Genomic DNA, 1,059,443 nt, shown 5'->3' on the forward strand with positions numbered 1-1,059,443 from the left:
TGTTTCCATCAGGCATAGTGTGTTTGTGGCAGTTACTTTTCTTTTTTCATATTTTAGTGTTCTTTATGATCTGTCACACAAGCACAGACACAGCGGCAAACAAGCTATATAGGGAGTATCTTGGACATCTGGAAAGAGACGCATGAAAATATGAATTTACAGTTAGAAAAAAGTCCAGTATGATAAATAGAACTGGACTATCTGAGGTGATTTGAAGGTCATTTATTTAATGCTTGGTTTGCAACTTGGGTACACTCAATTCTGCTGTTTCCTGTGTGAATGGGACAGCAGGGATAGGAAGTATCACCACGTTAGAAAACAATGGTCTAAACATGAGTCTCTAATTCCTTGGCAGAAAAATGTGTTAAATGCCCCTGTAGTGGATCATGGCAAAGTGTATTTACCTCCACTGCATATTAAACTAGGACTGATGAAACAATTTGTAAAAGCAATTGATAAAAACTCTGCTGCATTTAGGAGTTTGAAATCTAAATTTCCAAAAGTAAGTGATGCAAAACTGAAAGAGGGAATTTTTATAGGGCCTCAAATAAGATCAGTAATGGATGATGAACATTTTCAGGAACCGTTAAATCCACTGGAAAAAGCAGCCTGGTTGTCATTCAATAATATCTGTTCTGGTTTTCTTGGAATCATAAAGCAAAAAACTATTGTTATCTAGTGAGCGATCTAGTGAGTTCATAAAAAGCTACGGTATGCAACGTCTATAAAACTTCAATCCCACCTCTAGGGGTATATTTACTAAACTGCAGGTTTGAAAAAGTGGAGATGTTGCCTATAGCAACCAATCAGATTCTAGCTGTTATTTTGAAGAATGCACTAAATAAATGAAAGCTAGAATCTGATTGGTTGCTATAGGCAACATCTCCACTTTTCCAAACCCGCAGTTTAGTAAATCTAGCCCCTAGACTTCTTCCCAGAAAATCTTGGGGATGTCAGTGATGAGCATGGCGAGCGTTTCCATCAGATTTCTACCATGGAAAAGAGGTACCAAAGCAAATCCAGTATGCCGACTGACTGTTGCTGGACCATGAAAACATCCCAAAGGCAAAATATGCCTGAAAATCATCATCTACAACAGCCAGAATGACGTGTATATATATCATTTAGGCTTACATAAGTGCTCATTTTACAAAACTTAAAACATATCACGTCACAAAAAAAACCCTGCCTGATAGAATTTTTTTTTAATGCATATTCAAATTCAGCATGAAAAATACATTTAGATTCAATTCATTTAGTTCTTGAGAAAGAAAAGTTTATTTTTGTAGTCAATGGGTTTTCTAGTGCAAATGAGATGTTGCTCAAAGTTTTAGGCCACAAGTTTAGGCAGCGTATATAATACAGGTAACTCCCAGGGGCTGCTCTTGAATTATGGGGTGAGCAGTGCAAGTCTCTTAATGTGCGGGTACTGCGCTTATGCAGAAGATCCCTATGGTATGTAGACCCAGGGGAAACAGTTTTTGTGTCTGCAGTCAGTAACCCTTGCAGTGCTGTAATTCTGAGCACTAGGTCTGGTGGGTAGGAATGAGGCCTATGATTGTTGTTTATTCAATGTATACAGGCCCCTGCTGATAATGGGGGTGCACTGCACCTCTAAATTTAAAAGGGCCCTTAATGGCGATGCACCCGCTGTTGGGGCAGACGACAACGCTAATTATAACAGTGTCTACCCTGGATACACACACTGAGTAGTTTGACAGTCCCATTTAACAGGTTAGTGAGGTTGGTCATGTTGTGCTCCAGGCTCATTAGCCAGCGGGGTGCTGCCAAGGGAGGGCGGCCCAACAGGAGTTTTAACTGTTACAGAGCCGGTGGTTAGATTTGGACAATTCAAATCTGGGGATTTTCAGTGGGGCCCAGGCCGCAGTTGAGAAAGACTGACAGGAGTTCTCCAGGTGCTCTGATGTCCCTCAGATGCATAAGAAGGGGGAATTCACACAGGGAGACCGGAAGTTTGGGCAATGTGTCCCAGGGAAGCTGCCGGGGGCCAGTTCACCGCTCGGAGGGTGGAGACCGTGGATCTAGTCAGAGTACTGTACATTGTTCTGTAGCAGCTTTTTGGGCTTTAACACTTGCAGCGATCACAGCTGCTGTGCGGGAAGTTGGAAGCTCGTTCCCGGCTTCCAATGGAGCCTCTGGACGCCGATACGGTTACCAATGAAGTTTCAGGCCGATAGAAGAACCGACTGGCTCCCTGGTTTAGGGGACAGTAAGATCAGGGTTTGGGACACTTTTTAACTAGATATCCCAGAAGCAGATATATTTCATTCATTCCCCGGAGTCACGTCTCCACAGTATGGCAGCCAGGCCCCGCTATTGTGCATTTTTATGTTGCACAATATTATAAAACAGGGACATTTCCAGAGTCAAATATGTAAAACCTGGAACTCTCTCTAGAACGGGGCCGCCTAGCGCTTCAATTATGGCGCGTCACACCCAACATGTGCCATGAACATGTCCCCCGTCATGCTGCCAGCAACACATATGTTGATAGGCATGCGCCAACGAGGTGCGCCTACGCCATACTGTACTAGAAACGCCCTCACTCTGTCCAACTCTCCCCTCCGGCGGCGCAAACCGCTTCCCACCGCAGCCATCACGCTCCGTAATCCCCTATGGCGCAAAGATACGCGCCCTTAGGAGTCGCTGACGTGCTGCTCAGCGGCCATTGTGCGCTTTGTTAATGACCCCGCAGGGGGTGACCCCTCAGTGGGCGGGGTTAGAGCTAGGACAGGTCTGCACAGGACTCTGGTCTCCTCAGACACTTATTACAGACTGGAGAAGTAACCTGTGTCTGCCCTGGGACTACAAGTCCCAGCATGCCCCCCAGCAGCACCTGTGACCTGCCACAGAGCGCGCTCCCGAGAGCCCGGCCGGGGGCGCGCCTCCTCCCAGGGTGCACAGCGCCGGAGCGGAGGATGCCGGGAAGCTGCAGTTTGAACAGACTGGCGGTAAATCTGCAGCTGCGACACCCGCTACACACCCGCTGCTCGGAGATCGCCCGCTGCACACCCGCCATGGCCGCCCGGACACCGAGGAAGAGGAAGCACAGCTCGGGCGCCGCCGACGGGTGAGTCCTGCGTGACTGGCATGGGGAATATTATCGGGTCATACTTACATGGGTGTCCTCTCCATATACACATGTGTCTGTACTCTCCCTACATACATATGTTATGTGTCCTCCCTACATACATATGTTATGTGTCCTCCCTACATACATGTCCTGTGTGTTACTGTGTCTGAGAGCTCCATGTTATGTAATGGTGACAGTGCGTGTAATCATCCTGCCGCCCGCTAGATGGCGCGCGTTGCCGTTGTTATATGTACTGTGCATAGTCTGGTGCTCCTATGGGTCACTTATTGTAATGGCCACTAGATGGCGCTCATTGCATAAACAGTGCAGGTCCTGCGCTCCTATACTGTAAGTCTCTGTTATTCCATTGGCCACTAATTAGTCATTAGATATACAGTAAAATATAACCTGCAGCTCCTGTCTGTCACTATTATCCTGTAGCCCACTAGATAGCGCTCATTACATAAACAGTGCAGGTCCTGCGCTCCTATACTGTAAGTCCCTGTCATTCCATTGGCCACTAATTAGTCATTAGATATAAGGTATTCTATAACCTGCAGCTCATGTGTCACTGTTATCCTGTAGCCCACTAGATGGCGTTCATTAGTCATATATATATATATATATATATATATATATATATATATATATATTTTATTTACAATTGGGAATACAGTAGTAAAACAATACTGGGTAATACAAAAAGTTAACAGGGCACTGCTCACAAGCTTATAATCTATGGGACAAGACTGTACACAGCCAGCATTATGTAACTTGCAGCTCCTATGTATCACTTACTCAGTTGGACTCTGTAGATGTAATATGACTAATATTTCAGCCAGCATATAGCATTGAGAGACACATTTGACTAATTCAAACTGGTATTATAACGAGGGTGACATATAATGGGATTATACAGGTTATATGGGATCTATTTTCAGCACTGTACTCCTAGGGTTTATATTCCATAATTTGGAGCACATGCCAAAATCTAGTTAATTACTGTGCTCTTCACAGTGACTGTAGTGAGCATGTCTCTGGATGACATTATCAGGTCCCCGTCACAGTGACTGATGGAGGTACAGCTTGGTAAACATGACTGTGTATAATGTTATCGGTGCCCCTCACAGTGACTGCAGTGAACATGTCTGGGTGACGTTATCAGCGCTCCTCACAGTGACTGATGGTGAACAGCTTTGTGAGACTATGTATGATATTAGTAAGCAGCAGCTCACTAATAGTACCTGGATAACAGGAGACTGCGGGTCCCTTATCACTATTTCCATTTCATTTTGTACAGAGAAACCAACTTGTGGCAAATGAGGATGGTGTTATAGAGAGGGAGCACTGACGGTGATATATGGGGGCAGTGTGTAATATTTACTGTCATTATTCTACTACAGGGAGTTTCCACCCAAAATCACTGTCTAAAGTCAGGGAGCAATTTATGTAATAAAACCATAATTATATAAGTATATATATTTAGCTTGAAGACGCCGTCTTCAGTAGCTTTTCAGTTTTTAGACCTGCTGTGGTCGTAATGTATTGGAGATATATATTTGTATTTTGTAATGGAGGACAGATGACTAATGACCTTACAACTATTAGATGTCACCCATGGAATTTATCTGGGCTCTATCCGTAGGGTGTTTACCCTCCATATACTTACTGCCTTCTCAATATAGGGCGTATCTCCCAACTGTCCTGATTTTGGCTGGAGAGTCCTATTTTACAGACCTTGAAAGGGGGGACCTTTTGCCCAAAAGTGGACATGTTGGGGGGACGTAGCTGACTGTATCCTATTCTGTACCTGATGTTGTTCTCTATATAGCACCCAGTAGTGTAAATGATGAGGATATTATGTAATTCCTATATACAAGTGTTTGTAATGCATACGGAATGACAGATTCCCAATGTATACTTTATTTACAGGCATTAATATGTATATTATCACTTATCTGTGTATTGATCGTACTTAAGATGCTCAATTTCTTCCCTGAATGGGCTCCTGCTCACCTGTTGTGTGCACTGAATGTACATATAAATACATACTACAATACAGCCCAGCTTGGGGCTGGTGATCTATACACCGTACACTGCAGCTGTGTCTCTGGTTATTCTGACCACTATCATCCGCATTACATGCAGGAGCCTCTGGGGTGGGCAGAAGTCTCCATATCACTGAGTGTGTGGCTCTCGCAGGGAGTTCTGGGAGTTGTAGTCTTGTTGCTGTATCCCTGTATAGTGGTCATTGTCTGCAGAACTACATGTCCCAGAAGGCCGAGGGGGAAGCACACAGTATAAGTAGCCGTCCCCCCCCTCTCTCTGATCCATTACTGTGCTGCAGCTTGTTGTGTAAGTTATAACATGGGAGGGGATTGCAGGACTGTAACATATTATACATGTAGTAGACAGAGAAGTGTCTCAGTGACCTGTGTGCAGGACTGTGCAATATACCCTGCAGGGGACCATCTCTTGGGGCCCCACAATAAGGGCCCAGCGATGGAGAAAGTGGACACCACTGGCATGAAGCAGAGGTAGCAGCTGTGGAACTACAAGTCCCAGCACACATTGACAGCCAGTGGTTGGTTTTGGAATCAGTTTATATAAATATGTATGCTTGCCATAGAAAATAGCCACTTGTAGAACTTTTTTAAAATAGGAAAATAATTTTAAAATATATATTTTTGGTGGGAAAATGATTTATTTAAAGCATAAAGCAATTTTTGCTGACATTATCATCCTGAGATGGTGAAAGGAGGATTGTGTCAGTGTGTTAGATGGGTTCCCCCTACTTTGTAGCGTTCCTTTGATAGATAGAGAGAAGCTCCATCTCCGGTGAAACTACCCATTGGCGTCTGAGAGCGGTGTTTTCCTTGCTTAATAAGTAGAATAAAGTAGGTCCCTACAACAGTAGTACATGTTACGCATTATATTTGTTTGTGTAAGATACAAAAGGGTGTTTTTTTTGCAAATGTAATTCGTATCCTATTTCTATATTATAACTTCCCTCCTTGTCCAACTGGTGTGAAGTGTCTAATAGCTGTTCTTGCTGGGGGAGCACTTACCTGTGCACGCAAAACTAGACCCAGTTGAAAGCTCAGCAATAATCATGTTAAAATTCAGAATCAGTTATTATTCTTTCTTTATAAGCCACAGATCAAAAAAAGCAGCGCTGAATAGTGATATATGGGTGTGGTCTTAACTAGTAACATCAAAGGAAACCCTGGCAGGATACATAAAGCCAGAGATAACAGTATATAAAAAGTATATTTCTATTGTCTCAATAAATATAATACATAGGCCTCATAAATTGGTAATGAAAACCAAACATTTAAAAACTTGAATCCCAGCAGGATCTGGATGTGGAATACCATAAATATACCGGCATTACTTGGATATATATCTTACAACTTAATGCTGGATATCTTGGAGGGATTTTTTTTTTTTTTTTAGTGTTGTTTTTATTGTGATTTATTCTATGAACTACCATATATATACTAGTTACGTGGACATACTCATCGATTTAGTCCGTTTATACACAACATTTGTGATTCCATTTATACAGCTTTTATTCCCAGTGTTTTTTAAATGTTTGGTTTCAATTTCCCAATTTATGAGGCCTATTGTCTCCATAAGTATAATACAAATATATATATATCTTTTTTTATATACTATTATCTCTGCTTTTTATGTATCCTGCCAGGGTTTCCTTTGAATGTTCCTAGTTAAGGCCACACCTATATATCACTGTTCAGCGCTGTGGCTGTACTATGATTAGGGGCCAGCCATCGGCCCTGCTCTGCAGCTGTGGTTTGTGTTTATTTGGTGTGGTGCGGCCCAGCAGCCCCGTACGTAGGGGGTGAGATCGCACAGCATAGTGTCACAAGTACATACAGATAATTATCATTATCCTTTCTTTATATGATGCCACAAAGGATCCGCAGCGCTGTACAGAGAGCGTAGGACGAAACAGAACAGGGCAATATAATAGAATAACAGTGGGTAAGAAATCATAAGTGTGTGGATGAAATTCATGTTTATATTCAGAGTGGAAAGGAGGCGTAACTTGTACTTGAAAAGGTCGCCGTATTAAATGCAGAGGACGTATCTAGGTCTGACTGAGCAGCGGATGAATCCGTGTGAGCACAGACGCACCCCTCATGCACGGACGTCCTCCTTGTGACCATGTACATAGACATATTTATATTAGAGAGGGGTATTTTTATTTCTTTGCTACAGCACTCGGAAAATATTAATCTATGGTCGAGCGTCTATTAAAGTCTCAATAAGCGTTTGCAAACCTCTAATTAAAGCGGTTTGGGCCTTATCATCATCATCCACTACTGACACCTGACCACCCCGAAATAAAACCTTTCTCGGGTTATATTTACTAAACTGCGGGTTTGAAAAAGTAGAGGTGTTGCCTATAGCAACCAATCAGATTCTAGTTATCATTTATCTATTGCTTTATACAAAATGACACCTAGAATCTGATTGGTTGCTATAGGCAACATCTCCACTTTTTCAAACCCGCAGCTTAGTAAACATATCCCTGTGTCCCAGTCTGGATCCTTGCTCAATTGTTTGAACGCGTTCTTACTGTTCAATGCTTAAGTTAGAACACCCCTTTCCTCTCCCGTCGCGCCTCTTCAGGCGCAAGGAATCGTAAGTGCCAAAAAGTCGCATGATTCCTGCTCTACCAGATCCGTATATATATATATATATATATATATATATATATATATATATATATATATATATATATATATAATGTATGTATTATTCCACTAATATCCTAAACACACCGTCACCACATCTACAACCAGCATTTCTGCTTTACCCACATACAATAATATATAATGTAATCTTGACAACAAGAAAGGTTCTTGAGTCAGAATTAAATTATTTGTGCTAGATTTTTTTTTTTTTTTTTAAATGTTATGGGGGAAATATATGGAATTTACGTTAATTGTAATGTGTGACCCATCACAGATGAAGCAATAATGTGCATTAAAATATTTAATTTTAGCCCTATTTTGTGCATATCACTGTGACACTGCTGACGTGTGTGTGTGTGTGTGTGTGTGTGTGTGTGTGTGTGTGTGTGTGTGTGTGTGTGTGTGTAGATGGGCTGATTGGGGAGATGAATGGGGGGTCTTCCATACAATCTTTTTTCTAATGCATGAAAACACATTCCCACAAATATATCACAGTACAGCTTTATTTAGCAGAATATAGTTTAATTTGCAATGGTGCTGTATTATTGTGGCAAATGTGACCATATTAGGAAAAATGACAAAATTGTCACCCAGTGAGTGACCTCTGACCTGTATTAGACTAGTTCCTATTTGGGCAGTGCTGTGATATTGTTCCCATGTCAAGAAGGGTTGGTTCCACAGCGGATAATCCTTCAATCATTCTTATTGGAGAGTTTGAGTTACCAGTGATCCATGTTTCAGCCGACGGCTTAAACCCCATGTTCCATCTGATAGGGCTGTGAATTCCCTGTGTCACTTGTGAGATTCATTTGTTGCTTACATGTGCAATATTTATGCTGCTCTGTGGGCAGCTTATTTTTATAGTTGTCAACTTTTTATTGATGCCCTCCAAGAGGAAGGGGGGGGGGGTGCAAAATGTCGCAATTCACCACAAATCCTGCCCTGCGGGCTCCCTGCGGCTGAGTTGGGGAGTCTAACGTAATGGGCAAGTATGGCTTATTTATGAGTTAATTTACATTTATCTATAGATTAGTGAGACTATGGACTCCTAAACAGGTCTGTTCAGTTTGTTTATTTGCTTTTATATTATTCTTAATAAATCAGATAATTTATCTGTATACAGCGATTTTTTTTATTTTATTTTTTTTTTCCTTTTTATATTCCTTTGATATTTCTGCAGGTTTCAGTGCAGATATAACATTGTTTGAGTGGTATATAGCGCCCATTTTCTGTTTATCCATATGCATTAGTCTAGTCTTGACGTGCAGAGTTTTGTGAAGGATTTGTTTTCAGAATGAGGGATTCTTTTCAGTGTAATCTTAAAACCTATGAGTGTGTCATGGTTAGTCAGAAAAATGGCATTTTACCAGGGTATGTCAATTCTCTAGTTCTAGGTAATTTTGGTGATTTGCGTCCATTGTATTGTGAGAGGATTTTCACACTTCTAATAGATTGACAGGGAAGATTTGGGAGGAGATAATGGCATTTTGGGTAAGAGAGAGAAAACAATGGCACTGTAAGCTGTTGCTGAATACATTGTAGATGAAACAATATAATACAGTTGAGATCTATTCAGCACAACTACCTTCACTTTTACTTTTTATTTATCTTTAGGAATGCCATGGTTATATAAGATTATTATTACCATTTATTTATATAGCGCCACTAATCCGCAGCGCTGTACAGAGAACTCGCTCACATCAGTCCCTGCCCCCATTAGAGCTTACAGTCTAAATTCCCTAATATACACAGACACATACTAGGGTCAATTTGATAGCCGCCAATTAACCTACTAGTATAGTAGTTTTTGGAGTGTGGGAGGAAACCGGAGCACCCGGAGGAAACCCACGCAAACACAGGGAGAAGATACAAACTCCTCACAGATAAGGCCATGGATGGGAATTGAACTCATGACGCTGCCCGAATGCCATGGTTATATAAGGTTATTAGGATGTTGATATTAACATTTCTGACTTGTACGTAACATACTTTTCAGGAACAATATACAGTTAGCAGTGTTGCTTATTTTCTATTACTTGTGCCTATAATTTGTGCCCAGAAAAATCAATTGTTTGTTTGTTACAATTTCCGATGTAATCCGGGTCTTATATGTATATATCTTATATTCTCTTTAATCAGGCGCTGGTCGTCCTTCGGAACGCCAATAAAGAAATTATTGGTAGAATGCAGCGTTGTTCTATCTCCACTGCAACCCAGGAACCCAAATAGAAGTAACACCATGAAGCGGTCGCCCACCTCCGGCTACACCGGCATCGAAGACCCCCTAGAGAAGGAGAACGTTGGAGCTTCTTGGAAGGCCGGCGTTGCCAGGAAACTTATCGTTTCACCAGTACAAACGGAAGATGGAGATAAAGAAGCCAACGGGCCTTCTCCTCCGAGGTCACCCGGTGAAGGCTCGTCATCGAAGACCGTAGTGCCAGTAATGTCGTTTTACAAGAAGGGTAAAGTGTACTTATCCCCGATCGATCGGAAAGTGATAAATGAAAATCGGGCAAAGCACGATCAAGACGCCTCGCCTCCTGCTAAGACCGTAGAGAAAAGTCCAAAGATGAGAGATGCTTCCAAGTTTACCAGGACAAAAAGTCCAAGAAGTCAAAAGAAAGGGAATGTTAGCAGAGATACGGTGTCCTCAAGAAGTGAGACGAAGATTGAAGCGAATGAACCTCCCATGAAGCTGTCGCCAAAAGCTGTAGAAGACTCGAGCGTAGTTCCCAGCTCTCAGAAAAGTGTCATCCTGGGACTGAAGAGTAAACCAAGGCCAAAGCTCACAGTGGGAGCTGCGTTTTTCGCCACCAATAAAAAGCCCCATCCCGCACCCAAAAGGCTGCCCTCGCACCTCAAGTTCCCTGCGTCCTCCAAGCCTTCGTCAAGATCAGGGCATAAGAGCAAGCTGCCGAGTGCAGCCGCATCCTCTGGTGTGAAAGCCGCCAGGATCAGCTGTATAAGCCGGAAGGTCATCAGCTTGGAGGAGACGTTGGCCTGTACGTTTCCCACAGAAGAAAGGGAGGAAGCTGACCCCAAAAAAGTTAGTGATGCTATGATGAACGTGAAAGTGAAGCTCACCCCAGACCAGGCTAATCGCCAGTTTGATCTCAAGAGTCCATCTTCACGAGAGAAGGTACATGCTGACATTCTCAAAATGTTTCATTTCATATATTTCATCTGGGAGTTATTTTAAAGATCTGCAGCTATTTTTCTTTATAACCTTTTGATTATGTTATTATACCACACACTGCCTACAGAAAATTAAATTAAAAGCCAGGGAAGAGCACTAAAAATTATCTGTCGCATCCTGGCACCTAGAATTTGAAAAGAGATAGGTCCTCTCTTTCAAAAATAGTGCCCCTTAATAGTTCTTATCAGGTGATCACCAGACAGGAATACCTTACACTACAGAAAGTATTAAGAACTCCAGAGTTTTGGGGGAGGAGTTCTAATATTACCCCCATATCTTCTCCATCCTGGCTTCAAGAAATTCGGGGGGGTACCCTCATTTGATGCAGTGGTCGTCTTGTTTTCAAAATGGTATGCCTTGTTGGGCTGCTCATATTGTCCCTACACATGTTATACATTTCAATCAAGACTGTGCAAACTAGCAAAAAAAATAAATGCATTATCAGATTTTGTTACGAACATTATGTTTGCAATCCCGGTGTTTGTTTTGGAAAGGTGAACTGATGCCAGAGCAGAAAGCACTAAGTATTACTTTGTGGTATACAAGGTAAAAAATACACATTTGCTTTTAGTTTACTTTTTGTTTATTCTGACGGGACAGGAGGTATAAGCAGACTAAGGGTATTTTCTGATTATTCAAAATCTTCTGAAGTACCAGCACAAACTAGCTACTGATATTGGAATGTGACCAACCCAAAAAGTGCCAAAAGAGGCTGAGCCGTGAAGGGGTTAAAGTGAAACCAGCGCAGGAGTAAAGTTGGAGCAAAGCATCTGACTGAGTCTTAGGTCACAGGTTTTACAATATCGTGTTTAATGACCGTTGCTGCCACCTACTGGCAACTTGCACATATAGCAGCCTCTTTTTCTGAAGGGTTTCTGTGTTTTATCCTCAGCGAGACCAACGTGAATCTTGTGGTCTGTCCATCACAGAAGACAGTAAAGTAGAGTCATCGCACCATGAAGGTAATGTTGCCGGCAGTTTAACAATAAATGGAAATTCTTAAATAAAAACAATAAATAAAAAAAATGACACTTTCTGAACTATATGTGTCTGTGATATATATTCATGTTATTTTCTTTTCTTTCATTAGATTCCTTGATGTATCCTATTTTCAGCACACCACCTGTAACTAAGAAAAGGTCAGTGATCCCTTTACAGTTTAGATTTCTGTGCTGCATTGTGTCAGCTGAGATATCTGTGAAACGATTTGCAATAATCCTTGAAATGTCCTGACATGCAGAATTTCTTTTGTGTCCAACTAGAGGATACAGACATTTTAAGAGAACGGTGGGGCCCCAGTTGTTTAATGGCGCTGGTGTATTTTGCTCCTGATACACTATTCGTATCTTTATCTTCTTGATTCTCCCGCTTGACCTGCTGATAGCCCTCCGTCATCTGTTCCTTCCATAAGTTCTCCCTGATTTGCCTCTTGTTTAGTTGCTAAGATGTCGCAGGTCACCAAGTTTTGGGCCCACAGACGACTATTCAGTCATGGTTCTCTCCTGTTCACTTGCTTCACCTCACACTCCCGGGGGTAAATGTATCATCCTCTGATTTCTGCAAGTCGCTGGAATTCGGCGACTTTGCAGTGAAAATTTAAAAAACGACGACAAGTCAATCCTTTTTTTTCTTAAACTGGATGCGATCAACAATGTGTTTTGTGTGTGTGTTCCTAATAATGTAGTAACCCTTTTAATTAAAACATAGTTATTTGATGTAGGAAAAGATTGGCTGTAGAATTCGTGTTAATGGATGTGTGTGATTCTGAGCACTTTGACATGTAGTAATCTTATTTGATCTTTTTCCCTACAGGCCTTTTGATCTGCGTGGAGAATTGGAGTCTCCAATTTGCTCCAGCACCCCAGTAAACGCCGCCGCTGCCTTAAGTAAAGCCCTGAAACACAACAAGAGAAGAGAGGCCAACAAGGAGACCGAGGATCAGCTGATTATTGTACGTTCTGGGCTCTGCCGTCTGTACACAGCACATTAAATCTAATCCCATCATGTAGAATTACAAATTAACATCTTCCAAATCGGCTACTTTCATTAATCTGCACGGCTACAGCAGCAGCGTTGGCGGCTTTATTTATTGCAGCTACAGCTCCTGCTGAGTCTGTTGCATCCCTCATTTGCGTAGTCTGGCAGTCATTAGGGGCCATCTGCAAATAAGCAGGGGGTGATCTATATGGTAAATAACAAGAAGTGTACTTGGTTCCAGATTAGCTGGTTTATCGTACATGATTAGTTGTTGTTGCTTCAGAATATGATATTCATGTATAAGTGGGATGACGGAGATGAGACATTCAGTTAGCACTCCCTGTTCAGGACACGTTCACTCTTTCTTGTGATATCTCGCACATGCACTAGTGAACCTGTGCACAGACCAGGGTGATCTGTGAGGTGTATGTTGTATTGTCAGACAGTAACGGAGAATTGGGTTGGCCGTGCACATGGGAGGGGGGACAGTTGTAGAGGGGATTGTTGTACAGACTCTGACGTTACGTTGTGTGTCTGTCTAGGACGCCGGACAGAAGCACTTTGGCCCCGTGGCGTGTGGCACCTGTGGGATGATCTACTCAGCGGCCAGTCTGCAGGACGAGACTCAGCACATTCAGTATCACCAGAGGCTGCTGGAGAGCATTCGCTACGTGGTAAAGGAGTCCTTGTCCCGCACACTGACCATTTCCATCTACAGAACCGGCTAAATCTGTTGTTGAAGCTTTTTGTTATGATAAATTTTAAATCAGAACCAGGGTCTGTTAATTTTCCCTGAACTCTCTTTAATTATTTTCATTGTTCAAAAATGACTCTGGCTTTTTGGCATCACTTGGCGGATGTCCTAAATGCTGCTGTTCTTACGCTGTTACAGGGCTGGAAAAAAGAGAGAGTTGTGGCGGAATTCTGGGACGGAAAAATCCTAAAGATCTCCCCGGGGGATCCGAAATACGCCCTAAAGAAGGTAAGAGAAACTCTACAGATTGTTTAATCATTTGTTTTATGGTGGTAGAACAAACTGCAGAAGCCTTTTTAATGACTCTTTTAAGATAAAAGATATTTCAATGTACACATTAGTTGTGGGTTTGAATGTGACATCCGTCCGTGTGACTCACAGGCCGAGGAGGTGCGAGAAGTGGTGGACATGGAGCTGGGCTTCCAGCAGACGACCCTCAGTTCTCCCAGCCGGGCTGTGACTTATCTCTTTGTGTCCAGTGATAAGAAGATTGTCGGGTGTTTGATTGCAGAAGCCATCAGTCAGGTAGGTTCTGTCCCCGTTACAGCTGCTTTTATCTTTGTGTATTGTGAATCTGTCCTGATGCCCACGCTAAGTATCATGGTCCCAATGTCATGTGATGACCATGACTGCAGGGCCACGTGTTTAATATGCCCTATCTACTACTTCAGCCTCTTCTCTTGTATGTTAAAGACTAAGGGCTAGATTTACTAAGCTGCAGGTTTTGAAAAAGTGGGGATGTGGCCTATAGCAACCAATCAGATTCTAGCTTTCATTTATTTAGTACCTTCTACAAAATGACAGCTAGAATCTGATTGGTTGCTATAGGCAACATCCCCACTTTTTCAAACCCGCAGCTTAGTAAATCTAGCCCTAAGGGTCTGATTCATTAAGGATCTTAACTTAAGAAACTTCTAATTTCAGTCTCCTGGACAAAACCATGTTACAATGCAAGGGGTGCAAATTAGCATTCTGTTTTGCACATAAGTTAAATACTGACTGTTTTTTCATGTAGCACACAAATATCAACTTTAAATGTCCGTGTACAAATAAGCTATCAAGTATGTGTGTGCTACATGAAAAAACAGTCAGTATTTACCTTATGTGCAAAACAGAATACTAATTTGCACCCCTTGCATTGTAACATGGTTTTGTCCAGGAGACTGAAATGAGAAGTTTCTTAGGGCCTGCTTCATTAATGATCTTAAGTCACCATTTGCTATTAATGTCAGTTTATGTATTACTGAACACTGCACATGACATACCTGGAGTGTTTTATAAATAACTAAATACGTCCACCAGGTTGTCATGGTAGTTGGAATCTGCTAAACAAGCAGGCAGTGACTGACCATCGTGCTGTGTTGATTGGTGGATACATACATGGGGCAGGACCAGTGGTGTCACAGTGACTCAAATGACTGTAGACTCAGCTTTATTTGGCCTGTATCGGGTTGTGGGAGGAGCTTCAGCTGTCTGTAGTAGGGGAGGGGGGTGTTAAATTTTACTTTTTATTAGAGCTGCAGTGGTACGTCAGGGTAACGCTGAACATTGTATGAAATATACTCTGATAGATGAGCACATTTCATGCTTCCGTGTTAAATGTCTGCAGGCGTTCCGGGTCTTTGATGAGCCTCCACCGACCGCCTCTACCAGCCACGGTGCGTTGGAGCGGCACAGAGCTTGGCGTTGCTCCTCTGAACCTCAGAAGGCAATCTGTGGCATCAGCAGAATCTGGGTCTTCTCCCTGATGCGCCGAAAAGGCATCGCCAGCCGCCTGGTGGATACCGTGAGGTGAGCTCAATCACCTGTCTGTAGTGTATGGTGTAGCCATGAGACTTAGGCATATGTCACCAATTTCTCTCTCAATTCAAACCCTTCGAGTTTCACTATACTTATATCTTTTATCCTCATTTTATGCTGCAGTTTAAGAGTTTTTTTCTTTTGTCTTACATTTCAGAAGTTCCTTTACTTACGGCTCTCGTCTGACAACTGATGAAATTGCCTTCTCCGACCCAACCCCAGATGGCAAGCTGTTTGCCAGCACCTATTGTAAAGTCCCAGACTTCCTGGTGTACAATTTCCTCATCTAGAAAGTCTGTTCTAGTCGGTTTTTAGTTGGTTTTATTACGGGAACCTTGTTGTTGCAGAACGATGAGCGTTTAGCGTTTTGTTGCACTTTGCCTGTTTCTAGTCTTATCGGCTGCAATAACAGGTCTTCTGCATGTTGCTTTTAGAATGTTAATGTGATGGAGAGTTAAACTGAACATTTATTTTACAGATACATAACCGGGCACTGGTAAGGATGCTGCTTTATCTAGTTATCAAGTCCATTGTATAACATCCGACCTATAGCCGAGCATGGAGTCTGCTCCCTTGTTCCGAGTGTTGTCTTTCCCACCTGTGTGGTGTTGAGTGGATATTTTCTCTCCAGTTTTCTTTTTAGATTGTTTGAGTAGAGTTAAGAGGCGTCTGTCACTGACGTATCGGGGTTCATTGCTATTTACGAGAACCTCCATATTGATCACAAGGAACAGTAGAGATCTCAGTTTGGCCATAAAATGTCACTGAGTAGAACCAGTGTGCCTTGATAAAAAGTTGTATTTACTGTTAGATTGTTGAACCTTGAATGTAAAGTTAATAATTTTTTACAAAAGTTGAATGTACATTTTCCTGTGATAAAACCAGCAGCCAGAAGCTGTGGCACTTCCCTAGAATTCCCATGCCCAGCAGTGCATCCTGGGAGCTGTAGTCCAGCAGCCGGGGCCACAAGACCTTCCCCCATCTCAGATGATGTCTCCATTTCTGTCCTGTTTGTTCCCTGTTCTGTAAATATTTGTGTGTCGTTAAATATCTTTATGCAAAGTTTGCACTTGTTTGTGTTTTTGGTAGTTTAGATTGCAGTGATAACGTTGGTGTTTATATATTGTATATCCAGTTCTGTATCGACAGTGTATTATATCTGTACAGTCTTATACACAGAACTGCGATTGGGTCCCACAGGTAAACACACTATACAAATATCTGACATCTCCACTGAGGGGAAGACGTTTTGCATTTTCTTAAATATTTGAGAAACACTTTAACATGCATGTTTCCTGTCAAAGAAACTAAATAAAGTTTTTACTTTAAAGTTGTTGCTAAAAATTTGGTCCTGGTGTAATTTGTGTATCAATAAAACACCAATAAGAATGTGCTGTAACCCATAGCAACCAATCAGATTCTATCATTGTATAAAGCATCCATACAGGACTGCATGAATGGATGGCAGATTCTAGTACAATAGTGTATGGACGTGGTCATTTCTGAGGAACGCGTAGGAATACAGAGGTGGTGGGAGCTCATTTACAGTAAATCCATCTGGAAGAACCAATAAAAGTTAAAATGTGCAGGTGGTTTCATAGCCGAGACATGGGCATGGCAATGTATTATATAGATCACACTTGCTCCTACACAAAGGGTTTACCAAACAGGATTTCTATTTGCACCTATACACTTAATTGACCATCTATTATATCCATAGGTTCATGCCTTAATCCTTTTCTCTGTAAATTGTTCTCCTAAAATGTGGCTGGGTTTGGCATCACTTATAAACTAATCCGTGAGGATGCAACAGACTCTTCATATGTAACACTTGTGGATTTAAAAGTAAGATTGATAGAAATGCAATTTGCCATCAGTGCACGCGGCAGGTGAAGACGTTCTATAAAATACCCAGAAACATTTTCACAGGGGGAAAGGGAAGAAAAATGCTGGTTTACTGCATGTGTGCAGATAACTGGGTATATGCTGCGAGGAATTCCTCCAACCCACCCGCCATGTTACCCTGTACAACCTGCACACCCTTCTTTAGCCCAAGGGCTACAGTAGAAGACTAATTAAACTTGCTTGAAACACAGTATTTACTGCAGGCAGTTGGCAATAACTACAGGGTTGTAGTGGGTGGGAAGGTAGATGCTCCACCTACCTCTTGGCCATCACTCCTGTGCTGAGGACAAGCTGGATTCTAGGCAGCAACGTGGCTCATGCGAGGCAACTTTAATCAAGTTTCACTGATGTGACCAAGCTCTGCAGTATAGAGTCTGGCTATGAATTTATTATGAGTCACTAAATGACCTGGTCTCACTACATGGTCCAAATATATTCATACCGTAAGAGCCACAAGTGATTTGATTAACGCTAAAGACACTTTTCTTGACCAATGTGAGACTAACCATAGCTTATCAGGATGTGACCACAGGTGCTATGGGGAAAGTCAATGTACCTAGTCCTGAAAACATCCCATTGTCGGTGAAGAAACTCTGAATACTTGTGACAGCCCAGGGGGACCGCTGCATCAAAGAAAAGTAATGACATTTTAATAACGGACGTGAGAGGCAGGAACATAGCAGCAGACATCTAGCAAAAGTCCAAAGCAATAAGAATGTTTTATCTAGAACAGTGTTGGCTAACCTGTCACACTCCAGGTGTTTGTGAAACTACAAGTCCCAGCATACCTTTCCAGCAATAAGCTGCTATATATTGGCAAAGCATGCTGGGACTTGTAGTTTCACAAACACCTGGAGTGTCACAGGTTAGCCAACACTGATCAGTGCAGCCACATGATCTAATGTATTAGAAGCTTGAAGGGTCTTCCCTGACCCAGCCGTAGCAGAGAAAGTCTCTGGTCTTCCAGCAGCGAGACCACTGGAAGGAATAAGTATTTCTCATGTTCACTGATACACATCAGTCTACCTGCTTCACAGCCAGGATGACATACCAGAGAAACCAAACAATGTCTTGCTCAAGTGAGCAAAAATACTAGGGGAGGATAATTGGACTGAATACACAAGTGTAAGACAAGTCACTATGATGAAGGGATTGTGTTCCAGACCACAGAATCTTACAACCACAAACAAAATTGCATTACAGAGGGAACCATGCTCTATGGACAAGCAGATGATTACGCAGTTTGACTCGTATATGCCAATGACATGTTGGGGGTGAAGCAATCATGACAACCTGTTATCTCCAAAATCTGTTACCCACCACAAACAAAACTCCATACAAACCATGGAACAAAAAGAAGCCTGACCTGTAACATTAGAATATTTGGAAGCAAGGCCCATGTACGTTTCAAAAGAAAAGCATACCAGGGGGTAAGTTTATCAAGCTGCAAGTCTGAAAAAGTGGAGATGTTGCCTATAACAACCAAATTCCAGTTATTTAGTACATTCTACAAAGTGACAGCTAGAATCTGATTGGTTGCTATAGGCAACATCTCCACTTTTTCAAAGACGTAATTAATGTAAATGAATGCTGGTAGGCTACAGCAAGTCCCAGAAAGGAAAGTACCAACACGGTAAGTAGCAGATGATTGACAACTGTCACTCACACAGTTCCTCCTCAGCAAGAAGCTCAAATCAGAAACAGAGCAAAGTAATACTCCAAATTGAATTAGGGAATCCAGATATCTAAGGAGTCATACCATAAAACTAGAGGTTACTTCTGATCAGTACAACCCCAGAGGCACCTGTCCCACTATACACACCCACAGCGTCAGTCCTTGTGTTATATAGTGCTCCCTCTTTATAACGCCAGCTGAAAATATAGGAGAAACCGTGTTATAGTGAGGGCAACATATCAGAGGGGGGGCAAAATGGAGTTTATTTTGGTGGCATATAGAAAAAAATATATATATCTATCTCAACCCAAGCAATATCTGCAATGTGGACTTTGGTAAATTGTTTTTTGTTTTAAATGACCAAATACTTCTTAAAAGTAAAAACATTTTATTTTTAATAATGAAGTGTACAAACATGGATATAACACGTACAACAGAGATAGTCACAGGAGACAGAACGCCACATGCTAGACCGTATCTGGCACTTACAGCAGGGAGCAGACTGCCAGATAGAGACAGAACGGGTTTATTTTACAGTATTAGGGCGTTGTCACATCGGCGCTCTGAACAGCACCTGGTTCCCAGTAAGAAAGGGAGCTCTGATCACCTGTCACACTGGAGTCCTGCTAGTCCTGAGTGTCAGCGCTGCAGGAGTCACGTTGTGACAGACGTGCCATGTGACAGACGTGCCATGTGACAGAGGAGGCTACAGCTCCTATACTTCGCTTCCTTGCCAACTCTATGACTCGCTGAAACATCTCCCACCCAAAATCTTGCACTGAAACTGAACTTAATAACTTTTCTAGTAAACCTCTTACAAGAGAATCACTTTCTAAAACATTCCAGCAACAGCTGCATCCTAAGTCTAACAAACACCTATGTTCTCTGCTTCCAGGACCTGAACAATCTGAGCAGCAGAAGGTCGTTCCTTGGGGTTCTCGCTGGTGCACATGAAGAACAGCTCAATCACCTGGTGATAAGATTCATCCAGCTCTTCCATGTTAAGTGCTGGTCGTGTGCCCAAAGCTTCATAATAGGCGTCCTCGTCAAAATCCTCCTCCTCGAAGGAGTCCTCTGTCAAAGGAAAAGACCAATACAGCCGTTTAACGATCCCTAAACTAATAGGTCAGTGCCCCAGCCCAGGTCCTGCTCACCCTCCCCCCTCTGCTACCCGTTATTTCCTTAAAGAATGGAGCTGATCATTGGTTAGACACTTCTAGGACTCTTTCATATAGAGTACAGCAACTTCTAAACCTCAGTGGCTGTATAAACTGGGGTATTATATTTACACAGGGGAATGGAAGATCCTATGTGAAGGTCAGCAGTGAAGTATATCGGGCAATGAGAGAAATCACTGACTCACCCCCTCCCCAACTTTGCACTGACTGAAGCTGTTCACCTATCCAAAAGCACTATATAAATACAATGTAATAAGTCAGATGAATCTACAAACATTCCACAAGCCGGGCACTGGCTTCATATAGAATTTAACGTGTTAATAAGATCTGCTTACAAACCTTGGTCATCGTCGTCCTCGGGGGGCAGGTTGAGATGAGGGATAGACAGCGCCATCATCTCCCACAGAGTTAGACCAAAGGCGTATATGTCGGACTTATCTGTGATCTCCCCCTCTTCCTCCAGAGCTTCCTTCGGCTTCCAGGACTCGGTGCCGATGTAATAGGCCTTTGGATCGCTCACTGTCAGACAGCAAGAGAGCAGAACATGTTCACAGTAATAATCAATACAAATCCTCACACTAATACCGACCAGGTCGTCTGGGATTTGTGCTACACATGACCTCAGATTAAGGTGGACATTATGCTGAAAGATGGACAAACACATTCAGTTGCGGTTTCCTTGGACTCTACGGCTCCATGACAACAATCAGCCAGGAGGAACATTCAGTTCCACAGGACAAAGTGCCACGTGACCGTCCCAGGGGAGCTCACAATCTAATTTCTCTACCAGTTACGAGCAAACTAGGCCAATTATACGGAAGCCAAGTAACCCACCAGCATGTTGTTGGACAGCGAGACAGGGTGAGAACATGCAAACTCCACGCAGGCAAAGCCCAGGCTGGATCCGAAGCCAAGGCCCAGGATTATGAGACAACAATGCTAACCACTGTGCCACCCACGCATACAATATCCTCTCCAAAATCAAATGTTCTACCGTGTCAAAACTGCTCCGAGTCAACATTGTCAAAAGTGCCACAAGCACAGTATACAATCCCTTCCACACACGGGAGCCCCTTTATACAGTCACTCACTGGTCATGTTTTCATCCAGCGGCAGAGACACCCCAACATCACAGATTTTGATGGATTCAAAGTCGCCTTTTATGACCACATTAGATGATTTGATGTCCCCATGCAGGATCTTTTTATCATTGTGCAGGTACTAGAGGGGAACAGGAAAACAAGACGTTATACTAGAATAGTATACAGCAGAAATTATATACTATTAAATGTAGCATTAAAATATATAAAGAATAAAACTAAAAAATAATCAGAAGGGACATTTATAAAACATTTAAATGCAGAGTTCTTGTTATACACACAACACTCTGGCAGGTGGAGAGGGTGCGCCTTGAGGAAGCATGGTCTGTAGTGGCTGGACAAGAATCTGACAACCTTGGAGACAGATAAAACATCTCATCTCTCTGTTCTTACTTAACCCAACCACGCACCCCCCATGGGCACCCAGAGGACTTCAAATGACCTCCAGATGGTGAGAAGCAGTTATGACACAATATGAATATTCATTTACTTTCATAAACTTTCTACAGAAAATTCATATTGTCATTAATAGAATTATTTCCTCACTCAGGTAACTGAGAAATAAGCATCCATGGGATCTCCCAACCAGTCTACAATGATCATCATCATCATCTATTTATATAGCACCACTAATTCCGCAGCGCTGCACAGAGAACTCACATCAGTCCCTGCCCCGTTGGAGCTTACAATCTAAATCCCCTAACACACACACCAATAGAGACTACACACACACACAGAGACCAATAGAGACTAAGGTCACACAGACAGAATGGGTCAATTTTGATAGCAGCCAATTAACCTACCAGTATGTTTTTGGAGTGTGGAAGGAAACCGGAGCACCCGGAGGAAACCCACGCAAACACAGGAAGAACATACAAACTCCACACAGATAAGGCCATGGTCGGGAATCGAACGTATGACCTTGTTCTTGTGTGTGTTAATCCTGGGTAGTGTAGGTAAGTGGCGGGTAGATAACACCCCTGTGACGCAGCTTTGGGTTCCTATGGTGCTTCCTAAATGATATCTGTGCCTTGCCATATTGAAGAAATCAACTGTGCGCTGAGGGGATAACACCCCTGTGACACAGCTTTGGGTTCCTATGGTGCTTCCTAAATGATATCTGTGCCTTGCCATATGGAAGAAACCAACTGTGCGCTGAGGGGGACATGGTCTTGTTTCACTGCAGACGTCTAATATGTCAGTAAGGAGACGGGGGACCTAGACATTTCCCGCTCCTGCTTTACTCTATGCCTATAAAGCTGTCATATATTGGCTTAGGCAGCCTTTGAGGATGGTGACATTATTTTGCTTGTGTGGCTACTAATAAAGAGTCATAGGGCCGGTAGCTTTGCCTATTTTTAAGGGATTTAAAAACCAATCAATGATCAGTGCTGCTTGGACAAAGGGTTGAAGAAAATATATAGAGGGGAGACCAATCCAAGCTGGCAAAGGAATTGTCCTCCTGAATTCTCCCGATCCCAGGCAGCCAGATCACCAACAGATCTGGTAGTTAGGATCCATTGCAGTGATCTAGTCTTTGGCCAATTCACCCAAATACAGATATGTTGTGGGAAGAAAGCAGCCTGTACCGCTTCGTCAGGTAGTTATATTTATACACGATGCAACGTGCAGGCACCGTCCGTTCTAAATCCCCAATAAACAGGAAAATAGAAAACAGCAGTGTACTCCATCATTAAGGTGTAAGATGACTGTACAGTATACATATATATCAGTTTTGCAGTAGTACCTTCAGGCCTCTTGCCATGTTTAATGCCACTTTAAGAATGATTGAAGCTGGAAATGGGCCCAGTCTTTTCTCGTTCCTCTCCTCTAGGAGATCGTTCAGAGATTTCTCCCCTCCGTATTCCATGGCAAGACAGGGACTGCCGTCTGTGGATGTGGTGAAGGCTCGGTAGCCTTTAGAAAAACACATTAACCAGGTATAGAGGTTACACAGCAACACTAAAACCAAATAAAGCGATCACATGACCACACGGCACTTACCGACAATGTTGGGGTGTTGTAGGTGCTTCAGGATCCGAGCCTCTTCGTTCAGTCTCTGAGCATAGAGCGACTTCTGGGACTTGTCACATTCCTTATTAAGTTTCTTCACAGCCCAGGGAGAGTGAGTCAAACCCTTTGGAGACCTAATGAATGAAAATCAACGAGAGGATCAGGACAAGCAACCACCATATTTGTCATTAATCGTATTTATTCGTTATTAAAAAGCATTACAGGTGTCTGAGCGACTCTACTGAACAGCAGCCTTGTAGAGATTTGGTAATGCAGGAGCGATTGTCACACGTTTACAAGCAGTCACTCCACATTGCTGAAAGCTGGAATAGGAGAATATTGCACATGCTGGAAGCACAGAACCCTCCTGTATGTCACATCTACAGCACCTAGATTACCTTTTCATGAGATACACACTGACACCGGTGCCGTAACCGAACTTCTGCATAAATGGAGACGCCGGAATCGCGAATGCCGGTGAAGTGTTACAAACACCTACAACAGACGAAAGGAGATTCAGATTATCTTCACATGGATGGCAGATACAATGTCTCATACAAGCTGTCACTCTTTTGGCCGACAGTGTAAACTCTCTACTGATGACCCAAATCTACCTCTCCTCCCCTAACCTCTCCCTTTCTGTCCTATCTTGTGTCACCAGCTTTTTGCTATCTCCACATGGAGGTCCCAACACTACCTACAGCTCAACATGTCAAATACAGAACTTATCTTCCTCCCAGGATCACCACCTCCCCTCAAACCTCCCTCACCGGTAATAATACATCACTGTCCTCAGTCTCCACAGCCCATTACCTTGGAGTCACACTTGACTATCCTCTGCCTTATTCCTCACATCCTTCCAGAATACGCCCTGGTCTTACCCAAGAGGCTACTAAAACTCTTATCCACACTCATCATCTCCCACTGTGACTACTTGAACATCCTTCTGTCTGCCATTCACGCCCCTCACCCATCTATCACCACTTCAGTCCTAAATGCTGCAACACGACTGATCTCCCTATCACCACTCTACACTGGCTCCCCATAGTCTTCACAATGCAATTAAAGCTACTCGCCCCCACCTAGAAAGCCCTCAACATTTTTTTGTACATCCCAAATCTCATCTCGAAATGCCCAATCTCCACTGAGCGACACTCGTTCCTCTTGATGTGAGCTCTCTAACAAGCAGGGTCCTCCATACTCTGTTTACAGATCCACTTATTTTCTGCACCTTGTATGTCCCTATTTTAAGTATTCTGTATCCCCCACTATCCAGCACTGCGGGGACATAAAGGATAGTAATAATAATGGTCCCCATCAGGTGCACTGGGGATGGGGCTCCATCCACAGCCCGCACTGGGTTTGTTTCCCAAGGTCTATAAATGTGTCACATTGTAAGAGATTGACAGCTTCTGGGATGTGCATGTTATAAGATGTAAAGACCCAGCAGAAGGCTGTGAGCACAGTGTCACTACAGAACCTCTCTATGTACATTCCCTGATGTCTGATGGGAAATAGTTACCAAGTAACCCCTAAAGGGTGCTCAGTAATACCAAGTAACCCCTAAAGGGTGCTCAGTATTACCAAGTAACCCCTAAAGGTGCTCAGTAATACCAAGTAACCCCTAAAGGGTGCTCAGTAATACCAAGTAACCCCTAAAGGGTGCTCAGTAATACCAAGTAACCCCTAAAGGGTGCTCAGTAATACCAAGTAACCCCTAAAGGTGCTCAGTAATACCAAGTAACCCCTAAAGGTGCTCAGTAATACCAAGTAACCCCTAAAGGGTGCTCAGTAATACCAAGTAACCCCTAAAGGGTGCTCAGTAATACCAAGTAACCCCTAAAGGGTGCTCAGTAATACCAAGTAACCCCTAAAGGGTGCTCAGTAATACCAAGTAACCCCTAAAGGGTGCTCAGTAATACCAAGTAACCCCTAAAGGGTGCTCAGTAATACCAAGTAACCCCTAAAGGGTGCTCAGTAATACCAAGTAACCCCTAAAGGGTGCTCAGTAATACCAAGTAACCCCTAAAGGGTGCTCAGTAATACCAAGTAACCCCTAAAGGGTGCTCAGTAATACCAAGTAACCCCTAAAGGTGCTCAGTAATACCAAGTAACCCCTAAAGGTGCTCAGTAATACCAAGTAACCCCTAAAGGGGGCTCAGTATTACCAAGTAACCCCTAAAGGTGCTCAGTAATACCAAGTAACCCCTAAAGGGTGCTCAGTAATACCAAGTAACCCCTAAAGGGTGCTCAGTAATACCAAGTAACCCCTAAAGGTGCTCAGTAATACCAAGTAACCCCTAAAGGGTGCTCAGTAATACCAAGTAACCCCTAAAGGGTGCTCAGTAATACCAAGTAACCCCTAAAGGGTGCTCAGTAATACCAAGTAACCCCTAAAGGGTGCTCAGTAATACCAAGTAACCCCTAAAGGTGCTCAGTAATACCAAGTAACCCCTAAAGGTGCTCAGTAATACCAAGTAACCCCTAAAGGGGGCTCAGTAATACCAAGTAACCCCTAAAGGGTGCTCAGTATTACCAAGTAACCCCTAAAGGGTGCTCAGTAATACCAAGTAACCCCCAATATCAGCTGACACCAGCCCACTACTCATGCATTTCAATGTTTAAAAAAAAAAAACAAATTCTGTTTAGGTTTTACTGATAACTGTGACGTTATATCCCCCCCTCCCGGGACCACAGGACCAGAGCTGGACACGGACACACAGGATTTAGGACTCTAGCCCAGATGATCACTGGATATAACACATGGGCGCCCTGTGTCACCCTCTCACCCGGGGACTTCCTCCTGTCCACCTTGCAGGGGGTCTTGAAGCTGCTGGACGCCGCCGCCGCCTCAGCCATCCTCTCTCCGGTTACCGGGCAGGTGACGCCGTTATCACTGTCACGTGGTGTCACCAGTAATCGCGCGCTGCATTCAAACACAACGGCACGCGCGCGCGTCTAATGACCGCGTGACACGTACCGGGAGCGCGCAGCGGGTGCCCACAATACTCATTGTGCTCGTGAGTGTTCCCGGTACATCCGGGTATTATACACATATGTATTATATATATCCTTATATTATATGTATTATACCCATATGTAATATTCATGTATATTATACCCATATATCATACCCATATATTATATGTTATACCCATATATCATACATTATTATTATATACATCATACACATATATATGTCATACCCATATATTTGTATATATTATAAATAAATATATATATATATATATATATATATATATATATATATATATATATACCATACCCATATATTATATGTTATACCTATATATCGTACACATTTATTATATGTTATACCTATATATCATACACGTTTATTATATATACCATACCCATATATTATATGTTATACCTATATATCATACATGTTTATTATATATACCAGTGGTCCCAAACTTTTGCAGTTCGCGGCACCCTTAGAGTCTCCAAATTTTTTCAAGGCACCCCTCCAAAATAATTATTGAGCAGTCCTGTTTTAGAAGTAGTTGGGTCAAAAAATTGTAATAAGTATTTAGGTCAGGACAGAAATACTTATTTAGTTGTATGCAAAGATTCCCCCTCTGCATCCAGACACTCTGCCCTCAGGCACTCTGCCCCCTCTGCATCCAGACACACTGCCCCCTCTGCATCCAGACACACTGCCCTCTCTCACACTGCCCCCTCTGCCCTCTCACACGCTGTCCCCTCCTCTGCCCTCTCACACGCTGTCCCCTCCTCTGCCCTCTCACACGCTGTCCCCCTCCTCTGCCCTCTCTCATGCTGTCCCCCTCCTCTGCCCTCTCTCATGCTGTCCCCCTCCTCTGCCCTCTCTCATGCTGTCCCCCTCCTCTGCCCTCTCTCATGCTGTCCCCTCCTCTGCCCTCTCTCATGCTGTCCCCCTCCTCTGCCCTCTCTCATGCTGTCCCCCTCCTCTGCCCTCTCTCATGCTGTCCCCTCCTCTGCCCTCTCACACGCTGTCCCCTCCACTGCCCCTCTCACGCTGTGTCCCCCTCCACTGCCGCTCTCACGCTGTGTCCCCCTCCTCTGCCCTCTCTCATGCTGTCCCCCTCCTCTGCCCTCTCTCATGCTGTCCCCCTCCTCTGCCCTCTCTCATGCTGTCCCCTCCTCTGCCCTCTCACACGCTGTCCCCTCCACTGCCCCTCTCACGCTGTGTCCCCCTCCACTGCCGCTCTCACGCTGTGTCCCCCTCCACTGCCCCTCTCATGCTGTGTGCCCCTCCTCTGCCCTCTCTCATGCTGTCCCCCTCCTCTGCCCTCTCTCATGCTGTCCCCCTCCTCTGCCCTCTCTCATGCTGTCCCCTCCTCTGCCCTCTCACACGCTGTCCCCTCCACTGCCCCTCTCACGCTGTGTCCCCCTCCACTGCCGCTCTCACGCTGTGTCCCCCTCCACTGCCCCTCTCACGCTGTGTCCCCCTCCTCTGCCCTCTCTCATGCTGTCCCCCTCCTCTGCCCTCTCACACGCTGTCCCCTCCACTGCCCCTCTCACGCTGTGTCCCCCTCCACTGCCCCTCTCACGCTGTGTCCCCCTCCACTGCCCCTCTCACGCTGTGTCTCCCTCCACTGCCGCTCTCACGCTGTGTCCCCCTCCTCTGCCCCGCTGTGCCCCATCTCTGCTCTCTGTCCCCATCCTCTGCTCTCTGTCCCCCTTCTCTGCCCCGCTGTCACCATCCTCTGCTCTCTGTCCTCATCCTCTGCTCTCTGTTCCCCTCCTCTGCTCTCTGTCACCATCCTCTGCTCTCTGTCCCCCTCCTCTGCCCCGCTGTCACCATCCTCTGCTCTCTGTCCCCATCCTCTGCTCTCTGTTCCCATCCTCTGCTCTCTGTCCCCATCCTCTGCTCTCTGTTCCCATCCTCTGCTCTCTGTCCCCCTTCTCTGCCCCGCTGTCACCATCCTCTGCTCTCTGTCCTCATCCTCTGCTCTCTGTTCCCCTCCTCTGCTCTCTGTCACCATCCTCTGCTCTCTGTCCCCCTCCTCTGCCCCGCTGTCACCCTCCTCTGCTCTCTGTCCCCATCCTCTGCTCTCTGTCCCCCTCCTCTGTGTAACAATTATGTAGCAATATAAGTAATGAATATGGAATACTTGCCTTACTCTAGATCAGCCCTGGCCGGCCGGTGGTGCGGAGTCTAACGAACCCCCTGGTGTTCACCAAGAACCGTCGCAAGGCGGGATGGGCTTTGCTGCGGAGGATCGCAGGTCGCGGTCCACTGGTCTGCCTCTAAAGGTAAGGATGTAGGAGGTAGCCCACGATAACACTGGAACTGGAAGGTAGTATGAGGATAGCCGACGTCTGGTACACTGGAGTGGAGATGAATACGTAGTCAGCAAGCCGGGGTCTGGTGCACTTGGAGTGGAGATAATACGTAGTCAGCAAGCCTGGGTCTGGTACACGTGGAGTTAATGTCTGAAAAGCCTGCAAGGAACTGGTACACGGGAGCCACACGAGAAGCACCTAGTCAGGGTACATAGGAAGTTGCTCTGACGCTGTCCAGGCGTCAGAGCAGGACTTTAGTAGTGTTGCAGATTTGAATTCCCCGCCCCGACTGTCATGTGACAGCGCCGCCGCGACCCAGAAGAAAGAGAGGATCGCGGCGCTGGAGCGAGGACAGGTGAGTTGTAACACTCTGCTCCGCTGTCACCATCCTCTGCTCTCTGTCCCCATCCTCTGCTCTCTGTCCCCATCCTCTGCTCTCTGTCCCCATCCTCTGCCCCACTGTCCCCATCCTCTGCCCCACTGTCCCCATCCTCTGCCCCACTGTCCCCCTCCTCTGCTCCGCTGTCACCATCCTCTGCTTTCTGTCCCCATCCTCTGCTCTCTGTCCCCATCCTCTGCCCCACTGTCCCCATCCTCTGCCCCACTGTCCCCATCCTCTGCCCCACTGTCCCCATCCTCTGCCCCACTGTCCCCATCCTCTGCCCCGCTGTCCCCATCCTCTGCTCCGCTGTCCCCATCCTCTGCTCTCTGTCCCCCTCCTCTGCTCTCTGTCCCCCTCCTCTGCACCGCTGTCACCATCCTCTGCTCTCTGTTTTCATCCTCTGCTCTCTGTCCCCATCCTCTGCTCTCTGTCCCCATCCTCTGCTCTCTGTCCCCATCCTCTGCTCTCTGTCACCATCCTCTTCTCTCTGTCACCATCCTCTGCTCTCTGTCACCATCCTCTTCTCTCTGTCACCATCCTCTGCTCTCTGTCCCCCTCCTCTGCCCCACTGTCCCCATCCTCTGCCCCTCTGTCCCCATCCTCTGCTCTCTGTCCCCCTTCTCTACCCCGCTGTCACCATCCTCTGCTCTCTGTCCCCATCCTCTGCTCTCTGTCCCCCTCCTCTGCCCTCTGTCCCCATCCTCTGCCCTCTGTCCCCATCCTCTGCCCTCTGTCCCCATCCTCTGCTCTCTGTCCCCATCCTCTGCTCTCTGTCCCCCTCCTCTGCCCCGCTGTCACCATCCTCTGCCCCGCTGTCCCCATCCTCTGCTCTCTGTCCCCATCCTCTGCCCCTCTGTCCCCATCCTCTGTTCTCTGTCCCCCTTCTCTACCCCGCTGTCACCATCCTCTGCTCTCTGTCCCCATCCTCTGCTCTCTGTCCCCCTCCTCTGCCCTCTGTCCCCATCCTCTGCCCTCTGTCCCCATCCTCTGCTCTCTGTCCCCATCCTCTGCTCTCTGTCCCCCTCCTCTGCCCCGCTGTCCCCATCCTCTGCCCCTCTGTCCCCATCCTCTGCTCTCTGTCCCCCTTCTCTACCCCGCTGTCACCATCCTCTGCTCTCTGTCCCCATCCTCTGCTCTCTGTCCCCCTCCTCTGCCCTCTGTCCCCATCCTCTGCCCTCTGTCCCCATCCTCTGCTCTCTGTCCCCATCCTCTGCTCTCTGTCCCCATCCTCTGCCCCGCTGTCCCCATCCTCTGCTCTCTGTCCCCATCCTCTGCTCTCTGTCCCCATCCTCTGCTCTCTGTCCCCATCCTCTGCCCCTCTGTCCCCATCCTCTGCTCTCTGTCCCCATCCTCTGCTCTCTGTCCCCCTCCTCTGCCCTCTGTCCCCATCCTCTGCCCTCTGTCCCCATCCTCTGCTCTCTGTCCCCATCCTCAGCTCTCTGTCCCCCTCCTCTGCCCTCTGTCCCCATCCTCTGCCCTCTGTCCCCATCCTCTGCTCTCTGTCCCCATCCTCTGCTCTCTGTCCCCCTCCTCTGCCCCGCTGTCCCCATCCTCTGCTCTCTGTCCCCATCCTCTGCTCTCTGTCCCCATCCTCTGCCCCGCTGTCCCCCTCCTCTGCCCCGCTGTCACCATCCTCTGCTCTCTGCCCCCATCCTCTGCTCTCTGCCCCCATCCTCTGCTCTCTGTCCTCCTCCTCTGCCCCGCTGTCCCCATCCTCTGCTCTCTGTCCCCATCCTCTGCTCTCTGTCCCCATCCTCTGCCCCGCTGTCCCCCTCCTCTGCCCCGCTGTCACCATCCTCTGCTCTCTGTCCCTCTCCTCTGCCCTCTGTCCCCATCCTCTGCCCTCTGTCCCCATCCTCTGCTCTCTGTCCCCATCCTCTGAAACACTGTCCCCATCCTCTGCTCTCTGTCCCCCTCTTTTGCTCTCTGTCCCCATCCTCTGCTCTCTGTCCCCATCCTCTGCCACACTGTCCCCATCCTCTGCTCTCTGTCCCCCTCTTTTGCTCTCTGTCCCCATCCTCTGCTCACTGTCCCCATCCTCTGCTCACTGTCCCCATCCTCTGCTCTCTGTCCCCATCCTCTGCTCTCTGTCCCTCTCCTCTGCCCTCTGTCCCCATCCTCTGCTCTCTGTCCCCATCCTCTGCTCTCTGTCCCCATCCTCTGCTCTCTGTCCCTCTCCTCTGCCCTCTGTCCCCATCCTCTGCTCTCTGTCCCCATCCTCTGCTCTCTGTCCCCATCCTCTGCCCCGCGCCAGGCGCAAGCCATAAAAACACAAGAAGAACACAGAAACTTACCAATCCGTCGGGCGCCGGGACCCAGCAGCCTCCTCTCTCCTGCAGCTTGTTACTGACGTCGATATTCACACCGAGGCAGTTTTACTGACACGCCATATAGCATACCCATATATTATACCCATATATCATATCCATATATTATAAACATATATTATACCTATATATTATACACATATATTATACCCATATATCATACCTGTATATTATGCCCATATATTATACACATATATTATACCTATATATCATACACATTATCATACCCATATATTATACCCATATATCATACCTGTATATTATGCCCATATATTAAACAAATATATTATATCCACATATATATATATATATATATATATATATATATATATATATATATATATATATATATATATCTATATCATACCTACATATCATTATCAACATTTATTGATATAGCGCCAGCAAGTTCTGTAGTCTTATCTTCCTCTCTCGCTGCTCCACATCTCACTCCCTTCTCTGTCAAACCTTACAGTGGCTCTCTTTCCCCTACAGTCCTCTTTAAACTCCTCACCCTCACGTACAAGGCCTTCTCCAACTCCACTGCTCCCTACATCTCCATCCTCATCTCCATACATATACCTCCCGCCCTCTCCAGTCGGACAATGACCGTCGCCTTTCCTCCCTGGAGCTTAGTCTAAATTCCCTAACACACACACACACCAAGAAAGACTAAGGACAATTTAATAGCAGCCAATTAACCTACCAGTATGTTTTTGGAATGTGGAGGAAACCAGAGCACCTGGAGGAAACCCACGCAAACACGGGGAGAACATACAAACTCCTCACAGATAAGGCCATGGTCAGGAATCAAACTCATGACCCCAGTACTGTGAGGCAGAAGTGCTAACCACTGAGCCTGCGCATATGTATATTTATTTTACTGTATTGTATATAGGAGGGTTAGTGTAATACCTGATATGTACATTTACAAAGCACAAATCGCTTCCTGCGCGGTGCAGTACCAGCATTGGACCCGTGGGATCTGAAGGTTTGTTTAAGCCACACAACTCGGCTCACTTCCAGGTTGTGGAGGTGTCTCCAGAGATTGGAGGGTAGGAATGCACCTTGATGTGCGCTGGGTGGACACACTGCTGCAAATCCAGAACATTTGGGGGTGGCCATTAGGGGCGCTTAGTAAATGACCTCCAGTGCTTGTATATACACAGCTGCCAGCGCTCATTTTAGAGATTCTGGTCCTTAAACTCCTCCACCCTCACGGCTCCTTTTCTTCCCCTATTACAAAAGTGTCCCATGCTGCTACTGCAGTGATCACTCATGGGACGTTTCATGCCTGGTTGGCAAGCGGGTGTACCAATCTGCAATGCCAGTCCCCAATTACATGTCTTATAAGCATTAATACTGTCGCAGAAAATGTATAAAACACCTTTATGACTCCTGTCCTACACATAGAATCACTAGGTTAAACGCCATGATGACTCCTTTCCTGCACATAAAATCACCAGGTTTCTGTCCTAGATGGCTATGACTTCCAGTACAATGCCACTGCCATATTTCAGCCATCAAATCCTTGCGCATCCGCATAAACCGCGTGCTATTGCCCAAATTACACTATTGTGTTCCGTAATTGACCTTTCTCATACTATCTATACCCGTCCTCATTTTATCTCAAACCAGACCATTACTGCATTGCAATGATTCCTTCAAAACACCATGTGCCACATGCAGTCTTATCTTTCATCCCCTATCGTCCCTCATATGACAATATGTATAGATATATACTATATTACATTACATTACGTAACTGAAAGGAAAATGTACTTGAAAACGATCATTTACGTTCACAAGGGATTCAGAAGAAAATCATTTGGTCACAGTGTAACATTTCTGAGAAAATGGACTGTTTTATAATTATGTCATAATCTGACCATCTTATGTACATGATTGTAACATATAGCTTATAATGAAGTAAGATATACCTAATAAAAAGTTTTAAATGATTATATTTTCTGACTACAAAAAGGTTTTCTTATCTACCAGATCTAATAAATGAACTTCCAAATCTCGCTCTTACAACAAATCTGTTAAATGACCTTTGCTTGAGCCTGAGAAAGTCTCTTACGTATGTGTGTGATTAAATCAGTCACATGTGAGGGAGGTATTGCAAACACATGGCTTATGATGAGACTGAAATGGAACAATGTGTCCTCTGAACAATTGCAAGCTTTATATGACTTACACTTATTGCGTAACAAAAAGCTACAGAATGGATCACTATCAAGGGTACCACACCACAATGGTGTTTTTTCTACCTGCAGTATCCACCAGTTATTCATTATTGCCAGAAAATGTCCTATATTCAGGTTCATATCTGCTCATTTCTAGTTTCTTTGGTGCAAAAAGCGTGGATGTTATTATTCGTGGTGAAATGCGTGGGTGGCCCCAGCCCATGTATATCCAAGCTCCTCACTATGCCCAGTTAGTTAGCTCAGTCAGTATATTTCTGCATATAGCATTAACCAGCTTGATGCATTTGTACCACAGTCTTTCCCCCCAGAAGGCTGACATAACAAATAGGGCCTCATTCATCAAGGAATGCAAAACAAACGTACATTGGGCACGTCTATATCCAACAAGGAGCGGATGTAAAGATACGTCTGGTAATGAATACGGGTCTAGGTCCTCTCTGCTCTGACAGACAATACAATGAAGGATATATCCAATACATATGTGGAATGTAAAGTCCCAGAAGAATGCACAGAGAAAAATAAAAACTATTCATTTAATGTCACCTGTTAATAAACATTACAAAATAAAGATGTTACATTTTCATATTCTTTCCCATAAAATACATTTATCATGATGTTATTAATGTCTACTGATTGCAAACACATGTGCTAGCATGCATCCACAGCCGTCATCACTGCTAAATGGCACTTACACCTGACCTGTAGATGGCGTAAGTGATATGACACTTACCTGAGAGATGCCCAAAGCTTGAATGGAATGCTGCTGGGTCGAGCTTGGCACGCCCTTACTATACATTGCCGCCCATGAAATCGTAGGCTATAGTAAGAGTCCTTTGTGCTTGACGATGATTTGGACCTTCACTGGCATATGGTTGGGTTCTGGGCATTCATACTGCCATTTTACACAAAATACGACACGTATCGGCATTGTTCCTTGACGATTCAGGCCCATAACATGTGTGGTACACAGAAGATCTTTGTTGGAGCAAGATTTTCCCTATATATTGAATTGCGCAAGAAATGTCCAGCTCAAAACATAGCAGAATTTCTAAATCAAATGTACATCAGTCAAACAAATACTTTACTTACACTCAACCAGCGCAGGTTTTGCAGATTGGCGCATGTGCCAGTCATATCTCGCGTGTTCCAGTCAGATCGCGCAGGTGCCAGTCGGCTTCAGTTCCACATAGTTAAAAAGAAAAGTTTAAAAATAGATTCATGTATTTAAATATGTAAACAAATATTTAACAATTTTCTTCATTAAAAAGATGTTTTATTCAAATGATTAAGCTTTATTTAATGTATTTTTTTCTGCTGTCGCCATCAATACTTGTCGGTAACGGAAAAGGCATGGGGAGCTCTTTCTGGCAAAAGACTGAATCAGGATTATGGACACTGATAACAGTGAGTAGTCAATTTATCGATGCTGAAAAGGACGACAACGTGTATAACTACAAAAGAATTCTGATTACATGGATGCCGATGACAAGTAAAGGCTGACTTACCATAATAACCACACAGCTCATGGCCGATACGCGTCCTATAGAGTCCGTGTCACACACCAGGCTCTCAGGTTCTGTCACTTACCTCTCCGCTGTCTTTCCAAGCTGTCCCTGCGGTCCTCAGGATCTACTGGTTTCAGATCTCTCTGCAAGATGCTGCCCAGTCTGTCTCCACTCCTGAGATCCCTCCAGAATCAGGGTATGGACGCTGCCATCTTGGATTCGGTCACATGATTCCTCTCAGCCAATCAGAGGATAGCAGTCTCCACTCCAGGTTTTCCTCCAAAACCAGCTCCTGGGAGCCGCCATCTTGGACTTAGTCACCTGATCCTTCTCAGCAACTCAGAGTGCTGCTTCTGCCCAGCCGACAATCAGGAAACAACAACTACTATAAAACGACTTCCTGGAGTCCTTACCTGTTGCCAGTGCAATGTTGTATTTCAGACGCCAACCTAGTTCCTAGCAGTCTGCAATCCTTTCTATTGTTCTAGCTCAGACAGTGCAGTCTGCATTCCAGCTCCAATTCGGTTCCATTCCGGTTTCCAGCTTTCCGGTTACATTCCAGTTCCAACATTCCGGTTCCATCCCAGTTCCAGTCCGGTTCAGCAATCCACTTCCTGCCTCGTTTTCTCTGTTAATCTATCACCACCTGCACCAGTCCTATCATTTTCATGCAAAGGAACATAATCAGCCCCCCAGCTTTGTGTACTTGGTGACCAGCCTAACTCCAGAGACACCACCCAGTCTGGGTACAGACAGATCCTCAGGAGTGACAGTCCGATTGCAGTAAATGTCGGCAGTTCTTATTCACGTCACTGATGAAGGCGACACTAACATTTCCAGATTTAAAGTGGCAATTGCAGGACCCGCCCCCTCGATAATCTAATTAAGGGTTAGGGTTAGGAGTAGGTATAGGCTAACACAATTACGCTACATTTATACAATGTATAAGTGGCGTCCCCTGCAATTTCCACTTTAAAAACTGAAATCACAGTGTTGCCTTCATAAGTGACGTCAATCAGAACTGCCGGCACTTACTGCGCTCGGACTCTATAGGACGCGTTTCGAGCATGTACTGTGTGGTTATTATAATAAGTCTCCCATTACTTCTTATCGGCATCCAAGTAATCAGAATTCTTTTGTAGGTATACATCTTGTCCTCGTTTTAAGCATTGATAAATGGTCCCCAACCCGATAACAGAGCTATCGCGGCAGTAACAAGGTTCAAATACTGGACAATGCGCTTATAATTGGCACCAGCAAAAACATCCCATAATTTGGGATTGAATTAATCATATAAATCCTACCCCCATCCACTTTTATATCACGCCTTGGTGTAGACACATTTAGGGGACTTTGGGACTGTTCTTATTACATGTAGCAGTTTTGTTTGCAGGAAGTTGTTTTATTCATTACAAAATGCACTAGAAATGCTCATTCCTGACGTAGTGGAAAATGCAAAATATATCCTATTAAAAGTATATGAAGTGACGCGATAGCTTAGAGCTCGTGAAAAGTGTCTTTGCGGACTAAAAACCAGTGTTTCCTTCCACATAACAAGGATCATCTTTAAAAATGTGCCCATCCATTATGTCATTTAATCCTCTCCACAAAAAGAGGTCTAGGGACTGATTTATGTTCGGATGCAGCTTGCAGGCAAAAAGAGCACAGAACTTGAGTGTATTTCCAACCGAATTTAAATCCAACTGGATCTCAAGATGCGTTTCCATTTGAATCTGGGTGTAAGTGCGCTCTGTCTAAATGGTGCTTGTCGTATGTAGACAGACAGAACATACTGCAGTATACACACATGTGTATGTTATATATAAGGTCACATCAGAACGCATGCAATGCAAAAAATGTTCTATTATAAAATAAATGAACAGCAATGTAATTATTAATGTAAATAAGAATTTTATACATATATATGTTTTTACATTAAATATTTAATTCAAGATGCTGTCAATGCACACTGAACATACAGAGCTTGATTCATCTTCGGACGTAAGTCCTGTTGTGCGCTGTAATTTGCGTGAAATTGTTCTGTGGATGCTAAGAAATTCACGCCACTGAAGCAGGGCTTGTAATTTGAGTTACAGTGCACATTACACCCCCGACAGCCAACGACTTGAAGGGCAGAACGGGGTAGGGCAGAGGTAAGTGCTGACTGATAACGATGACGGACTCCTATGCATGCTCTAACATGTGTTTGCAAGTAATGAAAACTAAAAATGCATTTTATGTACAGTAGGCATTAAGTACATCCCAATATACAGTATGTATTTCAGGTAAAAAAAAAAAAATGATAAAACAATAACAAAATGTAAATGTAAGTTTATTAATGATTATAATATTAAGAGCTGTTAATGTATTTAATATTTTTTGCCCATGCATTCTGATGGGACTTTATATAGCACATATGCACTGTGTGTATCCTGCAGCGTGTTCTGCCTATCTGCAAGTATCGTATAGCCAGAGCGTACTTATATCTGTATTCAAATGGAAACGTTTCTTACGGTCCTCTTGTACTTGAATATGGGGGTATGTTCCCTTTGCTTTCCTTGATGAATCAGACCCTTAATGCATTTTCATAGTCTATTTTACTTCATAGTTGCCTACTCTCCCGAAATGTCCGGGAGACCCCCGAAATATTGGGAGTTCTCCCGGTAGAGCAGGACAACATCCCAGGTCCAGCTCACCTCGTTTGTGAAGTGGGTGGAGGCGGGGCTAAACATGGCATCCTGGCCCGCCCTCACCCACCCATAGGCTGAAATGGGCAAAGATTGACAGAGGGCATGGCCTAATGGCGCGATTCACGTAACCACGCCCCTAAGATGGAGCCCCCTCCTGGACAGCTGGCTGCAAAAGTTAGTAAGTACCTTTTACTTATACATGTTCTATGCTAGCTAGTCTCAGGCATACGTGTGGGTTTTAAAACCTACTATGCTGTAGCAGTCATCACTATCAGTCATCGCTATCAGTCAGACACCGGCTGCCCCAAGTAATACAGCTGAAAACAAGCATATTTATAAGAGACTCAGGACGTGAATCAGCCACATCTGCCTCGGCCCTTACATGGTCTGTATTAGTTTTCCCCCTTCACACCCCCTGGTGCTGGGATCATGAGTTTGATTCCTGACCAGGGCCTTATCTGTGTGGAGGTTGTATGTTCTCTCCTTCCAAGTGATTCATTTTATCATGACGCTCCTTTAATAAAACCTTACATTAAAACCAGATTGAACAATTATGTTTACATATGAAATCCCAGGTAAACCGTGGCTGAGTTGTTTTAATTTTGAAGGAAAATACAGTTCTCATTTCACCCCCATTGAATCATTTTAACTTTTTTATTTTTTTTATTTTTTTTTAGGGTTTTGTTCTATAACATCTGGACACACCCATCCTGTAATGATAACATAGACAGTGTATGTGTTCTGAAGCGCTGACATAATCTGATAATAATGATTACCATCACTTCTATGCACGTGTCACATCTGGACTTGCCTAAAATACAGCGAATGGCGAAAGTTAGCGTCACCCATACACAATATGTAAGTAGATGTCAGGTATATGTGGTATTATAGGATACCTAGCAATTAATATTGTAACAGAGAAGTCAGAGAAAAGCTGGACACACACCTATGCAATCTTATTTCAGATGCAACTTCTGTAATGATTTCACCAGCAATTGATAGTCCTGATGAGCAGCCGATTCATCTCTCATGACCATCTGCTGAAAAGATTGTGACTCTGAACACTCTACAGATATCTGCCAACACCAGTGTTGGATCCAGTGGGGGGGGGGGGGGGGCGGCAATCAGGTCAATCGCCCTCCCAGCAGCAGAGGTTCTTTAAATTTGGGTCCAAGACGCCGATCAAAACGTGCAGACGGGGCGGGGTCAATCGCACGTGGTGGCCGGGGTTTTCCGGGGCCAGTCAATCAGAATGAAGGAGGGGCGTGATTATGCAAAATCCCCCCCCTAAAAATTCTATCTAGGTCCGCCCCTGGCCTACACTGCTGGTCGTTGGTGCGTACACACTTCCACATTTTCCTAACAACGTTCCGTCATTGATTTTTAGGAAGATTAGAAAACCACATTGACAGATACAAGGTGTTTTTTGCTACGATAAAACAATGGTGGCAGCGTACACACACTGATACAATATCCGACCAAATGGTCGTGAATTGTGTGATCTGCACAATAATTGCACAAATGTGTATCCAGCTTAAGAACCGGGTACAACAGTTGGTATATCCCGGCCGTTGTTAGAAGTGGGAGCTTATAAAACAGGAAGAAAACAATAACTACAATGTTTACTTGATACCTGAAAAAAGATCTTTAGTTCATTGGCAAACCGCAAAGGTTTGAGATGATTGCAGGATTCTTTGCAGAGGGGTCAAGAGGACTCTATGAAGACCATGCACACATTGCCACTTTTATTTCCTGCATTCTATTTTTTCACTGATGAACAGAGACGAATACTTAGATACAGATCACTGATCACTTCTGAGACAGTGGTATTCAGTGCACGTTGCCATAAGCTGATGACCAAGCTGGGGACGTGAACAGAAGGACACTGTCAGCCCACCTCTCCATAGAGGTCAGATATCTCTAATCGAGTTCCATCTCTTCTACTTTCTCCTGTAAAAACAGTGGCACGACATGACGTGTCTTCAGCTTTCATCATCCTACCCTACGCGTTTCTTGGATGCATCTGTTTTTTCTCATCTATTAATGCTGATCAGTTTCGCTCATCGTTTGGATGTCTGTGCAGCAGATTCTTCTTGAGTACAACACATCATTTGGCGATGCTGAGAGATGAGGCCGCCTGCCCACCTGATCTGCCGCAATCACTGCACTCACACAGGAATGTGGACCGGGACATTGGGAAGTGTTAGCATATGTTGGGTCATCATCTGTAAATCCAGATATGCTCTGACAGTGTTTCTGAAATGTAACAGTGAGATAAATTTAAGGTAGAAAATGTCCTTTGCATGATTTCAATTGCCGTCCAATTTGCCAAATGCGAGATATGATCTGAAAATTGCACGGACCTGTCCTCTAGACACACTGGGAGGCAGCCAATTAGAGGACTGAGGTGTAACATCCATCGCTGGGCCCCATAGCTAAGTTTAGGGGGATGCAACCTGTTTTATGTCCTTTCTATTGACTGAGCTATAACCCTTCTTAACTTTGTCAAGGATCTGTAAAAATGGTACAGACTACTCTGATTCATTAAGGATGCACAATGCCGATATGTGCCATATTTTGCGTTAAATTGCTATGAGCATGCCTGAAAGTGACTATACGCCAAAGAACACAAGTGTATGCAATTCATCTTCAAGTGCAAAGAACACGTTTAATAGCCGACGATTTCAGGGGCACAGCGGGGAGGGGACTGGGCGTATGCACATAGTCAATGTACAGTACGGGCGTGCCAAGCTCTAGCGGGCACAGCAGCGTCCGAATCAAGCTTTGGGCATCTCTCGGGTACGTGATTTTCTGTCGTATCTCTTGCACCAGCCACAGCTCTGGTGTAAGTGCAGATTACTAGTGATGACGGCTGTGTATGCAGCTACAACATGTGTTTGTAATCAGGAGCAACTGTAATAATGTATTTTATGTACAGCAGACATCACATCCTGATAAATGTATTTCATGGGAAAAAAATAAAAAAATGTCATTAATGACAATATTATTAACAGGTATACAACAGGTGACATTAATTAAATACTTTTTTTCTTTCTTTGTTTTCTGTTGAGACTTTATATTCCACATATGTGTTGTTTGTATCCTGCGGTGTATTGTCTGTTAGAGCAGAGCGGACCTAGACCCGTACTCAACGGACGTATCTTCAGATCCACTTGTAGTTTAATACAGACGTGTGCTCAGTTTGTGCGCCTTAATAAATCAGGCTCTACCCTAATGTCGCGTTATGGACGTTTTCTCATTCTAACATTTGTGCATCAGCTGTGGGGACGTAACCTCTTTCTTTAAAGGAATAAAATAAAAGCAAGATATCAGGTGCTAGTAGATAAGAGTCACAATTGGTAAATACGTTCGTATCTGATCTGCTGTTCTCAAAAACAGGTGAATGAAACCTTACATCATCATCATCATTTATTTATATAGCGCCACTACTTCTGCAGCGCTGTACAGAGAACTCACTCACATCAGTCCCTGCTCCATTGGAGCTTACAGTCTAAATTCCCTAACACACACACACACACACAGACTAGGGTCAATTTTTATAGCAGCCAATTAACCTACCAGTATGTTTTTTGTTGTTGTTGGAGTGTGGGAGGAAACCAGAGCACCCGGAGGAAACCCATGCAAACAAGGGAACATACAAACTCCACACAGATAAGGCCATGGTCGGGAATTGAACTCATGACCCCAGTGCTGTGAGGCAGAAGTGCTAACCACTGAGCCACCGTGCTGCCCGAATAGAGCTTACAGTCTAAATTCCCTAACATACACAGACACACAGACACACAGACCTAGAGAGACTAAGGGCAATTTATTAGCAGCCAATTAACCTACTAGTATGTTTTTGGAGTGTGGGAGGAAACTGGAGGAAACCCATGCAAACACGGGGAGAACATACAAACTCCGCACAGATAAGGCCATGGTTGGGAATTGAACCCATGACCCCAGTGCTGTGAGGCAGAAGTGCTAACCACTGAGCCACCATGCTGCCCAATTACAATAATATATATGCAACATTTGAGCTCTGACACAGAAAACAATACAGATGTGTTAAAAATAAATAGACAAAAACATTTATGACACTGATCACAGCTGACAGCTATACCTATGCCCCTGTAATACGGATAAATATCCAATTACTTACAGTAGATATTACATATAATATATTACACAAAACATGAGAGAATATTCTCAAGCGGCTAACGGGTTTCTTCTCCATAAATATCTGTTATACACTTTGTCATTCCATATAATCCATCTCAGATGTACTTGTACAAATATATATCCTCAATTGAGATGGTGAATACACATTGATGGGGAACAGATTGGTGCTGTATCAGTATGATACAAAATTAAAATTCATCTCTTCCCAATTTTAAGTTGTAGTGAGACAGTTATAGAGTATTTAGCTGCAGAAACTGACTATACGCCAAGGAACGCAAGTGTGTGCAATCCACTTATGAAGGTTTTTCTTTAAAGGAGCCATGTCTGGTTTCCATAGGTGACCTATTCTTATATTATCAGCTCAGGCTCTTTCAAAGCTATCACTGAGTTCTCCCGAATCAGGGGCAAACTCAGGATTTGTATAGGGGGGCTTCCACACCACGCCGCCAGTGGGCATGACCAGCATGCATGGGGGCGTGGCTATAATTTTAGACAGTGCTTGACTGCTCTCCAACTCTCCCTATCCCCATAATATACATGGTCAATGCTGCGTGCACTACTGTCTTCATTTTCAAGCAGAGCCGCGTGAAGCGGGGGCAAGGAGGTCCAGCCACCTCAATTATACAGTGCCCCAGGCTTGGAGGGGGGTTTCCAGGCACTAAGAACCTCCCCCCCCTTGGTTTGCCTATGCCGAATATCCATTCCTATTCCTATCGATCCTTAGAGACTAGTACCAGTACACGTCACTCTAAAGGACGTAATATGAAAGATTGTTCTCTGTTGGCAGCCTAACTTGACCTCCATATACCTTATGTTTACTCCTGTTGAGCCTATAATTCTGGCCCAACCCTGGTCACGTCTTCATAGCTCTCAGTAGACTGGGTATCAGTTGATATTTACACAAAAGCAATAATCAGGCGCTCAATAAATGAATAATAAAATTCTAATTTTAATTCTAAAGAGGGAATGTGTCAAACCCACAACAAGGAAAACCAAACAATAAGATAAAGAGCACAGATTGGGATCTTGGGCAGCGTCTCACTAGGAATTAGAATTAATACCGATCAACACGCATTAAAAAAACTTAACACAAAATAAGAAAATGCATGTGGTAAACTAAACTCAATAACAATATTGATTACGCATAAGTAGAACATAAATATTTACTGACAAATACATATAAAAACAGACCACATACTGAATGTGTTGCAGCTTTACAATATCAGAATTCTGAAAATCTACAGCCGATGGAATACGTCAGAGCTGTGATACTTCTCTTAGTAATAAGTTCATAACTCCACCTTAACTAACAGTACACCATATATCAATAAAAATAATAATATTGATTCACTAATTAATATAAGATCCTCCAAAAATGGAGAGGGGGGGTAGCTTGTCTTGCAGAACACCACCAGCCAGGGAAATGTATAATGTGGCCTAAACCTCCCACAGTGACACAGCAATGGGCACAACCAAGGCTCACCTTAACCCCTTAGAGAGGGACAAATAAAGTTCCGAACATGCCTCAGCTTTTAATTTCCCTCAGGCTTACTACATTCCTCAGTTATCAATCTCTATGATAAAATAAAGAAATATCTATTTTAAGTTTCCCTTCGTTAGGCTACATTCATTCTTCTCTGGTTTTTTATATGGATCCTGCAGTCACGACAAGCTGAGATGTAGATGCACCAAACAACTAGCAATTAAACCCAGTGCATGGAGTCTAGTGGAAGCCTTAGAAATAACAAGAAAGGAAGTTTGCTCTTTATGTAGAACACAAACATGAAGTGTAAGAGTGACTATCCAATATAAAGTATAGAATCCAGGAATGAAGCTCCCATCAATAGCACTAAGGGCTAGATTTACTAAGCTGCGGGTTTGAAAAAGTGGGGACATTGCCTATAGCAACCAATCAGATTCTAGCTGTCATTTTGTAGACGGTACTAAATAAATGAAAGCTAGAATCTGATTGGTTGCTATAGGCAACATCCCCACTTTTTCAAACCCGCAGCTTAGTAAATCTAGCCCTAAGAGTTTGTGGTTTGTCCAAGGGATTTCTGGGGATTCCAAGCCAGCTCCGGGGTAGTCAAAAATACCATAAGTGAGGATGTTCCCCCATAGTAATGTCTTTCCGTCGTCCCAACTAACAGAAAGGTAGGAGTCTTATGTGCAGAATCCCCACAGTTTGGGAGATACTCACCCCTGGGGGTAAATGTATCAAGCTGAGAATTTTCCGGCGGATTTGAAAAGTGGAGATGTTGCCTATAGCAACCAATCAGATTATAGCTGTCAATTTGTAGAATGTACTAAATAAATAATAGGTAGAATCTGATTGGTTTTTGAAACCCACCAGAAAACTCTCTGCTTGATACATTTACCCCCTGGAATTTCTTTAACACAATCTCATTATTCAATTGGTAAAACAACTCTTGAAAGTGTTGGGATCTTGGTCCAAGTATTCAGATTGATAGCAGGGGCATATCGCAGCCCTCAAAGATGATCCTGCTGCCTTCGGAATTAGCTAAACCCAATTTGCTTACTCACCATTTACTTTGGTTTTCTTCCAGTAAGTACGGTAATTGATTATTATATCCATCAGTGCTCTGGTTTATACTGCGGTTGTGTGAAAATCGATTTAAAACGAGGTTTACTATGTAGTTATTTAAATGACTTTGTGGGTTTTACTTTATGCCCCCTGAATAAAAGCGCAAAATAGGTTCAGTGGTGGATTTCCAAGGGGTGTCCTGCTAACTCTGCTTTTAGAATTCACCTGGGCAGTATGTACAGCATGGTGGATGTACCCACTAGCAGAAGACTGATAGACTAAACTATACTTTCCATTATATCTGTTCCTTAAAACCAGACCTATGGGTAGAATTGCTTACATGACTATGTACAAACTGCTTAGCCACATGATGGTGCCTGTGAAAGGATGTGTTGCCTCTCTTCAAGCTTTAATTTGGGGCTCATGTACAGTTTCTGGAGAGGCGGGATGGGGGAGGGAAGGGGCAGAGCACGTAGGCCACATACAGAAAGGACGTGACGTAATTGTGACGGAAGTAGAACTGTACACAGGAATATACACCGTGTCAGGATGTGTATATCTTATGGGCACTGGAGGGTTGCTACAATAATATGGAATGTTAACTTTCAGCAGCAGTTTGATTGGCTGATTGTGCATTGAACCCTCTGGCTGATAATGCTTAATTCCTTAGTATGGCTGCCTTATATGATGTCACAGCCATCTAATCACATTACTAATAGGTTGTATATGATTGTATTTAATTAAATTAAAATAAATGTGTAGTTGTATTTTGTATATACGTTTGTATAATTACATTTTCTATGGGACATGCAAGTTTCGCATTTATTAATAACAATGTCAAGGCACTATTCTCTCCTGTGTATAGGACAAGTAATCACATTATTATCACGTGTACAAATAAATTTAGCATTTACTACTTTGGAGCCACGTCTCGACGCAATCTCTGCGCTATTGGCTCACCACCGTTTGTCTGCCCCTTTCCCTTTAGATTGTAAGCTCTGGTGATCAGGGCCCTCTTCCCTCCTGTTCTCATTACCTATAATGTTTGCTCACCAGCTACACTGCGCACCTCCTCCTTGGGCTCTCTACACATTGACTCCACTCCTCCATTGTCTCTGCACCTCTTTCAGTGGCTTTAAACCTGTTAGTTGTGCCCACGCTAATGGGCACAGGTTTCAGCCTGCGCTGAATATACCCCTTGTACCCCGGTAGCTTGTAGTGTTATTTGTTTACTGTACTGTACTGTTATACCATGTACTGTCTTGTTGTTTGCCCTTTGTACGTCGCTCATGTGGCGCCCTATAAATAAAGGTTAACAATAATATCGGGGGCTGTCAGAGAAGCAATGTTTAATACACACTTGTTACTCCTAACACACCTGGTACATATATAAGTGATGTACAATTAGACGCAGCTTGAGATGCGGCCGGCTGAACTCATGCGTGTAAATGCGTCTTTTCCTGCTTATGTTCACAAATGCGTTCAGTGATCTCCTTTATGTATTTTTTTATCCACCATTGTCAAAGTATAGACCAAAGGCCACATAAACTAACTAGCCTGGCACCTTGGTTGTAGGTAACTAAGTAACCCGTGACCTGGCTCAGGGACAATGAAGTATACATTGCATGCAATCTGGAATTTGTTGGAGAAATGTATGAACACATTATTACAGTAACCATAGATTGTTACCCACTCCAACTAATCAGATGTTTGACCTTTAGGCAGCTGCACTTTCATATTCCAGTGCATTGGTTTTCCTGGGAATAACTTTTATATTTTCCACTTTTTTTAAGAAAAAAATCATTTTTTTTACGATTGCTCCTAAGTTCAATTAATTTAACAACATATAAACCATTTTTTCCCCCATGTCTTCAATGGTTATTTGAATACCAAAACAAATCATCTATAATAAACTGTGTTTTGTTTTTTGTTTTTTTTTTAGTTTTTAAGGTCTGAGCATCTTATTGTCTTTGGATGTCCAAGGTTTGAAGTGGGCGGGGATAGAACAGTTGCAGCCAATCGGATCATCAGAATGTTGACAGAAGCAGTATATAAGTGTGAGTGCGCTGGTGTTGTGTGAGTCCACTTGTGTGATTATGTCAGTGAGGACGAGCCTGTCTGTATAACCAGTTACTTTCTCTATGAAAGCTGCTTTGTTTCTTTTTGGCTCCTTGATGATTTTGATGACAGTCCCTGCTCCCCATCCCTCCAGGATTCAAGTGTCTGTGGCGGTAAGAGGGTTAACGTCAGAAACTGAAGGGGAACAATGTTATGTAATAAAATGACGCACTGCTTTCTAGCACCCTACGATTATATCCGGTGACAGAACACGCAGAACTCAGCGTGTTATTAATGGTGCGCACTACATTAGTAATCTGTTAAATCCCAGCATTCATAAGATTCATGCCATGCTTGTGTGTTTCTAAGATGATATATTAGCTGTATATTTTATCCTTGAGACAGTGTTTTCTTGTAAAGACATATGGAATTAATCTGCTTTTTAAATTGTGTTACTGATTAAAAATGTACAAAAAGAACAGAATGTGTCTTTGGGCTCTGTGTTTATACATTTGATAGTGAAACTCACTGTTAATGCAGATAGTATATTTATGAAATCTATAGACATGGCAGCTTGGTGCCGGACTCAGACAATGTCAGTGATGTATCTAAGAAAATAATATCATATATTAGTCACGTGGCTGTTGCAGGTGCCCCAGGCTCATCGCTCCCATGGGTGCCCCCCTTTCAGGTGCTGTCCCACCCCCATTTCTTGACTAGTGTGGAGCATGGTCAGGGCACCATCTTATTCACTGCTTGATAATGTGACATCATAGCTCAGCGCCACATTCCCAGCCCATCACCAAAATGGTGGCACAGCAGCCAGCAGCTTCACAAGCAGGAAGCCATCCCTCCATGTCAGCAGCTGACGTTCAGTGCAGGGGGTCCGCGGGGAAAATAAAAAAAAAGGAATGTCATCCATTCAGTATTTTAGGCACCCCCTAATTCTTGGCAACCTAGCCACCCGCCCAGGTTTACCTAGTGGTAACATAGGCCCTGATTGCAAATCAATTTAAATCCAGAAAAAAATATAATCTAACACCCAGCTAATGATGACCCATTAAGACTAAAATAAAAATAAAAATTGTCATGAACTGTAAGTTCTTTTCTGTAGTCATATTCTATTTTTCTATATTTAAACTGGAAAATTACTTCAGCTTCAGGTCAGCTATACCTCGATTTCGGTGGGGCAGTCTTGAAATGAGGGCTCTGACCGGCTGTCCCATCCGGGGACATGTTTGTCTCGTGGGTGGGAATGTTGGGGGGAATGTTATGGGCCCCCTGTTCCGCTGCCAGGGACTTGCAAGTTGGGATGTATACATATTAGGGATGAGCGCACTCGGATTTATGAAATCCGAGCCCACCCGAACGTTGCGGATCCGAGTCGGATCCGAGACAGATCCGGGTATTGGCGCCAAATTCAAAAGTGAAACTGAGGCTCTGACTCATAATCCCGTTGTCGGATCTCGCGATACTCGAATCCTATAAATTCCCCGCTAGTCGCCGCCATCTTCACTCGGGCATTGATCAGGGTAGAGGGAGGGTGTGTTAGGTGGTCCTCTGTGCTGTTTAGTTCTGTGCTGTTTAGTTCTGTGCTGTTTAGTTCTGTGCTGTTTAGTTCTGTGCTGTTTAGTTCTGTGCTGTTTAGTGCTGTGCTGTTTAGTGCTGTGCTGTTTAGTGCTGTGCTGTTTAGTGCTGTTTAGTGCTGTGCTGTGCTGTGCTGTGCTGTGCAGTGCTGTGCAGTGCTGTGCAGTGCTGTGCAGTGCTGTGCTGTGCTGTGCTGTGTTCTGCAGTATCAGTCCAGTGGTGCTGTGTGCTGTGCTCTGTCCTTCTGAGGTCAGTGGTGCTGCTGGGTCCTGTGCTGTGTCCTGTTCAGTCCAGTGGTGCTGTGTCCTGTGCTCTGTGCTTCTAAGGGCATAGTTATTTCCCCATTATTCCCAAGTTTTTAAAAAATAAAAGAAAAGTAAAAAAAAATAAAAAATTAGAAATTAAAAAAAATATATATAATTATAACCAAATGTGCAAAACCAATCCAGCAGTATAAGTCCATTGGTACTGCAATATTACCAAGTTCACACATTCTGCAGTATCAGTCCAGTGGTGCTGTGTCCTGTGCTCTGTCCTGCTGAGTTCCGTAGTGCTGCTGGGTCCTGTGCCGTGTCCTGTTCAGTCCAGTGGTGCTGTGTCCTGTGCTCTGTGCTTCTAAGGGCATAGTTTTTTCCCCACTATTCCCAAGTTTTTTAAAAATTAAAAAAAAGTAAAAAAAAATAAAAAATTAAAAAAAAAAAAAAAATATATAATAATTATAACCAAATTTGCAAAACCAATCCAGCAGTATAAGTCCATTGGTACTGCAATATTACCAAGTTCACACATTCTGCAGTATCTTGTGCTACATATAATGGAGACCAAAAATTTTGAGGATAAAGTAGGGAAAGATCAAGACCCACTTCCTCCTAATGCTGAAGCTGCTGCCACTAGTCATGACATAGACGATGAAATGCCATCAACGTCGTCTTCCAAGCCCGATGCCCAATCTTGTAGTACCGGGCATGTAAAATCCAAAAAGCCCAAGTTAAGAAAAAGTAGCAAAAAGAGAAACTTTAAATCATCTGAGGAGAAACGTAAAGTTGCCAATATGCCATTTACGACACGGAGTGGCAAGGAACGGCTTAGGCCCTGGCCCGTGTTCATGACTAGTGGTTCAGCTTCACCCACGGATCTTAGCCCTCCTCCTCCTCCCCCCCCCTACAAAAAATTGAAGAGAGTTATGCTGTCAGCAACAAAACAGCAAACAACTCTGCCTTCTAAAGAGAAATTATCACAAATCCCCAAGGCGAGTCCAAGGGTGTTGGTGGTTGTCAAGCCTGACCTTCCCATCACTGTACGGGAAGAGGTGGCTCGGGAGGAGGCTATTGATGATGTAGCTGGCGCTGTGGAGGAACTTGATGATGAGGATGGTGATGTGGTTATTGTAAATGAGGCACCAGGGGGGGAAAAAGCTGATGTCCATGGGATGAAAAAGCCCATCGTCATGCCTGGTCAGAAGACCAAAAAATGCACCTCTTCGGTCTGGAGTTATTTTTATCCAAATCCAGACAACCAATGTATGGCCATATGTAGCTTATGTAAAGCTCAAATAAGCAGGGGTAAGGATCTTGCCCACCTAGGAACATCCTCCCTTATACGTCACCTGAATAACCTTCATAGTTCAGTGGTTAGTTCAGGAACTGGGGCTAGGACCCTCATCGGTACAGGGACACCTAAATCCCGTGGTCCAGTTGGATACACACCAGCAACACCCTCCTCGTCAACTTCCTCCACAATCTCCATCAGATTCAGTCCTGCAGCCCAAGTCAGCAGCCAGACTGAGTCCTCCTCAATACGGGATTCATCCGAGGAATCCTGCAGCGGTACGCCTACTACTGCCACTGCTGCTGTTGCTGCTGTTAGTCGGTCATCTTCCCAGAGGGGAAGTCGTAAGACCGCTAAGTCTTTCACAAAACAATTGACCGTCCAACAGTCGTTTGCCATGACCACAAAATACGATAGTAGTCACCCTATTGCAAAGCGTATAACTGCGGCTGTAACTGCAATGTTGGTGTTAGACGTGCGCCCGGTGTCCGCCATCAGTGGAGTGGGATTTAGAGGGTTGATGGAGGTATTGTGTCCCCGGTACCAAATCCCCTCGAGATTCCACTTCACTAGGCAGGCGATACCAAAAATGTACAGAGAAGTACGATCAAGTGTCCTCAGTGCTCATAAAAATGCGGTTGTACCCACTGTCCACTTAACCACGGACATGTGGACAAGTGGTTCTGGGCAAACGAAGGACTATATGACTGTGACAGCCCACTGGGTAGATGCATCCCCTTCCGCAGCAACAGCAACAGCTGCATCAGTAGCAGCATCTACAAAATGGCTGCTCATGCAAAGGCAGGCAACATTGTGCATTACAGGCTTTAATAAGAGGCACAACGCTGACAACATATTAGAGAAAATGAGGGAAATTATCTCCCAGTGGCTTACCCCACTTAGACTCTCATGGGGATTTGTGGTGTCAGACAATGCCAGTAACATTGTGCGGGCATTAAATATGGGCAATTTCCAGCACGTCCCATGTTTTGCCCACACCATTAATTTGGTGGTGCAGCATTACCTCAAGAGTGACAGGGGTGTGCAGGAGATGCTTGCGGTGGCGCGCAAAATTGCTGGACACTTTCGGCATTCAGCCAGTGCCTACCGCAGACTAGAGGCACATCAAAAAAGCATGAACCTGCCCTGCCATCACCTCAAACAAGAGGTTGTGACGCGCTGGAACTCCACCCTCTATATGCTGCAGAGGATGGAGGAGCAGCAAAAGGCCATTCAGGCCTACACAGCCACCTACGACATAGGCAAAGGAGTGGGGATGCGCCTCAGTCAAGCGCAGTGGAGACTGATTTCCGTGTTGTGCAAGGTTCTGCAGCCATTTGAACTTGCCACACGAGAAGTCAGTTCCGACACTGCTAGCTTGAGTCAGGTCATTCCCCTGATCAGGCTGTTGCAGAAGCAGCTGGAGAAAGTGAGGGAGGAGCTGGTAAGCCATTGCGATTACACCAAGCATGTAGCTCTTGTGGATGTAGCCCTTCGTACGCTTTGCCAGGATCCGAGGGTGGTCACTCTTTTAAAGTCAGAGGAATACATTCTGGCCACCGTGCTCGATCCTCGGTTTAAAGCGTATGTTGTGTCTCTGTTTCCGGCGGACACAAGTCTACAGCGGTGCAAAGACCTGCTGGTCAGGAGATTGTCCTCTGAAGAGGACCGTGACATGCCAACAGCTCCACCCTCATTTTCTTCCACATCTATGGCTGCGAGGAAAAAGCTCAGTTTTCCCAAAAGAGGCACTGGCGGGGATGCTGATAACATCTGGTCCGGACTGAAGGACCTGCCAACCATTGCAGACATGTCTACTCTCGCTGCATTGGATGCTGTCACAATAGAAAAAATTGTGGATGATTACTTTGCTGACACCATCCAAGTAGACATGTCAGACAGTCCATATTGTTACTGGCAGGAAAAAAAGGCAGTTTGGAAGCCCCTGTACAAACTGGCTCTATTTTACCTGAGTTGTCCCCCCTCCAGTGTGTACTCGGAAAGAGTTTTTAGTGCAGCGGGGAACCTGGTCAGTGAGCGGCGAAGGAGGTTGCTTCCTCACAACGTTGAAAAAATGATGTTTATAAAAATGAATAATCAATTCCTCAATGAAGTACAGCACTGCCCTCCAGATACTACAGAGGGACCTGTGGTTGTGGAGTCCAGCGGGGACGAATTGATAATGTGTGATGAGGAGGAAGTACACACTGTAGGGGTTGAGGAATCAGAGGTTGAGGATGAGGACGACATCTTGCCTCAGTAGAGCCTGTTTAGTCTGTACAGGGAGAGATGAATAGCTTTTTTGGTGTGGGGGCCCAAACAAACCAATCATTTCAGCCAAAGTTGTTTGGTAGGCCCTGTCGCTGAAATGATTGGTTTGTTAAAGTGTGCATGTCCTATTTAAACAACATAAGGGTGGGTGTGAGGGCCCAAGGACAATTCCATCTTGGACCTTTTTTTTTTGCATTATATGACCAATCAACAGTCGTTTGCCATGTTCAAAAAGTAAAACCAAATTTAAAAAAATACAAGAAATTAAACCAAAAGTAAAATGCCGTGTCATAATTTAAAACAAGAGGTATTGACGTGCTCTAAAACTACTGTATTGTTGTTTATATTTTATAAACACTACACTTGAAAGTTTGAGTCTTTCAATAAAAAAGTAACTGTCCATTGCACGAATATTTGCACCAGGGACAATTTTAGGGTTAAGAAAGTCAACTAATAACACTTCGACGCTGTCTGTCTTTATAAACACTACACTTGGAAGTTGGAGGAGGTATTGTGGCCCCGGCACCAAATTTACTACCGGGGCCACTCCACTGTGCAGTCCATATTTAGGTGTATCAGATATTAAACAACGGTGACAGTTGATGCCCAATTTTTTAATTATATTGTGGCCTCGGTACCAAATTGTGTACCGGGGCCACCACACTACGCAGTCAAGATAGATAGATGCGTATTGCGTATCATAGATAAAGTACATTCAGTGGTGTGGGGCAAATTGAAAAATATTCAAAATGCACTGACATTATCAAAAACAAGAGGTTGTCACACGCTAAAACTCCAACATGTATATGATGGAGAGGATGGAGGAGCAGCCGTATGTGTAGTGTAATGCAGATCTGTTGAAGGTTTTTTATATATTTTATTGTGGTGCCCAGTGCCCACTCCTCTACGCAGTCCAGGTACATTTATTGGTGCGAATCATAAAAGTTCAGGATTTTTAAGATATTGTGGTGACCCACTCCTCTACGCAGTCCAGGTACATTTATTGGTGCGAATCATAAAAGTTCAGGGTTTTTAAGATATTGTGGTGACCCACTCCTCTACGCAGTCCAGGTACATTTATTGGTGGGAATCATAAAAGTTCAGGGTTTTTAAGATATTGTGGTGACCCACTCCTCTACGCAGTCCAGGTACATTTATTGGTGCGAATCATAAAAGTTCAGGGTTTTTAAGATATTGTGGTGACCCACTCCTCTACGCAGTCCAGGTACATTTATTGGTGCGAATCATAAAAGTTCAGGGTTTTTAATATATTGTGGTGACCCACTCCTCTACGCAGTCCAGGTACAATTATTGGTGCGAATCATAAAAGTTCAGGGTTTTTAATATATTGTGGTCACCCACTCCTCTACGCAGTCCAGGTACATTTATTGGTGCGAATCATAAAAGTTCAGGGTTTTTAATATATATTGTGGTGACCCACTCCTCTACGCAGTCCAGGTACAATTATTGGTGCGAATCATAAAAGTTCAGGGTTTTTAATATATATTGTGGTGACCCACTCCTCTACGCAGTCCAGGTACATTTATTGGTGCGATTCATAAAAGTTCAGGGTTTTTAATATATTGTGGTGACCCACTCCTCTACGCAGTCCAGGTACATTTATTGGTGCGAATCATAAAAGTTCAGGGTTTTTAAGATATTGTGGTGACCCACTCCTCTACGCAGTCCAGGTACATTTATTGGTGCGAATCATAAAAGTTCAGGGTTTTTAATATATTGTGGTGACCCACTCCTCTACGCAGTCCAGGTACAATTATTGGTGCGAATCATAAAAGTTCAGGGTTTTTAATATATTGTGGTGACCCACTCCTCTACGCAGTCCAGGTACATTTATTGGTGCGAATCATAAAAGTTCAGGGTTTTTAAGATATTGTGGTGACCCACTCCTCTACGCAGTCCAGGTACATTTATTGGTGCGAATCATAAAAGTTCAGGGTTTTTAATATATTGTGGTGACCCACTCCTCTACGCAGTCCAGGTACAATTATTGGTGCGAATCATAAAAGTTCAGGGTTTTTAATATATTGTGGTGACCCACTCCTCTACGCAGTCCAGGTACAATTATTGGTGCGAATCATAAAAGTTCAGGGTTTTTAATATATTGTGGTGACCCACTCCTCTACGCAGTCCAGGTACAATTATTGGTGCGAATCATAAAAGTTCAGGGTTTTTAATATATTGTGGTGACCCACTCCTCTACGCAGTCCAGGTACAATTATTGGTGCGAATCATAAAAGTTCAGGGTTTTTAATATATATTGTGGTGACCCACTCCTCTACGCAGTCCAGGTACATTTATTGGTGCGATTCATAAAAGTTCAGGGTTTTTAATATATTGTGGTGACCCACTCCTCTACGCAGTCCAGGTACATTTATTGGTGCGAATCATAAAAGTTCAGGGTTTTTAAGATATTGTGGTGACCCACTCCTCTACGCAGTCCAGGTACATTTATTGGTGCGAATCATAAAAGTTCAGGGTTTTTAATATATTGTGGTGACCCACTCCTCTACGCAGTCCAGGTACATTTATTGGTGCGAATCATAAAAGTTCAGGGTTTTTAATATATATTGTGGTGACCCACTCCTCTACGCAGTCCAGAAAGATACCTTGTTGCAACGTTTTGGACTAATAACTATATTGTGAGGTGTTCAGAATACACTGTAAATTAGTGGAAATGCTTGTTATTGAATGTTATTGAGGTTAATAATAGCCTAGGAGTGAAAATAAGCCCAAAAACTTGATTTTTAAACTTTTTATGTTTTTTTCAAAAAAAATCCGAATCCAAAACCTTAAATCCGAACCAAGACCTTTCGTCAAGTGTTTTGCGAGACAAATCCGAACCTCAAAAATAACGAAAATCCGGATCCAAAACACAAAACACGAGACCTCAAAAGTCGCCGGTGCACATCCCTAATACATATCTCGCCTTGATGACTGAAGCAAATTATATTAACAGTTAATTATTTTTTTCTTAAAATACTCCATGGCAGCCTTAACAACGGGTTAGTCCCATCTAGGATTAGGTAGAGACAGGATATAAAACATACTGTACCTCCAGGTAGTATTTAGTGCCGCTCCATCCTCTTCCCTGGTATCTCTGAGCAACTTCTCAAATGTACCATAAAGAAAGTGACCAACATAGGTGAGAAATTAAGCGGAAAAAAAAGGAATTAACCGTAATAATTTGCTTCTTTCATCTTCAAACCCCCATTGCAGCCTTAATAATGGGATATACCCAAGTAATAGCAATATGCAGCATATATGGTACGTAATTAGAAAATTCATTAAGTGTCTGTGTGAAGAAATTGTTTCCCAAACTGGTCATCAGTAGATGACATCACATCCAGTAGACGTCTGGTGGAGGTATGAATAGATGACCACCTCACTGCTTTGTAGAGATCCGCTGTTGAGGCTTTAACCCTACATGCCCGTCTTGGGTCTTGCTACTGGTCTGGTTGAGTAAGGCTTTGGTATTTCTGGTACCATACATCTGTTTCTCTTATAGTAACCTCTAATCATCTTCGAGGTGGTCTGTTTGCATAGAGCTGTATCAGTCCTTAGTATCACCTTATCTGAATAGACTAGAGATGCTCACTGACCCCCGTGTTTTGGTTTTGGATCTGGATTACCTTCGGGTTTTGGTTTTGGCAAAACCACCCTTGCGTGTTTTGGTTTTGTTTGGTAATTTTGTTTAAAAATCAATTTTATGTGGCATAAAATAACCAAATTTAGTGCTCCATCTGTTTCTTGGATAAGTAATGTAATTGTAAAGCTAATAAATTATGAAAAAAACTGTTTAATTCCTGGTAGGCCCTAATTCTACACACAAACCAGATTGTCTTCCTCTCCATCTATGCCTATTGGCAAAGCAGCCATCGTCTTTGGGTGTATATTACACCCTACACTTATAGTTAAATATATAAAGAAATGGACAAAGGCAGTTTGGTTTCTGTCTCTCCAGGCCCCCTCCAGTTGTAGAAAATAGTAAAAAATTCAACCGTTATATTATAGCTTGTACAATATAAATTGAAATGGACAAAGGCAGTTTGGTTTCTGTCTCTATAGGCCCCCCTCCACTTGTAGAAATTAGTAAAAACTTCAGCCGTTATAGACTGTACAATATAAATTGAAATGGACAAAGGCAGTTTGGGGTCAGTCTGTGTATGACACCCTACCCTTTGTCACTCACCGGACTGTGAGTGCTTCTTCCCGGACATTTAGGAACCGTGGTCGTCCTCCATCCTGAGGGTCTGCGCATGCGCAGCCCTTTCTAACCCTTCAGTGTATGTCCCTTTAACTTAATTGGCAGATCAGGCAACACTCCCTATATTAAGCACCTGTGGTCAATACCACGTTGCCTGATCTTGGAGTCTCATTCCCCATGAGTCTCTGAAGGTGTTCCTGTGTTTCCTCGTGTATTCAGCGCTGCTGATTCCTGTGGTTTCCAAACCACTTCTACCTCTGTGGTTTCCAAACCACTTCTACTCCTGTGGTTCCCATACCACTTCTACCCTCCTGTGTATCATCGTGACTGTTAGCTGATTCCTATCCGCTGCCTCCGTGCACTACAGTCTTCAAGCCACATCAACTCTATCATATATCATTGTGACTGTTAGCTGATTCCTATCCGCTGCCTCCGTGCACTACAGTCTTCAATCTACATCTACTCACCTGTGCATCATCGTGACTGTTAGCTGATTCCTATCCGCGGCCTCCGTGCACTACAGTCTTCAACCTGCAACTCGTCTGTGTTCCATCATGACTGTTAGCTGATTCCTATCCGCTGCCTCCGTGCACTACAGTCTGCAACCTGCAACTCGTCTGTGTTTCATCGTGACTGTTTGGCTGATTCCTATCCGCTGCCTCTGTGCGCTTCAGTCTTCAGCTCATCTCAACTCTCCCGTGTTTCCTCGAGACTGCTACTACTATTGCTATCCGCTACTCTCCGTGATCATCAGTTCCAGCTCAACTCTGCTCTCCCGTGTGCCATCGTTACTGCACCTGCTGGTTGCTATTGGCTACCTCCGTGTGTCCGCAGAGCCCTGCTGCCGCTACTCCTCAGCTCTACTCGTCCTTCAACTGCTGATCCACTCTCCATGCTTTCCTGTGTTCCCGCTGGTCTCTACCCGCCTGTCAGCATTGGATTCGTGTCTCACTACTTACCTCTCAGCTAGACCATCGCTATTCTTCAGGGTCCTCCAGGAGTCCAGTTCCACACTCTACTGATTCCTGTGTATTTGTTTCCCTGCTGGTCTACCTACCTGTGCGCTGCACCTACTTGACTACCGCTTCACCCATCCAGGGACTTCGCATCCTGCCGGCCTCCTGCCGTTCAGGTATCTCTGCACTCCTGTCTGACAGCCTGCTTCTGAACCACGGTATGCATACTTCTCATTGACTGTGCTGGTGTATTGCATATCTTGCTGGACTGTGTTGGTTCTTCTCTGGAGTTTGCTATCCGCTGAGTCTACTACCATCATTGACTGTGTTATCTTGTACCGGATTACCTCAAGAGACTTTCTATTATTACAGTGCTGTTCAGTCATTTATATATTGTGCATATTATTGTGGATCAAGTTTAAGGTGCCCGTGTATCTCCTGTGTTGCAGTCTCTCCCCGTGCTCCTCCCCACATATATATTCAGTGGTACAACTTGCTAGAGGCAGACCACTGATCCCTGTTCCCTGTGTCACTTGTTCCAGTATCCTTTCACATAGCAGTGGTACAACTTGCTAACGCAGACCACTGACTCCCCGGATACCTCCACTTGGATTCCATTCCTTCACTCAAGACAGCGGTACAACTTGCTATCCGCAGACCGCTGACTCTCATCACCTCTTCATTTCTGTTGGACATTCCTCCTCACTATAGCAGTGGTACAACTTGCTACCGCAGACCACTGACTACCTTCACGTGTCCTTTGTCCATACAGTTCCTCGTGTATTATTACCTCCATATTACCAGTGCTGCTAGTCATAGACTTTCCTGAGCATCTCATCATCTGCTATTTCCTGTTCCGTGATCACCCTGCTACCAGAGTACCATAATACCACCTATATTGCTCTGGTAAGCCTATCACCTGGTGATCCCTGGGTAAAGACTCCTAGTGCCCATGACACCCTTATTGAGAAATTGCCAAAACAGCAGCCTTTCAAGACTGTACGTGATATAGAAATGCCCCAAGTCCCTTTCCTATATGGGGGTAGATTGCTCCCTACACTTATATAGAAAGTTTTAAAAAGATGTTATCGTCATCATCTTCAGCTTCATCCTCATCCTCATCAGTGTGTACATCATGATCACAGACTATCAATTCATCGCCGCTTGAATCCGCCATTACAGAACTGTCAGTGCTTGGATGTCTTGGATGGTGAAGGCCTTCCTCGTGGAAGATGTAGTTCATTTTTATGAACATCATTTTCTCCACATTTTTGGGAAGTAACCTCCTACGGCGATCACTGACTAGGTACCTGGCTGTGCTGAATACTCGTTCAGAGTATACACTGGAGGGTGGGCAGCTTAGGTGTTGCAAAGCAAGTTTGTACATGGGTTTCCAAATGGCCTGCTTTTCCTCCCAGTAAGGATAGGGACTGTCTGACATTTCCATATCAATTACCTCTTGAAAATAATCCTCCACCATCCTTTGCATGTTAATACTCGGATTGGATGGAGTTATTGGCAAGGTCACACATTTTTTAAAAAAATCCTTCAAACCAGCCCAGATGTTAAACTGTTCTGGTCTACCAAATGCGTCTTCCCTGCTTCGCTTTGGAAAATTAAGCTGCTTGAGAAACTGAAGAAGGACACGTCGTCAAGCCAAGGCCCAGTTCAGCGGACAACTTGCTGAGCAATAGCTCCTTGCAAAACTTCACATCTCGCTCATTTTGAAGCAAAGACTCAATGTAGGTGTTAAACCTTGGATCAAGCACAGTGGCCAAAACGTAGTGATCCGAGTTCAAGATTTTAATTACTCGAGGATCATTGTGAAGCGAATTAAGTACTTGATCTACAAGGCCAACATACTTTGCTGAATTGCTTGCTTTCATCTCCTCCTTCAGTTTCTCAAGCTGCTTTTCCAATAGTCTAATTAAAGGAATGACTTGGCTCAAACTAGCAGAGTCTGCACTCACTTCACACGTCACAACTTCAAATGGTTTCAGCACCTTGCACAGAACTGAAAGGATTCCCCACTGTGCAAGAGTGAAATACATCCCCCCTCTTTTCCCAATGTCATGGCTTGTGCAATACGATTGGATGGCTTTGTGCTGTTCCTCCATCCTCCGAAGCATGTACAGGGTGGAATTCCACCTAGTTAACACCTTTTGCTTAAGTTGGTGGCAGGGCAAGTTAAACTGTTCTTGGAGCTGCTGCAATCTCCTACATGCTGTGGCCGAATGCCTGAAATGGCCTGAAATTTTACGGGCCAAAGAAAGCATCTCCTGCACCTCACGGTTATTTCTTAGGAAGCTCTGCACCACCAAGTTGATGATGTGAGCAAAACAGGGAATGTGATGGAATTCACCCAGCTGTAATGCTCACACTATATTGTTGGCGTTATCAGAAATGACATATCCTGGGGAGAGTCCAAGTGGTATAAGCCATGTATCAATCACATCTCTTAGTTTTCGTAACAAATTGTCAGCTGTATGCCTGTTAGTGAAGCCGGTGATACAAAGAGTGGCCTGCCTGTGACAATGTTACGTAGTGGTGTACATGCTGCTGCTGTTCCTGCTGGTGAAGGTGAATGACCAACCCAGTGGGCTGTCACAGTCATATAGTCTTTGGTTTGGCCACTTCCACTTGCCCACATATCTGTGGTTAAGTGGACAGTAGGCAAAATGGCATTTTTCAGCGCAATCTCTACATTTTTACACACTTTTTGGTATAGTTGCGAAATAGCTTTACAGGAAAAATGGTGTCGCAATGGAATTCTGTAATGCGGACACAAAACCTCAATTAACTGTGAAAACCCAGCTGCGTTTATTGTGGATATTGGACACAGATCTAACACTAACATGGTAGCCATGGCTTCTGTGATTCGCTTGGCGACTGGGTGACTGCTGTCATATTTGCTTCCCCTAGCAAATGATTGTTTCACAGTTACTTGTTGTAATGTAGGACTGCTCTTCTTCTTGACCTTCCTCTGGGATGACGATTCACCCCCAGCAGCAGCAACAGCAGCAGCAGTGGGACTAACGCTTTCTTCAGAGGAATCAATTATACTGCTGGAGTCATTCAGCCTTACTAAGTGGGATGCATGGCTAACTCCAAGCGCTACTGAGGATATTGATGAGGACGGTGTTGTGGGTGTATTTTATAGCCGTCGGGATGTCGGTGACCGAAGGGTCCTAGCCTATGACGGATTGCTTGTAATTTTTTTGGAAGAACTTTCAGCTTTTCCCAACACTTTGCCATGAACTCTCTTCAAATGGCGTAACATAGATGAGGTTCCAAGATGTTTAAGGTCCCTCCCTCAACTGACTGTGGATTGACATACACTACAAATGGCTATACAACTGTTGTCTGGATTTGGGTAGAAATAATTCCACACATAAGAAGTGGATTTTTTTGTTTTATGCCCAGGCATGACAATGGCCTTTTTCTTGTCACGTGCCAGAACTGCTGCCACTGCTGCAGGACTTACACAAACAACCTCATCCTCATCAACAACCTCATTAGCGCCCTCGTCGCCTACACAAATCTCCCCCTCATCCTCTTCTAATTCCAAAGTGGCATCCTCAATTTGTGCATCACCAGCTACACTCGGGCTGTTCAGGTACACATCAGCAGAACTGCTGAAAGGGCCCTTCTTTATGGGTAAACAAACAGAATGCTCACGATTAGACATACCACTGGTGGATGGACTCTCCACAGGGATTGGTGTCATTTCTGATTTAGAGCATACATTATCCTCTAATGCCTTACTGTTTTCTTGCAGCTCGGCTTTCACGCGTAACAGTAGTTGTGCACCACTTTTAGACTCCAAATTACTTGGTCTTGCTTGGTCACGAGTGACTGTACAAGAAGATGGCTCGGTAACATTTTTTGATCTGCCACTAATAGAGAAAGACGAAGGCCTCATTTTTTCTTTGCCACTGCGTGTGTAGAATGGCATGTTGGCAAAAATTTTTTATCGGCACTTAACTTTTCCTCAGTTACACTTCTTTTTCGCTTTAACACTGTAATTTTTTGTTGTTGTGTTTTTTTCCCTGATTTAAAAAGACTATGTACTTTTACATAGGCTTTACCAGATGACGTACTGCTTGCTGATTCTGCTTATATGTGGACTGCTTTGAATCCATTTTAATGAGCCCAAACCACTTGTAGTGCAAAATATCATATAGCTACTGCTGCCAAATATGACTTTTGGCAGCCAGAAAAATTATTGTTTCACACTGGGGAATATGGGACACCCCAAAGCACTTGTAGTGCAAAATATTGTATAGATACTGCTGCTAAATATGACTTTTGGCAGCCAGAAAAATTATTGTTTCACACTGGGGAATATGGGACACCCCAAAGCACTTGTAGTGCAAAATATTGTATAGATACTGCTGCTAAATATGACTTTTGGCAGCCAGAAAAATTATTGTATCACACTGGGGAATATGGGACACCCCAAAGCACTTGTAGTGCAAAATATTGTGTAGATACTGCTGCTAAATATGACTTTTGGCAGCCAGAAAAATTATTGTTTCACACTGGGGAATATGGGACACCCCAAAGCACTTGTAGTGCAAAATATTTTATAGATACTGCTGCTAAATATGACTTTTGGCAGCCAGAAAAATTATTGTATCACACTGGGGAATATGGGACACCCCAAAGCACTTGTAGTGCAAAATATTGCAAAAAAAATGCCTCCTCCATCCTCCTCTCTTCCTGCTTTAACAATTGCTAATAGAATTGGTAGCAGAATTGCAATAATAATTGAAAGAATAAGGTATACATTTATTGCTCTGTCCCTGCTCTAATACAGCCTGTGACCTAACCCTGCTTTCTCCTTCTGTCAAATGGCGATGGATTGCTGTGGAGGCGGGTATTTATGCATTTCAAATATCGCGAGAACCGAGCCCCGAGATCCGACGACGTCATGATGACGTTTTGCCTCGATTTCGATTCCGAACGGGCGGGAGAGTACCGAGCCTGCTCGGCTCGGTACTCGGATAGGCAAAGTCCAGGCGTATTCAGTTCTCGGGGAACCAAGCCCGCCCATCTCTAGTAAAAAGGAAAGTGCTGCAACTTACTAAGCAGTAGAGAGATCTGTGAATACACAACAGAGACTGAGCTATGTACTGAGGACAGTGTGAGAGGACAGAGACAAGTTACACTTGTACAATAACAGTTATACAGACACAGATCAGTATAACTCCCATCATTACATCACTGACACTGAGAACATCAGCAGTTACTTAGACACATCTTACTGATCCCTATATACTGATCCCTATATAATATATACTGATCCCTATATAATATATACTGATCCCTTTATACTATATACTGATCCCTATATACTGATCACTATATACTATATACTGATCCCTATATAATATATACTGATCCCTATATACTATATACTGATCCCTATATACTATATACTGATCCCTATATAATATATACTGATCCCTATATAATATATACTGATCCCTTTATACTATATACTGATCCCTATATACTATATCCTGATCCCTATATACTGATCACTATATACTATATACTGATCCCTATATAATATATACTGATCCCTATATACTATATACTGATCCCTATATAATATATACTGATCCCTATAAAATATATACTGATCCCTTTATACTATATACTGATCCCTATATACTATATCCTGATCCCTATATACTATATACTGATCCCTATATACTATATACTGATCCATATATACTATATACTGATCCCTATATACTGATCCCTATATAATATATACTGATCCCTTTATACTATATACTGATACCTATATACTATATACTGATCCCTATATACTGATCACTATATACTATATACTGATCCCTATATACTATATACTGATCCATATATACTATATACTGATCCATATATACTATATACTGATCCCTATATAATATATACTGATCCCTTTATACTATATACTGATCCCTATATACTATATACTGATCCCTATATACTGATCACTATATACTATATACTGATCCCTATATAATATATACTGATCCCTATATACTACATACTGATCCCTATATACTATATACTGATCCCTATATACCGATCCCTATATATTATATACTGATCCCTTTATACTATATACTGATCCCTATATACTATATACTGATCCCTATATACTGATCACTATATACTATATACTGATCCCTTTATAATATATACTGATCCCTATATAATATATACTGATCCCTATATACTATATACTGATCCCTATATAATATATACTGATCCCTATATAATATATACTGATCCCTATATACTATATACTGATCCCTTTATACTATATACTGATCCCTATATAATATATACTGATCCCTATATACTATCTACTGATCCCTTTATACTATATACTGATCCCTATATAATATATACTGATCCCTATATAATATATACTGATCCCTATATACTATATACTGATCCCTATATACTTCTACTGCTGACTATAAAGAGTCAGTTTCTCAGGAAAACTACAGAAATAGTGTTTTACCAAAACCTTCTTGTGAAGGTCGACAACCACTTAATAAAGTAACTATTCATAAGGTGCAACGGGATACAAAAAAAAGAAACTTATGCACCACTTCTACAGATAGTTATTGAAATATTTGATGTAGATCTTCAAGTTGTATTGGGAAATGCATCTCTTTAATGTGTTTAGTTATGTAGTAATGTTATATATATATATATATATATATATATATATAATATAAATGTCTAGTGGCGTGTGTTAGTCTGTCTGTGTGTGTGTGTGTGGAAAAAATAAAACCAAGCTGCAGCGCCACCTGCTGGGCGGAGTTATACACTGACCTACTAAATTCTTAGTGTGTGTGGGAAAAAAAATTCAGAAAGGGCTGACATTTGGTATACTAAGATGTTTTTAATTTGTTAATTTAATTTGATAATTGTTAAAAGTGTTTATAAAGATTTAAAAAAAATATATATATATTTCTTGAAGGAGAAGTGACAGTTGGGAGTGGTTGGTGGTTGCCGGGGGTGACAGTGGGGAGTGGTTGGTGGTTGCCGGGGGTGACAGTGGGGAGTGGTTGGTGGTTGAGGCCTGGGCTATGGCCCAAATGCATGACAAGAACCTTTTTAACACCTTAAGTAGCTTGATTTGACTAGAATGCATGAGTATCATGCACGGGTTAACATATATATATATATATATATATATGTGTGAAGATTAATAATTTATTCTGGCAGAAACATCCATAGACATAGAATTCCAATAAGATATCAGTGTTATTAGTATGGCGAATTTAAAGGTTTGTCAATTGTAAATAGTTTCAAAGTGATAAGATATCGTTTAAAAATAATTGTGCGATTCTAAAATAAATATCAGAGTAATTCTTATTAATAAAAGGAAATTAGTTCAGAATACACTTGTGTCATTTTAAATCTCTGTGGATAAATCTCTTTGGTGCATAGAAGATCTGAAGTGTTGAAACCAGAAAGAGAACTATCTAATACTGATAAGGTGCAACTTCAACGTATTACTCTAAATAACACCACACGGGGTATTATACTACCCCCATCAATCCAGTGGCCAGACCGAAAGAGCGAATGCAAGTTTAGAACAATATTTGAGGTCTTACATGTAGACTACAAAGGTTTCTGCCCAGAGGAATGTTGGGTAAAAGCATCTGGTGCTCACATCCTTCTTTAATTCAAGAAGTTTAATTCCAAACACCCCCATAACATAAGACAATCATAAAATGATGTTGCATGACTTTACTACCCAGAAGAACACTTGAGAGCTAGTTTGCCCCATCATTACCGTTATCTGTTTGATTGCAGTCTGAAGCCTCCACTATGGAGGGGCAAACGCAGCTTGACCGTATTGAGCAGTGCAGTATGAGGCGGGACATACATCTCAACTATCGTTGCAGTCGGGAAAAAGTCCATACTGAGCGGGATAGTCACACAAAGTCGGGACTGTCCCACCAGAATCAGGACTGTCCTGCGCTCTCCTACCTTCTTGCAGATTTCACTACCTGCGCCTGCTGGTCTTTTGCCTGGATCCTGGAATGCTGGGGCCCAGTTTGGAAAAAAGGGATAGGTACATACAATTTAGAAAGCCTAGCAGTGAGTGAACCATTTAGCTCTCCCTGTCTCCAACCAGCCCTGACGTTAAATCAAAAGCACCTATGTTTAGTAAGTAAGCCTCCCTCCCTACTTTAAACCAGCCCCGACATTAAATTAATAGCATTTACAATTAATAGATAGACATATGCCCCAACATGCCCTGACATTAAATTAATTGTAGTACATTTAATTAATAATTAATTTAAATATTGAATACATGATATTTACAATAAATAAAGAGCCCTCATTCTCCCTAAACTCAGATCCACATTACATTAATAATACCCAAATCACCCTAGCATTAATTAAGTAATGCCATAACTTAATAGTCATTACTATGACTCACTATTAAATGAAATAGTCCCACCCATCAAATAAATTGCCTCCAGCCATAAAATTTTTATTTCAAACCCATTATTATATGATTATCACTCAGCCTCACCATTAAATGAATACTGTGACACGCTGCTAGTGTACTCCCGTGCTGGTACACTTGGGCTGGTGCCCCTGACCGCTTACTATGGATCAGGGTGCTGTGGATGGTTCCCTCCTGGCCTATCACACTGGCCAGAACTACTGGGTAGCGGCAGAGCGGTGGTACTGGAGAACTGGGTCCAAACCTCAGAAACAGCCGGAGGACAGATTAGATTTAGAGTCTAATCTGTAGGTCATAGGATTACAGCAATATTGAAGAAGTTGTCAAGCAGAGTCTTGAAACAGAATGATGTTTATTTCGCTCAGGTGTCTTGACAAGGACAGTTCCACTGATTAAAGGTATCAGTGGTCAGGTCAGATGGAACATCAGAATGATACATTTCGGTTTACAAGGGCTCTCTTTTTATACAGTTTTAGACACAGCCTCACTGGCTATTTTTAGAATCAGGATGCAATTTGTTTATCCAAGCATGGATTTGCATGTATTGCAAAGCTAACAATATTTACACTTATCTGTGATATTCTAAAACCTTGCTGTGATTTCCTGCATCCTACAGTGGATATCAGACAGCAAGTCTAATTACCCCGTCCTTTCCCTTAAGGGGTATTGGACACAAGGTCTAATCAACATGAGATTAGCATGGGTGCTTTCTTCCAACAGTTGCAGAATACACATTTCCTCCAAAGAAAAGAATTCCCCAAGGAACGTTGCAAACCCCAAACAAGGCATTTCCTTACACCAAGATATACAAAAGACTTTCTAAACAAAGAATTATTGTATCAGATATATACATCAGAAATAATGCATTTCCTCTAGGAAGCTTAACATTTTCTCCCCTGGTCTCAGAAAGAAAGATTTCCTATATCAAAATATACACAATATCAAAAATAAGTGCATTGCAATTATATAAATAAGCACGCTGCGCTATTTCCTTTAAATTCATTTATGCCATAAGTTATTTATAAAAGTGATCCAGTCACAAATACCCAGCCTCCACCCCTATTTCAGTAAGAGCCCTCCCTTCATGCTTAACGTCTGCCATTCAGCTCTAGATTTCAGGGGCAGACTCTTCTGTCTGCCTCTCTTATAGGACTGCATTGCAATGTAATCCTGCCCGCCCCAGGAAAGAGGTTGGACGGAACATACACTGAGATGAGAATAACGGAACAGATCTGTAGAAATTAGAAGTCCGCCTAGGTTGTGGTGGAGAAATATTACCCCTTTACAACCACCCCATCATTAAATTTAACTATTTATTTTTCCTCATAAAATTCTGCTCTGTTTAGACTCCTTTAACTCAACTTAATTACTGGGACAAAATTGAAGTTGTTTCACTGAGTGGAAAAGATTGAATGTTGCTCTGCACGGCAAAGAACACACCTAAAATTATGCCCTCTACAGCCCTTTATCTCGTGTCAATAAGCATGTCAAACATTTTGTGCTTTAGGTATGTCCTCCTCTATATTTCTGCAATCCATTCTCACAATGTAATGCTTGATAAGATTTATATACAAAATGTAAAACTTTCTTTCTACCACCAGAGGGCAGTGTTAGTTCGTATACTATTTAAGAATCTTTCACCGTCATGTGATTTGCATGCAAAAATAACATTTTGTAATAATATTCCCGATAGTCGCATTAATTGAAAAATGATTGCACAAGTTTAGCAATATTTTTATGTTCTTAAAATATTTTTTACAGCATAAAATATGCAGAATGCTTCTTTCTTTTCTAAATATTTGCATACCGTCAACACACGATCTGACATTTATAGCATCAATCTGGGGCGAGCAGACTGCCATATTACGCTTTGTACAAATATGTGAACGCTTTTGTACTCCTTAATTTATTGCAATAAATATATATAGCAGTTCATGTTTTACACAATATTTATGTTACACAGTTGAAGCTGGCGAATTATTACCTTTTATAAATATAGCACCGCTGTATTATGCAGCGCTGTACAGAAATTATTTCTCATTCTACCTGTCCCAATGGAGCTTATAGTCTAAGTTCCCACAACAGCAACAACACACACATTTAAGTCAGAGGCCAATTAACCTGGCGTGTTTTTAGAGTGTGGAAGGAAACCTGAGCAAACTCCACACAGATAGTGCCCTGGTTGGGAATCAAACTCACGACCCCAGTGCTGTGAGGCAGCAATTTTAACCACTGTGCCACTGTGCTGCCCTGAGGTGATAGATATGTTGGGTGGTCAGTAGTTGTTTGCATATATAGGGTATAGTTGCCTACTCTCCGGGAGACTCCCGAATGACTGGGAGTTCTACCGGACTCTTGGGAGAACAGAACAACCTCCTGACTCCTGTCACTTCCTTAGTGAGTTGAGGGGGGAGGGGGCAATCCTTATCATAGCCCCACCCCCTGCTGCAATAGGCCAAAAGGTTTCCCTTCCCAGAAGACCATACCGCAGCGAACGTAGTAACATCGAATTCATCTTCAAACGCAAAGGACACTTCCAACAGCCTACGTTTTCATAGGTGCCAACGGGGAGGAGATTGGTCATATGCACCCAGTCAATGTACAATAAGGGCGTACAAACTGGAGCGCACACAGTAGCTGCTGATTCAAGCTTTGGGCATCTCTCAGGTACATGTTGTTCTGTTGTATCACTTGCAACAACTACAGGTCTTGTGTAAGTCCCGAGTGACAGTGATGACGGCTGTGTATGCATGCTACAACATGTGTTTGCAAACAGGAGCAACTGTAAAAATGCATTTTATGTACAGTGGACATTAATAACACAATGATAAATATATATCATGGAAAACTTTTTTTTAAATTGTTTTGTAATTTGGTTTATAATGACTATATTATTAATAGGTAACAATGATTGAATACTCTTTGTTTATGTGCGTTCAACAAGAGACGTTTCTTCAGATCCGCTTGTAGCTGAATATGGATGTGGGTATGGCCACATTACGCACATTATTTAAAATAAATGAACAATGCGCTTGTTTTACGTGTCTTAATGAATCAGACCCGTATTGTCAGGTGTTATATTGCAATCCCGGTATTTAAACACATTTTGAAGGGGTGTAGAATGTGCTTGAAGGTGTTTCGTTCATACGTGAGAGATTGTAAAACTTTGCATACACAATGTATATAAGGTTAGAAAATAAATAAAATATTTAGTATTTACAGCTGGTCCAGAAGTGTTGTTAGACCAGAATTGTGCGTTGCTTTGTGTGTTGCTTTGAGGGTTTGTCTATCTTCGGACACCCCTTTGTAAACTTTCAGTGGGAAACCTCTCTATTAACCCACTGTTACTGTATTATGATGTGATTGACACTATTTAAACAGACAATATTAATTTAAACAAGTAAAGGGTTAGATAAAAGTGACAGAGATCAACCATGTCAACACTGAAAGAATTGCCAGGCAGCTCCATGGACCCTACCGTAACAATTTGGTGGATGCCCCTACTGAGCAGTTATGGTGTGGCCCTTAGCCTATGATGTATTCTTCTGGTTCTATAGGCAGGTACATCACCCTGAGAGAGTGGTCTGGATCTTCTTCAGGTGTGTTAGATATTTAGGCCTCTAGCTAATCGCTCAGTCTAAAGGGATTCACATCTGAACCTCTGCTCATGAAGAAGGAGGTACGGCACTATAAATTACTGTGATTTTATCATCATATTGGGACATGGGTTACAGCTAGGGATGTGCACCGGCGACTTTTGGTGTCTCGTGTTTTGTGTTTTGGATTCGGATTTTAGCGATGTTTTAGGTTCGGATTTGTTTCGCAAAACACCTGCCGAAAGGTCTCGGTTCGGATTTAAGGTTTTGGATTCGGATTTTTTTTTGAAAAAAGCATAAAAAGTTCAAAAATCAAGTTTTTGGGCTTATTTTCACTCCTACGCTATTATTAACCTCAATAACATTCATTAACAAGCATTTCCACTAATTTACCGTGTATTCTGAACACCTCACAATATAGTTATTAGTCCAAAACGTTGCAACGAGGTATCTTTCTGGACTGCGTAGTGGAGTGGTCACCACAATATAATAAGAAAACCATCAACTGGTCTTAATCGCACCAATAAATGTATCTGGACTGCGTAGAGGAGTGGACTTTTACTGCTGAATGTGTGAACTTGGTAATATTGCAGTACCAATGGGCTTATACTGCAGGATTGGTTTGGCAAATTTTGTTGTAATTAAAAAAAAATTTAATTATTTTTTTGTATTTTTTTTTATAACTTTTTTTACATTTTTTAAACACTTGGGAATAATGGGGAAATAACTATGCCCTTAGATGCACAGACCACAGGACACAGCACAGGACCCAGCAGCACCACTGAACTCAAAATTAACAGAGCACAGCACACAGCACCACTGGACTGATACTGCAGAACAGAACACAGCACAGCACAGCACAGCACAGCACAGAACTAAACAGCACAGCACGAGATCTACCAGAACAGAGGACCACCTAACACACCCTCCCTCTACCCTGATCAATGCCCGAGTGAAGATGGCGGCGACTAGCGGGGAATTTATAGGATCCGAGTATCGCGAGATCCGACAACGGGATTATGACTCGGAGCCTCGCTTTCAAGTTTTCATTTGGCGCCAATACCCGGATCTGTCTCGGATCCGACTCGGATCGGCAACGTTCGGGTGGGCTCGGATTCAGGAAATCCGAGTGCGCTCATCTCTAGTTACAGCAGATGGAGTTCACCTGGGTCTCATACTGGGCCCACTGGTTAGAATGGTTGAAAATGTAACAAGCTGGGTATGAAGTTTCTGCTTCACTTCATAGCATAACCATGAAATCACATGTAACTAAAAAACTTGTTAACAGCCTAATAGAGAGGTAAGAGACTTGGCTATAGTGATATATACTAGAACAGTTTAATACACATCATTTTAGTTAAACCAGAATCATTGCTTTGTGGAAAGTCTTTCTTTTTCCTCCCATCTTTTGGACCCAGAGAGGTCACACATCACACATAATTGGAACCCTAAAGGGGTCTTATATCGCACATAGCTGGGACCCTGAGGGGCCTCATATCACCCATAGCTGGGCCCCTCTGTGGGGCCACACATCAGTCATAGCTGGGAATCTGATGGTCCTAGCATCACCAATAAATGGGATGCTGTGGGGCCTCACAGTGTGTGGAGAGTGTGTACCCTGAAGGGCCATACATCATCCACAGCTGGGATACTTTGGGGCCTCATGTCATACATATATATATATATATATATATATATATATATATATATATATATATATATATATATATATATATATATGTGATCCTGAAAGGTCTGACATTATCAATAGGTGTAACCCTGAGCGACCTCACATTACCAATAGCTGGGACCCTGAGTGGCCTCATATTACCCATAGCTGGGACCTTGAGTGGCCTCACATTACCCATAGCTGGGACCCTGAATGACCTCACATTACCCATAACTGGGACCCTGAGCGACCTCACATTACCCATAGCTGGGACCCTGAGCAACCTCACATTACCCATAGCTGGGACCCTGAGCGACCTCACATTACCCATAGCTGGGACCCTGAGAGGCCTCACATTACCCATAGCTGGACCCTGAGAGGCCTCACATTACCAATAGCTGGGACCCTGAGTGGCCTCATATTACCCATAGCTGGGACCTTGAGTGGCCTCACATTACCCATAGCTGGGACCCTGAATGACCTCACATTACCCATAACTGGGACCCTGAGCGACCTCACATTACCCATAGCTGGGACCCTGAGCAACCTCACATTACCCATAGCTGGGACCCTGAGCGACCTCACATTACCCATAGCTGGGACCCTGAGCGACTTCACATTACCCATAGCTGGGACCCTGAGCGGCCTCACATTACACATAGCTGGACCCTGAGAGGCCTCACATTACCCATAGCTGGACCCTGAGAGGCCTCACATTACCCATAGCTGGACCCTGAGAGGCCTCACATTACCCTTAGCTGGACCCTGAGAGGCCTCACAATACCCATAGCTGGGACCTTGAGCGGCCTCACATTACCCATAGCTGGGACCCTGAGCGGCCTCACATTACCCATAGCTCGGACCCTGAAGGGCCTCACATTACTCATAGCTGGGACTACTTGTTGGATAGATGATTTAAAGACCTCGACTCGTACACTTTCCCGCTTTGAGGTATTTTCCAGTTCATGGTAAGTGCAACTTTAATTACACATCAGAGACGGGAGCATTGTCCCTCACATATCAGTGATGTCACTAATCCATAATGATTTGATGTAGAGGTTTCATGGATATTGGTTCAGTGCACAAATTGTCTGTTTCCCCCTGTGTGTAGGTTATTGGAACTCTATAATATAAACACCTTGGTATTTATTCACTAATACACTAGTTATGTAGCTTTGGATTACAATGCATGGTATGGATGAATGGGTTAAAAAGAGAATACCACACACAAGAATTGTATTAATATTAGTAATCTCCTTGGGTGGTAGAAATATTGGAATAGATATGGTTACTGGGCAGGCATATAGCTCATAGATGTTGTAAAATATAGCTTCCAAAATCATTGTCCAAAAAACAAATGATATATTAGACTGCCAGACTGATAATCTGACAAATAGCAGATGAAATACTACAGCTCTATGTTACAAAACATTAATGAAAAACACAGAGATCCACTAAAACAATTCTCTACTGAATGGGAATAAAAAAACAACAACTATTTCTCCCTGAACTGGAAAATATATTATATAAATTCACTTTATTGCTCTAGAAATGTTATATAAATAAACGGTCTTTGTTATTCTGAACAGAGGGGCCGATTTATTAAATGGCGAAAAGCCCTATGGCCTGCATGGGAAAGCCTGGTTAACAAGAGTCGCAGATGGCGAGAACAGATGAATTTCATTGTACAAATATGCTTAAATCTTTTACTAAAGCTTTTTTTTTAGCATCTTCATTTTTTTTATATATAAATAATTATTATTTTTTTTTTAGCATTTATTTTTTATTAATGGATCTGAAAGCCCAGCTCACGCATGTCGTTGGAGACTGGGCCGGTAACGTATTATCAGGGCAACTGAGCATTTTTTGTGCAAATTGTGGTGATTGAGGATTTGATAAGAGACAATAAAGAATCATCCTTATCTCTGATTGTCTTTCCTTTAGTCAGACATGTGGGAACCTTTCCAGCCTGTTTCAAGGAACACTCGCCCTCATTCCGCATTTGCCCACAAAAGTGCAGAGGTGCAACGTTCCTGCAACTCGATCTTTGAGTTCCGCTTCTGTTTTACCGTTCCCACTATATTTGTAAATTTTTTGAAAATGTATAATCCATGGATGGAGCTGGGACAATGATTATCAGTTTATTCTCCTGTGTCGTTTCTTGCCTAGGACTGACCAAATTCCCAGATACGGGAAAAATGCTGGAGCCCAATGCAGGTCACGGTGGATATTTTGCTGGACGGTGTTGAAAATGACGCTCTCCTCGATAATTGTATGTTTTTCTACTGAAGGTAAATTCGATAGATTGTTACTTCTATGGTTATTAGATTCATGCTTGGCTAACGTACAGTGCTCTCTCCCTTTCTAAAATAAACTATTTTGGATTATTCCTTATTCCAGGTTGTTACCAGAAGGCTTCTTTGGAGAAAGCCGTTTTAAGGCATTGTTTGGACCAGATATGATTACGATAGTGGTTCCCTTACTGGGGTAAATGGTCAAAGACTTTGGCAAACGTTAGATGAAGAGTTGAAGGGAAATATTTCTGTCCTAGACTAATGTCACTGTTGAGGACTATGTTAAGGCTTTAATTTCTATTTTAATTTGACCTACCAGATGGTATATTAACCTGGAAAGGGATGCTTAGTTGGAAAGGGGGAAGTTCCTTTATTATTATTTAATAAGGATTATCGTCTTGTTATCTTAGGAGCCCTAATTATTTTACAGACCCCATTGAAGCACTTGAGAAATAGGCCTTTGTATTTTGAGATCTGATATGTGGCTTTTGCTCACTAGTGAAACCTACTGATTTGTTGGTATCCCATATTTATTTATTTTTTTGCAAGGTATCGTGTTGACCCTTCCTACTATGCAGAGGGAGGATACTCTTGGATTAGAATACTGCTTGACTACATCTGTAGCTGTTTATGTCATATGTGACCTCCAAGTCTTCAACACTCAAGTAAAACTCCTAAACGTAACAAAGGTCACCATGACATATGTGATCACCTGAAGTCCACCAGATGTCCTTTATATTTTATATTACAGAGATGACATACTCTAGATTCCGATGGATATTACATAAATCCACACAGTGTAGGAATCTTTATTAAAGCCAGCTATGATAGAGCAACTTAAAGCCATTAGCCTCAAACCCATCCTCCTGTTGGACCTTCCATGTTATCTTATAAGTGTCATCAGACTGCACTACTTGAGGGAAATTACCTTAGGGTTTGTACATCAAAATGAACAGCCCCACCAGCTTGTCTTGGTAAAAGTAGGGTGAAGCGGCAGAATGGCCAGTGGTCAGTTTTGTGGCATTGTAGTTCCAGGACCTTAGGTTGGATTCCACTCATGGGGGTATATTTACTAAACTGCTGGTTTGAAAAAGTGGAGATGTTGCCTATAACAACCAATCAGATTCGACCTGTCATTTTGTAGAATGTACTAAATAAATGACAGCTAGTATCTGATTGGTTGCTATAGGCAACAACTCCACTTTTTCAAACCCGCAGTTTAGTAACTATACCCCATGGAGTTTATTCTCACTTTATTCATGTGAGTTTCCTCTTGATGCTCCAAATTCTTCACAAGGTCCAAATGTGTGTGAGATTCTATGGCTGGGAATGGTGTATGCAGATAATGTTCTCTGATGCAGAATTGGGCATAAAATTGTAGCATATGTGCCTGGTTTACAACAGGTCATCATTATCGGGGTGTATCTTCACTTGCCCTATAGCAGGTCCAAAAAAATATACATCCCCTAACAAGCATGTATGTATGTTTCTGCCGGTCTGCACGAAAAACGCCTTTACTCTGATCTCTACCATCTCTCTTACTTCTGGCCCCATGTAGGCATTTCATGAAACACTGTTTCTCTTTGACACTGATGATCTCACCACCTCTTCTGCCCCTAGATTCCTGCCAAAGAGGTGGTTGTAGAATAAGATGGCAGAGTTGGCAGAGGAGAAGCCTGCATTTGGCAATGGGTAGAGGATAAATGCAGGGTATTTTTTTCTCTCCACAAAACCTCTACAATTTCTCACCAGCTGGAGCAGATCGTGTCTTGTCCTATATTTTTAATCAATCTGTTTTGCACCTCCATGTTGCACTTTGCCAAAAAAACTTCAAACGCCCAAAAGTGTTACATGTACTAAAGACCGTCCCATGTACCCTCACTCTTATAAGCCATAAACGAATGTAAACCTAGCACTGTTTTAGGAGAAGAACTGAAACGTTTAATTTGATGAAGTAAAGAAAATGGCTGTTTCTAAAGTGATCAGAGTTTGGGCTTTAATTGATGTTACACTTTTTCTGCCTCCCCGGAAACTTAGGCGCATTTCTGGTTCGCAGAAGCGTCTCTAAAGACGGTAAAGTAGGTGTGCATCTGATGTGTGCCGGGCGGACCATGAAAAGGCACATAAAACAAAATAGATTTGTGGTGCGCATCCAGTGCAGGGGACCGTTGTATGCGCATCCAGTGCAGGGGGCTGGTGTGTGCGCATCCAGTGCAGGGGGCCGGTGTGTGCGCATTCGATGCAGGGGACCGGTGTGTGCGCATCCGGTGCAGGGGACCGGTGTGTGCGCATCCAGGGCAGGGGACCCGAGTGTCCGCTCCCAATGGAGGAGACCGGTGTGTGCGTATCCAGTGCAGGGGACCGGTGTGTGCGCATCCGGTGCAGGGGACCGGTGTGTGCGCATCCAGGGCAGGGGACCCGAGTGTCCGCTCCCAATGGAGGAGACCGGTGTGTGCGTATCCAGTGCAGGGGACCGGTGTGTGCTCATCCAGTGCAGGGAACCGGTGTGTGTGCATCCAGGGCAGGGGACCCGAGTGTCCGCTCCCAATGGAGGAGACCGGTGTGTGCGTATCCAGTGCAGGGGACCGGTGTGTGCTCATCCAGTGCAGGGAACCGGTGTGTGTGCATCCAGGGCAGGGGACCCGAGTGTCCGCTCCCAATGGAGGAGACCGGTGTGTGCGCATCCAGTGCAGGGGGCCGGTGTGTGCGCATTCGGTGCAGGGGACCGGTGTGTGCGCATCCGGTGCAGGGGACCGGTGTGTGCGCATCCAGGGCAGGGGACCCGAGTGTCCGCTCCCAATGGAGGAGACCGGTGTGTGCATATCCAGTGCAGGGGACCGGTGTGTGCGCATCCGGTGCAGGGGACCGGTGTGTGCGCATCCAGGGCAGGGGACCCGAGTGTCCGCTCCCAATGGAGGAGACCGGTGTGTGCGTATCCAGTGCAGGGGACCGGTGTGTGCTCATCCAGTGCAGGGAACCGGTGTGTGTGCATCCAGTGCAGGGAACCGGTGTGTGCGCATCCAGTGCATGGGGCTGGTGTGTGCGCATCGAGTGCAGGGGGTCGGTGTGTGCGTATCCAGTACAGGGGGCCGGTGTGTGCGCATCCAGTGCAGGGGGCTGGTGTGTGCGCATCGAGTGCAGGGGGTCGGTGTGTGCGTATCCAGTACAGGGGACCGGTGTGAGCGCATCCAGTGCAGGGGGCCGGTGTGTGCGCATCCGGTGCAGGGGGTCGGTGTGTGCGCATCCGGTGCAGGGGACCGGTGTGTGCGCATCCTGTGCAGGGGACCGGAGTGTGCGCTTCCAATGGAGGGGACCGGTGTGTGCGCATCCAGTGCAGGGGACCGGTGTGTGCGCATCCAGTGCAGGGAACCGGTGTGTGCGCATCCAGTGCAGGGAACCGGTGTGTGCGCATCCACTGCAGGGGGCTGGTGTGTGCACATCGAGTGCAGGGGGTCGGTGTGTGCGCATCCAGTGCAGGGGACCGGTATGTGCGATTCCAGTGCAGGGGACCGGTGTGCACATCCAGTGCAGGGGGCCGGTGTGTGCGCATCCACTGCAGGGGGCCGGTGTGTGCATCCACTGCAGGGGGCCGGTGTGTGTGCATCCACTGCAGGGGGCCGGTGTGTTCATCCACTGCAGGTGGCCGGTGTGTCCATCCACTGCAGGGGGGCGGTGTGTGCGCATCCAGTGCAGGGGGGCCAGTGTGTGCGCATCCAGTGCAGGGGACCGGCGTGTGCACATCCACTGCAGGGGGCCGGTGTGTGCATCCACTGCAGGGGACCGGTGTGTGTGCATCCATTGCAGGGGGCGGTGTGTGCGCATCCAGTGCAGGGGGCCGGTGTGTGCATCCACTGCAGGGGGCCGGTGTGTGCATCCACTGCAGGGGACCGGTGTGTGTGCATCCACTGCAGGGGGCCGGTGTGTGTGCATCCACTGCAGGTGGCTGGTGTGTGCATCCACTGCAGGGGGGCGGTGTGTGCGCATCTAGTGCAGGGGGCCAGTGTGTGCGCATCCAGTGCAGGGGACCGGCGTGTGCACATCCACTGCAGGGGGCCGGTGTGCGCGCATCCAGTGCAGGGGGGCGGTGTGAGCGCATCCAGTGCAGGGGGCCGGTGTGCGCGCATCCAGTGCAGGGGGGCGGTGTGTGCGGATCCAGTGCAGGGGGCCGGTGTGTGCGCATCCAGTGCAGGGGGCCGGTGTGTGTGCATCCACTGCAGGGGGCCGGTGCGTGCGCATCCAGTGCAGGGGGCCGGTGTGTGTGCATACACTGCAGGGGGCTGGTGTGTGCGCATCCAGTGCAGAGGGCCGGTGTGTGCGCATGCAGTGCAGGGGGTCGGTGTGTGCACATCCAGTGCAGGGGACCGGCGTGTGCACATCCAGTGCAGGGGGTCGGTGTGTGCGCATCTTCAGAATCTAATACAATTTGCAAAACACAAAGAGGATGATACTGAGTCTCCTCGTGGACCCCATGGAACATATGCTTCGGATTTCCCCCCCCCCACACACACACACACACACACACACACACAGGCGTGCCTCTCATTGTGCCATGTTATCCCAGCTCTCTGATGGCGTGTAGGATTACAGCTGGAAGGGTGTCTGTTCGCTGCGAGCTTTGTTTACATTCTGCAAATGGCTCAATGCTTGATTCCAGAGTTTATGCAGCCTGGCTCCAATTCTACAGGCTTTTTTGTTATTGTTTATAACTGTGTGTTTTAAGACATGCCAGTAAGCGACACATCTGCTTAGATGCTCTAAATTTACCATGTAACATGTTGTTGTGCGCGGCTGTTTGAAACGTGTAAGGATGGACACATGGGTGTAGATTTACTAAAACTTCTAAAAAAGGAAAAGTGTAGGTGTTGCCCATAGCAACCAATCAAAATCTAGCTATCATTTATCTAGTACATTCCAGAAATTGATAGCTAGATTCTGATTGGTTGCTATGGACAACACCTTCACTTTTCCTTTTTTTTTTTAAGAAGTTTTAGCTAATATTTACGACATGGACTTGTTTCTGATGTATCCTGACAGATGGTTATAGTTAAATCATATCTATTGCCTACGTGCTGTGTCAGCAGCCATTTTGTTTCTTATATTCATGAGAATACAGATTCTTAAGTCACTAGGGAACAGTGACATCACTCAGGCAGCCATTTTGTGACTTGAATCAATATTCATGAGAATTCAGACTGAGGGAAAGTGGGGGCAGCCAGTTAGTTCTCTGGACCAGGCAACAGGTCTTCTTTATAGGATAGGGCGACAGGCCCACTTTAGTATACATTGCACCAGTATACTTACCCTTAGAGGAGCGATTTGGGGTTTGACAACAAGCCGGTCAACGTGAGCTCCGATTCGAGTACCACTATGAAGGACGCCCTCACAGCAAGTATTGTGGAACAACTATTGTTCTTTATGAGATTTTGTGATTTTGAGCCTAACATTTGAGGTCTGAGACATTTATTTGGGACTTGGCACTCACTCATTCAAAATCTATAGATCAGTTTCACGTGTATGGTATATCGTTATCCTGTTGTTTGCCTCATAATGATGCCTCTCATTTAGGTGTAATATATTTATTTTACCGTTGTTTTATATTTTTATGCCTAATTTCGCATTTAATAAATAATTATCAATCTGTCATATCTCACCATGTAGGCATATAGTATGTATCTCTGACACGGTTGTTTTTAGCGCTGGATCATTACATTCTTTTTTATATCTAATAATAGTGAATGTGGCACACTCATATGAATGTTTAGGTGAGTTTGTGCCTACCTCCCAACTTTTAGAACTTTAGAATCAGGATAGCATGTGCACACGAGAAGGGTCATGGCCACGGAACATGGCTTTAGCATGTTGGGATGTGCCACGGAACATGGCTTTTGAATGTTGGGATGTGCCACGGAACACCGCTTTAGCATGTTGGGATGTGCCATGTCCCCCAAGGGCTTGTCTTGTCCTACCAAAGTGCTGGGCCACCCCTAGCCCCCATCACCTGCCCTAAAAATACCCCATCAAAGCCATGTGTACCTACCTTTGGTACATGTGACAATGAACGGTTATCACTCAGTGGGACTTATCTCCCCACTAGCCCGGAATCGGGACTGTCCCGTCTAATTTTAGACATTTGGGAAATATGGATTATGTAACGGGTCAGCACTATTTACTAATTGGTCTGTAAGCACATGCCAGAGCTGTACAGTATATTTACATAATAATAAAAGAGTGAGGCAAGTTTTATTTACAGCCCTTTCTTCCAGAAATATATTTTCTACATTGCAGAGTCGACAAAGATAACACAAACATTGCAAGAAAATATAAATTATTTCCATATGTTCCTTTAAAGAAAAATGGACCTTTCTGTGAGCTTTCTTATCTAGAAGAAAAATTACACACAATTATATTTTTAGAGAACAGTTATAATAGGTAACTTATTTATTTTCACTGTTTTTAATCAATGTCCCGTCAAATTAAAATGTGTGTCTTAATATTTAACCCAAAAAATGCAGTAAATAAGTATAGTCAGTATATTGTCCTAGTTATAAATAATATATTTAGCCAGCATTTCACTGCCACTAACTGACATTGGTTTTTACTATACTGTAGTTTGTTGTTATTTTAAAATATATATTTGTTTCATGGTGTAAGTACATGAGAATAGGAAGAGATTGCATATTGTATTAATTTATTTCTATTATCGATACAGCTGATATATGTTGATTAAACATTTGGTCTGAAGAGGTGATGTTACATTAAACACCAAACACCGTCTTGTATTTTGAACGTACAACACGGGGTCATCATCCTTTGTCTCCTGTATATTGAAATGGTTCTTTGTTAAAGTGCAGATTACTGTAAATTGTATTTAAATTAAATTTTGCATGATGCATTGCTTCCTGTGGCTAGAATTATCCCTGATGCTGAACATCGGATGTGATGTCCCAACCCAGACTTGGTGGAACCAAAGTGGACATTAAACTGGATCACCCCCTGCCATCGTGTGTGATTAAATGTTTAAAAAGGGCAGTAGAGCCCAATATTATGTTTGTACCATCTTGTATATCTGGATGATCATAAGTACCACAGACTTTTTTTGTAATAGTCCCTGTAAGGACTACTTTTGCGCAAACAACACCATACTGCTTCCAAGATTATATTGCCAGTCACCAGCAAAGAGGGCAACTGTACACAACACCCAGAGATAAGCGGTTCCAGGAGCTGTTGAAGAAGCTTGGTGGTGGCAGCGATTACCCTCCTACAACTAGTGTTCCGTGGGCAATCGCAACCTGTGAACTGCTCCATTTCTAGCTAAACATTTAGATCTTTAATATTTGAAAAAAAAATGTGCTGCATCGGTGAAACCAGGAATACTTTGTAAGCTCAGATTGAGACTAGGGGGTAAATGTATTAACCTCCGGTTTCTTGAACTCCCGCGAGTTTGGCGTCTTCGGCGCTTAAATTTAAAGCGGCGCTGCCTTGTAAAGGGAAGTTTTCTTTTACAAGGCAGCGCCGCTTTAAATTTAAGCGCCGAAGACGCGGGAGTTCAAGAAACCGGAGGTTAATACATTTACCCCTAGGTCTTTCCGATTTAAGTAATTATATTTCCCCCAAATGTAATACTTTGACTTCAGCTTCGTTCATCAAACTTGTATCTTCTTCAACCCAATGACTTGAGCTTCAGCCCTCACGATTCAACCTTCTCCAACTCATCGACTTCTGCTTCACCCATCATGATTCTAACTTCTCCAAACCGCAGACTTCAGGTTTGCCACTCACAATTCTACTTTCTCAAGCTCATCAACTTCACTTTCACCTTTCACAGTTCTATCTTCTCCAACTAATCGACTTCTGCTTCACCCCTCACGATTCTACCTTCTCCAACTCATTGACTTCAGCTTCACTCCTTACGATTCTACCTGCTCCAACTCATCAAATTCAGCTTCACCCCTCAAGATTCGACTTTCTCCAATCTACTGACCAGATTTTCTACTCACGATTCCACTTTCTCCAACTCATTGAATTCAGCTTAAACCTTTACGATTCTACCTTCTCCAACCCATCAACTTCAGCTTTGCCCTTCAGCTTTGTCCCTCATTACCCATCCTCTAAAGACTAAGTGGCTTGATTAGGCATGGTGTGTCTCTAGTAGTTTACCCAGCCAAGGAATATATGGAACATTAGGTTTTAGGAATGTTTTACATATTTGATAACATACCAGAGAACAGAAACAAACTATGAGATGCAATTGTGCCTCAACTTGCATGCAAATAAAAGGGAACAAAATCAAAAGCATTTGAAATAAAAAAAAGTTACCTCATAATGTGTTTGGCATATGAACAGACAGAATAATAAATTATTTATAATATATAAAAACTAAAAAGAAGATATAAGCGTATTTATTTGTTTTTTTATATTTGAGTCATTTTTTTTTTGTTAGTTAATAATTGATATTGTTTAGATTTTTGCCATGTTTACTTAAAAGTATTTAAAATTGAATGTAACAGCTGCATGGGTGTGTGTTCCAGTATGTTTAGTTTTTTTAGAATAGGATTTCTTTGTAAATACTGTATAATTGAAACAATCCCGTCAGCCATATAGAGCTGTTTTGTAATAGTTCAGTGACAGCCCAGTACTAATCTCGTTTTGTTCTCTGCCCTACTGTATGTTTACACAGGTCAATCTTTATACAGAGATCTGGAAAGGCAGGGAAAGAATGACAGTTAATTTTAGAAGGGCCCTAACATGTAGTGCAGATGTGCTGGGAACCCTTGAGTTTAGGTGAGTAATGTGATTGGGAAAAACTTTAAAGTAGTTTCGAAATCTTCCACTGACTGTCTGACTTCTAAGCCAGGCAGCGTGAGATATGGAAGCTGCGATTTACGCTGATTCACCACTTTATTACAAATAATTTAATATTTTCTTTCTACATCTGTTGTAATCCAAATAGATAAAAAGGAAATAAAAATCCATGGGGGAAAAATTTTGCTATTACGGATTGCTACCTGACGGTTATTAATGACATTTTCCTCAATGTTATGCATCCCAGGATTTTATTTGCCTTTGCAGATGCTGCCTGACATTGTGCTTCTACTCCAATTTCTGTCAACTAGTATTCCTAAGTCCTTACCATATCAATTTTTCTCAACTGTATTCCATTTAATGTGTAAGTAGCATAATTATAATCAGGGCCTAGGTGCATAACCCTACATTTATCTACATAAATAGTCTGAATATGGTCCATTAATAAGTAACCATTGTCTTCTATCCTTCAATCAGTTTTTTACCCATGTATCTATTTTTTACCTAGACATAGTACTCTCAGTTAGTCCATAAATATAAGAAATAGTGATCTATCAATTACCATTGTTGGATGCCATCAGTGCCAGGTGCTGTCTTAATCTTGTTAAGGCATAACTGTTCCTCCTTCTGTATTAGACAAGTAACCGGTAATTATCATAAATTATTGTTAAACAACTTTTCCCTCTATCTTTATTATTACACTTTATTTATGAAATGGTGATATATTACATAGCGCTGTACATTGAGGGGATCGGGATACATATAAATGATATGCAATGACATGAAACAGATGGTAAAGTTGGCCCTCTCTAAATAAGTTTGCAACAAGTAGTGTGGGGAACATCAGCAGCCATGACTATTAAACCAGCCATTGGCTATTAGCATGTTTGTACTAGAGATGCTCAGGCTCGGTTCCTTGAGAACCGAACATACCCGAACTTAGCAGATCTGAGTGCTGAACCGAGCCGGCTCGGTACTTTCGCGCGCCCTCGGAATCGAAAATGAGGCAAAGCGTCATCGTTACGTTGACGGATCTCGCGAGTTTTGGAATCTTTTTTAAGATCCAACATACCGGTGGGTGAGAGGGAGGGTGGTCCCAAGGACAATTCCATCTTGCACCACTTTTCTTTTCTGCCACTGCTGTGTGCCAATGTTGCCTAGATGTGGTAGGAACTGCCGTGTGTTTGAGTCATTGCTCTGTCGCTTACCAGATCGCTGTAGTCTTTGTTTGAAAGTGTACGAAAATAATAATGTGACCTGTGAGGTGTTCAAAATTGACTGAAAATGACTTGAAATTAGTGTTATTGAGGTTAATAATAATGTAGGAACAAAAAAAAGAGCAAAATTATGTGATTTTAGCATATTTTAGGATTTTTTCTTAAAAATACAAAACCAAAACACACGAGGGCGGTTTTACCAAAAACCAAAACACGAAGCTAATCCAGATCCAAAACCAAATCCAGTTCACGGGGGTCAGTGAGCATCTCTAGTTTGTACAGCTTACAGCTGTGTGGTGAGGTTGTAATGAGGAGACAGTGCAAAGTAGAGACATGATAGAAATCTTAAGACAGTAAACCATGACTAACCTTCACTATTTAGATTAACCAATCCTCCTTCCTCTTCAGGTTCTGAATAAGGCTTTCCCTTTTGTGTTGTATGGGCACTTTTGGGATTATCCACCAGCTCAGAGAATCTGTGTGTCAAAACAACCCTGTACTTGGTTTGATGACTATTCTCCGCACTCAGTAATTTCTCAACGCCTTCAAACATCTTTAACTGTTTTGTGTTACGATGATTATGTGAAAGGTAAAGCCCGGAGATTATCTAAAGTGTTGCCATCTCTAACCGCTATCCACATGCAATATGTGAACATCGACAAAGAAAAATATATTAAGGATCAAATTCTTTGTTTTTTACAGTTAGTATTCCTACTTTATCATTAACCAATTTTATAAGTTTTATTTTTCTTGCTGTTAATGTACTTAAAAAACATTTTAGGATTAACTATCTCTGGCAATCTGTTTGTCAGCTTCAGTCTTTGCCAATCTGATTTCCTTTTTACATACTTTACTACATTCCTTGTCGTTCCATAATGGGGTTTCAGCCCCTTCTAGTTTTAACAATTTAAATACCCTGTCACCACCAACACCGACTTATACAACCAAATTAGGTGCCTTTTATTCCTAGACATTTTGTGGCCATATGTACCAGCAACAGTATTTTTAATAGTTCCCCTTTGATATCTGTGTTTTTATGTAAGAGTACTCTTCCCCAGTCTGCGAGATTCAATGCTCCTCTGAGATAATTAAGCTTTGCTCTTCCTAGATGCAGAATTTCTGTAGCTCACATAGAAAACTTTTCTTGGAATTCAAGTTAAATGTTACCTTTTTCTGATTATAATTCCCTAAACGCCCCCTCACTCCATATACATTAGATATAATATCTGTTTTATTAGACAGTTCCACAAACACCATTACCCACCTTTTTATTTGGGGGAGTAACAAAAGAAAACTCCTAGGGTAAGAACAGGGAAAGCCACCTCTCAGATTCTGCCACCCACCATGTCTCTCAATATCCCCAGCTCTGATTAAGTCACTGACTATGTATAAACAAATCATCTGACTCCTCTAAAACTGATTTATGATTATGATAGAATTATATCTACTTATGGTGGCTCTGTGTATTTTACAATATTCTCACAAGTGTCTAATCTGTACATTTATACTGTTTTCACAAGATAAATTGAGCAATTATCTAAAATACCGGCCAGCTCAGCAAATAACTCAACAGTACAGCTCCCAGTTGCTGGTTTCTATAAACCCTCCAGGGCTGCTATTAGTTGGACATAACTGGCAAATAACCCCGTTTATATTATTCCCAAAGTATGATGATTCCACTGATTAGGTAATAGCTTATACATTTTCATTAGCACATTAATTATTATAGTATGTTGGATCAGATTGCTTATTCCATTTTTGCTGATTAAGAATATAAGCAATTTTTTATTTTTATATGACAAATTTGCAGAAACAATAAGAGGAACATTTACAGAGCTCGTCAAGTTATTGTGTCTACTATTTTATGTATGTTCAACTAGAGGCTGAGCACCTATGGCAGTGGTGGGCAACAGATAGCACAAGTCATCGCGTGCAGGACCCCAGCCGGCTGTTCCCAACCTTATCTTCAGCTTAATAAGCAGATGCAGTGACATGATGTGAGGAGGGGAATGGAGGTAGCAGAGAGCCACAGACTGAGAGTTATATAGTGGAAGGAGCAGGGTCCCCAGCAGCACAGAGTATATCAGGAGATGAGTGATGTGTTAGTGAGGACAGGGCTGCATGTGACAGGGGCAGTGACATGATGTGAGGAGGGGAATGGAGGCAGTAGGAAGCCACAGACTGAGAGTTATATAGTGGAAGGAGCAGGGTACCCAGCAGCACAGAGTATGTCAGGAGATGAGTGATGTGTTAGTGAGGACAGGGCTGTATGTGACAGGGGCAGTGACATGATGTGAGGAGGGGAATGGAGGCAGCAGGAAGCCACAGACTGAGAGTTATATAGTGGAAGGAGCAGGGTCCCCAGCAGCACAGAGTATATCAGGAGATGAGTGATGTGTTAGTAAGGACAGGGCTGCATGTGACAGGGGCAGTGACATGATGTGAGGAGGGGAATGGAGGCAGCAGGAAGTCACAGACTGAGAGTTATATAGTGGAAGAAGCAGGGACCACAGCAGCACAGAGTATATCAGGAGAGGAGTGATGTGTTAGTGAGGACAGGGCTGTATGTGACAGGGGCAGTGACATGATGTGAGAAGGGGAATGGAGGCAGCAGGAAGCCACAGACCGAGAGTTATATAGTGGAAGGAGCAGGGTCCCCAGCAGCACAGAGTATATCAGGAGATGAGTGGTGTGTTAGTGAGGACAGGGCTGCATGTGACAGGGGCAGTGACATGATGTGAGGAGGGTAATGGAGGCAGCAGGAAACCACAGACTGAGAGTTATATAGTGGAAGGAGCAGGGTCCCCCAGCAGCACAGAGTATATCAGGAGATTAGTGATGTGTTAGTGAGGACAGGGCTGCATGTGACAGGGGCAGTGACATGATGTGAGGAGGGGAATGGAGGCAGCAGGAAGCCACAGACTGAGAGTTATATAGTGGAAGAAGCAGGGTCCACAGCAGCACAGAGTATATCAGGAGAGGAGTGATGTGTTAGTGAGGACAGGGCTGTATGTGACAGGGGCAGTGACATGATGTGAGGAGGGGAATGGAGGCAGCAGGAAGCCACAGACTGAGAGTTATATAGTGGAAGGAGCAGGGTCCCCAGCACCACAGAGTATATCAGGAGATGAGTAATGTGAGGCTCTTGTCAAAGCGGTGGGGTGAGATTGCGGTGTCAAATGCACTTTATATGAAGATTTTAGCCAGAGCTGTTGAATCATCCATTGTCTCTCTGGCTAGAAATATCATTTTGGCATTAATGTTTGGTTAGTGCATTGAAATAGATTTTTTTTTTGGACCTGCAACAAACACTGGGATCATCATAACTCCCAATAATCCCTATTTTAGCAAGACAATTTCGATTCTCAGAAATCGAAAAGAAGAGTGATCTATTGAAAGTGGGTTTGTGTGAATGTTGGCGTGGTCATGCTGCTCGAGTGTGGTTGAGTAGCTAAAATGTTAGAAGTTGTTGAGTTATCTTCCTCCCTCATTTAGAAGTCTATCGCACATAATTAGCTGAATGAGGTCCTCAGGATTGGGAGTGAAAATAATGGATTGGAAGAAGGTGCAAAAATATCTTGTCATTAGTGTTATTTGCTATCTAAGTGTATCACTAATTCAGTCTATCCATTCCCTCTAATTGAAGCCCATATTGTATATCACATTTATTACATTGACATTCAGAAAAGAAATGAGCCCCCACAATATTTGACAAACTTCATCAAGCTAGTTTGTGTTGGTTTTATAGATACGATTGAAGCATGAAAGTATGGACCGGTTAGCTCATGTTGGCATGACATATGATAATGAAACTAAATCATCCCATTTATCACATTGTAAATTTGCAGATTCTGAGGACATAGTCTCACAAAATTTAATTAAACCAGTGATGCAAAACCTGATAGTATCACCTACAACCTTACAAGCGCTAAGTAAGAGATAAATGCCATATATTATGTAGAAGGCCAGATGCCATTGCAATTCAAAAATTGTTGGCTTGAAAATTTTTCAGAGTTACTTGAATAACTCACCAATGGTCAAGTGCGTAGTATGCACACAAAGGGTCAGTCAAGGTCACCAGGTAGCAAAGCTCAGAATGACAGCCCAGGTACAACATATGTAAAAACTGACAAACCAGACGGTAGTTCCAAAAATAAAAATGAACATGTAAATTGCACATCTAGCATTGTGGTCTGTGCCAATGGTGGGGAGGGTAATAATGATGTATATGTTGTTCATTCTGGGACTGAAGTTGCACTTTATGACAACTGTGAAGTGTAAACTGAAAACTCTAACTCATTGTCAGTTACTGTTTGTATAATTCAAGAGCAATATCCCAAAATAGAAACAGCTATGACCCCCAAACATCATTTATGGGAGTATTAGACAGAGTTAAAAAGTACAGCAGGACACATCCTAGAGCACTCTCCCTAAAATGCTCAGTTAGCTGATAGCTTTAGAAATGACACCTTTCAAGTTTGTTGACTCTGTCCAATTCAGGAATTAAAGGCTTGCGCAGAACCAAGGTGGCTAATACCTAATAGTACCTGTCCAATAAAGCTGTATACACCTTATGCGCCAATACTGAAAAGCACCAATTTTATCTTTTAAGCACCCTCCGCCTCCCTACGGTCCCCATAAAGATTATAGATAGGAAGTGGGCAGGTGCTCCGAAGCTCGCTTCCCATGAATCAAATCGCCATATGAAAGCAGAAAATTAAGGCTGAGTGACTTACAGTGAGCGGGCATCCCCATCTGACTATTGGTGTTAATGGGACCTCACGAGTATGACCTAGCAAGTCGTTCCAAGATCAGTTTCCATATACACAGAGTTACCTGTGAGTAGACTATGTTTAATGAAACTTAATGGGGAAGCAAAATAGTGTAGACAAAAGCAAACCAGTATAATGCAACCTGTTGGCCTCTATTTACTATAGAACTACAAGTCTCAGCACACCTTATATGGGGTGCGGGCTGCAGCATAGTACAGGTCTGGGAGGTGCATTCTCTGTGTAAGTGAGACCAGAGGGTTTATATCTCCAAACCATCTCCAGCTTAGCTCCCAGTTGTGTAGTTGACCACTTATATAGACCAGAAAAGAAGGTAGTAGGTGAAATGTTGGTGTTCAGGTCTGGCAGGGTGTTGTGGGGGATGGAGATGTTATACTTGTAACTGTTATTACATATAAGTTCATTAAGTTTATTCACTATCAATCTGATTCAGTAAGGAAATTATGCAAAAAAAGGAGTAAATATTCTCCTGGACAAACCATGTTACAATGCAAGGGGTGCAAATTAGTTTATTATTTTGCACATAAGATAAATACTAGTTGTTATTCATGTAGCACACAGATACTTGATAGCTTTATTTTTACACTAACTTATAAAGTTGATCTAGGACATGCCTTATCCCAACTATAAATATGTCCCCACATTTTAACTTTATCTCCTTCTCTAATGCAACATGGTTTTGCCAAGGTGCAAATTTACTCCCTTTTTTCTGCTTTACTCTCCTTAATGAATCAGACACTAAACCTTCAGTAATGAGGGCAAATGCAAAATTTTTCTAGTTGTGTTTGATGAGGGTCAGCGCACCTAGTATATACATTCTTCAACACAGGGGACGTTCAGATGGAGCTGGTGGAGCAGAATAGCTTCCAGCCTGTCATGAATGCAGGGTTTTGGACATCTGGCTCAGGATCCTTGAGCTTAGCAGACAAAAAGTTGAAGCTGGGGTCCTCAAGGAAACTCCTTCTCATCTGAGCCTTGCTCAGAAGGGTGGCAGGCTTCTGTGGGTACTGATGGCCCGAGACACAAAACTCAGAACTGGAGCTTGAGCCAGAGAACTCAGGACTGGAACTGGTCACGGAACACTCAGGACTGAGACCTGCACACAGATCTGCAACCCACTACAGGGAACTGAGGAACAGAGAACTGAGGACTGGGAGCGGTCACAGGACACTCAGGAATGATACTTGCACACAAGTGCACAGACCTGGAGTCTGCTACAGGGAGCTCATTGTTGGAATGAACTGCAGGAGACTCAGAACTGGCACCCAGTAAAGTACCACCGGGAGATTAAACCCACAGTGAAGAGTGTGAGATGGATGCAGGAAGAGGATGCTGTGGACAGGACCAGAGACATTTGGTTCTGCTGTCAGGAAATACAGCAGTCAGGAACTGAGCACTGAGTAATGTGGGTAGGAAATACTGCAGTCTGGAACAGAGCACTGAGTAATGTGGGTAGGAAATACTGCAGTCTGGAACAGAGCACTGAGTAATGATGGTAGGAAATACTGCAGTCGGGAACACAGCACTTGGTATTACTGGTAGGAAATATTACAGTCAGGAACATAGCACAGGGTAATACTGGTAGGAAATACTACAGTCAGGAACAGAGCACGGGGTAATGCTGGTAGTAGATACTACCGTCAGGAACAAAATCAGAGCCAGGAAACATAAGAATGTTGTGGCCATGTGCAGCCAGCACTTCCTGGTTTAAGTAGGGTACTCAGTGCACTGATAGGCTGAATGAATCACGTGACCTGAGTTGCTGGAGACTGGTTTGTAGGAATGGATCATGTGATGCAATCCAAGATGGCTGCGCCCAAGAAGCAGAACAGCAGGGAATGCTTAGTTTACCGATAGGGACCCAGGACTCTGGAGGGCCATAGCCGACCAGGAGGGGCACAGATGGCCGTGAAGTGACACTACCGGACCAGGTAAGTGGGGCTAAGACCTGGATGTGTGGCACAGCCAATGACAAAATTACAATGTTAACAGTAACACAAAGTTTGTCAGCTCAGCCAGCATCTGCAAATAATGTAAAAGTATTTATAGTGTAACTCAGAGATCAGCGACCTGTATAGCAGCACTTGGCATATGACCTCTATATGGTCACCAGTAGAGATTACATTATCCCATATTATCCAACCGCTTGAGTCAATAATCACTATCAGAGTGTATGAGGAAGTCACACGGGATTTGAGGCACAGGTGAGTTTTTAATACTTTTTTGGCATACATGCCAACGTTTAGTTACTCCCATCTGGGAGATCCCAGAGGGGAGGTCAGATGGCAAGTGCAGGAGGGAGTACTGTGATACAAACATGAGACAATGGTCCCGCCCCCTGCTGTGCATAGTGCAATTTGCAGCATCCTGCAGCAGGGGCTGGAGCTATGATTATGGGAATCGCGTCATTAAACTCCGCCTCTGCGTCGGACCTGGGTGGTTTCCTGCTCTTCCGGGAGGAAACCTCCAATATTTAAGAGTTTCCCAGTCAATCCACATGAGTAGGCAAGTAGGTTTATTGGTCATCTACTAGTTTGCCACTGGTACTACTACCATGGTTTCCCAGTGGCAGGCTACTGGCATTCATTAAAAGGACCAAATTAATCCTCATCATATAAAGAAAGATATTGGGGGAAATTACAAATGTAGACTGGTGGCTAAAATCCTGTGGACTATTGACCTTACCTGAAAAGCCCATCTTTCCCCTAGGAATTTCTGTCAATTTCGCTTAACCAGAATGACACCTGCAATGCAAATCATGCGGGTAATATTTAACAAACAATTTCCATATGTGTAAAATCATATAGAAGGTTACATTTTATCTTCTATTTCCAACTTGCTGTGTTGATTCTACAGCTTGCGGCCCCAGCACACTTTACCTCCAACATTGACCCTGTTGTCGGAATATTTCTAAGTCATTATCCGGGTGAGCGTGTCATCATTTACCGAGAAACTGAACGTCTTCTGTCCTGGCTGTTCACCAAAATATTTTCATTATAAACATTGTATCATGATAGAAGATATTTAGTATATATTGCACTAATCCTGTGGGTGTTTCATATTTAGCAGTTTTTGGAACTCGTATTGTTTGTTTTATAGTTTTACAATAAATAAGTCAATGAAACTGTCAACTGCAGCTTCATTAGCAACGAGCCCGACCCAAGAATGTGTCGGAATGGACAGATCATTGCCGACAATCATAACTTTATTACCTAGGATGACTTGGATAGAAAAATCTAAACAGTTTTGATCAGCCCTGTCAAGTTCCTTTATTTTTCATTGCAGTATTTTAAAATATCTGATAAAAACAAAAAAGGAAGACACATTTTGACAGATAAATGGGATATGGGATCTCTCATGTGCAACATGCATAAAATATACTAATATAGTAAAATATGGCTAATATAGTTCCAATAAACCCCATTAAACTTGAAATGTACCTACATGCTTACGATATCTGGGGGGTGAAGCTGCCCACCCTTGCCAGCACCAATTTAGCAGCTGCACACTCACCTCCTCCTGACAGCCCTCCCCCCTCAATGTGAATATATAAATAAATATAACAATCAAATATATGCATACAAGAAAACCAGCACATAGCTTAAAAAGAAAAAGGAAATAATTATATAATATATATGCAAAATATAAGAGGGCTGCAGCTGCCTAAACCTCACAGTCCCAATTTAGCGACAGCACCCCGACTTCCCTCGAGCTCCTTTGTGTTCCCTCCATCGTAGCCGGTGGCCAGTTTAGTTATCCCTTGGGTGCCCCCCCTCCACCCCCCCACTCCCATATCCACCTCCGTGGACATCTGGTTGACCTTGCTTTGACAGACCAAAGTCGTTGTGCTTACCAGCATCAGGACAATGTTTCCCACACAGGAGTGGCTTGGTGCGCGATCCAGTCAAAAGGTGTTTTTGGTTATTAATACCTCTAATTAACATGCTGTATCTCCATGGAATCCATGATGAACAGCCCAAGGCTCTGACAGAGGCCGCTTCTAGTGTACAGCTATATCCCTGACTGGACATTATGTGCTTTGTCCTAGGTATCCCCGGGAAGAGGATTTGGATTTGGGCAATGGGCCATTCATATGTGTACTGGGCATCCAGACACCGTTAGCCCAAGATTAGACCTCTTTTTCCTACCGCCTGGACATCAGGTGGATGGAGAAGATAGGATTAGGATGGTCATTCCTTATGCCCTTTTTATCTGTGGATTTGGCTGTAATTGGTCCGTCCCCCCCGATATACTAGTGTTACACCTCAGGGGTGACGACGTAGGCAAAGACAAATCGCTGGGTCCACCGCTCTTCCATAAACGCTCCATTTTCACTACCTGATTTTTATTTAAATATTTCGATTTTGTACGTAGATGCTATACAAGGCTCATTGTCCCAGCCAGAACACCCTGATCCAAAGAGCTATCCCATCAGAAGATGCAAAAATGCACCCAATTTTATAATTTTGTATGTTCAGAAAGACTCTTAGGGCTAGATTTACTAAGCTGCGGGTTTGAAAAAGTGGGGATGTTGCCTATAGCAACCAATCAGATTCTAGCTTTCATTTTGTAGAAGGTACTAACTAAATGAAAGCTAGACTCTGATTGGTTGCTATAGGCAACATCCCCACTTTTTCAAACCCGCAGCTTAGTAAATCTAGCCCTTAGTAGTCTATTTACTTATGAACACCAGTAACACTCATTATATATTATAATGCAGCAATACTGCTACTTACTATTCCGGGGTTGCTCAGGTAACTCCAGAAAAGACATCCCCTCCTACGTAAACTGTTTTTACTCTTCACCAGCATCCTAACGCTGACAGCAAACAGAGAACGTGAAATGCGCTTGTGCGGTTAAAAACTGCACTTAAGATTGTATCCGTTGGGGGATCAAGTGTACAATTTCCAGCTTCACTGGATCTCATATAAACCGAGAGACTAACACCATGCTGAGATATCATTACTTTGTAGCAAAACGTAATGCATAGAGTTCTATGGGGACAGCTGTAACCCCCGAAAAGTAGGGTAATTCCCCTTCATAAATTGTGTAGATTGATGTGATGGCCCCTGTTTTATTCACATTTATGGCTGATCACAGGTTTGTAAATAGACCGCTTACCCCTTATGTCTATGTTTACGAAATTATCACCAGCAGCAGTAATAATTTATTTTTTCCCCGTTCCGTTTTCCGTAACGCTCCAGGTAAAAGGTTTCTGCATAATAGATCTTATGGCTGAATTTTCATGTTCAACATTAGCTCATCACAAATGGCATATAAGGTCATTAGCACTGGGTTTATCCCTGCACATACATGGTGAACGTGTGTGATTGACATGACCTAGTGATCAAGGATAGGCGATGTAATGGGACCACAGGAAATTTAATAACTAAATTGTCAGAATGAAAAGCACAATGCAAAACGTTTCAGGAAATTTTCGCTGGGTCAGTTGACAATGAGAATATTCCAGAAACAAAGTGCCGGGAACAGATGTCTTGAGTGTGTGAAAGTTATACTTTTTATTGCGTATTGTATTAGTTTATTTTTGTTGGTATTCCAATACGCTCAGTGTGTACAGATGTGACAGTAACTATTGGTCACAGCTCATAATAAAGCAGATCAGTTTTATACTTGGCTCTTCTCTCCTTCCATTTGTACTTGTGAAGAGGTCGTGTCCTGTAGTACTGAGGTTATGTTCAACATCAGCCTCTGTATTGCAGCATGAAATGGTTTTGTTTCCCATCAGGAACATATTGCAGATTGGGGGCTCTAGCACAGTGGAAGCTGGTATTGTTAGTACAACAGAGTGTGGACCTTGTATATGTGGAACACTCCATATGAAAGAAGTCATCACACTCCATTAAAAGTTACATGGAAAGATCATGGAGGAGGGACTTTGACAACGGCACAAGAAGTTTAAAAAAAGCCCCAAAACAGTCCCTTGCTTGGACATTTATATACATCGTTGGAGATGTTGTATTGGAGGAGGGGTAGGACGATGGTAGGTAAATGAGATCTTCTTTTTGTTTACATTACAGTATCCTCAGTCTTAAATAGTTAGCTTTGGTGGAGTAACCTCAATAATCAGGGATATATCTATCACTATCATCATCATCATCATCATTTATTTATATAGCGCCACTAATTCCGCAGCGCTGTACAGAGAACTCACATCAGTCCCTGTCCCATTGGGGCTTACAGTCTACATTCCCTTACACACACACAAACAGACAGACACAGACAGAGACTAGGGTCAATTTGTTAGCACCAATTAACCTACCAGTATGTTTTTGGAGTGTGGGAGGAAACCAGAGCACCAGGTTGAAACCCACGCAAACACGGGGAGAACATACAAACTCCTCACAGATAAGGCCATGGTCGGGAATTGAACTCATGACCCCAGCGCTGTGAGGCAGAAGTGATAACCACTATGCCACCGTGCCGCTAAATGGCACCCCATGTGGCTTTGATGGGCCTGGCCGTGAGAGGGGGGGGTGCAGAATGTGTAGGAGTCGAAGCTTGTGCAGTCTCCCTATATGTTGGAAAAGCATGCTGGGACTTGTAGTTTCACCACACCTGGAGTGTCACAGGTTAGCCAATACTATACTTTCAATGTGTTGCATTTCTATAGCATACAACATTGTTAAGTATATTTCCACCAATCTAATAACAGCATTGGACTGTAAGTTGGTGGACACATTTTATCGCTTGCAATAAAGAAAAAGCTCAGATGTCCCCTCAGTCTCTTGACTTAGGGAAGACATAAGGAAGCTAATCTGAGCAGTATTTTAGGAGAAAACTGTATTGAAGAGAGGTCCTAAAGTGATAGCAGGTCGGACTTGGAAATTAAATTTGCAACCTGCATATTTCTTTGTGGTCCTACACACACCAATTGATCTTCTCTTTTATCCATGAAGCTGATGATCCCCAAAGCTACTGTAGGTTGCAGGGTGATGTTTTACTGGGAAATTATATAATATATGTTATCATTTTTGGCTCGGTGTACAGAGGGAGCATATATCAGTATACAATCTGAGACATACAAGATGTAGCAGACTACTGTAGGATTTTCTGACACTGATCCAATGTGTACTATGCACAAACAAAATAAATAAATTTCTAAAAAAGGCTAAAAATGAAAAATAAAAAGTATTACCATATATACTTGAGTATAAGCCGACCCGAATATAAGCCGAGGCACCTAATTTTACCACAAAAAACTGGGAAAACTTATTGACTCGAGTATAAGCCGAGGGGGGGCTTTTTCAGCATAAAAAATGTGGTGAAAAACTCAGCTTATACACGACTATATACGGTAATACACCTTGTAATTGACAGCCTAAATGGGCACAGGTAAAATATAGAGATGAGCGCACTCGGATTTTGTGAATCCGAGCCCACCCGAACCTTTCCGATCCGAGTCGGATCCGAGACAGATCCGGGTATTGGCGCCAAATGAAAACTTGAAACCGAGGCTGTGAGTCATAATCCCGTTGTCGGATCTCGCGATACTCGGATCCTATAAATTCCCCGCTAGTCGCCGCCATCTTCACTCGGGCATTGATCAGGGTAGAGGGAGGGTGTGTTAGGTGGTCCTCTGTCCTGGTAGATCTCGTGCTGTGTTGTTTAGTTCTGTGCTGTGCTGTGCTGTGCTGTGCTGTGTTCTGCAGTATCAGTCCAGTGGTGCTGTGTGCTGTGCTCTGTCAATTTTGAGTTCAGTGGTGCTGCTGGGTCCTGTGCTGTGTCCTGTTCAGTCCAGTGGTCCAGTGGTCCTGTGTCCTGTGCTTCTAAGGGCATAGTTATTTCCCCATTATTCCCAAGTGTTTAAAAAATTAAAAAAAAGTTATAAAAAAAAATACAAAAAAATAATTAAAAAAAAAATTAATTACAACAAAATTTGCAAAACCAATCCTGCAGTATAAGCCCATTGGTACTGTCTGCAATATTACCAGGTTCACACATTCTGCAGTATCTTGTGCTACATATAATGGAGACCAAAAATTTGGAGGATAAAGTAGGGAAAGATCCAGACCCACTTCCTCCTAATGCTGAAGCTGTTGCCACTAGTCATGACATGAAATGTCATGACGATGAAATGCCATCAACATCGTCTTCCAAGCCCGATGCCCAATCTCCTAGTACAGGGCATGTAAAATCCAAAAAGCCCAAGTTCTCAAAAAAAAGCAAAAAGAGAAACTTAAAATCATCTGAGGAGAAACGTAAAGTTGGCAATATGCCATTTACGACACGTAGTGGCAAGGAACGGCTTAGGCCCTGGCCCGTGTTCATGACTAGTGGTCCATCTTCACCCAAGGATCTTAGCCCTCCTCCTCCCCCCCCCCTACAAAAAAATTGAAGAGAGTTATGCTGTCAGCAACAAAACAGCAAACAACTCTGCCTTCTAAAGAGAAATTATCACAAATCCCCAAGGCGAGTCCAAGGGTGTTGGTGGTTGTCAAGCCTGACCTTCCCATCACTGTACGGGAAGAGGTGGCTCGGGAGGAGGCTATTGATGATGTAGCTGGCGCTGTGGAGGAACTTGATGATGAGGATGGTGATGTGGTTATTGTAAATGAGGCACCAGCGGGGGAAACAGCTGATGTCCATGGGATGAAAAAGCCCATCATCATGCCTGGTCAGAAGACCAAAAAATGCACCTCTTCGGTCTGGAGTTATTTTTATCCAAATCCGGACAACCAATGTATGGCCATATGTAGCTTATGTAAAGCTCAAATAAGCAGGGGTAAGAATCTTGCCCACCTAGGGACATCCTCCCTTATACGTCACCTGAATAACCTTCATAGTTCAGTGGTTAGTTCAGGAACTGGGGTTAGGACCGTCATCGGTACAGGGACACCTAAATCCCGTGGTCGAGTTGGATACACACCAGCAACACCCTCCTCGTCAACTTCCTCCACGATCTCCATCAGATTGAGTCCTGCAGCCCAAGTCAGCAGCCAGACTGAGTCCTCTCCAATACGGGATTCATCCGAGGAATCCTGCAGCGGTACGCCTACTACTGCCACTGCTGCTGTTGCTGCTGTTAGTCGGTCATCTTCCCAGAGGGAAAGTCGTAAGACCGCTAAGTCTTTCACAAAACAATTGACCGTCCAACAGTCATTTGCCATGACCACAAAATACGATAGTAGTCACCCTATTGCAAAGCGTATAACTGCAGCTGTAACTGCAATGTTGGTGTTAGACGTGCGCCCGGTGTCCGCCATCAGTGGAGTGGGATTTAGAGGGTTGATGGAGGTATTGTGTCCCCGGTACCAAATCCCGTCGAGATTCCACTTCACTAGGCAGGCGATACCAAAAATGTACAGAGAAGTACGATCAAGTGTCCTCAGTGCTCTAAAAAATGCGGTTGTACCCACTGTCCACTTAACCACGGACATGTGGACAAGTGGTTCTGGGCAAACGAAGGACTATATGACTGTGACAGCCCACTGGGTAGATGCATCGCCTTCCGCAGCAACAGCAACAGCTGCATCAGTAGCAGCATCTACAAAATGGCTGCTCGTGCAAAGGCAGGCAACATTGTGTATTACAGGCTTTAATAGGAGGCACAACGCTGACAACATATTAGAGAAACTGAAGGAAATTATCTCCCAGTGGCTTACCCCACTTAGACTCTCATGGGGATTTGTGGTGTCAGACAATGCCAGTAACATTGTGCAGGCATTAAATATGGGCAATTTCCAGCACGTCCCATGTTTTGCCCACACCATTAATTTGGTGGTGCAGCATTACCTCAAGAGTGACAGGGGTGTGGAGGAGATGCTTGCGGTGGCGCGCAAAATTGCTGGACACTTTCGGCATTCAGCCAGTGCCTACCGCAGACTAGAGGCACATCAAAAAAGCATGAACCTGCCCTGCCATCACCTCAAACAAGAGGTTGTGACGCGCTGGAACTCAACTCTCTATATGCTGCAGAGGATGGAGGAGCAGCAAAAGGCCATTCAGGCCTACACAGCCACCTACGACATAGGCAAAGGAGTGGCGATGCGCCTGAGTCAAGCGCAGTGGAGACTGATTTCCGTGTTGTGCAAGGTTCTCCAGCCGTTTGAACTTGCCACACGAGAAGTCAGTTCCGACACTGTCAGCTTGAGTCAGGTCATTCCCCTGATCAGGCTGTTGCAGAAGCAGCTGGAGAAAGTGAGGGAGGAGCTGGTAAAGCATTGTGATCCAACAAAGCATGTAGCTCTTGTGGATGAAGCCCTTCGTACGCTTTGGCAGGATCCAAGGGTGGTCACTCTTTTAAAGTCAGAGGAATACATTCTGACCACCGTGCTCGATCCTCGGTTTAAAGCGTATGTTGTGTCTCTGTTTCCGGCGGACACAAGTCTACAGCGGTGCAAAGACCTTCTGGTCAGGAGATTGTCCTCTGAAGAGGACCGTGACATGCCAACAGCTCCACCCTCATTTTCTTCCACATCTATGGCTGCGAGGAAAAAGCTCAGTTTTCCTAAAAGAGCCACTGGCGGGATGCTGAGAACATATGGTCTGGACTGAAGGACCTGCCAACCATTGCAGACATGTCTACTGCAGCTGCATTGGATGCTGTCACAATTGAAAAAATGGTGGAGGATTATTTTGCTGACACCATCCAAATAGACATGTCAGACAGTCCATATTGTTACTGGCAGGAAAAAAAGGCAGTTTGGAAGCCCCTGTACAAACTGGCTCTATTTTACCTGAGTTGTCCCCCCTCCAGTGTGTACTCGGAAAGAGTTTTTAGTGCAGCGGGGAACCTGGTCAGTGAGCGGCGAAGGAGGTTGCTTCCTCACAACGTTGAAAAAATGATGTTTATAAAGATGAATAATCAATTCCTCAATGAAGTACAGCACTGCCCTCCAGATAGTACAGAGGGACTTGTGGTTGTGGAATCCAGCGGGGACGAATTGATAATGTGTGAGGAGGAGGAAGTACACACTGTAGGGGGAGAGGAATCAGAGGTTGAGGATGAGGACGACATCTTTCCTCAGTAGAGCCTGTTTAGTTTGTACAGGGAGAGATGAATTGTTATTTTGGTGTGGGGGCCCAAACAAACCAATCATTTCAGCCACAGTTGTTTGGTAGGCCCTGTCGCTGAAGTGATTGGTTTGTTAAAGTGTGCATGTCCTATTTCAACAACATAAGGGTAGGTGGGAGGGCCCAAGGACAATTCCATCTTGCAACTATTTTTTTGGCATTATGTGACCATTCAACAGTCGTTTGCCATGTTCAAAAAGTAAAAGAAAATGTCAACAAATTCAAAAAATTTAATCAAAAGTTAAATGCCCTGTCATTATTTAAAACAAGAGGGTTTGACGTGCTAGAATTAGTGTAGTGTTAATACTACACTTGGAACTTGGAGGAGGTATTGTGGCCCAGGTATCAAATTTAGTACCGGGGCCACCCCACTACACAGTCCAGATTTTTTTTTGGGGAAATTCAGAGCCGTGGAGGGCTTTTTATTAATTATATTGTGGTGACCACTCCTCTACGCAGTCCAGATACATTTATTGGTGCGAATCATACAAGTTCAGGGTTTTTATATTATATTGTGGTGACCCACTCCTCTACGCAGTCCAGATACATTTATTGGTGCGAATGCGAATCATACAAGTTCAGGGTTTTTAATTTATATTGTGGTGACCCACTCCTCTAAGCAGTCCAGGTACATTATTCGGTGCGATTCATACCAGTTGATGGTTTTCTTATTATATATATTGTGGTGACCCACTCCTCTACGCAGTCCAGGTACATTATTGGTGCAAATCATACAAGTTCAGGGTTTTTAATTTATATTGTGGTGACCCACTCCTCTACGCAGTCCAGGTACATTATTCGGTGCGATTCATACCAGTTGATGGTTTTCTTATTATATATATTGTGGTGACCCACTCCTCTACGCAGTCCAGGTACATTATTGGTGCGAATCATACAAGTTCAGGGTTTTTAATTTATATTGTGGTGACCCACTTCTCTACGCAGTCCAGGTACATTATTCGGTGCGATTCATACCAGTTGATGGTTTTCTTATTATATATATTGTGGTGACATTATCCTCTACGCAGTCCAGATACATTTATTGGTGCGAATGCGAATCATACAAGTTCAGGGTTTTTAAATTATATTGTGGTGACTCCTCTACACAGTCCAGGTACATTTTTTGGTGCGATTAAGACCAGTTGATGGTTTTCTTATTATATTGTGGGGACCACTCCACTACGCAGTCCAGAAAGATACCTCGTTGCAACGTTTTGGACTAATAACTATATTGTGAGGTGTTCAGAATACACGGTAAATTAGTGGAAATGCTTGTTATTGAATGTTATTGAGGTTAATAATAGCGTAGGAGTGAAAATAAGCCCAAAAGCTTGATTTTTGAACTTTTTATGCTTTTTTCAAAAAAAATCCGAATCCAAAACCTTAAATCCGAACCAAAACCTTTCGGCAGGTGTTTTGCGAAACAAATCCGAACCCAAAACATCGCGGAAATCCGAATCCAAAACACAAAACACGAGACACCAAAAGTCGCCGGTGCACATCCCTAGTAAAATACATTATCTCTAACATCACATCATTTGTTCGTTGACTTCGCCTGTGTGAGATCCTAGTTGCTGACCTCTTGTCAAATGTGTTCTAAATGAAAATCTGTCTGTCAAGTATTACAGCATGGCAGAGACTGTATGAAAAGAAGAGATGACAAATAAAGAGGATTATGCGAAACAAGTCTGAAATATGGCTATAGAGTGGCACAAGTCTGGGGATGGGTACATTGTGAAGGGATTGAATACCCCTTGGAGCTTTGGATGAGTATGAAATTACGACCATCCTACCTAGATCCCCCTACCCCCTGCTAAAGCTAGATGCAGGCCAGAAAGAACATTTATCACAGCAGCTACTGTGAGGCCAACTGTGATATTGGGCTTCGGTGGAAGATAATCAACAAAGGCTGCCAAAAAAGCAATTTCCTTGCCCACAAAGCATTTGCAAAACACCATCTAGAAGATAGAACAGAGAGAGTAGAGCTTTTTGACCTGAATGCAGTATGTATGGTACAGCCAGCTAACACTATCCCCAACATGATATATGGTGGTGGTAAGATCATGTTATCAACATCTGTTTCAGCAGCAGGGGCTGGAAATCCATCGGAAAAGAGCTCAAACTTGGGAGGAAGTTTGTTTGTCAACAGGACAGTGATGCAAAGCTCAGTTCACGAGCAACACTGAGGTGTCTTACCAAGAAGAAAGTAGATGCAATTAAGTGGCCCGGCCCAGTCATTTTCCTGACCTCAATCCTATGAAAATCTGTGGCAAGAACTCAAACTTACTGTTCATTACTGCTCCCCAACTAACCTGAGCCAGCTTTAGGAATTTGTTTTAAGGAGGATAATAATATTGCTCCAAAATCGTTGTTAAAAAGCTTTCATAGATACTCTTACAAATAACTGAGGTTGTAATAGCTGCCATAGGAGATACAACTACATTTTGACCAAGGGCGGTGAATATTTATATGTGAAGATGAATGTATGGAACAAGTAAAGATTCTCATTCTAAAAAATAAAACTTCAACACAGTGAGATTCTTAAATGCAATAAAAAGGGAGGAGGGATGAAAATGTTTTCACGGTACAGTAAAAGAGAGTTGAGCGAAGTTCTGTAATATGTTTGGTGAAATACTTGTTCAGCGTCTCTCTGACAGAATTTGACCTTAAAGATAGAATTATGAAACCTTCTAAAAAAGAAAACCAATCAGATTCTAGCTGTCATCTATCTAGTACATTGTAGAACATTATAACTAGAATCTGATTGGCTGCTTCTAGTAGACTCCTAATATATAGATTTTATGTCCTTTATCATCATCAGTTACTTATATAGCGCCACTAATTCCACAGCGCTGTACAGAGAACTCACTCACATCAGTCCCTGCCCCATTGTAGCTTACAGTCTAAACTCCCTAACATACACACATACACAGACCGAGAGAGACTAGGGTCAATTTTAATAGCAGCCAATTAACCTACTAGTATGTTTGTGGAGTGTGGGAGGAAACCGGAGCACCTGGAGGAAACCCACGCAGACACAGGGAGAACATACAAACTCCACACAGATAAGGCCATAGTTGGGAATTGAACTCATGACCCCAGTGCTGTGAGGCAGAAGTGCTAACCACTAGGCCACTGTGCTGTCCTTGCTTCATTCTCAAAGGATCATGTACAAAAGTGGAAAGCAGTCGCCATTTGCATCTGTTTTGTGATAATATGTCAGGTTTTATACAATACGTATTTATCTTTCATGTGGAAACGCACTTGTGGTGGAGGAGGTGCAATGTATCATGTTGTCATATACGGAGCTGGGCGGATAGGTTCCTTACCGGTGCCAAGTGCTGGCTAAGCACATGCCTGCAACCTGTTACATCCATATCCAAAATTAAATTTTGCAGGACATGATTACTTAAACGGGATTCATAAGGTGGAGAAGATATATTTGGAACACAGTCGGCTTATAGTTTCAATAGGAGGCTTTTTGCACCTGCCATTTCAGGAAAAACATGTTATAATCACTCTTCTGATTCACTTAGGACATAAATGATTCTATACCAGAATTTTAGAAGAAAAGTGACAACGTTAAAGTAATTAAGGGCGTGGTCCTAAAGTGATTGGAGGCTGGAGTTTGAAGTGACTTTTTAATTCTTTCCACCATGAAGTAGGGGCAGAATTAATTTGCCACGGGGGCAGTTCATAAAACCAGAATTTTGACCCCATAGTAATGTTTTGCTGCCAGCACTGACACTTTTGTAATGGGCGTTTGGTTAGTGGCCCTTTCACCCTAGGGCCCCATTAATCATTGTGATCGTCACTGCTGAAAAATGTCAGTTATTTTTATCATCACTTATTTTGATTCTTTTCAGTCTCTATTTCTGTTAACACCATCCTGAGATGTCATCAATAGGGGGGTATTCAATTGTTTCTTTTAACGCACTAAAACAAAAAAAAACGAGCGCTCGAAAAAAACTTCATATTATACGGTAATTTTGCGCGCGTAAACAGTTAATACGGTACTTACTCGCTGCCAGCGGGCTGAATTTCAGCTCGCTGCTCAGGGAGCTGCGAGATGAAATTTAGCGAGTAATTACCGTATTAACGGTAATATTTTTAGAGCGCTCGTTTTTTTTGTTTTAGCGCGTTAAAAGAAACAATTGAATACCCCCCTCAGAATAGGTTGGGATACTTGGTGAATAGGATTCTCATATTTGTTTATTGCCAGCAGAAACTCAATAGGTCTCTTTGTCCTTTGATCAATGAAGCACATTGAGATGCTATCTGGCCCACACACTGGTAAACAGTAATACAGAGATGGTTAATTGAATGTTTTATTTGAATAATTGTCCATGTTATTCTTCTTGGAGCCTGTGTTTGATGTACGGCATGTTCTTCATCTGAAAGTGAAATATAACTTTTTTTTTCTTCTTAATTTATTCCTCATTTTCTTTCTGTTGGCAGTTCCAGAGAGTGAAACCTGGTTCCTCTGTTTTCCTCTCCTGTTTCTCAGCTGGGCTCGGTAATGATTCACTTGTGCCGGGTGCTGGGCTTTTCCTGAGGATGTAAACACTGCGGTGAACCGTGGCCTCTGTGTACATGGAGCTCGGATATAAATAGACACCAGGAACTGACGGGAGGGTAAGAATCAATGATCTAATGTCCAATGCTGTTTATTAGGCAACATCGTTTATAGAACGGCGTAACCGTGGAAAGTTAGATTTGAGATTTATGGTTCTGTCATATAAAGGAACATTTTATACATAGGTAATGCTTTCCATACCATGACATAAACTTTACTTTTCATTTTTGGACAGAATATTATTTCTTGCAACGGCTTTTCTGGGGGAATACACCTTGTTTGTCCCCTCTATACTGCCGCTATCAACCTAGTCTATGTGCATTTGCGCTGGGAACACTTCTTAGGAAGCGAATACGCTGTTTGTTTGCTTTTTTTAAAACTACATTAACAAAATAACATCATGCACACGTTTACGCTAAAACGCACAGACCTTAGGCCTTGACATATGGGCGTGGAAACACTATTTTTGCCTGCACCTTTTTTGTAGCATAAACTATGCCCAGTTGGCAGCCTCAGGCCCAGTCTGTATATATGAGCTTGTTCTGCAATGTCTTTGAAGTTATTGTGATTTATTTGCCACGCCGCTCCTGTGTAGGGATAGGTGAAAGTCCAAGGAGTCTGCAGGAACAGGCGGTACACAGGGTTAAATTCCCTTATGGTCTCTCATGCAGCACACAAAACTCATAATTGCAAAACATGGGTGTAATTGGATTGTTGCTTTCTTTGATTGGTTTGTAGTGCTTGGGTGGATTATAAAAAGACTGTCTGTTCCTGTGGACAGGACAACCGATGCCAGCTAGCTGCCCAGTGACTAGGCAGGTGAACTGTGTCTAGCTAGAGCGAGGCTCCCCTGGTGTCATCCTGTGTTATTTGGGATGTGAACAATAAAAACCATAGTTTTTCCAAGCAAGAAGCTGTTTGTGTCTGTCATCTGCCAGGTGTCAGTATCACACTACATATAAACAAAAAAAATCTTTTTGCTGCATTGTACACTATAGGTTGGGGAGGCAGAGTAAGGGGACGTGACAAATATTGGACAGTGGAAAATGGGAGGTGGAGGAAGAGGAGGTAGAGGGAGATTTCAGATAGGAAGCTAATATATTTATATATTATCACAATAATGTCGCACATATCTCAGTCGGATTTATAAATATGCCCTCATCAAGGACACACACACTTGTGCCATGAAATATGATGAAACTAATCTGTATACAAATATAGAGACATATAAATATATAGGGATTTTTTTTATGTTTTCAGCCTGTGTAAGAAAATCATTGGCAAGTAGGTGGTTACAGTAGTGTGTTATATAATATAACCAACCCCCCCATTTAGCAAATAATTAAACCCATTTGCTTTCACCACTTCTTAAATGTAATTACTCTAAAACATCTAAGAATCACTATACAATCAAAAGGGACATTTTAAAAGAAATCCTGAGAAACGCGCTTTCAGCTGATGACGGACAAGGGATAAGTGCAGGAATTACGTGTCGTTGGTGGACAGCTGTGGAAAGGTCACTATGCTACATAAGGGAGCGGTGAACATCTGTGTTAATGGTCATCAGTCAGGACTTGTCAGGGAGAGACTGTGAGAGAATAGACAGAGGTCGCTCATCTTACAGTCTCCTCCAATCACAGCGCGTCCCCTGTCCTAGGGACGACATTGCTTCCTCTCTTTTGGGACTCCGGCAACGTCTGCATTCCACGGAAAATAAGTAGGGGCCATCGGGGATTTCATTTTTGAGATGATAGAAAAATATTTGTCTAAAACAAGTCTGAAAAAAAATAATGAAAAAGAATGATACAAATCTAACTAATAAAATTGTTGTAATTTGAAGAAACCGTTTTGTGCATGAATGACTTTATTTCCATTTAGAATTGCAAGGCTTTCGCTGCTGGGGTATATGCTGATTGTACACCTGAGGTGGTCAGGCAGTTTTCGTGCTGGGTCTATTTTGGACAGGGGGATAGATTTGGTTTTGTTTCGAGTCCATCTTGAAACGTGCTCCGGCGCCGGGAGGGTTAATACCCATTGCCAGAAGGGTTAAACCCCAGTGATAGGGGATATAAAAATGTGTTAAAGTGAATGTTTATTGATTTAAATGTATATATTTAATGTATGGGCGCTGTAGCCCCGGTAGTAACCATCATGCAGCGCCGTAAATATTTAGCGCTGGGAGTGTAAATACATTTATTTTCATATTGGTCATGTATTTATTTATTATGAGATTTTGGAAGAAAGTTGCTTCTGCAACTGTCTGAAGAAAGAAGCCCATGCTAATTAATTCTTTTCCACTTAGTGACCAACACTTTTTTAGCCAGAATACAGAGCAGGGAGTTGTTACCTGTTATCCTGTCTTGTTAAAAAGATAGACACACTATATGAATAATGTAAAGAGCAAGTGATTTGGAAAGTCACAGATTGATGTAAATTTTGTTAAGTATAAATTGCAAAAGGGTCTGATTTACTCCCTGTCAAAATATGAGTCAGAAACTGTATAAAAAGAGCACTATTTGACCATGTTATGTATCATTTCATCTGTAACTTCTGGATTGCTAGTACCACAAACTAACGTATAACTGTCCTTCTAAGGACTACTTGAGCTAATAAAACATCACTGCTTCAAGACCCTGCTCTGGTGCCTACTTACCTGCTGTAATTCCTGTGACCTACCTACAGATCAGGCCAATCTAATTCATTATCCGGCTGTTCTGAGGATTAGACCCAGCATCCAGTACCAACGCACTGTCCGCTACCTTGCAGCTCTGGCCAGTGAGATAGGCCAGGGGGAAACATTCACAGCAACCCTGATCTGAAAGAAAAAGTCAGGGGTACCAACTCAGGAGCCCAGGAAGTTGGTGCACTAGCAACAACAGTTACCCAGAAGGAAGCGGTTCTAGGTGCCGGTGAAAGAGCCTAGTGGTGGCAGCAGAAGCCTTTCCTACTGCATTTAGAGAGACACAATTTAGATAAATTAATAATAAATAAATAAATAAATAAATAGATAATAGATAAATAAATCTAAATACCTTAGATTGTACGCTCCTCTGAGCAGGGCCATCTCTCCTCCTGTTTCCACCACTTCTAACTCTGCTCTCCAGCTACTTTGCCTCCTCCTCGAGGGTCCTCCACCCCACGTCAACTCTAGCTCCCTCTTCCCCCCTGGGGGTCTCCCTGTCTTCCGCGCCCTCCTTCTTGGGCCCCGTCATTTGCGGATCCTTCCTCCCCCTTCCCCGCCCTCTCTAGCTGTGCATTGAGCTTACTGAGTTACTGTGCTTACTGTTTACTGTACTGTGCTGTCTCCCATTGTATTATAATTTGTTTGTCTCTGTACGGCGCTGCGGACACCTTGTGGCACCTTATAAATAAAAATTAATAATAATAATAATAATAATAATAATAAAGAAAGGTCTCCAGCACCACAACAGGGTGGCATAGGAGATCCATCTTATCACAGGGCCTAAACATCAAGGGGATACCACTGTTTTCAGATGAAATTCAACAATGTTTTTTTCAGGCTGCACCCACTGCCTGGAATTTCCTCCCACATACAACAAGACTTTCCCCCAGCCTCCAAACCTACAAGCATTCCCTACTCTTCTCTTTAGGGAAGCTTACCAAATTTTTGAGCCATCTTTTATACCTCCCTAGAATACTCTACCCAATTCCCAGCACACTACACAGTTCACTCAAACTTACATTTGTTCCGATTGCCATCTGGTGGCACCGAAATGCAGTAAGTGGCTCTTAGCCTCAAACTCTTGTTTCCCTATAGATTGTAAGATTGTGAGCAGCACCATCTTACCGCTTTGTCTGTCTGTTGTTTCCCAGTGTTTCTTCCCAGTGTAAAGCGCTACGGATTTTGCTGGCACTATATAAATAAATGTTAATAATAAGTGTGAGGATACCACCCTTAGCTGGGATGGCAGTTAACCTCTTATCCTTTGTTTTCATGTCTGCATTTATTTTGTCTACCTTGTATGTCCTTGCTTATGTTTGTCCTATTTTCCCTACTGTACGGCGCTGCGTAGCATTGTGACGCCTTACAAATCTACGATAATAATAATAATATTCTTTATATTTTTAATACATACACTAGATAATAGCAAGGGCAAAATGTACCTAATAACATGAAATAATAATACACCGATGCTCTGGTGTATATACTTAGACTGGGCCAAGGATTAAAAAGTACATTAATCTGTGTGAAACGGGTGAAGAATAAAATGTTCTCAGTCCAGTAGCACCCTGTTTCCTCACATTCCTCCCCCACTTTTTAAATTTGTGCTCCAGTCTCTTCTGCAGCCACTTGTGCAGGTTTTATGGGATCCCCCACGAGGTGAACCAATTTCCTGCTGGGCTATGCACAGCCTCCAGCGTTTTCTTGTTGCCCTTTGTTATATTCTTGCAGCCGCCAGCATCGGTCAATTCCCAGAGCCTCTGCGGGAAGTCTCGGTCTCCTGCTCCAATAGCTAATCTGAGCCCTACTGCCTGAGAGCCCTACTGACTGCCTTTCCCTGGTTGTCTGGGGTCCTGTCTATATAGGCCTTCACCTCCCCCAGTTCCATTCTGCCCTGGGGTTACCCATTTCCACAGTCTGTGTCTGCTTATGTACTGGCTTCTTGCAGGAATCCTGCTGCACACTATCTCCTACAGGGACTACTGAGAGTAACATCACAAATGTCCTCCTTTCTATGCTGCCTTCTCCCCTCCAGTGTCTGTTATTGTTGCAGCCCTGTCCTAGCATATTCTTGCAGTCTGCACAGTTGGCTATGTAGCAGTCTATATCCCTCGCTAAACCTAACCACAGAAACTGCTGCTTGAGCCTGGCTTGTGTTCTCCTTTTTCCTCTGTGATCAGTACTCACTTCTCCATTGGCCTGAGCAATGAACTGATCCTGAAATTCAGGGAGGACTAACAGCCTGTACTTATGATTTGGACTGGATGCCGTATACAGTAACCCATCCAACCAAGCACATTCATCTACCACCCCAGTTTTATATGACATATCTGCTAGTGCCCGCATCCCTTCTAGATGTGGATCTAGTAACTGGGCTTTTTGCAGTCTAGATTTATCCTCCTCCCCCAGGACTAACTCCCCCTCAGGATGGTCTTGGCTACTCACCCTCAGAGGCCCGGAGATGAAAAAGTTTGGTTGCTGACACCCAGTTGTCACTGGCGTGTAGGGGTGGATGTTCATCCTCCGCCTGGGGCTCGCCTTTCCACTGGCATCTTTTCCAACAAGATAATTCTCGATACAAACAAATAAAATGCCACTTGAAGTCAAACAGGCGCTCAGAAAGGCAGCTTGTAGCTAAATCAATAAGGTCACACCCGTAACCTATAAGTATATAACATCACAAAAATAATAGATAAACTGACAGGCGCCAATCAATAGTTAGGAAGACAAATGATCTTCAATACATCAAATAATGAATAGCATAATGAAATGTACACATCAAAGTCAGCAAGAAGAAGTCTTATTGAAGATATGAATCCTCCCAGAGATGATCCTGTCATCAAGATCAGCAATAAAACTTCTTTAGTAAAATACTCCTTTTATCATAAATGTAAGTCAATGTCTCTATAGACACAATAAATGAACCTGAAACTCTCCGTGTGGATCTCACACCACAATAGTATAGAGGTTCCGTGGTAACCTCTCATATGACTGTCAGGAGCTGCCCAGATCGTGCCAGATCACATTCACAAAAGGACGGCATAGATTTCAACAGGTCTTCTCACAGGTCTATTGGTTGGTTATCAAATCAGGTAGTGCCAGAATCGGTCAGCACGACCACCCACGGTTCATATATAAGAAAATGAAAATTCACATAGTGTAATACTGTATCAAACATTAAAACTTTTATTGACACTGAGATAAAATATTTACGACTAGCATCCTTAGTTAAAAAACATAATGCCCGTACCAGATGTAGAATAAAAGTAAGCCTTGTATGGTCCATCAATGCTTGTACCCGGGATGAAGCAGAGAAAGGCACGAGTTCCAGTATGTGGTTCAATGAATAACAGGTGCAGTCAGATCTCCACTCTCACACCGACGCGTTTCAGCTCACCTGCAGCCTTTCTCAAGGTGAATTGGTGGAGACCAGAGCAATCTTAGGTGTTTTATACTCTCACAAAGTGTTAATTAATCCATATGTGTGAAAGTAATTAACTAGTCCACATAACTATTAAAACATCCATAATTCAATTACTCAATAAGTAGTTAAAATCATTAAAATACATACATCAGATAGATAAAAATTAATAAAAAACATAAACTCGTTTATTAATATAACAAATACAATTTAAATAAATAACTCAAAGATCCTCAGTGGTCGCCCATCCACACACAGACCCAAACAACCATTGCTTAGCTTCTCTGATCAATCTCAGTGTGGCTCTAATACACTGTTCGAGCTATGATAAACTAATCTTCTGTAAGAAACCACTTCAGCTCAAAATCCTGATTTAATCCTCCTGGAGAGAGTGTATCTAAATCATGGATCTATTTCATTTCACATTTGGCTAAAGCTATCATAGAATTTCTTAGTCTCCAGTTGTTGTCAACCTTATCGGTAGCTAAAAAATTGTTTAAACCACTGCCAGCACAATTAATAGGGTTTAAAGCTCTTCCCCAATTAAAAGATAGACCAATTTCAGGTATATATTGATGTTCAAAAATTTTTGAGAAAGATTTCCCTTAAAAAATTATTTCGAGACAAATCAGATGCATCTATATCAAGAAAAGATTCAGAAGAAAATTCCCCGAATAAAGAAACTTTTAAGAAAAAAATAGTTTTTTAACCCAGTACACAATAGGGGGTGCTATATTGAATGCTTTGGGAAAATGGTGCAAAAAGATTTAAAATCTCAAAAAACAATACCAGATCAAATCTTACAAAAAAAGAAAGAAATGCCCTCAAATCTTTAAAGAATGACTCCTCCCTCGTTATCAAGCCTGCAGACAAGGGAGGGGGTATAGTTCTAATGGACAGGGAGAAGTATGTAGGAGAGGTTTTAACACAATTGGAAGACAAGGAAACCTATACTGTTCTTAGGACTGACCCTACTGAAAGATCTTGATTATTAGCATTGTTTGATAAATATAAGGAAAATGGAGTTTTAGATACTAATGTAATTGAGTTCTTGACAGTGGTATACCCTGATACTCCAGTATTGTATATACTGCCCAAAATCCATAAGGACGTCCAAAATCCACCAGGACGCCCTATTGTGGCAGGCACCAAGTCCTTAACATCTAATCTATCCCTATGGGTTGATCATTTTTTACAACCTATTGTTGTGAAGACTCGTTCTTATTTGAAGGACACAGGTGATGTGTTGAGGAAACTTAGAGAGATCCAATGGCAGGATGGATGGCTTTTGGTTACCGCTGATATTAAATCTTTATACAGTTGTATTGTACATAAAGATGGCCTAAAAGCCATCAGATGTTTTTTGGATAAAGAGAACATCTATCCCCTAAAGAGAGATCTTATAATAGAGGGTATTAGTTGTATCTTAAATAATAACTATTTTTATTTTGAAGACAATTACTATATTCTGCTGAATGGGACAGCCATGGGCACCAGGTTCGCTCCAAGCTACGCTAATCTATTCTTGGCGTTTTGGGAGAAATTCATCATATGGGATGGTGACAAGCATGGAGTGAGCCTGGTGTCATGGATGAGGTATATAGATGATGTTCTTTCAATTTGGAAGGGAGATCGATCGAGTCTCAATGTATTCTGTGAACAACTCAACCGAAATGACATCAATGTTGATTTCACATTTGAAATCAGTACAAATACAGTGATTTTTTTAGATCTGAGTATATATATATATATATGTATATATATATATATATATATATATATATATATATATATATATATATATATATAGCCAATCAAAACATCTGTAAGAAAACATACAGGAAACCGACTGACTCCACTTCATACATTTTGGCGAATAGTGGTCATCATAATAAGTGGCTGGAAAATGTCCCGAAGGGACAGTTCCTAAGGCTCAAAGGAACTGTTCAGATCCAGGCATATTTAAGGAACAAACATGCGTAATGAAGAATCAATTTCTTAGTAAAGGGTACAAAGAAAAGCTGTTAAATATAGCCATAGAACAGGTCAGCAGCAAATAAAGAGATCAGATTCTCGACTCCCGTCCTGATAAAAGACCACAGAATAACAAGATAGCTTTTATTACCAAGTTTAATTCTCAATATAAAATGATTGAAACTGTGGTATCAAAATATTGGAACATATTGAAAAAAAGATCCTTCTCTTAGTGATATCATTTCAGATAAACCTGAGTTTGTTTATAGACGGGCCCCTAATTTAAGAGACAATCTGGTAAGATGTGCCCTTACAGAAACTAAGAGATCGGGAGTTGTTTCAAAAGGTTTTTTTAGATGTGGTATGTGTACAGGCTGTAGAATGACCTTTTCAGAACAAAAAAATAAAATCTCTAGTTTTGAAGTTAGAGGTCGCGAATATTCCATCAAAACCTTTTTGTGTTGTAACTCCTCAAACGCAGTATATCTTCTGGTGTGCAAATGTGGTCTTTTTTATGTGGGACGTACATCTTAATTAAAAGTTAGACTGTCAAAACATTTGCGGGATATCAAAAAGGGGTATGAAAATCATTCAGTTTCTGCCCATTTCAAACATCATCATAATTGTGCTGGCAGTGGGTTGAAGAATTTTTTAGCTATCGATAAGGTTGACAATAACTGGAGACAAAGAAATTCTATGATAGCTTTAGCCAAATGTGAAATGAAATAGATCCATGATTTAGATACACTCTCTCCAGAAGGATTAAATCAGGATTTTGAGCTGAAGTGGTTTCTTACAGATGATTAGTTTATCATAGCTCGAACAGTGTATTAGAGCCACACTGAGATTGATCAGAGAAGCTAAGCAATGGTTGTTTGGGTCTGTGTGTGGATGGGCGACCACTGGGGATCTTTGAGTTATTTATTTAAATTTTATTTGTTATATTGATAAACGAGTTTATTTATGTTTTTATTCATTTTTATCTATTTGATGTATGTATTTTAATAATGATTTTAACTACTTATTGAGTAATTGAATTATGGATGTTTTAATAGTTATGTGGACTAGTTAATTACTTTCACACATATGGACTAATTAACACTTTGTGAGAGTATAAAACACCTAAGATTGCTCTGGTCTCCACCAATTCACCTTGAGAAAGGCTCCAGGTGAGCTGAAACGCGTCGGTGTGAGAGTGGAGATCTGACTGCACCTGTTATTCATTGAACCACATACTGGAACTCGTGCCTTTCTCTGCTTCATCCCGGGTACAAGCATTGATGGACCATACAAGGCTTACTTTTATTCTACATCTGGCACGGGCATTATGTTGTTTAACTAAGGATGCTAGTCGTAAATATTTTATCTCAGTGTCAATAAAAGTTTTAATGTTTGATACAGTATTACACTATGTGAATTTTCATTTTATTATATATGAACTGTGGGTGGCCGTGCTGACCGATTCTGGCACTACCTGATTTGATAACCAACCAATAGACCTGTGAGAAGACCTGTTGAAATCTATGCCGTCCTTTTGTGAATGTGATCTGGCACGATCTGGGCAGCTCCTGACAGTCATATGAGAGGTTACCACGGAACCTCTATACTATTGTGGTGTGAGATCCACACGGAGAGTTTCAGGTTCATTTATTGTGTCTATAGAGACATTGACTTCCATTTATGATAAAAGGAGTATTTTATTAAAGAAGCTTTATTGCTGATGACAGGATCATTTCTGGGAGGATTCATATCTTCAATAAGACTTCTTCCTGCTGACTTTGATGTGTACATTTGATTATGCTATTCATTATTTGATGTATTGAAGATCATTTGTCTTCCTAACTATTGATTGGCGCCGGAAAATAATTCTCGATGCCTTGCCCAAAATCATTAGACATTTCCGCCATAACTCCAACTTCGCTATCGCGAGCAGCTAATTACAAGAGAGTCCACTAGTGTCGGAGTCGAGAATCATCTGTTATTTACACCTGTCCCTGACCTGCTGCAAACAATACGGATTTCTCAGGTGTATATATGTCTTACAAAGGAAAGAAAGGTTTGAGAGCGCAAAACTGCAAACCAACAGTTTAAAATTAAAACATAATATTTAATATATAAAACGCATATGGCTAATGTCCTTTTCCTTCACGCACCTTACCAACCTTCGTACTTTAAAAGTGTTACTTAATCTAATGAAATAAAGACACAGACACGTATAGCTACTTTGGCAAAATGTCGCAGTTTTTATTAATCATAAACCAATTAAATGAAAGTCACCTGGTGGTGGCGAGAGCAAACTGCAGCCAACTAAACAACTAATCATCTAACCAAATACTGCAATGCCAAATGGCATTCAAACTAACCAAGGAATACTCCCTTACCATTGGCCGATGTTAAACAGGCGTCAGCATGACTGCTCCCTTCTGTACTCAACATTGACGGCCACGCAAAGCACGCCAAGGGATCCTCCACTCAGAAGGATCAAGAGTAATGTTACTTGAAAGGGGCAGTGACGTGCGGCCAAATATCCTAACCACCGTTGTGACTAGTCGTTGACTGCACTGCTCTCCCACCAACTGCGCCTCCTCTGTAAAAAAGATTGTTAAAATCAAACAATAACTAGCTGGGCGGGAGGGAGGCATCCGTGAAATCGCGGGAAGGAAAGATCTAGAAGCCCATGGGAGTTTCTAATGAGGTGACTGAAACCACTCCCCATGGATACTATTGGCTGGGACTAAAACAACTTTAACCCCTAATGGGTAAGGACCTGAAAAACATAATCCATGCATTTTAAGTGCCCTCAGCTAAAATGGCTTCACTTAACATTATCCACATTGAAACAATAAATATAAAAATATGCATAACAGAAAAATAATAAATAAATAGATAAAACAACTGGTAGGTAAGGATGGTAAATAGCAATATAAATATAGTTCACAATATCTCCGTCCAGCTCCAAAAAGTGAATAAAGCACAATAGAAAGTCTCTACTGAAAATATATAAATGGATTCAAAGAGGGTAAAGTTCGCTAATGAGCGTAATAAACAACTCACACACTGAGGTTAGGATACTCTAGTGAGCACAGCTGCGTGTGCATATAATACTGATGTCAAGAAAAAAACACAGTCTAAGAGAAGCAATCGCCAAACAATGCAGATGGTACTTAGCAGTTCCTCCAATATGTGAATTCCGTCTTGAATATCCAACCCTCAGGCAGCGGTACAGAGAAGTTTCCATGAGTTGCTGCTGATAGCTTGTCAACCCCGGGGTTAAGAATTAGAAGCTCCGATCCTCACTAACTGAATTGGAAAATAGGCTGACGCGTTTCTCGGCACCTTAGCCATTTCATCAGAGGCAGGGTATATATGTCTTTTCCTCTGGCTACATCTTTTCATACCTGTAAATATTAGGGATGAGCGCACTCGGATTTCTGAAATCCGAGCCCACCCGAACGTTGCGGATCCGAGTCGGATCCGAGACAGATCCGGGTATTGGCGCCAAATTCAAAAGTGAAACTGAGGCTCTGACTCATAATCCCGTTGTCGGATCTCGCGATACTCGGATCCTATAAATTCCCCGCTAGTCGCCGCCATCTTCACTCGGGCATTGATCAGGGTAGAGGGAGGGTGTGTTAGGTGGTCCTCTGTGCTGTTTAGTTCTGTGCTGTTTAGTTCTGTGCTGTTTAGTTCTGTGCTGTTTAGTTCTGTGCTGTTTAGTTCTGTGCTGTTTAGTTCTGTGCTGTTTAGTTCTGTGCTGTTTAGTGCTGTGCTGTTTAGTGCTGTGCTGTGCTGTGCTGTGCTGTGCTGTGCTGTGCTGTGTTCTGCAGTATCAGTCCAGTGGTGCTGTGTGCTGTGCTCTGTCCTTCTGAGGTCAGTGGTGCTGCTGGGTCCTGTGCTGTGTCCTGTTCAGTCCAGTGGTGCTGTGTCCTGTGCTCTGTGCTTCTAAGGGCATAGTTATTTCCCCAATATTCCCCTGTGTTTAAAAAAATAAAAAAAAGTTTTTTTAAAAAATACCAAAAACTACTTTAATATTTTTTAATTACCACAAAATTTGCACAACCAATCCTGCAGTATAAGCCCATTGGTACTGCAATATTACCAAGTTCACACATTCAGCAGTAAAAGTCCAGTGGTACTGCAATATTACAAAGTTTACACATTCTGCAGTATCAGTCCAGTGGTGCTGTGTCCTGTGCTCTGTCCTGCTGAGTTCCGTAGTGCTGCTGGGTCCTGTGCCGTGTCCTGTTCAGTCCAGTGGTGCTGTGTCCTGTGCTCTGTGCTTCTAAGGGCATAGTTATTTCCCCATTATTCCCAAGTTTTTAAAAAATAAAAAAAAAGTAAAAAAAAATAAAAAATTTAAAAAAAAAAAAAAATATAATAATTATAACCAAATTTGCAAAACCAATCCAGCATTATAAGTCCATTGGTACTGCAATATTACCAAGTTCACACATTCTGCAGTATCAGTCCAGTGGTGCTGTGTCCTGTGCTCTGTCCTGCTGAGTTCCGTAGTGCTGCTGGGTCCTGTGCCGTGTCCTGTTCAGTCCAGTGGTGCTATGTCCTGTGCTCTGTGCTTCTAAGGGCATAGTTATTTCCCCACTATTCCCAAGTTTTTTAAAAATAAGAAAAAAGTAAAAAAAAATAAAAAATTTAAAAAAAAAAAAATATATAATAATTATAACCAAATTTGCAAAACCAATCCAGCAGTATAAGTCCATTGGTACTGCAATATTACCAAGTTCACACATTCTGCAGTATCTTGTGCTACATATAATGGAGACCAAAAATTTGGAGGATAAAGTAGGGAAAGATCAAGACCCACTTCCTCCTAATGCTGAAGCTGCTGCCACTAGTCATGACATAGACGATGAAATGCCATCAACGTCGTCTTCCAAGCCCGATGCCCAATCTCGTAGTACCGGGCATGTAAAATCCAAAAAGCCCAAGTTAAGAAAAAGTAGCAAAAAGAGAAACTTAAAATCATCTGAGGAGAAACGTAAAGTTGCCAATATGCCATTTACGACACGGAGTGGCAAGGAACGGCTTAGGCCCTGGCCCGTGTTCATGACTAGTGGTTCAGCTTCACCCACGGATCTTAGCCCTCCTCCTCCTCCCCCCCCCTACAAAAAATTGAAGAGAGTTATGCTGTCAGCAACAAAACAGCAAACAACTCTGCCTTCTAAAGAGAAATTATCACAAATCCCCAAGGCGAGTCCAAGGGTGTTGGTGGTTGTCAAGCCTGACCTTCCCATCACTGTACGGGAAGAGGTGGCTCGGGAGGAGGCTATTGATGATGTAGCTGGCGCTGTGGAGGAACTTGATGATGAGGATGGTGATGTGGTTATTGTAAATGAGGCACCAGGGGGGGAAACAGCTGATGTCCATGGGATGAAAAAGCCCATCGTCATGCCTGGTCAGAAGACCAAAAAATGCACCTCTTCGGTCTGGAGTTATTTTTATCCAAATCCAGACAACCAATGTATGGCAATATGTAGCTTATGTAAAGCTCAAATAAGCAGGGGTAAGGATCTTGCCCACCTAGGAACATCCTCCCTTATACGTCACCTGAATAACCTTCATAGTTCAGTGGTTAGTTCAGGAACTGGGGCTAGGACCCTCATCGGTACAGGGACACCTAAATCCCGTGGTCCAGTTGGATACACACCAGCAACACCCTCCTCGTCAACTTCCTCCACAATCTCCATCAGATTCAGTCCTGCAGCCCAAGTCAGCAGCCAGACTGAGTCCTCCTCAATACGGGATTCATCCGAGGAATCCTGCAGCGGTACGCCTACTACTGCCACTGCTGCTGTTGCTGCTGTTAGTCGGTCATCTTCCCAGAGGGGAAGTCGTAAGACCGCTAAGTCTTTCACCAAACAATTGACCGTCCAACAGTCGTTTGCCATGACCACCAAATACGATAGTAGTCACCCTATTGCAAAGCGTATAACTGCGGCTGTAACTGCAATGTTGGTGTTAGACGTGCGCCCGGTGTCCGCCATCAGTGGAGTGGGATTTAGAGGGTTGATGGAGGTATTGTGTCCCCGGTACCAAATCCCCTCATGATTCCACTTCACTAGGCAGGCGATACCAAAAATGTACAGAGAAGTACGATCAAGTGTCCTCAGTGCTCTTAAAAATGCGGTTGTACCCACTGTCCACTTAACCACGGACATGTGGACAAGTGGTTCTGGGCAAACGAAGGACTATATGACTGTGACAGCCCACTGGGTAGATGCATCCCCTTCCGCAGCAACAGCAACAGCTGCATCAGTAGCAGCATCTACAAAATGGCTGCTCATGCAAAGGCAGGCAACATTGTGCATTACAGGCTTTAATAAGAGGCACAACGCTGACAACATATTAGAGAAAATGAGGGAAATTATCTCCCAGTGGCTTACCCCACTTAGACTCTCATGGGGATTTGTGGTGTCAGACAATGCCAGTAACATTGTGCGGGCATTAAATATGGGCAATTTCCAGCACGTCCCATGTTTTGCCCACACCATTAATTTGGTGGTGCAGCATTACCTCAAGAGTGACAGGGGAGTGCAGGAGATGCTTGCGGTGGCCCGCAAAATTGCTGGACACTTTCGGCATTCAGCCAGTGCCTACCGCAGACTAGAGGCACATCAAAAAAGCTTGAACCTGCCCTGCCATCACCTCAAACAAGAGGTTGTGACGCGCTGGAACTCCACCCTCTATATGCTGCAGAGGATGGAGGAGCAGCAAAAGGCCATTCAGGCCTACACAGCCACCTACGACATAGGCAAAGGAGTGGGGATGCGCCTCAGTCAAGCGCAGTGGAGACTGATTTCCGTGTTGTGCAAGGTTCTGCAGCCATTTGAACTTGCCACACGAGAAGTCAGTTCCGACACTGCCAGCTTGAGTCAGGTCATTCCCCTGATCAGGCTGTTGCAGAAGCAGCTGGAGAAAGTGAGGGAGGAGCTGGTAAGCCATTGCGATTACAGCAAGCATGTAGCTCTTGTGGATGTAGCCCTTCGTACGCTTTGCCAGGATCCGAGGGTGGTCACTCTTTTAAAGTCAGAGGAATACATTCTGGCCACCGTGCTCGATCCTCGGTTTAAAGCGTATGTTGTGTCTCTGTTTCCGGCGGACACAAGTCTACAGCGGTGCAAAGACCTGCTGGTCAGGAGATTGTCCTCTGAAGAGGACCGTGACATGCCAACAGCTCCACCCTCATTTTCTTCCACATCTATGGCTGCGAGGAAAAAGCTCAGTTTTCCCAAAAGAGGCACTGGCGGGGATGCTGATAACATCTGGTCCGGACTGAAGGACCTGCCAACCATTGCAGACATGTCTACTCTCGCTGCATTGGATGCTGTGACAATAGAAAAAATTGTGGATGATTACTTTGCTGACACCATCCAAGTAGACATGTCAGACAGTCCATATTGTTACTGGCAGGAAAAAAAGGCAGTTTGGAAGCCCCTGTACAAACTGGCTCTATTTTACCTGAGTTGTCCCCCCTCCAGTGTGTACTCGGAAAGAGTTTTTAGTGCAGCGGGGAACCTGGTCAGTGAGCGGCGAAGGAGGTTGCTTCCTCACAACGTTGAAAAAATGATGTTTATAAAAATGAATAATCAATTCCTCAATGAAGTACAGCACTGCCCTCCAGATACTACAGAGGGACCTGTGGTTGTGGAGTCCAGCGGGGACGAATTGATAATGTGTGATGAGGAGGAAGTACACACTGTAGGGGGAGAGGAATCAGAGGTTGAGGATGAGGACGACATCTTGCCTCAGTAGAGCCTGTTTAGTCTGTACAGGGAGAGATGAATAGCTTTTTTGGTGTGGGGGCCCAAACAAACCAATCATTTCAGCCAAAGTTGTTTGGTAGGCCCTGTCGCTGAAATGATTGGTTTGTTAAAGTGTGCATGTCCTATTTCAACAACATACCTCTCAACTGCAGCTCATCCCTCCTCTGCGGGGATAATGTCTCCTGTGCTCTGACACGTCACTCTGTGTACTCTCAGCCTCAGGATCTGACACTACAACTACCATGCCTCTTGTAGCAGCCCTCACTCCAGGGCCTCTTCCATGTGCAGTGTCCCCCTCTCTCTTGGGTTCACTATAGTGGCATGGAGTTCTCCCCCTCATCCAGGGCACACATTCCTTGCCCTGGCTCAGTCACCACGCTCAGACTTCCAGGCAATGCTGGGGGAGCCTGGGAGCTTCCACCCCAGGTCCCCAGCTACAACTCTCCTCTCCTGTGTCTTCTCTCTCTTTCTGACACTTTAAAGATCGTGCCTTTAAATGAAAAAGTCAGTCTTCATTGCACGACTATGTGCAAGTGCAACAGGGACATTTTTTTGGGTTTACAAAGTCAAACAATAACACTTCGACCCTGTCTGTCTGGGGTCTCTCAATGACGAATTGTCTGTAGCATGTTTGGAGGAGGTATTGTGGCCCCGGTACCAAATTGTGTACCGGGGCCACCACACTACGCAGTCAAGATACTTGTTTGGTGGAATTCAGACCAGTTGAGGGTTTTATTATTATATTGTGTGGACCACTCTATCTATACCACACTACAACTCTATACCACTCTATTTCCTACTTTAATTCTATTTAATTCTATTTCCTACTTTAATTCTATTACTAATTAATTACCATAAAGAGGAACAAAATAAACCAATTTTACCAAAAGTATAATATGACTTAGACTTACAAACACTACACTTTAAAGATCGTGCCTTTAAATGAAAAAGTCAGTCTTCATTGCACGACTATGTGCAACAGGGACATTTTTTTGGGTTTACAAAGTCAAACAATAACACTTCGACCCTGTCTGTCTGGGGTCTCTCAATGACGAATTGTCTGTAGCATGTTTGGAGGAGGTATTGTGGCCCCGGTACCAAATTGTGTACCGGGGCCACCACACTACGCAGTCAAGATACTTGTTTGGTGGAATTCAGACCAGTTGAGGGTTTTATTATTATATTGTGTGGACCACTCTATCTATACCACACTACAACTCTATACCACTCTATTTCCTACTTTAATTCTATTTAATTCTATTTCCTACTTTAATTCTATTACTAATTAATTACCATAAAGAGGAACAAAATAAACCAATTTTACCAAAAGTATAATATGACTTAGACTTACAAACACTACACTTTAAAGATCGTGCCTTTAAATGAAAAAGTCAGTCTTCATTGCACGACTATGTGCAACAGGGACATTTTTTTGGGTTTACAAAGTCAAACAATAACACTTCGACCCTGTCTGTCTGGGGTCTCTCAATGACGAATTGTCTGTAGCATGTTTGGAGGAGGTATTGTGGCCCCGGTATCAAATTGGGTACCGGGGCCACCCCACTATGCAGTCCAGATACTTGTTTGGTGGAATTCAGACACGTGGAGGGTTTTTTAATTATATTGTGGCCTCGGTACCAAATTGTGTACCGGGGCCACCACACTACGCAGTCAAGATAGATAGATGCGTATTGCGTATCATAGATAAAGTACATTCAGTGGTGTGGGGCAAATTGAAAAATATTCCAAATGCACTGACATTATCAAAAACAAGAGGTTGTCACACGCTAAAACTCCAACATGTATATGATGGAGAGGATGGAGGAGCAGCCGTATGTGTAGTGTAATGCAGATCTGTTGAAGGTTTTTTATATATTTTATTGTGGTGCCCAGTGCCCACTCCTCTACGCAGTCCAGGTACAATTATTGGTGCGAATCATAAAAGTTCAGGGTTTTTAAGATATTGTGGTGACCCACTCCTCTACGCAGTCCAGGTACAATTATTGGTGCGAATCATAAAAGTTCAGGGTTTTTAATATATTGTGGTGACCCACTCCTCTACGCAGTCCAGGTACAATTATTGGTGCGAATCATAAAAGTTCAGGGTTTTTAAGATATTGTGGTGACCCACTCCTCTACGCAGTCCAGGTACAATTATTGGTGCGAATCATAAAAGTTCAGGGTTTTTAATATATTGTGGTGACCCACTCCTCTACGCAGTCCAGGTACAATTATTGGTGCGAATCATAAAAGTTCAGGGTTTTTAATATATTGTGGTGACCCACTCCTCTACGCAGTCCAGGTACAATTATTGGTGCGAATCATAAAAGTTCAGGGTTTTTAAGATATTGTGGTGACCCACTCCTCTACGCAGTCCAGGTACAATTATTGGTGCGAATCATAAAAGTTCAGGGTTTTTAAGATATTGTGGTGACCCACTCCTCTACGCAGTCCAGGTACAATTATTGGTGCGAATCATAAAAGTTCAGGGTTTTTAAGATATTGTGGTGACCCACTCCTCTACGCAGCCCAGGTACAATTATTGGTGCGAATCATAAAAGTTCAGGGTTTTTAATATATTGTGGTGACCCACTCCTCTACGCAGTCCAGGTACAATTATTGGTGCGAATCATAAAAGTTCAGGGTTTTTAATATATTGTGGTGACCCACTCCTCTACGCAGTCCAGGTACAATTATTGGTGCGAATCATAAAAGTTCAGGGTTTTTAATATATTGTGGTGACCCACTCCTCTACGCAGTCCAGGTACAATTATTGGTGCGAATCATAAAAGTTCAGGGTTTTTAAGATATTGTGGTGACCCACTCCTCTACGCAGTCCAGGTACAATTATTGGTGCGAATCATAAAAGTTCAGGGTTTTTAAGATATTGTGGTGACCCACTCCTCTACGCAGTCCAGGTACAATTATTGGTGCGAATCATAAAAGTTCAGGGTTTTTAATATATTGTGGTGACCCACTCCTCTACGCAGTCCAGGTACAATTATTGGTGCGAATCATAAAAGTTCAGGGTTTTTAAGATATTGTGGTGACCCACTCCTCTACGCAGTCCAGGTACAATTATTGGTGCGAATCATAAAAGTTCAGGGTTTTTAATATATATTGTGGTGACCCACTCCTCTACGCAGTCCAGAAAGATACCTTGTTGCAACGTTTTGGACTAATAACTATATTGTGAGGTGTTCACAATACACTGTAAATTAGTGGAAATGCTTGTTATTGAATGTTATTGAGGTTAATAATAGCCTAGGAGTGAAAATAAGCCCAAAAACTTGATTTTTAAACTTTTTATGTTTTTTTAAAAAAAAAACCGAATCCAATACCTTAAATCCGAACCGAGACCTTTCGTCAAGTGTTTTGCGAGACAAATCCGAACCTCAAAAATAACGAAAATCCGGATCCAAAACACAAAACACGAGACCTCAAAAGTCGCCGGTGCACATCCCTAGTAAATATACACCCTTACTGTACAGTCAGGGCCAAAAGTTTTAAGAATGACACAAGTATTGGTTTTCACAAAGTTTGCTGCTTCAGTGTTTTTAGACCTTTTTATCAGATGTTACTATGGTATACTGAAGTAAAATTACAAGCATTCCATAAGTGTGAAAGGCTTTTATTTTGACAATTACATTAAGTTTATGCAAAAAGACAATATTTGCAGTGTTGACCCTTCTTTTTGAAGACCTCTGCAATTCGCCCTGGCATGCTGTCAATCAACTTCTGGGCAAACATACTGACTGATGACCACCCATTCTTGCCTAATCAATGCTTGGAGTCAGAATTTGTGGGTTTTATTTGTCCACCCGCCTCTTGAAGATTGACCACAAGTTCTCAATGGGCTTAAGATCTGAGGAGTTTCCTCGCCATGGACCCAAAATTTCGATGTTTTGATCCCCGAGCCACTTAGTTATCACGTTTGCCTTATATCAATTTGCTTCTTCATGCTGGAAAAGGAATTGTTTGTCACCAAACTGTTCTTGGATGCTTGGGAAAAGTTGCTCTGGGAGGTTGTTTTGGTACCAATCTTATTCATGGCTGTTTTCTTAGGCAAAATTGTGAGTGAGCCCACTCCATTGGCTGAGAAGCAACCCCACACATGAATGGTCTCAGGATGCTTTACTATTGGCATGACACAGGACTGATTGTAGCGCTCACCTTTCCTTCTCCGCACAAGCGTTTTTCCAGATGTCCCAAACAATTTGAAAGGGGATTCATCAGAGAAAATGACTTTACCCCAGTGCTCAGCATTCCAATCCCTGCACCTTTTGCAGAATAACAGTCTGTCCCTGAGGTTTTCCTGGAGAGAAGTGGGCTCCTCCAAACTTCTTCACCTCACTGTGAGTGCACATGCACTCACACCTGCCTGCTGCCATTCATGAGCGAACTCTGCACTGATGGTGCCCTGATCCAGTAGCTGAATCAACTTTAGGAGACAGTCCTGGTGCTTGTTGGACGTTCTTGGGCACCCTGAAGCCTTCCTCACAACAATTGAACCTATCTTCTTGAAGTTCTTGATGATCAGATAAATGGTTGATTTAGATGCAATCTTACTAGCAGCAATAACCTTGTCTCAGAAGCCCTTTTTGTGCAAAGCAATTATGACTGCATGTGTTTCCTTGCAGGTAACTATGGTTAACAGAGGAAGAACAATGATTTCAAGCACCACCTTCCTTTTAAAGCTTACAGTCTGTTATTCTAACTCAATCAACATGATAGAGTGATCTCCAGCCTTGTCCTCGTCAACACTCTCACCTGTGTTAACGAGAGAATCACTGACCTGATTTCAGCTGGTTCTTTTGTGGCAGGACTGAAATGCAGTGGAAATGTTGTTTATGTTATAAAGTTCATTGTCATGGCAAAGAGGGACTTTGAAATTAATTCATCTGATCACTCTTCAAGATATCCTGGAGTATATGCAAATTACCATCATAAAAACTGAGGCAACAGGCTTTGTGAAAAATAATATTTGTGTAAATCTCAAAACTTTTGTATTTGGCCTACATTAGTCTCACCCATTATTCCCGCCTCTACAGGGGTAGGCTGCCGCAACTGGCAAAATAATGCAAATCTTTCTGGTCATGTGCAGAGTGATTTCACGCAAGGTACACTAAGCACACACGCATAGTACGAACTCCGCGCCAATGTTTTAACAAGTTATAAAAAACACATTGCAAATGTCAGGTGAGTATGTACCCTAAGGGCTAGATTTACTAAGCTGCGGGTTTGAAAAAGTAAGGATGTTGCCTATAGCAACCAATCAGATTCTAGCTTTCATTTATTTAGTGCTTTCTACAAAATGAAAGCTAGAATCTGATTGGTTGCTATAGGCAACATCCCCACTTTTTCAAACCCGCAGCTTAGTAAATCTAGCCCTAAGACCGGTGAATACTGCGCGTTGCTACATATCATCTGTAATGATAAACAGAGTGGACTGTGCAGCAATCAGCCAATAGTTATTAATAATTCAGCAACTTGAGCAGTCCAGGAATGTTCCAAATGTTATTCTTGGACCAGAAGCCGTAATTTAGTTGTTGCTATTAATTCCTTTCTTCACAATTACATCAGAGTGGTTGCTCTGTCCCAGTACTGGGTCTCTCGGAGCTTTTCACTTGCTGTTAACATCAGAAAGAGAACATAACGCCGGAGGACAGAAATGTTTTGGAATTTATTTAAGTCATTAAACCATGAGGATTGTGGCATTGGTGCACAGGAACTCCTACGCTTGGCTGAAACCTCCCACTGTGCAGAGTAATGAAGTCAAACAAACACAGTCCAGTGCGTGTGCCAGCAGGGTGCTCATTGGCATGACGCAGAGAATGTATGGTGTCTATATTAAGACTTGTTTTCCCTTCCGTAATTATCGTCCCCATCTCCAGGTCACACATGTCACCGGCGCGCAATCTCTTCATCATCCATTTCTTACGACTTACTAAACATACACTTTCAATTTATTAATAGAATGTTAAAGTTAATTATCTTACACTACGAGGGGGGAGCCAATCATTAAATGTGCATTGCATTAGTTTAACTTTTCAGTATATATCATCAGTATATATATCAGTATATACTATATGACTATTATTATTATTAATTATTACTCTTTACTTATATGACTCCACATAAGGTCCGCAGCGCCATACAGAGGGCAAACAACAGGACAGTACAGGGTATAACAGTACAGTACAATAAACAAATAACACTACAACTCTCTGCACAGCTACTGGGGTACAAGGGGTATATTCAGCGCAGGCTGAAACCTGTGCCCTTTAGCGTGGGCGCAATGAACAGGTTTAGAGCCACTTAAAGAGGTGCGAGGACAATGGAGGAGAGGAGTCAATGGGTAGAGAGCCCAAGGAGGCGGTGAGCAGAGTAGCTGATGAGCAAATGTTATAGGTAATGAGAACAGGAGGGAAGAGGGCCCTGATCACTGGAGCTTACAATCTAAAGGGAAAGGGGCAGACAAATGATTGACACATGGGGTGAGCCAATGTAAGGGGAGCTGAGGGCAGGAAGCAAGAGTGGGAGAGATGGAGGATAAAAGAGGGAGAGGTATATACTACATGGTGAGATGGTTAAGTGGAGGACTGGGAGGCTTTTCTAAACAGGTTGGTTTCAATGAACGTTTGAAGCTATACAGGCTACATACTGGTATGTGTTTTACCATTGGGAAAATAAAGATGCATAAATCAGATATTGGACCACAAGGAAGCTTCATACTGTAACAAATAGCTGAATTTTGGACAGAATATATTGAATAAAACACGTCAAAGCTTTTAATAACCGGCTCCTAAATCATTGACAGATATTCAATGAGGCAGTTTTGCCACCATGGCTACAGGTAGGTTTACCAGGTTATTAAAGTGAAAAAATAGGGCATGATATGCCATGGGAAAGTTGTAGGTTACATGTCCATCTGACAACATTAATGTCCTATTATATAGCTCAAATATTCACTGCAATATTTCAGGACATTGTTAGATAAATTCACTCTGTGCCTCCTCCTGCCTGTCCCTTGTGTATGTTTACATTGCATTTCTCTGTTTTTTCTATTTCACTGTCTGTGTCAGTGTGTGTCCTCCCCTTCCCCTCTCCCTCGTAGCTTTATTTCATTTTTTCCAGCCTGTTTTGTTCCCCCCCCCTCCTTTATTTGGTTTTCACCACCCGTTGTGTATTGTGCCCATTTCTTTAATTTTCTCCCTAGTTCCCTAATTTCAATGGCAAGCTCTAGTGGAAGCTCTAATGCCTCACTGGCCTAATCCAACTCCTGCCCCCTCCCTCCCAGCACCACTACCCCACACAGAATATTGTTAGGGGTCCTCCTGGGGCTGCCCAGCAGGTTGGGGGACAGGTCCCTGCCCCACCCAAATCTGCCAGGCTGAGCCAAATGCCTTTCCCTGTGGTTCCAGCTGGGCAGGGAGGGTTTACACCCTTTCACATGTACCGCGAGGCAAAATATTCTTACCGCGGCATGTGTCCGCAGGGAGGGGTGCACAGAGCTGAGTCTTGTGGCTTCGTTGTGCATCTTGAGCATATGGGGTGGTCTTGAGGGGAGTGGCTCCACCCTTGGGTGCTCTGCCTCCCCGGATTTGTATTCTCAGTCTCCTCGGGCCTCCTCGCTGGCTTAAGGGGATACACGGTCCTGTTGTAGGGCTGGTGCGAGGGGCCCAGGTCCTAGTGCTGTCCCCAGGGGTATCCGGTGGTGCATTGCACCTCAAAGGTCATTGCAGGCGCACCGGAGGGGTCAGAGCAGTTCAGGTATGGTGCAGTTCCCCCTCAGAGGGAGCAGCTGTCTCAAGCACATCCCTGGCTGCTTTGGTCACCTTCCCCATCTGGTGCCTGCCCCTCGTGGATCCGATAGGTAAACTTGGGGTTCCCCTGATTCGGCCACAGGTGGTGCGCCTGTGACTCGGCATGGAGGTCATTTGTCATGTGACTCATGGAGTAACTTTCCTCTTTCAACCACAAACAAAAAAAGGCAGCGCTGAATAGTGACATATAGGTGTGTCCTTAACTGAAAAAATCTAAGAAAATCAAAGAAAAGCATGGCAGGATACATAAACCAGAGATAATAATATATAAAAAAATATTTTTAATATCTCAATAAATATAATGTATAGTCCTCATAAATTATTATAAACTGAATAAATTAATTAGTAAGTCCATGTACTGTACCTCCAATAAATATATGGTAGTTCATATAAAGATATAGTCACAATAGAATCCCTCCAAGATTTCCAGCAAATCGGCCCATTAGTTGAAAGATGTATAGCAATCAAATTAATGCTGGTATAATAATGGTATTCCACATCCAGATCCTAATAGAACATCACTGGCAGTGGACTTGCATAAGAAATAAATTATATAAATCACTTAATTGCCTCAGTGGTTACAATGCTGCAGCTCCCAGCTTATGACTCCGTTCGGGTGCTGTCGAAGTCAGCAAATTGGATAAAGTCATTTCAATTAATATCGAACAAATTTGATTGTCTTTGTCTGAAATTATGCGTAGAGCACGCTATGGCGTGGAAGGGCGTATCCAGCCGCAACACGTGGCAATAACAGTTTTTACACTTTTGTATACATTCGCACAAACACACACATTTGTGAATAGTACACATTAATCGTAGTTGCAACACATAGTTATTTATGTCGAAATATAGTAGTGTTTATGTGTAATATTATAAGTTATATGCATATTAGTGATACATATGGTTCAGGTTAAAGGAAATGTGTCATGTCTGATATCATATTAATCCCCTTTACATCAGCAGCTGTCCGGTGCATTCGGCGAAGGGATCGCACATTGCATACTCTAGTTATTGATGTTAGGGAATAAACCTTTAATATGATGCTGACTATAAAATGCTAATAGACTAGTTGTAATTGGAGTCTGGGCGGGAAGAAAGGAGCACATCCCCTGGAGAGATGACCCCCACCTTTGGATTCTTTAGTTTGAACTAGCCTATGATCTGCAACCCCCTGGACCTTCCTGAAGCCTGGACCAATAGAAGCAAGCCATACCATCTGCATTGTTTCACTGTATTTCTGTTTGCATATAAGCAGTAGCTCTCATCTAGTGTTCAGTCACATTGACCACAGACTTCAGACATGAATGACTGTTCACTGGATCCAGAGCGCCTGCGATAAGTAACGGCTGTACTTATTATTATTTCGCTTGAATTATTCTGCTACTTTTTGAGAATAAATATTTGTGCGTTGGAAACACAAATCGAGATTCGACAATCGTTATTGGATAGCGACAAAACGTGCATAACAGTGCTCTGTATACAGCCGTTGGAGAACATTACCCAGAAGCACAGAGGTATGTTTCCTCGTCGTCAGTGACCTTAGTATTAGCAAAGGTGTGTAGGTCTTCATATGCAAGAAACTGTAGAGATTGATTTCAGCATTGGTAGCAAGTTCTATTAAGGGCACACACAAAAATGGTATCAGAGTAAATATAAAAAAATGACTCAGATAACTAAAACAGCGATGATCTCAGTGTTGAATACCTAATGTGTTTCGTCTGGTGAAACCAGACTTTATCAAAAAAAGAATGAGCGATAACTTTCCTCTTTCGGCAGCTGTGTCAACAGTTCATGGTTTGTTGGCTGATGGGTCTGGTAGCCATGGTAGATGTGCTGCAACGACTTCTCTTGTGGATGGTCCAGTGTCTGGATCTGGTGGTGGTTCCATGCAGATGGGTGAGCATGATATGGTTCTTTTACCTGATGTTTTGCCTGTTTTTTCTGATTGCCAGAGTTATAAAATTTCCCATAACTGTTTGAGTGGCACATATCTTTTGCAGCTTGCTACCTAGAGAGCCAGCTCCAGGAGTGGATGGACATGCTCAAATAAATGCACATGGTACTTGACATGTACATGTCATCCAGGCCCAGTAAAGGCAAGTTTTGTTTGATTCAGCACTTGTAATTTTTGCCAAATATGTCTGTCAATGACGCGATCCTTCAGCATTTTTGTAGCTTGTCCTATCAATCATTTGAGGCCGCGCTGAATGTGGTTGCGGGTTTTGGGGAAGGGGCTTTGTGGACTTTGCTTGCCAAATTATTCCCATGGGTAGAGTATTTTGTAATAAGTTGGAGCGGATGACAGCTAGGTTTACTCAACCCCATTGCCGGATCTCCCTGTCTGCTGATAACCAGGAGGATTTGGCGGTCTGGGATGTTTTTCTTCGGGACTTTAATAGGGAGCGTTTGTGGCCCACGCCCCTGGTATCCAACAAGGAGTTCAATCTCTTTACGGATGCTGCGGGGGCAGTGGGGTTTTATGCCTATTTTGGTGGGGTTGGTGCACGGCATCATGGCAGGTGATTGGGTGCACTCCGGCTGGACTGCTAACCTGGTCCTTCAGAAACTTTCCTCCATAGTCATAGCTGTTGAGTTGTGGGCATCCTTGTTTTGGGGGAAACAAATAATTTTCTGGTGTGATAACCTGGGTGTTGTGCAAGTCATTAGTCAAAAGAGTGCTTCCTCCCCTACAATGATCATCCTGCTGCACAGACTGGAATTGCGCTGCTTGACTGTTGACATTAGCTTCCGTCCTCGTCATGTTTCTGGTGTGGGTAATGGGCTGGCTGAAGCTTTGTCACAAGTTCATTGGGATAGGTTTAGAGCTTTGTTATCTGGGGAGTTCATCGATTCTCCTTGTCCTGCTTATGTCTGGCAGAAGTTCTGGTGGAGTTGTCGCTTGCCCCTGCTACTCTATGGCAGTTCAGGTCTGCCTGGCAGGTGTAGTTCGTGTTCGGGGGCTGTGGAATTCGTTATAGTGAAGGTTGGCATAATTCCATGCTTGTTTTCATTTCGGCTGGCTACAGGGCTGGTAAATCCAAGGCGGCAAGGTCAGCCTCTCTGGTTGGTATCTCCTTTTTACCAAGCTACATCTACAAGCCAGGCGAACTTGCCAAAAAGTTTTTCCATTTCTAGGGCATTGCGGGGCTGGGCACATGAGCACCTAGTACTTAAGGATCAGAGGAGGCCTGTTAGCGATGCCATGCTGTTGGGTTTGCTGAGGGCAATTGGTGAGGGGTGGCCCGTGTTGTCTACAAGTGTTCCCTATTTCGCGCCGCCTTTGTAATGTAGAACTAGGTACTCGGCCACAGTGTCTACTTGGCCACAGTGTCTTCATGTGCTAACTACAGTCCTCTTCCCCTTCCAGAGCAGTCTTTCAGGACATGATGCAATGTGACTTATTATACAAAGTCAGTAGAAGCCATTAGTGCAAGCGAGGGTATCAGGACAAAGACAAGGGAACTGATACAGGTTTGAATACAGATGAAACTTAGCCGGACAGACACAGCAGAACTAATCAACAGATATAGGACCTGGCTCAGGACAAAAGCCAGAGACTGACGCTAATTTAGGATTGGGACAGAAAACTCAAATAAAACAGGTTGAGGTCACAATAGCATCAAGTTTAGGACCGAAAAGTCACTGATTGAGATAGGAACTAATTAAAAGGTAATTAAAAGTAGTAAAAGACCAAAACAAAATGCCAAAGGCACAAACAGGGAGACCAGGAGGATTATGCTCCATGGCCTTGAATCACCAAGGCCATGGTGTCAAGGAAACACTATATAGGGCCTGAGATGTAGAGAGGACTACAGAAACAAACTACTCACATGTAACAAACTAACTAAGATAAAACAGGGATAGCAACAAAGCACATCACCATCCTTAATCACATAGAGGCTAAGGAACGGTGTACAGTCCAAAGGTCGGGAACTTTGTAATGAGGTTTCATGAGAGAACATCACTTTCTTTTTATTTCTTTTCTGTGCTCCTACTTAATTAAGGACACATTTCAGGATGTATGACATACCAGATGTGGATGGGGGATAGGGCATACATAAGAAACATGCAATCAGTTAATCTGTGTGCACTGTGCCATACATTGAGAGTGTGTGAACAATAGCCAGTGTTAATTTCATCCAGATTGGCACAGTTGCATAAGAGCCATTGCCTGATAATTAACAGATTAATGAATCCACTTATACACCAGCGGTCACGCGCAAATTATATACTAGGCTGACAAATTGTGTTAATTGTGTATAAATAACATACTGTGTACATATAAATCTGACATCTCTATACAAACTATTGGACAGCTCATTTCTTCAGGGCGTTCGTTTTATTTAGGCAGTTAATAGCTAAGAAAATAATTGAAATCAGCCATTTCAGCTTTATTCCTGGAGAGAGAACAGAAAACTGATATTCTGGGAAAGAACAGAATTCATGAAAACTGTAATTTAAAGAGAAAGGGGCATATTCAATTGCTGGCGTTACAGCCAAAAGTAACGCGTCCTGCGCACTATTACCATCAATACAGTAATAGTGTGCATAAATACCAGTATTACGGTACTTTTCTTGCTGGATTTCCAATCACGGCTCAGGGAGCTGTGAGCTGAAATCCGGCTTACTATTACCGTAATACCGGTAATAGTTTTTCCGCAGCGGAAACCGTGGACAATTGAATATGCACCAAAGTGTTTGTTTTGAGAAAGTGCTCTTTTTGCACAGTGCCTTGCGCACCGCATAGAGCAGATTCAATTCCGTGTGATACGCTGCAAAGTACCTCTGGAACGGCCCATGAAGGCACACTGCGCATTCAGGTGCATAGGAAAATCGGGTTGGGTACAAATCAATGACTACAGTAAATCCGCTTCTACAATGTACAGTAAACATTCTACAGGAGGTGCTTCCTAAAATGACCATCTTAAGACCGAGAATGTCTGGGTCGCACTTTAACCTGACGTCATTTGCACACGCCGGCATGTTCATTCAGCGGAATTGTTGGCAAGAGTTATTCCAAGCTGTCGATCTCACCTCCAGGTAGGACAGCTCAAAATCGCACTTCTCCCATCGGTCAAACTGATGTCGGATTTACTGTAGTCACTGAAGTGACTACCACCGAGGAAAATCATAGATGTTCCGGGTAGTATCCCGAAATGAACATATCAGCAAATCATGCGGGGCTCATACAGAGAATAGAATTCCTCCCTAGGGGCCTGATTCATCTTGGAACGCAATGTGAGCACAACCTGCGTTTAAAAAAATCATACATAACTTACAAGCGTGTACGCCCATATTCAAGTACAATCAAGAAATGTTTACATTTGAATATGGGTACAAGTAAGCTTTGGCTATACTTAATTTACCATATGCAGACAGAACAGACTGCAGGATACACACATGCATATGTGCAATATAAGGTCCCATTAGAATGTATGTACAAAAAAATAAATTAACAACTCTTAATACTATAATCATTAATAAAAATATATTTTAAAATATATATATATATTACATGCAATACATAAATTAGGATGTTCTTAATGCCTACTATACATAAAATACATTTTTATAGTTTCTCTTATTTGCTCACACATGTTCTGGCATCCATACGTGTCAGTCAATACTATCAGTCGGCACTTATACCCGCCCTGTAGCCTGTGCAAGTGATACGGCTAAAAAACACAGAACTAAGAGATGCTCAAAGCTTGAATCGGCCGCTTGCATGTGTGCTTGACCTCGGCTCGCCCTTACCATAAATTGTTTAGGTGCATCTGCCCCCTTTCCTTCTCTGTTCTGCAAAAATTCGGGATTGCATTGCTTCTTTATTTGTGTGAATATGCCTATTTATGACTTGCTGGGCCTTATAACTTAAAATCATAGGGGACGAAAAAGCTATGCACCCCACCGGAAAACACGGAGCATGCCTCTAAAGCGCCTTTATCTTATTCAAATAACCTTGTCCTGCAAAATTAAATTTCACTTTTAAATGTTAGTGTATTAGTAGGCAATAAGGAATGTCCCCTATCCGGCAAGAACATCCCATCTGAAGGTGCAGAAATTTTAATCCACCACAGACACATCTCTCGTGCAAAACCATACACTAACCCAAATACACTGGTACATGTTTGTAAATGATCCTTACTGTGTCTGTCTTCTAATAAGTATAAGCACCAACCATGTATGGGTACAATTCTCATTATTCATTGTATGTTTCTCAAAATACCTTTTACAGTATGTTATTCATTTGTATCGTTGCTCTCATTGGGAAAAATAATATATTAATTAAAGTAGTTTATAACCTATCTAATTGTGAGCTGGATCATCCAGCTAAGAAGATAGAAGTCTGGGCTCTGACATCCATTATTTCACTCCGCTTGTAAGTTTTAATGTTTCTGTGAATCAGCAATGTTTACAGTTTGTGAGTGTGTGTATATATATATATATATATATATATATATATATATATATATACAAGTTAACCTGTGCATGATACTCATGCATTCTAGTCAAATCAAGCTACTTAAGGTCTTAAAAAGGTTCTTGTCATGCATTTGGGCCTAGCCCAGGCCTCCTCAGGGGAAGAGCGTTACTTCCCGACGCAAGCGGCCTTTTTAATGTGTGTTCATGAGGTAAAATTACCTCACGAAAATGAGTTTGACCCCTCAACTCGTAAATTTAGCCTTTACTACCCCTCTCACGGGGGGAAGGGGGGATGATGGAAGTTAACTGACTTGACTATTCTAATTTTTTTGTCAAATAATGTCAGTATACCAAGTTTCAGGTCAATTGGATGAGCCCTTTCTGAGAAAATAGTTTTTTCCACACACACACACACACACACACTAACGCACTAACGCACGCCTCTACACATGTGTGTTCATGAGGTAAAATTACCTCACGAAAATGAGTTTGAGCCCTACCAAATTTCAGCCCTTTTTGAATTTTTTTTCCCACACACACAAAGAATTTAGTAGGTCAGTGTATAACCCTCCGCCCAGCAGGTGGCGCTGCAACATGGTTTTTTTTTTTTCACACACACACAGACAGACAGATGCCACTAAGCATTTATATATTAGACAAGTTAACCCATGCATGATACTCATGCATTCTAGTCAAATCAAGCTATTTAAGGTCTTTAAAAGGTTCTTGTCATGCATTTGGGCCTAGCCCAGGCCTCCTCAGGGGAAAGCGTTACTTCCCGACGCAAGCGGCCTTTTTAATGTGTGTTCATGAGGTAAAATTACCTCACGAAAATGAGTTTGACCCCTCAACTCGTAAATTTAGCCTTTACTACCCCTCCCACGGGGGGAAGGGGGGATGATGGAAGTTAACTGACTTGACTATTCTAATTTTTTTGCCAAATAATGTCAGTATACCAAATTTCAGGTCAATTGGATGAGCCCTTTCTGAGAAAATAGTTTTTTACACACACACACACACACACACACACACACACTAACGCACGCCTCTACACATGTGTGTTCATGAGGTAAAATTACCTCACGAAAATGAGTTTGAGCCCTACCAAATTTCAGCCCTTTTTGATTTTTTTTCCCCACACACATTAAGAATTTAGTAGGTCAGTGTATAACTCTGCCCAGCAGGTGGCGCTGCAACTTGTTTTTTTTTTCCACACACAGACAGACAGACAGACGCCACTAAGCATTTATATATTAGATAATGCTAAGAATTTAGTAGGTCAGTGTATAACTCCGCCCTGCAGGTGGCGCTGCAGCTTGTTTTTGGTTTTTTTCACACACAGACTAACACACACCGCTAGGCTTATATATATTAGATACAACACAACAAAACAGTGTGCACAGCAGGAAGTATTCTCAAGAAAGTTCACTATCGTGCCAGTTCATGGTAGATATTAATTCCACAAGAAATCCAACACCAGCAGATTTTTCTTCTGCGCGTCTTTCCCTCTTATCACCCGATCTCCACGGGGAAATAACAGATCCTAAAACATCAAACAAACAGGGGTGCTTCCATGGTGTGTTATCCAAGTTAAAAGGTTTATTCAAAAGAATAAAATTGCACGTACCAGATAATCAAAGGTTTCAGGCATAGGTTACAGTATAGGTCACTTCTAGTCTGCATACACAGACATCATAATCAAAGCGGTTATAACACATAAGCAATCCAAAACCACCTCTACGCGTTTCACCTCAAGGACTTCGTCAGGAGGTGTGGTTCTAGAGTCTTAGACTCATCTATTTCTAGGATAAACTTAATTTACATGACAGGTGGACAGAACAAGCATTCGTCCACTAGTTTAACTAGACATATGCACATATCGGTTTTAAAGGATACAAAATCCATACTACTCACATTTCATAAATACAGTGCAGAATCATAACAATTATGGACAGACATGATGATAAAAATACACACAATATATAAAATATATAAAAACAGCATAACATAAACTGTTGAAAGTGTAAACTTTTTATAAAAAGGGTGTAACTTCACAGGCTTCATTTAACCCCCACGGGGCAAATGTGTTCAGAGTATAGGTCCAATAAGTTTCTCTCTGAGCTAATTTTAAAAGGCGATCTCCTCCTCTTACATTCACCTCAATATGTTCTATTGCCTTAAATCGGACAGTATCAGGATTAGCATTATGACAAGCAAGAAAATGTCTTGGGACACTATGATTTTCAATCTTATGTTTAATATTACGTAAATGTTCAAACACCCTTATTTTAACAGCTCTCTTGGTCTTCCCTATGTACTTTTTTCCACATCCACATTCCAATAGGTACACCACGTATGTGGTATTACAATTCATAAAGGATTGAATGTTTCTTTCTTTGTTACTTAAAGTATCAGAGAACGTTTTATGGTTACTATGTACATGTTTACAGGCTTTACAATGCGACACGGATAGAAGCCTTTCGTTGAAAATGGCCAGTTTGCATTTTTGTTAGATTTTTCATTCAGATGTGATGGGGCCAGTATTGATCTAAGTGTTTTAAGTTTCTTAAAAATAATTTGTGGTTTTTACGGTAAGGTATTAGACAGTAACGAATCTAACTTCAGAACTGACCAGTGTTTATGCAAAATATTCGTTATCTGTTGATTAGCTATATTATAGGTTGTAACGAAGGGACAGTCATATGTATTAAATTTGTTCTCCTGCTTTCCTTTATATTTAATTAATTCAGTCCTATCAAACCCTCTTACTTGTTCTAAACAGTCTACCAGAAGTTTTTCTGGATACCCACGCTCTAAAAATCTATCTAATAAAGTGGATGCTTGTATTTCAAAAGTTTCTATATCTGCACAGTTGCGTCTAATTCTTGTTAACTGAGAGATGAGTATATTGTTTTTCCATCTTTTTAGATGACAACTGCTGTAATCAATATAACTATTACTATCTACTTTTTTGATGAATGTATAAGTATCAATCAGTGTCTAAAACCAAATCCAAAAAGTCAATTTTTTCTTTCTTAATCACAGATGTAAACTTTAAATCAAACTCATTAGTATTAATCTCCTGAATAAGAGAATTAAAGTCAGCTTCAGTACCTTTCCAAATTAACAGTATATCGTCGATATAGCGTTTAAATAAGACGATATTGTCCATATACATTTTGTTGGCATATATAACATGTTGTTCCCAACATCCCATATAAATATTAGCATAACTAGGTGCGAAGGGACTGCCCATCGCAGTCCCCCGCACCTGATGGTAATACTGGTTGAGAAAAATGAAGTAATTATGTTCCAAGATGTATTTAGTGCATTCTATAATAAAGTCACATCGATCTACAGTTAAAGTTCCATCATTCAATAGATAGTCTCTAACCGCCCTTATACCCCTAGCGTGTGGAATTGCTGTATAAAGAGACTGTACATCAATCGTACACCAAAAAAAGTCAGTATTCCATTCAATTTCCCTCACAACTTGCAATACTTGAGTGGAGTCTTTTACATACGATTTTAGACCTGATACATATTTTTTCAAATAAAAATCTACATATTCAGACAGGTGTGCAGTTAACGAGTCTATCCCCGAGACAATAGGTTGTCCCGGGGGGTTGACTAACTGTTTGTGTATCTTTGGCAAGTGATAGAATGTAGCAATCCTAGGAAATTTGTTCAGCACATAATCAAATTCGTTTTTAGTAATGGGACCATTCTTTACTCCTCTCAATAATATTTCTTCCAATTCTAATAAGTATACGTTTGTAGTGTCTGAGGCTAACTTTTCATAAAAATCCAAATCATTCACCAATCTTAGAGTTTCTTTAATGTAGTCTTGTCTTGTCTTTAATGTAATCCTCCTCCCTTATTCGCTGGCTTTATAACTAGGTCTTCATCTTTAACTAGTTTATCCAAAGCTATCTTTTCTTGTTTGGTAAGATTGGGTTTGTACTCTTGTTTGGTGTTACTAAGCACATATAGATCTCTTTTAACTAATTCACCAAACATATCTATATAAGTCCCCTTGGATTCAACAGGATAAAAATTTGAATGTTTCTTTAAACCTGTATTAGACATTGTGTCGTTTGTAGAAATTATTTCATCATTTTTAGACAGCTTATCTGTTTTCAAAAAGTTTCTTTTTAAAGTTAGTTTTCTAATGTATTTATTTACATCAATAAAAAGATCAAAGCCATTAGGAAAACAGGTAGGAGCAAATGAAAGCCCTTTCGATAATAGTCTTAATTCATCGGATTGGAGAATCCTATTGGATAAGTTAAAAATCCCTTTGACAGTACCATCTATTATATCGGTCTTCGTTTTTGGTCTCTTTTTTGCTCTTTTTCCTCTATGTCCTGTCGATATCTTTTTTTGGGGGAATACATGCGATTGTCCCCTAACGGGTCTTTGATTTTATGTCGTAATCCTACAAAAGATGATGAGGTCGTAGGAGTATTCACTGCCTCAGAATCTGTATTAACTTCGTCTAAAACTTCAAATCTATTAGTAACATCAACTGGACAGTGTTTTCTAAATTTAGTTTGTCTCTGGTCCCGTTCGTACCTTCTTTTATAAGGCACAATATTCCAATGCTCTTTAGTATTTTCATACCTATATGTTTCTTTAGGTCTATTCCTCTGATTATAGGATTGGGCATAATTTCTTTTATCCATAAAATTATTTCTATTCTGATTACCCCCTGTAACTGCGGAGAACCTACTCCAATTACGTACTTGATTCTTTTCATAATCTAGTTTGTCCCTCTGAAATGTCTTTTTCTTAGAATCAATCACTTTATTTTTAATTCTAGTAACTTTTAAATTTTCCTCTTTCTTAAATTTCTCTATTTCACCTATAGTATTATGTTCCTGCAGAGTAATTTCTGCTTCTTTCAATTCTTTATGGATATCTTCTAGTATCTTATTTTTCTCTGATACTATGAGTCTCATTAATTGAAATGAGCAATCATCTAAAATTCGATACAATTCCTGAAGGAATCCCTCATTTGTCTGTCCGAATGTAGGCATTTTCAGTAGTCTTAAACCTCGGGGAGCCCGGCCTAATGGGGATATATATAAACACATTTACAGTGTTGTTTTTTGCCATGACAGGATAATGGTGAAGACAATGTTATAAATCAATGTACGCTCCTCTTATAAGTTCCGTTGGTCAGTTTATCAGTATGTTCTCGGTAGATGTTCTCTAGAGTGACCTTCGGACTCTGTGTTTCATAGTGGTCTATATTCACATTTGGTACCTGTATATTTTGTCCCTAAATATATGTAATGGAAAAGCACCAGATAGAGCCTTGAGGCACGTTGTGCCCCCTCAGACGAGTATGAGGTGAAATTCACTCGTCCCTTGAACTTGCAACATTTCCATACCATTTGGACTCAGCTGTGTACCATGTCTGATGTCTGGCTGTAGGGTGTTGTTTATAAGGGGTACACGCCCTTGTAACCACAAGCTAAACATTGCAACCATTAAAAGCTGCACTCGTGTGGTATTTTGCTGAGCTGAAGAATTCCTCGACTTGCCAGCTCCGTGGATGTCTGTAATTTATTTAATTTCGTCTAAACGTTCCATGACCACAATCAAACTCTGCTGAACACTGACATCATTCATTACACAAAGCCAACTAACTCTTACTTGATGCCTCGGAAGATGTTCGTATGTCAGAATTCATTATCTTGTTATTGCTTATAAGGCTAGGAAAATATTAGTTTTTCCATAATGATGAAAAACTCCGCTATTTATCTTTCAAAAACAGGTGGAGCAAGTTTTATTTTTGTTTTTGAAGCTTCATGACTGGTACAAACTGGAGAACACATATTTACTAACAAAGACCTATAGCGTCACATGATCTTACCATGAGACTACTAGACCTGCGTCACACACTGACTTTTGGTCACTAGAAAAAAGAAAAATGTATTCGATGCTGGAAGTTCTTACAGGACTAAGGTCAGGTCCTAACTGGGACTAAAGAGCAGCTCTAGTGTACTAACCACTGTGGTCCAGACTTGAATACATGTCTAAGGCAAAAATAAAACATTGCTCAGCCTAATGATGTCCCACCATCATTTACTGGGTGGCCACAACAATGTCTATCCATCGACACTCAGTGACGGAGACCTGTGGCTAGGTTATTAGCAGTAGGGCTAGGAGGCTGACTGATGCTGTGCAGCACAAGTTAAGAAGAGCTGGTGTGCCAAAACCAGGTCACTAATTCTCTCAGGCATACCAGCTCTTCTGACAAATGCCAAAGGTGCCATGTTGTCGATCCAGGCCACGCTCCAGCCAATTCAGTCCAGTGGTCAGTTGGCTGCCCCAGTTTGTTAGTAAGAACACATAGCGTTTAATTTATTCACAGGAATCAAAGTGTAAAAATGATTTTGGAGGAGACAAGTCTGCTTAGATAATTGTAAAAGTATAAACTGTGGTGATGTGAGTCGCAACACTGGCTTCGTTCCACTACCGAGTCCAGCTCAAGCTCCTTACCCTAACCCAACTCCTCCATACATGTTCCGTCTCATGTCTCTCCACACTCCTTCCTATGCTTTCCGTTCTGCCAATGACTACTACCTCTCTTCCTCAATTATTAACTAATTTCACTCCCACCTCTAAGACTTCTCTCGTGCTGCTCCCCTCCTCTGGAACCCACTTTCCCATTCAGGCTCTCTACCTCCTTCCAAGGTTTCAAATGTGCTCTCAAAATCCATTATTTCATCAAAGCCTACCAGCTCTCCTTCTAGCCTCACGAGCAGGAACCTCTTCCCCTGTGTCCTCCTCATCTCATTACTTAAGCCACCAGCTCACCTGTGTCTTCTCTTCTATCCTCTGCCAGTGGCTCTGATCTTGTTTGCTGTGCCCATACTATATAGGGTATAGACTCAGGTTGTGCTTGCTTACTCCTCCACCTCTAGTCATTCTAAGGGACTATTCCTCACTGAGCACATTATTTTCTAATTGATTTGTCTACCCGTTAGCTGTATATCATACTGTTTTGCCTATTTTGATGTGCACTTTTTTTTGCCTTTATTGTAGTGTCCTGTTTGTGCTTGTATTGTATTAATGTATTCTCTATGTACAGTGCTGCGGAGCTCTTGTAGCGCCTTTTAGATAAACAATAAAATTAACAACAATAATAATAAAAAAAGTGTAACATCCAATCAGCAATTCGCTTTGACTGATCTAGTGCAACTTAGACTATAGACGTAAACGTTTGATTGATTGCTATTGGTTACTCTTTTTGTTCACTTTTGCTTGTTAGCTAGTACATAAATCCTATGACCGCCTGTGGCTGAGTCTATAGGAACGGTTTTCTAGGCCTTTTCAGCAGAGGATCAATAACTCTTCTTCTTGGGTTCTCAGAAATTCCTTTTCATTTCAGCGTGATGTATTTCCAGAAACCTTTGACGTAAAGAATGTTCCTACATATCTTCATACCTCTTCCCTGTAAGGGTCCAGGTGGCGGATGCTGGGTTGGGGGTGTCCAAAAGAAAAAAAACTCTAAAAAGACACATATACAAAAAACATATTTATATCCCAAGTCGGAGGCTTCCAAGATTCACCCAGCTCTGCACCAGTAAAATATGCACCAGGTTTATGATCAGAGTACACGGGATACAATTACTCCCAACGAGGTCATAGGTAAGAAAAATTTTTAAACATTTGTTATGATAGCAAAAAACACATTTACTATAAGGTTTGATGTAAATTTTTTAAACTGTATAATAATACAGCAGATATAATCATCTCACTCATGTACGAATAAAAGAAGCACAAAATTCACTATAAAATACGGCCACAAAATCATATAATATAGGCACTATCAAGGAAGAAAGCTTCAAAGGCGGATCCACAATCAGCCAATCAGAATCGGCTAGCTAGTTCCTGCGCTGTCCTCATCATTATGGATTATGTATTTGCACCTGTCCTCAGGCACCTGTAGGGGGTATGGCTACTGATGGGTGTATCAAGGAAGGAGCGCTGATAAATGAGATCACTAACCTTCTCTAACCATTGTAAATCCACCGTGAATGCTTACATGTACATTTGTATAAAAGTGTTTAGCAGTGGTGTTTATCGTATCACAAGGGCGATTTGAATACCTCCAGCTGGTGTAGAGTTTATGACACTCAGCCGCTCCCGGCAAGAACAGGTGACAGTGAAGAGGTAAAGCATGTGCATACCTGCTCAGACTGGACCGGTGAAGAGGTTTGTTACTGCTCTGGGTCAGTATCCATGAGGCAGGCAAGTATTGCTTTTAATAGAAACTTGGGGCGATAGAGGATATTCTTTCACTGTGATAAGCATTGATAGAAAAACAACTATATTGCTGCATTTTATTTTTTAATATACAGACCCCTAAATCCCTGAATCAAACAGGGCACCGGGCCAGGTCTGCCTAAAATAGTGTTGATATGTGAGCCGGTATGTTGGTGCACGTACGATGGTCTCCGTCAAATGATTATTTTATTGTTTTGCCTTTTGGGAGATGCTGGTGAGATCACAAAGCGGTGCTCACATTGGGATTGATCCATGTTCCAAAGTAAGTCCATTTACGTATCGTCTCTCTGCGCATGGCCAGAGATTGACATTACACCTGTGAGCGCAAATGCTTGCAATGCGTGTCTGAATGCAAATGACATGTATGACTGTCTACGACAGTCAGGGTGCGCAGAGTCCTGTATTTAGTAAGTAGGCTTGGCTTCAGCCATATCGTTTGCACTTATTTCAGGGCAGGTGTAAGTACCGACTCATAGTGATGTCTGGCATGGTATAGTCTTTGATTTAAAAGTTACATGTATGCGTGCCAGTGGCTAGCACAGAACATGTGTATGCATTTCTGGTGTGACCTTTTATTGTACTTACGCATGTGCAGATCCTGCAGTCTGTTCTGTGTGTCTGCATATGGCAAGTAATGTTTAGGCAGAGCGTACTTACACCCAGGGCCGGTGCTAGGGTCCACGGCGCCCTAGGCATTTTAAAAAAAGCGGCGCCCCCCCCCCCGCAAAAATCGCCGCCCCCCCCCCCCCGCAAAAATCGCCGCCCCTCCACCCCCCAAAAATCGCCTCCCTCCTCCCTCCTCTCCTTACCTTGTCTCACCACCGCCGCCTCTCTGCTCCGTCTCCTCCCCTCCACTCACTGACACTAGTAAGTGGAGGGGAGGAGACGGAGCAGAGAGGCGGCGGTGGTGACAAAATAGCCTCTTCCCCCCTCCCCCATGCATCTGAATGCTGTGCGGCGGCCATGACAGGTATGGTCAGCGGTAGCCGCACAGTTTTAAAGGCGCCCTCCAGAGCCCGGCCTAATGGGAGCGCCGGGCCTGCTTACACCCAGATTCTAATGGAAGCTTATCTTGAGACGAGCTTGGATTTCAGTATGGTCAGAACTACACTCAAGCTCCGTGCACTTTTTAAACACGCAATTTACGTGCAAGTTGCATTCAGATTTGAATCCGGTACATTATTTATTTCTCACTTTTGATCTTGGACAGAATCTTGTGGTCACCGCACAGATTACTGTTGTCACCTGATCCTAACGGTGCTGCTAAATCAGAGGACGACCTAAGCTACATTTGTTGTGCGGTTCGGTGCTAATCCCCATATATCCAGTACACAGTCTCACAGTCTCCTTATAGGCATGTAAGGAGGTGATTCATATAACTGAGATGTTACTGATTAGCACTGTTACCTCCCTAAGTGGAGAAGCACTATATTATATCAGCACACTGCTATGGCCATCTGGTGTTGTGGATAAATCTGTCTGTTCAGTTCACAGTCCGCCCAAATACAAGAGAGATGAGTCTTATGCAGAATGATTCATCTTCGGATGTAACCTGAATGCAACTTGCGTTTAAAAAAAAACATTTATTGTACGCACATTCGCGGGATTAAAATACAAGCGGATCTCAAGATACGTTTTCATTTGCATCTGGGTATAAGTACGCTATGGCTATATCAGACGCGGGCTGGGAGAGGCGTGGCTGGGGGGCACACAGGCGGCCGCATCTCATGAAAAGGGATGCGGCCGCGTCATAGCGGCCTGACCGAGCGGCCCGGGGGGCCGATGCCCCCCTGCCCCCCAGGCCAGCCCGCCACTGTGCTATATGTTACTTGCCGCATGTAGACACACAGAACAGACTGTAGGATACACACATGCATATGAGCAAAAAGTCCCATCAGAACGCATGCACAAAAAAATATTCTATAAAGTAAATGAGCAACTCTTAATACTATAATCATTAATAAAAATATGTGTTTAAAAGATATACTTTATATACTTTGCATTAAGTACATAAATCAGCAAGTTCTTAATGCGCACTGTACATAAAATGCATTCTTATAGTTTCTCTTTTTTGCAAACATATGTTCTAGCATACATACTCAACCGTCATCACTATCAGTTGGCACTTACACAAACCTACGGGAAACCCAGAACTTCAATTGGCTGCATCTGCGTTGGCACGCCGTTACTGTACATTGCCTACGTCCGTCCAGAGGTAATAGCGGAGGTGAATGGTGAAGTTCATTATTGAGAAAATACCCCTCCTACAGATTCTTGGGAACTCGTGTGTTAATTGCATCCCAACACACGCCAATATTTTGGGGGCTTGATAAAGTTTCACAGAGAGTTCCCCATGGAAGTGGGGCTGTTAAGAACAAATGGAACGTGATTTAATAATACCATGCAAATGGTCTAATTGCCCTGGTGGAATGTGTGGCGGAATTTTGGGCACCACACCACAAATAATGTGATCTCATTCAATAGCATCTTTTTTTTTTTCAACTTCATTAAACCAATCACTTTTTTCATTTAGGAAACAATTACGCAGAAAATGTGGCTAATTGATCTTGTTTTGAAGCTATTTTTATATCTCCAACAATTTTGGAGTTCAGCTGAGTTTTGTTTTGCTGGAGAGCAAGAGTTGTGTTGTAGTAACGTTCGGGGCTGAGGACTGTGTTGTGTGTCCTGTGGTTATTGTGCCGTTTTGCACGCCCAAGGCACATGTTTTCCATAATGCTTCATTGATGGCTGTACAAACAGATGAACAGAAAGACAAACAGAGCAATTTGAATTATTTTTTAATCCAATTTAGATCTTGGTGGATGGTTCAAGGAAAAATAAATAAAACAGGTTTTCACGGCAACGACAATTATTGACTTGGAGTTGATTAAGGATTTTAACTATTGTCCAAATTGTGTCAAGATAATGGGTAAGCAGGAAGGCAGATACTGTAACATAGTTTGGAAGCCCTGGTCCAGAATTTAATAATACAGGATTTTATCCAACTTCCAACATATAGCAGGATTACCGCGTCTTCCATGGCGAGACTGGACTTGGTCACAGCCAACAGAGTACACTACCTGCATTTCCATTTCTGGATATGGCCATTATGTGTGAGTACATAAAGAAACAGAAGTCTCTGATAATATACAGTGACTCCACCTGAGTCGATCTCTCTTCTGGGTTGGAAATCTCGTCAAGGTCTACCAGGTGTAGACTCGGAAAACTCCTGCACAACTCACACAAACAAGAGGATAGAAAGGGATAGGTTACCCGACAGCTTTATTAATTGGTCTGGCAACTGGAAGGCCAGTAAATCAGTGGATAACAAATAGATAAAGAGGAACTTGTCCTCCAGTAATGTAAAGTGGCTAAAGTGAGGGTAATATTCAAATCTACACCTACAGGCACACATCCTAAACTGGCTAATAACATGTAAATGCACACAAGGGAGGTCATATGAAAGGGAAAAATACTGTGACTTAGGGAAGTATACAGTTGGTATGAGTCCAAGCCAGAAGAAGAAGTAGCAGCAGGTGACTTTTAAATACCTCAATTATGATAGTGAAAAGACAATGAGCTGAACTAAATTCCTATCTGAATAGGGGTGATAAGAACAATATATCTTTCTCTTGAAGAAGATGATGGGGAAAAGTAGACCCGACAACAATAATGAGTATGACTATGTAAAGAGGATGAGTGGAGTAGTAGTCCCACAATGATAATGACTACAAATGGGCAAAGAGGTTGAGGGCATTTGTAGTCCTGTGTTAAATAGTTCAAGGCCAGAACTCTACTTCAAACGGGTCACTGTAATGGAATTCAGCCCTGTGTGTGGTGCAAAGCAGGATTAACTGGGCTACTATTACTTGCCCTAGGTCTAGACCAGTTCTGGGTTCTTGGTGAGCACTAAAACTAAGGATCAACTAGGGTAATGAGTAGAAGTAGTAGCAGCAGCCACCTGGAACAACTGGAACAGATCAGGACACTCTGGAGCAACTGGAACAGATCAGGACATTTTGGAACAACTGGAACAGATCAGGACACTCTGGGGCAACTGGAACAGATCAGGACATTCTGGAACAACTGAAACAGATCAGGACACTCTGGAACAGATCAGGATACTCTGGTACAACTGGAACAGATCAGGACACTCTGGAACAACTGGAGTCTGCAGTCTCTCTCCGGAGTAGTCACTCTCCCAGTGACTGGTGTGCTCACTGAAAGGCTTCCTGCTTTTGGCTGCGCTGCTTATACTTCCTTGGTGGTTGCTTTCTGAAAGGCGGCAGTCCCAACAATGGCCACTTCCTTCTGGCGTCAATCTACTCAGTACTTGTGAGAGCTAATGTCTTTTTCACCTCTTTGGCTCATTGGGCATACTGGGAGGAGCCTATCATGGCTAAAAACTAGTGATGGTCACTGACTCCCGTGTTTTGGTTTTGATTTTGGATCTGGATTACCTTCGGGTTTTGGTTTTGGCAAAACCACCCTGGTTTTGGTTTTGTTTGGTTTTGGTTTGCAATTTTGTTTAAAAATCAAATTGTTTTGGCCTAAATTAACCTAATTTAGTGCTCCACCTGTTTCTTGGATAAGTAAGCTAATTCTAAAGCTAATAAATTAGGAAAAAAACAGTTTAATCCCTGGTAGGCCGTCCTTAATTCTGCACACAAACCTGATTGTCTTTCTCGCTATCTTAGCCTATTGGCAATGCAGCCATCGTCCTTGGGTGTAAATTACACCCTACACTTATAGTTAAATAGAAATGGACAAAGGCAGTTTGGTTTCTGTCTGCATCAGCCCCCCCCCCTCCCTCCACTTGTAGTCAAATAGAAAAAAACAGCCGGTATAGACTGTACAATAAAAATAGAAATGCACAAAGGCAGTTTGGTGTCTGTCTGTATAGGCCCCCCCTCCACTTGTAGTTAAATAGAAAAAAAGTAGCCTGCATAGACTGTACTATATAAAACGAAATGGACAAAGGTTGTTTGATGGCTGTCTATGACCCCCCCCCCCCCTCCACTTGTAGTTAAATTGAAAAGAAGCAGCCTGCATTGACTGTACTATATAAAACAAATGGACAAAGGTAGTTTGGTGGCTGTCTATGAGGCCCCCCTCCACTTGGAGTTAAATACAAAAAAAGCAGCCTGCATAGACTGTACTGTATAAAACGAAATGGAGAAAGTTAGTTTGGTGGCTGTCTATGAGCCCCGCCCCCCTCCACTTGTAGTTAAATAGAAAAGAAGCAGCCTGCATAGACTGTACAATAGAAAACAAAATGGACATAGGTAGTTTGGTGTCAGTTTGTATACGACCCCCTCTCCACTAGTAGTAAAATAGAAAACAATTCAGCCGGTCTAGACTGTAGAATAAAAATAGAAATAGACAACGGCAGTTTGGTGTCAGTTTGTATCTGACCCCCTCTCCACTAGTATTAAAATAGAAAACTATTCAGCCGTTATAGACTGTAGAATATAAATAGAAATGGACAAAGGCAGTTTGGTGTCTGGCTGTGTATGACACCCTAACCTTATCGTGAAATTGACAAAACAGCAACCTTTCAAGACTGTACGTGATATAGAAATGCCCCAAGTCCCTTTCCTATTTGGGGGTAGATTGCACCCTACACTTATGCTTACACTTATAAGTATACTTTTTTTTTGGGGGGTGTGGTTTTTTCCCTGATTTAAAAAGACTATGTACTTTTTCAGAGGCTTTTCCACATGACATACTGGGAACACTACCATTTAACCCTGGTGCCAGGACCTGCTTGCTGATCCTGCTCATATGTGGACTGCTTTGAATCCATTTTAATGAGCCCAAAGCACTTGTAGTGAAAAATATTCAATAGATAGTGCTGCTAGAAGAGACTTTATGCAGGCAGAAAAATTGTTGTTTCACACTGGGGAATATGAGACACCCCAAAGCATTTGTAGTGCAAAATATTCAATAGATAGTGCTGCTATATATGACTTTTTGCAGCCAGAAAAATTATTGTTTCACACTGGGGAATATGAGACACCCCAAGGCACTTGTAGTGCAAAATATTCAATAGATAGTGCTGCTATATAAGACGTTTTGCAGCCAGAATAATTATTGTTTCACACTGGGAAATATGAGACACCCCAAAGCACTTTTACTGCAAAATATTAAAAAAAATGCTTCCTCTATCCTCCTCTCTTCCTGCTCTAATAATTGCTAGCAGAATTTCAATAATAATTGAAAGAATAAGGTATACATTAATTGCTCTGTCCCTGCCCTACTACAGCCTGTGACCTAACCCTGCTCTCTCTCTCTCTCTGTCAAATGGGGATGGATTGCTGTGGAGGCTGGTATTTATGCATTTCAAATATCGCGAGAACCGAGCTTTGAGATCCGTCGAGGTCGCAATGACGTTTTGCCTCAATTTCGAATCGGAATGGGCGGGAGATACCGAACCGAGCACTCCCGGTGAAGTTCGGGTGGGTTCGGATTTTGGGGAACCGAGCCCGCCCATCTCTACTAAAAACCAACAAATGTATTTTCAGCAGCTTTATACTGCTATTGCCAACCCAACAGAGTGCCGGGACTTGCAGCAGGTGACTATGCAGGTGCTCTTGCGTAGTAACTGTGATGGGATGGGCTTACTATGCCACTCTGGTTACCAGTTTGCATGGATTTCCGGTAGATATAACTTGCCATCACTGAATACTCCTACTGGCACAATACCAACAAGTCGCCAACTGCAATGATCAAATATGCACTCACATGGTGCCCCCAGTTTTAGGAGGGTATCACTGCCACCACCAGGGTCTTTTGTCAACTGCAACTGTACTGCGCTACCATGGCTGTGTCAGGTCCACGCTTAACTTTTATTTGTTACTAAACCTTCATGTTTAGTGTCATATTTTCATGTATTTACTATACACCATAGACCTGGAAGGCGAGAATGAGGACCTCCAGAGGTAGGTGCCTGGGTGTACCCACCTACACACTCCCACCAACAGTTAACTACATACACTACATAATAGTGTAATAAGTATAAATTTTATGCAAAGCCACCTATATTTAAAGGATTATATTTTAGAACTATATTTACCATAATTAGGTCTATAGCGGCATGGTTCACGGTTCACTGTACATATATTTATGAATTATATTTATTGCAATTATGCTTTAAGTTCAAATGTAAACTTACTTTTTAAATTGGTTACACTGCTACAACGTCTGTGTCTGCTTATCCTATATTTCAGTCCAATGCACTACACCCATGGAAATTGCCAGTTTTTTTTTTACTAAACATTCAGCAAAGAATTGAAACTCTGATGACGTAGGCACCCAACCACAGTCACACTGCACTGTTCAATAAAGTTGTAACCTTAAAATGAAACCACGTTATCTTCTAATGTGATGTAGACACCTTGTGTTGTAATCTAAACTTAGCAGAGTATTACAATGCGTTTCTCATTTGTTCCTAATGATTTGTTTTATTCTTCTAATACTGCATGGCACTGCATGCATTGTGTGATGATTTAGGATTTAACCCATACCTGCATACAATGTTCTGTAATGACCTTTTATTCACAGGTCAATTTCATTGGTAACGTCTGAAATTAAGCTTGAAGGTGAAATGAGCTAATCCTACATGAGTGAAGTGCCCGATGAGGTACATTGCAGAGTTCAGTATGTACCCTTCTTGTTTCTACAACAGTGACAGCAATATGTTTCTTTTGGAAGCTTTGGGAATTAAGAAAGAATCCACTTGAGAATTATTTTTCTAAATGTAAAACAGTAATTCTGAGAGCCCAGTCCCGCTGCATTGAGCCGACCACAAACATCTTGCAGTGTTCAGAGTGTTTGGCTAGACGAGCCATTGAGCCCAATTGTGTGGCAGTTCTTTTATTCATTTATGTAATTAATTACCTAACTAATTAATTGTACCAAAGATATTCCTAAATGTGTTTTTTCTCTGGAGATGTTGCCTATAGCAACCAATCTGATTCTAGCTGTCATTTTGTAGAATGTACTAAACAAATGATAACTAGAATCTGATTATTTGCTATGGGCAACATCTCCACTTGTTCACACCCACAGCTTAGTAAATATACTCCAAGGTTTCAGTAAGAGACAGTATATTGTATAACATAACTGAATAAAGTGGAGCGTAGCACTGGAATATACAAGATATGGGAACAGTGATCTGTATAGTGGTTAGTCTTCATTCACTGTATAATCAACAGCTTACAGATACCTTCTTATAATGCTTTTTATAATGTATTGCTCAAATGTGTAGCATTCCTTAATTGCATTTAGAAAGGGTCCAGAAGCAAACACATAAAGTGATCTCCTGATGTTCCAGAATGCCTTAGCTCCACCCCCTTGACTTCCTATAAAAGCCTGGCCGGTTCCTGTCTCCAGTGTCTGATTATTGTGCTCTGTGCCTGTGACCTAGCTCCTGTTCCTGTTGCTATTCCTGCTTCCAATCATCAACTACTCGTGTACCTGTGGTGGTCGAGTACTGATGGGAATCCTTCCCTTGCCTTGCCCTCCAGACACGAGTCAGGTTCTTTTCTGTTCGGATATCCGGTGGTCAGGAGATAAATACTTCAATGAAAGAGACAAGGATTGGTCAAACAACTTGGGTTTATTGAGAATGCGGTAAGGATAGTTTCGGTAAGACACCGCGCCACTGACCCCTTCAGCTCAATAGTAATGACAAAATAATGCGTCTGATCAGCATAGAGCACAATAGCATTTAACATATGACATACACCTGGTGAGTATAAGGCAGAATAACGATAACATCTTCAATGCACATTGTCTAATAAGGCACACTGGTAATCACAGTTACTACTTTCACGTTAACAATATCTGACTGGTGATGATGCAATAACCATCAATAATAACCCATCAAGACTCTTACGGTCACTACCGCGCCCACTAGAGGGCTACTTCTTATTCAGGTCTTTGGGGTACCGTGCTATTCCCTATGGGTCAGGCGCCCCACTTTTAGCATCTACTGCTGAGTTAACTTGAATTGCAGCGGTACCACTAACACTGAATGTCACACCTTCAATATTAATAAATCAATTCTTAGGTAAATCATATAACATTAACATCCATCTCAACATTTGGTGCACCAATATTATCCCTGGTTACGTTACCATATTTTCCACTCAGTCCTGGGCTGACCTGTGCACAGGAATTTGGTAGTGTTCCAATGTCCTGCAGAGGTTTCCATCAAGGGTTAAGTATTATAGTAGAAAGCAGGGCTGTTGCTCATTTCAGCCACAAGATGGCGCTGTTCTCTCAACAGTCAATAAATCTCTATCAGCACATGTGCTCTGCAACAGGGTATAATGTCCAGATATCAGCACACACACAGGATATAGCTGAAACGACCGTCTTAATTGTTCCCTGCAGCATGTGTCAAGGAATAATCTGGGGAAAAGCTCTCACAATCCTTCCTTGTACAAGAATGCAATGTCAGTTTTGGATAGATTCTCTCATCACTCTTCCCTCTGACACTGGGGTGTGTGCAGTACACTGCAGGCTAGGGTTTTACCTTGAGACGGTTCTGCAGTTAGTGGAGACTCTCTTTGGCACCCCGCTGCGTGTCCCCAGCTGTTCTCCGTCCGCTTTGCTGGCAATGTCACAGTTCTGGCAGCAGCTTATCTTCTCTCTGCTCGGCTGCACGTCCTCCCCCTTATTCCTTCTACCATGCTGCTCTCTCTCTCCTCCTTCCTGCACATCCTCTTTCTGTTACTCCCCCAGCCAATCAGGGCCTTCATCCTCCTCCTGTCAATCACTCCTGGGCACACGTTTTCAGGAGCACAATTAACCCCTTGTAGCCCTGCATTTTAAAAGCGTTTATGCACTTCCTCTGTGCTGTTCAACAGGGCTTTGGGGTACCACATACCCACCTCAGCTTGCCCTCTACTTCACCTCTGCCTCAACCACTGGACCTCTACACCTCTCTGTGTACTGAACCCAGCTTGTTTGACCTTTCTTACCATCTCTCCTCCAGTTAGTCAGCCTTCCTCCCTGACACTGGGCTCCTTTCCTGTCTCCAGACCATGACAGATAGCTTATTACCCAGTTTGTGCCTAATGCACTATCCAGGGACAGTCTATACTGGGAGAACTAACAGAGGGTCCTATCTCCCTGCACACAGCTTCCTCTGTATAACATACACCAACAGGTCTGTGTTCTTATATTACAGAGCACGGTACCTACTATCCTACCTACTACTTAGCACTAGGGTAGTGCTGGAGAGAACTAATGGACCACTTTTCCACGGTGACACCATTTTATCAACTGATTTTATTAAAAATTTGTGGCCAAGGGTCTGATCTCAGCTTCCGGGTGGTATTGGGCCACAGCAGTAACAGTTACTGTAACTTACCACTTTGTCGGATCAGTCTCCTGGTGCTTGGGTAGTGGATGGCCCAGATTCAAGCTTTTAGTTCAATTTCTTTAAAAAGCAACTAAATAAGTATTAAAGAAACACAAACAATTAAACAACTTTATATATGATATATAACTTATAGTATTTTTTAATATAATTGTAAATTAATAAACACTTTTGGATTTATTTTAATACTTTCACTATTTTTAAATGTACTACAATAAAAACATAATTTAGTCTAAGAATAAGGTATTTTTAATGTTTTGGTTCTGATAAATCCCCAGATAATTGATATTCCAACTCAGTATAAGGCTGAAGCTCATTACTGAGTTGTGGGAGATTGGGAATCAGGCTCTCAGCCACGTGGGCTCCAAAGTCTCTCCAGTTTTTTCCTGATGTGCAGCAATCAGTTTCTTGCCAGCCATCTGCCTCAGCCCAGGTCCAGGGGTGAGGTGGCCCACAGAGATGCTGTCTTCCCTTCATAGGAGGGCTTCTTGTGGACCACCCGACGGCAATCAGGACCATCAGCAGGACCAGGGCTGGTCCACTTTCTTCCTACCTACTACTGTTCCTTTTAGCTTCTAACTTAACCCTTCAACTCACTACTTCTATTTCATCAGGTTCTTTTTCCAAGGGTCAGTACTAATAATGTATGGGTTGTAATGGTTTCTATGTATGTCAGAGGTTGGTCTGGTACTGGCATTTATTTCCGCTGTAGAAGTTTGTCCTTGGGGCTTCAAAAAAAAGCCCCAAGGCTTTTTTTTTTTCCGGTGCAAATGGGCTGACTGGTCAACCCAATAATCTTGGCATCTTCTGTTGTGCTTACTGGCCTTATCATGTTCCGCTGGCCCTGGTCAGAGGTGCTCTTAGTACATTGAGACTCTTACATATGAAATTTCAGTAAATAGTGTAACAGGTATGAAGCAAGTGGTCATTTTTGGAGCATGAAAAGTAAACAATAAAATGCCAAGATATTCTACACTGGAATTCTCTTTGTATTGTATATCAGTCACTAGAATGCTCGTTGTATTGTGTAGAGGTCACTAGAATGCTCTCTGTGTTGTATATCAGTCAGTAGAATGTTCTCTGTATTGTATATCAGTCACAAGAATGCTCTCTCTTTTGTATATCAAGCACTACGATTGTCTCTGTATTGTATATCAGTCAATAGAATGCACGTTGTATTGTGTAGAGGTCACTAGAATGCTCGCTATGTTGTATATCAGTCATTAGTATGCTCACAGTATTGTATAGTGGTCCCTCAACTAGACTAGATTGGATTAAATTGAAGTCACTTGGCGTTGGTGTCATAGTGCTGGCGGCTCCCAGGAAAGAACCACTTCGCTGGGGTAGCTATAGGAGTCACACCACATCCGGCCAAGATGCTTAATCATAAGAGGACAGGTCATGAGAGACAAACTGAAGTCAGAGGATTGCAGAAGATAGAATAGTGATAGACGAGGTCAGAGTCACGGTATTGGAGAAGGTAGAATAGTCAAAGACAAATCCGTGGTCGAAGAATTGTAGAAGGTAAACAAAACAAGTCTTCTTCGAAGGACAAGCAGAGATATCCAGAACAAAAACTTGTTCCTGCAAAGGTTTGGTAGAACTGAGGGACTGCATAAGCCATAAAGGCTACAAACAAGTGAGACAAATTGTTCTGATTAACTTGACCTTTTCACTGAAAGACTGATTGCAGAGTGGGAAATCTGTGCAGAACTCCAGGTGAGGTGATTAGCCAAATTACTATTCTTAGCAGAGCGCTGATTACATTAATTAAGATAAGGGGGTAAACCAATCAAGCTGAGAGTTTCCGGCGGGTTGGAAAAACCAATCAAATTCTAGCTATCATTTAGGGCATTCTACAAAATGATAGCTAAAATCTGATTGGTTGCTATAGGCAACATCTCCACTTTTCAAGCTCGCCGGAAAACTCTCAACTTGATACATTTACCCCAAGGTGTTTGTAACTGTCATAGTGAACTGTTTTCTGACTTCTCTTATCTGGAGCTAGTGTCGTGAATCCTCAGATTAATTGTTTTCTGTCAGCTGTCATCTGGAGCTAGTGTTGTGAATCCTCACAGCTGGTAGGTTTTGTATTTGATTGCATCTCCTGGACATAACCATTGCTCATTTATTTCTTTGGCTGTATAAAAATACACCCACATTAGACAAACCATGCACGGTTTTCATCACCCTGATTTTTCCATTACGGCATGTTGGTAGAAGAACTCGTGTCCAACAGGCCAAAAGTTGCCAGCCCACTCCTGAGCAGTATTCTTTGAAGTTGAAGGTGTCAGACTGGATACTTTTCTATGTATTCCCGATTATCCTGATGTTGATGAACTGAACCCTTACCATAATGTCAAAATTTTCCTAATCGTGCACTGCTGAGATTTGATTTTGAGTGCAGCAAACCTGCTACAATTTTTGATTAATATAGCAAGAACATATAACCGCTAATTGGTGTGGCTAATATGTTCATTAAAAAATATAACAATGAAAAATAATTATTATGGGCCTCATTTAAAGTTAGGGTAATCTAGATTTTTTTACATGTAGCACACAGATTCTGGGAGGCTATATTTTAGCACTGCAATTTAGAGTTGAGCTGGGGTGCACCATCGTTTCAACTTTAAAACTGTCTGCGCACATTTCCAATACCCCCGCAGAGCAAAATGGTTGTGCCAAGGTGCAGTATTGCATCCTCTAACTAGATTTGCAGTGCAATAACCCTCCAGCTAGAGGTACACCCACACAATAAATACAATGAAACATCTATTCTGAATAAAGAACAAAAGCTTTGGGGAGGCCTGGTATGAGGACAGATTGTGCCACAAGTCCTATAGATTTCCAAGTATCATGTCGGAACTTAGCCGTCGGTTGCATCATCCTCAGCACATTGAAGTTTTATTTTTATTTTTTTTGCGCAATACTGAGAACATTTTTCATGTTCATGCTCAAATACATCCCATGTGTTTGGTCCATTCCCAGGGTGAATGTGCACATTTTTATGGATAAACACAATTATTCAGTGAAATTCATGCTAATGTGCCATGAAAAGTTTAGAAAACTTGGTCTATCTACAGCTCTTTAACTTGCCATGTGCTGCATGGACCATTAATAGATGGAAGTTGTTCAAGGCATGTGGCAAATCCTAAAACAGATCTAAACTATTTCTCTAAGCCCATACGTATTATAATGTTATAATAGTCTGTTGTTTATCTAATATAGGTCACTCAGCTCAGGAAAGTAAGCTTTTTTTTTTTACTTGTAGATACACAGTTCACACAGATAAAAAAATTGATATTACGTACTACTATTATTTTTATATCTACTGTCTTTCAATTCAGAAACTATTTTCTGTGGTTAAGGGTAATAGCCCTAATCATTTTAGAGACCTGCACTATGGTAATACCTTCCGTAGATAAATAAGCTTCCCCATGCCATTGTGAGATATAACAATACTTAGGGCAGACTTGGCTAACTTGTGGCACTCCAGGTGTTGTGAAACTTCAAGCCCCAGCATGCTTTGCCAATATATAGCAGCTTATTGCTGAATGGGTATGCTGGGACTTGTAGTGCCACAGGTTAGCCAAGCCTGACTTAGGGGTATATTTATTAAACTGCGGGTTTGAAAAAGTGGAGATGTTGCCTATAACAACCAATCAGATTCTAGTTATGATTAATTTAGTACATTCTACAAAATGACAGCTACTATCTGATTGGCTGCTATAGGCAATATCTCCACTTTTTCAAACTAGTAAATATACCCTTTATGCCTCCGATAACGGAGGTATCGCTGGAGGTAATCCCATAAGTATGAAGGGAGAAGGCAAAACAAGCCTTTTCACTGGCAAAGAGCCTTAAACCATTTGATATAGGGCCCACTGTGTTACCAAATAATTTCTTTAATATTTTTCACATCTTGGAAAATCATTTACCCGCCATAGAAATCAGACTCAATGTTCTACAATTTCCTAGTTTAAATTTTAGTCCCTTTTTAAAGTTTGGGACTATATCTGCTCTTGATAAATATTTTGGCACTCACCCTGTTATGAAGAAGTCCATAAATATAAGAAATTATGGTCTATTAATTACAGAACTTAGGGGCACAGTCATTAAACGACGAAAAGCCGACCAAAACAGGTGGACAGAAAACATTACCCTATATTTACACCAAATAATTCCATGGCTGCTAGTGGAAGGTAAAGTTTTTATACCCTAGGGGTCTGAGTCATTAAAGAGAGCAAAGAAAATAAAAAGAGTAACTTTGCACCTTGGCTAAACCATGTTGCATTGGAGGGGGAGAGAAAATTAGAGTATGGGGACAGATTTATAGTTGAGGTAGAGTATATCCTAGATCAACTTTCAATTTCAGTGTAAAAATAGTATCAATTATTAAAAAAAGTTACCAGGTATTTTTGTGCTACATGACAAAAAAAAGTTAGTGTTGGGTATGTGGACTGTGTTCGTTGGTAGGACATGGGTGCAGATTTTGCATTTTTGTTTTTGCAAGGGAAGGTGCCAGTCTCTGATGGTGATGAGAGGGCACTTCTAACGAGCAGCTTTCTTAAGTTCGGAGGTTGTTTGTATGAAAGGAGAGGTAAATCTGGGAATATTTCCCTCAGTCTATTGTCTTTCTGAAATATGGGCTGAAGATCAGCAGCAATTTTCCCCAAGATGTTCATGTGGGGATTGTAAGTGACCACTAGGGGCACCCTGCTGTTGTCCTCCTTCTGTTTGTAATCATGGAGGCTACTCCTTGGCATTCTTGTGGCTCTGTGGACCTGTTCATCTATAACTATTGGATGGTATCCTTGTTGTAGGAATGTACTCCTCAGTGATAGCAGGTGTTGTTCTCTGTTTTCACTGTCTGAACAAATCTGAATGTATCTCAGAGATTGCTGTAAATGAGGGACTTCTTTATGTGTCCTGGGTGAAAGCTGTTCCATGTCAGATATCCTGTTGTTTGTATAGTATTGTTTTTATTGTATAGGGTCATGTCCAGGAAATGTATCTGAGATCGTTAAGAGTGAGTCTAATGGTTGGGTGAAACTTGTTGAAGTTTTTATGAAAAGAAGTATGCTAGAGGCTTCATTGTGCGATAAGAATTCCTCCTCTAGTTTAGCCATGAAAAGATTAGCATACTGAGGTATCATCTTACTACCCATGGCACTTCCCATACACTGCAGGTATATGTCTTTCCCAAAAGAAAAGTAATTATAATTGAGTACGAACCTGATCAGCCGCAGAGTCGTCTCTGTGGCTAGACTGTTTACTTAAAGGTAGTGTTAGCATGCGGCTTTACCATCCTTGTGGTGTATGTTAGATTACAGAGTCTCCACATCCACAGTTGTCAGTTTTTCAGTGATGTGGAGCAATTCTTTCTCAACGTATCGGTGAGAAGATGTTGTTGCACTCTAGTTCTTATGTTTCTCACCAGATGACATCAGCTGAGAAAAATTATGATATTGGAAACAAGGAATTATTGCCATCAATTGTGCTTTTTCTCACCGATCACAGAAATCTGGAATTTTTACGCACTGCTCTTTAATTGTCCCCTAGACAGGCCAGATAGACTTTATTTTTCTCTCGCTTTAACTTCATAATTTCTTACCGACCTGGATCCATAAATGGCAAAGCAGATGCTCTCTCTAGGAAGTTTTCCAAGCCTCAGCTAGAAGAAAACTCTGTGAAAACGATTCTACCTGAGCACAGAATCTTAGGGGCTAATGTTTCTAAAGGTTTAATCTCTCTTTTGAAGAATGGTTTTGACGCTGATCCTATCCTCAGAAATCCTTTTTCAGATGTTAATTTAACATTTCATAATGGCTACTGGACTCAACTTCATCGCCTTTATGTATATGAGTCAGTATGAGTAGAAGTATTAAAATTCGTCCACGATTCCAAACCTGTTGGACATTTAGGAGCATATAAGACTCAAGAATTGTTAGCACGTTCTGTCTGGTGGCCAAATTTTAAAAGAGATGTTAAAAGATATGTTTCATCATGCCTGCCTTGCCCGAAACAAGACTCTACACAACTCACCACTGGATTTTCTCCAAACTCTTTCTATTCCATCTCGACCCTGGGGCTCTATCTCTTTGGATTTCATAGTCAATCTACCGCCTTCGAAAGGGATGTCAATAGTCCTGGTGTTAGTGGACGGTCTTACCAAAATGGCTCATTTTTTCCTTGTTAAAGGAGTACCCACTGCTGAACAAACTGTAGAGCATTTAATTCAGGAAATATTCAGGCTTCGTGGCATCCATGATGATATAGTTTCTAATCAAGGTGTCCAGTTCACTTCTAAGTTTTGGAACAGTTTTTACACTGCCCTTTGGTAAAGGTTAAAAGGTTAATCTCTCCGCTGCTTTCTATCCACAGTCTAATGCATAAACTGAAAGGACTACTCAGACGCTTGAACAATATTCACAATGTTTTATTAGTTACCTTCAAGACGATTGTCTGGATTTTCTATCCACTGCTGAATTTTCTTACAGCAATTCTAAACAAAGTTCGATTTCCCAAAGTTCTTTCTTTGCGAACTTTGGATTCCATTCAACATTTATTCCGAATCTCCCAGTTTCACATTAACCAATTCTGTGGGGCATATTCAATTGTCGGCGGGATGGCCGAGAATCCCGCGGTCCGCGCACGATTACCATAATAATCGTGCACGGAAAAACAGGTAATATGGTAATTTACTCGCTGGATTTCAGCTCGCGGCTCCCTGAGATTTTACCGTATTACCTGTAGTAGTTTTACCGCCACAGGACTTTTTAACAATTGAATACGCCCCTGTGACTGATAGAATCACAATTGTACAAGAAGCTCAAAAAAGGCAAATTGACACTTTGAGAGAAGCTCAAGAACATTACAAACAAGCTGCAGACAGACACTATAGAGCTGTACCGAATATTGAGATTGGAAACAAAGTCGGGCTATACACCAAAAACCTCAAACAACAGTCCAAGAATTGCACTGTTTAAGATCCTATCCCAAATTAACCAGCTTGATTACTGCTTAGAACTTCCAGCCTCTATGAAATACATCAGGTATTCCATGTTTCAGTGCTTAAACTGTTTCATGATAACCCCTTTCCTGGTCGGATCTTGGCCCGAACACCTCCAGTCATTGTGGAAAGAGAAGAATAATTTGTTGTTGAAAAGATCCTGGACTCTAGAATCCACAGAAATAGATGACAATATTTGGTGAAATGGGAAGGGGGGTGTTGATATGGTCTGAAAGAAAATTCTTGGGAGCCTGCAGAAATTGTTCATGATTCTAGATTAGCCAGACAGTTTCAGTTTAGTCATCCTAAAAAGGCTGCTCCTGAAACATCAGATGTCGTTCTGGAAGAAGGAGGAGTGCTGTCGGAATTCAAACCCAGGACTGCAGCTCTGCTGACTGAGCTATTCTGGCTGCTGCATAGTTCCTTGCCTTTATTCTGTGTGTCAGTTCAGTTTCACTGACCTCCCAATGTTCCAGCATGTTCTGTCTCCTCCCCCTGACTTCCTATAAAAGCCTGGTCTGTTCCTGTCGTCCTTGTCAGATTATTGTGCTCCTGCTAACAATCTAGTGCTTGTTCCTGCTCCTTTTGCTGCATTCTGCCTCCAGTTAACTAATACTCAAGTACCGACACCGGAATGTATTCCACTACGCCTCTGTCTGAACCCTTTGCCTTTGTTATGGCCACCAGTGCAGCATAAACTCATAGAACAGTTTGAAGAGGTCTTCGCCTTTAGCAGCCGCCTTTCCTGTAGAGACTGGTTATGCTCACAGGTACTCAGATGCTCCCAGGTCTTATGCTCAGAGTAATATGAGTTTATGTTTACACGGTAGCGCACAGATCAGATGTCAGCGGACTGGGAAGAGCACCAGAGGCTATGTCAGGTATAGGCAGAAAGGTCAAGGTCACAGGCACAGGTTCAGAATCCAGGGTCAGGCAATAGATCAGGGTCAGAAGCACAGGTTCAGGAACAGGCAAGGGTCATACACGGGTAATCAATCTCAGGTTAAACACGAAACACAGAAACAAAGTAGCAGGCAGCAGTACTGGGACAGGATGCTATAAGCGGCAGTGAGGCTCAGTCCTCACTGCCTTAAATAGAACAAACAGCCAATGAGAACAGAGCCCTACAACAATCCTCAGGAGTAGCTTAATTGATTAGATCACCAGTGGCCAATGAGAGTAAGGTACACAGCCAGTGCAAATCAACCCAAGTGGCTGTATAATAAATTACTGGCATACAGCCAGTAACACAGGAAGAGTTCCCCTAGATTAGCCACTATTGGCTAAGATGAGCCAGCCCTGTATGCACGCGCCCGAGTATCCCACAGCAGGCGCTGTGGCAGGTAATGCAGGCGTCCCGGTTGTTGCCTAGGCAACCGGGACGTCGGGAGTGGAAGTGACGTCCCGGTCATCATAGCGACAGCCGGGACGCCATGGGTCAGAGGCGGAGAGTTGCGGTGGTGCCCACGGCCGCCACGGCTAACAGCCTTATTGCCTTACTGTGTACCGAACCCGGCTACTGTTGACCATTCTTTATTATGTAATCCTCTTATGGCCTGTCTTCCCTGTTACAATGGACTCCTATTAAGTTTCCGGACGGCTACATTGCCATCCAATCGCACACTAACCTGCTACATAGACTGTGTGACTGCGCTCACTGTGTGACATCACCATCCAATCACACACTAACCTGCTACATAGACTGTGTGACTGCGCTCACTGTGTGACATCACCATCCAATCGCACACTAACCTGCTACATAGACCTTGTGACTGCGCTCACTGTGTGACATCACCATCCAATCACACACTAACCTGCTACATAGACTGTGTGACTGCGCTCACTGTGTGACATCACCATCCAATCACACATTACCCTGCTACATAGACTGTGTGACTGCGCTCACTGTGTGACATCACCATCCAATCACACACTAACCTGCTACATAGACTGTGTGACTGCGCTCACTGTGTGACATCACCGTCCAATCACACACTAACCTGCTACATAGACTGTGTGACTGCGGTCACTGTGTGACATCACCATCCAATCGCACACTAACCTGCTACATAGACCTTGTGACTGCGCTCACTGTGTGACATCACCATCCAATCACACACTAACCTGCTACATAGACTGTGTGACTGCGCTCACTGTGTGACATCACCATCCAATTACACACTAACCTGCTACATAGACTGGGTGACTGCGCTCACTGTGTGACATCACCATCCAATCACACACTAACCTGCTACATAGACTGTGTGACTGCGCTCACTGTGTGACATCACCATCCAATCACACACTAACCTGCTACATAGACTGTGTGACTGCGCTGTGACATCACCATCCAATCACACACTAACCTGCTACATAGACTGGGTGACTGCGCTCACTGTGTGACATCACCATCCAATCACACACTAACCAGCTACATAGACTGTGTGACTGCGCTGTGACATCACCATCCAATCACACACTAACCTGCTACATAGACTGTGTGACTGCGCTCACTGTGTGACATCATCAACCAATCACACACTAACCTGCTACATAGACTGTGTGACTGCGCTCACTGTGTGACATCACCATCCAATCACACACTAACCTGCTACATAGACTGTGTGACTGCGCTCACTGTGTGACATCACCATCCAATCACACACTAACCTGCTACATAGACTGTGTGACTGCGCTGTGACATCACCATCCAATCACACACTAACCTGCTACATAGACTGTGTGACTGCACTCACTGTGTGACATCACCATCCAATCACACACTAACCTGCTACATAGACTGTGTGACTGCGCTCACTGTGTGACATCAACATCCAATCACACACTAACCAGCTACATAGACTGTGTGACTGCGCCCACTGTGTGACATCACCATCCAATCACACACTAACCTGCTACATAGACTGTGTGACTGCGCTGTGACATCACCATCCAATCACACACTAACCTGCTACATAGACTGGGTGACTGTGCTCACTGTGTGACATCACCATCCAATCACACACTAACCTGCTACATAGACTGTGTGACTGCGGTCACTGTGTGACATCACCATCCAATCACACACTAACCTGCTACATAGACTGTGTGACTGCGCTCACCGTGTGACATCACCATCCAATCACACACTAACCTGCTACATAGACCTTGTGACTGCGCTCACTGTGTGACATCACCATCCAATCACACAATAACCTGCTACATAGACTGTGTGACTGCGCTCACTGTGACATCACCATCCAATCACACACTAACCTGCTACATAGACCTTGTGACTGCGCTCACTGTGTGACATCACCATCCAATCACACACTAACCTGCTACATAGACTGTGTGACTGCGCTCACTGTGTGACATCACCACCCAATCACACACTAACCTGCTACATAGACTGTGTGACTGCGCTGTGACATCACCATCCAATCACACACTAACCAGCTACATAGACTGTGTGACTGCGCTGTGACATCACCATCCAATCACACACTAACCTGCTACATAGACTGTGTGACTGCGCTCACTGTGTGACATCATCAACCAATCACACACTAACCTGCTACATAGACTGTGTGACTGCGCTCACTGTGTGACATCACCATCCAATCACACACTAACCTGCTACATAGACTGTGTGACTGCGCTCACTGTGTGACATCACCATCCAATCACACACTAACCAGCTACATAGACTGTGTGACTGCACTGTGACATCACCATCCAATCACACACTAACCTGCTACATAGACTGTGTGACTGCGCTGTGACATCACCATCCAATCACACACTAACCTGCTACATAGACTGTGTGACTGCGCTCACTGTGTGACATCACCATCCAATCACACACTAACCTGCTACATAGACTGTGTGACTGCGCTCACTGTGTGACATCAGGAAAAGGCTGAACACAACTTAAATGAGTACGGGTAAAAAGCCAATTAATTTGGGGGGTAAAAATGCTCCACAGTAACCTGCTAAACCAGGAATGATATCCTAAGAGTCTCATTTAGTCGCATTTTCGGCTCTGAACATACGCATAAAGGTTCTCAAAATAAGTGTACTTATGTGTCCAACTCAAAAAACAGCAGTTTTTCTGCATGGGCACGGTGGCTAAGTGGTTAGCACTTCTGCCTTACAGCACTGGGGTCATGAGTTCAATTCCCGACCATGGCCTTATCTGTGAGGAGTTTGTATGTTCTCCCTGTGTTTGCGTGGGTTTCCTCCGGGTGCTCCGGTTTCCTCCCACACTCCAAAGACAAACTGGTAGGTTAATTGGCTGCTAACAAATTGACCCTAGTCTCTATGTGTGTGTGTGTGTGTGTTAGAAAATTGTAAGCCTCAATGTGGCAGGGACTGATGTGAATGAGTTCTCTGTACAGCGCTGCGGAATTAGTGGCGCTATATAAATAAATGGTGATGATGATGAGACATGAGTCAGCCATGCACATGTATAATAGCATAGAGAGACATGACATTGTCAGTAGTCGCATTACCCTATTCGTACACACTATAATGTCACAAGAGAGAATAGTGCCCTGACAGTGTTATTAATACATGTGAAAGTTGAATTTGACATATACAATATAATGAACTACAAACACTCCTGCATCTGTTGTTTATCCCTTTAAAAATCTTCTTTCCTGCATTAGTGCAAACGGAAATAACAAAAATGTCATCCAAATATACGGACGCAACGCTAGTGAATAAAGTATTATAAGCTGGAAGGGTCAATGAGGGGATTATACATTATTTATTTTTTTGAGGAAAATCTGTTTGCTTGTTAAGTTCAGGTTATTAGCATGGACAGGTCTACTGAAACATTCTGTCCTTTACGTGGGGCTTTGTGGCTGCTTATAAAATGTAGAATTACAAAGGATGGAATAAAAATAAAAATTTATTGTACTTTTCCAAGACATTTATAGCACATAACCAACCCTCACAGGTGATTTGAGCCTATATGGCTCAGTGGTGTCTGAAGTCGGACCACAGAAGTAGTAGAATCACCTCCCAACATCCCTGCTCATCATTGGCTGTGAAACCATCTTGTTTTTCCTTCATCAGATTACAAAGTATCTGCTACTCTGCAGGGCTCACCGATGTCAAATACATACAATTTTAAAGAAAAAAAACACAGTACAAAATAAAAGAGTTTTATTAGATAGACAAACGTGCAGTCGTAAAAATATTCCTGTTCTGAAAACTTTGTTGTCAATGCATATTTGTCATTATATAAAAAGACTTTAAGGAGTAAATTTACCAAACTTTCGAAACACCAAAAGTGGAGGTGTTTCCATATCAGCCAATGAGATTCTAGCTATTGTGTTCCATAATGTATTAGATAAGTGATAGCTAGAATCTGATTGGTTGCTTTTGCCAAGGCCTCTACTTTTCCCATTTAGAAAGTTTGATAAATCTACACCTTAATGTTTTATCTTCTTTGGCTTCATAGTTAAACACCTGCAATAAATGGAAGTAAAAGCTGGATTGCACATTGAAGTTTCCTTCCTCGTGAGTGTGAGGACGATAAAGAAGCAAAGTCTTAACCGACAGTCGTATATAAAATTCCCTCAGTGATGCTTTGGCCAAGGCACATAGTAAGATCCTGCAGTCTTTATGCTCTACATCCGCTTGGATTTAATGTCTCGTAAACAATGTCCCAGAGTCCTTTGCTCCCCTTGCTCACTGTTTGATACAGGTAACTCCGGCATCCTCAGCATGTCCGCAGTTAGTCTTGCCCCATCCAGAGAACAAACACTGTAGAATAGACTCCTCCGTTCCTTTGCAAGCAACGTCGTCCATCCATATACGCCCGAAACCTGTGAAAACAAGACTCTGTTTATTAGCTTCCAATCCTTCACCAAGACAAAGGCCCTAATTCATTAAGGATCTTAACTTGAGAAACTTCTTATTTGTCTCCTGGACAAAACCATGTTACAATGCAAGGGGTGCAAATTAGTATTCTGTTTTGCACATAAGTTAAATACTGACTGTTTTTTCATGTGTCATGATGGATTTACCGTCACCTACTATACAATTTTTAAGAACATTCTGGCTCCTACTTAAAAAAAAAAAATTTGATTTCCTCTTGCAAGGTGCAAGCTTAGACACTACTACTTTTCGATCCAAAATTGTGGTGAATCATAAAGAGGGCAAAGATCCCACTTTATGGGAAGACTACTATCCCTTATCATCACTTAAAGTGGATTTAAAATTAATTACCAACATTACAGGTTGTGTAATGTGATTTTCTATGTAATACACTTGGACCAGGTGTGTTTAGTCCGGGTACTCATTTGCAAACCATTTAAATCCTACCTATCATTTCCTAGAATGTACTAGATAAATGACAGCTAGAATCTGATTGCTTGCTATGAACAAAACCTCCACTTTTCCTTTTAAGAGGGTTAGTAAAACTACCCCTAAGACTCCTTCCTTAATAGATCCACAAAAGGTGTTTGACTCATATGCAAATTTAAGGTAACTTCTTTCAAGGAAATTTATCGATATATGTGAAAAACCCTCTGCTTTTCTCTCTTTTAACGGTTTTCAATTTACCCTATTCCAAATAATAAACGGCACCAGGCATGGTTGTCCGCTAGGACCCTTCACGTTTGCCGTTGCCGTGGAACCTTTGGCAGCTAAAATAAGAAGAAATACAAATATTTCACGTGTATGGATTCTAAAAAAACTCTATGCTGATGATACTCTTCTCACACTAACTAATCAAAAAATACCTTTTTTTTCTCCTTGAAGATATACAGATTCACTTTCCGACTAAATCCCATTAAAAGATAGGTACAAAACTTTAATCTTGCTCTGCCTAGGTAGACCAGAGGTTCTAGAGTTTAATCTTGCTCTACCTAGGTTGAACAGAAGTTCTAAACTTTAATCATGCTCTTCCTATGTACATCAGAGGTTCTAGAGTTTAATCTTGCTCTCCTTAGTTAAAACAGAGGTCCTACAGTTTAATTTTGTTCTCCCTAGGTAGAACAGAGGTTCTAGACTTTAATGTTGCTCCCATGTAAAATCAAAATTCAATTTTAAATGGCTATCTTCTCAATTCCACTCCTCTTTTATGTAGAATCAGAAAAGATTTTATGAGAGGGCAACCACTTTTTATTTCGTGGCTACATAGAGTGGTTACTGTTAAAATGAATGTCCTTGCAAAATTGCTATTTTTATTTCAGACCCTTCCCCTCAGAGTTCCTTATGCTAATTTTTCTACTTTAGAGAAAATAACTTCGAAATCTATCTGGAGGGGGAAACGACTTTGTGTAAAAATGAAAACTCTACTTTGACATACTACAGATGGTGGTTGGGCATCCCAGACTTTAAAAAATATTATTTTGTATCACATATTATATATTATGAAGTCCCAATAGACCCCAATAATAAAATCCATCCCTACTAAGGATTTAAGTGCAGTTACATCCTCATTTAAATTATTCCCACCATCACTTTCTGGCTGCCCTCTTTGGAATAATCCAGTTTTTCCTCCTATTTTTTTGTCCTCTTGGCTACATAACGGAATTAGTTTCCTCCATGATGTCCCCATATTAGTCTCCTTACCATAGTTTTCTGACCTTCAGTCGAAACTTACTTTTTCAATGTTTATCAGTATTTACAAATATGAGACTTAAATAATTCAATTAGTCTGAATAATCAACTTTGGACTCTCTTAGTTTATTTCACTCAACTCCTAGGGGTCTTATTTAATCTGTTTATAAAGTTTTTATACCTACAATGGACAAACACCCTCATGGGAACAGGATATGGGGATTACGTTTTTTCAAGGAAGAATGGATTTTGATTGGAGATGCTCAGTTTCGGTTTTCCGAAAACCGAATCCCCCGAACATTGCCAATCTGATAACCGAGCCAAGCCGGCTTGGAACTTTCCCACTTCCCACTTCCTCGGATCTGAATTGAGACAAAACATCATTGCTGCGTCGTCGGATCTCACAGGTTTTGGATTTCGTAAATACCTCCCTAACCAGGAGATCCAGTGCCATTGCTCATACAGAAATAGGTGGAGTAGCAGTGTTCTTGTCACTTGACAAAAACTGACTGTAAATGACTGGAAAATAATATTATTGAGGTTAATAACAATAATGTAGGAAAAAAGATCCAAAACCAAAACTAAAACACGTGAGGGTGGGTTTGCCAACACTAAAACACAAAGTTATTGCAGATCCAAACTCAAAATTAAAACATGGGGGTCAGTGAACATCCCTAGTTTTAATACTTAAAAACTCCCTAAAACCTCCCTTTGTACTAAATCAGGGAATATTATTATAAATTATATTATAAATCGCATCTTCTCCTAGGATTCACGTCTTTGTCCCCAAAAAACATGGGATGGATGTTGGATAAATAGTTGTCAGCTAATTAATTTTACTCACACTTGGTGGACTTTTTCTAAATTAATCACATTTTGGACTGAAGTTAAAATAATAATTAAAGTTGTTTCAACTATTGATGTTTTTTCCTGGAATTTTTTTTCCCCTTTTCCCACTCCTTATTCCAGGAATTAACAGTTACTGTAGTAAAGTGATTTGTCATATTTGTAGTGCAGTTATATCTCAGATAGCTGCTCTATGGAAATCTCCTGACCCTCCCTTTCTCACTGCTAATATTAACAGCATACTTGCCAACCTTTTAAAACTTCATTCCGGGAGGCCCCGGGCAGGGGGCAGGGCCATCTTAACAACATTATGGGCCCCCAATAAAAGCAGTGCACCGGGGCCCCTAGATATAGATATATAGATGTATACAGATATAGATATATAGAGATAGAGATAGAGATAGATAGATGTACTTGCTCAGTGACCCTTGTAGGTTTTTTTTGCAGGTTTTTTTCTTTTGCAGGATTATTTATTCTCATTAAGGGGCCCCCTTGCCCGTGGGGCCCCCGGGCAGCTGCCCATCGTGCCCAATGAAAAAGATGGCCCTGGCAGGGGGGCGTGGTTAGAGGGCGGGAGGGGCAGGTGGTGAATGAAGGTATTTTGGCCCCGCCCCCGCGACAAAATGCCGTTGTTGTCGTGGGGGCGGGACCAAAATGATGCGATTTACCGCAAATCGCGTCATTTTGACAGCAAGTTGCTGTTTGCGGGATACTTTCCTGCTACCCGAATTTCGGTATTCTCCCGGACATTCCAGGAGAGTTGGCAAGTATGATTAACAGAGTCTGGCATGTCTAAAAAGTGGATCCCGTCACATGTTTTCTTAATATTTCCTATAAAAAGTTTAATGACATGTGGCTTCCTTGGTTGAATTATTTTAAAACTGATAACACATTTTGAAATCATTTCAATCTGGTATATTGCTAAATATTGATTCTTTTCAATTTATCTTCCTATGAAAAATCCCCCCCCCCTCATCACTCCTTTATTTTTTCTTCATGTATATATGTTAATAATGAAAATGTATTCTTATTTATTAACTAACTTTACTTATTATACCCCATAATTCGTAATTTTAGAATATATCTGGATGCCAGGGCATGCTGGCGCTTGCAGTTCATGTCTGCCAGGGTTTGCTGGGACCACAGAAAAAAAAATGCTGACTACTGTAGTTGAAATATTTGTTACCCAAACACCCACGGGGCACTAGAGCTGTTTTTTTTTCTAGGGTGAGATACACACGTAATTGTGTCATTTTTTGGAAGCATTGTACGTTGGTGCACAGAAGACCCTGCATTCATTAAGGGAAGGAAAGCAAAAAAAATGAGTAAGTTTTCATTTTGGCAAAACCATGTTGCATTGGAGGGGGGGGGGGGGTAAATTTAAAAGGTGAGGACAGATTTATAGTTGGGGTAGGACATGTCCTAGATCAACTTTAAATGTCAGTGTAAAAATAAAGCTATCAAGTATTTGTGTGCTACATGACAAAAAACAGCCAGTGTTATCCTTATGTGCAAAATAATAAACTAATTTGCACCCCTTGCATTGTAACATGGTTTTGCCAAGGTGCAAAGTTACTCATTTTATTGCTTTCCTTTTCTTAATGAATCAGACCCATGCTAGTGAGGTATATGGGTAAATTATAATGTTAAATACTATAGGCCTAGTTCATTAAGGAAAGTAAAGCAATAAAAGCAGTAACTTTGCACACTAGGCAGAGCCATGTTGCGTTAGAGGGGGAGGTAAGTTTAAAATGTGGTGTCAGATTTATAGTTGGGGTAGGGCATGTTCTAGATCAACTTTAAATTTCTGAGTAAAAATAAAGCTGTCAAGTATTCGTGTGCTACATGAAAAAACAGCTGTGCAAAATAATAAACTAATGTGCCCCCCTTGTATTGTAACAGGGTTTGTCCAGGAGAAAACTTACTCCTTTCTTGCCTTACGTTCCTTAATGAATCAGGCCCTACAAGGATAACACAGCTTACAGCTGGGGTGGACATTAAGGAGGACAGCCATGTGCAGGTTAAAATCAGCACAAACGTTTCAATATGAAGTATTATTATTATTATATTATTATATTTTATTCATAGGGCGCAACATGAGGCCTGTAGCGCCGTACAGAGGGCAAACAACAAGACAGTACATGGTATAACAGTACAGTACAGTAAACTAATAACACTACAACTCTCAGCACAGCTACTGGGGTGCAAGGGGTATATTTAGCGGAGGATGAAACCTGTGCCCATTAGCATGGCCATAACTAACAGGTTTAGAGCCACTGAACTATTGGCAGGTCCAGTACATGGTATCATAGTACACAGCATTTCCCTGGGTTTCCTATTCACATAGAAATAACTTAGTATGTGGCAGAAGAGGAAAGGGCGGTGCAATTGTTTTGGCCGCAGGAGGTAAGCCGTGGGGCATAGCTCATAGGACAGTAGCACCATACCTGCCGAGGTTCCTAAAGATGTGGACAATTCCAAAGACATTTCCTGGAAAACATTTCTGCTTTTGGCTGCTGTGAATGTGGACTGTTCATGACATATAAGTATACGAAATGCGGCATTCAATGACGAAGCGACTATGTCCAGGGCCCCCATGAGGATTTGAGGCCCCTATACAGCAACTTCTTGGGGCCCCTTCCATAGTTGCAGAAAAGGGCATGGCCATACCACGTTGGTGGCTACTCCTACAACAAAGGCAGGCCAGGGCCCCTGGGCAAGCTTGGGCCCTGGTACTTTGTACCTGATCACCTGCACCCCTGGCTATGTCCTCCTACCAGTAATCCCAACGCTAACACCAAGTGGGGACTTATCCGATATTATGACTATCAATTTGCTAGGAACAACAGTATAATAAAAAGTGTAGCAATGTAGAATGTGTGTTTATTATGTTTAATAAGGCTAATGTATTAGCAGTTACCAGATTCATAGGATTAAGATAAGTGTTACAAGCTCAAACTAAGGAGAGCTCCATTGAAAAGCTGAGAATCTGTTCAGTGTAACCCTGTATAATGGATTTTCCCAAAGGGTGTCAGCACATGAATGGTTAGCCCCCAATGTCGCTCTGCCTGAGCTGTTCAACTACTGTCGCTGATCCCTATAACAATCACAGGGGTGTCGTTCTAGTACAAGTTGTGTCTATACTTTGTTCTGCAGTACCCATGTGAACGGTACATTGAAACCTCATAGGGATCAAATGTTCTGTAAAATATATAAATATCTGCTTAATAAAAGGTACATGAAAACAGGGCAATGTTCTGCCGGGATTAGTAATCTGCACGTTATTAGTACAAAAATTAGAAGGTGTTCTGCAATAGAGGAACCGCAAGGCTGCGGCGGCTTCAGATTATTAGATCAGCATAACCCGTTTCTGTCTAAAAAATAATTTACAGTTTGCTGTATAATTGAATAAATGTAGGGAATGAAGACTGAGGAACACGGACCCCATCCATTTCTTACATACTGTATCCGAGCAGGAAATGATGACCGATATATACATATATGTATCTCCCCTGGGTGATACATCTCCCCTCTGTGACTGCCCTTGACACCTGCTTAAACAGAGATACAATTAATTATACTCTCTCATTCTTTAATATATATGTCAATGACAGCAATGGAATTCTCCTGCCTCGTGTTTATTTCGCATTCTTTAACACACATTGGCAATGTCCTCCCCCAGCCTTCATGTGCTTTAAATTAAGCGGGTTCCCTGCAGTAAAATCATTAGAATACAAAACACAAGAGTGGAGAGCAGAGATGAACTTCGGTCTACCCTCGGCTTGAAAGCCAACCTGTCCGACTGCCATGGTTTCCATACCCAGCGACGTGCCACTCAGTGCCACGTTCAGGCATCCACTTCTACCTTGAGCTCTTTCCATGCCCTATCAGCCCCGTTAAAACTTATCCTTTGCCACTTGGCATCATCAAAATTCCATTGCATCAGTCCGAGAAAGTCAATGAAAGCGTTCGATTGATTTCTGTCCTATTTGATCGCAGAGATGACTGTTTCATGATGGAGGTTATTAAGTGATTATGTTTTAGGCAGACCCTGTAACATACACACACACATTGGCAACAGTGAAGTCCTGGCTTTACTTTGCATTTCAGCACCTCAATCAGGTTTTAGTGGCACACAACAAACACACATTTACATGCAGTATTTACTTCAGCGCTACTGCCAGACTCGCAGCCTAAACACTATTTTCCACAATTATTGGAAATGAGCCGACTGCAAAGATTGTTGCTTCTTATCCTTCAAAGAGTGTGGTCTAGGCAGACACATGGACATACAAAACTACTGAAACTACATTACAGTGCAAACAAAAACTCTATTTACAATGTATATGTCAAATAGTGTATATTATAGATCTGAACAATATACATGAAATAACTGGACTGTTTATACATAAACTAAATATGTCCATCATGTTTGCTCTCACTCCTCTGTAGCAGCAGGTTGCCATGTTAGGAGGTAGGAGCTTCTCTAACTGAGCAGGCACAGTGTGACTGACTGCTTTGTAGGCATGCTCTCAAGAAATGCGCTGGATTGGTGGACCCCCTTTCTTGTGTGCAGTTTTTCTCTCTCAATATTTTCTACCTAAGTATTTACAATAGCAATATATTTGTCCCAGGTGTTCTTGAATTATTTTACTGTATGAGTCCCAACCCACAACCATTCCATTCACCCTTTCTCTAAAAATTAAGTCTTCAGACTTCCTACAATGTCACAGTCTGTCCCTTTTTTCTAGAAATCCTTATTTATAAAAAGTTTTCTGCCACTTTTCTATCAAATCACCTCTGTTTAAGCTACCACCAAATATTCTACTAGTTCCTCCCACTGCTTGAGTACTTGTTTCTGTTGCTGACATTACATGACCAGTATTCTGTATTCTGATTTTGAATTTGTGACTCACATGCATTACCCAATAAATAAAAGCAAACATAGTGTATAAGAAAAAGCACACTTAGGGGTATATTTACTAAGCTGCGGGTTTGAAAAAGTGGTGATGTTGCCTATAGCAACCAATCAGATTCTAGCTGCCGTTTTGTAGAATGTACTAAATTCATGCTAACTAGAATCTGATTGGTTGCTATAGGCAACATCTCCACTTTTTCAAACCCGCAGCTTAGTAAATATACCCCTTAGAATTGCTGATTATCCAACTCATTCATTATGGTGTTAATTGACTCTGATTGGCTCCTCTTCGTAGCATCATATCGACTCTGAACCTTCTACCACTGACTTGTGTCTATAGCTACTTTGTACAGGGAAGAAATACCAGTTACTCCCTATACTTCACTAGGTCTCCCCGCCCAGTGGCGGATCCAGGGGGGGGAATATCGGGGCGATCGCCCCCCCTAGCAGGGGCTTGCTTCCGACAGCTGCACACTGTGCAGGTCCGTTCAGCAGTGACAGTATGCTGCCCGGCTGCCCTGATTGTGTTTTAAACACATTCAGAGCAGCGGGACAGCACACTTTCACTGCTGAACGGACCTGCACATACTGTGCAGCCGCCGGCAGCCTTAGAACACAGAAAGGGGGCGGGGCCTAAATCCCCCCCCCCCCCCCCCCCCTAAAATCGCCCCGGGTAGGGCAAATGTCTGGGTCCGCCCCTGTCCCTGCCACTAATCAGCTACTACCCTGCTGCTGCTAATGAGTCCTCCCAGACAGGGCTGGCTGGGCTAGGGGACAGGTGGGCATCAATTTCAGGGGCAAAAGCAGGATTTGTAGAAGCGTGTTTCCACACCATGCCACCAGTGGGCGTGACCAGCATGCATGGGAGCGTAGCTATAATTTTAGATAGTGCTTGGCTGCTCTCCAACTCTTCCTATCCCCATAATGTACAATGGGCAATGCTGCGTGCACTACTGTTAGGAGCACACAGCTCTCCCTTTTCAAGCAGAGCCGTGTGAAGCGGGGGCAGGGTCCAGCCACCTCTATTATACAGTGGCCAAGGCTTGGAGGGGGTTTCCAGGCACTAGTGACCCCCCCCCCCCGGTTTGCCTATGAATTTAAATGGCTGCTGAGCCGAGTCTCGCTCCACTGGCTAAGCCAGCCAGCCTCTGTTCCCAGAAGCCACACGAGCAATAATATTGGTGCTGATATCGCAGTCTGACCCAATATGTAGGTTGCCCAGAAATAATTGGCTTGCCTTAAAAAAATCAGACACGTAGCCTATATGTAATCCGGGATTCATTGAGCGTAGATATCCCGCATGGGACGTATACAGAATTTTTAAGACGACCCTTGACTTTCCCGAATTCCACAGCGTTTTATTTTGTTTTAAGGCAGAATATGATACGTTGGGTCTATTTATTAAGAGGGCCTGTTTGTGGGCTGTCATCATCTGTGGTAATTCAAATACCGAAAAAATATGGACCAGGGCGGACTTTAAACTGCAACGACCATATAAAAACATTTTCACTTCTCTTTAATAAAAGTGCCATTTTAAAAAACTGACTGCAAAGCGCAGAGAATCAATGGTTTGTCGGAACCAAAGTTTAGTAAATCATCATCATCATCATCATTTATTTATTTATATAGCGCCACTGATTCCGCAGCGCTGTACAGAGAACTTCTTAGACTTTAGGTTTTATACAGATCATAAGTGACTTCTAATAGCCATAATTACTTATGGTAAGGAATTAATTATTCCTTATAATACAGAAGTATTCCTAACGAACACACAGAAGTGTTGACATCACATGTTACCATTTATACTGATAATATTTACATGTAACAATGTCACTAGTGTATTATAAGAACAGATCTTTCACTGGAAATGTAGCAACAAGTTACAGCTCCCAGAAACATTCCTGGCTCTGCCAGCAATATCATCTTGCATTAACAAGTCATGAACAGGCTGATGTTATGTATACTAATTACAATAAATGAGGGTAACAGTGTCAGCATACGGCTGGATTGCGCCAGTGCCCGGCGGCGTTCATTAATGAGCGATCACTGAGACGAGAGAGATGTCGGTGTAAACAGTGATATTAGCACGGTAAGTTTCTCTGACATACTAAGTATAAGTACAAAGCCCCAGCCCCCGTTCTTGTCCAAGACTGACAGGAAAAAGCCAGAGGGCTTTCCATCAAAACGCCTGAAAATTAAATGCTTAGCACGTCTAATTGGGACTAATGTACGGGATTTATGATTATTTTTCCTGCCATAGAGAGATCCAGGACCAAGTTGTTTAAAGGAGACCAGTAGAACACACACATACAAAGACACTATGGGGGTGTGTATTTATATCTACCCTGTTTTAGCAAATGCATTGTTTGCTTTAACATACGACTCAATAATACAAAAAACTTTTATTGGTATTTCCTTTTCTGTACATATATTTGTATAAATATGTGCAAACAAGTTCAGGACACAAAATAGATGCTTTTGTTGTATGAAGGTGACAGGTCCACTTTAAGTGAAACGTATCAAGTTTGAAAATCAACAAGATAGTTTTGCAAAATAAGGTTTATGGTTTACAATTCCTGCTGGAGCGCCATCACCATATCTAGCAGTGATCACACTGTTTGTATAAGTTGCAACTGTTGTATCGTTGTATTACTCGTTATATCTTCTACTCATTTTGTTCCCCCTTCACAAGTCTCAATCTGTGGCTTCCTGCTGCCTCCATTCCCATCCTCACATCATGTCACTGCCCCTGTCACCTGCAGCCCCGTCCTCACTAACACATCACTCATCTCCTGATATACTCTGTGCTGCTGGAGGACCCTGCTCCTTCCACTATATAACTCTCAGTCTGTGGCTTCCTGCTGCCTCCATTCCCCTCCTCACATCATGTCACTGCCCCTGTCACATGCAGCCCTGTCCTCCCTAACACATCACTCATCTCCTGATATACTCTGTGCTGCTGGAGGACCCTGCTCCTTCCACTATATAACTCTCAGTCTGTGGCTTCCTGCTGCCTCCATTCCCCTCCTCACATCATGTCACTGCCCCTGTCACATACAGCCCTGTCCTCACTAACACATCACTCATCTCCTGATATACTCTGTGCTGCTGGGGACCCTGCTCCTTCCACTATATAACTCTCAGTCTGTGGCTTCCTGCTGTCTCCATTCCCCTCCTCACATCATGTCACTGCCCCTGTCACATGCAGCCCTGTCCTCACTAACACATCACTCATCTCCTGATATACTCTGTGCTGCTGAGGGCCCTGCTCCCTCCACTATATAATTCTCAGTCTGTGGCTTCCTGCTGCCTCCATTCCCCTCCTCACATCATGTCACTGCACCTGTCACATGTAGCCCTGTCCTCACTAACACATCACTCATCTCCTGATATACTCTGTGCTGCTGGAGGACCCTGCTCCCTCCACTATATAACTCTCAGTCTGTGGCTTCCTGCTGTCTCCATTCCCCTCCTCACATCATGGCACTGCCCCTGTCACATGCAGCCCTGTCCTCACTAACACATCACTCATCTCCTGATATACTCTGTGCTGCTGGGGACCCTGCTCCCTCCACTATATAATTCTCAGTCTGTGGCTTCCTGCTGCCTCCATTCCCCTCCTCACATCATGTCACTGCACCTGTCACATGTAGCCCTGTCCTCACTAACACATCACTCATCTCCTGATATACTCTGTGCTGCTGGGGACCCTGCTCCCTCCACTATATAACTCTCAGTCTGTGGCTTCCTGCTGCCTCCATTCCCCTCCTCACATCATGTCACTGCCTCTGTCACATGCAGCCCTGTTCTCACTGACACATCACTCATCTCCTGATATACTCTGTGCTGCTGGGGGACCCTGCTCCTTCCACTATATAACTCTCAGTCTGTGGCATCCTGCTGCCTCCATTCCCCTCCTCACATCATGTCACTGCCCCTGTCACATGCAGCCCTGTCCTCACTAACACATCACTCATCTCCTGATATACTCTGTGCTGCTGGGGACCTGGTCCTTCCACTATATAACTCTCAGTCTGTGGCTTCCTGCTGCCTCCAATCCCCTCCTCACATCATGTCACTGCCCCAGTCACATGCAGCGCTGTCCTCACTTCCACATCACTCATCTCCTGATACTCTGTGCTGCTGGATGACCCTGCTCCTTCCACTATATAACTCTCAGTCTGTGGCTTCTGCCTCAATTCCTCTCCTCTCCTCACATCATGTCACTGCCTCTGTCACATGAAGCCCTGTCCTCACTAACACATCACGCATCTCCTGATATATTCTGTGCGCTGGGGACCCTGCTCCTTCCACTAAATAACTCTCAGTCTGTGACTTCCTGCTGTCTCCACTCCCCTCCTCACATCATGTCACTGCCCCTGTCACATACAGCCCTGTCCTCACTAACACATCACTCATCTCCTGATATACTCTGTGCTGCCGGTGGACCCTGCTCCTTCCACTAAATAACTCTCAGTCTGTGGCTTCCTGCTGTCTCCATTCCCCTCCTCACATTATGTCACTGCCTCTGTCACATACAGCCCTGTCCTCACTAACACATCACTCATCTCCTGATATATTCTGTGCTGCTGGTTTGCCCTGTTCCTTCCACTATATAACTCTCAGTCTGTGGCTTCCTGCTGCCTCCATTCCACTCCTCACATCATATCACTCTCCCTGTCACATGCAGCCCTGTCCTCACTAACACATCACTCATCTCCTGATATACTCTGTGCTGCGCTAAAGACTAAAAACTTGAAGGTGCTCATTAATCCTGCCATAGCTGACAGACACAGTGGATACTATGCAGACTTGTAACAAGAGGGAAATCAAACCCACCTGCGGTATAGAATGCCAGCACATGCCACAGGCGACCCTATACAGTAATCACGGTGTCTGTCCGTAATTACAGGGTCCCTCGCCAAGGATAATACATATTGTGTAACCGCCACCATATTTTATATATTAAGTTATACTACTTGTGTGTTGTCCACCTTCAAATTACTTTAATTAAATGCACATGCTCTCATGCAACGTGTACTAAATACTTTGCTTTTCCTTTTTATCGCCCTTCTAAGCTTTTTAGCTTTATTTTCATTGCCCTGAGATATGACACCGAAATGTATACAACCATATCAGAATAACTCTTCCTTCTATACTGTATATATATATATATATATATATATATATATATATATATATGGCTATATATAGTTTATATAGTTAATGTTGCGGGACAGCCTGTACAGGCCTATAAATCAAGGTTATCCTTGGAAAGCAATAGTTTATAAAGTCTTTTTCTTGTTATAATCTTCATTGCAACAATGTGTCAAACTCATTCTAAGTCAAGGATTCTGTGATATGCAATAAGAACTCATACTGTAACCAAATCACTGAAAGTCAATGCTAACAACTCTGACATAAACTTGTAAGCCCTGCTTGCTGAAGCCCTGCAAGAGGTTAACAAGGGTCTGGTATTTCATTCAGCAGAAAACGAATCCTCTCCTTTACATCCGTGAGTGACACAGATTGTCCCTTACCGCACAAATTAAAGTGATGTGAAACTGACATTGTTGGAAAGATAATTAAATAAAGAACTATCTTGTAAATTTCAGGAGAAAGTAATGAGAGTTTATGAAAGCTTGTCGGCTTCTTACATGCAAGGAAAAGCCGTATTATGTTCACTACAACGAGGTAAAAAACTGCTAGTGGCCTGTGTAATTCAAGCCCAAATTATTCCCACATGAGCAGCTCATGATAAAACAATTCAAATGCCGCACACACTTACATAATCCTGAAGATCGTAACCTTATCTTAATTGGATTCAAGGTCAGGCTGAATGTTTTGAGCGCATTAGTCACTGGGATTGTGCAACAGTTAACTGAGAACGCTACTTTTAATTTAGGTTTGAGGTTTGCAGGGAAATTATATTTTCCAAAGCTTATTCAAACCTATCACATACATCAGCTTTAGATTTCCAGTGTTTGCGACTTCCAGGAATGTTACAAACAGAAAAATAGTTTGAGAATCATATGTACTACAATAATACAATTTTGAGTCTAAAGCTGGGTACAAACTTATGCAATGATTGTGCAGGTCACACGATTCACGACCGTTTGGTCCGATAATGCGTGTACGCTCCCACGATCGTGTTTTATTAAACATCCCATTGGTTGATTTGGTTTTCTAAACCTCCTAAAAATCATGATCACCGAGGGAAAGATGTCGGACAAATGTGGAAGTGTGTACGCACTTACGACCAGCAGTGTAGGCAGATATCTGTAGAGTATATAGGGGGGTATTCAATTGTTGCTCCGGGCGCCGCCGGAACGAGCGCGTTAAAACTATTACCGTTTATATGGTAATTACTCGCTCAATTTCAGCTCGCAGCTCCCTGAGCAGCGAGCTAAAATTGAGCGAGTAAATTACCGTATGAACAGTAATTACGCGCAATATTACCGTATAAACGGTAATAGTTTTAACGCGCTCGTTCCCGCGGCGCCCGGAGCAACAATTGAATACCCCCCTTAGAGTCACGATCTTTTCAGCAGATGGTTAAGAGAGATAAATAGCACAGATCTGAAGGTAAATTGTGTAGGTGTGTACACATGAATCAGTATGCTCATCGGGACTTTCAATCGTTACCGAAATTGCATCTCAGGTAAGATTGCATAGGTGTGTTCACAACTTAAGATAAAAGAAAACAATCTGACTTGGCCCAGTTTACAATGGGGCCTAAATCATTAAGGAAAGTAAGGCAGAAAAAGGAGTAGAGTAAGTTTTCTTCGGGACAAACCATGTTACAATGCAAGGGGTGCACATTAGTTTATTATTTTGCACATAAGATAAATACTGGCTGTTTTTTCCTGTAGCACACAAATACTTGATAGCTTTTTTTTATACTGAAATTTAAAAGTTGATTTAGGACATGCCCTACCCCAACTATAAATCTGTCACCACATTTTAAATTTAGCTCCCCTCCAATGCAACATGGTTTTGCCAAGGTGCAAAGTTACTTATTTTATATTTCTTTACTTTCCTTAATGAATCAGGCCCATTGTGTTTATAAGCATCAAGGCCAGTAAATATCTTGCATTGGCAGAATAACAATATCATTAACAAGGTGTGTCGTGAACATAGAGACCTTACAGTTTTAAGGGTTAACATCTCACATTATTGTGGGGAATAAGGCCTAAATCATAACTGCAGTGTTTATTTGATATATCAACTGAATCCATTGATAAATTGAGCTACTATGGTATAAAATGCGAAGTCAGAAGGACTGTTGTATGTTTATTTGGTGGCTCTGCACATCCCGTTGGTAGAAGATTGCAGTGTCACCTGTGGCAGCTTCAAAGGCCTCTGCGGTGACCTATATCCTAATACAAGTTAGTTTTTTGGACACCTGAATAGACTTTTTGGAGCCATTCACAGCTTGACAACTTTGCAGACAAAGGCAGCATTTGAAGACTGCCTATACAGGTATATAGAAATATGAACTTCAAAGAAAATGCCTTCATATTTCATATTTTGGGAAATCCGTGTGCCACTCCATACTGAGGGGCAAAAGCCACACCTAGGTTGTGAATTATACTTACTAGCGGTACCAGGAAACATCTATAATCACATGTCTTTGGGAAAGGTATGTCAGATTGTTATAATTCCAACATGTTTGGTATTTAAATGTGTGGGAGATTATGACCAGTTTATTGACGAGGGGGAGTTCTGTCATTGGAATATTTCTGTGTAGAGTTACGAAAGGTCAAAACTTTTGTAATATTTGTGAGCAAACTATAGTGACACCCAGAGGACATTCCTGCCCCCCTATTAGCAAAACACTGCCCATGTGAAGACCGTCCCATTTAATTTTGCTTAAAAAACCTGTGTTGTGAAGGGGCAAATTATCAGTCATTATTGATAAACTGTCCATCTTCACGCCAATTTCCCTTGGTCAGAATATATAACTTATATGTAAGTTATACCTTTTTTATAAACTGTTTTGCTTGGTATGTATGTCATGTCATCTTGTTTGTTTTTAATAACCTGTAAGCATTGTACATATTGTATATTAAATCTAAATATACTAGTTCATGTCCTTATTGCTCTAAACCAATTCATTGCCTGTGTAGAAGAGATAGATTGCATGACCATGCTAAAACTTTTCATTGGTGAGGTGTGAATTGTGAATACATTTGTACACCAAGCCTAGTGAGTGCCTGCAGGTACATCTGTGTCATAGAGACTTGAGGGGTTAAGGGTTAACCCTTTGATTGCTGGTGCCTTGCTAATTGTGTGTAGCAAGGAGTGCTCACTGCGTGCCAGTGTGGGACAAGATAGTGGGGTCCTATTGCCCTTATTCAATAGGTGGTGGCATGGCCGAAGTGGGTGTGGTTGTGTGAGCGCTGTTTGGGGGCGATTCAGCAAATCTGTAGCCTGTGCGATAGGTGAGAAGAAGATTGAGTGCTGGGATTGTGTGTAACCGCATAAGTAAATACTTTCATGTCACGAGTGCGCAGAGTGCGGTTTGTGACTGGTAAAGATAGTTACGAGAGGTTTTCCTGACAAAATAGAGGTGATATACTGTCTGACTGTGTGAATATAGGATAAGATATTAAATCAGGTATTGGCTAGAGAGGGCTTATCCCTGACAAGATGTATTGCTATTATTACCATTTATTTATATAGCGCCAGCGCCTTACAAATGGCAACAACATAGTAATATAAAGAGACTGGATATTACAGACAGACAGAGAGGTACAATGTGGGCAGCACGGTGGCTCAGTGGTTAGCACTTCTGCCTCACAGCACTGGGGTCATGAGTTCAATTCCTGACTATGGCCTTATCTGTGTGGAGTTTGTATGTTCTCCCCGTGTTTGCGTGGGTTTCCTCCGGGTGCTCCGGTTTCCTCCCACACTCCAAAAACATACTGGTAGGTTAATTGGCTGCAATCAAAAATTGACCCTAGTCTCTCTCTTTCTCTGTCTGTGTGTGTGTCTGTGTGTGTTAGGGAATTTAGACTGTTAGCTCCAATGGGTCAGGGACTGATGTGAGTTCTCTGTACAGCACTGCGGAATCAGTGGCGCTAAATAAATAAATGGTGATGATGATGATGATACAATGACTCTTCTTGTGAGCTTACAAACATTTGCATAGATATGAAAATGCCAGACACAATCTATCACAGCAGACATCTTTACATAACACTCAGTTAGATGAGAAACCCTTTCCACTCAATACCATAACTGGAAAACTGTGCACAAATTGTTTTATTCACCCTCAGGAATCCACAGGTGCCAAACGTGTTCTTTTTTGTATAGTCGAAATTAAATAAAAGTTTGAACATTTTTATGCATTCATAACTGTGGTGATTTTTAAATGAGGATATATTAAAGTTTTTTCTAACCTATTTAGGAGACTTTTGGCATGAAGTGAGTATGAAAAGATAAATGTCTGAGTTCTCTCATGCCCCTCCCCCTTCTCTAGTCACACAACTGAACATGGCAGGGAGCCAAAACTGGCTTTTTTTAACATTTTTAAAAAGAAATTTGCAGGGGAACCCTTACGACTACAGAGAAGCCTTTCATTGTAAGTCTTTCAACCACTAGGCAGCAGAAGAAATAATGATTGCAAATCAATTTATTATCAGTTTGGGACTATACATTTAGAGAAGTTATTTTAAATATATTTTAGCTGGCGCCCTGTAACTGTGGAGGGTTCACCACACTAACTCTGTCCAGGACTGCCAAGAAGAATTCAGGGCCCGGGTACAACAAATTCATGGGGCCCCCCTCATAGTGAAGTAAGCCCCAAAATTTTTTTGCGCCGCCTTACGGCGGCGCCAAAAGAATTAGGTGTATGGTCATATATTCAGGGGCGTGGCTAGCCAAACGGCAGTGCAAAATTTTTGGGAGGTGTGGTCATGCATTTGGGGGCGTGGCAAACGTGCCATTGGGGCGTGGCTAACATAAAAACCACTAGGCTCTCAATTCGCCGGAGCGTCACATATGTTCAAGCACTCCTGACTTTCAGGACATCTACCACCACAGGGTAGTATACAAACAATGCAGTGTGTACACAAACAGTTCAGTCTTGGCCTACACCTTACATTGGACACAACATTCACCAAAAATTGGTATTGTCCCTACTAGAATCACAACATTTCACACACTGTGCTGCTCTCTCCTACCTGTTCTTCTCACTTTCTCCACCTGTGGCTGCTGCTTTCTTTAGTTGTGGCTTGTCCGGATCCAGAAATGTTGAAGGACCTATTTTGAAAAAAAAATGGCTACATTTAGAAAATTACAGCCAGCCCCAGCGTTAAATCAATAGCACCCACGATTAATAATTAGGCCTTCCTCCAGCCCCAACATTAAAATAATACTATTCACATTTAATAAATAAACCTATATCCCTTCCTGCAAACAGCCCCAGCAATACCTATTTCCCGCAACCATCACTGCCATTAAATAATTCATAGTCACATTTAATAAATAGACCTCATTCTCCCTAAACTCACCCCAAGATTCAATAGCCCCCAAACCACCCCATCTTAAATTATTAGTCCCTACTATTAAATTGCCTCACCATCACCCTACAAACAAAATAGCGCCCATTAATTAGCTGCCACCTACCTCACACACACTACATTGCAACAAGTCCCCTGTGCCATTACACACACAATACTGTGCCCCTTCATCACAACTACACTGTACCCCCTTATGCTCACACTGCGACCTCCATGCTGCTTTTCCCCCTTCTTTTTTACTTTGTGCCTCTCTCCCACTTTTTTTCCTCCTCTGTTCCTCTCTCCCACTTTTTTTTTTATTCCCCTGTGGCTCTCTCCTTTTTTTCCCTCCTCTGTTCCTCTCTCCCACTTTTTTTCCCCTCCTCTGTTCCTCTTTCCCCAATTTTTTTTTATTCCTCTGTGGCTCTCTCCTTTTTTTCCTCCTCTGTTCCTCTCTCCCACTTTTTTTTTTATTCCCCTGTGGCTCTCTCCTTTTTTTCCCTCCTCTGTTCCTCTCTCCCACTTTTTTTCCCCTCCTCTGTTCCTCTTTCCCCAATTTTTTTTTATTCCTCTGTGGCTCTCTCCTTTTTTTCCTCCTCTGTTCCTCTGTCCCCTTTCTTTATAGTACTGTCCCTCTCTGTTTTCCTCCCCTTGCCTCTCCGTTTCTTTACTTACCTTTTGTCAACTTCTTTCTTTTCTTTTCTGCTCTTCTGTCTCCTCTTCTGTCTTCTTTCTTCCTGCTGGCTGCGGCGCTCCTCACTGACTGACAGGCGTGACTTGATGACGTCACGCCCGGCAGTCAGTGTGAATGGAGGAGAGGAGGGACACGGCGCCGCGCGATCACGTGAGTATTTATTTATTTATTTATTTTTTTAATTTATTCTTCCTCCCAGCTCCCAAGAAACCCAAGACCCCCCCCTCCCCCCCGCGGGAAAAAAAAAAAAAGTTAAAAAAAAAAGCGCAAGACAGAAAAATTTAAAAAAAAAAAATTAATTAGCAGCGGGGGCCCGGCCCGGGCCCCCTGGCATGGCCGGGCCCGGGTAAACTGTACCCGCTCCCCCCCCCTCTCGGCGGCCCTGACTCTGTCCATTCCATTGTATATCACAGGCAGTTCAGCCAGAGATAAACCGAGGAATCGAGACACTGAAAGACATGAACTCTACTGTGGCATTTTTCAAAAACAACAGTGCTCCGTCTGTATAATATACCTGAAATTTAGGAAATGAGATCCTGCTGAATACAATCATGAAGGAAAATAAAGCCAATCGGGAGAACAGCCTAAGCAGTGAATGATACATTGTATTGCATTACATACAGAGGACAAATGGTCTCAGTTTATCCAGCAAGAAAGCAATTGTTCTGCAAAGGAGTAACGTCCTGTTTGATAAGTACACATTCCCATACACAGTGCAATAATACACACACACACACACACACACACACACACACACACACACATATATATACATATACATATTATATATATATATATATATATATATATATATATATATATATATATATTGTGGCAAGAGCCCGCTACTGCTGAAGCACACGCGAACAACTTCTTCCTTTTTATGTAGTTTTATTGTCAGGATGGTAAATGTTTGACACCGTACAGTTTTCACAGCAATACTTGGAGACCCTAAACGCTAGCTAGACATAGCTCAGCTCTCTCAAGACCAGCCAGCTTCCCCAGCGTTGATCTCCATGCACAGATGATACAAACAAGCTTTTATACCTGATACTCCTCCCCCAGCCTTAGCTTGATGGACAGGTGACACACCCACCTTCTCTTTAAAAGGAAACGCCCCATCGCTGGCTCTGTTTGCACTAAGAAGACCCACCCTGTCTGTTTGCTGAGAGGAAGGATTTCTCTGCATGTAAGTTAACCAAACTTAAACTATTGTTTGTTACACATAGGTCTTTACATTTAATCTAGGTGCATTGCTGCACAAATGTTTTACTTTACTGCCCTGCTTTCTCTGCATATTGCCATCTAAATGCCTTCCTTTGTTACAATATATATATATATATATATATATATATATATATATATATATATATATATATATATATATGTAAATATATCTATATCTATCTATCTATCTATCTATCTATCTATCTATCTATATATCTATATATATATATATATATATATATATATATATATATATATATTACACACAGTTCAATAATTCACAGATTCACACACAATGCCAGTTTGCTACACTCCCGTGATCTCCCCAATTTACACCTTTCGCCCCAGCACCCCAGCGTCTTCTGTCCCAATATTCTTTCCTGTTTCAGTGCTCAGTTATTACCTTAAGCAATAAACACTGCCCTTTGTATGTTCCTCACTAAAACCCATCTCGTTGGACACACTAAGCTCTACCTCTCTCCAATGGCTGTAATGAGTGTATTGAGGCTGAAATTTGTGTAATACACATGTAATAGACCACCAACTATTCAGGTATTGCCACTATACAAAGCACAAAATCGTCCACATTACAGATTTTCCTACACAACCTGCACAATTAGTGAAATGTATTTTATTGTATAGAAAAAAATATTTGCAAAAATAATGATGCTTAGTGGATCACTGTACTTATAATGCAGGGTGCGCCCCCTGCGACTCTGTACAGAAAGTGGGCAGGACTTATCTGTGGGACATTTAAGGTAAGTTTACAATAACAAAAACTGGCACTTGTCCTATGCCTGGTCAGACCTGGCCTAGGACAAGCACAAGGGGATGTTTATAAATACTCAGTAAAGTTTCTATAAATGTTGGGTAGTTTTTTCCATTCATTCTCAACAGCTTCTGTTCTGTATGTGAATAAAACTGTGAGGGCCACATTAGTCCTATGGAGGGCCACACATACTGCATTTGTAATTTATTGCAATTCACGCCCAATATAGACATACCAGAACGTATTATCAGAACTAGCCCAACTGCAAAACCCCTTTAATGTTATCGAGAGCTGCAATCTGCATTTAGTTGATGAGAGTGAAAGTTATATGTGGCCCCTAAAATACCAGTACCGCCCTACAGTAAGGCCCCGACATACACCATAGCCAGTAACTCCCATCTGACAGGATAAGTCTCCGCCTGCACTGCAGCATCGCCTCTGCAGCTCCTGTCTGCTGGACTAATGTTGGGCTTTGTTTATTATTTAAGGCCTGCAGTACCTCTGGCTTACCAGAGGGGCTACTATTGTACTTTTGCCTTATTCCCTCACTAGCAGGAGTTAACCTTCTGCTTTTGTTAATTGCTGCACCTGTGTCTTTGCCTATTTATGCCTGCTTCCCACCGTGCACCTTGCTGGTCATTGTTGTTACTGTTCTTGATTTCCTTGGACTTACTGCTAGTTCACCTGTACCTGCTGTATTTTCTGCTACTTACCTGTTTCCAGCCACGTCCGGATATCCGTTGTTTATATTCAGCTATACCTGGTCTGCACCTTCCTTGCATTATTTTGGATGTTTGTTCAATAAAACTGTAATTACTAATTCCAGCTATTAGCACAGAAATGTGACACCATCAGAAGATACAAAATATATTGCACCCACAGAGATGGTACCGACCACATCCAAATTCATGCACTACCTCATGCGCATTCATGCAAAAATGATGTCACAAAATGTTATTAACAATGTAGGCTGTCAAAGGGTACTTTAAGTGTCTTCCCTTATCTCTGTAATATCACTAGTTCCCACAGGCTGCAATTTCCAAATTATTGGCTCAGCCCACTATTGGCTCAGCCGATTATTGTCAGGTCCACTTTAAAACAGGCTTAAATCAATCACTTTGGATCACTGGGAGAGATTGTAATTCACTTGGAGAGATTGTGGATCACTTGGAGAGATCACTGGGTCACTGGGAGAGATCACTGGGTCACTGGGAGAGATCAGTGGATCACTGAGAGAGATTGTGGACCACTGGGAAAGATTGTGAATCACTGGGAGAGATTGTGGATCACTTGGAGAGATCACTGGGTCACTGGGAGAGATCAGTGGATCACTGGGAGAGATCAGTGGATCACTGGGAAAGCTTGTGAATCACTGGGAGAGATCACCAGGTCACTTGGAGAGATTGTGGATCACTTGGAGAGATTGTGGATCACTTGGAGAGATCACTGGGTCACTGGGAGAGATCAGTGGATCACTGGGAGAGATCAGTGGATCACTGGGAAAGCTTGTGAATCACTGGGAGAGATCACCAGGTCACTTGGAGAGATTGTGGATCACTTGGAGAGATCACTGGGTCTCTGGGAGAGGTCACTGGATCACGCCTCAGACAGGACAATCACATGGGTTTACTGAATTATGTTTCCCCTAACGTAACATCTCAAAATGTATCTGCCAAGTGAGAGAACAGATAAACGTTTGCCAGCCTCATGGTTTACAGAGCAATTCTGAACAGGAAAATGGGATTTGTTCTTAACCTCTATCCAAGACATACATAAGACAGACTATTTCTTTCCAGAAACCAGTTAGGAGATGTATTTCAGCCTGTTCTTTCTTCGTTAAGGAGGAAAGCAAACAAAAGGATTTAACTAGTATAGCACTGACTCAATAAAGAGATATTTCCAACAATATAATGTTCTCGGGGAAGCAGAATGAGCCTCATAGAGTTATCTGGGAACAGTCTGTAGTTCTGGCCTTAGATATCTGAGAAGAGTTGTCATTGTGAATAAGTAGCTTAATCTTGTTTAATAGACAATATTAATTAATCATTGGGGGTAAAATTGGATCCCTGCTGACCATAGTATTTTAAAGCAGAACTGCATTTAGGTCTTATTTAAACTCCATCCTATGGGTACAATTCCTTCTGCACAGAGAACCTAATTTTTCTATATATTTGCTGTATTCATGTGAGTGAAATACTGTTTCCTCCGTCACTGACATAAAACACTGTATCATCCACAGACATATAGAACAGTGCTACCCACTGTCACAATGGCTGGGTCCTTTTGACCGCTTACTTTGGATCAGCACTTCAAGGTGTTGACTTATGGACACTGGGTTCAACGCAGGACAGCCAGGCAAGGGATTAGAGTGGTAGCCCTGTATCTGTACAGTCATGGGCAAAAGTTTTGAGAATGACACAAACATTCTTTTTCACAAAGTCTGCTGCCTCAGTTTTTATAATGACAATTTGCATATACTCCAGAATGTCATGAAGAGTGATCAGATGAATTTCAATTAATTTCAAAGTCCCTCTTTGCCATGACAATGGACTTTATTCCAAAAACAACATTTCCACTGCATTTCAGCCCTGCCACAAAAGGACCAGCTGACATCAGGTCAGTGATTCTCTTATTAACACAGGTGAGAGTGTTGACGAGGACAAGTCTAAAGATCACTCTGTCATGCTGATTACGTTAGAATAACAGACTGGAGGCCTTAAAAGGAGGATGGTGCTTGAAATAATTGTCCTTCGTCTGTTATCCATGGTTATCTGCAAGGAAACACTTGCAGTCATCATTGCTTTCACAAAAAGGGCTTTTTAAAGCAAGGATATTGCTGCTAGTAAGATCACACCTAAATCAACCATTTATCGGATCATCAAGAACTTCAAGGAGAGAGGTTCAATAGTTGTGAAGAGGGCTTCTAGGCGCCAAAAACGTCCAGCAAGCGCCAGGACCGTCTCCTAAAGTTGATTCAGCTGTGGAATATGGGCACCACCAGTGCAGAGCTTGCTCAGGAATGACAGCAGGTAGGGTGTGAGTGCATCTGCACACACAGTGAGGCAAAGACTTTTTGAGGATGGCCTGGTGTCAAGAAGGCCAGCAAAGAAGTCACTTCTCTCCAGGAAAAACACCAGGGACAGACTGATATTCTGCAAAAAGTACAGGGATTGGACTGCTGAGGACTGGGATAAAGTCATTTTCTCTGATGAATCAACTTTCAGATTGTTTGGGGCATCTGGAAAAACACATGTCTCACTCACAATTTTGCCTAAGAACACAGCCATGAATAAAGAATGGTATCAAAACATCCTCCAAGAGCAACTTCTCCCAACCATCCAAGAACAGTTTGGTGATGAACAATGCCTTTTCCAGCATGATGAAGCACCTTGCCATAAGGCAAAAGTGATAGCTAAGTGGCTCGGGGAGCAAAACATCGACATTTTGGGTCCATGGCCAGGAAACTCCCCAGACCTTAATGCCATTGAGAACTTGTGGTCAATCCTCAAGAGGCGGGTGGACAAACAAAAACCCACAACTTCTGACAAACTGCAAGCATTGATTAGACAAGAATGGGCAGCCATCAGTCAGTATGTGGCCCAGAAGTTGAGTGACAGTATGCCAGGGCGACTCTTGCAGAGGTCTTCAAAAAGAAGGGTCAACACTGCAAATATTGACTCTTTGCAAAAACTTAATGTAATTGTCAATAAAAGCCTTTGACACTTATGAAATGCTTGTAATTTTACTTAATCCCATTGAGAACTTGTGGTCAATCCTCAAGAGACGGGTGGACAAACAAAAACCCATAACTTTTGACAAACTCCAAGCATTGATTAGACAAGAATGGGCGGCCATCAGTCAGTATGTGGCCCAGAAGTTGAGTGACAGTATGCCAGGGCAACTTGCAGAGGTCTTCAAAAAGAAGGGTCAACACTGCAAATATTGACTCTTTGCAAAATTGTAATGTAATTGTCAATAAAAGCCTTTGACACTTATGAAATGCTTGTAATTTTACTTCAGTATACCATAGTAACATCTGAAATAAAGGCCTACATATACTGATGCAGCAAACTTTGTGAAAACCAATACTTGTGTCCTTCTTAAAACGTTTGGCCATGACTGTAGGTCACAGGATTTCAGCAGATAAGGACATATTGCTGTAGAACAGTAGTGTATTGCTCAATAGTATCTCTTAAAAGAGCTGGTTAACACCACTATAAGGTAGTATCAGGACTAGATTCAAGCCAATGGACAAGGGCTTATGTGCAGTTCACTCCTCCCCTTGTTAGACTTAAGGACAGACCTCTCCTCTTGTAAACAGGGCATTTCTCAAGACAGCGATATTACATATTAATGGTTGGCATCAGGGTATAAACTCCGGGCACAGGGAACAAAAATTTCGGACTAGAGTCCTTTTAAAGTCTGTTGTAGTGAACAGGAAAGTGACTGGAGTATCCTCTTTAACTTACCTTTAATACCTTCTCGATTTCCGCAAGAAGACAGCAGAAAGACATAGTACTTGCAAGAGCCGTAACTTAGAATTTCAGCGCCTGGGTCGAGAATGAAAAATGACGCCCCCCCTAGCCCTCAATTTTAACCAAATTAGCCTAAAATATTATGAAATTGCACCCCCCTTTAGTGTTGCGCCCTGGGCGGTCGACCCTGTCGCACAGCCCTAGTTACAGCCCTGGTACTTGCATTCATATCAACATATGAAGAAACCCCACACTACCAAAATAAAGCAAACAAAAAAAGTGGTATCTCTATAACATAGCCAGTACAAATTAGAATTATGGATCCCAAAACTGCAGGCAATCGACATAAAATTATTGTTTTGCTGTGCTATGACCTTTGCTGCTATAGACATCTGTCTCCCTAGGCCTTTTATGCAGCAGCCGCTTACCTTGACCAAATTTGGCTGTCCTGTAGACCTCCTCAGCTGCCTTGAATCCCAGCATCCGGCAAACCACATCCCCATCTTTCTTATCCCAGCCATCGTCGCAGACGGTTCCCCAGCGCTTTTCATGATAGACCTCTACACGGCCTTCGTGAGGACCAGATCCGTTCGTCAGCCGAATCACCCCCTCTTCAGCTGCCCCTGAAACACACCACGGTGACACATGAGAAATCCATACTAGAGGTATGATTTATTAGCTATATAGTTAAATAATATCTTTATTAAGAATTATTTGCATTGACTTTATTTTTCATTTCATCTTTTATAAAGATCTTGGACGTCAGTAACTCTGAACATTAAACTTTGATTCCATCCATAGTTTTGCGAGATTACCATGTACTCCCCTTAAATAACATCTTCCACCCACTACTGCTGGCTCTTAATGAATTGATTGGCTCCATCCTCAGAAATAAGATTCAGCCCAGAAAACGGTTTTATTTACCCCTTGAAGGCAACAGACACCCAGTAAAGTAAAGTTCTACTGATTAAAAGGTATAAGATTTTTCCTCTACCAATAAACCACAACGAGACCGTTTCACTTTAAATCGCTGATAACTGTTACAGTTGTCAGCAGCTGTATTCTGAAATGGATACAATGTAATTAGAGGGTTTGCCAGTGATTCACATTTCTACACAAATATTCGGTTTGGCTGATTTGATACAATTTCACCGTGGAAATACCTATAACGAGCTGATTAGATAATTGGATAAGAGCTCTGGTTAAACTGGCAGCGGATTACAAAGAAAAATATAACCATTCTTGTCAAGCAGTTTCATTCGGAACATTTACATTTGTGAATTTCAGGTTAATTTACCTACCCTGTTGTACACAGGACAGGAAGACACTTGCAGAAACATACAGTGAATACAGTATTTATTTACATTGGGATGTTACATTTACCATTATATATTTCCAATGCTTCCCCGTTGCTCACATTGGGCCTGAATCATTAAGGAAAGTAAGGCAAAAGAAAGGAGTAAATGTTCTCTGGGACAAACCATGTTACAATGCAAGGGGTGCAAATTAGTTTATTATTTTGCAGATAAGTTAAATACTGGCTGTTTTTTCATGTAGCACACAAAGACTTGATAGCTTTATTTTCACACTGAAATTCAAAGTTGATCTAGGACATGCCCTACCCCAACTATAAATCTGTCCCCACATTTTAAATTTACCTCCCCCTCCAATGCAATATGGTTTTGTCCAGGTGCAAAGTTACTCCTTTTTCATGTTTTGTTCTCCTTAATGAGTCAGGCCCATTGAGTCATTTCGTTTATCGGAACCACTGCTCTACACAGATAAGCTGAGAAATTTAGGAATGACAGAGTTACAAATCGTACGAGAATCCCCACCGTTAAAGGTCAGGAATGAGAATTTGCTGTTCATACAATCGTGCATCATGGATATTTTCTAGACCAGTTTTGAACTATTTTAACTCCAGACCAGATTATTTTTTGCTATTAAACTATACAGGACATAACCGTATCACCATATAATGATGCGGTATGGCCAGTCTACAAAACAACGTCACTCCTACTTTTTCACCATTGCATGTTTCAGGGCATGTTCAGGTCAATACGTAATTAAGGCAGTCCTGATTACCCCTCAGTCATCATTAATTTAGGACTGAAATTAAGCTAAATCAAGGATTAGTTTAGAAGATAAAGGGAAACTCTTTAATGAATGAAGTGGGATGGTGGTAGAGTGGGCGTAGGCTGAACCTTGGTGTGATGTTATTACTGTTTCCATCATGTCCATTTCCAGAGCGCCCGCCAACATGCATAACTAGGTGCAGATAGACTATACTCCGTTGTTCTCAAAGTCCGTAACTCAAGTGGGCGTGCGCCTTGAAATCTAGTTGGTGAACAATAAGTAGCATGGTAGGTCTGCAGTTTGAGCGGCTCACACATGATCTCTGGGGGGGTGAATATTTAACACATCAAGGTGTTCTTACCCTATTGAAATGCATCTTAAAAGTGACAGGTAGAATCTGACTGGTTGGTCTCATTTAAAGTTTATGTCCAACTTTGCGGACACTTTTTTTTCCAAAAAATAAATAAATGTAAGAGTTCCATCTGTTTTCCCCATGCAAGAATGCTAACCTACTGTTGACTATATACAGTTTAATAGAATATATTTACTATTAACTGAAACAAGGAAAAATCTTCCTGATGGTTTGGGGGGGAGGGGGGGGGTGCTTGAGTTTGGCGATGTATGAGATGAAAGGGATGACGTCCGCTCCCATCATGTGAATAGCTTTGGCGCTGTATAATTTTAAATTGCTGATATGAGTGTGATGACGTGACAGGAGGATTTGTCTAGTTTTAGATAATGCTAATTACATCCCTCTAAAAAGCGTATCTAGGCAACAACATGTAGATAGATAGGGGGGATTAACTGGAAAAAAGACCCAATAACTAAGCTAATAAAAAGTTCTAAAAAATGTGGTTGTGTCGCTTAGGATTCGTACCTCCTGGTGTGTATTACATGCACTCGAATAGCAAACAGTGAAACAGATTTGACAATAGAATTCATGGTTGTTGGTGTGTTTGCTTTTTCCAAATTCATCTTGCTTTATCCATAAGCATTTACCTTATGAAAAGGCTAACTCACATCTAATGACCTCAAACGCTAGGAAAAATTCAAACGCATGTCAGCCGCACCTGTGTACGACCATTGTTCATACTAGGGTTAAAAAACGCCAGTGGGTACCTGACGTTAACCACATTCATGTCATTGAAACATCTGTAACTTTTAAATGTATAATAACAGATATATGTACAGTCAGGGCTGCCAAGAGGAATTCAGGGCCCCGGCCCCCCTTATAGTCGCGTATGGTAAAAAGAAATGCGCAAAATTTTTCAGATGTGTGGTCATGCATTTGGGGCGTGGCAAATGCGCCATTGGGGTGTGGCTAACACATCAAAATCAATAGGCTCTTTTTTAACCCCTCTATGACAGCCCCCCTCGTTTTTTAACCCCTCTATGACATGGCCCCCCACTGGTTTTTTAACCCCTCTATGACAGCCCCCCCCCCTCGTTTACTTATCTTTTCCTTTTCTTCTCTCTTGGTCCTCTCTGCTGCTCTGTGCTCCATTGCTCCAGACTGTCTGAATGCTGGGCGTGACATGATGATGTCACACCCGGCATTCAGACAGTCTGAATGGAGCACAGAGCAGCAGAGAGGAGGGATGCCGGCGCCGCGATCACGTGAGTATTAAAAAAAAAAGAAATTCACTACCCTGCTCCCCCCACCAACGACCGAGCCCCACCCCCCACACACCGCCCAAAAAAACCCCAACAAAAATAAATAGTTTTGAAAAAAAAAAAAAAAACGTTGGCGTGAGGGCCCGGGCCCGGGTAATTAGTACCCGCTCCCCCCCCTCTCAGCGGCCCTGTGTACAGTCAATAAATACACGTGTTCGTTTTATGTCTAGTGTCTGTCCCATAGATCTCATTATCTCTCTCTTTCCACAGAAATGAAATCCAACATTGTTAGGACACCTCTAGGCCCAGCTGTGGGATAAGCTGAGTAAATAAAACACTGCCAGTTAGGGAAACAGCTCTGCACCGCGTACAGCTGGTGGCTATGAGGCCGTATCACCCCGTACTCTGTAATGTGAAACATCTGTCAGCCAGGAATTCTGTGCAGCTCAGACATCCAATCAATAAGCTCCTTCCTGCTCATCGTATATCACATTTTACTGATGACACACACACATGATCAGCGCTGCGTGGGAATCATATCATCTTAGTTACAAATTGTCACCATAGAGCAGTATTCTGTACACTAGATGATGTTGTATACACTACTGTTTTGTCATTCTCAAGTTTTCTTCATGTGTGTTTATGACAAGCAGCAGCAATCCATTCATTACTTGTGACAAAGAAGGTGGGGACAGGAATTATTCTCAGACCACTGAAGGGACGTAAGTGGGTTTAGCTTTGTGACAATGTTATGGGGCAGCACGGCTCAGTGGTTAGCACTTCTGCCTCACAGCACTGGGGCCATGAGTTCAATTCCCGACCATGGCCTTATCTGTGAGGAGTTTGTATGTTCTGTGTTTGCGTGGGTTTCCTCCGGGTGCTCCGGTTTCCTCCCTCACTCCAAAAACATGCTAGTAGGTTAATTGGCTGCTATCAAAATTGACCTTAGTCTGTCTGTGTCTGTGTGTGTGTTAGCGAATTTAGACTGTAAGCTCCAATGGGGCAGGGACTGATGTGAGTGAGTTCTCTGTACAGCGCTGCGGAATTAGTGGCGCTATATAAATAAATGACGATGATGAATGTTGGTTACACTGGGTGGATCTGGGGCTACTATGGGGGAACATTGCTTGAGGGCAAGATTCAACCCAGCAGCCTATTAAGAACATTTTAAAGGAATAAAAATGCAGGTGACTCACTGACCCAGTACAAGGCCATCCAATGTGGGACCGATCCAGTGGGCAGATGTCCCCCAGGTCACAGAGAACAACCAAGTTTGTGACCCACAATTTCGCAGTCTCTGAATTATAAAGTACAAAGTAGGACTCGCATCTACAGCTTGACAATCATGCTGAGGGTCATAAATCTAGGACATTGCCTAGTAGAATGGATGCCAAACCCACTGTCTTCCATTCACTCCAGGGCCACTTTCAGCCCGCTTTTACTTAAGCTGAATAAAGGTGAAAAACACCTTTCTGCTGTCAAACTAAAATTCCCTGGAGCTTAAAATACACAGGACTGTGATCTGGTAGAAATATAAACTCCTTCTATATGTTTCCCAGTATTATTTATCATTATTCATATCATCAAGATGAAAAAGTTATTTTTTATGTGGGCTGGTAAATTACCCTATTAATTTCTAAGAGACTGGTACTGATATTTAACACCAGCGGGGACCTCATACTCACCTGTGGTACCTCCCTTAATATATAGGGCAAGGCAAAGAAAGACCTATTGGCTCTTATAAATCAGCCCCTAAGCACCCTCTACTGCAAAGTATCTACTAACTCTAATCCAATCTTGTGTCCTCCCACCTGGATGACAGTCTGATGCACACTGTTGTAACCAGAATACTCATTTACCAGCATCATCCCTCTCACATAGGTAGCAAGGCCAGGAGTAAGGCCCGATATACAGGAATTGCAGACTGCCCCCACTTCTTATTTTACAAGGACCTTTATTTATTGACGAGAGGAGAGAGCTGTACTGGGACATATATGGTTGCAAGTAAAATACATAATGTAATCTCTGGCAGAACAGAATATGCTTTATACAGATTTGGTTAGGGGCAGCACGGTGGTGTAGTGGTTAGCACTTCAGCCTTACAGCACTGGGGTCATGAGTTCAATTCCCGAACATGGCCTTATCTGTAAGGAGTTTGTATGTTCTCCCCGTGTTTGCGTGGGTTTCCTGCGGGTGCTCCGGTTTCCTCCCACACTCCAAAAACACACTGGTAGGTTAATTGGCTGCTAACAAATTGACCCTAGTCTGTGTCTCTGTCTGTATGTGTGTGTTAGGGAATTTAGTCTGTAAGCCCCAATGGGGCAGGGACTGATGTGAGTGAGTTCTCTGTACAGCGCTGCGGAATTAGTGGCGCTATATAAATAAATGGTGATGATGATGATGATGATTGTGTTGGAAGTTTGGTTTCACAATGCAAATCAAGTGAGTGAATTGTTAAAGCAAAAGTGCTTGGGTGTAGGTAACAATCAGGGCCTGAGCATTACAGTCAACTATCTGAATCAACAATTCCTACTTGCTCTTCAGTTCCATGACCGAAAAAGCAGTCTGTACCCAGAATCCACCTGCAATCCTTCCCCCTTGTATCATGGTGTATAAAGAATAAGTGCTGCAATGTGTTCTGCACATTTATGTAATGTATATAGGATAATGTATTCCCTGCTGTAAATTACATTGATATTGTTCTGTAACCATATATGAGGCTGTATACCAAGTGCTTTTATGCATACTTGTCTACTTTTGTATCCGGGAGAGAGGCGGGTCTAGAGGGCGAGAGGGGGCGGAGCGCGGGCAAACGCGTCATTTTGGCCTTGCCCCCGCTACAGATATGCCATTTTGTCGAGTGGGACGGGCCGAAATGAAGCGATTCAACGCGAATCATGTCATTTTAGCCCCGCAATTGCGGGATGCGGGAGACTTACCAGCTCTCCCGGAAGTCTGTGAGACCGACCCGAATTTCGGGAGTCTCCCAGGCATTCCGGGAGAGTTGTCAAGTATGCTTTTATGTAGGCCAAAGAAATCCCTTCTAATTTCCATAATAGTTTATAGTAGGACGATCATTATTCCTTGTAATGCACAAGTTTTCTAATGGACACAGAAGTGAAAACAACAGAACTCAACGATAATAACAACTGAGGGCTAGATTTACTAAGCTGCGGGTTTGAAAAAGTGGGGATGTTGCCTATAGCAACCAATCGGATTCTAGCTGTCATTTTGTAGAAGGTACTAAATAAATGAAAGCTAGAATCTGATTGGTTGCTATAGGCAACATCCCTACTTTTTCAAACCCGCAGCTTAGTAAATCTAGCCCTGAATGTTTATACATATATTATTTACAGGAGTTTATACATATATTAAGCTACTTGTGTATCATTTTTTGCATAAAAACAATCATCTGTTAATAAATAATAATAGTAATAATAATAATAATTATAATAATAATAAATAATAGGTATTTTTGGTGCAATTGATAAACTGGATGAATATCAAATGCCTTTATCTGGTTTCTTGTTCCACACACTTAAGCTATCATCACATACAGAGATCATAATAATATAATAACTTTCAATGTCAGACCTATCCTAGGTAACAGATTCATTGGCTCTACATCTGGAAGTGAATCAGTCACATCTGTACGTTGTGATCGCAGTTCCTTTATGGAATTGAAGACTCGGGCCAGATCACGACTCATTTCTTTATAGACAGAAATAATGCTCGGTGTCAGCAGGTTTTCAAGGCGACTGGTGTATACTGGGGAAAAACTGGAGATCACATCTGAATCCAGATGTGAGCCGTCCGTACGTGATGGGGAGCAGGAGGTAAAGGGGCATATTAATAGATCCCTCTGCTAGTGATTACGGTGTGATCTGAACAGCTCTAATAGGCTCAGGCAACACCGTCTTCCATTTAACCCGCAGCCCTGGCTCACATTCTCTCTTCATGCTGTAATAGAGGTGAAGTTACACGTGTGTGTGCTCTCGACATTACACGTCTTGCTTCTTGACATTACAACGGTGACACAGATTAAACAGGAGATTCTTGGATGAGATAACACTAAGTGCGGCCTGTTTGGTGATTTGTTGGGGTTGAGATTTCTTTTTTTATCAAACTTCTTCTTGATAGCATTGTGAATCACACAGATACTATTTATATCAACATTCCATAACTAGGGAATCACTTTCTTTTAGTGGTAGTGGATTCGATCTATCCAAAGCTCTTTCCTATATTCTATTGAAGAGCTATAAACATACTTTAGTATTCATGATTTAATGATTGCTGATTTTTGTGCATAGTAGAATAGTATCCATCGATACCTGGAGAGGCAGAAAGTGGGGGCACAGGGGGGTAAGCGTAAGCTGAATTTACATATGTTTGAAAGAACGGGCCCCTTTTGTGACCTGAGAGCCGAGGCGGGCCCCAAAAGGCTGGAAAGGGATCAGTGGGCTCTCCCCAAATTAGGAGGTCCAGCGATACCTCTCTGCCTGCCAGCCAGGGCTGGGACTTGTAGTTCTACAAGAGCTGGAACGCCACCGATTGTCTAAAGTAGCTCTGTAAAGTAGCACCTTTTATAAATATAAATCATAAATGTTGAGTAAAACATTCACATAAAGCATTTTGCACAAAGCATTGCTGTATTTATGAATTTGTTGAAGAGTAACTTTACTGTAACTTCTGGTAAAATAAAACGTCAGTCACGGACTGCAGGGGACAGCGCCTCTAGTGGTCAAATGATCATGGAGTGGTAAAATACATAACTTTGATTTGCTAAGGAAAATTATAGAAGAAAGCCTCTGTTAGATTTGGGAGCAATTTTATTGCACTGAACCAGAAGAGCCGGACTTCATAACGTTTTAATATAAGTAATGTTCCTGTAATGCCAAATTTTACACAAGTCATCATGAGCAACCTCGCTACCTGGGCCCAGGCTCCGTTTGGGTCTTGGCTGCCCGTACTCTGCCAGAGCTTGTAAAACTGCTTGCACTTATGTGACCTGAGTCAGTGGAAGAAATACGCTGTTGAACAATGTGCAGGTTAGTGAGTTTGCTGAGCTTCCCAACTGGAATTTTCTTTCACAATGTGAACCTTGATTAGTTCGCCAAACGGCTACGCTATGTTTACCGCGTGCAGAGAAAATATAAATGCTTAGTATGTGCTGCTGTAAAAAGGATCACGTTTATAGTATACAATATGGCAAATAAAGTAAATATTTAACAGTGACATGGCAACAAACCAGATACTGTGCATGTATAACTACATAACATATATCCTTTTGTAATGAGCCTTATAATGCCACTATACTACATCTCAATGTCCTTATATTATTATTATTATTATTATTATTATTATTATTATCGTTTATTTGTAAGGCGCCACATGGTTTACGCAGCGCCGTACACAGTACAAACAGTAGACCATACAGGGCAAAACAGTACAGAACATTAAACATAAAATACCAATACTTCGTAAACTCCGGGCAGGCAAATACAGTAGAGACGGAGTGGAAGAACAGGTATGGAGACAGGAGGAAAGAGGGCCCTGCTCATACGAGCTTACATCCTAAGGGAGGGTGGACAGAATCAGGCACAGAAGGGAGCCAGTGAGGCAAAGGGGAGAACCGAAGAGATGAGAGGTTAAGTGGATGGTTGGTAGGCCTTAAGAAACAGGTGAGTTTTAAGTGCCCGTTTGAAGGAGCACAGATTGGGTGAGAGACGGATGGAGTGAGGGAGGTCGTTCCAGTGAAGGGGGGCAGCGCGGGAGAAGTCTTGGATTCTAGAGTGGGAAGAGGTGATCAGAGTGGAGGAGAGGCGACGATCATTGGCTGAGCGCAGGGAGCGGGCAGGAGTGTGAATGGAGAGGAGGTTAGAGATATAAGGGGCAGTAGACTGGGAGAGAGCCTTGTAAGTGGTGGTGAGGAGTTTGAAAAGGATTCTATAGGGGAAGGGGAGCCAGTGTAAGGCAAGACAGAGAGGGGAGGCAGAGGAGGAGCGGCGTGAGAGGAAGATAAGTCTTGCAGCCGCATTGAGTATAGAGCGTAGGGGGGCGAGGTGGGAGCAGGGGAGGCCAGTTAGGAGGAGGTTGCAGTTGTCGAGGCGGGAGATGATGAGAGCATGGATGATAGTTTTGGTGGCATCTTGAGAGAGGAAGGGACGGATGCGGGCAATGTTACGGAGTTGGAAGCGACAGGCTTGGGCGAGGGATTGGATGTGGAGGGCAAAAGAGAGAGAGGAGTCAAGAGTGACTCCCAGGCAGCGGAGTTGGGTGACAGAGGAGATAGTGGAGTTGTTAACAACAATGGAGAGGTCGTGGTGGGAAGGGAATCTGGGTGGGGGAAAGACAATGAGTTCAGTTTTGGAGATGTTAATTTTAAGAAAGTGTGAGGACATCCAGGAGGAGATGGCTGAGAGGCAGTCAGTTAGACGAGAGAGGAGGAAGGAGGAAAAATTAGGAGAAGAGATGTATAGTTGAATATCATCAGCATATAGGTGATACTGAAGACCGAATGAGGAGATGAGAGCCCCAAGGGAGGAAGTATAGAGTGAAAAGAGTAAAGGGCCAAGAACAGAGCCCTGAGGGACTCCTACAGGGAGAGGGGAGGGGGTGGAGGAAGAACTAGACGTGGATACAGAGAAGGAGCGGTTAGCAAGATATGAGGTGAACCAGGCATGGACAGGACCAGAGAGGCCGAGGGAGAGAAGAGTTTGCAGCAGGAGGGGATGGTCCACAGTGTCGAAGGCCGCGGAAAGGTCAAGGAGGATAAGTATAGAGAAGTGACCCTTGGATTTTGCTGATAGGAGATCATTGGTGACTTTAGCCAGGGCTGTTTCGGTGGAGTGGAGGGGGCGGTAGCCGGATTGGAGAGGGTCAAGGAGGGAGTTGTCAGAGAGGTGCCTGGTGAGGCAGCAGCAGACAATCCGCTCAAGTAATTTGGAGGCATATGGGAGAAGAGAGATAGGGCGGTAGTTTGCAAGAGAGGTGGGGTCAAGATTGGGTATCTTGAGGATAGGGGAGATAAGAGCGTGTTTGAATGAGGATGGGAAAACGCCAGAGGAGAGTGATAGGTTGAAGAGGTGTGCGAGGTAAGAGCAGGCAGTAGGAGAGAGAGAGCGAAGGAGGTGGGAGGGGCTGGGATCAAGAGGACAGGTAGAGGGTGGAGAGAAAAGAATAAGGGAGCGAACTTCTTCACCTGATGTAGGGATGAAGGAGCACCAGAGCCGGTTGATAGCGGGAGGTGAAGCGGTGAGGGTGGCGGGAGAGGGATGGGAGGAGGAGATGTTCTGTCTGATGGCTTCAATTTTGGAAGAGGAAAAGGAGGCGAAGTCAGACCCAGAGAGGGAAGGCGGGACAGTGGGAGGGGGGGGAGAGGAGGGAGTTGAATGTGGCAAAGAGGCGGCGGGGATTGGAGGACTGAGAAGAGATAAGGGACTTAAAGAAGGATTGTTTAGCAAGGGACAGGGCAGAGCAGAAGGAGGAGAGAATAAATTTGCCATATAATTATCGTTATACTTTATTTATAAGGCGCAGCATGGCTCCGTAGCGTCGTACAAATTACAAAGGGAATAAACACCAGCAAGTCACATAGTACAGAGAGGTGACATGGACAAGCAGGGCTGTGCCCAGGAACATGAGTGCACCAAATACGGCTTGAGATGCTGTTGGAGTAGACATAGAGACAAGTCAGAAGGTGCCTATCATTGGTGTGCAAGTTTACATGATATGGGTAGGCAGGAAACCACAAGGAGAGAGGACCCTGCTAGTAAGAGTTTACAATCTCGATTGGAGGGCAGACACAAAAGAAGGTGACGTGCAGTAGATGAGTAGGTGAGGGGCTGACAGTGGGCGATGAGTTAAAAGGAGGTCTGGTAGACTTTGGGGAAAAGATACGTTCTCAGGGGATGAGACTAGTGTGAAAAGTCTGATTAGGTGAAGGAGTATGTTCCAAAGGTAGGAGAGAGTGAGAAGAGTTAATCAAAGGGGAGGTAAGGCGGTGGTCTTTGGCAAAGCAAAGTGGGTAGGAGAGTTTGTGGATGGAGATGAGGTTGGACATGTAGTGGGAAAAAGCGTGGCTGAGGGATTTTGAAGTAGATTTTGTAGCAGACAGGAGCAAATAGCAGCGAGGGAAAGCAAACGTAGAAAAGCGAAAAAGGAAAATAAGTCAAGCAGTGGCACTGAGGAAGGCTTGAAGTGGGCAGAGGGAGGTAGATGTTTTGTAAAGACTGGGGGATATTGGTATTGAAAGTTGCTAGACTTGTCAATTAACAAAAAGGTGTGTGTCTATGGTATCCATCACGCATGTAGCGCAAGGATTCAATGCAACTTCAAAGGATACAAGCTGTAAGAATCCCATATATATGGCCTATATATTTATATAGGAATATAAGACTTCAAAACTCTCTTCTCCATAATTCATGTTTTGATAGATCTCTATTGTAATCAAAAGTCAAGGACCTACATGAAGTGTGTCAAATTTATGTAGCAGCTGTACGTATAAACTAGACAAATCACATACAGTATCTTTCTTAGGGATTAATATTTCATATGCATATATTGTATATAACTGGGACTGAACTCATACCCTGGTTATTGAACATGAAATTATCTTTCTGTGAAACTCCTGGGTAGATATATTGTATTCCATGGAGACAGAATTGTTAGCTGAATAGCTACAAGTAAAAGGCACTATCTAATGTACTTATATAGGAAATACATATCATAAATTGTGTCTAATTGCAGATTCTGGTTTTTGTAGCGAGCCCTTATTACAACCTTCTATGGGATCCTCCAGGACTATGCAAAGACCTTGCTATACAAACAAAATAATGACAAATCAGAAGCTCTCTCCAATAGAGTAACACAAGATTTTTAAGGATAATTGAAAATGTACTTGGCATCCCAAAGCTATTAACTATCTAGGAATCCAAATTACTACGTAAGCTGAAGAATTATTACCCACTACCACCTAATTTAGTGAACTCACCAAATTGAGGATCAATATTGAGTTTTTGTGGCTCGTTCGTATTGCAGCTGTAAAAATTATGTTTCTGCCAAAAATATTGTACGTATTCAAATCTATACCCTACATATATTACCCCCCAGCTCATCAATAAATTGTATTCTGTGATGTCAGCCTTCATATGGAAGTACAAGAGCAAGGGAACGTATATCCCACCCCAAATTAGAAGGAAGATTGGCCAAACTTAGAACTGTATCAATTTAAATATTGGTAATGTGCCCATAAACAGAAACCATGTGTAGGACAAGAGAAAAGACCACAGATTAGCTCTTTTCCTATGGAAGACCTCATGTGGAATCTACAGCAGAAAATCCTGTTAATAATGGCTCTCTAAGGGCCACCAAAGGCTCATGGTGAGCGTGCAATAAAATGGTGACCCACACAGAAGAAATAACACTCCCATCTAGCCAACGCTCAACCTTGGGACTTGCTTAAACTATTGATATAACCAAGAATTTAATATTTAATAAGGCAACGGAAAAGCTAAGTGCAAACATCAGGTTTGGAGCTGCAGACATTTGCGTAAATATACTCAACACTTATAACCTGCTTGCAAATAACACTCATTTTAATTTGCCGTTTTGGCTATGTCATTTTCAGTGGCATATATTTAATTCACCAACAAAAAAAAAAAAAACCTTACCCAAGGATTGTCCATCACACAGCCTTATTAAATGCCCCTGGAATTTTGTAGCTATTTCCATTCTCTTCATTACACTACTGTACACTACATCCAACCCCAGGACCAGCTCTTAAATTTCACTCGACGGATAGGTTGAGGGCTTATTGTGGAGACATTGGGGAGTAAGAAGGGACAAGAAGTGAGGGACAGATAGAAGCCCTGACAAGTATTAAAAGTGTGGAAGAGGTTAATTTCAGGAGGGACTGGGTGCTATCTAAGATCTGAAGGTGGGAAAGCCAAGATGTACCCATTGTCTTCCATAGGACTGGCCCAGACATTGTGGCAGGGACACAGCAAGGGAGCCACTGTGGAAGGACAGCTCATCTCCACTCCCACTCCAACCCCCTAGTCCAGCACCCACCAATGTTTAAGAAGAACAGACTCAGGGGTTTGCACGGCTGAGAGAAAAACACACTGGTAATTTGACCATGGATATAATGAGACACTCCAGCGGATAGGTGAGTGGGTGTGTGGATTTTCTGTGGATTGATTTCCTGGAAGGTGCAGGGCTGACTGATGTTGAGTTTCTGTGCTCTACCAGCAGACCGGGTGATCATCACTGTCCTGTATCTTGGGAAGATGGCTGTTGTTCAATCTGGGCACCTGTCATCACCTCACTCCATCGGCAGAAACTTCCTAGGTTCTGAGTAAATTGGTGCACCCACAGGAGTAGGGAGACTAATACCCATAGCCCCACCATGCTGGTGGAGAGTTGTCTAAGTGACCAGGAACAGCCAGATTCCAGAACTCCCTGAACCTCCTGCTGACAGACTCTGTTGCCTGTGGAACTGTTGCATGACTAAGGTGGGTGGGAAACTTTGCTGGGACTCCTATTGACACTGGTGATCCACTGACCTATTTCTTAAAGTGTGCAGGCTTATGTTCTGTTCTGTTACTGTAGAAAAAGTAAAGCTTGCATTGTATCTTTCATTCTCCTCCTTGCCCGTGTGATTCCTGAGCCTAAGAAGGCAGGGTAACCTAGTGAACTCTGGTTCTAAAACACCCAGAATCCTCACAATTATTATTATTACTATTATTATTATTATTATTATTATTATTGTTGTTATCTTTTGCATGTGCGCTGGAACTGGAGGCCTGGACTTGGGCTTCCATTTCCAGATTTGAAAAATAAAAAAACTAATAAAGTTCTATTTTTCAAATAATAATAATAAAAAAATAGATATAACATAAAATAACTTTATTAAAAATAAAACGGAAAATATGCTTTCTTTTAATATTAAAAAATGTTACCTGGCATTAGCATTTGTCCTTGGTAAATAGGCTTTCCCATGCTATACGTTGTAGGTGGCCCCTAGAGATAGATAGTCGACCACGGAAAGAAGCCCTAAATCCTGCAAAAATTCTATTTCTCACATGATTTAGGGCCTATTGCCACTTGTTAAATAGGAACGCATTCAGTATTTTAGGCGCTAGTCAAAACCATAGCGCTGTATTCAGCTACCTAGGGGCACCTAGTGTTAGGCCCAGCACTGGCCAGAGGGGCTCTAAAGTCTTTAATTTTGAAAAAAAATCCATTTAATGGTGGTAGAAATTAGCTTGATTTGCACGCATCATTTAGAAAGCTTTCTGCGGTTTTATTATGATATGTATAAACGTATCAGCGGAACATTTACAGCATCTATTTGCACGTCGTGTCTGCTGAAACAGTGCCGTGGAATGTCACTTGGCCGAGGATCCCACGTTACACATGTGCTGACCCTGCGCCAGTAATTGGACAGGAAAGCGTGCGTTCAGCGCAGAGAAGGAATAGAGCGTAGTGGTATCTTTGTCTGGTTTTTCAGCCGGCTGCAAATAAAACCATCTATCAGAAAACGGGATTGAGAATGTACAAGAGTTATTACGATAGCAATGAAACTTTATCATGTGTGTCCGGACAAACACTCGGTTCAAATAAATGTTCCTTTTGCCTAAGAGGTATTTATGTGCAATTTTTACAGTGCAGGCTCAGGTGAACCTTTATACACTACGGTCATGGGCGAAAGTTTGGCAGCTCAGCAAACTATGACATTACATCTCTCTGTGTATTTTTTGAAAACCATGATAGTGAGGGATATACTAAATATACAATGTAAACATCATTCATATGTACTAGAGATGCTCAGACTCCGTTTTCCAAAAACCGAACCCCCCTGAACATCGCTAATCTGAGTACCGATCCCAGCTCGGTACTTTCCTGCTTCCTCGGATCTAAGTCGGGGCAAAACGTCATCGTTACGTTGCCGGATGTTGTGAGTTTTTGATTCCACAAGTACCTCCCTCCCCAGGAGATCCAGCGCCATTTCTCCCACAGAAACACAGGTAGCAGTGTTCTTGTCACTCTCCAGTCTCCAGTGACATTACTCAGTGTCATTGCTCACACAGAAACAGGGGTAGCACTGTTCTTGTCACTCTCCAGTCTCCAGTGACATTACTCAGTGTCATTGCTCACACAGAAACAGGGGTAGCAGTGTTCTTGTCACTCTACAGTCTCCAGTGACATTACTCAGTGTCATTGCTCACACAGAAACAAGAGTAGCAGTGTTTTTTTGTCACTCTCCAGTCTCCAGTGACATTGCTCAGTGCCATTGCTCACACAGAAACAGGGGTAGCAGTGTTCTTGTCACTCTCCAGTCTCCAGTGACATTGCTCAGTGCCACTGCTCACACAGAAACAGGGGTAGCAGTGTTCTTGTCACTCTCCAGTGACATTGCTGACACAGAAACAGGGGTAGCAGTGTTCTTGTCACTCTCCAGTCTCCAGTGCCAGTGTTCAGTGCCATTGCTCACACAGAAACAGGGGTAGCAGTGTTCTTGTCACTCTCCAGTCTCCAGTGACATTGCTCAGTGCCATTGCTCACACAGAAACAGGGGTAGCAGTGTTCTTGTCACTCTCCAGTCTCCAGTGACATTGCTCAGTGCCACTGCTCACACAGAAACAGGGGTAGCAGTGTTCTTGTCACTCTCCAGTCTCCAGTGACATTGCTGACACAGAAACAGGGGTAGCAGTGTTCTTGTCACTCTCCAGTCTCCAGTGTCATTGTTCAGTGCCATTGCTCACACAGAAACAGGGGTAGCAGTGTTCTTGTCACTCTCCATTCTCCAGTGACATTGCTCAGCGCCATTGCTCCCACAGAAACAGCGGTAGCAGTGTTCTTGTCACTCTCCAGTCTCCAGTGACATTACTCAGTGTCATTGCTCACACAGAAACAAGAGTAGCAGTGTTTTTTTGTCACTCTCCAGTCTCCAGTGACATTGCTCAGTGCCATTGCTCACACAGAAACAGGGGTAGCAGTGTTCTTGTCACTCTCCAGTCTCCAGTGACATTGCTCAGTGCCACTGCTCACACAGAAACAGGGGTAGCAGTGTTCTTGTCACTCTCCAGTGACATTGCTGACACAGAAACAGGGGTAGCAGTGTTCTTGTCACTCTCCAGTCTCCAGTGCCAGTGTTCAGTGCCATTGCTCACACAGAAACAGGGGTAGCAGTGTTCTTGTCACTCTCCAGTCTCCAGTGACATTGCTCAGTGCCATTGCTCACACAGAAACAGGGGTAGCAGTGTTCTTGTCACTCTCCAGTCTCCAGTGACATTGCTCAGTGCCACTGCTCACACAGAAACAGGGGTAGCAGTGTTCTTGTCACTCTCCAGTGACATTGCTGACACAGAAACAGGGGTAGCAGTGTTCTTGTCACTCTCCAGTCTCCAGTGCCAGTGTTCAGTGCCATTGCTCACACAGAAACAGGGGTAGCAGTGTTCTTGTCACTCTCCAGTCTCCAGTGACATTGCTCAGTGCCATTGCTCACACAGAAACAGGGGTAGCAGTGTTCTTGTCACTCTCCAGTCTCCAGTGACATTGCTCAGTGCCACTGCTCACACAGAAACAGGGGTAGCAGTGTTCTTGTCACTCTCCAGTCTCCAGTGACATTGCTGACACAGAAACAGGGGTAGCAGTGTTCTTGTCACTCTCCAGTCTCCAGTGTCATTGTTCAGTGCCATTGCTCACACAGAAACAGGGGTAGCAGTGTTCTTGTCACTCTCCATTCTCCAGTGACATTGCTCAGCGCCATTGCTCCCACAGAAACAGCGGTAGCAGTGTTCTTGTCACTCTCCAGTGCCATTGTTCAGTGCCATTGCTCATACAGAAACAGGGGTAGCAGTGTTCTTGTCACTCTCCAGTCTCCAGTGCCATTGTTCAGTGCCATTGCTCACACAGAAACAGGGGTAGCAGTGTTCTTGTCACTCTCCAGTCTCCAGTGCCATTGTTCAGTGCAATTGCTTATACAGAAACAGGAGGGGTAGCAGTGTTCTTGTCACTTGACAAAAATTGACTGGAAATGAATGTTATTGAGGTTAATAATAATGTAGGAACAAAAATAGAGCTACATTATGTGATTTTAGCATTTTGGAGCAATTTTTTTTTTTAACAAAAAAGAATACAGATCCAAAACCAAAACACATGAGGGCGGTTTTGCAAAACCAAAACCAAAACACAAAGTTAATACAGATCCAAAACCAAAACCAAAACACTGTGATCAGTGAGCATCCCTATAACTCACAAATCCCGGTGTTTATAAGATATTACCACTATTAGAAAAATAAATGTTTTTCTAAGAGGTCATCTGAGAGGTCACTTGTACATCAATACACTACATGTATGCACAAAACCTCCTCTACATCCCCTACTAAATAAGATGACGTAAAGGGACCTATATAGCAAAGTGCAATAAATTCTTACTTTTTAACTGAACATTTTTCTTTATTATTTATCATTGCATCAATACTTATCAAACGGCAATGACTTACCAAGACTGTTTTTTTAAATATAAAAAAAGCTGTATGAAGGAGTTAACGATGGGTTAATGAGGGTGCCAAATGAAAACATTTTGTATATAATGAGGAGGCGTATAATGTGCCACTGGTCTGCAGTGTGATGAGGGCAACAAATCAAACTGCACAAAAAAAGAAATAAATAAATATTTTGAATAGTTATAAAAAGTTAAAGAAGTTTAGAAGAACGCAATTTAACAAATAAAAAAATGGCTGGAGCAGCTGATCGATATCCAGCTGTTCATGGCGATACTGGCTGGGATTGGTAAGGGTTATCTTAGGGCACTCTGAACGGTGGACCGCCTCATGGTGCTGGATGTTCTGTATTCTGGACAGCCAAGACACTGGATACCTTCCAGACACTGGATCGTTGCTGGACACTTGCCCTGGACATGCTCTGGATACCATATCACCTCTGAACCTGGACACCAGAAGCACCGTGTAGTCTGGACCAGAACACACTTTGTGGGGTGTGAAACGATCATCCTACTCCCTCCAGTTCTCCCATTGCAGCTCCCACAGTGTCTTCTCCCACACTTCTCTGTCATCACCTCCTCTCTCCCGCACCCTCAGTTGCCTCCATGGGGCAGTTTTCTCCCTCTCTCCTTCCTTTCCCCAGGACCATGCACAGTTAGAACCATGGTCAGCCAGCGATGCCTTGGAAGCCCGACCCCTCCTCCTGCTGTCAGGCTCTGCACTGTGGCTCTCCACACCTGGAGATCACTGGGATTGGGGGTTACATTGGCATTAAGTAGTAATTTTTTGCTAATGAGTTGACATTAAAGCATGTTGAAGTCAGCCTTCAACGCTCACTTGTGCAGCTTCGGTAGACCACCATATCATCTGCGAACAAGTCAATATCTTTATGTATATTGCACATAAGAATGGTCCCAGGATGGATTCCTGTAGGACACCTCATTTTTAACAGACTTGAGAGAGAGATTTAACCTTCAGCCTTGACCTGTTGCAGCCTATTAGAGAGGTAGTCGTGGAACCTAAACAAAGAGGTAGAATCTAGAGCAATAGTCTTCAATGATGGAAGGAGGTGGCTCTAGAAGACAGAGTCGAAGGCCTTACTTAGGTCTCTGAAAATAGCACAGATAAATGTCTAGCTCTCTATCTCTCACTTCAAGTCATTAATCACCGCGACCATAACTGCACTGTGTAGACTTCTGAAGCCTTGGGTTTGCATAATCTATGAGGAATTTCTAGAGGGCATTCACAATGTTTTACATAAGTTTTGAAAGGAAATAAGTCTGTAGCTGTTTAGATCTCTCCAGATTTTAAACAATGGGACAGTCTTCCACAGTGTGGGCTCCTTTGAGTAAAAGATAAGTTGAATAGACACATTATAGATATGGTCAAGACATGATGGCCAAACCGTTGCATGGTGGAGCCTATTTGACAATTCTATGTTAACTATTACCGTTCTGGCTCAGTATCACCAGGGAAGCAGAATAGCACTCATCTGCGATAATTTTTTTCTAAATTTAAGAGCAATAAAAATGTATATTTATCATCTGGATTGGGGGAATATTAATATATAGGCCCGTAAATGTTCATATTATTGACAAGTAGGTTTACAGTATTAAGACAAGTAGATATACAGTATTAAGACAAGTAGATATACAGTATTAAGACAAGTAGATATACAGTATTAACTATGGAACCATTTCACCAACTAATACCAATAAAATCAGCTAGCCAGGACTGGAAGGGAAGAAGTGAATGCAGAGCTAAATCAATGGGTCAATACTGACTTCTGGCATGGATGGACTATAGCGCTAGAGAAGTGTGCAACTAGACAGGTGTTGTCTGTTTTAATACATTCATTTTCTATTTATCTAATGCAGTAATGATTCTCAGGGTTAACTCTGAGGGACAAAACCTGATGCTTCTTTAAAACAATATCCTACTGGATCAACAAATTGTCCTGCCAATGTCTTCACATGCGCCAACAGCTCATAAAAACAGCTTAGTTTTGGGATCTCAGCGGGACCTATAAAAATGTCTAATATTCAGAAACACCAGCTCGGAACTCAGTTCAGCTGAAATAGCTGCTTACTCCCCAGTACAGGTGCTGCAGCAGAATCCTTTACAGCAATCTAATTGTCAGTAGTAACAATACCAACAAGGGACATCATAAACCCATCAGCAGGACTAGCAATAAGTGCACAATTCTGACCTCTGAACCTATGTGGCGTTAGTCTAAGGAGCATCAGGAGCAACTGTTCTGAGGAATGACGAATTTCGGCTGGCAGGATGCAACTTCAAGGAGGAAATGTATGTATTCTAGTATAGTCACAATCTAAATCCCCTAACACCGACCGAGAGAGACTAAGGGCAATTTAATAGAAGCCAATTAACCTACCAGTATGTTTTTTGGAGTGTGGGAGGAAACCGAAGCACCCAGAGGAAACCCACGCAAACACAGGGAGAACATACAAACTCCACACAGATAAGGACATGGTCATGAATCAAACTCATGACCCCAGTGCTGTAAGGCAGTAGTGCTACCATTGAGCCACCAGAAGAAGTGGTTTGAATATTAAATGTAATATCCCCTATTTGATGATTTTTTTTATCATCCCGCTCCCCATGTATGGTAAACAGAGAGAGTTCTCCTCCTGGCACTTCTGCTATTATCAAGAACCATCGCCTTGTGGCCAACTAGGAATATTATTCAGCAGCAGGTATAACACCTTGTAAAAAAATAAATAAACAAATAAGGGTTTAAATGAGTGCACCATCGCACAGTAGGGGAAGATTATAAGCGACAGCTTAGTGCATGTAGAAAGTGCACCATAAAATATCTACTTACCATGAGTGGCATATTTATTGTGGCATAAAAGTGAATACTTGCATACAGATAATGATAAAAAAGGATATAATAATTTACAGTATGGAGTATTTAATATTTGAAATTTGCCAAAAAGGTTGCTGTGTACATCATGCTCAGTTATCCATTACTGTATATATATCCTACTGTCCAGAGCATACAACATCCGACTCATAATACCCCCTTACAGCCCTACAATGTCTCTGCACATAGCATCACAGCAGGGACGCACGCAGGGGGGATTTCTGGGTCTCCAGAAACCCCTCCCCTCAGCTAAGGAAGTGCCCCACATAGCGGCACTGTACTATACAGCAGCCGCGGCGCTGTCAAAGAATCGTCCGCGGCGGTGCTTTTTCTTTTTTGGGGTGGAGAGGAACCTCCCCCTTAAAAATCCTCTGTGCGCCCCTGCACAGTGCTACTCATATACCATCACAATGCCCCCATCTAGCATCACAATGCCTCCTAATACTACCATATATTGTCTCACACTACTAACAGCATGTTGGTACTCTACTTCCTTAATACCAGGAGAGCCACCTCTCTGATCTATATGAGTACCCTCTGTACCCAACAGATATCTGAATGGTTTGATTGATTACTGATCAATTGTGTCACAGCATGGCTGGCTCGCCAGAAAGTGCGCACACCTACATTGCTGACATAGATAGAATGAGTTATGTGTATATCTTGTTCTGGATATGAAGGGCATGAGACATAAAGGGCACACAGTAAAATGTTCCATGGCATCTGGCATGATGGGGCGGATTGCAGATTACTGCTCCGGCTCCTGGAAGTTGCTACATAGAGGATACTTGTCACTGATCTCTCATCCACTACCTGTAATTACTATCTAACCGTGGCCAGTGTGTTCTGCTAAGTCCACGTCTGAAGACTGGCATTCATGTCTCCCAGCGCAGAGAGTAAACAAGAAGGACACAAAGCGCGGGCTCAGCATGGGGGAATACTAACACGCAGCTCGGATAACACAACGTTAATTATTGTGTGAATAAGCCACATGATGTCATGGAGCATAACTAACTACTGCCCTAATAGCAAATATGTTTTAGTTTGCTTCTTTTTTTAATTATTTGATATTCAATTTCTAATGTAATTTTGTGTTTGAATTACTGTCAGTTTCCTTCAACTGTGACAGAAGCAGAAACGCTGTGTATTCAAAGCTTAGAAGAGAGCTATCCAGAGGAACTCGACAGCCCAGGGCCCCTGTAAGGTAACAGAGTTTGGGCCTTGTTACTCTACCAACAACCCCTATGCACAAGCTTCACGTCATCATCCTGTGCTCTGTAATATGCCTGGTGTCCAGCAACAGGGCTGTGGATACGGACACTTACATGTAACCTATCTCCATCCTGTTGGTGTCAGGATAATATTAGGGCCAAAGACAGCAAAATAATAGGGCTTGGAACCATTATCCCAGCCATTACCTATATACAGTTTACCAATATCATCAAAAGGTAAAATATATATATTAATGGCACAACATTATAACCACTGACAAGTGAAATGAATAAGATTGATTATCTAGTTACTATGGCATCTGTGAACAGGTGGGATATATTTGACAGCAAGCAAACTGTCAGCTCTTGATGTGTTGGAAGCAGGAAAAATGGGCAAGCGTAAGGATCAGAGCGACTTTGACAAGGGTCAAATTGTGATGCTAGACGACTGGGTCAGAGCATCTCCAAATCGGTAGGTCTTGTGATAAGCAGTCGTTAGTACCTACCAAAAGTGGTCCAAGGAAGGGCAACAAGGCTCACTGATGCACTTGGGGAGCGAAGGCTAGCCTGTCTGGACCAAGCACATTGAAGAGCCCCTGTAGGGCAAATTGCTGAAAAAGTTAATCCTGGCTATGATAGAAAGATTTCCGAACACACATTGCATCGCAGCTTGCTCCGTAGCTGCAGATTAGTCAAAGTGCCCATGATGACCCCTGTCCATAGCCAAAAGTGTCTACAATGGGCGCCAGGAAAGGACCATGGAGCAGTGTAAATAAGTGTCCTGGTCTGATGAATCACATTTTCTTTTACATCATGTGGACGGCTGAGTGCGTGTGCGTTGTTTACCTGGGGAAGAAATGGCACCAGGATGCATTATGGGAAGAAGGCAGCCGGCAGAGGCAGTGTGAGGCTCTGAGCAATGTTCTGCTGAGAAACTTAGGGTCCTGGCATTTATGTGGTTGTCACTTTGACATGTACCACCTACCCAGACATTGTTGCAGACCCAGTACATACCTGATGGCAGTGGCCTCTTTCAACAAGATAATGCTACAACACTGCAAAAATTGTTCAGGAATAATTTGAGGAACATGACAAAGAGGTCAAGGTGTTGATTTGGTCTCTAAATTCCCCATATCTCAATCCAAACGAGCATCTGTGGGATGTGCTGGAAAACATGTCCGAGCCACGGAGGCCTCACCTTGCAACTTACAGGATCTGCTGCTAATGTCTTGGTGCCAGATATCAGAGGTCTTGTAGAGTCCATGCCTCAATGGTTAGTCATTTTCATATTATGTACAATGTCTACAGCAACGTTTAAGACCTGTTATTCAATGGCGTTTGTTCAGCTCACAGAATGACTATGAGCTTAACAAACCGGGATTGTCATTAGCAGCTCAGCCAATCACAAACTGTTTACCACTCGTGGTAAGATGTGATTGGCTAGCGGTAAGGGGAGTCCAGGTTATTCTGCCATTGACATGAAGGGGAAAAAAAAAAGTTGGTGTAACCGCTTCCTGTTAATCCCTAGTGACTATATATACAATGTACAGCATTTAAACAACAGTGGGTGAGAAGCCTAAGCGATAAACCGATACAACAATTAGCATTAATTTGTCCAAACAGTAATATCCAGCACTCACAGAGACATAGTCGATTTGTTATGTGTTCTCATGTTTTGGGTCTCGTTCCATATTAAATACTTTCTAGAAATTCCAGACGTTGTGTCATTTCTCTCTCTGCAACCAGCAAAAAGATCAATTTATCATAGTCTGCATACCGGTGCTGCAAGTGGAAGGACTTCTAGTGCAATGCCAATGTCCCAGGAATAGAAATTAATCATTTGTTATGTAGACTGGATACTGACTCTGCCAAACACTGCACAATATATCATCTTTCATCATACAGCCTAGGCAAAACATGGGCAAGTCTACATACCAAGGACAGGGGTGGTACCAGTACTGGGGACAAAACAAAATGCTTTATTATTTAAATAAATCATTGTTTATAAGTTGAAGATATTAAAATCGTAATTTTCGATTTTTAGACACACTTTTTGTGTATCAAAAGTGTAACTGGAAGACCGCCCAGGCGCGTGTGTGATAATCGCAGCTCACATCCAGTTTCACAGTGGAAGAGGCCGTTTCACACAGGTGCAAAGCTTTGGCTGTACAAACGGCCTCTGTTGTTTCGCCAATTTGCGGATTGCCCATGCCACAAGCTATTTGTAAATTAGCATTTCGTAGAATGGGTAGAACTGGAAGAATGATAATCGTTTCTTTCTGCTGTATGGTCAAGAAAGCATAGTTCCTACCCGTCTTGATTTCAACGGGACATTCCTGATTTTAGGGATCTGTCCCGCTGACCCTGGAGGATATGTTTGCCCCGTGGGAGTCTTGGGGAAGGGAGATTTCTAATCTTTACAGCACTAGGTAGCCCTCTGGGGGTGGGGCCAGGCTCCCATCGTGACATCTCCACGCCCCCGTCGTGACATCGCCACGCCCCCATCGTGGCATGGTCCCGCCCCCAGTCCTGTTGGCAGGGAATTTCATGATGGGAAGTATTTAATAGGACTGGAAATACTTAACACCACATTTTACCTCCACAGTCAGATTTAGGCAACTATTTTGCGTAAGAGTTTGGAATTACCTATAGTATAGAGTAAACTGTAAGGGAAGTGAGCACTCTGCTATCAGACTAACGCGTTTTATGAAATGCACTGTGCTCGTTCCTGGGCTGCCATCCTCTATATATACAGCACTTAAAGAGGGTGCTGGAGAACTTGCTGTCTCCCAAGCCATTTTTAAACAATATTATTATTATTATTATTATTTTTATTTTATGTTTATTTTGTTGAAACGATTGCGGCTGAAAGCTTATTTCTGGGCGAGCCCCACATCGGCAAGGACCCGCTCAGCGAAGTGGTAAGTTAACCATTTGCACTCTGGAATAGTATTGCCCGGGTGGCTGAGCAATGTTCACCTGACCCGGCGATATACCTTTAATAAATTGTGGCAATAGCACTTTTTGTTATCATCGCGAGAAAAAAAATTCAGCTGCAGGAAGAGGCCTAATCCTGTACTACAGCAATACTCAAAAAATATCAGAGGACTGGGTGACTAAGGACAAAGTTTAGTGAATCAGCTTGTATTACACACAAGTTTATCAGTGTAGATTGTCCATGACATACTAGTGTAAGCTGTATAGGAATCGTGCACCATGCCAGAATGAGGCAAATGCTTCTAATTTACCATATATAAGCAAATAGCAATATATTAACACAGGGGGGAAACTGGGAAGATATAAAACAAAAGATCTGATGTTTCAGAGACTGTAAATAATATGAAGCGCAAAGAAATATTTCCCCCAAACACAAGAAAACACCAGAAAGGAATAAAAGCAGTATTAATCTACATGTGTTTTATATTGAAATCACAGTGTTCGGTTTTAATACATAACAGCAGAAAATATAAAAGTGACTGAAGAGGGGTCTGGTGGATTAAACTACAACACATACTTCGGTAAAAATGTGGATCTTTTGTATATTGATGTTTATTATTAGAGATGCTCAGGCTCGGATCCCCGAGAACCGAACATACCAAAACTTAGCAGATCTGAGTACTGAGCCGAGCCGGGTCGGTACTTTCGCGCTCCCTCGGAATTGAAAACGAGGCAAAATGTCATTGTTACGTCGTCGGATCTCGGATCTCGCAAGTTTTGGATTCTATAAGTTCCCCCTCAACGGTGAACAAGCACCATTTCACAGAGGGACACAGAAGGGGTAGCACGGTTCTTGGCAGTGTTTAGAGCAGTTGGGCAGCGTCATAGGTAGAATAGAATTGCTGAGATAGAAATAATAGTGTTGGCAGTGTTCTTCAAAATCTGCATTACATTGTACTGTGCCATAGCTCACCCAGAAATAGGAGAGGTGACAGTGTTTAGTGCTGAAACATAAATTCAAATACTAGGGCTGGCAATGTTATTAAAAGTCTCCAGTCACATTTTACTGTGCCATAGCTCATTCAGAAACAGGAGGAGTGGCAGTGTCCTTGTCACTCTCCAGTCTTCAGTTACATTGTTCTTGTCTCTCTCCAGTCTCAGTCATGATGATACTTATCCCTCTACCTCATGTGCTAAAGCCTACGTTCTAGTGCATAGTGGTTTTAAGTCAGGCAAACAAAAATGTAAATAGAAAAACTTGTACTTTTTTAAAGAAAAAAACATCTTTCTAATAAAGGTGAAAATTTACTATAGAAAAACATAAAATTGCTAACTTGCCATTCTACCCAAAATATTACCAGCATACCAGCATCAGCTAGCTCCCTTCTCTCAGCTAGATCTCAGCACCTGCAATCTACACTGTCATCATATTCACCCTCATCAATGTGTACATCTTCCTCACACAATACTAATTCATCCCCACTGGAATCCACCATCACAGAAGTCTGTGAACTTTGATGTAATTGCCGGTAATGGACTTCTTCATGGAATTTGTAGTTCCTTTTACGGAAGAGCTGTCATGATTTTTGGGCAATTCTTTTAGAACAGACCAAATGTCAAAATGTTGTGCAGACTCATCTGCATCACCACTGGGTGTCTTGGGAAAGCTAAGTTTTTTCCTAGCAGCAATTTCCAGAGAAACTGAAGGAGGAGACGTCATTGTGTCATGTACCACTTGAGCTGTTAGCTTGCTGACCAGGAGCTCATTGCATCGCTTGAGATCTGGATCAGTTGGAAAGAAAGAGAAGACATAGCTCTTAATCTTAGGATCAAGCACAGTTGCCACAATGTAATGATCCAATTTCAAGATGTTGATAACTCTTGGATCCTGGTGAAGCGAATAAAGTACTTAATCTACATAATTAGCTGAATTGCTATGTATCATTTCCTTCTTCAATTTCTCTTGCTGCTTTTCAAAAAGTCTAATTGAGGGAATAACTTGACCCAAGCTAACAGTGTCTTCACTCTCTTCACAGGTGACTAGTTTGAGTGGTTTCAGCACCTTGCACAACATGGAAAGTATTCTTCACTGCGCTGGACTAAAGTACATTCCCCCTAAATTCTATTCTTCTTGCAGTTGCAACATTCTCCTACATGCTGTTGCAGAATCCCGAAAATGAAACTAAATATTTCAGGACGCAAACAACATCTCCTGCATGTCATTGTCATTTTTTAAAAAGTTCTGTACCACCAAGTTGATTGTGTGAACAAAACAGGGAATGTGATGGAATTCCCCCCACTGTAATGCTCTAACAATATTGGTTTCGCTATCAGAAATCACATATCCTCAGGAGAGTCCAAGCAGGATTAGCCATGTTGCAATGTCATTCCTTAATTTTTCAAACAGGTTGTCAGTGGTATTACCTCTGACCTGCTCCTTGTCTCGTCTCTGATCACCACCTCTCACTCTCGCCTACAAGACTTCTCCCGTGCTGCTCCCCACTTATGGAATTCCCTACCAATCAATCAGACTTTCCCACAGCCTTCAAATCTTTAGATGCTCTTTGAAAATGAATCTCTTTTTTTATGATGATGATAATAATAATAATAATAATAATAATAATAATAATAATATGCCTCTTAATTAGGGCAGATGACACACAGAGTAGCTGCCTCTGAAAAATGTGACGTACTTGGGTACATGCTGCTGCTGTTCCAGGTGGTGAAGGTGAATCACCAACCCAGTGGGCTGTCACAATCATATAATCTGTAGTTTGCCCAGTTCAGCTTGTCCACATATCTGTGGTTAAGTGTAAAGTGGGTAGAATGGCATTTTGTAGCCCAATAATTACATTTTTACAAACCTTCTGGTAGAGGTGAGGAATAGCTTTTTTTTTTTAGTAAAATTGTGCTGTGATGGAATTTAGTAACAGGGACAGAAGATCTCAAGTTACTGTCTAAAACCATCTGCATTAATAATGGATATTGGACGCAGATCTAATACTAGCATAGTCCCCATGGTGATCCGCCTTGCGACTGGGTGACAGCTTTAATACTTGCTTCCTCTTGCAAAGGATTGTTTAACAGTAAGTTGTTGTAAACTACTAGTAGTCTTCTTCTTGGTCTGCTTCTGGGTTGAAGATCCACCCCCAGCAGCAGGAGCAGCGGCAGTGGGCCTGACGCTCAAGGATTCTTCCGAGGAGTCCTGGATAGGGGAAGAGTCATCTCGCCTTAGAAACTTGGATGCAGGACTAACTCCGATCGCTACCGAGGATATTGATGATGAAGGTGTTGGGGGTGTAGGTTGTAGGTGCTGGCATCTAGCTGAGAGAAGGGAGGTAGCTGATGCTGGACTGTTTGTTGTTATTTTTTAGCTTAAGCGTCTGATTTTCACAAAAGCTTTCCATGAATTTGCTTCAAATGGTGTAACATGGATGAGGTTTCTAGATGGTAAAGGTCCCTACCTCTACAGACTGTCGCTTTCCAATGCTACAAATGCGTCCTTCAATCATGAAACTTGGGAGATTTCACTACCGGCATCTCGCAAGACTTCACTGTGCAGCCTGTGATTGCCGCCCCTATAAGGAGACGTGAGAGACTCCAGAACAGACAACACTTCAAGGAGCTGTGCGCACCGAGAAGGAAGGCAAGAAAATAGAAAAGAAAGACATAACATTCATTTCTATTGCTTGTAGCACTTTCCTCATTATCAACCATTATGTCATGAAAGTTAGACAGAACAGAGTTTCCTTCAGATAGTGCACTGACAGCCTGTAATTGCTGCTAAATTACTTGGCCTCTATTCTCCCGGGAATAAGTATAAAAAACTAAACTTTGTTATTCATCAATTCAAATCTTTGAAAATAAGGGGACAGTGAATAATAAAACCATTATCGTGCTCTGCGTAGTTGTGAGCTCCTAAAAAATAGTGAGTTAAAACTCACTTCATTCCATAATGAAAATGTATAATAATGGTCCTGATTGAAATATACTTTGAGGTATCTTAGATATAGTTGCCTTTTGATTTCTTATCATTTTAAAATGACCCCTTATTATTACGGTAATTAATAGTATTGCAATTAAAAGTATTGTGGCACAGTGGTAAGCATTGCTTAATCAGCACTGGGGTCATGGGTTCTACTCTGAACAGGTCCTTATCGTTGTGGAGTTTGTATGCCCTCTCACATTCCAAAGACATACTAGTAGGTTCATTGTCTTCTGACATAATGAACCTTACTATGTTTGTGTGGTAGAGAATTTAGACTGTATTCATGTTCGGATGCAACTACTCTTGTTGATATAGAGCACGGAACTTGAACCGGATGTCCAGGTGTAATTACACTCTGCCTAAACGGTACTTGCCAGACAGACGGAGTGGACTGCAGGATACGCACAGGATACGACAGCCGAGGAGCTGATGAGGTAATCTTGCAAGACTAAGAGCTTCCCTGATCACTCTGCAGGGCATTTCCCCTCTCTTGGGGGTTGGGTACGCTTTACCGATGTCCACTACTCCGACATGGAAATTAAAGTGGCAATGACGGGTTAAGTGTTAAAACACTTAACCTTCGGGGTCCCCACATTGCAGCTTTATGACGTCAGCCTGCAGTGCCGAACACTTCTCCAAACGGAATCACTTGCTGTCAGCTTGGTGCTCCCATCGGAGATCTCCAGCGTCGGGTTGAAGGTAAATCTGTTTATTTTCCAATCGAATTTTTATAATTTCGTATATTCATTGTAGGGCTTCTCCATGTCGGAATAGTGGTAATCTTGGATGCTGTACTGTTGCTCCAAATTCCTCTTGACGGCCCTGGGTGAGAGCACTAGATACATGCTGGTCTCCATAGGCGCATCTGCCTTCACTTGCTTTCTGAGCAGACGCAAATCGTTTTCATGCAATATACACTACGCAAAATTCTCCAATCAGGACGTGAAACATTTTGCGTCTCCACCGATGCCGGTAGTTTGATCCTTTAAATCCAATCCATCAGGCACATTGGCGCAAAAGTAGGTGGATGACGTCACAAATCATCATTCACGCTAAGAGCCAGCGGGCCGCCCCTTTCATTTTATCTTCCATCTATTTTCGTGGAGTCTCTGCTCTTAGCTCTGTATCAAACTTTGTGTTACATCCCAGGTCAATACAAATACACAACTCTACCTGATGCTACAAATACAGGACTAAAAAGCACAGAAGACAACAATGTATTCAGTGAAAATTGGAGAAAGGCACATCCAAGCCAATAAATAAAGGTCCTAGAAAGCTGGAAAATCAGAATAAAAACAGGTGTAAAACAACAGAACAATATTTCATTTTTATGAAATGCTGCGCAAAAGAAGAGCTGAAGCAACTAGGAATTCTACATAAAGACTATTAAGTTAATAGTATTAAGAAGAAAGCAGATTATACATCATTTCCTCGTCATATCTTCATAATCGGCTCCATAAATGAAGAAATAAAACAGACTTTCAGATTTCCCCAGGATCCCCCCACAGTCAGATAATTTATGACAGCCGCTTAGTGCTCTCTGATTAATGGCAGTCGGCGGCTCCACAGTCAACGCTACGAAAGTACAAAACACGACTGAGAGGAGGCCAGTTCCAGATGGAGATTGTATTACAGGCCGGCTTTAGTGGATTTACTGACACAGTGCAGTCACAGTTGCTCTTAAAGGGGAACTCTGGTACAACTATTTTAATATATCTTATAAGGGAAATTATATAGAGTGATTATTTTCTGACAAATAGGCAGAAATAAGAGGCTCATTATGAGCCACTGAAGTCTAAAGCCGCCCCGCAAATGCTCTATTATGATATCGCATGGCTACTTTTGCGCAATTTCACACACTTTTATGGGGAATGGCATGGATTTGGGGGAAAGATGGTGACGTCTTATTGGGTGCAAAAGTTTGCACTTTAGAATGGAAGTAGTTGAGCATATCGGGGGCATGGGCAGCGTGGTGGCTTAGTGGTTAGCACTTCTGCCTCACCTCACTGGAGTCATGAGTTCGATTCCCGACCGTGGAGTTTGTATGTTCTCCCTGTGTTTGCGTGGTTTTCCTCCGAGTGCTCTGGTTTCCTCCCACAATCCAAAAACATACTGGTAGGTTAATTGGCTGCTATCAAAATTGACCCTAGTCTTTCTCTCTGTGTGTGTGTGTGTATATTAGGGAATTTAGATTGTAAGCTCCAATGGGGCAGGGACTGATGTGAGAGAGTTCTCTGCACAGCGCTGCAGAATTAATGGCGCTATATAAATAAATGATGATGATGGTGAAGTGAGAATTAGGAGCACGAGAGAGAGACAGGCACTGAGGAATAACAAGATCTCATTTTGCAGATTGGGATTATTTAAATAAGACAAAGGTGTAGATATGGTGCATTGGTCTTTGCTTTTTGGGAGGGGGAGCAGACTGTTTCTTTTCAGCACCTATCAGGTTTTGCCCCATACTTATAACGCATCTTTACAGTTGCACTTCTAGATGCTTCGACCAATGCAATATAAAGCATCAACAGGTCCATGGAGAGCGATCCTTGGCTAGAGGACTTTCTGTTGCTGTTACTGTTTGCGCCTTTCTCTCACGGAGTAATGTGGACGCGCAGCTCATGCTCAGGGAGAGAACAGGGCAGCCAGTAACAGCCAGGACCCCATAGAGGACAGTTTTCCGATATCCTCTCATTGTCGTGATTAATTTATTCCATAAATGATGCTAAACCAAAAATGAATAGGGTGGTACTAAGTGAGAGTATGGTGAGCTTTATTGTGACATTTTACTGTTGTCACCCTACGCTTTTTCAGTTAACCCTTACCACGCCGAGGCAGTATCACCGGAAGATCTGAGTATTAGCTGCCCCAGCAATATATTTTTGATCAATTGAGGCGATCGTCTCGACAGATGGTGATTTTAGAAAGATCAGGCTTATCGCTGCAAATGGGGACCTAGTGATACACCCCTGTGTTATCAATCTGATCCAACATTTGCAGCAACCCTTTATTGTATAGGTGGAAATGAAAAAAGTAAACACTATCACTAGCAAAAACACCCGTATGAGCCATCTGTCATTTATGTCAGAACAGAGAATAATGATCTTTTAAGATAACCTTTGTTGTCTGTTTTGAGATCTTTGTGATCTTGTTGGATACTTTCAGAATAACTAGAGGAGGAAGTGAAGAAACCAGACTGAAGCGACAGAGTATTCACCTCCAGAGGAGCCGTCCCAGGATTCAGTGAAAATAATTTCTCTCATTTCTCATTCTCCTTTGTGCCAGATAAATGGATTTCAGGTAGATTATATGTGACCGTCGTCCGTTCAGATTCATGATCCTTTCCATAATCCAACTTCTGTCTGCTAAAATAATTCCTCTTCACATGTGACCATGTGAGGCATAGAGGGGGTGATGTGTGACAATGGGAGCGATAGAGGGGGTGATGTGTGACAATGGGAGAGATAGAGGGTGTGATGTGTGACCATGGGAGGGATAGAGGGGGTGATGTGTGACAATGGGAGGGATAGAGAGGGTGATGTGTGACCATGGGAGAAATAGAGGGGGTGATGTGTGACAATGGGAGCGATAGAGGGGGTGGTGTGTGACAATGGGAGAGATAGAGGGTGTGATGTGTGACAATGGGAGGGATAGAGAGGGTGATGTGTGACAATGGGAGCGATAGAGGGGGTGATGTGTGACAATGGGAGAGATAGAGAGGGTGATGTGTGACAATGGGAGGGATAGAGGGGGAGATGTGTGACAATGGGAGCGATAGAGGGGGAGATGTGTGACAATGGGAGAGATAGAGGGGGTGATGTGTGACAATGGGAGCGATAGAGGGGGTGATGTGTGACAATGGGAGGGATAGAGGGGGTGATGTGTGACAATGGGAGGGATAGAGGGGGTGATGTGTGACAATGGGAGCGATAGAGGGGGTGATGTGTGACAATGGGAGGGATAGAGAGGGAGATGTGTGACAATGGGAGGGATAGAGGGGGAGATGTGTGACAATGGGAGGGATAGAAGGGGTGATGTGTGACAATGGGAGCGATAGAGGGGGTGATGTGTGACAACGGGAGCGATAGAGGGGATGATGTGTGACAATGGGAGGGATAGAGGGGGTGATGTGTGACAATGGGAGGGATAGAGGGGGTGATGTGTGACAATGGGAGGGATAGAGGGGGTGATGTGTGACAAAGGGAGGGATAGAGGGGGTGATGTGTCACAATGGGAGGGATAGAGGGGGTTATGTGTGACAATGGGAGGGATAGAGGGGGTGATGTGTGACAATGGGAGGGATAGAGGGGGTGATGTGTGACAATGGGAGGGATAGAGGGGGAGATGTGTGACAATGGGAGCGATAGAGGGGGTGATGTGTGACAATGGGAGGGATAGAGGGGGTGATGTGTGACAATGGGAGTGATAGAGGGGGTGATGTGTGACAATGGGAGGGATAGAGGGGGTGATGTGTGACAATGGGAGGGATAGAGGGGGTGATGTGTGACAATGGGAGGGATAGAGGGGGTGATGTGTGACAATGGGAGCGATAGAGGGGGTGATGTGTGACAATGGGAGGGATAGAGGGGGAGATGTGTGACAATGGGAGCGATAGAGGGGGAGATGTGTGACAATGGGAGGGATAGAGGGGGTGATGTGTGACAATGGGAGGGATAGAGGGGGTGATGTGTGACAATGGGAGGGATAGAGGGGGTGATGTGTGTCAATGGGAGGGATAGAGGGGGTGATGTGTGACAATGGGAGCGATAGAGGGGGTGATGTGTGACAATGGGAGGGATAGAGAGGGAGCTGTGTGACAATGGGAGGGATAGAGGGGGAGATGTGTGACAATGGGAGGGATAGAAGGGGTGATGTGTGACAATGGGAGCGATAGAGGGGGTGATGTGTGACAATGGGAGGGATAGAGGGGGTGATGTGTGACAAAGGGAGGGATAGAGGGGGAGATGTGTGACAATGGAAGCAATAGAGGGGGTGATGTGTGACAAAGCGAGGGATAGAGGGGGTGATGTGTGACAATGGGAGGGATAGAGGGGGTGATGTGTGACAATGGGAGCGATAGAGGGGGTGATGTGTGACAATGGGAGGGATGGAGGGGGTGATGTGTGACAATGGGAGGGATAGAGGGGGTGATGTGTGACAATGGGAGGGATAGAGGGGGTGATGTGTGACAATGGGAGGGATAGAGGGGGAGATGTGTGACAATGGGAGCGATAGAGGGGGTGATGTGTGACAATGGGAGGGATAGAGGGCGTGATGTGTGACAATGGGAGGGATAGAGGGGGTGATGTGTGACAATGGGAGGGATAGAGGGGGTGATGTGTGACAATGGGAGGGATAGAGGGGGAGATGTGTGACAATGGGAGGGATAGAGGGGGTGATGTGTGACAATGGGAGGGATAGAGGGGGTGATGTGTGACAATAGGAGGGATAGAGGGGGTGATGTGTGACAATGGGAGGGATAGAGGGGGTGATGTGTGACAATGGGAGGGATAGAGGGGGTGATGTGTGACAATGGGAGGGATAGAGGGGGTGATGTGTGACAATGGGAGGGATAGAGGGGGTGATGTGTGACAATGGGAGGGATAGAGGGGGTGATGTTTGACAATGGGAGCAATAGAGGGGGTGATGTGTGGCAATGGGAGGGATAAAGGGGGTGATGTGTGACAATGGGAGGGATAGAGGGGGAGATGTGTGACCATGGGAGGGATAGAGGGGGTGATGTGTGACAATGGGAGGGATAGAGAGGGAGATGTGTGACAATGGGAGGGATAGAGGGGGTGATGTGTGACAATGGGTGGAAGGGTTGAGGTAATAATACAAGAGCATGGAGCTTGGTGGTCATATATGACAATGGAAGATAAAATGTGGCATTATGTAATCCAGGAATGTGCCAGTCTTGACCAGAAGTGCATTACGCAGTGCGCTATACACCTGCAGTGAGTGGAGTGCCACATGAAGTATATTTAACGTGTAGTTGACTCAGATGTGGATTGGGGGCCCGTGTTGTAGGTACAGCCCATAGTATAGATCTTCTTAATTTGCTACTGACCATGGATTATAGCGGAAGCACTATTTAATATGGGAACTATTACATTTTCTATGTTAATCTGTTAGATTTCTTTATCGACGTTAATGTCAGTCCACTATCTATTCACCTAGACTATTCTAACCGATTACCTCTTTCTCACCATAACCTGGTTGTCAGTAAAAATCTTGATGTTGTTTATTTTTTCCATCAATGCTTTGTATGTGTTAGCGGTATTGTTGGGGTGTCATCACCGTTAGGTGGAACTGTCCCTCTTATTGCTACATGCCCTGGTGGGGGTACTGATACCCAACTTTTGTTGCCATAGTGATCTCTAATTGGCCGTACTGGTCTGTGAATACTGAGACATGATAACAAAACAATATACTCTAAATATATATAAACAAGTAAATAAAGAAGAAAGAAATCTAATAATAGGGACATTTGGTAATTGATTCAAATCAGTGCCACTGGTTGTGGGATGAACATGCACAGAAATATGGCAGTGTGCATCCACAACCTCTCAATGATTTTTTGATTAACCATAACTGTTCTCACCAAGGAACAATCCAACCTCCTCTACAACATACCAACATATTTTGTTTTCACCATTAGTTCCACTTAATTGTATCTGAAAGGATGGAAGTACATGTGGTACATTCCTTTGTGTTGCAAAGCACCATATCTGAACACAGCTGTAAGATGTTTAAATTACACATGTTTTCATGCCCATATTCAAGTTAAAAACAGATCTATGACAAATCCACACAGCATGGTACCCGCTGTCCGATCCAATCAAGTGTAGGCAGAACATTCTACCTATAGCACAAGTTAGATCTGTGACCGCTGAATTTACAAACACCTCCCCACAATCCCTTGCTAACATAATTTAAACAATGGATAAATGAGCACTGCAGAACACACATTCTGTATGTTTCTCCGTCTATCACTCTAATGCACCGTGATATGAAACAGTCTCTCTAGCTTCCAGAAATCTGGACAGACTCAGGCTACGCTTACAACTCAGAACATTACAAAGGAAACCTGATAGCGTTGCATTATATTTGCCTTAGAACGTTGCCCCCAAGGAATGAATGTATTTAAACATTGCGAAACGCGCCGGTGAACATTGTGTAAAATATTCATGTAAGTATAACGGCTTCCTGTTCATATTGTTGTGCTGTAGAGCAGCTGTCAATCTTCCCTGGAGCGGGAGATACTGAACTTTCCTATAATGTGACATGCGATGAGATAGGCAGACAGCCAATATAAATACAATTACCCCAAAAGGATTTTATGGTCTTCATCCCTAGAGATTGGTTACGCCATTAGTCATCTTGAAATCATTAAAGTCGAGTAATTTCCACCCTAAACCATATGGTCTCAATTTGTTCTCTTTATCTCACCTCAAGCTCCGTAGATTATTAATTATGTACCTGCAATAGGACTATCTATATTGATTGAGGCTTTATCAATCATTACGCAGTTCGGCAGATGAACGTGTAGAGGACAATGGGTTTAAATGTCACTAGAGGGCGCTGAGACATCAGACATCCTCTATTCTCTTTTGCTTCCAGTGGTTGGCATTGGAGCAATTATGAGTCTTTGTGTTTACTGCACTTCTTAATTCCTAATAGAGAACAGGTGTAAACATAATGTTCTTGAACATGATATTTTTCCTTAGTACTCGATAAGATCTAGTGGCGTTTATGTGAATCCTGGCACTACTCTCTTCTACTCTGTTAACATCTATGGTAAAGGACAACTTTTTTCCAAAATCCTCCCATTCTCTATCTGATGAAACAGCAGGACTACCTCCCATAGGGACCCAATGTTATCATGTTTGTCATGCCCGCCATAAGCCACTTAATTTATTTTCTTGGCGGCCAGCCCTAGTAACTTGTGGAAATAAGCCAAGTGCAGGTGGTTCAGATCCTGGTGATTGGATGAGCCACAGAGAACTCATTACCCACATACTTTCCATAGACTGGCTGAGGATCCAATAGAGGTAGGAGAGCATCGGCAAACCGAGGGGGGCTTTCCTATTGCCCGAAAACCCTCCTCCAAGCCTGGGGCACTGTATAATTGAGGTGGCTGGACCCTGCCCCCGCTTCACACGGCTCTGCTTGAAAAGGGAGAGCTGCGTGCACCTAACAGTAGTGCACACAGCATTGCCCATGTATATTATGGGGATAGGAAGAGTTGGAGAGCAGCCAAGCACTGACTAATATTATAGCCACGCCCCCATACATGCTGGCCACGCCCATTGGTGGCGTGGTTTGGAAACCCCCCTCTACAAATCCTGCATTTGCCCCTGGGAGGGATGACTTAATATGCATGAGTGGCTCTTTTGAGGCACTCCCACGGTTTTAATAGTTGTGGTGGGTATATTTTGGCAAAAATTCATAAGGAGACTGGATTTTTCCTTTAGGCTACTTTCAGATAGACTTTTCTCTTTTTGAAAAAACACCATTTTTTTCCTCACACCACGTACAACCCTCCCCCCCCCCCCCCCCCCCCACCTGTAGCTGACATTTCCGTGTTGGACTCCCAGACCAGTCGTGTAAATCTTCTGACCCCCGTGAATTGGTTTTGGTTTTGGATCTGGATTAGCTTCGTGTTTTGGTTTTGGTCTTGGCAAAACCGCCCTCGTGTGTTTTTGGTTTTGGTTTTTGTAATTTTTAGGAAAAATACTAAAATATGCTAAAATCACATAATTTTGCTCTTTTTTTGTTCCTACATTATTATTAACCTCAATAACACTAATTTCAAGTCATTTGCAGTCAATTTTGCCCACCTCACAGATCACAATATTATTTTCATACACTTTCGGACAAATACTGCTGCGACCTGGCTGGATGGTAAGCGACAGAGCAATGACACAAACACACGGCAGTTCCTAGCACATCTAGGAAACATTGGCACACAGCAGTGGCAGAAAAGAAAATGGAGCAAGATGGAATTGTCCTTGGGACCGCCCTACCTCCCACCCACCATTACGTTGGATCTTAAAAAGGAATTCAATACTCGCAAGATCCGAAATCCGATGATGTAACAATGACGTTTTGGCTCGTTTCCAAATCCTAGCCGGCTCGGTACTCGGATCTGCTAAGTTCGGGTATGTTCGGTTCTCGGGGAACCGAGCCTGAGCATCTCTAATTTCATCCAGATGTTTAAAGCGGATGTAGGAACCAGGTGTCGTGTTCTCTAGGAGCACAGGTGTGTTCATTGGGATTAATTCTTACATTTCCACGTCAGTTGCTTATAATTTCACCTGTACATTTCTCTTGATATCTCTACAGCTCTCACACACATACACTTTAGTTCTTTAGTGAATAGAGCTCTAGTCTATCTTGTGTGCAGTGTCCGTCACGCCATATCTGCTGTCTGTATACTGCAGCAACCAATTATGCATAATACTGACCGCACATAAGACGAGTTAGGTGCACCACCAGGTAGGGGTGGAGCTTACTCTAATGATAACCGCAGCCGCCCAAAATGGGCTGGCATTACCTGCGATGATATTACCCACCCAATGACCAGTCATTTTGTTATGAATCCCCCAGCTGGTGCTCCTAGACCGGATAGGGTCTCTGCGTCATGGTGAGTGGAGGAAAACTGGAGACAAAGAGCGAACCCTATTGGCCAAGAAAACTGGAGTGTTTGTCATTTACACTTTGGCTAAACACATGGGAGTTATTGCCGCTATAGACCTGGTACTCGTTAGATTCGCAGGTGAAGGCTTCCCCTGCGTTGCCTTGTGCACCAATGGCAGATGCAAGTCGCACCCGGCAGTGGTGGAACTACCATTGGAGCGGCAGGAGCCAGGCACCCGGGCCCATGGAGATAATGGGGCCTGCTGCATGGCAGATGCCGAGGGTCGGGGGTCCTCAGTTACCTTCTCCCCTTCTCCCTGCACCAGGGCCCACAGGTCACTTGTTACGCCTCTGGCACCGGCTCACTGAAATTAGTGGGACATACCTACGAACAGTCCTGACAGACAGAACAAAGTCCTTACTGTAAGGATAGTACAACAGTCCCCTCAAATCGGAACTGTTCCACCTAAATCGGGATCACTAATTCTAATTTGGCCTACATGTGGATGGTGGCAGCATTACAGAGTGTACGGGCAGAGCAGTGACCTAGATAGTGGAGGCTGTATCACAGCGTAGACCTGTTTGGTGTACCCTAGGGATTTGATGCATAGTTGGTCCCAAATTGGGCATAATTTACTTATAAAAAAGCAGCACGTAAAAATAGCGTATTAATGACCATATGCTGAGCCGTAGGCATCTGAAGATCCGTGCAGATTGGCATCACTTGCATATGCCTCCAGTTTATACCAGGCACATGTCAGAGACACTTACGTGCCACTTGCATCCATGTTTCATCCACTGGTTGTATGTGTAACAAACACATTTAATATTGGGCAGTGATAAATCCTCTATAATACAGCAGAAACAAATTCCGACACAAGTATGAAGAAAAATAAAATTTTGCCTAAACAGGCACACAGGGATGAAGAAAGCACCAACCAGTATCCACAGAACAATCTCAAACAAACAATCACAAGCAGGGTCACTGAGGAAAAGGGAGGAAGCAGGTATAAAGTACCAGGGACCAGGCCTCCCTGTGTACTGGGAGGAGTCACCAATCTGATGTGGCCCTGCCCCCTTTAGTGGCTATGGAAAGGGACCCAAGAAGTTCCTGTACCGCAGCCGAAAATTAATCTTGGCGGCTCTAATTACAAGCACCTGGGATCTTCAAAGCCTCTTAAGCAAATAGAGTTCTATGCAAGAAATGGGGGTCTATGCATTGTCACTTAACGCCAGTCATGGACAGATGTCATACATATGTCCGACAATTACATGATCGACATTTATATAGTCTACACCATAATATAGACAGAGTTGGAAAGTCAACAATAATGAAATCGACAGTAATGTTAGGTCGACAATTGAAATGTAGACAGTATTATTGGGTTGACAATAATATCCCGATCCTTAACCCTAACCATATAAGCTATAGGGTCTACATTTGATTTGTCGACTTAATGTTGCCGACTTTCTCAATGTTCACCAAGTTCACATCTAGCTGTCGACCGCATGCCGCAAGGACCGTGTTGTTTCCGCTAACAACCTTACTAAAACTCAGAAAGAAATCCTATTATCAGTACACAAAAACCCATGTAAAGTGAAGTATACAAATGTTTGTGCGAATGTGTGTAATCCTGTGTGTAATGTTATTTTCAGGTTTCAGTTCCAAGCAGAAATCACTTTTGAATCCAACTAAAGAATTAACATAAAAACAGCTTAGAGGGTAAAACAGCAGAAAACAGAACATAAACTTGTGGTTTATACCCGGAAGAATAATATTGCACGCTCTGTATAATAACAGAGAATAGAGTTTCCATGCATTAGAGCTGAATTGACATGGTCCCATGTTGACTTACTCATTTAATGGTTATTATAGATATGAAAAGACATATGAGAATGATTAGACATGGCACTTTGCCTGACCTGACAGGGGACTATTTTCGTGTTCCTTCCTCTTCTATACAGTTATTATAATGCTTATGAAACACAGTCCAAAAATATATGTTTGCACCCTTTCCATTGTCTAGTTTTTTAATAGAATGCTTCATTTAAAAAAAAAAAAGGACCATATAGTGTACAGTGGATAGTCAGTAGTGATTTATATCTTGGGTCTTTACAAGATAATCAGGGCAAACTTGCGGCTGGTTGACCCACTTTGTATTTTGGTTTCTCCGAAGGTCAGAAATGAAGGCTGGTTAAAATAAAGAAATGATCAAATCCCAAAGACCTTTGGTGTGTCATAACGTTGTGGTTAGTTTAGACGATCTTGTGGCGTCCTGCCAATCACTGGATTGCCTACTTCCTCCATCTTATTACATTTAAAGGGCTGGTGATCCCAAAGTTAACTAGAGGAAGACAAGAAAGAGGTTAAATAGCAGGGCACTCTAAAATAGGTGGTCATGCTAAATAAGCAATAAATAAAATAATGATTTTTATTGGTATGTATGAAAAATGATACATCCTAACAGGAATAAAGCTACGCGAAATATTAAAAAACAAAGAACAAACAATGGTGAATTAAAATTGCAGATCAACTACAAAAGGCTCTGTGGTCAAGACCTATAAGGAATAACAGACCCTATAGTGTAGTTTCAAGGCTAGGAAAAACTAATTAAGCGAAACGCGCATTGGCGTTCGCTCTGTGCGTCCTTAACTTAATTATATAGACAGCGGTATAATGATACGATGAATATATTTATGTGTGGGGACATTGTAATCTATTAGCGATTAGCGCTTCTGCATAATTAGGATCAGAATGGCTTCTGATACACATTGCCAATTCAGTAAATCTATTATATATCAGATTGAGTACTTGGGCATGTCAGACTGCTATATATGAAACTATATTATTAATAGCAATTAGTGTCCACATAGGCAGAATTAAGGAAATCACTTATTTACTAGTATATAGTATTTAGCTACTTAAGTACACATAGGAGACATGATCTGAGTATAATCTAATACATGGATCTGCTGACTGATCTACTTACTTACAGTAGGATCTAAAGGTGCAGGGGACATATCGCTATTTTGCTGACATTTTTGGAAAGGTTTTTCTGATCTATTTATCTTAATTAATTGAAGAATTACATATAGATCGCACACCTGCCCACTGATCCATCCATTTATACTACAGGGTCTGTTATTCCTTATAAGTCTTGACCACAGAGCCTTTTGTAGTTGATCTGCAATTCTAATTCACCATTGTTTGTTATTTGTTTTTTAATATTTTGCGTAGTTTTAATCCTGTTAGGATGTATCGTTTTTCATACATACCAATAAAAATTATTTTATTTATTGCTTATTTTGCATGATTAACTATCCTAGAGTGCCCTGCTATTTAACCTCTTTCTTGTGTTCCTCTAGTTACCATTATATTTCAGGTTACTGGGTGCACCAGAAAGAAGACATCATTGGTAAGTATTTGTTTTTTTTTATTTTTATTAAATAGTTGTGGTTAAAAAGAGGGTTGTTAGTGTCTTTATTGTGGGTTGTTTTTTTTTAATTATTATGTGTGGTTTGTATGAGGGTGTTGTTGTTTTGTTAACTTTTTTCTTTGTGGAACTACAGGGCCCAGCAAGCCAGGAATGTCAGGGCATGTTGGCACTTGTGGTTCTCCAAGTGCCAACATGCCCTGGCTGTCGTGGGTATGCTGGTGCTTGTAGTTATACAAGCACCAGCATGGCCACAGTTTTTAGGGCAACCTGGCTGGCTGGGACTTGTAGTTCCACAAACAAAATTGGTGTCAGTTTACTTTTTTCTACTATTTACCGCCGTATTACCCTACTACCCACAGCCCAGGGGTAGTAGGAAGAGCCCTAGTGCTATCAGCACTGGGCTGGTTCTTTCTAGAGGGGGGGCCCGCTCATTTTTTTCGGCGGACCCCACTCCCTAGGGAATCCAGCCCAGCGCTGAACAGTCTAGGGTTGGTTAGTCATTATGGCAGGGGGACCCCTGCAGCGCGTCCCACTGCTATAGTGCCGCCAACCCTGGCTGGTTTGCCTAGTGCTGGTAAAGTGAAAATCGGGGGGACCCCACGCAAAATTTTTCCCCGATTTTCACGGGACCAGCACTAGTGAGGCAGCACTAGGGTTAAGCATAAATAGTGGGGGGACCTCAAGCTTTTTTTTTTTTTTTACTTTTATCATTTCTTTCACTTTTTAACACTGCCAGGGCAGTGTAACAGTGATGTGTTTATACAACATGCTGCTATGAAGCAGCGTGTTGTATCTGGCGTGTTTAGAAGCAAACTCTCCTGAGTTTGCTAACTCGCAGCTTCATACATTGGAGACTTGTATAGCTGCAGTGGCAAACAGTGGTGAGTTTGATCTCTGGCGATTTTGCAAGTAGCGATTTTGACAGAAGCAGAACTCTGGCGATTTTGTATGAAAACTCAGCTTCATACATCGGCGAGTTTCAACTCTCCCGAGAAAATCGCTGGAGTTTCAAACTTGCAGTTTGATACATTTACCCCCTAGTGCGGTTATTCCCCTCCCTTTTTGATCCCAAAGTTAATCAGTTTTCCCACCGTGCCTGTCATTATATAGCAAATTGCCCCTCTCCTGCAGTTGTGCAGGGCGTCACTGTGAAGCCCCATGCTGGGGAAACAGTGTTTCCCCATAGCAGAAGGTGATTCAAATTCAGCTGGTCATCCAAGTCTGCACCGTTAATCGATAAACGATAACACAGTGCAATGTGCACAAATATGATGTAAATGGAGGTGAGAAATATGGTCAAATCGGTTCTGTGAAATATTCACCTCACTTTTCATTAGGGGGACTATTTATCAAAGGGAGATATGTCCTGAATCTGAAGAAATGTATCCTGCACTGGCCTGGCATATACATATATATATATACAGTATATCATCATCATCAACATTTATTTATATAGCGCCAGGAAATTCCGTAGCTCTTTACAATTGGGAATATACATAACAGGGAAAGCGATTAACTCAATGTAAGAAGCAAAAAGTAATAATAAAGTTCACTTAGAGACGCTAAGATCATCTTAGACACTTTCACTGTAAATGACCCAAATCCCAGATTCCCCCCTGTTCATGCATCACATGACCCCGGACACTCTGTTCTCACCACAGTCATCGGAAAAAGCACAGTCTGTGTCTCCACATAGAGATAAACATGATAAACTGTCCCGTCTGATCCCCTGTGCGAGTCTTTATCATTGAACTCACAACGTGTGCTGCTTCCCCCTCTACCCTCTCTTACATTCATTATCTCACTAACCCCTCCATAGCCCCCCAGCACCTACAGCCAGTAACTCTGTTATTCTAATATTGCATTCAGCCTTTATATATCCAGAGGAACTGAGTATGATATTGATGCAACATACTGCTATCAGCTGAACAAAACTTGTATCTACTGCAAAACATTCAGAGCCTTAGTCATTAAGTAAAGCAAAAAAAAACTTTGCACCTTGGCAAAACCATGTTGCATTGGAGGGGGGGGGGGTCAATTTAAAATGTGTGGACAGATTTATAGTTGGGGTAGGTCATGTCCTAGATCAACTTTAAATTTCAGTGTAAAAATAAAGCTATCAAGTATTTGTGTGCTACATGACAAAGCAGCCAATATTTATCTTACATGTAAAATAATAAATTAGTTTGCATTGTAACATGGTTTGTCCAGGATCAAATTTATTCCTTTTTCTTTGCTCTGTTCTACTCAATGAATCGGGCCCTCAGTGCCTGTGTGTAAGTTAATGGTTCATTTCTTTACTTATCTGCAACAGACAGGAAGCATTTCACTTACTGGTGAGCAGTTGAAGTGTAGAGTAGAGCTCAACCACTAAGTGCCCCCGATGTACACAGCAAATACGCCTTGGTCTTGTATCTCCTACCGTTGAAGTCCGTCCAGCACACATCAAGGTGTGCTCCTTTTCTCTGCTTTTGGGAGATACTTCTGTAAACTAAAAATGCTATTTTCTGTCCCTTTAGCTCATTTTAAAATCTTTGTTCTGCAAAATCGTCTGTTACGAACTTCTTCTCCTCCGCAAACGCTGCCATCTTCCTCTGCAAACCTCTGAACTTGAGAAAATCGAGGCACGTGGCACCATAAATGAAATTCGTGGACGGCACCTCAGCTGTTTTGCACATATGAAACCATTTCTCCTTGCATACGGTCTCTTTTCTCTGATGAGTTAGAGCAGATATAGACCGTACCTCCCAACTATCCCAATTTTGAGGAGACAGTCTCACAAAAGTTGGGAGCACGGTGCAGATGCCTCTTGTTGGTGTGGCAAATCAAGGGTATTTTTTGGGGGACAGTCGAGAGCTTCAGAACGGCTAGGCATAACCCTGGGAACGTAGCCACTGAGATGTGGCAATGTCTCAAATATAGGATTTAAAATTTTTGGGAGTTATGTCTAAACAACCAATAGCTCGTCCTGATGGTTTGGAACTACTAGTCCCAGCATGCCCTACTATCTTCAATCAAAGGTTGCCTGCGTGTGATTTGGAGTATTGTAAAAGTATGAAAGTGTATGTGACAAATCATACAAGTAGGACAGGGGAAGCAGAACACGCTCCTTCCTAAGTGTCTCTCTGTGGGAGCTTCTGCGCGTTAATCGTCTCCGTCCGCACCGTCCCTAACATATAACAAAGTATTTTTCCTTCATGCTTCATTTTCATTTCAAGGTTTAAGTTATATTGTCCTTTAAATAGGCTTTAAAATGCACATTTTATAGCACATCCATTGGGGATGATTAGTTTATATGGTGCAAATATGTGATTAATGAAATAAAATCTCTGGTTGGTTACTCTGCATTCCCACATACTTACACATGTAAATAATGTAACTTGCATTTTAAGGGGTGAGATGGAGCATTAGCCAAAGTGCTGGTTCTCTACTTTACCACAAGACAGCTGTAAACAAAAAGTCAATTACACAATATGTATAATCTGTTGTGTGCACAATACAGTTCTCTGCCTTATAGGATATTGCTGATATCTCTGTGGGTGTGGGTGTACAGGAGTGATCGCTCTGAGTGAGCTAGGTACATATTTGTTCCACTCAGAAAGGCCAGGACACAGTCAGTGTAAATGCCTGATGATTCCTATGACATAATGAGAGGTTCTTACACACAAAAAGAGCGTTCCTTGTATACGGTCATCAGTGACAATTGACCATACAGTAACAATGTTACTTGTTTTTTCAGGAGTGATACATATTTTTGACAGTTACGTGATCGACACCATACTATAGACAGGGTTGGAAAGTCGACAACAATGTAATTGACAGTATTATTAGGTCGACAATAATGACCCTAACCTTAACCCTATAATGCTGTCTACATTTGAATTGTCGAGGGGTATGTGTGACAGTCAGCGCTCAGTACGGAAAACAAGAAAAAGAGAAATATACCTAAATCTTGGTTCAACCACCTTCGGTTGGACAGTGGTGGCCCTGGGTTTAGCACCTTCATTTGACTTTAGTTTACTTGACTATAGATGGTCTTCGGCAAATTAATGCCTACTATATACCCATAAACTACGGCCTTCTGTGCTTTTCGGCCCTGTATTTAAATTAAGGATGAGCGGGCTCGGATTCCGCTAATCCGAGCCCACCCGAACAGTGCGGATCCGATGGGATCCGAGCACTGTTCGGGAACTTCCGGGCGCCAAACGAAGCCAAACTGAGGGTATGACATCCAAGTCTCGCGTCGGATCTCGCGAGACTCGGATGTCATAAATACTCACCTTGCGGCCGCCATCTTCATTTCGCCTGACATCAGGGAAGAGGGAGGATGTGTAGGGTAGTGGTGCTCCTGCGTGATCAGTGCTCTGTCCTTGCTGAGTCCAGTGGTGCTTTATGCCTGTGTCCAGTGCTCTGTCCTTGCTGAGTCCAGTGGTGCTTTTGTCCTGTGCTCTGTCCTGCTGAGTCCAGTGGTGCTTTGGCCAGTGCTCTGTGCTGCTGAGTCCAGTGGTGCTTTGGCCAGTGTCTGTCCTGCTGAGTCCAGTGGTGCTTTAGTCCTGTGCTTAGTTGTGCTAAGTCCATAAAAATGTTATAATTATTAAAATCTCTTCAAAATTACAAAAAACAATTTATTTTAAAAATTATACAAAATTAATAAAAAAATAAATATTTAAGCAGTTCTAAAGAATAGGTACTGCAATCTATATTACATTTAATACGTTCAATTTTTAAGCAGTGCAAGAGAATAGGTACTGCAATCTATATTACATTTAATACGTTCAATTTTTAAGCAGTGCAAGAGAATAGGTACTGCAATCTATATTACATTTACTACGTTCAATTTTTAAGCAGTGCAAGAGAATAGGTACCGCAATCTATATTACAAGAGAAAGTGAGGGAGGAGCTGGTAAACCATTGCGATTCCACCAAGCATGTAGCTCTTGTGGATGAAGCCCTTCATACGCTTTGCCAGGATCCGAGGGTGGTCACTCTTTTAAAGTCAGAGGAATACATTCTGGCCACCGTGCTCGATCCTCGGTTTAAAGCATATGTTGTGTCTCTGTTTCCGGCGGACACAAGTCTACAGAGGTGCAAAGACCTGCTGGTCAGGAAATTGTCCTCTGAAGAGGACCGTGATATGCCAACAGCTCCACCTTCATTTTCTTCCACACCTAAGGCTGCGAGGAAAAAGCTCAGTTTTCCTAAAAGACCCACTAGCGGGGATGCAGACAACATCTGGTCCGGACTGAAGGACCTGCCAACCATTGCAGACATGCAGGGCCGGTGCTAGGGTCCACGGCGCCCTAGGCATTTTCAAAAAAAGCGGCGCCCCCCCCCGCAAAAATCGCCGCCCTCCTCCCTCCTCCCTCCTCTCCTTACCATGTCTCATCACCGCCGCCTCTCTGCTCCGTTTCCTCCCCTCCACTCACTGACACTGGAGGGGAGGAGATGGAGCAGAGAGGCGGCGGTGGTGACAAAATAGCCTCTTCCCCCCTCCCCGTGCATCTGAATGCTGTGCGGCGGCCGTGACAGGTATGGTCAGCGGTCGCCACACAGTTTTAAAGTAATTTACTATTCTGTGGTGCCCTCCAGGCGCCCTCCAGAGCCCGGCGCCCTAGGCAAGTGCCTAACCTTGCCTAATGGGAGCGCCGGGCCTGCAGACATGTCTACTGTCGCTGCATTGGATGCTGTCACAATAGAAAAAATGGTGGAGGATTATTTTTCTGACACCATCCAAATAGACATGTCAGACAGTCCATATTGTTACTGGCAGGAAAAAAAGGCAGTTTGGATGCCCCTGTACAAACTGGCTCTATTATACCTGAGTTGTCCCCCCTCCAGTGTGTACTCGGAAAGAGTTTTTAGTGCAGCGGGGAACCTGGTCAGTGAGCGGCGAAGGAGGTTGCTTCCTCAGAACGTTGAAAAAATGATGTTCATAAAAATGAATTATCAATTCCTCAATCAAGTACAGCACTGCCCTCCAGATAATACAGAGGGACCTGTGGTTGTGGAGTCCAGCGGGGACGAATTGATAATGTGTGAGGATGAGGAAGTACACACTGAAGGGGGCCAGGAATCAGAGGATGAGGATAACATCTTGCCTCAGTAGAGCCAGTTTAGTTTGTACAGGGAGAGATGAATAGCTTTTTTTGTGTGGGGGCCCAAACAAACCAATCATTTCAGCCACAGTTGTTTGGTAGGCCCTGTCGCTGAAATGATTGGTTTGTTAAAGTGTGCATGTCCTATTTCAGTAACATCAGGGTGGGTGGGAGGGCCCAAGGACAATTCCATCTTGCAACTCTTTTTTTGGCATTATGTGCTCTTTGGGGCCTAGTTCTATCTCCATCAGAGATATTCCTGCAGGCCATGTCACCGGCACAGCTATGTTGGTGTTAGACGTGCGCTGCATACTCTGTCTGATTTAGCAGAAGCTAGGCATTGCCCTTGATAAGCAAATAGGCTTTCCGTGATATTACATTGTCAGGGATTAGGCTAAACAGAGTGTCATGGTATTTGAGATCCCTACCTTACCTACACACAGCGTATACAGCGCTGCAATTTGTTCTATCATATTAATGTTTAGATAGGGTCTCTCCATATTAACACACTCCGCTTGCTCACATCACCCAGTGAAGCTAGCGCTATATAAGTGCCAACTGTTAGACACGTTAGGCAGCGTCTTTAATGAGAATACAGTCTCTATATAATTGTGAGTGCTTTAAGATCTTACATGACCTTTAATCAGGCCACTTTAATCGCTTCTCTATTACAGATTTCTGTCCTGTGATCATCATGCATATTTTTGCAGAACCAAGTTAAATATATAAACAGGGTCTCCTAGAACACGTACTATTTTATTTAAAGGAGTTTTAAGGGGCATTACACTCTAATAGAGAGACTCATCATTTCTGAATAAACAAAATTACATAATTCTTGTTAAGTTCCAATAAAGAGGAACTGCCATTTCTATTACTACATTCTTTGTTTTTGTAGTTCCAAAAAGGAGTAACTGCCGATTCTATTAATACTTTCTTTCTTTCAGTAGTTCCAAAAAATAGTAACTTCCATTTATATTACTACGTTCTTTGTTTTTGTAGTTACAAAAAAGAGGAACTGCCATTTTTATTACTATGTTCTTTCTTTCTGTAGTTCCAAAAAGAGTAACTGCCATTTTTATTACTACGTTCTTTCTTTCTGTAGTTCAAAAAAGGAGTAACTACCGATTCTATTAATACTTTCTTTATTTCAGTAGTTCCAAAAAATAGTAACTTCCATTTATATTACTACGTTCTTTGTTTTTGTAGTTACAAAAAAGAGGAACTGCCATTTTTATTACTACGTTCTTTCTTTCTGTAGTTCCAAAAAAGAGTAACTGCCATTTTTATTACTACGTTCTTTCTTTCTGTAGTTCAAAAAAATAGTAACTTCCATTTATATTACTACGTTAATTGTTTGTGCAGTCCCAAAAAAGAGGAACTGCGGTCTTAACATCTATGTTGGTTTTAGACGTCCATCCGGTGTCCGCCATCTGTGCAGTGGAATTCAGACCTGTTGAGGGTGATATATTTTGGCCCCGGTACCAAATTGGGTACCGGGGCCACTCCACTACGCAGTCCAGATAGATGCGTATCAGATATTTAACTACATTCAGTGTTGGGGGCAAATCCAAAAATAATTAAAATGCACTGTCATGATCGAAAACAAGAGGTATTGACACGCTAAGAACTCCACCCTCTATATGCTGCAGAGGATGGAGGAGCAGCCATATGTGCAGTGGAATTGAGACCAGTTAGAGGAGGTATTGTGGCCCCGGTACCAAATTGGGTACCGGGGCCACTCCACTACGCAGTCCAGAAAGCTACCGCGGTGCAACGTTTTGGACTAAAAAGAATATTGTGAGGTGTTCAGAATAGACTGGAAATTAGTGGAAATGATTGTTATTGAATGTTATTGAGGTTAATAATAGCGTAGGAGTGTAAAAAAACCAAAATAATGTATTTTAGAGCTTTTTATGCTTTTTTAAAAATAAATCAGAACCCAAAACCCTAAATCAGAACCAAAACCTTTCGTCAGGTGTTTTGGCAAAACAAATCAGAACCCAAAACTTCAAGCTAATCAGAACCCAAAACCCAAAACCCAAAACACTAAAAGTGCCCGGTGCACACCCCTAATTTAAATTACCAGGTAGAGTTTTTGAGATTTGAGCTCTGCTATGCTCTTTGCCTTGGATACAACTCCGTCCAGAAAGTAAATAACCCTGATTGATGATATAAATAAATGGCTGGAAAACACAGAAGGAAGCTAGAAAGTAAAAACAATGATTTACAAAGCACAAATCATCTGTTGTGTGAAGGGCTCACCCGGAAGTCCGGCATCCAATCAGGGCTCGCTGCATCACCGCCATTTTGGAAGTCCGACGGCAGAGATCAAGGAAGACAGACAACAGGGGACAGGTGGCGCAGAAGAAGAAGAAGAAAAATACGGCGCAGACAAGAAAAGAAGAAATAAGACAGCTGAAAGACTGAAGCAGACAGCCAGCGGTGGCAGAAAGCCCTTGTCAGGGCTGAGAGCTACCCTGCTCCCTGAAGACTCATCGGGATTAACACTGGAAGATGCGCCCACAGCCGCAGGACCAGATGACACCCGCGGCAGACCAGTGCAAGCAGCGGAGGAGTGGGTGAGATGCTGAGAGCAGGTAAGGCCCTTGTGGGTGCAATCTTTCAATGCCCGTATTCCTTTCCTTCTTTCACATTCACCCTCATAGGGCACAAGGCCTTAGCATAATTCGGGCGCTAGGCTGAGGAACACATAGGGGGCACAAGACCCAGCGCAGTGAGGAAGTAGGCAGGGTTATAGAACACTTAAACTATAGTTTAGTTGGGCATTAAGCCCATAATTTATTTGGGCACTAAGCCCCGAGTTTAGTGTGGCATGAGGTCTATAGCAGAGCACTAGGCCCTTCCAGTTATGGCAGGGCACTAGGCCCTTCTAGTTATAGCAGGACACTAGGCCCTTCTAGTTATAGCAGAGCACTAGGTCCTTCTAGTTCTAGCTTGGCACTAGGCCCTTCTAGTTATAGCAGGGCACTAGGCCCTTCTAGTTATAGCAGGACACTAGGCCCTTCTAGTTATAGCAGAGCACTAGGCCCTTCTAGTTATAGCAGAGCACTAGGCCCTTCTAGTTATAGCAGAGCACTAGGCCCTTCTAGTTATAGCAAGGCACTAGGCCCTCCTAGTTATAGCAGGACACTAGGCCCTTCTAGTTATAGCAGAGCACTAGGCCCTTCTAGTTATAGCAAGGCACTAGGCCCTTCTAGTTATAGCAAGGCACTAGGCCCTTCTAGTTATAGCAGAGCTCTAGGACCTTCTAGTTATAGTAGAGCTCTAGGCCCTTCTAGTTATAGCTTGACACTAGGCCCTTCTAGTTATAGCAGAACACTAGGCCCTTCTAGTTATAGCAAGGCACTAGGCCCTCCTAGTTATAGCAGGGCACTAGGCCCTTCTAGTTATAGCAGGGCACTAGGCCCTTCTAGTTATAGCAGAGCTCTAGGCCCTTCTAGTTATAGCTTGACACTAGGCCCTTCTAGTTATAGCAGAGCTCTAGGACCTTTTAGTTATAGCAGAGCACTAGGCCCTTCTAGTTATAGCTTGACACTAGGCCCTTATAGTCATAGCAGGACACTAGGCCCTTATAGTCATAGCAGGACACTAGGCCCTTATAGTTATAGCAGGACACCAGGCCCTTGATAGAGGTTTAGGGGGTGCTAGACCCTATGTAGTTAAGAAGATCGGTGATCATTTGTAAGGTGGTCATGGCAGGTAAGATACCAAACCATATGCTGTTGTTGTTTTCTGTGCCATCTGTCTGGTCCTTTCAGTATACCGCTCTGTAGGACCCAGTAGTCAGTCCTTCGACAAAGTCTGTGCAAAGAGAAAGATCAGCTGTGGTCGGTCTGTGTGGGCGGCAGGGGGTCCATCGTGAACCAGGTAGGACATCTGTGTACGTCCGTTCCGTTCTTAGAGGGTGTTTCAGTTGCGCAGTGCGAGACCAGCTTTGGATCCACCTGAATTGGTGCAAGCGATATTAGATTTCCACAAAGGAGTATAGGATTATGGAGCAAGAAGTGGCATAAAAGTGAAACTTTAGGGGCTATATAGAGATGGTGTGTAAAGTAGGTACAGTTAAATAATACAGTTTAGCTTTAGCGCTTAGTGATACATTTCCATTCTCATCTGATCACGTCTGAGCACGGGACAAGCGTAGATGTTCATCCTCATCATCCCTCAACATGAACAAGCTGGTGGTGGGGAATGGGGTATTATAGTTTACTTCCACAAGTCATCGTTGTTAATAAAGTAACTGCTTCCAATAAAATGTGAGCTTCAATTAGAAAGGGCTGGAAAGACTGACTGATGATAGTGACAAGTGCAGGAAAAATGTTTTTGCACCAGTGTCACGGTTCTCAAACAGAAGTACAGCTAGGAGTCATGAATTCGGTGAAAACACTCTGTGTTTATTTGCAGAGAGGTGATAACAATAGGTAATAAGGAGCAGTGATAAATACCAGGTTCCAGCTGATGCAGCAAGTAGCATGAATGTCCAGAAACAATCAGGTAAGGACAACAGGAAATGACATCACAGGATGGGACAACAATAACCAGCAATGACTGCTGGGAGGATCAGGTATATATAAGGGGAATGAGACACACCCAGGTGCATGAGATAATTAGTGAACATACAGGTTAACTCCTTAAGCACAAGAATAATGCACGATAGCAGCACCTCTGGTGAAAAGAGGTACTTCTGGAACACAAAATAGAAATACAAATAATAGAATGACAAAAAGGCAGGAGCTGCCATGCAAGGCAGCATGTAATGCATACGCTGTAGGCAGATCATGACAGTACCCCCTCCCTTAAGGGCGGATTCCAGACGCCCAATTACCAAAAATGTCTGAAATCATCGGAATCATAGTCCAGAATTGGGGGGCCAGCAGAAAAGTCCTCGTCCATGGGTGGATGAGCAAAGGAGACTATGCCAGCTGCCAGTTCAAGCTCTGTAGACCTTGCTCTCTTCTTTCGCTTTTTCTTTTTTCGAGAATTCCCTGGAACAGCAGTTTGAACCAATTGGGTGGAGCACAAAGAAATCTCTAGGCCAGGTGAGATGGGTGGACCTGCTGACAATACAGAGGCCCCGTAACAAGGCATAGCGGGAGGTGTTGGTGAAGACTTGTTGATCACTGCCTCGACAAATAGTGGTAAGTCAGATAGGGTGGGGTGATTAGTCTCAATCAAAGGGTTCGCCCATTCCATAGCCTCTCCTCTAAAATTTGTTAATAAAAACAAAACTTGCCTCTTTGGGTCACTGACAAGGCTAGGTACTGAGGGGAAATAAGAAGCACCAAACCTCAGTAGAGCACTAAATTGAGAAAGGTGCCCCTCAAAGGTAGGTGGCAGCTCAGACTTGGAACCCTTGGCAACGGATGGTTCGGACTTGGCAGCAGGCTTGACAGGAGACCCGGACTGGGCGGCAGGCTTGGCAGCAGGCTTGACAGCGGGCCCGGACTGGGCGGCTGGCTTGGCAGCGGGCCCGGACTGGGCGGAAGGCTTGGCAGCGGGCCCGGACTGGGCGGAAGGCTTGGCAGCGGGCCCGGACTGGGCGGAAGGCTTGGGAGCTGGCCCGGACTGGGCGGCAGGCTTGGGAGCTGGCCCGGACTGGGCGGCAGGCTTGGGAGCTTGCCCGGACTGGGCGGCAGGCTTGGGAGCTGGCCCGGACTGGGCGGCAGGCTTGGGAGCTGGCCCGGACTGGGCGGCAGGCTTGGGAGCTGGCCCGGACTGGGCGGCAGGCTTGGGAGCTGGCCCGGACTGGGCGGCAGGCTTGCCAGCACTTTGAGAAGCCTGAGGGCAGACAGCACTTTGAGAAGCCTGAGGGCAGACAGCACTTTGAGAAGCCTGAGGGCAGACAGCACTTTGAGAAGCCTGAGGGCAGACAGCACTTTGAGAAGCCTGAGGGCAGACAGCACTTTGAGAAGCCTGAGGGCAGACAGCACCAAGTGGTAACTCGGGCTGGACCGCATGGACTGGCAACTCGGGCTGAACCGCATGGACTGGCAACTCGGGCTGGACCGCATGGACTGGCAACTCGGGCTGGACCGCATGGACTGGCAACTCGGGCTGGACCGCATGGACTGGCAACTCGGGCTGGACCGCATGGACTGGCAACTCGGGCTGGACCGCATGGACTGGCAACTCGGGCTGGACCGCATGGACTGGCAACTCGGGCTGGACCGCATGGACTGGCAACTCGGGCTGGACCGCATGGACTGGCAACTCGGGCTGGAGGGACAGAACCCCCTCTGGAGCAGACTGTAAGAGCAGCGCCCCCTCTGGAGCAGACTGGAAGGGCAGCGCCCCCTCTGGAGCAGACTGGAAGGGCAGCGCCCCCTCTGGAGCAGACTGGAAGGGCAGCGCCCCCTCTGGAGCAGACTGGAAGGGCAGCGCCCCCTCTGGAGCAGACTGGAAGGGCAGCGCCCCCTCTGGAGCAGACTGGAAGGGCAGCGCCACCTCTGGAGCAGACTGGAAGGGCAGCGCCTCCTCTGGAGCAGACTGGAAGGGCAGCGCCCCCTCTGGAGCAGACTGGAAGGGCAGCGCCCCCACTGGAGCAGACTGGAGCTCAGGAACAGAGACAGCGGCTGAAGACTCAAAACTGGACACAGTGGCAGGAGACTCGGAACCGGACACAGTGGCAGGAGACTCGGAACCGGACACAGTGGCAGGAGACTCGGAACCGGACACAGTGGCAGGAGACTCGGAACCGGACACAGTGGCAGGAGACTCGGAACCGGACACAGTGGCAGGAGACTCGGAACCGGACACAGTGGCAGGAGACTCGGAACCGGACACAGTGGCAGGAGACTCGGAACCGGACACAGTAGCAGGAGACTCGGAACCGGACACAGTGGCAGGAGACTCGGAACCGGACACAGTGGCAGGAGACTCGGAACCGGACACAGTGGCAGCAGGCTCGGAACCGGACACAGTGGCAGCAGGCTCCAAGCTGGAGGCAGATGATGTGACCTCAGAGCTGGAGGCAGATGATGTGACCTCAGAGCTGGAGGCAGATGATGTGACCTCGGCACAGGAGACAGAGGCTGGCACCTCGGCACAGGAGACAGAGGCTGGCACCTCGGCACAGGAGACAGAGGCTGGCACCTCGGCACAGGAGACAGAGGCTGGCACCTCGGCACAGGAGACAGAGGCTGGCACCTCGGCACAGGAGACAGAGGCTGGCACCTCGGCACAGGAGACAGAGGCTGGCACCTCGGCACAGGAGACAGAGGCTGGCACCTCGGCACAGGAGACAGAGGCTGGCACCTCGGCACAGGAGACAGAGGCTGGCACCTCGGCACAGGAGACAGAGGCTGGCACCTCGGCACAGGAGACAGAGGCTGGCACCTCGGCACAGGAGACAGAGGGAATGGGTGCCTCAGGACAGGCAGCTGGAGCTGGCAGATTGGGTCTCTTCGCAGAGAACAGGAATGCTGGAGCATAAACAGATTTGGAGTGCCGAGAGGAAACAACAGGAGATGGTTCAGTAAGCTGACGTGGTCTACGGACAGGACAGTCCTGCAAGAAATGTGCATTGCTGGCACAGTAGAGACACAGTTTGTTGGTTACTCTGCGCTGTCGCTCCACTTCGGTCAGATGGGGGCGTGGCCCACTTGTGAACCGGGCATTAGTTAAACTGCAGTTGTTAGTTAAATGCAAATTTGACATGGTATTATTGCAAGGTGTTGGCGGCACGGATTCAGCAGCAGACAGAGTTGGCTGGGTCAAATCAACAGCATTAGATTTCAGTGAAACCGTCTCTGATAGTCTCCTGAGTGGGTCCAAAAGCAAAGCGGAAAATCCGGCCAGCTGGGAGCGCAACAATATAATGTCCATTTGTAAGGTTTGTAGCAGGGGTAATTCCATGATAGGTAAAACAGACATGTTGCAAAAGACAAATGAAAACTTGATTGCAGCAAAAAAGTCCCAGAATAAAACAAAACTTTCACCTGACTCCAAAGCTGTTTTTTGGGCTGGTTATACTGTCACGGTTCTCAAACAGAAGTACAGCTAGGAGTCATGAATTCGGTGAAAACACTCTGTGTTTATTTGCAGAGAGGTGATAACAATAGGTAATAAGGAGCAGTGATAAATACCAGGTTCCAGCTGATGCAGCAAGTAGCATGAATGTCCAGAAACAATCAGGTAAGGACAACAGGAAATGACATCACAGGATGGGACAACAATAACCAGCAATGACTGCTGGGAGAATCAGGTATATATAAGGGGAATGAGACACACCCAGATGCATGAGATAATTAGTGAACATACAGGTTAACTCCTTAAGCACAAGAATAATGCACGATAGCAGCACCTCTGGTGAAAAGAGGTACTGCTGGAACACAAAATAGAAATACAAATAATAGAATGACAAAAAGGCAGGAGCTGCCATGCAAGGCAGCATGTAATGCATACGCTGTAGGCAGATCATGACAACCAGTCAGTTCATTCATTGGAGGTAGCAAGCAATGTATCGTCTGAGTATATGAAAACCTGCACAGCTAATGACAAGCACAGAAGCAATGGGTTTTAATTTATTACAGTACTGAAGAGCATTTCTTGAGCCTTGCTGATTGGCTTTTTTATTTTCCATGCACCTCGATTGGTCCAATTCTCCACTGTAATTATTCAGCAAATTATAAGTAAGTCTGGAATCACTGAAATTAAGCCACATTTCATTATTGGCCAAATTAATTTGCCCATCTCTATACCATACTGTCACTTGTTCCAGAGACATTTCCGTGTGATTAAACCAACCTAGTTGAGTATCTTAAACTTAGTTTTCTTGCTGTACCTTGGATTGGATGGACTTTTTGTTGAGCAGACAAGTTGGGGCATCTATTTAAAGTACAGTACCACATATCTTTAGAAAGATACACCAAACTTCCAATCTCTGTTATGTTTCCGCCTTGTTAGATTATTATTTTTATCACCATTGTTTATTTATAGATGACCACCAGTTCTGCAGTCTTTGCCTTTTGCATTTCATACTTTGCAATTAGTTTACAACGTTTATCTCTGTCTAAGTACAGGTGTAATGTCATTTTGATTGACAGGCTGCCTAAGAGGCCAACTCAACCCATAATCCCGCCTCACACCATTTGGTCCCATGTTTTACATATACATATATATATTTATATACACACACATATATAATATTGTCTCCGGAGGGGAGTAGTCTCAGACCAGCGAGGCATAGTAGACAATCCTTTTATTATTATGTAGCTGTGTTGGGAATAACAAATCTTATCCTAACACGCCTCCCCATAAAAGCACCAGGAAATTGCTTACAAATGAGACATTCTTAGGGATAAAACAGATGCACATTTTTCACTTCAGAATTCTTTTCCTTTTGGAAATGTTAAGTGTCTGTTTTTATCCTGAGAGAGGCTCTTTACAGTTACAACAATGCGTGTCTGTTTACATGTACAAGAGGAGAGCAGAATGGCAGCCGCAGAAGGCGTCCACGGGGAATGTGACCTCTCTCCTGTTGCTGGATCTGATTACACGGTGGAGACGTTGTGCTCTCGGCTCACTTGTCTGACACGTCGGCCCGTGGATAGTGCAGATGCTCGTGGCTGAAATCTGTCACTTGCTCAAGCACAAAAATGGCCAGATTAGTTCACAAATGTGTATTAATATATATACATTCTGCTTGTAGCTGCAGAGTCACAATCTGCCTTATGAAATAGCAAATACACATAACACATACCGGCCAATCATATAGTATTGTCTGTATGTGGCAACTCCAAAAGGTCACTTGGAGCCAAGGGATATAAATGGTCTCAAACCTTCTTCATTCAAACTTAGAGGTGCAAGTATACAATATACCACCTGATTTTAGAGTCCTAATTTTAAAAGACTATATACTTTTTTGCTGCCCAAAAGAGGTATGGCTAACTAAAGCAGGGGACTCGGTCTTGGTGAAATGGGGGCATGATCCATTGCTTGAACAGTTTATGGGGAGAGCACAGTGGCCTAGTGGTTAGCACTTCTGGCTCACAGTGCTGGGGTCATGAGTTCAATTCCCGACCATGGCCTTATCTGTGTGGAGTTTGTATGTTCTCCCTGTGTTTCCTCCCACACTCCAAAAACATACTGGTAGGTTCATTGGCTGCTATCAAATTGACCCTAGTCTCTCCCTCTCTGTCTGTGAGTGTGTGTCTATATTAGGGAATTTAGACTGTAAGCTCCAATTAGGCAGGGACTGATGTGAGTGAGTTCTCTGTACAGCGCTGCGGAATTAGTGGAGCTATATAAATAAATGATGATGATGATCCATTGCTTGAACAGTTTTGGTCCTGATTTTTTTCCCCTGGAATGTTGATAGGTATCCAATTATGACCTTAACAAATGATGAAGCCTGTGTACATATTAGTATGTTATGGGTGAGGGGATTTTCGTGTGTTCTACTTCTAATACAATATTCAAACTCAAAAGTAGTTCAGAGCAGGGGTAAGCGGGTTCGGATTTTTGAAATCCGAACAGTGCCGATCCGAGCCCAGATCCGAGCACTGTTCGGGGATTCCCGCCCGACGCAAAACTCAGAACGAGGCAAAACGTCATCATCCCGCCGTCGGATCTCGCGAGATCCGGATTCATATTATTCCCCGCTTGCCGCCGCCATCTTCACTCGGGCATTGGAGAGGGAAGAGGGAGGGTGTGTGGTGGTGTCCTTTGTCCTGCTCAGTCCAGTGGTGTTGTCCTGCTCAGTCCAGTGGTGCTGTCCTGTGCTATGTCGTGCTCAGTCCAGTGGTGGTGCTGCCATAATTCCAGTGGTGCTGTCCTGTGTTGTCCTGTGCTGCTTAAGTCCAGTCCAGTGGCACTGCCATATAAGTCCAGTCCAGTGGTGCTGTCCTGTGTCCAGTCCAGTGGTACAGCCATTTAAATCTAGTGGTGCTGTCCTGTGCTACAAAAGTCCAGTGGTGGTTTCCTGTACTGCATAAGTCCAGTGGTTCTGTCCTGTGCTGCTTAAGTCCAGTCCAGTGGTACTGCCGTATAAGTCCAGTGGTACTGCCGTATAAGTTCACCGATCCTGCCGTATAAGTCCACTGATCCTGCTGTATAAGTCCAGTGGTACTGCTGTATAAGTCCACTGATCCTGCCGTATAAGTCCAGTGGTACTGCCGTATAAGTCCAGTGGTACTGCCGTATAAGTCCACTGATCCTGCCGTATAAGTCATGTGGTACTGCTGTATAAGTCCACTGATCCTGCCGTATAAGTCCACTGATCCTGCCGTATAAGTCCAGTGGTACTGCCGTAGAAGTCCAGTGGTACTGCTGTATAAGTCCACTGATCCTGCCGTATAAGTCCAGTGGTACTGCCGTATAAGTCCAGTGGTAGTGCCGTTTAAGTCCAGTGGTACTGCTGTATAAGTCCACTGATCCTACCGTATAAGTCCAGTGGTACTGCTGTATAAGTCCACTGATCCTGCCGTATAAGTCCAGTGGTACAGCCGTATAACTCCAGTCCAGTGTACTCTCCTGTGCCGCATATAATTTTTTAAAGGCTTTGCCGAGTGTATGTGGTTTAGGGGTACGCTCTCTTGTGCTGCATATAATGGAGAACAAAAATTTGGAGGATAAAGTAGGGAAAGATCAAGAACCACTTCCTCCTAATGCTGAAGCTGCTGCCACTAGTCATGACATAGACGATGAAATGCCATCAACGTTGTCTGCCAATGCCCAATGTCATAGTAGAGGGCATGTAAAATCCAAAAAGCCAAAGTTCACTAAAATGATCCAAAAAAGGAAATTAAAATCATCTGAGGAGAAACGTAAACTTGCCAATATGCCATTTACAACACGGAGTGGCAAGGAACGGCTTAGGCCCTGGCCGTGTTCATGACTAGTGGTTCAGCTTCACCCAACGATCTAAGCCCTCCTCCCCCCCCCTCTAGAAAATTTAAGAGTGTTAAGCTGTCATCAAAAACACAGCAAACAACTCTGCCTTCTAAAGACATGGCATCACAAATCCCCAAGGAGAGTCCAAGGGTGTTGTTGATTGCGACGCCTGACCTTCCCATCACTGTACGGGAAGAGGTGGCTCCTTCCACCGTTTGCAGCACGCCCTCTGCATATGCTGGAAGGATCACCCACAGTCCAGTTCCAGATTTTGATAATGAAGGTGTCAATGTTGTACACCGGGAGGAGGATATTTATGTAGCTGGCGCTGAGGAGGAACTTGACGAGGAGGATGCTGATGTGGTTTGCGTAAATGGGGCACCAGGGAGGGAAACAGTTGTTGTCCATGGGATATAAAAGCCCATCGTCATGCCTGGGCAGAAGACCAATAAATCCACCTCTTCGGTCTGGAATTATTTCTATCCCAATCCGGACAACAAATGTATTGCCATATGTAGCTTATGTAAAGCTGCAATAAGCAGGGGTAAGGATCTTGGCCACCTAGGGACATCCTCCCTTATACGTCACCTGAAGACCCTTCATAATTCTGTGTTTAGTTAAGGAACTGTGGCTAGGACCATCAGCAGTCCAGGGACACCTAAATCCCTTGGTCCTGTTGTATCCACACCAGCAACACCCTCCTCGTCAATTTCCTCCTCGATCTGGATCGGAGATAGTCCTGCAGGCCATGTCACCGGCATGACTGAGTCCTCTTCAATCTGGGATTCTTCCGGAGGATCCTGCAGTGCTACGCTACTTCTGCCGCTGCTGCTGTTGCTGCTGGTAGTCGGTCATCTTCCCAGAGGGGAAGTCGTAAGAACGCTACGTCTTTCACTAGGCAATTGACCGTACAACAGTCGTTTGCCATGAGGAAGAAGTATGACAGCAGTCATCCTATGGCAAAGCGGATAACTGCGGCCTTGACAGCTATGTTGGTGTTAGACGTGCGTCCGGTGTCCGCCATCAGTGGAGTGGAATTTAGACGGTTGATGGAGGTATTGTGTCCCCGGTACCAAATCCCGTCTAGATTCCACTTCACTAGGCAGGCGATACCCGGGATGTACAGAGAAGTACGAAAAAGTGTCCTCAGTGCTCTGAAAAATGCGGTTGTACCCACTGTCCACTTAACCACGGACATGTAGACAAGTGGTTCAGGGCAAACTAAGGACTATATGACTGTGACAGCCCACTGGGTAGATGCATCGCCTTCCGCAGCAACAGCAGCAGCAGCATCAGTAGCAGCATCTCCGAAACGCCTGCTCGTTCCTTGGCAGGGAACGTTGTGTATCACCGGTTTCAGTAAGAGGCACAACGCCGACAACCTCTTAGAGAAACTGAGGGAAATCATCTTGCAGTGGCTTACCCCACTTACACTCTCCTGGGGATTTGTGGTATCGGACAACGCCAGTAACATTGTGCGGGCATTACATATGGGCAATTTCCAGCACGTACCATGTTTTGTCCACACAATAAATTTGGTGGTGCAACATTATCTTAAAAGTGACAGGGGTGTGCAGGATATGCTTGCGGTGGCCCGCAAAATTGCGGGACACTTTCGCCATTCTGCCACTGCCTACCGAAGACTGGAGCACCATCAAAAATGCCTGAACCTGCCCTGCCATCACCTCAAACTAGAGGTTGTGACGTGCTGGAACTCCACCCTCTATATGCTGCAGAGGATGGAGGAGCAGCAAAAGGCCATTCAAGCCTACACAGCCACCTACGACATAGGCAAAAGAGTGGGGATGCGCCTGAGTCAAGCGCAGTGGAGACTGATTTCCGTGTTGTGCAAGGTTCTCCAGCCGTTTTAACTTGCCACTCGAGAAGTCAGTTCCGACACTGCCAGCTTGAGTCAGGTGATTCCCCTGATCAGGCTGTTGCAGAAGCAGCTGGAGAAAGTGAGGAAGGAACTGGCAAAGTATTGCGATCCCACAAAGCATGCAGCTCTTGTGGATGAAGCCCTTTGTACGCTTTGCCAGGATCCGAGGGTGGTTAGTCTTTTAAAGTCAGAGGAATACATTCTGGCCACCATGCTCGATCCTCGGTTTAAAGCGTATGTTGTGTCTCTGGTTCCACCGGACACAAGTCTACAGCGGTGCAAAGACCTGCTGATCAGGAGATTGTCATCTGAAGAGGACCATGACATGGCAACAGCTCCTCCTTCATTTTCTTCCACATCTGTGGCTGCGAAGAAACAACTGAGATTTCCTAAACGACCTGCTGGCGGGGATGCAGAGCAGGCAGGAGCGAATTTGAACATCTGGTCCGGACTGAAGGACCTGCCAACGATTGCTGACATGTCTACTGTCGCTGCATTGGATGCTGTCACCATTGAAAAAATGGTGGAGGATTACTTTGGTGACAGCATCCAAGTAGACATGTCAGATAGTCCTTACTTGTACTGGCAGGAAAAAGGCAGTTTGGAAGCCCCTGTACAAACTGGCTCTATTTTACCTGAGTTGTACCCCCTCCAATGTGTACTCCGAAAGAGTTTTTAGTGCAGCGGGGAACCTGGTCAGTGAGCGGCGAAGGAGGTTGCTTCCGCAAAATGTGGAGAAGATGATGTTCATCAAAATTAATTATCAATTCTTCAATGAAGACCAGCAATGGCCTCCAGAGACTACAGAGGGACCTGTGATTGTGGAGTCCAGCAGGGACGAATTGATAATGTGTGAGGATGAGGAAGTACACACTGAAGGGGGCGAGGAATCAGAGGATGAGGATGAGGACGACATCTTGCCTCAGTAGAGCCAGTTTACTTTGTACAGGGAGAGATTTTTTTTTGTTTATATAATACACCATGGTTACCTTTAAAAAGACACATGAAAGTGTTCTATTTTCTGTACTTCTTTTCTTCAAGCTGCTATTAATGATTAACAATTTGCTTTTGATGCGATTACCATAGCAACCACAGTCGTCTGACATATTATGTAGTGAGCAGAGAAGCGTTGGAACTCCCCCCTTCTCAATAAGTACATTCATAGCATAATCTACTGTGCCCCCCTCTCCTTCCGCTGCCATCACATGACCACCGAGGAGCTTCCTAACTGACTGGCTGTGCCTCTGAGATCAGGTTACACTTTCCTCGGGAATGAGCAGAAACCAAATGTTTCCAACTAAAAGACACTTTTTTTTGGGTAGTAACCATATAACTCTCCACCACAAAGCAAATTTGCAAACGGAAGACTGAATTATAGGGTGTACTGAAAAATATAAAAAATCAGCTACATGTTACTTTATCTTACAAAGGTACAAAAGTTGCTGTTATAAAAACAAATCCACGCATGATTGCGGCTATAAAAAAAATAACACGTTTTACAGTGGATGAACAAGCATGAAAAAAGCATACAGAGCAGGAGCCTACTGCGAGGGGTCGATGACATTTATCTGCCCTAGAACCACATGTGTGAGAATAACAGGTAGGAAATGTCTGTGTCACTTTTTCTGGTGTTGTTTCTGTGGGAGCGAGCTTGATGCAGAGTGTGTGGCGTAAGGAACAGTATAATCTTCACAGACTGGATGTTTAAAATCAGAGGATAACAAAGTCTTTATTTTAAGGCACCAGACAACAGAAGGAAATTGTCTGAGCCGAGCAAGTAACGGACTTCTGAAATGAACTTTCTCAGACCTGTGGCGACATTGAACAGGGAAGGAAAGATATCAAATGCTCTACTGAGTTTAGAGAGTTGTTCAGACTACAGTGTGTTACAAGCCAGCAGAATATATATATATATATGTACAAGTTAAAACATGAAATATTTGTACGCATGTTAATGCACAATTACTATCTATTTCCTGAATGTGAAGGTGCAAAGGATTGGACACCCTACAGTTGATTCATTAATATTTTTCAAGGCCTCAAAACATGATAGACTTGTTTGGTCTTAATTTAAGCCAGGAAAAGGGAATTCCGGATCTGAATAAATCCTCTGATCCTTCAAACCTCTTAGCATATTCTCTCCACTCTCAACAGCCATGAGCTCCACTAAACAGCTGACTGGGGACTGACAGTTAGAAATGAGGCGAAGACTATACAAATATATCTAAATGGTTCCACCTTGGAATTTGCAGATTCCAAGTTGGAACTATACGAAACATCACCCAGGAATCGACGTTGGGGGAACTGATGAAGCCAGTTCAAGGGGTATATTTACTAAACTGCAAGGTTTGAAAAGGTGGAGATGTTGCCTATAGCAACCAATCAGATTCTAGTTCTCATTTATTTAGTACATTCTACAAAATGATAGCTAGAATCTGATTGGTTGCTATAGGCAACATCTCCACTTTTTCAAACCCGCAGTTTAGTAAATATACCCCTAGATCTATGATAGAACTATTCGGACACTGGACAGATAAGCAAAGCACAACCCACATCTCACTGCAAAGGACCTGCCGAAAGGATTAGCTGATACTGGAGTAGTGGCCAGAGTACACAACAATGGTCTGGATGGAACAGTTGTCAGAAGGAGATGGAAAAGTTGTCAGAACGGAAATAATCATAAAGCAAGAATAGAAAGACTCTTAGCTGGGTACACATTTATATATGGAAAGATATCACTTGTCAGATACAAAGGCCAAATCGTTTCTGATGAACGTAACATGACATTGGTCTTTGATAAAGAATGAAAAGCTATAAATCTCTCTTACCTATTTCTCCTCTGTCTCCTCTTTCACCCTTCTCTCCTTTTAGTCCACGATCACCTATAAAATAAACATAAGATTGCATTATAAGTAACATCTAACATGTTCACCATATTTGCACTTGGAGTTCAAGGGGAAGGAGCAGGATTGTAATAGGGGGATTCTAATGTTGTCTTTCAGCAAATGATTCATATTTAATGTACATACATACTCTAGAAATACTACATAGAATATATAAAGCCAACCAATGGAATCGGTGCCTGTGCTTGTGTAGAAATGACAGAGGAACGGCCTTTCCTCATCTTTTATTCAATGTCTGGTCTTCAAAAAGGGTTTCGAGCACCAATAGAAACCCAGCACTTGCTATGGAGTTATTTACCAAAATTGATAAAAAAAAATTGTTTCTTCCAGAAATTGGGTCCACTCTTAGTTGCACAAACTAGAGATGGGGGCTTCTTGCAGTGCTGTCCTTATGAACTAAACACTACATAGACCAGGTCTATCGAACATGTGCAGAGATGGGGCGGTTTACTAGGCTGTCCCTCCAGTTACTAGTGTTCTCTCCTGGAGAACTACTGGAGAGAAGGAATATGGCACACTGGCTCAAATGACAGCGGGGTCTAGATTGGATGGCAACAGCATTCCTCATACGAGAAGACGTCTATAATTTTAATTAGAGCACTCTATTAATTTTTTTCGCTCTAGAGTGGTGATTCCAGCAGCTCTTCAGTACAGATCTCCATTACAAAGGAGTCCTTAGAGAAGAGAACTTTATTGGGTAAACAAATAGTGTTCCTGGTGGGTACCCTCGTCAGTGCACTTGGCTGGTGTATGAGGTTGGGCTTGTGCAAGGTTGAAGTCCCTTTTAATAGTAGCCGATGGTAAGGTATTGCAGTTTCATGAAAACAATAACTTGTTTGAAACCACTAATTTGAAGAATTTATTCCCATTAGAGTATGCTTTGAAATATGTAATTAACTTGTAAATTGTATTAATTGCACATTTTTGCATTGTCTACAGTGATGTAAAGTGATTCATAACATATGAGCTGGACCTGCCTGACTGGTAAATTACATATTTTGGTTGGAATGCCCCCTTGCTCATACCCAATTGTGGGAGACTTTTACCATGGTGAGGTTGCTGTGAAGATTATTAGGTTACACATGAATACAGCATAGAATACAGCATGAAAACTTGTCTTCAGCAGTCATGATTGTATAGGGATTTTCCACTCTCATACAAGCTTGTCCTTAACAGCATAAATATGAATACTGCTTACTATATGTCTCAGCAAGAACAAATACTATGGTTTTCATGGAGAACCTTGTAGAAATACAATATGATCGACAACCCATGATCTAATAGAAATATTAATTCTTTTGGAGCACGACATGGAAGATTAAGCACATAAAAGAACATTATATTAACGTCATAAAGTTTCGTTGTCCATGTATTTACATAATAAGGTTAAATTATTGTATGTATTTAGCTGTGAGCTAATTACTACATAACCCCCAAAATTACTGATTTTTTTTGTGACCAAAGGGGCTCGATCTATAATAAAAGGGTGTGTCTTCAAAGGAAATTGGGTAGTGTGTGTGGACTCAGGGTAAGTCTGGTCCAATCAGGGATGTGGCCTAAGTTGTACCGATTTATCTAAGGTATTGGGAGATATTAAAACATGATTTCTTAGAATACAGATAGAGCAGTCATCGGGTAAGCTTGAGGTCACAAGAAGCCTACTGAAGCCACAACTGGCCCACGGGCCACTGCTTAGATATGAGTTCCACATAGGATGAAGAAATTACACAAGTATCATCCAACAGACACAGTGGGAAATGTGATGACTTACATGGGAACAAGTGATCATCAAAATAGAAGACTGGAATTAGTCTATAGTAATTGGCAGGCATGTGAAAGAGGAAACACTCATGTATTTATTGTTTGCCCATTTTATTCTCGATCCATGAAAAGCTTCACAGAGGAGTCTTTTTTTTTGCCTTGGTTACTCAGTGTCTTGGGGATGTAACTTTGTAATTTTTCTGCCTTATTGAGTAAACCCTGTTTCCAATTGCTATATTGGAATCGGTTCCAGCTCACCTGTGTCAATGTGCATATTCATACACAAAAGATTGTTAATTTGTCCTCCAGAAGTCAGAGCAGAACATAGCAAGACTCATCTTCCTCTCACGCTGCTCCTCCTCCGTGTCCCCTCTGTCTCGCCTTACACTGGCTCCCCTTCCCCTACAGAATCCTTTTCAAACTCCTCACCACCACTAACAAGGCTCTCTCCCAGTCTACTGTCTCTTATATCTCTAACCTCCTCTCCATTCACACTCCTGCCTGCTCCCTACGCTCGGCCAATGACCGCCACCTCTCCTCCACTCTAATCACCACTTCCCACTCCATAATCCAAGACTTCTCCTGTGCGGCCCCCCTTCACTGGAACGACCTCCCTCGCTCCATCCGTCTCTCTCCTAATCTGTGCTCTTTCAAACGAGCACTAAAAACTCAATTGTTCCTCAAAGCCTACCAACCATCCACTTAACCCCCTCTTCTTCTCCGCTCGTTCTCCCCTCTCTCCTTCCAGCCCCCCTTTTCTCCCCCATACTCCAACTGCCTCCCCTTGTGTCTGTTTTGTTTACCCTCCTTCAGGATGTAAGCTCGTATTAGCAGGGCCCTCTTCCCTCCTGTCTCCACACCTGCCTGGAGCTTCTGCAGTATTGGTATTTTTTGATTATTGTTCTGTATGGTCTCACCCTGTATAGTCTACTGTTTGCTCTGTGTACAGCGCTGTGGAAATCTTGTGGCACCTAACAAATAAACAATAAGAATAATAATAGCAGGACTCAGATGCAATTGTAAAGCGCTACGGAATTTGCTGGCACAATATAAATAAATGTTGATGATGATGATGCACCAGCCTGGAGAGAAGATGCAGCAGAAGAGAGTCGGCATAATAGGCACACAAGGGTTAGTAAAAAGAGAAAGGAGAAGAAGCAGCAACTCCAGCCCTGATCACAGAAGGCACATGAAGCCTATAGTGGGCCAGATGTGGACGCCACACTGTCGACACTCAATTCATTCTGTTGTGCGGTAAGGTTGGGGTAGAAAAGGGAACGCGTAAGACGGACTCTAAGCTTTGTAAAAATGATCAATCCAAGGTATAAATTTTAAGTGGTAAAAACAGTAATGGCTTTCAAAAAATAGGGAGCTCTAGAAAGGGGTGCTGATAGGCATCTGTCCCTGGCTTGCCAAAGCTCCCTATTCCGCACCTGGAAACAGAATGTATTAAACTAGGCACCTTTATTGACCATAGTCTTAGCCAGCACCAACTCTAAATCCACCCTTTATATAGATCTGTTTTATAGAAGTAAAACATTTCCAAACAACTATAAACCCTATTTACATTTCATCCTTGGAACACTTCCTTCAAAAGTCCCAGTCTCCAAATATATTAGCAAAAGTGAACCGCTAAGTCATGTGATAGGGCTTAAAAATTGAATATAAATATGATGCATTTGCTGAGTAATTTAAAGCATCTGATGTCAAACAATCAGGACTGTATAATTTGAAGCCAATGTTTTGGGACGTGTTCCCAGAAAAGATGAGCCAGGTTGTGGAGGAACTTAGCTGAGATAGACTTTTTCTGCAGAACAATCCGTTTCCCACAAGTATGGAGAATCTCTGTTCTGGTTCTGTGAATTCTAGTTTCACATGAATAGAGCTGTGATGATTGACAGCCAGTCAGATCTGCTGTGCGGTGTGGTTGGTGAAGAACTGGGAATATTTTGTGGAACAGTTTTGTAAATTTGGCTCCACTCTAGATCCAAACCTCCTGGCCCATCATATCATCAGCCCTCTATTTATACAGATTCCATTACACAACAAGGGTGGGTCTGAAAAACATTCACAAACAAATTTCTTTTTGTACGATCAACGATGATTATCTTGACACAGCATAAAGCCTCATAGCTGCAGCGAGACCTATCCAGTTACATAACATAGCGAGATGGGAATATTTATGAGGAATGAGGGATTCATTGGAATGCGTAATTTCTCACAATGGGATCCAGGGTCGTAAAAACTTCCCTTCAACTGCTCTGCGGGACATTTATTTTATAGTTGCACTTGCTGCACAGTTTTGGAACTAACTGGTATAAATATTGATTTGGATTTGATAGGAACGTACATTGGAAAAATAATTACAGATTTGAGGAGAGGTTCAGTTCTGGAGATTCCTTTAAATTCCTAATGTGAATCTGTAACTGGAGGAAGTATGAGGGGAGAGAACAGTTCTGATTTCCTTATTTTGCTATACAGAGCCCTTTGCATTAAGCATTTAGCAATGAAACAACAACAATGAACTATCCCTTAAACATCCATTTTTCTAACTTGTTCTGCAGCAGATGCTGTGATAATTAACAAATTTCCTGAAAGGCAAATAGAATATGCTGTCAAGGAGGATATCATACGAGTCCTTCTGAACAAGGATATAAAGAGCTTCCTGGATCAATGGGGTAAATATATAATGCTGGTGTGTGTTTGCTAATAACAATGTAACACAGTCACTGGTAACATCCACTCATTCCTATTGTTGTCCACTCATCTAAAAGAATATTAATTGATTTTAAAAGATAATTATTAAATGTTGATGGAGTTAAATACATTTTGATAAATTGCTAGCCTTGGTGGGATGGAAATTGTTAATGTACTTGTTTGGAGAGGTGCCATGAATTCTAATATCCACTTGAATGTTTTGTTTCTTTTTGTCTATACTCAATTTTAACAACAGCTGGACATCACTTAATAGACATAAGAGAGGTCACAATCGGTAACGTGCTACCCAGGATGCCCCTCTGTCTCATATTACATGTAGCAATCAGTTTTTCCGAATCCAAAAGCAATATCATGATGAAGAAGTTTAGAGAATTAATGCACCCCAAAAGCCACATAGGTGGAGCTGCTTGGCCTTACAAGGACACAGGACAGAGAGTAGGTTTCAAAATTTCTGAGGGGATTGTTAAAGTCAAATTGAATGAAGCCAATCTGGTCATTATTACATCAATCAGATTGTTGTATTATTTTATTATGTATTTGTACTATCATGTTCGATCGCAATATAAAATATATTGTGACAAAGGGAGGGATTTACTACAGGCTTCTAAAAGAGTTGTTATGTATTTAGCTGGCAGTCTACTCGGTCAAGTTGAGATATTTTTGAAACAGTGCAGAGAGATAGGGGCCATTTAACGTAACCCATCCAGGTTGTACACAGCTCTAAAGTATATGTATTCAGCCTAGTTCCCCACCAACACCTCTCCGCAGTAGTGACCATGTGGTTGAGTCAAATATTTTCATGAAGGTGTCTTGTGATTGTTGTGACAAGGATTCTATATAAGGCCCTCATTTAGAATAAAAAAGGTTCCACTCCTTTTTCTATATCCGGGAGTGCTGCTCTCCTATCAAAGTAGAGAACCTCTAACAACACTGACTTTACCATACTGAGTAGGGGGAAGAAAGTCGAAATCCAGTTTCTTAGTAAGATTTTTTTTTCGCAAAGGTCACCAAGACTGTCAAAACGGGTTTAATGTCAGTCTCCGGGAAGTCTGGTAGCTACTCACGTATGTCAGAAAATAGTAAAGCTTTAAAGTCCTTTCCCAGTTAAATGTGGAAACTAGACTTTATAAACATAACCTTATCTCAAAATCTCGTTATCTCTATACAATACCAAAGTTTGTGTATCAGAGTAGCCTACACTAGTAGTACACTAGTTTGAGGGCTATAACACTCTTGAGGATTGCTTTCCATCCAAAGAGAGATAGATGTTGGTTTTTCCAATGATTTAGGGGATAATGAGGTGTAATGTGGATACCCATCAATTACACGAGAATTGCGGGGAAACCTCTCTTCCGTTAGACTTCGCGCCTCTCTGGGGGAAGTATCCACTTGAGCAGACATCGAGGCCCATCCTGACTCTGAATCCGTGACAATGTGTCAGACTTCCTATTCATTTCAATGGCAATACATTTCAATGCGGTTTTCAGCATGAGCGGTAAATTCAGAAAATACATTGAAATGAATGTGCCAATGAAAACGGACAAGCTTCAGTAACATTTGTTTTTATTTGAAAAGCATGCCACTCCCCCTCCCAAATTCCTCAGCTAGTCCCAGCGCTAGTTAGCTGGCACTACTTCCCACTAAAACACAGGGACAGACAGTGTGGGCCCCCTGCTATATTGGTAATCAGCACCAGGATAACACATGCTGGACTAATCCCACTGTTATAGGGTGCCCCAGACTAGTTCCAGCCTGGTCCACATGGGGCCAAGCAAATGAGCGAGCCAGCCCTCCTTCCCAGGGACAACTTGCCTCATGCTGAATAACACTGGAGCTCTTCCTGGTACCCCTGGAGTGACGAGGTAACAGTGGGTGTAAAATTATGAGCAACTACAGTGGCAAATATGGCTTTCCAGTGGTCTCGCTATTGTGATATATTAATAAAATGGTCAAAGAGGCGTCTCACAGTGTCTCTGTTAGCGTTGTTAACCCTTTGTGTGTATCTTTATTTTTTTGTATTATACAGCTTTGGGCGTGCTGTTACTTATAGACAGCTTTACCTTCCACTTCATGTCATGTAGGTGATTGGTATCATGATCCCCTCAATGTGAAGCGCTGCGTAATATATCAGCGCTTTATAAGTCAACGATAATAATAATAGTTCCACAAATCTAGTATTGTCTCGGACCCTGGGGTGACGATCCTCCCAAGACAACAGCTCTAAAACCTTCCACGGAGAGCGATCCGTATTAAACAAGTAGGCCATTTATTAACCGTATCTGGTTTATCTCCTCTATGCAACATATTTCTGCCCTTATGAACCATAAGGTACCCAAATTCTGAGAAATCTGGTCCCCATTGGTTTAACTGGCAGCAATCTCCTGTTCTGGGATTCACCTGAGGGTAAATTCCCTCCCCCCCTGCCCGTCCCTATAAAGCATAAAAATAACACCACAAAACCACCGCTTCATTAAAGCTGTTTGTTTTTGTTTTTTGATTTGTTATTTCTATTTTTTAACAGTCAATTGTCCATTTTTGTGTTTTAAGTTGTACATGCTCTTCAAATTTTTTCCTCCTGGACTCTTTGTTTTAGTACCTACAGGAAACTGTTCTGTTTGTAAATGTATGCATACTGTTGTGTATGCGGTTTTAAAATAAAAAATTTAAAAACAAAAAAAAACAAGTAGGGCATTTCTTAAATGTTAATCTGCAACGGAACCCGTCATTCTGTTTGTATTGGCAAATGCAATGACTAAACAGCAAAAAAACTAAAAACAGGACAGAACAAGAAAAACAAAGACACGTAAAAGACCTAAGCAATTTTATTCCGGGGAAAAAAACAGGACTGTCCTGGAAAAACAGGGACACATTGAACCCCTAAGCAAAGAGTTTTGTCCTGTAAAAATATCGGACACATGAATTTTTAAGCAAAGGCCATGAAAAAAAAAAGCAGGACAATCCTGGAAAATACAGAATTCATGAAAGCCTTAAGTAAGAAGCATGGAAAAATCAGGACTGTCCTGGGTAAACTGGGACACGTGTGATCATTAGAAAAGAAGCCGTCGGTACGGTTGAGAACTCGCAGGAAAAGACAATGGGCTAGATTTACTAAGCTGCGGGTTTGAAAAAGTGGGGATGTTGCCTATAGCAACCAAACAGATTCTAGCTGTCATTTTGTAGAAGGCACTAAATAAATGAAAGCTAGAATCTGATTGGTTGCTATAGGCAACATCCCCACTTTTTCAAACCCGCAGCTTAGTAAATCTAGCCCAAACTCTTTTCAGCTGAACAAAAAGGATAACTCTCCTAGCCGGCCTCAGTTCTCTATCCAGGTCTAGAAACATATGGTAGCACAATGTCGTAAACATAGACCGAGCAATTACACAGAGCTCCGTACGATGGCGATCATTAAATATCCCAGACCTTGCTGGTTTAACGCACAGCACTATATTGTTTAAGCTTAAATATAAAACTGTAATAAAAAAGTACAGGAAATTCTTGCCCTTGAACTTGAAGATTCTATGGAAGAATTGTTCCCAGGGGTTGCTCCTAGCCCCCCGCCCTGATGAGAAGCAGATGAGCATGGCTCAGGTTGTTAGACGCTGCACATTGTTACTGACTGGTATTAAGTGCGAGCGCCACGTGTAGGAGTACAGTAGTGACGTAGGTTTGTGGCCATACGTCATAAAGGTTGAAGGGGCAGCAATTTTTATTTACTTCCTTCATATGTCTGAACATAACGTTCAATATTAGCTTTAATAGAACTAGATTGCAGGTTTATTACATGATGGTATTATTATATATCGTTCCGTGCCTGAATACTCAGGTCTCTTATCCACTGAGTCAGGCACCAAAGTACTAGTCAACCCTTTTCCCCATAAAAATGGTTGCCTACTTATCATGTATCTAAGGGTGGCGTTAGCAAAACAGAATATTTATTTTTAAAGGGTTATAAAAAGTAGTTTATTCATGTGATTTAGAAAAAACAACATTATGTAGAATATTTGTTTTTTGTGTTTGCAATATAAGTGTGTTTATTTGTGTGCATATTTTGCTTGTTTTTTAATGTAATGAAACTTGGTTGATAGCGGGATTGATGCTCAATAGGACGGAGAGTGACAAGTCAAGTGACTAAGTAACTTTTTCCGCGGCAAGACCAGTATCATCAGGACAGGTCAGTCATTTTCCCCTGCCCTGGTGATATTTTTTTTTAGATAAATTTAGTTATTTATCATCAGCGCTTATCTCAGTGATAAAATCTTACCCTGTCAGCTTCGGTTAGCCAAGTAAATGAGAAATAACCCCTGTTCAGCTCTGGCAAATCACTTGTCGTTGGATGAGCTGAAAAATCAAAATTTGTTTTCCCATTTCTTCTGCGAATGCAGAAATATTGTCCCAATATTCCTAATCATTCAGCAGACCATAATGCAGGAGATTCGCCCATATCGAATTTTTACTAAAGATAAATTTAATTTGTAGACAAAAATAAGGTAATTAAAAGGAAATATATTGTGGAAAAAATAAAGAATTGGCTGCATGCAGATTTAAGAACATCATAGCGGCAAAAAGGTAAAAGGTCCCGATAGTATACTCTGGCAACCAATCAGATTATAGCAATTGTCTTACATGTATAAGTTAGTATATAATGGAAGGAAATATTTGATTGGCTGCAGTCTGGATCAGATGACTTTTAATGTTGGATTTATTCAGACTCACATTATTAAGTAAGACGTTGAGGCAGTGTAAATGAACCCTGACATGAAAAGTGTTTGGAAAGGTCATAAAAAGCTAATTTGCATTTACACAGACTTTGTAGGGCTGACATCACACTGGAATGGGGGCCGTGGATACCTGCAGTATGTTTAAAATGTCCTGTAAATCAGATTTCTTAAATTTTGGGGAGTCAATTTCATATTGAGAAGTGTTCCTTTATTCATGCCCTCCCAACAGACAGAGACTGGTCATTGGTACATTTACCATTTTGGCTGTTTATTCCTTTTTTATTTTACAAGAAACTATTGTATTATATCTTGTATGTCATTTTTTTAAAAATTGTTTTCATCTTAAACATTGTGGATTTATATTCGATATTAAATTATACTTGATAAGTTCTTGTCCCTGTGTTCTTACAAATCCACATGTCAGACTTAGCTTGGTTTTAGAACGATACATAGTTGAAACAGAGGAGATCATTTAGTTGATGATAATTCTGGGTCAAAGGGGATCATTTGGTTGATGATAACTCTGGGTCAGAGGAGATCATTTGGTTGATGATAACTCTGGGTCAGAGGAGATCATTTGGTTGATGATAACTCTGGGTCAGAGGAGATCATTTGGTTGATGATAACTCTGGGTCAGAGGAGATCATTTGTTGATGATAACTCTGGGTCAGAGGAGATCATTTGGTTGATGATAACTCTGGGTCAGAGGAGATCATTTGGTTGATGATAATTCTGGGTCAGAGGAGATTATTTGGTTGATAACAACTCTGATGAAAGTAAATTGTGATAGATTAGTATAAAGAGGGAATAGAAAGGCTTTCCGAGTGAGAGTGTTGGCAAAGACAAAGCTAGTGTGTGGGATACACAAGGAACATTTTTATCAATTTTATACAGACCAGGGGGTAAATTTATCAATGTGGGCATTTTGCAAGTTGGTTGGCCTTTAAAGCCATTGCCTCTTTAAATTTTCCCTGCAAAGTCACCGGATATCGGTGACTTGCAAAATGCGCACATTGATTCGTTTACCCACAGGTGGTTGTTTTCAATTAACCCTTTGTCACACACAGGGAAGTAGCAATGAAGATTTTCAATGGGGGGGCAAATGGCCAAGGACTACTATAGGGACTTGGAGCCCCTTTTTCTCGTGTGTGGTATCTTGTTTTACGACAGTTGTAACAGTGACTGTAGATATACAAAGACTCCCAATCCTATGTTAATTTTTATCAGTGTTCTGTGTCACTTTACCACAGTACAAACCACCAATATGTGCTGCACATTACAGCATTAATATAAGGATGATCAAAGACTATTTTGTAATACCCGGCGAATACGTTTTATTGCTGATAATCAAAACAATAATGTAAGCCAATGAACCTGGACACACAGGATTTATAACTTTGCATCAATGTTAACATTGCGTGTATCTTTCACAGGTATTAGTGATAATAATTATTTATGTATATGGTGCCTTTCTCCCAATGGGATTCAAAGCAGTTGACATTGCTGCCGAGTGTGAGGTGGCCATCTTGGGCGCACTATGCTGCTATTGTATGGAATCGCTGACATCAGTCCCTTCCCCGTTGGAGCTTACAGTCTATAGTCCCTACTACACACACGCTAGGGTCCATTTTTTGTCAGAAGCCAATTAACCTACTAGTATGTTTTTGCAGTGTGGGAGGCAATCGGAGCACCCAGAGGAAACCCACGCAAACAAGGGGAGAAGATACAAACTCCACACTGATAGGGCCATTGTAGGAATAAAAGTCCTGACTCCAGGGTTGTGAGACAGCAATGCTAACCATTGTGCCACCATACTGCCCACATTAATGCTCAGTATTATATAATGTACAATCTTCCTGCTTTTTCCCTTATTTTATTTTATTTTTTTTGCAAAAAGGATAATAACTCTAACAACATGATACAAAACAATTGTGACAAATCTAAAAACATTTCCCGTTTTAACCCTTAACAAACCCCTACTGGCAGGGGTGGGGGGAGGGTACTTCAACGTGTCATCCTGGGAAGAGGCGGAGGAGATCACTCCTTTTACTTTGATATCACACACAAGCCCCCAAATATGACCCCACTCACTCTTCTCTCACCTCCACCAGCCCTGTATGTTCCTCTAGCTCCCCCTACAGGGGAGATCTCTCCTTCCATTCAACCAATGAGATTTCCCCTGTCCACAGAGTAACCAGAGGTAACATGCTATGGTCACGACCCGCCGGGCAGACTCCTATCGGATGCGCTATCCTGTAGGGAGGTTTTCAGAACACAATTTGTCCCTGAAAAACAACCCAGAGTTCAATTGGACTCATGTAACTTGCACTCATCTGGGACTGTACATGTTCTGTGCAACATATTAAGTAAGTGCTGATTACATGTTAAATCCATTATCCTTGCTCAAGAACACTTTGATAAAGAGACTACTAGCTGTTTTATTTCATGTTATAAGCATTGCTGGATTAATATAATCGAGATTTGTGCTAACTTATGCATTAACTACGACAGATCAAGAAGATTTTATTAAGTGGTGAAGAAGGAATTTTGTGAACTCTTTGAAAATTGTGTGCTGAAAGGTTTGTTTCTTACATAGCAGTGTCCTAGGAAAAGCACGAGACACATGTTATGAGAATAAAATGTACTTATTACCTCCCTAAATGTACTGGTTTGACCAATCTAGGAAGACACGATGACTGTATCGTGATGACAGCTCCATAATAATGATATTCATAACATTATATATTCATACTTTACTTTTAATTACTAGAAGGACTGGTCTGATCTCCTACTTAATACCTTGTGGTGTTGTTCTCCCTCATACTGAACCTCTCTTTATTTTGTTTTTGGATGGGGAAGCCCTTTTAACAAGTATCGAGGAAATACTTGTATCACTGCAAAGCCTATTCTGGTATTTCCATCTCAGGATGACAGTAGCAGAACAAAACATTACAATAAATTCTTAATTCTTTGAGTAAAGAATGTTTAATGTAAACAGGTTTTTAAAAAAATTGAAAATAAATATTTTACAAGTGCAACTGAACTGAAAGCCACATCTGCAAAGACTGGCCCGGGGAATCAGTAAATCACCCTGTACTGCCCCAGGCATGAACCACCGGGGCAGATGAGCATCTTGTGTGGAGATCATTTATCATGGCGAGTGGACTCTGTGCTCCAACAGAAATGTAATTTTGTTGCTCTGCAAACAGATGTGTCCTGGCAGACATCAAGGAGCATTTGTGCAAATTGAAGAGCGCATTTGGTCTGAAGCCGAATTTACGCAGTGGTAAGGACCTATTGTGCTTCATAAACTATCTCCCTAGTATTCCAAATGAACTATATATGTTGCTTCTTCATTTGAAGGAGAAATCCTTCGACATCAGTGTAGTACAGTACTTCCTCCAGCAGAGGGCAGTCCCAGGACAATGAGTCTTTCCTGCCCACTAACACTGTCCTTATAACCTGGATCTAATAGAAACAGCTCTAATAGATCCAGATACCACTCAATCCTTCAAGGGTGACAAAACGGAAAGTGTATCAAACAAACCAATGGCTCTCAAAGTGAATATGAATAACGAAAAAAATGTGTAAAGTGTAAAATAAAATGAATTCAAACACGTTTCAGTTGTCATTATACTCAGGAGAAATAGACAACTGCATTTTTAGGTTAATTAAACAGTGTAAGGATTCCAAAGGAAGACTTTTTTTTATATCAAACTAAAAAGAGTTTTATTCCAATATGCTATTATATGAAAAATTGAATAAAATTCACATTAGTAAATTTAATATAAGTTATTCCCAACTACGAGGACGCATCCAAACCCCCCAAAAATTGGATTTGTAATGAAGGGAGAAACTCTGATCATGAAGTAGTTGATACAAATGGATCCGCATACTGCTAGTTACTACAATAACATAAACTCCACAGATGCAAACAATAAAAGTGATCTAAATCATACACAATGGTTATTAGTACTCGCTAGTATGTGATTATAACTGGATAGTAATCATTTCAATAGGTGACTGGGCTTTGCTAAAAACCAAACAGGAATTTTACAATTATGTCTCCTAGGAAAGAGTAAAATTACATCGGAAATTTATGCAGCAATTTGGCGGACGTGTAAAGTTCCTGTGATCTTTGAGTTCCAATTTTGTTTCTATGTTCCGGAGGGTGGCATTCTGCACTGTATTTATAAATATAAATAGCTAGAGCTGGGGCGACAATGGTCAATTCATGGTGTTATGCGTGTAGTTGGGGTTTAATAAAGGAAAGTCCAACCCCGGCACGTTCTTCTCCTAATATTCCCTACATCTCCCCATAAAATTGCACCATGGCAACTTCTCCTCGATTTGGGTACAGGCCGAGAGCCCCTTTATGGCCTTTCTCTGCACCGGCCTATTGGATTAGTTTGTAATATTTCCTTCTGTTACCAATCTGTTATGCTGCCCCAGTCTATGTCGGATGTATTACATGTACCCAGACTGTAAAATTATTGAATTGTCATAAAAACGTTTACAAATAAAGAATTTTTTTTTAAGAAAAATTATAGAGGAATTCTGGATGGAAAAAAAAATGATGGAGGAGTTGTGGATGGAAGAAAAATAATAGAAGTATTCTGTGAGGAACAAAAATGATCGAGGAATTCTGGGAGGAACAAAAATGATAGAGAAATTCTGGGAGGAACAAAAACAATAGAGGAATTTTGGGAGGAACAAAAATAGAGGAATTCTGGACAGAAGAAAAATGATAGAGGAATTCTGGATGCAACAAAAATAATAGAGGAATTCTGGATGGAATAAAAATGATAGAGGAATTCTGAGATGAACAAAAATAATAGAGGAATTCTGGGAGGAACAAAAATAATAGAGGAATTCTGGACGGAAGAAAAATAATAGAGGAATTCTGGGAGGAACAAAAATGATAGAGGAATTCTGGGAGGAAGAAAAATTATAGGGGAATTCTAAACGGAACAAAAATTATAGAGGAATTCTGGGAGGAAGAAAAATTATAGAGGAATTCTGGGAGACAGAAAAATGATAGAGGAATTCTGGGAGACAGAAAAATGATAGAGGAATTCTGAGAGGAATAAAAATAATAAAGGAATTCTGGGAGGAACAAAAATAATAGAGGAATTCTGGGAGGAACAAAAATAATAGAGGAATTCTGGAGGAACAAAATGATATAGGAATTCTGGGAGGAAGAAAAATTATAGGGAAATTCTAAACGGTACAAAAATGATAGAGGAATTCTGGGAGCAACAAAAATGATAGAGGAATTCTAGATGGAAGAAAAATAATAGAGGATTCTGGAAGGAAGAAAAGTGATAGAGGAATTCTGGGAGGAAGAAAAATGATAGAGGAATTCTGGGAGGAAGAAATATTATAGAGGAATTCTGGGAGACAGAAAATTGATAGAGGAATTCTAGATGGAACAAAAATAATAGAGGATTCTGGAAGGAAGAAAAGTGATAGGGGAATTCTGCGAGGAAGAAAAATGATAGAGGAATTCTGTGTGGAACACCAAATTCCTCGGGTGAACCTTCGCTAAATTACGCAGCCAAGCGACTATTCTGTGCGTTCAAAATTTTTCTCGTCTGTAACCCCACCCAACATCACCCTAGAAACATCAGCTCAGGATCTCTGGAAAACAATGGGTCCGCATTGAATTGTTTTATTTGATTTGAAGAAGTGAGCAAGATCAGATGTTCTAATTATTCTGCACAACATTTAGAAACATACACAGGGGTAGGATAACAAACACTGCTCTGCCGAACTTAACAAAACATCTGACTTTGCAAAAACAATTTACGTTTCATATACACAAGACAGAATGGAAGTTTTAAATTCTAAATAACCTCTAACTCTAAATAAACGAGCAAGGAAGCAGCACCCCTGAGACCTCACGCCCCAGCCTTTCCGTTCAATATTTGTACAGTTCTATTGTGTAGAAGAATGGGTCCAGTACAATCGCTGCTCTATATCAACGTAGGAAAATATACACCGCCTGACATCATCTTGTAATATCCATGTGGCGCAATTTTCTTTTCCTAATTTTATGGGGGGATCCAACACAGATCATTTTTGACACTGGAACATACTCCTAGGAACGTTGTATATTTGTGTAGCACTTTGAACAAACCCTGATTATTAATATCATATTTCCTTTACCTTTTCCATATTTTTGACTACAGATAATAGATTAAATAGATTTTATACCTAGTTACGACACTTAACCCTTTCGCTGCTTAACACTATGACTACAAACTTTGTTACATTTTCATAACCACTTTTGCAGTTTTGTATATTTATATTTTTATAATCTTTTTATTTTAAGGGTATTATATAGGGAAGGCCAGGCAAACATCTAACAAATACACATTTCCTTAATAGCATATGCATATTGTTTTGATGGGTGCTGATGATAACTATTATTCTTAATCTTTATATATACGTCTACCCTATCCAGTGCACTCTAATTTTACCTTCTGAAGCATGGTTCATAGACATACCAGAGAGAGGACAGAACAGGTGTAGGCATGGAGTGGGTGTTTGTTTGCACTATAAGGGCACCTCAGATGGCATATGAAAAGGCAACAGAGGTGATGAAGCATTCTAGAGGTTTGGACAGAGGTCGTAGGAAAGATCAGTCTAAAAGAAAAAGCTGCCCCAGAACCAGTTAAATGTGCAAGTAGCCAGATGTCAGGGATGCACTTACTTTCTAGAGGAAACAAAGATGAAAACGTATCTGTCAGAAATTCCCCAAGAGGGGGAACATCAGTATTTATATCGAGGTTACAGAAAGTTCTGGTTCTACTTCCAGAATTCCATGTTATAAATGACTAATGACCTGTACGTGATTTAAACATCTGTATTCATATTAATATAACACATTGGCGCAACACACTGCTGTCCAAGGTGTTATGAAATGCTCTAATATCACACCGTTATATACACGAAGCCCCTACGCTTTGTAATAAGTCTGTTCCATATAGCAGTAAATGAACCTTTCTCCGCTATATAACAGAAGAGCACCTCTATTCAAGTGGTGTATGCTTCTGAAAAATCCATTATTATACCCCTCCTGGGAGACCACATGGGTAGCTGTATGGCACAGTGTAGGTATGCATGTGGTGCGTGATGGGTGTGGCCAGGCACAGTACAATGTTGGTGCCTGCACAGTTAGTAACTCACACTTACAGTCTGTCATTACTGTGAGTACTGTTGGTGCTAATGCGGACGAACCCATACTATTTACAGCAATTTGAGCCGCTGAACACATGAGCAAACTGAGGAGTCAAAACAGTTTATCATGTCATGTGATCAGGGGCGCCAAGAGGGGGCGGGCGGGTAAAAACTTCCCAGCCATGACTTTCTACTGGGGCCCCAATGGTGACCGTCATGGTGGGGCAGACAGGGCTCCATCCACCCATTCATGGTGCCATGTGAGGTGGATTGTGGGCAGGGGGGGAGTGATTGCATTGGCTGACAGTTTCCTATTGATACATGTGGTCACACCCTTCCTATGCTGCCTCCAGAGCACAGGAGTTCCACAAAGCTGTGTGCAGCAAAGGGCGAGTCCACCTGGTCACAACCCCCAACCCCAAGCACATAGTCTGGAGGTGGGTTCAAAAGGTGTCCACTACAGCCCTGCTGATGAGGTTTCTTGTGCCAGGACCACAGTACGTCACATGCCAAGGGGTGGAATGGGCACTCAGATAGAAAAGGCAGAGGAACTGTTTAGAACCACCGTTGCCAGCTGCCTCTGTGGGACACACCAAGCCCAGCACCAGTAAGTAGCCCGAGGGCACAGCCTCAGTGAAGGCATGGGGGTAGCACAGCTTTTGTCTGGCATGATGGTTGACTGGTGCAGTGTCTGGCACATGGCATATGGAAATCATGGCTGTCATGTGATTGATATCTATAAAATCAGATGGCTGACCGGTGTGGGCATCCTGGGGCAAACACACAAAAAACTGTGATCACATAAATATATTACTGAAAAGCACAGATACTAGAAATTAAAAGCAATGGCTTAGTGGCTAGCACTTCTGCCTCACAGCACTCGGTTCATGAGTTCAATTCCCGACCATGGCCTTATCTGTGAGGAGTTTGTATGTTCTCCCTGTGTTTGCGTGGGTTTCCTCCGGGTGCTCCGGTTTCCTCCAACACTCCAAAAACATACTGGTAGGTTAATTGGCTGCTAACAAATTGACCCTAGTCTCTGTCTGTCTGTGTGTGTTAGGGAATTTAGACTGTAAGTCCCAATGGGGCAGGGACTGATGTGAGTGAGTTCTCTGTACAGCGCTGCGGAATTAGAGGCGCTATATAAATAAATGGTGATGATGATGATGATAGTGATAGATGCAGGAGGACATGTACAAGCCACACATGTAAAGTTACATGAATGTGGAAACCCCCTATAAACATTTTACTCTGCTAGTCATTTTCCTGACTCCCATGCAGTGAAAACTCTGTTAGGATTCCCTGATACAGATCTGGACACACTGATCCTCTTTGAATTATAAAACCGAGAGCCCAAAGGAAGCTTCATTTGGCTGAACATTATCTGGCAGAAAAAGCAGCTATGAACTTTATAAATAATCATATCATTAATAACGAATAATTCAGAGTGCAAACTAAATGTCCTCTATCAGGAACAGCTCACATCGGCCTATATACCTGGAAGCTGTTATAGTCCAGAGGACAGATTACACACCGCTCATCTTCCTGCTTAGTATTGTAAGCATTATATCTGTTCCAGGCGCATTTGTACAATATATTCTGCTTTCTGTTAAAGGACAAATGGCCAGTGTTAGCTGCGTGGTTTCCAATTTATGGAAGATTAGTGTTTTGTGGTATTGGAATATGAGCGTCGGGTTCCAAAGAGTTTAGGATATTACGAGAGAACATTTGTGATGTGGAAAAATGAGAAGTGTACTGTGGTTCTGCTGGTGGAAAATATGTTTTCATAACCAGCCCCATGAGCAGAAATGACATTTTAGTGGGAAGACTTTCTCTTCTCACCCTCTGGGTTGATCTGAACTAATGGGCATTTTTGTGGCGAGGGGTTAACCCATTATGTTGATAGAAGGACTTATCTGCTCAACCTCCGCAAACTGGCACGTCGCAGACCACAAATCCCTCTTCTCCATCTGTTTGACTCCACTAAAAATCTCTGTGAATGTGTCTACAGATATGCAGAAGGTTACTTAGTAAATATAGAATTATTAACTCTGTAAAGCAATGGACAAGGTGTACGGTGTTACTACCCCTTAATCTAATCCATACCTGAAATGCACTTTTTAGCCATGTTGTTATCAGCAAGTATCAGTGAAGGAACTATAACATCTCTTCGCAAATGTACTTCAGGGGTTAAATTCCACCTCCACAGGGAACACTGAGGAGTTGAGTGAATTAAGATAGCATTGTTATTTCTGTTTGCTCCCTATTGTCCACTAGTAAGCTCTACAGACAGCCAGGAGCTGGACCCAGCAGGGGTCACCTGAGGGAAGACACCTGGGGAGGTAGGGGAGAGCGCTGGATAGTGTAAGCAGCCCACCAATCCAGACCTTTTGCAACTCCCCTGGACAGGCAGATCCCAAGGTGGGATTAGGAGGTGATAAAAGAGTTTACTCTGGGAGCTGGACGTGGGTGACTAACTTTTGGCCAAGAGGTGATGCTCTGCCAGAGATGCGCTGTGGAACATATCTCACTGGATTTATTGGAACTGATTTCCTCATTTGTTGGATCTGCTATCGTTACGGGGTCATGCTGCATTTAATCCTGTTCTGCAGAATAAATCATACTCCTATTTTTCCCCTAATACCGTGTCCGAGTGATTTGGGAACCACATATCTTCACATCATTATCATCATCATCATTTATTTATATAGCGCCACTAATTCCGCAGCGCTGTACAGAGAACTCATTCACATCAGTTCCTGCCCCATTGGAGCTTACAGTCTAAATTCCTTAACATACACATACAAAGACTAGGGTTAATTTGATAGCAGCCAATTAACCTACTAGTATGTTTTTGGAGTGTGGGAGGAAACCGGAGCACCCAGAGGAAACCCACGCAAACACCGGGAGAACATACAAACTCCACACAGATAAGGCCATGGTCGGGAATCGAACTCATGACCCCAGTGCTGTGAGGCAGAAGTGCTAACCACTAGGCCACTGTGCTGCTCACAAACACTTGACTGGATCAGTGTCCCATTTGGCACTGCAATTTAGGAGATCCTGTAGAGACCAGTGCTTGAACTGAGTAAGGCCTCTTAGTTTGGCCACAATATGATAACAATAAGACAAGAAGCTGGACAATAGCTAGCGATGAGCAAAATTGGGGCTAAAGTTTTGCAGCGGAAAAGTCTTGTTTCTCAGAGGTGAAGAATTCTAGAGAGACACAGAGATACTGGTAATAGAAGTAACTTACTCTTTAAAAAAAAGAGCACGGAAAACAAGCATATATGCCTGTTTTTTCAGGTTTGCATGAGCCACATTTGTGTGAACACGTCTGTGGTGTACTCGACCTGCGTCTGCACACTACTTCCCTTCCTCGTCCCGCCTCTCCAGGAACAGAAGACTATAAGCACCAGAATCACTCCAGTCTACATATTTTTGGAAATGTGTAGCCAGACTTCACGCAAGATACACTAGGCAAACTAACGTACATCAGCCGCAGAATCTCCAAGTTCCGTTATTGCTTCACCGGTGTGCAGAATGCCAATCCGCAACGTATTTGTCATATCTCATTTAGAATTTGCTGTCTGTGAAGAGAGCTGGTACGATGATGGTCGGTCCATTCTATTGTATGGAGTGGTTCCGGTAAGGCTGAAAATATTCAAAGCAACATTCGACAGACAATATTCTGTGGAAGTTTTGACATTTTCATTCATCTTTACCAAGAACGCCCATTTCCTGAGCACTTTTTCCAAAAAGTTGATGATTTTTGATAGGACTAATATTGGGATATTGTGCTCATTTTGGTGCAGCAATGTTAACTTGATAATAATGTGATATTACAGTGTTTGTGCCCAGCATTAGTCAGATGGGAGTGAGAAGCCCATGTTCTTAGTGTTACAAAAGTTTGGAAGCTCCCATAAGTTAGTTAGTCCATCCCTACACGGGGGTGATACATATGTTCAACGTTTATATGATTGACATTTATCTGGTCGACACCGTAACATAGACAGAGTTGGAAAGTTGACAATTGCAGTTTTTAAAGCAGCAATTGCTGGACCCATCGCCTGTATAATGCAATCCTGGCGGCGGGTCCGGACATTGCTGCTTTAAAAACGGCAATTTCAGTCTGGCCATTGTAACTGACGTGAATCGCCCAGGAGATATTTTAGAACATCGGAATTTACAGCTGATGACAAGTTAAGGTGTGGGGAATGTTGGATGTCCCTTATATGCTATGTCTATATTTCATCCTTGTCGCCCTTGTAGTTATTGGATTTTTAGGTCGGTGTAAGTGTTGTTGGCTTTTTCGGTGACAGAATAATCACTACCACCGGTAATAAAAGTGAACACTGGGAATAAGTAATAAAAGTGAACAATACACACGCACACTGCTTTAAAATGCCATATTAGTGCTTTATCTTACAACCCGGACTGGGTTTCACTTCCTTGCCTGCCTAAGACATTATTGCTTCCCTCCTTTTCTCCTCCTCTATAGAGATTCATTATTAGTTATTTTAAACATTTATTTATACAGCGCCAACAAACTGGGTAGCGCTTTTTAGGACAAACAGACAAAGCGGTAAGAGGACCCTGCTCGCGGCCTTACTTCAGTCTATTAACTTAATCAATTTGATTACATACTTGGTACAGACAGAAACACTCAACGTAAGGCTGTGATTATAACGCCGCTATCGTGATGAAAAACAAGTGTATGATTGGAAATGTGTTTAGCAGACCTCTCACTGCTTTGCAGCACGCTGAACATGTCGTTTCAAGCCTCAATTAGCACACATTCCAAGCCAAGGCACCGTCCCAGAGGCCTCCTTATTCCCACACATCTTCTGGCATGTGGACGTCCCACAGCCATTACTGGAAAACATAATTTATTCTTAATTAAGATTCCGCTGACACCCCCTATCTGTGGAAGAGCCCCCCAGTGATCCGTTCTGCCAAATCCACTCATATCCAAGACCTTGATTCTGTGGAGCCTCTTTGTGCATGTGGCTATATTGATTTCTTGTAGATTGAAGATGTTTATTTTTAATTTATATTGGATTATATTTATTTGTTCTGGCTCTCATCCCATGCTCTTGTTTCCTTCAACTTATCCATTTAGTTTTTTTTTCTAAGAACTGTTTATTTGCTTTGCTGTTCTGGAGGAGGAGAGGGAGGCAATGGTCATAAACAGACAGCGAGGTGGTCAATGGGCGATCAGACTGTTGTAGGGGCAGGTTCTGAGTAGACGTTGTACGATATGGACCCTATATCTCCAGCTACAGAAGAGGTGGACTAATCACTGATGTATTTGAACACACACCAAACAACACATTTGTATTAGAGATATTCACTGATCCCCGTGTTTTGGTTTTGGATCTGGATTAACTTCGTGTTTTTGGTTTTGGTTTTGGCAAAACCGCCCTCGCGTGTTTTGGTTTTGGATCCCTATTTTTTCCTAAAATCCCTGATTTTTTTCTAAAATCACAACTTGGCTCTTTTTTTTGTTCCTACACTATTATTAACCTCAACAACATTAATTTCCAGTCAATTTTTGTCAAGTGACAAGAACACTGCTACCCCTCATGTTTCTGTACGAGCAATGGCACTGATCAATGCCACTGGAGACTGGAGAGTGACAAGATCACTGCTACCCCTGTTTCTGTGTGAGCAATGGCACTGAATCTCCTGAGGAGGTACTTATGGAATCCAAAACCGCAATATCCAACAACGCAACAATGTTGTTTTGCCTCGATTCAGATCGGAGGAAGTGCGAAAGTACCGAGCCGGTTCGCAAGCCTACACGGATCCCCTACGTTCGGGTGGGCTCGGTTTTCAGAAAACGAGCCTGAGCATCTCTAATTTTTAAAAGATGAACATAAACAGAAATGCAAAACTGCCTTCATCCTACACTATGCTGAAGTGTGAAGACCCCTCTGCGGGTCTGATGACCACAGGCAGTAACCCTGGCTAGCTGGTAGGTATGGGCCAATAAAGACCAGGGGGCAAATATATCATACCCCGGTTATGTCAACTCGCGAGAGTTCGGCGAGATGACAGCTTAAATTTAAAGCGGCGCTGCCTTGTAAAGGGAAGTTTCCCTTTACAAGGCAGTGCCGCTTTAAATTTAAGCTGCAAAGACGCCGAACTCCCACGAGTTGCAAAAACCGGGGTATGATACATTTACCCCCAGACAGTCCCCATTCCCGAATAAACAGTGGTTTAATACAAGTTGGGCAAAGTGGACACTAGTGGTGGTGCAGTGCAAAGTCCTAAATAAATATTGGGCGCCAGGAGATCTCAGTCAAAGCAAGAAAACACAAGGAGTCAAACTTCACAAAACTCCTCCTCCTGCACTAATCGTATCAGTTGAAGTAACGCTTATATCAACTCCTCCAGGATAAACTTAAGTAGATGTATTGTGCTATTCTAACAGCACAGAATTTACAATGTGAACAGCTGATGCTGTGATACTAGAATGTAACAAAATTACATACCGAGAATCTCTGAGCATTATCGTTCCCCAGCTCTGCAGACTCCAGCCTTTCACACGTGCCGGCAAAATGTGGGTGTCAGAGATTCTTGCACTCACCCCACAACTTGGTCCTCTTCTCCTAGTTTATATCCCATTATCCAGGAACTCTGCTTCCCAGTGCACACCATCCCCAATATACAGTCACCATTCTACTCACAGTCACACTGTTGCTGGCAGCCCTCGCCTCTCTGTGGAGTTATTCAGATTGCTTACTACAACCATCCCCAATTTCTAGTGACATTTCCTTTTATGACATCCATGTTGCCTTAACTCAGCAACTGGGGCTCTTTAAAAGAAGGGCTTTGTATCAGGGGATCGAAGGCTCCCTTTTGGCTGGAGCTCCCTTTTCTAAGATTGCTGCCATGCTTTTACTTGGTAAAAACATTTCCCTCATCCAGTGCATCAATGTTTTTAGCTCCACATGACCTCAAGCCTCAAGTCCATATTTCAGATCCTACTGATTCCTCTCTTCTTTGAATGAAGGGAGAATCTTACCTCACTGTATAGGCTTATTTGTTTGATGGAGCTCTTAGTTATAGTGCCCCCCCTTCTTCATACCCTGTCCTCTTGTGGCAGATGCTACACACCCACCGCTTCTGGTGGCTCCTAATCCTTCCTTTGGTGGTGGGGATCCCCCTATGGGCTTGCAAGATGGTAACTTCCCCAAATTGCGGGGAAACCAAAGTCTGAAATAGACTCTGGTCCCCATATGCGCCTCCTTTCACACCCCACCACTAAGCCTTTGGTGCTGCGGCTATCGGCACAACCAGATCTAAGTGAGGCCTTTGCCTCACACTTAATATGCACTTCCGGTGATCTTGCCTGCCATCAACAGGAGCAAGATTCACCAGGTTAACACGGTGGGCATTACAGAGGCATTGCCACACACCTGTGTTACATGAGTATAACAAAATGGACTTGACCATATATTGAGCCCTAAGTGTTATTTGAAAGTGTTTTAAATGGGTTATAAGGTATCAGGTAAGGTGAAAAAATGAGAGAGTATCGGATTCAGCAATGCATTAGTGGTAAGATTCAAAGACATGTAGGATGCCAGGGGGATCTATGGCTTATGTAAACTGCACAAGCCATGCATGAGGAAGTGGTTTCTCTGTGTCCCTGGTCATGGGCACTGACTCTTTTGGGCACAGAGCCTCATGACTCTCTTTGTTTTCACCAGAGGACCCCACATGGTGAGTTGAACTTGGTTGCATGTGGACCACAAAAAAGGTGTTAAAAACTCCTTTTAAATAAATATTACTTTATGCAGCCAAGAGAAGAACAAATACGTTGGAGAAGCTGCATATAGAAAAGCAACAAAATTTAGTCAATGTGCAAAAATAGGGGCTCTTACCAGGGATAAATCTTTAAAAACTGGGACTATCACTGGAAATGATCAACAGTTGGCCAATATTTGGGGCACAACTAAATACAAGACAAGCCAAAGGCCCGGGGTACGCAACGATGAAGAATAGTCGAGTATAAGACTAGCTTGGGGCAGGCAGATATCATTCAGTCAGGAAACAGCAGGTAGAGTAACCAAACACACAGAAAGGGACTGAGAGGTTCAAATAACCAGGAAACTTACTTGTATGGCCAGATTGGGAACATCAGTGTAAGTAGTGAGTGATTACTCCAAGCATGTACACAGCAGAGCCAGTAGCTGTTGTTTAAGATAAAAAAGAAGTGTAACAGTGCACAGTGTAATGAAGGAGGAGGCACAGTGTTATGGAGGAGTCACAGTGTGATATGGAGGGCACAGTGTGATAAATGAGGGCACAGTGTGATGAATAAGGGCACATTGTGATGGAGGGGCACCGAGTGATATGGTGAGGGCACAGTGTGATGAATAAGGGCACAGTGTAATGGAGAGGGCACAGTGTGATGATAGAAAGGGCACAGTGTGATTAAAGAGGGTGTAGACTGTGGTGATGGAGGGGGCACAGTGTGATGATGAAGGGGGCACAGTGTGATGATGGAGAAGAGTGCAGTGTGATGATGGATGGGTCACCATGTGATGAAGGAGACTGCAGTGTGATGATGGGCAGCACAGTGAGATAAAGGAGGGGGCACAGTGTGAAGAATGAGGACACATTGTGATTAATGAGAGCACAGTGTAATGAAAGAGGGGGCACAATGAGATGAAGGAGGGTACAGTGTGATGATGGAGGGAGCACAGTGTGATGATGGGCAGTATAGTGTGAAGAATGAGGGCACAGTGTGATGAATGAGGACACGTTGTGATTAATGAGAGCACAGTGTAATGAACGAGGGGGCTCAGTGTGATGACTGAAGACACAGTGTGATAAAGGAGGGGGCACAATGTGATGAAGGAGGGTGTACAGTGTTAAGAGGGAGGGGTAAAGTGTAATGATGGAGGGAGCACAGTGTGATGATGGAGGGAGCACAGTGTGATGATGGAGGGAGCACAGTGTGATGATGAAGGAGGCTACACAGAGTGATGAAGGAGGGGGCACATTGAGATAATGGAGGGGGCACAGTGTGTCATGAAGGAGGGGGCACAGTGTGATGAAGGAGGCTGCAGTGTGATGTAGGTGGGGGCACAGTGTGATGAAGGAGGTTGCACAGTGTGATGATCAGGGGGCATAGTTTGATGATCAGGCTGCATAATGTGATGATGAGGGGGCACAGTGTGATGGAGGAGTGTGCAGTGGGATGATGGAGGGGCAAAAGTGTGAATTCACTAGTGAGAGGGATTAATAGGAGCAGGGGAAGGGATAGATAGAGAGTATCAAGGAGTAAGGGAGGAACGAGAAAAGCAGGATTTTGGCGCACAGCGGTGGACACATAGTGAGGTGGAGAGGGGGATATCTGCAATAAAGATAGGGGCACATAAGAACAGAGAAAGGAAACAGGGCAGGGAAAGATAAAGGATAACATGAAAGAAATAAGGGAGATACTTTTTATAGTTTTATTATAATATTATAGAGATATGAGGGAAAATGTGCCTTATCTGTGTGAAGTTTGTATGTTCACCCTGTGTTTGTGTGGGTTTCCTGCGGGTGCTCCGGTTTCCTCCCACACACCAAAAACATACTGGTAGGTTAATTGGCTGCTATCTAAATTGACCCTAATCTCTCCCTCTCTGTCTGTCTGTGTGTGAGTGTGTGTCTATATTAGGGAATTTAGACTGTAAGCTCCAATTGGGCAGGGACTGATGTGAGTGAGTTCTCTGTACAGCGCTGCGGAATTAGTGGCGCTATATAAATAAATGATGATGATGATGATGATGAAAATGTCAGTACACAAAGGAGACATGAGGGAGAGGTGGAGTAACATAGAGGAAAGGTAATTGGACACAGGAGAGGTGGGGGACACAGGCTAAATAGCCATGCATTATTTAATATTTTTTATATTATACTATATAGTGTTAAAATGCATCTAAAATTAATTTCACTACATCAAAATCCCTAAACATTCAGGGGGTCTAGGTGACCCCTGGACATTCATTTCAAAGTGGAAGTTGCATACCATCACTTCAAAATTTCCACTTCGACTTCTGCTTATACCCAGATTCAAATACTGAGAAATGCTTGTATTTGAATCCAACCAAAACTCAGCTCAAGTTATATAAATGAAAGGTGCATGTAGGTTGCATCCAAATATGTATCAGGCCCAGGAACCACAGGTCTAACCCACCAAGAAACTAGAGGTTTCCAAAATGCTGGCCTGTAACACAACCTGTTCCACAGCGCTGTTCAACCAGAACTTTAGTACATTAGTCCCTAACCCACTGGAGCCCAAAATCCATAGACATACACACACCAGGGGGTAAATGTATTAAGTTCCAATTTGTGCAAGTCGCCAAAAATCGGCGACTTTGCAGGGACAATTTAAAACAGCGATGGCTTGTAAAGGCAAAATTTATACATCTACTCCCAGGTCTGATTTAGTCAGATGCCAATTATCCTACCTCTAAAGCCAGTTACTGTACAAACCCTTTTGTGCTACGAAACATTTTTTTCAGTGAAAGGGGTCAGTAGAGCCTCATCCCATTATATCAACCCACATTATAACGTGTTTAACAAGGTTGCAACAATGCCTCCCATAATTTAGAATCCAGAAAGCAGGACAAAATAAGCCGCTCCTGTTCCGCCCAAGCTTCACCGGAGATGGACACATTTTGGGTAGAACGCCACCCACTTTAGTGTAAAGCCCCTTTCCTTTTGCTGTCTGTGATTCAGGATGTCCCTTCAAAACCAAGATCATTGGGAGGTATGATATTGAACTGTATGGCAATGACAGCCAAAGAGAGGCAAGGTAAATGATGGAATCGAGAGAGGGGCATTGCTCACTTAGAGTGAGGGTTATAGAGTCCAAAGGATGATTTACTAAACCTTTTTTAAAAAAAAGGAAAAGTGAAGCTGTTGGCCCTAGCAACCACATTCTAGCTATCATGTTCTAGAATATACTAGATAAATGATAGCTACAATCTGATTGGTTGCTATGGGAAACACCTTCACTTTTCCTTTTTAAGTTTGATCAATCGAATCCCCAGGTTTAATTAAAAGTACATGTTTTTTTCCCTTCTGTTCTACAGCTTCTGGGTATACCTAAGAGAGGGGGATTACTGTACACTCATTGTGTGGAGCTTGGGGTCATGGGGACAGGTTATTTAATAAATCAATGGATTGGCAGAAAGATGGCTGCTCTTCGACCAAATTTGACAAATGTGTAAATCCCTTCTTTTCTAGACTAAAACATTAACATGGACGGAAAATAAATCTGACAACAAATCATTGTTTTCCTGTCATGTCACTTCCACCCCATGGATTTCCACAATAGATAATCTGTTTAATTTATTCTCACTCCTAGAATCCGGACCATAAGTTTGTGCACTATGAAATACAGATGTACCACCTCCCGCAGCAAACTCCCCTGAGAGCGAGCTTGGTGTTACAAGCACACACATTGCGCTGAGTATGATTCTTTCCACTGATAGAATGCTAAGCACAAGGTATAACTCACATTTCATGTCGGCAATAAATCCTGAACCGCTTGTAGAAAGTTAACTCGCTCTTATCCAAAGTAACAGCCAATATGATTAGGGATGTGCACCGGCGACTTTTGAGGTCTCGTGTTTTGTGTTTTGGATCCGGATTTTCGTTATTTTTGAGGTTCGGATTTGTCTCGCAAAACACTTGACGAAAGGTCTCGGTTCGGATTTAAGGTATTGGATTCGGATTTTTTTTGAAAAAAACATAAAAAGTTTAAAAATCAAGTTTTTGGGCTTATTTTCACTCCTAGGCTATTATTAACCTCAATAACATTCAATAACAAGCATTTCCACTAATTTACAGTGTATTCTGAACACCTCACAATATAGTTATTAGTCCAAAACGTTGCAAAAAGGTATCTTTCTGGACTGCGTAGAGGAGTGGGTCACCACAATATATATTAAAAACCCTGAACTTTTATGATTCGCACCAATATATGTACCTGGACGGCGTAGAGGAGTGGGTCACCACAATATCTTAAAAACCCTGAACTTTTATGATTCGCACCAATAATTGTACCTGGACTGCGTAGAGGAGTGGGTCACCACAATATCTTAAAAACCCTGAACTTTTATGATTCGCACCAATAATTGTACCTGGACTGCGTAGAGGAGTGGGTCACCACAATATCTTAAAAACCCTGAACTTTTATGATTCGCACCAATAATTGTACCTGGACTGCGTAGAGGAGTGGGTCACCACAATATCTTAAAAACCCTGAACTTTTATGATTCGCACCAATAATTGTACCTGGACTGCGTAGAGGAGTGGGTCACCACAATATATTAAAAACCCTGAACTTTTATGAATCGCACCAATAAATGTACCTGGACTGCGTAGAGGAGTGGGTCACCACAATATATATAATAAGAAATCCATCAACTTGTTTGATTCGCACCAATAAATGTACCTGGACTGCGTAGAGGAGTGGGTCACCACAATATATATAATAAGAAAACCATCAACTTGTTTGATTCGCACCAATAAATGTACCTGGACTGCGTAGAGGAGTGGGTCACCACAATATATATAATAAGAAAACCATCAACTTGTTTGATTCGCACCAATAAATGTACCTGGACTGCGTAGAGGAGTGGGTCACCACAAGATATATTAAAAACCCTGAACTTTTATGATTCGCACCAATAAATGTACCTGGACTGCGTAGAGGAGTGGGTCACCACAATATATTAAAAACCCTGAACTTTTATGAATCGCACCAATAAATGTACCTGGACTGCCTAGAGGAGTGGGCACTGGGCACCACAATAAAATATATAAAAAACCTTCAACAGGTCTGCATTACACTACACATACGGCTGCTCCTCCATCCTCTCCATCATATACATGTTGGAGTTTTAGCGTGTGACAACCTCTTGTTTTTGATAATGTCAGTGCATTTTGAATATTTTTCAATTTGCCCCACACCACTGAATGTACTTTATCTATGATACGCATCTATCTATCTTGACTGCGTAGTGTGGTGGCCCCGGTACACAATTTGGTACCGAGGCCACAATATAATTAAAAAACCCTCCACGTGTCAGAATTCCACCAAACAAGTATCTGGACTGCGTAGTGGGGTGGCCCCGGTACCCAATTTGATACCGGGGCCACAATAAAATAAATACACCCTCCACGTGTCAGAATTCCACCAAACAAGTATCTGGACTGCGTAGTGGGGTGGCCCCGGTACCCAATTTGATACCGGGGCCACAATAAAATAAATACACCCTCCACGTGTCAGAATTCCACCAAACAAGTATCTGGACTGCGTAGTGGGGTGGCCCCGGTACCCAATTTGATACCGGGGCCACAATAAAATAAATACACCCTCCACGTGTCAGAATTCCACCAAACAAGTATCTGGACTGCGTAGTGGGGTGGCCCCGGTACCCAACTTGATACCGGGGCCACAATACCTCCTCCAAACATGCTACAGACAATTCGTCATTGAGATCCCATCAAGTATGTTAAAGACAGACAGGGTCCAAGTGTTATTAGTTGACTTTGTAAAGAAAAAAACTGTCCCTGTTGCACATAGTCGTGCAATGAAGACTTAATTTTTCATTTAAAGGCACGATCTTTCAAGTGTAGTGTTTGTAAGTCTAAGTCATATTATACTTTTGGTAAAATTGGTTTTTTTTGTTCCTCTTTATGGTAATTAATTAGTAATAGAATTAAAGTAGGAAATAGAATTAAATAGAATTAAAGTAGGAAATAGAGTGGTATAGAGTTGTAGTGTGGTATAGATAGAGTGGTCCACACAATATAATAATAAAACCCTCAACTGGTCTGAATTCCACCAAACAAGTATCTTGACTGTGTAGTGTGGTGGCCCCGGTACACAATTTGGTACCGAGGCCACAATATAATTAAAAAACCCTCCACGTGTCGGAATTCCACCAAACAAGTATCTGGACTGCATAGTGGGGTGGCCCCAGTACCCAATTTGATACCGGGGCCACAATACCTCCTCAAAACATGCTCCAGACAATTCGTCATTGACAGACCCCAGACAGACAGGGTCGTAGTGTTATTGTTTGACTTTGTAAACCCAAAAAAATGTCCCTGTTGCACTTGCACATAGTCGTGCAATGAAGACTGACTTTTTCATTTAAAGGCACGATCTTTAAAGTGTCAGAAAGAGAGAGAAGACACAGGAGAGGAGAGTTGTAGCTGGGGACCTGGGGTGGAAGCTCCCAGGCTCCCCCAGCATTGCCTGGAAGTCTGAGCGTGGTGACTGAGCCAGGGCAAGGAATGTGTGCCCTGGATGAGGGGGAGAACTCCATGCCACTATAGTGAACCCAAGAGAGAGGGGGACACTGCACATGGAAGAGGCCCTGGAGTGAGGGCTGCTACAAGAGGCATGGTAGCTGTAGTGTCAGATCCTGAGGCTGAGAGTACACAGAATGACGTGTCAGAGCACAGGAGACATTATCCCCGCAGAGGAGGGATGAGCTGCAGTTGAGAGGTCTGTTGTTGAAATAGGACATGCACACTTTAACAAACCAATCATTTCAGCGACAGGGCCTACCAAACAACTTTGACTGAAATGATTGGTTTGTTTGGGCCCCCACACCAAAAAAGCTATTCATCTCTCCCTGTACAGACTAAACAGGCTCTACTGAGGCAAGATGTCGTCCTCATCCTCAACCTCTGATTCCTCTCCCCCTACAGTGTGTACTTCCTCCTCATCACACATTATCAATTCGTCCCCGCTGGACTCCACAACCACAGGTCCCTCTGTAGTATCTGGAGGGCAGTGCTGTACTTCATTGAGGAATTGATTATTCATTTTTATAAACATCATTTTTTCAACGTTGTGAGGAAGCAACCTCCTTCGCCGCTCACTGACCAGGTTCCCCGCTGCACTAAAAACTCTTTCCGAGTACACACTGGAGGGGGGACAACTCAGGTAAAATAGAGCCAGTTTGTACAGGGGCTTCCAAACTGCCTTTTTTTCCTGCCAGTAACAATATGGACTGTCTGACATGTCTACTTGGATGGTGTCAGCAAAGTAATCATCCACAATTTTTTCTATTGTCACAGCATCCAATGCAGCGAGAGTAGACATGTCTGCAATGGTTGGCAGGTCCTTCAGTCCGGACCAGATGTTATCAGCATCCCCGCCAGTGCCTCTTTTGGGAAAACTGAGCTTTTTCCTCGCAGCCATAGATGTGGAAGAAAATGAGGGTGGAGCTGTTGGCATGTCACGGTCCTCTTCAGAGGACAATCTCCTGACCAGCAGGTCTTTGCACCGCTGTAGATTTGTGTCCGCCGGAAACAGAGACACAACATACGCTTTAAACCGAGGATCGAGCACGGTGGCCAGAATGTATTCCTCTGACTTTAAAAGAGTGACCACCCTCGGATCCTGGCAAAGCGTACGAAGGGCTACATCCACAAGAGCTACATGCTTGCTGTAATCGCAATGGCTTACCAGCTCCTCCCTCACTTTCTCCAGCTGCTTCTGCAACAGCCTGATCAGGGGAATGACCTGACTCAAGCTGGCAGTGTCGGAACTGACTTCTCGTGTGGCAAGTTCAAATGGCTGCAGAACCTTGCACAACACGGAAATCAGTCTCCACTGCGCTTGACTCAGGCGCATCCCCACTCCTTTGCCTATGTCGTAGGTGGCTGTGTAGGCCTGAATGGCCTTTTGCTGCTCCTCCATCCTCTGCAGCATATAGAGGGTGGAGTTCCAGCGCGTCACAACCTCTTGTTTGAGGTGATGGCAGGGCAGGTTCAAGCTTTTTTGATGTGCCTCTAGTCTGCGGTAGGCACTGGCTGAATGCCGAAAGTGTCCAGCAATTTTGCGGGCCACCGCAAGCATCTCCTGCACACCCCTGTCACTCTTGAGGTAATGCTGCACCACCAAATTAATGGTGTGGGCAAAACATGGGACGTGCTGGAAATTGCCCATATTTAATGCCCGCACAATGTTACTGGCATTGTCTGACACCACAAATCCCCATGAGAGTCTAAGTGGGGTAAGCCACTGGGAGATAATTTCCCTCATTTTCTCTAATATGTTGTCAGCGTTGTGCCTCTTATTAAAGCCTGTAATGCACAATGTTGCCTGCCTTTGCATGAGCAGCCATTTTGTAGATGCTGCTACTGATGCAGCTGTTGCTGTTGCTGCGGAAGGGGATGCATCTACCCAGTGGGCTGTCACAGTCATATAGTCCTTCGTTTGCCCAGAACCACTTGTCCACATGTCCGTGGTTAAGTGGACAGTGGGTACAACCGCATTTTTAAGAGCACTGAGGACACTTGATCGTACTTCTCTGTACATTTTTGGTATCGCCTGCCTAGTGAAGTGGAATCTCGAGGGGATTTGGTACCGGGGACACAATACCTCCATCAACCCTCTAAATCCCACTCCACTGATGGCGGACACCGGGCGCACGTCTAACACCAACATTGCAGTTACAGCCGCAGTTATACGCTTTGCAATAGGGTGACTACTATCGTATTTGGTGGTCATGGCAAACGACTGTTGGACGGTCAATTGTTTGGTGAAAGACTTAGCGGTCTTACGACTTCCCCTCTGGGAAGATGACCGACTAACAGCAGCAACAGCAGCAGTGGCAGTAGTAGGCGTACCGCTGCAGGATTCCTCGGATGAATCCCGTATTGAGGAGGACTCAGTCTGGCTGGTGACTTGGGCTGCAGGACTGAATCTGATGGAGATTGTGGAGGAAGTTGACGAGGAGGGTGTTGCTGGTGTGTATCCAACTGGACCACGGGATTTAGGTGTCCCTGTACCGATGAGGGTCCTAGCCCCAGTTCCTGAACTAACCACTGAACTATGAAGGTTATTCAGGTGACGTATAAGGGAGGATGTTCCTAGGTGGGCAAGATCCTTACCCCTGCTTATTTGAGCTTTACATAAGCTACATATTGCCATACATTGGTTGTCTGGATTTGGATAAAAATAACTCCAGACCGAAGAGGTGCATTTTTTGGTCTTCTGACCAGGCATGACGATGGGCTTTTTCATCCCATGGACATCAGCTGTTTCCCCCCCTGGTGCCTCATTTACAATAACCACATCACCATCCTCATCATCAAGTTCCTCCACAGCGCCAGCTACATCATCAATACCCGCTCCCGAGCCACCTCTTCCCGTACAGTGATGGGAAGGTCAGGCTTGACAACCACCAACACCCTTGGACTCGCCTTGGGGATTTGTGATAATTTCTCTTTAGAAGGCAGAGTTGTTTGCTGTTTTGTTGCTGACAGCATAACTCTCTTCAATTTTTTGTAGGGGGGGGGAGGAGGAGGAGGGCTAAGATCCGTGGGTGAAGCTGAACCACTAGTCATGAACACGGGCCAGGGCCTAAGCCGTTCCTTGCCACTCCGTGTCGTAAATGGCATATTGGCAACTTTACGTTTCTCCTCAGATGATTTTAAGTTTCTCTTTTTGCTACTTTTTCTTAACTTGGGCTTTTTGGATTTTACATGCCCGGTACTACGAGATTGGGCATCGGGCTTGGAAGACGACGTTGATGGCATTTCATCGTCTATGTCATGACTAGTGGCAGCAGCTTCAGCATTAGGAGGAAGTGGGTCTTGATCTTTCCCTACTTTATCCTCCAAATTTTTGGTCTCCATTATATGTAGCACAAGATACTGCAGAATGTGTGAACTTGGTAATATTGCAGTACCAATGGACTTATACTGCTGGATTGGTTTTGCAAATTTGGTTATAATTATTATATATTTTTATTTTTTTATTTTTTTTTTTTTTTTAACTTTTTTTTTATTTTTAAAAAACTTGGGAATAGTGGGGAAATAACTATGCCCTTAGAAGCACAGAGCACAGGACACAGCACCACTGGACTGAACAGGACACGGCACAGGACCCAGCAGCACTACGGAACTCAGCAGGACAGAGCACAGGACACAGCACCACTGGACTGATACTGCAGAATGTGTGAACTTGGTAATATTGCAGTACCAATGGACTTATAATGCTGGATTGGTTTTGCAAATTTGGTTATAATTATTATATTTTTTTTTTTTTTTAATTTTTTATTATTTTTTACTTTTTTTTTATTTTTTAAAAACTTGGGAATAATGGGGAAATAACTATGCCCTTAGAAGCACAGAGCACAGGACACAGCACCACTGGACTGAACAGGACACGGCACAGGACCCAGCAGCACTACGGAACTCAGCAGGACAGAGCACAGGACACAGCACCACTGGACTGATACTGCAGAATGTGTAAACTTTGTAATATTGCAGTACCACTGGACTTTTACTGCTGAATGTGTGAACTTGGTAATATTGCAGTACCAATGGGCTTATACTGCAGGATTGGTTGTGAAAATTTTGTGATAATTAAAAAATATTAAAGTAGTTTTTGGTATTTTTTAAAAAAACTTTTTTTTATTTTTTTAAACACAGGGGAATATTGGGGAAATAACTATGCCCTTAGAAGCACAGAGCACAGGACACAGCACCACTGGACTGAACAGGACACAGCACAGGACCCAGCAGCACCACTGACCTCAGAAGGACAGAGCACAGCACACAGCACCACTGGACTGATACTGCAGAACACAGCACAGCACAGCACAGCACAGCACAGCACAGCACTAAACAGCACAGCACAGCACAGAACTAAACAGCACAGAACTAAACAGCACAGAACTAAACAGCACAGAGGACCACCTAACACACCCTCCCTCTACCCTGATCAATGCCCGAGTGAAGATGGCGGCGACTAGCGGGGAATTTATAGGATCCGAGTATCGCGAGATCCGACAACGGGATTATGAGTCAGAGCCTCAGTTTCACTTTTGAATTTGGCGCCAATACCCGGATCTGTCTCGGATCCGACTCGGATCCGCAACGTTCGGGTGGGCTCGGATTTCAGAAATCCGAGCGCGCTCATCCCTAAATATGATACCGGCAATAAGCACCAAGTCTTCTACTCCATTTACTTATTTCTTGTTGCATTTTCTCAACCTCCTCTCTGTTTAGCTTGGGCGGCACTGTGGCTATATGGTTGGCATTGCTAACCACTGGGGAAATGGGTTCCATTCAGACTAAGGTGGAGATTGTATGTTCTCCCACAGTCCAAAAATATAATTACTGTGTGTACTTGTGGTAGAGAATTTAGACTGCAAGCTCCACTAGGGCCAGGACCGATGAATGAATGGTGAATGATTAAATAGTCTCTGTATGGCGCTACATAATATATTGGTGCTGTATAAATAAACTATCTCTCCAATATTATTCTCTCTTTTTAGTAATATAGAGCAGTTAATTGACTAAACATGAGCTTAGTGTAGTAAGCCTATGAATTAATCATCTAAATAATATACCTGATCATGTGACGCTCACATCCAATATGGTGGTAAGCGGGGTAGGCAAGGCGGGGCAGCACCATGCCGGAAAGGCACTTCGGTCCAACTGCCTTCCCTGCTTGTCCACCGATGCTGCATCTAGCAGGTGGCAGCTCTCTCCGCCTCTTCCCTGCTAGTCCACAGTGCTGCATCCAGCAGGCGGCAGCTCTCTCCGCCTCTTCCCTGCTCCATTCTCATGAGGGACATGACTCTCGTCATGTCATGTCCCTCATGTTCCAAATATAAGGGGTGTCCTTGAAGCGTGTGACCTTGCTCCCAGTGTCTTCAAGGCTACAGGTAACGAGTAGGACCACTCCGATTTTTGATACATTGATGGGTGACAAGCTCTTTAAGTAAGTTTATCCAGTTAGATATATCTGACACCATTTTGCTGACTATTTACATAATTAAAAAGCTGGAGCTTCTTATCTTACATTAGGTAAGAGTTGTATTTGCATTTAGTTATCCATTTACTCAGCTAACATTGAAACAGAAGTGTTCCCGTGATCTTGTGTTTACAGGATACTCCTCTATCCCTAACCCCTGAAATCATAGGGTCCATCTAGGAGGGGGTTCCCCTTTGTCCTGTGTTCCACCGAAGCCTCCAACAAGGCACTGAAATCCCCCCCCCACACCCAAAAGGAGGGGACATCAGGAGGTCCAGGGGTGTGGGAACCGCAAGGCCTGCACTTCTTTGGTCAACACCATACTTGTAAAAACTATCTTGTCACAGATCCACTAGTTCAACAGGGATGTCACTCTATCCACATCTGGCCAAGTGTCCCCAGTTCATAAATGCGACTGAGTTAGACTTTGAGACAGTCTAATAAACAGATGCAATGGTCAGTGCTGATGATGATTTAAATATAAACGCCTCCAGTCCCTCCGTTGCCAATGTATTATTCACCTAAATCCATGGAAGGCATCCTCGTCTTTCCTGATGCTTTTAATCCATAAGGATTAAAAACAAAATTCCTATAGACACTGCATACTGCTCTTTGCAGGAGCCCCGCCGCAAATGATAGGACGGGATTCCATCTTATTGTGAGCCATGTGGGGTTTAGCTGCTATTTACTACATTGCGGTTGATCAAGTTGATGATGAAGATGTCGCAAAAGTAACATGATTCCATTAAAGTGAATCGCACCATTTAATCATTCAGATGCATGTAACATGGACTCTGATCCCCAAGATCTAGGGAGTGTGTGGTCTTGAGTTTCCCACCCCTCTGGACCTCCTGATGTCCCCTCCTTTTTGGGGCTGGGGGCAGAAGATTTCAGTATCTTGTTGGAGGCTTCGGTGGAAGACAGGGCAAATGGTAACCCCCCCTAGATGGACCTTACGATTACAGGGCAGCACAGTGGCCTAGTGGTTAGCACTTCTGCCTCACAGCACTGGGGTCATGAGTTCAATTCCTGACCATGGTCTTATCTGTGTGGAGTTTGTATGTTCTCCCTGTGTTTGTGTGGGTTTCCTCTGGGTGCTCTGGTTTCCTCCCACACTCCAGAAGCATACTGGTAGGTTAATTGGTTGCTATCAAAATTGACCCTAGTCTGTCTGTATGTGAGTGTGTGTCTATAGTAGGGAATTTAGACTGTAAGCTCCAATGGGGCAGGGACTGATGTGAATGAGTTCTCTGTACAGCTCTGCAGAATTGGTGGCACTATATAAATAAATGATGATGATGATGATGATGAACATACTATGCAGAGCCTGACAAATCTTGAAATACGTACTCACAATTGCATCTTTTGTTTTCCTGACCTCCTTTTACGTATGCGGTTTGGATGCCTTCAAACTCTGCACCAACCCCTCTCTGTGTAAGACTAGGACTGACCCCCTCGTACACTCGGGCAGCAAAAATATAGTTGTAATAGGAGATATCTTAAAATAAGTTGAAATTATGCAATCTGGCTGTTTGCCTTTTATGTACTCAGGACCTGTTCACAGTTGTGGTTTGGTTTATTACAGCATTTTAACAATAGCTACAATATATGTACTTGACTATTTTAATGGACATTTTTTGTTAGATTCTATTGGCATGTGAGTGGCTTCAGAAAACCACATCGTCTTACCAGACTAATAAACGGAAAGATATGCTATCATTGTACAAATAAAGAGCTGCATATATGTAACGCACAGTGTGGCTGTGGCTCCGATGAGACCTAAAACTTGAGTAATATACGATATTATAAATTCTAGAATTGACGTTTCCCATAAAGTAAAGCTAGTTATTGTTTGTTCCAGTGACTCCGTATAACATGTCTACAATGAAAGCAATATGAAACAAGACATTTCTTAGATTCCGATAATCTCTTGTTCTTTCTTCCAGCATCACATTAGCAGATAAACACAGCTGAAAGGCAGTTTATTCAACAATAACATAATTTAAATAAAATATTGCATTCAGCTTTACTTCGCTTTTCAGATCAACTCTGTTTTATATTAAGATTTGCTTATTTTAGGTCTAGTAGGCAAGACAAGCTATAAATCAAATCTTCAGAATGAAAACCTCATGAGGAAAAATGTATTATTATTTAACAAACACTCACTTACATTTTCCATTAGGTGATGTAACGAGTTAGAACTCTTTCGTACGACATCTAACCCACTGCCCAACATATGACGATCTGGTCACGAATGTTGCCACCTTCTCAGGACTGGACATTCATGGCTAGGGTGGCTTTTTTTTAATAGGAACTACTAATGGTTGGTAGGAGCTCAACAGGAAATGCAATGATGAAACCTTACTTGAAGAAGAAAGTCAATATTTATCGAAGGCTCTAAATTTACCAGAACAGGTCCATTTTGACTCATAATGGTCATTTTTCAGACTTTGGATGATCTGAGATCAACAGAACATGGACATTGTGGTTCTTCATTTCATATGTACTGTATGTCAGTCTGAGTTCAGTACCATGAAATCCAATTCAAGCCAAAGTAATAGGCACCGGGAAGTTGACTAGACAGTACATGACTTAAAACTATAAACTGGGAAATCACCACATGAGATGAAGACATTTTCAGTGCAATAGTTTGCTAGGAAAGCAGGGATTTTGAGGTGGACATCAGCTTGGTGCTCATTAGAGTTAGCTGCAAGCCAACCCTCATAATCATCATCATCATCATTTATTTATATAGCGCCACTAATTCCGCAGCGCTGTACAGAGAACTCATTCACATCAGTCCCTGCCCCATTGGAGCTTACAGTCTAAATTCCCTAATATAGACACACACTCACACACAGACAGACAGAGAGGGAGAGATTAGGGTCAATTTAGATAGCAGCCAATTAACCTACCAGTATGTTTTTGGAGTGTGGGAGGAAACCAGAGCACCTGGAGGAAATCCACGCAAACACAGGGAGAACATACCAACTCCACACAGATAAGGCCATGGTCGGGAATCGAACTCATGACCCCAGTGCTGCGAAGCACAAGTGCTAACCACTAGGCCACTGTGCTGCCCCAACCCTCATAATATCTCCTGTATTCTCATCTTCCACCAAATTAATCTTCCATGTCTATTCTTCTCCTCCACTCCTTAATTCTAAATCACTCTCTTGTCTTCACTTTATGCTCAATATATTTTTTTCATTGGATTGAATCGGTTAAATTAAGATCAAGGTTTAATCTCTATATTTCTTCTGTGACAGTAATGCTTTATTTCTCAAGACAAATTTGCCCCATGCAAAATACCCTGTCCATGTTTATTTTCTTCTCTTTCCTCTCAGTTCCTTCTAATTCTCAATATTGTCTTGACCTCTACTCTACTATATGTAACGTTCCTTTTTGTCTGTCTGTCGTGTTCATTCTTCCATTCTCATCTCCCTCAATCCGCTCCTTGAACTCAAGTATATTTTTGCTCCAACAGAACTGAATAGACTGACCTACAGTACAAACATGTATGTCCTATATTACAGTGCTCCCAGTACCTCTATTATAAAAAAAATGTACTATTAATTTGCTAGATGCTAATCTCCCTAAAACTACACTGGGCATTGCTTTCAATTACCACTCAACAGATAGAAACTTTCAATATATTCATTTTCTCTTTCTTCTTCAAATGTGTCTCCCTCATTTCCTCACTGTAGGGTTACCAACGGTGACTCGCAGGTCCCATCCTGCCTGAGGTCCTTTCATATGGTGTTTGTGCCAAAAGTATCGCATATGTTCTCCTATCGGATACATTCTCCTGTCCTGACCCAGCAGTGCCACATCTTAATTGAATGCTAGAGATAGCCCTTCATTAAGTGGCTCCAGCTACTCTTGCCTCTCCATGTCAACCATAATCACAGCTGTGACTTCAGAAGCTCTCCTGCAAACTAGAAGGACATTGGTGAAAGTCCCATAATTCTAACGACTTTCTTAAATATTCTGCTATCTACCACTCTTATTGAAATGCCAAAATAATACACTTCCATTCTCTCATCTACAGTCAGGCTTCTGCCCCAAACACCTCTTTAATACATTTAAATATCTTCTCAGCCTCCCAAGCCTATTGCTTACTATTTCAAGGACAAGAGTGACAACATCAAATAGTATCATCTTCCACAAGCAACATCCTGCTCAGTTCCACCTCTGGCACCTTCTCTTCAGTTGATCACATGAAGAAGCAGGACCTACTCCCTTCTTTTCCATCCACTCTACTACCTGTCCACTTGACCCTATCCCCTTATATATCAGTTGATCGCTGTCTCGTGTGCTCATACCAGCCCTTAATTTACATATGTAGTCTCCCCACTAGTATCTTTTCATCATCATCAATTTTGGAAAAAAAAATAATTCTGTCTAAGCTCTCAGCAACCAATCAGATTCTAACTATCATTTATCTAATAGATTCTAGACAATGATAGCTAGAATCTGATTGGTTGCTATGGGCAAGACCTCCGCTTTTTAGAAGGATTGATAAATCTACCCATTAGTCTCTTTTAAATGTGTTTCATCATGGTGAGGCTGTTAGCTAGTGAGAATTCTTCTAAGTGAAATTCTTACAAGTGTATTAACTAGTATAGTTAGAAATATACAAGAGATGAACAAGAGGAGAACAGGAGGGGAACATTCTACCTGCAAACACTGCTACATGAGGAAAACATTCAACAATCAGCCCTGAGCTCTGATATCCTCCACCACCTGGATTGTTAACTGCCTGGACTCTCCCTGCTGAACGGTTTCTCACACTTATTCAGGCCTGCTGCAGTATTATCACTTGGTGATTCCTCTTATGCTGCTTGGATTCCCACTTTTAAATCACACTGTTGCTTCACTTAGCTTGAACTTTGACCTGGCTTCCTCTTGTCCTGTGGATTTGTATAACCAGCTCAGTGCACCTTGTATTATGCCTTGTTTTATACTATTGCCTTCCAATCATACCTGATGTTACTGTTTCACCTAACTGTTTTTTCTAAACCCACCCATCTGCTATCTCTGCTGTCCTTTCTGCTTCTTATTACCTGACTCATACTTTACATCTTTTTTTTCTCTTTTCTCTCCTTCTACCTTTGCATTCTTTTTTATTCACCTCTTGTGCTCTCACCATTTCCTCACTCCACTTGTAAGCCCTTACCATTCTTGATTTCTGCATTCTTTCAATGGTCTATTCCACACCTTCTCTAGCTTTATCATGATTTACTCCTCCCTCACTTCTGTCCTCTCCCTCTATCCCCCTGCATCCCATGTCCAACCTTTCCATATTATTCCTCCTCCTCACTCCCCCCTCTCACTTCCCATCCCCCTCCCTATTTCACTCCTCTCATCTCTTCTGTGCCTCTGGGCCCCTGATCTATCATGCTGCCCCCTCTTACATCTTTTCCTCTCTCCTCCCTTTCCCTACTCACACCCTTTCCCTCTTGTCCCCTTCGCTGCTCTTCTCTCAGCGTCAATCTGCTCCTACCTACCTCCTCCCTCTCTTTCTCCCCAGCTAATCTTCTCCCTCACGTCACTCCTACCTTCTGCTTCTCCCATTCATAAACCCCCTTATCTGCCCTATCTCCACTCCTCCCCTACCTCTTGCTCCCCTGCCCCTTATCTCCTGTCTGCTGACAAATCCCCTCTTATTTCTGCGTCTCATCCTATTCCAACCCTCTCTTCCTGTCATTCCCCTCGCTCCATATCATACTCACCCTTGCAGACGAGCAACCCCAACAATCTTATCCACATTTCTCCTCTTCCCTCTTTTCCTCTATCCTGTGGTCTCTGGAATGCCAGAACAGTCTGTAACAAATTAACCTCTATCCATGATCTCTTTATCTCTAGATCCTTCAACCTGCTTGCCATCACTGAAACCTGGCTATCCCCTGAGGACACTACCTCTCCAGCTGCTCTCTCTTTTGGGGGCTTGTCCTTCTGCCACACACCCAGACCTGGGGAACGGCAAGGTGGTGGCGTCAGCATACTTCTCTCCTCCTGCTGTTCTTTTCGGGTTCTTCCCCCTGAACCTTCCCTCTCTTTTTCCTCCTTTGAGGTACACTCTATCCGCCTATTCCACCCAGTCCACCTTCGTGTTGCTGTTATCTACCGTCCTCCTGGTCCTGTCTCCCAATTTCTTGATCACTTTGCCACCTGGCTCCCTCACTTTCTCTCCTCTGACCTTCCCTCCCTGATCTTGGGGGATTTTAATATCCCTATAGACAATCCCTCAGACCCTGCTGCCTCCAAACTTCTCTCCCTCTCCTCCTCCCTTGGTCTCTCTCAATGGACCTCCTCTCCCTCCTACCGCAGTGGCCACTCCCTAGATCTGTTTTTTTCACAGCTCGGTACTGTCTCTGACCTCATTAATTCAACTTTTCCTCTCTCGGACCACCATCTCCTCTCTTTTAGCATCTCTCCACCCCTCTCATCGTCCCCGGCCCCCAAGGTTACTCTCACCAGGCGTATCTTGACACATTTAATCCTACCAGTTTCTCCTCCTCCCTGGGCTCGCTCCTCTCCCCATCTCTACTCTTTCTTGCCCCGATGAGGCTGTCTCCTTCTACAATCGCACTCTTACCGCTGCACTTGACTCTGTCGCCCCAGCTGTCACCATCACGCTTCATCTGTCCCCGCCTCAACCGTGGCACACTAAACTTACCCGCTATCTTAAAAAATGCTCCCGCAGTGCAGAACGGCTTTGTAGAAAGTCACGCACTCATGCTGACTTCCTCCACTTCAAGTTCATGCTTGCCTCTTATAGTTCGGCCCTTTCCCTCTCTAAACAATCTTTCTTCAAAGCTCTCATTTCTTCCCAATCCTCCAAAACCCGTCGGCTTTTTGCCACCTTCAACTCCCTCCTCTCCCCTTCCCCTCTCCCACTCCCCACCACGCTCTCTGCTGTCGACTTTGCTACCCACTTCACCTCCAAGATTGAGTCTATACATCATGACATCCCCCAGCAGTCCCTTCTTACCCCACTCTCTCCCCCCTCCATGCCCATTCTGTCCCCCTTCTCACCCTCCTCTGCTGCTGCTATCTCCTTTCTCCCCTCCAGCTAGCTCATCCTCCTTTTCTTCCTTCACTCCGGTATCTGCAGATGAGGTCCATACCCTTCTCTCTTCCTTTCCCCCCTCCACTTGCACACAGGACCCAATCCCCTCCCACCTCCTCCGCTTCCTCTCTCCCGAAGCCTGCTCCCACTTTGCACACCTCCTCAACCTCTCCCTCTCCTCTGGAATCTTCCCCATCTCTTTTAAATATGCTCTTGTCTCCCCCATACTCAAGAAAACGTCCCTTGATCCCGCCTCTCTCTCTAATTACCGCCCTATTTCGCTTCTTCCTTTTGCCTCCAAACTCCTTGAACGGGTTGTCTACAACCGTCTCACCTCCTTTCTTTCCTCTCACTCACTAATTGACCCGCTTCAATCTGGTTTTCACCCCCTCCACTCCACTGAAACTGCCCTCACTAAGGTCACTAATGACCTTCTCCTCGCTAAATCCAATAGACACTACTCCCTTCTTATCCTTCTTGACCTCTCTGCTGCCTTCGATACCGTTGACCACGCACTCCTTTTGCAAACTCTCAAATCTTTAGGCCTATGTAACACTGTCCTCTCCTGGTTTTCCTCTTACCTCACCAACCGCTCCCTCAGTCTCTACTCATGATTCTACATCACCCCCTCTTCCCCTACCCGTTGGCGTTCCTCAAGGCTCTGTTCTTGACCCCTGCTTTTCTCCCTTTACACCTCCTCCCTTGGTGTCCTCATCCACTCCTTTGGCCTCCAGTACCACCTCTATGCTGATGATACCCAAATCTATCTTTCATCCCCTGACCTCTCCCCTTCCCTTCTGTCTCGTGTCTCCTCCTGTCTCTCGGCCATCTCATCTTGGATGTCCCAACGCTTCCTTAAACTCAATATTTCCAAGACCAAGCTTACAGTCTTCCCCCCCTGCCAGGACTCTCCCACCTCCCCCCCTCTCTATTTCTGTTAATAACACTACCCTCGTTTCTGTCCCCCAAGTCCGATGCCTTGGGGTCATCCTTGATTCCTCCCTCTCATTTAAGCCTCACATTCTGTCCCTCTTAAAATCCTGTTACTTCCACCTTCGGAATATATCTAAGATACGTCTCTTTCTCACCACGGAAGCCACGAAAACCCTTGTTCACTCGCTTATTATCTCTCGCCTTGACTACTGTAACCTTCTTCTCTCTGGCCTACCTGATTCTCGCCTTGATCCTCTTAAGTCTATCCTCAATGCTGCTGCCCGCCTCATTTTTCTCTCCCGCCGCTCTATCTCTGCGGTCTCCCACCAACAGTCACTACATTGGCTCCCCATACCCTACAGAATTAAATTTAAACTCCTCACCCTCACCTTTAAAGCTCTTAGTCAATCTTCCCCTCCCTACATCTCCAATCTCATCTCTACCTACACTCCTACCCGCCCCCTCCACTCTGCCTCTGACCGCCGCCTCACTACTTCACTGATCACCTCCTCTCACTCTCGTCTTCAGGACTTTGACCGGGCTGCTCCCTTGCTGTGGAATGATCTTCCACGTTCCATCAGGTTAGCATCTACTCTCAAAGGCTTCAAGCATGCCCTTAAGACTCATTTCTTTATTCAAGTCTATCAGTCTTCCTAACTTTCTTGTCCTGGCTCTCTCCCCTAGTTAGTACCACCCTTTATATGTCTCCACCTTCCCTTTAGGTTGTTAGCTCTCATGAGCAGGGCCCTCTTTCCTTGTGTGCTCCTTCTACTGTTCCTTCACCCTCTGTACCTCTTGGCCTGCTTGGCTAGCCCTGTTTTCCCTGTTTTATTAATCTTCGGCCTTCTTCTTGCTGATTTCTACCATCCCTTTCACTATCTGACAGATATAATCTGATTTGCTTTACCCTGTCACCTGTGTTTGTATATATTTGTGTATCATGTTGTGTCCTGGTTCTGTTTTTTGTATATGTAATGTACGGCGCTGCGGACCCTTTGTGGCGCCTTATAAGTCAAAGATAATAATAATAATAAAATCATCTATATTTTTCCTCATTCCTCAGTCTCTGCCTTTTGTGAATGTTTTGTCTCCTCTTCCAAACTACTTGTGCCTTGTTGTCAAGACTGGCTAATGAGACTTGTGCGCCCTAAACACCCCCTTCCCCATAGGTGCCCCTTTCCCCCCACTTCTTACCTTCTGTAGCGCTGTGGCATCTTCTCCTCTTTGGATTGTGTCGCAGAGAAGTGACATCATAGCCCAGCACCGCACTCCCATCCCATAACCAACATGGAGGAGCTATAGTCAATAACTTCACAGGTAAGGAGCTGCCCAATGCTGCCCCTCTATATAAGTGACCTGGGCATAATGGGAGGGCACTGAGTGAAAATATAGGTAATATATAACTCATTTAGTGTTTTAGTCCCCTTAATCCCTGGCGCCCAAAGCAGACACCTGGGTTGTCCAAGTGGCAGCGTTGCTTGTGGTTCACTTGTGTCTTTACTTCTTCCACATTGCATATTGCTCAATAATTGAATTCTTCTCTTTCTTTACTCAACGTTGTTCAATCTTTTATAAGCATGGCTATTGCTTACTTCTTGTTCATCGCTTTTTGTCTTCTTCACGAGACTTCTGATCTCCCGTTCTGCTTAATGTTAGTTCCCATATTATCTCTATCTTCATCTTCCTCACCTCTTCCTTCCTCCAACATCTGGCCCTCTACTCCAGTCTCTGGATACCTCCTTGCATTTCATTCCGTCTATTAGTCTTCCCTACACTTCATCGCTCCTGCTCTGGCCTTGCTACTTAACCCTCCTCCTGCAGAGTCCACATATTCCTGCATTCTTGCAGCATTGCATTGTTGGAGCATGTTTCTATTCTGGATAACACACGCATCCTCTGACCTCCTCCCTGGTAGCCATTTAAAAACTTGGCATGCCTGCCTGTTTAGTTTAACGAGGTGTTAAACGGTCTTTAGAGGCGCACGCTGAAAGAATGGTCAGATTTATTAAGGTCCTAGCTAAGTTTGTACTGACATGCCTGGTTTTCTGAAATACCACACTAATGAGCATTTCGGTATGGAACCTAGTTTTACCCACAGGGGAATTAAATTCCTTTATGCTGTGAAAGCACAGAAATCTGCTACGGCACTGTACAAAATTAAATATGCTTTTTGTGGATTAGAGACACCTGTCCGTATATTCCATTTGTATCAGTTATAGAGAAATCCAAAGAATCAAAGACATTGAACACTAGGGGGTAAATATATCAAGCTGCGGGGTTGAAAAAGTTGAGATGTTGCCTAAAGCAACCAATAAGATTCTAGGGCCTGATTCATTAAGGATCTTAACTTAAGCTTAAGAAGCTTCTTATTTCAGTCTCCTGGACAATACCATGTTACACTACAAGGGGTGCAAATTAGTTTTCTGTCTTGCACATAAGTTAAATACTGACTGTTTTTTTTTAATATGTCCGCCGTCACCTTGGTCTCTAGTGTATTACTTTTATAGTTTTATATCTAGTGTTCTATTGTTTGTCTGATATAGAAAACACAGAAAGTAAATGTCCTGTTATCATCTGCAGTCTGATGTGCAGCACTAGGGAAGTAACTACAACACTAAATGTAATAGTTTTTATTTTAATTGGGTGTGAGAGGAGATTAAAATGTGTTTTGTAGAGTAATATTAATGTGGTTAGATGGTCAGATTTATGTAAAGCATTGCTCACATTACTGTACACCTTACATTATGCCTCATTATTTTTACGTAACATTTCATTACATTTATGTAAATTATACTGTTCTAATTCTAGTTTTCCTATTTTTATACAGCACTACTGCCTGTTTTCTGTTTTGTATGCAATTCTGAATTGTTTTACTATGATGAATGTATGGACACTGCACAGTACAATTTTTATGCTGTAAATAAATACACTGCACAGTATCCCCTCCAGGGCTCTGTTCTCGGCCCCCTACTATTCTCGCTCTACATTTCCTCCCTCGAGATTGGTGCTCATTAGAGTTAGCTGCAAGCAAACCATCAGAATATCTCATACTTGCCAACTCTCCCGGTAAGTCCGGGAGACTCCCGAAATTCGAGTCAGTCTCCCGGGCTCCCGGGGGAGATGGCATTTCTCCCGCATCCCGGATTTCACAGAGAATCGCGTCATTTGATGCGATTCTCGGTGAATCACGCCATTTTGGAGGGCGGGAGGGGGCGGGACGAGGCCAATCGCGTCATTTTGGCCCCGCCCCCCACGATGCAAATTACGTTTTCGAGGGGGCGGGGCCAAAATGACGTGATTGGCCTCGTCCCGCACCCTCCCGCCCTCCAGTCTCGACCCCTCTCCCGGAAACAAGTTTCCGGGAGTTGGCAACTATGGAATATCTCCTGTCTTGTCATCTTCCACCGAATTACTCTTCCATGTCTATTCTTCTCCTCCACTCATTAATTCTAAATCACCCTCTCTTTTTTCACTTTATACTCTATATATTTTGGTCATTGGATTGAACTGGTTAAATTCATATCAAGTTTTATTCTCCTTGTTAATGCTTTATTTCATAGTAGAACGATCAGCGTAAATATTGCTAACAAAAATATCACAAACTCACAATAACAATGATAAGTTAGCATATGACGATACGATGGGTATCTTAAAGATCCGACTCTTGGCGTGCATTCACTCAAACCTGCAGGTGGGCCTAACGCTCAGTACTTACATTTAAACCTATAGACACACACTCTAAACTGGTTACCAGCATGTAGATACACACAATGATTCAAGGCTGAACGTATGACCATTTGTGTAGCGTATCTTGTGTGATTTCACACTGCGCACTTGTGTATGTGAACGTAATTGAACGAAATTCATATCTGCACGAATTTGACATTTACGACCCCTTTACGACTTGAGGGATGAAACAGGGGAGGGAAAGGGCAGACTAATGCAGGTCATATACAGTATTGATCTTGTTAATGCAGATGCGACCAATTAAAATCCTGTGTTAGCCTGTAACAGGACGGGTGTAAATGCTGGATGATAACGATGACCTACGCGGCATAGTCTTCGCTTAATAATTGACAAATGTGCGCCTCAGTGGCTAGCACAGAGCATCTGTACGCATCTCCATATTATTTTCAAAATGCATTGTATGCACTGTATAAAGAGTTAATTATTTAGTAAGTTAATTAAAAATAATTTATTTAACAAAAATATATCGTTATAGGGACTAGATTTTAAAAACGTATTTTTTTATCTATGATATTGTTAAAAGTTGTTATTTAAGTTTATGATCAAATAAAAGTTAAGTGCGTTCTGATGTGACATTATTGTACATACACATGTGCGCATACTTCATTCTCTTATGAGTGTCTATGTATGGAACGTATTGATTATACAGAGTGTATTTCCGCTCATACTCAAATCGTATCACATCTTTAGAAACACATTGATTTGAATACGGACGGAACTGCGCAGAAGTTGTACGCTATTTTTAAACGCGTAAATTACAGCCAACTGCTTTTGGACTTGAAACATTCCCAATAAATGCAATATGCAAAAATGCAATACTCTGAAACTGGCAGCTTGCTCTCTGTCACTGGCAGCTGTCACTCTGCAACTGGCAGCTCTCACTCTGCAACTGCCAGCTCTCTCTCTCTCTCTCTGACACTGGAAGCTCTTTCTATGACACTGGCATCTCTCTTTGTGACAAACAGCCCATCTTTAATGGTGGAACACTCTCTTGCACCATCCCCTCTGGCTGTTGTACTTCTCCCTCCTCTTTGTTCACTCTCCTAGCCTCCTCCTTGTCTTTGCTGTACTGACTCTCCTTCCACAGTGGTTCTCACTGTGCATGCTGTGGTCCCAGCAATGTTCAAGCTTCCTTCTTTGGCTTTACTTCAGCCTTCTCTCTTCTTCATACCCAACTCTCTTTCTCTGTTGGGCTCTGATGCCATATCCTCTTTGGCCCCTCGGGCATGCTGGTGGATTTTTTTCCCAGTGCCCAAGTCAGCGGCTCCTTCTGCCCTCTTCCTACACCCCTGAGGTCTGGCCTCCATGTGCAGGTGAATGCCAGGTCCACCAGGTCAATGCCAGGTTCACCGGGTGTTACACATGATATAAGTAAGTCTCATGGCTGAATTTGAGTCACTGCATATGGGCCAGCAGCCCAAATAACTATGTATGCTGCTTCCTCCTTGTCACAATACCGTTAAACATGTACTTTTTATCCCAATGGCCCCCTAGAGGGTCTGCCCTAGCACACATTATGTATTCAGTATGTGTGTTTTCATTCCCATAGCATGTCTGTGCTCACCCCCATACTGTGTTTGAAATGAATATTAGCTTTAAGATTGGTAATATAGGAGATTGTGTCATATTACTCTATTATACTCTAGGGGAGGCATTCATGCTATTCCTAGGGCTTCCTATTGTTTACTTATGCCAAAAGACTAAGTATATGTGTATTCTAGGTCTGCAGAAACAATACATCAATAATTATATTATCAGGCAGACCAGACTATTGTTTAACAGAGGTTATCTTTGTTACCTAAACAACAGGAGTTCTAGCTAGGGGTAGTGTCCCCTCCTCTATTAAAATCTAGTCAGGCAAGTGTTATGTTTAAAACACAATGGAGTGAATAGTCACCCACTACTTAGTGGCTACTAAGGACCAAGTTTACTCAAAGAAACACAGATAACGGAACGTAGTATCTGAGCAACAGTACAGATTGCATAGCCTAATTTCTGGCCTAGATGATAATTAACATTTCAAATGTATGCAAATAAATTGCCAGAAGTGTATGTTATATATATATATATATATATATATATATATATATATAGCATATGTACTGAGAGAACAAAATACCATGTCATGAAAGGAAGACTCAGGCTTCATGGTAAAATAAGTCTCTTATTTTCTTCCGGTAACGTAGGTCTTATAACCTGTCCAGTTTGGAAGCCACCGGCTGATCCCCGGGAAACTTACATGGTCAATACAAGTTTGGTTAAAAAAAACTATAATTTATAGCATAAATTTGAGCCAAGTTGGGTCAGACTTTGGAGGCTGATAATATGACTGACACCAAGGGGTATTTATATACCAGAAACATTGTGGATGACAATACACAAATGCTGCTTAAATATGCCTCTTACTGCCATGCACGTACACTGGTGCATCACCCCGTTCAACATTTATGGTTTATTTTGTGGGTGTAAAAGTACTCTGAGATGACCCTGCTTGCTCCTGAATAGACTTGCTCATTGCATGGGGAAGTTGCCACAGACGAAATGCAGTAAATCTAAATGCCTGTGCGGGTTACTGGCGTGATGGCAAAGCTATAGCCGGTGGAACAGTATCTTGATGTAAAGGGCAAAGCCCTATCACCCACAAAACATCCATTTACACTGACAGCAGGGGCAAACGCAGGATTTGTAGAGGGGGGTTTCCACACCACCAGTGAGCGTGACCAGCATGCATGGGGGCGTGGCTATAATATTAGACAGTGCTTGGCTGCTCTCCAACTCTTCCTATCCCTATAATATACATGGGCAATGCTGCGTACACTACTGTTAGGTGCACGCAGCTCTCCCTTTTCAAGCAGAGCCGTCTGAAACAGGGGCAGGGTCCAGCCACCTCAATTATACAGTGCCCCAGGCTTGGAGGGGATTTACAGGCACTAGGAAACCCCCCTTGGTTTGCCTATGGACAGAAGGGCTTTTGCCCTTTCATAAATATAGCCTTAGCTCAGTAAAACACAAACAAACAGGTGTATACTCAGTCAGTTACTATTACTCCTTTCCAATCATCATAATAATTTAGAGGAATGCATTTGGGATGGCTGACGTTCCCTGAAGAGAGACGGCAGAGCGCGATATGAATTTATGGCCCACTGAGACGTAAAACTAAAGTAGATCTATCTTAGTAGGAGGTTTACCACAATCTCCTTCATTCTGGTCTGTTTTCTATTATCTGCACCTAATCATAAAGAGGAAATGTCCACTCTGCTGAATTATGTTGAGTCGTTAAGGAAGATGGAATGAGGGTACATGTTTCATTCCCCTTGTGGATTTTGGTCCATGTTTTACAACGTAAAGAATTTCTCTGCATTTTTTAGTGTCCAAATCATTCCCCAATTTACATATCTCTGAGCAGGAAACCATCGGAATGTCGATCCTGTAGCTAAAAATGTATCTAGCAGATGGCACAGAACCTGGAATCCAAGTCATGTGGATGGGCTTTGTAGAGGTTATATATCTCATATGACTCCTTAACAAGAACATCATCATAAAGACATTTCTAGGTCTACTCTCTAGAATCCCAGAGATACAATTTTAGGTCACCCCTCCGATCAGCTTGTCAGATCAAAACGGAGTGAACACCAGCCATAATAATAACCAGAACCACATACACATACTACATTACAAAATGATTTAGTAATCATAATTCTTTTTTGGGATTATAGTACTAGGAGTACGATGATAGATTCACTGCATCATCTGGTGGAAAAAAAACAAGCCTAATTAAAAGAACTGCGTGGAAAATGATTTTAAAAACTTCTGTACTTCAACTGGTAAGATGAAGAATGAAGATTGAAGATGAAGAATAAAGTGTGACCAAGTATTCTTTTCCTACTCAGAAACAGCAACAAATATATCACTAGCTCTAAGTCACTGACTAAATACCTACTGGAATGTTTCAAAATGCTTAAATAGCACAGAATGCCCTTACCAATGTGCAGTGATATCACCTGTCTTGTCTCTGGGTATATCCACAACCAGGGGGTTAATGTATGAACCTCCGGATTCTTCAACTCCGGCGAGTTCAGCGTCTTCAGCGCTTAAATTTAAAGCGGCGTTGCCTTGTAAAGGGAAGTTTCCCTTTGCAAGGCAGCGCCGCTTTAAATTTAAGCGCTGAAGACGCTGAACTCGACGGAGTTAAAGAATACGGAGGTTTATACATTTACCCCCAAATGTGCAAAGAGCATTTTCCAATACCTAGGAAACTACTAAGGAATGGGTCTTCCTTACGGATCTACCCTATTATTAAATATAGCAGCCATACCGGTCTATTTTGGTCAGATTGTTTCTTGTAGTTGGAGAACCCTTTCAGCATAAGTGGAAAATTTGACGTTGTGCTCTATACTGTGATATGGGGGAAGATTTAGTAAAGAAAAAAATTCACTTGACCATGAGGCTTTTTTTAGTCTCGTTGTATACATTAAAGGCTTGCTGTTGACGATACCCCTGCTATTCACATGACGAAGCCTAATTTATAAGTATTTCAGCAGGTTTTTCTATTAATGAAGTAAAACTGAAAGCTCAAATCTGGACAGACCGGCCCGGCAAAGAGGTACGTTTATCAGCTCTTGGACAATAGCGCTGGGGTAGCTGTCCATCTCCCAGCTCCCTGGGTGATATTTTATTGTTTAGTTGCGGCAAAAAGTGAAAAAGTCAGCCTTATTGCCCCGATAAGAAGGAGAAATGATAGAGGAGAAGGGGGGAACATTGCTCAGACATTGTTGTATCAGGTAAGGAAAGCCAGATTATTATTATTATTATTATTATTATTATTATTATTATTATTATTATTATTATTATTGTTATTAGCCTTACTTACAGGGCGCCACAAAATTTCCTCAGCGCCGCACAGAAACAGACATTAGACCATACAGGGTAAAACAGTACCGAACATTAAACAAAAAATACCAGGGGGTAAGTGTATCAAGCTGCGTTTTTTTTTTAAGTCGCCACAAATCACAAGAGATAACCGTTGATTTGAAGTGCAAAATCGACATGTGACAAACGTGTGACACTACAAGTGCTCGTGTGCATGCTGACACTTGTGTTGCTACAAGTATGTACTTTTAATGGTGTCTCCAACTGGTAATTTAAAGTGTTGCCATCTCATAAAAATATAAATATTGCCCCACTGGTGATAAAATAGTATGTCACTATAATAAAACAAAAACAACAAATAAGATGGTTTATTGAAACTCCTATTATGCCTCCTGTTATATGAACATTGCCCTGCAGTGTAGCAGTGATGTGTTTGCCAATCTCGCCTATAGAAAACAGCGTGTTGTTTCTGCCGATTTTGAATTCAAACTTGGGTGAGTTTGCAAAATCATACATTTGGCGATTTATATAGCAAGAGTGGCAAAAAATCGGGACTGCAATTTGTAGCGATTTTAAAAATGGCAAGTTTGAAAAATACACATTTCCAAGAGAGATGTGGGCCCTGCTCGAAAGAGCTTACATCCTAAAGGGATGGCAAACAGACAAGAGGCACAATGGAAGTCAGAGGGGGGATCAGTCGCAAAAGTGGGGGATGAGAGTGGGTGAGGTATTCAAGCATGGATAGAAGGTTAGGTGGATGGCTAGTAGGCTTTTAGGAAAAAATGAGTTTTGAGTGCCTGCTTGGAGGAACACAAATTAGGGGGCAGTCGAATAGAGCATGGGAGGTCGTTCCAATGAACAGAGGCAGCCCAGGAGAGGTCTTGGATTCTTGAGTGGGATAAAGTGATCAGGGTAGAGGAAAGGCGGTTAGGAGGTTAGAGATGTAAGGGGCAGTAGAGTGGGAGAGGGCCATGTAGGTGAGGGTGAGGAGTTTAAAAAGGATTCTGTAGGGGAAGGGGAGCCAGTGAGTGGCGAAGCAGAGAGGGGAGGCAGAAGAGGAGCAGTGGGAGAGGAAGATGAGTCACGCAGCTGCGTTGAATATAGACCTAAGGGGGGGGGCGAGGTGGTAGAGGGGGGAGGCCGGTGAAAAGAAGGTTACAGTAGTCTATATGGGAAATGATGAGTGCATGGATGATGGTTTTGGTAACATCCTGGGAAAGGAAGGGCCGGATGCTGGTGATGTTACAGAGTTGGAAGCGACAAGATTGGGTGAAAGTTTGAATGTGGGGTGGTAAAAGAGAGGGAGGAGTCGAGGGTTAAGCCGAGGTAGCGGAGTTGGGGAACAGATGAGATGGTGGTGTTGTTGATAATGATAGAGAGATCGAGAAGGGATGAAGATCTAGACGGAGGGAAGACGATGAGCTCAGTTTCGGTAAGACTGATTTTGAGAAAACGTGAAGACATCCAAGAGGGGATGGTGAAAAAGGCAGTCAGATACTCAAGAGAGAAGGGATGGAGAGAGATTGGGAGAAGAGATGTAGAGTTGAATGTAGAGTTCAACCAGTCAGTACAGGAAATATCCAGTCTTACACAGACTGCTTTCTATGTATCTCCACACTGCCCCATCTTTCCCTCCTCCATACCCCCTTCTACCTACCCTATCAACACCCCACTATGTCTCTCATTAAGCTCTCATGAGTAGGGTCCTCTCTACCCTATATCTTATGTCTGTCCGGTTGCTGTCTTCCTTGTTTGTCCCTACTATGTGTTATGCTGAATTGTATCTGAATTTATGTGATTTGTTCTGTTAATTGCATCCATGTACTTATTCTGCTTAACTGTACTACACTTCCTCCAGTGTAGCTCCGTCTCCCTGCAACATACACAATGCTGCATCTGTGCTCCCAGCAGCACTCCCCTGTCCATGCTGTGATTGGGGCTATTCACTGGGTTACTTTACTGGGTTCCGTGGTGCACAATGAGATAAGTGCTGATACTAAATCTCCTTCCACATTCAGTATATATATATATATATATATATATATATATATATATATATATATATTGTGGCAAGAGCACACTTCTGGTGGAACACACGCAGACAACTTCTTGCTTTTTAATTTGTCTTAGATTCCATACGGTTGCTTGTTGTGACCCTAAACACTAAATAAACAGAGACGTGCTCTCTAGGCACCGGCCAGCTTTTCTAACATCAGTCACAATGAAACAAAAAGGTTTTTATACCTGACACTCCTCCCACAGCCCTAGCTTGATGGGCAGGTGACACTCCCACTTCCCTTTAAAAGGGAGTTCTAATCAGCTGTTTCTTTGATTACTCTTACTGCAGACAGGCCCTGTAGCTGTGGGAAAAGGCACTTTCAAACCATGTAAGTTAAATTAGACTATACTGTTACTTTGTCAGACACTTGTCCTCCACCTGTTTATCTTTAAACCAGGTGCCCTGCTGCATGGACGTGTTACTCTGGTTGCATCCTTTCTCTGCAGATTGTCAGCTACATGCCTTCCTTTGTTGCTATATATATATATATATATATATATATATATATGTATATATATATTGTTAAATAAAAAATCACATTTATCCTTGTATAATCCTGCCTTTGTAAGAACGTATTTTTGGCAGGGGAGCAAGTGACTTTTTGTTCTGGAGTGTGGGAGCCAGAGACACAGAGGATCAGTCAGACGTCTGTTTGTTTTTATTCTCAGGTATCATGGCTCACACTGCGCCCCTCTGTCCTTGGCATCGCCCGCTCTCTTCCCTTCTGCTGGAATCCTACATTGTTTTACATTAATTCACTTTGCAGAACCCCACTGTTTTTCCGGGCATGTTTTTGAAATTACCTCGATTAATGCGGATTCACAAAGGTCTGAATAAAAGAAAACAGTTACAACCCGTCAAGTTAATGGGAAACTGACCAAAGATAAGAGAAAAAAAACCCTGTTATACCGGGCATGGCGGTGTAGCGTTTCTCAGCTAAACGTTAGAACAACACGTCTGATGGAAATGAGTAGAGAACTGGCATAGAAGATTCTTTGTTCCAACCTCTGTTTTCAGGTATAGAAGCAGCACTTAATTAATGTGATAGGATAGAAGGTCAACGAAATTAAACTGCTGGTATATTAATGTTTCTAAATTGTAAATAACCAACAAGTTTAAGATTTAAAAGTAGCCGACATCTTAAAGGACTGCATAAAAATGTCCTGCAGGTCTCTGGAGATATATCAGATACACTTGTTTTCTAAGAAGTCAGGCAAACCAAAGGGATGATCTGCGATAAAAGAACAGAAACCTCAAGAATGAGAACTGTAGACTGTGTGTGAGGGAGGGCTGTTGCCATAGATTGTAAAGGAAATTTATGAACATGCAGAAATATGGCCCAACAATGCATTTCTATTTGCACTAATGCTCAATTTTTACAGGGTATTCTAAAACAGCAGTAGGATAACTTGCACAAGACTAAACACGAGAAGATGGATAAGAAAGTGCACGAAACACTTGTAGTTGTATTTTTTCATTTAAACTGTGACTTGAGTTTGCTCCACTGTAGAAATGACTCAACACTGATTACAACATCCATTGTGTCTACTTTTCACAGTGTAGACTGATAGTCGTGAAGCTTAGGGGGAGACTCGATCCAGCGCGAGGTGTCTCCGTATCATCCACGGAGACAGCTCGCGTCAGAGATTTCACTGGAATCTCAGCTCATTTTATTCACGCACTCCATAGAGGTGTACATAAAAATAAGCGGAGATTCCTACCGTAATAGCCGGCAATGTGCGCAGCAGACGAAGCAGATAAGTCCGCGTGACACACCGTCGGCAACTGAATCTCAAATTACTCCATGAAAGAACGATCATAACTGCCTGCACGTAGCATATTTAAAGTTGAATACTCTCCTAGACTTTCACAAGAAAGTAGACAATTCTCCATAAGGGCACCGGGATGTCTGTATAGTGGGCAGGGTCGGACTGGCCCGCCCGAGGACCAGGCTATCCCCTGGTAGGCCCCAACTCTGATCGCTCCCCTCTTCATTGGTGGGGGGAGTGGAAAACATAAAAAAAAATTAAAAATACTCATGTGACCGCGGCACCGGAGTCTAGTGAAGGCTTGGCTAACCTGTGGCACTCCAGATGTTGTGAAACTACAAGTCCCAGCATACCCTTCCAGCAATAAGCTGCTATATATTGGCAAAGCATGCTGGGGCTTGTAGTTTCACAACACCTGGAGTGTCACAGGTTAGCCAAGCCTGGTTTAGTGGGACAATCCCAATTTTTGGTGACTGTTTTGCCCAATCTAAGAGGCAGGTCAAGACTGTGTACTCTTTATATACACACTGCATTCTTTATATACTACACTATGGTGCTAGTTGTCCTACGTGGGCTGACCACTCCCCCTCTAGTGTCTGGTCTCACCTCTATGATGGCTGGCCACACCCCCTCCCTCTGGTGGGCCCCTAGCAGTCGCCCGGTGGGCCCTTCATGCCCCAGTCCGAAACTGATAGTGGGTGTGGACCTGCTATGATGCCACACAACCACCAAGTCACACCACCTCAATGAACTCTGGGCGGGCATGATTCAGCTAGCATCATCCTCAAATGCCTTGTCCTGCCTACTATTGTTTAATACCTTCCTTAGCCATCTCGCAGAGCGCAGGTACTGTATAGAAAGCAGACAGGTATGATCAAATTTCCTTTCTGTCCGTCTAGTGCACCCATAGAGGGACAGCCGCTTCAAGTTTCAGAAAGTGACCCTGTGACGCACATCCATTTACAGTAGAGATGGGCAAGAGGCGGCAGTAGGTCATATCCACTTGTCCTAGCCTTCACCTGCCTCCCCCAGCTCCTTCCGGCCTCACTGTCAGATTTGTTTGTTACAGCTGGTAACACTCCTGTGATATGGTGTTCCAGATAAGCGTCTCTTTGATTAAATGTATTGATTTAACTTATTCCTGAGATGAAAGATAATGCTCTGCCCTTTCGAACTTTAGAAGAACGTCTCTGTGACTTCTAAAATATATCAGGTTGCCCATCGCTGATTTGATAATGTTAAAAAAAAAACCTAAAAAATCAATTAACCCTTACAGTTCCAGGACAGATTTTTTTTATGATCATAAATTCTGGTGACAACTGTTTTTTTTTCTTGTCGTCGTGATGGGGCCCTCAATAATACACAAGTCCCACGTAGTCTGTGGAATTGTGTTCCACACAAGACCGGTACTGATCTTTACAACACAGGTGACCCCATACTACATGTGACCACCAAACTAGTGCCTAGAATCACCAAGGAATACTTTTATTTAAAACTGCACCCATCCTCCTCTGTTTACTTATTGTACCATCCTAATCTTTGCTATTGATAAGTGCATGTAGGGTGTTTTACGGGATTGGGTATGAAACGTTGACATTCAGAATGTTGACACCACAATGTTGATAGTCAACATTGTCAACATTCCGACTACATCCCGTCCGTTAGTCATGTTTACAATCAAGGTCCCCAAAAACAGATTCTAGGACTGTGCTTAAAGTTTTGACCCACAGGCTGCGCAACTCTATCTCAAGGTCTTGAAATGGCCACTTTTAATATCCAAAAGTATGTCACCATAACACCTCTGTAACTGGAAACCACGCCGTCAGAGCCTCAGAACTCGGAACAAAGAACAACTTGTTAAGGTCACCATGGATGGACACTTAGAGGGCAAATAACAACAGTTATGAAAGACTACACTTATTTCATAGTAATAAAACTATAGCACTTCTTTTGGCAGAGAAAAATAAAACAGCTTCCAGTCAAAATGACCTAAAATTCCTGGCTACCAAATAATCTCGGTTTGGCAAATTTATATCCATGTCCATTTCACTTATTTCTATAAACACATCGTTATTTTAAGAAACATGCATCATAGAATATTCCTGAAATGGAAACAGCAAAAGGCATTAAAATACAAGAAGAAAACAAGTTTTAATTTAGATGGTTTTATCCAAAGAGGATAGTTTTACTCAGGAGAGGAAAATACTATTGTTCAGTGGTCTAAAACATAACTAAAATGAATACCCCTCGCCAATGGTCTACTTATAGCCATTGCAGCATTTGTGACTGTTTTGGGGTCTGTAAATAAAGGGTGTACTTCAGGGGCGGGCTGGACCGGGGGCAGGGGGGCAGCGGCCCCCGGGTCACTCTGTCTAACGGCTGTTCGGGCCGCCCCCCCTCCCCGCCCCGCCCGTGGCGAATACTACCGTCGTCCGCATCATTTGTCACGCGATGCGGCTGTGTCAGCGCACAGGCGGCCGCATCGCGTGTCATGTGTTGCGGCCGCCTGTGTGCCCCCCGGGCTGCAACCTGCCAGCTCGCGCCTGGTGTATGTGACTCTACGTATACATTGATTTATTAATAAAGTCATTCAGAATAGAAAAAAAAATACTATATACTATTTTATATTGTAATCTCCAGTATTACTTTTATGCAGCACGATTTAAATATTAAAATAAATTAAATAATATTGCAATAGCCATTGGCGGTTTTGGGGCTTGATTAATAGGGAGAAGCCCTATACATGTATTGTCACCACATTTGGGGCTCTTCTCTCTATAATAAATAGACCCCTAAGTCTATCCCATCTGGATAGATACTCGGTCTTGGCACCTCTCTATTTGGTAAGAACATGACATACAATGTGGGTACGTATAGTATAAACCAATACTATAGTCTCTTTATACACAGAGAACTTACAGCCACAACACGGTTCCTATTAAACTTTATGAAGCTGCCTCAGTCACCAGCCCGTGTGATGGAAAGAAAGAGATTTGTGTGTGCTCTGATTCACGATCGTGCTGGAGGAAAAACTGAGTTCCAAGCCAGGAAACACACTGTTTGTTTTATTCTCTCTCTTTAGACCATCTGTATTAATTGCATTTGTTTTACTATTGTCCCGGAACATTTTCAGATCCTCCTGCGTGTGTCTTTGTGACCCAACCTCTAATCTCATCATGTCATCGGTGCTTAGAGATATTTTTCTGGATCAAAAAGTTTATGGGGAAAGTTAACTTAAGTGCAAGTTAAGGACACAGTTATGGAAAAAAAAAACCTTCTTACAGCTGAAGATATTCACATAGCCCTAGTGTAAGACAGCAGTGCCTCGATGCACATATAAGGAGTTTGAGGTAGGGATACGTAAATAAGTACTCTTACAGCCTTCACATCCATAAACACTTCATCATCATTATCATTTATTTATATAGCGCCACTAATTCCACAGCGCTGTACAGAGAACTCACTCACATCAGTCCCTGCCCCATTGGAGCTTACAGTCTAAATTCCCTAACATACACACACAGACAGACAGAGAGGGAGAGACTAGGGTCAATTTTGATAGCAGCCAATTAACCTACCAATATGTTTTTGGAGTGTGGGAGGAAACCGGAGCACCTAGAGGAAACCCACGCAAACACGGGGAGAACATACAAACTCCACAAAGATAAGGCCATGGTCGGGAATTGAACTCATGAACCGAGTGCTGTGAGGCAGAAGTGATAACCACTTAGCCACCGTGCTGATATTTGTGAATGGCAAAGATATAGCCAGAAATGTAAAGACATATATGCAACTTACATACAGCTGCCTTATTGGATCTCATCAGTGCAAGATATGAAATAATAGCTTCTGGTGAACTCTGGGCCAGTACTATCAGATGGCTAACCTAGGCTGAAGGGCAGCACCCAGGCAAATTCTTACCTGTGAATCTGCTGGCTGCTGCTCCACCATGTCACCATATCACTGCTTCACCAAGTCACTGCTCCACCATGTCGTTGCTCCACCATGTCACCATGTCACTGCTCCACCATGTCACCATGTCACTGCTCCACCAAGTCACTGGTCCACCATGTCACCAGGTCACCGCTCCACCATGTCACCATGTCACTGCTCCACCATGTCACTGCTCCACCATGTCACCATATCACTGCTCCACCAAGTCACTGCTCCACCATGTCACTGCTCCACCATGTCACCATGTCACTGCTCCACCATGTCACCATGTCACTGCTCCACCAAGTCACTGGTCCACCATGTCACCGCTCCACCATGTCACCATGTCACTGCTCCACCATGTCACCATGTCACCGCTCCACCATGTCACTGCTCCACCATGTCACTGCTCCACCATGTCACTATGTCACTGCTCCACCATGTCACTGATCCACCATGTCACCATGTCACTGCTTCACCATGTCACTGCTCCACCAAGTCACCATGTCACTGCTCCACCATGTCACCATGTCACTACTCCACCATGTCACCATGTCACTGCTCCACCATGTCCCCATGTCACCGCTCCACCATGTCACCATGTCATTGCTCCACCATGTCACCGCTCCACCATGTCACCATGTCACTGCTCCACCATGTCACTGCTCCACCATGTCACTGCTCCACCATGTCACCATGTCACTGCTCCACCATGTCACCATGTCACTGCTCCACCATGTCACTGCTCCACCATGTCACTGATCCACCATGTCACCATGTCACTGCTTCACCATGTCACTGCTCCACCAAGTCACCATGTCACTGCTCCACCATGTCACCATGTCACTGCTCCACCATGTCACCGCTCCACCATGTCACCATGTCACCGCTCCACCATGTCACCATGTCACTGCTCCACCATGTCACCGCTCCACCATGTCACCATGTCACTGCTCCACCATGTCACTGCTCCACCATGTCACTGCTCCACCATGTCACCATGTCACTGCTCCACCATGTCACCATGTCACTGCTCCACCAAGTCACTGGTCCACCATGTCACCACTCAACCATGTCACCATGTCACTGCTCCACCAAGTCACTGGTCCACCATGTCACCGCTCCACCATGTCACTGCTCCACCATGTCACCATGTCACTGCTCCACCATGTCACCGCTCCACCATGTCACCAAGTCACTGGTCCACCATGTCACCGCTCCACCATGTCACTGCTCTACCATGTCACCATGTCACTGCTCCACCATGTCACCGCTCCACCATGTCACCATGTCACTGCTCCACCATGTCACTGCTCCACCATGTCACCATGTCACTGCTCCACCATGTCACCATGTCACTGCTCCACCAAGTCACTGGTCCACCATGTCACCGCTCCACCATGTCACTGCTCCACCATGTCACCGCTCCACCAAGTCACCATGTCACCGCTCCACCATGTCACTGCTCCACCATGTCACCGCTCCACCAAGTCACCATGTCACCGCTCCACCATGTCACTGCTCAACCATGTCACCGCTCCACCAAGTCACCATGTCACCATGTCACTGCTCCACCATGTCACCGCTCCACCATATCACCGCTCCTCCATGTCACTGCTCCACCATGTCACTGCTCCACCATGTCACTGATCTACCATGTCACCATGTCACTGCTTCACCATGTCACTGCTCCACCAAGTCACCATGTCACTGCTCCACCATGTCACCGCTCCACCATGTCACCATGTCACTGCTCCACCATGTCACCATGGCACTGCTCCACCATGTCACCGCTCCACCATGTCACCATGTCACTGCTCCACCAAGTCACTGGTCCACCATGTCACCACTCCACCATGTCACCATGTCACTGCTCCACCAAGTCACTGCTCCACCAAGTCACTGGTCCACCATGTCACCGCTCCACCATGTCACTGCTCCACCAAGTCACTGGTCCACCATGTCACCGCTCCACCATGTCACTGCTCCACCATGTCACCATGTCACTGCTCCACCATGTCACCGCTCCACCATGTCACCATGTCACTACTCCACCATGTCACTGCTCCACCATGTCACCATGTCACTGCTCCACCAAGTCACTGGTCCACCATGTCACCGCTCCACCATGTTACTGCTCCACCATGTCACCGCTCCACCAAGTCACTATGTCACCGCTCCACCATGTCACTGCTCCACCATGTCACCGCTCCACCAAGTCACCATGTCACCGCTCTACCAAGTCACCATGTCACTGCTCCACCATGTCACCATGTCACCGCTCCACCATGTCACCATGTCACTGCTCCACCATGTCACTGCTCCACCATGTCACCGCTCCACCATGTCACTGCTCCACCATGTCACCGCTCCACCATGTCACCATGTCACTGCTCCACCATGTCACCATGTCACTGCTCCACCATGTCACCGCTCCACCATGTCACCATGTCACTGCTCCACCATGTCACCATGTCACTGCTCCACCAAGTCACTGGTCCACCATGTCACCATTCCACTGCTCCACCATGTCACCATGTCACTGCTCCACCATGTCACCATGTCACTGCTCCATCAAGTCACTGGTCTACCATGTCACCATGTCACTGGTCTACCATGTCACCATGCCACTGCTCCACCATGTCACTGGGAATGTGGCACTTGTCTATGATGTCACATCTCGCTCCACACAAGGTAAGATCCGGGCATGACTAGGGCACTTCCACTGGCTCTGAGTGTACCCATACAAAGCAACCTTAAAGATTAATATGTCATGTGATAAAAGGAACTAGAAATTCCCTCACCATTACAGGTAAGCCATTTTTCAGCTCTGGGAATAATGTAGTTTGCTGCAGTTGTGTAACAACAGGCCCTAGACTTTACACTTGGCCCTGCACTCGTATCCCACTGCGGGACCCAGTAGAGACCTTGCAAAGTCACATTACAATGTACAAGATTTCCTCTACTGTGAGCATTAATAGATTCAGTGTAACCTGGATTATTAGATCTTGATTACATGGATCTACCAGTTCTGCCTGGCAAGTGAATGCTGAATCCAGTCGCTTGGTCACCATATTTGTAGACTGGGGTATGTGGCCTTTAAATCCTGTAGATATACTCCTGTTTTTCTGAAATTATATTTACTTGATCTCTTTGTTTTATGATAGCCCTTGTACCATTTCCTGAGTTTTAAAAATTCAAGAATAAGATAAAATGCATAGTATTTTTTTCTTAAATAAATGTAACATACCTTTAAATCCACGAAGACCCATAGAACCGGGTGCTCCAATGTCTCCCTGGTCTCCTTTTTGACCGGGCAAACCAGGAAGTCCTCTTTCACCGGGAAGACCTGGATGAGAAGATGATAGTCTAGGTCAGATACAAACTATTTTACCAAGTGACTTTTTTTTTTTTTTTTTTTAAATCCAGTGGGTGATATAAAATATTAGTGCGTGGGACTATATTTTAATATTTAATGCAATTATTCAAAATGCAATTTTCATATAAAGTATGCAACAATGTATTATTTTCCTTTAAGAAAAGTATTGTGGTTAACTTAAAGAATACTTCAATCACTTCTTTCAAGATCTCTACATTGGTTTCCACCAAGAACACTAACGGGTCTATTTACGATAGGGCTGGCTTATCTCTGAGATCGACTATGGTCGGCACCTTGTATCCCCTGTCTCAGGTACCAGTTATACACATGGGCAGAGAAACTGACTGCAAAGTATTACTGTAGAAATTATTTTTATATATGTTCTACTCCTATTGCTAGATAGTTATGCAAGACATAGTAATTAAGGCTGCGTCTCTTTCTCCTGAAATCTTACGCACAAGAAGTACAGTTACAAAGGGTTTATAAGTATGACCAAAGTAATTATGGCAGCCTAAGGATTTTTTTTCTTTGTAGCCTAATAAAAAATTATACAACATATCATTATAGTTTACTGAGAAATACATTTAAACTTGGCTGCTAACTTCTGTTGAAGAAACATTATTATAAGTATATTTATATATAGCGCCACTAAATTCCGCAGCGCTGGTTGTCATTTACAGTCCCTGCCCCTTTGGAGCTCACAGTCTAAATTCCCTAACATTCACAATAGAGTTCACTTGGTCAGCAGCCAGCACTACTATGTTTTTGAACCGTGGAAGGAAACTCACGCAGGGAGAACACACAAACTCCACACCTGGGAATCGAACTCATGGCTCAGGGAAATGCTAACCACCGAGCCACTGTGTAAACATGAACAGGAGCTTGTGTGATTGGGGAAGTAGGTCACATTGTGCGATAGAGTAAAATAGCTATGCTAGAAAAATAGGGTTGGCAATATTTGCAGTAATAATAATATGACTTGATAAAATAATGATACATGAAGCAAATATAAAATATTTAATTGATAATGCAATTTATTAATGTTATTAATTATACTGCATTCTGCTCCTTGCAAGGAGGGCTGGTATGAAGTGCACACTGAGAAGCAGCGAAGGCGACATCTGATTATTGTATAGTTTTACGGAACAACCGGCGTGTTTACTCAAAGGCCGATATAACTCCATTGCGTCTTCCATCTCCATCTGAGTGCTGCGGGCTATGGCGAACTGTGCTCCGACGATGGCAGCGGCCGCAGACATATTTACAACGTGTTAAATAAACACACTTGGAAATACAATAAATGTTTGAGCATTAGAGGAGCTGGAGCTGATAGGATTTGTGTATTGGCAGGACAGGAACGGAACATTACACTCTGGATTCAATCTGTCTCTGGTTTGCTGCAGGAGAAAATCTGGTGTTTGTGAATCCAGCTTGGAGTTCTGGTGGTCTCAGTTCAGGTGCCAGCAAACAGGTGTCCACGGAGAGAGGGACTAGGAGCCAAGACTATAAAGACAGGGATAAACAGCTGCTCTCCTCAGGCACCGATGTCTCCAGACTCTCTACTCTCCTGCCAGGTTCTCTTTAAAACATATATATTCAACGTGGAGAACATATATAATGAGGTGTCAACAGGTTAAAGCATTTCAGCAACATTCTTCCCAATTGGCATGCTCCTTACAAATAGAACTTTAGACTGCTCTTTAGTCAATCCCTAACACTAGCCACCGGATTGGGGTCTGCTTTATGCTTTTACCACCAGCAGTTTTTACAACAATCTAGAATGGACTCTGCTTTGTATACTAGCCAACAGCAAGGACACTGCATTGTGGACATCGAACTGTGGGGTCCGTTTTTAAAATGTAGTGGGGGTCTAAAATTTCGCATTGCATCTGTGCTTAGGCCTCCAAGTTTCAAACCTCATTTTTGGAACTGATTACAACGTCTAATTAGTCTCTCACCAATCTCTGCGTGGCTGCAATATTTCCTTAAGAAAAACTGAAACATTCTTAACCTCATCTTTCCATTATTATTATTATTATTATTATCTTTTATTTATAAGGCGCCACAAAGGGTCATCAGTGCCGTACATGACACATTCAGAAAGCAGTGATCAATAACACATTACATTATACATGAAGAACAAAATACAAAAACCAGACATACTCAATGAATAAATATACAGGTAACATGTTAATGCAGATTAAATTATTTGCTGGACAGTGAGTGAGATTGATGGTAGTAACCAGCGAGAAGTAGGCCTAAGGTTAAGAAAACAGAGCCAGGGAAGCAGGCCAAGAGGTACAGAGGGTGATGGAATAGTAGAAGGAGAACACAAGGAAAGAGGGCCGTGCTCCTGAGAGCTTACATCCTAAAAGGAAAGGGGAGACATAAATAGGGTGGTACCGACTGCGGGGTGGGGGTGAATCTTATCATGTCAATGAGATTGATTTTATACACCCGCCACTTAACTAGTCCTCATGTCTCATAACTTTACCTACAGTTTTTTTGACTGTGAAGCATAAATAAGGAAAATGTGCACTGTGCATGCCCACAAAGAGAACGCATGTACAGTATATGCAGACCAATATTAAACAAAAAAGGCATGCCCCCCACCCCCAAAAAAACAAGTTTCCCTACCACCAGTTTGTAGCCAAGGCTGGTAGGCAAAATTGGGAAGAGGGGGTAAATACATGGAGTCCCCCTGAACAAGCCGATAGCAGCTCGAGGCTATGACAGGCTAGGCTGGCAAACAAATGCAAGACTCTATTGAGGAAGAAGTAAAAATGCTGATACGCTATTTAGCTGCCTGTCAGCTTATAATCATTACAGATCAGCTTTGCTCTGATTGATCAGAGCGTAGGAAAGCCATTATGCCAACGCATGCAATTCTACAAGCGCCAGCTTGCCCGGGACCTTTTTAGAGAAGCTAAAAAAAAATTCAAAGTGGTTCTCCACCAGCTGGCTGAATTAGTTCTTGTAAGGTTCGAAAATTCAGGATAAATTTTCAAACTTCAAAGATAAGACTAATACATTTGCTCCAAATTCAAGCAAGGAGAACGGGTTCAAATTGGACAGCGCGGTGGCTTAGTGGTTAGCACTTCTGCCTCACAGCGCTGGGGTCATGAGCTTGATTCCTGACCATGGCCCTATCTGTGTCGAGTTTGTATGTTCTCCCCGTGTTTACGTGGGTTTCCTCTGGGTGCTTCAGTTTCCTCCCACACTACAAAAACATACTGGTAGGTTAATTGGCTGCTTACAAATAGACCCTAGTCTGTGTGTGTGTGTGTGTGTGTGTGTGTGTGTGTGTGTGTGTGTGTGTGTGTGTGTGTGTGTGTGTGTGTGTTAGGAAGTTTAGACTGTAAGCTCCAATGGGGCAGGGACTGATGTGAGTGAGTTCTCTGTACAGCGCTGCAAAATTAGTGGCACTATATAAATAAATGAGGACGATGATCTAGGTTCAAGCAAGTTCAAACATGTTTGAGCTTAAATAGCTACATTATAAAGTATTTTTAATGTTTTTTTCTATGTGAAAGGTGAACTTGAACTTTGAATCTGGACACAGTAAGGTACACTGTTCAAATAAAAAACAATGAAAATTATATACAATATAGCTGTGTAAGCAAGAAAGGTACAATTTTACAATGTATTTTAACTTCTATAACTTGCACATCAAAACTCGAATTGCGGCATTCAAGGGCAGGGACACACTGGTCCACAATGAACTCCCAAAAATCACAATTGTACCACAAACAAATTCTAGGCCCTCAAACCAGCCACATTCCATGAAATTTCAAACTCAAACGATTTGAGTGCCTCTAGGCTTTGTTTCTTGCCTATTTTTCTAATCTTTCATGCTTCTCATTATTTTTATATATACAGTATATGTCCCAATCTGTTTGGGTCTTAAAATAAATAGGTGGAATAGGAAGAAATGCTGAGACTTACATCCGCCATCCAAACAAGAAAAGTTGTATTATGTTCTTAGACAGTACTTCACAGGCTACTGGTGAGATACACATTGTTTAATTATGAACATAGACTCCCCCCTAGCATTTAACTGAGACTGCACTCTCAAAAGTGACCAACAGTCTACTTACAGCAAAGTCTAAGGGCCACTGTCCCATACTCATTGTCCAGGGCCTCTCTGCTGGTTTTGACACCATTTATCCCCCTCTTCTCATACACACCATTCACTCCATTGAACTTAAGCCAGTTCTTTTGTGGTTCATTTCCAACCTACACAACCTCTCTTTCCGTGTCTCTACCATCTTGGCCATCTGCTTTTCTCACTGTACACCTCTTCTTCTGGAGAACTACTTCACTCCACCAGTCTCCAGTACCACCTCTTTGATGGCAACACCCAAATCTACATCTACATTCTTACCCAAGATGTACCTCAAAATTCTTATTCATTCTCATCATCTACCTCCTATACGGCATTCCCACACAGATCTATCCTTACTTCAATCTATTGAAAATGTTCCGGCAAGACTGATCTACCTCTCTCACTGCTTCACATCTGCCGCACCAGTCTACAAATCCTTACACTGTCTCACCATCTCCTACAGAATCCAATTCAAATGACTAACTTTCACCTGCAAAGACCTCAATAACACCACCACTTCATACATCTCAAACTTAATCTGGAAACACTCTCCCTCACACCATCCTAGATTTACTTCTGAACTGCACTTCACTTCATCTCTGATAGCCACCTCTCACTCAACCTTCAATACTTCTTTCAAGCTCTGGCTACCTTATGGAATTCTCTACCATGCCAACCAGACATTATCTCACCTACACTACTCATACTGGTATAACATCACAACTTTTAATACAGAGAGCAGGTTAACATCCATAGAATAGTCAACCAAGAGCTGTGGTGGAAACTCGTACAGTAATCGAATTCAAGAAGACCTGCAACATATTACTAGACTCACTTCTTTATGGGTGTGTCTTGAGGTACACAACAGTTAAAAGGTAATGACAGGCCGATCACGTGGTCTATCAAAAAGAACATCTTTCCATCTGTATATTTGATTTGACCTACTGTTATAAAATATATATTTACAGTAGTATGTTAAACATGTTTAATTTTATTAATTCACCTATTAAAATTAGATTTGTGCGTTTAACCACCTTATACGTTAACTTAATCTACAATTATTATGTTGGTCCTCTTCCTATATGGATATACATACTTGTATAGATCTATTGGGGTAATACTTATAAATGTTTTTTTGTGTGACAGATCAAAGAATTCCAAATTAAACTAATATTAATAGAACATCAATCATTTACCAGAGACTACATATGGGGCTATTAGCCGGGCTGTTTGTGGAACCTACATAAACATTTGGTGAAAATACATCAATCAAACATATATTATTCTGGAGGATTGCTGGGGATCATGGAAAGCTCCTTTCCTGAACACTTACGATGTCACAATGAATATGTTCTTTGGTATAGACACAGCTGTTGTTGTCGATGCAGGGTCACAACACATTGACCTCTGCTAATGTGCATTCTTAAGGGATATTATAAAGAGATATCATGTTTTAAAGAAACACACTTAAGAGATGCGGTTTTCTCTTTTTTTATATTAAATAAGACCAGAGTCATGCTTTTTAAATGAAAATCCCTCTCCAAATGGAAATTGCAGTTTTGGGTGAAATCTCCTATTGTAAACCCTTTTCCCTAAGACTTACTTACCTGGAGTCCAGCATTCAATATATTTTGTGTATCCCCAAATGCAGGAGCAAGTGGATCAGCAGTGGGCATGGACTGGACTTCTGGGCACTCACCCAATATCCAGAACACCAGACTCCGAGTAAGTAAGCCTTGAGGACTGGGGTTCACTTAAGGATACTTACAGTTTCTTCTGTAATTATACTTTAAGGTGTGTTTGACCAGGGCCTTTTGTATTCAATCTTCATCTTCAGGTCACCCAGAAGGTGTCCTCAGATTTGAAGTAGGTGGAGATAGAACAACCTTTAGCCAATCAGTTCATTAGTATTTCACAGCAGCATAGAGTATTTCAGGAAATAAGTGTTACGGCTGACAGTATTATCATGAGCTTGTAGAACCAGTTGTAGAGGTCTTCACCTATAGCAGCCGCCTTTCCTGTAGAGCTGAACATGCTCACAGGTACTCAGATGCCCCCAGGACTTACACTCAATGTAGTACAAGGTTATGAACGTAAAGCCGCCCTAAATAGCGGGAGATGGTACAAGCGGAGTAAGGGACAAGCCAAAGGTCTAAGGTCTAAAGCAGGAAACGTGGTCAGCTATAGGCAAATGGTCAGGGCCGGCAGTGATCCAAGGAGATCGGAGTAACAAAACAAAGGTCAGGACAACGAGCACACAAGGTCCAGGTTCCAGGCAGAAGGTCAAACACAGTAATCAATCCAAAGGTTTATACAATAAACAGGAGCACGCAAGCAGACAGGGTACTTAGTGCTATAACCGGCAGGGAGGCTAAGCCTTACCTGCCTTATATACACATACTGGCCAGTGGGAGCAGGGGAGCACAGCAGGAGGTAATATTCTCCGGTTGAAAAAAAAATTTAAACAGATAGATGCGCACGCGCCTGGCTGCACCTAATGCCGGGACGCATCCTTAGTACCGGCCTGGGCGAATACCGGAAGTGACGTCCCAGAGACGTCCGGGACGCAGCTGAGCAGTGAGTCACGACGGCTGTAACAGTGTGCATGATCTTGTGAGATCATGTGATTATGTTTGGAAGGACAGGGGCAATGCCATGATGGAGAAGAAGGTGGTAAGCATGAAGCTACAGACTAAGAGTTACATAATAGAAGGGAGCAAGATCCTCTAAACAGCACACAGTATTGGTGTTTCTCTCAGGTCATAGTAATAAATAGAGATTGAGGTCCCAAACACCCCTCTGTAGCACAGTGGCTAAGTGGTTAGCACTTCTGCCTCACAGCGCTGGGGTCATGAGTTCAATTCTGGACCATGACCTTATCTGTGTGGAGTTTGTATGTTCTCCCCGTGTTTGCGTGGGTTTCCTCCGGGTGCTTTGGTTTCCTCCCACACTCCAAAAACATACTAGTAGGTTAATTGGCTGCTATCAAAATTGACGCTAGTCTCTCTGTCTGTCTTTCTGTGTGTGTGTGTGTATGTTAGATTTTTTAGACTGTAAGCTGCAATGGGGCAGGGACTGATGTGAATGAGTTCTCTGTACAGCGCTGCGGAATCAGTGGCGCTATATAAATAAATGGTGATGATGTATGAATCTATCATACAGTCATGGTCAAAAGTTTTGAGAATGACACAAGTATTGGTTTTCACAAAGTTTGCTGCTTTAGTGTGTTTAGACTTTTTTGTCAGATGTTGCTCTGGTATACTGAAGTAAAATTACAAGAATTTCATAAGTGTTAAAGGCTTTTATTGACAATTATATTAAGTATATGCAAAGAGTCAATATTTGCAGTGTTGACCCTTCTTTTTGAAGACCTCTGTAATTCGCCCTGGCATGCTGTCACTCAACTTCTAGGCCACATACTGACTGATGGCCGCCCATTCTTGCCTAATCAATGCTTGGAGTTTGTCAGAACTTGTGGTTTTTTGGTTGTCCACCCGCCTCTTGAGGATTTACCACAAGTTCTCAATGGGATTAAGGTCTGGGGAGTTTCCTGGCAATGGACCCAAAAGTTTGATGTTTTGATCCCCGAGCCACTTAGTTATAGCTTTTGCATTGTGGCAAGGTGCTCCATCATGCTGGAAAAGGCATTGTTCGCCACCAAACTAGATGGTTGGGAGAAGTTGCTTTTGGAGAATGTTTTGGTACCATTCTTTATTCATGGCTGTGATATTAGGTAAAATTGTGAGTCCACTCCATTGGCTAAGAAGCACCCCACACATGAATGGACTCGGGATGCTTTACTGTTGGCATGACACAGGACTGATGGTAATACTCACCTTTTGTTCTCCGGACAAGCATTTTTCCAGATTCTCCAAACAATCTGAAAAGGGATTCATCACAGAAAATGACTTTACCACAGTCTTCAGCAGTCCAATCGCTGTACCTTTTGCAGAATATTAGTCTGTCTCTGATGTTTTTCCTGGAGAGAAGTGGCTTCTTTGCTGGCCTTCTTGTCACCAGGCCATCCTCCAAAAATCTTCGCCTAACTGTGTGTGCAGATGCACTCACACCTGCCTGCTGCTATTCCTGAGCAAGCTCTGCACTGGTGGTACCCAATCCCGCAGCTGAATCAACTTTAGGAGACAGTCCTGCCGCTTGCTGGACGTTCTTGGGCGCCCTGAAGCCTTCTTCACAACTATTGAACCTCTCTCCTTGAAGTTCTTGATGATCCAATAAATGGTTGATTTAGGTGCAATCTTACTAACAGCAATATCCTTGCTTGTGAAGCCCTTTTTGTGCAAAGCAATGGTGACTGGATGTGTTTCCTTGCAGTTAACCATGGATAACAGGAGAAGAACAATGATTTCAAGCACTACCCTCCTTTTAAAGCTTCCAGTCTGTTATTCTAACTCAATCAGCATGACACAGTGATCTCCAGCCATGTTCTCGTCAACATTCTCAACTGTGTTAACGACAGAACCACTGACCTGATGTCAGCTGGTCCTTTTGTGGCAGGGCTGAAATGCAGTTAAAATGATGTTTTTGGGATAAAGTTCATTGTCATGGCAAAAAGGGACTTTGAAATTAATTGTAATTCATATGCTCACTCTTCATGACATTCTGGAGTATATGCAAATTGCCATCATAAAAACTGAGGCAGCAGACTTTGTGAAAACTAATATTTGTGTCATTCTCAAAACTTTTGACCATGACTGTACATCTAACTTGGATAGGTGGCCATGGCTTAATAATAGAGCACAAGTATTGTGCAATACTATATGAGAATTGACAATAGGGGGAAATGGTGTAACTAAGAATAATGGGCTCTACATTTTCCTGCACATGGCAGGCAGCATAAGATCTAAGTTCCTGACACATGAACACTGATCTGTTCTGTGAATGCTGTTGGCAACTAACACAAAACAATTCTGTTTCAGGAATCTAGCACTTATGCTGCCTGCTCTATCTAGTAATACACAGTGTAAAAAGGCAGAGCTCCTAGACTAATATACTTGGGTGTGCGCAGCGCCTATACATCGTTATCCTTAGGGGCCGACTTACATATCAGCCGCTCAGTTGCCATGGCGATAAAATATTGTTAAATCACATAGAAACGTTTTGGTTTTTTTTGGCAGTAGTAAAAAAAATATACTTATGGTATCAAGAATTTTGCTTTATTTGGTGGTGAAATCTGTTCATAGAACAGGAGTCACTGATAACTTTATTCTAATTATTTTCTATAAGGGTCTTATTTATCAAGCCTTAAACCCCATGGACATGACTGTTTTTCTCATGGTTTAGGTATGTTTTAGTATCCTAGATAATAAACAAAAGCCTAATGCAGGAGGTATCAGAGATGTCTCCTGTATCAGGCTGAGTCCTTAGGAATATCACAGTCCCCAAAATTCTCAATGGGAACTACGGACTTGGACAATTTATTAAGGTTCATAAAGCTTAGCTTTTCCGAGCTTGACCCAAGGACAGTGGCAGGTGGGGAGTTTGACTGGGGCGGTACACCTGTCAAAACGTAACGCAGGGTCCTAAGGCGAGCTAAGGGAGAACAGAAACCTCCCGGGGAGCAGAAGGGCATTAGGGGACATTAGGGGAGAGCGTTGTGCTCTCCACACAGTTAAATAACAAAACTGACTCTGAGTTCGATATCATCCTGTACTGTTGCGATAAGGGTTGATAATTGACGAGGAGGGGGGGAATGCGGTCAAAAATAAATAGGCCCTAGAGTTTTGCGGTGAAACAGGTTGTTTCGCGGAGATGCAAAGTTACGGCAAATATTTTGCAGAACAGCTTTGAAAGTTTTGCTGGTTGCTAGTCCTAAGTATGAATCACAAGCAGAATGAAAGCTGCCTTGGCCAGAAAGAACAGAATGATTTATACTAGGAAGAACCCCACTCTCACATGTGGAAGCCATTTCTGCATTACTGTAATTTTACACAGTGCAGATGGATGAGTTGTAAATTGTAAATAAAGTGAAATGATCATCATATTATTCTGAATTACACAGACTGGCTGTTTAGGGCTATTGATATGTTAAGTGATCAATGAAAGGAGAGGGGTAATAATGAAGAGGGATGATAATATAGTCAAATTTAAAAAGTGGAATGTAAGTAAATTAGGATACAATCATTATGGACATATATTTCTAGGAAAAAACCCATAAGTAGTAAATAACAGCACTAACTGTGACAGTGAGTGGAGATTAAAGAATTAAAGCACCCTGGGGCAAATTCTGGACATGGTTGCCCTGCCTCCACTACCCTTCTACTGATCCTATGTCCCTAGTTTGCAATCCCTCTGTAAAGCACATTAAAAACAAGCCCTTACTGAAATAGAGGGGTGCCTGGCGGGGGCTTCTGCATGCTCATACGGTGTAAAATACTCTGCAATGAATTTAAGAAGCTCTATGCGCACAGAAAAGCACTTTGGTTTTGCCTTTCTGCGCTTCAAAGATTCACCCAGCAGGCATCAAAGTGAATGCCTACACTCCAGAAATGGAGCAGTCTCCAAAAATGAAAAGTGCAGCTTAATGTGCATTAGAGGCAGAAGAATACAATACAATACAAAAGTGTAAAGCGATAAACTAATTCATTCAGCTGATGCCAGAAAAATGACCTCCCCCCATCTATGATGTCAGCAACGGTGCTGAATGAAAAGAGCGAACGCTGTTTAAACTAAATAAATAAATGCTCAGATCTAATGGATAAAGTTATTGCTCAGTGGGGAGAGACCAAGGAATTGTAGGTCCACCTATAACATCGGTAACTGGAACACTATTGTTTTGGTTAGTTTATGGTCTATTGTGGTGGCAATATAATGCAGGCAGACATAGGATGAGTGACAGACAAATCGAAAAGAGGGTCGGGAGTGAAAGCTGCTCACAGATAAATTATCCCTCCCTGTCCTTTTTATCCATTCTGGTGTAAAGAACACCCCACATCTTTGACATTGAACTTGAAAAGTTTTTTGTTTTACATTTTAAAGTACACTGTTATAATTTAATGACCATAACGAGAGTCATTTACAAACCACAAAAACGTAAAGCTGCATCACAAATGCTCTTTTGTAATGTGACGTGTCTACTATTTGTGCAATTGCAGCACATTAATTTGAGGTTCAAAATGGGGGCGTCATGGAGGTGAAAAAGTTTCCACTGTCTGATGGGAGGAGTTCCTTGCTAAATGTGGATTATGCACTCAAGTGATCCTAGTTTTGTGCAACAGTGCAGAAAAAAATACTTCATTTTGCACAGCCTTTTCCACGCAGTAAAAAGAAATCTCTGCCACCTCTGAGTTCTCGGAGATTGGGTCTTATTCTCATGCTAATAAGAGGGTATATTTTGCACCTTTCAGTTGCACTTTGGGAAAGGACATTTGTAAGTACACTTCAACCTATGTAATAAAAAGCTTCAAACACAAAAGAGACATGTAATAAAGACACCCCGGTGTCCTTTACCTTTTCTGATTAACTTAAGAGATAGAGGAGGTCAAAACCTAGAAGTATTATAGGAGAAAATGGAAAAGTTGAAATGTGTAAAGTGAGTGGTCCTAAACTGGAAATATGGTGGGCTTTAATATGACATTTTTACTGCTTCCACCCTTTGCATTTTACAGAGCATCCACCAATAAGCAAAACTAGGTGCACATTCTTTTACAAATCTGTTTCCAAAGACCATGCAGTGTACATGACCATGAAACACAGACAAAAAGCCACAAGAAGACATAAAAGCATTGTGGGCAGTGACTGGATTGGCCACGGTCCCTGTCCAAAAATAAGTTGTATTAACTATATACAGAGTGAGTAAAAACTGTAATCACAGATTGTAGTGATTGGCCTGGGATGGGATGCCCACTAAATTGGTACAAGGGGATCCTAAATCAAATCAATAAATTATAATCACCTCTTAAGCCAGGAAGTCCAGGGACACCAGGTTCTCCTTCCATTCCTTCATGACCTTGGTCTCCCTTTTGTCCAGGTGGACCTAAAAAAATATAGTCATAGTTTTAATTAAACGGTTAACAATTGTAATGTATATATTATTGATATTATAGAACGTCATATGTCACAAAATCCAACCTTTAGCAGACATCACTACACACATTTCAATGTTCTCTGTACAACCTTTTTCTCATAGGGAGTCAGTTTCCATGACCAATGTTTTGTTTCTAATACTACTGTATGTCCTTATACTTATGTCTACAACATAAGCTTCAGACAAGCTTATAATATTCCTCAACCACCCTCTTAACCTCAGTACATTACCCTATTACCACCCGTTACACAATTTCACACAAGACAACTACCCCCTGACCAACATTGTTGTGTGACAGGATCATTTAGCTTATGAGTCACTTTTACCTTTGCAGCCTGGATGGGCCGAAATGCAAATTGTAGACTTAACCTCATGTATCAAACTCCCACTGTCCCATAGATTGTAAGCTTGCGAGCAGGGCCTTCTCATCTCTTTGTCTGTTTTACCCAGCTTGTTTATTAGTTTACTATGTTTGTCCCCAATTGTAAAGCGCTACGGAATATGTTGGCGCTATATAAATAAATAATGATGATGATGCCGATTATTGTTAAAAATAGAATGAATATGAGTATAAGGACTTGTAAAATGATATTATTAAAACATGATTAGTAATCAGTGTGTTAGTTAATATTATTCAGTAGGTTTTGCCAAGAGAGAGATTCATTGTGACCTAACCTGTACGTCAAGGGGACACATGTTTTGTCTCAGGACCGATGCCCACTCTGGCAGAATTGCTGGTGTGTATAAAGCTATTACTAGGCTGATCAGGGCTACATAACCTTTGTTAAAATGTGCTTCCCAGTCCTAATTCCCCCCCCCGTCCTGGTTTTACTAGAATAATATACTCTTGAGTTACAGTCAGTGTGAGTGTGCACTCACACACTTGGCAATAGACAGATAGCTATGAGCTGACCAGTGAATGACAGAATGGAGGGTGGACATGAATGTTGACTGGCTGTTGAATGGTTTTTAACTCCCAGTCCAACATTGTCTTGACCAGTAGGTTGCATAAATTTCCACCCAAAACTTAACATCTAGAATCAGATGTTGTTTACTATGTTAGGATTACATTTGATGATGCGCTGTTTGTCCGACTGACAGATACGACAAACTGCACTATGTTAATTATTCCATATTTAAGGACTGTTAAAACTAGAGATGTTTACTGACCCCTGTGTTCTGGTTTTGGTTTTGGATCTGGATTAACTTCGTGTTTTGGTTTTGTCAAAACCGCCCCTGCGTGTTTTGGTTTTGGATCCCGATTTTTTTTCCTAAAATTCCAATTTTTTTTTTTTAAAAATCACATATTTTTGCTTCCCCCCCCCCCCCCTACATTATTATTAACCTCAATAACACTAATTACAAGTCATTTGCATTCAATTTTGGCCACCTCACAGGTCACAATATTATTTTCATACACTTTCGAACAAAGACTGCAGCGACCTGGCTGGATGGTAAGCGACAGAGCAATGACTCACACACACGGCAGTTCCTAGCACATCTAGGAAACATTGGCACACAGCAGTGGCAGAAAAGAAAAGTGGTGCAATTAGCAATGAAGCAATGGAGCTCTCCTCTTTGTATTTTACCTATATAGCACAGTACAATGTGACTGCAGATTTAGAAGACCAAGCCTGCCAGGCCTATTATTTCTATTTCAGCAATGACAATTAGCAATGGAGCTCTCCTAAATCTCACTGGAGACTTTGAAGAACACTGCTATCCCTCCTCATTCTATTCTACCTATGATGCTGCCCAACTGCACTAGAGACTGCTAAGAACTGTGCTACCCCTTCTGTGTCCCTCTGTGAAATGGCGCTGGATCGCCGTGGAGGGCGGTACCTATAGAATCCAAAGTTCGCGAGATCCGAGATCTGATGACGTAACAATGACGTTTTGCCTCGTTTTCAATTCCGAGGACGCGCGAAAGTACCGAGCCGGCTCGGTACTCGCATCTGCTAATTGCGGGTGTGTTTGGTTCTCGGGGAACCGAGCCTGAGCATCTCTAGTTAAAACCTTGTTTATCTGAGTGTATTCCACATGTAATAGAATCTTTCTCACTTCAGCCCCTGGAAGGAAGATCAGATGATGAAGGCACCTTGGCACCAGGAGATGGAAAATAAAATGTATTTACTGTATCTAGATCACTATTCATTTTCTTTCATGGCCCATATGGTTTGTGGGAAGCAAACAGTGTTGGCTGGGTGAGGACAAGCCTGTCGTAATGTCAATAATAAACTGATCTCGTTGGCAGAACATTTGTTACCACAGTATTCAGCGATCGTATGGTGAGACGCAGAGCATGAGAAATGTTTAACGTGTCTCAAGTTTTGCTTTATTCCAGAGCTCACCGGACACATCGTGACTCATGGGAATAAGCAATGGTGCAGGAATGTTATTAAATGTCTATCTCTACAATCTCCATCCCAGTGGTAGTCTCTTCACCGATGCTTGTAAATCCGACGCTGAGGACACCTGCAAAAGAAAAACGATTTCAGAAGACAACAACAAAAATATACACAGACTTACCTGATGAGCGACTGTCCACATATCCGACAGGAGCTTCTTCCGAATGCACAGGTGTCCGTCAGTGTGCCCTTAATGAATTTTTAATTAAAGCGGCAATCTTGGGTCCACGCAGGTTAACTGTTAAGAGAGGGGTCCCGAGATTGACGCTTTAAATAAAAATTCATTAAGGGCGCACTGACGGACACCTGTGCATTCGGAAGAAGCTCCTGTCAGTGTTCTGGTACGATCGGATATGTGGACAGTCGCTGATCAGGTAAGTCTGTGTATATTTTTTTTGTTGACTTCTGAAATCATTTTTCTTTTGTAGGTGTCCTCAGCGTCGGATTTACCAGCATCGGCGATGAGTATGCCATCCCTCCATCCATCAGGGCTGTATCTAGTAGAGGGCTAGAGGGAAACAGACGTTGAAGAGTCTTACGCTCCGCCAGTGCGCACAGTGCTGTGCGAATACGTAACTGTCGGTTCACACATGCGCAGTGGAAATGGGGGCCCAGGCTTGGTCTTCCAATTACACTATCAATGTAAAATAGAGTAAAAAAAAGTATCTCATGATATACTGTGCCTCTGGGGGCTCCTGCTTCTTCCACTATATAACTCTCAGTCTGTGGTTTCCTGCTGCCTCCATTCCCCTCCTCACATCATGTCACTGCCCCTGTCACATGCAGCCCTGTCCTCACTAACACATCACTCATCTCCTAATATAGTCTGTGCTGCTGGGACCCTGCTCCTTCCACTATATAACTCTCAGTCTGTGGCTTCCTGCTGCCTCCATTCCCCTCCTCACATCATGTCACTGCCCCTGTCACATACAGCCCTGTACTCACTGATACATCACTCATCTCCTTATATAATCTGTGCTGCTGGGACCCTGCTCCTTCCACTATATAACTCTCAGTCTGTGGTTTCCTGCTGCCTCCATTCCCCTCCTCACATCATGTCACTGCCCCTGTCACATGCAGCCCTGTCCTCACTAACACATCACTCATCTCCTAATATAGTCTGTGCTGCTAGGACCCTGCTCCTTCCACTATATAACTCTCAGTCTGTGGCTTCCTGCTGCCTCCATTCCCCTCCTCACGTCATGTCACTGCCCCTGTCACATGCAGCCCTGTCCTCACTAACACATCACTCATCTCCTGATATACTCTGTACTGCTGGGCGACCCTGCTCCTTCAACTATATAACTCTCAGTCTGTGGCTTAATCCTGTCTTCATTCCCCTCCTCACATCATGTCACTGTCCCTGTCACATACAACACTGTTCTAACAAATATAACCACAAGAGAGAACAGGTCACTGCCTCCCATTAGATTGGCAAACTGAACAACTCATGTGAAGATTACAATAATCGAATTGGCTCAGGTTCATCTATTGCCACCAACTTCAAAATTAGAAACATCCCAAACAAGCAAGAGGTGAAGATTCAGGTGAACAGACTGTAGTCAAAAGCACCTTAAAAAGGCAGTTAACACATATGTATTCATTAATTAAATATAAATGTGAAAACTCTAAGAGGTATATTTTCTAAACTGCGGGTTTGAAAAACTGGAGACGTTGCCTATAGCAACCAATCAAATGCTAGCTTTCATTTATTTAGTACATGCTACAAAATGACAGCAAGAATCTGATTGGTTGCTATAAACAACATCTCCAGTTTTTCAAACCCGCAGTTTAGTAAATATACCTCTAAGTCTCTGGCTTGTCATATGTGGGGATATATCTAATAGCTGACTGGTAGGCAAAGAAAGGTTCAGAAAATACAATGTTAATCTTTACACTTAGCTGTGTTTTAAAAATTAGTATACAAAGAATAAATGTGCAAACAAAGAAAGTGGGAGGAGCGTGTTTGCCGAAAAGACACAAAGACCCATTACAAGAACGGTCACGCATGCACAGCTGAGATTGGCTACCCTTACCGCTGCCAGTTGCTCTGCTCATATTATCTTAGTAAATTGCGGATTCTCTCTGCGGCAAAAGGGGATCAAATTTTTCTATCTGGGAGCCCCGACAAAGACGACACTCCCCGAACATTTCTTGCCACTCACCTGCAGCCCAACACTGCCAGCCAATGAAGGACGTGCTATGTATACAGCGCTTTCACCAGTGAGGGATCCAGCAAAACCGGTGAGACTTCATCTGGATCCCAAAGCAGAATACAGGTAACGTCTGTGACTGTTTAATAAATTGACTAATTCTGCTGTCCCCATAGTGTTCTATGGGGATTGTGGTAGGCACCAGCAGTGGGAGAAATCTCTGACTTCTCTGACGTTAACCCTTTGTTAAATAACAAAAATGGTGAAAGCGCCTCTTTCCAGCGTTTAGGCCAGAATTTTGTCTCTTCACATCATTATTAAATAGATCATGAGCTCCTTTCAGTAAACAGAGCTGGAATCTGACACGATGACCAGATAATATATATTTCACCGGTGGATGACTTCCAAGTAGCCGATCATCTTCTGCTTCATCCTAAGCGCTTTCTGCCTTTGGTTTGGATGCACTTAGGAGAACATGAGAAATGTTCCAAGGAAAACTAAAATTCAGTGAAAAAAGGGAAGAGAAGGAAACCACTGCTGAGGGCCAAGCATGTCATGCAAAGGCTGGTCGGCCACAAATTTCAGCTTAATCATCTTCACGCAGATAAAAAAAACAGTTCACAATCAGGTTAACAACACATTTATGAAGCCGTGACATCAATAGAAAGGGGGAAAATGTGGGTAGTTGTAATCAAAACACCAGAGGTACTTCTAGTAGGTGGGAGGGAGGTTATGTTATTAATGTAAACACTTCCCTGGCACATTACTGTGGAGTGTCCAAGGTAAGAATACATTACTCGGCAGCACTAGAGCTGCTGGTGAAAGTGCTTAGCTGCCTGACCTGCTTCGCTGTGGTCACCGTTTATAGGCCATGGGGGAGCATCTGACCAAAGGTCAAGGTGGCTCATATTGAGCCATCTGTTCATTCTTATTAAATTAATACATTTATATAAAAAAAAACATTAAATTATTTTTAAAGAAGTATCTAAATAAGTCCAAGAACAGGAAACAAATGAATTAGAAAACTTACTAAAAAGAAAGAAACAAATCAGCACACTAAATATAAACAAAACTTAATTAAAACTAAAAGATTGATTCTAAGCATGGTTTGTGTTATTCTGACTCGGCAAATCTTGAAACACTACAATTCCCATCATGTCATGTTTACTGATTTTATATATAGTGGGCCTGATTCATTAACGAATGAAAATGCAGATACCTGCAGTATTTTTTGTAAAATCGCTCTGCTCAGGAGCAGATTATACGCTAGTGAACACAGCAACGTCCAATTCATCTTCAAGCGCAAAGGACCCTTCTGACTGCCTATGATTTTGAGGGCGGAGCAGGGATGCGACGTATGCACATAGTCAATGTTCGGTAAAGGCCAAGCTTGAGCGCACGCACATCCGTCCAATTCAAGCTGGGGGCATGCAGTCTTATCACTTGCACCAGCTACAGGCCTGGTGTAGGTGCTGATTACTAGTGATGACGGCTGTGTATCCATGCTAGAACATGTGTTTGCAATCGAAACCAACTGCAAAAATGTATTTTATGTACAGTAGACATTATTTACATTCTGATAAATGTATTTAATGTAAAAAAAACCAACAATTTTTGAAATATATTTTTTCATTAATAACACAGGTCTGCCTAAAAAAATTTTGGACAGCTGTTTTGGTTTAGTTGACTGATTCTTACGTTTTTTTGGTGTGCTGAATCCAAAAATTACAGCCGTTTTGTCCTGGGATGTCAGGTTTTCGAACAAACGGGGGGTCATCGTTTAAAAAAATCTCTTTACGCAAATATTTTATTTACATGAAAAATAGTAAGTCATTTGCACAGGCGACGACAAAATTAACACCACACTCAAGTAGATTGCTTGTAAAATCGTCTTTTTTTAAACTCTAAACTTCTTTTTGAGCTTTTCCTCTTGTAGGTGGCTTCCGGAAGATCCCTGTACAACATCCAGCAGTAGTCAGCCATCATCGTAACACTCCATTTCCCTTCATACCTTCTTTTCATTTCTTTTATATCTTGATGAAAACGTTCTCCCTGCTCTTCACTGACTGCTCCCAAATTTTCAGGAAAATAGTCAAGGTGTGAGTTGAGAAAATGGACTTTTAAGCTCATGGAGCAACCAAGCTTGTTGAACGCTTTCAACATTGTTTCCATCATTTCCTTGTAATTTGGGTCCATTTGGTTTCCCAAAAAGTTTTTTTATGACCACAGTAAAGGCAACCCACGCTTCTTTTTGAGTTGGAGTCATAGGACTGATGAAGTCTTTGTCGGATATGAGTTCTCTAATATCTGGGCCAACAAAAACCCCCTCTTTAAGTTTTGCCTCCGTTAAACCTGGAAACTTGGATCCCAAGTACTTGAAGCATTCGCTATCTTTGGGAAGTGCCTTAACAAATTGCTTCATTAATCCTAATTTTATATGGAGTGGTGGTAATAAAACCTTCTCAGGGGCTACCAATGTATCTCTGAGAATATTCTTTTCATCAACAACTAGACTTCTTGGTGGCCAATTTTTTTTGCTTCCAGTGATTTTGTCGGTCTCTACTGTCCCATAAACATAGAAAACAAGGGTATTTGGTGTAACCAGCCTGTTGTCCCAGCAGCATACACAATACTTTTAAATGCCCACATACCAACCAGTTGTGGTTTTGATAACCCACTTTCTTGAGTACCAACTCCAAGTTCTCATAAGTCTCCTTCAAGTACACCCTGAATGAGCAACAGGAATGGACGCATAACAGCCACCATTGTGAAGTAAAACTGCTTTTAAGCTTCTTTTGGAAGAGTCAATGAAAAGCCTCCATTCAGAAGAATCATACTGAATGTGGAACTGAGCCATCAACCCCTCTAAATCACCATGAACTCTCCACATATGAAACAGAAACTGCCAGGCGAATTTACACACTTCCTTGGAGGCATTGCACTAATTTTGAACCACACAGACAATAGCAGGATGACGACTGATATGAAATACAAGATTGTGGAGGAATCAGAGAACAAGTTAATGCATGAAAGAACATGTCCGGGTAGGCCCTAGCAAGCACACTCAACAATGCAGTGATCACCATCAGGACCAATAAACATGTATTTTCATGTTTTTTGGAGCACTGACAGTGAAATTAATTTTTTTTTTCCATGTTCGGTTTTTTTTTCCCCAAGTATGATGAATTTGAAATTTAGCGATTTCTAGCTACCTGTTTGACCAAGGCACATTTCTACTGTGAAAAAACCTGACGTCCCAGGAAAAAGCGGTGGTCATTTTCGTATTCAGCGCACCAAAAAACATAAGAATGAGATAAAATTATGAAAACAGCTTTTTGGTTGCAGACTTTTGTAATTATATTATTAACAGGTGTTAATGTATTTCATAATTGTATTTTTGATCTGTGTGATGCAACTATATACTGTATATACATATGTATTGTGCCTATACTGCAGTGTCTTGTGTCTTTCTGCATACGCAAGTGGCGTATAAGCAAGCGGAACTTAGACCCGTATTCAACTAGAAACGTTTCTCGAGATCCTCTTCTTGTTGAATATGAGAGTACCTGCATGCATGTTCCGTAACTTGCGATCATTTTGCATTCCTTAATAATTCAGGCCCAGTATGTTTTGTTTTTTCTCCATTAGTAATACTCATCTTCAATTAATATCATCTTCTAAACCCCTGTTAAATAAGAAACAATGTAAGACTTGCCTCTAAGAGGCAATAAAGGAATGATTTTTATTATGCTTATAGTCAATATTTAAAAATGAGATCATTTCTGACATTTCCAGGGAGATATCTTTATAACCTGGGACTGTCCCTCAACATTTGGGATAGCTGGAAACTAGAGCAGTTTCTAATTATTAATCAAGTGATAAGTGTGCTGTAGTGTTGGGTATCTATGGCAGTGCACGGGGAGGGTGTGAACAGCAGGGTCCACCGTACATCCTTATATTGGGCTCCAGGGCCCAAGTCTGACACCAGTGTTGGGTGTTATTTTGTATTCGGCAGACCCGATGGTTTGGTTTAGTGTCACACGATTGGGCAGCCTGTTCAGGGCCATCTTTCCGACTGGGCACGATGGGCGGGTGCCCGGGGGCCCAGTGGAAAAGGGGGCCCAAGATGGGACTCCTGTAAAAAAAACAAAAAAAAAACATACCATTTGCGGTCACCTGACCGTTTAGGTAACGGTGAGGTGATGATCCGGCTCCCTCCCTGGTCCCATTTTCTGTGCTGTGCTCACAGTGAATGTTGGGGGTGATGATCATCACGCCTGACATTCACCGCGAGCAAGGAGGACTAAGTAAAGAAGAAGAGAAGGGGATCGGACTTATGCAATTGAAAGGTAAGTTAAGGGGACCCATATATATATATATATATATATATATATATATATATATAAAAAGAGATTTTATAAATATATATATATATATATATATATATATATATAATTATTCACTCTCTGATCAATTATTCACTTATTCACTCTCTGATCATCTCCCGCTTGGACTACTGTAACCTCCTCTCAAGGGTGCACGGAGGATTGTCGGGAGGGAGGTTTCCCCCCCGACCCAAAAAAAAACAGAGAGAGCTGCTGCGCATGCGCAGCAGCTCAGTTTCGTCATCTCTGTCCTATACAGCAGCCGCGGCGCTGTCTAAGAAGCATCCGCGGCGGTGCTGTATACACTACAGCACCGCCGCGGATGCTTCTTTGACAGCTCCGCGGCTGCTGTATAGGACAGTGGCCACTTAGCGCAGGGGGGGTTTCTAGAGACTCAGAAACCTCCCCTGCGTGCGCCACTGTCCTCCTCACTGGCCTTCCCCAATCTCATCTTGCTCCCCTTCGATCTGTTCTTAACGCAGCCGCTAGGCTCATCTTCCTCTCTCGCCGCTCCTCGTCTGTCTCCCCTCTCTACCAATCGGTTCACTGGCTCCCCTTCCCCTTCAGAATCCTCTTCAAGCTCCTCACTCTTACTTACAAGGCCCTCGCCAACTCCACTGCACCCTACATCTCCACCCTCCTCTCTATTCATGCTCCATCCCGCCCTTTCTGATCTGCCAATGACCGTCGCCTCTCTTCCCCCCTGATCACCTCCTCCAAGACTTCACCTGCGCTGCCCCCCTCCACTGGAACAAGCTCCCTCCCTCCATCATAACTTCCCCTAATCTGTCCAGTTTCAAATGGGCTTTAAAAACCCACCTTTTTCTTAAAGCCTTCTAGTCTCCTACTTAATTTCCTACCTTTTCTTCTGCCTCTTCCCCTTCATTACCCTTCCCTTATCCTCCGTTCCTCCTTCTCTCCCTCTCTCCCTCTCTCCCCCGTGTCTCTCTGTCTGTCTACCCCACCCCTTAGATTGTACGCTCCTTTGAGCAGGGTCAACTCTCCTCCTGTCTTCACCACTTTTAACTCTGCTCTCCAGCTACCTAGCCCTCCTCCTCGAGGACCCTCTTCCCCCCGTCCCCTCTCCCCTCTGGGGGTCTCCCTGTCATCCGTGCCCTCCCTCTTGGGCTCCGTCATTTGCGGACCTTCCCCTCTCCCCTCCCCGTGCTTTGAGCTCACGTAGTTACTGTGCTTATTGTTTACTTTACTGTGCTGTCTCACCTCGTATTGTAATTTCGTTTGTCCCTGTACGGCGCTACGGACACCTTGTGGCGCCCTATAAATAAAATTACTAATAATAATAATATATATGGCTCACACTTAATAATGCCACATTTACACACGGCTGGCACGGTGCTGCCCTCCATCAGTATTCAGCAGCTACTGTGTAATATAATTAGTCGCTAACGCTGCTGTTACGAGACCACATGGACAAATGGATTAATGCAGAGGAAAAGCTGCGGCTGTTGAATTACACCGTCCTGATGGCAGCGCACAGCTTACATGTGTTTAACTCTCTGGCATTTCCATGCTATGAATATGAAAAGGATAAATCCACAGGGAAAATATATTTTTTTTGCCAAACTAAAAAACAAGGCGTGTTTGTGAGATCCTTTAAACTCAGTGGGAGAACTTATATATTTTATAGTGCTGGAAATAATGTAGAAGAACTCCACCTAATTAGAGTCGATAGAGCGAGCCAGGAGCTGATCATATTACTTCCCTGATTTCTCATAAGTCGGCAGCATATGGTGCTTTATGGCGAGGCAAAGTTCTGGAAACTGTACACATGTATTTCAGGCTAGTATCTGGGATCTGTCGTTAAATAAGTAGCAGTGATTGCCAGGGGCTGGTCCCTGCTTTATAACAAGCCTATTGATACACAATAGTTACATAATAATTACTGCCAGGATTGTTCTGCTGGTGCTGATTGGATCATGATATGATACAATGTATCACGCAGAATGTTACAAGATACAACCATTGTTCTTTCAGCTGCTAGGTTCATACTTTCAAATCCCCCAGTTCACTGGCTCGTGCATGGGCAGATTTGGATGTTCAGTTCCACTAATGTGGAAAAATATTGAGTGCAGTAGGTATCAATATTCAGCAGTGCAAATTGCAGCTATACATAATGAAGTACTGGTGATATTTACCAGGCCGAGACTGCTCTGGGAGCCCCTCTCTGGGACAAAGTCGTTTTGCTCTTCATCGGCAGCTTTGAGCTGCCGACAAATGAAGAAAGGGCTATGTGCATAATACTTCCATGAGAGAGGGATTCAGCGAGACCGGAGAGACTTCAGCTGGGTCCCATTGAAAAAGACCAGATGAGATGGCGTTACTTTGCTGTAAAAGCAAAGCTTTCCCCGGTTTAATAAATTGACTAATGCTGGTTGTCAGGGAGAACAGTCTCTGCCGACTCCCCGGTTTAATATATTATCAAATAATCAAACAGTCAAACAATATATCACCTCTATTTTGTCAGGAAACTACTCTTCCACTTTACCTGTCAAGAACTGCACTCTACTGAAGTTTACTGTTTACTGTAAGGGAACTCACCGGATTCCAGTCTCAATCTCACTCTCACCTATCCCTTAGGCTACAGATTTAACTGGTCCCTTTCCCAATACAGGCTCACACTTCCACACCTCTCAGTAACTGCCACCAGCTACGTATAAGGCCTGTAGCAAATCTATGACTTAATTATTCAATTGCCCACCCTTTGCGCTCTGCTAGGTAAAAGAGTTTATACTTCCCATGCTGGTATTTAAAGGGTTAATGCAGCCAAGCAATCAACCTCTTCTAAACAGGCAGTGAATTTGCTTAGAGCGATAAGGACAGCACTCATTAAATTTTTAGATTTAATATACAAAAATTACAATGCTTACAGGTTATAAGAACAATTTAAAAAGTTGAAATATACGGCAAACAGGTAAAATAAAAGGAGAAAGTTCAGAGTATAAACTTACATATGAGTTGTATTATCTGTGCCAAGAGAAATTGGCTGGGAAGATGGACAACTTGTCAATGTAGATTGATTTCCGAAAAATCTGACAATATCTTGAAAGTGATCTCCTCTTTTAAAGACACTTTTTCAAGCCTTTTCACTCCTACGGGAGGCCTGTGACACTGTCCAGGTACCAAAACCCACTCCTAGAGCAGGATATAGATCATCCTAGGGGGCCTTTGAAGCTGCTCAGTTTCCCCTAAAGGCGATAATGTTATCTTGTAACACAGGGGTGTGCAGTGCCACTGAATAAACACAGGCCAGTACTTATTGCTTCACATTTTACACCTCAATTCAGGTCATTAACCCTGTGAGAGCAGGCATTGCTCTGCAGTAATTGGCATTACACCCTAGTTTACAGAGAAGCTCAAATTATAAATGGATTCATTTGAAATACAATATTTACAATGCAATCCTTTATGATTAGGCTTTATTCACCACAGTTATGTTATTTGTTAATCATTATAACTGTAATTACTCTCTATTCACTACACTTGTGTTCACATAGACGTCTATGTGGCAGCTCCAATAATTAGGTTAAGGCTTGGAAAAATCTCAGATTTTTTTCTAGCATTTACCTTTTGTTAAATAACAAATAGCAGTGATAGAGCTCTATCACTGCTTGTTAAATAGACCCCTGTATACAGTATAAATATAGATTTTATTTTCATTTTTTAAAATCATTAATAGATTTAAATGATGTATAAATGGTCTAATACTTGTCTGTCTTTATGAAGGTTATTTAGTAAAAACTAATAAGCTTTGATCAATGTTCTTCAATTTAGGCCATGAAAACCTGCTAGGTGTGGCAGGATGGACCTCCTATGTTACCCAGTCGTAGTGCTGGGGACCAGCTGGGCTTTTTTTGTCACCATCCCTTTTCTTTATCCCTATTGCGCTCTTCTAATCGCAGTCGGAGGGACTCTGCTGCCATCACTAGGCTCATTCACCAGCACCTAGAACCGATTCATTCTGGGTAACTCTCATTGCTAGTGTTCCCACTTATATACATACTTTCATTCATTTATTTTAAAAACCTTTACAGCGCACATTTCATCATCATCAACATTAATTTATAAAGCGCAAGCAAATTCCGTAGCGCTTTACAATTGGGAACAAACATTAATAAGACAATACTGAGTAATACATACAGACAGAGAGGTAAGAGAACCCTGCTCACAAGCTTACAACCTATAGGACAATGGGAGTTTGAAACACAAGGACATGTACTACATCATATTGCACAGTGGACCAGCTAGAATGCAAAGGTAAAAGTATTGAATGGGCTGAGTGTGTGGCAATGTTGGTCAGAGGGTTGTTGTCTTGTGTTAGCTGTGTAGAAGGTGGTAATAGGATAATCTAGGGAGATTAAGGGGTTTACAGAGAATGCTTGAAGGTTTGAAGACTAGAGGAAAGTCTTATTGTACATTTACACACTTTAAACCTGCATTACACACTTTAAATTGCTGCAGCGCCAGGTATTTCCCTCTCAGTGCCACAGCACACTTTTAAAAATACATTTTATTTAATAAATACATTTAAACGCAGTCATTTATGCAGGCGGCGCCTAGTGCCGGTGCATTAACCCCTCTGGTGCCCGGTATCAACCATGCTGTCGCTGGAGTCCATTTAGCGGATGCCGCCGCACGTTTTTCTCATACATGGACCCGGCCACGTTAGAGTTATAGCAGACAAATGCTAGAGGATATATTTGTCAACTTTGGGCCTACGTAGCCTATCCAGCGCAGTGTAAAATCCTATTTATGTCCCATGCCTCAATTTGTGCTGCTGCACCCATGTTTCAGCATCATGTGGCGCATCGGTACACAGACCAAGATGGAAGCGTTTGCAGAGCGAGGTTATTGTAAGGAGACAAAGTGGTGGAGAGGGATAATTTATAACCGCCTTCCTCGCTTTGCGAAAAAGATGCACGGCCATTTTAAATCTGCGAAAACACTTTTTTTTACACCACCCGCAATAAACAGTCCCGATGTGCCCTGAATTTCAGGTTTAATTGAAGCCAAGAATGAGACTAAACCCAGCAGGATTTTAAGAGAAGGACAGAAATGCTTAATTTAATGACAGCATTGTACTAAAGTGGCTGGAGGGTGGCCTTTTGTACTTGTGCACCTCCCCGCAAGCCAAGGTGCACGTCTACTTTGCGGAAACCTCTTAATGTGCGCTCTTTGAAGTGGGTATATAATCACACTGGTGCAGCTTATCTGGTAGTTAGCATATCGTATGGACAATGTACAACACTTTGTAAAGTACATTGTCCATGCCGCTTACTTACATTACCCCCTTAACAGCACCGATAACAGCGTAGAGGTTGGCAGTAACGTCATCAAGTCGCGCCGGCTTCTTCATTCATCGCGATTGCTTCCAGTCGCCTGGCACATCAGTCGTCCTGGAGCCTCGTCGGGAAGGAGCCCTTCGGTGTGAAGACGTCGGGGTAGGTCTTGTCGGAATAATCAGCATCATTATTCCATACCCTACCTGCAAAATCAAGGCGATCTGCATAGGGATATTCACTAAGCCCAGTGTTTAGGTTTTGGCTTTGGATCTGTATTAACTTTGTGTTTTGATTTTGGTTTTGGCAAAACCGCCCTCACGTGTTTTGATTTTGGATCTGTAATTTTTTTAAAAAAAATTTTTAAATGCTAAAGCATGCTAAACTCACATAATTTGCCTCTTTTTTGTTCCTACATTATTATTAACCTCAATAAAATTAATTTCCAGTCAACTTTTGACAAGTGACAAGATCACTGCTACCCCTCCTGTTTCTGTATGAGCAAAGGCACTGAGCAATGGTCCTGGAGACTGGAGAGTGACAAGAACACTACTGCCCCTGTCTCTGTGTGAGCAATGGCACTGAGCAATGTCACTGGAGACTGGAGAGTGACAAGAACACTACTACCCCTGTCTCTGTGTGAGCAATGTCACTGGAGAATGGAGAGTGACAAGAACACTGCTACCCCTGTCTCTGTGTGAGCAATGTCACTGGAGAATGGAGAGTGACAAGAACACTGCTACCCCTGTTTCTGTGTGAGCAATGGCACTGAGCAATGGCACTGGAGAATGGAGAGTGACAAGAACACTGCTACCCCTGTTTCTGTGTGAGCAATGGCACTGAGCAATGGCACTGGAGAATGGAGAGTGACAAGAACACTGCTACCCCTGTGTCTGTGTGAGCAATGGCACTGAGCAATGTCACTGGAGAATGGAGAGTGACAAGAACACTGCTACCCCTGTGTCTGTGTGAGCAATGGCACTGAGCAATGGCACTGGAGAATGGAGAGTGACAAGAACACTGCTACCCATGTGTCTGTGTGAGCAATGTCACTGGAGAATGGAGAGTGACAAGAACACTGCTACCCCTGTTTCTGTGTGAGCAATGGCACTGAGCAATGGCACTGGAGAATGGAGAGTGACAAGAACACTGCTACCCCTGTGTCTGTGTGAGCAATGGCACTGAGCAATGTCACTGGAGAATGGAGAGTGACAAGAACACTGCTACCCCTGTGTCTGTGTGAGCAATGGCACTGAGCAATGGCACTGGAGACTGGAGAGTGACAAGAACACTGCTACCCCTGTGTCTGTGTGAGCAATGGCACTGAGCAATGTCACTGGAGAATGGAGAGTGACAAGAACACTGCTACCCCTGTGTCTGTGTGAGCAATGGCACTGAGCAATGTCACTGGAGAATGGAGAGTGACAAGAACACTGCTACCCCTGTGTCTGTGTGAGCAATGGCACTGAGCAATGGCACTGGAGACTGGAGAGTGACAAGAACACTGCTACCCCTGTTTCTGTGTGAGCACTGGCGCTGGATCTCTTGGGAAGGGAGGTACTTTTGGAATCCAAATCCCACTAGATCCGACGATGCAACAATGACGTTTTGCCTCGAGCTGGAAAGTACCGAGCTGGTTCAGTTCGGTACTCGGATCTTCAATGTTCGTGTGGGCTCAGTTTTCGGAAAACCTTCTATGTAAAGCTGCATGAAGGCAACTCTGTTTTATTATACTGATAATGCAATAAGTGATGATTGAATATAATTCCCCTTTAATGAGACATAAGGAAGAGATCATCTGATACTTTATTATTAATAATAGAAGTGACACCGAGTGTATAGAGAAACACAGACAACATATGTGAGAGGTTCGGAGCATCTGTTGGCCATCTTACATTGAAAGTCTTTTTGTCTTGCTTTATCAGTAACTCAAATCTGCAGCTTGTTCCCTTGATGTGATCCTCGTTTCAAACAACTTTGTTGTTTTGCTTCTTACCTCAAGTGACCCCAGTATAACACGTCTCATTCAGCCAATTTACACAGCGATCCTATACATTAATACGCTGTCCCAGTCTCTGGGAGTGTTTGCAGTGATCTGTGACTTATCCGCACGCTGCTTCCCGCAGGTGACCGGGCAGGTTGGTATAGTGCCCTAATGATGATTTATGAACAGTGAAAACAAACGGGAATGAGTCCAAATTAAAGGATTTTAATTAGAAGGGGATCCAAGGACACGGGCTGATATAATCACACATGACTGATGAATTACCTGTGGCGTCACAGGGATAGTGTATTGTGTGTGGGCACAGGCTGGTATATTAGGTGTGGGTGATTAGGGCTGAAGTGTTTTGTACAGGCTGGTAAAATTGTGTGAGCACAATTCTGGTGAATTAGGTGTGCGGCACAATATGTACAGGCATATAGCTGTCATTATGTGGAGATATGGCCAATATGATAGGCTGATCTAGTTACTCAGCCACAGCCAGTATAATGCATAAACTTGTTTTGTTTTAATGTTTATGTTATAGATTGCTGTTGTATAACAGTTGACCCTGGCTGCTAACTTTAGGGGTAAGTTGTGCCGGCATAATCTAGGGACACAATGCAAAGCGTACAGCTTTGTGGTGGGCACGTCACGATGGTGGTATGGCCGCGGTCACTCCCCATGCCTAGTGATATAAAGCAACCAGCCCTTCCCTCCCGCAAGCAGGCTTAAGTGTCAGTATCTGCGCAAGTCTACATAAGCGCATATTGTTTGCACCCTCTTTCTGGGCATGTGCAGTGCAAATTCACGCAAGCTACGTTACACAAACTTGCTCTGCATCAGCCCCTGGGTGTTCAGAGCATAACAGGCCAGTTTACCACCAAGATCTCCTAGGCGCTTAATATTAGGGAAAAGGGTATGCAGAGAGGGTGTGTGTAGATGTAGAGGTTAAACCAAAATGTACATACTGAATACAATCGATTTTCTGGCCAGAATTGAATCAAATTACGCAGGCCATAATGAATGAAACAGTGTAACATATAATGATCAACAGATAAAACATATAAGGGAATCGTTTATTTTATGAGAATCATCCTAGATTAATAGTTTGATCATTTGAAAAACATATAGGTGGGCGTTATATCCTGCAAGTACTCTTACTGCAAGCGTAACCCGGCACTAGTGTTGGAACTCCGGCTCCCATGTGACCATCTCATGACCACAACAGCAAAAGCCGCTGTTGCAGGATACAACACCTACTCCTACGGGCAATACGAGGACATGATCCGGCAACGTCTACAGGACCTTGACCTGAACAGCAGTAATTCCTTCCTTCATTCTTTATCTCAACCATTTACTGGACCGAGAAGTATTCTGGAGACCAAAGATACATTGCCTCTCATCCTGAAGGATAATACAAGTTCCTACAAACCACCTTCTTGAGATCCGCAGATCATAGTGTTCAAGTCTCATGCCCTGAAAAACCCTAAACCTTGGTTTTTAGTTTGGCAAATGATCGCTATTGAAAATTCTCTCTTGCTTTCTCCTTAGCCTTTATCTCTGAAAGCTGCTTGTGAATATTACTATCAAGTACTTTCACTGTGGGCCTTGAGTCATTAAGGAGAGCAAAGCAAAAAAAAGGAGTAACTTTGCACCTTGGCAAAACCATGTTGCATTGGAGTTGGAGGTAAATTTAAAATGTGGGGACAGATTTATAGTTGGGGTAGATCAACTTTATATTTCAGTGTACAAATAAAGCTATCAAGTATTTGTGTGCTACATGAAAAAACAGGCAGTATATAACTTATGTGCAAAATAATAAACTAACTTACATCCCTTGAAATGTAACATGGTTTGTCCTGGAGAAAATTTACTCAGTTTTTGCTTTACTCTTCTTAATGACTCAGACCCTATATGTTTTTCAAATGATCAAACTATAGATCACATGCTTGTGGGTTTTTCCCATTGGAATGAACAATTCTCCTATATGTGTAACGATTGTCTTGTTGTCTGAACGCAGAGATCCCTGGGGAGATGGATACACAGATTAGCCTGGTTTAACACTGGCCGAACAGAGGAGCGGAGTCTAATGGGTTCCCCGGTCTTCACTAAGAATCTCCGCAAGGCAGGATGGACTTTAGTGGCCGGGAACACGCAGGTTGCAGCCCTCTGAACAGTCACTTGGCATAACACATGGGAGAGAAATAAAAATCCAAAAGCAGGTCAGCTAGCCGACGATTGGTACACTGGCGGTAGCGAGGTACAAAATCAGTATGCAGAAGGAAAGTCTAAAAACAGGATGGAATCTGGTACACAGGCAGTAGCGCAGTACAGAATCAGAATCCAAGAGAGTTAAAAACAAACAAGGACTGGTACACGAGGGGTTAACAGGCAGAAGCACCTCCCAAGGAGGATTCACAAGGAAAACTAAGGACAGCAGCAATACAGCATAACAGGGAGTCAGTCTGGGTATGGAAACCTGTTGCTCTGACACTGTTAGAGTGTGAGAGTGAGCTTTATATACACTGCAGAATATGCCGCCTCCCAGCCACAATCATGTGACCACTCAAACCAGGACGTGCTGATCTAACGCAGAGACAGAGGGAATCAGAAGCACAGGAGTGTGAGCGGGGAGGTTTGTGACAATATGTTTATCCTAATGATCATTATATGTTACACTGTTTTGTTAATTATTGCCTCTGTGATTTAATTCAATTCTGGACAGAGAAAATATATTTACATTTATATAAATAAATGTGATATTTACCTGTATTTTTGTATATATATCTACATCTATATACCACCCTCTCCAAATACCCTTTTCCCTAATATCATGCACCTAGGAGATCTTTTACTTATTAATAGGATTAGAGTTTTTTCTATTTGGCTGCTTCGTCACCCGTCATTTACACAGGGGAGCGCAGATAAGGCCCCCTGGATATTATAACAGGCCAGTGCTGAGATGCTGGCGAAATAAACGCAGTCCTACAGCTAAGGTAGGATTCAGTCAGGGCTTCTTCGTTCCATGAGCCATTTTGACAATTTCCACTGGGAGAATGGCATTCTACTGGAAGCAGAGACAAGGTTATCCTGCCAGGCACCTGTAATCTCCTGCTCTTCCTCATTAAGCCATCGCATTATTAGCACAGTGACTGGGAGCACATGGAACAAGGCCTGTACTACAGCTTCTAACTTAATGACTGCAGGAGGAAGCGCTGGTGACTGTTGTAGCACTGTGCTCCTCCTCTATACAACAATACAGTGACTGACAAACAAGGTGATGATTGGGGTGATGGCACTGCACTAAGAGGAAGAACCTAACCGGCATTCTGTCCTATTAAGTTTCTGCTCATTGAAAGTCTGCATAGATCGGTGTGTCTGGTGTATGTTAGAAGTCGCATATTCAGATCTTTCCTGTTTGCAGTGAGCTATGAACTGTACAAATAATACATAATAATAAAACAACTGTGCATAGAGTAAACGCTAAAGCCAACACAAAGGAATCAGACTTTATTATGCCAAGATACCAAGTCAGCGCTGGAACTGCCATCGCCTGCAATGTGGAACCAGAAGATTTTTACAGCTAAACGTTCACATCTGGAATTCTGAAAGGACTCTGATAAGATCGCAGTGGCTCGCAGACCACGAGAAACAAATCGCTGGCCTAGGGCTACGAATGCTGAAAATATTTAATACGATCTGACACGGTGCCACAAGCACATGAAAGCAACAACAAAAGATCAGGATATCACTATTTTAATGATTGTGTGACTAAAATAGCAAACTGGGCACAATTTTATTGGTTGCAGCACAGTGGGGGGTGGTGGTGAGTCGGGAGGGGGGGGGGTAGAGCACATAAATCGCTAGGCGGCTGTTAGATTACATCTCCAGTGGACTAGATGAAAGATATAAACATTTTATTCCAGTAACATTCGATGGGTCTAATTTAAAAGCTGTTTGTGAAAAGTCACCGAGACAACTTCATCGGATTGCTAAGTTCTTACATGGTGGTCGGCAGTGGGGTCTTAGATTTGGATGCCGTCCTTAAAATGGTGTTTTGATCTTTTGTATTGGCAGTTACACCAAGTAACCGTAACAATCACCTCTCTACGTCTGATGTTAATGCCAGGTCAATCCAATACCCACTGAGTCAACCGTTCATTCAATATTTAGAAATGAACAACACAGAATTACAATGATGCTGTATTTTCTATCTTAATCATCCCATTTTTTTAATGCATTAAAATGTTTCCAAGCATATATTTAGCCCCATAATGATATAAACAGGTATAAAATCTTAAAGTGAGGTAGAACCTTATAATTTATGTGTCCCAACATCAGAACTCGTCAATAATGTTCTTTTGCTAAGAAGGTTATAGACATATTATTGGCTTATTATATGTAATATTATATTATTGGCTTATTATAGTAATACGCTTCTATATTACTGTACAATTGCCTGTCTGGTCAAACAAAAAAATGTGAGCAATACCAACCTCTCACTGAAACCAAGCTCCAAGCTGACGATTATTATTTTGGATTTGCCCATTAATCTTTTTGTAGACCAGTTTTGTTGACCAGTTGAGCTTGCAATCTATTTTTTAGTGCATGGGGAAAAATGACACAAAGGGGTATATTTACTAAACGGCGGGTTTGAAAAAGTGGAGATGTTGCCTATAGCAACCAATTAGATTCTAGCTGTCATTTTGTGGAATGTACCAAATAAATAATAACTAATTGGTTGCTATAGGCAGCATCTCCACTTTTTCAAACCCACCGTTTAGTACATCTAGCCCAAAGTGTCTTATCTAGCTAGACAAGAGGACATTTCCACATCCCAATTAAAATACTACAGATTAATTATTTATTCAGATTTTGCGATCTGCCCTAGTAACGTAGCCCCTAATATTTAGGGAGTGGGAATTATTAAATATTATTGTATACCATTTAGATGTATTAAGGAGAAAGCAAATTATTCTCTCCCCACAAAAACACTAGAATTCTGCACAAGCTTTAAGCTGATAGAGAGCAGTTCTCAGCCTATACTTTTAATGTGACAAGTTTTGCATTTTACATTTTCACTTCAGCTTTTCCTACACCCAAATGAGATCAAACCCAGGGAGTATACAAACATACAGCGATCATCACATAATAAAGACCTACCTTTGAGTACTGAGATGTTCTTCAAGGCTATTGAGTGCTCCCAGTCCTTAAGGCGCAGATCTTCGGTCACATTGTTTATGAGAGCCATCTCGTGCTTCAGCTGCTGTTCCATAACTATATGAAGGAGTCGCATCTGCCTGGTATCCTCCGTCACGTTAGTTATGAGACCCTGAAGCTCCTGTATCCTTGTATGGTGAATTCCGATGTCATAGGAGAATGTCCCATTGACGCCATTTAAGGTTCCAAATATCTCACTTATTTGGTCATTCAGTCCGTCAACTTTTGACCTTAGATCCTTCAACATGGTGTCATGATGGCTCCACACGTATCTACTGCCGTTGACCTCCGTAGATAACCGATGGATTTCTAGATTGTGAGAGTCACTTATCTTATTAAGGCTGTTGCCAAGATTTGACACAATAGTGTCCGTATTGCTGGCCATGTTCTGGACCCCATTGAGGTTCTGCTCAAGTTTCTGCAAGGATTCTGTAAGCTGATACAGTGAATCCGAGTGGTTCTGGAAAAGATCCTGCAGCTTCCAAACATGTTCCATGAAATCACCCTTGAACGTCAGCATCATGAGTTTTGATTGCAGGTCCCTATAACTCTCGTTCAAACGGTTGACATTGCCCGTGAGCACCTTTAAGTCTTCCGGGGAACTTTGGGGTCTTGAGACTGGAATTCAAAGAAGAAAGACAAATGAATTAATGAGGGGAAGAAAACGAGTGTTCAATATTTACCTAGTTGTATCATTACTAAATGCTGATATTCTGTAGACCTGTTTTTACATAGTACCATACCTGAAATGTTAACGAATATAGACAATGAAAATAATAAATATACATATACTGTACATATATCTTCCTGGGATTCAGCCACTGTTGACAGCGTTTACATTGGACATTACTATAATTTTAGGATTGGTTGTATTTGGATATTGGAACAATTATAAATGTTCATGCATTTGTAGACACTCAGTTAATCATAAGAAATGCAACACTGCTGGGATTTATTTTTTTAGAGAATCCTTTAATTTTTTTCATGACTATCATGTTTAGAAATTGATAATTTAATCCATGTTTTAATTTAACAATATTCTATAATCCATCCTAGCAACCAGTTGCATTGAATTGCTACTACTGTGATTTGTGCTTGATATAGTATATTTATTAACAGTACATCATCCCAGTTTGCATAAACAGACATTTTTGCATATAGATACTATTTCTTTGACACAAAATTGGGTGCTGATTTTCAAATAATCTCACCCCCACACTCACCTAGTGGACATATGGTAAAAAGAAAATAACCCCAAAAATCGCACAATCCCCCTTCTAATCCCTTCCCCTTTGAGCCCTCTCCTCAAAATGATTTATCTTTTACACTCTTGAGGGGTCTGTAGACAACCCCTAGGGGTCTGTGGTAGCACCCAATGACCCTTTTCCCCAACTTGGGGGAGCGCAAGCCCAGCACTTGAAATATAATTTATATTGTGTCCACCTGCAACCTAATCAATAACCTAGGCCCTAGGGTAATGTGTATCCTTCTACTCATACAGGAGCCATGTCTAAGTATTGTCACGCGCCGTCCCTGTGTCTCATCCTCCGCACAGGGACGGGCGCCTTCTTCCGATGTTAGACGGCCGGCTGCTAGGCAACCGGTCGTCACTTCCGGGTCCCGGCAGTGCAACGGGACGCGATCCACAGTATCCGGCGGTGGTGTTCAGCGTCACCACCGCCGTAGGCAGTCCTGTCCCCTGTCTCCCCCTATAAAAGGCTGACTCTGGCACATAATGAGTGCCAGAGTATTAGGTCTCATCCTTGCTCCAGCGTTCCTGTGGCATCCTATCTGTGACTCCAGTGTATTACCCGGCTTGTTCCTGACCATTCCTTTTCTGTGCTCCCTGTGAATTGACCTCGGCTAGTTTTTGACCATTCTCCTGCGCTTCTGATACCTGACCCGGCTAGCTCCTGACTTCGGACATTGGATTCTCCCTGTGGCATCTACTGATCTCTCGGTTCTGACCCGGCCTGCCTGACACCGCCTCCATCCTTGCTTCACTGGTTGCTCCCTCTGAGGACCGCGACCTGCGTGTTCCCGCAGCTAAGACCATACTTCCTTGCGGGGGTTCCTGGTGAAGACCTGGAACACGTTAGACTCTGCGCCTCTTTGGTGAGTAGGGCCAAAACCAGTAAGAAAAACTCCTGAATCGTGACAAGTATACACTTATTATTAATTGTTGTTGCCATTATTATTTGTTTGTTTGTATGTATGTATGCTAACCAGGAAACAAGAAGACTATTGTCATGTGTGCTGTGCCCACATAGATATAACTAGATGAACGGTTAAACATAGTGTACTGCAGGTCATTTATAATACAAGTAAGACACTGTACTATTATGTACACTACTGTACTGTGCAGGGCCCTATCTAGGGCAATGCGATATGTGCCACTGACTAGGGAGAAAGGTTGGGGTGACATGCAATCTCCAGTGTGGTATTCACTTTCTTTGAAAGGCACTGGTTCTAAATGATAGGGCCAGCACTTGCTATGGAGATTTATTCATGGTCGGTCTCGGCCGGACCAGCCACCATATTGTACTGGTGTGGTGGTATCTGATACAGCTGATGGTTGGTCTACAGTCCGCTCTCTGCCCCCACTTGCACTGTTGCAGATCCACATATAATGGAAAATTTAGTTCAGTTTTACTCAATGAATATTTCCATGACCATTTCCACCTAACAAGGCAGCTATCACAAAAAACTCAATAGCAATGAATAGCAGAGGATGCTATTAAGAGATAGGACAATTTCATTTATTTAATAAATAAGAATGTTATAAACTTTTCTCTTGGTGTCAAGGAGTGGTAGTTGGTGAATTATGGTGCTAAGGAGGGGTGGTGAGTGAGGGGTATTTTAGTGGGTGAGGTATGGTGCGACGGAGTGGCTGGGAGCATATTAGTGGGTAAGGTATGGTAACAGGGAGTGGTGGTGAACAAGGGCTATTGCAGTGAGTGCAGGATAGTGTAGTATTTGGTGATGTATTTTATCTGGTGGGTGGTGTATTTGGTGAGTGGTAAGAGGGATGAGTGAGGTAGTGTAGTACAGACAGCATACTAACCCCTGATTCCTTAGACAGCTGAGATTAATTTATCAATGATCTCTGCTCTTCACTGTATTGCAACGTGCCTGAAAATGGCCTAGTGCTCTTCACAGTCTAGGCACGCCCTCAAGAAGGTACAGCTTACAAGCTTACAGCTACACACACAATGGTTTGACTACACCCCCTTTGACAGGGCCAGGGCACACACGAGTATCTGCTATGGTCAACTATGGAGGGGGCTCCAGGTGATTGCTGTACTGGGGCCTAAAATTCAAAATTCCTCTTGGTAACCCTGCTTGCAAAAGCACATGTGTATCACTAGTGGTGGACACAGGAAGTTTTGCATTATTAGAGTACACATTATTATATACACTGCATTCTTTATACACTACAATGTGCTACTAGCTGTCCTTCGTGGGCTGACCACTCCCCCTTCAGTGTCTGGTCTCGCCTCTATGATGGCTGGCCACACCCCCTCTGGCGGGCCCCTAGGGTTGCATTCCCCCGGTGGGCCCTTCATGCCCCAGGCCGACACTGGCTGTAGGCACACAACCGTTGATATCATAAACCTCATCCTATCCAGACCTATTTCACATGAATCAATTACTAACTTTGTCATGAAGCAGAATATAGGGACACTAAACCCTTCTTGATAGGAGTTACTTATCAGCTGATGTTTATCATTCCTCTAATTTTTCATGTGACAGTTAAACGTGACTTTCACCCTCTCCTGCCCTGACTCAGGGCTACATAATTATTGTTGTAGACAATCTCTCCATCCTTGTTTTTACACCTGTCCTTCTTATCACGATGCCCGTTAGAACAACTGGTGCCTGAGGTTTTGATAAGGGTACAGGATCTACAGGCCCCTGAGACTAGATACTATTAAAGGGCTCACCGTGTATGTCCCCATTACCTTCACAACACCTTAAAAACTTAACCACTTATATAAAATAAACACACAAAGTCATGTATAAGTTTGCGAAAAATGGAGGACATATTTTATTAATTATATTACTTTTAAATAACCTATGGCGGCGGAGAAAGGGCCCTGCGGGACAGCTCCCAAGCTGATATAACCAGATAACGTGGGAACTGGCGAAACCGCCGTACATCCACTAACAAGGGGATCTCATCCCAAAACTATCATGCGCTGAATTGGCGTCAGAGTGACTGTACCCCTTCTAAACTCATGCTGCCCTCCCTCACCGAGCCGGACAGGGGACCCTTCTCACCGAAGGTCCAAGGAGTTACTGGTGCCTCTAAGGGGACAGTGACCTGCGGCCACCTACCATTAGCGCCCATTAATCAGCCGCTGAACGCAGTGCCTTCCTACCGCAAACTGTATAACGTAAACTACCGTAACTAAGGAGTGGGTGGGTGGGATCTCGTGCTGGAGAGTGAAGAAAACCAGGAAATGCATTCACCTATATCAAACCCAGGACCCTCCCACAAGAGCTACCATTGGTCTGGCCCGCCCTGATGTTAACCCTTCAATGTAAGTGTTCAGTCTGTTACAAACCCTGTCGCCTTTTAAGTGTGTTCGACCTAAAAGCCTCGCTTGTCAATAAGGAACTGATATAAGCAACGATTGAGCATTATTTTATAATAATTACTTGTGTGTAAATTTTATGTATCCAGTATAGACTGTGATTCAGAATGTCTCATTATTTACAAGCAGTATCAGTTTGAAAAAAATTCCATTTGAAGCGTATAAGTCATTCAATGTTGCTTCAATTTTCATATTAAAATGTCAGGATATGAGGACGCCCAGTTTTCATGTAGTCCTATGTAGCAAACATTGCATTTTATCTCCCAGACCCTTCCGACAACCTGAAGCCTTGTGTCATCAGTTCCTGCGTCATGTAGACTCAATCCACCATGTTCTCTTTAATAGAGTTTAATAAGGCACCTTTATCCCCTCTAATTTCAACATAGTGAGGGTGGAATAGAAAGAGGGGGGTTGTGCAAAACTGGACATCCCCTTTAAAACTGAATATCTATTATGCAAAATACAGTTGACTCAAAGCGGCCCTCCCTATCATCAAACAATAGGTTAGGGAGCATCAGTAACGGTCCCCAAAGATGCAAATATGCTATCTATCATCCACTGACATATTGCTACATGTGTGGGACGCAAATAATCTAAAACAATGTAATCCAAAACACCGTTCAGAATCATGACCATCTTTGATAGTTACGATAACCCGTTAGTTCAAACTAATACGGCTAATTGCATGGGAGGATGGAATGATCGTAGAATCATCTCTTTTCTGCTCATGGTAAGTATAGAATGTTTAGAACATTCCAAGAGTGCACAAACTGTTCTAGGATAAGATACTTTATGATTAAAACATATAATAGCATTGGCTCTGGGCAGGGGCAAACGCAGGATTTGTAGAGGGGGGTTTCCACACCAAGCAACCAGTGGGCGTGACCAGCATGCATGGGGACGTGGCTATAATTGTAGACAGTGCTTGGCTGCTCTCTAACTCTTCCTATCCCCATAATATACATGGGCAATGCTGCGTGCCCTACTGTTAGGTGCACACAGCTCTCCCTTTTCAAGCAGAGCTGTGTGAAGCGGGAGAAGGGTCCAGCCACCTCAATTATACGGTGCCCCAGGCTTGGAGGGGGGTTTCCAGGTACTAGGAAACCCCCATCGGTTTGGGGGCATCGTAAGATCCATAACTTTATAAAATACCAACAATATATTCCAATATATAGCATTTCATGTACTCTGTGCAACCAAATAGAGATAAAGTTCAGTAGATAAGCTAAGGATGGACACCTGCTGGATGTCATATTGTGCTTCACATGAATGTTGAGTTACCAAGGCCTAGGGCAAGATAGATATTATTTTTGTAAAGATGCGATACACCATGGAGAAAGATTACAGTGTCGTTTTGGGGAGTACTTTGTTGTAAAGCCAAATGAATTAGGTTATTTAAGTTGAGATACAACAACACTATTGATAGGAAATGGTCCTAAGATTCCTAAAGAACATTATAATGCAGAACAGAAGTCAGAAGTGAAGAGAGCTTGGCTGGCCGCCAGGTGCAATTAATATCTATGTTCTGTGAATTGTGATGGAATGTGGAGAAATTTGTACTAGAGTTGGTTCCAAGATTTATAGATTTATTGGGAAATATCAGCGTTGTGCTTCCAACGTGTGGCCAGGACTCAGCAAATTTAACTTATCCTGTATCTTATAATACATTCTCTTTGCTCTCAAGTGTAATATAGCAGTTATTATTGCATTTCTGGAGTAATAAAACGACCGATGTTTCTCATCAATCTAGTATTTGTCTGAGGCTTTGCAAAAAATGAGATATTCTTATCTCAGTGATGTTCAAAAAAAAATGTTCTGGACCTGTCTTAATTTATTGTTTGATTTGTTTTAGTACTTATGTCTAAAATAAAGCAGTAATCAATCACAGGGCACCTTAATAACTTTGGAAAAAGGCCAATATTTCTCTCATGTTATCCTATAATCTAAAATATTCAGAAGTCAGCAGATGTATTCTGTGTCGAAACTGATTTATATAAATAGTAGAGATGCTCACTGACCCCCGTGTTCTGGTTTTGCTTATGGATCTGGATTAACTTCGTCTTTTGGTTTTGGTTTTGGCAAAACCGCCCTTGCATGTTTTGGTTTTGATTTTGGATTTGGATCCCTGTTTTTTCCTAAAATCCCTATTTTTTTTTGCTAAAATCACATAATTTTGCTTCCCCCCCCCCTACATCATTATTAACCTCAATAACACTAATTTCAAGTCATTTGCAGTGAATTTGGACCACCTCACAGGTCACAATATTATTTTTATACACTTTCAAACAAAGACTGCAGCGACCTGGCTGGATGGTAAGCGACAGAGCAATTACTCAAACACACGGCAGTTCCTAGCACATCTAGGGCACATTGGCACACAGCAGTGGCAGAAAAGAAAAGTGGTGCAAGATGGAATTGTCCTTGGATCATGAAATCAGTTATAGTTCATTTAATCACTTCACCCGTTCCTTTGATAACTGTGGTAATTCTACAGCTAATACATGGTGACGAGCGCTGACCCCCCCACTTTCCTCGGGAGGCATGCTTTTATCAGACACACACTAATCCAGGGTGCCAGACAATGCACTAAAAATAACCATTGTAATTCACAGCAAAAAGCAAGTTCATTACTGAGCTTCGAATCAGCCCCAATTCACAAAAAATTATAATATAGTTAGGTACTTTTGACGTAAAGTGCAGATTACAAACACTTCGTGGAAGTGGAAGATAATACATATAAACGTCTATTTAGACATCCATGCTTACATTACTTCTGCACGCAACGTTGTTCTTGTTAATAAAACTGTTGTCTTTATACTGTTCAAAAATGTTTTAAATAATCATCCACCATTCTTTGGATGTTGATAGTTGATAGTAGGATCAGGTGGAGTTACAGCAGAGGTGTCACTAATTCTGGTCAATTCTCTACAGTAGACAAGACCAGGGGGTAAATGTATCAAGGTGCGATTTTGCAAATCCAGTGATTTTCTCGGGAGAGATGAAACTCGCAGGTGTAGGAAGCTGAGATTTCATGTAAAATCGCCAGAGTTCTGCTTCTGTCAAAATCGCTATTTTCAAAATCGATCGAGATCAAACTCCCGACTGTTTGCCACTCCAGCTATACAAGTCTCAAATGTATGAAGCTGCGATTAAGCGAACTCAGGAGAGTTTGCTTTCAAACACGACAGATACAACACGCTGCTTGCACACTGGAGGGTGGGCAGCTTAGGCGGTGCAAAGCGAGTTGGCACATGGGTCTCTAAATTCCCTCTTTTTCCTCCCAGTATGTAAAGAGGCTGTCTGATGTGTCTATTTCTATGCTGTCGTGAAAATAATCCTCCAGCATCCTTTGTATGTTGATAGTAGAATCAGGTGGAGTTACGGCAGAGGTGTCACATTTTTTGATCAATTCTTTTAGACCAGATGTCAAAATGTTGTGCTGAGTCATCACCTAGCAGCAACTGACTGAGAAACTGAAGGAGGAGACACCGTCCTGTCAAGTAACAGTCATCTTGCTCACCAGGAGCTCCTTGTATATCTTCCGATCTGAGTCAGTTGGAAACAAAGGGAAGACATAGCTCTTAAACCAAGGATCAAGCACAGCTGCCAAAATGTAGTGATCCGATTTCAAGATTTTGATAAATCTTGGATCCTGGCGAAGCGAATAATGTACTTGATCTACAAGTCCGACATACTTAGCATAATTGCTTTGTTTCACCTCCTCCTTCAGTTCTCTAGCTGCTTTTCCAAAAGTCTAATTAAGGGAATCACTTGACTCAAGCTAGCAGTGTCTGAACTCACTTCACAGGTGACTACTTCGAATGGTTTCAGCACCTTGCACAACACGGAAAGTATTCTCCACTGCGCTTGAGTAAAATACATCCCCCCTCATTTTACCAATGTCATGGCTTGTGGAGTAAGCGTGGATGGCTTTTCGCTGTTCCTCCATCCGCAGAAGCATATACAGGGTGGAATTCTACCGTGTCACCACCTCTTGCTTCAGTTGGTGGCAGGGCAAATTAAATTGCTCTTGTAGCTATTGCAATCTCCTACATGCTGTTACCGAATGCTGAAATTATCCAGATAATTTACGGGCCACAGACAGCATTTCCTGCACATGTCTGTTATTTTTTAAACAGCTCTGCACCACCAAGTTTATTGTGTGAACAAAACAGAGAATGTGATGGAATTCACCCTGCTATAATGCTCTCACAATATTGGTGGCGTTATCAGAAATGACATATCCTGAGGAGAGTCCAAGTGGGATAAGCCATGTTGCAATGACATCCCTTAGTTTTTGTAACAGATTGTCAGCTGTATGCCTCTTAGTGAAGCCAGTTATATACAGAGTAGCTGCCTCTGACAAATGTGATGTACTTGGGTACATGCTGCTGTTCATGCTGGTGAAGGTGAATCACCCACCCAGTCGGCTGTCACAGTCATATAATCTTTCGTTTTCCCAGTTCCGCTTGTCCACATATCTGTTGTTAAGTGTACAGTGGGTAGAATGGCATTTTGTAGCCCAATAATTACATTTTATGAACCTTCTGGTAGAGGTGAGGAATAGCTTTTCTAGTAAAATGGTGTCGTAATGGAATTTGGTAACAAGACCTCAAGTAATTGTCTCAAATCAGCTGCATTAATAGTGGATATTGGATAAAGATATAATACTAGCATAGTCGCCATGGCGTCTGTGATCCGCTTTGCGTCTGGGTGACAGCTTTAATACTTGCTTCTTCTTGCAAAGGATTGTTTAACAGTCAATTTTTGTAAACTACTAGTAGTCTTCTTCTTGGTCTGCTTCTGGGATGAAGATTCACTACCAGCAGCAGCATCAGCAGCAGTGGGACTAACGCTCAAGAATTCTTCTGAGGAATCCAGGATAGTGGAGGAGTCATCTAGCCTTAGTAACTTGGATGCAGGACTTACTCCGATCGCTACTGAGGATATTGATGAGGAGGGTGTTGTGGGTGCAGATTGCAGGTGTCGGGATCTAGCTGAGAGAAGGGACCTAGCTAATGATGGACTGCTTGTTGTTATTTTTTTAGCATAAGTTTCCAATTTTCCCAAAAGCTTGCCATGAACTCGCTTCAAATGGCGTAACATGGATGAGGTTCCTAGATGGTTAAGGTCCCTACCTCTACTGACTGTGGCTTTACAAACGCTACAAATGGCTAGAAAACTGTTGTCTGGATTTGGGTAAAAATAATTCCACACATATGAGGTGGATTTTTTGTTCTTATGCCCAGGCATGACAATAGCCTTCTTCTTACGGGCAAGAACTGCTTCCACTGGGGCTGGACTTACACAAACAACATCATCCTCATCAACATCCTCATTAGCGCCTTCATCAGCTACACAAATATCCCCCTAATTTTGTTGCAATTCCAAAGTGTCATCCTCAATTTGTGTATCACCGGCTACAGTTGAGCTGTTCATGCACACATCTGCACAAATGCTGAAAGGGGCCTTCTTTATGGGTACACTATCAGAAAGGTCAGGATTACACATAGCACTCATGAATAGACTCTCCTCAGAGATTTGTATAATTTCTGAATCTGAACATACATTTTCCTCTAATGTTTTCTTCCAGCTCGGCTTTTATACATAAAAGTATTTGGACACCAATTCTGGAGTCCAAATGACAAGGTCTTGCTTGGTCAGGACTGACCTTACAAGAAGATGCCTCAGTGACAGTTGCAGAACTAGCACTCCTAGAGAAAGGCGAAGGCCTCATTCTTTCCTTGCCACTGTGTTTGTAGAATGGCATGTTGGCAATTTAATTTTTTCTGCAGATAACTTTGCCTGGATTACAGGTCTTTTTTCTTCACCAAGGTAAAAAGTGTTTCTTTACATTTTTGCTTCCCTGACTTAAAAACACTATGCACTTTAACATAGGCTTTAACATAGGCTGCTTGGTGCTCCTGGTCTTCTGTGTACTGCTGTTAATCCATTTTGATAACACAGTATAATGTGACTGCAGACTAAGAACAACACTGCCAGCCCTATTATTTGTATTTCAGCAATGACAATTAGCAATCGAGCAATGGAGCTCTCCTCTTTGTATGTTACCTATACAACACAGTACAATGTGACTGCAGATTTAGAAGACCAAGCCTGCCAGACCTATTATTTCTATTTCAGCAATGACAATTAGCAATGGAGCAATGGAGCTCTCCTGAATGTGGTTTAGTACTCCAAACCCCTACATTACTATAGGGCGATTTGAGGCTGGGATTTTAAATGCATAACAACGTGTGGCGGATTGAGAACAGAGCAGGGTAAACGTGTCCATTGGGGCAATCAACACAGAAGGTGGCATATCTGCAATAGTTCAAAAATTATATTACAACTTGCAGATGAGATATTCTAACAAATTTTAGAAACTAGGGAGTGTGCATATGTGGAGGTATTCCTGATGAAGCCTTGCAAAATTGACACCATCAAAGTGGCGGTGGTAATTAGGCAATTAGGTCATTCTCAAAATGTTGCACAAAGCATCTATACAGACAGATACTGATACTATAAGGAAGCATCGGTCAATGCATGGATGAAAGACCGTCACCATTGCGTTATAAAATGCGCTGCATCACCGGAATTGTCCATGTTCATAAGTGACCTACACTGAGGACTAGGATGTGACTTTATTAATAGGTCACACTATCTCCTAACTATAAATAATATGCTCATAAATAATATACAGCACGTCAGATATCTAATAATATGTTATTAGTGCCTTACAGAAAGGATTTTGAAATAACAACGCAAAAACATAAAAATAGAACTTAATAAACAAAATAAAAACAATGACAATAATAGGTGCTGTACACAGGACATATTTTATTTCTTATTTCTCTTATTTAGTTATGTGTATAACTGATAGTTTACTGGTTTTTCGCTGTTGCCCACAACACAGGGAACAAAATGTCAATTTCTTTTCAGAAAGAAAAATTATAGGGAACAATGACTTCTATTTGGTGTTCTCGTTCCCTCAGTCAGAGCTAGAGGAACCTCATCCAACAAGAAATCATTAATGCTGCCAGACAGCACACAAGAACGGAGTACAGGATTATGCTGCTGAAACAAGCTTAACCCCTGCAGTGTGTTAGTAAAAAATGGACTAAAGATATCATTGGCAACAGTCCTGGTTTCTGTGATCAAAATGGGAGTGGCCTGCCAGAAAATGGGTGTGGTATCATGTTATGTGGGCGTGGTTTGAATGGAACCAAGGTGTCCACACTTTCATGCAAGCAAGCACAAAACCTGCAAAATCCCCATAAATTACCCCAACCAGGTTAATGGCAGCTGTAACTTACTAGCTAAAGCTGGAAGTCCCCGGCGGGTAAATGTATCAAACTACGAGTTTCCAGAAGGGTTTGGAAAGTGGAGACGTTGCCTATAGTAACCAATCAGATTCTAGTTATTTATTTAGTACATTCTACAAAATGTTAGCTAGAAATCTGATTGGTTAGTATTAGAGATGCTCACTGACCCCCGTGAAGCGGTTTTGGTTTTGGTTCTAGATCTGGATTAGCTTCGTGTTTTGGTTTTGGTTTTGGCTTTGGCAAAACCACCCTTGTGTGTTTTGGTTTTGGTTTTGGATCTGTATTTTATTTAAGAAAAATTGCAAAAATATGCCAAAATCACATAATTTTGCTCTTTTTGTGATCCTACATTATTATTAACCTCACTAACACTAATTTCAAGTAATTTGCAGTCAGTGTTGACCACCTCACAGGTTACATTATTATATTCATACAGTTTCGGAGAAAGACTGCAGCGACCTGGCTGGATGGTAAGCGACAGAGCAATGACTCAAACACACGGTAGTTTCTAGCACATCTAGGACACATTGGCACACAGCAGTGGCAGAAAAGTGGTGCAAGATGGAATTGTCCTTGGATCATGAAACAGTTATGGTTCATTTGATCGCTCCACCTGTTTCTTGGATAACTGGGGTAATTCTACAGCTAATACATAGACAGAGTGAAGCGGGCGGTCATGTACAAGGAGAACCTCAAAGGTGCGAAAGGAATTACGGATATCCCCACCATACTGCGGGCCTTCTTTGTCTGTAACTGCATCCGCAGAACTCTTATTGAAAAGAACATTTGCTCTGCTGGGAAGTCCATGTCTCGCTTTTTCCCCCTGCCTCTTTGGAGGACCCTTGGTTGGGACAAGTGGGACAGCTCCTTCCCATACAACTGGACTACACCTTGGTTTTACCTGGATGATGGACAATTTGTGAGAGAGCACCATCTGGAGGGACTTAAACCAGACTTGTGGAAGCCAAAAACTGTCCACAAGCTCATCAGACCTAAAGACATTATGGAGTCTGTTCCAGGGCTCTCTGCTGCAACAACAAAACACGTGTGGGAGAATGTGGCCTCTAAGAGGCTAATAGACACAAAGACATTGCTTGGATGGCTATCCAGGGATGTCTGCCTCTCAGGACATTCATGCACTCCCGGAAACTGTGCCAATATGTCCACTGCCCCTTCTGCATCACCAGAAGGGAAACAGCACAGCGTATTTTTTGAGACTGCCCCACTGCACAGGAACTGTTGGATGCCTTGGAACATGAACTTAAGGACAGTGTGCCCAGGACTTGCCTTTCATACCATTCAGTATTTTATGGATTATTTCCTGGGACCCACATCACTGGGGCAATCCAGGAGGCCTGGTGCCTTTAAGGACACTATTTGGCTTGCCAGGAATCGCCTCATCTTGAAAAGGGAGAAGATGACCATCCAGGACTGTCGCAGGCTAATCCACAGCCTACTAAGAGACTATAACACCATTAATAATCCTGAGGAAGAGGAAGATGATTAATTTTCTGTCTCCCTCTTCTCCTTCTCCCCCATGTGTCTGTTTATTCAATATAACACTGTTAGCAATGGAGCTCTTGTGCAAATTCAGAAAAAAAGCCTGCAGGGACTAGTATATTTGGTTTTCACCTATGACAATTAGCAATGGAGCTTTGTTGAACACTGCTACCACCCTCCTTTTTCACTTCTATACGTTTGCCTGCCCAGCTGCTATCACTGTATCCTACCTCTTCTGTATCCCTCTCTCAAATGGTGCTAGACCGCCGTGGAGGACGATATTTATAGATTCCAAAACTCGAGAGATCCGACGACGTCACAATGACGTTTTGCCTCGTTTTGGAATCCAAAAAAGCGCGATAGTACCGAGCTGACTCGGCTCGGTACTCGGACCCCCTAAGTTCGGGGTTTTCCCCAAAACCGAGCCCGCCCATCTCTAGTTAGTATAGGCAACATCTCCACTTTTTCAAACCCGCGGGAAACACGCAGCTTGATACATTTGTCCCCAGGGCTCTCCATCCTCAGCTAGTTTGAGGAAATACTTGCGACTGGCTGTCAAGTCAGCGGTACTTGGCCACGTGATTTTCCACAAATCGCTGGATTGAACAGAGGTGGCGCCACTGTGATGTGATCCCGTCACCATACTTTGCACCTGTCCTCCCCTGTTGGCAATACTGATTTTGGGCAGACCCGATGCCAGACATTGGAGGTCCAGACACAATTCTGACTGAGCTGAAACTGACTGTGGGGAAGGAGTTTCTCCAATTCACAATTTTGAATGCGGCATTTTGTGCGGTTTTTCTAAGAATGTAAATAATCGAACTATAAAACGCACATCAAGCAGCATTGATTACAAACTGACGGCAACGCCAGTATCATGACCTGGGATCCATACAAACGGAGCGAGCTATCAATCTCCGGCTTAGAAAACTGCAGGAAAAGGAGGAGATTATTTAGGTGTGGATTGCCATCACTACAGATTTAATCCTTTAAGATGTGTCCCACTTTGACTAACTTGTACATAGGCCCGGTGTAAGTTTATGTGTTGATGGTGATGACTGTTACATTTGTGCTGTATATGCGTGCGCACCGAAGAGTACATTGACACTGCCGTATCTACTGAGCTGTATATTCAGCAAAAGGATAAACATTTCAGTATTTTTAACCACGATCTTGTGAGCTGCTGGTGACAACAACGGACTTTCCATTTTCCGGAGGTATGTGGAATCTCTCTGCCTTTCAGCCGCTGAAGCGGTAAGAAGTTCTACTAACCGGGTCTGCATTTGTTAACATATATTTTTAAATATTGTACGATACTCTATTACTTTGACCAATTTATATATTGTGCCATTTTTCTGGTACCATTATCAATTTCTGTCACTGTGTATGTATTTTTTGTATACTTACTTCTTATATGTACATGTCTTTGTTACTGTTTTGATACAATATATCTACATATTTGTTACAATTTTATTAAATACTGTATTCGGTGATCCTGCGCAACTCTCTATCTCTTTTTTTTTTACTAAAACCCAAGCAGCAGCTATGGTTGTAAGTGTGTCTGAGGCCGCTGGATGCTGGATAATTTATGCTTAAAGAGGATGGAAACTTTCAGCCACATTGTGATATCTATGATGATTGGCCCAGGAGGGCTTACCTGGGCAAAGAGACCACAGCAGGATCGGAGGTAAGCACGCCATGGGCTTACCTGGGCAAAGAGACCACAGCAGGATCGGAGGTAAGCACGCCATGGGCCTCTCCTGGGCCCTCTCCAGCCAGATAAACTGCCGCCGAGCGTTTCTGGCCCATCACGATAACTACTGGGCTTCTGCCAGGGTCTCCTTAGTAGACTGACTCCTGCACACAAAGATGTATATGGATCTGCCGGTCGCCTGACTTCTAAATGACCCTCAGTCAGGCAGGATCAATAAATAAAGTGCTCTGTTAGCAGCAATGTATATACAGCAGACTCTTCCCCGGCTTCAGCTGTTTACATATCATCTTACATATCAATCTTTAGAAAACAGACAATCTGCAGAAAGCCTTTCCATTATAATAGAACAGCATACACAGGATGTACAGCGCGCTATGGGAGACGATTCCCTGGCACTGGAAAAATCTGCCAAAACCGACTTAAGTCCGTATAAAACTCTCATTTATCATGTATGGATAGACGCCGCTTGCATGGAGTGTAGATGTTTTTATATATATTTAGTTTTGCTTCACTGTAAAGAGCACATTTTATTTTTATCAGGTTTTATTGTTTAGTATAAGTTGCAGGATTTCTTAAACCACCCTCCAACTTTTGCAAAAGGAGATGCACCCGGTACACAACTATGTATGTATGTCAAGATATGTCCAACTCCAAACACAGCGGGATTTCTGCAAGAGGCAAGCACCAAATGCGCACAGTTACGCCACGCGGTAGCGTAGAGATGCAGCTTGGTGGTATTAGGAAATGTGAAAGCTGCATTACCCTATTCGTAGACAATATAAGGAAGAGTCATGACACTGTTATCTATAAATACAAAAGACGCATTTTAGGCCATAGGGGTCTATATATAAGGCAATAGTAGCCAATAAATGAAAGGGTTACCTTTGGCCATATCCCCAGCCCACAGTATAATCTGCCTTTGTATGGGGAAGCCTATCACGGTAGGATGGAGATAACAGATTAATATCAAATAAAAAATACTTTATTTATTTCAATGTGTAATGGTGTAAAAATATGTTTTAATATTTTAAAATAATTGTAGCTATTTTTTTAACCACAGAGATCACCCCTCACCCACTTAATTATTCGTGGAGCTCAGCATAAGCCACATTCTGGGGGGGCTGACCGTCCGGAGCAATAGGAAACTATTGGTCAACGCAATCCCTTTCCCCCACCTATACTTACATAGGGCCATGGATGGGACCATGTGGCCAGAGCAAGAAGCCGAAATATTTTCTTTTTAGCAAAAATAAATTGTATCCTGAGGCTAGGGGGAAAATGGATACAAAAATAATGCCCAGGAATAACCCTGTGCGAACCACATTTCTACACTTACTGTACTAATATTATGATTGATCAGCTATAAAAAGGTGTAACACTGTAACCTCCTACATTCTGCCCAGGGGGTAAATTTATCAAGCTGGGGGTTTTAAAATTTGGAGTTGTTGCCTCTACCAGCCAATCAGATTCTAGCTATCAAGGCAGCACTGTGGCTCAGTGGTTAGCACTTCTGCCTCTCAGCACTGGTGTCATGAGTCAATTCCCAACCAGGTTAATTGGCTGCTATCAAATTGACACTAGTCTCTTTCTATGTGTGTGTGTTAGGAAATTTAGACTGTAAGTGCCAATGGGGCAGGGACTGATGTGAATGAGTTCTCTGTACAGCACTGCGGAATTAGTGGCGATATACAAATAAATGGTGATGATGATGATATTGAGCGAAGTGCCTGGTATCAGTTGCGATATCCCTGTGTGTGACCAGTTCGAACTGTATTTCACTGTATACCATAATCATATGTACAGACACACACCAAGCATGTCCATGGTCCATCTACGTATCCGATGTATGTGATAATCGCCCTCAACGCATTTATTACACAACTGTCAATCACCACCACTATGCCCAGCCTACTGTCGCCTGTGATCCACCCACCTTATTTGCACCTGCATGGAACAAAGGAACAACTACTGATCACTGCCACCTCTAAGGTGGTGTAAGTTTCCACTACTATTCTGCAGCTTTCATCTTTTTATTGTTGAATCTTTGTGCCTTTTCCACAGCAGTGGAGAATGCCCATGATCTAGGGCTTAACCTGTATAGGTTTTTTTACCACAACGCGTTTCGCTGTGCACAGTTCTTATGCAGTGTGATGTTGTCTAAGTATGTATGTACAGACCAATGTGTCAAGTGAGTACAACATGTACTTCTTTGGAAGGCACACCTAAAAACCTACAGGATTGCTTAAACAGGTGGGGTTTTCTTTTGTTTTAACCTATTATGATTCTTTTCTAGCCAATAAAAACTGTGTTTCTCCAAAAAGAAAGCTTTGATGATTCATTAGAGTAAGTAAGAAGAGCAGGGCTGACATTTCTTTCAATGACGTCTGCTTTCTAGCTAGGATCCAAATCAAACTCCAGATGAAATGATCCCCACTGCTAGTACAATCATTAATGAATGGGGGCTATGTGCAAGACCAGTTATGTTACAAAAATCACCATTGCAAAAGTTAGATAAAGGTATATTTTTACCAGAGAATAGAAAGGAAAACAAAGGGTTGAATTATATTCATTTATAGACTCACTGGACAGAAATTGCTGGCACCTCAAATGCAGATTATACAATAAAAAGAGAAAACAGTGTATTTGTTTCAAATGAGAAGAGAGGAAATATAATAGTGAGCGCGTGGCTGTCTTTGGCTTGGTGTTGGGGGCAGTCTTCTCCTGCATGCTGAGGATGAGGAGACCAGAGAGCACACACTCTCTTGGACAACGTCCCAGCTGCAGACGATCATTTTTCTCTGTCTCTTCTCTATCATCACAGATTGGGAAAATGTGCAGCTCTTTAGCTCTCTTTAGTAATACTTTTATGACAAAACTCACTAAAAGAGGATGAAAATTATCTTGTTTTGCCATGGGAGTCCATAAAAATCTGGACAAAGTTACTGAGTGGACCGATAGCCTCCTATTAATCCACGTGGTCACACTCCTCCTAGGTTGCCTGCGCAGCTTGGGGAAGCCCAAGAATCTGTAGCACTAGGACCCGAGATTACTTTCTGCAAACCTATAAGCATTACCTGAAATGTAACAAAATGTGGGATTACGCCCACTTATCCTGGTGACACCTTCATCATCATTTATTTATATAGCGCCACTGATTCCGCAGCACTGTACAGAGAACTCATTCACATCAGTCCCTTCCCCATTGGAGCTTACAGTCTAAATTCCGTAACACACACACACACACACACACACACACACAGACAGACAGACAGAGATTAGGGTCAATTTTGATAGCAGCCAATTAACCTACCAGTATGTTTTTGGAGTGTGGGAGGAAACCGGAGCACGTGGAAGAAACCCACGCAAACACGGGGAGAAAATACAAACTCCTCATAGATAAGGCCATGGTTGGAAATTGAACTCAGGACCCCAGCGCTGTGAGGCAGAAGTGCTAACCACTGAGCCACCGTGCTGCCCCACCTTGAATTCATCCAGCACACTCAATACACACATATCTTGTTATACCTCATTTACCCAAATGTTCCCTTTATTTTTACAAGTTACAGTATTCATGTTTTCTAGTACTAAATAACATGACACTGAACCTTCCAAATTAAAAAAGACCCTGAAATCCCCTTAGAGATGGCCAAAATCATGGAGAAACGCGTTTTATGATGGACAGGACAGGTAGGCAGAAGTGCGACACCACTAATTCCGCAGCGCTGTACAGAGAACTCACTCACATCAGTCCCTGCCCCTTTGGGGCTTACAGTCTAAATTCCATAACATACACATACACAGACTAGGGTCAATTTTGGTAGTCTACTAGTATGTTTTTGGAGTGTGGGAGGAAACTGGAGCACCCGGAGGAAACCCAAGCAAACACGGGGAGAACATACAAACACGTCACAGATAAGGCCATGGTCGGGAATTGAACTCATGACCCCAGTGCTGTGAGGCAGAAGTGCTAACGTCTTAGCCACCATGCTGCCATATAAATAAATGATGATGCGCTATATAAATAGATGATGATGATGATGATGATGATGATTCATTGTAACGTCAAAATGTAACATCCTTTAATCGCTTCAAATATCCCATTTAACACTGAATATAGCCATAATATTAGAGATGGGCGGGTCCGGTTCTCCGAGAACCGAACCCACCCGAACTTTGGGTATCCGAGTACCGAGCTGAGCAGCTCGGTACTCTCCCGCCCATTCCGAATCCAAATCGAGGCCGAACGTCATTGTGACGTCGTCGGATCTCGGGACTCGGTTCTCGCGATACTTCAACTTTATAAATACACGCCTCCACAGCAATCCATCGCCATTTGACAGAGGGAGAGAGCAGGGTGTAGTCATAGGCTAATTAGAGCAGGGACAGAGAATACAATATTGTTCTTGCAATTGCTCTAACCAAAATCGCTAGTGCAGAGAGGAGGATAGAGGTTTATTATTTTTTCTTCATATTTGGCACTCCCCAGCGCTTTTGGGGTGTCCCCCATAATTGTGCATTAATATTTCTGGCTGTCAAAAGTCATATCTGTCAGCAGTATCTACTCAATAATTTGTAGCACACCTCAGTGTTTTTGGGGTGTCCTCCCTAATTGTGCATTAATATTTCTGGCTGTCAAAAGTCATATCTGTCAGCAGTATCTACTCAATAATTTTTAGCACTCCTCAGTGTTTTTGGGGTGTCCTCCCTAATTGTGCATTAATATTTCTGGCTGTCAAAAGTCATATCTGTCAGCAGTATCTACTCAATAATTTTTAGCACTCCTCAGTGTTTTTGGGGTGTCCTCCCTAATTGTGCATTAATATTTCTGGCTGTCAAAAGTCATATCTGTCAGCAGTATCTACTCAATAATTTTTAGCACTCCTCAGTGTTTTTGGGGTGTCCTCCCTAATTGTGCATTAATATTTCTGGCTGTCAAAAGTCATATCTGTCAGCAGTATCTACTCAATAATTTTTAGCACTCCTCAGTGTTTTTGGGGTGTCCTCCCTAATTGTGCATTAATATTTCTGGCTGTCAAAAGTCATATCTGTCAGCAGTATCTACTCAATAATTTTTAGCACTCCTCAGTGTTTTTGGGGTGTCCTCCCTAATTGTGCATTAATATTTCTGGCTGTCAAAAGTCATATCTGTCAGCAGTATCTACTCAATAATTTGTAGCACACCTCAGTGTTTTTGGGGTGTCCTTCCTAATTGTGCATTAATATTTCTGGCTGTCAAAAGTCATATCTGTCAGCAGTATCTACTCAATAATTTTTAGCACTCCTCAGTGTTTTTGGGGTGTCCTCCCTAATTGTGCATTAATATTTCTGGCTGTCAAAAGTCATATCTGTCAGCAGTATCTACTCAATAATTTTTAGCACTCCTCAGTGTTTTTGGGGTGTCCTCCCTAATTGTGCATTAATATTTCTGGCTGTCAAAAGTCATATCTGTCAGCAGTATCTACTCAATAATTTTTAGCACTCCTCAGTGTTTTTGGGGTGTCCTCCCTAATTGTGCATTAATATTTCTGGCTGTCAAAAGTCATATCTGTCAGCAGTATCTACTCAATAATTTTTAGCACTCCTCAGTGTTTTTGGGGTGTCCTCCCTAATTGTGCATTAATATTTCTGGCTGTCAAAAGTCATATCTGTCAGCAGTATCTACTCAATAATTTGTAGCACACCTCAGTGTTTTTGGGGTGTCCTTCCTAATTGTGCATTAATATTTCTGGCTGTCAAAAGTCATATCTGTCAGCAGTATCTACTCAATAATTTTTAGCACTCCTCAGTGTTTTTGGGGTGTCCTCCCTAATTGTGCATTAATATTTCTGGCTGTCAAAAGTCATATCTGTCAGCAGTATCTACTCAATAATTTGTAGCACACCTCAGTGTTTTTGGGGTGTCCTTCCTAATTGTGCATTAATATTTCTGGCTGTCAAAAGTCATATCTGTCAGCAGTATCTACTCAATAATTTTTAGCACACCTCAGTGTTTTTGGGGTGTCCTCCCTAATTGTGCATTAATATTTCTGGCTGTCAAAAGTCATATCTGTCAGCAGTATCTACTCAATAATTTTTAGCACTCCTCAGTGTTTTTGGGGTGTCCTCCCTAATTGTGCATTAATATTTCTGGCTGTCAAAAGTCATATCTGTCAGCAGTATCTACTCAATAATTTTTAGCACTCCTCAGTGTTTTTGGGGTGTCCTCCCTAATTGTGCATTAATATTTCTGGCTGTCAAAAGTCATATCTGTCAGCAGTATCTACTCAATAATTTGTAGCACACCTCAGTGTTTTTGGGGTGTCCTTCCTAATTGTGCATTAATATTTCTGGCTGTCAAAAGTCATATCTGTCAGCAGTATCTACTCAATAATTTTTAGCACTCCTCAGTGTTTTTGGGGTGTCCTCCCTAATTGTGCATTAATATTTCTGGCTGTCAAAAGTCATATCTGTCAGCAGTATCTACTCAATAATTTGTAGCACACCTCAGTGTTTTTGGGGTGTCCTTCGTAATTGTGCATTAATATTTCTGGCTGTCAAAAGTCATATCTGTCAGCAGTATCTACTCAATAATTTTTAGCACTCCTCAGTGTTTTTGGGGTGTCCTCCCTAATTGTGCATTAATATTTCTGGCTGTCAAAAGTCATATCTGTCAGCAGTATCTACTCAATAATTTTTAGCACTCCTCAGTGTTTTTGGGGTGTCCTCCCTAATTGTGCATTAATATTTCTGGCTGTCAAAAGTCATATCTGTCAGCAGTATCTACTCAATAATTTGTAGCACACCTCAGTGTTTTTGGGGTGTCCTTCCTAATTGTGCATTAATATTTCTGGCTGTCAAAAGTCATATCTGTCAGCAGTATCTACTCAATAATTTTTAGCACTCCTCAGTGTTTTTGGGGTGTCCTCCCTAATTGTGCATTAATATTTCTGGCTGTCAAAAGTCATAACTGTCAGCAGAATCTACTAAATAATTTTTAGCACTCCCCAGTGGTTTGCGCTCAGAATGGATTCAAAGCAGTCCACATATGATCTAAATGAGCAACCAGGTTCTGTCACCAGTCCTGATGTTAGTGTTCCCAGTACGTCATCTGGCCAAGGCGATGTCAAACAACAGAGTGTTTTCAAATTAGTGCAAAAAACAAAAAACAAAAAAAAATTTACTGTATTGAAGCGAAAAAGAAGTGTAACTGAGCAAAAGTTAAGTGACGATAAAAAAAAAATTGCAAGCATGCCATTCTACACACGCAGTGGCAAAGAGAGAATGAGGCCTTCACCTTTGGCTATTAGTGGCAGATCCCAAAAAGTTACCCAGCCTACAATTGGTGCACAACTACTGTTACGCGTCAAAGCTGAGCTGCAAGATACCAGTGAGGCATTACAGGAGAATATTTGCTCTGATTCACAAATGACAACAATCCCTGTGGAGAGTCCATCCAACAGTGGGATGTCTAATCGTGAGCATTCTGCTGATGTGTGCCTTAATAGCCCGAGTGTAGCCGGTGATACCCAAATTGAGGATGCCACTTTGGAATTAGAAGAGGATGAGGGGGAGATTTGTGTAGGCGACGAGGGCGCTAATGAGGATGTTGATGAGGATGAGGTTGTTTGTGTAAGTCCTGCACCAGTGGCAGCAGTTCTGGCACGTGACAAGAAAAAGGCCATTGTCATGCCTGGGCATAAAACAAAAAAATCCACTTCTTATGTGTGGAATTATTTCTACCCAAATCCAGACAACAATTGTATAGCCATTTGTAGTGTATGTGAAGCCACAGTCAGTCGAGGGAGGGACCTTAACCATCTTGGAACCTCGTCTATGTTACGCCATTTAACGAGAGTTCATGGCAAAGTGTTGGGAAAAGCTGAAAGTTCTTCCCAAAAGAATACAAGCACTCCCTCATCAGCTAAGACCCTCCGCTCACCGACATACCGACGGCCACAAAATACACCCACCACACCATCCTCATCAATATCCTCAGTAGCGCTCGGAGTTAGCCCGGCATCCCACTTAAGGCTGGATGACTCCGGCACTATTATTGATTCCTCTGAAGAAAGCGTTAGTCCTGCTGCTGCTGTTGCTGCTGCTGGGGGTGAATCGTCATCCCAGAGGCAGGTGAATAAAATGAGCAGTCCTACATTTCAGCAATTAACTGTGAAACAATCATTTGCGAGGGGAAGCAAATATGACAGCAGTCACCCAGTCGCCAAGCGAATCACAGACGCCATGGCTGCAATGTTAGTGTTAGATCTGCGTCCAATCTCCACAATAAACGCAGCTGGTTTTTCACAGTTAATTGAGGTTTTGTGTCCGCGTTACAGAATTCCATCGCGACACCATTTCTCCCGTAAAGCTATTCCACAACTATACCAAAAAGTGTGTAAAAATGTAGAGATTGCGCTGAAAAATGCCATTCTGCCCACTGTTCACTTAACCACAGATATGTGGACAAGTGGAAGTGGCCAAACCAAAGACTATATGACTGTGACAGCCCACTGGGTTGGTCATTCACCTTCACCAGCAGGAACAGCAGCAGCATGTACACCACTACGTAACATTTGTCACAGGCAGGCCACTCTTTGTATCACCGGCTTCACTAACAGGCATACGGCTGACAATTTGTTACGCAAACTGAGAGATGTGATTGATGCATGGCTTATACCACTCGGACTCTCCCCAGGGTATGTCATTTCAGATAACGCCAACAATATAGTGCGAGCATTACAGCTGGGTGATTTCCAACATATTCCCTGTTTTGCTCACACCATCAACTTGGTGGTGCAGAGCTTCCTACGAAATAACCGTGAGGTGCAGGAGATGCTTTCGGTGGCCCGTAAAATTTCAGGCCATTTCAGGCATTCAGCCACAGCATGTAGGAGATTACAGCAGCTCCAAGAGCAGTTTAACTTGCCCTGCCACCAACTTAAGCAAGAGGTGGTAACTCGGTGGAATTCCACCCTGTACATGCTTCAGAGGATGGAGGAACAGCGCAAAGCCATCCAAGCATATTGCACAAGTCATGACATTGGGAAAGGAGGGGGGATGTATTTCACTCTTGCACAGTGGGGAATCCTTTCAGTGCTGTGCAAGGTGCTGAAACCATTTGAAGTTGTGACATGTGAGGTCAGTGCAGACTCTGCTAGTTTGAGCCAAGTCATTCCTTTAATTAGACTATTGGAAAAGCAGCTTGAGAAAATGAAGGAGGAGCTGAAAGCAAGCAATTCAGCAAAGTATGTTGGCCTTGTCGATCAAGTACTTAATTCGCTTCACAATGATCCTCGAGTTATTAAGATCTTGAACTCGGATCAGTACGTTTTGGCCACTGTGCTTGATCCAAGGTTTAAAAGCTACATTGAGTCTTTACTTGTAAATGAGCGAGATGTGAACTTTTGCAAGGAGCTATTGCTCAGCAAGTTGGCCGCTGAACTGGGCCTCGGCTTGACGACGTGTCCTCCTTCACTTTCTCAAGCTGTTGCTCGTAAAAAATTAAATTTCCAAAAAAGAAGCAGGGAAGACACAGGGGGCAGACGAGAACAATTTAACATCTGGGCTGGTTTGAAGGATTTTTCAAAAAAATGTGTCACTTTGCCCATAACTCCATCCAATATGAGTATAAACATGCAAAGGATGGTGGAGGATTACTTTCAAGAGGTAGTTGATATGGAAATGTCAGACAGTCCCTTTCCTTACTGGGAAGAAAAGCAGGCCATTTGGAAACCCATGTACAAACTTGCTTTGCAATACCTAAGCTGCCCACCCTCCAGTGTGTACTCTGAACGAGTGTTCAGCACAGCAGGGAACTTAGTCAGTGATCGCCGTAGAAGGTTACTTCCCAAAAATGTGGAGAAAATGATGTTTATAAAAATGAACTACATCTTCCACGAGGAAGGCCTTCACCATCCAAGACATCCAAGCACTGACTGTTCTCTAATGGCGGATTCAAGCGGCGATGAATTGATAGTCTGTGATGATGACGTACACACTGATGAGGGTGAGGATGAAGCTGAAGATGATGCCGATAACATCTTTTTAAAACTTTCTATGTAAGTGTAGGGTGCAATCTACCCCCAAAGAGGAAAGGGACTTGTGGCATTTCCATATCACATACCATCTTGAAAGGCTGCTGTTAGGGCAATTTATCCTTAAGGGTAGGGTGTCATAGACAGAGTGACCCTAAACTGGCTTTGTCCATTTTTCATAATATTGTACAGTCTATAATGGCTGAATTTTTTAGTATTTTATACAAGTGGAGGGGGGCCTAGAGAGACAGAAATCAAACTGGCTTTCTCCATGTCAATTAATATTGTACAGTCTATAATGGCTGAATTTTTTGGTATTTTATACAAGTGGAGGGGGGCCTAGAGAGACAGAGTGACCCCAAACTGTCTTTCTCCATGTCAATTAATATTGTACAGTCTATAATGGCTGAATTTTTTAGTATTTTATACAAGTGGAGGGGGGCCTTGAGAGACAGAAACCAAACTGTCTTTCTCCATGTCAATTAATATTGTACAGTCTATAATGGCTGAATTTTTTGGTATTTTATACAAGTGGAGGGGGGCCTTGAGAGACAGAAACCAAACTGGCTTTTTCCATTTCTTTACATATTTAACTATAAGTGTAGGGTGTAATATACATTCAAAGACGATGGCTGCATTGCCAATATGCATAGATGGAGAGGAAGACAATCTGTTTTGTGTGTAGAATAGGCCTACCAACGAAGAATTAAACTGTTTTTTTGGATGATTTATTACCTCAACAATTAGATTACTTGTCTCTAAAACAGTTGGAGCACTAAATTGGGTTAATTTAGGCCCAAAAACATGGATTTTCCCAAAAAATAGCAAAACAAAACCAAACAAAACCAAAACCAAAACCAAAACACGCAATGGCGGTTTTGCAAAACCAAAACCAAAACCAAAACACGACGGTAATCCAGATCCAAAACCGAATCCAAAACCAAAACACGGGGGTCAGTGACCATCTCTACATAATATATAACGTTGTATCTCAGAAAAATATGAGACAAGTACATGAAGAAATTCCTTTGAAAAACCTCCCTGTATGGTTTATATATATGAATATACGCCAATATAAAGCACATAAATAGCAGGAATAGATGTATAATCACCATCATAATTGTATGCACATGATAAAATACGCTCACATATCCAATTCCTTGTTTCCACAGGAAACCAATTCTAGAGAATGATTAATAAACTTCTGGAATTATCGACATGTTTCATATTATAGTCTGTATACTTTTTATGTTCCACATACACAACATATAGAAATAATTTGGTGACCATGTGTGTTCTACTACCAAACTGTGACCGTGCAATAATATTATTATTGCTGTGATGTCTTGTTATCATTATGGTTTGACATTTGTTGATGGAACGTTATAACAAGTGGGTCACGTGCATTAAACATTTTTCTATGTATCACATTGTTTAGAGTATAGTTTTAGTTCCGTTAAGTCAATGCAATTTTCCTCTTGCAAGTGTCATGAAATGGCAAAAACAATTCCATATTTAAAAGTACTGTTGTAAAAACCACTAGCTGACTGGGAACACGGTTTTGTGATATTCCTCTCTGGATTTTGGGTGGTCCATAAAAAATGTTATGCTCATAATTAAAGAGACTTTTAAATCTCATAAGGGTCTATTTTTACAACATACCCCCATTCGAGCTGACATAAAAATGATTCCTTGTGATTTTTTTGTTTGTCAATTTACTTCCTGAGTACTGAATTACTGTTTTAAAACAAGTATGTATTACATTGTAATGCCAAAAATGCCTTTGTGGCAGAGCAACACAAAATATTTTAGCACGCTGTTTTTCGTGCATGTCAGAGTACACTCCGAGAAATAAAGCAACATTATAGCGCCATAGCCGTCTTGTCAAAGTGCACTCAGCGGAACATGATAAAAGGACACCTGAGAAAGCGCAAATATCAAAGCGAACCAATTGCAGAGATATGAAACTTGGCAAATCTTTTCAACAGGAAAAATAGAGCAGATCTGGGGGGAAGTTTCCTGTTTATTTTAAGTCTCAGAATCACCATGAATTTAAAGTACCAAATTGTTGAAATATCTTTACGACATGCTTAACAAGTCTCCTCTACAGGACACCGGCCAGGATGTGTAATGTATATCCCATTTCTCTGAAAGTTAGATAGTAGATCAGGAACTAAGTGTGTAGATATTTAGCTTCAGATCATCAGGTGTCTGTAGATAAATATTAGAGGTAGACCAGCTATGCTCAACTTTTTGGGTTGTTCGTACAGATACAAGTATACATCAAAGTCTACTAATATATAGTATATAAAATACTTCTTATATATAATAGGTGTCTGTCATCCTTTTGGATGTCTGATGGTCTGCCAGGAAAAAGAAGTCTGGATTAAAAGAAGAAAATAAGGTGCTAAATAGTTTAGGAACTTTTAAACTATAGCTTAATAAATTAAGGTGCTCTTACTGTATGTGTTTACCAAGTGAATAATAATTCAAAGCTTATCGGTACATTAAGGTTCTGGAATCTTGTACACCGGGATATCCTGGTGACTCAGGATATTAAACAGAACAGAACAGAGAGATGTAATAGTGTAGTATTTCAAGTTCAACATATTTATGGATTTAAGATATTGTGATGGTCCATGCCAAATAAGAAGAAAATAAATAGCTTGCCTGATGGTATAACGTGAGGTCTTTGATGCCTCCTTAGATCCACTCCTACTCTGTGTGTCTCCAGAGCACAAATTATCAAGGAACAGTATATACTGTAGTATATTTAAAAAAAAAATTCAAATTTAATAAAACGCGTTTAAAAACACATACAAAGCAAAAAGATGGAAGAGCGTTTAACTGGATAATGTATACCCTTAGGGTATAAACCCCCTACAGGAGTAGTGGTCCTTAGTCCTCTTGGAGCAGCCCTGAAAGTACACATAAGAAGTAGAAGCCTCAATTGAATAAGATAAAACGCGTAGGGTAAAGGAACCTATGGACTATTATTTCTGCTAATCCTATCTGCCTTCATGCTGGACAAGCTCCTGGCATTGGATGGCAACCTCTATATAAGTACATTCAGGACTGCTCCAGGAATTTAATAAGATATAGTTGGAAAAAAAACTGTTGTTTTCATCCACAAAGCTTAAGGTAGATTAACAACTACAAGTGAAGTTACTGCAAGTTGCATTCAACTTTGAACAACACCCCTTAGTAAATACTATCCCCCCTGACGGTCCACCACAGGTGCTATCTGAAGTCAAGAGTCAGTTTGCTAATTTTCCTGACACTACAGCAATGCAGTGGCTCAGAGGACTATCCTATCCTACAGTCCTTACAGTCATTTCCAAAAGAGCTCTATGAAGGACGGTTTACGTTCCCCAGCCACTACTGTGAGCCAGCTCCCGGCTTCATGTAATAGAGGCACATTGTCGTAAGGGATGGTTTGGTGAGGGTACAAAACTGGACCACTCTTTTACATTCAACAATTATGAGGACTCTTTTGTATATTTTTTTATCCATAAATTGCTGCATTTGTCATCCCCAAATGAGCAACAAAACCAAAAACATACACAGAAACTCAAACACACACACACATATATATATATATTATTCCTCCTTGGTAAATTTAGATCATGCCTCTGTTACACCCTTTCCACACCCATATTACAGCAAGCCTCATGTAAGCAACACCCCTGTCCCAAAATCATAGGCCAAAGTAGAAGTGTCCTTTGTGTTTCATGATGTAGGGGACAGGGCTGCGTCACGCCCGATGTATATTCCACTACTGGGCATACGCAGAGTGATTTTGCATACTATACACTGAAAAAATCGGCAGATATGAGCCTTGATGAATCAGGCCCTATATATGTATTTTATTATGTGCAGAGGCGCGCAGAGCGTAGAAAGTTACGGTAATAGAATCCGCTTTTGTTGCATCATTCAGCACTGTATTCATAAATATAGAATTCCGCATTTTGAAGGATTTATAGTCTTTAAATAGAGCTTGGACAACAATGCTGGCCATTCACTGTGGCCTGTGGTAAGGATACGAGTAGGGAGAAGTCCAGGCAGAACAAACAATATATAGGAATTCAGTGAGGAACAAAAATGATAGGGGCAACTCAACGCTGATCAATCAAGAGAAAATTCTTCAGATGAAACCTACAAAGCTAAATGCAGAATAATAGGAAACACTTTTGAAAATGTTGCTCATTTATAGTGGTGCGGTTGGGGTACAACTGGGAGCACTTCAGGCAAAATTTTGCCGGCAAAATATGCAATACGTGACGGGCAGAGACGAAAAGATTGTGAACAGTTCTCTCATCTCTATTCGACTGATAAAAGCCAATTGGTTGCTGTGGTTTTGTAATGTTAGTAAAATAACCATCGCATTGCCTGGGAAGAGAGGAGAAGGAGACGTAGGATTGTGCTCTGTCATTCTCAAAACACTTAATTCAAGTAATGTTCTAGTTAAGAGGAGAAATCCACAGAGGATCTATTAAAATTAAAATAAGTGAATTCAATGGGGCTGGATGGAGTACATCCAAGTGAGGAGAAGCTGGAGGCTTGCTAGCTACATACATTAGAGAAGGATTGTATTTATACAGTCTCTGGAGGATTATTCCAAGCGCCTGGAGAGCTGCAGCGGAAACTGGGAAAGATGTCAAGTAAGCTAAAAGTTCTCAAGTCCACTAACCGTTATTGGTGTCATGTGGAACCAGCTTTGGATAATACGTTTTATTGGTTTATTTATTTAAAAGGTCATTTACAATTTCAGAAATGTAATTTCAAAAAAGTTAAGGTGGCAACTCTACCCTTGGGACCTTTCCCTGCACCTGAAGGTATTAAACACAGACACAACCACGAAACCACGCGGTGCGATTTTTGGACTCGTACGGTTGAGGAATAGAGACACCTGCGATCCATCGCATCTTTTTGTGGACTCTGAGCTGTCATCGTCTCGCTGCCTTACAGTTTATTGTCATTTGTGGTTCCTATGCACTGGTTAACTTGTGTTATTGTATGCCGAGCATATTTATGTTAATTGTTCTATAAAAGTTAGGCATAAGTTAGACAACTGATTTGTAAATGTCACCAGGTGGAGTGTTTCATCAGGGATAAGCGAGAACAAGATTTCTGAATTAAACAATTAGCATATGCAGATATAATACTATCAGACTTTTCGGGCCTGATTCATTAAGTGTTCATTTTTTTACTTAAGTTTTCTCCCGGACAAAACCATGTTACAATGCAAGGGGTGCAAATTAGTTTATTAATTTGCACATAAGGAAAATACTGGCTTTTTTTCCCCTAGATTAACTTTAAATTTCAGTGTACAAATAAGCTATTAAGTATTTGTGTGCTACATGAAAAAACAGCCAGTATTTCATTTATATGTAAAATAAAACTAGTTTGCACCCCTTGCGTTGTAACATGGTTTTGTCAAGAAAACTTACTCAATTTCTTGCTTTACTTTCCTTAATGAATCAGGCCCTTCATGTTTAGCCAACAAGGTCATTGTTATACATTACCCTGGATTAGATGCCTAGGCCCCTTCTCCAAAGGGAGCCAACAACAGCCCTCTCCCCCACCCCCCAACCGGCCCGCCCAGCCACCACGGAGGAGGACACTCAAAAAAGTTAAGGGTTAAGTTTTATCTCTGACCAACCTATCATATTGATATATCGAAAATTACCAATAATTTACACTCCTCTATTCTGTTTCCATCACAGTATATGTATCCAGTGATAAGTCCCAGCCAATTCTGCACACGGTCACTTAGCGTCGGGGCTCCTAACAAGCAGCCTAGTGTCCTGTTATGTGGATTTATTTTCAATTCGATTATAAAAAGAGAATTTCCAATTATACTACAATGGAAAGAAGATGATTTAATTTTACAATAAATTGGTTGCGGTGTGTGTTTTATTTCAATGAAACATTATTTTAAAATATGCTTTATATACAATACACATGTGCTTGTGGTTTTTTATTACTGTTTTATGTAATGTTGTAATAAGTGTAGTGAATGGTTGTTAGTGCATGTTGGAATATGTCGGTCTGTACCAGCTGGAGGAGTAGGGCTGCTGACAGACAAATGTCTAGTTTCACGTCCAACTTTACATTAATGTAACACCCCACGTATGATCCGTTGAGCAGACACTTCCATTAAATTGCCGGATACTTTGGGCACGATAAGTTAAACTTAAGACGGGATAAGCCATGCTATTGTCAAGTCCACGGTAAGTTCCACTTACCGAATGGAATAGATCGATAATAAAGAACAAACCAAATCAAAGAAATTGGACAGGAAAGTCGTTGAATGAGAGAAAGGGCCAATAGAGTCTAAGGGCTAGACTTACTAAGCTGCGGGTTTGAAAAAGTGGGGATGTTGCCTATAGCAACCAATCAGATTCTACCTTTTCATTTATTTAGTACTTTCTACAAAATGACAGCTAGAATCTGATTGGTTGCTATAGGCAACATCCCCACTTTTTCAAACCCGCAGCTTAGTAAATCTAGCCCTAAGTGGGGAAATGGCTGGGACGCACTCCGCAACAATGTAACACCAGAGATTCTCACCCCATGGGCAAACGCAGGATTTGTAGAGGGGGGTTTCCACACCATGCCGCCAGTGGGTGTGCATGGGGGCGTGGCTATAATTTTAGACAGTGCTTGGCTGCTCTCCAACTCTTCTTATCCCCATAATATACATGGGCAATGCTGCGTACACTACTGTAAGGTGCACGCAGCTCTCCCTTTTCAAGCAGAGCCGTGTGAAGCGGGAGCAGGGTCCAGCCACCTCAATTATACAGTGCCCCAGGCTTGGAGGGGGGTTTCCAGGCACTAGGAAACCCCCCTCACCCCCCCCCCATCGGTTTGCCTATGCCCATAGAGGTGTGCAGGAAAATCGGTGATGTTCTGGTTCAGTACTCAGAAATGACCTATTGATTATATTATTGAGCCCTATGTTGTCTTTCTATTTTGCAAGGCTGGTTACTAATGTGGCAATATCCAGTATTTGCATTTGCAGTTGGGCTGGTGGTCTATGGAGTATGCAGCCACCAAAAGATGCTACCTTACCATCGGCGCCCCCGACCACAGGCACAAGTGGGTATAGGGACTTTGGAACCAATATGTTTACAGGCTTTTACTAGGCACTATTTTTAAAGCCAGTGGGTAAGGGGCCTAAATGTTAAGATTGAGGTTCATGTAAACTCTGTGGCCGGAGTCACAATCACGGCCTTTAATCCTGTTTAGACTCTGCGCTGTTTACAGATCATCCCCACACAATCATTATCTGTTGTTATTGCAGTGAAAACAAACATCATGTGCACAATCTGTTAACATCTCAAATGAAATGTGTGGAAAGGAATCTCATTTTATTATTCAATGTGTATCCTATGGCTGCCAAATAAAACTCCCTGCAGACATAGGCAAAGCAAAAAATAACGTACCACTCCATAAGGGGAACGAATTGTATCCTGCGGTTACATAACAAATGGAGCAGAGCTTATTGCTGTGAATGATCCTCCATAGCACATAATGTTATCTGCAATTAACTTAAAGCAACAATTTCATGGAAAATTGAGGTATGTCCTTTTAATATACATCACTGTGACGGTCTATAATGAGCAGCTTTGTAATGACCTTTTTTCCTTGTTTGTTTCTTCAGACTGAAATGAATGATTTAGAATTCTGCAGACTTTCCACAGTGTAACAGGGCTACCATGGCAACCACAGTCACATGGAACATGATGTAATGAACATAGAGGCTCTAAGAGCCCTTCTAAGCTCTGTTTTCACTGTAAAATCCTCCCGCTCTGCCATAAAATGACATGCTGACAGCTCTGAGCCTGTGATTGTGTAACAGACTGCCTGAGTCTGAGGCAGCACGGTGGCTAAGTGGTTAGCACTTCTGCCTCACAGCTCTGGGATCACGAGTTCAATTCCCGACCATGGCCTTGTCTGTGTGGAGTTTGTATGTTCTCCCTGTGTTTGCGTGGGTTTCCTCCGGGTGCTCCGGTTTCCTCCCACACTCCAAAAACATGCTGGCAGGTTGATTGGCTGCTAACAAATTGACCCTAGTCTGTCTGTGTGTATGTGTGTGTGTGTGTGTGTGTGTGTTAGGGAATTTGGACTGTAAGCCCCAATGGGGCAGGGACTGATGTGAATGAGTTCTCTGTACAGCACTGTGGAATCAGTGGCGCTATATAAATGGTGATGATGATGAGTCTGTGTCTGCCAGTCATTATTGTTTTCCCTTCAGAGAGGTTTTGAAAATGAGATACTGATTTGTAGGAGGATAATGAAGAAATATGACAATCAGGTGCATGCTTAAATGGTACTTAACTTGCTATTTAAAGAAATAGAAAAATGAATGTAAGATTGCTACTTTAAATTTCACTAACTATTTACAGCTAAACTAATTATATATTTGTGTAAAGATCCCAGTGATTTTCCACTTAATTCTACAATAAAGTCTCCTCCATCTATGTAAACAGCTCTTTCCAAAAATTACAAGGAGTTTTATAGTTAGATTAATTGTTTCCAAAAGTTGATTGAATGCATCTATGATCACACAGGACTTTTCAATCCCCTAAAATGACCACTAAGAACAAATCATAATGCATTTATATTGCATTTAAATATTCTCCTCCAAGAACTATAAATATCACAGAGAACAATAGAAGTTGTACTGTGTAGCTGCACATCTATAATGGATAAGAGCAAGTAGAGCCTGATTTACTCCAGTTAGAATGTGCGATTCTGTACTAAGACAAAACCACATTGCAACTGGGGGGGTTTAAAATGTGAGAACAGATTTAAAGTTGGGGGAAGGGGAGTGTCCTAGCTCAGCTTTAAATCACAGTATTAAAATAAAGCTGCCCACTACATGGTGACGGCTACATGCTGGCAGCATTTTCCCTGCATGCAAAGAAAGAAAAACACTTGCATGTGCCCCCCTGGCATTGTAACATGGTTTGTCCCATTGCTAACTTTCAGACTGTTTGCAGATTTGCTTCTAGCTGAAAATGATGCAAAGACGTATCTACCATAAGTGTGGGGGGATAGGGGCTGCTGCTACTGGGTCTGCAACTAAGGGACGGGGGGCACCAACCAATAGTAAACTGATCCCTTACACTGATATTTACTTATAGTACGCAGAACTAAAGCAACGGCAGTGTGCCTTAGTTTACATGGAGTGAATGAGAACCAATAGCAAGAAGACGGATTTACGCTCTGCCACTTTTTCTTTGCTCACCCCCCTCCCACCCAAATCATATCACACTACATCTTCTCCCCACACCCTGCATCCCATATATGTAACATATAATAAATACATGGACAGAACTCAACCCTAACATAGCTAAACAATAACTTAATAATACACAAATAAAAAATAATTAAAAAAATTATGTTCAAAATAAACAAAGTAACACCCCTGCCACTCTACTACCCCGGTCCTGGGTCTGTGCAGCCTCTCCACATAATCCTGATAGTGATGAACACTGAGTATTACATCTCTCATACAGAACATGGGAAGTACTGATCAGCCCGTACACCAATCATAGAGAATAAACAGATAATGGTCAGCAGGCTCTCAAAGAGTGTTACATGCCTCCCACCATGTCTGCCCCCGGGACAGGGGGGGTGGTCACCTTACAAATGGGGCGTGACTACACCCCCAAAGGGCTGAAGCGCTGCCCATTACATGCCTCCCTTCCCCCAACATTCCCAGCCACGGGACAAACCTGTCCTAAAATTGGGACTGTGCCACTGAAATATATATATATATATATATATATATATATATATATATATATATATATATATAAAAAAGAGAGAGAGAGAGAGAGAGAGAGAGAGAGAGAGAGAGAGAGGGTTAACAACAAAACAAAAAAAGGAGCAAATTTGCACCTTGCCAAATCCATGATGCACTGCAGGAGGGGGCAAACTTAAAATGTAAGGACAGATTTAGAGTTGGGAGGTATCGTAGGGCACCTCTAAATCACAGTATAGAAATAAAGTTGCCCAATTTTGTGTGCTACATGCAAAATCAGCCAGTATATACCCTGCGTGTAAAACATGCGTTATACCCTCTGCACTGTAACATGATTACAGAATAATTGGACATAATAATCCTTCATTTTGTTTTTCTCCTAACTCTAAGCGCTCTCTATTTATTAAGCTAAGAAATTCCCTTTCTCCATTGAAAACGTGTTTATTCGCCGTAAATAAAGCTTCTCCCTATCTATCAAAGGTTACCACCGTACTATCACCACCAGAACCTTCCCACCGGGGAAGAGATTCACCACATTTCTCTGGTGATAGCCTTTGCATGTGGAAGCCTATGTAACTAGAATTGTACCACTGGCAGAAAAAAAAAAAAAGTCAAAAATCTTTATATATAGCCTATATTTTTTTACATTTTTCTTGTATTTTTTTTTTAGTGTTTTTTTACAAGTAGAACTGATAGCCCAAGTCAGACCTTCCAGCTCAACTGTGCAGGAGTGAACTATCAAGGCGGGGCATGCATGTGCAGAGCCAAGCGGGGGGTATATTTACCATATGGCTGGTCTGTATGTACAGCCCCCTAGTGGCATTTTAGTAAACAACGCAACCCAGTGGCTAAAGCAGGGGACATCAGGGGGGCGAGTTAGGTGTGTGTGAAAAGTGACACAAGTTGGTTGCTATGGTGATAACCCAGCCAAGTCTGCTACTGATAGAGTGAGAAGAAGGAGGTTCTTCAGCAAGGGGGCAGAGAAACAATCATGGACTGATAGAGCAAGAGACAGAGGAGAGATGATGTGAAAGCTGGGGACCTGGGACAGTGGAGATGGGTTTTCCAGGGTCCCCCGGCATTGCCCAGGAGCAGGTGATTTGCCGCCTAGAGACAATAACTATTGTCCCCTAAGTAAGATTGGGGAACCCTGAAAGAGAAATTGGGGTCCCTGCATGCAGCAGTGTGGCTGCATATACAGAGGGAAGGAGTCCCCAATCACAGAGAGAGGGAGAACCCCATATTACTAAAGAGAATCCTAATAGAGAGAGGGGGACATTTTGCATGGAAGAGACCCTGGAGAAAAGGGTTGCTGCAAGAGGCATGCTAGCTGAAGTGTCAGAGCCAGGGGCTGAGAGTACACAGAGTAAAGTGTCAGAGCCCAGGTGCTGGAATCATCCCAAACAGAGAAGGAATGAAATGGAGTAGTATGAAGTACTGGAGTGTAGGAGATATGCTAATAGTCTTACATAACATTAAGAACTGTGCAGGAGGAGTAAGGAGATACTTGCAACCATATTCATATTGCTCATTAAGACCTGTGCTGAAGGATTAAGGAACTGTATATATCTCTGTATTGCTGCAATCATTATGATTATCGTGCTGGAGGAAGAGGATTGTAAATAAAGAGTTCCTTGTGTCATAGAGGTGGTCTGGCGCCCAAATTATTGTGACTTTTATTGCTCTGCACCACAAAGTGACAGCACCTGTGTACCACTACTTACAAACAAACAAACCCATCAGCTAGCCAGGGCTTGAGAAGGAGGTGCAGTGTGTAACCATTGCACCCCACACCACACAAAGTGACAGGGGGTTACACAAAGAATTGCCGATTCCCGGAGCTTTGAAGTCATTTTCTTCAAATGGCAATTTTATTACAGGCAAAACCGGATGGGCTTTGCCTTTAATAGAAGTGGCATTTTAAAAAAAAAAAATGACTTCAAAGGACCGGGAATCGCAGTTCTACGGAACCACAATATAGTAAACATAACCCCAAGAGTCTTTTAATTGCTGTAAGTCATTTTAATAAAAAATGGAAGCAATAACATATTTTCTATCGCTGCAGTAAAGGCTCAAATGGAGATAGAGCACAGAAAAAAGAACAAGTCAGGAGAGATGTCAGGATTACTCCGTGACCTAAACCCCCGTCAATCAGAAAACGCCCACTACTATACATAGCGATTATTCCAATCTCATCAAAGCCAAACATAACACAAAGTTAGAGGGGAGATCTGTCAGACAGAGAATGTACAGCATAACATGTATGTACTATATTATGCTGTCCAGAGAATAGGTGGTATCTTATCTTACATTATTTCTCTCTGACATAGGGCTGAATTCTTATCATGGAGATGTCTTGTCAGCTCCTTTTGCATGTGTTTGTAATCAGAGACATGACTCCTTATCACTGTTCAAACCCTCTGGGGATCACAACACATGTGGAATGTCCAGTTGTATATAAGATCTATGATAACGATAAGTCAAATTATAGCTAAATTGTGTTCATTAATTGCTGAAACATTGTTATTCAAACCAATACAGTAATTATACAGCTATGCCAAACAGAACAATAACTTTAAACGATGGCAGAGACAGCTGAATTATAAAAACTGCACATAAAAAATAAATACTGTAATAAAATGTAAGAGACAAGTGTAATGGAATCCAAACAGTGGTGGAACAATCAACGTTACAGGGGGGTGCAGCAGCTACGGGGCCAGAGGGTGAGGAGGGGCCAGTAACCACCGCACACCCGTTGGTGGCGCTGTTCTGCCACTATCTGACCTCACAGTCATCTAATAGCCAGCAGAGTGAAGCCCTTGCAGAGCAGGGCACAAGGGTGGACTACCTGTGCCGCCCCCTCAAATTTTGCTATGTGGTCCAGCAGTGTAATGTTCCACCCCTGGAACCAAGGTTCCCAAATTAAGTGAAGTTCAGTCAATGAACCTTGTTTAAAGGCTACTAAAACCTCAATAAGGAACATCTTATTTATATGTATTGTGAATGGGCACCCTTCTGGTAATGCACACATAACAACTTCGTGCTTTATACTTTGCTTTTATTGTCAGGATGGCAAAGTAGCTCATAACACAAAATTCTGTACACTTTCTTGTGACACTAATGCTAAGTCAACAGATTCCCCATTCACAGACCAACTTGTTCGGCATCGGTCACCCTGCAGAGTGAACACATCAGGCTTAAATACTTTACACTCCTCCCACAGCCCTAGCTTGATGGACAGGTGACACTCCACCTTGCCTTTATAGAGGAGTTCTCTTCAGGTGCTCTGCTTGATTAGTCTTACTGCAGACACACCCTGTTAGCTGTGGAAAAGGATACCTCGAAACCACTTCAGAATATGTAAGTTAAATCACACACTGCACTATAATTTTGTCACACATATGTCCTCCACCTGTGTATGTTTAAACTAGGTGGACTGCTGCACAAATGTGTAACACTGTTTGCAGCCTTTCTCTGCAGATTGCCAGCTAAGTACCTAACTCCTCTTCTAACTCCTCTTTTAGAGTCCTGTGTCATTCCACCACTCCCTTTGTCTACAGTATATATAAATATATACACCGCTATGAATGTATAACCACTGACCAGGGACTCTCCTAAGTCTGGACTGAAGCCAATGACCTACTTTAATATATTGTGTATAATGTACAGCTGTGCAGCTGGATTATCTGTCCCTATATTAGAATTAATAATAGTAAAAAAAAACAAAATTTGAAAAAGTTAGCTCAAAACAAAATGTTCCCTCAGGTGTATGGAATAAATCCTATATATAAAAATCACTAGATTTTCTATTATCATTATTTCCCCTAAGGTTGTTATTGAATGAATGACCTGATTATGGAACAAATGATCTATATCTAATTCCAACATACACAGGCAAAATATAATGAAATCCATTAACTAAATCCACTTTTACAACTATGGTGTTTATAGAATAACAAGAATGGTGAAATGCTGACAGAGAAATGTTATACCTTCTAGAAGCTCTGCCTGTCATCATCATCAGCATCATCATCAGCTATTTATATAGCGCCACTAATTCCGCAGCGCTGTACAGAGAACTCATTCACATCAGTCCCTGCCCTATTGAAGCTTACAGTCTAAATTCCCTAACATACACACACAGACCGAGAGAGACTAAGGTCAATTTGATAGCAGCCAACTAACTTACCAGTATGTTTTTGGAGTGTGGGAGGAAACCGGAGCACTCAGAGGAAACCCACGCAAACACATACAAACTCCACACAGATAAGGCCATGTCCTTAACCAAACCATTGATCAGCAACTTCAGACAACTGTTCAGTGATGTATGGAACAATCGCTGAACACAAAACCAGACAACTGTCCAGTAATGTAAGGAACAATCGCTGAACACAAGTCCAGACAACTGTCCAGTAATGTAAGGAACAATCGCTGAACACAAGTCCAGACAACTGCCCAGTAATGTACGGAATAATCGCAGAACACAAGTCCAGACAACTGTCCAGTAATGTAAGGAACAATCGCTGAACACAAGTCCAGACACCTGCCCAGTAATGTACGGAACATTCGCAGAACACAAGCCCAGACAACTATCCAGTAATGTAAGGAACAATCGCTGAACACAAGTCCAGACAACTGTCCAGTAATGTACGGAACAATCGCTGAACACAAGTCCAGACAACTGCCCAGTAATGTACGGAACAATCGCAGAACACAAGCCCAGACAACTGTCCAGTAATGTACGGAACAATCGCAGAACACAAGTCCAGACAACTGTCCAGTAATGTACGGAACAATCTCTGAACACAAGTCCAGACACCTGCCCAGTAATGTACGGAACATTCGCAGAACACAAGCCCAGACAACTGTCCAGTAATGTAAGGAACAATCGCTGAACACAAGTCCAGACAACTGTCCAGTAATGTACGGAACAATCGCTGAACACAAGTCCAGACAACTGCCCAGTAATGTACGGAACAATCGCAGAACACAAGCCCAGACAACTGTCCAGTAATGTACGGAACAATCGCAGAACACAAGCCCAGACAACTGTCCAGTAATGTACGGAACAATCGCAGAACACAAGTCCAGACAACTGTCCAGTAATGTACGGAACAATCTCTGAACACAAAACCAGACAACTGTCCAGTAATGTAAGGAACAATCGCTGAACACAAGTCCAGACAACTGCCCAGTAATGTACGGAACAATCGCAGAACACAAGTCCAGACAACTGCCCAGTAATGTACGGAACAATCGCAGAACACAAGCCCAGACAACTGTCCAGTAATGTACAGAACAATCGCAGAACACAAGTCCAGACAACTGTCCAGTAATGTACGGAACAATCTCTGAACACAAAACCAGACAACTGTCCAGTAATGTAAGGAACAATCGCTGAACACAAGTCCAGACAACTGTCCAGTAATGTACGGAACAATCTCTGAACACAAAACCAGACAACTGTACAGTATCGTACGGAACAATCGCTGAACACAAGTCCAGACAACTGTCCAGTAATGTACGGAACAATCGCTGAACACAAGTCCAGACAACTGTCCAGTAATGTACGGAACAATCGCTGAACACAAGACCAGGCAACTGTTCAGTTTTTGGACAAAAACAGTAAATCTACTTAAGGGACCATGGAAACACTCAGATTCAGAGCTCAGATATCAATGGAGGAACATTTGCATTACCTCATTTTTGAGTGAACATTATTGGTATGCAATTATCATGGAAAACGTTCCGCCATTTTGAGTCAGAGAAACGATTCCGACAAAAGTATTTTCAAACCAAGCAGTACTGAGGAGACAATAGGTTTAAAACAGAATATTTATTTTAGCTGCAAGTACTGTTAGATACACCCTGGGAATATAGGGAACTAATAATATTGGTAAAAATAATCCCTCTTCCTCAATTAAACGGACTGTGCACTTTGGACAACCAGCCTATTAGCTCCTTGCAATAACACAAGCAACAAGCACTCTGGGCCTGATTCATTAAGGAAAGGAAAGCGAAAAAATTGAGTATCTTTGAACCCTTGGCACAACCATGTTGTTTTGGAGGGGGGGGCGGGGTTTAAAATGTGAGGATAGATTTATAATTGGGGTACAGCATGTTCTAAATCAACCTTAAATTTCAGTGTACAAATACGTTATCAAATATCTGTGTGCTACATGAAAAAACAGAATAATAGCAAACTAATTTGCACCCCTTGCATTGTAACATGGTTTTGTCCAGGAGAAAACGTACAAATTTTTTTCCCTTTCCTTAATGAATCAGATCCTCTGTGACTATCCTGTACGGTAAACTAGACAACTTTATACACCTGCCCACTGGAATATGCAAATGGGAGGTCTATATAGTTAGGGTTGGAGGTGATTGTGTCATCAGTGCCTGTCCACCAAGGGTTGGCTGGGCTGGGGGGCAAGGGGGCATCTGCCCCCTGGGCCGGTCCCATAGTGGACTACCTTGGGCTTGGTCACTGGGCTACCTGCATTTATTTCCCTTTAAAATGTTCCTAATAGGCTGCTGAGCCAAGTCTCCCCCCTCCCCAGGCTAAAATTCGCCAGCCTACCCCTCCTGTCCACTGCTTCATAACAGGTTTCATTCATGGTGCAATAATGTATTTTGCTTTTGTATGTATTCTCCATACTAGAAAGTTAAAAGACCATTAAACCTAATGTGCTTTACATAAATAAATAAAATATTAGTAACATTCACAAATAAATAGAAGTTTCGGGAAAGCTGGAGACCACAACCCAGCACATCTGCCAAATCACCAAATGTGTGTCCACGTACAAACTGCAAATTTCTATCAGACCACACAGAGCACAGTTCCCTATCAGCTGATGATCACACTAACAGCCCGAAGCTGCCATCTGCCAACAGGATCTCAAGTCAAAATTATGATCAAAATCTTGTCCAATCCTACCTGCACGTTCGGCCAACTTGGCCAAATCGCACAATGAAACCACCACCTGTGTGGCCCGCTTAAAAATACTTAAGACAAGCCTCACATGAAGCCACTGGCCACCCAAGTGTGTGATTACAATTGGAATGTAAACCTCTCACTTAGAAGTCAGGTTCAACTGTGAGATTGGCCCATGCGTGGTTGGATTAACGCTCATAAAGGTCACTGCAGGGAGCCTCACAGAGCCTAACATGGTTGATAACAGAGGACAACAGCAATGTCAGTTAGTTAAAGACGTACTGTACAAAGTCATGCCTCTTAACTTCTGTTTATGTTATAAGAACTTTATTTATGTTTGCGAATATCCAAAAATGTTGTATCTGGTAATTAGATATTTTAAGTTTAGTTGCCTTTTAAATGACACAACAGTGAAGTCCATCTACCATTCCTACCCACGCACTTGTCCAACACAACACACAACGTGGTCCGTACTGGGAATTCTACATAACATTTACTTGGGGAAGAAGGGAAGATTTATAATTGAGTTTCTTAGCATATTCATTTGCATCCAGTACAGCTATTTAGAGCTTTTCCACTTGACATAAACAGAGCAACACATTAGTTACACATTAGTCTCTAGATAACTTGTTTTTGGAAAGACAAACACAATGTTTTGTGCAATTTATCGTCAGCACATAATATCTAGATATAAAATATCGCTATTATAAGACATCTATTATAATAATTGTTGAGATGAGAATGTGTCATATAAATAAGAGAGTAGAAGGGTGGGATAATAAGAAATCAACACAGACATTGCCAGATGTGTGTTTTATATCAGAGACAGAACATTTTCCCTTGCACATGTGCTTGGATTTGTATGCCATCTGCTGACTCATGTGAAGATCACTGCACAAGTGTTTCTGCGGTGACTGGAGCAGGGGGAGGGGGGCAAGGTGAGGGGGATCACAGTAGAGAGATAAGGAGGCAGAGAGGGAGAAGTGAAGACTGGGTGGGTGAGCTCGGCAGAGAGAGATGAGGAGGCATAAAGGGAGAAGTGAAGACTGGGTGGGTGAGCTCCACAGAGAGATATAAGGCGGCAGAGAGGGAGAAGTGAAGACTGAGTGGGTGAGCTCCAGAGAGAGAGATAAGGAGGCAGAGAAGGAGAAGTGAAGACTGGGTGGGTGAGCTCCACAGAGAGATATAAGGCGGCAGAGAGGGAGAAGTGAAGACTGAGTGGGTGAGCTCCGCAGAAAGAGATGAGGAGGCAGAGAGGGAGAAGTGAAGACTGGGTGGGTGAGCTTGGCAGAGAGAGATAAGGAGGCAGAAGTGAAGACTGGGTGGGTGAGCTCCGCAGAGAGAGAGAAGGAGGCAGAGAGGGAGAAGTGAAGACTGGGTGGGTGAGCTTGGCAGAGAGAGATAAGGAGGCAGAGAGGGAGAAGTGAAGACTGGGTGGGTGAGCTCCGCAGAGAGAGATAAGGAGGCAGAGAGGGAGAAGTGAAGACTGGGTGGGTGAGCTCCGCAGAGAGAGATGAGGAGGCAGAGAGGGAGAAGTGAAGACTGGGTGGGTGAGCTCCGCAGAGAGAGATAAGGAGGCAGAGAGGGAGAAGTGAAGACTGAGTGGGTGAGCTCCACAGAGAGAGATAAGGCGGCAGAGAGGGAGAAGTGAAGACTGAGTGGGTGAGCTTGGCAGAGAGAGATAAGGAGGCAGAGAGGGAGAAGTGAAGACTGGGTGGGTGAGCTTGGCAGAGAGAGATAAGGAGGCAGAGAGGGAGAAGTGAAGACTGAGTGGGTGAGCTCCACAGAGAGAGATAAGGCGGCAGAGAGGGAGAAGTGAAGACTGAGTGGGTGAGCTTGGCAGAGAGAGATAAGGAGGCAGAGAGGGAGAAGTGAAGACTGGGTGGGTGAGCTTGGCAGAGAGAGATAAGGAGGCAGAGAGGGAGAAGTGAAGACTGAGTGGGTGAGCTCCGCAGAGAGAGATAAGGAGGCAGAGAGGGAGAAGTGAAGACTGAGTGGGTGAGCTCCACAGAGAGAGATAAGGCGGCAGAGAGGGAGAAGTGAAGACTGAGTGGGTGAGCTTGGCAGAGAGAGATAAGGAGGCAGAGAGGGAGAAGTGAAGACTGAGTGGGTGAGCTCCACAGAGAGAGATAAGGCGGCAGAGAGGGAGAAGTGAAGACTGAGTGGGTGAGCTCCACAGAGAGAGATAAGGCGGCAGAGAGGGAGAAGTGAAGACTGAGTGGGTGAGCTCCGCAGAGAGAGAGAAGGAGGCAGAGAGGGAGAAGTGAAGACTAGGTGGGTGAGCTCCGCAGAGAGAGAGAAGGAGGCAGAGAGGGAGAAGTGAAGACTAGGTGGGTGAGCTCCGCAGAGAGAGATAAGGAGGCAGAGAGGGAGAAGTGAAGACTAGGTGGGTGAGCTCCGCAAAGAGAGATAAGGAGGCAGAGAGGGAGAAGTGAAGACTGAGTGGGTGAGCTCCGCAGAGAGAGAGAAGGAGGCAGAGAGGGAGAAGTGAAGACTGGGTGGGTGAGCTCCGCAGAGAGAGATAAGGAGGCAGAGAGGGAGAAGTGAAGACTGAGTGGGTGAGCTCCGCAGAGAGAGATGAGGAGGCAGAGAGGGAGAAGTGAAGACTGAGTGGGTGAGCTCCACAGAGAGAGATAAGGCGGCAGAGAGGGAGAAGTGAAGACTGAGTGGGTGAGCTTGGCAGAGAGAGATAAGGAGGCAGAGAGGGAGAAGTGAAGACTGGTGGGTGAGCTCCGCAGAGAGAGATGAGGAGGCAGAGAGGGAGAAGTGAACACTGGGTGGGTGAGCTCCACAGAGAGAGATGAGGAGGCAGAAAGGGAGAAGTGAAGACTGAGTGAGTGAGCTTGGCAGAGAAAGATATAAGGCGGCAGAGAGGGAGAAGTGAAGACTGAGTGGGTGAGCTCCGCAGAGAGAGATGAGGAGGCAGAGAGGGAGAAGTGAAGACTGGGTGGTTGAGCTCCGCAGAGAAAGATGAGGAGGCAGAGAGGGAGAAGTGAAGACTGAGTGGATGAGCTCCGCAGAGAGAGATAAGGAGGCAGAGAGGGAGAAGTGAAGACTGAGTGGGTGAGCTCCGCAGAGAGAGATGAGGAGGCAGAGAGGGAGAAGTGAAGACTGGGTGGGTGAGCTCCGCAGAGAGAGATGAGGAGGCAGAGAGGGAGAAGTGAAGTCTGAGTGGATGAGCTCCACAGAGAGAGATAAGGAGGCAGAGAGGGAGAAGTGAAGACTGAGTGGATGAGCTCCGCAGAGAGAGATAAGGAGGCAGAGAGGGAGAAGTGAAGACTGAGTGGGTGAGCTCCGCAGAGAGAGATAAGGAGGCAGAGAGGGAGAAGTGAAGACTGAGTGGGTGAGCTCCGCAGAGAGAGATGAGGAGGCAGAGAGGGAGAAGTGAAGACTGGGTGGGTGAGCTCCGCAGAGAGAGATGAGGAGGCAGAGAGGGAGAAGTGAAGTCTGAGTGGATGAGCTCCGCAGAGAGAGATAAGGAGGCAGAGAGGGAGAAGTGAAGACTGAGTGGGTGAGCTCCACAGAGAGAGATAAGGAGGCAGAGAGGGAGAAGTGAAGTCTGAGTGGGTGAGCTCCGCAGAGAGAGATAAGGAGGCAGAGAGGGAAAAGTGAAGTCTGAGTGGGTGAGCTCCGCAGAGAGAGATAAGGAGGCAGAGAGGGAGAAGTGAAGACTGAGTGGATGAGCTCCGCAGAGAGAGATGAGGAGGCAGAGAGGGAGAAGTGAAGACTGAGTGGGTGAGCTCCACAGAGAGAGATAAGGCGGCAGAGAGGGAGAAGTGAAGACTTAGTGGGTGAGCTCCGCAGAGAGAGATGAGGAGGCAGAGAGGGAGAAGTGAAGACTGAGTGGGTGAGCTCCACAGAGAGAGATAAGGCGGCAGAGAGGGAGAAGTGAAGACTGAGTGGGTGAGCTCCGCAGAGAGAGATAAGGAGGCAGAGAGGGAGAAGTGAAAGCTGGGTGGGTGAGCTCCACAGAGAGAGATAAGGTGGAAGAGAGGGAGAAGTGTAGACTATGTGGGTTAGCTTGACAGAGAGGGGGAAGTGAAGACTGGGTGGGTTAGCTTGGCAGAGAGAGATAAGGAGGCAGAGAGGGACAAGTAAAGACTGGATGGTGAGCTCGGCAGAGAGAGATAAGGTGGAAGAGAGGGAGAAGTGTAGACTATGTGGGTTAGCTTGACAGAGAGGGGGAAGTGAAAATTGTGTGGGTGAGTTCATAGAGAGAGATATTGAGACATAGTGGAAGAAATAATGATTGGGTGTGTTTGCTTTTCAGGGAGAGGTAATGAGGTAGAGAGGGAGAAGTGAAGACTGGTTGGGTGAGTTTGGCAAAGAGAGATAAGGAGGCAGAGATGGAGAAGTGAAGACTGTGTGGGTGAGCTCTGCAGAGAGAGATAAGGAGATAGAGAGGGAGAAGTGAAGACTGTGTGGGTGAGCTTATCAGAGAGAGATAATGAAGCAGAGTAGGAGAAGTGAAGACTGGGTGGGTGAACTGAACAGGGAGAGATAAGGAAGCAGAAAGGGAGAAATGAAGGCTGTATGGTGGGGCGGGGGGTGGGGAGACTAGAGAGCGGAAGGTAAGAAATTAGGACGTTTGAGAGAGGCAAAGGGCTGTAAGGGAGAAATTAATACTGGGTTAAGGGAATGACAGGAGAGATAGGGAATAGGGATTTAAGAGGCAGCGGGGGAAGGGGAAAGAAAGAGTAGAGAGCAGAGACGGTAAAAGTAAACTTGGAAGAGAAGTAAGGGTACAAAGCTGGAGATAGAGAGGGCAGGGGAGAGAGGCATTAACAGAGAGGATAAGGGGTACAAGAGTGTCATTTAGATGGGCAGGAAATCACTACCGACTCACTGTACAAAAGCATAAATGTTACATCAAAGTCCACCCTACTCCTACTTTAGAACCACCTCTTTCAATAAAATGCAACACCTCCGAGATAGACAATTTGTGATTCGTAAATGACCTCCACCATTTTACATGTATATTGTGCCATATTTGCAGCTTTTGGGTACAGAGGCTTAGCTGAAAATTTGGAAAAGTGAATTTTTCATCAACTACAGACTTATGTAAGTTTTCAAGACACCTCTTCTCTCTGTATACTTCCACCATTTAGTGAACTTATCAGCTTCTTCTACCTCCAATACCACCTTTACGCCAATAATACCAAAATTTACCTGTCCTGCCCTGACCTCTCCACCTCCTTCCTCTCTCGTGTATCCACTTCCTATCTGCCATCTACTCTTTGATGTCCCAGACCTCTCCCCCTCCATTGACAACACTACCCTCTTCTCTGTATCGCACACCTGCTGCCTGGGTGTCATCCTAGACTCCTCTCTCTTCTTCATTCCCCACATTCAGTCCCTCTCCCAATCCTGCTTGTTCCTCCTACCCAACATTTACATGATTAAACCCTTCTTAGCCTTAGAAGCAACCAAAAATCTCATTCGCTCCCTTATTATCTCTCGTCTTGATTATTGCAACCAGCTTCTCTCTCCAACCTACCTCTCACCCACCTTTCCCCATTCCAATCCCTCTTCAACACCGTGGCTGGAATAATCTTCCTCTATCGATATTTTACTTATGCCTCCGCTTTTTTTCCAGTAACTTCACTGGCTTCCACATCCTTACAGAATCCAATTCACACTTCTCACCCACAACTTCAAAGTCTTCATCCACTCCTCTCCCCCCTACATCTCCATCACCACTCCCTCTCTGCCTCTCCTCCTCATTGATTACCACATCTCACGCTCTCCTCCAAGGAGGCTTTTCTTGTGCCACTCCCAACCTTTGGCACTCAGACCCACATCCAATCAGATTAACCACCAGTCTCCAGGAATTCAAATGCTCACAACAAACTCATATTTTCATCAAAACCTGCCAGTCTTCTTCATAATTGATCCACTCTGTGCCACCCTCTAGATTGTTAGGATTGTAAGCTCTCATGGACAGGGCCCTCTCTCCTCTTGTCTTAGAACTGCCCCTATCCTGTCCTCCTCAGCATTCCCCATGAGGTACTGCCGGGTTTCTATCCCATCTCCTCCTCTGCATCTCATGCCCTGTTTTTCATGACCATGCTCCCGGGCACAATGTTGCATTCTATTATGCTCCCTGCTGATTCCCTCCCGAGTCTGTATTATGCAATTTTGTTGCTGTTTGTTCATTGTTTAATTTGTTGTTGTTCTGTGTTCCTGTTCTAACACCCTTTGTACGGCGCTGCGGATATTGTGACGTCCTATAAATAAAAGATATTAATAATAATAATGGTGGCTTCAAATATGTGCACTCTCCACTTCTTACTGATCAATTAAATATCTTCTCCCGCAGAAAAGACTGTTTTTTAGGGAAGCACCTATTATACAGCAGAAGTCCATTGTCACATGCAGATCTATGCTCCGTCCTGTGTAAACAGGCACACGGTGCTGAAATATAATTACGTATCATCACATTGGCAGTTGAAGGCCGTTTATGTTGCTTTGCATGTGTGTACATGACCCCCAAAGTAATAGGAATACAGCAGGGAGTAGAGTTTGGATGACTAGAGAATGTTGCAGAAATCAAACTCTTGAGAAGGGAATGGATCATTTTATTCGGCCTTTAATGCCAGTTTCAAGTCCTTTAATACAGAAGGCTTATTCAATAAGGCAACGGAAGAGCTAAGTGCATACATTGATATCAGCTAGCATGATTCAGCTGGATTTGGACCTGCAAAGCATTGGCAAATATTCTCAGCACTTATATCCTGTTAGTCAAGGCTGTTACTAGCAGTCTCCTGGCCCCCTTGGAAAATGTGAAGCCTGGTGGTACGTATCTACTTCCCTTCCAAAGGCAACTCAATGCTCTTCAGCATTCGTGCAGGGCAGATGATGTGCAATGGAGCTAAGGCCAATTCTGGCATTTTCAGTGGCTCCCTCTGCTGGACATTTGTGTATGTTTCACTGTGCATGTAATTCCCTCTCGTACTGACGTGCCTACTCTGATTCCTGCTCTGTTCAGACAAAAGGGGGAGGCGCCTGAGCCAAAAAATACATAATGCAATGGCAGGTCTTCTTTGTAAGCATGGCGCCCTCCTGCCTGCTCTTATTGTGTTCCACCAGCCCTGAGTGGAGCACAGATTGAGCTTTCAGTTCCATTACAGTTTAAGCAGAGCGGGGGCTCCATTTTTTTCACACATTGCCACCAGCCCCACCTCCATCCCAGTCATAGAATATTAAGACTGTAGTTCATACTTGCCAACTCTCCCAAAATGTCCGGGAAACTCCCGAAATTCGGTATGTCTCCCGGACTCCCGGGAGAGTAGGAAAGTACCCCGCATACGGCAACTCACTCATCAAAATGACACGATTTGCAGGGAATTACGTCATTTTGGCCCCGCCCCTCGCAACAAAATTATGTTTTTGTTGCGGGGGTGGGGCCAAAATGACGTGATTGACCACGCCTGCCCCCTCCAACCACGCCCCCTGCCCGGGCTCTCCCGGAATTCACTTTCCAAAGGTTGGCAAGTATGCTGTAGTTGTGTTGCTGCTGTTAGTAACACTAACTTGCCAGTTTATATTTCATTGCAGTCTTTTAATTTGCCCAATGTTTGCAACATTCTTATGTCACTTTTGCAAGTTTTTGCAAAATGCTGCTTGCTCTGTTTTGAAAGTCTATGTTTAGCATTTATTCCCAATTCACAATAACAGGGCAAAAAGACACTTTACAAAGCCATATTGAATGTCTATGTGAGTGCTGTCTGCTTTTACTCTTCATAAACGTATGTGGTAAGTAACTAGCTCTTTTTGCATGACAGAGCTCTACCGCAGCAGTGAAGATATTTGAGATTAAAGTCAGGACTTAAACTTGCAAAACAGCCAAAAAAAAGAAACGTTTCTCAGCAACATGTAAAAGTGTTGCGTCAGAGGGACTGTCAGCAGCTACGAACCCCCCAGTTCTGCTCTTTGTTATGAGCTGCATTATATAAGTCAGCGGTGCCCTTTATATCTTTGTGTATGCGGCAATGCGTTTGCGCTGCACCAGTTCACAGATCACACACATGCAGAGCTCTGATTAATGATCACAGAACATTTATAGAAATCCGGTACGGTGACCCATGCAAAAACTTGGAATAAGGAGGACGATGCCTGTAATGAATGTGGCAATAAAACTGCTCATGTTTTATATATAAAAAAAAAAAAATTGAAAGAGGATTTTCCTAATTATCTTTGATTAGTAAACAATTCTTACAAGCAGGACGTCATGTTGGAATATGGTAATGATCAGGACTAAATTAGTGATTGGCGATAATAAAAGGAAGCTAGAAGAATGAACTGCACGAAGCAGAAAGTTTATATTTTCTGTTAAAAGGAATTATTCATCAAAGTAAATTTATGACTTACGTTTTAGTGACAAAAGGACCCTGGGTGGTGCCCAAGACACCCCCCCCCTACCCCCTCCCCAAATTATGGTTATGCTGGATCTCATTATAAAAGTCATAATTCCTCAATATCCACTACCGGGTCTTGGAATGTTCATTAGAACAAACAACAATATCCGCACAACGAGTGTATTAATATACACAGCAATTACAGTATTCTATAGCAAACAGCAATCCATGTATACCCCAAGGGTACCCCTCCTAAGGGTATAAAGTATATCACTAAAAAGCACCACTCCACAATACGGCACCAGAGCCAGTCTGACCAATATTTATTTTTAAATGCCTGAAAATAAATTCCCTTTGGTCACTGATGTTTCAATTAATAGCAAAGATGCTCCACATTTATCCACCCTCCATTATGATATAGGTCACTTACTGCGCTCACCATAAACAATGATCTAATAAACTAATGATCTACCTCCACTTAGTAAAGTAATTTAAATGCAATACTGGTACATACCGACCAAGATTTTAAAAAGCAAAATTGGGACACAAGTAAGCCCACACCAAGTCCTGCTCATACCACACCCCATTGCACCCAAAAAACTGCCCAAACAACGGCTGCATTATCACATGACCACTCCCCTTTCTGGGTTTTGCAAATTGGGATGATCCCGCAAAAATAGGGACTGTTGGACGGTGTGTTGTAATGATAAAAAAATTACTAATCTACTATCTCGCCCAACTCTCACAAACAAAAATCTTGGGATCTATGGGCTAAACTCTGCACTACTCTATGAGATATTATATATCCTATTATTGTAATGTGACTTTATATATGTGAAATAAGTTTTATGTACCCCTCCACCCTTCTCTTTTTTCTCTAACCACCTTATATATTGAAATTCAATCAAAAGTAATGAATATGGTACTTCCGCTACCAGTGCACTTGTGTCAATCAAAGCCTATATCAATATCAGGCAATTAAGTATTTTTTTATTCTTATTACCAATACTATCACTGTGGCGGGAAGGAAACCCCTGACCCACATGATACAGCCGAGGTGAACCTGCCTGAAGAGGTTGTCCAATTAGAAGACATGGGGAGACATGGTGGCATTTCGTCTTCTTCTGAGTATGGCCGGCTGCTGCCGAAGGGGGTAGGGGGGTTACTAGTTCTTGTCCTTTTACGCTGCCCAATCACAGAACACTATGGATAGCCAAGTTGGATATATCAAACCAAATTGACTCCAAACTGCAGAGTGGGTGGACTAAACAACCATATGTCCTGCTCAACTTCTACTTAGAGATGCTCAGGCTCGGTTGTCTGAAAACCGAACCCACCTGAACTTAGGGGATCCAAGTAGGCTCCCGAGCCGGCTCTGTACTTTCGTGCATCCTCAGATCTGAATCGAGGCAAAACATCATTGTTGCGTTGTTGGATCTCGCGGGTTTTGGATTCCATAAGTACCTCCTTCATCCAGCACTATTGCTCACACAGAAACAGGGGTAGCAGTGTTCTTGTCACTCTCCAGTCTCCAGTGACATTGCTCAGTGCCATTGCTCACACAGAAACAGGGGTAGCAGTGTTCTTGTCACTCTCCAGTCTCCAGTGACATTGCTCAGTGCCATTGCTCACACAGAAACAGGGGTAGCAGTGTTCTTGTCACTCTCCAGTCTCCAGTGACATTGTTCAGTGCCATTGCTCACACAGAAACAGGGGTAGTAGTGTTCTTGTCACTCTCTATTCTCCAGTCACATTGCTCAGTGCCATTGGTCACACAGAAACAGTGGTAGCAGTGTTCTTGTCACTCTCCAGTTTACAGTGACATTGCTCAGTGACATTGCTCATACAGAAACAAAAGGGGTAGCAGTGTTCTTGTCACTTGATAAAAATTGACTGGAAGTGACTGGAAATTAATGTTATTGAGGTTAATAATGTAGGAACAAAAAAAAGAGCCAAATTATGTGATTTTAGCAAAACAATAGGGATCCAAAACCAAAATACAAGAGGGCAGTTTTGCCAAAACCAAAACACGAAGTTAATCCAGATCCAAAATTAAAACTTGGAGGTCAGTGAACATCTCTACTTCTAATTGGAAGAGATCAAATCAATTATTGAAGACTGCAGGAAAATCCAGTTGACCAATGAACTCATATTACTAATTTAGATCCGCTCACCAACAACGCTAATGGGGCCCTAAAAACAATCTAGTCATTTGGCTTGAATATAATTGTGACATTTTTCCGCATGGTCCAAAAAAAAACCCAAAAACAAATCTGGGGTTCAGAGCACAGGCCAAGTGGGCGTATCCACCTGTTTTTTGGTCAACTGTTGAACTGAATTGATGGCTCTCCCTGCTGTGGTTTTCTCTTTTTTGTTTAGAGAGAGGAAAAGGTCCTGGTGCCGAGTTGGATGCATATTGGGCGGTAAATTATGCTCAAAAATGCCACCTATATGAAGAGCGCATCTACCATATGTTGAGTCGTAGGAATCTCAACATTTATCCAACTCTGGACATGCAGTCTATGCGTCAGGTTTACACCAGGTTTACGTCATAAGCACAAGAAAAATTTGTTAACATTTGTTTTGATGGCGAACAATACCTTCCCCATTAGGCATGATATAATACAGCAGATATAATGTTCCATCTCATGTATGAATGAAGCAAAAACATTATTTTTAAAATATTCCCACAATCCTATAATATAGGCGGGGTCAATGCAGAAAGCACCTATCAACCTGAGAGGTGAATTCGCAATCAGCCAATGAGAAGTGGCCAGCTAGTGCTTGTGACTGTCATCATCATCAGTGGGCATTTGCAACTGTCCTCTAGCATTTAGTTCTACAAGTGCCAGTGTGCCCCAGCAGCTGCTTCCTGGGCATACTTGTAGGTCTACAAATGTACTTAATTATTTTAATACTTTTAGATCATTACCCTGGGCTATTCAGTACCAGCTAGTTTGCCCTGAGAGCACTCACCCAATTCCATTAGAAAATTCTGTCCCATGCCAAACATGCTTGGGATGGCATCCCATTATGACAGGGGGACTCCAGACTGCGGGGGGGATCCCTGCTACAATGTGACCAGCCCAGCCTGCCAGAGCTTAGTGCTGGGTGCTGTTTTTACAAGGGGTGCCTTATGCTCATTGCCCCCTGCAGGCTACAGCACTTGTGCTATTTACGTCGCAGGCGGTAGGGGCCACATTGTGATTTTTTTAAAAAATTATTTTATTTCTTAACTTTTTTGCAAAAAAATTAAAGCTATTTGTTGATCTTTACACCAGGGCTTCGGGAGCAGCAAACTATACCTACATATATGGAGATGCCGCCTATTCTAAACAAGCCATTTACACATCTATGTCGTAGTTGTAGATAACTTGCACAAGTCAGGCACGCCTCTAAAAGCGTAGGGGGCAGCAAGTGCTATAGAGGTGGAAGTCAGAATTCTACTTTGTTCTACTGTGTGTGTGGCCCGCAGTCGATCCTCCGACCAACTCTAACTCTTAACTGTAGAGACCCCTGACCATGGTGCTGAAAAATCAATTGATTATTCAGCTGTTGGGAATGATTTAAGATGTGCTGTCAGGACTCTGTCAATGTGTATATCCAAGTCCGGTGCCTGCTAAACTGTGACACCCAATAGTCAGTCTCTGCAGTGATTGGCTATTGGGGATGAGCAATCGGTCTGTATGGCGGGCAGCAAACAACATGCACAGAGGAACAGTAACAGATATCCTGGACACTAGACAGAGCAAGGTAGCCTTGTACTGACGGGATCTTATAGCTGCAGGAAAGCGCCCGGCATCTGCGTCATGACACGTTTCATCAAAGATGCTTCCATGTTATATTATGCACATGACACTCAGTACACAGCATCCAATTTCCGCTGTGATTACTTAGTCCCAGTCCAGCTGCCAATCTACCACATGACTGTGAATGATAACAATTTGGGACCTCAGTCAGAGCTGACACGGTTTGTGAAATATAGATGTTAAATGTACTGCTTCTATAGTTCCAGACAGACAATGCAATCCCTTGTTGAATGTACCACATTTGCTTTTTCACAATCCACTGGTACCTTACCAGTTTATAGAGAGTATTTGAAAAAAATAGAAATAATGGTTCAACCATAACTAAGTACCCTTATGACACATGGATGTAATCCATCTGGTACAGATGCTTTATACAAAATAAATATGCATAAACTTTTTGTTTTGGAGCAAGACTTCTATCAGTCACAGCGGTATAGTTGGTAGTGTTATTATACAAGACTTCTACACCAGCTTGTTCTTTGGTAAACACAGAGGTACAGAACATATTTAATTTACGGTCTTCTCATTGTCACAGGTGACCAAATCACCATTTTCCTTTTTATTTGGCGACCAACTTCTTGCATTTTTACTACTGATATGGATTTTTTGGGAATGGTCTTGCGCTATTTGGAAACCTGTTTTTAATTGTCTTCTGTGTTAGCCAATTCTATTGCATTCCTTATTGCTCACAAATTGCAACTGCTTTTGTCCCTGGTTTTCTCCAGATTAATATTTTTTTTAAATGTCCTTATTTACCTCTATTTAAATTCTACCCTTGAAGCAAACCAGGTTGGTTTTGAATTGATTCACTTATACCTGTACCCCTACATGAGTATGTGTGTATTTTTATTTTCCAGACTAGAGAGCTTTTGAAAAGGAGATAAGGATTAAATGGAAGATAGCTAAAAAAAATATGCATGCAATAAATGACACTTAGCTTGCTATTTAACGAGGGGGGAAAAACAACTTCTATGTGGAATATCTGCTTTAAGTTGGCTATTAGTTAGCAAATTTGGTTTACGTTTTCTTTCTGTGATCTGTAAATCAAGTTGCCATTATTTGTGTTCAACTAGGAGGAACAGAGGAGTCTTTCTGTCAGCTGCTAAAATCCCCCCCCCCTCCATTTCCTCTAATACTTGCTCTGTGTCTGACCCACTTAACCCCCCCTCGCCCCGTTTTTAAACTTACCCTCCCCTCACACCTGTTTGAATATTCCCCCAGTTGTGTGAAAAAAAATATATTTCCTGATATAGGACCATTTACATATGTATTGTATGTGTGAACATTACAAAATTGCTTTCCATGTTGATTTAACTTGTATTTTAAGTTTAACGGCCACTTAACACGCAAGAAATTACTCACACGAGGAATAAATGATCCCTGTTGTATAACTTTCCAAAAGCTTCACTTCCTCTCCAACAACAAAACAATATTTACTTCTAGCAACCAGACCCATAGACGGAATTCTAATTGCATACTGCAGTATATGCGATACGCGTTTTACCACAACACCTCAGCAAATGAACTAAGTCATGCAGATATTTCTCCATAATGGCACTTTTTTTACTTCGTGCTAAAATGTAGGAGGCTTTTAAGAGTCATAATTCAGTTCTTAGAAATTGAAACTACTGCAGGGTTCAGCAGAAGTGTTTCCTAACCTTGGATGTTTCACAAAAATCTGTGCACGTATCTGGAATACATTGAATGAACACTTCATAAAGTGCCCAATTCCAGGATATAGAATCATCACTTACAAGATTGTACGCAGTTTATACTATATGTAATTGATTTTCTTGGGGGAGAGGGGGTGTGTGCTGAGTGTGCATATTAAGTGGGGGCCATACATTATGGACTGGATATGATGCCAAATATAATGCATCCCTGTCTTGCTCCCTCATATGTACAATTAGACATTACATGGATAGCAGATATGCTCGGCATTAACCCCGCCCACAGCCACACCCCAGTCTCTCCCCTGGCCACACCGCAGTCTCTCCCCCATGCAGCGTCCTGTCACACATAAAACAACTGTCAAACTAATAATCCACAATTAAACAGAAAAGTATACAGAAACATAACTTTTTGATATCTATGATCACAAAACTCTAATATATATATATATATATATATATATATATATATATATATTGGGCAGCACGGTGGCTCAGTGGTTAGCACTTCTGCCTCACAGCACTGGGGTCATAAGTTCAATTCCCGACCATGGCCTTATCTGTGTGGAGTTTGTATGTTCGCCCCGTGTTTGCGTGGGTTTCCTCCGGGTGCTCCGGTTTCCTCCCACACTCCAAAAACATACTGGTAGGTTAATTGGCTGCTATCAAAATTGAGTCTGTCTTTTCTGTCTGTCTGTGTGTGTGTATGTTAGGGGATTTAGACTGTAAGCTCAAATGGGGCAGGGACTGATGTGAATGAGTTCTCTGTACAGCGCTACGTAATTAGTGGCGCTATATAAATAACTGATGATGATCATATTACAGTATGAGTAGAAATTAATAATGGCACGTTTTTACTTTGTGCTAAAATGTAGGAGGCTTTTAAGAGTCATAATTCAGTTCTTAGAAATTAAAACTACTGCAGGGTTCAGCAGAAGTGTTTCCTAACCTTGGATGTTTCACAAAAATCTGTGCACGTACCTGGAATACATTGAATGAACACTTCATAAAGTGCCCAATTACAGGATATAGAATCATCACTTACAAGACTGTACACGGTTTACACTATATGTAATTGATTTTCTTGGGAGAGGGGGGGGTGTGCTGAGTGTGCATATTAAGTGGGGGCCATACATTATGGACTGGATATGATGTAAAATATAATACATCCCTGTCTTGCTCCCTCATATGTACAATTAGACATTACATGGATAGCAGATATGATCGGCATTAACCCCGCCCGCAGCCACACCGCAGTCCCTGCCCCATGCAGCGTTCTGTCACCAGGGCCGGATTAACCATAGGGCTAACTGGGCTACAGCCCAGGGGCCTATGGCATCCAGGGGGCCCTTGAAAGTGCTCAGCAGCAGTATTGATCGGTCGGGGGCGGGGGCGCCCCCGGCGCGATCAGTGCTGCTGAGCACTTTCACTGCGGCCCTTCTCTGGCGCGCTGTAGTCTCCTTACTGAGGAGATCTCGTGAGCCTCACTCTCACGAGATCACCTCAGTAAAGAGCGTACAGCGTGCCAGAGAAGGAGGTGCGGGGGAGCGGGCAGCTCGGATCACGGGGGGGGGGCCTCACAGGGGGAATGGAGGCCCCCTTAGCCCAGGGGCCACCATTTCCTTAATCCGGCCCTGCCTGTCACACATGAAACAACTGTCAACTAATAATACACAATTAAACAGAAACTTATACATAAACATAACTTTTTGCTATTGGCTAAGTGGTTAGCACTTCTGCCTCACAGCGCTGGGGTCATGAGTTCAATTCCCGACCATGGCCTTATCTGTGTGGAGTTTGTATGTTCGCCCTGTGTTTGCGTGGGTTTCCTCCAGGTGCTCCGGTTTCCTCCCACACTCCAAAAACATACTGGTAGGTTAATTGGCTGCTATCAAAATTGACCCTAGTCTGTCTTTTCTGCCTGCCTGTGTGTGTGTGTGTTAGGGAATTTAGACTGTAAGCTCAAATGGGGCAGGGACTGATGTGAATGAGTTTTCTGTACAGCGCAGCGGAATCAGTGGCGCTATATAAATAAATGATGATGATGATGATGATATCTGCATGTTATACAAGTTAGGGCTTACCATTCCAGCATCCGTACAGATGGTGGTCTAGATGACTCACCTTAGAATTGTAGATTGCATCTCAAACTGCTAGTAATAACACTAGTAATATGACATTTTCCATATCACACAATTTACAAGAGTTGGTTTCTTTCCACCCCGTATTTTTTATAGCAAGACACTAGCAGTTCTCTGGGAGGCCAGGTACATTTATATATGAAAAGAATTGTCTTCCAACCAGGTTCATCAGCCCATCCCACAGAAGGATTTGTAATCAGCTCTGTTAGACAAAAGGTCTCTTTGTGGGAGAGGATGACACACAGACACATCTAGGAACTTTTGCTCCTTTTGGACATAAGAAAGTCATTTTGGACAATGCTATGCTTCCAACATTGTGGCAACAGTTTGGGGAAGGCCCTTTTCTATTCCAACATGACTGTGCCCCAGTGCACAAAGCAAGGACTACAAAGACATGGTTTGATGAGTCCGGTGTGGACGATCTTGACTGGCCCACACAGAGCCCTGACCTCCAGGGCTGCCAAGAGGAATTCAGGGCCCCGGTACAACAATTTCATGGGGCCCCCCATATAGCTGAGAATTAAAAAAAATTAGCGGCACCAAAGATTTGGGGCACCAAGACATTTTGGTGCGGCGAAAAAAAAAATAAAAAAAATTGTACGACCGAAAAAAATGTTTGCGCCATAAAAAAATTGTATAACCACACCCACAAAAAAATTTGTACGGCTGTGGTCATGCAATTGGGGGCGTGGCTATGAATCACTTGACGTGCCCAGGAAACCCTCTTACAGAAAAAAAACTTGCATTGCTGTGTCTCTCTCTACCCCTTTTTCTTAATACTGTGCCTCTCTCCCCCCTTTTTCTTAATACTGTGCCTTTCTCTACCCCCTTTTTTTTAATACTGTGCCTCTCTCTACCCCTTTTTCTTAATACTGTGCCTCTCTCTACCCCCTTTTTCTTAATACTGTGCCTCTCTCTACCCCCTTTTTCTTAATACGGCGCCTCTCTCTACCTCCTTTTTTTTAATATTACGCCTATCTCTACCCCTTTTTCTTAATACTGTGCCTCTCTCTACCCCCACCGTTGTTCCTCACACTGTGCCTTTTTTTTTTACTTACATTATTATTAGCTGTTTTCCTCTCTTCTCTTTTTTTCTGTCTTCTATCTTCTCTCTTCTTGCTTCTTTCTTCTGTCTTGGTCCTCTCTGCACTGCTCCAAACTGACTGCCGGGCGTGATTTGATGACATCACGCCCCGGCAGTCAGTGTAAACAGAGCAGAGAGGAGGGAGGAGGGGACGCCGACGCCGCTATCATGTAAGCTGCTCCCCCTCCACCAACGAAGGGGCGGAGCCCCAAACCACCGACCCCCCCCCACCATGCAAACTCCCCCCCCCCCCCACCCTGAACAGTGAGGGCCCGGTCCCCCTGGCATGCCCGGGCCCGGGTAATTAGTACCCGCCCCCCCCCCCCCCTTTCGGCGGCCCTGCTGACCTCAACCCCATTGAACACCTTTGGGATGAACTGGAACGGAGATTGTGATCCAGGCCTTCTCGCCCAACATCAGTGTCTGACCTCATAAATGCTCTACAGAATGAATGGGCACAAATTCCCACAGAAACAGTCCAACATTTTGTGGAAAGCCTTCCAAGAAAAGTTTGAGTTGTTATCGCTGCAAACGGGGGACCAACTTCATATTAAAGTATATGTATGTGAATACAATGTCATTACAGTTCCTGTTGGTGTAATGGGCAAGCGTACGAATACTTTTGTACATATAGTGTACACATATATATATGTATATATATATATATATATATTAGTGCAATTAGGACTATGATGGAGATAATGCAGCTAACATTGGAATGGTCTGAGATACATATACACAAACTCATACATGTGCACACATGAACAATTAAGATATTGTACCATGTGTAAGATTACGCTATTGAAATTACATTATTACATTATTGTACAAGTAAAGTTTCTGTTTCATACATATATACCTGCGGTATGATTATGAATTTATAATGTCTTGATACAGGAGATATTATATATAGAAATCTGTGTGTCATAAGAGGGACAATGTGAAAGCGTATGGTGATATAACGAGCGTATCCAGAAGCAGAATAAGAAGATAGCGTGCACAATTTAGGCATAAATACGGGATCTTTTACATATATGAGTCTGATTCATGCTTTCCCACTCTCCCGGAATGTCCAAGAGATGGGTAGATCTCCAAGAATAGCAGGCAATCCTCCCACTTCCTGCCCACTTCATAGTGGAGTGAGTGTGAGGGGGCCTAGATGATGCATTTTGCAGCAAATCACGTCTTATTGGCTCCAAGATGGGATGATGTGTTCAAATAATTTTTCCACAGGGGCCTGTGCCATAGGACATAATTTGCAGCGCCCTGCTCCCTTATCTTCTGCCAATTCAGATATTTAGTATGCCATGATTAAATGCTTACATCCTACTAAACTAACCTGCAATCTCCATATTATTCCAATTGTGAGTAGTCGTCACCTTAGGCTTGGTACACACTACAGTGTTTTCAGCCGATTATCAGGCCAATCAGACAATAAACGACTGTATGGCCCAATATCACAGTATTGTATACCCTGGACTGATGAACGATTATTGTTCCAGGGCACATAAAATCGTTGATCGAGATTTTCAAACTGAATTGAAAATCTTGTTCAGTGATGGAACAATGTCGTTCCAATTCTGCAGTGTGTATGCACTCTGCAGAATTGAAACGACAATTTAGGATTTAACCCACTGCCTCTTATCTTCTCAGGGTTCAGCAGCATTGTGCTCCAGCGTTGCCTCTCTCCTCTGGCCTCCCTCCTTCCTATTTTGCTCTCAGAGCTGCGCAGCGATTGGCTGAGCCCATGTACTCTAGCTAATGTTTATCAAATGAATGTTCTTATCTGAACGATAGGTCTTTGAATGGAGGTTGGCATAATTGTGGCCATAGGGAATATGCTGACACTGATATTCTCTGATCATATAAATAGGTGTATGTGCAGCACTTTCCTACAATCAAAGATGTTATTAGTATAGAATATAATTTCGCACTCTTTTGAGCCTTCAAAGGTATAAAATGGGACAGGCACCTCATATTCATTTGTAAGAATATGTGATTTATTTGGAGCAGTGTGACCAAAATAATTTGTAATTGGTGTCTTAATCAGCACCGGAAGTCTGCATTTGTCAATGCAACTGTGTAACTATTTCATATATCATAGTCGCCTACTCTCCCGGGAATGTCTGGGAGACTCCCGAATTTCTGTGAGTCCTCCCAGACTCCCGGGAGAGCGAGGCAACCTCCCGGTTTCTAATCACCACCTATAGTAAAGTAACAGGGGGCAGGGCTTAGGGTGCGGATCACGCGTTATCGTGGCCCCGCCCCCTGCTGTAATTGGCCAGAAACAGTGATTGATGGTTTGGAGGTGGGACCAAATGACGTGACCCGTCATGCCCCGCCCCAACAAGCCCACCTCCCCCTGATCTCCTGGAGGAGTCCTTGCAAATGTGGGCAAGTATGAAATATATTCGCTGATCTCGCTGTTTTCATTGATGACTACACCGGCGTTCTCCCAGCGCTGACATGATTACGCGTTGGATATAGAACCCGTGGGCGTTCCATTCGTGCTCAGCCTGGTGTCGCAGCTTTGGTCACTCATAGAACAAATGATAGTCAAAATATAGCACACCCGGATCAACACAAATGTGATCCGATATAGATCTGTGAATTGCACTGTGAATAAGTATCAAGACTCAAGAGCTTAAAAAGTCCTGCAGAGTTTAATTGTCTGAAGGGATATTTGTTGGTAAACAGAAGCGATGGGTAGACGGTGTCAGTTCTGCTATTACAGTACACACTCTGCTCCAAAGTAGTTTGACTGCAGGCAAATAACTTAACATCTCTACACTATAATGCAGCACACAGAATATAAAATTGGGCTATTTAATTAGTCAGATGGGAAAGAGTTTTTATGATTTCCCGTTCATAAAAATTCCAGAAAGTTAAACATGCCGTTTAGCTTTGTTAAAAGAAAACCAATTTCTTTCAGTTAAGGACGGTAAATGGACAGATTCCTATACATAGCAATGTACAGCAGCTCTGCAGTTAGGTCTCTGCAGTTGTTCTGAGACTCTGACAGGTTTTCGGTGTCGCTGACATGATCAGTCATCAGTCAGAATACTCCTCAGCCGATGGTTACGACTGATGAAGAGCACAGATCTGAAGGTCATCAGGTACAGTGTGTACCCATGATCCAGCATGCTGATAGGGACATTTTTGTTTTTGTCCTGCGGTTGGTAAATCGCTAATTGTTAGAACTTCCCTGTAGTGTGTACCTGGTCTATCACTCCTGCAAACATTTCAGATACCGAAAACAAACAAAAAGCTTACGTTCCCTTTACTTTATCAGACAACACACATTGAATCGTGAACTCCAGATACAATATAAACATTAAACACAAGTTATTCTACTCAGCTCAATAACACATGGAGGGGATACAGTTATGTAATTACAGTTTATCACAATTAGAAACATACTTTAAATAACTAGTAATATATTCCTAAAGTGTTACATTATATACAGAACAGTGGACATAAGGGAAGAAAAGGGATTTTGTTGATATTACATTTAAATTTTAAATGTTATACCTCTAATAGATCAGCGATTGCAAATATCTGTCTTACAGAACACTGATTATGTACAATCACAATATTGTCATGCAGGTATGACACCAACTTCCAACAGAACCCCCCTGAAAGAGTGCAAAACGCGTTGTTCTTTATCAACTAGGTCAAAGAGCGGAAAGAAAACTCTTTCTATTTCATATACAATTGTTTTTCCTTTCCACTAACGAGGGCTTACTAATGAGCCATGAAGTATGTTTATTAGTATGTTTGCCTTTTTTAGTTTAAAGTGGATTGTAGAAATTGTTAGTATCCGTTAACTTAGGAGGAAGAGAAATTACCGCTTTACAGGATATCTGTGTCGTTACCACATTCCGCACGTTGATTTTAAAGGAAACTGTTACCACCAAAATGTTACTAATTAAAGGCTCATTTCACAATGATCTGAATGAAGATTTTTTTTTTAGATAAAAGCAAGAAGTTCTAGTCTAAAATACAGCACAAGTCTGAAAAGTCATATAGGGTGGTTATATATAGGCACCTAGCGAACAGGAGTGTGAGTTGTTGTAGACCTTCACATCTGGGCAGTTTGCATATAACTCCACCTATAATAAACATTAATCGTGACTATTTAATCTTTGCATCTGTCATTTTCCACAAGGTCATGGGGAGGGCATATGTTTTAATTCCAGCCATTTAATGCTGAGTTATCCATAATTGTTATGTTAAGCTCATTGCATTGACTATATGGACATAACCCAATTCTGGTTGTAATCATTTTCACGATTACCACTACTCCGACATGGAGAAGCCTACAAAGAAAATCCGAAATTATGAAAAAGCAATTGGAAAATAAACTGACTTACTGTGAAGCCGACGCTGGAGATCTCCAGTGGGAGCACCAAGCTGACAGCAAGTGATTCCGATTGGAGAAGTGTTCGGCGCTGCAGGCTGATGTCATTGCAACGTCTGTCAATAGAATTTTAAAGTGGCAATGTTGGGTTAAGTGTTTAAATACTTAACCTTAGGGGTCCCCACATTGCCGCTTTAAATTTCTATTGACAGACATTGCGATGACGTCAGCCTGCAGTGCCGAACACTTGTCCAATCAAAATCACTTGCTGTCAGCCTGGCGCTCCCATCGGAGATGTCCAGCGTCGGGTTGAAGGTAAGTCTGTTTCTTTTACAATCGTTTATTCATAATTTCGGAATTTCTTTGTAGACCTTCTCCATGTCTGAGTAGTGGACATCGGTAAAGTCTACCCAACCCATAAATTCAACCCCCAGTGATTGGAACAAACATTACGTAAACTGGAGAGAGTCAATCTTCCATGCAGAAAGTGGTTTTGGTATAGGTAAAGACAATACAAACAGAGCACACTGGGGGAACTAAATAGAAGGATTACGATTGCACAATGTTACAAGGTAGAATTGTAGTAAGATACAACTTCATCATTACATTACTTCCCGTTATTGTCCTATTGCTGATCTGGGGGCAATGCAAACAAAAAATTGAAAGACATTTCTGACCTGTCAGAAATGGTGGAAATTCCTTCCTCTCTTTTGTCTCTGTTTCCTCTATGGATCGACACTACTTAATCATAGATTTAGGGGCTCTAACTTTGTATAAAAATCACAGACCACACACCAAAAAAATACATTTTATAATCACTTTTTAGCCAATGAGGTAGATACAAGTATGGGGTGACTCTCGTCAAACAAGAATCTCACTCCCCAAAATATTACATCTACAGCAGTGAATATCATGTGTTTATAACAACTGTTATCCTTTTTAAATGCGATGAAAGGTTGTTTTTAAGTGAAGTGAATAACATGATAGTTTAGGACAACATTCCATTGTAAGAGTGGTGGGTCCTGATGCTGCTTGATGTACTGAACTAGTAAGCCAAGTTTGATTCCTTCTTTAAATGGCGGCATGTATACAGTAATCCGTCAAGAAAAACTATTTCTCGATGTAAATACTATTTCTAATGCCCCACGTTTCAATGCATTCTCATTCTAGCCATAAAAAAAAATGTTTTGTGGGTAAAAAAAAAAAAGTTGACGATTTATATATATTTTTTAAATAAATCAACCTGCACAAACAGGATTTTAGGGGTGCCTGAAAGAAAATGTCTCCATCTGTGAAAATAAACTCCTATAATATAGAAACTGAGGGCTGAATTAAGCACGAGGGAAGTTAAAAGCTGAGGTTCTGTTCATAACTAAGTTGCATCTGTCTAAAGGGTTAAAAATCAGGCAAAGGATGGGGGTATGCCCACTGGTAGTCTTACCGAGGGTGGGCCAAGGGTCAGTTTATAAAAGTACTGGGTTAGGAATAAATCAGCCTCTAAGATCCAGGGCATTGACCACCCACCCTTCCTGGTCTGGATCTTGGGCACCTGGTGCTGGTTTTGTGAATGTTTTTTTCTATTTTTCTGAAAGTTCCTGGCCTGGTCTGTCTTTCATATTTCTTAGAGGTTCTGGATAGTTATTTTATTTTGCCAGAAAACACTGTGCAGCCGGAGGCTAAAGATTGGTGGGCGCACTTTACTTTGGATTGGGCATTCTGAACGCGTTTCCCTTCGAAGAGTCGGCTATAGGTTTGGTGTAAGTATCATCCTTGTAGGCCTTCTTGTGGTTGCACTCCTTTCAGCCCAGAGGGGTTGTGGGTTTCTGGATGGTCAAGGGTAATTGATCCCCGGTGAAAGATAATATGTGCGCCCAGGTGAAAATGTTACCCACATTGTTTGATATCCAAAGGGTAAGTGACCAGTTTTTGGGCCTTGTTGCACTGACTGCTGTTTTCTCCTCCACCATACAGCTTTTTGGTACTAAAATAAACTCCTTTATTTTGCCACAATGATGTCTGGTGTCATTTATTGTAAGGTGAATGTTACGAGGGTAAGAGAAGTTATGTAAGAAAAGATCAAACTTCAAGCATTTTATAACACAGAAGTAATAAACAAAAAAACAAAAAAAAATGTAAGTAATGTTTTTCCCCACTGGTCTATCACTAAATAAACACTAACCGGGCCCGGGAGAGCGTCTCCATTCCAATTACTATGCATTTAATGGATGTATCATGTTTTCTAATCATGTCTGAACATCACGCGTGGGGGATTAAAGTGTTATATAGAGGCTAGTTCCTACACTTAGGCAGCTTAATGTGCAATAACGGAACGTTAAATTGTGACTTTCACGTCCTTTGGTTTTAAATATATGTTTTTCATCTGGTTCCAGGAGCACTGAGCTCTTAAACCTGTCATCAGAACGGAACAGCGCTATCCAGCTGCTGCTATTTACCGGAACATCTGCTTTGTGTAGATCACTTACGTCAAACTCAACTTTCAAACTGATCTTACAGCGCTGACTGCCAAGATGCAAAGAGGAGTCACACCAGACTCCACCCTGAGGCCTTTCTGTATCAGCGTGTCCCTCCTAGTGATGGATTAACCATTCAAGTCAGGTCTGTTCAATTGTGTACAGAACAATTTATGACTATGAAGATAAACCGTGACTAACCCGTTCCATAAAGGTCGAGGGTTGGAGCCAAACTGGCTCAGAATGGTGTTCACCTCTGCTAGTTATTTAGCCCTGTGGAATAAAACTTGTTTTAATTGCCTGGGTTTTATTGACAATATTACACTCCCAAATTAGATAAGAGAAAATGTTTATATTACTCATTACAATCTTAATAAACCTGCTAGGATAGAGATAAGCAAAATTTTAAAAACCAAAAACTGCACGCCTAGTTCTGTATTTTGTATGTTTCGCCAGCGGCATTAGTTATTAGGTGTTCCCAGTCCTACTACAATCACAGAATGAACTGACCATCATCACCCCAGATCTAATCATAGACTATAAATTCAGCAAAATCTGAATTTATGAATGCGGCACCAACGGCTTTCTGTGTAATAGCAAAGTGGAGGTGGAGATTGCATCACCAGGTACTCTGCACAAAGCGGCCTGCAAAGCCGCAAAACTCAAATTGCGCATAAATTTGCTCATCTCTATGCCAGACTCATTTTTGCTTACGCCTAATTAAAGAGTCATTAGCACATAAAACCGAGGAAAGATCTTGTTAATCTAATCGATTTGCTTCTCTACCCACCTGCACCTCTTACTCTTTCTTCTCTTTACTGCCCATGATTCTGTCACTTGTTATAAAGACAGAATTAATGCCATTCGACATGATATCTCCTCCTGCCAGATCCCTCACAGTCCAACCACCTTCTATTACACTCCCCAATCCACCTTCAGTTCATTGTCCCCACCAGACGAGGTCTCTGCATTCATCTCATCATCTCCAACAACCTGACCACTCAACTCTGTTTCCTCCAAAACTTTGCTCCCTCTCCCACACTGCATAGCCACCTCTAGCTCACCTCTTTAAGCTGTCTCTCTACTCTTACATATACCCATCCCCATGCTCACTTCACAGATCCTAAAGGGACCTCTCAACCCAGCCTCTCTCTCTGACTACTGCCCTATTTCTCTCCTCCCCTTTGCCTCCAAACTAGGTGAGCGACTTAGATGAAAATGTGCATTGTGGAAAAAGTCCAATGACAAGAGAGTCCCTATAGACGAAAGCACTTAAATGGTGTACATGTGTGCTTCTGTAATCTTACACATACCTGCATGGGTTAAATTCTCCTCCCAGGCCGGCCAATGAATATGTCTGGGGAGACCAATGAGTGTCCTGGAGTTTGCTTTATATGTGACATCACTTCCTGTCTGACTCACTCTTCTTCACAAGATCCCGCCCGCACCAATTATTGTAGTTTCATTGGTTAATTTCACGTTTTAACACATATTTTCTAACACCGTCACAGAGCAAGGACAGTTGGTAGGAAGTCACTGCGATCAGCTGCTAATACATACGGTGCTATCGTTTATTAGCCATAGGTCACTGCACCCTTTGAGGCAACAGTAACTCTTTGGTCCTTCAGTGAGTAGTGATCCATTGCCGGTTTAGTGAGAGTACAGCATTGTAAGTTTAGAGGGGGTGCTAGGTTTAGCGCCGGCCAGTCAGTTAGGGATTTGTCCCTGTTGTAATTGGATGCACGGTGGTCCTGCCATTTCCACGCTTGGTTAGCTACTATTTTAGTCAGCTCTCCCGCAGTGCTTTTCTCCAACACAAATTTATTTAATAATAAACTGTGTCCTTTTTGCCATTTTAACAATGTCTCTGTGTTTTTATTTTAGTTAAGTTATCTAAGTTAATCTACAAAGGTATTGGTGAAGGGGAAGATGGTCATCCATGGTACACCATTTATCAGTTTTGGAGGATGAGTAACATCTTGTATAGCAGTATTCATACTAACAACTTGGAGCCATGACTTTAAATTCTAGCGCCTGGGGCGAGAAAGAAAGCTGCCACCCCCCTTAGCTTTCAATTTTAACCTAATTAAGTAGCCAAAATGATTCATAAGCTGCGCTCACTTCAAAATTGCGCCCCTCTGGCACAGTCCTAGTTACGGCCCTTCTCACAAGGTATACACTGCGTAATTCACTTACGCTACAGTTATTTAGGTTTACTTACGTTAAACAGAAAGCGGTAAGGGGTCTATTTACCATTATCGGTTAGTGGGCAGCAGTCACTGCAGCGATACAAATTGTTCTGCTACTACTATTAACATGCCAGGGTTCATTGGTGAGCCCTGGCAAAATCCCCCCTCCTAAACTAATAAACAAAAACTTCAGTGGCAGCCTAATGTTGTCTGGCTAAAGGAGGATGTGCCCCTTTGTGGCTATTGTTCATGTGCGGCTAAGGACATGTGTGCGCGATGGGACCCAGTAATGGAATCCGGATCTCCATTGGCGATGGATTCTCGTGAACCCCATTACAAAAGGTAGGCTAACCCCATCTGAAGATGGCATTAGTTTTTTAAGGCTGGCTTTTCGTTAAACTGACTCACATCCTAGTCCCCATAGTGGTCTATGGGGACTGCAGTGACCAGTGTGAAACAGGTTAAGGCTGGAGAACTTTCTCCTTGTTTAAACCCTTGATGAATTGAAAGAAGAACTGCGATAGCCGGATTATTGGCTCATCGTATCTTAATAAATAGACCCCTAAATATTAGTTAACTAGAACTAATTACTGCAGCATGAATACAGATTATCACAACTGTAATGTTACAGAGCTAATAAACTACTAACAACTATGATCCTGACTTACAGTACGGAGTAATGATGTATCTGGGTATGAACAATTTTATATGTTTTGAGATGCTGTATTTTAAGATATGTGCAACATTACGTCTATTGTGTAAATGAACCCGAAGCAAAGATTAAACAAATCGCCATCATGAGCTCCAAACCTTACACCAGGAACATTTACGTCTGCTAGCTAAAATATTTCAAGATACGTGAAACCAGTGGTTGAAGTGGAAATTTAGAAGTCGAGGTAGTGGGGGTATGAAAAATGTAATGGGAAAGTAAGTAAGTGAATGTAATTTAATAGTTGTACAATGAAGGCAGTATGAGAAATGGCGGTATGACATACCCTCTCATACCGGCACACTTTGAGCACTGCTTGGGAGAGTTTAAACTCTCTCTATACTGGAACCCTTTCCTATAGATTTCCCAACCATTCATTTTCCTTCTTAGAATTTGACAAGATTTTATTTTGCTTTAATAAACAAAGCGCTACGGAATTTGCTGGTGCTATGTAACTAAATAATGATGATGATGTTGATGATGATGTTGATGATGATAATGGTGCTGCCATGAGATGCTAGACTTCTTCACCTCTGCACATCTAGGTGGCAGCTTTCAATCCTCCTCCGTTCCCTGACTCCCCCCCTGATTTCACTTTTATCCACTTTTATCCTTCCTTCTGACATGCCTCAGCCTTTCTTTCCCCACCTTGCTAAAACCAAAAGAGCTGAATTTTAATGTGGCTCCTTAGGTCAGCTGTCCTTTTAAGACAATTTACTTGAATAGACGCGGAGTTCCTCTAAATACACTTGCAGCGATCCACTATCCGCGCCGGAAGAGGGAGCAGAGTGACAGTGAGCAGGTCACACTGCTGCACCTCGAGAGCTCTTTCTCGCCCCACCAATGACACGGGCACCCCCACCCCGGCCAAACAAAAAAAGAAATTAGGATCTTTAGTGCCCGGGAAATACTCGTAGAGATGGAAACTGTCTGCAAGCTACATACTTGCTTGCTTGCAGATTATTGAGGACAGTTCCAGTTTGGAAGTGCTGCTATGACATTCTATCTCATACCGTCACACTTCAAGCACTGCGTGAAACTCAAAATAGGGACACAGCTGAAAGGGATGTATGTAATTTGCATATGCACACTCACACTGCTCTTGTACACATGTCCTTGTTCTGCCTATCCAATCGCAAGGAGCTGCAAATATAACATATATGTATATAGATTCTGTATCAGGGACAACCACATAGTGCCACTCCTATAAATGTTTTATTGTACCATAGCTGTCATAGATAAAGTTTTTATATGATATTTATCTTAGAAAATATTTGTGCTGTGCTAAATACATAAATACATTCCTGCCAGAGCTTTACACGACATTTGTATAAAAATATCAACTTAGTGATATTTTATGAAGTTGTCAGTGATAAATTTACAGGGAACACAGCAGAGCTTATTTACTCAGGATCATCGGGGACGTACCGCGATTTCTTATCTCAACATTTAGATTTGAGTTATGAGGTCGCCGAGACATATTTTATTATTTATGTAGAAAAGATGGATAAGACGTCGTATTTTGGAAGTGATATTGTACATCACCACGAGAAAATAATAATCTGTGCAAATACATGCTTATGGGCCCTGTTAGATACATAGGGAAAAAACCATGAACACAATTTAATCATACATAAAAGATGACTTAAAAGTTGTCAGGATTTCTGTTCTTAATATCTAGCCAAATCTAGTCATAGGTATGTTAATGCCCCACACATGGGTAGGGAGAAGCTAAGGCTTCTCAAACTGACGGGAGATCCAATCAGACCTCCAACTGCCTCTCGGGTAAACAACATACTATGACCAATGCTTTGTTAGAAACAAAATTAGGGGGTTGGGTTTCTGGTATTGGTAAGAGTAGAGGTTCTATACACATCTATGTCCTACCTCATCTTTATAGCATTAATTCCTGACCAACAGTACTCAATTATTAGGAGTCCACAAATGAACTAACAAGGTACACACACTTCTTTTTGGGCAATGCCCTCCTGGGCTCTGGTCCTGCTCATGAACGTTTTATACAGTAGCAAAAGATGGGAGCAATAAAAGTCAAACAAAAGCAAGCAAGATTAAAAGGTGTAATTCTCGACATTCTTCTTTTCATCATTAGTAACAGATATAGGCAATTTTGCCCGGTAAGGAACTTTTGATGGCAGAAATGGCACAAAAGGACTCTGCTAAAATTTGTTCTAATTTCAAGTGGTGTTCATGGTTCTATCGACATTTCCCCGACCATTGAAAGGACACAGCACATCTAGGGTCCCTGGACCAAAAATAAAACGTTCCAAATAATTGGAGAGCCCTCAGGCATGGAACGTCATGTGTCTCAGGGTGATGTGGTGGCATTCGGCGGAGTGTGTGGGTGACTGCTGTTTTATGGAGGTTTTAAATACGTTAGCTAGATTGGGTGAGGAGAAGATTAACCTCCAGATTGCTCCCAGGTAGGTTATCATATACAAGCCATCTACACTGAAGACTCACAAAGGAGGACCCAAGGAACTTTATAACCAAGATTTAAGCACTGGACCAACCTTCTCCAACTGCTAAACCAGAACCTGACCTGTAACAACAATGACGTTCCAAATACCGAGGTCTACAACATACAGAATCACACGTGCGGCCTGTCTGCCAGTGAGTTACCCGTGAGACTCTGTCCCTATAAATCACAAGTAGAAAATAAGTTTATTATGAGTTCAGTATCATTAAAGTCTTAAAAGTCCTAAATTAGGGGTATCCTAAATGCAGACATTGGATTGTGCAAATGTAATTCTCATCATCGCATAAAACTCGAGTCTAGATTGTTCCATCCTCCATCATCTCTACTTGGGGCATCAAAACCACTCTCTTTACTGTCATATTAGCTACTATAGTATTTTATATGTTCTATATACTAACATTGTATTTAGGTGGGACAGAACTGCAGCAACCAATCAGAAATTAGCAGTGTTTTGTTTAGTGAAAGTTGGACAATGAAAGCAGGTGTTTAATTGGTTGATGTAGTCATTGTAAATTTTGCACCTGGAAACACAAGTTTTACGGTGCGCCTGCGGTATATTTTCTGCAGCCATTCATCCGCATCAACTTGTGACGTTTCAGAACTGCTGTCTTCCGCTAGTTGACACCTAAATCACCCCATTGGAAAGTATCAGGGTACTGGGTACACTCAGTGCCCTCCTTTACATTTCTAATGAAACAAGAATGGGGTGGAAAATTTAAAATTAATCCAGCAACAGGTTGGGAATAGTGCATCTATCGGGCTCCATAGCAATATTTGCATAGTGACCAAGTGGTGCAGTTCCTCCATCCTGAGACCCCCCCATGCCCTTAATAGAGCCGTCACGGTCCGGCACAAGCTTCGAACATGCGTATTTTCAGAAGAGGTCTCTGCTGTGCTCTATTGAGAGCAGAGCAGGGGAATCAATGAGAGTATCACGGGGGGGGCAGGGAGTTCAGAAGTGCAGGCAACCAGGCTTTGCCGGACCCCCTGAGCCCACGATACTCACTCCCTTGCCCCGCGACAAATGTGGCATCAATGTAGGTTGACTTGAGACTTGACACGATCAGAAGTTCTAAGATGATGACTTAGTACCCACTATTTAGTCACCTAATCCCACAAGAGTAGAACCTATTACAGTCCGGCACTGAAGCCCCATGTTGGGTGTTAAATAGAACATCATCAAATATTTGAATGTGCAACACATTAGACATTTCGGGCCGAATTCACCATTGAGCGCATCAAAAAGACAAAAAAAAAGGATTCTAGTGTTGGAGGCACATTATTTTAAACTGACAGTTCTAAGACTCCAAATTACTTTTCAAAGTAAATCAATTTTGAGCTATTAAAAAATAATTTTATTTCTTAAATTGTTAAAAAGTGTATTCAATATACAGTATATTGTGTCCTGTGATCTCCAGCGAATTATTAAAATAATATTGTGATTTGTAGAAACAGAATTAGCTGTGTGCAATAGATTCAAATTGTCTTCGAACGTAACCTTCTTCTTTAAAACGAAGTTGAGATTACGTGCACCCATATTCAAATCCAAGAGGATCTTAAGATACGTTCCCATTTGAATCTGGGTACAAGTACACTTTGACTCTACGGTACTTACGGTAAGTAGACAGACAGAACACAGTGCAGAAAACACATGATGCATATGTGTAATATAAAGTCACATCAGAACGATGCAAAAAAAATATATATACATATAAAAGAAATGATCAACTCATAATACTATAATCATTAATGACTTTCTATATTGGGCCAATACTTCTAAAAATCAATTCACGAATCTCTTATTACAAAGTCATTTTAAAAGATGCTGTAATAGTATATTCTAAAATACATTTTATTTTAAGCTGTGTTTTTAAATATATATAATATGTTAACTATATAATATTAAAACAAAGACTTTATAAAAAATAAAATAAAAAACAAAACAACAATATTCGCAGAAGCTCCAAATTGACAGAAACACCTCACTTATCTCTTATACCATGTAATATAGAGGAGGAAGACGGACAACTATTTTTTTTATAATCATTTTACTTAAAAAAAATAAAAAAAAAATAGTTTATAATACAGATATGTTATGGATTATTTTTGTTTTCATCTGTCTCTGCTGAAACCCTTATTGTGCAATATGTATGAAACGTTTCATCTTAAGTGGTTGGAGAGGTGATGAAAAGGGCAAATGAATATTGTAGGTGGTTTAAAGCCAATAATGTATTCAGTTATGATTCATAAAAGAAATCACCAAGACACAACATTTATGCTATAGAGTCGCAAAATGTGGTTTTCATCTCTCGGCTGCGCGGTTCCTTGTGCCAAGGATGACATTTTGCTTTTTTTTCTTCATCTGTCAGTTGACTTATTGTAAATCTTGCATTGCCGGCACTATAGATTTCATGTGTTTACGTACAGGTCAGTGTTGTGACTCAATCCATTTGCTTAAAAGGTTCAGAGAAAGAAATGTGTAATTAGTTGCTCTCAATTGGGACATTATTCATCTACCCTGGAACAAATGATTGTTTTTTTTTCTAGCTAAAAGAAAGAAAGAGATTACTTTCCACAAGTGAGAAGAAATACTTGTGCGGTGGATTTAGCGCGTGATTCATTTTTCGGTTTAAAGGAGATGTCGACTCAACGCGTTTCTTAATTCATGACCTTCAACTGATAAGACTTGAAAAACATTGATATTCATTTTCTTCGGCTATGGTTGAAAAACTACATTTAACCATATCAGGTTCCCTGCAGAACTAAGGGTTAAAGGTTCATTTTCAGTTTCGGTTGGGATTCCATAATTTATACATTACCGTAGAATATTACTAAGCTGGGGATGGGCGTTCCACCCGTCCTGGAGGGTGCCCAGATGTCTGCCATGTTCCAGGACGTGTTCCTCTCTCCTGTCGACCCTGTCTCTAAATCTGGCAGGAACGAGGAGAACATTGTTGGCCCGAGGTGGACATCTGGAGAGTCGCCGATTTGGGTGGAACCTTAGACTACGTATAAGTAATATTGAGCCATAATGTATCACTTCACAGTTTTATTTAGAGCATGACAACATTGTTTCAACAGAGAAAACAACGTCTATTGTGTTGAACAGAGTAAACACTTAAACTCAGCCCACACATGCTTGTCCATGCCAAGACAACAAAAATGTGATGATCAGTCATTTGCAAATTGTCATTGCCTATGTCAAAAGAACATATGTGTAGTTTGCTTTTAACCCTTCCTTCAACAGCAGAACAAGGGTCTTTCTTACCCTAGCATTCCTGCTCCGTGGCAGAAGGACACACCTTCTGGAATTACAGTGAAATTCATTCTGGAGTAGGGAGCTATAGCTTGAGATCTGTACAGGGCTCAAGGTAGACTTAATCTGCCACTGTCGCATATGTGTCTCCTCCTCGCCAGGAATTCACCCCTTACAGGGGCAAACGCAGGATTTGTAGAGGTTGGTTTCCACACCATGCCACCAGTGGGAGTGACCAGCATGCATGGAGGCGTGGCTATAATTTTAGACAGTAATTGGCTGCTCTCCAACTCATCCTATCCCCATAATATACATGGGAAATGCTGCGTGGACTATTGTTAGGTGCACACAGCTCTCCCTTTTCAAGCAGAGCCGTGTGAAGCGGGAGCAGGGTCCAGCCACCTCAATTATACAGTGCCCCAGGCTTGGAGGGGGGTTTCCAGGCACTAGGAACTCCCGCCCCCTCGGTTTGCCTATGCCTTAATTACATACTTAACCATCTTTACCTTCTGTTTAATGTCATTGTATGTTTTTTATTTGCATCATGATTTAATATACAGTTTTGTGCAATAAGTTGGCTCTTTATAAATAAAGGATAGTAATAATAATATAATACTGCTTTTTTCTTCATAGTCCCAGTCAATCTGCAGCAGGGAAGGAATCAGGACTTGTGACCTCGAGGAAAGCAGACTGTTCTCTGTATGTTATTCTGTGAACTTCATCTATTGGGTTCAGGAGGAACAACGTAGAGAGCTTACAGGATCATAGTTATAGGGGTGGGGTATGATTTTTCAGTTGCGAAAAATCCGACATCCACTTGACCTGCAAATAAAACCCGAAAGTATTAAAAATCTATGTCAATATTAATAGACTTACACTTAACCCGACACTGCCACTTTAAATTAATTTTAATACAAGTCGCGATGACAGTAAACTGTAGTGCCGGACAGGTCTTAAGTCGAAAACACTTGAGGTCAGCATTCTGCTCCATCGGTGATGTAGACAGTCGCTTTTCAGGTAAGTCTATTAATATTGACATCGATTTTTAATACTTTCGGGGGTTTTTTGTAGGTCAGGTGGGTGTCATAATTGTGGTAATCGTGTTAATATATAGAATAACTCAATCAGCCAGAAAAATGAACTTCAATGACAGACCCAATGATATCCATTTTATAGGATGCAGGATTTAGAGGTTTAAAAAAATATCCACATTTTTTCCCACAGTTAATCTGGAAATCACAGTGTTTCTGAGTTGAAGAGAACATTTTGATCCACAGTATAAACCGATCATTATATTACAGTAATTAAGTGTGGGTATAAAACGTTCAGAAGCCAGTCTGAAAATCATTATGAACGAGATTAGGGATAATTAGTATGGATGCTAATTACATCTTTTTCTGAAATCGAATACGTTCACTTAAACTGTAGGAAGCCAATGCTGATTTAATTACGGAAATAAACAATTGGGTGAAATTTGGGGAAACATAAGATTCCAGTGGCTTTTACAGACTTATTCATTTTCTAGGTATTATAGTCTATAATTTTGAAACTCTGCCTATCTAATTGTTGGAAACTGGCAGAAGGTACGGCGGCACTCGGCTGGACGCTCTGCAGTGTGGAGAGAGGACCTAGGAATGGGGCAACCCAAAATTCTAAAAGAAGAGAAGAAGAAAGAAAAGCCTTGGACTTTGCACAAACCCTTTAGTAATAATAATGGGATAGTGGTAGATGTATCAGTTTGCAATCTATACCCCTACTTAGTCCAATGGTAAATTATGGAAATGGGGCATCCCTTGTTACACATCTCATAGAGCTGCAGGGAATCACACTTCAGTCATATAGTGCCTGATTCACTAAAGCATGCAAAAATATAGTTTGTTAATGATAAAAAGTAAAGAAAAATACATTTATTAGAATTGTATTAATGTCTACTCTACATAAAGTGCATTCTTTGCTGATTGCAAACACACGTTCTAGCATGCAAACACATGTTCTAGCATGCAAACACAGCCATCATCACTAATAATCGTCACTTACTCCGGACCTGTAGCTTGAATCAGACGCTGCTGCGTGCGATCAGCTTGGCACGCCCTTACTGTACATTGACTATGCGCATACGCCCCATCGCCCTCCTTTGTGCCCGAAGATGACTTGGATGTTCTAGCATATGGTCCGGTTCAGAGCAGTTTTATGCAAAATACGTCACATATCAGTATTTATGCTTCTCGATGTGTCAGGCCCATACAGTTTGTGAGGTACACCTCCTTAGAAGCATACATCATGACACAGACGCGTTAACAGGGGGATTGGGTTTCAGCATAGTTTTCCTGACGGGAGGAACATACCCCAAGATGACAGTGCCCCCAGTCCAGAGAGCACAGGTGGTCAATCAATGCGTTGATGAGTATGGTAATAATGTAATCCATTTGTCATGTCCTTCTCAGTCATCAGATATAGAACTAATCAAGCATTTCTTTTAAACCAATATCAACCAGGCGTGAGTTGAGTGACTTCCTTGTGTGAGAAGGGTGCTACATCCCCGGAGGTAGTCAGCATATCGGTGCTGACTACCCCGACAAGACTTACCCCGACGTCTTCACACAGAAGAGCTCCTTCCTGACGAGGCTGCAGGATGACCGATGTGCCCACCGACTGGAAGCAATCGCGACGAATGAAGAAGCCGGCGCGACTTGATGACATCACTGGGAACCGCAACGCTGTTATCGGTGCTGTTAAGGGGGTGATGCAAGTATGCGGCATGGACAATGTAATTTACAAAGCGTTGTATACTTACTTACATTACCCCCTTAACACGCCGATAACAGCGTCCTGCAGCCTCGTCAGGAAGGAACACTTCGGTGTGAAGACGTCGGGGTAAGTCTTGTCGGAATAATCTCCATCGTCATTCCATACCCCACCCCTACATCCCTCCTGCACAATTACAGTCATTGGTAGACTCAATGGTAGTTTCAGTGCCACAGCAAACACAAGTTATCCTATTAAATCACTTTAAGTTGGTGTCTCCATTTTTTGGTCATTACCTCTATCAGTGTTACGGCCTAAGAATCCAAAAACTAACAGCAACAGTTCACAGCACTTACCACTAATCAATACAATACATTTATTTAAGAATAAAGTGCGTCACATCACAACAGGTTCAAATAACACTAGAAAGTATCTCCAGGGCACAGTGTTTGACCAGAGATCGAACATTTTGAACCAGCGTACTGGCCACTAACATCTACACTGTCCAATGGCCATTTGACCCCCAATTACAATTTGTGATTCAAAATTTACGGCTTATAATCTCCATCCCCAATTTATATATATATATATATATATATATATATATATATACACATCTATACACATCTTTCTATCTATATATCTATCTATATATACATATATATGACATTATTAAGGGCCTTAAGAAAAAAAAACCAAAAAAACAGAACCTCCCCTAGTATTATGGCAGTTCATGTTTTTAATGCTGTGTAATTCAATGTTCTGGGAGGTTTATTCAGCGAGGAGGAAACAAGACCAGCGAGAACAACACGCTGTCTCCCAGCGAGGCTTCTAGACCCTGTGAAATGTTTTTACATCTATAAACGCGTGACCTGCATTAAAATATATTGACAGCAATGAGTGGAAATGTCTTTAAATGTCAGTCCAGATCTGTTTTATAAGTATTTAAATGCTAGTTTCCTTCATCTCCTCATAGCCAGGACCGGGGATGTAATATAAACTTTATGAGGTTTACAGAGCATTGTAATGAGACAGATCCATGGCTTAGACCTGGATCATTTAACCCCCGGTGGGGGGGGCTCCTGTATCCCTGGATAAGAAGAAAAATTTGATAGTTGAAAAACACAAAAAATCTATTTTACTTTTTATTGTATACGATGCAGAGGTGCAGATTAGGACACGTTATATCAGTGTGACGTGAACGTAACACAGACAGTGCCTGTGTTTGTAGTAAAAGGGGTGACAGGTACTTATTGCCAACTGTGCTGATATATCACAGTTGCCTGCTCTCCCAGAATGTCCGGGAGACTCCCGAATTTTAGGAGTTCTCCCGGACTCCCGAGAGAGTAGGCAAAAATCCCGGATCCGGCTGTCGCCGTTGTTGAAGAGGGCGGGGGGGGCTAAATGCGCCATCATGGCTCCGCCCCCTGCTGCGATTGGCTAAAATTGCCTAAGATTGACAGGGAGCGGCGCCTAACGGCGCACCACACGTGGCCATGCCCCCTCGACGAACCCCCTCCTGGGCAGCTGCCTTCAAAAGTAGGCAAGTATGTACAATATGCAATATGTTTACTGCACATACCCACAAACAATAGTGTATGTCTGAGGCCACTGCATTGGGCACCTGGGTACAAAACCAAAGCATATTGTGATGCTCATCAAGTTTAATATGTAAGCTCTGTATATGTCCTCAGTAACCTGGACACACATACAGATTACATACATAGCACACATACAGATTACATACATAGCACACATACAGATTACATGCATAGCACACATACAGATTACATACATAGCACACATACAGATTACATACATAGCACACATACAGATTACATGCATAGGACACATACAGAATACATGCATAGGACACACACATATTACATATAGAGCATGCATACAGATTACATACATAGTACATATATAGATTACATGCATAGCATACATGCATATTGCATACATATCACACATGCATTTTACATATATAGCATAAACACAGATTACACATATAGCAAACATGCATATTACAAACATAGCATAAACAAAGATTACATACACAGCACACACACAGATTACATATTTAGTATACATATACAGATTACATATATAGCACACATACAGACTATATACATAGCACACGCACACATACAGATTACATATAAGGCACACATACACATACTAATTACATATATAGCAGCACACACACAGACTACATATACATCACACAGACTACATACATAGCACACACACACACAGACTACATACATAACACACACACAGACTACATACATAGCACATACACACACAGACTACGTACATAGCACACAGACTAAATACATAGCACACACACAGACTACATACATAGCACACACACACAGACTACATACATAGCACACTCACATACAGACTACATACATAGCATACACACATACAGACTACATACATAGCACAGACACATACAGACTACATACATAGCACACACACATACAGACTACATACAAAGCACACACACATACAGACTACATACAAAGCACATACACACACAGACTACATACATAGCACACACACATACAGACTACATACATAGCACACACACAGACTACATACATAGCACACACACAGACTACATACATAGCACACACACATACAGACTACATACATAGCACACACATACATACTACATACAAAGCACACATACACACTGACTACATACATAGCACACACACACACACACAGACTACATACATAGCACACACACATACAGACTACATAGATAGCACACACACACACACACACACACACACACACAGACTACATCATACTTGCCAACTCTCCCGGAACGTCCAGGAGACTCCCGCATTTCGCGAGAGTCTCCCGGACTCCCGGGAGAGTGTGGCAATCTCCCTGATCTGCCCACTACTTAGTGAAGTGGGCAGAATTCTGGCAATTTGCGTCATTACATCCCGGGGGCGGGGCCAAAATGACGTGATTTTGGCGCCCCGCCCCCTGCACGCCCACGTCCCAGCCGGCATCTCCCGGAAGAAGAAAAACAAATGTTGGCAAGTATGGACTACATACATAGCACACACACACAGACTACATACATAGCGCACACACACACAGACTACATACATGGCACACACACATACAGACTACATACATAGCACACACACACACACAGACTACATACATAGCACACACACATACAGACTACATATATAGCGCACACAGACTACATACATAGCACACACACATACAGACTACATACATAGCACACACACATACAGACTACATACAAAGCACACATTGCTACACAAACAGAAAACTAAATATAAATATTTAAAACCTGAAACTGTCCGTAAAAATAATGTAAAGCTATGTAACACACATGCAGCAGATACATATGACATATACTCACACTGTAACACACATACAGGATATACTGTACATATGACATATACCAAGTAGATAGCCAGCTAACAGCCTAATACTAAGACATGCTGATGATATGCACATATACTAACATGGGTTTAATTCCAACCAGGATCCTATCTGTGTGGCGTTTGTATGTTCTCCCCGTGTTTGCGTGGGTTTCCTCCCACACTCCATAGACAGACTGGTAGGTTAATTGACTTCTGACTGCAGTAATTAGTAAAACTGTGTGTATGATGGGAATACAGACGGTGAGCTCCACACTCAGGGACTGAGCAAGTGATGAAATATTCTCTGTAAAGCGCTGTGGCATATGTAGGTGCTACATAAAGAAATGATAGTAACACTCACAAAGACACAGATACATTCTGCGCGGGGCAGCTGGATTGTGGCTTCTAGAAGCTCCATTTCTTGCAGTCTGTTATACACCCGCAGGAACAAGTGATCCCTCTCCATGTTTTGTTACTAAGAGAAGACTTGCAAAGGGTCCAGGAATTACTCATACTTTCATTATCCATATTATCTACAGTTACACCCCAAATTAATGGGCGACTCAATAAAAGAGAACATTTTATGGGGAGTGCAATGAAAGCCATGACGTGGAAACATAAACAGTACGAGATTGTTCTGTAAAGTACAATGGGCTTATTTACAGCTTGTTAGTGCTGCTCGGACCTCCAACCTTTTCTCTGCGAACTATAAATCTAGTCTCAGAGGGGATTGTGTCCCCTATCGGGGCTGTCTGCTGAGTACGAAGCCATCGCTGCCCCACAAGTACAGTTTAGCATTAGACAGGTATCACTTAGACTTACGTTGCTATGGGTAATAACACCTTTTCCTAACAGCCACGTATGCAGCAGTTTCTATGAATGACTAAGTGGCACGAAAGGAAAGCCTTGCCCATAGCTATAAAATACTGTTCTGTTTATATAAACGATGAAGGACACTCACGGTGGCCAGTAGCTGACTTAAGAATCTATAGTGACTGGTTCATGTTCCAGTTCTCCAGCTTCCACTGTCTCTCCTCATTCCAGCCCCGTACCCACCGCCGGTAGCCGCACAGAAAAGCCAGTCACCAAAGGTGGCTTTATTATTGGTGGCTGATAATATTTCCCAGTAGCCCCTCCCACATCTTTAGGACAATGTCCTGGGGGGTATCTAATAAGGGAAAGAAAGCTGAGAATCCTGTCAATTCAGCTGCTGCTGCACCCTGGCTCTGCACCACTGTTTGTATCAACCAATCCACATGGGGAATATCTACAGGGCAAGTTGGAAAAACTGTCAGTCACTCTCACTCTGTTGTTAGGCAAGCTCCTCCCTTCTAACACGGCAACCTGCTACAGATAGTGAGGGCAAGCATGGGGGGCATATTTCATTAGGTAAAAACATTCAAGTTATTTCATGTATATCATGAGTATTATGATTATTATTATTAGTAGTAGTAGTAGTATTATTTTTATGTAATACACAGTCTTTGATATACAGTGATGTCAAATAGTGGCTTTACCTGTTCTTTACTAAATAAGTGGACTTAGGTCAAAGCTCTGTGGGCTCGCATACCAGTTGGCATGACATAGTTGCAGGACTATTGTTTTTTCTGGATAACGCTTGGCTGGGTTCCTATTGGGATCTTGAGCTAATTGTGGGCCTATGTAAAAGAGAATAATGAATATTTGGGTGAGGTGGTATTATTTTTTTTTTATTTTTTTTACCCGGGATATCATCAACAATTGAGTCAATAATCTCACTGAAGGAGGAGAATCCACTCTTTTGCTCGAAAGGTCTAATTTCTTGCTAAGAACGAAAGAGCTGATATAAATGGTCTTTTAAGGCATCTTTTATATAGACTCCATTCTTAGGAAACCTAGTGATGAGCCCGCTATCCTGGGGGTTCAGAGCAAATGCCTTTTTAATAAAATGGCCCAGAGCATAGTAGCCAATGAGGAGTATCTGGGTCCCTACAATAGAAGGTATCATACCTGCCAACAGTCCTAATTTTCCTAGAACAGTCAGCAATTAAATGGGACTCATCCTGTGTGGAAAGAGCCATGGTCCCCCAAACTGGGTGTGGTTTTTTAGTGACTTGGGTGGGACCTGTTTTGTCTCTAATGCGAATGTTGGCAGGTATGATATATAACCTTTTATACACCTCCACTACTAAAGATGAGAAAGTCCTTGTGAGAGAGCATCTCTGAACCACCAAATGCCAAGCCAGCGGATGGCAGACCTCAAGCCAGATATCAAGTAGGCACACAACAATGGGCATCAGTACTGTGGCTATACAGGGCAATCAGCTATGAATTGATTGCTGGAGTGAATTGATTTCCTAACGTCCGCTGGTAGCTGACACATTTAATTAGACATGATGTAGCACCGATACATTCCCCGTACTTAGCAAGAAATCACAATGCAAAAATTGCCATCCTCCAGAATTATAATAAAGTGCAGAAATTACAGACGGGAGCTGTAACATTTCATCCATAAACAGACCAGACACAAGACCGCGGGAGCATCCTCTACAGCTATGTTTCTGCTGGTTGTGTACTAAACTCTTTCTACAAATATCACAAACCCTCTATTCATTCTCCTGTTATTTGCGATTTCAACACTGAAAGAGAATGACCTCTAAATATTGCTACATTTTAAAATGATGAATTAGTCATTTACAAAAAGTCATTATTACACAAGATATAAGCCACATACTGCACGCCCAAATCAAACATCCGACCACTAGAGGAAAACCAGACTGACAACAAGGGCAAGGCAGAATGTCTCGGCTTTTGCCACAAATAAAAATATATTTCCCATTGGCATAGATGGCTCTGTCTAATCCACCTCCCTGAATTTAAAGGGAAAAAAAATGCAAAATATATATATATATATACAAAGACACGGATACTTTGCACTCACCAAATACACAATTAATGCTGTTCTAACTATCTTGCTATATTAAAAACAGAGAATGTTACTTCCACATATTGCAATATATGTTAAGCTGACCAACTCGCGCCAAAGTCTTCCCATTCTGATCAAATGCTACGCTTTATTATCTGGATAGCATCATACCTGTATAGATCTTTTAAAGGCAAGTCTTTTAAAATATTATTATTATTTTTTTAAAAATATATATTTTATTTTTTTTCTTATTTCAATAGATGAAACAAGTCCAGGCTTTTAGTTCCACTGCGTTGAGACTGGACGGGCCAAGTGGCGAGTTAACTCTTACAGCTCCCAACCAGCATCGGCGAGGTACCTAAATAATGGTCGGCTGATTTTTTATAGATATATCATGGCGGTTCTCTATTGCTGCTATAAGCGGTGATAGAAAATCAGCCCTATCGCCAGATCTTAATAAATAGAATGGGCAGCACGGTGGCTCAGTGGTTAGCGCCTCTGCCTTACAGCACTGGGGTCATGAGTTCAATTCCCAACCATGGCCTTATCTGTGAGGAGTTTGTATGTTCTCCCTTCAATAGGGGTAACAGCCACTGCGATGGTCACAGATTGCCCCTGCTGAGTTGTATACCGGCATACTTGCCATCCGCCCCGATTTGGGTGGGACAGTCCCGATATGAGGGATCTGTCTCACCATCACAATCGGGACTGCTTTGACCCAATTGGTAAGGAATTTGGGAGATATTGCCTGTTCACCCCTGCTCTGCATGGCAATGAAAGGGTTTGGGGTGGAGGGGAGGAGAGAACGGGGAGCCAGACACACCCCGCGGTGTGGAGCCACGCCTCCCACATGCAGCAATCACACCATCTTCCCACTGCCAGCAAACAATATGATGGGAGGTAGGTACATATACTGCTGAAATACCAATGCAAACTTACCCCCTGTGGGGTTACACCTTTCAGCAACCACTGTCACATATAGGCGATGCATTAGCAGGCTCTTTGACCTCTGATATCTACAATGTGTTATATATGAAGATAATATTTCAATAACATTTTTGTAACGCCCAAAGCAAGATTTATGTGTGTTATTTTAGATAACATCAAGTTATGTTATGGGAGCGATTCGTCAGTGTCTAAGTTCTCCAGGTTTGATTACTTCCCTGCAGAATAATGCAGCATTAAATAATGTTAGTTTAGGTTACGATGAAATAACACAGCTTGATCAGTAAAGGATTAAAGCTCGCAGGCAAATATATCCTCGCCTGCCTCTATTTCTGAGATGTGAATGGTATAAATCACATCGCTCTGTTCCCCCTCTGGAAACAATTACTGAACAGGCTGCGTATCACTGGCCCATATGTACAGCGGACGCTGCCTCAGGCACTGTGAGTGAGTACGCCCTAACCCCCACAAGCTGGCACCACAAGGTCCAGCAGACCATCCTCCAGTCTTACTGGCACAAATGGTTGGTTGGTAAGAAAGAAAAAGGAAAATGCAAGGAAATAAAATTAAATAAGACATAAACCAATTTCCAATGCTGCCCCCTCTGAGCTGATCTAACATAGGCTGGTGCCGAATTTGCCGAAAGTGGTAATTCAGGCCGGGTCGTGCCATATTTATCGTAAACCGGTGCAAAAATTATTTTTATGCTCTTACTCTAAGCAGCGTGAAACGTGTACTTTTAGTGGAAGACGATGGAGAAGACTTCTGATCAAAGAAACATTCACTTTAAGACAAATACACGATTTGAAAGACCACAGAATTCAACGTAACCTGTTACCTACAGATTCACATCCTCACTCTTCTACCAAAGCTACCACTACCTCTAGGTAACCTAGGCAGTCACTTAAGCACTAGGTTTTAGGGCAGCCTAATCAATCGTTCAGGGCCTGATTCATTAAGGCAGGTAAATACCGATACATACTGTATTTCACGTAAAATACGTTTTGTGCGTGCAAGCTTTGGGCATCTCTAAGGTACGTGTTTTTCTGTCTTATCACTTGCACCATCTACAGGGTATGATGATGATGACTATGTATACAGCTAGGACATGTGTTTGCAATCAGGAGCAACTGAAAACATGTATTTTATGTACACTAGACATTAATAACATCATGACGAATGTATTTAATGGAGAAAAAAAATATTTAATTTTTTTTTTTTTTTTTAATGTCTTGTTATTAATGACTATATTTTTAACAGGTGGCATTAATTCAATAGTTTTGCTTTTTTTCTGTGCATTCTTTTGTGACTCTATCTATAATATAAATGTCTAGTGGCGTGTGTTAGTCTGTCTGTGTGTGTGTGGAAAAAATAAAACCAAGCTGCAGCGCCACCTGCTGGGCGGAGTTATGCACTGACCTACTAAATTCTTAGTGTGTGTGGAAAAAAAAAATATTCAGAAAGGGCTGAAATTTGGTATACTAAGATGTTTTTAATTTGTTAATTTAATTTGTTAATTGTTAAAAGTGTTTATAAAGATTTAAAAAATATATATATATATTTCTTGAAGGAGAAGTGACAGTTGGGAGTGGTTGGTGGTTGCCGGGGGTGACGGTGGGGAGTGGTTGGTGGTTGCCGGGGGTGACAGTGGGGAGTGGTTGGTGGTTGAGGCCTGGGCTATGGCCCAAATGCATGACAAAAACCTTTTTAACACCTTAAGTAGCTTGATTTGACTAGAATGCATGAGTATCATGCACGGGTTAACTTGTATTCTATATATATATGTATTGTACGTATCCTGCAGTGTATTGTCTGTTAGGACAGTACCTAGACCCGTATTCACTACCAGACGTATCTTCACACCCGAAGAGACCTACGTATGCCAGATGTTCGTGCACTTTATTTTATAAACGCACATTATTTTAGTTTTCTGTTTTAATGAATCAGGTCCTGTGTGGTTTTATTTTCCCGGCATCGCCCCCTGCAGGTGACATGAGGGAGCAGCAGCTTCTTACCTGTGAACCTCCTGGATGCTGCTCCCTGTCTGTAATATTATTCCAGTGTTTCTACTGAGCAGTATTTTTTCCCTGTGTCACTATAGGTCCCAGTGGGCTCAAGGTAACTGGGCATGTATCTAAAAGGGCCAGCATGCTCTGGCTGCCACGGGTATGATGGCACTTGTAGTTCCACAGCTGTCAGCATACCTAAGCAATTTATGGTAGTGCCACAGCGACAAAATGCTGAAATCTATCTTTTAACTATTTATTAGCCCAACATCCACCGCTTCAGGTGCCAAACAGGCTGAGGCTGTGCGACACTGTGCTAGGGGGACCCACACTACGGGTTTCTCTGTTATAATGTCACCAGACCAGTCTGTAATAGCCTAGTGTTGGCTGCAGCCGGTATGATAAATGAAGACCAGCATAGGGATGATTGCACTTAAATCCCGGCTTGTTGGCTCCCATTGCACTTAACCTTTAGGGCATACTTGCCAACTCTACCAGAATGTCCGGGAGACTCCCGAAATCTGGGTAGGTCTCCCGGACAATGAATCGTGTCATTTTGGCCCTGCCCCTGCGAAAAAACTTCATTTTGTTGGGGGGCGTGGCCAAAATGATGCGATTGACCGCGCCCTGCCCCCTCCTGCCTTCCAACCATGGCCCCTACTTGGGATCTCCCAGAATTCACTAGTATGCTTTAGGGGTTAAAAATACCCTTCCACTGGGAGCAGGGGTGGTGAGAGGGGGGAGAGGAGCAGGTACAAAGTACAGGAGCCCGGGCCTGCCTTGGGACCCTGGCCTGCCTCTGTAGTGGGAGACGTCACCAACCTGGTGTGCCCTTGCTACACACTGAAGGTTATGGAAGGGACCCCAAGAAGTTGCTGTACTGGGGCCTGATATTTCTCATGGCGGCCCTGACTTGGAGTGACAAACACAAACAGGCCTATATAGCATCCAAGAACAGGGAGTTCTCCCTCTTTCGCTGCACAAGGTCCCTCCACCCCGCCCTGTTACCATATGGCTGTTTCAGTCTGTGGTTGTTTGTGTTTAACCTCAGACGAGATGCAGTCGGAAGGAGATCAGTGCAGTCAGTAATTAATACACAGCGCAATAGTTTGGCCGCAGGTTTCTTCCCCCTTCGATCTATGTCTCTCTTCGGTTCCTTTCGGCAAAGGCCCTGGGCAGCGATTCAGTGAGCGCCCTATGAGTCCACAAGGGGTGTAGTCTCTCTGACGCCGTAAGTAAGTGCATGGGATTCTGGGCCGGTTGGCCATCCCTATGTTTGGTTGTATAAGTATTAGCTGGTCAGCTGAACCAACATTTATACAATTAAAACTGTGACCTTAGTGCGCCGAAATTGTACTCTGTGTCCGTGTCTTATTTCAGGTATCAAGTAATTACCTTTATGATATGGGTAGAAGGTGAAGGTGCAGAGGGAGAATATCAGCCGTTTAGCGTCTCTTCATGCAGTGATGCGTTTAGTACAGTATGCTGAGTCACAGATACGTACAGTGCCGAGCACACCGGTCATTGCATCATTTTTTGGGATGCATTTTATGACTACATTTTTACTTAAAACGATTCCAACTCTACACAATAACCTCTGTTACTGAGCAATAACAATATCACTTCAAGGTGGGAGCACTAATGTCTTATTCAACAAACTGTAGGTATAGATAGATAGATATAGATCTCTAATATTTTCAACATAACTTATTTTTCGTGTCTGTTCCATTCAAGAAACTACTCACATTTACACTTCAAAAACCAAACGGCAGAATGTGGTGCGTGTGGAACATGGACATTAACCTTGGCTGGAATTTTGGGAATAACAATAGGAGCTTTGACTTAACCACAAACCTTCTTTACTCCGTTACACATACAAATAGCAACTTTTAGCTGATTTCCACATGAAATCAGTTAATCCAGAAGGTAAGTCCCTACCAAACAATGTTCCTGCTTCTCATCTATGAGTCTACATCATTCATCTTTACAGATCTAGAAAGGATTCACTAACTCTCAATCTGGGGGACATAGGATAGTGTGAGTGAGGAGAGGACCTTCTCACAAACCTTCTGTAAAACCTCTCCTGGCGAGCACGCCAAATGTTACTGACTACAACTAATTACTTAGTGGATCCATGCTCCTTAGATAGAAACCTCTCGTCTGCCATGATTGCCAACCCTGAATATATTTTGTGTTTGTGTCATTCAGGGACATTTTGGGTCTCATTTTTATTGACCACTTTATGTTTTTCTTACTAATGGATTTATATTTGCATTTTACTGAATTTTGCAGATGTTGGCACAACTTCCCCCCCACCCCCACTGTAGGTATCTTGTGTGCAGCGCATGTTTTCAGGAACTCACCTGCCAAGATGAATACACCCACAAGGATAAGGAAGACCAGTAGGTAGAGACCAAACACAGCGTACTTCAGAGCCGCTATAGAACCCAGCTGCCCGCAGCGACGTGACGATCTCTTGCCCTTCGCAGGACCTGCACATGAAAGAAAGTTTTTTATTATTAAAAATAATATACATCTTCTTTACAAAAAAAAACAAAAAACATTTTACCTGTTAATGAAGACAGTTAATGTGACACCCAAGTATATATTGCAGATTAGTGTGTTTCGGCTGTGGAACAGGTGTCAGATACACAAAGAAAGTGATGATATAACACAGGCATTACACTGATATAGTTACATTAAAAAGCAGCTTTATATCTGTACAGTAAGCTGGGGTGGCTTTTGCGAAGGACGCAGCCAATAGTATGATCATTTTTTCATATGCAAGGCTGCGCTTTATAAATTACACGTGCTGTACATGTAACTGCAGTCAGCATGCTGTGGCCAACACCTGTGCGTCACATTTAAAATTCACAGTAGTACAGACAGTAAAAAACATCTGAGGACAACCAGTGACAATCTTCATCTGTTACATCCAGAAACTGCAACTCACTGTCCTGGACATTGTAACTTGCTGATTTTTTTCTCTTAATTTCCTTTTATCTCTCTATCTCCTTTGCCACATTCCCATCTTTTGAACTATGTACTATCTGTATTTTATACCACTTATATCTGCCGTTTGCTGTTATTTATCGTCCTCCTGGGCCTTCCCAAATGCCACATTTCTCTGTCTGGCTCCCTTATTTCTTATGCTCTGACATCCGCACTATTATCTCGGGTGATTTCATTACCCCGATTGATTATTCATCTTCTTGGGCCTCCAAACTACTCTCTCTCTATCCTGCTCTCTATAGGGAGATATTATGGAAACTTTTACTATAATATTATAGAGATGAAAGAAAATGTAAGTACACAAAGGAGACATGAGGGAGAGGTGGAGGGACACAGAGGAAAGTTACTGGACACTGGAGAGGTGGCGGCACAGGCTGGACAGCCTGGAATCATTTAATATGTTTTATATTATACTCTATAGTGTTAAAAATGCATCTAAAATGTATTTAATTCCATCAAAACCCCTAAACCTACAGGGGAGTTGGAACTTGGATTTAAAAGTAGATGATGTTGAAGTCATCTAAAAAAAATACAATTCATTTAAAATTATAGCAGCAATTCCACATAGAAGATATCTATTCTTTAAATAGCAAGATAATTACCTTTCAAGCATCCATCTAATTTTCAAAGCTATGCTCCAACAATTCATTATCTCCTTTTCAGAAGCTATCTGTTTGGCAAACAAACATGGCTGCCAGACACAGACAGAGTCAGTCTGCTACACAGACACAGGCTCACAGCTCACAGTCATGTGATGGCAGAAGTGGGAGAATGAGAAGAAGGACATCTCAGTGAAGACAGAGCTAAGAGGGGTGTTCCAAAGCCTCTCTGCTCACTACACCCAGTGACATGTGACTGTGGTTACCATGGTTGTCGAGAATCATAAATCATTAATAGCAACCTGAAGAAAAAAACAAGGCGAATGGTAAATACCAACATTCTCCTTATAGCCTGCCGCAGTTAGTTATGTTAGAAAACACACCTCATTTTTTCAGGGGATTGTTGCCTTAAGTAATATAATTACATAGTATAAAGCAAAACATAAAGTAATAAGACCACAAGAATGATCATACACCAGGTCATACAAATACTATGCAATTAATAAAACCATCACGCTTACTGACACCTAATTGCCTTATGCACCAAGATTTTGTCTGTATTTTGAGCCTAAGTGGTTAACAATTCCATCCATCTGAATTTAATAAATATGAAATGAGAATTTTATCAAGTAAAACATGAAACGCGGTGTGTAAACGTATTATACTGTTATTGTTTTGACTAGATTTAATTAAATAATGGTGCTGAAATAGTCGATGCAGGAAAGAAAATATCATTAGCAAGTCAAATATTGTATCTCAGCGCTCCCCCTCTTAGCTCTCAAACATTTATTGCTAAATAGGTCGGTGAACCAATGAAACGCGTCTGGTCCCAGGCTAAAACTGAAAAGCCACAAAAGGGAAACAGATGTACGGCACTAAAAAAACTCAATAAATTGTGGCTTGGATGTATTTAGAACTTTAATCTGTAAAATATGTACAGGATTGCAATGTAAAATATATGAAGGCAGCTTTCATAGAATAATCCTATATAACACACATGTGATAAGACACGCCAAAACATATTTCATACCTAGACACTGCTCTGATTGTTTGTGCTGCAAATCTGCTGATAAGGTCGCGTAATTGCCCAATTATGCAAATAGAGACTTCATACTAACGCACTCTAGATAACGACTTTAGAACATATAGCAATACCCTGTATACCAGAGGTTGGTAACTTGAGGGCCTATAGCTATTGACAGTAATTGAACTTCAGCTGTAGAAGCTAAACATTTCTGTCCTTAGTAAATTACTTAGCGCTGCTCCTCACAGTGGAGATTATTTGCAAATGTGCAAAAGATTGGGGATATTTCAAGCTGAATGCAGGTTACCTGTATATTATTTTGTCGGTTAAGATTCTTTAAATGAGATTCAAGGGGTGCAAAAGCTGCATTTGGGGGGGCACCATAGAACAGTTTTCTCACCACAAAATTGGTATAACTCAGGTCGTGGTCTACACTTTCCATGGGACGACTTTTAAACCTGAGAGTGTAAAATCATTCAAATATACCATAGTCACAATGAATAAATACAGTCTCAGGGCCTGGTTCATCAAAGCCCACATACTGAGCGCAAGGTGTGATTGTTTCAGAACGCACGTAATTCGGGTCTGCGCACGCTACTGAATTCAACAAGGAGCGGACCTGAAGAGACATGCGCTGCTGTATTCGGGTGTAGGTCTGCTCTGCTCTACTAAACAAGACTCTGCAGGATACGTCCAATACCTAGGTGGAATATAACTGTGCAAAAGAATGCACCGAAAAAAACTATTGAAGTTATCTTACTTGTTAATAATATAGACATTAATGGCAAAAAGTAAATATTTTTTTAATAAGCCCCCCCCCCCCATGAAATAGATTTATTACAATGTTTTTAATATCTACTGAATATAAAATAAATTTTTACAGTTGCTCTTTATTGCAAACACATGTTATAGCATGCATACGAGACTGTCATCAATAGTACTCAGGATTTAGACTAGCCCTGTTGTTGGAGCAAGAGATACGACGGAAAAACAAGTAACTTTGCAATGCCCAAAGCTTGAATCAGACGCTGCTGCTTGTGCTTGAATTTCGCACGCCCATTACTGTACATTGTCTATGGGTAAATACTCCTGCCCCTCTCCCCTATTTCCCTCCCTGAAATCATAGGCTGTAGTAAGTGTTCTTTGCGTATGCAGATGAACCAAACGTGTCTGTTTTCTGTGGCGTATGGGCGGGTTCTGGGAATGCACAGAGCAATTTTGCTTATGATACGCACACAATCGGCAGATACGCGCCGTGATGAATCAGACCCTCAGTGTCCCCTTACTGTCAGGATATGTTTAAAACAGAAATGAGCCTCATCAAAGTAATTTATGTGGAGGGGGAATAGTTGAAATTAATACAGAGGTAGTATACTCATATGCCTCAGTGCCCCTGTCATGTGGCGTTCCCCAGGGCTCAATCCTATCGCCCATGTTATGTACAGTATACATGGGTGAAATAATCCGGCGTCATGTCCTGAAGAACCACTGCTGTGCAGATAATACCCGACTGTACCTGTCCTTTGGTCCTGGTACTAAGAACCCAACACCAATGTCACGGTCACTAGAATTCTTTGCCCAGGATATCACCAGATGATGGACTTACCAGAGTAATATAGTTGGTACTATTGTTCTCTGGTAGCAGGGTGACAACGGAACAGGAGAAACAGCAGATGGTGAGAGAATGCTCAAGGAAAGTCTATGACTAGCAGCAACTGGTAATGACTTAGATGTATGTACACGAGGAACCAGATGGACAAGTAAACGTGAGGAGAGTCAGTGGTCTGCGTACAGCAAGTTGTACCACTGCTATAGTGAGGAGGAATGTCCAGGAGTAGCGAGGAGGTAGTGAGAGTCAGCGGTCTGCGTATAGCAAGTTGTACCGCTGTCTATAGTGAAGGAATGGAGTCCAGGTGAAAGTAGGTAACGGGGAAGTCAGTGGTCTGCGTATAGCAAGTTGTACCACTGCTTATGTGAGAGGATACTTGAAACTGGTGTCACAGGGAACAGGAGTCAGTGGTCTGCGTCAGCAAGTTGTACCACTGATATATATATGTGAGGAGGGGCACGAGGAGATGAATGTAAAGCAGAGGATACACGGGGCACACAGAACTTGATCCCACGATGATATCCACAATACAACAATAACTGACAAGCGCTGCTTGAAGTATACAAAGTCACAATAGCTATCCAGGTAATAGGAAACAAAGTCAATGGTAACAATAGCTTCAGTGGATAGGAGGCTCCGGAGGAGAACACAACTCAGTCCAGATGGATATGCAATACAAAAGCAAAGTCAATGGAAAGTATGCATACCGCGGTTCAGGAGAGCAGGCTGTCAGAGAGACGTGCAGGGATACCTGAACGGCTGAAGGCTGGCAGGAGGAGAGACCACTGGAGGATGGCAGCGGTAATCAGGTAGGTGCAGCGCACGGCAGGTAATCCAGAATCAACGAAGCAATACTCAGGAAGCAGTAGTAAGTGAGACTGGAAACGTGATGAACACGGGAGAGTTGAGGCTCTCTGTTATCCGGCAGAAGTAGCGGAGGCAGCGGAGAGAAGACACGCTGAACACGGGAGAGTAGAGACAGTCTGGAATCCGGCAGTAGTAGCGAAGGCAGCGGAGAGGAGACACGCTGAACACGGAGAGTAGAGACGGTCTGGAATCCGGCAGCAGTAGTAGATAGGAATCAGCGGAGAGCTGACATGATGAACACAGGAGAGTTGAGACGGTCTGGAACTCTGCAGTAGTAACGGAGGCAGCAGAGAGCAGACACGCTGAACACAGGAGAGTTGAGACGAACTGGAGTCCAGTAGTAATAGCAGATAGGAATCAGCTGAGTGCAGCCACGATGAACACAGGAGAGTTGAAGTGGTCTGGAAACCACACTAGTAGTAAACAGGAATCAGCTGGAGCTGAATACACGAGAAAACACAGGAACACCTTCAGAGGCTCATGGGGAATGAGACTCCAAGATCAGGCAACCAGGTAATGATCACAGGTGGTTTAAATAGGGAGGGTTGCCTGATCATCCAATCAATTAAAAGCAACAGGTACTGAAGGTTTAATAAGGGCTGCACATGCGCAGACCCTCAGGATGGCGGACGGCCACGGTTCCTGAACACACGGGAAATGGCACTCACAGTCCGGTGAGTGACAACCAATCCTAAATGACTGTTTAGCTGAGCATCAATAGTTGATGAGTACAAGTTGGCTGAGAAAAAATCCTAGTAAAACAGAGGTTCTTATGATAGGAGGTCAATGCCAAATAACAAGATTGCAGCTGGGCCAACCAACTGGGCTTAAACTTTGGGGTTCAGAGTTGCAAAACTCTGATCATCTGGTTAATATTGGAGTTGTCCCTGTTTGTGTCTTAACATTTAAACATCAGTTTTCAGCCATAATCAAATCCTCATTCTTTCATCTGAAGGTCCAGAATCAAGCATTGGATTCCCTCAGAAGATCTCCCTACACTCATACAGGCATTTGTGTCCTTGCGCTTGGACTACTGCAATGCATCCTACCGGGGTCCTCCAGAGAAAGGACAACACTGCTTGCAGCAGCCAGGCTGTTACTTACCAGCTCTGTTCCTGCCACGTAAGCCCTGTTCTCCATTCTCATCACTGGCTGCCTATAGGATGGTGACATTGGCTTATTGACATTCAATGTGCTACACCACCAGGGTCGTGGGTCCTTAAAGCGGCTTCTGATTCATTCTTTTTGTTTCTTCGATGAAGAACTACTAGTAGTACCTAGAATCTCCTATACTTTATTTGGTGCTCAAGCTTTCAGCTCTGTGACTCCTACTCTCTGGGACTTACTGCATCGTGCAGTCTGCCAGCTCCCCACTCTAGACATCTTCAAATGAAGACTAAAGGGCCTGATTCATTAAGGATCTTAAATTAAGAAGTTTCTTATTTAAGTCTCCTGGCCAAAACCATGTTACAATGCAAGGGGTGAAAATTAGTATTCTGTTTTGCACATAAGTTAAATACTGACTGTTTTTTCATGTAGCACACAAATACTTGATAGCTTATTTGTACACTGAAATTTAAAGTTGATATTTATGTGCTACATGAAAAAACAGATCCTTAATGAATCATGCCCTAAATACTTTACCTGTTCACTCAAACATTTAATTAATGCCCCTTCATTGTCTAAAAAACCCAAATACTTAGCTCTCTTTTCTTTACTCTGTTAATTCTTTATACGTTTATTTTGTATTATGAGGTTTCTTTTTAAATCTGCAAATGTAAAGCTTGGTGAGTCCTACTGGGAGAAAATTGCTATTTAAATAAAATTATAATTGTTCTATTCATAATGGCATTATACACTATACTACATTATACTACATATACTATGAAAATACTTAATAGAAAATCTGCCAATTCTAAGAATTTTGGAAAGATAGAAAACAATTAGTGCACTGGAACCTTCTAAGTAACTTGAGACAAGATGAACTGTGGCTGATAATTAGGAGCTGTAGATTGTTCATGCCAGAAACTCCCTTCGTTGGACCGATCACACTAAATGTAACACAAGACTGTTCTCCAGAGAACCCGAAAGCAGCAAACAAAACACTGCAAAGTGCTCAGACCAATAGTAAAACGACACACGTGTTCTCTTTCCTCACTGCTGATATACACAACGCTCTATTCACATTACCCGTTGAATCCATCTCTTGCTCCAGCCCTGTGACTCCCAATGATAAATGACAAACAGCTTTGTTCTTAGAAATACAAACATTTATACAGCTGGTCGCTTGGCATCTCTGATCAGAATCATTGTGGTTGAGATCCAGGAGGACATGAGCAAAGGAATCAGGACTCAGGGGATGAGGTGGTTTCTCCAACAAAACCAGGATAGAAAAGATTCTCTTAGTCAACCAGTGAACTGAAATGACATTTAACAACCAAGATGACTGCAGTAATATCTTGGCCAAAACAAAGCACAAAACCACTGCCATGGGTCAATAATGTATTTATATATAACTCTGCTAGGGTAACAATGTATCACTAACTGTCACCATTTCCAGATATCTGTCTATCTTCCCAACACAGTTTTATAGCCATGGAAGCTTGTGTGTTCTATATGCAGGTGTTCCGTCCATTTTGGCAAAGGTTTTTGGCACGGTCGAATATATAATGGGATTCCGAATGCTGCCCATAACCACAATCCCACACTGGTTTGTTATACATGAGTAATCCCCTTTCCATCAAAACTCATTTTCTAAGTAGCATGTGAGACTGTCAGCTCGGCTGGGTGTGGACATTGTATCCATTGGCATGAGGATTTATCAAGGCTAGCACGTTCTTGTCTATTTCTATGAACTTCATAAGACTTCATGTTCTAGGAAAGGATCTGGTCATCGCCCATCAACATGAGTTATAGAGCAAAACATGTGATTACCTGGCCACCCACTTGTGGAGTAGCGAAACCTTGAATATATATATATATATATATTTTTATTAACAATAGATATAGTATCTACAATATAAGGCAGACCAGGGATTGTCAGCAAAAACAACATTTAAAAAAATAAATAAATAGAGGCTGTTGTTTGTTTGTCCCTGTGATTAGCTGACCAATTACCAGAGATGTAGTTTGTTTGTATTCATCCCAACTATATATTCACATTTAGTCTAAGAGGAAACTTGTTTGGCGAGTGACATGTTGGGGTTTCCTACACTAAGTGGGTTTCTCTCACAAAGTGTTTGGAAATACAGAGTTGAACAAACATTGGACAACAATGCTTCCAAGAATAAGCTGTAGCCTAACTCTGCACTACTTCTCTAACTGCACTGGACATTGCAACTAGATATTTGTTTTTTAATTCCCACAAAGGTGTTGCCTTTCACTCTTAAGCCGTAATGTTTAACACACTGCTTTTCATACTTTTCCTTTCATGGCATTATCTGTAGGACTATATCATCAGTCACCCTTCCTGCAGCACACACCTCTGTCCACGTTGCCCTTTCATTAACCCACTCACCTCTATTTAACACTCATGAACATTTTTCCTATTTATATTTACTAACTGGAACAGCCTCAGGGGCAGGCTGGTTTGGGGGGCATCTGCTCAGGGCTGTGCGACAGGGGCGACGGCCCAGGGCACAACGCTGAAGGGTGGCGCAATTTAGGAATAATTTTGGTTTATTTGGTTAAAATTGAGGGCTAGGGGGGCGGCATTTGTCTTTCTCGCCCCAGGCGATAGAATTCTAAGTTATGGTCATGCATCTGCCCCCCCCCCTGGCCGGTCCCATAGTGGGCTACCTTGTGCTGGGTCACTGAGCCACCTGCATTTTCTTTTCCTTTAAAATAGGCTGCTAAGTCGAGTTTTTCCCCCCCTGGCTAAAATTTGCCAGCCCTCCCCGGAACAGCCTCCTCCTGTCACCAGAAAATAAAAGGTCACACATCTTACAATCATCTTTCCTATCTTTCTTTCTCTCTGCTTCTATTAGCTTTTGATATATCAGCAAATCCAGGTCCCCACAATCCTCCAATACACATATCTGAACACTACTGGAATCCCGCAAACCACAAACACATCTCCTGTCTCCAGTCTCTTCCAATCTGCTTTAAATGTGCCCTTTGGAATGCACGCTCCGGCTGTAACAAACTTACCTCTGTACACAAACTCTTCCTCTCAAACAACCTCAACCTTCTGGCAATAACAGAAACATGGCTCACGCAATCAGACACTGCCTCACCTGCTGCCCTTTCACATGGTGGTCTCCATTTCACCCAGACCCCCAGACCTGAAGGCGGACAAGGAGGGGGGGGTTGGATTACTTCTCTCCCCACAGTGCACGTTCACAGTTCTACCAAGTGTCCCATCACTCACGTTCACATCTTTTGCAGTACATACTATTAGGATTTTTAATCCATTCTCTAAGCGTGTTGCTGTGATCTATCGCCACCCCCTCCCCCACACTTCTTACCTTCTGACATCCCGACTATCATCCTGAGTGATTTCAACATCCCTATTGCTAATCCAATCCAATACTGCCTCCAGACTACTCTCTCTAACCTCCTCCGTCAGCCTCTCCCACTGTGTTGAATCCTCTACTCATCATGATGGCCACTGTCTTGATCTTGTTTTCTCTAGACTATGCTCAGTTTCTTATTTCCTTAACACGCATTTACCCCTCTCAGATCATCACCTTATCATCGACACTCTCACCCCAACTACTTTAACCTATCTACTGTCAAACTATACCAAGCCTCCTCATACCTGGACAAATCTTAACTCTATTAATTTTTAACAGTTTACCACCTCACTTCAATACCTTCTCTCCCCAATCTCTACGTTCTACTCCCCTGATATGGCAGTACCTAATTTTCACCAAACCCTAGCAGCAGCCCGTGATCAAGTGACTCCAGCAAATATTCATACTCCACGTCTACTTAAAGGTCAGCCGAGGCACACTAAAGTAATACGAAATCTTCAAAGACTTTCCCACAAAACAGAACGTCACTGGCGTAAATTACGTGCCTCTAATGATTTTCTCACATATACTTCTACCTACCACTCCTATTGAAATACTTTGGGCACTGCAAAGCAAACATACGCTCATCCATTCGCTCATCTCTGCTCAGGCTTCTAACCCCAAACACCTTTTTAACGCATTTACATCTCCTGTCCTCTTGATCTTATACCCTCACAAATCAGTAAATCCATGTCTCCTGTGCTCATTCCACCTCTATCAAAAATCTGTAATCTCTCTCTCGCTACTGGTAACTTCCCGTCATTATACAAGCACACAGTAATTACTCCTATTCTGAAAAAGCTAAATTCTAACCCAAACTCTCTCGCAAATTACGATCCCATCTCTCAGCACCCATACCCCTCCAAACTTCTAGAGAGAGTTGCCTACACTCACGTCCAATTCTTCTTTTCCACAAACAACCTACTAGAATCTCTTCAGTCAGGCTTTCGCACTCAATACTCCACAAAGACGGCGCTGACTAAGCCTGTCAAGGATTTAATCACTGCTAAAACTAAAGGCCATTAATCTCTTCTAATTCTCCTGGATCTTTCTGCTGCACTTGATACTGTTGACTCTCTTCTAATAGAAACGCTACAATCCCTAGGTCTTCAAGGCACTGTCCTATGCTGGTTATTATCCTACCTTTCTAATTGATCTTTCAGTGTTCATTTCTCTGGATCCACCTCTGCTCCGCTTCCTTTATCAGTTGGAGACCACAAGGCTCAGTCCTAGGTCCTCTGCTATTCTCTATCTACACCACTTCTCTTGGAAAACTAATCAACTCTTTTGGATTTCAATATCATCTCTATGCGGTTGAAACACAAATGTATCGATCCTTTCTTGATCTCTCACCATCTGTGTTGTCTCATGTTACTGACTGTCTTTCTGCCATTTCATCTTGGACGTCCTCTCGCCAACTCAAACTCAAGCTTTCAAGAACAGAATTAATAATATTCCCACCCACCAACAGTAATTACCTACCTGATATTTCTATTTATGTTGACAACATGACCATAAATCCCACCCCACAAGCTCGCTGGCTAGGTGTGATCCTTGACTCATAACTGCCCTCTGTTCCCCACATCGACTCTGTATTTATATCATGTTGCATAAATCTAAAACACATTTCCAGGATATGCACATATCTTACAAAAGAATCTACAAAAACGCATAAGTTTTTGTAGAGTGATTATCCTCTAAATCTCCCTAAGTTACCCTATTATCACCCTCTACACAGCTACCACAAGACAACATAGTTGTGTCACTGATCACACAGCCCACTAAATACTCTGTAACCTTTGCATTCTAGCTGGACAAATATTCAATATGATGCAGCACTTACCCTTGTGTATCAAACCATTGTCCCATAGATTGTAAACTTGCGAGCAGGGCCCTCTTACCTCTCTGTATGTACGTATTACCCAGTATTGTTTAATTACTGTTTGTTTCCAATTGTACAGTACTACAGACTCTGCTGGTGCTATATAAATAAATGTTGATGATGATGATGTCTATTTATACCACACCAAAGAGCTAGCCAGGACCTAGAGGAGAAGACTATCTAACCCATGCACCCCAGGACCACATGCAGAGTTTACTTTTTTCTTACTGCCAAGTGGACATTTCACATCTTTTTAATTGATTGTCAGTAAATTTACAAATGGTTATTATGTCTTCCCACTTCATATCCTCCACCAACGTTGGTTACTTTTTACATTTATATTGGAACACAGTAAGTTTTCTTTCTCACTTTCAAGGAAGGTAAAAATATGGAATAAAAAAAGTATAAATAAGTGCGAATAAAACCAGTTGCCAGATATAACTAATATGTACAGTGCAAGTGTATTTTTTTGCATGCAGAGAAAATGCTGCCTGATTTTGCATATAGCACAGAAATATTGGGTTACTTTATTTGTACACTATGATTTAGAGTTGAGCTAAAGTAAACCTCTTCCTAACTCTAAATATCTCCACAATGTTTTAAATTTACCTCAGTGCAGTGCAAAATGGTTCTGTCACGGTTCCCAATTGCACTTTCTAGCTCATACCCGGCCAACCTGGCTCTCTAGGTGTTGTGAAACTACAATCCCCAGCATGCTTTGCTAGTAGATAAGCCAACTGATAGCTGACAGAGCATGCTGGGACTTGTAGTCTCACAACACTTGGAGAGCCACAGGTTGGCCAAGCCTGTTCTAGCCGGATTTATTCCCAACTCTAAATGAAGCCCAAAATGAGCTAACTACAAGGCCAATTTAATAAAGGGGCAATTGCCCTGGTCCACCACTAGAGGGGGCTCACTGGTAGACTTTCTAATATTCTATCTTGAAGCCATTGAGGATGGTCTCCACTTTGAAGTCTGTTACTTGCCTAGGATCTCCTGGGTAAAGTAATAAAAAAATATAAATAAAAATACTATCTACAACTGTAGCCTAACAGTACTAGAAGACTTCTGGCCTTGCCTTATTCCAAAAAAAAAGTTCACAAAAACTCATATATTATGATTTGTATCAGTGTTACAGAATTTTTATTTAATGGGGTTTTTTTGGTTCGGCCAGGTCTGCTCCCTGAAACAATGGAATAGACTAGATAGTTTTAGGATACAAAAAAGTTATCCTCCATGTTTTGCACAGTGCTATGGGATTCATTAATGTAATAGTTGCCCTAGGCTTACTAATGTCTAAACTTTGACGGTAAAATATAATAAAAACCAGGTGATGCAAATGTTTTACTTGTACAGAGAGAAAGGAAGTAAAGGCTCAGACCATAATGACTTACAAGGCAGCCTAGGCAAGTGCCTAGGGTCTGGAACTGATAGGAGAGCCTGTAGGCATGCCATAGAAGTAGAATGTAAGCACCCCGAATTCCCTAGCTGCCCCCCCCTGTCTATAGTATCAGGCTCTGTGCCCCTTGTCCTGCCCAATTCTTATCTTGTTGGAGCAAGCGCGTGGGGGGACATCTTCTGCTCTTCTGTATCAGATTTGGAGTATGGCGCTGGGCTGTGACAACATAGTCCGACACCACACTCTAGGCCCATCATAGATGGCCCATCATAGATATGGAGGAGAATCAGTCGTCAGCTTCACAGGTAAGAAGCTGCCTGTTGTATTGTTATTTTATGGATAACGGATGATGAGCAGTCTCTGTGCCAATATAGATGTTTATTTGATACGGGTTGCAGAGTAATGGCGACATGTTACATTCAGATTGGACTATATCAGGGGTCAGGGAACTTTTTTACCCATTTACCCCCAAATATATTTATATACGCCAACGTTACCCCCTTAATTTGAAAGGAAAATAATCATATATTATTAATTATTGGAACTCAAAATTTTATTGAATCTATTAAAAATTTCTTTATAAGTTTCAGCTTCAAAACTTCAGGTTTCGGAGAAATGATGTTGCATCAATATTCGGGCATTTTGATGTCAGAGCAATTTGGATACAGTCTTCAGTGTCCAATCGATTTCTCTGCTTTGTTTTTATGTTCGTTAGAGTGCAAAATCCTTGTTCGCAAAGGTAGGTTGTTGCAAAAGGCAGCAACTTTCTGACTGCCTCCTCATGTGCAATTTTGATGCCTTTGCAGCTGTTGACATCCAAAAATATGACAGATCTGCTTTGTTTTCAAATGCAATATGTGCTTCATTATTGCATCGAAGCTCAAGAAGTGCCTCTGCCAACCCTTGAGGCTCTTCTGGTATAACAGCAATTTCACATTTAAAGGGGTCTACAATCCAACTGACAGCGTGTGAATCAGCAGCATTACCCCCAGGAATTTAATTTTTACCCCATTTGGAGTAATTTACCCCTGTTCTCTAAACACTGGACTATATACAGTACAGCAATCTATTTTAATTCAGAAACTTTTATACCTACTATGACACAACAATGATCAGTGCCAAATGAAATATTCCCATGTTTACCTTTTCCTAATTCTTAATTAAATGTCACCAGATGTCGGGATATTATTTTTTCTGTCGTTTAAGAATTTATCACTTTGTTGACTTTATTTTCTACATTTATTCTTATCTTTTACCAGTCCATGTTCTTAGCTTCACTGACCTTTCGTTTGTTCTTAACACTATTTACTGCTACATTGTTACGTAGACTATTAAAATATGAGTACATGTACCTGGCATCTATGGAAAACATTCCTGCATATCTAAATAAGAAAACTTATATATTCTCTCAACTCTGGGGTGATTGGTTCATTTACAATGGTTCCTCTGGAATCACACACTCAACTGATCTTCCCCAAAGTATATCTGCCCTTTTTCTATAAATAATATTTTGTAGATAATATTCTACATTATCTTTCCACCCCCGGGATTCCAGGTTTCGACCTGGGATTTCCCTCCCCCTCTATCCACCTCTTTTTCCCTTTATTCAAAACGTCACATTATCAAACTTCGTATATGGGTCTATTCTCAGCTTTATGTTACTATTGTTTAGAGATGGGCGGGTCCGGTTCTCCGAGAACCGAACCCACCCGAACTTTGGGTATCCGAGTACCAAGCTGAGCAGCTCGGTACTCTCCCGCCCGCTCCGAATCCAAATCGAGGCCGAACGTCATTGTGACGTCGTCGGATCTCGGGACTCGGTTCTCGCGATACTTTAACTTTATAAATACACGCCTCCACAGCAATCCATCGCCATTTGACAGAGGGAGAGAGCAGGGTGTAGTCATAGGCTAATTAGAGCAGGGACAGAGAATACAATATTGTTCTTGCAATTGCTCTAACCAAAATCGCTAGTGCAGAGAGGAGGATAGAGGTTTATTATTTTTTCTTCATATTTGGCACTCCCCAGCGCTTTTGGGGTGTCCCCCATAATTGTGCATTAATATTTCTGGCTGTCAAAAGTCACAACTACTGTTACGCGTCAAAGCCGAGCTGCAAGATAACAGTGAGGCATTACAGGAGAATATTTGCTCTGATTCACAAATGACAACAATCCCTGTGGAGAGTCCATCCAACAGTGGGATGTCTAATCGTGAGCATTCTGCTGATGTGTGCCTTAATAGCCCGAGTGTAGCCGGTGATACCCAAATTGAGGATGCCACTTTGGAATTAGAAGAGGATGAGGGGGAGATTTGTGTAGGTGACGAGGGCGCTAATGAGGATGTTGATGAGGATGAGGTTGTTTGTGTAAGTCCTGTACCAGTGGCAGCAGTTCTGGCACGTGACAAGAAAAAGGCCATTGTCATGCCTGGGCATAAAACAAAAAAATCCACTTCTTATGTGTGGAATTATTTCTACCCAAATCCAGACAACAATTGTATAGCCATTTGTAGTGTATGTGAAGCCACAGTCAGTCGAGGGAGGGACCTTAACCATCTTGGAACCTCGTCTATGTTACGCCATTTAACGAGAGTTCATGGCAAAGTGTTGGGAAAAGCTGAAAGTTCTTCCCAAAAGAATACAAGCACTCCCTCATCAGCTAAGACCCTCCGCTCACCGACATACCGACGGCTACAAAATACACCCACCACACCATCCTCATCAATATCCTCAGTAGCGCTCGGAGTTAGCCCGGCATCCCACTTAAGGCTGGATGACTCCGGCACTATTATTGATTCCTCTGAAGAAAGCGTTAGTCCTGCTGCTGCTGTTGCTGCTGCTGGGGGTGAATCGTCATCCCAGAGGCAGGTGAATAAAATGAGCAGTCCTACATTTCAGCAATTAACTGTGAAACAATCATTTGCGAGGGGAAGCAAATATGACAGCAGTCACCCAGTCGCCAAGCGAATCACAGACGCCATGGCTGCAATGTTAGTGTTAGATCTGCGTCCAATCTCCACAATAAACGCAGCTGGTTTTTCACAGTTAATTGAGGTTTTGTGTCCGCGTTACAGAATTCCATCGCGACACCATTTCTCCCGTAAAGCTATTCCACAACTATACCAAAAAGTGTGTAAAAATGTAGAGATTGCGCTGAAAAATGCCATTCTGCCCACTGTTCACTTAACCACAGATATGTGGACAAGTGGAAGTGGCCAAACCAAAGACTATATGACTGTGACAGCCCACTGGGTTGGTCATTCACCTTCACCAGCAGGAACAGCAGCAGCATGTACACCACTACGTAACATTTGTCACAGGCAGGCCACTCTTTGTATCACCGGCTTCACTAACAGGCATACGGCTGACAATTTGATACGCAAACTGAGAGATGTGATTGATGCATGGCTTATACCACTCGGACTCTCCCCAGGGTATGTCATTTCAGATAACGCCAACAATATAGTGCGAGCATTACAGCTGGGTGATTTCCAACATATTCCCTGTTTTGCTCACACCATCAACTTGGTGGTGCAGAGCTTCCTACGAAATAACCGTGAGGTGCAGGAGATGCTTTCGGTGGCCCGTAAAATTTCAGGCCATTTCAGGCATTCAGCCACAGCATGTAGGAGATTACAGCAGCTCCAAGAGCAGTTTAACTTGCCCTGCCACCAACTTAAGCAAGAGGTGGTAACTCGGTGGAATTCCACCCTGTACATGCTTCAGAGGATGGAGGAACAGCGCAAAGCCATCCAAGCATATTGCACAAGTCATGACATTGGGAAAGGAGGGGGGATGTATTTCACTCTTGCACAGTGGGGAATCCTTTCAGTGCTGTGCAAGGTGCTGAAACCATTTGAAGTTGTGACATGTGAGGTCAGTGCTGACTCTGCTAGTTTGAGCCAAGTCATTCCTTTAATTAGACTATTGGAAAAGCAGCTTGAGAAAATGAAGGAGGAGCTGAAAGCAAGCAATTCAGCAAAGTATGTTGGCCTTGTCGATCAAGTACTTAATTCGCTTCACAATGATCCTCGAGTTATTAAGATCTTGAACTCGGATCAGTACGTTTTGGCCACTGTGCTTGATCCAAGGTTTAAAACCTACATTGAGTCTTTACTTGTAAATGAGCGAGATGTGAACTTTTGCAAGGAGCTATTGCTCAGCAAGTTGGCCGCTGAACTGGGCCTCGGCTTGACGACGTGTCCTCCTTCACTTTCTCAAGCTGTTGCTCGTAAAAAATTAAATTTCCAAAAAAGAAGCAGGGAAGACACAGGGGGCAGACCAGAACAATTTAACATCTGGGCTGGTTTGAAGGATTTTTCAAAAAAATGTGTCACTTTGCCCATAACTCCATCCAATATGAGTATAAACATGCAAAGGATGGTGGAGGATTACTTTCAAGAGGTAGTTGATATGGAAATGTCAGACAGTCCCTTTCCTTACTGGGAAGAAAAGCAGGCCATTTGGAAACCCATGTACAAACTTGCTTTGCAATACCTAAGCTGCCCACCCTCCAGTGTGTACTCTGAACGAGTGTTCAGCACAGCAGGGAACTTAGTCAGTGATCGCCGTAGAAGGTTACTTCCCAAAAATGTGGAGAAAATGATGTTTATAAAAATGAACTACATCTTCCACGAGGAAGGCCTTCACCATCCAAGACATCCAAGCACTGACTGTTCTCTAATGGCGGATTCAAGCGGCGATGAATTGATAGTCTGTGATGATGACGTACACACTGATGAGGGTGAGGATGAAGCTGAAGATGATGACGATAACATTTTTTTAAAACTTTCTATGTAAGTGTAGGGTGCAATCTACCCCCAAAGAGGAAAGGGACTTGTGGCATTTCCATATCACGTACCGTCTTGAATGGTTGCTGTTTGGGCAATTTCTCCTTAAGGGTAGGGTGTCATAGACAGAGTGACCCCAAACTGCCTTTGTCCACTTCTCTTAATATTTTACAGTCTATAACGGCTGAATTTTTTTATATTTTATACAAGTGGAGGGGACCCTATAGAGACAGAAACCAAACTGGCTTTCTCCATGTCAATTAATATTGTACAGTCTATAATGGCTGAATTTTTTGGTATTTTATACAAGTGGAGGGGGGCCTTGAGAGACAGAAACCAAACTGGCTTTTTCCATTTCTTTACATATTTAACTATAAGTGTAGGGTGTAATATACATTCAAAGACGATGGCTGCATTGCCAATATGCATAGATGGAGAGGAAGACAATCTGTTTTGTGTGTAGAATAGGCCTACCAACGAAGAATTAAACTGTTTTTTTGGATGATTTATTACCTCAACAATTAGATTACTTGTCTCTAAAACAGTTGGAGCACTAAATTGGGTTAATTTAGGCCCAAAAACATGGATTTTCCCAAAAAATAGCAAAACAAAACCAAACAAAACCAAAACCAAAACCAAAACACGCAATGGAGGTTTTGCAAAACCAAAACCAAAACCAAAACACGACGGTAATCCAGATCCAAAACCGAATCCAAAACCAAAACACGGGGGTCAGTGACCATCTCTACTATTGTTACTGCATTTGTGAATCTTAGACTCTCACTTTAATTATACTTGGTCATCTCAACTGACCTTTATCATAAATTATTATATATCTATTGTATCACTTGCAGAAACTTGAAGGCTTATGTAAATTCACAGTGATAATGGTCATTAACACTAGCTAGACACTTTCACTATTTTAGATTTGTCCTCTAAAGATATTATAGTTTTCTTCTCTTAGGGCTAGATTTACTAAGCTGCGGATTTGAAAAAGTGGAGATGTTGCCTATAGCAACCAATCAGATTCTAGCTTTCATTTATTTAGTACCTTCTACAAAATGACAGCAAGAATCTGATTGGTTGCTATAGGCAACATCCCCACTTTTTCAAACCCGCAGTTTAGTAAATCTAGCCCTTAATGTCTATATTATACGGTTTTATGGGTGTATTTTACAACTAAATCCTTACAACTTTAATGTATTAATTATAATAATAATAATAATAATAATATGTATTATAACGAAATTTTTATTTAAATTATACCCAATAATATATACATATTTTAGTATCAAAACAAATGTTGAAAAAAAAAAAAAAAAAAAAAATATTGGATCTTTTATCCTTGATTGTAATTACTTCTTGTGACGAAATTTAATAAATAAAGTATTTAAAAAAAATAAATATGAGCACATGATCTCTATCTTAAAGTGATAGAGCAGATGTTTAACATTATTAAGTTAGTGTATTATTATCAGTACATATATTGATGTATGTTATCATGAAGTTTTACTTCCACGCTGCCACCAATGTTTCTCCGTGTCTACGTGCCCTACACTCGCGGCCTAGGAGAGGGGCACTGCAGGGAAATTAAGACCATTGAATGAGGTACATTATGTTACTTATTCGGCATTTTAGACACCCCGCTTTTATTGGCGCTCTAGGGGCCTGATTCATTAAGGATCTTAACTTAAGAAACTTCTTATTTCAGTCTCCTGGACAAAACCATGTTACAATGCAAGGGGTGAAAATTAGTATTCTGTTTTGCACATAAGTTAAATACTGAATGTTTTTTCATGTAGCACACAGATACTTGATAGCTTATTTGTACACTGAAATTTAAAGTTGATATTTGTGTGCTACATGACAAAACAGTCAGTATTTAACTTATGTGCAAAACAGAAAACTAATTTGCACCCCTTGCATTGTAACATGGTTTTGTCCAGGAGACTGAAATAAGAAGTTTCTTAAGTTAAGATCCTTAATGAATCAGGCCCTAGGTGCCTGCTTTAGGTGGCCTGGTGGTAATGCTGGGCCTGGTTGTGTGTAAGCCAGTGATTGGTTCACCGGTTCAAGACCACATTCTCAAAATGGCTGCCTCCACTGTCTGCAGGTGACTGGTGCCTTTAAAAGCAAGACTGCGAGATACATAATTTGTGACTCACTACTAAATTCCAATTACAAGTAAATAATAGTATTTCTATTTAATTTGACATCCATACAGCTATGTATATCCAATTCCTTTAAATAATATATTCCGTACGACTACATCATACGAATAAATATTTTTTCCCAGAGTGCACTTTCAAAAACTAATACACAATATAATTGCTAACCAGAAGTATGAGGAAATAGTGAAATCATAAAACCGTGAAAATATTAACTTGATGGTTTGCGGTTATAGAAATATCTCATTTAAAAAGATAATTTTCCACAAATCCCAGATTATATTATTGTGACATTCTTTATCCAAACATTACGTTGGAGAGGGAGGATATTCAGATAAATGGGCAGATATCTACATTACAACATTGTATGGCTTGGCTGCAGTTGGAAACCCTGATACATTCTCTGTCAATGACCTCATCCCAGATAAAAGTCGAGCTGGATATAATGTTCACCTCCGTGCCATGTTCTATGGTTGGACGAGATCTCCATGACGGCAACGCGTTTCACCGGGCCAGTCTCCAAATATTTCTACTTATGTAATACACATCAACATTAGTTGGAATGTCACAGATAAGCAACATGTTTAAGTAAGTTACTGGAAAGGATTATCCGAACGAAATGAAAAGTTATATAAATATGTTTAGCGCATTTTGTGCAGTACAGTAAACATGGATATGTCATTGACTGCCTGACAAATAACAGTTTAACGGATTGAAGTGATATAAAATCTGGAGTAAACTTCAAGTAACCCAGAAAAAAACAGACCTTCTGTCTGCCAGAGTAATCTATAGCATCTAGTCAGTCAATCGTTTCTGACTAAACCTGTCTAATGGAATAAAACATGGGAAAAAGTTGCAGACACACATTCAAAGGAAGACAGTACAGGTGACAGATAGACAATATTAATCATAAATTGCCACCTCTGTGGGCACAAAAAGCCCAACAATCCCTATCATAGGGAGCCTTTCAGATGCCTATCGAGACGAATAATCGATGAGATCAGACGTGTACAACTAAGCTTGTACGCGGTCATCATCCAACCGCGGCAATGTAGAGCCATCACATTAGGACGTCCTGCATGGTGTTCTGTCAGATTTGGTGATATACATCTATGTATGCGTTGGCCATTGTTTTGCCAGCTTTGCCCCACATAGCTGTAGGAATTTAATAACATACATTTAGGATAATTACTGGAAAATCTTCAGTGTTTCAATGTCAACTGAATCTATTTAGAAAAAAATACTTATGTAACATTATCAATTATTATGCTTCATGGTACAAATAGGAAAGGCAACATTGACAGAAGCTGCATTTACACAGGTAACTGCCATATATAGTGTGTGACGAAGACACTGGAATAGTGTTTGCAGGCAGGTATATTAGTCCCAGGTTTCTAACCTACAGGTTGAAAAATCGCCAGGGATAGTGTTTATAATTGGGAAATGCTTCCCAGAGAGATGTTCAGCTTTAGGAAAAAGCTGGCAAGGGTCCCTGGGGAGTAAATGGAGAGAGAAGGGTGGGCTCCATTTGCAAGGCCCAGAGTGGGGCGTCTGTTCTGCTGTCAGACTGATTAATGCTGGCACCTGTGAGCTGTGTTTAAAAGCCTGCTAGGCAGTGGATTCAGTCTCTCACTACCTGGGGAAAAGGACTGCATAATCTCTGGGAAAGGAAGCCTGATCTTTTCTGTGAGAAAACTGTGCTGTAACTTCTTATGTTTTGTTTGAGCTGGTTAGTCAGGAGTGACTTGTATTTAGTTAGTGCTGGACAAGCTGTTTATTTTAAAGTTTCTTTTATTTTCTTGCTTAATAAAAGTGGCTGAGGCCAGTTGTACCCAAAGCCTTGGACTTGTGTGATCTTTCAGATGCTGTACATTATCTATCTAAGCTAGAAGACCCTACTTGTTCCCCTACCCCGATCACAAGTGTTATAACAATTTGGTGCTTTGTCACAGCTAAAACTATCCATATGACCTTTTAACTGAGTATTTGATACATGTCAGGTAAGATCTCCAGCTCACAAGTTGATATGCTAGAAACAACTTTAATATATGCTTATTTTCCACCAGAACACTGCAAAAGAGGTAAAATTTATATTACATATAATATTGTCCCATCAGAACCTAATGACTTCAGAAGACTTAATTGGCAAACAACCTCAAAAACATCTCTCACTTTCTAATTCAAATAATATCCTAGAAACAATAGCCTCACAAAAGAACAATGTGAGCATACATTGTACTTTTCCTGTAACACTAAAAATAAATCAATGTGACAAAAATTATTTCCTAACAAACAAAAATTAAGGCATAAACCTCAATAGTAAACAAAATCCTGTGCACCTTTTTCCAGATGCCTCCAAAGCGAAGGGAACGGATTTTCTGGCACACGCAGTATCAGGCTGGAATTCTCTAATATTCACTAGAAAAATATTTCTTTTCCCCTCAGTTACAGATGGGACTTAACGTATACGGATCAGGCTAACAAACTCGTGTTTCTCTGCTTGCACAGCTGCAGGAACCAGGATTTTGCAAAGTTTGGGAGTGGGCGGGTAATAGTGAACTAAGCCAAATCTTCTTTGTTCTCCCAGGACCTGATACAAGTGCTTATGTCAGTGAAATATTGCCGTTATCCCCATAACCGGCTCCATCTGTTTCTCTACAAGAAAATTACCTGAGCAATAAAAGTGGGGGCTGCTAATCATAACCAGATAGACACCAACATAAAGCGTGCACTGCAATAGTGAGAAAATCACGTGCCCATAAAATCACCTTTCTACTTAAACTAAGTTTATTTAGGGTCACGGGCGATACATTATATACAGAGTAGAAAATCTTTATTGTCTTTCCAAGAGAGTAATAGTTCTAAAGCCATTTGACCATTACTCAAAATATGTCATCGCCAAACCACAACAAACCTGTGATATATCTGAAAAGTAAATATATAACACAGCCAAAAAGTACTGGGTCAGATGTTACTATTTGTAAACAAGATGTAGCAACATTCAATATATCGTGTATCATTTGTATCCTAATCCCGTGTAGGATAGAACATTGGCAATAACATATTTACACATTCAAGGTTTAAGACTGTAAAATCAGATATACTTTGCACGTGTGAAAAGTACAGTTATTTTAGCTTGTATGAAGGTGAAAAGATTAAACATCCTTTAAAACATTTGCAAAGACGACCAACTGCCAGCGTTCAAAAATCAGACATGACCTGTTATGTCTAAAACCCAAACTCAATAAGAATAATAGGACCAGCATGAAGGTGTTAAATATTAACACTAGATATTGAGACTATATAATAATTTATGTTTGCAATGACTACGACTCATCACAATCGCAATAAAAAAAATTGTAACGCAAACTGTAATGTCATGGTTTTCAGATTTTTGCAAAAAATATTTTGTTGGTTTCTCTTTGAAATTTCTCAGTTTTTTCCCAAAACTATTAAAAAATAATCACATCTGACATTGATAATAATAAAGGTGTGGGTCTATAAGAAAGATCGTCAACATAGACCTGTGTCAATCTTGTAAAGGGAAGTTTCCCTTTACAATGCAGCGCCGCTTTAAATTTAAGCGCTGAAGCGGGTGTTGAAGAACCCAGAGCTTCATACATTTACGCCATTGTGCGTTATTTTAAAAATGCACATAGATCAGGGGATATACGGGTCCTTATTCAACAAGGAGCGGGTCTGAAAATACGTCTGTTGATGGATACGGGTCTAGGTCTGCTCTGGTCTAACAGACAAGACACTGCAGGATACGTCCAATAAATACATGGAATATCAAGTCCTAAAAGACCGCGCAGGAAAAAAAATATTTATGTCACCTGTATAATATAGTGATTAATACAAAACATTAAGAAATTTAAAATTATGCACCCCCCCCATAAAGCACATTTATTCGAGCAGAGCCATGTGAAGTAGGGGCAGGGTCCACCCACCTCAATTATACAGTGTGCAAGGCTTGGAGGGGGGTTTACAGGCACTAGCAAACCCCCACTCGGTTTGCCTATGGGCTGTAGTAAGGGTCCTTTGTGCTTGAAGAATAATTGAACGTTGCTGCCTTCTCTGGCGTGTAGTACATGTCTGTGCATGCGCAGATCAATCTTAAGCAAAATATAGCATTTATCTGCATTTACGTTCCTTAAAGATTCGGGCCCGTTGTCTTTAAGTTGAAATTCTGTCTCAGTGCTTGCCCATACCACGCACGTATCAACCAGTGACTAAAGAAATGACTGTTTTGTAAATGGACATGACATTTACCCACGTCTGAATAAGATGAATAAGGCACTGACCACTGTATTGCTGATCTTTATTGATTTATCTTTAATGCTCACGTAGAACACCGACAATGTATGTTCCATGCAGATTGCTGCTATGTGCAGCTTGTTGTACTATGTGCAGCTTGTTGTACTATGTGCAGCTTGTTGTACTATGTGCAGCTTGTTGTACTATGTGCAGATTGTTGTACTATGTGCAGATTGTTGTACTATGTGCAGATTGTTGTACTATGTGCAGATTGTTGTACTATGTGCAGCTTGTTGTACTATGTGCAGCTTGTTGTACTATGTGCAGATTGTTGTACTATGTGCAGCTTGTTGTACTATGTGCAGCTTGTTGTACTATGTGCAGCTTGTTGTACTATGTGCAGATTGTTGTACTATGTGCAGATTGTTGTACTATGTGCAGATTGTTGTACTATGTGCAGATTGTTGTACTATGTGCAGCTTGTTGTACTATGTGCAGCTTGTTGTACTATGTGCAGATTGTTGTACTATGTGCATTGACAAGGTTATGACTTACTTTCTGTAATTCAGACATTATAATATTATTTGTCGACTCACAGGTTTTCAACTTTTTCCCTGACAGATGCTTGGCGGGTCCAACTAGCGCTTGTGGTCTGTGGTTATCTGGTGAGAGAAATATTTTGCATGAATTCCGAATTTCCATTCAACGATGGGCTGTGGATTGAAACTTTTATTTGTATTCATGTGTGTTTAGGGGATCAGGTCCTGAGGTTCTCAGGAGGCTTACAAAGGAATGTTCTTCAGCATTTCCTGCTTGTTTTTGGCTTCTTGTATCCAAGAGTGAGAGCTTCTTGTTCCAATATAAGCCTCATATATATTAGTACTCAGAGAAATCTGGGCTATGGGAAAACCACAACGGTGACCACAATGTTCTATGGTCATTCCAGCCTTGGCCTGGGCTATACCGGCTCACCAGAAAGTTATTGATTAAGTCCCACTACTTGGACTACATGTGCATATTGTACAGAACATGTTCATTTTATAGTCTAAATACACAATAATAAGTAATATAGAGATGAATGGAGAATGGTTATAAGGCAGATGGATGAATTCAAGTCACAGTTTCATGCTTGTTAGGCATGAAGACATCTCTGGGGCATGGAGATCATAAGTGCATAGGCAAATCGAGGGGGGGGGGGAGTTCCTAGTGCCTGGAAAACCCCCTCCAAGCCTGGGGCACTGTATAATTGAGGTGGCTGGACCCTGCCCCCACTTCACACGACTCTGCTCGATAAGAGTGAGCAGTGTGCACCTAACAGTAGTCCACGCAGCATTGCCCATGTATATGATGGGGATAGGAAAGTTGGAGAGCAGCCAAGCACTGTCTAAAATGATAGCCACACCCCCATGCATGCTGGTCACGCCCACTGGCGGCGTGGTGTGGAAACCCCCCTCTGCAAATCCTGTGTTTGCCCCTGAAGTGAATCCCTTGGGGGGCCACAAACAAGACTGCACCACCTAATATAATGTCACCGTTCAGGGAGATCATATATCGCAATCTCTTGTGCAATATAGAAGAACAAGTCTATGCAGTGATGGGCAACCTGGCTTACCTCGAGGGCAGGATATGCGACCCTCCAACCTTCAAAGGGGCCGCACAGAGAAAGTAGCGAGAGCACACCGCACTCGTTATAGAAAAGAGGTGATGGGCACTTTGTGTGGACCCCAGTGTGGGAAACCTTGCTGGGGACATTGCACAGCATGCTGGGACTTGTAGTTTTCCAGCAGGCTGACACATACCACCGCTCAGAAAACGGTTTCTGGCTGCGTCACGTAGGGACATTTCACATCCCCCAGAGGGGATTTCCACCCCTAACCCTCCCTTCCCTCTCCTAAAATCACCCTCACATTGATATGGGCCCCAGTGGTGTACCGAAAATACCTCCCAACAATACCGTCAGTCGGGACAAAAGTCCTAATGGTCCAGATGTCAGGACAGTCCCCTAAAATCGGGACAGTTGGGAGCTGCTACTGCCCGCTCCTTAGCTGGGGCAATAAGGCCCTCCCACATTAACATGAAAAGGGCTTTGAGGAAATTGATTTATTAAATAAATTATTCCATTCAGCTCCAGTCTGTTTAGAATAATTATTGCTTTTGCCCCATCCCCCAAAAAATAAATATTATGTTAGGGGAAGAAATAAGATATAGCATATAACTTATATACTATATCTACTGCTATATGTTTTATGTATAAAATATTTTCTTAAAACTTTAATTGAACTTTTCTTGCAGCAGCTTCGCTGAAAGCTATTCCGTTCCACTGCGCACACGCAAACCCGCAAGCCAGCTCCTACGCGCTCAAACTGGCCGGTGGAGCAATAAGTAGCTCTTATCGCACCAAGCTATAATAGTCTGACAAGTAGGTCCTATGTGGTGTGTGTCCTAAAATCTCTCGCATCACATGCTACTGTCTGTTGACTTCATTTCTTTGTACTTATACCAAGATGGCTGTTAAACACACAAAGAACAATACTTATTTATTATATATTAATACTTATTTTACCTGGAACATGAATAAATCGGTTCCTATTCAGGTCCAGTTTTACTGATCAGCCTGTGCATGGCTAGTCTTAGCCTTCATCTTATATATGTTTTAAAGAGTCCAGGGGGTAAACGAGCTTTTATCAACTCACTGATATATTCAGCGACGTTGACAAGATTTGGCTTTAAACACATTGACGTTTTAGATTTAGCTGTCAAAGTCACCGAATATCAGCGAGTTGCAAAGAGCTCAGTTTCATGCATTTACCCCCAGATCCTCTTTAGAATGTTGTTAATAATCATTTTGAAAGAATACCAGTCGCACACAGGGCTGACCTTCCAACTAACCCTGCCTGAGCCCTGAGTCATATGCTCACCAGGCTGTATGACCCTTTTAGACTGAAGTGCTAATGAAAATAGCTATAATTGTTTTTTATAAGGGAAAGAAAGACAGAAAAGTTGTGTATGTAACTTAAATAATATTAATAACAATAATAATAATAATAATAATAACAATAATAATAATAATAATAATAATAATAATAAAACACCACTGATATACTCTACAATTGCAGAGTTTTTTTGTAAATGTAAAAGAAATTAAACAGTTAAGTATGAACCTAGCCATAGGAGATTTAAAATTGGTATCATATGATTGGCTAGGCATAAACTTTGGTCCAATCACATTGCAGCATCTCCTAACAGGCCAATCCCTGGAATTCCAATCTAACTGTTGTTAAATTTGAGACTCGAATGTCTGGTATACGGTCACCCATAGAAATTATATATAATAGGGGATGGTGAACACTTCCATGTTTACTCACCCTGCATGTTAGAACATCTCTCTCTACAAAGAGAACAAAATAGAAGTTGCTTTATCCATGCTGCCATATTTCTTTGAACGTACATAACACGTCTCTAGTCTGTTGCCCTAGTAGAAGCAGCATATGTTCCAGCAAATTTTTTCACCTCCTTTATTGTTTATTTATCATATTTCCAAACAATCAGGGCAAAACATTTCCATTGCAGAAAGTTTTTATCATTAGAAAATACATCTGAGCCTACCCCAATATAAGAGGTGACATCACGCAGTCAGATTGCAGAGATGATGTATGGCACATGTAGGAATAGATTAATAGATTCATGTTTTAAAATAAATGTCTCTACTTGTATGTTGAATACACAAGTTCTCGCTAACAACAGCACATTTTTTTCTAGTGCAGATATGTAATTTAGCAGTGTATTGTATATTCCATTTGCAGTCAGTTCCTGGTTGCTTGGTGGTAGGGCAAGCTCTGCGCCAGAATATTATTATGGGAGATTAAGTGTTAAAGCTGTGTAAGGGTTTAAGTGCTCAAATACTTAATTCTCAGGATATACCTTTGTTTATTCCAAACATTTTACATTCACTTACTGCTGTCTTTCCGATCACAGTACATCTGCCTAACGTTTGTTCCAAGAATCTATTGCTGTTTTACAGAAATATTTTCTAGCATCGCTTCTGGGCTTTCTCCAACCAAACAGCATCCTGGCGTAAATTAATATATCATACATTGCTAAATATTCAATACTGAGCCCTCTCTCTCTCTCTCTCTCTATATACACACACACACACACACACATATATATATATATATATATATATATATATATATATCAAGCTTTATAAGGTTAAATTATTTGAGGTTCCAGCTTTTGGTCTGCTGAACTCGCTGCCTCGTTCAGTCCATCAGATCCCCAAAAAGTCTTAAAAAACAAACTAAAGACTTTACCTGTTTACTCAAGCATTTTATTTTTTGTCTAAAAAAGCAAATGCTTAGCTTTCTCTTCTGTACTCTGTTAATCCTTTATAGGTTTATTTTTTATCATAGAAAGAAGATCTATAAAATAAATGTTTTATTACTGTGTTTTTATTTGACAATTTTTTCCAAAGTACATTATTTTACATAAAATAGTTTCAGAAAAAAAATTCCAATTTTGGGATACCAGGAAAAGTAACGGCCACCCTGAACACAGAAAGCTTCTCCAGTGTCTCCTCTAAACACTTATCCTGTATATCCTCACTAGAGTTGGGCGGGCTCGGTTCCCCAAGATCCGAAACAACCCGAACTTTGCCTATCCGAGTACCGAGCCAGGCTCGGTACTCTCCCGCCCGTTCGGAATCAAAATCTAAGCAAAACGTCATCATGACGTCGTCGGATCTCGGGGCTCGGTTCTCGCAATATTTGAAATGCATAAATACCCGCCTCCACAGTAATCCATCGCCATTTGACAGAAGGAGAGAGCAGGGTTAGGTCACAGGCTGTATTAGAGCAGGGACAGAGCAATAATTGTATACTTTGTTCTTTCAATTATTATTGCAATTCTGATACCAATTCTATTAGCAATTGTTAGAGGAGGATAGAGGAGGCTTTTTTTTTTTCAATATTTTGCACTACAAGTGCTTTGGGGTGTCCCATATTCCCCAGTGTGAAACAATAATTTTTCTGGCTGCCAAAAGTCATATTTAGCAGCAGTATCTAATACAATATTTTTCACTAAAAGTGGTTTGGGCTCATTAAAATGGATTCAAAGCAGTCCACATATGAGCAGAATCAGCAAGCAGGTGCTGGCACCAGTCCTGATGGTAGTGTTCCCAGAACGTCATCTGGTAAAGCCTATGTAAAAGTACATAGTCTTTTTAAATCAGGGAAAATAACACACACCCAAAAAAAATTTACCGTGTTGTAGCGAAAAAGAAGTGTAACTGAGGAAAAGTTAAGTGCCAATAAATAAAAAATTGCCAACATGCCATTCTACACACGCAGTGGCAAAGAAAGAATGAGGCCTTCGCCTTTCTCTATTAGTGGCAGATCAAAAAATGTTACTGAGCCTTCTTGTTGTACGGTCACTTGTGACCAAGCAAGAACAAGTAATTTGGGGCTAGATTTACTAAGCTGCGGGTTTGAAAAAGTGGGCATGTTGCCTATAGCAACCAATGAGATTCTAGCTTTCATTTATTTAGTACCTTCTACAAAATGACAGCTAGAATGTGATTGGTTGCTATAGGCAACATCCCCACTTTTTCAAACCCGCAGCTTAGTAAATCTAGCCCTTGGAGTCTACAAGTGGTGCACAACTACTGTTACGCGTGAAAGCCGAGCTGCAAGAAATTGAATCAGAAATGACACCAATCCCTGTGGAGAGACCATCCACCAGTGGTATGTCTAATTGTGAGCATTCTGTTTGTGTACCCATAAAGAAGGTCCCTTTCAGCAGTTCTGCTGATGTGTGCCTGAACAGCCTGAGTGTAGCCGGTGATACACAAATTGAGGATGCCACTTTGGATTGAGTAGAGGATGACGGGGAGATTTGTGTAGGCAACGAGGGCGCTAATGAGGATGTTGATGAGGATGAGGTTGTTAGTGTAAGTCCTGCACCAGTGGCAGCAGTTCTGGCACATGACAAGAAAAAGGCCATTGTCATGCCTGGGCATAAAACAAAAAAATCCACTTATTATGTGTGGAATTATTTCTACCCAAATCCAGACAACAGTTGTATAGCCATTTGTAGTGTTTGTCAACCACAGTCAGTCGAGGGAGGGACCTTAACCATCTTGGAACCTCGTCTATGTTACGTCATTTGACGAGAGTTCATGGCAAAGTGTTGGGAAAAGCTGAAAGTTCTTCCAAAAAATTACAAGCACTCCATCATCAACTAGGAGCCATCGGTCACCTACATCCCAACAGCTACAAAATACACCCACAACACCATCCTCATCAATATCCTCAGTAGCTCTCGGAGTTAGCCCGGCATCCCACTTAGTAAGGTTGGATGACTCCTGCACTATAATTGATTCCTCTGAAGAAAGCGTTAGTCCCACTGCTGCTGCTCTTGCTGCTGCTGAGGGTGAATCGTCATCCCAGAGGAAGGGCAAGAAAAAAGCACTCCTACATTTCAACAATTAACTGTGAAACAATCATTTGCTAGGGGAAGCAAATATGACAGCAGTCACCCAGTCGCCAAGCGAATCAAAGACGCCATGGCAACCATCTTAGTGTTAGATCTGCGTCCAATATCCACAATAAACGCAGCTGGTTTTTCACAGTTAATTGAGGTTTTGTGTCCACGTTACAGAATTCCATCCCGACACCATTTTTCCTGTAAAGCTATTCCACAACTATACCAAAAAGTGTGTAAAAATGTAGAGATTGCGCTGATAAATGCCATTCTGCCCCCTGTCCACTTAACCACAGATATGTGGACTAGTGGAAGTGGGCAAACCAAAGACTATATGACTGTGACAGCCCACTGGGTTGGTCATTCGCCTTCACCAGCAGGAACAGCAGCAGCATTTACACCACTACGTAACATTTGTCACAGGCAGGCCACTCTTTGTATCACCGGCTTCACAAACAGGCATACGGCTGACAATTTGTTACGCAAACTGAGAGATGTGATTGATGCATGGCTTATACCACTCGGACTCTCCCCAGGGTATGTCATTTCTGATAACGCCAACAATATAGTGCGAGCATTACAGCTGGGTGATTTCCAACATATTCCCTGTTTTGCTCACACCATCAACTTGGTGGTGCAGAGCTTCCTACGAAATAACCGTGAGGTGCAGGAGATGCTTTCGGTGGCCCGTAAAAATTCAGGCCATTTCAGGCATTCTGCCACAACATGTAGGAGATTGCAGCAGCTCCAAGAGCAGTTTAACTTGCCCTGCCACCAACTTAAGCAAGAGGTGGTAACTCGGTGGAATTCCACCCTGTACATGCTTCAGAGGATGGAGGAACAGCGCAAAGCCATCCAAGCGTATTGCACAAGCCATGACATTGGGAAAGGAGGGGGGATGTATTTCACTCTTGCACAGTGGGGAATCCTTTCAGTGCTGTGCAAGGTGCTGAAACCATTTGAAGTTGTGACGTGTGAAGTGAGTGCAGACTCTGCTAGCTTGAGCCAAGTCATTCCTTTAATTAGACTATTGGAAAAGCAGCTTGAGAAACTGAAGGAGGAGATGAAAGAAGGCAATTCCGCAAAGTATGTTGGCCTTGTAGATCAAGTACTTAATTCGCTTCACAATGATCCTCGATTTATTAAAATCTTGAACTCGTATCACTACGTTTTGGCCACTGTGCTTGATCCAAGGTTTAAGACCTACATTGAGTCTTTGCTTCAAAATGAGCGAGATGTGAAATTTTGCAAGGAGCTATTGCTCAGCAAGTTGTCCGCTGAACTGGGGAACTGGGGTTTGGCTTGATGACTTCTCCTCCATCAGTTTATCAAGCAGCTGCTGCTCGTAAAAAATGATCTTTTCCAAAAAGAAGCAGGGAAGACGCAGGGGGCAGACCAGAACAGTTTAACATCTGGGGGTAAATGTATGAACATGCGGGTTCTTCAACACCCGCGTGTTCAGCGTGTTCGGCGATTAAATTTCAAGCGGCACTGCATTGTAAAGGGAAGTTTCCCTTTACAATGCAGTGCCGCTTGAAATTTAATCGTCGAACACGCTGAACACGTGGGTGTTGAAGAACCCGCATGTTCATAAATTTACCCCCTGGGCTGGTTTGAAGGCATATTTCAAAAAAATGTGTGACCTTGCCCATAACTCCATCCAATCCGAGTATTAACATGCAAAGGATAGTGGAGGATTATTTTCAAGAGGTAATTGATATGGAAATGTCAGACAGTCCCTTTCCTTACTGGGAAGAAAAGCAGGCCATTTGGAAACCCATGTACAAACTTGCTTTGCAATACCTAAGCTGCTCACCCTCCAGTGTGTACTCTGAACGAGTATTCAGCACAGCCGGGAACCTAGTCAGTGATCGCCGTAGAAGGTTACTTCCATAAAATGTGGAGAAAATGATGTTTATAAAAATTAACTACATCTTCCACGAGGAAGGCCTTCACCATCAAAGACATCCAAGCAATGACTGTTCTGTAATGGCGGATTGAAGCGGCGATGAATTGATAGTCTGTAATGATGATGTACACACTGATGAGGGTGAGGATGAAGCTGAAGATGATGACGATACCATCTTTTTAAAACGTTCTATTTAAGTGTAGGGTGCAATCTACCCCCAAATAGGAAAAGGACTTGGGGCATTTCTATATCACGTACTATCTTGAAAGGCTGCTGTATTGGCAATTTCTCAATAAGGGTAGGGTGTCATACACACAGGTACCCCAAAATGGCTTTGTCCATTTCAATTAATATTGTACAGTCTATAACGGCTGATTTTTTTTATTATTTTCTACAAGTGGAGGGGGACCTAGAGAGACAGAAAACAAACTGCCTTTGTCCATTTCTTTATATATTTAACTATAAGTGTAGGGTGTAATATACCCAAAAACGATGGCTGCATTGCCAATATGCATAGATGGAGAGGAAGACAATTTGGTTTGTGTGTAGAATTAATAACAGCCTACCAGGAATTAAACTGTTTTTTTTTATAATTTATTAGCTTTACAATTACATTACTTATCCAAGAAACAGGTGGAACAGTAAATTCGGTTATTTTATGCCCAAACAAATTGATTTTTAAACAAAATTGCAAAACAAAACCAAAACCAAAACCAAAACACCCAAGGGTGGTTTTGCCAAAACCAAAACCCGAAGGTAATCCAGATCCAAAACCAAAACCAAAACACGGGGGTCAGTGAGCATCTCTAATCCTCACAACCCTTCTAATGGGTCTGCTGGCAACTCTTCTCCTTTGTCTCCTCTGAACCATTCTTCTGTGTCCTCTGTGAACACCTGTGTCTCCTCAAAAACCCTTGCCCTATGTCTCCTCTGAACCTTTCTCCTGTGTCTCCTCTGAACACTTATCCTGTGTCTCCTCACAAACCCTTGTCCTGTGTCTCCTCTAAATCTTTCTCCTGTGTCCCCTTACAAAACCTAGTCCTGTGTCTCCTCTGAACCTATTTCCTGTGTCTCCTCTGAACACTTATCCTGTGTCTCCTCACAAACCCTTGTCCTGTGTCTCCTCTAAACCTTTCTCCTGTGTCCCCTTACAAAACCTAGTCCTGTGTATCCTCTGAACCTTTCTCCTGTGTCTCCTCTGAACACTTATCCTGTGTCTCCTCACAAACTCTTGCCCTGTGTCTCCTCTGAACCTTTCTCCTGTGTCTCATCACAAACCCTTCTCCTGTGTCTCCTCTAAACATTTCTCCTGTGTCCCCTTACAAAACCTAGTCCTGTGTCTCTTCTGAACCTTTCTCCTGTGTCTCATCACAAACTCTTGCCCTGTGTCTCCTCTGAACCTTTCTCCTGTGTCTCGTCACAAACCCTTGTCCTGTGTCTCCTCTGAACCTTTTTCCTGTGTCTCATCACAAACTCTTGCCATGTGTCTCCTCTGAACCTTTCTCCTGTGTCTCGTCACAAACCCTTGTCCTGTGTCTCCTCTGAACCTTTTTCCTGTGTCTCATCACAAACTCTTGCCATGTGTCTCCTCTGAACCTTTCTCCTGTGTCTCGTCACAAACCCTTGTCCTGTGTCTCCTCTGAACCTTTTTCCTGTGTCTCATCACAAACTCTTGCCCTATGTCTCCTCTGAACCTTTCTCCTGTGTCTCCTCTGAACAATTATCCTGTGTCTCGTCACAAACCCTTGTCCTGTGTCTCCTCTAAACCTTTTTCCTGTGTCTCCTCACAAACCCTTCTCCTGTGTCTCCTCTGAACCTTTCTCCTGTGTCTCATCACAAACTCTTGTCCTGTGTCTCCTCTGAACCTTTTTCCTGTGTCTCCTTACAAACCCTTGTCCTGTGTCTCCTCTGAACCTTTTTCCTGTGTCTCATCACAAATACTTGCCCTGTGTCTCCTCTGAACCTTTCTCCTGTGTCTCCTCACAAACCCTTATCCTGTGTCTCCTCTGAACCTATCTCCTGTGTCTCCTCTGAACACTTATCCCTGTGTCTTCTCACAAACCCTTTTTCTGTGTCTCCTCACAAACCCTTCTCCTGTGTCTCCTCTGAACCTTTCTCCTTTGTCTCCTCACAACCCTTCTAATGTGTCTGCTCACAACACTTCTCCTACGTCTTCTCCGAACCCTTCTTGTGTGTCCTCTCTGAAAACTTATCCTGTGTCTCCTCACAAACCCTTGTCCTATCTCTCCTCTGAACCTTTCTCTTGTGTCTCCTCTGAACCTTTCTAGTGTGTTTCTTCTGAACCTGTCACACAAAACTTTATAATGTTGCTCTGTGCTAATATTACGTCTATAGACCTTCTTTCCCAATATAGGTTTTATAAGTAGTTTTTTTGGATCACGTTGCTTAAACACACACATCAGCTGACATGTGTTAGCAGTACTTTATGTGACACTGCCTTATGAATGCCAAAATTATATTGGATTTACATCAATAACTTCTGCCAGCCTGAATCTGGCAAACCATTTATCAAGTTATTTTTTCTCTTTCAGTCTATTTTATTATAGACATAAGAAACACAGTTGTCAGAGGAACTAATGTAAAATAAATTACACTATTAAATTATCTACATGTCCGTAGTGAGGTTACATATTCTGTACCATGATCTGTTTTCAGTTACATTACAAATGTAATGTTAAAGTGAATAGAAACCTTGGCTGAATCGCAGCAGGGCGTGTCTGGCCAAAGAGGGCACCCGGAGGTAAGATGTGAGCTGATCTGGGGTGCCTTTTTCCCCAGATACTGCCCCTGTGTACACCAGAAAATTTCGATAAACATTGAAATGCAGCTGGGGGATCATATTTTAAAATAATGCAAAAAGCTTAAACAGCGTACATTGTATGGAACTGTATACACATAGTAAGAATTCAGTACTTACAAGTACATATAACACGATGATCAGGGGTGCAGAGTCCGAGGTAGTGTAAGCCTTGGGGGAGCCTGGTGGTGGCAGACTATAATAGGGGTGAATGGGGCAACATCCCAGGGTCCAGGGGGTACTCATGTTTTCGGCATCATCTGAGACAGATTTTAGGCAGAGAGGAAATGGAGACTGATGTCTTCCCAAACCAATCGTTTACCATTGGTGCATGCATTCACACGCTCGTAGCCTGTGCTTGGAAGGAGGCTGGTCATGGGGCAATAAAACACCCCGGAGCCTGATTTTCCTTCTGGTGGGCCCAATGAGGGCTGGATCTAGGTGTAAAATGATGATCATCATCATCATCATCATTTGTTTATATAAAGCCACTAATTCTGCAGCGCTGTACAGAGAACTCACTCACATCAGTCCCTGCCCCATTGGAGCTTACAGTCTAAATTCCCTAACACACACACAGGCAGACTAGGGTCAATTTATTAGCAGCCAATTGACCTACCAGTATGTTATTTGGAGTGTGGGAGGAAACTGGAGCACCCGGAGGAAACCTACGCAAACACGGGGAGAACATACAAACTCCACACAGATAAGGCCATGGTCGGGAATCAAACTCATGATCCCAGTGCTGTGAGGCAGAAGTGCTAACCACTGAGCCACCGTGCTGCCCTCCTTGACCTCCCTGCTACTTTTGACACTGTTGATCACCCTCTTCTCATACACACCCTGGCACATCCTCCCCCTCCACATCCACTGTCTGCTGTGATCCCACAGCAAATAATCAATTAGTAGACTTATATCACTGAATTTACTCAAAGGAACAAAAGCCACCTTGTCTCTGATTCCGTTGCAAGCAACGTCCACTTTGTGCTTCTTTACGCAGGGTAAACTGGATGAATACTTCATACATCGTGGACACTTTTTCTCTGCATTCTGCTCACTCTGTCATCTCTTCTCTTGGTAAACTAATTTGCTCATTCCACCTCCAGTACCACCTCAACGCGGACAACATGCAAATCTACCTCTCCTCCACTGACCTCTCCCGTTCTGTACTCAACTCATGTAACTAGTGGTTTCTCTGCCTTTGTTATATCAACTGTGGCAAGAGCCCGCTACTGCTGAAGCACACGCGAACAACTTCTTCCTTTTTATGTAGTTTTATTGTCAGGATGGTAAATGTTTTGACACCGTACAGATTTCACAGCAATACTTGGAGACCCTAAATGCTAGCTAGACATAGCTCAGCTCTCTCAAGACCAGACAGCTTCCCCAGCGTTGGTCTCAGTGCACAAATGATACAAACAAGCTTTTATACCTGATACTCCTACCCCAGCCTTAGCTTGATGGACAGGTGACACACCCACCTTCTCTTTAAAAGGAAACGCCCATCCCTGGCTCTGTTTTGCACTAAAGAGACCCACCCTGTCTGTTTGCTGAGAGGAAGGATTTCTCTGCATGTAAGTTAACCAAACTTAAACTATTGTTTGTTACACATAGGTCTTTACATTCAATCTAGGTGCATTGCTGCACAAATGTTTTACTTTACTTCCCTGCTTTCTCTGCATATTGCCATCTAAATGCCTCCTTTTGTTACACAACATTATCTAAAAGTTCAGCCTGTGAAAAACAGTGTTTATTATCTTCCATCCTCCCAGAGTTAACTCCCCACACGTAGTCTTAGTCCGTATAAAATATTACTATAATAAGCCCTTTTCTTATCCGAGCTGCAACCAAAACTCACTCATCTCCTGCCTTTACCACTACAACCTCCTCATATCTGGCATTCTCGTAACCCAAACACGGGGAGAACATACAAACTCCACACAGATAAGTTCACAGTCAGGAATTGAACTCCTGACCGCAGTGCTGTGAGGCAGAAGTGCTAATCGCTTAGCCAACGTGCCGCCCATGTAGATCACTATGCACACACACAGAAAAGAAGATATAAGTGAGTATTGAAATGATATAATAGTCCTGGTGTAATGTTGGGTGCCTATGGGCACTGATGATACGATATATATATATATATATATATATATATATATATATATGGTTTCTGCTTAAACATTTTGAGAACTGCTTATATAATGGCACTGCAGGTGTAATGATTGGCACAGCTAGGATCCTGTTCCTATTTTTATAAAGTGGGGACTACTGACATAATGGCAGTCACTGGTGGTATGATGTGTAGTCTAATGATGGGAACTGCATGTGTGTGCACAAAGTCCCAAATGTCAGATTTGATTCCTCTAGGAAATTCAGTCCTGTGCTAAACAGACTGGAGCTGAATCCCACAATGACAGGTGGATTATGATTATGATGATGACCATATATACATGTGACTGCGCCTCTACCCTAACTCAGCTACACTTGTACACCCCCGATCCCCCTCTCCGGGAGCAGGTGGCCGCAAGTGCAAGTTACGTCAAAGTCTAAGTTCTACTTTGTTTCGGTAAATCAAAGAGGAATTTGCGGAATACTTTGCAAAATTTTGCTCATCTCCGCTCCCAAGCTGCTGAGAACAGATTATCACACCTCAATTACATAGGAGAGTCCTAGAGAAGCGATAGGTGGATTCTGGAAAAAGAGAAAGGTAACAATGGAACTGTAACTGTAGTACCCGGTGAGTTCTGCAATCAGACTAAACTAGCACCATCACAAAAATTAGGTTCGGTCCTATAGTTGGAATATTTAATACAAACATCATTTAATATTTACATTGGACAAATATAAAAGAATTATAGAAAACTATAGAGTTACAGTCCTATTGATTTTCACTTCACAGTCCCTGTAAGCACAACCTGCAAATGTTCACAATGCAAAGGGATAAATAACTTGGACGTGAGGTCACCAATAAGAGTAAAAATAGTCGGCATGTGAGACACTCTTGGCCTAACTCATGTTTACGCCAGAATGGATCGCTGTGTTCCTATATGGCAGACGCAGTTTGGTGCTGAGTCTGATACATTCTCTCAGACCAACGTAGCCCGTTCCTCTGCAGCCAACTTATACTGTGTTCCTTCCAGAGGATACAATCCTCCCACTATTTGGCAACAGCGGCGATCTTCACACTTTGGGTAACCCCAAATGTCTAATTGAGTGAGATACACTTTACATGAATTATTGTGTAACTCTAACCATGCTAAACATCACAATTATATTTCTCCTAAACCTACAAAGTAGAAACAGGTGGCAGAAGGCGTCCAGGAACCTCGATGTGCTTAAAACCTGCTCTCTGCACTCGCAACAGAAAAGTGCGTCTGTATCTTTGCTGAGAGGAAGAGAAAACTTTATAGGCGCTGTGCAAAAATAATGCTCAGTTCAGTCTAATTTATGGCATAATCAAATTAAGACAATCAAGGGAAAATAGGAAATCACTTTTGTCTGAGTAAGGATTTCTAATTACATTGCTCCTAAAATCATCTTAGATGTCTAACGTTGGGACTGGTTGAGGATTATGTATTTACTAACTGAATAAATATTGAACTGAAAGCAGAAAAGGGGGTTCACTGTGTGCAGTCCCGCATAAATACGCCAACCCCGCAGCAGGCTGAGAAGAGCAAAGTGGGGGACTAAGTAGCAGATAGATGGCTGCCTCCCCCTGACTTCTGGGCCCCATAGTCACTGTATCTCTTGTAAAAGCTGTACTCCCGCCACCCGATCAAACATTACAGAGGGAGGTAGATATTGTGGGAGCAGGCAATGTGTAAGAGGAATAGATATAAAGGGAGCAGGCAATGTGTAAGAGGAATAGATATAAAGGGAGCAGGCAATGTGTAAGATGAATAGCTATAAAGGGAGCAGGCAATGTGTAAGAGGAATAGATATAAAGGGAACAGGCATTGTGTAAGAGGAATAGATATAAAGGGAGCAGGCATTGTCTAAGGGAAATACATATAAAGGGAGCAGGCATTGTGTAAGAGGAATAGATATAAATGAAGCAGCTATTGTGTAAGAGGAATTGATATAAAGGGAGCAGGCATTGTGTAAGAAGAATAGAAGTAAAGGGAACAGGCATTGTTTAAGAGGAATAAATTTAAAGGGAGCAGGCATTGTGTAAGGGGAATAGATATAAAGGGAGCAGGCAATGTGTAAGAGGAATAGATATAAAGGGAGCAGGCAATGTGTAAGAGGAATAGATATAAAGGGAGCAGGCATTGTGTAAGAGGAATAGATATAAAGGGAGCAGGCAATGTGTAAGAGGAATAGATATAAAGGGAGCAGGCAATGTGTAAGAGGAATAGATATAAAGGGAGCAGGCAATGTGTAAGAGGAATAGATATAAAGGGAGCAGGCAATGTGTAAGAGGAATAGATATAAAGGGAGCAGGCAATGTGTAAGAGGAATAGATATCAAGTGAGCAGGCAATGTGTAAGAGGAATAGATATAAAGGGAGCAGGCATTGTGTAAGAGGAATAGATATAAAGGGAGCAGGCAATGTGTAAGAGGAATAGATATAAAGGGAGCAGGCAATGTGTAAGAGGAATAGATATAAAGGGAGCAGGCAATGTGTAAGAGGAATAGATATAAAGGGAGCAGGCAATGTGTAAGAGGAATAGATATAAAGAGAGCAGGCATTGTGTAAGAGGAATAGATATAAAGAGAGCAGGCATTGTGTAAGAGGAATAGATATAAAGGGAGCAGGCAATGTGTAAGAGGAATAGATATAAAGGGAGCAGGCAATGTGTAAGATGAATAGATATAAAGGGAGCAGGCAATGTGTAAGAGGAATAGATATAAAGGGAGCAGGCATTGTGTAAGAGGAATAGATATAAAGGGAGCAGGCAATATGTAAGAGGAATAGATATAAAGGGAGCAGGCAATGTGTAAGAGGAATAGATATAAAGGGAGCAGGCATTGTGTAAGAGGAATAGATATAAAGGGAGCAGGCAATGTGTAAGAGGAATATATATAAAGGGAGCAGGCAATGTGTAAGAGGAATCGATATAAAGAGAGCAGGCATTGTGTAAGAGGAATAGATATAAAGGGAGCAGGCATTGTGTAAGAGGAATAGATATAAAGGGAGCAGGCATTGTGTAAGAGGAATAGATATAAAGGGAGCAGGCAATGTGTAAGAGGAATAGATATAAAGGGAGCAGGCAATGTGTAAGATGAATAGATATAAAGGGAGCAGGCAATGTGTAAGAGGAATAGATATAAAGGGAGCAGGCATTGTGTAAGAGGAATAGATATAAAGGGAGCAGGCAATATGTAAGAGGAATAGATATAAAGGGAGCAGGCAATGTGTAAGAGGAATAGATATAAAGGGAGCAGGCATTGTGTAAGAGGAATAGATATAAAGGGAGCAGGCAATGTGTAAGAGGAATATATATAAAGGGAGCAGGCAATGTGTAAGAGGAATCGATATAAAGAGAGCAGGCATTGTGTAAGAGGAATAGATATAAAGGGAGCAGGCATTGTGTAAGAGGAATAGATATAAAGAGAGCAGGCATTGTGTAAGAGGAATAGATATAAAGGGAGCAGGCAATGTGTAAGAGGAATATATATAAAGGGAGCAGGCAATGTGTAAGAGGAATAGATATAAAGGGAGCAGGCAATGTGTAAGATGAATAGATATAAAGGGAGCAGGCAATGTGTAAGAGGAATAGATATAAAGGGAGCAGGCATTGTGTAAGAGGAATAGATATAAAGGGAGCAGGCAATATGTAAGAGGAATAGATATAAAGGGAGCAGGCAATGTGTAAGAGGAATAGATATAAAGGGAGCAGGCATTGTGTAAGAGGAATAGATATAAAGGGAGCAGGCATTGTGTAAGAGGAATAGATATAAAGGGAGCAGGCAATGTGTAAGAGGAATAGATATAAAGGGAGCAGGCATTGTGTAAGAGGAATAGATATAAAGGGAGCAGGCATTGTGTAAGAGGAATAGATATAAAGGGAGCAGGCAATGTGTAAGAGGAATAGATATAAAGGGAGCAGGCAATGTGTAAGAGGAATAGATATAAAGGGAGCAGGCAATGTGTAAGAGGAATAGATATAAAGGGAGCAGGCAATGTGTAAGAGGAAGAGATATAAAGGGAGCAGGCATTGTGTAAGAGGAATAGATATAAAGGGCGCAGGCAATGTGTAAGAGGAATAGATATAAAGGGAGCAGGCAATGTGTAAGAGCAATAGATATAAAGGGAGCAGGCATTGTGTAAGAGGAATAGATATAAAGGGAGCAGGCATTGTGTAAGAGGAATAGATATAAAGGGAGCAGGCATTGTGTAAGAGGAATAGATAGAAAGGGAGCAGGCAATGTGTAAGAGGAATAGATATAAAGGGAGCAGGCATTGTGTAAGAGGAATAGATATAAAGGGAGCAGGCAATGTGTAAGAGGAATAGATATAAAGGGAGCAGGCATTGTGTAAGAGGAATAGATATAAAGGGAGCAGGCATTGTGTAAGAGGAATAGATATAAAGGGAGCAGGCATTGTCTAAGGGAAATACATATAAAGGGAGCAGGCATTGTGTAAGAGGAATAGATATAAAGGGAACAGGTATTATGTAAGAGGAGTAGATTTAAATGATACAGGCATTGTGTAAGGCGAATTGATATAGAGGGAGCAGGCATTGTCTAAGGGAAATAGATATAAAGGGAGCAGCATTGTTGAAGAGGAGTAGATTTAAAGAATACAGGCATTGTGTAAGGGGAATAGATATAGAGGGAGCAGGCATTGTGTAAGAGGAATAGATATTAAGGGAGCAGGCATTGTCTAAGGGAAATACATATAAAAGGAGCAGCATTGTGTAAGAGGAATAGATATAAAGGGAACAGGCATTGTGTAAGAAGAATAAATTTAAAGGGAGCAGGCATTGTGTAAGAGGAATAGATATAAAAGGAACAGGCATTGTGTAAAGGGAATAGCTATAAAGGGAGCAGGCATTGTATAAGGGAAATAGATATAAAGGGAGCAGGCAATGTGTAAGGGGAATAGATATAGAGGGAGTAGGCATTGTCTAAGGGGAATAGATATAAAGGGAACAGGCACTGTGTAAAGGGAATAGCTATAAAGGGAGCAGGCATTGTATAAGGGGAATAGATATGAAGGGAGCAGCATTGTGTAAGAGGAATAGATATGAAGGAAGCAGCTATTGTGTAAGAGGAATTGATATAAAGGGAGCAGGCATTGTGTAAGAAGAATAGAAGTAAAGGGAACAGGCATTGTGTAAGAGGAATAAGTATCAAGGGAGCAGGCATTGTTTAAGAGGAATAAATTTAAAGGGAACAGGCATTGTGTAAGAGGAATATATATATATAAAGGGAGCAGGCATTGTGTAAGGGGAATAGATATAAATGTGGATGCTGATTGATATACAGAGAATATAGTCCAGAAAAACGAAGTTATTGTGGAGCAGTTAAATCGCTATAAAAATTTTTAAGACAGAGAGGTCAATTTATTAATATCAGCGGCAGATGACATTCTTCTTTGCCACTTATTCAAGTACTAAAGAATGTAGTTTTGCTGCAATTTATTAGGAGATAACACCTTATTATTTTGTGTGGCATCCGTGTTTTTGTGAGACAGCAGTGGACCACTTGCTATTGGCCGGCTTGTGTCTGACCAGCCATAAAGTAACACAGGCTATTCCTGCTTTGATTCTATTCGGTGACTGACTATTACTGGTGAGTGTCTAGGAGAGGAGCATGCAGCCTGCTTGGGGTGGAGTCAGGATGACCTCTCCAGCGGGACGGAAGAGCAATGGTGAACCTTGTTAATGCCATCCACAGATGGGGTTAGAAGAGGAACTTCTCAGCTGTTGTTACATTGGAGCTTTATGGGGATGGTGAAAATTGCCGAAAACAGGGTTAATGGTGAATAAATCTGTGCGTTAACCCTTTAAATAATTGAAGCAGCAAAAGAGCCTTTCTCCGGCCCCAGAGTGTGAATGAGTAATGTGCTATGACTACACTGACACCACTCAGGAACTGAACGAGCTCCTATCAGGCTGCTTTGACCTTTTGCACACGATCACATTGTTTTTCATATTTCACTAGACCTAATTTTATTAAAGGATTTGGATGACGATCTGTCATAATAAAGATTTTATTTCCCAGGAGTGCATTTTCTTTCTTCCTTCTCTTCTGGTTTAGGAATATCTGGAATAGCTATCCCTTACTGTATCCTCTGTGATGGGACTATATTCTGTGTTTATCTCAAGTAATGACTTATGAATGTATGAGAAGGGGATTTGAAATTGTAATATTTCCGGTACGGTTGGTGTATACCTCTTTTTGTAGTATATAGAAGGGGATAGATATAATTGAAATTAAAATTGTAAAATGGGATAGATATAAAGGAAACTGACAATGTAAAGGGGGATAGATATAAAGGAAACTGACAGTGTAAAGGGGATTGATATAAAGGAAACTGAAAGTGTAAAGTGGGATAGATATAAAGGAAACTGACAGTGTAACAGGGGATAGATATAAAGGAAACTGACAGTGTAACGGGGGGATTGATATAAAGGAAACTGACAGTGTAACGGGGGATTGATATAAAGGAAACTGACAGTGTAACGGGGGATTGATATAAAGGAAACTGACAGTGTAACGGGGGATTGATATAAAGGAAACTGACAGTGTAACGGGGGATTGATATAAAGGAAACTGACAGTGTAACGGGGGATTGATATAAAGGAAACTGACAGTGTAACGGGGGATTGATATAAAGGAAACTGACAGTGTAACGGGGGATTGATATAAAGGAAACTGACAGTGTAAAGTGGGATAGATATAAAGGAAACTGACAGTGTAAAGGGGGGATTGATATAAAGGAAACTGACAGTGTAAAGGGGATTGATATAAAGGAAACTGACAGTGTAACGGGGAATAGATATAAAGGAAACTGACAGTGTAAAGGGGATTGATATAAAGGAAACTGAAAGTGTAAAGTGGGATAGATATAAAGGAAACTGACAGTGTAAAGGGGGGATTGATATAAAGGAAACTGACAGTGTAAAGGGGATTGATATAAAGGAAACTGACAGTGTAACGGGGAATAGATATAAAGGAAACTGACAGTGTAAAGGGGATTGATATAAAGGAAACTGAAAGTGTAAAGTGGGATAGATATAAAGGAAACTGACAGTGTAACGGGGGATTGATATAAAGGAAACTGACAGTGTAACGGGGGATTGATATAAAGGAAACTGACAGTGTAACGGGGGATTGATATAAAGGAAACTGACAGTGTAACGGGGGATTGATATAAAGGAAACTGACAGTGTAACGGGGGATAGATATAAAGGAAACTGACAGTGTAAAGGGGGGATTGATATAAAGGAAACTGACAGTGTAAAGGGGATTGATATAAAGGAAACTGACAGTGTAACGGGGAATAGATATAAAGGAAACTGACAGTGTAAAGGGGATTGATATAAAGGAAACTGAAAGTGTAAAGTGGGATAGATATAAAGGAAACTGACAGTGTAAAGGGGGGATTGATATAAAGGAAACTGACAGTGTAAAGGGGATTGATATAAAGGAAACTGACAGTGTAACGGGGAATAGATATAAAGGAAACTGACAGTGTAAAGGGGATTGATATAAAGGAAACTGAAAGTGTAAAGTGGGATAGATATAAAGGAAACTGACAGTGTAACGGGGGATTGATATAAAGGAAACTGACAGTGTAACGGGGGATTGATATAAAGGAAACTGACAGTGTAACGGGGGATTGATATAAAGGAAACTGACAGTGTAACGGGGGATTGATATAAAGGAAACTGACAGTGTAACGGGGGATTGATATAAAGGAAACTGACAGTGTAACGGGGGATTGATATAAAGGAAACTGACAGTGTAACGGGGGATTGATATAAAGGAAACTGACAGTGTAAAGTGGGATAGATATAAAGGAAACTGACAGTGTAAAGGGGGGATTGATATAAAGGAAACTGACAGTGTAAAGGGGATTGATATAAAGGAAACTGACAGTGTAACGGGGAATAGATATAAAGGAAACTGACAGTGTAAAGGGGATTGATATAAAGGAAACTGAAAGTGTAAAGTGGGATAGATATAAAGGAAACTGACAGTGTAAAGGGGGGATTGATATAAAGGAAACTGACAGTGTAAAGGGGATTGATATAAAGGAAACTGAAAGTGCAAAGTGGGATAGATATAAAGGAAACTGACAGTGTAACGGGGGGATTGATATAAAGGAAACTGACAGTGTAACGGGGGATTGATATAAAGGAAACTGACAGTGTAAAGGGGATTGATATAAAGGAAACTGACAGTGTAAAGGGGATTGATATAAAGGAAACTGAAAGTGTAAAGTGGGATAGATATAAAGGAAACTGACAGTGTAAAGGGGGGATTGATATAAAGGAAACTGACAGTGTAAAGGGGATTGATATAAAGGAAACTGACAGTGTAACGGGGAATAGATATAAAGGAAACTGACAGTGTAAAGGGGATTGATATAAAGGAAACTGAAAGTGTAAAGTGGGATAGATATAAAGGAAACTGACAGTGTAAAGGGGGGATTGATATAAAGGAAACTGACAGTGTAACGGGGGATTGATATATAGGAAACTGACAGTGTAAAGGGGATTGATATAAAGGAAACTGACAGTGTAAAGGGGATTGATATAAAGGAAACTGAAAGTGTAAAGTGGGATAGATATAAAGGAAACTGACAGTGTAAAGGGGGGATTGATATAAAGGAAACTGACAGTGTAAAGGGGATTGATATAAAGGAAACTGACAGTGTAACGGGGAATAGATATAAAGGAAACTGACAGTGTAAAGGGGATTGATATAAAGGAAACTGAAAGTGTAAAGTGGGATAGATATAAAGGAAACTGACAGTGTAAAGGGGGGATTGATATAAAGGAAACTGACAGTGTAAAGGGGATTGATATAAAGGAAACTGAAAGTGTAAAGTGGGATAGATATAAAGGAAACTGACAGTGTAACGGGGGGATTGATATAAAGGAAACTGACAGTGTAACGGGGGATTGATATAAAGGAAACTGACAGTGTAAAGGGGATTGATATAAAGGAAACTGACAGTGTAAAGGGGATTGATATAAAGGAAACTGAAAGTGTAAAGTGGGATAGATATAAAGGAAACTGACAGTGTAAAGGGGGGATTGATATAAAGGAAACTGACAGTGTAACGGGGGATAGATATATAGGAAACTGACAGTGTAAAGGGGATTGATATAAAGGAAACTGACAGTGTAAAGGGGGGATTGATATAAAGGAAACTGACAGTGTAACGGGGGATAGATATATAGGAAACTGACAGTGTCAAGGGGATTGATATAAAGGAAACTGACAGTGTAAAGGGGGATAGATCTAAAGGAAACTCACAGTGTAAAGGGGGATAGATATATAGGAAACTGACAGTGTAAAGGGGATTGATATAAAGGAAACTGACAGTGTAACGGGGGATTGATATAAAGGAAACTGGCAGTACAAAGGGGGATAGATATGAAGAGAGCCGTCCATGTTTGCAGAGGGGAGCACAGTCTTTTCCACTCTTGGATTTTGCAGCAGCTCAGAGCTGACAGAGATCGGGCTTTGCCCTACACTTTGCCCAATGTAACCAAAGCTTTAAAGACACAAAAGTAACAGATGTAATATAAACAGTCCCAATGCCTCCTCACTCTCATGATTCTTATTAGCCAAATATGAGACTAAATTGAGCAGGATTTTAGGTTAAAATGGAAACATTTAACTCCATGAAACAAGTTATTAAAGTGGTAGGAGGTTGTCCTGTGATGTGACCATTACCGTTGCAGCGGGCGCCTCCTCCGCACACCTAGCGCTGCTCAACCGGCGCTCATCAAATATCAGGTCTACAATGTGCTCAGCTCTGGTGTGTGTTTTGTTGGTGGTCCTGATACAATGGTCTGTATGTGATTGTGTGTCTCTATATCTGTATATCTGAGGTGTGCTCTGTGTTCCTGGGAAGGGGGGGGGGGGGGGGATTATCTGCCTGCATTGGAGGCTGTATGTACGTCAACCCAGGAAATGATCAGTTAAATGTAAATTAACAACATAACTGATGGATCTCCAGCTTAATTGATCTCTCACAAACTAAACCCATCTACTTTTAACAGGACTGTTAACTCAAAGATTTTCTGTACTTAATTTTGCCTAACACTGGGGAACTTACCGTATATACCCGTGTATAAGCCGAGTTTTTCAGCACATTTTTGTATGCTGAAAAAGGCCCCCTCGGCTTATACACGGGTGAACTTACCTGGTGTCCCGTTCCTCAGTTGTTAAGTTCCGCAGTGGAACGCATGTGCGTTCCACCGACAGGAAGTTCGGCATTTGGAACGCAAACGCGTTCCAAATGCCGAACTTCCTGTTGGTGGAACGCACATGCGTTCCACTGCGGGGGAAGGAAAAGGCTGTAGGCAGAACTCTTTAAACCCGGCTGTGGAGCTTTGACGACAAGCGGTAAGGAAGCTGCTCTTAGATTGTGCTTAGAAACGTTGAAATGACAAATTAGATCCTACTTGTGACACGCTAATCTGATCACTAGCCTCATCACAGCACATCTCATAACAGAACTCGTCAGCCTTTTGAAAGGGGGGATCCTACACAGGAAACACTACAGAGAGTGTATGGGATTTCTTTTGCTGATGCTAAACAGTTGAGTGCAAAATATTTTCTAATAGTGGCTGCAAACGTGTGAGAGTGACCCTGGAACTCAAGTCCTGACAACTGACAACCCCACCAAACTGCAAGTAATAGATTTGCAAATTTCACAACTTACACACTTAATAATTTATTTGTATTTTATGTGTATACATATTCTTATTTTCCACAACAATGTACATAGGGGGTGAAAGCATACATCAAAATGACAAAATAGCATTAAACTGAAAAACACACATGATATAAAAATGCATATACAGATGTAAATTAAAAACATAATAATGAATAAATCTAAAAAAATTACCAGTAGCTGCTGCTGCATTTCCCACCCTAGGCTTATACTCGAGTCAATAAGTTTTACCAGTTTTTTGTGGTAAAATTAGGTACCTCGGCTTATATTCGGGTCGACTTATACTCGAGTATATATACGGTATATGTTCTACGTCGCTTTATGTTATCCCTCTGTGCAGGATATGCCGCCTTATTGCCTATTCCGCCATATGTTTGGAACTTTTCAGGCCAGGTCATGCCCCAATGACATCACACTCCTCCACCAATCATGGCACACATATCTCTTGTCATCAAGCTATATATGGACTGTAATGTACAAATACAGTGCGGAACAGCAAAGCGGAACTTGTGTAATTTATCACTAGAACTTTGCAACTCTACAAAACGACCTGTTTCATCACAAATTATGATCTGTGCACATCTCTAGTAACTGCCACAGTGCGTGTAGTCTTAAGATTGTTAGAGCTCAACCATTTACCCCAAACACCAATCTGTGAAAGTCAGATTGTACAAGAAACACAACATTGAATTTAAAAAGACAATATTGAATATAATGTAATATTGTCTTAGCAATTTAGCTCAGAATTTGAAGGAACATCTAAGGCTGGTGTGAAATATACAGCATCTGAAGACCGCATACAACTGGGTGGAAAAATGCTGCATACACAGTCATGTGACACATACATTAGAACATACTGTGGAAGAATATATCACATAAAGTCATTGTGTAGAAATGACCCAGCCTGAATTTAAGGTTCAGAGGTAACTTTCCTATATTCCTCCAACCCTGGACTAGAAGAAATTCAATACTTACGTCCATCACAAAGATTCATCTTAGAGAGGTTCTTGCCATCAAATGATTCTTCGAATATAGACCCATTTTCTTTCTCATCAAATGTATGAAGGTACATGGCCTTATTGTCCATCGCGTTTCGCCAACTCTTCCTAGAATATAAATTGAAAAACATATTACTTCATATTACTCTTTTTGTTTTGGTGGGGGGGTGACATGGCTTTTTTTGGTAGCATGTAGTAGATTAAACATGCAAAATAGACACTGGGGGCCTGTTCAGCAAATGTTATCCCCTACCCTACAGATAATTGTTTGCTAGATATACTCTCTATCAGTGTATCTAGCAATAACCTTTTGTGCAGACTCTCCATCTCCGGGTGAGGGAATGTATGCAGTCTTGTGTCTGATCCAGGCTTCTACTGGCGTATCACAAATCCCACATTATTAGATTTGAACTGAGTAGCACACAAACTTTTTCACGCTACTCAGTCCAAGTCACTGACGGCAGCCAGAAGACACAATGGTGAGCCCGTGTGCAAACAGAGGACTACAAATGCTTAGCACTCCAAAGTCTGCAGGAAATGGAAATGCTGGATACACTCTGAAAACGAATGTATCTAACTAATGATGACTCCTTCAGTCTATTTTGCACATTTATCTCCTAAACAAAAGTCATCAAGATAGACTAGCTTAATTAGATCATTTTCTTTAAAATAGTGATATGAAAACATGTACTGTTATAAAACATGATAAATTACAGGATGAGAAACGTGGAAGCATTTATAAACAGTATATTGTTTGCACTTTTTCCACTGGAAAAATAAAGTCTATATCTCCTGAAAAAAAAGTGGTTTCTGCTTGTCCACAAGACAGTGTATACGCTGAGTCTGAGCCAGTCAATCACTAAGCTTGTTGGTGGTCATGTGATTGCAGAAGGAGAAAGCGGGGCGATGTGTTACATTATAAAAGTCTCTCTGCTCACTACATCACATGTTATGTGACTGTGGTTGCCATGGCAATCAGATGATGCTCAACAAACTATAAATCATTACTAAAATAATCTCAAATAAAAGCAGCTGGTTTGGATTCCCTAGTTATACCACTTTGCTTGTTTAATAATTATTATTACAGTATTTAAACTTATAGGAAATTAAAATGCAAGTTAACAACATAAGGGCATATATACATATACATAGATAAAGAATTTTATGGCACAAAAAAAAAACCTCCTATTCAAGCCATGGGGTACGATTTTGTCTTGTATGGTCATCCGGTAGAAAGGAAACAGATGAGTTAACAAATAGATCGTACATCTAGACATGAGCGAAGTTACAGCGGAATTTTGAGCAAATCTGATGATGCGGCAGATGAGGCTGTTTCGCATGGTTGCAAAGTTATAACAATACGATCTTTGCGTTCACTCTGTGGAGCGGTATTCAGCTCTGTACATTCCCCATTTAACATAAATTATAGTAAATAGTGCTGGGACAATGATGGTGTCAATTTATTCTGTTCTGTGGTATTGGGTTTTGGCTTATAATAAGGGAAGATTCCAGGCAAAACAAAAACAATTGGAGGTGATTCAATGCGGAACGCATAGGGGTAAAATTATGCTGGAGAAACGCGTGCACTTGCAGACTGAGGCAAATATTTCATGGAAGAGTTTTGAACATTTCTCTCTACTGCGTGAGAAGAGGTAAAGACAAGAGTTTAATAAAGCCAAAAAAAATGATTTTTCCAACATAATATCTTAATGAAGCTAATCTGGAATTTCCTATGTGGCTGGGAGTTTATCCAGGACAACAAGACACTATGTGCTGGACTGAATATGTTTGTAGTTCCGATGTGCTTTTTTATGTTTTTGATGCCTGGAAAGTTACAGCAAGAAGTGGATAGAAAAGTCTTTTGGTAGAATTATCAACCCTTCTAAAATGAAAAAGTGGTGGTGTTGCCCGTAGCAACCAATCAGATTTTAGTTTTCATTTCTAGACTGTACTAAATAAATGAAAGCTAGAATCTGATTGGTTGCTATGGGCAATACCTCCACTCTTCCTTTTTAGAAAGTTTAATAGATCTACCCATTTGAAAAGCCTCTTCATTATATTTCTGGTCTTTCCTGGGCCGTGAACCAAACGATATCAAAATCTGAACCGAAAGATATTTCAGGAATCCCCTCCTTCTAGCCTCCTCCCCCAAATTATTGTATCATGAGAAGATTATGACACCTCATTAAACCTGATAGGAGGGCATTGGGAGGTGGTAAAGTGATTATGGGGAAGAGAAGAGAAACAATAGCAACTGTACTGCATGGTAGCCTCTACAAGCAGATTTACTATCACAATGAAAAAATAAATATTTTATATATTAAACCTTTATTGTTTACATTGGACAAATAGAAATACATGAGATTAGCATCCCTTCAAATAGTGGGAGAAGATGCATATTTGGACTATGGTTTTAAGGGTGGTTGTGGCCTGGATGCAGGGCCAGCGCCAACATTTTGGGGGCACCTCAAACACTGAATGAGTGACATCATGTCGCTCATTTAGTGTTTTAGTTACTGAGGGAGAACTATTTATAATTGATATGGAGAGCCTATGGTAGACGCTGGAGATGCTCATAACCACCGTCCATCGTTTCTCAAACTAGTTTGACAAATGGTCACAAAAATGTGCAATTTTGACCAATTAAAAAAAGCTAAGGTGAATTTGAGAACAGGTTTGACTATGCTTGAGTCAGTTTGATCCTGTTTGAACATGTTTGAGACAGTTTGATCCTGTTTGAACATGTTTGAGTCAGGTCGAGCCTGTTTGACCATGTTTGAGTCAGTTTGAGCCTGTTTGACTATGTTTGAGTCAGTTTGAGCCTGTTTGACCATGCTTGAGTCAGTTTGAGCCTGTTTGACCATGTTTGAGTCAGGTCGAGCCTGTTTGACCATGTTTGAGTCAGTTTGAGCCTGTTTGACCATGTTTGAGTCAGTTCAAGCCTGTTTGACCATGTTTGAGTCAGTTCGATCCTGTTTGACCATGTTTGAGTCAGTTCAAGCCTGTTTGACCATGTTTGAGTCAGGTCGAGCCTGTTTGACCATGTTTGAGTCAGTTCAAGCCTGTTTGACCATGTTTGAGTCAGGTTGAGTCTGTTTGACCATGTTTGAGTCAGTTTGAGCCTGTTTGACCATGTTTGAGTCAGTTCAAGCCTGTTTAACCATGTTTGAGTCAGTGAGATCCTGTTTGACCATGTTTGAGTCCGTTCAAGCCTGTTTTACCATGTTTGAGTCAGGTCGAGCCTGTTTGACCATGTTTGCGTCAGTTCACGCCTGTTTGACCATGTTTGAGTCAGTTCGAGCCTGTTTAACCATGTTTGAGTCAGTTCGAGCCTGTTTGACTATGTTTGATCTGGTTTGCACACGTGCGGAGCGGCTCTAATACGTTCAAGCATTTTAACAGTTATATTTATTTTTAAAAAGTTAAAATAATTTTAAATATTTTTTAAATAGTGTTGAGCAGTAAAAATATTTAAAACACTAATTTTACTACAAACCAAGATTCTCGACATCGATCAGTGGATGCAGGCGAAGAACGGCAGCCTCAAAGTTTGAACCACAAATTTGAATCCGGAATCAACCATTGTGGCCAACAAACTGTTTCCAAATTTCTCAGCATCTCTACTAGACACCATTTTGCATGTACATTTTAGTATGGGGCAATAAAATTGTTTAAACCAATTAGCCGTTGGATGCAATAAATGTTTTTTTCATACATGAATTCATCCTTTTATAAGTGCCTGTATTATTGAAGCCAGGCACGGTGTAACTCTTATATTGCATTAAGTATTTGTAAAAGTTATGATCTTTCACGTTCCTTGCATTAAAGAAAACTCAATTTGCAGAGTTGTGTTATTGAGGTCATAAAATCATACAAGAGAATGGATCATTAAATCCATGATTGTGTAACCTACGCCAGGCAGGGTATTATTGTTTGTCTACAGAAAGAAACTCAATTTTCTTCTCTTCCTCTTTCCATCTAATCTGTGTACCTTTAGGATATAAGAAATGCGACTGTCTATCAGTGGTGCAGACTGTGCCCACAGGATCACGTCCAATTCATAGGACTACAAGTTGGTTTTCAAGTTTTAAAACAACTATCAGATACGTTGTGAGGTTCCCCTGGCTGAATTAGACAGTTCATGCCGTGTAGCATTTAAGTGCTATACACACGTCAGTGTTTTATTTGAGTGTGTGGCATTTATTTTAATTTTTTTTACTTTTAGGAACTTTTCAAGATTAATGCAGATTTATAAACGATACAGAGGCTATAATGGGCCTCATTCACTAAGGAAAGTAAAGCAAAAAAAAAATGGAGCAACTTTGCACCTTGGCAAAACCATGTTGCATTGGAGGGGGAGGTAGATTTAACATGTGGGGACAGATTTATAGTTGGGGTAGGACATGTCCTAGATTATCTTTAAATTTCAGTGTAAAAATAAAGCTATCAAGTATTTGTGTGCTACATGAAAAAGCAGCCAGTGTTTAACTTATGTGCAAAATAATAAACTAATCTGCACCCCTTGCATTGTAACATTGTTTGTCCAGGAGCAAAGTTACTCATTTTTTTGCCTTACTTATTGACTCTATACACCCTTGTTGACCTTCCAGGTGTTTGTGATCTAAAGTATACTTGCCAACAGTCCCTATTTGAAGGACGCTGTCCTACCATCATGATTGGGACAGCTTTGTCCCATGGGGGGGAAATCTGGGAAGTCTTTGTCAGTCAGAGCTTTTTTTTAGTCTATCTAAGGTCCGAGAGTTTATCTTAAATTTCCTAACTTTAGAGTCGATTCAAGGAACCGGTTTCAGAACAGATTATTTTCCAATCTAAACCTGATCTTGTAGGATCCCACAAAATTAACTTTACTAGCAAAACAAAATAAAGCAGGAAATTACATTTCTATAGCAAAACACCCTATAGCAGCCTGTATACATTGTCCTCTTAGTGCCTAGGATGCCAAAAACAGGACATGTCTTGAAGGAGCCAACAGGGTGAGGTCTGCAATGGTTTCATCGTTCTGCAGTCAGTCCTCTAAGCTGACATTTACTTTTCAACCCAATTTGCAGATGTCATTTGTATTTGCAATAAGGGACGCTTATAAAACCTGCAGCAAAATGAAAAAGATGGTACTGCCCACAGCAACCAATCAGATGTTTGCTTCCATTTTCTAAATTATACTTGAAAAATGACAGCTAAAATCTGATTGGCTGCTAAAGGTAACACCTGCTTTGTCATTCACAAATGTTCCCTGACATCAAGATGTTTGTAAAACCTATGTAATCACCATGTCTCTCACACACACAACCGACCCCGTGTCTCCTCCGCACATACCATGAATATCAGCTACAAGTAAAACGAGATGGTTTTTATTAGGCAAAAATTAAATGAAATAAAGAAAGAATGAACTTAGGAAGAATTCCCAGTGGTCCAGGACACCAGGAATAATTGTTTATAACATGGCTGTGCTTGTACAGCTGAACAACGACTCACCAGAGAACGCTAATGGTGGGACACGTTCATTACTTGCAATGCTCGTTTGTTTTTGCAGCTGACCGGGGCCAGTAATGAGGAAATGAATAAAAGTCAGTATGAAGAAGGGGGGGAGTCCTGGTGGATGTTTTTGGTGCACGGTGTGTCCGGAACAGCCTGTACTGACAATAGTCCGGAGGAGGGGTCAATAGAACAATGTCCTAGAGGTATAAATGAGATATATAACATTTGTCGCCTCTCACAGGGAGGTTAATGTACCTGGAGGCTTATTCTGTCATTAATAAAACCATTTATTAGCCTGTTATTATCAGCAGGTGCAAGATATTTCTGCACCCCATACAATTAATGGGGTTGCCAACCTTCAGATGACTTTAACTTCCCTGGAATTTGCACTAAATCCATTGCATTATGTTTCTGGATTATTTTTGAGCCTTTCAGCCATGTATTTATACCATCAGGGAGAGGTTGTTTGTAGCTGCTGCCTGGGATATAACACCACTGCACTCTCTGTATTAGATACAATTGAAGCAGCCTCAGAGATTATCACTAGGGGACAACACAAACAACTCTATGTGATGATATAAATACTTGACTGAAAGACAGGAGCATGGAAGATAAAGCAAGGCATTAAAGTCTTCGGTCATCCCTCTAATGCATATAAGTTGTATGTATTGCAAAGCAAATAAATGCGCTTGGTGTGTTTGAGCTGCACTAATGGAGAAGATGTAATAGTGTAGAGGCTGCAGTAGTGTGTAACCTGTAATAGTGTGTAACCTGTAGTGGTGTACAGGCTATAGTGGTGTGGAGACTGTAGTGATAGTGAGGCTGTAGTGGTGTAGAGGCTGTAGTGATGTTGAGACTGTAGTGGTGTGTACCCTGTAATAGTGTAGAGGCCAGGGCCGTCTTTCCCATTGGGCACGCTGGGCAGGTGCCCGGGGGCCCTGCAGCCCAGGGGGGCCCTCCGGAGGCAGGAAAAAAAAGAAAACCCTGAAAAAAAGAAGAAAATACTTACCGTGCTGTCAGCTGGCGATCCGGCTCCCTCCCTGGTCTCCTCCTCCGTCGTGCTGGCAGTGCATGTCGGGCGTGACGTCATCACGCCCGCCCGACATCCATTGCGGAGCGCGACGGAGGAGGAGACCAGGGAGGGAGCCGGATCGCCAGCTCACCGCAAGGTAAGTATTTTCTTCTTTTTTTCAGGGTTTTCTTTTTCCTGCCTCCGACGGGCCCCCCTGGGCTGCAGGGCCCATATATATAATCATTATTTTTTTATTTCTGTATATATAGGGGCCCCGGTGCACTGCTGTGCCCGGGGGCCCAAGAGGTTCTTAAGAGGGCCCTGGTAGAGGCTGTAGTGGTGTTGAGGCTGTAGTGGTGTTGAGGCTGTAGTGGTGTTGAGGCTGTAGTAGTGTTGAGGCTGTAGTGGTGTTGAGACTGTAGTGGTGTGTACCCTGTAACAGTGTAGAGGCTGTAGTAGTGTTGAGGCTGTAGTGATGTTGAGGCTGTAGTGGTGTTGAGGCTGTAGTAGTGTTGAGGCTGTAGTGGTGTTGAGACTGTAGTGGTGTGTACCCTGTAACAGTGTAGAGGCTGTAGTAGTGTTGAGGCTGTAGTGGTGTTGAGACTGTAGTGGTGTGTACCCTGTAACAGTGTAGAGGCTGTAGTGGTGTTGAGGCTGTAGTGATGTTGAGGCTGTAGTGGTGTGTACCCTGTAACAGTGTAGAGGCTGTAGTGGTGTTGAGGCTGTAGTGGTGTTGAGGCTGTAGTGGTGTAGAGGCTGTAGTGGTGTAGAGGCTGTAGTGATGTTGAGGCTGTAGTGGTGTGTACCCTGTAACAGTGTAGAGGCTGTAGTGGTGTTGAGGCTGTAGTGATGTTGAGGCTGTAGTGGTGTGTACCCTGTAACAGTGTAGAGGCTGTAGTGGTGTTGAGGCTGTAGTGGTGTAGAGACTGTAGTGGTGTAGAGGCTGTAGTGGTGTTGAGGCTGTAGTGGTGTAGAGGCTGTAGTGGTGTAGAGGCTGTAGTGGTGTTGAGGCTGTAGTGGTGTTGAGGCTGTAGTGGTGTAGAGACTGTAGTGGTGTAGAGGCTGTAGTGGTGTTGAGGCTGTAGTGATGTTGAGGCTGTAGTGGTGTTGAGGCTGTAGTGGTGTTGAGACTGTAGTGGTGTGTACCCTGTAACAGTGTAGAGGCTGTAGTGGTGTAGAGGCTGTAGTGATGTTGAGGCTGTAGTGGTGTGTACCCTGTAACAGTGTAGAGGCTGTAGTGGTGTAGAGGCTGTAGTGGTGTTGAGGCTGTAGTGGTGTAGAGGCTGTAGTGGTGTAGAGGCTGTAGTGATGTTGAGGCTGTAGTGGTGTGTACCCTGTAACAGTGTTGAGGCTGTAGTGGTGTTGAGGCTGTAGTGGTGTTGAGGCTGTAGTGGTGTTGAGGCTGTAGTGGTATTGAGGCTGTAGTGGTGTTGAGGCTGTAGTAGTGTTGAGGTTGTAGTGGTGTTGAGGCTGTAGTGGTGTTGAGGCTGTAGTGGTGTGTACCCTGTAACAGTCTAGAGGCTGTAGTAGTGTTGAGGCTTTTGTTTGTGAACAATGTAGTATTTCTTTATTAACAGTTATTTATATAGCGCCTACATATTCAACTTTATAGAGAATGTTTAATCCTCACATGGATCCTGTCTCACTGGAGCTTACAGTCTATATTCCCTTCCACACTGACACATTTTGTCCAGTTAACCTACCAGTATGTGTTTGGAGTGTGGTTGGAAACCGGGGCACCCAGAGGAGACCCACGCAAACACGGGGAGAACATACAAACTCCTCACTATAATACTGTCCTGACAGTTATCTACAATACAACAATACACAAGTGATTTTAATATATACTTCTATAAACAATATTTTCTATATAAATATTACAATAATAAACAGTGCATTCTAATGTCATTCATTAGGAATACTTGTATATTATAAACTATAATACTGCGATCCCTACTGTAAATAATTACTGATATTAGACATTAACTCAGACTTCTGTGACCTGTATACAAACACACATTCTACCTCCTTGTGTTTATAGGGATCACAGATCCCTCCGGTATTTATAATATCCCTATAACATACTATAGGGAGCACATTATTCCATATATAATAACAGTTAGGTGAAACAGATCTAATAAAGCTATCTATTTGAAACCACCGACTAGAAGACAATCACCCGACTTATTGTCTTGTGTCCCAGGCATGAATTTATCACAGGACTGCGATCGGGGCCACAAGCAGCATTCAATACACATTGAACAACAATCATATAACAGTGAGGTAAGCCAGATGGATCGGTCATGTAAGCGGGTTTGTGCAGGATGATGTGAGCGGAGTGTAACACGAGAGGAGGTCGTGGCAGATCTATTTATTTTCATTTCTGCAGAGTAAGCAATCACACCATTCTGCCGCAGGCCGCGGCTGTGCCATATTAATTAACCCCCTGCACACCGGAGCGCTTCCATTGTCACAATGCTGCATTATCTGCATTGTAATAAATGACAGCATTCTGTCCCACGTTTTGATTATGAGCAGATCACGGACTCATCACTCTAAAGCTGGGCAGCACGGTGGCTTAGTGGTTAGCACTTCTGCCTCACAGCACTGGGGTCATGAGTTCAATTCCTGACCATGGCCTTATCTGTGGGGAGTTTGTATGTTCTACCCGTGTTTGCGTGGGTTTCCTCCGGGTGCTCCGGTTTCCTCTCACACTCCAAAAACATACTGGTAAGTTAATTGGCTGCCATCAAAATTGACCCTAGTCTCTCTCTCTCTCTCTCTCTCTCTCTCTGTGTTTGTATGTGTATAGTAGGGAACTTAGACTGCAAGCTCCAATGGGGCAGGGACTGATGTGAATGAGTTCTCTGTACAGCGCTGCGGAATTTGTGGCGCTATATAAATAAATGATGATGATGATGATGGGTACACACCTATGCAATCTTAGTACAGATGCAATTTCTGTTACGATTTCACCAACAACTGAAAGTCCTGATGGTCATGTAGATTCATGTGTACACACTTACACGATTTACAGTCAGATCTGTGAACTTCATCTCTCATAACCATCTGCTGAAAAGATCATACACTCTACAGATACCTGCCCATGCTGGTGGTTGTGAGTGCGTACACACTGCCACATTTACCTGAAATCGGTGCATCGTTGATCGGGATTTTTAGGAAAACCAAATTAACTGATGCAATGTGTTTTGGCACGATAAAAGATGATTGTGAGAGCGTGCACACTCCTATATCTGACCAAATGGTCATGTGATCTGCAGGATAATTGCAAAGATGTGTACCTAGCTTTACAGTGACTAGTCATGAAACATCATGACAAATCATTCTGACAGGTTAAAGGTCACAAAAGAAACAAGCAGCCTGCCACCTTGTGGTCAAAGCAAGAACTGATGGAAATTAAGTGACAATGGCGTAAGTTAAATGTTTGTCGTTTGTAGAATAATCCAGGGGTGAAAATCCCATTGCAAATGAAAATGTATCTCCTTATACATCAAAGAGATACCGCTGGGTACTATCTTTTCCACCTTCTCATTCTGACAGCACCTGATTTGAGCCATTAAAAAGGAAAAGTTGGGAAATGATAGATGTACTGTGCTCAGCGCGGTATTTACAGTTTTACAATTCAGCTATTGCTGACTGGAATTATACAACAGCAGAGACTGCTGCTAATTGGGTAGAGTATTTATTGCTTCAAGTCACTGGCTTGAAATTAGTTCATCATCAGCTATTTATACAGGTTTGTAAATATTAACAGAAATATGGCAGAATGCAGTGTGAAAGTGCTAAATAGTTTCCTAAGCATCAGCTTTGATCTGACAGTCAGAGACAGAAAATACAGTATTCAGGTGAAGCAGCCTCTTAATCGTCCAACTAGAGCCACCATCAGAATCCTTGGGGCCCATTACAACCTGCTTAGCCAGAATTCCATCTGTCTCACCAGTCATTCCAGTGATTACAATACAATCCTAACTGGTGGCTAGTGTACAAAACACAGCCCATTCTGGGGAACAGTATACCTAGCAGACCTTAATCTGGTATTTAGTGTATGTGGACACCTCCATGATGGTGGCTAGTGTATGCTAAATCCTCCAATATAATGAATGGTGTATGGCAGCACGTCCAATATAATGGCCAGTGCATAACAAGTCCTTCAATCTAGCGGCTAGTACATAACAGGTCCTCCAATCTAGCGGCTAGTACATAACAGGTCCTCCAATCTAGCGGCTAGTACATAACAGGTCCTCCAATCTAGTGACTAGTACATAACAGGTCCTCCAATCTAGTGGTTAGTACATAACAGGTCCTCCAATCTAGTGGCTAGTACATTACAGGTCCTCCAATCTAGTGGCTAGTAGATAACAGGTCCTCCAATCTAGTGGTTAGTACATAACAGGTCCTCCAATCTAGTGGCTAGTATATAACAGGTCCTCCAATCTAGTGGCTAGTACCTAACAGGTCCTTCAATCTAGTGGCTAGTACATAACAGGTCCTCCAATCTAGTGGTTAGTACATAACAGGTCCTCCAATCTAGTGGTTAGTACATAACAGGTCCTCCAATCTAGTGGTTAGTACATAACAGGTCCTCCAATCTAGTGGCTAGTAGATAAAAGGTCCTCCAATCTAGTGGTTAGTACATAACAGGTCCTCCAATCTAGTGGCTAGTATATAACAGGTCCTCCAATCTAGTGGCTAGTACCTAACAGGTCCTTCAATCTAGTGGCTAGTACATAACAGGTCCTCCAATCTAGTGGTTAGTACATAACAGGTCCTCCAATCTAGTGGATAATACATAACAAGTCCTTCAATCTAGCAGCTAGTACATAACAGGTCCTCCAATCTAGTGGCTAGTACATAACAGGTCCTCCAATCTAGTGACTAGTACATAACAGGTCCTCCAATCTAGTGGATAATACATAACAAGTCCTTCAATCTAGCGGCTAGTACATAACAGGTCCTCCAATCTAGTGACTAGTACATAACAGGTCCTCCAATCTAGTGACTAGTACATAGCAGGTCCTCCAATCTAGTGACTAGTACATAGCAGGTCCTCCAATCTAGTGACTAGTACATAGCAGGTCCTCCAATCTAGTGACTAGTACATAACAGGTCCTCCAATCTAGTGGATAATACATAACAAGTCCTTCAATCTAGCAGCTAGTACATAACAGGTCCTCCAATCTAGCGGCTAGTACATAACAGGTCCTCCAATCTAGCGGCTAGTACATAACAGGTCCTCCAATCTAGTGGTTAGTACATAACAGGTCCTCCAATCTAGTGGCTAGTATATAACAGGTCCTCCAATCTAGTGGTTAGTACATAACAGGTCCTCCAATCTAGTGGCTAGTATATAACAGGTCCTCCAATCTAGTGGCTAGTACCTAACAGGTCCTTCAATCTAGTGGCTAGTATATAACAGGTCCTCCAATCTAGTGGTTAGTACATAACAGGTCCTCCAATCTAGTGACTAGTACATAACAGGTCCTCCAATCTAGTGGATAATACATAACAAGTCCTTCAATCTAGCAGCTAGTACATAGCAGGTCCTCCAATCTAGTGACTAGTACATTACAGTTCCTCCAATCTAGTGGCTAGTACAAAACAGGTCCTCCAATCTAGTGACTAGTACATAACAGGTCCTCCAATCTAGTGGCTAGTACATAACAGGTCCTCCAATCTAGTAGCTAGTACATAACAGGTCGTCCAATCTAGTGGCTAGTACATAACAGGTCTTTCAATCTAGTGACTAGTACATAACAGGTCGTCCAATCTAGTGGCTAGTACATAACAGGTCTTTCAATCTAGTGACTAGTACATAACAGGTCCTCCAATCTAGTGGCTAGTACATAACAGGTCCTCCAATCTAGTGGCTAGTACATAACAGGTCCTCCAATCTAGTGACTAGTACATTACAGTTCCTCCAATCTAGTGGCTAGTACAAAACAGGTCCTCCAATCTAGTGGTTAGTACATAACAGGTCCTCCAATCTAGTGACTAGTACATAACAGGTCCTCCAATCTAGTGGTTAGTACATAACAGGTCCTCCAATCTAGTGGCTAGTATATAACAGGTCCTCCAATCTAGTGGTTAGTACATAACAGGTCCTCCAATCTAGTGGCTAGTATATAACAGGTCCTCCAATCTAGTGGCTAGTACCTAACAGGTCCTTCAATCTAGTGGCTAGTACATAACAGGTCCTCCAATCTAGTGGCTAGTACATAACAGGTCCTCCAATCTAGTGGCTAGTACATAACAGGTCCTCCAATCTAGTGGCTAGTACATAACAGGTCCTCCAATCTAGTGGCTAGTACCTAACAGGTCCTTCAATCTAGTGGCTAGTACATAACAGGTCCTCCAATCTAGTGGCTAGTACATAACAGGTCCTCCAATCTAGTGGCTAGTATATAACAGGTCCTCCAATCTAGTTGTTAGTACAAAACAGGTCCTCCAATCTAGTGGCTAGTATATATCAGGTCCTCCAATCTAGTTGTTAGTACATAACAGGTCCTCCAATCTAGTGGCTAGTACATAACAGGTCCTCCAATCTAGTTGTTAGTACATAACAGGTCCTCCAATCTAGTGGCTAGTATATAACAGGTCCTCCAATCTAGTTGTTAGTACATAACAGATCCTCCAATCTAGTGGCTAGTATATAACAGGTCCTCCAATCTAGTTGTTAGTACAAAACAGGTCCTCCAATCTAGTGGCTAGTATATAACAGGTCCTCCAATCTAGTTGTTAGTACATAACAGGTCCTCCAATCTAGTGGCTAGTATATAACAGGTCCTCCAATCTAGTTGTTAGTACATAACAGGTCCTCCAATCTAGTGGCTAGTATATAACAGGTCCTCCAATCTAGTTGTTAGTACATAACAGGTCCTCCAATCTGGACTGCCGCTTGCTCATTACTTGCAGGTAAGACCCCCAGGAGCTGACATTAACCTCTAGCGGACAGCTCCCAGCTGGTTTGTGAGTATTGTTGGACAGGTTTGTACTGTTCCCTGTCTGACACTGTTAGTAAATCAGAGAGCTAGAGAATGTTACTGAGAGCTCCCATCAAACTCAGCTAGGAGTAGAGGGCAGGTGGCGGAGCAGTGCCCGAGAGATGAGCTGCGTAATGGGGGCCCTACGTCACCTTAGTCTCTAACACTACCCCCTCCCACCCCCACCCCTCCACCTGCAAGTACAGGGAAAAACAAATCCTTTTATGATGAAGAAGTCTGTCTGCCAGCCGGTAATCTAGGGGACATCACCGATATCGCACCATCTTGGCCATGTGAATGTCATAGTATGTGGCTCACATATACCCCTGCTAGGGGCCTGCAGCTTTGCACTTTTATTAATCACTATTAGTATGTTGGTTGTGTCATTTTAAGGAAACTGAAACAAATGGGAGTTGAGTGTTCTGCAGGAATTTTCAGCGTTAATATGATCGTTATTGAGAGAAGTGAAAACCTGGCTACACATGAAGGTAAATGTGACCTGTGGTAACCAATCAGATCGCAGCTTTCTTTAATCTATCTACAGATAAAACTGAGAAAATCAGAGTTGATATTGTACAGCATCTCTCACTGACTGTCTGATGTTCCTCTGTCCCCATCTCCCATTTATTCCCGCATAGACGTCACTCTCAGAGCTAGTGCCAGGCTCTTCAGCGCCCCCTCCTGCCCTGAGCTGGTAATGAGATAAATGACTAATCGCTGACACCAATAGATTACATACAATTCTGGACAGGGAGGGCCCGATTCCTCTGTGAACGTTACGTTTCAAAACAAACTTACGTTTAAAAGAATCGCAGGTAACTTTCACGCACCTAGACCTGTATTAGAGTACAAGCGGGTCTGGGTATAAGTTCGCTCTGATACTTGATAGGGTACTTGCAGTATGTAGACAAACAGAGCACATTGCAGGATACGTACAATGCATATGTGCAATATAGTTCCATCAGAACGAATGGAAAAAATAATGTTTTATCAAATTAATTTCAAAATCTTAATATTATAATCTTTGATAAAAATACATGTTTAAAATAAAATGTGTTTTTTTTTATATGAAATACATAAATCAGGATGTGCTTAATGTCTACTGTACACAAAATGCATCTTTATAGTGTCTCTTATTTGCAAACACATGTTCTAGCATGCAGACATGTAGTCATCACTATCAGTCGGCATTGACACCTGACCTGTAGCTGGTGCAAATGAAATAGCTAAAAATCAGGTACTGCTTACGAGCATCAACCCCTTCCCTTCCCAGTTCTGTCCTTCAGGTTGTAGGTTATTGGAACTGTCATTTGCTTTCGTACGTGACTTGGATCGCGCTCATTGGCGTAAAGTCCATTTCTGAGGATGCACAGAGCACTTTCAAGCAATATACGGCACGTATAGGGACTTACGTGTGATGATGAATCAGACCCGACATGTTTATTGGAAATAAAAAAACACAGGAAAGTTTGCTTTTTTTTTTGCTGTGGGCGACTAATCTCATGTGATAGTATAAACAATGCATTTAATCGCCCAGTATGTTCTTAAGAAGCTGATCTCATGAGATTTATTCACACAACTAGAAATCTCCTGTGTAACCGAATATCTCTCTTCTTCTCTCATCTCTTTGAGCATTTCCAGCTTTATTTAACTATCATAAGATGTAATCATGCTATCACATCTTTAAAAAGAAAAATACCCTTGAGCTTCATAGACCATATAACCAGGTTGTTCATCTGATCTCTCCTCTCATTTCCACTACAAATTCCCAAATCCTACTGCATCTATCTGCAGAGTTCAGACTCTTCATCAGCACCTGATTCTCCAACTGCCTTCATCTCTAGGAATCCAGGACACTGCGCTATCGTGGATCCTTCTACACTTCTGTCTGGACATTTCGAAGGTCGTTTGCGAAGTGCAAAACAGCTGAGATGCGGCGCAAACCTGCAGCACTGCCGTTTGCCTTCATTTGAACGGGGCGATTGTACTATGATCGGAAACTGGACGTTGATGCGTCTTATCAGATTTTTCGCACACCTGAGTGTAATTTTAGTTTGCGGAGGTGTGTACCTTGATGTCTATTGGGCATAGCATCCAGGTGCATTGGTGTAAAACTATATCAGTTTGCATTGCGCATCGAATACGCTTCCTTAAAGATGCCCTTTCTGTCTCCGACGCCGATCCTACCATCTCACCTGCATCCCGCATTATAGTACATATCTGGGCGGTTGTTTTTAGACGTGAAGCTCTATGAAAACTTTGTAGTTAGTTTTCTCTATATCACCCTCTGTGCAATGATTGTAAGGTGATTTTACTCACAATTCTCTTTGGTTCATTAGTAAATATCATGCACCACTGAATAAGATAATACATACATAAACATACACTCATTGTTCAGATTATAATATATCCAATTCCTGACCATGGCCTTATCTGTGTGGAGTTTGTATGTTCTCCCCGTGTTTGCGTGGGTTTCCTCTGGGTGCTCCGGTTTCCTCCCACACTCCAAAAACATACTAATAGGTTAATTGGCTGCTATTAAATTGACCTTAGTCTCTCTCGGTCTGTGTGTGTGTATGTTAGGGGATTTAGACTGTAAGCTCTTATGGGGCAGGGACTGATGTGAGTGAGTTCTCTGTACAGTGCTGCGGCATTGGTGTTGCTATATAAATAGCTGATGATGATCCTATAAATAGTGTATCTCTCAAAATGTATATTTGTCTAAGAAGCATGAGCATTAGATTAAGAACATAATCAATCTTCCAAGTTCACCAAAAAAAGGGTGTGTTCTTCATATGGTGGAGAAAGATAACCAGAAACAAGCAGAGTAGCTGAGCAGACAATTGCTGAGCTACACTGACATCTGTCAAGCCAGGAATGCAAACCAAAGTCATACTTGTAAATATGATTTGAATGTTCTTCTAGGTGTTACACCTGAGTGAGAATCAAATCAATCATTTAGATAGGACCCCACCAGAAAATGACATCAATCAACGCTTGTTCCAAACAGGTTTTGCTTATTAACTGTACGTGTTAATGTAAGTCGACAGTAGGTGGAATCTGTGTACACTAAGATAGAGAACAACTCATGTGCAGTTTATATTCCATTTATAGTAGCAATAAGTAATACAGACAAGTGCAATACCCTAATGTGTCCTATTCATGTACCTTAATCCTAAGGAAGCACCTGTCTCAAGTCAGGAGAGGTCGTATTACAGAAACTACACTTGTACATCTTCACTATTCATCACAGCGTGCAGCTAACACAGCTCAGCATATTCAGGTAACTTATGTTACAACTATACTAAAACTTGGATGAAGTGTACATTACATGTTACAAAGTATCATGTATCAAACACTTCACATTCATTATTCTACAACCGCAACCCTTGTCATATATAAGGTGATGCTGTAAGAAGAGGGAATTCAGGATCTTGTTCACTTGAACATTTGCAAGATGACATTCTTAGTATGTAACAGTAAAAATAAATGTCAAAATGAAAACATCAATTAAAATTTGTTAGTGTTTGCAAATTACATTTAAATTAAGTTTTTAAATTTATGTTAAAAATCTACTCACCTAGAGCTGGAATCCGTTCCCAGAATTCCTTGCGCTGTGGCGCTGGTATTTGCTGATATAGTTGATAAAATTAAAGCTTAGTAATAGAAGTGTTGCTCAATCTTCTACATGGAGGGTGGGTAACTCTTCCCAAAATCCCACTCCAAGAACCAGAGTTGGTTCTGTGATTACTAGAAAATAGGTTTTCTCCTCTCTCTCTCTTGCACACAAAGTTTCTCACTGCTGAAATTTTTAAGAAGTTGAGTTTTGCAGTCACCTTGTTTTGCAAAAGAAAAAAAAGGGGTTTATTTCTTATTTGACAAACCACACAATGCAACCTCCCCCTTTTTTTTTTCTTTTTAGCAAAAAAAAAATCTAGGTTGTATTGATGAGCCCTTAAAATGTGCAGATCCAAATTTCATAATGTTCAGTTACTGGTGTGTTCATGCAGAAATGTATATCATATAGTGCAGCCACTGCCCTCTTGTGGCCTTTCTGTAAAACAGCAACTAAATTATTTAGAGCTTTTTCCACAAATGATTATTTTCTGGGTAATTTTATTATTATTATTACTGTTATTATTATTACTTAGTGTTTACAAAACACCAACATTTTATATATTATAGGAGAGTGAGGGCACAAACATACAAGTACCACCTGAAATAAACAGTATTATTTAATTTCTAATACATCAGTCAAATACATCATACTAAACATTAAGGGCCTGATTCAGTAAGGAATGTAAATGCCGATACGTGCCGTATTTTGCATAAAACCGGACCATACGCCTGAGAACGCAGCAACGTCCAATTCATCTTTAAGCGCAAAGGAACCTTACTACAACCTACGATCTCATGGGTGGAACAGGGGACTTGGCGTATGCACGTAGTCAATGTACAGTAAGGGCGTGCTAAGCTCCAGCGTCTGATTCAAGCTTTGGGCATCTCTAAGGTACATGATTGTCAGCCGTATCACTTGCACCAGCTACAGGTCAGGTGTAAGTGCTGAGTGATAGTGATGACGGCTGTGTGTGCATGCTACAACACGTGTTTGCAATCAGGAACAGCTGTAAAAATGTATTTTATGTACAATAGACATTAATAACATCAAAAAAATATTTTTGCCACTACAGTCAGCTCAGATACCGCCCCACGGTTCTTAGTTGTGAAATAAGGATTACCATATCTTGTGGGACCAGGACTAAGAACAATGACCTGGACTGACAGCATAGCGGAAATGTGATTTGCTGCCAGGCTGCCTGTCATATAATGGTGACTTCCAGGGTCACCCCTTTGAGGCCAGGGCCGGCCCTGATGAGTCTGAGCAGCTCCTACTTGCTAGGACAAAAATAAATAAATTAATAATTAACAGAATAAATCCAGAATAAAAATCCGGCTTCAGGACCCTCAAAATCCTGCGCCCTAGGCCGCTGTCTATTAGGCCTATTGGTTCATCAGGTGCAGGGGTAGATAATGTGTATGATATGTGACATGATCTGTATGCTGGGACAGATATCTACTATATAAATGCCTAGTGGCGTGTGTGGAAAAAAAACCAACAAGCTGCAGTGCCACCTGCTGGGCAGAGTTATACACTGACCTATATATTTCTTGAAGGAGAAGTAACAGTTGGGAGTGGTTGGTGGTTGCCGGGGGTGACAGTGGGGAGTTTTTAACACCTTAAGTAGCTTGATGAAGGATGTGGCGATGAAGATGAAGGATGAGGTGATGGAGAAAAATTATGAGGTGGTGACATGTGGACAAAACCACGTTAAAAAAGGGCGCTTGCGTCAGGAAGTAACGCTCTTCCCATGAGGAGGCCTGGGCTAGGCCCAAATGCATGACAAGAACCTTTTTAACACCTTAAGTAGCTTGATTTGACTAGAATGCATGAGTATCATGCACGGGTTAACTTGTAGTATAATATGGAGTTTGTGAGCTATGTCTATGGGGTTATATAGTTTGTTGTGATACATGTGAGATGCATATGAAGCATATCATCATCATCATCACAATTTACTTATATAACGCCACTGATTCTGCGGCGCTGTACAGAGAACTCACTCACATCAGTCCCTGCCCCATTGGAGTTTACAGTATAAATCCCCTAACATACACACACACAGACAGAGAGACTAGAGTCAAGTTTGGTAGCAGCCAATTAACCTACCAGTATGTTTTTGGAGTGTGGGAGGAAACCGGAGCACCCGGAGAAAACCCACGCAAACACGGGGAGAAAATACAAACTCCACACAGATAAGACCATGGTCAGAAATTGAACTCGTGACCTCAGCGCTGTGAGGCAGAAGTGCTAACCACTGAGTCACCGTACTGCCCTAGCTATGGAATTTGTGTATAAGGAGCATATGGGACACTATGGGAGTTGTAGTAATGCTGTGTGCATAGCAATGAAATTAGTTGTATACTGGCAGCAATATTATCCTGAGATCCATACATATAGGAGTTGGTGATTGATACAATGTACGTGGAGTAATGGTTATGCACATACGACACAAGTAAAGACATCAGAGAAAAGGAAACTTGATGATGTATTATACCATATATGCTAAACTGCTTTATATTATGTGTAATATTGTTATTGAAGATCAATGTCAAAAAAAGTGTATAATACATAAATGGAGCTCCACATCTGCGTGCAATCTTTCCAGAGATAAGTATCCCTGTGATGTACTATGTGTATCTAAGCGCATAAGGTTGTCAGGGTGGGGGTCCAAATAAAATGCTAAAACTAATAGATATGACTCTATATGGTTTCCCCTCAGTCAATAGTGTTTTAGAAAGTTTGGTCAGTCAGTCAAGATGGAGGTAATTAGGATTGAGCACATATGCATATCAGAAAGCTGCTTCCCCCGATCATCCATGTTCCTTTCTACTTAGAGTAGACTGTCTACTGTCTAATGAAGGTGTTCCACAAACAAGTAACTAGCTTGGAAGAGTTGTCAGAGGAAACCATAGGCAGGGTAGGCAGATAACCTTTTAGGCTTCCAGCTACCTATGCATGACTGTATATAAAAAATATGGAGCATGTTTCTTAATTTTTCATGTTTTGATAAATCAGTGGACCGCCCTGACTTAGGGGCAGAGAATGCAAAAAGTGTAAGAAGTGTTGATAACCACGGTACAGAGAAACCGCAGTGACTGCTTGTCTTTTGAAATGATATTTGATAATGTTAGAATTTCATCATATTTGATATGTAAATGTGACAGAGGTTGTGACAGGTTTATTGAATGAGGAGTTATGTCTCTGTGACATGTCCGAGAAAAGTTATGGCATGTATTTACATAAAAAAAACTATGATTGCTACTCAGGGACATTTCCTTTACCACATCAGCATATACACTGCCCAACTGAATGTCCTCCCAGTGTCAAATATTTAAATTCTCTGTGTATGAGAGGGCAATTTGACCACTCTTGGGGACTCAATTCTAATTGAAGAACTGTTTATTTCATTCTGTCTTTTATGGATTGCCAGTGTGAAAATCAGAGAGAGTTGTGTACTTTAAAATGTCTTTTTTATAGAACAAGGGTCACACAGATATATATAGGTGCAGCTAGCAATTACCGAGTTCTATGGGATAAATAACAGATTTGTCAGGATAAGTTGGAGAAGGTATGACTTATGTCCAGGTATAACAGATGAAGCAGAATAACCAGGTTTAGTAGATGAAGCAGGATACCCGGTTTACAAGGTATAACAGATGAAGCAAGATGCCAAGATTTCCAGGTTTAGCAGATGAAGAAGGAGATGCTGGATATCATGCATGACAAGTTAACTGCAGGTACAGGATCAGCCAGGAGGAAGGTCAAGCTAGCCAGGGGTCAGAAGCTGGCAGATCCACAACAAAGCCAGGGAATAGATAGGAAGAAGATCAAACATAGCTGGGGTCTGGGTCACTAGAAACAGTGCAGGATAGTGAAACAAAGCAGGAGTCAAATGCCATGGAAAAGTCAGGATCCAAACAGGAGTACCACAGAAACTAGCAGCAGAGACAAAGACAAACTGGCACCAGTCTGTACGAAAAGGCCGTCTAATAAAGGTCAGACACAGGTGACCACGATCCAGCCCAGATGATGATGGTTTAACCCCTTGCAGGCAAGGAGAAACTGTCCAGGTACAACAGCAGCACCTCTGGTAGCACATATGTACTGCAGGGCTAATTCAGAATGACAACAGTCCAATGAGTCCTAACACTGGCTTGTCCCAGGCATACAGATTATGATATGTAAATGTTTATTCTCTGTAATTTCATCCCATTTCTTTTCATGTCTGTATTGGATTTATTTTTTGGATGACATTGATTATATGTGCTTTTTTATTATATTCAAATACCCTGTACCTTTGTATGTTAAATCTAAAATGTAATAAGTTTTGTGACTGAAACTCTAACAAATCCATAAGCCTTGTATTGAGAATATTGCTTGACCATGTTAACCCTTTGAATGCTGGTGCGTGAATTGTTAATCCAGTTCACTAACAAGAAGCTTTGTGTCTGCCAGTGTGTACATTTGCATCACAGAGTTTTGATGTGTTAACCCTTTGACTGATGGAGTGTGGATTATTAGCTGTTTGCAACAAGGCACAAAGTGTGTGCCAGCGAGTACATTTGTGTGACATTATCTTGGGGTTCAATTCAGTAGGTGTTGGCAGATCACAGGTGTGTATGGGTGTGAGAGCACTCTTTGTGGGCGATTCAGCAAATCTGTAACCTGTGCGATGAGTGTGAGATTGAGCGCTGGGATCGTGTTTAATCCTTTACAGTAAACATCCAAGTCAGGATGCTGGGAGCACATACCTGACAAGGGTTATCTATTCTGACTGTATGAATATATAGCAGAATCTGTGTATAAGTGGCTGGAAGGAAATGATATGTACTGTGTATATGATTGTAAGCCCCGTGTTTAGGAAATCTACTGTACTGTATTTGTTAATAGCAAATAGTAATGCATAGGTCTAATGCACAGATTTAGTTCACAGCAAAAAGGAATGGTAGTTCTGGGTAAACTGGAAGCTATCTTTGTGAGTGGTTAATTAATGATATTACATAGTCATGAAGTACTTTCCCTGCTATTAGTCCCCATTTTACAAGAGGTATCCCTAATACCCTTGACCGATTATATCCAGTAGTTCAGTAGGATTTACAGGCCCCTTATTAGGTATTGGTATTTTTTAAATGTTAGAATAGTCCTGCCTGGTGATATATATCCTTACATTCCTTACAATCCAGCTATTTCAGTCTTTTATAACCATGGGAATATTTGTGGATCTTGGACTATTTGTAGCCGTAATGTTCCATGTTGTCTGAGAATGTTCTGTGTTATTTCTTCAACCAGTCAGCAAATAAGCTGATAACACACAACAAATTCACCAAGTTGCCCGTATGTCTGCAACAGGGGTGAATAGAGTACAGAGAAACCCAGGATGGGACGATTATGGGCCTTGGGACCCCAAAGCCTCACACCTCACCAATGTAACTTTGTATTTGTAAACCAATCCATTGAGGTCCACCCAATATAACATTGTTAGTTTAGGGTGGAATTAATCTTTAAACTGAAAAACTCTACTTATTAGGGAGAGAATACTTTATTTTAAATAAGATACAACAGACGGCATCAGTTTAAAAGCAACATGTAAAGACAGAGCATGAAGCCCCAGTGGAAGCAGCCATTTTGTCTGAGCTAATAATTATCAGTATTCAGCCTACTAATTCCATGAAAATTCTGGGATATCACTAGTATGTAGTGAATTTATATGCAGAATTTTCATGACCATTGGCACAGCCATTTTGTGCTTCGGTGACTTCACTTGCACAGCGCACAAAATGGCTGCCTCCACTGAGTGCACCTTCGGATCTGTACCACAAGTATCTTTTATTTTTTGGAAGATTTGGATGCAATCTACAATTATTGATAGCTAAACATAATATTAGCACTTTGTAGGTACCATAAAATTCTGGAAAAGAGCATCGCTCCTTCATTTTTAGAAGCCCCTAGTTATCTTAAGGTGACATTACCATATTGTAAATAAATAGATATCGCGGGACACTTCCTGTCCCCGTACATGTACCAAATTGGCATACAAGGGAGGATGTCTTAGTCTTTTTTCTTTTCGTATTAGCATAGGATGCGAGACAGACTTTAACAGACATATGGCAATGTTCGTCTGGTAAATGTTTAAAGTAAATAATTCTGGATAAGACCATGCATTTCAACGGCCTTCACAACATATCTAAATATTTTGTGTAGATATAGTCCTAGTGCACCTCGATGGTCCGCAGAGCGCACGTCAAGGTCTACGCCCCCTCCCCATGGCTAAGTAAAAGTGCAGAGGGGAATGTCATAAGATTGGTTCATGTTTCATGTCTCCACTTTTCTCTGTTTATCGTCATTCCAACCCTGTACCACAGCGGTAGCTGCACAGAAATACCGGTCATGGCGGCTTTGTTATTGGAGGCTGATAATGCTTCTGCCTTACAGTAGTCACACTCCCTTTCACCATCACCACCACCAGCTACACTTCTTATTCCAAATATAAAGGCCCAAATATGTATACAAAAGACAGTTGTTGCCAGCACTTATCCTTTACACTGCATATCTGTGTGTGTCTAGCAAAATGAAAACATGAGGTATTAGTTAATATTTTGATCAAATCATTTAAGCCTGCATCCCAGCGTCAAGGGGGAGAGAGAGAGGGAGAGGGGGAGAGAGAGGGCGAGTGAGAAGGGGAGAGAGAGGGAGAGATTGCAGAGAACAAACAGGCAGAGCAGTGTAGGGTAAGAGTAAAGAAGAAGAAAGACACAGGCCTAAGAGACAGCGAGAGATCCACAGTGAGTACTTCAGGATAGGGAGTAACTCTAGGTTCCAAAACAGGAATTACAGAGAGTAGTAAACAAGAGCAATGGACATCTTCGTCCTCTAAACAAGGCTCTGACCAGACAAATATGTATTAAAACGTTAACTAAACACTGCAGTGAACGGCTGAACCTCATCAGGTCAACTGTACCATATATATACTTATATTTAGTAATTTCACTGTTTGGAAGAGAGACTGATCGGATTGTACAAAATCTCGCTCTGTTTAGATCCAATATGTAGAGCGCATCTGATCTGGTATTTCCTCCCCTCGTGTCACCCCCGACAGGGACTATAGCAGCGGTATGCCCATCCTCGGCCCAGATATGCCGCTCCTTGTCTACTAGGGCAAGCCATTTTCTACAGCCCTTTTTTGACCAGTCAACTTCCAGTCTTGGGGTTCCAATTGCCAGAATAAGGTAACAGACATTATTTATACTGTTTGTGACACCTTGTGTGTGTGTGTTTTACGAACATTATATTCCTCTTCCATTATAATTATAGTTATTATAACAGAGCACTACAAGTGTATTTTAAACTAAATGTATGCAGTATGATCACTTCAAAAAGACTGATGATTAAATTCATAAATATTTATTTTCAGTACATAAAGGGAAATGAAGTAGTAGTTGTTGTTGAAAAAAACATCTATAACTTTTCCAATGTGAAAAGTGTCTGTAATACATGTGTTGTTACAACATATATATTCAATTATTCATCTTAATTAGCCAGTACTTCTATTGCTGCTAAACCGATTCCCAAAGCTTATTTCTAGATATTGTTTATTTTGTCAACACCGATTTTTTTAATAAAGAATTTAATTTTAAAGCAAAATCTTCCACATATAAAAAATCCCTAGTTCCTTTATGTAATCAGTTTTCCTGTTTCTCAGTCAGTGGCTGCAGAAGGAAGCAGACAGTGACACAAACACCTATCACCGCATACTTCCTCCTACAGGCTGTGTCATGTTATATAAAATACTGGAGAGTATGGAGATGAGGTGGTATTGCAATGGACAACATTTGGCGTAGCAGGTAGGAATTCCAGGTATTTTCATAAGCAGGCTGAAAACCTCAGGAAAGGGTTACTCATTTCTCTAATCAAATTTTCCTATACTGTGATAAAATGTGTGGACTCAGTTGAAGACATTTTATTGAGTTGAGTTTTTTTCTCCTTAGTAGAAGACTTTCTCCAGATAGGAGTTCAAGAACATCCCCGTTGGGTCAAGTTTCTCTCTGATAGTGTTGAATTTGGAAAATCCTGGGTACATCTTTTCAAAGTCTTTGCGGGTACATGTATGAGCCTAGTAAACAAAACAAGGAACATATTATAGATTCTGAAAATCTGAAGATCACATTGTAAAATTCTAACTAAAAGAGAGGGATGGAGTTTGAAGATTATTTTGTCTGCTGAAGACCATGGGTACAATTAGGAATATTCTGTCAGATTTTAAGACTGCTCCCTGGACTTTTAATGATAACGTACTTGAGGTTCCTCTCCAATCTGGCATTTATCATTTCATTAATGGGGTTCACTGTAGATGAATATTTTCATTTGTGACTGAAGATGAAGGTGTAAGGGCAATGTTTGACGGACCCTGGACTTTGGAAATAAATGTTTTTCTAGTGCTGGTAACTAAGGGGGCTGCAAATTTCATTTCCTGTACCTGACCTAGGTTTCTAGCTACTTTATTGGCACCTCATGCTCTATATTTGATTTCCAAACTATGGTGGAGAAAATGACAATAGGGGTGCAGTGGTGTGATGCAGAGGGGGAGGGGCAGTGATGTGATGCGGAGGGGGGTGCAGTGGTGTGATGCGGAGGGGGGTGCAGTGGTGTGATGGGGAGGGGCAGTGGTGTGCTGCAGAGAGGGGGATGCAGTGGTGTGATGCAGAGGGGGGGCAGTGGTGTGATGCGGAGGGGGGTGCAGTGGTGTGATGCAGAGGGGGAGGGGCAGTGGTGTGATGGGGAGGGGCAGTTGTGTGATGCAGAGAGGGGGTGCAGTGGTGTGATGCAGAGAGGGGGGGCAGTGGTGTGATGCAGAGGGGGAGGGGCAGTGGTGTGATGCGGAGGGGGGTGCAGTGGTGTGATGCGGAGGGGGGTGCAGTGGTGTGATGGGGAGGGGCAGTGGTGTGATGCAGAGAGGGGGATGCAGTGGTGTGATGCAGAGGGGGGGGGGCAGTGGTGTGATGCGGAGGGGGGTGCAGTGGTGTGATGCAGAGGGGGAGGGGCAGTGGTGTGATGGGGAGGGGCAGTGGTGTGATGGGGAGGGGCAGTGGTGTGATGCAGAGAGGGGGGTGCAGTGGTGTGATGCAGAGAGGGGGGCAGTGGTGTGATGCAGAGGGGGAGGGGCAGTGGTGTGATGCGGAGGGGGGTGCAGTGGTGTTATGGGAAGGGGCAGTGGTGTGATGCAGAGAGGGGGATGCAGTGGTGTGATGTAGAGGGGGGGGCAGTGGTGTGATGCGGAGGGGGGTACAGTGGTGTGATGCGGAGGGGGGTGCAGTAGTGTGATGGGGAGGGGGGTGCAGTAGTGTGATGCGAAGCAGGGTGCAGTGGTGTGATGGGGAGGGGCAGTGGTGTGATGCAGAGAGGGGGTGCAGTGGTGTGATGCAGTGGGGGAGGGGCAGTGGTGTGATGCGGAGGGGGGCAGTGGTGTGATGCAGAGAGGGGGGCAGTGGTGTGATGCAGAGGGGGAGGGACAGTGGTGTGATGCGGAGGGGGGTGCAGTGGTGTGATGCAGAGAGGGGGGCAGTGGTGTGATGCAGAGGGGGAGGGGCAGTGGTGTGATGCGGAGGGGGAGGGGCAGTGGTGTGATGCGGCGGGGGAGGGGCAGTGGTGTGATGGGGAGGGGCAGTGGTGTGATGCGGAGGGGGGTGCAGTGGTGTAATGCAGAGAGGGGGCAGTGGTGTGATGCGGAGGGGGAGGGGCAGTGGTGTGATGCGGAGGGGGAGGGGCAGTGGTGTGATGGGGAGGGGCAGTGGTGTGATGCGGAGGGGGGTGCAGTGGTGTGATGCAGAGAGGGGGGCAGTGGTGTGATGCAGAGGGGGAGGGGCAGTGGTGTGATGCGGAGGGGGGTGCAGTGGTGTGATGCAGAGAGGGGGGCAGTGGTGTGATGCAGAGGGGGAGGGGCAGTGGTGTGATGCGGAGGGGGAGGGGCAGTGGTGTGAGGGGGAGGAGCAGTGGTGTGATGGGGAGGGGCAGTGGTGTGATGCGGAGGGGGGTGCAGTGGTGTGATGCAGAGAGGGGGGTAGTGGTGTGATGCGGAGGGGTGTGCAGTGGTGTGATGTGGAGGGGGGTGCAGTGGTGTGATGGGGAGGGGCAGTGGTGTGATGCAGAGAGGGGGGTGCAGTGGTGTGATGGGGAGGGGCAGTGGTGTCATGCAGAGGGGGAGGGGCAGTGGTGTGATGTGGAGGGGGGTGCAGTGGTGTGATGGGGAGGGGCAGTGGTGTGATGCGGAGGGGGAGGGGCAGTGGTGTGATGGGGAGGGGCAGTGGTGTAATGCGGAGGGGGGTGCAGTAGGGTGATGGGGAGGGGGGTGCAGTAGTGTGATGCGAAGCGGGGTGCAGTGGTGTGATGGGGAGGGGCAGTGGTGTGATGCAGCGAGGGGGGTGCAGTGGTGTGATGCAGTGGGGGAGGGGCAGTGGTGTGATGTGGAGGGGGGTGCAGTGGTGTGATGCAGAGAGGGGGGCAGTGGTGTGATGCAGAGGGGGAGGGGCAGTGGTGTGATGTGGAGGGGAGTGCAGTGGTGTGATGCGGAGGGGGGTGCAGTGGTGTGATGTGGAGGGGGGTGCAGTGGTGTGATGTGGAGGAAGGTGCAGTGGTGTGATGTGGAGGGGGGTGCAGTGGTGTGATGCGGAGGGGGGTGCAGTGGTGTGATGCAGAGAGGGGGGTGCAGTGGTGTGATGGGGAGGGGCAGTGGTGTCATGCAGAGGGGGAGGGGCAGTGGTGTGATGTGGAGGGGGGTGCAGTGGTGTGATGGGGAGGGGCAGTGGTGTGATGCGGAGGGGGAGGGGCAGTGGTGTGATGGGGAGGGGCAGTGGTGTAATGCGGAGGGGGGTGCAGTAGGGTGATGGGGAGGGGGGTGCAGTAGTGTGATGCGAAGCGAGGTGCAGTGGTGTGATGGGGAGGGGCAGTGGTGTGATGCAGCGAGGGGGGTGCAGTGGTGTGATGCAGTGGGGGAGGGGCAGTGGTGTGATGTGGAGGGGGGTGCAGTGGTGTGATGCAGAGAGGGGGGCAGTGGTGTGATGCAGAGGGGGAGGGGCAGTGGTGTGATGTGGAGGGGAGTGCAGTGGTGTGATGCGGAGGGGGGTGCAGTGGTGTGATGTGGAGGGGGGTGCAGTGGTGTGATGTGGAGGGGGGTGCAGTGGTGTGATGTGGAGGGGGGTGCAGTGGTGTGATGTGGAGGGGGGTGCAGTGGTGTGATGGGGAGGGGCAGTGGTGTGATGTGGAGGGGGGTGCAGTGGTGTGATGCAGAGAGGGGGGTGCAGTGGTGTGATGTGGAGGGGGGTGCAGTGGTGTGATGTGGAGGGGGGTGCAGTGGTGTGATGCGGAGGGGGGGTGCAGTGGTGTGATGCGGAGGGGGGTGCAGTGGTGTGATGCGGAGGGGGGTGCAGTGGTGTGATGCGGAGGGGGGTGCAGTGGTGTGATGCGGAGGGGGGTGCAGTGGTGTGATGTGGAGGGGGGTGCAGTGGTGTGATGTGGAGGGGGGTGCAGTGGTGTGATGTGGAGGGGGGTGCAGTGGTGTGATGCGGAGGGGGGTGCAGTGGTGTGATGCAGAGAGGGGGGCAGTGGTGTGATGCAGAGGGGGAGGGGCAGTGGTGTGATGTGGAGGGGAGTGCAGTGGTGTGATGCGGAGGGGGGTGCAGTGGTGTGATGCGGAGGGGGGTGCAGTGGTGTGATGCGGAGGGGGGTGCAGTGGTGTGATGTGGAGGGGGGTGCAGTGGTGTGATGTGGAGGGGGGTGCAGTGGTGTGATGGGGAGGGGGGTGCAGTGGTGTGATGGGGAGGGGCAGTGGTGTGATGTGGAGGGGGGTACAGTGGTGTGATGGGGAGTGGCAGTGGTGTGATGCAGAGAGGGGGGTGCAGTGGTGTGATGGGGAGGGGCAGTGGTGTGATGTGGAGGGGGGTGCAGTGGTGTGATGGGGCGGGGCAGTGGTGTGATGCGGAGGGGGGTGCAGTGGTGTGATGCGGAGGGGGGTGCAGTGGTGTGATGTGGAGGGGGGTGCAGTGGTGTGATGGGGAGGGGGGTGCAGTGGTGTGATGGGGAGGGGGGTGCAGTGGTGTGATGTGGAGGGGGGTGCAGTGGTGTGATGGGGCGGGGCAGTGGTGTGATGCGGAGGGGGGTGCAGTGGTGTGATGTGGAGGGGGGTGCAGTGGTGTGATGGGGAGGGGGGTGCAGTGGTGTGATGGGGAGGGGGGTGCAGTAGTGTGATGCGGAGGGGGGTGCAGTGGTGTGAAATCTTGCCTAGGGGGCTGAGAACCCTTGCACCGGCCCTGCCTGCTCTGCGTCGGGATGGAGGTATTTTAATTGCTGTCACTGAATCTACATCAGAACCAAACTACACTGATCACCAGCGCAGCCGGTTCATACCACTCCCATGGCCACAGGAGTTTGTCACCTTCGCCCAGTGTGGTCGTCCTCCGACGCCTTTCATAATCTTCTCATACTCTGACCAGTAATCTCGGTGATCCACGTCTTTTCCATATGGCCTAAATAGACGGAATTAACCATTATTTTCTTGAACCAACCTAATATACTGTATTTATTTTTAAGCTTTGCAATGACAGTGTAAATAAACATTTCACAACATACAGTATATATCTATATCATCATCATCATCTATTTATTTATACAGCACCACTAATTCCGCAGCGCTGCACAGAGATATACCTTCAAAACGCTCAGACACTGAGGAGTGTATCATGTTAGAGATAGGTAACGTGTGGCTCTCCAGATATTGTGGAACTACAAGTCTCAGCTTGCTGGGACAAATAACTCCCTGCTAGCTGGAAAGACCCCAGTTGCCTAAGCTTGTATTGGATGGTAAAGGCTGCAACAAAGGTGTAACATGTAATCAGTGGGCCTTGTAGCAAAATTTGGGGGGGCAGCAATGCATGTCCAAGTTGAATCTTGCCCCCTGGGCTAAACTTGGCATGCGCTCCCCTGTCCATCTGTGCCAGAGAGTCGCCCCCTGTTCTGAACATACAGAGGGCCCCACAGAAGCCTCATGGGTAGTAGTGTCACCGGCCTTCCATGTATTACAGGAGACAAATTCATGTGGGTTCAGGGTCTGATTTATAGTTGGACTAATACTATACAAACTTCCACGCAACGTACGCGCCACAAAATGTGTCCGTATCTTAGACTTGAGACCCGCTAGGCAGGAAGAGTGGGCACACGGAGAATTGGACACATCCCCCAGATGCGCTTCTTATGAGGCGGGACCTACAGGAGCTGTGGAATACAATGGTTTTTGTATGGTTGTTTTCAAGCCTAACGCAGTAAATGCTTATACGAATGGATCATTTACAGATGAAGCATCAAATGGTAAGTATATGGGATTTTATTATTTTTAATAAATATATGTGGTTTAAAAGAGGTGTGGCTTAATTTTTTTTATTAAACTAATGTGGTTGTAATGATGGTCGTGTGTTTCTCCAAGTGCCAGCATGCCCAGACAGTTATTGGCAGCTCAGGCTGGCTGGGACTTGTAGTTCCACATGCTAAAATGGTGTTTACCACTTTTTGTTTATTTTATCTCACTTTATTACCCTACACTCAGGGGTGTAGGAAGAGCCCTAGTGCTTTCAGCAGAGGGCTGGGTCTCCCTAGAGCAGGGGCATCACACATTTTTGATGAACAGCCTGGGGTTGGTTCGTCATTATGGCAGAGGGACCTCTGCTGCAGGTTCACCTGCTATAGTGTCACCAACCCCGGGTGGTTGACCTACTGCTGGTTTCTGTGAAATCAGGGGGACCCCACGCACTTTTTTCCCCCTGATTTCTCGGAAACCAGCACTAGGGTTAATAACATTAGGAGGGAGGGGGGACCCCACACTTCTTTTTGTTTTTTAATTTTTTTTTTTACACTGTATTAGAGCCGGCGGGTCACCTGGCTGTAATGCCGTCCGATCCGCCGGCTCAGCAGTCGCTGACAGGTACGTACGTATCTGCAGAGTCCTGTGTACTAGAGCAGCCCTGCGCCCAAATCCAACAGGACACGGATCTTGAGATCCGTGCTTTGATGAATTCGGGAGCACGCAAAGCTTAAATACGGGCGTGAAATTCTGAGTGCGGGTTGCACACAGTATGCATGTTATAATGAACTGGGCCCACTGAATGAACCATAAACTGCAGCAAGTATTAGAATAACATCCCGATCCCCATGCGTTAGTCTGTTACTGGTGAAACGTGTAAAGGGTTATATAGCAATCTCTCCTTTTATCTATTTAGTTTTTATGTATCCCTTTATATTATGCTTGTTTATCATTTTTTATTTGACATTTTTTGTACTTTCTTTGGCAGGCTCTATATAATCTATGTTACCTCTCTGAGTTTGCACCTAAATTAGCATCTAAGGTACCTACAGTCAGGGCTGCCACACACACTATATTAACATAACACACACTCTATATTGACACCCCCCTTACCTTGTGCAATCCGCAGGAGTTTACACATTGGGCGTCACCTGTCACATTATGCACGAACCATGTGACCCCAGGGCTCTCACTGACGGGGCACACATAGAGGAGGGGGGTGGGCAGATCACAAGGCAGTGACCACGGGCAAAATAGACGGTAGCTGATCTCCCCCTCCCCCATTCGCTTGACACCTGAGGCCGAAATTTAGTTATTTTTTTTAAATGAGTGGAGATTTCGGTCAAATCTCCGCCTTGAAGTGTCTCACGGATGTTCTGGAGACACTTTGCTGCTAATTGAATCTCCCCCCTATGAGTCAGATAACTCTTTATGTCTGGAACACACAATACCTTATTATATATTATAGCTACAGGATCTTTGGGGATTTTGGAACCTGTTATACAGGAAGTTGAGAAAACCAGTGAATGTAAAATGAAAATAATCTCTGCTATTGTACGATAATATGATATTAGTTAGACGCTTTTGCAAATGTAAGATAAGCCGTCCGCTCTGTCAAGGCACTTCTGCTAATAGGGTGGTCCTAACTCTAAACAATGAGATACCCTATATCGGGCCATACATATATGTGTTTTTAAATTGAGAGCTAACTTACCAAGAGATACCCCAGGAACCTTCAAATGTCAATACAGCACCAACACTCCCCCTCAGCTACTGACACCAGACCTGCCTCTCATACATACAACAATACAGAAATGGAAGTTGCTCAATCAATTTATAGGCTCACAACTGTATATTCTCCTTTCTGTATAACTCCACCATCTCTAGCACCTGCTGTGAACCTATAAATTGATTTAGCAACTTCCATTTCTGTAGTGAAATACAGATATGACCTCCGACTCTGCCTTCTATAGTCACTGTGAGGAGCAGCGCTAAGCAACTTAACAAGAAGAGAAATGCAATAAGAACTGTATTGAAAGACAGGGGTCATTGATACATGTAATGTAGTGTATTTTAGGTATGGTGCTCCAAGTAACAGAAATGAAGCCTAATGCAAAAAAAATTCTCAAGCATATTAGATAAGAGATTCAATATTTGTATAATATTAACTTTCCTCACCAATCGGTACCCCCATCTCCCCCTACCCACCTGTTATGAAGTCTATCTGGCGTCCTTGTCTCACCTGTACATAATGACATTCATGTAACAGCTGTTTCTTTGGTAACACGGACTCAGCAGGATGTCATCTCCTCTGACAAAGCGGACTTCTACCGGGAAATGTGCCACCACCTGCGGGTTCCTCTCCAGCCAAGATTTCAGCTGCATTAAGGCGTCCTGCGTCTTCTCTCTGGTATCAGGACATAATTACCTTATTGTCCTATCTCTGATGTAAAGTGTAAAAACCTTGCGGGCATTATATAATATTTTCTACCCATGTGAGACCAAGACACATAGTTACATCTTCACCTGGTCTCTTTGATCGGACGATTACTAACTCTGGAGCCAGGATCTATCTTTATAAAATACATCGTAGTAACAGTATGAATGGGGAGAATATTTGAAATATAATCTCATCTTTGGTGACCAGTGACGTCGGGAATAACAACAATGACGATATTTTCACACTGGTTCATAAAGTCAGTTTAAAGGGTAACTCTAACATTTAAATATAGTTTTGGGTAGAGTTAACTTAATATGATAACATACAGAGTTTGGTGCAGTGATCCCCTGATTCTGGGGTCTCACAGAAGGTTCCAAAAGTCCTGTGCTCTTTCTTCCTAAGCAATCTGTTTCTATCATACAGTTACATTCTCAGTTTGTATGAATGGGAAATTCACAGGGAAGGGGCAACTACACCAGCGTGACCTGCTTGACACCGATACGTGATAGGAGAGAGTAGTGCAGCGCTGGATCATTGGAGTCATTGGGAAGACCTGACAGATCACAGGATCACCGTACTGACAGTAAGTAGAACTCTGTATATTTCATATCTTAGCAACGTCCACCTAAAACTAAAAATTAATGTTTTGGGTGACATTCTACTTAAAGCAATACTTACAGCTTCTCTGCTTCATCCTTCTTTTCCTTAAAGTTAGCTATTGAAGTTAGAGATGATTAAAATGGCCCATAATACTCACAGGGGGAAGTTCTAACATTAATTACCACCCCTGCTCTGGTACTGTTTAGCACCTACTCTATACATATCTGACAACAGTCCTGATTTGTAGCACCAGAAAGTACAAGGCCTAGTAAGCAAAGGAGACAGGCATTGTCTGTAATGTGTGTGGTTTGGAGAAAATTCGGATGCAGTTGGGGCGGACCTGGGAGTGGTTTTGCTGAATCAGGGGTGTGGCCTAATTTATCCTGATTTTCCAATGGGGACCGTGTATGGGTGTGTCCATGTACAAGCAGATTGTCACTACACACAGCTGTGACAGCTTTTCTTCTTTTAAATATGGGGGGAGGGAACAAACGGTATTATGAAATACATGTAACAATATTAAAATATGTGTGTATATATATATATATATATATATATATATGTAAAAAATTAAATATAAATTAATACAATTTCTTATAATTCACAGTATTATCTCATAAACATCATGTTTAATTTTAAAGCAGCAAATCCTTATCTCCTTTTCAAAATCTCCCTGGAGGGCAGACAAGTATGTCTGCCAGACACACACACACACACACACACACACACACAGACTCACAGCTGTCTGCATGTCATGTGAAGGCATAGGGCAGGGGACTAATCTCAGAGGGGAGTTCCAAAACCTCTCTGCAGCATGCACCATGTGCCTGTGGTTACCATAGTAGCCACATGACGCTGCGGAAACTCTGCAGAGTTATATATCATTAATGGCAGTCTGCAGCAACAAACCAATGAAAAATGGTGATCGCCACAGTGATGTTAGTTAAAAGGCACCTCATTTTACCATGGGATTGCTGCTATAATAACATAAATATAAGCAGTCATTTATGTTTTTAAATTTTTGTTAATGAAGAGGTACAACACCTTTGTCACCCAATGAGTATTGAACATTGTCCCCCTAAAAATAAATCCCTTTAATACATATTACCAGACTGAAGCATGTAAAAGTAAATGGAATAATTATTATTATTGAGGCCGCAGAGATGTACCCATAGCGGGCACAGACACATGGAACATGCCTCTGTTAGATGTACAGGTCAGTCTGGGATAGCTTAACATTCGCTGGTTTAATAAATAGTAAAGAGTGCAAGCTCTTTGGGTTACGCACCAGATGTCTACGGCTACGGTGTATCTTAGGAAGGTTACTCACATGGGAATGGCCCAGTCCTGCACATACTGCTTAAACAGGCAGTCGAAGTTGAACATTTTGTAGCTGACGGCGATTCGCTCGTTTCTACCAGCGAACAGCAGCCAGAAATAGAATCGGTTTATTGCGGGGACCAAGCTTGATATAAACGTGCTGAAAAAACACAACAAAACTGTATAAGAGGAAAGAAAAGACAAACTTTACACCAGCGTATTACTGTATCCCGGTATTTACCAAATCCAGAATCCTAACAGTGCATGTTTTCCAGATCTCCTTACTTTAGCACAGGTCTAGTCATTACTAACTGACACGTTGGAACAAAACCACAGGTGGTATAAGTATCTCACTTGTCACCTGGAAAACCCTTCTGTATGCATTGAAACATGACCCCAGTTTATTGTAAACAATCAGGGAGAGCAGAAACACTTTAAAGCAAAATACAACTGTCTTTATAATATGTTTCTAAATACTTAAAAACGTGCAAATATTTTATTTTATTTTCATTGTAATGTTTTTTGACACCTTTTCCACCAATTTGTTTTAGTTACTGATCAGTAAACGAACTGGTTGCAAACAAAACATAATAGTTATATAGTCAATAAAAACATAATAGTAATAATAATATAGGTGTGTAATCGAAAAAGACTTTTAGGGGCCGATTCAATTGGTCTCGTAATATTTAATGCTGCGGTTAAAGTAAAAAAAAAATCGGCTCTGTATTTACTCTGAAGCCGCCGCCGTTTTCACTTTCCGCGGTGTTCTAAATAGTACAATTCAATTTCAAAACCATTGCACCTCCCCGCGTGTCAATCATAGGTGAATGCGAATGTTATGGGGCTATAACAAAAATCTCTGGCAACATCAACTGTCATCTCCGGCTTTCTGGTGATTTCCTTGTGACTCTCTGAGTATTTAGCAATTTTTTGCAGTGAAAATTTTATGCAATTTTTTGCATTTTTTTATTATATTGCAATTACACTACAGTAATTTCCAGTTATATTTAGAGATGTGCACCGGCGACTTTTGGTGTCTCGTGTTTTGTGTTTTGGATTACCGTGATGTTTTGGGTTCGGATTTGTTTCCCAAAACACCTGCCGAAAGGTTTTGGATTCGGATTTTTTTTGAAAAAAGCATAAAAAGTTCATAAAACAAGTTTTTGGGCTTATTTTTACTCCTACGCTATTATTAACCTCAATAACATTTAATAACAAGCATTTCCACTAATTTACAGTGTATTCTGAACACCTCACAATATTGTTATTAGTCCAAAACATTGCAACGAGGTATCTTTCTGGACTGCGTAGTGGAGTGGTCACCACAATATAATAAGAAAACCATCAACTGGTCTTAATCGCACCAAAAAATGTACCTGGACTGCGTAGAGGAGTGGGTCACCACAATATATATACCGTATTTCCCCATGTATATGACGCTCCACTGTATAAGACGCACCTATATAAATCATGTGAAAAAATTGAGGATAAACATTATCCTCAATTTTTTCACAGAGTATTTGTGCAGCTTATACAGAGGAGTGACAACGCTATAGTCAATTCTGCCTTACCCTGTCAGATGATTCCTCTGTCCAGTAAAGTCTTCTGTCTTCTGTCCGTCTGATCCTGACGCTGGAAACCCGATTAAGGTCCTCTCTGCGATGTCCAGATGTCCTTTCAGGACCTTGACAATCCTTTCAGGACCTTGTCAAGGTCCTGAACGGACATCGCAGAAAGGACCTTAATCGGGTTTCCAGCATCAGGATCAGACAGAGAGAAGACTTTACCGGACAGAGGAATCATCTTACAGGGTAAGTGCTACTACCCCTGTATAAGACGCACCCAGTTATTAGACCCAAAATTTTGGGGGAAAAGGTGCGTCTTATACATGGGGAAATACGGTAATAAGAAAACCATCAACTGGTATGAATCGCACCGAATAATGTACCTGGACTGCGTAGAGGAGTGGTCACCACAACATAAATTAAAAACCCTGAACTTGTATGATTCGCACCAATAAATGTATCTGGACTGTGTAGAGGAGTGGTCACCACAATATAATTAAAAAACCCTCCACGGGTCTGAATTCCCAAAAAAAAGGTTCTTTACTGCGTAGTGGGGTGGCCCCGGTACACAATTTTTTACCGGGGCCACAATATTATTAAAAAACCCTCCACGGGTCTGAATTCCACCCAAAAAGTTTATGGACTGCGTAGTGTAGTGTTCCCCACAATATTATTTAAAAATTTTGCAGCAACAGTCAACGTTGTTTAATATCTGATACACCTCTATCTGGACTGCATAGTGGAGTGGCCCCGGTACCCAATTTGGTACCGGGGCCACAATACCTCCTCCAACCATGGTACAGAGCATTCATCATTGAGATCCCATCAAGTATGTTAAAGACAGACAGGGTCGAAGTGTTATTGGTTGACTTTGTAAACCAAAAAACTGTCCCTGTTGCACATAGTCGTGCAATGAAGACTGACTTTTTCATTTAAAGGCACCATCTTTCAAGTGTAGTGTTTGTAAGTCATATTATACTTTTGGTAAAATTTGTTTAATTTGTTCCTCTTTATGGTAACTACTAATAGAATTAAAGTATTAAATAAATAGAAGCGGCAGTTCCTCTTTATGGGAATTATTAATAGAATTAAAGTATTAAATAGAGTGGTATGGAGTGGTAGTGTGGTATAGAGTGGTCCCCACAATATAATAATAAAACCCTCAACTGGTCAGAATTCCACCAAACAAGTATCTGGACTGCGTAGTGGGGTGGCCCCGTTACCCAATTTGATACCGGGGCCACAATAAAATAAATACACCCTCAACTGGTCAGAATTCCACCAAACAAGTATCTGGACTGCGTAGTGGGTACACAATTTGATACCGGGGCCACAATACCTCCTCCAAGTTCCAAGTGTAGTGTTTATAACATCTTAACACTACACTAATTCTAGCACGTCAAAACCTCTTGTTTTAAATAATGACAGGGCATTTAACTTTTGAGTTAATTTATTGAATTTGTTGGCATTTTCTTTTACTTTTTGAACATGGCAAACGACTGTTGAATGGTCACATAATGCCAAAAAAATAGTTGCAAGATGTAATTGTCCTTGGGCCTTCCCACCCACCCTTATGTTGTTGAAATAGGACATGCACACTTTAACAAACCAATCATTTCAGCGACAGGGCCTACCAAACAACTGTGGCTGAAATGATTGGTTTGTTTGGGCCCCCACACCAAAAAAAAATTCATCTCTCCCTGTACAAACTAAACAGGCTCTACTGAGGAAAGATGTCGTCCTCATCCTCAACCTCTGATTCCTCTCCCCCTACAGTGTGTACTTCCTCCTCCTCACACATTATCAAGTCGTCCTCGCTGGACTCCACAACCACAGGTCCCTCTGTACTATCTGGAGGGCAGTGCTGTACTTCATTGAGGAATTGATTATTCATTTTTATAAACATCATTTTTTCAACGTTGTGAGGAAGCAACCTCCTTCGCCGCTCACTGACCAGATTCCCCGCTGCACTAAAAACTCTTTCCGAGTACACACTGGAGGGGGGACAACTCAGTTAAAAAATAGAGCCAGTTTGTACAGGGGCTTCCAAACTGCCTTTTGGAGTTCTACCACGTCACTACGTCTAGTTAATTTAGATTGCAAGGCTTGTAAATATAAATACTTTGAAGATAAAAAAAAGCAGGCTGCACAAACTGTGGAGCTAGAAAATGAAATTAAATGGACCACGTTACTTTGGTGGCTATCTATGCCCCCCCCCCCCCCCACCCTACACTTGTAGTTGAATATAAATAAAGCAGCCTGCATAGACTGTAGAATTAGAAATTCAAATATACAAAGAAATGGACAAAGGCAGTTTGGTATCTATCTGCATCAGATCCCCTCTCCACTAGGAGTAAAATAGAAAACTATTCAGCCGTTATATAATCTAGAATATAAATAGAAATTGAGAAAGGCAATTTGGTATCTGTCTGCATCATAATCAACATCCTCCTCAGCGCCAGCTACATCAATATCCTCCTCCTGGTGTACAACATTCACACCTTCATTAGCCAAATCTGTAACTGGACTGTGGGTGATCCTTCCAGCATATGCAGAGGGCGTGCTGCAAATGCTGGATGGAGTCACCTCTTCCCGTACAGTGATGGGAAGGTCAGGGTTCACAACCAACACCCTTGGACTCGCCTTGGGGATTTGTGATGTCATCTGTTTAGAAGGCAGAGTTCTTTGCTGTTTTGTTGTTGTTGCTGACAGCATAACTCTCTTAAATTTTTTGTAGGGGGGGGGGGGGGAGGAGGGCGTAGATCCTTGGGTGAAGCTGGACCACTAGTCATAAACACGGGCCAGGGCCTAAGCCGTTCCTTGCCACTACGTGTCGTAAATGGCATATTGCCAACTTTACGTTTCTTCTCAGATGATTTGAAGTTTCTCTTTTTGCTATTTTTTGAGAGCTTGGGCTTTTTGGATTTTACATGCCCTGTACTAGGAGATTGGGCATCGTGCTTGCCAGACGACGTTGATGGCATTTCATCGTCTATGTCATGACTAGTGGCAGCAGCTTCAGCATTAGGAGGAAGTGGGTCTTGATCTTTCCCTACTTTATCCTCCAAATTTTTGTTTTCCATTATATGTAGCACAAGAGAGCGTACCCCTAAGCCACACACACTCGGCAAAGCCTTTAAAAATTATATGCGGCACAGGAGAGTAGCACTGGACTTATACTGCTGAATCAGTGAACTTTGTAATATCAGTACCACTGGACTTATACTGCTGAATCAGTGAACTTTGTAATATATCAGTACCACTGGACTTATACTGCTGAATCAGTGAACTTGGTAATATAATATTGCAGTACCAATGGGCTTATACTGCAGGATTGGTTTTGCAAATTTTGTTGTAATTAACAAGCACAGCACAGAACTAAACAGCACGAGATCTACCAGGACAGAGGACCACCTAACACACCCTCCCTCTACCCTGATCAATGCCCGAGTGAAGATGGCGGCGACTAGCGGGGAATTTATAGGTTCCGAGCATCGCGAGATCCGACGGCGGGATTATGACTCAGAGCCTCGGTTTCAAGTTTTCATTTGGCGCCAATACCCGGATCTGTCTCGGATCCGACTCGGATTGGAAAGGTTCGGGTGGGCTCGGATTCACAAAATCCGAGTGCGCTCATCTCTAATACTTATATTCATGCCAAAGTACCTCAGAACACATGACTGCAAACATATATACATACTACTCATACACAATACACATACATACACGCATACATACAAATTTAGTTTACATAGTTAATTTATTTTTTGCATATTGTAGAGGTGTTATATAAATATATGCACACACAAATTTATTAAACTTGAAGTTGTAGATTATTGTTAGGGTGGATTTGTAATCTTTGGAAAAAATATTTATAATGCTTTTTTGGTCTGATTTTTGTAATTTTGCTAAAAAAAACAATCAATTATCAGATTTTTAATACATACTTTTTTATTTCATTACTTTTCGGGGGTTTACAATTTTTTACCCGGCCAAGAGAGGTGCGAGATAAAACTGCTTATTTCATAGTTTACATTGCTGGGTTAAAATACAATTGAACAGCCCCCTTTAGCTCTAGCCTATACCTTAACATGAGGCTCAAACCCGCAGCGATATGCTACTTTCAGAAAAAAACGTAACGCTAGATTTGCAATTGATTTGCGGGGAACATCATTGCGCTCCAAAATGACACAAAATAGCGTCACAATGGTTTAACGCTGTGTTATACCGTCAATTAAATCGACCCCTTATATCACTTTAATCTGCTACTTTCTATAGAGCCAATGACAGAAGAAGGACATTTGTGACAACTATTCCCAGATAACTGTGTAGAAAATAAAGTATTGCCCATAACAACCAATCAGATTCCTTTTAGCAAACAAAGGAAACATCCGATTGGTTGTAAACACCCCCCGTAGAGCCTCTTCAAGCCCTGGGAGAGGGGAGAATTCAGCAGGATTATTGATTCCACAACAGTAATACACATAAGACACACAACCAAGTTATAGAACGTGTATTGCTCCTGATGCATTGTTGGCATTAAGTCCAGGCTATGTGTAGACTGACTGATTTCATATGCTGCCATCAGGAGCAGTTGAAGTATCGGCTACATAACATCTGACATTTACAGTATTCTGTCCCTGCGGGCAACCTACAGATTTAGAGACGTCTGGAGAGGCAGCTGCTAGTGTCCTGGGGCCAATAAAAGATGTAAATGTCTGAGAGAGTCAGACAAGAACACACATATTAATCTGACCACACATATTAATCTGACATGTATACAAATCGTCATCTGTTCCATATAGCAACATCGCTCGTGGTCCTTTCTAGGGATGAAGATGGAAGTGCGTGTTTAGGAAAGTTGCTTGAAGGTTTTTTTTATCATGTAGATGTGTCTGGGACTTATCTTAATGGCTTATTGTATGCATCTAGGTCAGTGGTCAGAGAACAGGGGTAAATTACCCCAAATAGGTAAAAATGAAATTCCTGGGGGTAATGCTGCCGATTCACATGCTGTCAGTTGGAATGTAGATCCCTTTAAATGTAAAATTGCTGTTGTACCAGAAGAGCATCCAGGGTTGGTAGAGGCACTTCTTGAGCTTTGATGCAATAATGAAGCATGTATGGCATTTGAAAACAAAGCAGATCTGTCATATTTTTGGATGTCAACAGCTGCAAAGGCATCAAAATTGCACATGAAGAGGCAGTCAAAAGGTTGCCGCCTTTTGCAACAACCTACCTTTGCCAACAAGGATTTTCCACTCTAATGAACATAAAAACAAAGCAGAGAAATTGATTGGACGCTGAAGACTGTATCCAAATTGCCCTGACATCAAAATGCCCCAATATTGATGCTCTTGTATCAAAAATGAAGCAACATAATTTCTCCAAAACCTGAAGTTTTGAAGTTGAAGCTTTCAAAGACATTTCGAATAGATTCAATAAAATTTTGAATTCCAATAATTAATAATATATGACCTCCTTCCTTTCAAATCAAGGGGATAACGTCGGCGTATCTAAATATATTTGGGGGTAAAAGGTAAAAAAGTTCCCTGACCCCTGATCTAGATAGTATTCTGCAATCAGTGTGTTACTGTAAGGAGCCGCAGCGGCCACGGGCACCGCCGTGACTCTCCTCCTTCCTGCATTGACGTCCCCGGCCATCGCCATGACGACCGGGCGTCACTTCCGGTTACTTCCGGACACCAAGTGTGTTAAGCGCCGGCAAGTGCTGCAGCCGGGCGCATGCGCTAAGTATAGTCTTCGGGCTAATTAAACATCACGATCATTATTACGAAGTCTGAGCCTGTTTGTCACTACAGGGCTGAGCCCTGATTGGCCCATGTCAGTATATAAGGTAGGGAAGGCTTAGCCTCCCTGCCGATTATAGCGTCCAGTTTGCCTGTCAGCTAACCTGCTCCTGTATCATGTTGGTGACAACCTGTGGATTGATTTCTTGTGTATGACCCCTGCCTGGACTTTGACTCTGCCTTTTTGCCAGTGACCCTTGACCTTTCAGCCTGTACTTTGGATCTCGCTACCGTGCCTGTGACCCCGACCTTTGGCGTGTTTACGACTACTCCTGCTTGCAAGTGACCTCTGACCTTGGCTAGTTTACTGGATTCGCTGTCTGCCATTTCTCCTCATTCCTGGGTTCTCCACAGCCGGTACCCATTACACGACCCTCCGTTTGTCTGCAGCCAAGTCTGTCCCCACCACTAGGGGCAACAGTGAACACCAGACTTTCGGAGCGGGTTTTGTGGTATTGGCTGCTGGAGTTCCTAACAGTTACTACAGGTTACTACAGGCATGCTACATGGTCTCTGGTAATTATAGTCCAGTGTAGTCAGGGATTCTGCTCACAGCATTTAAAGGACCTAGTTTCTCCATGGGGTTAAGTGACTAAAGTGCAATTTTACAAAGTGTTTTGGCAAATTTTATGTAGGGGTTGAAAAACTTGACATCTACTAAAGGCCAAACCTCACATACAATTGCATGGTTTTTTTTTAAACCAACAATTTGAAACCAATTTTTTGCAATCTGAAAAAAAATGAACATAAAACAGCCAGAAACGGGAATGTTTTTTAGACCTGGTTCTGATCGGCAAGAGAGCCACAAACTCCACTTCTCCAACAGCCCAGGCTGCTCAGCATTGGGCATGGTCCTAGGAGGAGGGGGGCAACAAAATCATCCACTGGGTTCCTCCTGGCACCTCTGCCAGTACGTACCAGGTTAGTAATATGAAAATGTAGTACAGGTACTTGTAGAACTACAAGCGTCAGCAGTGCATGTGGACACATGTGGTGCCACAAGTTTGCACTACAAGTGTTTGTCCCATGCAATAAAGAGTGTTGCCCCATTCTAATATCTAAATAAATCATTTGTGTCACTATACATATTAAGAATTAAGAACAGAGACTCCTTGATCTAAAGGATTTCTTAATATTATTATTGGGGCCATCATTTTCCTGTGGTGAAGATTCCATAATAAATACTTACCTGAAATCTTCTTATTTTCTTCCTCCAATGTAAACCATAAAAACAAGGTGCACCGTTCATGAGGAGCTCCCGACATCAAATGAGTTAATATCTGGGCAGGGGAAAATGCAGGATTTGTAGAGAGGGGTTTCCACACCACGCCACCAGTGGGCGTCACCAGCATACATGGGGGCGTCGCTATATTAGACAGTGCTTGGCTGCTCTCCAACTCTTCCTATCCCCATAATATACATGGGCAATGCTGTGTGCACTTCTGTTAGGTGCACACAGCTCTCCCTTTTCAAGCAGAGCCGTGTGAAGCGGGAGCAGGCTCCACCCACCTCAATTATACAGTGCCCCAGGCTTGGAGGGGGGTTTCCGGGCACTAGGAACCCCCCCCTCTCAGTTTTCCTATGCTGAGTTGGGCTGTCCTACTTAACAGCCAGGCAACTAATCAGGATCACTCTCTCATAGTTTGTTCAGATCCCCACCCTAGTGGACCAGTCCTGATGCTGATTAGCACTGCGCTCTTACACAGTGCAGGAAAAAAACTGATTTTCCAATCCCGTTTCACTGCACGCATTTCAGTGCTTTCAAATTCCACACAACGCCAGCAGGGAGGTAGTCTGTGGTCTGCTGCTATAAGGTGAAAAAGTACATCATTACAGGGAGAATATGAGTGAAATGGGACAGATTTGAGTCAAAAATGATCTCAGAATGTGTCTGTATGAAAGAGAAAAGAGCTAAGTCAGTGGAACATACCGCAATACCTCAGTATATAACGGTATGACTGAGAGACACAGCACCTGAGTGACCCCAGGGACCCTCATAATATAACGGTATGACTGAGAGACACAGCACCTGAGTGACCCCAGGGACCCTCATAATATAACGGTACGACTGAGAGACACAGCACCTGAGTGACCCCAGGGAACCTCATAATATAACGGTATGACTGAGAGACACAGCACCTGAGTGACCCCAGGGAACCTCATAATATAACGGTATGACTGAGAGACACAGCACCTGAGTGACCCCAGGGACCCTCATAATATAACGGTACGACTGAGAGACACAGCACCTGAGTGACCCCAGGGAACCTCACAATATAACGGTACGACTTTGAGGCACAGCACTTGAGTGACCCCCAGGGACATCCTACTGGGAGCAGCAAATATATGAAGTGTCACCCCCATAGTGGAGGGTTGAGCAAGGTTGAGAGAGCAGTGCCATAACTGAGTGAGTGATGTTACAGCCGCAGAGGAGGTGTAAGTAAAACACTTTTGAGAGAAAATGGATGTGCGCTGAGACACCACTTTAAATTTGACAGTTCTAGTGACAAATCCATGTTAATCCTGCCATAATTCATGTAATTGCGCAATGAAGGTGGTTCATGATGATGTGATTTGCAGTGAATAGCTGATGATGATGATGATGCACAAGAGTAGCCTGCTCACCCGGAAGTCTGGTAGAAACACCTGAAATTCGTGAGTCTCCTGGACATTCCGAAATAATAGGCGAGACTGGTCACATGTCTGGTCACATGTAATAGAGTGTCCACAGAACTCGCACTTCTACAATGCCCATCAAGCCATGTTTGCCGAATTTCATCACAACATTTGTTTTGCATTATGAAGGCCAGAGAATAATAACACATGGTAAGAATGGCACCTACCGCGGAGAAAATGACAAACTGTATTGTGCAGTTGGTTTATATTGAAAAATAGGGACATAAATTCACAGAGTCCAAATATTTAAAACCTGAGACTCTCTGGAGAAATCAGTGACAGCTGTCAGCTGTGGAGTCAAGTCGTCCCACTCGGGGAACAGGCCCGGCATGTTTAATTTTAGATCGCTATATGAAAAAAAAAAATCTCCTCATTTTATTTACGGATACAGTAGAAAGTTGCAATCCAGGTGATGTATGGTGATGATGGGCCTGAGGCTGACACAGCACAAGTTTATGGACAGAAGTTAATCAGTCCCAGAATAATTCCGTGTACAATGTGGTGGTATTGTGATATTTACAAGCCTTTCGTTAGCATTGCCGAGAGTTTACCGTGAAAGGAGGACACAGGGCAGCAATTGGGCCAGTGTAACATTAACACACAGGTTGTTAAATATGAAGAAAGAGAATTTAACTTAGCAAGAGTTAACTTTGCAAAAATGTATTATGAATTTTTGGCCAGTGAGTATAGGTTAAAGTTATATCAACCGCTAGGTGGAGTTGAAACAAGCATATTTGCCGACTTTTCAGATCTTCCCTCCAGGAGATGCAGACGGTAGCTCTGTGATATCAGGGGGATGGGCGGGACTTAATGACTTAAGGGCTGTAAAATCGGTGTGGCTTAACTTGAAAGTGGGTGGAGTCTTACACAAATGTCCCCCGTTGTAGGAGGCATTTGGTTGGAATGGGGCAGGGCTTATTTTGTCCTGCTTTGTGGATTTTACATGGGACAGGGAAGATGAATTCATATTATTAACTAACATAGCTAATACCCCATCCCCTCCCAAACATACAGTAAATTGTAACTTGTAAATGTTGGGTGAGATACCCTTTAAATACCTTGGTTTACAAGCAAGAACCTAAAGATTCCTCTCCTGCAATGCTCTCACCATAGGATTGAATGGATAACTCCATCTGTTTGCTTTTTGGAGCTTGATAAAATTGCCCAGATCGCAGTCCCCACTGAGTATTATGGGGACTGCTGGATTGTGCAGTACTTTTACTAATGCAGGAGTGTTCGGCTTTTCTTAAATGACAATTTTACTTAAAAATGCCTAAACCATACCAAAAAAGTCATTTCTGAATGGTTTAGGGCTTCATAAATATGCCAAAATAAATTAATAGAAACTACTGGAAAACATGCTAAAATTGGGAGGGGGGGAATGAGTCCATCAGTGCCTGTCCCATGAATCTAGATTTAATAAATACCTATTAAACATTAAAATTATTTAAATGCATACAATATTTAGTTACCTAAAACATATATTAAAATGTGCATAATTTTTACATTCTCTATTTCATACCCATTCTTAACGTGCTGTCACTAGTGCAAATATTACCAAAAAGCTTGTTCAATTTTATTTTAAAATAACCTCTTATTTTTCACCACTATTTTAACATAAATACATAGATATAAATATTCAGGTTATTCATAAGTCTCATAAGTTATATTTAACATTGACAACATTTGCTAGTCTGACAATCCAAGTGGTCTAATTAGTACATTATTAATCGCTACTGACAAATACATGATGGTGTTACAACGTTAAAACTTCTATTTACAATGATTATAAATTGAAGCGTGTCATACTAGTAATTAAACACAAGGTGGCGGCAGCTCCCCGGGAGTGGATGTCTTCTTTCACTGTATCTACAGAACGCATATTACAGTTTCAGTGCCCCCAATGTAAGTGTGTATTATAGTTCTATAATGCAATGTAATTACTAAAAAATAGGCATTTTTAGAGTAAGCATCAGAAACTTGTGGCTGTCTGGTTCTTCCAGGTTGACGCTGGAAGTTGTGATGCCCCAGCCACCAACATCACTTATTATAGAAATTTCAGTAATTGTAAGATCATTTACAAGTCATAAGATTGTCACCATAATATCTATAGTACATATACTACCGCACTCCCTTTACCAACCAAGTAGTAGGACCCTACTGCCCGCAGGAGGTAGAAATGACTGGCCATTAATAATGCTTCTTGAGTTTGGTTTGTAATTTCTTTTAGTGATTGGGATCTGATATAACTGTATAATAACCCTGCTAAATTAATTAAGAGCAAATTAATTCAGTGACACTAAAGTCAGTGGTGAATTGAGGAACAGACACGTATTTTCCATATTAAACTGACATCTTTGCAAATAAACCATCTAGATTGTAAGTAAAGGGTTAAATGTCTTCAACAAAAAAAAAAGGGGATGATGCAGTTTCCATGGAACGCCTCTAGGGGGCAGTCACTGCTTTTCCAACAATGATGATAAAGGGGACAATCAGCAATACAAAGTATTAACCTCTTAAGGGCTGTACATACTGGCGAGTAGATTTATATATATTGTCTTATTGTGCAGGGTTTCTGAGCATCTTCTTAACATGTGTTATGTACCTGTGTGTGATGGGAAATGTTTTAAATGTCTTGCTTTAAATGTGTTTACAGTTATTTAATGCCTCTCTAATCTGATTAAATACAAAGCCGCTGCTTATGTATATACAATATAATTTTTTTTTATTAAACCCTTCTGATTGGTTTTGTATATGTTTTATTCCATACCTACAGCCTAACCACACCCACATTCTAACTAAGCCATGCCCCCTTCTGAGTCTGGAAATTGTGACAGTCCTGTAAAAATCGAGACTGTTAGGAGGGGAGATTGGATTCAGTGTTCAGATGAGCATTTTTCAACCTCTTACGGTAAGAAATATCAGCTCCTTTTATTGCACACCTCTGAGGTGCCAGGAAAAACGAGTGAAGATTTCAGTGAGAACACGGAGACGATGTGTGTGTCCCTGCCCCTAATTATGTGCATTTGTGGGTGGAGTTTGAGCAGAAGAGGGGCGGGTCTTATTTCGTCCCAATTTTGTGCTTCAAAATGTTAATTTATCAATGGGCGTCACAGTTTTTCCTTCGCTTCGCCCCGTATTTGAAAGAGTTAACACCGGCGGTAACACTGCTATAGCAAACCATGCCGCAGTAGCCGTTCTGCTCTTGCCATCTCAGAGTTGCCGAGAATATTGAAAAGTCATTGAAAAAAATGCTTTGATGTTTAACTAAAGCATTTTTAAAATATGTAAATATGTAAAGGATTGTATTTTTAATTTTTCTTATTTCTTTATCTCCAGAGTAAGACACCTATCTTTTGGCATTTTATTGTAAATTCCCTCTTCGTCTCTATGCACCATAAAAAAAACATAATGATTTATCAAAATAATAAAACTTACAAACATAATGAATTGCCTATGTCACTTATTGACACGATAGTCTATTACCATTGTATTATACTGACGTGACATTACAATGTAGAACCCAGCGAGGACAGACCCACGAGAGGCAACGAGCAGCCGCACTCACACTGCATTATGATTAATACTCATCTCACAAAGTTCTTTTGAAAAGTCATTAAGGGTTCAGTCCGTTGATTAAATGCAGCAAGGTGCTTTCATGTCTTAGTGCCCTGTGGTGTTACTTTGTCTGCTAAGGTTTTTACACAGAGTTTCATCAACTGTTACGTCTCATTTACACCCTTTATTGTTTCTGGCTTGGCTGGTTTCAGAAGGATATTTTTGTTGCATGTGAAGATATGTGGCACAGAGCAAATCTCGCCTGTGTCACTTTATCATGTAACTGATACTTTCAAATTAATGATGTGCTTCACACTGTGTCACTATCTTCAAGGACAACTTATATCTGTGCATCTAACTGCTTCATTGTCTTTAAGATGCATTTTCATGTTAAATGTAGGAACCACTAAATTCCAAAATTGAATAGTTCAGCGTTACCCTGAGATTCCACTGCGATTTTGATAAAAAAGTACAGGCAACTGAAGCTCCTCCCATATTTTTAGAACAGCGTCCTGATGGGGTCTGATGCAGGTCAGAAATCTGAGAATGCAGTCATTTCAGCTACTGTGACATCACTAACCCCGCCCATGCCTACAAATCCACACAGTGCATTTCAGCTCAGCAAGTCTGCAAAGCTGTCACTCACACTATGCCTATTTAGCTAGAGAAGCAACTCCCTGCTAACATGGTGACCCGCTGCAGAGGTGTGAGAGAGATCATGAAATATTTAGTTACGTATAAACACTTCAGTTGTTTCATGTGTATCGTTCAGCTCAGTAATCACAGGCTGTCACATGTATTCATTGCAAATAGCGGCTTCACTTGGGCTTTAAATCCAGTAAGGAATAAAATCCATTTATGTCAATGAAATAGTGCATGAAATTATTTATTTGCTAAATTTATCATGAGAAAAAAAATTAGAAAAGGAGGTTTTCATATAAATGTGAAAACTGCAAATGATCTTTCATTGGAGAGATGGTTTAATGTGACCTCAGGGAGACTGTGCTGAGATCTCTCACGGTAGAGAGATAAACGTAAACATCTACGCCGGCAGGGGGAACAGTTGTTACTGATGACCTTTAGAACACATATTCCAATTAAGCACACCCTCTTCTCAAATTTAGCTCATCTTAGCTGCATAAACCGTGAGCTCTCAACATTTCAGTGTTCATTAGCAAAACTTATGTATTATGAAAAATACCTTAAATTGTGATGAATGTTAGAATAGACTTTGGACTTCTGTGACCTGCAGCCTTAATATGGTCACAGTTCTCCACGGTGACTGCTAATTCCATATAATTTACAGCAGGGAGTGCATTATCCCATATATAGCTGTGCTACTAGGAAGCTTATTTATATACAGACTAATAAAACATATATTAACCCAGAGCGGATATTAAGAAAACACAGAACAGCATGAAAACACATTGTTAGACAGTACAAGTCATGTGGGCCAAATCTATGTTGGAAATGTAACTGTATGTATTGTGACACTGACCTCCAACACGTAATACTGATATAACAGCCTTCTGCTCTATTTGTCAGCTTGACAGGCAACTAACATAAATAATTTCTCCTTGGTGACCTGTGACAGATGCCCCTGGTGGGCTTTGCTGCAAATACCAGCACGGTGTAGGGGGCTACTCTATGGTGTACACGATAGAAGGAGCTCTGAGGCTCTCGCTGCCGTTCTCCCTGTAGATCCCTGTGGTGTTTCTGGGGTACCCCTGAAGGTGGGGATCCCCTTGTTGGTACCTTTCTGTGTCTGTGCACATTGGCCCTTATAACTCCTGGGGTTCTCTTCCACTCCTTATCCACACTGACCCTCATGGCACTTGCTCCCAATATATTAAGGGCACCACCATGTTATGGGGAACAAACTGAGGTGCCTCCAAAATAATGTAGCGTCTGAACATCCCCTTAAACCGGTCTCTGGTGGCACCTACCAGACACCTTTTTTTCTGCTGAGGAATAGGAGCCTTAAACTAAATCCATTTATTACCCCTGCAGGGGCTATTACTAATTGTGCCATGCGGCGTTGGCAGCGCACCCCCTTCCCAAACGCTGGGGAGTGGCCAGAATCTCCTCACCTGTCCTAAGTCCTCAGTAATATGGCTGCCTACACCCTGCTCGCGGGGAAGCCAGACACTTTATAGACTCCATGTGAGCCTTGCAGAGCCAGTGCTGGCTTTCTCACTGCGCGGCTGGCTCCGGACACTGACAGCCACGTCACGGGCACCATACTAAGTGAGGCAATAGCCTCACTACACAAAAACACACTAACCTGAGAGATGCCCAAAGCTTAGATCAAACGAATGTGGGGCACTCGACCTTGGCACTCCCTTACTGTACATTGCCTACGTACTTTCGCCCCTTCCCACCTCCCGTTCCGCCCTTCAAGTCGTAAACAGTCAGAACAGTAATTTGCACTTGGACATGAAATGCATATTTCATGTAAGATACAGCGCGCGACGAGACTTACGTCCTCACATGTAGCGGACCCTAGGAGTTTGTGGTGCAGTCACTTGTTGGGGAATATCCTTGTCCTGGTGATGACTGTGACTGTAGGAGCAGATTTATTCCTGTACAACATAACAGTGATACTGAATAGAGATGCTCAGGCTCGGTTCTCTGAGAACCAAGCCCACCCGAATATCACCAATCCGAGTACTGAGCCGAGCCCGATCTGTACTTTCCCTCCCCCTCGGAAGTGAAAACGAGGCAAAATGCTATTGTTGCGTCGTCAGATCTTGCAAAATTTTGGATTCTATAGGTACCGCCCTCCACGGAGATCCAGCACCATTTCACAGAGAGACACAGAAGGGGTAGCAGGGTTGTTGGTAGTTTCCAGTGCAGTTAGGCAGCGTAATTAATAAAAGAGAAAAAGGAGGGGTGGCACTGCTCTTTCAGTCTCCAGTGACATTGTACTGTGCCATAGCTTACACAGAAAGAGGAGAAGTGGCAGTTTTCAGTGCTGAAAGACACATTATAGGGCTGGCAGTGTTTTTCAAAGGCTCCAGTGACATTGTAAAGAGTTGTGTGAAGTGTTCAGTGCTGAAACAGAAATTCTAATAATAGGGCTGGCAGTGTTATTAAAAGTCACAGTCACATTGTACTGTATTATGAAAATGGATTCACAGCAGTACACAGAGGAGCAGGAGCACCAAGCAGCTGCTGCCATGAGTCATGATGATAGTAATCCCTCTACGTCATCTGGTAAAGCCTATGTAAAAGCACATAATGTTTTTAAGTCAGGGAAACAAAAATGTAAAAAAAAAAACCTTTACCTTGGTAAAGAAAAAAAAACTGTAATCCAGGCAAAGTTATCTGCAGAAAAAAATAAAATTGCCAACATGCCATTCTACACACACAGTGGCAAGGAAAGAATGAGGCCTTCGCCTTTCTCTATGAGTGCTAGTTCTGCAACTGTCACTGAGGCATCTTCTTGTAAGGTCAGTCGTGACCAAGCAAGACCTTGTCATTCGGACTTAAAAAGTGGTGTCCAAATACTTTTACGTGTAAAAGCCAAGCCGTAAAAAACAGTAAGGCAGTCGGCAATTAACGTTTCAACAGTAGTATTAGGTCGCCAATTCACAAGGTGGACAGTATGATTAGGTAGACTATTCATATGTGGACAGTATTATTATAGGGCTAGCAATATGGTTAAGGACAGGTTTAGAGATAGGGACAGGGATAGGGATAGGGACAGGGTTAGAGTTAGAGATAATACTGTCTACATTTGAATTGACAACCTAATAAATACTGTCTACATTGCAATTGATGCCCAAATAATACTGTTCATGTCATTATATTGTTGACTTTATAACCTCGTCTACTCTGCTGCCCATTAATCATTTTATGTCAATCCAACATAAGGGTGGGTAGGAGGGCCGAAATTCCATTCCATCTTGCACCACTTTTCTTTTCTGTCACTGCTGTGTGGCAATGTTTCCTAGATGTGCTATGAACTGTTGTGTGTTTGTGTAGTTGCTCTGTCGCTTAGCATCCAGCCAGGTCACTGCAGTCTTTGTCCCAAAGTGTATGAAAATAATATTGTGACCTGGGAGGTGGTCAAAATTGACTGGAACTGACTGGAAATTAGTGTTATTGAGATTAATAATAAGGTAGGAACAAAAAAGAGCAAAATTATATGATTTTAGTATATTTTAGCAAATTTCTAAAAAAAATACAGATCCAAAACCACAACACACGAGGGCGGTTTTGCCAAAACCAAAACTAAAACACGGAGTTAATCCAGATGTAAAACCAAATCTAAAACACGGGGGTCATTTAGCATTTCTAATCCTGAATCCTGAATCACAGTGACATAATACTGAGAAGAGACGTCTCGTATCTCCAAAGTCTACATCATAACCAGCACTGGAGTGACATTAATGATCCAGCACAGAGTTATGGATGGAGCCATAAGTTAATATACAATATGCAGAGGTTGGCAGGAGACAATAACTTACACAGCGCACATATACATGATAGATGCTCTAGAAGGAAATATGTTCTCAATATAAAGATGGAAATAAAGGATATGCTAAAAAATTTAATTGAACATTAAAAAACCATTGGACAATTACTTCATACAATATCTATAAGTATGTGTCTTATTTTTGAAGTTTTCTCTTGTCATATATTCTGGTATAATGCAATCTATCCATCTATCTCACATCTATCTATCTATCTTACATTTATCTATCTATCTATCTATCTATCTATCTATCTATCTATCTATCTATCTATCCATCTATCTATCTCACCTCTATTTATCTATCTTACATTTATCTATCTATCTCACCTCTATCTATCTATCTATCTTACATTTATCTATCTATCTATCCATCTATCTATCTATCCATCCATCTATCTATCTATCTATCTATCCATCTATCTATCTATCTATCTATCTATCTATCTATCTATCTATCTCATATCTATGTATCTATCTCATATCTATCTATCTATCTATCTATCTATCTATCCATCTATCTATATATCTTACATTTAACTATCTATCTCACCTCTATCTATCTATCTATCTCATATCTATCTATTTATCTATCTATCTATCATCTAACTCATATCTATCTGTATGTATTTACTATCTGTTCTAGCTGTGAGTCCTGGTTATTAATATTGTGCGGTCTGTGTCGTATAATGAAGAATTAATCTGTAAGAGTGGAAGGAATGAATCATGCAGAGAATGAATCCATTGTATGACAGTGCAGTCACTGAGTTCTTGCAGCCTGTGTAGGAATTGTGTAACATGTCAGTAACTGTGATATCTCTGTTTATACACAGATAATACAGCTGATTTAATTACTGGTTAGGTGAATTAATTTATTGTATAAGAATCTCGCATCATGTCCTGTTCCACTCCAACCCCCCTAGGGCTCATCCACACGAGCGTAATAGTTATGTCACATACAGCCATCTGAATTGGAGGCACTATAGTGATGTATAGGATAGAGGACACTCATCTGTGAACTCACCACACACCTGCACCCTAACCAGCCCACTATAAATGTGTAACCTGTGATTAACTAAAAGCCACCAGTGATGTCACATTAGATCCCTGTATTGTTGCCTCCTAAAAAACACATCAGGGACAATCTGGTTTAGAGCCACGAACACTAAGCCAGGAGTCACGGTCAAAAGTTTGACGCAAATATTGGTTTTCACAAAGTTTGCTACTTAAATGTTTTTAGACCTTTTTGTCAGATGTTGCTATGGGATACTGGAGTAAAATTACAAGCATTTCAGAAGTGTCAAAGGTTTTTACTGACAATTACATTAAGTTTATGCCAAAAGTCAATATTTGCAGTGTTGATCCTTCTTTTTGAAGACCTCTGCAATGCGCACTGACATGCTGTCAATCAGCTTCTGGGCCACAAACTGACTGATGGCCGCCAATTGTTGTCTAATCAATGCTTGGAATATGTCAGAATTTGTGGGTTTTTGTTTGTCCACCCGCCTCTTGAGGACTGACAACAAGTTCTCAATGGGATTAACGTCTGGGGAGTTTCCTGGCCATAGACCCAAAATTTGAAAGGAGATCTATCATCTCATATCTGATATCTATCTCTCGAGGACCCTGCTCCTTCCAGTAAATTCTTAGTGATTCAGAAGTCTTTAATTAAGTGGTTAATTAATTTGTTATCACTTTATTATGCTCAATAATGAGAATTTACTACTATCTACAATTCCATTAATGTAATTGCAGTGGGAACTTTTAATATTTACCACAACGATAACAAATGAATCACACATTCAATTAAAGACTTCCAGATCTCTATTGTTGCAATAAAAAAAACAAATGCCTGCGAAGTCCAAACACATGGAATCACACATGAACACACACACACATACACACACAAAATGCAGGATCGTTTGGAATATACCATACTTACCTACTTTCTTCAGCTCCCTTCCGGGAGCCAGCCAGTGGAGGTGGGCGAGGGGGCGGGGCGGCAGAAATCGCGTCATTTCGGCTCCGCCCCCTGTGATGTCATGACGCAAATCGCGTCATTTGACAGCGGGGGCGGGACCAAATGCCGCGATTTACCGGGAATCGCGGCATTTGGGATCTAATTCTGCCCACTTCACTAGGAAAAGGGGCACTTCCTAGTGAAGTGGGCAGAATTCGGGAGATTGCCACACTCACCCGGGAGTCCGGGAGACTCTCCCAAAATGCGGGAGTCTCCCGGACATTCCGGGAGAGTTGGCAAGTATGGAATATAGACATCAACAAAATGTTAGATTAGTCTATAAAGAACCTGGGAGTTTTCGCATGATTTAGGGCTGCTCCCCATTTGCCAAAGCCATCACCTGTGATGTTCCTTCATGCAACGCACAAGTACAATCAGCTGGCCCCATGATATTAAATGCCAGTGACACCGCGGAGGGAATTCATTTCCCTGCGTTGTTCTTTAGTGAGAGCTTGCATTTACGGTCAGGGAATTCAATTGGGTTCCCCCTTCCCCCTCAACCAGTTAATTTGCCAGCATTTTAAGGAAGTCCCTCTATATTAAATTTGCTCTGGACCAAATTCCGTTCCGCAAATCTGTTTAGGATGTAAAAAGACCAAAGCGGCAGAACCAGCACAATGGCTTATCCATCAGAGGTGATCACATGACGCCAGTTTCTCATATGCGTTAAAGTCTCAGTTTGAGGGTGGTTAGCATTGCTGGCTCTCAGTGCTGGGGTCATGAGTTCATTTTGCAGTTTCTATGTTCTGCCTACCACTACAGGGGCACACGGAGGATAGTCGGGGGGGGGGGGGGGTTCTCCCCGCCGACCCCCCCAAAAAAAAAAAACAGCTCCGTTTCGCCAGCACTGTCCTAAACAGCAGCCACGGCGATGTCTAAGAAGCATCTGCAGCGGTGCTGTATACAATACAGCACCGCCGCGGACGCTTCTTTGACAGCGCCGCGGCTGCTGTATAGGACAGTGGCCACTTAGTTAGCGCGGGGGGGGGGGGGTTTCTAGAGACTCAGAAACCCCCCCTGCGTGCGCCACTGCACTATATAAATATAAACGATAATAGTAGATCTACAACACGGAACGCTCTATATATTATTTTGCTGGAATAATAGTAGTAGATGCCTGGAACGAACTCCCAGCAGATGAGGTTGGGAAGACAAATGGTAAAGTAACATAAACTTTTTCTGGATAAACAATACAATAGCGCGGGGTCATGTGACATTATCGTTTATCTGCCGTCAATATCCTATATGTACAGCATGTGCAAAAGTGGGCATACGATTCTGCCAATGCCGATCCATGACAACTCTCCTGTATTTATAGAGCCATCTCTTCCGAATGTGAAACACAATTCTTCTTCATTCAAAATGAGTCATCCGGCCCCAGCCTCGTAAATCGCACAACCCCCATGGTCAGTAATTTATAGAGACACTGTGCACCCGTAATAAAAAGATCTGTCTCAGTATTGGAGAAGTCACTATTGATTGATCCACAGTTCACTGCTCTCAAAATCATATCAAGATAAAGCTCTCAGATGAATCCCGCAGCACAGCCCTCACCAGCGCAGTATATCTCTCCCTCCTGACAGCTACACGGCGCTAATGTCTTCATTTGTCATCTCAGGAGATATTCAGTGTATGTGTTTTACAGGTCATTATTAGGCGATACAGGGAACCACAGAACATAGCTTATAGACTTGACATGTAAAGATGCAGCTGATTTTAGTACTAAGGTGCGCGGTGGAGCAAGTACATAGCAGACACATTCTGGCATTAATTAAGGAAACGGTCTTCCTGTATTTTCCCCAAATTTTTTAACATCAGATCAAATTATCTGATGCAACATTAAGATAATTATGGATAGTCCTATATCTAGGATGTGTGTGAAATAAAATTAATCATACTGTTAATTATTTATATAATTATTATTGTTCCTTTTTACAACATAATGACATGCAGTGGAGAGGGGTCACCTTGTGGTGGAAGAATTTCACTGAGGGGTTCAATATGCTTTGGGATAGTTTAATTTAACCAACAAGATGGATGCTTGAACTTTGTCTCATTAGAAGTGTATTTTGCACCACAGTCTTTCTGCATTAGTGTGACAGGAGACACTCTGACCTGCTGGGAGACCCTGCTCCTTTCACTATATAACTCTCAGTCTGTGGCTTCCTGCCGCCTCCATTCCCCTCCTCACATCATGTCATTGCCCCTGTCACATGCAGCCCTGTCCTCACTAACACATCACTCATCTCCTGATATACTCTGTGCTGCTGGGAACCCTGCTCCTTCCACTATATAACTCTCAGTCTGTGGCTTCCTGCCGCCTCCATTCCCCTCCTCACATCATGTCATTGCCCCTGTCACATGTAGTCCTGTCCTCACTGACACATCAATTATCTCCTGATATACTCTGTGCTGCTGGGGACCCTCCTTCTTCCACTATATAACGCTCAGTCTTTGGCTTCCTGCCGCCTCCATTCCCCTCTTCACATCATGTCACTGCCCCTGTCACATGCAGTCCTGTCCTCACTAATACATCACTCATCTCCTGGTATACTCTGTGCTGCTGGGGACCCTGCTCCTTCCACTATATAACTCTCAGTCTGTGGTTTCCTGCCGCCTCCATTCCCCTCCTCACATCATGTCACTGCCCCTGTCACATGCAGCCCTGTCCTCACTAACACATCGCTGATCTCCTGATGATTTGTCTGATCTCTCTCACCAGCAAATCATCCCTGATAGAAGTTTCCCAAAGCTAATATTGTGAGTTACCTTTTCAGCAAAACAAGGCATAGGATGGGCCTATGTTGTTAGCGAGGCCTGGAAATGCCAGTTTTTATAGTTCCTGTGTTTAAATCCTTCTATTGCTTTGTGTATTTACGGTTTTCACAGAGAGAAAGCAATGCAACGATCCTCGTTGTTCTATCCCCATATCTCACACTATAACATGTTATAATATATTTATAACATTATTTGCTAGTACGGTGTCTGCTTTGTTTTACAAATGATACAGAAATATCTAGAAGAGAAACATTCACCTCAAACTCTTTGGAATTCTGAGAAAGTCCCTGTTTAGCAGGGAAATGGTTAATATGACACTTTTCTGTCCTGATTCTAGAAGCCAATGGAGATTAATGATCTGATCAGATTCACGTATGGTGAAGGCACATTAGCTGCTGCTGCCTGGTACAGCGGAATGTGCCGATGTCTCTATTTCACGCCAGACTGCGATACGCCGTTAGCCTGGATCCATGTTTCAGTCCTCACACTAGCGTTCAGGTAGAGGAGATACAATGCTACAATAATCACGAGGATGTTTTTATAGAAGCTACGTGCAAATGTGATATAATAATAATGTGACCATTTTCTGACTATTAAAAGTCTACTAACATCAAGGATCAGTGATAGAATAATGTTTTAGGTATGTTCAATCAATGTTTATCTGTTAGGAAAATTTGAAGTAGGTGGGGCTAGTACCAATCTGACCAATAGAAAGAAACCTTCACCAATCTGTAGCCAAAGCATGAGAATGTCTCCAGGACTAGAACCAACCTGTAGCCAATCAAAGAGTTTGATCATTTGCAGGACTAGAACCAACCTGTAGCCAAAGAGTTTGATCGTTTACAGGACTAGAAACAACCTGTAGCCAATCAAAGAGTTTGATCATTTACAGGGCTAGAAGCAACCTGTAGCCAATGAGAGCATTCATTTATTCAGAGGACTAGACCAACCAGCAGCCAAACAGAGCAGTAATGTATTACCAGAACCAATCTGTAACCAATCAGAGCTGAGCTGATAACTCTTAACCAATCAAAGCGTTAGATCATTCATAGGACTAGAACCTACCCTGGTGCCAATCGGAGCATTAGAAAAATGTATGGGACTAAAGCCAACCTGTAGCCAATCAGAGCCCTGGATCACTCTATCCCACTCTTTCCTGAAAATAAACTTCAAGGACCATCAGACTGTGGGAGATTCTCCTCTGCACAGCCCTCTTTAGGTTATTCACATGTTTTCAATGGGATTGAGGTCTGGGCTCTGACTCTGCCATTCCAAGACTTTGATCTTCCTATATTTTTTGTGTCATTTAGATGGGCTTGGATGTTTGCTTGTTTTTTTTGTGTGAAATGCCTTCTGTCTTGCCACTGTACCTATAGCCCTGACATGTGCAGAATACGGGGGATGGCAGTCACATGCATAAAGTGACCAGTTCCTACCAGAAATTTCCGCAGCTCCTGTAATGTTGCCGCAGTTCTCTGATGAGTTTCCTCCTTGTCCAGTCATCAACTTTGGATGGACGTTCTGATCTTAACAATGTCCCTGTTGTGCCACATTGTTTCCAGTTATTGATAATAGTCTTCACAGTGTTCCATGGTACATGTAATGTATTTTATACTGGATTCCCGATTGGTGCCTTTCTACAATGGGACCCTGTAGATATTTCTCTGATCGTGGCTATCCCAGTAGGATGCAACCAAGGAAACTGCAAGGAGTTCCTCCAGGCACAGCTGATCTTTATTTCATCATCATCATCATCATCATCATCATCATCATCATCATTTATTTATATAGCGCCACTAATTCCGCAGCGCTGTACAGAGAACTCATTCACATCAATCCCTGCCCCATTGGAGCTTACAGTCTAAATTCCCTACTATAGACACACAAACACAGACAGACAGAGAGGGAGACAGACAGACAAAGAGGGAGAGACTAGGGTCAATTTTTGATTGCAGCCAATTAACGTACCAGTATGTTTTTGGAGTGTGGGAGGAAACCGGAGCACCCGGAGGAAACCCACGCAAACACAGGGACAACATACAAACTCCACACAGGTCGGGAATCAAACTCATGTCCCCAGTGCTGTGAGGCAGACGTGCTAACCACTAGGCCACTGTGCTGCCCATATTTCGGATTATTCATAATCACTTCCGTGCAGCCAATGGCAGTGTGTGGTGATCGCCAAAGGCATAATTATGCTTAGTGATTTAGATTGTATTTTGTATGGAAGAAGTGGACCGAGGTTACGCTCACACTATTACATTTATGGGAAGGTGAAAGTTTCAATATAATTAAAATTAATCCAATTGTTAATTTCTGGGGACAATTGCTGCTGAGCAGAGTGTATCTAACATGATGCAGTCACTAACATTGTACATCAGGAAACAGGACAGGTCCTACGACGTACATCCAGCATACAAAGTGGGAGAAGTGGTACTGTGCAGTTATTTCTACCTTCAGAGTTCTGAAGAATTAAACCCAGACAGATTTAGAGGGGAAAGGGGAGGGGCGGTGCAATTGCTCAACTGCCAATTGCAGGGTAACAATAAAGCTGAAATCAAGTTGTGTCCTACATACAAGAGGAGCCTGGTTTGCAAAAACAGACCTGCACTTGCCCAACAGCCTCGCTGTGACATTTGCCCACTCTATTTGCTTTGCTAACTCTAAATGGCGCCCGTAGTGGGATTTACAGACTCCAATGACTATCTTTAAGTATAAGAAAGCTGAAACTGTATAAAAGATTTCCGAAGCCTTGACCTTACCATACTTTAAAGTAATTAACATTATCCTCTTTCGTACAGTAACTGCACATTAATAATGAATTAATTAATTTTCCGACTACATTTGTCACCAAATGACATTTATTTTTCCCAAGCCAGCACAAGAACCTGGCACCCCGGCCAGCTACTGCCTCATCTAATTACCCGTTTACTTTACTGGGATTTAATGAAAGACATTATACCGGGGGAATGTGATGTTCAAAGAGAAGATAAAACAGGTGAAATCTATTTCATGTTACGTCTCGGTAATCAGGAGAAGACGTTAGATATTATGCCAGGTTCGTTATGTAAGCTCAGGAAAATAGATCTTGTATTTCTCATATAATGGGCACTTGTCACGGCGTTCATAGTGTGGTCCAATCTCACTAGCTGATTTCAGGCAGTAAGGGTTACTTACAAAAGTGCAAAAATTTGCAATTCTTTGGCGCAAGTGCGGATGTTTCCTGAGAATAACATGAATCTGCACGTCAAGATGGCAGCGTGCCCAAAGGTGGGCGGATCGGGGCATTCCTCGACAAATGTGGACACCCTCATGTGCCTCAAAATTGCACCCATGTGTAAAAAACAGATTTTGTATTGTGTTGCGGCATTCTCCTGGTTTAGCGGTGATACTGCGGATCAGATCTTGGTCTACCATTTAATGGTATACTGTTTGCACCTTCCAGATGTACATTATGCAAAAAAGCGCATTTCCACCAATGTCATCAAAATAGTCAAGCACAGATATGACCATACTTGCCAACCTTTTAAGAGGTCTTTCCAGGAGATCCCAGGCAAAATGCAAATTGCGTCATTTTGACGACAAGAGGCCGTTTGCGGGATATTTGCCTGCGCTCCTGGGAGTCCGGGAGAACTACCCGAATTTCAGGAGACTTCCGGACACTCCGGGAGAGTTGCCAAATATGGATATGACAAACATGATTAAAGCAGTGGTTCCCAAATCCAGTCCTCAAGACTCCACTAGCACTTCAGGTTTTGAGGATATCCCTGTTTGTGCATACGTGGTTAAATCCCATTGATTCAGGCACTAATGAAATCACCTGTATTCAATAATGGATATCTTTAAAATCTGGACTGTTAGGGGAGATGAGGACCGAGTTGGGACACACTGATTTAAAGCAAAAATTGTGCTAAACTAAGCAGTATTTTAAGAGATACATACATCATTTGATATCAATGAAGGGTAGGTGCTTGATTAGTAGAATATAAGACCTAATATTGCCGGTTTTACCATAGCCGCCATGCGCATTTCTATGCAAAACCGTAATCTGGAACGATATGTGCTTGTAGCTTGTGAGCTAGAGATTGCAGCCCACATGCATCAAGCGACTTTGAGACAAGTAGACTGAACCCTCACACCACCATCCCCTCCCATTCATTACAAGCACAAGTTTTCCTAATTAATTATATTTACTCAGTTGAAACAATATTGCTGCGTTCTGCTGAACAGTTACCTCCCTATTGCAGGACACAAGATGACCCATTTAAATGTTTTTCAACACTAAAGCAAAAGACAAACTAATAATGATATTTTCCGATCACGGTTGAAGCAAATGACAAATACACCAGTGTTTCACGCTTGCCTTTAATACATTGCAGTCCTGTGTATCCCATATTATAGCACATGTTATATTTTTAAGAAAATGCATGATATAGATGTTGGTCTGAACAATCACTTTGGACATATTTCCACCGTATCATTTGGGACATTCCTGAGTTTCGATGACATATATGTTGCTCTCCCTATGAAAATGCAAATCGATGCGACATGAAAGGACGGCACATGTAGCAAGAACGCTTTGAAGTCTGTATGCTGAATAATGTATCACTGTACAATGCTTCACATACACCATACTCATCAAAGGACGCTTTCAAAGGTTAAATGACTGCAATCATGGGCAGGCAGATTCATTATATATGGCACTATCTTAAAGCAACATTTGTTTCCCTGTCAGAGGAGAGATAAGTTATAAAGAGAGCAATCAATGGGGGGTCTCTACCTCGAAAATTGAGAACATTATACATTAGTAACATTATTATTAACATTTATTTATATAATTCCAGCATATTCCATAGCACTTTACAATTGGGAACAAACACAGTGATAAAATAGACTGTATTACAGACAGAGAGGTAAGAGGTGTTTGGAATCATACAATCTATAGGACAATGGGAATCAGATACAAGTGCTACATATTGGTTCAGCCAGATTGCAGAGGTAGAAAGTGCTTAGTGGGTTGTATGATCCACTCACGCAGCAATGTTGGTCAGAGGGTTGTTGTCTTATGTGAACTGTGTAGAGGGTGGTAATAGGGGAACCTAGTGAGGTTAATAGGGTGGTTGAGGAATACTATAACCTTGTCTAAAGAGCTAGGTTTTGTGAGAACGCTTGACGGTTTGAAGACCAGGGGTTTAAATTTGACAAGCTGCGGGTTTGAAAAAGTGGAGATGTTGCCTATAGCAACCAATCCGATTCTCCCTGTCAATTTGAAGAATGTACTAAATGAATGATAACTAGAATCTCATTGGATGCTATAGGCAACATCTCCACTTTTTCAAACCCGCAGCTTGATAAATTTCCAGATGTACTTCATGCAAAAAAGCGTATTTCCACCAATGTCATCAAAATAGTCAAGCACAGATATGGCAAATATGATTAATTGATCCAGCCCGAAAAAGATCCTGTACCCGAGAATGGGAGCAAGTGAGGAGGCAGCTGAGAGATGCAGATCTTGTGCAGAACGGAGGTGTCGAGTTGGGGGATATTTTGAGACAAGTCAAGAGATGTATGTTGGTGCAGTTTTGTTAATGCCCACTAATGCTCACAAACAGTACTGCAGAAGTGTGGTTTTCATTTATATTAAAGACAATGGAAACTCTGCAGAAGGGGTGTAGTTGGCTGAATGACATGGATACCCGTCAATTACCTGCCATTGTTAGGTATATATTGCAGAGTGATGTACTCAACAGTCAGCCCCCTGTTGAACGGGTGAGCAAAATAGGCAAGATCCGTCTCTCAGCTCAGGTGGCTGGTTCATTTCTGTTTCATTGAGACCGGTGGAGATTGCTCACACAGGCTGATAACGATCATCTTCTGACCACATTACCCGCCAAATACTCATCCTATCATTTTTGTTATGATCATCAGTTGTTTTGGGGCCGCACATGCTACGATATTGGCCCAGTTGCCCGATATCTCATCCCTGTTACAAATCTGGTGACGACACGAACAATTGCCGTTCAACTCATTAAAGAAGTAGAACCTTAGTGTGACACCCCCAACTAGCAGATCCATGGGGGTCTGTTGTCCGGGGCCCCTCCGTATGTGTGATACTTATCTATGGGCTCACGTTCCAAATTCAATTCTCCAGTCAGAGGAGAAATTGGAAATACAAGCAGTTCCTTATGTGAGAAAGTACGAGTAGATGGCTGGCAGACGTAGCTGGACAATGAGCCATTAATAAGGCGGTGAGAATACAAGTTTAGACACCGGAAGACTTTTTTCTTGCTCGCTGGAGATAGGAGGGCGCTACACTGCAATTTTAATTTTGGAATATTTCCACCCAACAATTAATTCTTACTTTCCCGCAAACTAGCAGAGCTGTAGGAACCATTGCATTCCTGGAGAATGCCTTCGGTAATTCTGCCTCTAAAAATCACCACGTAGGGTATGTGACATGAGAGAATTGCAGCAAACAGGCCTAGACTGACAGCAGATTGCACAGTACCTTATCCAGAGCAGGAATTCCAGCAGGTAGTATACCATTAAACGGTCCCGGAACCAGTTAGCGACGGAAGATGGGGGCTATGCAAAAAGAAATCAGCAGTTAGTACATTTCCATATCAATTAATGAGATTAATGTCTGTCTCAAGCTAAATCTTGCAGTAATGGGCAATCGCGGATCTAGAAAATTATTCCAGTGCACCGATCAGTCATCTATTGAGAGATGCAGTTAATTCTCCATTTGAAGGACAATGAGGCTGTCTAACTTTGGGTCATTTATAAAGCAAAGGCATTCACAATCCCAATTCTCATTAATCTGTTAGCATTCCTTCATACAGAAAATTGTATATTTCATTTCAAGTTCATGCAAAGCGAGTGCATATATTACCATGGAGAAACTCATCAGTATTGTAATGTGAAACAAAAGTCCACTAAACTCATCACACAGTGTAAAGATATAGACCTTTAGGGAATTCATGAAGTCTACTGTGCATAGCAGTGATGGGCAACAGGCAGCCCAAGAGCATCGTGTGGCCCTTGTAACTTTCTCCTGTGGCCCCAAGCTCCATCCTGCTTTATTGTCAGATGTGTTTGTTCCATCTTTCACATCTTGTGCCTGCTCATATGTTATTACAAATAGGTGTCTTTTTCTTTGATTAAATGTATTACTGAGCTTAAGGGTGATGTGTAGCCCTTTTGAAGGTTAGAAGGCCACGCCATGCGGACACTGAAGTGTATCAAGTTGCTGGTGTATAGGACCCTAGGCCTGGCCCCTTGGTATCGTCGGTTCCTCTGCTCCCTAATTGAGTAAAAAGTTCTACCCCAGTTACAATCTACTTCCTGGATTTGAGCCCCGTTGTTTTGCCAAAAAGGGTAAATAAAAATATTCAGATCCTTGTGCAACCAATCCTTCCTTGCCTGCTAAGTCTTCCCTTCCATCCCTCTCATATTGAGGTTCCTGGGGTCGTACAGTGTCCTTGATGCTGGGGTCAGGAGGCTGAATTAACAGGTCACTACAAGTACTATGTTTGGGGACCCATTGGAGGGGAGGGGGCAACAATGGAAGGTGCATGATTTCATTGTTGGTGAATGGAAGAACAAAGCATAGATTGCTAGAGGAGGAAATGTGTCTGCTGAGTCACTAAACCTACCAGAAGAGGACATACAGTATTCTATGCAGCCAGGTGGAGTTTAACCCATCAGCGCAGGTGGAGACCATCTCTGGAGGCTTAGAGTTAGTAAGGGGGTCTCCTCCTTCCGCTACTAACCATGTTCTATTGTTCTTCCCACCAGAGGGGTGTACCCTGGCATCTTGAGCTCTCCTGAACATCCCCAAACCCTTACTAAAAAAGGGGATAAACACCATAAGGCGCTACCTTTACAAGATGTAAATGACTAATATCATATAAGTCCAAAATATAAATGAGTCCAATAAATAAAGGAGTAGTTCTTTTCTCCAATCCACACAGTGATGAATGGATCTTCTTTGCGATACACGTATCATTCAAGAACTGCTCATATTCATAAAGCAGATATCGAATTTTGCCGATGGAAGTGGCTCATAGCAAAGTTCCTTAGTTCCAAAGGTGGCTACATTCAACCTCCAACCTTGTATCAACTGCCCTGCCTGTTCTAAAGCCTCTGCTATATCCAGGGATCCTTTGGAACTAAAGAACTTTGTTATGAGCCACTTCCATCGGCAAAACTCGATATCTGCTTTATATGATATTAGTCCTTTACATCTTGCAAAGGAGCGCCTTATGGTTTTTATATTATTGGTTTGTGGGTGACATTCCAGGTTTACATCTTAGGCAGCCACCTGTTAGAGCAATCTAGGTTTTAAAATGAGCGATTCCAACATTCAACTTTGTCTTTGTGGAGGTTCATATAGCTGAGTACACCTCTGGTGCCACCGCCTGGTTAAAGGCTCCTCTCCCAGACATACATTGTAAACATCCTCTAGACTTCTATAACAAGGAGGATAGAGGGCATTGGAGATGTAAAGGTGACTTGTGTTGTATATATGAACCATAAGAGTAAAGACATCTTACAGGACATTCTCTCCAACCATAAAAGTGGCAGCACGGTGGCTTAGTGGTTAGCCCTTCTGCCTCACAGCGCTGGGGTCATGAGTTCAATTCCCGACCATGGCCTTATCTGTGCTGAGTTTGTATGTTCTCCCTGTGTTTGCGTGGGTTTCCTCTGGGTGCTCTGGTTTTCTCCCACAATCCAAAAATATACTAGTTAATTGGCTCTTATCAAATTTACCCTAGTGTCTCTCTCTCTCTGTCTGTGTGTGTATGTTAGGTAATTTAGACTGTAAGCTCCAATGGGGCAGGGACTGATGTAAGTGAGTTCTCTGTACAGCGCTGTGGAATTAGTGGCGCTATATAAATAAATGATGATGATGATGATAAAAGTGACCTGTTACTAAACCCAATCTGACATATTATGCTACACATTAGGCTCAATGTGCCCTGCTAGACTGCCACCCAGGGCCGGATTAAATGAATGGAGGCCCCTGGGCTAAGGGCGCCTCCATTCACCTGTGAGGCCCCCAATGTGAGGCCCCCGCCCCCCGTGAGGGCCCCCCTTACGCTTACCTGTCACTGTAGTCCTCCGTCCCCGGTGAGCTGTAAGCTTCTTACTGAGGAGATCTCGCGAGAGTTCACTCGCGAGATCTCCTCAGTAAGCAGATTACTGAGTGCCGGGGATGGAGGACTACAGTGACAGTGCTCAGCAGCATTGATCGGGCTGGGGGTGCCCCCGCCCCCGGACCGATCAATAATGCTGCTGAGGACTTTGAAGGGCCCCCTGGATGCCCGAGGCCCCTGGGCTATAGCCAAGTTAGACCTCGGGTTAATCCGGCCCTGCTGCCACCCCCTCTTCTACTGCCACATCCTATGAATGACCCATATAAATAGCACAGCATCATTCTAACGTACTTTGCAACATTTAAGTGTTCTTCTATATTATTATTTTTCTCATTTAAGACTATTTGGGAAATGTTTCGACTTACAGGAAAGTTTGATAGTGTAGGTTAAGTTAGAGTATGTAAACCTTTTTTGGTATCTATCCGTATGGATGTGAGCTTTTTAAATGAGACCAGTGCAATTGTGTCGATTTATCTAAATATAGAAAGGGCATGGCCACGTTCCTCTAGGGGGGCGTCACCACAGCTTCCGAAGTGCCCATTTACTTCCCCTATAAACACCCCTTTAAAGCTGCGCACACCTGTCACTTGTAGGAGAAGCATTGAGTGGCCAATCAGCAGTAGCATACCACCCAACAGTGTTCAGATTGGTACAAAAAGATAAAACTGTAGAACAGCTAACAACAATTTCCATAAACAAAGAAACATATATCACAATGTGACCAGCTAATACCTTGTCTGTAGGGTCCTGACAGAAGACGGTAACACTTTCCGTGTGTGGAAACCAGCCGAAGCGGAAATATTCACAAGAGTTTATATGGGTGTCCAGATTATCAAGGACCTGAAATACAAAAGATGGATTTCTTGCAGCAAAGACTGAATTGTACAGTACTGTATTCAGCCTGTGCTGAGTGTTTACGGAGGGGTGCAGGTTATACTGTACAGAGACAAAGAGTGACTAGAGATTAATCAGGGTGCAGAGACATACATAGTAACCAGTGCACGATTAGCTATCATTGATCAAGTGCAGTTGAAGGATGCATGGATTCTTGTGAAGCATTGTATTTGGTGCCCACATGGTGCTGGCGCAGAGTATTAGGTCAGCTTGCATAGCCTATCTTGCATGAAGTCACCCCGCGCATGCCCGGAAAGTGGGCACACACATATGAGCCTATGCAGGTCTGCATGATTCTGCCAGTTGCTGTTGCCAGTACCCGGAGAGGCGGCATGGGGGAGGGAAGGGGCGTTCAAAAGTAGGTCGCTTACAGCAAGGGCATGTTTGCGAAATTGTGTACGTATAAAGACCAGGATACAGACGCATATCTGTCTGTCCAAGCTGTATTATTGTAACGAGCCACGGGTTCATGATTGGCCGCCGCGGCACGCTTCCTCCTGCCCCTGGCGTCCCGGCCGTCACCATGACGTCACTTCTTCTTGCCTAGGCAACAACCGGGACGCCCAACTCTCCCTGCCGCTGCGCCCGGCTAGCTGTCTATTACCCGGGCGTGCGTGTGCAGGTGTGTATGAGTGCAGCCTGGCTGATTGGGGAATGGCTCAGCTGTGCACTCTGCAGGTTTATTGATCCATATCACTACTTAGGGCAGTGAGGACTGAGTCTCACCTGTGAGCATGTACAGCTCTACCGGAAAGGCGGCTGCTATAGGTGAAGACCTGTCCTGCCTGTTCTACAAGTTTATGGTATTTGCTGTCAGCCCTAACATTTATCTGCGGATAGTCGAGGGCAGCTGCATATAGTAAATGATGATTGACAGCCACTAACAAAACAAACCGCTTGTGATTGGCTGTTTGCCAGTGCTCCACTGACTCTGATTGGTGCTTTCTGATGGTTGGTTGCGGCACATTTACACATTTTTATAGATGTTTTATAAATAAAACCACTGTACACTAATATTAATATTGAAATGTGGTATAAAAAAAAAGTGTTTTCCATTTCATGAGCAGAAAATACTTAGGAGTTCAAACTGCATTTCATGTAAATATATTCTACTGTACAGGCTAAGGGCTAGATTTACTAAGCTGCGGGTTTGAAAAAGTGGGGATGTTGCCTATAGCAACCAATCAGATTCTAGCTATCATTTTGTAGAAAGTACTAAATAAATGATAGCTAGAATCTGATTGGTTGCTATAGGCAACATCCCTACATTTTCAAACCCGCAGCTTAGTAAATCTAGCCCTAAGTCTTGACCAGTGGCGGAACTACCATTGGTGCAGCATGCACGGTGCACCGCGGCCCATGGAGATAATGGAGCTCGTCGCACATGGAACTAGTGAGCTGTGGGCCCCCGGTCCCTTCCTCCCCGCTTCTCTGAACCAGGGCCCACAGCTCGATAGTACCGCCTCTGGTCTTGGTATTGAATTTACCAAAGAATCCCCCGATGTTTCTGTATGTATACAGCCCAGAGGGAGCATGGCTGTCAGGACATATTATCTGAAAGTTAGATTTATTTTTCTTTCCGATTCCTCAAAAATATTAATATTAATAATCACATCAGGCCCCCTTAGCTACTGCTCCCATGTAGCATTTGGTATCCTACCTGCCACTCTCACCCAATAACCCACACCAGTCGGCCTTATGTTGTATGGGGGCCAGGATGCATATAGGAGTAGCAGCAGTAACACCTCCCAGGGTCGTGAGGGATATTTTCAGCCCAGTCATGTCACACTAGGGCCGTAACTAGGGCTGCGCAATAGGGGCGACCGCCCAGGGTGCAATGCTGAAGGGGGGTGCAGATTATATATACTTTAGGTTCATTTGGTTAAAATTGAGGGCTAGGGGGCGGCATTTCTGTTTTTCACCCCAGGCGCTAAAATTTTAAGTTACGGCTCTGTGTCACACGTTCCACATAACTGAATTCTCCTGAACATCGGCACACCTCCAAAACACCCCGACCACCCGGAACTTTGTCATAAGTGCTCTTACCACATCTCCTCTCTGATCCCCACATCTCACTCCCGCCTGTGAGACTTCTCCTTTACTACTGCCCTCCTATGGAATTCCTTACCACATCCAGACCCTCCCACAGTCTCTTTATACGTTCTCTGAAAACCCATTTCTTTGCTAAATCCTTCCGTACTCCCACATATAATACGCCCACCTATACTACTCCTATTGCTACACCGTCACCACAGTCCCGATCTCCACTCTGAGCCACATTTGCTCCTGATGTCTCAGCTGTGCCCTATTCCCACTAGAGTGGAAGCTCTCTCCCCAGCAGGCCCCTCCTTACCTATCTGGTAGTATTGTGTCTATATGTCCCTGGTTTATATATGCTCTAATTTCCCTATTGTCCAGCTGTGGAGGATCTGTGAAATCTTATCAATAAATGACAACAATATTAACCAGTAGTGTCACTTTAGGCAAATATATTGCACTGGTGGGGTGTGATTGGGGGAATGTGATGGCAGAAAGGAAGCCTCATATAAGGTTTGCTTCAAAGAATAAAGAATATTTAATTGATTTTTATCTATTATCACTATCTTGCAATGGGAATAACAGAACAAATATTGTACAGGTACAAGTACAGTCTCAATACCTGTTAAATAGACTTAATCCCTGCAAAGGCATGGGGGAGCCATTGTCGGCTTTTGCAGGCAAATCTGTTTGGCGATGAGGTCTATAAGGCAAAGCAAGAAAAAAAAACTATAGCCAGAGAAAACACACATTTCCGTTAGCATAGGACTTTTAGCCCTTTAATAAATCGGACGTTATTTGGTGTATGTTCATCGCTATAACATCACAGCTAGCGTAAGGTTACTGTGCACAATGACAGAGACTGCTAGGAGGCCTCTTCACAGCACAAATACAGCCTCGAACCCTCTGTGGAGCTCACTTTGGGCAGATGCGCCTAGAATTCTGCCAGGAAGCTTAGGTTTGGGGAGGAGCAGAGGATTGTACAAGCGGAAAGGAGAGGTTCAGGGGTGGCGTTGTGGAGCAGTGCAGAAACCAGATTTCATTTTGGGAAGTGAGATTATAATAATCAGATAAAGGGGTGTAGAGCAGGCATTCTCAGGCGTGTTCCTTGGTGGGTACAGTCATTCCGTCACCGCAAAGGACTTGAATAATGCACTAGCTAAGAGCTGGAGGACACAAGGTTTCGTCCTTTACTGTTCACGTGTCAGTACACTGTGTAAGAAAATAATAATAATTATAATAATTTAAAACAAAATTGACAGGGGTCCCAATGTCCCTAAATATCTATCCTTTTTATTTATCACCCCTGTTATTTGGACCCCTCTACCCACCCCCTATACCATAGATCATGGGTCCGGCTCTCATAGTGCTCCAGTGGATCTCTATAAGAGTTTATCTACAGAACAACTTGCAGTGTGCTCTAGTGTCTCGGCTCTCTGACCAGATATTTACTTCATGCAAGGTCCAGTATATACAGTATATACAGTATATATATATATATATATATATATATATATATATATATACTGTGACAAAAAGGGTTATTTGCCACACCTCTCCTGCACAGGGGCAGGTGAAGCCCCAAAGAGCCTGCAGGTACAGGCTGCAGACAGGGTTAAATTAGCACTCATGCTTTCATATACCACACAGACACACAGGTGCACCACATGGGTGCAATTAGCTTGTTATTTCCTTTACTGATTAATTAGTGTTTGGGAGGCCAATAAAAGACTGTTTGCTTGTTGTGTGCGGGCGACCGTAGCCAGTTTGTTAGCCGGCGACTAGATAGAACATGTATGTCTAGACGGAGACAGGGTCGCAGGGATTTTGAATGGCTACAGGTGTTTCTATATGCTGAATAAACTGCTATCCTTATCATGCTGACAATAAATGTGGACACTAGATTCAGCTATCCTGGTGTGTAGTGTCGTGTGAATACCAACCTCATCGCAATACATATGTATTAACAACACCCATTTACAAGTACAGGTGGGGTGACACAAACCGTGTATCACTGGAATTCTGCCTCTCTGCAGAACTCTTCTCGCTCAGACTTTTGCCACCATTGGAGAAATACACTTGATTAGTATGAGTTAAGTAAGGTCTGCTCTCGACGGAATTAGCGTTGTGTTACATAGATGGTTAGATCACTACAAAGCTCTATTAGAAAACCCTTTCAATAACCTGTCCAAGCTGGATTATAAATTAATTAAAAAATATTGCTTCATGCATGTCTAATCACGTGGCAAGTCCATAGACTACAGAGTATCTATCTTGTATAGAGGTATTGAGATTTAACAATCAAAGGCATGAATTGGAAATAGCATATTATTAATTACCAAAATAATTAGGTGACTCTGTGGTTACCATGGCAAGCAAACCCCTAATCACATTGCAGGAATGATATATGACTAAGAATAAATACAAATTTTACAATTGTTTACTGGTTCATTAGTGGCACAATTTATTATTAGCAAAATATACTATGATATTTGATCTTGTCGGTTAACGTTTATTAATGTTATTTTATGTTGCATTTTAAGTAAGACTATGTATTTATTTTACTTATGTGATTTTCAACCTTTTAACTAATAAATGCAAAAATAGTATCCTTATATCCCTGTAGGAGTTGACTACATGTCTTTATAGTTGTATGTTTTGGCAGAGATCCGCTTTAACCTGTAAGAAAATACAAAGCTACGGCACATGCGGTCCTCTTTAAATTATATTACTAGAATATTTCTTTCTCTGAGAAACACTGGTGCATACATAATACAGCGAGCTAACAGACAGATCTTTTCACAATGGTGAATTTTAATTAAACTCCTTCCGCAGAGATTAGGTTTACGCAGCAAATTAGCCAGTGTTGATTTTCCTGTGTCACATCAGGAGTGCGTTCAATCCTCTCCTAAGTTATTGCTGAGCAGCCACAAGACATGTAATATTCCTGTGCACTGCTTTTCTCCCAAACATCCCGATTTAGGCAGGACAGTCCCAATTTGGGGGCTCTGTCCCACCATCCTGATCGGGACAACTTTGACCCGTGTGTGAGAAATGAGGGTGTCTGGAGGGAATGGGAGGAGAGAACTGTAGGCACGCCCCCAGGGTGTGACCACATTCCCCTTGAGATGTTACCACGCCCCTATCATCATATGGCCACGCACCCTGTCCCAATGGTCGCATACCGAAATGTCAAGAGGTACAGCACATGTATAATGCTTCATACATGTTTTGCAATCCAGTCGCGCAAGCCAGTTGATGGCCGATTGGAAATTTAAGCAATATAACCAAACACATGGAAGACCAAATTATACACATTTGGTTGTTCAGGTACCAAATCGAAAAATTGAATCACAATAGAAAGTTGAGCACATCCGCCTTAATCACTCCTGGGTTACCAAATGACCTTAATCATGCAGCAATAGGGTCCCCCTCCCCACTTTCAGTTCTGGATCCAATCCAGTTGGATAGGATTTTGAAAGTTTAGGATTTAATAAAAACAAACAAATTGTCAGACCAGATATATGACTGTATGGGTAATTGTTTAAACGTGTATTCCCATCTTGCTAATTCATTTTACTTGTATGGGTCTTTTGTTAATAAAAGACATTTGCAAATGGAAAAATAGATTTCTATACTATAAAGGAGATAATGTCGCTGTTTTTGTGTTGTACTACATCCGATCTTGCCAGGGGGAGGCTGGGCTAGGAGGCAGGGGGGCATTTACCCCCCCCGGGTTGGTGCCATAGTGAGCTACCTTGGGCTGGGGTCACTTGGCCACCTGAATTTTTTTTTCTTTTAAAATGTTCCTAATAGGCTGCTGATTGGAGTCGTGCCCCCTGGGGCTAAAATTTGCCAGCCCTCGCTTGGATCTTGCTGCACTGAAAAAGAAAGATGTTGAAAGTTGCTTTTCGGTTGCAAGTGAAGGAATATAACAGACTGAAATGTATTTACACTGTATAGTGATAGGGAAATTAAGAAAACCGATCTGTAGTTCTACATTTGCATATAAAATAAGCCATTGCTCATCCTACTGAGAGTTTATTTTCTTTCATCCCGGGAATAATAAGAGCGCCGTCGTAGCAGTTTTAGTACTACTACGCGAATAATGTAACTCGTTCTTCCAGTTTGGGCTGCGATTACCTTGTGATGTACAGTCATTACCAGACTATACAGCTTAATAAATCTAACCTTTAATGTCACACACCGAAAGCCCTCTTTGCATAACTTGGTTTAATTCTTTTTTTCATGAAAAAGTTCATTTGCGGTTTTTGTCTGTGATGTGTTGCTGTCTCCTTGCTGGGTCTCAGCAAATATAATATATAGAATTGGGAGTTTTCTAAATGCAGATTTTGGCATTGTATTTCTATAGGGCTGCCCACATATCTCACCATGTACATTCACAATTGCTTGTATGAGAACAGGTGAGTCACCCTGATCACATCATTCTGCAAATCCTCAGCAGGTTTATATTCTCCCTGGTCACGATGTGACTGTGTAAAACATGTACAGACCAAAGCAGAGATCACATTCATCCTTATACATTCAACCAAATCATAGAAAGAAACTGCAGGCATGTTTCTACAAGACACCGAGATACATCAACCCCTATAAGTTTACACATAAAATCTATACACATACTTCAATACATGACAGTAATAGCATGCTAAAAATTAATAAAAAGATATATTTTCTGCTGCTTTCGTTTCACCTAATAATTAGTAGAAGTTAAGGCAGCAAATATACCTGCAATAGGTAGTTTTAAAAGACCCCCATAAACATGTGGGAGATATAATGTCAGGTAGCTAAAAAGCAAAGTATACTATGTAACACTCCTCAATCATAACAAATTACTCACTGCTTAGCTCACAAAGTGACGGGGTGTTTTTAAGGGAAGAAATGGGGGCTGTGGATAACTTAGTACATTAAAATCCCCTCAGGGGAGTGGCATGCAGCCAATGTGACATGACCACGCCCCTGATTAGTGTAACCACACCCCAAGGAGCGTGTTGGTGATTGGATAAAGAACTCTGGCTACAAGGCTACCATTTATTATTTACCTGGGAAACTGGATACAGATTTCTACACCCCCCAGAGAAGATAAATCTGTACCTATGTTGAGGATGAGGGTAGCTTGGCACACACAGTGTCCCCCAGGTTGTAGAAGTGAACAAATGTTAGTTTATAAAAAGAGGTGGGTGCTAATTTGAAAATTGCAGGGGAGCACGAGATATCCCAGCACCAGCGCTGAAGGAACGGTCACAAAGGAACTGATGAGGAGCTGTACGTACACCCGTTTGCGTAGTGTAAATTCCACAAACCTGTACTGTTCATGCCCAGAAAATGTTGAGCTGTATCTACACTGCATGTCCTATTGACTGGAGAGCCGGGGGGAAAGGGAAGGGTCGATCTAACATAGGTCAAGTACGGTCAGAGCATTTTCACACAAAAGCAGCTGAGGCAGACAAGCGCCAAGACACAGATATCTTTTGCACCTAGCGCTAACTAGCCCCTTCTGATTGGCTGAAGCTGATAGGTGCTTTCTCTATTGATCGTCCATACAGTAAATTATAACATTTATCCTGAGATGCCTAAGACTCATCACATTGGCGTAAAGACGATATTTGCACAATAAAAAGCAGAATGTGTAATTCTCTAAAAAAAACAATGTATTTGAAATCAGAAAACCCATAAATTCAATACACAAGATAAAGAGATTTTATCTGCCTCTTATGGTAATGAGTTAAACGTGGGTATAGTTCAGTTAATGCAACAATAACACGTCACAACTATAAAATACAGGTTCTGCTGTCGTTTATATATATTTCTTTCCTGTCCGAATTAGCGTTCCGCATTAAACCGAAAAATGATCCAGTCTGATGGGAATAGGCGACTATATGCATTTCTTAAGAAAACATGTCAAAAACTAATTTATTAAGGAATAAACATGTAAAAATAATGGATGCTTTAAAAACCTAAATAAAAGGGTTTTTTTCCCAAAAGAAGCTGGTGTAAAGTAGAAAGGTCGTTTCATCAAATACTTTTGTAAGAACTTTTTAAGAGCCCTTTACTTTTGTAGAATATTCCCCTTATGATACTGTACCGTGAGTCTGGGGCTCATTAAAGTTCTCTCTCATTGTGATTCTCCCAGGAGGACGTGTTTTTTACTGAGCTTCAGAACTTTTAAGTACTACAAAGAGTTTGGGAGATAATGTGTTCTTATCGGGAAAATCCATACAGTACAGGAGAAGAGTAGGGATTAATCTTTTTCAGGCTTCAAACGTGTGGTATTAGTTTTATAAGTTACCTCCTTTAATCATGTTGTGGTGTGACAGACTCTCTGCACCTTCGCGATGGACAACACTGCCAATCACACGGAAACACTGACACACTTACTACAACTTTGGAACCCAGCAAAAACTCTAATTCCTACGGAACACGCGTCATACTCTCGCTGTCTAAGTAGAAATGATGAAATTTCTAGAGTTTTTTTGACCCAGCATTGGACCACTTCGAAATAATGTCTGTCCGAACATTTGATAGAATCACAGGTAGTTCCCCTGAAGCATCAAATCAAATCGATTCAGAGTCAGAACTTCAAAATAGGTTTTCACATTCTGTAATAAACTGTGTACGGGTTACTCCCAGAAGGCTTTGGCCAGTTCCGCCATACAGAAGAGCTAATTTACTAGCACCGTATTACCGTTTAAACTTTACACTAAACTATAGCAGCAAATCAGAAAGTTAGCGAACAAGGCTCGTTTACAAAACTGCTATAGTGAGGTGTGAACGCTGTCTATCTTTGCGCAAATGTCAAGTTTACAGGGAAGAGCAGAGATTTGACGGCCAAGTTGGCAACATATTCGGGCAGAAAAATTTAGCAACTTTTCGTGGGAGGAGCTGAGCATATCGGGGGCGTTACCTGCTAAATAAATAGAGTTTATTTTGCAGTATGAGGTTGGGATAGGAACATTTCTGGGGGGGTTTCCTAATTTTCCAAAGGGCGCACAGCATTTTATTTCCCATAATGTAGCGAGGAATATAGAGTGACAAGGGACATGTTGTCCACCCCAACATGTGTTGCGTTGTTCACGGTTTGCCTGAAATAAACATTTTCCATGTGTAGGTGAAACAAAGAGACTTTGCACAGTTGAGCCCCAAAAACCACACTACCAAATTTTTAATTAGCTATGAGGGCTGTACAGGATTGACAGAGGTATAAACAATGTGAGGAGATGTTATATTGTTAGAGTTGGGGAGGCCACGTAAGATCTCTTTTAGGACCGGGACCAGTTTTAGAGCTTGCATAGGTCTACAGTTAGTACAGGGGCTCTGGAGTAGAGCCAATACTTAAATTTAACACCCAAGGTAGATTCATGACTTGTCTTAAGACTATGTCAGGTTCATTATGATCCTTAGGTTGTAGTTGAGGTTAGTATCAGTCAGGTTCTTAAGGTTTATGCCTTCTTGGAAAAAATGTAGACAAATATTTGGGAAAGGGGTTATGCTACTTTCAGATATTAGGGTTCGCTTTGTCAATCTTCTCATCAGGGGTATCAGACTTTTGAACCTAAGGGGTTTCTTGTTTTCCTGGGATATCAAACTCTTCTCCTAAAAAGGCTCAATTACTAGAAAACCTGACGCTGAGTCCCGTGTCCACCGGTTCATATGAGATTTTACCGATGGAGAGACTTGGTACAGAGGGGCCACGGATATCAGCCTTCTAATGGTTGTGTAACTATTGCAAACACGTTTAAAATTAGATGCCCACCAAAGGCGCTCAGTTTAACCTGGACAGTCACAATTTCATGTGGCTCCTAAACTCTATTTTACAATGTTTGTTTCACTTCAGACTCATGAAACTCTCCAACTCTACCGATACTCCAGACACATCATGTCACTTTAGGTGAGTGGAAGTAACAAGACCAGCAGCAAATTACACAAGGATAACGCAACCCAAAACTGAAAAAGTGTAGTTTTGGGTAACTACGAAGAGTGTTGCTGAGTGCTTACTTACTTTCAATACATCTTGATCTGACTCTGCCTGGGTCCCTGATGGGTCTACTGGGCTCATACCAACCCCAAATCTCTGTTCCCCATTTGTCTTGTTTGTAACAAGTTAAGAGATTGTCAATGCCACTGTCACAAAACCTACCCGCTTCACACTCCTGTGCTGCTGATTCCCTCTGCCTCTGTGTAAACTCAGCACTTCCTGGTTCGGGCAGTCTCATGATCGTGGCTGGGAGGCAGCATATTCAAACCTGCAGACTATATAAAGATCACTCTGATACTGCAGCTGTATCAGAGCAACAGGTATTCATACCCAGACTGACTCCCTGTTATAAAGAACAAACCTTGACGAGGATCTTTGCTTAGATCGAAACGCGTTAGTTTTTGTTTGGTATATATTAAACTGTCTTCTGATCACCAATACCCTGGAGCCACTATACAAGCAAGATTGGATCTGAAGAATATTGGATTCTTTTGTTATGCGGCTGAAAGGAGAGATTCTGATTCGGCCTTTATTCTCTTTTGTCTCCTATTCCATGAATGAATATTTGGAAGTAAGAAGATTTAAGTTAGCCACATTACCCTGAATAAGCCTAAGCTTGACTGATCTTAAAAATCAAAGCAGGATTCAGTCTGGCCGATACTTGGATGGGAGACTATCTGATGTAGAGATGTGCTTGATTTATCAATATAAGAAGAAATGGGATATAAGAGAAAAAAGAAAGTAAAGACCCTTTATTGAAGTTGATTGTTGTCTGCCTGTTGATGTAAGCATAACACCTAGGGGGATCATCAGACACCTATCCTTTTAGGATATATGACATGGGAGTGCTTTAAAGATTTTATGGAACTACTTCGATTTACTTCATTATATATGTTACATGGGAATTTTCCAATTTCGTTTGCACCTTGTATGACAAATTACTGAGCGCCATTGTACAAACCATTGTATGTTCAAATTAATTTAATGGTTTAGTGGTATTCCATTCAGTCTGTGCAAGGCAGCTGTGGTTGTTGGGGTGCCCTAGATCTAATTTTGTTTTGATTGACTGCCTGTTATGCTGTAGTGCTACTGACCTTGGATTCCCTTGTGATTCCTTCTTGGATAGTGCTTCTGCCTGCTAATCCCTCATGTACCAGTCCTTGTGTTGACCACTCTCTCTCAAATTCTGATTTTGTACTGCACTATTGTCTTTGTATCAGATCCCAGCCTGTTATTGTACTTCCCTTCTGCATACTGATTTTGTACCTCACTACCACCAGTGTACCAGTCCTCGGCTAGCTGACCTGCTTTCGGATTTCCCTTTCTCTCCGCTGTGTTACACCTATTGGCTGATCAGAGGGCTGTGACCTGCGTGTTCCCGGCCGCAATAGTCCATCCTGCCTTGCGGCGGTTCTTGGTGAAGACCGGGGTACCAGTTAGACTCCGCGCCTCTGTTTGGTCAGCGCTAAACCAGGCTAATCTGTGTATCCATCACCCCTGGGCTCTCTTCGTTACAGACAACGAGACAATCATTACAGACTCTCCCCTGTAATCTTCCTATTCATCTGAATTGGCAGTTCGCATGGCTCCAAGACCCATCGGGCATGGTAGAAATAGACCAAGTAGGAAAAGGAGAGTGGAGTGTTTTATCATTAGATCTATTAGAGATCCTAGTGGATCCAACAACTGAAGGACAAGTAAGAACTTGGCTTTTATTCTAACGCTTTGTCCTCTTGTGTTACCCTTTAATATTTTACCGTAAAATCAATAAGACAGAAATTTTATAGATCAGGCCCCGGTTCTCAGCCTAGAATACAAGTATGTTCAAGTTAATTGGAATTTATGACACCTTTTTCTCCTAAAAGCAAGAAGAATTGAACAAGTAATGGCCTCTGGGATGACTTAGCTGAACAGACATTTGTATTAATGGAATAAGAAGCTTCAGCGTTCTACAGGGAATTAATTAGAGATGTGTGTTTGTGACTTTCGACAGGGCTGAATGTATTTTTTTTTCTACCCAGATCGCATCCTATAATCTTTCTGAAGTTACATAAACTTAAATACCACCAGCAAATGCTTTGACTTTAATCTATGAATAAAACATGGCAGGGGATTTCTAACATAAATCCGTTTTGTGACAATACGTATACACAGTGGGGAATCAGATTTGTCATACACATTTAATATAAACATAATTTTTTTCTTATTAAAAATAAATTAGGGAGGATATTTGTATTTTTGACTATAATAACAACAATAAGAAAAATGATTGCTGACAAATTAACACTAGTGTGTGTGTATGTTAGGGAATTTACACTGTAAGCTCTATTGGCGCAGGGACTGATGTGAGTGCGTTCTCTGTACAGCGCTGCGGAATTGGGGACGCTATATAAAGACAAAATGGGGATGTAATGTTTTAGGACACAGACTATAAAGAGGGAGAATCCTAAAACAAGGTAAAGTAACATTTCCACCCCCCACCCCCCCCCCCCCTCGCTTCTAGATTAACAAGTTAATTAGTTAATTAGTGGTCTGTCACCAATTACTTTTATCTGCAGGTCAAAAAGTCCGGACAAATATAAAAATCCCGCTTCCCCCCCTTCCACACACCTTATATACAAATAGCAGATAGAGGAGGGGATGTCCCGAGTTTCACATGCCATGCTGCTGCTCGTTATCTGATTGGCTAAGAGCAGGTCTGTTCGATGATGTCATTATGACAATGCAGTTCTTCACAGCCTATCAATGACCAGGAACCGCATACTGCCCAAAAATCGAGAGAACAAAATGCAATCTTATCTGACGTAACTCTGGGCCAAGCTCTGAAATACGCCCCAAATTCTCAGACATGGAGTTATGGAAAAGCTACACAGGATCCCCAAGCCTAGGGTGGCAGAGATCCATGGTGGCACCATCGTTACTTTACTCATCATTGTTATATTTTATTGAATGTATGTTTTTACAATAATAGTAATAATAATAATAATAATATATTATTTACATTGTAGAAACATCTCTCAATAGGCTCAGATAGGGAGGAATGGAAGTATCTCATATAGATTTGGTGCAATGTGGATGGAAACATCTGAGGAGGTAACTGAGGAGGTAGTGGGTCTGTTGGGGGAGGACATAATTATATACTATATATATATATACTGTAACACAAACTATGAGATGTGTTTTCCTTTTCGTGACTTTACCACCTTAATCCTGCTTAACAACAATGATCTCGGTTTACATTTGTATTCTATAGACCTAAGCGGCATGTCAATACAGGATGTCGGGAAATGCTGAGACTATTAGTTCTACAACTGACCCTGTGACAATGACCACTATATATATATATATATATATATATATATATATATACTCATATCATCCCCCAATCAGTTAAGTGGGGGAGGGTATGTTGGAAAGCACAAGAGGATAAAACTAATTATTTTCCCATTTTCAGCGCCAGTAGTGCGTGACGCAATAAATTTTAGGTCAAATGCGAAAATAGTGTATAGTGTAAATGTGTCACCTTTCCCAAGAGTGGCTGCACATGGCGGGATCATCTCTCTGGTTGTATTCCAAGCAAACCTAGAATGTACATTTCATGAGATGATTAGACCTAATATGTCCCCCCCCCCTCCCTCCCCAACAGCTGGAGGACTCTGCTCCTTCCATTATATAACTCTCAGTCTGTGGCTTCCTGCTGCCTCCATTCCCCTCCTCATATCATATCACTGCCCCTGTCACATGCAGCCCTGTCCTCACTGACACATCACTCATCTCCTGATATACTCTGTGCTGCTGGGGACCCTGCTCCTTCCACTATATAACTCTCAGTCTGTGACTTCCTGCTGCCTCCATTCTCCTCCTCACATCATGCCACTGCCTCTGTCACATGCAGCCCTGTCCTCAATAACACATCACTCCTCTCCTAATATACTCTCAGCTGCTGGGGACCCTGCTACTTCCACTATATAACTCTCAGTCTGTGACTTCCTGCTGCCTCCATTCCCTTCTTCACATCATGTCACTGCCCCTGTCACATGCAACCCTGTCCTCACTAACACATCACTCATCTCCTGATATACTCTGTGCTGCTGGGGGACCCTGCTCCTTCCACTATATAATTCTCAGTCTGTGACTTCCTGCTGCCTCCATTCCCCTCCTCACATCATGTCACTGCCCAAGTCACATACAGCCCTGCTATGTGTGAAACAAGTGAACTATCAAGTTGTATTATTAAAACGCCTGACCGGGACTGTAATACTGCTATTGAGAGGTTACTCCAGCCAAAGCTGACGCAGTGTGCAAGGGACATAGGGGATATTCAATTCACCGCAGAGTGCCTCTGGAACGGTCCCGAAAGCCCTGCGTGGCAATGTAAAATCACAGATTTCTCCTTGCACCACTATAGGCGCAATGTTGAGGTACCGTGGTATCGGAAAATGTGCATATTTACTGTAATTGTCTAATTAAATTGTTAACAACTGGTTGTGTCTCAAAAGTATTTATCCAGCAAAGCCATTTCACTGAAGCACAGTGTCTAACTTCAAAGTGAGATATATTTATTCAGTGATCTATGTGTTTTATTGATTTATGGTTGCATACTGCTGATATTGTTGAAACAAGATTCCTAAAATGTTATATATTTTGTGACATGTGGAATAACATTGCATGTTGATGGCATTGTTGTATTACTTCCCTACTCTACCGCTACTTTTCTGCCGCTACAGTAAAACCTTACACCACAAGCAAAGAGAATAAACCTACAAGTTTATGCAGTTTTAGCCCTGTGTTCCTTGTTTCATTCCAAAACTACTAGGGGGGACCATTGCCTCTCTACTCTACCACCGAGCTTGTACTCAGTGGTAGAGAGGCTGGGGTGTTGGGGTGTCAACCATCCTCCCAGTTACACACTACAGGTTCCAACAAGCCCAGGCTGCCATTAACAGATACACCGTCACCATATCGTACACAACCCGATTCACAGGCCCAGCAGCAAAATATTCCTGGAAATTATTAATGAAAATGTAGCCAGCCTATCAATGCACTATGAGCCAGTGACATCACAGAGACCTGAGGCACAAGGATGCAGTCTATGGCTTTGATAGGAACCAGTGACATCACTGAGGTACGAGGCATTTTGTGTGTCAGCCACTAGTGATATCACTAGCACCTAGAGAATGGAAAGCCTGAATTCTTGTGCTTCATGGCTCAGTGATGTCACTGGGGAACACTGCATGCGATATAGGCATACTTACCCAATTTTGAAGGCAGCTGTCCTGGAGGGGGTCCGTCGAAGGGCTGTGGCCACGCGTGGTGCACCGTTAGGCTCCACCCCTGTCAAGCTTATGTAATTTCGGCCAATCGCAGCAAGGGGCGGGGCCACAATGCCGCCTTTAGCCCTGCCCCCACCCATCTTCAACAATGGAGACAGCTGGATCCGTGATTTTTGCCTGCTCTCTTGGGAGTCCGGGAGAACTCACAAAAATTCGGGAGTCTCCCAGACATTCCAGGAGAGTAGGCAACTATGGATATAGGATTGGGAATCCAGAACAGAGATTTAATGCAAGAAAAGAAAACAGGAGCATGCATTCAGATGTCTTTACAGTCTGTTGTAAATACCTGCTCAAGACAACTAAATATTGAGAATAAAGTTAATTAGAAATGAAAACACCACATATAATTAACTGTGCAGTGGACGGAGCACAAGGTTTTCTAAAGAAACAAAGGAGACAGAAGGAACTGCAGGAAGGTTATAAGGTCAGCACAGAGCCGCACAGAGAAGCTAAGGAAGTGCCCGAGATGAATTATAGAGCTTGTGGGTTAATGGTCTCTCCTAGAAATGAAATGTAAATGGATCTGAGGGAACAGGGAACTCACTGAGGATAGGTGGAAGACTCCGATAATAACACAGAAATTAGGAGAGATGAGAAGCGGCGTGAAATACAGAAAATAATTTGGAATGTAATGAAATTCATGTTAGCGGAGTTAGCAGCACAATCACATTTTGCAAATTGATATATATAAAGGCATGAAATGAGGTTACCACTTCTGTAACCTGCAGACCCCATCTGCAGCATGATATTGATACAGATGACTTAACAGTGACCGGTGTGAAAAACAAAGATAACCAGTGGAGACATATGGCACTTAGTATGCACAGCTTCTAAGGAGGGTATGACTGGAACACTAAGGGGAACACCCACAGAGGACACATCTCAGATAACATGTGATAGATGCAGGACACAGCGATACATGTAGTCAGTACCACCTCTGAGATAACACCTGATAGATGCAGGACACAGCGATACATGTAGTCAGTCCCACCTATGAGATAACACCTGATAGATGCAGGACACAGTGATACATGTAGTCAGTCCCACCTCTGAGATAACATCTGATAGATGCAGGACACAGTGATACATGTAGTCAGTCCAACCTCTGAGATAACATCTGATAGATGCAGGACACAGTGATACATGTAGTCAGTCCCACCTATGAGATAACACCTGATAGATGCAGGACACAGTGATACATGTAGTCAGTCCCACCTCTGAGATAACATCTGATAGATGCAGGACACAGTGATACATGTAGTCAGTCCCATGGGGGAATTTGCTGTCACAAGTTTTCTAAGTGCTTTCAAGCAATTATGACACGATCACGTACGTCAATCGCAATGTAGCTTATCCCTTAATCTTATCACATGCCCTTGATTGCAGATAATTACATGCATTCATGTGTACGAAAATTGCATTAGGGCAAATTAAACCAAACTAAATAGCATAAAATGGATGATACAAGACCAAAGAAAACATCATAAAACTGGCTACATACAGTACATGTACACCATTTGTTTAAATATGTGATTACTTGCATAATATTAATTGTACAACTAAAGATGGCTTGTGCAGCCCAGTACTGTAAGGGCATATATTGTTTCAATATGGTTCAGCTAAGTCAGCTTTAAATGGGAAAGGAAGCTGAGGAATAATGTCAGATTATAGATATTAATGAGATTGTAAGCTTGCGAGCAGGGCCTTCTCACCTCTTTGTCTGTTTTACCCAGTTTGTTTATTAGTTTATTATGTTTGTCCCCAATTGTAAAGCGCTACGGAATATGTTGGCGCTATATAAATAAATGATGATGATGATGATGATGATGATGATATATTATTTTATTGAAAATATGTCTGGAACAAACTTTCAGTAAATGTAGTTGAAAACATTTTAAACGCAACTTTTCCAAACAGGAAATCACAATCATTAGCTTGTTTGTTGTCACACAATATTCAGTGGGAAACACTGTTTCTGTGTCACATTGAGCGTTTCAGGTGTAAAGACGCTGCAGAATGACCTAATATTTTCCCTGGGGGCTCGTCCGGGAGGTCAGGTTCGGATCAATGCTGCGAATGGGACTGACTACACAGTAATGTACAATAAGCGCCCTCTTGTGGGCTGTCACCTTCCATCCACTGCGCCCTGTCCTCACCCTTAGCTGATCTGGCAGTTGGGGAGTTAACTTTCATTCACAGTTTCTGAAATGTCTTATACAAAACTGGGAGCATGAGGTAAGGATTGGCCGGCCTTATTTATTTAATATAAAAAGTGAAAATATATAAGAATTACCTCTTGGACAGTGGATGAGAACTGCACCTCCTTCAGGTGAAAAGCGGACCTGCATTGCAGAGTGACGGTCAGGATCACTCCCAGAGACCCCAGGTGCAGTCTGGCTGCTTGGAAGATATCAGCATTTATGGACTCGGAGCACTCCAGCATCTCCCCTGATGAAGTCATCATTGTCAGCGAGAGCACCTGTGCAACACAACGCATTTCACTGTGACATGAACATATTACACACAGGAAGATGTAAACAATAAATAGGTGAATAATAAAAGTCAGGCAAAGTATCGCTACAGCGCTGTCTCTGGAATGCATTAAGGAACACCGCCTGGTTGCCTGTGCTTGAATTTGTTACTACTGGTTGTCAGGGGAAACCGTTTTCCCCCGATCGACAATGTGGAAATATACCCATTGTAGTGTTATTTGTTTACTGTAGTGTACTGTTATACCATGTACTGTCTTGTTGTTTGCCCTCTGTACGGCACTGCGGACCTCACGTGGTGCTCTATAAATCAGGGTTAATAATAATATTAATAATAATAATAATAATAATATACTCATCCGATGCTGCGCCATTCCCAAAGAACGTGACATGATCACAAGTCTTTTGTAAGTCAGTAAATTTCAACATGTCATTGTGTATACAGTATACATATTATAAATTAACATAGAGAAAACAGATACTGAGTATTGCACCCGTCAGATGGAACCAGGGAAGTGATACTGTGCAGTTGATTAAAATTCAATACTAGACATTTTTTAGGACAAAAAAAAATAAATTAATTGGCAAATATGTCACTTCTATTATTCCAATAAGTAGCTCTGCCAGTCATCTGATTGGCATTTCATATACTACTCTTGATACATAGTCATCATTGCTTTATGATTGTCATACATTTATAAGAGATGTTATTATTTTTCTGATTATTGCAGAGTACCGAGGACTGACCTAGTTCCACTTGCTGTTAGAAATCGATGAACCGCTGTCATTTATGATAAAATAATCACTTCTCATTATGAAGACAAATTGTAAAGAACAGGGATCGGTTGGTAAACAGTATCCCATTGCTAATGTATATTCTATATAAATCCCTGCTAGCCCTTAATGTTGTAATCACCATTCGGCAGTTCTATACGACATAAACACCTGCAGATCCGCACAGAATCAGTCTTATTGTTCTCTAATAACATATTAAACAGCATTGTTGTAATCAGACTTGCTGAATGCTGATTCCTTATATTCTACATTCATCTGAGTTCTCTCTACAGCTCCAGCATATGGTTTTATCAGAGTGTAAGAAGCTAAGCTGAATATTGTGGGTACTCATCATAATACTATTTTCCTATATACACTGTTATAATGATAGGGGAACAGGTGCCATCTCCTGGGGTAGATGGTAGTGTACAGCAGCAGAGAAGTCACACAAGCCAAAGTTTTTGGTACAACTGGCAGAAAAAAATAAAGAAAACTAAAAAAAAAACACCATATCTGTCCGGCACTAACTAAACACACAGGAACATCCCCTCTCCTTGTGAAGGACCTTGTGTCCCACACAAATACAAAATATAAAATTTACAGTGTCTCTCAGGGGACATCCAACCTCTTCCCCAGGTCTGAGAGACAGAGGGAACTGCTTAGCACTTTTTATCAGCACCTTGCAGGTACAACTCCAGCACTTGCTAGCTGATTGTAAACCCCGAAATAAGCCTTATAAATGGAGCCCACCCTTCTCTCTCCATTTATAACCCAAGGATCCTTACCAGCTTTTCCTACAGCTAAAGACACTATATGGGAAGCTTTTCCCAAACACACACAATCTCCCTGGGGTTTAAAAGCATATAAGACAGACAGTCTGGGACATACTGTATATATATGCCATTTGCCACTTTCCCAGTACTTCTATTACACACATAAACTATTTAGTTAATAATGTATAGTTTCATTTACTACTATCATTTCAGGGGGTATCTTTGCTATTGGCTGGTATTGTAATGCATGTTACATTCAGTGGATTGTAGGGGACACAAGTCAGACGACCCTCCTGCCCCCTCATTGTCACATAACCACATGTACTAGACACCCAGTGATACAATTAATTCTATAAAGCTTTAAATATCTATGACAAAAAAAGTGTGCAAGATGAATTATAACATTTCAAATGGTTAACTCTGAAAGTGCAATTTATTTTCTACACAAAACCAAAGTCAAAATAGAAACTTTTCCCATTGAGACCATCATAGTTTCCTAATAAGTAATTACATAGTGATGGAAATATAATGCAAATAAAATAAAAATTCCCTTCTCTTTTAGGTTTAACTGTGAGAATTGCTGGCCAGTACAGCAACTAGCATGCTAATCAGCCTGACTTGTATGCTAATTGGTCGCTTGGCAAGTCACTGCAGGTCATTCATGAAAGTGCAAAATAACAGATCATTTCTATTTGTGCAAATGCGTCCATTTGTCCGTCTAGCGCATTCATAGCTGCAAACACATCTCAACCTACTTTTGAGGGATGTCAAAACATCACTTCAAACTACAACTTCAAGACCACCCTCTCGATTCATTTCCACTTGTCTGATTTTCCCCTACAATACTGCTTGGTTTAGAGGACAGGTTCACTTCAGTCTATTTTGGACATCTGCAGTTTCTAAGGATCCTCTGGTTTCATGGGGTCTCTGTTCTAGTGTAGCCCCCCCTTATCTGCCCTACGTGTTACCCATACTCACTTCAGGCAAAGTACGAGGACAAACACCGCAACCAAATTGGTTTATGTCTCAAGCTTTGATAATGGAGCTGCTGAGAATTTAACCTGCAGGAATAATTTTCTCTACTTTTATTGAAAACGATCTGGTAGTACTTAAAATGCTGTGAATTTACAAGCTCATGAGAACAAAGGGAGAGAAACCTTCACAGTGCAGTAATTAGAGCAGAGCGTATTTTCCACAATGCTTAGTACGAAATAAAACACAGAATAAAAAAATCATTACAGATCTATGATAAAATAATGGCTTCAAGAACTGCAACGGCTGCTTTGAATACTCCAAGGGAAAATTAGCTTGTGGATTTTTAAATATGGCAAAATAATGAATAGATTTTGTTTGTTTTTATTTATGAACCGTTGCAAATAGGCTAACAGCTATTTTACAGCCACCCAGGCAGTATAGGTGCATAGTGCCCTCTCTGTGGGGTAGATTTATCAAACCTTCTAAATGGTATAGGGGAGGTGTTGCCCATAGCAACCAATCAGATTCTAGCTATCATGTTCTAGAACGTACTAGATAAATGATAGCTAGATTCTGATTGGTTGCTATGGGCAACACCTCCACTTGTCCTTATTAGAAGGTTTGATAAATCTACCACACAGAGAGGGCATTATGTGATTGGGCGTGGGCCACAACTAATCTCATGCACCGCCCTCTCCATCCAACATCCAATGGCAAGCTGCACTCCCCGGTCAGTGTGCTCCGCCCTTTCTGGTCAGCATCTAATACAGTAAGCGCACAATACCACTGGCTACCTGTACAACCCTACTATTGATCCTGTTGAAGTGAAACATGGAAAGCTTCCCAATGGTCAGCTAAGACATGTTGGGTAAATTATTGTACAGAGCAAGTCACATTCAATGTGCTAAAAATCATATATAGCCATTTCCACCTCATCTTTTTAGCTTATCAAGGGACAGAATGATGGACGTTGTTTGCCCAACCTGGTTGGACCTGCGATGTAAGAGGCACCTTGGTGTCAGGAGAGGTTGGACTAGCTGGTAGCATAAATAGTTAGATGGAGCGTAGACCTGGGTCTGTCCTGGCAGAGAGAAGCCAAAGTCTATGAACTGGGGTGGAGGAATCATTCCCCCTGCGATCATGTGATCTGTCACAGGCAGATAAGTCTGTGCTAAGCTGTTGTTCCGGGCTCCCTGGTGAGCCCGGGCCCGGTACAACAGTAAACCCCGTACCCCCCTGATGGCGGCCCTGGTGACAGCAGGCAGCTAGCAGCATAATATTTGCTGTTAGCTGCCTGCCATTCTCTTTCACCAGCTGACAGTCGGAGCTGGGGGCAGCGACGCCCCTGACCCGACAAATGCCTGCGGGCTCCAGGGCTCTAGCCCAGTTAGACTTCAGGTTACTCCGGCCCTGTATCCACCACACAGACATACTGTGGCGAAAGCAGGGTGTCTGTCACATGTGACTAAAAGTTGTAAACTGCTGGACACCCTCTCTTCCACTGAAGATAATGGGACACTGTAGCCATGGCTATATAGAGCTATCACTATGTTACACATTGTAAAAATGTGTATGGTTGATATTGCAGTGATGCTGTTATACATTGTCCTTAAATTTAAACCAGGTGGGTTATGGGTAAGGATCGGGTGGGTTCCAGTTCCAGGATACAGGTGAGGGGCTATAGGTTTATTAATTTCCCCCTCCTTTCTCTACAGGGTGTACTGATCAGCCGAGAGCTAGTTCTGGCTGAAAAAGCTTGTAAGGGGTTAATACTGAGAGTGTCACTTAATCATCTCGGCCTTGCTCCTTTAATTAACCTAAGTATGTCCCCTAGTCTCAGGTTGTATTCAGGCAGACGCCTTGGTGTCAGAACAGCAGCGGACCAAGGGATGTATTAGGAGAAGAAGGGACAACCCTGTAACAGTCCTTTTTGACAGCCAGACATTCCCAGAAGATCCAACTATCTAAGACCTCCCCTGACCCAGCCCCTGGAACGTCGGAAAACTTCATGGTGTTGAGCAAGTTTTCCCAAACCTAGTCCTCAAAGACCCCTAACAGTGCATGTTTTCCATATATCCTTGCTGGAGCACAGGTGTATTCATTATTGGCTGACACATTGTAACAGATACACAGGTGATACTAATTATTTCACTTGTCACCTGCAAAAACCTGCACTATTAGGGGACCATGAGGACTGGGTTTTGGAAACCTTGGTATAGAGGGAACAGTGAGACATAAGTTTTGTTTTGTTCCTCAGAAGAACTTCAGCATTGAAGTCTATGCTTCTGATGGACTGAGCACCCTGTTAGGACATCTGCAGCTCAGAAGAACTCCATGGGTCTTGTTACATGGTGGACCTGATCTAAGAGAGAGACCAAGGGCTTGACTTCTACTACGCTGCTAGAAGAGAGATTGTCAGGCCGAGTGGCCGGGCTTCATCACGTCTGGACATCCAGGTGACTGAAACTCCATAAGCTATTGGGGTACGGGGCAGATAAAGTGCTAAACCTGCCTGGCAATTATTTATTGTCTGTACATACAATTCTAGTGATTGTTTTTATTACGATAAATGTACTGTTGTACATTTATAACTGCATTTGCCTGAGTGTCTTTAGGACCCCTAGATAGTACTGGGTATGCTTCCCTGGCATCGTAAGGCACCCCTGGATGGCCAGCCATCGTGAAGTGGGTATAATTGGGCCAGATAAACCCGTTATCTTCACATACATGCAGCAGGAAGACATTGAGTGTGCAGACCTCACTGTAACACTGTTATTACAGGGATCTAATGTCGGACGGGAGGGGTGACCAATCACTTATTAGTTGTGCAATGAACTTTGTAAGTTGTTTACAAACAAAACAGATTCATTTAAACATACAAGTAACCCCCGTTGTTGTGTTTTACACACTGTATTTCTGATAAATTCACAATTGTATGTCCTTAAATACTTCATATACTGTTCACAACATAATAACTGAACAACCTCTCCTACTAGCCACTAATATTGGTGCAAATATCAGTATCATCTTCAAGCTAAATCGACAGATTCCATATTCTGCTCATCAGTGTTTCTACTTTAGGAGTAAGTTCATTCTCATGGTACCTGAGTGGACATTATGCCATGATTGATTCCCGTGTTGTGGGTGCCCGTCCCGATAACTCCACCAGCAGTCACTTCAGAGACGGCTCCTAAACTTCAAAACAAAAGTAGGGACAGTGTGAATTTGCATACTTCATTGAAATATAAAATCCTCTCCAAACTTCTATTTGGTTACAAAACAATACAGCACAACTATTACAATATACTCCTGCTAATAAACCCTAGCAATAACAATTTGAAGAATTAAAATATATATATATATATATATATATATAATCATCATCAGCTATTTATACAGCGCCACTAATTCCGCAGCGCTGTACAGAGAACTCATTCACATCAGTCCCTGCCCCATAGGAGCTTACAATCTAAATTCCCTAACACACACAGACAAAGACTAGGGTCAATTTGAAAGCAGCCAATTAACCTACCAGTATGTTTTTGGAGTGTGGGAGGAAACCAGAGCACCCGGAGAAAACCTGCGCAAACACGGGGTGAACATACAAACTCCACACAGATAAGGCCATGGTCGGGAATCGAACTCATGACCCCAGTACTATGAGGCAGAAGTGCTAACCACTGAGCCACCGTGAGAGTTGCAAGTTAAAGAAGTTTAATGTCACAATTTGGTATTACCGGGACCTGTAGCAAATTCTGATGGGGTCTACGCTTCTAGAAACCACTTCATAATGGAGGCAGTTTCAGGGGCAATTTCCTATATTACTAAATATTGCGGGGGCAACATGCTACACAAACATTGCACACACCATACCTATAACATGATCAATAGACATGACATGTATATTACACCTTATACAAATATAATGCACTACACCCACCAAAATTCATCTGCCAAATCATTATATACTACTATTCTATTATAATAAACTTCTAAAATACTAATACTATCTCTAGTATATTATATACACATATAGGACAATACATATATCCAACTACTGAAAGAGAGCAATATTCACTCTGAATGAAAATCACAAAAACCTTTAAAATATAATCTTTCCCTACTTCTAATATATCAAAATGACAATATTCTTGTTTAATGAAAGACAATGGGCCTGATTCATGTTCAGACATAAGTCCATTTACATGCGTGATTTTGCTCTGCTCATGCTTCGAAACAGAACTTACATTAATGAACACAAATGCATGCAATTCATGTCCAAAATTAAATGATTGCCTATGACTTGAGGGATGTTATAGGGGAGGGAAAGTGCGCGAAATGTAGACAATGTGATAGGTTAGTAGCATAAATTACGAGGTGTGTGACTTAAAACGACATTCTTTATTTTATAACACAACTAGCTGAAGTACCCAGCGTTGCCCAGGTTTAAATTTCCACGTTATCAATTAGTTGGATGTTACTGTCAACCTTTTAAAAATTATTAGCAGCTTAGCAGCTCTTCCAACACACCCATGAGGTGGCTGCCCAGTGTCATTTTTGTTTTTATATTAAATGTCATCCAAATACAGCAAGTGGAAGGCCCAGAACAGGCTCCCCGGGTCAAAGTTCTGCCCAGCGTACACCAACGGGTGGTCCGATCGGGACCTCAAACGCCTAGTATGTCTTCTGGTTTCCAATGTTACCAGTCTGTGAAGTTTTCGTCCAAATACATCCAGTGGAAGGGTCATAACAGACTCCCTGCGTAAAAGTTCTGCCCAGCATACACCAACAGGATGTCCGACCAGGACCCTAACCCCCTAAAACCTGGCCAGGATCCAACTGGACCACCTCGTGTTGGTCTCATCCCAGTTGGTGCAGGGGTGTTTGAATGCATAACTGGACAGACAAACAAACAGACCAATGATTTTAATATATAAGATTGATCAGCAACAAACAGTATATGCAGAGTATTAAGTTCGGTATCATATGCTCTGCTATCACCAGGCAAAAATGCAAGATACAGAAAGTTCCTGTGACTGGATCACTTCTAAATAACTTATGGTATAAATGTATTTAAAGGAAATAGCGCAGGGCCCTTATTTATATAATTGCCAATGCACTTATTTTTGATATTGTGTATATTTTGATATAGGAAATCTTTATTTATGAGACCAGGGAAGAAATAGTTTTTCTGTTTTAACCTTTCTAGAGGAAATGCCTTATTTCTGATGTATATATCTGATACAATAAGCCTTTGTTTTGAAAGCCTTTTGTATATCTTGGTGTAAGGAAATGTCTTGTTTTGGGTTTACAACTTTTCCTGGGGAGATCTTTCTTTGGAGGAAATGTGTATTCTGCAACTGTTGGATGAAAAGACTCATGCTAATCTCATGCTAATTAGACCTTTTGATGTGTGAGGGTCATAGGAAGATGTAATTAGACTTGCTGTTCACTATAAGATGCAGGATATCACAACAAGATGTCACAGATAAGCGTAAATATTGTTCGCTTTGCAATGCATGTAAATCCATTTTTGTGTCAACACATTGCATCCCGATTCTAAAAATAGCCTGTGTCCAAATCAGTATAAAAAGCTCTGTCTTGTACACTGAAATGTATCATTCTGATGTTCCATCTGACCTGACAGCTGATACCTTTAATCAGTGAAACATCACTCTTTGCTTCAAGACCCTGCTTTACAACTTCTTCAATATTTCTGTAATCCTGTGACCTGCAGATTAGACCCTAAATCTAATCCGTTCACCAGCTGTTTCTGATGTTGGACCCAGATCTCCAGTACCACCGCTCTGCCGCTACCCAGCAGTTTTGGGCAGTGTGATAGGCCAGGATGGATCCATCCACAGCACCCTGATCCGTAGTAAGCAGTCAGGGGTACCAGCCCAAGTGTACCAGCACGGGAGTACACTAGCAGTGACAGTTACCCAGAAGGAACGTGGTTCTGGACGCCATAAAGGAGCCCAGTGGTGGCCAGCAGGCTCCTCCTACTGCGGCGTATTCAGAATAACGAAAGGGGGCGGTGACAAAGTAAGCCCAGTCGGGTCCCAGCAACAAAAGACAGGGTGGCATAGGTAGTCCATCTTGCCACAGATGTCTGGTGGCAAGCAGTCGGATAAACGCAGGCGGGTTTTTGTGAACCAATCAGGAGAGCAGAGATATTCTGGAGAGGAATAACTGCAGCCAGGAGAATGCACAAGATGTCTGATTACACCATGTCCAGGGCAGACCTCAAAACTCTGTGCAGCGCCAAGGGCATTGACATCAGCCATTTGCCAAACAGGGTGGAGATGAGAGAGGCGCTGAGGGAATGGCACCGACAGCATGGTTCTTCAGACGCCAAGGCAGCGGAGATTCCTGCTCAACACCCTGCAGTGATCTCTACCCAGCAGATTGCACCCGCACAACCAGCCCCTCCGTCCTATGATGAGCGCAGGGCTGCCAGGCTAAATATCCAGCTGGCGGCCTTATGGGACAACGCCTCTGCAGCTGAGCGGGCACAGGTCATCGAGGCATAGCGCCAAGAGGGAAGGGCCCCAGTCATGCAGCCCAGGGGGGAAGGCACCCCCTAGAGGCTCAGGACTCTCATCTCTTTTGTACCCTAAATTTTAGGACTGTGTTGGGAATATTGATGAGCACCTGCACCTTTTTAGTTGCTATATGGAACTAAAAGTCCATGTCCGGGCTTCCAGTACCACTGCACATGCGTGAGTTGGCCAGCTGGGTCACACATGCCCGTATGCCCAATTGGCTCAGCAAAGCGGTAAATATTGCCAGTATCACTCAGTTTGTCCTGCGATATTATAATTATGGCGATAACAGATTTTCTATCACTGTAATAAGCGTCGCTAGAAAATCTGTGTTATCGCTGCAGATTAATAGATAGGGATCTTGAACTTGAGCTACTTATATGCTTCTTATTGGGGGTGTATGAAACTGACTCATCCATAGCTCCCAACATTTGGGTAAGCGGCATCAGGACAGGGTGTTTGGCCCCATCATGATGGGGCATGACCATGTTACGATAGGGGCTTAGCCACATCCCTGGAGGCAAGGAATTTTGAAGCACTAGGCTGCCTCTCTCTCTCCTCATCTCCACACCAAACACCTTCATGGACGCACCCGATCACCGCTGCTCTGCCATGCAGAGAATTCTTCCCAACTTGCAGAGAATTCTTCCCAACTTGCAGAGAATTCTTCCCAACTTTCACACCCATGGGACAAAGCTGTCCTGATCAGGATGACTGGACAGAGCCCTTAAATCGGGACTGTTGGGAAGTATGACTCTTGCCATAGACAAGATTAACAGATGAACATATATAGCACATTAATTCTAACATATGAAACACGCAGCACATAATATCATTGTAATTTTCTCCTATATCATACAAATAAACTATTTGTCGCAGTCTCTTTGCACTGAGCCACATCTGCTACATTGTTAGAGTTTTTACCTAGTCTAAAATCCACACCATGAAGCCTTTGCTTCCTTCCATTGACCCAATTTTGCAGTCAACAATTTGATATGCAAATAACGTCATATGACTGGAACTGGCAGTAAAAGATCACACAAGACCATCAACATTCACGTTATCTAAATGCCGGGAGACGTCGTCATTTTCTTTCCCTCGAGAATTGAAGTATCATTTTCTCAGGTGCTGGCAGTGACCTTCACGGGAGCCGAAATGTCAGCTGCAATCAACGCCTCGTGTGTATAAGCCAGCTGTGTCCAGGTCTTCAGGGACCATCAACTCATTTGTTCGCTACTCACTTGTGTCTCTTCATGAGTCAAACTCTTCAAGTTTAAAAAAACTTCTCCACTTTGGATCAAGAAAGTCTTCTCAGTGCCCATATGGACTTATAAGAAGAAGGTCGCCAACACTTGGTCAGAGGCAGATCAACAAGGGTGTAACTGAAGAGCCAAGAGGTAACATTGAGAGCAGACTCAGTAAGTCAATTTCAGATTTTTCTTCAACTCATTAAACTACCCCAAATACAACATAGTTAGTTTTTGGTGAAGTTCTTATTTAATGAATAAGAGTATTTAGAATATAACTAAAACGTTATTACGGCCATGTTGTAGTGTCTGTGTCTATGGAGTGTAAGTGCCAAAATAAAGACTAGAAAGTAAATTAGGATATAAGTAAAGCGATATTGATAGTCAACTGTGTCTTTGCATCGACATGTAGGCCTACTCTAGGCTCTTGTATGACACCTCCGTCAACTTGAGATGCACCTAGATTAGCATGGAGTCTGGAAAGTCTGCAATGGGGCACTATGCAGAAATGTTATCCCTCCATCAAAATTTAACCTCCTACCACTTTAGAGCCACCCCTTTCATTAAATTAAACATTTCCATTTTTCTCCTAAACTTCTATTTGGGTTAGTTTCATTAAGCGATGACACTTAATGACATAAATCAAGTCATCTTGACCTGTCCATTTTCTGTTCTCCTATCTCTTCTCCACATCTGCTAGAAGTGAGGTAGGGGAAGTTGACAAGTCTGCACAACAGTTGCATAGAAGGTATCACAGAATGGACGTTAAAGTTGGAGGAGGTGGGCCAAACTATGCACAGTGTCTGTTACCCAAAGCAACCAACCTAAACAATATTACCCCACAGGAGAACAGGTAGTACTGTGTTTCTAAACTAAACCTCAGGCTCACCTTGCTATATAACCAAATAGGTATGTATGGGCCGTATGCTTAATGGAACAACAATTGTTAGTGTCTATCATAATAGATTCTCTAACTCCTGTAATAAAGAACATCTGCTTTATTATCCTCATGCTGATCGATCAAAACAAACAGCCTGAAATTAAACTGCGTTGCAGGAGGCCACGCAGCCTTTCTCTCTCCTGAAATGCACTTGAACCCTCCACCTCCCCTGAGGAAGCAGCAATCGGATATTGTGGCCATACTTACATAGGGTGCATTTCGCTTTTTCTAGTATCACATGTACAGGAAAGGACATTTCCATGGAATTTATAAAACAGCTTCAATCACAACACAGTGACAATTAATAATGACAGTCCCGATGTCCTGATTTCAATTTTGCCACACTTTTTCTTAATAAGGTCACAGTTTCAATTCTATAAATGATGGCAAAAAAAGCAGATGCAAGTTTAGCTGACCAGCTAATACTTATATAACCAAACATAGGGATGGCCAACTGGCCCAGAATCCCAGGCGTTAACTTACGGCGTCGGAGAGACTACACCTCTTCTGTCCTTAAAGGCCACGTTTGCTGAAATGATACCCAAGGCCTTTGCAGAAATTACCCTAAGAGAGACATTGATCGAACGGGGGAGAATCCTGCGGCCAACCAGCAAAAGAGGGAGAATTTGATCCTGGATGCTATAAAGGCTTTTGGATCTAATGTCAAGAAAGCTGGGGAAAACTTTAGCCCCGAAGGTAAGTGCAATGTCATCCTACAAGCCTGGCATTTAGGTAGATTTATCTCTACTCAGTTCTTCATTTATCATAAGCTTACTGAAAGCGAGCAGTATTCTAGAAGAACAATTGAAAAGCTTAAATAAATAAACGGGACGGTCCTAATGTGGAAGTAGGTTATATTTCGATGTGACATTTTTTAGTGGTTTCCACCACATGCATTTGCATTTTACAGAGCGGTCTGCAATCCGGAAACCTGGACGCAGATGGATTTTATGGTTTATGTTTCTAAAGGCCGTGAACAGGACAAGCAGCTTGAAACGCATTTGGTGGACATTTAGGAGCATTGAGAGTCTGCACTTGTTTGTAGCTCATAAATTGTCTTTAATATTACATACATGTGGCAGCATGGCCGCTAAGTGGTTAGCACTTCTGCCTCACAGCACTGGGGTCCTGAGTTCAATTCCCGACCATGGTCTTATCTGTGTGGAGTTTGTATGTTCTCCCTGTTTACGTGGGTTTCCTCCCACACTCCAAAAACATACTAGTAGGTTAATTGGCTGCTATAAAAAATTGACCCTAGTGTGTGTGTCTGTGTGTGTGTTAGGGAATTTAGACTGTAAGCTCCAATGGGGCAGGGACTGATGTGAGTGAGTTCTCTGTACAGCGCTGCGGATTCAGTGGCGCTATATAAATAAATGTTGATGATGATGATACATATGGGCAGTGTTTATTTTAACAAACGGCGCAATTAAGCCACTCAATGTTGTCGATCACACTCTTTGCTTCTAACCCCACCACACTGAATTTGATAAGTAACTGAGTGGTAATTACTAATGATATGAAATAGATGTTCTGGTGTTTGGACTCATAGGGTCGGATCTCTATATATTCAGATGTCTCTGCTGTGTAATAATTTGTGTGTCTTTGGCATAAGATGCATTATCTGATCAGCAATGCTCCTCTTAAACATTTAATTTGTGGTTGTTTTTTTTTCTTTATTCTGTGGACCGTGATGTAGGAACGTAATCCGGATTCCTGGAAAGGTGAACACTGTGACATGTATCTCATTTTAACTGCTCCTGGAAAGTGACAGCGGATCAATGGGAAGGAGCCTTGGCGCAGGAGACGTGACAACACAATTCCAGTGGAGTCGAAGCTTTGCTATAAATTGACGGTGCGCGCTGACAGCTCCCGACAAGCTGTTATAATGCTCTCATGACTAATGTCGCAGGGATTCTCATATTCACCCTCTGATATCAAACCGATGCTCCGCTCTGTCTGATGCATCTAAATATAAATGTTACTTCCAACTATGAAATATATCCCTTCACCAGCTGACACCGCTGGTTCCAGGTTACAATTCAGGCACAGGAGAAAGTCATGGTTAGAAATGAAAATAGCCGAGTAATTGATAATGAAAACCGAGCGATTGCTACCAAACCGAGAACCATCACTAAGTGGTACTAGAGAAGAGGAGGGCAGCTAACAGCCAGTGTAACATATTGTGCATGTTACTATATGCTAAGAGTTACCCCATCTAGGTGGTATTTAGGGCATAAATTTGCCAGGATGGTTCAGTCTGACTGTACTTGATAAACTTGGTGCACAAACTTTGACTACTTTATGACAGGAAGCCACCCCCAACCTTTATGACAAAGCCAATTGTAAAGTATAGGGTGCATCCGTTTCATATGGCATCACAGGGCAGCAAAGTGGCCTAGTGGTTAGCACTTCTGCCTCACAGCACTGGGGTCATGAGTTCGATTCCCAACCATGGTCCTATCTGTGTGGAGTTTGTATGCTCTCCCTGTGTTTGCGTGGGTTTCCTCCAGGTGCTCCGGTTTCCTCCCACACTCCAGAAAACATATTGGTAGGTTAATTGGCTGCTATCAAAAATTTACCCTAGTCTGTCTGTTTGTCTCCCTTTCTGTTTGTGTGGGTGTCTGTGTATGTTAGGGAATTTAGACTGTAAGCTCCAATGGGGCAGAGACTGATGTTAATGAGTTCTCTGTACAGCGCTGCGGAATTAGTGGCGCTATATAAATAAATCATGATCATATGGCATACCTTAATTTTTTGGGCAACGTAAATATGTTTTTTCTTGAGAGAGATAGACACATACACATTTGAATATATGGGCCTGACTCATTAAGGTATGCAAAACGAACGTAATGTGCATTGTTTTTATAACCGCGCCTAATTCTGGCATACGCATGGCAGCATTCAAGTACAAGCGGATCTGAAGAAACATCTTTTGTCGAATACTGGTCTAGGTGCACTCAGCCTATGCGGCTCTTGCCGTAGTGAGACAGACACAATACCCTGCTGAATACGTACAATACATGTGTACAATATAAAGTCCGAGAGCACAGAAAGAAAAAGTATTCTGTTTTTGTCATCGGTTAATAATATAGTCCAGGGTTTCCCAAACCCAGTCCTCAGGGCTCCCTAACAGTGCAGGTTTTCCATATCTCCTTGCTGGAGCACAGGTGTATTCATTACTGACTGACACATTGTAACAGGTCCACAGGTGGTCCTAATTATGTCACATGTGATCCGGAAAACCTGCCCTGTTGGGGAGCCCTGAAGACTGGGTTTGGGAAACCCTGATATAATCATTAATTAAATAAACATAAAAAAAAATTATAACATTTTTGTTTTACATAAAGTGCTTTTACAGTTGCTTCTGATTGCAAACACATGTCCTAGCATGCATACACATGTGCTAGCATGCATACACAGCTGTCATCACTATCACTCGGCACGTGTCCTGTAGTTGGTGCAAGAGATACAGCTATAAAACACCTACCTTAGAGATGCCCAAAGCCTGAATCGGATGCTGCTGTGTGCACCCTTACTGTACATTGACTATCTGCCTACTCCCATTCCCCTTCCCATTCTGCCCTTCGAATCATAGCCTGTTGGAAGTGTCATTTACGTCTACATGAATTGCATTCTTTGGCATATGTCTCAGGTGCCCCCATGCGCCGAGTGAAAATACGCAATATACACCGCGTAAGTGGACTTACGTTCCTTAATGAATCAGGCCCTATGTCTTTTTTATTTTACATCTGCTATAGAGAGAAATAGACAAAATTAGGGGGAAATATATTTTTTCAAGATTCTGCTTTTTTTGACTTTTACAGTTATTACAAATCCATTTAGCAAAATATGTAATCAGCTAGATCTCTTTTGTATAATGACACCACATATGTATAATTTATATTAAAGAAAGTGATAGGGCTGCAAATGCAAGCAGAGTTATTACAAAAATATAATTAATCCTATTTGTAACTTGGCGAGACCCTAAGTTGTTAGATCTATTTCACCTTTTCCTGCAACAAAGGATGCGGTGTAACCTGGATCTGTAGGAATTGCATCTATTAGGTCCAGTTTACAGTACTAGCAAGCGAGAGAGGCTCGATACAATCCCGTTGCAAAATCTGAGCTGGACCTTGTTCGTATTAACTTACCCCTAGTGACACCCCTCACACACAGACATTTTACCATCATTGCCAGTATTTGCCTAGAAGTCTCCTTTAAAGAAACTATCTGCCCTGAGCTCATGCAGCCTATAGAAGTTACAGCTAAGAAACTAATGTCCATTTCGCCCTAAAATTTTGGGCACAACTGGTTCCATTTTCCAGTTCCTTGAGGCACATGAAAGTCACTGTTAAAAATGACCATAAAAAGACCTTGTCTCCAGGGCCGGTGCTAGGGTCCACGGCGCCCTAGGTATTTTTAAAAAAGCGGCGCCCCCCCCCCCCCCCCGCAAAAATCTTACCTTGTCTCACCACCGCCACCTCTCTGCTCCGTCTCCTCCCCTCCACTCACTGACACTAGTAAGTGGAGGGGAGGAGACGGAGCAGAGAGGCGGCGGTGGTGACAAAATAGCCTCTTCCCCCCTCCCCGTCCATCTGAATGCTGTGCGGCGGCCGTGACAGGTATGGTCAGCGGTCGCCGCACAGTTTTAAAGTCTTTTAGAATTCTGTGGCGCCCTCCAGAGCCCGGCGCCCTAGGCAAGTGCCTAACCTTGCCTAATGGGAGCGCCGGGCCTGCTTGTCTCACATCTTCCTAATCTTTAAAACCTCAACATTGTGATTTAAAAATGGTGACATCTTTGTGTAGTGTATATATTGGTAAAATAAATAATTTGCCCAAAATTATTTATTATGGAGTGTTGTACAGGAGCAAATAACAAAATATATTTAAAGATTTATCAGCTGCGATCAATTCTTTAAGCGTAAAGGTTATATAGGTATCCCAGGAGCCCATCAACGTTGGATAATAGTTTGCGATGCCCCTTGAAGTCAGCCATAGGCAGGGTATTATTGAGTGCTTGTGCTCCAGATCTGTATTAATATTTTATTTTTTGAAAGAATGCTAAAAAAAATGACAAGATCGTATAAAAAAACACACTACTTCATAATTTTATATATATATATATATTAGGGATGAGCGCACTCGGATTTCTGAAATCCGAGCCTACCCGAACGTTGCGGATCCGAGTCGGATCCGAGACAGATCCGGGTATTGGCGCCAAATTCAAAAGTGAAACTGAGGCTCTGACTCATAATCCCGTTGTCGGATCTCGCGATACTCGGATCCTATAAATTCCCCGCTAGTCGCCGCCATCTTCACTCGGGCATTGATCAGGGTAGAGGGAGGGTGTGTTAGGTGGTCCTCTGTGCTGTTTAGTTCTGTGCTGTTTAGTTCTGTGCTATTTAGTGCTGTGCTGTGCTGTGCTGTTTAGTGCTGTGCTGTGCTGTGCTGTGCTGTGCTGTGCTGTGCTGTGTTCTGCAGTATCAGTCCAGTGGTGCTGTGTGCTGTGCTCTGTCCTTCTGAGGTCAGTGGTGCTGCTGGGTCCTGTGCTGTGTCCTGTTCAGTCCAGTGGTGCTGTGTCCTGTGCTCTGTGCTTCTAAGGGCATAGTTATTTCCCCAATATTCCCCTGTGTTTAAAAAAATAAAAAAAAGTTTTTTTAAAAAATACCAAAAACTACTTTAATATTTTTTAATTACCACAAAATTTTCACAACCAATCCTGCAGTATAAGCCCATTGGTACTGCAATATTACCAAGTTCACACATTCAGCAGTAAAAGTCCAGTGGTACTGCAATATTACAAAGTTTACACATTCTGCAGTATCAGTCCAGTGGTGCTGTGTCCTGTGCTCTGTCCTGCTGAGTTCCGTAGTGCTGCTGGGTCCTGTGCCGTGTCCTGTTCAGTCCAGTGGTGCTGTGTCCTGTGCTCTGTGCTTCTAAGGGCATAGTTATTTCCCCATTATTCCCAAGTTTTTAAAAAATAAAAAAAAAGTAAAAAAAAATAAAAAATTTAAAAAAAAAAAAAATATATAATAATTATAACCAAATTTGCAAAACCAATCCAGCATTATAAGTCCATTGGTACTGCAATATTACCAAGTTCACACATTCTGCAGTATCAGTCCAGTGGTGCTGTGTCCTGTGCTCTGTCCTGCTGAGTTCCGTAGTGCTGCTGGGTCCTGTGCCGTGTCCTGTTCAGTCCAGTGGTGCTGTGTCCTGTGCTCTGTGCTTCTAAGGGCATAGTTATTTCCCCACTATTCCCAAGTTTTTTAAAAATAAGAAAAAAGTAAAAAAAAATAAAAAATTTAAAAAAAAAATAAAAAATAATAATTATAACCAAATTTGCAAAACCAATCCAGCAGTATAAGTCCATTGGTACTGCAATATTACCAAGTTCACACATTCTGCAGTATCTTGTGCTACATATAATGGAGACCAAAAATTTGGAGGATAAAGTAGGGAAAGATCAAGACCCACTTCCTCCTAATGCTGAAGCTGCTGCCACTAGTCATGACATAGACGATGAAATGCCATCAACGTCGTCTTCCAAGCCCGATGCCCAATCTCGTAGTACCGGGCATGTAAAATCCAAAAAGCCCAAGTTAAGAAAAAGTAGCAAAAAGAGAAACTTAAAATCATCTGAGGAGAAACGTAAAGTTGCCAATATGCCATTTACGACACGGAGTGGCAAGGAACGGCTTAGGCCCTGGCCCGTGTTCATGACTAGTGGTTCAGCTTCACCCACGGATCTTAGCCCTCCTCCTCCTCCCCCCCTACAAAAAATTGAAGAGAGTTATGCTGTCAGCAACAAAACAGCAAACAACTCTGCCTTCTAAAGAGAAATTATCACAAATCCCCAAGGCGAGTCCAAGGGTGTTGGTGGTTGTCAAGCCTGACCTTCCCATCACTGTACGGGAAGAGGTGGCTCGGGAGGAGGCTATTGATGATGTAGCTGGCGCTGTGGAGGAACTTGATGATGAGGATGGTGATGTGGTTATTGTAAATGAGGCACCAGGGGGGGAAACAGCTGATGTCCATGGGATGAAAAAGCCCATCGTCATGCCTGGTCAGAAGACCAAAAAATGCACCTCTTCGTTCTGGAGTTATTTTTATCCAAATCCAGACAACCAATGTATGGCAATATGTAGCTTATGTAAAGCTCAAATAAGCAGGGGTAAGGATCTTGCCCACCTAGGAACATCCTCCCTTATACGTCACCTGAATAACCTTCATAGTTCAGTGGTTAGTTCAGGAACTGGGGCTAGGACCCTCATCGGTACAGGGACACCTAAATCCCGTGGTCCAGTTGGATACACACCAGCAACACCCTCCTCGTCAACTTCCTCCACAATCTCCATCAGATTCAGTCCTGCAGCCCAAGTCAGCAGCCAGACTGAGTCCTCCTCAATACGGGATTCATCCGAGGAATCCTGCAGCGGTACGCCTACTACTGCCACTGCTGCTGTTGCTGCTGTTAGTCGGTCATCTTCCCAGAGGGGAAGTCGTAAGACCGCTAAGTCTTTCACCAAACAATTGACCGTCCAACAGTCGTTTGCCATGACCACCAAATACGATAGTAGTCACCCTATTGCAAAGCGTATAACTGCGGCTGTAACTGCAATGTTGGTGTTAGACGTGCGCCCGGTGTCCGCCATCAGTGGAGTGGGATTTAGAGGGTTGATGGAGGTATTGTGTCCCCGGTACCAAATCCCCTCGAGATTCCACTTCACTAGGCAGGCGATACCAAAAATGTACAGAGAAGTACGATCAAGTGTCCTCAGTGCTCTTAAAAATGCGGTTGTACCCACTGTCCACTTAACCACGGACATGTGGACAAGTGGTTCTGGGCAAACGAAGGACTATATGACTGTGACAGCCCACTGGGTAGATGCATCCCCTTCCGCAGCAACAGCAACAGCTGCATCAGTAGCAGCATCTACAAAATGGCTGCTCATGCAAAGGCAGGCAACATTGTGCATTACAGGCTTTAATAAGAGGCACAACGCTGACAACATATTAGAGAAAATGAGGGAAATTATCTCCCAGTGGCTTACCCCACTTAGACTCTCATGGGGATTTGTGGTGTCAGACAATGCCAGTAACATTGTGCGGGCATTAAATATGGGCAATTTCCAGCACGTCCCATGTTTTGCCCACACCATTAATTTGGTGGTGCAGCATTACCTTAAGAGTGACAGGGGTGTGCAGGAGATGCTTGCGGTGGCCCGCAAAATTGCTGGACACTTTCGGCATTCAGCCAGTGCCTACCGCAGACTAGAGGCACATCAAAAAAGCTTCAACCTGCCCTGCCATCACCTCAAACAAGAGGTTGTGACGCGCTGGAACTCCACCCTCTATATGCTGCAGAGGATGGAGGAGCAGCAAAAGGCCATTCAGGCCTACACAGCCACCTACGACATAGGCAAAGGAGTGGGGATGCGCCTGAGTCAAGCGCAGTGGAGACTGATTTCCGTGTTGTGCAAGGTTCTGCAGCCATTTGAACTTGCCACACGAGAAGTCAGTTCCGACACTGCCAGCTTGAGTCAGGTCATTCCCCTGATCAGGCTGTTGCAGAAGCAGCTGGAGAAAGTGAGGGAGGAGCTGGTAAGCCATTGCGATTACAGCAAGCATGTAGCTCTTGTGGATGTAGCCCTTCGTACGCTTTGCCAGGATCCGAGGGTGGTCACTCTTTTAAAGTCAGAGGAATACATTCTGGCCACCGTGCTCGATCCTCGGTTTAAAGCGTATGTTGTGTCTCTGTTTCCGGCGGACACAAGTCTACAGCGGTGCAAAGACCTGCTGGTCAGGAGATTGTCCTCTGAAGAGGACCGTGACATGCCAACAGCTCCACCCTCATTTTCTTCCACATCTATGGCTGCGAGGAAAAAGCTCAGTTTTCCCAAAAGAGGCACTGGCGGGGATGCTGATAACATCTGGTCCGGACTGAAGGACCTGCCAACCATTGCAGACATGTCTACTCTCGCTGCATTGGATGCTGTGACAATAGAAAAAATTGTGGATGATTACTTTGCTGACACCATCCAAGTAGACATGTCAGACAGTCCATATTGTTACTGGCAGGAAAAAAAGGCAGTTTGGAAGCCCCTGTACAAACTGGCTCTATTTTACCTGAGTTGTCCCCCCTCCAGTGTGTACTCGGAAAGAGTTTTTAGTGCAGCGGGGAACCTGGTCAGTGAGCGGCGAAGGAGGTTGCTTCCTCACAACGTTGAAAAAATGATGTTTATAAAAATGAATAATCAATTCCTCAATGAAGTACAGCACTGCCCTCCAGATACTACAGAGGGACCTGTGGTTGTGGAGTCCAGCGGGGACGAATTGATAATGTGTGATGAGGAGGAAGTAGACACTGTAGGGGGAGAGGAATCAGAGGTTGAGGATGAGGACGACATCTTGCCTCAGTAGAGCCTGTTTAGTCTGTACAGGGAGAGCTGAATAGCTTTTTTGGTGTGGGGGCCCAAACAAACCAATCATTTCAGTCAAAGTTGTTTGGTAGGCCCTGTCGCTGAAATGATTGGTTTGTTAAAGTGTGCATGTCCTATTTCAACAACATACCTCTCAACTGCAGCTCATCCCTCCTCTGCGGGGATAATGTCTCCTGTGCTCTGACACGTCACTCTGTGTACTCTCAGCCTCAGGATCTGACACTACAGCTACCATGCCTCTTGTAGCAGCCCTCACTCCAGGGCCTCTTCCATGTGCAGTGTCCCCCTCTCTCTTGGGTTCACTATAGTGGCATGGAGTTCTCCCCCTCATCCAGGGCACACATTCCTTGCCCTGGCTCAGTCACCACGCTCAGACTTCCAGGCAATGCTGGGGGAGCCTGGGAGCTTCCACCCCAGGTCCCCAGCTACAACTCTCCTCTCCTGTGTCTTCTCTCTCTTTCTGACACTTTAAAGATCGTGCCTTTAAATGAAAAAGTCAGTCTTCATTGCACGACTATGTGCAACAGGGACATTTTTTTGGGTTTACAAAGTCAAACAATAACACTTCGACCCTGTCTGTCTGGGGTCTCTCAATGACGAATTGTCTGTAGCATGTTTGGAGGAGGTATTGTGGCCCCGGTATCAAATTGGGTACCGGGGCCACCCCACTATGCAGTCCAGATACTTGTTTGGTGGAATTCCGACACGTGGAGGGTTTTTTAATTATATTGTGGCCTCGGTACCAAATTGTGTACCGGGGCCACCACACTACGCAGTCAAGATAGATAGATGCGTATTGCGTATCATAGATAAAGTACATTCAGTGGTGTGGGGCAAATTGAAAAATATTCCAAATGCACTGACATTATCAAAAACAAGAGGTTGTCACACGCTAAAACTCCAACATGTATATGATGGAGAGGATGGAGGAGCAGCCGTATGTGTAGTGTAATGCAGATCTGTTGAAGGTTTTTTATATATTTTATTGTGGTGCCCAGTGCCCACTCCTCTACGCAGTCCAGATACATTTATTGGTGCGAATCATAAAAGTTCAGGGTTTTTAATATATATTGTGGTGACCCACTCCTCTACGCAGTCCAGGTACATTTATTGGTGCGATTCATAAAAGTTCAGGGTTTTTAAGATATCTTGTGGTGACCCACTCCTATACGCAGTCCAGGTACATTTATTGGTGCGATTCATAAAAGTTCAGGGTTTTTAATAGATATTGTGGTGACCCACTCCTCTACGCAGTCCAGGTACATTTATTGGTGCGAATCATAAAAGTTCAGGGTTTTTAATATATCTTGTGGTGACCCACTCCTCTACGCAGTCCAGGTACATTTATTGGTGCGAATCATAAAAGTTCAGGGTTTTTAAGATATTGTGGTGACCCACTCCTCTACGCAGTCCAGGTACAATTATTGGTGCGAATCATAAAAGTTCAGGGTTTTTAAGATATTGTGGTGACCCACTCCTCTACGCAGTCCAGGTACAATTATTGGTGCGAATCATAAAAGTTCAGGGTTTTTAAGATATTGTGGTGACCCACTCCTCTACGCAGTCCAGGTACAATTATTGGTGCGAATCATAAAAGTTCAGGGTTTTTAAGATATTGTGGTGACCCACTCCTCTACGCAGTCCAGGTACAATTATTGGTGCGAATCATAAAAGTTCAGGGTTTTTAAGATATTGTGGTGACCCACTCCTCTACGCAGTCCAGGTACAATTATTGGTGCGAATCATAAAAGTTCAGGGTTTTTAAGATATTGTGGTGACCCACTCCTCTACGCAGTCCAGGTACAATTATTGGTGCGAATCATAAAAGTTCAGGGTTTTTAATATATTGTGGTGACCCACTCCTCTAAGCAGTCCAGGTACAATTATTGGTGCGAATCATAAAAGTTCAGGGTTTTTAAGATATTGTGGTGACCCACTCCTCTACGCAGTCCAGGTACAATTATTGGTGCGAATCATAAAAGTTCAGGGTTTTTAATATATTGTGGTGACCCACTCCTCTACGCAGTCCAGGTACAATTATTGGTGCGAATCATAAAAGTTCAGGGTTTTTAATATATTGTGGTGACCCACTCCTCTACGCAGTCCAGGTACAATTATTGGTGCGAATCATAAAAGTTCAGGGTTTTTAAGATATTGTGGTGACCCACTCCTCTACGCAGTCCAGGTACAATTATTGGTGCGAATCATAAAAGTTCAGGGTTTTTAAGATATTGTGGTGACCCACTCCTCTACGCAGTCCAGGTACAATTATTGGTGCGAATCATAAAAGTTCAGGGTTTTTAAGATATTGTGGTGACCCACTCCTCTACGCAGTCCAGGTACAATTATTGGTGCGAATCATAAAAGTTCAGGGTTTTTAAGATATTGTGGTGACCCACTCCTCTACGCAGTCCAGGTACAATTATTGGTGCGAATCATAAAAGTTCAGGGTTTTTAAGATATTGTGGTGACCCACTCCTCTACGCAGTCCAGGTACAATTATTGGTGCGAATCATAAAAGTTCAGGGTTTTTAAGATATTGTGGTGACCCACTCCTCTACGCAGTCCAGGTACAATTATTGGTGCGAATCATAAAAGTTCAGGGTTTTTAAGATATTGTGGTGACCCACTCCTCTACGCAGTCCAGGTACAATTATTGGTGCGAATCATAAAAGTTCAGGGTTTTTAAGATATTGTGGTGACCCACTCCTCTACGCAGTCCAGGTACATTTATTGGTGCGAATCATAAAAGTTCAGGGTTTTTAAGATATTGTGGTGACCCACTCCTCTACGCAGTCCAGGTACATTTATTGGTGCGATTCATAAAAGTTCAGGGTTTTTAATATATATTGTGGTGACCCACTCCTCTACGCAGTCCAGAAAGATACCTTGTTGCAACGTTTTGGACTAATAACTATATTGTGAGGTGTTCACAATACACTGTAAATTAGTGGAAATGCTTGTTATTGAATGTTATTGAGGTTAATAATAGCCTAGGAGTGAAAATAAGCCCAAAAACTTGATTTTTAAACTTTTTATGTTTTTTTCAAAAAAAATCCGAATCCAATACCTTAAATCCGAACCGAGACCTTTCGTCAAGTGTTTTGCGAGACAAATCCGAACCTCAAAAATAACGAAAATCCGGATCCAAAACACAAAACACGAGACCTCAAAAGTCGCCGGTGCACATCCCTAATATATATATATATATATATATATAAATTGCCTTGAAAAATATTTTTTTCAAGCATTAATCTGTTCACATGACCGAGGTCTTAAGAGGTGTATGTCAAAATCTTGTAATTCAGCATAGCTTTGTTCGTAAAAAAAAGCCTATCAAACCTCCAACACTAAAGGGTACAGCGTACATGTCACCTACAAGCAGTGGAAGACGCCATTTTATAAGATGAAGCAATTTTCATCAAAAGTGACTCACTCTGATGTCACTCTGATGTCATTGTGTCCTGGGTAGATTAATTGGCTGCATTGTCCAAAACTGGTGCCTACGTTGGACCTCCTTTATGGATGAACTCCGCAAATCACTAAGGTTTGGCCCTGGAGTGTCTGTATAGTCAGCCTAGCGCTCCTTAGGGTGCTTTTCTTGTCTTTGGAGATGCCTCCGCAAGCTAGAATTGCGCGTTGGTTTGTATGGAAGGCAGAAGAATCTGAAGAGACGCACTGTGCAAAGTCCAACCTCCGACCATTTTACAGCCACCGATTTCATTACAAGAAACGTCTCCATTTCCTTCATAAATCACTGCTCAGTTTACCCGTATTCCTAAATGGACTCTGACTGTTAGTGGTAGAGATGCTCAGGCTCGGTTCCTCGAGAACCGAACACACCCGAACTTAGGGGACAGCGCGCCCTCGGAACTGAAAACGAGGCAAAACGTCATTGTTACGTCGTCGGATCTCAGATCTCGCAAGTTTTGAATTCCTTTTTAAGATCCAACATAACGGTGGGTGGGGGGAGGGCAGACCCCCATTTTTGTTTTCTGCCACTGCTGTGTGCCAATGTGTCCTAGATGTGCTAGGAGCTGCCGTGTGTTGGAGTCAATGCTCTGTCTCTTACCATCCAGCCAGATCGCTGCAGTATTTGTCCGAAAGTTTATGAAAATATTATTGTGACTTGTGAGGTGGTCAAAATTGACTGCAAATGACTTGAAATTAGTATTATTGAGGTTAATTATAATGTAGGAACAAAAAAAGAGCAAAATTATTTGATTTTAGCATATTTTAGGATTTTTTCTAAAAAATCCAAAACCAAAAAAACAAGGGCGGTTTTGCCAAAACCAAAACACGTAGCTAATCCAGATCCAAAACCAAAACCAAAACCAAAACCAGTTCACGGGGGTCGGTGAGAATCTCTAGTTAGTGAACATGGTCTTCATTACATGTGTATTATTTGTGCGTTTGAAGATTTGTTTGCGCATAACACTCCTAGAACAGCCTATCTCCGCCAAATGTGCAACCGGAAGGCACAAAATGCGCTCCATTAAAAATTTGGACCCAATCTCAGCCAGCTCAGAGTTCGTAGCAATATTCAAGAGTTTTTTCAGAGTGAAAATGAGCGTGTGATAATCTGCAATGCAATAAATAAAAAAAAATATGCCCTCCATCTCATTTTAATAATGTGGACCCTGCTCCGGCCCTCCTACTCTATAGTTATCAAGGAATGACTCCACACTCCACCCAACTCCACTTACGGCCCATGCAAGCTTCTGCTCCGCTGCAAACGCTGCCGTATTGTTCCACTAATTTTGTTGAACATTTAGTGGCGCCGGAGCAAATCAAGGTGCAAGGTAACTGCAAAGAGGATGGGATGGGATTTTGATAGAGCTTGGATGGATCTTCAGCAACAGCTTGGCCGGGTGGGTAATAGTGGAAAGATCCGATGGGTACAAAGGCAGCAGTAACAGCTTGGCTGGAGCCAAAACACTCTCAGCTCACTGGTGGATCACTGTTGAGGTTGGTATAGTAACTGCACCAGGACCACTGATGAAGTACAACTTGACCTGAGACTCGATAACAGCTTGGCCAGACATTTGTACTGCCGCTTGGCGAGATCTTTAAAACTCTATAGTGCCACATAAGACTCTTAGAGATTTAATGAACTCATGACAACTGCCTTCACAAAATGACTAGTCCAGAATAGTGATGGCTAGCAGCTAGGTCGGAGGAACGGTACGCAATCAGTGTACTGGTGTATGCTTGGTACAGTTACCTTAGAAACTGCATCAGGACCATTTTCTCAACTACAGCTTGTTCTGGGATTGAATCAACTTGGTTGGGCTAAGTTATATCATTACTTTTTATAGCTGTTGGACTCTGAAATGCCGCTTTGGGAGGTGTACGGAAATTTATGATTTTTCTGGCTATGGTTAATTAGTATTATTGTAAAAAATTGCCACAGTTTTACAGTTTGTATTTTATTCTGTAATAAAGATATCGTTATGTCTTTCTGATGTGATCCAGTGACCCATACATAGCGGGGTTACTCTGTGAGTTTAGGCTCTAACATCCCAATATCATCAGGCCAATTGTGTGTAGACGGTGAGACGTAAATGACTAAACTTAGCTAAGTCAGTGTTAAAATAACAAGGAAAACAATTAAAATCCTCGACATTCCCAGAAATTTAGAGACAGGCGACAACAATGACATTGATTGGTTTTGTTTGCGTGCTATTATATTTAGATTTATTGATCGGTAATATTGTACAAGCCTTTCCTGTTGGGAAATATCCTGTATTTCCGAGACTTATAATTACAAATTTGATCCAATCAATGTGAGTTATGACTTAGCAGACACTTGTCGCCCCCATGGACATTGATGAATTACACCATAACATTTTTAAATCCCTGTTTGCATTAATAGTTGTATCTTACTGTCAGGAACACCCGTCGCTCTGACATTTCTGTCACTCCTGAATTATGTATTTTCTTCTATAAACCGTAAACAGTTGTTTTTTTTTTTACTTATTTTGCACTTCTAAATATTGCTCTTTCCAGCCCTTGTGTGTCCGTGTTATGAATCCTTGATATTGGAATCACTCGCAGGACTTATATCGGAGAGGAAACACTGACAGCTTTAGACGCAGAGCTGCAAAGACTTCAAAGGATCGAAACTCAATCAATGGCTGCAGGTATTTATCAGAGTATCTGCTGGCGGCTGTCAGCCGCCTGTACAGGTCAGAGGGAATCCGTCACCCGGAGTAAAAATCAGGGGCTGTCAGTGCGTTCGATGGATCTTCCTGGATGTGTCTGATTAGTCACCGAGGGGAATTCTTGTCAAATTCGTTAGGACACAGATTAGCTAAACATTAGCCACTCATTAATGCTCACTTATACCCTGATATCTAATTCAGGATAAATGTATTTTAAGGACACGTCGAGAAATGTATCTTAGAAGTATAGCTGTTTTTATACATATTCTATTTCCATTAATTACGAGTAGATTATATTACATAAAGGAGATTGCTAATAGGGGTGCATTTTTTGCCACTGACGGAATCCCCAAATTTTTCTACTAACCATCTGTACATCTGTCAAACTTTGCCTGATCTATTTGTAATTCTCAAGGTCTGTTCTTAGTAGAGATGCTCACTGACCCCCTTGAACTGGTTTTGGTTTTGGATCTGGATTAGTTCCGTGTTTTGGTTTTGGATTTGGCAAAACCGCCCTCATGGGTTTTGGGTTTGGCTTTGGATTTTTTTAGGAAAAATCCTAAAATATGCTAAAATCACATATTTTTGCTCTTTTTTTGGTCCTACATTATTATTAACCTCAATAACACTAATTTCAAGTCATTTGCAGTCAATGTTGACCACCTCACAGATCACAATATTATTTTCATACACTTTCGGACAAATACTGCAGCGACCTGGCTGGATGGTAAGCGACAGAGCAATGACACAAACACACGGCAGTTCCTAGCACATCTAGGACACATTGGCACACAGCAGTGGCAGAAAAGAAAAATGGGGGTCCGCCCTCCCTCCCACCCTCTGTGATGTTGGATCTTAAAAAGGAATTCAAAACTTGCGAGATCTGACGACGTAAAGATGACGTTTTGCCTCTTTTTAGATTCCGAGGGCGCGCGAGAGTGGCTTGGTACTCGGATCCCCTAAGTTTTGGTGTGTTAGGTACTCGATGAACCGAGCCTGAGCATCTCTAGTTCTTAGTCATTATGGGCCTGATTTGAGACACATGCGCAAGTGTGATTTGTGATTGCAAAAGTTGCGGGCCAGGTCTGAATGAGTCCTAGATGCGTACACTTGACAACAGCCGCACCCCTCAGACACTGAAGCCCAACCTGTACAAAAACCTATTATTATATGTTACCGACGCAATTGCTATGAGGCATCATTTAAACGGGAATAACCTAACTATCACAGCAGGAACAACTTCCAAAATTATTTCCAATATCATTTTTGTATTTTTGCTACAACACAATCAACAAGTCCTAATCTACGGCCGAGCTACTACTTAAGTCTCAATAAGCCTCTGCAAATCATTTGCAAACCTGCATTGACAAGCGGTTCGCTAGTTCGCGTCATTGTCATCATCCGCTACTTACACCTGGTCCTGAACACCCGCAAATAAAACCGCTTTTACGGACGTATCTGAGACTACATCCTGGTCTGAATCCATACGCAATTGCTCGAACTCGCCCTTTCCAGATTAGAACATCCCTTCCCTGCCCCATCACAACTCTAGGGGCGTAAGGAGTCGTAAGTGGCAAAAAGTCTCTGTCTGAATAGTCGCAGTTGCAAATGTTAACTTTACGAGCGTGCGCGGTGCAAAAAAACGTAATGGTACGCTACGCAAATGGACATACGTCTACCTCTGAAACAGGCCCTATATATTGTGAAGCAACAGCAAGAAAATAGTTGGAAGCACATGTATATTTTTCCAAGATTGTCATCATGTTGTGTTAGCTACTTGGGCTATGTTAGTTTCACATGTTGATGTTGGACAACTGTTACCAATGCTGGATATAGGGTCGTGGTACGGATGGTGAAAAGCATGGATGGGCTCTCTCACTTCAGCAACGACACTACTGCTTCTCTGGTTTGTGTTTAACATTCCACTGTAAGTATACACCAATCAGCCACAGCATTGAAACCACTGACAAGTGAAGTAAATAATATGGATAATCTCATTACAGTGGCACCTTTCAAGAGGTGGGATATATTAGGCAGCAAGTGAACAGTCCATTTCTTGAAGTTGATTTGTTGAAAGCAGGAAAAATGGGCAAGTGTAAGGATCTGAGCGACTTTGACAAGGGACAAATTGTGTTGGCTAGAGGACTGGGTCAGAGCATCTCCAAAACAGCAGGTGAGGTGTTCCGAGTATGCAGTGGTCCAAGGAAGGACAACAACAGTGATCAGGCAACAGGATGATGGGCGCCCAAGGATCTGGTGAAGGTTAGCCCTTCAGGTCCAATCCCACAGAAGAGCTACTGTAACACAAATTGCTTAAAAAGTTAATGCTGGCTATGATAGAAAGGTGTCAGAACACACAGTGCATCGCAGCTTGCTGCGTATGGGGCTGCGTAGCCGCTGAGCGCTCAGAGTGCCCATGCTGACCCCTGTCCATTGAAAGCTCCTACAATGAGCACGTTAGCACCACAACTGGACCATGGAGCAATGGAAGAAGGTGGCCTGGTCTTATCAATCACATTTTCTTTTTCATCATATGGACGACCGGGTGCGTGTACATCGTTTACCCGGGGAAGAGATGGCACCAGGACACACTACGGGAAGAAGGCAAACCGGAGGAGGCAGTGAGATACTTTGGGCAATGTTCTGCTGGGAAACCTTGGGTCCTGGCATTCATGTGGATGTTATTTTGACACATTCATAGACCTCTATAGGGACAGAAACATTAGGTAATTCATCAAAGGATGACGTTACTGTTAATTATAAGTGGGATCTAGCTGAAGACTCTTGGACTTCGCTATGTCTCTTCCAGGAGAAAGCGGTATACACATAGCACCTTTCTATTCGCTGGCAGCAATAGACTGCCAGTTAGTGGAAGAAAATCTTCACAGATTGGCCTCAGCATAGTAGTAGCGTTGCTTGTTTATGTTCATACTGATGGCTGCTACACTGCGGTCATAAATAGACCCCTAATAATTGAATTAGTTCATGTGTTTGAAATAGGGGTTTCCTCCTGAAATATCCCCCAGCTATTTGTCTTATCGCCATCTCCACTAATGGTTATTTCTTCTTCTTTACATTCTGGTGCAGATATTTATTTATTCTTTTATATCAATAGTAACGGGATCCTCTACAAATGTTGACTGTGGATCAATGCATCAAAGCGCCACTTTGTCTTATTATTTCCTTTAGATTCACTGACTGCTACATAATTTGTCATGGATCACGTTTAACATAAGTCATTTGATGCTTATTGGCAGAGCCTGATTCCTAAGTACTTATGGATGATCAACAAAGGAAGGTGGCTCTTATCTTATGCAAAACGGATCAGATCGCTCCATTATCGGTCTGATTTATTATGACTTCTACTCACCATTAGCTAGAATCACAGATTACTATGTGAACATTTCCAAACATTGTGCACTACAGGAAGTAAATAACCATCACTACCCCTTCCAGTGAGCCAAATAAGTAAAACAAAGGACAATCTTTTCTCCCAGTTGCAGGATAGCACACGGATAACATTCTGACAAGGGTTGGAAACTTTTACATACATATCTCTTATGAATTGGCTTCAGCAAAAGTAGATTTCAGCCATTACAACTCATTCATTATTGAATGCCGTGACATGTATGCTTGGGTCTCGATCTATCCCATGGGATTGCAGCATTAACAGACAATTACTGGCCTTGATGTAGAACTTCAGACACTTACTTTGACAAGGCCAAGCCGTTCTTATTCAGCACCTCGTTCACATCAGTCAGGAGGATCCCGGCCTCCACGGTCACCTGCTTCTTGTCCTTATCGATCTGGAGAAAGAACAGCAGGGAATGAGACGTGGGGAACTGGAGGGTGATCGGTACAACACGTTACCATAAACTGCACATGCGTGTGTCATATCTGCCACTATATTTCATCAATACCCTCCCGGTGCAGCTCAATAAAACTCAACACAGGGGAGAAATGAGAAGTTCAAATGAACAAGGACAATGGGCCAAACATGACAGAAGGATTTGCCAAGTGCAGCCGTTTTAATTGGTTCCAGACATGCACCTTTCAGTTCTGCTTAAAGAGCCAGACAGATTGTGCAAATAAAATAGCGCTCTCATTTCTTATGTTTAAAAACAACACAAATAGATGAACCTATAACAATTTTACATGCTTTATGGCGAGCTGTGTGCAGAACATACACACCCTGTAGTTCCAATTTTAGTTTAACGCAGTCGATATTTCCTCTGCATTGTTTTCAGATAAAGTGTACCTTTCTCCTAACCAGTCCCTGAGGGGCCTGTCCTGCCATCCCATGGATAAGGCCCTTTCTCCCAAACCTAGGACCACTGGAAGATGGGGTCTGCTAAGGGACGCTGCGCGTATGCCGATGGTCCTCGCAGCATTGAAAAGGTGTTTTCAGGGGAGGGGGCCAGCACTTTCAAACCGCTGATAACACTCAAATGCGAGTGACCACACCCCTGTTTCGCATGAGCACACCCCTTATCATGCGTGCGCTGCAGTGCCCCTTATTGTGAACTCCAACAGTTGGGTGGTATGGCCTACATGCAGTGAAGGCAGCCATTTTTTGTGGGCGGAGCCAATCTTCCACCTATCGATTCACTAAAACCCAGTGAAACACTGAGGTACAAGGCACATTGGGGTCTATTTACAATCCGATGATAAACCTTAACTACAGTAGTTTCTCTCACATGTGGCCAGGGTTAGTATGTCCTTATAACAGTCACTGGTAGAATGTATGCTCTAAATATCAAATTCAACACCATATATGTGCTATAGATGCATAAAAAGATAGGAAGAGCTATAGCAGAATACAGCGTGCTTTACAGTTACTATTCCCAGTGTTTTTGTGCCAATTCATATTCACTGAGCATGATTTTCTACCATACCAATGCACCATATCATCATCATCATCATCAACATTTATTTATATAGCACCAGCAAATTCCGTAGCGCTTTACAATTGGGAACAAACATTAATAAGACAATACTGGGTAATACATACAGACAGAGAGGTAAGAGAACCCTGCTCGCAAGCTTACAGTCTATAGGACAATGGGAGTTAGAAACACAAGGGCATGTGCTACATCATATTGCACAATGGACCAGCTAGAACGCAAAGGTAAAAGTACTGAGTGGGCTGTGTGTGTTGCAATGTTGGTCGTCCGCCAAGAATGGTATATTCTGCTTTGGGGTTGTGAAAATAGTTACAGCCAGTGCTGTTTGTGTAAGAAAAAAGGTGCCGGAACTCACATCATGTAGTCAATCACTGTACACACACTCACACACGTCAGTTGTGTAACGAAACATAACGGTCACCGCCCACACTAAGCTCTCAGCGTGCGACCAGACGACCAATCACAAGCTGAGCAGCAGCACAAGCCGAGCAGCGCCATCACAACCAGTGCAGACAAAGCACACATGCATCGGACTCCACACAAAAGCAGCCCGCATGCACCGTTTTAATGATTTTACGGTCACCGCCCGCACTAAGCTCTCAGCGTGCGACCAGACGACCAATCACAAGCTGAGCAGCAACACAAGCCAAGCAGTGCCATCACAACCAGTGCAGACAAAGCACGCATGCATCGGACTCCACACACAAGCAGACCGCATGCACCGTTTTAATGATTTTGCCGTCGAACTGCTACGCTCGTCAGGGCGATTCAAGTCCACGTGGACCAAACATCAAATGTTCAAAGGTTACTTTTAAAACTTGGAAAATCCGTTGAAAAAAGGTTCTGTGAGTTCTAGGACAAAAGAAAAGCACTGGTTACATCCAATGCATTTATGTGGCAGACGAGTGATAGAGAGAAATTAGTGATCAGATCAGTCTGTTGTGGGTCTAATAGTTAACAAAACTGTGTCATTTTGGAGTTTATCATCATCATCATTTATTTATACAGCGCCAACATATTTCGTAGCGCTTTACAATTGGGTTTATGCCATTTGCACAGGTTAATTAAAGAGCTAAGACATTTATTGCCATTAATTGATGTGGATAGAGATACAGACAATAATCAGCATTGAATGATAAGAGCCAGAATCTAAGAGAGAGGTTTACTTTCTAAGGAAAATATGTAAATAATATATGGAGATTGATTGCCAAGTTGTCACCTCCCTGAGGTATGAGGTGCGTTGTGCCTCATGCCTGTCTGGTCACTAGTTCCTAGTATATTGAGACTCTATTGAGACAATAAGACTCTCCTCTGGTCTACAAGCTTTCAAGCGTACTCTGAAAACCCACCTCTTCAGATAAGCTTATAATATTCCTCAACCAACCTCTTAATCTCACTACATTACCCTATTACCACCCGTTATACAACTACCCCTTGACCAACATTGTTGTGTGACAGGATCATTTAGCCTATGAGTCACTTTTACCTTTGGAGTCTGGCTGGGCCGACTGCAAATGTAGACTTAACCTCATGTATCAAACTCCCATTGTCACATAGATTGTAAGCTTGCGAGCAGGGCCTTCTCACCCCTTTGTCTGTTTTACCCAGTTTGTTTATTAGTTTACTATGTTTGTCCCCAATTGTAAAACACTACGGAATATGTTGGCGCTATATAAATAAATGATGATGATAAATGGTCATATTCACAGGAATACTGCGTCAGGACGCAAACTGGCTGTGTCCCAGTTGTCTAGGTGCACTTTAAAGATTGCGTAAATGATATAACCATGGAATATACAGGATGACATCTTCTGTGCTGTTGTTTTACGGAACCTTGAAGAGTTAGGAATAACTCACACAAGTATTTTATCGCTAGCAAAGCCGGGCTACATTATTGGCGTCTCGCTGATAACATGCCAGCAATTCCAGCTCACAGGGAAAGAGTGCAGATTTTACAGGCATTTAAAGCTTCCTCCACGTCAACTGCAACATCTGCCCAATTATAGACCCCTGAGGCTCCAGCTGCTGCCGCCTCTGAGTTTTACAGCCTGCCTGCCGAGATAATAGTGAGAGCTTCCAGTGTGTTGTAATAGCTGCACCTGCATCGAGTGCTCTCTACAGTACAAGAAATAACGCAAATAAAACAGAATGACAGAAAGCAATAACATTGCAGGGCCGTTCCACCCGTTACAGTAAGATGCAATCTTATACGTGCGGCACAAACATATGTGTTGTTGGGAAAGTGGAAAATCGGTGTTAAATTGTGACTTTAGGATCCCAAAATTTATATTTTCACATATGAACAACAAAGGTAAAATTGTTCAGCTGTATAGTCCACCGCCGCTCTGTGCTAGGTCGGTAACTGCCACCGCCGCTCTGTGCTACCTCTGTAACTGCTATTCTCAAGTAGGTCAAAAAGCTGAAACGGCAGTCATTGTAGTTGCTGTCACGTGACTATCTCCGCCACATGTATGAATCCACACTGTGCATTTCTACAAAGCGTGTCTATCGAAGTGTCAGTGACTCTCTAGGCTTCCGCTAACATTGCGCTAGACAGATACAAGCTAATTGCTGATTGCTTGTTGTAGTGTGGTGCAAATTTTGTACCTATAGACAATGGTATTAGGTGAGATCTATTGTCTACTTGCGAAGAGAAGTTCCTCCCTGCTAACATGACAATCTGCTGCAGTTCAGCTATTTACCATATATTATTCATAGTTGCCTACTCGCAGATTATTGGAAGACCTCCCTGAATCCCGGGAGCGGAGCCTAAGTCCTGCAAGTGCTCACTGCTTCATTGTGTCATCATATCACTTGTTCTTCTCACTTGGTGATGATAATGGCGTCATACTCCCCTCCCCGTGAATGGTTCCAGGCCACGTCCGCCTGCTCTTTTTCTCTCAGGGAACAGATATAAAAAGTAGGCAAGTATGATATTAATGTGCAATAGTGGAGGCAGCCATATTGCGGTATGTCCCAATATGCAACAGATATCCACCTGGATTCATCAGGAAATAGTGCTAGGGAATAGTGACATTAGTGAGCAAAGAAAACTCAGTGATGTTACATCGCCGCAGAGTGCCTTCAAGACGGCTCCACTCCGCAGCACATCGCAGGGAATTGAATGACCCCCTTTGTGTACCAAAGTGTGGTACACAACGAGCCAGGCAGAAGCAAACGATCGGTGTGCAGCTTGGGAAGCAGAGAGTGATCAGTCAACAGCGGCCGTAAAGTATCTCAGCCCGACTATACCTTGACAATCAGGACCGCCACATCCCCTCAGTCTGCTGGCTCGTAAGCAAAACTCATACCATGCTGGTGGCAAATGTACAATCCTGACCAATTAAGTTGGCTAGTGTAAAAAGCAAAGCAGTATATAAAGCAGGCCCCCAACCAGGTGTCTAATATATAAAACAGACCTACATCCTGCTGGTTACTGCATAAAGGAGGCCTCAAAAACTTGTGGCTAGTATATAGACCTTCAAATTTGGTGGTAGTGTAAAGCAGAACTTGAAATTGGTAGCTAGGGTATAAAGCAGATCTCCAATATTGGGCTGGTATAAAATCCATCTGGTGGCTAGCGCACAAGTCACACCTTTAATCTGGTGGTTAGCGCACAAGTCACACCTTTAATCTGGTGGTTAGCGCACAAGTCACACCTTTAGTCTGGTGGTTAGCGGACAAGTCACACTTTTATTCTGGTACAGGGGCGCACGCAGGGGGGGTTTCTGGTTCTCCAGAAACCCCTCCCCACTGCGAACAAATGGGTGCTAATCATTGCCCCTACACAGCACTGTACTGTACAACAGCCGCGGCGCTGTCAAAAAAGCGTCTGAGGCGATGCCGTATTGTACTACAATACACAACTGCCACGGGCGCTTCTTTGACAGCACCGCGGCTGCTGTACAATTCAGCATCGCCGAAATGGAGCTGCTGAGCATGCATGGAGCTGCTGAGCAGGTTCCACTGTCCCTACCTGCACTGTCCCAGTTACTTAGATACGTTCAAACGTCTCTCTTGTGCACTTCAGCCGTGTATGTCTTCCACTCCTGTGTAACTATAGGTGGATTTATTACTTTTGAGCAAAATCGTTGTTTTTACAAATGCCACAAAACAAATATCCATAGTACAGTATGTATTCTGTAGTCTGTAGTCTTAAATACATGATACATATGAAGAAGTATGTTAAGGACACATACCTCACATTAGACATTATATATAAGAGATAGTCAAGTAAGTAGCAGCAATGTCCTTACTGGTTTGCAGATATATCACGTCATCAGCACTTAGTGTATTACTGATCACGGTAAAATTGGTGTACGTGGTGGTATTAAGTTATTAGATTAAGCCCTGGAGAGTGGCCAAGTAACGTGGTGCTTTTCTAAGGAAATTATGAGAACCTCCATTGCAGATATATAATATTTGATACTGTAATTATGTTCAGAAACTTCTGCTTCTCACAAGGGTTTTTCATACTGGTATATATATGTATATATATATATATATATATATATATATATATATATATATATATATATATTTATTTATTTATTTATTTATTTTTTTGGAGCCCCACCCCCTTTAGAATCCTGTGTTTGCCCCTGGGTAGCTAGCATATAAAACAGACCTATCATAGATGGATGAGTCAATTCGATTTGCCATTGATGAATTAATTTGCAAATCACTAAAAGTTTACCCACTGGAAAATCAGGAGGACCAAAGTGAGTGAAAATGACGACTTAGTTTGCAGCCCCTCGGACCCTCATTTTTCCTGTATTGTCCAAGGGGAAAACATCTGTGGATGCTCTCTGTGACTATTAGTAGCTCGAATTACTGTAAGTGTGTGTGTGTGTGTGTGTGTGTGTGTGTGTGTGTGTGTGTGTGTGTGTGTGTGTGCGCGCTGCACTTACATTGTCTGATAGGTTTCTTAAAATATTTTGCACCCTAACTACAGTATGATGAGATAAATTCAGTACCATTACTTAGGCATAGAAACACCCCGGGAACTCATTGTGATCTCAACCAGTGTATTTGGTGAAATGCTACCAGCAAAATATTATAGGAGGAAGGAAGAATTAATGACAGGGGACCCGATTCATTAAGGATCTTAACTTAAGAAGCTTCTTATTTAAGTCTCCTGGACAAAACCATGTAACAATGCAAGGGGTGCAAATTAGTTTTCTGTTTTGCACATAAGTTAAATACTGTCTGTTTTTTCATGTAGCACACAAATACTTGATAGCTTATTTGTACACTGAAATTTAAAGTTGATATTTGTGTGCTACATGAAAAAACAGTCGGTATTTAACTTATGTGCAAAACAGAATACTAATTTGCACCCCTTGCATTGTACACATGGTTTGTCCAGGAGACTGAAATAAGAAGTTTCTTAAGTTAAGATCCTTAATGAATCAGGCCCCCTGGGGTCTTTTCCTACAGTGGTTGTAGGTTAAATGTTGATATGACATATTTACTATTTCCACTCAGCGAGTTTACCGGAGCATTCGTCAATCCGCAAAACTATGCGCAGATTGATTTTACGGGGATATTTCCAAAGTATTTGCGGATTGTAAAAAAACCTTAATGCGCACATCTCAGCTTAACTTAATTTTCATGGGGCTGTCCCAATTCTTGACCTCACTGTAATGTGGATGTGGATCCTGACCTGGGTGTGGTTTCTGTGGTTCTGGGCGTGATTTGGGCAGTTTGTGGGAGGGGCATATTTGGGTCCCAATTTTGCTCTTATAAATGTTGGGATATATGCTTGATGTACTCAGTGCTGTCTCCTTACCTACTGAATTATTAGCCTGCAAATTGTTAAATAATGGTTCAGCCACAAAGCAACTGCCTCCTTCTAGGTTAAGAGTTGAAACTTTAAATGTTATTGACCTTTTATTAATCCCTATTCTGTTACTAAACAATGTGAGCTTCCATTTTATAAAGCCCGTTATTTTAATTCTGCATGCGTCACGTTCAGCTAATATCATCGCGGATAACTGGTATAGAGTGTTCCGATCATTGGAACACAGAGAATTAGGGCCTCTTGCTTTGAATGGCAGAAGTTATATTTAAATCCAGCCACTTCCATCTTTTCAAGAAAATACCCAGAGACTTTGAATAGAAGCCTTTGTGTGAGCCGAAAGGCTTTATTTCCTAAGACGGATTTATACCAGCGAAATGATTTATTTAAACAGAAGGATGTAATTGAATAAAAGGGCAAATTAAATGGGATTTTGTGTTTGAATAGAATTCATAAAGAAAGAGAACAATCTTTCACGGCTATAAAGTAGGATTCATTCAGTGAGCGCGAGGAAAGACAGGCAGTGGACTCCTCTCTATGAATCCTATCGGGTTCTGTCGCTCTTATAGGAGCGCACGTGTGCTGAGAGATTAATCCCCGGAGTAGTAGATATGAGAGAGCGACTGTACCAGACAAGATGTTTTCCAATAAAAAGTCTCATTTAATGCGAAGGAACAGTTAGCAACTACTGCGCCTCTGCACTACGGCTATAATCAGGTTGTAGAGATATATTGCAGAAAAAATTGACACAAAGCTCCATTAGATCAGAGGCTTGTCTCACTGACAGGCGGCACTTTACAGTGACTGCGCAGAATTTATTATTTAAAAAAAAAAAAAGGAATATATTTGGAATTGCTGTGAGAAATATGCCAGCGACGGTTAGTTAGAGCTGCAATAAGGAATGTGTGGAAAGGGCAGCAGAATGGCAATGGGGGCTGTCTCTTGCAGGGGATTTGCAATGCAATTGTTTTTATTCCTATTGTTTTATTTAATACGTAAGTATCTTTACCTCTGCAGAGGGTGGGGATGTATTGTGGCACACAGGCAGCATTACCGACGTATACAGTATCTGTACTAATCTGTACTTTTACTTACTGCCAGAATGCATGTATTTAGGTGGGCATGCTGAAAGCTGGGACCATAAAGCTTTGCAGCATTAGGTGTTGGGTGAGGTCCCCAAAAAAGGAAGCACATAATTCCCAACTTTTGAATGAGAGCGCCGATACGTGCACCAGATAGGGGAATGGCCACTCACCACTGGGGGGGGGGGGGGTGTCCGGTGTTCAGCGCTTCCAAGCCTTGGACCTCCCCTAGCAGCTCCTAGTATGTTCCTGGCTCGATCCCTAAAGGAGAAGAATGGGATCTGGGCAATGTCCTGAAGCATTCTCTTTGTGGCATGGGCACCCTTCTGTTGATGCACACACTAACAACTTCTTGCTTTGTACTTTGCTTTGTTTGTCAGGATGGCAAAGTAACTCATAACATAAAGCTCCATACACTTGCTTGTGACCCTAATGTGAAATTATCACAGATCGGCTCCCTAGACACCGGCCAACTTATTGGGCATCAGTCACACTGAACAATGAAAAGAAGACAGGTTTAAATACCTTACACTCCTCCCACAGCCCTAGTTTCATGGACAGGCGACACTCCCACCTTGCCTTTAAAAAGGAGTTTGCTTGATTACTCTCACTGCAGACACACCCTGTCCACTTGCTGTTAGCTGTGGAAAAATACGCTTCTAAACCACTTCAAAACATGTAAGTTACATCACACTCTATACTATTGTACCATCACACACATGTCCTCCAACTGTGTATCTTTGGACTAGGTGCACTGCTGCTGTATCTCTAACTTCCCTGTTAGAGGCCTGTGGAAAATCACTCCCTTTGTCACAATAATATATATATATATATATATATATATATACATATATATATATACACATACATGTATACAAACATACATATATACATACATATATATATATATACACAAACACACACATATATATATATATATATATATATATGTACACACACACATATATAGACGTATATACACATATATTTTAAGGGCACGGTTGTGCCCTTATATTAAGGTTGCATCTAATGAACGACATTCCGCCATGTTAAATCTGTGAGAGGGGGGCATGGTGTTTGAGGGGCTACATTTTAAAAAATATTAAAGCTATTAAGATGAAATTTGGCATGCAAATGAAGAACCGTCCATGGGTACCGCATACCAAATTTAAGAAAAAAGGAATAAAAAATGACAAATTAGAAATAATCTAAAATTCAAAATCTCGCCATTTTTTCCCACTTCCTGTTTTGTAAAAGTCACTGTTTTTCTGTTTTTCTTGGGGGAGAGCGTAACTCAGTGTACAGGTGGTTTAAAGACTTGGGGTTTGTTTTGTATGAAAGCTATTATGGCTGAGGAGTGCCTTTGAGGGTTTAAAATTTTGATAAAGTTATAGCTTTTTCAGAAAAGTTCATAATGTTGCGCATGTCAAATAGAAGCTTGTGCTGGGTGTAGTATATGTGGCTTCACTTGCCAGCACAAATATGGCTGGCTTTCCTCTTGCCTAACGATTTAGTTCTGTAAACTGCAGAGGAATTAGACCTATTTGTTGGCTATATATGGGCTGGTTGGTGTTTTGGAACTGAGGGGGGCACATTGTATCATTATTGGCCCTGGCACCGCTCTTATTGCAAAGTTTAATCTCTCTGTGGTGACAGAGGCGGCTTTTATGGAATCCATGTTAAACCTCCCGTCCCCTCTGTGATGTCAGTTAATTTATTCACTGCACTGAGCTGGGGTTGGGAGATTTAACAGTGCTCAGTAGTTCCTGCAGTGGTCATACAGATTGATGGGAATACTGGATGATGACAGGCCAAACCAAGTGTACTAAACCAGTGTCACAAAACCCAGCAGTTATTAAGGCCACATAATGCCCAGCATCGACGCTGGTACAACATAAAGCACATTCCCATGTGACATATACACAGCATCCCAGAGCAGATGGAGAGAGCTGCTGTATCTTCAGATTGGTATTAAGTATAGGAAGTCATTTATATTGAAAGGTGAGCGCTCTCTATATATTCTATTGCTGCTCCTATAATATAATCCAAAGAGATAGGGGGGAGAAAAGGAGTGCAATTATACAATATCTACTGTTAAAACATATAAGTAAACATGGAAGTTGCAGACACATGTTATGTCCTTTCGCAGAATAGGTAGCCAGGGCTGCGGAAGTCACATTCAGATAGGATATTACCCCGATAGCAGATCGAAGGGAGATGTCCATCCGGAATGTTTTCCCCAATGGTCGCTAGAGTCCAGACTTGACTCTGCAGGTTCACGGCTTGTTTACGCAGGGACGTGCTGTATTGCTACTTTGTCCTTACTAGATTTTTTAGCAAGAACACAGTAGCTATACAGCTATACAGCACGTATACAGAGCTATACGGAGTCAAGTCTGGACTCCAGCGGCCATCGGGGAAAACATTCTGGATGGACGTCGCCCTTCGATCTTCTATCAGGGTAAGATCCTATCCGAATGTGACTTCCGCAACCCCGGCTACCTACTCTGCGAAAGGACATAATATATGTTCGTAGCTTCTATTTATTTTTATGCTTGAACAGTATTGTGTATTGTGGCTTCAGCAGCTCCGGCTAATTACTCTGCGAAAGACTATAAACACATGTCTGCAACTTCCATGTTTACTTATATGTTTTAACAGTAGATATTGTATTTATTGCACTCCTTTTCTCCTCCTATCTCTTTGGATTATATTGTAGGAGCAGCAATAGAATATAAAGAGAGCGCTCACCTTTCAATATAAATGACCTCCTATACTTACCCATCTGAAGATACAGCAGCTCTCTCCATCTGACAGTGACGGAGCCTGGCTGAAGTAGCGGTGATGACCACAGCATCACCCAGGGCGGCTGCATAGAGGATCCACTGTATCGCTCCTTCAAGTGCTGCTTAAATCACCAATGAAGACCTTTTAGCATTGTGCTGCACAGCAGCAGCTCCAGCTGGAGCAGAACCGCATATTCAAGTGTTACAGCATTCCTGAAGCTTAGCTTAGACTGGACGACCTCCCATCAGGTACAATACTGCCTGTCACAACCCGTCTAGCAGGTCCCTTGTATATCATTTGGCTCCAAACAATAGACTGAGCCGGTGTTTGTGTTCTCAGCACAGAATTGTGTATTACAAACATTTACACTGAACTGTGTCACCTGTTTTGCTCACAAGCTACTAGAATAAGACTTTCTTTGCCCACAGCAACCGTCTTAATATCCCGCGTCTGCCCACAGCCATCCCCATAGTCTCCGCTGCGTCTGCCCACAGCCACCCCCACAGTCTCTGCTGCATCTGCCCACAGCCACCCCCACAGTCTCTGCTGCGTCTGCCCACAGCCACTCCCACAGTCTCTGCTGCGTCTGCCCACAGCCACCCCCATAGTCTCCCCTTCGTCTGCCCACAGCCACCCCCACAGTCTCCCCTTCGTCTGCCCACAGCCACCCCCACAGTCTCCCCTTCGTCTGCCCACAGCCACCCCCACAGTCTCCCCTGCGTCTGCCCACAGCCACCCCCACAGTCTCCCCTGCGTCTGCCCACAGCCACCCCCACAGTCTCTGCTGCGTCTGCCCACAGCCACCCCCACAGTCTCCGCTGCGTCTGCCCACTGCCACCCCCACAGTCTCCGCTGCGTCTGCCCACAGCCACCCCCACAGTCTCCGCTGCGTCTGCCCACAGCCACCCCCACAGTCTCCCCTGCGTCTGCCCACAGCCACCCCCACAGTCTCCCCTGCGTCTGCCCACAGCCACCCCCACAGTCTCTGCTGCGTCTGCCCACAGCCACCCCACAGTCTCCGCTGCATCTGCCCACAGCCACCCCCACAGTCTCCGCTGCGTCTGCCCACAGCCACCCCCTCAGTCTCAACTGCGTCTGCCCACAGCCCCTCCCCCACAGTCTCCCCCTGCGTCTGCCCACAGCCCCCCTCCCACAGTCTCCCCTGCGTCTGCCCACATCCACCCCCACAGTCTCCCCTGCGTCAGACCCACAGCCACCCCCACAGTCTCCGCTGCATCTGCCCACAGCCACACCCACAGTCTCCCCTTCGTCTGCCCACAGCCACCCCCACAGTCTCCCCTGCGTCTGCCAACAGCCACCGCCAGTCTCTCCTGCGTCTGCCCACAGCCACCCCCACAGTCTCCCGTGTCTGCCCACAGTCTCCGCTGCATCTGCCCACAGCCACCCACACAGTCTCCCCTGCGTCTGCCCAAAGATACCCCCACAGTCTCCCCTGCATCTGCCCACAGCCACCCCCACAGTCTCTGCTGCGTCTGCCCACAGCCACCCCCACAGTCTCCCCTGCGTCTGCCCACAGCCACCCCTATGTCTGCCCAGTGCTGTAATGTGAAAGGACTGGGGGGTCGTGCTGTAATGTAAAGATACTTTGGGTAGCTAGTAAGCTTCAAGACCAAGGAGGGACTGTCCCGATTATCATTGGACTGTCTCGTACATATGACTTTGTCCCAAATGCAGGGAAGTATGTCCCTCTTCATGCTGGTGTGTTTTAGGATGGGCCATATGCACCTAGATGTGGTATGCACTGCGTTGCCAGTGTGTTTGAAGGGAATGTGATTGGACGATAAATTAAAAGCTAAACCCACTTGTGTGATGGTTAGTCTCATATCTGGTTTTACTCCTTTTTATTTAACTCTGTCCAATAACAATTTGGCCAGTTTCCGAATTTTTTTCCAGGGCTGCTTTTAATTCCCAATCTGCCCCTGCAGTGGGGAGAAAGGAGTATGTGGGATACTGTATAATCCATATCAGTGGTCGAAGTGGAAATTTAGAAGTGGCAGAATGGAAAACGCAAGTGATAAGCAGTAAGAGAAGTGGCGATATGACATACCACCATATACACCTCCACTTCGAGCACTGATACATATAACAGTATATAACGCATCCTAGCACATAGCATTAGGGGAACCATCTGCTGTCAGTTGCACATCTGGGAGTGAGATTCATCCAGACAGTGTCTCCTTTCTGCAGTTCAGCTGTAAAAGTGCAGCTTAAAGCCCAGGGGTCAGTCTACTCAGAGCAGTGATCCAAGTACATGGCAGAGAGTATACAGGCTGGGGGTCTGTAGTGAGTCACTGCCAGGCAGTGCGAGGGGACAAACATCATACTGACATTAGCGCAGCCACTATGTACAACACTGCATGTTTTCCACTGGGCACATTGTTGAATGTGGGGACATCACTGAGAGGGGCTGCACACAGCATGAGAGATTCCACCTACAGCTTCTCTCCGGTGACAACTTCAGTTTAGTTTTCCTGCACCATACATTGATAAAAATCATTATTCGAAATGCTTCTTATTCCTCGGGTCTCTGACAGGTGGTGGACTGCAGGCAAAACACTTCCCACATTCAGAGCAAATGGAGGGGGCAGGCCATCTTTCTCCCGCAACGCATTGCATGTTCGTTTGGAACCCAGTGCTAAATCATTAGTAGACGACCTGATTCTGTGTCAGGGTTTCGTGCGTAGCAGAGCAGCTCCCTGGCTGCGATCTATTGAAAAGATCTCTCCTGGTTATGGGTTCTCTGGTGGCAATCTCTCCTCTCTCTTCTTCACTGTGGCTGCTACACTAGGGCAGGTGCTTCTCTCACTTGGCAGCCTGTCTCCTCAAGTGCCCCTCTTTCCCGCAGGTATAGCGGGCAGTCTCCTCTTACCGCCTTTAGTATCACTGAATTGCTGTAGGTGTGAGGGACCTGGCATTAGCCTATCTATAGGGGGAGCGGATGAGACGGGGAGCAGAAGAGAGGAGGAGAAGGGGGTCGGATGAGACAGGAAGCGGAAGAGAGGAGGGGAGGGGAAGCGGATGAGACGAGGGGAAAAGGGGAGCAGATGAGACAAGGGGAAAGGGGGAGCGGAGGAGACGGGGAGCGGAGGAGACGGGGAGCGGAGAAGAGAGGGAGTGGATGAGACAGGGAGCGGAGAAGAGAGGGAGCGGAGAAGCGCATGAGAGGGGGAGCGGACGAGAGGAGGTGAAGGGGAGCAGACGAGAGGGGAAGCGGAGGAGAGGGGGAGTGAATGAAAGGAGGAGAAGAGGAACGGATAAAAGGAATGGAAAGGGTTAGGGGGAGTAGATGACAGGAGGACATGGGGAGTAGAGGAAACTGGGAGTAGAGGAGACAGGGAGAGGAAGAGACGTGGACTGGATGAGAGGGGGAGAAGAGAAGTGTGTGTGTGTGTGTGTGTGTGTGTGTGTGTGTGTGTGTATGTATATATATATATATATATATATATATATATATATATATATACTGAATGCCTTAAGTGCAGAAAGGGACCCATCAGCCTGACCAGTGTCTAAATAATGGGGAGTCTAGATCACTGTACTTTAACAGATTGCTATATTGGATTCATTTGTTTTCCCATTACTTTAATGTCTAAAGCAAGAGCTCAAATAAATTCTTCTTTAAAAAGATATATTTTTTACAGAATCAATGTTCCTGTTAATAGAATTAAATATTGAACCGTCCAACTTTTAAAATAACAAAGCTCTGTACACGATCGATGGCATCAGCTACATACTCAGCCTTTTCTTCTTAGACTGCATTATTTGACGCACAGAGAGACACACACAACATGTCATCGTACATTGTAAACACTGGCATTTAAAACCGCCAGTAGTAAATTAGATTGTTTATAAATCTATGGCGATTGCCCGACGGTGCAATTTCCGGGTATTTTGCAGGATGTTCAGCAAATTTAAGGAAGGTAATGATGGAGAAGTTGCAAATTTATCTCATTAAAATAGTAATGACGCATAGTTAGGGGTATATTTATCAAACCTTCTAAATAGAAATTGTGGTGGTATTGCCCGTAGCAACCAATCAGATTCTAGCTATCAAGTTCTAGAAGATGTGCTAAATCTACCCCGTAGAGTCCTATTGTACGACCTGTCATGTGCACAAAGAATAATTAATATAATAATCTAGACTATCTAATGCGTATACAAATCTATAAAGAAGATATAACTGATTGGATTGCTTTGAATGTAAAGAAACATTTAAAACTGGCATAAATTTTGGAGAAATGGAGATCATCAGGCAGCCGTAGTAAAGATCAACCTGTAGAAGAGAACTGTAGATAATAAGTAAACTAGAAAGCATCAGACTGCAGCAGTCATTGGAGAAAGGGATGTACATGAGGATATTAGTGGTGACTTCCGGTAGTGAATCAGGTAAGTGACAGGTGACCACACTGCTTCCACGTTACAAGAAGGAGATGAAGGTAATTATTGGGTATCATACAGTACAGAGTATGTGACGTCTTATCTCTATGCCCAGTATAACACTGTATATTTACTAAACTGCGGGTTTGAAAAAGTGGAGATGTTGCCTATAGCAACCAATCAGATTCTAGCTATCATTTATTTAGCATGTTCTACAAAATGACAGCTACAGTCTGATTGGTTGCTATAGGCAACAACTCCACTTTTTTCAAACCCGCAGTTTAGTAAATGTCAAATTATGGTAGATAATAAAAGGTTTTTATTTTTATCCTCATAATAGTTTTGAGTCAATCAGTGTTGTAAACACATTCACTGCCTTTATTTACTGTGCTATAATCATCATATACTGTAAATACCTCTTTGTATCGTGGGTATGGTAATGCATTGATGGGAATTCAATGTTTGTGCATAAATGAAGAAGACTTAGGACTTTATGACCTATTATCCGTGCTCCAGCATTAACACTTCTGGATGATATCAAGCCATTTACACTCTCCTCTGAGCAGAACCAAAATGTTTAACCAATTTTAAGTTTAAGTAACGTCAGCGCCAGCACTGGCTTTGCCAGATTATGACAAGCCTTTCACATTATTTTGTCATGAAGTCAGTGCACATGTACAAGGGGTACTGACCAGAGCCGGATTTAGACCTCATGGGGCCCTAGGCAAGGTACTGGTTTGGGGCCCCCCTCCCTGAAAAAATCCATTGCACTATAGTTTTTTAGTATAACATATACCCCTATTCAGGGGATGGCTGGCAGACTTTAGCCCGGGAGGGCAAGCATATAGCACTGGCCCATAAGCAGTGGCCCATTTTTAAAGGGTGGTCTCACCGCCGGCCCTGGGAGGGCCCTCTGGGGACCTCTGGGCCCTAGGCAATTGCCTAGGTTGCCTAGTGGTAAATCCGGCCCTGGTACTGACACAGAGACATGGCCGCAAACAGAAGTCACTTGCATATTACTCTGCACAGTTAAACCCAGTTATACGAGCAGCACCCACCTGCGTAAAAGCTCCGGCTGCTTTAGTGCTTGAAAAGAGTATAGATATTGTGCTAGGACACCCAGTAACCCTAATGGTGCCACATGCAGTAACAGAAATTTTAAACCAAGCACAAACAAAACATTTGTCACTGGCCCAGTGGCGGATCCAGGGGGGGGCGATTAGCAGACACTTGCTGCTGACGGCTGCACAGTATGTGCAGGTCCGTCCAGCCGTGACAGGCAGGGACAGTGTGCTGCCCGGCTGCTCTGATTGTGTTTTAAACACAGTCAGAGCAGCCGGGCAGCACACTGTCCCTGCCTGTCACGGCTGGACGGACCTGCACATAGTGTGCAGCCGTCGGCAGCCTAAGATGTTAGAAAGGGGCGGGGCCTAAATCGCCCCGGGTACAGCATTTTTCTAGATCCGCCCCTGCACTGGCCAGACTTACTAAATATGAAGTAGCATTGTTTTTGCATGTTTCAAAAGATGGGAGGACACATCAGGGATCTGGGGGAATCCTAGTTTGACCAAGAAGAAAAAACACACACAAAAGATGTTCTGAACATTTTCTAAACATGATTGTATAGAACTAATGAGACAAGAATCTCTGGTTTTATCTGACATTAAAGATAAACCATTACCAGATGCAGACATCACTCTTTTTGTAGATGGTTCACACTACTACATAGATGGTGTTCCTTATACAGGGTGTGCTGTAACCACACACAGAGATATAGTGATTCAACAGACTCTACCGAGTCACATGTCAGCACAAGTAGCTGAACTGAAGGTTCTGACACTTGCATGCTTATATGCAGAAGGACAAAGAGTAAATATTTACACTGATTCAAGGTATGCGTTTGGAATTGCGCAGCACTATAGCCCCATATAGAAACGTAGGGACTTATGTTTTCTGCAAGCAAATCAGTTTACATGCTGAACATACCAGGGCATTGTTCATCGCATTCCAGCTGTCCTCCAAACTGTCAGTGGTGAAGGTGAAGGCACACACAGAGACACTACCCCCTAAGCTAAGGGAAATAGACTGGTAGACCAGGCCGCACGAGAAGCCGCCATAGCCCCAGTACGCAAGGGGAGTCTATTTATACGGTGATCCCTGACCCCAAGTTTGACCGAACCACACTCCAAATTATGTAAAGATAGAGAATGAGAAAAAGACTTGGGCAAAACATGGAGCACTATAAAGTGCATCTGGGGAAAGATGCTATGGGTGTACTCACTAACAGGTTATGGATAGCACCAGGGTTTGCCCAAGTAGCACAGGCGTTAGTGAAAGGATGCCTAATCTGTGCACAGAATAACCCGGGTAAGTCTGCCCCAACTCCATGGAAAAGCACTGCCCAGACACAGTATCCCTATAAGAGGATACAGATAGACTTTATACAACTTCCCAAATGCTCGGGCTTTGAGAATGTGCTCGCCTGTGTCGACCTCTTTAGTCACTGGCTGTATAGGAAATCAAATGTTAAAGCAGTAGTCAAGAAAATTACGAGTGAGCTAATCTGCAGATATGGGATAGAGGTACTGACAGACTGCAACCTGGGGACTGGGTGGTCACGAGAAAGCACGTCAGGAGAAGTCTTGAACCCAGATACAAGGGTCCTTATCAAGTCCTGTTGACGACTCCCATGGCAGTGAAAAAACAGAAAAAAGACACCTGGATTCACGCATCACACTACAAAGTCTTCAAATCAGGGGAATCTTGTTCTGATGAATAGAAATGACTGTCTTATGGTATTGATATGTCTTGCCAGAATAGTTGTGACTGAAGTAGGGATTAAGGACTCCCTAACCCAGTGTGAAACAGACAGATAAGTGATAAAATTTCTTATGGCACTGTGAGAAACATATGGGAAGGAGTGCTCAACAATTTGCACTCATAGGAGAGTAAACTCTGAAAATGCCTTTGTGCAGATGCATAACCTCATTGGCAAAGTTATCAGTAATGATTCATGTTGGATATTGGGAATATTGGCATTAGTAGCAAATGGTTTGACAATCCTGTTGATCGTGTATGTGATAATGAAACTAAATATATGGCTGATTAAGAAGTTACTGACACTTGACTGTTGTCTCTCCAAAAAGGAAACCACTGAAATTCCCGAACCTCTGATGATCATAGAAATTACCGCTAAAACCAGACCAGACGATGAGCGTTATGACTTATTCCCACTAGCAAAGCCAAAGAACTGCACAGTTTGCAACAAGACACTACTAAAGACTGAACGAAGAACATGCAAAGCTTGCAGAACTACCATAAATTCATTGACTACTTATTAAGAGACTTTTTCCTAGATAAATGCTCAATGCAATTGTATATACTCATAAATCAAATTAGGACAAGGAGGGTCACAGGCTTATAACTGCTGGGGGATGGATTGACAACTCTCTAAGGGGAACAACCCTATGCATGGGTCCTTCTAGCAGGATACGTGTGTATAAGCACCTGCTTGATCGACAATAAGAATGTGGTTCTAGAGATAGGCAGGATAGGTAGGAGGAGAAAAGGCCGAAAATTGAATAAAACATGGGAAATGTTCAATATGATTTTTTGTTAAGGCCTCATAAAGCCTTTGTTCAGCCATTTTTGTAACTCGCATACATATATTATTTGCTAAAAGAGATTATTCATTTTTCTGCTGAAATGCAGTTTTGCATGATGTAAGCCCACGGCCTTGAGGTTAAGCTGACATAGAGAACTCCTGTAAGAATGTAGCAACATTTTTGAACAACAGGTAGTTTCATTTTCAGTTCCTAGTGTGGGAGCTGTGGCCATGACCTTGGATATGGCAGACAGGAGATAAACCTTCAGCCCCCCTTGAGATAAGAATAATTGATACATCTGTCCTAAGAAGGGGGAGAAAGTAAACACCTCAAGAATACATGAGAAAGTTAATCAGCAGCGCATCCCATAGACTATTGTATGCTTATGACGTAGGATTCATATATCCAGTAGGCTATAAAAACTTGTATCTTTGTATCAATAAACAGAGAATATTCCTTGTATACAGAACTGGGTCTGTGTCTACTCTCTCCAGCTGGTTGAAGCACTTCCAGACACCACAGGCAAACTTGGATCAGATTTTAGACCTAACACCTGCAATGATGTTTGATCATAAGAAACAGTGCATCATTTGACAAAACTCACGGGGCTAAATTTAATAAACTGCATGTTTGGAAAAGCGGAGATGTTGCCTATAGCAACCAATCATATTCTAGCTTTCATTTATTTAGTGCATTCTTCAAAATGACAGCTAAAATCTGATTGGTTGCTATAGGCAACATCTCCACTTTTTCAAACCCGCAGCCCGCAGTTTAGTAAATATACCCCAAGGTCTTCATGCAGCATAGGAATGACACAAGGATAAACATACGTTTCAAAAGCAAAAACAGTTTTGTTCATTTGTCCGGAACCACAAAGCCTCAGATTAGTACATCAGTTAACATTTAATTATACATTCATACCTTGATAACCTTGTTCATTTTATCCATTCGGATCATGAAATCGTCGGTGCAGGCGATGTCAGAGGGAGAGTGTCCACCGCCGACCACTTTTACCCTCTTGCTTCTCTGACGAGCAAGATCTAGAATCTGAGAGGAAGGAGTATTAAACACGTCTGTTACCTTTTCAAACAAGCTAATTTCGACAACTTCAGAATTAGTACCAATGTTAACATGTTGCAGGGTCACAACAAGGCTCAGAATAAATGAAATCGGTGTATCTTTGGACCTAGTCCCAGCATGGTTGCCTCTGGGATTTTCAAATGCAGGTGTCACCATCCTAGGAACGGCAAATACAGGGTTGTCTCTTTGCCTCTCCTCACCTCCCCCAGCACTCCGTCACTGCCCATTCTGAAATAATTGATAAATGTGATACAAGTCTTGTGCACCTCATCCTGCAATCACTGTAGTTACTGACAACGTAAGAAGAGTAGGGATGAGGAGAGTAGGACGACTCTTCTTTCTCTCCTGCTCCTATTCCTTTCACTATATAGATCCCTACTTCTACAGTGAGTGGCTAGTGATTGGACCAAGGCAGTGTACCAGGGCCCACAGTGCACACTAATGCTTGAAAGTTCTGCTTATTAAGACATCCGGCATTCTTCAGGAGTCTCTCCAGTGTCGAAGGAAGTATCCCAAGGATCCTTGGGTGTTGAAGGAAGTATCCCAAGGATCCTTGGGTGTTGAAGGAACTATCCCAAGGGTCAGACCCACATCATACAGGAATAATGAATGGAGTGGACATTACAATTGAGACAGACAAATAACCAGCAAGTGTTGGCAGTCTATTGCACTCTGAATGGCATGCTGGGAGCTGTAGTTCACTAACACTTGGGAGAGTCACAGGATATCTACCACTGCCCTACAGGCTTTCCCATCCATGACCTTAAGACACAGTGCAAAAATAAATAAGTGGAGAATACTGATAAGTGTTCCCTGTTATTTTGGATAATAATCCTCCCTCCACTCACCTCTTTCACTTCTTCCACACATGTGGGCTGGAAGTAGAGTTCAGGGTTGGAACCGTAGGTCTGAGCCCAGTTTAGAAACTTGAATCCTCCCTGGCCAAGCATCTAACAACAGGCAGAAGATTGATTAACGTCAATGTTTTATAAAATAAATACATTAAAAGTGCATTAGAAACCACAACAATGCATGACCCACAATGCTTGTTTATGTATGCAAGTGCACCTATTGAACCGCTAAGCGAAGGTCCAAGTGCACACTCACTTCATGGTCTTTGGGTCGCAAGTGCAACTTACACTACACTGTAGATTCCATGCACAGTAAAACAATATGCATTTTTTATGTATGATAGTTAGACGCCAGCTCTTTATTTTTATACAGCCCTGAATATATTAATTGTCACAATTATGTCAAGTGAGGCCACAAGACGAACGCACTTAAACTAATATGTTTGCAGGGGTGGATCTAGGAAATAATTTTACTGGGGGCGATTTGGGGTGGGGGGGGGGGGGCGCGATTGTCCCGATCACCCCCCCCCCCCCCCATCATCCGCCACTGTATGTTTGTGCATGAGTCATTCACTTACCTATTCAGAGTAAAGCCTCTGACATCTTCCAGCCAATAGTATCCACAGAGGAGAGGCTTGGCTGACCCATATATTCCCCCTCCACCCCCCCAGTGGTTTTTGCTGCACAAATACCTGGGAGCAGAGGCACCAGCATCAGGCTTAATGTTATCACTATCCCCAGTGCTTGTGTTATTGCATTTTGCTTTGTAGATTACTTTCCCCTTTTCCTTATTTTTCCCCTGAGTATTCTTCCATCTCCTGTCTCCTCTCTATTCCCTGTCTGCGTGTCCCCATCCTCAACCATCCTCCTGGTTATATTGGCCATATTTAAAGTCGTCCCCCCACCCCCCAAATACTTTAATCCTGTTCACAATGTCCCACCAGAGACGCAAGTCTGCTCCTCCTGCCAGGATCCACACTGGCTCCTCTGCCATGCCCAGTGCCGACATTGGAGTCGGTTGTCGGACCAATGCGGCAGCCAACACCGCCCTCCCTTCCAGGTCTTGATGGGGACCGGGGCTCTATAGGATCTCCTGCGGGCATGCTGCGGTGCCGCCGTCCGTGGTACCTGCTGCCCGTTGCGCACAACGACGCCCAACTCCGGAGCTCCTGTGTCTAATGCCGGCAGACATCGGGGAGGGGATCCCCTTCTACTCCCTGCGCCCGGCCAGACATTGTCTCAACCTCTGGGCACCATACGCTTCCCAACCCCGCCGACAACCACCCCCCAGTATCACCCAGATGTGAATGAGGGTGGGGGGTTTCCACCCAAGAGGTTGCAAGCCCGTCAGGGGGTGGCAAAGTGCCCAGGTCACCAGTCTACTTATTTAGGGCAAACTTGTAAGGGGGTGCAGTCCATAGCGCCCCCCAGCCCCCTTTTGTCTGCTGCGACCCCCCCTTTCCATGGTTGCCCCGTCCCTTTTAATTAACTGTTTAGAGCATGGACTTGGGCACAGCACCCTCCTGCCACACTCACCATGTTCCTTCAGACCTGATTGCAGGACGACTGTGCTGTTGCCCTGTCAATTGTCAAGTAGCAGAAGCAGCAGCAAAAGGTGAGTTTAAACAGGTTGCACTGAGCACATTCATCAGGAGACTACTCCCTTTACGTCAGGAGGGGCTGATCTGAATACATGGAGAATTTAAGAGGCTGAAGTTAGCTTCTAATTCACTTTTTATTCGTGCTCCTCCAGCTTCTTATTCAGAACAGGTTATTTTTAAAGGATTAAATAAATTTGGATCTCTGATTTCACATCAGATTAACACTAAATGGGGTCCCTTATACAAACTGCTTTAGTATTTCGCCTGACCCAACAAGGTTTTGGGCATGAAACCGGGGGGCAAAGTGGGCAAAGTCACCATATTTTATCATTTTGAATATGTAGCTGCAGAATTGCAAAGGTTAAATGCCGTTGGGACACCAATTTGACAGTGGGAATCAACACGGAGTGGTCAGTTACATATTAAACACCTGTCTTTTGCCTGGCCCAAGGCTGTTTTGGGCATGAAATCAGGTGGCAAAGTGGGCACACATAGCATTTTGAATAAGTAGCTGCAGTTTTGCAAGGGTTGAATGCCGTTGGGACACCAATTTGACAGTGGGAATCAACACGGAGTGGTCAGTTACATATTAAACACCTGTCTTTTGCCTGGCCCAATGCTGTTTTGGGCATGCAATCAGGTGTTAAAGTGGGCACAGATAGCATTTTGAGCATTTTGAATAAGTGGCTGTAATTTTGCAAGGGTTGATTTTTTTTTATTAAAAATTTCAACAAAAATAAATCCCAAATCACTTTTTCAAAAATAAAATAGACTACAACATCAAGGGGTAAAATGGACCAACATGATCATAACACCCAATTCTCCTCCAATCCTTCCACAAAAACTATTGCATCACTTCACAAATGAGAAGTATATACATCAAAGAAACATGACATCTTCTAAAACAATTCTCTGCATTAGACCAATCTATAATACCACCCACACACCCTTTACAGTCAGGAAATGAAAACAAACTTTAAATGTATGTAAACCTTACTAAAAAAAACGATTTTCACAAAATCTAAGTGAAAGAACAGGATAGATAGCGAAGAATCGAGAGACTGCCAGATGTTAGCTACCACTTAAGGATGTCTCAGCTTCTGCTAGAGTCAACCCCAGCTCGCAGCATCCATCCGGCCCCTCTCCATTTCCCTCATTTTCAATAGCTCTTGCAGAATACTAACCCCCACCTCACTACAGGGAAGAGTTTTGACCCTAATGGGCATTAAACACCGTGCGCTCCACGTCTAAAATCTAACAACTGCTCTGGCTAAAAAATGATTGTAAATCCCCACAACTTTTGAGCGCTGCATACACACAGTCAGGGTAACTAAGCCCCGAAAGACAGGGAAAGCCTAAGGTGTGGAACGCTCCCTTGTAAACCTCTATATTAAAAGGACACTGCAGCAAGAAGTCGTCCATTCTTCACCTCCCTTTAACATTTATCCCGTGGACAACGTAGAGCTCCAGTAAAACACAAGCAAAGTGAGATATCTAAACTTTGGAGGAATCCGCTTGGAATTCACCAAAGACAGACCCTTCGAGCCCATATCACCTGGGCAATCCTTTAGTAAGAGGGGCACATCAAAGTGACAATGCATCATCCTCCTCTCCAACACCCTCCTAGAGGAGGTTTTTGCCTACCCCACTTTGATCAGCCATTTCGTTGTCACCTTCAAACCCTGAACCACATCGGCCAGGAGGTATCCATGCTTTCCTCGAAGATATTTTACGGGACCCTCATCCAACCAGGGGTTGAGGAAGGGGTGCACCCAAACTCGAAGGCCAGCTACTTACTGAGGGGGAGATTCCTTAAAGAGACTCTCGGGATGAAGTCAGTTCCTTGATCTTACAGTTGTTGTCATCATCATCACCATTTATTTATATAGCGCCACTAATTCCGCAGCGCTGTACAGAGAACTCATTCACATCAGTCCCTGCCCCATTGGAGCTTACAGTCTAAATTTCCTAACACACACACAGACATAGAGAGAGAGACTAGGGTCAATTTGATAGCAGCCAATTAACCTACTAGTATGTTTTTTGGAGTGTGGGAGGAAACCGGAGCACCCGGAGGAAACCCACGCAAACAGGGGGGAGAACATACAAACTCCGCACAGATAAGGGCATGGTCGGGAATTGAACTCATGACCCCAGTGCTGTGAGGCACAAGTGCTAACCACTGAGCCACCGTGGATGAACAAGTTAAACTTTATCAAGAGGAGTGTGGCATACAAACCGAAGGATGAACATGGTCTGCGAATGGGAAACCCAGTGCCGTTCCTTCTTGAACCTTCATCTCAAGAGTCTCTTTTTGGAGTTTTTTGTTTCGTTTTTTATGAAGTTTATTTATAAAACACCAACACATATTTTCCACAAACAAAGTAAGGACCGAAACAGGCCATAGCAAATTACAATGTATAAATCCATACTAAGTTTGTAAAAAATAGGGACGAAGCGGATAGGGAATGGTCGCACCCATTGATAAGGAGTGGTATTACCCTTCTCAAACGGATATCTTAGATAATTATATCTTTGTAATCTAATTTGAAGGGGTGCATCAAAACCTTAAATAATGTACAAGAAAAGGGGAGAGAAAGAAAACAATAGGTTGGTGAGATGCACTAAGGACTCCACTAATTTAATAATTAAAGTATATGAGGGATTAATTTGAGGCTTGGTTCTAAATCGTAACTTTCATTGTGTATTGTTTGTATAAAAATCTTATAAAACAGCGAAATATTCAACAGGATAAAAAAAGATTAATGAAATTGTAAATAAAAGCTGCTCAGATCTGATAAGTCTCAATAACATTAATCATATGGGGCAATAAATTAATATAGTCTTATTGCGTAATGACTATTTATATAATATTCCCTCTAGATAATGTATAAGCAGTCCAGGTATTAATCGTAACTCAATTCATAGAATATAGACCTGTTGTGAGCCTATGATGATGGGTTTATTGTTCCCTAAATATAACTCATATAACACTGCTATCGTAATTTCAATATTGGCAGGAATAAAGTTTATGAGTTACTAGGAACACAGTGTAATGAGTTACAAATTAGTTAAATGGAACTCTTTAAAAGCTGTTACAATAATGTCAGTTGTATCAAAATTGTGTCTTGTGAGTTGTTCAAATCGTACGGAGAGATAATAATGGAACAGGCAGAATATAGATACCATCTACAATCTAGGATTGATATACCCCTGTACTGTTGTTAAGATATATCTAATTTAAAGAATCTATCCCTAGGGAGTGGTATGTAGCAGGTATAAAACCCAGGATTTCTATTTGGAATTAATCCAGAGTCGGGTATAACGGGGAGTGTCACGCTTGATATTTATAGGAAGTTTGTATGTTCTCCCTGTGTTTGCGTAGGTTTCCTCCGGGTGCTCTGGTTTCCTCCCACACTTCAAAAACATACTGGTAGGTTAATTGGCTGCTATCAAAATTGACCCTAGTCTCTCTCTGTCTGTCTCCATCTCTGTCTGTGTGTGAGTGTGTTAGGGAATTTAGGGAATTTAGACTGTAAGCTCCAATGGGGCAGGGACTGATGTGAATGAGTTCTCTGTACAGCGCTGTGGAATTAGCGGCGCTATATAAATAAATGATGATGATGATGTACTCCAGCACATCTGATAAGATTGTGCTGTATTGATGCTAAACATAATATAAGGATTACCTATATTAAATATAAGTGTTACCTTTATTATGGCAAATAAATATATTTCTCATATAGCGACATACTTGTTGTATTTCCCGTTCTTTCTATATTGGAAAAGTGGAAATTAAGTTTGCTACAAATCTCATATATGGGGTATGAATAGTTATTCCCCGTGCAGTCACTCAGATGGCTGGATAGTTGTGAGGTGAAAACTATGCAAAGTCCACAATTAGTGGTACATATGATATGTGACTTGCCGATTGTATTAGATTCATAGGATGAAGATACAGGTGTATCTAATCTTTAGAATTGGTATTAAGGACTGCATAAATAATAACGGACAGTTAGCAGGTAGGAGGTGACCAGCGAAACCGACACGCGTTTCGCTGGTAGTGCGCTTGTTTGTAGCAAACCTTAATCTTTTTTATCCTTTTGAATACTTCACTGTTTTATAAGATTTTTATACAAACAATACACAATAAAAGTTAAGTTTTAGAACCAAGCCTCAAGTTAATCCCTCATATACTTTAATTTATTAAATTAGTGGAGTGCTTAGTGCATCTCATCAACCTATGTTATTCTTTCTCTCCCCTTTTCTTGTAATGTATAAATCCAGCAAGGACTGTGCACTTGTCTGAGCTAATACACAGAAAAACATAAAAAGAACGAGCAAGATACACATACATTTAGTTGGACTGGAATCAGGCCCGGCGCTCCCATTAGGCAAGGTTAGGCACTTGCCTAGGGCGCCGGGCTCTGGAGGGCGCCACAGAATTCTAAAAGACTTTAAAACTGTGCGGCGACCGCTGACCATACCTGTCACGGCCGCCGCACAGCATTCAGATGCACGGGGAGGGGGGAAGAGGCTATTTTGTCACCACCGCCGCCTCTCTGCTCCGTCTCCTCCCCTCCACTTACTAGTGTCAGTGAGTGGAGGGGAGGAGACGGAGCAGAGAGGTGGCGGTGGTGAGACAAGGTAAGGAGAGGAGGGCGGCGATTTTTGCGCGGGAAGGGGGGCGCCGCTTTTTTAAAAATGCCTAGGGCGCCGTGGACCCTAGCACCGGCCCTGGCTGGAATGTGCAGATAATTGTAGTACAATACCTCTAACAGTTGTATAAGAGTGTGAGGTTTTGTTTTTTGTTCCAAAATATAAGGAGGAGAAGGGGGGGCAGTAGAGGTAGAAAGGGGAGTGGGGGGCTGTTGGAAAGCACTCGTGATTTTAGTTAGTACAGTTGTTAGATTTTACACATGGGGCTAGATTTACTAAAGGGCGGTTTGGCTTTTGGCTATTTTTTCGGCGGTTTTGAAACCGCCTGATTGACTAAAGCCCAAACCACCGTTAAAACGGCCAGAATAGACATTTTTTTCAAAACCACCACTTTACAAACCGCTATCCCAAATGTAACAATGATTAACATACAAACAGCCGGATTTACTAAACTGACGCAAAACAGCCAGAATGAAAGAGGTGGTTGTGGGTGGCGAGATTGGTCAAACTGCTGCTGTTTGAGCTATTTTGCTGTTCAGAACATGGATCTATCTGAAGCTGTGCGGCGGCCGCGGAAGGTATGCTCAACGGTCGCCGCACAGTAATAAAGTACAATACTCTGCATTTTACTTCTGTGGCGCCCACCAGAGCCCGGTGCCCTAGGCAACTGCCTAGCCTTGCCTAATGGGAGCGCCGGGCCTGGTTGGGAGGTATGCTTTGCTGGACACCTGGCTGCACTTTCTCAAAGAGGATTTTGTGATTTTCCGCAGCTCTCTTGTCCTTTATAAATGAATTCATTGTTTTACACCACATTGAAAAGTTACCTTCAAGGGGAAAAGCCACAGAAATAGCAGCTGCATTTACATATATACATTTATTTCAACAATAAAAGACAAAAAATGCAAACTTTTACCTGCACAAATAGACAACTTACATAGAATTAAAAAAAAGGATTAATAGACCAGTAGGCTCAGTGGCAACACAGCGAGCGTAACTGAAGCAGCGTCACATGATGCGCCCATCCGGTCATGTGACCTCCTCTTTGGCCAGGTATGCCATAATGCTGCTGAAACTGCTGGCCAATCGCAGCACAGAATACATCACATCTAGGGGGTTTAATTTTGCTGTCTTGTGGGTTGTGTATCCCTGAGTTTTATACAAGTATTACAGATTAGGTATCCGAGAGATGCATTGTGGGCTCTTTGTGTTATCACTTGTAGGGAGGCAATCACATTGTAATCTTGTTTATTGACCACTCAAAGGCAAAATCCTCTAAATAAAAAAAACATATGAAAGGGTCACCATGTATAATATTCATGCTCAGGAACGTTCAGAGGCTCAAAAACAAATAACAAGAAAAAGTGGGGAACGTTTGGCGCCCTCTAGCGATAAATGCGGGAAGTGCCAATTATTATTCCATTGTGACTCATAATGTAGACTGTCCATCCTTTAATTACATTAAGTGGTATTTCTCATATAAGTAGAGTCTCCAATCAGTCATATTTCAGCACCACTAGCAGATTTGCTGTGACACAGCCACAAGATTAATGAGCAATGTGAAATTACATTGCCAATCACGTATTATTGTAAAATCAATGACTGATTGAATACATATCTACCACTGCGGATAACTAATAGCTGACAATGTCAGAAATGTTCTACAGAGGAGATAATTCAGAGGTTCATTCCTTTCTGAAATATAACGGAAAACAAGGATATATCTATATATTAACCTAGATTTACAGCTGCTGTATATTTCAAGGAGACAAATGCTGGCAGTTCTATAGCTGCAGTAATTAACCTGGAATATACCGACAAGGCAGCAATTCACCTGCCCCCTCAGAATAATCCATCACACCAAACTCATGATACAAATAGTACTTGATGATACAGGGGGCTCCTTATGGTGGTCACCGATCAACTGGTCCCAATGGCAATATTAAAACTAGAAAATGTAAATAACTAACTCAAAGCAGACCCTTCACAGTCATGTCTGGTTTTACTGGGGTGAAAGTGAAAGGGAGGACAGGGCTGCATGTGACAGGGGCAGTGACATGATGTGAGGAGGGGAATGGAGGCAGCAGGAAGCCACAGTCTGAGAGTTATATAGTGGAAGGAGCAGGGTCCCCCAGCAGCACAGAATATATCAGGAGATGAGTGATGTGTCAGTGAGGACAGGGCTGCATGTGACAGGGACAGTGACATGATGTGATGAGGGGAATGGAGGCAGCAGGAAGACACAGACTGAGAGTTATATAGTGAAAGGAGCAGGGTCACCAGCAGCACAGAGTATATCAGAAGATGAGTGATGTGTCAGTGAGGACAGGGCTGCATGTGACAGAAGCAGTGACATGATGTGAGGAGGGGAATGGAGGCAGCAGGAAGCCACAGACAGAGTTATATAGTGGAAGGAGCAGGGTCCCCCAGCAGCACAGAGTATATCAGGAGATGAGTGATGAGTTAGTGAGGACAGGGCTGCATGTGACAGGGGCAGTGATATGATGTAAGGAGGGGGATAGAGGCAGAAGGAAGCCACAGACTGAGCATCATATAGCGTAAGGAGCAGGGTCCCCCAGCAGCACAGAGTATATCAGGAGGTGAGTGATGTGTTATTGAGGACAGGGCTGCATGTGACAGGGGCAGTGACATGATGTGAGGAGGGGAATGGAGGCAGCAGGAAGCCACAGACTGAGAGTTATATAGTGGAAGGAGCAGGGTCCCCAGCAGCACAGAGTATATCAGGAGATGAGTGATGTGTTAGTGAGGACAGGGCTGCATGTGACAGGGGCAGTGACATGATGTGAGGAGAGGAATGGAGGCAGCAGGAAGCCACAGACTGAGCGTCATATTCCGTAGCGCTTTACAATTCGTGACAAACATAGTAAACTAATAAACAAACTGGGTAAAACAGACAGAGAGGTGAGAAGGCCCCTGCTCGCAGGCTTACAATCTATTGGACAATGGGCATTTGACACATGAGGTTAAGTCTACATTTGCAGTCGGCCCAGCCAGACTGCAAAGGTAAAAGTGACTCATAAGCTAAATGATCCTGTCACACAACAATGTTGGTCAAGGGGTAGTTGTATAACGGTGGTAATAGAGTAATGTAGTGAGGTTAAGAGGGTGGTTGAGGAATATTATAAGCTTGTCTGAAGAGGTGGGTTTTCAGAGAACGCTTGAAAGCTGGTAGACCAGAGGAGAGTCTTATTGTGCGAGGGAGAAAATTCCATAGAGTGGGTGCAGCCCGGAAAATGTCCTGTAATCGGGAATGGGAGGATGTAATGAGTGTGGATGAGAGACGCAGATCTTGTGCAGAACGGAGTTGCCGAGTTGGGAGATATTTTGTGACAAGAGAGGAGATGTATGTTGGTGCAGGTTTGTTCCTCTGAATATTTGGAGGAGAGAAAGGACGAGCAATCTTATGTACTTCGAAATTTCAACATTCAACACCTTTTTCTGGTTATTCCTAAGGAGACTGTCATTACTGAGTGCGGGACTTATGGACTACCTACTATAAGTTAAGGTCCATTTATTTGTTACAATAGTACTTATTGGTAATTTTTCTCATGGTAAGTGCCGTACCTATTTTCCATATTGTGTGTGGTTATCTAAAAATGACACCAGCAAAATTAATAAATGAATAGATAGGGAGAAAAATATCACACAGGGAAAGACGTGATACTAGGCAGACAACAAGAATAAGAACAGGATATGGGAATTGCACCCATCATACTAAGGTTCCCAATTATAACAATGCTCATGTTGGCAGAGTACTGTACAGTGAAATATATATATATACTTGACGTGTGTTTTGCTAAAAACAATATAAAACAAAACTTATTGCAGTTTTGATGTATATATTTGGTAAAACAAGATAATCTTATCCTCGTATTCCCGATGCAGGTATATGAGGATTCATACTCTGATTATGTTTATTGTTAGTTGTTTGGGTAACCACGATAACCCTGGATTTTGTCTTGCAGAGCTCAGCAGTGACACATCCGTGCAGCATGGCCGCTTGCAAGCCACCTCTCCGATTCATACTCTTATTAGTGTGTTCAGTGGGCATCACCCCCCCCCCCCCATTGCCAGCCATACGTTAGACAAAGAACCCCCAACTGCCAACCATGTAGTGCACAGATATCTCCTACTGTCTGTCATTTATTGCACATAGATACTCCCATTGCCAACCATATATCACAGTATAATCCCCCCATTGTCTGCCATATATTACAAAGATAGCCCATTGGCAGACGTATAGTACACTTACTTTTCCCATTTACAGTAATATATTACATATTTTTGGCCAGCAAGTCTTATGGTTCTCCAAGTACTTGGCAGTTGTTATAAATGCTAAGAAAACAGCAAATATACGATATAAAGGCAGAACAAAACACAGAAGAATAAAAAATCATATAAAACTAGTCTAACGCCAGGGGCAGGCCAGACCTCCCCTGTCTAACACACAAAATGCCTTAAAGGTTAAACAGAAGAAAAGTTCTCACATTCAGTAAAATCATATTTTAGATACATTGGTGAAAGAAATAAAAACCACAGGAGGGATTGCAAGACTAAAAACTGAGACATTCACAGTGTAAAGATGTGTGTGTAAAACTCACGAATACAATGTTTTGGCCAATAAAGTGTTGATATGAGAGCCCCAAAAGTTACAAGCTGAGACTTAAAAGATTGATGGGTTATATAAACATGTAGATGTTAAACGAGTGGATTCATCCTCTGCAGAGTTCCAATATATATTTTGCCATCACTTTTGTATTATATCTGTAATTATTTGTATTAGTTTAGTGCATCGTTCAGTAATACAATACACTATTTAATAATAATAATTGAAAAAATGTGAATGGTAACACAGGCGATATTTTAAATGGGATTTCTTACAGTCCTGCAATACTGAATTAACAGAAAAATCGTTAAAGAAAAAATCGGATATTCGCAGGTGAGAAAATGTGAGCCAAGTGCTGCAACAAAGATTGCTCCACCGGTATCCTAATTGTAAACTTCTACCAAGAATATGTGTCACTTACCTTTGCTGCCAAAAGAGTCCTGAAAATGTGCTTTGCCGGAAGATATCCTGACACTATGGCCTGAAATTGTCCGATGAATACAAGAGAACACATCCTAACACTCAGGGGTTTTTTATAAGGAAGCATCAAGCTGATGAGTAGGCAAATATCTTGTAACTGTTGGTGGAACCAGTTAGAGATTCACGTTGCACATTAAGAATGGGTAATATGTAACCGTCTAATCGTCCACATATGTAGGGATTCCCTGAACTAACTTTTGCAAAATTACTCTTTTTTAATGACTGCAGGTTCTGGGATTCATAGACAGTCCCTTCATACTACAAGAATACACCAGTCTGACAAATATATTATTAGCCTTCATATCTTAAACGTCTATCAATTTTCAGCAATTCGGTTTTTCAAAACTGTCTTCTATGAAGCCAAGATTACAAATGAGGAGGGAGTTATAAAATTAATAAGCCTTATAAAAGATGAGTTATGAGATACAAATTTATAAGATGAGAAATCTTTGCCGGCAGGAATTAAGCATTCCCGTGAAATATTCTTCAATTACAACATTTCATTCAGACAATGTTACACTTGGGGGTGTATTTAGCGAAGGGTGAAAAGCCCTATTAATAGCAAAATTTGCTGTCAGGGCACAATTCTTGTTCATGATGGCGATGACAGAAGAAAATCATGGGGAAAAAAAGCTTTAGGGCAAGATTTACTAAGCTGCGGGTTTGAAAGAGTGGGGATGTTGCCTATAGCAACCAATCAGATTCTAGCTGTCATTTTGTAGAAAGCACTAAATAAATGAAAGCTAGAATCTGATTAGTTGCTATAGGCAACATCCCCACTTTTTCAAACCCGCAGCTTAGTAAATCTAGCCCTTATTCTTTTTTTTTAAAGTTTTTAAATAGTTTTTCATTTTTTTCGTATCTTTTTTTTAGATAAGTGGGACTGAGAGCCTCAGTCTGGTTCCACTGCGCATCCAAGGCGCATGCGCGAGACTGCCAGCCGGCTCATACATTCGCATATCCACAGAGACTTACCGCCTGGGCAACTGAGTATCGCTCTGCTGGCCCAGCAACAGTTTATTGATAAGAGGCGACGATAAGTCATTTTCGCTGCAATATGAAAAATCACCCTTATTGACGTATTTTGAGAAATAGGAGCCTCAGCGTGCACAGTGAGTATAAAGCTTAGAGGGCCTGATTCATTAAGGCACGCAAAATATTAAAAAATATTCAATTAATGTCATCTGTTAATAATACAGTCATTAATGACAAAACATTAACATAAAAAGGTTTTTTTCTTTAATATTTAACGCCAATAAAATACATGTAATAGGATGTTATTAATGTCTACTGTACAAAAAAAATGCATTTTCCAAGTTGCTGCTGATTGCAGACACATGTTCTAGCTGTATACACAGCCGTCATCACTGGTAATCAGCACTTACACCTGACCTGTAGCTGGAGCAAGTGATATGGTTGAAAAACGTGTCCTTAGAGAAGTCCAAAGCTTGAATCTGACGCAGCTGCATTCACTCGATCTTGGTACGCCCGTACTGTACATTGACTATGTGCATGCGCCCAGTTCCCTCCCTGTTCTGCCCCTGAAATCGTAACCTACAGTAAGGGTCCTTTGTGATCAACGTTGAATTGGACGTTACTGCGTTCTCTGCTGTGTGATCCGGTTCTGGGCGTGCTCAGAGCGATTTTATGCAAATTACAGCACGTATCAGCATTTACGTTACTTAAAGAATCAAGCCCAGAATGTGCAGCATAGAACGTATATCTCAGAATGGACCAAGTGTACAGTCATTTATGAAGCCCACCTGATGTACACCGCAAACCACCTTGGCTTTCCACGAGGACAGTACGCCCTGCCCTCTGAAAGGTCCACGTGTGATCTCCAGCCCTCTGCAAACCAGAAGTCAGTCTTAGGGAGGCAGAAAAATCTTCACTGATGAATTGTGCAAAACATCATCCAAGTGCTCCATCCAACCACTTTATTTACAAACTTTTTCCTGCTAAAATACTGCTCAGTTTATAGCCTAATTAATGTGCAGTCATCTCGCTCTGCCAGTGGCGGATCCAGGGGGGGGGGGGAATATCGGGGCAATCGCCCCCTCTAGCAGGGGCTTGCTGCCGGCGGCTACATTGTTTTAAACACAATCAGAGCAGCCAGGCAGCACACTGTCACTGCCGAGCGGACCTGCACATACTGTGCAGCCGCCGACAGCCTTAAAAGGCAGAAAGGGGCGGGGCCTAAACCCCCCCCTAAATCGCCCGGGGTAGAAAATCTTTTTTTTTTACTCTGTGCCTCTCTCCCCCCTTCTTTTTTACTCTGTGCCTCTCTACCCCCTTCTTTTTTACTCAGTGCCTCTCTACCCTTCTTTTTTACTCTGTGCCTCTCTCCCCCTTTTTTTTCTTTTTTACTCTGTGCCTCTCTCCCCCTTCTTTTTTACTCTGTGCCTCTCTCCCCCTTTTTTTCACTCTGTGCCTCTCTCCCCCTTTTTTTCACTCTGTGCCTCTCTCCCCCTTTTTTTCACTCTGTGCCTCTCTCCCCCTTTTTTCACTCTGTGCCTCTCTCCCCCTTTTTATACTCTGTGCCTATCTCCCCTTCTTTTTTACTCTGTGCCTCTCTCCCCTTCTTTTTTACTCTGTGCCTCTCTCCCCTTCTTTTTTACTCTGTGCCTCTCTCCCCCTTCTTTTTTAGTCTGTGCCTCTCTCCCCCCCTTCTTTTTTACTCTGTGCCTCTCTCCCCCTTCTTTTTTAGTCTGTGCCTCTCTCCCCTGCTTTTTTACTCTGTGCCTCTCTCCCCTTCTTTTTTACTCTGTGCCTCTCTCCCCCTTCTTTTTTAGTCTGTGCCTCTCTCCCCCCTTCTTTTTTACTCTGTGCCTCTCTACCCCCTTCTTTTTTACTCAGTGCCTCTCTACTCTTCTTTTTTACTCTGTGACTCTCTTCCCCCTTCTTTTTTAGTCTGTGCCTCTCTCCTCTGCTTTTTTACTCTGTGCCTCTCTCCCCCCTTCTTTTTTACTCTGTGCCTCTCTCCCCCTTCTTTTTTACTCTGTGCCTCTCTACCCCCTTCTTTTTTACTCTGTGCCTCTCTACCCCCTTCTTTTTTACTCAGTGCCTCTCTACCCTTCTTTTTTACTCTGTGCCTCTCTCCCCCTTCTTTTTTACTCTGTGCCTCTCTCCCCCCTTCTTTTTTACTCAGTGCCTCTCTACCCTTCTTTTTTACTCTGTGCCTCTCTCCCCCTTTTTTTTTTACTCTGTGCCTCTCTACCCCCTTCTTTTTTACTCAGTGCCTCTCTACCCTTCTTTTTTACTCTGTGCCTCTCTACCCCCTTCTTTTTTAGTCTGTGCCTCTCTACCCTTCTTTTTTACTCTGTGCCTCTCTCCCCCTTCTTTTTTACTCTGTGACTCTCTTCCCCCTTCTTTTTTACTCTGTGCCTCTCTCCCCCCCTTTTTTTTACTCTGTGCCTCTCTCCCCCCTTCTTTTTTACTCTGTGCCTCTCTCTCCCTTCTTTATTGTACTGTCCCTTTCCTCCCCTTGCCTTTCTGTTTGTTTACTTACCTTTTGTTAGCTTCTTTCTTTTCTTCTCTTCTGTCTACTCTTCTTTCTTCATGCTGCGGCGCTCCTCACTGACTGTCAGGCGTGACTTGATGACGTCACGCCTGACAGTCAGTGTGAATGGAGCAGAGAGGAAGGACACCGGCGCCGCGATCACGTGAGTATATTTTGTTTTTTCTTCCAGCTCCCCCCACCAATGAATGAGACACCCCCCCCCCCTCCCGCGAAAAAAAAAAAAGATAAATTAAAAATTAGCAGTAAGGGCCCGGCCCGGGCCCCTTGGCATGGCCGGGCCCAGGTAAAATGTACCCGCTCCCCCCCTCTCGGCGGCCCTGGTTCTTATAACATATGTGCTATTGTTGCTGCATAAAACTATGTACCCACTGGCGTTAACATTCTGCATTTCAGATGCATTTTTAATGTGCATGGAAAAAGATGCAAAGATAAAACTCATTGTCCCAGATGGGACTGTACACATTTGTGCTTTTACTCGTGTTAACTTCAGTTGTGCTTTGGTGTATTATTCTGAACAATTCTTGTTCCATTTTTGTTTGTCTAGAGCTCGTTGTTAGGAACCCCTCCAGTCAGCACGACAAAACCCGGAGTCTGCTCCGAAGTCTGGTGTTCGCTGGAGCCCCTAGTGGTGGGGACAGACTTGGCTGCAGACGACGGAGGGTCGTGTAATGTGCACTGACTGGGGAGAACCTAGGGGTAACGGAGTAGTACACAGCGGTGTGAGATCCAAGCAAAGGTCAAGGGCTGGCAGCAGGCAGCGATATCAGATAACGAGCCGAGGTCAGGGGTCACAGGCAATACAACGAGGTCCAGAAACAAGCCAGGGGTCATACACGGGATATCCAAACTAGAATACAGCACAGAAGCAGGGAAAACAGGAACAGGAGCCTAGCTACACAGGAAGCTATAACTGGCAATGAGGCTAAGTCCTCACTGCCTTAAATAGCAAGGAGAGCCAATAGGAGTCAGTGTAATGGAACCCCTCCCACTACATAGTCTAAGCACCCTAGACAATACTGGCAAGAATAAAACAGCACCAAATATATATCAAAAAGACTCTCACCAGAGTCTAATACAAAAAACATGAAATAGCCCTACCTTTCTCTGCTCGCATGCACCCGGGTGTCAGCCCGCTGGCCGGGCGCTGTGGCAGTAGGGTTACAGCGTCCCGGTTGTTGCCTAGGCAACCGGGACGTCAGAGGCGGAAGTGACGCCCCGGTCGTCATGGAGACGGCTCGTAACACTCGTCAATGCAGTTGGAAACTTAAAATGATTTACCAAGCATTAAAAAACAAACACCAGTATGTACGTACTATAATATAGGGAATTCTTTATTCTTGGCTCTATAACATGGCGTCTATTGCGTCTCTGTGATATATGTCTCATTGCAGGTGATATAATATATAAGAAATATAGCTGTATTACCATTTATAAGCTCGAGCACATGGACTCCTACCCCTCTGGGGCCCATTTATAATATCTGCCCTCTACTGGTTACTTTAGAAGTTACATGCAAAAATAATAATATTGTTAATTTTCTGCACTCTGGGTGAGATTTACTGCCAAAGCTGCTCTACTGCGCATTGTTATAAGGTTAGTAAAAAGCTATTGTATATGGGTGTATAATGCACATATCTGTCATCCGACAAGATCCCAGATGGGATTATTCTTGAACAGCATTGTTACAATGTCGCACTGTGTTTGTATCCTCTGCGTCTTGATCCAGATCAAGATTATGTCGTGCTAGACGGCTCCGATGGATTTCAGATCTGCATTTCCACAACACAATAGAGGATGCTAAACTTACATCTGGCTCAGTAAGTATAATACAATTTGTAAATGGAAACCATGTTGAAGTTTCAGGCGGGTCTGATAGGAAAGTCTTTTCAATCAGCTTAAACTTGTCGATACCTTTTTCAATTTGGCAGTGTGTGGATTTGCAGACTAAATGCAAGGGCTCCGTAAAATCCAATCACAGTGGAAACAGACGTTCGTGCTACTTGTCCCTTTCCTATCTTCCAGGGCTGTTTCCACGCTGGGAATAATGTTACATGTATAAACATGGGCCTTCGCCACCCACTACAAATTCACCGCCTTTAGGAAAAGTCTTTTTTTTTGTACGCTGCAAACTCTAATAATATTCACACTTGAGGAAACATCACTTTTGAAAATAGGAAAAGTGTCCTCCGTTCATCATGGCAGACTACATATTATAAAATGTGCTCATTAACTTCAAAATTATTTTACAATGTTCTAACGTACGGATAATGTGACATCGTTCTTTAGCGTTATAAAAAAGGGTACTGGCCATAAAGACTTTCTGAGTGCGTGGAGTAAAGTAATTGGTTATAACAACTGAGGCCTGATATATGCACAAGGAGAATTAAAAGCTAAGGTTGTGTTCATTAACTAAAGTGAACCTCTCTAAAGGGTAAAAAATCTAGCAGGGAAAGGAGGTACACCCATTGGGGTTTCACTGGGGGAGGCCCAAGGGTCATTTAATAAATGTTATGGGCGGAGTAGGAATCAGCCTCTAGGATCCAGGACGTAGTTGGGATAAGTACTCTGTGCCTCCCCCTGTCTGCCATGGCACTCCAGGGAGCCACGGCACACATTTTGGGAACCGCTGCCTTAGTGCATAAAATCTGCACATACATGCCTACTTTTGAAGTCCTAAAATGTGATGGGTAATTCGTAAAAGCCACTTAAATTTATTCAAAAATCCCACTACATATTTACATAATCTGCATTGATCGGAGCATGAGAATTATTCTTGAAAACCATTTTCTTATCCCCTTAATTATCATATATTATGTATTTTGCATAGGTTAAAACAAATCACATTGGTCTCCAGCCGTGATTACAAACAAGCTGCAATTGGCCATGAACTGACCCTCTGGATTCCATAACAAACAGACATGAGGCATTTGTCTTATGTCAGGGAGTTGTAAAATTGTTAGCACGTGAGCACTGCATAAATGAAATGCTAAGACAGGTGGATCCAGGCCTAATATCAACATCATCAATCAGATCTTTTGATAAAGTGTTATTCAATGGTTGTCAAACTGAAGCGATTTTGAGTACAAAATTACATTTTAGATATGACAGAAAGACCACAAAACCGTAAACAAAAGTCGGCTTTTATAAAATAACTACTTAGAACCTGGCAATGATAAGCCATGACAGGTGAATGGTCTACACTTGTGATGCTAGATAACCAAATTCCCAGAATAAAACTATATAAGCAAGTCGCAAATTAGCAGCTCGAGTTCCCTTAGAGCTGGACGTGCTCACGGGTACGCAGTTGTTCCCAGGTTTTTTGCACACAACAGTAGAAGCTTATTTTGAGAAAGACTGTGTAATGTTTGATGCAGTACAGGTATTATAGATAGTTATGTATGAAGGTTTGTTGATGAAAATCATTGGGGGCACAATAAATAGTTTTGTCTGGGTGAGGTTTTGGTGTAGATGTAGGGAGCCTGTGTAATATTTGGGTTTTAGTAATGTGTAGGGATAGTAATGTAGACAGCAGAGGGACCTGCGAGGAGGTGGGGCTTTCTGGTACATCTGAGAGGTGGCTGGTTCGGTGTTGTGATGGGGTCAAGTAGACCCTAAACCCATGAAGGGATGGGTCTCAGTGGCTAGGGTTAGTGTTTTGAGCACCGGAGGATTAGGGGAGAGCGTAGCACACAGAGGATGCAAATATTTATACCTATGTGTAGGTGAATGTGTGTGTCCAAAGGAGGGAGCATTTACTGGACAGGAAGTTGCTCCTTTGTAGAGCAGGCGCTGTCTGGCTGGATATACTTTGAGGCAAGTTTCCCTTGAATATCGCAGAGGCAGCTGAGCAATACTTGCCTGCAGCAGTAAGTATTTATTCACCTTTTTGCATCGTGGGTCAAAAGAATAAAGCATTGTTTTCATTGATCTTGATTATGGCAGTGGTTTTACTGCGGTGGTTTACATGAGGGCGTTTTCGCTGGCAAGACCCGAATTTTTTTTATTGTAGACTATCCTTGATGATGTATAGTGAGAAGACCTATCGCCGGCAAAAACATATGTGTATAGTGTAGAAAGAAAGATTATGTAAGACCCTAATGCAGAAAACCCCAAGTCCCAAGCATAAAGGATAATTGATCTGATACCTCCATTTGGACATGTCCCTTTTGTAAAGAACAATAGCTGCTGAAACAAAACCAGCCTGCCCAAACAGTTTTAATATAAAGTATAAATGTGGCTGGAACCTGCTTATCATAAGTGGCTGGGTGATGTGGTCGCCGTGGGGTGCATCTGGCTGAATGGGTGCTGGGGTATGATGTGAGAGGCTCACATAACATTCTCAGTCCTGGAAAGCCTTCTGTGACCAAACTGACCCTGCAGATGCTGAGTCTCCTGGTCCATCGCGGTAACTCTGCGATGAGGGCGGAAGATTCCTATGAAGGTAAAATATCTGATTAGTAGAAAATATAGTAGAAAGTAGCTAGTGAGTTGGTTTGTGTGTCAGTGATCACCAGTTAGACAATAGCTGTTTAAGCTGTGCTTTTTTTTAAAGCTCTCCCTGATGCCTTTTGTGCTATCAGCTATGTGCTGCAATTTACAGGGGTCTTAAAGGGGCTTTTCTTCTCCCTTTTCATGTTTCTAGATTGATTTCATATCATCTGTCTCACTTTGTGTCAGTCTTCTCTATTGAACGAGTGAAAGTAATTGATGTCACTGACTTTACAGGGACTGCAGAGATTCAGGCCAGGAGGTGCTGAGTGTTAGGGATTCGGGTCAAATGAAGTATGACAGGAAGAACACATGGAACACAGCCTTCAGGAAGGTGTAATTGAGGACAATTTGTTACCTTCTCTCCTCTGTGTTACAGCGAGAGGCAATCTATCTTGTTACGCTGCTGTGTGAGGTTACAGCAGCAAATGGACCTCCAGTCCCTCAACAAGATGTCAGTCGGGGAAGTTTGTACATAAAAGGGTGGGGTACTGGAGAAAGCGGCAATACTCAGACCCCACGCCTGTATTCCACTATACATGACGTGGTGTTGCGGTATTGCCGCTTTAACATCGCCATTTTCAGTATGTCCTTAGTCAATGACGTCATTTTGCTGTGTAGTTATTTAGCCTATTCGGATTTTTCAGTACATGGTCATTTAAAGGTTGGGAAAAATGTCTTGTCTCTTATATGGTTAGTAGTCATTTTATTATTGTAGGGCTTATAGCCATCGTTATTGTGCAGTAGCTGAAAACTATGTCGGAATTTCGATAGCCGTTTAAATGTCTACCACCGATATAAGAAGACAGTGACTCAGAATGTCAGGATAAAGTAAGTGTTTAATGTCTGATTAAGGGTTAGTTTAGTTCTGCATTACAGATGGACACTTGTTATGACAGGGGACACGTCCCTTCTCTGTATATAAGATAAGCCATTCAGACATTGTTTGAGAAATCATGTAATGTCGGCCCCTGTGATGGGATCTGAGGTCTGAGATGATGCTACTCAGCTTCAACTGAGAAGCAGGATCTCTGTCGGCTTCATGGGAACCTTATAATGTGGCCATATTATGAATAGAGGTCATTGCCGATTTTCTGCCAACATCACATATCAACATGTCCGGTAAGAACCAGACCAATCTCCGTGGGGCTATTACCAGGCATAGGGGGTTATTTTAGGACCACACATTCTTCAATAAGAGGTATTGATGCTTGTCTGGACAGTATGGGCCTGATTAATTAAGGAAGGTTAAGCAAAGAATTGAGTAAGTTTTCTTTCTCAAGTTTTCTGGAGAAAACCATGATGCAATGAAATGGGTGCAAATTAGTTTAAATACTGGCTGTTTTTCATGTGGCACACAAATGCTTGATAGCTTATTTGTACACTGAAATTTAAAATTGATCTAGGACATGCTCTACCCAAAATATAAATCTGCCTTCACATTTTAAATTTACCTCCCCCTCCAATGCAACATGATTTTGCCTTACTTACTTTTGCTTAACTTTCCTTAATGAATCAGGCCCAGAGTGTTTGGTTAGCTTGGAACAACAGTGTACACAATACATTGCTGACTTTCTGGCTGGTGTGTGGACGGTTCAGGTCTGAGTTAAAGGGTTATCTTACCCCACAATTATGATTAATAATAATTAATAAAAATCATTATGCTGGGTACTTGCTAGCATAACTGTTGACACTCAAAATAGGACTTCAGTTTGAAATCACCTGTTGTAAATTATAAAAACATTGTGGCTGTGCAATCCAAAGTTTGTTATCATGGTTACAATTTTCTAATGAAACTCAGTTACTCACAAACTGTTTGTCAACTGGTAATACAGTGTTTCTGACTTTTCAATGGGTGATTGCAGGCAGAATTGCTATTTTAAATAACGGGTATTAAGTTTGTTTTATCGCTTACCAATAAACATTGTCCAATGCGATTATTGTGGTTCCAACGCACAAAGATATTTATTTGCAAATTATAGCTGGATTTACAGGAAGTTATTATGACGCATAAAAAGGTACAACAATAACACAGGAAAGTATAAAAACCGAATACATTACATTTTCGCTAGCGCTTCGTCTGGGCCTAGGTCCATGTAGTTTTGCAATCAGGAAGGTAGAGAACAATGGCCCAGAGAAGCTTGCTTATATGCAGCTTCAGTTTACAAAAAAAATCACTGATTATGTCACTATGTACACAGATAACACTTAGAGAGGTCTTCATTGGTCCAGGCTTAACGATGTTCCAGTTGTCTGCTGGTCATAGGTCAGTTCAAAGGATTCCTCTGATAAGGTGTGGCCAGCTCACTCCAACAGCTGAGCACATGTTGTGCCTAAGGGAACTGACCTAATCCAGTTTTTACCAACCTATTTCCAAACACAATATCATTTTGAGCATTAATCCTTTATCTTCCATAACTAGCGATTGCTTCGCTGATATTATTGGATTCCTCATGGTAATGTGTGAATCAAAATGACACAAAACATGATACATTTCCTATATCCTAAGCCTTAGATACCTTTAATATATTATCATTTATGTATAAATAATCTCTAATACATTTTACTAATAAATAAATGTGGATTGAAACCTTAATAAATGTATATTATTTACAAGTGTAAGTGTGAATGTAAATGTGTGTGTTATTAATCCGTGTGATTGTGTCATAACACGTGGCGTACTAATTGCAATCGCACGGTAAAGCAATATTAATTTAGTTTACTTCATCCAATTATTTGACTTTCACAGGTTATTCCAATAAGTTGTAGGAACCAACATAGTCAGTCCTTTCATGCACGTGGGCTAGCCCGTCTGATCCAATCCCACAGAAGAGCTACTGTAGCACAAAGTGCTGAAAAGGATAATGCTGGCTATGGCAGAAAGGTGTCAGAACACACAGTGCATCGCAGTGCTCTTGATGACCCCTCTCCACCGTCGAAAGGGGCATTCAATGAGCATGTGAGCGCCAGAACTTTACCATAGGGCAATGGAAAAAAGTGGTATCTTCTAATGAATCACGTTTTCTTTTACATTGTGTGGACGGATGGGTGCAATGTTCTGCTGGGAAACCTTGGGTCTTGGCAATCATATGTATGTTACTGTGACACGTACATCCTACCTAAACCTTGTTGAAGACCAAGTACACCCCTTCATGGTAACGGTACACTCTAATGGCAGTGGCCTCTTTCAGCAGGATAATGGGCCCTGCCATACTGCAGATGTTGTTCAGGAATGGTTTGAGGAACATGGCAAAGAGTTCAAGGTGTTGACTTGGACTCCTAATTCCCCAGATCTCAATCCAATCGAGCATCTGTGGGATGTGCTGGAAAAACAAGTCCGAGCCTTAGAGGCTCCACCTCACAACCTACAGGACTTAAAGGATCTGTTGCTAACGTCTTGGTGCCAGATACCACATGACACCTTCAGAGGTCTTGTGGGGTCAGTGCCTCGAGGGGTCAGAGCTGTTTTCATGGCACAAGGGGGACCTACACAATATTAGGCAGATGGTTTTAATGTTGTGGCTGATCAGTGTATACAATAATAAAGATATATATTGTTTTTAGTTGTTTATAAAGTCACCTGCGCAGTCCTGCAAATTTTTGTTGCCATGGTTTCTAGAATAATTGGATCAATTATTTTACAGACAATAGGATCGAATATCTTAGAAACGACCTAACAGTAGACAAATAGGTTTCTGCCAACATGAAAGATGTATCTTGGCTCTGTGACCCATTGGGCTAATGCAGTATATGCACCCTTCTTCCACCTTGATAAAGGACATGGTTGACCTTGAAATACCAGTTTTCTTATTTGTAAGTTTCACATACAGAGAATGTGTTAAGAATCAGTCTCAAAAACTCAAATATGCTGATAATACTTATTGACAGGAACAAGTACTTTCGAGTGACTGGGGCCAGTGATTTCGGGAGCTATGTGTAGGATCCAAAGATCACAGTATTAGTGTAAATCATTAGTAAACTCTGAAAAATATCCTTGTAAGTCATTAATCCAACTCTTGCATTTACATGTCATCCTAGGAAGAGATTCATCCAATTGTCCATGTAATGTGGTTATTAACTAAAGAGTTAGAGTCAGGAACAAATACAACAACATAGCTAACAATTAGCAATCTGCTACAAGGCATCAACGGTAGTATTGTAAAAGTCTTAAAAAATGTCAAAATCTTGAACCTTAAACATATGATTTATAGTTATCTTCAATTAAACAAATATCCAATTACACATCAAGCATCAGAGGGTAGTCTGTGATGACCAGCAGGTGTAATTCACTAGACCTAGATCCATACGAATGGTAAATTCACAAGGGGAGGGGCATTGACAACAAAGTTGTCCGTTTGAATCCAGAAAAGTGGTGATGGGAGAATTACAGCTCTGGACTATAGGAGCCTTCAGGGCACCAACAGTTGCCTCAAATGTAAATTTAACTTTGTATTTCATCTTAACCTAATAAACCCCAATCCAAATGAAGAGATGTTACTTCTGTTTTGATGCTTTAGTTTAGTGCACAATGGGTAATCCATTTGGCACAATGAAGAAAATGGAGGTGTTTGGGCACGGAAGTATCTTCAATGTTAACCCTTTAAATGCCTAGTGGAACTTTATCACTAATACTTTTTTTAATTTGTTTTTTAACCACTTTTTTCTTTCCTTTAAGCCTTTACCTGACAAAGCATGTGCAAACATACAATACCACAGCCTTGGCTGTCACAGAAGCCAGACTGTGCCAGAGCATTTAAACAAATGCCCTAACACTAGGGGCGCTCTTACAGAGACGAGCTGGGTATTATTAGACATCTAGTAATCTATTTAGTACAATAAATGTTGGAAATCCTGATATTGGTGTTTCCTGCTGCCACGTGGGAATAGCCACCTCTATGAGATCACTTTCCCCATGTGCCTAATTAGAGAACGGATTTCCCATTTGCAAGGTGCATATGATTTTTAGGACGGTAGGGGAGCGATTGCTATCTATGGCATGCTAAATGGGGCACATGCTAACTGTCAGATGGGCATTGATGTAAATCTTACATTGGATTAACTAATGCCAGGGCATTCAATGTCAAAATAACATAAAGACACAATTCATACTATAGCTATAACATCTTCTGGCAATAAATCCCATAAATGTCACTCAAACTGCACTATAGCAATTGTTCTAATATTCCATAAAACCAGCACAATTTGTTAGAGCATTACTTATGCCCGACAAACACAGAAATAATAGATTATCCTTGAGGCAGACAATTGTCTTCTCTGTGATATTTCCCAGTTTATAACACTAAATATAAATGTTACATAGTTGGATAAACATAATTAATGGAAACATTGTTATACTTTTCATTGCATTATGAACTGTACTCTCTAATGTTCTGTTCATTTGAAAACCGAAACATTAGCTCATAAAGGTCACTAAGTCTGATTTCTTTTTCCTGCAATTAATTGCAATGTTTTATTTTCTCGGCATCGAACTTTAATTTCTTTAACTTCGATAAAATAATGTTTACTTGTTGGCATGACCCAGAAATGAAAAGAATATTTTATACTGTATGGATGGAAAAAGTCTTGAACCCTTTGGTAGCAATAACATGTAGCTGTGGATCAGTTCTGCACAACGGTTAAGAGGAATTTCCGACCATTCCTCCATACAAAACTGGTTCAGTTCTGCAATATTCTTGGGATGTCTGTTTTGAACCAATTTCTTCAGGTCATGCCACCACCATCTCAATCAGGTTGTGGTTGGGACCAGAAGTGTAATTTTCTTTTGTTGAAGCCATTCAGATCTTGATTTACTTCTGTGTTTTGGGTCATTGTCCTGTTACATCACCCAACATTCCGTTGAGACTCAACTGGTGGACAGTGAGCCTTTCATCCTCCTGCACAATGTCTCCATAAACTTTGGAATTCATTTTTCCATCAATGAGAGCAAGCGGTCCACAAACCATGATGCTCTCTCCACCATACGTTAACCATACGTTACAGCTGGGATGAGGTTTTGATGCCGGTGTACTGTGCCTTTTGTTCTCCACACACATAGTGTTGTGTGTTCATTCCAAATAACTCAACTTTCGCTTAATCTGCCCACAGAACATTTTGTCAGCAGCGCTGTGGAATATCCAGATGCTCTTTAGCGAACTTCAGATGTACAGCAATATTCAATTCTTACTTTTAAGTCTTCTGAGATCTCATTTGGTCAATTCATAATTCACACCAGGCAATGCTTCCTGTGTATAACAAACTCAGAATTTGTGAGTTGTTCTTATAGGGAAGGAAAAGTCTAACCAAGATTTTCAATCTTGTCTCATTGATTGGACTCAAGCATAGCTAACTACGACAACAATTGTAATTTTTTAGATGTCATTATCTTAGGGGTTCACATACTTTTTCCAACCTATACCTTCAATGTTAAAAATATGTATATAATATGGACAAGAAAGGTACTGTAATTTGTGTTATTAGTTTAAGCAGACTGTGTTTGTCTGTTCTTGTGACTTATATGGAGGTATATCTATTATACCTTTCTAGTACTGGGTAGGACCCTCCTTTGCCCCCAAAACAGTCTGAATTCTTCCTAATATGGATTCCACAAGGTGCTGGAAACATTCTTTAGAGATTCTGGTCCATGTTGACATAATATCATCACTGCAGATTTGTAAGCTGCACATTCATGCTTTGATTCTACAATTCCCCCACAATCCAGGATAGATCCATGGATTCTCTCACCCGGGACCTGGTAACATCTCTGCTTCCCTCATCCAGTGAAGGTCAATTACAAAGCACAAAGGAACTCATGCTAAGTTGGGCGTAGACTCATTTGCTTAGTGTAAAATCTGTAAAATTGTACAGCGCATGCCCAGTAAAAAATATTTTTATGTGGGGTTTTGTAGAGTTTACTTTTTTTCCCATATATTCATCTAACTCAGTATGACCCAAAGCTACCCTCTGTGCACAGTAAATCCAGTTGTGGACCAGCAGTGTGACTTGATTCGCGCACGTTCCTCTAGATTTCTTCTACGGCATATGGGTTTAAGGAAGGCGCTTGCGCAGGCAGACGGGAGGAGTCGGTTGAATTGAGGTCTCGAATAAGCGCTCTTCGTTTCGTAGAGCACTGCCGAGATGGGATTTCTGTGTATAGAGCAATATCATTGTAGGTGAAAAGAAATATATTTTCATTTTACACCAGCTCAGAGCTGGTGGTCTTTGGGTCACATATTTTACTTTACACTGGGCGAAACCAAAGCATTTTGTGATGAACATGAGGTGCACTTCAGAAATAACCTTCAGTGGCTAAATGAGGACACATACAGTGACTCATATTATAGTGCTCCCTCCTGTGGTCACAGTATGAAGAGTGCTCTGATAGTGTAATTCTAACCAGTAAATAAAGTAGGGAATGTATCGCCCTCGATCCCAGTGCTCAGACTACATGAGGAATTGTACAAATATTAGTCAGTGTCACCATGTGCGTCCTGCTGCAGTCAATGAGTTCTGGGGAGGGAGGGGAAGGAAAGCATAGTAGCAGTCTGGGGGGCAGTACTGCAAGGAGATCCCTTACGAAGTGGGAGCACTTTATTGCATACATGGGAATGGCCCCACAGATTGTTTTATTTTTGAATAAATAAATAAATAAGATAGATAGAAATTCTAAAGGTTCTCTATGCCCTAGAATATAACAATGGCAGCTGAAATAAGGAGACTGCAAACTTCTTTATCTAGATACCAGTGCTAATAGGTACAACTAGGAGGCTGGATGAAGGTCTTACTCATGGAGGATGTCCTCTATTCCTGTATACCAGATGTTAGGAGGAGAAATGCTGGACTGGACTCCGTACTGAAATAGACGACTGGTGGTCTGGAACCTGGACGCAGGAACAGAGGGACTGAACCCATAGCCAGAGACTCTGTACCTCCCAGGATCCGGAAACTCAGATGAATATAGCACCAAAACTGGGACTGGGAAGGCTTAGAACTTAGGCAGCGGACTACCTCCTGAGTTGTATAAGACTGGAACTGGCCCCGGACAACTCAGAACTCAGCACCTGAGACAAGCCTGGAACTGAAAGACGGTACTCAGAGACACAGAGATGGCTCCAGAAGTTGGAGGACTTAGAGCAGTAACCTACTAACCCAAATAGCCAGTTGGTGAGACAGGAATAGGCTGAAGAGAGCAGGATACACACAGAAGATAACAGCTGGAATCTGTACAGCACAGATAGAATGAAGCTGAATCTACACAAAGGGTTAATAGCCAAAGTCTGTATTACAGCAGGCAGAATGAAGCTGAATTCACACAGAGGGTCAATGGCTGAAGTCTGTATTACAATAGACAGAATGAAGCAGCAAACAAACAGCAACAGTAGCAAGCTGGAACTAGGAAAGTGTACTGAGTGTAAGAGGTGACTTTTATAGTCTGCAGAGGGAGCTAATTGGTGGATAAAGTCAGCTGCTCAGAATAAGCAGGATGTAGCAAAATGTCTCACCCAAGATGGCAGCCTCCGGTACAGCAGACCAAAGTCACACTTTCTCCCAGGATTTAGAATGCTCCATTCTGACAGGAGGGAGATGCACAGTGATATGATACCGTCGAGTGGGGTAAACAGGTCTATAAGCCCGATTCATAATAACTTGGGTGTAATAACTTATATTATATGGCTTATTCCTATAATAAACAGCAAAAAATATATTAAGGTGAAGAGTGGTCTGCTAATAGCAACACATTTTAAGCAAAACACTCACTAATAAATAAAGCAATATATTTCACAATCATCTGGATCGATTGCAATATGAGTCATTATAACATCATAAACACATCATCAATTTCAGATTCATTAATATCAGGGTGCATTAAAATCAGTCTCCCCAAGTTTCGAGTAAAGAGTTTAGTACTTATAAACTCATTCAGTTAACTGATAAAAGTATACAAAGCTCAGATCAGGAACCAAAAAAATCATCTTTATCGCCAGCGATAAGCATGTAAATAAATAGGCCCCTTTCTGCGGCGGTAAGGATGATTTATTTTTTTATCGCTGTTTTTTAATTAAATTGTTCAAAATTTATGCAAAACCTAAAAAATATTTAAAAACCTTTAAACATTAAAAAAAAAAACTCCTTTTTTTGTGTGGCAATAACAGAAGCGATATTGCTGCAGAACAAGCTGATGTTCTTAATGCACAGTATTTCTTCAGTATATGCCCCTAACGAAATAAAAGGCAATAAAACAATCTTTTTCTGGATCATTAAGGATTTTTTCAACTGCACCAATGTTTTATCAGAGAGCCAGGATTGTGTTCCCTCACACAGACCGTGCTGCATGCTACATACTAGATTAAAACTGCCCGTGTGCACTTAACTGAAACTTTGTTCAACAATGAATGCATTTTTGTTACTTGTATTTACTGTACTTTTGTCATTATGTCTAATGTACACGTTAAGATCATACCCCGTATTAATTATAGCTTTGCATACTCATTAGTCAATAGTGTTTGTGTTCAGGATTAAGCTCCATGTTTTGAGTATGAGTATGCCGAGTTTCGAGTGTGAGTGTCCCGGCAACAGGATTTGTTATTATTATTATATTTTTTTTTTATTGTTAGAGATGTTGTATTAATGCTGCTGTACATTTTCTGTTTCAAACATGAAGTAATCTTTAGAAGGAATTGAAGGACTATGTAAAGATTAATTGATTAATTAGCTAATGCACATTGCATACATTCGGTTTGTATTATAGCACTGCATGAGTCATATTATATATTTACTATGTATTAACTGTAATGTGCACTCTAGTTTTGGTCTTCACCTTTCCCTTTCAACTAGTTATGTTCACTGAAACTCAGTTGCTCCCAGGTCTTGTATATGTTAAGGCTGACAGCAAATATCATAAACTTGTAGAACAGGCAGGACAGGTCTTCACCTATAGCAGCCGCCTTTCCCGTAGAGCTGTACGCGCTCACAGGTACCCCAGGATTTAAACTCAGAGTAGTACAAGTTTATAATATTACTGCAGGGCAGGCAAGGGTCTGATAGTAGATAGTAGCAAAGTCCAGCAAACAGGCCAAGGTCAGAGGGGCAACAGCAGGCAGCAGAGTGAAGTCCAGGCAAGAGTGAGGGCCGGAAGAAACCAACGTATCCGGAAAACAGGCAGAGGTCAGGGTCACAGGCAATCCAACAAAGTCCAGTAAGCAAGCCAGGGGTCATACACAAAGAATCTGAATAACACAAGAGCAGGAGAAGGAGAAAGGAGCAGGTAAGCCACAGCAACAGGAAGCTATAACCAGTAGTGAGGCTCAGTCCTCGCTGCCTTAAGCAGTGATGTGGACCAATAACCTGCAGAGTGCACAGCTGAGCCATTCCCCAATCAGCCATAGGCTGCTCTCACACACACCTGCGCGCGCACGTCCGACTGTTAGACAGCTGGCCTGGCGTGGTGGTAGGGAGAGCTAAGCGTCCCGGTTTTTGCCTAGGCAACCGGGTCGAAGCAGGAGGATGTGACGTCCCAGTCGTTATGGTGACGGCCGGGACGCCATTGGTAGAAGGGAGCGAGCCGCGGAGGTCAGCCGTGGAGCTGCGGCTCATGACAGTACACATAACTCTATTTGCTGACCATATGCATTTTTCTAGTATTGCATGCTGCAGTTCCTACACTGGCTCCCCATAGCCTCCAGAATCTAATTCAAGCTACTTACCCTCACCTTCAAAGCCTTCGCCAACAATTCCCTTTGATACATCTCTGACCTCATCACAAGATACTCTCCTACACTTCTTCTTAATTTTGCCTTTGACCTGAGCCTTACCTCCTCTCTGATTACCACCACTCACTCCTGGCACCAAGACTTCTCCCATGCTGCACCTCTCTTATGGAGCATCCTACGTCTGACTAAACTCTCCCCTGACCTTCAATCTTCCAACCTTTCTCTTAAAACCCACCTTTCACTATATCTTTTCCTACTCCACCTGATACCACTCCCTCTGCACACTAAAAATTACCAGCCCGTTCCTCTATCTCCTATTGTCCCAGCATTACCCTCTCCCTCTAGATTCTAAACTCTCGCTACATTCTTCGTTAATCACAGGGGCGGGCTGGGCCTGACAAAAAACATTATTTTGGGCCGCCAGGTACTACTCCCTATAGTTTGTACTTAGTGGCTGGCCCCTCCCCCGGGACCAGCCACCTTCTTCAATTGGCCACGGATCCTAACGATCCGTCCCCCCTCCCTCCCTACCACTATGAATCTGCGCGGGGCATGTCTCTGTGAAATGTGTGTGTGAGTGTCAGTATCCTAAATTAATGTCTTGTGTGTGGGGGTGGGGGCAGTATATGAATGTATTGTGTGTGGGGGCCAGTATATGAATGTGTGTGTGTGTGGGGGGGGGGGGCAGTATATGAGGAGCCAGTATAGGAGTGTAGTGTGTGTGTGTGTGGGGGGCAGTATATGAATGTATTGTGGGGGTGAGGGGGTCTTAATACAACGTGGGAGGTAGGCTATTAATTTAATCGAGGAGTGCAGGTGGGGCTAATTATTGGGTGCTATTTTATTTGTGGGGTGATGATGGGGCAATTTAATTTAATAGTGTCCTATGAATTTAAGATGGAGTAATTGGACCTTTAATGCTGGGGTGGTGAGCTATTAATTGATTGTGGGGCTGCTTGGGGAGAATGAGGTCTATTTATTAAATGTGATTATGAATTATTTATTGCCTGGGATTGTTGTGGGAAATGGTTATATTTGTTAAACGTAAATGCTATTTAAATTATTGCTGGAGCTGTTTGGAGGGAAATAAGTTTATATAATAAATGTGTTAAATGCTATCTTATGTCAGGGTTGGTTGGAGGAAAAGAGATTTATTTAGCAAATGTGAATATTATTATTTTAATGTTAGGGCTGGAGGGAGACCTAATTATAAAACGTGGGTTCTATTCATTTAACACTGGGACTGGTTGGAGTTTTCTAAATTTAATGTACCCATTTTTTTTCCAAAGAGGGCATCCAATATTCCAGGATCCAGACAACCAGCAAATGAGCTCAAGTAACCAGCAGCCACAAGTCTTGAAAGTGACAAGAACAGGTAGGAAAGAGCAGGACAGTCTGCCAACTGTCCTGAATCTGGTGAGACAGTCCCAAATTTAGGTGACTGTTTTGCTTAGGACAGTTGGGAGGTATGTCCCACTTTACTGTGTACTGCTCGTGAAGGCAGAACTGTGTGCACCTAACAGTAGTGCACACAGTATTGCCTGTGCATTTGTCTAAATTGATGACCATGCTACATCATAGGGGGGTTACCCTGTCTAAAGTGCCCAGGCCCCCCAAAGCCTTAATCCAGCTCTGGGCCTGGGCATAAAAATATATATATGGATTAAGCAACACTAAAATAACCTCTTTTTGTATAGATACATATATATTGTACCAAAAACCACCCTTTAAGGATGGGCCGCTACTTATGGGCCAGTGCTGTGTGCTTGCCCCCTGGGCTAAAGTCTGCCAGCCCTCCACTAGTTAATCACCTTGCATGATATGAATTAAATTATATGCCCCCCTGATGTGACTATCATTTAAGGTGAAAGGTTTTTTCACCTCTCATTTGTGTAAAGAAATCAGAAAAAAGGGAAAAGGAGATCAATTGTTGCCAGTGACTGTATTTAGTCCTAATAATGAATGGACTAAGTCTGATGTCTTTTTCCCCCACAAATAATTTTTGCATTAGCGGGTGAGGTGGAGGGAGGGATAAAGCCTCTATCAGAATTTCCTAAATGCAAACTTATATAGCATTACTTTCGAATTGTGATAGTGCACAAACTTTTTCCTTGGGGGAGTTCATAGTGTAGAGCAATAAATCAATAAGTCAGGCATATAGCCTATTGGGAGCAAACCCTTGGCTGACTGTTACAGAAGATAGCAATGTTATCTGAATAACAATCTGGCAACACGCAGGAACAATAGTGGTTATGGACATAGGATGGTTAATACAATTCAAAAAACAAAACTGACTCCACTAAGAGATTTCCCCAGAATACCAATCAAAGAATTGTGTTTTTGCGAGCAGGGCAGACCAAGAGGAATGACTTTCTGAAAAAATAATACATTTTCAGAAGTTGCAAATCAACTAGGACCACAAGGGTCAATGATAATGATACAGTCTTTCAAAGGTCTGTTATTCAAATTTAAAATTCTAAATGAAGAGTAATTTGGGGAAAAATGTGAAGGTTAGACTAGGTGTTCACCTTGATGGGTTTCTAAAGGTCCATCTGGGTGCTGACGTTGCTCAACTTCTTGGGACAGGCTAGGACCAGGGGACTTTTAATACCGCAGCATAGACTTATATCTAGGTTCTGATGATGGAGCTTTTTCTGCTTGGATAATCTAGCGATACCAGTATGCATGAGCTCTTCTTAAAACATTGCAGTTTCATTAGGTAAGGGATCGTAAGTGGGGTAAACCTTTGTTCTCTGAGTCTGTGATCAATTTTTATAGCTACTTGCATTGCACTCTGCACAAACTCTGGAACTGGGTAGTGCATTTTAATTTGTCTCTAATAATTTTGGAAAGTCCAACAAGGAATTGGCTTAAAAATGCGTTATTATTCTATTGAGATTTGGTAGCCCAACAGTGACACTGCACAAATTACTTAGGAGACTATCTTCTGTGTCTCAGGGACTATTAAGTGGACGGTGCAGTTGGGGGCCTGTCTGGATCATCATATAAAAGTCCCAAAGCCTCAAAAAGTGCATCACCTGAGGACAATGTAACATTTTTGATTTCCAGAAAACAAATGTGGGTGGTGTAACAGGTACAGGAGCTCAAGCTAGCTGAGTTTGGACTCGAAAAACATTTGATTTGATAGTACGGAGACTCTGATAAAGAGATTGTGGATAATCTGGGATAAGGTTGATCCACAATATTCCAAGATGGACGGGTATTCATGATATACTTTGGGGCTGATTATAGTATAATTAGAGTTGGTTGGGCTTGGTTTTCTGAAAACGGAGCCCCTCTGAACTTAGGGGATCCAAGTAGGCTCATGAGCCGGCTCAGTACTTTAACACGTCCTTGGATCTGAATCGAGGCAAAATGTCATAGTTGCGTTGTCGGATCTCGCGGGTTAGCAGTGTTCTTGTCACTCTCCAGTCTCCAGTGCCATTACTCACACAGAAACAGGGATAGCAGTAATCTTGTCACTCTCCAGTCTCCAGTGACATTGCTCATACAGAAACAGGAGGGGTAGCAGTGTTCTTGTCACTTGACAAAAATTGACTGGAAATGACAGGAAATTAATGTTATTGAGGTAGAGATCTGAAGGAGATAAGGAAAGGTGTAACTACATAGGTGCAGGGGGTGTAGATGTTAAAGGGGCCCTTAGCTGAGGAAGGGGGAAGGAGGAGCCTCCTTGTAAAAATCCAATTTGCATATGTGAGTTTTTCACTGTTAGGTGGTACATGGAGCCCTTACAAAATGTTGCTATGGGGCCCACAAATATCTACTTATGTCTACTTATATCTGCAAGGTTAGGTCAAAGCTGGAAGTGGCCACCTCAACCTGTTCAATGACGCAAGAAAAGTCTGAAACCATTTTTTTCATCACTGGCAACTGTACACCACTACACCTGCTGTATGCGCACTACATTAACATCACTGTGGTTAAATCTGCACATGCACAGGCATCTGATTTATGAATAAACCCACAGGTCCCCGAGGCGAGAGAGGGACTGAGCTTGTGCTGAGCGGTTTACCCAAGAGTACTGCACGTTAGAAGATAAGCATAGCACCATCCACCCCCCCTCCCCCAATACAAACAGAGGTCACATAATGTCCACTAGTGGCACCCTGAGCAGTCTCTTTGACTTATCGGTTCACCCTGCACCCACAGCTGTCCTGGGGTCCAGGGAGGTGGGCCTAGGGCAGTAGTCTGGCTGATCTGGAAATACTGGGGTCAGCCTGACCTATACAGGGCCAGCCCTGACATTGCAGTCCCATAGTGGTGGTTGGCCACACTACAGGATTATATTAAGTATCCTGCTACTAACAACAGGGATCGGCCTCCTGTTCTGAATGGCTAAGCTCCCTGTCTGTCAGTCTAAGGCAGGATGCCTAGCCTGACAGACAGGGTGCACAAGCAGTCAGGGCAGGTAGCCGACCTGCTTCTCCTCCCTGATATCTAACTGTCTCTCATACCACTCCAAACCCTTTCCTCTGTTCCTCTCCTCCTCCTCCTCTTTCTTACTGTCCTTTTTCCTCATCATACTTCTCCTGCATCTCCAATGTCCTTCCTTTGTGTGCCTTGCCTTCTTTCTCACTTTCCTTCTCCCTCCACCCTGCTCCCCTCTCCTCTCTATGTGGGCCAGCCCCCCTTCCCCCTTCAGAACACAAGTGAAAGCATCCAATGTGTGCAGAGACCCTAATTAGGCTATTAATGTAATGTGGTAGCTATTAATTCAATGTGAGGTCTATTCCTGTAAAGAAGAATCAGGTGTGATCTATTAATCTAAAAGGGGTCTCTTTATATTAAATGTGGGAACTATAAATGTAATTTGGGATTAATGGGGTTATGTTTTTATTGTAAGGGCTCAAATGCAATGTAGGGCTAGTTGCAAGAAAGGATTCCTATTTAATAAATGTAGATGTTATTGATTTAATGTCGAGGATAATTGGACAGAGGGAGGGTTAGAATGTTCACTTGTTGTTCGGTTTTCCAGGAAGAAATAGTTCTTTCACCCTTTTTTAAACAGGGCCCAATCAGCATTCAGCCAAGCCGCAACAGAGGATAAGACACCAGCAGCAAGTGGTCGAAGCTGCAAGAAAAAGTAGAAGAGAGTAGCACAGTCTACCAATTCTCCTGGTTCTGGAAGGACAGTCCTGATTTGCGGAACTGTCCCACAGTCAGGCTTATGTCCTGACTGGAGAGACAGTTGGGAGGTATATTTTGTTTCATGCCATATGCCATTATCTGTAACTGTCCCTGAACACAGTAAGTCTGCCACTATAAAATGAGGTAACAATACACAAAGTTTGAAAACTTCAGCTTATTGTTATTCTTAATACTCTATTAAATAGCAGGAGATGTGCTTTCAAGCTAATCAAATTAATTAAATAAGGTAACTGTAAGAAGTAATCTGGTTTACAATGTTATCTTATAATGCCAAATGTTTATCTTAATTTACAGATAGTGAAATAAACGTGTCCGGCTTTTGTTTATGTAACTCCAGGGAACATATCACTCACAACATAACAAGGACCATTCACACACGGTAATAATTGATTGGCTATACACAAAGTTAAATTACCATAAAATAATTCCTACATTCATCACACTATCTCCAAAAAAAGCAAGGAATTTAAAGATGCCCCAAGGGCCAATTGAAATCCAGCAGTTAGCACTCACAACTCACTAAAACATCATCTTGTTACTTTATGGTCCATAGTGTCCTGTAGATTTATTTATTTTGGGTTTTTTTGCAGGAAAGGCTGCAGTCACCTGGATCTAAGGAGTGGAAATGCAGGCAGCGGCAGACTACCCCGAATCTTACTATATTTGTTTCTTATTAATGCCTGCAGGGATAAACAATATGATGATCCTCTGGGAGATAGTTGCAGATGTCTTATCTAGCGTCTTCAGGGTACAATCAACCAAGAAAATATTGGACATGAAGTGGAGATGACTGGCTTTCTAGAAGGTCATGACACTGGCAAGTCACATCCTGCTAATCTCTTATTGCATCCCACTGAAGGAAAGACATTCTACTAGGGCTGGGTGTTTCATCATGAATACCAACTGGATCTGAGAGATGAAGTCGATTAGATATCAACTGATAGGGAAAGAGTCCAATTTTGAACTTAGATTATATTTCTATTGGGTACTCCTCTGGATAATCTGATAACTAATCCTACAGCAAAAGAAATAAGACTCAAGTGCACACAGCTAGCCTCTTGCAAGACAATGTTATATGGGTTAACACAGCAGTTAAGAATCAAAAGATAGTCCACATCTTAACAAACCATAGATACAGCGCTCGCTGTTATATCCAAATGGCCTATATAGTGCATATACCTCTGTCAGTGATTTCTCTTACTAAGATGAGTACAATGGTGTATGTCAGTTTATCAGGATTATTGAACAATTCACAATCTAAGATATAAATAATAATATAACATTACATGAATAAGCGTACAGTCGCAATATAGATCTAGAGGTTCAAAAGTCCATTGCATTGCACATGGCAAGAGGAGCTTGTGGTGATATCAACTGTCCATCAAAGTACATATAAAAATAATTATTTATCATTATTTTTTTTTTTATACGGCTCCACAAAGGTCTGCAGCGCCATACTTGAAATTTACAACACACGGGCAGCAACTATCAATAACACGTTACATAATACATAAAAAACAAAATAGTGCAAAACCAGACATCTATAATTTAACAAATAATACACACATCACTTGGTAATGCAGATCGAGTTATTTACAGGGCAGTGAGTGAGAATGATGATAATGTCCAATGTGAAGTAGGCCTGGGCCCCAGAACACAGGGCTAGGGAAGCAGGCTTAGAGAGACAGTGGGTGCTACTATTAGGGGTCCGCTAGCTGTTCCTTGTGTCCTTGCTTTCAATTAGTCCTGAGCTAATAGCTGATTAGTGAGCTGCATTATTTAAAACTTCTCCTGTCTGCACACCTTTGCCAGTGATAGAGTTCTGCATTAGCTTCCTGGTTGCTTTGTTCTCTGGTTCCTGATTCCTGGCATTGTATTTGGCTGCTCTCTGGTTCCTGATCAACTGAAGCTACAGCTAGTATCATGCTCTGATTCCTGTCTGTGAACTCATTGTAACTTGTACAGATTTTATCATCTCGCAGACTTTTATTTCCTATAGCACACTGCTTACAGGTCTATGCACAGAATCACAGAGTTCCAATGCAGCTCCTTACATCTAGCACTGGGCTAGTAAGTAATCTCCACCATGGCTGCGACATGGAGGGGAGACGTTTGTTTCCAACTCAAAGCTATTAGGGTTTTGGCAGCCGCCAGGATGTGCAGAGTCAGCCTTTTAGAAACTTTGTCGAACTCTTGAGGGGGGTAACAGAGCAAGAATACCCATGGGTCTCTTGTCACTGGAGCGTAACTGTCATCAGTTTGAACTGTTTCTATACCTGTTTCCTGCATAACCTGTAGTCTTCAGCATTTGTCTGTGCATCACACTATTCCCTTTTCAGAATGCTCAGTACCTGTATCATCTTATCTGGTGAGAAAACTGTTGCTTCAGTCTGCATTGTCAAAGCTGTTCCGTGAACGTTGCAATATTATTGGTATTGCCTCAAGTTTACATAGACTTGCTTCTACCTGAAATTGTCTACATTGTTCTTGAAGGTTACCATACCCCGATACCGATCATGTTATTGCATTCTTGCTTTTTTTCTGCTGTTTACTACGATTAACCTGTAATAAGGCTGTAATAAACTTTTGCTTATTTCTAATCACTATCTCTTATCTCTGCCTTTGAATTAGAGATGAGCGCACTCGGATTTCTGAAATCCGAGCCCACCCGAACGTTGCCGATCCGAGTCGGATCCGAGACAGATCCGGGTATTGGCGCCAAATTCAAATCTGAAACTGAGGCTCTGACTCATAATCCCGTTGTCGGATCTCACGATACTCGGATCCTATAAATTCCCCGCTAGTCGCCGCCATCTTCACTCGGGCATTGATCAGGGTAGAGGGAGGGTGTGTTAGGTGGTCCTCTGTCCTGGTAGATCTCGTGCTGTGCTGTTTAGTTCTGTGCTGTGTTGTTTAGTTCTGTGCTGTGCTGTGCTGTGCTGTGTTCTGCAGTATCAATCCAGTGGTGCTGTGTGCTGTGCTCTGTCCTTCTGAGGTCAGTGGTGCTGCTGGGTCCTGTGCTGTGTCCTGTTCAGTCCAGTGGTACTGTGTCCTGTGCTCTGTGCTTCTAAGGGCATAGTTATTTCCCCATTATTCCCAAGTTTTTTAAAAAAAAAAAAAAAGTAAAAAAAAATAAAAAATTTAAAAAAAAATAAAAAAAATATATAATTATAACCAAATTTGCAAAACCAATCCAGCAGTATAAGTCCATTGGTACTGCAATATTACAAAGTTCACACATTCAGCAGTAAAAGTCCAGTGGTTCTGCAATATTACAAAGTTCACACATTCTGCAGTATCAGTCCAGTGGTGCTGTGTCCTGTGCTCTGTCCTGCTGAGTTCAGTAGTGCTACTGGGTCCTGTTCAGTCCAGTGGTGCTGTGTCCTGTGCTCTGTGCTTCTAAGGGCATAGTTATTTCCCCATTATTCCCAAGTTTTTAAAAAATAAAAAAAAAGTTATAAAAAAAATTAAAATAAAAAATTTTAAAAAAAAATAATTATAACCAAATTTGCAAAGCCAATCCAGCAGTATATAAGCCCATTGGTACTGCAATATTACCAAGTTCACACATTCAGCAGTAAAAGTCCAGTGGTACTGCTATTACAAAGTTCACTGATTCAGCAGTATAAGTCCAGTGCTACTCTCCTGTGCCGCATATAATTTTTAAAGGCTTTGCCGAGTGTGTGTGGCTTAGGGGTACGCTCTCTTGTGCTACATATAATGGAAAACCAAAATTTGGAGGATAAAGTAGGGAAAGCTCAAGACCCACTTCCTCCTAATGCTGAAGCTGCTGCCACTAGTCATGACATAGACGATGAAATGCCATCAACGTCGTCTGGCAAGCCCGATGCCCAATCTCCTAGTACAGGGCATGTAAAATCCAAAAAGCCCAAGTTCTCAAAAAATAGCAAAAAGAGAAACTTAAAATCATCTGAGGAGAAACGTAAAGTTGGCAATATGCCATTTACGACACGTAGTGGCAAGGAACGGCTTAGGCCCTGGCCCGTGTTCATGACTAGTGGTCCAGCTTCACCCAAGGATCTAAGCCCACCTCCCCCCCCCCTACAAAAAATTTAAGAGAGTTATGCTGTCAGCAACAACAAAACAGCAAAGAACTCTGCCTTCTAAACAGATGAAATCACAAATCCCCAAGGCGAGTCAAAGGGTGTTGTTGGTTGTGAACCCTGACCTTCCCATCACTGTACGGGAAGAGGTGACTCCATCCAGCATTTGCAGCACGCCCTCTGCATATGCTGGAAGGATCACCCACAGTCCAGTTACAGATTTGGCTAATGAAGGTGTGAATGTTGTACACTGGGAGGAGGATATTGATGTAGCTGGCGCTGAGGAGGATGTTGATGATTATGATGCAGACAGATACCAAATTGCCTTTCTCAATTTCTATTTATATTCTAGATTATATAACGGCTGAAAAGTTTCCTGTTTTACTCCTAGTGGAGAGGGGATCTGATGCAGACAGATACCAAACTGCCTTTGTCCATTTCTTTGTATATTTGAATTTCTAGTTCTACAGTCTATGCAGGCTGCTTTATTTATATTCAACTACAAGTGTAGGGTGGGGGGGGGGGGGGGGCATAGATAGCCACCAAAGTAACGTGGTCCATTTAATTTCACTTTCTAGCTCAACAGTCTGTGCAGCCTGCTTTTTTTATCTTCAAAGTATTTATATTTACAAGCCTTGCAATCTAAATTAACTAGAGGTAGTGACGTGGTAGAACTCCAAAAGGCAGTTTGGAAGCCCTTGTACAAACTGGCTCTATTTTTTAACTGAGTTGTCCCCCCTCCAGTGTGTACTCGGAAAGAGTTTTTAGTGCAGCGGGGAACCTGGTCAGTGAGCGGCGAAGGAGGTTGCTTCCTCACAACGTAGAAAAAATGATGTTTATAAAAATGAATAATCAATTCCTCAATGAAGTACAGCACTGCCCTCCAGACAGTACAGAGGGACTGTGGTTGTGGAGTCCAGCGGGGACGAATTGATAATGTGTGAGGAGGAGGAAGTACACACTGTAGGGAGAGAGGAATCAGAGGTTGAGGATGAGGATGACATCTTTCCTCAGTAGAGCCTGTTTAGTTTGTACAGGGAGAGATGAATTGTTTTATTGGTGTGGGGGCCCAAACAAACCAATCATTTCAGCCACAGTTGTTTGGTAGGCCCTGTCGCTGAAATGATTGGCTTGTTAAAGTGTGCATGTCCTATTTCAACAACATAAGGGTGGGTGGGAGGGCCCAAGGACAATTCCATCTTGCAACTTTTTTTTTGGCATTATGTGACCATTCAACAGTCGTTTGCCATGTTCAAAAAGTAAAAGAAAATGCCAACAAATTCAATAAATTAAATCAAAAGTTAAATGCCCTGTCATTATTTAAAACAAGAGGTTTTGACGTGCTAGAATTAGTGTAGTGTTAAGATGTTATAAACACTACACTTGGAAATTGGAGGAGGTATTGTGGCCCCGGTATCAAATTGGGTACCGGGGCCACCCCACTACGCAGTCCAGATACTTGTTTGGTGGAATTCAGACCAGTTGAGGGTTTTATTATTATATTGTGGGGACCACTCTATCTATACCACACTACAACTCTATACCACTCTATTTAATACTTTAATTCTATTTAATACTTTAATTCTATTACTAATTCCCATAAAGAGGAACTGCCGCTTCTATTTAATACTTTAATTCTATTAGTAGTTACCATAAAGAGGAACAAAATAAACCAATTTTACCAAAAGTATAATATGACTTAGACTTACAAACACTACACTTGAAAGATGGTGCCTTTAAATGAAAAAGTCAGTCTTCATTGCACGACTATGTGCAACAGGGACAGTTTTTTTTTTTACAAAGTCAACCAATAACACTTCGACCCTGTCTGTCTTTAACATACTTGATGGGATCTCAATGACGAATGGTCTGTACCATGTTTGGAGGAGGTATTGTGGCCCCGGTACCAAATTGGGTACCGGGGCCACTCCACTATGCAGTCCAGATAGAGGTGTATCAGATATTAAACAACGTTGACTGTTGCTGCAAAAATTTTAAATAATATTGTGGGGAACACTACACTACGCAGTCCATAAACTTTTTGGCTGGAATTCAGACCTATGTAGGGTTTTTTAATAATATTGTGGTGACCCACTCCTATACGCAGTTCAGGTACATTTATTGGTGCGAATCATACAAGCTCAGGGTTTTTAATATATATTGTGGTGACCCACTCCTCTACGCAGTCCAGGTACATTTATTGGTGCGAATCATACAAGTTCAGGGTTTTTAATATATATTGTGGTGACCCACTCCTCTACGCAGTCCAAGTACATTTATTGGTGCGAATCATACAAGTTCGGGGTTTTTAATATATATTGTGGTGACCCACTCCTCTACGCAGTCCAGGTACATTTATTGGTGCGAATCATACAAGTTCAGGGTCTTTAATATATATTGTGGTGACCCACTCCTCTACGCAGTCCAGGTACATTTATTGGTGCGAATCATACAAGTTGATGGTTTTCTTGTTATATATATTGTGGTGACCCACTCCTCTACGCAGTCCAGGTACATTTATTGGTGCGAATCATACAAGTTCAGGGTTTTTAATATATATTGTGGTGACCCACTCCTCTACGCAGTCCAGGTACATTTATTGGTGCGAATCATACAAGTTGATGGTTTTCTTGTTATATATATTGTGGTGACCCACTCCTCTACGCAGTCCAGGTACATTTATTGGTGCGAATCATACAAGTTCAGGGTTTTTAATATATATTGTGGTGACCCACTCCTCTACGCAGTCCAGGTACATTTATTGGTGCGCATCATACAAGTTGATGGTTTTCTTATTATATATATTGTGGTGACCCACTCCTCTATGCAGTCCAGGTACATTTATTGCTGCGAATCATACAAGTTGGTGGTTTTCTTATTATATATATTGTGGTGACCCACTCCTCTACGCAGTCCAGGTACATTTATTGGTGCGAATCATACAAGTTGATGGTTTTCTTGTTATATATATTGTGGTGACCCACTCCTCTACGCAGTCCAGGTACATTTATTGGTGCGAATCATACAAGTTCAGGGTTTTTAATATATATTGTGGTGACCCACTCCTCTACGCAGTCCAAGTACATTTATTGGTGCGAATCATACAAGTTCAGGGTTTTTAATATATATTGTGTTGACCCACTCCTCTACGCAGTCCAGGTACATTTATTGGTGCGAATCATACAAGTTGATGGTTTTCTTGTTATATATATTGTGGTGACCCACTCCTCTACGCAGTCCAGGTACATTTATTGGTGCGAATCATACAAGTTCAGGGTTTTTAATATATATTGTGGTGACCCACTCCTCTACGCAGTCCAGGTACATTTATTGGTGCGCATCATACAAGTTGGTGGTTTTCTTATTATATATATTGTGGTGACCCACTCCTCTACGCAGTCCAGGTACATTTATTGGTGCGAATCATACAAGTTGGTGGTTTTCTTATTATATATGTTGTGGTGACCCGCTCCTCTACGCAGTCCAGGTACATTTATTGGTGCGAATCATACAAGTTGGTGGTTTTCTTATTATATATATTGTGGTGACCCACTCCTCTACGCAGTCCAGGTACATTTATTGGTGCGAATCATAAAAGTTCAGGGTTTTTAATATATATTGTGGTGACCCACTCCTCTACGCAGTCCAGGTACATTTATTGGTGCGAATCATACAAGTTCAGGGTTTTTAATATATATTGTGGTGACCCACTCCTCTACGCAGTCCAGGTACATTTATTGGTGCGAATCATACAAGTTCAGGGTTTTTAATATATATTGTGGTGACCCACTCCTCTACGCAGTCCAGGTACATTTATTGGTGCGCATCATACAAGTTGATGGTTTTCTTATTATATATATTGTGGTGACCCACTCCTCTACGCAGTCCAGGTACATTTATTGCTGCGAATCATACAAGTTGGTGGTTTTCTTATTATATATATTGTGGTGACCCACTCTTCTACGCAGTCCAGAAAGATACCTCGTTGCAACGTTTTGGACTAATAACTATATTTTGAGGTGTTCAGAATACACTGTAAATTAGTGGAAATGATTGTTATTGAATGTTATTGAGGTTAATAATAGCGTAGGAGTGAAAATAAGCCCAAAAACTTGATTTTTAAACTTTTTATGTTTTTTTCAAAAAAAATCCGAATCCAAAACCTTAAATCCGAACCGAGACCTTTCGTCAAGTGTTTTGCGAGACAAATCCGAACCCCAAAAATAATGAAAATCCGGATCCAAAACACAAAACACGAGACCTCAAAAGTCGCCGGTGCACATCCCTACTTTGAATCATAGCAAACACAAGTAAAAAAGGGTCCTGTTCAAAAGAACTTACATCCTGACTGGAACCGGAAGACACTAATAGGGTGGCACCGAGTGGGGGAGTGGAGGTGATAGCTGTCAAAGGAGTTAGGAGGAGAGCTGATGGACTTAACTAAAGAAATGAGATTTAAGGGCATGCTCAAAACCTTGGAGATTAGAGGCTAATCTGATAGGTGTTGGGAGATTGTTCCACAGCTGGGGAGAAACCCAGGTGAAGTCACAGAGGCAGGATTTGGAAGAGGTAATCAGTGTGGTTGTGGGGCGGCAGTCATTGGCACAGCGTAGGGTGCGGGAAGGAGTGTGGGTAGAGATGAGATTGTAGATGTAGGGGGAGATTGGTTGGGAGCTTTGTAGGTGTGGTTGAGGAGTTTAAATTTATTTCTGTAGGCCACAGGGAGCCACTGTAGTTATGGACAGAGAGGGACAAGAGAGATGGAGCAACAGGAGATAAAAATAAGTGCAATAATCAAGGTGAGGGATTACAATGTAGTGATTAAAAGTTTTGGTGACTTTCACAGTGAGAAAGGGCTGGATCTTGGATATATTCCAGAGGTTGAAGTATCGGGATTTTGAGAGGGACTGAATGTGAGGTTTGATGGAGAGGGGAGAGCTGACCATGACCCCTAGGCAGTGGACTTGAGAGCTAGAGGGTTGTGTTCTCAACAGAATGAGAGATGGGGGAGGAACCCAGGAGTGGGGGAAGAGGATTATTTCAGTCTTACAAATAATGAGTTAAAGAAAGTGCTGGGACATCCAAGATGAGATTGCCAAGAGACAGCAGGAAACAAAAGACATAAGAGAAGGAGAGAAGTCAGAGGAGGAACGATAGATTTGGGTGTCATCAACATACAGGTGGCACTGTGGGCCACAAGTTAATGTCACTAATTGAGTAGGCTTAGAGGGGTATGAGCTGGGGGACCAGAATTGATCCTTGGGGAACTCCGACAGTTAGTGGAAGAGGGGGTGGGGGTGAAGGCAGATCTGGGCTTTCAGTTAAAAATTGTTACCCTACTCCAGCAAAACACGTCAGACATACCCTCTTCCCTCCACTACCTCTTCCAAAATATCTGTTGCAATCTCCTTCACAGGCCTTACCAAGAGTTTGCATGTGGTACGGTCACTAAGAAGGTCATTGCTGAATCTCAGGTGGACCTATTAAGGCCAGGCAGGCCCCTCATACACCCTAAGCTCTGTGGGTGGAAAGGGTGTGAAAGGACACTTGTACATTTGAAAAACAACCTGTTTGCTAATGATGCAAGTATAAAGTACAGGTCATATCCCAGTTTATAAAATAATGGGCACCAGACCATCTCTTGATAAATTTAATTTCTGTGCTAGCATTCCAGATCTCCCAACTTGAGGTTGTTCCCACTTCAGTTGAGTGTTCCTTTTTCCCCATACATGGGAATATGCTGTATCAATGCTTGGAGTTTGCCAGAAGGTCTGGGTTTTTGATTGCCCACCTGCTTTTTGAGGATTGTCCACACGTTCTCAATGTGATTAAGGTCTGAGGAGTTTCATGGCCATAGAACCAACATTTTGATGTTTTGATCCCTGAGCCACTTAGTTATCACTTTTGCCTTATGGCAAGGTACTCCATCATGCTGGAAACGGCATTGTTCATCACCAAACTGTTCTTGGATGGTTGGGAGAAGCTGCTCTTGGAGGATGTTTTGTTTTGCTCTTGTACCATTCTTTATTCATGGATGTGTTCTTAGGCAAAATTGTAATCAGCCAGTACGTGGCCTAGAAGTTGATTGGCAGCATGCCAGGGCGAATTGCAGAGTCTCCAAAAAAAGGGTCAACACTGCAAATATTGACTCCTTGTATAAACTTAATGTAATTGTCAATAAAAGACTTTGACACTTATGAAATGCTTGTAATGTTACTTCAGTACAAAAAGGTCTAAAAACAATGAAGCAGCAAACTTTGTGAAAACCAATATTTGTGTCATTCTCAAAACTTTTGGCCGTGACTGTAGTATGGATGAATAAACCACAATGTAGGGGATTTCTCACGCGTTCTTGATCATTAACCCCTAAGGTTTGTTTTTCCATAAGGAACAGATGGCACATGCCTCGGGACATGAAAGTAAAAGAATCAGTTAATGTGGGTTATGAAATGAGGCAGGGACATGATACAGTAAATTAACTTTCTATGTTATAAACCAACATGATATAATGAGGCTGTGGTTTATCAGTTGGCATCTCTATAGCGTATTCTGCTCTTTTATATGTCCAGTCTTTTTGGTTTGTGACCTGTACTGGAGCCAGGACTCATTAATGTGTCATATAGTTTTGATACATAACATGTTTACTAAATTGATGATGATGATGATGATGATGATGGGGCTGTTATGCTGGACACTGGGACTACAGTATGGCAAAGAGAAGCAGTATGCTGGACACAGACTATTATGTGGCAGAGTCGGTGTCGGACTGGGGCATGAAGGGCCCACCGGGATACTGCAACGCTAGGGGCCCACCAGAGGGGGTGTGGCCAACCATCACAGAGGCGAGACTAGATGCTAGAGGGGGAGTGGTCAGCCCAAAAAGGACAGCTAGGACCATAGTGTAGTATATAAAGAATGCAGTGTGTGTATAAAGAATACACAGTCTTGACCTGCACCTTAGATTGGGCAGAACAGTCACCAAAAATCGGGATTATCCCACTAGACCAGGCTTGGCTAACCTGTGGCACTCCAGGTGTTGTGAAACTACAAGCCTCAGCATGCTTTGCCAATATATAGCAGCCTATTGCTGGGACTTGTAGTTTCACAAAACCTGGAGTGCCACAGGTTAGCCAAGCCTGCACTAGACTCAGAACATTTGACAGACTGTCCTACCTGTTCTTGTCACTTTTACCACTTGTGGCTGCTGGTTTCTTTAGTTGCGGCTTGTCTGGATTCTGAAATGTTGGGGGCCCTATTTGGAAAAAATAATGGGTACATTTAGAAATTTCCAACCAGCCCCGGCGTTAAATCAACGCTTAATACTTAGGCTTTCCTCCAGCCCCAAACATAAAAGTAATATCCCTCCAGACAGACCCTGCAATAAATTAAAAACATTTACGTATAATAAATATACCTATTTCCCACAACCGTCACTGCAATTAAATAATTCATATTCACATTTAATAAATATACCTCATGCTCCTCAAACTCAGCCCCGCATTCAAGTAATAGCGTCCAAACCACCTCATCTTAAATAAACAGTCAACACTATAAAATTAAATTGCCCCATCTTCACCCTACAAAGAAAATAGCACCCATTATTTAGCCACCACCTACCACACACACATTACTGCGCCCCTTCATCACCATGCTGTGCCTCCTTATGATCACACTGCACCCTCCATGCTGCTTTTGCTCCCCCCTTCTCCTGGCTCCCCTTCACACTCTGCCATGCTGTCTGTGCTCCCCCTTCACTCTGCCATGCTCCCCCTTCACACTGCCATGCCCCCCCTTCTCTGGCATGCTCCCCCTTCACTCTGCGATGCTCCCCCTTCACTCTGCATTGCTCCCCCTTCACTCTGGCATGCTCCCCCTTCTCTGCCATGCTCCCCCTTCACTCTGCCATGCTCCCCCTTCTCTGCCATGCTTACCTTTTCTATCTGCTTGTTCCTTTTCTTCTATTCTGTCTTGCCGGCGCTCCTCACTGAACGCCAGGCCTGATGACGTCACGCTGGTTTCTTTAGTTGCGGCTTGTCTGGATTCTGAAATGTTGGGGGCCCTATTTGAAAAAAATAATGGGTACATTTAGAAATTTCCAACCAGCCCCGGCGTTAAATCAATAGGATCCACAATTAATACTTAGGCCTTCCTCCAGCCCCAACATAAAGGTAATAGTATTCCCATTTAATAAACCTATTTCCCTCCCACCAGACAGCCTCTGCAAAAAATTAAAAACATTTACGTGTAATAAATATACCTATTTCCCACAACCGTCACTGCAATTAAATAATTCATATTCACATTTAATAAATATACCTCATGCTCCTCAAACTCAGCCCCGCATTCAAGTAATAGCGTCCAAACCACCTCATCTTAAATTAATAGTCAACACTATAAAATTAAATTGCCCCATCTTCACCCTACAAAGAAAATAGCACCCATTATTTAGCCACCACCTACCACACACACATTACTGTGCCCCTTCATCGCCATGCTGTGCCTCCTTATGATTGCACTGCGCCCTCCTTCTCTCTGCCATGCTCCCCCTTCACTCTGCGATGCTCCCTCTTCACTCTGCCATGCTCCCCCTTCACTCTGCCATGCTCCCCCTTCTCTGGCACGCTCCCCTATCACTTACCTTTTCTATCTGCTTGTTCCTTTTCTTCTATTCTGTCTTGCCAGAACTCCTCACTGAATGTCGGGCGTGACGTCATAACGCCCGACATTCAGTGCGAACGGAGCCAGCCCCGCGGTCACGTGAGTTTTTTTTTTACGTTTCTCACTCCCCCCACCAACGAAGAGGGGAGCGATTCAGGGCCGGGGCCTACCGGAGGATAGCCCGGTCCCCCAGCGGACCAGTCCGACCCTGGGCAGAGTTAAGGCAGTATGCAGGACACTGAGACTATTATGTGGCAGAGTGAAGCAGTATGCTGGACACTGAGACTATTATGTGGCAGAGTGAAGCAGTATGCTGGACACTGAGACTATTATGTGGCAGAGTGAAGCTGTATGCTGAACACTGGGATTATTATATGTCACAGTGAGGCAGTATGTTGGACAATGAGACTTATGTATCAGAGTGAGGGAAAATATTGGCCACTGAGACTATTTTGTTTCAGAGTGAGACAGTATATTGGAGACCTCATTCTCAGTGTCTGAAGTGTATCAGGTTGCCTATCATTGCTTTAAATGGACCAGTCCACCCTGCAACTCTCCCATCTGCAATCCACACCCAGCTATCTCCACCTTACTCCATGTGTTTCTTTCTCTCTTCCTTATAACCTCCTTTCCCCTGTATATCCTCAAATCCCATGTGGCCTCTGTTCTCCTGCATGTACTCCTCTATCCTGCCTGTCCTCCTCTTGCTTGTGTATTTTCCTGTCTTCTTCTGGTTCTATTTTCTATTGTGTCTCCTACTGTCACCAATGTGTCCTCTCCCTATGTATCATCCTCCGTCCTTTGTGTTCTTCTCAACTGCGTGTTCTCCTCTGTCCTACATATTCTCCAGACTCCATTATGTCCTTCTTTCTCCTGTGTCCCCTCCCTTTTCTGTTTCTTTTCTCTCCTACATAGCCTATCTGTATGTATAGCCTCCCCTATCATACATGTCTTATTATCTCCCATCTATCCTGCTGTCTGTTGTATGGCCTCCTCTTTCCTGTTTATATTCTCCTATATTTTTATCCTACACGTCCTCCATCCTTCCTCCATGTCTTCCTCTCTCTAAGCATTTGTCCTCCCCTCTCCTGAGTGTCCTGTGCATCCTCCTCTCTCCTGTATGTCTTCCTCTCCTGCGTGTCCTCCTTTTTCCAGCGTGTCCTCCTTTTTTCCAGCGTGTCCTCCTTTTTTCCAGCGTGTCCTCCTCTCTCGTGCGTGTCCTCCTCTCTCGTGCGTGTCCTCTTCTCTCGTGCGTGCCCTCCTCTCTCGTGCATGCCCTCCTCTCGTGCGTGCCTTCTTCTCTCGTGCGTGCCCTCTTCTCTCGTGCGTGCCCTCTTCTCTCGTGCGTGCCCTCTTCTCTCGTGCGTGCCCTCCTCTTTTCTGCATGTCCACCTCTCTCCTATGCGTTCTCCTTTCTCCTGCATGTTCTCCTCTCTTTATTATTATTTTTTATTTGTAAGGTGCCACAAAGTGTCCGCAGCGCCGTACAGGAACAAACAATAGGACACTACAAGGTATGATATTACAGTACAATAAATAAGTAGAGATGTTCACTGAACCCTGTGTTCTGGTTTTGGTTTTGGATCTGGATTAACTTCATGTTTTGGAAAAACCGCCCTTGTGTATTTTAGTTTTGGATCCCTATTTTTTCTAAAATCACAATTTTGCTTTTTTTTTCGCTCTACATTATTATTAACCTCAATAACACTAATTTCAAGCCATTTGCATTCAATTTGACCACCTCACAGGTCACAATATTATTTTCATACACTTTCAAAACAAAGACTGCAGCAGTTCTTGCCAGTCACAAGAAGAAGGCCATTGTCATGCCTGGGCATAAGACCAAAAAATCCACCTCTTATGTGTGGAATTATTTTACCTAAATTATGACAACAGCTGTCTAGCCATTTGTAGCATTGTAAAGACACAGTCAGTAGAAGTAGGGACCTTAGCCATCTAGGAACCTCATCCATGTTATGCCATTTGAGGCGAGTTCATGGAAAGCTTTTGTGAAAATCAAAAACTTATCCCAAAAAATAACAACAAACAGTCCAGCATCAGCTACCTCCCTTCTTTCAGCTAGATCCCAGCACCTGCAATCTACACCCCCAACACCTTCATCATCAATATCCTCACAAGTGATCGGAGTTAGTCCTGCATCCAAGTTTCTAAGGCAAGATAACTCCTCCCCTATCCAGGACACATCAGAAGAATCCTTGAGCGTTAGGCCCACTACTGCTGCTCCTGCTGCTGGGGGTGGATCTTCAACCCAGAAGCAGACCAAGAAGAAGACTACTAGTAGTTTACAACAATTGACTGTTAAACAATCCTTTGCAAATTCCAACCAGCCCTGGAGTTAAATCAATAGCACCCACGAGTAATAATTAGGCCTTCCTCCAGCCCCAGCAATAAATTATTAGTATTTACATTTCATAAATATACCTATTTCCCGCAACCATTACTGCCATTAAATAATTCATAGTCACATTTAATAAAGAGACCTCATTCTCCCCAAACTCACCCCCACATTAAATAGCCCCCAAACAACCCCATCTTAAATTAATAGCCCCCATTATTAAATTGCCCCACCACCACCCCACAAACAAAATAGCACCCATTAATTAGCCACCATCTACCTCACACACACTACATTGCCACAAGCCCCCTGTGCCATCACACACACATTACTGTGCCCCTTCATCATCACCACGCTGTGCCTCCTTATGATCACATTGTGACCCTTCATCACAACCACGCTGTGCCCCCTTATGATCACACTGCGCTCTTCATGCTGCTTTTTACCCATCACCTGGTCCCCCTTCATCACACTGTGCCTCTCTCTCTCCCCCTTCTTCATCACATTGTGCCTCTCTCTTCTTCATCATAAAATGATAGCTGGAATCTGATTGGTTTCTCTGGGAAACACCTTCATTTTTAGTAAATCTGCCCCTGAGATATTCATCACAACTTCTATGTGTAACAGTGTACTGATTATAATTGTTTCTATGGATTCACACTGGGTAAATGCCTGGGTCACTGTTGGCAGTTTCAAATAAATGACTCTGCAAAGTTTCACTCAAAGTTCTAGTGATAGTTAAGAAATGTGTATTGGTCTCTCCTGGGTAACTGAGATATATGTTTTACTTACAGGGAAACTTTCTACTTACAATTAAACCTGGCAGATAATACATCTTAATTAAAAACAGCTGCCAGCAGCTTCATATTTAACTAACGTTATTTGTTTACACAGTATCTTACTATGGGAAACTGCAATGCTGCAATAAAAATGAACAGTCGCTGAATAGGGAAAAAGTTATTTGTATAATACAGTCAGATGGAAATTTTACATAAAAGTTTTAATGGATGTGCAATACCGTTCTCTGACACTAGGAATTAGGTAACCCTAAAAGTCTCTTTGGTAATCCTTTAAGTCTCAGCAGCTGTGTAGTAAAATAAAGTCGAAGTTCTGTGTTGCATTTTGAAGCAGTCGTGGCAAATTATTCCTGCTACCATGGCCGTCACAATATGGATCACCAGAAATGTGTCACTTCACTTGCGGCATCCCACCATGCCATTCATTCTTTTCCAAAATAGTGCTCCCACTTACTTCAATATATAGCACCTATGTTTAATGGATGTCTTTAGTCCATAGGATCAGTCATAAAACAGGCTTCCAGGAGATACAATTACCATAGCCATAATTAATCTCCAGGAAGCTGTTTTCTCATGAGTGGATAGCTTCCTATAATTTCCTCTTATTGTAAAAAAAAATGTTGCTCAAGGCTGGGGTTAAATAGGAGGATCATATATCGGGCAAAAATACAAGCCGGGAGTCTATCAATCAGCTTCATACAGGAAACAAATCCTAAATGTCTAAGAATATATTTGACAATATGGAACTTTTACGGACACATGAGTATATTCTTTTCCTGGGGGGCCTATCGTAATTGCCAACATCGCTCTGTCCTAACCCCAGTCCTGTTGGTTTGTCTGCACCAGCTACTCAGTTTTTCAATCAAAACCATGTGGAATGGGGTTATGATTGGAGCAGCATTTGCACCACCTACTACCCAGATTAGAATGCAGTTAGAGAGCACTCACTAGGGTGGGCAGGGTATAATGCAGGATTACAGAGGACATAATGTTACAGAGCAGTAATTAGAAGTATGTAACGCCACAGTGCAATCTATAACGGCACTAAACATTCAAGTGCAGGACACGCGTTGGTCATTTACCTTATAGCCTTAATATTTGATCCTCTGTGAGGCGCTTGGAAAAACACCAGCAACATTAAATATTATTTTAGTTGACTAACAACTTATGATTGTTGTTTTGTGGGAAAACAACATATTTAGGTGCACTTGGGTTCACTATACAAAGCTTTATTTAGAGTTGGACAGGAGTGCATTTGTGGGATAAACAATGTGTCTTGTTGCACAACTGACACACTGCACATGCACTGAACTTGTATCCACATTTAGAGTTACATTATTTTGCATTTGCAGTTAAGCACGCCCCTTTCAGATGCATCTTCTTTTGAGTTACACAGATCTTGAAATATGTTCTCTCTGAGGCCTGAAGATTGCACCTATACGCTCATAAACCATGTGTAAGTTTTGGAGATGATGATTGCTGCATTTTTGCTCTGAATGTATCCATAAGGTCAAGGGAGGGCTGGCAAATTTTAGCTTGTGGGACAACACTCGACTCAGCGACCTATAAGGAACATTTTAAAGGAAAAAAATGCAGGTGGTCCAGTGACCCAGCCCAAGGTAGTCCACTATGGGACCAGCCCCCCAGCCCATCCTGCCCCTGCATACGGTAGTTTATACGTATCTTAAGAAGTATGCAACTTAAAATATAGATATAGAAAACTAAGTGTACAGATGCTTTGTTGCTCTTACGCAAATGTGGCATATTGATGTTCAACTCTAAATCAGACCCATAGGCATCTGCTATGGAATCTCTGAGGTCCATCGCCTGCAGCCAGGGCCATCTTAACAACATTATGGGCCCCTGGGCAAAGCAGTGCACCAGGGCCCCTACACACACACACACACACATATATATATATATATATATATATATATGTAGAGAGAGAGAGAGATACAGAAATAGATATATAGAAAAACAGATTGATAGATGTACTTGCTCAGTGACCCTTGAAGGTTTTTTTTTTGCAGGTTTTTTCTTTTGCAGGATTATGTATTCTAATTAAGAGCCCTGCCTATGGGGCCCCCTCGCTCGTGGGGCCCCCGGGCACCTGCCCATCATGCCCAATGGAAAAGATGGCCCTGCCTGCAGCCCGATTCTCCAGATTCGATACTAAAACGCTAACGTCGCCATTAAATACTGGAGGAACGCGGCACACAAGACATCGCTGGGATTATTCTCTCGGGTCTAACCATTGTGCAGATGTAGATTTATTAGAAGGGTAGAGTTAGGTTGTAAAGCATCAGTGTGGAGCTGTGGAAGAATGATTCCAAACATTTCCATTAGGTGGAGCTATAGGGTGAGACAAACTCCTCTCTCTGTCTCTGGCAAATCCCAACTTCATTAAAGCCGACGGTTGTACGTTATTGTTCCACTCGGCCATGTCCTATCTGAGAGTCGCCAGAAGACAGCAAATTGTACAGCTTTAAGGTGAAGCAGAAAATCTGTCTTTGCAATTCAATTATCTCAGTGTATTAATAAATGAAGAGATTGAACATCTGCTGGATTCTTAGTCTTGGCAGATACACATGCATTTTAAGTTCCCAAACAATGAGCTCATCAAATGGCATTTAGCGGATAGAGCAGGTTTAATATCAGTCCTCTGTTGTTCTTACACTTTCCCTCCACGTTCACAGCCCAATAATTCTGCGTTTGTCTTTCTCCAAATGCTTAAATGCTTCAGGAAGCAAACCCTGACATAATTAACCTTTTTATTCTAGAGGCACTTTCTATAAGCAGCTGTCAGTACTATTCCGCTACGTAGATGAATGTAACTCATTGCGGACTTGCTGGAGGTTTTAAAGGGGCTGTTGGGTTAGTAAATGTAAGTGTATCGCTGTGTATAGGATGTATTCTTCCATCTTGTCAGGCTCTTACCAGTAGCAGATTATCCAAAAGATCACCTTTCAAGGGGTCTCCATCATCCTCTCCCAGCTTCATGGATCAAGAACACAGCACAAGTGGCCTACCATACTCCTCTGACACTCGCTGCTGGCAGATGAACCCGCTGGGCTGGATGTCTGCACGCTCTATGCCATAGAACAGCGGCAGCTACTGTATTCCTCTGTGGGACCCTGTAAATCTGCTGCCCTTCTCCAAATGGGTGATGGGCGCAGGATGTCATTAGGTCACTACCTTACGGATTAATTGTTCCCCCATCTCCTAGATTGTAAGCTCCTTTGGGCAGAACCATCTTTACATTCTGTTTCATGTCTCTGTATGTTATTTATTTATATCATGAACCTCTCAATGTCTAGCGCTGTAAATATATCAGTGCTTTATAAATAATGGATAATAATAATTACATGGCCCTCTGCATTAAAGGTGCAAGCCAGAACGAGGCTGTCTCTATCGTCTTCTTGGTAGGACAGGAGGAGGCGTGAGTTCTCTTATGGAGTGGACTTTATGGGAATGAGTTACATTCATCTTCGTAACGGAATAATACTGACAGCTGCTTATAGAAAGTGCCTCTGGAAAAAAAGGTTAGTTTAACTGAACCCCCACCCTCTCTAATCCCTACTGGTGTAAAAATCAGACTTCAGATTTGTGGGGGCGATCCAATTACATTACTTGCCCCTCTTGAAGTCCCTCCCTATCTCTCGGCATTGCACAGGCCATGTAACAGCACCATGCACTCTGATTGGTGCATATATTCACCAATCAGAATGTGTAGACCTTCCACTACTCTAACTGGTGAACGGCCAGCGCCATCCACCAATCAGGGTGCTACTGGCTATGGCAATTTAATACCCACCAGGAGCATGACTGCTCTTGGTGGCTGAGAAGCAGGCAGAGGACACTGACTGGCTACTCTGATTTAGAGGTCACCGTAATTTCATACCATGTAGCTGTGCGACCGCATACTACGTCTCGTGACTGAGAATCAAGCAGAACATGCTGCCTGGCTATTCTGATTGTGTTTAAAATACAATCTGAATGGTTTGTAAGGATCTGCTGCCTGACTCTCGCCCACCAGACAAGATAAAGGAGGACAGGATAACGGTGTCAGAAATGAGTAGTCTGGAAAAAGAACAGAACAGAAATTAGACAAATACTATAACTGGAAATAGCTGCGCAAACTAGGACATCACTAGATGTGAGTTACAGTAAGTGAATGAAATAACACCGTATAGTGCATTACCAAGTTATCCTTACATAGGGTCATAATAAAATTCAGTAGACCTTAATGATATCATTAGTGAAGGCTGCAGCCATGTAGTCAAGATGTGATATATTCTATAAACTCTTGTTATGGGGCAGAGGCCCAGTGGCCATGTTTAAATATTAAATACTCACCGGCACAGAATGCACCATATAGGTCATCATCATCATCATCATCAACATTTATTTATATAGCGCCAGCAAATTCTGTAGCGCTTTACCATTGGGAACAAACATTAATAAGACAATACTGGGTAATACATACAGATAGAGAGGTAAGAGTACCCTGCTCGCAAGCTTACAATCTACAGGACAATGGGAGTTTAAAACACAAGGGCATGTGCTACATCATATTGCACAATGGACCAGCTAGAATGCAAAGGTAAAAATATTGAGTGGGCTGTGTGTGTGGCAATGTTGGTCAGAGGGTTGTTGTCTTGTGTTAGCTGTGTACAGGGTGGTAATAGGGTAATCTAGAGAGATTAAGAGGGTGGTTGAGGAATATTATAAGTTTGCCTGAAGAGGTAGGTTTTCAGAGAACACTTGAAGGTTTGAAGACTAGAGGAAAGTCTTACTGTGCGAGGGAGGGAATTTCACAAAGTGGGTGCAGCCCCAAAAAAGTACTGCAACCGGGAATGGGAGGAAGTGATGAGAGTGGAAGATAACTCTACATCTATAGGAAAATAACAGTGTAATACATGAAGGGAAGTGCATAGTGCATGATAGTCCAGCCAGATTTCATTGGGAAAAGGTGCTTAGTGGGCTGTATGATCCAGACACACAGCAATGTTAGTCTGTGGGGGTCAGAGGAATGTTTGAGTGTAGAAAGATAATGCATGTAACTGTGTGGTGGTGAGGGTTAGGAGGGTGGTCTGAGAATTTGATAAGCTGCCTAAAGAGGTGATTATTCAGGGGTCGCTTGAAGGTTTGGACGCTAGGAGAAAGTGGGATGGCGGGAATGCCACAGAGTGGGTGCAGCTGGAAGCAAGACCTGTAACCGGGAATGGGAGGATGCAATGAGTGTAGACAGAGACGCAGATCTTGTGCAGAATGAGAAGCAATGTAGGGACTGGAATATCTGGGCAGCAGTAGAAGAACATTCTGCAAGGAAAATTTTCTCAGCCGCTGCATTTCAAAATAGAATGTAGGGATGAAAGTCCGGTTAGGGGAAAACCATTAAGAAGGGAGTTGCAGTAGTTCAAGTGGGAGATTGTGAGTGAATGAAATAAAACTTTTTTTGTGCAGTGTCTTGCATGAGATACATGCGTATTCTGGAGCTGTATCTTAGATGCAATTTACATGTTTTGGATATAGATTGTATGTGGGAACAAGGGACATCTCTGAGTCAAAGATGCAGCCAGCGTAAGCTACAGGGTTTATTGTCGTGTTAGAGATTTCTGTTGATGGGGATTATTATTATTCACATTATTAATTATAGAGCGGGAGGAGAGCGTTGTTTGATATAAAAGACATTGGGGAGTCCCCAGGATTTTATTATAACTTAATAAATGCCAACTAGAACTTAATCCTCCCTTGTGGATGGTGTTCTCCTTTAAGAAGCACAGACACTTGTGCAATGAAAAAATAAAAAATGTTGCATGTTGTTCTGTAGTCAGCATGGGAAGTATGTATATATATATATATATATATATATATATATATATATATATATATATATATATACTGTGTGTATATGTGCATTTCACCTCTGCCAAACAAAATACAGTTTCAAGTTGAATGAGCACTTAGAGTGCACCTGATGCCCACAATTATCTGACACTGATAATATTGTATGTAAGACCCATCATGTACAGGCTGAAACACCTGGGTACCACTAAATCATTGTATATTAGAAAGCACAAAGCACTATGTAAAGTCACCATGTATTTCCTCCACCCAAATCCCTGACTTATTCTATAAAATCTATGTACATAATAAAACCTATATCAGATATATTATATTTTTCTAGTCAATAAATAATTATTTCCCTACATGAATGACATCCTTTGTACTATGTTATAGTGAATTGGTAAAACCCTGGACATCTGAATGTACAGAATTCACCTTGTTTTACTGTGATTTATGATACTTGGTATTGTTCTTAGAGAGGAGATTCAGAAGAAGCAATTCCTATAGTAATAGGATATATTGCATTGCCTGTAATATCTGACACTGCTTCTTGTCATTACTATACCCCAGTAAACATCAGTTTATGCAGCGAGATATCAGTTTTATTATATCCCAAGCACATGTGGACAATCCGTCTGAAGATACCTTTGTGGATATATATTATCTGATATAAATATTGCAGCAACTGCTGAGATGAAGTAAACACATTACACAGACACCTGTTCATTTTACTATATTACACTGACAATTGGTGCAGTAAATCTGTTCAGCTTTGTACGTCAGTTTACCCTGAGCGTGTTCTACTGCAAGTCCTCAGAGGAGCGCTATTCCTTCCACAATAAGATATCGCTATTTCGGGGCAATATATGAAGCACGGCAGTTTATATTCACAGTAGGGGCACAAGGGAAATACGATGAATCAGGAACAGGTGCAGGTAAAATAATATCTGTATTAAAGCATCATTAGATCATAGACGAGATAGATGAGTTTCATGGAGAGATCACATCGTCTAATGGCAGAGTCCTCACCTGTGGATCTTGGGCACTCAAAGGACCCGGCAGCGACAGTATTATTATATCACATATGTGACTTAGCTGCAGGCTTTAATGGAGTGTTCATCATTAGGCACAACTGCTTGAGCTTGTGGGCAGCACAGTGGCTAAGTGGTTAGCACTTCTGCCTCACAGCGCTGAGGTCATAAGTTTAATTCCCTCCTATGGTCTTATCTGTGTGGAGTTTGTATGTTCTCCCCATGTTTCCTCCGGGTGCTCCGGTTTCCTCCCACACTCAAAAAGCATACTAGTAAGTTAATTGGCTGCTATCAAAATTGACCCTAGTCTCTCTCTCTCTCTCTCTGTTTGTCTGTGTATATTAGGGAATTTAGACTGTAAGCTCCAATGAGGGAAGGGACTGATGTGAGTGAGTTCTCTGTACAGCGCTGCAGAATCAGTGGCGCTATATAAATAAATGGTGTTGATGATGATGATCCACGTATCAAATCTGGGAAAATAATCTTGATCCAACCATGTCACGTCACTGGACGGATGGCATAACCATAGAGTTATGTGCCCCTTCACACCAGACCGCCCATCCCATGATCGATATCTGAAGATGTACATTGCTACCGATATTTATGACACCCAAAGCTTGTCAGTTGTGACCATTGATGAGCAACCCTTGATTGGTTGGTCAGCCACTAGATTAGTTAAGCAAGAAACAAGAATGGTTGCTGAAAAAGTTTTTAATTGATGGCCCTTCAAGGGGTTTTACACTGCTGTAGGACTTCTCAATTAAAGTACCCCTCCCCCCATATAGCAGTTATTAGTGCTCCCTCTACTAGGAAATAAGAAATAGGTAGGATCACAGTGGATCCTTTCAATGTTGGGGTCGAACTCCAAATAATGTCAAGGGCATTCCATAATGCAGGAGTTACCTGTAGCTTGTGACTGGGCAGTTGTGTTTTTAGTATTCTGCAGTTAGTAAATGATCAATAATAACTGTTTCTACTTGATAAATATCATGTGGATACAGTGCTTTTATGGGATGGACACCATCCTGTGGGAGTCATTGGGCCTGATGCAAAGCTCCCCACAATTACACCCAAAATCGCAGCCGCATATTGCATTCACTTAGAGCTGCAATTGCGGCATTTTCAGAGCCACAAGATACGTATTAGCATATGTGCCCGGTTATGTACACCCATGCCCAAGTTTATAGCCATTTGTTTTATTGCAAAGTACATATGCCCAGTTAGGCATCAATAAAACTTCACAATTCACCCTAATAGAGGAGAAATAACTCCTCGTCTCACGTACATTAAAAAATATCTTAAACACACACACAAAGTTATAATATAGGCACATGCAATGAAGAAAGCAACTATCAGGGAATATATGCACTTGTGTCCCGCTTTGCATCCGGTCAGAATTATGTGAATGCGCTCCTTCCTTCCCGCATTCCGGCGCAAGCAAACATAAGTGCCAGCATCATGCAAATCTGCATATATGTTCTGCCACATTTCTGGGCATGTGTAGAGCAATTTCATGCAGGATAAGTTACACAAACTGCCCCATTGTGTCTGAATCTTACTCTGCTTCCTAGAATTGCAGTCTTGGAGACTCTAGATGCTCATTTGTATCCTAGGGTGCAAATATTGTTTCATCTAATGCTCCATAATTCCATCTACACTTCTAACTAGAGTGAGTTTATGAATCAATCACCTTCAAGGACCTCTTCAATCACCAAATCCATACATCACTGAATCAGTATGGGCAATAGAGCGAGGAGATACAGTGAGGAATAGATTTTCAATTTCTTCATCTCTTGGTGGACTTGAATCTTTCCTTCTTGAAGGTTATTCCTCTACAAACTGTTCAAAATGTGTATATCAATATTCCAAGAGGGATCAAAGCTGTTCAGAATGTAGAGAGATATTTAGTCGTTAATACATTTCAAAATGTTATTGGCTTCAACAGTCATCCTCCTATAACTTCATAACCTAATTCTTCACCCCCACAGTTTGAGCCCCCCTACCATATAACTATATGTAGAAAATATAATATATAATATATTAAATGGGGAATTTTTTTTCCAATTGTAATTATCTTTAATATATACAAATATCATAATTAGTTTAACTTAAATAATTTATGTTAATCAAACATCCCTTGTGTTTAATTTATGGCGGAGTTATCAGTGACACAATATTTATATATCTACCATTACATTTAATGTAATCTAATGTATTCAGAAGAATATTCATCGTTACGAGAAGAAATGTCTCATTTTGTGATGTCAGTAAAAGCTTTCTGATTGCTTTTAAACTGAAAATCCTTGGGAGTACTGAAATGCATTACAGAGCCACTATTCGTGCATACCAATAAAATGAATGTATTTCTCAAGAGATAATTAACTTGACTCATAAGTAAAATGACTTAAAGCACAGCATAATCTCAGCACAAACACAATGTTCTCTAAAATAGAGCATGAATCAAATCAGGGTAATATAGAGCTGTAATTTAATTAACTGTCTGCATACAAGCAGTGCACATCTTAAACAACCTGTATTATTGTAAAATAACTGTTATAATAAATAAATAAATAAACATGTATATATATATATATATATATATATATATATATATAATGTTACCCAAAAATTGTAGATATTAATATTACCTATTGTCTCTTCTGTGCTATTTATTGACATGCAGTGAAATTATACTGCACTTAAGCATCAATAGAGAGCCATGTTAGTGGATCTTGTAAATGACAATTTGCAAAACACCATCCTCATTGGGTCTAAATAATCCAGCTCTCCAGACACCAGATTCAATTAGCCCAGTACTCCCATGGCTTCCACTAATGTGTCTTTGTGGTTAGTTAAATGTAGCAAATCCTTGTTTACTCCTGAGTCGGCATAGGTTAAAGACTACGCAACTGGGTTGTAAATGAATATCAAACATGGAAACGGGTGAAGTTGAGTGTATGAGTGCGGCAGAGAAAGAGTCACATTTGTGCATAAAGAGTCCGATTCATTAAAATGTGCCGTATTTTGCATTCAATTGCTCTGCACATACCCAGAAAGGAACTGAACGCCAGAGAACGCAAGTCTACGGAGATCATCCTCGAGAGCAAAGGACAATTAAGACAGGCTACAATTACAGAGGCAGGAGGTGGAGGGAAAAGGGGCGTGTGCACGTAGTCATTGTACAGTAAGAACCCTCCAAGCTGGAGCGCACACAGCAGCATCTGAATTAAGCTCTGGGCATCTCTCAGGTAAGTGATTTTCTGCTGTATCACTTGCACCAGCTACAGGTCTGGTTTAAGTCCCGATTACTAGTGATGATAGCTACATGCTAGAACATGTGTTTGCACAATTATCAAATGTAAAAACGTATTTTATGTACATGAGACATTAATAACATCCTGATTAATGTATTTCATGGGAAAGAAACGTGAAAAAACAACAACTTTTTTTTTAATGTTTTTTAATGTTTCTATTTTTAACAGGTGAGAACAATTGAATACTTTTTTTTATCCTGGGACTTTATATATCACATAGGTATTGGATGTATTCTGTCTGTCACAGCAGAGCGTACTTAGACCCATATTTAACATGAGCCATTTCAGATCCGATTGTAGTTGATACGGACGTGGCTATGTCCGATTTATGTGCGTTTTTAAAAATAAGAAACATTCCTTGATGAATCGGGCCCAAAAAGTTTTTCAAGGTTCAAACTATAACTCGGTGTTTGGAGCTGGTGGTGGAAGATGAAGATCGTATCGTTATTACTTTTTAAATGTTGATTAAATATCTTTTGTGGTGTGATGTTCTTATGGGGGCTGCCATTCTTTTACAATTATAAGGCTATAGTGAGACCTTATAACTAAACTCCACAGTAAAAATACACCCCTTAAAAAATATCAAAGACACAAAGAAAATATGAGAAGAAAAAACTATTGATACTAAAACGAGGAGACTGGATGAACCACACTGTATTTCTCCATACTGAATTCTAAGTTCCTATTCTAATTGTGTTTGTGTTTGTGTGTGCTGGGGCGGGTGATTCAGCGCACACAATTTTTGGCTGCTAGAGGATATTTAAATATCAATGCTGGACAGCTGGCCACTTCTGGCACATAGATCCCCTTCCGAAATACCTGGAACTCTTCCCATAGGGAAGAATGGGCTTCCTGGCACCAGATGTTTGTTTAGGGTCCAGAAAAAGTATAGCAGGACTCGGTACTTAGATTCGGCAGAAATCGTAATCCAAGAAGGTTAGATATTAACCAAGGTCAAATGGTATAATGAGGTGACAAGCCAAAGGTCAAGGTTAAAATAACAGTCAGTCAATCAGAAGTAGAAGTCAAATTGGGAAATCAAACAGTAGAAATAGTTCAAACAGAATCTATGTCATTAGTTCACAAATTGGACCTATATTTGGCCATTGTAGGGTGCTGGATTTATTCATGGAAGAAAGTGGCAAGCAAAGGCACTGGTAGACCCAAGACAAAGAAATTATTGTCACTCCCAATTTCTACCAATGCTCTCTACCCTCTAATACACACGTGATCCTTTATTTAAAGCACGAAACAACACAGAAAGTCATATCATATTTTAAAAATGTAACATTTATTTAACATCAGAAATCTGCAGCAAACATAACTTTTTAAACATATTATATAACAAATACATCTAAGTACTGCACTGCTACCTAGGAAGCTGTTTTGCTATGGTGACCCCCAGCCAGGGCCCCAGGGGCTGCTCTGTACAGCCATTTTTATCTTGGGACTCCTCTGTTTTTCTCACAGTCTTTATATGTTCACTGCTACACTTGTCTTGTGAGTCAGCTGTATGATTTATATCAGATGGGGAAGACACAGAATAATACTTACCTGAAATATTCATTAACTATTGCATGTACTACATTGAGGCCAATTGAACTAATAACATCTATATAAATCAACAGAGACAGATGAGAAGCTCAGTGATAGAGGTCAGGTGACTGAATCTACAAAGAACGGGAGGGCGCGCGTCCGTAATCCAATACGGCACTCGGCCAGATCACGGCGTGCCAATGGTGCATGAGGACTCCCTGGGCCAAGATAAGGTCACCGGAAGATGCTGTATGTGACAACCTGATAGGTAGTATGTGACATCAAGTTTAATCTCTGATATGGGTGGTAAGGTGAGAGTAATGTAACCACAAATTGGATTTTTTGGTATTGTTTTGCCAATTTCTTGTGTCCTCTTTCCTCGGGGGTGCTGGGAACTTTAGTTTTTTAATGGTAAAAAGTGCTTAGGGGAGGCTATATGGTTCAGTCACACTGCAATGTTGGTTTGGGCGTCAGTCGATTGAGTATAAAAGGAGAATAAATGTAAGTTTTACGTAAACTATGCAGAGTGTATAGGATAGAAGTAAACTCTGAAACATGGCAATCTCGTGGCTTCCAAATCATGACAATAGGCTTGTTGTAGAGTGGATACATTTTCTCCTAAAATGTCATCTTATTGTTACAATAAGGCCATTCAGAGATCCAAGTTTGTTGATTTATGAGGCCTATTGCTATCTTTTCTCTTTGACAAGACTCTCAATTAAGGTATTTAATGATTCCATTTAAAACTTTGTAGAGTATTAAAGAACAACCTCTTCTGTCTCAGATTCATAAAAAAAAGCCTTAACTGGTTGAGAGGAACTCTTGTGATTACTCGCAAGGATCAGGGTTATATATTTTCTAACAGTCATCTCTGAGGTTTCCTACATTCTTCTTATGGAATGTTAGTATATGTGAGACGTAGATATCAGATAGATGCCAGTGGTTCCACAAACCTGCGAGTATCTTTATATTCTTCCAAGTTTCTACTTTTTCTAGACATTCTAGAACAGCGTTTAGTTCTGATGTAAAGCTCTGACAGAATTAGCATGGTCATCTAGTGACTTAAGAACTACCCTTGTCATTTGGCTGCAAATGGCGGAGAAGAGATGTTTACATCCTGAGTAGAAACCAAACAGCATCTGAACCAGGGACCAGAGAAACATTTTTATGCAGTTGGACAGACGTTTACACTTTGCTGTCCAAATAAATTTAGGAAATGTGCACCACAGGGAACATATTCTGACAGTGCAGCAAGCAGTGAAAATCTCTTTATTTGTTCAGTTCAACATTTGTCAAAGATTGTGAGAGTCAGCTGTTCCATATGATTTATACCATACTTGGTATATAAACACACAAAATGACATGGCTAAAATTCCCTTTACTATTGCATGTAATTACCTCTACCTTTATTTATTATTGAGACAAATACTCAAGAGACTATTATTATTGGTATTGTAGATTTGTAAGGAACGACAGTGCTCCACAGCACTGTACAGTAGGGAAAACATGACATACATAAAACAAGGACACACAAAGTAGACAAAATAAATGCAGACATGAAAAAAAAGGGCATGGAGGACCCTGCTCATTACAGCTTACATTCTAAGTGGAAGAGGGCACAGCTGAAACAAGAGGAGCGAGTGTGGCTCAGAGTGGAGATTGGGACAGTTGTGAGGGTGTATTAGTGTGAGCAGTATCATCAGGGATAAGGTAAGCTCTAACAAAGAGATGGGTTTTCGGAAAGTGTCTAAAGATTTGAGGGAATTCCATAAGTGGGGAGCAGCACGGGAGAAGTCTTGTAGGCGGGAGTGAGAGGTGGTTACCAGAGATCAGACAAGGAGCAGGTCAGAGGTAGATCTAAGAGGGCAGGAGAGAGATTATTTTGTTCTGAGATTTGAGATGTGTGATTAGGTGTTGTTGAGGGTTTTATAGGTAAGGGCAAATAATTTGAATTAGATTCTGGAGGACACAGGGAGACAGTGTAGGGATTTGCTCCAAGGTAGACTCCATGGTTTGAAGAACCCGATCTCTCCACAGCTCTACGGAACAGTAAACCGTTTTGAGAATGAAATTTCTTGGAGGCAACAACACTCCTTAAAACTTCTGTCCAGTATCTCTTTATTCTAAGTGCTTCTTCTACTATTGTATTACGTCAACCTCCTTTTTGGCAACAGTGCATGTCAGCTGCAACACAAGGTGCTTTCTCATGGAGTGTAAGACCCTCTTCCAGTAGCTCCTACATTTGATCCAGATTATTTTTATTGAAAGAATGCTTCACATCAGCATCATATAATTACTCTGAAACACCGTATAATTGAGATGCGGATACATTTTTGGACCATGTTGACATCAAAACGCTTGCAACATACTTGTATGTTGCTTAGTCCAGAGGGCTGGACCAGTAGAGGTTTTGTGGTACTCATTGTCTATTTCTGCTTCAGAGAAACTGTTTTCACCAATGGAAAAAATGAAGATCCAGAGGCTTCTAAAAAAATGAGAATGAACATAGACAGATTTATTTAGGTATCAGGTACATACCAGGCAGAGTATTCACAGTGTCATATATTCACCATGAATGTTATAGAGGTCATCCCAACCCATCTCCTACTCCTCTAGACTTAGAATTATAGGAGGTAAAACCCAATACTTGAAAACCATGCATAGACAATTTGTCAAGTTCTTTAACAGTAAGGTGGGTCTCCTGTGAAAGGTAATATGAGCCTTAACCCTTGTAAAATAAATAAACAATTTATTTTGCTTAATCGGGGAGATTGTGTCCCCTACATTCCAAAAGCAGAATTTCATGGAAGACATAACAGTAATCTAAATAGGACAGGATATATATGGGCTAATAAACATATAATAAGGGGGCTGAGATCACTGCACCCCTCCACCAGGCACTCAAAAAGTACATCAACCCAAGCATGTCAGGACATAGCGGAAAGGTCCAAAATTAAAACAAAACAAATACAAAAACCTACAAACATTTCTAACCAAGAGCAACTAAGCCCTTTGCATAACTTGTACCCAACTAGTTGGGTACAAATCCTGACTGCAAAATCATACACAACTATACTGTGACTTGTAGTGAATGTGGAACAGACCAGGAAACATCGGTAGGGACCCAGGATATAAATGGCATAAAAAAATTAGTGTCAGATTGATACTGGCAATATTTCTTGCAAAACCATAGCAAACATTAGGAGATGTTCAATAATAAAGTACAGCAAATAATACCACATATAAGAGAGAACCTGAATCTTCAGAGTGTGAGGTCGACATCTAGACAGAATAATAATTATGTCATGTAGGAAACAGCAAACGGTGTCTGTCACCAACCTGTATGGAGGAAAGACGGAGGGAGAGAAGGAAAGAGAAAGAGGGACAAGAGATGGGAATGGGGAAGGAAGAGGAGATATGGAAATAGGGCTGGAAGAAAGATGGAGAAAATAGGGATCAGGAAACAATTAGAAAGAGTAATGAGGTAAATATGGAGAGACCATCTGCGCCTGCAAAAGATATCAATCAAGACAGGTACACTCTTTCTTCTCTTCCATCATCTGTTAAATAGCATTTCTGAAGTTGTTCAATCTTGTGAAGCCAAATCAGATCTTTCCTTCTCCTCTTCCTTCCAGCAACTGAAATCCAGACACTTCTACACAAATAGGGCAGTTACCAAAGCGGGTACTATCTGTCCCCTCTCCTTTATTAGGGAATTAACATTCCTGAAGTCTTTCAATCAGCCATATCAGACCTTTCTGTCTCCTCCTCCTTCAATTAGCTAGTAGTAGGCATCATCAGTAGAAAGGAAGTCATTAAATTCACTGCCATAAAAGAACTGCAGTCTAGTGGGATACATGGTAATCCTAACAACATCGTGGGCCCTCGGGCAAAGCAGTGCACCGGGGCCCATATATGTGTGTAAACAAAAAAGTGACATATATATATATATATATATATATATATATATATCATATATATCATATATATCTATAATATAAAAGCCTAGTGGCGTGTGTTAGTCTGTGTGTGAAAAAAAAAACAACAAGCTGCAGCGCCACCTGCTGGGCGGAGTTATACTCTGACCTACTAAATTCTTAGCATTATCTAATATATAAAAGTAAAAGCCTAGCGGCATGTGTTAGTGTGTGTGTGTGTGGAAAAAACTATTTTCTCAGAAAGGACTCAACCAATTGACCTGAAATTTGGTATACTGACATTATTTGACAAAAAAAATTAGAATAGTGAAGTCAGTTAACTTCCATCATCCCCCCTTCCCCCCGTGGGAGGGGTAGTAAAGGCTAAATTTAGGAGTTGAGGGGTCAAACTCATTTTCGTGAGGTAATTTTACCTCATGAACACACATTAAAAAGGGCGCTTGCGTCAGGAAGTAACGCTCTTCCCCTGAGGAGGACTGGGCTAGGCCCAAATGCATGACAAGAACCTTTTTAAGACCTTAAGTAGCTTGATTTGACTAGAATGCATGAGTATCATGCACGGGTTAACTTGTATATATATATATATATATATATATATATATATATATATATATATAACTTTTTTTTTTACATGTGCTCACTCAGAGTCCGTTTAACTTATCTTCCGATCCCCTTCTCTTCTTTTTTCTGAGTCCTCACTCCATGCTGCGCTCCTCCGTGCTGCGCTCCTCCGTGCTGCGCTCGCAGTGAATGTCAGGCGTGATGACGTCATGCCCGACATTCACTGCGAGCCCAGCACAGAAGAGGGGACCAGGGAGGGAGCCGGATCGACACATGACCTGACCGCAAAAAGTAAAGGTTTTTGTTTTGTTTGTTTGTTTTTTTAAAACAGGATTTTTTATTTTTATCCTGCTTAGGGCCCCCTTTCCCGTTGGGCCCCCGGGCACCTGCCCATCGTGCCCAGTCGGAAAGACAGCCCTGGTGGGATATACCAACTCAAATCTTCTTTTCACTTTAACAAGCTCAGTACAAATTAGAGAAATGTCAAGACGTTCCTTTGAAATAAATGTAGGTGATGTGAGTCCCAAATAAGAGCATCAATCTTCTTAGAAGCCGTTCAGATATCCACTTTCTGCGCATAATTAAGGCAGCGAAAATATCACATTCCTGGATCTCTCCGAGTTGCTATCCCTAAAAGTTCCCAATAATAATTGGGAAGCTATTAGTTGGAATTTGTAGCATTGTTGGTAATGAAGTTAAAAAGAACTGGGTGAGAAACAAGCCCTTCACCGACTCTGGTAAGCCCATAAAACAGAGATGATTCCGTAGTTTTTTTTTTTTCGAGGTTATCAACTCTAGACCTTAGTTTATTTGCATTTTACTAACTGCCAATGATTGTAGCTTTAGTTGTGCAATATCATGACATTTTTTGTTAATTCTCTGTTCATTCATTTGAACTTGTTTGGAAGTTTATAGCAGCTGAGACTTCAAATCTTCATTTGCCAAGATGAACTTAGAGGCTAGCTCCTAAACCATAAATAAACCATAAACTCCTAAACAATGGAACCATAGGATCCATTGTTTCCTTTATGGTTTTGACAACATCCAGATAGGATATAAGAGTTGGAGGAGTATCGGATGGGTGGATATTTTCAACTCGTTTGTCAAGACGCAATTTCTCTACGGCAGTGTCACATATGTCTTTTTTTGACCTTTAACACATTGTTGTTTGCCAGACGGTTCTGGTTTTATGTATTTTTCAATTCTCACCGCCCAGAAGATGAGAGTAAATATCAGTAAGGACACTAGATATAGCTGAGTCCTAGAGGTAACCTGGAAATATTAGTTGTACATATTAGCAGATATGATCAATCAAGTCAGGAAACAATATCAAAATGTTCATGGCGCTAAATAGGTTGCGAAAGACATCAAGAGGTGTAATAGGGGGTGGTATCCCAGAGTGGGCAATAGATAAAACAGGGAAAGCCGAATATGCAGCTGTTGTAATGGTTTGAAGCATCACCAGGTGGCAATAGAATCACCGGAGTCCTAACGAGCAATTGCAGTAAATGAGACCTGAGAACAAATGAAGTGGTGTAATAAATATATCAGAGAATCCCATCAATAAACGTCTCTGTGAGATGTTAATTAGTCTGAGTCCCTTAGCTTAAAAATAATGCAAAGCGAGTGCATACTTACAGGTAAGGCATAACAAGTTCATCTGTAAAAACTAAAATGCAAGAATAAACCCTGAAGAGTATGCCGCAGACGTTTATATAACTAAATAATTACACCATGGTGACATCATCATGTCCCCAGAGCAGGAAGACCAAATGGTGGACACTCAGGTGTATGGCGGGAAGCTACAGACGAAGGGACAAATATCCTCAATGATAAGGTGTCAGGCACATTTGTTTCCGCAGAATAATAATATGCGGTCTCCAGGCGCCAGGGTTTGCAGAGCAGCGGCACCGGGTCTGGTAAGTAGCACTTTCAGGGCAATAGTGCTCTTTGATGGAGGCGTCCTGCCAGACCACTCAGATGGAGGAGCCGACTGCCCGGGACACAACTTGTAGGACTCACCATGCTCCACACGGTCTCAAATCGCACAATGGGTTTCAATAAAAATTTAGAATGACATCTAAATACTTCCTGCCCTGAGCTGATGCAAAACTAAAGACCCTTTGTGGAGTCCAAAAACAATGCCCCTAAATATATTCCCTATAACTCTACTCAGCAAATTAAATCTTGTCTCTGTGCTGCTCCGCTAAATGGAGCGCACCTGTGCGTCTACTCTGCGCTTTGCAAGGAACGTCTTCACCTCGCCTCACCCCTCGTCTCTGTCCCTGCAAAATTCTCCTCCTCGGCAAACTCTACCATCTTGCTCCATAAACATACAGTATGCTCATCATCGGAATTTTAAGAGCAAATTTAATTACACTATGGGCCTGATTTTTAGTTAGGAGCAAAGCAAAGAGAAGGAGCAACTTTGCATCTGGACAAACCATGTTACAATGCAAGGGGTACAAACTGACTTCTTTTTTTGCACGCAAGGGAAATACTGGCTGTTTTTTCCTGTAGCACACAAATACTTGATCAACTATAAATCTGTACCTATATTTTAAAGTTACCTCCCCCCTCTAAAGCAACATGGTTTTGCCAAGGTGCATATTTGCTCCGTTTCTTTGCTTTGCTCAATACTCAAATTTAGACTCTATTGTTCCAAAGTTGCACTGTGCAGTTGATGATTTGTGCTTTATAAGTGACCTCCAGTGTATCCTGGCACTGTACTCAGGGCCATCTTAACAATATTATGGGCCCCCGGGCAAAGCAGTGCACTTGGGCCCCTAGCTACACAACCACTCACAGGAATAAAATTAAGTTTATATTTATTGGTACCTGCAACAAAAATCAATGTTTAAACATTAAAAAACATGCTGTGCCTTGATACATGGGTCAATAGTTTTTTTTTCTATTGGGCCCTGCCTATGGGGCCCCTATGCTTGTGGGGCCCATGGGCAACTGCCCAGTGTGCACAGGGGGAAAGACAGCACTGAATGTACCCCACCGTTTTGCTAGTAGGGGAAAGGAGGTGTTGATTAAAAAAGTACTATTTGGCTGGAATTATCCTATAAACAACCCCACCCAAAAACAAATGTTGTTTATAAACAGAGCAGTAATGGCTGTACATTTTCCATTTGGTGGTTTTATGCTTCCTGGGACTAATATGTACTTATAGCTCCCAGACTTTCTTTTTTCTATTTTAAAAATGCAGAAATCATACATATCCTATAATCACATTCACATGCATGTTACATAACGTATCAAGCCGGCTTTACCCTGCATGATTTACTGACGTGACCCGAGACCATTAACCTCTCCACTATTAAAGTACCTTACAATACAGCTAAAATATAGGCTTTCACGTTTATTGCAGTCCTCTATCAGGATTTATACACTCGTACGTTGTTATGAATATACACATTTGACCTCTGAAATGTCAAAATATAATACTCTTAGAATTGCTGTTTGCTAAAGCCAAGTTAATTAGCATTAAATAAAAAAAACCCATATAAAACATGATATAGATGTTGCTATATAAAAAATAAATGCAGAGATATAAAATATTTTAATAGAACACAATGCAATAGACAGATATATTCAGGATATATAATGCTTTTTTCTGCCATCTAAAAATGAATAATGAGCTAACCCCGTTAGTGAGAGGAATTCAGAGAAAAGCAAAATATATCTGAGAAACTCATTAGTTTATATCAGTAGTTTTCAAACGTTTTCTCATCCTGGCCTGACACACTCATTACCAGCAAGAACCGAACTTCACATACATGGAAATAAATAAATCTATTAACCAAGAGCTGTTTACAGATATACAGATTAGACAAGTACATCCTTGACATATGGAGTACAGAATTGTAAAAAGGTTTGAGCATGGTATTTTTGTAATAAGTCCTACACCAACCCAACTTTTGTTCCGATACCGTAAGTGCTTCTACTAAACACAGATTACATCACTACCCAGTGAGAGTTACTTACTAACCTTGCTGATATTTGCACTAAACCTTATCAGCCTACAGATATTGGCTAGTACATGTTCTACTAAATACATTGCTTTATCGTTTTCATTTGGTTTTCTCCCTGAAACGGTTAATAGAACATACATCCCTTTCCTATGTTAGCAAAAGAGGTATGTGCTGAGTGTATGTGACAAAGAAAGATTGCAGTTTAGAGTTTAGCCTCAAGTCTCATAGAAATTGATGCTTCCTATACTAATTGCTCTGACCAAAATGTCAGCTGTATGGAGCTTATCATAATCTTACTGTTTCTCCTCCTTTGAGAATGTTTCTTTGTATTTTCAGTACACGCTAAAGTTTAATAATGTATTGCACATATCAGAATATACTTGAAAAGATCTATAAGCCCTGCACTTATTATGACTGGGAGATACTATCTTAAACAGCATGGGGTCTCTATGTCAGACTGCTCTCTGATGAATTCACCTATATTGCGATAGTATCTTAAACAGCATGGGGTCTCTATGCCGGACTGCTCTCTGATGAATTCACCTATATTTTGCTTTTAATAAAGTAACCTCATTACTTAACGTTCTACTCTCACTCTCCCCCCCCCCCCTCTCTCTCTCTCTTTCTCAAAAGAAATAAGGAAAACAGAAAGATAAAGCAATGAATTTAGTAAAAGTATAAACCAATATACTTAAGTTGTCTGAATCTGGAAGTGAGAGGGAGATAAGTAATGTACAATATAACATATATTAATTTATGCATGATGTGAATATATTGTTGACTGTTATATTGGATCATCATGTATTTAAGTAACCCTTTAAAATATAACTTCAGAATGTAACTGGAATGGAATATAACTTATAGCAGCTGCATTATGTGCAAAATAAATGCTGATTTGCTGGTATCCCAGAGCTCAATTTGCTGTCCAGGCACATAGTATTAATCACTTAGAGGATAGAAAGGTTATGGGTTATGTTAGTCAGCATTCACCCACCTAGGTAATGGCTTGTCCTGTGAATGATTACTCCCATCTCTTGAATTGCTATGTGAGACCAGCAGAGCATTCGACAATGCCGAAGTCCAGGGACATTTAGAATTAAAAAGTGCAGTATAAACAAAATATGCAATGTAACCTTTCCCCTATATTAGAACTGGCTGGATTTACATGGGCACCAGGAACATCTTGTGCTTAAATAACCACTAAATAGCCCGTGTGCTAACAACAGTTTCTACTAGGAATTTGTAAAAGTATTTCTATTGTAATAATGAACTCAAATCCCATTTTACATGTCACAAACATAATGGCTGAGATTGCTGGCCACCACACATCCAGACTGGGTCACATCAGCAATAATTCATATATGTTCATCTAATGGAGAGGTCAGGAGTTATTCTATGTAGCTACTTTTGCTGACTGCTAGTGTTTTTACTGACAGGTTAATATGCTGTTTCACAATATGTCCAATGCTAAAAGTAGATGCACTATCTACAACAAAATGGAGCTCAGAGGTTTTTTTTTAAAAAAATGGGTTATAACTTTATAGTCTCAAAGTCATTCTTATTGCCCTTCTGTTTGAGTTATTATAATGAAAGACAGGGTCTAATTTTTACTTAACACTAGTTGTTACAAGTGTAAATTTGATTAGTTCTCTACCCTATCTTGTCCTTCAGACATCCTTGATATCCAGGCATTGTGTCACGGGCACTAGGAGTCTTTGCCCAGGATATCACCAGATGATGGACTTACCAGAGTAATATAGTTGGTACTATGGTTCTCTGGTAGCAGGGTGACAACAGAACAGGAGAAACAGCAGATGGTGAGAGAATGCTCGAGGAAAGTCTATGACTAGCAGCAACTGGTAATGAGTAGATGAATGTACACAAGGAACCAGATGGACAAGGAAACGTGAGGAAAGTCAGTGGTCTGCGTATAGCAAGTTGTACCACTGCTACAGTGAGGAGGAATGTCCAGGAGTAGCGAGGAGGTAGTGAGAGTCAGCGGTCTGCGTATAGCAAGTTGTACCGCTGTCTATAGTGAAGGAATGGAATCCAGGTGAAAGTAGGTAACGGGGAAGACAGTGGTCTGCGTATAGCAAGTTGTACCGCTGCTTATGTGAGAGGATACTTGAAACTGGTGTCACAGGGAACAGGAGTCAGTGGTCTGCGTCAGCAAGTTGTACCACTGCTATATATATGTGAGGAGGGGCACGAGGAGATGAATGTAAAGCAGAGTATACACGGGGCACACAGAACTGGATCCCACGATGATATCCACAATACAACGATAACTGACAAGCACTGCTTGAAGTATACAAAGTCACAATAGCTATCCAGGCAATAGGAAACAAAGTCAATGGTAACAATAGCTTCAGTGGATAGGAGGCTCCGGAGGAGAACACAACTAGGTGGAAGCGGTAATCAGGTTGGTGCAGCGCACGGCAGGTAATCCAGAATCAACGAAGCAATACTCAGGAAGCAGTAGTAAGTGGAACTGGAAACATGAAGAACACGGGAGAGTTGAGGCTGTCTGGTATCCAGTAGTAGTGGTGGAGGCAGCGGAGAGAAGGCACGCTGAACACGGGAGAGTAGATGCGGTCTGGAACCCTGTAGTAGTAACGGAGGCAGCGGAGAGCTGACACGATAAACACAGAAGCGTTGAGACAATCAGGAACTCTGTAGTAGTAACGGAGGCAGCGGAGAGCTGACACGATACACCCAGGAGAGTTGAGACGATCAGGAACTCTGTAGTAGTAACGGAGGCAGCGGAGAGCTGACACAATAAACCCAGGAGAGTTGAGACGATCAGGAACTCTGTAGTAGTAACGGAGGCAGCGGATAGGAATCAGCTGAGTGCAGGCACGATGAACACAGGAGAGTTGAAACGAACAGGAGTCCGGTAGTAATAGCAGATAGGAATCAGCTGAGTGCAGGCACGATGAACACAGGAGAGTTGAAGTGGTCTGGAAACCACAATAGCAGTAAACAGGAATCAGCAGGAGCTGAATACACGAGGAACACAGGAACACCTTCAGAGGCTCATGGGGAATGAGACTCCAAGATCAGGCAACCAGGTAATGATCACAGGTGGTTTAAATAGGGAGGGTTGCCTGATCATCCAATCAATTAAAAGCAACAGGTACTGAAGGTTTGATAAGGGCTGCACATGCGCAGACCCTCAGGATGGCGGACGGCCACGGTTCCTGAACACACAGGAAATGGCACTCACAGTCCGGTGAGTGACAGTACCCCCCCTTTTAAAGGTGGGCACAGAACACCTGGAACCGGGTTTGTCCGGAAACTTGGAATAAAACCTCTTAAGAAGAGCTGGAGCGTTGAGATCTTCTGCTTTGATCCATGACCGCTCCTCAGGACCACAGCCCTTCCAATGAACGAGGAAACGAAGAACTCCTTGCAAAATTTTTGCATCCAATATGTGAGTAATCTCAAAGTCCTCCTCTTGATGAATTTGAACTGGCCGAGGTGCTGAAGGAGGGACCGAGAAACGGTTGATGATAAGAGGTTTGAGCAAAGACACATGGAAGGCATTGGAAATACGAAGGTTCTTAGGTAGTAGAAGTTTGAAACAAACTGGATTTATCACTTGAATGATCCTATACGGACCAATAAAACGAGGAGCGAACTTCATAGATGGGACCTTCAAACGAATATTTTTGGTTGATAACCAAACACGATCTCCGATTTTCAGTGGGGGAATAGCCCGTCTCTTTTTATCTGCAAAAGACTTATATCTGGCAGATGTCTTCTTTAAACAGGTTTTGACCTGAGACCAAATATTTTTAAAGGTCTGACAAACAGTCTCTACAGCAGGAACTTGGGTGGGCGGGAGGGCAGGAAATTCCAGAAAAGACGTATGGTGACCGTAAACCACGAAGAATGGAGTTTTAGCAGATGATTCATGATACATGTTGTTATGAGCGAATTCAGCCCATGGAAGCAAATGTACCCAGTTGTCTTGGTTGGCTGAAGAGAACATCCTTATAAAAGTCTCAAGATCTTGATTGACCCTTTCGGTTTGTCCGTTAGATTGAGGATGGTAGGAGGATGAGAGTGATAATCGGATACTCAAGGTCTTACAAAGGGCCCGCCAGAATCTGGAAACTAATTGTACTCCTCTATCTGAAACAATCTCGGAAGGACATCCATGAATACGGAAGATTTCTTTGATGAAATAATCAGCCAGAGAATGAAGAAGGTAAACCGGTCAAAGGAACGAAATGTGCCATCTTCGAAAATCTGTCCACCACTACCCAAATAGTATTACAGTTTTTACTAGGAGGAAGATCAGTAACAAAGTCCATACTAATATGGGTCCACGGCTTGGAAGGAATGGGTAGTGGTTAAAGCAAACTCGCTGGAGTTCTGCGGGGAGTCTTAAACTGGGAACACATATCACACGCAGCCACAAAATCTTTGACATCTTTCCTCATAGAAGGCCACCAGTAACTTTGAGAAAGAATTTCAAAGGTCTTGCGTTAACCAGAGTGTCCAGAAAAACGAGAAGAGTGAAACCACAAAAGGATTTTCTTCCTAAGAGCAGGAGGCACGAGGGTTCTCCCAAATGGTAGCACCTTAGTGGACGAAGCAGCCAGAGAAACACATTTGGGGTGTAATATAGAGTGGTTGGGACCATCTTCAACGTCTGAGGACGTCACAAAAGCTCGAGATAGGGCGTCTGCTTTTTTATTTTTTGCAGCTGGTTTGAAGGTTATGATTAGTTCAAAACGAGAAAAGAAAAGAGACCATCTTGCTTGACGAGGATTCAAACATTGAGCAGACTGTAAATATGACAAATTTTTATGATCAGTAAAAATTGTCACAGGATGAAGAGCTCCCTCCAACAAATATCTCCATTCCTCTAATGCTACTTTTATAGTCAGCAACTCCTTGTCCCTGATGGTATAATTCTTCTCCGCAGGCAGAAGACCCCGAGAGTAAAAGGCACAAGGATGGAATTTTTGTTGCTCCGATCTTTGGGAGAGAATGGCTCCTAAACCAACATTAGAGGCATCTACCTCTAGGAAGAAGGGAAGCGTCACATCAGGCTGTCGAAGAACAGGAGCAGAGGAGAAGGACTCTTTGAGAAACTGGAAGGCTTGAAGAGCCTCAAAGGACCATTGTTTAGTATTGGCCCCTTTACGAGTTAGGGCCACAATAGGAGATGCAATCAAGGAAAAATCTTGAATGAAGCGTCTATAGTAATTGGCAAAACCTAAAAAACGCTGAATTGCACGAAGAGTAGTTGGCTGAGGCCAATGTAAAACAGCATTCACCTTTTCTGGATCCATCTAAATACCAACTCCGGAGACAATATATCCCAGAAATGGAATCTGGGGCAACTCGAATGAACATTTTTCTAACTTGCAGAATAATGAATTTTTCCGGAGTCTGGAAAGGACCTCTGCCACATGTTGATGATGAGAAGGCAGGTCCTGCGAAAAGATCAATATGTCGTCCAGATAGACGACGACACAAACATATAACAAGTCCCGGAAGATCTCATTAATGAAACCCTGGAAAACAGCGGGGGCATTACATAACCCGAAGGGCATTACTAAATATTCATAATGCCCGTCTCTGGTGTTGAAAGCTGTCTTCCATTCGTCACCGGACCTGATTCGAATTAAATTGTAGGCACCACGAAGATCCAACTTGGTGAAGATTCGGGCTCCCTTGATACGATCAAATAACTCAGTAATTAATGGAATGGGATACCGATTTTTGATAGTTATGGCGTTAAGTCCATGGAAATCTATGCAGGGGCGTAATGACCCATCCTTCTTTTTTACGAAGAAAAACCCTGCACCAGCGGGAGAGGTAGAAGGTCGAATAAATCCTCGCTGGAGATTCTCTTGGATGTATTCAGATATAGCTTGAGTTTCAGGTAACGAAAGCGGATACACACGTCCCCTGGGAAGAGTCTTGCCAGGTTGAAGATCAATTGGACAGTCCCACGAACGATGAGGAGGAAGACGTTCAGACTGAGTTTTATCAAATACATCGGCAAAAGAAGCATACTGAGGAGGAAGTCCCGGTGAACAAGGTGAAATGGAGGATTGCTGTATTTTGAGAGGAACGACTTGAGAGAGGCAACGATGATGACATTCAGGCCCCCAAGACGTAACTTGAGGAGTGTGCCAGTCAATCTGAGGAGAGTGACGTTGAAGCCATGGAAGGCCTAATACAATCGGACTGGTAGTAACAGGTAGAATTAAAAATGAAATTTCTTCCTGGTGTAATACACCAATTTGAAGGGTTACTGGAGACGTACTCTGGGTGATGAGACCATTAATAATGCGTGATCCATCGATAGCAGTCACAGTAATAGGTATTTTCAAAGTAATCACTAGTAGAGACCATTGATTCACGAGGGATTTAGAAATAAAATTCCCTGCAACTCCAGAGTCAATAAGTGCTTGGGACTTAAACGATTTGGTAGCAAAGGAAACCGTAACAACAAAAGCGCAAACTTTTAATTTCGTAGAACATGGAGAGGACTCCAGGGACCCTAACTTCACCTCTCCAGAACTGGTTAGGGCCTGGCATTTCCCGATTTTTAGGGCATGAATTGAGCATATGCGTAGAATCAGCACAATAGATACAAAGTCTATTTTTTACTCTTCGGTCCCTCTCCTCTGAAGTTAATTTGGAGCGACCTATCTCCATGGGTATCACCGGAGATGAAACTGGGCGAACTTGAGGACTTGAGCGAAGAGGTGCTTTAAATGAAGTTGTTTTTTCAGACTCTCTTTCACGAAATCTCATGTCTACACGGTGGCAAAGAGAAATCAAATCTTCTAGAGAAGTAGGTAATTCTTGAGTAGTCAGTGCATCTTTAATTTTATCAGAAAGCCCCTGCCAGAAGGCGGCAATTAACGCTTCAGAGGCTAATATCCGAAATTGAATGACGTACTGGCCTACAGTACGAGAACCCTGACGTAGACGGAGGATGCTGGATGCAGCGGAAATAACACGACCAGGTTCATCAAATACACTTCGAAACGTGGAAATAAATTTGGCACTATCTTGTAATAATGGATCATTTCTTTCCCACAGAGGGGAAGCCCATGCGAGAGCTTGTCCGGAAAACAAGGAAATGAGATAGGCCACTCTGGAACGATGAGTAGAGAAATTGTGAGGTTGGAACTCAAAATGAACTGAGCATTGATTTAGAAAACCCCTGCATGTTTTGGGGTCTCCATCATATTTTGACGGAGTAGGCAGGTGAAGCGTGGAAGCAGTAGACACCTGGGATGGCACTGGGGAAATGGAGGAAGGCACAGGAGCATCAACAGTAGCTGTGATATTTTGCACAGCCGTTCTTTGGGAGGCTAACGCCTGGCAACATTGCAGCAAATGTTGTTGGCGAACATCCTGTTGTTCAATACGGGTAACCAGATGCTGCAGCATCTCTTTAGCTGTAGGTTCCGCACCTGGGTCTGTCATGGCCTGATCTTACTGTCACGGGCACTAGGAGTCTTTGCCCAGGATATCACCAGATGATGGACTTACCAGAGTAATATAGTTGGTACTATGGTTCTCTGGTAGCAGGGTGACAACGGAACAGGAGAAACAGCAGATGTGAGAGAATGCTCGAGGAAAGTCTATGACTAGCAGCAACTGGTAATGAGTAGATGAATGTACACGAGGAACCAGATGGACAAGGAAACGTGAGGAAAGTCAGTGGTCTGTGTATAGCAAGTTGTACCACTGCTATAGTGAGGAGGAATGTCCAGTAGTAGCGAGGAGGTAGTGAGAGTCAGCGGTCTGCGTATAGCAAGTTGTACCGCTGTCTATAGTGAAGGAATGGAATCCAGGTGAAAGTAGGTAACGGGGAAGTCAGTGGTCTGCGTATAGCAAGTTGTACCACTGCTTATGTGAGAGGATACTTGAAACTGGTGTCACAGGGAACAGGAGTCAGTGGTCTGCGTCAGCAAGTTGTACCACTGCTATATATATGTGAGGAGGGGCACGAGGGGATGAATGTAAAGCAGAGTATACACGGGGCACACAGAACTGGATCCCACGATGATATCCACAATACAACGATAACTGACAAGCACTGCTTGAAGTATACAAAGTCACAATAGCTATCCAGGCAATAGGAAACAAAGTCAATGGTAACAATAGCTTCAGTGGATAGGAGGCTCCGGAGGAGAACACAACTCAGTCCAGATGGATATGCAATACAAAAGCAAAGTCAATGGAAAGTATGCATACCGCGGTTCAGGAGTGCAGGCTGTCAGAGAGACGTGCAGGGATACCTGAACGGCTGAAGGCCGGCAGGAGGAGAGACCACTGGAGGGTGGAAGCGGTGATCAGGTTGGTGCAGCGCACGGCAGGTAATCCAGAATCAACGAAGCAATACTCAGGAAGCAGTAGTAAGTGGAACTGGAAACATGAAGAACACGGGAGAGTTGAGGCTGTCTGGTATCCAGTAGTAGTGGTGGAGGCAGCGGAGAGAAGGCACGCTGAACACGGGAGAGTAGAGGCGGTCTGGAACCCTGTAGTAGTAACGGAGGCAGTGGAGAGCTGACACGATAAACACAGAAGCGTTGAGACGATCAGGAACTCTGTAGTAGTAACGGAGGCAGCGGAGAGCTGACACGATAAACCCAGGAGAGTTGAGACGATCAGGAACTCTGTAGTAGTAACGGAGGCAGCGGATAGGTATCAGCTGAGTGCAGGCACGATGAACACAGGAGAGTTGAAACGAACAGGAGTCCGGTAGTAATAGCAGATAGGAATCAGCTGAGTGCAGGCACGATGAACACAGGAGAGTTGAAGTGGTCTGGAAACCACAATAGCAGTAAACAGGAATCAGCAGGAGCTGAATACACGAGGAACACAGGAACACCTTCAGAGGCTCATGGGGAATGAGACTCCAAGATCAGGCAACCAGGTAATGATTACAGGTGGTTTAAATAGGGAGGGTTGCCTGATCATCCAATCAATTAAAAGCAACATGTACTGAAGGTTTGATAAGGGCTGCACATGCGCAGACCCTCAGGATGGCGGACGGCCACGGTTCCTGAACACACGGGAAATGGCACTCACAGTCCGGTGAGTGACACATTGAGGCTTCATTTTGACATCTCTTTGATATAATTGGTACATTACGGATGCATATTAGTCCCTGCCCCTACTTACCTGCAAAACGATGAACAGGTACATTTCTGACAGCTGCGACCTCTTTTGTCCCTAGACCAAGCGAAATTTAGAAGATTCACTTTGCTCCAAACAGGTGCATTTTGAATTTGCACCATGGTGCGCAAATCCACGCTTGCCACGTCGCAGGAGGAAGCGCTCCGGAGAAGAGGCTTTGGCATGTAAACCGAGAAGACAGTGGCAGATCCATGCGATGGTGGCCAGTGAGTCAATATAGAAGACGCCAGCAGAGAGAGCCATGGAGAGTTCATCGGAATGAAGTCAGAAGAATTCCCGAAGAGAAAAATATGGAAGACGGTACAAGATTGTCCTGAACAACAGGAGAACGACTGTAGAAACAGGATGGACTTTGTGCCTCCTTGTTGGAGTGAGGTAGTCTCACCTCTGCTGGCAGGAAGTTACAACATAGTTGGGGTGGACTGGCAGTTCAAGAAGGACTCTTGCATTGGCAAGCCTACCTGAAACAGGAGTTCCACATGATGTGGCAGGTGATGGTACCAGAAGGTTTTGCCCACAATCTCATGGTAGAGGCTCATGAAGTGGGAACACACTTGGGAGCAGCCGTGAATCACCATTACCTGCAAAGACTGCAATTATTGCACAGCTTGAAGAAGTGTGACGGGCTTGATGGAGATGTGGGGTGGCCAAATCCACAGAACAGCATGCCCCCATCTAGACCAATCGGATAGTAAAACCTCTGGAGGTCCTCATAGTGTATTATCTACTGATTGGTGAATCAGTCAGTAGATATCAGTTTGCCTTACTGATGAATAACCATTTCACCAAGTTCACATTGGTCATGCTGACAAGAGATGAAATGGCAGAAGCAGCCACCAAAACCATCTTGGAACACTTTATCAGGAAGTATGGAGGCCCCGAACAGGTCTACTCTGACTAAAAAGTCTGCTTCCAAAAAAACTTGTGGAAGGCCTTTGTTGGATATACGGGAACAGTGGCAAAGTAAGCCCAGCCGATTCCCAGCAACAACAGACAGGGTGGCATAGGCGGTCCATCCTGTCACAGAGCCTATTTATAAAGCCCTAAACTCTGCTTTTTCTGCATGGTTTAGGCATTTTTAAGCAAAATATGAATTAAGGAAAGCCTAAAGCATGAGATATCGGATATGTTTTGCTGCATTAGGCAAATTACTGCATTAACCGCAGTCCCCTTAATACTAATTGGGGACTGCGGTCTGGGCAATTTTATTAAGTTCCTGCAAGCTTAGCTTGTCTGAAGATGGTGTTTGCCATTTAATCCTATGTACAGAGCATTGCGGTAGAGGGATCTCGGATCCCTCACTGCAGCTTACCTGCTCTCGCCTCTGGTCACTATCGCAAAGTGGCTTTGCGCAAAACAACTTTTGCAAGAGTGACCAGAGTTTTAAGGTAACAAAGTCATCGCCAGGTGAGCCTCCTATAGGGCGCATGATTTTTTTATAAATGTTTGCGAAAAATCATCTGTCATCATGGTGATAACAGATGATAATTAACGGGTCAAAACCCTGTTAATTAATAAATGGCCCCTTAAATCTTTAAAGGCATAGCTGACATTGGCCTGATGAACAAATATTATCATCTGTTGATGGGTGGGTTGCACATAGCAATAAGTTGTGTTCACAAGTATATCTTTGATGTAGCAGCAATACAGATTGATATATGATGGGGATGGAGTTTCCTGATGTCATTCATTCAGAGGACTGTTGACTGTTACCAGCGAAAAGTGCAAAAGGACAAGAGATTCTGATAACTTGAGTTTGTAACTTATTACCAGGGAACGGTGAGAATGATTTATACGGCCAACTTTAGTTGCCGAGAACTGACGTCATTTAATGCTGGAAAAATATAATTTTGCAAAATGAAAAAGGAAAACAGTCAGAGGAAATATCTACCTTGAACACGGGTAATTGAGGCTGACATTTCATAATAGAGGTGGTGAAACTAGCAGTTTTACGGCACATGATCTACATTTATCTAATTACAGTGCTTAAAATAAATGGCTCAGCGGGAAGAAATGTAAGAAAAAGACAACTATAATATTTTCATAATCAAGGGAACTTTATTCAATTATTTATATGACTGCATATGAACATGAATAATTACATGCAAACGCTGATCCTTAAATAAACATTTGCCTATTAATTAAAATAAAAGTTTTGCAAATGTGTATTCCTGTGTCTCCTGCTGCTATTTCCATAACATCATATTATCTGTCTACAGCTTGCATGTTTCCCAGTTTTTTAACTGGAAAACTTATAATTAGTAGGTTTATATTCCAGGATTAATCTAAGATAACAAGATTAGCGGGGATAGGTTCTAAAAGCCGTTTTACTTTATTGTATATATATTATAATTTATTATTAAAAATATATTATATTATATATATTATTGTTTATAAATCAGAATGTAGGAAGATGCAACATCGTAGACTACAATACACCACTGGAAGTGCTACTATGAAGGTAGTGAGGATACTGCGTCTAATGTAACCTTCTGCATCGTGCAGCTGGACTACCTGGTACCTACCCAAGGTTCAAAATCACCCAGGCAAATATCCAAAATAATACAATTAGTTTATTTAACAAAATGGTAGTACAAAACAGCAATAAACATATTTAAATAATAACTTGCAACAAATAACACTACAGTCTGGCACAGACAACATGCAGGGTATAATGAAAACACCTCACCAGTATCCTTGTCACTTTCAGGGACTGTTGTCTATCAATCCAAGCTTATGCCCCTCTCTCCTTTAAGACTACCAGCAAAGGTAGCAGCCCTAAGTCACTGTCACTCCGCTTTCGGCGGACACACAGCTGCCCAAGACCTGAAGAGGTAGATCAGGGCACGGCAGTACTCCAGTGACCGACTGTCCCTTTCCTGTCAGGGGCAGAGATCTATATCTCAACACCAGCCTGACTTCAGCTATCACTTGGAAGTGAATGCCAATTTTCTGTCCTCTAGAGCTCTCTTTTAAGCCCAAAAATGACCTCATCAGCAACTTCAGGACCTGCCTGATTGGTCCTTTTCTGTGTTTACCTTTTCACAGATAAACATACAGCCAAAGGGATAGCAGATGAGTCACTCCTGATTTAATTAGGGACAGGTATTGTTCTGTGGCTATACAGCAGAGTTTGTTAAAACAGGAGAGATCACAAACCAGACACATTTACATTTAAATACACAATGCAGTCCTATGTAATTAAACATCGAGCTCACATTTAAACAAAGTCAAGAGACCCCCTGGTGTGCTGTACATTCATACAGGACTGGTGGACAATAACCCTTTTGCCTAGACTGAAACAATGGACTAGTCTGCAAGATAACGATACATGCTGGCAGACTTTTTACTACTTTCAAAATAGAATATACACAAGTTTAAATATGACTGATAAATATGGGGAACCAGAGGGCTAGAAAAAGTATATGTTTTTATAGTCCACAGTTTGTGAGAAACGAGGTGCAGACAGGTTGAGGCGATATTAATACCTAGTTTCCCCACAGAGGTATTCACTTATCATATTGGGGGAGTACTGGCACACGTCTCACGGGTCATGTAACCTCCACTCCCACAGCACTTACTGTCTGCACTGGTACTCAGTCCCAGCACTTCCAATGCAAAGTAGAACAGGATACAGATGTACACACAGGGTGACAGTTATTTAAATCCCACAAGCATTTAACATTAACTCGCAGACAGCAAGAGCAAACATGTAACGTTTCCTCAAGATACAAATTTTACATATCCATGGTTTATTTCTAAACACATATTGAACAATCATTGTTCTTAATGATTATAACATGTCCATTACTTCACTATGGGTCTGATTAAATAAGACATGCAAAACAAACTTAAATTGCTTTTTAAAAAACAAACCCACAAATTGCACAAGAATCGGGCATACGTACATCCATATTCAACTAGGAGCGGATCTGAAGAAACGCCTCTTGTTGAATACAGGTCTAGGTGCGCTCTGCTCTGACAGACACAATACACTGCAGGATACGTCCAATACATATGTGGAATATAAAGTCCCAAAACAATGCACAGAAAAAATAAAGGTATTCAATGATTGTCACCTTTAATAATATAGTCATTAATGAAAAAATTACTCCCCGTATGTATGTATCAAGCTGAGAGTTTCTGGCGTGTTTGAAAAGTAGAGATGCTGCCTATAGCAACTAGAGATGTTCACTGACCCCCGTGTTCTGGTTTTGGATCTTTATTAACTTCGTATTTTGGTTTTGGTTTTGGATCTGTATTTTTTAGAAAAATAGCTAAATTATGCTAAAATCACATCATTTTGTTTGTTCTTTGTTCCTACATTATTTTTTTCATACACTTTCAAACAAAGACTGCAGCAGTTCTTGCCAGTGATAAGAAGGCCATTGTCATGTCTGGGCATAAGACCAAAAAATCCACCTCTTATGTGTGGAATTATTTTTACCCAAATTCTGACAACAGTTGTCTAGCCATTTGTAGCATTGTAAAGCCACAGTCAGTAGAGGTAGGGACCTTAATCATTCAGGATCCTCATCCATGTTACGCCATCTGAAGCGAGTTCATGGAAAGCTCTTGGGAAGATCACAAACTTATACTAAAAAAAAAAAGTCCAGCATCAGCTACCTCCCTTCTCTCATCTAGATCCCAGCACCTGCAATCTACACCCCCAACATCTTCATCATCAATATCCTCACAAGTAATCGGAATTAGTCCTGCATCCAAGTTGCTAATGTGAGATGACTCCTCCTCTATCCAGGACTCCTCAGAAGAATCCTTGACCGTTAGGATCACTGCTGCTCCTGCTGCTGGGGGTGGATCTTCAACCCAGAGGCAGACCAAGAAAAAGACTACTAGTAGTTTACAATAATTGACTGTTAAACAATCCTTAGCAAGTATGAAAGCTGTCACCCAGTCGCAAAGCGGATCACAGACGCCATGGCGCCTATGCTAGTATTATATCTGTGTCCAATATCCACTATTATTGCAGCTGGTTTTAGACAGTTAATTGAGGTCTTGTGTCCCTGTTACCAAATTTCATCACTACACCATTTTACTAGAAAAACAGATCCTCACCTGTACCAGAAGGTTACAAAAAAGAAAATAATTGTGATACAAAATGTCATTCTACCCATTGCCATTGTACACTTAACCACAGATATGGGAACAAGCGGAACTGAGAAAACTAAAGATTATATGACTGTGACAGTCCACTGGGTTGGTAAATCGCCTTAAGCAGCAGGAACAGCAGCAGCATCTAACAAACAATGCCAGATGTTTCAGAGGCAGGATACTCTGTGTATCATCTGCTTCACTAAGAGGCATATCGCTGACAACCTGTTTGTGGGCCACACGGTGGCTTAGTGGTTAGCACTTCTGCCACACAGCACTGTGGTCATGAGTTGGATTCCCAACCATGGCCTTATCTGTGTGGAGATTGTATGTTCTCCCCGTGTTTGGGTGGGTTTCCTCCGGGTGCTCCAGTTTCCTCCCACAGTCCAAAAACATACTGGTTGGTTAATTAGCTGCTATTTAATTGCCCTTAGTCTCTCTCGATCTGTGCGTATGTATGTTAGGGGATTTAGAATGTAAGCTGCAATGGGGCAGGGACTGATGTGAATGAGTTCTCTGTAGAGTGCTGCGGAATTAGTGGCGCTATATAAATAAATAGATGATGATGAAAAACTAAGAAATGTCATTACAACATGGAGTCTCCTGAGGATATGTGATTTCTGATAACACCACCAATATTGTTAGAGCATTACAGTAAGGGGAATTCCATCACATTCCCTGTTTGCTCACACAATCAACTTGGTGGAACAGAATTTTCGAAAAAATGGCAGTGACATGCAGGAGATGCTGTCTGTGTCCCGAAATATTTTGGTTCATTTTTGGTATTCTGCAACAGCATGTAGGAGAATGCAGTAGCTGCAAGAAGAATAGAATTTGAGGGGGAATGTACTTTAGTCCAGCGGAGTAGTCACCTGTGAAGAGAGTGCAGACACTGTTAGCTTGAGTCAAGTGATTCCCCTAATTAGACTCTTTGAGAAGCAGCTAGAGAAATTGAAGGAGGAAATGAAAGAAAGCAAATCGGCTAACTATATTAGAATTGTAGATTAGGTACTTAATTCGCTTTGCCAGTATCCAAGAGTTATCAACATTTTGAAATCGGATCACTACATATTGGCAACTGTGCTTGATCCTAGGTTATGTCTTCTCTTTCTTTCCAACTGACCCAGATCTCAAGAGATACAATGAGCTCCTGGTCAGCAGGCTGATAGCTCAAGTGGTACATGACACAATGACGTCTCCTCCTTCAGTTTCTCTGGCAACTGCTCCTAGGAAAAAAACTAAGCTTTCCCAAGATACCCAGTGGTGATGCAGATGAGTCAGCACAACATTTTGACATTTGGGGGTAAATGTATCAAGCTGAGAGTTTTTCGGCGGGTTTGAAAAACCAGTCAGATTCTAGTTATCATTTATTTATTACATTCTACACAATGAAAGTTAGAATCTGATTGGTTGCTATAGGCAACATCTCCCCTTTTCAAACCCGCCAGAAAACTCTCAGCTTGATACATTTACCCCTTGGTCTGGTCTAAAAGAATTGCCCAAAAATCGTAACAGCTCTGCCATAAAATGAACTACAAATTCCATGAGGAAGGCCATTACGGCAATTACATCAAAGTACACAGACTTCTGTGATGGTGGATTCCAGCGGTGATGAATTGGTATTATTTGAAGATGATGTACACACTGATGAGGGTGAATATGATGACATTGTAGATTGCAGATGCTGAAATCTAGCTGAGAGAGGGGAGCTACCTGATGCTGGTATGCTTGGTAATATTTTGCGTAGAATGGCCTCTTGGCAATTTTATGCTTTTCTACAGTAAACTTTCACCTTTATTAGAGAGGTGCTTTTTTCTTTAAAAATGTACAAGCTTTTTATTTACATTTTTGTTTCCCTGACTTAAAACCACTATGCACTAGAACATAGGCTTTAGCACATGAGGTAGAGGGATTAGTATCATAATGACTGAGACTGGAGAGTGACAAGAACAATGCCACCCCTCCTGTTTCTGTATGAGCTATGGCACAGTAGAATGTCACTGGAGACTTTTATGAACACTGACAGCCCTATTATTACAATTTCTGTTTCAGCACTGAACCCTGCCACCTCTCTTGTTTCTGAGTGAGCTATGGTACAATAAAATGTAGCTGCAAATTTAGACCAAGACTGCAACACCTATTATTTCTATTTCAGCAATGACAATTAGCAATGGAACAATGGAGTTCTCCTCTTTGTGTGTAACCTATATTAAACCGTACAATTTGACTACAAATTCAGAACACCAAGCCTGCCGGCTCTAGATTTTCTATTTCAGCAATGACAATTAGCAATGGAGCAATGGAGCTCTCCACTTTGTGTGTAACCTATATAACACCGTACAATTTGACTGCAAATTCAGAAGACCAAGCCTCCCAGCTCTAGTATTTCTATTTCAACAATGACAATTAGTAATGGAGCAATGGAGCTCTCTTCTTTGTGTGTTACCTATATAACACAGTACAATGTGACTGCAGATTTACACCAAGACTGCCAGCCCTATTATTTCTATTTCAGCAATGACAATTAGCAATGGAGCTCTCCTCTTTGTGTTACTTATTTAACACAGTACAATGTGACTGCAGATTCACACCAAGACTGCCAGACCTATTAATTCTATTTCAGCAATGACAATTAGCAATGAAGCAATGGAGCTCTCCTGAATGCCAATGGAGACTTTTAAGAACACTGCTACTCCTCCTCTTTTTTTTCTACCTATGACACTGCTCAACTGCACTAGAGACAACCAAGAACTGTGCTACCCCTTCTGTGTCCCTCTGTGAAATGGCGCGGGATCGCAGTGGAGGCCGGTACTTATAGAGTTCAAAACTCGTGAGATCCGAGATCTGACGACGTAACAATGACTTTTGACTCATTTTCAATTCTGAGGGTGCGCGAAAGTACCGAGCTGGCTCGGCTCAATATTCGGATCCGCTAAGTTCGGGTGTGTTCAGTTCTCGGGATTTCTATATATTTCATAGATTGTAAGCTTGCGAGCAGGGCCTTCTCACCTCTTTGTCTGATTTACCCAGTTTGTTTATTAGTTTATTATGTTTGTCCCCAATTGTAAAGCGCTACAGAATATGTTGGCGCTATATAAATAAATGATGATGATTTCTACTCTGAATACGGAGGATGCTGGGGGACTCCCTCTGCTCTTGTGGAACGTGAGGGGTCTTAATGACAAAGTAAAGAGATCCCTTGTTTTGCTTTTAGAAAATATACAACCCTGACATAGCGTGCCTAGTAGAAACTCATCTAAGAGGTGGACGCATTCTAGCTCTCAAAAAGCCCTGAGTGGGCTGGGCTGAGCACATTGCTCATTTCCCCAACTCACGGGGAGTATCTGCCTTAGTTAAGAAATGTTTACATTTTGTGCTAGATACAAATAGCCCCCATGGTAGGTACGTGTTTATTTGTGCATTAGTGGATGCCTCCCCCCTTAACCTCTTTGCAATTTACGTCTCTGCCTCTCAATACTGAAGTACTCAAAAAGGCATCTATATCCATTGCTCTCTACCCACACTCACCAGCAATTTTTATGGGTGATTTCAATAATGCTATGGTAGTTGGTCTTGATAGGTCGCGTGATTTACTTTTGTCTAATAGGTTAGCATCTTCCTCATTTGACAAACTTATAACAAAAATGGGACTGGCTGGTGTTTGGCGAATAAGGTTCCCTCAAACTAAGCAATTCTCTTGCCACTCTATGCCATACCACACTCTTTCCAGATATGATATTGCCCTAGTTTCTCATAGTCTGACTCGCTTAGTAGGGCAGTTGGAATGCCTACCCTGGGGTATCTCTGACCACTTGCCTGTATTATAATCTGTTATCCTTAAACCACAATCCGGAAATACATTCTGGAAACTCGTACCATTCTGCTTTACATTTGGGAATGGGTAGTAATTTGGTAGCTGACTGGGAAAGATATTTTGCATCAAACATAGACATAGTCCAATCCCCCTTCCTTTGAGATGCCTTCAAAACATTCCTCAGAGGCACCTTGATTAATAAGGTAGTGGATGTAAGAAGTTCTCCAGAGAAAAGGAATCTCAACAGAGCAGGCATGCTACAAACTAGAAAATACCTACCCTGTCCATTCATTCACCCTCAGATAGGCGACAGTGGTTACATGTTCAAAGAGTGTGGGCTGATCACAATAGATCAATCGATCTGTAGACTTCTTTTATCTAGGCATGCTGTGTACACGCAAAGGGTCAAAAGCGGTTGTCTTATGGTTTTTCTGGCCAAGACAAAAGTACAAGAAAAACTATTCCTGCCATTTCAGTTCGTCAGCATATCAAATACTTTCGTAATAAGCAAATTTCTGAAATTTATGGTGACTATAAGCATTTGTATGGCTCCTAGGAACACTATTCACAGCAACAACTGACAGTTTATCTCCACCAGGTGCACCTTCCTAGATTCAATGCGAATTAGCTTCATTATCTTGATGACCCCATTACAGTGTAGGAGATAGACACAACAATCTCTTCTTTCTCTAATAATAAAACTACTGGTTTGGTTGGGCTGAAGCCCAGATGGGTTCCCAGAAGCAGCCATAGTAGGATCAGAGAAGTGGGATAGCTGGAGCAGCATGGTGATAGAAGAGAGCAGTGTTGACTGGGCTCCATCTTGGAAAGAGTCAATGGAAATGTCCAGGTATGCCGAGTGTAGAGGAGAGCCGGTGTCCAGAGGGTGATCTGTTCTGGTGGTGTCCAATTGTGCCCTGTTTCGGGTGTACAGCAGAGTCCAATCAGCCACTTTTGGAAGCTCCAGCCTTTTGTACTGCAAACGGTTTATAAAGCAACAGTGGTTAACGCACCAGCAGACCTCACAGGTGACACACCAGGACCAGAGAATTGAGGGGGCATCTACCCTGTTCTCTGGAGAGGGTCTACACAAGCAGCGGATGCACAGCAGTGGCTTCATTCTGGGAAGGCGGTACAACACTAACCTGAGAGTAAATCTATTATTATTTTACTACGTATAGTGACACTAGTTGATATTTGAATTTTAAATGCTGCATTTGGGTTTGCTGTTACTTGTGTTTATGTAATAAAATCTTTGAGTTAAATCTAATATTATTGCCTTATTTATCATCAGTGTTCCACCTTTAACACATGCACACTTCTTTCAATTATATCCTGCACAACTGGGACCAAGTGCTACGGAGCCCCAGAAGAGAGTCAGCACAGTGGAAGATACAGCAGCATCAAATTGTGCCTCTCTTCTTTTCCTGCAGAAAGAAATTGAAGAATTCATGACACCACCAGAGGATGCAGAGTACCATAACAGATGCAATATTGTTAGGATATTATAGGATAGACGATAATAGTGTTAGGATAGAGATTGCTGAGGAAATGAAGCTGTAGCTGGTCTGTAAAAATACACTCTCTCCTCACCTTCATGGCAAGCTCACCAGTAGACACACATTATCATGGGCAACCATCATGGACACATACACCCACTAGGTCCTGTGTATTAGATATTTAGAAACTTCTCCACATATTTGGAAGCAGGGAGTAACTTAAAAGAGTCATTTATCAATTTCCAAATTTGAAATGTATTAACTATTGTACAAGACCTGATTTGACACTTGCATGGTCCAAATGATGACACAAGAAATTATAATGTATAGTTATCAACCTTCAATAGACACTAGATATACGTTAAACCGTTTGGGTTGTGTTCAGGCGCTAAATAGGTGTGTGTAATTTCACAATTATTATTATTATCAACCTTCTGCAAAGATATAGCTATATAAGGCTTACAAATACTCCTATCCAAGAATTTTGTGAGCAAATCCAAAAGTAAAACTTTATATGATTATATACAATTACCAGGAGCGCAATGAGTAACAATCTAGAAATACCTAAAAATATTTAAAATGTTGTTTCCCCATCCACATAGTTAAAACAAGCAATTTATTCATATATATATATATATATATATATATATATATATATATATATATATATATATAATTTTGTGGGAATTTTGATGTGTTTAAATGTTTTATATATATATATATATATATATATATATATATATATATATAATTAAATTGTTTTTTTTTTAACTATGTGGATGGTGAAGAAATATTTTAAATATTATTAGATATTTCTAGATTAATACTCAATGCGCTCCTGGTTATTGTATATAATTATTTATAGCTATGGCTTTCTTTCAGCAGGAGTTGAGCAATAAGGTATGTAGCACATTATTTCAATCCAACGAGGATAGTATTCTGGTCACACTCTTGGCATAATGCTGTGTTTATAGAAAAGCTAATCCACATGGGCCAATCATGTGAAATGTATTTTTAGCTTGTGGGTGGGGACCTAAGAGGTCTTTTAGAAGTTTTGTCCAATAATTGGAAATTTCAATCCTACTATTCCTTAAATCGTGAAGGGATGGACTGCCATGCCATTCTGAAAGTCTGAGTTCCCCAAAAAGGGTAGGTATAGATTTATATGGGTTTAGTTTATATTTATACCTTAGAATTTGCCATGTTTTATGGACTAAAAGTGGATTGTGTAGTATGTGAATATGTATTTATTGATCATGGAGGTGTAAAAAAGCAGTAAGGTTAGTGTTTGTAAGGATTTTTCTCCAGCATAGTTATTCTGATTATGTAGGCCATCTCTTAAATGTGCGTGTGGCTGTAGAGGACTATGTTCGGAAAATTGAAACCCCCATTTGTTTTGGGTTGTCATAGATTACCTAGGCTGATGCAGAAGAGTTTATTTTTCCATATAAAAGTGGGGAAAGAACAATACTTAGTCTGGGCATCCTTACGTGTAAGTAGAAGATGAAAAGTTTGTAGGGGGTGTAGCAGTTTAGAGAAACATATAATTTTCAAGAGATTTGCCCTTAGTAGAATAAACAGAGATGATCCCAACCCCCAAATATTTCTGTAAGCCTTGGGCAGCACAGTGGCTCAGTGGGTAGCACTTCTGCCGCACAGCACCAGGTTCATGGGTTCAATTCCCGACCATGGCCTTATCTGTGTGGAGTTCGTATGTTCCCCCCGTGTTTGCATGGGTTTCCTCCCACACTACAAAAACATACTGTTAATTGGCTGCTATTAAATTTACCCTAGTCTCTGTGTACAGTATGTTATGGAATTTAGACTGTAAGCTCCAATACTGAAGTGAGTGAGTTCTCTATACAGCACTGCGGAATTAGTGGCGCTATATATATATATATATACCTATAATATAAATGCTTAGTGGCGTGTGTTAGTCTGTCTGTGTGTGGAAAAAATAAAACCAAGCTGCAGCGCCACTTGCTGGGCGGAGTTATACACTGACCTACTAAATTCTTAGTGTGTGTGGGAAAAAAAATTCAGAAAGGGCTGAAATTTGGTATACTAAGATGTATTTAATTTGTTAATCGTTAAAAGTGTTTATAAAGATTTAAAAAATATATATATATATTTCTTGAAGGAGAAGTGACAGTTGGGAGTGGTTGGTGGTTGCCAGGGGTGACAGTGGGGAGTGGTTGGTGGTTGCCGGGGGTGACAGAGTGAGAGGAGTGTGATACTCAGGACCGCTGAGAGAGATCCCTGTGTCTGGATAGACATCTGGATAGATGTGGCAATGAAAATGAAGGATGAGGTGATGGAGAAGAATGATGAGGTGGACAAAACCACGTTAAAAAAGGGCGCTTACGTCGGGAAGTAACGCTCTTCCCCTGAGGAGGCCTGGGCTATGGCCCAAATGCATGACAAGAACCTTTTTAACACCTTAAGTAGCTTGATTTGACTAGAATGCATGAGTATCATGCACGGGTTAACTTGTATATATATATATATATATATCTAATATATATAAGCTTAGTGGCGTGTGTGAAAAAAAAAAAAAAACAAGCTGCAGCGCCACCTGCTGGGCAGAGTTATACACTGACCTATATATTTCTTGAAGGAGAAGTGACAGTTGGGAGTGGTTGGTGGTTGCCGGGGGTGACAGTGGGGAGTTTTTAACACCTTAAGTAGCTTGATTTGACTAGAATGCATGAGTATCATGCACGGGTTAACTTGTATGTATATATATATATATATATATATATATATAGCTGATGATGAAGCCTTGTATCGCCTTAGTGATATTATGTTTGTAAAGATTAGCAAGATTTTTAGATAACTAAATGCCCAAGTAGGTGCCAAATTTGGTTGTCTATTCTAGTGACAAATTATTAGTCTTATATTGGATGATTATAGCCCATTTTTAATAACCCAATTGATTTATCAACAGTAACCTTAACTCCAGATACTTGACCTTGGTACTTAACTTTAAATATAGACCCATTACTTATTCAGACTATAAAGCCTCAACAGATGGAATATTAAATTACAGGGATGTTATAGATATATAATAGCCTCTGCAATTAAAAGAGTTTTATACAAAACTTGACAACTAAAAAAAAATGAAAATGGTGATATTCACGTCTGATGGGGTCTCTTTTATGTTGGGCAGAATCAATAGCATAGCTGAAATATGTTATTCCACACTAAATTCAAAACTTGCCTTTAAACACATTGTCGTTTTAAATTTAGCTGTCAAAGTAGCCGAATATCAGCAAGTCGCTAAAACCGGAGCATAATAAATTTACCTCTGTGACTTCAGTTTTGGAAATCAGCAGATCATATTTCTGTGTTCAGAATACAAAGACTTTCTTGAGGAAGGTACTGTTATTATGGCCACTACAACAAATTCAAGTTTGATGTAGCAAATTGGTCTCACATTTTCTGTATATATGGTGACATTTGCTCATCAGAAGGAACAGTTTTAGGATTTTGTTAAATTGCTGGATATGTGAGGAACATTCCTAGCATCCAATGCAGACTGTGAACATGAATATATATGCTAAAAAACTATTTTGAATTAGATCATTTGAACATATTGATGCTCGTTAAGAGTTACTAGCTTGACTGAGGCATTATAGATCTCAATAGAATCTAAAGTGAACTGGTCAACCCCAAAGATAACAGGGAATAGCCATAAGGTTAGTTATATATGTTGAGTATTTTGAAATTTGGGCTGTAAAGAAATGAACACACTAAAGCAGCTGTGCAACATATAGAAGACTAACTGCATCTGTATTGTATACATACCTTATTCTATCATACACATGTAACACCCCATTCTCCCCACTCCTGAGTGGGGTGTTACAGATATGCTATGTTCACACTACTCTTGTTGGTGCAGTGCTTCCACCCAAGTATTCTGTGCTGTACACTCTGGGGATATGGTAGTTTGTCTTACCAGGTGACTACTTGAGAGACCCCCTTGTATCATCACAGACCTCTGAGGAATAACACAACACAACATATAATTATAAACTACTTTGCTATGTTTATTAAAGGGGAGGGACGATTGGAAACTTGATTTGAATCTAACAGGTGGCACAGTTAGAACAAGCTGTAACGTACAACATGTAATATACAGTTTAATCTCCAATACATCAAACCTCCTTCTACTTGCAGTCCTCTCTTCTCACCCAGGCCTGGAGACTCTATCCCTGGCCAGGGTCTAGCTTTTAATGTCCACACCAGCAAATCTTCCCTGGGCTCACCCGGAGATTAACTGGTACAAGTCCCTTGTAAAACGTGACCTTCATCCAGGACACTCTGAGCAACTCTGTGTCTCCCCAGCCTTCCACTCTGGCTGGACTGAGACTGGCTTTGATATTCTGCTCAGGGTTCTCTATCTCACCAGGACTCTCCTGCTCCTCTCTCCTCCAAAATGGTCTTTCCCCCTCCTCTCTGCCCAGCCCATTTATATCATACCCAATGATTCTCAGTCCTCCTCCATTCTCATCTCATCCCAGCAGCCTAGACTACTGGAAGATGTAGGCAAGAATGGAGGCCCACGGCCACTATATTCGTGAAGTGGATTGGTGCCACCGACTTGGTGAAGCCAATTGGTGGCACCAGGGGTCATACACATTTATTCTGTTTTGGGGATTTTTAAGCAAATCACATAGACTCTGTTTTACATTTTAACTGTGACATTTCTGTCTGGACACCTATAAATAATCTTTATAGATTATTAGAAAATCATTGATGTATGTATGCTGATCTATTAAAGAAATTAATCACAACATATATAAATTGTAATCAGACTTTACTTCTTTTTTTGGCTAGTGGCCCCTTCCTCCCTCTCCTATCGCTCTTTCCGCTCCTTCGCCTCTTTTTTTTATCCCCCCTTGACATTATATACTGTTTGGAATATGCTGCCTTATTTCCTTGGAAGCTATACACTGTTTTGTTTTACATACAATGTCAACTTCCCTCTCTCTGTTATTTACCTGTAAAATTCAATAAAATGTTTTTTTTTTAAATTAAGTAAAATGTAATCAGACCTGGATCGGCTGCGGCAGCTGAGTATTGCACAGCAGCCGCAGGAGGAAGATGTCATTAAATTATTACAATAAGTAACTATTTTTATCAATGAGATAAGTGGTTTCATAATTAGCCCCTTAACCACCAAACCTATGGAGCAGCCCATCACGTGAGGCACAATGGTGGCTGTGCAGGAAGGCTACAACAGGAAATTATGGCATTTTAAAAAATGTAGCCTATAGTTCTTATTAGTGCTATTGTCATAGGCCTGCAGAACTAGGAGTAGAGTTCTTCACCCATAGAGCTTGTCATGCTCACAGGTACTCAGATGCCCCCAGGTCTTAAACTGTGATGTAGTGTAGGCTTATGAGCAACACCGCAGCGAGGGAATAGGAGACAATGTACAGGGTGAACGCGGGTAGTCAGGGACAGGCCAAGGTAAGTGGTAAATAGCAGGTAGCGTAGTAAGAAAACAGGTCACAAGGTCAGCAGGAAAGTCCAGATAACGAGCCAGAGGTCAGGGCAATCAGCATAGAATCAGAGTCAAGCCAGGGGTCAGTAACAGTATACAGACCAGAGTCAGCAGAACAGAGAGGAGCAAGTCAGCTATTGAGACGGGAACGCTATAACCGGCACGGAGGCATAGGCAAACCAAGGGGGGTTTCCTAGTGCCTGGAAACCCCCTCCAAGCCTGGAGCACTGTATAATTGGGGTGGCTGGACTTTGCCCCCGCTTCCCACGACTCTGCTCAAAAAGAGAGTGCTGCGTGCACCTAACAATAGTGCACGCAGCATTGCCCATGTATATTATGGGGAAAGGGAGAGTTGGAGAGCAGCCAAGCACTGTCTAAAATTATAGCCACGCCCCATGCATGCTGGTCACGCCCACTGGCGGCGTGGTGTGGAAACCCCCCTCTACAAATCCTGCATTTGCCCCTGATATGTAACCCTGCACCAATCATATTGGTGTAACACTCATTCCCCCAATCAGCCCAGTGGGCTGTAACACATAATCTTCCATGATTTCTATATAAAAGTGAGTGTTATAATAAAGATCATGTTTAATTAACACAAGGGAATATAAAATGGGGGTGATCGGCATTACTGGTTTAAGTACATTTTAATAAATTTACTTTATAGTTCAGAAAAGTTAATTATTTTTTATTTGAAAATATAACATTAGGTGATGGTTTTACTAAAATTTCCATGTTCCAATTCCTGTGCATGAAAGAAAAATACGATACAATATAATTTGTTTGAGCTCATAAAAAGTTTTATTTCAGGGTGTTAAACATCGATTTCATTTGAGTATGAATCCCCAGCAGTATAATAGTGTTCATATATCTAGGTTATAACTGCGGGTTATGCAGTTCCACCTCCATCTCTATACCTTGGCTCTTCATTAGCATGGAAGGAACTATTGACAAGAAATGGCCTTTTCTAATCATGCTGCTAAAACAGATGATCTGCCTGTAATGTAATGCTTGCAAAATGACAGACTTCTCCACAAAGGGAAAGAGTAGAGGAGGTTTAATTATTTGCACATTAGAAATAAGTCATGGTGTCGTGTATTGATGCTGCATTTGATGGACTTAATTAGCATATATTAGAGAGAGCACTGCAGTGAAACATATGTTTGCGGCATTTAAGAGCAGCCGGACCATTTTGCTGACCACTCTGGAAGTGTAAATGTGGTTATTAATGAGAAAATATTCTCTGCCTTCTATATTTTTTATACAAACAACTCATAAAATATAAATATTCCTGTCTGGGTAACTAACTAATGTTTAGTTTGTCCTACTAAGCTCAAACAAGCTCCTGCAGCATGCTCAGACACATCCTGTCTCCTGCAGCATGCTCAGACATCTCCCGTCTCCTGCAACATGCTCAGACACCTCTGGTCTCCTGCAGCATGCTCAGACACCTCCCGTCTCCTGCAGCATGCTCAGATACCTCCCATCTCCTGCAGCATGCACAGACACCTCCCTTCTTCTGCAACATGCTCAGACGCCTTCTGTCTTCTACAGACCCTATTATAGCAATCTATGTTGGACTTTTAATGCAACATTTACACTTTTACACACTAGAGACTATTCCACCTCTTCGCACACCTCTGCTCACAACTAAGCATAGTCTCCCAAGAACATAAAGGATGTGTTCAACTTGATGTGTGCAGGGTGGACTAACTAGGCACATGGAGCAGAAGTAACGTCTTTTTACACAGCGTATTGAATGTACATTGCAATTGAGGTCCTGAGATTGCTGGTTTTCTTTACCAACTAAAGGTAAAATGCCCAACGGAAATCCAACCTACTTTCAGTCTTTTGCTTCCTACATCCTTACAGTATATATACATATGTGAAAAATTATAATACTTTCAAGTGTTAGAGCTAGGACCATGCTATTTATGGAAGCACTTGTAAGTGGTGGAGGATTCACACATAAATATGCATCTATGACTATGTTTTACTACTGATTTAGAAGAAAGTTTTTAATTAGGCCAAAAAGCAAGTGAATAGTTGGTTAAAATTGAATAGTCAGTATGTTACTGAAAAAAATGTATCAGTTAATGCATACATCATGACCACTGCCTGTCTACAACCAATCTCCAGCATTCTGGGGGGATGTAAGGCTGTAAACCCAGTGCACATGTTGATCATTGCACCTCGCATCACAATCCAGCTCTTCCTTAGTGCATGTTTTCTGACCGATATCCTGAACTCTGACCTCTGGCTACATATGACAAGCACACTGGATCTGCTATCTCTGGCTTGATACTGACATCGACCCTGGATCACTCTTCTGTCTACCAGCAACTGTGATCGTTCCCTAAACTTTATACAGTAGCAGTGCCTCTGTTCTCCAGTTCCATGTCATTGCTCTCAGGTTTGTCACAGAATAATCAGGCCAACCAAGGGATTCCGGTGGGGCCACAGCTGTTCCCATAGAGCTTGCCCTGATTCAAGCGATTCACTCTCCAGGATCAGCTTACTGTCATGCACCTATTTTAAAGAATCTTTAAAGGTGCGTATGATTCATACACTCTTTAAGAGAGAAACTATGGCCTGTGGCACTCTATTTTTAGAGAAAAAACACCTTATGTTAAACTCTCTACAGCTGTTTCTCCAAACTTATGGCAAGGTGTTTGATGCCCCTCATAGAGCTGTTTTGTGGAAAGTATTAGGAGGCATTTGTATCCTAGGCCTATGCTTTTGTATGCCCCATTGAACAAGTTTTAGTCTTCCAGCTCAATGTAAACAGCTGTTATGGCTTTACACAATCCTCATGCTGGATTACACTAACGAGCTTCCCCAATGAATAGTGGTCAACGACTGGAATATAGCAACCAAACGCCACCAGTATCACTTTAAGAATGAACTAACCAGTACTGTTCCTCCTCAAACTTTAGAAGAATTCGTGGACAGGTGTATAACTACTGATGCCCGACTCAGTGAATGCCATCGGGAGAAACGCAGATCACAACGTTGATAAGCTGTCACGGGCACTAGGAGTCTTTACCCAGGGATCACCAGATGGTAGGCTTACCAGAGCAATGTAGATGGTAATAGGGTATTCTGGTAGCTGGGTGATCACGGAACATGAAATGATGGCCGATGAGATGCTCAGGAAAGTCTATGACTAGCAACACTGGTAATAATGAGATAATAATACACAAGGAACTGTATGGACAAGGACACGTGAATATAGTCAGTGGTCTGCGATAGCAAGTTGTACCACTGCTATAGTGAGGAGGAATGTCCAACAGAAACAAGGAGGTGGTGAGAGTCAGCGGTCTGCGGGTAGCAAGTTGTACCGCTGTCTGAGTGAAGGAATGGAATCCAAGTGGAGGTATCCAGGTAGTCAGTGGTCTGCGGTAGCAAGTTGTACCACTGCTATGTGAGAGGAGGATGGAACAGGTGATACCGGAAACAGGGATCAGTGGTCTGACATCAGCAAGTTGTACCACTGAATATATATGTGAGGAGGTGCACGGGGAAGACTGCAACACAGGATATACACAGGCACCTTATACACGATCCACAGTAATATGCACAATATAGCTATATATATATAAATGACTGAGCAGGTCTGCAATCTAGAAAGTCTCTTGAAGTAGTCCAGCACAATGATAACACAGTCAATGATGGCAATAGACTCAGCGGATAGCAGACTCCAGAGAGAACCAAACACAGTCCAGCAAGATATGCAATACACAGCACAGTCAATGAGAAGTATGCATACCGTGGTTCAGCAGTAGCAGTCAGATGGGATAGTAGCGGTACCTGAGCGGCTAGAGACCGACTGGATAGAAAGTCCCTGGACAGGTGAGGCAGAGGTCTAGCAGGTGCAGCGCACAGGTGAGTAGACCAACAGGGACACGAATCCACAGGAGTCAGCAACACGTGGAACTGGACTCATAGGAGACCCAGGAGAATGGAGATGATCCAGCAGAGGGTAGTAGATGAGATACAAATCCAATGCTGACAGGAGGGTAGAGACCAGTGGAAAACGTGAAGGCGTGGAGAGTGGATCAGCAGGAGATGGACGATAGCGCTGACCACAGCGGCAGGGCTCAGCGGCACACGGAGGTAACCAGTAGCAACCACAGGAACCAACAGCGATGGGAAACAGGAGTGCAGCGCAGGGCAGGAGCTGTAGATCACGAAGTGTAGCAGATCGTCATGTAAGCGGCAGTCTCGAGGAAGTCACAGCAAAGATGAGATGAGACTGTAGTGCACGGAGGCAGCGGATAGTAATCAGCTGGCAGTCACGATGTTGGACACAGGCGAGTTGCAAGCAGGAGACTGTAGTACACGGAGGCAGCGGATAGTAGCAGCTGGCAGTCACGATGATGAACACAGGCGAGTTGCAAGCAGGAGACTGTAGTGCACGGAGGCAGCGGATAGTAGTCAGCTGGCAGTCACGATGATGAACACAGGCGAGTTGCAAGCAGGAGACTGTAGTGCACGGAGGCAGCGGATAGTAGTCAGCTGGCAGTCACGATGATGAACACAGGCGAGTTGCAAGCAGGAGGCTGTAGTGCACAGAGGCAGCGGATAGGAATCAGCAAACAGACTTGATGAGAAGCAGGTGAGTGAAGTAAAAGCTGGAGTGCACGGAGGCAGCAGATAGCAATGAGCAAACAGTCACATAGATATAAACTAACGTTGAAGTGGTTTAGAAGACTGTAGTGCACGGAGGCAGCGGATAGGAATCAGCAAACAGTCCTGATGATACAGTTGATGGTAGAAGTGGTATGGAAACCACAGGAATAGAAGTGGTTTGGAAACCACAGGAATCAGCAGCGCTGAATACACGAGGAATACAGGAACACCTTCAGAGACTCATGAGGAATGAGACTCCAAGATCAGGCAACGTGGTGTTGACCACAGGTGCTTAATATAGGGAGGTTGCCTGATCTGCCAATTGAGTTAAAGGGGTATACACTGAAGTATAGAAAAGGGCTGCGCATGCGCAGACCCTCAGGATGGTGGACGACCACGGTTCCTAAATGTCCGGGAAGAGGCACTCACGGTCCGGTGAGTGACAGTACCCCCCCTTTTAAAGGTGGGCACAGAACGCCTGGAACCGGGCTTGTCCGGATTTTTGGAGTAAAACTTCTTCAAAAGGGCAGGAGCATTAAGATCTTCAGCTTTGATCCAAGAGCGCTCCTCAGGACCAAAGCCCTTCCAATGAACGAGGAAGTGGAGGACTCCTCGCGAAATTTTTGCATCTAGTACCTCGGTAATCTCAAAATCCTCCTCCTGATGAACTTGAACTGGCTGCGGCGCTGAGGGAGGAGTTGAAAAACGGTTGATAATAAGAGGTTTGAGCAAAGATACATGGAAGGCATTAGAAATCCGAAGACTCTTAGGAAGAAGGAGTTTCACACATACTGGATTGATAACTTGAATGATCCTATATGGACCAATAAAACGAGGGGCGAATTTCATGGATGGAACCTTCAAACGAATATTTTTTGTGGATAACCAGACACGATCTCCAATTTTTAGTGGTGGAATAGCCCGCCTCTTCTTATCAGCGAAAGATTTATATTTGACAGATGTCTTCTTTAAACAGGTTCTGACCTGAGACCAGATATTTTTAAAGGTCTGACAAACAGTTTCCACCGCAGGAACTTGGGTGGGCGGGAGGGCAGGAAATTCCGGAAAAGACGGATGGTGACCGTAGACCACAAAGAATGGAGTTTTGGATGATGACTCATGGTACATGTTGTTATGGGCGAACTCAGCCCAAGGGAGTAACTCTACCCAGTTGTCTTGATTGGCTGATGAAAATATCCTTATAAAAGTCTCAAGATCTTGATTGACACGTTCGGTTTGTCCATTGGATTGTGGATGGTAAGAAGATGAGAGTGCTAATCGTATGCCCAAGGTTTTACAAAGGGCTCGCCAGAATCTGGACACGAATTGTACTCCTCTATCAGACACAATCTCAGATGGACATCCATGGATACGGAAGATCTCTTTAATGAAATGTTCAGCCAGGATAGACGAGGAAGGCAAACCAGACAGAGGGATGAAATGAGCCATCTTCGAAAATCTGTCCACTACCACCCAAATAGTGTTATGGTTCTTACTAGGTGGTAAGTCAGTAACGAAATCCATACTAATATGGGTCCATGGTTTGGACGGAATGGGTAGTGGTCGCAGCAACCCTGCTGGGGTTCTGCGGGAGGATTTGAATTGCGAACATAATTCACAGGAAGCAATGAACTCTTTGACGTCTCTCCTCATTGAAGGCCACCAGTAACTTCGAGAGAGGATCTCAAAAGTCTTGTGTTCACCGGCGTGTCCAGAAAAACGAGAGGCATGGAACCACGAAAGGATTTTCCTCCTTAGAGTAGGAGGCACGAGGGTCTTCCCAAATGGTAGCGTTTTGGTGGATGAAGCAGCCCGTGAGATACATTTGGGGTCTAGAATGGTATGGTTGGAAACCTCTTCTATATCAGAGGACGTAACAAAGGCTCTAGATAAGGCATCAGCTTTTTTGTTCTTGGCAGCTGGTTTGAAGGTAATTATTAATTCAAAACGGGAAAAGAAAAGAGACCATCTTGCTTGACGAGGGTTCAAGCATTGGGCAGACTGGAGATATGACAAGTTCTTATGATCCGTGAAGATCGTCACCGGATGGCGAGCTCCCTCCAACAAGTATCTCCATTCCTCTAATGCGGCTTTGATAGCCAGTAATTCCTTGTCTCCGATGGTATAATTCTTCTCTGCGGGTAGGAGACCCCGAGAATAGAAGGCACAAGGGTGGAATTTTTGCTGTTCCGAGCGTTGGGAGAGAATAGCTCCTAAGCCCACATTAGAGGCATCTACTTCTAGGAAAAAGGGGAGTGTCACATCAGGCTGACGAAGGATTGGAGCCGAAGAGAAGGACTCTTTTAATGTTTGAAAGGCTTGAATAGCCTCAGTAGACCATTGCTTAGGATTAGCCCCTTTTCGAGTCAGGGCCACAATAGGAGATGCAATGGAAGAAAAGTCTTGAATGAAGCGTCTATAGTAATTGGCAAAACCTAAAAAACGCTGGATGGCACGAAGAGTAGTTGGCTGGGGCCAATGTAGTACAGCATTTACTTTGTCAGGATCCATCTTCAGACCAACTCCGGAAACAATATACCCCAAGAATGGAATCTGGGGTAATTCGAATGAACATTTTTCTAATTTACAGAACAATGAATTTTTCCGTAGCCTGGAGAGGACTTCTGCCACATGTTGGTGGTGAGAAGGCAGGTCCTGTGAAAAAATCAATATGTCGTCCAGGTAGACGACGACACATACATATAATAAGTCTCGAAAAATCTCATTGATGAAGCCCTGAAAAACAGCGGGGGCATTACATAGCCCGAAAGGCATTACCAGATATTCGTAATGCCCGTCTCTGGTGTTAAACGCTGTCTTCCATTCGTCACCGGAACGGATTCTGATTAAATTGTAGGCACCACGAAGATCCAACTTAGTAAAAATACGGGCTCCCTTGATGCGGTCAAATAGCTCAGTGATCAACGGAATGGGATACCGATTCTTGATAGTAATGGCATTGAGTCCACGAAAATCTATACAAGGGCGTAATGATCCATCCTTCTTTTTGACAAAGAAGAACCCAGCTCCAGCGGGCGAGGTGGAAGGTCGAATGAACCCACGCTGGAGGTTCTCCCGTATATATTCAGATGTAGCTTGAGTTTCAGGTAACGAGAGTGGATAGACCCGGCCCCTGGGAGGAGTCTTGCCAGGAAGAAGATCAATCGGACAATCCCAAGAACGATGAGGAGGAAGACGTTCAGACTGAGCTTTATCAAAAACATCGGTAAATGAAGCATATTGAGGAGGGAGTCCCGGTGAAATAGCTGAGATGGAAGCTTGCTGTACCTTGAGAGGAATGACTTGGGAAAGGCAATGATGATGACATTCAGGCCCCCAAGACGTGACTTGAGGGGTGCGCCAGTCAATCTGGGGAGAGTGACACTGAAGCCATGGAAGGCCTAGGACAATCGGGCTTGTCGTAACAGGAAGAATTAAAAACGATATCTCTTCATGATGCAGAGCACCAATCTGAAGGGTTACTGGAGACGTACTCTGGGTGATGAGACCGTTGATGAGACGTGATCCATCGATAGCCGTCACAGTAATGGGAGTTTTTAAGGTAATCATTGGTAGAGACCATTGATTTACTAACGATTTGGAAATAAAATTTCCTGCTGCTCCGGAATCAATCAATGCCTGTGACTCAAAGGTTTTGGTAGCAAAGGAAATAGTCACATCAAAAGCGCAGACTTTAGATTTCATAGACGATGGAGAGGACTCCAGGGACCCTAACTTCACCTCTCCAGAACTAGTTAGGGCCTGGCATTTCCCGATCTCTTAGGGCAGGAGCTGAGGACATGAGTGGAATCAGCACAATAGATACAGAGTCTATTCTTGACTCTTCGTTTCCTCTCCTCAGAAGATAACTTGGAACGTCCTATCTCCATGGGAATCACAGCGGATGACACTGGACGAAATTGAGAGTTAGAGCGAAGAGGTGCTTTAGCAGAAGTCGTTTTCTCAGCCTCTCTTTCACGAAATCTCATATCAACACGATGGCATAGAGAGATCAAATCTTCAAGGGACGAAGGAAGCTCTTGAGTAGTCAGTGCATCTTTAATTTTATCGGAAAGCCCCTGCCAGAAGGCGGCAACTAGGGCTTCAGTGTTCCACTGAAGTTCAGAGGCTAAGATCCTAAATTGAATGACGTACTGGCCTACCGTATGAGATCCTTGCCGCAGACGGAGGATGCTGGAAGCAGCGGAGGTCACACGACCTGGTTCATCGAACACACTTCGGAATGTAGAAATGAATTTGGCACTATCTTGTAATATTGGATCGTTCCTCTCCCACAGAGGGGAGGCCCAAGCCAGGGCTTGTCCTGAAAACAAAGAGATAAGATAGGCCACTCTGGAACGATGAGTAGAAAAATTTTGAGGTTGGAGCTCAAAATGGACTGAACATTGGTTAAGGAAACCCCTACAAGTTTTGGGGTCTCCATCGTACTTTGACGGAGTAGGCAGGTGAAGCGTGGAAGCTGTAGACACCTGGGATGGCAATGGGGAAATGGAGGAAAGCACAGGAGCTTCAGTAGTAGCTGTCACAGTCTGTCCAGATGTTCCTTGGGAGGTTAATGACTGATAACACTGAAGTAACAGCTGTTGGCGGGCATCCTGTTGCTCCACACGGCTAACCAGATGTTGCAGCATCTCTTTGGCGGTAGGTTCCGCATCTGGGTCTGTCATGGCCTGATCTTACTGTCACGGGCACTAGGAGTCTTTACCCAGGGATCACCAGATGGTAGGCTTACCAGAGCAATGTAGATGGTAATAGGGTATTCTGGTAGCTGGGTGATCACGGAACATGAAATGATGGCCGATGAGATGCTCAGGAAAGTCTATGACTAGCAACACTGGTAATAATGAGATAATAATACACAAGGAACTGTATGGACAAGGACACGTGAATATAGTCAGTGGTCTGCGATAGCAAGTTGTACCACTGCTATAGTGAGGAGGAATGTCCAACAGAAACAAGGAGGTGGTGAGAGTCAGCGGTCTGCGGGTAGCAAGTTGTACCGCTGTCTGAGTGAAGGAATGGAATCCAAGTGGAGGTATCCAGGTAGTCAGTGGTCTGCGGTAGCAAGTTGTACCACTGCTATGTGAGAGGAGGATGGAACAGGTGATACCGGAAACAGGGATCAGTGGTCTGACATCAGCAAGTTGTACCACTGAATATATATGTGAGGAGGTGCACGGGGAAGACTGCAACACAGGATATACACAGGCACCTTATACACGATCCACAGTAATATGCACAATATAGCTATATATATATAAATGACTGAGCAGGTCTGCAATCTAGAAAGTCTCTTGAAGTAGTCCAGCACAATGATAACACAGTCAATGATGGCAATAGACTCAGCGGATAGCAGACTCCAGAGAGAACCAAACACAGTCCAGCAAGATATGCAATACACAGCACAGTCAATGAGAAGTATGCATACCGTGGTTCAGCAGTAGCAGTCAGATGGGATAGTAGCGGTACCTGAGCGGCTAGAGACCGACTGGATAGAAAGTCCCTGGACAGGTGAGGCAGAGGTCTAGCAGGTGCAGCGCACAGGTGAGTAGACCAACAGGGACACGAATCCACAGGAGTCAGCAACACGTGGAACTGGACTCATAGGAGACCCAGGAGAATGGAGATGATCCAGCAGAGGGTAGTAGATGAGATACAAATCCAATGCTGACAGGAGGGTAGAGACCAGTGGAAAACGTGAAGGCGTGGAGAGTGGATCAGCAGGAGATGGACGATAGCGCTGACCACAGCGGCAGGGCTCAGCGGCACACGGAGGTAACCAGTAGCAACCACAGGAACCAACAGCGATGGGAAACAGGAGTGCAGCGCAGGGCAGGAGCTGTAGATCACGAAGTGTAGCAGATCGTCATGTAAGCGGCAGTCTCGAGGAAGTCACAGCAAAGATGAGATGAGACTGTAGTGCACGGAGGCAGCGGATAGTAATCAGCTGGCAGTCACGATGTTGGACACAGGCGAGTTGCAAGCAGGAGACTGTAGTACACGGAGGCAGCGGATAGTAGCAGCTGGCAGTCACGATGATGAACACAGGCGAGTTGCAAGCAGGAGACTGTAGTGCACGGAGGCAGCGGATAGTAGTCAGCTGGCAGTCACGATGATGAACACAGGCGAGTTGCAAGCAGGAGACTGTAGTGCACAGAGGCAGCGGATAGGAATCAGCAAACAGACTTGATGAGAAGCAGGTGAGTGAAGTAAAAGCTGGAGTGCACGGAGGCAGCAGATAGCAATGAGCAAACAGTCACATAGATATAAACTAACGTTGAAGTGGTTTAGAAGACTGTAGTGCACGGAGGCAGCGGATAGGAATCAGCAAACAGTCCTGATGATACAGTTGATGGTAGAAGTGGTATGGAAACCACAGGAATAGAAGTGGTTTGGAAACCACAGGAATCAGCAGCGCTGAATACACGAGGAATACAGGAACACCTTCAGAGACTCATGAGGAATGAGACTCCAAGATCAGGCAACGTGGTGTTGACCACAGGTGCTTAATATAGGGAGGTTGCCTGATCTGCCAATTGAGTTAAAGGGGTATACACTGAAGTATAGAAAAGGGCTGCGCATGCGCAGACCCTCAGGATGGTGGACGACCACGGTTCCTAAATGTCCGGGAAGAGGCACTCACGGTCCGGTGAGTGACATAAGCTCTACCTCCATATCGTCCATATGATTGTCCTATTGACTTAATGCCTTGCACGTTGATTCTCTTCCGGTGCATCTACTTTTTGTTGGAACCTGAACTGGCCATCTTGAAGGAATATATTGTTGATAGCCTTTAACAAGGTTTTATTCACCAGCTGGTGCATCAATTTTATTTATGAGCGAAAAAGATGCAGGTTTGTGCCCATTCACTGATAAGGGATGGCTTTCAAAAATAAAAACAAAACCCTACTTTTAAATATATCTGCGATTATTAACTACTAGTAAACACTAGCATCAACAATCCAACAAATGCTAAATATAATGTTTTAACGTAAAACACAACTTTTGAACCTAACTTTCTTTTGGTTAACCTTTATAAACTTAAAGCCTGATAAAATCAAAAGAATTAAGCAGAAGAGTAGTTTATATTTGTTGGTGTGGAAATCTCTTATTCATGTTCGATTGGTTCATCATCTGCCTTGTGTATGTCAGGGTTGCTTTAGTTTTCAATTTGAATGAGTGAAGATATTTCAGGTGAGAATTGAATACCTGCAAAACAGGTTTTGTGAAACAGCTGGTTAGAAAACATTTATTTTATGATTTATTATACTCTCTGTTGGCAGTGCAGGGGTGACCAGGGTGATATGGGGGACGGGAGGAAGGCTTTGTCTCTTGATACTATAACTCCTTGCGTAACTGTGGAGTTTTTAATGCAATATTACCAATGATTGTATCTGTATCTATTCATTGTAGAATGTCTTTTTGAAAAACCTCTTTCATATGCCACCTGAGTTGTAGAAAGTATTAGGAGGCATTTGTATCCTAGGCCTATGCTTTTGTATGCCCCATTGAACAAGTTTTAGCATTCCAGCTTAATGTAAACACACACTGCATCATCATAAGCCAGTTCACATTTTTCCATCATTATAATGTCGGAATTGTCAACATTCTCTTCTAGGCTGTTCAGTATATATTCCTCGGGAAGTGATGTTTTCAGTTATTTGCAAAACTAAACAGCTCTGATTGCAATTGTACTTTTGTTATTTGTTTATCAAATGTCACAAGCACTTCGCTCACCCTTTGAAGTGCATCAGGAGACAATGAGATCTTTATCTCTCCAAACTGTATCAGAGACAAACAGGTCAGATCCTTATACATCGACACATTCTTCTCAAATCTTGTTTTTAGACTTTCTATGGTTGTATCTAGTATTCTGTTATACACACCTACAGCAAATTCTTTAAATGCATCAGCAATTGGTTCTTCAGATGCAGTTTCCCCAGGCATTATTTTTCATTTGCATATTTTTTTTGCTGTAAAGAACATCTGAATGACAATATTATGTGTGAGCCTTCGCTTCTTAGGTTCTTCTCTTGTCCAGTCAATAAATTCAGCGACTCTAGTTTTTATCTCTTCAATGTTCCGTTGTATTTTTGTAACTGATCCAAAGTACCCATCACCATTCAATGTGTTTGTAGAAGGTTAATCCCAGCAGTTTTCAGATATTTAGATAAAGGTGTTGTATTTGAAAGGTATGCAGATAAATAAATCCTGTGATTATTGTTTCCTGTTGGAGAACTGTTTGGTTAGTGAACCCCTCCTTCCTCTCCTCCTCATTGTGCATTCTACATTTTGCTCTTAATTCAGACGAGTTATCGGATTCTTCAATTGTATTGAGCGAGAGAATCACATCAACATACATGGAAATTATTAGGTTCTCAAACGAACCGAATATTTTGGTCACTGCTGCATCCTTCGCCCACCAACGCGTTTCACCGATGCTTTACAATCTGCGGTGTTGACCTGCATCGCTCTATCTCATCCCATATATCCATTCTTTTATAAGATTCCTAAAAAAACAGAAACCCCATTTAAAAGAGAAAAGAGTGTTTTCGTAGCAATTGGTGATCGAGTTACGTCGCTAATGGCGAGATTTAATATTCAGCTGTAACACCACACATGAACTTGTCCAGATGATTTGCTGGTAAGCCTACTGAAAATCCATTGTATACACCTTGCATATTCGTGGCTCCATCTCTTGCATTACCAATGCAGTGACTTATGTCTAAGCTATTTGTATCCAGTACTCTCTTCAGAAGTTCAAGGAACCCTCTTCCCATGGAGTCTGTACAATTGACAACCACTAGGAGCCTTTAAGTTTGTTCACATACCGAATTATTATGGAACATTGGTCCTTTGCTGAAATATCTTGTGTCGTGTCCAGTTTTTCTTACATCATCTGCAACAGTCTTTTTAATTAAGGATGCAATCACCTGGATGACATTGTTAGCTACTGTTTTCGATATGAATATTAATGAGCTTCCACTGCCTTTACCTCCAGGTCTGTGTGCCTGTTGACTTTTCTTCTTTGTCTAGATGTCTATTCAACATTGGATCATATTTAGTGAGTAGAATAAGCAATTCTAAAAAAAATTCCATGGTCTAGCAGTGAATCATCCAATGAATACATAGCTTCAGACTTACTTCTCCTGTAGCTCAATGCTTGTTTACCAATCAGTTTGATGACGTCAACCACCCTTTCCATTACCGTTATGTTATTTTTACTTTCCTCTCTTCTGATGTTGTACTGAGAACAGCAATTTCCCAATGTATTTGTGCTTCAAACTTTGCATACGAGCCTCTGCACAAGAAGTATGCGGTTTGCTGGTATCGTGTTCATTGATGCGTTGGTAAGTATGCATCCAGTCTTTCATTCCATCTATAAATACACGTTTTCATTAGTCTTGCTATATGCCAAGCATATCATGCAGTACAGCACAACAAATTTAAGTCAGATTGTATTCAACAATACAAAATATAATAAAACAGTGCGACTCCAAAACATCAATAAAATAACAGTAACAACATAGACATACTGTGCTTGTCTCTCTTACCTGTTCATGTTGCTTAGTTGCTATTTGACTGGCTCCTGGATAGTTGAATGATTATGCTCTTTCACACAACACTCCATTATGGCCAGATAAAACTACTCCTTAGCACAGGCATGTAAAACATGTTCTCCGGCAATGTTACCTCCAGGAAAGCCTAATGTGGCTGCCCCCTCCTCCGTCGTGTGACATAATAGGAGGAGGGAAGCATTATTGTTTCAGCCCATGCGGAAACACACAAAGGCCCAGAGCAGTGTCATCTGTGATGTGATGTCTGCAATCCCATGTTGGAGAAGGGTGCAGGCACAGCGGCTGTGGTATCTGCAGCTATACCCCAGAAGATGAGGGGAGATGCAGCAAAACCCTTCTCTTCTCTCTTCTATGGATTGAGTCCCACTCAAGAAGAGGAGAAATTACTTTTCTGTTCACTGCTTCCCAAGCAGTAAACAGAAAAGTCATCTCTCCTCTTCTGGTCCTCAAAGAAGTGAGATCATCATCCAGCTTACTGCACCGAATTGTGGAGAGCGTAAGACAGGAGAGGATGAGGAGGAATGAAGGTTGCAGTGTGGAGGGAAGAGGCAAGAAAGGTGGCAGGTAGGAACATACAGGGAGGTGGACGTGACATCCAGGGCAGGGGAAGAAAAAGAAGAAGAGGGAAAGAGACAGAGAGAGCAAGAGAGGTTAGGAAACAATATTAGGAGGGCTAAAGGACAAGGCTGTTTTTGGACCATGTTGCTCTCTCCTACCTGTTATTGCAAATGGCACTACCTGCTGATGTATTCCTGTCTTTGTCCTGGAAGGTTGAGGCCTGGCGGTAAAATGTATAGTTATATGAAATATTGAAGACCAGGCAACAAGTGAGCACAGTACATAACACAGACCACGCAGTATATATTACATAACATACATTTATTACACACAGTGGGCTTGAGTCATCAGGGGATGCATACTGAGTGCAGCAAGCAGTCATGCGCAATCGCACGTATCTGACAGCTAAGAACGTCAGAAGTCAATAAGACGCGTATGACATACGCAGCCTCATGACTTCAGGTGCAACTACAATGTACTCCCGCCTGTGCACTGGTGACTACAATGTTCCTTCGCAAGGACGTTTTCTACAATACTAGCGTCTGCGAACGCTATACATTAGAATGAAACATTACAATGTATTGTTTCTAACCTTCATTTGTGTATGACTGACTACCCGTTTGTTATTTACTAAACACTACCATCTTGGTTCTATACTTTTGGTTATAATGGACATTAAAATATGTGGTTCCTTGTTTTTTTGCTACTTTGTTCACCTATACCACCATTGGTTTCTGTGAATCCAGTGGCGGATCCAGGGGGGGGCGATCGGGGCGATCGCCCCCCCCCTAGCAGGGGCTTGCTGCCGGCGGCTGCACACTATGTGAATCAGAGCAGCCGGGCAGCACACTGTCACTGCAGAACGGACCTGCACATAGTGTGCAGCCGTCGGCAGCATCAGAAGGCAGAAAGGGGGCGGGCCTAAATCCCCCCCCCCTAAATCGCCCCCGGTACACCAATTATCTAGATCCGCCCCTGTGTGAATCCCAAAGTGTTAGCATGCCTATTGTGCTGGCACCCATGATCAGGTGCTTGTTGTTTGTAAAATTGGCAAGCTTTGCCACTAAGCCTGTAATTAATACAAGGGTTGTCCCTGATATGATATATGATAACAAAACAAAAAATAACACATATATATACATATATATATATATATATGTATCAGAAAAAAGAAAAGAAAAGTATGAAACCACAAAAGATTAGGCTACCATTATACATACACTTTTAAAAAAAGCAAAAACCAAACAAACCTTAATTGTTTGAAAAAGCTTAACACAACAGGGGAAAAAAGAAACTATAATGCAATACTGAATGCAAAAATACAATACAGAAATGGCAGCTTAAAGCACATGCTGTAATCAGACTTTTTATAGCAGTGTTTCCATTAGCAGAGAATATGCAGGTGATTGTGATCATACGTCACAAATACGTGCAGACCGGCTGTCATATTGTTTATGTAGGTGTTTGTTGCAGAGAAATAAAGTAGATCCCAATCTGTATACTATACGCCGACTCCTATGCGATTCTGTAGGTTTGCCTGACCTTGACTTGGACGTCCCTGCAGGGGAACGTCCTCATTGTGCATTGACTACGTTACCACACTCCATTACCTCCCCGTTCACACCCCTAAATCACAGCCTGTAGTAAGTCCGGTTTGCGGTTGCGAGCATAATGTGAGATTTACTCACTATCTTTAGTAGCTTACTGTCAATCAATTTGTTCCCTTTCCCCAATAGAAAAATAACAACGGACAAAGAACAACGGACAAAAAGGTCCTAATCTATTATATATTGGATAAATACTATAAGCCAACAGCTACCTACAGCTAACCTATATATTATTAAGTTCAATCATATCACAATAAAATATTATTATTATTATTATTATTAACACATAGATTTGGCCAATGGGAACTGGTATTGAGAGAGTCACATGATCGGATGCAACATGGCGATCATGTTACCTCTGATGAAACCGCCTTTCAAAGGGGCAGAGAAATGCGTCAGTAGGCGCCAACGAGCTTGGATACACCTCTTCATTATTTTTTTGTGTATACACGTTTTTTTCAGCTATAAAAGGCGATTATACAACTATGCAACTATTCACCTAAAGGAGACCAGGAACTAACTACAGTCCCTGTAAGGTATATAATAAGTTGGCTGTGAAGGAGACTTTTTTCTGCACATAATAGCGCTAGAGCTCCATATGCAAACCATTTATTCCAACTGTGATGCTGTATTATATCTGGGACCTATCGCTGGACATTCCTTGCAACTTTGTTAGTATTTGTGAATCCATGGCTGAAATATAGTGCCTTATATGTGATCTCATAGCGATATCCAAATAGCTCGTTGAGCGTGATTATTGCTATATTTTTTTTATTTTCAATAAATGAGTTATTTTTAAGTCACACCAGCGCTGCCATTTATTATCTTTATTTCTATGATTAGTATATAACAAGCCCCAGTACTTGTTACGTTTGCTAAGCTGCAGTATGTGCTGTGTGTCTTATAGCAAATTGTATTTTCCTGCTTATAACATTTGAGTATCCAATAATCCTTACCAGCACTTGGTGTGTTGCTTCTATCCCCAGTGTGTATAAGCTCATAAGCTGATAGATAAGATCTGTGGTTGCTGAATGTCAAGCAGGGAAGGGCTGACAACTTTTAGCTTGGGAAGCAAACACAAGAAAGTGTCCCAAGCTCTTCTACCAGTGCAGATGTGGTTAAACTATTGTGGATCTGATTATACTGTACATAGCCAATTAAATACAATACAAATTATTATGTCAAAAAGCTATAATCACATATAACATCTACCAGCCCCATCTGACTAGTTGTCAGCTATTAATTCTATTGACTCTACAATACAGAGATTTCTAAAGCTGCATTAGACAGTATCCTTGTGACCACCACTCAATATAAAGAACATCCTTGTGACCGCCACCCAATACAGAGTGTTATTGTGACAGCCACCCAATACAGGGATCATCCTTGTGACCACCACCCAATATAAACAGCATCCTTGTGATCCCCACCCAATACAGAGAGCCTCATTGTGACTGCTAACCAATACATACAGCATCCTTGTGACTGTAACCCAATGCAGAGATCATCCTTGTGATCCCCACCCAATACAGAGATCATCCTTGTGACTGCCCCCATACTTAACATTTTGCATAAACTCCCTGTCACTGTGTTGCTATTAACTTTTTATTACCTGATTTATGTCTGACTTCACTTGTTTGCTAGTGGCCTTGACTTGTCTCTTATAACTTGTCTCCTATAATCTCTTATACTTGTCTCTTTTGATTTGTCTCTTTTCAATTTGTAACTGCACTGCCCAGGTCTGTACAGTATATGTGGTAAAGCCACATAGACTCAGGATATACAGTATGTGTCAGTACTTCTGCTGGGGTTGCTGAGCTGTTTTATGGAGCACCTATTTTGCTTAAATATCTGTGTTCTCTCATTGCTGGTACAATACATTATTTTTTCTGCTATACTGGTGGAATGTGGTGGAGAATGAATTGGCAAGAATCAAAATCCAGTTCCGGAACTGGCCATCCTGACTTCAGCATGTATCTAGATACTTCAGTTGCCTTATCCCAAGCACCTGTAGTTTATAAATCAGAAATTGTTCTGCTCACTTTACATCAGACATGCAATATTTCCAAGCGTGTTCCAGTAACACCATTCACATTCTATGCAATCTAACTCTGATTATGAAAATATAGAGAAATAAGGAAGCTTGTAAAACTGGTCTGTCGGTGTCAATGTTTTAAAACAAAAATCATTATGGATCAATTCCTATTTTAGGTTACGTGATCCTATCAGTCCAGACTTCTTAGCTTCTCATTAGGCTCCAAACGTATCCGTGTCTAGATAGCTGCATATCGATAACAATTACAGTCTTTTTTCACAATATTCCAATATTAACTTGCTTTAATACCCACTCTGGGCAGAGGTGCATATAACGATGCTGTATCTGGGCTCCATGAGTTTATATAAAAAAAGTGTTATTGTGGAACAGAATTAAAACATAACGAGCACCCATTAAGAAATTAACACTACATTCAATGCACATACCGAACTATTGGGGATCACAGCCTTTCCCACCTTATACTTAATCATAAACTTGTTAAATATCTACTTTCTGCTGTCATCATTTTTCTACAATTCACTGGGTAACACTACTTTGAAAAAAATATGGTTATTTACATTGTAATAATACTGCAATATCAGTAGCATTATAACCACCCAGGATATTATCAGCTGCTTGGAATACACAATACTCTGTGCTTGTGTTGTAAAATTAAATTTTTATATGTGAAAATAGAATATCTTGTGCTATGGCCATTTGCAACAGAAACAAGTATTATATTATTATCATTTATGTATATAGCGCTTATTGAGTCATTCACATCAGTCCTTGACCCACTTGAGGTTACAGTCCAAATTCCCAACCTCAAAAACAACACACACACAGCTCTTTCCAGTGATTACTGAATAATTCAAATCACAATAAGTAAAATGGTTTCTCTGCCTTGCCGTCGTAAAGACAAAGGGCCTGATTCATTAAGGAACTTAAATTAAGAAGTTTCTTATTTAAGTCTCCTGGACAAAACCATGTTACAATGCAAGAGGTGAAAATTAGTTTTCTGTTTTGCACATACGTTAAATACTGACTGTTTTTTCATGTAGCACACAAATATCAACTTTGAATTTCAGTGTACAAATAAGCTATCAAGTATTTATGTGCTACATGAAAAAACAGTCACTTATGTGCAAAACAAAAAACTAATTTGCACCCCATGCTCTAACATGGTGTTGTCCAGGAGACTTAAATAAGAAACTTTTTAATTTAAGTTCCTTAATGAATCAGGCCCAAAGTATGACATTAATAGAGTCAAAGAAGATTTGAGGGGGGGGGGGGGCATATATATTATGAGGCACCTAATTATCTTGAAATAGGATAGTTCAGGGGGCTCACAGCTAAAATTTGAATTTTCACTGGGTCAGGCATTATTATAGTCGGTGCTCTGCACCTTGAGTGTTATAGTGGGATTTGCATGTGTGATTAGCTTGTCTAGGCTTTTCAGTTCAATCACATGTTGCCTTCTTCCAACCAAAGATGTGCCCAATTAACACACATGTTATTATTCAATGCACAAACCACAATACACATACTCCTGCTATAAATGAATAAAGTACAGTCACGGCCAATTGTTTTGAGAATGACACAAATATAATTTTTCACAAAGTCTGCTGCCTCAGGTTTTATGTTGGCAATTTGCATATACTCCAGAATGTCATGAAGAGTGATCAGATAATTTGCAATTAATTTCAAAGTCCCTCTTTGACATTACAATGAACTTTATCCCAAAAACAATATTTCCACTGCATTTCAGCCCTGCCACAAAAGGATCAGCTGACACCAGGTCAGTGATTCTCTCATTAACCCAGGTGAGAGTGTTGACGAGGACAAGGCTGGAGATCACTCTGTCATGCTGAATGAGTTAGAATAACAGACTAGAAGTTTGAAAAGGAGGGTGGTGCTTGAAATCATTGTTCTTCTTCTGTTAGCCATGGTTATCTGCAAGGAAACATGTGCAGTCATCATTGCTTTGCACAAAAAGGGCTTCACAGGCAAGGATATTACTGCTAGTAAGATTGCACATAAATCAACCATTTGTCGGATCATCAAGAACTTCAATGAGAGGTTCAATAGTTGTGAAGAAGGCTTCAGGGTGCCCAAGAACGTTCAGCAAGCGCCAGGACCAACTCCTAAAGTTGATTCAGCTGTGGGATCGGAGGACCACCAGTGCAGAGCTTGCTCAGGAATGACAGCAGGCAGGTGTGAGAGCATCTGCACGCACAGAGAGGCAAAGACTTTTGGAGAATGGCCTGGTGTCAAGAAGGCCAGCAAAGAAGGCACTTCTATCTAGGAAAACCATCAGGGACAGACTGAAATTCTGCAAAAGGTACAGGGATTGGACTGCTGAGGACTGGGGTAAAGTAATTTTCTCTGATGAATCCCCTTTCAGATTGTTTGGGACATCTGGAAAAACGCTTGTCCGGAGAAGGAAAGGTGAGCGCTACCATCGTGTCATGCCGACAGTAAAGCATCCTGAGACCATTCATATGTGAGTGTGCTTCTCAGCCAAGGAAATGGGCTCACTCACAATTTTGCCTAAGAACACAACCATGAATAAAGAATAGTACCAAAACATCCTTCAAGAGCAACTTCTTCCAACCATCCAAGAACAGTTGGTGATGAACAATGCCTTTTCCAGCATGATGGAGCACCTTGCCATAAGGCAAAAGTGATAACTAAGTGGCTCGGGGATCAAAATATCGAAATTTTGGGTACATGGCCAGGAAACTCCCAAGATTTTAATCCCATTTAGAAATTGTGGTCAATCCTCAAGAGGCGGGTGGACAAATTAAAATCCACAAATTCTGACAAACTCCAAGCATTAATTATGCAAGAATGGGCGGCCATCAGTCAGTATGTGGCCCAGAAGTTGATTGACAGCATGCCAGGGCGAATTGCAGAGGTCTTCAAAAAGAAGGGTCAACACTGCAAATATTGACTCTTTGCATAAACTTATTGCAATTGTCAATAAAAGTCTTTGACACTTGAAATGCTTATAATTTTACTTACCATAGCAACATCTCACTAAAAGGTCTAAAAACACGGAAGCAGCAAACTTTGTGAAAACCAATACTTGTGTCATTCTCAAAACTTTTGGCCATAACTGTACATTACTTCAATCCCCATATCTATCTAAATGATACATCAGAGGTAAAGAATGGGCAAGTAGAATTTAGTGGTTGAATATGTCAATGCATGCTGCTCATTGCACGAGTATTAAAGTTTTGAGGCCATGCAAGGCCCAGAAACCACTATAGAATCAATGTGGCAGAAACCTCTACGGAGGTTAAAGAGCAAGAACATACATTTGAAAAGTGACCTTAGATATCCCATATTTTACAAAATTTGGAATTGGGAAAATTAAGCCAGGCCCCTGACCTTAACCCCATTCCACGCCTGCCCAGCTCATTCCCACTGAGAGCATGCCCCCTTTGATCTCCAAAAATAAGTTTTGTTATGAGTATGTATCCCTGCAGTAAATTGACACTTGGTATACTTAGCACCATGGGTCAACTTCTCCTATGAAATGTACTTGGGTCCTGTCATAAATGGTTCCCTCTAAAACCTTTATAATCTGAAACCAGGTTATTAACTATGCATAAGCTTTCATTGGGACTATCTTCCTGGCCAGAAGTTCGTTTTCCCAGCGGGATATTTTTGAGGAACACAGACAAGCGTTGATACTATTGTTTGAATTTACGAGCATTGAATATGTTTCTATATATATTTTCAAATATTAAAAATATATTTATAATGACATCCTGTTTGATATATGTCTTGAAGAGAGCTTGATCTTTTACGCTCATATTGATAAGAATTGAGTTCTCTAGGTCTTAAAAAAGAACACATTACACTATGTTGTTCTCTTTCTGAGTTCCAGCTTTTATTGAGATGTACCACTACAATACGGGAAATTGAGAAGGAAGATTCTCCATTCATTCCGTATATGCATAAGATAAGCCTTTCAAATTTGATTTTTGGTACGCAGCTATATCACACTATACTTTTCAATATTGATGTTATGTTTTGATACATTATGGGGGAATTCAATTCTCCGGGGTTAGTTTGTTAATGCTGCTTTTAACGCGTTTTTCTATCAATCTGGAACGTGTTAAAGTTGCCCAATATTTAATTCTGCTTTGAATGCTCCGTTATTTTTTTTTTGCTAAAACACTCCCATTGCGGCGAATTAGAGGCTCCAATTGAAAGTATAGACAGAAGCGTTAAAAGCAATTCAGTTGTATTTTAACGTGGAGCGGTAAACTGTCAAATCGCCAGTTTTATCTTGCACCTCTCATGGCTGTGAAAAAAAATTAAAACGTAAGAAAAGTAATGAAAGTATGTAATAATTGTACAAAAAACTATATAAATGATGTTTGTTATGAATGCATTACATGGAAAAGGACAAAAAATAGTAAAAAAGCATGTTAAAAAAAAGACCACAGTTTACTTATCACCCCTATGATAGCATTATAGTGCAGTCCATTAGTTCAAATAGAACAGGCAGTTGTTGCTTTTTCTTTTCCCTCCTTTGCAATAGTGAAGGATAGAAATTTCACACAGAGCTGGTGCTAAGTGGTTTACTTGAAAGGAATTCACCCGGTATAAGCAGGAGTCGCAAAGATACCTATCATAATTGTTTGTCTTGTGTGTCTTTTAATTACATTAAAATACATATAAAATCAGTCACCGCCACTAAATTAGTATCCTAATTAAACTAGTGCTCCTCACAGGTCCATTCTTCCCCGCACCCACTACCTTAAAAAAGTAGTTAATCTTTTAGTTTAGTTTAAATATCCTAAATCTTTTTTGTTAGTGTCTCTTTTGTAATGGAGCCATTTGTGGAAACAGTGTGAATGTACATGTTTGCTGCATGTATGGAGGAGACTGCTTTGGATGCAATGCAAGGAGAAGCAAATGTGGGAGTGGCTGGAGAGAATGGTGATACATGTGGTGTGAATGTGAGGATGGAAGAGGGAGAGAATGTTGGACAGATAATGGCTGCATTGGCAATTATAGCAAGTAGTCCGATGATCCCCAGGGCACGTCTGTACCGGAACAGGCGCTTGTTTGAAGGATTGCCTGAGGAGGTGAGAAAACTTTATCACCTATCCTCCTCAGCAATTTACTCTATGAGATTGTAAAAGAGGACCTGGAACCTCCTGCCCCTACTAACCGAGCAGTCCCTGGACTTGACAAACTACTTGGTGCATTACATTTTTTAGCCTCAGGCACATTCCAGTCCACCTTGGCACTTATTGCCGGGTTTTCCCAACCCACCTTTTCTAGGATCCTGTTCCAGGTCCTAAAAGCCCTCAGAAAGCACACTGCAGATTTTATTAAATTTCCGCAGTGTGCCAAAGAGTGGAGTGAGCTCAAAGCAGATTTTTATGCTTTGGCTCAAATGCCCAATGTGCTGGGTGCAATTGATTGCACTCATATCGTCCTGCAGAAGGGAAGAAAGTTTTCGTAACCGAAGACACTTCCAGTCCCTAAATGTGCAGATGGTTTGTGATGCCAAACAAAGAATCACTAATGTTTTTTGTTGGTTTTCCAGGTTCATCAGACGACGCATTCATCCTGCAGCCGTCTGCGTTGTCAAGAAAATTTGAGGAAAGAGCTTTGCCACATGGCTGGCTCGGTTAAATGTACAAAGATAAACCCAGTACATAGTTACATTGGGTTAAAAAGAATTAAGAATAAATAAGGAAAAAGAAAGCAAAGCGTCTTATCTATGGTCAACAAGAGTTTGATTGGAGCAGTAGTTGAAATTTAACACATGGCTCCATTTAAAAGGTCTGCTACCACTAATCCAATCAGACTCTTGTTCAGGATACAAGACTTACCTCATGAAGAATAGAAATTAGTTTTCAGTACAGTGTATATTTTATAATACAACACAAAGAATATTAACGTTATTTATTTTATTAGTTGTTTTTTTTACAAAAATTGTCTTGTATGTTGGTTTCTTGATCATTTTTGCTTGTAAGATGATTCCACATTAGATTTTTAATTGGTTTCTGTAAAGAAAAACATTTTAACTGACTTTAGTGGTGTTATTTACACATATTTGACTTGAAGGTTTTTTTTTTTACTTCTTACCTATGATATTGTGATATTATTAACTGCTGTAGCCCTCCACGTTCATCTTCATAGTAGGGAATCTCATGTAGAAGATAAAGAAAAGAAGTGAAAGCTGCAATGAATTCTAACTGATACATGTTCCCCAAAAAATATGAAAGACTCATAGCGGTATATTTACTAAACTGCGGGGTTTGCAAAAAGTGGGGATGTTGCCTATAGCAACCAATCAGATTCTAGTTATCATTTATTTAGTACATTCTACAAAATGACAGTTAGAATCTGATTGGTTGCTATAGGCAACACCTCCCCTTTTCAAACCCCGCAGTTTAGTAAATATACCCCATAGTCACAAATAATCATTTCAGATCAATATACAATTTGGTCACATCACTCCCCTTCCCATTCGTTGACAAAGATGGCTTACACAAAAAATACACTTTTTTCCTAATTTTTTTCTCCCGATATAAAAATAAAGGAACAAACTCACCGTGTGAACTGCTGTCTGTCATCTTCATCTGAATTTTTACTAAGGCGTCCCAGGCGATGGATCGTCATCTGGTAAAACAGGTTACTTTCAAGACATGTATTTGGATATGTGTTTATTTTACATCACACAGTAACATGATCAATCATTTTTGGGTCATCTGACATTTTGGTCACATCATGTCCCTTCCATGATGTGACCAACATGGGTTTTTATAAAACATACAAATTTTTTAGATACAAACAAATCATAATATAAAATAAAAAGCAACAGACTCACCGTGTGTATAATGATGTTACGTCCTCTGTCTTCTTCATCTGCATTTCTTCTCAGCTGTCCCTGGTGAGGGTGCGATGGTTAAAGCGCTACGAAATATGTTGGCGCTATATAAATAAATAATTATGATGATGGTTCGTCACCTGCAGCAAAACAAGTTATTTAAAATAAATATAGAAATAAAAAGAAAAAGAGAGTGCAAAGCTAAAAATAATACAAATTTATTATAATTAATACAACACAGTGATATATTAATTAAAGAATCAAGAGGTTCATTCCCAGAGGTAGGGAAATCTTATATATGAAAACAAAACAAAAAGACAGTTGTCAGCGCTTATCCTTTAAACTGCATATCTGTGTGTATCTAGCAAAATGAAAACATGAGGTATTAGTTCATATTTTGATCAAAAGACTTAAGCCTGCATCCCACCGTCAAGGGCACCTCATTATATGCAGGTCCTACACTGACCTATATGCTTTAAACACTAATAAAATGCAGTTAAAATCAGATGCACTCACCTCCCAGGTATAGGGGTTTACATCTAGCAAAGGCTGGCTTGTGAGCCACACCCAAATGTGCCTTAAATAGGCTTGATGAACAGCTGCTATGACAAAAAGGCAATATTTTGAAACAAAACCAGAGAAAAATAAGCCCGCGCTCGGTATATCCCACAATATATATGGTACCAGCTGCTTGGCAATAAGCCCGCGCTCGGTATATCCCATATTGTATGTGGTACCAGTTGCGTGGCAATATAAATGCCCATATATGTATGCAAAACAAAAAGAATGTTGTCAGCTCTTATCCTTTACACTGCATATCTGTGTGTGTCTAGCAAAGTTAAAACATGAGGTATCTTTTGATCATTATATATGAAAAACCTGCTACTTAAAGCATAAGGGAGTACAGATGTTAAATTGCTGTGCACAGTTTAAAATAAATGTATTTGGCTATATGTGTGTTTATTACATCACACAATAGTTACCTGATTCTTACCTTATTAATAACGGTCTCTTGTGATTTATTTTCTCTGGTCAATGTTGCGGTCCATGCCCGGTCAGTTTTATGTCAGATCTCAGAAGAAATATATATGTAAAAATTAAAATCTTACTTAAAATAAACAACATTTGAAACCGATGCATATAAAGGTATTTACTTTTTGAAGGAGATTAACACTTTCCCTCATGTTCTCTTCACTTCCTAATTTATATTGCAAGACCTACTAAAGAGATATGTATTTTTTATATATTACTCAATGTAAACGGTAAATAAACCCACCTTCCTATATCCTGTCTCCTTAGTCTACTTTATTTCTTCAGGGAGAGACTTCTTCCTCTTCTGGCACCAGTCTTTGTGTAGATCCGTCTTTTGGCAGCAATCCTCTTCTTGCTCCTTCGGATCTTCTTACTTCGACAACCGGGGTGTTCAGTTCTGATGACGTCTTCTCTGCAGTGGCGTTGGGGGAACCAGTCCAGAAGTATTCCATTCAGGGAAGGAGATTAAGACATACCCTGAGGGTCTCACTGTGCCCTCAGCTCTATCAAAATTGATTGCACAGTCATTGAAATCACCTGGAAATTGGTAGTTTGATGCTGTTGATTTACAACCCTCTGTGCCATAGATTGATTCATTTGAAATTGGAGTCCTGTATTCTGCTCCATTGATAGTGCAATTCGCGCCTGAATGATGTTATTCAAGCGAAGAGATGCTGCAATATCCTCTTGCTACCATACTCTGTAATAAGGCATCAGTTGCATCTCTTCCGCTTTGTACCTCTTACACAACAGACATCAATAAGTCTACCCAATCACTGATCTTCTGCAATCTGTACTTCATATTTCTGCGGGTTGCATCCTGCGTTCGTTCCATCTGCCTTGCAAGATTTGTGATGGAATCAAATCAAGTCTTTTTACCATTGGACCAGGCACCGTTTCGGTTGGAAGACTGTTTCCTGTGTAGGGTACCTTTACTTAAGGAGGACCTTTACCAGAGGTTGTGTCAAGGTTCCTAAGGTAATCAGACCCTTTGTCTGCCTAGTTTGGTGCTACTTCTTGCAGAGGTGCGGAATCTAACGAAGCAAATGGTCTTCGCCGGGGACCCCCACAATAGGGTTTGGTCTTTCTGACCTCTGCTCCGCAGGTCACGGCCCTCTTAGGGAGTACTAGGCGAGACTTACTGGAGACAGTAGGAGCAAGGGGAGTTACAGGAATTGATAGTAGGAAATATATTCTGTAGGAATGATGGGTCTGTGGAGAGCAGAGAGTACCACTGGAACGGTGGATAGCTGACAAGTGCAATAGCCAGCAGACGGCAGGACAATACTACTGAATTGGTGGAAAGCAGGTAGGTGCGATAGTCTCGCACGGCAGGACAATTGCACTGAAATAGTGGAATGCAGGTAAGTGCAATAGTCTGCAGTTTAACTTGGAGAAAATTTTTTCATTAACCAAGAATGCAATGTGCAAATAAAAGTTGCGGACCTATGATAAGGAATTTTTGTGCATATGTGTAAATAGGTAAATAATGTGTAAACAACAAACACACAAAAAAAATAAGTAATTTAATTTAATTTTAACTATTTGGCTTTGGGGGCCCCAGGCAGGCTGGGCTACGGCAATTTATAGCCTCCACCCCCTTCTCGGCGCCCATGGTCTTTTGGCTGTAGTTCATGACTGACTGGAGGTCCGTATATTCAAAGATATATTTGATTACCAAGTGTGTGGTTGCAAGAGATGCAGTGATTTGTTAGAAGTTAAAATTTAATAGAGTGCAAGTAGGGAACGAGTGGAGGTGACAGGGTGACATGTGAGCGACAGGTTCAAAAGTGCTTTAGCACATCCCCTGGGTAATGTGTATGTGAAGGGTATATGCTTGGAAGGGATGCAGTGACCTGTCAGCACTGAAAACTAGCAAGTGTGTGGTTAGAAAATGAGTAGCGGTGACAAGATCAATTGCTGTAGCTTCTACTATAAATAAAAATGTGTACTATAATCAAGTGTGTAATATGTGATAAACGTGTATTTCATCATCATCATCTATTTATATAGCGCCACTAATTCCGCAGCCCTGTACAGAGAACTCACTCACATCAGTCCCTGCCCCATTGGAGCTTACAGTCTAAATCCCCTAACATACACACACAGACAGACAGACACACTGACTAGGGACAATTTTGTTAGCAGCCAATTAACCTAACAGTATGTTTTTGGAGTGTGGGAGGAAACCGGAGCACCCGGAGGAAACCCACGAAAACACAGGGAGAACATACAAACTCTGCACAGATCAGGCCATGGTCGGGAACTAAACTCATGACCCCAGTGCTGCGAGGCAGAAGTGCTAACCACTAAGCCACTGTGCTGCCCCATGCTATTTACTTGTGAGTGCTGGGGTGCTATGTATATAGGACACATAAAATGTAAATAATAAAAAGAACTATATATATATATATATATATATATATATATAATAAATCTATTGTGTCATGTATGTATACTAGAATTGCAAGATGGGTCTATCTTCACCAATGCAGCAGAAGTCAGTGTGCATAAATTATAGCAAATGGCAGTTTTCCAAGGGCGTATTTGGGACGCAAAAACTGAAATGTATCCTCCCCGGCTTGTCGCCTCATCCAGTGGTTAATGCACAAGGGAGGTGGAAACTTTTTTCGAATTGAATAGCAAGTTTTTATTACTCGTTGGCCCAATTTTTCGTGGGAAACTTCACACGGCACAAACAAAGTTTGCGCACAACACAATCCCCCCAATGCATTTGCTTACATTTGTCCTCTGAATACTACCCTCAATCAAACGGCCAGACTGAAAGAGTTAACCAATGTTTACAGCGATAACTTTGTGCCTACACCAGTTTCTAGCAAGATGATTGGGTCAATCTCTTATTAACAGAAGAATGCTCTTATAATAGTGTTGGAATTCCTCGACCAAACAGAGCACATTGCTAGTTATGGGTACCATGCTCAAACTACACCATCTGCTCTATCTGGCTGTAATACTACAGTGGCTACTGATCTTCATAAAAGAGTCTGAGACACACGGAAGCAGTTATCAGCTAAACTCCAAGAATCTCAAAGGAGATATAATCTCCAGGCAGACAAACATCTTGGAACTGTAGCAGATTACTCCAAACTAATACCACACATTATTATTTTATAGAACTGAGGAAGCTCTCACTATATACTAAAGAAGACCATAGACATATTTTTAATTCAAGATTCCACAACATATTATAATAGCAAGAATACAGAACTACAGGAGAATATATTAAGTTTCAAAACCACCAAAAAAAATATTTTTCTATGGTGTAAAACTAATATTTCAACAGAGAAGAATTAAAGTTTTTTTACAAAGTGGATAAATCTATTTGTGAAATAATTAACAACATTAAATACAATCCATATCATTCTCCTTTCTGGACCCTGACGAAGTGTTAAACAGTACTGTGAAATAAATATCATTCCTTTTGCAAAGGAACAGAAATAGATGACAAATATTGGTCAACTACTATCAATACCATTTATATTAGAAACATGAACGGTTTGCCATGTAAATTAAGAAGTAACAACAATTTTTAATATTGCCTTCTATGTAGCAAAGTCTAAAGCGACTCTGGCTAATTTAAAAATGCATATTATTATATTAAATACTGTATAAACATACGATAACGCAATAAAAAGTTGCCACAGCACAAAATGACTTAATAATGAAAAGGAGAAATAAAAGTAACCCATCTCACTCCAGTTTCCTGTACAAAAATTAGATTCAGGTAGAGAAACTGTAGACAACATGGAGTCTTCCTGTACACCTTCTGAAAAAAGACAAATGATCAAAGTACAATTCAAGCTGAAATGAGATCAATAACTGCTGAACTAAAACTAGAACACGATAGTCTTGGATCCAGAACTGATACAATTAAACAGAAATTAGACAAAGTATGTAAGTTTCAGGAACTACAAACAGAACAGTTGTGTACATACATGTAGCGCCTATTCCTGACACTTCAGAGTTAAAGGTACTTCTCCCCGTTTCAGAGAATGTCCCAAAATCTTTCAATTTCTTACTGAAACTCAGAATGAAAATACTACATAGTGTTGTATATCACATGTGATTTTAAATAGTTCCCAAAAATAATGAAGGAAAAGTTCCAAACAAACACCGTGCAATCCTTATCAGAAAACCCCAAAAGGAAACTTGTGTTCTTCCAGCACACCTTGTCCCCACAGGACCTATGCTTACAGTGTTCCTGATTATTATGAGCCTTCAATCAAAGACAAATCTTTCATCCTTCTTCCTCCATTAGGGAACCGCAGCTCCCTTCACAATAAATGCAAAATAATAGAGAAGGGAGATCTGGTGCATTATCCTTTTAATTGTATATATCATAAATTGCATAAAAATTAAAAACTTAATAAAATACAATCCAACAATATATAGAAGGGTATTGTACCGAACTACCTCCAAAACAAGGCAATGATATGAAACAAGTCCAAGTCTGCCGAGGGTCAGGTCTGGTCTCAGCTTCAAACGCGTTTCGACACACCACGAGTCTTTCTCAAGGCCGGTATTCAGGAACTCACCGAAACAGGAGTGACAGAGACACTTTCTGCTTTGAGATTCTAAAGGAAGTGGAAGATCTAGAAAATAGTAAATAAAAACACAATTATACTCACGGTTGCTGAATGGGCAGATACCAAAATAACACCAGTTGTTAGGGGTCTGCAATCCCTAATAAAAAGATGAATCAGAAAAACAACAGTCGCAACTGTGTACAAGGTATCAATCAAGAGATCAATGCACTGCGATAAAATAACAAATTTATTAAAATTTACATATAAAAAATAGAAAATAGTTTGCAGGGGATCCATATCCAATTAAATAATATTCCATAAAGTAAGGACATAGAAGCTCTTCCCAAATATTTAACTGCCTCTCTTCACCCATTATAAGTTTTGATTACAAAAAAACACATACAATGTTAGCGCTTCTCCTTAAAAGTGAACCTGCTGCTAAAAGTTAAAAATGAACAACATAAAAACATACAAAATATCAGCACATGGAACACTAACGTGAAATATGATAGTGGATCTTGCACATACACAAATAAAACATAAAACCATTGTGTTTATCTTTCAGTTATTCCCTATACAGGAGACAACATACAGGTCACCCTGGGTCTATCACCTTCAACCATAAATGAGTGAATCAATCAATGTAACAAAGGCCTTAAGGAACCATAAGACGATACAGATAGGGATTCATGTTTCACCTCTATGTATTCCACAAAAACAATATAGTTCAATGTTAAATCTACAAAAGGGCTCTCCCTTTAAAAGAATTACATAGGGATTCTCAGATCTCCACCACAAACAGCGTCAATCATTGAGGAAACACCAAAGAGTATGAAATAGCTGAAAAAATGTTTAAGTTTAAAGACTTTCTGACTCTGAATTTTACAATCTGTCATTCCTGTAATTCATTGTCCTAAAAAAAACTTCAAGCTGTTGAACAATTTTTAAAGAATGTTTAGAACTATAATTAACTTTGCTGAGACATTTCCATATCTTCGTAAAATTGATCAATTAAAAATCATTCACATAGGATGGCGTTGTTTTTGTATCGGAGGTCTGTTCGATAGTTTTAGTTTTACTTAAATTTTTGAAAGAAAATATTTTAGAATTCTTCAGTGAGCGACACTCTACTTGTTCTTCTCAGTGTCAATAATCACAGTTATCTTAAAGCGTCTCTAATATCACTTACTGCTAATGAACTTATATCATTTTAACTTCACTTTATGTGCTGGATTTGATTGATCTTACATAGAGATTTATTCTTTCATTTTTATTATTAATAAATATAGCACCACAATATTATACAGTGCTGTACGGAAGATAGACATACTATTAACTTACCGTGGAACTACTCGTTATTCCGAGGTCTCTCTTGTGTCCTGGTTAGACCACGACACGGTTCAACTACAATTAGACGTTCTTTCTTTTCACCTTGCTGGTGTCTAATTGACAATCTGTTATTGAAAAAAATAGAATGGAGTGGTAAAATCAATAGAGAATTTCATGGAAGTCAATAAACATGAGGACACATCCGCAGTGATTAATTGGGAAGCCTTTAAGGCATGCGTTAGTGGTACCTTGATTAGATTAGCCTCATATGAAAAGAAGAATATTAAAAAACAATTCTGAACTAAACACGCTATTAAATTTCTTAACCTCTCAACACCAAAGAATTCCTAAAAGGAAGATTTACTTACAGATACTCTGTGGTGCTTTATGGCTTTGCAGTGGCTCCAGCAATAATACTACGAGAAAGGCAAAAACCCCCCCATACAATTCTTGCTAACAAACTCAAAAACAGATGAAATTGAAATAAAATGTTAGCTCTAAAAGATAATTCGAATAGCCTAATTCACAACCCTTGTAAAATTGCTGATAGTGTTCAAATATATTACCAACATTTATATTTATAATTTTTATAAATGATTGATATCTCATAGACAAACACAAAAAGACAAACATGACGTGAAATGGGAGGAGGACATGGGGGAGACCATGGAGATTGAAGAATGGGATAAAACTAGGAAAAATATTAATAGTTCGATATGAGTAACAATAAAACACATACTGTGTATATATCTAATATATAAATGCTTAGTGGCGTCTGTCTGTCTGTGTGGAAAAAAAAAACCAAGTTGCAGCGCCACCTGCTGGGCAGAGTTATACACTGACCTACTAAATTCTCAGTGTGTGTGGGAAAAAAAATTGAAAAAGGGCTGAAATTTGGTAGGGCTCAAACTCATTTTCGTGAGGTAATTTTACCTCATGAACACACATGTGTAGAGGCGTGCGTTAGTGTGTGTGTGTGGAAAAAACTATTTTCTCAATATATTTCTCAAGGGCTCATCCAATTGACCTGAAATTTGGTATACTGACATTATTTGACAAAAAAATTTGAGTAGTCAAGTCAGTTAACTTCCATCATCCCCCCTTCCCCCCGTGGGAGGGGTAGTAAAGGCTAAATTCACGAGTTGAGGGCTCAAACTCATTTTCGTGAGGTAATTTTACCTCATGAACACACATTAAAAAGGGCGCTTGCGTCGGGAAGTAACGATCTTCCCCTGAGGAGGCCTGGGCTAGGCCCAAATGCATGACAAGAACCTTTTAAAGACCTTAAGTAGCTTGATTTGACTAGAATGCATGAGTATCATGCACGGGTTAACTTGTATATATATATATATATATATATATATATATATATATATATATATATTTGGCAAATGGTACTTAGTACATGCACCATTTAATGAAGTGACAGATGTTAGGGAGATGTGAGAGATCTCTATCTCACATTTGGTGGAATTGTGCTAAAATGTTTTGGAGAGATATTCACCTACTCATAAACTATGGGTATCTCCCTTCTATCATGCCCTTCATAACCCCAACTTCATCTCCCCATTCTCTATCTCTCACCTAAAATGTTTTGTAAATGCCTTGAGAGTTCATACTCCTCCCCAATTCTAATTTCTTTCTTCTTCACCCATCTTTTCTTATCTTCCCCATACTAACACACTCTGCTTATCCTCACTCTTTTCTATCTCCCCTTCCTTCTGTTCTTATCCCTGACATAGTTGGTGCATTACGGACTCATACGGAGTTCATAAGTCAATGTTAGCATTGATTCTCATCATATTGTTTGCTCTTGAGACTTTGTCTTATTGCAAGTTAAAAACTATATGTATACTTGACTATTTACCTCATTAAGCAACCACGTTGAATTACTGTGTCTCCTTCTCTACCTGTTTTGGAAAAATTCTCAATAAAATTTTGTTTAAAAAAAACCCCGTGGTATTCAATTTTAAATACGGTAACGCCGCCCTCTGCGCGTTATCCATTGGTATAAGCAAATTTTTCTGTCATTTGATGGTAGTTGTTGGTTTGTTTGGTGACTGCATCCCATCTAGCTGTGAGTATTTGCCAATCTATTGCATATGCATTGCGTTTACACAACCTTCTTTTTTATACTATCTTAATACTGCACATTTTTTTAAAACACTTATTTATATCTATACCACCACAAAACACATTACAAACACACATATATATATATATATATATATATATATACACACACACACACACACACACACACACATACCTATATTTATTTTGTGTCAATCTTGTGCTATAAATTTTAATTATTTTAAATTGTGTTTAAATTTACTGCAATTGTAATACCTTTGAGTAAACAACTATTTAATATTCATAAACACACAAAACACATTAGTACCTACATACACACATGCAGACATACATACATATATTAATTAGTGATTATTGTGTTTATTATTTTTTGATACTTTTTATGCTTAACCTTAGTTATAATTCTTTTATTAGCATTGTAGTATATAGTGGTTAGAATTTTCTTTAAGATAGAAATAGTTATTTCTTTTAGCTGTGTTTAATAGTATTGTGTTATAGAAAAAAAATATTTAGGTTATCTGTTGTATATAGTTGTTAAAAAAAGAAATTGTAAGATAGAAAAAGTAGTTTAAAATTAATAGATGTATTTAGGTAGTTAGGCAAGTTCATTTTTTTTTATATTATACAAATTTTTTATATAGAGCAGGAATGTCTAGGGAGTGTAGGGATTCTCTTTTTCCACAGGACACCCAAGACACGTCATCCGTTAGCAGTAGAGAAGAATGGAACGAGAACCAGGAACAGCGGCAAGATGACCAAAGAAAACTGATTTGTGGCCACCATGCAACAGTCTACAAGCAGACAGCAGGCACATCAGGAAGATGAGAGCGAGGAAGATGAAGAAGAAAGGACCGCAGCAACAAGGGCCCAGCGGTTCACGGAGGATGAGAACGATGGCCTTGTTGATCGGGTACTGTAGCCAATGAAACACTCAAGGGTGCAAATGCGCATAAAACCTCCCACAAAATAAAAATGAAGATTTGGAGTCGGATGGAATCAAAAGTGACATCTATCGGAGTTCGCACCAGAACTGTCGAAGTGTGTCAGAAGCGCTTTTGTGACTGTAAGCGCACCACTATAGCTAAGATGGCTACAGTAGCAAGACATGCCTGGGGCACAGATAGTGGCAAACCACTACGGATCCGCTTCAAACAGTGGGAGGAGAAAATGCGTCAGCATCTCAGTTCTGATCTTGTGGAAGGGACAGTGGACACCCTGGAAACATCCACTTTCATTCCACAAGGTAAGTTATTTCAAATGTGGGTTAAATGTTTTTCTAATTTATTTGTAGGTTACTAAATTTATTTTATTTCATTCTACACAGAAGAAGAAGAACCAGTTTGACTCAGAAGAGATGCAAGGGAGGCAGCACCCAGGAAGAGAAGAGGCAGATCTGGAGGTAAGTAAAAAAAAATATATTACACTTGTGATACAGGAGTGATATTGATATTTCACATTATGCAAAAAAACTGTTTTTAGAGCTATTATATTTTGGTCAATTAAGCTCTGCTAGATATATAACTCACTCACATATGTCCCATTGACAAAAAAGGTCTATTTAATAGCAGGCAATATTTTCTAATAGAATGTAGTATCGTGATATCTTTCTATTGCTAGCTTTGTTTAATGATTGGTAAGTGAAATTAATATTGATTTTATTGATACTGATAAATATTGATATAGAGATTGAGATATTTAGATAGACTGATTGCCTGTTAGCAATAGATAAATATAGATTGATACATAGATAAATGCATATAGGTATTCTTATATTCATAGTGATTGCTTGGGATGGATAGATGTGGAATATGAATGTTTTTTTAAATTTTTATTAGATGTGACATCACAAACTAAAACAATACACTCCGCAGTGGAAGTAGTGTGAACGTCAAGTGCTTGTAAACAAATGTTAAGACATCTTCAAGGGATAGAAATTTAATTAGTGTTATGTAACAGTATTTTCTTTGTGATTACAGAACAAGAAAGACGTTCTACAAAGACTTCTGTTCCTGCTAAAGCAACAGAACCGAGTCAAAAAAGTATTGTATCTTTTGTGTATTTTTGTATGCAGAAATCTCTCTCTCTAATTTTTTCTGATGGCTTAAAACACTAAAGTATTTTGTGATTTAGATAAAAAAAGAATTTTAGGATAACAGCCTGAAATAGTCATATTACTATATACCTCCTAGAGACCCAATAAATTATAATACAGACAACTGTAAATAATAACCAGCTGTTATCGCATAGCTCACAAACTGCTAAGGACCACTCGGTGTTACGTACCCAAGTATTAATTCTTAAATACTTTCTTTAATACCCTTCTATGACTGTGAAAGCATGTAACCCTGAATACAGAGGTGTTACAAAAAAAGGTATTTTTTTGGATGTGAAATAATACTGTTACATTTTTTTTCTAAAGAATCAGCTCAAAAGAATAGAAGGTTTTATGGGAGTAAAATATTGACATTTATCAAAAATGTTAATATCAGTTTGTAGCAAAGAATGTGCCTTCAAAAGGTATTATTTTTTTAGTTAAATTTGAACTTTCTATAATGGTTTGTTAACGAACAATATGGTAATGTATTGATAATAATGATTGCATGTTCTTCATAAACATTTAGGATTTTGTACTTTGAAATGAACATAGGAAAATATTCAATGTTTTTTTAATTTTAGTCTTTATTGTAACTCTCTATGTATTTATTCACGTTTAACAAATTGTGTGTAATAACTTTCAGAAGGCCGACATGTTGAAGACAGGTCAGCAGATGGGGCTGAAAGTCCAGAAGGCAATAACTTTCGTCATCAATGTTTAATTATATATATATATATATATATATATATATATATATACAGGCCCGGCGCTCCCATTAGGCAACCTTAGGCAGTTGCCTAGGGCGCCGGGTCCTGCAGAGCGCCGCTGCCGCCGACTAGATTTGAAAATCTAGTCAGCGGAGAGATGTGGGAGAGAGGTGCAGCGACGGCGCGGTGCAGCGGCGGCGCGGTGCCGCCGCAGTTTTTTCAATGTCCGCCGCCGCCACTGTCAGATGCGCCCAGGCTGCACACCTGATCACTGACGTCAGTGATCAGGTGACATGGGTTTACCCAGCGGCGCCTGCTGTGCCCCGTGTGATGCTTACTCACACTGTCTGTCAGGATTAAAGTTTACCCAGCGCCCACCTCCCTTCCCAGCATGGACCGGCTGCTCCACCCCTCTCCTTTGTTGGAAAGAAGCTGAGGAGTGGTGGGCAGCCATTAAGGAAGAACCTCCCTGCATCTGACCATCCTTCATCATCAAAAACGGTAAGTATATTTAATTTATTTATTTTTTGGGTATTATTAATTTTATTTTCTAAAAAATGGGTTACCCAAAGCCCAAGTGTGTAGTAAAAAAAAATGTTGGGGATGGTATTTCATTATTTTGAACTTAATGCCTTATGTTTGATTTAAAAACTATGGTGCATAAAATAATTATTTTATTGCACCTCATGCTCTATATTTGACTTGCTTCACGTCAATAATAGAGCATGACGTGCCAATAAAATAATTATTTTATCCACCATAGTTTGAAAATCAAATATAGTGCCTATTTTATTGGCACCTGACGCTCTATATTTGATTTCTAAGGTATGGTTGTGCAAAAATGACTATTTGTCCTGCACGTCAGGCTCTATATTTGATTTTTACACTGCTGGAGAAAAATGACTATTTTATTGGCACCTGACGCTCTATATTTGACATTCAAACTATGTGCAACTAAAATGTATATAATGTCAGCAAGCAATATTAAATCAATTACTGCTGTTACTACAGTAACTTCCCAAAGGGTAGAAGTGGAGCTTGTAAAGTGAAGAAAGCATCAGTGCGCCTGGACTACATCCTTGCCAGCCAGGAGAAGGTAAGGGTTGTTCTTTTTATTTTACACTCCATCTTGAACCAAAGTGATCACTGATTGGCTGTGGGCTGGGACCCTCACCAATCTGAATATTGTTTGTGTGCTATAGGTGGTTACTGAGACCCCTTGAGTGTGTGACAGCCTCTGAGAAAAAGTAGACAACACGAGTCTATTCTGGTCAGCACAATGCTTTATATATTTATATATTGTCTGCCTGAGTACACTTGTTGCTACACAGACTAGTGTCTTAGGTATTATGGCAAAAAAAATCTCCTAATTATATATATATATATATATATATACATTTTTGGTCACATATTGATTGTTTCAGATCACTGCATTGTCTTCAGTTTAATGTCATCTTTATTATAATGATTTTGAGGGCATGAATGGCATGTATATTTCCCTCCTGTACCCTGTTAAGACCCTTGATATATTTGAAGGCTTCTATCATGTCCCCCTACCATGCATCATTTTATTTGTTCTTCTTTGGTCTCTTATGTATTTATATCCTTCTGGAGATATGGCCTCCACACCTGAACACAGTATTGTACATGAGGCTGAACCAATGACCTATATACCCAGTTGCATTATTACTTTTCTTTATTTCTTTCTGCGCATGATTCCTCTTCCTATACAACCAAGCATCTGACTTGTCTTTCTCATTGCTTTGTTACATTACTTCTCTGCCTTTAAGTCACCTGAAATAGTGACCTGAAAAATAATACATTGCGTTAGCCTTGAGCATGTAGGATAGCCCTTTTCCTTAGACCATCATTGTTAAAATACAAAACTATGATCTCATTTCATAGATGACTAAGCTACCCTGTGCTTTCTGACTGCTTATCCCTGTGTCCTATTCAGATGGATCCTTTAGTATACACATTGCACCCCAAATAAAATCAACTTTTTTTAGTTGGATCCTCGGCATGGCAGAGAAAAAAAAGAAAATGTCTGGATCATACTATCGTAAACGGAAGGTTGAACTGGAAAAGGAACAATCCAAGCAAGAAGGTTCCTTTCTGAAGTATCTTCGTAAAACGGATGATGAAGGTTGTTCAACCTCAAAGGATCAATCAGGGATTGAAGCAGAGTCAACATCTTTGCCTACAGTCTCACAAGTAGAAGCAGAATTAGAAGAATCTAATCCATATTTAGAAGAGGAACAAAATGAAGACCGGCAGGATACAGATCTGAGTAAAAGTGAAAGTAGCACCAGTTTCAGCTACAGTGACCCAGCTACTTGGGTAAACTGGGATGATAGTATGCGTCAAATTTTGGTGGAACACGGGCCTGAACAGGTCCAGCAGTTGAAATTCCCTAAAGATGGAAATGGAAGAAGATTTGTTACAAATAATTACAAACGGAAACTTCCCAATGAGGATTTAATGCACCGCCGTTGGCTACAGTATTCCATATCTACAGACTCTGTGTTTTGCTTTTGTTGCAAGCTGGTTGGTTGTAACACAATCCCCACATCATCTCTCTCTGATAAAGGTACAAAAGACTGGAAAAACATCACTGCACTTCTATCAATGCACAAGAGAAGTAATGCTCATTTGGCCACTTTTCAGTCTTGGAAGGAGCTTGAACTACGATTAAAAAGAAGAAAAACAATTGATGAAGAAAATGTGCGCCTCATTAAAGAAAAGGAAAAGTATTGGCAGCAAATCTTAGAAAGACTGATTGCTTTAGTGAGAGTTCTTGGTATTCAAAACCTGGCCCTACGAGGAACACATGAAAAACTGCACACTCCTGGCAATGGGAATTTCCTAAAATTTATTGAATATCTGGCGTTGTTTGACCCAGTAATGGATGAACATATACCTTGGGAAAGATATACAGAATGAGCTGATTCTGCTTTTATCCAACACCATAAAAGAAAACATTCTGGAATCAGCTCGTCTTGCCAAGTACTTTTCAATAATTATAGATTGTACTCCAGATGTAAGCCATGTTGAACAAATGAGCATGATCATTCGCTTTGTGGATAGAGCTTCAGGAACTGATGATTGTGAGCCTGTACACATCAGGGAACATTTCTTAGGATTCCTGCCACTAAAGGAAACAAGTGGAGCTGGTATGACGGACATTATCCTTAACCAGTTACAAGAGATGTCATTGCCTATTGAACACCTACGTGGTCAAGGCTATGATAATGGAAGTAATATGAAAGGTAAACAAAGTGGTGTACAAAGAAGAATATTGGATGTTAACCCACGAGCGTTGTTTGTTCCATGCAGTGCACATTCTTTGAATTTAGTTGTAAATGATGCTGCCAAGTGTTCTTTGGAGGCCACAGCTTTCTTTTATCTAGTCCAACATGTGTATGTGTACTTCTCTGCATCAACACGTTGTTGGGAAGTTCTAAAGCGCAACGTGTCTACTCTTACCGTGAAACCATTGAGTGACACAAGATGGGAAAGTCGAATTGATGCCTTGAAACCTCTTCGCTTTTACTTAGAGGTGATATCTATGATGCACTAATTGAGATCTCTGAGGACACAACCCTAACTGGAGTATCTGGCAATACCGCAAGAGTAGAGGCACAAGGTCTTGCAAAAGGCATTTTTAATTTCAAGTTTGTGGTTTCTATTGTCCTGTGGTATAACATGTTGACGGAGGTCAATATGAGTAGCAAAATGCTTCAGTCAAAGGAATTTAATATACACACTGCTATTACACAACTGAAGGTAACAAAGAAATTTCTTGAAGACTGCAGGAGTGACAAAGGGTTTTCAAAAACACTGGTAGATGCCCGTACAGTTGCTGAGGATTTGGCAATACCAGCACTTTTTGAACCAGAGCCAGTTCGTATTAGTCAAAAGAAAAAACAGTTCAACTATGAAGCGGACGATGAGCCAATTCTGAGCCCAGAGGAAAAATTTAAAATCAACTTTTATTTCGCTGTCCTTGATAGAGCAATACAATCAGTTGAAGAAAGATTCACACAGATGAATGAAATAAGTTCCGTGTTTGGCTTCCTCTATGATGTTCATAGTCTGCAGAATAGAACATCAAAGGTAATTTTGGAAGATTGCTGCAAGTTAGAGCAGGCTTTACAACATGGGGACTCCAAAGATATTGATTGTATAGATTTGTGCAGTGAATTGCAAGGTATTGCAAGACGAGTTCCACAGCGTACATCTCCACAAGATGTATTAAACTTTGTGTATAACAATGACCTGACAGATATTGCCCCCAATACATGCATTGCTCTTCGTATCTTCTTGACCCTCCCTGTATCTGTGGCCAGTGGTGAACGAAGCTTTTCAAAGTTAAAATTGATAAAAACGTGTAAAAATTGATCTGAAAGAACTTGTCTGTACATTTGCAAAAGCTAAAGCGCGAAGAGTAAAAATGTAGCTTTCCGCATGCATTTCTGCTACAACATGCAAGTGGTACTTGTCCAGTCCATCAGCAGTGAGAGACAAAGACTGGCTTGATCAAGAATGAAGATGGTTAAAAAGACTGTTTATAAAAAGCACTCGGGTGACCCTTTCACAGGCCCACAACTGCGCTCTTTCTTGTACACTTGGGGTAGAAGCTAGGATTTTTTGCTGATTTTCCCCTTATATGATCCAGGCTGAAAGTTTGCCTAGGGCGCCTATAGACCTTGCACCGGCCCTGTATATATATATATATATATATATATATATATATATATATATACTTACACAACACAGGGATACTCAGCACCCTTCAAATACATAATTAATGCATGTATTAAATCTTATATGGCTCTTATTGTTTGTGGAAGACTTACCTTTAAAAGCTGTGTGCAGATAAGGCTTTAGGACAGATTAAAAATAAAAAAATAATTTGCTCATGTTAGAATTGACCAGAATGGGAAGACTTTGGCGTTTGTTGGTCAGCCTAATATATATTGCAGTATGTGGAACTAACATTCCCTGTATTTAATATAGAAAAGTAGTTTGTACAGCACTAATGAAGTATCTGGAGAGTGCAGAGTATACCTTTTTTTTGTCTATGCAATGTCAGGCAACCCCCTCTTGCACCATCTCTGCACACTCCATGATGTACAGTCTGTACGTGGAGAGTGCATATGTCTTGAGATATACATATAATTATTTTTTTATTTAGAATAGATTTCTACCGGACGTGTTGAAACACCTCTCAGCACGTATCATTTGCCGGATGCCATGGAAAAAGTTTCATCAGTCGTAGCAGATTCAGGTAAATATATTATTCATAATTATAATGACATAACAAAAACATGTAGCATTAAATTGAAAACAATTATTTTGAAAACTGTATTTTTTTTTGTTTTTAGAGATTTAGAAGAACTTTGAGACTCTGTCCTCATCAATTTCTCCAGCTGTGACTACAGTCCACAGAGATGTTGCAAGACAATTTGAGTTGCAAGAAGAAACCTTCACCAATGTTCAAGTTCCAGCCATGGCTGGTGAAGGTCCTTCTCAACCAAAGGTACCCTCCACAGGCACCAGTCTTCCAACCCAAACGATGCCTGGTCTACCTGAAGAAAGCACTCGGTTTGCTTCCATCACAAATTTTGCCAGACAGATGGAAGGAAGGCAGGAAACATGCCGTAGAAATATTGAAGACAGATTGCAGATGATTGGTGATTCGGTAGACCGATTAACGTCTGTTGTGGAATTAGTGGCACTATATAAATAAATAGATGATGATGGAAGAGGTACGAAGAGGAAGAAATGCAACTAGTTCCTTAATGGAGAGAATGATAGCAGTCCAAGAGGATATGGCAGCATCTCTATGCTTGAATAACACCATTCAAGCATGACTGACACTATCGATGGAGCAGAATACAGCCCTCCATTATCAAATGAATCAATCCATGGCACCAATGACTGTTCATCAGCAACAACAAACAGCAAATTTCCGAGTAATGTCAATGAATCTACAATCATTTGTAGAAGAGCTGAGGGAACGGCGACCCACCAGGAATGTTTCAGTCTCTGTCCCTGAATGGAACATTTGTGGACTGGTTCCCCCAACGGCACAGCATAGAACGTCGCTGGAAATAAGAAGACCTGAAGGAGCAAGAAGAGGATTGCTGGAAGAAGAGAAAGATATCCAACTGGTGTCATAAGAGGAAGGCTGTCCCTGAAGAAATTAAGACTATGGAAAAAGAATATAAGATTTTGAGTTTATGCACCATTGACATCAATATATATGGTAAAAATATTTATGTCTTTCATCAGTCTGCTAATATCATTTTTGTAAGAGAGAAAACAGAAAGGAAAAGGTTAAATGCCATCTAAATGCTTAAGCCCTTTCACACACTGCTTATAATTCATGTTTAAATGAAGCCAAAGTAAAATTTAGAATTTTTGATTTTCTTATATTCCCTTTGAGACCTACCATAAAGATGACCAGACCCTGCATGGAAAGGTATATTGACCACAGCATTAAAGTCAACAAATCACAAGAGATTGTTAATAAGAAGGTCATTTTTTTAAATTGTTTATGTAATGTAATAAACACATATATATAACACATATATAACACATATATATAACAAAAAATATGTAATGTACGTTACACCGAGACCTACTAGCAAGCTTACCCTGTATGGACCAGATGATTGAGCAGACCATTGAAGACTAGCCATCAATGCAGGTAATAATTATTTACTTCCAACACATATATCTATAGATATGTAATAACAGTAAACGCTTTCAAGAGAATAAATATTCACCTTTAGACTCCTTAGAAGAATTGCAATTGAAGAAGACTGATGGGCTAAACAACAGTTTACACATTGAGTTTGTTCTTTTTTCATTATCATATAGTGAAAGTGTTTTTTTTTTACATAAATTATACTTATTTATATTTACTTATCTATATTTATATAACACATCTTTATCAAAATATGGAAGTGGAATGATGATAACAAAATGCTTGTTGACACAAAATTAATGATTGTTACTATGGGTCCGCATTTATCATAATATTGTGTGATAATGAAATCATTGCAGCTTTTAAATATGTTGTCATCCTCCTATAAATGAGAATCGCTACTATCAAGATAATGAAGGGGTAAACAAGATGAGCAAGACTGAAATCAAAAGTAAAAAAAATAACTATGAAAACATCCATACATATACACCATACACCAAAATTATTGAAACCTTTAGGAGGTAAGTCTTGTCTCCTCAACAAGAGTGTGATTTGGTTAGTGGTAGCAGACTTCTTTATGGGCTGTATTTTTTTTTCAATTTTTGCCGACCATACTCCATATGGAATTCAGACCAGCGCTGAAAGGCCTGGGGTTGGTTTGTCATTATGACAGGGGTCCCTGATGCGTGTCCCTATGCTATAGTGACTACCACTCCCTCTGGCTGGCCTAGAGCTGGTTATGTTGACATACGGCGGAACCCCACATTTTTAGATATTTTTCAAACATTTCACCTTGCCCACCCGTAAGCTCCCAACACTTCAGTTATTACATTCTTCTAGAGTTTCACCCCAAACAGGGCTGGATTAAGGCCCTTGGGGGCCCGGGGCACTTAAGCAAAAGGGCCCCTATGATGTTATATGGTTATCATTTTAGACCAATTTTAGACAAATACACAGGCAATACTGTGTGCACACAGCCCTGCCGTCACGAGCAGTATGATGTAAAGCGGGACATACCTCCCAACTGTCCTTGCAGTTGAACAAAATCCTGACTAAGTGAGACAGGCACCCAAATTCAGGACTGCCCCACCAGATTCAGGACAGTTGACAGATTGTCCTGCTCTCTCCTACCTGTTCTTGTCACTTTCACCACCTGTGGCTGCCGGCGTTGCTGCTTGTCTTGATCCTGGAATGTTGGGGGCCCTATTTGGAAAAAAATGCGTACATTTAATTTAGAAAACTTAAGCCACCCCAGCGTTAAATCAATAGCACCCACATTTAATAATGAGGCCCCAACATTAAAATATATTAAAGTATTCGTATTTGATAAATAGATCTTTTCTCTCCTACCAGCCCTGACAATAAATTAATAGCATACACAATTAATTAATAGACCTATTTCACTCCAACCAGCCCCAGCATTAAATTAATAGTACTCCCAATTAATAAATTAACATATTTCCCTCCCTCCAAACAGCCCCAGCAATAAATTAATAACAGTTTAGTTTAATAAATATAACCAATTCCCACAACCATCCCCAGCATTAAATCATTCATATTCATCATCATTTATTAAATAACCCTCCTTCTCCCCAAACTGAGTTCCCACCCACAGTCCACCATTAAATTAATGGGTCACCTCTCGTTACATTAAGAAAAACCCACTCCTGTTCCCTCATAACATTAAGAAACCTCCCCTTCCCTCATTACTTTAAAACAACCCCTTCTTCCATCAGTACAAAAAAGACAAATCCCCCACTTCCCTCATTAGATTCAGACACCCCCCTCTTCCATAATTAAATAAAAAAACTTCCCTCATTACTCTAAAAAATAACCCCTTCTTCCATCATTACAGTAATGAGGAGAGTAAATCACCTCTACCCCCCTTGCTTCATTATATTAATACAAATCCCCCACCCCTCCCTTATTACATTAAGAAGATAACCCCCCTCCCCTTCTCTCACACTTACCTGCATTCAGCAGAGCTGTGTAGGAGCCTCCTCTGTCTCTCTGGAAGCTGCACATATGGGTCGGCAACTTGTCATGTGATGCATCCCATGTGACTTGTCAGAGGAAGGCCAGAGAGAACGAACCCAGAGACACACAAGGTAGGCAGGGAGGACTGACACACACACACACACACGCATGTAGAGCAGGGACACAGACACACACACGAAGAGCAGGGAGGAGACACGCAAAGAAACATAAGGTAAGAGAGGTAGGGGGGAACGGATCAGCTGCAGGTCTTTTTTTTTTTCCAACTGCCCTCGGTCAGGGGGCCCTGAGAGAGGGAGGACCGGGCCACATCCCCTCTCCCTTATCTTGCTCTTACCCCAAACAATATTTTATGTTCCTTCTTAGGAATGTTTTTAACATTAAGTTTCTATTACTGGGTAGCCGCTTACCACTCTGGCATAACACCCTCTATTTTCATCAAGAATCTCTTTGGAGTTGCTATACTCTGTAATGGCTTCTCATTATTTTTTTTTTTAGTTCAAAATATTAGTATAAAACACTTTTCAACTTCAAACTGACTATTGCTGGAGATGAAAGAGTTTAAAACATTAATCTTTGTATTTGCTGTGACTTGTACTCTATTTTCTGCAAGAATATGTTTGGAGTTGTAGTTACTCTGTAAAGACTTTTCACCACTTATTATTTTTTTTTTTAGTATGAACACTTCACTACCAATCACATTCTTGTTGGAATTAAAAAAAAAAATTCTTTCATAATAATTTTTTTTTAATAAGTTTGCACACAATGTTCTTGTATATGACGCCTTTACATGTTCAATGTCTGTTTCAGTAAATCATTTTTTTTGCGACTGTTGGGTCCTTAATAAAAAAAAATATTATTTCCCTGTATTTCATTTTTCTTATTAAAACTTTTTTTTATATTTAATAGTTTTCTCATGCCTGGTCTGTGTATTCAGCTGTATCTTTTCCTCACTGCTCAGCTCCGTCCTGCTCATTTTGATAGTTGTGGATCTCATATTTTTTTTTCTGAAAAGGTCAGTCATACTGCCGCCCCTGCAATATCCCGGGTTTTTGCAGGGTCTCGGAGCGTCCCAGCTCAGAAACACCATTCATACTGCACCTCGGACCCGGGAATTTCTCGGGTTGACCCCATTCATACTGCACAAGTCTGTGCCCTGGCAATTTGTGGGAGTCATCACCAGAGAAGTTTTCATTGGCTGAAAAACGGTGATGTCATTGAAAGGTGACTGGTTTGTTGACGCATAAAGATGATGCTAAAGTGGGTGGAGATTGTTTACCACATTACTTTTCATCATGGCCGACGACTCACTTTTGTGTAGCCCAGAGTTCATGTTTACTAGTATTTTTTTGATGTTTTATGCAGCAAATGAGAGTTTGCTGCAGCTGCTGACACTGTCCACTCTTCCACAGTACCAGTTCAGGAGGAGGAAGGTGAAGTTTATGGCACAACAGAAGAAAACTTGGTGTCTGTATATGCGCAGGAGGAGAGCTTTTCTCAGGGCCAGCATTGCCTCAATTTTGAGATTCAGTGCTGCCAGTAACCGAACCATGCGTGCCAGAGAGCGTAGCCACGGAGAAGCTTTCTGGTCTACTGTGGAAGCGTTTGAGGAACAGCAGTGGATGCAACACTTCAGAATGTCACGTGGGACATTTAACTATGTGCTGGACCTTATTACCCCAGCACTTTCCAGGAAGGCCACTAACTTTGGGAAACCTATTCCACCATGTAGGCGCCTTTCTATTGTGTTGTGGTGGTATGCTACCCCTGGAGAATACTGGACAATCCTCTGCTTGTTTGGAGTGGGGATATCCACGGTGTGCACTCTAGTGCATGAAGTCACCACGGCATTGCTGGAAGCCCTGTATCATCGCTTTATCTCCTTACCGCAAGGTCAGCGCCTGGATGATACAATTGCAGGATTCCTGAAGCGTGGATTTCCACAGTGTGCTGGAGCCATAGACGGGACACACATCCCCATCATTGCCCCCACAGACAACCATGCAGATTACTACAACCACAAAGGCTGGCATTCCATCATTCTGCAGGCTGTGGTCAACTATTGGTAAGCATTTTTTATGGTTTTTTTGCATGTGACTGTGCCATGTGTAATGCGTATTGTAAAACATATTTATATATGTTTTTTTTTTCTGTTAGTTTCACAGATGTTTTCATTGGGTGGCCTGGACGTTCCCATGACGCCAGAGTTATAGCAAATTCGAACCTTTACCAAATTGCTGAGGAAAGACAAGATGGCTGGCTGTTCCCTAGAGAGGTAAATATCGGTGTAATGTTGTATGATGTATTTGTAATTGAAGCTTATATACTATTGTTTGCTATCAATATTGTATGTATTTACTGCCCCTTTTTATATACAGATGTAACACTTGCAAAATCCATTTTCACCATATAGTACCAAGTGTACTGCGTTATGTGACCAATATTTTTAACATGGTGACGTGAAACTGCATGTTTTTATTTACAGAAATCTACGTTTGTTGATGGTACGGAGATACCGGTGCACATCATTGGGGATGCTGCTTACCCCTTGAGGCGCTGGCTGATGAAGGGGTTCACTCAGCAACATCACCTGTCTCAGGAACAGATCCGGTTTACACATACCCTCAGCTCGGCTGGTGGTGGAAAATGCTTTTGGGCGCTTGAAAGGACGTTGGCGCTGTCTTTTGAAGCGCAAAGACATTGACACCAAGCTTGTGCCCCACGTGGTTGCTGCTTGCTGTATTTTACATAACATTTGTGAAATTCAAAAAGACCAATTTCTACCCGAGTGGAATGTGCAGGAATCTGAAATGCCAGTGCTGTCAGTGGACTCCAGTACTTTTGAAGGAGAGCGCACCAATACCTCTGCTGAACTTATTAGGACCACCCTAACTGCCAATTTGTCCTTACTTGTTTGAATGTACCACACAAATGTAAAATTAAAAATATATATGTTTATTTCACATATTGTATTTTGTTTTGTACATATTTCCTCATATGTCTCTTCACAACAAAATATAAAATGACACAATATAAAAGTGCTTACTTGCATGTAGAAAAAAATAAAATATATACATAAGTAGTAAACCCAAGACACAAATGTGCCCAAACAGTAAGTGCAAATTTGCTTTTCAGGTTATATATATATATGAGAAGCTAACGGTGTGATTCCAGATCACACGTAACATACATGATAACAATTAACAGTGAAACATTTGAACATAAAACAAGAATATTACAATTGCCTATATTGTGGCATTTCTGGTGGTGGAGTGGTTTGGAGTGGATAACCTGGTGGGTATTCTATGTTGGGGTTACCCATAGGTTGAGCATGTTGTGTATTGTGTACCGGGTTTGGAGGGTTATTGTTGCCTAACATGGGTTGCCCCCGCTGGTACATAGGATAATGTCCGTCATAATAGTAAGGACTTGGAGGAGGTGCCTGCACCCGTGAGAGGAGTCTGTCCATGAATCCCATAATACACTCACGATTTTCGCGTAACACACGTTCCTGCATGTTCATGATTTGCATGAGGAAAGAGTCCTGCAGTTCCCGCTCATTGTCCATGAAACGCTGCAGTTGTGTATTCTCGTGTTCCCTCATGGTGCTGTCCATCTCCCGCAGTTGATCCATCATGACAGTTGTCATTGTTTTAGTTGCTTGGTCCATTTTGTTGAGCCTTTTGCGTTTTTTTGGAACGTTGTAAACTGTACGTAGAAAAAACACAGTAAAACATACATTGGAATATATAATGTGGCAGAACAAAAAAGCAGTGTTGTAAGCTGATATGTGCTTGAGGCCTCCTCCCTCTTGCTCAGTAGTTTTGCACTGCAACATATGCGTGTTAATGTTTTAATACTTTGGAGTGTATTATATCTTTTGGGCTTTTTGTTGATATAGTTCTCTTTTTAAAGTTATGTAGAAACATTGGTGTTTGGTTTGCATTTATGTTGATATACTTCTCTTTTTTTGACAGTTATGTTCAAACATTTTTTAAATTTTTTTTTAAGTTATGTAGATATATTTATTGGTATTTGGCTTGCATTTCGGTTGATATAGTTCTCTGTTTTTGGGACTTTTGTTTATACAGTTCATCTTTTTTTTCAATTATGTAGATATATATGTATGTAGACTTTGACACCGGCACTGGTTCTGGCTGCGTTTCTTGCGAAGTCTCTGTAATGACTTGCGCAGAAGGGAATGGCTGTGAATCGTTCAATTCCTCCCAAGACATGTTGGCGTCATCTGTTGTGGCAGAGCACTCCAGTTCTGGGGTGTCTTCAATAGAATCTTCTATTATTATGGCTGCGGTCTCGCTTGTCTGTGTGCTCTCTGGTGGTGTTGGTATAGCCGCATCCACATTGCTAGAAGATGACAGTGCAATTGGATTTGTCAGAGGAGAATGTCCAAAGACCATATTGCACTGGTCATAAAAGGGCCAGTCCATTCTTTCAGCGCCACTTTTGCGCCTGTTGTGGTCATGGACTTTAGTGTACTGCTTCTTCAGGGACTTCAATTTGTTCAGGACTTGTTGCTGTGTCCTCTTTATGCCACGTTGAGTGAGTATTTTGGCGATGTTGTAGTACACTGTGGCATCCTTCACAGTCCCAGTCACTTGCCTTCTAATTTCTTCCTCCCCTCTGACATTCAGCAGCTCACGCACCTCTTCCTCCATCCAGTGTGTCATTATTGCTGTATAAACACTGTTTTTGCAAACTAATAAAAGCAATTTTCGCTGTACAAAAACGCTTCTGCTTCAGCTTTAGCTTGAGACCACAATCCACCATCTCTCCTAGAAAGCTTCTACAATGTTCCACGGGCTTCCAACGATGACATCATCCTCCAGAGACAGGCAGACAGCCAATCAGCATGTTTTCTGTGCAACCCGGGTTGCACCATTCATAGTGCAGGCGACCCGGGAATTACCCCTCGATAAATCCCGGGTTGAAGACCCGGGATTTTGGACATGTACCATTCATACTGCACCAAGACCCGAGTCGTTTCAGCTCGACCCAGGAAAAACCTGGGATTTTGGTGCAGTATGAAAGGGGTATAATTTTGTCTAAATGATTCTTATATCATTTGACAAATCAGGTGAAATCATTCCCTTCCATATAACGGAGTCTACTACCTAGGAAAAATGTACATTATGTAAAAAAAAAAAAAAAATTAAAGAAAGAACAAACTCACCGATTTTTAAACACTCCTCCATTTCTTATTTTCTTCACCCAGTTCAGTACAACTTCATCCATATCATCCTTGTTCATAGCTATCCTGTTGTCCATCATTCCTGTGGTGGGATGGGATTTTATATACTTTAATCTATAACATTTGTTGTAATAACTTATAAGGATTTATGTCACATTTTTTATTACTTAGCTGCAAAAATTTCCAAAATTATACACTGCCATACCCGAGTACCAAGCTTCATGCTCCACCACCTGTACTAGCTCAGTAGAAAGGTCCAAATCCAAAGAAATCTCTGAAGCTACGTTGACCTCCAATCTGTTTGCGATTCAAATATTGTGCAGAATAGCGCAGGCAGTAACTATATCACAAACTTTAGAGGGTGAATATAGGAACACACCGCCGGACCTGTGTAAACTGTGAAACCGACTCTTAACGGCACCAAAATATCTTTCTATAACCCCTACTGTCGCCAATGTGGGATGCTTGGTACCTTTTTTCTGCGGCAGACACAGGGTTACTTAATGGAGTCAACAACCAGGGAAGGCTTCCATATTCAGCATCACCTAAAAAACATATATTAATATATTTTGCACTAGCACCAGGGCCGGATTTACCGCTAGGCAACCTAGGCACCTGCCTAGGGCCTAGCGGGTCTCCGGGGGCCCAGCAGGGGACACAGGAGCAATTAAAAAAATAAAATAAAAAAATTCGGCCCTTCCGAAGACTCGTGGCACCCCCCCCCCCCCCCCCCGCACGACGGAGGGTGCCGCGAGTCGGGGGAGGGGGGTCTGGTGCTCCACGATCAAATGCATTGGTGGTCAGCAACAGGCAGCCAATCGCTAGGCTGCCTGTTGCTGTGCAGGAAGCAGGACGTCTTCACTTCCTGTCTGCTGATCTGAGGAGCAACGCTGGCCAGCACTACTCAACTACAGGTAAGTGAGGGGGGAACTGCCCTGCATATCTATAGGGAGGGGGGGGGGGAACCTGCCCTGCATATCTATAGGGAGGGGGGGAACCTGCCCTGCATATCTATAGGGAGGGGGGGGAACCTGCCCTGCATATCTATAGGGGGGGGGGGAGGAACCTGCCCTGCATATCTATAGGGAGAGGGGGGGAACCTGCCCGGCCCTGCATATCTATAGAGAGGGGGGGGGGGGGGGGGAACCTGCCCTGCATATCTATAGGGAGGGGGGGGGCTGCAGGGGTTATTTAACAAATAGAGCAGCTTTGGAGGGCATAATCTCATGATTGTGTGGTGGTCACATGGATGCTCTCTGTGGTCTCAGCAATCACTAGAATACTAAATATTAGTGAGATGGGGCTGGTAGAGGTTTGTATTTGATTGACCACAAATATTTAGATATTGCTTATATATGCCTGTACAATGGGGTACTTTTAGCTGGCCATAATGGGGTGTTTTGTTTTAACTAAAGGGCCTAATCATTCAGGGTTTGTTAACATTTTGCATTATAATAAATTTTTGCTTTTTCAAAACAGGATGCTAACTTTCCAGTAGCCAGCGAGAGGATAACAAAATTGCACGAGAGAAGAGCAAGAACAGGTAAGAGACAATGGCACAATCTGTCTAAATTTGAATGCTGGAGAATACACCTGAACATTCATGTTCAGGAGTGTTCCTAAACACATATATATTCGGGGGGGCGCTGCGGCCGTATTAGCCTAGGGCTGCCAGAACCCTTGATCAGGCCCCGTGTGTGTGTGTGGCCACTGTCTGTGTGTATTGTCTGTGTGTGGCCACTGTCTGTGTGTATTATGTGTGTGTGTGAGGGGCCACTGTGTGCGTATATTATGTGTGTGTGAGGGGCCACTGCGTGCGTGTATTATCTGTGTGTGTTTGAGGGACCACTGCGTGCATGTATTATGTGTGTGTGAGGGGCCACTGTGTGCGTATATTATGTGTGTGTGAGGGGCCACTGCGTGCGTGTATTATCTGTGTGTGTTTGAGGGACCACTGCGTGCATGTATTATGTGTGTGTGAGGGGCCACTGCGCGCGTGTATTATGTGTGTGCGAGGGGCCACTGTGTGTGTGAAGGGGGGGGGGGGGGGCACCAAACCGATATTTTGCCTAGGGCCCCATGAGGTGTAAATCCGGCTCTGACTAGCACTGTCATCGTCTTACCGTTTGATTTTTCCATTCTCTAGTTTTTCCTTTATACAATAATTATTACATTTAAATAAAAATATCACCATTTAACTTACCAGGCAGCCAGCCATGTGGTAAAGCTCCTTCCTCAAATTTTCTTGCCAAAACAGACTGCTGCAAGATGAAGGAGTCATGTGATGAACCTGGAAAATCAACAAAAACATTGGTTATTCTTTGCTTGGCATCACAGACCATCTGCACATTTAGGCAATGGAACAAGATCCTAGAAAATGTAGGTTGGGAAAATTCGGCAATAAGTACCAAGGTGGGCTGAAATTAGAGATGTTCACCGACACTGGTGTTTTGGTTTTGGATCTGGATTAAGTTTGTGTTTTGGATTTAGCAAAACCGCCCTCACATGTTTTGGCTTTGGATCTGTATTTTTTGAAAAATAGCTAAAATCACATAATTTTGCTCTTTTTTGGTTTCTACATTATTATTAACCTCAATAACACTAACTTCCAGTCATTTGCAGGTAATTTTAACCACCTCACAGGTCACAATATTATATTCATACACTTTCGGACAAAGACTGCAGCAAGCTGGCTGGATGCTAAGCAACAGAGCAATGACACAAACACTCGGCAGTTCATAGCACATCTAGGAAACATTGCCACACAGCAGTGACAGAAAAGAAAGGTGGTGGAGGATGGACATGTCCTTGGGTCCTCCCACCCAACCTTATGTAAAATATTGAAAAGGACAAGTACAGTTTAACAAACCAAGCGCTCCAGCAACAAGGAGTGCCACTTTTGTGGCTGAAGTGCTTGGATTGTTTGGGCACCCACAAAACAAGCTACCAATAGCTTATCTACCTTAAGCCTAACAGCGCTGTCAATGAACTCTACATTATTAAACCATGTCTGCTCGTGCTGCATTTTTAATCTCCTTCTCCTCTGTGGATACCTCCCTTTCATTCCTAAAGAACTGCCAAACTTATGTAGACATAGGTATGGATATTACAACTGTAGTGGAATTTGATTTGCTTCAGAAAGACTGTAACACGGAGCACGAGGGCAGCATGGAATCTGTCATGTTGAAATAGGCTGCATTGAACAGAGATTTAAACAAATATATAGATGCAGTTGAGGAGACCGTACTTAAGTTAAAACGTGACCCATCGGATGAGATCTCGGATTTAATAGAGCTTGTACACGAGAGATACACTGCGCTTCAGAAGTATTATACAGAGGAGGCCCTGAGGCAAAACGATAAATATGTGTCACGCTAGCCATGAGAAACAGACCCACCTACTGGTATTATCGCAGCTAATCTTGGAGACACAGAGTCTAACGTGCTCCAGGTCTTCTCCAGGGACCCCCGCAAGGAGGTTTGGGTTTTGTGGCAGAGACACGCAGGTCACGGCCCTCCTAGATAGCGACCAGAGAGGTAGATATAGACAGGTTGGGCAATCAGGGTCAGAACCACGCAGGAGATAGGAGCCGAAGGAGCAGGCAGAAGCAAATTCAGGAATGCAGGAATCGAGCCAGGGGATCCAATACAAGCCAAATAGAATTCCAGGTGCACAGTCAGACAATCCGGGTCAATAACCAAAAGTAAGTCAGGATGCAGGATATAGAACAAAGGTGCTGGAGCAAACATAGCCCCTGATACTCTGGCACCAGAGTCTGCTTTAAATAGATACAGGGACTTCCTCATTGGTGGCAGGGAGATCAGCGGTCAGAATCAGTTGACCGCTGACAGGAAGTCGAAATAAGCGTCCAATTGCCTATCAATGGAAATGAAATTAATAAACTGTATATTGTTTGTTTGTTATAGTAGAGTAATATTACTACATCTACACCATACGCCAAAATTAGGAGGTAAGTCTTGTCTCCTCAACAAGAGTGTGATTTGGTTAGTGGTAGCAGACTTCTTTATGGACTGTATTTTTTTTTCAATTTTTGCCGACCATACTCCATATGGAATTTAGACCAGCGCTGAAAGACCTGGGGGTGGTTTGTCATTATGACAGGGGTCCCTGATGCGTGTCCCTATGCTATAGTGACAACCACTCCCACTGGCAGGCCTAAAGCTAGTTGTGTTGACATACGGCGGACCCCACATTTTTAGATATTTTTTAAATATTTCACCTTGCCCACTTGTAAGCTCCCAACACTTCAGTTATTGCATTCTTCTAGAGCCGTAAGCCAAACATTATTTTATGTTACTTCTTTGGCATGTTTTTAAAATAAATCAACCACCGGTTTCTATTACTGGGTCCAAGCCACTTACCACTCTGGTATAACACTCTCTATTTTCATCAAGAATCTCTTTGGACTTGCTTTACTCTGTAATGGCTTGTCACTCATTTTTTTAGATTAAAATATTAGTATAAAACACTTTTCAACTCCCAACTGACTATTGCTGGAGATAGATAGATAGAGTTTAGAACATTAATCTTTGTATTTACTGTGACTTTTATTCTATTTTCTGCAAGAATATGGTTGGAGTTGTAGACTTTTCACCATTTATTACATTTTTTTTAGTATGAACACTTCACTACCAATCACATTCTCGTTGGAGATAGAATATTAACCAATTTCACTGTCACTCATTGTGTGCCTGATCAAAGGTGTTAAAAATATCAATAATTATTATTTTTTTTGCTTTAATAATAATTTATTTTTAATACGTTTTCGAACAAAGTTCTTGTATATGACGCCTTTACATGTTAAATGTCCATTTCAGTAAATCATTTTTTGCTACTGTTGAGTCCTTTATAAAAAAAAAATATTATTTCACTGTATTTTATCTTTCTTCTTAAAACTTTTTTTTTAATATTTAATAGTTTTCTCATGCCTGATTTGTGTATTTAGCTGTGTTTTTACCTCACTGTTCAGCTCCATCCTGTTCATTTTGATAGTTGTGGATCTCATAGAAAAAATAAAAAAAGTTGTAATAGATTTGTTTGGGTTACATTTTTTTCTATAATTAAAATATATTTTTTTAAAGATTCAGTGCATTTGTCTAAACGATCCTAGGCAAAATGTACATTATGTAAAAATTAATTTTTAATTAAAAAAGGAACAAACTCACCGTTTTTTTAAACACTCCTCCTTTTCTTATTTTCTTCACCCAGTTCGGTACATCTTCATCCATATCATCCTTGTTCATAGTCATCCTGTTGTCCATCATTTCTGTGGTGGGATGAAATTATATATTGGTATTACTTTAACCTATAGCATTTGTTGTAATAACATATAAGCATTTATGTCACAATTTTTATTACTTACATGCAAAGATCTCCGAAATTACATGCTGTCGTACCTGAGTACCAAGCTCCACCACCTGTACTATCCTGGTCAGAGTCAGCTGACCGCCGACAGGAAGCCGAAACAAGCGTCCCATTGCCTAGCAGCGGACACGCGAATAGAGCGCATGCACCGGTGCCCAGCAGGCAGTAATCCGGTCGCGTCCCGTTGCCAGGCAAGGGGACGCGATTGCTCAGCGTAGGAAGGAGCTCGTCCTGAAAGTGTGGGGAAGGCGCCTGACAGTACCCCCCTCCAAGAAGAGAAATCCTTGGAAGGAAATTTCTTCAAGAATGCAGACAGAAGACAAGGAGCGTGGAGATCCTCTTCATTAATCCAAGACCTCTCTTCGGGTTCAAACCCTTTCCAGTGGACCAGATACTGGGGGTGCCCATGAAGGAAGACAGACATACAAGATATGGCTAATCTCGTACTCCTCACCATCCATAGCTGGAATGGGGAATGGTTGAGAGGGAATGTGGGTAAATGTGTTAAGTACAAGAAGTTTCAACAGAGAAATGTGGGAAAGTAATGTGAACTTTAAGAAAGGAGGGAAGGAGGAGTCTATAAGTAACTGGATTGATGACTTGGGTTACAAGAAAGGAGCCAATGACTCGTGGAGCCAGCTTCATAGATGGTACCCGCAGTCTGAGGTTCCTGGTAGAGAGTCATACTTTGCCACCAGGATGGAGTAAAGACACCATCTTTCGATGGAGATCCACAGACTGTTTACACTGCTGAGAAGACTTCAGCATATTTTCCCTGGCTGAAGTCCAAATATGAGCAAGATCCCGAACAAAAATCTGGCAATATGGGATGAGATCCGAACACTGTGTAAGAAGGGGAATAACCAAAGGAACTGTGAACATGGTAATTATGGGCGAACTCAGCTTAAAGAAGTAGGTTGCGCCATTTCGATTGGTTGTTAGAAGAGATAAAACAGAGGAATTCCTGAAGGTTCTGATTAATCCATTCAGTTTGACCGTTGGTCTGAGGATAATAGCCAGAGGAAAACTTCAATTCGACTCCCAAATCTTTGCAGAAGGTTCTCCAGAAGCGGGATACAAATTGGACTCCAAGGTCAGATATTATTTCTTGTGGGCATCCGTGGAGGCAAAAAATTTATTTAATGAACAATAGCGCTAATTTGCAAGCAGAAGGGAGCCCATTTAATGGGACGAAGAGAGCCAGTTTAGAGAACCTATCCATGACTATCCAAATTGTGTTGAAACTATTACTGAGAGGAAGGTCGGAGATGAAATCCATGGGAAGGCTAACCCATGGTCATTCAGGAACGGGTAGAGAAAGCAAGCCAGCAGGAGCATGCCTGGGAGACTTACTTTGTGCACAGACTACACAGGCAGCGATAAACTCACAGATTTCAGAACGAAGAGTTGGCCACCAATAACGCCGGGATAATAAGGCAAAGGTCTTCTTGAACCCAACATGGCCTGAGAATTTGGAGGAGTCAGCCCAAAAAAACACCTTCAGACAAAGATGTGGGTCAAGGTAAGAACAGCCCACAGGAGGGGTCCTAGGAGACGGTCTAGTGATGGCAATAGTGCTGGAAGGTTCAAGTATTTGTCAAGGTTCAAACACAGGAAGCAGATCAGATTCATCAAAAGACAGAAACAGGGCATCCGCGCGACAATTCTGGGCACCGGAGCAGTAAATAAGCTTCAGATTAAAACAGCTTAAGAAGGAAGACCAACGGGCTTGACGAGGATGTAGACAGCGGCCATCATGCAGGTAAATGAGGTTTTTGTGGTCTGTAAATACATTGACCGGGTGGACGGCAACCTTTAGAAGATGACGCCACTCTTCTATGGCGGATTTGATCAGGAGTAACTACTTATCCCCAATAATTGCGTTGAAACGGGGAAAACATCCTGGAAACAATCCACAAGGACGAAAGATACCAACGGAGAATTATTGCGAGAGTACAGCTCCCACGCTACTAGTTGAAGGCCTCTTTTGGTTGTGCTGAACAAGAACAGGAGCCACGGAAAAATCCTTGAGGGAGTCAAAAGAAGCAATAACCTTAGGAGGCCAATACTTGGGATTAGCCTATTTCCAGGTGAGAGCTGTAACAGGAACAATTACGGTAGGAAATTGCTTACTAAACTGTCTATAGTAGTTAACAAAACCGATGAAGCGCTGCACCGCTTTCAGTCCCAAGGGTCTAGGCCAATTTACAATTGCAGATAGCTTCTCTGGATCCATTTGCAAGCAAGACCAAGAGACAATATAAACCAAGAAGGTAATGTGAGAAACGTCGAACACCCACTTTTCGAGTTTGCAGAACAATCGGTTTGCTCGCAGACGGGTAAGGACCTCCTTGACATGAACTCGGTGAGAGATGAGATCGGAAGAGAAAATCAAAATGTCATCCAAGTATAGAGCCTGTAGTAAAGATCTTGAAAAACCTTGTTAATGAAAGACTGAAAAACAGCTGGGGCATTACAAAGCCCAAAGGGCACAACAAGATATTCGAAATGTCCCTCACGAGTACTGAAAGTCGTCTATTTTCCACTCGGCACCTCCTCGGATGCGGATTAAGTTATAAGCTCCTCTGAGATCCAGTATGGAGAAGACCTTGGAACCACTAATCCGATCGAACAGTTCTGTGATGAGTGGAAGGGGGTACTGGTTTTTAATCGTTATAGAATTCAATTGCTGATACCAAATGCAAGGTCCCATCTTTCTTTTTGATAAAAAATAAACTATAGGGAGGGGGGCTGCCTATGCTAACCTATAGAGGGGGGTGGGGGCTGCCTATGCTAAACTATAGGGAGGGGGGCTGCCTATACTAAACTATAGGGAGGGGGGCTGCCTATTTTAAATTATAGGGAGGGGGGAGCACAGAAAAAACTAGCGAGGGGGCTATTTTGTGAGGGAATGGGGGGTTGTCTCAACAATACATGGGTGGAAGGTAGAATATTAATTTAATGGTAATGGTAGAGTTTGGGTGGGGGCTAATTATTTAATGGATGCTATTTTATTTGTGGGGTGATACTGGGGCAATTTAATTTATTTTATGTTACTTCTTCGGCATATTTTTAACATTACTCTGCCACCGGTTTCTATTACTGTGTCCAAGCCGCCTACAACTCTGGCATAACACCCTCTATTTTCATTAAGTATCTGTTTGAAGTTGTAGTTACTCTGCAATGGCTTCTCACTATTTTATTACTTTAAAATATTAGTATAAACACTTTACAACTCTTGCAGCAGATAAAAAAGTGTAGAACATTAACCTGTATATTTTATGTGTCTTGTACTCTATATTCTGCAAGAATATGTTTGGAGTTGAAGTTACTCTGTAAACACTTTTCACCATTTATTAAAAAAAAATAATTAGCATAAACACTTCACAACCAATCACATTCTCATTGGAGATAGAATACTAACCGATTTCACTGGCACTAATTGTGTGTCTGATAAAAGGTGTTAAAAATATTAATAATTAAAAAAACATTATTTTATTTTCTATAATAATTATTTATTTTTAATAGTTTTCGCAGAAAAGTTCTTGTATATGACTCCTTTGCATGTTTAATGTTCCTTTCAGTAAATCATTTTTTGGCTACTGTTGGGTCCTTTATAAAAAAAAATATTATTTCACTGTATTTCATTTTTTTTCTTAAAAGTTTTTTTTAAATTTAATAGTTTTCTCATGCCTGATCTTTGTATTCAGCTATGTTTCTATGTTTTTTCCTCACTGTTCATCTCTGTCCTGCTCATTTTGATACTTGTGGATCTCATAGAAAAGATAAAAAAATGTCGGTAATAGATGTGTTTGGGTTACATTTTTTTTATAATAATAAAAAAAAAAATAGTTTTTTTTTAAAGGGTCAGTAATTTTGTCTAAATGATTCTTATATCATTTGACAAATCAGGTGACATCATTCCCTTCCATATAACGGAGTCTACTACCTAGGAAAAATGTACATTATGTAAAAAAAAAAAAAAAAAAAAAATTAAAGAAGGAACAAACTCACCGATTTTTAAACACTCCTCCATTTCTTATTTTCTTCACCCAGTTCAGTACAACTTCATCCATATCATCCTTGTTCATAGCTATCCTGTTGTCCATCATTCCTGTGGTGGGATGAATTTATATATTGGTATTACTGTAATCTGTAACATCTGTTGTAATAACATATAAGGATTTACGTCACAATTTTTATTACTTACATGCTAGGATTTCCGAAATTACACACTGCCATACCTGAGTACCAAGCGCCACCATCTGTACTTCCTCAATAGAAAGGAATCCAAAGAAATCTCTGACTCTACCTCCAATCTGTTTGCGATACAAATATTGTGCAGAATAGCGCAGGCAATAACTATATCACAAACTTTAGAGGGTGAATATAGGAGCACACCGCCGGACCTGTGTAAACTGCGAAATCGACTCTTCAGGGCAGCAAAGGTTCTTTCCATAACCCCCCTGGTGCCAATGTGTGATGATTGGTACCTTTTTTCTGCGGCAGACACCTGGTTACTTAATGGAGTCAACAACTAGGGAAGGCTTCCATATCCGGCATCACCTAAAAAAACATATATTAAACATTAATATATTTTGCATTAGCACTGTCATCATCTCACCTTTTGAATTTTTTCATTCTCTAGATGTTGTTGTCATCATCCTCAGCGTCATCAGTGTGTACATTATCCTCACACATTATTAATTCATCCCTGCTGAAATCCACCATTACAGAAGACTCTGTACTTTGAATTTAATTGGCGGGAAAGGCCTTCCCCGTGAAAATGGTAGTTCATTTTGATGAACATCATCTTTTCCACATTTTGAGGAAGCAGCCTGACAAGATTCCCGGTTGTGCTGAAAACTCTATTCGTGTACACACTGGAGGGTGGGCAGCTTAGGCGGTGCAAAGCAAGTTGGTACATGGGTCTCTAAATTCCCTCTTTTTCCTCCCAGTATATAAAGGGACTGTCTGATGTGTCTATTTCTATGCTGTCGCTAAAATAATATTCCACCATCCTATGGATGTTGAAACTAGGATCGCTACTGAGGATATTGATGAGGAAGTTGTTGTGGGTGTAGATTGCAGGTGTCGGGATCTAGCTGAGAAGGCACCTAGCTGATGCTGGACTGCTTGTTATTTTTTTAGCATAAGTTTCTGATTTTCCCAAAAGCTTGCCATGAACTTGCTTCAAATGGCGTAACATGGATGAGGTTCCTAGATGGTTAAGGTCCCTACTTCTACTAACTGTGGTTTTACAAATGCTAGAAATGGCTAGACAACTGTTGTCAGGATTTGGGTAAAAATAATTCCACACATAAGAGGTGGATTTTTGGTCTTATGCTCAGGCATGACAATGGACTTCTTCTTATCATGTGCAAGAACTCATCAACAACCTTATTAGCGCCGTCGTCAGTTACACATATATGCCCTCATCCTGTTGCAATTCCAAAGTGGCATCCTCAATTTGTGTATCACCGGCTACACTTGGGCTGCTCATCCACATATCTAATGCTGAAAGGAAGCTTCTTTATGGGTACAGTATCAGAAAGATCAGTCTTACACATAGCACTCAGGGATTTGTGTCATTTCTGAATCTGAACATACATTTTGTTCTAATGCCTTACTGTTTTCTTCCAGCTCGGCTTTTACACGTAAAAGTATTTGGGCACCCCTTATTGAATCAGAATGACAATGTATTGCTGGGTCATGACTGTCCTTACAAAAAGATGCCTCCAGTTGCAGAACTAGCACTCATAGAGAAAGGCGAAGGCCTGAGTCTTTCCTTGGTACTGCGTGTGTAGAATGGCATGTTGGCAATTTTTTTTTTCTGCAGATAACTTTGCCTTGATTACAGGTCTTTTTTTCTTTACCAAGGTAAAGGTGTTTTTTTTACATTTTTGTTTCCCTGACTTAAAAACACTATGCAGTTTAACATAGACTTTAGCAGATGACATAGAGGGATTACTATCATCATGACTGGTGCCAGCAGCTGCTTGGTGCTCATGGTCTTCTGTGTACTGCTGTGAATCAATTTTGAGAACACAGTACAATGTGACTGCAGATTTTGAAGAACACTGACAGCCCTATTATTTCTGTTTCAGCAATGACAATTAGCAATGGACCTCTTCAGTTTTTGTGTAAGTTATATAACACAGTACAATGAGATTGCAGATTTTGTAGAACACTGCCAGCCTTATTATTCCTATTTCAGCAATGACAATTAGCAATGGAGCAATGCCACCTAGACTGTAGACTAGCAACAACACTGGTACCTCTCCTGTTTCTTTCTGTGTGAGCTATAACACAGTACAATGTGACTGCAGATTATGAAGAACACATTGCCAGCCCTATTATTTCTATTTCAGCAATAACAATTAGCAATGGACCTCTCCTGTTTCTGTGTGAGCTTTATAACACAGCACAAAGTGAATGCAGATTTTGAAGAACACTATTTCAGCAATGACAATTAGCAATGGAGCAATGCCACCTAGACTGTAGACTAGCAACAACACTGGGACCTCTCCTGTTTATTTCTGTGTGCGCTATAACACAGTACAATGTGACTGCAGACATTGTACTGCAGACTCCAGTGACTGAGTAGAATGTCACTGGAGACTTTTAAGTAAACTGACACCCCTCCTCTTTCTGTTTTAGATATGACGCTGCCCAACTGCACTAGAGACTGCCAAGAACCATGTTACCCCTTCTGTGTCTCTCTGTGAAATGGTGCTGAATCACCGTGGAGGGCGGTACTTATAGAATCCAAAACTTGCGAGATCCAACGACGTGACAATGAAGTTTTGCCTCGTTTTCACTTTCGAGAGAGAGCGTAAAAGTACCAAGCCGCGCCAGCTTGGTACTTGGATCGGCGAAGTTCGGTGGCCTCGGTTTATCACCTCCTCGGGCAATCCTTTAAGCAAACGCCTGTTGCGGTATAGAAGTGTCCTGGGTATTCTAGCCCTACTTGCTATAATCGCCAATGCAGCCATTGCCTGTCCACCATTCTCTCGCTCATTTTCTTCCTCTTCCATCCTCACATTCACATCACATGTATCACATTATCTCCAGCCCCTCACACATTTGCATTGTTGTGCATTGCATCCAAAGCAGTCTCCTGCATACATGCAGCATACATGTACATCCTCACAAAGTTCACGATTGGCTCCATTGCAAAAGACACTAAAATTTGTGTCAATTTTACTAAACTAAAATATTAACTATTTCTTTAAGGTAATATATGTGACAGGTGTGTGGGTGCAGGGGAAGAATAGACCTGGGAGAAGCACTAGTTTACCAAGATATTAATTTAGTGGCAGTAACTATTCCAGCAGAATACCTTTCAGGCCAAGCACGGCAACATTTCTTTGGAAAATTTCTCTCCTTCACTAGTGTAAACAAGTTAAGAAAAAAAAAACAACAACTGCCTGTCCTATTTCAAATAAATAGACTGTACCATTATATTACTTATCATAAGGGGAAACACTTTTGTCTTTTTTAATATGCTTTTCGTAAAAAATGTCTCCATTTCCATGTTATACATCACTGAAAAACATAATGTTTCAGTTTTTTTAACATTATTACATGAATTTACATTTTTTGTTTTGTTTTCAACTTCTTGCACAGCCATGACATGACAGGTGCGAGATAAAACTACCGACCTGACAGTTTACTGCACCGCGTTAAAAAAGAATTGAATAGCTTTTAACGCTTCTCCCTCCCTATACTTTCATAGGAGCTTCTACTTGGCCATGATGGGAGAGTTGTAGCAAATAAAACGTTGCGTTCAAGGGAAATTAATACCAGGCAAATTCAACACGCTTCAAATTGACTGAAAACTGCGTAAAAATCCTTTAACACAGCGTTAAAAAATTACTGCTGAGAATTGAATACCGCTCTGTATTGTAAGCAAAAACATGGGATTTGCTCTTATTCCTCATTTTTTGCCTTACCTTTCAATAAATTAGTTGTTTTTATATTTACCAAATCACAAAAAAATAACTAGGTTTTAACATTTCTGTGTCAGTTTATTAATTAAGTGATATGTGTCGTAGCCAAAATTTTCATCACTGTCTGTTATGCAAAATTGTCCTTTAGGTATTAATTGTTGACAAGTGTTATTAACAGTTTAGGGTGAAAACTATCCGCCCTAAGGAAAACATTTTGCGAGTGGATCTGATATATAAATCAATACATTATTTCAGATTATTTTCTTAACAATAACATCCAAAAACAGGTCATACTATCAGCACCTAAAGAGAGCTCACATTTGATGGAGGGATGTCATTTTTTTAATATTTCCAATCATTATCCTTTAGTTTTCTAGTCTGTGTGATGAAAATGTTATCTACATACGTAAGATAGGTATATATGGAATTTTTATGTATTGGATGATGTCTTAACTAAAATAAATGATCTTGTTGTATACAAAAGTTCATGGGGGCATGAGAGGAGACCCCATTCTATTTCTATGTTGTCGCAAATAAAAAATCATAGTTGATCTAAAATAATTAGTTTTTAATTATTTTATCAATAATTTAACAATAAATTCTCTAAAAGCATCTCTTACATTATGCGTCATTTGGTATTTTCATGCACTGAAGATTAGACCCTGGCCATATACTTTACTTGGCCTTAGAACACATCCATCCAATATAAAAAAATAACCCAACTCTACTTTTCATCCCGGAAGTGGGGAGGGAGTAAAAGTCAGAATCTATGTAGCATCTTTGAACTAAAATTTAAGACATGAATTTGAAAAAAAAATACTGGTCATTCTGTCAGCAATTTCAAAGCACAGCAAATAAGTATATCAAGCCCAGTTCAGAAAGGTTAGCTACACAGTGTAGTCATCGTTTTCATTATAGCATCAGATACCAGGTTGTTGTTGTTACAATTGCACCGATGCTGACCTGTGGTTAGAGTCTCCGATAACAGAGGGACAAGAAACAAGTTATCTTAGGTGAGAACAAGGCAGATGAAATTAAATTACCTCCTGTTTCCATCACTTTTAACTGCGCTCTCCAGCTACTCTGCTCACCTCCTCTCGGTCCCTCTGCCCTCTGCTTCCTCTCGCTTCTCTCAGTGACTCTCAACCTGTCATCCGTGCCCACCCTCTTGGGCCATAGTTACCTGCCTATACTCACTTTTCCCCTCCCTCCCTCTCTTTCATGCTGTGCCTGAGCCCCCAGAGATATAGTGCTTACTGTTACTTGTACTGTGCTGTTTCACCTTGTACTGTGCCATTGTTTGTCCTTGTACGGCACTACAGATACTTTGTGGCGCCCTATAAATAAAAATTAATAATAATAATAATAATTCTTACATTTGTTTTGGAATAATTCAAGGACAAAGTCTCTACAGAATGTGCTGTTTATTTTGTATGTACGGTACAGACCATTGCATTCAAAATGAACAATGGTAAATATCTTTTATAAGCGTAAACCACAAAATAAATGACTATAATAACCAATCATATCACCTCACAATCACATATTGGCCCACCCGATATCTATGTGCAACATGTTTACCAGCACGTAGGACTAACCTCAATTTCACCTTTCTTAATATCATGGGGTACATTTCCAGATAAATTACAAGATACAATACAGTACATAGATTGCAGTATTAGCACTTGCGTAATTTCTGCTAAAACAAATAAAGTTAATTTGTCAATATACTTTTTTTTTTAACTCTTAAGTGTCCTGAGCATTTTAACATTATTCACCTTCCATTTTAAAGTCATTGATTATCCATATTATATTTTCTCTGACTCTAAAACAGCCAACTGTATAAGACACAATTCCCTTGTATGAATTTATTTATTAAAGAGTGTTAAACCAATTCATTTAGGATTAGGGGCCTACTTATCAAGGGGAAAGAAAGAGCCTTATCACCAGCAAAAAAAGGTGCATCTATCAAAGGGCATTTCAGAATGGCATGACGAGAACAACATTTAAAAAAATTAAGAGCTATTTAAATTATGTTTATTTATTTATTAAAATAGAGAAACAAATATTAATCATTTAAGTTAAAAAATAATATTATATTTAAGATCTATACGATACATAATATTGAGTATGTGAGCATGTGTTTTAATACTTTATTTTAACAATGTTTAAATAATGTACCTGAAAGGCCATGTCTGGTTGTGTTTTATGCATGTTGTGTTGTTATGTTTCTGTGTGGTGGTTGTTTTGATTGCTGGATATTTGGGGGGAGTTGAGTCAGAGATCTATTTCACAAACTCACATTATTTGATCTAAAAGTAAATAAAGGAGGATTCCTAGTGACAGAAACAGTAATTTTTTTTGTCAGTGGATTTGATATATAAATCAATACATGATCTAAAATTATTTTCTTAACAAGCACATCCAAAAAACATGCTGCTATCATGATTTGAAGAAAACTCACATTTGATGTAGAGATGTAATTTATTAATATCTCTCATCATTATGTCAAAGTCACTTTTATTTGTAGTCAATATGATGAAGAGTTGACTCAGAGGACTAGTTCACATGCCTGCAGCATACTATATATTGTCTGGTGCACTGTAAGCTCATTCTAAATATTCGACTATTCAATATTCCTTATAACTAACATAAGGGATGCAAACTGACAGACTATATTAGGATAAACAGCAATGAATATTGAATGTTACCTGGAATATAAAGATAAGTATAAAGCAACATTATATGATCAAAAAGTAAAAAAAACTATTGACAGAAACAGTTAAGCAAATAATTGCTAAACTGCTTACTGATTATATTGCTATTCACAGTAATGGAAGACTTTATCAATGTATCATCTTATTCATGTTTGTAAATTATATTGTTTATATCTGTAATATTAAGGCTATTGATTCAAGAAAATGTTATTATACAGCATGGTCATCAAACAGTTTGGAACCTTTCTTTTTTTTCTGAACAAAAACTTTTTGTTTTTTTAGGTGTCGAAAAGCCATGGAATATAAAATAAGAGCAAATAGGCAAATTGAAACATTACAGAGGTACAAATAACAATCAAAAATAGAAAAATATGCACATCCATTACAAACATGACGGAAGAAAGGTAGAGGAAAAAGAAGGAGTGGAGGGAAGGGTGACCACTTGACACATGAAAAAACAAACCAGTAAATTAAAACAAGGAGAGGGAAAACACTACTATATGAAAAGACCTGGGGTCTGAGAGTAGTTCCCCCTTATAGTGAGAACACATAATAATAGAAATAGTATGGAAGTCAGAGAGGGCGTGGCTTGAGAGTCACCGAGAGATAATAAAGAGGTGGTTTGGCTTCACAATAGCTCATCCATGAAGTCCACGTATTTTGAAAGTTTGTGTGCGTATTATGCAGGGTAGCTATGATGCGTTCCAAACGGTATGTCAGCCAAATGCTATGTATAGTGGCAGTCAATGAAGGCGGAGTAATACTCTTCCAATGTGTGGAAATTAGGCATTTAGCTGGGTTCAAGATATGTCTAATCAATTTCTGCATGGGATGTGGATGTCCAGGATGGGTCTGGGTAGAAGGGGGAATCTTATCAAGATATCTAGTACATAGAATGGGAGTTTTGCCTGAATGGAAGCAGTTTTTGGCCAGAGAATAAAATAATATATATCATTATGTATAAAATAAACTGATTTAAATATAATAAACCTAACTGGAGTGCAAGCTCATGTGTTCACCCCTCTCTATTAAATGGACAACCTTGAAAGCTGGCTACTTGCTTTGGCTTCAACTACAGTGTACAGGGACATGAATCCTTTCTGTCTCCAGCTGGACACAGTAGCAGTCTTGGGTCTACACACACCTGAGCTACAATCTGAGCTCTCCACTGAGCTCCAGATGAGCATGGTCCAACACACTATTTCAGCCGATTCTGTTCTGAGCTTGCATGGCGACCCTCATAACTTAGAGCCCAAATGGGGCACCACTATGCAAGAGCGGTGGAAATAAAAAAAAAATATTGTATGGATTTGTGTAAACTTCACAGCTAAAAGAATAAAACATAGATATTGCAATTAAAGAAAGGATAAAAAAAGTATGAAAGTAACTAAAATAATGTTTCTATGACAGTTTTATTGATTAATTAAAATTGGAGTCATTGAGCACTTAACTCATTTAAGCTTTTAAGATGCATTTTTAATTAATGTTTTGTCGGCCTGCATCCTTTTATAAAGTAGACCCATGGGCCCAGCACTTTTAATTAAAGAATAGAATTCAATTTAGTACAAATGAAGTCTTAATGCTGTGCTCTGCAGACAATTTATGCAAGGGCAATATTCAAAAGGACAAATGTCTTCTAATCTAAATGATAAAACAACACAATAGTTGTGTGTTCTTTAGAGGTAGCCCCTAAAGAGTTTGGAGTGTTAATTATACATTAATGTTCTGTAATTCTATTGAGCTATGATGGAAACTGCATTCCAGGGAATATCTCAGAATTCTGATCTGTGAGCTGTCAGTTCTGCAATGCACAGATAAAGAGAGTCTGGGGTCGCAGCGCGGATGTGGGATGATGTTTTCATTTTCTTATCATTGTTCCATAATTCTGATGTGCTCTATAAATCATAACCAAGTAACTACATTCACAATAAATGCATCTGTGGGCTATATTTGTAAACTAACAATTTCAGTTAAACATTATACATATATAAAATAATAAAATAAAAATAATAGATAGGTGGTACTCTAGACTGTAGACAATATGGATAGGTCCTGCTCTAGATTATAAAAAAATATAGATAGGTGGTACTCTAGACTGTAGACAATATAGGAGATATGCGGTGCAAATTTATTTTGTCTTCCTACACTGCCTTTCCTCACAAAGCAAACCTACTTTAAATCAGTAATATAGACCTAGTCAAACAACCCTGTTGCATGTTTGTCATCTTCAACTTCCTTCTTCATACCCACAACTTCTTTCTTTCAACCATCAGTCACGATATCTACTCTCGCCAGATCGAGAACCTCAAAACGCACCTTCCCCTTCACTCCCAACCCCAAACTCAGCTCTTTCTCTCGTTACTGAGCATGAGGTCTCCGCACCCATCCTCCCCTGTAACTCCCCATTTCTTTAATCCACATCAAGCCTCACACCAGACCCATACTCTTGAATTAAATCCAAAGCCTCCTCACATGAGTGACAAACCACCTTGCAAACATCCCCCCGCGTAATTCACCAACAACCCAGGAGAGAGTAACAAATGTTGAATGAAAACATAACTCACATGGTCCTTTTTTGAGCACCATCCCCACTGGGAACCAAATTAAACCTGATATGGGAGGGAAGGGAAAAGACCACACATTTTTCACAAACTTTCGTCACAGGCCACCTTTTCCTGCACCACATGGGGCATCTCCCGGAATGACTTCAAAGCCATAAAAATGAGCAGCCTTACAATGGGTGTACCAGCCCACCATTTTACCATATCATCCAAAAAACATTGGCGAAAAAACCATAGCCAGGAGAGGCCCCCATGACCAGAACACCCAGCGGGCGGTAGATCCAGGCATCTAGTACAATCCCCTCCACACACGGAAAAAGCATGCTGGACAGGAAGAGCCCCGGTCGCAAGGCCCACTGTTAAAGACAAAGCACCTCCCCCGACTGACAGGATGAGCCAGGCCTCCTTGACCCTGTCTGGAAGCCCCTCCCCTCAGGCAACCCAGCACAAGGTGACGTAACAGCCAGCCACACCTCAACGTCCTTGCATTCAAAAGTTATTAAAAATAAGTCATCCTTTCATATGACAGGACCCACTGTACAGCTTCTGCATAACACTTTTAGAGCGCATTTACATCCCCTGGACAAAAAAAAAAGCGTTTAAGGACACTCAAAAGCTCCTCAGGCCCAGTTTACAGACAGCATGCAGCAAAATTAACATCCTCTACAACCAGTTCACACAACTCATAGACGCTCATTAATAATTTTATTTATTGTTCTTTTGTAACTGCCCTGCCTATCAGCACAGCGCACATCATCCACAGCATTAACTCACAGACCCAACCACTTACTCCCAGCAGCAGGGTGGGGACCACAGAGCTATCGCACCAGGAGATGTACAGCCTCTTTTTGTCCCCCTCAAAACAACAGGAACCTCAGTCTCCAAAGAAGAGCCAACCTCATGGCAATCCTGGCAAGCCCAAATTTCAAGACACTGAGGGCTGCGTTAACAGAGACCAAGTCGGGTCTAACGGCAGACACGCCGTGAAATAAACCAGAGACCACCAGGGACAAATCAGCAGCCGGCAACACTCCATAACCAGATGGCAAGTCAGGGTCAGAGGCAACTGAGAAAATACATGACCTGGGTCAAGACTGGAACAACTGGGGCAAAGAAATTGTGATGGGGCAACTGGGATACAGGCACATGGTGACGGGACAGGGAGAGTCAGCTGGGCTGGAGCACAAAAAGGGGCAGAGGGAGAAAGAGGGGGGGGGGTGCAGGGCGAATAGATGGGCCAGCAAAAGGAGGCACCATGTGCTCCGGTCCGCAATGAGGTGGAGGAGGCTACAGATGCCATCGGTGCTTTCAGGGAGCAGTCATGTAGAGGCCCAAAACAAGGGGGTGGAGGGCAGAGGAAGCCTAACTGAGTCTGCACCCTGGGAGTCTACGAATGGAGATACTTGCGCAGCGGGGTGGGAAAATCTGGAACAAAAGGACAAGCGCCACCAAATGGAATGGGAATGAATGAATAGGAAGGGAGAGGGGTGAGGAAAAGAGGAAGGAGGAAAAAGTACAAGCGGAAAAAGATGAGAAGCAGAAGGGTTAGGGTTTCTCTCTTTAGAAAAAAAGAGAGAAACAGAAGAAACGTGGAGGAACAAGGAAATAAGTATGAAAAGAAACAGAATCAGGAAACAGCAAACAGCAGGACAGAAAGAAAAATCAAACAATTATCAAACGTAAAATACTCACTAGCAGGACATACAGCATTCTACCAGAATTTTCCAGTGACAAAAGAATTAAAACTAATTTAATCCCATCCTTATAAGCCTTCACCAGCACAGGCCATCCCCAGATCTCCTTACTGATTGTCTGTTAAATCATAACCAAAACCCTGTTATAGAAACTCTTGCCATGCTCAATTTTTCTTTATCTTTTACAATCTGGGAACTTATCATCCCTCGGGGTCAATTCCTACCCTCTATTATCTTTCTCATTCATGTGTTACCAAGGCTTCGGTCCTCTACACCAATGATAGCCCAATCTTCATTTTTTATTTAAATTTATAATTTATAAATACCAACATTTACATAGATGTAAGCTCTCAGGAAATTAAGACATGCATTATGCATCAGGTCGATACCTGTAAAAACACACATTTGATTTAACTAGGGCTTAATCTTTGATCAATGTTGCAAGACATTTTCTTAAGGCTCATAATAGTTAACTGCAGAACTTTAGAGCATGGGGGAAAAGTGAGCATAGGACAGATAGGAAGGGATGTGGAGAAACTTTTATTGAAAAGAGAAAGCAGATTGATTTTTCAATTAGAAAGAGGAACTCTCAGAGGACTAAATAAATAACTAAAGTTTACTGGTTTCGTTTGGAATAATGGATTTTATTAGTATCGTTTGTTCACTTTGAAAAGTGTTCTGTTTTCTGTTATTATGATTCTGTTAGGATACTATCATTATGAGGTTGCTGATAATGTTTTATGAGGTTGCTGATAATGTTTAATGTGAAATACATAGTAACATAGTTGATGAGGCTGAAAAAAGACACCAGTCCATCAAGTTCAACCTATTATGGATCTCCTGCGATCCTGCAGTTATATTTGAAATTGATCCAGAGTAAGCAACCACCAATCTGTTTCAATTGTGAAAATACTACCAGACCCAATATTGCAGTCCTATTTTTACCCTATATCCACTACTATCCTTCATTTTAATTAACGGTCGTATCCCTGGATACACCTTTTTCGCTAAAAATTTGTCTAACCCTTTCTTAAACATATCTATTGAATCTGCCATCACAACCTTCCCTGGCATTGAATTCCATATCTTGACTGCCCTTACTGTAAAGAACCCCTTCCTTTGCTGGTTGTGAAATTTCCTCTCCTCTAACCTTAGGGGGTGACCGCGTGTCCTGTGTATAGTCCTTGGGCTAAAAAGTTCCCATGAAAGCTCTCTGTATTGACCCCTAATGTATTTGTACATAGTAATCATATCTCCGCTTAGACGCCTCTTTTCTAAAGTAAACATGCCTAAACTGGCTAACCTTTCCTCATAACTTAATGACTCCATACCCTTTATCAATTTTATCACCCTTCTCTGAACCCTTTCTAGTTCCAAATTATCTTTTTTATAGAGTGGTGCCCAGAACTGTACTGCATATTCAAGATGATGTCTCACCAACGATTTATACAGTAGCAAAATTACACTGTCTTCCCTTGCATCTATGCCCCTTTTTATGCATGCCGATACTTTATTTACCCTTGCAGCTGCTGTTTGACATTGAGCACTATTGCAAAGTCTACTCTCTGCGAACACTCACAAATCCTTTTCCATTATACTCCAAAATTAATTGTCAACATGTGGCCAGAACAGCGCGGATTTCCGTTCGCACCTCCTAGTACCGAAACATCGCAGAACTGTATTGACACTTTAAATGCGCATTAAATATGCTCGAGGCAACCCCGGCAAGCACAGGGAGAACATACAAACGCCTTAGAGAATATAAACCACTGCTCCAGTGTTGTGACTCATCAATGCTAATCACTGTGCCACACAAGTTTATGTGTGTGTATATATATATATATATATATACACACACACTGTATATATTTATATTATAGCATACTTGTAAATTGACATACATAATTGTTCACTGTCTTTTAATGCAAATAGATCCAAGCAGTTTACCTCCGGCTCATCATGCAAAGACCACTCCAGAAACACCAAATTGATGTTTTCCAACATTTTGATGATGCTCCTTTCAGAAACATCATGAGAGCACAATAAAACAAAAACATGCAAATCTTAGAGACTAAAAAATAACCCCATACCTCAGTCATCAGAGATCTCCAACATCATATCCAACTGCCTACATATGCTAAATTATAGGAGAAAAATGAACTTGTCAGCAGAACCGTGTAGAATTCAAATAAATAACTGTTGTAGAGAAACTGTACTTATCTTGATAACTTGTCTTTATAGTTACAGACTTTCATGTTCCATCTATGTTTCTAAAAATAGAATCAAATTTGTAAAAGGTTTAATCAGAAAATAAGGTAATGCTTTCTGTCATCTTTTATTTAGCCGAGTGTTGCCAAAACCTTATTCTTTAAATCCTTTATGTTTACGTGTACGACAAATTGGATTTCGACTGCAAATGATAATATGGAAATTATGGCTTCATATATGACGGATTCGATTTTGAGAGCTAATAAAGCAAAACAAATCATGTTTCCATACATGTAGAGGTGATTTTTAGTAAATTCATGCAGGTTTGACAACCTGGGACAACTGAAAAAGTCAGTGTTTATAAAATATGTTAAATTAAATATTAACCCCATGCATGCTTGATGCACTGGATTTTGAGAGCTAATCGCATTATGGAAATGGATGAACTCACCATCACAACAGGGTTGAGTTCTTTCCACAAGGTTAATATACTTGAATGAAGCTGCATGATACTTTGAAAATATATAATCATCCCTTGATATACAACACTATGTCACATTTCCTCTAATTGCTCTACATATACCTCTGATTGAGTAGGACTTATTACATCAATCTCATGCTGCAAACTATTAAATTTGAGGGATCGAACCACGTCCTGTAAATAAAAAAAGGTCTTCTATTTTTGGTTGATGACCACTCTCCTGACATTGGAGTATGTACAAATACATTGAGTAATGGTGGTTTGTTTTCCTTAAGCTTCAGAAAGTCCTGGACAATTATCAGCATTAAAGGTACTGGAAAATATATACAACCTGTATTTTGAAGTTTGGTGATCAGGTTCAACAGTGGGGAAGTGGTTGGATTGTACCTGCTGCGACAAGGCCATTTAAAATAAATAAAGAACCACACCCTTTTTCCCCTAAAGCATAGCTATATTTCAAACCAAGGGTAAACACAGCAAATATGGTATCAGCAGATATACAAATCATACACATGTTGCATTTCAGTCTGTCTGTGGAATTTATTCAACTTTTAAGGGTGGTTCCCAATTAAAACTGGGTTAATAGCAATAAACTACTAGAAATAAATGTGAGTGAATAAGGGGATGATATCTCTAGGAGGGGCAAGGGAAAGATAGGAGGGGTGAGTGGGGTAATGGTAATCTTATTTGTTGATATGGGTCCATGGTGGTCAAAGGTGAGTTATTATATCTATGAAGAGGGAAGGTTGTGCCAATTTTAAATTGGTCCAATGCCCTTATAGGGAGTTAAAGTGTGGAGTGTTTCTATTGACTAAGAATTTAGGTATCCAGGTCTGAACAAATTTGTGGGATTTATTTGTTGCTAAGATAGGCAGCGATTTTATTTCTATGGCTGCCACATACAAAATTTTACCAGTGAGTAGTCAATAAACGTTTTGCTGCCTTGGGAAACCCAGTTGTTTTGCCAAGGCCAATGCATTCCAGAAAGGCTTTATTTCAGGATAGGACCACCAGATGTGAGAGAAAGATCTACATTCTCTGCAGTTTCTCCAAGAGAGGGGTGAGTTGCACTATATATTTTTGTAGTTTGCTTAGCACTAAATACCACCTTTAATGTATTTTACATATTTCTAGTAATAAGCTTGAAGTTAAAGATTTGACATGCTCTCTGATGGTAGACCAAGCCTCTTCATCTGGTGGTTTGCCTCGGTCAGTCTCCCACTTTTCCTCAAATGTAGGTGTTGGATGGTGATTTGATGATAACATCATAATACATATCATAATAATGACATGTCTTTTATCTGTGGTTAAATATTTTTTCAATAGGGGTGATGGATTTCTTCAAACATTTTTCTTTGGGAGAGAGTTTGACTTGGAGGCATTCAAAAGGGTTATTACCAATTAAAATCTTTTTTGAAGATCACTTAGCGGAGCAGAAGATCCAAAGTTGGGACTATGTCACGGGGCGGGGGGGGGGGGGGGGGGTTAGAGCAGAGGGTATAATAGCAACCAATCTCATATACAACAAGAAAATTTGATAACTGGGTGTGAGTGTAAGTAGCTGGTCTTACTTTGCCATTCCCAGTACAGAAATCATTGCGGAGAGTCAGCCTGTTGATTAATCTATCACAATCAATCTTCGCAGTCGCCTTGGAAAAATACATGTCACCCCATAACATAAATGGAAAACATAGTAGTGATATGGGACGTCAGTAAAGGCTCTCCATCTGTGGTAGGACCAAGTAGTGTAACAAAGCTAATTATTGGGGGTTTGTACTTTCAAACAAATTGTATTGACTATTTGTGGATCTGGGTAAGAGTATTTGGTACTTTGATTGGTAATGTCTGGAATAAATATAGACGTTTTGTTTTAAGGGACATTTTGACTGTAATTATTCTTCTCAACAAAAATATTATCAATTTCCTCCCACCATTAAGAAGATTAAATTATAGCAAGAAGGGGAGGATATTTTTCGTTGTACAGGGTGTCATATTTACTTGTGATATACATACCAAGGTATTTTATTTGTATTAGTTTTGCAGGAAAAAGAAAATTTAGCTTTTAGGTGGTCTAAGATGTTAGGAGAAACATAGAGAGTGGGAGCATTCATTTTGGAATAGTTAATCTTACATCCCGATGTTGAGCCATTTAAGTCTAGGACCTTTTATACATTTGGCAGGAACATATTTATGAAGTCAATGTCAGTAAGACATCGTCAGCAAAGAGTGATATTGTGCAATCCTCCTTGCCAACTACTACACCATCAATGTTTAAGGAGAGCCTTATGAATGTTTCCAGGGGCTCAATTACAAATATCACGGAACCCCTGACGAGTACCATTTGTCATCTTTAGAATGTAGAACCGTTTATGGAGTCCCTGGCAGACAGGAGAGATTAAAGTACTTGTTTCCCTGTTAAGAAGTTCCCCGCAAATCCAATTTGATGTAATGTACTTTTATTATTATTACCATAATAATCCATCAAATACTTTCTCTGCATCAAGGGAAAGCATAAAGCCTGTAATTATATTAATTAAATAATGGTCCTTCTGCTTAGTCAGGTGTGGAAGAATTGTGTTCAATCGAGTAGTAAGTATTTTGGAGTAAATCTTGACATCCGTGTTCACCATCGAGATAGGTCTATAGCTTCGAAAACAATAGGGATCTTTACCTTCTTTAAGAATAACTAATTTTGGCCTCAAGAGCTAGTTTTGAAAAAGATTTGCCCTGTATTACACTCCTGAATAGGGAGACCAGACAAAGGGGTCAAGACTTTGTTAAAGTAGGAAGCAGTGAAACCACCAGGGCCTGGGGCTTTAAATACTTAAACAACTATTTTTGGGACAGGCGGGAGAGTTTACTTAGTTCAAGAACTTGTTAAGATATAGATGACAGTGATGATTAACAAATTGAACTGAACTAAATAACTTTTTGGGAATTAAAATAATTTGTTGGAAAGTATCACATGGTATACTTTAGTGTACCTGGATATAGTTTAATAGAAAGGATGTTGCAGTGGAAACTAGAGATGAGTGGGCTCGGATTGCGCTAATCCGAGCCCACCCGAACATGGCGGATCCGACGGGATCCGAGCACTGTTCGGGTATTTCTGGCGGAAAAACAAACTCAAAATGAGGCTCTGACGTCCAAGTTTCGCGTCGGATCTCGCGAGACTTGGATCGCATAAATTCCCCACTCAGGTCTGGCATCAGCTGAACATGTGAAAAGATCAGTGAATGGTAACCTGACATTATCTGCCACTTCCGGTTGTGCACATCCGATTCTGGACATCCAAGCAAGCGTGCGCTCCACGGTTTGGTGTGCACGCCGCCAACAGAATTATTGCCACTGAACTACTAAACTCTGCTGAATTTCCTCATCGGATAATTCATTATTGACTGCCAGGACTACTCGTCTTCCAATCTATCCTGCAGTGGTTCAATTGGACACTCAAAGGAACAACCACCACATCGGACATTACATCAAAGCGCAAGTATATTAACCAGTGTACTGTGGACATCAGTTTTACACGCTGGACCTCTTCTATCTCTAGAGACTATTATCTGATCCTATCCTGGATCACAGCTTTTCATCTGCCAATAGTGCACCCTGCACTCCACAATTAGGTTTTATATGTGAACTTTGACAATAGATAATGTTTGTACGAGATGTGCATTCTGTAACTTATGCTTAATATTGATGTTGTCTACCCATGTTTTTATCAAACCCTTGATAAAGGTTTTTTTCCCTTATACATTAGGGTCATATTTTAGTTTCCAATTTATTTTACATCCACAATTTAGATTCAAGCGCAGCATATTCTGTATTCACTTATGCACCCAGGCTGGACTATCCTGTTATTCCGCTGCTGAACCTAATATAGCCCGTAGTGCGCTATCCCCTTGACAAATATTGGTAACCTGACATTACACTGCACATATTCTGTCAGTGCTGGTACAACCACAATGTGCTGGGGACGGGGCAGCTGTCCATCCTCTAAGTGTAACAATGTGATCATCTGGACAGACGGCAGCAGGGTGACCTGGAGGAAATCTGGCAGATACCAGTTATTGGGGAACATATCACAGGGGGACGTGTCCCTGACCATCACTGGGGTGACTGAGGAGGATGAAGGAACGTACTGCTGCCGGGTGGAGATCCCAGGATGGTTCAATGACCAAACAAATGATATAAATGTGAAGCTACGAGAAGGTTAGAAACCCTTTTTTATTTTCTTAAAACAACATTTTACACAAACAGGTTATAAAAGCAATGTCAATTTAGCACTACTTTTAAAGGAGGTAAATTTACTAAAAGGAAAGCATTTGTGAAATCCAAATCTTAACCATAACACTGCTCTTGTAATGTAAGATTGTAGGGAAGCTTTAAACACAGAACTGTAATCCCTTTATATGTGATTTAAGGGCTCATTCGCACATATACACTTGTCATGTTCAATTCATGGCTTAATAAACACAAAACAAGACAGAACTACAGATACACAATGATCTGTTTGGACATGTTAAATTTACCTGAACTGTGATGAGTCTATCCCGAACCTGACTTGTGTGATGACACACTTTATTATGGATCTGACTGCTGAGTTCATTTACGTGGTGATAAAAGCTAGGTATTTCAGTGAATAGTTGGGAGTATCTTGTATGGAGAAAACTATTTAGCTTCTCGGCATGAAGTGTAGTGACATTGTTTATCCATAAAGTATGTGTTCCATATTTTACTGGCCATGCCCCTGTGTGCATATATGTACAGATTATTTGCGTTACCTAGGAGACTGCAAGCAAGGCACTGATCCTGCCGTATAAGTCCAGTGGTACTGCTGTTTAAGTCCACTGATCCTGCCACGTGTTTGTGCCGCCCACTTGTGTCGCTTAGCTTAGTCATCCAGCTACCTCGGTGCAACCTTTTGGCCTAAAAACAATATTGTGAGGTGTTCAGAATAGACTGGAAATGAGTGGAAATGAATGTTATTGAGGTTAATAATAGTGTAGGAGTAAAAAAAAAAAAAAAAAATGGATTTTAGCACTTTTTATGCTTTTTTTTAAAAAAAATCAGAACCCAAAATCAGAACCAAAACCTTTCGTGGGGTGTTTTGGCAAAACAAATCAGAACCCAAAACCTCAAGCTAATCAGAACCCAAAACGCAAAACACCAAAAGTGGCCGGTGCACACCCTTATGGGAACCCTTAGCTCTAGTTGTATGACTAAGAACCCGTCTGACTTGTCACCTGCCACTTGAGAGAATCCTCTACTTTGGCTGTAAGATGTTACATTTTTTCCTAGCAGCAGTCAAGCTAGTAAAATCTTCTTTTGATCATGTTTTTTGCATTTCAGGTTTAGCAATCTTACTCTTTCAGTTAGCTTTGAAACGCATTTCATTTTTTTTTTAGCATTGGGCAGTCCCTTATCAACATCGGGGACTTTTCTGGGGATGAATTAGATAGAAAGTAAGATTGTACTCTGTTTCAAGCCTTGGTGGACTCACAGGTCAGCATCCATAGATTAAAAAGTGAAGACTCTTGTTGTGCGGTGCGACTGACCCAGAGAACTGGATGGACATCCCTGGGGATACTGGGTCTTCTAATCAGGTGTAGCTGACAAAACCCTGGGTCGCGGGTTTGGGTCCTGATGTGTGGTGCAGATATGCCAATTAATTTGGTGGTACTTCAGTGGACTAAAGGTGGCACGAAAGGGTCCCTGAATGAGTAATTCACCTATATATTTATATTCAGCAGCAGGAGCTGCATCAGGACACGTTAAAATTCCCATTTACCCCTGAACTTTGCACTTTGAACTCATTGAATTAAAAAAATGAAATGTAAGGCATTTCTTAAATTTTCTCTCCCTTCACTCTGTCTCTGTTGTTCCACTGATCCCTTGTAGAGTTTAAAATCCTACAGAGTTTAAACTCCTCACCCTCACCTACACAACCCACACTCCTTCCTCTCTGCCAATGACTGCCTACTCACAACCGTATCGATTAACTCTTCTGACACCCGCCTCCAGGACTTTGCCTTGTCTTTTTCCCACCTTTGGAATGTTCTCCCATGACCTCTCAGATTAGCTTCTACTCTCCAAGTCTTCAAGCATGCCCTCAAAACACATTTCTTTATTTAAGCCTATCAGCCCTGCTTCTAACTCCTTTGCCTTGGCTATCACCTACACTACCCCTTGTAAGCTCTCTTTCCTTGCATTCTCTTTCTACTATTGCATCACCCTTCGTAACGCTAGGTCTGCTTCACTAGCCCTGTTTTTTGATCCCACGCTTACTTCATGTTGGACATTACCATCACTATTACTCATTCTAAATAATTTGAAATGTATTACCAAGTTCTCTGTGTGTAATCTGTTAATTAGTGTATGTCTGGTCTTTGTAATTCAGTTCTTCATAATTATGTTTAGTTTAATAATGTATTAAGGTTTGCTGCTGTCTGTAGATTGTATTCTACTGTAAATTTCATGTACGGAGCTGAAGAACTTATAAATAGAAAAACAATAATAATACATTTCTCACCTAACCTCTAGAGATGTTGCAGAATGTTATGTTTACGCAAACCCTCTTTCCTTGAACCTTCGAAAATATTTGACTGATAATACTGTACTTTAGAGATGTTTATATGTAGTTTCAAAACTGAACATGAAGAGGTCTCTCCATTACCAAACTCAATATTAAACTGACCGAAACAAAATGTGTGCATTTATTTATATTTTAGAAGTCATGCTTTTTTGTTGTTGTTGATCTATATATATATAATTTAGTATTAACTTATGGGGGATTTTTTTTTTGTTATATTTTTTTAAAGGGACACCATTATAGCCTTATATTATGTGGAAAATGTGAATATATAATATTATTAACTGATTGTCAATGGTGGATATAATTATTTATATTGCACAATTTGTCATTACATATTGTCCGAATAATATAATAAATAAATAATTTTATCCCCTTAATATAATGATTTTTTTTTGCCCCTCATAAGTTATTATTTAATTCATTTTGCCCCTTAATCAATAAATAATGATTCCCAACCTAATTTAAATGTCAATGGTGCTTCTCTTATGTTCTGAATGGCAAAATAGTTCAAACAGCTTGTTTAAGCTATCCAGCCATTCTGAAGCAGGTATTAAAGCTGTCCTGTTCTGTCTTTTGGATGGCGGCTTCATCCAAACCGCTGTCGGTTTAGCTTTTTCAATCCACCATACTTTGCCAGTCATTTTAAATTGAAGTCTCAAGCTGCCCTATAGTAAATGCGGCGGTTTGGACCACAAAACCGTGAGAGATGGGTGGCGGTTTAGTGGTCGAATCGGTGCTTTTTACAGCAACGATTATAGACACATCATCGTCATCTACATCTATTTATATAGCACCAGCAAAAAGAGTTTTACAATTGGGGACACACAGTAATAAACAACACTAGGTAATATAGTCAAAGAGGAAAGAAGACCCTGCTCTCAAGCTTACAATCTATGGGACAATGGGAGTTGGATACTTGAGGTTAAGTCTACATATAGCATTTCGGTTCAACCAGTAGTCTCCAAGCAGTTGTGGTGGGGTCTCACACAGCAAAAGAATTCAAGAACGCGCAAGACAAACATATTGCTATTGTTAAGACTTACAATCTACACTACATAAAATCCCCAAATCGCCAGACTAGATGGACATCTTCGCTCTTTTCTGCTTCAACTTCTATGTTTCTATGAAGCAAGTGTACAGCAATTTATATTCTGCATGGAATACCCAGTAGTTAACATGGTTGACAGGTCTTCTTTAATATAACTTTTAAATTACTATGTAAAACAAAAGAATGTACAAGGAGAATAACTATATTCATACATTTCAGTACAAAAACATGTTGACCATGACCTGGAAAAAAATGATTGTTTTACATTTTCATACTATTATCTTTTTAAGAGAGGAAATTATTGCAACTCTGAGAACACCACTGCTGATGTGTTTGAGGTCTTGGAGGTAATGGTCAGTGTAGGCCGAGTTGATTTTCCTTGACTCGATGAAGTGGGAGCTCATGTTTTATGAAATGGATTATGTAATAAATGTCTTTGTACATTAAGTAATTTTAAAGGATAATTCAGTATATTGAACCTGACAAGCCTTACACTTGTAAACAATGAATTATTGAACATTTGCAGCACTTAGTACATGAGAAAAGAGAGAAGATAAATATAAAGACCAAACCAAAAGTTTATAGTTGATTGTTGTGGTGTGCTAACTTTAGGAAATACTATTAGAGGAAATAATATATTCATTAAAAATATATAACCCTTTATCTCCATTGGAAGTATGACAAAAAATTTTGTAGGAACACAATCGTACAAAAAGTCTACTTTACAAGATTTTTAATTCCTGTAAACAGTATGTTCTCTGACCTTGCCAATCAGAACCTGGTGGTCATCTAGGCAGTTCCAAAGATACCTTAATGGGAATGCTGATGGTGTATTGGCCTAGGTATCTTGTATAGTGGTTAAAATTAAGCCCTCTTCTGCTCTTCCTCAGGAACCAGATCATTTATGCACGTTGGCTGAATAGAGAGCCACGATGTATGGATTCTGGCTTGGGCTGTACCTAAATGGTTTGCAAGTTAGACTCTTCTGAGGAACAAGATTGACTTAGAGATCACAGTTTGATGCAGTACAGACATACTGGAGAATAAGCATATGCTGCATCTTCATGTGAAGTTACTGCAGTAAATCCTTTTGTTATGTTCAAAGAAAAGTGGGTTGACACAATTCACTTTACTTGAGATAATATCCCTTTAATATTTGTATACATTTATTTGTTAATTGAATATCTTGTGACTTACCCTGGTAAAGTATGTCTCAATTAGAGGAATGTAATGCACTCCAACCCCCAAGTTCATTCTCCTACTTGTCCCACTAATTCATCCATTGACCGATATGAGGTATCTTAGATCATTCAGGTTTTCAGTCTCTGATCTCCCGGGAATGATGGGAAGAGAACGTATTTGAGCCGGAACAGCTCAATTTAGCAAATAAATATATCAACAGTGGCTTATGTATCTATTTTATAAGTGGCCTTTCAAACATTGTCCATGCTTTCCTGATATATAGTCTATGCCTCGACACCTAGTAAAAACTGGTTATTTATAAGACTCTGTGGACTCCTAGTGACATTACCACTAACTTGGTATGTAACTGCAATCCCATTTATGCATGAAATTACAAATACAGACCTTCATTTTTCTTAACAAATGCCAGATGAACCTTGATTGATGCTGATTCCGAAAAGACGAAGAGAAATTAATTCAGTGTTTTGAATTATGGCTGTGTGACCCATAAGACATTTAAATTCATTGTGCTTAATTGGAGGACTAAATGATTCATAAATAATTCCATTTATAATACACATTATGATTATGAATTTCTCTATATATATTTTCCAAACGGCAGCTCAATGTATTGTTAATCTTCTAATCCATTACTTATCTTGGTCTTTACAATTCACATGACTCCATACGTCAAAGATGAAAAGGAAATAAGCAAAAAAAGAAGTGAAAAGAATTAAGAAGTGAAGCAGTTCTAGGAATCAAGAGAGACAGGGCCTGTGCTATATTTTGCGTTAAATTGCTCTGTGCATGCCCAAAAACAGTCTATACCCCAGAGAATGCAAGTGCATGCAATTCCTCTTTGAACGCAAAGGACCCTTACTACAGTGAGGGCGTGCCATACTCGAGCGCACGCTGTAACTAGGGCTGTGCGAAAGGGGCAACCGCCCAGGGCGCAATTCTGAAGGGGGGAGGGGCACAGTTTATGCATATTTAAGGTTAATTTAAAGTTAAGGCAGTTTTCCTTCTCACCCCGGGTGCTAAATTTTTAGGTTAAACGCTGGTGTAAGTGCCGATTACTAGTGATGACAGCTGTGTATACAAGCAAGAACATGTGTTTTCAATGAGAAGCAACTGTGAAAATGCCATTTTATACACAGTATATAGACATTCATAACATCCTAATAATAGTATTTTATGGGGGGCTTTTTTATAACGTTTTGTCATTATTAACTATATTATTAACAGGTGACAAAGTTTTTATTCTGTGCATACTTGTAGGAATTTATATTCCACACATGTATTGGATGTATTCTGCAGCGTATTGTATGTTGCAGCAGAATGCATCTAGACCCATATACAGCAATAGATCCGCTTCTTGTTGAATACGGATGTGCGTATACTCGATTTATGTGTACAAAACCACACAATACGCCTGCCTTAATGAACCAGGCTCCCAATGTCAAATTTGCTTATATCTTCCCACAACACACTAAAAAGTAACAGATAAAATGAAATAAGAGGATCAAATGAAAGCCGATACAGACTACTGTTACGGTTGGGTGTGCAATAGGACAATGTGTTGCAGTTTTTTGTCCATTGAGTCCTTTGTGTATATTATTCTAGGGTGTAATGTGCTATTCATACTACTTGAGACCGTTTGATATTTTTTTAAGTGCTGGACTATGGCTATTTTTGAACTAAAACTTATTTGCTGGAACCTAGTGAAAAACCTTCATGGACATGGAAATGTGCAATGCTATGCACTTCCCCCACACGCCGATTTTGAATCATCCTAGCACTGTGTGATTTGGGCTGCTGTCCTTTAACTCCTGATGCCTTCCTTGTCCGTAGTTCTCACGCTATTTCTTCCCCAATCCTCCTTCTTTGCCATACAGTCCTTGGCAGCGGTGAGTCCTACCTTAATGTTGCAGTGACAGAGTGAGACGTATTTACTCACATTAGTCCTGTCACCGTGTGTCAAAATACTAACAATTGTCAAGAGTGCAATTCAAGCGTTGTGTGCATGACAGAGCAGACACCAAAGCTCTATAGTCATCTTGTCAAAATATTATAACAAGTAATAAACAATTAATAAACAAATACAAACTTACACTCAAGCCAATAACGAAGTATAGCACTGGAGAAATGAGCTCAGATCGAATACAGCAAAGATGGCCAAGTTTGAAACCTATGGCTTCCCTTTCCTACATCACCCAAAGTCGGTAAGATTGCTCAGAGAAAGCTGCTGGTTAGATGCAAGTCAAAAACATCAACCAGTCTACTTTGCTATAGCCAGACAAAATTCTAGTATATCGCTCAACAACAGAACGATCACGGGTATACAAAAACTTTACCTGGTGATACTAGCTTCTGTAATCACAATACGTAAATCCAAGGGAAGAAGATTAAATGCGGTTGTGTAGAAATATCAAAAGATTCATGAGCAGCAGCTACTTTACGTTCATTTGTCGAGAGTGACAGTCACCAATGGACTTTAGCTCATCTTGGCAATGAGTGAAAAGAAAATCTATCATGAACTTAGAAATGCTATCTTCTCAATCGACCTGTAAAAATAAGTTTGCAAGACTAAATACCAACAGGCTAAAGTAGATGCAAGACACCTTGCTCAATTTCATTCATGATCTTTGTAAAACCTATCAGACAGTGGAGTCGTATTCTACCATAAAATAGTGCACAAGTTATTATGTCGCATTTGAACATCTTGATCATCAGTCAGTGCTAAATTGATTGAAGAAATACGCACAGGAGGATGCATGTTACTGAATGGTCAATGTATCTTACTTTAGCTATGATAAGTCTATTGTATCATATATTCCAATGGAATCTATGGAAATGAATTTGTAAAATGAATTTGTAAAATGAAAAAAGAGCCAAAAAAAGTCCTAGGGGTATATTTACTAAATTGCGGGTTTGAAAGAGTGGAGACATTGCCTATAGCAACAAATTAGAATCTAGCTGTCGTTTTGTAGAATGCACTAAACAAATGACAGCTAGAATCTGAATAGGCAACATCTCCACTTTTTCAAACCGGCAGTTTGAAAAATCAAAATACATTTTCTATAACAACAGAAGGGAAAGAATTTTTACTTAAGATTTATGTGCTTGACAAACACTAAACTATTTTTCCTACAGAGATAGTGACACTCCTGCTAGTTTCTTAAAAGAAACTCTTTGTATTATAACTTACTTTATCCCAAAGATATTTAGGCGTCCTCTCCTAAATAAGGGGCCAATAATGCTATCGCTCAACGGATAATTTACCACAATTAATAGCCCGTGGACAATTTTCAAAGAGCTGGAAGTTTAACCCCTGCAGTATTTATTACTGCGGAGGAGATTTGGCCAGTATACAGATAGGTAGGCATGAACACATCCCAGTTGTATCTACCAGGGACTCAGACTGAAGTTACACATTTTCTGCTGATGCAGGTTCTGGAGATATTTTATTGTTTAGGAACTTGCACACAAACCAATATTACAATTTATTTCCACAAACCCTCATCTTCTAAGCTATACACTATGGGTCTGATTCAGAGCTGGACACAAAACGGGAGTAACCAACTCTAAAAAAAGAGCTTGAGAAAAGAGCGTTTTTCCACCCATGTGCAAAGTCGCGAGCATCTCAAGTTATGCCTGTGCTTCATTTACGATAAATCACCAGCTCGTACTTACACCTGCCCTCTAGCAGGCATATATGTATGTTTCTGCACACTTGCACGAGCCGCATTTGCATACTCGGCCTGCGTTTGCACACCCCCTCTTTCCCTGTCTCCCCTCTTCAGGCGCAGGCGGGTGTAAGTGCAAGAATCACTCTAGTCTACATATGTGAATGCCCACTTTCTGGGCACGTGGTGATCGTTTTCACGTAAGAAAATCTACGCAAACTGCCGCATCTGCCACTCTGCATTAGTCCCTATGCATGCACTATTGCAAATGTAACTACATTGCATAGAGACATAATAAAGTTTATTGATGTCATAGTAGTTTCAAAGCCCCATTCATTGTATGCACTCAGCATACTTACTGGCAATGTCCACAAGTTGCACGGCATAAAATAAACCGTGTGAAAATCCCGCACGATACATGAATCCATTAAAAAATATATGATACGCTAAAATAAATCACAGTTTAACCTGTTTAAGCCATCTTTCTGACCAGGCACATATTCAAGTTTTTGTGTTATATCAGATTTACCAGGGATTACTTTAACATTTCTTAATCTAGCCAAGGAAACTTTATACTGGAAATCAGTCATGTGCAAAGGTAATTCATAAGTTTTTAAAAAGAGCTTTTAAAAACAACATCTTACCTGTTGTACAAAGCTGTGAAAGTTTGTCTGGTCACAAAGGCATAAAATACCTCTTGTCAATGAAGATTAGACTAAAGCAGCATATGTAGATATTGTAAGTACATTTGCATGAACCTTGCACAGACAAGTACAGTCTATTGGATGCCAGGCCAGAAGTAGGTGTATATATAGTACATCATTAGCCTCAGTCTATCCAGACTTTGCTAACTCCAGTTTTCTTGTTCACAGCTCCCCTTCCTGAGAATGAGATGAAATACATCAGCGGTCAATAACCAATTACAAAACGTCTATTCCACAGAGCAAAACCAGTTTTGACTCTGAACACCTCAATATGCAAGATGGCAATGTTTGTGGAGCAACAGACGTTTACAGAGGCTCCCTGGGAGGGAGTTGGGCGGAGTAATGGACAATAGCCAAAGCAGTGAGTAGGTTATCAATGTGGTTATTTATTACTAGCGAGATCATTAAAATTAGAAAAATTTATGTAAATGAGTGGTTTTAGTGGTGTTTCATGATGTGTGACCAATTCCTCTCTGCTAAAGTACTTGAGTTTTCAACAAGCTCAGAGATGACCGATTTCAGCTCTACTGTACTTTCAATGTGACCCATTCTGAGCCTCCATGTTACACTTTGATAGAAGCTTTGGTGCAAAGCCACATGTTTTGCAGTACGCATTGAGTGTACTTTGGAAATCACCACCTGCAAGTCCTAATTTGCGGATGTGAGTGCCCATTGGAAACACTGAATATGCTAAATACCAATTTCTTTCAAGTGCTATGAATACTGGCTTCAGTCATTTTCTCCCCCTCGAGGTGATAGAAATTCCAATTACTATTTGTGTATTTTACACAATAGGCTTTTTATTTGCATACTGGTCCTTGAGGAGAAAAGCTGTGAAAGTGTAGCTCATTTTTCATGATTTGTTTGGCGGTATAACTGAGACTATATTCACATTTCCTTCTATTCTATATTACTGTCAGAAACAATTAGAGCCATTGAAATGACTGCCAGAGGAGAAACGTCCACAGTGAGCACATTCAATGTTTAATATAGTAGTCTACGTGGGAGACATTCCATAGAACCCCAACATCCACAATGTTTTTGCCATAAAATAAACCACTAAAGTTGTTTTTAACTTCCAAGGAAAATTTAGCTCTTTTACTCAAATAACTTAAGCCAAATTCAGATCCCTTCACACCGCCCCATTGCACTCATAAAAGAGCAAATAACTTGGAAGATTACAGGAAATGGGAGTATATTTATCACACGTGTGAAATCACCAACTATAGGGACTGCCTTGTTATTCACAGTCATATTTCTCTATGGCAAATAGCCCCCATCTGTTACATGTCAGTTTATGGAATTTGTACCATACAACATTCAATTATGTCCTCCAGAATCTGCCAGTTTAGTACAACATAACAATGCAGCTCAACCAAACCTTGAATCACTCCAATACTTTTAAAAATACTTAGAAAAAGCCCATCAGGCTTATTTAAAAAAACAAAAACCAAAACCCATCACTGGGGAATTAATATATTCACTTTATTACACATGTATCACTGCAAAGTTTGATTATGAAGGTTTAAGAGAAGATCAATTGTAAGGGATAGTCAAGTGACATGGAAAACTATTTGTGGTTACTTTAAGATGAATTAGGACCGAGAGAAGGATCTAGTACAGACCATCTGTGAGAGAATGTGATTATTAAATAATTTGAATCATCAAGAAGTAAATGTGTTTTTAGGAATATAGAAACATTTATTATCAATCACTGAATACTCCCATTAGATTGACTGAGATTTTTGTACTACCAGCCTGTTTGAATAGCGAAAGGAGTTCCTTGGAGAGGAATGCTGTCAATCATGAGAACATTGTTAATTGGATAGATGCACTGTCAATCATGAGAACATTGTTAATTGGATAGATGCACTGTCAATCATGAGAACATTGTTAATTGGATAGATGCACTGTCAATCATGAGGGAACATTGTTAATTGGATAGATGCACTGTCAATCATGAGGGAACATTGTTAATTGGATAGATGCATTGTCAATCATGAGAGAACATTGTTAATTGGATAGATGCACTGTCAATCATGAGGGAACATTGTTAATTGGATAGATGCATTGTGAATCATGAGAGAACATTGTTAATTGGATAGATGCACTGTCAATCATGAGGGAGCATTATTAATTGGATAGATGCACTGTCAGTCATGAGATCCTACTGCGGATTGGACTTGGGACTATTTATAAAGCAGGAGAAACCTATTGCAAGATTTAGCCAATGGGGGAGGTAAACAGGAGGAATGTGCATAGAGAGATTTGTGAATACAATTATATTAAATTATGGAGTATTAAGCATTAGGAATCTATCAGACAGAAAGCTATATATCAACATTTAGATACCAGTATGAATCTCATAAGTTTATATACTCCACATTTATAACCACTTAAGAACTACCAGATTGAACGATCACAGATTTAGGATATTATGAGAATAGCGTTTCAAGGAACAGTGGCATATACACTATGTATGAAAGTTCAGACTCACAAAAAAGTGGCACGTTAATAATGTGACACAATTTAGTAGGAATGTGAAAAGTTACTCTTTAGAAGTTGGTTTGACACACCTGATATTGCAGGAATAAGGACATTGTCTTCAGTGAATGAGGTCACTCAGGAAACACACCTGAATTATATATCCTGATTTATTTCTCTGATAGAAGAAAAACTCAGTGGGAATGGTGTGGTTCTTGCAATGACTGATTCAGGAAACTACTTGGAAATATTTTCTTAAATTCAACATGTGCCTGGGAAACAGTCATTAGCAATGTGCTCATTTACTCATTACAAGCTAGTGTGAATCACCTCATATTGTGCAACTAAAGAGGTTTAGGAATAGAAACATTGGGCACAATGTAATAAGGTGCAGACTACAAGTGTGAAGCTTATAATATGACACACAGATAAATTAATACAATTTAATTGTGGAACACAAATCTTTAGCAGTTGGGGTAACACACCTGATATTGCAGCATTAAAAAAGAGATTTGTCTGCAGTGTATGAACCCTGAGTTCACACAGGAGACACTTAAATTAGATATTCTACTGAGTTATTTATCTGATAGGATTGAATAAAGTGAGAATTGTATGGTTATTCTAATGATTGATAATGCATGACACCACACGCTGGATAAAACACTGCATGTAATTGATGCACGCAACCTTTTCAAATGCAAGATTGTGAAATACTGGAGTCAGAAGTGTGGTCATGTAACCATTGGAAACTGACCTGGTACACCTTACTGCCTGTAATGCATAAACTCTGAGTTTACACCTGAAACCTATCTCATACTGGGGGGTATATTTACTAAACTGCATGTTTGGAAAAAGTGGAGATGTTGCCTATAGCAACCAATCAGATTCTAAATGTCATTTTGTAGAATGTAATATATGACTAAAACATTGAACTTGCATAAAATGTTTTCTTAAAAATGTTGAGGATAATAAAGGAAACATCCCTTTCTTTTAAATTTAATTTTTTAATCATGTCTTTGTCATTTTTTTCTTCTTTCAACACTATGGTATAAATGTATCAAGGTGTGACTTTGTAGAAAAAAACAACATATTTTGCGATTGTATGTGAGCTTAGCAAACCGTGCAATGTATCAAAAGCAAAACCACACGTGGTTTGAAACCCACCATTGCAATTTGTAGTTCTGACCAGTATACAAACCGTACCATGTATGAAAGTCTGATGCAAAACTGCATGACAAATGGCAGATTTTTTAGACCTGCTTCTGAGTTATTGTAAACGGCATGTCGCTTGTTATCTTGCTATTCACAACTTGAGGAGCCACAATGCACATTCTAAAGTCTGCATCATCCATTATTTAATAAGGGTTCACAATGCTTTTTAAATGTATATTATGAGGGTTTACATATATCAGGATTATATTAAGGGGTACATATTAAGATAACATCAGATTTAAAGGGCAATAATCTATTATAGGGTATTATTTTTGGGCCAAAAATATTCCAGCATAATAGGAATAATTAAGGGGGCCATAATGTCTTTATGATGGGGGACAACACACATTTGATCATAATCGGGGCAATATGTATATTAATTAGATGATGGGGAGGCAAGTGAGCGAACCCAGGAAATAGTCTTGTGAAATTTTTTTGTTTTAACAGCGCAACAAAGCTTGTAAAAGGCACGCAGTTTTTTGGAGGGGGGTTGTGGCCCAGTGCTGTGCCGTAATCTTTGTCGCAACCCCCCCACGGTGTGTACACTCATCCTTGCAGATGTACATGTAGAAGTGGCTGGAGTGCTCGCACTAGTGTCAGATGGTATAGGGAACCTTGGCATCTTTCCTTGATGCAATTGTGAGATTTCTCCCCCACCATTTCCACTCATCTCCTTTACTGCCCCTGTCAATGAATTTAACGTCCCATTGACCTAATATTATTGTTAATGTTCTCCAGAGCATTTATAGTACACCGCAGTTCTTGGTTCTGCTTCTCTAATACTTTGAAATGGTTTTTTTATGCTCATTCATAAAATTGTTTCTGAACTTCACACAATTCCAGCGAAGCCTTTCTCATAGCTCCTTTGCTCAAAATTTGTTCCTGCACAGGCTCCTCGTTGCTGTGTCTCACAAGGAGCAGCTTCTGGTGGCTGGATGTCCTTCAAATGTAGAACAATTTCCTCTCCATCTGCCTGTATGGCGAGGGCTTCAGAAACATATTCCGGCTCATGTAATTGTTTGTCGTGTCAACATGATGGTCCTGAAAAAGGATGTATATGCTATAGGATTTGTGTGTGTGCGACCAAGCAGCAGACACTATTCCAGAGGTCTGTCAGTATTTTGGACATTTATGCCCTCAATTCCTGCTCATATGAAGTATATTCTAGGACAAGGATAAGGGCCTCCTGTTTAATTTTTTTATTTTATATATCAGTATTTCTCCTCTTGCAGTGTTTTAACACTATGCAATGGGCCCAATGAATTTACTGCCTGGCAAATGCCTTCCCACAGTTGGCATTTTCTACAAACAGAAGTTTTGGAGGCCTGGCTCGAATATTTTAGAATAGCAGCACGGTGACTCAGTGGTTAGCACTTCTGCCTCACAGCGCTGGGGTCATGAGTTTAATTTCCGATCATGGCCTTATCTGTGAGGCGTTTGTATGTTCTCCCCGTGTTTGCGTGGGTTTCCTCCCACACTCCAAAAACATACTAGTAGGTTAATTGGCTGCTATCAAAATTGACCCTAGTCTCTGTGTGTGTATGTTAGGGGATTTAGATTGTAAGCTCCAATGGGGCAGGGACTGATGTGAATGAGTTCTCTGTACAGCGCTGCGGAATAAGTGGCGCTATATAAATAAATGGGGATGATAGCAGCGTGCTAGATGAGTGACAGGTACACCATTCTCCTGGTGGGTAAACCTATTTCTGTTACTTTTACCTTTGGAAAACTGCCCTTCCTCATCCAGTCGCACTCACTGGCACAGTCACTCACTTGCAAGACAGCAAACAGTAGTAACAATACAATAAGGGACAATAATAGAGAAAAGGGACAAGACAGCTCTAACAAGTATGACACCTTCTATCTTACGCTGCACAAATCTTCTGTCCTCTGCTATCTACACTCTTCACAAGAAATACATGCCTCCCAACTGTCCCAATTTCAACAGGACAGTCACAATTTTAGGGTTCTGTCCTAAAATTAAGGACGTTTGTCCCACAGGTGGGAATGTTGGGGTTGACAACTCCTTTGCAACATGGCCACACCCCTTGTCCCGCTGCGGGGAATGGACATGCTGGTAGGTATGCAAAGATAATGAGGAAGTGTCTGTCTTTGTCTTTTAGTAGTTGACATGAGCTCAAAATAACATTGTTTGAGCCAATAGAAACACAGTAAAATGACATGATTTGCATACTGAAGTTTTTTCATTTTTTATTGAAAACTAGCAGTTTGATCTAAACCACATGCGGTTTTGGGCTTGCGGGCTGGAGCTGTAATCCTGTATGCGATTAGGGGGTAGGTAAAATACTGTATGCCCCTCTCCAAAAGCTTACAAAGCTAACATGGAAAAGTGCCAAAGCTCTTTTTAAAGCAGCCAAGGTAAAAAAAACATGATTGAGACCCCTTGAGTGCCAACTTTGCCACTCCGGTGGTTCCAGTACAGGGGTGCATTAATACAGACTGGTATTGTAGTTACAAATAACAGGATGATAAAATGAATTTATAAAAGGTGGTGTTTGGCATGTTAAAACTCTCTGATGGATGCTCGTTCATGTCTTGCAAAAACTACATATAATAAAATATTCCTCAGTACTCAACCAACACTTTAAACCTTCGAAGCCTACAGAGGGATGGGATGGTGACAAAAGCATTTTCTGGGTAACTTCTACAAATCCTGATCACCCATTGGTGGAGTCAGCTGCAAAGTTTGAATATTGACTTTGATAAATAGGAATACAAGAGAAGTGGCTAAAGAACTTAAATTTAATTAATGTGAATAACTTTGAAACACAAATCTTTGGATGGTCAGTAACACTGTAAACACAAGTGGATAAAAATAAAGTGTAAACTTTTAAAACGTAACTGTGGGTATGATTTAGAATGTATTCCCTTTACCCAACTGCATTCAGGTATCAGCTGCTATTCACAGAGTAAGGCTAAGCACGGCCTTTGTGATGAAGCTCAACTGTCTATTGATAAGGAACTGTCATTTATTTCCCCGTATTCAATAAAAGAACACATTAAAATGGTATAATAGCGCTGGTACTTTACATAGACCACAGTTCAGAGTCTAATTTCCCTGTTAAGTTCCTAGGAATGATTCAGAGGAGCGAGTCATCGTACGAAAAACACTGCTGCAGTACCTTCAGCTGTTCTGAAAGATGTGCTTGTTAATCAGGAAAAACACAAGTCTCTGGTTTCCATGTGAAGTCAGTGATGCTTTTAATCTTGTAAACACATCTCGCCTTGTCCCACTGGTACATCTGCTATGAGCTCCCACAAGTTTAGACGGATGACTAGTAGTTCTAAATTTATCATTCGCTAATGTGTGTCAGAGAGACGGAAATTGAATTCAACTATTGATCAGCAATAATACATAACTGGGTTTCTCCTTTTTAAAAGTCAATTTCCCATAGGAACCAAATAATCTGCACAGGTACAATGAAATCTTAGACACCTAAGACTCTACTCTGCATGTAATATTTTTTTTATATACATTTAGGTATACAGTAATTTAGTCAACATTTTGCCATCTGAATGTGACACAACTTTAAACAGAGGTAATTGCAGGTTAATGCAAAAGTCTGAATAACAGTGTACAAACTGTGGACAATGCAGATTTATGCAGAAGTCCACATAAGAGACTATCTGGAATACAAACTGTCATGATCCAGCATTCACTTGAGCCTGTGTGACGTGTATCTGACAAAGGGCTCATCAAACACAACCACATGGTTTGTTTAAAAAATGTATTAAAACACTCCGTCTGTCCCCCACACTAACTGTCTAACCAATTATGCCACCAATAAGTAGTTGTGAAGAGGTGACACTTACTGAGGAATTCTTCAATTCTTCGGTTCTCCTAAATAATCTCTCACAATTTACTTTCATCAGTTTTCATAAAACAAATGCTCTCCTCTGTTTTACCTATGTAGCGTTCTAATACCAAGCTAAGTCTGACACGTGAATTTGTAAGAATACAGAGACATGAACTTTTAAGTGCAAGTTAAATTGGAAAATCCACAATGCTTAAGATGAAAGACAATTATAAAAATGACAAAGATATATAATACAATAGTTTCTTGTAAAATTAAAAAGGAATAAACAGAAATGAGAAATTAAACGAATGATCAGTTTCTATCTGCTGTGAGGGAATGAATAAACAGACACCTATCAATATTAAACTGACTCTCAATTTAACAAATCTGTTAGATTTAAAGGACATTTTAAACCTGCCCCCCACTGTGATGTCAGTCCTAGAAAGTCTGTGTAAATGCAAATTAGTTTTTTTATGACCTTTTAAAACATCTTTCAAGTCGGGTTTATTTACGCTGGCCTAACGTCTTACCAGAATGCCCTGCAAAGATATTACCTCCAAAACAGGTCATAAGTTTCCCTTCATTTGTATACCAAACATAACTCTAAGTATGACTTTTGAGAAAATGTCCAAATTTCTCTTCTGTCACCCGTTTGAGATGTCCGGAGAGATCACAGAATCCCAAAGAATTTGAGTAGTCTCTTTGATATCACAGATGTTACTGATGTAACCTAACAATAAAAATAAGGGGATAAAATGAATAGAGTAAAATATTGATAGTTGATAGAATTTGACAACAGATAAGAACCACCTGGCCCATCTAGCCTAACTTTTTTTTAACCTGTTGTAACATCAAACCTTATTTCATCCTTAGTTCTTTGTAAGGGATGTCCTTATATCTATCCCAAGCATGTTTAAATTGCTCTACTGTATTGGCCTCAACCACATCTGGGAGGCTATTCCACGTATTCACTACCCTCTCTGTGAAGTATCATCTTCTCTTGCAAACCACAGTCTTCTTTTTCCTCATGCTCTTCCTAACCATTTTCATACAAAGGTCTGTTTCTTTTAGTAATGCACTTTTTTATTTTTTCCAACCTCTCCTGCACTCCTTTTAAGTTCCTCCACTCTGCCAAGGAATCACTTACACATTTCCCAATCTCTACAAAGTCAGCTTTCTTAGAATCTAACACCTTTTGTATTTGTGTGGTATGGTATAAGTCAGTCTCTCTCTTTATACTAAACCATACTGCTTAATGGCCACTGAATCCTAGGTTCTCACCTACATGTACGTCGGATATTTTGAAACCATTTGTAAATATTAAGTCTAATGCTTCTATGTAATTGGGTTCCCTCACAAACTGCTTGAGAGATGCTCCCTGAAAGGAATTCTGCAAGTTCCATGAGAAGTAGGAACATTCTGAAGACCCCTCCCAGTTCACATCAGGTAGATTAAAGTCTCCCATGATTATTACCTCTCCTTTTTAATACCACTTAATGTCCTGCAATAGGTTCCTGTCCAGTTTCTCTTCCTGACCTGGTGGTCTATAGATCACCCCAGTAGAAGAAAAGCCTTCTCCTCCGTTTCTATGGTCACCCAAATGGCCTCAGTTTTTTTTCTCCAATACTTTTTATCAATGTAGTAATTATGCTTTTTTTTCCCCCATTGCTACCTCTCCTCTTCCGATTCTTCCCACTCTGTCCTCCTTAACTAAAGTATATCCCGGTATAGCTATGATTTTCATTGCACCATGACTCCATAATAGCCACAATATCCAGATCATCCTTTGTCATTATCACAAATAGTTTGGGGATTTTATTTCCTAAGTTCCTAGCATTTGGACACATGGCTGTAAGAGTTTTATTTGTGCATCTCCTATTCCTAGCTGTGCTCTTTTGGTTTGGATCTGTATTGTCTTATGTTGCTGTAGATATGCTTCCTGTTCCATTAGCCTGTAGAAACAATACCTCTTGGTTTGGAGAGCAGATTGATTAATTCTTATTTAGTTTACTGCCCTATCTAGTTTAGTTCCTGATTTAGCATCCAAACTCCTCACCTACTATTCTGGTTTCTCTTGAAAATGCGTGCCGGCCGTCAGTTCTGCATGAGCCCTTATCTTGCCGGATGGCATGACTATTAATCCAAATCTCTCTATTATACCACTTCTTTAGCCAGAAATTTTAAGTTTCTGATACAATGTCTTAACCTTGTGTACTGGCAATACTGCTGAAGTTAGTGGTTGCCACCTGATTTAGAGCAGTCCCTAGCTTCTAAATTTCATCTTTTACGGCCATGACTTCAGTATTAGCCAGGTCACTTGTCCCTAGGTGGACAATTACATGCAGTTCCCATCTTTTCTTGCTGCCTTGGTGGTTTTTATTACGCATCTCTTGATACCTTGGACCTGTGGCTCCAGGAAAGCTTACTTGTTTCTCTCCTTGTTAATGGTAACGAAAATAATTGTGTACCTGCTTCTGTATTCCAACTCGCCTGATTTTGTTTCACTCACAAATCACTTAAGTATTCAAGCTGCTTCACTGCAGGCCTGTAAGCAACTACATAGAGCAAGGCAAGCTTCAATGAGTCTGAACATTTTTTCATTTTATGTACAAAGAAAAAGGCAACTGAAAATTGTAAAATGTATGAAAAGTATAAAAGGTATAAATGGCCTAGAGCAAGGTGTAGTACAAGTATTTCATATTCTGTTGAAAAGGGCCATAAATCAAAGTCAATGTTGAGACTCACTTGGTATAAACGCCTTTTAGTTTGTATATTCATTTAGCCTCTAGCATAGAAGTGGAGGCCAAATAGTCACTTCTTATGTTAGATACCAAGAAAGATTAGAGTAGTTGGATCTTGCTTATCCAGAAAGTGATTTGAGACACTGGGTGGTGAGTCTCTTATTAATATTATAATATAATAGTCATATATAATATTATGGATATGCGCAGAGATTAGACTCTTCAGCTTTCTCAAGTCCAACATATTGGAGGCCACATGGCCACTCCAATATGTAAATAAACCCTTTTGTATTGCAGCATATCTGCTAATTCTCAAGTTCTTTCTATTAGAGTTATAAAATGTAATTGCCTTTGTTAAGGTGGATGGATTATTTTTGCATTGGAGCGGTAATGGTAGACCCCCCCCCCCCCCTTAAAAAAAAAAAAAAGTATTGTCTATGTATCTATACCAGCATACTAGATACTCCAGAAGTCAATTTTGTGTCCAGACTGTGTCCTACTCCCATTGGGTTATGAAAAGGTTTGTGTAGCTTAGTGCAAAACGTGTTTTCATTGCTGTCCCTCATTCTTCCCGCTGAGAATTTGTCCTCAAACCAGAAGTAACTATGGACGACTATACTGTCCATAATAAACTGAAAATCTTTTGGTTTTCAAATTTCCTTCTGTACATAACTGTGGGTGTAACCTTCTGATTTCACATTGCATGAATCAAAGATGCATGTAGGTGTCCAGGTGTAGAACACAAAGGATATTGCTGACTCTCTTTCAGAGCTTACTGCCTTGTTGCAAGAATCTGTCAATATATTGGGAAAGATTTCAGGTCCGAGAATTAATTCTGGACATTGTGAGGCGTCCTAAAGGGTTATTCAAATATGTGTCTTTTGGAAGATGGTACAAAAACTAATATTTTAGGATCCTTTATATGTAGAAAGATGACCTCCTCCTTTGTGAAAATGTATTTCTATGTGTTCAAGTAGTTTCCTTTTGTATTCAATTGTGGTATCATGGTTATCTAGCTTTTTATAAGTACTTGCATCTGCTAAAAGGTAGGCAGATTCTTTGATATTTTTTCTTATCCAGAATAACCTGGATTTCTCCCTTGGTTTTGTCTGCTGTGATACAGATTGCAATAGATATACCACAAGCAATCCCCTAGATAAGAAACAAACAAATACAAGCAGGTATAAGACTGGATTAATTTAGATAAAGATTGTAGACTAGCTTCTCACATGGCTTTCCTTCTTCATATTCAATTAATGTTAGGGATCCACAAAAGCATTTTTAGAAGTTACTTTCCAGATGGCGATATATTGCAGCAGAGGTATTCACTCATCTCTGCACTATGCGGCCATGCTCACCTACAGCAATGATTAGATGAGACTCGGATGTTGTCTGGTTTCTTCCCCTCCATTGAGCTGCATTTCTACCCAGGTGGCGCAGCATGCCGCAGAACATGTAAAAGGTCTACGTGCAAAAGCCCGTTCTATACAGGTCTTGTGTTTGGCGTGCTGCTATAATTGTTGGTTCAGTTTAGTCTGTTAGGTGATGTGAAATCAGAAGTTTGACAACTGTAGCATACAGCACATCTGTTCTGAACTTTTAATGACACAAACATAACAGACAAAAAAGCCAAATACAATTTCATGCCTTCCCCTTAAAATCTCTACTGCTATATAACGTCTCTTTGGTGATAGCCATAATGGCTAATTTGCCCAAAACCATTACCTTTTTATAAATACTGAATAATAATAAAAACCTAGACCCGTCATCAGAGAGAGTCCACTGATGAATCACCTCCAAATATTATATAACCATGAGTGAAACAATGCAACTTCAAATATGTTTAAGCCCCCCCCCCCCCCCTCCCCAATTCCTAGGGCCTGATTTGGAGTGAAATGTAAATGTATTTTGCAATTCAAAAAGTTGCACGCAAGTGTATGTGTATGACGGACTTATTCACAGCCGAAAATACATTCATGTCTGAATGAGTAGCCGATGTGGTCGCTTGACAAGTTACAAGACTCAGGCACTTGAATCCAACTTGTAAAAAAACCTTTTATAGCAAGAGCACAATTTGGCTATGAAGCATCATTTAAACTTTAAGAACCTAGCCAATACAGCAGGAACAATGCCCTGACGTGCACAAAAATATATATATTTTTTTTTATCTTGGCTACAACACATACTCAACTTCTAATCAAGCGACTACTAAGGTCTCAAGTGTCTGCAAATCATTTGCAAACCTCTAATTGCAAGTGGTTGGCTAGTTCAGTCGTTCGTCATTATCACCCGCTACTTGCACCTGCCCCTTACCACCCGCAAATAAAACCATTTTTTCAGCCTTATCTTCAATTACGTCCCACTCTGAATCTGAACGCAGTTGCTTGAACGCGCCCTTACCTTACCCGACCTACTTTAGAACATCCCCACCCTCCCCTGTGTAAGGAATAATAAGGTCCGAATAGTTCACATTCTGAGCACGCACAGTATGCAGCTACACAAATGGACATACGTCTCACTTAGAATCCGGCTCTTAGTTTATAAGTTAAGTTATTGCACAGCATTTATGAAGATAAATCAAAATGTTATTTGGTTTTAAATGTGGATCTTTACCATTCATGGAAGTTATTTCAAGGTGGGCATCTAAGGAACTGAGGGGAAGTTTGCTCTGCTATCTCTGATAATTGAACAGTGTCTAAGTGCTACTGCTCCTTAAAGTGCATTATTCCATTATATATAATGCCACCCTTGTTAAAATGACACTTTTGGTCTATGTTCTAAGCTAATGGTATAAAAAGAGACAGAGCACATAAGGATAGGCTTACATTAGTATACTACCATGTGATATCTTAAAAGTATGCCAATTCCTCAGTGAAAGTGTGAAATGTACAAGTCTGAGCCATTTTGGAGACAGCAGACATTTAGCTTCACAATACGGTGAAAATTATTTTTTTTTTCTCCTTTTCCTGAAGCCCACATGGTTACACGCACACACTTGTACATCAATTACTTTTACTTCTAGCCTTTAGGAAATAAAGAACAAACCTCTGATATTGGTACAAGCATGACTCAAAATAGCCTCTCCTTTCAATTTTCCCAGCTAATAACCCAGTATCTTTTGATCAGCTTGTGTTCCCTGCAGAAGGCATGTGTAGGCTCTGTACGGTCTCTCTCAAAACATTTAATTCTACTGAACACATTAAAAGCAGAATATAAAGAGTAGGGTGATCGGTATAAGCTGGAATCAAATAATACTAAAACATATTCATTCTCTGTTCCAGTATGCTGAAATAAAGTCTGCAAAATTCTTTATAAAGGGTTTTATAGCAACTATTTGTGGTCTGCTTTTGTAATTAACTGGACTGTTTCTTTCTTCTTATGGGAAGCTATGTAGTAATAACTTTCTATGTCCTATCTTAAAACATTATAATTATGCAATCTCTTACTTTTTACGACAGCCTGCTTTATTGCTAGACCCAGAAAGAGCAAACTAATGTGACGGATGACAATATAGCAAGTGGAACATGGCGCAGAGAAAATGTGTCGCACTCCAATGTACACTTACCTATTAAATGTGTTCGTCATTTATCAAAACACACACAACTATTTTGTAATACACCACCTAATTTTGTTATATGCAGTGGGAACATTACAAGCAAGTTTTTTTTTTTCTTTCTACAGCATATCTAGTGTTCTTGTATTTATGGAATTGAATATTCCTTTTATTTGTATATTAAATGTAATATAACTGTTAATGGTTTTCTTAAATAACTATTGTGACCACAGAAATATGTCACAATGTCATTAAAGTGAAACTTTTTTGCATTTTCAAATTGCCATTTTTCTTTTCTTCCGTTTACTTTGAATACAAAGCCTGTAGAGAGCCAGAACAGTCACAAAACGCATCCATCTAGAAATGGAGACAGTCACCATGTTCCTCTAGGGATATTCTGTAAAATTCTGTCTGCACATGTCCTGTGTTTAACTGTAAGTTGGCACAAAGTAATATATATCATTTTTTTTATTCAGTATAGCTATTCATGTTTTGGTAATATGTTTGCCAAGATAATGATATTAAGAAAGAACAAAACATTTTATTTAAAAAAAACAAAACAAAAAAAAAAAACTTTAGTGAAACTACTATGATAACTTGACTGCTCGACATAGCATAAATGCAACAGTAATTTCATTTTATATCTGTGCTGTTAAACACTCGCCCTGCTTTGCACCAAGCCCACAGTCCTTTAAACCTTAATTTAATAGGGATCAATGATCCCTAGTATGAGTAAAAGTATTGATTGAGCTGCATTTTGTTCCATTCAATGGCAGGAGGGAAAACGCAGTCTGAATGGCCATGTGGACATAAGCATACACTGGTATGAACAATAACTTTCATACCTTCACTTGGGTGCTCCCGTAATAAGGAAGTGAACAACCATTAATTAAATACGAGTCCAATTTTTATTAGCAAGCTATAAAAACTATCATACCCGACACCCATAACATCTGGGTGAAAAAGAATACAATGCACTATATTGTACAATATATGTAGCATGGAAAAAAAAGCAGTATTCACCATTACATTTTATAGACCTTTGTCAAGACAGACAATATTTGTGGTCCGTGTTCATTTTTGGAGACCTCATAATCAGAAACACATGACAACATACAAAACATCTAAGAAAGAGCTACAAAAATGGTATTATCATTAAATAATTGTGGGGCTTAATAAGTTCATTTGGATGGAAAGAATAAAAAGGTATGAATGAAGCATTTAAAAAAAAAAGCCTGGCTATAGATAAAAGGGAAATAAGCCGGGATATATTTAGTTTCAAGTGTGTTTGCACTTTTAAATTAGTTAAACTTTGCAGAAATAGGTGTTTTTCATTCCAGATTGTGAAAATCACCATTATTTTTCCTCTCCCTCTTCCAAAAATTCTCGCACAAGAGTTGATAAATAGGCAGTAAAGTGCTGTCTGGGGAATCTGCAGAAATCCATCCTCATCAGCCAGCAACTGAAAGGCAAAATCAAAACGACATCTTTCACAGCAAAAACAATGGCATCCAACTGTTTTCAGTTCCCACACAGGCTTATCATGACAAAGTTAAACTAGTGGATAGATTAAGGCACCTGAAACAAGGTTTTAAAAAGCCATATATTATAAACCTTTTCGTAAAATGTGCTCTCCCCACAGATTTAGGAAGTCTAAAGGAGCCCTGACTCATGATTTTCTCACAATGTGATTATATTTGGTGAGATATTACCAATATAGCTACGTGTGAAACACGAAATATTTCTGCAGCATCACAAAACCAATGTGATCAGGTTTAATATGAGAAATGTGAAAACCTCACTCTGATAAAATTTGATGACAAGGCTGTATGGTCTTAACCCTCAAAGACGGCAAGAGCTTCAGGACAGTTACTTGCGTAAAACATCGTGTTTTGTTTCTGGTTTTGCCCTAATATCCTGAAAAGTTTTGTATCTGGATTTAATAAAAAATTGTGAAATTTTGGTAAAATGTGATTTTGAGCGGTTTGTTGCACTTACATTACTATGTATACCCCTAACGTTCACTTCCAGTCTATTTTCTAACACAAGTGTCCAAATTTTATGCACAAATACATGAGTTTAATAAGATACAATCCCTATGAAATAGAGGCACAGCAGCGTGCATAAACTATCTACATACAGTAGCTGACTGCTGAAAATTATATTCCTGAGTTTTTTCAAGATTGACACCGGTAGTAAGAATAATACCACTTTCATATTGCCACTCCTGCAATTTCCTGGGCTTTTGAGGCAGTGTGAATGGGGTATGAGAAGTTGTTTGGCGGACAGCAGTATAAGTAGACATTTATACAAGTAGATAGATGAAGAAAGTTAAAAGGCTGTGCACACAATACATTTTGAATGTTAGAGGACATCCCTTATTAACTGTGAAGCTACAAGACCTCCTCCTTACATCAAGACCTGATGTTGTCTTTGAGATTGACATTGACAAATCATGTTTTGATTTTGAGGACACTTTCCTACACTTTGCTCCCGCATTACTTTTTTTTACTTTTACTAGTAGAGGTTGAATACGTACTACATCTTGCCAGTACTGATCTTTAGCATGATTTATGGTTGACATTGACAGGAGGAATGCTACTGCAATTTGTAGTTACTTGTACCTGCCACCCGAAAAACAGATGAACAATCACAAGATAGAGAAAAGGATGGAATTACCTTACACATACTAGGACACTGTTCACACAACTATATCATTTAAAATTTAGACAATTGGTTCTTAAAAGTAGGGACGCAGTGGCTGCACACACTCCACCAACACCCTGTCCTTGCCAACTTAATAAACAAACTGTCAAACTTTTAATAAATATCTTTTTTTATTTTGGTGGTGGTGGCTCGCACAGCACCCTTTTTTCTCCACTAAATACTTCAGATGTCACACTCGCTGATACAGCCCCGCACAAAAATGGTTTTCGCTTTAAACACTTTGTATTTTACAACAAACCTATTTAGTATTTGTTCCTTTTCATGTATGCTGTCATACAGCAGCAGCGCCCTATTTTTATCCATTAAATACTAGTTATCGAAGTTCCCTATTTCACCGTCTAACCCGCTCTACACACAATTTTTCAGAGCAGAGCACAGCATTTCTCAGTAGACACTAGTTCTTCTAAAATCCCGGCTGAGCAGAAAAGATATCAATCCAAAACTCGCGAGAGGCAAACTTGGCGCACAAAACTGTGGCAACGCGAGGATCACATCTGTCCCTTAAAAGACAGAATCCAAACCACTCATCTCCAAACTCTTTCTATTATCCTTAAAGTTAAGTTTATTAGACCATTAGACTGATTGCAGAGCCTTATAGAGACTGGCAAGATCATGACAACCAATTGTCATATACTTGGCAATTCAGAACACTTCAGTGGGTAAAGTGAATTCCACTCTGGACAGAGAATAGTACTTATTAATAATGAAGGAGAAAGGTGCCACAACTAGTCCCTCTAATAACAATAGACAGAACTTTCATTCATAAAAGTGCTGTAGCTAGGAACTGGGCAGCATGGTGGCTCACTGGTTAGCATTGCTGCCTCACAGCACTGGAGGATTGAGGTCAATTCTGATCAGGTCCCCTATCTGTGTCGAGTTTTAGATGTTCTCAACCCGTGTTTGCATGGGTTTTTCTTCTGTGTGCTCTGGTTTCCTCCCAAAGTCCAAAAAAACATCCTGGCAGGTTAATTGGCTTCTGACATAATGGACCCTAGTGTTTTGTGTACGTGTGGTAGGGAAGTTAGTTTATAAGCTCCAATGGGGCAGGGACTAATGTGAATGACGACAAATACGCACTGAATAATATGACTGGTGCGATATAAACCATAAAAAATAAACAGCTCCTTCTCTAATGCTGAATTCACGTGTTCTCATTTAGGAGAGCTGCAGCTAGCCCATTTAATATGTTCCCAATTGATAAAGAAAGCATCAATCAGCAGTGCAATCGTAAACGGCCAATTACAAGTGATTATCTAGTGTCTGATAAAGTCCTCATTGTCTGCTATTTGCAGCTGCATCTGACCATCCGCAAAAATGACAGCATTCGCGGAAGCGTACAAGTCTTTTCCAGGTCTGAATCTTTCGCAATTGTACTTGGAATGCCTGCAGACTATATATGGTCTCATATGCACCCACTTTCTGGGCTAGCAGAGAAGATAACTCCAGACATGCTACAGAAAACTGGCACAGAACATCCTCTGCAACAGCCGCTGTAAGAATAGTGTGCACCCAAAACATAAATATGCTCTACATGACTAGATGTAACTTATTCAAAGAACAGCATTTGCCACAGGAGCGAGCAGTGCAATAGCACGTGGGCGCAGGACGTTGACATGCTGGATAACCCTTCTAGGTGACTTTTTGGAACCAGGATTTCCTTAGGATATTCTACTTTAAACTGCATTACCCGGTAACAATAGTGTTCTCCATGTCCTATGTTACCCAATACAGTAATTTAAGTATTATTAATTTAGTTTGAAATGCACATGGATGATTAATCAATATCCCTCCCTTTTATTCATTGCACCCCCATAGTGTGTGGTGTTGCTATATTCAGACTGTTTCACAAATTGTTCAATACAAATGTGGCTGGAGGGAGCATCTTTGCCCTTAATTTCCTCATATAATTTATATAGCCAATGTTACCAAAAGGATCTTATAGCTGCTCCCACCCTCAGATGTAAAATATAAAATAAAAATCTAAATGCGCTCTAGTAATAGTCATAGACTTTGTATTGGGACAAGCTGGAGCAGAACATATTACACTGAAATTAATGATGGGGCATTTCTGTTTTCCAAGCAACAAGTTTAACATTAGATTCTTTCACATACACTTCTGTAAGTTATTATCAGTGCAGCTGGTAAGGGAAGCTCTAGTTTCTAACTACTGTCCTGACACCACAGATGTCTATGGCTTCCTCAGATCTACTCTCTATAAAACATTGTTTTTTTTTCTGTTATTCCTTCATTTCCTGACATTAATGTCTCTCACAACAGACACAGCCCGTCCTCTGCTCTGACTACACCACGTGTGAGAGACATGCTGACGACGACGTGTAGTGCACTCTGAGGAGAATGCTGACCTGCCCACAACAGCGCTGGCGATTGGTCCGCTCTCGGTCACCTGATCAAGATTTTTCAAGTATCCGGTTCCCTATTGGTTGCAGTTCCAGCCACGCCCTCGTTGTGATGTCACCGCACAGGAGTGTTTAAAAAAACTGGCAGCCATCTTGTACCTCCGTTACAGCCACGGAGCTGCTACTTGAGCATTGTGTCTGTGTAGCTGGCTATGTACACTGATGTGGTCTCCTGATATACATCCAGCACACAGCCCACATGTCTTCTTGCAGTCAGCTTTTAAATGACTAAATCTAGTTGTGCCAGATTATGGAGAACTGTATTTCTGGGCATTTATCACTACAATGTGATACTAGATGCCAGCACTGTGTGATAGTGTATATATCTATCATGTGTGCTGTGTTATGGGGGATTATAAATAGGGGGTGAATAAAATACAAGCTTTTTAGTTATATTTGGACTAACAGACTTCAGATCAGGGTGTGTTTTACCTGAATTATGAGTAAATCAGGATATTCCTGTTCAGATTTAAAGGCAAAGCAACATATTGAATAGCAAATAGTTATAAAAACAAAAATATATTTTTATTTTATTATTTAAATACAGTCCAAATTTTTAGGAGGCATTTTGTGGAGAAAAAAAGCAAGAAAATATAGACATAATCCTGTCCTGTTAAGATACTAAAACAAATTGCAATTGGATATAATGATGGTTTCTTAAAATTTTCTGTATATTTAAAAAAACAAAACATAGCCTACTTATATGGTTTATATTCTCCATACACTTGTTGCTAAAATACCTTGTCATGTTTTTACATGGGAAGAGACCTTAAATAACAGCTTTTATTAGGGTATGGCAATGCAGAAATCTCAATGGAAAGAAGCATGACTTTCATAGAAAGATTAGTTGTTTACTAAGATTCTTGAAACGTTCACACTACATGCTTTGCATCATCATTGTCTGTTTTATAAAGCCAGAGATTTCATAGCTGTGAACTTAATCCTACAAATAATGCATGTAAAGATAGTATACATAATAGGGATCAAGGTACAGTGGAGCAGAATAATAAGTGATTGGATGCAAATAACAACAAATTGCATATCATATAGAAAAATCAGCATATAGCTTGACAGACAAGCAGGATGACAGTGGACAAACCATGGGACATAGGGTAGAGAGCCCTGCACATAAAAATTACAATCTAGAGGCAGAATAGTAACAGGAGGTGGATAAATGAATGCAGTTAACAGTACATGTTAATACAGATGAATAGCAGACTAGACAATGCAGAATTAGGACTGCAGAGTGCAAAGCTGGATGTTGGCTATATTTGCAAATGCAACCACTGCAAATGACATGGACTACATGCAATGGAGCTCTACAGACCTCTTGTTTGCAACCCCATGCTCTCCTCCACTGCTATTGTAAAACAAAAAGGTTCTTCCATAAAATATAAGTTTAGGGTGTGTACACTTATGCAGCCCAGGTATAGTAGATTTTTTTTTATGTTTACATTACCCTAAAAAAATAGATTTTTACTTTATTTTGTTGCTTGAAAGGTCACATTAAAGATGGAAAAAGGTCTGATATGATGTATCTTTAATTTCAGGCTTTACATCTGCTTCAATTTCAGTATGGGTTTTGTAGACTTTTAATATCCATTTACATACATGAAAAAATACAATAAAACAAGCCGAAAACACATTTATGGTCTACGACCTAACCGAAATTCCTGCCTCCTTTAACAATTTGCACTAATAAACAGACCTGACAGAGTGAAAATTGGTTGGACACATCAGGGACTCCCTCCCTCTTCCTAAGACCTTGATGCTGTGCCTTTTTTTTACATCTCAATCTGTTAGGAGGCCATTAGTTTTACCTTGTTGGCGGTCTCATACAATTTTACAAGAGGTTTTTGTTAATGTGATTTTTGGATTTGTACACTAAAAAGTGTAAATATTAATATACTCTTAGTACCTAATTTTCCTTTGTATGACCGGACATACACATAATGTAGGGATGTATGCTGACCCATTTCTGCTCACTACAGGATTCTACAGTTCTCCTTTTCACCAATCTAAATTGAAAACTTGTCTCCTACTGGTTAAAAATATTTTCAGACGTACCTCCTAGAACAACTTTTGAAAACATTGTTCCACACTCGCTGCAAATACATAGAAATATTCCTTAATATTTTCTGTGGCTGATATCTTTCTCCCCAACATAGATATAGGACTAGCACTTGCCAAAAACTCATGCCCCAGGAGGCCTCCTGTTTGTACTGAATGTAGGATTGCATACTCTCAAAACATTTGTTTTGGAAACAAGATGCCTCTACTCGCTTGTCAAATTTGATTAGACTGTCCACAGTGTGCACAGTACTGGAAGCTGTTCCCCCATATAAAGCTGTGCATTTCACTGCCATTAATTGCATGTTTTTTGCAGTTGTACTGTTTAACTATAATTTTTCTCTATTTTAACATGCAGACTTATGTCATCATACTCTAATCCAGAAATGACACAATAAGCATTGAAATCTGTGTACACCATAAATAGAATTATTTTGTTCGCAATTTTCACATAAATATACTTCCTATTTTGCTTGAAGGAAAGTGAATGGTACAATTGATGACGGGGCCAATTCAGCGGACAAAAGAATCTAATAATGTTCTTGACTTACTTTTTTTTGCTTCAAGGCATCTACTATGAAAGATTACACTGGTTCTCAAAATAAAGACACCATGCAGCCTAGGTTATCAGGCAACAATGGGGACTAAAAGTCCATGTTTAATGCACTTTTTTTCCCTTCAGTTGCTAAAAAATACCAGCAACGTCAATGTAACAACTGTTACATATTAGGCATTCACAATATTTGTTCATTCAAATTTATTTTGCATATGACGTTCAATATGGATTATTTAGTAACTATAAAGCCATATAGGCGGCAGTTTTCTTTTATGCTAGTCCTGTATTTCCAGGAGATGTTTTAATCATATTTCACTGTGACTTTCATTTCTGGTGTAGAATGTTTTTTAGTTATGCATTCGTATATTCCTCCTCCTCCAGATGTAAGGTTGTGTGACACTTTGGTGTTGGTCTCCTGTCAGCATTTTCAATAAGATGAGTGACTCTTGTCCCCCCCTCCCCCCCAACAAAAACATTTTTTATGCAAACTTGGGGTACAGAAGGCAAATAAACAACTGGGAAGGGGTTTGAAGAGTCCGTGTTTCCAAGCTTTAACCTCACTATTATATCTGTGTACGATCCCAGTGTTTTGGTCTTCGTGCTTTGTTTTTGGCAAAAGAAAAACCACATGTATTTTGCATCTGGATTTTATTATATTAAAATTGGTCAAAATCCGGTAAAACGTGTCATTTAGAGCTGTTTTGTTACTACTTTAGTATCTATATAATTAACATTCATTTACAGTATATTTTCTAATGAGCTCCATACAACTCCATATTTTCTCCTATATTGGCCAAACACTGCAGCAAGAAATAGTGACATCAGCCACCTGGCATCCAAAAATAAAATGCAATCCCATGTGTGACATGGAGAAGGGATAGTAGCAGCATTAAGAAAAGGACATTTTTTTTAAACTCCAAGGTGGACTTCATTCAGAAGTTAAATAGTTTGCAAAAGAGAAAATTGCTGTATTTTTTTTATTCTCAACGTTTGGAGCCGTTTCACAAATAAAATCTCATTAGAATGAATAGCAGCAACATTAATCATTGTCTGTTTAGAAAAGAAAATATACCAAGGGTGGGCAAAGCCCATAATGTAAATTACTGCATGATAACATTGTCCTTGGGAATGTTGTATATTTAAAAGGACATGCACAATAATCGGCTCAACCAGTCGACATACGACCGCTCGTTCGCAAGTCGGGTGTGTGTTTAGTGACACGATGGTCGAAAGTCTGCCCAAATGGACGATTGTCGCCTCATTTGGTTGGTCAATATTTTCGTTCCAATCTCCTTTCCGTTGTGTAGGTCGTATAAACTTCCGACCGATCCACGACAATCCTCCGCTACTTCCTCGACCTGGGGGGGCGTGTGTATGTAAATTTGTGATGCCTGTACCAACCAGTCCCACATGGTGCGGTATCCGCACATCACTGACTTGTGTTTTGTATAGATGTGTATTGCACCTGTAATGTGCGTATTGTCGCTAACCAATAACGATTGTCGAACCTCGATTTGTGTTTCCAACGCACAAATATTTATTCGCAATAAGTTGAAAAAATATGCTCAAGCGATGTAATAGTAAATACAGCCGTTACTTAACGCAGGCGCTCTGGATCCAGTGCAATCATTCAATCCTGAAGTCTGGGGACAAGAAGTCTGCACTCTGGATCACAAGCTGCTGCTTATATTCACAATCAAGTACAGTAATACAATGAAGATGGTATGGCTTGCATCTATTGGTCCGGGTCTCAGGAATGTCCAAGGGGTCGTCAATCATTGGCTGGTTCATCCTAAGGAATCCAAAGGAGGGGGTCATCTCTGCAGGGGGTATGCTCTGCTCTTCCCGCCCGAATTCCTTACTCTTAAGTAGTTCATAATTCCCTATCATTCATAACTTGCGTATGCACTCTGCGATTCCCTCGCAGAGCGCACCAAACAGTAGGATATGTAACAAGGTTCATTATGATACCACTCATGATGTTATTCCTTTAACCCGTTCTGTGTATTTCACTAATATGCATGTAACTCTGATATAACATATAAATACTACTATATTTCGACATAACTGACTATGTGTTGCACCTACCAATAATGTATACTATTTTATAAGTATGCGTGTTTGTGCAAATGTATGGTAAAAGACCAATTACTGTTGCTGCCATGTGTAGTGGATGCGTACGCCCTTTCACGCCGTAGCGTGCCCTTGTACGTCGATGCGTACCGTACGCATCTTTTCAGACAAAGACAACCAAGTTTGCTAGACTTTAATTGAAATGACTTTATCCAATTTGCTGACTTCGACAGTTCCACCCTTTGATAGTGTACTAAACTATCACCCAATCACCGTTTCAAGTTCAGGATTATACAATACTTCTTCACAGACCATGATCTCGGTATCTGGTACCACCCTTTCAGTCTCTTTCTCAGTGTTACTCTTATGAGGCCGTTTTCCACACTTCAACACAGTAGGAACACATTTGACAACTAAACCAATTGCTAAGATGACACCCAGTATAAGGAGAAGGAGCTTACCTACACTCGCAATCATTTCCTGTACCCACTCCCCCAGACCAGAGAACCATTTTGCTGGGTTCAACCATGAGAACCAACCCGCCACCTTTTCCCCGACCTCATATAACGAAGAATTATGGCTCTTTCGAAATTCCCATTTCAGCTGCAAAATTTCATCCATCTTCCGGTCTATAACCTCTTTAGGGTCTTCCGTATTATTAGTAATGTACGTGCAACATTTGACACCGAACTGGGTGGCCAGTGTCACACAGTACCCACCAGTAATAGAGGTGAGATAATTTAGTACCAGTCTATGTTGCACCAACTCCTTCTTGTACGCTTGTAGCTCCCTTCCAGTATACCTGAAAGTGTCATCATACATCTCGGTGATATTATCTATTAATTTAGCTAGGTCTTGGATATACTTAAAGTTTAATGTTCCCCGAGCGGTCCTGGTGAGATCTAGAGCAACCATAACTTGGAAACCAGCAGTTTCACTAATCAATTTTGTAGCTATGGGTTCCTCACCAGGAATCATATTTCTCTTGCCACGGTGTTCATACTGTGTGTGTATGTATGGTGGTGATGTAGTCTTGTGAATATCTACCATTTCTTCATGAGTAATAGTCATGATTTCAGGAACCAGTTTAGCTAAGAAACACAAGCCCTTGGAACTCGGAGTCACCCAGGAATAAGCTTTCCTCCCACAAACAAAATACACATCATCAGGGAGAACATAAGGAACAGTATGCCCATGAATTATATCACACAGAGTTTTGATAAAACTACCCATGCCTAGTGTCTCCATCTGCTCTAGACACGTGTCGGCATTAATGATATTTTCACATTTATCTGTAGAGACCTTTCCAATAGATACCTTCTTATGTTTGGTTATACGCCCTAACTTGTGACTTCCATCAGCATTCCTGCCTAGTAGTGACCTTGTGAGTCTCTCTCTAAAATGAGTGTGGCGAGCCATTGTCTGATCTGATAGGTCAGCCTCCCAATTCTCCAGGCGCTTTGCATGAGATATGTTTAGGCACAGCAACGATCTGCCTATGGAGTATTGTCGAAGCGTCAGACTAGGGGACCTAGTGTTATTGTACCTCCCTTCTATGGGCCTCCCACCCCTTAATTCGAGTACTTCGGATATGTTTAGCGGGAATGGCACTAGTCCTATGTTATGCTGCCCTTGAGGCACGTGAGAGCACACCCAACACTCAGTTTGGTTTAGCACCTTACCCACCAGGGAGTGATAATCCTCCAATGGATGCCCGCCTATATTCAGAGTACTGGGGGACTGGCATCGTTGGATGCATCTCTCGTCAACTAGGGAGTTGCAGAACTTGCAGATACAATACTCATCAGACAATAGCCCCTCACACTGCCTCCGAGTTCCTGAGCTAGCAGACCTTTTCATAACCCCTGGACCAAGTTTGATAATGGGCTGCTCAGGATATCCTATTAACTTTTCTTCGGCCTCCATTTCATCCGTATCACTCCCAGAACTCTCCTCCATCCTCCATTCTCCTTCACAAAAATAGAATGTCCTAGAAAAAGTAAAAACAAGGAAAATCCTGGAACAAAAGAAAAACAAAAACCGCCACTCCATCGCTGGAAAGATAGTTCTGAGGCAACGTCTCTGGTTCAGGTGTCTTAACTGCAGGCTTTAGGTCTCCCGGAACAGGCTCACAAGTGACAGCTCTATGTCGTCGGTCTGAGTCTTGTCTTGCACTTTCTCCGGATTATGGACTCTCCTGCAGTGGGTGGAATGGACCCAAGTGTCTCTCTCTGCAACCTTCAGTGATGTAGTACTGGTCAGCAGCACTTGGTACGGGCCTTCCCAACGGTCTGTTAAACAACCTGAACGTAAGAAATTGCGGATCATAACATAGTCTCCAGGTTCAACATCATGACAGTTCGTTTCTGGCATACCAGGTGACAGCATTTTTAGTTTTTGTTGTTGTTGTTTCAGCTGTCTACTCATTCTTATAAGATATTGTACAGTCACTTCATTATTACACTTTAAGTCGTCTTGTGGACTCACGATCAAATGAGGTTGTCGTCCGAACAGTATCTCAAAGGGGGACAGATTAAGAGGAGGTCTAGGAGTGGTTCGAATGCTGTGGAGGACCAACGGCAAAGCCTCAGGCCATGCCAACCCAGTTTCAGCCATTATCTTACCTAGTTTGTTCTTGATAGTACCGTTTACTCTCTCCACCTTACCACTGGCTTGTGGTCGGTAAGGGGTGTGAAGTCTGCTACTGATTCCCATGAGTTTACACATATTTTGGAAGACATCACCAGTAAAATGGGTACCCCTATCACTTTCAATGATTCTAGGGATACCGAACCTACACACAAAGTCTTGTACAATTTTCTTTGCAGTGAACACAGCAGTATTAGTGGCTGCCGGATATGCTTCTACCCAACCGGAAAACACATCAATACACACTAACACATACTTCAGATTCCTGCACGGTGGTAGTTGGATATAGTCAATTTGTATTACCTGAAAAGGTCCGTCTGTAGGAGGGATGTGGGATGGCTCAGTTGGAATAGTTTTCCCAACATTTTTCCTCAAACAAGTAAGACATGACATTGCTTTCTTACCAGCTTGAGAGGAAAATCCGGGAGCACACCAGTATGCTCTCACCAGTTTGCACATACCTTCTTTACCCAGGTGAGTCAGGCCGTGTGCTGCTTCAGCCAGGCTTGGATAGTATGTTCGGGGAGCTACAGGCTTACCTTGTCCATCCCTCCAGAGTCCTGAGGACTCTTGACCACATCCCTTCGCCTTCCAGACCGCCTTCTCCTGCAGGGAACACAAATCTTGCATTTCAATTAATTTCTGCGTGTCTAATGTCTGAAAAACCATCATAGTCTCGGTCGATACAGTCATAGGTTGCCCTGCTGCCCATTTAGCAGCTTCGTCTGCCCTGTTGTTGCCCAATGACACTGGGTCTTCTTCAAAGGTATGGGCTTTGCACTTTATGACGGCTACTGTTCTGGGTAACTGTATCGCTGTCAGAAGTCCTTTTATGTGTTGTGAGTGTGCCACTGGTGTACCTGCTGCTGTCGTAAAGTTTCTAAGACGCCAAAGGGCCCCAAAATCATGCACTACCCCGAAGGCGTACCTAGAGTCAGTATATATGTTGGCTGATTTACCCTCTGCCAATTCACACGCTCTCCTTAGTGCTACTAGTTCCGCCACCTGGGCTGAGTGAGGTGGACCAAGGGATCAGCTTCTACCACATCCTGATCGTCTACAACAGCGTAACCAGTACATAGTTCTCCTGTCTCTGTCTGTCTATGGCAACTTCCGTCTGTATAAAACGTAAAATCTACATTTTCTAAGGGGGTGTCACATATGTCGGGCCTTGCAGTAAAGGTCTGATTCAGGTGTTCCATACAGTCATGCGTGTCAGTATTCTTGCCTAACTCATCATCAACCAGGGTCTCCTCACCTCCCACCCTTTGTGTCTCTTGAGACACATACGGAAGGTATGTAGCTGGATTTAGGGTGCTACATCGTTTGATGGTGATGTTTGAGGGTGCCATCAGGGCTAGTTCCCACTTTGTGAATCTAGCTGAAGAAACATGTCTGGTTTGGGCTGAATTTAACAGAGCTGATACAGCATGGGGTGTATAGATGGTTGAATTATGTCCTAATACTACATCCTCGCTCTTACTTACTAGAAGGGCCGTTGCTGCTACACTTCTGAGACATGTTGGGAGTGACCTTGCCACATTGTCTAATTGTGCACTGTAGTATGCTACCGGTCTGCTAGCGTCACCATGTTTCTGTGTGAGGACACCTGCTGCACAGCCATCAGCTTCTGTACAAAATAGCTCAAAAGGCTTTTCATAATCAGGTATTCCCAATGCAGGTGCTCTTGTCAGACTATCTTTAAGATTAAAGAACGCTTGCTCCGACTCTTCTGTGTGTATGACACGTTCTGGTTTTGAGGAAGAGACTAGCTCCTGCAATGGTAATGCCAGAATAGAAAAACCTGGGATCCAGGACCTACAGTATCCACACATCCCCAAGAAAGTACGAATCTGCTTCTGGCTCTGCGGCAGGGTCATGTGTTGTATGGCCTCAATTCTGTCGGTTGTCAGGTGTCTTAGCCCCTTAGTGAGGCAGTGTCCTAAGTATTTGACCTTAGTCTGACATGGCTGTAATTTATCCTTTGCCACCTTGTGCCCTGTTTGTGAAAGATGAAGCAACAACAATTTAGTATCATGTAAACATGACATAAAAGAATTAGAGCACAACAACAAATCGTCCACATATTGAATTAGAACAGACCCATTGTGGGGTTGAAAGGATTGCAAACAGTCATGTAAGGCTTGGGAGAAAATACTGGGGCTGTCAATGAACCCCTGGGGTAGTCTGGTCCATGTGTATTGCACTCCCCTGTAGGAGAATGCAAAAAGGTATTGGCAGTCAGGGTGAAGAGGGACTGAAAAGAAAGCAGAACATAGATCAATGACAGTAAAATGACTGGCAGACGGTGGAATCTGCATGAGGATGACAGCTGGATTCGGCACTACGGGGAATTGGCTCTCAACAACTTTGTTAATTCCCCTTAAGTCCTGGACTAATCTATAGCCCCTCCCCCCACTCTTCTTCACAGGGAAAATGGGACTATTTGCTGTACTGGCTGTACGAATTAAAATCCCTTGTTGTAACAGCCTCTCAATAACAGGATATACCCCTATTTCCACCTCCGGTTTTAATGGATACTGTGGGATTTTTGGAGCTATCCTACCACTTTTTAGATTGACCATGACAGGGGCTACGTTTGCCATCAGTCCAGTGTCCTGTCCATCTCTGGTCCATAGGGAACCTGGTATTTCCAGCAACATCCCCTTTACTTGAGATGGACTTTGTTCTATAACAGGAGAGTGTAACATTAACCTTGGAGGGGTGTCCAATATGTCCTGTACCTCATGTGCAACCCTCTCGGGTATATCTAGGAACACACCATCTGAAGTACAGTATATGACACATCCCATTTTACATAACAAGTCTCTCCCTAGCAAGTTAGTAGGAGCCGCTGCAGCCAAGAGAAACGAATGCTTAGTATGCAGAGGCCCGATAGTAACTTCGGCGGGTTTAGTTAGAGGATAATGTAACACTTTTCCCGTCACCCCCATAGCTGGAATAGTTTTGCTGGTCACCTGTAGATTGAAAGGAGAGGTTATCACAGATCGGGCCGCCCCTGTATCTACAAGAAAAGTTTGTTTCCTGCCAGCTATGTCAACTATCATTGTTGGTTCTTCACTCTGACTCTCAGTTAACCTCACTGGCTGTAGACTACAGGTATGACCTGACCCCTAGCGCTGACTAGTGATTTCCCGCGCAGCATTTGCTGCCGTAATATGCGCGGGTAGATGTGAGTCTTCTAGTCTATGTGAATCCTTTCTTGGAGGATATCTATGTGACCCACCCCTATGTGTATTGAGTCTTTCTTTATTACAATCTCTCTTGTAATGTCCTTCCTCGTTACAGTTGAAACACCTGATCACTTTAGGTTTCCTGTTATATGGGTTGTATGCTGGTGGTCGTGTATGCACCCCTTCTAGAGCCTGTATACTTACCGTCATTAACCTATCACTTTTCTCTTCCCTTTTTCTAAAAAGGTTCTTGTCATGCTCCACAGCAGACTCCCTAAGGAAGTCTACCGTGACGCCTCTCCAATTAGGTAATGTGGTTTGTACTCTCGTCTTTAAATTTTCCCTAAGGCCATCCATCAGTACCCCTACAGCTACCTCTCTGTGATGTGGGTCCTCACTTATGTTGGATATCCCAGTAAATCGTGCAATCGCTGTTATAGCTCTAGCAAAGTAATCTGAGGCAGTTTCACTATCCTTTTGTTTAATGGTGAAAATCTTACTCCAATTTACTACTACTGGAAAACAGATGGCTAAGTGTTTGACAATTTGTTCTATATTCCGTTGGTTAATCTCATCAGTCAGGGTGTCATCTTCCTCCAACAAACAATCTCCAATAAATTTTTGTATGTTAGTATTGGGAGGAAGACACGCCCTCAACACTACCCGCCAATCCTTACTGGTTGGTTCATGAGCATTCCCTAAGTCTTTAACAAATTTCTGACATTTAGCTAACTCTTTTCTAGGATCTGGGAATTCAGTCATAATGGAACGTAATTCTGATCTAGTCCAGGGACAATGCATTGTAACATTTCTTAAAGGAACTATACCATCCTTATCTGGTTTCCCATTGGGAACTGATATTGTGCGGACCGGGAACACACCCTCTGGTACACTAACTTCAGGGGACGCTACAGGATTTACAGGCCCTAGATTTAGAACACTTTCACTCCTAGTGATCACGCTACTCTCACCTATCTCAGCCATTTTCTCATACTTGCGTTGAGCCTCTAGTACATTAACAGCATGGGCAATGGCCGAAATCACAGTGGGTTCATCTTCGTTTTCAGATACACTTGATTGAAACTGATTTAAAACAGGGTACAACTTAGTAATTTTTCTATTTTCAGTTTTAACAACGGCTGTACTTACCCCTCCCGCCACATAAGGTGGCGGGGGCGCGCTTGCGCTGAGTTCGCCACGCTTCTCAATGGTTACATCCGCCTTGCGCGCGCTTTTCGCCACGCCTATTTCCGGTTTGCATTCGCTGCTCTGCAACGTATTACCTTCCATTTGCCACAATTTTAAACAATCATTATGTCTATTTCTCTTTTTCGTTGACTTGATCAACCATATTCTATCTTTTACAGTATTCAGTACCTCTGCATTAAAACTCCCTATTGTTGGGAAAGGCCTATCACAAGCTTTGGTCATCCCGACCCACGTGTCACAATACACAGTTGCATATGCACCATACTTCTTACACATGAGAAACCTCGCTGAACCAATAGGGCCTTCCTTAGGCAGTACACTGACCATCTCTAGCGTATGCTTAGCACCCATGTTGAACAATATACCTTCTACCCGGAACACAGACACACCGCAATGCTCTGTTCCTTCCGGCCAAATGTGAAATACAGACACACCGCAATGCTCTGTTCTTTCCACCTAATAATTTCAACTCTGTTGCTATACTCACCGCTAGAGATCTATAATCCTCGGTGAACGTATTTCCTTTAGCCGCGTTCACTCGCTTTTCTCGCCCCTGGCGAGGATCCCTAATACAGAAATATCACTGTGGGCCCCAAGGGCTATCAGCTCCTCGATACCCTGGCTAAACCACAAAATCTGCTGAGTTTATTATCGCTGGGAGCGCAAAGTCGATACAATCAACCTGCCTTTCCAGTATAATTCCTCCTAGCTGCTTCACCAATTCGCACTAACGGTGCGACCGGATCGCACTGCCTACCAATACTAATTATTAGCAAACCTTGCGATCTATTGGTAGCGCTTTGCGAAAACCCAGTTTTCGCATTCGGTATACCTGCCCTGTATACCGTCCTTCAGTTGGGCAATCCGCCTCGTCAGACAGCAACTGAGCACCTCAACAATAAAACAGTGTATCTACGTTACAACATCACACACTATACACCTTTTCTGCGCAGAAAATCAAAAGTTCCCAACAATAGTAATAATGTCTCAGAGGCTTTCACAAGTAATTATACTATGCATGTATAATAACTATCAACACGATTGTTTAACCACGTGGCAAGTTTACCGGAAGTTCGCGTACGCACAGCAGGAAGTACACATACGCTAAACAATGCAATACAGTTAAAACGCACAATGACAGAAAAAAGAAACAGTTTTCTCTTTTGTCCCTAGGTTCTAGTTAGCGTGCCCTAGATAATGCAAAACGGACATTCGGTTTCGCAACACAGTAAAATTCAGGTTTTGAACACCATGCGTTCTTACCCGTTTATGACGCGTCTCCACCCTTTGTTGAGGAACCGAAATCCGTTGGTCTTGCGTATCATCGGCAACGAAACCTCCAAAGCTCACGAGCCCCCAAATTGTAATGTGCGTATTGTCGCTAACCAATAACGATTGTCGAACCTCGATTTGTGTTTCCAACGCACAAATATTTATTCGCAATAAGTTGAAAAAATATGCTCAAGCGATGTAATAGTAAATACAGCCGTTACTTAACGCAGGCGCTCTGGATCCAGTGCAGTCATTCAATCCTGAAGTCTGGGGACAAGAAGTCTGCACTCTGGATCACAAGCTGCTGCTTATATTCACAATCAAGTACAGTAATACAATGAAGATGGTATGGCTTGCATCTATTGGTCCGGGTCTCAGGAATGTCCAAGGGGTCGTCAATCATTGGCTGGTTCATCCTAAGGAATCCAAAGGAGGGGGTCATCTCTGCAGGGGGTATGCTCTGCTCTTCCCGCCCGAATTCCTTACTCTTAAGTAGTTCATAATTCCCTATCATTCATAACTTGCGTATGCACTCTGCGATTCCCTCGCAGAGCGCACCAAACAGTAGGATATGTAACAAGGTTCATTATGATACCACTCATGATGTTATTCCTTTAACCCGTTCTGTGTATTTCACTAATATGCATGTAACTCTGATATAACATATAAATACTACTATATTTCGACATAACTGACTATGTGTTGCACCTACCAATAATGTATACTATTTTATAAGTATGCGTGTTTGTGCAAATGTATGGTAAAAGACCAATTACTGTTGCTGCCACGTGTAGTGGATGCGTACGCCCTTTCACGCCGTAGCGTTCCCTTGTACGTCGATGCGTACCGTACGCATCTTTTCAGACAAAGACAACCAAGTTTGCTAGACTTTAATTGAAATGACTTTATCCAATTTGCTGACTTCGACACACCTGTCTGCTTGCTGCAGGCCATTACACTTGTATAAAGCACGTGTGTTATTACCCTTTGCATCTATGTTGGGAACCTATTCATATTTACCTTTATAAACTATTAAACTTATAAAGTCATATTAACCTTTATAAACGAATATTTGTAAAATACCCAGAATAAACCACAGTGTTTATGCAACAGTTTTATTGCAGGAAAAAAAGTACAAAAATTTTTATTGCAGAATATGACAAGTAAAAAAAAAATAGTATTACACTTTAAAGGTGCTAGTGGTGTGTGGCAGAACAGTTCCAAACAGCATATACATTTCAACAAATTTTTTTCAAGGTTTTTAATTTTTTAATTCCCTATTGATTTCTTTACCTAATAAACAAGGAAATAAAAAATGTTTACCATTAAACTTCTATATCTGTAATTATATAACACCAGAAATACTCTAATTTGCTCACCTTGCGCACTGATTGAGATCAGTTTTATGTTGTGGTCAATCGCAATAATAGCGGGCTTAACCTCTGTATATTCTGGAAAACAAGCACCATTTTGGTTAATTATAACGGTACAGGTATGTGACCAAAGCATTTAGTTGTCTTTACATGTTTACTGAAATACCTTCGTGTATAACTTCTTTCATATCTTTGGATTCAACATCAATTGTTTCTTGTTTCATAACAGTTATATTAGTGGTATCAGTTGTATGTAAACAGGCCTTCTCACCATTAATTGTTCGTTCTGACAAAAAAAAATTGTTAGAAATTAGGCGTTTACATTGCTTCATGTGAAACTAGAATTAAATAAAGTCCTTCAAACAGGTACACTATGTGTGCTACTCGCCTTTTTTAATGTAGTCGTACTGGTCCAATACTTTTGCCATTATCTCCACCTCTGTTGGGCTCATTGGCTTTGCTCTTTGCACTTCTTGAGCATCTCCATCCCACGCCTTGACTTTTTCAAAATTTTTTGGCCCTTCCGGCACCATCTCCGTCTCCATAGCTGCAACCCCCACTGACACCTTCTCACCCGCAACCCCCACTGACACCTTCTCACTCGCAACCCCCACTGACACCTTCTCACCCGCAACCCCCACTGACACCTTCTCACTCGCAACCCCCACTGACACCTTCACCCGCAACCCCCACTGACACCTTCACCCGCAACCCCCACTGACACCTTCTCACTCGCAACCCCCACTGACACCTTCTCACTCGCAACCCCCACTGACACCTTCTCACTCGCCATTTTCTCACTCATCTGCGCGAGACAGGCTCCTGTCATTTTATACACTCAGACATGGGTGTTTCTGCTGTGGACCAATCAGCGATGATGCCCGCAGAGAATGGAGCATTCCATTACATACGAAGGGATTTTTAGAGAATAATTATTACATTGCACTTTTACCATTTAAATGTTTTTTTTCTAAATTTTTTGTATAGTAATAAACTTCTATTTTATAGTAAAGAATGAAGAGACAGTGTTTCCTTCTCTTTTTATGAGGCCTTGGGTGTTAACTAGTGAAAACTCTGCCCTTTTATGCTAATGTGTTTAATATATATCGTTACATGCCCCGCAAATGATGCTTCAGTGTGTACAAAATTAAAATTATTGCTCACGACAACCTGGCTGTAAAAAGTCGCTAACGGGACGACCGCTCTTCCCTTTATTATCTAAAACAAGGCTAGTGTGTATGAAGTCCATGGACCGAGCAATCGGACCTGGTCCGATCAAATGTAAAATTGATTGGCATAAAAAGTTGGTGGAAAATTCTGTTGTGTGTACCCAGCTTAACCAAGCACTTCAGTGACGGGTTATGCAACTTTTGTGAAAGTGCTTGATTTTGTTTGGCCCTGCACAAAAGAGAACATGAGACAAAAAGTGGTGACATGGCACCTAAAGGAAGTTGGCTTATGAGGCACCCCTGTCCCTACTCTATATAAAAAAACATATTTTATTGGTATCAAGTTAAAAGTATATTATCCAGGTATTAATGATATTCGGCGAATTAATTAAAAAAGAAGGAAGTGCAAAAAGTATAGAAAATAAGTGATGTAGATAATTAAAAGACCCTTCCAGGAAGCCGGTCAGAATATAACTGTAATAAATAGATGATGGAATGTGTCCACTATAATAACACAGTAATTTCACAGGTGCTGCGTTGGACACGCTTATTCATCATGTGATCACTTTATATGTAATTTATATAGTGTATGGTTGCATATACTGTACAACTTGTTCTGAAAGATCTTCCAAGAAGCCTATCCAAAGAAATATAAAGAATATCACAAAGCTAGTATACCCATAGGCATATCACAGTAGGCCTATTACTTGGGTCTAGTATAGAGACATGGAGTGGGTCTGCCTGCTGGATGTTCACACATGTGGGTATATACAAAGGGTGCTCTTGAAGTTTGTATTTAGTGAGGTATCACTTATAAATCGAGTACCTTTCAAATTGATTGTATTCAGATACTGAAAGCACCCAAGGACTCTCATGGGTGTAATATTATCAATTATTATACTCATTGGCATGACAGTCACAGTATGATACAGATTAAACTTATTTATTAATGATAATAGCTCACAGAGAGTACTGGCTGTAACATAGATGATCTGTTTATCCATATATTGCACTATCGTGACATTGTTTTGGTATGGCGTTACTCCAATGTATTTTTATTATTATTATGCCTATTAGTGTAATGTTACTCCAGTAGGATTTGACCCTGTTTGGAGTCATAAAGTATATAGCCAGGTATTGTGGTTATCTATAATTTTGCCAAAAGCTATGGCATTCTCAGAGCAGATACCTCCTAATGTGGATATGCTATTATGGCAGATACGTGAAAAGATTAGGAAGACCACTGCCCATGACCGCTAGTGGTTTTTCCTAGTTCAGTTGTATTTACTATTGAGCCTAAAGCTGTACAGTCACGCAAGGATTAGATATAAAGATATAACAGTGCCTTAATCTGTAGCACGATCGCGGCTGTGTTCCGCCGACCAGCTTCACTTACGTGTGTGTGTCGTCATGCGTCACACGTGACCCGATGTACCTTCCGCAGTTTAGGGCTTAATCATTTCCCATGATTTCCCACTTTGCATTTAAAGAAAGTGTATTACTATCTCCTATATATAATGTATAACATTAAATGTAATATATATATTTAATATGTTTTCAGGTGGACAATATATGTGAATTTGACTTTAGGGATTTCAATCTGTTTGTTTCCAGCTTCTTACAGAAAATAATAGATATTAAAATGAACTTAAAATAATGCTATACATAATAACTTCTATTAAGTTTGATTAAAGATGAAATTTATAAGCAGTAAGAGTGAAATAATAAAAAAAGTATGAATAATTTAGTGTTCAACCAATCGGCTGTTAGGGATCTTGGTGCATATTTTGATTTAGCCCATCTTGACCAAATTCGAAAGTATTTTGGGATAGTAATTCTGGATTGATATGTAAATTGTTCATGTCCCACGGTTTCATGAACTATTGCATTAAAATTAGAGGTGTCCCGAGCCATCCATATTGTAGCAATAACTAGCTAAAGTAAGAAGATTGATAACATATCTGGTTTTATTCCTACCCATTAACAAGTGCACCCCTATACCAAATAAGCATATCTTATGAATATAACAATGGAATTTCAATACCCGAATTATGTATCCCCTTTACCACTTTTAACCAGAAATCTCCCACCATAGGACAGCTCCAATGTAGATGCCAAAACGTGGGAGAGGTATCTGCATTTAGGACAAATCAAATCAGCCCTAGCACCAATCAGAAGTAACCTGTGTGGAGAATAATAAACCCTGTGAAGAATGTAAAACTGGATTTGCCTAAATCCAGTGCAAGACGTGGCTTCCCTAGCACTATGCAGCATAAAGTTCCAGTCTTCATCATTCACGGGACCCAAGTCTGTCTCCCATTTCATTGCCAGTCCATCTAAAGCATCTATAGCAAGAAGGGATTGGATCGTAAATTGGTAAAAGGTATAAAAATAGTTTTAGTTGAGCCTACTTGGTGGAGAAGTAAGCAGGGAGGGTCAGTACCGCCAAACTGATAGCAGCGCATGACGGAATTGGAAATAGCCATAGAATAGGTAGTTGTGAAGGGGAGAGACCAGATGCAACTGTGCAAACATTTTAAGGGTATCATCAAAGTAAATCTATCCGAGGGAAGTAACTCCTACATCTCGCCAACGGGGAAGCTGCCATATATTTGAAAACTTTGACAAAACTGTGTTAGCCCAAAGTGTAGTGTCGGTCTATCCCGCTACCATCTAACTTATTTTTGCATTTCATTCCAAATTAACAAAGCTTGTCGGAGCAGTGGTGGGGGCAGCCTTGACATCCTTGGTGCCCAGTAAGTCGTGTATAGCCGGCCTCTCGAATCCAGTCCACCAAGTAATAAGTTCAGTAAATAATTATTAGAAGAACTCCAAGCCATCCTTGAAAATGTGTATTAGCTGTATAGCAAATAACATACTTTAAAATCTGGAAGGGCTATTTTATCAACCATGTTCCCTATTCCAAGGTCATGGACTGCAGGATGTGCCCTTATTAGGCACGCCAATAGTTCGATAGCAATGGCAAATAGGGGATAATCCTTGTCTTATGCCCCTTCCTAGAGCAAAGGGAGTGGTAGTGTGACCATTAATGCTTATAGTGACTGCCGGCGCTAAATACAATAGTCGTACCCAAGTTAGAAATTTAGGGCCAATTCAAAATTTGTGCATAGCTGCCCATAGATATTCCTACTCCACTAAATCAAATGCTCTGGTTGCATCCAAACACATGACCACAGCTTCATCTCCATAACCTTACGGCACTTGTAGATGTGTAATCGTCTATGGTTGATGGCTGTAGACTTCCATCATTCTTTACTAACTGCATTGCAGAACTGTTCTATAAAATCTTTTAAAACATTTTAAACTATTTTGCTAGATCCGTTTTATTTTGTTCCCTGCGAAAACCACAAGATCTAGAAAAACTTTTATGATGGTAATAAATTCTATTTGGTCTGCAAGTTGTATTGTTGCAAACAAATCATTATTCCACCTCTTAAAGAAAGATTCAATCCTCCGCGGTAACCTCCTAATGTGGCTTTAAAAGTTGAAAAATCTGTTGGGTATATGATTCACCAACCTAGTGGGCTGTTTAGTCATATAATTTTCAGTTTGCCCCATTCCGCTTAACCACAGATATGTGAAGCCGGTGAAACAAGGAGTAGCCTGCCTGTGAGAAATGTTACGTAGTGGTGTACATGCTGCTGCCGTTCCTGCTGGTGAAGGCGAATGACCAACTCAGTGGACTGTCAGTCATATAATCTTTGGTTTGCCCACTTCCACTTGTCCACATACCTGTGATTACGTGTACAGTGGGTAGAATGGCATTTTGTAGCCCAATATATATTTGTTTTTTTTCTAACCTCCTGGTACAGGTGAAGAATTGCTTGTCTAGTAAAATGGTGTTGAGGTTAAATTTGGTAATGGGTATGGTATGCAGCTGCATTAATGGTGGATATTGGATGCAGATCAAATACTAGCATATTCTGCATGGTACCTGTGATCTGGTTTGCGACTGGGTGAGTGCTGTCATACTTGCTTCTTCTTGTAAAGGATTGTTTAATAGTCAATTGTTTTTTTTTTTTAAACTCTTTATTTATGCAAAAGAAAACAGAGGTTCCATATAGCAGATAATAACAGGGAAGAAAAACATTTGAGCATAAGGGCCAGAACATGACAAATGAGAGACGGGAAGAAAGTCAGGCATATGACATATTATTAAACAAATTCCTAAACATAAAGGGAAGCAGTAAATTAACCCATAGAGAGGAAATAGGCTGACCCTGTCAAAGATTATGGAAGATCAGCTGCCTTGGAACTATGAACCGATGCTGCTTTTTATTTTTTTATTTTTTAGAGAGAAGTAAGGGGGAAAAAGAGGGGAAAGGGGGGGGAGGGGTGGTGGTTTGGGGGGGGGGGGGGGTAAGGACCTAGTAAGAGCTTCTGAAGAAACAACCTTTTAAGTAGCGGGCATGTTTGCTTGATGAAAAGAATACCAGAAATTCCATACCTTTTTGAAATTTATAATTTTGTCGTGGAGAAGGCTGGTGATGTATTCCATGGAAGCCATGTACCACACACGAGAGATTACACTTTGGAGGCTGGGTGGATGAAGGGACTTCCATTCCTTCGCTATCTGTAGGCGAGTAGCTGCACAAATGTGTTGAACAAGTCTATCTGCCTGCTTGGTTAAGCCTTCGACCCGGGAGCATAACAGCATAACCATTGGGTCAGGTGAAATCTCAACCTCTAAGATTCTTGTCATTAGGTCGGCCACCTGGGACCACAAATTTGAAACTCTGGGGCATGTCCACCAGATGTGGTAGAATGAGCCCACCTCCCCACACCCTCTCCAGCATGAGTCAGAAGTACCCGGATATATTATGTGGAGCTTTGAAGGCACTAGATACCATCTTGTGTATACTTTAAATGTGTTTTCTCGTATTGAGGTATTAATGGAGATTTTGGAGATTCTCACCCGTAGCCGGGACCATCCCTTCTGATCCAGATCTCTGCCAGTATCCCGAAGCCATGCCATCTCAAACGATTCCGCAGTGTCAGATTTTGGTTCCAGGAAATTGATATATCAGTGATATTAATCCTGAATCTCCTGGCCTATACACACAGCTCCTCTCAAAAGGAGTAAGGGTACGTAGCTTGGAAGATCTGCAAAGTGATTGGATAAAGCTTCGGATTTGAGTGTAAGCAAAATGTAAGGACGAAGGAAGGCCCTTTTTTTCTCTTAGATCTGGGAAAGTGCGGGGAGCAAAATCTCCCATAATGTGAGTAAACTGAGTGATACCAGCCTTTTGCCAGGGGCGGTCAATTGTTTTTTTAAAAAAAATAATTCCTTGAGATAGAAAAGGCAAATATATGTCATTTTCAGCATGTTTTAAACAAATTTAGGCACAGCAATGAAGATGCAATAGAAAAGCATGGTAACAGCATGATCACTTGCATAGAATATTCAGCCAATAAAGTCCCTTGTAGGAACCTCATAACTATTAAAGAAGATAAGTAATTAAAAATTAACATATTAGCTTGTTGTAGATAGCGTAATTGGGGGATCATTGATGCACATCCTCCTTTCATATCAGGACTTGTTGTTAAAGCTTCTCCAATTTTGAAAGGATACTCTTTCTGGATGCAATGGCAATAAGACAGCCTAATCAGCTGCTTTGAGACCCGGGTTAAAAAACCCGAGTCTCACCATTAATACTGCATTCCAACCAGGGCCGACACGGGAATTACCCCACCAAAAGATCCGGGTCTTGAGTTTTTTCTGAGGCACAATATACATTATTATAATAAAATAAATAAAATAACAATGGAACACACTCACCGTTTGCTATGCAGTCTTCTGTGATTTGTTAATATCTTCTACAGGTTCAGTCATCTTCTTCCATACCCTCCTTGTTCATAGTTATGCAGATGTCCATGATTCCTGTGGTGGCATGAAATAATATATTGGTGCTAGTGTAATTTATAACACCTGTTATAATCACATATAAGGATTTATGGTAGTTCTAAGTTACATGAAATTCTTTAGAAATTACACCACATCATGTCCTTCCTACCACAATAGAAAGTTCCAAATCAAAAGAAATCTCCAGATCTACAGGGTGAGTCAAAAGTCGCAGTACACCCTTTTATTTCAAAAACTCTACATGAATTGGGAAACCTGAATACTCCAGTAAGGTATGGGTGACGTGGTCTATTTTACGGTATGTACCAAACATGGGCGCCATCTTGAAATCGGCCATCTTGAATCTAAGTAAAAAAAATTAAATAAAAAGGGGGTCGTGTGATATATCAAATAACATCAGCATTTTCTGTCAAGTTCATTCCTGTAACCAGATTTGAAATAGCAGTTAGGGTTCAAAAGTTACAACACATTTTGTTTGGAATTACAGGCTGGACTGTTCTCCATAAAGGACAGTCACTTAATGTGTTCAACATGTTGTCCCTCTTGGTCAACACACATTTGAAGGCGCTGGATCCAATCGTCATGCACTCGCAGAAGGATTTCCGCAGAAATGCTGGCACGCGCTTCTTCAATGCGTTGCTGGAGATGGTGTCTGTTTCTTATTTTCTGTGCATATAAGAGTTGCTTTAAATGACCCCACAGGTAAAAGTCAAGTGGTGTGATCTGGGTGGCCATTCCACAGAACCATGTCGGCCAATCCAATGACCAGGAAATTGACCATCTAACCACTGACAAACAACTACTCCGTAGTGTGGTGGAGCCCCATCCTGTTGAAAGTAACAGGGAAAGCTGCCATCTTTATTCAGAACTGAGGGAAACACCACTTCTTGCAGCATTTCGAGGTAGCGTTGAGCATTTAGGGACTGGTCAATGAAAAAGGGTCCAATTACATGGGTACCCCATATCCCACACCACACCAAAACCTTTACGTCACCAACTACCTTGGAAGGTTCCATCCAGCGTGGATTCTAGTCACTCCAGTTTGACCTGTGGTTGTGACGGTTAACTTCACCACTGACCTAAAAGTTTGCTTCATCACTGAACAAGATGCCTTGTGCAAAAGAGGGATCTTGTTGATGTTGCTCTAAGGCCCACGTGCAAAACTACATACGTCTGTCTGGGTCATCCTCTGCTAGGTGCTGGAGTAACTGAATCTTGAATGGATGCCATCGATGGGCATGAAGGATTCATCGTATGATCGATGACTGGCTGATTCCACATTCTGCTGACAAACATTGTGTGATGCGTTGTTGGTTTATAACGAAGGACGCCAAAACCATTGTTGTTGATGTCTCGTCAGTAGCACTTTTTGGATGGCCACTCCGTGCCTTGTCGGCCACAGTCCCAGTTTCTCGGAATTCGGAAATTAAGCACCTGACAGTGTCACACCGCCAGACCTGTCTAAACAGCGAAACCGACTCTTCAGGGAACCAAAGGTTCTTTCTATAACGCCCCTGGTGTCTGTGTGATGCTTGGTACCTTTTCTCTGCAGCAGACACATGGTTACTTAATGCAGTCAGCAGCCAGGGACGTCTTCCATATCCGGCATCACTTGAATAAAAATATTAATCTATTTTGCATTTGCACTGTGATCATGTTACATTTTTCTTTTATCAATGTGATGCTTGGGGTACTTAATGGAGTTCAGCAGCCAGGGTGGCTATTGCACCCAGCACATTGGGCATTTGAGCTCACGTCATGCTATAATTTTATGAAATGTGCAGAGTGCTTTTTGAGGGCTATTATGACCTGGAGTAGTATCCTAGAAATAGTGGTTTGGAAAAGCTGGCAACAAGTTCCAAGGTGGACTGAAATGTTCCTGAGGCTAAAAAAATGTATTGCACCGAGCAGTCGGGGTCCGACGTTCTAGGTCCTCTTTTACAATCTCATAGAGACTGTGGACTGTCACAGTCATATATATATAATCTTTGGTTTGGCCACTTCCACTTGTCCACATATCTGTGGTTAAGTGTACAGTGGGTAGAATAGCATTTTTGAGCCCAATTAGTTCATTTTTACAAACTTTTTGATACAGTTGCGGAATAGCTTTTCTTGAAAAAATGGTGTTCCGATGGAATTTTGTAACGGGGACACAAAACATCAATTAACTGAAAAACCAGCTGCGTTGATAGTGGGTATTGGACGCAGATCTAACACTAGCATAGTCATCATGGCGTCTGTGATTCCCTTTGCGACTGGGTGACTGCTGTCATATTCGCTTCCTCTAGCAAAAGATTGTTTCACTGTTAATTGTTGTAAAGTATTATTAACTTCTTGGGCTTCTTATGGGAGGAAGATTCACCTCCCATGTATATTATATGTATGTGTATATAGAATATATGCATACACACATTTGTTTGGTGGGGGGTGGTGGTTGGTTGTATTTTCATCAAGCCCTTATTAGGCCCATCATGGTGGAAAACTGGAATGGATAACAAGGTCTAGGGTAAATGCCTTGTGGGAAATCAATGATTTCTAATGACTACAGTGGGCATCTAAACCCAATAAAATGTTGCAAATTGTTTAATAAAAATACTTGCATTCTTCCAACGCCTCCACTCTGGCCGCCTCCTGCTCCACGGCCTTCCTCCTGCTCCACGGCCTTCCTCCTGCTCCACGGCCTTCCTCCTGCTCCACGGCCTTCCTCCTGCTCCACGGCCTTCCTCCAGCTCCACGGCCTTCCTCCAGCTCCACGGCCTTCCTCCAGCTCCACGGCCTTCCTCCTGCTCCACGGCCTTCCTCCTGCTCCACGGCCTTCCTCCAGCTCCACGGCCTTCCTCCACCTCCACGGCCTTCCTCCACCTCCACGGCCTTCCTCCACCTCCCGTTCTGGGATAAACATGAGTCTGCCTGTTTTACACTTATCTACATATAGCCAGATAATGTTATTTGACCTTGTGAAATATGCATTAACAAACAGAAAATTGAGTGTCTTTTATAATAAAAAATATATACATGCTCACCACTTGGACAATGGATGGATTTGGCTTATTGGACATAGGGATTTGTAAATATCATTATTACAGTCTAATTATTTAATGTTTTTATTAGCGAGGAAGACATATTACAGGAGGTATTTGGGTGAGCCCTAGTAAAATGTGAAATTAAGGTTCGCACAAGTTTTGAGTGTTGCAAAAAACTATTCTAACACCTATATAACTAATACAACACTTCTACCAGTAATATATAAACTCCATCCGATTACTAGAGAACTCGCTTCTTATCTCCTGCCTTAACTCCTCCAATCTGGGCTGGCGCCATCGGAGATCACTCCAGCGCCCCTGGAGTTGTACCATAATACATCGGCGGTGGAATTGAAGCCAAATATGGTGGTGTACGGCTTGAAGGGCCCTTCGTTTATCCTCGTTAGTGATGTTACAGTCTTTCGTTCAATTTAGGATTATCCATGGCCTGAGCTAGGACACTGAAGTCTTTACAAGCGAATGTTACTGCTTTCATTTTGGCAAATATATAATCACCTCATACAGTTTCCAATATTTGGCTCTGTGATTGGTTCTCAGCACATCTGGGCGAGCTCACGTCACTTGTGGATCTCTTGAATAATTATATGTATAATGTCTGTCATTCATTCAATGTATCGTAGCAAAGGGGGGGGTGGAGACCTATGAGAATTGTACACTGTTCACAATTGAGTACACCTGTATTTTATTTCAGTAAAAAAACGCACCTGCGTTGTGTATTTAAAGATTGCTCCGCCGTTCATGCAATCATGCTGTTTTCTGAATTGGACACCATTTGGATTTGAGATTAAAAACAAAACGCCATTTTGTTTTGCATTACATAATTGGGGCGAGTACAATTTCCTGTCTCACTGTGTTCCAGAGCTGTTTTGAAAATATGAAAAGCAATTAGTTTAGAGAAGCCACTTTGACATTATATATACTTTCTAGGGGTATAGTTTTGTCTGCCTTTGCAGAGGTAGAGGTTTGTAGTGTAACATTATTTGCAACTCTTTGTAATTCTAAGCACAGTAGTAGCCAGAGGAGTAAACTGTTTGTATGGTACATGCTAATATATATATTTATGTGGTGGGGGGGTGTGATGGTTTGGGGTCAGAATGATGGATGTGGGTTGGAGAGGGTCGTGGAGCAGCAGGGAAAAATTAGGCACTATGAACGGAAAAATGGTTGCATGATGGGACAGAGGGTCTGTTGTGGGTAAATTAATTAGGCTGATGGATAGGAGTGAATAATTGGAATAATGGGGAAGAAGAGGAAACTTGGGACATACTGGTTCGGAAAGCTGGAAGTGCCCTAGTTGGAAACCATTTCAGTGAAACGTGAAAATATGTTACGAATGTCTAAACGTTTAATAGTTGTGAGGTTAGTGTCTAGACCAGGGGTCCTCTAACTTTTTAAACAGGGGGCCAGTTCACTGTCCCTCAGACCGTTGGAGGGCTGGACTATAGTAAAAACAAAAACTATGAACAAATTCCTATGCACACTGCATATATCTTATTTTGAAGTGAAGAAACAAAACGGGAACAAATACAATATTTAAAATGAAGTATAGTTAAATCAACAAATTTACCAGTATTTCAATGGGAACTATGGGCCTGCTTTTGGCTAATGAGATGGTCAATGTCTGGTTCCATATTTGTCACTGCTAGTCGTGACAAGTGATGCAAGTGTGCATCCGTTAGTCTTGATCTGGTTGGAGATTTCAAATGTTTCATTCTAGAAAAAGTGTTCACAGACGCAAGTGCTGCCAAAGATTGTTGCCATTTTGAGTGCATGGTTCCTGAGATGAGGATATGTCTCAGAGGGGAGAGATGCATAGAAATTATGAAGGCTGCTTGACTTGATGCGTCTTTCAGAGTCACAATTCTGCAGTTCAGCCAGTTCCATTTGGTAAATTGTATCCACATTTTCAATGTCAATAGAAAATGGGTTACGGAAAAGCTGTATGTCCTGTTCATGGAGACGAAGCTCTTTAAATCTAAATTGGAACTCCTTTTGCAATTTTTCCAGTGAATCCACACATGTTTTGTTTGGGAATGCAATCAATGGTTTTTCCGCTAACAGATTTTGAGTTGTGGGGAGATGGCAGAAGTTTTCCTCCTTCACTTGTTTGATGAGGAGGCCTAATTTTACTTCAAATGCTTTGACATGTGATTGCGATTGCATATCACAGATGAGCTTCCCCTTTCCTTGAAGTTGCATATTGAAGTTGTTGAGTAGCTCTGTTACATCTGTCAGAAAGGCAAGGTGCCATTTCCATTCTGCATCATTGAGCTCTGGTACTTCTTTGTTTTTTTGAAAGCAGAAAAGTTGTAATCTGTGGAAGTAAGTCATAGAAATGTTTCAAAACTCTCCCTCGACTCAGTCAACGGACTTCTGTGTGATACAGAACATCTTCATAGTCAACATTTAGCTCAGACAGAAATTCCTGAAATTGTCTGAGGTTTAGTGCATGAGCTCTAATAAAGTTAACACAAGATACCACAATTTTCATAACACTTCAGTGATTTACTACACATCGCTTGTTGGTGGATGAGGCAGTGTATGGCTTTTGGATGAGAATGGTTATGTTTGTCCATCTCTTGGTTAATGCGAGCAATTACTCCTTTCTTAGACCCCCACCATGCTAGGAGCACCATCAGTTGTCACGCTGGCTAGTTTAGCCCAGTCCAGCTCCAAACCATTCTGGCAAACCTTTTCATAGATATCCTCTCCTGTAGTTGTTCCTTTGATGCTTTGCAGTGCAGCAAACTCTTCTGTGACTTCGAAATAATCATTCGTCCCACGAATAAAAATTAGAAGTTGTGCAGAATCACGAACATCATTGCTTTCGTCGAGTGCCAAGGAAAAATATGAAAGTTTTTTTTGTGGAGCTTTGCAAATACTGATGCAAATTGTCTCCCATTTCTTCAATCCTCCGTGTAATTGTAGGTCCTGAAAGACTCACTGTACTAAAAAAAATCGGCCTTCTCTGGACACATCTCTTTGGCAACAGAAGGAAGGCATTCTTTAACAAATTCTCCCTCCACGAATGGTCTGCCAGAGCGTGCTATTAGCTTGGCAACATGAAAACTTGCTTGCAGTGATGAAATATTTAGCTGCTTCACAAAAGTATTTTGCTGAGTTGTCAATGTATTTTTCAGTTTTAATATTTTATCTTTTCTCACTTCTCCAACCAAACAATCATATTTATCTTTATGTTGAGTTTCATAGTGTCGACGCAAATTATATTGTGTGTCTTCTGTTTACTACTTGTGTATATATATTTTTTTTTCTACATGCAAGTAAGCACTTTTGTATTGTCATTTTATATTGTCATTTTATATTTTTGTGAAGAGACATATGAGAAAATATGTACAAAACAAAATACAATATGTGAAATAAACTTTTTTTTTTTACTTTTACATTTGTGTGGTACATTCAAACAAGTGAGGTCAAATTGGCAGTGAGGGTGGTCCTAATAAGTTCAGCAGAGGTATTGGTGCGCTCTCCTTCAAAAGTACTGGAGTCCACTGACAGCACTGGCATTTCAGATTCCTGCACATTCCACTCAGGTAGAAATTGCTCTTTTTGTATTTCGCAAATGTTATGTAAAATACAGCAAGCAGCAACCACGTGGGGCACAAGCTTGGTGTCAATGTCATTGCGCTTCAATAGACAGCGCCAACGTCCTTTCAAGCGTCCAAAAGCATTTTCCACCACCATCCGAGCTGAGCTGAGGGTATGTGTAAACCGGATCTGTTGATGTTGCTGAGTGAACCCCTTCATCAGCCAGCGCCTCAAAGGGTAAGCAGCATCCCCAATGATGTGTACCGGTATCTCCACACCATCAACAAACGTAGATTACTGTAAATAAAAACATGCAGTTTCACGTCACCATGTTAAAAATATTGGTCACATAACGCAGTACACTTGGTACTATATGGTGAAAATGCATTTTGCAAGTGGTACATCTATATATAAAATGGGGCAGTAAATACATACAATATTGATAGCAAACAATAGTATATAAGCTTCAATTACAAAAACATCATACAGCATTACACCTATATTTACCTCTCTAGGGAACAGCCAGCCATCGTCTTTCCGCAGCAATTTCGTAAAGGTCTGAATTTGCTAGAACTCTGGCGTCATGGGAACGTCCAGGCCAGCCGATGAAAACATCTGTGAAACTGACATAAAAAAATACATATAGCAATGTTTTACAATACGTATTACACATGGCACAGTCACATAAAAAAACCCATAAGAAATGCTTACCAATAGTTGTGGTCAACCACAGCCTGCAGAATGATGGAATGCCAGCCTTTGCGGTTGTAGTAATCCGCATGGTTGTCTGTGGGGGCAATGATGGGGATGTGTGTCCCGTCTATGGCTCCAGCACACTGTGGAAACCCACGCTTCAGGAATTCTGCAATTGTATCATCCAGGCGCTGACCTTGCGGTAAGGAGATGAAGCGATGATACAGGGCTTCAAGCAATGCCGTGGTGACTTCATGCACTAGAGTGCACACCGTGGATATCCCCACTCCAAACAAGCAGGAGATTGTCCGGTATTCTCCAGGGGTAGCATACCAACACAACACAATAGAAAGGCGCCTACATGGTGGAATAGGTTTCCCAAAGTTAGTGGCCTTCCTGGAAAGTGCTGGGGTAATTAGGTCCAGCACATAGTTAAATGTCCCACGTGACATTCTGAAGTGTTGCATCCACTGCTGTTCCTCAAACGCTTCCACAGTAGACCAGAAAGCTTCTCTGTGGCTACGCTCTCTGGCACGCATGGTTCGGTTACTGGCAGCACTGAATCTCAAAATTGAGGCAATGCTGGCCCTGAGAAAAGCTCTCCTCCTGCGCATATACAGACACTGAGTTTTCTTCTGTTGTGCCATAAACTACGCCTTCCTCCTCCTGAACTGGGACTGTGCAAGAGTGCACAGTGTCAGCAGCTCCAGCAAACTCATTTTCTGCATAAAACAGCAAAAACACACTAGTAAACATGAACTCTGGGCTACACAAAAAAGTGAGTCGTCGGCCATGATGAAAAGTAATGTGGAAAACAATCACCACCCACTTTTGCATCATCTTTATGCATCAAAAAACCAGTCACCTTTCAATGACATCACCATTTTCAGCCAATGAAAACTGCTCTGGTGATGAATCCCACAAATTGCCAGGGCACAGACTTGTGCAGTATGAATGGGGTCAACCCGGGAAATTCCCGGGTCCGAGGTGCAGTATGAATGGTGTTTCTGAGCTGGGACGCTCCGAGCCCCGGCAAAAACCCGGGATATTGCCGGGGCGGCAGTATGAAAGCGGTATTGGTGGGCCAAAGAAAAAAAGAGGTTTTTTTTAATATCTGTCATTGTGCGATGAATTTGAGCCATGGCACATGCATTGTGATAACATCCTTGATCCTGATTTTACGTGGGGTGGAGAGCTGCCGGTCGGTGGAGAGTGCAGCTTCTCCTCCACCAGCTGCTAGACCTCATGTTTTGAGAAGTTAGGCTGATGTGGAGGAGCCAGAGAGCCAGAGAGAGGCCTGACTGGGACCTGCCTGCTCCTCATTCAACATTTTTTTTTACTTTGAAGAAAAGACAGGTATTAGGAAGCATACTTAAATGCATTTTAAGGGGCCGATTCAATTGACAGTATAACACAGCGTTAAACGATTGTAACGCTATTTTGTGTCATTTTGAAGCATGATGGTGTTCCCCGCAATTCAATTGCAAATCTAACATTCTGGTTTTTTCCCCCTGAAAGTAGCATATCAATACGGGTTTGAGCCTCATGTTAAGGTATAGGCTAAAGTAATGAAATAAAAAAGTATATATTAAAAATCATCTAAAAATTGATTAAAATTACAAGAACAGACAAAAAAGCATTATAAAGCATGTAAATAGTTTTTCCAAAGATTACAAATCCACCCTATTATGTATATAAGTTTGTAGTAATGTGTTTTTGAGGTACTTTGGTATGAATATAACTAGAAATTACTGTAGTGTAATTACAATATAATAAAAAAATGGGCAGTGTAATGTAATTGAAATTTTCATTGCAAAAAATTGCTAAATACTCAGATCTGATGTAGTCACAAGGGAATCACCAGAAAGCTCTGAGATATTTGTTATAGCTTCAACATGGCCGCATTAAGCCCTCCCCCTCTTCCATAACATGCGCATTCACCTATGATTCACACTATCTATCTGGAACGTGAAAACGTCTGCGGCTTCAGTAAATGCAGACCTTTTTTTTTTTTTTTTTTTTCTTTTTTCTTTTTACTTTAACCGCGGCCTTGAAATAATATTACCGGATCAATTGAATCGACCCCTAAGGGTCAGACGGAAGCCGTTGTACACACCATGGAAAAGATGTCAAAATGATAACAATGATGGTGTTGAGGCCAGTTGTTTTTCTATTGGATTTATCTAAAGAGAGAAGACAAACATTTGTAACAATACTTAAATAAATGTGGGGCAGATTCAATCATCCGCGGTAACTTTTTTTTTTGTTTATTTTCAACAACTAATAAAATGACAATATACCAGAGATAACCGTAACATATATTGAATTCAATGACCTGACTCACATATCATGAAATGTTACAAATAGCATTAGAAAAGTGCAGTTGTCTATGCCACTTAGGCACTCTTAAGTCGCCTACCGAGAGTATATGCTATCTTATGCTCAATTGTGAGATTCGAACGAAATCCCAGGGTCAAAGCTGTGGGGAATACCATGTTGGATTTTCTCTTAATATGGAGAGGAAAGCAGGGTGGAGGAGAGGGGGCAGAACACAGGTGTGAATGGGGGGAGGGGAGGAGGTTGCAAATCTCCATGATAGAGGGAAGGAGAGTTGAAAGTAAAAATGAAAAACATCCAGGGCGGTGTTACCTGCACTACTTCCGCCACGGGACAGACCAGAGAGGAGGAGAAAGGAGTACGAGGACCTTCTTTAGGCTACCACGTTCACCTTTTTCAATGTGGCTTTTAAAGTTCAAAAACATGCGGGTTTTTTAATGAATTTGCGGCCGATTTTACTTTCTGCAGCGTTAAAAACCGTGCTATTCAATTTGAATTCAAGTAACGCCTCCCCTGCGTGTTAATCAATGATCAAAGCAAATTTTAGGGGAATAAACGGTTTAATGCAGTCATAATGCAGACCGCTCCGCCTCAGTTACTTTCTCTCCCAGGGATTCCAGCTGCTGCATTAGTACAGAAAAGTTATCCTCCTCATGCTGTTGAACTTGCATCACTGGATCATTCTGTGAAAGAGGATTGTTGCTGAAAACAGGTGCTGTGTTCTGGGATGTTACTGCAGATACTTCTGGGTGTGAAGTTAATGTCTCCTCCAGGTCACTGTCAGCTTCCTCATCTGCTGACCCATACTGGGCATCCCAGGCTCTCAGTGCCTTTTTCATTTTGCTCCTTGTTGCTGTGTAAGAAATTTCCAACTTCTTTGCTTGGCACAGTGTCTCCAGGTCCGCCCTGAACACTTTACTGTACTTTGCCATCCTATGCGTTCTCCTGGCTGCAGTTATTCCTCTCCTGAATAACTCGGCTCTCCTGACTGCTGCACGGAAAGACGCCTGGGTTTATCCCGCTGCTTGCCACCAGAAATCTGTGACAGGATAACCCCCTATGCCATCCTGTCTCTTGTTGCGAGGAACCGGCTGTGCTTACTTTCACCGCCACCGTTCACTTTCTTTATCCAAAAAACGCCCTCTTGCCGCAGTCACAATCCGGCTTCAAGATTTTATTAACTCTTGGATTGTGGCGATTTGTTGAGGACCCCGAACTATGTTTGTGTAAAAAATGTTTTGAAATTGTGTGACTCTTACCTTATTTCTGATGTTCCTAATGTGTTCATGGATCCCCTCTTTCAGTACCCGTTTTTAGTTTTGCCTACATACTTCAGACCACACTTACACTCTAACAAATACACTACCGACGTGGTCATACAATTGGTGACATTTCTTCTTTAAACTTGTTTGCTGTTATCATAATTGTAGAAGATCTTTCTAGATGAATTCATGTATTTACAGATGTTGCAGTGGCCACACTTAATAAATCCTTCAAAACCCAGAAAGGTAGTATTGTTTACTTGTTTTTCTTCAATAAGTAGACTAGGGGCCAAAGTGTCCTTTTTAATATTTTTTCCTTAGGATTACAGGTTTATCGGGTAAACTACTACCGCTTTCATACTGCCGCCCCGGCAATATCCCGGGTTTTTCAAGCCGGGTTTTTGCCGGGGCTCGGAGCGTCCCAGCTCAGAAACACCATTCATACTGCACCTCGGACCCGGGAATTTCCCGGGTTGACCCCATTCATACTGCACAAGCCTGTGCCCTTGCAATTTGTGGGAGTCATCACCAGAGCAGTTTTCATTGGCTGAAAAATGGTGATGTCAATGTTTTAATACTTTGGAGTGTATTATTTTGGGCTTTTTGTTGATATAGTTCTCTTTTTTAAGTTATGTAGATATATTGGTATTTGGTTTGCATTTATGTTGATATAGTTCTCTGTTTTTGGCAGTTATGTTTATACAGTTATTTTTTTTTTTGCCAATTATCTAGATATATTGGTATGTATATATAGTTGGTTATTATGTGAGATTATTAAAGATACTTACTGTTGGAGCGTAAACTGGGACCTGGCGTAGACTCTGACACCGGCACTGGATCTGGCTGCTTTTCTTGCGAAGTATCTGTAACCACTTGCGCAGCAGGGAATGGCTGCGAATCGTTCAGTTCGTCCCAAGAAATGTTGGTGTCTTCTGTTGTGGCAGAGCACTCCAGTTCTGGGGTGTCTTCTATAGAATCTTCTATTATTACCGTTGCGGCCTCGCTTGTCTGTGTGCTCTCTGGTGGTGTTGGTATAGCCGCATCCACATTGCTAGAAGATGACAGTGCAATTGGATTTGTCAGAGGAGAATGTCCAAAGACCATATTGTACTGGTCATAAAAGGGCCAGTCTATTCTTGCAGCACCACTTTTGCGCCTGTTGTGGTCATGGACTTTAGTGTACTGCTTCCTCAGGGACTTCAATTTGTTCAGGACTTGTTGCTGTGTCCTTTTTATGCCACGTTGTGTGAGTATTTTGGCGATGTTGTAGTACACTGTGGCATCCTTCACAGTCCCAGTCACTTGCCTTCGAATTTCTTCCTCCCCTCTGACATTCAGCAGCTCACGCACCTTTTCCTCCATCCAGTGTGTCATAATTGCTGTTAATACACACTTTTTCAGTGAAATAAAAGCAATTTTCTCCAACAAACTCCAATTCTGCTTCAGCTTGATCTGCACTCCGCCATTTCTCCTAAACTCCTTCTCGAATCTTCCACGGGCTCCCACTGATGACATCATCCTCCAGAGACAGGCAGACAGCCAATCAGCTTGTTTTCTGTGCAACCCTGGTTGAAAAACCCAGGTTGCACCATTCATAGTGCAGGCAACCCGGGTCCGACCCGGGAATTACCCCTCGATAAATCCCGGGTTGAAGACCCGGGTTTTTAGACCCGGGATTTTTGACTTGTACCATTCATACTGCACCAAGACCCGGGTCGTTTTACCTGGGATTTTGGTGCAGTATGAATGGGGTATACTTGTCAAAAATGGATCCATCTTGAGGATATCCCAATGTCTAGAGAAAACTGACCTGATTCTAATTTCTTCACAATTAATTTGGGTAATTAAAGATGTTTCATCTATTTTCCTTTCTTTTTTGGAATATGTTAAGAGGTCTGTCCTGTGTGTAGCCTCTATTTTCTTTATTGGCCCTTTAATTTAATTTATTGCCCCTTTTTTGAAGTGCCTCGTGTCTTTGGTTCTTGTCTACATAGCTAAAGCAGAGACTCAACTGAGAACCATGGGAAATAGCTGTAGTTTCGTCAAATATCACACGGTAATATTTTGCCACCTTGACACGCTCCAGAATGACGCTCCTAATTTTTTCCACACAGCATTAATCAGTTGGTTTTGTGTGTTTCTGCTGATATACCTACATTTTGTTCCAAGTCTACATTGTACAATTCAGAGGTATATTTTTATCAACTATCTTGTAAATGCAAGTTTATTAGTAGTTTTAAATCTAGAAAACAAATTTTTAAAAAGCGAGTTCTGAAGGTGATTTGCAAGAACAGTGTCTCCCCCCACTGATGGTTTTAAATCGCAGCAACTCTCTAAAATTTACTTGATTAATCAGCGATTCTTTGTCTGCTTCTTTAAATACCTCTCTATCACCTCTATGCCCTTGCAGAGGAATTTTACTACGGAACGGAATAGTTTTTACTATAGGTGTTAGACCTGCTGTAGTCTCTGTGCGCTAATCCTGTCCTTAATTTTCCTCTCTGGTGCATAATAGGTTTTCAGAAAGTCTTTATGATGTCTCTTTTCCTCAATGGCTTTGTGAGTCGCGGTCATTTTGATAGTGAAGTATCTCTAAGAAAAGAAAAAAATATATACATGTTAAATTTTATATTCAGGAAAAAAAAAATATTTAAGAGTCCGTAATTTTGTCACGTATAATCATTACAGATCATTTGAAAACCAGGTCACATCATTCACTTCCTACATTTCTGTGGCAAAAATATACATTACAAAAAACAATGGAACAAACTCAGCGTTTGGTATGCAGTCATCTTTGATTTGTTAATGTCTTCTACAGCTGCAGGCATCTTATTCCATACCCTCCTTATTCGTTGCTAATGCAGCTGGTCCATCCTTCCTGTGGTGGCATGAAATAATATATTGCTATTAAATCACATATAAGGATTTTTGTTACACCTAATATAACTTTACATAAAAGGAATTTAGAAATGACACGCTGCCGTACCTGAGTACCGAGCTCCAACACCTGTACTACTACCTCAGTAAAGGGCCAAAATCCAAAGATATCTCTGGATTTATATTGACCTCCAATCCGTTTGCTATACAAATATTGTGCAAAATAGCGCAGGCAATAATTTTATTGCAAACTTTTGAAGCAGAATGTAGGAGCACACCGCCGGACCTGTCTAAACAGCGAAACCGACTTTTCAGGGAACCAGAGGTTCTTTCTATAACGCCCCTGGTTGTCTGTGTGATGCTTGGTACCATTTTGTTCTGCAGCAGACACAGGATTACTTAATGGAGTCAACAGCCAGGGACGTCTTCCGGCATCACCTGGAATAAAATATAAAAAATTATCTATTTTGCATTTGCAATGTGACCATGTTACCTTTTTCTTTCATTATTCTCTAGAATTTTATTTTCTTCTATACAGTAATTATTACATTTAACAGACCTATCTCCATTTCACTTACCAAGCAGCCAACCATGTGGCTCTTTCCAGAATTGTCTTTTTGCCAACGAGGACTGCTGCAGGATGAATGTGTCTTGTGATGAGCCTGGGAGACCAAAAAAAACATTTTAGTGATTCTGGGGCACATTTATCATTAATCGGCAAAAGTGAGAAATAGTTATCAATCCTTATCGCAAGGATAAGGATTGAACTATTTCTCAAATTTATTAAAAAGGGGTCACAGCTGCTGTTTCTGTGATAGAAAAAAATCACACTTACCCCCCTCTTCGGATGCGCTGTCTCGGGATCTCCTCTTCGTTCCTCTTCTTCATTCAATTGCGCATGTGCAGTGCACATGCGCACAAAGTCCCCGCTCTGTCTCTGCAACTATCGTTGCAGAGAGAGCGCTGAGTGACAGGGAGGGATCATGTGATCCCTCCACACATGCGCTGTCCAGCTCTGCTCTCCGGAGCAGAGCTGGACATAACGAAGAAGAAAAGCTTCAGCAACAGTTCCTATGATGTACGCCAGCTTCAGCTGGTACATTTACATAACAAGTTCCCGAAAAATTTATTTTTTCGGGACTTGTTAAATGGCGGCCCCGAGCAGTCACCATTCTGTTGTATGGTGACTGCTCGCAAAAAACCAAGTGCAGAGAAAATGACTCCTTTTCAAGATTCAGCAGTGCGATGGGCCTTTCATAAATGTCAATTTGACACTTCGTTTACCTATTTACACGGTAAGTGCACGATAGTGCACTACCGTGATTTGTTAAATATGCCCCTCTATGCTTTGCATTACAAACCATCTACACATTTAGGAAATTGAAGTGTTTTCGGTTCTGAAAACTTTCTTCCATTCTGCAGGGCAGTGTGGGTGCAATCAATTGCACCCAGCATACTGGGCTTTTTTCTTTTATCATTCTCTAGATTTTTTGTCCTTCTCTACAGTAATTATTACATTTTAACAGACATCAACACTTTCACTTACCAAGCAGGCAACCATGTTGGAAAGTTTTCCTCAAATATTCTTGCCAACGCAGACGGCTGCAGGATTAAGGAGTTGTGTGATGAACCTGGAAAACCAGCAAAAACATTAATGATTCTTTAGTTTGCATCACAGACCATCTGCACATTTAGGGAATAGTGTTTTCCTCCATTCTGCGAGGGAGTGTGAGTGAAATGTTGGTGCACCCAGCACATTGGGCATTTGTTCCAAAGCATATAAATCTGCTTTAAGCTCACGCCACTCATTGGCACACTGCGGAAATTTTATAAAATATGTGGTGTGCTTCATGAGGAGTTTGAGGCCCTGGAGCAGTATCCTAGAAAAAGGGGTTGGAAAAATCCGGCAATAAGTGCCAAGGTGGGCTGGGAATGTTCCTGAGGCTGAGAAATGTCCATATTGCAAGGTGGAGATAAGTAAACTTTTGACTTTTTTTTTCTTTTTCTTTTTCTTTTAATTATTTTTTACATGTTGAATTACAAATTTTTGTCCTTTTCCATAAAATGCTTTAATGACAAATCTTTATTTTTTTATTTATTTTTTCTTTAGAATTATAAAGGCTTTCATTCATTTTCTTACGTTTTATCTTTTTTATCACTGCCATTAGAGGTGCGAGATAAAGCTGGCGATTTGACAGTTTACTACGCTGCATTAAAAGTTAATTTAATTTGTTTCAACACTTCTGCCTATACTTTCATTAGGAGCTTCTAATCCACCTCAAAGTGTTTGAGGTGTGTGCGTGCCCAGGTGGAGAACAGTTATGTCACATCCCCATCTTAAAAATCTAGATTGTCTTGCAGAGGGAGAAATAACGAATGTGTGTGGGACAGTAGTAAGTTCCGTCTAGCGAGTTCCCAAGCTATGCATGTAGAAATTATTAGAACATTGTCTGTGCTGTGACTATGAAGTTTGTCCACTGTGCATGAAGGACATAAGGGAGAGATTGTGCTGAAAACTCGTGAGTACACACTGGAGGGTGGGCAGCTTAGCTTGGGTATTACAAAGCGAGTTTGTACATGGGTTTCCAAATGGCCTGCTTTTCTTCCCAGTAAGGAAAGAACCTGTCTGGCATTTCCTTATCAATAAATTCTTGAAAATAATCCTCCACCATCCTTTGCATGTTAATACTCGGATTGGATGGAGTTATAGGCAAGGTCACACATTTTTTTAAAAAATCTTTCAAACCTGCCCAGATGTTAAACTGTTGTGGTCTGCTCCTGCTTCATTCCTGTTTTGTTTTTGAAAGTTAAATTTTTTCCGAGCAGCAGTTGCTTGAGAAACTAAAGGAGGAGACGTCGTCAAGCCAATGCCCAGTTCAGCGGACAATTTGCTGAGCAATAGCTCCTTGCAAAACTTCACATCTTGTTCATTTTGAAGCAAAGTATCAATGTAGCTCTTAAACCTTGGATCAAGCACAGTGGCCAAAACGTAGTGATCCGAGTTCAAGATTTTAATTACTCTAGGATCACTGCGAAGTGAATTAAGTAATAATTAAGTGTAATAAAATAAAAAAAATAGCAATGGAACACACTCACCGTTTGCTATACAGCCTTCTGTGATTTGTTAATGTCTCCTACAGCTTCAGTCACCTTCTTCCATACCCTCCTTATTCGTTGCTAATGCAGCTAGTCCATCCTTCCTGTGGGGGCATGAAATAATATATTGCTATTAAATCACATATAAGGATTTTTGTTACACCTAATATAACTGTACATAAAAGGAATTTAGAAATGACACACTGCCGTACCTGAGTACCGAGCTCCACTACCTGTACTACCTCAGTAAAGGGCCAAAGTCCAAAGAAATCTCTGGATTTATATTGACCTCCAATCCGTTTGCTATACAAATATTGTGCAAAATAGCGCAGGCAATAATTTTATTGCAAACTTTTGAAGCAGAATCTAGGAGCACACCGCCGGACCCGTCTAAACAACGAAACCGACTCTTCAGGGAACCAAAGGTTCTTTCTATAACGCCCCTGGTTGTCTGATGCTTGGTACCATTTTGTTCTGCAGCAGACACAGGATTACTTAATGGAGTCAACAGCCAGGGAAGGCCGTTTTGTTTATCAATTTGTTAAGAAATTTCACATTTTTGGCTAAAATAACATAATTTAGTTCTCCTCCTGTTTCTTGAATAAGTGAGGTAATTCTACAGCTAATGTCAACGAGCTCTGCCCCCCCCCACCCCGGTATTTGTGCTTTTATCAGACACACACACCAATCCAGGGTAACCAGACAACGCACTAAAAAGAGCGATCGAAATTCATAGCCTAAAAGGCAGTTTGGTGTCTGTCTGTTATATTACACCCTACACTTAAGGTTAAATAGAAAAAAAACAGCCTATGATCAAATAGAAATGGACAAAGGCAGTTTGGTGTCTGTATCTGATCCCCTCCACTTGTAGTTAAATAAAAAAATAACAGCCTGCATGACTTTTTTAGAACTGGTGAGACCCCAAACACTTGTGGTGCAAATTCAGAATAATCTAATAATTTCAGCACCAGAAAATAGATGTTTGGAAAAAGTGCAATATGTCACACCGCAAGCACTTGTAGTGCAAATTCCAAAATATATACTGCTGGTATACTATTTCTGCAGGCAGAAAATAGTTTCTTGAGGAGGGAATATGACACCCCAAACAGTTAGTAATGTTTGCAAAAATGCCTCCTCTATCCTCCCCTCTTGCTGCTGTAATAAGTGCTCTAATAACTGTTCTCCCTGCTCTAATGCTGAGACCTATCCCTTCTCTCTCCCTCTTGTCAAATGGCGCTGGATTGCTGTGGAGGCGGATATTAAAGCTTTTCAAACATCTCGAGAACCGAGATCCAACGACGTCACAATGACGTTTTGCCTCCATTTAGATTTCGAATAGGCGGGAGAGTACCGAGCGTGCTCGGCTCGGTACTCTGATACTTCAAGTTGGATTCGGTTCTCGGAGGAACCGTGCCCGCCCATCTTTGCTTAAAATCCAGAAAGGTAGTATTGTTCATGTGTTTTTCTTTAATAAGTAGACTAGGTGCCAAAGTGTCCTTTTAATATTCTTTTCTTAGGATTACAGATTTATCGGGTAAAAAATACTTGTCAAAAAAGGATCCATCTTGAGGATATCCCAATGTTTAGAAAAAACTGACCTCATTCTATTTTATTGACCATTAATTTGGGTAATGAAAGATGTTTCATCCATTTTTCTTTATTTTTTGGAATAGGTGAAGATGTCTGTCCTGTCTGCATCCTCTATTTAATGTATTGGCTCTTTAATTTATTGCCCCTTTTTTGAAGTGCCTTGTGTCTTTGGTTCTTGTCTACATAGCTAAAGCAGAGACTCAACTGAGAACCATGGGAAATAGCTGTAGTTTCGTCAAATATCACACGGTAATATTTTGCCACCTTGACACGCTCCAGAATGACGCTCCTAATTTCTTCCGCAGAACATTAATCAGTTGGTTTTGTGTATTTTTGCTGATATACCTACATCTTGTTCCAAGTCATTTATCAGTGGTTCCTGTATCTGCCTTGTACAATTCAGAGGAATATTTTTATCAACTATTTTGTAAATGCAAGTTTTTCAGTAGTTTTAAATCTATAAAACACATTTTTAAAACGCGAGTTCTCAAGATGATTTGCAAGAACAGTGTCTTCCCCCCCCCCCCATTGTTAACTTTAAATCACAGCAACTGTCAAAAATTTACTTTATTAACCAGAGATTCTGTGTCTGCTTCTTTAAATACCTCTCCATCACCCCTATGCCCTCGCTGTCTACCAAGGAACAGAATGGTAGAATTAACCTTTATCTGTTCTCTTGGACCTGCTGTAGTCGCTGTGAACCAATACTGTCCTTAATATTCCTCTCTGGTGCACAATAGGTGTTAAGAAAATATTTAGCTGCTTGGCCTGAATCACTGTAGTATTACTGCTACTAATGCTGCTTCTAAAGAGTGCACAGGTCTCCATTTTGGCCAAAAGAAAATGCACTAACTGGAACAGGGAAACCTCAGAGCTATATAGATAGTCATTGAAATATTAAACTGAATGTAGCTGCCAGTGGGGAGACTCTTGGATCCAATATAAATTGCTATAGGATTAGAATATCCGAAATAAAACACTCCAAATCCACTAATATGAAAATAATTTAATAAAATTATTTATTATACCATTCTTTAAAAATGTTATTGACATATCCCTTCTACATTTTTTGTCTCAAATGTGTGAAAGTATCGTGATAATATGAGAGAGAAAGACTGTGAATATTAGAAAGTACATGTAGTGAAATGAAAAAAAAATAACAAAATACAACCCATGAGATTCAATGGAAATTATTTAACTATTCGATAATGTAACCCAAAATTGAAATTCAAAATGATTTCAGTTGTATTTGGGTTGGATTTTTACATCCTATTATTTTTATTCATTAATATAATTATTGAATTATTCACATCTATTGGGTGTATATGTGGCACTAATATATTGGTACATTGATACTTGTATGTACTCTTAGTTACATGACATGTTCTCATCTACATTTTCTTGTATTTGGTACGATTGCGTTTCATGTTAACCATGCGGAAGCAACCTCCCTCGCCGCTCACTGACCAGGTTCCCCGCTGCACTAAAAACTCTTTCGGAGTACACACTGGAGGGGGGACAACTCAGGTAAAATAGAGCCAGTTTGTACAGGGGCTTCCAAACTGCCTTTTTTTCATGCCAGTACAAGTAAGGACTGTCTGACATGTCTACTTGGATGCTGTCACCAAAGTAATCCTCCACCATTTTTTCAATGGTGACAGCATCCAATGCAGCGACAGTAGACATGTCTGCAATCGTTGGCAGGTCCTTCAGTCCGGACCAGATGTTTAAATTCGCTCCTGTCTGCTCTGCATCCCCACCAGCGGGTCGTTTAGGAAATCTCAGCTGTTTCCTCGCAGCCACAGGTGTGGAAAAAATTAAGGAGGAGCTGTTGCCATGTCACGGTCCTCTTCAGATGACAATCTCCTGATAAGCAGGTCTTTGCACCGCTGTTGACTTGTGTCCGCCGGAAACAGAGACACAACATACGCTTAAAACCGAGGATCGAGCATGGTGGCCAGAATGTATTCCTCTGACCACCCTCGGATCCTGGCAAAGCGTACAAAGGGCTTCATCCACAAGAGCTACATGCTTTGTGGAATCGCAATGCTTTACCAGCTCCTCCCTCACTTTCTCCAGCTGCTTCTGCAACAGCCTGATCATGGGAATCACCTGACTCAAGCTGGCAGTGTCGGAACTGACTTCTCGTGTGGCAAGTTCAAACGGCTGGAGAACCTTGCACAACACGGAAATCAGTCTCCACTGCGCTTGACTCAGGCGCATCCCCATTCCTTTTCCTATGTCGTAAGTGGCTGTGTAGGCTTGAATGGCCTTTTGCTGCTCCTCCATCCTCTGCAGCATATAGAGGGTGGAGTTCCAGCGCGTCACAACATCTTGTTTGAGGTGATGGCAGGGCAGGTTCAGCCTTTTTTGATGTTGCTCCAGTCTGCGGTAGGCAGTGGCAGAATGGCGAAAGTGTCCCGCAATTTTGCGGGCCACCGCAAGCATATCCTGCACACCCCTGTCTCTTTTGAGATAATGCTGCACCACCAAATTTATTGTGTGGGCAAAACATGGCACATGCTGGAAATTGCCCATATGTAATGCCCGCACAATGTTACTGGCGTTGTCTGACACCACAAATCCCCAGGAGAGTCTAAGTGGGGTAAGCCACTGGGAGATGATTTCCCTCAGTTTCTCTAAGAGGTTGTCGGCGTTGTGCCTCTTACTGAAACCGGTGATACACAACGTTGCCTGCCTTAAAACGAGCAGGCGTTTGCGGAGATGCTGCTACTACTGATGCTGCTGTTGCTACGGAAGGCGATGCATCTACCCAGTGGGCTGTCAGTCATATAGTCCTTTTAGTTTGCCCTGAACCACTTGTCCACATGTCCGTGGTTAAGTGGACAGTGGGTACAACCACATTTTTCTGAGAACACTTTTTCGTACTTCTCTGTACTTCTGTCACGGGCACTAGGAGTCTTTACCCAGGGATCACCAGGTGATAGGCTTACCAGAGCAGTATAGGTGGTAATATGGTACTCTGGTAGCAGGGTGATCACGGAACAGGAAATAGCAGATGATGAGATGCTCAGGAAAGTCTATGACTAGCAGCACTGGCAATATGGAGGTAGTAATACACGAGGAACTGTATGGACAAAGGACACGTGAAGGTAGTCAGTGGTCTGCGGTAGCAAGTTGTACCACTGCTATAGTGAGGAGGAATGTCCAACAGAAACGAGGAGGTGATGAGAGTCAGCGGTCTGCGGATAGCAAGTTGTACCGCTGTCTGAGTGAAGGAATGGAATCCAAGTGGAGGTATCCGGGGAGTCAGTGGTCTGCGATAGCAAGTTGTACCACTGCATATATAAGTGAGGAGGTGCACGGGGAAAGACTGCAACACAGGATATACACAGGCACCTTATACACGATCCACAGTAATATGCACAATATAGGTATATATATATGTAAATGACTGATCAGGTCTGCAATCTAGAAAGTCTCTTGAAGTAGTCCAGCACAATGATAACACAGTCAATGATGGCAATAGACTCAGCGGATAGCAGACTCCAGAGAGAACCAAACACAGTCCAGCAAGATATGCAATACACAGCACAGTCAATGAGAAGTATGCATACCGTGGTTCAGCAGTAGCAGTCAGATGGGATTGCAGCGGTACCTGAGCGGCTGGAGGCCGACTGGATAGGAAGTCCCTGGATAGGAGAAGCAGCGGTCTAGCAGGTGCAGCGCACAGGTGAGTAGACCGACAGGGACACGAATCCACAGGAGTCAGCAACACGTGGAACTGGACTCATAGGAAACCCAGGAGAATGGAGATGATCCAGCAGAGGGTAGTAGAAGAGATACAAATCCAATGCTGACAGGAGGGTAGAGGCCAGTGGAACACGTGAAGGCGTGGAGAGTGGATCAGCAGGAGATGGACGATAGCGCTGACCACAGCGGCAGGACTCAGCGGCACACGGAGGTAACCAGTAGCAACCACAGGAACCAACAGCGATGGGAAACAGGAGTGCAGCGCAGGGCCGGAGCTGTAGATCACGAAGTGTAGCAGATGGTAATGAAAAGCGGCAGTCTCGAGGAAGTCACAGCAAAGATGAGATGAGAGTGTAGTGCACGGAGGCAGCGGATAGTAATCAGCTGGCAGTCACGATGTTGAACACAGGCGAGTTGCAAGCAGGAGACTAGTGCACAGAGGCAGCGGATAGAAATCAGCAAACAGACTTGATGAGAAGCAGGTGAGTGAGGTAAAAGCTGGAGTGCATGGAGGCAGCGGATAGCAATGAGCAAACAGTCACATTGATATAAAATAACGTTGAAGTGGTGTAGAAGACTGTAGTGCACGGAGGCAGCGGATAGGAATCAGCAAACAGTCATGATGATAAAGTTGATGGTAGAAGTGGTATGGAACCACAGTAGTAGAAGTGGTTTGGAAACCACAGGAATCAGCAGCACTGAATACACAAGTAATACAGGAACACCTTCAGAGACTCATGAGGAATGAGACTCCAAGATCAGGCAACGTGGTAGTGACCACAGGTGCTTAATATAGGGAGGTTGCCTGATCTGCCAATTAAGTTAAAGGGGTATACACTGAAGTATAGAAAAGGGCTGCGCATGCGCAGACCCTCAGGATGGTGGACGGCCACGGTTCCTAAATGTCCGTGAAGAGGCACTCACGGTCCGGTGAGTGACAGTACCCCCCCTTTTAAAGGTGGGCACAGAACGCCTGGAACCGGGCTTGTCCGGATTTTTGGAGTAAAACTTCTTCAAAAGGGCAGGAGCATTAAGATCTTCAGCTTTGATCCAAGAGCGCTCCTCAGGACCAAAGCCCCTCCAATGAACGAGGAAACGGAGGACTCCTCGCGAAATTTTTGCATCCAATACCTCAGTAATCTCGAAATCCTCCTCCTGATGAACTTGAACTGGCTGCGGAGCTGAGGGAGGAGTTGAGAAACGGTTGATAATAAGAGGTTTGAGCAAAGATACATGGAAGGCATTAGAAATCCGAAGACTCTTAGGAAGAAGGAGTTTCACACATACTGGATTGATAACTTGAATGATCCTATATGGACCAATAAAACGAGGGGCGAATTTCATGGATGGAACCTTCAAACGAATATTTTTTGTGGATAACCAGACACGATCTCCAATTTTTAGTGGTGGAATAGCCCGCCTCTTCTTATCAGCGAAAGATTTATATTTGATAGATGTCTTCTTTAAACAGGTTTTGACCTGAGACCAGATATTTTTAAAGGTCTGACAAACAGTTTCCACCGCAGGAACTTGGGTGGGCGGGAGGGCAGGAAATTCCGGAAAAGACGGATGGTGACCGTGAACCACCAGCACTTGACTTTTTGAAGATGACTCCTGAGATCCATCTTCAACGTCCGATGACGTCACGAACGCCCGATGAGGAGGAAGGCGTTCAGACTGAACCTTATCACACAGATCCGTAGATGAAGGATCCTGTGGAGGAGGACCTGGTGGAATAGACGAATGCTGTCTTTCGAATGAAACCACTTGGGAGAGACAACGATGATGACATTCAGTTCCCCAAGACGTGACTTGAGGGGTGCGCCAGTCAATCTGGGGAGAGTGACACTGAAGCCATGGAAGGCCTAGGACAATCGGACTTGTCGTAACAGGAAGAATTAAAAACGATATCTCTTCATGATGCAGAGCACCAATCTGAAGGGTTACTGGAGACGTACTCTGGGTGATGAGACCGTTGATGAGACGTGATCCATCGATAGCCGTCACAGTAATGGGAGTTTTTAAGGTAATCATTGGTAGAGACCATTGATTAACTAACGATTTGGAAATAAAATTTCCTGCTGCTCCGGAATCAATCAATGCCTGTGACTCAAAGGTTTTGGTAGCAAAGGAAATAGTCACATCAAAAGCGCAGACTTTAGATTTCATAGACGATGGAGAGGACTGCAGGAACCCTAACCTTATCTCCCCAGTATTGGTTAGAGCCCGGCATCTCCTGGGACAAGAATTGAGCATATGCGTAGAATCGGCACAATAGATACAAAGTCTATTCTTTATTCTTCGGTCCCTCTCCTCTAAAGTTAATTTGGAGCGACCTATCTCCATGGGTATCACCGGAGATGAAGCTGGGTGAAATTGAGGATTTGAGAGAAGAGGTGTTTTAACCGAAGTTGATTTCTCAGGTTCTCTTTCACGAAACCTCATGTCTACACGATGGCAAAGAGAGATCAAATCTTCTAGTGACGAAGGAAGCTCTTGGGTAGTCAGTGCATCTTTAATTTTATCGGAGAGCCCCTGCCAGAAGGCGGCAACTAATGCTTCAGTGTTCCACTGAAGTTCAGAGGCTAAGATCCTAAATTGAATGACATACTGTCCTACTGTATGGGAGCCTTGTCGCAAACGAAGAATGCTGGAAGCAGCGGAGGTCACACGACCTGGTTCATCGAACACACTTCGGAACGTGGAAATGAATTTGGCACTATCTTGTAGAATTGGATCGTTTCTTTCCCACAGAGGGGAGGCCCAAGCCAGGGCTTGTCCAGAAAACAATGAGATAAGATAGGCCACTCTGGAACGATGGGTAGAAAAATTTTGAGGTTGGAGTTCAAAATGGACTGAACATTGGTTAAGGAAACCTCTACAAGTTTTGGGGTCCCCGTCATATTTTGACGGAGTAGGCAGGTGAAGCGTAGGAGCTGTAGACACCTGGGATGGCACTGGGGAAACGGAGGAAAGCACAGGAGCTTCAATACTAGCTGTAACAGTCTGTCCAGATGTTCCTTGGGAGGTTAACGATTGGTAACATTGAAGTAACAGCTGTTGGCGAGCATCCTGTTGCTCCACACGACTGACCAGATGCTGCAGCATCTCTTTAGCAGTAGGTTCCGTATCTGGGTCTGTCATGGCCTGATCTTACTGTCACGGGCACTAGGAGTCTTTACCCAGGGATCACCAGGTGATAGGCTTACCAGAGCAGTATAGGTGGTAATATGGTACTCTGGTAGCAGGGTGATCACGGAACAGGAAATAGCAGATGATGAGATGCTCAGGAAAGTCTATGACTAGCAGCACTGGCAATATGGAGGTAGTAATACACGAGGAACTGTATGGACAAAGGACACGTGAAGGTAGTCAGTGGTCTGCGGTAGCAAGTTGTACCACTGCTATAGTGAGGAGGAATGTCCAACAGAAACGAGGAGGTGATGAGAGTCAGCGGTCTGCGGATAGCAAGTTGTACCGCTGTCTGAGTGAAGGAATGGAATCCAAGTGGAGGTATCCGGGGAGTCAGTGGTCTGCGATAGCAAGTTGTACCACTGCATATATAAGTGAGGAGGTGCACGGGGAAAGACTGCAACACAGGATATACACAGGCACCTTATACACGATCCACAGTAATATGCACAATATAGGTATATATATATGTAAATGACTGATCAGGTCTGCAATCTAGAAAGTCTCTTGAAGTAGTCCAGCACAATGATAACACAGTCAATGATGGCAATAGACTCAGCGGATAGCAGACTCCAGAGAGAACCAAACACAGTCCAGCAAGATATGCAATACACAGCACAGTCAATGAGAAGTATGCATACCGTGGTTCAGCAGTAGCAGTCAGATGGGATTGCAGCGGTACCTGAGCGGCTGGAGGCCGACTGGATAGGAAGTCCCTGGATAGGAGAAGCAGCGGTCTAGCAGGTGCAGCGCACAGGTGAGTAGACCGACAGGGACACGAATCCACAGGAGTCAGCAACACGTGGAACTGGACTCATAGGAAACCCAGGAGAATGGAGATGATCCAGCAGAGGGTAGTAGAAGAGATACAAATCCAATGCTGACAGGAGGGTAGAGGCCAGTGGAACACGTGAAGGCGTGGAGAGTGGATCAGCAGGAGATGGACGATAGCGCTGACCACAGCGGCAGGACTCAGCGGCACACGGAGGTAACCAGTAGCAACCACAGGAACCAACAGCGATGGGAAACAGGAGTGCAGCGCAGGGCCGGAGCTGTAGATCACGAAGTGTAGCAGATGGTAATGAAAAGCGGCAGTCTCGAGGAAGTCACAGCAAAGATGAGATGAGAGTGTAGTGCACGGAGGCAGCGGATAGTAATCAGCTGGCAGTCACGATGTTGAACACAGGCGAGTTGCAAGCAGGAGACTGTAGTGCACAGAGGCAGCGGATAGAAATCAGCAAACAGACTTGATGAGAAGCAGGTGAGTGAGGTAAAAGCTGGAGTGCATGGAGGCAGCGGATAGCAATGAGCAAACAGTCACATTGATATAAAATAACGTTGAAGTGGTGTAGAAGACTGTAGTGCACGGAGGCAGCGGATAGGAATCAGCAAACAGTCATGATGATAAAGTTGATGGTAGAAGTGGTATGGAACCACAGTAGTAGAAGTGGTTTGAAAACCACAGGAATCAGCAGCACTGAATACACAAGTAATACAGGAACACCTTCAGAGACTCATGAGGAATGAGACTCCAAGATCAGGCAACGTGGTAGTGACCACAGGTGCTTAATATAGGGAGGTTGCCTGATCTGCCAATTAAGTTAAAGGGGTATACACTGAAGTATAGAAAAGGGCTGCGCATGCGCAGACCCTCAGGATGGTGGACGGCCACGGTTCCTAAATGTCCGTGAAGAGGCACTCACGGTCCGGTGAGTGACAACTTCTCTGTACATCCCGGGTATCGCCTGCCTAGTGAAGTGAAATCTAGACGGGATTTGGTACCGGGGACACAATACCTCCATCAACCGTCTAAATCCCACTCCACTGATGGCGGACACCGAACGCACGTCTAACACCAACATAGCTGTCAAGGCCGCAGTTATCCGCTTTGCCATAGGATGACTGCTGTCGTACTTCGTCCTCATGGCAAACGACTGTTGTACTGTCAATTGCTTAGTGAAAGACCAAATAAACTGCGTGTTTCGCCTAATCTGCTCATCTGAAGGTTCAATGGCGAGTACAACGATAAGAGATGACAGGGGGCACTCCTGCCTAGTGCCATTTGTGATTTAGATATCTGTACAGCCATTGCTGTATACACAAGCTGCCCTGATCACCAGCTGCTTCAAAACTTTGCCATTCACCTTAGGCTAAAAAGATGGTGATAAATCTTTGAATCAAGCCACATGAACACTTTCAAACTCAATGAAGTCTTCATGTTTTTTTGGTTCTTGTATACATAACTGAAGCAGAGACTCAACTGAGAACCTTGGGAAAAAATCGGTAGTTTTTTTTAAAATATCACACGGTAATAGTTTGCAACCTTGATACGCTCCAGAATGACTCCTAATTTCTTCCGCAGAACATTAATCAGTTGGTTTTGTGTATTTTTGCCGATATGCCTACATCTTGTTCCAAGTCTTTTATCAGTGGGTCCTGTATCTGCCTAGTACAATTCAGAGGAATATTTTTACCAACCATTTTGTAACTGCAAGTTTTTTTTAGTAGTTTTAAATCTAGAAAACACATTTTTAAAACGCAAGTTCTCAAGGTGATTTGCAAGAACAGTGTCCCCCCCCCCCCCCCCCCCCCACTGTTAACTTCAAATCGGGGCAACTCTTCCTAAAATTTACCTCATTAATCAGCGATTCTGTGTCTGCTTCTTTAAATACCTCTCCATCACCCCTATGCCCTCACTGTTTACCAAGGAACAGAATCGTTTTGACTATAGGCTTTAAGCTTTATCTGTTCTCTTGGACCTGCTGTAGTCGCTGTGAGCTAATCCTGTACTTTATATTCCTCTCTGGAGCATAATAGGTATTCGGAACGTTTAGCTGCTTGGCCTGAATCACTGTAGTATTGCTTCTTCTAATGAGTGCACAGGTCTCCATCTTAGCCATAAGAAAATACACTAACTGGAACAGGGAAACCTCAGAGCTATATAGATAGTCAATGAAATATTAAACTGAATGCAGCTGCTAGTGGGGAGACTCTGGGCTCCAATATAAATTATTGTAGGATTAGAATGTCAAAAATAACACACTCCAAATCCACTAATATGAAGATCATTTATTAAAATGTATTTCTTACACTATTTTTAAATCTTATTGCCATATATATCCCTTCTACATTTTTTGTCTTTTTAAGAGTGTTTTTGATAACGTGTCAAAGTAGCATGATATGAGAGAAAGACGGTGAATATTAGAAAGTACATATAGTCAAATGAAATAAAATAAAATAAACAACCAATGAGATTCAACGGGAATTATTATTTAACTATTAAATAATGTAACCTGAAATTCAAAATGATTTCAGTTCTACTTGGGTTGGATTTTCACATCCTATTTTTTATTCATTAATAATTATTGACTTATTCACATCCATTAATTGTGTGTGTATATGTGGCACAAATATATTGGTACTTTTATGTACTCTTAATTACATGACATGTTCTCATCTACATTTTCTTATATTTGTTAATGATTGCGTTTCATGTTAAACATCTAATATGACAACTGAGACGTGCAGGAATCGTTTCAGAATGTATATATTTTAATAGGAACAAAACTATTCCAAGTTATATTTTATCTTAGTTTAGTTCTACATAGGTATGTAAATCACCGCGCATCCGTCATATCAGAACATTATGAAATTCACTAGTCAGCTGAATTCAGCTATAAGTAGGTAACAAAGAAGCAATCAATTGCTTTCACATATAATGTTCAGTTGTTTAATAAACATTATATTGTGTCTGCAGCATTCCTTATTGTTAGAGAAAGCCAACATGAAAATCATGAAAATTTGGCTTAGTGAGTGGATATTGCGTATTAGCAGTTCATCCTATTGTATTTAGTGTTTATATTATACTGCTTTGGATCATTCTCACTTAACAATGATTTTATTCAACCTGTGTATAAAGTCATAGGTCAAAACATAATAGATATGTTTTGTATATCAGCTTGAGCGGGCCAGAGACAATGAACTGGCAGGAAGGTGCTCCTAATCCCTGTGCATATATACTGCTGCACACTCTAAATCACGATATATAACCTCTGATTAACAGTCTAGTATAGCTTGTGCTGGACCAAGGATATGGTTATCCTTTAGATCTGACGATAGCCAAGTGAGCTAACAACAATCACTACGGGAGGTGTCTTGCTGACTACCTAATAAATGCTCTACTAACTCTGGCCATATTAGAGCAGATCACATTCAGTTCAATAGTCTGTGCCCATCAGTAATCAAAGGAGGTCAGTGCACCCAGCGGAACGCCGACGCGCGTTTTGCTGACCGTGCTTAATCGTGGCAAACCGAGAAATGCACTGACAGTTCTTAAATACTGTCAGTGTGAAGGGGAAGCTAATGATGTTGATGCTCACAACCAATTCGGGAGTGTCCCTCTGATAGGTGGGCTGAATCGCCAATTAGAATTAAGATAGTCACAAATCTCCTCCCTTAATATTCTTATTGGTTTATGGAGGACACTTGATCGTACTTCTCTGTACATTTTTGGTATCGCCTGCCTAGCGAAGTGGAATCTCGACGGGATTTGGTACCGGGGACACGATACATCCATCAACCCTCTAAATCCCACTCCACTGATGGCGGACACCGGGCGCACGTCTAACACCAACATTGCAGTTACAGCCGCAGCTATACGCTTTGCAAATAGGGTGACTACTATCGTATTTTGTGGTCATGGCAAACGACTGTTGGACGGTCAATTATTTTGTGAAAGACTTAGCGGTCTTACGACTTCCCCTCTGGGAAGATGACCGACTAACAGCAGCAGTGGCAGTAGTAGGCGTACCGCTGCAGGATTCCTCGGATGAATCCCGTATTGAAGAGGACTCAGTCTGGCTGCTGACTTGGGCTGCAGGACTGAATCTGATGGAGATCGTGGAGGAATTTGACGAGGAGGGTGTTGCTGGTGTGTATCCAACTGGACCACGGGATTTAGGTGTCCCTGTACCGATGAGGGTCCTAGCCCCAGTTCCTGAACTAACCACTGAACTATGAAGTTTATTCAGGTGACATATAAGGGAGGATGTTCCTAGGTGGGCAAGATCCTTACCCCTGCTCATTTGAGCTTTACATAAGCTACATATGGCCATACATTGGTTGTCCGGATTTGGATAAAAATAACTCCAGACCGAAGAGGTGCATTTTTTGGTCTTCTGAACAGGCATGACGATGGGCTTTTTCATCCCATGGACATCAACTGTTTCCCCCCCTGGTGCCTCATTTACAATAACCACATCACCATCCTCATCATCAAGTTCCTCCACAGCGCCAGCTACATCATCAATAGCCTCCTCCCGAGCCACCTCTTCCCGTACAGTGATGGGAAGGTCAGGCTTGACAACCACCAACACCCTTGGACTCGCCTTGGGGATTTGTGATAATTTCTCTTTAGAAGGCAGAGTTGTTTGCTGTTTTGTTGCTGACAGCATAACTCTCTTCAATTTTTTGTAGGGGGGGGGAGGAGGAGGAGGGCTAAGATCCGTGGGTGAAGCTGAACCACTAGTCATGAACACGGGCCAGGGCCTAAGCCGTTCCTTGCCACTCCGTGTCGTAAATGGCATATTGGCAACTTTACGTTTCTCCGCAGATGATTTTAAGTTTCTCTTTTTGCTACTTTTACTTAACTTGGGCTTTTTGGATTTTACATGCCCTGTACTAGGAGATTGGGCATCGGGCTTGTAAGACGACGTTGATGGCATTTCATCGTCTATGTCATGACTAGTGGCAGCAGCTTCAGCATTAGGAGGAAGTGGGTCTTGATCTTTCCCTACTTTATCCTCCAAATTTTTGGTCTCCATTATATGTAGCACAAGATACTGCAGAATGTGTGAACTTGGTAATATTGCAGTACCAATGGGCTTATACTGCAGGATTGGTTGTGCAAATTTTGTTGTAATTAAAAAAAATTTGCATTGGTTTTTTGTATTTTTTTTAAATAATTTTTTTGTATTTTTTAAAACACTTGGGAATAATGGGGAAATAACTATGCCCTTAGAAGCACAGAGCACAGGACACAGCACCACTGGACTGAACAGGACACAGCACCACTGGACTGAACAGGACACAGCAGCACCACTGAACTCAGAAGGACACAGCACCACTGGACTCAGAAGGACACAGCACCACTGGACTGAAGTGAACAGGACCCAGCAGCACCACTGAACTCAGAAGGACACAGCACCACTGGACTGAAGTGAACAGGACCCAGCAGCACCACTGAACTCAGAAGGACAGACCACAGGACACAGCACCACTGGACTGAACAGGACCCAGCAGCACCACTGAACTCAGAAGGACAGAGCACAGGACACAGCACCACTGGACTGAGCAGAACACAGCACAGAACTGAACAGCACGAGATATAGCAGGACAGACGACCACCTAACACACCCTCCCTCTATCTACCCTGATCAATGCCCGAGTGAAGATGGCGACTAGCGGGGAATTTATAGGATCCGTGTATCGCGGGATTATGAGTCAGAGCCTCGGTTTCAGATTTGAATTTGGTGCCAATACCCGGATCTGTCTCGGATCCGACTCGGATCGGCAACGTTCGGGTGGGCTCGGATTTCCGAAATCTGAGTGCGCTCATCTCTAGTTTTATGTCACTCACATTGCCGGATGAGTAACTGCTCGGATCTAATGTAAACAAATTGGTCATAATAATCTCATGCTGAATCATAATGGACTACTCAGTTTCTAATAAAGTTGTTCGATAAGCAATCAGTATGCATATGTTATCATTCCCATAGAAGACCCATATCACTTCTCATTACAATTGAATTGTTAGAAGAATCATAGAAACATTCAATGATCCGCGACTCCTCCCCTAATACAATCATTCATGCGCTTATATATGTCTAGCGTTATGTTGAAAACGAAATAGGATGATCGGCAGATCAGAAGAGTGGAAGGATCCTAGAATTATTTTAAGTACATTAAGCAGTGAACGTTTGTGTGTATCCTGTAATTACATGTTGTTTTAGTGTAGGAAGGATCCGACAGACATATAAAGCACAGTAGATTTATCCTTAGAGAAAGAAAACCCTGTCGTGTATAGAAGAAACATGCAACAATTTACTATAAGATTCAGTGATTCCATAAATGTGAATTCTTAATTAATAATTAAGTAATGGAGAATATTCATTGGCAAATAGAATATGTGTGAGAGTGAGATATATCATACAATATATATATTTAAAACAGGGTGAGGAGAGTGGATGAAAATATGCAATGAAATAACCTTAATGGTATGTTAATGCATAATAAGGAATAGATATTGGAGGATATGTGAAGTAAATTTATTTAGTGCTTGAATAATTATGATTAATCAAGATATGATCATAACTAATATAGTGATGATAAACAGAGTGAAACTCATGTAGTGATAGGTAAAAAGATTAAGATGATAATTCAATAAAACAAGAAGTGGAAGTGAAAAAAGGGGGGTAGGGGGAACAACTAAAATCCAAATATAATGATTGGTTTATTATATAGTATCTACCGATTAGATAATAAGTTTAATAGAGTGCTTATTCATAGAAAAACGGTATAGTTATTGTCATTTAGACCTCGCGGATGTATTGTATCTAGCAAGAATATAATTTTTCGCTTCTTGCCTTAATAAAGTTTGTTTCAGATCTCCGCCTCTAATGCTTAGGCTGATTTTTTTCCATGCCAAAGGCGGTTAAGTATTGACGATTGCTATCATGAGTTGCAAGAAAGTGTTTGGCCACAGATGTTAAAGTTTTCATTTTCTTGTGATCTTGTGTTGCATTTCAAATGTTACCAATATGTTCCAGTAGTCGATGTTTAAATGGTCTACTCGTCATTCCGATGTATTTTAAATTGCACGGGCAAGATAGACAGTAAATAACATCTGGTGTACACCTGGTGTATTACAATTAGTAAAAAAAATTATATTGTTAGATTTGTCAAATTTATCTGTAAATGTTTTGTTTTTTTTGGTATATTTGCATGCTTTGCACTTCCCACAGGGAAAAACCCTAATAGTGGTGTCTTGATGGTATTTTGTTTGGAGGTGTCTTGAAAGTGGCTGTGTACAACTATGTCACGTAAATTCTTAGATCTTCGCCAACAGGTTGATATCCTTGCTCCCATAATTTCATTAAGATCAGGGTCTAATCTTAGGATATGGCTGTGTTTCTGTAGAATAGATTGAATTAGACGCCATTGATTATTAAATGTGCTAATGAATCTGACTTCAGTGTCATTCGATCTAGTTCAGCGTTGTGGGAAGATAAGAGAATCCCTTTGTGCATTCCTGTTTTTTTTTATATGCTTTTTTTATTAATTTATGTCAATATCCTTTTTTCAATAGCCTGTTGCGTAGTTCAGTTGCTCTCTTGTCCTAGATTTCCAGATTACCACAGTTTCTTCTTGTGCGTAGAAACTCGCCTTGAGAAATACTGCGAATCGTTGCAGGGAAATGAGAGCTGGAGGCGTGAAGGATACTGTTTGTTGCTGTGGTTTTTCTAAATATGTCACTAAATAATTCCATTTCTTCTGTGACAAATATTGTGAGATCTAAAAATGTTACTTTAGTAGGATTGATCTCAAAAGTAAGTTTAAGATTCAGCTGATTAATGTTAAGGGTGTTAATAAATTGGAAAAGGATATCTCTATCTCCTTCCCAAACAAGGAATATATAGTCTATAAAACGTAGCCATAGGACAATATACCGAGTATAGATCTCATTGTTGGCAGTGAAAACCACCTCGCTCTCCCACCATCCCATATATAGATTAGCATATGTGGGGGCACAAGTTGTCCCCATGGCTGTCCCTCTCAGCTGCAGGAAGAATTTAACATCAAAGACAAAAAAGTTTTTAGTTAAGACAAATTCTAACAGACTTGGAATAAAGTTGTTATGGTCCGTCTTGACTTTAGTCTCCAAAAAATGCTTAATGGCCTCTAGGCCTTTTTCATGATCGATACTCGTGTATAAGGCTTCTACATCACATGTACATAGCCAGGTGTTTTCATGTATAGTAATTTTCTGTATTTTACTTAATACATCAAGAGTGTCACGTACATATGATGGTAAAGAGGATACGAATTCACAGAGGTAAGTATCAACGTATACACTTGCTTTTTCTGTTAGATTGTCCTGGCCGGAGACTATAGGTCTGCCGAGAGGTCTTTTTTCATTTTTGTTAACCTTAGGTAATATATAGAAGGTGGCAACTTTGGAATTTTCTATCCATAAGAAATCAAAATGTGTTTGATAATTCCTTTATCAAAGGCGTTCTTAATAAGGTCTTGATATGATCCCAAAAATTATTTAGTGGGATTGATCTGTAATTTCACATAAGTCGATGTTACTCAACTGTTTCTGCACCTCTAGTTTGTACTCCTATGGGCCAAAGGACGACATTACCCCCTTTATCGGACGGTTTAATTATGTCGTTCCATTTACAAATTTCCACTATAGTTTATCTTTCCTCCAGTGTCACATTGTTAGGGATATGGTGCAGATTTGGCATCAGTTTGTCCAAATCTTTTGAGACAAGACCCATAAAAATAGAAACTGGGACATGTCGAGGCGTTAGTGGTGAAGGTGGATTTTTTCCTTAACCGAGAACTCTGTTTACAATCAGATCTATTCTGTTCCTCTGATTCATATTGTAGTTCTTCCAGGATTTTTACCATCTGTTGGTCTTGTATATCAAAATCAGCCACTGTTGTGGGTTCGTCAGCGTTAGTAGTACATAAATCCTGATTTTGACATTGTTTAAAGAATTTCTTCAATAATAGTTTACGACCGAATAGATGTAAATCCGTTTCAGCAGTAAAACTATTCATATTCATAGAGGGGGAGAAGGATAATCCTTTTGAAAGAATAGATATCTGGGAAGATGTTAATATTTTATTAGATTGATAACTCTTAGGGCATTCTCTTGTTCATTTATTGGCGACGTTTCCTGTATTGCCCTGATGGTTAGGTATCCCAGACTCTTATTTCTCTTTTCCTTAAATTTCTGCCCCCCCGTCTCTTTTTCTTGTATCTTTGGCTATTTCTTGTGGTCTTTAATTCGCCCCTAAAAAATGTCTGTTAGAAGATATAAAATCTGTTCGTCTATTAGAACTTTCTGAGGGTCTCCCCCTCCAGATGTTTCTACTTCAGATGTAATATAACCAGATTGGTAGGTATTGGTTTTAGGTCTAGTTTTTCCATTGATTCCATTTAAAAATGGTGTTTTGTTCGAAATCCTTTTTTATCTCGAGCAAATTTGTTTCTTTTTTTATCTTTGACAATATGTTCAACTTCTGACGCCTTTTTTTTATATTTTTCATACTTTTTTTGGATTTCTCCATATTTTCAAAATGTTTGAGTTTATCTCCCAATTTCCACCGTATATTGTTCTAGTTTAATCTGATCGTGTTTAATTAGAACTTTTAAAAGATCTTGGGAGCAGTGTAAAATAATTTGTTTCCACTCCAATCTAAGTGTCTTATTGGCTAGTTCATATGAGGGAAATATTTTAGGCCTCAGCCCTCTGGGAGCTAATTTTTGTTTTACATAACTCTCAGAGGTTATTTTGTTCCAGTAGATCTTCGTTTCTTTTATTAATAGATGTTTCAAATCCAAAAGGTCTTCTGACCAATGTTGGATTCTTGTTTCCCTCAATACTGAATTATCAAATAAGGACTCCGTATTCATCCCCCACTTTTCTTGTCTCAGACTAAGGTCTTCCAAAATGTTTAAAGAAGTCATAATTCTTTACTATAATGTTAATTTGGTAGTAATTCCACTAGATAATGATTTAATATCCGGGTAGGTATTTGTTTATAACTTAACTGCAAATTAGCAGTTTCACCGTGCTGACAGGTGAAAGAGGAATAACATCAAGGTTGATTTTAGTAACAATATAAAGTAACAAAGGAAGAAAAGAGAAGAAAACAAGTCCTGTCGCACCAGTGAAGAGCCAAAACCCAATATGGGATCAGAAAGGTCTGTTAACCATATTCATGAGCCCCATAGGGTGCCACCTATTTTTTATAGATCAATGTCACGATAAAAAGATCATGGAAGTTTTTATTAATTACTGAGATATTGTCTGTTCGAACACATGAATCTATATTGTTGTTTTTAAAGTTTTATTGTTGAAATGGAGTAATTAAACCAGACTAATGTTCAAATATAATTGAGATTTGTTTTACAGTGCTCTTATCTTCAAATAGCCACATTCTTTCTACTAAAGTTTGAAAATATTTGTGCCATTATATTTATATGTGCAAACAGACACCGTCTCACTCCAGTATAATATTGATTGAATATATTAACTAGTTATTTTTTAGCGCTGTTTGTATTTGATGTTCAAAGCGACAACTGCTTATTTTGTGTAATATTCAGTGAGACCTTAGTGCATTTTATATTTGTATTTGAAACTTTATCAGCAGGCAAATTGTGCTGCAGTATCTGTCTTATCTGTAATACTAGTAATAGACTGTTTTACACAGATCGAATAAGACTTTAGTTATAGTTGTATGTAGCGTTTCAGCAGCAGGTAAATCATGATGCTCTTCCCGCTTTCTACCTGTATGGTTCGTGACATCACTGCTGACGTGCTGATCCCAACGTGCGTCTCACCTATGGGGCGTGATCATGTGTAGGCTTCAATATAGTAGGAAAAGAGTTAGTTTCACTAATGAGACCTTTCCTTTCTTGGACAATATAAATATAAATGTATAAAGTCCCGTCCCCCCCAATGCCCACAATACAAATACATATATTTGCACGGTTCAGGCAAAAAATGGTCTCCCCTGGCTACTACTGTGTTTAGTATTACATGTAACTTTGCAGAGAGTTGCAAGTAATGTAACACTGCACACTTCTGCAGAGCTAGACAAAGTATAAGTTATATAATGACAAAATGGCCTTAGCTTGCTAAGCTAATAGTTTTTCATCTTGTCTGTCAGCTCAGGAAGATGGTTGTACATAGGGCATTGTACTCACCAAATGATTTACAGGATTCCAAACCAAATGCTCATGGAATCACAAAATGGCAGGACTGAATGAACACCTGAGCAGTCCTTAAATAGGGCACGCAGGTGCTTTTTAACGTGATTAAAGGCAGCTGCAATTATTTAGGAATAACGTTGTACAGTTATCAAAGGGCCGAGACCACCCTCCAATTCCTAGGATGACCGAGAATGATTGATGGGTAAAGCAGACATTTTACATGTGGTACGTGAGCTCTCCCATATGTACACTTGAGAGCCAATCACAGAGCTGAATGCTGGAGAGTCATTCTCTAGCCAAAATGAGAGTTGCCACATGTGCACAGAGGGAGCTCTGCGTACTAATCAAAATCATGGATAGCTTGTACCAGCCCCCAGGCCGCTACATCACTAACGTAGATAAGATAAGGACTTATACAGCCGTTCTCCACCATATTAGGCTGCAGTACAACCGGAGGTGGACGGTCGTGCAGCTCGAGCGCCCCTGGAGCGACTTGCGCAGGCGGCAGCCACAACTGTTGAAAGAGCTCAGGGATGAGATCAATTTAGTTTATTTTTTTATTTTTTGTCCATAACAGGGATAACATTTTTAATATACTTGTGTGTATTTTTATTCCATCAAACCTTGCACCCGTCGCAGGAGCAAGGAGGTGCTGCCAGGGAGGCGGCAGGAATCCCTGGAAGAGGCCGCGAAGAGTGTATTTGTGGTCAATCAATTGTGCCCTCCCCAGACACTCCACAAAAACAAACAACTTAAAAATCTAATTTATTGTTACTTTAGCAACTGAAGAAGACAGACATATTTTGAGGGCTATTGCGCAAGGGGCCAGTACAGCTGTCCCTGCCCCAGATTTCAGCCCCCAACACTTAGTTGAAAATACCCCACCCCTCCCTTTCCCTTTGGAAATAAATATAATAAACAAAAAAAAATGTTGCAATGAAAGAAAAATGTTAATGCTATTGATTTTTTTTTTAAATCCAGATTTTAATGCTAGGCCAGATGTACATGAGTCATTCTCATTGCACAGCACAGAGTACTCGTCTCATCGCTCCGTTCTCCCCCCTAGGACTGCTAGGAATGACCGTCGGCCATTTTGCACACGGGTGTAGGAAAGATCCGTGTGCGATGTGAGCTCGCCCATATGTGCTCCGAGAACCAATCGGAGCGCAGAGTAGTTGTTGGAGACAAAGAAAATGAGGTCTGCAGTATTCTCACTCAGGGAGTTGTGGGTGCTGACTGAGGATATGAACAGCGTGCCCTCGGGACGCTGTATCAGCAATAAGCTGATGGTCGTGTAGCTCCAGCGCCCCTTGAGTGACTTATGGAGGTGGCAGCCCCAACTGTTGGAAGAGCTCATGGCTGAGATCAATTTTTTTTTTGTCCATAACGGATAATATTTTTAACAAGCTTGTGTGTATTTTTATTCCAACAAACCGTTTGACCTTGCACCGTCGCAGGAGCAAAGAGGTGCTGCCAGGGAGGCGGCAGGAATCCCCGGAGGACGCCAATACGTGCAAGAAGAGCCAATCACAGAGCTGAATTCTGGAGAGTTATTCTCTAGCCAAAATTAGAGCTGCCACCACATGGGAGCTCTGCGTACTAATCAAAATTCTGGATAGTTTAGGGGCCGATACATCACTAACGTAGATAAGCTAAGGGATTATACAGCCGTTCGCCTCCATGTGATGCTATATTACAACCGGAGGCGGATGGTCGTGCAGCTCCAGCTTCGTTGGAGCGACCTGCGCAGGCGGCAGCCGCAACTGTTAGAAGAGCTCAGGGCTGAGAAAAAAAATATTTTTTTTTTTTTTTAGATATTTTATTTTTTGTCCAGAACAGCGATAACATTTTTAATAAGCTTGTGTGTATTTTTATTCCAACAGACCATCAGACCTTGCACCGTCGCAGGAGTAAGGAGGTAGGAATCCCTGGAAGAGGCCACGATGTGGAGGTTGTTGAAGAATGTAAGTGTTTGTGGTCAATCAATTGTGCCCCCCCCAGACACCCCACAAAAACAAACAACTTGAAAATCGAATTTATTTATTTTTTCTTTAATAGCTGAAAAGACCATATTTTGAGGGCTATTGCGCAAGGGCCCAGTACAGCTGTCCCCTGCCCCAGATTTCAGCCCCCAACACTTAGTTGAAAATCCACCACCCTCCCTTTCCTTTTGGACAAAAATATAATATAAAAAAACAAAAAAGAATGTTGCATTGAAAGAAAAATGTTAATGCAATTGAGTTTTTTAAATCTAGATTATAATGTTAGGCCAGATGTACATGAGTCATCCTCATTGCACAGCACAGAGTACTCGTCTCATTGCTCCGTTCTTGCTAGGAGTGACAGTCAGCCATTTTGCATACGGGTGTAGGAAAGATTCGTGTGCGATGTGAGCTCGCCCATATGTGCTCAGAGAACCAATCAGAGCGCAGAGTATTGCAGAGTAGTTGTTGGAGATAAAGAAAATGAGGTCTGCAGTCTTCTCACGCAGGGAGTTGGGGGTGCTGACCGAGGGTATGCACAGCATGCCCTCGGGACGCTGCATCAGCATTAAGCTGATGGTCGTGCAGCTCCAGCTCCCCTTGCCACAACTGTTGGAAGAGCTCAGGGCTGAGATCAATTTATTTATTTTTTGTCCATAACAGGGATAATATTTTTAATAAGCTTGTGCGTATTTTTATTCCAACAGACCGTCTGACCTTGCACTGTTGCAGGAGCAAAGAGGTGCTGCCAGGGAGACGGCAGGAATCCCTGGAGGAGGCCAATACGTGCACTAAGCCAATCACAGAGTCGAATGCTGGAGAGTCATTCTCTAGCCAAAATTAGAGCTGCCACCACATCTGCACTCAGGGAGCTCTGCGTACTAATCAAAATTATGGATAGCTTGCAGCGGGCTAGAGTCTTGGTACATCACAGACGTAGATAAGCTAAGAGCTTATAAAGCCGTTCGCCACCATTTTAGGCTGTAGTCCAACCAGAGGCTGACGGTCGTGCAGCTCCAGCGTCGTTAGAGCGACCTGCGCAGGCGGCAGCCACAACTGTTGGATGAGCTCAGGGCTGAGATCAATTTTTTTTTTTAGTTTTATTAAATTTAGTTATTTTTTTTTCCATAACAGGGATAACATTTTTAATATACTTGTATGTATTTTTATTCCAACAGACCTTCCACCGTCGCTGGAGGAAGGAGGTGCTGCCAGGGAGGCAGCAGGAATCCCTGGAAGAGGCCACGATGTGGAGATTGTTGAAGAACATAAGTGTTTGTGGTCAATCAATTGTGCCCCCCCTTCCACCCAGACACCCTGCAAAAACAAACAACTTGAAAATCTAATTTATTTTTTCTTTAGCAACTGAAGAAGACTGCCATATTTTGAGGGCTTGTTGCGCAAGGGCTCAGTACAGCTGCCTCTGCCCCGGATTTCAGCCCCCAACACATAGTTGAAAATCCCCCACCCCTCCCTTTCCTTTTGGAAAATAATATAATATATATATATATAATATAAAAAACATAAAATATAGTTTATATTATTTTAAGTGTAAATAATCTGATAACCGTTTAGCTGATTTTAGTTGCATTGTGTTCTGATGAATAGAGTTAAAGTCACTCCCTAGTGATCAATGGACAGTGTGTGTAATATATATATATATATATATATATATATTTTAATATATAATTATATCATGTAAAACAAAATAATGTGTTGTGTTATGTACCTAGGAGCTGTTCTGCACAGTGGTTGGGTACATTTTTACGAGTACAATTCCGATTATTCCCTCTTTGTCGCCCTGATACTACAGACTTACAATATAACAGACAGACAACATTCTCCACATGAAGAAAGTCTGCAACAGTGTGTAGTGTACCAATCAAAAAACAGATATATAGGCTGCGGAAATATATGAAACGTATTGACAGATGATTCCGCAAACAATAAAAACATATAAAACACCTCAATGTATTTCCAAAATAAGCTCTGGACATTTATTACAAACTGTAGAATAAGATTGACGTTGCTTTGAACATTCTCCACATGCTTCATACACGGCAGATTTAAATTGCGATTGTATAAGATGTCTCCAGTGTGAATGTCGTCACTTACAAAGGCCACGGAGATTGCCGCTTCTAATGGGCGGACCTGCCGCCTGGATTACATTATACAGACGGCAGGTTGTGGTAATACAGCCAATACTAACTTTCTCCTCTTATGCACTGTTAGACAATTAATGTTGGAAAGGTTATCTTCTATCTTCACTCAGGGGAAAGAACGATCTGTTTCTGGTTTGCATATTCTTATTTAGTTGTGATATACATGCAGTTTATATGGAGGCTGTGATCATCAATTGTCTGCACTGTATTTCGTTAATAAGCTTCAGTATATTGGATCAGATAGAACCAGTGGGATAATGTGCAACAACTAGTTTTATTGCCACAATGATTGCACTTAGATCAGTTCGGAACCACTGTATCAGTTATCATGATATATAGTAAGGAGGTGAGCATATTATAATTGCTTAATTAAAGGTCTGTATGTGGTGGGAAGTTAGCTGTGCTGATTTATGTAGTATCTGTATGGCTTATTAGGAATCAAAGTTAATTAATAAACAGCACTGTTTATGTGTTTGATTAGTAATCCTCATGGTCACAATTCTGCATTCTACATCTCCACTGTCTAATCTATAATTAGAGATTTTAAAACCATCTGTATACATCAATAATATTAGGAAACCTTAACACAACCTGGGCGTACGACAAATCCCATTTGCTGTGGAGTGCCAATAACTGAACCCTTCAATGTCAGCAGCTGGATTGGTTATCTTGTCTCTCAAATATAAATATTTTAACCCTCACATCACCTGTTCTAATGCATCTTCATGGAATTAATAAGAGACAAGCTTCTATTCGTTTGCTACATATTTTGATCTATGACGTGGCAATAGTTCAGTTTGGGTTTCTCTGATAGGGATGGGTTGTTTTATTTTTAAGGTATGTAATTATTATTTGAGTACCGAGTAGACAAATATACATCAGTCCTTTTGATCTTCTAGAGGAGAGGAACATGTTATAGTTCTAAATATAATAATATGCAGGTATATTCGCGTGGACTAATTGAAGCAGCCCCCCTGCCGATTCACATACAATCCACCCGAGTATGCAAGATATGATCCGTGGGAATGGCGCTAACAATTTACAAAAAAACAGAGTATCAATATTAACTGTTACAAATATACACATAAAGAAATTAATGTTGGGCTATATCATAATATAATATCCATATGTCCCGAAAAGGTAAATTAATGTTGGGCTATATCATAATATAATATCCATATGTCCCGAAAAGGTATATGTTCTTCTATATAGCCACTAATACTCAAATCTTGAAAAGGGAAAAATGTATGTCCTCCAAACGATTAATCAGTTCAGTATATGTGGTGTTCCACCAATCTCTTACACAGATTTTTATACATGAAAAATAAACCAGAAAGATCACATCATAGTGTAATATGTATATTAGCTGGGATAATTGATTTCCTAAACCGATGTATACCACTGTGTATGACCTTTATAATTACAACACCACGTGAGCAGAACAAGTTCTCTTTGGATTTCAAACTTGCAAGAGAATAATCTCAAATTGTCGTAGTTTCTACAGACATAGTAAGGTACTTCTCCTAGATGGATTCTGGGTCTCATGCTAGCAAGAGTGCATTATTCCCAAAAAAAAACGTTTAATATTCAATCAACAATAAAATGAACCAAGAAAATAAAACCCGATAATTCTGTTACTTTTTTCCCCCCACAGAGAAAGACACCACATATGAGGTTGGACCCTTACCCCATATAGATCTGCTATTCCCTTTACTGTGGTATTCTATTAGTAAGGAAAGAATATCGGTGGATTATGCAGATATAATAAGGGAATGTTAATAGACTGTGTGAATCACTAACATAGTGTCATCCATCAGTGTATGAATGGATTATAACTTACAGCCATAAATAAAGTCACACCTTGTCCCTAATCACAAATAATATAGTACATATCAGGCATGGGGAATATGCCCATTTGGCCATACTTCATCTACATCAAATATGTCGGACTGACCTTGCTGCCCGTTAACGAGAAAAAAAAGGAATTGTAATAGAACTGCCCTTTTGTTAACTTGAACAAACTCTCTGGAATGACCTCCCTCGTTCCATCCGTCTCGCTCCCAATCTGTGCTCCTTCTAACGAGCACTTAAAACTCACCTGTTCCTCAAAGCTTATCAACCATCCACTTAACACCTCATCTACTCTGCTCGATATTTCCTCTCTCCCCTGGCCCCTTCTTCTCTCCCCTGGCATCACCATCTCCCTCTCGTGTCTGATTTGTCCACCCTCCCTTAGGATGTAAGCTCTTATGAGCAGGGCCCCTCTTCCCTTGTGTCTCCATACCTGTTCTTCTGCTCTGTCCTTACTCCATATAGCTGTCCTGGAGTTACTGAAGCATTGGTACTTTGTGTTTATCGTTCTGTACTGTTTAACCCTGTATGGTCTACTGTTTGTACTATGTACGGCGCTGCGGAAACCTTGTGGTGCCCAACAAATAAATGATAATAATAACAAACATTGTTCATTGATAAATAGTTTCTATCATCTCAGTAGTGTGTGTGTAAACTGCTGTATGATATTGTGAGATTAAAATATTTTATGATTTAGGGGAGTCCAATTTGTATTCTGGGGAATATTACAGTATTGACATACAATAGACATCTGTAAAATGTGTGTTGTATTATAAATCTAAGTTTCATAATTGGATAATATATAATGTAGTTATTAAAACATATTTGTTATCATACAGATTTTATATCAGTATAGATCAGTTAATGGATTAATCTTAAAGTTGGTGAGTATTTAGTAGCATCTACCGGTATTTCATAATGTTACTTTATTAGTATGATTACAAACTAAATGCAATTAACAGGATAGCATGTACTTTCATATGTGCCCGTTGCCCCTTTAGATGTATGTTACAATAAACCCATGTTATAATAATTAATAGTGTGAAATTAGTACAAATCTTATTAACCCAGAGAATATGTGAAAATCAATTATGATAAGTGCTGTAATAAAATTATGATCAAATATTACATTTATTTGCTGTTCCTAATTATGGTGCATATTTGTGTTTTCATTCAGACCATTAGAAGTTAAAGAATTCGTAAGGAAGATCATCTCTCCCGTAGTTCCTTCTTTACACCTCTGATTCCCAGTTTGACCGTTTCCATATTGAACGCTCTCAAATGTTTGCGATTGCCTCCATGTTGTCTGAGGAAATATTTTGCCACTGACATTAATGGTTTAAATTTTTGTTTCCTTGTTCTGCGTTATGGATATTAGTGATATGTTCTAGTATTCAGCAATTTAGATGTATGCTAGTCATCCCTATATCTTGATCACATTCATCCATGAGACAATAAATCACACCCTGTATGTTACAAAGTATGAGGTGGTGTTATGTATTTTCTTGTATCTATCTTCAGAAGTTTTCATGTCTTTCATATATAGGCAAGCTTTGCATTTTCTACATTGAAAAGTTCCTGTTTCTATTGGAGGGGTTATTATTAGGGTCAAAATGACTGTACTAATGATGCATGATCTCTAGCTTATTGAAACGGTCTCCCCAGTTACTTCTGCTAGATTTTGGTCTAATATTAGAATGTATGTTTCTGTAGAATTTGTCGATGTGTCTTTGTTAGCTGTAAGTGACGATAAATCTGATCTTTTGCTCTTGTTTGTTTGTTTTTTGTTTTTTTTTTTTGTAGGGGTTATAATTTCCCTGTTAGCCAATTTGGCTTGTTTTGATATTTTTGTGATAAGCCTTTGACTGTAACCTTTCCCATCTAGTCTGACTTTTTTTTTTTTTTGAATGTATGTTCCTCTGAACAGTTACACATAGATGGTAGAAATTCCCCCTTGGGAACTCTTTTGATGGTAGATAGAGAATGGGAACTTGTAGAGTTTAGTTTGCTGTTTGTAGCAGTCTTCTTTCTGTAAATATATCCGTTATAAATTATTTTCAGTAATTGAAATTGTTAGGTCTAAGAAGGTAATGCTTTTAGAATTTCCGATGTTAATTTTAAGTTGTGCTCAATAAACGCTACAAAGAAGTCTGAAATCACCTTCTGAAAAAAAAATATTCTCTATGTACCTGAGCCAAATGGTGGTATCATTCATATATTTTTTGTTGTTAACAGTAAACGTACATTCTCGCCAGCCTAAATATATATGGGCATATGCCAATTTTGGATGTATTTCTTTCAATTCTACTAAAAACAGTTCCCATCTCATCATTTCACTTCTCCTGTCTCTAAGAACTTGTTTTATTTTTAAAGATATTGTGATTGGTGTACATTGAGAATATATTAAAGGGGGATTAGTGCATATGGAAGAAAAGCATATATATATAATTCTACCGCATTAGATCCCTCTGGAGTAATATGCTTGCTAACACCGTGATAAAGGATAGGTTTACTCTCAACCTAAGTAAGCCCACTGGAGTAGGATTGTGGACGCAGGCATCCGCTAAGAACAATTCAATCACCGTTACAAAGGTGTGCGTTAGATGAACAGGCTTCACATACACACTGTGTCTTAGGCAGTGTGTGGATAGGTGGCTCCTTCTATAAAGTGTTAAGCCTCCTGTCTGTCAGATGCCGGCCAGTGGAGGACAGGCAGTTTCATCTCAATCATCTGAATGAATAGACAAGGGTGGCACTATGTGAATAAAGTCTTTGTGTAATGTAGGCTAAATAACTAATACGTTGCATTCGGAAAATCAAGCTTCCTCAGGGATAAATGTAGTCTTGTAGAGTGTAAGTCTACATAGCCATTTTGGTAAAGCTGTCGGCTGCGATTGATGACTATTCATAGTGTGAGTGTGTGGCCGATAACTCGGCCACCAATTGTAGGTGTAATAAATCTCAGCTACGATCATTTGCAGACTGGATATAAATGTGAACTGAGGTTATACAGATGATCATCTAAAATGGATGTAATACAGTTGAGGTATAAACATCGAGAGTCATATGCAACGATCTCAAGCATAATCTAAGACAGTAGTTAATTGAAATATTGTACATTGATAGGTACAAAAATAAAACAGCTGTCAGCTGCTATGATGGTTGTGCTCATAATGGTGTGAATCTGTGACGACACAGCCGCTGATTTTAAAGATAATTATCTCATTTGATTATTAGTAGACTGAGTTAAATAGTATTATAATCATTTATTTGTTAGGCGCCACAAGGCTTCCGCAGCGCCGCACAGTAAGCAAAGGATATCAACATTGCAAGTAAGGTTAATGGAAAGTACATAAATCATGATAAAATTGCGGTATTGTACATCAAGCCAACTGTAAAACAGTCAGCTGCTCCGATCTCATAACAGTCTGGAACAGTGGTAAAATAAAGCATCTGATTGTTAAGAAATAACAAATCAAAAGTGGTAAGCAATGCTACATAAATAAGAATAATAATTAATAAAGGCTATGACACGCTCAGAAATTCTAAATCATCCTATTTAGGAGAACAGTGCCCAATGTGATTTAGGTAGTATTTCCTAAATCCATTAGATGAGATATATTAATTTACAATGAGCTTACTGGTCAGTAGTGTGATGAGAAATAATCAAAATGACATAAAAATAACCTTAAGTGTGCTGAGATGTTGTACTCCCAGGAATGTTCCTAAATCATCATCTAAGTTAAGTCCTGTGGGTGGCAGAGTGCCTAGGTCATAGATCCTTTTGCATTTCTTCTTGTGAAATAGCCTTGATACAGTCCCCCCAATGTTTGGATGTTTAGTAAAATGGAGGGATACGCTGTGTTTTTCGTATTTGATCCTAATATTTCTCATGTGCTCAACAACCCTAGTATATATTCCTATCTGTATGCCCTACAAACTGGAGCTCGCCAGGGCATATAAGCAGATACACTACTCAGTGTGTCGCATGAGATTCTTTCTTTTATTTTGAAATCCGTTCCTGTAGTGTATGATCTGAAGCAAGTGGTGGGTTTGGTATTAGTTTCTTTGGAAGTTTTGCAGGTAAGACACTGGTTGCAATGGAAGAAGCATTTTTCTTCTCTCCTAACCAAGTCTCAGATGTCTGTTTGCTTAAATAAATGGGACAAAAATGAAAAATAAATAATAAAACACAGTAGTATGTTGCTACATAAACCTGAACTTTAGGCACTAAAGGTGAAGGGTTCAGTTACTAAACATGAATTTTCCTAGATCAAAGTCCAAATTAAGGCTATTAGGAGCCAGAGATCCTATGTATATATATATATCCATCTTGCCTCCTCCCTTGAGATTTGCACTGTAAAGTCACCGCCCCTCCAACTACGCCGACCTTCTCAATGCCCAGAAATTTGAGTAGTGTGAAATCACTGTTATGATGATGCATAAACTGTGCTGAAACACTATGCGTCTCTGCTCTGTTTTTACATCCCTGATCATGTTGAATCACCGTATAGAGTGATGTGACTTCACACGTCATCATGATGTAATTCTCTTTCCATTCTATACCGTTCAGAATATGTAACACTTGTGTGGTGTCTCTCAAATAACTCTTTTGGTTGGCTACTAGTGGTTGTAAGAATATGTCAATGTGTTCCGACAAGTTCAATGTTAAAGATCTTATTCCTGACACTATAGGTCTTCCCGGTGGGTTGGTGATGGATTTATATATTTTGGGGAGAAAGTAAAATACTGGTAGTCTCAGATTTGGGATGTACAAAAATTAATGTTCTTTTTTTACAGATGATATCCTGTTCTTAACCCTTATTCAACAATTGTAGTAACAGTTTCCTGTATGAATGAGTAGGATCATTCCTTAAGTGCTCATAGGTTTCACTTTCCCCCAATAATCTATGTGATTCAAGAACATCGTTTTCTTTCTCCATAAACACTATTCCGCCCCCTTTGTCTGCAGGTTTTATTACAATTTGCTTGTTACTACTCAATTCTAGGAGGGCTTCCCTCTCCTACTTATTAAGATTGGGTCGAGCTCTAGAGGGCCTCTTTAGTTGCTCTATCTCCTCTTTCGCCATCCTTTGAAAGGTTTCTATATAGGGACCCTTCAGATGACTCTGATAAAAAGTAAATTTGGGTTTAAAATTGGTATGGTGAAACGTAGCTTCGTTATCCCCTACCCGCGTCTGGTGGTTTTGTATGAAGAAAAACTTTTTGAGCATGAGCTTACGAACAAACTTGTGTAGATCAATATAGGTGTTAAATTTGTTAGCTCCTGTATTAGGGGCAAATTTGAGGCCTTTCTTAAGGACTCTTATCTGGTTTGGGGTTAACGTGTGGGTGCTCAGATTATAAATTCCTTCTGTACTTATTTCCTTACTTTTCGATCTGGTGCCTACATGTTTTTCCTCCTCGTTTTCCCCTCTCTCTGATCTTTCTAGTTTTCTCTTTCGGTTGTTTGATTTACTGGGTGGTTCGTCTATTGGTATAAAGGGGGGGGGGCGGTTCCTTCTGCCCTGCCATTTCTAAAAAATAGTGCTTGCATAAATCTGGATCAGGGAGGGTCTCCACATTGTGTATATCCTGTGTGAATTTTTTGCTAATCTGGCCTAGCATTAGATTCTTTATGCCTGCGATCTCGGTTTTCTTTGTCTTTGTATTTTCGTAAAATAAAGTATTTCTATCCACATTGATGAATCTAGAATAAGCTTCATTGACTGTATTTCTGCTTTTTCATCTCTTCATCATCATCAACATCTCTTCTCCTTTTTCATTATAATCTTGGTGATAAGTGCAATTGCGTCTTAATTGATATGAATTGGCTGTATGGTATGCTTCTTAGCCAATTTGGGTGATGATTGCTGTCTGATAGGATGTAGCTGTTGAAATCTACGGTCTTTCTGAAAATTCTAGTGGTGATTTGAATGTCAAAGGTGAATATTTTTGCTATACTGTGCTGTGAATGACAATCTGTATTGGTTGGTATTAATGTACTTCAAAAATTCCAGTAATTGTGCCTCTGAGCCTACCCATATGATAAGTACATCATCAATATAGCGTCTCCAAAGCAACAGGTTTGCCGCTCAATTATTGTTTGTACAAACGTAACAATTTTCCCAATAGCTAATGTAGAAATTGGCATAATTGGGCTCAAACCTGGTGCCCATTGCTGCCCCTTGTCGTAAGTAAAAACATTCCTCAAACCAAAAGTAATTGTGATTTAACATGAAATCAATGTTGGCTAAAATATATTCAATTTGATCTGCGTCTATAGAGGAATCTTGTTCCAAAAACTGCCTAGTGCTTTGTAACCCAAAATCATGCTATAGTGAAGCTATGTCGCAGGTAACTAGCCAACAGTTTTCATTCCAGATAACTGCTTCTAGTAATTGCAATACATGAGTCCCTCAAATAAACTTTTTCTTCTCTAACATACGGTTGCAAAAATGTTTGTGTGTGACTAGGTCTTGAAAGACTGGTTCATCTTTGAGTGTTTCCAGTTCATGTTTGTCAGTGATCTCTAGAGTATTAAGATTTTGTTTATCTTGTGAGAAAACAAGAGTGATAAGTTTGAAGGAGCAATCATCTAAAATGCTCTGCCGATTGGCCATGAATGGTTGTCTTTATAGTGGTACCAACTGTTCTGAAAGATATTTCTCAAAGGTGTTTATGTCCCACCATATTTTCATCTTGTAGAGGAGTTTTTAGAAATAAAGGAATAAGTGGCAATAGTTGGTTCCTTCTAATGTGGTTTTATGTTTGTGATTTGTATTATGAAAGGTAGCATGAGACCGTTGTTCCCATTGGCATCTAAGTCCTAAGGGATCTGTAACGAATCGGGGTCTTAGGCCTGTTTATACAACTCTGTACCATATATCTCCCTTCTGGTCGAATGCAACATTCTATCCTGGGACAAGCTTGACTTCTGTTTGCAGTTGGAGGCTGCCATCTTGGGTGTGGGACATTCTGCTACATCCTGCTTATTCTGGGCACCTGACTTCATCCACCAATTTTCTCCCTCTGCAGCTTATAAAAGCTACTTCCTACACTCTGCTAATTGCCAATGCAACAATTCCTAGTTTATCTCTGTTGCTGTTTGTTGCTGCTTCATCCTGATTGCTGTTACAGACTTCAAACATTTACCTTTTGTGTGGAATCGGATTCACTCTGCTTGCTGTGATACAGACTTCAAATATTTATCCTTTTGACTTCATCCTGTTTGCTGTAGTACAGACTGTCTGTAACTGTTAACACTTTGTGTGAATTCAGCTTCATCCTACCTGCTGAATTAAAGACCTTGGATTGTTACTCCTCGAGTGGATTCACCTTCATTCTATCTACTCGTATACAGATTCCAACTGCTATCTTCCGTGTGGATACTTCCCTCCCTCTTCATCTTTTCTTGTCTTTACTACTGGCTATCTGGGGTAGTAGGTTTTTCTGAGTCATCCACCTTCTGGAGTCATCTCTTTCAAGGCACTGATTTCCAGTTCCAGGTCTACCTCAGATTCTGAGTTATCCAGGGCCAGTTCCAGACTTATTCTGTTCAGGTGGCTACCACCCCTGTATATTCACTGAGTTATGAGTCTCTCCAGTTTCAGTTGTGGTACTGTACTCATCTGAGTATCTGATGTCCTGGAGTTACTGAGTCTCTGGTCGTGGGTTCAGTTCTCCCCTTTTTTAATGTCCAGGTTCCAGTCCATCGGGTCCAGTTTTCAGTCATATATTTCAGTAGGGAGTCCATTCCAGCATTCCTCCTCCTAACAACCGGTATATAGGATTAGAGCCATCCTTATGTGCAAGACATTCATCCGGCCTCCCAGTTTCCACTACACTCCTGCCACAGCTAGTCCCAAGGGTCTCTAGATTGATCCCAGAAACCCTACTGCCGTGACAGCATCTACCTAGTGTGTTGCATAGTTGCACAAGTATGGGGAGTGAAGCCTCAATGGACAAACAATAGATGTATTAGAATTAGGTGGGGACTGTGCTCTCTCCAGTAGGACATCAGCTGCAAGGCCAAGAATAGCCCTCCCTTAAAAGTCAAATGAACAGATATAGGCTATGCGTTCAGTTGTCCCTATCTCAATGTAAGTGATGTAGAAGTGAACTCTCATTATACCTGTACGGGAGGCACTGAAGGTGTAAGGATTGCAAAAATTCATGTTACCAGAGACATTACTGTCAGTAGAATTATCACCGACTATATATCATTACTACTATATTTGTTGTAGATATTGATGGACAGTTGGACTACTGTTGTACTATTTCACTTTACTCAGTTTCATTACTTGGACATTTAATTTTAACCTGTATGTGGCTGACAGTGGTCACCACTCCAAATGAACTCCCATGAAGAAAAAAATGAAAAAGAGAGAGGAATCGTCCAGTGCAGTGATGGCTACTAACCTTTTCAGCTTGGTGTGTCGAAAATCGGGAAAAAAGTGTAGACTTCCTTGGGTCGCGTGTCATTTCGAGAAATATCCATAATTTGGTAATATTTGCAGCCCTAATAAAGAGAGTTATATTTTTAATATATTTGTTATATTTATATTAGGGTTGTGCACCGGGCACTTTTAGTGTTTTGGGTTCTGATTAGCTTGAGGTTTTGGGTTCTGATTTGTTTTTAAAAAAGCATAAAAAGAACTAAAAATCCAGTGTTTGTTTTTTTTACACTCCTACGCTATTATTAACCTCAATAACATTTAATAACAATCATTTCCACTAATTTCCAGTCTATTCTGAACACCTCACAATATTGTTTTTAGTCCAAAACGTTGCACCGAGGTAGCTTTCTGGACTGCGTAGTAGAGTGGCCCCGGTACCCAATTTGGTACCGGGGCCACAATACCTCCTCCAACTGGTCTCAATTCCACTGCACATATGGCTGCTCCTCCATCCTCTGCAGCATATAGAGGGTGGAGTTCTAGCGTGTCAATACCTCTTGTTTTCGATCATGACAGTGCATTTTAATTATTTTGCCCCCAACACTGAATGTAGTTTAATATCTGATACGCATCTATCTGGACTGCGTAGTGGAGTGGCCCCGGTACCCAATTTGGTACCGGGGCCACAATATATTACCCTCAACAGGTCTGATTTCCACTGCACAGATGGCGGACACCGGATGGACGTCTAAAACCAACAGAGATGTTAAGACCACAGTTCCTCTTTTTTGGGACTGCACAAACAATTAACGTAGTAATATATAAAAGGAAGTTACTATTTTTTGGAACTACAGAAAGAAAGAAAGTATTAATAAAATCGGCAGTTACTCCTTTTTGGAACTACAAAAACAAAGAACGTAGTAATAGAAATGGCAGTTCCTCTTTTTTGTAACTACAAAAACAAAGAACGTAGTAATATAAATGGAAGTTACTATTTTTTGGAACTACTGAAAGAAAGAAAGTATTAATAGAATCGGCAGTTACTCCTTTTTGGAACTACAAAAACAAAGAACGTAGTAATAGAAATGGCAGTTCCTCTTTTTTGGAACTTAACAAGAATTATGTAATTTTGTTTATTCAGAAATGATGAGTCTCTCTATTAGAGTGTAATGCCCCTTAAAACTCCTTTAAATAAAATAGTACGTATTCTAGGAGACCCTGTTTATATATTTAACTTTGTTCTGCAAAAATATGCATGATGATCACTGGACAGAGATCTGTAATAGAGCAGCGATTAAAGTGGCCTGATTAAAGGTCATGTAAGATCTTAAAGCACTCACAATTACATAGATACTGTATTCTCATTAAAGACGCTGCCTAACGTGTATAAAAGTTGGCACTTATATAGCGCTTGCTTCACTGGGTGATGTGAGCAAGCGGAGTGTGTTAATATGTAGAGACCCTATCTAAACATTAATATGATAGAACAAATAGCAGCGCTGTATACGCTGTGTGTAGGTAAGGTAGGGATCTCAAATACCATGACACTCTGTTTAGCCTAATCCCTGACAATATAATATCATGGAAAGCCTATTTGCTTATCAAGGGCAATGCCTAGCTTCTGCTAAATCAGACAGAGTATGCAGCGCACGTCTAACACCAACATAGCTGTGCCGGTGACATGGCCTGCAGGAATATCTCTGATGGAGATAGAACTAGGCCCCAAAGAGCACATAATGCCAAAAAAAGAGTTGCAAGGTGGAATTGTCCTTGGGCCCTCCCACCCACCCTGATGTTACTGAAATAGGACATGCACACTTTAACAAACCAATCATTTCAGCGACAGGGCCTACCAAACAACTGTGGCTGAAATGATTGGTTTGTTTGGGCCCCCACACCAATAAAACAATTCATCTCTCTCTGTACAAACTAAACAGGCTCTACTGAGGAAAGATGTCGTCCTCATCCTCAACCTCTGATTCCTCTCCCCCTACAGTGTGTACTTCCTCCTCCTCACACATTATTAATTCGTCCCCGCTTGACTCCACAACCACAGGTCCCTCTGTACTATCTGGAGGGCAGTGCTGTACTTCATTGAGGAATTGATTATTCATTTTTATAAACATCATTTTTTCAACGTTGTGAGGAAGCAACCTCCTTCACCGCTCACTGACCAGGTTCCCCGCTGCACTAAAAACTCTTTCCGAGTACACACTGGAGGGGGGACAACTCAGGTAAAATAGAGCCAATTTCTACAGGGGCTTCCAAACTGCCTTTTTTTCCTGCCAGTAACAATATGGACTGTCTGACATGTCTATTTGGATGGTGTCAGCAAAATAATCCTCCACCATTTTTTCAATTGTGACAGCATCCAATGCAGCTGCAGTAGACATATCTGCAATGGTTGGCAGGTCCTTCAGTCCAGACCAGATGTTCTCAGCATCCCCGCCAGCTGGTCTTTTAGGAAAACTGAGCTTTTTCCTCGCAGCCACAGGTGTTGAAGATTGGGCATCGCCCTTGGCAGACGACGTTGATGGCATTTCATCGTCTATGTCATGACTAGTGGCAGCAGCTTCAGCATTAGGAGGAAGTGGGTCTTGATCTTTCCCTACTTTATCCTCCAAATTTTTGTACTCCATTATATGCAGCACAAGAGAGCGTACCCCTAAACCACACACACTCGCCAAGCCTTTACAAATTATCTGTGGCACAGGAGAGTACCACTGAACTGGAGTTATACAGCAGTACCTAGTATTTTTATATTTTTTTACAATTATTTTTGGATAATTTTTTTATAATTTTTTATTTTTTAATAACTTTTTGATAACTTTGAAATAACAATGCCCTTAGCAGAACAGAGCACAGGACACAGCCAGCACCACTGGACTCAGCAGGACAGAGCACAGGGGACAGCACCACTGGACTCAGCAGGACAGAGCACTGGACAAAGCAGCAAAGCTACACTAATACTTAAAACTAGGACTGTCCCTAACTACAACCTCTCTCACGAGTGATCGCAGCCAGAGTGAAGATGGCGGGCGCTAGCGCTGAATTTATGACATCCGATTCTCGCGAGATCCGACGCGAGACTTGGATGTCATAGCCTCGGTTTGGCGCCCGGAAGTTCCCAAACAGTGCTCGGATCCCGTCGGATCCGCACTGTTCGGGTCGGCTCGGATTTCGTAAATCCGAGCCCGCTCATCTATAATTTATATTATGTTCAAAAAACAAATAATGATTTACCTTAGTGACTTTTCTGTTGCTGAATTGCATTTGATAAATCTTCAATTGCAGGGTTGTATTTTGTGCACTTCAGGGCCAAGCAAGCGCTGCTAACTTCATCTGTCAGTCTGTTTCTTTTACTTGTTTTAATATTATTTAATGCTGAGAATAAGGCCTCACAAGTATATGTTGAATGAAAAATTGTGAGTAAAGCCATTCCTAGATTTTTCAGGGTGCTAAAAGTGTCTGATAATCTGTTTCAAGCACTCCAAATTTCCTGTTCGTAATGACAGTCTTCATTCTCCAAACGATTTCTTTCCAGATTCTCAAGCTTGGACCTCAAATCGACAAACACTTGAATCCAGATGCTGTCTTGAAATTCAGCAAGTTGCATCATCAGTTTGCATCCATTCAAAACTATTTACTTCTATAGTACTATAGACTACTAAATCCGGATACTTAATTATTTTAATGGTCTGTTCCAGGCTTCTAAATTGTTTTTCACCGAACTGGTCAAGTAACGAGTTCACAATATGCTGGTACTTTATGTGCATGGACTCTATTTCATTTTGTAGAATTGTGCTGTCGTTCTCAAAATACTTTTACTCGAGGAAAATACTTGTAAGTTTTACTTTCTATATCTCGATTTAAAGATGTTGGGCCCGATTCATCAAAGTTCGCAAACGCATACGCATCTGCCTTGCATACTTTGAGTGACGTAAACCGAAATAAGCACCTCAAACAGCAAAAACACACCCCCATGTGGTCTAAGTGACGGAAATAAGCAGTGCAAACGTTAGAAAACACACCCACCTGCGGATCTTTAAACATGCTACACGCATAAGCGACGGCTCTCAACTGATTGACGGCAAGCCAAGCAATGCAAACCTCACGCCCACTGTGGGAGGGACCAACAGTTTGTTTACACACAGCACAACACAAATGCCTGGGGCTTATTTTTATGAGATAGCTCTTACTCATTAATCACTGACAAATAACAATGATGTGCAACACTCTGGACGGTTGTTTTTCCTTTGCTACTAATTAGCCTAATACACACTTGTAACAAACACATTGCTCACGATCTGTGTTTAGGATTTCGATTTCAAGTCGCCGTATAGTATGCAAAATGCATGCACATGGCTACATTAAAAACACATGAATAACGAATGTATTAAAATGTATGTGGTGTGAATACATCTTTGCCTTTTCAGCAAAATGAATGCATAGCATACTCTTCCATAAAGGATACACACAAGAGTGTATACAACCTCCACACAGAGGAAGGGTTTCTGTCTGGATTAGAACTCAGGAATGACTGTATGCAAATGGGGACAGCTACCTGCCACCCCAACCTGAGACATGAAAATACACAGACAACACCAACAATACAGCATGCGTGCTACACAGACACCTCACACTTAATACTACTCTACATTATTCACACAAATTATTTACAAAATACCAATCTCACAGGTAGCTCATTGGTTAGCACTTTGGACTCACAACACAGCAGACATGAGTTCAAATACTGAGCATACCCATAACTAATGTGTGGACTGGAATCATTATCCTAACAAGAAATGTGACACAATGCTTTCTTTTTTTATTTTGCATTTGTAATACACGCTCAACCATATTGTAAAATATGCCCTCTGATTTATACTGTATTTAAAGTAAATATTTATTTGGAGGGAAAATCCAAGAAGCCTCACGGCCTATACTTCACATGCTCAGTATTAGGTGCATGCTGACATTGAGTATTCTAAATGGACTAAGAGGGGGGTGGGGTGTTGTAGGTGACAGCTTCCTTGGAGGTAAATGCAACATTGTCAGCAAATAGACTTTCATCTGGATCCATGGCGTACACGTTATGTCATGTACTCAGCTTTATCCAAACAGGCCGCTCTCCACACTCCAGTACCATGGTCCTTTGCCTCGCTTGCACTTCTGCCTTACACCACTGACGCCACTTCTGGGTTCACTTTCGAGGCTCTCTTCAATGTGTCACTGGCTTCGCTCTGTTACTTGAATGTAACCTTGGACTATCACTACAATGACATATGTATTTGGGGGAATTGGTAACTAGCTAGAGCGTTTGACATTTTTGCATTTTATCTTGCACACAGGGCACACAGGGCCTACAGATGCAATACCTCTTATAGGGGTGGCTTGTTCGTGGAGGGCACATGTTACTTTTGGATAACATGCAAACAGCTAAAGAAATCCTTTTGTGCTAAACAAATGATGTTATAAGCAAAACATCTTTCTTCATTACTCTTTTCGGACTATTATTTATACCCAAATGTTGTGTAATGAGATGAATAAAGACACACACACCAAGGTTTGTTTTTTGATAAAGTTATATATTTTTACAACGCAAAAATGTTTACGAACTATTTACATCAGAAGCAAACAAAAAAAAATTATCATTGAAATGACCCCCAGTACGCCAATTTGAACCGAATGTTGGCTACAATGTTTGCTAAATGTAGGTGGAGGCCTTCCAGGTCGTCCGCAATTTCACCCATGTGGGCCATAAGTTCTGCTGCGGTGGGTGGTGGTGGAGCCCAATTGGCAGCTTCCTCAGTGGGTGCTGAAAGAAATCAGAAATTAAACATTACATACATGGATACATATTTCATCAAACAGACAGGATTTACTAGAGATGTTTACTGTTACATTACTTCCAAAAGTTATGCCTCTGGCCACAAAACCATTTACACGCACATTAGACATTGAGAAGGCATTCGAATCAATGTACTAAATTCTGGTGAGCCACGGGGAGAGGGCCATGCACAGGGTTGTCTTATCCAGCATTATTGGCCCCAGGTCTATGCACTACATGGGCCACTACCTATACAATCACTCACAGGAATTCCAACGATTTTGGTGTATATTAGATTTTATAAACAAGTCATTAATATACTGACGAGTTGACCAGGCTAGCGGCCACATTGTTTTGCCCAATGCCCTGCGTTCCCATGTGTTAAGATGGCTATGGCTGTGGTTTGAGTGTTTAATGCGCCTAAAATGTATAGGCAGATATTATAAGTGTTCAACCTGTGGCATTTAAGGCACCATTTAATCAACATATGTCACAGCAGGGATTATGTACAAGTATAATGCACATGTCAATCTTATATAACTATGTCCATCACTTATCGCAAATACTTACAATCTTCCAACTCCACTGCCTCTTGGCTGCCCGATGTGGAGTCCGCAAAATCCTGGGGCTTCCGGTCAGCCTGCTCGTCGCCCTCCTCCACCGCTGCTGCCACTGGCACCGGCACTGCCACCGCCTCCTCCTCCTCCTGCTCCTCCACTGCCATTGCCACCGCCTCCTCCTCCACTGCCACTGGCACCGCATCCTCCTCCGATGACAGTGGCACTGCCACCGCCACTGGCTGCTGCTGCTCCTCCTCCTCCTCCTCAGCTGCCTGCGCCTCCACGAATGCCCGGCGGCGTTGGCGGCGTTCCCAGCGTGCCCGGTCTGTTTGAAAAAAGGAAATATAAACAAAAAGACATGTTAACACAATCACCATTTGAAAAAAAATATTGTATTTTGACAATCAGGTGATCATACATATTTAATCAACTTTACATTGTCAGCAGGCATAAATATTTGCTACTAACAATGCAAGGAGGTAAACATGATGAACACAAAGCATTTCACATGACTTGTCAGCCCAGCACAGTGGTCTAGTGGTTAGCACGTCTGCCTCACAGCACTGGGGTCAGGAGTTCAATTCCTGACCATGGCCTTATCTGTGTGGAGTTTGTATATTTGTGCTCTGTTCAGATTCAGACCTGCTGCAGGTAATCCCAAGGGTCCCTGATTCGGATAAAGAAATACAGACTAACGTGACAGTTTGACACACTATAAGGGTGTATGTAGTGCTGGGTGTCTGACTAATCATGTAAGACGCAAATGAAAAACCTTGGAGTATAGATATGGTTTGGTCAGGCAAAGAAGCACACTCTGTAATACAAGTAAGTAGACTCCAAGAGGTAGTTTGTCCACCAAACTCCTATCCTGTAAAGACTTTTCCAAACTCTATGATCTGATCCCCCCAATCCATGATAGTTGAAACCAATCTGGAACCTTTAATACATTATTAAAACAAACAGACCCTAGAGTTTCTTACGTTATGTACACTCATTGTTAAAGTGGGCACGTCACTTGGATTTAGCACCCTTCCAGTTTTGGAAAACATTTATGCAAGGCCAAGCTTTTTTATATAACGGCCAACATATTATAATTTGAAGCCCGGTATGTTGTGATTTCTTGCCAATACAGACACAGGTACCCATTGCACACGTTCACCATCTATGAGCCCAAAAAACTGGATGCCTCACCTAACAATGTAAACATCAACAATATCTACCAGACATTAATCCCTCAAATTACTGTGTGCTCGGCCCAACACTCTTGGATTAGATCAGGGGTGGGCAAACCTGTCCTCAAGGGCCATATCCAGTTCATGTTTTTAGGATTTCTGTCTGTAGAAACAGGTGGGATAATTACTGACCCAGCCAAATAGATTAACTCAGCTGTACATGATTAAAGAAATCCTAAAAACATGAACTGGCTATGGCCCTTGAGGACAGGTTTGCCCACCCCTGGATTAGATGGTGGTAAAGGAATTTGAACATGGAGCCATCATCCTAAAGGGAGGATATCTGTGCATTAAGGCTTTGTACTTCCCTTGCCCAAGGCATGGACAAATGCTGCAAATTATTGTTAACATTGACTAGCATGTTTAAACAGACATAGGTGGTATTACGACACACACACACACACACACACACACACTTTGAAGAGAAACAAAGGTGGAATGTGAATTTGTCACTACTTTCCACTTTCAGAGGGCAATCTACATGAAAATGGTATTGAGAATAAATTTCACATTTCTACACCACAATAACATTGGAGACCTACATTATCAGGTTCAGCAAACATGTCAAGTGACTGCTGCCTAACAATGTGTAATCAGACTAATGTAACTAGTTCTCATGTGGAGTATCTATGTTGGCTGTAAGTTTACATATAGCTGCCTTGACCAATTAGCAAACTAGGGGCCCGATTCATTAAGGATCTTATCTGTCATTTTTTGCTTATCTTAAGCTAATCCACTCTTCATGCTCAGAAAAGGGAGATAAGAAGCAAAATCCACTGCATAAGTGAAGAATTTCTTACGTTAGTGAAGCAAAGATGGATTTTCATCCTCTTATCTCCCTGTTTCTTCGTAACAATAAGCATCTTACCTTTTGCACAAAATAAGAAGATTACTAATGAATCAGGCCCTAGGTGATGGTATTATGGCCTTGTAGCAAGACTCCACTAGCTTAGTGCCCTAATGCATTCCCCATAATTGTTAGTGTGGGGTTTGTGTCTGGCATGTGGGTGTTGGACCACTTTGAAACAAAGTGCCACTAGCACAAGAGAAAAATATTGTTATCCCATTTGGCCAAGGGCCAAAAGTTGGTAGTGTGTGTGACCTGACACTGCTAAAATTTTTGCTTTCTTTATATACATTTACCTGTAATGTGATGCCTATATTCCTACGCACATCCCATGTTCGCTCTAAAAGCTGAAAGTGTCCAAACAATTTACTACTAAGCACTAAACACACATACAAACCTCCACACTATGGACATTTTCTAAAACTATACATTTACCCCATTGAGCATGTTTGTAGGCTATGGTGTATCTGTGGCAAAGGAGAAAATAACCACACCTAGATTTCATATATTCACTTAAAAAAAAAACCTGTTCCACAATAGTTTTGAAAGCACTACACATGGATTTATGGGTATTAAAATATTAATCAGTGCACTGTAGTAATGGTACAAAATGGCATGACAACTGATTGCTGACACATTTGCAGCATAGGCTAGATTTATTACATATATGAATTCAAACGTGCTGACAAAAACAAAGCAAACAAGGTAATGGTCTGTGTGTGTAAAAATTCCTTGGATTAAGAGATGACAATCTGGCCAGACTGAAGAGAGACATAAGCAGGCTTGGAGCTCTGGAGAAATTCAACAACATGTAGTGAGACACGAATTGCACAAATCCAAAATCCACGCCAACACACCCTGTTGAGCGAAAGGCAACAAATTAATATGGCAATATTAGCTCAGACAACTTGCATTTTGACATCAAGAGATTGAGCAATGTATTGGCATGTGTAAAAAAGCCGGTAATATTATAGTGTATAATAATGGCTTGTGTGTTTGGACTATACCTAGGATTCTGAATGCACTATTTGACTTAATTTGAAACACCAAACCCATATGTTACATAGCTAGCATCTGCCCATATGTTTTGTTTGTGCAACCACACATTGCAGGCTTAGTAACGACGACATTATTGTATGGAGCACACTCACTGGCCAATCACATTTTAGTGCAGATAGCACTATACTACTTACATTTGACAGCACCCTTCACCATGGCAACATCCACCAACTCCAAAAGGAAGTGCAATGGCAGAAAAGCCAGCACTGCAGGCCAAGTGTAATCTAAAGGCTGTAGATATAAGAAAAACAAATAAAGTGTCAATAATGTGCACTCCTCAACACTATATGTGCTGATCAATAAACTGTAGAAAAACCAAACATCAATTATGTTGCCCCATTAGGCTGTAGATTTAAACTACCCCATTAACGTGCATTTAGCTAAAGACATTAAGGCTAAACTTAGAGGCATGAAGCTATACTTTCTACACACATTGTAAAGGTAAAATACAGGTAGCCATGGCTTTTCCACTATTATTACACATATAAACCATTTCACTAACACACCAGACCATGTCTATTCATATTCCCATTTTGAATTACCATACCTTAGATAATCAACCCTTGACTAAGCTTGCACATGATTTGACCACTGATCTTTTAAATGTGAAGATATTTATGTTTTGTTCCAAAAAAAACCCCAAAAAAACATTGACCCCTTACATTGTAACATGCTTTGTCCACTAGAACATTTACTTATTTTTTATCCTTTGCTCTCCTTAATGACTCAAGCACAGAGTGTTAATGTGTCTTTAAGGTAGGGTCCGAAAAACCACACTTCAAATAAAGGTATTAGAAAAAGAACAAAAAAAAAAAATAACAGCATGGACATTCTTAATGCAAAGTGTTTTAACAAGGGGTATGTAATAAAACAATATCTGGTTTCTACTTACCACACACACAGACAAATGTGGAATGTCAATAAGCAATCACTAGACACCCAAAAAACACAATCCAGGACCAAGATCTGTGAGGGGAGGGTAAACAGGTACAAAATAAATCAATATAGATGGATAATCTTTATGTGTGTCACTACAGTCGAGAGGTATCTATGCAGAGACACATCCCAAGTCTACACACTTGCCTCAATATTCAAACTCTGCAGCTAATTAAAGACTTTTCCACTAACCTTCAACATAAAATTCTTTACCATTAGGACCTTTCAGCATAATTTTCTATCTGTATCTCACCAATATCTTTTCCTAAAAATAAACATGAGTGTTGAGCAAGGTACAGCAATAAACTGCAGAGATTATGAAACATTTCACCATTAAGGGCTACTTACCCAGAACTGTGAATCTCCCAACAACACAGAAGGCCAAGCAAGGTATTTTTAAGTAGCACTGTAATTAGTGAATAAAATGCAGGTGAGTAGGCCGGAGAGTATGCCGGACACGTCATTAGGAGCACGCAGGTGCGTTCTAATTAGCCAAGTGTGGTTTTGTGTAAAAGTGACCTGACATGTGAGCAAAGTTTATTTTCTGTAGGGTAAGTAGAGATTATAACGATTATTACAGATGTCATTAATGAGCTAAGCTGTTAGTGTTGTGGCAATAGTATGGGTAAAATAGTTTTAAGTACAATTATATGACGTATGATTCATTTGCATGTGCTACATTTAGATGTGCCACGATAGTGTAGTGGTTATGTATTTTACCCACCAATACTAAGTGCAGAAGTTCAAGGCCCAAGGTCAACCCTAAGCACCAAGTGAGTTAATAAAACACATTATTAAGCATACTCCTAAAATTAAAAAAAAATATGCAACTGCTTGTATTTAGTGTACAATTCGCAAACGCGCTTAATTCGCGTTTGTTTGGTGATGTTTTTGCAGCTCCTGCTGCTTTAGTAAAACAGTGTTTTTATTCATGTGTGTGTTTATCTAGGGTTAATATTTTAATACCACGTTATCCATCATGCTGTTCATATTAATTGCAACATGGCCAATTTATCAGGTCTAAGACAGTCATTCAGCTGTGCTAACTAGTTAATGTGCAGTTTGGTGTTGGTGTTTCAATGTGAAGTATACCTTAGTGAATAAAGAAATGAGCTTGCAACAACAAGGTAATGAGTTTGAACCCTGAATGATGCGTGTATGTGGCTAACCTTGGTATATTTACAAGTTTGAGGGTATTTATTCCACTCTGTGACTTAGTATATGTTTTGGTGTGTAAGGTGGCTATATGTAATGTTCAACAGTGTTATCAGCTACAACACAGCAAAGCAGTTGTTGGCAAAGACTTTGGATTTCAAAGACATAGCTTTTTCCACTGTTGCCAGCACAGAATTCCTAAGTGCTCCACCAAATCAAATTGTAGAAATGGGAGCAATAAATGTTCTGTTTTTGATTTGTATTTATCAACATGGATATATTTCGATATGCATACATTGTGACTCTGCATGCACCAAATCTTTCTGGGTATAATATTTCCAAGTATTGCCATCTTTCCCCATGTTTTAAGGGAAACAACTTATGCTAAAGTTGCTGGTCATCTTTAATTTGTATTCTATTCCCTTGACATCACCACTTGTACAGTGGCGTAGCAGTTATCCACCTTGCAAGCTTGCTACGTGGGTTCGAGTCCTCACCAATTCTCTCGGCTCTTAGGGATCATTAATATCCTTACACTATTTGTGTTGCTGTTAAAATTGTCCCTGTGGTAATAGTACACTTGTTTTAAATTTGCATAAATCATGTGTGTAAAACCCTAAAATATAGTTTCGAGTTATTATATGTCTATTAATATTATTTGTTATTGCAAACGCACCATCACCAACTGTCAAATCAGGCATGTAACATATTGAGACTAATGATATTGGTAATTGTTCAGAATGGTTGGAGATTTATAAAAAATATTTATGACAAAGTCTATTGTTTGGGAGACATTTTACATAAAATGAAATAATTACCCATGCAGTGTGCACAACAATTCCGGCAGTGGAATGAATGTGGAATGCACTGAGGCAACCATTCCGGCAGTGGAATGAATGTGGAATGCACTGAGGCAACCATTCCGGCAGTGGAATGAATGTGGAATGCACTGAGGCAACCATTCCGGCAGCCGAAATGAATGTGGAATGCACTGAGGCAACCATTCCGGCAGTGGAATGAATGTGGAATGCACTGAGGCAACCATTCCGGCAGCCGGAATGAATGTGGAATGCACTGAGGCAACCATTCCGGCAGCCGGAATGAATGTGGAATGCACTGAGACAACCATTCCGGCAGTGGAATGAATGTGGAATGCACTGAGACAACCATTCCGGCAGTGGAATGAATGTGGAATGCACTGAGGCAACCATTCCGGCAGCCGAAATGAATGTGGAATGCACTGAGGCAACCATTCCGGCAGCCGGAATGCACTGTGACCTGGATTCTCCCCATAATGCTGAGAAGATATGTGGCTAGCAGTGTACAGGCCTATAAAAGCCAGTCCTCTTTACTGAAGAGGCAGTAAGCAGCAGAGGGCGCTATTTCCAGCTAACTAATTCCTGCAGTTCCGGATTGAGGCCAAAGGGCCAAAATAACATCAAACATGTTGCACTTGCGAATTGCATTGATTAGAAAGGGGTATGTAAAGCAAAAAAAGCTTAATTTACACAAACATACTAATGGAACATTTGTAAGATATGTAAAAGCTCAATAAAAAAAAAAAAAAAAAATGCCACAGGCAGTCTGTATTGATATGTATGTATGTTGTGCATATTTCGTTTTGCATTTTAAACGCAAAAGATGCTCCTAAAGGCGTTTTAATAGTGGTTTTAGCTAGCTGTATTGGAGTTAAACATGACCCTGGCCTTCCTTAACTTTTGTGAAAGATTTGAGACAGGAGTGACGTCAGTTTCACTCATCTGGGCAGAGGGAACGCCTACTATTCTCAAGTGAAAAAGCATAACGCCTACTTTACTCAAGTACTATCTCATCTCCGCCCAGTCCGTGCCTACTCTCCGCCCATTCCCACCCATATGTTCTCAAGTGGTCAGCAGTCATCTCAAATCTATTTGCGTTGGAGTTTGAGATTGAGTCGCCTTTTGAGAGCTGTATCTGCCGTGCTTGAGTAGCGTATGTAATGTTTTGCGCTGCTTAAGTGTTGTTTCCCGCATGCGCAGAGCCATTTAGCAGATGCGTATGCGTTTGCGAACTTTGATGAATCAGGCCCGTTAAGTTTACTTTGAGCTGAGGAAAGATTGCAAGATACATATTCTCAAGAAAAACCTTAATTTCAGAAAAGCACTCCACAAATCGCTCAAGTACTTTTCCTCGGCTTAGCCACCTCACATTATTGAACATTAGCAGTCTACTGTAGGTTGAGTAATTTTTGGTATTGTGATGTGAGACACAGGTGGAAATAGAAGTATCAGGTGGTGCTGTATAGTAACAGTCTTATACAATGGTAATACAGTTTATTTTGATATGCATGTAGCTATACAGGGTACATATGCCAAAATGAAAGTCAAAGTTAAATTTTATCAGTTTCCAGTAATTTCTTTGGTATTATGTTGTCCAGAGAGAGAGTGTATCAGGTTGCAACTTGCGAGCAGGAGCAGATGATGAAGACAGAAAGAGGCAACAATAGTGAAGTACGTTAATGCAGATCTTATTATGTAAGATGATTGCACTTTACAGGAGAGCCACTTACAATGCTGCTTATCGCGAGTACAGTGTCTGGTTGGTGTGGTGCTGTCCTTGTGCGCTGTTTGACAGACTGGGGTGATCGTGCAAGGCTGTGAACCTCGCTGGTCTCCCTGGTCCACTCTTGAAGCGCTTCAGGGATGCGGGTGCAGGATGTGGGGGTCGGAAGGTCACCTCACTTGAGTGTCGACCAGAGCTGGGGGGTCTTGCAGGGCTGTGAACCTCGCCGATCTCCCTCGCTCAATTGTAGACGGCTGGTGCGCTCCTTTGCTCCTGTAGGGGCCTTCTTAAGACAATGACAAACAACAAAACCACAGTTTATGGCGGTTTAAACTGGTTCTGTGCAGCAATTTTAAATTGCCGAAAAAAACTACAACTAGATACATTTAGCCCCTGGAGTCTTTTGGTCTCCTTTGAAATCAATAAACAGGAGAGTCTGTACTCACAGTTTCTGCCTGGTAATTCCGGGCACTTAAGTGTGTTAGATGTTTCACATGTTTCTTCATCCTCTGAGTTAGGTAAGTCGATATGTTCAGACTGGTTTTAGGAAATAAGTACTTTACCAAATCATGATGCAGAAAACAAATTGCTCCTTTTCTATTTTTGTCATCCCAAAACTAATATAGTCCATCTGTTTCTGAACATGTATGACTGAATTAGAACACAAAAGTTGAATAAATAAAAGCTTGAATACAGTTAACAATGAGTTGTACATATTTACAAATATATGCACATCTAATAAAGAATAAGATGGAGAATAAGAATTATCATACATCTGTGTGTCATCATGTTTGTGATGGTTTACTTTACTTGTGAGGCAACATGAGAGAATGCATCAGAGATGTTCAGCAACCAATGTAAATCCTCTTCGGGCCACTTAGTCCTTGGTCGTGAGGTAGTATTTTGTCTGAGCTTGCTTCTGGTTCCCCTTGATGTGAAAGGGAACAGTGTGGAAGAAGCAGAGAGTGGCGGTGTGACAGACAACCGGGGTGCAGGAGTGGCTGGGGAGTCCGTCAGAGGTGGTTAGTTTCGCCGAGGGTTGGGGGGGAGGCTTGGGTGGCAGTTGTGGATTTAAAATAGGAGGTTCGTAGTGGAAAATTGTACAGGAGTGAGGAGTTGGGCTAATGGGGAAGGAGAGGAAACATGACGTTTGGCCAGGAGGGTTGGAATTAACATATTGGGAAACAGGTCAGTAAGACGGGAATGAATATTTTTACTGTCCGTGAAAGTGTATACTCATTGTTGTGAGTAAAGTGTCCAACTTGTGCTCAATATGCGTGAATGTAGTGCTCATCTCGAATATGTTTTCAAGTCTTGTGTTGGAATGGTAAAGATTTTTTTTTTTTTTTAGCATATTTATTTATAAGATTGACAACAAGAGCAAGCACATTGGTTACACTGAGCACAAAAACAGACAGGCAACCTATATGTTCCAATGGCAAGTGTCAAGGACTTTTTGGATTGTTAGCATTTAAGGAACAGGTACATACATAGATGAGCACAAGGACGCAGGCCAGCATCCCTCCTCTCTAAAACCAGCTATTCAGAGGACAATTGTTAAATCGGCGTATTCCCGACACACATTCGTAGCTCATACCATTCTGTATTTTGAAAGCTCTTCCGCACTTGTGTACGTATAACTTGCGGTAAAAGACCTATCAAGCTTTCCCAGGTGTTAAAAAAATATTCAACTCTGCTTTCTTTTCGTAAAGAGGTTTCAATCCAATCCATACGGAAAACATGGTAGAGTTTTTGTCGAAAAAGTGAGAATGTGGGTGGTTCTTTCTGAGCCCAGACCTGCAGAATACTCTTCCTTGCTGCCGCCGATATAGCAAGCAAGAACTTTCTACAGCCCTTGGTCACCTTAATTTCTGCTGGCAATATTCCGAAGATTGCCCACTCCGGGGAGAGTGGGACATAGTTTACTAAATGGGCGAGTGAGTATCTCCAGATCTGGACCCAGAAATGTTTTATATGAGGGCAATCCCAAAAACAATGTGTTCTGCCTGATGCGCCCAAAATGTGGATCTGCGTTCCACATTTTGGGCATATGTGATTGTCTGCCATGCCTATTTGAAAACGTCTGAATGGAGAGAGAGAGGCTCTATGGAAGATTTTTATGAACATCTCTGAATAAGTCATAGCTGGGATTAAACACAACTGTTTTGACAAGGCTTTCAGAAGAAAGTTTGGGGTCATGGAAGGGAATCATTGCTGCCATTTGGCGATTCCTGTCTTTGAATTACTATAATGAAACCGATGGTGTAGAATTAAATAATATTGTGAAATAGCTTGATGTACCGGCTTAGACAAAATTGGGTCTAGTGGGCTATCCCAGTCTAACGGAGAGAACTTGTTTAAGACAGTTTTAATATAATGTTGACATTAAAAGTGCCAAAATATGGGTACGAATGGGTGGGAATGAAGAAGAGGCTTGATCATGAGACATGGGTTTACGAGACACCTTGTCAATTAGTGGACGAATTGTTGAGATTCACAATTTTTCCCCACAATGTAAAAGGATAGGAAGCCATGCAGTCTTGAAATTCAGGATTATGTAATAATGGGAGATATAGCGAAGCATGTCGGTTTAATTTGAATTGCCTACAAAGTTGATGCCAAAGCTTATAGGTAGTAAAGAGGATTGGATTATCACTAATCGGTAATTCCTGTTTATGGATGTGAATAAACGCGCAGAGGTCTATTACCGGAAGAAAATTTTGATCAAGTGTGGTATAGGTATATGTGGATGTATTATGAATCCAATCTCTGAGATGTCTCAGTTGAACCGCCTGGTTGTAGATTTGTACATTTGGTAGATTGAAGCCTCCCCTCTCTCTTGGTTGCTGTAATTTTATAAATCCAATTCGGGCCTTCTTTGAGTTCCAAATAAATATACGGAAAATCAAGTTTATTTTTGATGAGTCTGAGTTTGTTAAAAGTAGAGGGAGTATCTGCAAAGGGTATAGCCGTCTCGGAAAAGTAATTATTTTTATTAGATTAATCCGGACACCCATAGACAAATTTAATCTACCCCACCCATTTATTTATCGTTCAGTTTCCAGTATTGTCTTGGTGATATTTAAGTGATAGAGTAGATGAATAGGTAAAGGTTTTTATAGAATTTCAAGAGTGCCTTATGCTGAATTTTCTCTGCTTCCTCTTCCATCTGCTTATTCTTCCATCTGAGCCTCTTCCACATCACAGGCCTCTTGCATATAGAATGTGTGTTGAATTGGACTGTTAACTGTGCATCATTTGTAAATCAAAGTGATTTTTGCAGAAAGTAATCCTTAATTTGAACCCCATGGTCTGACTACGTTGAATATGTTGCAGGTTTACAATTGGCAATTACTAAGTATAAGAAGATACAACATTTACAAATAAGCCAGTTAATGTTGGTTTGGTTAGGTCAAGCCAAAACATGTTATTTTTCTAAGCAATATATTGGTCTATACCATGTATTTCTGGGGGATAGAGGGCCTAATAGGAGTGGGTTGCACCCGGTATCAATCTGGCCCACCCCTTACACCATCTGTTCATCAATACAGGCCAATACCATGATCCCCAGTGAGCTGAGGACTAATTCGGCAGGGGGACCACTGCCTGAGCATACCTACAGCGAAGGCTCCCCCTGCCATATTGACATACAACACAAGGCTGGTAAGCACAGGGCTGGATTCTTTAGGGGATGGGACCCTCCCCCCCCCAAAAATGGAGCCCCCATCCCCTAAGGGGTACCCAGCCCTATGCTGAAAGCACAGATGCTCTTGCCACACCCTAGGGCAATGGGTGGAGGGTAATATTAATTGCATAATGTTTAAAACCATTATGTCCCTGGTGCACTGTTGCCAGGCTGCCATTCAGTGTCTGGGCATGCTGGGGCTTGTAGTAAAGCACCAGCATGCCCTGGCATCCACAGCCTGCTGGGACCTGTAGTGTACCAAATAAAATTGTAAATGAAACAGACACAAGTGTATATTATACACTTCTACACGACCCTCACCTATTGCTTACCTACATCAATGGTGTTTTATCTGAAATACATCCCTGGATTCTTTGCAAAATAAAAAAAATCTGATAGACGATGCTAAAATAGCCCCTAAGAGCTCCGCCGCGAAGTGAGCTCTTAATCGTCCATTGTCCTATTTATAACATGACGTTTCCCACGGCTAGCAGTATAAATGCTTAGTGTGCTTAAACGAACATGTGGGCGTGAAGAACCTAGTGGGACACAAATACTCAGACGCAGTGGTACGCAACGCCAGGTTTTACGCAACGCCAGGTTTTACCTGTCGCGTTAAAAGACTTTAATACAAAATTCAACAAGAAAGGTATCTAAAGATGAATGATGAATTCGGGTGTTAGCAAAATCGAAAATACATGCATTTTAAACCACACACAGGGGTGTACATGCCTCGATTATTCAGGCCCCTTGTCTCTAAAATTTATATACTCTGTAGTGTCGGAGCCTCCACTGTATAAGACAAATGTACAAGACATTCCCCCTCTGAGCTCTCTCCAGGGTCACAATCAGACACCCGCACACAGGAGTCAGAATGCGATGGCACCGAAGGTCTTTGCAGTCAGAGAAGCTATGTCTTGTTGTTTCTGCCCATTATTGTTTCCTGCTGCCTCGTGGGCAAAGATGGCCCTTACCCAAAAAATAAGTTTTGGGGTCCCTCCAGCCACATGTGATGGATGGCGGCAGATCAGGAAAGGGAATTATTGAGCTCCTGCAAAATGCAGCAACTTTATAAACCACCTGCCTGTAGTCCTACTTCCCTTCTTCTTTAGATCGGTGGAGTCACAAAATGTGACATAAATGTTTCAGGATCTGATTCTATTGACATGCATTATTTATTGTGTGTTAACAAGTTTATATTGAGTTATGTGGTTATAAATTGTTTTAAAAAAAAATGTAGCTCTGATTTTATAGTTCCTACATGCTACATTGGTGACTTATACACCCTATTAGTAAGGGCTTTTTGTGGTGGTTGGTGGGTTAATGAGGATGTTGGTCCCTTTGTTATTCCTGGATCTATATTGAAAGTTCTATGAGTGAATGGTTTCTTTGTAATACCTATTTTTTTTAGATTTGGGATAGGTTTCTAAAAGGTTTGGGGATATTAGATTTCCATGGGTTATCTATATGTTTTTCCCCTCTTCGAATTTCTAGAATCCCTTTTGTAATCGGTAATTACCCTTTTTACATATTTGCTTTTTTTTGGTCTTTACTTCTTGTTGTTCTAACCAGATCCTGATACATAGGTGTTAATCTTTATTGTATTAATGAGTTTCTTTTCTTCACTGTTTTTCTGCTGCATCGAAAGCTCTTGTGAATCCGCTATTCACAATTTATTTTACAACATATTCTATTCCTGGGTACATTTGTAGCTTTTCATATGTTGTGAGATACGGGCATAACATAGCCAATGACTAGAAAAGTGTACGGTTTACTAGATCATTGCAGGACATTGCAGGACTTACTAGGTATAAGAAAAGCTGCACATTGCTAGATTGCTTCATTATTACATGGCGTTCTAAAGTGTGCTGGTGCGTATACTGTTATAGACAGTCATCGTTTTTATAAGTTGCTATTGCTTATTATCATGTTGTACAGAATCCATGGGGATTACACTCGTTCACTCAGATCAGCTATACCCTGTGTACTCTACCAGATCAATTCTCTGCGTTCTCAGAGACTGTTTCTGGCCTGCTCTGAGTTAGAGACTCCAATTTCCCATAAAAAAACAAACAAAGTAATTGGGTTTCGGCTATGACCCCAGAAAATTAAAGTCGCACATTGTATATATATTGAATTGACCTCTGGCCTATTGTGTCAAACAGAGAAACAGAGTTCTTCACATTGTCTGTGAAAACAGTGCTACGTAATGAAGCAATAAGTATTCACAGATCTGAGTTTTGTGCCTGATTGCAGCTTTTTCTTATGAAGGAATTGACTGCTGCCAGCCCAGGTTTACAGGGTATGTGTTACTACAATTCCACATCCCTGCTCTCTGTCTCCCTCTCTCACCAGGTAAAATTTACACATACGGTTACGGTTTTACCTGGTACAGGAGAGGAAGATACTCATAACATTTTAAACATGCTACCTGTATATGTAATTCATACTCGCCAAGCTTGTGTATCTAGTATTAACAAGCTCACCAAGAATAAAAGGAAGTGCTGAAAAATAAAACGCACCTTTTAATTAAGCATATTTAACTATGATGGAGGGCAGCACGGTGGCGTAGTGGTTAGCACTTCTGCCTCACAGCACTGGGGTCATGAGTTCGATTCCCAACCATGGCCTTTTCTGTGTGGAGTTTGCATGTTCTCCCCGTGTTTGCGTGGGTTTCCTCCCGGGTGATCAGGTTTCCTGCTACACTCCAAAAACATACTGTTAGGTTAATTGGCTGCTAGTCTCTCCTTCTATGTGTGTGTCTGTATGTTAGGGAATTTAGACTGAGCTCCAATGGGGCAGGGACTGATGTGAGTGAGTTCTTTCTACAGCGCTGTGGAATTTGGCGCTATATAAATAGCTGATGATGATGATGATTCACACTTATCATTAAGAATACTGGCCAGACAGGATTCAAATATATAGAGGGGATTTGGAAAGTAGTAAACAGTTTAGAATCACTTACATTCTTCATAGCAATTCAGGCCAGAACTACAAACTACACCCGTTTCTGGTGACCCCCACTTCCTTGTCACCAACAGGAAATCGCGAGTCTTGGCAGTCATGCGTAAATGTAATGTATATTTAACAGTAAAACCAGTTCAGTTGCACCTTCATTTCAAATGTTAAATTAAAGGAATGGTATACTGAGCAATTAATAAACGCTAAAATTGTTTGGAATATCAAATGTGATCTTATTTATTGTCGTATTCAGTAAAAGACGGGCAAACATTTTGAAAAATAATACAGTATAAAAATATTGTCCAAGTGGATAATTGAACAAATGGCAACAAAACATAATGGGTGACTATTCCGACAGGCCATGACCAAACTGATGGGACAATGATGTAGCAATATGTGGAAATATAGAAGTGACAATGTAAAAATAACACTCGGCTCTTGAGTAGCAAGTGGCTGAGTTCATGCAAATTCCAACAAGTGCTTAGATCAATATTTCCACTAGATTCCATCACTTGGGATGAATGTTTCCAAGCGTATAAGATAAATAAATTTGGCAATTGAATAGATCACCGATCAGGTCAGCAATGTCCTGGGTGTGTTACATGCACCTGTAAGACGTTGATTTTGCATGCATCTAAATCAGAGGCGTGACTTAATCATTAGCAATATGATGACTGAAATCTGCAAGGCGCATTCAGATTTTTAGAATAAAATGCATGAAAATATAACAAATTAATTTCGATGGCAATAAATACATCCAGGTGTTTTATAATTCCAAGGAAGGCATATCAGCTTAATTTTCCCCCTCATTCAGTGACCTGTGGCCAAACAGCAAGAGTGCCGTATCTCTGATGCTGATCGCAGTGCTTTCCTACCACCGTTGTTGTCCTTTACTAGACGAACAGCCTGCCACCAAATGACCCAAGAATACTACATAACTTTGAGTACATACGCCTAGTAAAGATACTGATCCCTGTACCTGTGAGGTGTACCCAAGCATTACAGTACAGATGCGGTTGGTCTTTTGTGATCAAAGAATGATCTATTACAAAACCTTGCAAAGCTGTCATGACATGTCCTATGGCACGGTTGGTCCTTTTGACAATCTTTTGTGTGGTTCTAAGGGGGATTAATACGGACCTGAAAGGGGTGATGGTCGGCCATTGGGATTTACTGGTTTTCAAATTGGTTCAACGATTTGCCATTCCTTAAGTCTTTACCACCTAGGTGGATATTGAAGATTTCTGGGTGTCTCGCTATTAAGCCAATGGATATCTACTGGGGCATAAAAGATACCCCAATTGGCCAACTTAGGTCAGTCAGTTCTATGTTTTTTGGGCATCTAGACACATCACCCAAACGTGTCTCTTCTGTGGACTGACACCAGCGGACAAAAAGTGCTTCACGTCGGCTTCAGAAACGGGATTGCTGGTTGTATAGAGGACCAGCTGTTTGTCCGAGCACTGTGAGTAAAAGATAGTGAAGGGGGAAGGAGAGGTGCACAGAGACCCATGTGAATTAAAAAACCTGGAGGTGCACCACTAATCAGGCCTTGCTCTAGGGAAAAAATTGGAAAAATCCTTTAATGCCCTCGGTAAAAACGACAAGCAGTAAGCCCAGGGTCACCGCGGGGAAGGGAGAAGAGACTGGAGGTGGGGTTGAATCCTAGGAGAGTAGCAGCCAGGTTGGCAGAAAGCAGGTTAGATATCAGGCCTAATGTGTGTTTTGGATGTGCAGGATTTCCATCTACCTTGAGTTTTTATTGCAGCCACAGGGGAGCTGGCAATGATGTGGATGCAGCCATGCCAGTCCTAAATAAGTGGGTACCAAAACGCACAGTTTCTACACCAAACAGCCTCAATGTCTTTTTGAAATAGGCATTAAACTGGAATTGAATGACTAGGGAACCATCTAGATACGGGAAAGGTTGTGGGTCTGAGCTGTCTTGTTAACGTAATCGGACAAATGTAAGTGTCATGGTGAGCAGCACATACCTGAATCCATACTCCTCTACAGGCATGGTCAGTCTTGAATCTAGCGATTTAACAGGACAGTTCATTTTCCTTATCACAACGTGGCTTGCTGGTAAATGCAGACGCTATATGAAGCTTTTCTTAAACAATAAAGTACAGAAGGCGCATCAAGTTGTTCACAAATCTTATTGACTAGAATTGGATATATGTCCAATCCCACCAAATAAAGTCGTCCTTTTTTTTTTCTTTTGGGTCTTTTCTTTTGAATATTCCACCACAAAACAAATGGATAGATGTTTCTTCCAACAAGTGTCTCATATATAATTAAATGTCTCTGATGGTGTGATGCTTGTTATTTTCACTCCAGTTGGTAAATGTAGTGGGTGTATAAAAAAATATATAAACACAAGAAAATGGGTCAGCGGTTGAACAAATCACCAATTAAAACCCAAGGAGATTGCTACTTGTATGTGTGGGTAATTAAGGTAACACCCAAGGTGATGAGGGGATCAGAATTCAATATAGCAAATTTCTTTAAACTTACATGCAGTAGGTAAAGACAAAGGTTCGCCTCAATAACACCCTATTCGATCACATAGATATCTCCCAAGGTTCCATTTCAATTGATATAAAAAAAAATAAAAAAATCATACCTGGTGTATTACCGCAATAAAAAGATCAATTTATTGTATGCTTAAAAACAAACGTCTAAATCACACAGCTCAATCAGCGTGTCCTGAAAGAACATAGTTGTTACACGCCTACCGGAGTTAGGAAAAAAAGGCAGCATGTCAGAAAACAGTCCCGATCATAACCGGCATAGCGAAACTGGAGTCCCGATCATAAACAGCTGGTACAGTCGATTCCCATCAGGGTAGCGTGTGATGATCCAAGGTATAATAGTCCCGTATTGACCAACGCGTTTCAACCCCACCTCTGGGGTCTTTCTCAAGGCATATACGGGATAGAAGGAGTGGTCTATTTATTCAACCAACAGCCAATCACTGCCGGGAAATTAAGTTGTTAAAAATGTATTATGAATCCTAAGCCAAAACATGGCTGTTAGAAGTCTTCCTCATAGATACAGTACCGACTTAACTAACAATAATAAACCAATTCCAAACTTTATCTCGGTTCTCCGTTCTATTGCGTCCCTAATTGTCATGGTAACACTAATTTTTCGTCTAATCACAGAGTGGAATCTGCACCATTAATCTCTTTTCGATATCTAATACAACCACTTTGATTTAGGGCAAAGATAAAAACAATATGCGTATATCTCACAAAATTATATATTCCCTTATGGGTGGGTATAACCTCATACTTATATGATTTGAATACTGAATAAACGAAAAAAAGAGAAAAAATATATATAATATATAATACCCATTCAATGAAAATTCTTGTTAGAGGATTCAGATGGATTTCAATAAGATGATCTATTTCCCACTGGTTAGATAATTATACTCTTAAAAAAAACCTCACAATTCAATTAAGTCCTTAATCTGTGGACAGTGAGAATAAAGGAGTGTGTTATATACCACACTGTTTCATTATCACAAGCCAAACCATTGACATATTCTCCTAGGTATAGACAAAAGATTGTGACAGTAATCTTCAAACTGAATGGAATGTAACAGAATATGACAAAATATATGGCAGCCAAATTCGTGCTATACTAATACATTAAAGTGGTAGACATGTTTTTTGAGAGGGCAGTTGACACTCGTCAAGCCTATAATTATTAAGCTTTAGAAAGAAATGGGTAAAAATTACTCCAAAAACCATTTCAATTCGAAGTCGACATTTAGTCCATCAGGGGTTAAGGTTTTGAATCTATAAATGTTCTCCGTTTCAGCTCACGCCAATCTAATATCTTGATCCTTACATCTCCAATTATTTGGAATTTTCTTGATCCCACAAAAGAAATCAATAGAACCAGTATTACAATCGTGGAACTCTTTGAAATGAGCTGATAAGGAATGATTGATGTGTCCTTTTTTAATGTTCCTTAGATGTTCTGCTATACGGATTTTCAGTGATCTACTTGTTTTCCCTATATACTGTTTTCCGCATTTGCATTGGATCAAGTAAACCACATTATTAGAGTGGCACGTGATGAAGTCTCTGATCTTATAATCAAACCCATTAGTAGTTGAATTGCATCCTGTAATTTTTGAACAATCACTTTTAATGGTTCTACAAGGTAAACATGTACCACATCTGTGGAAACCTACAGTATTGATCCGTTGTTGGTTTACTTTTCTTGGTAAAATGCTTTAAACAATATGATCTTTAATATTCGGAGCCTTTTTATAGATAAATCTCGGGTTTTTTGGTAGTTGATCTCGTAGAATAGGGTCACTTGTTAAGATCCTCCAATGTTTCCTTATCACATTCTCATAATCTCTAAACTTCCTATTGTATTGGGTAATGAAAGCTACACCAAGGTTGTTGCTATTCATTTCTTTCTTCTTCGGTTCCAACAAGGAAGATTTATCCATATTTTTGACTTTTATATGTGCGTTATTTACTAAATCTTTCGAATAGCCCTTATGTAGGAATTGTTTCTTCATTGTGGTGATCTTGTCTTCACATACATTGTCCTCAGTACAATTCCTTTTTACTCGCATAAATTGTCCCACAGGTACATTTTCAAGCCACTTTTCATGAGTGTTTGGGAAGATCTTTGGTGTCCTGGCTTAGGTACATCGACGATGTCCTGTTTGTTTGGAGAGGAGACAGGTCCTCTTTGGATTCATTTTGTGACCATCTGAATTCCAATCCATTTAATATTCAGTTGACATATGATTATTCAACAATCTGTTAATTTTTTAGATCTCACCATCTATATAAAGGAGAATAAATTGTACATAAACAAATTTACAAAGCCCACAGACAGTAATTCTTACATTTGTGCATCAAGTCACCATCATAAAGAGATTCGCATAGCAGGGGGCAAACCTGGTGCCCATGGCCGTTTCCACTTTCTGTAGGAAAAAATGCCCTTCAAAATAAAAATAATTGTTATCCAGAATAAACTGTATGCTCTCACACACAAAGTTAATTAAATCTCCGTCTACTTTGTTCTCTTCCAATTTCTTTAGTGTGGCTGATAGTCCCTGATCGTGTCTAATGATTGTATATAGCGAAGAGACATCAGCTGTCACTAAATACCACTGATCATGCGCAACTAGTTCCGAGATCCTAAAAGCGCTGAAGAAAGCCAGTGCAAATGGCGTACGAAACAAGAGTAGTTCATAAGGATAATCAGTGATGGCTTGTAAGGAATGAATCATTTGGCGCAACAAGAAGGTGGTCCACTGGGCACCTGGTAGCACCGTGCGATGGTTTCCCAGAAACCCTGGCAAAAAAGAACCCGGTGGCTTCCTGTCAAAAAAGTGGTATGAAGAGGCGTATTTATCTTTTCCCAACTGGCTTAACAACCCAATGCGTTTCATAATGCCGAAACGTGTTGGGTCACCCATTCACAATACAGGAAGTAAACATCAACATGTGCGTTCCATAGTTGAACGCACGCAGGCTCGCTATACAGTTCAAAACACCAGGACTTTTTTCCATCTCCCTGCAAGGATGCTGGCCAATATTCCAAAGTTTTCATTGTTATCCTTCTGATGACCTAACAACAAGTATAGAGACTTTGTCTTCATTTTGAACTTCTGAACTTATCGTCTTGAAAACTGTGCTCATTTTTGTTGTTTTTTCTGTGATAATGAAATACACATCTTGAGACTAGATTTTGGACATTCGCCTGTATTGAATTAGCTTAAACGCAATTTCTTTATGCTTTATTGAGTCTTGACCATATGTACCCTTTTTTCTGCATATTGTTGATAACATTGTATTTATATATGTGTACAGCATCTGCTATTGTAATATATTATATTTTTAGGTTTTACCATTGGTTATGTGTGGCGCATTCACATTTTTCATCATTATTTTACTCTGTTTTAACTTTGACACCAGTCTTCATCTCTTACTATCACCCAGACTGCTAAGGGGTTAGTTTGTAGAGCTATAATTCACAACTCATACATAACCAAGGGTGACTCCCAGACTTTTAAACAAGACCTAAGCATTGGGATTGCTCCCATCGAAGCTCAGAGAATCAAAGGGCTATGCCCATAAAAGTCCAGCATAATTACAAAATATAAGTAGGGTAAAAAAAATGCATTAAACAGAAAAGGTGCCACCACTAAACAAAACATAACTGAATACAATATAGCAAATATAAAATACATTACACTCGCCATAAAGAAGCAAACTGTAGATGTATGTAAGCCATACTTGAAAAATACTTTTAACCAACAAAATCTAGGGGAGTAAAAGGAAAGCAAGGAAAATCCACTTAGAATGGGAAGACTTTGACCTCGCTACGGGGGTCTTAGACCCCGCCAGAGTCTGAGCCAGATGGCATTGGTCATCTGGCGCTATTCCATATCCCTCAGTTTACCGTGGAGAATATCACCCGCCACCACTTCACAAGGGAGAATTTTATGTCTAATGGAAACCTGACACTTTGCGTTCCACGTAAAGTATTTGAATGCCCCATAGACCTATTCAGGGTAACTGAGCCCCGAAAGGCAAGGGATCCCCAGGGACCTGGAAACTCTTGTAAATGTCTACATTACAGGGACACCGAAGCAAGAAGTGGTCTGTAGTCTCCGCCCCTAGTCACTCCTCCAGTGGGCAGGCACGATCATTGGCACTTCTGTACTTAGGTTACCTCTCACGTAGAGTTCTCCATGAAAGGTGAGCCAGGCAATGTCTCAGAACTTCAACAGGATTCTCCCCGAATTAATCAGGGAAAGCCCCTCCGGACTCACATCACCCGGGCAGTCCCTCGGTGACAGCGGGACCCAAAAGTGAGAGCGCAGGACTCTTCATCTCCCTTCTAGAAGAGCTCTTGACCTCCCCCGCCCCCAGGCCCCAATGTCTTTTCACCTTCAATCCCAAGGAAATGTAGGCCGGGAGATACCAGTTACGGACCCGAAAACTTGTCACCGCGCCCCCCCAAACCAAGCACTAAGAAAGGGATTAACCCAGACCCTGAAGCCACCCATCCACTGAGGAGGGGTCTCAACGAAGAGACTACTCAGGTGCAACTTTAAAAAAGTTGTAAGAAAGAAAAGCACTGGGTTAATCATACCCAGACCACCATCCTTCCTCAATTGATAGGTCACCGCCTGCTTGATCAGGTTTAGCCTATTCCCCCAAAGTAGATGGAAGAAAACTGCATAAACCCTAGACCATAAAGACTGCCGCAATAGTCAACAATAGCTGACATACAGGAATACCAGGATCAGAAAGGTCTTAACAAGGTCCACCCTTTCCCTGAGAGAGTGTTTCCACCTCTTCTAGCTCTCTGCCTTCTGGGAAGCTTCCTCCAGTCTGAGCTCCCAGTTTTGCTTGGCGTAATCGCCAGGGCCGAAATGAATACCTAAGATCTTGATCTTGTTACTGGCCTGGGGAAGACTGTCTGGAAGGCTGAATTGACAACCTTCCTCCCCCATCCAGAAAACCTCACTCTTTTCCTGATTTACCAACGTGCCACTGGCCTCGGAGTACCCGCAGACCAGAGTTGCTACCACTATTGCTTCTGCGGGACTCAACAAGACAACAGTAACATCATCGGTGTAGGCCACGACCTTCAGAGGAGGACACTCCGGACCCAACAGCACCCCTTCTATCGAGCCACCTTCAAGCAAAAGGAGCTATTGCAAACACATACAGGAGGGGGCTTAGGGGGCAACCCTGCCTTACCCCAGAGTTGACCACGAAAGACGAACCTACCCAACCATTCACAAGAGGGAAGCTCCTGGCCTGCTTATAAATGGGTATGAAGCCATTTAACCACCCGGACTGGAAGACCATACCTCAGAAGCAGAGCCCAAAGGTACTCATGGTATACCCTATCAAAGGCATTTGACTGGTCTAGCGCTAAAAGGTACTTTCTTCGCACGACACCGCTCAATGGCCTCCCGAACTCCCAGGACAGCACTGAAAGTACTTCGGCCCCTCACGGTACAATGTTGAGAGGGAGAAAGCAACCGGCCGGAGACCTGCATCAGTTTATTAAAGAGCACCTTCGCTAAAATCTTTCTGTCGGTACTCAGAAGAGCGATGGTGCGCCAATTCTCAATACACGACTGATCCTTCCCCTTAGCAAAATAAGGGCGGAAGCCCTCATGGAGGGAGGTAATAAACCTCTACCCAGGCCCTCATTAAAGACCTTGTCACAGGCACTAGGAGTCTTTGCCCAGGATATCACCAGATGATGGACTTACCAGAGTGATATAGTTGGTACTATGGTTCTCTGGTAGCAGGGTGACAACGGAACAGGAGAAACAGCAGATGGTGAGAGAATGCTCGAGGAAAGTCTGACTAGCAGCAACTGGTAATGAGTAGATAAATGTACACGAGGAACCAGATGGACAAGGGAACGTGAGGAAAGTCAGTGGTCTGCGTATAGCAAGTTGTACCACTGCTATAGTGAGGAGGAATGTCCAGGAGTAGCGAGGAGGTAGTGAGAGTCAGCGGTCTGCGTATAGCAAGTTGTACCGCTGTCTATAGTGAAGGAATGGAATCCAGGTGAAAGTAGGTAACGGGGAAGTCAGTGGTCTGCGTATAGCAAGTTGTACCACTGCTTATGTGAGAGGATACTTGAAGCTGGTGTCACAGGGAACAGGAGTCAGTGGTCTGCGTCAGCAAGTTGTACCACTGCTATATATATGTGAGGAGGGGCACGAGGAGATGAATGTAAAGCAGAGTATACACGGGGCACACAGAACTTGATCCCACGATGATATCCACAATACAACGATAACTGACAAGCACTGCTTGAAATATACAAAGTCACAATAGCTATCCAGGCAATAGTAAACAAAGTCAATGGTAACAATAGCTTCAATGGATAGGAGGCTCCTGAGGAGAACACAACTCAGTCCAGATGGATATGCAATACATAAGCAAAGTCAATGGAAGGTATGCATACCGCGGTTCAGGAGAGCAGGCTGTCAGAGAGGCGTGCAGGGATACCTGAACGGCTGAAGGCCGGCAGGAGGAGAGACCACTGGAGAGTGGAAGCGGTAATCAGGTTGGTGCAGCGCACGGCAGGTAATCCAGAATCAACGAAGCAATACTCAGGAAGCAGTAGTAAGTGGAACTGGAAACATGAAGAACACGGGAGAGTTGAGGTTGTCTGATATCCAGTAGTAGAGGTGGAGGCAGCGGAGAGCTGACACGATAAACCCTGGAGAGATGAGACGATCAGGAACTCTGCAATAGTAACGGAGGCAGCGGATAGGAATCAGCTGAATGCAGGCACGATGAACACAGGAGAGTTGAAGTGAACAGGAACTCTGTAGTAGTAACGGAGGCAGCGGATAGGAATCAGCTGAATGCAGGCACGATGAACACAGGAGAGTTGAAGTGAACAGGAACTCTGTAGTAGTAACGGAGGCAGCGGATAGGAATCAGCTGAATGCAGGCACGATGAACACAGGAGAGTTGAAGTGAACAGGAACTCTGTAGTAGTAACGGAGGCAGCGGATAGGAATCAGCTGAATGCAGGTACGATGAACACAGGAGAGTTGAAGTGAACAGGAACGCTGTAGTAGTAACGGAGGCAGCGGATAGGAATCAGCTGAGTGCAGGCACGATGAACACAGGAGAGTTGAAGTGAACAGGAACTCTGTAGTAGTAACGGAGGCAGCGGATAGGAATCAGCTGAGTGCAGGCACAATGAACACAGGAGAGTTGAAGTGGTCTGGAAACCACAATAGCAGCAAACAGGAATCAGCAGGAGCTGAATACACGAGGAACACAGGAACACCTTCAGAGGCTCATGGGAATGAGACTCCAAGATCAGGCAACCAGGTAATGATCACAGGTGGTTTAAATAGGGAGGGTTGCCTGATCATCCAATCAATTAAAAGGAACAGGTACTGAAGGCTTGATAAGGGCTGCACATGCGCAGCAGACCCTCAGGATGGCGGACGACCACGGTTCCTGGTCACACGGGAAATGGCACTCACAGTCCGGTGAGTGACAGAGCTTCACGAGGAGCGGTGCCAGGATGTCACCGGAAAAAAAACAACTCGAATGTTAAACTATCTGGGCCCGGGAACTTCTTGATAGACAAACCATCTATTGCCACCCTGACCTCGTCCACCGATATCTCACTAAACAAGGACTCAAGCGAGCCGCTCAGATCCTCAAAGCTAGGAGTTTCCCTGAGGAACTGGTCCATCTTTTCTCTAGTGATTTCTCCGACAAGAGATTCGAGTAGAAGTACTGCTCGACACCAAGGATGCCCTCCTTATTTATCCTCCCAGCATTATGCAAGCCCCTCACCTCCTTAATATAACCAAGTTCCTACAGTTCTTAAAAAGGTCGGGCGAGGGGTATTTCCCTTAGTCCCTCTCCAGACTCATGGAAGCGTACCGGATATATTATATCTCTCTCATCTGAGCCTTCACTCGCGAGATCTCCCCACCGTCTCCCTGACCAGAGATCAGGAACCCAAGTTTCTTTCTCAGTGCCAGGCAGGTACTTTATTTCTGGCTACCAGGCCGCAAAAGAAGCTTAGGTCCTCCTTTTTAAGTACATCCCGCCACTCAGACCTACTCCAATCAGCCACAAAAAGTGTCTCCTGGTATTCAAAGAAGTCCCTAAAGGACTGTCTTACAACCTCCTCATCTAGGAGCTTAGAAATCAGGCGCCAGAGGTCCCTACCCTTCAGAAGAGTCTGAGGCATTCAAGGACACAGGTAAACGTGATCAGAGAACTCTACTGGCTTTAGCTCTGGAGCCAAAGATTCTGAGCTCACTTTAACAAAAATGCTATCTATTCTAGACCTACAGCTACTTCTGAAGTAGGTGAACCCCGTGAGGTCCGGAAAATGGCGAACATGCACATCCACCAGACCATCCTGTCTCGAAACCTACTAGGTAAAAAAAAAAAGGAGTCCTAGCCCAGAGAAGTCTCTGGGCCTAATGACAGTCTTCGGTGGCAACTTTATAATACTATATGCAGGGCTGAAAAAAGGTATGGCTTTATCGCATTGAAAAGGCACTTCGTCTCCCGCTTGGTGTGGGGACCGTAGACATTGATTAATCTCAGGTCGTGCCCTCTCAGGTTGACATCTAAGACCATACATCTACCTACTTCTGTTTCTATAATTTGTTGGGCAGCTATCATGCCGCTAAAAACACCGCCACCCCACCGTACGGCTCGGCCGCAAGAGACCGGTAGGAGGATCCATGCCTCCACTCTCTTTTGGCTTTATGTATGTCCGCTAGATTACCTAATCTGGTCTCCTGCAAAAGTAAAAAATAAGTCTCGACTGTGCTGAAAAAAATCAAAGGCCATGTAAGGAGCGCATTCGGACAGAATAGACGCCACATTAATGGTAGCGAATCCTATGGGCTGGGAAGCCATCCTTCAGAGTTATAAAGTAGGAATCAGCTCACTTTATCTTCACCTGTTTCCCCGATTCCTCATCGGAAGACCCCCACCTTTTATAACTCACACCGGCTAATAAGGATTCACCCACCTGGGGGTCAACCACCACCCCAGCAGGGGAAACCTCACCAGATTCGGTTGCCACAAAACCCACAACCTCTACTGATGGCTAACCACCAACCTTCACAATATCTACAGAGCCCATACCTTCACTCCCTATATTAGGGGGAACGTCAGGGGGTAAAGCACCAAGATCAGGGATTGGGGCAGGGATTGAACCGCACATCCCAGATGCATCTACTGAAGGTACCGGCCCAGAGGGAACTAGGGATGAGGGGGAGGTGCTAAATCCTTGAAAGAGGGAGCCACCAAAGATGCAGGTGTTTTAAAAAAATCAATCTTCCTTCAAGGGTCTGTAGTCCTGGCCTTAGACTTGTTTTTAGACTTGTCCTTCGGTTTGCGATACACTACCAGCTCACTCAGGCACTCAAGGACTTCTTCTGTTTTTTTGCAGCATTTGGTCTAAATACCAGATTTCCCTCACTTGTTTTCACTACCACACTTTCATCATCAATTTTACCCTCTTCACTTGATAAATCACCTTTCTCTTGAACATTCTTACTTTTTTTCCTCTGTGTAACCCATGCCCCATCACCTGCATTAACTGACACCATAACCAAGTTACCTGTCTGGATTGGAACTGCTACCTGAGGAAGGGGGGTGGACAGAGACAGACTGCACCCGGGCAGGACCAGCAGATGCTTCCATGCTCACCTCCCTTTCAATGTTTTCTACAGCCTGAACCAAATCTGTGTCCGGAATGTTAAATGAGCCCATATTATGGGAAACGTGCGGGCACCGGCTAAATGTGTGGTACCCCAAAGCCCTGTTGAACAGCACAGAGGAGTGCATAAACGCTTTTAAAATGCAGGGCTACAAGGGGTTAATTGTGCTCCTGAAAACTTGTGCCCAGGAGTGATTGACAGGAGGAGGATGAAGGCCCTGATTGGCTGGGGGAGTAACAGGAAGAGGTTGTGCAGGAAGGAGGAGAAAGAGAGAGCAGCATGGTAAATGGAACAAGGGGAAGGATGTGCAGCAGAGCAGAGAGAAGATAAGCTGCTGCCAGAACTGTGACATTGCCAGCAAAGCGGACGGAGAACAGCTGGGGACACGCAGTGGGGCGACAGAGACAGTATTCACTAACTACAGAACTCTTTTCAAGGTAAAACCTCAGCCTGCAGTGTATTGCACACACCCCAGTGTCAGAGGGAAGAGTGATGAGAGAATCTATCCAAAACTGACATTGCATTCTTGTACAAGGAAAGATTGTGAGAGCTTTTCCCCCAGATCATACCTATACACAGACTGCAGGGAACAATTAAGACGGTCGTTTCAGCTATATCCTGTGTGTGTGTGTGTGTGTGTGTGTGTGTGTGTGTGTGTGTGTGTGTGTGTGTGTGTGTGTGTGCGCGCGCTGATATCTGGACATTATACCCTGCTGCAGAGTACATGTGCTGATAGAGATTCATTGACTGTTGAGAGAACAGCGCCATCTTGTGGCTGAAATGAGCAACAGCCCTGCTTTCTACTATAATACTTAACCCTTGATGGAAACTTCTGCAGGACATTGGAACACTACCCAAATTCTTGTGCACAGGTCAGCCCAGGACTGAGTGGAAAATATGGTAACTTTACCGGGGATAATATTGGTGCACCAAATGTTTTAGATGATGTTAATGTTATGTGATTTACCTAAGAATTGATTTATTAATATTGAAGGTGTGACATTCAGTGTTAGTGGTACCGCTGCAATTCAAGTTAACTCAGCAGTAGATGCTAAAAGTGGGGCGCCTGACCCATAGGGAATAGCACGGTACCCCAAACACCTGAATAAGAAGTAGCCCTCTAGTGGGTGCGGTAGTGACCGTAAGAGTCTTGATGGGTTATTATTGATGGTTATTGCATCATCACCAGTCAGATATTGTTAACGTGAAAGTAGTAACTGTGATTACCAGTGTGCCTTATTAGACAATGTGTATTGAAGATGTTATCGTTATTCTGCCTTATACTCACCAGGTGTATGTTATATGTTAAATGCTATTGTGCTCTATGCTGATCAGACGCATTATTTTGTCATTACTATTGAGCTGAAGGGGTCAGTGACACGGTGGCTTACCAAAACTATCCTTACCGCATTCTCAATAAAATCAAGTTGTTTGACCAATCTTTGTCCCTTTCATTGAAGTATTTATCTCCTGACCACCGGATATCCAAAAGAGAAAAGAACCTGACTCGTATCTGGGAGACAAGGTAAGGGAAGGATTTCCCATCAGTACTCGACCACGACAAATGGATGTCCCAGCATCCCGCATAAATTGCATCTAATCTTATCACAGGTATGTGTCTCATGCCCGGAATCCCCGCAGTGCCCACACTTAAAAGATGGACAGTTGGCACTGAGGTTGCGGAAGTCCCCACAACGGTGACACATCCTTGGCTGGCCCAGATAGAAGCACTGTATTGTATCACATCCTAGGAAAGCTGCCGATGGAATATGTGACAGACCAGCCTCCGTGCAACGCAGGTTTACAGTGGCCGGCCACCCACCACCCCAGATACCATAGCTTGGGTCAGGCACCTTGACCAATGGGGACAATAAGTTTGCGTAACGCTTAAGCCAATATGTTAAATATGATACCGGAATGGACTCGTTCCTGACCAGAACACTTACCTTGACCTGTTCCTGTCGGGTGATTGCCACTGCCCTGAAATTCACCCACGGGATCTATCTGCCTACATATACCCCACCTGTTCCAAAAGGCCTGTAGGTCTCTATAGTAGATGAAGCTCACATAATCAGGTGTATTCACAGGGTGAATGCAGACAAGTCCGAAGGCACAAACTTGAAAGAAGAGAGAAATATTTTCAGGAACTCTGCCCTGCTAGGGGGGTCCTTGCCCATGTATTTTAGCTGAATTACATTTCGCCTCTTGGGCAGTTGACCTTTTGAGGGGGCCACAACAGGCCTCTGTGTACCAGAGCCAGATACAATCCCAGCATACGATAACACCCCTGGAACTGGACTGGGGACTGGAGCAGGAATAGAGGGGGGAGGAATTTGAACCGGGACAGGGGAGGGAGCTGGAGGGGGCATTGAGGTACAAGAAGGTGGCACCAAGGCTAAGCTAACTGCAGGCATACTAGTCACGTTATCCTTAACCATCTGCCCACCAGTGGCCGTACCAGCTAAGACACTTGTTTCTCTTATGTCTCTCGTACTACAACTAGCCCTTTGAGGGAGCATACCGGGCATCTTTTGGGACATCTTTTCTATTAGGACTACTGCTCTTTTAGACCTTTCTGACATTTGGATTAGACCAAAGATCGTATCAACAATGTGGCCCTAACCCCCATTATCTGTGCCAACCAACTGCTTAGAAGCATTTACATTACCTGGAATTATTGTTACAACCCCAAAACCCAGGACCTTAGTGCTCACTGATCTTACAAAGGCAGCTTCACATGGATTATTGCTACCAGAAAAGAACTCACTGGGAGGCAGCTGTACAGTCTGACCTGGCTTCACAGCACCAATTTCTTTTGCAGAACGAAGGGTTGTGCTGCCAGCACTCAAAGGGGTTAACACAGCACCTGCACACTGACCATCAGTTTTCACTGAACTTGCAGAAACAGTGCCATTTTCACGTACATTTAACCCTGTTCTGGAGGCAGCACTCAGTCAGCATGTGGATGAAGTGTTAACCTCGCTATCCACAATTACTGGGTTTACAGGAGCAGTATTGCATACATTTAAGTCCAGACAAACAGACAATGACACATTGGAAGGCAGTACAGGCTGACTAGGCTTCACAGAGTTAACCTCCGTGCTAGACTGGGTGACTGAATTACCGACACTTGAAAGAAACAATTCCTTACCGGCATGCTGAGCGGACGGTGACATAACACACACGGGGGTGGAACCTTGGATGGTAGCATCGGTTCCCGATGGTCTCCGGACACCAGCATCGGGGCTCCCAGCTTCCGCCGGGAGTGATGCAGGGCACGAGGATTCCGGCCTTATCATAGGAGCTGCATCCAGCACCTCATCTCTCTCCCCAACACCATCTGCACCCGCCAGTTCCATCACAGACTGTTCCCCCTCTAGTACTCTGATAACATTATACAAAGAATTACAGGTATTTACAGGTTCTTGTATCGGTAGATTAGCCGGCAAGCGCTCAGAAGCCTGCTCATTCTCTAAAGCCCACAGCTTATCAAATAAAGATTGCAGGGTAGCCTCTGCTTGTCAGCGCCTCAATTTCCAGACTTATAACTGCTCGGTCGCTGCTGTACGCTCTTTCTTCTCTTTTTCTTAAATAGGATTTGCTTTTTAAATTTAGCCACGGAAGACTAGCTGCTGGATCCAAAGTTTGATGGACAGCTCATTTGACTCACTACCATCCGATTCAGGCAGACCAACATCTACTGGGTTATCTTCACAGACAGACACGGCCCAAGAGGTTTCCTGATTAAGTATGGCTACTTGCGCAGCACTGAGCCTTGAACACACAGTCTTGTTATCACCGCTGCCTCCTGACACTTCCTGCACAGACATCTCCACACTGCCAGTTTGCGGTTGCATTTTCACCGGTCCGGGCTCGCAGGCAGATACTCTCAGATACATGGTACCTGGTTGCTCCATCACCAGGCCCAAATTGCGTGCAGACATTCCATCCCCATCCTCCAGTTGACTCATCACTGGAGCTGGTTTGTCTTCCCCAGACTCCAGTTGTCTCATCACTGAAGCTCTTTTGCAGGCAAACACTTTCATTTCCAGAGTTTAACCAGGATTCTCCTTCTGCACCTCCATATCCTCTGGTGGTTCTGGGTCATACTGTAACTGCGTCTCAAGGACAATCTCAGTCTCCCCGCTTTTATTATTCACAAGAGGGTCCCCCAAATTAACATGGGGATCGGGCAAAACAATATCCACTGCTGGGTTAACTGCATTTCCAGCCAAGCTGTCCATAGGTTTTACAGGGTCCAGGCCTGGTCTAGGCCCTGAAGCCTGGGGACTCTCCCCTTCCTATTTCCCAGGATCCTGCATCTCTCCCTGGGCGCAATCCCAGGGGTCACTGGAGCACAGAGCTTGCTCTGACACAAACTGTCTCTGGAGCAGCTGGATCTAGAATGAGGCTGGATCAACCCCTATTTGTTGCCATTGATGGTCTGTTGTGTGCCGGTTCTTTTAAGGCCTTGGTTATAATAAAGTTCTTAGCTGGGTCTACCGCTCCATGCATGCATGCTATGAAAAATATATGCCTGCTAATGACGTGACATAACCACTTTGGATGCGCCTTCCTGGTATCCTGCTGACATGAAAGCAAGGATCTCATCACTCTGACCTGTTTCTTGTGTTCCCCTAGTTCTGAGGAATTGATGCCCTGTTGCCCGATAGGCTCTTCTAGTGGACTGTGCCAAGGACCATTCCACAAGTCACCTCATGCCAGCCCGATGATTTGCCAAACACAAGAGGGACAAGGGATGCCTGAGGGGTTTGCATTCGGGGCTAGAGCCCTAAACAACCTTCATTGAAAACGCGAAAAGGCATCCGCAATGTTGTTCACAAGGCCTGGGACGTGGCGTGCAGCAAAGGAGATGTCAAATTTTAAACATCGCAGTATCAGGTGACGAAGTAGAGAGATGGTCAGGGGTAGGATGCGCTCTGTGTATTGATCGACACAGATTGTCATAACAGAATATAATGTGCTGCCTCTTTAAGTCTGCATGCCCACAATTCCATGGCAATGATTATTGTAAACCGGTCGAGGACTAAGAGATTGGCTACTAAGCCTGATTGCCACCATGAATCCAACACACCATTCACCGTTAAGGTAGGCGCCCATGGAGCTTGATGCATATGTGTATAGCTGTAATTGCAGATTGGATACCGGAGGGGTGGGCTATATGCGTTTTACCATTAAATTTCCAAGGAAATCGACGCCAGACTTGCAGGTTTTATTTGATATCCGGGGACAATTAAACCACAGCATGCGGTCAATTTAAGACCAGCTGTGGCTCTTTGCAGTTTTTGACAGAAAACGTGACCCATTGGAACATTGCGGCAGGCAAAGTTAAAAAGCCCTAAAATAGATTGCGTTTTACATAGTTAGATGGAATGCACACCCTGAATATAAACATTGGTGTCTATCATTTTTTAATCTTGTCCCGCGGAAGGTGATTATAAACTACCTCAGTGTCCATCTCTATCCCCAGGTAGGACAATCTAGTAGGTTCTTCTTCCTTTTTGCCTTGCGCAATCGGCATACCTGTACTGTAAAAACAACTTGGGCTGATGACAATATATCTGCACCCTGGGATGACCCTGCTGGGCCTATAAACAAAAGTCATCCAGGTAATGGGCTATCACGTGGTGACTGGTACCTGCACCAGTGGAGGAAGGAGCTAAACCTCTCAAAAAAATGTGAGGGATATCGAATAGCCCATGGGTAAGCATTGGTCGATGTAAAAACCGTCATGAATTTTAACATAAAAAAATTCTGAATGATTTGGGGTGAAGGGGAAGTAACCTAAAGGCAGATTTGATATCCAACTTGGCTAACTGGGAGCCATTACCAAATTCTAGAACTAATGCTAAAGGAGACTCGAACGACTGATAGTTCACTGAAATATACTGAGCGTCGTTTGAGTCATTAACTGATGGGCCAGACTCCTATGAGGCATATCACTAAGTCGGGCGGAAAAGGGGCCTAGCATGCGCCCAAGGTGATATTTCTTTGGAAGCATTCTCCACTAATATATCAGGAAAGGTAATGGCTGACTTTAAATTTTTGGGTATGGGCAAGTGTAGGGATCATTGAATGGGTATTGTAATGCCATCCTGGTAACCCTTTTGTAACATTATTCTGTTTCTTGATCAGGAAAAAGATTAAGCCATTTGACTAAGGAATGCATTAACTTAAGGAGTCTTCATGTGGAGCTGGAACAGTAGTCCATCTTCCTTTACCTGTGCTAGGGGCTGGTCTTTCACATTCTGTGGCTGGGTGGGCGCCTCTGCAGTTGGAACACATATGCCGATATTTGCATGTTCCTCTTGAACAAGATCCTGCATTGTAGGCATAGCATCAGTTTTTGTTGGGGAGGTTTTTGGGAACACCTCTCCCCAATGGGAGGGGAACGTTTTGGTCACTCCGGGAGTGCAGTCTGGGTACTCGGGCACATGAGTTCCATCCAGGTATCAACGTGCTTGAAACCCAGAGGAAGACTCGTGACCACTCTACTTTTGTCTAAATTGTTCATCATAGGATCTCCATATTGAACCACCGTCACTAATGCAGATATCATTGATCATATGGAGGTAGCTCCATACGTTTTTGCCTTTAGAAGTCCTGGTCTCTGTATATGTGGAGGCGAAGACGCAGTATCCGCTAAGCCAATTGGGAAAAGATGAATATGCCTCTTCTCTATAGCTTTTTTTCGCGTGCAGTCACCAGGTTCTTTTTTGCCAAGGTTGAAAGGGCAAACATGTCCACATATGCTCCCTTCCTGATCCTATCTCTGGCACTGTTCCATGTCAAAGCTTTATTTTTACGCTTCATATCTTGTCTGCCGTGCACCCTACTTGGAACAAATCTGTCGTGTCCGGGAAGATCTCTTTCCTGACAGTTAAGCCGGCAGTAATTTAATCAGCTTGTGCGGCCCTGGTTGCTGTCTGAAATGTCATCACTAGTGCTATCAATGGATGGGCTAGTGTCACGTGTATACAAAGGATTAGGTACAGTATACTCACCAGCCGTGTCAACATCATTGGAGGCACCCTTTTCTGCCGGCGGCTCATGTCCTGGTGCCATTTCCATGCCTTGCCGATCAGACCTTCTGCATTCACTCGCCACGCGGTGTACCCGTCTGGTAGCTGAGTGCGTGAAAGCTGCGTTTCTGGAACGAGACAAAGATTAGCCACTGCTCAACTCTGAGTGTTCTCATGTATCCTTCTACCACTAGTTGCTGCCACTAGTTGCTGCTTTTGGGCATCACTCATTTTTATTTCTTTGTCAATACTAAGAAGGGCCTTCTCTGCTTCAAACAGATGTCCATTGAGGTTATTCCACTTACAATTGAAATCTAAAAGTTGTGTTTTTTATGTGTAGTCCCAATCACCATTGCATAACTGCAGGCAGGAGCAAATTTGACCTGTTCTGAGTACTGAAGCAAGACCATGTAAGGTGCCCAAGGTACCATTTCGATGTAATGTTCTATTAAGGATGATATAACTTTCAGGTCCCCTTTCAGCTCTCTTATAACAGCTGAACATACAGTGGATTGCAGTCCATGTTTCACAGTAAGATGAAATCCTCATCACCTCTAACATAGTTACTTATGTTGCTTATAGTTTGTACCGTGCAACTACTAGGTCCCGCAATTGAGTCCATCTTTATCAACAATTCAGCCATGTACCGCCGAGTTGAGAGGTCATTGGTTAAGATATTTTTAACTGCTCAAAGAAATTTGGAATTCAGTCGGTACTTACCTATAATACAGTTTTTGCTGGATGTATTTCTGGTTTCTTCTCTTTTCACTCTCCTGAAGAAGAGGATTGCATGCTTTAGTTAATAATCTGTAAGAGCACCATTGAAATTACATTGAGAATAAGTCTAGAAACATTTAATCATTAATTGTCTCGCTCTTAACAAAAGGGGACTTCCCGTGAGTATGGATTGGAGTAGCATCCAGGATATGGGCTAGGTTGTTCATCAAATTGTAATCCTTAGTTCGTTTAGCAACTATTACTTGGATTCCTCATTCCACTTTGGGTACCTCGTTAAGTATGACAGTAAAATTTGGATCATTAACTGTTGTATGTACGAGTGCTTTAGGCTGCTCTGCATGCATGGAGAGTACTGAAATCATGCCTCCTGTTAGTAATCCTTGAGGTGTATCTTTGGCCCAAAGGATATTTAACAGGAACTTTGTGATGTCCCATCTCACACTGATGGCTGTTCCCGTTGGAAAAAACACAGGAACTTAAAGAGTCAGTTCATTTAGTACAGATGAACCACGGTCATAACGGACTACTCGGTTTTTGTGTTGTTCCAGGAGGGATACTTTCTGTAAAATAGTCTACGACTTCATAAATAGTGTCTATCTGTTTACACGGTTCTGAAACTGAGCAATATTGGCTTAACATCTCGATTTTGGAAGAATTTTCAATTCGGAATCTGGTGTCTTTCATGTATATTCAGAAAATAGTTGCGTGCCAGAGTTTCCTACGATATGATGGAAATGCGTGATCCCTGAAACCTTCCACCCCAAAGCAATGCTAGCATCCTTCCCAGGGGGGAAAAGAGGGTGATCCCACATTGGGGTGAGCGGTCTGAGAGTGGGAGACTCCTAATCACAGAGCCACAAATGGAAGGCATACTGTGTGAACTGAACACAGAGACCTGTCTATGTGACCTAGGGAGCCATGGTAATAATTCCAGGGAATTGGCATGGATCAACCCAAAGTTTGACATGGGTGATGTGCTAGGTCATCATTTAAGTCAGGTGGGTGAATTGATAGTATCTGCGGAATAGGGACAGGCTGAGGCCACTGGCTGAAGTTCCAAATAAAATTGTTACATGTGGTTTGGCAGGGATGTAAAGGTTTAAGTTGATACCGCGACAGGAAGAACATTCACTTTGATTGCATTGATTCTGCTTATCCAGAGATAAAATATTTCCACAAGTGGAGGCAGTCCTGTTCAAATCTGTGGATAAGAGGAGGAAATTTTGCTTTAGGTCTTTAGTAATTTTGTATGTGATTGAGTCCGTCCACCAGTGGAAGTCGTAGTTACGTTTTGAAGTTTTTTTTTTCAGAGGGCTAGGCAGATATAAGGGCAGTACCTCAGATTTATAGTAATTGACCTTGTATCTCAAGACCATCCCAGCTCCTTGGACAGATTTAGGATTGAAACGAGGGGACTTAGTGAGAGGCAGGAGAACATCATCCGCAAAAAGGGACATTTTGTATTCTGAAGTAGCAGTGGAAATGACAGAGAATGGTTTGAGTTAATACAAATCCTGCTGGCCTGGTGTTTCAATGACCAGGGTAATTGGCAAGGGAGAAAGAGGGTAAGCCTGCCTAGTACCGTTAGCCCTTTAATAGGGATCAAGGCAAACAGATTCCAGTATAGCGCGACAATAGCCTTCTAAAATCTTGTTCGTAAAGCCGAACCGCTGGAGTGTTAGTGCAATATACTTCCGGGATACCCGGTCGAAGGACTTCTCTACATCAGGGCAAGCACCAGAGAAGGAATTTTAGTTTGATAAATGGAGAGAGTTACTTATGTTCCTGATATTGTGCCTGGATGGGACAAAGCCCACCTGATCTGGATAATTTAAACTTGGTAGGAGAGGATTCATTATATTAGTGAGAATTTTAGCAAATGTTTTTATGTCTGTTTTGTAGGTATATTGGATGATAATTCAAATTAATGGTAGGATCTTTCCCTGGTTTCGGGAATAATTTTGTGGTGGCTTTGGTGTCTCAATGGAAGTGCTCGCCATGAAGGATTCGGTTAAACAGGAAGTGAAGATGTGGTATTAAGCTTCCTTCAAAGGACTTGTATAACATTGGATATCCATTTTCTCCTGGAGCCTTAGAAGGTTTTTGGGACTTATTGGCAGCCTCAATTTTGATGTTGTGGATGTCGTCGTTCAGTTGTGTTGTGGATGAAGGAGCGAGCTTGGGTAGTCTACTCGACAATTGATACTGATAAATGGCAGGATGTTTAGAACCGTTTTCCATATGTTGTAATTTGGTGGTGAGCTGTTCTATGAGTTGCTTCTGTTTTTTATTGCGATGGGAGGCGTTATTAATGAAAGCGACTCAGGGGACTGCTTTATGTGCTTCCCAAACCAATGGAGAACATGAGATTGCCTGCAGGTTATTTCAGAAATAGTCAGCAACAGTTTCTGCTAACCTTGGCTTGAAAATGGGGTATCTGCAGGATACAACCCACAGGGCCCTAAAACAGGCTGAAAAGGGACATCACCACAGAGTGATCAGATCAGGGGTTGGTAATGATTATGGAGTGTAGCAGGTGACTAGATTTGAGGTTACTGCCTAGTACCATATTTATCCTCAAGTAGACTTTGTGCGCGCAGGAATAAAATGTATAGTCTTGTGAGGTTCGGTTGTGGGTGTGAAACAAAAGCAATCATTTTTAAGGCATATTCAGTCCTTTATCATTGAGGGTTACATTTTTCACAGGCAGTATGTGTAGCGAACAGAAGTTTTATGTATCGTTGGAAGTGGGGACACAGTGGCAGGATCCAGTAGGGAAAAGGGTGAAGAAGGATGAGTGGGGTTAATAAGGGACAACAAATACGTTCCAGAACCCTGGAGGTAAAAGCGGTGGCATTTTCAAAATGGGACCAGAGGCTCCAAGGAGGTGCGAAATCTAGCAGTTATAGTACGTCGGGTAGAATTACTGGGCCTGATGATATCGCGGGGCTGCTCTGTGTTTGGTTTTGGGTGGTGAGCCTTCTCGATGATTTCTACATGGGGACCAAGTTCAGGAGAGAGCTACAAAATGGCCCTGGTGGTACGTTTTAGGATTGTATTGGGTAACCGATTCTGGGACGTTCCGATTGCGCACATTATTGTGAAGATAGGGCTTCCAGGTAATCATTTTTATTTTTAACCTCCTCTAGTTCATTCTTGAAATGGTTTAAGTCTGTATTTGTCTCATGTTGGAACCTGTGGAATTGTTCTTGACGAAATTCAAGCTTGGTAGTACGAGTAGAGAGGGATGAGATATCCGCCTTAATAGACGAGACAGCCTTTTCATGTCTCAAGAGATTGCTTGAACTCAGTGATGAGAGTTGCTTGAACTCAGTGATGAGAGTGTTTAAAGCGAAGATATTCTCCTTGGTGAATGGAATGGAAGAAGGGACAGTGTCCTGCTTTGATGAGGAGCATGGAGATGATGGAGGGTTCACTGGGAGGGCATTTTGTCCTGCCTGGTAAAGAGATGCATGATATCAGAGGCAGCACCTTTTCTGGATTTAACCATGGAATGTTGCATTTGTAGAACCCTTGGCCAGAGTCCAAGACAATTAGTAGAATAAAAGTAAATATACACCGAAGCACGGATACAGAGGTTACTCAGTGAAATGCCCGGGAACAGGGAGTGGAAGATATTGTGGGAGAGAGTAGGTAAGCAGGATGCTGTCAAACACGGGTACTGATTGGCATCTAACAGAAGAGTCCAGACAAGGGCTCCCAGTTAGGTGGCAATAATCACACAGCGCTTGGCCTAGATATTCATAGCGTTCAGTGGAAATCACATGTCAGTGGAAGGTATGAACTGTAGTACTTGCAACAATTGGATAGTACAATGGCTAATGGCCAGGTGGAGGTCTCCCCTCACGTAAGGCTGCTGTGAAGCAAGTCTGAGGGACAGGAGGTTGTCAGTCATGAGGGAAAGAAGTTGAAGGCTGCCCAATTCCTGGAAAACCAGAGAACTCTGAGTAAATGGGCAAAAATTCTGCGCTTGAGTCAATGTTCTAAGAAATGGTTAAATCACTGTTTAATGAAAACAAAATAGGTAATGATATAAAACACAATGGGATAATGAAATAACTAATATATGCAAAAGTCCATTGATATCCAAATTGAGGAAAGTAATCCGATATTGTTGTTTCCGAGGAGGAAAAATAAAAATCACTAGTCAGTTGTAATGGGAATGAAATACTTGCGATTGTCGCTCCCATGTTGAAGCATTATGTATGGTGTAATTATGAATCGGATACTTGTGAGTGATCTCCAGATCTGTGCCAGTGATTCCGTGTGTTAGAGGTGACAACGTAGTCGGGGCGCTGCTGAATCGCTGTGGATAGAGATGTCTCCCTGATGCAGATAGTTGGTGGTTTAGGGAGATCAACTTTACGGACTACGCACTATATAGGACTTGATATTCTCCAGTGTTTACACATTGGATACTAGTCAAGCCCACCCGGTATCGCTTCCAAGTTCGGGATGGATTTGGGCATATACCGGGTGGTATGCCAGTAGAGTGCAGTTCCAACCTTACCTTTCGTCAGTGGATTGTCATAGGCAACTACAGCCATCAAAGTCTATATTCATGCCTTCTGGGGACAGAGTTCAAATATCCATCTGTGCTCCACTTTGTTAATTTGTTCAGTGAAATCAACACCTCGCCAATTTCTATGGAGTTTGGTGATGGCTGTAAATTTTAGTAAAGATGGATCACTGTTGTGTTCAGATTTAAAATGATTGGAGACACTGTGTGATTGTAGGCCCTTTTTGATATTGCTTATGTGTTCCGCTATTCTAATGTTCAAGGGCCTTATTGTGTGTCCTAGATGTTGAGCCAGGCAGGGACATTCCAAGAGGTAAATTACCTCTTTTGTGTCACATGTCAACAGGTCTTCGATCTTATGTTTGTTTTGTGCTTACCGAGTGAATGGTTAAGTTTGGTTTTGTGCTCCTATTTACACATGTTCTGCATGGTAGGCATTTCCCACAACTGTAGAAACCCAATGGTTCTTCAAAAGGTGTTAGAGATGTCTGTTTAGGCAATTTGGGAATTAAATGATTCTGAACAAGTTTTTTCTTGAGATCTGGAACTTTTCGGAATATGATGTCTGGTTTTGGTGGAAGAAGGTGACAGAGATCATTATCTTGTGATAATATATTCCAATGGGTGTTAATGATCTTTTTTTAATTTTGATTGAGCTAGTGTTGTAATTGGTAATGAAGTAGACTTTGTCTGGTTTGTGACTTGAGTTGCTTCTCCTTAATTGTGAGAAGGTCTGATCTGTCTTTTTCTGATGCCCGAATGTATGATGATTCGACAATCTCAGCTTTTTTAATTAAGAATTGTTTATTTTTGTCCTTGTTCTACGAAGTGAGTCAGCTGTGAGAAATTGCTTCGTAACCTAGTAAACTGACCATATAGAATATTGTGAAGCCATTGCAGGTGGTGGTTGCTGGATGCTAAAACTTAACTATTAACATCAACGGGTTTCTGATATGTTTTGGTATGGATGTGATTGTTCTATATGAAGATGTTAAGATCTAGAAATTCCAATGATTCTTTACTGTATTTTGATGTGAAATGAAGATTGTAAGGATTGTTATTAAAGTAGTGAGGGAATTTAATGAGGGAGGATTCATTCCCTTTCCAAATTATGATGACATAATCAATGTATCTTTGCCATAGGAACAGGCTTGCCCCTACTTCATTGTTGAACCAGATGTATTCATCCTCCCACCTGCTCATGAACAGGTTGGCATAGCTGGGGGCAAACCTGGTCCCCATAGCAGTATCTCTTGTTTGTAAGTAGTAGGTGTTGTTAAACCAAAAATAATTATGTGTTAATATAAATCTGATGCTGTCGAAAATGAATATTATCTGTTGTGGTTGAAGTGAAGCATCTTTCGTCATGAAGTATTCAATAAAGTCCTTGTTCATGGTCTATTACCGTGTATAATAAGGTGACGTCACTGGTGAGTAGCCAAAAGTCCTCTCTCCATTCTACATTTTGGAGAATGTTGAGGATATGTAATTTATCTCTCAAGTAGGATTTTTGGTCTTTTACATATTGTTGCAAAAAATGATCGATATATTGGGAAAGGTTGGACGTGATGGATTTGATGCCTGATATTATTGGTCATCCTGGGGGATGTGGCATTTTTATGGACCTTGGGTAAATAGTAAAAAATTGGTATTGTAGGATGTGTTAGGTATATGAAATAATACTCTTCTTTGTGTAAAATCCCTTGTTTTAGACCTCCTGTAAGGAGTTTGTTGAGTGATTTTTGATATTGTGGGGTGGGATCAGATGTCAACATGGTGTATGTAGTGATATCTTGCAATATATTGTTGGCTTCTTTGATGTAATCAATTTTGTTGAGTAATACAATCCCACCCCCTTTGTCTGCAGGTTTAATGATGATGTCTTTATTGTTGTGTAGATCCTTAAGTGCTCCTTTCTCTAGTGCAGTCAGATTGATTTGTGCTGGTTTCGATATTGTATTTAATTGACCAATGTCGGTCATGACCATTCTTTCGAATGCTTGGATGATAGGGAGATGTGTGGGATTGAATGTAGATGGCGGTTTGAATGTACTGTGTTTGTAGGAAGTGATGTCCCTAGATGTACTGTCGGGACTGACTATGGGGTGTATTTTTGGAAAAATATTTTTTGAGCGGGAGCTTCCTCGTGAAATTGTGAAGGTCCAGGTACATTTCGAATTTATTCAATGTGTTGGAGGGGGCAAATTTCAACCATTTGTGTAATAATGATATATGTGATGGAGTTAGCTGAAGATCACTAAGGTTGAATATTCCCTGTGATTGGTTAGATTGGGCTGACGTCATGGTGTTATCTTTGGTTTTTTGACCCCTTCTTCTCCATCTTCTTCCTGATTTAACTTTTCTCTTTGGTTGATTGATCTGTGATACTGGTCTGCTGTGTGGGATTTGGCAAGGGATCTAGATGTGTATTGGCGAGAGTGGGTCCTAAAAAAAAGGGATGGGCTTCCAGTGTGGTTGGGAGAGTAGATCCTAAATGAGAGGGATGGACTTCCAGTGTGATTGATGTGTCTTAACAGATTTTGTTGGAAAGATTGGCTTTTTGTGGGGTCTGTATTTGTTTTTTGTGGAAGTTGGCTTGTATGGTCATTTGTTGATGGTAACTCTGTATATCTGCCAACCTTGACCAAAGGATTCCCTTACCAGTTTGTCATATTGTGAATTTCTGTCTATCTCCTAAATTGAAAGTGAGGAATCCTCTTCAGATGAGGACTGTGAGGAAAGTGTTCTTGTGCTAACTCTCCTGGTTGGTTGTAGTATGGGGTCAGCATGAATTTGTTTCATGTATTGTTGATAGGTTAGTTTGAGTCGCTTATAGGGAGGAGTTTCGGCCTTGATCTGGCAGACATTATGATTATTATTAATCTTGGATGTTTGATGGGTGACCTTGCGAGACTGATGTTTATGTATGTTTGGGGATTTCTTAGTGGATGATCCTTTGATGCCAAACTTGTCTCAAAGTAACTTTTTCTTTTTGATCTGTATTATTTCTGCTTTTTTTTTTATTAAGTCTGTTTTTGATCAGACTCTCGTGTGGTGTATTCTTAATGTATTTTAAAGGGATGCAGTTCTAGATTTACCTTGGTGATATCTTTCTCAAGTTGAGTGATTTTACTTCTTGTTTACCCATTTCTTAGAACATTGACTCAAGCGCAGAATTTTTGCCTATTTATACTGTATGGGGTTAGACTATCCCAATATTCTAGCAGCTTAGTCAATTATTTACACCACCTCCCCAGTCGTGCGCACCATATTTTTCCTTTATCCTCTAAGAGAACTCTGAGGCCTATCCCTCCCATCACAGGCTGTAACAGGGAGGTATTGAAGAGATGATCAGCAGCTGGTGAGTGTGACCTCTGGTCACTTGTGAAATAGTCGGGTGGTCAGTTGGTTTGTCACCCCCAGCATAGTGACTTCGGATGTCAGGAGCATGTGTACATCTAAATAGAGTGTGTAGTTAGTAAGCGGCACGTCCCTATTTGGGAGGGGTTGACAATTCAGTGCCTATCTGGGTGGAAGTTGTAGCTGCGAAGCAGGTCAGGGATCTGGTGCACGTGGTAGGGTTAAAAGATGCAGTTAGGTGCAACTACTGCAGGGAACAAGTCAGTGTTGCAACTGACTTGTTCCCTCCATGTGTTCCAAAGTTAGATTCAGGTGATGAAGGTCCAGGTTCTTGTCCTGGTGTGTCCCACTGCACCAGGGCACCAGCGGCCGTGGTAGAGCCAGCACACGGTGGAATGTTAAAGCTGTGCGGGCTGGAGCAAAAATGTCGCCAATGCAGGCCTCTGTTCTAAATGGTTCTGTTGCGAAGTGCAGACCAAGTGTCTGGTCATGACTGGCGATGGTGAGTGAGAGGTTAAACTCATTGTCAGGGGACTATCTAGGGTGTCTCTGTGGAGAGCCCAAGCAGCACATGTCTGGTGGTAAGGCCACCGCTCTATATGATTTATGTATATATTGGGCAGCATTGTGGCACAGTGGTTAGCATTGCTGCAGCGCAGGGGACATGAATTTGATTTTCACCAAGGTCCTATCTGTGTAGAGTTTTTGTGTTTTGCGTGTGTTTCCTCTGGGTGCTTTAATTTGCTCCCAGAGGTCCGTAAAATATTTGTAGGTATGGACCCCAGTGTGTGTGTTTGTGTGGTAGGGAATTTAGATGGTAAGCTCCAACGGGACAAGGACTGATGTGAATAACAAATATTCTCTGTACAGCGCTGCATAAGATATTTGTCTCTATTTAAAGTAAACGATAATATATACAGTATGTCATTATTTTAGCTTGTACTTGTCCTGTGCCTTGCACTTTCAACTACATGACTTTGAGAAGAGAAGTGATTCTACTAAAAGAGATGGCTTATACACTGTCATTTTAATGTGAACTATGCACTCTTGGTATTAATCCTTTTTTGTTCTGCTTTTGCATCTTTCTTTGTATCGAGAGACACAGGGGGTGTAAATTGCCGGAGGTGACTTGCAAGGTCTTTGAAGTGACAATTCTTCTCTATGTATTTTTGATTTACATCATTTTTAATCTTCATACAGCAACAGGGAAAAATGAATTTCCTTGTTTTATGAGCAGTGCTGGTTTATGTCTCCCACAAGTTCTTTGCATAAATAGACAGTGATACATTTTAAATCCACACGGCCATTAGGGAGAGCAGCTGAGACTTCACAGACACAATGACTGTCGGCTACACATGGAAATGAAAAACGTTTTCTCTTTATTTCCTTGTGAGTTCTAGACGTTTATCATTTCACTAAAATCCCCATTACAATCCCTTTGTCATTCTTATTGCTAGGGTATTAAAACAGATGTCTACATTTTTTTTGTATTCATTTTACTCATGTTCCATTACTTAATGAAGCAGAGCTTGCCATCTTTTATTTCTGTCTTTACCTGATCGGCTTTAATTGTGAAATGTACTTTCTAAACTAAACTTCTGGGATAGGGTGTGCCTATAATTGGGCGGTAAACTGGTGCAGCAAAATAATGGCAATTTTTTTTATGGAATGAATTAGTAGTCCCAATGATGTTTTGTCAATTACAATATTTGTATTTTAAAATGCACAAATCATATACAAACCTTTTTATGTTAGTTTTTGTAAAGGATGAGAGGGCGTCTGCCCAATTTGCTTCTCAGGTGGCAGAATGACGCAGCCACGCCAGGGATGCTGCTGAAGTAGTTATATGCGTAATCTAAGGATTGAAGGATGCAACATGCACAACACAAGGTCAAAATTATGTTCAGTTTTTGATGCTGGGTCCCACACTCATGTGAAAGGGCCACGCGTTTCACTCTCTGGCATCTATTTGGATTACCTGGGAGGTGAACAAATTATTATTTATTGACCTTTTTATTTCTCTGACAGTGCTTTACAGAGAGTCTACTCACAACACTGTCCCAGTGGATCGTTACAATCTAAAGGGTTCAAGCTGATTCTGATGTAAGGGCCTTTTACAACTGTGCATCGGTCTATTTGCTCTCAGACTGCGACAAATCTTCCCCTTGCGCTTTTCTATCCTTGGAGATGCGAAACGGGGGAAGTAGTGGGCAGGCATAGTGCAGGAAGAGCGATGTAGCCACTGGTACACCTCTAGTATGCGTATCTGTTGTGGCTGCTTTTCCCCAAGGTGTAAGATCTGTCCCGATGATGACGAAATGAAAATGTGTTAATTCCGTTTAACTGTACATAAAATTATATACTTTTTTTGGTTTTGAAAAAAATATATATATATTTATATATTAGTATTTACATCTCAGCAAAAATAAATAAGAAAGTAGCTAACAGAGCTCTGGTGGTCTCATATGAATTATATACCAGAAGAAAATGATAATTATGGTTCCGCGTAACTCTACTGCTGAGATGCAAAACAGAAACCTAACTAAACATGTATAGCAAAAAGCAAATGAACATGCAATTTATTAAAATTACATACAAGGTTTAAATATACAGTGCACCATAAAGACACTTAACAGCTAATCTACTTCAACTCAACTAGTCTGTGTTTAAAACACATTAAGCTGGGAGAATTATAATTGTTGGTTTAAGTAGCTATTAGGAGTTAATGGAACGCAGTTCCTGAATTAGCAGTATATAGAGAGCAAACGGAAGAGTCTGTCCCCTCCTACTGAAACCCGGCAGATATCAGCATTCCAGTATTGGATGAAACCCACTCTGTCAGCGCTGGGGTCTTGAAATGTACATAGGTCCTCTAGACTTTACCAACCTCTCCAAATGTTGTAATAAAAAAAAAAATTCTGTCTCCAAAGTGAGCTGGTAATCACAGCCCGTTCAGTGTCTCGGAGCACCTATTCCTTTATCCTTCACTCCTTTCAGTGTAGCACCACTTTTATCAAACGGATTGAGTTGTAGTCCATTTGTTTTAGATATTCAATAAGGACCAGGATCCAATCCGAGAATTTTATTGGAATCCTTAATTACATTCATTACATAACACATGTATAAATAATGTAAAACAGACTTTTTGGGCTAGATTTACTATCAGGCGTGTTTGTAAACCCGCCGGGTTTGGCAGCGGTTTAGCCATCGCCGGATTTACTAAGGCTAAACCCGCCGTCCAAACGGCCAGAAATTATGTTTCCAAACCTGCCTCTGTATAAAGCGCCATGACGGTTTCAACAATGTTCAACATACAAACAGCCGGATTTACTATTAGGGGGTTTATAAAGCCGCCGGAAAACCGCCATTCAATAGACCAAAATGAAAGCGCTGCTTGTGAGCAGCGAGATTGCTCAAACAGTGTGCTGTTTGAACTATTTAGCCATTTTTAACATAAGAGAGAGCCATTTTGTGCAAAGTTTCCTCCTTTAGGATTGTATATGGGAAATGGGCAAACTGGCATGTAATTTGAGGGTACGTTTTTTGGGGTTTTTTTCACCCAGAATTATTGCATCCTATTTACTGATGTAAAGGTTTGTTTTTTTTGTTTTCCAGTTGAAACAAATCCTTTAAAAATACTGTTGTTTTTTCAAAATCAGGATGCACAAAATATGTCATTACATAGTTAACCCTTACTTTAATGGTAATGCAATCCAAAAGTTACAAGATCAAAAAGGTGTTTCTACCTGAATAAATCACAGTCAATGACAGTCTAGCGGCCAGCAGTTATTTAGGTGTGGGTTTTTTGGAGAATGGCTTTTGCGGCGAATGTGGTGCATTCTGGACAGTGTATGTTTGCAGCTTTTTACCTGATGGAGGCAGAAAGGCGCCTGGAGGAGGATGTACAACAGTTGTCATCTGTTCCGCGGACCCTGCGCAGACCGGACACTCCACGTGCATTTAAAGTGCGTTTGAATCTGGAATCTTTGGCTGATGTGGACGTAGTACCAATGTTTGTACTCATGTAAACCAGGTTCCTAGATAAATTTGGTGGGGTGCTTATGTATGCACCTGTAAAGGTGTCTGATATTATCCTGGCTTGCTGTCTGATACATAATCTAGCTTTACATCAACTTACCCCACCGATTATTGCAGTAGACAGTGAACAAGTAGGGGCCCGTGTCCCATTTGGTGATGTGCAGAGCACAGAGGGGGAGGCAGATTTGAGACCGTCTCATTACAAACTACTTTAAATGTAAGTGCATACTATAAAAAACATATATTGTTGTTTTTTTTTTATGTCAGTGCAATGGTTTTTTTTATGGAATTTTTAAATAAAATTGGACCCTTTAAACAGAGGATAGTGTGTACTCTGGATGTTGTAATTGTGAAAATCCATGGAAAGTGACAGTCAGAGGTCAATGTGTACATGAAATTAGTGCATCGTTTTAAAGAAAACAGTATACCCTTGTTTAATGTGCAGAAAAGAAAGACTGATACCAATGAAATATAACTGCATTTATTGCATTACAACACAATAAAAGAAAAAGTCTAACGCTTACACATACAAAACATTCCCCAATAATACAATTTTTGCCCTAGTGCCGCCTTTTCGCTGGCATATCACTATGTTTTGCCCCACTCTCTACCCTCCCTCGCCCACCCCTGGTGCGAGCACCTCTCCTTGGAGGAGTGCTATGTGCCGATCTGCTTGGCGTACTAGCAGTACTGGTGGAGGCCGATGAAAAAGGTGCCGGCAAGCGGGCAATGAGTTCCTGCTGTAGTTGGCCTGCCAGCCGGGTAACATTTGCATTCCCTTCGCGAACGGAGGAATGCAAGGCGTCCACAGCCCCAGTCATTTGGGCCAGCTGCACGTTGGTTTGCTCCAAAGCGCTTGCCAGCCGGTTTATTCCAGCAGGGATTTGGCTATTGGAGCGGTGTATCCGCATCAACTGGGCCGCGATTTGGGACGTGCCGAGTTTGGCTGTCCATAAACTGACACTGCTGTACCTGAAAATGAGCTATGGATTGGGCCATTTCTCGCCCTGTATCCATCTGAGGAGCTGCAGCTTGTTGCTCGGATGACTGTTCCGCAGGGCCAGGTGCTTGTTCCTGGCGCGTAGACACGGGGACATCTACCATCTCTAAAGTGATGACTGTGTCTCCTTGTGGGTCATCAGTAGGTGACATCTGCGCAGACTGGTGCTGGCCTTGCAGAGATGCTGAGGTTCTTGTGGTGAAATAACCAAGGTAAGTATATAGCAAATAACATGTTTGTAAATTGCATTCTGGTCAATGTACCCAAAAAAAAAACATTTAACAACTAAAGAATGGTTACCAATGTCTACCTTCAAGATTAGTTGTCCTCTGCGACCTGATGAAGGATGCTACTCATATGTTTTAGGAGTAAAATATGATTTTACCTATGCGTTACAGTGATGGGTTCAAAATGTAAAAAAAAAATTATGCTAAGATTGAGGGTGTTTGTATCAAAATGCTGCAAGACCGTGCTTTGGGGTAAGGAATACTATTTTAGGTCTCCCTCTGTGTAGTACATGATGGGGATATAGACTAAACTGCGAGTTTGAAAATGTGGAGATGTTGCCTATAGCAATCATATCATAACAATCAGATTTTAGCTGACATTTTTAAGAATGCAATAAATAAATTATTTTAAAAATCAGAGAGGTTGCTATAGGCAACATCTCTAGGTTTCCAAACCCTCAGTTTAGTAAATGTTGCCCTATGTTCTCATTGCAAACCATATAAAAATCACTAAATATAACATGGACACCAACATTTGTACACAAAAACATCCAAGTCCATTATTTCTCCCCCAAACAGAGAACACGCACCTGCTTGCTCTTCAGAGCCCGAATCTCTTGCTGAAGGTGGAGGTGAAGACCTTGGACTGGGAGTAAACTGGCGTCCTGGCGAATCTGGATGTATTAGACAAAGCATACAATGTATTTGCAGCAAAAAGCAATTTACAAAGAAAAATGTTTTTGAACAAATGTGTTTGCAAATTTAAAAACAGTTCAAAAATTTTTTTTTGCCCTTTACATACTGATTGTCTAAAAAAGGCACTTTTAAGAAAAAAAACACATTTTTTTTTAAAAAAAACATGTTTAAAATAAAAAAGGCACTTTTAAGAAAAAATTTTTTTTTTAATATTGTTATCGTAAAAACAAAAAATAACTCACCAACTCCTTGGGCAAACGAGGGTGAATCTGTGTCTTGCACATTAATTCCCTCCACAATTTCACGGGGCATTATCTGCCGCAGCTCCTCCTCATAGCTGGTGTATTCAATGCGAAGAGGGGGGCCACCACCCGTGCGTCTTGTGGACCTCCTTTCCTGGGCCATCTTCTCTTTAAGCCTCCTCTTGATGTCTGAGAAGCGCTTGCGGCAGTGCCCCACTGTCCTCTTTAGTGGGCCCACCGCGTTCACAGCATCGCACACTCTCCCCCACAGTTGGTGACGCCGCCTTAGAGGAGTCCGGGCTGCCAGGTTCCCTAGGATGACCTCATAGCAGGGAACTATGTGGTGCACCAGAACACAATTTTCGTCGTGGGAGAATCGGACATTTTTCCCTGTCTCCGTCTTCCTGCCCTCTCCTGACTCCTCAACCTCTCCCTCTCCCTCCTCTGCCCCCTCAACCTCCATCTCCCTCTCCTCAGCCTGTTCTCCCCTCCTATCTCTGGACATAATGACAAATAAATGCCAAACACAGAAAACACAGAAAGACTTACAAACACAAAGGACAAACTACACTAAATACAGACACACTCTCCAGACAGGCACACACAAGTAACACAGACAAAGGACAAGTCAAATACAAAAAATACAAGACAGAAAATAAAAGAGAAAATAAATGTACAAAACAGAAAAATACCACAGGACTACTCACACTTCAATCAGAAATCGCTCCACCAATCCACCAAACTCCAACTCTCACCAACTGTCACCAAAGCTCAAACCAACTAACTCCTCTCTCAAAACTCCTCAAAACCCTATCAGAGAAAAAAGTGTCAGGCCAGTGGTTTATATAGGGCTTGTGATGTCAAATCTCCTGACTTTGAAAATAGCCAATAGTAACAGGCCAGGAGACAGGTGTAATTTTCAAAAAAAAACGCCTTTACACAAAAGCGCCGTCATTTAAAGCAAAAGCGCCATGTTCTATTCAAAGCCGCTGGCGGCTTTGAGCATTACATCCCGCCGTGACATCGCCGGCGGCTTCAAATTGAAGCTGAAATGCGCCAATTAGTAAATCCGGCTGTTTGCAATGCAAACCCGCCGGAAAACCCCTGCGATGCATGGCGGCTTCAAGCCACCATGCATCACGCCTGTTAGTAAATCTAGCCCTTTGACTCTTAACAACTGAATATCTTCCCATAGTACATAATGTAACAATTATTAGGGCAACTAGACAATGAAGTGTAAAATGACATCACACCCATCCATGCATTGTACAATAATGAAAATGATGTTTCTCGCTTACATTCCTGAAGTTAGTAGCTGCATATATTGCAATCATTTACTTGAAAGACTGTTCAATTGCTTAGGCACAACTGGTAGCATTATTATTAAGTGTCAAATGGCTTCTGTATCTTGATTTAATTATTTTCATATTTATGCTGCTTTGCAAAGGTAGGTTGGTCCAAAAATGCTGTCAAACAAAGATGTATTGATTGCAAGCATGTTGAAAGCCTTGTTTCATGGAGTAGATTTCACAAGTTATTTTTTAGAAGCTTTTTATTTCTGCGGGATATCACATTGCAGCTTCAAAATGTATTTATAATGTCAGCGTCAGCACATTACATGAAAAGTACGATTATCTCAGACTCATTAATATCCTGAAATCACTTCTGGTTCTTGTCAAAGACTTTATACTTCAGTGCAGAATGTATCATATGTGCAGCAGATTTCTTCATGTTTTTCTACATTTTCAAAATTCACCTTTCACCTTTAGACAATGTTGATTTTGAAACCATTTAAGGAACTAAATAATTGGGAAATGGTTTTAGCCTTTTCCTAGACTTCAAGGTTTTATGTATTGCAGTGGACTGTTAAATTTGTGAATTAAGCTAACTTTATCAACCATAATGCATCATGCAGCAAAGATGTTCTGTTTACAAAGGTTTCCAGGCAACAAGGACTGGAATCTTTTTAAGAACTGCTTCCAACTAAGCCACCTTGCATCATTATAAAACAGCATAGTTGTCATGGAATACACAGAAGTTCTGGGATTCTCACATTCTGCCTGATTTAACTCCGCCCACCATGGAGGAGTGGAGACCATGGCAAAGTGGTTTAGTCCTTGCTGCTAGCACCAAGCAGGTTGCGGTTCTCCGGGTGGGTACCAAGCGAAATTTGACAGCTGTGATGAGTGTTTTCTAGCAAGAGAATGCAAGCGCAAAGCAGAGCAGATCCGAATATAGAATACCGGCAATAGGAGAAGAGTCCTGTATACAGAATACTGGTAAAACAGATGGCTGAAAGGCATCAGATACTGAATATCAGGACAGCTGAAAAACACCAGATACTGGATACCAGGATTTAACAGAGAAGCATGGAATGCTGGATACCAGGATTCAGCACTGAAACATACCACACTGGATACAAGGATAATCTGAGATGCACAGGATACCAAGAATTCAAGGAAACACCGGGAAGCAGGAGCCAAAACGACCCAGCAGTAGGCATGCTTTAACTGGACATGAAGATCTGGCAATATTTTGCCAGAACAGGTGCTTTAAATAGCCAGCAGGATGAGGGGGGGGGGGGTGGTAATTAGTGCACCAGTGCAAGGGAACAGGAGGAGATAAATGACGGGAGTGTGCATTAACACTCTAGCGTTCAAAGGTGATGCTATCGGAAAATAGATGACCCGTCAGTGCTGCCTGAGACAGCCCGGCTTCCTCACCGGACCCCGGCAAAAGAGGCGGGAGGGACTTGCCTGTGACAGAACACCCCTCTCAAAGGTGGGCACAGAGCACCCTAAAAGAGTTTGTTGGGAAATTTAGCATGAAACCTTTAGAACAAAGGGAGCATGAACATCAGAGGCATTAACCTAAGTTCATTCTGCAGGACCAAAGTCCTTTCAGTCCACCAAGTACCGGATCTTTCCTCGTGAACATCTGCAATCGCGGATTAGTTTAACTTCAAATTCGTACCAATGCTGTGTGTTAATTATAGATGGTGGAGGAGAAATAGTAGATTTGCGATTAAGAATGGTTTCAATAAGACAATGTATAAGCTATTGATGATACAAAGTTAGGATGGTAACTTCAACTTGAATGCCATTTTGCTTATCCCCTTGAAGAATTTTGAAGGGACCAATATACTTTAGAGCAGATTTCATACAAGGAGCTTTAAATGTATGTTTCTGGTTGATAATTAAACTTTGTCTCCTTTTTTATAAAAATGGAATAGCGCGTTGCTTCTTGCCAAAAAACACTTTTAACGATTAGAGGATATTTTAATATTCTTAATTACATTAGACCAAATAGTCGAGAAATCCCTATATAATGAATTGGTCACATGAACTTCTGTAGGAGGCAAAGGAGAAATTTCTAAAGTAATGTATGGAGTCCATATACAGTGAAGAAAAGCAAGATTCATAAAACAGGTTATGTAGAAATTATGCCCATGGGAGAAGGTCCAACCAATTGTCTTGATTAGAAGAAGTGTAGATTCTAATGAATGTCTCCCGAGTCTTGATTTAATCTTTCTGCCCATTAGATTAGGGATGGGAGGCCGAGGAAAATTTCAGATGGATATTAAGATATTTACAAAGTGATCTCCAAAATTATGAAATTATTTGAACTCCACTTTCCGAAACGATCTCCTGAAGACAGCCATACAGATTAAATATTTCAAGGGATGAAGCAAATGGCAAAACCACTTAATGGGATGAAATGGGCCATTTTGGAGAAGCAATCCACAATGAGCGATGGGGGCTTGACAAAGAACCTTGTGTTGAGCACAGGTTATACAGGCATTAATGAAATCTCATATTCAGTCGAAGGGTAGGCCGCCAATAGTTCCTAGATATGAGCTCCAGCGATCAGCAAGTCCAAAGAATCGAGAAGAATGCACCCAGTGTTGAAGACTCTCTTGATATTTGGGAGGAACAAAAAGTCTTGCCGCGAGGGGGAGTCACAGGACGATCCATAGAAGTAGAGAGAAGAAATTTGGGGTCCAGTATAGGACAATTCTCTGGACAAAGGGTTAATTAATCCACCTGTGGATCTGTTACAATGTGTCAGTCAGTAATGAATACACCTGTGCTGCAGCAAGGAGATATGGAAAACATGCGCTGTTAGGGGTCCTGAAGACCAGGTTTAAGAAACACTGCTCTAGAGGGTATGCACAAAATAGGGTAAATTCCAGGGAGCTGAGGGGTGTAGAGATGCAGGGTTATTTAATAGTAGAAATAAGAATCTGGTGTGTGTGCAGGGAAAGTGGTATGAGCAGTAGAGTACAGTGGTGTATATCGTCTCCTACCTTTCTACTAATTACAAGTAATGGTGGAGAACTTTGTGTTTCTAGCAGGTTATGAGGCGTGAGCAGCATTGATATATGAAAGATATTTATTAATGACTTATATCAAGTTTCCGGCCAGAACCAAATATTACACTCTATAAATGCAGCATAAGCAAGAGGTAAATATGGTGAACAACAAGAATGTTCAAGAATAAGCAAAATATCAATAGTGTCAAAAATAACAGCAATATCAAAAATAACACAATACAAAATAATGATAAAGATGATCATAAAAATAACAGAAATAGTCTAGAAAAAGAACAAAGTTAGAATGTACTGAGTGGTTCATATAAATTGGAAGATCCAAATAATTTCCATCATCACTATGAGGGAAGGTGCATTCACACACTGATACTATGCTGAACCAAGAAGAAAAAAATTGAAAGGAAGGAAATGTGTATACATGGGGCACTCAATGATCAGTAATAGTAAAATAAATATCTTTATTAGTTATATTACATTTAAAATCACTAATAACTATTAAAATGTGTTAAATCAACTGGAGACCAGATTAGAATAAATGCTGTTAAAATGGTAGTATTACACTACTACGTCACTGTCCTAGAATATTGTGGATGTGATCTCACAACGACTTCACTTATATTCATTAATGATGAGTCCAACTATCTGCTCATTTGACTATAATTACAATTAAGGATTGTATTACTAGCAGCAGTTTATATTTTATTAATTTGCTACTCAGTCCTCTGTCTTAGGAGACCGCAAATACATATAGTTATACTCTTAGCCCATTGCCCTATTTTAATGAGGCACATATCACTCTATAAAGATAAGGCAGTATTATATCCATAAAGATCTATAATGATTTATTTATTCAGCAACAGGTAGGGAAAATAGGAATTAAATATTCAAATATCCATTTCATACTATAGTTTGGTCATGATTGTGACCCCTAAGTTAATTTACTAATTTGCTAGTTATTTATTAACTATGTTTACATATCACATTACCAGCTCCCTTTTAATAGCTCCGTATAAATTGCTGCTTTCTATAGGTATCTGCTGCTTAGTAACAATCATCTTGGGGCCATAAGATCAATAATACATTTCTTCTAAACTAAAAGAGCTTGTTATCGCAGGGGATCACTCTTATTTCAGTAAGATATAGTTCTTAGACATACCATGTAGTTATTATGGTCGTTAAGGCCATAGGGAACTGAGCTCCCCATTAGGAAGATATTTTTAACTTCTGAGGAGTTGTTGAAGATCTTCTCTTAGGCCCAGATTGATCTGTTCCATGGCACAGGCCATCAATGTTTTTGGATCACTCCTATGATGTTGCATAAAGTGCCCAGCTACTGTCGTGATTTGTTAAAAGTTGTCTTTGTTCCTGGTGGCCCTTCTTATGTAACCCACATGTTCTAGGACCTGTTTTTTGAAGAGCCTGGTAGTCATCCTAATATACTTGAGATTCTAGGGACAGGATAAACAATATTTGATATTTGGAGAGTTACAATTCAAAAATTGACCAATCTTCCAATTTGTTGAATATTTGTATAATTTTTCATCTGTATCATATACTGGCATGTGCTACTTATCCCACATTTGAAGAATCCAGTTGGTCTATTTTATGTTATTTTTTTTCTGGTAGCAAAAAACTATGTACCAAGTGGCCCCTCAAGTTCCTGGAACATCCCCAAGTAATAAGGATCTTATCACCCAATACTTGTTTCAAATCTTTATCAAGATGTAGAACACCCCAGTGCTTCTGGAAGACCTTTATCTCCAGCCATTCAGTACAAAAAGTTCCAACCATTCTTACTTTGGAATCTGATGATTTATTACTTGGGAGGGGATAAATGAGAGTATCCCTATCTCTACCGTCTTCTGCCTTTTGAGCTTTCTGGATAACCCTTTTACTATATCCTCTACTCAAGTCTATTCTTGAGTTAAATATCCAGAATAGGGATAGCGCAATAGAATGGGATATGAAGGAGGGGAAGGAATAAAATCTGTGCCAATAGAGTTACATATACATCTCATGTAATGCGGCCCTACTATAATATATTGAATGCAATATAACAGTTATACATAGATGACGGGTGTTACAGTTCTAGCGAACATAAATGACAATCAGTTAGTAGAATCAATATTGCTTGCTATAAAATGTCCAATTCCATATGGGTGGCGGAGTACCTTGGTCCTAAAAATCCCCTGGTCTCTCCATGGTGTCTCATACAAAGAAAGGGGAGTGAAAAGAGATAGGAACTCCAATGGTGTTATATCGCTAAAAACATTTATTCCAATCTACAGTTGAAATGAACTTACATTGTGTAAGTAGCACTGTGCGTACTTCTTAGGAAGTGGATTTTTTCTTAGGAAGTTGTAGAACGTTGTTGGAGGTATCATTATCTACATTCGAAAATGGATTGGATAGATCTAGTTTATCCAAAATTCTGAAGGCCGGTCGTTCTTCCTCAGATCCAAAGATCTCCATTGCTTGATCTGTATCATTCGAATCAGTTGCATAGGTAATATCCTTTTATTTATTGTAGAAAAATTGTTTCATTAATAATTTTCTTGAAAATGGCATGAGATCATTTTCTCATTCAAATCTGTCTACATGTTGTAGGAAATCAAGTAGTGTACGAGTCATTGGGAGTGGATTTTACTTTCTCCTTTCTTGTAACCCTCTTTCGCTATATCATCGTAGTTCTTTCTTTTAGTAGTCACTTTTTTAATGGAGATCCCAGATTTCTTAGATCAAGTGGTTTGTAGATTCTCTTGTTTGTGTCATGTTTTGGTGTTCCTTTTATGAGGGGTGATATGTAATTGGGCCTCCTTGGGTATTTGGGCTGGTTATGATGTGGGTGTAGGAAATAATTATCTTGTCTTTCTTTAATGTCTCCTCAGAAATATTTTTCTTTTTCTTAACAATTTCTTCCTCAACATTTCCAATGTTGCTTAAACTTAGTTGTTCTGGATTTTTGTAGTCTTCAGAATGGGGTTGACTTTTTCTTGTATTAAATTTCATCCTCTGTCTTTCCCTATCCTCAATAATCAGTCTCATTAATGAGAGAGAAAAATAATCTAAAGTTTTATTCCATCTTTCATGAAATTTTTGTTCTTTAAATTGAATGTCGGTTTCTTGAGGATTCTCGACACTCTAGAAATGTTCTCATTTTCTATATATTATGTAAGGGTGGTTGATTTCCACCATTGTTTTCATTCTAGAGTGAGGAGTTTCTCGTACTTCAGAAAGTTTGAGCAGACAGTGTCTTCATTGCCCATAGTTCAAGGACTCTGTCTTTCCTAGAGAAGATTTCCCCTAATCTAGATACTCTCTACTTCCTGTGAAGTTGCATCATTCCTATAGTGTAGTGTATGGTAAATAAGGATGCTTCTCGTGCCCGTGGAATCCATAAATGGGGTATTCTGCGCTTTCTATATGTGACCATGTGTGTGGCTGCCACTGAGAGAATAGAAGGTGGTAGGGGGGATTCTAACCCTTTTAGATGGTATAGAATAAGGGGATTCCAGGGGCGCAGATGATCAGTATATAAGTATCTGTTATAATCTTTGCAAGTGGATGTTAATGCTACGTACAAAGCTTAATAATGTAGCACGGAAAGCTTAATAAAAGTGCAGGCACCATAACATAACCAACTCACAATTATACTTCATAAACATAAGCAAAGGGGTCAGATGGTGCAAATGCATTGGTGTAGTACCTATGTTGTAAACATCCTAATTAGGATTGGCATGAAGTTTTATTAGTAATATAATAAAGGGATAGGGTATCAAGTAAATATGGACTGTAGTTCAAGATATATAATTCTATGATCTTCGTAATTCTATAATATATATAATTCACCTCCGATTTGGATTTTCAAATAATCCATTTCAGCTCCTCTTTGTTTATGGTCTTTATGAAATCCAACCTCTCCAGTTTCTGTTCAATAAGCACATACGTCAGACCAGCAGTGTTGCATCCATGTTCTTAAAATGGAAAGACTATTCTTGTCGAATTGTTTCATGATGTTTCTGATATGTTCCCTCAATTTTGCTTTTAATGCTCTTCATTCTACCCATGAATTACATACCACATGGATATTGTATTAAGTAGATTACTTCTTTTACTGTCACATGTGAGAGGTTGTCATCTTGTAGGTTTCCCTGTTTGGTTTAATTTGAATGTTCATGTTGGTTTCGTGCTTCTCTGGGTTAATTTTACGCAGTTGCAGTAATGGCCTCAAAGAAAGAATCCACCTTCATCTGTTGATCGATCCAGTCTGATTTTATAGTCAGTAGCTTTTTTGTAGACTACTTCTGGGGCGTTTGGTAAGATGGTAGATAGGTAGTCATCTTTTAGGAGTATTGGCCAATGTTTCTTCAAAATTGTCTAATTTGTCCAGCCAAATTGTTGAATTTGGTGTTGAAATAAATGTTGTTGTTCATTTGTTTGTTGTGTGGCTTCTGTTTGTAGTTTAGAAGTGTTTCCTTGTCTTCAAGATATGTCTTGTTGAATGCATTTTTGCCCAGTTGTAGTTGTGGATTATAGTCTTTGACGATGAACTTGTCCACAGGTTGTTTGCCTTGTAGAGAATAGTTGTTTAGAATTGAGCAGTTGTGCCTTACTCTTTTGAACTGGCTACATGGCATATTTTGGAGCAAAGTTGGGCGATGACCGCTGTTGGCCAAAATATAGCTTACATCTATTTATTTGTGAAATGTTTTTTTGTTCTGGTTTGCTGTATTGTGTGAAGATTTGAGTCCGAAAATTCAACTTTAACTTTGCTATAATTAATGGTGTAAGAAGTTTCTTCGGATCCTTGCCATACAAATAAGATATATACGTACCTTTTCCATAAGGACAGGTTTGTTCCATAGCTATAACTGGCCCTATGGCTCATGAAGAGGTTGGCATAGCTGGAGTGACCTTTGTCCCATTGGCAGTTCCACTGATTTGCAGGTAAACATCACTTTGTGTCAAATTAATTGTATACTTTTTAAAATGAAGTCTGTAATGTTGGAAGGAGGGGATGTCTTGCCCGAGAAAATACGTAATGTTTTCTAGACATTTATGATATTCCATTACAGTGTAAAGGGACGTGACATAACTAGTGACTAGCCAGTGGTCTGAGCCCCATTCCAACTGACCATTGCACTTCAGTGCTTGGGTGGTGTCTTTAAGGTAGAGATGCTCACTGACCCCCGTGTTTTGGTTTTGGATCTGAATTACCTTCGAGTTTTGGTTTTGCCAAAACCGCCCTTGTGTGTGTTGGTTTTGGATTTGGATTTTTTTAGAAAAATAGCTAAAATATGCTAAAATCACATAATTTTGCGGGTTTTTTTGATCCTGCATTATTATTATTAACCTCACTGACACTAATTTCAAGTAATTTGCAGTCAGTTTTTACCACCTCGCAGGTCACATTATTATTTTCATACACTTTCGGACAAATACTGCAGTGACCTGGCTGGATGGTAAGCGACAGAGCAATGACACAAACACGGCAGTTCCTAGCACATTTAGGAAACATTGGCACACAGCAGTGGCAGAAAAGAAAAGTGGTGCAAGATGGAATTGTCCTTGGATGATGAAACCAGTTATGGTTCATTTGATCGCTCCACCTGTTTCTTGGATACGTGAGGTAATTCTACAGCTAATACATGGCAACGATCGCTCTACCTGTTTCTTGGATAAGTGAGGTAATTCTACAGCTAATACATGGCAATGAGCGTTGACCCCCCCTGGTATGCGTGCTTTTATCAGACACACACCAATCCAGGGTGCCAGACAATGCACTAAAAAGAGCCATTGAAATTCCCAGCAAAAAGCCAGTTCATCAGTGAGCTTCGAATCAGCCCCAATTCCCACAAATTTATAATCTAGGTACCTTTCATGTACAGTGCAGATTGCAAACACAACAAAAAACGTGTGGGAGAATAGGTGAGATTGAGACTGTAATCCTGTGTGTTCCCTTACAGTAAGCTTCCAAACCACAAGTGTGCAGAGTGCGGTTTGTGACTGGTAAAGGTAGTTAGGAGAGGATTCCTGGGAAAATATATTGTTTGACTGCGTGAATATATGATAAGATAATATATCAGAAAGTGGCTAGAGGTGGCTATTCCTGACAATTGTTGGCACCTTGTGCGCTTTTTCTAATTTAGGGCACTAAACCATACTTGCTAACTTTCCTGGCATGTCCGGGAGACTCCCGAAATTCAGGTCAGTCTCACAGACTCCCGGGAGAGCTGGCAAATCTCCCGCATCCCGCTATTGCTGTCCCAAAATGACGCGATTCACTGTGAATTGCGTCATTTAGGCGCCACTCCTGCAACAAAACAACATTTCCATGGTGGGGCCAAAATGACGCGTTTGGGCCACGCCACCTCCGCCCTCCCACCACGCCCCCCTCCGCCCTCCCACCACTCCGCCCTCCAACCACGCCCCTCTCCCGGAAAGAACTTGCCCAAAGTAGGCAAGTATGCATTAAATTCTGGGCTTAAATAATTATTCCCTGCAATTAAGGACTGCTTGTATCTTTGTGAGGAGTATAGCCTTGTTCATAAGGACAAAACTCAATAATTATTATTATTTTTAAGTCATAAGTGCAAAACAGTTGATGTTAAATCAGGGAGCTGGCAGAGGCGTCTATCTCTGGCAACAATTTTTAGATTTGGGTTCATTTTTAAATACAGTGCATTGTATCACAAGTGCTAAAGCAGCAGCCTGTATACTTTAATAATATATAGTATAGCATATGATATTCATGACAGTCTTAACTTGCTTTTTATGACCCCACACCATTGCCCCCTATCCTCTGCACATCTATACATAGATATTATTTTTGCATTTCCTTTTCACAGTGAATTCACCAGTGTAATTAGTCATGTTACCATCAGAAAGTCGAGAGATAAAATAAATAAATGGTCCTTTCATAACCAGTGTGTAAGATCTTTTGCTAATTGATGAAAGGATCTTTAATTCCTTTGAGAATGTAGCTGCATAATTACCCTGTGTGGACGGCAGTAGCAGCTAAGAGTGTTATTAAAGGATTTACAGGGTTAACCTTGGGCTATGACCTCCCTCTAAATTTACAGCAGGTCCCACAGTAACAAACTGCTGCACTTCATCTTCTAGCTGAAATTCCAAAGGACTATTTAGTGCCAGGTTCAGAAAGGTCAATTTGTTAACAATTTGCTGGCAAATTCCCCTCTTCAATTTATTTTCAGGTTATAAAAGGATGAATATCATTATGGAGAAAAAAATTCCACAGCAATTTCCTGGCTCTGAGACACTCAGCAAATATTATTGTGTGTGTGGATAAAACCCGCTATATTTTATGCAAATTACTGGGAGCTCTTTAAGCAGGACAGAGCAACTTCCTTTCCGTATTTAAAGCATTTATGGTAATGGTTAGATTGGGTCTTTTAGGAGGGACTGCTGTTGAGACTGGATGGCAGATCTTAAATAATCTATCTATATACCACCATACTATAATGATAAGAACGTAGAAGTCAACAAGGAAGTTCATGAGAACAACGAGGTGCAAGTGGAGTTTTGTTGTATAGTCATCGATGACTTCTAAAATTCTTTATTTTTTACATAAATAAGTTTTTGTATGATGTGATCTTCATATCCAGATATGTTTTAATGAGTCCTAGGATACAACATCACTACTTTCCAGTTATGACATCACTTAATGACATCACTTACTGCTAAAGGGAATTAAAGTATTACAGTGTGTGTATATAATATATGTGTGTGTGTATATATGTATGTGTATATATATATGTGTGTGTATGTATATGTATATATGTGTATATATATATATATATATATATATATATATATATATATATATATATATATATGTGTGTATATGTGTATATATATATATATATATATATATATATATATATATATATATATATATATATATATATATATATTAAACATACAACAGATATAAAAACAGCGCTAATAACCACAACGTAACCACCAATATAAATAACTGGTGAAAAGATTTACCAAATAGACACAATCAGTCCCGATACTGATTGCATTAACAAACACACCTGGTCTGTTTGCTGTGAGGAAGGGGCTTTCCAAAACATCTGGTTCCCTATTGGTCAATTTGCCATCATTCTGGCACAGCAAAATACATGGTTCACGACAAAATGTGTCGACTATTTCACAACTTGGGGTCTAGACAAAGGGAACATGGGAGAGTAACATTTTGAGCTCACCTCACATCATCTGGTACGCAGTACAAGCTGTTTGTGTTTGGAGGTGTACTCTTAATATTAACCCATTTGGTGCCGGGCTATCAATTGATCCTGGTGGAGGTTTATCACATGTGGTGATATATTACATAACTCTATTATACTATATAAGTTTTTCTATTTTTTGATCCACATTATCGCTACTGTTGGAGAGGGGGAGATATTACCTCAGAAGAAGAACTCCGATTCTACCACATGATCTTTGACTTCATCTTTATGGTACGCATTTTATTACATCTTCCCATATTACTATCAATACTACACATTGGAGCGCCATACTTGTCTATCTATCCGCATGTATATATATATGTGTATATATATGTGTATATATATATATATATATATATGTGTATATATATGTGTGTATATATGTGTATGTATATATATGTGTGTGTATATATGTGTATATATATATATGTATTTATATATATATATGTGTGTGTATATATGTGTATATATATATGTATTTATATATATATGTGTGTGTGTATATATGTGTATATATATATATGTATTTATATATATGTGTATATATATATATATATATGTATATATGTGTATATATATATATATATGTATATATGTGTATATATATATATATATATGTATATATGTGTATATATATATATATATATATGTATATATATATATGTGTATATATATGTATTTACTATATAAATGCCTAGTGGCGTGTGGGAAAAAAACAAACCAAGCTGCAGCGCCACCTGCTGGGCAGAGTTATACACTGACCTATATATTTCTTGAAGGAGAAGTGACAGTTGGGAGTGGTTGGTGGTCGCCGGGGGTGACAGTGAGGAGTTTTTAACACCTTAAGTAGCTTGATAAAGGATGTGGCGATGAAGATGAAGGATGAGTTGATGGAGAAAAAATGATGAGGTGGTGACATGTGGACAAAACCACGTTAAAAAATGGCGCTTGCGTCGGGAAGTAACACTCTTCCCCTGAGGAGGCCTGGGCCCAAATGCATGACAAGAACCTTTTTAACACCTTAAGTAGCTTGATTTGACTAGAATGCACGAGTATCATAATCGGGTTAACTTGTGTGTGTGTATGTATATATATAAATATATATATATATATATATATATATATATATATATATATATATATATATATATATATATATATATATATATATATATATTGTAACAAATAATGAGGCCTTCTGGTAGCACTTCTGACACCACTTGTAGTACTTCTGGCACTGACACCCCGCAGACAGCAGACACAGCTTCAAATCGAACGGTGCTTTATTGTTTGCATCAGAATAAAGAGCATTTCTTAGTCAGGATGACATCAGTAAATAATACCCTTTGCTTGCACCTCCTGGTGACCCTAATGCTAAGCTAAACAGTCCAGCTCTCTACTAACTGGCCAGCTTTCCCAGCATCAGTCACCCACATAAAATGAACAACACAGTCCTTTAAGCCCCACCCAAACACTGCAAACCAATCACCGACAATAAATCAATAACGTGCATATCTGTGTGTTTGTGTGAGATGGGAAAGACTGTGTTGGAATTAACTCTATATGCAGCTTTTCCTTGCAGACATCCCGGGACCACTCCTATCCCTTTGCTGGAAAAGTGTGGCAAATAGTCCTCTTTGCCACAGTATATATATATATGCACAGTGTGTATATATTTTCAGTTGTGTATTTCCAACCGTACTGGACATTAGCTAACTACATAAAGACAATTTACTTTATTCAAGGTGTGGAAACCTTTGAAATTCCTTATTCCTTCAAATAATATGGTACACATGTTTTACTATTTACTTTTAAAAACCTAAGTCTCTAATTACACACCTTTTAGTCACTGCTACAATTTAATAAATGACAAGTAAACCGCTGTAGTGATGTCCCAGCTTTGTCCCATGTAATGTCCCTATCATTACCCTACTGTACAGCGCGGCAGAATATATTAGCCTTTATTGATAAAAGTTCTATTATAGACTGAACATAATGGCACTAGTAATAAGTAGAAATGTGCCCTTGGTAAACACTTATCCCTATGTCTATGTTCTTTTTCACATGCCCAGTTTTCAAAATAATTCATCAGACATAAAGTACATAAATGGGGGCGGGGGGGGGGGGATATAGTGTAGTATTTTGAGTTATTTGTAAATCTGTAAGTTCCAAATATCCTCTTTTAGAACTAAGTTGGTAACGTGAATTCTCAATAATTTGTCATCACCAGCCCATGGGGTTTTTTTTTCTGGTTTTTGTGCATCACCAGCCCCCCTTGTGATTGCACTTACTTTATACAAACAGGTCTGTTCACTTCAACATAGCACAAATCGCTGAGCTGTAACCACTTTTCTCCTTTAAATGACTCCCTTCTTATAATCTTTTGCTATGTTATGGCCAATCTACATATAAAATAATACTCAAGAAACCATGATCTGGGGTAAATCCCTCTGTTTAATAAAACAATTCTAAAACTCACGCACACAATGTAAATAGAATTGACATAATAATTTATCCACATAGCATAAAGGCAAGCCCATATGTAACGTGTTAAATAAAATATTTTCCAAAGCGATCGCTGTGGTTCCAAAGCACAAGAGTTTTATTCGCAAAATAGATTACTGGCCAAAGTATCGCATGCATATGCCTGCTCGGTCGACACCGACAAGCTTCAATAAGACCTCTCTGGTTTCCAAAGTCAGAGATGGACAATTTATACACTGTACAGCCATAAAAAGCAGTGACAATACACAGATACAGTATTAAGGTCCACATCCATAGGTCAGTGGGACATGACCTCCCAAGAACTCGACGCCCCATTGGCTGATTTTTCTGGTCAATGTTCCTTGATATTTGGTACATGAAAAATAATATTAGTTATGCTTAGTGTTTGCAGTGTGCGAACTCTTCATATATAATACCGGAAACGTTCTTATGCATTTGCGAATAGAATGAGTCCAAACTCTATGGGATTAGCATGTTGGAAACATTAATTACTTTCTTTACCACTTTATGTTTTATATTAACAGAAATAAATAGATTAAACTTATTTTCATGTTATTTGCTAAGATTGTTCAACTGCGTACTATTCGCATCGCAACCGATAGTGTACAGTGTACACAAATTGCTGATTACCACTTTCATCCAATTATTAAACTTAAACACAGCTGACTTTCACCTCCCCCACGGAGGGGTGATTTACTTACAATCCTATTCGCTGCTTACACGTTTCAACCCGCTATCTCGGGTCTTTCTCAAGGCACCAGCTGCCTAATATTGTGTAGATCCCCCTCGTGCCGCCAAAATAGCTCTGACCCATCGAGGCATGGACTCTGCAAGACCTCTGAAGGTGTCCTGTGGTATCTGGCAAAGGAGATATTAGCAGCAGAGCCTTTAACTTTTTCAGCAATTTGTTTTACAGTAGCTGTATTGTGGAATTGGACCATACGGGCTAGCCTTCGCTCCCCACGTGCATCAATGAGCCTTGGGCACCCATGCCCCTTTTGCCAGTTCACAGGTTGTCCTTCCTTGGACCACATTCGGTAGGTACTAACCACTGAATAAAGAGGGAAGGTGGTGCGTACTCCATTGTATCAGTGTAGTGTAAAGTGGGCTGCTTGGGGGGCCGGGATAGTAAGGAATAGTTCCACCCCTTAAACAATATATCTTAAAAGTAAAAAACGGGGGTCCCCTTGGCGCACAAAGAAAGGTGTAGAAAGTAGCAATGTAAGACCCTAGTGTTTTATTACTGATTGGGTCAGAGATATAAAATAAAAACATGCATTGTAAATAAACAGTATCACAAAACTTAGGTTGCATCCTTGTAAGTAAATCAGGATAACCAAGTAAGCAGGCATTAAATAATCATGCACAGGTTGTAAATGCAGTAATCTTGCCACAAGTTGTTGGTTCCTAATTTGGAACTAAAATGTCTGTTATACAACTGGACAGACTTCCCAATAGGCGAAATATTGGAAGGTATGCCTCACAAGAAGCAGTAATGAGGTTCCGAATAGACAAAGTGTTCCAGGGTGTTGGTACTTTGTCAAAGATGGCAAGGAGCTGTAAAATGAGGATTATTTAGTCATTGTCCCCTCATGAAGTCTCCAGAGTAATGCAAGTTGGGTATACCAATAGGTGTCTTTACCGAGAGTCAGTGAAGTTGAAGTGCAGTGGCTGAATTGGTTGCTGGGGCAGATGGAGGACTTACAACCCATTGGTGTAACAAAAAACCCTTTTCCCTCTCGATGACCACCGAGATGTAGTAGTGTGTGTTTGGAGCCGGAGAGTTGCGGCCGCGGCTTGGGATGTTGGCGCGTGCGATGTAGAAAGAAGTACACAGTCTTGTCCTCTGTTAGCTTCAATCTGAAGCAGGGGATTTTTGAGTAGAGGACCAGCTGATATCCTACACGTTTCTCCAAGGCTTCTTCAAGGATAGTTGCAGAAGGAAAAGGGAACAGCTACTTAAGGGTAGTCCTGGGAGGAGGTCCGCGCCATAATTGGTCAGTCCCGGCGGCCTCTGATTGGTCCTGTTAATGATTGGCGGGCTCCAGGGCCAACAGCAAAGGGATAGTATCATTGATGAAACAATCAAGTCATTCATAGTTCATTAATAGAAACAGTTGTTGGGTGCATATTAAATCAGCCATAATCTCGTGAATAGTTTTGTCAGCGATGCTAATAAATCTTTGACCAGAAATCTGAGCATAGATGTGCAGAGATACCAGGGGGGAGGTATAAAGCTTAGGGTAAGAAATTGTGGGAGAACATGAGGTTATAAAAACTGATTTACTTCAAAATCTATGTTGAGACCTTGTGGAATCCAGGTTTTGAAACTGAAAATGAAATTACTCTTGTGAAATAAGTCTTATGTAGTCCTCCCCCCCCCCCCCCCAGGGTTTATCAACCTTTTTTATTCCCATAAAGTGGAGTTGTGTGGGATCCTGGGTGTGATAGATACGGAATTGTTCAGAAACACAGCGTTTCTCTAATCCGTTTTTTAATGTTTCTATGGTGTTCAGTAATTCTTATGTGGAGTTTTCTAATCATTCTTCCCACATATTGAAAAACACACGGGCACTGTAGCAGGTAAATTACCCCAGAGGTGTCACAGGTGATTTTATTATTGACAGTGAATTCTTCCTTGGTGGAGTGGCAGATATAGGAGGTGGTGGACTTGGTGCTTTGGTTACGGCTGGTTGGTTTTGCAGGTATGGCAACTGTTGCAATAGTAGAATCCTTTTTCTTTTTCACCTAACCAGGTGCCCTTTTTGGGGGTCTATTGCGGGAGGTATGGTGCTGCTGACTAGTTGATTCTTAAGGTTATCTGCTTTGGTGTAGACAAATTTGGGTTTTTCAGGGAGAATTTGTTTTAATTTATCATCACCTAGCAGGATCTTCCAATGCTTTCTGAAGATAGACTCGATTTTCTTTGAGTCACGGCTATATTTAGAGAAACTAGTGGAGGACGACATAGACCGCCTCCCTATCCATCAACATTCCAAGAGCAGCTCCAATCTGACCAGAAATGAAAAAAGAGCATTAAAAGAACTTAAAGATAATCTTTAAAGATTGGCACCCATCTGCTTTCTATCAGCTTAACAGTTATTTATCCAGCGCCAGTATTCTCTGCAGCACTTTCAAATTGAGAATAAACATAGTAATAAAACCAGACTAGCTATTAACAAGCGCAAATATGTAAGAGGGTTCTTCTTACAATGTATAGAAATTTGAGTTTGATACATGCACTTAAATAGCAGAGATTGCATGTTAGTCCAGCCATATTGTAATGAGAATAGTGCATAGTGAAAATATGTAATGCAGTCACACAGCAACGGTTGTTTTTGGGTCAGTGGGTCGTTTGACTATAGAAAGAGAAAAAAATGCAAGTTTTGTTTGAATTGTGTTATGAAGTGGTAATTGAGTAGAAATTTTAGGAAGATTAAAAAAAAATGTTCAGGAATTTGATAAGCTTACCTTATGAGGAGTGTTTTCAGTTGAATATTAGGAAGTTAGGGGTAAAGTCTTGTTGCACAAGGGAGGAAATTACAGAGTAAGTGTAGCACAAAAATTCCTGTTACCAGTAATGGGAGCATTCGAGTGGGAGATATTTTAAGACACTTTAGGACATGATTGTTTAGTACACCTACACTACAGAAAGCATTATATATATAACTGGTCCTATTTTTCAACATGACTCCAACGCATCCCCCGCCCTCACCACCTCCATGAGGAAGTGCCTCATGGGCAATTGGTCCGGAAGGAGGCAGCGGGGGCCCTGAAAGAGAGTAACCATTTCTCCAACTCTCCAGTCCTGTTTAGGAGCCCACCTGAACCGGCTGAGCAGCCACAGGTGCTGGTGGAAGAAAGTAAGTACCGGGGTATTGTAATATAGTGGTGGTTTGGCAATGTATTTTTTCAAGCAGAAAGACGTTAATATGAGAAACATTTACTTCCCCTGGTCGCACCGGAGGGCATCCTAATTACCCCAAATTTTGATTGAAAAAGTAGCTTTATTTTGCATACAGTACAAAAAACACATACGATACATTACATTCAAGTGTACACAGTACACCATAAAACATAATCATGCATACATTTTAGTACAATACAAGGCATAAAGTACAAGATTATTCTACACTATTCATCAAGTACTCCACTAACCATTCAAACTTAAACAATATAACATTTCAAGAAAAAACTGTGGATGTGAGGGGTAGGGTGGGGAAATCACGAGCCCAAAGTTTTATTGAGGACAGACACAAAAGGGAAGGGTGCATAAATAGGACATGACAATCTATAACACTTCAAAATGTGATAGGGGAGTGGGTTGGAGGGGGTAAAGCAGGAGGCACAAACCAAAGATTTTAATAATAAAAAAACACAATGGGGAGAAGGAGAAGAGGGGGACAACAATCAATAACAATCAATCGTCATCCTCTTCCTCAGGACTGTCAAGGGTGTTATAGTCTCTTAGCAGGCAGGCTGTGGATCAGCCTGCGACAGTCCCAGATGGTCATCTTCTCCCGCTTCAAGATGAGGGAATTCCTGGCAAGCCACATAGCGTCCTTAAAACAGTTCATAAGGTGCCAGGCCTCCTGGTTGGCTCCAATGGTGTGGGTCTCAGGAAATAATCCATAAAATAACGAATGGTATGAAAGGCAAGTCCTGGGCACACTGTCCTTAAGTTCAAGTTCCAGGGCATCCAACAGTGACTGTGCAGTTGGGCAGTCCCAAAAGATATGCTGAGCTGTTTCCCTTCTGGTGATGCAGAAGGGGCAGTGGACATATCTGCACAGGTTCCGGGAGTGCATGAATGTCCTGAGAGGCAAACCCCCTGGATAGCCATCCATGCAATGTCCTTATGTCTATTAGTGAGCCTCTTAGAGGCCACATTCTCCCACACGTGTTTGGGTGTAGCAACAGGGAGCCCTGGAACAGACTTTCACTCTGATGAGTTTGTAGCTTAAGTCCCTCCAGATGGTGCTCCCTCACAAATTGTCCAACATCCAGGTAAAACCTAGGTGTAGTCCAGCTGTAAGGGACGGAGCTGTCCCACTTGTCCCAACCAAGGGTCCTCCAAAGAGTCAGGAGGAAGAAGCGAGACATGGACCTCCCAGCAGAGCAAATGTTCTTTACGATGAGGGTCCTGCGGATGTAGTTACAAACAAAGAAGTTCCGCAGCATGGTGGGGATATCTGGAATCCCTTTCCCACCTTTGAGGGGCTCCTTGTCCAGATGAAGTGGAAGACTGTCCTCGTGAGGGTCTTGCAGACAGCAGCAAGAGGTGGCCAAGCTTGGGCCGTGTACTGCAGAACGGGAAGGATCTCGTTCCACAGTGTTAGGAACGCCAACACCACAAAACCCGGAGTCTATTCCGAAAGTCTGGTTTTCACTGTTGCCCCTAGTGGTGGGGACAGGCTTGGCTGCAGACAGACGGAGGGTCGTGAGATGGGTGCTGGCTGCGGAGAACCCATGAAGGCGGAGTGAGGTCCAGGCGAGGGTCGAGGGCCGGCAGCAGACAGCGTATCCAGTAAACAATCCGAGGTCAGAAGTCACAGGCAAAACAGCAGCGTAAGAGTCCAGGCAATGGGTCAAGGGTCACAGGCAGTCAATCGTAGTCCAAAAATCCAGGCAAGGGTCGGCAACAATAAACAGGTATAATGATAAGCAGGTACAGAGAGGGAGCAGGCTAAAGCACAGAAGCTGGAACTATAACCGGCAGGAAGGCCTTGTCTTATAAACATGCAGGGGCCAATGAACAGTGTCCTGCACAGCAGGGAATACTTAGCCCAGCTGGGTTATAATTATATTGCACATGCGCACGCGCCCGGCTGCCCTAGATGCCGGGACACGGCGCCGACACGGCCAGGGGCAGGAGGAAATGACATCCCGGTCGTCATGACTCAGACTGGACAGGAAGCAAGTTGCGGCAGTGCCCAGAGCCGCCGCGGCTCGTAACACACAGCACCAGTGCTTTCCCTTCGATGGTAAGGTGTCTGAGGCTCCACAGGCAAATCTTCTGTCTGACTGTAGCCAGTCTCTTCCCAACACTTCAGGGCCGTCTCCTCTCCACCAAACCAAACTCCAAGGATCTTGATGAAGTCCGACTTGATTGTGAAGGGGAATGCAGCAGGGGATGACAGGTACCACTGTCCGAACAGCATCGCATCTGACTTCCTGCAGTTGACGTTTGCCCCTGAAGATCAGCTGAAGTTCTCGCAGGTCTGGAAGAGTGCTGACACTGAACGCTGATCAGCGCAGAAGACAGTGACATCACCAATATAGAGCGAACACTTGGCCTCTAGACAGTGAGGACCGGGAGCGGTGATGCATCTTATCTCTGGATTCCGTCTGATGCACATCGCGAAGAGCTCTATACAACAAACAAAAAGGAGAGGTGAAAGAGGACAGCCTTGTCTGACCCCAGACAGGACTGAAAAGGGGTCAGTCTTCCAGCCGTTTACCAACACTGAGCTGTAAATATCAAGGTACATCAGGTTAACATGAGAACAAAATATATCACCCAATCCAGACCTGCACAAAACCTTACGCATAAAATCATGAGAAACACGATCAAAGGCCTTCTCTTCGATCAAGACTGACCAGGGCATCTTTGATGTAGTGGACCATGTCCCTCAACAGCTCAAGGCTGTCTTCAATCCTGCGACCAGGAATGCCACAAATCAGGATGAACAATCTGCCCAATGACAACCTTTAGCCTGTTGGCTAGTACCATGGCCAGGATCTTGTAGTCCACGCTCAGGAGAGATATGGGTGCACCTCTCCCCCTTACGCTTATACAGAATCGTGATCAGTCCCTCTCTGAGTAGGAGGCATTCTGCCCTCCACCAACATATCCTCGTACAGAACAAAGTAGAAAAAATGGACGCTCTAGGAAAGAGATATCCTCGTACCTGAGGTCCCACAGTGCTACATAGAGGTCCGCTGGGAGACCATCACTGCCAGGAGTCCTACCCAACCTAAAGCATTTAGCAGCAGAGTGCAGCTCCCCCAACGTCAGGGGGGAGTAGTGTCACTTTTCCTAAGTCGGACAATGATAGACCACTTGTCAGTCCAGATGTTGTTCCCGTCCAGGATCTTGGAGGGGTCCTTGACCACAGTGCAGAAGCGGTTCAGGAAGGTAGCGATATCCTTGCCCGGCATGTGGGGGTTTCTCATGGAGACCGTCACCCTTCTTTCCTCCCCCTGGATGGTGCAGTTACCCACAAAGCGAGCCAATGGGGAGTCCGGTCTTGCAGTCTTCACTGCCTCCCAATACCTCTTACAGATGGATGTGAAGGAGATATAGAAAATGCCATTGATGTAGGTCTGGATGCTAAGGATCTCAGCCCTCGAGAAGCCCTGATCGAGGACCATCTTCTTTGCAAAGGTCTCCGCCGTCATGTCTGGGACCCTTCCGTCCACGTCCTTTACCTTCAGAACAATGGTCTGTCTCATCGAGGGTTCCAGAGTGGGAGTTCTCTGGGGATTATCCTGGCTGGGCTTACCAAGTCCCAGGGCAGTGGAGGTAGAGGTTCCAGCTCTGGGGAGGGGCTTTGGTGCGGGGGTCTTTCCTTCCTTCTTCCCAGGGATAGGAGCAGGGGTGGATGCAGGAGCTGCTGTAGCTGAAGCCATCTTCCTGGCTCTTCTTCCTGGGGCAGAGAGGCTGGTCTGTAGGACGATCTTCTTCCGGGGGGTTGGAGCAGTGCAGGTATCCTCCTGCTGGGCAGAGAGGAGCAAGGGCTTCTGCTGGGGAGAGGTGCTTCTTAAGTTAGAGCTGGTCCCGAGGGGGGGAAGGCTTCTTCAACTGGAGTCGCTCCGGATGTCTTCTCCCCGGCAGGCAGGATCTAGCAGAGCCTCTTCCCAAGAGTCAATCTTCCTCGCTGTTATCTTCCTGCTTCTGGCCGGCGTATGATCGGGTGCAGCACCACCTTTAGCAGTTCCTCACCAGTGTTAGATCATGCTATGAACGAGCCATGACCAGCATTTGGACCACCAGGTGTTGGGCGTGAAAAGGACCAGGCGTACGCCATGCAGCAGTGTCTTATCAGACTGAATCCTCACCAGTGTTAGATTGCGCTATGGAAGAGCCACAATCAGCATTACGACCACCAGGTGTTAGGCCTGATAAGAACAGATACTACACTTTATCTTAGCCAAAAGGTCAAGAAGCCCTACATGTCCAGATGAGATCACCAATGCGTACAGTATGTGTACAGTATTTTCCACTGGCACAACCAAAACTGTATTGTTAAATAACAAACAAGGGGTAGTAAGTAATACACGAAGGAACGATTGAGAGCTGCACTACATTGTTTGTATGCCATTCAAATTCATAGTGTTCGCTGCCGCAGGTAAAGCAGGAATATTGTACTCATACAGGTGGCTGTGCACCGCATGGCAGTGTGCACGTACCGTAACGTGTTACTCCTGACGTCATCAAGCAGCGTATGTGACGATCCGTGTCTTGTTGACTTCAGGAGTGCACAGCGGACAGGTCCATGCGGTATAGCACGTACGCTCGCTCCGCTCAGTATGTGTGCCTCAATGACTCAGGCCCATTATGTCCAGGCTTCACTATGTTCTTGTAATGTAGTCTCAGCTGCTGAGGAAATTCCAGTAGATGTTAATGAGCTCTCTATTCACAATATATCCACATATACCATAGATCACGTGCTTAGGATCAGGTGTAGGCTGTTTGGAATATTTACACCCTATCAATTTGTGGATTTACAGACACTATTTCACTGACTAACTCAGAGTATCAGAATTTTATTACTATGACAAATACATTTCCAAGCACAAATAAAATGTTGCACCCTAAGCACTTTGTTTCGCTCTCTGGGGAAGTGCTGTCATCATTCATGTATCATAAGCGGTAGCTAGCTGTGCCATGTTCATTCTCTCTAGAAGCTAATTGTTCTTGAGTGTACGTGTTATGCAATTGTTGACTTGGTTACACTCTGTGAATGTTCCGCTCAGTATATCTGTTTGTTTTATACATCAGGTAAGGACAGCACAAATCTGCAGGGGTCAGTGGATTTTCAATCCATATTCTTTAAAAGGTTTTTTGTTTTTTTTTCCAATCCGCTTTGTTTATTTTTTAAGTCATTGAGCACATTTCTCTCTTTACATCTTTCTTACAGATCTCTTGGGATAAGTACAGAACTCGACTTTTGTGAACTCATTGAGTTTGGCATTTTACATAAACAATCCTGGAAATCCCACACAATGCATTTAGATCATAACAGGGTTTGAACAAAGGGAGAATATGCACAAACGGATTAAATATTTTATTAACAGAATCTGAATCTACGCTCACTGTTCTAATTCCATTTGTAGTTAACGGGAGCCGCGTGAGTTTAGAGGTTTAGCTGAATTAATTATAGAATTGCAAGAGAAAACTCTGAGCTACCCCTTGTGATTACAATAAGATGTATTTACTTCTGCTGTGCATGGTGCATGCATACAGACCTGCTGATTGTAAACTCGATCCTAATACTCATCAACGTGTTACTTGAAATAGGCAAGAATTGGAAAAATATTTATATATTTTGTCTTCAGTGAATTATACAGTCCCAAGTTCAGAATCCTTAAAGTTTGTGAGTTCTACAGCCTAAACTCCAGAAAAGATCAAGATAGTCGGTCTGATTCCAATAATCCAAAACACAACCAGCAATAGTTCATACATGAAAGATTCAGATGAGAGAACCAGTGGGTATTGTACCTCAAGGTAAACCAAATACAAATAATTAGGATAATATCTTACCCAACTGCAGATGGTCTGAAATACAAGGAAAGGTTGATACTCGCATCCTGTTCAGCTTCTGAAGTGGGGACGCTCTGTATTAACACTCATAACCTCCCGATAATAAGGTGTAAATCCAAAGCGGTGATCACACATCAAATAAAAAGTGGTTCCAATAGTGATAATGATTAAGGTTCATGGTCACAGTCTCTGCGACTAATGCTGCTGCCGGTGATTGATATTTCTCCAAATGTGTTCCACCTTGGAGCGCCTGACTTATGGATTACCGTCTGTTGTATCATGTATTGACAGAAAGGTGTTACCGACGCGTTTCACTTGTGAAATATCTTTTCTCAGGGAGAATGGGGTATTAGTTTGATTGCCATTCAAATTGTATGCCATTCAAATTCATAGCGTTCGCTGCCGCAGGTAGAGCAGGAATATTGTACTCATACAGGTGGCTGTGCACCGCATGGCAGTGTGCACGTACCGTAACGTCAGTTAGTCTCTTATCGTGTTCTATCACTATGTCCATGCAATATAATTGTCAATTCTGTATAATTATCAATAGCTGATCCATGGGCTCTCTTAACATAAAGTGCATGTATCTAAAAGGTTACATATAATTTCTCCATATACCCATGTGATCGCTGTAGTGTTATTCGGGCATCGGAATAGTGTACACCGTTACTCCGTCTTACGGATCTCTTCTATACCCGTAATTCTGCATTATCGGAGAGGAGATCGGTTCAGATTGGTAGACCTAATTGGATAATTATCTTTGAACTATTAAAGGCATTATGGTAAGTTTTCTATGCATGTGAACTCTGTTCAGTGAGTCAATGTCACTTTTAGTAATATCTATCTCCTCGGGGTGGGAACCTCTCCCTGTTTCATGGGGTTCCCTATAGTGGCTGCATAGACACTTTCTAGGAAGTGCAGTGTTTCCACCATCTACCCATTAACGTCTTTTACTGGCTGTTATATTCCTATGGCTCCATTTGTATAAGGTTTTACTCTCAAATGTGCAAGCGACCCTATGTCTATATCGGCTCATGTTGATCAGGGAAGCATGAGGACTTTTAATGTATAATCTTGCCCTATCCTATTATAATACATGTATCAATTTGATGGTTTGACGGCTATATCACCTTCCTATGATGATGGTTGTCTATGTCCTAATTAATCAGTGTATCTGGGATGAGCACTCAGATCATAAAAGTAATTGTACTACGTTGCCGGTGAATTTAATCATTAGGCAGAAATTAACCTTAGTCTATTTGCTTTATTTGGCATTGCATCGGAGCTGTAGGTAGATATTCCATATTATGTACATATTTCTAAGGATCAGGATACGCCTAAATACTTTCTCAGCCAATTGTTATATGATAGGTGTAAATTATAGTATAACCTTCTTTTGTTGAAACACAAAGTACATTTCTAGTTTGTTTAAGATCAGAGGTTTCAGCGTAGAAAAAGAGTGGAAGCTTATTATTTTGTAAATAAACAATGATCCAATTTTATTCGATAAGTGTCTTTTGCTGACGGATTTTTTTTTGTGACTTTATTAACCTATATAACACCAATGAAGTTATGCCGCTAGCCCTGTTTTCCCTGTGTATCAGGTTGTGTCTTTGTTCTGTTTTCAGTATATGTTATGAAAGAGGTTATGTCGTACCAAACTGTTATTTCTTTGGGGCCTTATCACATTGTATCCCGGATGCGAGGTGTGACCCTATTGGTTGGCCTCTTCTCCATTGGCTTTTAAACAACAGCTTTACTTAAGTGTATAATGCTAATACGTAAATTTGTTCAATGAAATCACACACATACCAGTTTTTCTTTTAACAAAAATATTTTAATTTATAAACTAAAACTATGAACAAATGTTAAGTAAGAAACACTAAAATAAAATCAATAAAAGGTATTTAACAATTTTTTAATATATTTTTACATTTTTTTGCTTTTTCTTTATGCTTTTTATATTTTTTTTCTTGCTTTTTTAATTCACACAGAAGCCTCTGGCTGTGCCTTGGAGGACCCATCAACTCCTCATCAGCTGCAAAAAATGAAAGACAACTATTTAGTAAATGCACTCTTAATACATTAATGTGGGGAAATGCCAGCTCTCGATTCTTGTACCTTTGCATTTTGTAAGCTCGGTATAGTGCATAAATGAATGCTACCCAAACACTGGCCCCATTCATTAAATTTTGATAAATGTAGGAGTACATAACATATACTGAAAACAGAACCAAGACACAACATGATACAACGACAGGTGACAGGGTAAAGCAAATCATTCATTCATTAAATTTTTATAAATGTAGTAGTAATTATTATTGTTAGTATTATTCTCTATGACTTATAAGGTGACAGAAAGGGGTCTGCAGTGCCAAACATGTTGGAACACCAAGTACATGTCTGGTCTGTTTAAGGTCTGAGTTTTCAGCAAATCAGATTATCTCTGACAGATAGTGAAATGGATTGTAGAAATCAGCAAGAAGAAGGGCGAAGCTTAGGAAAACAGGGAAACCAGGCCTAGCTAAGAAGGCCAAGAGGTCTAGAGGGTGAAGAAACCGTAGAAGGAGCACACAACGAAAGAGGGCCATGCGCATGAGAGCTTACAACCTAAAGGAAGGGGGAAACACAACTAATACGAAGAATATAGTATAAAAGTTAATTTTTACATACATTACATACAACTTTCTAGAAATTTTTTTCAAGGACAATCTCACCCACTAGGGTGCATTCATCAAGGCAGCCAGCTGAGTTGGCCTGCGCACAAGACAAGAATTGTGGGGAGGACATTTTTCCGATTGTGGAAACTTAGGATGCCCTGTACTGTGAATGGACAGTGAAAACAGTTTCTCATGTTCTACGTCTATCTGGTAAAAAAAAATAAAAAAATACAACTCAAGTATAGGAAAATTACCATGTAATGTACTTACTTTCCTCAACCAGCACTTCTGCTTGCTGAGAGGTGTGTTCTGTTGAGTCCTGGAACAGCAGAGGTGATGAGGATAATTGATAGGAGCCCGGCGACTCCGCCAGCACCGTTGCCTCCTCCTGTGGCTGGTGGCTTCCACTTGGTTGGTCCGGTGGTTGGTGCGGTGGGACCACCTGTTGATCTTGCCGATGGTGTAGCGAGCTGCGTTGGCGTCCTGTTGGAGAGCATGATCATCATCATCATCATCATCATCATTTATTTATATAGCGCCAACATATTCCGTAGCGCTTTACAATTGGGGACAAACATAATAAACTAATAAACAAACTGGGTAAAACAGACAAAGAGGTGAGAAGGCCCTGCTCGCAAGCTTACAATCTATGGGATGTGTTATCTAAGGTGTATTTTTGTAATTTCTTCAACATTCACAACTAATACATACATATATGCAGCAAATGGTATCTTTGAATGGTAAAATGGTACTCATGACAATAACATGTAAAGTTTTGAAAAAAATTACACAAAGATTTAGAACATATATATAATTGGAAATAATCAAAATAATAGTAAATAATAAGTCAAACATTAATATGTTTAGTATGATAATGGTCAGAAACTAGGCCGTTTGTGTCCTTATTTCCTGTGAGCATAAAATATTACATTACCATATTATATAGTGTTTGTGGGCGACTTACTAGTTATAATTTCCGCCCTCAACTCTGCTAAAAGGTTGGGCTGTCTCCTCCGCAGATCACTCCATCGGCGTTGCAGTTGCACGATGGAGCGCCTGGTCCCTACCTGCATACGCAGCCGTCTGCGAACGGCTCGGTATGCCTGCATTTTCTGTTCATTTACCACGTACCTCCCTGCGGGCTGAAAACAACGGTCCATCGTTGCTGTCAGCACCCGCAGTTCGGTACGTGAGAATACTGCAGACCTCATTTTCTCTCTGAAATGACAGTTTAATATCCTGCTCACCGATTGATTCTCAGTGCACGTCGGTGCGTCTGCACGTCCATCGCGGAACCTGTACTAAGATGGCTGACTGACTTGTCAATCACTGCTCGAGCGTGGCTAACGTTCTGGCGCGTACGCAACTGAACGCACCACTATAAAATTGCATACAGCATGCGATAGTTCGACCTGACAATTTGCGCATGGCTTTTCTAAGTTGTTGCTGTCAGGAAACGGTTAATATTGGTGGATATTGAGGTAAGTAACATGGGCCTAGGTCTGCTACCTGACATAGATAGCGTCGTAGGAAATGGAATAATTGCACTTTCTTTTTGCCTTTTTTAGATTGTGAACACTTCTGTAGGTAAAAAACAGTAGAACCTGAACATGTCTGAACAAGACTCCAATGAGCCATCCGGCTCATCATCTGCTGCTGCTGCTAAAAAAACACGCCAGCCCAATTTCACAAAAAATGTAATCGACATTTTGGTCGAATTGACTGTTGATAGGCTCCACTCCACTCCGCGTCCACTCTCTGCACCATCAAAAGCAAGAATATGGGAAGAAATTACAAATGAGGTCAATGCCGTGGCTCCAATCAGAAGCAAGGTTAATGAGGTCCATAAAAGGTAAATATTTAAGCGTACAAAAATTGGTTAAATGTGTCCAGATTTTGTGGATAATATTATCCTGCTAATGTGTCTATTTTGCACACAGGTGGCAAGACTTTAAATGCCGCCTAAAAGATAAAATTTCTGAACACAGAAGACATGCAAGAATGACAGGTGGTGGACCTCCAGCAACGCTGGAATTGACTGCATTGGAGACCAGGGCATTGGCCTCTTTGGATGCGGAGATGGTTCAAGGTGTGGGCCGCATTCACACCGGACGTAGCCCACCCGCCAGCAAGCCTATCACAGCTACAGGTATATACACACACATATATATAAATATATAAATTCACACAAATTACCTAAGGACGGCATTATTTATTTAATTTTTTCCCCTTGTAGGGCCCAATACAGCGGAAGACATTTCAGAGGATGAGCTGGTGGAGGAGCCATGTGATGTGGAAGAGCATCAGATGAGTGAGGAGCCAGAAGTCAGTGAACGGGAATCACTGCACGCATGCTATCACAGTATTAGAGACACAAATGCCACTATTCAGTCCAATACCACAGATATTGCCACAACCCTCACCCGTATGGAGCACACTTTACACAGTAGCCTCACCCATATAGAGAGCACTATGGACTTAAACCTTTCATCTATCAACACTACCCTTACCCGTCTCACTGACCTTATTGCAGTGTATATCACCAATCACGCATATCACAGGAATCTTCTCCTACTTCTTTCCATCTCTTAGTCCCATGTATCAATCATTCTACACTTCACCCGATTATCATTCCACAAGTAGGCATTATCGCGCGCACCCGTCTTCACATATTGAACAACTCCACTCTCAAGGTTCTATTGGTTCTAGTCTAAGACCCCAAATGCATCGCCATCATTTTCAAACCAACCCATATGTTGACATTGAACCATATTCACATTCTAATCGGCAATACAATTATTATTTATCTGCCATCTCTGCCCCATCTGCCATCTCTGCCCCCTCTGCCATCTCTGCCCCCTCTGCCCCATCTGCCATCTCTGACCCATCTGCCATATCTGCCCCATCTGCCATATCTGCTATCTCTGCCCCATCTGCCATCTCTACCCCTTCTGCCCCATCTGCCATCTCTGCCCCATCTTCCCCATCTGCCATCTCTGCCCCATCTGCCATCTCTGCTCCATCTGCCATCTCTGCCCCATCTTCCCCATCTGCCATCTCTGCCCCATCTGCCACCCGTGCACCCCGTGCCACACAATCGTCGGCTGCTGCACAGTCACTCACTGCTGCTCCACTGGCCTCTGCTTCCTCACCACTGTTGCCTTCTATATCACGGGTTACCAGAAGCCGGACTCATCCTCCATGTGATGCAACCATTATACCAGCAAAGAGGGGCCGTAAAAAAAAAAAAAATTGTTTGTTTGATGTGTTTTTGCTATTGTGTAAATAAATTGTATAATTATAAACTTATTAGCTATGTATGTTCTATTTTTAAAAAACATTACAAAAACACTTACAAGAGAAGTAGGTGTCCAGGACATATTGCTTGAAAGACACAGCATCAACTGATTCTGGAGGGCTGGGGTCAGCATCTAACACCTCCTGGACAGCAACCTCGGCCTCCTCCACACAAGGAACCCCACTCCTAATGGCGATGTTATGGAACACCACGCACAGAGCTATGGTATCACACACAGTGGATGGAGCATACATTAGAGCACCACCAGACCGATCTAGGCACCGGAATCCGGCCTTTAAAAGACCAAATGCCCGCTCCACAACCGATCTAGTGGCTGTATGTGCGGAGTTGTATGCCATCTCCTGCTCCGTACGTGGGTTTAATAGAGGAGTGAGGAGCCAAGGGTGAAAAGGGTATGCGTTATCTCCTACAAGGGGTGACAAGAAGGAAAAAGTTACAAAATATGAGCGAGTGTCAGAATTGTAGACCCAAATAACTATATCTATGGCAACAAGACAGGCAACATGGATGAGAAATAATGGCAAAAGAAGCAATCAGACACATAACATATTCAATGTATTTGTAACCAAGGTTTAGGTTTTTGAACAAGTTTTCATATGGGCAGCTATCCATGTTGGATTTTAAGGTAAACATCACAATTAAATGTACCTTTGAATGATATTGCAATGTGCCTTTGTAATATATCTACTTAGCTACCAAACTTAAGACATTACTATTTCCACTTTAAACTACTACATACATGACATGTTTGTTAAATAATAAAAATACCTAATAGCCACGCATCACCATTCGGCCTTGCACCACCTTGCCTCAGTGGCAATCTTTCCCACATCCCTGACTGCCGGAAGGCAAAGGAGTCATGTGTACTCCCTGGCCACATAGCTACCAGGTTACGAATCTGGAGAGAGGCGTCACATATAGCTTGGACATTTATAGAATGGAAATGCTTGCGATTTAAAAAATTAACAGCATTCCCACCGGAGGGGACCAAGGCTACATGAGTCCCATCGACTGCCCCTATGACATGCGGGAAACCGGCTATGTGGGAAAACTGCCGTTTTATCGGCACCAGGGACTCCTCATCGAGTGGCAGATGTATGAATTGCCTGAGACGCGCCACAAACGCCCCCAGAACAACCTTTAGCACACGACTGAAGGACTTCTGGGACATCCCTGAAGCGACTCCCACAGTGGTCTGAAATGACCCTGTCGCGCAAAAGTGCAATACCGCCAACAGTTTAGTCAATGGCGGTATTGCTGTTGGGCTGTTGCGCTTAGGCTCCAGGTCAATCTGCACTATGCGCAGGGTGTCCAGGATGACACGAGGCGGGAGCCGATAACGCCTCACCACCTCAGCATCAGACAAGCCAAAGAGGCTGACACGTGGCCTGAACATACGCTCCCTGGGTCGGCGACGATGGGTTACTTGCTGATTTTGGGGGTGGCGATGCTGGTTGCCCTCCTGTGCTGCTGCCACATGTGCCTCGGCCATTTCTAAGAAACGCTATATTTGAAAAGAGAAGGATGTGAAAAAAATACAATTAACTCATAGTTTGGAAAAAGTCACTCCTATTTGCACAGGAAACATTGACAATATACTTACACCAACAAGTGGGTTGGCCAAACTCATAATGTGGCTAAAAAAACAAAACAAAAATTGTCAGAGGGTGAATAAGAAGTTATGGCATCTGCATCTATGCGCTATGTCAGGTTGCAGACCTAGACCCATGTTACTTACCTCAAAATGGAGCAGGATTATCCTGGTCACTTGCAAACAATTGTCAATGGAAAACTAAAAAAGAAAATAAAATACAATTATTCCATCTGCTTCTATGCTATGTCAGGTTGCAGACCTAGACCCATGTTACTTACCTCCAAAATGGAGCAGGATTATCCTGTTCACTTGCAAACAATTGTCAATGTAAAAAATAAAGTAAGCAATAGATAAAAATAATCTACAAAGTACTACACAGCCCAATATAAGCAAACTATTATCTGTAACTATTATCTGAAACAAAGTATAACACCCAAAATAACAAAAAAGTCCAAGACAATTCAAACAATAAAATGTTAAAACAAATCAACCAAAGAAACCATAGTAATATCTTAAAATATATCATGCAAACATACCAGTAAATGAATCGGCAGTGAACAGGGCACATCATCTACGCCGAGCTTTATAGCAGTGGTTAATTAGCAGAGAGTATGCAGGTGAGGGTCTGCATGCCTCCTGATCACATGGGCGTTCCTTCAGATAAGTTGTGTGTGCTCGTGGTTTAGATCTGAGAGATAAACTAGACCCTCGGCAGGCGCACAGCGTGCGCCACCACAAACGCGATCACCTGCATTCGCACCAGTATGACTTGGACATAGTTAGACGGGAACGCCCCTATGAGAAAGTGACTACGTCACCACGCCCCTGAACCTCCCTGTTCCCGCCCAGAACTTGTAGCTCATCGCATATGGGTTTTGCGATCGCGGCCGTACAGTTTTTGCGTTCGTGAAAGTAAACAGACCCGGCAACCGAGCATGCGCACTAAACTTTGGCGTTCGCTACACGCTGAAAAGGGACATACGTCCCTTGATGACTCAGGCCCTTAGTGTAGAAAACACACGTCTGCCCCCAAATACGTCTCACCCAGACTAAATGCTAAGATATAGAGAGGCTGATTTCAAAATAAGTTACATCTGTGCTAATTGGACAGCTGATCGGGGAGGGGGGAGGGGTGGTATTGGGCTTACAGGAACAGTTACAGAGATGAGAATACGAGAGGATGAGATGAAATTCACACATTACATCCTATATACAGTCCCCATTTACCTATCTCTGATTAGTGACACTACATTCAACAATAGCAATCAGCCTTGGAATTTGTGCATTTATTTCATTGTGAAAGACCATCATAACCCCTGGTACAGTAGGAAATCTTTATATATCATTGTTCAAACAATAATGTGTCCTTCAGAGCTAAGATCATAAGCTCTAAATCAGGGACACACTCACACCCTCTGACGCAGCTTCAGCACAACGGTTCTCACCACCTGGAATGGTTTTGTAAGGTGACTGCCGCAACATGAGGCAGTTCGGTGATGGTGACATCACGGAGTACCACAACTCTACTGATTGAACCCATCCCCTGTATGGCTGTGCCTAAGAAGATCACACTCTTACTGAGGAGACAGAAGTCATTAATAGTGACTAGCTGAAAATTCCAAGTCTCTCTTTTCCAAAACCAGAGCAGTTGGTTGGCTGATGCAACCCATATGGATTCTTCAGAATCTGAGGCGTGTCACTTCCTGTTATATCCGGAAGTTAGCACAGCGGTATATTCGAGGTATTGGACGCTATTTTCTTGGAGTCCCGAGATTTCCAGCAGAACTATGGTGCCATTTTTCTGGAGTCCATAATAGTAAACATAGAAATCACAGCAATCCGCTCACAGCGCAGGTGGCCCATACAAATTAAAATATAATATTAGTACAAGAAACATTTTATACATTTAAACAGAAATGACTTTAATTTTAAAAGGTGCAATTTTAAAATTTACATTCAAACCTGACGGTGCAAGTGTACCTAATCTATCCAGAGCATCTCCCTCCATGCCAATTTTGTTGGAAGATTAGCACCTCTAGTACCTAATGTTACCATGTTCTATAGCTTTAAATGTTAAACCAGAAGGGTCTGCATTATGCTTTATTTTGAAATGTTTAGATACAGAATGGGTTTCAATCCAATATTTTAATAATCCTAACGTGTTCCTGTACACAGAGTTTTAGTACTCTTTGTCTTGCCTATATATTTGAGCCCATGGGTCTTGCCTATATATTTGAGCCCCCATGGGCATTTTATACGGAAGATCTTAAAGGAGATTTGGCAGTTCATACAACCCCTTAATTTAAATGAGTTGGAATCTGTAGCATCTAAAGTTTCTAGTAATTGGGTCAACAAATGGGGAGAAGCAATAGTGTTTGAAAAACAAGGAGTTTTTATTATAGCAGAGAGATACCAGAAACCAATAGGTGCAGACAATTGTAAACGGCAACTCGGTTCATAAGAATTGCAGGTTTCAAACAGCAGAAATAGCTGGTATATGCGGATGACACAATAAAGTACAGATGCAGTTACAAGGAGACAGAGTTATGCAGTAGCCAGGAGACACGCAGCACTAGATGATCCACAGGTATGTGGATTCCAGATAACCAGGAGGCACCAGACATTGGATGATTCACAGGAGATATAAGCAAAAGGAGGGTCAGGCCAACCAAAGGGTCAATAGCCGGGAGAGCCACAAAAGTACCAGGAGGAAGATCTAATCAAAGCCAGGGGTCAGGGTCACAAGAAGTAGTGCAAAAACGTAGGGACAAGAAGGAGTCAATAGCAAAGAGCAGGTCAGAATCAAACATAGGGTTTCACAGACAACTAGCAACGACAATTGATGAACTGCACAGGTTGCAGGAAAAGTCAGTCTCTAAATGGCCAGCCACAGGTGATTAGCAACCAGGAGTTAATGAGATTAACTCCTGCAGGTTAGGAGAAATGTCTGTGTACAACAGCAGCACCTTTGGAGCCCTAACAGTAACCTTATCTAAGAAGTTAGAGATTATCACGTTGGAATAATCTTTCTCTAAATCTTTCTGAACACTTTTAATTGATCTTCACCATAACAATTTCCCATTATGCTTCAGAATTGTGAAAAGGGAATATTTTATTGATACTCATGTTTATTCCTTAGGAATTTCCTCTCTTTTCTTTTTATAACTTCTCATTCAATCGTATCTAGTTTCTTTTGTAAGACCTTTCTACTGGTATCAAAGTTCTCATTATTTTTGAATGGCTCTACTGGATTGTCTTTCTCCTTCATTTCTAACTTCACTGTATTTAACATTTAACTTTTTCAAAAATATCTAGCTTGCAATTGTTCCTCTTCAACTGTCTGGGCCTGACCTCCACACTGCCCATAGAACTTATGAAACAGGACACCTGGATATTAAGTAACCTTTCCTTCTATGCTGCTGCCACATCCCTTTTGCCAAACCAGCCTAGGAACAGTATCTGACCAGAATAAAATGAAATCTGGAAAAACAATGGGCAGAAATTCAAGTCAAACTTGATTAAAGCTATCTGTTCCTCAAGCCTCACAAAATAAAAACCATTACTACTACCTGCTTTAACCAGGTGAGCCTGATGATTGATGTCTGCTGATTTAAACCACTTGCAACCACCTTAGTCCTTGGATATATCCAGTGAATATACGCAACATGGAACCACACTTTACTGCTAACATGACAAATATCAACTAGCTAGGCTGCCAAAAAGGTATGTACAAATGCCCCACCTGCCACACAGTCACCCCGAACCTGCAAGAAAGACATTTTCAGATCTGAAAGCATGCAACTTGCAAAACAACAGAAGTGAGCTAGACTATTGGCATGTCACAATTCTAACAGATAAAGTGGATTCGCTTTCGGCCACTTGGATTAGCGCTGGTAGTAACAGTACAGGAATCTAACAAACCACCGATTTTCACCAGGGACCCCCGCAAGGAGGTTTGGGCTTTGCTGCAAGTAAGTTAGGCAGGTCGCAGCATTCTGCGCTGCCTCTAGGTGAGACAAGCAGGTATCACAATGCAAGATTGGTCAATGTAGCCGGGGCTTGTACACTGCGGATTGCAGAATGCCAATTCAGGAAACTGAAGAATTGTCAGAACAAGCTGGATCAGCAACAGTCAGGAATACACAGTACCAAACGGCAGGCTGAAGAGTAGTCAGGATCAGTACGAGTCAGGATACACAGGAATCAGCCACAATATGCACAGGAACGCTTGCAAAGGCCTGTGCACTAAGCAGGTTTAAATACCAGAGCTGAAGAGCAGGGCGGGTCTCAGGACAGAACACATGATTACAGGTTCAGAGTTCTTAAAGGGCCATGCGCCTTCTGTTGTACAATGTATTATTATTATGGCACAAGGTTCTGCGCCTGGATCGGAGGGACGAATAGAGGGAGCGTGCCGGACAGTGGGTTTGAAAAATAACTGTCGGACTTTGATGTATGACATGACAAGTGATAGGCACTTCTTTATAGTGCCATTAAATTGAAAGTTTGTTAAAGGATGATTGTCCCCTTAGTACAAAAAAATTTACTCTGGACACTAGAAGAACAATGTATTCGGAAACCTTGACCGGCTGTGACGTGCGTGGCTACGCATATAGGCGTACCCAACAACCTGTGCAAAAATGTCTTTGACAAACTACCATGTGCACTTGGGAGGACGAGTTTACTCACAAAACATTAAAAAAAGGCAGAAGAAACCCTTAAAAAGTGCAACCTCCAAATTTTGAGTGCTTAATTATAAAACACCCCAGAAATATGAATCCTTAAACACACTAATCAAACAAAGAATTGCAGGGTTCAAATAGTTCCTTTATAAAATGTCTCTCTCAAAGAACTTAATTCAGTTAATATAAATACATGTATTTCATTAAGAGTTCACTCCATCAGATCTTTTCTCCTTAAATGGAAAGTCGTGCTTTCAATATTTGCACCATCTTCCCCTTCAGTTACCCGATCTTCACGAGAAAGTACTCAATCTAAAAATCAATGGAATAAAGGGGCGCTTCCATAGTGTAAAATCACTAAAACATTTTATTAGAAAGAGAATACAAAGATTGCACACATGCCAAAAATTAGACGTACGCAGGAATGTACTTGGAAAACTCTGTTATACACCGAACATGTTACCAGCATACAGCCGTATACGAACGACGGAACATGTTACCAGCCATACAGCCGTATACGAACGACCGAACATGTTACCAGCCATACAGCCGTATATGAACGACAGAACATGTTACCAGCCATACAGCCGTATACGAACGACAGAACATGTTACCAGCCATACAGCCGTATACGAACGACGGAACATGTTACCAGCCATACAGCCGTATACGAACGACGGAACATGTTACCAGCCATACAGCCGTATACGAACGACGGAACATGTTACCAGCCATACAGCCGTATACGAACGACGGAACATGTTACCAGCCATACAGCCGTATACGAACGACGGAACATGTTACCAGCCATACAGCCGTATACGAACGACGGAACATGTTACCAGCCATACAGCCGTATACGAACGACCGAACATGTTACCAGCATACAGCCGTATACGAACGACGGAACATGTTACCAGCATACAGCCGTATACGAACGACCGAACATGTTACCAGCCATACAGCCGTATACGAACGACCGAACATGTTACCAGCATACAGCCGTATACGAACGACCGAACATGTTACCAGCATACAGCCGTATACGAACGACCGAACATGTTACCAGCATACAGCCGTATACGAACGACTGAACATGTTACCAGCATACAGCCGTATACGAACGACCGAACATGTTACCAGCCATACAGCCGTATACGAACGACCGAACATGTTACCAGCATACAGCCGTATACGAACGACCGAACATGTTACCAGCATACAGCCGTATACGAACGACCGAACATGTTACCAGCCATACAGCTGTATACGAACGATGTGGTTAAAAACTTATTCTGAGCCAAACCCTCAACTCTTGTTTTCCGGAGGTATGGAACACAGTGCTGGCATATTCACAACCGCTTATACACTGTAAAACTTGGTGAGGGAAAGAGGCATAGAAACAGATGAACCCAGAATAGGCATTGAGAAATAAGAGGTGTTGGAAGAAGATGAAGGGTATCAAGTCTCCCCAAAAGAGAATGCATAACCTATAACCACTCCCCACCCTAAGCCTCATTACCCAGGACATGAGGCAATCATACTTACTGTCCCTGGTCGATTGAACAGGCTAAACAGTGGACACAGGAGGTGCCGGTGCTTGGAAAGTGGATCCTTGTTGCTCCTCCGCGAGATCAAATCAACATGCTGGTGCCGTTTGTGTCCACTTGGAGAAGGACTTCAAGACCTGGATGTCCAGAGCAGGAACTTAACTCCAAAGATAACTCTTAAATTAAGTCTTGGGATTTATAGTACTCCAGTTCAATGTTCCCTCTAATTTTTTTGTAAGCTGGGCGGAAAAAATGATAAAGTGTGCGGGAAAAATAAAGCAAAAATTGACTGAGCGGAAGTTGCGGAAGCCACAATAATTTTTGTTAATTAGTTAGGCATGTAAGCAGACTTATTGTATTTGATAAAATACGTATTTGTTGTGTGAAATAACTGCATTAAACAACACAATCATTAATGTCAATTATGTCATTACAGTATATTAAAATATACTTTCTATTATCATAAATCAATCGAAGATCAAATTAATACATTAGATAAAACAATAGGCTCTGTTCAAAGTGACACAAATTATCAAGAATTACTCAATTTAATTAAGACTAGATTAGATAAAAGAGAGCAATCCATTATAGAAAAGAATAAAATCCAAATACAATCGTTTGAAATGGGCTGGCAACGGTGAACACCTCATAAACATCAACAGACAAAGATATTCTTTCTACTCAAGCCCCTTCACCATCATTATCCAATAAAGACAACACTCTATACTCCACGCCATGAGTATCTTTGAAGCCACCCACACTTGGTCCATCACCCTCAGCTATAACCCTTGAATCAAGTGTTCCACATGCTACTGACCCAATCTCTCAAATAGGTCATTTTTTGGGGCTAGGTCCGAAATTAATGAATCTGCACATAAGACCCAACTAGCTGAATCCCACAAAAAGAAAATTAGACACCTCAGACGAGGAAGAAGAGGAGATCAAAAAACCAAAATCCATACCATAGATAATCCTTCTCCTGTTAAATCTACATGTATCTTCAACCTAAGTACACATACATTATCACCAGCACAAATCAGCGTGCTAAACAAAGGATTAAAGTATGCTCCCACAAAATCAATTAATAAATTCAACACTTTACTAGACATTCAACGTTTTGTGAGGAAACTCACTCTTAAAAAATTCTTTGCCAAAACACCATTAGAACGCACTATTAGATTAGGACAGGAAACGTACAAACACACAAACCTAAAACCTGAGTCAAACTACTACCCACGACAAATCAAAGGGAGTTTGATTGATAGTTTTGAAACTCTAGTCCTTGGTGATATTGGCAAAATCAAACAACATAAAAATAAGGCTGTCACTCTAACACAAGCTGAAATGGACGCATTAAAAGAGTTACAAAGCATCAAAGAGATTACTATCAAACCAGCAGATAAGGGTGGGGGGATAGTCATCCTTAACACGAAAGACTACAGCTCAGAGATGTATAGATTACTAGAAAGAACAAATGAAGAGAACCTTATGTATCTCAAGGGCACTCAAAGGATAACTAGGTTATTAAAACTTAATCAAATTTTATTAGTATAAATTAAAATAGTATTACTTGAGTATGGATAGAAGTAGTGAAATATTAAAAACAAGCAAATGACATAATGAACCAAGAAAAGACTCTGTTAAAATCGATAGGTAAACTATCGAAAAACGCGCGGTTTCCCCAATAGTATAACTTAATATTCTGGAATGGGTGCTGAACGTAAAGAAATCTTAGCTGAATTGTATTTAATATAACTTAGAGATGGAAGTCCACTGTGTCTAGATACTTAATGCACACGTATCTTCTTAATAAAAGATTTAGTGGCTACAAGAGTAACCCTCTGTTGGATTATGAGTTACAATTGTAATAAAGAGCAAAAACGTGTACTAATAAGAGTGGCTGAATATCCATACTCAAGTAATACTATTTTAATATATACTAATAAAATTTGATTAAGTTTTAATAACCTAGTTATCCTTTGAGTGCCCCTGAGACACATAAGGTTCTCTTCATTTGTTCTTTCTAGTTATTTAATATGTGTGGGTGCACCTATCTCCAGATGTGGAGCTAATATACTTAATATTTGAGATTGAGAAATAAGTTTGATCTCTGTCTGGAGTATACAGGATTATCCTGGTGCGATAGGGTGGTTTGCAGTTAATGTATAGATTACTATCAGATATGTCCACTTACGAACGTCTCAAAACTAATCCTACCACCACCTACTCTGAACAAATGACATCCATTCTCATTGAAGGGAGGGACTTGGGTATCCTTACCATCAATGAATTGAGTTTTTACAGAATCCCCACCCAATCATTCCTGTTATTTACTATTTACCAAAAATTCACAAAAATCGTACCAACCCACCAGGGAGACCGATCATCTCAGGGATCGGATCCATAACTGCTAATCTCTCACTATCTGGACACTTATCTGCAGCCATATGTAAAATAACAAAATGCATACCTTAAAGACACCACACATATCTTACAGATATTAGAAGACATAACATGGCATAAAAACTATTGGTTAGTCACATGTGATGTGACTTCCCTATATACTGTCATAAAACATGAACTGGGTATCATGAGCACAAAATATTTTCTCAATCAGGACCCCAGTTTGAATAGCAGACAGATAGAATTCATCCTCACAAACATAGAATTCATTCTTAAACATAACTACTTTTGGTTTAATGATGAATTCTATTTACAGTTACAAGGGACGGCTATGGGCACCAGATTTGCCCCCAGCTACGCTAATTTATAAATGAGCTTTTGGGAAAATCAATTTACAGCTAAGTACAGCCAGGTGTCTGTGGAATTTCTAGATTTAGAAATTTTCATTTTGGACCATACACTATCCACTAAAACATATAGAAATCCGTTTGATGTGAATAGTTATATTCTGTCTGATAGCCACCATCATCCTCAATGGCTAAAAAGCATCCCATTTAGTCAATTTACTAGCATCCGACGCAATTGCACTGATTTGGAAGACTACATAGAACAAGGCACTCAAATGCTAACTCTTTGAAGCCTTTGACCAATTGAAACACACGGAACGCAGTAAATTATTACAATACAGATCCTTAGATACGTTTAACACTTCCAGTATGGCAGCAAGAGATAAAGATCAGGTATACTTTATATCAGATTACTCAAGTGAAGCGCAGCAGTTAAAACATATAATCAACAAACAGTGGCACATCTTACAAAAAGACGATATAGTGGGACCACTATTTCCTAAATATCCGAAAGTTGTCTTTAGGAAAGCCCCGGACCTAAAGCAAGCTCTTGTCAAAAACCATACCAGGAATAACATCCCCAAAAATGACTGGTTAAGCACTATGGGGCGTATTCAACTGTTCGGCGTGACCGCCGAAAAACGAGCGCTCTAAAAGTATTACCGTTAATACGGTAATTGCTGAGCTGCGAGCTGAAATTCAGCGAGTAAATTACCGTATTAACGGTTTTCTCGCGCAATATTACCGTATTAACGGTAATATTTTTAGAGTGCTCGTTTTTCGGGGATCTCGCTAACAATTGAATACCCCCCTATGAGTCAAAATCCTGGTTTCTATCATTGTGGTAAATGCAGTAGGATTTTATCACGTGTGTCACTAAACACGTGATATATTTGCTACAATGCCCGTGCGCAAAACAGTATGTGGGTTGAAAACTAAGATAGGGGAACACATCAGGAACATTAAAAATGGCTTTGAGAAACACCATCGTTCTTATCATTTTAAACTTGTGGACAATTACGACCCCAAAGGTTTAAGCTTTGTTAGCATCAAACACATACAGACCAATTGGAGAGGTGGCAACAACATTAAAATGATCAACAAAGAGGAATCTAGGATAATTTTTCTCCTAAACACCCTCGCACCACGAGGATTAAATGCGGAATTTGATCTTTCAGTAAGATATGAATCATAACAACTGTTTATAAGGTTTATTCACTTACCAGAGATCTTATATTTATATACATACATCCATTTGATGGGTGACTGCCATTACTGAGTCTGTGACACACTAACCCCCCATGGGTGATATCTCCATGTTTACTACTATCATAACACCCAGGTCATGCCCAACCTCTGCCAACCTTGGAAGCCAAGCAGAGTGTTGCCAGATAAGTACCAAGATGGGAGACCGCTTGGGAATATCTGGTTTAGTAGAAAAACATGTCTGAGAAATATTATTCCTAATGGGATAGAGAAGTGAGGATTGGACCAGCTGGTTAATCTCTATTTGGTGTTTGAATTCTGATGAATAGGACCGTATTATTTCTGATCACATAATTATTTAGCAATTATGCTATATTGCATCTCTATCTCTCTGTAACATTGTTATAATATCTGATTTAAATATATTCATTTGTCACAAACATAACTATCATAACTAGGAGTTTCATCATGGCTGATAGAATTGTGGTCTACATATGCATAATTTATTTGTATTGCCATATATGCACTTTTTCTGTTTAATGTATTCATATGTATCTAATTGACTATTAAGTCCACTATACATGGATTAATGTGTAGTCTTATTTACTTGAGTCTAATTAATGATTGTATACCACCATCACAGTGATTGGATCCACCTCCCTACAAATGACACCTTTGCCTTATTAATGATGACAACTATATAAACCAATATTCCACAATAACAATCACGATCCCCTGAGGAAATTCGCTCAGCGAATGAAACTCGTTGGGACACACCCATTCTGTGATGTAACACCGGAAGGAAGTGCTGTGCGTTCCACTGTGAAACGTACGCCGTTTGCCTCTCGTTACCATCACACGCTACTCGTGTAATACCGCTCCGGGTACCCTGAGCGCTCCTGTTTGCTACATATACCAAGGACTTCATTTTGTGTGGGTTATTTGCCACAATCCAGGACATTGTTGGATTTACCCACTCCGTTGCTGTTATTCATGTTAACAAGGTAGGTCACAGGCTGTTAGTAATATCGGATCTACTTACACGGCTTCTTTTGTTTGAAGCACTCCAAGCAACTTCTTCTCAGTACTAGTTGGACTTATTTATTCTGGACTATTTGTGGCTATCTATTCAATCATTTGTAAGATTGTCATCTTTTAACTGTTATTATTTTTATCCAACTTTAATTGCTATATCTGTTATACATATTTTATGTTTTTAGTGTATTAAATGCATGTATTCATTTTATTTTGATTTCAACCATTATTATTCATTCACAACGAAATTCTATGCGTGTTTATATTTACCTCAACGCTGCCTTTTAACAATTATTCATTTTTAAATAGAGGCAATAGAGCGCCTACTATATTGTTTCTTTCATCTGTACCAGGGAAGGGATATTCTTTTTTTTTTTAGCAGATCTGCTCTTGCCCTACATAGTAGTAGAGCGCAACCTTTTGACTTGTTTTATAAATCAATAGAGTTTATATCAAGCTGATACTATACCTAGTCAGCCGACAGGAAATGTTATTTTACTCTTTTTTTGGTGGTTTTTCACGTCTATCCTTGTGTGCAGTCCAATGCTTGTAAACTGCATTTAGATCAATGTTATTTCCAGAGGAAGTGTAGAACTTGATGCTCATCAGATTGTCCAAATGATCTACTTGTAGTCTGTTTCTAGATTTAGTTTTAATTGAGTTCATTAAGCTAAAACCACGTTCGCAGTCTGCACTTGATGCTTGAAATGTCCAGAACAATCAACAGTTCTTTCATATCTGCATCTTTTATAGCTCACAACGTCAGTGAAAGTCTGAATAGAACCAGTCTTCACTTTCTCCGCAATCAAACATTTGAAGTCATCATACTGTTCACTCCCTTGGCAATCTGGTAGAACAGTTGAAAACTTTCTTATCAGACGCTTCACACTGTCTTTGCCAAATTCAAAATTTGTAGCCTTTGCAATGGCATCATGGTCAAAAGCTTGCCTTAGTTCATCGTCCGGAAATCTTCTGTCTAGGTGGTGACATAGTAATTGGATAAATCTAAGGATGGCAGCAGTGTCGACGTCACTGTCAACTGAATTGAGAACATCCTTCACTGGATCACTCCAATAAACTGTTTCGCCAAGATACTGCGACCTTAGTTTACTAATCTTGGCCTTTGCAAACTGAAACCCTTCAATGGTTGTCAAAATACTTCTCTGAAAGTATTTGCACATTGATGACAGTTCACCCAAAACATCATTGAGTACTGTCAAAGCCACACGAAACTGTGGATTTTGAAGCCTCTTCTAACAGTACTTGGTGATTGGATCGTTGCTCACTTTCACTTGTTAAGTGCAGTAGTCGATCAGAACGTTGTAGTTTCGCACCAACACACTGACTGCAAAATGTCTGGACAGCCACCTCACCTCATGCAAAGCCTGAAATGCCGCAGCATCGCACTCTGCAACATTGGCCAATTAATCGAACTTGTCTTTCTTAACCGACGACCTGTTGAACAATGAATACACTGTTCTAAGTAAAGTTTCAATATCTTGCATTAATGAAACTTGCTTCCAAGCATCATCAATGCCTAAGTCTTCTCGGTGGGTGACACAATGCTGTTCACACAAATGGTTTATGTCACGTCTCAGTAATGCAGCCACTCCATTATTTTTCCCTAGCATAACAGATGCACCGTCTGATGTAAACATCTCCATCTTCTGTAGATCAAGGCAATTATCCAAGTAGAATTGTTTAATTGCTGCCACAATAGAGATGTTGTCGCATGTGGTCAACTTTACAATACCGTCAAAAATCGTTTTATAAACAATTTCAGTTTCCGGACGATACTTGGAATACACAATCAGCATTTTGTTAACTGAAATATCTGTACTTTCATCTATAATCAATGTGTGGAAAGCCGATTGTCGCAATTCATTCGTAAGCTGATTTTGTACGACGAAGTTGATGCACTCGACAAATTCAAAAGCATAGTTCTTGCTACGCCAACTCTCTTGAATCGTAACATATTTTGCAACATGGTCATGGATGTTTTGTACACACATCATGGACGTGTTCATTTTAATAGCAAGAATGACGTTATCAATCAGCAGTTTCACCATATCTGATGTTGACTTCTTTCGCTCTTCCAACTCTAATCTCACATTACGATCTTCGAGACTTTCAGTAAGCATCCGCAAAATTCCACCGCTCTTCTGATTACGTAACTTAATTACTGAATCAGTGTGCACTTTTTGATTGAGAGGTCACTTTAGGTAATCTAGTTTCCATTCGTCCCACTTTTTCCCCGTGCTGAACTCTCCTGCGGCATTTGCCCTCAAGCAAACAGTGCAGACAACAGCACCAGCATCATTACAAGTAAAAATATCTCCAAGTTTCCTTTTTTGCTTGTTCGACGATGATGATATTTCCATTTCCACCAGTTGTGAAAGCCACTCTTTAAAACTTGAACAAGTTTTCTTTTTTTAACGAATTTGAAGACTCTACTGTATAAACTGCAACTTGCAGTCTGCAAGTGCAAAGATATGATTTATTCAGCAGCAGTGATGATATTTCATTACTTAGATATGTGCTGGTGGTGGGACACATCCCGTCTCAGTCTGGCTAGCCATGCAGCATCTAAGACAGTGGGGATTCTGGATACCTGCATAATAGCAGGAATATAAGCCTTCAATAGAACTACTACTTTAACCCTTTAATAGTGCAGGCTTCTGGCTTTTTTGGAGGGATCACAAGACTTTATGCACCTTTAGATGAAGTCACAAATTCATTGGGCATCCAGCGCACCTCATATCCACCATTTGCGCTAGATATGCCAGCATCAGCAGTTGCAGTGCTGTCGCTCAGTTATACACGAGCATGCGTCATAGAACGTGTCACATCAACAGCTTGCGACGTCTCCAGGCATGTAACAGTAATGCGGGTCATTGCCATGACAAGTGAGGCAAATGGCTGCGCGGAGCCAGGCGGCCAGTGTTCGGCGGTGTTTGGGTAGCCGCGCAGCTTAGAGGGAACATTGCCCCAGTTCAATGCGAGGGAGACATCTGCTTTCAACTGTCAATTCCAGGAGTTAACGCTATTCCTGCAGAACCTCCCTCGCCTGTTGCCGTGGCTCCACTCATAGTGTTGTCAGAGATGACCTAAACGGGTCCTTTCTCCTGAACTCCGGCTGCTCTTGTGTTAGTACGCCATGAGCGTGCCCTTCTTGTTCATGGCAGAACAAGTTAAACGGGAGTTCATAGTTAGGGAGCCCAAGGGCTGGGGCTCTTGTGGTTAAATCTTTGATCAGCTCAAAAGCTGCTTTTTGTTCAGCTGTTGACCAAAACATATTGCAACTTCTATTCATTGGAAGTTGGATCAATGCAATCTGGATTGCCTAAATGGTCTTTTTTGTTGGAGATCTGTGAAGAAAAAAACGTTTGCATAAAGATTAACATTTATTCACTAGGAATTACAGTAACTGTCATTAATTCACGTTGAACAGCTGCTAATACGACACTTGCTTAAAAGTTTCTCTTTGTAGCTTAACTGTGACGCTATGCGTTCCATGCAATGAAAAACTGATTTCCTCAAAGAGGCAGTCCCTAATATCACAAACAGGGAATGTCAAAGTGACGAGACCTGGTCGAGTGTTCAAAGCCACTCCTTTCTTATCATTACTTTGTAAACCAAATATTCACACATATTTCCAGATTCTGTGATTTCCATGTTTAGAGTACAAATATATATTCACAATTCTCGCTCACAGGCGACATTTTATCATTTTATCTCGTAACAATTCTTTATGGGCATAACAAACCCTCCTGATTTCTGAGAACATTTATCAGCGCCATTTTACACAGATAAAAACAGCTTGTAATATCTCTCCATGTAAAGCTCACTCCCACAATTCTCAACTTCATTAAAGAGAAAGCTATTTTTCCCAAAAAAAAATAAAAAAACTCACATACAGAGAAAGAAAACTTAACTGCTATCTTCCAGCCTACTGCTGTGGAACTACAAGTCCCAGCATTAGACTAAATACACATTAGCTTCAACATGCTAATATCAATCAGCACTCAGGACATATTTTTCCTATTGAAAAATAGAAACATACTTGGAAGAACCATTTTATCAATGTTACATACATTGTCAGATAACAAAAAAAAAACAGCGTGCTTCTTATCTCAACACACTGAAATCTTTTACACAGAATAAGGGAGGGGCACATCTCACTCTTCAGCTGCGCAGCATTTAAACATACATTTTTAGTACACAACCTACTTGATTCATTGTTTTAGTCATTATATCATTTAGCTTGTGATACATTTTCTATTTCATCAGTGTCACTTAAATTTGTTAACTGTCACATATCACAGCAATCATTGTCATTCTCTAATTCTTCTGACATTTTACACCATGCAACACATCTGTCAAAATAACCTTTTTCTTTCAGTGCTTTCTCATTGTCTTTAATTAGTTGTTTCCAAAATGGAACTTTTAATGTACCGTTCTCAGACACCCCTGCAGCTTTGAACAGTTTTCTCATCCCTTTTGTGAAATCCTTGCCTTTATGCTTTCGCATATACTTTATGGGGTCTAGATCCCCGTACTTTTCGGATTTCTCTCCTGTCTTGGACCCTTTATTTCCCACACTGGGATTACCTTATGGTCCAATATATTTTGAATGAGAAAACTTTTATTTGTTCCTGTCTTGCCTTACAACAAGTTTGCAACGGGTCTGCCTTTCTGAATGTTCCTGACTACTTTCATTAAAATCCAACAAAAAACACAATCACGTATACAATCAAGATTATTTGCAGGGTCAACTGTGTGATCTGACTGAGTTCTATGGTGTTATTCATGTGTATGTATCAGGTGTATGGCATAGAGAAGACAATATATCAATACATGTAACAATACAAGACAGATTACACACAAGTACCTTCATACTCTTAATAGTATCTGTTGCCAGAGTTCAGGGATCTCCGTCAATCAGACTGCAGTACCCTCGAGCTGGGATAATTCCCCCTCCACAGAGACAGCTCTAAGAGCAAAAATAAAGCTTTTTGCTCACCAGCGCTGGATTAACGTCTGTCTGTCTGGAAAGGGAGAACCCCGTTGTCGGGAGGTCTGATGTATTGGAGATCCCGGCGTCGAGCCCCCACTGAAACTGTCAGAGATGACCTAAACGGGTCCTTTCTCCTGAACTCCGGCTGCTATACCTTGTGGGTATCGATCGATAGAGAGACAGACAAAGTTCAGATGTTGGGCTGAAAATGTATCTGGTTCTGACCAGCCCTAAGTCAGAGTAGCTTTATTTATACATAGTTTCACAGAATAAGAGAGATAAGGAATGCAAGGTTTCTCAAGGCAACTTGTCCATGTCAGCAGTTTGTGGGCATGATGTAAAGCAGATGTCTTTATCTCAGTCACGTAGGCCTCAAGTGGGGGTCGTGGGCTCCTGGTACTGAAGCTGCTGGATGTGCACATTCTTGAGAAGAGACATGTTGGCGAAAAAGAAATGAATGTGAGGCAAAGTTCAGGGAGAATATTCTGCAAGCTGCAGACTATTCTTCTTTCAGCAGTAATTATACAAAATGCATTACTTTAAGAAGTTCATAAAATGTATATCTCTCACAGTGTCTACGACCAGCGTTTGAGGTGTTGGCCTGGCGGAGCACATCTGCTGGGTCTCCTGGGTGCCAGAGGGGGCAATTGCATAGAAATAAACCTGATGGCCCTCTTTACTGTTGCAGCCAGAACATTGTATACTAATGGACCTGCTAGACATTCCCTTCCTCTAAGCTCAACGAGGTTCAGGGTTAGAATAATTCATTTATAGATAAATAAACCAATGAATGTATTGATGTTGCATCACAAAATATTTACCAAACTAATAAAGGTGAACCACATCTGAACTTAAGTGATTAATTTCTATGCGCATATAAAAGTATAGTAAATGAAATGGTATAAATATATAATACATCAATTACAAATTTGCTAATGATAAAATATACCCTCAAATTAATTCCAAAATACATGAAAAATACATATCATATAAAATAAACCGATGATACATACATTATAAACAACATATAAACAAACTTTAAAGGCAGTAGATGGATATTTTAGACCCACCTAATTCCTAACTTATGTGATAGTCAAAACAACAAGTATAAATGAAACTGTAAAGTAAAATAATTAAACCAAATAAATGAGAGTACTGGCACCACCAGGGCATAGATTGAGTGGAAATACCTAAAAGCTTATACTGTATCTACCACAATCATCTGAACCTGTCACAGTGGATGGAGTCATTATAATCCCATTACTTTGATTTGAGAGGATTCACATTAGAGAGCTGTGGTATATCAGACAGAATCAGATATACAGTAGATGGTTATCATAAGACTTATATAGAGGAAAAACAGTTATTACTATTAAATTAGCATAGAAGATGCAGTACATGAAGTACAATTCCTACAGGGGGAAAAAATTATACAGTGCAAAATACATAAATATAAGCAATCAAAACAGTAAACAGCCTATAGAGACATACCGTATATACTCGTGTATAAGCCGAGTTTTTCTGCACATTTTTTATGCTGAAAGCCCCCCCCCCCCCTCAGCTTATACTCGAGTCAATAAGTTTTCCCAGTTTTCTGTGGTCCTCGGCTTATATTCGGGTCGGCTTATACTCGAGTATATACGGTAGTTAGACCTAGCCTGTAAAGAGCTCCTCGCACAAGCCTTTCCTCACCGTCTGTCCGCAACGAGACTCGAAGACCCGGGAATCGAAAATGTTGCGGGTCTTATCACCACCATCGTCATCGTTCTGCCAGGAATTTCCCGCGACCTCCATACGGCGCGGCCGGGAGGCAGGTATTCCCGGGGCATCCCTTGTTGACCTGCGGGGAGCGAGCCAGGACCTATCCCGACTCGTTTGCCCCCGCCAGGGGAGAGTGGAGCCGAGCTGCGCGCACCTCTTTGCGGCCAGACATTGGCTACGGCGAAGGAAGGCAGGCCCCAGGGGAGGGTAGGCAGACCCAGGCGGGGCTCCTCCGAGGTGGCTTGTCCCCCGTGGTACGTGGCGGATGCCCCCAGACTGGGGTCCTCCGAGGTGCCTTGTCCCTGCATTCCGTGGCGGATGCCCCTGGGCTGGGGTCCTCCGAGGTGCCTTGTACCCACGCTCTGTGGCGGATGCCCTCGGGCTGGGGTCCTCCGAAGTGTCTTGTCCCGGTGCTGGGGTCCTCCAAGGTGCCATGTCCCCCGCGCTCCGTGGCGAATGCCCCCGGTGCTGGGGTCCTCCGAGGTGCCTTGTCCCGGTGCTGGGGTCCTCCGAGGTGCCTTGTCCCGGTGCTGGGGTCCTCTGAGGTGCCTTGTCCCGGTGCTGGGGTCCTCCGAGGTGCCTTGTCCCCCGTGCTCCGTGGTGGATGCCCCTAGGCTGGGATGCTCCAAGGTGCCTTGTCCCCATGCTCCGTGGCGGATGCACCCAGACTGGGGTCCTCTGAGGTGCCTTTCTTCCCCGCGCTCCGTGGCGGATGCCCCTGGACTGGAGTCCTCCGAGGTGCCTTTTCCCCGCACTCCATGGCGGATGCCCCCGATCTGGAGTCCTCCGAGGTGCCTTGTCCCCACTCTCCGTGGCGGATGCCCCTAGGCTGGGATGCTCTGAGGTGCCTTGTCCCCATGCTCCGTGGCGGATGCCCCCAGACTGGGGTCCTCTGAGGTGCCTTTTCCCCGCACTCCATGGCGGATGCCCCCGGACTGGAGTCCTCTGAGGTGCCTTGTCCCCACTCTCTGTGGCGGATGCCCCCGGGCTGGGGTCCTCCGAGGTGCCTTGTCCCCGCGCTCCGTGGTGGATTCCCCCAGTTCCGCGGAGACCCTCCCAGGTTTCGCGGGAGGAGGCGGTCCGTGCCGGGCAAACTCCTGGCGGGAAGCGCCCGACCCCCAGAGCGGGAGTCTCCATGGCGGATGCCCCCGGACTGGAGTCCTCTGAGGTGCCTTGTCCCCACTCTCCGTGGCGGATGCCCCCGGGCTGGGGTCCTCCGAGGTGCCTTGTCCCCACGCTCCGTGGGGGATGCCCCCCAGGCTGGGATGCTCCGAGGTACCTTGTCCCCACACTCCATGGCGGATGCCCCCGGGCTGGGGCCCTCCGAGGTGCCTAGTACCCACGCTCCGTGGTGAATGCTCCCGGGCTGGGGTCCTCCGAGGTGCCTTGTCCCCCGCGCTCCGTGGCGGATGCCCCTAGGCTGGGATGCTCCAAGGTGCCTTGTCCCCATGCCTTGTGGTGGATGCCCCCAGACTGGGGTCCTCTAAGGTGCCTTTTTTCCCCGCGCTCCGTGGCGGATGCCCCCGGGTTGGGGTCCTCCGAGGTGCCTTGTCCCCCGCGCTCCGTGGCGGATGCCCCTAGGCTGGGATGCTCTGAGGTGCCTTGTCCCCACTCTCCGTGGCGGATGCCCCCGGGCTGGGGTCCTCCAAAGTGCCTTGTCCCCGCGCTCCGTGGTGGATTCCCCCAGTTCTGCGGAGACCCTCCCAGGTTTCGCGGGAGGAGGCGCTCCGTGCCGGGCAAGCTCCTGGCGAGAAGCGCCTGACCACCAGAGCGGGAGTCTCCATGGCGGATGCCCTCAGTGCTGGGGTCCTCCGAGGTGCCTTGTACCCGCGCTCCGTGGGGGATGCCCCCCGGGCTGGGATGCTCCGAGGTACCTTGTCCCCACACTCCGTGGTGGATGCCCCCCAGGCTGGGATGCTCCGAGGTACCTTGTCCCCACACTCCATGGCGGATGCCCCCGGGCTGGGGCCCTCCGAGGTGCCTAGTACCCACGCTCCGTGGTGAATGCTCCCGGGTTGGGGTCCTCCGAGGTGCCTTGTCCCCCGCGCTCCGTGGCGGATGCCCCTAGGCTGGGATGCTCTGAGGTGCCTTGTCCCCACTCTCCGTGGCGGATGCCCCCGGGCTGGGGTCCTCCAAAGTGCCTTGTCCCCGCGCTCCGTGGTGGATTCCCCCAGTTCTGCGGAGACCCTCCCAGGTTTCGCGGGAGGAGGCGCTCCGTGCCGGGCAAGCTCCTGGCGAGAAGCGCCTGACCACCAGAGCGGGAGTCTCCATGGCGGATGCCCTCAGTGCTGGGGTCCTCCGAGGTGCCTTGTACCCGCGCTCCGTGGGGGATGCCCCCCGGGCTGGGATGCTCCGAGGTACCTTGTCCCCACACTCCGTGGTGGATGTCCCCGAGCTGGGGTCCTCCAAGGTGCCTATTACCCACGCTCCGTGGTGAATGCCCCCGGGCTGGGGTCCTCCGAGGTACCTTGTCCCCGAGCTCTGTGGCGGATGCCCCCGGGCTGTGGTCCTCCGAGGTGCCTTGTCCCGGTGCTGTGGTCCTCCGAGGTGCCTTGTCCCCACGCTCTGTGGCGGATGCCCCCGGGCTGGGGTCCTCCGAGGTGCCTTGTCCTGGTGCTGGGGTCCTCCGAGGTGCCTTGTCCCGGTGCTGGGGTCCTCCAAGGTGCCTTGTCCCCGCGTTCTATGGTGGATGCCCCCTGGCTGGGGTCCTCCGAGGTGCCTTGTCCCGTAGCTGGGGTTCTCTGAGGTGTCTTGTCCCCATGCTCCGTGGCAGATGCCCCCAGGCTGGGGTCTTCCGAGGTGCCTTGTCCCCATGCTCCGTGGCAGATGCCCCCAGGCTGGGGTCTTCCGAGGTGCCTTGTCCCCACACTCCATGGCGGATGCCCCCAGGCTGGGGTCTTCCGAGGTGCCTTGTCCCCATGCTCCGTGGTGGATGCCCCCAGGCTGGGGTTTTCCGAGGTGCCTTGTCCCCACACTCCGTGGCGGATGGAGGAGCCAGGCCAAGCTGTCGCTTTTCACATTGTACTTTGTCTCAGTGCGCTTCCTCGAGGGCCCCCTGGGGTGGGGGCTCCGGGCTGGAAGCCCTGATGAGGACGGATTTGCCCCCATGGCCGACCCTGGGTTCCGGAGGGCCGGGAGGATTTGTCCCCGGCCCCCTGTGGGCGGAGGCCGGAATACACCTGGGATTCCCCGATTTCTTCTCTCTACTCGCCCCAGCCAGGCGAGTTTTTCACCGACCCACCGGGCGCCCCAAGACCTGGAGGCCCGTCAGGCCAGGGACCAAGGCACCAGGGCTTCCCAGACCCCGGGGAACCCCGGCAGGGTCCCCGCACTCCGGGCGGCCCAGGGTCCCGCGTCGAAAGTCCCTATGGGAGCTGATTTCCCCCCCCCTCGTTGCACCATCCATGGGTTCCAGAGGGCCGGAGAGGTCTCGCCAGGTGGGCCCCGTCGCGACTGCCACCTTCCTGTCCACCCCGGAAGCAGTGCAGCCCCACCCTCAGGACAGCCTCTCGAGACACGTCCCCTCCCCAGGCGAGACGCGTGAAACCGCGCCCTGCGGCGGAGTCTGCCCGGAACCGTCCCGACCACGCCGTACCCGACAATCCCCCCCGGGACCACCCTGGCGGAGCGCACGATTTCCACCGCTGACCCATACAAACATCATCCTACCCGCTGCCGCCCGGCCCTCGGAGCCTCCCTGAGGTGACCCAGGGTTGCGCCAGGCTGGGGGAGCCGTTTCGTCTCTGCGGAGAGGCGGGGTTCTAGGGCCCCCCTGCCACCAACCTCCAAGGCTTACCCCCTTTTTTTCCCGTGGAGAGGGAAGCTACCTGGTTGATCCTGCCAGTAGCATATGCTTGTGTTAAAAGATTAAGCCATGCACGTGTAAGTACACACGGCCGATACAGTGAAACTGCGAAAAAGGTTCATTAAATAAGTTATGTTCCTTTGATCACTCCACCCGTTACTTGGATAACTGTGATAATTCTAGAGCTAATACATGCCGACGAGCGCTGACCCCCCGGGATGCGTGCATTTATCAGACCAAGACCAATCTGGGGTGCCTGGGCCTTGGCCCGGCCCCTGTGGCGACTAGATAACCTCGGGCCAATCGCACTTCCCTGTGACAGCGATGATACATTCGGATGTCTGCCCTATCAACTTTCGATGGTACTTTCCGCGCCTACCATGGTGACCATGGGTAACGGGGCATCAGGGTTCGATTCCGGAGAGAGAGCCTGAGAAACGGCTACCACATCCAAGGAAGGCAGCAGGCACGCAAATTACTCACTCCCAACTCGGGGAGGTAGTGACGAAAAATAACAATACAGGACTCTTTTGAGGCCCTGTAATTATAATGAGTACACTTTAAATCCTTTAACGAGGACCCATTGGAGGGCAAGTCTGGTGCTAGCAGCCGCGGAGTGTAGTTGTGTTTTGGTGAGCTCCTGAGTCCCAGATTTTGCTTCTTTCGCTACCCAGCCAGGGATGGAGGGACCTGGGGAAGCAGAGAAGGAGAGCCCCCAGGCTCCTGGGCCTACCAAGCCAAGCAAAGAAATTTCCATCTCCTGCCAGCCTTGCAACAACTTGGCAACGGTTCTGGAGCCCAGTAATACAGATAAGGACTTCCCTGTCTCTATGGAGGAGGCTCCTTTGGATGATTTCGTGGAGAGTAATCCAGGGCCCCCCGATACGTTTATGGCAAAACCTCTTCATATGAAGATTAATATGGAGAAGGGTGAAATGGAAGCGTGTGGTATCCAGGCCTCAGTGGAGCAACTGAGGGCTAGTGAAGGTCTGCCTGTGGAGTTAAACAGGCAGCCTCATGAAAATACCATGGACGTTCTACCCCCTGTGATGATACAACAGGGGGAAGCCAAGGATAAGGGTCCCCATGTGAGTATTAACATGGTTCCCGAGGAGAGCTCAACAAGCCGCCCATCTGTCCCAGTGACTATACAACTGGAGGCTATAGAGATGACAGGAATCCCCAGATGTACCTGGAGGTATAGTGGATCCGGCATCAGTCAACCACCCGGACACGGAGGAGAGTGAGGTTGATGAGTATGCAGTAAAGCAGGAAATGGAGGAGTTGGAGTTCACGATAGCCTGCCTGGGCAAGCAAATCACGAAGAAGAAAAAAAAACGTAACTGGGCATATAGCAGGGACTGTGTCATTATAACGGCAAAGATTGAGGAGCTGGCCGCTACACTGGAGGAGAAAGAAAGATCATTAAAGAAGTTATATGACATCCTACAGGCTGCCATGCCCATGTGCTCGGAGCGCCTGCCGCCCAACACGGAGGGTGACCCGGACGGCAGTGTGCTTATCAGCCTGTACGACACCACCCGTGCTATGGAGGGGGAGATGTCGGTGAGGGGCCCGGTGGAGGCTGAAGGTGTTGACGGTGGGAGCGTGGTCCAGTCTGCCGTCTCGGTGGTCGGCTTGTACTCCCAGCCGTCCGCGGCACTTCGGGCGGACACCGGAAGCGTTACACCTGGAGCCCGGAGACTGGTGAGCCCTGACGATCCCTCTCTGCTTAGGTGTGGTAATGTTAATGCTGTAAATGTGGTATCTAACACTGGCAAGTCTGCACCTGTCTCTGAGACCAAGCCCGCGGGTGACCGAGTATTAGCCCGTAGTACGGGAGAGGTGCCGTCCTCCGTGGCAATGTCTCCCTGCCGGGTGGACTCTGACAGTGTATCTGCCGTCCCTGTTATCATGTCTGTGACTAATGTGAAATCTTGTGATGTGTCTCCCGTGGCGGGCCTCCCCGCAAAGTCCGTGCCAATGACCAGAAGGTGTCAGCTTGCAAGGGGTCCGGGAAGTCTACCGTTAAGCCTGTAGCTCCTGACCCGGCACCCCCAGGGGATCAAGTGTGCGAGACTTCTCCGGGAGGCATGTCTGATAAAGTTAATAACACTGATAAAGCTGATGATGTTGATGTCAATAATTATATGGGTGGGTCTGCAGGGAAATCTGTTAGTGTGCAGCCCATAGAGTATATGGAAAGGTCTGTGCTCAATCCATAACAGGGAAGAACCCTGATGTGAAGGATACACAGCCCAGCCCGGTCCAAGCTCATATTATAGAGACTGTTTATGGCCCCCTGTGTATAATGGATAGGGCAAGGAGAGCAGCAGTCCTCATCGAGGACGTTTCAAAAACGATGCCTAATATGTTGGCCCAAGGAGGAGTTGTGTTGAACCAGTCAGAACCTCAAATTGCAGCCCCTTTAATGGCAGGCCCTCCACCGCAGCAAGACTTTGGTCCCGGTGGGCAAGGTAATAGTAGGGTGCAGAGGAGTAGTTCTGCCCAGCGCCCAGTTGTGAGGTCTGGCCCTCTCCCCGGTGTAGTTTCATATGCAGGTGTGGTATCCGGGACGAGCTCGGGGCCTGGGACAAGTGTTCAGGGTACCGTGCCAGCTCCAACAGTTGCTCAACCCTTCAAGCGCCGCAAGTTTGTTGGGAAGGACCCCCCAAATAGGGCGGAATTTCTTAGGGTCTTTTTAGACTCGTTTGAGTTTGTTCCGGCGGATCTTTTCGCTTGCATCCACCCAGTCAGTGGTCCAGAGTATGACGTTAGTTTTGTTTCATATCAGGGTCTGCAAGTGTTCTGGGACAAGTGGAGTGGATGCGAGGGAAGAGATCCGTGGGTAAATTATGGGGCAATCCCTATAACCCGACAAGATCGGGTGAAAATCACTATCTTGGTCAGAAATTAATCCATCCCAGCTGCGGATCTGGCCTTTTGGGTCAGAAGATTTGCTAACATAGTATCCCCACTGATGAAGGTCCCTGACCTGAGTCATGGTGTCTGGAGTGGCGGATGGTCTGCCACGGTAGATCTTAGGTGCACGGAGGCTGGTCTGGTGCATTTGCCATCTGCGGCCATCCTTGGGAGAGACAGAATTCAGTGTTTCTACCCAGGCCAGCCGAGGATGGGCCACCGGTGTGGGGACTTCCGCCACCTCAGTGCCAATTGTCCCTTGCAGAATTGCGTTCATTGTGGGGGTGTGGGTCATGAGACGCGATCATCATGTGCACAGATCAGGTGCAATTTGTGTGGGTTGGCCACCCTTTCAGTAAGTGCCCACATGCCGCTCATAATTCTGTCATCACGGACGAGGAATTAGTGAGGGTGGCAGAGGGTGTTGAAAAGGGAGAGGCGGCAAAGAGATCGGTGGACCCTATTGGTGAGGTTTCTGCCCCTCCGCTCCCTCCACCCCCTGTTGCTAAATCATCTGGGGAATCAGTGCCGAAGCCCGCTAATGATACTTCGAGTCAGTGGGTTAAGCAAAAAAGTAAGAAAAAAAAGAGTAGAACGGAGAGGGAGGGTATAGTTCTTTCCAATAAATTTCAATTCTTAACCAGTGAGGAGGAAAGTATGGAAGAGGGTGAGGTCATAAGAACAGAAGAGGGAGATTTGGTACAGAGATCAAATTCAGGGAAAAAGGTTAAAAAATCTAGAGACCTTCCTTTAGGCGAGGTTTTCAAAATTTATAAGAAACCTAAAGATAAAAGAACAGCCAGGTCTTTCCTGAAAAATATAGGGGTCGTTTCATCGGGTCCTCCTTCGGTAGAGGATCTTGTCCCTTCTCCTGTCCAGGACCCCCCCCCCCCACCCCTCCTTTAGACGTTACATACCTCCTTGACAAATATTTGGAGGTTCCTCTCTTGGAGGTGAATGGTCCAGCCCTGTTTAGCTACCCAGTTCTTACTTCCTGTCGGGTCCGTCCATCGTGTTCTGGCCCTCTGATTCCTGTTCCCTCCCCTGCTCCTCCTGAAGCTTCCCTCTGCGCCTTTTCTCCTAGTCTGTCCCCCAGCCCGTCAGGGTCTTCTGTTGTTCAGCCCTTGGGCAAGGTAGCTCCCGGGGGGATAATGAGTGAGGAGGTCGGGTCGTGTGGGGTCCCTCTCTCTGGGGAAGAGGCCCTGCTGGTGGGCCTTAGTTACAAGAGGTTCGGGTCCTTGGATGAGGACTCGGTGAAAAAGATTAAAAAGAAGTGAGTTGTTTCCTACTGTCTATAGCTCTGAAGGATGGCTTCCCAGCCCATTAGATTTTCCACTATTAATGTGGCATCTATACTTTCCGAACGAGCTCGTTACATGGCCTTCGATTTTTTTAGCATGGTTAAGGTTGATTTTTTATTTTTGCAAGAGACCAGATTGGGTCAGTTAGCTGACCTACACAAGGCAAAAAGGGAGTGGAGCCGTGGGCCCTCCTACTGCTCTCTTGCGGCCGAGCCGTACGGTGGGGTGGCGGTGCTTTTTACCGGCATGATAACCATCCAGCGAGTCATTGAGCTTGAGGTAGGTAGGTGCATGGTCTTAGATGTCAATCTGAGGGGGCACGACCTGAGGTTAATCAATGTCTATGGCCCCCAAACAAAGTGGGGAAGGAAGTGCCTCTTCAGTGCGATAAAACCATACCTTTTTTCAGCCCAGCAGATAGTCTTTGGTGGTGATTTTAACACCGTCATTAGGACAAAAGACAGGGGAGGTTCAAGGACTTCTCTGGGCTATGATTCCCTTTTTCTAGCGAGTATGGTTAGGCAGGCTGGTCTGGTGGATGTGCACATTCGCCATTCTCCGGACCACACGGGTTTCACCTATTTTAGAGGTAGTTGTAGGTCTAGGATAGACAGTTTTTTTGGTTAAGGAGAGCTCGAAAACCTTAGCTCCGGTGCTGAGGCCAGTAGAGTTCTCTGATCACGTTTACCTCTCTATGTCCTTGAATGCCTCAGAGACTCTTCAGAAGGGTAGGGGTCTTTGGCGCTTGAGCTCTAGGCTCCTAGAAGAGGAGGTGATAAGACAGTCCTTTAGGGACTTCTTTGAATCCCAGGAAACACTTTTGGAGGCAGGTTGGAGAAGGTCAGAGTGGTGGGAGATACTTAAGAAGAGGACCCGGGGCTTTTTCCGTGGCCTGGTAGCCAGAAATAACTTGTTAAAAGAGAGTACCTACCTGGCACTGAGAAGGAAACTTGGATTCTTGATCTCTGGCCAGGGGGATAGTGGGGAGATTTCCTGGGTGAGGCTCAGATGAGATAGATTCAGTATGACCGGTATGCTTCCTTGATTCTGGAGAGGGATTATGGGAAGTACCATTCGCCTGACCCTTTCCAGAGCTGTAGGGACTCGGTAGATGCTAAAGAGGTGAGGGGCTTGCGCGATGCTGAGGTTGTCCTTAGGGAGGATAAGGAGGGCATTCTTGGTGTCGTGCGGTCCTTCTACTCTGATCTCTTGTCGGAGAAGTCACTTGACAGAGAAAGGATGGACCGGTTTTTGAGGGAAACTCCTGGCCTTGAAGATCTCAGCAGCTTGCTTGAGTCCTTGGGCAGTTTGATAACGGTGGACGAGGTCAGGATGGCGATAGATGGGTTATCTATCAAGAAAGCCCCAGGCCCAGATGGTCTTACATCTGAGTTCTTTAAAATCTTTGGGGACATCCTGACCCAGCGCCTCACGGAGGTCTTTAATGAGAGCCTGGGCAGAGGCTTATTGCCTCCCTCCATGAGGGTCTCTGCCCTTATTTTGTTGTCCAAGGGGAAGGATCAGTTGCGTATTGAGAACTGGCGCCCCATCGCTCTTCTCAATACCGACAGGAAGATTCTAGCGAAGGTACTTTTTAATAGATGCAGGTTTCCGGCCGCTTACTCTCTCCTTCTCAGCATTGCACTGTGAAGGGTCGAAGCACTTTCAGTGCTGTCCTGGCGGTCCGGGAGGCCCTTGAGTGGTGTCGTGCGGGGGGGGGGGGGGGGAGAAGTGCCTTTTAGAATTAGATCAGTCGAAGGCCTTTGATAGGGTAAATCATGAGTACTTTTGGGCTCTGCTTCTGTGGTATGGTCTTCCGGTCCGGGTGGTGAATTGGCTCCGTACTATTTACAGGCAAGCCGAGAGCTTCCCTCTTGTGAATGGTTGGGTGGGTCCATCCTTTGAGGTCAGCTCTGGAGTAAGACAGGGTTGTCCCCTGAGCCCCCTCCTGTATGTGCTTGCTATAGATCCCTTCGTCCGAAGGGTTGATGGCCGCTCGTTGGGAGGAGTGCTGTTGGGTCCGGAGTGTCCTTTGAAGGTAGTGGCCTACGCTGACGATGTTACTGTTGTCATGTTGAGTTCTGCAGAAGCTGAGGAGGTAACAACTCTGGTCTGCGGGTATTCCGAGGCCAACGGCTCGTTAGTAAACCAGGAAAAGAGTAAAGTTTTCGGGATGGGGCAGGAGGGTTGTGAATTCAGCCTTCCAGACAGTCTCCCCCGGGCTAGTGATAAGATCAAAATTTTTGGGATTCATTTCGGCCCTGGTGATTATGCCAAGCAAAATTGGGAAACTTAGGCTGGAGGAAGCTTCCCGGAAGGTAGAGAGCTGGAAGAGGTGGAAACACTCTCTCCGGGAAAGGGTGGACCTGATCAAGACTTTCCGGATCCCGGTATTCCTGTATATCAGCTATGTGTGCCTTCTGCCGGAGTCTTTATGGTCTAGGGTTTATGCAGTTTTCTTCCAGTTACTCTGGGGGAATAGGCTGAACCTGGTCAAGTGGGCTGTGACCTACCGACTGAGGAAGGAGGATGGCCTGGGTATGATTAACCCAGTGCTCTTCTTTATGTCAACTTTTCTGAAGTTACATCTCAGTAGTCTCCTAGTTGAGACCCCTCCTCAGTGGGTGGGGGGCTTCAGGTTATGGGTGGATCCCTTCCTCAGTGCATGGTATGGAGGGGGCACTGTGAAAAGTTTCAGGGTCCGACATGGGTATCTCCCGACCTACGTTTCCTTGGGATTGAAGGTGACAAGGCGTTGGGGCCTGGGGCAGTGGAAGTCGGGAGCTCTTCTAGAAGGGAGCTGGAGAAGAGAGTCCTGCACTCCCAATTCTGGGTTCCGCTGTCATTGAGAGACTGCCCGGGTGATGTGAGTTCGGTGGGGCTTTTCCTGATTAATTCAGGGAGAATCCCGTTGAAGCTTTGGGACATTGCCTGGCTCTCCTTTCATGGGAGACTTTACAAGAGAGGGAACCTCAAGTAGAGAAATGCTGATGATCGTGGCTGCCCACGGGAGGAATGTCTGGGGATGGAGGAGACTATAGACCATTTCTTGCTTCAGTGTTCCTTTAACGTAAAGGTTTATAAAAGATTTTCAAGGTCCCTTGGGATCCCCTGTCTTTCGGGGCTTAGTTATCCTGAATGGGTCTACGGGGCATTCAAGGCAAGGTGGAGGGCTTTTGATTTCTCCACACTTTTTCTAGTTAGTGTAGTGGTCAGGTATTTTACGTGGAATGCACGGTGTCAGGTCTCCATCCGGCAGAAAGTCCTTCCCTGTGAAGTGGTGGTGGAAGATTGGAAGATATTCTCCACGAGGTGTGGAAATTGAGGGGCATGGAGGGTCGTCGGATGTCCAATGCCAACTGGCTCAGGCTGTGGCGGGGCCTGAGACCTCCTTAGGGGGTCAAAGTCCGGCGCCCCTCCTTTCTAAAGTGGCTTTTTCTTACTGTCCTTTCACTCCGTTAGATTTTGTAAGTTAAGAAGCTTTTTTCAAGTATGGTTTACATGCACCTACAACTTGCTTTTTAGTGGGGTGTTGTGATGAATGTTTATAAATTGAGGTTGTGGTTTTGTAGTGGCACCTTCTTGATTTTATGTGGTTTTATCTTTTGTATATTTATATTTGCTGGACTTTTAGTTTCTTTGGGCAATTGCCCTTTTCTCTTTCATCCATCTGCTAACCATGGGGGTAGATTAGGGTAGGGAGGAGTCTGGCACCCAAATAGTTAATATTTTGCTGCTGACAGGCATATCCCCCCACCCCTTCCCCACAGAACTCAGTTTGAAGTATGTGCCCTAGGAGTGTGGGCTGAAGTTTGGAGAGCTGCACAGTGAACTGAGTTCACTGGGTTTAGGCTTTTTTGTTTTTAGCTGATGACATAGTGCACGAGTGGCTTTGTAAGACAGCACACTCATGAGCAGAGAAGGACTGTACAGCGGAGGAGCCGCGGCACTCGCTGACTCGCAGTGTGAGATGCGCTCTCACACTGCTAGCAGAGTGAGGCGCTAACCACAGGCAGTAAGCGCCGGTGCTCTTGCCATCGCCGGGGCCATGGAATATACTAAGTCCCCTCCTCAAGGAAAGAGGAGGGGTAACTTAAGCTAATGGTCACGCTATTCAGCGCTTTGCAGAGGGGAACAGAGGAGCGGATAGCAGCGATTCCACTCACAGGAAATGTGTGGAAATTGCTGTCAGTCTGCACAGGTGAAACAGAGAGAGCCAGGGAGGGGGAAGTTAGAAAACCTCCCCCCCTCCCCCGCTGAGTAAGCAGGTGGAATATTAAGCAAATTACAAAGGAAGGAAGGACACAGCAGCCATTTGGAGGAGGCACAGCTGCTGGCAAACATCTCCCTGCTAAGTATCATTTATTTTCTCTATATTGCATGGATAGAGAAGTATAATTGTTATGGGCATATATATTAAGTAGAGCCTGTATAAAACAACAAAATTTGGCTCTCCTGTGTTGATTCAGAAATGCTGTAATGTGTTAAACATAATTAGTTAGTATTTCTGATAACTATTGAGTGTTTGTGCTTGTCCGGTTGTTTGTGACTTTGTTTTTTCTCCCAATAATGGCTGATAAAAGTAAAGCAACACGTGCCAAACATATGATCTGTTCAAAGTGTAATGTTAAATTAACTAGTGAACGTCTGGATCAGGGGCTTTATGCTGGTTGTGCTGTGACACCTGTAATATTGCAGCCTAAAGACAGCCCTATTCAGGGGGCAGAGCCTCCAGAGTGGATGGCAACCTTTTCACAGGGGGTTAATACCCTTGTGAACCTGTTATCTAAACCAGCAGAGATCCCAGTGGTGGCTATTAGACTTCCATCTACCTCTGAGATACAACCCCCAGTGAAGTTAGGAGGGGAAATGAGTAGTTCATTACCTCCAGAAGGTGTACAATTTCCTTCCCCGGCACTGCAAGAGTCACCCCACAGCGGGGAGGCGGGATGGTCAGCAGTGGCTAGAGGTCTTGACCGATTAAACCAATTGCTGGAAAATCCTAGACATATTCGTAGTTATAAAAGACATAGATCGGCTAATACGCTGTTGTCTGTCTGATTCAGAGGGATCCTCTGTGGAGGAAGGTGAATTGTTAGAGGATTCTGATCTTTCATTAATAGAATCAGAAGGAAGCTCCAGGCACCAGGGTATGGACGATCTGGTAAAAGCAGTACGTCAGACCTTGGGGTTTATTGAAATAGAGGAGACGAGGTCCTTGGACCGGTCTCTCTTTAAGAAGACTTCTAAACAGGTGGTCAGGTTCCCTCCCTCAGCAGAGCTGAGAGATATTGCAGAGGCCTCTTGGAAGCATCCGGACAAGAGGTTCACTGTGCCTAGAAAATTTGGTTCATTATATCCTTTACAAGAGGAGGACATGACCAGATGGGAACACGTGGCGAAAGTAGATGCGCTTGTGGCGAGACTGGTTCGCCAGACCACGCTACCCGTACCAGGAACGGCAGCCCTACAGGATTCGACCGAATGTAAGTTGGAAACTTTTTGGAAATCGGTCTTTACGGCTGCTGGTACAAACTTCAGACCGGCATTATCTTCGGCCTGGGTAGCAATGGCTATGGAAGCCTGGGCTGGGCAGTTAGAGCCCGCATTACAGGATTCGGAACTGGTCCCCCTGGCCATGCACCTTAAGGAGGCGGCAGGATATATATATGAGGTGGCCCAGAATTCAGCCTCCATATCATCTTCTATTTCTGCTACAGCAGTAGCAGCAACAAGAACATTATGGTTAAGAGCCTGGGATGCGGATTTGGAGTCAAAAAGATCATTAGAATCCATTCCGTATACTAGTGGGATGCTATTTGGTCCAGAGTTGGACTCCTGGATCTCACAGGCCTCGGGGGGTAGGAGTACTTCCTTGCTTGTGAATGCCCCTAGACCCAGAGTTCCAAGGTTTAGTTCTTTTAGACAGCTTTTTTGCGGTGGCGCGTCTGGCAGAGGCAGACAGTCAGGTCAAGGGCTGCTGGAGGTAGAAGACAGTCGCTTAGTGGAAGCTCATCCTTTTCCTCCGCGGCAGCAAGGTCCTCTTCCACCAAGCTGCCGGATAGACCGACAGCATGACTAACACCCTCCTCTGATAACAGAGGGTGGGGTGGGAGGACGGCTGCTGGGGTTTGCCCAGCAGTAACCAGAGTCCTCAGCGGACAGGTGGGTTCAGGGGATCATGAGAAGGGGTTACATGATAGAGTTGGTGGACAGTTTACCCCACTGTCCTCAAAAAAGACAGGCAATGCTCTCTTCTGTCGATTTGCTTCTTTTAAAGAAGGTTATTGTACAGGTTCCGGAGTACCAAAGAAGGGAGGGGTTTTACTCAAACCTATTCTTGGTACAGAAACCGGATGGTTCATTCAGACCAGTGCTGAACCTCAAGCAGCTAAATCTGCATCTGAGAGTAGATACTTTCAGGATGGAATCCCTAAGATCTGTCATAGATGGCCTGGAGGCAGGCCAGTTCAGGGTATCAATAGACATCAGGAATGCCTATCTTCATGTGCCGATCTGGGAGGGGCATCAGCCGCTTCTCAGATTCACGGTAGGCTCAGCTCACTATCAGTTCATAGCTCTTCTGTTTGGGCTTGCCACAGCCCCAAGAGTAATAATAAAGATTATGGCAGCACTCCTTCACTCCAAAGGGGTGCAGATTGTACCTTAATTGGATGATCTTCTAATCAAGGCGTCATCGGTACAGTTGTTGGAACAACATCCTCGCCTTACGGTGAGGGTACTGGAACAGCACGGTTGGCTCCTGAATGTAACAAAGTCACAAATGATCCCTTGTCAGAGAATGACATTTTTGTCTTCAATGGGACATTCTGAGGAAGTGGTCGGGGTCTTTCCTCTGTTTGGATTGCCAGTGGATGAGGTTATCTCTAGAGACAAGAAAATCCCTGAGCTGGTGATTGTTAAAGGACAACCTAATAAAGGGCAGATCCTTTGCCCCGTGGGCCTGGATCTTAGTATCCACAGACGCCAGTCTGAGTAGTTGGGGGGCAGTGGTCCTTCACCTAAGGATGCAGGGTCTGTGGTCAGAGAGACAGTCGGTTCTTCCCATAAATGTGCTGGAACTTATGGCCATCCTGAAAGCACTGCAGAGGGCTCAGGGTGTGTAACAGGGAAGGCCAGTTCGCATCCAGTCCGACAATGCCACGGCAGTGCCATACATAAACAGACAAGGGGGCACCAGGAGTGCAAGAGCGATGAGGGTCACATTTCAGATTTTTGCCTGGGCAGAAAGAAACGTGCCTGCGCTGTCAGCGGTGTTTATCCCAGGGAAACAGAACGTACAAGCAGACTATCTAAGTCGGCACAAAGTTCTAACAGGGGAGTGGGATCTGCATCCGGAAGTATTCCAGTTGCTGGTGGACAAATGGGGACTTCCGGATCGAGACCTGATGGCGTCAAGAGTCAACAGGAAAGTCCCAGAGTTTTGCGCAAGAACAAGGGACCCACTGACTGTGGCAGTGGACGTCCTAACAATGCCTTGGAACTTCAGGTTAGGATACCTGTTCCCCCCATATCAATGATTCCCAGGGTCCTCCGAAGGGTCAGGCATGGAGATCGACCAGTCATTCTGGTAGCTCCAGGCTGGCCACGAAGGGTATGGTTCCCAGAGATTCTTCTGGTAGCAGTAGGTCAAGGGGTTCGGTTGCCACTTCAAATAGATCTGCTGACCCAGGGACCGTTTTTACATCAGGGTCTAGACCGGCTGAATTTAATGGCATGGCTTTTGAATCCAGTCTGTGGAGAGCTAGAGGGTTCTCTATGAGTGTAGTAGACACTCTCCTAAGAGCCAGGAAGCCAGTTTCGGCTAGGATTTATCACCGCATCTGGCATGTGTATATAAGGTGGTGTAAAAAGAAATCTTACAATTCAAAATCCTTTTGTCTGGCTAGATTTCTAGCTTTTTTGCAGGGTGGCTTGGAATGCGGGTCTCCGGTTGGGAACCTTAAAGGTTCAGGTGTCAGCATTGTCAGTGTATTTTCATAGACGGCTGGCGGCGATTCCGGATGTTAGAACTTTCTTGCAGGGAGTGCTTCACATCCAGCCACCCTACGTGCATCCTACGGATCCTTGGGATCTTAATTTGGTCCTGGACATGTTGCAGGAGCCTCCATTCGAACCACTTCGCTCAGCGGAATTGCGGTTCTTGACTTGGAAGGCAGTTTTCCTGCTGGCTATTGCCTCAGCTAGGAGGGTCTCTGAGCTGGGGGCCTTATCTTATAAAGAACCTTATTTGGTCTTTCATGAGGATGGGGCAGTTTTAAGGACTATTCCATCTTTCCTCCCTAAGGTGGTGTCGGGTTTCCATATTAATCAGGAAATAGTAGTTCTGGTATTCAGAGAGGATCCTCAGGTTACGGGAACAAAAGGAAGTAAATGTTTAGATGTCGTTAGGGCGTTGCGGATATATGATAAGAGAACTGCAAAGATACGTAAGACAGATTCTCTATTTGTGTTATTGATTTCACTAGGCGAGGATGGCCTGCGTCTAAGCAATCAATTGCTAAGTGGCTTACCCTAGCAATTAGAGAGGCTTATGTCCATACTAAGCGTCCTGTGCCGAAGCATATTGTTGCCCATTCTACCCGTTCGATTGGGGCGTCTTGGGCAGCGCGAAATGGGGCCTCAGCGGACCAGCTATGCAGGGCAGCTACCTGGTCCTCAGTCCATACTTTCACAAAATTCTACCAATTTAATGTTTTTGCGTTTGAGGACGCCTCATTTGGCTGTAGTGTTCTATGTGCGGTGCGATCAGAGCGGTCCCACCCATCAGAGGGACTGCTTTAGTAAGTCCCCATGGTTAGCAGTGTCCCCCAGATGGATGAAAGAGAAAAGAGGATTTATACTTACGATAAATCGGTTTCTCTGATTCCATCTGGGGGACACTGCGTTCCCCCCCCCCCCCCCTCTTTTCTGTGTTTTGTATATCTTGGTTGATTGGCCTGTCCTCCTAGGGCTTTGTTAATCAAACTGAGTTCTGTGGGGAAGGGGCGGGGGGATATACCTGTCAGCAGCAAAACATTAACTATTTGGGTGCCAGACTCCTCTCTACCCTATTCTACCCCATGGTTAGCAGTGTCCCCCAGATGGAATCAGAGAAACCGATTTATCGTAAGTATAAATCCTCTTTTTTGACTTTCAGTTAAGACTGGTGGTTAGCCGTAGTGTTTGTTTTAATGTAAGTTTGTGCCACCCATGATTTTGTCAGTTGTAATGATATGTTGCAAGATAAATGAAAAAATATTTCCAGCTCCAATAGCGTATATTAAAGTTGCTGCAGTTAAAAAGCTCGTAGTTGGATCTCGGGATGGAGCTGGCGGTCCGCCGTGAGACGAGCTACCACCAGTCACAGCCCCTGCCTCTCGGCGCCTCCCCGATGCTCTTGACTGAGTGTCCCGGGAGCCCGATGCGTTTACTTTGAAAAAATTAGACTGTTCAAAGCAGGCCGGACGCCTGAATACTTCAGCTAGGAATAATGGAATAGGACTCCGGTCTCCTATTTTGTTGGTTTTCGGAACTGGGGCCATGATTGAGAGGGGCATTCGTATTGTGCCGCTAGAGGTGAAATTCTTGGACCGGCGCAAGACGGACCAGAACGATAGCATTTGCCAAGAATGTTTTCATTAATCAAGAACAAAAGTCGGAGGTTCGAAGACGATCAGATACCGTCGTAGTTCGACCATAAATGATGCCGACCAGCGATCCGGCGGTGTATTTCCCATGACCCGCCGAGCAGCTTCCGGGGGGAGTATCGTTGCAAAGCTGAAACTTAAAGGAATTGACGGAAGGGCACCACCAGGACTGGAGCCTGCGGCTTAATTTGACTCAACACGGGAAACCTCACTCGGCCTGGACACGGAAAGGATTGACAAATCGATAGCTCTTTCTCGATTCTGTGGGTGGTGGTGCATAGCCGTTCTTAGTTGGTAGAGCGATTTGTCTGGTTAATTTCGATAACGAACGAGACTCCCCCATGCTAACTAGTTACATGGCCCCCGGCAGTCCACGTCCAACTCCTTAAAGGGACAAGTGGCGTTCTGCCACACGAGATCGAACAATAACAGGTCTGTGATGCCCTTAGATATCTGGGGCTGCACGCGCGCTACACTGATGGACCAGTGTGTGTCTACCCTTCGCCAACAGGTGCGGGTAACCCGCTGAATCCCATTCGTGATAGGGATCGGGGATTGCAATTATTTCCCATGAACGAGAAATGCCCAGTAAGTGCAGGTCATAAGCTCGCGTTGATTAAGTCCCTGCCCTTTGTACACACCGCCCGTCGCTACAACCGATTGTATGGTTTAGTGAGGTCCCCGGATCGGCCCCGCCGGGGTCGACCACGGCCCTGGCGGAGCGCCGAGAAGACGATCAAACTTGACTATCTAGAAGAAGTAAAAGTCGTAACAAGGTTTTCCGTAGGTGAACCTGCGGAAGGATCATTAACGAGACCCAGTCCCCCCGCAAGGGAGAGGCCGCGCAGAGAGAGAGCGAGAGGGGGGTGCCGACGGACCCCCCGCCAGGGCCCAGACCCACCACCGCAGGATGGCAAGGGGGACAGAGAGTCGGGGGAATGCGGACGGGTGCCGTGGGCCTGGAGGAGACAGGGCCATCTGCGCAGCAGGGACCCGGCCATGGCGCCCGACCGGAAGCCTTGCCCCGCAACCTCCGGCCGCCCCCGATGCCTCCCCGCAGGGTCCGACCTCCCGCCCGCCCTGATACCCGCCGTGGGCAAAAACGCATGTGCACCACACACCCCGGAACCCCTCCAGCCGATCTGGGTACCGCTCGGGGGGAGGCGTGGAAGGTTTAGAAGTCCCGAGGCGCCGGAGGGCCGGGAGCAGGGGACAGGTTCCGCGGCCCATCCCTCCGTGCTCTGCCCCGGACCCCGGCAGGTGCCCGGACAGCAGTACCGTGCTTTTGTTTTCCGTTCCAGAGTCTGTCTGCCGACGCCACCCCCCGTGGGGCCGAACTAAGCTGACGACTCTTAGCGGTGCATCACTCGGCTCGCGCTTCGATGAAGAACGCAGATAGCTGCGAGAATTAGTGTGAATTGCAGGACACATTGATCATCGACACTTCGAACGCACCTTGCGGCCCCGGGTTCCTCCCGGGGCTACGCCTCTCTGAGGGTCGCTCTTCCGTCCATCGCCCGAGCGGCGCTGCTGGGGCCGTCGTAAGGGTCTCCCCTTCGTCCCCCCAAGGCCAGACCCCACCTCCCAGCATGGCGGTGGGAGGCGCCCGGGGCAGCGCCGGCGCGCACATCACCGGCCCGTGCGGGGAGGGGGAACGTCCAAGGGGCGACGGCCCCTCTACCAGACTCAGACCTCAGTTACGTGACGACCCACTGAATTTAAGCACATTACTAAGCGGAGGAAAATAAACTAACCAGGATTCCCCCAGTAACGGCGAGTGAAGAAGGAAGAGCCCAGCGCCAAACCCCCGTCCATCCGGCGGGCGCGGGACTTGTGGCGTACGAGAGACCGGACCACCCCGGCGGCACTCGGGGGCCCAAGTCCTTCTGATCAAGGCCCTTGCCTGCGGGGGGGGGAAGGTGGCCGGGAGGAGCGTTGTGCACCCTCGCGGAGGAGCGGTGCCTCCGCCCGGCGTTACAGCCCCCCAGACAAGAGCTGTCGCACGGGGCAGAGGGAGACGACCGCCTCCGCGCCCTCACCCCGCTCAACCGTCCCGCCCCCGCCTCTCCCCCCCTGGGCGGCAGGGGTCCATCGTGATGCCAGTGACCCACCCGACCCGTCTTGAAACACAGACCAAGGAGTCTAACGCGCGCACGAGTTGGATGGCTCACGTAGAATTCTCGCTGCGCAATTAAGGTGAGGGCCGGAATGCCCCGGGTGATGTGGCAATGGGATCCAGCCGCTGCCGACGGGCGCACCACCGGCCCTTCTCACCCGCCCCGTTGGGGAGGTGGAGCATGAGCGTGCGCGATAGGACCCGAAAGATGGTGAACTATGCCTGGGCAGGGCGAAGACAGAGGATACTCTGGTGGAGGTCCACAGCGGTCCTGACATGCAAATCGGTCGTCCGACCTGGGTATAGGGGCGAAAGACTAATCGAACCATCTAGTAGCTGGTTCCATCCGAAGTTTCCCTCAGGATAGCTGGCGCTCGACGCAGACGAAAATTTTCTCGTAGTTTTATTCGGTAAAGCGAATGATTAGAGGTCTTGGGGCCGAAACGATCTCAACCTTTTCTCAAACTTTACGCCGTGACGAGTAGGAGGGCCGCGGCGGTGAGCGCGGAAGCCTAGGGCGAGGGTGCAGATCTTGGTGGTAGTAGCAAATATTCAAACGAGAACTTTGAACAGTAGTTGAACATGGGTCAGTCGGTCCTAAGAGATGGGCGAGCGCCGTTCGGAAGGGACGGACGATGGCCTCCGTTGCCTTCGGCCGATCGAAAGGGAGTCGGGTTCAGGTCCCTGAACCCAGAGCGACGGAGACGGGCGCCCACTCAGCGTCCAGTGCGGCGATGCGACCGATCCCGGAGAAGCCGGCGGGAGCCCTGGGGAGAGTTCTATTTTCTTTGTGAAGGGCAGGGCGCCCTGGAATGGGTTCGCCCCGAGAGAGTGGCCCAGGCATTGGAAAGCATTGAGGTTCTGGCGGCGTCCGGTGAGCTCTCGCTGGCCCTTGAAAATCCAGGGGAAAAAGGGTGTAAATCTCACGCCGGGCCGTACCCATATCCGCAGCAGGTCTCCAAGGTGAACAGCCTCTGTCATGTTTGAACAATTTATGTAAGGGAAGTTGGCAAATCAGATCAGTAACTTCGGGATAAGGATTTGCTCTAAGGGTTGGGTCGGTCGGGCTGGGTCGCGAAGCGTGGCTGGGCGCGCGTAGTGGTTGGACGAGATGCCGCCCCCCGCCCTCCCTTGCCGTCGGGGAAGGCGCGGGCAGCGGCGACTCTGGACGCGCGCCGGGTCCTTCCCTTGGATCGCCCCAGCTGCGGTGGGTGCCTTTCCCCCGCTCCCTCAGTTCCCCCTCCCCTCACGGGGTAGGGGTGCGCGTGGGGCCAGCGGGGGCGGCCGGGGGTTGTAGTAAATGAAGTGCATTCACAGGAGGGTTTTACAAGTGTTGTAACCTAGGGATCCGTACTTGGACCGGTGCCTTGGACCCGGTCATCAGGCCCTGGCCCTGCTATATGATGATGTGAATCTCTGCCTTAAATAGCAGGGGGGCCGTGCAACGGTGACATTACCATGTCCCCTCCTGCATTTGGCACTTGAGCTCCCATCATGTAGAAGACGTTTGGAATTTACACATTTTTTGCTACCACCCAAATCTTGCTGCTTAAGACAAATGCCTCAGTGGGCCTCATTATAGACACAACGCTGATTCTGCTAGCAGCCGTAATTATCATTATTATCCTCGATTTGTAAGGCACCATTGTACTGCGCAGCGCCGTACAGTAGGTAAAACAGGACATACATAAAACAGGAACATACAAGGTAGACAAAAAAAATGCAGACATGAAAACAAAGAGTATGGAGGACCCTGCTCATTACAGAGCTTACATTCTAAGTGGAAGAGGGCACAGCTGAAACAATAGGAGTAAATGTGTCTCAGAGTGGAGATTGCGATAGTTGTGAGGGTGAATCAGTGTAAATAGTGTTATCGAGGATAAGGTCACCTCTAAAAAATGAGATGAGTTTTCAAAGTCTAGATTTGAGATGTATGCAGTGGTGTTGTTGAAGGCTTTGTAGGTAAGGGTGAGTAATTTGAATTTGATTCTGAAGGATACAAGGAGCCAGTGTAGGGATTTACATAGTGGTGAAGCAGATGTGGAGCAGTGAAAGAGGAAGATCAGTGTTGCAGCAGCATTTAGGATGGATTGAAGTGTGGATATATGGGTGTCAGGAATGCCAGATAGGAGAAGGTTGCAATAGTCAAGACGGGAGATAATGAGAGAATGGATAAGAATTTTGGTAGCATGTTGAGTAAGAAAAGGACGTATTCTGGCAATGTGTTTGAGGTGGAGTCGACAGGACTGGGAGAGAGTCTGGATGTGAGGAATAAAGCAGAGGGCGGAGTCAAGAGTGACACCAAGGCAGCGGGCTTGTAATGTGTAAACTTAAATGGCGATTCCTGACTAGCAACATTCAGTATAAGAGTTCAGTAGAATTATCTATTAAGCCAACTCATACTTCTTCACTGCCCAATAACATTCTGTTCACTACTTTCCTGACTGTTTATTGAGACGTTTCCTACGTACATTACATTAGGAGGAATCACACAGCAACACCTAATATAAAGTGACTTCAAGATCAGGTCCTATTAAATGTTAATGTCATCCAAACTAAATCACGTTGCAGAATCTATTTACTTCTACACAGTAAGATCGTCCGGGCATCTTGTGTCTCACCCATGGAGCTATAATGTGACTGGCTGGTTCATTAAAGCCATATGTACATACATTACATTTTAATCTGTGATTGTGTTTCAGTATCTGTGATGATACATGGGGTTTTACGTCCGCTGATGCTAAAGGAATATTGTATAGGAAATAAACCTTGTCTGATTTCATTTCTCAGTATGTCCAACCTGTTCATCTGTATCACCTTAGGATGTATAGCTCCCTGGGCGCATAGAACAAAAACAGTAGGTGAAATATAAAATATAGCATTTAATGGGTAATCACAATAGCAAGTGAGTTGCAATCCTGTGAGGTACAATACAGTATAACTTCAATCATCATCATCATTTATTTATATAGCGCCACTAATGCTGTACAGAGAACTCACTCACATCAGTCCCTGCCCCATTGGAGCTTACAGTCTAAATTCCCTAATACACACACACACACAGAGAGAGAGACTAGGGTCAATTTGCTAGCAGCCAATTAACCTACTAGTATGTTTTTGGAGTGTGGGAGGAAACCGGAGCACCCGGAGGAAACCCATGCAAACACGGGGAGAACATACAAACTCCACACAGATAAGGCCATGGTAGGGAATTGAGCTCATGACCCCAGTACTGTGAGGCAGAAGTGCTAACCACTTAGCCACCGTGCTGCCAATATAGATAACCATGCATATATATTTCACAGTATACAGTGCAGAAATAATAAAGGATAGGATAGGATATAACAGACCGTATATTTGCACTATGAATGAGCAGAGGATAAGGTTGGTACACCTGTGTTCAGTGTAAACGTGGCCAGGAGTAGTGACTGAACAATGGTAACGGTGTTGGGTAGGGGGGAGCAATGCTACTGAGGCTGGCAAAGAGTCCAATGTCTCTTAATAGGCGGCTAATCAGAGCTGGACCTGTTACAGAAGTGCGGGTCTTGCAGTATGCAGTATATCCTTTGGTAATATGGCAGTGTTGTCCCTTGGTGGGTAAAGCAGAGAGAGCTTGTATTGGGGAGCGCTCTTGCTGGAGTGGTCCTCCGTAAGTTTGGTAGCTCCCGTCTGCCTGATAGTGGTTGCCGTGGGGACGCCTAGGAGTCCTGTTGCCGGGCGGAAGTCGCGGTCTCCCTGTGGGTGAGTTTGCGCATGCGTCTTGAAGAAATGCCGCAGATGCGGACAAAGTTTGAATGAGTCCACGTTTAGGTGCGGTGCCAAAGGGCAATATTGCAGCGTGTGGGCTCAGTAAACCTACGCGTTTCACCCTGGGGCTTCTTCAGGGATAATAGGTTATCTGTATCACCTTGTTATTCATCTGTACTACCAAGTACCTCTAAATGCACATGTCTCTCTTCCAATGTTACCCTTCTTTCCCATCTTTCCTGCCCAATATCCTTACCTGCTTCAAACTTCCCTCATGCCAGTTTGACCATTTATCCTCAACCTGGTCTGCTACCCACATGGACCACTAATCCTAATATCCGATTATTTCCTGTTACCTTACTGCCCCCTCCCTCTAGAATGTAAGATCTCACAGGTAGGGCCCTCTACATTATGTTTCTGTCTCCTTTGATTGTCCCCGTCATGTCTTATGCTGAATTGTTTCTGTATGCCATGCGATAAATTCATCCATGCGTTTATTTTTCTGCGCTGTACCCATGCACATGTTATGTTCACTGTTTTTCATGTATGTTATACCTGTATTACATTTATATCCACTGTAGATAGACAGACAGACAGGACATAGATTATCATAAAGGTAAACTTGAATGGTATGTCTGCAATATGCAGCATTAGTGACCAACGGAGAAGAGTTCAGTAGAATTATCTATTAGGCCAACTCATGCTTCTTCTTAGCTCAATAAATCATGTACAATTCACTAGATTCCTGGCTGTTTTCTGAGTCCTGGGTACATTACGCTGAGAGGAATCACACAGCAACACCTAATATAAAGAGACGTCAAGATCAGGTTCTATTAAATGTTAATGTCATCCAAAGTAGATTACGTTGCAGAATCTATTTACTTCTACACAGTAAGATAGTCCAGGCATCTTGTGTGTCGCCCATGGAGCTATAATGTGACTGACTGGTTCATTAAAGTCATATGTACATACATTAAATTTTAATCTGCGATGGTGTTTCAGTTCCCTGGATAATACATGGGATTTTACATTCGGTGATGCTCTAGGAATTTTTTATAGCAACTAAGCATTTTAATAAGCTTGTTAGACTTTCCAGTTTTACGGAACATTGCCTTGTTCCAACAATTCTCAAGTAGTTCTCAATTCTCTCAATAGACAATTGTAAATTGACTCACAACATCATCATCATCATCTTTATTTTATATAACACCAGCAAATTCCATAGCGCCTTAAAATCACTTATGTCAGGACGTACTGGTAAGGCCTATTTTATAGTACAAATAACTAATTGTCTAGATCAAAAGTAAGGGGAAGGTTTATTTCCTTTCCATCTAAGGTAATATACATATCAGAATGCTTCAATCCAAGCATACATGTGGTTACAATAGTCTGTTTTTTTTAGACATTAGTAGAACAACTTACTCATAATGTAATAATATTAATTTAAGCTCATACTCATTCCAAGAACCTCTAAGGATATGGTGACTGAAGAAGACTTGTTCTTTATTTTCATTAGTTGACTTGATATTTGAGGGTCTCAGTCTTATCTTATTTATCCAGAAGGTCCTTAATTCCAGGAATAGGTGGTACACACTAGAGCTCTCATTATCATAATTAAAAAGATAATTATTTGTCAAAAGCTGATTTTCATTATATAGGCTAGCATCCCGCTAGAGACAGCATGGGCTCCATCATCGAGAAGCTAGCTAGAATGAAACATTGTGTTTATGTCTAATATGCATTGTTCCGTAAAGCAGACATATATTTATCACAATATATATTATTAATCAAAGAAATGATTAATTAGCTATAAATGCAAATAAAATAATGAGAATAATAAATTTTCTTTAACAGCTCACACATTGGTGGTGTCGTACCATGATGATAGAGCTCACACATTGGTGGTGTCGTACCTTAATGATAGAGCTCACACGTTGGTGGTGTTGTACCTCGATGATAGTCTATGTTGTAGACTATCATCGAGGTACACACTGTTATGTGCGTATTGTCGCTAACCAATAACGATTGTCGAACCTCGAGTTGTGTTTCCAAAGCACAGAGATTTATTTGCAAATAATAGAATTTATATATGCTCAAGCGAAGTAATAGTAAATACAGCCGTTACTTATCGCAGGCGCTCTGGATCCAGTGCAGTCATTCAATCCTGAAGTCTGGGGACAAGATGTCTGCACACTGGATCACAAGCTGCTGCTTATATACACAATCAAATACAGTAATACAATGAAGATGGTATAGCTTGCATCTATTGGTCCAGGTCTCAGGAAGGTCCAAGGGGTTGTCATCATTGGCTGGTTCATCCTAAGGAATCCAAAGGAGGGGGTCATCTCTGCAGGGGGTATGCTCTGCTCTTCCCGCCAAGATTCCATAGTCTTAAGTAGTTCATAATTCCCTATCATTCATAACTTGTGTATGCACTCTGCGATTCCCTCGCAGAGTGAACCAAACAGTTGGATATGTAACGAGGTTTATTATGATACCACTCATGATGTGATTCCTTCAACCTGTTCCGTGTATTTCCTTAATATGCATGTAACTCTGATATAACATATAAATACTACTATATTTCGACATAACCGACTATGTGTTGCAACTACCATTAATGTGTACTATTTTATTAGTATGCGTGTTTGTGCGAATGTATGGTAAAAGACCAATAATTGTTGCTGCCACGTGTAGTGGATGCGTACGCCCTTTCACGCCGTAGCGTGCCCATGTACGTCGTAGCGTACCGTACGCATCTATTCAGACAAAGACAACCAAGTTTGCTCGACTTTAATTGAAATGACTTTATCCAATTTGCTGACTTCGACAACACCTATGTTCTCACCGTATTTAGCCCATTTACTGGTGTCCTTCTCCATTAACATTTTCTGAAGCATAGTTAGATGCAGTAACCCTTAGATGGATTTCTACCCATTTGTTAAACCTTTAGTGCACCTTGACTGCAATATGTGACCAAATTAAAGTTTTATCTACTGAAGATACTCTATATAGCTCATTGCTCTCTGCTGTCGCCATATTCTGAAAGACGTTAAAATGATGAATTAGTCTGGAAGACTTTGGCTTTTTTGGAGACTAAACCCATTAATTAAATATAACAATTATAATATAAACAATTATATATCCTGTCTTTGTAATGTACATATACTCTTTAATACACAATAAGAGCATGATCGTTTTCTATGTCTCTTTTATTAGTGTTACCTGCGGTTTGGTTGGAATACCAGCAGCTGTTCTCGGTGGTTTTGTTATTTGTGCTCCGCACTCTAAGTACCACACTCTGTATTCTAATTGAAACCTTCTCCATTCTCCTATCAATTATTCACTGTCTCTTTCCGTTGCTAAAACTATTGTTTTAAACAAATGTGTCTCTCTGGCAGCCTCGTACAGCAAATCTCTGAGATTTTTAGCTATTGGCACTGTATCATTACTTATTTTCACATCATCGGGAGGCCGCAAGCTGTGTCTACTGAGAAAGACTAATAATATTTATACTCGTTCAAAGGACCAAAATGCCCAGAACAGAATACACATTGTTTAGTAAATGAGATAATCAGTTAGAGGCAACTGGAATGCATGGTGGAAACTTGGCTTCCCTCTAGGGCAGCTGGAAGAGACTTCAGATGAAGTGTGTTCACTGAGAGATACGTCTCCGTACTCATTTACCGCATCTATTTTTTGCATGGCTACATCTATCACTTATGATACCTAACCCAGGGGTCAGCAAACCCCCGGCACGCTTGCCAGACATGGCACACAGCTCCCTGTAGTCTGGCACGGTGACCGGCTGTCAATGCTGCACATCGCCGACGCTGCGCAGCAGTCTGTCCGTCCCCCCATTGCAGAATAGATCACTCCTGTGTCTGCAAGAGGGAAGTTGTGAACACGCTGACAGGTGGTTAATGTGGCATCATATTAATTGGGGGCACTAATATGTGGCAGAGCATTAATTGGGGGCACTTGTGTGGCATAAAATGAATTGGGGTTATAATGTGAATTGGGCACACATATGTGTGGCATAACTTGAATTGGGGGCACTTATGTGTATCATAATGTGAATTGGGGCATTACTGTGGCATAATATGTACTGGGGGCACAACCATGTGGTATGTTGTGAATTGTGGGCACAATTATTTGGCATAGTATTAACTGGAGCTCTACTATGAGTCATGATATGATTTGCGAGCACAACTATGAGGCATAAGCTGGGGGCTCTACTCTGGGGCATAATATGATTTGATTGGGGGCACTTGTGTAGCAGAATATAGATTGAGGTTACTATGTGGCACAATTTGAAAAAATAAATAAAAAAAATTACATATATATATAAGTTAACCCGTGCATGATACTCATGCATTCTAGTCAAATCAAGCTACTTAAGGTGTTAAAAAGGTTCTTGTCATGCATTTGGGCCTAGCCCAGGCCTCCTCAGGGGAAGAGCGTTACTTCCCGACGCAAGCGCCCTTTTTAACATGGTTTTGTCCACATGTCACCATCTCATCATTTTTCTCCATCACCTCATCCTTCATCTTCATCGCCACATCCTTCATCAAGCTACTTAAGGTGTTAAAAACTCCCCACTGTCACCCCCGGCAACCACCAACCACTCCCAACTGTCACTTCTCCTTCAAGAAATATATAGGTCAGTGTATAACTCTGCCCAGCAGGTGGCGCTGCAGCTTGGTTTTTTTTTTTCACACACGCCACTAGGCATTTATATAGTAGATATATATATATAAACAAAAGCACCCTCCTAGAAGTACTTCTGACACCACTGATTGCAAGAGCACCCTGCAGATATTAGCAGCATGGACAACTTCTTGTTGTAAATCAAAATGATGCTTTATTGTTGCATCACAATAACAGCCAAAGCAAACATCATACATCGGGACAACACCAGGCAACCTACACCTGGCTATACAGCAATTCCCTAATTACCAGCCGGCCACTAATTGGCATCGGTTGCGATTCACACATGCTCAGTTCAGGTGTTTATACATGAGACTCCTCCCACAGGCTTGGCTTGACAGGCAGGCACTCCCCCTTTGCCAAGTAGATATTCTGTAACTTCTCCTGATTGCAGACACCCTGTCAACCATCTGCTGCTGTGGAAGACTGCTGCTAAATGTAAGTTAAATTATATTTTACACTTCAGCTTGTAACATAAGTCTCAGACCTGAATGTAACTGAACATAAACACAGTGTTACACCTGTATATAGCTTGGTCTGCAGCCTTTTACCTGCAGACTGTCCGCTGCATAGTCAATTTCCCCTGAGAGGTGTGGAATTGATATATAGTGGCACGCTGGACCCTCTGGGCGCCTGAAGAGCGGCACGCTGGACCCTCTGGGCGCCTGAAGAGCGGCATGCTGGACCCTCTGGGTGCCTGAAGAGCGGCACGCTGGACCCTCTGGGCGCCTGAAGTGCGGCACGCTGGACCCTCTGGACGCCTGAAGAGCGGCACGCTGGACCCTCTGGACACCTGAAGAGAGGCACGCTGGACCCTCTGGACGCCTGAAGAGCGGCACGCTGGACCCTCTGGACACCTGAAGAGAGGCACGCTGGACCCTCTGGGCGCCTGAAGAGCGGCACGCTGGACCCTCTGGACGCCTGAAGAGCGGCACGCTGGACCCTCTGGACGCCTGAAGAGCGGCACGCTGGACCCTCTGGACGCCTGAAGAGCGGCACGCTGGACCCTCTGGGAGCCTGAAGAGAGACACGCTGGACCCTTTGGGTGCCTGAAGAGAGGCACGCTGGACCCTCTGGGCGCCTGAAGAGCGGCACGCTGGACCCTCTGGACACCTGAAGAGAGGCACGCTGGACCCTCTGGACGCCTGAAGAGCGGCACGCTGGACCCTCTGGACACCTGAAGAGAGGCACGCTGGACCCTCTGGGCGCCTGAAGAGCGGCACGCTGGACCCTCTGGACGCCTGAAGAGCGGCACGCTGGACCCTCTGGACGCCTGAAGAGCGGCACGCTGGACCCTCTGGACGCCTGAAGAGCGGCACGCTGGACCCTCTGGGAGCCTGAAGAGAGACACGCTGGACCCTTTGGGTGCCTGAAGAGAGGCACGCTGGACCCTCTGGGCGCCTGAAGAGCGGCACGCTGGACCCTCTGGACGCCTGAAGAGCGGCACGCTGGACCCTCTGGACACCTGAAGAGAGGCACGCTGGACCCTCTGGGAGCCTGAAGAGAGACACGCTGGACCCTTTGGGTGCCTGAAGAGCGGCACGCTGGACCCTCTGGGCGCCTGAAGAGAGGCACGTTGGACACTTGGACTAAACTGACATATTTCATTATGGAAACTAAGTTGAATGCAACAATGGGTTCTATGGTTACAGATACTGCTAAGGAGTGCCAAATATTCTTACCATGTCTGTGAAATGGTAGCAACAACCATGTCTGAGTCTCCTAACTGCAGGTTTTAAATAAAAGTCCTATTGCAGATATCAATTTATTCCATTGTGGCACTCGGCATAATGAGTTTAATAAAGCTACAGATACTATTTCTTGTAAGAAAGTGATTTTCTCAAATTATTCAATTGGGGTTATTGATCGAAGGAATTAATCCGTTTCCCATTCATGAGATCAGAAAGGCTTTTTCTCCTTGGCAGCTTCCTCACTGAGGTTTGTTTATTGTGTTAACATAATTGGCCAAATTTACACAAGATAAAACAGATCAAATACACACATACGTCATTGTGGACTTGCTGCTTTGTGTTTTTATGTCTTTTTAAGCTCTTGTGAATATACTGACAATAACTCATCATTTTTTAAAAACGCAGTGTTTATGACCATATTATTGTAAACATCTTTTAAATATTAGGTTTATATAAATCATGATTTTCCTGGTGTATATTAATGTTAGCCGTGGCCACTGTTTAAGATAAATAACATTTACAAGTTTGAGATCAAGGCAGTAAAATATTTGTGACTTTTATGTGATTTTGTGTTTTACTTATGCTTATATCAGTTTAACACCACTGTATTATTATGATATTGTCCTAATATCTGTAGATGTCTCATTTTAATATTACAATTTACAAAGATTGAGTAAAAATGGGGACTGCATATCTTGTCATTGCCAGATTCTGGCTTTGAGACATCTTTAAGGCCATTGACTAGACCAGGAGCTACCATTATGGACCCTTCGGTGTCGGAAGACCGTGTCCTCGTTGGTTGGAGGGATTTTCTGAACTTTCATCACTTTGACTTTTACAGACACTTGAATGTTTAATATTGTTTACACCCTGCACATTTTCTTTGCCATATAAACTCTACATTTTATTTAATATTCATATTCCTAGCACTGTAGTTTTTCATATATAAATTCCCAATACCATATAATATTCATAAATGTTGTTCCTTAAATCTATAATTGTGGCCTGCAGAGGAATACTCCTCAACTACACTATGTAAATTCCTCAGTAAGTAGATTACAGGATGAAGACTTCTAGCAGCCAGACTCCGGATATTAAATTACAGAAACCCTGGTGGATGATGACAGTAATGTTTGTTTGCTGTAATCTGAATTTCTGTAATGAAATCTTTCCTTGCTTCACCCTAACACGTGGGTGACAAAAATTAAAGCGCTGAGTCTGCATCTACGACAATTAACCCCTTCACTCAAAACACAGTAAGTGTAAAAACACATCTGCAGGCTCCACATGGATATGAAGGATTGTGTTCCTGAGAGACCCTGTTTCCTCAGACAACTCTCAATGGAACCTGTTGGGTGCAATAACGGAGCCAGAAACGGTTTCATTTATTTCTTGGGTCCGCAACACATACAGACAGAATTCCAAATACAGTAGGACTGTTCAATGTGTAGACACTGGACTGCACCATGAATGCTGACATGGTTTGAACAGTAATTGTTATTGTAGTTACTAATAGATCAGTTTGCATTGGATCTTTTAGTAATAAAAAAAAAAATGAGGGACAGCAATGGGAGCGTTTGTTGATCCTAAAGGTCTGGCCTGGTCAATGAGGGACAGCAATGGGAGCGTTTGTTGATCCTAAAGGTCTGGCCTGGTCAATGAAAAAGAAAGTTGGAATTAAATTTAGAAGAATTAGACAAATATATTTGGTATATGTGAGGATCATGTAGAGTTGGATGCATTTGCATCCTGAACATAAAGTGAAAAAGCGCATTTACGGGAATATACTTATTCCGAGATAAGGTCAGTTGTACATCATTGCCATTTTTAGTGCCAGGATTACATCAGGAGAACCAAGTGTATATACTTATGCGTAAGTCGAATTACCCGATTTGTACACAATATAACGAGAGAGAATAGTATCTAGACAGGTATTAAATAAAAGTGGCATTTACCATATAAAGTATAATTAAATACAAACACAAATATAAAAGGTCAATTCAATTAAATACATATGCTTCTTGTTTTCCTCTTTTAAAAATCAAATGGGAATCCTCTCTCCTGCCGGAGTTCAGATGGAAATATCAGTTATCAGTAATGGGAATAGATGGCTGCGACTTCATATAATATAGCAGCACCACTGATGTACTAAGTACAACCAGATTGGTCAATCCATAATCAGCCAATCAGAAGTGGGTATCTAATTCTACCGATCATCCTCATCCGTGCTTCTCGATGCACCAGAGCCCGTAAGAGTTAGCCTGCCTGACAGGCGTATATATGTGTCTGCATCCAGGTCTACCTCACTTACTGCACTCGGCCTGCACTTACCTGCCCCTTCACTCCAATTCCGCCACTCCAAGGGCAAAGACTTGAAAGTATAAGATGCAATACGGACATACATGTGCATGCTCAGTGCGGAAAGCCATAAGTTGTACCAAATTACAACTCTGCATGAAACCCTGTGTATTTTTTTGTGATTTACTTATTTTTTTGCTAACAGATCATTTATTTTTACAGTTGGGTTAAACTGAATAGAATTCCCAACGTGTCTCCAAAAAAATGAAATAAAAAAAAAAATATGTATGTTAAAAAATGTATTCTAAACAAAAAGAATGTTAATGCAAAGAACATGAAAATGGGTCTGGTCACCAAGGCGAACATTTGTCTGCCCGGAGCTTCTGAAGCATTGGTACTTTGTGTTACTCTGTTATGTACTGTTTCACCCTGAATGGTTTACTGTTTGTACTATGTACGGCGCTGCGGATACCTTGTGGCGCCTAACAAATAAAGGATAATAATAATAATAATAACATCACATTCGGTCTTCAAGGGGGTAAAGGTGAGGAGTATTACTGGAACATCAGCACTTTGTTGCTGAGATTACACATGTTCTCTGTTACATTGTTTTTGTACCGTCAATCAGCTGTTCGCTATGTGATGGTTATGTGACCGCTGGGACAATGTTCCATCTCAGGCTACAGCTCAAATGTCTATTTTATCACACTCAAGAGTAATAAATGCAAATATGCATTCTGTGTAATTTGTTTCTCTACAAAAGTATTGATTATTGTATGACTTACTGACCATTTATGGAAAATTAAACCCATATTTATCAGCATCTACGTTATGACACAGTAAATATATAAATGATTTATGACAACATATATTGGCTGTTAAGTAAAAACACATCACTTGTGTCTTCCCTTCTCTCCTCCACCAGTGGCTCTGATCCTGTTTGCTGCGCCCACACTCCTGGGTACAGGCTCAGATTGTGCTATTTTGCTCCTCCAGTCATTGTAAGGGACTATTACCCATCATGCACTTCTTTCCCTACTGTAAGAACTTTATATTTTGTATCTACAGGGAAACACACTGGAAGATGTATGGATGTGGAACAAAGTAAATGTTGTCCCACTGGAATACACTGAGATGTTTGGCTCTGTAGACAAAATGCTAAGGGTACAGCTGGTACACAAAGTGTGGGAGTTTGGTAACGTACAACGAAGTACACAGTGTTGGTAGGCACTGCCTGGGCAGCGTGTAGTGTGTACTAGAGTACACAGAGGTGTTGAAACTGATTGAACAGCATGTAGTGAGGGATATGGATGTGTTGGCACTGGTTGGAAAGCACATAGCATGCGGTAAGGTACACAGAGCCGTTGGCACCGGTTCTACACTATGCAATGATGCACACAAACGTATTGGCACTGTATGAACAGCGAGTAGCGGGCATTAAGGCACACAGAGCTGTTGGTACCGATAAGGCAGTAAACAAATGGAAATTGTACAATGAGGAATTCTTGAAATAGTTTTAAATCAAAATTATATGATTATAAGATTTATTCAGCAAGATAGCCAGTCCCTTATCGCCACACAGGTCAGGGAAGGCAAGCGCAGACAGGGAATAATGCCACACCTAAAATGCTTTTAACATATAAAAGATCAAGAACAGCATATGATATAGTCACACTGAATATAAGCCTGAATACGGCTTTTCTTGATGGAAAGTTTTACAGAGAAAACATCTCAGAATCTGTTATAAGATCAGATATCTTTTGCACCTGGGTATCTGTATCACTGATGTGAGGATTCCTGTCTGTATGCTAGAAGACATTTGTTTTTGCTGCATACACACTTTTAAGCATCAACCTAAATAGTATAATCATTGAGTACAATATGGCCGCTTGAGTACAAAATGGCTACAATGCAGCCAGTATAATATCTATACTTTCACAATATATGGCAGTGACCCTGTAGAACAGAGATTGATAGCAAGCGATGCAGAGTTCACACACACAGATGACAATAACTAACAGGCGTGATTGGCATAACCAAATACACGGGCGCAGAGTCTAAGACCCTCGCTAGACTTCACCAGGGATCCCCACATGAGAATATGGACTTCGCTCGGTGAGGACCCAGATCACAGCCCAGTGTAAGTGGTTCCTTCCATGAAAGCAGCAGAGTACTTGGCTAGTATGAAGACTGCAGATGGAAATGCAGGTATGGGTGTGCTGGACACAGGAGTTGAAGAAGCACAAATAACTGCTACGCTTCCTAGTATAGTTCTGGAGCGGGAGGATCCATGTTGGAGGAGTGCACTGAGCAGGTTCTTATAAAATGCATAGCGTTGATTCCTCTTTTCATTCACCCAACCTCATTCTAACTTAAAATCTACATTACTTACACGTTACCAAAATAAAGATATGGACACCAGATTATTATTTGGAAGAAGGACACAGTTTCATTGATTATAAATTGTCAGCTCAAAAAGCGATGGCGGCGGGAGCAGGATAGTCAGCCAACTCCTTTGCAAAACCAATAAAGGTGGAAAGGTCAGATCATTACACCACCACCCCAGGATATACCATATCTATTGGCCGGTGCTAATTTCTGTCAACAGATTGACTACACCCCCCTCTGGACTCCACAGGCTAAGAGGACCAAGAATCTGGTGATTTTGAGGCTAGTGACCCGTGATTTATCCTTGTAAGCACCATATGCTATCTGACTGCTGACTGCGATGCTCCCCTACCAACCGCTGTAATCCTTTACAGGACTCACAGCCCACCACCAATCAACCTCACAATAGCCCTCAATTTCCAGAATATCTGATCAATAAATATCCATAATTCTTCCTACGTCAAAAGGACTGTCTTCTTTAAAAAGGTGTGCTGTATCAACGGGTGCTCTATAACATACCCCCTAAGGCTCTGGTGTCATGGCCTAATGATCTATTAATCTTCCTAATGGTGGTGGGAAAGATTCCTGATCTCCACGACATATGGGGGCCGATATTAGACCAACAGATATTACCCATTGGCTAGCGTAACTGAATGTCCCTGAATGCTGGCACGAAAAGTGATGTCATAATGCAGGCAACGAAGGACCAGGACCCGCAGAAAGTTAACTGCCAGTTGTGATGAGGCCCTCTGATGGTTGATTGCCTGGACCACGCCAAGGTTATTGCACCAAAACACCACGTTCCTGCAATGGAGGCAGGCGGCCCATAATTTTATAGCCACTGTAATGGAGAATAATTTTTAATGTCAAGAGGTTGCGCACAAAGCCTCCATGAATGCATCCAAGGGGAGGCACCCCACTCCCCTTGGAAGAAGGCACCGAAGCCCTTGGACCCTGATGCATCTGTGTGTAAATCCAGGGACTTGGTAGAAATTTGAGGTGTGGGCCAAATTCTACTACGGTTAAAACGTCAAAAAAAATCGTTACCATATTCACAAATCTTCTCTAATTTCCTTGTCCAAGTGAATACGCGCATGGGGGTGTTAGAAACCATCCGTGGCTAGCTGAAGCTTTCTGCAGAATATTCTACCCATAGGTATCACTCGACACAAAGAATTGAAAGAACCCAGAAGAGATTGGACCCACCACAGGGTACTAAAGGAGGAGGAAGACAATGTCTCGGTTATCAGCAATTCTAGTTTTCTAATCTTGCCAAAGGGCAGATGACAACAACCCCCTACTGTATTGATTTTCAATGCCCAGACAAGACAGGCCATTCAAAGGCTCCTCTGTCTTATCATTTGCAATGGGGACCACCATCATGGAGAACAGAGCTTAGGCAGAGAACAGCGTGTCAATGCAAATTGGTGGCAGGGTCCATAAACAGGAAATCAATAAGACAGTTTGTGATTCCCATGGTGCTTGCATACACCAATCAGGAAGGAGCTGAAGGCCTTAAAGTAAGCACACAAGACCGAACATCCCAAGGGAAGACACCTATCAATGTTGTACCAGTCTTGCATTTTGAAACCCATAAATTTGAATGATTTAGGGTACAGGGGAAGTAACTGGAAAGCAGACTCTGTCTAATTTTGCCATCAGTGCTCCTGCACCAAACCCTAAATAGGGTTAAGGCACCATCAAATGATTGATAGACTTCTGTGCTAATGTTTGGGCTGATGGCATCATTGACTGAACTACTAGAGGGATTGGATAAATGTTGAATCAGGCGAAATTCCCCCTCCGCTTTTTTAGGTACTATACCCACCGAAGCGATGTCTAGATACGGAAAAGGGGGGAAAGGGGAAAGGCCCCACCATGTGTCCAAGGCTATCCTCTTTACTAACCTCATCGGCCAGGATGTCTGTTCTCAGATTTCTTCGTGGTGGCTGCAATCACCACACTGATGATGGGGGAGCCGGAAACTGATGTGAGAATCCTTGCGGAGGAAGGAAGCCTGGGAGGCATTGGGATAGAGCCAGAGCTATCTATTGAGGACTGGAAAGATGATGGGGGAGTGGGCCATAAGCATTGCCCCCTGGGTTAACGCATCTCCTGCTGGAATCAGCAACATCTGGGGCAATCCTTAAAATGGTGGGCTCCCCGGCGGCAGATGAAGCACATATGGCGGTACTTGCAGGGTTCCTCCCTGCCGCATGACAAATTATTGCCTCAGGTTTAGTCTCAAGATAGCAGGCCGAGAATATACATTACTCGTTTAGCCAGCAGCTAGGTCCTTTTGGTCGTGATTGTCAGGTCAAACCTGTCCATGTAAAATCTCCTTTTTAATTTATCTCTAATGCTAGAACGTATTCTGGACAGCAGGTCCGTGTTCTCGCATCTTACCATAGGGCCCCCTGCTGGCACAGGGATGGATTAGGGACGGACTAACTGAAATTCTCCCTTGGTGTATACCTCTGGCCGGGAGGGGGATAAGGCAGTGACCAGACGGGAGAGGGGGGGGATTGAAAGTAGAAAGTTGCAAGGCAGCCGGATGGAAAAGCCAAGATTCTGCCTGCTCTGAGTATCTGGAGATATTTGCATGTGGGGAAAGGGGCACTGAATCTCAGTTAAGGGGCTCAGGTACAGAGGTACCAGGGATTGCTACCGAAGTCACTATTTGACCGGGCTGGGCAGGGCAGGTAGAGATGCCTGATGGGCAAGGGGCTGGGGTATCTAGTGAAAAAAGAAGGTGGGATATACCTGTGGTAGGGGCGTCATAGGAGGGGGGGAACGGGGAAGGACAATGACAGGACAGCAGAGCCTAAATAGTGCCGTGGGGACATGAGGCGAGGCGGATTATATTGAGACCTGGGGGGTGGGAACTGTTGGCTGCCTGAAGTTTTGTAGGGGGAGGAGCGAGGGCCCCCTCTATTAACCCCACCTTTATTACGATTCTGCAAAGTGGGGGACAGGGGATAATGAATTACGGACCCTAAGCCTCTATATGGAGACTCATTTTGCTGGCTGGGGGTGGATTCAAGCATGTCCCCCCCCTCCTGTCTCAGTGATGGGTGGTGCAGCGCTCCTGCCACTCTGATAGTTGCATCCCGTGGGCATGTGGGGGTGTCTCTGGTGAAGACCCCCGCCAGCGATGTGTCCCTGGAGGGACAGAAGATGCCGGAGCCGGTGCCCGTGAAGAGGGCGAAGATGTCCGGCAGCGCTGTGCCCCTGGAGGGGCTGAAGAGGTCCCCGATGGTGCCCAGCAGGAAGAAAGAAGAGAAGAAGAACTTACCCGTCCATCGATCCAGCGGCGGTGAGTATAACTTTCTTTCTGCAGGTCCCGTCCGTGGAGGAAGGATGAGCCAATCAGGGCTCATCTTTCCCCGCTGGCCAATCAGCGGCCGGATGCGCGAGCCAATCGCGGCTCGCGCCCGGCCATTCAAAAGATTGGCGCCGACGCGAGCCAATCAGCGCTCGCGCCGGCTAATGACGTCACGCCGGCGACTATATAAGTCGCCGGGTGGCGCCATTTTGGCAGAAGTCCGTCGGCGGAGAAGAGAGAGGACGTCTCTTCAAGACGTCCAGCAACTGAGCCAGCAGCAGCGGCGGCAGGGGGCCCTTGTAAGGGCCGTGAGCTACCCTGCCGCCAGAAGACTTCAAGCAAGCCGCCGGAGCGGAGATCGTCGGCGGGGAGCCCTTGTCAGGGCTGAGAGCGCCCCCGCCAAGCAGCCCTCAACAGCGCCGAAGAGGAGAAGAGGCGCCGCCGGCTGGAGGGTCTGGAAGACCCGGAGAAAGAAACAGAAGACGGCGTGGCAAGTTGAGTATCCTGCGCAGAGCAGGTAAGTATACTCAACGTTAAATTCGGGTACTAGGCCCGGGGCCACGGTCGGGCACAAGGCCCGTGGGCACACTAAAGTAGGGCACAAGGCCCAGGGACCTGGGCACTAGGCCCCAACGAGTTTAGTGGGCCAGTAGGCCATTAGTATATATATAAAGGGGACAAGCCCCTATTAGCTAGATAGGGGCGTGAGAGCCCAGGTACAAGGGCACAAGGCCCTTAGGTAGTTAGTGGCCTAGAGGCCATAGGAAGGCCAGAGGGCCTGGTTAGGGGCTAGTAGCCCGTCTGCTATTAAGGGCACAAGGCCCTCAGTCAGTTAGGGAGGCCACAGGCCTCAGGCAGGGGCTAGGACCCCTAGGTAGTAGGGCACAAGGCCCTAGTGAGTGGGCTCAGAGCCCTGAGTTAGAGAGGGGGCTGAGGCCCATTAATCAGAGCACAAGGCTCTGTGTGTAGCTGGGCAGAGACCCATGGTGTGTAGGGCATAAGGCCCTGGTGGTGTGTGGTAGAGGCGTGAGAGCCTTGTGAGTGTAGGCGCGGTCCTGTGTGAGGTGAGCACACGTGGTCAGGAGGTACGGTAGAGCGGAGGCTCCTGTGGTGCTGTAGCAACCTGCTGGTTGGCTAGCAGCGGTGTGCCCTGGTAAGTAGCGTGCAAAGTACTGTACACTGTATTTATCCTGTCTGTGTGGCGAGTGTAGTTTACATTACAGTATTTTGGTGTGCTATATAACTGTGTCCAGGGGCAAGACGTCAGGCCCCCATTAAAGGTAGGCTCTTGTTCCTGTGGTTTTCCTGTGCTAACCCGTGCTGTGGGGGGACAAGTGTAAGTACCAGCATACACATAGTCAGGGGAGAACACACGTAGTTTTCCTGTCCCTTAGGTCCCCGGGGTCACACTGGTACCCAGGGGGGGTGGCTGAGTGAGTTGGTGGCAGTGCAGCACACCTTGAGGCAGTTCCAGGGGCGGCCGTGGTTCTGATCAAGGGTCCTCAAGGCCGGTTCCGTGCAGGTGGACCTGTGGTTCCGGACGTAGGGACACGTGTGAGATACCCGAGTACAGGCAGTCGGGCGGTTCAGTTCGATCGGCTGTTCCGGGCGGCAGTCGGCCCGCGGGTTAGTGTGCTGTTCTACTGAGCCTCAGCCGGGCTTAAAGAACCCGTACTTGGGGCCTGTGTGTGACTCCATAGCAAGAAGGCAGCTTCTTGGTACGACCTGGGTGAGGGGGTTAGGAACCGCCCTCCGGTTTAGGCTGTGAACACCGGCTGGTGTTCCCCGTAGCGTGTAAGTGAGTAGTTCCGTTAGTGCACCACACTTAGTTAGTCATAGTGTTTGACTTAGTTGCGTTGCCGACCATTAGAACGTTGTTAGGGTCGGGTCGCCGTTGTAGTCAGTTCAGTTTTGTGGGTGCAATCTTAGTCTCACGGAGAGCGTAGAGGGAGGCTGTGTGTTCTTGTCATCCGCAGGGGTCGGGAAGGTGCAGGAGAACCGGATCGGAAGTGGGAGTGTCCTGGCGAGTATTACGCTCGATTCCCCCTTTCGGTTAGGCCCTCACCGGCAGGTGTGTGAGGTACTTGAGGCGGGATTAGTCCTCGGACTAGTCTTGGCCTTCAGTGCCTGTAGTCCCCCGCGTCTTGGCAAGAACAAAGTGAGGAGGCGGCAAGGAGCTTGGACTGACCGTGTCCTTGTTCGTTGCCGTAGTCTCGGACAGCCCTTACCTGGTAGGCACGGCCGTAATCTCTGTCTCTATCTTAGAGGGACGTGATTGGAGGTGACTGCGGCTGCGGATCTGCTGGGATTGGATCGCAGCTGGGAAATTGGAAGCGGACTGGAGGTGACCATCGTTTACAAGGTAAGTTCTTTTGTGTTGCGTCTGTCCCTGTCTTTCCCCGCAGGGGGCGTTACAGGCACGGGAGTAGGGGAAGGGGAACCCCTCTCCATTGCACCGTGTAGGCAGCAATTGGGAGGCTGAGCTCTGGAGCTATGCGGTGTGGCCGCCCGTTCTGGAGCTCAGGACCTGCATGGTTGTCCCGAGGCTGGTGGTCTGGCTGAGACCAATGAGCCCGGGACACAAGACTGACGTTCAGGACGTGCAGTGCGTCCCCGCATCAGCCTAGCAGAGGATGGAGACAGGTGGGAGAAATCCGCATCCGCTGTTCCGGCAGCTGTAACAGTTCTACCAGTGCTGGGGGAGAAGGCGTGGACGTGAGAGGAGGTATGAAAGACGTCAGGGAGTGGGCTGTAGAAGTGGGGGCATCGATAAAACAGACTGGTAAAGCCCTGGCTCGTTTTAGGTGGAACATCGTGGCACAAAGGGTTACTGAGGGGGGAATGAAAAGGCACTGAAAAGGAAAATGGGAAACAAGAAAAGGGGGGGATACAGATGGTGGGTTTGAGAAAGATAGAAAGATGTGGAAGAGGGGAGGAAAATAAAGGATAAGTTGAAAGCAGGATAAGCTACATACAGACAGTAGAGCAGCACAAAGCAAATCTAATTTTCTTTAAATGCAGATACTAAGACTGAATCAATGCACAGGTATCCAAATGCAGGTTAAAAAGGATCAACTGCCACTGCTGAAACTTTATATAGAGAAAGCCTGGACAGTCCCAGTGGATCCTATTCTCTGCTCCCGTTGGAACCCTGAATGGGCAAGTGCTGTGACAGACACACACGCATCATTTAACTACACTTAACTCTTGTCATAGTGGCTGGTTGATTGGTGATTCCCCACATGTGTCATCCGTACTGGAGGTTATTGGTAACACCTGAGAGAGGTGTGATGTCATCTCTAGTCTGAGCTCTAATTGGGAAGGCAGCAATCAGTGGCTGCAGAGAGTTGGAGACAGAACAGTGATGTCTAAGACTGCTGGTACTGACACCTACTGGTTTTGGCTACTGGTTTCCTGTATATTATAACGTTTTCCCTACTTTGTGGTGTCCTGGTTTGCTTTGTACTATCTTCCTGTGCTCTCTATGTACCTTGCTGCGGACCCTTTGTGGTGCCTTATAAATAAATTATAATATTAAGAAAGACAGAAGGGTTCTAATAGAACAAGTGACAACTTTTAATGATTAAGAAAATTGTAGATCTAAAGCACTAGGACCGTGGGTTAAATTCCAACCACAGCACCATCTGTGAGGAGTTTGCATGTTCTCCCCGTGTTTGCGTGGGGTTTTCTCTGGGTGCTCCAGTTTCCTAACACACTCCAAAAACATACTGATAACTTAAATGTCACCTGGACCCTAGTGTATGTGTAGGTGGTAAAGAATTTAGACTGTAAGCTCCAAGGGGCATGGAATGATGTGACTGATAAACACTCTCCATCATTCTGCGCGATACGTTCATACTATGTAAATAAATAATAATAGGAATCTCCTGACTGAGAACGTCTGTCTGTGAAGTCGCTAGCTGGCGTTTCATAGAGCCGCTAGCACAATCGCAGTTCTATGAAGAGTCGCCTTCAGTGCCAGGATTAAAGATCTGTTCAGAGGGCCGCTGAGAATGCTGGGAGTTGTCCTGTTGACAGGGGTTCTTTCAATGGATTGTCCACTTATGCATTATCCTTTGTCAAAAAAACTCAATTAGAACCCTCTCCCCTCTGCCAAACTGCACATAATGCCACTACAGAAGTACTACAGTCCTGTCATTAACTCCAATACAAATGTATTATTGGTCTTGTGACAAATATGATTCCCTTATTTTGTATTTTAAAATGAGTTCTAAAAGTGGACATTGCCTTTTAATAACCCGTTTTAGTATTTTTGGCTTAAAGGGTTTTTCAGACACCTGTAAGACTTACAGTTGGAGCTTACAACGAAACTGCGGATTCTGACGCCCCCCTAATATCATCATCATCATCACCATTTATATATATAGCGCCACTGATTCCGCAGCGCTGTACAGAGAACTCATTCGCATCAGTCCCTGTCCCATTGGAGCTTACAGTCTAAATTGCAAAGAGCTTCCTTTATAACGGTATTGTACACTCCTTATAACAGCGATACTTTGTACAGTATAAATTGTACATGAAGTCTGGGCAGATCTCCCAAATCCTCGGTCTCTGCTGTGATCTCTAACCAGATACAAGCAGTCTGCTTTCCCGGTACACAAAGCTGATCAATATTTTACTAGCTATCTGCTGCCGAGATCCAATGCAGGAAGACAATCTTTCAGGTCAACTAATACAGGCGAGAAATTCAGCTGCCAATTAACATGTGACGGATTCCTCATATCACAGTCGTTATCAGAGTTGTAACTGCTGTACAGCGTCATCCAGCTCTGTGATTAATGGATGATTTAATCTGCCTTGTTCTAACTGAAAGTCAATACGTGTCAGAGTGGCTGTCCGTTTTCTAGCAGGAATTAAACTTTGGCTGCAGCAATCTTATTTCAAAACATATTTGAAATCTACTAAAGCTTTAAAAAACAAACAAACCCGGTATTAATCCTTTGTGAATTGCCATTATTGCATAATTAATCGTCTTTAAATAAAAGGTAACATTGTCATAGTGCTGGTCTCTACAATGAATTAGAACCAAATTGAAACCTAATAACTTTATGGATGAAGTTAATGAAGACTGTACCTGTTGATTCCTCTTGCAAGTTAACAAAATGTTCTTTGAGGTTTATAATATCAATATTGTTTTGCATAGGCAAATCGAGGGGGGTTTTCCTAGTGCCTGACAACCCCCCTCCAAGCCTGGACCCTGCCCCTGCTTCACACGACTCTGCTCAAAAAGAGAGAGCTGCTTGCACCTAACAGAAGTGCACGCAGCATTGCCCATGTATACTATGGGTAGGGAGAGTTGGAGAGCAACCAAACACTCTCTAAAACTATAGCTACGCCCCCATGCATGCTGGTCACGCCCACTGGCGGCGTGCTGTGGAAACCCCCCTCTGCAAATCCTGTATTGGATATACAAACCTCAATGCGATACAGTTGCTCGATGTGACTCGCATCCGGCGTGTTGTCTACAATTACACTAAATTATCTGTCTTCTCTGGCAGGGTTTAGAATATTATCATTAACAGCAGATCAAGATAGTGAATCTAATTTTTAATTATTTAACTACAATAAGTTATATTAGTCTCATTAGACAGAATGTAGTGTACGTGATCACGTATAGTGACGTCATATTTGCTTAGATATTCTACTATAGCCAAGAAATTTCCATTCTGTGGAGTAAATAATAATAATAACCACAAAATACTATACTACATTATGCTTAGATGCGCACATGATGAGCTAAGCTAGTTACTAACAGTCACGTTCTTTATTAACAACCAGATGCAAGTCCTAGCCTCTAACTTTTTGTTCTTTAAATCTACAGCTTTCTCATAATCATGTACTGTAGCTCCTCAGATGCTTTCAAGAATGTTCACATGATTTTAAATATTCAGATGTAAATTTTAGCATCACAATGCAAAACACTCAAATGTAGGTTTTTCTCTAATACACATTGCATTTGAGAAACAAGTTATCAGAATTAAGAGTTAAATTAATATTTTTATTTAATTGGGCACGTAAAGCTAGAGATGGAACAATGGTTAGCGGAACAGGACCCCCGGTTAGAGGGACAGGACCGCCGGTTAGAGGGACAGGACCGCCGGTTAGAGGGACAGGACCGCCGGTTAGAAGGAAAGGACCGCCGGTTAGATGGACAGGACCATCGGTTAGATGGACAGGACTGCCGGTTAGATGGAAAGGACCGCCGTTTAGAAGGACAGGACCGTCGATTAGAGGGACAGTACCGTCGGTTAGAGGGACAGGACCGCCGTTTAGAGGGACAGGACCGTCGGTTAGAGGGACAGGACCGCCGGTTAGAAGGAAAGGACCGCCGGTTAGAGGAACAGGACCACCGGTTAGAAGAACTGGACCGCCGGTTAGAGGGACAGGACCGCCGTTTGCATTGTAGAACCTAACCCTTGACCCCCTCTCCTGGACTTGCGTTGGAAATGTGGTGCTGGCGTAGGATGTAAAGCCATACATACGTTCAGTGGCGGCACCCACGTGTTTTCATTTATTTTAAAAACAATAGATCTGATCACCACGCCGGCTGCTCCGTCAGGCTGTACTCTGAACCAGCTCTTAAGCATCTCTTAAACCGTCTAAATCTAATTCACATACCAGTAATACAGCAGCGATTAGGTCTAGACAATACTGCCTGGGATAGCCGGAGCTCTCCACTTGGGATAACCAGCGCTATATATGTGCCTCGGAAATGTCTTTATTAAGATCTGATCTCAAAGTGCTGACTGTCATGTATTTATCACTCATTTTGTAACTTAATGGTATTATTATGTGTCAGAATATAAATGATCTTTTGTGTTCCACACAGGATACGGAAGCTGACCTGCTGAGTTTTGCTGTCATTACTGGTATAACAGGGATTGCAGACTGGAGACCTCGGAGTGGATTCAGGTAACGGCACACGGGGGACCTTGGCTATCCCAGCGCTAGCCGTGTTTCTTGTGTTGCTTATGGTCCACTTGGCGGATCAGCCTCGGAGTTCTGGCAGATGCTCTGCAGCTGGTTTGAATCTGTGCGGCGCCTGACTTTGCAGTTAGAATACATTTTCTCTGCGTTGAATAATTGAAAGCTGTTGTTGGAGCAATGCCTGGCTATCTTGTCAATCATTATTTGGCTGGAATCTACAACAAGAGATTGTTTGAAGAGAGATGAGTAAGAGCAGGAATTGTTTTCTTGATGTGGATTTATCGCCACTCATAAAACAACTGAGCTTTGTGGGCCAGATCCGGAGAGGAATAGACGCAGTTTCATGCTCCTTTACAAACACAAAGATACATTTGCGGCATCAAACAGTGACAGCCTGGCTGTAATGTCATCTTTTACACTAACGTATAAACTAATCCTACTACATGTACAAAATACTATCCTTATCCTTTACTTATAAAGTCCCCACATATTATGCAGCAAATTACATTGTGGGGATCATGATACAAACTAATCACATACAATGAAGCTGAAGATGACCTTGCCAAGTGAGCTTACAATCTAAGAGATACAGTACAATAAGAAAAATACAATATGACAGGTGAGAGTGAATAATATAAGAAAAAGTTGGGATTGGTTTATAAATATCTTAGTGTTCAAACTATTTCTGTCTTCTCTTCCCCAACAGACCTCCGAAAACGCCACCCCACCACAGACACCCTGACACCCTAAAACGTATCCTCGCCCCATGGAAACAGCACCAGCACAGTTTCTTCACAGAACACCAGCCTCATAAACAAATATACAATTTTGCCCAAGGGGATAAGTTTAATAAAAAGGGACGCTCGAAAAACTGCAAAACCTGCTGGCCCAACATTTTATTGAATTCTGCAGGTAAATAACAGAAAGTGGGAAGTTGACATTTGTATGAAAAACAGAACAATTTATAACTTCCAAGGAAATAGGTAGCATATTCCAAACAGTATATAAAGTCAAGAGGGATGGAAAAAAAGGAGAGGAGGAGAGAGGGGTCACTAGCTAACAAAGAAGGAAGAATCGAAATGTATTGATCCATGACATGAGTGAGAGCTATAAGGTCTTAGAAAGCCAAGGGAGGAGAGGCTCCATGATAGTCTGCAGACCCACTTCTTTATGAGCGTAAGTAGCACATGTCAAGGTACATAGCCACTTCCATAGGCAAACCAAGGGGGTTTTCTAGTGCCTGGAAACCCCCCTCCAAGCCTGGGGCACTGCATAATTGAGGTGACTGAACCTTGCCCCCGCTTCACACGGTTCTGCTGGAAAAGAGAGAGCTGCGTGCACCTAACAGTAGTGCACACATGTATATTATGGGGATAGGGAGAGTTGGAGAGCAGCCAAGCACTCTCTAAAATTATAGCCACGGCCCCCATGCATGCTGGTCACGCCCACTGGCGGGGTGGTGTGGAAACCCCCCTCTACAAATCCTGCATTTGCCCCTGACTTCACGGACCCCTTACGTCAATCTGCACCTAGAGCACTCGATCATATAAGAATACATACAAATGTAATGTCCTGCAAATTAGGAGATGTTTCTTTACATCTATGACAGTGAGATGCAGGGGTGAGGCCAGAACTGCTGTTTAACTGTCAGATATTTCTTCTGTGAGTGGAGAGAGAGATGGTGCTGGATGATGGTGCTTTCCGGGAGATCTGTACTCTGCAGCTGTGACCTGAGAGACTTATAGAGGAGTCAGGAGACACCGATACTGAGAGAAAGGAAAGAAAACAGAGAATATGGGTGGAAACATATGGAGAGGAAATAGGTAGGAGAAATAGAAAATAGAGGTGAAGGGTTAATGAAAGGAAAAACATGGAATTTAATAAGAGAGAATTAAGTAACACAAAATAATTCAAAGACTGTCAGAGAAGGTAGGAACAGTAAGACAGTTATTGAAATTCCACCAAAAAGCCAGTCAGTTAATGGACTCCCTGTCAGTCAGACATTGATGATCTGTCAGAGATCAGAGTCAAGCAGTAGGAGTATTAGCAGTCCGTAAAAGTAACTATCAGCCTGACAGACAGTGAGTATGAGGAGCTAAGGATTTAGGGAATGGGTCATAGTTAGCCAGAGAACAGAACGGGGAAAAGGGAATAGTGACAGATGAGAGATTAGAGTAGGGATTTCAATCGGTCAGAGTATTATAATAATAAGGAGTTAGGATAGTGAGCAGAACCTCAGCAAGAGCAATAGTGAATAACACATGTAAAGGGGACGCCATCCTTGAACGGGAAGCATACCCAGCCACACCAAAACTCTACGCCGATCGCCCCACTGGGAATAGGAGAATTTAAGCCAACCCACACATGGCACCGATATCAGACTGAGCTAAACTCATAAGTGGTACCGCACACAAAAATATAACGTTAAGCTCACCCCTAACATAACAACGAAGTCCTGGCCAGGTGAACGTTCACCTGAAAAGACTACGCATATCACAGAGTTTCATGTTTCAGTGTCTGGGAAAGGAAATTAACCTGGTTTACAACGAGCCATAGTTATAAACTATAGAAGTTGTAGTAATAGACATTTAATGAAAGTAATAATACATTATAGTCTGCAAAGGGCCTAAGGTCCGTAAATGTGTTAAAGTGTCTGTTTCCTAGAGAATATTTACTTTTTTAAAGTGGGTGATTTATGTAGTCAAATAGGGAGTAAGATATGTCTTATAGAAAATATAGAGACTACTCTGTTAGGCATATTATTACAGGAATTAATAGTGATAATCTATGTGTTCCTTGCTAATCTGCCGTTCCTCCGATGCATTGTTCTGTATCCCTTAAAGACTTCAACCCCCTTTAAAATCATCCAGTTCCCCAGGGTCTCTTCTTCGCTGGGGCTTCGCCTCTCGTGGAACTGCTGTGTCCTCGCGGGACAGAGGCTGCCCCCGGAGCCCCTAGAGTCAGCAGAACCTCCGCTAGGTACCACACTCATAATTACATAGCGAGTTAGTAGTGTTCATTTCTCCACACATACAGAACGGGGAAGAGAATTACATGTAGCAAAAAAAACAAAACAAATCCAATCATCATATTGTACATTAATGTGTATTTTTGAGTTAAACATGGCCCCAATATATTATGGTCACTGTCTGACAATTCCATGGTTAGCGGATAGTTTCACGCTGATATATGAACAAGAAAGTGTCTACATTCTATGTTAGAGCTGTATTGATTGCCCACTTGGTTGTTAGAGTGATTTATTTGTATTAAGGAATGACAGGTTCCTCTGCACAGCACAGAGGTGAAATAAACTCTTATTGAAGGGACAACGTGTCTATATTGACGGCATCTTGTGCAATTTATCACAAAGAGCCACAATCCAGGAGACCAAATTTATAAATGCAATATATTTATATGACCAAATACGAGTTCTATGAACCACCCGAGATGTGGTTTTATTACTGGTTACACACTAATTGCTTCTCTTTATAGTGCTACAGTGCAGGTTATATAACAGATATATAAAGGAAACACATTAAATCATAACACACTCACGTCTAATTGAAATTGCTCACACATTTGACCATTCTGCAATCTGGCCAAACGACAAGTCCCCATATGTCTTGGATTTTCGAAAAACCTTTCCATCCGAGCTCATTGGAATTTTGAATTCAATAAACAGCGGAAACAGAATAGTAACCGCATCCTATAAGGCAGAGGGGCTCAAACCCTATTCACAAGAGCTACCAACAGGTCATGGTTTCAGGATTTCTGTCTGTAGAAACAGGTGGGATAATTATTTAATGAGCCATAAAAATAGATTAACTCGCCTGTTTATGATTAAAGAAATCCTTAAAACATGACCTGTTGGTAGCCCTTAAGGCAGTGGTTCCCAAACTTTTGCAGTTCGCAGCACCCTTAGAGTCTCCATAATTTTTTCAAGGCACCCCTCCAAAATAATTACCGAGCAGTCTGAGTAGTTGGGTCAAAAAAACGTAATTAGTCAGGACAGAAATACTTATTTAGTTGTATGCAAAAATAATACACATAAATCCAAGGAAAAATAATATTTTTATATATTTTTTCAAATATATTTCTGTGAAAGAATAATTGACAGCTAACTCACTGTGACCTCCTTCATCTCCACAAGCGCTGCCCCCTCTGCACTATCCAGTCACTCTGCCCCCTCTCACACTGCCCCCTCTCACGCTGGCCCCCCTTGCGCTGGCCCCTCTGCCGCGGCCAGAGAAAACAAAACAAAAAAAACCCTTACCAATCCGTGCAGCGCCCGAGACCCAGCATCCTCCTCTCTTCCGCAGCTGTGGGAGAGAGGAGGATTCTGGGTCCCGGACGCCGCACGGATTGGTAAGGTTTTTTGTTGTTTTTTTTTCTCTGGCTGATCGCGGCACCCCTGGGAGCCGCGGCTCACACTTTGGGAACCGCTGCCTTAAGGACTGGATTTGCTATAAGAGTTTACACTATTTGGCATAGGAAAAGAAGTGGTAGGGTGATAGAATGCCAAGCCGCACAACCGTGCTGATTTTATTTGATTCAAAAATTGTACCCATGAGGTGAATACATAATATAATCATTGCACTGTTAATGTGAATTTGGTATAGGCCTAACGATAACACGCAGCAGAGAGATAAATCAGTTATTAATAATATAAAAGCCCCCTCGGGTTTGCGGCACATGGTAATGGGCGCATTAGACAGTACTGAATGAACACAGCGTGTAGCTCAGCAGAGTGTTAAACACTGATAGAGCCGCAGTTTCGCATGTTATGTTTTGCAGATCACTCTGCACCCAGCTGCCATTTAATGTGTGGGAACTAGGAGGGAGAAGCAGCTACGGGGCCGAGCAACGTACAAGGAAACTGCAGGATTTCTCTTACCAACTCTTCCACTTCAGAGGATACGTCTCAGGAAACAGCCGCCGGTAGAGCTCTGTGACTCATACGCCAGTCTCATTACCGGCTAACGAGGGGTCTGTGAGAAATTATTTTCCTCCTATCGATCACATTATTTTTTTGTTTCGGCTCGTACTGCGTGACAGATCTCACCATGAAAGGTTCAGTAAGACACTTCAGTGAAACATGGTTTAGATCAAGGAAGAATGTGTGTTAGAGAGATGTCAATATTCACATAAAATCTCATTGCTGAGCTTCCTAATGACATATGAGGGACACGGTGACCGGGTTTGTATCAGCTGCTACACTGGCCGGGAAAATGGCTGACTAGTCGCTTCTGGTTGCTGAATCTTTTCCCGTTTACCATAATACCTGTAGTCGTTTTATTTTGCTATGATCAGTCTGCATATCTGCATTAGCCTCTGTGCTGTCCGAAGCGGACATATAATATTTGCTGAAATATTCCAGGAGAAATGAGAGAACAGACTCAGCAGCATTCTAGTAGTTTATAACAAGATGGAACCTGTGACCGCAGCGCTGTGAGGAATTAAACTATAAACTAGTGAATGAGACATATTGTATGTGGTTTATATGGGCATGGTATAATGTACTTATATAATAACCTATGTATTGTGGAATTTGTATAATGGCAGACTCGCATTAAACAGGATAAGCATTGCTGTACATGCAGTAAATACTTCTCTGCAATGACAGAAATGTCATGTATCGGTCATTACAGGGGT

The 1,059,443-nt window shown here is 42.2% G+C and overlaps 5 protein-coding genes, 2 long non-coding RNA genes, 2 other non-coding genes and 1 pseudogene across 10 annotated transcripts; 5 read left to right on the forward strand and 5 right to left on the reverse strand.

The window, feature by feature from the left end:
- Positions 1 to 2,802: 2,802 nt before the first annotated feature.
- On the forward strand, positions 2,803 to 16,886 carry ESCO2 (establishment of sister chromatid cohesion N-acetyltransferase 2). Its single transcript, XM_075201142.1, has 10 exons — positions 2,803 to 3,091; positions 9,955 to 10,954; positions 11,904 to 11,973; positions 12,102 to 12,150; positions 12,824 to 12,962; positions 13,531 to 13,662; positions 13,881 to 13,970; positions 14,124 to 14,267; positions 15,352 to 15,533; positions 15,700 to 16,886. Exons 1-10 carry the CDS (start codon positions 2,841 to 2,843, stop codon positions 15,830 to 15,832), a joined length of 2,190 nt encoding a protein of 729 aa, XP_075057243.1. The 5' UTR covers positions 2,803 to 2,840; the 3' UTR covers positions 15,833 to 16,886.
- A 2,604-nt stretch (positions 16,887 to 19,490) lies between these two features.
- On the reverse strand, positions 19,491 to 26,346 carry PBK (PDZ binding kinase). The gene is made up of 7 exons (XM_075200472.1): positions 26,203 to 26,346; positions 23,812 to 23,908; positions 23,405 to 23,547; positions 23,148 to 23,317; positions 21,392 to 21,521; positions 20,640 to 20,819; positions 19,491 to 20,196 (listed from the first exon to the last, which is right to left on the reverse strand). The coding sequence occupies exons 1-7, from the start codon at positions 26,270 to 26,272 to the stop codon at positions 19,988 to 19,990; spliced, it is 999 nt and encodes a 332-aa protein (XP_075056573.1). The 5' UTR covers positions 26,273 to 26,346; the 3' UTR covers positions 19,491 to 19,987.
- Positions 26,347 to 89,890: 63,544 nt separating this feature from the next.
- On the forward strand, positions 89,891 to 204,917 carry LOC142143356 (uncharacterized). The gene is made up of 5 exons (XR_012689514.1): positions 89,891 to 90,005; positions 103,567 to 103,743; positions 190,912 to 191,172; positions 204,171 to 204,365; positions 204,449 to 204,917. It is a non-coding gene; the product is annotated as an uncharacterized LOC142143356 (long non-coding RNA).
- SCARA5 (scavenger receptor class A member 5) lies at positions 164,651 to 508,064 on the reverse strand. The gene is made up of 9 exons (XM_075201143.1): positions 507,793 to 508,064; positions 490,681 to 490,811; positions 441,870 to 441,998; positions 353,023 to 353,697; positions 331,501 to 331,581; positions 319,355 to 319,453; positions 255,462 to 255,515; positions 190,936 to 191,130; positions 164,651 to 165,332 (listed from the first exon to the last, which is right to left on the reverse strand). The coding sequence occupies exons 2-9, from the start codon at positions 490,790 to 490,792 to the stop codon at positions 165,196 to 165,198; spliced, it is 1,482 nt and encodes a 493-aa protein (XP_075057244.1). The 5' UTR covers positions 490,793 to 490,811; positions 507,793 to 508,064; the 3' UTR covers positions 164,651 to 165,195.
- Positions 508,065 to 515,274: 7,210 nt separating this feature from the next.
- Positions 515,275 to 629,324, reverse strand: LOC142142597 (L-gulonolactone oxidase-like). Its single transcript, XM_075200473.1, has 12 exons — positions 629,229 to 629,324; positions 627,690 to 627,791; positions 626,683 to 626,808; positions 606,897 to 606,991; positions 581,951 to 582,041; positions 576,129 to 576,314; positions 558,311 to 558,418; positions 554,929 to 555,005; positions 525,547 to 525,696; positions 523,419 to 523,583; positions 520,259 to 520,349; positions 515,275 to 515,944 (listed from the first exon to the last, which is right to left on the reverse strand). Exons 1-12 carry the CDS (start codon positions 629,229 to 629,231, stop codon positions 515,816 to 515,818), a joined length of 1,323 nt encoding a protein of 440 aa, XP_075056574.1. The 5' UTR covers positions 629,232 to 629,324; the 3' UTR covers positions 515,275 to 515,815.
- Positions 629,325 to 764,146: 134,822 nt separating this feature from the next.
- Positions 764,147 to 766,990, forward strand: LOC142143080 (uncharacterized). Its single transcript, XM_075200795.1, has 3 exons — positions 764,147 to 764,507; positions 764,798 to 765,448; positions 766,671 to 766,990. Exons 1-3 carry the CDS (start codon positions 764,147 to 764,149, stop codon positions 766,988 to 766,990), a joined length of 1,332 nt encoding a protein of 443 aa, XP_075056896.1.
- A 6,173-nt stretch (positions 766,991 to 773,163) lies between these two features.
- LOC142142598 (uncharacterized) lies at positions 773,164 to 781,517 on the reverse strand. Of its 2 annotated transcripts, XR_012689235.1 has the most exons (5): positions 780,136 to 781,517; positions 777,361 to 777,447; positions 775,630 to 775,702; positions 775,140 to 775,239; positions 773,165 to 773,656 (listed from the first exon to the last, which is right to left on the reverse strand). It is a non-coding gene; the product is annotated as an uncharacterized LOC142142598 (long non-coding RNA). The 2 variants fall into 2 exon arrangements; XR_012689234.1 differs by having other exon boundaries at positions 773,164 to 773,656; positions 775,140 to 775,702.
- Positions 781,518 to 802,689: 21,172 nt separating this feature from the next.
- Positions 802,690 to 802,761, forward strand: LOC142147659 (small nucleolar RNA SNORD50). The gene has a single exon (XR_012690771.1). It is a non-coding gene; the product is annotated as a small nucleolar RNA SNORD50 (small nucleolar RNA).
- Positions 802,762 to 981,616: 178,855 nt separating this feature from the next.
- LOC142146875 (U2 spliceosomal RNA) lies at positions 981,617 to 981,723 on the reverse strand (annotated as a pseudogene).
- A 46,192-nt stretch (positions 981,724 to 1,027,915) lies between these two features.
- LOC142146854 (5.8S ribosomal RNA) lies at positions 1,027,916 to 1,028,069 on the forward strand. Its single transcript, XR_012690041.1, has one exon. It is a non-coding gene; the product is annotated as a 5.8S ribosomal RNA (ribosomal RNA).
- The last annotated feature ends 31,374 nt before the right edge of the window (positions 1,028,070 to 1,059,443 follow it).

Source organism: Mixophyes fleayi, chromosome 3 (assembly GCF_038048845.1).
Source record: "Mixophyes fleayi isolate aMixFle1 chromosome 3, aMixFle1.hap1, whole genome shotgun sequence".
NCBI lineage: Eukaryota > Metazoa > Chordata > Amphibia > Anura > Limnodynastidae > Mixophyes > Mixophyes fleayi.

Coding starts and splice junctions, on each gene's coding strand:
- ESCO2 (XM_075201142.1), top strand. CDS start 2,841: ATGCCCCCCAGCAGCACCTGTGACCTGCCACAGAGCGCGCTCCCGAGA. Junction 12,151..12,823: donor CCACCTGTAACTAAGAAAAG/GTCAGTGATCCC, acceptor TTTTCCCTACAG/GCCTTTTGATCTGCGTGGAG. Junction 14,268..15,351: donor TTGCAGAAGCCATCAGTCAG/GTAGGTTCTGTC, acceptor AAATGTCTGCAG/GCGTTCCGGGTCTTTGATGA.
- PBK (XM_075200472.1), bottom strand. CDS start 26,272: ATGGCTGAGGCGGCGGCGGCGTCCAGCAGCTTCAAGACCCCCTGCAAG. Junction 23,548..23,811: donor AGTGTGTATCTCATGAAAAG/GTAATCTAGGTG, acceptor TTCATTCATTAG/GTCTCCAAAGGGTTTGACTC. Junction 20,820..21,391: donor GCTGGATGAAAACATGACCA/GTGAGTGACTGT, acceptor GCTGTCTGACAG/TGAGCGATCCAAAGGCCTAT.
- SCARA5 (XM_075201143.1), bottom strand. CDS start 490,792: ATGGACAATAAGGCCATGTACCTTCATACATTTGATGAGAAAGAAAAT. Junction 353,698..441,869: donor GGGTGTATTCATCTTGGCAG/GTGAGTTCCTGA, acceptor TTTGAATTCCAG/TCTCAAGACCCCAAAGTTCC. Junction 331,582..353,022: donor GAACATCTCAGTACTCAAAG/GTAGGTCTTTAT, acceptor ATATTTTTTTAG/GTCCACCTGGACAAAAGGGA.
- LOC142142597 (XM_075200473.1), bottom strand. Junction 576,315..581,950: donor ATGGCATAATGTCCACTCAG/GTACCATGAGAA, acceptor TGTGTTGCACAG/GTGCTCTCGCTGACAATGAT. Junction 555,006..558,310: donor GTCAGGACCCTACAGACAAG/GTATTAGCTGGT, acceptor CTTTTTGCATAG/CCCCCATCTTCCGTCGCTAA.
- LOC142143080 (XM_075200795.1), top strand. CDS start 764,147: ATGAACATATACCTTGGGAAAGATATACAGAATGAGCTGATTCTGCTT. Junction 764,508..764,797: donor TAATGGAAGTAATATGAAAG/GTAAACAAAGTG, acceptor TTTTACTTAGAG/GTGATATCTATGATGCACTA. Junction 765,449..766,670: donor TTTGTGCAGTGAATTGCAAG/GTATTGCAAGAC, acceptor CAATTTCTCCAG/CTGTGACTACAGTCCACAGA.